The sequence below is a fragment of the Chiloscyllium plagiosum genome, unplaced genomic scaffold, assembly GCF_037043375.1.
Source record: "Chiloscyllium plagiosum isolate Xiang-an unplaced genomic scaffold, Cpla_swu_hap1 HiC_scaffold_5, whole genome shotgun sequence".
NCBI classification, from domain to species: domain Eukaryota; kingdom Metazoa; phylum Chordata; class Chondrichthyes; order Orectolobiformes; family Hemiscylliidae; genus Chiloscyllium; species Chiloscyllium plagiosum.
The window spans coordinates 37,849,879-39,003,311 of NW_028270143.1; the positions used below are offsets into that span (position 1 = coordinate 37,849,879).

At 40.7% G+C, this 1,153,433-nt stretch overlaps 2 protein-coding genes, 1 long non-coding RNA gene and 1 other non-coding gene across 11 annotated transcripts; 3 read left to right on the plus strand and 1 right to left on the minus strand.

Moving 5' to 3' along the window:
- The first annotated feature begins 97,331 nt into the window (after positions 1-97,331).
- Positions 97,332-891,983, plus strand: dgkb (diacylglycerol kinase, beta). Of its 3 annotated transcripts, XM_087987111.1 has the most exons (25): positions 97,332-97,487; positions 148,107-148,366; positions 228,992-229,068; positions 245,902-245,922; positions 252,192-252,357; positions 309,515-309,685; positions 322,970-323,019; positions 331,997-332,071; positions 353,165-353,284; positions 370,700-370,817; positions 373,842-373,930; positions 374,031-374,147; positions 398,360-398,458; positions 426,844-426,960; positions 440,674-440,747; positions 442,405-442,479; positions 459,331-459,416; positions 462,016-462,105; positions 464,918-465,078; positions 621,912-621,976; positions 745,831-745,921; positions 765,335-765,530; positions 806,093-806,213; positions 810,015-810,075; positions 889,654-891,983. In XM_087987111.1, exons 2-25 carry the CDS (start codon positions 148,279-148,281, stop codon positions 889,747-889,749), a joined length of 2,424 nt encoding a protein of 807 aa, XP_087843237.1. In that variant the 5' UTR covers positions 97,332-97,487; positions 148,107-148,278; the 3' UTR covers positions 889,750-891,983. The 3 variants fall into 3 exon arrangements, with proteins under 3 accessions (XP_087843237.1, XP_087843238.1, XP_087843239.1); XM_087987112.1 differs by lacking the exons at positions 806,093-806,213; positions 810,015-810,075; positions 889,654-891,983 and adding an exon at positions 789,785-791,374; XM_087987113.1 differs by lacking the exons at positions 745,831-745,921; positions 765,335-765,530; positions 806,093-806,213; positions 810,015-810,075; positions 889,654-891,983 and adding an exon at positions 624,677-624,823.
- A 71,403-nt stretch (positions 891,984-963,386) lies between these two features.
- On the plus strand, positions 963,387-1,107,148 carry etv1 (ETS variant transcription factor 1). Of its 6 annotated transcripts, none has more exons than XM_043689841.2 (13): positions 963,387-963,556; positions 965,073-965,352; positions 965,771-965,901; positions 966,777-966,864; positions 967,566-967,613; positions 976,261-976,314; positions 1,029,588-1,029,717; positions 1,039,965-1,040,153; positions 1,041,843-1,042,090; positions 1,086,932-1,087,000; positions 1,092,499-1,092,668; positions 1,104,073-1,104,174; positions 1,106,727-1,107,148. In XM_043689841.2, exons 3-13 carry the CDS (start codon positions 965,842-965,844, stop codon positions 1,106,946-1,106,948), a joined length of 1,380 nt encoding a protein of 459 aa, XP_043545776.1. In that variant the 5' UTR covers positions 963,387-963,556; positions 965,073-965,352; positions 965,771-965,841; the 3' UTR covers positions 1,106,949-1,107,148. The 6 variants fall into 6 exon arrangements, with proteins under 6 accessions (XP_043545776.1, XP_087843243.1, XP_087843241.1 ...); XM_087987115.1 differs by lacking the exon at positions 963,387-963,556 and adding an exon at positions 964,384-964,515; XM_087987116.1 differs by lacking the exon at positions 963,387-963,556 and adding an exon at positions 964,561-964,681.
- Positions 1,107,149-1,114,254: 7,106 nt separating this feature from the next.
- On the minus strand, positions 1,114,255-1,144,638 carry LOC148149912 (uncharacterized). Its single transcript, XR_015757097.1, has 3 exons — positions 1,144,591-1,144,638; positions 1,143,719-1,143,814; positions 1,114,255-1,114,375 (listed from the first exon to the last, which is right to left on the minus strand). It is a non-coding gene; the product is annotated as an uncharacterized LOC148149912 (long non-coding RNA).
- LOC122550384 (U1 spliceosomal RNA) lies at positions 1,133,868-1,134,030 on the plus strand. Its single transcript, XR_006311835.1, has one exon. It is a non-coding gene; the product is annotated as a U1 spliceosomal RNA (small nuclear RNA).
- Positions 1,144,639-1,153,433: the final 8,795 nt, after the last annotated feature.

Sequence of the window (1,153,433 nt, forward strand, 5' to 3'; positions counted from 1 at the left end):
CAGGACTGAAGCTTTGGAATGATTAAAAGCCATCTGCAAGACATGATTGCTAATTACTGGGATAGCTTAAGCAGTTTGCAAAAAGCATCAAATTCTCATATACACATTTGAAAAATGCTTATGCACATTCCACAGATATGTATTGTAACAAATACAGTAATAAAACCAGCAAATGACAGCAATAAGCTAATTGCCTACTATAATAGGCATAATATATGTATAGCAATTGTCAAGGGCAATGAGTCCCCTTGCCATATTTATGATTAAAGTAGGAGTGGTATTGGTACAGGAGTCTTGATAAAATATTTAGATTATTGCAAGTACATTTTCAAGTGAAGCGTACCCAGATGGATCCATCACAGGTTTCCCCAGCAGTGAGTGCAACTACATGCATTGTCAGGAAATCAAATTCTTCATTCTTACATGTCAGTTAACGTGCACTTAACTCTTGTAGCAGCAACGGCCCTATCTGTGGCATCATGTTGTGAAGAGCACAGCAGACCACAAGAATGCTAGAGACACCACTTGTCTCCATAATTATGTTGTTATAAAATAGCATTAATAATTTCCAATTAAATTGATTGATTTTGTAAACAAACATAAATTTCCTCCCAGGAAAGTTGTACTTTTCTCAGTGCACATGAACAATATGGTTATTCGTCCCTAGTAGGAAAGTTGGGTATGCTGGCCAGGGATAGTTAAAGCCCTTAAAAATGGCATCGGGTTAGGATCCTGCTCTCAACTAGATTTCAGTGAAGTATGTTCCAATGCAAGTGGTATTAATGTCATGTCCTAATCCAATTGTTAGGAAATGTACATTGCATATTAATTCTTTCTTTAACATTGTTTTCTGATGTTCCTGTCAGAGTAAATGTTCCATGCTGCTTCTATATCTATACAAGTTTCAATGGTCTTGTCTAGGAATTGAGCCACACTGAAAGGCCAACACTGAAACAAGCCTCAATTCACAAGTCTTCTGTAGCAGGTTGTGCAAGCAGTTACAGTGTCTTCTGGAAATAGGCTTTTGCCCATGAGTAGCAGGTGAGCTCACACTACTAATGGCTGTGAAAGTCATAGAGCTTTCATTTTATTTGTAACCAGTTTCTTTCAGGGACCAGTAATTGGTAAGATCTGAAGCATTTCTCAATCTGTTGCTCATAACGGCATCATCTTAGTCGCAGATGCCTTGCTTGCATGGACTCATACTGTGCTCACGTTGACATAGATAGAACAACTAAAAACTTGTCAGCTTTGTGCCAAGGGGATAATTTCCCCAGATCTAGGGCTGAGTGATCATAATTCATGTAGCAATCAATATCCCACCAGATGTGAGAGGAGTTTTCCTGTGTCAAGAACTTCTACTGCTCTGTAGCCAGCACAAGAAGACCATCAGTTTTGTAGTAGACATGCAGGAAACTTCAAAACTTCAATGATGTCTTCCTGCTTCGGTGGTGTTATCTCACTCAGGTTTCCTCTCCATCAGATACCCTCTACAGTAAACTAGCCAACTACCAACTGTGTTATAAGAAGTCATGGTTCTGAGAAGTAATGTGATGTTGCTTTACGTTCCACCAAATCCGATTGTAAACAAACAGAAATTTCCTTCCAGGTAAGTTGAGGATCAGTCAATCTAACACAAAGTCTTGATGGAGACAGATGTGCCATCTCTGGCTGCTAGTAGTCTTAAGTATTTATGCCTAAATAGTGAATATAATTTGTCTCTATTGCTTTCAAGCAACACATTGTGTCTTGTTATTTTGAACAACACCTCTGCTGATTCTGACTCCTGAGTGGTCTAGCCTCTGTTTTTAATAATTAGACAGCCACTTAGACACATATTAGAAAGGAGGATTTGTGTCAGCAATATACCCCAAATGCAAGCTGATAGTATTTGGTAACCCAGAGCCCAATATGCCACGGTGAATAGCAGTGGAAGCAGTTTCTGAAACACCTCAAGGCAGCAATACTAGAGGGAATCCATTAAGCCTTGAGAAAAACTTCTGAAGAAAAGTAGTTTGCCACTTCAAGAATATTACCACTTTAAGAAGATACAACCAGTTAGCAGCCAAAATACATAAACTAAGAAGCAGGCATTAGCGTCCATGGAAGTAGCAGTAGGGTGAAAGCAGAAGAAAGTCTTCACTTCAGAACCGGTAAGAGGTACAGAGCAAAAAAAACAGCGCAAGCCAAAGGGAGAGTAAAATCTTGTCACACTGGGAAGAAACAGAGCTCTTCGAAAAGAAGGTTCTGTAGGTTTAAATTCGAGTAAGTTTTGAAATCCTTGAGGGCAAAGGGGAAAACATTACAATAAATACTCAAAAGATCAGGCTGGGAAGGATAAATTGAAATGGAGTGCTGTATCTTCAAAACAAGCATCATTGCTATCACAATAAAATCTGCAGTGCATGGCTATAGTAGAGAGATCATAACATTAATTAATACCAGGGCTGCATTACTAAACAACCCACAGAGTTTATTTAGTGGGGGCAAAAAGGAAATTTTAAAAGATTATATGAAGGAGTCTAACAGAAGAAGAAAGATGGAAACATCTTTAAACTTTACAACTTGCATTGCATAATTTTAACCACAATTTTGCCAGGAAGGTTTATAAAGGCTACAAACTCAGAGATTTATTTCAAAAGTTGTGCAAGAGTTTGTGAGTTGTGTTTTGATAGTGAAAGGCAGGAAAACATCCATTTCTCCCCCATGAATTGGGGTAGCTTCCAACTTGGCTGCAGAGGACAGGAAACCAACATTTTAACTACGAACGAAAAGAGAAACAGTAGTAGGTGGTACAGAAATGCAGAATTGCGACTTAATACAATCTAACTATTAAGAGATGTAATACAATCAAGTAACCATAGTCTTACCAGACCATAGGGCTGCTTTCTCATTAGAGAGACAGACACCTAGTGGTGATTTAACTTGAGGACCAACTCAAGCAAGGGAATTTCTTCTTCAAATCTTCCCACTTCCTCCAGATGAAAGGAGTAGCCATGGGCACCTCCATGGGCCCCAGCTATGCCTGCCCCTTTGTCGGCTACATAGAACAGTCCATCTTCCGTAGTTACACTGGCACCACTCCCCACCTTTTCCTCCACTACATTGATGACTGCATTGGCGCCACCATGTGCTCCCGCGAGGAAATTGAATAGTTCATCAACCTCACCAACACATTCCGCCCGCACTTTAAAATCACCTGGACCATCTCTGACACCTCCCTCCCCTTCCTGGACCTCTCCATCTCCATCAGCGGTGACTGACTCAACACTGACATTTCTTACAAACCCATCGACTCCCACAGCTACCTGGATTACACCTCCTCCCATCCTGCCTCCTGCAAAAATGCTATCCCGTATTCCTAATTCCTCCGCCTCTGCCGCATCTGCCCCCAGGAGGACCAGTCCCACCACAGAACACACCAGATGGCCTCCTTCTTTAAAGACCACAATTTCCCCTTCCACATAGTTGATGATGCCCTCCAGTATATCTCATCCATATCCTGCACCTCTGCTCATGAATCCCACCCCTCCAACTGCAACAAGGACAAAACTCCCTGGTCCTCGCCTTCCACCCAACCAACCTCCACATACATCGTATCGTCTTCCGCCATTTCCACCACCTACAAATGGATCCCACCACCAGAGATATATTTCCCTCCACATCCCTATCTGCTTTCTGCAAAGACTGTTCCCTCCGCAACTACCTGGTCAGGTCCATGCCCCCAAACATCTCACCCTCCCATCCTGGTACCTTCCCCTGTTAACGCAGGAATTGCAAAACCTGCATCCACACCTCCCCCCTCACCTCCATCCAAGGCCCCAAAGGAGCCTTCCACATCCATTAAAGTTTCACCTGCACTTCCACCTGTCATTTACTGTATCGGTTGCTCCTGATGCAGTCTCCTCTATATTGAAGAGTCTGGACGCCTACCTGCAGAGGGCGTCAGAGAACATCTCCAGGACACCCGCAATAATCAACCACCCAATGGCTGAACATTTTAACTCCCCCTCTCACTCTGCCAAGGACATGCAGTTCCTGGGCCTCCTCTGTTGCCGCTCCCTTACCACCTGACGCCTGGAGGAAGAATGCCTCACCTTCCGCCTCAGGACCCTTCAACCCCATGACATCAATGTGGACTTCACCAGTTTCCTTATTTCCCCTCCCCCCACCTTACCCCAGTTCCAACCTTCCAGCTCAGCACCGCCCTCATGACCTGTCCATCTTCCTTCCCACTTATCTGCTCTACCCTATCACTTTTATGCCCACCTCCATCCACCTATTGCATTCTCAGCTGCCTTCCCCCAGCCCCACACCCCTTCCATTTACCTCTCCACCCCCAAGGCTCCCAGTCTCATTCCTTATGAAGGGCTTTTGCCTGAAATGTTGATTTTCCTACTTTTGGATACTACCTGGTCTGCTATGTTTTTCCAGCATCACTCTAGTCTTGACTCAAGCAAGGGAAGGTTGAGAAGGAGACTCCTTAATGATAACCTCAGCTGATGATGAGAATTGAACCTACACTGCTGGCATTACACTGCTTTGCAAGCCAACCATCCAGCCAACTGAGCTAAACTGGATAAGGACATTGAAGTTGTATTCCACCTCTCCCTTTCTAAATCTATCCCCATTCAGATAGTAATCTGTCTTTCTGGTTTTTTTACCAAAGCAAATAACCTCACATATATATCTACATTATACTGGATTTATTTCCTGTCCCTACTTGCCCTTGAAAGTGATAGTGAGCTGCCTTTTTTAACCATTGGATTTCGTTCTTCGGTTTGAGTTGCAACAAGTAACACATTCATCTTTAGCTTTTCTTGCCTATCAATATACTCTTTGAGCATATTCTGACACTCTCTGAGTTTTTCTTCGGACTGAAATTCTTAACAAATAATTCACCTCCCTCAATTTCTTTCAATTTGATCAAGCCCACTAAACCTTGCTTTTAAAGGTTCACCTGCATTGGTACTCATACTGACTCTATATTTCCACTAGCAAATCTATGATTTTTAGACCTCTTGTATGCTTCCTGTTTCATCACATGTTTTTTAAAAATACTGTCAAGCCAACTCACCTACTTAATTTAGTAGATTAATTACATACATTCAAAATTGCAAAAAGTACAAATGGAATTCCTTTATCTTAAATCTCTAGATAGTCATGACTCGAGGCCCTCAACATGGTCTTTAAAGTTTGATGCCACCGTTCAAATGCTCCATGTGATTTTGGACAGTACACAGTTGATTTAAATTGTTTTACTCATACGTTATCCATAATTTCCTGGAATAACTTTAATGTAAAATTTGATCCTTGATCCGATTGTATTTCTCTGGGTAGTCTGTATCCAGTAAAACAATTGAGTAATACTTCTTCAATCCTTTTAACCATGATATTACATAATGAAATGGCCTTTCAAAATCTAGTAGACATATCCAATATGGTGAACAAATTTATTGATTCCCACTTTTTTCCAAATTTGTTATGAACCAAATCTCCCTCACCCCAAAGTGTTGAAAGGACACAGCCTAGACCCTGACATTTATATTTGTTAAAAGGCAAGTCTAAGGTACTGAGTTCCAGATGAAATTCAATTGGTCTACCACGAGGCTTTAATCAAAACACACTTTATCGTTAAAACATAGTTAGAATACAAATAAAAATAAGAATTGGCATACCTTTACTTTGTTGAAGTGCCTAAAAAGATGATGTATTATTTAAACACTGATCATCAACTGTTCCAATATAGGCAGCATCCCATAAACACATCCTTTAGAAAAAATGCAATTCAGCAAAACAGTTATGAGCCTCACGTGCTGTCTTTCTTCAGTTCAGATGGAAGAAACAATCTGCCCCTTTTAACTTTTAGGAGAAAGCCTTACTGTCTGAGACTTCACTCTTGCAGCAGCTTTCAGCTCAACAGGCAGCTAGCAGAATACAAATTGAATACAATTGAATACAAAATTAAAAGCCTTCCTAGGTTTGTGTGAGCCCTGACCCTGCTCACTCCAGAGAAAACAGCCTGAGTTTTTCTAGCCTCTCCTTATAGCTTGCACCCTCTAATGCAGGCAGCATCTTGGTAAACCTTTTCTGCACCATTAATAAAGTCTCCATATGCTTCCTGTGATGTGGCAACCAGAATTAAAGCAGAATTAAGTGTGGCCTAACCAAAATCTTATAAAGCTGCATCATGACATCCTGACTCTTGTACTCAATACCCCAACCAATTAAGGCAAGCACATCAATATGCCTTCGTTACCTCACCCTATCTATCTACATGATCACTTTCAGGGAGCTGTGGACTTAAACCCCAAGATTCTTCTGCACATCATTTTCAGAGTCTTGCCATTTACTGTATACTTTTCCTTAACGTTTGATCTCCCAAAGTGCAATATTTCACACTTACATAGATTAAACTCCATCTACCATTCCTCTGCCAATATATGCAACTGAACTATATTCCGTTGTATCCTTTGACAACCTTCTATACTATTCACAACTCCACTGATCTTTGCATCTTCTGCAGATTTACTATACCAACCATCTATGCTTTCACCCAAGTGATTGATATATATCACAAACAGCAGAGATCCCAGAATGGATCCCTGTAGAACACCAATAGTCCCAGAAAATCAGTCTTCCATCATTACTCTTTACCTTCTATGGGCAAACCAATTCTGAATCCATGCAGTCAAGTCACCGCGGATCGCATGCATCTTAATCTTCTAGATGAGCCTGCCATAAGGGACCTTGTGGAAATCCTTAATGATATCCATGTAGACAATATCAACTACTCTACCATCATTGACGATCCTCGTTACCTCCTCAAAAAATTCAACTCAAGTTAGGAAGACATGACCTGTCCAATTCAAAGCCTTACTAATTGTCCCTAATTTTTCCAAATGTGCATAAATCCTATCAATAAGAATCCTCTCCTATAGCTTCCCAAGAACTGGTGTGAGGCTCACCGATCTGTGGTTTCCTGGATTGTCCCTACTTCCAGTCTTGAATAGAGGAAGATTATTAGCTACTCACCAGTACACCAGGACCTCTCCAGTGTCTACTGCGAACTCAAAGATCTTGGTCAAAACCCCAGCAATCTCCTCTCTTGACTCCCTCAATAACCTAGAGTAGATATCATCAGGCCATTGCACTGTATCTATTTTCAGGCTCTTTAAGAGACCCAATACCATTTCTTTCTTGATTTCAAAATGCACTGGCATATCAGCATGCTTACCACAAATCTCACCATCCTTCATATCCTTTTTCTGGGTGAATACTGACGCAAAGTACTCATTTAGGATTTTACCCATATCATCTGCCTCCAAGTATAAGATACCCCCTTTATCCATGAGTCTTGCCGTTATAATGGAGGCTAGCATTTTTCTCAATACCAATGTCAAGGTAACTGACCTATAATTCCCTGTTTTCTCTTTGCCACTCTCTATTAGTAGCGTTATCTTGGCTCCAATCCACTGAAAATGTTCCAGAGTTTATCGAATTTTGGAAGATGACTACGTGCGCAAATGTTATTTCTGGAGCCATTATTTTGAGTAGTCTGGTATAAATGACATTAAGTCCTGGGAATTTATCAGGCTTCAATATTGTTTATTTCCCCAGTTCTACTTTCCTCATAATATTTATTTTTTTAAATTCCTCCTTCCTATTTGACCTTGAGTGCCCCCATATTTTTGGGATGTTATTTGTGTCTTCTTTTGCGAGGACAGAATGGAAGTGTGTACTTAATTGTTCTGCCATCTCTTTGTTGTCCATTTTAATTTCTCCTGTCCTGAATGTAGGGCACCAGATATTTATCTTTTATCATATTTTTCTGTTCACACATGTTCTCTTATTCCAGTATGGCTTTATTCCTGTGGCCTCAGCAGAGCTTAAAGGCAGCCTGCTCATTACCTTTCTCTGTTAGAGGAAAATAGCACTAATGGTGTCAGTGATGTACTGGAGAAAGAAACGTGAGGAGGAACCTGAGTATGACTGAAACAAGGAATATATTGTGAAAATCCCAGCAGATCAGTAAGCATCCAAGGAGAGAGAGCAAACTAACAGTCAGGGGACGGAAAGGGAACCGGCAGACAGTGGAGGGATCCCCTGTGGCCATTCCCCTCAACAATAAGTATACCTGGATGCTGCCTGACCCATTGTGATTTCTAGCATCTTTTGTTTTCAGCACAGATTCTAGCATCTTCCAGCATCCTCCATTTTGCCAGAGCGGTGAGGAGAGAAGGAGTGGTGAAGCAAGGGCTACCAGGAAGGGTGGGTTTTCCCGCATTAAAAGGTACTTACCTCGGGCGTCGGGCCTCCATTTGCTGAGAGGTGCGAGGGAGGAGCGAAGGACTTCTGGGAAGTCATATATTTGTGTGGTTGCATTACCCGAAACACTACTTGGGTAGTGTCTCCCACCCATCCCCCTCCTCTAACCTGAAAAAAAAGGTTTTGTGCGCCAGATTGGTAAGGTAACAAGTTTTTTTTTATTCCTTATTTTTAAACAGTCTCTTTGGGAATTTAGAATAGTGAGAATGGAGGTTAGGGCAGTTGAATGTTCCTCCTGAAGAATGTGGGAGGTAAGGGTCACCACTAGTGTCCCTGCTGACTACATCTGCGGGAAGTGCACCCAACTCCAGCTCCTCGAAAACCACGTTAGGGAACTGGAGCCAGAGCTGGATGAACTTCAGATCATTCGCGAGGCAAAAGGAGTTATTGAGAGGAGTTACGGGGAGGTAGTCACTCCTCAGGTACAAGAAAAAGGCAGATGAGTTACTACCCTCGTAGATGAATAGTGCCAGAAGACTGGAGGATAACAAATGTGGTTCCCCTGTTCAAGACGGGGAGTAGAGACAACCCAGGTAATTATAGACCAGTGAGCCTTACTTCAGAGTTGGTAAAGTGTTGGAAAAAGTTAAAAGAGATAGGATTTATAATCATCTAGAAAAGAATAATTTGATTTGAGATAATCAGCACGGTTTTGTGAAGGGTAAGTCGTGCCTCACAAACCTTATTGAGTTCTATGAGAAGGTAACCAAACAGGTAGATGAGAGCAAACCGTTTGATGTGATGTATATGGATTTCAGCAAGGTGTTCAATAAGGTTCCCCACAGTAGGCTGTTATACAAAATGCAGAGGAATGGGATTGTGGGGGATATAGCAGTTTGGATCAGTAATTGGCTTGCTGAAAGAAGACAGAGGGTGGTGGTTGATGGGAAATGTTCATCCTGGAGTCCAGTTACTAGTGGTGTACCGCAAGGGTTGGTGTTGGGTCCACTGCTGTTTGTCATTTTTATAAACGATTTGGATGAGGGCATAGAAGGGTGGATTAGTAAATTTGCAGATGACACTAAGGTCAGTGGTGTTGTGGATAGTGACAAAGGATGTTGTAGGTTACAGAGAGACATAGATAAGTTGCAGAGCTGGGCTGAGAGATGGCAAATGGAGTTTAATGCGGACAAGTGTGAGGTGATTCACTTTGGTCGGAGTAACCGGAATGCAAAGTACTGAGCTAATGGTAAGATTCTTGGTTGTGTGGATGAGCAGAGAGATCTTGGTGTCCAGGTACACAGATCCTTTAAGGTTGCCACCCAGGTAGACAGGGTTGTTAAGAAGGCATACAGTGTTTTAGCTTTTATTAGTAGAGGGATCGAGTTCTGGAACCATGAGTTAAAAATCACACAATACCAGGTTATAGTCCAACAGGTTTAATTGGAAGCACACGAGCTTTCGGAGCGACGCTCCTTCATCATCTTGCAAAATGTCCATATTACAGAGGAGGAAGTACTGGATGTCTTGAAACAGTTAAAAGTGGATTGTGCGATTTTTAACTTTGTCCACCCCAGTCCAACATCGGCATCTCCGAATCATGGAACCATGGGGTTATGCTACAGCTGTACAAAACTCTGGTGCGGCCGCACTTGGAGTATTGTGTACAGTTCTGGTCACCACATTGTAAGAAGGATGTGGAAGCTTTGGAAAGGGTGCAGACGAGATTTACTAGGATGTTGCCTAGTATGGAGGGAAGGTCTTATGAGGAAAGGCTGAGGGACTTGAGGCTGTTTTCGTTGGAGAGAAGAAGGTTGAGAGGTGACTTAATAGAGACATATAAGATAATCAGAGGGTTAGAAAGGGTGGACAGGGAGAGCCTTTCTCCAAGTATGGTGACGACGAGCACGAGGGGGCATAGCTTTAAATTGAGGGGTGATAGATAAAGGACAGATGTCAGAGCTAGTTTCTTTACTCAGAGAGTAGTAAGGGTATGGAATGCTTTGCCTGCAACAGTAGTAGATTCGCCAACTTTAAGTACATTTAAGTCATCATTGGACAAGCATATGGACGTACATAGAATAGTGTAGGTTAGATGGGCTTCAGATTGAACGTCGATTTTGCTGCTCGTCGGATGCTGCCTGAATTGCTGTGCTCTTCCAGCACCACTGATCCAGAATCAGATTGGTATGACAGGTCGGCGCAACATCGAGGGCTGAAGGGCCTGTACTGCGCTATAATGTCCTATATTCTATGTTCTATCTGCAATAGTTTGCTCCTATTCGGAATATTTTGTATTTTGAGACCAGTTTTGATGAAGGGTCACTGGACTCAAATTGTTAACTTTCTTTTTCTCTCTGCAGATGCTGCCAGACCTGTTAAGGTTCTCCAGCACTTTCTGTTTTGGTTCAGATTTCCAGCATCTGCACTGTTTGTTGTTGATATTAATAATAGACCTGATTCTTTGAGCAAATATTAATAAGAGTGGCTTACTATTGGGAGCACAGGCTTTCAGTTTGCCTGAATAAAAGCATTTCACAAATTTTGCACTTCTCTCAAGGAGGAGAAAGTGAGGACTGCAGATGCTGGAGATCAGAGCTGAAAAATGTGTTGCTGGAAAAGCGCAGCAGGTCAGACAGCATCCAAGGAGCAGGAGAATCGACGTTTCGGGCATAAGCCCTTCTTCAGGGCTGATTGAAGTTTCAATTGAAGTTTCCTGAAGAAGGGCTTATGTTCGAAACGTCGATTCTCCTGTTCCCTGGATGCTGCGTGACCTGCTGCGCTTTTCCAGCAACACATTTTTCAACTTCTCTCAAGGAGTCTAATTGTGGAGTATTATGAAGGCATCTGTACCAAATGGCTGAACGTCTGTCAGAAACGTCCAACATATAAACTTTTTGACAAGGAGAAAAATGTAACATTATCTCTCAAATATTTTAAAGAATAGTTATTTCAATATTTCTTTGAAATTTTCCTGTACCTTCTTTCACTTTCTTTTCAGTCTTTGAAATGTAATCACTCCTCCAGCCTATTCTTTATCGCTTAGGTTGCACCGTGGCCTCATTAATTTTACACTTTCCTTAGCAGCACCTTTAGTATTGTCCAGTATCTTGAATTCTTAAATCCCAGTCTTATTTGACTCTTCTCATTACCAGTTTTAACAAAAATTCCAGTCCTTAACCTGTTTCACATATTGTCAATATTAGACGTGCATCATTAATAACCTGCTCACACTCATGGTGCGCATAAACCCAACTCTCCAAGACCGCTGTTTCTTCTGTCAGAATGTTAATTATCAGACAAAGTCATAACAAACTCTGTCTGACCTCCACAACACAATACGCCAACCACAATAAACATGGTACACACATGGATAATTGGTCTTCCGTCGTGCCCATTATCATCAAATTTATAGAGCTGTAGCAATTACAATGTAGACACCTTCCACAATGCCTTTTTGTTATGGCTGGGTAGAAGAACCTCGCGATGGATTTTTAGGATTTTAGTTGTGATACAAATTGTGGTGGCATTTACCTTGCACTCTCATTTATGAGGTTGAAGGGAATTCCAGAATTACGGCAAAGTTTTGATTTGTTTTATTTTCTTTCAGGACTGAGGTGCTATTTGTCAGAACACATTGTATTGCTCCGTTCTCACAATATTAGAACTGAAATATGCTCACAGGATGAAATTTCCACAAAGTAGCCACAGTTCCTGCTGGAACTTTATAAAGGACTCATGGAAGTCTCAAGAACATGAAACTGGGATTTCCAGGTTTTGGATATTGGGAGAAAAACATGGAAATCACCAGCAATTATGACAAGAAGATAATGTGAAAGTACAAATTGTTAGTAATGTATTTTCACATTTATAGTATAGTAACAAATCTGGAGACAAATTTTCATCTCAAGGTGTAAATCAGTCCTAAATTGATTTGAAATGCTTTAAGATTCAACAGAGCCTTAAGTGCTAATAGTCCTTAATTGTATAGTTTAAGCTTGTTTGAATAATGACTCACAACTCCAGGTGCAAACTCAGATGGTTTGAAAAATAACATCACTAGTGAGGAAATGTTTTGTAAGTCAAATTTAAATGTCTGGGGACAATTAACTGAATGTGTCACATGAAGGGGATTAAAAATTCAGAAATCTTCTGGAGAGCACTAAAGGTGCACAAACTCAACAGCCTCTTCTGTAGATTAAGCATCAAAGGATTAAAATGTATAAGACCAAAAGGAAGGAGAATGCAAAGTGTAGGTATCTCACTGCAAACAGGTAATGGTGCAGCCTGTTTCTCCCTCCACAAGAAACTTGCAAGGATTACACTCTGTCACATCGACATACAATCAGGTAGATCAAACTAGTATCATACTGCCAAGGTGCACTCAAGTTCCAGTTTCTAGCTGATTTAACTGTGTAAGTGAATGTTCTCAGTTAACCATAAAACCATAAGATGATAAGATATAGGAGCAGAAGTAGCCCATTTAGCCCATCAACTCCACTGCATTATTGAATGGCATCATAGCTCATTTGATTATCCTTAACTCCACTTCTCTGCCTTTTCCTTATAATCCTTAATTCTTTAATGATTAAAAACCTGCCTACCTCAGCCTTGAATATGCTTGAAGATTCAGCCTTGACATCCCTTTGGTAAAGAATTTCACACATTCACTCCCTTCTGAAAGAAGAAATTCCTCCTCACCTCTGTTTTAAATGTGTGACTCCTTATTCTGAGATTAGGCTCTCTGGTCTGAGACTGTCCCGCTAGGGAAAACAACCTTACTGTATCCACCCTGTCAAGTCCCCTAAAAATCTTTCATGTTTCAATTAGGTAATCTCTCATGCTTTTAAATTCCAATGAATACAGAAACAACTCATGCAGCCTCTCCTCAGAAGAAAATCCCTCCATACCCAGAATCATACCCTGGACTGCCTCCAATCCAGTATATTTTTCCTTAGATAAAGGGACCAAATCTGTTATGTGGAAGCATAGGGACAGGAGTAAACCATTCAGACGCTTGAGCCTGTTCCAGCATTCAATGAGATAATTGCTGATCCGTGACCTACCTCCATATACTTTCCTTTGGCCCATAACCCTTTGTATATTTGCTTTGCAAAGATTTATCTGTCTCAGATTAAAATTTTAAAAGTGATCCTGCGTCAACTGCCATTTATAGAAAAGAGTTCCAAACATGTACTACCCTTTGTGTGGTACACAAAGTATTCCAACTGTTGTCTGGTTAGTGCCTTGTATAATTTAACAATATAAGTTTTCTATTTTTATACTACATTCCCTTTGAAATTAGGGCTAACAGGCCTATTAGCTATATTGATGCTTGGTTTTCATGACTCATGCACAAAGACCCCCTAAAAGCTTTTGTGCTGCAGCTACCTGCAGTCTTTTCCCAACTAAATAATATTCAGATCTTCTATACTTCCTGCCAAAGAACATAATCTCACGTTTTCCCACATTATATTCCAATTACCAATTTTGATCCGTACACTTAATCCCTATATCTCTTTGTACACTTTTTGCATTATGTTTCAATAAAGTCGCCTCTCATTCTTCTAAATTCCAATGAATATAGGCCCAACCTGCTCAATCTCTCCTCAGCAGCCAGTTCCTCTATACCTGGCATCAGGCTAATGAACCTTCAGTAGATTGCCTCCAATACCAATATATCTTTCCTTAGATAAGAGGCCCCAAAGTGTTCACAGTATTCCAGCTGTGTTCTGACCAATGCCTTGTATACTTTTAGCAAAACCTAGCTAATTTTATATTCCACTCCTTTTGAAATAAAGATCAGCATTCCAGTTGCTTTCTATATTGGATTGAATGAGGATTTCCAAAATCCCTCTGTTCTGTAACTTTCTGTAATCTTTCTCCATTGAAATAATATTCAGCTTCTCTCTTCTTCCTGCAAAGATTTTCCCAGATTATTTTCCATCTGTCAAATGATGACAAAAGTAAAGGAAGAAACAGCTGTCAGTTAATGGGTTCCAGTTGACGCCTGAGAAGGTTTTGCTCACTCACTTAACTTGACTGTCCGTCTTCAGACTCCGTCATCTTCAGCAGTTGCCTTCCTTCCTATTTTTGTATGATTGGATGACCTCAGTGCATTTTCATGCAAGGTAGAACACACATCAACATCTGCCTGCCCAGCTTCTGAGAAAGCAGGTTTCTCAGTTTAGAAATGGATGGTGCCACCTTTGTAGGTGTTGATAAATAGTTCACTTTTTCTCTTTATCAAGTAATGTTGGTAAATACGATAATATATAGGAGATGTTTGCCACTTTTGCGTTGTAGAATGATAGAAGTGGAGTACAAATGATTGGCTAATATTCTTTAGGGTTTGGATTCAACTTCTGGCAAGTGTTTGGCTAAAGTTACAAGGTGGGACGATGGATTTTAAATTGTAATTTCATCCAAAATTGGATAGGAGAGTGGCAGTAGTGATAGAAGATTTGGATGACAACTCAACTGCTGCTGACCCACTCTCAGCTCAGTCCCTTGCCAAGAATGCAGATCATTGTTCTTTCCTGGCCTCTCCCAGTATTCTGGTGATGATTCTGCATTGCACATTTCTATTTTATTGGGATAGCTGAAGGGATTCTGTGCATTTGTGTTCTTTATGAAAAGACGTATGATATCGTTATATATTAAAAACTGATCATCTTTGATTTTGATTAACAATTTAAATGATGAAATCATTTGTCCCCAGGCTGTACAAAAGTGATGGATTGCATTTCATAGAATCACAACCCAGGAGGAGGCCAATTGGCCAATTGTGTCTGATTCAGCTCTTTGTTTAGCTGGGTAACTAAGTTTTATACGGAATAAATTCTTATGCTGCTTTACAGAGACCTGCGAAAATGTTATAGCATGAATTGGTGGGTATCTCAAAAATAAAACAAGAATTGTTTTAGAAAAACGTCAGTGCAAACTTTGCAAAACAATGTAAGTAATCTAAATCTAAATCTAAATCTAAATCTGTCACGATGCCACCTGCTGCTTTTGACTATACAATAAGGTATTAAATGCAACAAGGCAGCGGTGGCATCATACATAAGTTGGAAGGCTCAACTTAATTATCCCTTAATTTGTTTGAAGATCACTGATGAACATTGTGCATAAATAGTATGTGCCTGAGGTGGCGATGGAGCAGCTGGAAGATGACCTTTCCATTTTCACATATGAAGAAGATTTAAGAAGAAGATTGCCTATTCCAAGAAAGCTAATTTTCAATGGCACAAGCCTGAAATATTGATGGTAAAATTCAATAACTTCCAAAGATAGGTGCAGAAGTTGCAGCACATGATCAACTTGTTCTTATTATTTTTCAATAAATGCATTGCATGTTGCCTGTTTATTTAAATTCAAGTGATTTGCAGTCATCTCAAAGTGTGCTGTTGAGTGATTGCGCAGTGTGCAAAATTATAAGAGACAAGCCTGAGCAAGGCAAACTGCACCTTTTAAAAAGGAAGCAGCTAATTATGGGATATTGATATCGAGAATGTGCGAATACATTTTAAATGGATGTATTTTAAACTACTGTTGATCAATACGTACCTCGACAGGACATAATGTAATAGTCCTATTACTTGTATTCAGCTTGAAACCAAATGTACTATGCTTAGTTCGCAGTGAACATTATCTGTATGTAGTCTCTTCTTTAAATAAAGCACCCACATTATTATCTGACCTATCCTAGTAGGTGATTCATACATTCACATCTAAGAAGATTGTAAGAGGAAAAACATAAGAATGGCTTAATATAACAAAGTAAGCATCAAAATGCTACGACAATGTAATGGAGGCTTAGTGCAGAATGTGACAAGGAGGGCTGCTACCATCTATACACAGGGGCTCAGGAGGCTTTTCAGACAAACCTTCCAAAGTCAGCTGGGTCAACTATTCACGGAGGTTGATACTAATCCCTTTGATGTAGTGCTGCAAGGCCAACAATTTTGTTGCTAGTGAAGATCAGTGAATACACCTTCAAATCTATAAGTCACTAACAATACTGCGAAGTTCAAAGTACCACATCCCTATCACTCATCTGCCACCAATATCTATCGATTTCAACTCATACATAACAATCAAATCTTCTTCCCACTTTTGTAAAATTAATAGTTCTGTAAGCTTCACCCCACATCTCACAGTTTGTATACACTGCCATCACATTTCTCAACACTTGCTGACAAACCCTGGTGTAGGGCAAGGTGAGGGCATTAATAAAGGCAACACTACCTGACTCAGCAGAATGCATCAATGAATGCATGTCCTCACCTGGATAGAAGTGTTGCCGTGACTGAAATTAGGCCAGTGCTGGGACTGAAACCAGTGAAGAGGATGGTATGGTTGTACCTAACCCACATTCTCACATCCCATTGCCCATTCAGTGCACAGTCCATTTTGACTTACAATCTGTAGATGGTACAAGCATGGTTCCACCTATTCCCTCTCCACCAAGCCCTGTAATTTTCTCCTTTCAGATGCCTAAGAACATCACCCTGACCAGACTGTGGTGGAAATGCACAAGGTGGAAAAGCAGGAAGACAGTGAAGAAGAAACGACTGCCGGTCTCACATTTGCAGTCGTCGGTTCAGACAGTGATTCTGCCGATAATTTAGAGACAGTATCCAAAAATGGAAGCTGAATGGGGTGAGCTGAATGGGTTGAAAATGTGTTGCTGGAAAAGCGCAGCAGGTCAGGCAGCATCCAAGGAGCAGGAGAATCGACGTTTCGGGCATGAGCCCTTCTTCAGGAATCCTGAATAACTATTATGCTATTACCTAGATTGAGACTGCGAAGTTCAAAGACAAGGATACTAGACTCAGAATTTGAAATCATCCTACAAGCTAACCTGCAGTCTCCTCCATTGAAAGTAGGCAGCTTTCCACTCACCATATTATAGCTACCGTGAATCATTCCTGAAGAAGGGCTCATGCCCGAAACGTCGATTCTCCTGCTCCTTGGATGCTGCCTGACCTGCTGCACTTTTCCAGCAATACATTTTCAGCTCTGATCTCCAGCATCTGCAGTCCTCACTTTCTCCTGAGCTGAATGGGTGCAAGTGACATGCCTACAATAAGACCATGGAATACAGGGACTACAAATGCAAACCTATTGATGGATAAGGTCACATTCAAATTTTCTTATAAAGGATGAAGTGCCCCATTAAATTAAAATGTGGAGGAGGGGGCGGTGGAATGGTGGCTGTTCACAATGAATTGGTACGTTGATAGGCTGACCAGAAACTGCACTCAATGTTGTTAGGCTTCCAATGGAAACAGTGTAAAGTCCGATACTACAATTATGTTCAAACTGTGATGCAGCAGCTAATGGCTGACTCTCAGCTACTGCAGCACTAGCAGAATGCTTGGGTGCTTTTGTGGAAACTCAGCCTGCAGTCACACATGTTCAGATTTCCAATATGATCGGTGCAAACACAAACATTCAAAATGCTTGTAATGTTCAATACTTTGTCTTCCAACAGATGACTTGGATTGCTAAGGCAGTATCCCAGAATTATGGCATGACATCTGTGGCATATGAACATGTTATCCTATCACAGGGCTGTTCCTCACATTACCATTGCATTGCCAGTGCTCTTGCTCTTGGATGTCGAAGAGACAGCCAAGATTACTATTATGCTATTACCCAGATTGAGACTGCGAAGTTCAAAGCGAAGGATACTAGACCCAGAATTTGAAATCATCCTACAAGCTAACCTGCAGTCTCCTCCATTGAAAGTAGGCAGCTTTCCACTCACCATATTATAGCTACCATGAATCACTACAAAAGGACAATTAGGATAAACAAAAACAATTGAAGACAGGCACTAAGGAAATGCACAAGGGTGGTTAGATAATATTAGTATGTAAAATTGCATGGTTTCATTTTAAAATTTCCTTTGTCATGACTCAATGGGGACAGTGTGGTGGGAATCAAACCCCACCATTCCCTGAGTCATTACAAATGTCAAGATGAACGAACCACCAAATTATTCATTTCTACTTAAACGTTTATTTGGATTTCTGGCTCGTGCTTAGTGTGTCAGTGGGGATTTCACATCAGGGGTTGGATGGGAGGGGTGGAAGTGGTGTGTGTGCACGTGAGAGTGTGTGTGCATGTGTGTGTGTATATGTGTGTGAGTGTGTGCACGCATGTGTGTGTATGCATGTGTGTGTATGAGTGTGTGCATGTGTGGATGTGTGAATGTGTACGTGCGTGCACGCATGTGTGTGTATGCATGTGTGTGTGTATGAGTGTGTGTGTATGTGAGTGTGTGCGTGTGTGTGTGTTTGTGTGCACCCCACCATCTGCTGCCACAGAATGCAGATGCCTTAAATGCTAACAGCATGTAGGACTTTAGTATGATAGGCTGTATGTGGTCACACTAAAACTGGATATTGAGGGACCGGAATCCCATCAAATTAGGGTTACACACTGATTGACAGCACAATCTGTTTACTCAGTGTAATTATGATGCATGTGCCCACTGCATACACTAACAATTTCTCCAAAGTAGCATTTGATGTGGCTAGTAGTGGAATTAAGCCATATACTGCCAGCAATATTTATGGACACTATGGAACTGAATTTGCAACCCCTCGTGTTTAAACACAATCCTTTCAGCCACATTTATTTTCATTTAATAGCTTATGTGCATTCATGTTTAATAGATTCTTTTCAGACCAAAATATTTTATTTCAAACTCTCCTACAAAAGTTTCTCTTAATGTTGAATCTATTTGAAACTGCCACTCAATATCCCATGATTGATGCAGCTATTTTAATAATAGCTAGGCTGCATTTTAAATCTCATTTTAATAAAATAAAGAATTGTGAATGCTGAAAATCTAAAACAAAAATTGGCAGAGAAACTCAACAGGTCTGGCAGCATCTGTTTGGAGAAAACAGACTTAATGTTTTGAGTCCAGTGATTCAACTTCAGAGGAAGAAGGGTCATTGTTTTTGTTTTTGCTTTAAATCTCATTGTTAATTTATACACACATTAATACATCTGGTTAAATTCTGGCAAAAACCTAATCAACTGGCAATATACTACCCAAACACCTGGTGTGGTTTCTTAGCATTGAGTTCATTCTGTGCACTTCATCCCTTGAGCAATGAATAGGATTCCCACTAAAATGTTCAACACTTAAATAAAGTGAAGTGACATGCAGTTGTGATTGTTATTGGGGATAATGTCCTATACCAAATAATAAGCACTGAACTTAACTGTCTGCATAGCATCCCCAAAAAAAATGAATGCAATTTCCAGAACATTATATTTTGTTCAAGAATAGTATTTGCAACCAAAGATTTCTTGAAGTAAGATCAAGAATTATTAAAATAGAAGTGTAAGGAGTAACAAGGTTTACCTCCCTGGTTAAATAACATAGTAAATTCACACTGTATTAACTACAACAGCATAACAAGCAACTGTATGAACTGCAAAACAATATTACCAAAGGGACTACATAGGAAGCATCATTATGATTATATAAGAGTTGGAAACTATAATTCAAACTCTTCCACAACATGTGGATTTTTAATTTGTCTGAAATACAAAATTTGAATTAATTAATTCCTTGTTGTTTGCCAGCATATGAGGTAACTGGATGAGCACATGCTTCATTGGATATCATTTCCTGCTGATTTTCTTTCACACTTCAAGTTTTAATTATAATTGAAGCTTTAGCTCCAATCATTACAGCTTTTACTGAAGCTGTTGCTTTGAAATCTCATCAAATCCTGTGAAAATCTAAATTTATTCCTGGACATGTTTTCTAAAATCATTTCTTCTTAAAAATGCCAATCTCCTGATGATGCATTTCACAAATAATTTGCTACATGGTTAAACTGGTATGAATGCATTTATTACCTAAATTCTATTTAAATTTACTTTTTGAATAAAATAATATTTTTCTGCTTTTATATTCAAAATTATTTATAATAATTTGTTAAATAGTTTTATCCAAAAAGTTCTACTAGTTACCTTACTGTATTTAATAAGGCTTTGCAAAGAATTAAAAAGGATTTGCTTGTCAATATTCTCACCTGCTCTTTTCAATTGTTGTTTCTATGGTGGACTGTAGATTCCCACCTGCAAATTCACACATTTTACTTTGCTCCAATGTGAATATAGACAATAATCATTGCTTGGTTACTAAGACATAAGGTAAATCACATTTTAACCTGATCCTGTCCTCACCCAACAATTACACCTACGTTCGTCTAGCATGGCTTAGCAAATACAAGTCACTTTTATATTAACAATCATTTCACATAAAAAGGAAAACAAACCAAGCCACCTAACATTGGAAAGAATTAACTCCGAGTATGAGTTTAAAAAATTAACTCCAAATATAAGTGTCAGAATTCAGGCAGACAACAAGTAGAGACAAGTACAAAGTTTATTGAGGAGTTTAGAAAAGTTGTAGATTTCAAGAGGAGTTTCTGAAATTTTGGAAAGTTGAAATGAATGAAGCATCTACCACCAAAACAGCAACAGCAGGATGAAGGGAGAGTTGCAGTGGAGACCAGAGTGAGAGGACCATCGTGTAAATACATTGACATACTATTGTAGACTGGTGAAGAGATAAGGAGGGAAAATCTTTTATAAGGTATTTGTAGAGAAGACTAAAATGTTAAACAATATAGTCTATATGCCAAGGAGCTGTTGGAAGTAAAAATGAATAAGGACAAAGGCAAGTAGAAATTAGTGTGGGACAGGTTGCAGATGGAGGAGTTAAAGAGTTGAATCTTTCGTAATGATGGAGAGGGTCTACATCATACCCATAAGAAACAGCAGAAGACATTGGATACTGCAAACATCCTGCTCATAATGCTGAAGACTTGAGCTCCAGAGGTATCTATGTCCCTCATCAAGCTATAACACTGGCATTTACCCAACAATATCCAACCCAACCAATTACTGCACCATCAGTAGTGTGATGGATTGATGTAAAGTAAGCATTAAAAATCATATTGAACAGCACCTACTCAGTAATAACCTGCTCAATGCCTCTCAGTTTGGTTCCACCTGTGCCACTCAGCTCCTGAGCTCTATGTGACCTTGGTCCAAACCCGGACAAAAGAGCTGAAATCCAGAGGTGAGGTGAGAATGACTGCCCATAATCATTAAGACATCATGTGACTGAATAAAAAATCAAGAAGCCCTGGCAAAATTGCAGTCAATAAAAATCAGGGGACCAACTCTTCTCTGGTTGGAGTCATACCTGGCACAAAGGATCATGGTTATTAGTGCTGGAGGTCAATCATTTCTGTCCCAGAATATCTCCGGAGGAGTTCCTCAGGGCAGTCTCTGAGGCCCCACCATCTTCACCTGCTTTATCAATGACCTTCGCTCCCTCATATGATCAGATATGGAGCTTTTGACTGATGATTGCACAATGTTCAGCACCATTTGTGAATCGTCAGACACTGAAGAATGTTTGTTTAAATGTAGCAAAACCTGGACAATGTTCAAGCTTTGGCTGATAAGTAACAAGTGTCATTCTGCCTCTCAAATGCTAGGCAGTGACCATCTCAAACTAGGTCTGGTTTGATTACTTCCCTTGACATTTAATGACATGACCGTCACTGAATCACCTCAGTGTCAACATCCAGGATGTTACCATTGACCAGAACAAAACAGGACTATGTGGCTTAATGAGATTCATGTAAATCATAATGGTGCACTTCACCATTAATCTGACATCAGGAGTAGGAGAGAAAAACACAATCTAGAAAAAGCATATCGAGAGAGAGATCTGAGACCTAAATGAGAGAGCTTTACTTAATAACCTAAAATGACAGAGGTAACTTAAGGAGTGTACCAGTTTAAAAGGAGTTGAGCAACCTTACCTCGAGATAAGGGACAATGTATGTGTCGGCACTCATAGCGAGTGATACTCCTAACAAGTATCTCAATGTTCAGGTGGCAATATTGGCTTAAAGCACAAAATATTGCATGAGGTCAGCTAGGGAAATGAAAATAAAAATCTCGAGCCAGGATCTGAGGTTAAGACAGAGTCCATAGGACACAATTGAAAAGGCAGTCTCCATTGTCAGGACAGGATCTCGGATGACTTTGAAGGTACAGTTGATTGAAAAGTAGAAATTCTCTGGAGGCGGGAAAAAGAACTGCACAGACCAGCAATAATCTGAAGTGCAGAGACACTAAATCTGAATACTTCAATAAAGGAAAACACCAAATACTCACCTAAATTATTCTGGTATGATAACCCATAGAGGTGACAGCTCTTTAGTGACCTTGTCATTGCCTCAACCATTTTATAATATCCACCACAAGACCAGAAGTGGGTGTTCTAGAAGTGGTAGTTGCAATGGTATACAACAGCTTCAGGATTACATGTAAAACAGTAGCACCATCCAGTCAGTGTGTTCTGAAACAGAGTCATATCAGACTGAAAGTTAACTCTGTTTCTCTCTCCATTGTTGCTGTTGGGTCTGCTGAGTTTCACCAGCACTTTCTGTTTTGAATAACATATGTTTCATGTGCCGTGAGTCCAATTTTCAAAAGCATGGTAGAAAGTATGATATAGTACAATACATTAAAGCATCCAACACATTTTTGAGCTCCAAAAGATATTTATTTAAAGAATGGGAGAGATTTATTTAGTATCCTGAGTGTTTGGGAGAATCAATAGAAGCATTTGGAATTGATTTATATATAGCAGGATGCTGCAGGAACTGAGCTTTGCAGAATTTTATAGTTAGAAACAATATGGCAGTTGATGTGAGGGATCCAAAGTTGCCAAAGATGTTGCTCATTGGGGCAACAGAAAAATATGCTGTAACTTAATGCCTTCCTCATCTCAAAAACATAGAGAAGGTTCTACAAAAAGAAAATTTCCAGAAAAATGGAAATTGTACAAGGAAAGAAGTTAAACAAACAGAACAAAAGGTGAAGTCAAAGAGTCAAAGCAGATTCTGGAGCATTGATTTTAAATTTTCAAAAGCTTTGAAATAGAGTGTAAACTTGACAAGCAGCAACTGTTTCAACACTGGCAGAAAGCTTGCCATGATTGAAGTTTGATCATCAAACATAAAACTCCAAGATTCAGGAGACATAATATCACATGCATGAACAAATGATCACATAACATTGTCACAGGAGGTGGAATGTCATTGAAACGTCAAAGTATTCTGATTCTTCATCATATACAAGGTTGAGCAGAAAGGTAGATATTCATCCAGGTTTCTTGGATGAGTGTTGCAGTAGGTCAGACTGAAGAGAATTTCAGCAGGAATTTCCAAAGTAGTTCAACTGTACAAGAAGCTGCTAATCTTCAGCATGGCCAGTCTAATTTATCCTGAAGAGAGCTTTTGGTATTGGAGTCTGGAAAAAACTGCAACTTTGGAAGAAGTAAAGAGAAGTAATTTTCTATTGATGTTTTAGTATATTGACCTGAACCTTACATTTTTGCGAGGTGCATTAAGTTTTATGGAGGGTCTCTCACCATGAGGTTGAGTGAGATTCCTCGCCATATTTTACCTCATTGACTACCTGTCCTGCTCCAGTAGTGTCCCTCACGTCCCATTTTAACTCCACCTTACCACATGCAATTCCTGGAATTACACGCCACAGATGAATGACTAACCTCCGCTTTGCCCCCACCATCTTGAAAAGACCACAGTTCACCTAGACAGGTGTTGACAATCTGATGTTGTGTCTCACCAGCAATGTAATGGCACAGCAACCACAAAGACACGTTACTCACAGCACACAGTCAACATGGCTGGTACTCACTTGAACATACAACCCCATTCTCCCTCCCTAATCACTGTTTAATCACCACTTCAACACATGTCCTTGGCTACATTCCATCTGCACACTCTCTCTAGGTCACCACTAACCTGTCCGTTGCAGACTGAATCTTGTCATTTTGTTGAGGAGGGGAACATCATATACAGGCAGCAATCTGACAATTACAAAAATGAATTTTTATTTTCAGCTGCTAAAAGTGAACACAATCAAAAGGAATAAAGTCTGCAGTTCACTTCCACAAAACAAATACTGGCATCATGGCCAATGACTGTTCTATATTCCATGATATTCTGCTTCACCAAGCACTCATCTACCGCAACTGGGCATCAGTCAGGTCCTGTCTGGCTTGTCGTGCCCGATACAGCTGAGCTCTATCTAGTACAGGGACAGCTTTCTGTTCCCCAATGTCCTCATCCTGGGAAGAATGTTCACTTTCTCCCAGTTCCTTAGCATCCAGCATATCACCTTGTTGCCTCCTCCAACTGTGCAGATCTCAGCAGGCCAGAGTGCAGTACACTCCGTCTGGAAAATACTAGGGTGCACATGCAACCCCCTCTCCCCGAGTTCAGTCCTGGCAGTGGAACTGTATTTTCAGCACCTTGATCTTCTGCTTCATCATTTCCCTGATCAAAGCATAGACTGCATTGTACCTGTGCGCTGCATCAGTTAGGAGTTGACAATGATGTTTTTCATCATGGTAACAGAGGGTAGCTTTTGAGGCCTAGTAACTAGTCTTCTGAGGCACCTATACCCTCAAATACAGCATGAGATTGTCTCAGGATTAGGAATAGAGGTAGTTGCCAGGGTAATGGGCACACATCTCCAAGGACATAGGTAGTAGGCATGAATTGAAATGAGTTTGCAAGTATGTGGAGCTAAGTGGAGAGATGGTTAGATGGCTCGCGGTAAACATGATGGACCAAGGAGATATGTAGAAAGGCTTAAGTTGGCAGCAAAGTTATTAAAAAAAGGGAAGGAAAATGACTATAGAGGGGCAAAGGTTAGCACAAATGCAGCATGATGTGGATGTGGAGGAGTGTGGTCTCAAGAGCTTTACTTGTTAATTCTTTTCTTAACAGCTGCAGCAAATTTCTGGATCAAACATTGCACCTTTCTCAATCATCAGCAGTACATACCTGTAGCCTACTGTGCTCTCCAATTCCTTTTGCACCAATTAAGTGATTTGCAAGCATGATAAAAATATAAATAGTCTGCTCTTTGTCAGTCTGATAATGCTTCATTAATTCTATAAAATTATTTGGGAAATGAATTTTATTTTCTTGTGTGCAAATTTACACATGACAAAGATAAAGTATATTGAATAATTGATAACAGTATTTAGATAACAATGTCTTTTAGGAATGACAACTGATTTTGCCTGAACACATATTTAACACAGTTTGCTGTGGTGGGTTTGCAATTTATGCGGAGAGCAATGAACAGCAATGAGTGATTTTGAGTCAAAAATTTCATTAAGGAGAGAATGATAAAACACAGACATAAGGTTAAATCAACGTTGTTCATTAATTGGACCAAAGGGTATTCCCATGCTGTTGTTTCTGTCACCTTATAATATGAGCAAAAATTGTGTAATGTTTTTCATAACTTGAAAGTTTGTAATTTGTACTATTCTTTAACAACAGGACTCAGAACGTAATACAGGTTATTCTGCTATAACATGTGTTTCGTTAACACGAATTCGCTGTAATACGATTGACGATGGGGGGGCACTGTTTCTAAAGTGTAAACTTTTAAAACATGTGTTGGCTGTAACATGATTACAGCACTAATACTTTAAGCGTTGTTTCTAAAGTGTGATTTTTCTCTAATGCAGGGTTGCACAAAAACGCAACCATGGCGCTATAGAGGAACTACCTGTGGTCTGTTGTTGACTTGAGCTGTGGTTGAAGGAATCTGCTTCTTGAAGACCTAAGCTTGGGCAATATCTTTGCTGCTGATGTGGGTGAGAAGGGTAGATTTTGGAGGACATGTTGTTTAGCATCATTTGGGTTGTATCATGTGCAAGTTATCCACGTACATATTCAATAAGGAAAATCATCAGAAATAAACCAAAAACTCCCCTTTCTAGTCTGTTCCAATTTTGTCTGTCTGACATGTCATGAATCATGAGTGACACTTTAGTTTGCATTGCTTGACATGTATTACAAGTACCCACAACAGCTAATTAGGCCCTGCATCTCAGTGCTCATGTTTGGCCAGTTCCTTTGCCTTTCTTGGATTGCATTGGATTCCTTGATGGCTTTGTGGATATGTTTCAGCATGTCTTTATTCACCTCCTTCAGGAGAATTCCTCTAATTCCTTTGTACACGATGACACTGTCAATTGCTCAATCACCCAAAGTTCTCTCACAGATATCCTAGTAATGGTGGGTTGTTTCAGGAACAGCATTTGGGAAGATGGAACAGAAACTTGACATGAGAAATAACATAGGCCTATGGTAGGGAATGAATGAAGTGAGAGAACTTATTAGGATTCATGGTGAGGAAACCACCAAACAACCTGACGCAACTTGGACTTAGAGTAGAGAGTGTGGTCCTAGAAAAGCACATCAGGTCAGGCAGCATGCGAGGAGCAAGAGAATCAACATTTTGGGCATAAGCCCTTCATCAGCAACTTGGACTTAGCCAAAAAGACATAAGCTTCAGCCCGAAGTAAATTCTTTCAAATTTATCTTTCTTTCCTTCAGCTATCTTTCTTATAATATTATAAGAAAACAGAAAGAATGGAATGAAAGGTTGGACTTTGCAGTTAAAAGTAAAACTTCAACATTCTAACACATAGATCACTGCTTTGGGTTATGAATATGAATTGTTGGATATGTTATATTTCCAATCTCAAGGCCAAGAAACATAATCTAAGCAAATCAAATTTGAACAAAACATCAAACAGGACTCATTTTCCAAAAACACAAACCATATCTTAGCCAAGTAATAATAAACTCAAACAACATATTCCAGGAGTTGTAATGAGTTGAACAGAACATCAACCGATTCTCACCTTGTCAACAAACAGAAAACCCAATTTTAAGAATCTTTCATTTGCAAATTATTCACTAATCAGAAAACATTTTTTTGCATAAGATTGAAACCAAACTATTTGACTTTACAATGAATAATGCCTTCTATTCCTTCCTCAGAGCAGTTTAACTTTTGCTGTGTTCCCTTTAACTTATTTCTTTGCCTACAAACTGCTTATCCTAATTCAAAGCTTTTTTTTGTGTGTGTTTTAGAGCAGAAAACTCCTTCTCTTCCTACACAATCACTTCATTTCAAGTCCTCTGACTTTACTACTCCAAACCAGGGAGCCCCCAAAATCACTATAGGCAGTGTTCCCATCATAACATCAATGAGGAATAAGAGATTTACCATCAGACTCTGTCCATGTTCACACTAACCCGCTTCTCCCCTTCCTCTATGTTGGATGATGCCACATGAACTGTGTAGTTTCGAAGCTAAATGTCAGAAAAGAGAAAGAGAACGGGGCTTGAAAGGGATTGCTGGTCATTTACAATGACCCAAGGTTCCCTTTTTGACTACTGAAACTGGGAAGCCCACCTCCAAATATCACCAGGTTTTTTATTTTGTTGTATTCACTGGACAAGCTAATACTGCCACTTGCTTTCCTTCCATTCCCTTCACAGGATGCAGGATGGTCATTGTCCCTCTAAATATTGGCCTGTCCAGGTCACTGTCAATGTCATATGCTGTAATTTAGCTGTTTATCTAAGTGTGTTTCCTGCTCTGTTCATCTACATGATGCTGATTGATTTAGTGCCAGAACCTTTCTGCCAATTACAATTACCTAAATGATTCAAGTTAGTGCAGACCTACAATCAATTTTTTCTTTAAACAAGTTAAGGAATAGGTTATTGAGATTTAATACTTAAGGGTCCTAGGAGATAAAGGCAATAAATTGTTATTGACAATAAATTACAGCTCCAAGATTGCAACATGAACAGATAAGATTCAAAAATCTTACTTAAAGAACAATTCAGTAATCCTCTGGAATATACCATTTGGGTTTATTGCTTGAGTAGATTGTTGTTGAAGCAAAAAGTTAACACTTGTAGTAAACTCCAGTGAGGTTGTGATGGTTTACAGAGTTGGTTTGTTGCTGGTTTCTTCTACAGGTGGAGTAGCAGGAGAGATGGCTTTGGGAGGCAGAGAATGTGTTTTGTTCTTCACTAGTTCTGTGGTTTTGGCATTTCCACGCTGTCTGACATACCTTCATCAGAAAGTATTTGGTTTCTGTATATCTTTATCTTTTGTCCTCCTTTGATCAAAAGCCTTCTAATTTCTGGCTGCTTTTAGCCAGATAAATTTTAAAATGGGATTTTTGAACTCAAGATGTTGGATGTTAATTTTGAGGAATCAAAGATTCTCGAAAGCAAAGAAATTAATTGTGCTGAGTCTCTCTGAATTACTTCTTCTCTTCTGTTTTCTCCAGTGCTTGAATTCTTACATCGCCATTTCTCTTTTCAAGTGCCTGGTATTCCAAGAGTCTTTATAAGTCTGACCATGCTTCTCTGTGATCCATCTCAAGGGTATAACTGTGTAGTCAGGTGATTTGTAGCACCCTTTATTAGCTTCGCATGTCCAATGAAACTCATTTTTTTTATAAAATCTGTACAGTCAAAACATTTGTCATAACACTTCTCTCTGAATTTCTGAATTCCCAGTATTAGTCATTGGAATACAAATGGCTACCTCTTCTTTTCAGTTTCAAACATTGACCCTTTACTTTTTATTAGGATGTACTCCACTGAGAACTTCAGTGTCTCTCTTCGGCCTGTTTTCCCATCTCACATATAAATTCAAAACACTTATTAAGAAATATTTGGACTCCATCTGGAACATTGAAACAAAAATTGAAATTGCAAGGCGTAAGTCCAGTGAGCCTTCTTCAGAACTGAGTTCTGAAATGGTGAGTTCTGAAGAAGGGTCACTGGACTCGAAAAGTTAACTCAGCTTTCTTTCCACAGATGCTGCCAGACCTGCTGAGTTTCTCCAACAATTTCTGATTTTGGTTCAGATATTCAGATATTCACAGTTGTTTGTTTTATTTCATCCATCTGGAATATTCCCTGGGTCTCTCATTACTAACTAGAGATTCTGCTTTATGTTTCTAAACCAACTCACCCATCAGACCAATGAGGTGAAAACACCTCTTTGGCCCAAGACCCAGTTGACAAAATTCAAAAATATTACATTGGCTCACCAAATGCTTGAAACACTTTCTCAAACCTACAACAACTTAACAAATTCCAAAAACAAAATCCACAATGAAGCCAAGAATATTCATTGATCTATTCTAATAGCTGTATTCCAATATCTATATGGTCCACCCAAACAATATTATGGCACTATAAACAGTGACAAATCAACATGTCTCTGTCTCATATTTAAGCTTCTTATCCTTTTACAAAGCAAAAATACATTGAGCTTGTAAACCACACTCATACAGAATACTCAAACTGAGATGAAGTCAATGCCACGCAGGCCTACATTGCTTCTCACATTTCTGCAGATACAAGTCATTCTGTTGTAATGCCCATTTCATCAACACAAATTCAGTGTATCGCTGGGACGTTGTTTCTAAAGCGGGAACTTTTAAAATATGTGTTGGCTGTGACACGATTACATTACCAACACTTTAAGCATTGTTTTCAAAGCGTGATTTTTTCTATAACGCGGGGTTGCACGTGAATGCAACTATTGCGTTAAAGAAGAACTGTCTGCACCAGAGATTACATAGATAAGAGAGAGGATAGTAGCTGGAAGTTTTAAAAAGAAGGGTCATCAACTCCTGACAGCAGAGAAAAAGGAAATTAAAGAGGGCATAAGATAGAGAATTTCAAAGGGCAATTGCACTGGGAGCAGATGAATAGTCATTGGAGACTATTTGTGGTTGTCTCTGTCCAGCTTTCCATTTTTCACATATTCAGAATGTAAATTGAAAAAGATTTGCTTACCATGCAGACATGTCCTTTGAATAGTTTTACCAGAGGGTGATATATTTACCTTTATTTTGGTTTGATGGTCTTTGTTTTAATTCACAACTTCTTATAGGTTTTCTTTTACTGAATGAATAAATCTACCAGCGTATCATCCTTGCCATCAACAAATATAAATGATTGTGTCACTCCAGAAATAACATTGCACCCTAAGTAACAGCACTCTATTTAACACTGTCGTCATGTGATATGTGAATGATTCAGGAATATTGATGATTCATTGTTTTAGTTTGAACTATTCTGACTTGGGAGTGCACTTGATGGAAAGTCTTTAATTTCATGTTATTCAAAGGGGCACTAACACGATCTGTGATCCATCCAGTGTTTCATCCAGCTTTTATAAACACATATTTAAATATATTCTTGAGTTTCTTACTTTTAGCATCAGTGGAAAAGTTTGTATGTTGCATGCACCTAATTTCCCTTGTGATGGTGATGGAATTCAACTTTATGTGCCATTTCAGCTGGTCTATCTGGTGTAAGTCCATCTATAGTGCTTGTAGGAAAGTAATTCCAGTATATTAACCAAGTGAAGGAGAAGGAACTGCAATCATGTTGCAAGACATGATGGTGTGTGGCCTGAAGGGAAACTTGCAGTTGGCAATGTTGCCATGCAGCTGTATCCCATATATATCTAAAGTTGAGGTTCTGGGTTTGAAAGGTGCTATCAAAGGAGATTTGGCAAGTTACTGCTGTACATCTTGTATATAACACATGCTGCTGCCACTGTGCGTCATTCCAAAAGAGTTTCACAGATTTTAGTGACAGTGACAAATGTTAAAATAAGTTATTTAACAGATGTGCTAAGCAAACTGAACAGGGCAGCGAAGTATATTTACTTGTGTGATCTACTGATTCACTGGCAGTAAGCAGATGGTACATTTTTCATTTAGTGGCTGAATAATTACATCATAGATTTGCAGCTCAGAAGCAGTGAAACAATGAATTAGCTTGCATGTTTTTGAATAAAAATAGGTTAAATGTATATTAGTCATATTCTGAAGCTGGTTTTTACTTAAAATGGACATGGACACCACTATATGTTAGCTGTCCTAAATTGCTTGACATCCATTAATTGACTACTGGATGGAATTATTGAATGATTAAAAGCTTGCAAATTACTGTCATAATTTCTTGATTGAATAATGTAGCTTGGAACAAAAATGTATATCTGTTTACTACTGTTAAATAAGCATTTTTAAACATTTTCTATTTGTATCACTACTTCACGAAACATTTGAGATTTTAAACTCTAATTCAAGGTTTTCGAATTTACAGTCATTTAAAATTTGTGTGTTTTCTGAATAGAAGATAAAATGTGTGAATTTGTTTAATCAGGTCAGGTATTACATGGTATAAGGACCATTCACATAACTATTTGTGTAATTTTTAAAGTATGTAATCACTTTATGATCTAATTTGGCTATCTTTCTGGACAGTTGATTTAATATTACTGAAATATTGCTTTTATTTAATAATTCTGAATGACTGTATAGTAAGTTCATACAAAGAAATATATTTTTACAGGATTGATATAATTGTCATCAAGACAAAGATTAATTAATAGGCTAAATCAATTAGCTAACTATACAAAAGTTATGATCCTAACACAGAGCTTCAAGTTTGAAATATCATTTTTAAAAAATATCTTTAGAGAAAAGGATAACATTAGGAGATGACGACCTTTGTAAACTTGACTAGGAAAGTAGCCAAGACAAAAAAACCCAAAACATTCTAACCTCTATAGCATCTTCAAGTAAGATTAATAGCCATGTATCAATTATGGTCAGATTTCCTTGGTTATTGTAGAAAATAGATTGAGAACATTCAGTCCCCATCTATACTGGATCCCTTTCCCAGTCAAAGCATTTTAATTCACAGCCGCACAGCTAGATTTTAGGTAGTAAAAATTGCATATTTTACTGAAAAGGACCCAGTCTTCTTCTGTAATAATGAAGTTGCTCTGAACATGAAAGAGATGTCATAGCTGAAGAAATTATAAATGTTACTGAAGTGTATACTCTTTAAAATATGATTATCCATGCTGAACTGTATTATGAACAAAAGGTATACTCATGATGTAGGTGTCGCTGTCTGGACCAGCATTTATTGCCTGTCTCTAGTTGCCCTAAAGGTGATGGGGAGCTGGCTCCTTAAACCACTGCAGTCCACGTGCATGTGTGTGTATATATATATATATATATATATATATATATATAAATAAATTAAATCACAATAATCAAATATATCTCAGCAATCAAAATGATTAAAAATAGATGTACAAAGTACAAAGCATTTCTAAAGTGTTGGTCACAGTTCCTTACAAAGGAATACCGATATTAATATAAAGAGATTTCAAGCTATCGCTTTTATTAAGTATTTAATTTTTCCATCCAATAATATGCTAATCCATTTATATGCAAAATTGATAAAATTAAAACAATGCAAACATGAGATGTTTGATTACATTTGAAATATGCCACATAGACAGTCAGATAGATGTGCACTGTTGTTTCCTTGTAAATGTTCATTTTTGGCAATAAAGTGAGGAAGATTAGTTATGAGTCTTGCACCATATTATATTCACCATCTGTCAGATGCAGAATTCAGTGGATAAGGAAGGGTTAGATATATTGTGATATTAAAATAATACATATCTGGGACTATCTCACTGTGACAAATCTAATATCATTTCAGGATTATGATGCTGGGTTTGGCTCACAGTTTAAATCATTATATAGCTGAATTAAGTTGTAGAGGTATCACAATGCTAGTCAGTGTCACAAGTAGCTCTGAAAGGAAGACTTCCTTTGGGTGCTATCAGTAAAAAAATGAGAAACAAATATGTATAATCAGTAGAAAACCAGAATACTGTGAATGCTGTAAATCTGAAATAAAAACTGAAAATGCCAGAATTACTCAGCAGGTTTGGTAGCACCTGTGGAGAGAAAATCAGAGTTAATGCATCAAGTCAGTTAAGATGAAAGGTCATCAGCCAGAAACCTTTAACTCAAATTCTCTCTTCACAGATTCTTTCTGACCTCCTGAGTATTTTTCAGCATTTCCTGTTTTCTGTTTTATGTAATAAGAACAGAAAGTACTGGAGAAACCCAGTAGGTCTGGCAGCATCTGTGAAGAGAGAAACAGAGTTCACATTTCAAGTCCAGTACAACTTTTCTTCGGAAGTGAAAGGGTGTGAAAAATGATGGATGTCGGAAGGATGTAATTGCACTGGAGTGAGTGCAGAGGATATTCACCAGAATGTTGCCTACAATGGAACATTTCAGTTAGGAAGAGAGGCTGTCAAGTTGACAAAAGGGCAGGTGGAGCAAGTGGAACACAGATGTTAAGAGACCCCAGAGCAAAGGGCAAAAAGACCTCCATGGATAGTAGAGAAGTTATGAAGAGAGGTTCCACAAATTAGCCCTGTTTATCTAGAATTTAAGAGGTTAAGGGGTGATCTAATCAAGATCTTCAAGATTTACCTGGAAAAACAGGGCAGAAAAAGATAAGTGATTTCCACTGGAGTCAAAGCAATAAAAGTTTTGAATAAAATGCAGTGCTAAAGTCACCCTTTTGATGGAGGCTTCAGCCAAATTATAGTGCTGATGGCTATAACATACATTGATGTCATTGTCACCATAGCAACAACTTGACATGAGGTCCCCATCTCCAGCTGCCATTGTTTAGGGAACTGTCAAGGTTCCTTTTTCCAAGGTAGTGCAGTTTTTAATATTTATCTACACTTTGAACATAATTGCTTTTGGATGTAGCATTTAAATGCGTAATGATAATAGGTTAAGTGTAAATGGATATGAGTCTTGAAGATTTAAATCTTTGAAGTCTCAGAAGAACATAGTTTTTGTAAGAAGTGCAGAGAATTTCTTTAAGTTAACGTTTGCATTGCATTGTGAAGATTTGAGGCTAGTTCAAATATTTCAAGCTGTCTGTTTATAATCATCAATGATTAAGTAATCAAAAGGCGTTCCAGTTTTCTGTCTAGTTCCATTGAACTAAGTCAAGCTGAACTAATTTTTTTGCAACTGCAGCTCGACTCATTTCCCCATTACCGCTCCATTTTGAAACAATCAATCATTTTTGCAGAACTGGTAAATTTGATAAATGACTGGAGCAAAGTCAAATGGTGTTTGACCAATTTTGCTTGATTTACTTTAAATATTCATGGATATGCCTAGTTCAGATGAATTGTTTAACATACTGGCTCTGCAGAATAAAACAAATGATTAGCAAGACATAGCTCATGTAAAATATGGACCACTGACTTTCTCATCTTCTCAGCTCTACATTACGGATCGCATTTTTGAAAAATATCACACCTATAGATAATTGCCCACTGACAGCCTAAAATAGGCAAAAATATGCACACTCACCTTTCATAATTTCAGCTGAAAATGTTTCAGTCCATGTGTGAGTATTTTTGAGTTTTATACAAAGTTAGTTTCTTCTCATCCCAGGGACTTCCTGAGAGGAGGTATGTGCAGGAGACGGGAAGCTAGATATAATCAATTGACATCTACAACTCCAAGTACCTTGATATCAATGAATTATATCCATGTAAATGGAGGTCCTTATAATGAATGGATCTGAATGAAGGCTCTTAGACCCAATCAGATCGTTTGTTTAGCTCTATCGTAATCAGATATTACATTCCCTCACTATGTGAGATAAACAAAACTTCAAAACAAGCAAAATTATACAAGAAAAAGAAGCAGAGGCAGACCACACCACCCCCCTTCACTTGTGCAGCTGTTCAAAATTCAGTTGAGCGACAACTTCAATTTAAATTTCCCACTTAGTACCCATATCATTTAATTCCCTGTAAAGTAAAAAAAATCTGTCTTTCTCTTCAATATATCCAAAAATAGATCATTCACAACTCACTGAGGTAGAGAATTCCAAAGCTTCACATTACATTTAAGTGAAGAAATTTCTTTGCCGTTTTCATGTGACCTTGTGTGGTAAGAAAATTGTGCAATAGCAGCATCATTTAAACTAAAAGGGCAAGAATCGTGTTATAGCCAATACAGGTAAGGACAGTTGTGTTATGCAAATAACAGTTTCAACTCTTTAATCGTGTTGAAGCCAATTCAATTTGAAGAAAGACACATTATAACAGAACTGACTGCAGTTCAGCATAGCTGCAAATTTGCTGTTAGTTTCTGTGACTGTTCTTTATACTTTAAAATATTTTATTTAGGATTTCACTTAAGCTATAAACCGCCAGAGTGTTCAGTTTTTAATTTAAGCGTATTATTGAGTCATGTCACATGTATTGACAACAAAAATAGGATTAGACGTATTGGTATCTCCCCAATTACATAAATACTGCTTAGTTATGAAAAAGATCACACTTTGGACTTGCTGGAACAAAAGCTCACTTGCAGCTCTGTTGGGGGCAGTGCAGGCCATGTGTTAAAGTGGAGACCAGACAGAAATTGTGCATCGTGTGTGGTGCTGAAAAAGCATAGCAGGTCACTCAGCATCCGAGGAGCAGGAAAATCAACGTTTCGGGCAAAAGCACTTATTCATTCCGGATGAAGGACTTTTGCTCGAAACGTCGATTTTCCTGCTCCTTGGATGCTGCCTGACCTGCTGTTTTTTTTTCCAGCACCACACTCTTGATTCTAATCTCCAGCATCTGCAGTACTCACTTTCACCCAGAAATTGTGCATTCCCATTTCCTGAACTTTTAATTCCTGAACATTAAGATGTCTAAAGACTGCAGCAGTTGGGTGGCGTATAAACGTTGAACTGTTGAAATCAGTTGCACACTGTACAAATTTAAGGCAAAGAAATGTGAAAAGCATACACAATATTCACTGAATCAGCAAAGGCAAGCAGCACTGAGCCAGAAGAGGGCCTGAATATATAATATATTTTTATCTCTCTGACGGGGTCTTTGTCGGTAGGGGAGGAAAGGGTGCTTCCCCTGAGCCAGTAACAAACTCTGAACTTCCTTCACCCAAAATTCACTTCCCTTCATGTCAATGCATTAGAGTTGCTTTAGGCTTCACCTGGAGCTAGATCTGCTCAAAAACCGGTTTCCAGTCAATGGACTATGATGTACTTCAAGTCAACAATTTTTTGATTTTCAAGCCATTCTTCACCCAGGCAAAATCACTGGTCTGTTGATATAATACTTGTGCGAATATATTTCAATGTCAGACATCCGTGTGTTTCCTGAACCGCCATTCAATCTACATATCCTGCCTTTCTTTCCAGCTCCCATGGGAATATGAAGTGACAAGCTGGTAATTTCTTCACAAATCTTTGTGACCAGGTTGACTCTGATCATAAGATATTTCAGGCCCTGATCGATTTTCTTTCTGACACGAGCTACTTGCAAACAAAAATGCAGACTTCTGATGGGGTGACACAAGTTTGATTGGCCTAAGTATATCCCAAGGCCATATTATTTTTCTCTACCCATACATCTTGTCACTTATAGCTTCTAGACATCTAGCTGTTTCTTTCTTAAATATATTCAGTGACGGCCTCCATTGCTTCCTAGAGAATTCCATAGATTCACCAAAGAAATGTCCCCTTGTCTCAATCTGAAATGGTCTGCCACTTAACCTGAGATCATATCACTTGTTTCTGGACCCCCTGATAAGGAGATACATCATTCCTTCATCCAGTCTGTCCAAAGTTTACATTTCAATGAGATCACCTCTCATTCTTCTAAACACTAGTGAATACTGAACCAGTTAACCCAATCTCTCCTCAAGTGACAAGCCTGCCAACTCAGGAATCAATCTAATGAACCTTCACTGATCTCCCTTTTTGGCAAATATATCTTTTCCTAGCTTAGGAGATAAGGAGTTTAGGGACATCATAATAGCTCAGTGGTTAGCACTGCTGCATCACTGTGCCAGGGACCCAGATTCAATTTCAGCCTTGGATAACTGTCTGTGTGGAGTTTACACATTCTCCCCGGATCTGCGTGGGTTTCCTCTGGGTGTTCCAATTTCCTCCCACAGTTCAAAGATATGCAGGTTGGATGATCTGGCCACAGTAAGTTGTCCATTGTGTCCAGGGATGTGCAGGTGAGGTCGTTTAGCCATGAGAAATGTAGAGTTCCAGCTTAGGGTTATGTGCTTGGATCTGTGTGGGATGCTCTTTAGAGGGTCAGTGTGGACTCAATTGGCCGAATGGCCTACTTTCAGCCTGTAAGAACTTTATGATTCTATTCTATGAAAAACTGCATACAGGAGTACAGGTATGGTCTTACCAAGGCCCTATACACATACAGCAAGACTTTGTTGTTCCTGTACTCAAAACTTGTTGCAAGTGATGAGAAACATACCATTTACCTTCCAAGTCATTTAAATACATGAATGCTTTCAATTCCTGTATACAAGGACATCCAGGTCCCTTAATACATCAATCTTTCCCAATTTATCACCATTTCAATAATACTCTGCCAATTTGTTTTTCCTGCCAAAGTGGACAATTTCATATTTGTCAACATGAGATTGCGCCTGTCATTTACTTGCCTGCTTATTCAACTTGTCAGAGTCATCCTGAAGCATGTTTACATTCTCCTCATTAATCACACTCCCAATTAGTATTGCGTCATTAGAAAACTTGGAAATATTACACTAATTCTCTCAACCAAATTATTGAGACATGTTGTGAATATCTATTGCCTCAGTACTGATCTCTGTGGTACTCATTTGACGTGGCCTTCAACTCCAAGAACATCCAATCCATTAGTACTCTCTGTTTACTGTCTGCTCAGCAGTTCTCAATCCATGCTATTACACCACCACTAATCCCATGTGTTTTGACTTTGTAAAATAATCTCTTACATGGGAATTCATAAAAGCTTTCTGAAAATCCAAGCATTCTGCATCTATGGTTACTCTCTCATCTAATCTGCTAGTTTAGAAAACTCCAGTAGGCTGTCAAAAACAATTTCTTTTTTATAAATCCATATTAACTTTGTGTAATAACTTTTTCTTAGTGTCCTGTCATCACATCCTTCATAATTGACTCCAGTAATTTCAGTTGTGCTGATCTTGGGCTGACTGGTCTGTAATTTTCAGTTTTCTCCCACTCTCATATTATTTATAACAGTAGGGTTTCATTCATCATTTCCATCTGCCAGCACATCAGTCAAACCAATTGTGTTCAGCTAATAATTGAGGGTATCTACTGATCAGCTTCAAAAGGTGTGGTGTTGGAAAAGCACAGCCAGACAGGCAGCATTCGAGGAGCAGGAGAGTCAATGTTTCAAGCATAAAACAAAGAGCTTATCCTCGAAACATCAACACTCCTGCTCCTCGGATGCTGCCTGACTGGCTGTGCCTTTACAGTACCACACCTTTTGACTCTTATCTCCAGCATCTCCAGTCCTCATTTTCTGCTCTACTGATCAGCTGGAAAATCAATCAAATCTTACCATTTGTTGGTTAGGAAGGCAACTCTTCCATTATTGGAGGACTCCAGAACAAAGGGGCATCGACCTAAAGTAAGAAGTAAAATGCTAAGAGGAGAGCTGAAGAGAAAATGTTTCACTCAGAAAGTGATGGGAATTTGGAATTTATTGCTTGAAAGTTAGACAGGCTGGATGCAGGAATTATGTGGTAGCTGGATGGGCAAGGGAGAGGTTGTCTAGAAACAGAGGATATAATCTCAGGATAAGTGTTAGGTTATTTCAGACTGAGTGGAGAAAACACTTCCTGACTGGTGAATCAATGCAATTCTTTGTGGAGGAAGTCACTTATATTGATCACATAAGATGGCAGCAGAGTAGGACTCTTCACCTGGACCTTATCCAACTCATCCATTTCTGTTCATTCTTCCTCTCTCTTTTCTCTTCCCTTTTGTGTTGTCTTTTTTAATCTTCTTTCTTCTCAACAATGCCCTGAACTCCTGGCATCAGTGCGGAATCGAACTCTCAACCTCAGCATGGACTCAGACTCTCAGCCTCAGCACAGTGCAATGTGGCGATCTCATGGCCTGGCATGGCGGGCTCCTGGCCTGGTGCGGCAGTCTCCCTCCCTGGCGTGGCAAACTCTTGGTGGTCCAGCATGGACTTCGAGCCTCAAAATGATTCCAGACTGGTCTCTTGGCCTCAGATGCCTCGGGGTGAAGACCCCCGGCTTGGTCTGGACTCAAAGCTCAGTGGGAATTGGATGCTAGCTGCCAGCAGAGGACTGGTTTGGAAGGACTGATATTCTGAACTCTTAATTCCTTTATTTTTCTAATTTATTCTTATGATCTTTAATGCTGGACTTCTTACTTCTTTGTTCTTATTTCCCCTAAGGATTTGTACTTAGGAATCTGTACCTAGTTACTTTTGCACTAAGAATGTGCCATAAGTGACAACTTGTAAACTTTTCACTGTATTCATTTGAGTACATGTGGCAAGTGAATTCTAATTCTAAAGAAATAGCTAGATTTCTAGAGGTTATAGGTAGAGAAAGGGAATGTGGCCTTGGGATAAAGGATCAACAATGATCATGTTGAATGGAGGAATGGGCTTGATGGGATGATTAGTCTACTCCTGCTCTTATTTTCTGTGTTTCTATGATAATGCTGTCTCTTAGGCCAGTCAAATTTCTGTCTGCCTGTCAGAAACTTCCATAACTTATAAGCAATATTTAGATATTCACTTGCATTGCTGTGGCCTCTGGGGTTATGGGCTTAAAGTTGGAAAATGGAAGAAGTGTAGTCAGATCTTTGTTGACTGGCATGAGCACAATTGGCAAAGTGGCCTCCATTTGTGCTGTTAACATCTACAAATCTATGAGTCAATCAGAAGGTTGAGGCTCAGAGACAGTCTTGCCTGAGTTACAGATCTAAGCAATTGGAAGGTGGAGTTAGCAGCCATTAACATTTTTCAACTCAGATTGCACGACTTTCTTTGTGAATTCTCTATTGCAAGAATGGCGACAATTCAAAAGTACCTCGTTGCTTTGGGACATGGTGAAAAGCTATATACAAACGTAAATCCTTCTTTCTGTCTTTCTCTCTCTGCTCTTCCCTTTCTCCTCCACATTACTTTCTGAAATGGGCAGTTAGCTAACAGTGCCTACACAAGCAGAAACTTGAGAGAAATAACCAAATGAAGTGATGATCAGCCATTTGTGTGCTGCAAAAAACTGAAGATACTTCAGGAGATAAATTCCCTCATCAATCTGAATCTGCTATCCTTACTCAGCAGGAATTCAGTCTTTAAAACATTTATGATGAAAGATCATCAATCTCATGTGAAAGCAGTTGAGACTTTTTTCACACATATGTTTAGTTTATTGGTAAAACGCGGAGGCCATTATCTCTGTGGAAAGTTTTTAAATGACCTCCACAACATTCTTGAGATCGTGAGAGCTCAGGAAACATTTACAGCATCAGGATCCCCAAAAATAGCCTCTAAGAATAGGTTTGGCAGCTGGAGTGACACAAATAGCAGAAGAAGTAGGATCAGGAGTAGGCTATTTGGCATGTTGAGTCAGATCCACCATTGAATGGCTAATCTAATAATGCTCATCTCCACTTTCCTGTCTATTCCTCATTACCCTCATTAAAAACCTACCTATTTCTCTTTGATATAGTCATTGATCCAGTCTCTACAGCTCTCGCGACAAATAATTTTACCTCTGAGAGAAGACATTCCTCCTTATCGCTGTCTTAAATGAGTAAGCTCTTGCTTTGTGGTAATGCCCTCTGGTCCTGAACTCTCCCACAAACGGAGATAGCCTCGCAGCATCTACCTTGTCAAGTTTCCCAAGAATCTCCGATATTTCAATAAAAGGGCATCTCTCATTCTTCTAAATTCCAAAGAGTATGGGTCCAACTTGCTCAACTTCTCCTCGTAAGAAAGTCTCTACATATCCACGATAAATCTAGCGAGCCAGTAAAAACATAAGATATAGGAGTTAAATTAGGCCATTCAGCCCATTGAGTCTGCTCTGCCATTCAATCATGTCTGATGTGTTCTCAGCCCCATTTTCTCACCTTCTCCTCCTAACCCTTCACCCCTTATTAATCAAGAACTTACCTATCTCGGTATTAATTACATAGAATGACTTGGCCTTCACAGTCTTCTGTGGCAATAAATTCTACAGATTAACCATCCTCTGATTAAAGACATTCCTCCTCATCTCAGTTCTAAAGGGCTGTCCCTTCACTCTGAGGCTATATCCTCAGGTTCTAGTCTCTCTTATTAGTGGAAATACTTGCTCATGTCCATTCTATCCAGGCCTCTTGGTATTCTGTAAGTTTCAATCAGATCCCCCTCACTCCCTTCTAAACCCAATCAAGCACAGACCCAGAGTTCTTAAATGCTGCTCATGTGACAAGTCCCTTCACCCCTAGGATCATTTGTGTAAAACTCCCTTGGACTGCCTCCAATGTCAGTATGACTTTCCTTCAAAAAGGGAACCAAACCTGTTCACAGTATTTCACCATTATCCGAATAGTGACTTGTATTGTTTTCGCAAGACTTTCCTATTTTCATACTACATTCCCTTTGAAATAAAGGTTAATGGACCATTTACTTTCCCTATTGCCAGTGAACTTTGATAAGAGATTTTTGTCATTCATGCATTTGGACCCCCAATACTTTCTGTACTGGAGCTATTTATGGTCTTACCCCACCTAAATAATATTCAGCTCTTCTTTCTGCCAAAGTGCTAAATCTCTCATATTATATTCCAATTACCAATTTTCACCCAATCACTTAATCTCTGTATCCCTTTGCATCATGGTCCAATAAGAATTCTTCTAAATTCCAATGGGTACAGACTCAATTTGGATTAGATTACTTAGAGTGTGGAAACAGGCCCTTCAGCCCAACGAGTCCATACCGACCCTCTGAAGAGCAACCCACCCAAACCCATTCCCCTATATTTACCCCTTCACCTAACACTACGGACAATTTAGCATGGCTAATTCACCTGACCTGCACATCTTTGGACTGTGGGAGGAAACCGGAGCACCCAAAGGAAACCCACGCAGACACAGGGAGAATGTGCAAACTCCACACAGACAGTCGCCCGAGGCGGGGATTGAACCCAGGTCTCCGGCGCTGTGAGGCAGCAATGCTAACCACTGTGCCACAGTGCCGCCCCAACCTCTCCACATAAGCCAGTTCCTCCAGACCTGATATCAACCTAGTGAAGTCTCTGTGGACTGCCTCCAATACCAGCATATCTTTCCTTAGATAATAGGTGCAAACCTGTTTCTAATTGCCACTTTATGCCCACTTAATCTCTACATTTTCATGCAGACTCTTGGTATCATCCTCATAACTCGCTTTCCCTTTTATGGGTGTCATCCACACACTTGGCAATACTATATTCAGTTTCTTCATCCAAATCATTAATATATATTGAATATATTTTGGCACTCTGATCCATTTGGCTCAGGATAAAATGAGGACTGCAGATGCTGGAGAGACAGAGTTCAAAAGTGTGGCACTGGAAAAGCACAGCAGGTCAGGCAGCATCAGGGGAGCAGAAGAAGGGCTTATGCCCGAAACATTGACTCTCCTACTTCTCAGATATTGCCTAACCTGCTGTGCTTTTCCAGCGCCACACTTTTCGATACTTACTAGTTATCATTTGCTATACCAAAATGCCCCTTTCAGACCATTTCTCTAGGCAGTGTCACCTTATAGGGGTCTAAGCAACATGATTATGGTGAAACGTGTGGCAGAATCAGATGAGAAGTTTGGTGAGGCCCATCTCGATGCATAATTTTTAATACTATTTTTCAATAGGTAGGGCAGGTTTCTCATTTGGCAGTGGCAGGTTGACAATTAAGGAGAATTATTGCTTGTTAAACACCTTGTTGACTCTCCCAAATGACCCCACTAAGCTTTCTCTCTTACCAACATTACCAGTTAAGCTAGACATTGAGAAAACTCAACATGAAAACAAGTAAGGTTATTTATCCATTTAAATGAAAGCAAAATGGATGCTGGAAATCTGAAACAAACACAGCATAATGGATAAAGTCAGCCAATATAATATCTTCAGAGAGAATTCAAATTAATGAAGAAGAGCCTATGTACCACCCTCTCTTGAACCCTCTGCTCCCTTTAATTAGTTTAAAACCCTCGAAGTGATGGTCATCGTGTGTTTGCCCATCTGACAGCTCCCAGCATTGCTGTCCATGCCTCATGAACTGAAATTCATTCCTCCCATACCAACCTTTAAACCACAAATTTAATTCCTTGACTTTATTTACTCAGTGGAGGAGAAAGTGAGGACTACAGATGCTGGAGAGTTAGTGTCCCTGGAAAGGTACAGCAGGTCAGGGAGCATCCAAGGAGCAGGAGAATCGATATTTCGGGCATAAGCCCTCCTGATGATCCTGCTATCTCAACCTGCCATCTCTTGTGTTGTATATAAGTTATGAATTAAATCACTGTAGTATCTCAGCTATTTATTCTTGAAGATTTCATTGTGTTTTGTATTCATTTTTTAATGCACTGCTAGGAATCTCGTACGGCAAAAGTTAAATTTAATAATGTGAATGAAAACTAACAAAGCTGCTGAAGCTTCTTTGAACAGTCCAACTCTGAGTCGAGACTTTTTAGGATACACTCATACAAAATGAGTGTAGTGCTTTTGCACTATGCCAGCATTTACCTGCATTACATCAGATTTATTTTTGGCTATCAGTAGGACATAAAATTTACTTTACATGTCTAAGGTTTGGGATAAATATATCATTTTACCTCTGACTTAATCATACTTTGCATACAATGTCTCAAACAATACCATCACCATCCCTGAACAGGACACTCCCAGCAGAATGGTGGCACATTGCATACAGTCGGGAAGGATCTGCCCTCTGAATCTTCAACATTGAGTCTGTACTCAATGAAATCACATGGTATCAAATCAGTGTAGAAGAGACACTGTAGAGTTGCCTCATAACCCTTTAATCATCTGGCTGTGATGTAAATATCTTGGATATACTGGTGATGTATGATTTCATGGGTAAAAATCTTTCTTCCCTTCCTCTCTTCTTATCTTGCCTGGTGAAGTAATATACTGCTTCTCTTCTGGAAGTACTTTTCTCCAAGTAATGTTTAACATGGAGGGAATGGGGTTGAGTTGAAGGGATGGAGAGGGTGAGCAGTCATCAGGAGGTATCCTCGCCCGTGTATGACTTGATGCCACGTGATTTCATTGAGTACAGACTTAATGTTGAAGATTCAGAGGGCAGATCCTTCCCGACTGCGTGCACCATGCCACCATTCTGCTGAGAGTGTCCTGTCCAGGGTTGGTGAAGGTATTGTTTGACACATCATATGCAAAGTAAGTCAGACTGTTGCCCGATCAGTTTGGAAATAGCTGTGCCAATTTTAAGCACTAGTCCCCAGATCTTAGTAAAGTGGATTTTGCAAGATTGACATAGTGGTGTTTGCCTTTGTCATTCCCAGTGCCTTCGTCAATGTCAAATGATCCATTCAGTTTCATTCCATCCTTTTTTATTTTCATGGTTGGTGCAACTGAATGTCTTGCTGGTCCATTTCTGCCGGCAGTTGGGAGTCAATCAAACTGCTGATGGTTTGGAGCCACATGTAGGCCAGATCAGGTCAGGACAACAGCTTTCTTTCCTAAAGGACATATTGACCCGAATAGCGTTTAATAGGATAGTTTCATGGTCACCATTTGGCTTTTAATCCTAATAGAATGGTTCTTCAATAGCATGTCTCTTATGTTATGGGGTATGACATAAGCATTTCCATATGAGGTAAAATATCTTGTTAGTGGCCAACCCCTATCACGACGTTACCTGTACTCTCACACTCTTTGATGGCTGCTGCTCCAGGGCCTGCTGTAGATCATAGACCATAAGATACAGGAGCAGAATTATGTCATTCAGCCAATCGAGTCTACTCAGCCATTCAATCATGGCTGACATATTTATCAACCCCATTCTCCTGGTCTTTCCCCATAACCTTCAATTCTCTTACCAATCAAAAATCAACCTCCCTCTTTCTTAAATACATACAATAACTTAGCGGCACGGTGGCACTGTGTTTAGCACTGCTGCCTCACAGCGCCAGAGACCCAGGTTCAATTCCTGCCTCAGGCAACTGTCTGTGTGGAATTTGCACATTCTCCCTGTGTCTGCGTGGCTTTGCTCAGGTTTCCTCCCACAGTCCAAAAATGTGAAGGTTAGGTGAATTGGCCATGCTAAATTGCCCGTAGTGTTAGGAGAAATGGTAAGTGTAGGGGAATGGGTCTGGGAAGGTTGCTCTTCGGAGGGTCAGTGTGGACTTGTTGGGCCAAAGGGCCTATTTCCACACTGTAAATAATATAATCTAAACTTGGCTTCCACAACTCCCTGCGGGAATACATTCCACAGATTAACCACCCTCTGGCTGAAGAAATTCCTCTTTATCTCAGTAGCCTTTACAGTGACACAACTCCCAGTGGCATTGCTGGAACTGGGGCTGGCTACTCTCAGAGGTGGGACATATTGTGTTAGAGGGGTAGAAAGCATGACTGCAGGAAATTAATGGCTTGCTATTTAAACACAGGCATAGCTTCCGAGGTCAGTGGAGGTGGGGTCACTCCTGACTGCTAGATAGTGAGTGAGCCACTACTGCCCTGCAAAATCTTAGGTATTATGTGGAGCATGAGACAATGATGTATAAGAAGCATTTTTAGTGAAATGTGGTGGACAGCTTTGGATGAGATACTGAAAGAAGGAAAAGATGTATGAGGGCAAAGTGTGAAATAGTGGAGAAAACACCAACCAGTGAGGATGATTTCAGTGAGAGGAATATGGCTATTATGAGACAGAGGTCAGTGTTGTCATTTCATTTCTGTGCTGTTTCTAATTATTCTACATTAACAAAAAAAATTGATGAATTGCCGAATTTTAAACAAAGCTCCATACTCATTTCTATTGTGCAACTTGGAGGGGCAACAGCCAGAACAAAGATTATGCTCTCCTCAGCTTTTCAGCAGATTTTTTGCCAAATGTTTCTTCCCTGTGGAGAATCTGAGGGAAAATTTCCCAAAAAGTAGATCAAAAACAGTTGCCTTTTTGAAACAAAAATGAATCAAGTCCATAATTCATCATTGGAAAGTTTGATTGCTTTTTCATACATTTGGCTAGAAAATATTATACCAAATAAATCACTCTTTTGGATTGAAATATCTTCAGAGCAGCTATGATCATGGAAGGGGTTTGGAGATTTTTGGCAGGCGGTTAGAATTTTGCAGTGACCCAAGATAAACCCATGAAGTAGTTGGTTGCAAAATCATTCAATGAATTCATTTCCAAACTTCGTTAACACTTGCAATCTCTGTAAACGCATTGCAATTAAAAGCTGGAAATTATATTGTGTAATCATGTGAATTCTCCAACACTCATATTAAATTCCTCAGCCCACTTAATTAATTAGGGGTTAGCTTATTTATTTTAAATGCATTGATATAGTTTGACCAAGGGAACTCTGTTCTGAGGTAGAAACCCAAAACATTAACTCTCATTTCTCTCCAAAGATGCTGCCAGACCTGCTGAATGTTTCCAGCAATTTCTGTTTCTGTTTCAGTGTGAACATGTTCACTGTCTATACAGAATAGGCGGGATAATTTTGAGGCTGTTATAATGGAGATTAGCTGATATGTTTTTTCCTTCAGATTCTCCATGGGGAAGAAAAATTTTGCAACAAATCTGCTGAAAAGCTGAGGAGAGTATAATCTTTGTTCTGGCTGTTGCCCCTCCAAGCTGCACACTAGAAATGAATATGTAGCTGAATTTTCACCCCTACACCTACAAAAGCTGAAACACAAACAAAAAATGAATGGTTCATTTAATGAGCTGCTAACAAATGCACTGCCTAAACTTTCCATTTCTCAAAATGCTGCCAGCTCCTTAACTGTGAGCAGGTCTGAAATTTAAAATTCTGTTAAACTGATAGCTTGAAGATTTCTGGACATCCTTCGATACAGCTAATCATAAAGTTGTCACACATCGCCATGGTAGTATGCATGTTCCACAACTGTGCTCTGCAATAAAGGTTACACATGGAACTGTTGCAGGAAATGTGTCTTCGAGCTCAAGTGGGGGAAGCCAACTATGACCTGGACAATGCAGAAGCTGTTGATGGGGACACATCGATAATAACAACACAGAGACAAATTAGATTTTTAAAAACTTGAAGAAAAATAAAGAGTTAGTGAGGAATTGACAAACAAAGAAATAATTATGTGGAAGTCAATGAGATAAGGATAAAGATAACCAGAATCAGAGACACAAAAAATATGGGGTGGAATTTTAAAGGCCTCTGAACACCATGGGCTATGTGTGGCAGAATCAGATGTGGGCATCAGACAAATCACCCCTCATCCATGGATATTGGCATCCAGCATCTACCATCCATCACAACTATCCTGGCATTTCTCCAATACACTGTCAGTGTGCTCTGGAGCTACAGACTTGCATTACAGGGATCACCAGCTACTGGCATCAAAAGGCTGCATTGAGGACATTTGCTCACAAGGACCACTCAGCTCTCAGAGTGGTCAAGGCTGCATCATAGGGCTACCAGCTTGGCCTAATAGCGCTCACTCACTTGGCACCTATCTGCAAGCTCCCAGCATCCCGGCTTTGTATTACCTCACCAACTGGTACAATTCCAAAAATGGGCAGGCTGCCATGCAGCTAAGTAATCCTTGGTCTTGGAGGTGGGCATTTTACTTGATGGCAATGGGTTTTGTTAATTCCACACCTACATCATGTACTAGCAGCTTGTGCGGCAAACACACTACATGCGCAGCAAGCAAGCTGCCATTTCTCAAAGTTTTAGGGAAGTAATCATCAATTATGTCCATGGGGGCACAGGTCAGTCAGGGGTCCTGGCACAGTAAAGTCGAGTACAGCTGCCCATAGTAGCCATAGTAGACATTGGACACTGTCAAATATTCTCAGTCAGAGGCCTATGCCTTTGCTGTCCAGGAAGTGAGTTAATCCATTGGCTCTGTAGCAGCCAGTCGAGAGTTAGGATTAATGCAGTCAGGGAGATGGATAGGTAGGGTGATTGAGGTCATGGATGATGGTCAGTCCATTGGTCCATAGGATTTAGGGCTGGTTATTGTGACTGTTGCAATGGAAGCAACCTTGCCAGAGCTCCCTCCCGCAGTGGAACCTTGAGGCTCTGGTGAAGACGCAATGCAAGAGGAGTAGCAGCATTTCCATTGTGTGTGATACTATAAAGATAGTGAATGAGCACAGCTGGCACGGTCACCTCATCTGCTAGGGAGTGGATGGAAAAGAAAGGCAGGAGCAGGCACATGTAGACAGGTCAGGTGGGCACTTGAGATGATTGAATCCAGTGAGGTTAACAAATTGGGTTACAAAGAAGGGAATATGGATATTAAAGGGCTCACAGGCCTGTTCATGCTGTGTGGAAATCACTGGAGGAGTGCTCACAGACATAGCAGGATGTGGAATGTAATTCATGACATGAGTTTTGTAAAAATGAGCAAGAAATCTCACTAAGTCCTGTGTCAGGCAGTACGGTGGCTCAGTGCTTAGCACTGCTGCCTCACAACACCAGGGTCTTGGATTTGATTCCCGCCTGTCTGTTTGCACATTCTCCTTAAGTCTGCGTGTGTTTCCTCCAGCGCTCTGGTTTCCTCCCACAATCCAAAGATGTGCAGGTCAGGTGAATTGGCCATGCTAAATTTCCCACAATGTTAGGTACATTAGTCAGGGGTAAACATAGGGCAGAGAATGGGCTTAGGTGGGTTTCTCTTCGGAGGGACGGTGTGGACTTGTTGGGCCGAAGGGCCTGTTTCCACACTGTGGAGAATCTAATCTAAAAAAAACTCACACAACCGGAACTTCGCCAAAACACGGTAAGACTCAGATCACAGATGCTAGAGGCATCACTCCCTTTTTCTGCCTCTCTGAGATATGGAACTGGATTTTAAGTGGAGACATTTTCCCCACACCTCCAATGGCAAAGTTGATCTTGAGTCTGTTCACTCAGAAACAGCTTCTCTGCAGTGAAACTACAGTGGAAATGGTCTAGTTGATTCAGACTGAGACCTCTGCCCCTAGCTGAGAGGAGAGTCCTCCCCTACAGACCTTCCAGTGACACCTCCATAGCAATGTCAGGGTCGCATGATGACCACAGCCAATTCCTGAGGAGAAAGAGTCAGCATGAGGGAGGGTGAGAGAGGGCTGGTTTAGAGAGGCCAGAGCTGAGATGTACACAGGGGATAGGGTTCTGATCTTGAGTGGAGGTGCCTCCAAAAGACATAGGGGAATCTACAAAGGAAAAAATCCCTTTTCTTGCCAAACAATAACTGGCACAATTCAAGTTTCTGGTATAACCTCACCTCATTTAAAATAGCAGTGGAGGCTGTTTGAAACCCTTATGTGGCCAATAGAGCCTCAGTAGGCCTAATGGTGGGTGGGCTGCCATACACCTTGACCACCCACTGTATTTTGAGAGAAGTTAGGCATAGGCCAGAAAATGATAGAAAGGCCATCTGCCTTAATTTTACCAAAGCCATCATGGTTAAATATGCCAACAGGAAGCCATAAAATCCAGCTCTTGGTAAATAGTGCTGTTTTTAGAACAATGTTGAACTCAGGAGATATGTATTGTAGTAGAAACACCACTAAAAGAATATCTTCCATTGAATGTATCCATGATGCAAAGATTTCTTTCAAACACAACCTTTGTTGCAGTTTCCAGAAGCTACTTGATTGAATTTGGAGTCTGTTAAAAGTAAAATTATGAAAATTGACACATATGAATTTATTTCAACATATTTCTTATTTTCAAATCTCCATCTACACCATAGTAGGTATGGAAACAATCATTTCAAAGGCCTATTTTGCTTTTTAAAGTCTGTTTACTAATTAAGTACTTTTCAGTTGGAATGTACATTCCATCTTTCAACTATTCTCGACTGAGTTAAGGCAAGAAGATTATGGTAAGGGTGATTAGAAAATATTGACAATGTGTGGGTTTATGTGAAAATTGAAAACATATGCAAGGTTAGGACAGTACTTACATTCATATATCTATATGAATAAAAAATTGGAGTAGGCCACTTGTAGGCTGATCTTGCTCTCCTGGTTCAATAAACACGGTGGAATTGATTGTAGGTGCAACTCCATTTCTTAACCCTGACACTTTTTTGCTCCGTTGTTAGTCTTTGTCTTAAAAATATTCAATGATCTTGGCTCCACTGTTCTCTTAGGAAGAAAGTTCCATTGAAGCAAGTCACCATGAGCGAATAAGAAATTCGTCATCTCCAACCTAAATGGATAAGATTCCTCATTTTAAAACTGTGGCCTGTAGTTATGGTCTCTCTAACAAAGGGAAACATCCTGTCAGCATCCAACATGTCATATCTCCTGTCAGGACTTTGACCTCATGCATATTTCGCTCTATTGGATAATGGCCAGGAGAAGGAGGATTGAAATCAAGTTTGTCTACAAATTATTCAGATTTACTTTATAAATCCCTTCCATTGGTGTTTGGTACAAAATTAGCATTTATCACAGGATTAAATTTATCTTGTTCATAACTCTCCATTTTTTAAAAATATGGAATGAATTGATCAGTTTGACTACCCTCCACATTGGCTGTTACTTCAGGTTGTAGTGACATTTCCAGTGTTGACTGGGATGCCTTTGGTGGGTTTGAAAACCTTCGCTTTCAAAACTTCCAATTACATCACTATGACCATTCAGCAAAGGACAGCCTGGTCCAAATATTTCACTCCAGTTAAAAATACTTTGCCTCCATTAATTTAAATTCCATGGTCAATACAATAAGGTCCAATATATTGGCCAAAACTTTAATTAAATACTTGAATTTATAAAGTCACAGAATCATAGAAATGTACAGCATGGAAACAGACCCTTCAGTCCAACTCGTCCATGCCGACCAGATATCCCAACCCAATCTAGTCCCACCTGCCAGCACCCGGCCCATATCACTCCAAAACCTTCCTATTCATATACCCATCCAGATGCCTTTTAAATGTTGCAATTGTGCTAGTCTCCGCCACTTCCTCTGGCAGCTCATTCCATACACATACCACCCTCTGCGTGAAAAAGTTGCCCCTTAGGTCTGTTTTATATCTTTCCCCTCTCACCCTAAACCTATGCCCTCTAGTTCTGGACTCCTATACCCCAGGGAAAAGATGTTGTCGGTTTATCCTATCCATGCCCCTCAGGATTTTATAAACCTCTATAAGGTCACCCCCTCAGCCTCTGACGCTCCAGGGAAAACAGTTCCAGCCTATTCAACCTTTCCCTATAACTCAATTCCTTGAACACTGGCAACATCCTTGTAAATCTTTTCTGAACCCTTTCAAGTTTCACAACATCTTTCTGATAGGAAGGAGACCAGAATTGCATGCAATAATCCAAAAGTGGTCTAACCAATGTCCTGTACAGCCGCAACATGACCTCCCAACTCCTCTACTCAATACTCTGAGCAATAAAGGAAAGTATACCAAATGCCTTCTTCACTATCCTATCTACCTCTACTTTCAAGGAGCTATGAACCTGCACTCCAAGGTCTCTTTTCAGCAACACTCCCTACGACCTTACCATTAAGTGTATAAGTCCTGCTAAGATTTGCTTTCCCAAGATGCAGCACCTCGCATTTATTAAATTAAATTCCATCTGTCACTTTTCAACCTATTGGCCCATCTGATCAAGATCCCGTTATACTCTGAGGTAACCTTCTTTGCTGTCCACTACACCTCCTATTTTGGTGTCATCTGCAAACTTACTAACTATACCTCTTATGCTCACATCCAAATCATTTATATAAATGATGATAAGTAATAGACCCAGCATCGATCCTTGTGACGCCCCACAGGTCATAGGTCTCCAGTCTGAAAAACAACCCTCCACCACTACCCTCTGTCTTCTACATTCGAGCCAGTTCTGTATCTAAATGGCGAGTTCTCCCTGTATTCTATGAGATCTAAACTTGCTAACCAGGCTCCCATGGGGAATCTTGTCGAATGCCTTCCTGAAGTCCATCTAGATCACGTCTACCACTCTTCCCTCATTAATCCTCTTCGTTACTTCTTCAAAAACCTCAATCAAGTTTGTGAGACATGATTTCCCATGCACAAAGCCATGTTGACTATCCCTAATCAGTTGTTGCCTTTCCAAATACACATATATCCTATCCCTCAGGATTCCCTCCAACAACTTGCCCACCACCGATATCAGTCTATAGTTCCCTGGCTTGTCCTTACCACCTTTCTTAAACAATGGCACCATGTTAGCCAGCCTCCAGTCTTCTGGAATTTGACTGAAAAATACTTTGATATGTGAGGAACTGGCTTGAACTCTGTTCACAAATGATCCATGAAGTGTGGCACAGAAACATTGTCATCTTAAGGTCTTTGGATATTTCATGGATATCCGAACAGTTTCGCTGGGAAGTTTCCAAACATTCAATGTTGCTTTGATTATTAATTTACAAGAAGGATTACAAAAGTTTAATAAATGTTTACTCAATCACAGTTCTCGAAAAGGTGAGTAAATTGATTATTAAAATAAGCTATTGATGTTGAGCAATATTTTACAGGTCCATGTATAGATGAGAAAGTTAAGTGATAGACAATGGAATAAGGTCAATAAGGCTGTTTAACAGTCCATCTCAGGACTATTTTATTCTCTCTTCATTGAATGCTTTTTTTGTTATTTTTAGATGTCACATTGATTGAGTGCCATCTGAAAACTGATGTGGGTAATTGAAGTGTTTAGTGTGGCACTGAAATCATGCCTATGAATAGGCTCTCATTTACATTGTGAAAAATGAAGACATATTTGTTGCATACTCCAAAATACCTGCCCGTTTTAAAGGCATACAGGGTTTTTTTTACAGAAACAGGACATGATCAGGACTCAGAAGAGAGTAATGGGCACCTTTGATAAACAGCTTGAGAAAATTCATGTATTTTTAAATGTTTTGTTTAATTTTCTTATGAAGCTGTATGCATCATTGACTAAACTCATATTTATTATACATCACTAATGGCCCTAGGGCAGTTAATAGCAGCAACATTCCGTCCCTCAAGAACATTAATGGATAAGATGGGTTTTTGCAATAATCAACTGTGATAACATGATTGACATCTGGCAAGCTTTTTATTCCAGTTTTTATTGAATTCAAATTTCATTACTTTCCTTGGTAGGATTTAAATCGATGTCCCGAGAACACTGGCCTGGTGTTCTCGATTACTAGCACATTGATTTCTTTTTTATATATTATTCACTTGCTGGATATGATGTCACCAGGTGGCCAACATTATTGCATGTCCCTAGTTGCCCTTGAGAGAGTGGTGCTGAGCTGCCTTCTTGAACTGTGGGTTGATCCACAATGCCCTTAAATAGGGAATTCCAGGAATATGACCCATTGATACTGAAGGAATGGCAATACATTTCTCAGTCAGGATGGTGAATGTTTTAGAGGGAACTAACAGGTGATGGTGTTCCCATGTATCTGCTGCCCTTGTTTTTCTATCAGATGGCGGCACAGAGTAACCAGTGTCTGGGCTCCTGTGCCCAGCGTTTGTCCACCACGTGCGTTTTTCATTTTTTTCTTTTGTTTTCTCTTGACTTTTTCTTTCCTTTTGTTCTTGTTATTTTTGGTGGAAGGCGGTAGGAACTCAGCTTTGTTGGGGTCTGGAGTGTGGCAGCAACTGATGAGCCCAGGGTGTGACTTTCACATCAGTGGTGAGGAGGCTGCTTGCTGAGGACTGAGCATGAGGAGCTGGTATCCGCAGAAGCGATGTCAGTGAAATGGTGGAGGGATGTTTCAGGCAGCGATGGCAGTACTTTGTGGCTATTGTGGCTGCATCAGTGGTGGTCTGCTTTGGTGTCCAGAATGGCCAGGATTCCTTTGGGTGAGTTTTCTAACATCTTCCTTCTCTGCGGAGTCTTGCGCCCCAGGAATCCAGCGACCCAGCACGGATGGCTTGTTTCAGTAGTGGCTTTCAGTCGGGTATTCCAGTGGCCTGGTATGGCAATCTTACAGTGCTATTATCTTTCCCGAACCCAGGAACTGTGAATTTAATGAAGATGGACTTGGTCTTAACCTTTTTTCTTATCTATGCATATCTGTAGATGTTGTGCTATGGTGACTTAAATACTTTTCACTGTTTTATTTTGTTAAAAATACTAGTGACAATAAATGACTATTCAATTCTATTCTAATCTCAATGGAATTGATCATCTGGAAAGTGCTACCTTAGGAGCTTTGGTGAATTTGTGATGCACATCTTATAGATAGCACATACTGCTGCTACTGAGCATCAGTGTGGATGAAATGAATGTTTGTGGATGTGGTGCCAATCAAGAGGGCTGCTTTGTCCTGGATGGTGACAAACTTCATGAGGGTTATTGGAACTGCACCCATCCAGGTAAGTGGGGAGTATTCCATCACACTCCTGATTTGTGCCTTTTGAATGGTGGACAGGCTCTGGGGGGTCAGGAGGTGAGTTGCTCGCCATTGTTTTCCTAGTCTGTGACCTGCTGTTGTAGCCATCGTGTTTATGTGCAAGTCCAGTGGTAATCTGCAGGATGTTGATGGTGAGGGATATAGTGATGGTAACACCATTGAAAGTCAAGGGTTGTGTTTATATTGTCTGCTTTTGGAAATGGTCATTGCCTGGCATGTGTGTGGCACCAATGTTACTTGCAATTTGTTACCCCCAAACCTGGATATTGTCCAGATTTCATTGCATTTGAACATGGACTGCATCAATGTCTGAGGAGTCGGGAATGATGCTGAAAATTGTGCAATCATCAGTCAACATCCCCACGTTCGACCTTATGATGAAGGGGAGATCATTGATGAACCCAACTGAAGATGGTTGCACCTGGGACATTACCCTGAGGAACTCCTGCAGAGATGTCCTAGAGCTGAGATAACTGACCTTTAACAATTATGACCATCTTCCTGTGTGCCAGGTATGAGTCCAACCAGTGAAGGAGGGTTTGTCCCCTGACACCTATTGATCCTCATTTTGCCAGGGCTCAGTCGAATGTGGCCTTGATGTCAAGGGCTGTCATTCTCACCTCCCCTCCGGAATTCAGCTCTGTTGTCCATGTTAAAACTAAGGCTGTAATTATGTCTGGAGTTGAACTGAGCATCACTGAGCAGGTTGTTGCTGAGCAGGTGTTGCTTTATAGCACTGTTGATGACACCTTCCATCACTTTACTGATGAGCGAGAGGAGCGTAATGGGGCAGTAGTTGGCTGGGTTGGATTTGTCCTGCTTTCTAATGTACACGACGTACCTGGGTAATTTTCCATAACACTGGGCAAATGCCAGTGTTGTAACTGCACTCAGACAGCTGGGCTAGGGGTGTGGCAAATTCTGGAGAACTAGTCTTCAGTACTATTGCTGGAATATTGTCAGGGCCCATAGCCTTTGCAGTATCAAGTGTCTCTAACTATTTCTTGATATCCAGTGGAGTGAATTGAATTGGCTCAGAACTGTTATGTGTAATACTGGAGACCATTGGAGGAGGCCAAGATGAATCATCTACTTGGCACTTATGGCTGAAGATTCCTGTGAACACTTTAGCTTTATCTTTTGCACTGATGTGTTGGGTCCTCCATAATTAAGGATAGGGATATTTGAGAAGCCTCCCCCTCCAATGAATTGTTTAATTGTCCATCACCATCCATGACTGGATGTGGCAGGACAGCAGAGCTTAGATCTGCTCTGTTGGCTGTGAAATTGCTTAGATCTGTCTATTACTTGCTGCTTATGATGCTTGGCATGCAAGTAGTCCTGTCTGGTAGCTTCACCAGGTTGACACCCCATATTTAGTGATGCATGATGCTCTCCTGACATGCCCTCATGCACTCTCCATTGAGCCAGTGTTGATCGCCTGGCTTGATGGTAATGGTTGAATGGAGGATATGCTGGGCCTGAGGTTGCAGGTTGTGCTGGAGTACAATTCTGCTGCAGTCTTGAGTTGCTAGATCTGTTTAAAATCTTCTCCTTTTAGTCTTGTGATAGTGCCACACCACACAACACAAGTGGTACATCAATGCCTCCTTTCAATATATTTTAGATACCGCATCCTGAGCAGGAGCAAGAGGGGAAACAGTAGGCACAAGTGTTTGCAAAGGGAGAGAATAGTGAACCGAGATGTTGCACCTGTTATTGTATGAGATAGCTGGCCATGGCTTGAGGTACTATGAGCTCAGGAGAATATCAAGGGTCGTCGATTTCAGACTTCAAACTGAGTCCTTCTGTCTCCAGCTGAGGGATGTCGCATTGAAGAGAGTCAACATTGGCTGTCCTAATACATTCATGGAACTCGTGGTGTGCTTCATCTAGTCACTTACTGACAATGAATAAGGTTCATCTGCCAAGAGCTTTGCATGCACTGTGGATGATCCTGTTATCTCTTTAACAATCTGTGATTACTTTAAGTGCTGGGGGTCTTAAAAAACATAAAGGTGGGTAAATCTCCAGGACCTGATCAAGTGTATCCCAGGAAGTTGTCGGAAGTTAGGGAAGAAATGATGGGACTGCTAACAGAGATATTTGTATCGTTAACAGTGCCATGTGAGGTGCCTGAGGACTGTAGGGTGGCTAATGCTGTGTCTTTATTGAAGAAAGATGATAAGGAAAAGCCAGGGAACTGCTGACAGTGGTGGGTGTTGTTGGAGGGGATTCTGAGAGATAGGATTTACATTCATTTGTAGAAACATGGACAGATTAGAGATAGTCAGCATGGTATTGTGCATGGGAAATCATGTCTCACAAACTCGATTGAGTTTTTGAGGAAGTAACCAAAAAGGTTGATGAGTGCAGACCAGTAGACATTGTTTGCATGGACTTTAGTAAAGTATTTTATAAGATTTTATGTGACTGCTTAACTAGTAAAGTTAGATCACATGGGATTCAGTGAAAGCTTGCCAATTGCATACACAATTGACTTGACGGGTGGAGACAGAGGGTCATGGCGGAGGGTTGTTCTTTGGACTGGAGGCCTGTGACCAGCAGTGTTCCACGAGGTTTGGTGCTGGGTCTACTTTTGCTTGTCTTTATTAAACAATTTGGATGGGAACTAAGAAGACTTGGTTAGTAAGTTTACAGATGACACCAAAATTGACGCATAGTCGACAGCGAAGATAATTATCTAAGATTCCAAAGGGATCTTGATCATTTGGGCCAATGGGCTGCTGAGTGGCAGATGGAATTTAGTTGGGATAAATGCAAGGTATTGCATATTGGTAAAACAAACAGGGTAGGAGTTATACAATGAGTAGGCCCTGGGTAGTTCTGTTGAATAAAGAAACCTAGGGGTTCAGGTACATAGTTCTCTGAAAATTGTGTCATTGATAGACAAAGTGGTTCAGAAGGTGTTTAGCATGCTCACCTTTATTGCTCAGACTACTGAGTATCGGAGTTGGGACGTCATGTTGAGGTTATACAAGACGTTAGTAAGACCACTTTTGGAGTACTGTCTACAATTCTGGTCATCTTGCTCTCGGAAGGATATTATTACATTGGAGAGATTTCAGGAATGATTTTGGATGTTTCTGGGAATGGATAGAACAACTTAATTTATATGGATAGGCTCGATTGGCTGGGAGTTTTTTCACTGGGGCAAAGGAGTTTGAAAGCTTTATAAAATCATGAGGGGCATAGATAAAAAGATTAGCAAGAGTCATTTTTCCAAGGTAGGGGTGTTCAAAACCAGTGGGCATATTTTTAAGATGTGAGGAGGAAGGTGTAAAATGGACCTGAGGGGCATTTTTTTCAGACAGAGAGTGGCTCAAATGTGGAATGAACTGCCAGAGGAAGTGATAGATGCAGGTACAGTTACATTTAAAGACACTTGGATAGACGTACATGAATAGCAAAGGTTTAGAGAGATATGAGCCAACGCAGGCAAGTGGGACTAGTTTAATTTGGGAAACTTGGTCAGCATGGACATGTTGAACTGAAGGGTCTGTTTCTGTACTGTACTTTCCCTGTCATGACAGCAATAAAAGGCTTCCCAGATGTGTGACTTAAAATGGTCATAATTTATAATCCATATTTACTCCAGGAGGCAGTCACACCCGTTAAACTAAGCAACTCAAACTTGGACTGTGATCAAAGTAAAGAAACATAGAAACATGGAAAATACGTACAGGAGCAGGCCATCTGGCCCTTTGAGCCTGCACCACCATTCAATTTCATCATGGTTGATCATCCCAATCCTGCTTTCTCTTTATATCCCTTTGATATCTTTAGCCGCAAGGGTGACGTCCAGCTTCCTCTTGAATATATCTAATGAGCTGGCCCCAACAGCTTCCTGTAGTAGAGAAGTCCAAAGGTTCACAATTCTCTGAGAGAAGAAATTCTTCCTCATCTTAGTCTTGAATGGCTTGCCCCTTATTCTTAGACTGTGACCCCTTGTTCTGAACATCCACAACATCAGGAACAAACTTGCCATATCTAGTATCTTCAGGCTTTTATATGTTTCTATGCAATCCCACCTCATTCTTCCAAATTCCCGTGAGTACAAGCCCAGTCGATGCAGTCTTTCTTCATATGTCAGTCCTGGCATGCTGGGAATCAGTCTGGTGAACCTTCGCTGGACCCCTTCACTAGCAAGAACGTCCTTCCTCAAATCTTCATTATGGGAAAATTCTAGCTGACAAATTTATTACAGATTGTTGAGGAAGTTAATGAGCAGGATAGATAAAGGGGAACCAATAAACATAATATATGTGGTTTCCAAAAAGCATTCAATAGATCCAACATGTAAGGCTTCTTAAGAAGAGCTCATTATGTTGAAGATAGCATGGATTGAGGATTGGCTAACTAATAGAGGGATTAAGAGGGCATTTTCAGAATGATAGCTCATAACGTGTGTTGTACCACAGGGATCAGTACGGAGTCATAATTAGTTACAATGTTTATTAATAACTTCAGTGAGGAATGTGAATATACTATAACTAACTTTGCAGATGATACAAAAATAGACAGGAAGGCAAGTAGTGAGGCTAACACAAAGGGTCTGCAGAAGCATAGACAGGTTAAGTGAGTGAGTGGGCAAACAACTTGGCAGATAGAATATACTGTGAGGTTACGGCAAGAAAAATAGAGAAGCTGACTATTATTTAAATGGGCAAAATCTGCAGAAAGCTACAACACAGAGGGATTTGGGTAAATCCTTGTACATGATTCAGAAAAAGCTAGCATTGAATCTAAGTGGATAGGAAGGGCAAATGGAATGTTGGCCTTTATTTCAAAGGGAATGGGGCATAAACATCGGCAGGTCTTTCTACAATTGTACAAGGCAATAGTCAGCCAACAGCTGGAATACTGTGAGCAGTTTGGGGAAAGATAAACTGGCATTGGAAGCAATCCAGGGAAAGTTCACCAGGATGATCCTGGGTATGGAGGGACTTTCTTATGAGGAGAAGTTGAGTAGGCTGACCCTGGTACTTATTGAAGTTTAGACGAATGAGAGACTTTTTTTTGAAACATAAAAGATTTTTAGGGGGCTAGGTAGGGTGGATGGGGAGAGGTTGTTCCCATTGTAAGGGAGTCTACGACCAGAGGACATCATCTTCGAAAAAGGGGTCATTCATTTAAGACAGTGGTGAGGAGGATTTTATTCTCACAGATGGTAGTCAATTTGTGAAGTTCTTCACCATGGAGGGCTGTTCAGTCTGGGTCATAATTGTATACAATCCTGAGACAGACGCATTTTTAATCAAAAAGGCAATCAAGGCTTATGGGGATAGAACATAGAGCATACGGCACTTGCAGTATAGCACAGCCAATTGTGATGCCATTTTAAACTAACCTATCTGCCTGCACATGGTCCATATCCCTCTATTACCTGCCTGTTCATGCGTCTGTTTAAATGTCTCTTAAATGTTGGTATTATATGCTTCTATCTGCTCTCCTACCATCCTCTGTGTAAAAAACTTGCCTCGCATATCTCCTTTAAACTTTCCCCCTCACCAATTAAAACTATGTCCACTAATATTTGACATTTCAGCTCTGGGAAAAAGACACTCCCCATCCTATCCATGCTTCTCATAACTTCATATACTTCTACCAGCTTGTCACTCTGCCTCTTCATTCAAGTGAAAACAATCCAAGAATATCCAATCTCTCTGTGTAGTTAATACACTCCAATCCAGGCAACATCTTGGTAAATCTCTTTTTGCACTCTCTCCAAAGTCTCCACATGAGAACTGTACAAGATACTTCAAATGTGGCCTAACTAATATCTTATACAGCTGCAGCCTGACTTGCCAATTTTTATACTTAATATCCGAACCAGTGAAGGCAAGCATGCTCTCTACTTTCTTATCCACTTGTGTTGCCACTTTCAGGGAGCTACAAAGTTGCACTCATGACCCCTCTGTACATCATGATCCTTAGAGTCCTGTGATTTACTGTATACTTTCTTCTTGCATCTGCCTCTCAAAATAGATCACTTCACACATGTCCTGATTCAACTTCATCTGCTATTTTGCTGTCCAATTTTCCATTTGATCTCTATCTTGCTGTATCCTGTCCACAAGTCCACCAATGTTGGTATTGTCCACAAACTACGAATCAGACCACCTACATTTTCATTCAAATCATTTGTGTAAATGAGAAAGAAACAGAGATTGTGAAATACTACTAGTCACATGCCTCCAGTTAGAAAAACACCACTCCACAACAGTCTTCTGTCTTCTGTGACTAAGCAAATTTTATATCCAGCTTACCCACTCACTGTGGATCCCATGTGACTTAATCTTCTAGACCAGCCTACCATGAGGAACCTTTTCAAATATGTTAGTGTAGACCATGCAGACAACATCCATTGCTCTATCCTTTTCAATCATCTTCCTCACTTCATCAAAGTCAGTCAAATTTGTAAGACAAGACCCTTCCCACACAAAGCCATTTTGATTATCCCTAACAAGTCCATTCTTTTCCAAATGTGTATAAATCCTGTCCTTAAGAATCTTCTCCAATAATTTCCCTACCACCTATGTAAAGCTCACCAGCCTATAATTTTATGGAGTACCCCTGTTGCCCTTCTTAAACAAAGAAATAACATTAACTCTTCTTCAGTATTCTGGGACCTCAACTGTGGCTACAAAGACCTCTGTCAAGGCTCCAGCAATTGCCTCCCTTGCCTCTCACAGCATGTTGGGATAGATCGCATCAGGCCCTGGGACCTATCTACCTCAAGACTTTGAAGATATCCAACACCTCCTCCTTCTAAATATCATAATGGCTTAGAATATCAACACACTCTTCTCTAATCCTACTATTATCCATGTCCTTCTTCTTGGTGAACATTGATACAAAGTGCTCATTAAGGACCTCACTCACTTGCCCTGGCTTCACGCGTAAATTCCCTCTTTTGATCTCGAGTGGTCCTGCCCTTTTCCTATTTACCCTCTTGCTTCTAATATACATTAAAAATGTCTTGCAATTCTCTTTAATCCTACTTGCCAAGGACATTTCACAGCCCCTTTTAGTCCTCTTTAATTCTTGTTTACGTTTATTCCTGTTACGTTTATATTCCTCAAGGAACTTGAATGGTTTCGGTTCTCTAAACCTTACATATGCTTCCTTTCCCTTTTTGACTAATATTTAAATATCTCTTGTCATCCAGGGTGTCTGAATCTCACCAACTGTATCCTTCATCCTTACAGGAACATGCTGGTCCTGAATTCGAATCAACTGGCCTTTAGAAGACTCCACCAGTCAGATGGCGATTCAATATGAAAGAGCCCCAATCTTTTCCAATTCTTGCCTAATACTGTTGTAACTAGCCTTCCCCCATTATAGCGCTTTCACCAAAGGACATTTTTATCTTTATGTATAAACATCTTAAAACTTACTGTTCCCAAAATGCTCCCCATAGAAACTTTGGTCCTCTGGCCAGGCTTATTTCCTACTACAAGATCTAGTATGGTCCCTTCCTTCGTTGGACTCTCTACATAATTGTTTTGAGAAAGCATCCTCGATGCACTTCAAAAAATTCTGCCCCATCTAAGCCCCAGCACAAAGGGTGTCCCAGACAGTACTGGGGGAGTTAAAATCACCCACTACGATAACTCTCCTGTTTTGACATCTTTCCATGAAATAAGGGATAAATAAGGGAAATGGCAAGAAAATGAATTGGGAATTATCAGATAAGGTTTGATCTCATCAAATGGTGGGGCAGACTCAATGGACTGAATATTCTACTTTTGCTCTTATAATCTTCTAGTCTTATGGTCTCATGTAGTACAAATAAAGGAAAGTATTAAATAGATACAGTAAGAAGACATCCCAGTGACCCATGTAATACTCTGCAAGTCGTGCTGGCCTCTTCCATCACCCTCCAGGTGGAGGATATATGTCCTCTCCCTCACCAGCTTCAGCACTGATCCAGCTTCGTACCATGGATCAGACCTGTCCTGGGTGCCAAGCCTTCTAGTTCCCTGTGTAATTGTAGTTAACTCTGAAGTTGTGGAACGCTTTGACATAATCAGCAGATTTCACCCTCAGGACAAACAAAACTTTCAATGGGGATTGCTCTGAGGAATCAGTCCTGTTATGCACCTGGTCTCTCTCTGCTCCTCTCCTCACTGGCTATAATTTGAGGGAAATCAATCTCCATTCAATGAAGAACTCATGCCCGTGAAAATCTTAAATTAACCCGTTACCCACTGAGGACTGTTCTTGACCCATAATCAGGCCTAGTTGCTGTTCCATGACAAAAGAAAATGCCGTCCATGGAATCAAACTGGAATTTCTCTACTCTATATGGTTCCGTGCGATAACTTGTGATTGCATTTTTACCAGGAGACAGATTTAATATCCTAGATTTCCATTGACTGTGTGTTAGATTGGTTTTCAAAGCTTGTAATGCAGGAATTTATTATATCCATTAGATAGCTCTTATTATTATTTATACATCACTCCAGAAGACTTTGAGGCATGATATGTTGTCATTGGCAGACTGTGTTCTGCCCTTTCAGTTGAACTCCAAGAAGATCCATTAATGTGCTTTTGAGCTTTTTATGTAAGGTTGATATTAACCTCACTTAACATTTTCATGTTAAGCTCCTTTTCCCAGATCTAGGGATTATAAAATGTGTCTTCCAATTTTTTCCAATTCTTGACTGCAGTTCATATATTTATGGAGATTCCAAAAATAATAATCAGGACCTAACCTATTTCATACATTTCTCTAAGGGCAATAGGGAATTTTCTTTGTGTTCAAAATGTCTCTTCGGTACAATAATTAATTTTTTCAGCTTTGTTAAAACTCTCGATTTCTTGACCTCCAACTCCATTATAAATTCCAGAGTCACATTTCTTCAACTGGTATGCTGGTCTTAGTTTTTGATTTGTGAATATATATTTAAAATATTTGACTACATATAATTACTTTAACCTTCTATATGCTTGTTGTTCCATGGGCGGAATGTTACAAGGAGGTGGTGGCCCAATCACCCCTCCTCTTCGAAGTGAAAACTGAAAGAACTGCAGATATTGTAAATCAGGAACAAAAACAGAAATTGTTGGAAAAGCTCAGCAGGTCCGGCAGCATCTGTGAAGAAATCAGAGTTAACATTTCAGGTCAAGTGATCCTTCCTCAGAACTGATGATAGCTAGGAAAATGTCAGTTTAAATGCAGAAGATATGGTGGGGGGGAAGGAGGGTAAAGAGTAGATGATAGGTGGGGATAGAACCCAAAAAGAGAGAAGAACATCTTAAGAGAGGGTGAATAGCTGTTAATGGGGACTGTTAGTGGCGAATGATAGGTGGTGTGTAATAGCAGACTGAGTGATAACAAGGCCCGATTTGTGTGGGTTGGGGTAAGGACATAGTAGAGCTCAAGGCCTAAAATTACTGTATGCGATAGTGTGTTCAGAAGGCTGCAGGGTCCCCAAGCAGCAAATGAGGTGCTGTTCTTCCATCTTGTGCTGAGCTTCACTGGAGAACTGCAGCAAGCCTGAGACAGAGATGTTGGCCAGGGAAGATGGTGGTGTGTTAAAGTGGCAGGCAATTGGAAGCTCAAGATCTTTTTTGCAGACAGAACGTAGATGTTCTGTGAAGTGGTCACCCAGTCTACGCTTTGTTTCCCCAGTGTCGAGGAGACCACATTGTGAGCAGTGAATGCAGTTGACTAGATTGTGTGAAGTGAAGGTAAAGTGCTGCTTCACCTGGAAGGTGTGTTTGGATGCTGAGGAAGGAGGAGGTAAATGGGCAGGTATTACACCTTCTGCTGTTGCAGGAGAAGATGCCATGGGGCTTTGAGAGGGGTGTTGGGAGTGAATGAAGAGTAGGTCAGGGTGTCCCAGAGGTAATAGTCTCTGTGGAATGGAGGGGAGGGGAGGAGAGTTTGTGTCTGGTGGTAGAAATGGTGGCTAATGATAATCTGGATGTGGATGCTGGTGGGGTGGTAGGTAGGAACCTTATTGCTGTTGCAGGAGGGAAGAGAAAGGGTGAGGGCTGAAGTGCAGGACATCAGTTGGATCTGATTTAGGGGCCTATCAACAATGGTGCTGGGGAATCCTCAGTTGAGGATGAAGCTGGACATTTTGAAGGCTCCCTTGTCAAAGTTGGCATCATCGAAACAGATGAGACGGTGAGATGGAGGAAGTGGTAGAATGGAAAAGAGTCATTACAGGAAGCAGGGTGTGAGGATGCAGCGTCAAGGTAGCTGTGTGAGTTGGTGGGTTTCCCATGGATATTGGTGGCCAGCCTATCACCAGAAATGGAAACAGATATGTTGAGGAAGGGAAGGGAGGAGTCAGAGGTAGATCAGATAAAGGAGAGAGCAGGGTGGAAATTGGAAGCAAAATTGATAAACTTTTCCAATTCTGGACGAGAGAGGAAGCAGTACTGGATATATCAGAGAAAGAGTTGTGGGTAGGGGATGGAATAGGATTGGAACAAGGAATATTTCATGTATCTCACAAAGAGACAGGTATTACTGGGACCCATGCGGATACCCATGGCCATCCATCTGACCTGAGAAAGTGAGAGTGTTTAAAAGAAAAGTTCTTCAGGGCGTGAATGAGCTTGGCCAAGTGAAGGAGGGTGGTGGTGGAAGGGGACGGTTCAAGCCTTTGCTCCAGGAAGAAGCAGAGAGCCCCGAGACCATCCTGGTGGGGGATGGACATGTAAAAGGATTACACATCCTCTGTCTTCTCCCTGCTCAAGAAGAAACGATGGGACATGACTGCCTCCTTTTGGCAGGGTCATTCCTGAGCAGGCTTCATGGTCTTTAGCCTGCTTATTGAAGTTAATTGACTCAGGATGAGTCCCCATAGGTGGACTGATAACCAATCAGGTGGCTGGCAGCTGTTTGGTTGTTGTGGGGGTGGGAGGGTCCAGAACCAGAGGGCATAGGGTTATGGTGAGAGGGGAAAGATATAAAAGGTTTAAAAGTTTCATGCAGAGGATGTTACGTGTATGCAATGAGCTGCCAGAGGAAGTGGTGGAGACTGGTACAATTGCAACACTTTAAAGGCATCTGGATGGATATATGAATAGGAAGGGTTTGGAGGGATATGGGCCGGGTGCTGGCAGGTGGGACTAGATTGGGTTGGGATATCTGGTCGGCATGGATAGGTTGGACCGAAGGGTCTGTTTTAATGCTGTCTATCTCTATGACTCTTTGACTCTATAACTGTTTGGTTGCTATAGTGCCGCAGGGAATAGTAGCCACTGCTGGAACTGTCGGCAGACTGAAACAGCGATTAGCGATGGAACCAGATGGAAAGGTTATGTGGGGCTTTCTGAAATTGAGTGAGGGGATAGACTGATGGGTGAGGGCGTTTGACTCAACAAGTGGAGAGCTACTGAGAACCCTGAGTTACTTCTTTTTTGGGAAGGCCTGTTGCGTTACTCGCTGGGCAGCGACTTCACTGGGATTTGATGGTTGCTGTTCATATTACACCGACTCAAAGCCTAGGATGGCTGAGGAATCCAGAAACAGGTAAATGATGTCAGGAGGAGTGTCATGGGGGAGATCAGCACCAATGTCCCAAGACTGGCTCACCGTAGATCTCCACATTCCTGGTGCCGGGTCCCATGATCAGTAGTTGAGTGTTTTTGAATGAGGTCCCCCCCCAGTACTCCGCAAGTAACCCCAACAGGGGGGTTTGCCTTTTGGTACCCTGTATGGTGAGTTTAATACCTACTGCTGGATTAATTGCACTGTTGGGAGTTTGGGCTATTAAGTGGGCATTAATGAGCCATCCATGGGATTCTCTACCAGATATAACTGGGGCAGAAGTAACAAGGCTTCTAGGGTCTAGACCTGTCATTCTTCCAGCTGATTAATTGACTCTCATCACCAAACCCACCATGATGGCACTAAAATATTTCTATTCATGAACCAACATGATCTGCGACAATGGAAAGAGTTTGGAAGGTGCTGGATGATGTATTGCGCTGGGCACAATGTATTCCAGTACTTCTTAAAATATAAAATTGAAGAAAATGAATGAAACAAAAATCAGAGTTGCATCCCTCATGCCTCAGAATCTTACAAATTCTCCTAGACCCATCCATGCCCCATAAAAACATCCTAGTGAATGTAGCAGTGATCTGTATGATCCTTTTTTGTAGTCATAAATGACCCAAACAATGAAAGTTATAAATACCTTCTAGTTAATGATTAGATAAACAATCTAGATAAAGGCTTTTTGATACATATTCTGATCACACCATCACTTCAAAGTAATACTAAATTGCTCCTTGAGAATTTAAGGGATTAGTGGACTTTCTTTTTACTTAACCCATTTTTTTTTTAAATCAACCTCTTCTGAGATATTATTACACACCTCTGAGCAGGTGAGACTTGAATCTGGACCTCCAGTCCAGGGGTAAGGACACTACCACTGCACCACAAGAGGGGCCCCCAAAATATTGCTTTTACACTCTATTGAAAGCAAAATTTGACATCTGGAATCCATTTGATCTGATAGGTTTCACATTCAGTGAGCTATGTTAAAAGTAGCTCCCACCTGTCCTCAGTGCAAAATATGCACTGCAATATTCTGGCATAAGCCATAATTTATGTGTTTGGCATTTGTACATGGAAGATTTCAAATTCCCTTTGTGTTTTTTGGATGATTTGCATTAATGGACAATTTCTTACTACTGAAAATAATGTGAGTCGATTTCACTGCATTTTAACCCTGTCTGTGACATTGTATTCTGTATCATGTTAGTATACCTTTAAGACACATGGTCATTATATCATCACAGTACCATACCATATGGCCTGAGGTAGAAATGTCTCAGACTTCATCTTAACTTGGCCTACTTGAGGCATGACATATTAATGGACGCATGCTACACTTTGTAAACAGATAGCTTAATGTTAGTCACAGTAATCCAACTCATCCATGCCAACCAGATGTCTTAACCTAATCTAGTCCCACTTGTCAGCATTTGGCCTATGTCCCTCTGAACCCTTCCTATTCATATATCCATCCAAATGCCTTTTAAATATAATTGTACCAACCTCCAACACTTCCTCTGGCAGCTCATTCCATACACGCATCACCTTCTGCATGAAACAATTGTCCCTTAGGTCCCTTCTAAATCTTTCCCCTCTCACTTCAAACCTCTGCTCTCTAGGTTTGGATTCCCACCAATCCCCACCGCACGCCCCCTGCCGCCCCCACACCCTCACGGAAAAGACCTTGTCTATTTACGCTATCTATGTCCCTCCTAATTTTACAAAACTCTGTCAGGTCACCCCTTAGGCTCCGATGCTCCAGGGAAAATAGCCCCAGCCTATTCAGCCTCTCCCTATAGCTCATATACCTATAGACGATAGGAGCAGGAGGAGGCCATTCAGCCCTTTGAATCTGCTCTGCCATTCCTCACAATCAGGCTGATTGACCAACTCAATAGGCTAATGCTGCTTTCTCCCCATAACCTTTCTTCCCATTCATCCCAAGTGCTATATCTAGCCGCATCTTGAATACATTCAATGTTTTGGCATCAATTACTGCCTGTAGTAATGAATTCCACAGGCTCACCACTCTTTTGGGTGAAGAAATGTTTCCTCATCGCTGTCCTAAATGGTCTACCCCGAATCCTCAGACAGTGACCCAAGCCTTCCAACCCTGGCAACATCTTTGTAAATCTTTTCTGAACCCTTTCAAGTTTCACAACATCCTTCCTGTAGCACAGAGCCCGGAATTGCACACAGTATCCCAATACAGGCCTAGTCAATGTCCTGTACAGCTGCAACATGACTTCCCAACTCCTGTACTCAATGCATTTATTGATAAAGGCAAGCATGTCAGCTGCCTTTTCATTATCCTGTTTAACTCAATCAATTTTCAAGGAGCTATGGACCTGCACTCCAAGGTCTCTTTGTTCAGCAATACTCCCCAGGACTTACCATTAAGTGTATAAGTCCTGCCCTGATTTGCCTTTCCAAAATGCAGCACCTTAAATTTATCTAAATTAAACTCTATCTGCCAATCCTTGGTCCATTGGCCGATCTGATGAAGAGGTAACCTTCTTCACTGCCCATTACACCTCCAATTTTGGTGTCATCTGCAAACTTACTAACCATACCTCCTATGTTCACATCCAAAACATTTATATAAATGACAAAAAGCAGTGGACCCAGCACCGATCATTGAGGCACACAACTAGTCACAGGCCTCCAGTCTGAAAAGCAATCCTCCACCACAAGCCTTTGAGACAGTTCTGTATTCAAATGGCTAGTTCTCCCTCTAATCCATGTGATCTAACCTTGCTATCCAATTAGATTAGATTACTTACAGTGTGGAAACAGGCCCTTCAGCCCAACAAGTCCACACTAACCTGCCAAAGCGCAACCCACCCAGACCCATTCCCCTACACTTAACACTACGGGCAATTTAGCATAGCCAATTCACCTAACCTGCACATTTTTGGACTGTGGGAGGAAACCCACACAGATACGGGGAGAATGTGCAAACTCCACACAGACAATTACCTGAGGCAGGAATTGAACCTGGATCTCTGGTGCTGTGAAGCAGCAGTGCTAACCACTGTGCCACCATGCTGCTCTTGTTGAACACCTTACTGAAGTCCATACAGATCACGTCTACCACTCTGCCCTCATCAATCTTATTTATTACTTCTTTAAAAAACTCAAATAAGTTAATGAGATATGGTTTCCCACGCACAAAGCCATATTGACTATCCCTAATTAGTCCGTGCCTTTCCAAATACATGTAAATCCTTTCCCCAAGGATTGCCTCCAATAACTTGCCAGCCATCAATGTCAAGCTCACCGATCAATAATTCCCTGGCTTCTCCTCACCACTCTTCCTAAATATAGGCACAATGTTACCCAATGTCCAGTCTTCCAGCACCTCTCCTGTGGCTATCGATGATGCAAAAATCTCAGCAAAATGAAAACTTCCCTCACTTCCCACAGAATTCAAGGGTATACCTGATCAGATCCAAGGGATTTATCCACCTTTATGCATTTTAAGACATCCAGCACCTTCTACTCTGTAATATGGGCATCTTTCAAGATGTTGCTGTTTAACTCTCCATGTTCTCTATCTTCCATATCCTTCTCCACAGTTAACACTGATGCTAAGTACTTGTTTAGTATCTCCAGACACTGATGTACCAGTGAATATTATTTTTGTATATATTATTGTACGTATTAGTGAGTTGCAATAAATGTCTGCTAGACTTTTAAGACTAATAAACCCATGTTCAAGTTTATTATGTCATAAATGATAAGACAATCATTGGCACATCAGGTAAAGATATACTATTGGAGGTAAAATATGCATCAAGTGATTATAGAGGGAGTACAGAGGACCATATCAGAATCAAACTAATGCATGTTAGAAGCTACATATATTCACCTACAGCACCCTCCCATGCAAACAGGAAAAGAAACGTGTCTATACCTTGCATCTTTTTCAACCAAACACAAATTCAGGGACAGTCTTTTGCTGCGGCATTTGCCATGGTAATGCCTAGACCAATCAAGATGTAGAGGTGCCAGTGTTGGAGTGGGGTGGACAAATTTAAAAATCACACACCACCATGTTTTCGGTCCAACAGATTTATTTGGAAGTACAAGCTTTCGGAGTGCTGCTCCTTTGTCAAGTAGCTACCTGGCGAAGGAGCAGCGCTCTGAAAGCTTGTACTTTCAAATAAACTTGTTGGACTATAACCTGGTGTTGTTAGACCAATCAAAATCAACTTCTCCAGTTTGAATTTAAACAGAAACTTTGCAGTTAAATGTTCCTTTTTGCATTGACATAGTAAAGCTTCTATTCGTTAACACTAAACTGCCAACCAATCAGAACTCTCTTGCAAGTCGTTTCAATTGTTATCACCTTTGAGATTTGGCATTGTTGCAGTTCTGTCCTGATAGGTGTAAGACAAGAGCTTCAACTGCATTACTCTGCTTTGTTTCCCCAGCATTTCAGACATTTCTATGTAGTCAAGATTTCTGACAATTATTACTTTTGTTGTGGTTCTGTTCGCCGAGCTGGGAATTTGTGTTGCAGACGTTTCGTCCCCTTTCTAAGTGACATCCTCGGTGCTTGGGAGCCTCCTGTGAAGCGCTTCTGTGATCTTTCCTCCGGCATTTGTAGTGGTTTGAATCTGCCGCTTCCGGTTGTCAGTTCCAGCTGTCGTTGCAGTGGCCGGTATATTGGGTCCAGATCGATGTGCTTATTGATTGAATCTGTGGATGAGTGCCATGCCTCTAGGAATTCCTTGGCTGTTCTCTGTTTGGCTTGTCCTATAATAGTAATGTTGTTCCAGTCGAATTCATGTTGCTTGTCATCTGCGTGTGTGGCTACTAAGGATAGCTGGTCATGTCGTTTCGTGGCTAGTTGGTGTTCATGGATGCAGATCGTTAGCTGTCTTCCTGTTTGTCCTATGTATTGTTTTGTGCAGTCCTTGCATGGGATTTTGTACACTACTTTTATTACTTTTTTGATGCTTCTTCTAAATTGTGGTAGTTTATTGGAAGATCTTTGGGCCAAAATGATTAAGTTCTCCATGGACATTGTGTTACTTGCTGTTGTTGATGCAGATGCTGACATGTTGGACATTAACAAGTCATGGGGTTTGGGCACAAAAACATTTTCTGCAGTTCAGCTTAATTATATTTGGCAATCCATGAGTGTTCATGCAGAATTTTCTTTAAGGAAAATGTCAATAGTTAATTGCCATCTATCATTCTAAAAATAATAATAATTTGAATTAGTTACAAAGTTGAAATGTTATTGGGGAGTTGCTTTACAGGCTGAAAAGGCTTTTGAAACCTAGGTAAATAAAAAGAAAAATTGCCTCCTCTGTTTACCTGACAAAGATAATTGTTGAATCCATGATCTACTCCAGATTTGACTACAGCCATTCCCCAAGCAGTATTTCACAGTTTGTGTCTCATTATTTTTCTTTTGAATAAGCCCTTTAAAATTACAATAAATGACTCAAAATCCACCCACAGCTAGATTTAACAAATCTCTTGGCAGCATTTATTAAATAATATTGTGCACTGTCATTGAAACATTTATTTTGTACATTGCTCAATGTTTTGAGGCAGATGGAAAAGTTCATTCTTCATAGTGAAATTTGTACAATGAGAATCAATGAATGGATATATTAAGGAGAAACATCAGTGATGACTTTACCAATTATTTGAATTTGATTGATTGTTGGACGATTATGTTGAAATCTGGAATTTTAATTATGTGAATAATTGAATCTTTGGGCTTAAATCCCTTTATTTATATTTTTAGATGTAACCCCTGATGTCTAAAATTTAGATTACTTGCAGCGATGACATAGATTTCCATATTCAGTCTATCAAACTATGCCATTAAGTGAAATTTAACTTTAAAAAAATTAAATGCAACCTGACTATTTATCACCCCATAAATATGATGGAAAGTGTCATTGACAAAGCTTTCAAGCAACATTTACTCAGCAGTAGTCCGCTCACTGGTTCTCTGTTCAGGTTTCACTGATGTCACACAACTCCTGACCTTGATCTGAACTTGGTGAAAGGAATTGTATTCCAGAAGACAGGTCAGAGTGACACTCTTGACATCGAGCCAGCATTGGACAAAATATTGCATCAAGGAGGCTTTGACTTCAATGTTTTCTATGGTAATCTATCCAGTGGTTGGAGTCATACCCAGCACGAAGAAAGATGGTTATGGCTCTGAGACATCAATCATGACAATCCCAGGACATTGCTGTACAGGGTCTCTCAGTGTAGTTTACCAAGTACACTCACCTTCTTCAGCTTCATCAATGATCATCACTCTAACAGAAAGCTGGAATGGGGATGTTTGCTGATGACTGTACAGTGCTGAGTTCCATTTGCAACTTATATCCTGAGATATGGACAACTCCAGTTTTGCCTGATCAATAGCATGTAAAAATGTTCTCTGGCAATTAGCTCCCCTCTTCACTTCCCAATGACTTTCCACAATTTGTAAGTGAGGAGAGTACTTGAATAAATGCAGCTCTAAGAACACTCAGGAAATTAAACATTACCAAGGACAAAGTAGCCCACTTGATTAGGATCACATCCACTGCCTTCGATATTCACTGCTGCCACCACCAACATGCTATGGCTGCAGTTTGTAACATCGACAAGATGCACTGCAGCACCTCACCAAGGCTTCATTGTTGGGTTTTTTTTCAATGGTTTAACTCTGTTATGTCCTCCAGCCCCACAATCCTGCAAAATATCTGGATTTCTCAAATTCAGGCCTCTGTCCATCCCTTGTTTTAGTTACTCCATGATTGGTGCCCATGCCTAGGTCCCAAGGATTGGAATACCCTCTCTGAACGGTATTTATTCTTTCCACAGGCGTCAAATTCATAGGACACTAATGAGAAAATGAAACTTAGGAGGGTGAACTATTTCCAGTAAACACTTATGCCTGATACTCTAAATCCACCAGAACAACATTGGAGGCTATACCCCGATCTCTAATTAGCTGGGGAACAAAGTGTATTTGGTGGAGCTAAAGTCGGTAACTTCTGATGACCACGTGACCCAGATTTACGTTGCCTCTCTGACATGAGAGGGATCTTTCTCTTTTTTTTAAACTTAGCGGTGCAGTCCAGCCAATCTATCTGACCTTCCCTTCATTATTTGTCTGCTCCTTTGCTCCACGTGTTAGTTCTCCAGTTGCTACCAGAGACCTCAGTTTGTGAATTCATAGCCCTAGTTCCTCAATATTTATGACCCACCAGTGTAGAGTTCTGATCCAGCTCTTGACTTCCCATGTTCTTGCACTCTCTCTATCTCTCTCTCCATGTAGCTCCTGCTTCTGGTTTCTTCAGCCCATGCTTTTGGCTCAGGTCCTGCTCTCCCCTTGTTGAGGACTTCCTCTTCTGTTCACAAGGTGACCACAATGCTGCCAGCATGTGCCATTAAGGATCTATGGTTTGTAATGTGTAGAGTCAGAAGTTCGAAGTCAGAAGTCAGAATGCCACTTGGCTTCCCTGTGCCATTTAAGATAATCAACATTATGAACCACGTTGACCAACCTTTTCATCATCAGATGTCATCATTGGCGGCCCCTTGTAGACAAAGATGATTCTCTTCCACTCTCAGGGTGAGTTCGTAGGTGACTGTACAGACCGATGCAGCTACCACAAGCTCTGTTATTCTTGGGGCAGGTGGTGGTCACGGGAGGGGTTGGTTTGAGCCTTCTCCTTTTGCTGCTTTTGCCAAAAATGACCAAAAATTTTATTTTATTTTTTGTTTTCTAAGTCTTTTTGTTGTAAGTCCAGTTTTGAGGAGTGGAAGAGAAAAAGTCTCAACTTCCAGTCTCCTTCTAGTGATTTTTTAAAATGTTACACTATCAAATTTCTTCAAATTGGAATGTTAATACAATTAAATGTAAATGTATCCATACACACACATTTTATTAATTAAAACTAAAATGCCAATGAATTTGAAGTAAAGGTACCAGCTTTAGTTGACAGAAACAAAGGGGTTGATTTTACCTTTATGCAATTGCCAGGGTCAGCCTCAAATTCATAGATTTTTTTATCCAATGTTACTCTGCCTGCTGCTACTGTAACCTCTTCCAAGCCTTGGAAAGTTCACACACCTAGTTCTTTCAGAGCAAATGCATAAAGTTAGATTCAGACTGGCTTTTTGCAAATATCTGCTAGTGTTCTCACTTTATGTTTGGTTGTACTTGTAATCTCAGGCAAAATGATCCCTAAAACAGCCTTTAAACTCTTTTTTATAAGACAGTAAAGAACAGAACGAGCTCTCTGAATCTCATCAACAAAGGCAATTTGGCTGTTACTACGTTGGGCTTTCCTTTCACTCCATAAGGCAATCCCTGGCACGAGTTAATCTCTCACGATCCAGCTCTTTTCCTGTTATTATACCTTTTTGGAGCAGATAGGACTTGAAATCAAAAGCAATTTCTTTGTTGCTGAGTTAAACAAAAGCACCAAGGGGTTGATGTCAGTGATTCTGTGCTCCTTCTTAGGCTACTCTGCTGGACTCCCTGCTGATGAAGGTTTGTCGATATAATTAGTCTCACTAGAACTATACCCTGACCCTATAATATTAATATTTTTAAAAACCCTGAAAAAGTTACATATTTTCAATGAGGGTAATATTTTTTCATAATATCATAACTATTATGAGAGTCAACTGCTCTGGATCTGGAGATGTATTTTATGTTTGTGTAATATTACAGTTCTCTATTAATTAAAAATCTGCAACTTACAAATGTAGCATATATGATTTTTCTTATTATTTGTAATACTTCAACATCAAATGTATATGTCACAATTTTTATTTCACTTTCTATAAAATATTTATGAAGCAAACTATAACAAATGCATTATGCTTCCTGTTGTTCTGTTTGTTAGAATGGTTCAATATGATTAGCTGATTATAGGTCTTACTGACCTCACTGTTGCCGGACATTTGACAATCGACTTGTCTTGACACCAGATTCAAATTAATATTGGGAACAATGATACCTACCACTCAAAAATCACTTGGTCTTAAAGTCAGTGGCAAATGCATTGCTTTGCTACAGATTGCAAAATTTGGGTCATTAGATTAATCCTACTCATATTTCTTCCTTTCTAGCTTTGGCATTTTAATGTCTTATTTCGGCAGACAATCAAAATGAACATCAGGGATTTTCCATAACGTGTGGCCAATGTGCAGTTTTAGATTCACATCTGGGCAAAATGTTACAAATTTATCTCAGTCTAGTATTACAGAATATTGGTGGTATTAATAGCTTTTTAAATATAATTGTACATTCTCTGGATAGCAAAAAAGATGCGTCAATGATTACTGCCGAGTCCCTTGCCAAGTTCTCCTGTGCTAATTCAATTCCACAAATTTATATTTGTGACCTATATTTTTTTAAAACGTGTGAATTATCTCAATTCACTGCCATTTACCACATAACTGCCTTACTGTATAACCAAGAAGAAGTAAAGGAAATACATTTTATGCAATTAAAAAATAAAAAGTGCATGAATAATTTATTCAATAGGCAAGGCCAGAAACATTGAGTTAATTTTCTCGGTCATCACCTGGGTACTAATCCAGTGGAACAGATCTTTCAGCTATTGTTGAGCCCATCAATCAATGGGAACAAAATGGATGAGTTCTACAACAGACATGCTCCCCCAAATTACTTACAGGGTGATGAAAATTACCTCATATACAAAAGCAAGGATTTAACGTCGAACATTATTTTAAAAAAAATCTTACAGCAGAATTTTACCCTCCCTGGAGGTGATGACAGAGGTGGTGAGAGGGAAGATAATTGAGTGACATTGCCCTATAAAGAAATTCATCACCTTCTTGTCAATAAGTGCTGTGTAAGCAGGTCCACAATAACTCTTTTGATTTGCCAGAAAATTTGACTCTTAACTGGACAATTGCTAAATTGTTAAAGTTCCCAACATGTCACTTCCCTGATTGACTGTGAGTTTTCCAACTGCAAAATCAGGGCGACCTATCTGCCAATTTTTAGGGGAGGGTTCCATGTGGGCACTTGGAGGGACAGGCGGCAGGCAAGAGGTTGACCTCTGTATGCAACTCCCATGCCATGGCTTCTAACGTTCGAAACCCCTCTTCCTGTGAGCTCACCCAGCAAGAAGAAATAAAACTTGTCTTCTCACCATTAGACCCTTCCAGAGAATATCATAATTGGTGGTTCTTAGGACCCAGAAGCGTCAGTTTGGATGGCAATTTCTGGCAAGATAGCCCAAAATACTGAGGTAATTGATAGGCTGAGAAATTTAAGTAGGTGGTGCCTATCAGCTCCTAATTCATTGGTGGATAAGCAATGACTGAGTCACCACCCAGCACACCAATCCTCACACTTAGAGTCATAAAGTCACACGGTATGGAAACAGACCTTTTGGTCCCATGAGTCCATGCTGAATAGAATCTGAAAACAAACTAGCCCCATCTACCCACTTCTGGGACATATGCATTCTACATGCATTCTACATTCTACGTGCAAATTACCCTCTGTGTAAAAGAATTGCCCCTCATATCTTCCTTAAAACTCTCTTCTCTCACCTCAAAACTGTGCCTCCTGGTCATGAAATCCCCCATTTTAGGGAAAAGACAACTGCCATTCACTCTATCTATACCTCTCATTATTTTATAAACTTCTATCAGATCGCCTCGCAACCTCCTATGCTCCAGTGAAAAGTGCCCCAGCCTATCTTTATAACTCAAACCTTTCATACCTGGCAACATCCTGGTAAATCTCTTCTGAACCATTTTCAGCTTAATATCTTTACTGTAATTGGGCAACCAGGACTGGATACAGTATTCCAGAAGAGGCCTCACCAATGTCCTGTACAACTTCAAAACATGACTTCCCAACTCTTATACTCAAAGGACTAAGCAATGAAAGCAAGCTTATCAAATGCCTTTTAATCACCCTGTCTACATGTGATGCAAACTTCAAAGATTTATGTACCTGCACCCCTAGGTGCCTTTGTTCTACAATACTACACAAGGCCCTACCATTAATTATATAAGCCCTACCCTTGTCTGTTGCATCAAAATGCAAAATCTCACATTTATCCAGATTGAACTCCATCTGCCATTTTTCAGTCCATTGACCCATTTGATTAAGATTCCTTTGTAATCTTAGAAAACCTTCTTCACTGTCTACTGCGCCACCAATTTTGGTGTCATCCGCAAACTTACTAACCATGGCTTTGATATTCTCATCCAAATTGTTTATATAAATGACAAACAAAAGTGGACCCAGAACTTATCCCTATGGAACACTGCTGTTCTCAGGCTTCCAGTCCAAAACGTAATCCTCCACCACCACTCTCTGTCTCTGCGATTATGCATCCAATTGGAAAACTCATCCTGAACCTTATGTGACCTAACTTTGCTAATTAGTCTGCCATGCGGAACCTCATTGAAAGCTTTACTAAAATCCAAACAAGTAATGTCTGCTGCTCTGCCATCATCAATCCCTTTTGGTAACTTGCTCAAAAAAAACTCAATCAGGTTTGTGAGACACAATTTTCCTCACATAAAACCATGCTGACTATCCTTAATCAATCTTTGCCTCTCTAAATTTCCATAATTTCTATCTTGTATGATCACCTCCAACAATATACCCACAACCGAAATCAGACTTACAGGTCTATAGTTCGCCTTACAACCTTACTTAAGCAAAGGTACAACATTAGCCACCCTCCATTCATCAGGCACCTCACCTGTAGTTATAGATGGAGTCTTGGGATGTACAGCACATAAACAGACTCATCGGTCCAACTCCTCCATGCCAACTTGACATCTTAACGATGCAAATGTTTCTGCAAAGGGTCTTGCAATTTCCTCTCTTACTTCCCACAATATTCTAGGATACTTGAGATCAGTTCCCAGAGATATATTCGATATCATGTTCTCTAAGATCTCCTGAACATCCTCTTCTGTAATGTGAACTGGTTTTAAAACAATAAAATTTATTTCTCTGTATGCTGTAGTCTCCATTTCTTTCTCCACAGTAAAAGCTGACATGAAATATTTACTTAGCATTTATCTGATCTCCTGGAGTTCAACACAAAGGCAACCTCCTTGTTCTTTAAGAGACCCTACCGACTTACTATTTAACCTCTTGCTCTTAATGTATTTGCAAAACCTCTTTGGGTTATCTTTAACCTTATATGCCAATGCTCTCTCATATCCCGTCTTTGCCTTCCTGATTTCTTTCTCAAGAAAGCCCCTACACTCTTTATGTTGATTCAGAGATACAATTGAACCAAGTTGTCTCTATCTAAAATAAGATTCCCTTTTATTCTTGGCTAGAACCTTAATAACTTTATTCAACCGTAATGGAAATTCTCAGCCTTAGAAAGGCTAAAGTTGGAAGCCTGGATTTTCACTGAGTCATTGAATGTGAGTCCTTTTACAAATGGCAGATGAGACATGATTTCTGTTCCTCATGCAGTTTCTAGCAAGGAAGTAATTAGAAGTACAAACACATGGTTACCACACATCTGGAGTACTGTGAGTACTACCACACATCTGGAGTACTGTGAGCAGTTTCAGACTCCTATTATTTATAGGAAAGTATTTGTAAGGGCACTCTACGTTATGGCTTACCCAGATCATGTGACCTATACAGTAAGTGCTTTCATTTTAGAAAGCGAAGCCACTAAAGCCCTACACTAGAAGCAGGCATCACACCTTCGGAAGTATGTACTGGCTTTGAAGAAAATAACATGGGTTCACTGGAATAATTTACAATTTGTTAAATTATGAGGAGAAGGTCGAATGTGTTTTCTTTGATTTTAGAATGTTAAGGAGGAAACCTAAAATTTTCAAAACATTAAAGGGAACAAGTGGGTAGATTGAAACTATTTCCACTGTTTGGGGAGACAAATAATAGGGGACATAATGTAAGATTAAGGGCGAGACCCTTCAGAAGTGAAATTAGCGTACTTACCTACATGAACAGATCAGTTAAGTTTAAAACTCTCTTCTTCAGCAGGCAATTTATATGACATCAGTTGTTAATTTTAAAAACAAAGTTGAAAAATTATTGTTGAGCGAAGTTATTAAGAAACATTGGTCCCCTGTTTAAACATGTTTTCATTGAATGTGGAACAAACCCATGGGTCTAAATAGCCATTTACTACATTACTATGTTCCTAAGTCATAACTTTGTTAATGTCATGTTCTCTTGAATATCAGTTCTATTTATATGGTTATAACATCCATAGTTGTGGTTTCTGGACACCAATTTTCCCCAGGATACTGATGCAATATCAGGGTATTGCCCTAGAACCAACTTACTACTGATTTTACAACCATTGACTTGTTCCTGAAGCCACACTATTTATGTGATTGGTCTAGCTCAGTTCTGGTCAATAAAAGCCCATATAATATTAGTAGTGGTGGATTCCAGAATGGTATTACCATTGTATGTCAAAGGATGAAATAAGTTCTTATTCGTTGGAGATGCTCATTTCCTGGCAATTGTGTGATGCAAATGTTATTTGTCATCCATCAGGCCAAGTCTGCATATTGTCCAGATCTTGCTGCTTGCGGATTGCTTTCTAATCTAAGGAGGCATAATGATGTTGAATATTGTTCAGTTACCAGAAAACTATTTATACCTGACTTTATGATGGAGGGAAGGTCATTGATGAAATTGCTGAAGACTGTTCAGGTCAGTGACAGTAGTTACTGAAGTTGACACTATCCTTTTTGTGTAAGACCATAAGATATCGAAGTGGAATTAGGCCATTTTTCCCCGTCGAGTATGCTCTGCCATTTGATCATGGCTTATATTTTTCTCAGTCCCACTCTCCTGCCTTCTCCCCATAACCTTTGATCCCCTTATAAATCAAAAACCTATCTATTGCTATCTTGAATATACTCAACGACTTGGCCTCCACAGCCTTCTGTGACAATGAGTTCCGCAGATTCACCACTCTCTGGTGGAAGAACTCCCACCTCACCTTAATTCTAAAGTATCGCTACTACTCTCTGAGGCTGTGCTCTCAGGTTCTAATCTCACCTATTATCTCCCAATGGCTACTCTATCCAAACCTATCATATTCTGTAAATTTCAATGAGATCCTCCCTCATCCTTCTAAGTTCCATCAAGCACAGAACCAAAATCCTTAACCACTCCTCATATGACATTTGAACCCCAGGATCATTCTTGTAAGCCTCCTCTGGACCTACCTCCAAGGTCAGCACATACTCCTTAACATACAGAGTCCAAAATGGCTCCCAATATTCCAAATGTGGTCTGGCCAGAGTCTTACACTGCCTCAGCAGAACATCCTTGCTCTCACTCTATTAATGAATGCTATCATTGCACTTACCTTCCTGACTGCCAAATGAACCTGCATCATAACATTAAGAGAATTCTGATTTAGGACTGCTAAGTCCCTTTGTGCTTCAAATTTCCAAAGCCTTTAGCAAAATAGTCTATGCTTCAATTCTTCCTACCAAAGTGCATAACCTCACACTTTCCTACATTGTTTTCCATCTGATACCTTTCCCATTCCCCTAGCCAGTCCATGACCTTCTGCAACTTTCTTGCTTCCTCGACACTACCTATTCCTCCACCTATCTGTGTGTATAGGGCATACTTAGCAAATTTTCCACATTTGACCTGTATTGTAGCTGTGCTAGAACAGTTTAGATTAAGGATTAGCTAGTTCTAGAACAAAACCCTCAGTCCTAGTGCCAAAATATTGTCAGTTCCCATAGTCTTTTCAGCATCTGGTTCTTTCAGGTATTTATTGCTATGACATGGAGTGATTTGAACTGACTGAAAACTTGCATCTGTGATTCTAGGTACTTCAGAAGAAAGTAGAAATATATCATCCTTTGGCATTTTTGACCGGACAGTAGCAAATGCTTCAGCCTTGTCTTTTGCACTAATGTGTTCACCTCTCTCAGTGGTGAACATGGTGATATTTATGGAATTGCCTCCTATAGTTAGTTGTTTAATGATCCACCCCCGTTCCTGAATGGATGTCCAAGTCTGCAGATCATAGGTTTGATCTGTAGGATCATTTAGTCCTTTCTGTGTCATAATGCCTATGCTATTTGGCATGCACATGTCTTGTGTTGTAGCTTCAGCAGTTTGATACCTCACTGGTTTCGTGCCTGACTTGCCCTCTTGCATTGTTCATTGAAGCTGAGTTGTTAATCTGGCCTAATGGTGATCATAAACTTGCAAGGTCATGCGATTACGCATTGGGATTGAATACACTTCCGCTGTTGATGACCCATAGTGCATCATGGCTACTCAGTCTTGAGTTTCTGATCTAGATTGCACAATAGTGATGCTGAACTGCATGATAGAGGGTATCCTCAGAGTGAAGATGGAAATTTTTGCCACAATAACTGTACAGTCATTACTGTTACAGACAGATACATCTGTTACAAATTGGTGAAGATGACGTCAAATAGGTTTTCCTTTCTTATTGGTTCCTTTGCCGCAGATTTAATCAAGCAGTTATGTCCTTTAGGACTCAGCCAACCTGGTCAATACTGGTGCCATTGAGCCACTCTTGGGATCGACATTGTGATTCTCCACTCAGAATATTTTCGGTATCCTTGCCACCCTCAGCGCTTCACCCAAGTGCTGTTCAACCTGGACCAGTACTGATTCATGATGTGGTTAACAGGAAGTGGTAATTCTATACCCAGGTTAGACCTGACACCTTAAGATTTGAATGTGTCCAGAGTCATTGTTGAGTGCTCCTGGTTGGATATCACTGTGCCACCACGTTTGGCTCTGCACTACTGGAACAGGTTAACAGTGGTGTCTGGGGTATGGTCATACTCATTGAATCATACTTTACAGAAAATGTCAGATTAGCGCTTTATTAATCTGTTGGACAGCTCTCCTAATTTGGGTAAAACCACCAGCTGTTAGAGAGGAGGATTTCTCAGAGTCAACATGGCTGGTTGTAACATTATCATTTCCAGTAGCAGGTTCGATGCTGGGTGGTCCATCCACTTTCATTCCTTTTTGACATTCTTATATTGGCCTGATGCAACTGAATGGTCTGGTATGATATTTCAAGGGACGTTTAAGAGTGAGCCACATTGCAACCAAATATAGTGCAAACCAGGTCAGGATGGCAGATTTTATTTCCTGAACACAAGCAAACCTGATAACTTTTTCAGATAATGGTTTAGACCATCTTCTAATTTCATACTTATTATCCTTAAGTTTCACCAGATGTGTGGTGGAATTTCAACCTATGTTCCTGTGCTAAGTCTTTGCATGGCCTCTGGATTACATTATACAATTGCACCAGATGATTTGGGGTCGCTATTTCTAAAGCGTGAACCTTTAAAATGTGTGTTGGCTGTAATGCAGTTACATTGCCAACACTTTAATCCCCTCTTTTCATGTCACTGCATTTTATTTGAAACTGCCATTCTGTCAAGACAGATATTATGATTAATAATTAAAAATTTAACAAAATCTATCTTTACATTTAATTTAGCACAAATAACATCCTGGAACAAGTTATAAATAAATCTACAAATCATTGAAATTTAAAAGTACTGAAGTTTGTTAAAAATAATTAAAATTGTTAATTTCAAATGGTGTAATATACAAGTCATCGTGATCAAATCAGGGTTCTTTCTCTCACACTTAATGACTTGCAAAAAAAGAACTGAATTTAATTATATTATTGAAATATATTTCATTCAGTGACAGAAATTCTGTCCTGTACTTGTCTGTTTTTACATAGGAACATAGAAAATAGGAGCAGGAATAGGCAATTTGGCCTTTCAAGTCTGATCCACCATTCAGTATGATCATGACTGATCATCCCACTCAATACTCTGTTTCCACTTTCTCCCCATATCCTTCAGCCCTTGGAAGTATACCTGAGTCCTCCTTGAAAACCATCAATGTTTTGGCTTCAAACTCTTTGTAGCAGAGAATTCCACAGGCTCACCACTCCCTGGGCGAAGAAATTTCTCCTCATCTCATTCCTAATTGGTATATATAGGTTATTCTGTCTTAATGTGCGTTTCGTTAATATGAATTCACTATAAAGTTATAGATGAATTGGGGTCACTATTTCTAAAGCGTGAACCTTTAAAATGTGTGTTGGCTGTAATGCAGTTACATTGCCAACACTTTAAGCATTGCTTCTAAAGTGAGATTCTTGTATAAAGCAGGATTGCACAAAAACACAACCATTGCATTATAAAAGAACAGACAATACGGTGTACTTAGACTGTGACCTCTGGTTTTGGATTCCCTGGACACTGGGGACATCCTATCTGCATTTACCCTGTCTAGTCCTAATAGAAATTAATATGAGATTCCACCCTCATTCTTCTAAACTCTATTGACTAAAATCCTCACTAATCCAGTCTATCTTTGTACATCAGTCCTGCTCTTCCAAGAGTCAGTCTGGTAAAAGTTCATGCACCCCCTCCATTGCTAGACTACCCTTCCTCAGATAACGAGAGGTCATGCTTTCAAGGTGAGAGGTGAAAAGTTTAAGGAGGATACATGCGGCAAGTACTTTACACAGAGGGTGGTATGTGCCTGGAATGCGTTGCCAGCAGAGGTAGTAGAGACAGGCACAGTAGATTCATTTAAGATGTGTCTAGACAGATGCATGAGTAGGTGGGGAGCAGAGGGATACAGATGTTTAGGAATTGGGCGGCAGGTTTAGACAGTAGATTTGGATCAGCTCAGGCTTGGAGGGCTGAAGGGCCTGTTCATGGCCTGTAAATTTTCTTTGTTCTTAGTTCTTTATAAGGAAAACAAAACTACACGCAATAATCTAGGTAAGGTTTCACCAAAACCCTGTACAATTTCAACAAGATGTCTGTGTTTCTGTACTCAAATCCTCTCACTACGGTGTCCAACATACCATTTGCCTTCCTTACCCTTTCTGCACTTGTCTCAGGCCTCATTGCGCATCTCCCTTTTCCAAACTATTCTTATTCAGATAAGCTACCTTCCTCTTTTTGCTACCAAAGTGGATAACCTCATATTTATCCACGTTATACTTTATCTGTCATGCATCTGCCCACTCAATAAACATGCCCAAATAATACTGAGGCATCTCTTCATCTTCATCACAGCACACTCTCCCATCCAGCTTTGTGTCATTTCCAAATTTGGATACATTACATTTATTCCCTTCATCTATATCATAAACGCATTTCGTGAATGGCCAAGATTTAAGCACTGATCCCTGAATATCAACTAGTCAATGCTGCCACTTAGAAATAAGATTTGTTTATTCCTACACATTGTTTCCTAATTTCTAGCTATGTCAGTACATGACCCCAATCCCATGCACTTTAAATTTAAATGCTAACGTCTTATGTGAGCCCTTATTAAAAGTCTTCTGAAAGTCCAAGTAAACCACAACTACTGGTTCCTTCTTATCGACTCTATTAGGTTAATCCTCAAACAATTACTGCAGATTTCCCTTTTGTACATCCATACTGACTCTGTCCAATCCTGTCATTGTTTTCCATCATGGACTCCCCATTATTGATGTCAGATTAACCAGTCTGTACTTCCCTGTTTTCTCTCTCCCTCTTTTAAATAGTGGGGTTATGTTTCTTATCTTCCAGTCCATAGGAACTGTTCCAGAGTCTACAGAATCTTGAGAGTTGACCAGGAATGCAGCCCCTAATTCTCGGACAACTTCCTCAAGTACTGTAAAATGCATCAGGGCCTGGAGATTTATTGGCTTTTTATCTCATCAATGTCCCCAATACTATTTCCCTAATAATACTGATTTCTTTCAATTCCTCCCTCTCACCAGACTTATTCACTATCATTCCTTTAAGTAAAGTAAAGGTTAGAGATCGTGGCCAAGTGGTGTAAAATGTTGGATTAAGGTTCCAGTCTGTAAGGAGGTATGGGCTTTACTCCCACCACTGTCACTTGTGTAGACACCTTGATATGCTGTCGTTTGTTAAGGATATACTGCATCTAATTTCACCACAACAAACCAGATTTTGGGGATGCATGGTGGCTCTGTGATTAGCACTGCTGCCTCACAGCAGTAGGGACCTGGGTTCAATTCAAGCCTTGGGTGACTGTCTGTGTGGTGTTTGCACATTCTCCCTGTGTCTGCATGGGTTTCCTCCCAGAATCCAAAGATGTGCAGGTCAGGTGAATTGGCCAAGCCAAATTACTCATAGTATCCAGGGATTTATAGGCTGGGTGTATTAGTCAGGGGTAAATGTAGGGGAATAGATTTGGGTGGGATACTTTTTGGAGGGTCAATGTGGTCTTGTTGGGCTGAAGGGCCTGTTTCTGCACAGTAGGAATTCTAAATTCTAGTATAACAATTTATCATAGCCAGCTTGAAACTCATGCCATTATAGTGGAAACAAAAAATGTTGGGGATGTCAGCAGGGTCAGGCTGCATACATGGAGAGAAATCAAATTAATGTTTTAAATCTAGATAACTCTTTGAGAGGGGTAACGTTTCCACACAGAGAGTGGTGTGTATCTGGAATGAGCTTCCAGAGGAAGTAGTGGAGGCTGGTACAAATACAACACTTAAAAGGCATCGGGATGGGTATATGATTGCATGGGATTAGTGGGATATGGGCCAAGTGCTGGCAAATGGGATTAGATCAGATTGGGATGCGTGGTCAGCACAAATGAGTTGGAGCAAAGGGTCTGTTTCCGCATTGTATGACTTTGTGATTGCCAATTATTCCTTCCTCATTACACAAATGGCTTGTTCTACAGTTGCTTACTCAAAATACTAATCTAAAAAGGCATCTAATACACACTCCAGGAATTCCTCCTCCATGGTATGATTTGTCTAAAATATATGTAGATTAATGTCACCCATGATTACAGCTGTCCCTTTGTTGCTTGCATCACTAATTTTTTTGTTTAATGCCTTCCTTAATATTACGACTACAGTTTGGGTCATTAACATGTAACTATTATTTGGTACTAAAGCGGAGGAAGAATGGATTTAAGTTTTCAGTTCTATGAAGGAGTGCCTTGCTTTTAAGTCAGAAAAAAATTAAACAATAAGCTAAAGACAGCATTTCCAAGTAACCATGTGGTTCTAGCTAAATGACTAACAAGCCCCCAAAGGACATAATTGTTAATGTGTTTGCTGACTTGAGTTTTATAACCCCAAGAAAGAGACAGTGCCAGAAACAAGTTCATTCAGACAGAAGAGATCTTTAGAAGGAGAAGTACTATTACTGGTAGTCTCCAAAATAGTCAAGGCAAGGTTAGCAAGAAGTCCTTTGTTGGTTAGAAGAACACTCCAGAAGAGAAGAATCCAGATACATCCTACAAAGCTGTTGAAGATATCAGTTTGAGGAACCCATATTCAACAGTAATATTGAGCTGAGTTAGCAGCTTGTTTAAAAGTTTCAAGGAGAAACATTAATTGAAGAAAATAGTGTTGAGTGAATACACACATAGTTGTTGAAAAGGAAACTGGTTACACCCATGTCAACTAAACAAGGAGTTTAACGTAGAGATAGAGGTGGGGCTTCATTGAGGTTTCCCTGATTGGAAGGCTAATATCAGGATAAAGGGATTGAGTCTTTCTTTCTGATGTCTTATAATAAGTTTGTTTTCAATAGGTCTTGTATAATTTATTACAATCATGCTTTTATTTTGTGTATTAATCTTTCTTTTATTAAAGATACAGTGGCAGCCTCTTCTAAAATGTTCACTAACTGACTTCCATGGTTTAAAAAGCCTTACTGTCCATCAAACCAGGACTCACTCTGGGATCTCACTTGCACAGTATTACCATCAATTGTGATCATAATAAACTCAATAATAGCTATTGATTTGCTTATGTTCTTTGACTAATGAAGACTGATGTTTAACTTTTGACCTCTTGTTAACATTAATAAACTTATATGAATGGACAGAAGTGGGGATTTGAAGCCACATTTGAGGCCATAATCAGCCATGATTTTATTATATGGTGAAACTTTCTCAGGGACAGAATGGTCTACTCCTGTTCTTTATATGCACATTTGTATATATGTATCGCATTCTCATCAAATATTTATTGTGATATCTTTTTAATTTAGTTTTTGCTGCATTATTTTCTTTCGATCTCCTTGCATACTGAAGCTATTGCATTGTTATGGTGATTGTTATGGCATCAAATATAGTGGAATTGTTATTTCTGCATAACTCCTGGTGCAATTAGGATCTTGCTCACAGTTAATTGAACAGATGGAACATGTTATTATGCAAAATTAATCAAAGTAATATGTGTCGGAATAATTAAAACACATTAATCTTAAACGCTGTTCACATTTATAGAATAAGAATATATTATCTTAAAAATACAAATGATCAATGTATCCATGTTGTTAAACAAATGCTTCACCATTAATTTAAGCATATACACATAATTATTTTTAACTAGTCATTCCATTGTGAATATGCATTGACTAACCTTGACTGCTTATGTGAGCATTGGTGATGTGAACCTGAAAACCTGCCTTCTTTGTTTATCTGGAGAGCCTCCTGTCACCTTGTGGACAGAGGACCTCTTATTTACCTTTTATTCTAGGACCGCCAATGATGAACCTTGGAGTGTCCGCGCTCTGCCATGTTGTGCCATTCTCTTTGCCTTTCTTCTGTCTGCACCTATCTGCTCCAGCCCAAGAGATAGAGATTTTCTTTAAGCTGCATAAATTAGTTTGACCTCAGGCTAGCTTCACACACTTATACATCTTCACTCAGGGCTGACTGCATGCTGCAGTAAATGAACTGATTGCATAAAGATCATGCACTGGCTGCATCACAGGGAAATGGGCTTATTGTGCTCCAAATCTCTGCTGGTTTTTCAGGCCTCATCCAAATTTCACTGCAAATGTTCAAAACCAGTTCTGTTCAGATGTTCCAATGAATGAAATGAAATGTTGCATTGCAAAACTGCAGAATCTTTTATATCTGTGATTGACAGATAAGGATGATTAATAGTATGATTCTAAACATTATGAATGATATAAATTGATAATAATTCCTTTGCTACATCAGGATTTTTAAAAGTAGAAATTAAATTGTATCATAATTTAACTGCTTCAAACTTTACAAAGTAATGGCCCTGGCCATTAGAAACCCATTTGCTATATAAGCATCAAGTCCATAGCAATTCAATACATTACAATATTGTTAATTATCTGATGTATGAGCAAAGGAAATGTATTATCATTTGAAGGCTGGATGCTGGCTTTTTCCTTGAATTTAATGGGGAAGAAAATTGAATTGGATGGATAACTGGCAGCACTACAGATAATTCTCCATCACTGTCAAGGTTGAAAGTTACCCCAATGTATCAAAACATAACACAAAGAAAAAGGTAGACAAATTTAATTTGCATAGATGCACGTTGACACTAAAGTCCACGATAGCAAGCACAAATGAAGAGCTCCTTGGTCCCCCTACAAGGAAGCGTGACTAGTTTGATGAAAAATTCCAAAGAGATATAGCTGAAGTTTTGCTGACTGGAAACTGTAGCACACACCTCAAGGGAAGCAATAGTCCTTCAGGTACTGGAAGGCAGTAGTACAACATAAAACCCATTTCAGGAGGAACAAATGATAGGTAGAAAGAGTATGGAAGATCCAACAACTCGTGGACAATAAGGACATGCGCTGTTTCCTCAACACTGTCAAAACCATCTGTGGCCCAAGTATTCAAGGACCTTCACCACTGAGGATGAAGCATTGTTTGAATTCTCTACTCCAGAGGATTGTGATTGCTCTCTTATTGAATATATTTGAGGTTAAGGTAGATAGTCTTAAAAGAAAATTCTCGGGATATTGTGAGAAATATGAATAGGAAAGTGACTCTGAAGCCAAATATCAAACATGATTGTATTAAATGAAGCCAATTCAATGTGGCACCATACAGGTCACTTCTGCTACAATTTCTCAGGTTATTTGCTTCTAAAGTTCTAGCCATTTGACCTTACAGGTGCAGAGCCAGGAAAATTTCACAAATAAAAGTCCTAAAACCAGTGTGGTACTTAAAAAAAAAATTAATATGACAATGAAGCTTTTTGAAAGGGTGCAATCAATAATTGATAGCAGTAGTTAGCCATTTGTCTCCTTGACCCTGCTCTGCTATTCAATAAGATTGTAGCTGATCTGACTGTGGCCTCAACCCCACAATTTTGTCTACCCATGACAAACTCTGATTCCCTTGTTAGTCAAAGATCCATCTACCATGTTTTAAAAATATTCAAATACTCTGCCTTTATCGTTCTGTGGGGAATGGAACTACAAGTAGTTAGTAAGCATTCAGGCAGGAGTATGATGACACCTAATTCACTACAGCCACTGATGGACTTCCAGTATAGGATGGGCATGTGCATGCTACCTACTTTTTCGCATACCTAGATGTTTATTTCCAGAACGGCCTATATAATGTTTGAGCTCATTTTCTTGTTCAATGATATCTCCATAAACCTTTGAATCTGATTAGCTCACACTCCTCGATATACAAGATTTAGCCTACTTTGTGTTCCCACCATCAGTGGCTGCTCCTTTGCTTAAGGTAGCCCTGCATTTGGAAATTCCTTTCAAAAACACAGCACTTTCAAGTGACCCCCTAAAAACTTGGCGTGGTTATACTAGACCACAACATACACATCACTGTGTTTGGGATTGTGTTGGAATTTCAGAAGAATTGGGCAACAAGGCCTACTGTCTGGCGATAGTTCCCATCCTTCAGCCCCCGCAGGGGCACTGCTTCACACTTCTTTTCCATCCACTGCATTAAAGTTGTGTCATTTTCAGTATTTTTATTCCTGCTATTGCCACTTCCTGGTTCTGCTATGTGAAAGGTTTAGTGATGGTTAAAAAAAAGGAAATGATTAATGTGAATTAGCCTCCTTCCCCTCCATTCTGCCTTAAAAAAATTACCTATAAAATTGCCTGACTCCTGTCAAGGCCTCCTGTGGCCTTGATTTCGCAATATTGGTGTGATTTGTCTTCTTTAAGATCCCATGTCGGTTTTTTCAGTGGGATCTCATCAAAGTTTCCTCCATTCTATTTATTGTTCTGCATATTTAAATGAATCTCAATCTACAAAGATAGATTGGGACAGGTATATTGAAGAGGAGCAGATAGACATCCCATCCCCAGAACTGCCTGTTACATCCCAAGAGAGAAAAAATCTTCCTATTAACTGCATCTACAGCCACACACTCTAACTCCATCTAATTCATCAGTGTTTATTGCCTCCTTTTCTGGATAACCGAAGGGCATTTTCTTATATTAAAAGTAATTAAAAGAAAACTATAAGGCATTGTTGTATGAAATGCTTATGACAAATCATAAATCATTGAACAAGAGGAAAGAAAAGGTCTTTGTTATTCAGTAAGCATATGACTCTGAAAGCAAGTACAACATGTCATGCTTTAGAAACAATAAACCGTGAGGGACAATTACTTCTGATTATTTACTAAGTTCTATGAACCACTTTTGCCACCACTGGACACTTCAGGCATCTTAACTATTATTGTTAAACTGTTCTGAAATTGACATTATTTCACTTCGAAATTTGTGATTGCAAATTTCATTCTGAAAAGAGAACATTTTGTATTTGTATGATACTTTTCACAACTTCAGGGCATCCCTCGGCACATTATAGACAATGACGTATTTGTTTGCCATTAAAACATGAGAAAAATGATCGATTGTAATATAATGTGCACCCACTGACCTTGCGTGTAGCAGGATCTGCAGTTCCAGGAATTGAACATTTGGCCAATCCAGACCCAGCCACCACCCCTGGAGTGGAAGCATGTCATTCTCAACCCTGAGGGATTGCCAGTGAAAAAGAACAAAATGGATCTAACATCTTTGCTGAGTAAGTAAACCAGGCCTCATGTTTGTCAAAAAAAAAACAGATTGTTTATAGTTTTAATTGTCAGCTTATGGAAAGTTTGTAAAGCTGCTGTTTGACTAATATTAGCAAACTTTCCACAGGCTGGAAATTAAAGCCATAATGAGACTGTTGGTATAGAAAGAAAGGATATCCAATGTCGCAATTCATTGAAGAATGTTCTGGAACATGTGACCAATTCAGACGAGGACTTCAAAGTGGCAAAGATAGGAATGAAGCTAATAGGTATGCACACAGGTGCATTGGCAGGCTTGCCAATGAGATTTTGATATCATTATCAATAAACATGGAGGATCCCAACTCCATCTTGCCTCAAAGCTTTGCACAGGGCTTTGAGCTCGACTTAACAAACATGGAAATCCATGATAGCTCTAACGAACCCATCTGTGGTGCAATACTTAGAGTCATAGAGCGTGGAAACAGACCCTTCACCAGCTATCCTAAATTAATCTAGTTCCATTTGCCAGCACTTGGCCCGTATCCCTCTAAAATCTTCCTATTCATATACTATCCAGATGCCTTTTAAATGTTATTATTTTACCAGCGTCCACTACTTCCTTTGGCAGCTCATTCCATACATGCATCACCCTGTGCATGAAAAACTTGCCCCTTAGGTCTCTTTTAAATTTTTCCCCGTCACCTTAAACTTATGCCCTCTAGTTTTGGAATTCTTCACCTGGGGGTAAGACCTTGTCTATTTACACTAACCTTTCTGCTCATAAGGTCACCCCTCAGCCTCCAAAGTTCCAGGGAAAACAGCCCCAGCCTATTCAGCCACTCTCTACAGCTCAAACCCTCCAACCCTGGCAACATCCTTATAAATCTTTTCTGAACCCTTTCAAGTTTCACAACATCATTTCAATAGCTGGGAGACTGGAATTGAATGTAATATTCTAAAAGCAGCCTAACCAATTTCCTGTACAGCCACAACATGACATCCCAACTCCTATACTCATTGCACTGACCAATAAAGGCAAACATACCAAACACCTTCTTCACTGTCCTGTCTACATACGACACCATTTTTAAGGAACTATGAACCTGCATTCCAAGGTCTCTTTGTTCAACAACACTCCCCACAACGTTACCATTAAGTATATAAGTCCTGCCCTCATTTTCCTTTCCAAAATGCAGTACCTCACATTTACCTAAATTAAACTCCATCTGCTACTTCTCAGCCCGTCGGCCCATCTGATGAAGATACCATTGTACTTTATGGTAACCTTGGTGTACTCTGCAAACTTGCTAACCATATCTCCTATATTCACATCCAAATAATTTATATAAACAATGGAAAGCAGTGAACCCAGCATCAAACTCAAAAAAGGATCATGCCGTAAGGTCAAGTGAAATAAGGATTGATAGGAAGGGTGAGGGGAGTAACAAATTAAAAATATTATATATGAATGCACGAAGCATCAGAAATAAGGTGGATGAGCTTGAGGGTCATTTGGAAATTGTCAGTTATGATGTTGTGGGGATAACAGAAGTGGCTTCAAGTGGATAGAACCTGGGAAATGAATAATCAAGGCTATACGTGCTATCGTAAGAACAGACTGACTGGCAGAGGGGGTTGGGTAGCCCTGTTGGTAAGGAATGATATTCAGTCCCTTGCGTGGGAGACCTAGAATCAGGGGATGTAGAGTCAGTATGGATAGAGCTGAGAAATTCTAAGGTAGACACTAATGGGCGTTATCGACAGGCCCCCAAACAGTAGCCTGGATGTTGTGTAATTTGAATAAGGAGCTGAAATTGGCCTGTCACAAAGATATTATTACAGATGTTATGGGGGATTTCAACATGCAGGTAGACTGGGACAATCAGGATGGTACTGGACCCCAAGAAAGGGAGTTTGTGAAGTGCCTTCTTAGAATAGCTTGTGCTGGAGCCTACCAGGGAGAAAGCAATTCTGGATCTGATGTTGTGCAATGAATCGGATTTGATCAGGGACCTCGAAGTAAAGGAGCCATTACGAGGTAGTGACTACAATACAATAAGCTTTAATCTGCAGTTTGAAAGGGAGAGGATAGAATCGGAAGTGACAATATTTCAGTTGAATAAGGGGAACTATGGAGCTATGAGGGAAGAGCTCGCCAAAGCTCAATGGTGTAATACCCTAGCAGGGATGGCAGTGGAACAACAATGGCAGGTATTTCTGGGTATAATGCAGAAGATGCAGGATCAGTTCATTCCAAAAAGGAAGAAAGATCCTAAGGGAATGCAGGGATGGCCGTGGCTGACGAGGCAAGTTAAGGACCAGATAAAGACAAAAGGGAAAAAGTATAACATAGCAAAAATGAGTGGGAAATCGGCGGACTGGGAAGCTTTTAAAGAACAACAGAGGATAACTAAAAAGGAAATACGCAATGAAAAAATAAGGTACGTAGGTAAACTGGCCAAAAATATAAAGGAGGATAATAAAGGCTTTTTTAGGTATGTGAAAAGAAAAAAAAATGGTCAAGACTAAAATTGGGCCCTTGAAGACAGAAACAGGTGAATTTATTACGGGGAACAAAGAAATGGCAGAAGAGTTGAATTAGTACTTTAGATCTGTCTTCACTGGGGAAGACACGAGCAATCTCCCTGATGTAATAGTGGCTGAAGGCCCTGAACTGAAGGGAATTTATATTAGGCAGGACATGGTGTTGGAGAGACTGTTAGGTCTGAAGGCTGATAAGTCCCCGGGACCTGATGGTCTACATCCCAGGGTACTGAAGGAGGTAGCTCTAGAAATCGCGGATGCGTTGGTGATCATTTTCCAACGTTCTATAGATTCAGGATCAGTTCCTATGGATTGGAGGGTGGCTAATGTTGTCCCACTTTTTAAGAAAGGAGGGAGAGAGAAAACAGAGAATTATAGACCAGTTAGTCTGACCTCAGTGGTGGGAAAAATGCTGGAGTCAATTATAAAAGAGAAATTACGACACATCTGGATAGCAGTAACAGGAAACGTCAGAGTAAGCATGGAAATATGAAGGGGAAATCATGCTTGACTAATCTTCTGGAATTTTTTGAGGATATAACTCTGAAGATGGACAAGGGAGGTCCAGTGGATGAAGTATACCTGGGCTTTCAGTAAGCCTTTGATAAAGTCCCACATAGGCCAAAAATATAAAGGAGGATAATAAAGGCTTTTTTAGGTATGTGAAAAGAAAAAAAAATGGTCAAGACTAAAATTGGGCCCTTGAAGACAGAAACAGGTGAATTTATTACGGGGAACAAAGAAATGGCAGAAGAGTTGAATTAGTACTTTAGATCTGTCTTCACTGGGGAAGACACGAGCAATCTCCCTGATGTAATAGTGGCTGAAGGCCCTGAACTGAAGGGAATTTATATTAGGCAGGACATGGTGTTGGAGAGACTGTTAGGTCTGAAGGCTGATAAGTCCCCGGGACCTGATGGTCTACATCCCAGGGTACTGAAGGAGGTAGCTCTAGAAATCGCGGATGCGTTGGTGATCATTTTCCAACGTTCTATAGATTCAGGATCAGTTCCTATGGATTGGAGGGTGGCTAATGTTGTCCCACTTTTTAAGAAAGGAGGGAGAGAGAAAACAGAGAATTATAGACCAGTTAGTCTGACCTCAGTGGTGGGAAAAATGCTGGAGTCAATTATAAAAGAGAAATTACGACACATCTGGATAGCAGTAACAGGAAACGTCAGAGTAAGCATGGAAATATGAAGGGGAAATCATGCTTGACTAATCTTCTGGAATTTTTTGAGGATATAACTCTGAAGATGGACAAGGGAGGTCCAGTGGATGAAGTATACCTGGGCTTTCAGTAAGCCTTTGATAAAGTCCCACATAGGAGGTTAGTGAGCAAAATTAGGGCACATGGTATGAGAGGCAAAATACAGACGTGGATTGAAAATTGGTTGCCTTTCCAAGTTCTTGGTGAGCATTTTCTCAACTTCCATTACAACAGAGGTAGAAGCTACCCAAAGTCTTACTGACAGTGCTCCAAAAGCTAATGCTTCCAAATAAACCTGTTGGACTATAACCTGGTGTTGGGGGATTTTTAACTTTACCACTATGAAAGCACATTTCTGTCTAGTCTACTGTGACAAATTCATTTTTCATCCCTTCAAACTTTGATTTAACCAACCTTAAAAGTCTAATTAATGGTAAGGCATTTCAGGGGGAAATTTAACCCTACCAAAATTGGTGGGCTTGCTTCTGATGGGAAGTTAAATTTCAATTTCGAACCTTAACAGATGTTCCCATTTCTGGCTTTAACGGAGGGCGAATTCAGAGATGGGTGACCAATAAAATCTCAGGAGGTGCCCGGAGAAAATTAATGACATTCTCCCACAGATCAACTGTCCCTGTTAATCCCTCAACCATTGCATATTTCTTGCTGTGATCCAATACTCTCTCAAGACCTTCCCACATCAACGTCTCACAAATGCTCCCCTCCTATTCTGAGTTCTTTAAAAACTCCCCTGCAAAGTCGTCTCCAGCCTCACTATGAACTCTTCAATGGCTTCCTGACAAATTTTCTCAGACATTCCTGAAACCTTGCAGCACTGTTGTCAACTTAGCAGCATGGACTCAAGGCATCGGGATGGAGGAGCCCAGATACAGTCCATGGCTGAGGGGGAGTCGGGAGCTGTCCAAACACCACTTAATTTTATCAAGATGAGACTATTAGATGAACTTTATTGTATTATTTTTCTGGTTTTATTTTCTGTGTTTTAAGATGACACTAGAGAGTGATGACACTAAACAACACTTTTCATTGTATATGTAATAAATGCAGGTGACAATAAAAAAGTCAAATTGAATAAATCAAACAGCCGAGTTAACTACTCACTATAGAAGATTTGCTTACAGATCTTTCCGTCTCTTTCACTGAACTCCCTGGCTGCAACTAGATGTTGCAGGCCTACTCATCTAACAGGTCACAACTCCTCAATCAGATTCCAAATTAACTCCTTCTTCAGGTTTTCCTAAACTATTCGCCCACCTCTCTGTAAACTTTGGGGCCATTGTTCCATGAATTTATTGCTTCTACTAATTGGTCAATTCCACTTCTCCTAATCTAAGTTGAAAATTTATCCATATTTTTAATATGGTGGACTATATTACTATTATCAGAATGGCTGTCACCTTCATCTTTTCTGAATCCTTGATTTTCCCATTTGCAATGTGTTTGTCATAATAAAAATCTCCTGTTTCTTCCCCCGCTGTAATTATATTTTTAATGAATGTGGTAACTCTAATTATTCCCAATTTCCCTGTTGTTGTGTAAGTTAATGGCGGACTGTGACTTTAAGAGTCTGATCGAGTGACACAATTGGGATATTATTGGCTATTTTGGGCAGCAAACAGGTTGGTCTAACCTTGCTGCCTACAGAATAAACATCCCCATAACAAAGATCCTTAAACATTTCAGCCTTCTGGTCCTTTTGGCAAGAAATGCCTGTACTTACCAAAGATCTTAGTGCTGAAACATTTAGCTTCCAATCAAGCTCAGATTAGATCCAGGTTTCTGTAACTATTACATACTCTAGGATAAATTCATATTTCTTATTCATATATTTTCATGTTGCACTTCATGCAATTACTTGGATATCTGCCACTATGTTGTTCACACAATGCAGTTGGTCATTTTCTTTCTGTTCTCGAATTGTGTAAATTTTCCCTCTCCACCTAACTAATTTAAATCTTTCTCATTGTCAGCCTTGCCTTTTTACATGGCATAAATGCTTGTCAGCAGCATCCCAACAACATAAACACCTCTATTTAACACTACTAGTTACATATGAACCTATTCTACAATAGGTTCTTGTGCAAACTGCATTAAGATCTAATTGAAAAGTGAATACAAGTAACTTTGACGACTGACTGCCTGTTCTAAGACAGCTATCAATGTGGTTTTAACATTAGGTTATCTAATTGTTGCCTCCAGCAAATTTTCAAAAGCTCCAGTGACTCTAATGCAGATTACAGAGCCAGTTGTTTCACAAGGTTGCTCAATAAATCACATCAGAAGGCATTTCCATGAGTCTGATCAATAAACTTAAAAGCACAGCACATGTATGGATATTGAAGAATTATCTTGCAGTACGCTTGGCTGTGCCCTGAGATCTTTTCTTTCCTGAAAGTATTTTAGCCTGAGACATCAATCAAATAGATTCATTATAAGCTTCTAGAGGCTGAGTCTGACGTCACCACTGTGAAAAATAATTACACACCCACAGTTCTTTAGCACACTCCTGCTTCACTGTCTGTTTTACTGTATTTTTTCAACCATTCAAAGGACAACCATGTTTGTATCCTGTTTTTACAATCCTGATGTGAATAAAAGCTCAGATTTGACGTATTCTTGTAATTTAGCAGTGTCACTGTGGACCACACCACTTCACAGCTGATTCCTTGCTCTGCAGCTTCCTGGGGAACAGAAACATAAGTTACCTTCCAATTCTGGACAATTTTGAAGATCTTTCTGAATGTGTTTAGTGAGTACATTGGTTATTTTCATTTTAAAAATGTCAATTTTAAAATGCTATCCAAAAGCATGTTGCAGAATCTGGGCAGGTTTGTAAGATAACAGTCAAACTATTGTTTTGCATAATTTTATTTGACTTATTGTCAATTTGCCAGGTCAATTAATTTAAAGTTTATTATTGAAAGCTAAAATGAGATCATTTTCATTATACGGAATTACGCTGATATTTAATTTGCATTGTTTGTTTTATTCCACAGCAATTCATTTTCACAAATAATTCAATGAAATAGAATATTTTTAGATCATGGTCAACAATTAGTAAAAGGTGCATTGGTCCAAGATCTGAAATAACACTTACAGTTGCTAGATGAATTTGGATTTCACCAGTACTGTAAACAAATTCTAAAATATAAGGTTACTGGTTTTGTGTTCTTTGCTCCTTCAGAGGACCAACACAGATGTAATGGACTGAATTGTCTCCTTCTATGCTGTAACCATTCCAATATTACATTGAAAAATTCAAATTCAAGCAAAATTTACTTGGCTTTGACATGTTTTTCTACACCAAAATGTTATCGCACAAAGTGGTAGGATATGTGCTCGAATGTGCAATTTCTCCGATACAGTTGTTCCTGATCTTAGATATGTAATCATGCTTTGTTAGGGACAGACTTTTTAAAGGCAGCATACATATGAGGATGGCTGACTGCTAGAAAACAGAAGTGATCTCTGGATAAATACAATATGATAGGAAACAACATTGCAGGGCTACAAGGAAAATATGGAGGTTTGGGACTAGCTTAATTGTTATTGCAGAGCGCCAGCCTAAGTACAATGGAGCAAAGGTTTTATTTCTGAGTAGTATCCACTTTATGATCCTGTTTTAAGTCTGACATATACCTTGAATTTGCCTGATTTAAGAACAGAAATGTCAAAACCAGAGTGGACCATTTAGCTCTTTGGACTTGTTCCACTACAGTCTTAAGAAAATAAAGTGCGATAAGTCATGGAATGGAGTAGAGTGGTTATAAGCTAAAAGCAGCAGTAAGAACTCAAGAATATTGTAAGAACATGTCGCTGAAGAAATATATATAATACATATATGTATATATATATGCTTTCATCATGAAAAAAATCTATAGACTGTCTGCAATAGTTCTAACTGTGCTTAATGTAAAGTTGATTATAGCTATGCATTACAAAATACTTTGTGTACTTCAAGTTATTTCAGTTTATGCAATCTTTCTGCCTTCAAATTTACCTATTAGCAATGAGATTGTACAATACTTACTATTTTATAAACATACCCATGTTTATTTTTATTGCACAATGCATGATCTAATACCAAAATTGTTGGCTCAGAAACATTGAAGTTGTCCTGATCCAATTTGCAATTTATTGGTTATCTGTAAAATGCGTTGATTATATGAGACCAAATTAGAAGGTTTAGTATGTAGTGCAGATGGCAGCAGGAAGTTACAGAGGGATATAAGCCAATTAAGTGAGTGGGCCAAACACTGGCAAATTGAGTGCGATGTAGGAAAACTTTAGCGCACGTACCTTTTGACCCAAGAAAGATAAACAGGAGTATTTTCTAAATGGTAAGAAACCTGGAGCTATTGAGGAGCAAATAGGTCAAGAGCATAACCCACTAAATAATAGTGAATAGGTGCAAACTGGTGAATGGAAAGTTGTCCTTTTGCTTAAAAAATAGTAATGGGAAAAGTTTTCCCTCAGCTGTGTAGAATCTGTGAGCAGTGCAGAAGCTGCTTTACCTATGCTCTCATAGCTGATGTCCAAATGCACTCTCACATTATTCAAAAGCTATTGTCCCAACTTTCGGAAGCTGCTGTCTAGCTCTCTCTTGCACTATTTGCTATCAGAGATATGGCACAGGGTCAATAAGATTAAAAAAATTAAACTTGTGGGCTGAAAGATTGCTGTGGGAGATACAGTTTGAATTCATGGGAATTTTCTCAATGAGATTGTAGCACAGATCGAAATTGCAGATATGATGTTGTGGATACCCATAGAGATATGGTTGCAAGGGTATCAGGGCTGGGAACTAAATAACCAAAAACACAGATCCTGTGGAAAGGATAGGCAGACGGGCAGAAGTTAGTAAGAATTAAAATTAAATTAATGGCAAGAAGTGAGATACAGTCAGAAAGTGCAGACTCTGTGGAGGTAGAGTTGAAGAACCACAACAGGAAAAAGAGCCTAATGAAGTTATCATTTCATAACTGGCAGAGATTTTCCTGCACGTCCACCCACTTCATCTACTGCCTCCGTTGTTCTTGATGTGGTCTCCTTTACATCAGGAAGACAGAAAACCAACTTACAGAACGGTTCAGAGAATTGGGTTCACTGGGGCACATGTACCAAACAACCCCACCGTCCTGTGGCTAACCACTGTAAGTCCCCCTCCCATTCCCTCAAGGTCATGAAGTCCTGGGCCTCCTCCACCACCAAATCAAAATCACCTGCCAACTGGAGGAAGTACGCCTTACGTTCCACCTTGGGACCCTTCAACCACGTGGCATCAGCATCGACTTAACCAGTTTCCAACCCTTCAACTCAGCATCACCCTCTTGACCTGTCCTACCTGTCCATCTTCCTTCCCACCTATCAGCTCCATTCTCCCCATCGACCTATCACAATTACCTCCCACCCTGCATCCAATATTGCCTTCCCACCTATCTTCTCCCCAGCCCCATTCCCACTCCTATTTATTTTTCAACCCCTTCCCCCCAATGTTCCTGATGAAGGGCTTATGCCCTTGGATGCTGTTTGACCTGCTATGCTTTTCCAGAGCCACACTTTCCGACTCTGACTCTTCAGCATTGGGGATACAGGCCACCTAGCAATAGTCAGGATGTGGGGAAGAAAATAAATCAGGAATTAGAGGAGGTATGTAAGAAAGATGTTACTACAATAATCACGAGGGACTTCAATATGCAGGTTGACTGGAAAAATCAGGTTGGTGGTAGATCTCAAGGAATTTGTGGAATATCTACAGGCAGGTTTAATGAGTGAGTTTACGTTGAAGGAACCCCTAGGGGTCAGTGACGATAATATGATAGAATTCACCCTGCTGTTTGAGAGGGAGAAGCTGGAATCAGATGTTACAGAACTACAGATTTAGGGCAATGAACCCAAACTATAGTTTGGGTATACAGGAGGTTGAGAGTAGGCAGGTTCAAAATAGGTTTCAGGGTCTCAAGATGGTACTGGCAATCGAGAAGGTGGTTTGAACTCTGTCTATTCCAATGCCAGGAGCATCCGGAATAAGGCAGGTCAACTTGCAACCTGGGTCAGTACCTGGGATTTTGATGTTGTGGCCATTTCAGACACATGGGTAGAGTAGGGACAGAAATGGTTGTTGCAGATTCCAGGATTTAGATGTTTTAGTAAGAACAGAGATGGTAAAAGAGGGGGAGGTGTAGCATTGTTAGTCAAAGACAGTATTATGGCTGCAGAAAGGACGCTTGAGGACTCGTCAACTGAGCTAGTATGGGCTGAGATTAGAAACAGGAAAGGAGAGATCACCCGGTTGGAAGTTTTCCATAGGCCTCTGAATAGTTCCAGAGATTTAGAGGAAAGGATAGTAAAGATGATTCTCAATAGGAGCATTTCGACTTCCCAAATATTGACTGGGAATACTATAGTTCAAGTACTTTAGATGGGTCAGTTTTGTCCATTGTGTGCAGGAGGGTTTCCTGACACAGTATGTAGTCAGGCCAACACAGGGTGAGGCCAAATTAGATTTGGTACTGGGTAATGAACCCGGCCATGTGTTAGATTTGGAGGTAGGTGAGCACTTTGGTGATAGTGACCACAATTCAGTTACGTTTACTTTAGCGATGGAAAGGGATTGGTATACACCGGAGGGCAAGAGCTACAACTGGGGGAAAGGCAATTACAATGCAATCAGACAAGATTTAGAATGCATAGAATAGGGAAGGAAACTGCAGGGGATGGGCACAATAGAAATGTGGAGCTTATTTAAGGAACAGCTACTGTGTGTCCTTGATAAGTATGTACCAGTCAGGCAGGGAGGAAGTTGTTGAGTGCAGGAGCCATGGTTTACTAAGGAAGTTGAATCTCTTGTCATGAGGAAGAAGAAGGCTTATATTAGGTTGAGACATGAAGGCTCAGGTAGGGTGATTGAGAGTTACAAGTCAGCCAGGAAAGACCGAAAGAGAGAGCTAAGATGAGTGAGGAGGGGACATAAGAAGTTGCTGACAAATAGGATCAGGGAAAATCCGAAAGCTTTCTATAGGTATATAAGGGCTAAAAGAATAACTAGAATAAGATTAGAACCAATCAAGGACAGTAGTGGGAAGTTTTGCATGGAGTTAGAGGAGATTGGATATATGATAAATGAACATTTTTCATCAGTATTCACACTGGAAAAAGATAATGTTGTCGAGGACAATACTGAAAAACAGGCTACTAGACTAGATAGGATTGAGGTTAGAAAGGAGGTTGTGTTAGAAATTCTGGAAAGTGTGAAAATAGATAAATCGCCTGGGCCAGATGGATTTATCTTAGGATTCTTTGGGAAGCCAGGGAGGAGATTGCAGAGCCTTTGGCTTTGATCTTTATGTTGCCATTGTCTACAGGAATAGTACCATAAGAATGGAGGATAGCAAATGTTGACGCCTTGTTCAAGAAAGAGAGTAGAGACAACCATGGTAATTATAGACCAGTGAGCCTTACTTCAATTGTGGGTAAAGTGTTGGAAAAGAGATAGGATTTATAATCATTTTGATAGGAGTAAGTTGATTAGGGATAGTCAACATGGTTTTGTGAAAGGTAGATCAAGCCTCACAAACCTTACTGAGTTATTTGAGAAGGTGACCAAACAGGTGGATAAGGGTAAAGTTGTTGATGTGGTATACATGGGTTTCAGTAAGGCATTTGATAAGGTTCCCCTTGGTAGGCTACTGCACAAAATATGGAGGCATGGGATTGAGGGCGATGTTACAGTTTGGATCAGAAATTGGCTAGCTGAAAGAAGACAGAGGGTGATGGCTGATGGGAAATGTTCATCCTGGAGTTCAGTTACTAGTGGGATACCGCAAGGATCTGTTTTGGGGCCACTGCTGTTTGTCATTTCTTTAAATGACCTGGATGATGGAAAAGAAGATGAGTTTGTAAATTTGCAGACAACAGTAAGGTCAGTAGGGTTAAGGCCAGTGCCAAAGGGGGACATTGATAAGCTGCAGAGATGGGCTGAGTGGTGGCAAATGCAGTTTAATGTGGAAAAGTGAGAGGTGATTCACTTTGGAAGGAGTAACAGGAATGCAGACTACTGGACGAATGGTAAGATTTTTGGTAGTGTAGATGAGCAGAGGGATCTCGGTGTCCATGTACAGAGATCCCTGAAAGTTGCCACCCAGATTGATAGGGTTGTTAAGAAGGCATACAGTGTTTTAGCTTTTATTAGTAGAGGGAACACATTTCAGAACCATGAGGTCATGCTGCAGGTGTGCAAAACTCTTGTGCAGCCACAATTGGAGTATTGCATATAGTTCTGGTCACCACATTAAGGAAGGATGTGGAAGCTTTGGAAAGAGTTCAGAGAGATTTACTAGGATGTGCCTGGTATGGAGGGAAGGTCTTACGAGGAAAGGCTGAGGGACATGAGGCTGTTTTCATTACAGAGAAAAAAGTTGAGAGGTGACTTCATTGAGACAGATAATCGGAGGGTTAGATAGGGTAGACAGTGAGAGCCTTTTTCCTCCGATGGCAATGGCTAGCACGAGGGGACATAGCTTTAAATTGAGGGATATAGATTAAGGACAGATGTCAAAGGTAGTTTCTTTATTCAGAATAGTAGGGGTGTGGAACACAACGCCTGAAACTGTAGTAGACTCGCCAACTTTAAGGGCATTTAAATGGTCATTGATAGGCATATGGATGAGAATGGAATAGTGTAGGTTAGATTGGCTTCAGATTGGTTTCACAGGGTGGCGCAACATTGAGGGCAAAAGGGTCTGCACTGCGCTGTAATGTTCTATGTATGCTCTGTGTTCTGCGTACAATTGAGTAAAAATAACTACAAAGACATGAGGGAAGAGCTGGCCAGACCGGATTGGAAAAGGAGCCTAAGGGAGGAGGATTGGTAGGAGCTTGTGGCAGTTACTTGGGAGGCACAGTAGAAATTTATCTCAAGGAGGAAGAAATATACTCGGGGAGGACATGGCAACCATGGCTGGCAAGTGAAGTCAGTGACAGCATGAAAGCAAAAGAATGTAAAAGCATGCAATGTGGAGAAAGTTAGCGGGAAACCAGAGAATTATAAAGCCTTTAAAAACCAGCAAAGGGCATCTAAAATAGCAGTAAGCGGGGGAGAAATTTAAGGTATATATAAGGTATATAGTAAGATAAAAGGAGATTGTAAAACTTATTTTAGATATTTAAAAGGCAAGGGAGAGGCAAGAGTGGACATTGGACTGCTGGAGAATGAGGCTAGAAAAGCATTAAAGGGGTACAAAGAAACGGTACACCACATCTCAGAATTCTGAAGGAGATAGCTGAGAAGATAGTGGAGACACTGGAGATGATCTTTCAGGAATTACTGGAGTCAAGGAGGGTCTCAGAGGAACAGAGAATGGCTAATGTAACAATACTGTTTAATAAGGGAGAGAAGCAGAAGATAGGAAATTATAGCTAGTTAGCCTGATCTTAGTTGATGGTAAGATTTTGCGAAGTGCTTGGAAGTATATGGGAAAATAGGGCTGAGTCAGCATGATCTTATTTTGTTGGGGTGGGGGGGTGGGGAGGTGGGAGGGGGTGGGGTGGTGGTCATGCTTGACAAATCTTTTAGAATTCTTTGAGGTGCTAACAAGCAAATTAGTCAAAGGAGAGCCAACGGACTTGATCTATTTTGATTTCCATAAGGTGTTTGACAAGGTGTTGCACGAAAGGTCAAAATAAGATAAGAGCCCATTGTGTTAGGAGCAAAGTACTGGCATGGATAGAGGATTGGCTGACTGGCAGAAGGCAGAGTGGGGATAAAGGAGTCTTTTTTCAGGCTGGTAGCTGGTGACAGTAGAGTTCCACCGGGGTCAGTATTGGGACCACAACCATTCACTTTATACATTAACAATCTGCACAAAGAAACTGAGGGCTCAGCTTGCACATGAGCCAGATAGATAGAGAGGCTACAGAAGGCAGGCTGGAAGAGCGGGCAAAAAAGTGGCAGATGGAATACAACGTAGGAAGGTGTGAGGTTATGCACTTTGATAGGAAGAATAGAGGTGTAGACATTTTGCTTGATGGGGAAAAGCTTTGGTAATCTGAAGGATGAAGGGATTTAGGATGTCCGCTTCAGGATTCCCTTATGGTTAACAAGCAGGGTCAGTTGGCTGTTCGAAAGAAAAATGCAATGTGAGCATTTAATAAGAGGACTAGAATACAAGAGCAGAGACATACTGCGGAGGCTGGATAAGACTTTGGTCAGACAGCATTTGGAATATTGTGTACCATTTTGAGCCCCATATCTAAGGTAAGATGTACTGGCTTAGGATGGGTCCAGAGAATGATTCCAGGGATGAATGGCTTACCACTATGGAAAGCAGTTGAGGGCTCTCTGTCTGTACTTGATGGAGTTTGGAAGGATGAAGGTGGATCTCTTTGAAACGATAGAATACAGACAGCCCTGGATGGTGTGGTCATGGAGAAAATGTTTTCGCCAGTAGGAGAGACTAGGTCCTGAAGGCACAGCCTCAGTGAAGGGACAACCATTTAGTCCTGAGATGAGGAGGAATTTCTTCAGCCAATAGGTGATGAATTCAGGCTGTGGAGACCCAGTCATTGACAGTATGCAAAGCAGGGTTTAGGTAGATTCTTGATTAGTAAGGGGGTCAAAGGTTACAGGGAGAAGGCAAGGCAGTGGATTTATCAGCCACGATAAAATGGCAGAGCAGTTTAGTTGGGCCAAATGATCTGATTGTCCTCCAATACCTTATTGTCTTATGTCAAATATTTTAATGAAGGTTCCCAAAGCTAACTTTAAAAACCTACCATTTATATAAATATAAATCTTTGTTCAGACTTAAGACTAAAGTTGAATATTTATTCAATTAATTAAACTTCAAGATAAATGTTATGGTCAGTCCTGCCAAGATGTTCCTTTACAAAAAGTTATAAAAGCAAATTGTTTTTATTGTATAATGTTAGATGCAAATTCATTTGATCCCTAGCTCTTCCTCAACATTTTGCTTGACAAAATTCTCTTGAATATATCCCCTGAAGTCATTTGCAGTTACTGAAAATTTACTTTCTACGCCCTATAAGATGATTAAAGTTTCACATGATTGTGGTATTATTCTGGTTAGATGCACTCAGGAACACAGAACTTAGGTGTAGGAGTAACTAACTGGCTCTTTCGCCTGCCTCAGTGCTGATTCCTGAAGAAGGGCTTATGCCCGAAACGTCGATTCTCCTGCTCCTTGGATGCTGCATGACCTGCTGTGCTTTTCCAGCAACACATTTTTCAGCTCAGTGCTCAAAAGAATAGCATTAGAATTTGTATTCAAATGTGATTTTATTGTCACATGTACTCAAGTGCAGTGAAAAGTGGACAAAGTTGCCTCTTCGGCACAAAGGTGCCGAGGAAAAAATCTTAGGTATAAATTAGAAAAATAAAGAAACAAATTTAAAAGTTCAGCATTACAGTCCTTCTCGAGCAGAGAAAGAGAGAAAAAGAAATAAAAGCAGACAGAGCAGACTAGTCCACATGGAACTTTACCTCAGAGCCAGGAGTCCCCTCGAATCCGTGCTGGACCTCACATTGAGTCTGTGCTGGCTCATCTCGCTGCCACCAATGCTGTCCAAGGACGGCAGGTAAGTAGGAAAGAAAAAAAACCAACCTGGTAAGAGGGAGTGAAGATGAAAAGAAACATCAGAGTCTTATGTCAAGAGTGGAGGAGCTCCAGCTCAGGAGCCCGACTCCACTGCCATCTTGCATACTTTGCCATAATGGCCAATCTGGTTGTGGTCTCAACTCTACTTTCCTGCCTGTCCCAACAACTCTTGACTCCCCTTTCCATCAATAATCTCAATATAAATTACTTACTACACCTGCAAACAAATGTTTGTAATTCTTATACCTGGACACCCAAATTCTGCAACTTTTCTCCATTTAAATAGCATATTGATTTTCTACTCTTACTGAAAAAGTGGATAAGTTCACAGATTTCAATAATATACTCTGCTAATTTTTTGTCCACTCACTTAACTTTTTCATGTCCCTCTGCAGACTGTCTACTGCATTTTGACAACTTTCTTTCTTAACTTCGTGTCATTAGTGAATACATGCATAGCTACCATATATTCAATCCACACATTCAACTCCTAGGACAGAATCTTGTGGGGTTTCATTTGGTTCAGTGTGAGTCACGATGAGTTTAGTGAAGTAATTCGCACCGCCTTACTGATCGGGTAACTCTCTGTATCTCACCAGTCTGATGTGTTAACTGACATTCTACTCATCATGGCAAATATAACATCTGATGTCTGACCTGTCTTACCACATACCATTCCCAGAGCAATCCGCCATTCACAGGACATCCCAGAATTCACCAGTGCCACGTAAAAGGCTGTTGTGAATTCAGACAAGCTGTGTCAGTCTGGAGCTGCCCTGGGTAGCTGGGCATGGCAGACAGAAAAACCAGTGCTGAAAATGTGTTGCTGGAAAAGCGCAGCAGGTCAGGCAGCATCCAGGGAACAGGAGAATCGACGTTTCGGGCATAAGCCCTTCTTCAGGAATCTTCAGGCTTATGCCCGAAACGTCGATTCTCCTGTTCCCTGGATGCTGCCTGACCTGCTGCGCTTTTCCAGCAACACATTTTCAGCTCTGATATCCAGCATCTGCAGACCTCACTTTCTCCTCAAAGAAACACCAGTGCCCCCTTTGTAGGCATGGTGCTGGAGCTCCAACTGGAAGCAGTGGTGCACATGCAGGACTTCCTCTTCCCACAGGATCAGCAATGAATGCCATAGCCCCAGACCATGCCAGCCTGATCCAACATTGCCACCCAGGTTAAAATGTTCTCAGCCATCTAGAGGAAAGCCCAGCACTTAAATGCAGGTCAATAATTTTCTTCACTTCGCGAGTGTAAGTGCCACCACTTCCATGAAAGTTCATGCTCTACTACTCTCACTATTGCATGCAACATCTTCCCATTCAACCTTAGCCAACAACAACTGTGACACCAGTAATCCTGCCTTCCCTTTGTGCTGCTTTCTCACTCGCTCAGGAAATCTCCGCACTTGCACAAGCAGGAATGGCCACCTCACCTAATTTCACTTCCTGTTACCTTTGTCTCTCACTCAGTCCAAGAGCGAAACGGCCCACAATAGAGCAGAATAAGTCGTGACAACGGTGTGCTGCTCGTCATTTGGCTCTCACCCATTAGAGTAAAGGACCCTCGAAGCTGCAGGTCATCTAGTCACAAGGAGGGTCTGTGCATGTTGCTCAGTGAGAAAACATGTTGACTTCTGATTCCGAACCTTACTGGCATACTTTGCAACTCAAAGGTTCAGGTAGTGGTAGAAAATATTAGAAGGAATGTGAGCCAAAGATCCTGACTCTCACTGCCTTAGGTAGGACCTGATTTGCTTGGTTGTGATCTCCTGACTGAAGGATGTCGCCCTTGACTGGACTGACAACTGTGTCAAGCTTCCTGGCTTTGTGTCTAGTATTAAATGGTAAAATATTGGTCTGGCCTTCCTGGCTGACAGTGCAATGTATGTTATGACATGGGGTAAACGCTCCTGCTTAATTTAAAACCAGCAACACAGAAAAGATTTATCCCATCAGTAATCTGAAAAAGTTCAAGAGACCAAGAACTATTTCAAGTAAAAATTATCAACTTTATTTCTTGAAGTATGACAGAGAATAATTAATTAACAACTTTTACAACACTGTCCTCTAATCTATCATTTACCTTCCCTTTCCACAACGCTCGTCCAATAAAACTCCCAATTAAGATTTACAAAACAAAACTTCTTATCTCAAAACCAGACAGCTTTCTGTTCTTCTATTTGGATCTTCTTGTGTCTTCTTCTCTTTTCCATAGGAATTCTGCTTCATAGGTTACTGATCGATAAAGGTACCCTTAAGAGAGCTATTTTTCAGCCAGACGTTTTAATGAACCGCCACTAAACCACCAAAAACACCACTTAAACAAACACCGCCGAAAACACCGCTTCCACAAACACCACCAAAAACACAGCTGAAAGCACCGCTTCCGCAAACATCGCTGAAAACACCGCTTCCACAAACACCGCCAAAAACACCACTTCCACAAACACCGCCGAAAACACGACTTCTACAAACACCGCCGAAAACACCGCTTCCACAAACACCACTGAAAACACCATTTCCACAAACACCGCTTCCACAAACACCACCAAAAACACCGCTTCCACAAACACCACCAAAAACACAGCTTCCACAAACACTGCCAAAAACACTGCTTCCACAAACACCACCGAAAACACCACTTCCACAAACACTGCCACAAACAACATTTCCACAAACACCACCAAAAACACCACTTCCACAAACACCGCCAAAAACACCGCTTCCCCAAACACCACTGAAAACACCGCTTCCACAAACACTGCCGCAAACACCGCTTCCACAAACACTGCCAAAAACACCATTTCCACAAACACCGCTTCCACAAACACCACCAAAAACACAGCTTCCACAAACACCACTGAAAAGACCACTTCCACAAACACCGCCGAAAACACCACTTGCACAAACACCACCGAAAATACCGCTTCCACAAACACCACCAAAACACCACTTCCACAAACACCACCGAAAACACCGCCTCCACAAACACCACCAAAAACACCGCCTCCACAAACATCGCCAAAATCACGACTTCCACAAACACCACCGAAAACACCGTTTCCACCAACACTGCCGAAAACACCGCTTCCACAAACACCATCGACCATGTTATTTCTGCGCTCACAACCACTGCCACCAATGTTACTTACTGGAGCACTGTCAACCATACTGACCCATGGCTACTGCCTCTGCAATCGCCATCAAGAACGTCACTTCCACCCCCCACGATTGTCACCGAATGCCCCACCTCCGCCCTCTCCCCAACAACTGCCACTGTACACATCACTTCGTCCGATTATTTCACTTACGCAGCCACTGCTCTTGATGTCACTTCCATTGGAGCCACCATCCACATCACATCTGCTGATGCCATTGACCATGCCGCTTCCACAGTCACCATTGGTAATGTGACTGGTGGTGTCACCAATAATCACATGACCACCCCCACTCCAGAGACAGTCTCCAATCCCTTTCCCAACTCCAGCTCCACACCAGACCACAGCCACAACCACCCCGCTCCCCACCTACCCCCCACCTACTCCCCTCATCACCCTCTCAGACTCCCCCTCACTGAGGATGAATGATCAGTCCTCAGTAAAGGTTTTACGTTCATCCCACTATGCCCCGGTGTCAACAAATTCAGTATGTACTGCAATATTGAACTTTTCTACCACCCCCTCCACCTCTGTTTTACAATCACGACTTACTCCCACCTTCTGCCTCAAAAATACTCCATCCTCTTGGACACCAAACCCTGGCCTCCCTCAACCTGTTTATCTCCAACTCTCATCATGACATAGACCGCCTCAACCTGTCCACCCATCACCCAATCCAACCTCTCACCCTTAAAATGTGCAGCTCTCCACTCCCTCCACTCCAACCCCAATCTTATCATCAAACCAGCAGACAAGAGGGAGAGGGGTGGGGCACAGTGGTAGTTTGGCACACTGACCTCTACATTACTGAAGCCAGGTGCCAACTTGCTGACACCTCCTCCTACTGCCCCCTCAACCACGACCCCACCTCTCATCAGCAAGCCATCATCTCCCAGACCATCCACAGCCTCACCACCTCTGGGGATCTCCCATTCACAGCCTCCAACTTCATATTCCCCAACCCTTTGCACCACCCAGTTCTATCTCTTACCCAAACTCCACAAACCTGACTGCCCCAGTCCACCGATTGTCCCTGCCTAATGAAGGGCTAAAGTCGGAAAGGTTGACTCTCCTGCTCCTCGGAAGCTGCCTGGCCTGCTGAGCTTTTTTCCAGCGCAACGCGTTTTTGATTCTGAGGAAATGGAGAATCGTGTAACAACGTAATTAAGGAAAACTGAGATCAGGTGGAAAGAGCTAATTTAGGGTGAAATAGCTGGTCAAGTGACCTGTTTGTATAAATTGACTGTTCAAACATTGTACTGATGAGCCCCTCTGATCATTTGAGAGAGTAGGGGCTCTTCTTGCATGTGTTAATCTAAGAAATATTGCTTATTTCAGAAAAGTGATTCAGTTGAAGAAGTGTTTTGGATACATGGGAATGGTACGAGGTGGGCAGTGCCAGGTGGTTTGGTCGGATCTGCCCGGGGGAGGGGGCTTGGGAGTTGGGGGTTGGAGGGAAGTGGAAGGGGTTGAGGGATGGAGATCATTTTCTGTGTAAGACTTACTAGATTTATTGAGTTTTTACAGCACAGAAACAGACCCTCCAGTCCAACTTGTCCATGCCGACCAGATATCTTAAATTAATTTAATCCCATTTGCCAGCAATTGGCCTATATCTCTCTAAACTCTACTCTGGAGTCAGATTAGTTTACTTTTTTTCCTGAGAAACTATTTTACTTAATTTTGTCAGGACTATCTCAAGTATTTGACTTAAATGGAGACTTCTAGAGGGTTTGCGACAGAGAAAAATTGCCCAGCAGAAAATTCAATTTTCCAGGCAATTCCTGTAGAATGTGCAGTGATGGGCATTCCTATGGGTCCCTTGTGCAACTCCTATCTACACTGGCATAATGACTATCTGGCCAATGAAATATTTGCCCCAATATCGAATGAAAAGTGTTCCAAAAGTTGTCAAGTTCCTGTGATTCCAGGAAAAGGTGGATGGACGAATGTCCATTCTTAACGTTGAGTTTGGAAAAATGTTCTGCACTTGAGAACTTGGAATTACATTCTTGCAGGGTAGGCATCTTGTATGGGCATCTTTTCAGTACACTATTTACTCACATCGGATCTAAACTTAACTTTGTAGTATCATCCTTCCTGAAAGCACAATTAAGGGAGTGGTATCAGTCAGTATGACGATCAACTTTGTGGATGGTTTCAGTTTTCAATCCCAATTTGAACTTCAATGTGAATGCTTTATTTATGAGGAGGGTTGATCCTGGATTGAGCATCCTTTTCTGGATGTAATATTGCATTGCCTTTAAAATTATCAACAGCATCTAATATGTCTTTGTGAAAGTTAATCACATTACAGATAAAGTTAAAAATCACAAAACACTAGGTTAAAGGTTTATTTGGAAGCACAAGCTTTCAGACCGCTGCTCCTTCGTCAGGTAGCTGTGGAGCATAAGACCATAAGACCCAGAATTTATCGCAAAAGACTACAGTGTCATGCAACTGAAGTGACAGATTGAACAAATCTGGATTGTTGTTCAGTTTTTCACCTTTTAGAATGGATTGCAGGTTTTGGTTCATTAATACGTAAAGCCCAGAACCTCTTTTAAGCCATCTCCTAGAGATAACTTAAGGTTTTATATCAAAAGGTAACATCTCAGCTCAGACAATACTTTGGAGGTGTGAGGTTAGAGTCTGTCTATATCCTAATCTTGAATCAGAGTGGTTCTATTTCCAAAGTAGAATTTACAAAATATTACTTGGATTGACTGCCTGCATTGACTGCCAGCAGCTTGTGCATTTTTGAGCAAAATAGAATATATCTACACATATAATTTGGCAAATACAAATTCACCCTATAGACTTATATAAGAATGCGAGTGCATGAGAGAGAGAGAGAGAAAGAGAGAAAGATTATGTGAACATGTGCGTGTGAGTTCATGTGACAGAGTGCATTTCTTGTCTGAAAGCTTGGTAGTGTGTGTATGTGTGTGTGTGTGTGTGATGGATTATAAGCCTGTGAGACGGTGTGTGCATGGGTGTGAGTGTGGAGGGTGTACGTGCATGTGTGAGAGATGTTCTGCATGAGTGTGTGATTATGTATGTATGCTTGTGTGTGTGTGACAGTATGTGGTGTAGTGGAGTCACCTGTAGTGCGACATGAGCCCAAGGTCCCGGTTGAGGCCATCCCCATGGGTACTGAACTTTGCTATCAGCTTCTGCTCAGTCACTTTGTGATGTTGCTTGTCCCGAAGTCTGCCCTGGAGGATGGTCACCCGAAGATCGGAGGCCGAATGTCCCGGACTACTGAAGTGTTCGCTGACTAGAAGGAAACACCCCTGCTTGATGATTGTTGCGCCATGTCCATACATCCATTGTTATAGCATTTGCTTGGTCTCGCCAATGTAATAGGCCTCGGAGCATCCTTGCCTGCAGCATTTGAGGTAAACCACATTGGCCGAGATACATGATTACTTGCTATGTTCATGGTGGGTGGTGTCCCCATGGCTAATGGTGGACACTCTGACATGTCTTGCAGTGGTTAACATGGCAGGGTTGTATGGTGTGATGTTCGATATTGTCCTGAACACTGGGCAGTTTGCTGAGAACAATGATCTGGTTGAGGTGTGGTGGTTGTTTAAAGGTGAGAAGTTGAGGCGTAGGGAACGTCTTGGCAAGATGTTCGTCCTCATCCATAATGTGTTGCAGGCCGCAAAGAACTTGGCATAGATTTCTGGCTCCTGGGAAGTACTGGACAATGAAGGGTACCTATTGGTTGCAACCCATGTCTGTCTCCTGAGGAAGTCATTACAGTTTCTCGCTGTTGGAACTGGCGATCAATGAGTTGAGCATCGTACCCTGTTTTAATGAGGGCATCCTTGAGCATGTTCATGTGTCTGTTATATTCCTCCTCATCTGAACAGATCCAGGAGGTTGCAGCTGATCGGGTATCCTTCATTGTCCAGTACATTCCATGAGCCGAGAAATGATGCATGTTCTTCGCGGCCTGCAACACATTATTGATGAGGTTGAGCACCCTGCCAAAACCTTCCCCACACCTCCACTTCCCACCTTTAAACAACCACCAAACCTTAAACAGACCATTGCTCACAGCAAACTGCCCAGCCTTCAGGACAGCACAACACCGTCACGGCAACCACTGCAAGATGTGTCAGAGTGTCAACATGGATACCACCATTACACGTGAAGGCACCACTCACCATATACATGGCTGGTACTCATGGGACTCAGCCAACATTGTCTGTCTCAAAAGCTACAGGCATGCAAACCCACAGACGACCTCATGATGTTGCACTTCTCTAGTTTCTACCCAAAACATATTAAAACAGCTATGCCCTATGGACAAGCCCTACAGGATCTGTTCAGATGAGGAGGAACGTGACAGACATTTGGAAATATTCAAGGATACTCTAACGGATAAGAATGGGGTACAAAGCTCAACCCATCAACAGCCAGTTCCAACGTGCCACAGCGAGAAACCGTAATGACCTTCTCAGGAGACAGACACAGGTTGCAACCGACAAAATTGTCATTGTCCAGAATTTCCTGGGAGCCCATCGAGTATGCCCTGTTCTTCACAGCCTGCAACACATTATCAGTGAGGATGAGCACCATGCCAAGACCTTCCCTGCGCCTCCACTTCTCACCTTCAAACCACCACCAAACTTTCAACAGATCATGATTCACAGCAAACTGCCCAGCCTTCAGGACAACAACACCGTACAGCCCTGTCACAGCAGCCGCTGTAAGATATGTCAGAGTATGGATACGGGTAACACCATTACACGTGGGGACACCTCACGCCTTGTATGCGGCGAGTACTCACATGACTCAGCCAATGTTGTCTATCTCATAAACTGCAGGCAAGGATGACCTGAGGCATGGTACATTGACATAACCGAGCAGATGCTACAACAACAGATGAATGGACACCGCGCAATAATCACCAGGCAGGGCTGTTTCGTCCCAGTTCAGTGGTTTGGGACATTCAGCCTCAGTCCTTTGTGTGACCATCCTCCAAGGCGGGTTTCGGAACAGGCAACAACGCAGAGTGGCTGAACAGAAGCTGATAGCCAAGTCCAGTACCTATGGGAATGGTCTCAACTGGGACCTTGGGTCCATGTCAGACTTCAGGTGACCCCACTGTGCTTGTACGCACACACATGCACACACACATTCCTATATGCTCACATACCCACACAGGCCCTCCCTCACACACAAGCTCTCTCTCATATACACACACATACACTCCCCGCACTCACACCAATGCACTCACCCTCCTACACATTCCCCATCACACTCACACACACACTTAACCAAGCTTAATTACATACACACTCAATTACATGCACTCACATCCACATGCACACACTCACATGCACACTAAATCTGTCGCTTCTACATGCACACACGTATAAGTTTATGGGGTGAATTTGTTTTTGCAAAATTATATTTTACTTTGCTCAAAAACTGTGTCAACCCATGTACAACTCTGTAAAATTCTACAGAGGGTTTGTCAGTCTGACATAGCACTGGGACACAGACAGACTTCACACTGATCATTTAACAAGCTGAACTATCTTGAGAATAAAGGCAAAAATCACACGAAACCAGGTTATAGTCCAATAGGTTTATTTGGAAGTACTAGCTTCCAAAAGAGGAGAGACTTAACAAACAATCCAGGCATTTTTCAATACATAATTTCAGTTACATCACACTGTAAATGTTTGCTATAAATTCTGTGTCTTATGGTCTTATACTCCACAAACACCTGATGAAGGAGCAGCGCTCCGAAAGCTAGTGCTTCCAAATAAACCTGTTGGACTATAACCTGGTGTTGTGTAATTTTTAACTTTGTCCATCCCCATCCAACACAGGCACCTCAAACTCATTTCAATGATATAAAAGGTTTCAGTTATCAGTCCCAAGAGTATAATATCATTTAAAATGGATATTCCAATCCAAGGTATGTTAGACCCCTTATAAGCAGTTGACTGCTGAGTTTTCTCAGCAATTTCAGCATCCACAGTTGGTTTGTTTTTGTTTAATATTTTTGTAGTAATCGTTATAATAACCAAACATAACTTATTCTTAATTCTTTGTTTGAGTTTGACTGACTGCTTTTCCTGATCAACTATTCATTGATCCATGAAGTACAACTGTATTTTTATTTAAATTAAATGAAACTCTGTCAGAGTGTCAACAGATTGCCAATCCATGCTTGGGTGTGTTTATTTTTCTTATTGTAGTCTGGGTTGCTTTTTGTTTTTTGTTTCTCTTTTATCTATGTTTTATTACCACTTTAAAAGCAGGAGGTTTATACCTTTCTGCCAAAAAAGGTGTGGATATATGAAGATGCAGTTCATAGTCAACTGGAAAAGCATTTCGTACAAACAAAATATCCTGTCAGCTAGGACTGAATGTTATCAGTATAAATAGATCCTGATTGGGAAATGTAATGCATTTACCTGCTTATTGCTCAAACAATATTTTGGCATTCCTTATTTAGCAATATCCTTAGTGTACCTTTAAGGAATGCAATGATTCAAGATGGTGGTTCACTATCAAGTAAATAAATAGGAATGCATTATAAATGTTGGTTTTGCTAGCAATGCCTACAACTCATATTTACAGTGTTTTTTAAACAAAAGCTGACCTGCAAATATAATTAAAGTTTAATTATAATTTAATTATGATCTTTCAGATTATGTATTGGTCTTGTTGCATAGAATGTGTCGAGGGAAAGGGTATGATTGAATTTAGGGGATGGAATTTCTAAACTTCACTGGTGTTGGGGGAGGGTTTAAAAACAGAGGCTACAGTGCTCTAAAAATATCTTCCATTGCTGCAGTTCTTTTGCCTTTCCATGTAACATTAAAGATCAAGTCCAATCAAACAGACTTTTGGTGCAGGGCTTAAATGGTCAGAATAATGTAACTCATTTCGAAAGATGCTCTGATCTAGGAATGCCAGTCGCTTGGTTTCATGAGCAATCGTGACTATTTTGAGAGCGTGTTCACCGGTTTTTGCTCTGTTGACATATACAAGAATCAACTTGAAATTTCATCCTCCAGGTACTTTATGCACTTTGCCTTTAAAAAGTTAATTGTTGAAAACTCCTTGCCATTCATTCCAACAAAAGTATGAGCATTTGCAGAAAGTGTGAATGTCTGTTGGGACCAGAATCTCAACATGCATTATTACTAATTATTCAGATATACACCTCAGTGAACATAAGAGCGTAAGAAATATGAGCAGGTGTAAACGAACTGACTCTCCTAACCTGCACCATCATTCAGTGGAATTATGAACAATCTTCTTCCTCAATTCTGTTTTCTTACCCATTCCCATTTTCTTTGCTGCCAAAACTCTTTGCCTTAAACAGACGTAAACATACAGAATCCACAACCATAAGTTGAAAATTCCAAAGACTTTCAATCCTTTGAATGAATACATTCCTCTTAATCTCAGTCCTAAATGATTGAGAACCATCATAATTATACCTAGATATTTGCATATGCAAGTTTTTTGCTTCTTATTCCCTTAGTTCTGACATTTTTTAGGTTCTTTCATAGGATGGGTCACTGCTGGCTGGACTAGTAAACATGCTTACTGTCTTTTCGAAGGTGTTGGTAAGGCACGTTCTGAGATTGCTGCAGTCCACATGATTTCAGTATATCCACAGTGCTACTAGAGAGGGATATTGATCCACAATTTTGACACAGAAACAGTGAAGGAATTGTAACAGAGTTCCAAATTAGGTTGGTGTGTAGCTTGGAGAGGAACCTGCAGGTCATATTGTTTCCATGTATCTGCTGTCCTTTTCCTTCTAGACGGCAAGGCCACCAGCTTGAAAGGTGCTGTCAAAGAAGACTTACAGAGTCACTGCAGTGCATTTTATTTAGGCACCTTGTCATTGTACATGAATGGAATGAACATTGAAGGTTGTGGTTGTGCGCCAATCAAGTGGGCTGCTTTGTCCAGGATAATGTTGAGCTTCTTGACTATTGTCGGAGCTGCAGTCATTCAGGCAAACACTTCATCAAACTCGTAACTTGGGCCTTGTGGATGGGGGCTTAAAAATATGTTGCTGGAAAAGCGCAGCAGGTCAGGCAGCATCCAAGGAGAAGGAGAATCGACGTTTCGGGCATAAGCCCTTCTTCAGGAATGAGGAGGGTGTGCCAAGCAGGCTAAGATAAAAGGTAGGGAGGAGGGACTTGGGGGAGATCAGGCTTTGGGGAGAGAGGGGTGAGTTATTCACCTTCAAGATTCTGAGCCTCTGATCTGCTCCTGTAGTATTTATCTAGCTAGTTCAATTCAGTTTCTGGTCAATGGCAACCCCAGAATGGTGGTAGGTAGGGATTCAGTAGTCCTAATGTTATTGAATTTCAAGGCACAGTTGTTGTGGTCTCTCTTGTTAGAAATGGTCATTGCCTGTAACTTGTAACTTGCCACTAATCAACTGAAGCCTGTATTTTGTCCAGTTCTTGCTGTAACTTTCTTAGTCACTGCCTTTCACATTATTTACCAAAATAAATAATTGTCTTCCTTTGAACAGATATTTTATTAATTTTGGCTGATTGTTTTTACTCTCAAACAGTGCATGAAATTGATACAAATGCAGTGATCCAACCTGATGCACCTTGCCTTTCTGCTTTGTTTTTGTTTCATACACGAATCAGCAAAAGAAAATGTTAAAGAACATTGCCAAACTACATTAACATTATTTGTACTGAAGTAAAATTCATTAAGTATAAGATTTCTAAGTCGTGTTTGACAACAAAATAATAAAACAATGCATAAGCTTATTATACTCGACAGCTCACCTAATACAAATATACTAACATGGAAATATTGAGGTACAGCAAGTATATAATTCATTTACTTGCATATTGTAAATATGCTAAGATTAATGTTGATCAGCTATGCTATTTTATGACCTGTTACAGGTTTTCAGATATCCCTACCTGTACAGGTATTGAGAAATAAAAATTATTTTCCAAAAGTTAACAGATTGTCAAATAGTAATAAAGGATAACTCAAATACTAGCACATAATTCTATGTCTTGACATGGATTAGTTATCACTGGAAACAATTTTTACACTCAGGTGAAAGCTTTTCAAAAGATAAAAGCAAATTTCATCCAATTGGTTAAATTAACATTTCACCCTGTACAGCTAAGCTTTATGTAGGTTTACTAATCAATTAATCTGACATGTTGAGAGTGCTTGTCCTGGCATTTCCATCAGAAAATGCATGTATTTCTAGATAAAAATATCAGGTGATTAAAAAAGTGACTTGTATGATTGAGGCAGATCCCTAAAACTTTTTAATGGGTAGATAGGAGGAGCTGAGTATCTAATAAGTACAGATCCAGCAAGTGTGGAAAGAATGCACAATCACAGCCTCCTGTCTCATTTCCTAACAATGTGGCCCAAGGGTGCACTTAAAAAAAAAAGGTGGTAAGCATTGTTACAATGCTGTCACTTTAAGAGGTTATATTGCATTGTTTTTTTCTTGAAGAGAGGTAGTAAGGCAGAGGTAGACAACTGCCTACTGAAGACCCCTTGAGTAAACCGCTTGGGATGTCTTGAGTTTTTTATAATTGCCTGAATGAGTATGACCAGCTCTCCCGATTTCTGGGTTTTGGTTTTGTCAGGAACATCCAAAGATATTGGGGTTTCAAGAGTTGGAAGCTTCAGGGAATGTCTCTTGGCTGCTATTCTCTCTGAATTTTCTCTTGATGTATTTTTTCCTCCTGAAATAGAGAAATGCATGTGAGAATTTGTGTCTGAATTTATTTTTTTGCCAAGGGGTGTGTTTATAAGATGTTGTTGTATTGCAACAGTTAATTAGTGACATTCTGCTATCTATTATTCTGTTAAGTATCCAATCTGTTAAATTGTTCTAAATTCCTCTTTCTTTGGTTGTATTTTAACTATAGTATTTAAATAAATCATGTTTCGCTTGACATCAAGTAGTTTTACCAGTAATATTGTATTTGAGACACTTTGCATTTGCCGTTAAAATAAGAAAAAATAGGGTCTAGTCTACCTTCTTAAGATATTTTGAGGGGCTCTGGTCTGGTCCATAACAACATAACAAGCCTTAGAGTTACCAAGGCTTTCAGTTACCTGAAAGTCTCCTAGGATGGAAAAAGGGATGCAAATTAAAATTGGGAAAGATCACAAAAAAAAACATCAGGATACAGTGATAGTCAACATTTCAAAGTGTTAAGGAGGTGGCTATGCAGATAGTTAATGCATTGGTAATCACCTTACAAACTGACATCGTTTCTGGAATGTTTTCTATAGATTAGAAACTTGTAAATGCCATCACAATGTTCAAGAAAGGAGCAAGGACATAACAGGGGACTCCAGGCCCATTAGCCTTGCATTAATAGCAGGGAAAGTGCTGGAATCTATCAAAAAGAATGTGATAAATGGTCACTTGAAAAGAAGAAGATGTCATTGGGCATAGTCAGCATGGAGTTGTGAATGGGAAACTTGGTTCACAAATTGTTGGAGTTTGTTGAGGTGGGTCAGCAAACCTAAAGCATATGATATAGGAAGTGATGTACTGACATAGATTAAGATTGGCCAATAAAACATCATGTTGCAAAATAATCCTGGCCTAGGAGCCAAGATCAATAAGAATTCACCAGCAGCAGCATTAATCTCTGCTCCAGGTAGTGACCTGAGTGCAGATATCCCATTGATGCCAAAGTCCAGGGTCAATAAAGATCAAACTGGGATGACAGCTGTGTCTGAGTTCATAATAGAACGTCAGGAGGAGCTGGCTTTTGGAAAACAGAATAAGATTCAGTGAAACTTAGAAACATGTGTCAGCTGTGAAATCTGACCAAGAGCACCATGTGGCAGCAGAAAGCCAGAAATGGTACTGGAAAGACAGTGCACAAATAAAAGACCTCTCTAGCACCAACCCAGTAGGTACCAGAGACAAGCCTGACAAAACATGAGAGCATTTCAAAAGAACAATTGCAGCATCCAAGAGACCACCACAGAGGTGAATCTCTAAAAACATTTTTGAAGGATATTAAGGGGGCTTACAGGAGACTGAATGTCAGGCATGCACAGAACATATGATCCCAAGGAGAATTTAGGCACAAAGAAGACCACAAAGAGTAGAAGAACCAGCCACACCATGCACATGCAGGCTAGGAAAAATCCCAGCCACATTCACAGGACAACAACCAGGGAAACACATCAAATAGTTCATCTCATCAATAAGAGCAGGACAAGACATTCCAAGTCAGGACATTTGGCTCAATAAAAAAGGATGGCCAAAATGTCCTTCAGGTCTCTTAAGAAGAAAACAAGCACCCAGCATTGGTCAGTCAGGAGGACCAAGAACATAGTTGTTACTATAGCCTTGCCACAAGAACCTTGATGGGGAGGGAAATGTGATACAGATGAATAATAGAAATGTAAACATTGCCCCTGAAAAATGTAGATTTTTTTTAGAGTAGAGTCCCTACAGTGTGGAAACAGGCCCTTCGGCCCAACAAGTCCACACCGAGTAACCCACCCAGACCCATTTCCCTCTGACTAATGCACCTAACACTATGGTCAATTTAGCATGGCTAATTTACCTAACCTGCGCATTTTTGGACTGTGGGAGGAAACCAGAGCACCTGGAGGAAACCTACGCAGACACGGGGAGAATGCACAAACACACAGACAGTCACCCGAAGCTGGAATCAAACCTGGGATCCTAGTGCTGTGAGGCAGCAGTACTAACCACTGAGCCACCATGCTATTATAGATGTTAATGAGAGAAATACGTAAATGTGTTAATGATGGAACAGGGAAACTGTATCAGGGAAGTTGTTATATAAAACAGCAGCCGTGAATAGGAAAGCTGATGACATCACAGAAGGTATTAACAAGTCACTTGACACTCGATGGAACTTATTCCACGATAACCATGAATAGATCTCTCCCTGCTCTGTATATTTCCCTCAATGGATATGGTTACCATGATCTTCTGCACAGCTATTCATAAGCACACTTTCCTTTCATGAGACAATAGCATTGCTGCTGAGCCCACATTTATTACAAATCCCTAATTGCCTAGAGGGCAGTTAAGAGCCAAGCACATTACTGTGGGTCTGGAGTCACATGTAGGCCAGGTTGAGTAAGGATGGCAGTTTCTTTCCCAAAATGGTATTCATGAACCAGTTAGGGTTTTTCTGACAAGTGACAATGATTTCATAGTCATCATTAGACAATTAATGCCTGACTTTTAAAATTAAATTCAAATTCCTCCACCTGCGACTGTGGGATTTGAACCTAGGTCCGAGATATTAGCTGGCTTTCTGGATTAACAGTCCAGTGGGAAAATCATTAGCTCATTATCTCCCCAATATCCAATAGTGTGAGAGCCCTCACTGATCTTTCATTATTTTTATTTTTATTCTTTTATCAATTTTGGTTTGGAGGTGTAAACTGGAAACTGTAAGCTAAAAATGACTTTTAGATTATGGGTAACAGCCTATGTTAAAAGGAAAACAGACCAACAGGTTTTTGTGAGGACAGGCCTAGAGGTTAATTGAACGTTTGTTATTGATTAAAAAAAAAGTTCTGCAGACACTTCGGCACCAAGGAAGAGCATTATGTTTAACCAGATCAGAGAAATTGGCCATTTAACAAAGTAGGTACCTGGGAATTGCTTCCAGCAAATCTGGAAAAGACCTTATGCTCAAGCACATGGACTATGTTGAAAGATAATTGGTGTGATGATACTATGGCTTTAAGAGGTGTATTTTGTTCTCTTTTTGAGAAGAAAGGTAGAGACAGAGGTGATGAGAAGTCTTCTCCAGTCCGTGAACAGCTTGTGAGGCCTTGTTTTTTTTAAAAAAAAAGTTGGAACAATAGAAGCAGTCTGAAGGGATAGGGTCAAGCATCCGCAGAACCAGGAGCTTTTTTTTAATGTTAGCCTTCAGTAGTATTTGTTGGGGTCTTGAAGCTGGATATGGAAGCTCTTATCCCTCTCTCTGTCACAGCTAAATCTGGGGCTCTCTTCCTGCTGCTAGAACTATAGGTGAGACAATCTATTTTACTGAATTTGCCTCTGCAAAGATTGTGCTTATGGATGTGACTTTAGTGACTTTAGTGTTATATTATGTTATTTTCTTTAGCATTTCGATAGAGTTCCCGTTAAGCCAATTCTTTCATTTTATTTTGTCTGTATTTTAATTATAATGTATTAATACAGGGTGTTTTGTTTCAAGCCAGGTAGTTTGATCCATTGAATTGCATTCACAGCACAAAGCTTGACATTTACCTTTAAAATAAGAAAAAGGTAGGATCCAGCCTATATTTTTAATATATTTTCAAGGGCCTTGGTCTGATCCATCACATCGGGACCTCATGGAGAAGATTGTCTGTCTGTCTGTCAGGGAGTGGTGAGAGTTTGAATTGGGTTTTGGACTGTGTTTTCCGTGGGCAAGAGTCTGGCTGTTGATGCTACGGTATGAAGATGAAATTAGCCTTTACTTGAGTGACCTGTAATAGCGACCTTTATTGACATCCTCTTAAAGAGAAAGTGAGGGCTGCAGATGCTGGAGATCAGAGCTGAAAATGTGTTGCTGGAAAAGCGTAGCAGGTCAGGCAGCATCCAAGGAACAGGAGAATCGACATTTTGGGCATAAGCCCTTCTTCAGGAATGAGGAAAGTGTGTCCAGCAGGCTAAGATAAAAGGTAGCGTTCCGAAAAGACCACTCCCTCCATGACTCCCTCGTCAGGTCCACACCCCCCACCAACCCAACCTCCACTCCCAGCACCTTCCCCGCAACCGCAAGAAATGCAAAACTTGCGCCCACACCTCCCCCCTTACTTCCCTCCGAGGCCCTAAGGGACACTTCCATATCCACCACAAATTCACCTGCACCTCCACACACATCATCTATTGCATCCGCTGCACCCGATGTGGCCTCCTCTATATTGGGGAGACAGTCCACCTACTTGAGGAACGTTTCAGAGAACACCTCTGGGACACCGGGACCAACCAACCCAACCACCCCGTAGCCCAATACTTTAACTCCCCCTCCCACTCCACCAAGGACATGCAGGTCCTTGGATCCTCCATTGCCAGACCATGGCAACACGACGGTTGGAGGAAGAGCACCTCATCTTCTACCTGGGAACCCTCCAACCACAAGGGATGAACTCAGACTTCTCCAGTTTCCTCATTTCCCCTCCCCCCACCTTGTCTCAGTCAAATCCCTCGAACTCAGCACCGCCTTCCTAACCTGCAATCATCTTCCTGACCTCTCCGCCCCCACCCCACTCCGGCCTATCACCCTCACCTTGACCTCCCTCCACCTATCGCATTTCCAAAGCCCCTCCCCCAAGTCCCTCCTCCCTACCTTTTATCTTAGCCTGCTGGACACACTTTCCTCATTCCTGAAGAAGGGCTTATACCCGAAACGTCGATTCTCCTGTTCCTTGGATGCTGCCTGACCTGCTGCGCTTTTCCAGCAACACATTTTCAGCTCTGACACCCTCTTAAAATCAACCAAGAAACCATTGTCTATGTCTGTGAAACAATGCATTGTGAAATCCACTCGAGTAATCTGGGTTTATTATTATCTTTTATTTATCCCTTTACTGTGTTTTTGTTTTTTTGTCGCTTCAGTGTGAATCAGACTGAAGTCAAATGTTTTTATAGATTCAAAGAGTCTTACAGCATGGAAACAGATCCTTTGGTCCAACTAGTCTATGGTGGCCATGTTCCTGAAGCCCCATTTACCTGTCGTTGGCTTAAATCTCTCCAAATCTTTCCGATTCATGTATTTATCCAAATATCTTTGAAATATTATAACTACACCTGCATCCATCACTTCCTCTGGTAGTTCATTCCACACACGAATCACTCTGTGTAAATGAAACTTGCCCATCATGTCCGTTTCAAAACTTTCTCCTCTCACCTTAAGAATATGCCATTAGTTTTGAACTCCTCCACCCTCAGGAAAAGACTCTTGCTATTCAGCCCTATCTCTGCCCCTCATAATTTTATAAATCTCTATAAGGCCACCCCTCAACCGCCTGTGCTCCCGTGAAAACGTCTCACCATATCCAGCCTATTTTTATAACTGAAACCCTCCATTCCTGGCACTTGTTCCTGGTAAACCTTTTCTGAACCTTCTCCAACTTAATATCTTATAACAGAGCAACCAGAACTGCACTCAATACTCCAGAAGAGGCCTCACCAATGCCCTGTACAACCTCAACATAATGTCCCAAAGTCTATAGTCAAAGTTCCTTGAGAGCAAAAATAAATAATTTGTCCGTTTACTTCTTTTTTATGAATGTTACCATATTTTTAATTAATGACCAAGTCCTTTGTTTAAGCTACAAACTGGTGTTGAGAATTGATTATTTGCAAAGTCTGAGATTTGTTGTTTAAAAAGCTCAGGGTCATTATTGAGAGTGTCCAAAGGTTTGATTTTTCCTGTATTGTAAATGCAGAAAGGCTTATTTGGCTTGACTGTCTGTTTCCATGTTGTACCAATAAACTAATTTACACTCACCCTTCATTTCTGACTTGATTTGATTTGACTTGACTAGAATTGATTCTTACTTTACTATACTGTAGTGTACTATCGTGGTTCATGAAAAGATTTCTAAGAAGCACATTAACTCTCTTTATGTAACCTTCTCATATCTAATAGAAATAAATTATTTAATTTTTCTGAATTTGGGCCAGAGGTGTCCATTTTCAGTTGTTCCATTCAGTAGTGATTGATTGATTGCTTTCATTAAAAGTGAAGTTACAACCAATTAAATTCAAGTTGGCATGATGCTTGCTTCTTTGAGACAGTAAGGAGTTAGGAGAGGAATGGATGGGGATAAGTAGTTAATTTTAATTTACTTCAACTCTTCTGCTTTACCTCCTTTTAATCTGTGCAGTTTCTGCCTGCTTTGGAATGGAGTATTTTTATCATCAGCATTCTCACACTTTTCCTTCAGAAAATACTGATTATTTCTGCATAGTGAGATTATCTAAAACATAAAAGCAGCAATGATTCCAGAGTTACAATATTGTAGGGTTATCCTGGCTTAAATGAGTCTTGAAAATGTTGATGATCTCTTTGTGGAAATTTTTGGCATTTTATTTTGTTTTCCTTACTCTGCCTGCAGACAAATTAGTTATAAATTATGATGGGAGAGATAGACCTGATCAATCATCAATCTTGATCTATGATTTTGAGTCATCAAAACTGGTGAATTGAAAGTCTCTCGGATCAATGTGATCGAATATACATTTTTTAAAAAGTCTATTCTCTCAGTTGCTCTCATGTCACAACAGATGATGATGTTAGCAAAGGAACAAGGGGAATTTACTGTAGAAAGAGAGAAGGATACTTTGAGAGGATAGAAATAGCATTTTAATGAAACACTTCAATCAACCGTATATAACCAGGACATCTCATGTGGATTAGAATCAGTTTTGGTAAATAGTTTGTGAGCCCAGTAAATCAGAGAATTCACAAGAAAATAGTGCTAATTTTATCTGATATTCTGAAATAATGCAGTCACTTAGTTGAATATTAGACTCACGGCCACTTGGGGAGAGTAACTTTAGAATAATTACATGAAAAATGAGGAGGAATTGAGAAATGTAAACAGTCCTGAATCCAAATATATAGCTTTAAAAGGGCTAAATTAAAAGAAGACCATAATTCTATTAGTGTCAAAATAGTGTTGGAAAAGAATAGACCAGATCTAAAAGTTGAAGTTCAAAATTGGAGGAAGGCTAATTTTGACGGTATTATGCAAGAGCTTTCAAAACCTGAGAGGGGTCAGATGTTCACAGGTAAAGGGACGGTTGGAAAATAGGGAGCCTTCAGAAATGAGATAACGAAGAGTCCAGAGACAGTATATTCCTGTTTGGGTGAAAGGAAAACCTGTAGGTGTAGGGATTGCTGGATGACTAGAGAAATTGAGGGTTTGGTCAAGAAAAAGAAGGAAGCATATGTCAAGTATAGACAGGATAGGTCGAGTGAATCCTTAGAGTATAAAGGCAGTAGGAGTATATTTAAGAAGGAAATCTGGAGGGCAAAAAGGGGACAACTAGCTTTGGCAAATAGAGTTAAAGAGAATCCAAAGGGTTTTTTCAAATACATTAAGGATGAGGGAGAGAATAGGGCCCTTCAAAGATCAGCATGGCAGCCTTTGTGTGGAGCCACAGGAGATGGGGGATATACTAAATGAGTATTTTGCATCAGTGTTTACTGTGGAGTAGGACATGAATAATATAGAACGTAGGGAAATAGATAGTGACACCTTGAAAAATGTCCATATTACAGAGGAGGAAGTGCTGGATGTCTTGAAACACATAAAAGTGGATAAGTCCCCAGGACCTGATCAGGTGTGCCCTAGAACTCTGTAGGAAGCTAGGGAAGTGATTGCTGGGCCTCTTGCTGAGATATTTGTATCATCGATAGTCACAGGTGAGGTGCCGGATGACTGGAGGTTGGCTAACATGGTGCCACTATTTAAGAAAGGGGGTAAGGACAGACCAGTGAACTATAGACCAGTGAGCCTGACATTGGTGGTGGACAACTTTTTGGGGGGAATCCTGTGGGACAGGATTTACACGTATTTGGAAAGGCAAGGACTGATTAGGAATAGTAAACATGGCTTTGTGCATGGGAAATCATGTCTCACAAACTTGATTGAGTTTTTTGAAGAAGTAACAAAGAGGATTGATGAGGGCAGAACGGTGGACGTGATCTCTATGGGTTTTGGTAAGGTGTTCAACAAGGTTTCCCGCGGGAGACTGGTTAGCAGGTTGGACCTCACGGAATACAGGGAGAACTAGCCATTTGGATACAGAACTGGCTTGAAGGTAGAAGACAGAGGGTGGTGGTGGAGGGCTGTTTTTCAGACTGGAGGCCTGTGACCAGTGGTGTGCCAAAAGGAATGGTGCTTGGTCCACTATTTTTCATAATTTATAGAAATGATTTGGATGTGAACATGGGAGGTATTGTTAGTAAATTTGCAGATGACACCAAAATTAGAGATATAGTGGACAGCAAAGAAGGTTATCTTAGATTACAACAGGATCTTGATCAGTTGGGCCAATGGGCTGAGGAGTGGCAAATGGAGTTTAATTTAGATAAACGTGAGGTATTGCATTTTGGGAAAACAAATCTTAGCAGGATTTATACACTTAATGGTAAGGTCCTAGGGAGTGTTGCTGAACAAAGAGACCTTGGAGTGCAGGTTCATCGCTCCTTGAAAGTGGAGTCGCAGATAGATAGGATAGTGAAGAAGGTGTTTGGTCAGCTTTCCGTTATTGGTCAGAGTACTGAGTACAGGCTTTGGGAGTCATGTTGCGGCTGTACAGGATGTTGATTAGGCCACTTTTGGAATATTGCATGCAATTCTGGTCTCTTTCCTATTGGAAGAATATTGAGAAACTTGAAAGGGTTCAGAAATGATTTACAAGGATGTTGCCAGGATTGGAGGATTTTAGGTATCAGGAGAGGTTGAATAGGCTAGGGTTGTTTTCCCTGGAGCATCGGAGGCTGAGGGGTGACCTTATAGATGTTTATAAAATCATGAGGGGCATGGATAGGGTAAATAAACAAGATCTTTTCCCTGGGGTTGGGGAGTCCAAGACTAGAGGGCATAGGTTTAGGGTGAGAGGGGAATGATATAAAAGAGACCTAAGGGGCAACTTTTTCACGCAGAGGGTGGTGCATGTGTGGAATGAGCTGCCAGAGAAAGGCTGGTACGATTACAACATTTATGAGGTATTTGGATGGGTATATGAATAGGAAGGGTTTTGAGGGATGCTGGCAAGTGGGACTAGATTGGGTTGGGATATCTGGTCGGCATGGATGAGTTGGACCGAAGGGTCTGTTTCCCTTCTGTAGATCTCTATGATCTATGATCTCTGAACTGGGAAAATAACATCAACAAGTTGATTCTGGGAAACCATTCAATGAGAATTTTGCTCCCTGTATCAAATGAAAGGTATACTGCCATTATTGGTGGTCCAGAGAATGTTCACTTGGTGAATCCTGTGTATGAAATGATTGTCTTATGAGGAGAGATTGGGCCTGAGAGATGACCTTATTAATGCATAGGAGATTCTTAGGAGCATGGCAGTCATTGCACAATGTTTGTTTCTCTTTATAAGAGAGTCTAGATCCACAGGCCATAAACTCAGACTAAAGGGTTGACTATTTGAAGGAGATGAAGAGGAATTTTGTTGTTTTGTTTCAGATGGTGGAATACTTTACCACAGAGGGTGCAGAGTTTGGGCCATTAAGCGGAGATAGGCCAATTTTTAATCTACAAATGAATTGATGACTAGGAGGAAAAGGCAGGAAAGTGGAGTTGAGGATCATCAGATCAGCCATGATCTCATTGAATGGCAGAGCAGCCTTAATGAACTGAATGGTCTGCTTCTGCTCCCATCTATTTTTAACATTAGACTTTTCAGAGATGTTATTACACACCAATGGAGTTAATTGAATTTGAACTCAGGCCTCCCAGTTCAGAGGTAGGGACACTACTACTACACCAAAAGAGCAGTTACTTCTGCTCCCATGTTTCCTACTCAATCTGTTCAGAGACATTAATTCAGAGTCGATCTCAGGGCTCTTAGCTCACGGGTAGGGACACCACCACTTTGCCACAAAAAGTCTGTATTGCTTCTGCTCCTAGATACTTGAAATCATAGGATCATAGAATTTTACAGTATAGAACAAGGCCATTTGATCCATTATTCAAATGTCAGATCCCAAAAGAGCTACTGAGCCAGACCCATCCACCAGTCGTACCTCCATATCCCTCTAAATTTATCATTTTCAAATATATCTAGATTTCTATTGAAACTTCCTATAGAATCCACCTTTATCACTCTCCCACACAGTGTGTTCCAAATACTAATAAACTCTGAGTAAAGATATTTCATTTCATCTCACTCCTACCTCTGTCGCTTGTAATCTTGGCAAATCAGCTAGTAGAAATAGAATATCCTCTTTACCTTGTCAATATTGTTCATAATTTTGAACACCTCAAAAGGTTGCCTCTTAATCTTTTCTGCTCCAGGGAGAATAAGCCCAATTTATCCAATCTTTCCTTGTATCTAAAGTCTTTGAATCCTGGTATCATTCTAGTAAACCTCCTTTATACTTTATCTCAGGACTTAACATCCTTCCTTAATAACATGCACAGAACTGAACACAATACTCCATATGTGGTCTGATCAATAATTTGTACAGGTGCTTATGAACTGTTTCAAATTGCCTTACCACATTCAAAGATTTCTACACATGAACTTTAAGGTCCCTCTGCTCCTGTACTCCCCTCGAAGTTAAGCCTGTATTGTCTCTTTGTATTTCTTCTACCACAATGCTTTACTTCACATTTCTCTGCATTGAAATCCATCTGGCTAGAGTCTTCCCACTTGTCCAACTTGTCAATATCCCTCTGAATTTGCTCAAAGTCATCCTCACAATTCACTAATCTTCCTAGCTTAGTATCATCTGCAAATTTAGTGAGTTTGTCCTCAACAACCATCTCCAAGTCATTTATATAAATCAGAAAAAGCAAGGTCCCAACACTGATCCCTGGGGGACACTACTTTCAACTGGTGTCCAATCTGAGTATTGCCTATCTATATCTACCTTCTGTTTCCTATCTTTTAGCTAACCTCTAATCCAGGCTGCCAAGGACCAATCAATCCCAAACATTTTTAATTTGCTAACCACCCTTTCATGTGGTACCTTCACAAATGCTTTCTGATAGTCCAAATATACAACATCTACAGTACGATCCTCATCCACTGCCTGTGTCACCTTGTCAAAGTAGCTTATTTTTCTCTAAGTATACATTTTTGTATTTCGGCCTCCATCAGTTTTCCCGTTATTGACATTAAGCTGACATACCTGTGGTTCTCTGAATTGTTATTTACTACTTTTATAAACAACTGTGTCACATTTGCAAACCACTAGGCCCCTGAGACTAATCCTGTGTTCAGAGAGGCCTGGAAAATTTCTGTCAATGGTTCTGCAATTTGGTCTCTTACCTCCCTCAGCAATCTAAATTGCATCCTATTGCTACTTGGTGAGCAGCCAGCGGTTTTGGCATCACTTCTTTGCCTGTGACTACCTATTGCTCAATATCCACATTTTCAACTCGCCCATTGTACCATTATACAATTTGGTAAAGATACTAGCAAAGTATTCATTTAGTAACCCTGCCATACCCTTCACTTCAGTGAACAGCTTACCTGTTACTCAGTGCTTTCACAATTAAGAATTGACCTGTTCAGAGATATTATTACACATCTCTGGAGTAGATAAGACTTGAACCCAAGTTTTCTAATTCAAAGGCAGAGATGCTATTACTGCACCACAAGATCCCCTTGCTTTGCTTTTGTCTCGGTGAATTCAAATTTCACCATATGCTATTGTGGGGTCCAAACCCACATCCCCATACCTTTCATCTTCGCATCCAGATTACTAGTCTAGTAACATTAACACTACTCCAATAGATTAGATTTTTTTAGATTACATTACAGTGTGGAAACAGGCCCTTTGGCCCAACAAGTCCACACCGACCCGCCGAAGCGCAACCCACCCATACCCCTACATTTACCCCTTACTTAAGGGGTGGGCGGCACGGTGGCACAGTGGTTAGCACTGCTGCCTCACAGCGCCTGAGACCCGGGTTCAATTCCCGCCTCAGGCAACTGACTGTGTGGAGTTTGCACGTTCTCCCCGTGCCTGCGTGGGTTTCCTCCGGGTGCTCCGGTTTCCTCCCACAGTCCAAAAGATGTGCAGGGTTAGGTGAATTGGCCATGCTAAATTGCCCGTAGTGTTAGGTAAGGGGTAAATGTAGGGGTATGGGTGGGTTTCGCTTCGGCGGGTCGGTGTGGACTTGTTGGGCTAAGGGCCTGTTTCTACACTGTAATGTAATGTAATCTAATCTAATCTTAACACTATGGGCAATTTAGCATGGCCAATTCACCTGACCTGCATATCTTTGGACTGTGGGAGGAAACCGGAGCACCCAGAGGAAACCCACGCAGACACAGGGAGAACGTGCAAACTCCACACAGTCAGTCGCCTGAGGCGGGAAATGAACCCGGGTCTCCCGGCGCTGTGAGGCAGCAGTGCTAACCACTGTGCCACCGTGCCGCCCAATACCACCTCTAACTTCTGCTCGTGGATACGCACTGTGTCTTCCTCACCATTTGATTCCCCACTGACTTTTGTCATCCACAAACTTGGCAATCTTCCTCATTCAAGCCATGAACATATATTGTAATTAACTGCAGCCCAAGCATTGGTTATTGTGGCACTCCCCTAATTACAAGTTAACATTGAAATTGCCATTTTCGTTTATCCCAACTCTGTCTTCTATTAATTAGTCAATCCTCTGTCCTCACTAATATTCTACCCCTAAAATCACGGGGGCTGTTATCCCATAAGTAGGCCAGCATGCTGTACCTTACTGAACAAATGTTGGAAATCTAAATATATTACATCTATTGTTTCCTCTTATCTATCCTGATTTCTACTAATATTTTCTTATATTTAACTCTGCAGCACTTATCTGGTTGGCTGACAGGTGACCACCATGTCACATAAATCTAGTTGACTGAAAAATGCCATCTGAAATGACTTAGCCTGTCACTCAGTTCAAGGGCATTAAAGATGGGCAACATTAATTGACCTTGCCAGGCATACCTGCATTCAATTAAACAACATATTGATGATAAAGAGTGATCAAACATAGTGCAAATGGAAAGTGGTTCATTGCTTGGAATTTTCCCTGCCCAAGTTTGTTCCAAAAAATAGGATGTGCCAGGTTGGAATGGCTCCTTAGTGGAAATTCTTTAGAATAAACTATTAACAACAAGTCTAGATTAGAGTGGTGCTGGAACAGCACAGCTGGTCAGGCAGCATCTGAGGTGCAGGAAAATCGACGTTTCGGGCAAAAGCCATTCATCAGTCGTGATGAAGGGCTTTTGCCCGAAACATTGATTTTCCTGCTCCTCGGATGCTGCCTGACTGGCTGTACTTTTCCAGCACCACTCTAATCTAGACTCTGATTTCCAGTATCTACATTCCTCACTTTTGCCTCTTAACAACAACAGCAAACTCCAATTAACAAAAACACCCAATGTGCACCCACATATACCACTGAAGTGGATCAGAGAGCAATCTTTTGTCACACAAAATGTCTTTTGAAACTTGCAGATTCATTAATTACTAAAAATTATCTTTCTATTGAGGAATTGGTCCTCATTGAGGTCAGAACTCATGGTGGGTATATGTACCTGCCTCTTCTCACAATTGGTGGATCTAAGATGGCTCTTCATAGGAACAAAGGTGGACAACCTTTTCAAACAATTATAAACCATATTAAGGAACATTGTCCTGAGCCACAGGCATTTTTCCAGCAACAGAGCGATTCACCATCTCATGGGATGGCACATAACTTCATGGAGAAGAGTTAATTGGCAATCATTACAACATCCATTATATGGATGTACCTCTATCCTCTTCTCACCAATGAACATTCCAACAAACATCACTTGAATTTTCTTATGCATTTCTGTACCGGTTGCACTAAACATTAATTACTTTACAACATCTTAATTCTTTTTCTTTAGTATCTTTTTGCATGAACATATTTTGTTTCACTATAGATCTGCATACCTGAAATAGTATGTCTTCTCACTCTAGGATGCTTTCTGCACATTTTCATTACATTATAATTTCATTTCAGATTTCCATATATTTACATTTGTTTTGCTAAAACCATTGTATTCTACACAATGTTAATCATTTTTGTTTATAGTTGCCATCATAACATTCATTGCTGGCTGCATATTCATCCAGCTCACTGTTGAATATTAGATCTTGCTGAGGGCCTGACACATGATACAGTGAGAGAAGAAATCCTTCTAATCTTCAACCTAATTTCTGGCTTATTGGGTTTATTTTTGCCTTAGAAGTGCCTTATGCTTACATGTAATATACATACCTTTTAGCATTCTGAGTTTATGTAATGTTTTGCTGGTTCAGCATTATATTTCTTCTTTTTCATTTTTGTATTTTTTTATTCCTTTCAAATAAAAGGTCAGATGGGCTTCATAATATGTGATCAATCTGTCACATCAGATTACTGTTTAGTTAATGAAGATGTCAATCTAATCCCATGAAATACTGTATATGGGGCACTTTAAAAGTCTCTGACTAATTGTATCTGCTCTTAGGAATGGGATGAGACTCTGTTATATCTGATGCCCTGTAGTGTGATGGAAGTTAGTATTGTCCATTTTCTTTTAACTACCTACTTTTTTCCTACTCCATTGAATTCTTATAAATATTTCATGCTTCAATTGCAGATGACTTCTGGTGATTTTGTAGACAATATTCATCTCTTTTTAAGTTCTAATAAATGCTTCATGCTTCAATTACAGTTGATGTTCACACACAATATTCATCTGTTTGCAATTTTGCAAAAAAATTCTCAAAATATTCTGATGACAAAAATGCAGTGAAATGCCATTGAGAAACTAAAGATCAATAAATTAGCGGGAAGCATCCATAACCCGTTCAACATCCCATTTGTGAAAGGGATTCCGATTTCAAACTGTTAAATAGAGAACACAATGCCTTCAGCCTTTTGATCTGGATTAGGAATCCCAAATGCTAGAACACAAACAAAGAATAGAACAGCACAAGAACAGGCCCTTCAGCCCACCAATACTGCGTCGAAACAAGATGCTTTTCGAGACTTAAAACCTTTTGCCTCAGTGAGGTGCATATCCCTTTACTTCCTGCCTATTTATATATCTGTCAAGATGGCTCTTAAACTGCTAAAGTATCTGCCTTCACTACCTCCTCTGGCAGTGCAGTCCAGGCACTTACCACACTCTGTGTAAGAAAAAAAACTGGCCCTTCACATCTGTTTTGAACTTACCCCCTTTTATTTTAAATCTACATCCCCTAGTAATTTACGTTTCTATCCTGGGAAAACGACTCAGTCTACCAATTTTATCCATGCCCCTTATAATTTTGTAAACTTTTATCGGGTCACCTCTCATCCTTCGATGTTCAAGTGAAAAGGAACCAAATTTGTCCAGTTTCTCTTTAGAGCTCCAGACCAAGCAAGGTCCTGGTAAGCTGCGTCAGTACCCTCCTCACATCCTTTTAATAGCTTGGCGACCAGAACTGGACTGTACACAATATACTCAATGTGACCTAATTAAAGTTCTATTTTGTTACAATATGACTGTCCAATTTTTATACTCTATGCCCTGACAAATGCAGGCAAGCATGCCATATGCCTTCTTGACCATCTTATTCACTTGTGTTACCACTTTCAGGAAACTGTGGACCTGCATGCTTAGGTCCCTCTGTCTGTTGATGCTACCAAGCGTTCTGCCATTTACTGTATTCTTGCCTTCTGCATTAGGTCTTCTAAAATGAATCATCTCACATTTGCCCGGATTAAACTCCATATGCTATTTCTCTGCTAACTCTCCATCCCATTTATATCATGTTGTATCCTCCAGAAATCCTCTTCACAATCTACAGCTCCCCAACCTTTGTGTCATCCACAAATTTACTCATCATGCCACCTACATTCTTCTCCAAATCATACATTTCTACTACAAACAACTGGGGTCCCTGCATTGACCTCTGCAGAACATCACTGGTTACAGACCTCCAGTCAGAAAAATACCTTTCCATGCCTTCTCTATGTCTTCCATGACTAACCCAATTCTGTATCCATCTTACCACAGATCCCACGTGACTTCACCTTTTGTATCAGCCTGCCATGAAGTACCATGTCAAAGGCCTTCCTAAAGTCCTTATAGACAACATCTACTGCCCTGCCCTTATCAATCATCATTGTCACTTCCTCAAAAAACTCAATTGAGTTTGTGAGACATGACTTTGCCTGTACAAAGCCATGCTGCCTAACACCAATGAGTCCATATTTTTCCAAATGTGAGTAAATTCTATCCCTAAGAATCCTCTCCAATAGTTTCCCTACCACTGACGTAAGGTCGACTGGCCTGTAATTTCCTGGATTGTCCCTGTTGCCCTTCTTAAACAAAGGAAAAACATTTGCTATTCTCCAGTCCTCATGGGATCTCTCATGTGACTAAAGAGGATACAAAGGTTTTGAACAAATGCCCCAGCAATTATCTCACTTGCCTCAGAATTCTGGGATAAATCCCCTCAGGTCCGGTCTACCTGAATACTTTTCAAAACACCCAACACCACCTGCTTTTTTGACATTGACATGCCCTAGAATAGCAACATACCCCTCCCGAGATTTACCATCCACTATGTTCTTCTCCTTCGTGAATACCAATGCAAAGTGTTCATTGAGAACCTCACCCACTTCCTCTGGATCCATGCGTAAATTCCCTCCTTTGTCCTTGAGTGGATCTACCCTTCCCTAGCTAACCTCTTGTTCCTTATTTATGTATAAAAAACCCTTGAAATTTTCTTTAATCCTATTTGCCAGACAATTCATGGCCTCTTTGAGCCTCCTATGTTTGAACTCTTTCCTGCTTTCTTAATATTTTTCGAGGGTTCTCTCTGTCCTCTGTTTCCTAAATTTTATGTATGCATCCTTTTTCTTTTTGACCAAGATTTCAATTTCTTTTGTCAACCAAGTTTCCTGAATCTCGCCATCTTTATCCTTCATATTTGTGGGCCTTGAACTCTAATCAACTGGCCTTTAAAAGATTCCCAAATGCCAGATGTGAATTAACCTTCAAACGGCTGCAGTCAATCCATATTCCCCATTTCCTTTCTAATCTTGTGGTAGATAACCTTCACTCAATTTAATACTTTCACCCGAGGACTACTTGTGTCCTCATTTATAAGTAACTTAAAATGGACAGAATTATGGCCACTTCCCAAAATGCTCCCCATTGAAAGTTCAATCACTCAGATACAGGTCTGGGGAAGTATTTTACTGTTTCAAAAAAACCCATCCTGGGCATACCTAACAAATTGCTCCATGTCCAAGTCCCTGGCACTAAGTGCGTTCCAGTCAATATTAGGGAAGTTATATTCATCTACTATAACAAGTATGTTATTTTTATATTTATCCCATAAACTGTCCACATATCTGTTCCTCTATCTTCTCCTGGCTGTTGGGAGGCCTGTAATAGAATCCCATCAAAGTGATTGCACTGTTCATATTCCTGATGTCTACTCACATTACCACACTGGATCAGCTCTTCAAGGTGTCCAGCTTCATTACGGTTGTGATATTCTCCTGCTCAGTTCCACAACTCCCCCACTTCTTGTATATCCCCTCTATCCCACCTGAAACATTGAAATCCCAGAATGTTAAGCTGTCCTTCTCTCAGTTGAGTCTCTAGAATAGCTACAACATCATAGTTATATGTATTAAACCATGCTTTAATGTATATCTGCCTTACCTGCTGTATTTCTCAGATTGACAGTCCTGACGTATTCAGTAACCTTTCACTGACTCTTCTTCCTCTTCGTCTTACTGACTTTAGTTTCTGACTCATCCTCAGTTGTTTTGTTTGCTGATCTAATGCTCTGGTTCCCATATCCCTGACAAACTAGTTTAAATCCTTCCAAGTAGATGAACGAATTTCCCTGCCAGGTTACTTGTGTCCCTCCAATTTAGGTGCAACCTGTCCTTTTTGTACAGGTCTCACCTTTGACGATCCATTTACCTGAAGGCCTTGCTCTTACACCAGCTCTTTAGTCACATATTTAACTGTACTATCTTCCTATTCCTAGCCCCCTTGGCAGAGGACGTAATCTCAAAATTACAACCCTAGAGGTCCTGCTTTTCAACTTCCTAACTCCCTAAAGTCCTTTTTGCAAGACCTCATCTCTCTTTCTGCCTATATCATTCATACCAATATGGACAATATACTCATTCTCCCCTTTTAGAATATTCTGTGCCTGCTGACAAACATCCTGGACCCTATCACCAGGGAGGCAACACACCAAGCTGGAGTCTCATTTGCAGACACAGAAACACCTATATGTGTCCCTGCCTGTGGAATCCCCGGTATTACTGCTGGCCTACACTCATGACCTGTGACTTGCATTAGGCAGATCTGCTCCTCGGGCATCCAATGGAGAGAAATGCAATGTCAAGGGAGGGATTAAAGGGGAGATATTGCTTTGCCCTTCCCAATGAATGTTTCCTCTCATTCTCCTCGCCAACTGACCTCAGTGACCCCATTCTCCACAACTTCATTCTCGGTGTTCCAGCACTGAGCTTCAAGCTAGAACATCCTGCAGTACCCTCAGTGCTTCAAGTGATGCTGTTGGTACTGGGCTGCTGATTGGTGGACAGCTCTTGGATGCAGGAGTGCTAAAATGTTGCAGGAAATTAACCCTGGCTTAGCTCATAACTCTAACACGAGCCAGCAGACTTTAATGCAGATTTAATTTAAATCAATGCCTGGAAATGGCCTTGGTACTGCTATTACTAGTTCAATCACTGGTGGGTGGACTCACTGATCACTGTGCCTCACCCTCTGCTCTCGTTACTGACATCTTAAAACTCTTTATATTTTTGAACAGTTCCATCAACAGCATGCCCCCCCCTCACCCTTCCCTGTGAAACAAAAGTCATTTGCAAACCAGCAAAATTAGTTTGTTTAATAGAAGCATGTTGGACATGATTCTAAAATAAAGTGAAGTATGCCCATCTACATTTAAGGAATCAGGTAGTTACTGTTAGTAGAGTTAATGAAAGCAAGGAGGTGCTTGCACTTTTGATGTGCCAGAATGTGGTTCCATTATTTTGGGAGCTACTCTGTGACTGACAGAACACTGGAGTTATGAATGTAGATTCATTTTGATGATACTAAAGTTGAGAACGTTTTATTATGATGAACGAGTTGGAAAAAAGCAAGGCTGCATTTATCAGAGCAGAGAAGATTAAGGAGTTTTCAGTTCGCAAATTCAAAGGCTTAAGAGGATTATTAGTGCAAGGCGAAAGAAGAAGAGCTTCAACCAAACGATAATTAGAATATGAAACATTATTATTCCAACAGTTATTTCAGTCACTTTAATCATGATTGTTCTGGAATTATGCAGTGAGGTATGGGGCAGGGGAAACAACAGGGTATAGGTAAAGATCAAGAATATTGAACCTGAGTACAATAGATAACATTGGAGCGAGAAGTGGCATAAGTGTGGAGAAAAAAACATCCTGCTGTGTTTAAGTCCAGATGTTATCAATTCTGTGCAGGTAAAATTGGATTTTAATTTACATTTTTATTGAAAAAAAAATTTGAAATTTCCAGATGTTGCTTACTACCTGCACACACCCTTGGGTTTAATTCTAGATAGGCAGTATCTCAGTTTTCCTCCACCATGTAATGTATGGACTCTGCGTTTTATATAATTTTGCATCTTAATACAATTTTGTATTGGTTGATTGAAAAGCTAATCAGTTTTATTTTGGACAAGCATAGCACAACCATATCTTATAACCTTCTGAAAACTGGACAAGAAGACAACATAAAATCTATGTTGTCGATCTAATTTTACTGCAATATACTCATCGTACACTACATCGTGGTGGGCGGCACGGTGGCACAGTGGTTAGCACTGCTGCCTCGCAGCGCCAGAGACCCGGGTTCAACTCCCGACTCAGGCGACTGACTGTGTGGAGTTTGCACGTTCTCCCCGTGTCTGCGTGGGTTTCCTCCGGGTGCTCCGGTTTCCTCCCACAGTCCAAAGATGTGCAGGTTAGGTGAATTGGCCATACTAAATTGCCCGTAGTGTTAGGTAAGGGGTAAATGTAGGGGTATGGGTGGGTTTCGCTTCGGCGGGTCGGTGTGGACTTGTTGGGCCGAAGGGCCTGTTTCCACACTGTAATCTAATCTAATCTACATATTTGCAATAACGTAGGGCTTGCCAAAGTGGTTCAGGTTCCCATGTGGGGTTTAAAAGATTGGTGTTGAGACTTCCAAGTCAGCAATGGCTGCCATATTGTTTTGTCTCCTCCCACTCACTCTCACAGATCTTCTTTTTTCCTGTCCACCCCCATCCCTACTTAAAGGTCTTCCCACTTCTCCCACCCTGCTATCTGTTTTCACAAAGAGTTCACAACAATTTTCGAGCCTCAAAATGAGTTGTCAGCAGGAAAAGGTTTGAGAAGACTGCATTAAGCAGCTTACCTTGTTGATGTTTGAGAATTGATAGAACCAGTCCTACCATTGTAGCTTGTTAAAACACTATGGAATTTCATGTGCCCAGAAGAAACATCATTAGTTCTGTCATTCACAAAGGAAATATATTCCATGACTATCATTGGGTTAAAATCCTGGAATTCCCTCTCTAAGGGCATTACGAGTCAACCTATAGTACGTGGATTGAAATAGTTCAAGAAGGCATCTGACCACCACCTTCTCAAGGGCAACCAGGGATGGGTAATAAATGCTAGCCAACAGCGATACCTATGTCCAACAGATGAATTAAAACATTGCTGCAACAGACCTCCAGCAACAGCTGAGCCCAGATATTTTCTCATATTTCTTCAGCTTTGTGGATTATACTCAATTCCATTGAGTATTTTTATCCTTTTTCAAAAGGAAGTGTAGTTTTCCTTATCTGTTCTTGTGCTGGGAGATTCACTTATAAGATAGCAGTATGGTGGCTCAGTGGTTAGTACTGCTGCCTCACAGCGCCAAGGACACGGGCTTGATTCCAGGCTGAGGCGACTGTCTGTGTGAAGTTTGCACATTCTCCATCTGTCTGTGTAGGTTTTCTCCATGTGTATTGGTTTCATCCCACTGTCCAAAGATGTGTAGGCTGGGTAGATTGTCCATAGAGCCCAGAGATGCACAGGCTAGATGGATTAGACATAGGAAACACAGGGTTATGGGGATGGGTTATGTATGGGTGGGATGCTTTCTGGCAGGTCGGTGTGGACTAGATGGGCCAAATGGCCTGCTTCCATACTGTGGGGATTCTATGATAAGACCAATGTTTATTGCCCATCACTTTGACAAGATAGTGGTGAGCTGTCTTCTCGAACCATAGCAGTCCATGTGTTGTAGGTTCATTAAGACTCTGTCAGTGAGGGAGCTCCAGCATTTTGATCCAGCCACAATGAAAGAATGCTGATGTATTTCCAGTCAAGAAAGTGCATGGCTTTGAAGGCAAATTCTGGATAGTGGTGTTCTTATGCATTTGCTGCAATTGTCCTTCTAACATAGATATCAGGGATTAGGAAGCTGCTGTTAAAAGAGCCGAAGTAAGCTGAATAGGCTGTACCAATTTTCCCTGGAATGTCAGAGGCTGAAGGGTGACCTTATAGAGGTTTAATAAATCATGAGGGCATGGATAGGGTGAATAGACAAGGACTTATGCCTGAAACATTGATTCTCTTGCTCCTTGGATGTTGCTTGACCAGCACCATACTCTCAACCTCGAATAGACAAGGCCATTTCCCCAAGATGGGGGACTCCAAAACGACAGGGCATAGGTTTAAAGTGAGAAGGGAAAGATTTAGAAGGGACCTAAAGGGCAATGTTTTTACACAGACAGTGCTGTGTGAATGGAATCAGCTGCCAGTGGAAGTGGTGGAGGCTGGTTCAATTACAACATTTAAAAGGGATCAGACAGACACCCAGTGACTATGGCAAGGACTGAATGACACCACAGGTTCTAAAAAGAGACAGTGCAAGATAGCAGACAATGGCACATCCCTCCCAGATTGTCTCAATGCCTTCTATGCTTGCTTTGAGCAGAATTTTGAAGGAGAGGCAACACCAGTTCTGACAAGACACTGCATCAGAGGTCAGATCAGTTTTCCTTCTGTGAATTCAAGGAAAGCAATAAGACCAGATGGTCTACCAGGTCATGCATTTAAGGCAAGCACAGATCAACTGGCACATGTCTTCTTGGACATCTTCAACCTCTCCCTGCAGCAGGCTGCTGTCTCTGCCTGTTTCAAGAGGGCCAACATCATCCCTGTGCCTGAGAAGGCTCATGCAGCATGTATCAATGACTACCGCCCAGTGGCCCTAACTTTGGTGGTCATGAAGTGCTTTGAAAGACTGGTCATGGCATTAATCAACTCCAGCCTCCCCACTACTCTGGAGACACCAAGATCAGCTACATAAGAATCCTACTCATTGACTACAGTTCAGCCTTCAACACCATTATCCCCTCGAAACTGGTTACTAAACTTAGTGATCTCGGACTAAGCCCCACTCTCTGCAACTGACTCACCGGCCACAATCAGTGAAGATTGGGGACAATATTTCATCCTCACTAACACTCAACACTGGAGCCCCCCAGGGGTGCATACTCAGCACACTACTGTACTCACTGTATACCTATGACTGCATTGCCAAATACCAGGCTAATGCCATTTACAAGTTCGCTGATGACACCACCATAGTCGGTTGAATCTCAGATGGTGACGAAACAGACTACAGATGGGAGGTGGAAGACCTGGAAAAAATGGTGTACTGTTAAAAATCTAGCTCTCAATGCTGGCAAAACCAAAGAACTCATTACTGACTTTTGGAAGGATGTTACTCATGCCCACCTACACATCAACAACACTGAGGTGGAACGGGTGGAGAACGCCAAGCTCCTGAGAGTGGTCATCAACAACACGCATTCCTGGACACTTCATGTGGATGCACTGGTTACAAAGGCCCAACAATGTCCCTTCTTCCTCAAGCAGCTGAGGAAATTTGGCATGGCAGCGAATACCCTTGCCAACTTTTAGAGGTGCATTCTGTTTGGATGTATCACTATCTGGTATGGCAACTATACCATTCAAGATTGGAGACAGTGACAGAGAGTGGTGAACTCGGCCCAGACAATCACAAAGGCCAACTGCCCATCTATAGAATCCATCTATTAGGCTCGCCAGCATTCTCAAAGATCCATACCGTCCTGGCAATGTTTTTCTACAACCTCTACCATCGGGGAGAAGGTACAGAAGCCCGAACACATGCACCAGCCGGTTTCGAAACAGTTTCTGTCCTACTGTTGTTAGAATACTGAATGGACCCACAAACTCTTAACATTCACCTGGACCTGTGTTTTTGTCTTTGCCGCTGTTTACCTATTATTCACTTATATATGCTACTTAACTCTGTGATCTGCCTGTATTGCTCGCAGGACAAAGCTTTTCACTGTGCCTTGATACATGTGACAATAAATTCAATTCAATTCAATTCAATTCAATTCGGGATGGGTATGTGAATAGGAAGGGTTTAGAGGGATATGGGCCAAATGCTGGCAAATGGGACTAGATTAATTTAGGATATCTGGTCAGCATCTATGAGTTGGACCAAAGAGTCTGTTTCCATGTTGTACAGCTCTATGACACACCGATGAATGAGCAGCGTTCCAAAAGCTAGTGTGCTTTCAATTAAACCTGTTGGACTATAACCTGGTGTTGTGTGATTTTTTTAACTTTGTACACCCCAGTTCAACACCAGCATCTCCAAATCATAGCTCTATGACTGTATGACTAAGTGGTTGCTGCGCAGATACACACTGCTATGACAACCATAGCCTTCCTTTGTGTGAGATATGACTCACACAAGTAGTGAGCTTTCTCCTTGATCCCCATTGACCTCAAAGTTGGTTAGCTCCTTGATGCCATACTTGGTCAAATGCTGTTTGATATCAAGGTTATATGCCCACCTCACCTATTTTCTGCCTATTGCTGAGGCAAAGGCTGCAACGATATATGGAATTGAGTTGCCCCAGATGAACCCAACCTGGCAATTGGTGAGTATTTATTGCTGAGCAAATACTACCTGAGAGCACTATTGACGACACTCTTCTTTTTAATTGTTCATGGGATGTGGGCATTTCTGACTGATCAAATATTCATTGCTCATCCCTAATTACCCTTGTTAAGATGGTGGTGAGCTGCCTTTTCAAGTTGCTACTGTCCTTGTGGTCTAAGGGCATCCCCACAGTTCTGTTCGGAGACGAGATCCAAGAATTTTAGCCTGCTCGAATAAAAGAAAGACAATATTGTTCCAAGTCAAATGCAGTGTGGCTTGGAGAGGAATTAGCAGATATTGGTGTTCCCTTTTATCGGCTAAGCAGCAGAGGTTGGCGATTTGGAAGGTGCTGTTGAAAGAGCCTGGGTAACCTATGATCACATTGCTTATTTTCATCACTGCCCAAAAGGGATTCTGAAGTTTGTTCTTCTTCTAAGATCATGTAACAAGCTATAGGACAAATAGGAGATTAAAAATAAAGAATGGATTGACATCAGGATTTGACCATCCTAGAAAACAATATGAGATAGCAAAGGCACCACAGAAAGAGTTAAATCAGAATAAAACACAAATTGCTGGTGAAACCCAGTAGGTCTAGCGACATCTATGGAGAGGGAAATGGAGTTAATGTATTGAATCCAGTGACCATTCTTCAGAAGCACTAGACTCAAAACATTAACTGTCTCTTGTGCTGTCAGACGTGCTGAGTTTCTCCAGCAATTTGTTTTTGTTTCAGGTTTCCAGCATCTGCAGTTCTTTGTTTTAGTTTCAAGTTAAATTAAGATGTTTATTTGACCAAATTAGTGTTTTCAAGATATCTACAGCTTGATTTAGAAAGTGAAGTGTGAAACTCATACATTAAGATGTGGTAAATGTCAGACCAACTAAATGGTTCAATCAAAAGGAATAAATTACTTAATCTGATGTAACAATTTTAACTCACCACCTATTACCCTTTGAGGTGCATCAAAACATAATCAACTGAGCATTTTATTTTAATTCATTTAATAATTTATGTTCGTTGTATTAATTCAAGTGAGAGGTTCTTTCTTTACCAATGTAAAATGAATGAGGAGCTTGGCTATATTTGGTACAACAGACTGATCGTTATTTTCCTGGCCTATCAATTTAGCAATCACGATTATGGCAGACTGTAAAGTTGCACTTAATTCTGTTATTGGCATTGAGAAAATGTACCCATGAAAGCTACTAGATTGCCATAAAATCAAGAAAATGGTTCATTGCTGGTTTACTGATGAACCTGTTATTCATAGTTGCACTGACCTATATGAGAATGCAGTACACCATGGGTATACTGTAAATTGATTTGGCAAGTTACTCTATTATTCGAATAATCAACGTAAGAGGACCCACTACCTTTGCAGGACAAATAACAACAGGCAATAAATGTAGTCTTGCAAATATGTCATTCACATTAAACAAATAATTGAACTTAATCAGTATTTATTTTAAAGCTTATTAAAGAGAAATGTACTGTGAAAGTCACTAACAGCTTAATAATGCCATTCAGTTGCACACGTTCACTGAACTAATATGCTCAACAGCATCTTGTGGCACTCCACTGGTCAGAGGCCCCCAGTCTGAAAAACAACTCTCCACCACCACCCTCTATCTTCTACCTTTGAGCCAGTTCTGTATCCAAATGGCTAGTTCTCCCTGTATTCCATGAGATCTAACCTTGCTAATCAGTCTTCCATGGGGAACCTTGTTGAACGCCTTACTGAAGTCCATATAGATCACATCTACTGCTCTGCCATGCTAAGTTGCCCTGTAGTTTGCAGGGATTTGCAGGATAGGTGGATAAGCCGTGGAAAATGTGGAGTTACAGGGATCGGGAGGGTGTCTGGGTGTTGGTGGGATGATCTTTGGAGGGTCAGTGCAGACTCAATGGGCTGAATGACTTCTTTGCACACTGTAGTGGTTCTTTGAATGCCATTGTTGCCTTGTGCCTGCTCTGCTATTCATTAAAATGGCTAAATTTCTACATTTTCCTGACCTGTTCCCATATCTTTTTATCTAAATCTTGTTATTCATGACCAAATATAAATAATTACTTGCAAATATTTGCTACATATAATTACTTACATTCTATGTATTTATCTACTTTTCCAATAGCACAGATTTCTATGGGATAGTATGCCTTCAGATAAATTAATTATGGGACAAACTGAGTTTCACAGCATCTTGTTTATTGCACTCTGGTTTCAGATGTATTGGCAGCATTTGCATGCAATACTAATGAAATACATCATTTCCAAGCATCATTTTCATATTAAACTGCTATGTGGAATTGTGGAGGAAAAATGTAATTAATTTACAAAATGTGTATATTTTCATAAACAGATGATATAATTTGGAATTTCATGTGTAGAATATTTTTTGGTGTTATATCATGGCAAAGTACATTTGTTTCCCAACCTTTAAAGGTTAGGATTCCAACAATTGTCCTTCTTTTGCAATCATTTCACATACACTTTGGAACAATCTAGCTCTAACATCTCTAATAAGGATCTTGTGAGTTATTAAAGGGTAATTGGCACTGCTGAAAATACACCATCATAATTACATTAATTGTGATGTGCAATTACTGATTTTGTTGCAAACTTTCTCATTTTGACATCTGCTTTTATAGTGTTTTCACTATTCAAATATTAAAAATGAGAAAATATGAATTGCTATATGAAAAGGTCAGTGTCCACCTAATTCAACTTCTATTATCCTGGCCGTCACAGGATGGATAACAAAACAGTGATAGTTACATAACAGCAATCTATCACCATCTATTAGACTGCAATCGACAAGCCCTTTGCAAGGTTACTACAGCAATGAAAGTAAAATTTTGTCGGGATGGTTTTACATGGCCTATGATGTCTTGCATACGTGAAACTAACATATGTGTCTGTGTGTTGGGGTGTGAACATGGCAGGGAGAATTAAACAAAATCACACTGGGAATATATAGCATCCATTGCAGCTGTGCATGGGGTCTCCAGACTATGTCGACCAAAGCACTCCACCTTTTAAAAAAAACATTAGGGGCAGATTACGAGTTTTGAAGAACTCTTTTTTTTTCACTAATTTGTAAGCAGGTTGATAATTACCTTCACTTCAGCTCTGATGAAGAGTCACCTACATTTGATATGTTAGCTTGCTTTCTCTCCATGGATGCTATCTGACCCACTGTGATCTCCAGCATTTGTTGTTTTCAGTACAGATTCCAGCATCAGCACTAATTTGCTCCCGTTATTTAACTTTGCTGCTTTTGTTTAAAACAGTAGGGGATAATTTCCTCCTTTTTCTGTTTGTAGGCTCTGACTTTGCGAGGATCACAACACTGAAGTAGATTTAAACCAGAAATAGAATTTTGTTTTACAATCTGTTATGTGCAGAGTTAATTTCACAAGAACACTTAGAAACATACAAGCAGATATAGGATTAGCATAAATAAAGAGAATATTCAAATAGTAGTGACGCAAGTGCAATAACAATCACAAAATACCAGTTTATCGATGTCCTTGACTAAAAATGTAGTCCAAAAGTTCACAGTTTCAGTTAGCAGTCTGGAATTTCTTTGTGGAAGTGGGTTAGTAGGCTAGCTAGCAGTTGGAGGGTTATAGGTCCTTCCATCTCTTTAAAAATCCCTTTGACAATCTTCTGAGAGCTTTTATCTGAAGTGTAACCTTCAACTTTTTATTTGATGGAACCAGGCATTTTTACTTGGAGAGCACAAATACAGTTTGGTGGTTTTGTTACAGGCCAGAGGCTTTTTATTTGTTGGTGATGATTATTGTCAGCGGATATTGCACAGAGCATTATTGACCCCGAAATTACGCATTTAAAAATGCACTTGCCTTCCATAGAAAGAGATCATGTGACCAAGCCTCATAAAGCAGGAGAAGTCGTTGCTTTGGACACCAAAGCAAACACTGGAGAAAGCCAAATATGTTTGCTGAGTTGGATTAAGTGGAAAGCATTAACATTTCTTAAAATAGGTGCAACTTGAAATTCTGAAACAGCTATACAGAATATTAGAGAAACTCAGAACTGACGAATCATATCAGACTGAAAGTGTTAATTCTCTTTCTCTCTCAGCTCATTCTCTGCTTATTCCAGTATCTGCAGTATTTTGCATTCAACTTAAAAGTTCAATTATCTAGGTTTTTTTTTCTAGTATAGGATTGCCTCTCTCTCAGCTTATAACACTAATTTAGCATTCCATTCTCATGAGGTTTTTGAAGTGTTGACTATCTGGTAAACTTTGACTTTTGAGAAGCTACTACAAGTTGCTGTTTAATTCAGTCACATGAGTTTCACGGCGATTTTTTTGTGTGGGGGCTTTTCAAAGCGTTTTTAAGAACAGTTTCTAAATGTACAAATGGATGTGTATTAAGTTTAGTTTTTACTCGGCTTGTGACAAATCTGTTGAGGAATGATGAAAACTGTAGCTTCATAGAAATCGTTCCCTTATAATGTGGTTTATCAGGGAAAGCTTTCCCCCCCAGGGTTCAAGATTCTAAAGATAGAAACTACTTAGTCTTTGGAAATTACATTCGAACTGTGCAAATTATAATTTTATACTGGCGTTTGGATCTGGTTAAACCTAACTGATATGGTTATATTTACGCATTGAAAAGCACAGAAGGCTCGAAATAACTGCATGTAAATTAAAAAACTCTTGTACAGGTTGCATTTTACTTGGAGTCACCGGAGAGACTTGTTCATTATTTCACGCTCACCGCTGAACCAAGTTCTCCTCTAATAAACAAATGCATCACTCCTCTTGCTTTTTGTCTATTTCCAGATCTTTGCAGCAGCTCAATCTGTAGGCTGCTTTACGCCAGCACTCCGTGCAGCCACAGTCCCTGTTCCACTCAACAAATGAAATCTTCTGAAGCCCAAGGTGCGTGTTGGAGAGGAGAAATCCCAACGCGGAGCGGTTAGTTCGTTCGGGCGCGCATCTAGATGTGAAAGAAATGAGTGTGAAGACCACCATGACTAACCAGGAGAAGTGGATCACCCTGAGCCCTGCAGAATTCTCCCAGCTACAGAAGTACGCCCAGTGTAAGTGTTAAAGAATATGACAAACCATTCCGTTTTAATAATGCCGTTGCTTTAGATGCTCATACTGAATGAACGTGTCGCAGGTTGGTCGTACAGCATTATGTTTGTTTTAAATACTCGAAGCATATTCAGGATTAACACTGTAAATGAGAACATCATTATAAACACAAGCGTTACTGCACTTATTATCTTTCTGCTTTAGGCAACATTGCTGATAATATTGGAAAACAACTGAGAATTTTGTTTGTTTGTAAATTATGCACTGCCAGCTTCTTTGTTGACATGATGAAGAGCTGTTTGTGTTTGCATTGCGAATGGAGTCATACTATTACTTTTACTCGGGTGCTTCTCAAACAGAACCTTTATTTCCGTCTTATTTCTCAGCTGCGAGCACCTGCCTGCTCGAAGTCAATGCTGTTCGGTGCTTTGGTCCTGACTGTGCGTCATGTGCTTTGCACCAGGAGCACAAACCCCTGGCTGTTCAGTGATGGGGAGATGTTCAACCCAGAAGGACCACGTTCTTCAGTTTCACCCAGGAATTAAGATCGTTGCTCATATTTCCAAGTCGAACTAGAGACCAGATTGCAATGTATCTGTTAACTCTAACTCGCGTTAGCATCCATGGCTCAATGGGTTTTGGTTTATGTTATGTAATGCCGTGCTGCAATGCAATGGATTAGTTATTTAGAGCGCAAATGCCCAGAAATTCAGCAGCCCTTAATTATCTCACGAGATAACCAGGAGGAGAGAACCAGCTGCATTGCATTTTATGCTATTTTATCTCTCCTCGTTGTTAGTATGTTTCAGTTTCGAAAAGGGCTTTCAGTATACCACTGAATAATTCATTTTATTAGGGTAGATTATTTCTGTGACTTGGAATCATGTGCATTAACACTCTCCCCATTCCTAATCTTAATATTTTTAAGTCATTATGCATTTTGAAAAGCTGCATTTATTTCTTTTATTTTTTTTGCCTCAACAATGAACAAGTTGGAGAGAGATTCAGGAACCTTTAACATTTCCAGGATACAAGGCAGGTTTCTTGGCTTTTGAACACACTTGAAATAACAATTCACAATATGTCCATGCTCTCATGGTCCAACCCACCAGCCAAACAGAATAATGAATGTTTGAGGGGAGTAAATCAGCTGTTGCTGCTTTCCAGCTTGACAATTGTGAATGCATTAATCAATAAAATAATAATTTTTCACTGTGTTCAGACCAAACTGGTCCTGTCAGAAAAACCTTGTTGAAACTTTTGTAATGAATTTGCAACAAATGGTTGTTGCTGAAGAAGGGCTTGAACTCCAATGGTTCCCTCTTCTCATATGAATGCTTCAAAGGAAATCCATGTTTAATTGTCAGTGTCTCTATTAAAATGATAATAGGGAGTTGGGAATAATGGGTATGCTGATGGATGGAAGTGGTGAGTGATGTTGCACAATGATGTGTTGTGGGTGCCTCAACTATACATTACATTTATTAATTCAGTTAGCAGCATGGAGGACCATATCTACATGTTTGTTAATGATACCAAGGATTAATAATATAGTTAGTGCAGATGGGAATATTAAATTTCAAAGGAACATTGACAAGATTAAATGAGTGGACAGATGTTTTCAATGTACGTAGGAGTGAAGGCCATTCATTTTGGACAGATAAGTTCCTGTTCCTTTTTTATGGTGAACAGCTATGAATGGTTTAGAAAGAGTTTAGCATTCCATTTTGAGATTTCTACTTGTTATTTGCAGTGAAGTTATTTACGCATTCTTTGTATTCACATTTAGGATTTTTCTAGAAAAGAACCCTAAAAACTGTGGTCTAATGAAAAGTCATCTGGACTCGAAACATTAGCTTGCTCTCTGATCATGGATGCTGTCTGACCTGCTGTGATTTCCAGCATATTTTGTTTTCCCTACAAACACAATGTAGGAATTGGAGCAGGCTATTCTTATCAATGCACATCGTTAACCAGAAGTGCCTTACATCATTGAAAAATGTAGAGGTGCTGGGATTGGGGTAAGTCAAAAGTCACACGACACCGGGTTACTGTCCAACAGGTTTATTTGAGAACACAAGCTTTCAGAACTCCCTCCTCCTCCTTCAGGTACTAGCACCTGAAGAAGGAGCAAGGCTCTGAAAGCTTGTTTTCAAATAAACCTGTTGGTCTAAGCCCAGTGTCCGCCTCCGGTGACTTGTCATTGCTTCATATGTTGAGGAAAAAGTGAATTTGAACAAATTCTGTCATTGCTGTGAAATGGAAACTGTCCTTTGCACAAACTATATAAGCAATATTATTGTCTGAAATAAATTGCTGGACCAGGGAGTGCATAGGTGCTAATATTTGTAATTTGTTATGCTGTGTAAGAACAATGGTAGAACATTTTCTCTACTTGCTATTGTTACATTTTTAGATCCCACCCTTGCCAGTATGTAGTTAAAAATCACACAACACCAGGTTATAGTCCAACAGGTTTAATTGGAAGCACACTAGCTTTCGGAGCATCGCTCTGAAAGCTAGTGTGCTTCCAATTAAACCTGTTGGACTATAACCTGGTGTTGTGTGATTTTTAACTTTGTACACCCCAGTCCAACACCGGCATCTCCAAATCTTGCCAGTATGTGGTATTCTGATTTAAGTAGTTTCTGGCCATCAGACTGCCTTTTCACTGTGGTGAGCTTAGGGCCTGTATAATTATCAGTGGTTGACAATGGACCGCTGCTGAGGTTAAATAAGAGGAATTTGTCTTACATATGATAATCTACTGTGTGATAGCTATTGGTATATTTCTCGTTCACATACAGGACACAATTATTTGGGACTCTTGGGAGCTGCAGAATCTGACCATCTCCATCCAAAGATTGTGTGACATCACCAGATTGGATGGAACTCCATGTATTCAGAATATTAACTCCTTTTGAATCAATACAGAATCGCAGAATTGTTAAGGTGCAACGGTAGCTATTTGGCCCATTGTGCTTGCATTGGTTGTTCAAATGGACATCGTTACCTAGAGCCAATCTTTCTATCTACTAAATGATTCCATCCAAATAACCATCCAATGTCTCAATTTACCTGAACTTCACCAAAATTCTCAGCAGTGCTTTACACACCCTAAATGTTGAAAAGCTTTTCCTTACATTTCCCCTGCTTTTGTTTCATTCATTCACAGGATTTGGGCATTGCTGGCCAGAAGAGTATTTAATGCCCATCTCCAATTACATAGAGGGCAGGTAGGAGTCAATCCTTTTACTGTGGGTCTGGAGTCACGTGGAGGCCAGACCAGGTTAGAAAGGTAGCTTTCATCCCTGAAAGACATTAGTTAATCAGATGAGTTTTTCCCCTCAATCGACAATGGAGTTATGGCATCAGTATACTCTTAAGTCCCAATTTTTATTCAGTCGCATCCCAGCTAAGTGATAATACCATTTGACCATTGCCTAACCCCACATCACTTTAAGTCTATGCCCTTACATCTTGTTCCTTTTTGTTTTGATTGGAACAGCTTCTCCCCATACACTATATCCTGCCTGTTCATGTTTTTGAAACTTCTATCAAATCTCTTCCTAACCATCTTCTCCACAAGGAGAATAGCCCTGACTTTTTCAATCTGCCCTCATAACCGAAATTCCTCATTCCTGGAACCATTCTTGTCAGTGACTTTACGCAACAATTATTCTTAATGAAGTTCTAAACATATCCCTTATACTCTCACTTACCATTTTGCTACAAATACAATACAAATGATGTTTTATGATTTTATCAAAAATAACAGACATCTATGGACATAGCCTTCTTAATAATCATCTTCTACGCTGTTTCAGCTTAAAAGAAATGTCAGGATCTTTCTAGTTTGGTCAAAATTGAATAAGTTTATACTTCCCCTGCACTTAAACCCATCTGTCACAGTTTTGCATACACACTTAATCTTATCAATGTCTTCTTGTAATTTTATACACCCATTTGCACTATTTATAGTGCCACCAATTCTTGGTGTCATTGGCAAATGTGTATATTTTGGTTTAGGTCATCTATAGGCATTATTAGACAATTCCTTTATAATTCAAGTAATGTCAGTGTTTCTGTAGCGATTTCCAGCATTCATTAATGATAATTCAGCAGTCTGCACCATCATGTATTCAAGTGCAAAAGTATGGCAACTTGTAAATTGAGTGATCATCCTTCCCCTAAAATGGAATATATGTACAGTATAACTACTGTAGTAGCTGATGTCACCTCCAGAGTGTTTGAGTAATGTGTAGCATTAAATATAGTGGCTTATAAGGCAATACATATCAGAGTAGTAATTTTAAAATGGTTACTCAAAGAATGCCTCAGTGAATCTTTTGTTCTAATTGTACAACATTTGAATGAAACCAGGCATTATGATCTTGATATCAATAGAATTTATCAAGCACTAGACTTTTTTTCTGAAAGGCATTCTATTATAATTCAGAATAGATTGTTGTGTAATCATGATGAAATACATTTAGCACCATGTCTGAAACTTGGATTTTCAGCCTCCAGAAAAACATTGATGCATTGTAGAGATGTCAATGAAGGACAAAACAAAAATTCACTACAATGAAGCCTAAATTTGCAAACAGGAATTCTGAACTTGCTTTCAAAGAAGAAAAAGGATATATGACCTAGATCTGTAAAATTCTGAGAGGCAGGAATAGTACAGATGTAAGCATGTCATTAATGTGGGTTGTGATTGCAACACAACAATAGAACATAAATACAGTTAACATGATATGAAAAAATCCAAGTAATTTTCCAAGTAGATATGCATAGTTTATGAGAAAGGTTTTTGGGTTAAATGAATAACATATTTAATCGAATGCTCGAGGGGACCTGCTTCAGATTATGCTGGATACATTTCTAATGGAAGAAGTTTTGGCTAAGGTGTTGCATTGATCCTTTGGAAATCCATGATTACCTTTTGTAGAATAATTGCAGAAATTTAATCTTAGGTGCTTAAATGTGTTTAGATCTTGTTGTTAGTAGAGTTTTGTTTTCAGGGACAAAAGTCATGATAAGGTGAATGAATTGAAATGTGTATGCTCTTGATAGCTAACGTTATGCTCTGAGGTCATTTCAGTGGCTCTGTTGTTTAATAAGGCTTTCTGTAACTTGTTACGTTATCTGACTTGGCATTCCATGGAATCATCTGACATGGGAGTATAGAAGACAATCAGCGTTTTCTTTTTATAAATCCAGAAAAAGATTCATGTGAAGAATTGAAGATACTAATATTTATTTATTTATCGGATGTAGATGTCTCAAACTAGGCCAGCATTTGTTCTCCATATTTAGTTGTCCTTGAGCAGGTGGTATTGAACAGTCTTCCGGAGCCACTGCAGTCTGTGGTGTAGGGACGTGACAGTGCTGTTAGGAAGGAAGTTTGAGAAGTTTGAACCAGAAATACCAATGGAGCAAAGGTATAGCTCAAAACTAAGTTGATGAGTGGCTTCAAGCAGACCTTGTAGGTGATGGTATTCCCAAGTATATGATGCCTTTGTCCTTCTAGAATGCTGAAAATTCTTCAGCCTTGTCTTTTTATACAGATGTACTGGGCTACTCCATCATATGAGGATAGGGATATTGTAGGATCTTGGCCTCCAGTGAGTTGTTTTAATTGTTCAACATCACTCATGACCTGCTGTGGGAGGACATAGAGCTAAGCCTTGATCTGTTGGATGTAGGATCGCTTAACCCTGCCTTTCATATGCTGCCTTCCATTGGCAAACAGCCCTGAATTGTAGCTTCATCTGTCTGACTCCTGACTTTTAGGTGTGCCTAGTAGTGTTTCCCTTTTTCAGTTGCTGTAATCTGTGGCCTCTAAATAATAAGTCAGAGACCTTTTTAAGTGTGAACTTGTCACCCAATGCCTCATGTAAATAAATGTAAGTATGAAAAGTAGGATCAAGAATCTGCATTCCGACCAGCAAAGGGATCACCTTCGCAAACCATGTGCAGAAGAACCATTGAACTTTCTTCCCAGTTTGTCCCTCCATCCATAATGCTTTTTTTTTGGTGTCTCTGTGTTTGATTGGGAGTTTGATAAGTAGGTTACAGTTTAAATCAGTAGAGTTAGATATTAGTGGTTCATAAATAATTTTAACTACAGATAAACAATTATTTGTAATGAATAGAATTTCCTGTTAATATAGAAACCTGGTCCAAGCTTTGTCAACCTGGCTTTACAAGAAGATAATTTGGGAAATCTGTATGCCGTATTAAAACAAAATACCATTTGATTTCCAGTGTGCTACCTCAGTAAAGTGTTACGATGTATATGGCATTAAAGAATGTAAGTACAAACAATAGAATTGGCAAACAGCCATTTCCATTGCTCTATAAATTACAAGAGTCTCTCTTGTAGATTGGCAAATCTGAAAGACCTAGGGATTTCATGATCAGTTGTATGCAACAGTAGCCAAAAGGTTTTGGTAGCATCAGAATGTTTTCAATCTCTTAGTCCATGACTGCAGGCATTGAGTGTCAGGAATGCAACAAGTGCATTTCAAGACAAAAGACAAAAGCTAATTGAATGCTTGAACCAGTTGACGATGCTGCACTGTTTTCAACCTTGGTCTAGTGAGCAACAAAAATAATGTACTTGTTCCAAAGTTAAAGATCAGCAGACGGTCTATAGATTGAGAAATTTGCAAGTTGTCTTGGGCAATCTAATCATTCATGCAACTTCGGGCAGTTGGAAAGGGGCGATAATAGCTTGCAGAACAAGGATTGCCTATCAAACTATTACTAACACTGTTCTCTCAAGTCAAACAACTGGGGAGGAACCTTCTTCTAAACAGATGGAAATGACAGAATGCAGGCTCAAAATTTGCACAATTTTAGATGTATGTAAATATGCATAATAAGGCATAAACATTCATGCTTTCATTGTGTCAGAAATGATAGCTACTATTGCTGCACAAAAGATTACATTGAGGAGGAAGAATTTGACATTGGGAGTTTGGTCATCCATTCAAAACAGGTTGTAGGAACAAACTGTCAAACCTTTATCTGGTAAATGATGAGCCCAATCAACCAACATTACAGATATCTTTATCTGTAGGAGGAGGTTCCTTGAGAACTTTGCAAAATATAATTAAAGTTTGAAAATAAAAACCACAAGAAGACTTTTAGAGGCAACTGCCATTTGAAATGAGCATTACCTATTATACGGGGTCAAAAAGTGTAGCATTGGAAATGCACAGCAGGTCAGGCAACATCTAAGGAGCAGGAGAGTCAACATTTTGAGCATAAGCCCTTCATCAAACATTCCTGATAAAAAGCGTATTCTCAAAACGTCGACTCTCCTGCTCCTCGGATGCTGCCTGACCTCCTTCTAAACAGATGGGAATGACAGAATGCAAGCTCTAAATTTACACAATTTTAGATGTATGTAAATATGCATAATAAGGCATTAACATTTATGCTTTCATTGTGTCAGAAATGATAGCTACTATTGCTGCAGAGTCTACGTTTTGAGCATACGCTGTTTCAGGAATGTTTGATGAAGAGCTCATGCTCGAAATGTTGACTCTCCTGCTCCTTAGATGCTGCCTGACCTGCTGCGATTTTCCAGCGCCACACTTTTTGACTCTCTCCAGCATCTGCAGTCCTCACTTTCTCCATTACCTATTATAATGCAGTGACACTCTATGGTTCTGCCAGTGCATTTAGGATAGATAGAGGTTGCTTAACGTTGTGAATAATGGATGCAGTATAAATGAATAATTGTGCTTTTTTTTTTAGAAGCAAAGCTAAGATTAGCAAAAATCTTAAATGGTTATCCATCCAGTTGTCTGGTTTGCAGAACATTACCTTCTTGTTTTCAATTTCAAAGCTTCATTAATGTGTTTAATTAAGGCAAGAGATTTTGTTCAAGTGCTGTGAATATCCACATTTATGGATCATTCAGCCTAAAAAAAGGACCTTTTGAGGAATTAGCACCATGAATTTACTTGTTGCTGTTCTGCAGTAATTTGTATATGTAAATAGGATTTCCTTTGCACTTCCAGTTAAATTACAATGGTGGAACGACAGTATCTCCTGAAGATCTTGTACACTTTAAATCATTTCAGTACTACGATTCAATAGATAATCACTGTCTGTGGTACTTGGACAGAGAAAAATGGGTCAAGATTTGGCAATTGTAAAATCAGCAGTGTACTCACAATGGGGTACAGTTAATAGGGAAAAGATTGTGTATTTGAGTAGTTTAGAGATAATTACCATTACAAACAATGAGATTCTGTCCTGTCCTAAATAAGTGTAATTGATTTGGAATTAGATGCAGCTTGAGAGGACACATTGCACGCCACTTGATGACAAATGGATCGATTGGTTTGCTTGGAGAAATGCAATTGTGCACAATGACTTGTTATGTGATTTCCAGTTGCTTCTATTTCAAGGCTTGAGGTAATAGCTGTTAAAGAGAGTACATGGAATCTGGCCAAAGTTATTTTTTCTTTGTTAACCTGTAAGAAACATGAGAATTATTTTTAAAAGTAAATTTGTATCTATACTGCCAGGTGAGACAATAAGGCTTGGAATTTTCCAGTCCCTATTCCTGCGGGGGTTATCTTCAGTCAATCATATGGTCAGAAATAGGGATATTTGCTACTGATAGTGTTGAATATTGGACAATTTGTGACTCCTCAGGTACTGGAGCAATCCATGTCAAAATTCAGCAACACCTGAATGACATTCAGTCTTGGTGAATGAGTCACATTTATGGCAGGTAACGACCATTTCAACAACACCAATGCTCAGGGCTTGACTATATATACATGAACAAAGTTCTTTACACCCAAGAAACAAAGTCAAAGATAATTGCTGTAGGTACAGGTAGATTGAGTCCATTTCATGGGTATCTGTTCATCAGCTCACAGAACCATCACCTTTACCAACTCCCTCAAATTCATCAGTGATTCCATGGTTTCAGTGACCATCTCAACCACAAGAGTCCAACCATCACACTTTGATGTTCAGTTACCATTTGCCAAACACCCTACTACCGACATTCTGGGTGTTACCATTGACTAGAAATTGAACTGGACCAGTTATTTAAACACCAATTACAAGAACAGGTCAGATGCTAGGAATTCAGTGGTAAGTTAGGAGATGGTTTGCTCTTTAATGCCCGTCCACCAGTTACAAGGTACAAGTTTGGGGAATGAAGCTTTACGGGTATTCAAAGTGATATGCTGGAGAATTTTAAGCGTAGCGACCACAGTGCCATTTTAAGTTTGTTATGGAAAAGAAAAAAATTGTTCTGCAGTTTAGAGATATTTAGGATTACGAAGGCCATGGACATATTCTTGTTAGTCATAAGATCAATAACAAGGGGCTAAATTTAAAATGAAAGCCAGAAGGTTTAGAGTGGATCTGAGGAAGTCTTTTCTCACCCAGAGGGTCGTGGATGTCTGGAATACAATGCCTGGGAGAGGAGTTGAAGAGGGAACTTCAAAACCTTTTTAAAAAGTACCTGGATGGACACTTGTAGTGTTAAAACATTTAAGGCTACAGGTCTAGTGTGGGCAAATAGGACTAATGTAGGTAGTGGTACATTTTTTGGTGATAAAGTTGTGAAGGGCCAAAGGCCTGGTTGAGGATGCAGGAGGATTTGCAGGATCCTGCACAGGCAGTGTTGGTGGTACTGATCCAGTGCCTTGAAGTGTCTACTATAGACAGTCCATGTCTCAGAGCCATATAGAGTTGTGGTGGTTCGCACCCTCCTGTAAACTGAGCTTGCTGTCAGATCTGATGTTGTTATCAAACACCCTTTTCCTCAGGGGACAGAAGGCTGTGCTAGCACACTGGATGCAGTGCTTGGTCTCTTCATCAGTAGCTGTTTGTCACTGTGGTAGTGACTAATCCTCAAAAATGTGTAGATCCAAAGTATTTGGACAATGCTTTTGAAGGTCTTAGCCCCATACTGGCCATTAATGAATTTGCCAGAACTTGTCAAGGCAAAATGACCTTGGTACATGAAATGAGAAGGATGGACACACGTAAGTGATGCTGGATGAAAACGACCATTTTCTGACTGTATTCTGGATACTATGTGGAGTCTCTGATAACTGCATGTGTTTGATGTTTCCATTGCTTTGGAAGAGTATTAATGCAGATGACATGAGATAACTCTGATTTTCCTGGTGCAAATGATTGTGGATGGTCTGGTAATTCATGGTTGTGGATGCACTATGGAACAACCCATTACAGAACTACTAGAGTGAGATTGTCAGAATTTGAATAAAGAAAATGTGGAATTGAAGAAAACCCATGTATTTTGTTTCAGTAAGTTATGTACTGACAAGAGGACTTTGTCCTGATCCTGATAAGATGAGAGCTATTGAAGAGATCGTGTGACTAACAAATGTGAAAGCAGTGCAAAGATCTGTTGGATTTATGAACTAACTTAGAAAATTGTTGCTTAATTTGTCATGAGAATATGAATCTCTATGCAAGCTCACTGCTATGGATTTGCATTGCTATTGAGACTATAATAAGAAGGATCTTTCTTCTCAAATAATGAGTGGCCATCCTAGCCAGTGCTGAGATACTAAAATATCAAAGATGAAGTCATCCTGCAATGTGATGCCAGTAATTTAGGATTTGAAATAATCCTTATCCAAAAAGATCAGCCAGTTGCATTTGCTTCCAGGGTGTTAACTCATTACTGAACAATGCCTCACACATTGAGAATGTGTAGCTAGCCATTGTTTTGATTTCACTATTTCAATCCATGTTTGTTTGGGAGAGAGAAATTGACAGTGGAGTCTGAAACTAATCACTTTCAAGCATCCTCTTCAAGCTGTTTCCATCTGCTACAAAGCATCTGTAAGCAATGTGACTTTACTTGGTGTTTGTTTGGAAATAATATACAAGTTCAGAAACATTGTCAACATGGATGTAGGTTTGCTGGTTGAGATGGAAGGTTCATTTTCAGACATTTCATCACCATACTAGGGTAACATCTTCAGTGAGTCTCTAGATGAAGCACTGTTGATGATTCATGCTTTATATTTATATGTTTGGGTTTCTTTAGGTTGGTGATGTCATTTCCTGTGGTGATGTCATTTTCTGTTCTTTTTCTCAGGGGGTGGTAAATCAGGTCCAAGTCAATGTGTTTGTCGATGTGCTTCTTGGAATTCTCGTGCGTGTCTCTGATTGGCTTGTCCTAGGATGGATGTGTTGTCCCAGTTGAAGTGGTGTCCTTCCTCATTTGTATGCAAGGATACTAGTGAGAGAGGGTAATGTCTTTTTGTGGCTAGTTGATATTCATGTATCCTAGTGGCTAGTTTTCTGCCTATTGTCCAATGTAGTGTTTGTTACAGTCCTTGCATGGTATTTTGTAAATGACGTTAGTTTTGCTTGTTGCCTGTATAGGGTCTTTCAAGTTTATTGGCTGCTGGTTTTAGTGTTTTGGTGGGTTTGTGGGCTACCATGATGCGAAGGGGTCTGAGTAGTCTGACAGTCATTTCTGAAATGTCTATGATGTAGGGGAGAGCGGTCAAGGTTTCTGAACGCGTTTTGTCTGCTTGTTTGGGTTTATTGCAGACAAAACGCGTCCAGAAACCCTAGCCACTCTCCCCTACATCATAGGCATTTCAGAAATGACTGCTAGACTACTCAGACCCCTTGGCATCATGGTAGCCCACAAACCCACCAACACACTAAAACAGCAGCTAATGAATTTGAAAGACCCTATGCAGACAAGTGAAACTAATGTCATTTACAAAATACTGTGTGACAAACAGGCAGAAAACTAGCCACCAGGATACATGAACATCAACTAGCCACAAAATGACATGACCCTCTCTCACTAATATCCTTACATACAGATGAGGAAGGACACCACTTCGACTGGAACACCACATCCATCCTAGAAGCATGGCATTCCAACCAGAACTCTATCAACAAATACATTGACTTGGACTCGGTTCACCACCCCCTGAGGAAAAATAACAGGAAATGACATCACCATAGGAAATTACATCACCAACCCAAAGAAACCCAAACATATAAATAAAAAGCAGGAATCATCAGCAGTGCTTCATCTGAAGGCTCATTGAAGATGTTACCTAGTGTGGTGACAAAATGTCTAAAAATAAACCTTCCAGCTCAGCAAGCAAACCTACATCCAGAATCTCAACCTGGAGCTACAAATCTTCTCAAAAATTGTCAATATGGCTGTTGAGAGCAGCACATCCTATGAAGGAAGTTGAGGGTGCAAAAATGAAATTTGAAAACTTCCAGGTTCAATGCAAAGCATCAATTTTGCATTCTCTGAGTGCCATTCGCCCAGCAGTGGCAATAAATCTGAAAGACGCGCAATTTACTCAAATTAAACAAACTAAACAAGTTGCAACTTTCCTAGTGCTGCAGGAAGTAGTGATGAATGAATGGGTATCAAGAACATTGCTGCATGCCCAATAATGTCTCATAGCAACAGCTATGGCATTATAAATGGATAAAGTGACATCAAACACAAAGCTCTGTCTGGATGTATCACTACCTGGTATGGCAACTCTACCTTTCAAGATCGGATGCGATTACAGAGAGTGGTGAACTCGGTCCGGACAATCACAAAGGCCAACCTCCAATCTATAGAATCCATCTACCAGGCCCTCTATCAAGGAAAAGCCGCCAGCATTCTCAATGATCCATCCACCCTGGCAATGTTTTTCTACAACCTCTATCATCGGGGAGAAGGTACAGAAGCCTGAAAGCATGCACCAGCCATTTCGAAATAGTTTCCACCCTGCTGTTGTTAGAATACTGAATGGACTCTCAAACTCTTAACGTTCTCTTGTACCTGTGTTTTTGTTTTTGCTGCTGTTACCTATTATTTATTTTGCTATTGAACCGTGTGATCTGCCAATATTGCTTGCAAGACAAAAGCTTTTCACTGCCTCGGTACATGTGGCAATAAATTCAATTCAATTCAATTCAATCTATCATGGCTGAGAATTAGGCTGTTTTGGAGAGGAGAAGTATGTCTACTGAAGATGTTGGAAATAGTTCTGTGTAGCAGTAAATGTCATGCCCCACCAAATCTGCATGTCCAAGAGCTAAAATAAACTTTTTAAAGCCATAAGTAGTAAATTGGGATTGAGTAAATTGGGGAAATTTAAGTAAAATGGTAGAAAGCCAAATTTCACTTTGCTGAAATGCCACACTGCCAGAGTTGATTCATGTAAATCTTCACTGGTCCAACAAAAGCTAGCCTATTTGGCAAGAATGCAGAGGAGCTGTCATATTAATTGCACACTGTATGACAGATTATAGACATACAGCTGGAGAAGCTGCTCCTTCTACTGCAGATAAATGATGAGAAGGATATGATCAACAACTGCACAAGGACAGAATGACCAATAGTCCCAGAGGCAAACCGTTTCCCCAAGAAGACAATGGAACAGCAACAACACTTAGCACAGCAATGATACTCATCACAGCAAGGCCCTCCTCTAGAGATCTGGAGGTCAAGCAGACATTAGAAGAACAGCCAATAACCTGTTCACATACTAGAGACAACCTGACACTTCAAAGATGAAGTATGCAATGCATGTATAGGGATGGATAAATGTAGAATGAATCATGTATGTTATGTAACTTGCAAGTTACAAGTTAATTTTACCTTTTTATGGAAACATGGATGTTTACATTCTGATTTACCATAGTCATGTGACCTTGATTTGCTTTCTGCTTAGAAGCTTGGGACAGAAGCTATTAAAATCAGCACTTGGACCATGGTTAATGTTAGGGAAAGAATTAAATTATTCTTGCTCGTAACGGTCCAATTTAGAAATAATATATCACGCAAGCCTTGAATATTGATTAGTTTATTCATGTCAATGCCCGCGAGCTCAAGGTGACCAGCGCGATTGGATGGCCTCAAGTCACTCAGAAATACAGAGAGTTGCGTGATTATATAGGTAACAATTGGCTAACAATTAGCAAAATGTTAACTGCAGAGTAATGAGTGAGTTAAGGCAACTTGCCTAGCATTAGCTCTAGTCATGTAATGTCTGGACAGCGTCAGTTATAAGTGATAAGCAGGTGTTGGTATACAGTAGGTCCTTGCAAAGAGAAGAATGGCTTCATGCAAAGAGGGGAATTTATTTATCAGGTAATGGCGCAGCTGCAAGGCTAACCACCTCATGCAGGCAAGGGAAAAGAGGCACTGTGAGCAGGGCAGGCACTGAATGTAAAAACAAAATGGTCTCCAGGCTTTAATAGTGACAAAAAGGCTGTCACAATTCTAAACATTCTCCCACAGTTAATCACATAGGTTAGAGATACAACTGAAGGTGACATTGAGTGACATGATTTTAAAAATGAATTGGAACAAAAGCCCAAAGTTTGGCAGCGTTTAGAATATTCTGTGGTGACTCCAGATCCAGAAGGAGACAGTGACGTCTGCAGATGCTGGAGAAGGCAACACACACTCAACCCCATGTCCAGTGATTATCATCTGTGTGAGAGTCTGGAAGAAGAGTCCGCATTATTTTACATGTGTTGGATTCCTCAATTCTGTGAGAGTTTTTTTTTTAAGAAGTGTACATTTCCTATGGGACAGCTGTCTGGTTCAAAGGTGAGGTCCCCCTCTGAGTTTGTAGACTGGAGTTGTGTGGTAGGGGATGGTCGTACAGCCAATATATAAAATTCACTCCATGAGATAATTAATAGGCCTTGTAGAGTAAACTCAACAACATTCTTTCACCTCCTTCCAAGTTTGTTATCTCCCACTGTTTCAATTGTGAACTCAGTTATATCTGCCCCCATCCACAGCCTCCATGTCATCTTTTCTATAAATTACTTCATTTCAATCACTGCACTAAACATTTTACAAGAATACAACTTTCAATTAGAATTTAAGGTTGTTTTTATTATCTTTTTTGTTTTGAAGCTTCTAAGTATTCTACGTTTGAGGGTGTGACTATGCTGTGATTGCTGTATAAATACTTTATGTAGATGCCATTTTGAAAAATAACCTAAATTTCAACTACCTATGGTTTTCTAACTTCAATGAACCTTAAGTAGACATTTATGTTTGTTTATTTAAAGGATATGTCTTTGTAACTCATCCCTCCCTCCGCCCTCAAACCGTTCTATCTGGATTTTTAGTTTCTTTGTGAGTTCTTGACTGCAACAACTTAGCACCATTTGCCAGCTTTCATCCCAAGACAGTGTCAGATATTTTACCTTTTCCTTTATTTGTAAATACGAGTGAATATCTCCTCACTTGCTCATGCTGAGTTGGAGGATGTGCCATTTTATCCTGACAGGAGCATGAAAAGCTGAGAGAAAGTGAACAAGAGGAAGAGAGCACAGCAGAACTTGGCATTAAGACTAAATCAGAAGAGAGGGCCAGCCAGAAAGGAATGTGAGAAAGAGATGTTCAAGAGGTGGAGAAACAATTTAAGGGTATAAGATGGACACAAACAAAAGAGGAAAAAGAGAAGATAGTGAAATTGATGAGAAGAAAGCATAGGCCGCTTTGTTTCTCAAGCCTGCTGCGATTACTCCACATTCTTGCTGACCTCCATAACCTTTTACCCCCTTGCTCATAAAAAATATACCCTAAAAATATTTTAAAAATGAAGATTCTACTTCTGTCACCATTTTGAGGATGTGTTCCAAGGATTCATAAATATCCGAAACAATGTAAGTTTCACTGTCTCTATTTTAAATGGGCTACCTTACCCCAATCTCTGAAACAGTGACCTCTGGTTCTAGGTTATCCCACAAGAAGAAATATTTGTCCCACGTCTATCAATCGTCCTTGGGATTTTTAGACGTTTCAATCAAAGTGCGTCTTATTCTTCTAAATTCCAGCTGATACAAACCTAGCCTGTCCAACCTTTCCTCAAGACAACCTGCCCATTCCAGGTATTAGTTAGTTAAAACTTCTCTGAACTGCTTCCAATAAATGGACATTCTTCCTTAAATAAGCTGACCAGTACTGTACACTGTACTCTAGATGCAATCTCGCCAATGCTCATGACAGCTCAAGCATAACTTCCTACTTTTGTAATCCATCCATCTCCCAATAAATGATGACATTTTATGAGCTTTGCTAATTATATGATGAATTTGTATGCTAACCTCTTGTGTTTCATGCAGTAGGATGCCCAGAGTTTTGGTACGTCAGAGATCTGTAATCTCTCACCTCTTTAGATAATAATGTTTATTCTTATAAAAAATGGACAGTTTCACATTTTCCTAAATTACACTCCAAATGCCAGAACTTTACTCAATTATTTTAACCTGTCTATATCCCTTTGTGGCTTTCTTATGTTCTCTTCACAACTTAATTTCTTACATAACTTTGCATAATCAGCAAATCGAGCAGTTATATTTTAGGTTTCTTAATCCCAAAAATTAAGGCACCAGCACTGTTTCTCTCTTGGTATCATTCCTATCTTGTGAACCAGAAAATGGCCCATTTCTCTGTTCCCAGTTAACCTTTAATCCATGCTAATATATTTTCCCCCATACCAGGTGTTTTTTTTCCACAATAACCTTTTCATGTGGTACTTGACTTGCAAACAGAGAAGGATAGAATAGACCTGCCCTTTAGCCACAGCTCTTGTTACTACTTTAAAGAACCCCAATAAGTTGGTTAAACATGATTTCCTTCCACAAAACTATGTTGACTTTGTCTTAGTATCTTGATCTTTAAGTGCTGTACAATAGTGTCTTTAATAATAGCTTCCAACATTTTTCTAATGCCAAATGTTATGCTGGCAGTAGTCCCTTGCTCTCTTTTTGGATAGAGTTACAGTTATTATTTCCATTTTAATAGAACTTTTCCTAAATTTAAGGAATGGTGGAAAATTAAAACCGATGCATCATCTATGTCACTGGGATTTCTTTTATCAGCAACTGGAATAAAGTCCATCAAGACGCAGACACTTAATTCATTATATGCCACTTTTTTGGTGACTAATTTTCCTGAGTTCCTCTCTACCCTCCATTTCTTGATTTACAGCTTCTTCTGGATGTAAGTTACAGTATTCTTTTGTTTTTACATCAGACTTTGCTATAAATGTTCCAGTACTTTCAATGACAATCAACACAAGGATTGTTTAGATTCTAAACAAGGCAAAGGCTTTATTCTACACTATGAATACAGGGATAGAACTCGAGATACACTGCTCAGTAAACTAATATTTCATGGTGTTTTTTATACATTTTTCAATGTACCATTTGTCATGTGACAAACAGTATGAAGCAATTATGGTATCATTGTCTCCATAAAAAGGTTTCAGTTAAAATAAACACATTTCATTGTAAGTCTAATGAATCTCCTGCTGTGTCCATATCCAGTGACTATGTACCTTGAAAATAGATGCAGGTTTTCATTTACAGTACTTTACTGTCTGGAATGTCAACAGTTTTTTTTTAAATCATGCTTGTGTCTCTGTTTGAAAACAATTCTCCATTCTACTCATTAGTGAATATTTCCTTATAATGTTATCATAGCTTCTGTCCTACATACATTACAGTGATAATGCTCTCTTTGCATTTTGAAACAGGATTCCACTGTCTGGTAATTGCAATAATTTTTCTGAATAACCTTTTTTTTCTGCATTGTATACAACCTAATGGTCCTGTCTTCCTTTTTTGGCAGGTCTTGGTTTTGAGTCAATTAAATATGTCTTGACTCATTTTGTCTCTGCTGCCATGTATTAGTCCTGCAGCTAGCTAGCTATGAATTCCTATATGTGACTTAACTTCATATTTGTTCAATTTGTCTGCTTTCTCTTAATTTTCCATTATTAATTCAGTATCCATTTTGACAGGGCAAATGCTCAATTTGTTAGCTTTTTATTTAAATGTTTGTAGAGACTTTTATTATCTGTTTTATATTTTTGGCTAGCTTTCTCTTGGACATTGTGATGCAGACTACCAGGCACTTGGAATTTCAGTCTTCAGCCCCATTAGCTTCTCTCGCAGTTTTTTTCATTCATGCTGATTTTCTTCAATTTCTTCCTCTCCCTAAACTGCTGATTCCTTAATGTTTCTGGAACATTATTTGTATCCTTGTTTGGAAAAGACAGAACCAAAATGTGTAGTCAATTCTTCTGCAATTTGTTTCTTACCATTTATAATTGCTCCCATTTCTGATTGTAAGAGAATTATTTTTGTCTTCTCAAGTCTTCATCTCAAAGTTGGAGAAGCCTTTATAGACTTTTTTTTAATCCAATGTATTCCTTGCAAATTTACACTTGTACTTTATTTTCCTCGTGGAGTCATAGAAATGTACAGCGCAGAAACAGACCTTTTGGTCCAACTTGTCCATGCTGACCAGATATCCCAACCTAATCTAGGCCCACCTGCCAACACCCAGCCGATATCCCTCCAAACCCTTCCTATTCATGTACTCATCCAGATGCTTTTAAATGTTGCAATTGTACCAGCCTCCACCACTTCCTCTGGCAACTCATTCCATACATGTACCACTCTCTGCGTGAAAAAGTTGTACTTTAGGACTCTTTTATATCATTCCCCTCTCAACCGAAACCTGTGGCCTCGAGTCCTGGACTCCCTCACCCCAGGAAGAGACCGTGTCTATTTACCAACGTGTAAAGCTTTGAAGTGTGAAGCTGTAAAATTGAGCATTCGGTTTATGATGTTTGAACTGAGACAGAAACACATCCGATGGAACATCTGCCAAGCTCCTTTTGGATCTCCACCAGAACTGCCCACACTGTGCTGAAGGATGAACAGAGACAATCTGAAGCAAAGTCACAGCTACGTGAACTTAAGGTCATGTGACATTTAATTGTTACAGCAACAGCCTTGGGGCGCTCATTATCCACTGAGAAACCTGCTGTGTAACAATTTTTTTAAAATATATTTTTTGTCGACATGTGTTTGTGGTTAGTCTGGGCCTCTAGTTTAGTCTGGTATTGTCTCTTGGCATCCCTGATGGTTTTGCAAAGATCATACTTGGAATTCCTGTAGATCAGGGTCACCTGATCTGAATGTCTCAGACCTGAATGTAAGTAGGGAGTGGACCTTCTGGTTCAGCCATAGTTTCCAGTTGGGTGACATCCAGGTTAAGTTCTTTGGTATGTCGTCCTCTACGCACTTACTGATGAAGGATGGACTTAGTCAAGGAAGAAATCTGATCTGGTGCAGTTATGAATTTCATCTAGTAGGTTGGCTGGATTCAGTCATCACTGCACAGAAGCTGCCACATGCAGTATACAGTGAGAATATAATTGGATATCTCAAGAAGTGTTCCCTTTTACCTGACATACTGCCTACAGCTAACATATTCTGTATAGATGCTATCCATTCCTCCAATCAAACAATATATGTATAATTGCTTTTTACATAATCTACCCTGCAAGGGTGTAAACTGGGTCTTTATAAAGCAATTTACTATTTTGTACAGGATATCTCCCATGTTCAAAACTAAAAACTACCACAACTTAATCATCATATTGAGTTTTCTCATCTTCTAATGGACCTTGCCATTCCCAAACCAAGCAGTTCTAACCTTTGATTTCCTTATTGTCTGAAAATGCTTCTAATTCAGGTTTGAATATCTTAAATGACCTAGCTTTCCATCCTCTCTGTGGAAGAGAATGCCAAAAATTCATGAGATTGTAGGGGAAGCAATTCTTTGTGTATTACACATTATTTTTAAATTGTGCCCACTAGTTCTGGAGTACACACCAGGGGAAACATCATCCCATGACCTACTCTGTCAGTCCTCCTCAGAATCTTCCACAGTTAGAGTTCGAGTCAGAAAGATGTGCAGCACAGAAACAAACCCTTTATTCTAATGCATCCCATGCTGACCAGATATCCTAAATTTAATCTAGTCCCATTTGCCAGCACTTGGCCCATAATCCTCTAAACCCTTCCTATTCATATACCTATCCAGATGCCTTTTAAAGGTTGCAATTGTATCAGCCTCCACCACTTTCTCTGGCAGCTCATTCCATACATGCACCGCCCTCTGTGTGAAAAGGTTGCCGCTTAGGTCCCTTCTCAACTTTATCCCCTCTAACCTTTAAAACTACGCCCTCTAGTTTTGGAATTCCCCATCCCAGGGAAAAGCCCTTGTCTGTTTACTCTATCCACGCCCCTCATGACCGTATAAACTTTTATAAGGTCACCCCTCAAACTCTGACACTCCAGGGAAAATAGCCCCAGCCTATTCAGCCTCTGCCTATAGCTTAAACCCTCAAACCTTGGCAACATCCTTGTGAATCTTTTCTGAACGCTTTCATGTTTCACAACATCCTGCTTATAGCAGGGATACCAGAATTGCACACAGTATCCTAAAAGTGGCTTAACCAATATCCTGTACAGCCACAACATGACCTCCCAACCCCAATACTCAATGCTATAACCAATAAAGGCAAGCATACCAAACACTTTCTTCACTATTCTGTCTACCTGTGACTTTACTTTCAAGGAACTATGAACCTGCACTCCATGGTCTCTTTGTTTAGCCACACTCCCCAGGACCTTAACATTAAGTGTATAAGTCCTGTCCTGATTTGCCTTTCCAAAATGCAGCACCTCACATTTATTGAGATTAAACTCCTCGGTCCATTGGTCCATTGATCAAGAACCCATTGTATTCTGAGGTAACCTTCTTTGTTGTCTACTACATCTCCAATTTTGGTGTCATCTGCAAACTTACTAACTGTAATTCCTATATTCACATCCAAATCACTTATATAAATGATGAAAAGTGGTGGACACATCACCAATCCTTGTCGTACATTGCTGGTCACAGGTCTCCAGTCTGAAAAGCAACCCTCCTCCACCACCCTCTGTCTTCTACCTTTGAGCTATTTCTGTGTCTGAATGGCTAGTTTTTCCAGTATTCCATGTGATTTCATCTTACTAACCAGTCTACCATGTCAAACCTTGTCGAACGCCTGAGTGAAGTCCATTTAGATCACGTCCACAGCTCTGCCCTCATCAATCCTCTTCGTTACTTAAGGTGGCCTCTAACGCTTTGAACATTCAATTGGTACAAACTGCTCAACCTTTCCTCATACAGCAACCTCTTCATTCAGTAAACCTCCTCCAAATTGCTTCCAATGCAAGCATATCATTCTGTTAGGGGGACTAAAAGTGTATCAGTACCCTCATTTGTGCTCTCACCAATGTTTTATATACTTGTAGCATAATTAACCTACTTTTAAGATCTCTTTCCCTTTACATTAAAGTCCAACATTCTGATGTCTTCCTAACTATGTTTGCTTAACCTGCACACTGACTGCCGAATCAGAATTTGTAAGAGCTAATGCATTGGACTGCATAAATAACCTTTTCATAATGAAGTGTGAGAGCATATAACTGTGAAATGGGGAGAGGGGAGAATGATCATAGTGTAATGGCTTCAGCAATATAAGACCTGATCATGTAAAGTTGTGTGTTGTTTCGAATATAATAAAGCAGTTGTTTGAATATATCTATGACTCCATAATTATTTGGAACCTAGACTAATTAATATATAACACTAGCTTTTTGAGATTTAGGTATAGTGACCCCAAAGTCTCTTCTGTAAAACGTTGTGGTCTCTTTCCATATAAATAGAATTCTGTTTCTCAATTCTTCCTGTTAAAATTGGATAATCTTACATTTTTTCACATCATATTCCAGGTGTCAAGATTCTGACTCTTCACTTATTCTCTATCTCTTTTAGACACTTTATATCCACCTCACAACCTCCTTTCATGCCTATCTTTGCAACATCGTGGAATTTGGCTACAATGCAGTTGGTCCATTTGCGAAATCATTAATACAAATAATAAATAGTTGAAGACCAGCCCTGTAGCATTCCATTAGTTACAGTTTGCCAACCTGAAAAGGTATATTTTCCCAAACAGTCTGTCCTGCTAATTAACTATTTCATTATTCTTGCTACTGTATCACCCGCAAGTACCATTTGTGCCACACGAATGCCATGCAATGACCATCTCCAAGTTTAGACAATTTAACCACTGCTCCTTGACAATGAATGGCATTACCATTATTGATTCATTCACTGTCAAGCTGGGGGTTACCATTGACCAGAAACAGAACTAGACTAGCAATTTAAATTTAGCTGCTACAAGAGCAAGTCAGAGGCTTGGAATACTGCAGTGAATAACTCACCTCCAGACTGTCCAGTATCCACAAGGCACAAGTCAGGAATGTGATGAAACACTCCCCACATGTCTGGATGGTGCAGCTCCAACAATGATCAAGAAGCTTGGCACCATCCAGGACAAAGCTGCGCTGATTGGGACTACATCCACAAGCCTTCACACCTTCCAGCATTGATGCACACACTGCTGCTACTGAACAATCTCCAGGATGCACTGCAGAAATTTACAAGGAACCTTCAAACACACCTTCTAAAGTTACAACCACTTCTATCAAGAAAGATAAGGGCAGTAGATACTTGGGAACACCACTACCTGCAAACTTGCTTCGAAGCCACCCAACATCCTGACTTGGAAATATATTGCCATTCCTTCACTGTCACTGGGATAAGTTTCTAGAAACTGCTCTCTAATGACACCCGGGTCTACCCACAGCAGGCAGACTGCACCTCGTCCCCACCTTCTCAAAGGCAAAAAGAATAGGCAATAAATGCTGGCCATCCAGTGATGCCCACATCCCATACATGAATAAAAATATGACAAACTCTTATCTTGTGCAGTAACGTTAATAGGAGCATTTTCTATGTTAAACTGCCCATGCAAACTACTTTAAGCATTTTGTACTGTATTTATTTACTTTCACTGGCACCTTATCAACTGGCACTCTTGATAAACCAGCAAAACCCACAGACCTCAAATACCACGATCTACATCAATGTCTGCGTATTTATGCTGTAAATAAAGTGTAATGGTGATGTATATATTCCCTATGCTACTTAGTGATTTTACATTGATTTTAGGATGTGTATTGATGTCTTTACTTTTTTTTGAGGCATGTGGACATCTTAAAGCTTCACTTGGTTAGGGTTTACTATGGTTATGCATATCTCTTGATTATCTGGAATATTTGATCAACCAGCATGATCCTCATCGCATAGGGGCCAGTTAAGAAAATGTTAACTATATATCACAAGTTGGAGAGAGTCAAGATGCTGCAAAAAGTAATTTCACATCAGTAATTTGTTTACTGAGCTCATTCATTTCAGCCATAGAGAATAAAATCTTAAATCTTAAGACTTAATGCAATAAGCAGTTTTTAAATTAATTCTCACCTTTCAAATTGGGAACAAAACCAGCCTGGTTTGTAACCATTTAGAAGCTTGTTTTAAATCATGGTTTGATTTTTGTTGGCAGTTAATGGAGTAAAATGAGTTTCCAATTCAATTTTATCCCCCAAGAAATTTTTGGTCCTTGTGCCAAAAATCAGTGAACTTAACCATGTCGTGTCTGTTGCTTTGCCCTCAAAGTTGACCCTTCAGAGTCCGAAACTTTTTTCAAATGTTTTAAAGTTTTATTTAATGCTTTCTTAGTAGCTATCCATTTTCTATGAAGGCATTGTTTACACTGCTTTTAATCATAAACCCATTGCATTGGGTATTTCCAAAATTCCATAAATTGGCAATCATACCTTTTAATTTATATTAGCCATAACAAAACCAAAGATGCTTTCATTTATTAATGAGGGAAGATTGACAGACTCAGTAGAATATACCAAAATAGGTCAAATGCTTCAGAAAATTAACCTCAAGGATAATTAAAGACAGCATGAACACAATTAGTTCATTGTTTACAGTGTGCATGTTCCATATTCATTTTTAGTTGGTGTGTTTCTGTAATGCAGGTTTAGTTTGATTTCTATTAATAAGATGCCTCAGGCAAGCTCTATGGAGACAGCAGGTAATGGAGATAATGCAGAATATAGAAACTTTTCATTGCATTGAATATTTTTATCCTGGTTCTATTCCTATATTCTATATTTAATGTTAAAATTCATTATTCATTTGTTTCTAGAACTGTCATATCCCTTGACAATGTTCAATGTTAATTCTTGTATCAGTTCTTTTCAATTATATATTTTTGTCCCTTCCCTATGGGATGTGCCTGTGTTCCATTTTACACCCAAGCCTAATAAGATAGTCAAAATTAATAGTGGAATAATTTCAGTCACGTTTTGTTTTACTGCTTTGTGGAGATGCACATTGGCCTATTAGTCTTTAACTCTCAAAGCTAAATAACTTGATTATAAATTTTGATGCATGAAATGATCCTTTGTTTTTAACATTAATTTAAGATTGAGAACTTTCTTGCCCTCTAAAATATCACAATATCTTTAAGACAGAAGGTTACTCATCCAAATTTACAAAATTATGAGAGGCAAGGATAGAATGGGTAGTTGGAATTTTTTTTTCCCCAGGCTAGAAATGACAAATGTTAGGGGACACAGGTTTAAGGTAAAAGGCAAGTTTTAAAGGAGATGAGACAAGTTTTTTTACACGGTGTTCGAAATGTGCTGTTGGAGGAAATGGTGCACACAGCTACAAGAGCAATGTTTAAGAGGCATTTTGACAGATATATGAAAACAGACCACGTGGATGCAAAAGGCATCATGTGTCAGCACAGTCTTGGTGGGCCAAAGGGTCTGTTCTTGTGCTGTACTGCTTTTTGCATCTTTTCAAAAAGCAAATGCTTTCCTAGAGAGCATCTCCACTATTAAAATGATTTTGTTCTGCAGTGCTGGTGTCTTCTTGGATTTCAAAACAAAAATGAGGCTTCTGTTGATATACCTTGAGGATCTTTATGCAAAAACTCAGTTTTATGATTTGATGTGCATTCTAACCAGGTGGATCATAAACTGGTTAAATAAGAGGTGGTTTTAACTGAATAACTATGTAAATGATGTTCGATCATGAGTAGGATGCTCAACTGTGGGGTACTTAGGATCTTATGAATAATGTCATGCTTACATTGTACATTTATTTCAAATCCTTTGGAATTCCAAAGGACAAGTAGAGTGCACTAGATTTGGAGAGAGATGGAAATTAAACACAAAAAGAATGAAGTTTTTGAGTTGCAGGCACCAATAGCCAGTGGGCATTATGATGTTGTGATTAAGAAGAACTGGCTTTTAAAAGGACAAGACTTAGTAAAAGGTGTTCAGGAAAATGGGAATGGAAAGAAAGGCAAAGAAGTGGCAGTATTGATTTTGAAGAATATTACTTCCTTTTAGAAAGGATATGAGGCTTTGAAAAATGATGCAACAAATGTATAGGAAGTTGGTTCCAGGAATGGAGAGTTTTGTGGATTGAGTGGGGACACTGAGGCAGTTCCTTGTGAGAGAAAAGAGGGATGGGAAGAGATTTGAAAATGGTGCTCAAAATCGAGAGTGAAATTTTGTATAAGGCAAGGAATCGAAAGGCTTGAAGTTGGAGACTGCAATAAGCTGCACACAACATGATGTCATATAGGTTTATGTGGGGATGAAGCAGAACACCTTCAGATCTTGTGGAGTGCAGACTATGTCCTCGGGTGGTCTCATTGTGTTTAAGCCTATGTTTATCTTACGAATGTTACTCACACCTGATTTGTATTGGATAAGAAATTGCATCTTATTTAAGATCAGAGCTTCATCTTGTTAAGACATAGTTGATAGCAGCAAACTATCCCAATTACAAGCTGCTTGTAGTTACTATATAAACCCAGTTATGACGTAGTACATCCAGAGACATTGTTCCCATTGCAAAATAGTGGAGAGCCAGAGAACACATTTAAGGTGATTTGAAAAAAGAATCACCAGCAACATGGACAGATTTTGTTTATGCAGCAAGGGACTAGGAACAAGAAAAAAAGAGAGCGTGGTGGAGGGAGAGAAATCAGGAGTTTTAGAAAATGAACAGGAAATTAATTGTAGTTCTGCAGTAAGGATATGTGTGGGACTGGAACAGACAGAGTAGACCAAATGACTGAGTCCTGCGCTGCATGAAATGCTCAGCATGACAAGTTGTATCTGTGGGGAGGTGAAGATGATAACATTTCATCAGACCTGGAATTGAATAGCTGTTAAGCAGTGGAAAAACAAGGAGAAGGTGGATCAGAAGGAAAGGTTTATCTTAGTTTGAAGCAAAGGTGTTGCATCAATTGCACTTTCAAGGGAATGTTATTGAAAAGGGAGCAGCTGTTGGGGCCTCCAACCAAACTGATTACACAAACTCCGATTCCATTCTTTGATTTGAATTATTGCTGTCACTGAAATATAGTGGAAAATCTTGTTTTGTGTGCTCTACAGGCAGGTCTTGTCTGATAAACTGCATCAGGGTAGCATAACAGAGTGCAGAATACAGAGTCATAGCTGCAGAGACAGAGATCATCATTAACATTTGAGAGGTCTGTTCAAAAGTCTGATAACAGCAGGAAAGAAGCTGATTTTGAATCTGTTCATACATATATTCAAACCTTTATATCTTCAGTCTGATGGAAGACAGTGGAAAAGAGTCTAACTGGAGTGGGAAAGGTCTTTGATTACTTAGGTTGCTTTTCCAAGGCATAGTTGAAGTCAGTGGATGGGAGGCAGGTTTGTGTGGTTGGCTGGGCTGTGTTCATGACTCTGGTTTCTTGCAATCTTTGGAAGAGCAGCTGCCAAACCACACAGAGATGCATCCAAGTCAGATGCTTTCTTTGATGTATCTATAAAAAGTGGTTAGAATCATTACGGACAGGCTGAATTTTCTTAGCCTCCTGAAGAAGTAGAGGTGTTGTTGTGCTTTCTTGATCATCAAGTTGACATGGGTGGATCAGAGCAGATTGATGCTGATCATCAATCCCAGGACCTTGATGCTGTTGACCATCTCCACCTTGGCACCATTGATGCAGACAGGCATGTGTCCTCCACCCTATCTCCTGCAATTAATGACCAGCTCCTTCATTTTGCTGTCATTGATGGAGAGATTCTCCCAGTTTCTCTGCCAGTGGACTGAATCTTAAGATATTTTGGCTGCGCCATTTTCATCAAGTTTTCTGGAGGGTTTCTCCCAGGCCTAGTGAGTTTTCCTGCATCGTTTTTCCAAGCATGCCTCATTGATACCAACCATGCCCCTATGCTGGCCCTCTTGTCCGATGCCAACTCAGTTCTACTGCTTGCAATGACCAGCACTGCCCAGATATCCCATGGTCTGGGACTGTTACCATATTTAAAAAGTAATTGTGAACCCATTTAAGAGCACAGCCTCGGACATGGCAGATGAGGGGAAATAGGGGCCCTGTTTCACCGATGGGGACCTGGAGGATCTGGTGGAGTGGGTGGTGCAGAGGAGAGGTTTTCCTTCCCTTGGACAGTTGGAGGAGGTCACAATATTCGACTCTGCCCAAGGCCATCACCAGGGTCAATATGATCTCCATTGCCTGTGCTGGTGCTGCTTGCCCAGCAATGTAAGGAGAAGCTGAATGACCTCTGCTGCACCAGCGTCAGTGGAATATTTTTCTTTTCCTCTGTTATTGCTCTCTCGCTCTGGTACTGCACCCACCTTCCATTGAAGCTCACACTCCACTGCTCTGACTATTGCCTGCGACATTTTCCTTCGCTCACTCCTACCCACTCCACCCTCCCACAATATGAATCCTGCATCTCTCCCTGCACTGCCTACTCATTCAGGATACCTCTGTACACTCCTTCAGCTGTACCAGGCCTGATAACAGTTCATCCACTTCAACACCTTCCACCCTGACCTCAAATTCAACTGGACAGTCTCAGATTCCTCCCTCCCCTTCCTTGACCTTTCTATTTCTATCTCAGGCGACCGAATCAACACGGACATCTACTACAAACCGACCGACTCCCACAGCTACCTGGACTACACCTCCTCCCACCCTGCCCCCTGTAAAAACGCCATCCCATCTCCCAATTCCTTCGTCTCCGCCGCATCTGCTCCCAGGAGGACCAGATCCAAAAACGTACAACCCAGATGGCCTCCTTCTTCAAGGACCGCAATTTTCCCCCCGACGTGGTCAACGATGCCCTCCACCACATCTCTTCCACTTCCCGCTCCTCTGCCCTTGAGCCCCGCCCCTCCAACCGCCACCAGGACAGAACCCCACTGGTCTTCACCTACCACCCCACCAATCTCCATGTACAGCGCATCATTTCCACCACCTCCAAACGGACCCCACCACCAAGGATATATTTCCCTCCCCTCCCCTATCAGCATTCCGTAAAGACCACTCCCTCCGTGACTCCCTCGTCAGATCACACCCCCCACCAACCCAACCTCCACTCCCGGCACCTTCCCCTGCAACCGCAGGAGGTGCAAGACTTGCGCCCACACCTCCCCCCTCACCTCCCTCCAAGGCCCCAAAGGAAACTTCCATATCCGCCACAGATTCACCTGCACCTCCACACACATCATCTATTGCATTCTCTGCACCCGATGTGGCCTCCTCTATATTGGGGAGACAGGCCGCCTACTTGCGGAGCGTTTCAGAGAACACCTCTGGGACACCCGGACCAACCAACCCAACCACCCTGTGGCTCAACACTTCAACTCCCCCTCCCACTCCACCAAGGATATGCAGGTCTTTGGACTCCTCCATCGCCAGACCACAACAACACGACGGTTGGAGGAAGAGCGCCTCATCTTCCGCCTAGGAACCCTCCAACCACAAGGGATGAACTCGGATTTCACCAGTTTCCTCATTTCCCCTCCCCCCACCTTGTCTCAGTCAAATCCGTCAAACTCAGCACCGCCTTCCTAACCTGCAATCTTCTTCCCGACCTCTCTGCCCCCACCCCAGTCTGACCTATCACCCTCACCTTTACCTCTTTCCACCTATCGCATTTCTGACACCCCTCCCCCAAGTCCCTCCTCCCTAGCTTTTATCTTAGCCTGCTGGACAAACTTTCCTCATTCCTGAAGAAGGGCTTATGCCCGAAACGTCGATTCTCCTGCTCCCTGGATGCTGCCTGACCTGCTGCGCTTTTCCAGCAACACATTTTCAGCTCTGATCTCCAGCATCTGCAGACCTCACTTTCTCCTGATAATTGTGCACCTACTTGCATCATGCTCTGTCTCCCCCTTTCTCTTGCTTCAGGAGAAAAATGGCCCCTAACAGGCTGAAGAGGCCAGGTATGATGCTGGAGTGCCCGATACTTACTTCCTCACCCCTTGTGAAAACCTTAGTCTTCGCTGGAGAAGACTGGGGCCAGCCCTTTGGAGAGGCATAAACATTTACATCCTGGCAAGGAACTAAGAAGCATTGCCTGTCAGTCTCTGACACTCCCTCGATTCCTGTCCTGCATTTAATCTTTGTTCAGTATTTGCAACCAGTAAACTCACCAAGATAGATTTGAAGCACTTCCTATTCACAATAATGAGATTAATGCAGTTGTGAAAAATAAGACAATGAGATTTATGAATACTAGCAAAACTCTAATAGCAATAAATACGTTGCAATCAAAAGTAGCCACTTGGCAATGAGCAAGATACATTGAGGAAGATCTTTAAACTAAGAACTATAAGGTGATGCATGCTAATGCTAAGAATAACATAGGATTGCAGAGTGATGGGTATATAATTAAAGTGGTACAAGAAAGCAAGTTGATTAACTGCTGACAGTGGTGGTAATTGCTGCCGTTTCATTGACAAGACAAATGGAATGTTATAGTTTGTGTTACTTAAACTGTTCTGGTTCAAAACATTTGGGTAATAAGTTCTAGTTTTATTTATACCTTTACATCAAAATGGTTGGAGTTAGGCTGCTCTAATATATAGACCTGCTTGATTTGCTTTTGACATTTGCTTTGGTATAACTTAATGTGGAACTGCCATTTTTATCTCAACCATTTCAGATGGGCAGGGCCAGTGCAAAATATTGAGCATCCCAAATAAATCTTCAGCATTCCACATGTCCAAGAATTAACTTTTGAAAATGATTATTGTGCATTAGTATAAATGCAAAATCTGTTTTTGCTGCAGATTTATTTTACATAACAAAGGAGAATATTATGGTTGTACATTCTCATTGTTCTACCCTTTGTTTTCACACACAGTCAGTCTGAGAAATGTGTACATTAAGCACATATGATGTAACAACTTGTGTGTTCCTTTAACAGGTACAAGATAATTTGTACAATCCATTATTATGGAAGAGTGGACTCAATTTAAATTATGTTCTTTGATATTATTTACTGGCTTGCAGCACTGGAATTATCACAGATGTATGAATTTATCATAATTGTCACAGAAACAAACTGAAAAATATAGTATAACATTTTGCCAAAATTGCAATGCAAATAAATCTGGATGTATGTCAATAGGTCCAATCCTTTTATTTGCAATGATGAAATCCATTTGTATTGTGAGGAATACTTGACTCTGGTGTTTGTAACCATTGCCATCCCCAGTAGCTAACATTAGCTAATCAGCTATGTGCACAGAGGTATTAATTAAGAAATGCATTGTTTGTCAAATGATCTCCTCTTCTCACAGCTTTCAGGAGTCATGTAACGTACTGCATTTTACCAAATGCCAACACTGTGACAGGTGCCAGAAGTTAGTTTGTGAATGTGGATGAATTGCTTATTCAATGCCAAAACATTTTCATTGTGTAGTTCATGAGCATCTGAATGAAAACTGAGGCAGTGTCTTAACTTAGAAGAGCCCACTACCCCATCACTCTTCCATGTGGACTTTTCAGGTTGAATTAGACATCACAACAACGAGTTTCATTTGTGCATTCAAGAACTAATTTGAAGCAATATATTTGAAGCATATATTTGAAGCAATGTTTTTGATGTGTGCTAATCTTGGAAATGCTCTCCAATATAACCTTACTGGAGTTTGGAGCATTATAATTGTATTCTGCTTGTTGCATATTTTTACCTTGAAGCCTCGAGATGCAAGACCTCAATGACTGGCAAGAATATCAGCATAACAGCAGTATCTTGACAAAAATGTGGAGGACCACCTCTTAGTCTATTTCAGAGATATTCAGAGCATTCTTGCAGATAAAAATCTACTTTATATGAAAGTGTGATCAATATGTTAACAGTTTTGTCTACATTTTTCCCTTCCTTCCACAGAAGTGCCACCAGGTACAGAACTATCTTTTTGCTTATTTCATCATGAATCTATCCTGACACATTTCCAGGAATCTTCTTGACTCATGCCCGGCTGCAATTGTCACCAGAATTTTACAGGAGTGAACAAGGACAGCTTTTTGTTTTACTCAGTCATGGGATGTGGACGTCTCTGGCTCGGCCAGCATTTATAGCCCATCCGAATTGCCCAAAGGGCAGCTAACAACATTACTGTATGTCGGGAGTCACTTAAGCCAGATCGGGTAAGGATGGCAGTTTCATGCCCCAAAGGACCTTAGTGAACCAAATGGATTTTTCCCAACAATTGACATTGGATTTATGGTCATCATTAGACTCTTAATTCCCTTTTTTTAAAAATTGAAATCCGAATTCCACCATCTGCCTTGGCAGATTTGAACCCAGACTGCCAGACCCTTACGTGGGGCTCTGGATTTATAGCATAGCAATAATGCCAGTAGGCTGTTGCCTCCCCTTAAGCTGATAGTAAATATTGGCCAAGATTTTTCTCGCATTGTTTTCTTTCCACAGCAGTTTTAATTTGGAGCTATTTTAGGGAGTGTGATTCATGATTCTTGGTTTTGATGCATTAATTATATACTTGTAATTTTTGTGTTCTGCACTTCCCAGTTGATGTCTCAGTGGTGGGAGTAGGTGAGGTAACAGTCTGCTGTGTTAGAATGTGAGCTTCCTGGGTGACTGAGGCGGCTCTCGCCTCACGGCTGTGGAGGTTCTTGTTGGTGGCATCTCTTTTCCTGATGTACAGACAGCTATGACTTTGTATCATTTTCACCAGATCTACAATGCTGGGCCTGTAAGAGAACCACACTGTGCTACCAGCCAATAAGACAGCAGTGTTTCCTGTGAACTGAACTGGTTTACTAGTCCAAGGCAATGGTTCAGGATGAACATTGTTCATGTTAAAACTGATCCATTATGAGATTTTTGCTACCAAGGCAGATAACAGGTTTAATTGGAAGCACTAGCTTTCGGAGCGCTGCTCCTTCAACAGGTGGTTGAAGAAGCAGAGCTCCGAAAGCTAGTGTGCTTCCAATTAAACCTGTTGGACTATAACCTGGTGTTGTGTGATTTTTAACTTTGTACAGCCCAGTCCAACACCGGCATCTCCAAATCATATCATGAGTTGAGAAATTCCCCGGTTACTGGAACCACCTCATTAGAAAGGGCCCTGAATGTTATGATCACTATTCTAGCAATGGCTGTCTGATGGACTTGATCTGCTGACTCCTAGTATCAAGTCAGACTTATTAGAAAGCTTGCCTCAGGTGTTTGAGATTACTCCTTGTGCCACCTCTATGCCATCTCATGGTAGTTCCTTATCCATTCAGCCACTGTGCAGGATGTATGGATGTAATGAACCAGATCAAAATAATGGCATGTAAAACTGCTCAGAAGAAACAAACTCACTTTTTTTTTAGAAAAAAGAACTGCTGTTCCCACAAACTTGTGTTGATCAGATATGCCATTAAGGTTTTGATCACAGAGACTAATCGTTTCACACTTTTTAAAATTCTTGCACAAATAAACAAGCAGGTGTTGACAGAAGAGATCACAATGATTTATTGTAACCGCTTAAAGTTGACCATCATAAAGTCAACAGTTCTGTTCAGCTGTCAAAACAGAGACCCTTACTTCGACATGTACAAGAACTCTGTCTCAAACTGGATGGCCTTGTTACTCATGCTTGGCTGAGAGCCCGGACTCTCAACAATCTTCTCAGCAGGAGATTAGTTTATTTGCAGCTTTCCTGAAAAATAGTTGTGAATGTGTTTTTCATGTCTGAAGAGTTCCACATAGGCCAGATTTTATTCATTAGTTCTATACATAACATGCACTGGGTGAATGGACATGGAGGGGTCATGTGTTTGCATTGAGTGTGAGGGACTATTGGGTTAGTTTGGGGAACATGAATATGGACAATAGTCCATGAAGCAACTCCTGTGAGTGCTGTGAGACACCAGCCATCCAGAAGCTGGCCTAATTCAGCAGTAGTTATGGGGTGAGAGGAACTGGGAGATGGCTATTGCTGTAATGGAGCAGGAAATATCAGGAATGCAAAATGTAGGCTTGGTACATGTGCATTTATCCCAGACTGGAAAATATTGAGCATGACATCTCAGAATTTGGATGCACTGCCATTTTTAAATGGCTGCAGAATTGTTCTGCTTGTGTAGAAATCTGAGCCCAGATTTTACTAGTGAGACTACTGGACTGTGCCTGAGACAGTCACTGAACTTGCTGTGATGCGGAGAAACAGTCTCCTCCCATATTGAAGCTCAGCCTCTATAAATAGCATTGGCATGAGCACAACTGGAACAAGTAGTGTCAGTTAAGATATTTGTCATGAATGGAGTGCTCTTTTTTTCAGTCAAACAACCACATTCATCCAAATGGTAATATTATCCTCCTTAAATTCCACTCCAACCTGGTGTTTGTCAGTGATACCCTGTGCATTATCCAGTGCAACTCTTGTTCTGCATCACTAGCATGCTCCACATGAAGATAATGGAGTGATCAATGATGCATACTATAGGTGAAAGATGAGTCTGACAGAGCCAAGAGCCACCAGAGGTTACAATGGGCTCCTGAGGGAATCAGACATGGGTTTAGTATCAGAGGCATGAAGACCAAGACCATAATACTTAGGAGTGGAAGTAAGGCCATTCGGCCCATTGAGTCCACTCTGCCATTTAATCATGGCTGATGGGTATTTCAACTCCCCTTACCTGCACTCTCCCCATAGCCCTTAATTCCTCGAGAGATCAAGAATTTATCAATCTCTGTATTGAAGACATTTAACGCTTCGGCCTCCACTGAGCTCTGTGGCAATGAATTCCACAGGCCCACCACTCTCTGGTTGAAGAAGTGTCTCCTCATTTCCATTCTAAATTTACCTCCTCTAATTCTAAGGCTGTGCCCACGTGTCCTAGTCTCCTTTCCTATTGGAAACAACTTCCCAATGTTTCTAAGGCATGCATTATCTTCTAAGTTTCAATTAGATCTCCTCTCAACCTTCCAAACTTAAATGAATACAATCCCAGGATCCTCAGCGGTTCATCGTGTGTTAGGCCGACCATTTCAGGGATCATCCGTGTGAATCTCCACTGGACACGCTCCAGTGCCAGTATGTCCTTCCTGAGGTTTGGGGCTCAGAATTGGACACAGTATTCTCAATGGGGCCTAACTAGAGTTTTATAAAGTCTCAGAAGCACATCGCTGCTTTTATATTCCAACCCTCTTGAGATGAGTCATAGAGTTATAGAGTCATAGAGATGTACAGAATGGAAACAGACCCTTCGGTCCAACCCGTCCATGCTGACCAAATATCCCAACCCAATCTAGTCCCACCTGCCAGCACCCGGCCCATATCCCTCCAAACCCTTCCTATTCATATACCCATCCAAATGCCTCTTAAATTTTGCAATTGAACAAATTTACAGTCGCTTTCTTACTCACGGACTCAACCTTCAAGTTAACCTTCAGAAAATCCTGAACTCGCACTCTAAGATCTCTTCGTACTTTGACTTTATGAATTTTCTCACCATTTAGAAAATAGTCCATGCCTGTATTTCTTTTTCCAAAGTTTAAGACCTCGCATTTGCTCACATTGAATTTCATCAGCCGTTTCCTGGACCACTCTCCTAAACTGCCTAAATCTTTCTGCAGCCTCCCCACCTCCCCAGTACTACCTGCCTATCCGCCTAACTTCATATCATCGGCAAATTTCACCAGAATGCCCCCAGTCCCTTCATCCCAATCATTAATATAGAAAGTGAATAGCTGCAGCCCCAACACTGAACCCTGCAGGCCAGCACTTATCACCGTCTGCCATTCTGAAAAAGAACCTTTTTTTCCCAACTATTTACCTTCAGTCAGACAGCCAATCCTCAATCCTTGCCTGTAGTTCACCTCCAACACCATGGGCCCATACCTTACTCAGCAGCTTCCCATGAGGCACCTTTATCAAAGGCCTTTTGAAAGTCTAGGTAGATAACATCCACTGGGTTTCCATGGTCTAACCTACTTGTTACCTCTTCAAAGAATTCTAACAGGTTTGTCATGCACGATCTCTCCTTACTAAATCCATGCTGACTTGTTCTAATCCGACCCTGCACTCTCAAGAATTTAGAAATCTCATCCTTAGCAATGGATTTCCTCAGCCACCTCTCTCAGGACTCTAGGATGTAGCCCATCAGGACCAGGAGATTGATCAATTTTTAGATCTTTTAGCTTTTCTAGCACTTCCTCTTTTGTAATGGCTACCATACTCAACTCTACCCCCTGACTCTACTTAATTGTTGGGATATTACTCATGTCTTCTACTGTGAGGATTGATACAACGTACTTATTAAGTTCTTCAGCTATTTCCTTATCTCCCATCACTAGCCTTCCAGCATCAATTTGGAGTGGCCCAATGTCTACTTTTGCCTCACGTTTATTTCTTATGTGTTGAAAGAAATTTTTACTATCACTTCTAATATTACTGGCTAACCTACCTTCATATTTGATCCTCTCCTTCCTTATTTCTTTCTTTGTTATCCTCTGTTTTTGTAACCTTCCCAATCTTCTGATTTCTCAGTGCTCTTGGCCACTTTATAGCCTCTCTCTTTTTCTTTGATACATTTCCTGACTTCCTTTGATAGCCATATCTGTGTAAACCCCCCACCGGCCCGGATAATCTTTATTTTCTTTGGGATGAACCTGTGTACTGTGTCCTCAATTACACCCAGAAACTCCTGCCATTGTTGCTCTACTGCCTTCCCCACTAGGCTCTGTTTCCAGTCGATTTTTGTCAGTTCCTTCTCGTGCCCCTGTAAATACCTTTATTTAACTGTAACACCATTACATTCAATTTTGCCTTCTTTCTTTCAAATTGCAGACTGAACTCTACCTTGTTTGTTGCCTCTTAACTGTTCCCTTACTTAAAGATCTTTTATAAAGTCTGGATCATTAAGTAGCACTAAGTCCAGAGTAGCTTGCTTCTTAATGGGCTCCATCACAAGCTGTTCCAAAAAGCCATCCTGTCAGCATTCGACGAATTCCCTTTCTTTGGATCCACCACAAACATTATTCACCCAGTCCATTTGCAAATTGAAGTCCTCCAAGATCACCGTGACCTTGCCTTTCTGACATGTCCTATCTATTTCCTGGTACACCCTGTACCCATGGTCCTGACCACTGTTAGGAAGTCTGTACGTAACTCCCATTATGGTTTTTTTTGCCTTTGTGGTTCCTCCACTCCACCCACTCAGACTCCACATCTCATCTGACCCTGTGTCATTCAGTGCCATAGGTTTAATTTCATTCTTAACCCACAAGGCAACCCGCCCCACCCCCCCCCCCTCCCCCCCCCCCCCCCCCCCCCCCCTCCCTCCCTCCCTTGCCCACCCCCACTCACCTCCCTGTCTTTTTGATAAGTTGTAAATCCTTGGATGTTTAACTCCCAGTCCTGAACCCCCTGCAACCAAGTCTCTGTGATGCCTACCACATCATAATCATTCACGATGATTTGTGCCATTAGTTCATTTACTTTGTTAAGACTATTACGAGCATTCAGGTAAAGTGCCCTTAATGCTAACTTTCTTATCAATACTAGAAATATATAGGAATCATAAGATGTCTGAAGTTATCCGTCCTTTTTGCTGCATTCCTAGTCTGCCTCAAGCTTAAACCCACCTGCACACGTGCTCTCCTGCTGCCTTATCTTTCCATTTAACTCCACACTCCCTGTCGCTTTCGCTTTCCCTTTCCTCGGACTCAGAATTTTAAAGTCTTGCTGACCACCCTATTTCTCCTTTTCACTAGAACACTGGTTCCAGATCGGTTCAGGTGGAGACTGTCCCAACGGTACAGATCCCTCCTATTCCAAAACCGATGCCAATGGAATCCCTCTTTCCCACACCAATCCCTTAGCTATGTGCTTACTTCCCTAACTTTCTTATCACACCTACTTAAATAGCAATCACTTGCCTTCTCAACAGCCTCCCTGCTCTGACCTCATTTCCATTCTTCCAACACGCTCTCTCATACCTCATTGGATGCAACACCTGACTGTCAATGCTGTGTGTAATTGAATGAGGAAAATTAGCAGAAGCTGCAGTTAACACATCTCCTGCCTCTCTCCCTCCCATACCATTCCCTGCATTTTGAAACTATTCCTCCTCTTTAGCAGATGGGTTTGAACCCTCTGACCTTGTGCAGTCTGCCTTCTCTTGAACCAAAAAGTAAAATCGGTCCATAGCCTTTTATACAATGTGCAGTAATGTAGGTTTCTTATCCAGCAGCCATTGACTGGATAAGATCTGATTGATCTGATCTATGCATTCAGCAGCTATGTACTGTATTTTGTAAATATTTTTCAGGGTAATGCTTATAAGGATGTGGCCAAACAAAGGTGTGAAGGTGAGACTTGAGGAGAAAGTTATTGCTGATCCTCAATACTCAGAAATTGCTACAATCTGTTATACTTCAGAGCAAATGATGATCAGAGATGGCAGACTTAGCATTATGAAGTTTTGAAGTGCAAGTGGCTCACTTGGTCTTGACCTGTTAAGCTTTCACAGGTTAAATGCTTTTTGGAGATTCTTAAATTCTCAGTTACTGTCGTGTCCATTTCTTTCATTTCCCTCAGCTCCTTTTTTGAGAGACTAGTCCAGAAATTCTGGCTAGATGGTTGTTCTTGCAGTGCTTTATGGAAATGCATGTCAGGCCCAGGTGAGTAGCTTCACACTCATGGCAACTCTAATGGAATTGCCTGGGAAACTGAAAAATCTAATGGCCAATTTCCCTGCATCTGCAACCCTCTGTAAAAATCCCTTAAAGTCTGATTATTTCAAGGGTTCTGATTCATTTGAGCTAAGTAGTTAACAAGGAAAGGTGATTAAAGTATCATTCTCACATCTGGATAACGATTAAACTGGTTGCACCCAAAATACAATCCCTCCTTGAACCCTTGACCCATCCTAAACACTCCTGTACTTACATGGGACCCTACTTCCATATATACCTTCATTAGTTAGCCTTCCACTGTCAAAGTGGCTGGCTGTGCTGCTGGATATTTGTCACAAACACTGTAAATTGACTGGAAAAGAAGGCATGCTTTTGATGAAGATCCTCTCCTCTGTTGGCTATGAGGATTCCTGGCCAGGTTTCCCCAGCTCCCTAACAGAAAGCTCCTGTCCAGGAATTGCCAGACATCCCCTAAATGCCTCCTTTTTTTTTCATCATTGCGGCATTGGAAATAAGATTGCATAAATCTGTTGTTAGCAAATCTCTCCCCTTTTGCTTGATTTTCTTCAAAAGAACCATCAGGTCAGCAGATGGATATATTAAGTTTTATCTCCCCATGTAAAAGCCTTTCAATTAATCACAATTTACAAATTGCATGCATCTTCAAAGCTGCTGTTCCCTAGCTATTATAACTTACTAGGAATGTGGTGAAGGAGTGTGAGCCCAAACCAAGTCCAGATCTATCTTAATTAGAAGCTTTCCTGAATCTTCAAGCTTCCCCAAAATATTAAAGTGGGATGAACATAGGAAATTAGTCTCATGATTTGTGGGTCTATCCTACACCCCTTTTTATGGTTGCATTCCTATTAGACTGTTTTGTGCTGGAAAAAGCACAACATCTGAAGAGCAGGAGAGTCAACATTTCGAGTGTAAGCTGTTCATCAGGAATGTTGGGCGGGGGGCATGTCCAAGGTGGGGTGGAGGGGGGTTTGAGAGATAAATAGGAGGGGGCTGGGACTGGGGGTAAGGTAGCTAGGATGTGATAGGCAGAGCACTAAACAACCCCACCGCCCTGTGGCCAATCACTTCAACTCCCCCTCCCACTCCACCAAGGATATACAAGTCCTGGGCCACCTCCCCTGCCAAATCCTAGCCACTCGACGCCTGAAGGAAGAACACCTCATCTTCCACTTTGGGACCCTCTAACCGTATGGGATCAATGTGTATTTCACCAGTTTCCTCATCTCCACCCCCCGCCCCCTCCCCCCACCCCAATGTTATCCCGGATCCAACCTTCCAACTCGGCACTGCCCTCTTGAACTGTCCCATCTGTCCATGTTTCTTCTCACCTACCTGCTCCACCCTCCACTTCAACCTATCATTATTATCCCCCACCTTCATCTACCTATCGCATTTCCAGTTACTTTCCCCCAGCCACACCCCTGACCATTTATCTCTCAGCCACCTTGCTCCCCCCCCATTCCTATTGCAGAGCTTATGCTCGAAATGTTGACTCTCCTGCTCCTCGATGCTGCCTGATCAGCTGTGCTTTTCCAGTGCTATGCTTTTTGACCCTGATCTCCAGCATCTGCAGTCCTCACTTTCTCCTATTACAGTAATTTGGCTACTTATTCTTTCATTCACAGCACTATCCTGGAAGGCAGATCTTTACTATATTCAGTCTCCTTATTCTTGGAATTCCAGTTGATCTAGTGATTAACCCTTTGGTAATAGTTGCTATCCTTGGTTTGTTCCTTTTTTTCAATGTATTGACTTAACTACCTCAAGCACTATGATCTGAAAAGTTTTTAATGTCAGTTTGCATACCTATTAGTTACTTGTCAGAATCAGAATAAGCAGAGCATTTTCCATTGCACTGTAACTTGTTGTATTCTTTTATCTGTGTTGATTCTGGTCAAATAAAGTAGTATGTAAAACATAAAAACTGCAGATTCTGGAAATCAGAAACCAAGTCAGAAGTTGCTGGAAAAACTCAGCAGGTCATGGCAGTGTGTGTAGAGTGAAAGCAGAGTTAATGTTTTGGATCCAGTAACCCTTCTTCAGAGGTATAAACCCACTGAGGTTTTCCAGCAATTTCTGATTTTGTTGCTTTTTAAAGCATATGCTTGACTTGCAGTTGGTGTGTTGTACTTCATGCATCTTAATATTTATTTTTACAAATGTTAAGGTTCATGAGCATAATCAGGTTCTCATTGCTCATGAATCTTGAATCCTCCTCTTGTGTTTCAAAAGGAGGAGGAGGGAAACGATATTGGTCTGTAATGTTAAATTGAGATTAATTGCATAGAATTGCATGGAATGTACAGCAAAACAACAGATAATTCCACCTAGACAATGTATGCACTACACATACTGCACTCGAATCTTTGTTCAATCTAAAATCAATTATTCAAAAAGGTATTACTCCTGAAATTCCAATTAAACTTAGTAGTGACAAACTTATTTATGACCTCTAATTAAGCAATGATGTAATATCAGTGTAACTCCAGATATTTTTGTGGATGCTAATCTTATATTTCGAAAAGTAACATTCCTTCTTTAAAGCATAAAAGTGCTAATTAAATACATTGCATTTCAAAAGTAACAGTGGTTAGAATTAAAGAAACAAAAAATTTGGATCAAAGAAAGAATGAGTTTGGTCTTGAAGTATGGACTTTTGGTCTTGTTAGAGATGGTCCTATGGAAGTGAGTAGCTTCCTGCAGTGAAAGATGGATCTGTTTCAAAGGTGCGCCACTTTGAGAAGGGAAATTGTGAAGGGCCCCTTTATGCACCAAAAGTAAATATAGTCCTGATTCAATCTTGCAGCTCAAGCAGTGAATGTGATACCCATTTTCTAAATTTTGACCACATATGTCTATTCAAGAAATTCATGCATTACTCACCAATGATGTTCAGCTGCAAATTGAGCCCTGCTCCTGAGTTATTTAGAATCCAGCATCTGACCTGCAAATAATGAAATACTGTGAGGTCATTTTGGCAGTGTTATGGTCAGATTCCTGTATTTAGCAAAGGAATATTATAGTATTCACAAAGGAGGTTCAGAGGAGAAACTGACCTGTCTTAATGGTGACAACTTGTTTGGCAAGCCAGTCAATGCATCCAATATCTGTTTGCTTGTTCCCCACTATTCTCTTGCATTCTGGCCCTTCAACTTGATCTGAGTGCTCAATAGCAGATGAGTCTATCGATTCATCCTGTTGTCAGCTGAAACTCGGAGCATTTTTTTTTTACTCTGCGCTTACCAACAGTACACTTATGCTTGATTACTCACCATTGTCTGATACCAACTCTCCACATCAGGGCTGGTAAGTGACGGTAGCAGTAGTATTTGAGCTGGTGCCTTGGAGGAGCACATCAAGTGACTGAACCCATCTTTCCCATCTTTCTTTCTTTGCTTCTCTCTCAGAGCTGATGTGGCTGGAGGCTGTAGTTGCTGGGTTTCTGAAATCGATTCAAAAGGTAAAGCTTGGGAATGAGAGAAAATTGGCAGAATTGGAGAAGAGAAATCCATAGTCATATCATCTGCAACTCGCTTATCATGACAAAGAGCATGTTCAAGATGAGTTGGGAATTGAGAAGGACCACAGCCTTTATTCTAGCTAACCAGTTGATGAAGGAGGAGACGAGCTTGTCTTTACTTCGAATCGGTTCACTCACAAGGTGAAAGATTACTGGTATTTTTTCCTCATACAACCATTGTCAACAATTGTCTTTCTTATCCTCCTTCGAGGAAACAATTCAACAAACTGACAGCTACATAAAGAGGTACTTTAAACAAAAATAAAACTTTGGAGGGTACTTAGAAAATCAAATAAAAATGTTCCCAGAGCTCTGTGTATTTTTATGTACTCAAGCAATCATCCAATCGATGCCCTCCATTTCTGTATTCTCATCTTCCATCGATACAATTAACTGGTTCTCATTTTCTTTACATGAAATTTTATACTGAATATGTGCAAATGATGTTTCAAAGCAAAAATAAATCTCGTACTCCCAATGGAGTCTTGATGCAAGTGGTGTTTCTTAAACCACTATCAAATAATTAATAACCTGCATCAACACGTTTGATCTGGCAGATTGCCTTCTTTCTCCAACAATTGTTTCAACCCTTCAATTCAATTCTTATTGTTTTTAAACACCCTTTTCTTTTCATAAAACAGTGCTTCCTGAGCTTTTCATCTCTGTGACTCCATTTCAAGGCTCAAGAATTGCCATGTTTCCACAGGGAAGCTGTGGGAGTTGGGTGCAGGATGAGAGTGCTGAGTACCCAGGGTAGGGGACGGCATTGAGCGGTGTTAGGGGTGTGAACAATACTCAATCATTTACAGCTTTAAGTACTTACCTTTTCAAGCATTTTTTTGGTAGAAATCAATCTTCAAAAATTAATCAATTAGGCTGCACGCAATTTTTTTTTCGATTGGAAATGATTTAAAAGGGCCTCGCAGCTGTTTAAATCTGAGCTTGCCACCCCAAAATTTTGTCAAGCAATTTTACTAGAAGCTGTAATCCATAACTTGGGAAGCCCTGTTGATGCGTGCACATTATCCCAGAAGGAACCGTCTAATATTCAATGGGCAAACTATCCTCAGTGTGTCTTGCCAATTTTTGTGTGACATATTTTACAGTTGGAATCCTACAAACCTTGGGGTGCAGCTTCATAGTTCCTTGAAGGTGGAGTCACAGGTAGACAGAATAGTGAAGAAGGCATTTAGCATGCTTGCCTTTATTGGTCAAGACATTGAGTATAGCAGCTGGGATGTCATGTTGTGGCTGTTAGGCGACTTTTGAAATAATGCATTCAATTCTGGTCTCCCTGTTATAAAAAAAGAATGTTGTGAAACTTGAAAGAGTTCAGAAAAGGTTTACAAGGATGTTGCCAGCGTTTGAGCTGTCGGGAGAAGTGGAATAGGCTGCGGCTATTTTCCCTGGAACATTGGAGACTGAGGGATGACCTAACAGAAGTTTATGAAACCACGGGCATGGAGAGGGTAAATAGGCAAGGTTTTTTTTCCCCCAGGGATGGTTGTCCAAAGCTAGAGGGCATAGGTTTATGGCGTGAGGGGAAACACTTAAGAGGCCCAAGAGACAACTTTTTCATGCAGAGGATGGTACATGTATAGAATAAGTTGCCAGAGGAGGTGGTGGAGGCAAGTACAATTACAGTATTTAAAAGGCATATGGACATGTACATGAATAGGAAGTGTTTAAAGGGATGTGGGCCAAATACTGGCAAATGTGTTAGATATATTTAGGAAATCTGGTTGGCATGGATGAGTTGGATTGAACGGTCTGTTTCTGTGCTTTATAACTCTATAACCACTGTCCCTTTAAATGTGCCAGAGCTTCAGCAGGTAAAGTATTTTCAACAGCATGTAATTTTTTTTTTTAGCTTCCCAAATAACACTTTTTCTCATTTTCACCTATAAAAGTATTATGAAGCTAACTGCACTTGAGTATGCCCCATGAAAATTGGGATATTAAGCGTTGCTAAAAATGTTTTTATTCATCACTCAGGTATGGAAATTTAAACATTTTATTATCATGCCACTTAAATCTAACACATCATAACCACCATCAGGTTTTGGCTGAACCATTAAACATGTAAATCAACCTTTGCAATAGTTCTGTATCTTTAGATGTAACATCATCTATGCAATGACTTAGAACAGTTAAGCAGGATGGAGTGACATGCTTAAAAGAGTACTGCCAATTTACAATTATTTCAGACCTGCTACTCTTAATATCCAAAAATACGAGAGCTATGCAATCCATCTGAAATGACACGTTTCCTGTGAGAAGTCATCACGTACATTGTATAATTGCCTAAAAAGTTTCTTTTTTTGATAGCAATAAAACATTTCAGGATCTGCTTTTAATTGAATATGGCTTTTTTTTTAGTGAAATTGTTCTTGCCGAAAGAAAGCACGTTTTTGATGGAGCATTCAGGCCGCAGGCACACTGTTGTTTCCCTTCTGCACTGCGCACCTCTGTCGGTGGTGTCAAAGATACATTTCTCTGAAAGTTATCATCCTGCAGAAAATATGGCCTAAAAACCAAAAAGGCTTTCTGGTTTGCTTGTCCCAGCAGGTGGGAGAGTCCATGCTAGCATTTTTATCCCATAGCCACTCTTCAACTCTGAGCAATCAATCTTGCTATGGTCTCAAATCCCATCTGCAAAGTCATTTTTATTGATGTTAATCATTTAATTTCAATGATTTGAGTTTAAATGTAGAAAGCATGATTGGAACATTTGCAGATGACACTAAACTTGTAATGGTGCAGGAGGCCATTCAACCCATCCTGTCTGCACTGTCAGTCTGTTCATTTTAACTCTGTGCAAATTCTTTTCCTCATAACCCTGCAAATTGTTTCTGCTGAAATCATTATCCAGTGGCCTCTTGAATGCTTGAATTTAACTTGTCTAAAACACATTTGCAGGCAGTGCATTCCGTACTCCAGCCGCCCACTCTGCAAGAAAGGTTTTTTTCTTTTCCTGCACTTGTGTTTGCTTCTTTGGTAAAGCATTTTAAAACTATGCTCTCTGATTCTTGATCTGAGAAAAGTGAGAACAATTTCTCACTAGTCAGTGTGTTCAGACCCAGGCTCCCCTTTGCAACCATAGCATCTCTCCTGTTGAACTCCACCACTAAAGCATGTGATAGTGCATCAGTAACCCTTGACCCATTTCTCCACCCTGATGTCCCATCATCCTTGCTTACAACTGCAGCTAATATTCTGCAGCACCCTGATGAGCTTATGTGCAGCTTCTCTTTAAGAGGTACAGACTAAATTTAAACACACAAGCCTAGCTCCAACATATGCTATTACTTCATCCTGCTCAGAAAATGCTCAACCCTAAACTACAATCAGATAAAAAAGAAGGGTGCTGAAAATCTGTGTTCCGCATCCCTCCACATCAAAAGGCTGTAAGTGGGTCATGATTCCCATAGCCAAAAGACAGGCACTTAGTTTTAGCAATTTTTTAAATTGTTTTGCACCTGTAACTTCTTCAGGACAGCCAAAAATGTTTCATAAGCAGCAAAGTACTTCTAAAGTGTAATAACTGTTGCAGTGTGGGCAAACGCAGCAATGTGTTAACTGGCACAGTTCCCTCCTTGATCAAGGAATGACGATTGGCCAAGAGCCGACATCTGAACCAGCACTGGACTTCAATTGGGAAAGTACTTTTTGACTCTCCCTCCTTCCCATCTCTGACAGGAGGGATATTTCTAGACGTGCTCAAACCATTGTGTCCTGTAGCCCAGCAGAAATTGTAGGGAGGATGCAGGTGCTCAATGCTTCATGTAATACAGGGAGCAAATGTAGCTTATTGCATGAAGAAAATAGTAACTATAAAGGACCGACAGTGGTATCTTTTAAGGAAAACATTCTACATTTTGAACGTTTACAATTTGGTCCGACAAGGATCTCTAACTTTGTAAACAATGCTGAAGTTCCTGTTGTTTTCTTGGTGCTATGTGTTGACAAGTTTGGATGTTTAAAGGGCTCCAACCCTGGGATTTCAGTGGAGTTGAAGTCGTTGTTTACAGGTGACCAGCAGTCCTTGTTACAGGTACGCCAGTAGAGGAGGGAACCTGGAGTTATGTAAGTAGACCTGGAATTTCAAGCCTTAAAAAAAAAACCCTGAAAATCAGCCAATTTTTATTATATTCTTTGTTTCCATAATTTGTGATGAATCATTGTTGTCTTGGTTATCCACTTTAATTTCAGAAAATATTTTATGGAAATTGAGAAGACCAGGCCTTTGAAGAATTGAAAGTAGGGGACTGATAATTACATTTACATCATTGCAAGAATCTAACTCCATTGTCAAATTGCACATCAGTGTGTCTATATAGCATTTGAAGTTACTTGCGTAACTGTAATAAGGACTGCTGGTCACCTGTAGACAAGAAGTTCAATTCCATTGAAATCCCAGGGTTGGAGCCATATGAAATGCCCTAACTTGTAAACACATAGCACCAAGTTGGGTAGTTATGCATGTAAAGATCAGATTGCAAATCTCCTAAGAACAGCTCACTCTTCACACCACAGAAGGAAGCACTTAGTTGATTTCTTGAAGATGATTGTGAATGAGTACATCCACTTTATCCGTATCCACCAAGGAAATAATTTTGCTGCATCAGCACTGTTAAGATCATTGCTGAGAAGAAGCAATCGTTGAGGAGTGATTTGAGAGAGAGAGAGGTCCTTCTCGCAATATTGTTTCAAAATCGTAACCTATTTCTTTGCAACAGTTATTATTCATTGATTGCAACAAATATCTCAAACTTGAGCTACCTGTGTGCTTTTACTCCAAAATGTACACCCGAGAGATAGCTTGCAGCGTTCTTGCTTGTGAGTAATTGTTTTTAAACGTCTGCTAGGATTGGCATAGTGAATTCTACTGGCAAACATACTTGAGGCAAGTTGAAATGTTAAAAATACTAGAGCTTGTCAGCCTACAGTTAAATTGTTTGTTTTAATGCTGCCAATTCGAAGTCTGCACAGATATGCTTGTAATCATAAGTGCACAAACTTGGTTCTGGCTGACCTTTTTTGAATAGCTCTACCTCTAAATGAATAATGCATTTTGTTACTTTGAAGAAATTGAATATCAAGTATTATTTTGTGAGGGGAGAGTTTATCTGGAATTGAAAGTAGCAAACAGTTTTAAACACTTATTGTTAAGTACATAATGTTTTCTTACTTTCCCTAATAGCTTTATGCATGACTTACTAAATGTTGAGATCCTGCCAGGAGGTCTTTGTGTGAAATTTAGATCACATTGCTGATGACAAAAAGAATAATAAGGAAGGAGAAATTGGAGAAAGCTGATTAGAGATATAAAAACATAGCAGACACTCTACAGATTTTTTTAAAAAAAGAGGGGTGTGGGAATGAGCTTTAGCCCTCTGGTGAAGATGTCAAGGGAATTAATAATGGAACTTAGCAAAATGATGGATGAATTGAGATGTTTTGCTTTACTGTAGAACATATGAGTAATATACCAGAAATAATTGTAAATCAGGAGGTGGATGGGAGGAACTTAAAGCAATTACAATCACCACAGAACGTATACTGGGAAAACTAATAGAACAAAAAGCTGACAAGTCTCTAGGTCCTGATGAATTTCATTCTGTAGCCTTCAAATAAGGGACTGTGAGATAACATACTTTTGTTTTTTAATCTTGCAAACAAAAATTCCCTAGATGCTGCAAATATCCCATCAGATTGGAAAACGGTAACTGCTATATTCAAAAGAGGAACAGGACAGAATTCAGGGAATGATAGCCCAGTTATCTTTAACTACGTAAAAACAATGATTGCAGATGCTGGAAACCAGATTCTGGATTAGTGGTGCTGGAAGAGCACAGCAGCTCAGGCAGCGTCTGAGGAGCAGTAAAATCGACGTTTCGGGCAAAAGCCCTTCAGTATTCCTGATGAAGGGCTTTTGCCCAAAATGCCAGTTTTCTTTAACATCTGCAACAGGGAAAATACTGGAAACTTATTAAATTAGATTAGATTACAGTGTGGAAACAGGCCCTTCAGCCCAACAAGTCCACACCAACCCGCCGAAACGCAACCCACCCATATCCCTACATTTGCCCCTTACCTAACACTATGGGCAATTTAGCATGGCCAATTCACCTGACCTGCACATCTACATGCCTCCTACATGACTGTGGGAGGAAACCGGAGCACCCGGAGGAAACCCATGCAGACACAGGGAGAACGTGCAAATTCCACACAGTCAGTTGCCTGAGGTGGGAATTGAACCCAGGTCTCTGGCACTGTGAGGCAGCAGTGCTAACCACTGTGCCACCGTGCTGCCCAAGTTGTGTGGAACACTTAGAAAATCAACACAATCAGATAATCATCTTGGTTCTGTGAAGGATAAATAATCAAGAACTTTAATGGAGCTCTTTTGAGGACATAAGAATTAAGTTAAATAACGAGGAACTTGTGGATGTGCTGTGCTGGAAGTTCAAAAGGTTTTTGGCAAGGTACCACTTCAAAGATAGCTTTACAAACAAATATGAGCTCCTGATATAGGAGCTAGTATATCAGTATGGATAGAGGAGTGGTTGGCCATCAGAAAAGAGAAGGCACAATGGGTAATTTTTGGGCTGGCGAGTGGAGTGTCAAAGGGTCAGTGCCGGGGTGTCAATTATTTATTGTTTGTATCAATGATTTGAATGAAGGAACTTGATGTATGGCTAAAATTTGCTGATGCAAAGATAGGTAGGAGAGTAAGCTATGAGGAAGGCATGTAGAATCTGACAAGTGATAGCCAGAGATTGGCATTGGCATTGAAAAATGCATTGAAACATATGGGAAATCTTGAGGGCCTGAGTGATGTGCCTTTGATAGGATTTGAGGCAGAATCAAATGAGAACTCTGGTTCGGCCTATCTCGACATCAGGAGTAATTCAGTGCAACTTGCAACTGCCAGGTGAATTTCTCACTGGGCAGCCTTGTAGAGGAAATTTTCCTTCTTACTGACTTTATGAACTGCACATTTCACCTCATTAAATGCTGTTTCTAAATTACCAAACAGGCTAGGCATCAAGAATCCGTAACATGGAAGTTAGAGTGGGTAACTGGTGAATTCAGCTCCCACTGGCTGCAACAGCCTCCATGTTCTCAGCATGACACAACATTTTAGTGCACCCTGCATGGGTGCTAACCATATGCACCCCTTGACTGCAGATATAAGCGTCTGATAATTGCCAACCCCTCACGTTACTCATGGCAGATGTCCAGTACACTTGGAGGATCCTGTCGAAGCACAGATCTGCATAACAGGGCACAACAGCAACTAGCATTGAAATGCTGCTGCAAAAATAACTTGCATGCTGTGACAGATTGGACCAAACTGCATCTCAGGGCTGCAAGCTCACTTGCTTGTTGCTTACCTGCATGCTTGCATCATCCATGCTGTGCCCATTGGCACAGTCAAACAACCAAGCAGCTTGCTTTGCAGGCCAGCAGTCGTCCATAATTGAGGACGGAGGACATCTTGCTATATGGCACTGTACTCTGTCAACCGTGTGCCAGCAGTTTGTGCAGCAAACACACTGCATGTGCAGCAGGAAAGCAGCCATGCCTCAAATTGACCTCTCTGTGGTTCATGGAGGTGATCTGGTGGACCTGACATAGTCAGCCAAGGACAGCTTCCATGACCATTCCAGTGGATTGCCCATAGTTCGGTCCAGTATGGTTGTTCTCGGTGAGGGGGTTGTACCTTTGCAGTCCATGGAGTGAGTATGGTCATTCCTTTAACTCCAGAGCGGCCGATTATTTTGAGGTAGGGCTAATGTGGTTGGGGAGATGCACAGCTGTCAGTCAGCGATCTGAACACATCTTGTCTGAGGTTGTCCAATTATGTCTGTTTTGGGGCCACTGCTGTTTGTCATTTTTATGAATTACCTAGATGAGGGCGTAGAAGGATGGGTAAGTAAATTTGCAGATGACACTAAGGCCGGTGGAGTTGTGGATATTGCAGGTTACAAAGATACATAGATAAACTGCAGAGCAGGGCTGAGAGGTGGCAAATGGAATTTAATGCGGAAAAGTGTGAGGTGATTCATTTTGGAAGGAGCAACAGGAATGCAGAGTACTGGGTTAATGGTAAGATTCTTGGTAGTGTAGGTGAGCAGAGATCCCGGTCTCCAAATACATAGATCCCTGAAAGTTGCCATCCAGATTGATAGGGTTGTTAAGAAGGCATATGGTGTGGAGCTTTTATTGGTAGAGAGATTGTGTTTCAGAGCCACGGGGTCATGTTGCAGCTGTACAAAACTCTTGTGTGGACACACTTGGAACATTGCATACAGTTCTGGTCACCACATTACAGGAAGGATGTGGAAGCTTTGGAAAGGGTACAGAGGGGATTTACTAGGATGTTGACTGGTATGGAAAGAAGGTCTTATGAGGAAAGGCAGAGGAAACTGAGGCTGTTTTCGTTGGAGAGAAGAAGGTTGAGAGGTGACTCAATTGAGACACTTCAGATAATCAGAGGATTGGGGTGGACAGTGAGAACATTTTTCATCTGATGGTGATGGTTAGCATGAGGGTGCATAGCTTTAAATTGAGGCATGATAGATATAGGACAAATGTCAGAGATAGTTTCTTTACTCCGATTAGGAGGAGCGTGGAACCCACTGCCTGCAACAGTAGTAGACTCACCAAATTTAAGGGCATTTAAATGGTCATTGGATAAACGTGAATGAAAATAGAATTGTTTAGGCTGGATGGGCTTCAGATTGGTTCCGCAGGTCAATGCAACATCGAGGACCTGTACTGTGCTGTTATGTTCTATGTCACTGAAAAAGGTGGTCCATGGTCAGTCCATCAGGTCTGTCCAGAGAAATGAAGTGGGGTTGAAAATGGGGGGATAAAATGAGGAGGACCACTACTACAGGAAGGGGACTTGGGACCTATTTATGGGGATTGGAGGCTGCAGGCTTGAGGGGAATGTGGGTAGGACAGTTGTGAAGGGCACACCATTGTATTTGTGGATACAGTAAATCATTGGGAAGGATGTGATGAACAATGACTGTTTTATCTGTGATCAGGGGCACCCTGACCTCAGGCTGACAGTGGATCCGCTCCTTGGATGCTGCCTGAACTGCTGTGCTCTTCCAGCACTAATCCAGAATCTGGTTTCCAGCATCTGCAGTCATTGTTTTTACCTCAGGGTGACAGTGTGTGCAGTCTCCTGGATGGTTACCTCATATTCCAGGGGCTGGGGAGTTAACAGATGGCTAAGTGCAGGCCAATGTAGACATGTGGTTTCAGGACTTGGATCCTGGATCTGGATCTGGATGTTCAGGTGTCAGCAGCCTATTGAGATGGAGGCTTGAAGGCACTGGCTGAAGAACACTCACTGTTGAATTTTGTCACAATGGAAATTGCAAGGGCTCGGGGAAGAAAATGGCTGTGACCACACCCAGAGTGAGTGGGGCAAGTGTCTTGATCTGTGAGGGAGGGGCTGTAATACTCAACATGAGACCCTTACATAAGAAACACCATTATACGCAGACCCATGAAGGATAGAGAGTTATGGGGTCCATAATCCTAGAGCATTGTCAGAAAGAAGCCTTGAGAGAGAGGCAGACAGACAGAATAGTTCCTCAACCGGATGTGAATTATTGGCTTAATTCCATGTAAATATGATTTTTGTTTAAATGAGTTTAACATTCATTTATTTTTATGTTTGCAAGGACCTGATACCATTGGTAGATAGAATAATTTCTTCATAATCATGGGGCTATCCTTGGCCTAAATCTCGATTTACATCTATGACCATTCAGAAGGAAAGACCAGTATATCTTGTGAATGACTTGTACTTATCTGACTTGTCTTGTATTTTTCATAACAGAAGTCCCATATGCCCACTGTGTTAATCCCCCAAGTATCGCATTAACATTTCCCCTCTGCACAGGGGCTAATGTGATACTGTTTTGGGTTCAGTTGATGACTCAGAGCTAGAAAGTAAAATGCTGTGTCTGTAAACAGAACAAAAACAAAACTGTGGATGCTCGAATTCTGAAACAAAATAAAAAATTGCGGGAAAAACTCAGCAGGTCTAGCAGCATCTGGGCAGAGAAAGCAGAGTTAATGTTTCGGGTCCAGTGACCCACAGTTTTGAGGCTTCTAGTAAGGGCACTGAAGACAAGTTAGTGAACCTGAAACATTAACTCAGCTTATAGGCACAAGCAGAGAAAGCAAAATAAATTTGTCTGTAAGGTGGAGGCAGGAAGCTACTGACAGACTCCAGGAAGCCTTCCTGTGATCTGGAGTGGTCAGTGGACTTGTGATTGAGAATTCCTGTGTTGTCGGACCAGCTTTATCTACCTCATGGCTCAATAGTCTGCCTCTATCATCCTGAAGTTCTCAAAGACATAGTCAATCATTCAGCACCTGATATGTACTTATTGCACTTGAAAAGTGGATCAATGCAACTTCCAAATGTACCATGATTTTAGAACATTTCTGCACATTACTACATGCTCTCTTCCGTGCGGTTTAAATGAAGTACAATAGGGACAAAACTGTGGAGGACAAGGAAAGTCAAAACACCTGCCTGCTCTAACAATCAGGTCTACATCTCACCCAGTAATTACTCATGAAGCTCCTGTTAAAGTTGTTACAAATTAGTAGTTAGTTGGCTTGGCAATTTGAAACTGTATAGAGAAATATAAAGAAACCTTCACAGCAATCTGTACCTGTATTAATGTAATTAAATGAACAGTAAATGTCGACCAGTGCAATTAATTCTTTAAACAAGGACATCTTGCTGTTTGCAAAACCTTTGCTGAAAACCCATTGTGAACTCTTGTTGTTACCAAAGTGAACTCTTTTGAGTCTTGAAGGTTTCATGATTTTCCTTTTGTATTTTTCCTTTTGTAACAAAAAGTGATAACTAACTGCTAAGTGATAGTTAACATCTTCGCAAACCAAATGAGATAGTAGTGTCTCCCTTAACCTGAATAGCTATACTTCAAAGCTGAACACAGTCATGAACATACATTTGAACCAATGTGAGTCTTTTTAACACAGAAGTCGTACATTCAGTGCTTTTTTTAAACTTGTCTGAGGAGTTTTCAAATGTACTGGTTACAGTCACTGTTAAAAATTTCTACATTCCACCACTGCTTAAATTAATGACAAACAAGGAAATGTAAATATAATTCCTAACTGTTCAGAACTTGAATATTTGTGGCTTTACAGCAAATACAGAGGAAATAAGAAAAAAAAATCCAAGCTGGCAAAAACCATGGGCTGAAACTTGCAAATAAAGGCAAAATACTGCAGAAGCTGGAAATCTGAAACAAACAGAATGCTGGCGAAACTCAGCAGGTCTGCCAGCATCTGTGACAAGAGAAACTGAGGTAACTTTAAGTCCAGTATGACACTTCTTTATTAACTGTTTCTCTCTCCACAAATGCTGCCAGAACTGCTGAGTTTTTCCAGCATCCAAGTTGCATCAGGCTTTTTAGAGGGTCGTTCGCTATAAGTCATATTGAGTTCTCTCACCGTATCTTACCAAAATCGCCCAACTATTTAGCTACCATGCTTCTAAAACTTGTATCTACAGAAGGCAATAGGCAGTACAAACAAATCCCAAATATTGACTGTCATCCCACAACACAAACCAAGTTTTAGCGTCCTGACCAAAGATTACTTTGCAGTCCATGATTGCCTGCTGCACCTAGCATTCATCTATTGGAACCGGGTGGCAACTAAGTTCAGTCTGGCTTGTAATGTTTGACAATAACAGCTTCCTCCTCCCTAGTGTCCTCATTGTCCTCCTCAAAAGACTGTTGTTTGTGTGAACCTCAAGTATAACTAAAGGCACTATTGTAGAACTGAGATGAAACTAAGTCAGGCAGCACATTATTATATCTCTCTTTCAATTTGAAGGTTATGACTGAAATGGAATCAATGTGTTATCTCTCTCTCGTCCCACCACTTCACAGATCACAACATAAATCTGAAAGTTTTACTCAGCGCCTGATATTATTAGTGGATGCTTATTCGATATTAGCCATAGAATAAGAATTCCATCAACCAAATTCTTCCAATACACACAATTATTTGCTTATTATAAAACAAAATTGATTCGATGATGATGCATAACTAGACCGCATGCAGTTTACAATATCAAAATGTAAATGTTTACCCCTCTAAGTAAACAAAATAAATGCACTCATGTAAGGGCACTCTTTCGAGCACACTCATGTGTTTCCATGTGTATGTGCTCACATGTGTGTGTATGTTCACAGCCACTCTGTCATACATGTATTCATGCACTCATCGCACTGTCCCACCAGAAAAAAACAGAAATATGGATTATACTCTGTAGAGATTCACTCTGGGGAGAAAATAGCTTTTGGTCCATAATGGTTACCAGTTGATGGCAAAGAAGATAATACCAGACATAGTTGGATCGCTGTTGATCTGGATTCTGGCAGGTCTTTTGATAAGTGTGGTTGTGTTTGAGATCTTGACACTTTCCGCATGCTTGGGAAGTACAGTAGAAAGAAGCACCCCCCACCCACCCCTGATTCACTCTTCTAGAGAGCTTTCACACTAAACCCAACAAGTATATTTTGGAAGCAGCAGAGAAATGGGATGGGCAGTCTTTCCTCAACAGGTTTCTCTCCCACTTCTAAACCAAAAATTATCCAGGCAAAATACTGTTTAGACATGACAGCCTCAAAAGTGGGTAGGTGATAGCTTAAATAGGTTCAAATGATGAGCAAAACTCCTTGTTTCATGGAACCTTCCTCAAAAAAAAACAAATTCAAGGTATTTTTATGGTACTTGAAATAATTTAATGTTTCCACAATTTGTCACAACCCAAGTCCTCAAAAGTATCCTTCTTACTGCATGTGGCAGGATGGATAAACAATTTCCCATTAATAGTGTTAACAGGTGTAGTTTTTTTTTAAAAGGTGTTTTGTTCATTTTTCTTAACATGCAGAACTTATCATTAGTCTGAGGTGAAAGTCAAATGTCTGAAATTATGGCATTTAACCTCTGTGCGCACTCCAAGAAGTATGTAATGATATATCTTTGAAAGTCACAATGATAATTCAAACTGTACATTTCTAATACTGTTCTAAGTTAACACAACAATCTCTTTATAAAACACAATTTGTGTTTTTACTTTTTACTGGTATGTGTCATTTGTGCAATGTAAAAAATGAATATAAATGAAACAATTTTTTTCTCTCCTCCACACTTTCATGCCAATGTCATATAAAAGTGTAATGCAGTAAACCAACCTCTGCAATCTGCAGTACACTATCATTTATCTTTAATATCATTTTGCTCATCACTGGTGTAAGTAGATAAAAGGTGGGCATCATCTTCAAGTTACCAAGCGTTGAGCAAAAACATAGACTTTATTAAATCATCACTAGCTGTTAATGTCTGTATTTTCCACTGATTTTATGGCAATATCTTGATGTATATTTATGGGGAAAGCGGAACAAACCTAGAAATAAGCAAAATGTTAGAGATCTTGCTGAAGTTAAAGTCAGGACCTTTTTATTAGAACTGTTCTACACTGTTTGCAACCTGGTTGCCATCCAGGTAGGCAGACTGTCCAGATGGTGACTGCCAGAGGTCATTTCTGATATTTTCAGAACGTTGGGGGTTTGAATGGTTTGGCACGGCAGATGGTAGTTTTTGATGACAATGATGAGAAAGCAGGAAATGATTGCATGGAAAGACTGGATGAGGTATGAGATTGGAAGGCGGGAAGAAATAAGCTTGCAGGAAAGGTTTGGTGGGGGGGAAGGGTGAAATTGTGGCAGGTTAGGTTGAAGTAAAACAAAAAAGCACTCTTTTATTTTTTATGACCAATGAGAAGTGCTCTTGATAAAAACAAAATCTACTGCATCTGGCAACTTACTTTAACTGTGGGGTGTCTTAAATTCTGAACGATCTGGCCCATAGTCACTAAATGCAAATAGCAAAATGAAATGTGAAGCAAGCAGCCTTACTTGTGTGTTTAAATCAGTTAACTGTCTTTCCAGAACAGGATGGGAAGGTCAGGAGATGCATGAGTCTAGGATACTCATTCTGAGTATTGACAAAGTTAGAAGTCACATGACACCAGGTTATAGCCCGACAAGTTTATTTGAAATCACAAGCTGAGGCAAGAGTGACAGCCCTTGAAATCAAGGCCATATTTTGACAGTGTGAATTCCTCAGGTATGAATACTCAAATATGTTTGAAAGAGGCCTGGAGAATTGGTGGTTGCCAGGTGTTCCAGGTATTTATTGTTATCCCCTTTTTAAAAAAAAATTCTAGTATGGCAGTGGATTTGTTAGCAAACTAAACAACTTTTATGAAAGGGTGAACTTGTGCAGTAGTACCAAGCTGTTGCATAAAAAGTTGTTTGCACTTAATCCTTGCCGTCCTGTCCACCCAGAGTGAATGGCCTTGAAGCACTTTGCTGAATTGCAATTTTCTCTTTTTATTAATTGCACATAATTAAAAACAAAACTTGTTGCATTCTCCAGCTGTGATGGAAATCAAATGCAAAACTGCTGCCCTCAATGTGGAGATTTGAGCATACATTCTGTGCAACTAAATCAAAATTTTCTTTCAAGTACTTCCCACCCCTCAAAGTTTTTTTTTTGGAAAATTTATGATCTAACATTTTTATTTTCCATTTATTTTAGTAACTGAAATTTCTGTTACCTAGAAAAAATGGAAATAAGACATTTTCAAAAGAACAAAAATGATATATATTTTATTCACGTCATACACATTTACCAATTGAACACTTTGTTTTGGCTCTTATTTTTTTTTCTTCATGTCATACTTTGTAAACAGAATGCTTTACTAAGAGCCTGGTCTTGGATTCCAGAAAAGATTAAATCAATGCCTTAAAGAATCAAATTGCAGCATTGACTCACATCTTTAATTTTTGATCTAGGCATCACATTGTTTTATTTAAATTGGTGATTGAGAGACCAACACGAGGAGTTGTATGTTTGTCTGAGGTGAGCACTATTTAAAGATAACTCTAGCTACATAAATCAAAACTGAAGACACTGGAGAAACCCAGCTGCTCTGGCAACATCTGTGAAGAGAGGAACAGAGTGAGTTCTTCAACACTGAAGAAATCTCATATTAAACACTGCCAAACTCCACCAAAAACAATGCCTTCCAAACCAATGCCCTCTCCCATCTAGAAGGATAAGGGCAGCAGACATAGGGGTACCACCATCTTCAAATTCCCTTCCACTTCCCATTCTGACATGGAAATACATTGTTGTTCCTTTGCTGTCGCTCAGTCAAAATGTTGGAACTCCCTTGCTAAGGGCACTGTCGGTCTATGTCCAGCACATGGACTGCAGTAGTTTAAGAAGGTAGCTCACCACAACCTTCTCAAGGGCTGCTAGGGCCAGGCAATAAATACTGGCCAGCCAGCGATGCTCCTATTTCATGAGTAAATAAAATAAAACTTCATCCTGATGGAGGATATGGTGGTGGCCATCAATTTTTTTTCTATGACTAATCTGATGGACTCAATACTGCCATAGGCTAGATTAGATTAGATTACTTACAGTGTGGAAACAGGCCCTTCGGCCCAACAAGTCCACACCGACCCACCGAAGCGCACCCACCCAGACCCATTCCCCTACATTCACCCCTGCACCTAACACTACAGGCAATTTAATGTGGCCAATTCACCTAACCGGCACATTTTTGGACTGTGGGAGGAAACTGGAGCACCCGGAGGAAACCCACGCAGACACTGGGAGAATGTGCAAACTCCACACAGTCAGTCGCCTGAGGCGGGAATTGAACCCGGGTCTCTGGCACTGTGAGGCAGCAGTGCTAACCACTGTGCCACCATGCCGTTTTTTTTATATTGAAGAGTTGACAAAGCATATTGATGAAGACAGAGTGATAGACATTGTCCAAATGCACTTCGGCAAAGCATTCGACAAGGTTCTGCATGGTAGACTGGTTAGTAAAATGTTACATCACATGGGATCCAAGGGGAGCTATCAAATTGGATACGAAATTGTCTTGAGAATAGGGGACAGAGTGGTGGTGGAGGGTTGTTTATCGGACAGGAGGCCTGTGCAACAAGGGTCAGTGCTGGTTCCACTACTTTTCATCATTTTTACGAATGATTTGGATGTGAATGTCGGAGGCATGGTTAGTAAGTTTGCAGATGACCCTAAAATAGGTAGTGTAATAGACAGTGAAGCAGAGTATCTCAGAGTACAACAGAACCTTAATTAGATCCCCAATGGACTGAGGAGTGGCAGATGGAGTTTAATGTAGATAATTGTGAGGTGTTGAATTTTGGTAAGGCAAATCAGGGCAGGACTTATGCAGTTAATGGTAGGGGCCTGGGGAGTGTTGTAGAACAAAGAGACCTTATAGTACAGGTTCATAATTCCTTCAAAGTGGGGTCACAGCTGGACAGGGTATTGAAGAAGGTGTTTAGTATGCTTGCCTTTATTGGTCAGTGAATTGAACATAGGAGTTGGGATGACATGTTGTGGCTGTACAGGACATTGGTGAGGCCACATTTCGAATACTATATTCAGTTCTGGTCACTCTTTTCTCGGAAGGATTTTGGTAAACCTGAGAGGGTGCAGAAAGGTTTACAGGAATATTCCTGGGATGGAGAGTTTGAGCTCTTGGGAGAGGCTGAATAGGTTGAAGCTTTTTGCCCCCTGAAGCATTGGAAGCTGTGGGCTAACTTTGTAGAGGTTCATAAAATCATGAGGGGCATGGATGGAGTGAATATCCAAGGGGGTGAATATCCAAGGGGGTGAATATCCAAGGGGGTGAATATCCAAGGTCTTTGTCCTCAGGTGGAGAGTCCAGAACTAGAGAGCATAGGTTTAAGGTGAGAGGGGAAAAAATTTAAAAGAGACCTAAAGGATAACTTTTTCATACAGAGGTTGGCGCATGTACAGAGCGAGCTGCCTGAGGAAGTGTTAGAGGCGGGTACAATTATAACATTTGAATGGATAGATATGTGAATAGGAAGGATTTAGAGAGATATGGGCCAAATAATGTCTCCTTAACTTGATTTGAAGACGGAGTGATAGACATTTGTCTATATGCACTTCGGCAAAGCATTCAACAAGGTTCTGCGTGGTAAACTGGCAAATGGGACTAGATGAATTTAGGATATCTCGGCATGGATGAGTTGGATCAAAGGGTTTGTTTCCATGCTGTACAATTCTCTAACTCTATATAAATAGTAAGTTTGGTAAGAGGAGGAGTGGGACCAAAGATTAGATTTAGATTTCCTACAGTCTGGAAGCAGGCCCTTCGGCCCAACAAGTCCACACCAACCCTCTGAAGAGCAACCCACCCAAACCCATTTCCCTCTGACTAATGTACCTAACACTATGGGCAATTTAGCATTGCCAATTCACCTGACCTGCACATCTTTGGACTGTGGGAGGAAATCAGAGCACCCGGAGGAAACCCACACAGACACGGGGAGAATGTGCAAACGCCTCACAGGCAGTCACCCAAGGCTGGAATCGAACCTGGATCCCTAGTGCTGTGAGGCAGCAGTGCTAACCAAGTGAGGGACATGGTTGAAATACTAAATTAATACTTTGCATCTATTTTTACCAGGAAGGAATGTTTATTATGGCAGAAGTGGTAATTCAGACACTGAAAAGGTTTCAAAGTGGGTAAGGAGGAGATACTCGACAGACTGACTACTTCAAGTTGCTAAGACACCAGGATCAGATGAGACACCGGGAACTGAAGGAAATGAGTGGTAATTGCAGAGACAGTAGCCGTAATTTTCAAATTCTCCTGTGACTTTGTGCCAGAGGATGGATGATTTGCAAATGGTACAGCATTTCTAAACAAAAACAGCTTTTTAAAATTCCAGTATAAATAAGCCCAGCAACTACTGGGCAATCAGTTTATTCTCATGGTAGGGAAATGTTGTGGAAGTTATAATTTGGGAACAAATTAAATGGACAAATGTGGGTTAATTAAAAATGCTAGTTTGGATTTGATGAGGCAAAACATGTAACGATCTTGCTGGAGGTTTATGTAAGGCAATTGAAAACAGTTGAGAGTTATTACTAAATTGAGAATAATGCTCGAGATATTATGTGGACAAAGGGCTGCATAAAAGGCTTGTGAACAAAGGTACAGCTCATGGAATAAAAGTGGCAGTGACCCATAGATGCAAAATTTGGTGAGCGACCCCTGGTAACAGAATAAAGGCTATATAGTGGTGTTGCCAAGGGAGTGGTGTTCAGACCCTTGTTTTTCTTGACATATATTAATGATCTAGACTTTGGTATAAAGGATAAAAATAATGACTGGAAACCAGATTTTGGATTGGTGGTGCTGGAAGAGCACAGCAGTTCAGGCAGCATCCGAGGAGCAGCAAAATCGACGTTTCGGGCAAAAGCCCTTCATCAGGAATAAAGGCAGAGAGCCTGATGAAGGGCTTTTGCCCGAAACGTCGATTTTGCTGCTCCTCAGATGCTGCCTGAACTGCTGTGCTCTTCCAGCATCACCAATCCAAAATTTGGTATAATGGGTACAATTTCAAATTGTGCAGATGATACAACACAGGTATGTATTGCAAACTGAGAATAATGTAGAAGTTCAAAAGAACTGAGCCAACTTGGTAGAAAAGATTTCCAAATAAACAGAGAGATCTAAGCTGTGTAGTCCATCCATATTCAGTCCTGGCTAATGGTGGATGATGAAACAACCAACAGCTGGAATCTGCACAAATATTGTGATCCTCCGAGAGGGAGGAGCCAAGTTTATCAGTGCCGAAGGCAAGGCTGAAACATCTGCACCCTCTTCAGCCAGAAATCCTGAGTCGATAATCCATTCCGGCCTCCTGCAGAGGTTCCCAGCCTCAGAGTCATTTTTCAGCCAGTTCAATTTACTATGTGTGCTATCATGTAACAGCTGAAGGTACTGGATATTACAAAGGCTATGGAGTCTGACAACATTCTGACAACAGTACTTGACACTTGTGGTGCAACAATAGCTGTTCCAGTAGAGCAACAACAGTAGCATCTAACTTGCAATGTGGACAATTTGCCAAAGTATGTTCTTTCCACAAACACAGCAAATTCAATCTGACTAACTGCCATCATCAGTGTACCCTCAATCATCAGTTAAATGGTGGAACATGCCTCAACAATGCTGTCAAATGGCACTTACTTGACAATAACATGTTCAGTTTGGGTTTTGCCATTCAGCTCTTGCTCTTGTGGTATCTGTGGACCAAACATCGACAAAAGAGCTAAACTTGAAAGGGAAGGGGAGAATGACTGACTGCCCCTGATATTCAGGCAGCATTTCATCAAGTGTGGTATCAAGAAGCCCAAGCAAAATTGAACCATTAGAAAAAACTCTCCATTGGTTGGAAGATGTTTGTAGTTGCAGGAGCCAACCACATTGGTCTTATCTCTGCAGACGTTTCTCAGGGTAGTGATCTAGACCCAACCATTTTCAGATACTTAGTCAATGACATTCATTCCATTGTAAGGTTGTTGATAGTTGCATGATATCAGTATAATTTGCAACTCCTCTGATATTGAAGCAGTCTATATCCATACACAGTCATTAAAGCTCAAGCTAACAAGTGACAAGTAATATTTGCATTTTCCAAATGTCAGGTAATGACTATCTTCATCCAGAGAAAAACTAAACGTCTCCTCTTGAAGTTATGTTTTTGGGATCTTTTGAGAGGAAGGGGGAGCAGCCCCAATCGTGGTCTACATGGGCACCAACAGCATAGGTAGGAAGAGGGTTGGGGATTTGAGGCAGAAATTCAGGGAGCTAAGGTGGAAGCTTAGAGCTAGAACAAACAGAGTTGTTATCTCTGGTTTGTTGCCCATGCCATGTGCTAGCGAGACCAGAAATAGGGACGGAGAGGGGTTGAACACGTGGCTGCAGGGATAGTGCAGAAGGGAGGATTTTGGAATCTGGATAATTGGGGCTGTTTCTGGAGTAGGTGGGACTTCTACAAACAGGATAGTCTTTACCTGAACCAGAGGGGTACCAATATCCTGGGGTGGGATTTTGCTAATGCTCTTCGGGAGGATTTAAACTAATTCAGTGGGGGGATGGGAACCTAAATCGTAGTTCAAGTATAGGAGGTTGAGATTAGTGAGGTCAGAAATAAGGTTTCAAGTTCGCAAGAAGGCACCAGCAAGCAAGATGTTGTTTTGAAGAGTCTACATCAGGAGCATTCCGAATAAGGTGGGTGAACTTGCAGCATGGGTTGGCACCTGGCATTCTGAGTTTGCAGAAAGCACATTTGAGGATTTGTCTAATGAGGTAGTATGGGCTGAGGGTAGAAACAGGGAAGGAGAGTTCACTTTGTTGGGAATTTTCTATGTACCTCTGAATATTTCCAGAGATGTAGAGGATAGGATAGCAAAGATGATCCTCGATAGGAGCGAGAGTGACAGAGTAGTTGGTATGGAGGACTTTAACTTTCCAAATATTGACTGGGAATACTAAAGTTCAAGTACTCTAGATAGGTCAGTTTTTGAACAATGTGTGTAGGAGGGTTTCCTGACACAGTATGTAGACAGGCCTATAAGGGGCGAGGCCACCTTAGATTTGGTACTGGGTAATGATCCTGGCCAGATGTTAGATTTGAAGGTAGGTGAGCACTTTGGAAATAGTGACCACAATTCGGTTATGTTTACTTTAGCGATGGAAAGGGATAGGTAGTGAAAATGAGCAGAGGGATCTCGATATCCATGTACATAAATCCCTGAAAGTTGCCACCCAGGTTGATAGGGTTGTTAAGAAGGCAAACGGTGTGTTAACTTTTATTGGTAGAGGAATTGAATTTTGGAACCATGAGGTCATGCTGCAGCTGTACAAAGCTCTGGTGCGGCTGCACCCGGAGTATTGTGTACAACTCTGGTCACTATATTAAAGGAAGGATGTGGAAGCTTTTGAATAGGTTCAGAGATTTACTAAGATGTTGCCTGGTATGGAGGGACGGTCTTACGAGGAAAGGCTGAAGGACTTGAGGCTGTTTTCATTGGAGAAAAGAGGTTGAGAGGTGACTTCATTGAGACAGGTAATCAGAGGATTAGATAGGGTGGACAGTGAGAACCTTTTTCCTCTGATGGTGATGGCTAGCACAAGGCGACAAAGCTTTAAATTGAGGGATGATAGATATAGGACTGATGTCAAAGGTAGTTTCTTTACTCAGAATAGTAGGGGTGTGGAATGCACTGCCTGCAACAGTAGTAGACCAGCCAACTTTAAGGACATTTAAATGGTCTTTGGGTCGGTATATGGACGAGAATGGAATAGTGTTGGTTTAGAGTGGTTTCAGATTGGCTTCACAGGTCGGCACAACATCGAGGGCTAAAGGGCCTGTACTGCAGTGAAATGTTCTATGTTCCAATACCCCAGTGTTAACATCTTGGGGTAACTATAAAGCAGAAGTTAACTAGACCAGTGATTAAAAATACTGTGACTACAAGAACGAGTCAGGGAATTCTAAAGTGAGCAACCTATTGCCTAATTCCCAAAATATGCTGACTATCTTCAAGGTGAATGTCAGGAGAGTGGTGGAATACTTCCCACTTGCCTGGATAAGTGCAGCTCCAACAACACTCGAGAAGCTTGATATAATCAGGACAAAGTAGCTTGCTTGACTGGTATGATACCAACTACCTTGACCAATCAGTCCCTTCACCACTGACACACAGCCACATGCACCATTTGCAAGATGCATTGCAATTAAACCGAAGGCTTCTTCAATTCCATCTTCCAAAACCATGATCCCTATCATCTAGAAGCATAAAGGCACCATAAATACCGGAATGAGATAGGACCACAGTGGTTTAATAGGGGAGATCACCTTGGAAAATTAGGGATGGCCTTAACAGTGATGCTAACATCCTGTGAAAGTGTCTTGGGAAATAAAACACAATTTTCTTTTGTAATTTTGAGTTTTTTTTTGCTATTGCTGAGTGCTCTATTTAGTTCAGAGAAGAACTTCTGGTAGACAATGTAGAGATTACAGTTCTGTGGAACATAGCAACTCCAGGATGTAAGATGCAAAAACAGGAGTAGGTTCTGTAGCCCAGTGAGACAGCTTCAGCATTCACTCAATCCTGGTTAAACTTCTCGTTCAACTTTATTTTTCAACTGTATCCAATATTGCCTAATTCCCTTTAATATTAAATGGACAGCCCCAATGAATTTAGGTACTCTCTTGGTCAGGAGCAATGAGTTGTTTTGATAATGCTGTTCATTAGTTCATTTTGCTGATATGTAGCTGACGTTTTAGGGCTTCTAGGCAAAAGTGAGGACTGCAGATGCTGGAGATCAGAGTATAGATTAGAGTGGTGCTTGCAAAGCACAGCAGGTCAGGCAGCATCCTAGGAGCAGGAAAATCGACATTTCGGGTAACAGCCTTTCATCAGGAATGAATGCAGGGACTCTCCGGGATGGAGAGATTCTGACATGTGCCCATTTCCTAAAGTTGGAGTACTTGTGTTTGATGGGGGCAATGTCAATAGGCATTACTTGCAGCTCTTTCAAGTGAACTTTAACAATTGGTGTGATGTTGGCCCAGATAATGAATTTGAGGTGTGAGGTGTCCTGTGTGAGACTGTCGGTGCCACAATGGTCAGACTGATTCTAATCTAAAAAACTGATTTACAGAATCTTACATGGATTCATGCAGTTTTTGAGCAAAATAAAATGTAGTTCTGCAAGTCCAAATTCTCCCCACAAACTTGTATATGTGTGTGTGTGTAGTGCAGTGGGGTCATCTGAAGTGTGACAAGGGCCTGGTTGAGGCTATCCCCATGGGTAGCCACTGCACTACACACAGACACAGACACACAGATGCACACACACACAGGCATGCGCGCACACAGACACACACACATACACTCCTACGGATACACACACATTCCTACTCACCCAAAACCTCTGTCATACACACACACACACTTATACCCCTTTACATTCACACTCTCTCACACACTCATAACCACCACCATCCCGCCACACACACGCGCAAGTTTGTGGGGTGAATTTGTACTTGTAGAATTACATTTTATTTTGCTCAAAAACTGCATGAATCCATGTAAGATTCTGTAAATCCATCTTTTAGATTAGAATCAGTCTGAACATTGTGGCACAAACAGTCTCACACAGGGCACCTCACACCTTAAATACACTATCTGGCCTGACATGACACCAACTGTTAAAGTTCACTTGACAATATAACTTTAAAAAAAGTTCTGGAATTTACATATGAAAGAACTGAAACCAACATGCTTATTCTGAAAGATGAGAGACTTCAGAAATAATCCAGGTATTTTTCAATATATAATTTCAGTTACATCACACTGTAAACTTTTGCTATAAATTCTGTATCTTGCGATCTTTATATTCCACAACCACCTGATGAAGGAGCAGCTCTCCAAAGGCTCATGCTTCCAAATAAACCTGTTGGACTGTAACCTGGTGTTGTTTGATTTTTAACTTACTATTTAATGCATTTATACATTCTCTTAACTTTGGTGGGGAATGTGGTGATGTTCCCATGTGTCTTCTGCCTTGTCTTTCTAGATGGAAGTGGTCATGCATTTGGAAGATACTGTGTATGGAGCCTTGGTGAAATTCTACAGAGCATCTTCTAGTTGGTACATGCTCCTAATCCTTTGTGTCAGTTGTGGAGGGAGTGAGCGTTTATGGATGTTGTGCCAATCAGTCAGGCTCCTTTGTCCTGGATGGGTATCAAGTGTCTTGAATTTCGTTAGATCTGCACTTGTCCAGGTAAATGGGGAGTACTCAATGACATTTCTTTGTAGATAATAGAGAGGCTTTTGGAATTCAGGATTTGACTTAATTGCAAGAGGATTCCTATGCTCTGTATTTGTTCTTGTAACTACATATTTATAGGGGTAGTTCAGTTCAGTTTCTGGTCAATGGTAACCTCCTAAGGCATCAAAAGTGGTGGATTCAGTGATGGTAATGCTAATGCGATGGGTAGATTCTCTGTTAGTGATGGTCATTGCCAGGTACTCGTGTGGTATGAATGTTATTTGTCACTTGCCAGCCCAACCTGGACAAAATGTACATCTTGATACATTAGGGCATTGACATCTTTGGTATCTGGGGAGTTGTGAATAATGCTGACCGTTGTGCACTCATCAGCACACAACCCCACTTCTGATTTTGTGATGGAGGGAAGGTCATTAAGTAGCTGAAGATGGTTGGACCAAGACAGAGTTTGGGCCTCTGCTTTCTGATGAAGACTGACATTAATTGTACAAATTCACCCCGCAAACTTTTGTGTGTGTGTGCGCGTGTTGGTGTGTGGGGGGGGTTATGGATGCGTGTGTGTGTGTGTGTGTGTGTGTGTGTGTGTGTGTGTGTGTGTGTGTGTGTGTGTGTGTGTGTGTGGTGTGGGGGGGGTTATGGATGCGTGTGTGTGTGTGTGTGTGTGTGTGTGTGTGTGTGTGTGTGTGTGTGTGTGTGTGTGGGGTTATGGATGTATGTGTGTGTGTGTGTGTGTGTGTGTGTGTGTGTGAGAGAGAGAAGGGGTATAAGTCTGTGAGCGGGTGTGTGTGTGTGAGAGGGAGAAGGGGTATAAGTCTGTGAGCGGGTGTGTGTGTGTGAGAGGGAGAAGGGGTATAAGTCTGTGAGCGGGTGTGTGTGTGTGAGAGAGAGAAGGGGTATAAGTCTGTGAGTGTGTGTGTGAGAGAAGGGGTATAAGTCTGTGAGCGGATGTGTGTGTGAGAGAGAAGGGGTATAAGTCTGTGAGCGTGTGTGTGTGAGAGAGAGAAGGGGTATAAGTCTGTGAGCGTGTGTGTGTGAGAGAGAGAAGGGGTATAAGTCTGTGAGCGGGTCTGTGTGTGAGAGAGAGAAGGGGTATAAGTCTGTGAGCGGATGTGTGTGTGAGAGAGAAGGGGTATAAGTCTGTGAGCGTGTGTGTGTGAGAGAGAGAAGGGGTATAAGTCTGTGAGCGTGTGTGTGTGAGAGAGAGAAGGGGTATAAGTCTGTGAGTGTGTGTGTGAGAGAGAGAAGGGGTATAAGTCTGTGAGCGGGTCTGTGTGTGCGTGAGAGTGTATTAGATTAAAAGTCCATGTCCCCCAGTCTGTGTAACTGACTGAACTGAACTGTCCTGACTATTTCCTCCATAAATTGGACTTGAGTTGTTTGTTTTATAGAACAGATAGATAGTGTCTGTGAACATGAACACTTCAGCAATAGATTGTGTGGGACCAATATTTCTCTGCATTTGTCTTTATTTTTGTGCGAATAATTATCCTTCTCTGTCAAGATTCCTAATGATTTTGAATATTTCTATCAAATCACCTTGAAGCCTTCTCGAAAAAAAATCTAAGGTGTGCTAACTTCTCCAATCTACCTTGCGAACAGAAGGTCCCTCCCAGGAGCCATGTTGTGCAGCTTCACCAATGCCTTCACATGTTTTCATGAGTGTGGCATCCAGAGTTGAGTGCAATTCATCAGCCAAGGTCTGACAATTTGAGGCCTCTACAATTGTTGTCCCTGCAAGGGAATAGGGCTGAGGATGTACAAATGTGGCTGTCCCCTGCAATTTGGCTTCTGCTCCTTTTTCCATTTGTGCTGCCTTGTCCTGCAAGACACAGGTTTGTGAGTTTATGAAATATGTTTGGTTGGCTGAAGGAACTGTGGCAGCTGAAAAGCTGACACCGTGTGCATAAATTGTGAAATGTGGGTGTGTGCTTGCAAATGGATTAAGCGTGTGAAATGATAAGAAATAAATGTTAGGTGTGAGTCATGTTTAAAGGGAAAGTGTAAGTGGCTCACTGATGGCTGTGCAATGAATTGACCAGGGGTTGACACAGTTGGTTGGGATACGGCATTTTAAGATGCATTCAGGTGACCTTGATCACTTGTATGAATATCTTCCTGCACTGTCGGGATCTTTGGAATTTGAGTCCTAGAGTCCGGAAACAGATCTTTTGGTCCAACTCATCCATGCCGACCAGATACCCCAACCTAATCTAGTCCATTTGCCAGTACTTGACCCATATCCCTCTAATCCCTTCCTATCCATATACTCATCAAGATGCCTTTTAAATGTTCCAATTGTACTAGCCTCCACTACTTCCTCTGGCAGCTCATTCCATACACACACCACCCTCTGCATGAAGACGTTGCCCCTTAGGTCCCTTTTATATCTTTCCCCTCTCACCCGAAACCTATGGCCTCTAGTCCTGGATTCCCCCAAACCAGGGGAAAGACTTTACCTATTTATCCTACTCACCTGATGAAGGAGCTCCGAAAGCTAGTGCTTCCAATTAAACCTGTTGGACCATAACCAGATGTTGTGTAATTTTTAAACAGTGTACACCCCAGTCCAACACCAGCATCTCCACATCATATCCTATCCATGCCTCTCAAGATTTTATAAACCTCTGAGGACACCTCTCAGCCTTTGATCCTGCAGGAAAAAAGCCCCAGCCTATTCAGCTTCTCCCGATAGTTCAAATCCTCCAACCCTGGCAACATCCTTGTAAAGCTTTTCTGAACCCTTTCAAGTTTCACAACATCCTTCTGATAGGAACGAGACCAGAATCGGATGCAAAAACTGTTCTAACCAATGTCCTGTACAGCCGCAACATGACTTCCCTACTCCTATACTCAATGCTCTGACTAATAATGGAAAGCTTACCAAACGCCTTCTTCACTATCCTATCTACCTGCAACTCTACTTCCAAGGAGCTGTGAACCTGCACTCCAAGGTCTCTTTGTTCAGCAACACTCCCTAGGACCTTACCATTAAGTGTATAAGTCCTGCTAAGATTTGCTTTCCCAAAATGAAGCACCTTGCATTTATCTAAATTAATGTCCATCTGTCACTCCTCAGCCCATTGGCCCATCTGGTCAAGATCCTGTTGAAATCTGAGGTAACCTTCTTCGCTGTCCACTACATCTCCAATTTTGGTGTCATCTGCAAACTTACTAACTATATCTCCTATGTCCATATCCAAATCATTTATATAAATGATGAAAAGCAGTGAACCCTGCACCGATCCTTATGGCCTCCAGTCTGAAGAATAACCCTCCATTACCACCCTCTGTCTTCTACCTTCGAGCCAGTTCTGTATCCAAATGGCTAGTACTCCCTATGTTCCATGAGATCTAACCATGCTAATCAGTCTCCCTTTAGGAACTTTGTTGAATGCCTTACTGAAGTTCATAAAGATCACGTACACCACTCTATCCTCATCAATCCTCTTTGTTTTCAACAAACTCAATCAAGTTTGTGAGACATAATTTCCCATGCACAAAGTCATGTTGACTATCTCTAAGCTGTGCTTGCCTTTCCAAATATGTGTAAATTCTGTCTCTCAGCGTTCCCTCCAACAACTTGCACACCTCTGATGTTAGGCTCACTGGTCTATAGTTCCCTGACGTGTCTTTACCACCCTTCTTAAACAGTGGCACCACATTTGCCAACCTCCAGCCTTCCGGCACCTCACCTGTGACTATTGATGATACAAAGATCTCAGCAAGAGGCCCAGCAATCACTTCTCTAGCTTCCCACAGAGTTCTAGGGTACACCTGATCAGGTCCCTGGGATTTATCCACCTTTATGCATTTCAAGACACCCAGCACTTCCTCCTCTGTAACATGGACATTTTCCAAGATGTCACCATTTATTTCCCTACATTTTATATCTGTCATGTCCTTCTCCACAGTAAACACTGATGCAAAATATTCTTTTAGTATCTCCAACATTTCCCACATCACCCACATTTCCTGCGGCTTCATACAAAGGCAGCCTTGCTGATCTTTGAGGGCCCCTAATGTCTCCCTAGTTACCATTTTGTCCTTAATGTATTTGTAAAAACCCTTTGCATTCTCCTTAACCCTATTTGCTCAAGCTATCTCATGTCTCCTTTTTGCCCTCCTGATTTCCCTCTTAAGTATACTCCTCCTGCCTTTATACTCTTCTAAGGATTCACTTGATCTCTCCTGTCTATACCTGACATATGCTTCCTTCTTTTTCTGAACCAAACCCTAAATTTCTCTAGTCGTCCAGCATTCCCTACACCTACCAGTCTTTCCTTTCACCCTAATAGTGTCGCTGGACTCTCGTTAACTTATTTCTGAAGGCTTCCCATTTTCTAACCGCCCCTTTACCTGCAAATATTTGACCCCTATCAGGTTTTGAAAGTTCGTGCCTAATATTGTCAAAATTAACCTTCCTCCAATTTAGAACTTCAACTTTTAGATTATGTCTATCCTTTTCCATCATTATTTTGAAACTAATAGAATTATGGTCGCTGCCACAAAGTGCTCCCCCATTGACATCTCAGTCACCTGCCCTGCCTCATTTCCCAAGAGTAGGTCAAGTTTCACACCTTCCCTAGTAGGTACATCCACATACTGAATCAGAAAATTTTCTTGTACACAATTAACAAATTCCTCTCCATCTAAACCCTTAACATGATGGCAGTCCCAGTCTATGTTTGGAAAGTTAAATCCCCTCCAGTGACCACACTATTATTCTTACAGATAACTGAAATCACCTTACAAATTTGTTTCTCAATTTCCTGCTGTTTGGGGGTCTATAATACAATCCCAATAAGGCGAACATCCCTTTCTTATTTCTCAGTTCCATCCAAATAACTTCCCTGGGTATATTTCCGGGAATGTCCGGACATTGAAAAATCTGTTATCACTGCTTTTTGGCTTGGATGGAGAACTCTCCACCATCCATCGAGACAGGACATCTTGACTCTTCACCAAGACTGTGTACCAACCAAAAACGTTTGAGACTAGGCCTTCCCATCTGAAATCATTCCTAACAACAGTTCACTTTGTGCATGACCTTCTGTATCAGTTACTGACCTAATGTCCCTTCAATTTGACGTTCTCTCTCTCTCTCTCTCTCTCTCTCTCTCTCTCTGTCTCTCTCTCTTTATACAATGCTTAGAAATTAAAATGTTAGCACACTTGTTGATTTTGTGCAGCAAATGTGAAGTGTGGTTAGCACCTGTTGGATCTCGAAATCATTAATTTGGGCTGGCAGCACATAATTGGGGGCAATCCAATTCAGCTCCTGTTGTGTTTTATTCATTTTGTCACCATTCATTGTGCACCTTAATTACATAAATATCACATTTTAATAAAAATATAGGCTGAATTTAATGCTATGACACATTAAATCCAGAGCATTCATTTATGACAAAGTTATTTATAATGGAAGAACTGAATCTCATCATGAAAAAAATTGTAAATATTTTGATAAATGATGATGAATAATTCCTTCCAATTTATGATTAGATCCAAGATTCCTCTTTACACCCATCCCCTACAACATTGGCTTCTGGATTTAATGGTTTTTGAAAAAGAAAATAACTGAGTAAACTTGTTTGTTTCAGTAATTCAAATTAAGGAAAGCTTTATTGTTTCATGTAGTCCTGCAGGATAGCAATAAGAGCTGCCTGGAAGCCTTGAGGCACAACTTATTGTGAACCTAAATTGACCATCATGCCATCATGATGGCATTTTTTTGAAATTTTCCAGATTTCCCCCCTTTTTCCTTAAATAGGAATGACGAAGAGATGGATTTCAGCCGTTCAGCAATGTACTGATGACTGAATTTCCATGTGCATACATGCTTATTTAAATGTCGCGCATTGTATGCATTTCCATTACACATTAGCTTATCTCTTAAATCATTACTTAGCCTCACTTTATACTTTTGGTAAGCTGTCAAGGTTTCAGTGTCCCATTTTGTTCGGGGTATTCTCTCAGGACATGGTTTCAGAACCCAGAGTGGAAGGGCAAAAAATATTGTGGCACACTGTGCTATGAGAATTTTAATTGAGCTGACCAAGGCCACTTCAATGTATTTTAGTTGCCTGGGTAAATCTGCTAGACATCTTAAATATAGTCCAGCAGGAGCCTCCTTGCGACACAGAAATGCTTGCTATTTCCTGCGATTTAATGATGGTGATTATGAAAAAGATTGAGAGAACCCTGCACACCATTATCTGGATTCAAAGGAAGGAAGGCAAGTGGAGAAGGAAAGCCATTAGCTAGATAACCCTTTAACTATATGGCCAGCCTCTGACTTTTGTATCAAAAACTATTGCACCATTGATGTCTCATAACAACAATGGTTGACATTTATAAAAGTTAACTTTATATAGTGCCTTTTTCATAAAGAAATGTCCCAAGGCACATGACAACAGCATTTTAAATAAAGGTACAACACTGAACCACATAGAGACATAGAGATGTACAGCATGGAAACAGACTCTTCGGTCCAACCCGTCCATGCCGACCAGATATCCCAACCCAATCTCGTCCCACCTGTTCACCACCTGGCCCATATCTCTCCAAAACCTTCCTATTCCTATACCCATCCAGAAAACTTTTAAATGTTGCAATTGTACTGACCTTCACCACTTCCTCTGGCAGCCTATTCCACACACGCGCCACTCTTTTCATGAAGAAGTTGCCCCTTAGGTGTCTTTTATGTCTTTCCCCTCTAATACTAAACCTATGCCTTCTAGTTCTAGACTCCCCCATCCCAGGGAAAAGACCTTGTCTATTTCTCCTATTCATGTCCCTCATGATTTTACAAACCTCAACATGGTCACCCCTCAGCCCCCCATTGCTCCAGGGAAAACAGCCCAAGCCTATTCAACTTCTTCCTATAGCTCAAATCCTTCAACCCTGGCAACATCCTTGTAAATTTTTTCTGAACCCTTTCAAGTTTGACAACATCCTTCTGACAGAAAGGGGACCAGAATTGCACGCAGTATTCCCAAAGTGGCCTAACCAATGTCCTGTACAGCCGCAACATGACCTCCCAAGTCCTGTACTCAATACTCTGACCAATAAAGGAAAGCATACCAAACACCTTCTTCACTATTCTATCCATGTGTGATTCCACTTTCAAGGAGCTATGAACCTTTACTCCAAGGTCTCTTTGTTCAGCAGCACTCCCTCAAACCTTACCATTAAGTGTATAAGTTCTGCTAAGATTTGCTTTCCCAAAGTGCAGCACTTCGCATTTATCTAAATTAAACTCCATCTGCCACTCCTCAGCCCATTGGCCCATCTGATCAAGATCCTGTTGAAATTTGAGGTAACATTCTTCGTTGTCCACTACACCTCCAATTTTGGTGTCATCAGCAAACTTACGAACTGGACCTCTTATGCTCACATCCAATTCATTATATAAATGATGAAAAGTACTGGACCCAGCATTGATCCTTGTGGCACTCCACTGGTCATAGGCCTCCAGTCTGAAAAACAACCCTCCACCACCCTCCTCTGTCTTATACCTTTGAGCCAGTTCTGTATCCATATGGCTCGTTCTCCCTGTATTCCATGAGATCTAACCATGCTAACCAGTATCCCATTGAGAACCTTGTCGAATGCCTTACTGTAGTCCATAAAGATCATTTCCACCGCTCTGCCCTCATCAATCCTCTTTGTTACTTCTTCAAAAAACTCAATCAAGTTTCTGAGACATGATTTCCCATGCACAAAGCATGCACATGTTGACTATCCCTAATCAGTCCTTGCCCTTCCAAATATATGTACATCCTGTCCCTCAGGATTCCCTCCAACAACTTGCCCACCACCGACATCAGGCTCACCAGTCTATAGTGCCCTGGCTTGTCCTTACCATCTTTCTTAAACAGTGGCACCACGTTAGCCAATCTCCAGTCTTGCGGCACTTCATCTGTGACTATCGATGATACAAATATCTCAGCAAGAGGAGAAAGTGAGGATTGCAGATGCTGGAGATCAGAGCTGAAAAATGTGTTGCTGGAAAAGCGCAGCAGGTCAGGCAGCATTCAAGGATCAGGAGAATCGACGTTTCGGGTATAAGGCTTATGGCCGAAACGTCGATTCTCCTGCTCCTTGGATACTGCCTGACCTGCTGCACTTTTCCAGCAATACATTTTTCAGCTCTTATCTCAGCAAGAGGCCCAGCAATCACTTTCCTCTCTTCCCACAAAATTCTAGGCTACACCTGACCAGTTCTTGGGGATTTATCCACTTTCATGCATATCAACACATCCAAATATCATTTGGACATTTTTCAAGATGTCACCATCTATTTCCCTACATTCTAACCTTCCATGCCCTTTTCCACAGTAAACGCCGATGCAAAATACTTGTTTAGTATCTCCTGCAGTTCCACACAAAGGCAGCCTATACTCTCCCTAGTTACCCTTTTGTCCTGAATGTATTTGTAAATACCCTTTGGATTCTCCTTAACTCTATTTGCCAAAACTATCTCATGTCCCCTTTTTGACCTCCTGATTTCCCTCTTACGTATACTCCTACTGCCTTTAGACTCCTCTAAGGATTCACTTGATGTATCCTGTCTGTACCTGACATATGCTTTCTTCTTTTTCTTAACCAAACTTTCAATTTCTTTAGTCATCCAGCATTCCCTATACCTACCAGCCTCTCCTTTCACCCTGACAGGAATATACTTTCTCTGGACTCTCGTTATGTCATTTCTGAAGGCTTCCCATTTATCAGCCGTCCCTTTACACTTGCCCCCAGTCAGCTTTTGAAAGTTCTGGCCTAATAGCATAAAAATTGGCCTTTCTCCAATTTAGAACTTTAACTTTTAGATCTGGTCTATCCTTTTCCATCGCTGTTCTAAAACTAATAGAATTATGGTCACTGCCTCAAAGTGCTCCCCCACTGACACCTCAGTCACCTACCCTGCCTTATTTCCCAAGAGTAGGTCAGGTTTTGCACCTTCTTCAGTAGCTACATCCACATACTGAATCAAAAAATTGTCTTGTACACACTTAACAAATTCCTCTCCATCTAAACCCTTAACACGATGGCAGTCCCAGTCTATGTTTGGTAAGTTAACATCACCTATCATAACCAGCCTAGTATTCTTACATATAACTGAAATCTCCTTACAAATTTGTTTCTTAATTTCTCTCTGACTATTAAGGAGTCTATAATACAATATAATACAAGGTGATCATCCTTTTCTTATTTCTCAGTTCCAAATAACTTCTCTGGATGCATTTCCGGGAATATCCTCCCTCAGTACAGCTGTATTCTCACATTTCAAAAATGCCACTCCCCCTCCTCTCTTGCCTCCCTTTCTATCCTTCCTGTAGCATTTGAATCCTGGATCATTAAGCAGCCAGACCTGTCCATCCCTGTGTCACGTTTCAGTAACTGCTATGATATCCTATGCCCATGTTCCTAACCGTGCCCGGAGTTCATGTGCTTTCCCTGTTTGGCCTCTTTCATTCAAATAAATGCAGTTTAATTTATCAGTCCTACCTTGTTCTTTGCTTTGTCCCTGCCTGCCCTGTCTGTTTAACTCGCTTCTTTTCTCAAATCTACCAGTCTCAGATTGATCTCTTTCCTCACTATCTCCCTAGGTCCCCCCACTCCTCCCAGAGCACCTTACTAGTTTAAATCCTTCCAAGCAGGTCTAGCAAATCTCTCTGCCAGTATGTTTGTCCCCTTCCAATTCAGGTGCAATCCGTCCTCCTTGTACAGGTCACTTCGACCCCAGAATAGTTTCCAATGATTTAAAAATGTGATTCCTTCTCCCGTGCACCAGCTCCTCAGCCATACATTCATCTGCTCTATCATGACTAGCTCGTAGTACTGGGAGTAATCCAGATATTGCTACTCTCGAGAATCTCCTTTTTAAATTCCTGCCCAGCTCTTGACATTTTCCCTTCAGAATCTCATTTGATATGTGTTTTTAATTTATGCATTTTGTGGGATGTGGTCATTGCTGGTTGGCCATCATTTATTGCCCATCTCTAGTTGCACTTGAGAAGCTGGTGGTGAGCTCTCTTCTTGAACTGCTGCAGTCCATCTGCTTGGGTTGACCCACAATGCCATTAGGGAGGGAATTCCAGAACTTTGACCCAGCGACAGTGAAGAAATGGTAGGGGAACTTTAATGTGGTGGTGTTCCCATATATCTGCTGCCCTTGTTCTTCTGGATGGAAGTGGTTGTGGGTTTGGCAGGTACAGTCTGAGGAGCTTTGATGAATTTTTGCAGTGCATTGTGTAGATAGTACACACTTCTGCTAATGAGCATCAGTGGTGGAAGGAGTGGATGCTCGTAGATATTACTTGGCTTGGGTGAAGAGATTGCGCTTTAAGGACCATAAAAGAGGAAATGAGTTAGAGAGCCAAAGTGAGTGGCAAGTATTCTAGAGCTTGGATAATTGAAAGTGTGGCCGCCATTGGTGGAGATATTAAATTTGAGGATGTTCAATGTTGTGACATTGTGATCCCAACCACCTAGGAGAAAGTGAGGACTGCAGATGCTGGAGATCAGAGCTGAAAATGTGTTGCTGGAAAAGCGCAGCAGGTCAGGCAGCATCCAAGGAGCAGGAGAATCGACGTTTCGGGCATGAGCCCTTCTTCAGGAGGGCTCATGCCCAAAACGTCGATTCTCCTGCTCCTTGGATACTGCCTGATCCCAACCACCACCAAGTTGTGGTTGGATAATTTTCTGCCACCATCCTTTTTCCTTGACTAGGACTAAGGGCCAACTTGGTTTACAGTGATATTGGAAAAGTGCTAATGAAAAAAGGCTTTTGTGTTTAAGCAAGAAGGAGTTTATTGCATGATAGCAGCTCAATATAATGTTACATTTATAAGTTAAATCTTGCTCAGAAGTCTTTAAGGAGACTTGAGGGTAACAGCTTAGGTTCTGTTTGAGATCCTAACATGCTTTGTGTTTCACCCACAAGTTCTTAAAACATCATCAGATAGGCTGTGACAGCTGTGTTAAGCTGGACCCAGTGATGTGCTGCTAATTTACAGCTTTCACCTTGTTCTGGGATTTTTCATTTTACTCATGAATGCCTGATGTCCACTTGTTTCTCCAGGCAGTGATGTCCCATGAGTGAGATAATTTACTTCAAATCACAGCCAACTTCCCCCAATTCCGATTGATATTAGTTTTATGTGTGCTTCTTGATGTCATACTTGTAGTACAAATGTCACCTCAGTGTTCAGAACAGTCCCTCTTGCCTTACCTTTGGGGTGCAACCCTCTTTTTCCATATTTAGATGAAGGTTGTTACAAAGTCAGAAGCCAAATCACCTTGGCGGAACCTCTTCTATCACTTTACTGATAATTGAGAGTAGGCTGAGAGAGCAGTAATTGACTGGATTCAATTTATCCCACTTTTGGCCAGTATTGTTGTGTGTGCAAATTTTACACATTATTGGATAGATGGGAGTGTTGTAGTTATATTGATTGGAGGTGCAACTGGTTCTAGAATGCAAGTCTTCAGTACTATTTTGAAATACAGTCAGGGCTCATAACATATTCAGTATACAGTGCCTTAGCCATTTTTTTTAATGTCATGTGGAATGAATTGCTTTGTTTGAAGATCAGCTAATGTTAGGTAGCTCGGAAATAGGTTGATCATCCATTCAGGGTTGAAACTTTATTGCTGGAACAGCACAGCAGGTCAGGCAGCATCCAGGGAACAGGAGATTCGACGTTTCGGGCACAGGCCCTTCTTCAGGAAATTCCTGAAGAAAGGCCTGTGCCCGAAACGTCGAATCTCCTGATCCCTGGATGCTGCCTGACCTGCTGTGCTGTTCCAGCAATAAAGTTTCAACTTTGATCTCCAGCATCTGCAGACCTCACTTTCTCCTTGATCATCCATTCAGTACTTCTGACTGAAGATGAATGTAAATAATTTTATCCTTGGTTTTGCACTGATAGGTTGGGTTTCCCTGCCTTTGAAGATGGGGATATTTGTGAACAAACCTCCCCCACCTCCTATTAGTTGTTTAGTTGTCCTTCACCATTCACAATTGGAAGTTGTTTGCACTATTTGCATACACTTACTCCTAGGCTGTAGTTTCACCAGGTTGACACCTCATTAATAAATTGAACATTGCTACAAAGTTGCTAAATGTCTTTGCGAATTTATGATGTTCTTCCTTCCTCCACTCAAGTCCAATTGACATCATCATATTGGGTGGACCTTACTGGAGTCTTCAACATTTAATATTTTTTGAACAATTGCCTTATACAGCACAGACACAAGGGTTATAGCAGTACTCATATCTTAGAACAAGGAGATTCTTAGTTAACAAAGGTGAGACAGTGAAAGTCTTTACAAAAATGAGGAGAAGTTTGAAATCATGATGTTGCTTCGGTAGGAGCTAATGTAGGTCAGTGAGCATAGACGTGATAGGAAAAAATGGATTTGCATCAAGGTAAGACACAGGCAGCAGAGATTTTTAAATTACCTCAATTCTGCGCAGGATACTATATGGGAAACCTGCCCAGACTGTTATAGAATAGTTGAGTCCAGATATGACAAAAGCTTCAGAAGCAGATCAGCTGGGATGGAGATGAATTTGGGTCAGTGAAGTGAAAACAGGTAATCTTAGTGATGGCATGAGTGTAAGGTAGTAAGTTCAACTTGAACTCCAAGTTGCTAACAAGGTTGCGAACAGGAGATTTAATCTCAGTATATTCGCCAGAGAAGGGGCTAGTATCAGTAGTGTTATGACTGAATCAGGAGTGATGAACTGACACCTCTCTTCACACCATTGCTGGATTAATTACAATGGAGTTTGATTTTATAGGGGGTCATTATTACGAATTCAAAAAATGTATACTTCACTGTCAGTCGCTTGGTGAAAGATTCAGACAGCCAGGTTCCTTAAGTGAACAAGTAAAGAATGATTTGTGTTCACAAATTGTCACTCAAAGACGGTGAACTTATAAACGTAAGTCTTAAAATATACAAATATATCCAGCTCCAATTATGGCAAAAGCAACAAACGTTCTCTAGATTTATGCAAATAAAGGTAAACTCTGCTTCATACCAGATCTGAAAATGTTGTCATTTCCCAAGTTAGGAAAGAATGTTATTTATGTGTTGTTCAGCGGTGTGCTACCAGCTTTAGGCCATTTTTCATGAGGTATCTGCTGGTTATGGAGTTTCTTACTGGGGCAGTTCTGCTATTGTTGGGATTGAATTAGTCTGTCATTCTCTCCAATACAGTTGAGTTGATTTGGAATTTTCCCATAAGAACTCTTGAGTTGCAGCAGTGAAATCTTCCAATGGGCCTTCAAATGGATGGTTCAGCTTTGAGAGATGTTTCAAACAAAGCAAGAAGAAATGGGTTATTTCTGTTTTCTCTCTGTCTGGTGGCAATTTTTCTTTATTATTGTTTATTATTTCAGAACCCATCAGCTTTTTTGCACCTGTTTTACGTGACCTTTTTCTCAGCAAACTCTGCCTTATAAAATCCAATTTCTCTTCACAAGTGCAGTATTTTAGCTACTGTCAGACTGTTTCATTTTTCTTTGAAGTGTTTATTTGAAATATTCCAGCTATATCCAGCTGATGGTATAATAGCTTAATACTTTTGATAACACTTCTCCTTAACAGGTCCTAGGGAATGAAGTTTGAAACAGGACTGGAGTAAAAACAACTTGAGTATTCCCAATGCTTATTTAAAAGGCATTTATGCTCATTGATTTTCGATGAACAGTCTAATAATTCAGCAATGGTGGAGTAATTGAGAAAGCTGGTCATGAGGTAGAACTGGATGCTGTAATTGTCCATATGAAGCCTAAGCTGAAAATGTGTTGCTGGAAAAGCGCAGCAGGTCAGGCAGCATCCAAGGAACAGGAGAATCGACGTTTCGGGCATAAGCCCTTCTTCCTTTTCCAGCAACACATTTTCAGCTCTCATCTCCAGCATCTGCAGCCCTCACTTTCTCCTCCATGTGAAACCTAATACTGACTTCAGATGTTTCCTGGGTGCTGCATTTGCATGTCAAAATGTTGGGTTATGCCAATGATACAGGGGCAGAAAGAAAAGACATTGCATGCGATTCTTTGGCTACTATTGAAAAGCAAAGAATGAAATCAGGTGAGAACAGTCCCAACCACCTGGACCACAGTGGAGAGACATTGGAGTAGGATGATGTGGCAAACAATGTCAAAAGCCACAGGCCAAGATGAGCAATGGGGAAGGGTTCATCTTTGTTACACTCACATAGGATGATATGACTTGGATCTTCCCCTGAAGAGAAATATGTTTCTGTTTTTCCTTTGGTTCATGGCAAGACCAGCATTTATTGCCCATCTGTAAAACTCTGTCTGGAGATAATTGAATCAGTGTAGTCTTTGTCACACAGACATGCTATTAGGAAGGGAGTACTAAGGCGGCACAGTGGCTCAGTGGTTAGCACTGCTGCCTCACAGCACAGGAACTTGAGTTTGATTCCAGCCTCGGGTGACTGCCTGTGTGGAGTTTGCACATTCTCCCCGTGTCTGCATGGGTTTCCTCCAGGCACTCCAGTTTCATCCCACGGTCCAAAGATGTGCAGTTTAGGTGAATTGGCCATGCCCATAACGTCCAGGGATGTGTAGGATAGGTGCATTAGGCAGGAGTAAATATAGGGTAGGGGAATGGGTCTGGATGCATTATTCTTCAGAGGGTCGGTGTGGACTTGTTAGGCCAAAGGGCTTGTTTCCACACTGTAAGAATTCTAAAGATTTGACTTGTTTACACTGAAAAGGTTGCAATATACTTCTAGGAAATGAGAACAGCAGCCAGTTGAGGTGACTGATTCTCAATATCAGGCATTTCTGTCTAATTTCTAAAGGCCATGACAGAGCTAATTGAACACAAACAATGTACAGAAATGAGGTAGCCTCCAGCCAAGGAAAACTAGAGATTATAAACGGAAGCAAGGTTCAACAAATACTTTCTAATCACAACCTTACATTTTAAGATGGTCATAAATATAGCTTTTGTATGTAATCTGTGGACTATTTCAAGATACTGTTTCCTAAATAGGTAACATTTTAATATTGTTTATACAAATTTAGGAAAACCTTCTGAGTGGATATTTTAATTCATCTTCAGCTCAGTGATACTATACAGATCTCACTATTGCCTTCTTTTCCCAACACTTTTTTGGTAACCTCTTTGTAAATTATAATGCAAAACAAAAATCTCTGTTATGATTCCATGAATTTCTGCATTTCCTATCCATCCTCCGTTTATGTTTTGATTGTGAACCCTGGAGTTGTTCTCTTTTTCTAATTGACTTGTTTCTTCATCGGAGATTCAGAATTAGACAAGTATGCCAGAACTTCTGATCTGTAGAAAACCCATAATTATTGTTCTGTGAAAATTCTATTCTGCCTTTTGTATGCTAAACTAGAAAAACTAAAACCATTTTATCTTTTCTTTTAGACTCCACAAAGAAACTTAAAGATGTTCTAGAAGAATTCCACGGCGCTGGTACACTTGTGAAGTATAATCCAGAGCAGGTATTTTATATTACATTTCATATAATGTTGCCCATATTAAGAGAAACATCATAGACTCATGTTCTGTCTTCTCATTCTTGAAGAAGAGCTTATGCCCGAAACATCGATTTTCCAACTTCTCAGATGCTGTCTGACCTGCTGTGCTTTTCCAGCACTATACTCAAGACTTCTCATTTCTCAGTCAAGGAATAAATATTAGAACACTGAAAGGAAATAAACGCACGTATTTCAATTTCTTTAGTGTCTCAGAATTTAGGGAACGTATCATTTTTCCATCCATTATTGCAAATCTTTTTGTGTTTGATTTTATAAAACTAATTAACTTTTTGGCTGCTTTCGATGATATTCAGTCAACTACTCTGTCTGGAACTAATGCAACATATAGGCCAGACTGAGTTAGTATGACAGGTTCACTTCTCTAGAAGGTATTAATGTTCAAGTTAGGTTTTGTACCAAATCATCAATTTCCATGGTCGTTTTTTCCTGGATTGTTAATTCAGATTTATTGACATGAATTTTGCAATTTGAAGTAAAGACGACATTACATCTGTATGTCTCTGTCACTTATCATACTCGCTCTTAATTGGAATCATTTTGTATTGACTCTTCTTTCAGCAGAATCTTGACTGCATCATTGATTTTGACATTTATGCTTGTTGGTGTCCTTGTCATGCCTTATTGATGGATTTTTTTCTGAAATGTCTGTTCAGAAAAGTAGATTCAGGCACCATATGGAGAATGTCGGTGCTTTTTCATTATAAATATATCTTCAGTCTACACACAGTCTGTCAGTCAATAGTATGGTAAATATTCAATACCCATATTATCCCTCAATTAAAAAGTAGCTGTAGTCAAGATGTCAAACACTACAATGACAGAATCTTGTTGCATTTCAATTTGGTAGACTAAAATTGATCAGAATAATTATAGCTCATGTTGTTTCAAAGATGTCATTTTAGATCATACTGCAGAACGGCTCAGAAAAGGAAGTGATGAATTTGCAATAGGTTGTTCATCACTCTTTAGAAAGCTCGACACTTGCAACATTTTGACAAGGATTTTTTTAAAAAATCTCAGCGCTATCTGATGTTACCAATTCGCAGCTTTCAAATATACACTGATATTTGAATTGATGAATCCATTTTAGAGAGCAATGAAACAAGATAAAATAAATAATCAAATGATGATTATTGGAATCAAAACAGTAGTTCACTTGATTTAAAATGGCGATGAAGTATGCCATGCAGATTTGAAGGTGGTTGCCTTTCTTGAATGTTGTATCATGGGAACAGATCATTTGATCTGCACAAACATTTCTCTCTACCAGTTACCAAGATTTTGAAATGCCACACCCTTGTTCATTCCCCATATTCTTTGGAATTCATTTCTTTATGCAACTATCTGACTCCTTTTACAACAATGTGTGTTTCACAACAGTTTGTGTACTTAGCTTGAAACCAATTTGTCGCAAGAATTCCAGAATCTTAACTAACTTTTTGTCATCTTTGAACCATCCCACCGTATTAGGCACCATGGTGAGTTGAGGATAGAAACTGTGATTTTAAAGAAAATGGATTTGCCTTGCTAGATGCAATCAGCCCATTCTCTTGCACTACGTTGTTTTAATGACCAAGTTGAAATTGAGAATAACAAGATTGTGCTGGATAACTAAGAACTAGAGACTTAAGTCATTTTTTCCCCTTGACTGAATAGAAACCAGCTCTCTGAGTTAGAAATTCTCACTGAATACAAATCCACTTAATAAAAGTATCCCTAACTGCTAATCACTCTCAACAAACCCGAAGAATAGTTAGTTCAGTAAATGCAAAATAAAATTATCACTGCAAAGGATGGAATTCCAGAGGTGAGATAAGAGTGACTCCTATTAGCATCAAGGAAGCATTTAGAATCATAGAATCCCTACAGTGTGGAGACAGGCCATTAGGCCCAACAGGTCCACACTGACCATCCGAAGAGTTGACCAAGTGTGGCATCAAGGAGCTCTAGCAAAAGTAGAGTCAGTAGGATTTTGTTTTGAGAGGGGGAGGAGAGAGAAGCTCCCAATAGTTCAAGTTACATCCAGCATAAGGGAGAATGGTGGTTATTGTTGGAGGTCAATTATCTCAGTGTCGGGACATCATTGTAGAAGTTTCAGGGTTTAGGTCCAACCATATAAAGCTGCATAGGCAATGACCTCCCCCCTTTGAAATTCAGTGGCATTACTATCACTGAATTCACCACTATCAACTTCCTGGGGCATACCTCGACCACACTTGATTAAGGACAAAAACAGTGTCTACAATGAGTAACGCCTCCCCTACCTCCCAAATGCCTGTCCACTATCTACAAGGCACAAGTCAGGATTGCCATGGGCTTTTCTTAACTGCCTGAATGCATGCAGCTCTAACAACACTCAGTCATAACACCATCCAAAACAAGTAGCAAATCACTTGACTGTCACTCCATCGAAAACCTTTAACACTCATTCCCTTTACAAATTAAACACAGGGTTAGCAGTGTGCACCATCTACAAGACACACTGCAGTAACTCTCAGAACTCTTCCACTACACCTTTCAATCTCATCACCTCTAACACCTCAAAGGACAAGAGCAGCAGAAGAACATGGGAACAGCAGCACCTACAAGTTCCAATCCAAGTCAGACAGCAACTTGATTTGGAATAATGATTGTTCTTCCTCTGTCATTGGGTTAAACTGTTTGAATTCTCTTAACACCATATGGGTGTCCCTAGATCCCAAAGACTGCTGCCGTTCAAGAAAGCTGCTCACTGCCATTTTCTCCAGGTTAATTAGAGGTGGGTATTAACTGGTGGCCCAGCCAGTGATGCACACATCCAAGGATCACATTAAAAAAAGGGATGCTATTCTGAGGGGTAGGCTGAGACATATCTTTGAGGGGATGTGTGGGATGGTGGTGGGACCAACATATTCACTGCATGCAGACCTTCACCCTGCAGACACAACTTGGAATAAAGAACTAAGGTTAAGTTTTATGTCAGTATACATCCTTTTGTTAAAGTCTTTGGTGTGGGATTTGAAAGTGAAGTTTTTGTTCGATATCTATTTTAATTATGCCTGCAGATGAGCAATATTGAAGAAATTCCTAATAATAATTTAACTAGATAGTTTCGAGTCCAGTAGCATTTTAGTATATGGCCATCTGTTTTTGACGACATTACATTAGTGACTGTACTAATGTTGGCAAATGCTTTGGGATGTCCTATGTATGTGAAATTTTTACAGCAGAACATTTTTTTTTTGTAAATATGCATAGTTTTGAAATTTCCTGATGATAGGCAATGTTATTACTTTCTCTTTTGGCTTTAATAGATGAGTATGCTTCTCGGGAAGTCTCAACTGTGGCAAGTGAAGCGTTAAGGGCCTGACCTCCAGAAAATTAAATAGTCTGTTGTTATTTGTGCTTGCTATTTTGGTCACAGTAGGAATATTCTGGATTCAGCTGTCATAAAAAGGGATTTGTGGTCTATCTCTATTTGCTACTGGAATTAACTAATTGAAGACTGTCTGTCTATCTGCCAGCCATTTGGTAACATCCTGGAGGCTAAATAATTTTAAGTTTTGACTTGAGAGATTTATAATGCATCAGTTAATTTACTGTGACACACTTCTGACCTTTTTTTTAAAAAAATGTAGTTGTTACTAAGAATCAATAATTTTCTAAAAGGCAATGACACATCACAGCCATTCTGCACCATTTTAAGAACAGGCTGCAATCAAGTCATGTACACTATTTCCTCATTTTAATACCCACACCGTTCTGATAACCTGTTTGAATTTTATTGGCTGGTTGCCAATGTATTTGTGCAGAGAAGTAAATTTGAAGTGTGATTTCTGTCCACTACTTGAAGAGTGAATGCCCTCAAAGTTATTTTCTTACTCAGATTTGTTCAAACTGAAAGTGGGTATATTTTGCTCATTTAAAATTTCTTTAACAAGAGTACCCTGATACTCAGATAGAAAGTAGGCAGGTCTTGTACTGCTTGCCTGTCAGGTTGGTGCCCCAAGTCAACACTGCACTGAACTGGACGGTGGTGACAAATCAAGTCAATACTTGCAAGTTCTCCCCAGGTCATGGGTTCAGTGTTCAATATTTCTTAGTTTAAGTCTTCCTTTTACTTTTTCTCCATATTAGATAAAACTTCCCCTTCCCCTTCAACACAAAGCAAAGTTGACCAGCTTCTCCTCCTCACTCTACACCACAGTTGCCTGTCCAGAGGTATTGAAAGGCTAAATTCTATTGCTGCTCAGGCCTTATGATGTCACCTACCCTGCAGCCAAACATCACATGAATATCTTTCACTCTCTGCCTCCATCTGTTCCATCATTCTTCTCAATAAATGCCAAAATTGTGTCTCCATTACCTCCCAGTCTCAATTTACTGTCAAGTTTTAGTCAAAATTAATATGTAATCCAGCCCATTCTGTCTTATTTCCTCTTTTTGCCTCATTACATACAGGCTATGAATCTCAGGCTTTAACTAAAACAAAACAGTGTAACTGAAAATGTCTGCAAAGTAACATTTGAGTTGTAGAGCCATCAGGAATCATATATAGAATGGAGAAGATGGGTTTGACTTAATATAACCTACTTGGGGGGGGGTCAGGGGGAGAGAGATGGGGAACATGGTGGTTCACCCATTTTTAATCATGACAGAAATTATGTGTTAGTTTGTAACTAAACAAAGAACAAAGAAAATTTACAGCCCAGGAACAGGCCCTTCAGCCCTTCAAGCCTGAGCTGATCCAAACGTACTGTCTAAACCTGTCAGTCAACTCCTAAGCATTTGTATCCTTTTGCTCCCCACCTACTCATGCATCTGTCCAGATGCATCTTAAATGAATCTACCATGCCTGCCTCTATCCCCTCCGCTGACAACACGTTCCAAATGTCCACCAGCCTCTGTGTGAAGTACATGCCGAGTGCATCCCCCTTAAACTTTCCACCTCTCACCTTAAAAGCATGATCTCTCGTTATTGAATCCTTCACCCTGGGAAAAAAGCTTGTCTCTATCCACCCTGTCTAAACTATAATATTATTGGATGCTACTTTGAATATTCTTGGTGTCATTGTGTTGCTGAGGGAAATCTGTGAAATCTGCTCAGAAATGATGAAAAAACTATTTTTTATTTAACAACACAACAAACAGTAACCAGGAAACTAATAAATTCCCTGGTACATTGAACACTACAGTGCAGGAGAGGCCCTTCGACCTTCAATGTTGCATCGACCTGTGAAATCAATCCAAAGCACATCTAACCTACACTATTCCATTTTCATCCTATTGTCTATCTAATGACCATTTAAATGCCCTTAAAGTTGGCGAGTCTACTACTGTTGCAGGCAGTGCTTTTCACACCGTACTACTCTCGGAGTAAAGAAATTACCTCTGACATCTGTCCTATATCTATCACCCTTCAATTTAAAGCTATATCCCCTCAGGCTAACCATTGCCACCTGTGGAAATAATTTCTCACTGTCCACCCTATCTAACCCCCGATCGTCTTATATGTCTCAATTAAGTCACCTGTCAACCTTCTTCTCTCGAGTGAAAACAGTCTCAAGTCCCTCAGCCTTTCTTCAGACCTCCTTTCCATACCAGGCAAATTCCTAGTAAATCTCCTCTGAATTCTTTCCAAAGCTTCCACATCCTTCCTGTAATACAGTGACCAGAGTTGTGCGCAATACCACGAGTGCGTCCACACCAGAGTTTTGTACAGCTGCAGCATGACCTCATGGTTTCGAAACACAATCCCTCTACTAATAAAAGTTAACAAACCATATGCCTTATTAACAACCTTATCAGCGTGTGTGGCAACTTTCAGGGATCTGTGTACATGGACACAGATCTCTCTGCTCAGCTACACTACCAAAAATCTTACCATTAGCCCAGTACTCTTTATTCCTATGGCTCTTTCCAAAGTGAATCACCTCACACTTCTCCACATTAAACTCCATTTGCCAACTCTCAGCCCCGTTCTGCAGCTTATCTATGTCCCTCTGTAACCTACAACATTCTTTGTTACTATCCACAACTCTATTGACGTTAGTGTCATCTGCGAATTTTTTAACCCATCCTTCTAATCCCTCATCCAGGTCATTTATTAAAATGACAAACAACAGTGGACCTAAAACAGATCCTTGTGGTACCCCACTAGTAACTGAACTCCAGGATGAATATTTCCCATCAACCACCACCCTCTGTTTTCTTTAAGCTAGCCAATTTCTGATCCAAACTGGTAAATCACCCTCAATCCCATGCCTCCGTATTTTGTGCAATAGCCTACCGTGGGGAACCTTACCAAATAGTAAAGGATATTTAATTGTCTACTTGAAATGTAATTTCTGATCATGTGTGAAAGATGGTGTCTTCGTGATGTTAGATGACGTAGAACTGAAATTTGGGTCTGTAGGATGCCATTTCTTGTATATGGTTAAGTTCAACAAAGCCTGTTGCTAGTCACTCACAAATGCAGTTTTTACAGTAACAACGTAATGATGTTAGAGAGCAAGATTGTATTCCTGTCATGTGGTGATGCATCACTTTCTGTGATGATATATACTGTTTTATTTTGTCATATAGCAGCCCCTTATAATACAAAAACCTCTCAGATTAAATGAGAGGGTGGAAGGGTCTGATATGGCATTCCCAGCCCCTACCGGTGGGATATTAATTAGGCTTAAGATGCACCAATTGACACCCATTATCCCTGAGCCCAGTGCAGTAGCCTGGTGAATCTGGTATAAAGAGGGGAGGGGGTGTACAGTTTTCCCACATCCTTGAAAGGTTGCCCAACAAACCCTGGTGGCTCAGTACCTGATTGAGACTCTGACATCATTGGAGAGGATACTGAAAGCCACCTCAGACTCTTACTTCCAGCCCTGTTGGTCCCCTCCCCAACTCCCCACTGCCTCCTGTGACCTTGACCCAATGATTCCCATCCTTCCTTCACTCAATTTTGATCTGGGGTCCCACATTGATCCTTTGATTGGTTGGTAGTTGCTCGTCTCTGGATGACAACCATCCGTTGATAATGGGTGTCATTTGATGTATTAATGAGCCAAGTTGAAAATCCACCAGCACAGGCTGGAAAGTCCATGTTTCCTCACTGGATTGACTGGAGTTTAGTGTTAGTTCTCTGACTGGTGGCATAGCTGGTATGTATGTTTCATGTTTATAGTCTTCAAAGCTTGGTTTCTAGGTCCTGCGTTCTCATTAGTGATGGAACAGACATTTGCAAAGTGTAAACTTCATAGAAATCGTAAACCATTGATCTAAGAATAGCCATAAGAAAATCAAGTAAGTCAAAAGCAATCAACAAGCAGAAGCAAGTTGGAAACAGCCAAGAGGAAGGAAGAGAGAAGATTGTGCGGTGCCCATTCATCCAATGCCGTAGCCTCTGCTCGGTTTCTCCAATGTACCATGCCTCAGTGCATCCTTGCCTGCAGCATATGAGATAGACAACATTGGCTGAGTTGCATGAGTACCTGCCATGTACATGGTGGGAGGTGTCCCCATGCATACTGGTGGTATCCAAGTCCACACTCTGACACGACTTGCAGTGCCTATTGTGACAGGGTTATATGGAGTTGTCCTGAAAGCCGGGCAGTTTGCTACGATCAATGATCTGTTTGAGGTTTGGTGGTTGTTTAAAGGTGAGCAGTAGAGGTGTGTGGGACCCTGTGTGAGAACTTCTCTGGCTATGTTGAAGGCCTCTTGAACCCATTGTACAGGGGATCCTCAGCTTCAGTCGCAACACTACGGATTTCTTACAGAAACTCAGCACCCACAGACCAATCAAATGGGAACATTCCACGTCACAATGGACGTTTCAGTACTCTACACCAGCACCCCCCACAATGATGGCATCGCGGCAACAGCCTCAGTACTGAACACCAATCTCTGAGCACTGTCCTAGAACTCATCTGTTTTATCCTCGATCGCAACGTCTTCATCTTTGACAACCAGTTTTTCATCCAGGCACATAGAAAAGTCATGGGTACCAAAGTTGCACCCAATATGCCAACATTTTCATGCACAGCACTTCTTCTCTTGTTTGAGAAGGAATTTGATAACGATTGCACATTTCTGTTTCCACTCATGCTCAGTCTGAAAATCCACAATTATGTTCAAAATCAAAAACATTGTTTTGGAAAGGCTGGAAGTGTAAAGTTTAAAAGCATGGGCTGTAATTGTCATTCTGTGTGGGTTTTACATGTACTTTGTCTTCTGTTAAGTAAAAGAAGGAGGCGGTGATCAAATGAAGATTACACCAGCATGATTACTGGAAACCAAGACTGCAGAAAAGCAATTGGAATACATGAAAAGCAAAGGGATGGATCTGTAATAAGAGAATAAATATAGGGTTGATTTTCACTGAGTTGGTAAAACCCATTTTTCAAGACCCTTATTACTCATGAATATCAGACATTTTGAAGGCATACATTTCTAATGTCTCAGTTCTGACTTGTTTCTCTTTCTGAATATGGATAGAACATGAGTCTCCTTCCAGACCTTCAGAATAATCATTGATATCAGTGAACATAAGAGTTCCCATCTCTTTGAATAACCTCAGATAAATGCTATCTGGACCAGCAGTTCTTTGCAAGTCCAATCTTGTAGGCACATACTGCAACAGTAAAAGAATGCTCATGTTAACTAACATTGTTGTTGTCAAGTTTGTTACTATTCTGGCAAAGGCTGAAGCAAACCAATCAGAAAGGACCTCCACTTTGTGCTAAGAGGCTGTCTTAAAGAGACAGACGCAGACTGAGACTGTGAACTAAAACAGGACATTTAAGATCTGAAACAGTAAAAGGTACTGACATATACACACAGAACTACTTTTGTGCACAGCCACATGGAGAATTAAGTCAGACACAAGGAAGTTGGGAGAGAGTTGTTTTAGTCAACATTGGATATTTTGCGTGAACAAGCATAGTAGGAATAACAGTGATTTTAAAAGTTGGCTTTCGCATGCTCTCTGTGCATTGCTCCTCTGTAATGCAAGATTTAAGTCATGCAAGAGGAACTGAACAAGCGTCTCAGAGAATTTACATGCTATTGTAGTGCTGCAGAAATAGCTTGAAGGTATTAGAGAAGGAGATTTACCTGATGCCATTGACTAGCAATTCTCCACATCTATTCTGACTCTGTTCAGTTGACAACTAATTGGAAAAATGAAGCAGTACACAGACTGAAGTAGCTGATTTTCATTCCCATCACTTGGCTCTAATAATTCATTTAGTCTTTTGTATATGTTTGCAGTTCTGATTGATTGTGTTAAATCTTCTCGGTTCCTCCCTGCTTGCTATCTGTACCATTCCTTGCCAGCTGAACGACAACATGTAGATGAAATTCTGACCTGAAGTTTCTGCCAGCAGGTGCATTTTGCATTCGGCCTTCTTCATATCTGCCTCAATTTGATCCTTGTTAAATGCACTTCCAAACGTAAGAGTTTAAATCAAATAAGCCAATTTTGCAGATAAATTGTGAACACTCATAAATATCTCAAAGGTCATGGCAAATCAATTTGCTAATGAGTGAACATTCAGCCCTCTTCTTAAGCTGCTGTTTAAAATTAGATTTGAACAGATGGACAACTCTGTGATCCTGAAGCAGGGGTTCTTTATTCCACTGACATCCCCTGGACATTGCGTACATAAAGGAAAATGAAGATTAAACAAAAGAGACACAATATGGACATAGAATCAACATTGTGGTTTACATCTAGTAGAGGAAAGTCCTTCTCTGCCTCTTTCCCATAAGGCCTCCATTCTCCAATGACATATATGACCAAGGATGGAGACTTGGTCATTGGGCCTTTCAAGCCTCCTCCATCATTCAATAAAATTATGGTTGATCTGACTTTAACCTCAACTTGGCATATCCGATAATCTTTCATCCCATCGGTAATCAAAAATCCATCTACCTCTGGCTTAAAGGTATTTAATAATGCTGCATCTATTGCCTATTGAGGAATAGAATTTCAAGGAGACAAAACTCTCTCACAATTTATTTTTTCTCACCTCCATCTTGAACGGACACCCCCTTATTTTTATACTGTGACCCTCGTTCTGGATTCTACTGCAAGGGGAAGCATCCTTTCAAAAACCACCCAGTGAAGACACCTCAGAATCTTATGTCTTTCAGTTAAGTCACTCTTTCTCTTCTAAACTCCACAGGATGTAGGGCGAGCCTGTTTATCCTTTCCTCAGAAGGAAATCCCCCTCATTTTAGATATCAGTCTCCTGAGCCTTCTCTGAATTGCTTCCAATGTGTTAATGTTCTTCCATTAGTATTTTGATAAGTACAGTACACAGTACTCCAGATATGGTCTCATTGATGTTCTGTGTAACTGAAGCATAGCATGCCTACTCTGGCTGAAGATATTCCTCCTCATCCCAGATTTAAAGGGTCATCTCTTCTTTCTGGGAATGAACACAAGTCTTTCTTCCTCTTTGAAACATCACCTTCACATCCAGTCTGTCCAGTTGTCTTCGTATTCTGTAAGTTTCACTCCGATCCCCCTCATCCTTCGAAACTCCGTTGAGTACAGAACCCAGAGTCCTTAACAACCCTTCATCTCCAGGCACATTGACATAAACCGTCTCTGGACCATCTCCCAATGCCAGAACATCCTCCATTAGATATGGAATGTAAAATGGCTCTCAACATTTCAAATGTGGCCTGACCAGAACTTTATACAGCCTCAGCAGTACATCCCTGCTATTGTATTCTAGTCCTGTCAGATGAGTGCTAACATTGCATTTGCTTTTCTAACTACCAACTGAACCCAGTAAAAACAAATTACTGCAGATGCTGGAATCTGAAACCAAAAGAGAAAATGCTGGAAAATCTCAGCAGGCCTCTATTCTTCCTACCAAAGTGCATAACCTCACACATTCCCACATTGTATTCCATCTGTTACTTCTTTGCCCACTCTCCTAGCCTGTCCAAGTCCTTCTGCAGCCTTCTGCTTCCTCGACATTACCTATCCCTCCTCCTATTTTTGTTCGATCTGAAAACTTGGCAACATGCCGTCAGTTCCTTCATCCAGATTGTTAATGTAGAAAGTTAATGGTGTAGAACTCCACTAATCACCAGCTGCCATCCTGAAAAAGACCCCCTTATCTCTACTCCCTGCCTTCTGCCAGTTAGTCAATCCTCTGTCCATGCCAGTACCTTGCTGCCAACGCTACAGGCTTTTATCATATTTATGATCAATGACACTGTTGCTTCAGTTTGTGCTTCCTGGCTGCTCATCCCTCTGCCATTTTCCAGGACAGAAATAGACCTTCACTGTCACCAGCACACCCTTTGGCATTGTTGAATTAGTCCTGATGAATGCAGGCCCAAAGGTTTCAGCAACACATATCTCTTTTGTTGTGATGTGGAAGTATCTGATTTGGCTCATCTGTTCAGCAAGATTTATGAACTGAAGAGTGTAAATTTATTCAAGCCACATTTAAGCACATTTCTGGATTTTTCTTGTGTCCAAATATAACCTGTGGTAAAATTCTTTCACAGTCTACAACATTCTGTCCAATTCGGCAATCAAATTTCAGCACACTAGACCCTTGGATGATATAGTTTTGGATGAATTGAACAATCATGTTGTAATGGCTGGTCTTTCAAAGATGCCGTAAAATAGATCAAATCCAGAAGAAGTTTTGATATTCTCACAAGATACTGATCAAAGCTAATCCATTTACCTGGAACATTGCTGTGTTATCTTGGTTCGAATAACCAATGCACCTATTTAAAGAATGTTGTGTGATCTGACCATTTAAATAGAACAATGGTCAGTCTGTTTTGAGGTTGTAAGAATGTAATTAATGGATTTTTATCGGGTCAACTTCAGCTGCCCCTCCATTTGGGGATGATGTCTACTCGGGTTTGAGAGTTTCTAATGTGACTTGTGACTCATAGAACATTATGGCACAGTACATGCCCTTCAGCCCCTCGATGATTCCACAGATTGGTGCAACAATCTGAAACCTATCTATCCTATATGATTCCATTTTCATCCATATGTTTATGCAATGATCATTTAAATGCCCTTAAATTTGGTGAGTCTACTACTGGTGCAAGCAGTGCATTCCACACTCCTAATACTGAGCAAAGAAACTACCTCTGACATCTGTCTTATATCTATCACTCCTCAATTGAAAGCTATGTCCCCTCATGCTAGCTATCACCATCCAAGGAAAAAGGCTCTCACTGTCCACCCTATCTAACCCTCTAACTATCTTATATGTTTCAATTAAGTCACCTCTCAATCTTCTTCCCTCTAACAAAGACAGCCTCAAGTCTCAGTCTTTCCTCATAAGACCTTCCCTCCATACCTGACAACATCTAGTAAATCTCCTCTGAACCCTTTCCAAGGTTTTCACATCCTTCCTATAATGCGGTGACCCGAATTGTATGCAATACTCCAACTGCAGCCGCACCAGAGTTTTGTACAGCTGCAGCATGACCTCGTGGCTCCAAAACTCAATCTCTCTGTCAATAAAAGCTAACACAATGTATGCCTTCTTAACAACCCTATCAATCCGGGTGGCAACTTTGAGGGATCTATATACATGGACACCAAAATCTCTCTGCTCATCTGCAGTACCAAGAATTTTACCATTAGCCCAGTACTCTTTATTCCTGTTACTCCTTCCAAAGTGAATCTCCTCACACATTTCCAAATTAAACTTCATTTGCCACCTTTCAGCCCAGCTCTGCAGCATATCTATGTCTTTCTGCAACCTGCAACATCCTTCAGCACTATCCACAACTCCACCGACCTTAGTGGCATCCACAAATTTACTAACCAATCCTTCTCTGCCCTCATCCAAGTCATTTATAAAATTGACAAACAGCAGTGGACCCAACACAGATCCTTGTGGTACACCACTAGTAACTGAACTCCAGGATGAACCTTTCCCATCAACCACCACACTCTCTCTTCTTTTAGCTCACCAATTTCTGATCCAAACCACTAAATTACCCTCAACCCCATGCCTCCATATTGTGTGCAATAGCCTACTGTAGGGAATCTTATCAAACACCTTACTGAAATCCATATACTTTTCATCAACGGCTTTACCCTCATCCACCTGTTTGATTACCTTCTCAAATAGCTTAATAAGGTTTGTGAGGCATGGCGAACCCTTCACAAAACTGTGTTGGCTATCCCTAATCAACTTATTCCTCTCTAGATGATGATAAATCCTATCTCTTATAACCTTTTCCAACGCTTTACCTACAACTGGAATCCAGAGCACAAAATTTGCTTTCTTTCATTTCTAACTCTGCCATTGCAATAGAATGATGGAATAGCTATATACACAGGTTCCTGTGTTCCATTTGCTTGCCAGATTGGACAGAATAATGGAACGGATCTGTGTGCTGAATTTATCTCTCAGTGATGCTTCTTGGTTTTGGGGAGAATGGACTCAGGAAATTTCTGACCTTCCCTGGATCTACCCGCTCCAAAATCATGGACCATGTTGTGGTTAATGAAAGTTTGTCCTATTTCACTTCTCACATGGATTCTTCATAGTCTACCTTTCCTTCTGTAATTTCAGCACCACATGAATGATCTTTCCCTGAAGTGTTCAATCACCTGAGTTTCTATTTTTCATTAAGCTTTACTTTTAATGAGGCTTTAGCTATTTTTACTTAATCCTGTTGCGTGTGTTCACAGTCCCATGTCTAAACTAAATCTTCCTAGTCACAGTCTTCCTCAGAGTTTGGTAATGTATATATTGCTGCCCTGAACATTTTGAATTTGATGAACTATAATTATTCATAACACTAGAGAAGGGCCAGAAAAGTTCAGTGTGAAAGAAAATTATGCATACAATCGTATAACAAAAAGGAATTATTGAGTGTGATTAGTGTGAAACAATTTGTTGAGTAATGCTGTTTTTGTTCTCATACTATGTAGGAGTTTTTTGTTCGCTAAAATATTTCTCAACTGTTTCACATTTCTTCACTGCCTCTGCAAGTTGATAAATTTGGAATAAGATTGTTCTTCTATTTCAGCTCTAATACTTGAAACAACAATTCAGAATTTTCCGAAGTGTATGAGTGCTATATAGGCAATATCTTGGCCTGTGGGCATTTATATATATTGTGGTGGTTGGAATGACTGCACTTCATTGGTAATCAGTTGCAGTATAGTGGAGGCAATCCTGCCTGTGAGCGACAGGGCAGAATTTTACACTGTTGGCAAGATGGTTGAGAGCGCTCCAGGGCCATGACAGCAACCCCTACCTTTTGCCAAAAAAGTCAGAGGAGAGCCTGCCTCTACCTGAGCAGCTCACCACCACTGGACTTTAGTTGTCTTCAGGTGGACTTCAATTTCCTTCTGCATCTCCCACCCCACCCGGGGGTTGGCAGCTTTCTTGTCCCAGCAATGCCACTGAGTTGTGACCTCCACAGAGTCTACAACAATTCCCGAGGAAAATGCTCGCGAAATTGTGTTGTGTCCAACAGTCAATATGTCAATTGCCTTTAAGAGATGTTGCTCATAATGTCATCCCCTACAACCAGAGGGCATAAAGTTCTCGGATTGCACCTTACCCTGGGATCGCCTGAAGCATGACATGGTATTAGAAGCGTGCTCCTTCTTGTGACTAAAAACTCAATGTCAGGCCATGAATGTCATATTAGTCCATAATTTGCAGCTGTAACTATGTTGGAGTTTTGAGGAAGTGTCAAATCGAGGTCAAAATGTTCCGTTCCTTCACTCTCCACAATTGCAGCTAAAACTGCTGGGTGTCTCTCTCATATTTTATTTATACTTCAGATCTCTAGCATTTGTCATACTTTTCTTTAATTATTAACAGATTTTCAATGCCACAGAGTCTGCGCTCAGTTTCCTGTGTTACAGGAAATGACATACATATTGCATCAAGTAAAGCAACCTGTTTGAGGCAAAAATTTCAAAAATCACGTGAAGTGGTTGACCTTGGACTCTGGCAGATTCCAGCAAAAGGGATATGGGATTGAGTGAAGGGTTCGGAGAGGGAGGGGGTCATTCTCTCCTGAGAGGGCGACGGCTAAGGTTGGAATGGGGTTAACAAGTATTGAGCATGTGCCTCTGTCATGGTAACAATCTAATGGCCTCTTCCTGCCTGCCATATTGTTCCTGAAAGATTATACTTTTTGACCAAGAGTTTGCAGGTTGTGGGTCCCAGATCCAGGTTCTCAGCATAGAAAGAATACTGAATTGTCTGAGGTGAGTTTATTTAAAATGAGAGACAATTCCCTGCCGACTCTGAGGACTTTCAAGGCCCATACCATGTTTTTTCTTTAAAGAAAAAGCGGTGTGAAGTTCTCTCTAGTTGACTGGAGAATGTTTATTTAATAAACAATAACACTAAAACAATTTGATTGTTAGTATTTTGCTGCTTTGTGAATACTACTGTGCACATATTGGCTGCCATTATTTTCTGACATTACATCAGTGACTATACTGCAAGAATGCTTAACTTACTTAGAAGTAATTTGAGATTTTTAGGGTTAAATAAATGTAAGTCTTTCTTTAGTTTACCTGAGATAAAAGTACTGTAGTATCAGTGGCTATTGGCAACAGAGTAATGCCAGGCTATGATGAAAATAATTGTACACTTCCTGGCTTTCTTCTTAGTGTTTCAAGTAGTGGTATATTGGAAATGAGACACTGAGTATACATGCATAAGTCATTGAAGGTAATAGGACAGGTTGGGAGAGCAGTAAATAAAAAAAAAATCACAGTATTCTATTAATAGGGTCCTAAAATATTAGACCAAGGATGTTATGTTGTGCTTGTAAAAACACTAGCTATATCTCACCTGGAGTACTGTACATAGTTCTTGGCACCACTGTTTAGAATCTGGAATGTAGCACCTGAGCACATTTGTGGAACAGGTTCAATCAAGGCATTCAGCAGAGAATTAGACAACCAGCGTATAGGGTTTAGGGTTGAAGGCAGATAGAAGGCATTCAGTGACATGTTCATTCGGACAGACCATGCAGATGTGATTGTCCAAATGGACTCTCTTGACATTGTAACAATTCTGTAATTCTAAATCTGTGGTGTTTTGCACCTTGAAAATGTTAAATTTTCTCCTTCACAACTCTATTAACTTATGGGGAAGTTTTTGAAGACTGGAGTTCCTACCCCAATGACCCAGATCTCTCAGGATATCATTTAACACAAGCACTTAGTGAGTTGGTTGAACAAGACCATTATTTTTTCATGGACTGAATTCTATGTACTAAATCATAGTTATTTTTTGTATCTATACAGCTGAAATACTTTTGGTGAGGAATTAGAATAGGGCCTAATAGAAAAAAAAATTATTACTTAAATGCTTTATGTTTACATTATGTGATAATTGCAGGCAACTGTTAGGCCATTTATGAGAAGGACTTGGATATTCTGTTGTCATAAAGTAATCGCTTTCCTGAATTAGTTTGCCCTTATCAACCATAGCCAACACCAGCTAATCTGGAGTTTTGATTGCAAGGGATTTCTTTGTACTGCTCTGATTAAAAGTGGTAAAATCTCATGTGTAAAGCTGCACTTAAGTCATTCTTCTTGTGCAGTAACAGATATATTTGTTGAGCAGACATTGGTGATTTTTGTGTCACAGTTTCCATTACAGCTCTCATCTAACAATGCCTCACATTATTTACTGCAAGTTAATTTGCTATCACTTTGTATTATGTTCTCTGCTTTTCTAACTGTTTAACTACTGTAAATGCTAATCTAGTTTTACTTTCTCTCTCTGTTTTGCTTGCCCAACTCCTCAGAAGCAGGATGTTCTTAGTCAAGTAAGTGTCATTTATTTCAAAATGTACAGGATTTGGTGATGAGACAATAGTGAATGAGTTGCTGTTTAACTTAGACATGAGGGGCATTTGGGCTATTTTTACACAGAATGAAGTTGAGGAATAATTTGATCTTAGATTGCTGATGATTTATTAAATCTACTAATGAGCTTCTGAACCACAAACACCAAATACAATCTCTACTTTGTGTTGAGTTAATTGATCTCTGCAGTGACAGTGTTCAGAGTATTTTCGTTGCTTTTAGTGGTCTTAGATTCAGGAGGGTAGAATTGGCAGGATTTTCTATTCTGTTAGATTTCCAGGGATCTTGAGCAATTGTGCATGCGTGTGAATATAGGGCATGAGTGGGATTAAACTTGGCTGTCAAATCACTTAACAGTTAAATGGTCTGCCTTTACCCATTGTTGAGCCTTGCACATGAATAACAGTTACTATTTCTGTTGCCAGAGGAAAATATCAACCTGTGATTTTAAGAAAAATTGAGTGTCAATACCTACTGGAAAAGGATATAATGTTTTGTTTTAGGAAGGGGTGGTGGGATGGTAGTGGAGAGATTGTGCTGTTGTTTTTGTACACTTCTTAGGATTTAGTTTTTTTTGTTTGTTTATGCTGGTATGATATCGAATCATTGTACAGGATTTAATTGCTTATGTCGGTGTATATATTTGATGAGTCAAGCAGCTAACTGCACAGAATATGAGAGACCTGAGGGTCCTGTAAAGATGTGTATGTGAAATGGCGACATGTTCCAAATTTTATAAAGTTTTGCAAAAACAACTGTTTGGATTGAGAACTAGTCACCTCTGCATTGCTCAGAGATAAATCAGATAAGCAAGATATACAGAAATCCCAATCCAACTGTTTCATGCTATTTGTTGGCCTTCGGGCCACCAGATTTGCCTATTTAATAGATTTGTAAAGGTCTATTAGCTTTCAGTGGGAGCTAGTTAGCTCAGTTGGCTGAATGGCTGATTTGTAATGCAGAGTGATACCAGCATCATAGCTTAAAATCGTACTCCTGTTGAGAGTGCCCTGAAGGTCTCTCCATCTAATGTCTCCCCTTTTCGGAGGCATAGTGACCCTCAGGTTAAACCATCACAAGTCATCTCTCGCTAAGGAGAAAATGGCCCTATAGTCTGTTAGGACTATGGTGACTTTACTATTTAATCTCATTTCATTTACTGCTTTCCAAAGCTTCATTATTTGAATAGGTTAGTCCTAACATGCCTGTTAACATTTAACATTGGCCAATCTGTTTAAGTGTCCGTGCTGATATTCACAAGGCTGTAAAATATTTTAGGAGGTGTAGGTTGCATTAATTATAAATTTAATTAACTAGCAATTTACAATTACACTATGTGGTACATCAAGGAAGGGGGTAAGTTATTTGTTAGTGTAAGAGTTTGCCTCCTCAGAAGTGGGAACATTTTCTGAAGTGTTCAGTGGTCTGAGACAAAAAGAATATCTGTAAGTGAGGCGGGTAAGTGGATCTAAAGGACAGGAGTGCAGGAACCTGGGGCCGTTCTCAGCTTGTGTGGTTGAGAGTGAGGGATGGAGTGTGGGTGAGCAAACTGGCTATGGCACAGTGGTAGAAGCTGCCAATCAAGAGGGGGGCAGAAAGAAGGGGTGTAGTAGTGGTAGGGGACATAATAAAGAGGGATTCACACTGATCTCAGTAACAAAGAGTGAGTCCAAATGACTGTGTTGCCTGTCTGGTGCCAGGGTTCAGATTATCTACTCTGGGCTGTGGAAAGACTTGCAGTGCAAATGGGAAGTTCGAGCGGTCAGAGGTTCTGCTGAGGGCGTATAAGAAGTTAATGTTAAATTAGAAAGCAGAGCCATCACGTTTTTAAAACTTTGGATTACTGCCTGAGCTACATCAAATTTGCAGAGGGTGAATAATGTTAGGGAAGTGAATGTCTGGCTCAAAAAGGTGCATGGATGAAGTGGGTTCTGGTTTATGGGGCACTGGCACTAATACTAGGGAAGAAGGATCTCCACCATTGGAACAGTCTTGACCTGGACTGTGTTGGGGCTTATTCTCTCAAACCATGCAGCCAGGGAGGTGGAGAGGGGCTTTAAACTAAAAAAGCGAGGGTGTGAGGACTCAAGCTTGGACGAGTGTATTAATTTAAGGGATCCAATATGAAGAGGTTGTCTTAGGAACAAAGGTTAAGTAGGATGCGACTCTACTCATTGAAGTTTAGAGGAATGAGAGGTGATTTCATTGAAACAGTAAGGATTCTTAATGGACTTGACAGGGTAAATACTGAGAGGATGTTACCCCTCATGGCAGAGTCAAGTCTGAGAGTGCATTGTCTCAGAATAAACGGCACTAATTTAAGACCGAGATGAGGAGGAATTGCTTCTAGAGGGTTGAGAGTCTTTGAAACTCTTTGCCACAGTAGGGGTAGGTTCCTTGTGTATATGTAAGACTGAGAGAGAACCCTTGATCCCATAGTCATCAAGAATCTATGGGGAAAGGGCAGGAAAGTGGAAATAAAGAATATTAGAACCTATTGAATGATGGAGCAGCCTGGAGAGGTCAAGTGGCCGACTTGTTTTCCTATTTCTTATAGCCTTATGGAATCGAGCAGGAGAATGCAAAACTCAAGTGGAAAATGAAGCTCAGAAAATAAGTGCCCTTTAAAGAGAAAAGACCAGGTGTGGAATGTTCACAACATCCTTTGGTCCAGCGGTCTGTTCACTCGGCATTATCAAATGTTGACAGTTGTTTCTGAGGCACAACAGCTTGGTGAGGAAATATGGTCTGAAGAAGTTCCTTCAATCATTCATCCAGAAGGACAAATGTACAAGAACCTCTGAAGATATTTGCTAAAGATCTTCATAAGAGATTAAGAGATTATAGTTGAAGCCCATGAAACTCAGTTCTGTTTTTCTAAATTAGGAAATTAGCTGACAATGTTTAAGGCAATGAGCTGGTGCTGTAATTATCAGGCTGTAAGTTGTTGCATTCTGCAAAACTCTGTTTTGGAAACTCAGTGTATCACAGGTTTACTTATACCTTAAAGCATAGCATAGAAAGTTGCTGTTCCCAATTTGCAGATGACACTGAAGGTAGGCAGCATTGTGAATGCAAGCTATATAGATATAGCAATTTCAAAGAGATATTGGCTGACTAAGCGAATGGCAAAACTGTGGCAAATGCATTTTAATGCAAGCAAATATGAGATCTGACATCTTGAAGTTAAAATGGATGGAGCCTTTCCATAATGAGAAACAGTAGAGGTGGAAAGAGCCTTGGGAGTTGTGAGAGTGTTCCAGACACATAGATGATTAAAATAATTTGAGTACACAAAATGATCAAAAAGGCTAATGAAATGATGATCTTAGCTTGCAGACCAGAGTGCAATGTTGTGCTTAAGCTGTTCCAAGCCCTGGTTAAACCAAGCCAGAGTAGTGCGAGCAGTTCTGGACACGACAACTTAAGAAAGGTACCTTGAATTTGGAAAGTGCAGTGTAGGTTTACCAGATGCATGGATTCCAGCAACGCATTTGAAAAGTTCCCATATGGGAAACTTGCAGGAGATAAAAGTACATGGGATCCAGGATACGTTGGCAAGTTTAATCTAAAATTGGTTTAATGGCAGGAGACAGAAACTGGTGGTAGAAGGTTGTTTGTGTGACTGGAGGTCTGTGCCAAATTGGAGTACCATAGGGATCAGTGGGGAAGTCCCTTATTGTTAATGAAATATGTATAAACAATGCAGATGAGAATGTGAGGTGAGGGATGGCACAATGATTGGCTCGGTGGTTGAGACAGAAAAGAATAAGGTTTTAGGTTACAGGAGGATACAAACAAGTTTGTCAGATGAGTGAATGGAGTGAGTGGAGTTTAACAGCTAGATACATGAGAGGTGATGCACTTTAGAAGAAATAAAATTATAAAGGAGTACTCGATGAATGGCATGCCACTAAAGGTTCAGAGGAACAGAGATCTTCGGATGCTTGTCCATAGATCCCTAAAGGTAGCAAGGTAGCTTATTAAGATAATTATTAAGACTTATCACGTTGATTCCTGAGGAAGGCCGACTGTTCCACAGTGCCTGAATTGGCAGTTAATTTTGTAGGTGTTTCCTAGCAAGGAGGAAGGCACGCCACTATCGACATCAGTGGAGCTGAGGTAGAGATGATTGAGAGCATCAAATTCCTAGTAGTGACGATCACCATCAATCTGTTCAGGACCACTAGAAAATGCAATATTCAAGAAGGCACAACAAACATCTCTTCTTTCTCGGGAGGCTACAGAAAATCAGTGTAAGAACCCTCACCTACTTTTACAGATGCCCCACAGAAAGCATACTATGTGGATGCATCATGGCTTGGTACAGCAACTGCTCTGCCTCGGACTGTTAGGACCAACAGAAAGTTGATAAACACAGCCCAGACCATCACCCAAGCATACCTTCCATCCATTGACTCTATCTACACTGCTTGTTGCCATGGAAAGGCAACCAGCATCATCAAAGACCACGTCCATTCCGGTTTATATTCTCTTCCAACCTCTTCCATCAGACAGAAGATACAAAAGCTTAAACGCACATACCAGGTTCAAGAACAGCTCCTTCCTCGCTGTTATTAGATTTTTGAACGAACCTCTCAAATTTCAAATCTAATGTTGATCTTGCTTTTTGTGCACCTTTGCAGCCATAACTTTGTATCCCTCGCTCTGTTTAATTGCCCAATGATCTTTTGATCTTTGCATCTTTGTATGTTATGATCTGCCTGTACTGCATACAAAACAAAACTTTTCACTGTACTTAAGTACACGTGACAATAATATATCAAAACAAATAATCGAGTGATGCAGGACTCCTGCCGGCATTTCCTGTTGCCTCAATTAAATCTCGTCCTAAATCTCAGGCTGACCTTCTCCAAGTTGGCAGTCATTGAGCAATTCAGAAGATAAAAGCAAATTACTGCGGATGCTGGAATCTGAAACCAAAAGAGAAAATGCTGGAAAATCTCAGCAGATCTGGTAGCATCTGTAAGGAGAGAAAAGAGCTGATGTTTCGAGTTTAACTGACCCTTTGATTTTCCAGCATTTTCTCTTTGTGAGCAATTCAAGATGAGAGAAATCAAACATTAGAAGTGTTCCACCATTTTCTGGTGTAATCATGACTTTGTTTCACCTTGCTCTATACTCGATAGACGAATATTAAATATCACTACAAAGCTACTGAATGTCTTTAAAATATTTATTCAGTTATTATGTCTAATTTGTAATTTTTAACTTTGCCATGGTCTGATGTTCATTTTGACCATTTTGTTGAACAAAGGAAATTCTGTGAACGTATGAATTAAAATACATGTAAGCATCCAGGATCTCTGTTAGATCCCAGTCCTTGCTGCAATTCCTTCAGTTTTGACAAATAAAGATATGTTTGGCCTCACAGGGAGTGAAGATTCTGTTGCAGTCACAGTTCTCTGAACCTGAGAGAAATGCCTGATCTGAAACTTTAAAAAAACCTGATTAGAAACAGGCAGATCTTACTACATGATGCCTCTCTCAGCTAGTTATTAAGAATGTATAATCTCATGCAGCTGATCTGCAGACTATGTTACCTGAGCTCTATCAAAGCTATATACAGAAATGTCCTGACTTGGAAAATGGGGTTATTGTCCAATCGTTTTAGGCTTGTTAACGGCTCCTAATTGGATGTCATCGTGAAGGACAGGAAGGGACCGTTCTGCACCTTGAACCTAATACATCATTCACTGATACCATTGCAGCCAAACTCTATATATTCTGCCTTTACCTCCTCTCCCATGAAATCTTTGTTCAGAAAAAAACCTATCAGTGCCAGTTTTAAACTTAACACTTGATCTCGTACCTATTGTGTTTATAGAAGGATGTTCCAAGCTACTACCATCCTTTTCTATGAACAAATGCTTGCTAATTTCATTTGGATGTTCCAAGGCTCAACATATAGATGAAAAAACATGAGGAGGCTAAAGATCGACCATTGAGGGACATTGGAGTAAATGTATAGAGAAACAAATCTTTGTTTTCTAGTGCAAAACTTAATTTTAGTTTGTTTACAAACAAAATTAAAGCAGACATCTGTGCAACTGCATTGTTAAGCGTGAAATATAAACATTTTCATTCTAAAAATGTGTAGTAGTTCTGACTAAGATCATGGGTGACACCCTTTCTCAAATGCAAAGCCATTTTTTTTCCAGTTTTGATAATTTCTTTAAAAAGTAAATGTTCTTTATTTTATCTCTAGCCGATAGACTTTGATGGCTTCAAGCTGTTTATGAAAACATTCCTGGAGGCTGAGTTGCCTGATGATTTCTGTCAGCATCTATTCATGTCATTCAAGAACAAGTCCTCCCTTCCAAGCCCTTCTTCACAGGCAAGAAATTCCAGCAGTTCCCCACTCCATGCAGGAGGTAAGTGACCAGGATCTCTAAATCAGCAGACCTTCTCTATTTCTGTTGTCAGACAGCACAAACAACAGCTTGAATAGTCTTTAAAGGAGTAGCAAATCCATGATGATAAAGTGGGATCTGAGACACGCTAGACTATTTTCATTGTCACAAATAAAGTTAAAAGGAAAATGATTAAGACTTTTTCTTTAATCTAAAGGTTTTTGATAGTCAAGTGAAAGGTAGTGAAAATGAAAAGAGCAAAAGCAACTTAATACCTACAGTTGAATGCTGGAAATTTGAAACAAAACAGAAAATGTTGGAATTACTTAGTAGACAAGCCGCACACTTGGAGATTGAAACAGTTATTCATTGACTTGTCAGCTCTTTGATCCTGCAGCAGAACCTCATCTGTAGGTTTTGTGAATCATTGTTGAGAGGTGACTGTACAATTATTTGGGACTGAGGAGAAAGGTTAGCTGCAATTTTTCTCCAAGAGAAGCTTATTGGAGTATGAATTGCTTTTCCACAATAGGTGTTTTGAGGTAGAGACAATTCAAGCTTTTAAGAATGAAATTCAATAAATAAATTAAGCAGAGGAAGAGACAGAAAGTGAAGTTTGAAGGCAGAGCATTTTGAATTGCTCCAACTAAAAGCACTAAATTGAATGGCCACTATGCTACAAATTTCTGTGACATACATTGATTCTGTAATTCTGAATATATAATTAGTAAAAAGCTAACCAGTCGACTTAGACAAACTGACAGGTTAGACAGTCCAGAATATAAATCTTTGTCATGTGCAAAAACAAAACTAATTGTGCTAAATGTGCAGTGGGATAAAGAGTGTTGTAATTTAAACTAAAAGTAAACTAAACGTTCCATCATTATTTAGGAGGGACCATAAATAAAGTACAATAATGTCTAAAGAGCCCATGCCAGTGTTGAAAATACAAAATTTATGTTGCAGAATAAATCTGAGTACTCTACTTAATTTGTGTACATATAATCCCAGCACCAACTTTTAAGATGGTGCCATTTATTTTAGACTCAGTTCCTTATGTTTCCTACCAAATGCTAGCCATAATTCACTTCAATTTCATCAGCAATGTGTCTGCTCATTTCAACAGTCTGTCGGTGACTTGTGAATTTTATGACATTCTGTATTGATAATTTCATTTGAGTTTTGTATCAACTGCAAACATTGAAACGAGACTCTGTAGACCCAAGTCAGTTTCGAGCAATGATTCTATTATTGATCGCTGCAAAATATAATTTACTGCTATCTGTGCCAATTTTGCATCTGTGCTGCCACTATCCATTTAGTCTGACTGGCAAATGATTTTGATAGCAGCTCTATTGCTAATGAAGAAGGTAGTTAAACAGGTAGTTGGAGTTAATTGATTAATTGTCTAGTCAGATATAAAGGGGGAAATGTAGCAAGTAAATTGTAGAAAGCGATGTTAGACTGATTAGTTAATAAACTCTAACCAGAAAGCAGGATGTTTTGTTTCCAGCCTGGCTTACTACCTTGGGAATGGGTTGATCTCGATGATAGGGTGATTCCTAATGCTGAAGATTTAAAACAAAGTTTTCTCCTCTTTCCAGACTGAAGGACCTAATGTTGCTGCTTTTGAGAAGAATGTTTGATTGAAAATAAGTGTGAAGTGTCAGAATAGGATTTCACATTAATTATGTGTGAAGTTGAATCTTAGGATTAGTGGAAAAATGTAAGTAAATACATGGATATGGGTTATGTCCATACCAAATCAAAATTAAACAGAAGTATAACCTTGTCACTTGTTCTTCCTCTGAAGAACAGAATAAGGTGTAAACTATTATCAAAGCTAGAGGCTCAAGAGTTGGACACTGGGGAAGCTTTGGACAATTTATGATCATTTATGGGCAAAATATATAGGAAATATGACCTCCTAAATTCATCTGATGGTTGGTCAGGTATTGATAAATTTAGAAAGTCACACAGTTAATCCATAAAAGAGTATAGAATGAAATTTTAAAATCTATTTGGAGGTTCCCATCTCAGAATCTGAAATTTAAATTGTTGGATATATTAACGTGTAAAACATAGACTCCTTATTAACTGTAGTTAGACTTCCAAAAGCATTTTTTTTTTTCTGGAACAAATTTCGGGAGCCATAAATAAATAAATAAATAAAAAATCCTGGGATAACTTTTATTACCAATGGCCGTCATGACTCAAATAGGACATTTAGCTGTACTGCATACAATAGAGGGTTCAATAGCAGTGTTATGTGATCCCACCCAGATACAGGCTAACAGCTTCAAAACCAAATGAGAATTATTACTAGAGTGAGAATATTAATACTTCTACTTGATCCATCCATCCTCTTGGTTGCAATTAGGTAAATTTAAAAAGGATACCTTCTCTTGTGGATAACGTTTTCTCAGACTTAAATTAACTGATGTTTTAAAGGAGTCAGTTTAACCTAAGTTTCTTCAATTAACAAAATTAATTACTTGTTAATAAATACTAATATAACTCTCGTACAAATTTGAAACAAAAAGCGAGTCTAAAAAGAGAATCTTTCAAAAGCAAACATTATACCATGCAGATTCTGAATTGTTTGTAAAGAGCAGCTCGTTGAATAGGGGGGTTTCAAGATCTTTACTGCATATTGGTTGAGATTATATAATTCTGATTTTTTTCAACAGTGATTGGATTTAGCATGGGGGAAGAGCCCTTTTGTTGTCCTTTTTCCTCTTGTCAGGCTAATTAAACACAGAGTGACAGAGCCTTTGCCTGTAATGTTGGGGTGATGGGGGGATCATTCTTTGAATATGCCTTTCATATTATGCCAAGAGTTGAACCCAGGCTAGCATGCACAAGAATGTTCAGTTCCACTAGTACACTCCAGTAGAGTTTAAACTGGCCTTTTAACCCCTTCCTTATATATTATTCAATGGGAAATCACAAAATATGGCTGCAATTTGGGACATAAACCACAGGTGGTCACTTAGTTGTGAGTAAGAGTTTGTTAGCCCTTTGTTATCTTTGTAGTCACAAGAGATCACTGTCCAATCTGTTTTGGCTGGCTTCTTTTGAAGGGCTGTTGTTTGAATTTCTCTTCGCATCCATAGATATGAAATTCTATGGTTCTTGGTATCTAGGTAGCCATTAAATCTACATCCAAGTTTGCTCTATCATCCCTTCATTAAAGTAAAAACATTTCGGAATTACAATTAAAATGGTTTCCAGTATGTTGGAGTTGTAAACTGTGGTCAAGACATCTTACAGCATGGCAACTAATCTGTTAGAATGCACGTCTTAAGCTTAACTGACAGATGATTACACAGTTGGAGAGCCTCAGCATTTCATTTAGTTGAATTTGGGTTTGGGTTAGGGGAGAAAGTGAGGTCTGCAGATGCTGGAGATCAAAGTTGAAACTTTATTGCTGGAACAGCACAGCAGGTCAGGCAGCATCCAGGGAACAGGAGATTCGACGTTTCGGGCACAGGCCCTTCTTCAGGAATGAGCAGAGAGTGTTCAGCAGGAGAAGATAAAAGGTAGGGAGAAGGGACTTGGAGGAGGGGAGTTGGAAATGTGATAGGTAATATATAGGAAATATATCACATTTCCAACTCCCCTCCTCCAAGTCCCTCCTCCCTACCTTTTATCTTCTCCTGCTGAACACTCTCTGCTCATTCCTGAAGAAGGGCCTGTGCCCGAAACGTCGAATCTCCTGTTCTCTGGATGCTGCCTGACCTGCTGTGCTGTTCCAGCAATAAAGTTTCAACTTGGGTTTGGGTTACACATATATTGGACAACTATGACAATGAGATTATGACAGATGAAAGGCTGACTGAATGTGGATAAAATGATATAAGGAGGGAAGGAAAAGCCAGAAGGGGTCAGTGAATGGAGGATTGGCACCATTATAGAAAGAGCAGGGAAGGTAAAGGGCAGATTCAAATGTTTGGCTAATTGTGCAAGAAAAAGAGATATGAGGTAAGATTTATGGATTGGCAAAATGAGATAAAGGTGTGGAAAGCCAGAAAATGCAGTATGAGATCAGAATAGAGACTAACAAATGAACATAGCCATAAGAAGGGGTGAGAATGTGAGAAAGGAATTCTGATCATATTGGGGAGAGAGTTTGTTGTAATAGCAATCCAGAACAAAATAAGAGGGCAAGTAGTTGTCATACTTTGGTAGGAGCAGACTGGAAATGCTTCAGAAGTGGAAGCACTTATCTTTAATTTGTTTATAGCTCCTGAAATCTCTTGAACATAAGTTGATAAAGAATGCCAAACAACAATAGCTGAAGAGCTGTAAATAACTTGGCTTATACATTCAGGGAGCAGAGAGGGGACAGCCAGTCTTACCATATAGAGAGAAACCTTGATTATCTGAAGGGCATGGGTGGGCATATTTCATTCGGAGTAATTGAATGCTGGATAACGTAGTTTATAGAACATAGAACATTACAGCGCAGTACAGGCCTTCGGCCCTCAATGTTGCGCTGACCAGTCATACCAATCTGAAGCCCATCTAACCTACACTATTCCATGTACATTCATATGTTTGTCCAATGATGACTTAAATGCACTTAAAGTTGGCTAATCTACTACCGTTGCAGGCAAAGCATTCCATACCCTTACTACTCTCTGAGTAAAGAAACTTCCTCTGACATCTGTCCTATATCTATCACCCCTCAATTTAAAGCTATGCCCCCTCGTGCTCGCCGTCACCATACTTGGAAAAAGGCTCTCCCTGTCCACCCTATCAATAGACAATAGACAATAGGTGCAGGAGTAGGCCATTCTGCCCTTCGAGCCTGCACCACCATTCAATATGATCGTGGCTGATCATCCTTAATCAGCCTTATCTCCATAACCCTTGATTCCACTATTCTTAAGAGCTCTATCCAACTCTTTCTTAAATGAATCCAGAGGCTGGGCCTCCACTGCCCTCTGGGGCAGAGCATTCCACACAACCACCATTCTCTGGATGAAGAAGTTTCTCCTCATCTCTGTCCTAAATGGTCTACCCCGTATTTTTAAGCTGTGTCCTCTGGTTCGGCACTCACCCATCAGCGGAAACATATTTCCTGCCTCCAGAGTATCCAATCCTTTAATAATCTTATATGTCTCAATCAGATCACCTCTCAGTCTTCTAAACTCAAGGGTATACAAGCCCAGTCGCTCCAGTCTTTCAGTGTAAGGTAATCCCGCCATTCCAGGACTTGACCTTGTGAACCTGCGCTGCACTCCCTCAATACCCAGAATGTCTTTCCTCAAATTTGGAGACCAGAACTGCACACAGTACTCCAGGTGTGGTCTCACCAGGGCCCTGTACAGCTGCAGAAGAACCTCTTTGCTTCTATACTCAATCCCTTTTGTTATGAGGGCCAGCATGCTATAAGCCTTCTTCATTACCTGCTGTACCTGCATGTTTACCTTCATTGACTGGTGTACAAGAACACCCAGATCTCTCTGTACTGCCCCTTTACCTAAATTGATTCCATTTAGGTAGTAATCTGCCTTCCTGTTCTTGCCACCAAAGTGGATAACCATACATTTATCCACATTAAACTGCATCTGCCCACTCACCTAACTTGTCCAGGTCACTCTGTAATCTCCTAACATCCTCATCACATTTCACCCTGCCACCCAGCTTAGTATCATCAGCAAATTTGCTAATGTTATTGCTAATACCATCTTCTATATCATTAATATATATTGTAAAAAGCTGCGGTCCCAGTACTGATCCCTGCGGTACCCCACTGGTCACTGCCTGCCATTCTGAAATGGAGCCGTTTATCACTACTCTTTGTTTCCTGTCAGCCAACCAACTTTCAGTCCAAGTTAGTACTTTGCCCCCAATACCGTGCGCCCTAATTTTGCTCACTAACCTCCTATGTGGGACTTTATCAAAAGCTTTCTGAAAGTCCAGGTAGACTACATCTACTGGATCTCCCTCATCCATCTTCAGAGTTACATCCTCAAAAAATTCCAGAAGATTAGTCAAGCATGATTTCCCCTTCATAAATCCATGCTGACTCTGACCTATCCTGTTACTACTATCCAGATGTGTCGTAATTTCATCCTTTATAATAGACTCCAGCATCTTTCCCACCACTGAGGTCAGACTAACTGGTCTATAATTTCCTGTTTTCTCTCTCCCACCTTTCTTAAAAAGTGGTACAACATTTAGCCAGCCTCCAATCCACAGGAACTGATCCCGAATCTATCTAACCCTCTAATTATCTTATATGTCTCTATTAAGTCACCTCTCAACCTTCTTCTCTCCAATGAAAACAGCCTCAAGTCCCTCAGCCTTTCCTCGTAAGACCTTCCCTCCATACAAGGCAACTTCCTAGTAAATCTCCTCTGCCCCCTTTCCAAAGCTTCCACATCCTTCTTACAATGCGGTGACCAGAACTGTACACAATACTCCAAGTGCGGCCGCACCAGAGTTTTGTACAGCTGTAGCATAACCTCATGGTTCCGGAATTCGATCCCTCTATTAATAAAAGCTAAAACACTGTATGCTTTCTTAACAACTCTGTCAACCTGGGTGGCCAAGCATTAGGACTTTGCAATTCTTGCTGGATAATCTGAAATTCGGACAATCGAATGCCAGGTAATCGAGGTTCTTCTGCAGATAGATAAGCATGTTTTTAAAAAAGAAAATGCTCTATGATGGGACTTACAAAACTGAAGCCAAACTAATGGTATGGGGTTTTAAGGAGAAAATGACAATCATCATGTTGGAGTAGATTTCCTTACTGCAGGAAAAGTGATCTTGAAAATCACCTTGATTTTTTGCAGGGTGAAAAGTTTCAAAGGTAAGTATACTTGAATGAACCAAAAGAAGCAAGTGACATAGAGAGAAGCTATGGAAATTAAACATGATTTTCTAAGCTGAATAATGGAGCAAGGGCATGGTCTTTTTCTGACTTGTTGTACATATCTTGCATTCAGTTTACAGCCGTACATCTTTGTGATGCACATCAATGATATTCGGTCAGGAATTTGTGTGTTGTGTGAAGTTAAAAGGAAGTTTAAAATTGGAAGTCCAATTTCAGAGCCTTTTCAGTATATAAGGTTGAACATTAAGCACAATAGGTCAGGCATGATTTTGGATTAATAGCCTTAATTAGAAAGTGGGACTCTGCTAATTGAATTGGGCCAGTTTCTCTTAAAATTTTGCATTTGGGGAGAAATCTTCAGTTTGGAAGCACGATTGTGTAGTTTAAACCAGTTGTGCAGCCAGAGTAGACTCAGTGCTAGTTATGATATATTGGAATTGAATAGTGTAGTTGAGGAAGCCTTGAAAGCAAATAAATATTTAAAGGAATTAAATCCAGAAAGATACTCATGTTTAAGGAAATGGGTGACAAAGAAGTTATGAAGCTCATTTTTTCGGTTCTCCTTCACATGCCAATATTCTGGATAATGATTTGAATATGCAGGCTTTCTCAGGTTATGAATATACACATTAGGCCATTTGACCTCTCAGCCCTGCTCTGAGATTCAATTAGATCATGGCTTTTTTCTTATTTGAATTTCACATTTCAATCTATCCCTTTTCTTCCCTTGTTTAACCAAAATTTATCTACAATGAAAATTAGATATGATGGACAAATTTAGCAAATTTTGTGCAGAGAAAAATCAAGTTACTATTTTGAGCCAAAACTCTACTTTCAAAAGAGGATATATATATAGCCAAAAATGGCTGAGGATGTAAATTGTAAATACTCTAATTGCTGAAACATTGTACTTTAAAAGCTTTAGATAAATGTGTGCATTTTCCAGTTTTCTAAAAGAAATGATATACAACTGCAATCCAAGAAAATATTTCCCATAGACTGTTATGTGGATTACCAGTCACTTTGGGACAACATACATTTGACACATGGTGTTGCTGAGAAATAGTTGAGGGTTGACCATAATGAAGAAAATGTTCGAAAGAGAACAGATTTCCAAAAGGAAATGGGTTGTTGCTAATCATCAGTCAGACTGTTTCACAGAAAAAGGTGCTTGCTCCAATCAGTTATTGGAGAATCTCAAAGAACGATGCCTGATCATGTAATGAATTATAAGAATCTGAAAAACAACATTTTTTTTTGTTTAGGTCACTTTGTGATTAACCATGCTGTTATTTGTTTTAAAAAAGTGTTCTGGTTTGCAATCAGTAATTTGCTGGTCTGTAGGTGGTTTGAATCACTCCCAGATCCCTGGTTCTTATTTCGAGAATGTGAAATGACGAATGCAGGTGTTTCAGGGCAAAAACATCTGTGTTCATTTCACTACAAAAAGGTAAGTATAATGCAAGAAATACCGGTAAAAGCACTACATAGTAGAATTGGCACTATCATTTATATGGACAGTAATTAAATACACCATTAAATTAAGCACCGATTAAAGACTGTTGGAATTGAGACATCAATTTTTATCAGACATTTTAATCAGGCTTCCAAGTCTTGGGGTCCCATGCACTGTCACCACCCACCTTCGCTTCCCTGCTAGCTGGGTCAGAAAACTTGGGGTCGAGGGAGTTTAAGATCACTCCTGAGGAAAACACGATTTTGAAGTCCAGCTGGCTGTTGAGATTCTCTTGGTTGGGAACCAGCGCATGTCTGGAAACTCTTGTTCGAATAGCGCTTGGTTGGCCACCCCCGTCTCAGATGTCCTTTGTTGCAATGCGGCCCTTGGTTTGGCTTCACGACTCAGCTTCTCTGTTCAGCTTCTGTCGTCTGAAGCTGCTCATTGGTGCTGAAAGACTATGGGGACGCTGTTAGGGAAGACGCTTGTCGAAAAGGCTCTCCCCCAGTTGAGATTGGGGCTGGTAGTTATACAGAATATGTGCTCCGTTCTCTCCCCTTAAATCTGTGTTGTCCAATTGTGTTTCTGATTTTCCTTCTGAAGTAAATAGGCTTCCTGAAAGTTAAGAGAATGGGTAAATGGATTTTGATTCAAGTTGAATGTTCGGTCTCTGTGTAGGCTCCATACTATCTGTGCTGGGTAGCCCAAGGTGTAAATATTTGTTTCAATCCAGAGTGTTAGGTTTGGTTGATTGCTCTCTTGGAGTGGAGGTGTACGTTGGCATGTCAGGCTAAACGTGGTTCCAGACAGCCATCTGTGTGTTTGTGTATCTTTCCCAGCACTCAGCCCAGGTATTCCATTTACTTTTAAAAGTTTTTAAAAGTGTAGAGTCTTGTCCAGTATTTTAGATGACAGGATTTTTGCACAATCCTACAGATATAGAAATATAGGTTGACTGTATTATATAGAATATCAAAAGTACGTTATTGATCAGTTTTATTAAAATATAAAGTTTAGATTATGAAAGAGAAGATAAGCTTCAAGGAGCCCTAATAAAACCAGAGACAATTGGAATTGGGAGAAAAGTTCTCTGCAGATTGGTATCATGCAGAGCACAAAGAAGATGATTCAATAATCTCAACCCAAATAACACTGTAGGAGTTTCTCAGTGTAGAGCCTAAGGTCCAATCATCATCATCATCGTTGTCGCCGTTGTCGTCGTCACCATCATCATTACCATCATCATCATCACCACCACCGCCATCACCACCAGCATCATCATCACCACCATCCTCACCATCATCATCATCATCACCACCACCATCATCACCACCATCATCACCATCACCATCATCACCACCATTATTATCACCACCATTATTATCACCATCATCACTATCACCATCATCACCACCATTATTATCACCATCATTATCACCATCATCATCACCATCATCATCATCACCATCTTCATCACCACCGTCATCATTACCATCACCATTATCATTATCACCATTATCATTATCACCATTATCATCACCACCATCATCATCACCACCATCATCATCACCACCATCATCATCACCACCATCATCATCATCACCATCATCATCATCACCATCATTATCACCATCACTGTCATCATCACCATCACCGTCACCACCGCCATCACCACCATCACCATTGACATTATTTTGATTATAAGGTCAGTGCCCATATGCAACAAGAACTGGACATCATCCACGTCAGGGCTGATAGTGGCAAGTAGCTTTCACCACACACACACACACACACACACACACACACACACACACTTGGCAATGACCATCACCAGTGAGAGCCTAACAATTGCCCTTTGACATTCAGTCATTATTATTGGCGAATTCAGTGGTGATAATGTTGTTAAAGATTACTGTTGACAAAAACTGAATTGGGCCAGTCACAAAAATACTCAGTACAAGAGCAGATCAGAGGTTAGAAATTCTGTGGCAAATAACTCTCCCCATATCCCCAGTGTTTGTCCACCAACTACAGGTTAGATGGCACTATTTCCATTTGCCTGGAGGAGTGCACCCCTAACCACACTAAGGAAGTTTGATACCATCCAGGGCAAAAGAGATCACTTGATTGACATTTCATCCACCAAAATTCACTCTATTGTGTGCTACCTACAAGATGCACTAGCAATTCGCCTGTGATCTTACACTGCATCTTCCAAACCAATGACTTTTACCACCTAGATGGACAGGAGCAGCAAACACAAGGGAATATCAATACCTCAACATTCCCCTAAAAACCAGAGACCGTCCTGGCTTGAAGCTGCATCACTATGCATTCAGTGCTACTAGATCAAACTTCTGAAACATCCTTCCTAAAATCACTGTTTGTGTTCCTTCATACCAAGAACTGGAGCAATTCAAGAAGGCAGCTCAATGCCGCCTTATTGAGGACAGTTAGAGATGATGTTGCCAGTAACAGATATTGCATGAATAAGCTTCTAAAAAAATACAATTCTCCCAGTAGCAAACAGTGAGGGAACAGTCTTGATACCAGAAGGCAGTTAAGCATCACATAAGGGCATCTTTCCACCAACCCTTGCATTCCACCAGTGGTGGGGAAGCACAATCTGCCATATTGAAGTCCAGTAAAACCTTGGAGTCACCTGATGTGCTTTGAGATAGTGGAATCCTTCTGATTGGGATCCATGTAGCCCAAAGAGGAGCCCTTGGATGGCAAGGGCTAGTCTTCCAAAAACACTTTGCCAATCTCACGAACCACACCTTTCTCATTCTTACCAAGGTTTGACTGATTTGCACTGGCAACCCAAACTCCTATTACCTAGGGTCCATGATGCTGTCTCCAAGCTGGGCAGAGCTGCAGCATTCTTCAGTGTGAACAGTGCCATTACTGGGACTGAAGAGATGTCAGCCCTCTGGCCAACAACGCTTGGAGGTAAAGCATTTACCTTTAAGAGACAGTTACTCCATGCAGGCAACTAACGGATTGCCATAAAATCAAATTGTCCCTGGTTTTGCCTCTTCACAAAATTTTTCTTCTCATCCTTAAACAACTCCACCTTTCCTTTGACTTTCCTTGACTACTTTTGCATTTATAAAAGCTTTATTATCTGTTATATCATTCTCTGTTTTATATAATTTGCTTAATCCCTTTTTATTCTCTGTATTTTCTTTATTGAGCTGTGTTTTTAAAGATATTGTTAACTTGACAGTATCACTAGTAACATTATCTGATTTTTATATTTATGATTTTAGCCCTTAAAGGAGCTCTCCTTTTACATGCTTATCCCTTCCCCTCAGGAATTCTAAACCTGGTCAACCTCACTTTGAATGCTTACCATTATTTCACTTCCCAACTTTAGATTACAACCTGGACCAGATTTATCTTCAATTCCCCTCTAGTTGATTACTTTTATGCCTGACTTTAACATGTTCTTTGAACAATTATTTGAAATTGTGGTCACTGTTCCTCCCACTGAAACATTTGCACTTATCCACCTCATTCCACCAGCACTGCTTTCTTATGGAATCACCATTTGATCAAGACAGTGTTCTCAGAAATATTGAGAGTTCCTCTGACTGTCACTATTCTAGAATATACTAGTCATGATGAAATCCTCTATTTACCCTATTCTGTAATTCTTAAATCTTTCTGATTTATTTACAATCAATTGCTTTGTTGTCTTCTCATTCATTTGTGCTGTATCATGTAATAGCATTTTAGCTCTTCTTTTTTTCCATAATTATGACTAATTCAATTCCAATGAGAATTTCATTCACCTAGCACTACCTGTGGTAGCATTACACAGGCTTACTTCATTACATCACAGGAAATTAATAACTTGTAGCTAGGAATATTAAGTTAACAAATTCTCCTCCTTTAAGCCAGGACTTTATTAATCCCAGAATAAGCTAAAGCAATACAGGGGACTGTGCCTGCACATCAGCCATCCTTCCTGATTATGGTGAGTACAGGAACATACATGTACAAGAACACAAATATAATGCTGCATTCTTCTGCCCCTTCTGATTCTCCCTGTTTCTCAGCCATACTTTATGGTACTACTGGTTGTCTTTCCAGTTCACTCCAGGACAGTGAGATCAGTACAGAGGCAGGAGGAGTCTGATCAAAGTGGATGGTTGCACCTCAATCAAGCTGGAACCAATTTTCTCCGAGGAAGATTAACTTGTATTGAGAGAGTGTTTAAATTGAATTGGCAAGGGGATGGACACCAAATGAAAATTAGAGAGAAGAATCAAGATACATTAGAACTGGAAAGACAACCAGTAGTAGCATAAAGCATGGTTGAGAAATAGGGAGAATCAGAAGGGGCCGAAGAATGCAGCATTTTGGCTGCAAAGAAAGAGCACAAAGACTGAGATCAACATGAAATTTAAAATTTAAGGTGAACAGCAATTTCTGATTTTGTTCCTGATTAGTTGTACATTTGATACTGCCCATTAGTTTGAAGAATTTGATATCACCTTCCCTTCTACATCAAATACTTGCCCACAGCAAATTTTGATTGCCACTGTGTAATAAGGCATTTCATTGAACAGATAACCTCACTCTGCTCTGTGATATAAGTTTTCTTGTCACTTTTTTTCTGGTCCATTGTGTATACTCTGGACATCAGGAACCCAAGGCAGTTCTAACAACAGAAAGTACCAATTGCTTTTATTAAAGCAAAGTTCCCTTCAAAAATATTGCAAGAAACTTACAATGCTTACAATAACAATTGACCGCTTTCTTGTTTTCAGGCTAGAAGAGATGATAAGCCCATTCTGCCTCAACTTCTCGTTGTTGATTAGTTGACCTCTTCCCCAAGCTTGCTGGAAGGCAAGTTGTTTTATACACTCGCCACACAAAGAAGCTATACATTCAAAGTCTTTGACACTACCCAGTCTCCAATTTTTGACTACTGTCAAATATTACAACTGTGTCATGTTTTCAAAATTGGTTAGATCAATTAACTCGTTAAGACATGCTTATGTCCTCTTGGAAAATAGTTTATCTCTTGCACCTAATGAACTATGTACTCACTGTTTGTTGCTTCAATATCAGCCAATCAGCAGTAAGATATTTACATAGCACAATTCCATGACAATCTCAAATTCAGCTGATAAAAAGTCCAATTTATCACATCTGAATCACTGTATCTATTTTAAACAGCTTTTCAAAATGTTACTGTGACATTTCAGTCTATTATTGTTGAGTTACAAGGTTTGACGTAAATAAATAGCACACAATCCTTCAGCAGAACATAAACATGTTAAAAACCAGTGACCTCTTCCTGATAATTAGGTCATCATCAAATTTCATATTTTCTCCTCACTTCATTATCATTTATCTTAACTTTATTTCTGCCAACCAAGCCATTTTTATGTTAATATTGACAATTTGTACAATTTTGTTTGCATCCTTCAATGATTTTGAACTGTGGTTCTGAATATTGTGCCCAGTTGTTTTGCAAAGAGCTGAGAGACAACATACTTTATGGAGAGATTAAATCATGTTTCTCCCCTAAGTCTGAAAACGTACAAGTCCACTTTTTGCTAAACTGTCCGAGTCTAGCTGCAACAGAAATGTTGAAGCGTTTCAAAATCCAGATGAACTGCTGGATGAATTCAATGTTAAAAAAAGACATGTTTGCAGTTTTTAAATTGCTAGCCGGCCTAAGTAATTATTGTTGCCAGTTACTGGGAAGGTGCCTTGCAGCACATTCATTTTCTTGTGGTTCTCCCACATTGTACTTGTTACAAAGTATGTTGGTAAATAAGATAAATAACTCGCTCCCTTCTGGCACTATTGTTGCTGTATTTTATGGAGCTGTTTAATTTAAAATTTCACAAGTGGTAAAAGAGCTGTCTATTGCACTGTTAGACTGTGACCATCTTGAAACTCATTCATTTCTAACAGTACTGCTACCAGCTCTTGCCTGTTTGTATACCTGTGGCTAAACTTCACATGTGGGTGAGAATTTCAGATTCTCTGAATCACTTGTGAAAACACCCAATGATGCCAAAATTCTATTCCTGTGACCACTGGTGGAAATAGTGCAGCTGAAAGTGCTGTTAATTATTATCTTCAAATGTGGGTGTTGTTGCTGTGTTACGTAGAGCTTGCATTGAAACTTGTGGCTTGACCCTTCTGGTTCCCAAATTGAGAATACTGTACGTCAGATATTTGTTAAGATCTGGCTTGTTAGATCATAATCATGTATAGAGTGTAATGCATAGGAGAAGCAAGTGTAAAAAGATAGGTCACAAAGGACTCGACAATTAAACTGAAATGTCAAATTAATCTTTACAAATTTAACAAAAAAAACAATGATGACTGAGTCAGTATAATGAACAATTGAAATTATGGTTCGAAACAGTATGTCATGCCACCTTAAATGCTATTCACATTTTTAACCTGGCTTCACCTTTTTGCAGAAGTTTTGAAAGGCTTTTAAACATTCTCATATTCTAGAAGACAGTTCCTTTTTATTCTGTGTCTGGCTGCACAGGCTACAGCTCAGGTAAATAGTATAATCCTACTATCTGGAGTTCCAAGTTCAAGTCAGTCACATGCTATGATCTGTGAGATGGATATAGACACTCCATTGGCATATCATCCATCAATGGACTTTTCCAGAACTACTTAGCCCTACCCAATCTCTGGAATTATCTTCTTCTCTTTCTGTAAGTACAGAACTGCGTTCTTTAGTTAAACACAGCAAATTTTGTTTTTGGCAGCCTCTCTCTGCTTGCTTGTATTGTTAAAATCAAAGCCCACCAATTTTTGTCACAGCATAGCTGCAACCTCCGAAATTCTCTCCTTCACAATTGTAGGTCTTTTTGATTCTAAGAGCCTTTCAGCTGGGTCCAAGTTTCAGACATATCTTGTAAGGAAATGGAAGTCAAGGCATTATTTGTAAAACCGTAAAACCAGAATAAAACAAATTGAAATTAAATAAATTCTAATTCACCTGAAACTGAATTCAAAACTTGACATTATCAACCCTTAATATAACCTGCAGCAGAGACAATTATTATATCCTGGATGAATGTGACATTAAAACACTGGTAGTAAGTGTTTGAGTGTTACTGTAATAAAACTGTTGATGTTCATTCAGTAAGGAGCCATCATTTCAAATAATTAGTTTATTTTAATTTTATGGTTTCAAATGAGCCAAACAAATCCACACTTCAACCATCTCTTGATTTGAGGATGATGTCTACTCAGGTCACATTTTTGCCCTAAGTTGTCATATGACTTCATCTTCATTTGCTGGGATAATGTAAATGATGAATGTTCAATTCTTTAAACTTGCACCCAAGATCTGTCTAACCATGACTGGTCTGTGGATCATGGACAGTGGAATACAGCTTCTGGGAGAATGCTACCCAAGATTTCCTCTAGTGACCTGCGCTTGACATTGGAAACCACCTCTCTCAGAATTTCTGCAAGTTTCCAGCAGGGCTTCCAAATGAATACGAAATGACATTTATATACCAAGAGGTGACCCACCCCTGACCCATCATGTGGAGGCAGTAAGGCAAAATTGGGAAGGAAGACACATTGTGATCCTCAAAATTTACCTAACACATAGTTACATTAAAATTAGTGTTCCTGGGTTGGAACCTGCTTTGTAACTTTTCAACTAAACCCTTCCCATTTCTTTTTCCCCAAGACTGTCAACTTAAATGAGAGTCCATTTTGATTTAGCATGTTGGGAAAAAAGAGGAACTCTTCCCATATTTTCTTTCCTTAAAGCTGAAAGCAAGCCAGATTCTCATGTGAGCCAGACTGTGTAGAATCAACAGAAAGGTGTTTACTCAGCTGCAGTTTTAGAAGAATTGGGAAGAGAGGATATGTTCCATCTTCATTAATCACACAGCATGCTGGCTATGCAAACAAACTGACATAGAGGTCTTGCTGTGATCTAAACTGGGCTGGAGTGACTGCAAGCAGTTTCTTATTGTTTCATTTTCTTGTTAATGGTTTAAATGGAAATAATGCCCTTAGAAACTGTGAACTCTGACAGATCAGCAAGGAGAATGTTGCTGCTACCTCAAATTATCACCTCCCTCTTACAGTACAGGGTGGAAGCTGATTAATTTGGTATGTATATAGTTTAAATGAAGCTTAAAGGATGATCTGCAATAAAGCCCTCACCTCATATATTTTTTCAGTTTGATTTAAGTGCTTATACAAGGTGTTCCTTGATGGGAACATCCAAGAAGTTAAAACTGAATAACATGTTTAATATCATAACATGTTAAAACTATCAAATAATGTCCAAAAATCCTGTGAATCTCATTGAGACTATAAACTAATCTGAAATGGGTATAAATCAGCATCCGTAATCAGGGATCAAAGAAACTGAACTGTATTAAAATTTAAGATTCAACAACTTTACTCATCAGTCATTCATATTTAGCCATCTGTATTTGGTGAAGCTTTTCAGTTTTTAAGATGTTTTATTCTTGCACCCAGAAGATTCATCCAAAGAAACAGAAAAGACAGGTCATCGCTGGAACAAAACTAAGAAGTATTCAGAAATCTGCGATAAAACTCCAGAACAACTAATTTATTTTCTACATTGCCTGAAAACCTACTTAAAATAAGAGTCATAGAAGTAGCATGGTCAGAGGGAACTCACATTTGAGAAATATAATTGTAATTTGTTTTGTGAGGATAGATACTTTGGGATATGATGTAGGGCAATGCATGATTGACCAGACTTGTGCATCTTGTAATGATGTGTGTAATGTTTTGGCCTACGTGTGACTCTAGATTCTCTACAACGTGGGTGACTCTTAATTGCCCTCTGAAATGACTGAGCAATCTACTCAGTTTTAATCATCACTGGAAAGTCTCAAAAAAGAAATGTAACTAGACAAGGGTAAAACATCAGTGTTCACCCTGCACTGTCATCATTATTAACACCTTGGGGCTTGCTGTTTGTGTAATTGGAAGAGCTGCCTCAGACCAGTCAAGCCTAACATAGTTGTATTCATGGTAACATACATTTATCGATAATTTCATGCACAAGCACTACTCCCTCCATCACTGATACTCAGTAGCAGCGGTTCGTATTGTTCAGAAGATGTACTGCAGAAATTCACTAAGGCTTCTTTGGCAGCGCCTTCCAAATCCATGATCATTTTCATCTGGAAGGACAAGGGCTGCAGATACATGGGAATACCACCACCTGTACGTTCCCCTCACCATCCTGACTTGGAAATACAACAATGTCAACAACAAAGAACAGTACAGCAAAGGAACAGGCCCTCTGGCCCTCCAAGCCTGCACTGACACATTTTTCCCTTCCAGACTAAACCTGTCTTCACTTACAGTATCTGTATCCCTCTGTTCCCTTCTTATTCATGTATTCGTCCAGGTGCATCTTGAAAGCTGCTATTGTGTCTGCCTCCACCCCTTCCTCTGACAGTGTGTTCCAGGCATTCACCATCCTTTGTGTGAAAAACCTGCCTTGCATATCTCTTTTAAGCAACACCCCCCAACCTTTGAAAAAGCCTCACTTTCCACTCTATCCATACCATTCACAATCTTATGAACCTTTATCAGGTCACCCCTCAACCTCCGGTGTTCCAGTGAAAACACACACAGTCTATCCAACCTTTCTTCATGGCTGAAATCCCCCATACCAGGCAATATCTGTGTAAGTCTTTTCTGTACCTCTCTGAACCATCCACATCCTTCTGGTAGCGTGATGATCACAACCCTGTGTGCATTATTCCAAATGTGACCTAACTAAAGTTCTATAAAGCTGCAGCATGACTTGTCTATCCTTATACTCAGTGCCCTTTCCAATTAAAGCGAGCATGCATAGGCCATTTTTACTACCTTATCTACCACCTTCAGTGATCTGTGGATTGGCACACCCAGATCCCCTGCATATCAGTAATACAAAGTGATCTGCTATTCACTGTATAGTTTCCACCTGGAATTGACTTTCTAAAATACATAATCTCTTGTTTGTCCAGATTAAACTCCATGTGCTATTTTTCTGCCCTTGCCTCCAACTAATTTATGTCCTGATCTATGTGTGTGTGTATATATATATATATATGTCTGTGTGTGTGTGTGTGTGTTTGTGTGTGTGTGAGTGGTAATTACAGTCTCCAGTAGAGGGAGTTTGCTGTAGATACTGGGATATCTTGGTGCGTATAGTCCTCTGATACTACCCTGAGTGTAAACGTCTTTAATAAAATTTGTGTCAATCATCTATTTCCCATCATCTACAGATGAACTGTTGATGAAAAAGTTGAGTAGCCATGTAATATCTGTTGTAATACTGTTAGAAATTTATATCACACTTTCTTCAGTGTCACTGGGTCAAAATCCTGGAACTTGCTCCCCGACAGCATTGAGAGTCTACCTAACAGTACATGGAATTATCATGGATCAAGAAGCTAGTTCACCACCATCTTTTCAAGGGCAACTAGGAATGGACAATAAATACTGACTCTGCCAGCTGAAAGGAGGAATGCCTCAAGCAGCACTCATTCTGATAATGTCGTGAGGGTGTAAAAGCTTAGCACTCATACCATAAAATATGGTGGCAATTCTCCATAATAGCCACAAAATGTAGAAAAACTCACCTGATTGGCAGCACAGATCAGAACTGCAATTACTATGGAAACAAAAAAAAATCCATTGAACAAGCAAAATATATATGGATCAGAAATAAGACCTAAGTCAGAAATGGGCAAAGTGTTGTTCTATTCATTCACAGAGGGAAATAGGTCTTGCTGCCTGGGCCAACATTTAGTACATTCATTTCTGCTGTAATGTGGTTGTTCAATTCTTGTGCAACTCCGTGTTATAAGAAAATCGCAGAATAGCAGCACCATTTAGATTTAAACTGATGGGGCTGGAATCGCGTTATAACTAATATAGGTTTTAAAAATTTCAGAAACAGTTTCCCTAATTCGTCAATTGCTTTTCAACGAATTTGCGTTAATGAAACGTGCATAAAATCAGAATTTCTAGTTACGGCCTGTTCTTTCAGTCATCAATTTTATATTCATGCTAAGAAACTGATCCATTTTAACTTTTATAATTGTATCACCTTCCTTAATAAAATCATATAAAACAATCTGGAAGTGTAGATTTAATATTTTTGAATGTTATTACTTCATTATTATTGGGTAATAACCTAAATTGGTGTCAGTACCATACTCCCCGCTAAGACAAGCAAACCCTTGAGAGTAATGTTGGTTGACCCACTGTAACCTTTGGGTTTGCACGTTGCAGTGCACATTTGCTTTTGTGCTCTAGCAGTAAATACGGACCACATTGATGTAACTGGCACTGCAGTATGTGATCCTGAGAGCTATGCTTTCATGTTGTACTATTCCTGTAGGACTACCCATAAACAAGTAAAGCAAACAAAAGAATAGTTGAAACAACTGAATATTGGCTTTTTAAAAAATCCAGCATTTTACTACCGTTTCACTGTTTTGTTGTTGCATCAAAGTTTTAATAATAAATATAAATCTGAAGAACCTTACCTTTGCAGATAAAGCTAGGAGACTGCTCCAAACATTTTTCCTCCTCAAAAAACGTTGGAGCCTCTTCCTCCCACTTCTTTCGTCTGAGCCATGTTTCCATGTTATGTTTTCAATGCATGAACAAATTATAGGCGAGCAATAGAAATAGTATTTGTAGCAGACAGTTTTGTTCCTTTGTGGGACATTTATTTCTTCCTCAAGTATGTTCTGGGAATTCAGGGCAGAGTCATGATCTGACAATGTGGTATTTAATATTAATGGATGGAAAATCCTATGGGGCCTTCTGATTTCTTGCTCTAAACCTTAATGGTCACTGCTAACAAACAAGTTTTCACACTTGGGGCACAGATATGTTGACCTGATCACTGTATTCAGCTGTAATGTTAAGGTTAAATATAGCAATCTATGCCTTTGACAAGGCTCTTTGCCAGTGACAATTAGCAAATGTAAAATGGCACTTTTTAAAAAAAGATCAAGGAAGAAGGACTTGAATCTGAAATCACCACATTATGGGGGAGATGTTAGCTAATGGAGATAATATAGGCCATTTACTGATGATGAATAACTCTGGCCCTGGATGATTTTTAGCTATTATTATGAAATACTGCACTGTCTGATCTTTTCATGCTAAATTTCCAGCACATATTTGAAAAAGAAATAAATGTTCCACAGAGGAACAAAGCAGTTCAGCGCAGCTACAACAATGTGAAAAATTACCCAGGTGTGTCCTGTTCATGAAAAACGTGATAAATCCAAACCAGACTCAACAGTCTATTTCTAATCCTCAGTAACATGATGGAAAGTACCTTCACCAATGTGCAACCTGAGTACCAGGCAATGGCCATCTCAGTGTTCAATGGTATGATCATGCTGAATCCTCCACCAAAAACATCATGTGGTCATCACTGGTTAGGAGCTTACCTGGACCAACTCTTTAACATCTGTGATGACAAGAAGATCTAAGAAGCTGGGAATTCTGTGGCAAGTGAATCACCTCCTAATTCCCCAAAGCTTGCCCACAATCTACATGGTGTGCACCAAGAATATAACGGATTTCTTGGATGAATGCAACTCAGATAACACAAAGTAATGATTGTACAAGACAATGTATTCTGTTTGACACTCCATCTGCCACCTTAAAAATAAATTTCCTTCTTCATCGGTGCTCCATTATGTATCATCAACAAGATGCACTGACACAACTTACCACGGCTTTTTCAACAGTACCTCCTACCATTTGAGTTAATTATTGTCACATATATCTAGAAAGATGTGGTGAAAAGTGTTTTGTCACCACAATTCATCACCAGTTATAAAAAAAGATTAAAACGCAATTATACAAATAGTGTAGCTTCAGTACGAGGGGTCTTCAAACAAAGCTCCAGGGTTTATGCAAGGTGTCGGGCCTCAAGGAGCCCCCGCATTTCAGGCCTACTGTTGCCAAGCATTCCCGCATCAGACACCACTACCACTGCAGACAATGACCCATTGAGTCTTTGCTTCAGGCCTACCATAGCCAGAATTCCTCGCACCAGATACTACCACCACTGCAACTGAAGACTCACCAAGTCCCCGAGTCAAAGCTATTGGCATACTGTAGCTAGAAGTCTTAGCTCTGGGCACCACTACTGCCACTGCTGGCGACCTGTCAAGCACTGCAAGGGCTTCCCCACAACATCAGAAGATGAAGGAAAGAGAAAAAGACAAGAAAGGAGAGAAAGAGAGGATGTGGCTGGACTGGAGCAGGTGGGCTCAGGAACCTGAATGTTACCTACTGTGCCGATGCTGCCTTCTTGGAGGCACGACCATGACCTAAACCCACAACCTCTCTTGTCTGAAAGAATACGGATAAAATGCGATCTTAATCCCACGCATTAAACAGTCAGTCCTTCATCATTGCTTGGCTAAATTTTGAGACCAGTATTTGTTCTTTTATCTGTTATCTCACCGGATGCAAAATGGACAAACATATTTCTGGATATATAAAGAATCTTCTCACTTGCCTTCCTTTGAAGTGCTTGTGGAACACCTCAAGAGCAATGCAATGTTAGCAACTCCTTGTAAATATTTCCAATTCAAAAACGTAAAGCTGATCTGAAGCCTACCAGGTGGAAGCTGCAGATTAAAGTCGAGAAACTTCAAAAGAAAGCAAACTTACAGACCTGGCCCTGTGAGCACAGCCATTCACCTCGGCAAAGGAGCCATGTTAAATCTCAGTATTTAAAGGTTTTGCAATGTCACAATTGGTTTGGATCTGTGAATCTTAGATTGTTTCAACTTAAGAGAATCCTGGAAACCCGTGCACTGGAAGTTAAAGGTGGAATCCAAGCTGAAGGATGCAGTTAGTTGCCTTAACTTATGGCAGCCTGGGTTTGAGGGGGTCCCACACAATGCCATGTGTGCATTACGTGGGGAAATCAGTGAGTTCCTGTTGACTTCTTGATGTGGCATTTTATTGTTTCTTTAATATGTTGCAGATTGCAACATATTTCCACCTGGACGTGTTCAAATTCAAACCAAAATTGGCATTCAATGCTTTTCTTAAAAAAACTTTCAGAACTCCTTCCTTAGTGTTTCAGTGGTAAATCCATCACCAGAAAACACGCTGCATTATAGGGACCCGAGCTTTGATTTCCAGTCACTGTGAGATAGACTAAGGTTTCAGCATTTTATGGAAAGAACGCTTGATTGATAGCATCTTATTTTAGTTGTATCCTCAAGCAATATTTTTTGTGATCTTTAGACCTTTGTGGCATGAAGTTAGCAAATGTTGCAGGTCACCTACCCAGTGATTTCAGTCAGAGTGATTCCTACTGGAAAGAGCAGTTACATGATGTTTGATGGAAAGGGTGTTAAATTGTCTGTGATATACATCTATTTTGTGCAATTGCCTGTCTGCACTCAATGTTATATCCATGTTTCAAGAAAACCATTTCACAGAATCAGATGTGTAAGGGTGTAGGAGACCATTCAGTCTGCCATGTCTGCACTAGCTCATTAAATGAACATTAATGCCTAATATCAATCTCCTGTTTCTTTGCCCTACCCTTGCACATTATTTTAATTAAAATAGCTATCCAATTTTCTCTTGATTGCCTCAATTAAGCCTGCCTTCACCATACTTCCAGACAGTGCACACAATGTCCTAACGCCCTGCTGAGTGAACAACTTGTACTTACTTTTGCAGATTAATTTACATCTACATCCTCTCATTTTTGTTTCTTTTATGAGTGGAAGGAACTTTGATCAAATCATATGCAAATCACAGTTAACAACTATCAGAAATAGCTGGCAGTACTCTCATAAAAATTTTGAACATATATAATGTTGAAAAGTATGGAATTCAGAACTTATTTTCACTCAGAACAGGTCTTGAATAAATCTCAAACATTCCCGAGTGTTGAGTTAGGTCAGTCTTTGTCTCACAATATTTTTTGTATTTCATGATCATATTTGTTGTCTTTAAAATATTTTAAAATGGTCACTCATTTTAATAGTGACTTTCCTAATTGTGTTTTTATGTCCATTGCATAAGACATATTATAATAATTGACTTTTATACTTCAGGTACATAAGTCTGTAAGATGTTAATCATTTTAATTTGCAGCATTTATTTAAAATGTGCAATTTTTCTAGCCTTATTGGTCTGCTGCGGTAACATTACAATAATAATAGCTTTTTCAAAAAAACGTATACTGGGAAATGTTCAGCTTAGCCTGACCCAAAGTGGTTGAATGTAGTATTACATGTTCTATGCAGAAATAGATCAGTAGTGAGATCTCAGTCCTTTCAAGGCTACTCTACTTCTCAGTTCATTTGTGACTGTCTGCGTCTTACTGCCATTCATCTGCCAAGACTACATGCCCTTAGGAAAAGAATATTGCTTTAGATTAAAATGATTAATTAAGTTATGACGTGATGCTCTTTGTGGGCATAATTTTGATACTTCCATAATCCTTTGTGTGAAGAAATGTTTCTTAAATTCTTTTCAAACTAATCTGGCCCTAATTTTAAGATTATATTCCTTTCTCTAAGGCTGCCATCATTGGGAAAGTTTATCTCTAATTTCAATTCCTTTGAAATGCTTAAAATTCCCAATCAAATCATCCATAACCCTGTATAGTCAAGGAAATTTTAAAAAAGAGCTAACTTAACATCTTTGCATAACCTGTGTCTTGGAGACCTGGAACATTGTGATAGGTCTGTACAGCATTCCAACCATGGCCTTTCTAAATGCATTGCGCAGAATTGTGCCTGGTATATCAAGTATGGCCTAAACAAGACTTTGAATAGTTCTCCTTCCTATTTTTATAAATATGCTGTACTGACAGCATTATTCTTTTAAATTATTTGAATACTGGACAATTAAAATTTAATGACCTTTGTCCTTGGATCCCTAAGTTTGGACTCTCAATTATCCCTAACTTGTCACAATTTAAATAATCCTCTGATCTTCTGGAGATGACCACATAATTTATCAATGTGTCTATAATTTTATGCCATTATCTGCATTACTTGGTAAGCCATTGAACTTTCTGGTATTGCCAAATTTAGCTATATTGCTGCATCATGTTACCCAGGTCTCTCATCAAGACAATGAATAGTTGAGGTCCCAGAACAGTGTCTTTTGGAATACAACCATCTTTCCCTTCTAATTCAGGTTAGTATACTCTGTGATTGACAGAGTTGTTGTCTAATTGTGGGGGCAGGTTGGTTTAGTGGTATCTGACTTGCTGTCCCCACCACGAAGAGAAGTCACCAGATGGAACTCCAATAAGCTTATCAAGAGTTTTCCAGCAAACCTGTTGGCAAATCAGAGATCTGCAGTCCATAGATCCTAAAGAAGATTGGTTGAGGCCAAGTTTTCAGTGGATCTAATGATGAGAAAGTTAGTGTTTTTCTTTTGATTTTTGTGTGGTGGTGATCACAAAAAGAGGGTGTTGGAAGCAAGAGTAGGAAGTTAGCTTTCTGCAGCCACCACCTTGAACCGCACGACTGTCCCCAGTGTAGTTACATCTCCCTTCAACTTAGCAGGCAGATCACCTTGATTTCCCAGATAGGAACTAAAAATGTGTTGCTGGAAAAGCAGGTCAGGCAGCATCCAAGGAACAGGAGAATCGACGTTTCGGGTATAAGCCCTTCTTCAGGAGCATCTTCGGGCTTATGCCCGAAACGTCGATTCTCCTGTTCCTTGGATGCTGCCTGACCTGCTGCGCTTTTCCAGCAACACATTTTCAGCTCTGATCTCCAACATCTGCAGTCCTCACTTTTTCCCAGATAGGAAACCAGGTACGTTTCTCTTTTGCAGTTAGGTGCCCGGGGGAAAGCACATTGGTTGCTAATTGACTTTTTAAGGGCCTTCATTGCTGGTGAGTTGAAAAATGTTCCCAATGGACTTTCTGTGCTGTGCTAAGTTTTTCAGGTCATGAGAAGGCACCAGTAACTCTCCATAAGACCAGAAGACACAGGAGCAGAAATTAGACCATTCGGCCCATTGAGTCTGCACTGCCATTCAATCATGGCTGATAAGTTTCTCAACCCCATTCTCCCACTTTCTTCTTGTAACCCTTGATGCCCATGAAACTCAAGAATCTATCTATCTCAGTCTTAAATATACTCAATGACCTGACCGCCACAGCCTTCTGCAGCAATTCCATAAATTCACCATTCTCTGGCTGAAGAAGTTTCTCCTTATCTCTGTTCTAAAAGGTCTTTCCTTTACTCTAAGGCTGTGCCCTGAGGTCCTAGTCTCTCCTACCAATGAAAACATCATCCTAATATCAAATCTGTAAACTCCTCTGAACACAGGCCAGGGCCAGTATATCCTTCCTGAGATATGGGGTCCAAAACTGCGCATAATACTGCAAATGTGGTCTGACCAGAGTCTTATAAAGCCTTACAAGTACATCCCTGCTTTTATATTTAAGTCCTCTCAAAATAAGTGTCGTCATTGCATTTGCCTTCTTCACCACTGACTCAACCTGCACGTTTACCTTGAGAGAACCCTGGACTAGAATACCCAAGTCTTCACTTCAGACTTCTGAATTTTCTCCTCATTTAGAAAATAGTCGATGCCTCTATTCTTCCTATCAAAGCGCATGACCTCACACTTTCCCACATTGTACTCCATCTGCGACTTCTTTGTCCACTCTGCTAACCTGTCCAAATCCTTCTGCACCCTCCTGCCTCCTCAATGCTACCTGTTCCTCTACCTATCTTTATATCACCCACAAACTTAACCAGAACGCCCTCAGTTCCTTCATCTAGATCGTTTATATATAAAGTGAAAATTTGTGGTCTGAGCACTGACCCTTGCAGAGTACCACTTGTCACTGGCTGCCATCCTGAGAAGGACCCTTTTATCCCCACTCTCTGTTTTCTGCCAGACAGCCAATCTTCTATCCATGCTATCACCTTGCCTGTAACACCATGGGCCCTTATCTTACCCAATTGCCTCTTATGTGGCACCTTGTCAAAGGCCTTCTTGAAGTCCAGGTAGATAACATCCTTTGGTTCTCCTTAGTCTAACTTGCTCATTACTTACTCAAAGAATTCTAGCAGATTTAAGACCATAAGACTAGTATTACAGTGGTGGAAAGGACGATGGATGAGGACTTGCCATCTGAGGTAGTTTGGGCTGAGGTTAGGAATAGGAAAGGTGAGGTCACCCTGTTAGGAGTCTTTTACAGGCCTCCTAATAGTCCTAGAATCATTGAAGAAAGGATAGGGAAGGTGATTCAGGAGATGAGTGACAGTAATAGGGTGGTTATTATGGGGGACTTTAACTTTCCTGATATTGATTGGGAAAGCTATAGCTCAAGTTCGTTAGATGGGTCAGTGTTTGTTCAATGTGTGCAGGAGAGTTTCCTGACACAATATGTAGACAGGCCAACAAGAGGTGAGGCCATACTGGATTTGGTTCTGGGTAACGAACCAGGCCAGGTGTTAGAATTAGAGGTAGGTGAGCACTTTGGGGATAGTGACCATAATTCGGTGATTTTTACTCTCGTGATGGAGAGGGATAAGTGTGTACTACAGGGCAAGAGTTATAGCTGGGGTCAGGGAAATTATGATGCGGTGAGGCATGACTTAGGATGTGTGGCTTGGAAAAGTAGACTCCAAGGCAAGAGTGTAAATGATATGTGGAGCTTGTTCAAGGAGCAACTATTGAGTGTCCTTGATAATTATGTACCTGTCAGGCAGGGAGGAAAGGGTCGTGCGAGGGAGCCGTGGTTTAATAAGGAATTGGAATCCCTTGTTAAATGGAAGAGGGCGGCCTATCTCAAGATGAGACGTGAAGGTTCAATTGGGGCGATTGAGAGTTATAGGACCTGAAGAGAGAGCTAAGAGCAGCAAGGAGGGGACATGAAAGGTCCTTAGTCGGTAGGATTAGGGAAAACCCTAAGGCTTTCTATAGGTATGTTAGGAATAAAAGAATGACTAGGGTAGGAATAGGTCCAGTCAAGGATAGTAGTGGGAAGTTGCGTGTGGAGGCGGAAGAGATTGGGGAGACACTGAATGAATACTTTTCTTCAGTATTTACTCAGGAACAGGGCATTGTCGTCGATGTGAATACTGAGTCACAAATAAGTAGAATGGATGGCTTTGAGGTATGTAGAGAAGAGGTGTTGGAAATCCTGGAAAAGGTGAAAATAGATAAGTCCCCTGGGCCTGATGGCATTTATCCTAGGATTCTCTGGGAAGCAAGGGAGGAGATTGCAGAGCCATTGGCCTTGATTTTTATGTCCTCTTTGTCTACAGGAGTAGTGCCAGAAGACTGGAGGATAGCAAATGTGGTTCCCTTGTTCAAAAAGGGGAGTAGGGATAACCCTAGTAACTATAGGCCGGTGAGTCTCACTTCTGTTGTGGGCAAAGTCTTAGAGAGAATTGTAAGGGATAGGATTTATGCACATCTGGATAGGAATAATGTGATCAAGGACAGTCAGCATGGTTTTGTGAAGGGCAGGTCGTGCCTCACAAACCTTATTGAATTCTTTGAAAAGGTGACGAAGGAGGTTGATGAGGGGAAAGCGGTAGATGTGGTATATATGGATTTTAGTAAGGCGTTTGATAAGGTTCCCCATGGTAGGCTACTGCAGAAAATACGGAGATATGGCATTGAGGGTGAGTTGGAGGTTTGGATTAGGAATTGGCTGGATGGAAGAAGACAGAGGGTAGTAGTTGATGGCAAAGTTTCTTCATGGAGTGCCGTCACTAGCGGTGTTCCGCAAGGATCTGTTTTGGGACCATTGCTGTTTGTCATTTTTATAAATGACCTGGAAGAGGGGTTAGAAGGTTGGGTGAGCAAGTTTGCGGATGATACGAAAGTCGGAGGAGTTGTTGACAGTGAGGAAGGATGTGGCAGGTTACAGCAGGATATAGAGAAGCTGCAGAGCTGGGCAGAAAGGTGTCAAATGGAATTCAATGTAGCTAAGTGTGAGGTGATTCACTTTGGGAAGAATAACAAAAAGATGGGGTACTGGGCTAATGGTCGAATACTTGGCAGTGTGGATGAGCAGAGGGATCTTGGTGTCCATGTACACAGATCTCTGAAAGTTGCCACCCAGGTAAATAGTGCGGTGAGGAAGGCATATGGCGTACTGGCTTTTATTGGTAGAGGAATTGAGTTCCGGAGTCCTGAGGTCATGATGCAGTTGTATAAGACTCTGGTGCGGCCGCATCTGGAATACTGTGTGCAGTTTTGGTCGCCATACTATAGGAAGGATGTGGAGGCACTGGAACGGGTGCAGAGGAGGTTTACCAGGATGTTGCCTGGTATGGAAGGAAGATCGTATGAGGAAAGACTGAGACACTTGGGGCTGTTTTCATTAGAGAAAAGAAGGTTTAGGGGTGACTTGATTGAGGTGTACAAGATGATTAGGGGGTTAGATAGGGTTAACAGTGTGAACCTTTTCCCGCGTATGGAGTCGGGTATTACAAGGGGACATAGCTTTAAATTAAGGGGGGGTAGATATAGGACTGAAGTTAGGGGTAGGTTCTTCACTCAGCGAGTTGTAAGTTCATGGAATGCCCTGCCAGTAGCAGTGGTGGACTCTCCCTCTTTATGGGCATTTAAGCGGGCATTGGATAGGTATATGGAGGATAGTGGGTTAGTATAGGTTAGGTGGGCTTGGATCGGTGCAACATCGAGGGCCAAAGGGCCTGTACTGTGCTGTATTCTTCTATGTTCTAAGACCATAAGACATAGGAGTGAAAGTAAGGTCATTCGGCCTATCAAGTCCACTCCGCCATTCAATCATGGCTGATGGGCATTTCAAGTCCACTTACCCGCATTCTCCCCGTAGCCCTTAATTCCTTGTCAGGCATTTGTCAGGCATGACCTCCTCTTGATGAAACCATTCTGACTTTGCCCTGTTTTACCATATACTTCCAACTATTCAGAATCTCATTCTTCACAATGGATTCCAGAATCATACCCATGACCAAGGTTAGGTTGGTCTGCAATTTTCCGTCTTTTGTCATTTTCCCTTTTTAAACAGCAGTGTTATGTTAGTGATTTTCCAGTCCTCTGGGACCCTCCCTGATTCTAGTGATTCCTGAAAGATCAGCACTAACGCCTCCACTATCTCTACAGCTATCTCCCTTAGAACGCTGAGATGTAGTCCATCTGGTCCAGGTGATTTATCCACTTTCAGTCCATTCAGTTTTTCTAGTACCTTCTCCTTGCTTATAGCCACCATAATCAGCTCTGCCCCTCACTCTCTTGAATTTTTGTGATACTATTCGTGTCTTGCACCGTGAAGACTGACATGAAGTAATTATTCAGTTCCTCATCCATTTCCTTGTTTCCCCACTAATATTTCTCCAGTGATATTTACTAGCGGCCCGATTACCACTTTTTTGTTTGCCTGGCTTTTGTCCTTTCTATATCTTAAAATCTTCCTTTATATTACTGGCTTGCTTACCCTTATATTTAATACCCTTATATTTAATCTTCTCTGGAAATGTGTTGCTGGAAAAGCGCAGCAGGTCAGGCAGCATCCAGGGAACAGGAGAATCGACGTTTCGGACCAACCAACCCAACCACCCTGTAGCTCAACATTTCAATTCCCCCTCCCACTCCACCAAGGATACGCAGGTCTTTGGACTCCTCCATCGTCAGACCACAACAAAACGACGGTTGGAGGAAGAACGCCTCATCTTCCGGCTAGGAACCCTCCAACCACAAGGGATGAACTCGGATTTCACCATTTTCCTCATTTCCCCTCCCCCCACCCTGTCTCAGTCAAATCCATCAAATTCAGCACCGCCTTCCTAACCTGAGATCTTCTTCCCGACCTCTCCGCCCCCACCCCAGTCTGACCTATCACCCTCACCTTGACGTCTTTCCACCTATCACATTTCCGACGCCCCTCCCCCAAGTCCCTCCTCCCTACCTTTTATCTTAGCCTGCTGGACAAACTTTCCCCATTCCTGAAGAAGGGCTTATGCCCGAAACGTCGATTCTCCTGTTCCCTGGATGCTGCCTGACCTGCTGCGCTTTTCCAGCAACACATTTCCAGCTCTGATCTCCAGCATCTGCAGACCTCACTTTCTCCTATTTAATCTTCTCCCTCTTTTTTTTTAGTTGCCCTCTGCTGGTCTTTGTAAGCTTCCCAATCCTCTGGTTTCCTACTGCCCTTTACCACATTATATGCTTTTTCTTTTATGCTATCCCTGACTTCCCTAGTCAGCAATGGTTGCCTCATCCTCCCTGTACCATACTTCTTTTTCCTCGGAATGAAGCTCTGCTGTGTCTCTGAAACTGCTCCCAGAAACTCCTGCTATTGCTGTTCCACTGTCTTTCCTGTAAGGCTCCTCTCCCAGTCATAGAGTCATAGTCATAGAGTCATAGGGATTTACAGCACGGAAGCAAACCTTTTGGTCCAACTCGTCCATGTCGATCAGATATCCTAACCTAATCTAGTCCCATTTGCCAGCATTTGGCCCATATCCATCTAAACCCTTCCTATTCATGTACCTATCCAGATACCTTTTAAATGCTGCAATTGTACCAGCCTCCATCACTTCCTCTGGCAGCTCATTCCATACGCACACACACCCTCTGCATGAACAAAGCTGGAAATGTGTTGCTGGAAAAGCGCAGCAGGTCAGGCAGCATCCAGGGAACAGGAGAATCGACGTTTCGGGCATAAGCCCTTCTTCAGGAAGCCCTCCTGAAGAAGGGCTTATGCCCGAAACGTCGATTCTCCTGTTCCCTGGATGCTGCCTGACCTGCTGCGCTTTTCCAGCAACACATTTCCAGCTCTGATCTCCAGCATCTGCAGACCTCACTTTCTCCTCTGCATGAACAAGTTGCCCCTTAGGTCCCTTTTGTATTGTACCCCTTTCAGCCTAAACCTATGCCCTCTAGTTCTGGACTCTCCACTCCAGGGTAAAGACTTTGTCTATTTATCTATTCTATGTCCCTCATGATTTTATAAACCTCTGTGAGGTCACCCTTCAGCCTCTGATGCTCCAGGGAAAACAGCCTCAGCCTCTCCCTATAGCTCAAATCCTTCAACCCTGGCAACATCCTTGTAAATCTTTCCTGAACTCTTTCAAGTTTATCCGATAGGAAGGAGATCAGAATTGCATGCAGCATTCAAAAAGTGGCCTAACCAATGTCTTGTACAACCGCAAAATGACCTCCCAACTCCTATACTCAATGATCTGACCAATAAAGGAAAGTATACCAAACGCCTTCTTCACTATCCTATCTACCTGTGACTCCACTTTCAAGGAGCTATGAACCTGCACTCCAAGGTCTCTTTGTTCAACAACACTCGCTAGGACCTTACCATTAAGTGTGTAAGTCCTGCTCTGATTTCCTTTTCCAAAATGCAGCACCTTGCATTTATCTAAATTAAAATCCATCTGCCACTCTTCAGCCCATTGGCCCATCTGATCACGGTCCCATTGTACTCTGAGGTAACCTCCTTTGCTAGTCACTACAGTTCTAATTTTGGTGTCATCTGCAAACTTACAAACTAAACCCCCTATGTTCAAATCCAAATCATTTATATAAATGATGAAAAGTAGGGGACACAACACCGATCCTTGTGGCATTCCACTGGTCACAGGCCTCCAGTCTGAAAAACAATCCTCCATCACCACCCTCTGTCTTCTACCTTTGAGTCAGTTCTGTATCCAAATGGCTAGTTCTCCCTGTATTCCATGAGATCTAACCTTGCTAATCAATCTCCCATGGGGAACCTTGTTGAACACCTTACTGAAGTCCATATAGATCATGTCCAGCAGTCTGACCTCATCAATCCTCTTTGTTACTTCTTCAAAAAACTCAATCAAGTTTGTGAGACATGATTTCCCATGCACAAAGCCATATTGACTATCCCTAATCAGTCCTTATCATTCCAAATACATGTACATCCTGTCCCTCAGGATTCCTTCCAACAACTTGCCGACCACTGACGTCAGGCTCACTGGTCTATAGTTCCCTCGCTTTTCCTTACCACCTTTCTTAAATAGTGGTACCATGTTAGCCAACCTCCAGTCTTGTGGCACCTCACCTGTCACTATCAATGATGCAAATATCTCAGCAAGGGGCCCAGTAATCATTTCCCTAGCTTCCCACAGAGTTCTAGGGTACACCTGATCAGGTCCTGGGGATTCATCCACTTTTATGCATTTCAAGACATCCAGCACCACCACTTCTGTAATGTTAGGTTGTCGCCAATTATTTCCCTCTGTTGTATATCTTCTATGTCTTTCTCCACAGCAAACATGATGCAAAATACTTGTTTAGTATATCCCCCACCTCCTGTGGCTCCACACATAGGCTGCCTTGCTGATCTTTGAGAGGCCCTATTCCCTCCCTAGTTACCCTTTTATCTTTAATGTATTTGTAAAAACCCTTTGGATTTTCCTTAACCCTATTTGCCAAAGCTATCTCCTGTCCCCTTTCTGCCCTCCTGATTTCCCTCTTAAGTATACTCCTGCTGCCTTTATGCTCTTCTAAGGGTTCACTCGATCTATCCTGTCTATACCTGACATATGCTTTCTTCATTTTCTTAACCAAAACATTACTTTCTCTAGTCATCATCATTCCCTTTGCCGACAATCCTTTCCTTTCACCATGGCTGGAATATACTGTCTCTGGACTCTCATTGGAACTTCAACTTTTAGATCTGGTCTATCCTTTTCCATCACTATTTTAAAACTAATAGAATTATGATCGCTGGCCCTAAACTGCTCCCCCACTGAAATCTCATTTACCTTATTCCTTAGACTGTGTGCATTCAGATATAGCACCTTCAGTCCTGTATTAATTGTCCCTCTTCTCACTGTCATTCGTTTGCCCAGTGTGCTTGAAGTTTGATTGTTCACCTTTTCCATACAGTCTGTCCTATTTGTGTCTGTGTTGGAGACTTAATAACCTCTCCTGTGTTCTGCAGTCTTAACTCTTCCTTTAATTCAGCTTCTCTGATTTCCCCAATAACTGAATCCCCCCCCCCCCCATTTAGTTAAATGCCCCGTTTACAGCCCGAGTTATGCGATTTGCTTGGACTCTGGTCCCAGCATGGTTCAGATGAAGACAGTCTCATCGGAACATTTCCCTTCTTCCCCAGTATTGGTGCCAATGTACCATGAATTCAAACCCATTTATCCCATACTGATCTTTGAGCCATGCATTTCCCTCCTTAATCTTAATGACCCTGTGCTCATGGCTCAGGTGTAAATCCAGAGATTGCCGTTTTGGTTCTGCTTTTTAATTTAGCTCCTCGCTGTCCCTTAGCAGAACCTCTGCCCTAGTTGATACTGACATGGACCACAACCACTGGATCTTTAGCCTCCCACTCCAAGTTCCTCTGCAGCCCAGATAAGATATCCTGAACCAGAGCAATAGGCAGGCAACTCAATCTTTGGGACTCTTGATCCTGCTCACAGAAGACAATGTCTATGCCTCTAACTATACTACCCCAATTACAACAACATTTCTGTTCGCTCCCCGCACTTCAATGGTTCCCTGCACTACGGTGCTGCGGTCAGTCAACTCAACCTCTCTGCAATCTCCCTTCCTATCCGCACAGGGAGCATAACTCTTGAAAATGTTGGACAATGACAGCGGCTGGCGCTCCTGCAACTCTACCTCTTAAATCCCTTTGTCTGGCTCACTCACAGCCTCTCCCTCCTGTCCCTGATCATTGGTCGAATGAGAGTTAGTTAGTCTAGTGGGTGTTACTGTCCCTTGAAACACAGCATCCAGGTATCTCTTTCCCCCTCCCTGATGTGTTGCAATGTTTGAAGCTCAGACTCCAGCTCATCAACTTTGAGCCGGAGTTCTTCCAGCAACCAACATTTCCTACAGACGTGGCCACTGGGAACCATAATGGGATCCACCAGCTCCCACCTGCAGAAACAGCACATCAGCAGACCCTCCATCCTCATTTTATTTAATTAGTTTTGAATTTGTTTTTTTAAACTTTTAACTGTTTTAGTATCTCTGCTTATGCAAGTTTAACCAATAAATTAACAAGAGTCAATTTAACACTGATTCAAATCTGGCAGACCCTTTATTAGCCAATCAAATCACAGCCAAGTCAAAACTGTTTCAATTCAGAATCTCTTACCTTCCCAGAATGCTCTCTGTTTGCTCTCGCTCAGCTCCGTCCTGAAGTGTTGAACTCACCCAATTATTTATCCTTGTCAACAAACTCCTCACCACCTATAGGGAAGGGAGCATTCTGCCCAAGTCTTTAGTTATTTTTTAATCTGTCTTCTACTGTTTCACTAATTTTCCAACCATTTCAACAGTTGCGCTTTAATTTCATAAGGAATAGTTTCAGCTGACATTCTCAATGCATGACATCTTGGAGTTCGTGCAAACTACATCAGTGGACTCAGACTTTTGGACATTTACAGCACAGATGGGCATCATTCAGCTAATTGTATTCATACTAGTCAAAAAAGATCTATTTCATCTCAATTTCCAGCTTTTGGCCCATTGCAATGCAAGATTATGGCGATCCAAGTGAATATCTAAATTCTAATTTTGTTATCGGAATTTCTGACTCAACCGTCCTTTCAGGCAATGATTCCAGCTCCTACCACCCTCAGTGAAAATATTTCTCCTCAATTCTCCTCTTAATCTTCAACCTCTTACCTCAAAACAATACCCTCAATTTATTGACCCTCTTAAAAACAGAAAATGCACTTTTCTATTCTCCCTTTCTATGCCTGTATTAATTTTATGCACCTCAGATTCTCTCATTTTTCACTGCTCTAAGGAAAACAATTCCAGCTTAACTAATTTTCCTTCAGAGCCTAGAGCCTCCAGCTCATCCCTTGTAAATCTTCTCTGCATTCTCCCTTGTACTATCACATCCTAATATATTGCGGTGACCAAAACTGCACACAGTACTCCTGATGTGGTAGCATTTTAGACGGTTCTGTCATGGCATTCTTGCTCTTGTATCCTATGCCAAGTTACTGAAATAGATATCCTATAAGCCTTCTTAACTACTGTATCCACATGCCTTGTGAACTTCAGGGATCTGAGGATATGCATATCAAAGTTCTTCAGTACTTTCGAAGGGCCTACTATTTGCCTTGTTAGCCCTCACCGAGTGTATTAACTCATACTTTTGCAGGTTGAATTCTTTTTGCCTCTGCTGCCTGCCCTGAATAGTCCATTTACACCCATCTTCAGATTGTAGCTACCCTCCTCACTATTTTCCACTTTATCAGTTTTTATGTCATCCATGAACTTCTTGAACATACCTCCTTCATTTAAGTCCAAATCGTTATACAACACAAGCAGCAAGGACTCTAACATCAAGCCCTGTGGAACCCAACTGTATTCATGATAGAGAAACATGATGTAGGTGTAGAAATCAGAGAGGGGGACTGTGATTATATTTGAACAAATGAACATTTAAGTGGGAGCAGGTTTTAGCAATTTTAGGAGGATTTGAAGTGAATAATGTCCTAAGCCCAGATAGGATGGATCACAGGCTGCTGTGGGAGACACAGCAGAAGATTGCAGGAGCTCTGACATTAACTTTTCACTCCTCTCTGGCCACATGTGGGATGCATGAGGGCTGGGAGGACAGCTCATTTGGTAACATTGCTCAAGAAAGGTGGTAGGGATAAACTAGGAATCTATTCACCAGTGTGTAACATTTGTGGTAACTAAACTGTTTGAAAAAATTCTGAGATGCAGAATTATTCTCCACTTACAGAGCCAAGGATTAATCAAGGAAAGTCAGTGTCCCTTTGTCAGGGAAGAGATTGTGTCAAACAAATTTGGTTGAATTTTTTTAGGACAAACATATGGCTGAAAGGTAGAAGACAGAGGGTGGTAATGGAGGATTGTTTTTCAGACCAGAGGCCTGTGACCAGTGGAGTGCCACAAGGATTGGTGCTGGGTCCACTTCTTTTCGTCATTTATAAAAATGATTTGGATGTGAGCATAAGAAGTATAGTTAGTACGTTTGCAGATGACACCAAAATTGGAGGTGTAGTGGACAGCGAAGAAGGTTACCTCAGATTACAACGGGATCTTGATCAGATGGGCCAGTGGGCTCAGAAGTGGCAGATGGAGTTTAATTCAAATAAATGTGAGGTACTTCATTTTGGGAAAGCAAATCTTAGCAGGACTTATACACTTAATGGTAAGGTCCTAGGGAGTGATGCTGAAGAAAGAGACCTTGGAGTGCACGTTCATAGCACCTTGAAAGTGGAGTTGCAGGTAGATAAGATAGTGAAGAAGGCGTTTGGTATGCTTTCCTTTATTGGTCAGAGTATTGAGTACAGGAGTTGGGAGGTCATTTGCAGTTGTACAGGACATCGTTTCGGCCAATTTTGGAATATTGCGTGCAATTCCGGTCTCCTTCCTATCAGGAGGATATTTTGAAACTTGAAAGGGTTCAGAAAAGATTCATAAGAATGTTGCCAAAGTTGGAGGATTTGAGCTATACGGAGGAGCTGAACAGGCTGGGAATGTTTTAGAAGAAGAACATAGAAGAATACAGCGCAGTACAGGCCCATGGGCCCTCGATGTTGCGCCGATCCAAGCCCACCTAACCTATACTAACCCACTATCCTCCATATACCTATCCAATGCCCGCTTAAATGCCCATAAAGAGGGAGAGTCCACCACCAGTTTTCCCTGGAGTGTCAGAGGCTGAGGGATGACCTTATAGAGGTTTACAAAATTATGAGGGGCATGGATAGGATATTTAGAAAAAGTCTTTTCCCTGGGGTGGAGGGAGTCCAGAACTAGAGGACATAGGTTTAGGGTGAGAGGGGAAAGATATAAAAGAGACCTAAGGGGCAACCTTTTCACGCAGAGGTTTGTACGTGTATGGAATGAGCTGCCAGAGGAAGTGATGGAGGTTGGTACAATTGCAACTTTTAAGAGGCATTTGGATGGGTATATGAATAGGAAGGGTTTGGAGGGATATGGGCCGGGTGTTGTCAGGTGGGACTAGATTGGGTTTGGATGTCTGGTCAGCATGGACGGGTTGGACTGAAGGGTCTGTTTCCGTGCTGTACATCTCTATGACTCTATGACTTTATGTGTAAATGAGAATAGTGCAGTTGATACTGTAGGGACTTCGGTAAACCATTTGACAAGGTCTGACCTGACAATCTGGTTACGAACCTAACCATGGGAGCCTCGGGGTGTTTTTAGGGCTGGAAGCCTGTGTCCAGTTGTGTACCACAGAGTTTGGTCCTGGTCTGACTGTTGTGTGTATAATGATCTTAACATGATTAGTGAGTTTGCACTTGAAATGAAAATTGGTAGTCTGATTGAAAAAAAAAAGGAGAAAACATAGATTCTAGAATGATATTGATGGGCTGAACAGTGGGAAATGGATTTTTTTTTCTATAAGAGTGCAAAATAATACATTTTGAGACCTTAAAAATCACACAACACCAGGTTATAGTCTAACAGGTTTATTTGGAAGCACTAGCTTTCAGAGCACTGCTCCTTCATCAGGTGGTCATGGAGAATAAGATTGTAAGACTCAGAATTTATAGCAACAGTTTACAGTGTGATGTAACTGAAAATATGTATTGAAAAAGACCTGGATTGTTTGTGAAGTCTCTCATCTTTTAGAATGACCATGTTGGTTTCAGTTCTTTCATATGTAAACCACAAAACCTTTTTGAAAGTTACATTCTCAAGTGCACTTTAACAATTGGTGTATGTCGGCCCAGATAATGCATCAAAGGTGTGAGGTGCCCTGTGTGAGGCTGTCTGTGCCACAATGGTCAGACTGATTCTAATTTAAAACATGGATTTACAGAATCTTACATGTATTCACACAGTTTTTGAACAAAGTAAAATGTAATTTTGCAACTACAAGTTCACCCCACAAATGTGTGTGTTGTGCAATGGGGTCACTTGTAGTGTGACGTGAACCCAAGGTCCCAGTTGAGGCCATCCCCATGGGTTAGGAACTTGGCTATCAGCCTCTGCTTGGCCATTTTTCATTGTTGCCTGTCCCGAAGTCCACCCGTCACCTTTCACAGACACTCAAATCCGCCCCCCCACCCCACATGCACACATACACATATAAGTTTGTGGGGTGAATTTGTTCAGCCCATCAATATCACCCTAGAGGCTGAGTATTGTCCAGGTCTTGCTGCATTTAGAAAGGAACAGTTGTTGTAGCTGAGGAGTTGCAAGTGGTAGACATCAGCAAATAACCCCACTTTAGATCTTGTGGAGGAGAGATAGTCATTGATGAAGTCGCTGAAGATGATTGAGCCGAGGGTACTATCCTGAAGAACTCCTGCAGAGATGTCCTGGAGTTGTCATATTCATATGTGCCAGATATGACTCCAACCATGATTCTTGTTACCGCAATTTTGCTGAAGATCCTTGATATTGCTGCACTCAGTAAAATGTAGCCTTGAATTTAGCTTTCTGTCCATGTTTGAATGGAAGCTGTAATGAAATCAGTAACTTAGTGGCCCTGGCAGAAGTTATTGAGCAGATTGTTGCTGAGCAGATGCTGCTTGATCGCATTGTCAATGACAATGTTGTCAATAACTGTCTCACACCAGATGTTATAATAACAGCACAATAATTTTCCAGATATCTTTATTAAACAATGGAATAAACACAAGACATTTAAATGCATGTGGTCAATGGTATTGTCACTGAGAATCTGTGTTTATGAATTAATGTGGAGTTCAACAGTCTCAGCCCTGCAGTCTGAAATTCCCTTCATAAATGTCTCTCTCTCTTCTACTAAAGTACTCCTTAAACCTACTGCTTTTACCAGGCTTTACCTATTCTGATATCTCCTTCCATGGCTTAGATCCTATTGTGAAAGTTTCTGTGAAGTACGTTAGTATTTTGGTATTATGTTTATAGATGGTTTATAAATGTAAGTTGCTGTTGTTGAATTAGTGATGTTTGGGGCTGCTTTTGTGGCTCACAGCACGCATTAAAAAGTAATTGGCTGTGTTTGGACTCTGCTCAAAATTCTGCGCATCACTATGAATCACTTGTTCTGCCTGGAGCTGCAGCTATTTTCAATGAAATGCTCAAGATTCTTCGAGATTCTGAGATAACATGCTCCAAGGTTAGAGATAATGCAAACAGATTGCCAGGCAGATGTATACATTCATGGCCTGATGGTCAAATTAACCTAATTGTGTGATAGACTTGCCTATCTGGAGAAATGTCATTGACTTTGTAAAAGGCAATGTTGGGTTTCACATTGCAAATTCATCCTCCTCATTATTACTGTTTTATTAAAGTGTGAGAATGTAAACCCTTTATTCAAAATGGAAGGATGACAGAAAGCAGGAGGTCACATGCCAATTAGCTTAACCTCCATTTTAGGGAAAATGTTAGAAGCTAATATGAAAATGTTATAGCAGGCCATTTGGAATCAGGCAGAGTCAATGTGGTTTTGATTTTTTTTTAAGTAAAAGGATCATGTTTGACCAGCCTTTGTGTTCTTTGAAGAGATAATGTGGGTAAAAAGGGACTGAGTGATGTACTGCACTTCGATTTCCAAAAGGTCTTTGAATAAGTGCCACATCAAAGGTTATTGTGGAAAACTAAAATCTCATGTAGTAGGGCATGGCATATTGGCATCACGAGAAGATTGGCTGATTGGAAGCAGTGAGTCGGTATAAAAATGGGTCCTTTTCAGTTTGGCATGATACAATGCTTCTTGCCCCATTGATCAGTTCTTGGATCTCAACTGTTTACAATTTATATAAATAACTTTGATGAGGGGATGGAAGGTATGGTTGCCAAGATTTTCAAATGGCACAAAGGAGGTCAGAAAGTAAGTTGTCAAAGAGATTCAAGAAGATTACAAAAAAAATGTAGAGGCCTGAATGAATGGGCAAATAGAATATAATGTGAGAATATATGAAATTGTCTATTTTGGCAAAAAGAATAAAATCATTTTCTCCAAATGTTGAGAGATTTCAAACCACCAAGTTGCAGAGGCCTCTGGGTGTCCACATTCATGAATCACATAAGGTACAGAAGGTAACTAGGAAAGCTGATGGAGACTTATCATGCATCACAAGGGTAACTAAATATATAAGCTGGGAGGTAATACCTCATGTATACAGCATTGTTGAGACCGCACCTGGATTGCTGTACATAGGGGTGGCCAACTTATTTCGGAAGGATGTAAACGTGTTGGAAGATATTCAGACAAGGTTCAATAAACTAGTACCCAGAATAGGCAGTTTGCCTTTTGAGTAAGGGCTGCACAGGCTAGACTTGTATCTCCTGGAATTCAGAAAAGTCAGTGATGAATAATTTGAAACATAAAACACTATGAAGGGTCTTGACAGGGTAGCTGAGAAAAGCATGTTTTCTGTTATGGGGAAAATCTAGAACTAGTGGGGTCACTATTTAAAAATCAGGGGTTGGCCATTTAAATAGAGAGTAGTTGAAGCCTCTGCTTTGGAAGATGAGTCTTTGGAACTGTCCCTCTGAAAAAACATTGGAAGCAGAGTCTTTGAATACTTTTAAGGCAGCAGTAGATAGATTTCTGGGAAGCAGGAGAGTGACAGCTGTTGGGGCAGGCAGGGAAATCTGGATTTGAGGTAACAATCAGATCACCCATTATCATATTGCATGGCAGAGCTCCAGGCTTGAGGGATAAATGGCTGTTCCTAATTCATATGCTGTTATATAACACGAGCTTATTACTGCCAGGTTTCTGAATGTAATTGCTGAATCCAATGTGAAACTATTTCATTTTTTTTGCTCTGTGACATTTTAAATTTTAGTTGTTAATACCCTGCATGCAGCAGCTGTAGGATTCTGAATTTTAGTATAAAATTATCTGTGTTGTACATCATCAAATGGGCTTTGTTCCTGCATTGTGGTCCTACAGGAGAAGTTCAATGCCAAGCAAATGAATTCATAAAATATATCCTGTAAAATAAGGCAATAAAAAAAACTGCAAGTGTGTCAATTTTGAAACAGGATTAAGCAAGTTCGTCTCTCTGCTGGAATAGAATAAGGAAGGTCGAAGTTTATTTTTCCCCTTAATTCTATGATTTATTTAGAAGCACATTCTTAAATGCAAAGAATATAGTTGAAAAAATATGCGGCAACAAAATTGGCAGTGTGGTGGCTCAGTGGCTTGCACTACTGCCTGTAAGCGCCAGGGACCCTGGTTCAATTTCACCCTCAGGCGACTGTCTGTGTAGAATTTGCAGTTCTCTCAGTGGCTACATGAGTTTCCTTCGGGTGTTTGTATTTCTTCCACAGAGCAAAGATATGTAAGTTGGGTGGATTAGCCATGCTCAATTGCCCATCGTGTCCAGGCATGTGCAGGGAATGTGGATTAATCATGGGAAATGTGAGCTGATAGGGTAGGGAGTATGGATCTGGGTGGGATGTTCTTCAGAGGGGCAGTTTAGACTCGATAGGCCAAATGGCCTGCTTTCACAGTGACAGAAACGAAATATTCTAAACTGTGATGTTGTGTAAAAGTTAAATAATGCTGTTTTCAAAAACTATTTAATTAAATTATGGTTTGTTTCTGTAGCTGTGATAAAATCAAATCAACCAATATAAAATTAACATATGAAAGGCAAGGAGGTGAAAAATTATTGAGTGAGAGCCAGAATGCAGAGTAATCTGATCAACCTAAATCCCTTTTAATGGAGGAGCAGGCTCAAGGGCAGATTGGCCCAACTCTGCTCTTAGTTCACATTCTCATGTTACTTATAATGAATTGTTTAATACATCAATAACATTCATATCACTTGAAGCACAATGCGAAACCTGTGTACAAATTAATGGTTCTGAAAGATATAATTTTGAAGTGGCACTAAACTTCACTCAGATTGATGATTTCACACAATATTTGTGTGGCGAAGTTCTGATAGAGACAGATGTTTCATCTCTGGATGCTGACAATTGGTTTACCTAATTGGTCAATGTAACTTGCACCCATGCTGCTTCATGTAAATATTCAATATTAGTTTATCTCCTACCATTTCTAATATTATTGGCCCTTAGAATCAGTATTTAAAAAGAGGATTGGTGGCAGCACTCTGCCCCAGTCACAAACCATGTGTGGTTGGCAGTGCAAAATACAACATTGAAATCAGTCGATGGAAATCATTGGATAAAAGCTCAAGATAACATAGAATTCCCTACAGTGTGGAAACAGTCCTTTTACTCCATCTAAGTCCACACCAACCTTCTGAAGAGCATTCCACTCAGACCCCGTCCCTGTAACTCTGCATTTTCCATGGCTCACCCACCTAGCCTGCACATCCCTGGACACTATGGGCAACATAGCACAGCCAATCCACCTAACCTGCAGGTCTTTGGGCTGTGGGGAGCAAACCGGAGCACCTAGAGGAAACCCACGCAGATATGGGGAGAATATGTAAACTTGTTGCCCAAGGGTGGAATCGAACACAGGTCCCTGCTGCTGTGAAGCAGCAGTGCTAGCCACTGAGCCAGTGTATCACCCCAAAGATATGCTGCATTGTAACTTCTCCACAGAAGGATTGTGCAACAGTAAAAACAAATCCTTTCATTCCTGGAGGAGAAAAAATCAGAAGGAAATTGTGTTAGAGACATTAAGAAGGCACAGTTTAAGAAGGTACACAATCAGTCAGCAGCTAAAAGCACATGGAAGGACAAGTGGTTAGCAGCATAACAGTCCTTAAGATATGGACTTTGCTTCAAGCTTGCATACTGAATGTGAAGCTGATCAAATAAATATATTACTATAGTGTCCACTGAGTTCTATAACAGACAATGTTATGAATGACCATAATGTACAAAAGACAGATTTTTAAAGTCATTCCCAACAGTTTTAATAATTACTTCAATCTGAGAATAAATCAAATGCCTGAAAGGGCAAATCTTAATAGATAAGTTCAGCATTTTGGGGGGATACCTGGATAATGTAATTAATGACCTCTGCAGAGATTGTAGAGAACTGCAACTATGGAACTTTGAAACCAGAATTTGTACATTATAGAATTATTGTTGGAATTACTAATACATCTTTGTCAAATTTACTCTCGTCCAAAGAAGATTTACCTTTGGAGAAAACATTTCCAATTGTGTTGGCAGAAGAAATCAGAAAGATTCGCAGAAAAATCTTTAGAGGAGAATAACAGCTTTGTGGTGCGTTGCGGGGGTGGGTGGGGGGGGGGCGAGGAGGGGAACGGAGTCTATCCATTTTATAACACACAGATACTCTCCACACCTAAATGAAGATTCAGCACTAAGATGAAGCTGAACAGCAGCTACCAAGGGTCAGTGCCTGTGCTGTGGAACCCGAAAGCCTGTATTAGTATAAGCAGTGGTTAAATGTGTCAAAAGGATGCTACATCTGTGAAACAATAGATAATTCCTACAGGACATACAGACTTGGGGAACTGTTTTAAAGAAGCAAAAAGCCAAATTCTCTCTCGCACAAAGATGTCAATGCAGCAAAGCATCTTTCTCAAGAAAAGAGACCTGTATTAGACAGTACACCTCCATCAGGAAATTTACCTAAGGCATTCCTAAGGGAAGTAGTGATCTAGAACATAGAACATAGAAGAATACAGCGCAGTACAGGCCCTTCGACCCTCGATGTTGCGCCGATCCAAGCCCACCTAACCTACACTAGCCCACTATCCTCCATATGCCTATCCAATGCCCGCTTAAATGCCCATAATGAGGGAGAGTCCACCACTGCTACTGGCAGGGCATTCCATGAACTCACGACTCGCTGAGTAAAGAACCTACCCCTAACATCTGTCCTATACCTACCCCCCCTTAATGTTGCTTTCTTGATAGTTGGCAGATAATGTGTATGGCAGTAGGCATCCAGTAACTTTCCAGCTTGATATAGGGGTGAGTGTCAGTGTCTTATTGATCTGAATGTCTTCCTTTAACCCTTCTGTAATTCTCTATTATTAGATACCAATTTTAACCACTGGTTGTGATGCCTACTTTCTCCTTTGAATTGCACATTCTGCCAACCTATCTTGACCTCTGATGAAATGCCTGGCGCCACCAGAAGTGGCCTCCTTGACCTCTGAGGATGAGAGTATGGAGACCTCAGAGGAAGCATCAGCGAGGCTAGCTCCTGTATCCCCGATAGCTCAGGCACTGGCATTCAGTGGGAGCCATCATGAGAGAGAGTGAGAGTACGCAATCTGGTGAGCACTTCATAGCAGCAGCTCAGCAGCTGGTTGAGGAAGGAAAACCCCAGATGCTGTCACATAGAGGACAGCCAGTAACATGGCAGTTCCCCAGCTCAGGCAGGATGTGACCCTGTGCTTTCAGCAGTTGGTCTCAGTCTAAATGCACAGGGTGAAAGAGAAGGGACTGATGGGCATGTGGTACTCAAAGGCACTACTTGTTCAGAAGTTGCACCAGTGTAGTGAGTCAATCAACCATCTGTCAGTCTCCTTGACAGGTTGGCAGCTGTTATGGAGACCCAGGTTCAGCAACCTCAGGATCATTGGGAGAGTCACAAACACCATCACCCCAACTACTGGGCCTCCAGACTGAAGCCATTCTGGAGAATCCATCCTGTGGAAACAGACCATTTGGCCGAACAAGTTCACACCTACTCTCTGATGAGCATTCCGCAGAGATTCTCACCCCCACCCTATCCCTGCAACCCCCATGGCTAAACCACCTGACCTACATAGCTCAAGACACTATGGGCAATTTAGCTTGGCCAATCCACCTAACCTGCACATGTTTGGGCTGCGGGAGGAAACTGGAGCACCCCAGGCAGACACGAGGAGAATGAGCAAACACCACACAGACAGTTGCCCAAGGCTGGATTTGAACTTGCGTCCGTGGCGCTGTGAGGCAGCAGTGCTGACCACTGACCCACTGTGCCTCAAGTTGACCCTATGCAAGGTGCTGCCTCCTCACAAGGAGAGAGGGCATTGCCAGGAAGGACCGCACCCTAGCTGGAGGAAGAATCACACCCTGTTAGTTTTCACTCTGTATACTGTAGAGGTAGTGTGGCTGTCCACCTCTCCTCTGCCTGCCCCACCTCCAACCCTGGGAGGTTCCCACTGAAACCCGCTCACTCTGAGCATGCTCACAGATGCTTTCTTTTCCATTGTGTATTGGCGATTTGCAATGTAATAGAAGGTGATGATGAATGCTACTCCTCCACCGTTCCCAGGCCTCAGCCTGAGAGATGTCCTTGACTAATTATATCATGATCCCTAACCGATGGGTGGACTTCATTTGAAGACTATTCCACAAAGATTTGAAAAAATGGCTGCCAGCTTGCTGCACATGCATTGCTTGGCACACAAGCTGCTGGACTTGTTTCTGGTGCGGGATTGACATGGCTTACTGCAAGATGTGTGCCTCCCACTCCCTTTTCCCAGATCGAAGACTGCTTAATGACCATCCTCCTCCATTGCCACAGCGAATCAGACCGCAAGCTTCCCCCGGGTAGCTTACAGCCTGGCAGACTCAACATCGGGTTCTCCAATTTCAAATAACCTTCCTTCCCATCCGCCGAATCCCTTCCCAGCCCCTCCCCCTCTGTTCCATTTCTCTCATCCACCCTTGCTTCCGGATACCACTGGAGTCATTGCTTCTATCGACCAACCTGACATACATTCTACCTGTGTTCACCTATCACTACCTCACCACCCTGCTTCCTGCCAACCATTTTATCTGCAGCTCCCCCTACACCCACTCCCAGTCCTGAAGAAGGGTCACACCTGAAACATTGACTTCTCTATCTCCTGATGCTGCTTGGCTTGCTGTGTTCTTTTGGCCTCCTGTTTGTCTATCGAAGCAGTTTACATGTTTGTGTGACTGTGTTAAAGGCATGGCATGGCAAGGTAAAGCAGGGATGTTGTGAACATGCAGTTTGGCACTAAATGAGCGAACGCCAAGAGAACAAGTGAGATGCAGCCTGGTCCAATGTGTGAGCTGGGTGTTTTTGTGCACAAAGTATCCCCACTGCAGCTTGTTGATGTAATTTGCCAGTGCCGTCTGCAATGTTAGTCTGAGGTTCCTGACAATAGGAGCACCAGGATAGTTGAGATGGATAGATGTCATGTGCCAAATTTCATGAAGTAGAGAGTGCAATTAGTGCCCAGAGTCATGCACTAAGCTACGGTTTGGTTGGAGGTGCCATGTTGGTAGGTTGGAGCAAATGGCAGGTTAAATCTGCTCTGATTTCCTTATCGAGATGTCCTGATATTGGGCTTGCTGGACGAACATGATAAATTGGGAATACAAATATTGATATTGATGACACAACTTGTGTTAACAAGGCATTTAACAAACGTTAATCCCTGTCTGTTGGCACCTCGCTGCTGCCTAGCCAGAAAACATTGCTTGGGGGAAACTCTCCAAAGGTGAAGTGAAATGGCCAGACCTGTCACCTGATTGTACCACACATGTCATTATCTCCCATAATGCTCACATCTCCATATGATTTTATCATTACTGTTACCACCAAGGTTGGAGTGGTGCCCTGATTCCTGTCCCAATCCTGTAATGGTCACAACAAACTTTAGATTGAACCAGAGTGAGATGTGAAAAGTTGTTATTATTAGTTCTTGACTGTTTCAGTTTAGCATCGGAAACAATCCAGCTAGGTCTGTTTAGTCCAAAAAGAATAATTGGTTTATTACAAGTAAAAGTGATTTGAACAAATATGCAAAGATTATTGACAAAAAATGATTTAGACTGTGGGACTTTCATAAGTTCATAAGATATAGGAACAGAATTAGGCCACTCAGCCCATTGAGTCTGCTCCGCCACTTGATCACAGCTGATATGCTCCTCACACCCATTTTCTCATCTTCAACTCATTACCAATTAAAAATCTGTCCCACTCCTCCTTAAATTTATTCACTGTCCCAGCATCCACTGCACTTTGGGGCAGCAACTTCCATTGATTCACAACCCTTTGGGAGAAGTAGTTTCTCCTCAACACACATTTTAAATTTGCTGCCCATTATCCTACCTCTCATCCTCGAATGTCCGACAAGAGGAAGCATCCGCTCCATGTCTATTTTATCCAGACCTTTTATCATCTTGAACACCTCAATTTGATCTCCCCTCATTCTTCTAAATTTCAGAGAGTATAGACCTAAACTGTTCTATCTCTCTTCATACGACAAACCCCTCATCTCGTGGATCAATCTAGTGAACTGCCTCTGAACTTCCTCCAATACCACTACACCTTTGCTCAAATAAGGAGGCCAAAATTGTGCACAGTACTCCAGCTGCAGTCTCACCAAAATCATTGTGAAGGATGAGATTTCTGAATACCTGGAAATGCAAGGTAAAATAGGGCAAAGGCAGCATGGTTTCATCAAGGGGAGGTCATGCCTGACAAATCTGATTATTTCCTCAAAGAATTCAATGATCAAAGAGAGTCAATGAATGTTACCAAGCTAGACTTTGACAAGGCACTGCACAGGAGGCTACTGAGTAAGATAAGGGCCCAAGCTGTTAGAGGCAAGGTGCTAACATAGATTGAAGATTTGCTGTCTGGCAGAAAGCAGAGATAGGGGATAAAAGGGTCTTTCTCAGGTTGACAACTGTTGACACATGGTGTTCCCAAGGCTCTGTGTTGGGACCACAACTTTTCACTCTACACACAAATGAGCTAGATGAAGGAATTGAGGGCATTAAAGTTTACAGATTATGGAAAGATTGGAAGAAGGATAGGTAGTATTGGGGAGGATTTGGACAGGCTAGGAAAGTGGGCAAAGAAGTGGCAGATGGAGTACAACATGGGAAAGTACGAGGACATGCACTTTGGTCGAAAGAATAGAGACATGGGCTATTCTTTAAATGGGGAGAAAATTCAGAAGTCTGAAGTGTAAAGAGACTTGGGAGTTCTGGACCAGGATTCTCTTGAGGCAAACTTGCAGGTTGGGTCAGTAGTTAGGAAAGCAAATACAAATACATACTTGGAGTTTAAAAGTTTGAGGGGGCCCTAATTGAAACTGACAGAATACTGAAAGGCCTGGACAGAGTGGATGTTGGGAAGATGTTTCCACTGGTAGGAGAGGCTAGGAACTGAGGGCACAGCCTTGGGGTAAAGGGAAGACCTTTTAGAATGGTGATAATAAGAAATCTCTTCAGCCAGAGAGGCCACATCATTCTGTACATTTAAGACTGAGATAGATAGATTCTTCAGTAACAAGGGGATCAAGGGGTTACGGGAGGTAAGTGGGAGAATGGGGTTGAGAAACGTATCAGCCATGATTAAATTGTGGAGCAGATTCGATGGGCTAAATGGCCTAATTTCTGCTCCTGTGTCCATGGTCTTGAATGGTTGCAGCAATACTTACCTTTATATTCTATCCCTTTAGCTATAAAAGCTAACATTCCATTCACTTCACTTTCTTTATTATCTGCTGTACCTGCATACTAGTTTTCTGTGCCTCAAAAACAAGACACCCAGAATCCTTTTCGCCAGAGCACCCTGAAGTCTCTCACCATTTAGATAATAGGTTGCATTTCATTTTTTTCAACCAAAATGCAAAACCTCACAGTTACCCACTTTAAACTCCATCTGCCACATTTTGGCCCACTCTTCTAACCTAACTGTATCCATTTGTAAGGCTTTTATTTCCTCATTGCAATCTACTGTCCTGCCTATTTATGTCATCCACAAATTTGCCTATAGAGCCTTCTTTCCATGTATCCAAGTCATCACTGTCGATTGTAAATAGCTGGGGTCCAAGGACCTAACACTGTGGCACCCCACTAGTTACATCTTGCTATCCAGAGAAAAAAAAATCCTGACTGTCTGTCTTCTGTCCATCAGCCAGTCATCTATCCAAACTAATAAATTACCCCAAATCCCATATAATCCAACCTTGTGAATTTACCTCTTATGTAGCACCATATCAAATACCTTCCAGAAGTCCAGATATATTACAAATACAGGATCACCGTTATGCACTTTGTTTGTTACATCTTTAACAAACAGTAGAAAATCGGTCAAACATGATTTGCCCTTCACTCAAACTTAATGTAGGGCAAATCTGAGTCAGAGATAACCCCACATAAGACACCAAATAAGATTATGTCAGATCTCATAGATTTTTCAACCATCTCGGTCCCAAAGTTAATGACACTTTGGGTCACCAATTCACATTAATACTTTAAAAAAGATTATGATTCTTAACTTTTGATGTCCTGACCTTGAATCTCCTTCAAGTGTTGCTCCATGGGCTTCCTCAATGATTTCTCATGTTCTGTTTGTTCAACGTCTTTTGCTGGAATTAAGCTTCCCAGATTTTTGGATGCTGTACTCGAGCCCTTAGTCACAGACACCTCACCAGCATTTCACAAACAATGGGCTTCAATAAGCCTGGATACACCAGCATTTGTTTCCTGAGCTCTAATCTGTCTCTGTTGTATAAAACAAAAATAACTTGTGGGTTTCCTTCCCCCTCACATACAGCTGAACAGAATTATTAGTAGCATATGGCTCCTCACAGCTCCTAGGACCTTTGAGGAGTTCTGACTACCACACTTAGCTACTCTGAGGACTTCTCGTAATTTCTAACAGCACAGTGTTATCCAATTACTCTTGATGTCTTGCTGATTCCTCAAATACACAGACTCTGTGCAGGTCAATTACTTTATTAGAATCCAGGTCAACAGTTCTTTCCTGCTTGGAGTTTGGTCCTGTCTCTATCTGTCATCTTCTCCACCTAACTGGTCACAATATGTATTCACTTAACTCAACATCCTACTTGATGCATAATTCTCCAGTCAGGTTTCTCAGCAGGCTATTCCTGTGATTGATATAAATCTGCAAATATTGCTCACTTTGGACATGGAAATCAGTGCAATTCACTATTCTGAATGTTTAAAATATTTAACATTTTCTTGTAAGCTTAAAAGGGTCTCAACAAACTTCTTCCACAAAACATTTGTTGCAGATAAATGACTAAACTGAAGACAGTTCTACATATAGATAATAATGATGAGCGCTGTTTCCACAACACAAAATGTAACTCTAGGATTTAAAGTCAAGCAAATGCATATTAATTTTCTTAGCATGCTGTAATAAACAAAGTCTGATATGTTTTTTGCTAATTCTGCCTAAAAATACGTTATTGTTATGTCATCATAATCTTACCAGACCATAGGGGCTGCTCTCTTCATTAGAGAGAAGCAACTGATGGTGATTTAACCTGAAGGCCATCAGACTTCAGGCAAGGAATGAGGAGAGCACTTTATGATAACCTAAGATCAGTGATGGGAATGGAACTCATGCTGTTGGCATCATACTGTTCTGTAAACCAACAATCAGCCAACTGAGCTAAACTGATTCCCACCTAAAAATATAGTCCGGCACTCTATGTATTAAAAATGTGTATGAGGTAAAGCAATTCTTTTCAACCAGATGTTTTCACTAATTTCCTCTTTTCTACCCATACTCCCAGAGGTTCTGGCATGCACTCTGGGTTGTGTTATTTGGTTGACTGTCATATATTATCTCAGTAGGTAACTGTCATGTGATTTTAGATAGTCATTTTGATTAACTACTCAACAAAATCTCTGAATCATACCTTACCTTTGCGTGCGTATTTTTAATTCCAAGCTGTTTGAAATGAACTGTAACCTCTCTGTGCACCAGACAACCAGCTAACAGATCATGAGTCAGGCATTGAAGTTATGACCATCCTGAGTTGTTTGACTAAGTTACTTGGTACCTTATTAAATCAAGGTATCAGGGCATGAAATCTGAGTTATTACTACTAATGATCAAAAGTTTGTACTGTTGACAGATCATTCTCATCTATGGGACAAACTCAGAATTTCTATCTCTCATACTTGGGTTTTATTTACATTGTATTGCAACCATTGGTGGAAGTTGATACTGAGAGGAAATATCCAAATGATGCAATGTCCATTTCATTGAAGCTGCAAGTGAAGGATGTATGGAAATTAAAATGAAATGCTGCCTTCAGGAAAAAAAAATGCTTTTAATCATGCTGTGTATTTTAAATCAGAGCATCCCAAAGTGGGGGGACCAGGGCTCCAAGTGAGGTTTCCAGGTGAAATATTATGGTTGCCAGCTCCCAAAGCAGCAATGGCTGCCACAAACTTCCGTTCTCTCTCCTGTTGCTTTGGCAACAAAAATGTTGCCACCTATTTGTAGTAAGACCTGAATAAAATCAAAGCTTGGATTAATTAGTGGTGAGTAACAGTTACGCAATGCCACTGCCCGTGAGAGGGAGCTTATACATATTCCCCGCTATCAACTACCAGATGGTTAGCTTTGACCAGAAACATGCACCCATCAAACAAATTAATGTCATGATGGCCAAGACAGCTTAGAGGTTGGATTTTCCACAAGGAATGATTCATCCCCTGATGCCCTAAGCTTCTCTGTTAACATCAAGGCACAAGTCAGGACTTACTTTCTACTTCCTTAATTGTTAGAACTGTAACAGCATGCAACAAGCTTAATTCCACCCAGGACAAAACTCTCTGGTTGACTGATATCTCATATGTTGCCTTAAAAATCAAACTCCTCCATCATGGGTTTTCCATGGTTGTGTTGTGTACTATCTGTGCAGACAGCCATTAGGTTTCATTAGTAGCACATTTCATATCAATTCGATGAATAAGACACAAGGCCCAGAGGAAGATCATTTCCAAGTTCCTCCCCAAGTTTTTCAACAACATAACTTGGATGGTTATTGCCATTCCTTCAATATTATTTTGTCAAAGTACTGACCTTTCAGACAAACATGAACAATAAACATGCAATTTCTTCACATAAAAAAGACTGGACATTAGCAAAAGTTGAAAGGTAATACCTGAAAGATTATCTCTCAGTATGGAATTATTCTAACCATATCAATCTAATTAAAGGGTGATTATGAAATTGGGTGCTCCTATAAAAGTTGGCAATCACAGGGCCCACAGCCAATAGAATACAAGGACATTGTAATTTTCCACCCTGGTACTGTTGCTACTTGTTACTCGATGCCCATTTATGAAATTAGATGCCATGCAAATCAAAGAATTATCCCCATTATGTACTTGTCAGCATCTCAACTCCAAGGTAACAATAAATTGCCTTGCCGTCAGGTTAACATCTCTGTCCTGATAGGTAGCTAACACACCAGCAGCCTCTGAGTTTTTGCAATTCAATAGGGAGTCTGAGAGGGGCTATAAAGCGGAAAATGGGATTTTATTGCTCATGCTTGAGGATCATTTCACATCTCCATTTCTCTTGCACCACAATCAACAACCCCTTTTGTCTTTTGCTGTAGACCTCCACACCAACAATCCCCTCATTCTTGCTCCGCTTATGACAACAGTATAAAATCCAACATTTAACAACCCCTCCAGCTTGAAGAGTGGCATCGGACTCGATGTTAACTTTGTTTTACTTTCCACAAAACCTGGTGTGGCCAACAATTTTCCACGTGGGTATCATGTTGACAACATATCCTCAGGTGTTCAGTGGGAAAGGACATACAAACATTGTTGGTGCTGGACAATACTGAACATTGGCAATGTCTCCCCCATCTCTTAAGCTTGCTCAGGTGTCTTTCCAACAGATGGAAATTTGCTGTGCTGTTAATCTGCTGCGAGTTGAGTTGTCCTATGCCATTGGTAGATGGGTTGTGTGAAAGTTGGCAGAATGCTTTGATCTGCTGATTGTGGTGACATACAACATGTTTCACAGTGAAGTGTATAAACACTTAAGGAACTACCAAAGTGCACCACAGCTAAAGAATTGATTTTTGAAGTGTAGTCGTTATTGTAGTGTAGGGATACAGCAATACCCAGTTCACCCAAACTGAATTATTTCTGCATGTGAGACCTTAAGTAGCAAGTGTTTATATTGTTTGAAGAAAATGCTGGCCAGGACATCACTCATTATTGAAGTCTTTCAGGTGCTGCAATTCTGCAATGCAGTTCAGCCTAAATATATGCTGAAGGCTCTGGAGAGTGAGAATGGCCATCAGCATCTGATGCAGAGGGGCCAAGGTTGATATTTAGTGTGCAATTTCAAAGCCAAATTTTAGAGAGAGAGAGAGAGAGAGTAAAATGTAGTCACATCACTACCCAAAACTATATTTAAAAATAAGTTTCAAAAGATTAGAAATATATCAGACAAAAACACTACTATAAATAGGTAGTGTAGACATCACAAAGTGTAAATACTTTTATGAGCTTTTTAAGCATCACTATACCCATAGAGCTTCCCTCGACCCCATTCTAATATTCTCTTCTGGTACAAGTATCTGGAAATTTTGCTTGATAATTATCTTTGGGATGGACATGAATCTCATGCAGGAAAATATCTCTATCAATTCAGTTTATTAAAGATCTATATCCCAGAAATATATCTGTCTGAGTTCTCTGCTCTCTTCCAGACAGTAGCATGCCAGTTCTCTTCAGGGCCTTCCCAGAAGTCAATATGGAGGGCTTGTGAAAATTCTGTTGATGTCTAATAATGTGTGACCTTCCAATGACAGCCTGACAGAATTTAAACTAACTGACCTGCATTAGATTAAGTATTTGCAAAAATTGAGTTATTTGTATTGCATATTCCCTCATCCTCTGGCACACATTGGAGCCAGTTTCACCTGCTTTTACAGCCATTGAGGTGGGGAAAATGACCTCAAAATAGGATTAGTAACAGTACAAATGGAACCTTTACTGTGGTAAACCTTCCCAGCATGTCTCTTAGGAGTGCTATCAGGCAAAGTTTGATAAGGTGACAGAAAACTGAAAGTTCGGTGAAAGATATTCATTTTAAGGAGTGTTCTAGAGGAAGAGAAAGTGATAGAGAGCTCAGTTTAACAAAGGTGAAACACTGGGCAACAAAGGTATAATCACCAGTCATGGAGTGCTAAAAATAAGGAATGCAGAAGACGATAGCTGGGGGAGCACAGAGACTTGGAGATTTGCATGACTAGAGAAGGACGCATGGTGAATTGCAAGGCAAAGTAGATCTGTATGCATGAGTAATGGGTAAGTGAGGCATGGTGGTCTTGGAGTAAAATTAGGTGCTCTCCATTTGTATGGTGGTATGAACTAATGTTGCTGCAAAATGTGTAGGCCTTCAGCAGATTACATGCAATATACCACATCCAAAATTTTCTGAAAAAAAAAGTATATTTTAACTTTTTTTAATTGAAGGCAATAATTAACAGAACAGAAACAAAAACTCAAAGAACTGGGGATGCTGTACATGAGAAACAAAAACAGAAGGTTCTGGAAAAGCTCGGCAGGTCTGGCAACATCTGTGAAGAGAAATCAAAGTTAAAGTTTCAGGTCCGGTGACCCATCCTGGGAATGACAATAATTAACAGAACAGGTTTTATTCATTACTTCCTGTGTGCTCTACCTTAATCTTTGATTTGTTGTTGACTGACACTTTTATCTTGAGCCTTTTCATTGGCAGTTTTTGACAGTGGGGAGGTTGCTATTATCTTTCACTCTTAGGACAGGGCAAGAAGGCAAGTTAAGTTTACATCAGTCCTAAATAGGAAGTAAATCTGCACTGATGGTATTACTGTAAAACCACATGCTCGTCTTCTATTCAGTTCAACTAACAGCCCCTCCCAAATTATTCTTTCATGCAGACACTGTATGGTTGTCCATGGAATTACTATTGAATTACGATCCTTGGTTTGGAAATGAATTCTACAAAGTGAGATAAATTAGAAGTCTATGAGCTGATGTGCCAGGAATAATGTTGTAGAATTGGGCGTAATTGGGATGAGAAGAATAAACAAATGGAACAAATTATAAACATACATTTTTCATATCCTCAGGACATTCTGTAAAACTATAGAATTCCAAAATATGAAGTTCTTCGGTTTATTGTGTCTATTGTATTTTGTAGAGTGAATTAAAACTAATTGCCTGTTAATTTCTCCATGTAGCTTTAGGGCTCATTCTCACTTTCAGCACGTGTCAAGCTTTCGGTGAATTGCTCGCCGTTCTAGAATTCATTTGGTTTTCATTTCCATTGGTTATGATAGAAACTAAAATTGGGCAGAAAATCAGGTCTGACAGTTTATCACTCAAGCAGTGAAGGGGAAAATTATGTCCTCTCTTTGTTCATTTTATTTGTATTTTCTACATGTTTATTCATATGTGCCTTAATGCACTATTCTATGTATTAACATCAATACAATAACTGTGTGGAAAGATCTTTCTCCAAATCTCTTTCCTGATGATTAATTTTAAATTGATATCTCTCATTACTGATTCCTGAATCTGAAGAGATGGTTACTTGTCCTAATAAAAAAAGGCAACTTTGAAGAACCTCCTATAGGCCTTTTTACTTCCCTTGAAGTAACCTGAATATTTGAATTCTGTCTTCAAAACAATAGTTTTCCAGCATGACTATCATCCCAGTCATTCATACACTTTGCTTTGCATTGCTTTTAAGGTTTTTTAGTATAATGCAAAATTGCAAAATGTACTCAAGGAGAGTGTTGCTGTGCAAATGTACTATTTATTACCCTTTAGCCTTTGCAGTTTATGTTCCTCTTTATAAAATCAAGAAACTATTGCCTATTTTAAAACGTTATCACAGTAAACATTGTGTGTTGACACCATGTGTTAAAATAGTGGGGTGAAAGGTTCAATAACAAAATGGAAGTGGAAAGCAAATTGTGGATGAATCTTGTAGAACTCCATACAATGTAAAATCATTTACTCGCTGTATTTTGTTGAAGATAAGTTTATACTTTGTGTATGAATTATGCATTTTTTGCATAAAAGGTTACAATTTTGTGGACATTTGGGCTGGCGTTATTTTAGAAATAAGGTTTAAAATTCAGGGATTCAAGAGTTCAAACTATACAGTCAATGAAGATGTGTAAAGAATCATATAAATTGTTGCTGAATAGCTCATGAAGTTGAATTGCTCAGATTTGGTTATGACTTTAAATTGTACATGCTTGCCTTAGAGGAGGACCTGCCAAAGTAGAGTCAGAACCCCATATAAATTTATGGTCCTGAGTTCTGAGGCAGCAGTGGTTGCCATGGTGCTCTGATCAAGGTATAAAGCTGTGCTCCTGCTCTAACAGAGTCCTGCTCTCGGTCCCCTTCCACCTTGCTCTCATTTCTCATTGAGGGATTACAACAGTTTTCAAGTTTGATTTAGGATCACAATCAAAAGAAGCATGATAGCAAAGGTTCATCAGACTTGCTTTCTGAGGTGGAGGGATTGTTCTCTGAGGAACAATTGAGTAAAGTAAGTCTATGTTCCTCAAAGTTTAATAGAATAAGGTGTGATCTCATTTAAACATACAAAATTCCAGTTATTGTTGTTTCCCCAGGCTAAAGAGTCTGAGGATTCACTTAGGATTGAGAGGAGAAATTTCTTCACTCAAAGTGTTATTAATTGTTAAGAGTTTTCTACTCCAAAGAACAGTTGCCGATGAAAATACTCGTGTTATAAATTAAGAGATCTTTGGCCATTAAAAGAATCAAGGGCTATGAAGTCTGTGAAAATGGGTACTTAGGTGATTGAATGATAGAGTAAGCTTGAGGGGGTGATTGGTCAATTTCTTTTATTAAATTATGATTATTTGAAAAATGAAGGCAAGTAGTGAACAATGGGCTATTTAATTGCATTACAAAGAGATGCGAAAGATGCTCTCTGTCATTGTTCAGCATTCCTACTTTCAGCAATTTAAAGCAAATATGTTGGCTTGATATATTTTGATTTAGATGCTTTAATTTTCTAATAATTAAACATTTTAAATATACATTGTTTTTATTGCTGATATCTTGAAGAGAAAAAATAAGCCACACATTCTACCCAGTGAATTAGTTCGGGGAAAACCTGGAACTGCCAAAGTTACTTGAAAGTTATCTTTTATTTTATTTAGGATTGGAGAACTCTGAAACAAAAAGTGAGCTACAGATGATCAAAGGAATCCCATCCCCTTCTGTAACATCATCCCTTGCCAGCAACGATGAGTCCGATGTGGTTCAGTTGAAGGATATCGTTTGCTACCTGTCATTACTAGAAGGAGGACGACCTGAGGACAAGCTAGAATGTATGTACATTATGCACATTTTAAAATTCATCCACAATAAAGCTGTTGGATGTTATAGATGTGGAATTTCCTGAGACCTTGAATTAACTATCAGAGGAAATGAGGTTAGATTTATAAATGGTAATGCTGTAGATCATAAGCATTTATGGATCTACTGGTGCTAAAGTTAGGACCAATTAAGAGAAGCCAAGGTGATATTTCAATAGATGATATTGTTGTTTTGCAGTCCTTATCAATTTGACAGCTGAGAGTACACTTGAAATTAATTAACTTTAGTAGAGAATGTGAACAGCACTCCAGAAAATATGTGGCCTGGAATAATCATCACTACTAGGCCCCATTGTAAAACTGAGCCTAATTAAGTATTAGAAGAGATGATGGTTGCTCTGGTTGTCCATGCCTGGATGTATTGTAGAACATAGAACATTACAGCGCAGGATAGGCCCTTCGGCCCTCGATGTACACAAGAAGAACTCCCTTTATGTGAATAAAACATAGTGATTGAAAACGACTACCAATGCAAAGTGTCTTCTCCTTACATTGCAAATACCCAGCAAAGTCTTAGATCAGGAGGCTCAAAGAGTCAGTAAGGTTCCATGGATGTTTGAAATTGGCTAAGTGAATGGTTTCATACTTCTTGGAAATTCGGTATAATGTACAAGTTCAGACTACATAGTCCACATTCAGCTCATAAGGCAAAATACTATGTTGAATTCCAACTTTCAGACTTCAAATTGTTTGGCAATTTTATAAGTGACCTCCTTTGTCCTACTAACTTTGACTTTCCTTGGTAGATGTGGCACTCTCTTGTTTCCTGGTAGATATTTTGACCTCCAAAGAGAGCTCAATGTTTTGAGAATGACGCAATTTTTAAATAATAGCCATTGCCGTGAAATCTTTAAATACTGAGATATTTGTATCATTGATAGCCACAGGTGAGGTGCTGGGAGATTGGTGGTTGGCTAATGTGGCACCATTTATTTAAGAAAGGCAGGAAGGAAAAGTCAAGGAGCAATGGATCTGTGACCTTGGTGTTGTGGTAAGTAAGTTGTTGGAGGGGATTCTAAGGGAGAGGATTTGCATGCACTTGGAAAGGCAAGGGCTGATTAGGGATAATCAACATGGCTTTGTGCATGGGAAATCATGTCTTACAAATTTGACTGAGTTTTTTGAAGCAACAAAGAAGTTTGATGAAGGCAGAGTAGGAGATGTCTATTTGGGCTTCAGCAAGTCAGTCGGCAAGATTCTGCATGGTAGATTGGTTAGCGAGGTTAAATCACATGGAATCCACAGGGTACTACTCATAGAGTCATAGAGATGAACAGCACGTAAACAGACACTTCAGTCCAACTTGTCCATGCTGACCGGATATCTTAGTCTAAGCTCGTCCCATTTGCCAGCACTTTGCCCACATCCCTCTCAACCCCTTCTATTCATATATCCATCCAGTTGTCTTTTAAATGCTGTAATTGTACCAGCCTCCACCACTTCCTCTGGCAGCTCATTCCATAAACGCACCACCCTCTGCATGAAAAGTTGCCCCTTTGGTCTCCTTTATACCTTTTCCCTCTCACCCTGAACCTATGCCCTCTAGTTCTGGACTCGCCCACTTCAGGGGAAAGACCTTCTCTGTTTATCCTATCCATGTCCCTTATGATTTTATAAACGTCTATAAGGTCACCCCTCAGCCTCCAACAATCCAGGGAAATCAGCCTCAGCCTGTTCAGCCTCTCCCTATAGCTCAAATCATCCAACCCTGGCACCATTCTTGTAAATCTTTTTTGAACCCTTTCAAGTTTCGCAACATCTTTCCAATAGGAAGGAGACCAGAATTGCATGCAATATTCCAACAGTGACCTGTCCAGCTGCAACATGACCTCCCAACTCCTTTCTCAATGCTCTTACCAACAGTAAAGTCAATTGGAAATAAAATTAACTTGAAGGTAAGAAACAGAGGATGGTGGTGGAGGGTTGTTTTTCGGACTGGAGGTCTGTGACCAGTGGTGTACCATAAAGATAAATGTTGGTTCCACACCTTTTAGTCATTTGCATAAATGATTTGAATGTCAAAATTGGAGGTATGGTTAGTAAGTTTGCAGATGACATCAAAATTGGTGGTGAAATGGACAGTGAAGAAAATTATCTCAGAGTACAACTGGACTTTGATCAGATGGGCCAATGGGCTGAGGAGTGGCAGATGGAGTTTAATTTAGATAAATGTGAGATGTTGCATTTTGGTAAGACAAACAGGGCAAGATTTATACAGTTAATGGTAAGGTCCTGGAGAGTTTTGCCAAACAAAAACACTCTGGGGTGCAGGTGCATGTTTCCTTGAAGGTGGAGTCACAGGTAGACAGGGTGGTGAAGAAGGCATTTGGCAAACTTGCCTTCATTGGTCAGTACATTGGGTAAACAGGTGTCATGTTGTGGCTGCACAGGATGTTCATGAGGCCACGTTTGGAGTGCTGCATTTAATCCTGGTCTCCCTGTTATAGGAAAGATATTGCTAAATTTGAAAGTGAAGTGGGAGTTGGCGTGGGGCAGGGTGACACTAGGCACACCGACACACAAGATGGCTGCCGGGCTACAACATGGAGAGAGCCAGCAGAGCAAACACAGATACTGCCTGAGACCACCATAATGCCAGCACAATGCACTCAAAACCTCGTTGATTACTTTAAGGCGGGTGGGGGAGAGAATACACATGAGGAGCGTATACTGCCTGCCGAAGTGTCTGGGTCCAGCCAACACCTTTGATAGAAATGCGAACAGTTTGATACAGACTCAATACGAAGTGCGAATAGCCAGGGCTGCAGTAATCATCCTTCTCAGGAAGAGTGATTAGCACCCATTACTACAGCAATGGACTTCCGTGCCAACATTGAAACTGACAATGTCTGCTTTGAAATTGACAATGACCACGCTGAAATTAACAAAGACTGCACTGGAACTGACAATGACTGCATGGAAACTATCAACAATTCTGCAATGTTTACAACAAACAAACTATGTTACAGAGACAATAACCTCATCACTGACCTATTATATCGCAAAATATATAAAAATATCTTGACATGTGCTCTAGGTTGAGAGGAGCCTTGCAGCTGACCACTGTGCTGTTGGTATCTTTCTCTCCTCGGAGTTCCAGTATTTCCTTGTACAATAAACTCTGTCATTGAGCCCTGACTCTGACTCAGAGACTGGTGATTTTCCCCACAACAAAAGGTTTCAAAAAAGATTTCACAAGGATATTGCTGCGATTGGAGGATTTGAGTTATAGGAAGAGGAAGAATAGACTGGGGCTTTTATCCCTGGAGTGGAGGTTGAGGGTAACCTTACAGAAGTTTATGAAATCATGAGTGGCATGGATAGGATGAATAGCCAAGGTCTTTTTCCCAGGGTAGGGGAGTCCAAAACTAAAAGGCATAAGGTTAAGATGAGAGGAAAGATTTAAGAGGGACCTGAAGGGTAGAGTTTTCATGCAGAGGGTGGTGCATTCTGGTGGTCTCAGGCAGTATCTGTGTTTGCTCTGCTGGCTCTCTCCATGTTGTAGTCCGGCAGCCATCTTGTGTGTCAGTGTGCCTTGTGTCATCCTGCCCCATGCCATCTCCCACTTCACTTTCAAATTTAGCAATATCTTTCCTATAACAGGGAGACCAGAATGAACTGCCAGAGGAACTGGAGGCTGGTGCAATTACAGCATTTAAAAGGCATCTGGATAGATACATCAATAGGAAGGCTTTTGAGGAATATGGGCTAAATGCTAGCAAATCAAGTTAGATCAGTTTAGGATAACTGGTCAGCATGGATGAGTTAGACCAAAGGGCCTGTTTCCATGCTGTATAACTCTAAGACTCTATACTCCTCCTCATGCCTTCATAATTGCCCTGATTTTAGTTTTATTTTAGTCACTAGTGGAATGTGAGTGTTATTGGCTGACCAGCATTTATTGCCTGGCCTAAGTTGCCCTTGAAAAGGTGGTGGTAACCTGCCTTCTCGAATTGCTGCAGTCCATGTGGAACCACAATCCTGCTGGGGAGGGAATTCTAGGATTTTGACCTTGCTACATTGAAGGAAATATGATTACATTTCCATGTTAGGAAGGTGGGTGGCTTGGAGGGGAACGTGTAGGTGGTGGAGTTCTTATGTATCTGCTGTCGTTGTCCTTGTATATGGTATTGGTTTGGAAGGTGTTGGCTCAGGAGGCTTGGTAAATTTCTGCTGTGCACCTTGCTGCTACTGAGTGTCAGTGTGGAGGGAGTGGATGCTTGTTGATGTATTGTCAACCAAGCGGGCTGCTTTGTCCTGGATGGTGTCAAGCTGCTTGAGTGTTGTTGAAGCTGCAGGCAAGTCGGGGATTATTCCATCAGACTCCTGACTTGTGGTTGGGAGGCAGGCTTTGGAAAGTTAGGATATGAGTTACTCACTGCAATATTCCTTGCCTCTGACTTATTCTTTTGTCATTGTATTTATATGATGAGCCCAGTAAGTATCTGCTCAATGGTAACCCCCAGGATATTGATTATAAGGGATTCAGTGATGGTAATGCCATTGTCTATCAAGAACAGTGGTTAGATGTTCACTTTTTCTCTTGTTGGTGATGGTCTTAGCCTGACATTTGTGTCGTGTGTATGTTACTTGCCACATGTCAATCAAAGCTTGGATGTTGTCCAGATTTTGTTGCACTTGAACATGGACTGCTTCAGTATATAAGGAGTTGTGAGTGGTGTGGAACATTGTGCAATCATTTGCAAACATTCCCTCCATCATAAGTTCAGAATTGAGAATATCATTGAAGGAGCTGAATACAGTTGGGTCGAGGACATAACTCCTGCAGAGATGTCCTGGAGCTGAGATGACTAACCTTCAATAACCACAGCCCCTTCTTCCTATGCGCAAGGTCTGACTCTAACTCATTTAAGACTCTAGTTTCAGATTGAACTACATCTTTTTCATATTTCTGGAAGATTCTTTCATATGATCACTCTTTTGTAACAATTATTTTAAAAATATTTTTAAGTTAGTCCTTTTTGGCCTAAAATAGCAGTTCATTGCCCTAAAGAAAATTGAGAACACATTTCAGAAATTCTCCATAAGAGAGCATTGTGCTCATTAGACTTACCCAGTCTATATATAGATTAAAGTTACCCATGATTACAACATCCCTTAAGTGCATATCTAACTTCCTGATTCATAGCCATGCCCTACATTGGCAATGTTGTTTGGTGGCCTATAAAGCCATTCCTCACAATGTTTTCTATCTCTTGCCATTTCATAGCTCACCCAAACAGATGCTCTGTCTTGTTCTTCCAATTGGAGATCGCCTCTCCCCAATGCACTGATCCCATCTCTCATTATCATCACTGCTCCACCTCCTTTTCCTTTGTAACTGCCCTTTCTAAATTTCAAATATCCTTTAATGTGCAGTTTCCAGTCTTGGTTACCTTGTAGCCATGGCTCTAGATTGCAATTAAACAGTATCCTTTTATTTCTACTAGTGCCTTCAATTCACCAATCTTGTTGTTTACATTCAGATCAATTGATTTTAATACTATCTTTTTAAGACCTGATTTGATTTATTGTCATTGCATGTACCCAAGTACAATGAAAAGCTTTGTTTTGCAAGCAGGACAGGCAGATCATAGCAAACAAGGACAGACCGATCATAGGGTGTTTACAGCAAGGCATACAAGGGCACGGTTGCACAGGAGGTGCACACAACAAGATCAACATTGTTTGAATTTAGAGGGCCCCATTCAGCAGTCTAATGATAGCAGGGAAGAAGCTGTTCTTGAACCTGTTAGTGTGTGTGTTCAAGCTTCTGTCTTTGCTGATGGAACTGTTCTGTAAGTTGACCGTAATTGATTCTAGAACTTGTTTCTGCTGCTTTCCATATTTACTTGGTTCTTTTTGCCCAGATTCAACTTTTTTTGTTCTATCAGAAATCCATGTAAGGTTCCCATCCCTCTGTCAAACACGTGCAAACCATCCCCAATAGCACGACCAATTCCCCAATTTAGGGTATTAGTCCTGATTTTACTAAGATGCCATTATACATGCCTCAATGCTACAGAACAGGACACAATTGCCCCAGAAATGTGAAGCCTTTCCTGCTACATCATCACCAATTTTCCAGCCACTTTTTCATTCTGTCATTTATTCCTATTCCTGTACTGACGAGCAAGTGGGACTGGAAATAATCCTGAGATTACCGCCTCTGAGGTCCTTTGTTCCAGTCTTTTGCCCACTCCCTGAAGTCCACGTTAGGATCTCATGCATTGTTCAGCCTATGTCATTGTGCCAGCATAGAACAAGATCGCTGACTCTTTACCTTCCCAAAAGAATGTCCTATGGTCTCCTTGTGACATCCTTTACCCTGGCACCAGGAAGGCAAAATCATCCTGAAATCGCATCTACAACAACAGAAAAGCCTGTCTGTTCCTCTCGCTATTGAATTATCTACCACTATTATCCTTCCACTCCCTTTTTGCTCCCTGCTTGGCTTTTACTACATTGCTGTAATAAACCATTATTCTCACTCGTATCCAAAATGGAAAAAAAATCAGCTCGTGAGTGAGATAAACTCAGAAGGCTCTGCACTAACTGCTAAGCTTTCCTTTAAACTGTCTAGTGATCTCCATTCCCTCTCTACTTGCATGCATTTAATGTGCTGTGGGTTCACTTTGTTAAATGTGCTGTTTATGTCGTCCCCAGCTCTGTATGGGCACCAAACTGACTCCATCCGATGCCTGAGTTCCAAAATCCAGAGTTCATATTTTTGCAGCTGGAGACAGTTCCCATAGATGGGCTTGAATTATGTGTAGATATAATTTTACTGCAGTTTCATTTCTTTCATGGGCACCGTTTCAATATACTGGTATAAAAAAGAAACTGGCTTCTTTTTTCAGAGAAAAAGTGGGGAGAGAGCACCCCCTGCTGGATATTTACAGCTACTGCTTCCTCACAGTCAACCACAATCTGAAATTGTCAATGGTTGTATTTATTTTTAATGTGGGAAATAATAATTTGGTGAACACAAGTGGAGGTGAATCATGGTAAAATTCAAGCACATTGGGAAGTCAGCTGAGACTTGTGACTCCCACCCACATTTACCTACAGCATATCAGGCTGCTGGTGAGAAAAGCCCCTTAGGAAAGGTCAGCTGTCAATTTCAGTGTATTAATAAGGTCAGGTGCACCTCTATTCATGTGGGTTTTGAAGTTTATCTTTGGTCTCATGGGCTCCCAGCTTCTTGGAATTGAGTATTGATTTCAGAATGCAAAGCCAAGAAGGAGTTACTGAGGGAACTGGAGCTGTGATGAAGAAGCAATGCCAGTCAACCTTCGAAGCGGTTTTCTTACATGCTTATGATGAAAGCTTTGTTCTCAATATTTTTGCTGAGAGGTTGTTTTGAAAACATTGGGAGTGGCATCAATACTTTGCATGTTTGGAGGCCTGATCTGCACTATGGAACTCTGGGCTATCAGGTTAACAGTGGGGGGGAGGGGGGGGAGGCTTTTATACTCTCACTTCAGAATTTCTGATGAAGACATAAATGGCCCAGCAGCTGCCCAGTCAACTGGCTGCCCAGTCCTGCACTTCTCCAGGACTGCAGAAATCAATAGAGAACTGCAACCTGCCGGAAGCCATAGTCATAACAGAGGTCTACTTTGGTGAAAGTGAGGACTGCAGATGCTCGAGATCAGAGTCCTGATTAGAGTGGTGCTGGAAAAGCACAGCAGGTCAGGCAGCATCCAAGGAGCAAGAAGCTGATTTCTGATGAAGGGCTTTTGCCCGAAACATCGATTTTCCCGCTCCTTGGATACTGCCTGAGCTGCTTTTCCAGCACTACACTCTCGACTCTGATCTGCAGCATCTGCAGTCCTCACATTCTCCCTCATGTTAGGTGGTATCAGCCTAATGAAACTGGAGCTGCTGCCAAGTGAATCTGGTGGCACCACTTCACCAGTGGCTGTCAAAGTAATGACCATCCTCCAGCACTTTGTCATCTGGTCTTTCCAGGCCTCTGTCGAAGACATTCGCAGGATATTGCAGGCTACCTTTCAGAGATGGATGGCTGATCAGCCAAGGCTGTCAGCTTCAGCTGCGGTAATGCCAGTCTGAATTGGGTTTGCAGCTAAAACTGCCTTCCCCCAGGCATCCAAGATTAATACAGACAATTGTTAAACACTCCTGAGTAATTGAGATATATTTTATCAGCACTGAGGGCTTCCATCCCATCAGTGCTAGGCTGACCTGCAAATACGATGCATTTTCCTCAGGCAGGCATCCACCCTCCCTGATCACTGGCTGTAACTTTGTGCTGAGTAATTTCCCGATAACAACTAATGAGTAGAGAGCCAATTTGTTGTGTTGTTGATTGAGAGATACCAATGGGGTGTACACAGGGTATAACTCTTCAACCCAATCCCCCCACCATCACAAATATTTAACTTTGAAATAATGCCATCAGATCTTTTCGCATTCACCTGAGCAGACAGATGAGGCCCTGGAAGAGCAGCACCTCTGACAGTGCAACACTCTAAGTCTCCAGAACACCCCCCACTCCCTTTGCCACATCACACCAGGGTCCTACCATATTGTATTATGCATAGCTTTTGGTCCGCTTGCTCAAGAAGGGATATTTTCGCAATAGGGGGAGCACAATGAAGGTTGATGAGAATTAATCCCTGGGACATCACAATTGTTTTATGAGGAGACTGGGTCTGTATTCCCAATGGTTTCAAAGAATGAGGGGGGACCTATTTGAAACATATAAAAGCCTTGCAGATTGTAACCTGGTTGATGTAGATATTTCACTGGTTGATGAATCTAAAGCCAGTGGATGTAATCTCAGGGTAAGGAGGAAACCATTTAAGACTGAGATAAGGTGGAATTGTTTCTCTAAGTGCAGTAAATCTATGGAATTCTGAAACTCAAACAACTGTTGAAGTTCAATCATGAAACATGTACAAGACAGAAATCGAGAGATATCTAGAGACCAGTGACATTAAGGGAGATTTTGATGATGTGGGAAAGTAGGTTTAAAGTAGAAGATCAGCCAGTATCAAATTGCAAGCTGTAGCAGGCTCGATAGGCTGAATGGCCATCTCCTTGTCCTCTGATAGTATGTTCCGATGTTATTTTTATGTATATTTATACCTGAAAACTCTTGAGTGGCTCTATACCCACATCCATGAGTTAGGGTTCAAGGGCCATTGGACAAGAAGAAAGCAAGGTCAAGAACAATTTTCAGGACTGGGCTTCTTTACAGTGCTGCCTTTTACATATTAAGATTGAATACCATGCATTTTGTAGTATTTAATGTATGGCTATAATCTCACAATTATTGAAATACTATTCCATGAGTTGTACTGCTTAATGCTTGTTAATCTACCCCACATACTGATCTGTACGTCTCTTTAACATCCGCATGGCGAGACTTCAGGCTTCTGATTGGCTTTTCACATGTTTCTCTCTTTTCATTTCAGAACACTCACACTGTGCTATTAATGCTCAGTGGGGAGAGCAGCATTAGTGACATTGCACAGAGTCATAGAGACGTACAGCATGGAAACAGACCGTTCGGTCCAATTCGTCCATGCTGACCAGATATCCCACCCCAATCTAGTCCTACCTGCCAGCATCCGACCCATATCCCTCCAAACCCTTCCTATTCATATACCCATCCAGATGCCTTTTAAATGTTGCAGTTGTACCAGCCTCCACCACTTCCTCTGGCAGCCCATTCCACACACGCACCACCCACTGCGTGGAAAAGTTGCCCCTCAAGTCTCTTTTATATCTTTCCCCCCTCAACATATGCCCTCTAGTTCTGGACTCCCCTACCCCAGGGAAAAGACTTTGTCTATTTATCCAATCCATACCCCTCATGATTTGATAAATCTCTACAAGGTCAGCACTCAGCCTCCGATGCTCCAGGGAAAACAGCCCCAGCCTATTCAACCTCTCCCTATAGCTCAAATCCTCCAACCCTGGCAATATCCTTGTAAATCTTTTCTGAACCCTTTCAAATTTCACAAGATCTTTCCAATAGGAAGGAGATCAAAATTGCATGCAATATTCCAACAGTGGCCTAACCAATGTCCTGTACAGCCGCAACATGACCTCCCAGTTCCTGTACTCAATACTCTGACAATAAAGCAATGCGTACCTAATGCCTTCTTCACTATCCTATTTACCTGTGACTCTACTTTCAAGGAGCTATGAACCTGTACTCCAAGGTCTCTTTGTTCAGCAATCTTCCCTCAGACCTTACCATTAAATGTATAAATCCTGCTCTGATTGGCTTTCCCAAAATGCAGCACCTCACATTTATCTAAATTAAACTCCATTTGCCACTTCTCAGCCCATTGGCCCATCTGATCAAGATCCCATTGTACTGTGAGGTAATCTTCTTTGCTGTCCACTACACCTCCAATTTTGGTGTCATCTGCAAACTTACTAACTATACCTCCTATGTTCACATCCAAATCATTTATATAAATGATGAAAAGTAGAGGACCCAGCACCGACCCTTGTGGCACTCCACTCATCACGGGCCAACAGTCTGAAAAATATTCCGCCACTACTACCCTCTGTCTTCTACCTTTTGCGCCTGTGCTGTATCCAAATGGCTAGTTCTCCCTGTATTCCATGAAATCTAACCTTGCTAACCAGTCTCCCAATGGGGAGCCTTGTCGAATGCCTAACTGAAGTCCATATAGATCATGTCTGATGCTCTGCCCTCATCAATCCTCTTTGTTACTTCTTCAAAAAACTCAATCAAGTTTGTGAGACATGATTTGCCATTCACAAAGCTGTGCTGACTATGCCTAATCAGTCCTTGCCTTTCCAAAAAATGTACATCCTGTTCCTCACGATTCCCTCCAACAACTTGCCCACCACCGAGGTCAGGCTCACTGGTCTTTAGTTCCCTGGCTTGTCCTTACCACCCTTCTTAAACAGTGGCACCACGTTAGCCAATCTCCAGTCTTCTGGCATCTCACCTGTGACTATCGATGATACAAATATCTCAGCAAGAGGCCCAGCAATCACTTCTCCAGCTTCTCAGAGTTCTCGGGTATACCTGATCAGGTCCTGGGGATTTATCCACTTTTATGCATTTCAAGACATCCAGCACTTGCTTCTCTGTTATATGAATATTTTTCAAGATGTCACTATCTATTTCCCTACATTCTACATCTTCCATGTCCTTTTCTACAGGAAACACTGATGCAAAATACTCCTTTAGCATCTCCCGCGGCTCCACACAAAGGCCGCCTTGCTGATCTTTGAGGAGTCCTATTCTCTCACTAGTTACCCTTTTGTCCTTAATGTATTTGTAAAAACCCTTTGGATTCTCCTTCACCCTATTTGCCAAAGCTATCTCATGTCCCCTTTTTACCCTCCTTATTTCTCTGTAAAGTAGTCTCCTACTGCCTTTATACTCTTCTAAGCATTCACTCGATCTATCCTGTCTATACCTGACATATGCTTCCTTCTTTTTCTTAACCAAACCCTCAACTTCTTTAGTCATCCAGCATTTTCTACATCGACCAGTCTTACATTTCACCCTAACAGGAATATACTGTCTGTGGACTCATGTTATCTCACTTCTAAAGGCTTCCCATTTTCCAGCCATCTCTCTTCCTGCAAACATCTGCCCCCAATTAGCTTTTGAAAGTACTTGCCTGATATCATCAAAATTAGCCTTCCTCCAATTTAGAACTTCAACTTTTAGATCTGGTCTATCCTTTCTCATCACTATTTTAAAACTAATAGAATTATGGTCGCTGGCTCCAAAGTGCTTCCCCATTGACACTTCAGTCACCTGCCCTGTCTTATTTCCCAAGGGTAGGTCAGGTTTTGCACTTTCTCTGGGAGGTACATCCATATACTAAATCAGAAAATGTTCTTGTACACAGTTAACAAATTCCTCTCCATCTAAACCCTAAACCACCCTATTATTCTTACGGATAACTGAGATCTTCTTACAAACTTGTTTCTCAATTTCACACTGACTATTAGGGGGTCTATAATACAATCTCAATAAGGTGATCATCCCTTTCTTATTTCTCAGTTCCACCCAAATAACTTCCCTGGATGTATTTCTGGGAACATCCTCCCTCAGTACAGCTGTAATGCTATCCCTTATCAAAAACACCAGTCTCCCTCCTCTCTTGCCTCCCTTTTTGTCCTTCCTGTAGCATTTGTATCATGGAACATTAAGCTGCTGGTCCTGTCCATCCCTGAGCCACGCTTCAGTAATTGCTATGATATCCCAGTCCCAGTTTCTGACCTTGCCATGCACCCTCTGAATGTTTGTGTTATGCTTTTATTTCAGCTTTCTGCACCATTGTTGCCATATTGACAAATCTTAGCTCAAGTGTTCTTAAAATTATTTGTCATTATTGTCACACATTATGTGTACTGAAACTAATGGGTCAGTCTGACAACCACAATCGATTGATGATTATGTTGCTTGGCAATAAGGTAAACTGTGTGTCAGTTTTCAATAAAAACTATGCCATTATTAGCAGTACAAAAAGTTGCACTTGCTACATTTGTCCACCCACCTGTCAGGTATATTTTTGGGACTTGATTAGGAATCATACAACAATGGTTAATAGCTAGTTTAGGAAAATAGTTGGCTTCTTTGTATTGTGTTATTAGATACTGTGGGCAAATCAGGGATTCTAACTTGATATGATGAATTTCTGAAGGTACTAACAAGTCAAATGCACTTGTATTTAACAGCATTAATTTTATTACAATCCTGACAACCTATTTTGTAATAACCTTGCACTACACTCTGAAATGTTCAGAATTACTTATTTGTTAAACATAATTATCAAAATTCTCTATGAACTGCTTCTTCAGCAATGTATAATGTACATTTCTTAAACAATGCAAGTAATTTATTGGAGAGGTAATTTGATTGATATTAACAAATAGGAAATTCTATTTCATCTTACCCTTCTATTTAAAGGCAGCTATCAATTATCCAAGCAGATGAAAATACATGAAGTAACTTACAATTTAACAGTTCTTTAAATATTGCACATTTAAATGTTATTTATAACTCTGAAATACAAACCATAATCTATACAACATTCTACTACAATAGCGATAATTGCAAATCAGATAATTCCAGTTATAATGGTATGAGAGAATGTTCAGCAACAATAGTGGTAATATTTATATAGTGAGTATACTTATGATGGAAACTTAAAACTCCATCAACATTTTTTATTTTTAATAAACTTTTATTTTTCTTTTTAGTTATGTTCCGCCTTTATGACACTGATGGAAATGGATCGCTTGATAGCTCGGTAAGCTGATGAGAAACCTATCAATCAATGCAGTTATATTATTTATATTTTATGGTAGACAGACAATTGATGCCTCGGCAAAAGTGAGGACCGCAAATGCTGGAAGTAAGAGTCTAGATTAGAGTGGTGCTGGAAAAGCACAGCAGGTCTGGCAGCATCCAAGGAGCAGGAAAATCGATGTTTCGGGCAAAAACCCTTTTTCAACACCACTCTAAACTAGACAATTGATGTTTGCTTACCTAGTTAAATGTTTATGTGACAAACATATTTCTCAAATGAAGTTTTTCTTTGTTAAAATGTTATATATGTTTCACTATTGTTTATGTATATGCCTTGTTGACTCTGTAGTGCAGTGAATTAGAGAAGATGTACCATTATCTTTGGTTGAGAATTGCATTTGTAATTAAATGGTTAGAGTGGCAAAATAGATTAAAAATAAATTTTCAATGCTATGATAAACAAAGACTTATGTCAGAGTTCTTATTGGGACAATATCCTGTCCAAGAAAAGCAAAGGACAGAGATCATGTGTGGCTTCAAAGTTCAATAAGAATTTTAACAAAAGCACAACCAGCTCCTGCAAACTTAGACTGTCAAAATCCTTCAAGCAAAATGAACAGTCCCCACCATTCCCACATGCACCATTGCAATGTAATGACATGTACTCTTAAAATGATATGCATGTACCCAACATCTCTCTCTTAATATTATTTGATCCAGGCACTGATTTTTCCAGGCGGATTTTAAATTTCAATGTTCACTGAGCTTTCTCAAACCTGTCAGCAGTCTCTTTATCTCAGTATGCAGAAGCACACAGGCAAGTCAGAGGTTACATTATTCTCCTTCCTCTTTTACTCTCTCCCCTAAAGTGCCACTAAACTCCAATGGTTCCAATTTGCTTCTGCTTTAACAGGTCACATTGTACGACTGTTAGATGCATTAATCTAATTCTCTTCTCACTTGTCCCATTCTGTCTTGTTTTGCATATCCTGTTTTACCTCTCCCAGGCATGCCATCCACCTTCCGTCTCTCTTTACCTGCTCCTTAACAGTCCTACTGTAGCTCTTCAATATGGTCACCTCGCTCAACCACAGAGTCCCTTAAAGCCATGCTCACTGCTCCACTAATCACTGTTCATAAGATATGATGACATAGGAGCAGGATTAGGCCATTTGGCCCATCGAGTCTGCTCTGCCATTTGATCGTGGCTGAAATGCTTCTCAGCCCCATTTTCCAGCCTTCTCTCTATATCCCTTCAACCCATTACTAATTAAAAATCTGTCTAACGCTTCAAGTTTACTCAGTGTCCCATCATCCACTGTACTTTAAGGGAGCAAATTCCACACATTCACCCTTTGGGAGAAGTATCTTCTCCTCAACTCTCTTTTAAATTTGCTACCCCTTATCCTAAGGTTATGACCTCTCATCCTAGAATGCCCCACAAGACAAAGCATCTCCTCCACATCTATTTTATCCTGACCTTTTGTCATCTTGAATACCTCAATTTGATCTCCTTTGATTCTCCTAAATTCTCGAAAGTATAAGCCTAAACTGTTCAATCTCCCTTCATACGACAAACCCCTCGTCTCTGGGATCAATTTAGTGAACCTCCTCTGAACTGTCTCCAATGCCACTACATCTTTCCTCAAATAAGGGGAACAAAACTGCACACAGTGTTCCAGATGTAGTATCATCAATGCCTTGTATAGTTCAACAATACTTCCTTACCTTTATATTCTAATCCTTTAGCTATAAAAGCCATCACTCCATTCACTTTCTTTATTATCTGCTATACCTGCATGCTGGTTTTCTGTGACATGCATGATGAATCCCAGATCCCTCTGCATGGAGCACCCTAAAGTCTATCGCCATTTAGATAATAGCTGGCCTTCCCATTTTCCCGACTAAAATGCATGAGCTCACACTTTTTTATGTTAAACTCAATCTGCCACATTTGGCCCACTCTCCTAACCTACCTATATCCATTTGCAACGTTCTTATTTCCTCATTGCAATTTACCATATCGCCTATTTTTGTGTCATCCACAAATGTGGCTACAGAGCCTTTTATCCCTGTATTCATGACATTAATATAGATTGTAAGTAGCTGGGGTACAAAGGCAGAACCCTATGGCACCCCACTAGTTACTTCATGCCATCCAGAAAAAAGAATTAGCCCAACTCTCTGAATTCCATCCGTCAGCTAGTCACCCATCCAACATCAGTCTCCTAATCTGACTGCTCCTCCACTTGGAGATTTCCTTTCTCACTTTGTTGCTGCACCTCTAATCACAGCTGTATTTTGCCTTGTTCTGTCCAGCCAAATGCGCTGTTTTCATTATGTGTAATGTTCAGCATTACGGCTGCTTAAGCTCACTATTGTGAGCAGCCTGTTTGTTACAATGTGTGGCACATTCAAGAATTTTCATGGCCCTGCGTGCTCGCACTTTAGAAGAAACACTAAATCCAGTCCTGCCACTAGCAAACACTAAATGAGTAAGTCATTCATGGTGGTTGGAAAAGTAAATTAGTTCAATGAGAATACATTAATAATGTTTGAAATAGAAGAGCAAGCCTTGCCATCCTGTGGCTGACCTTTATCTGAGCATGAGTTGTTATGGGTGTCATCTGAAAGCTGATGTCCTTCTCTACTTATCAGAGTTAATATAGAAAAGTATAGAAGTTTATTTGCTGAAATAGAACAATTTATTCTCTTCTCGCCAAATTTATCTATATAATGTTAAATATTTTAATAATTTCTATTATTTGTCTAAGAAAAAAATGTTAACTCACTAAAGTTGTATAAATTTGAGGTCAAAGTTAAAAAAAACGTATTCTTGTAACTTTTGTAAATTTTCCACTAGTAAAAGACTTCAAATTATCATACTGGCAATAATTCTATAAAAGATACCAGTAATTCAAAAAGCTACATTTCTGCTGGTAATGAAAAAGTCTGTATCAGCGAGCAACAGAAGTTGGTCATACAATGTCAAGCATTTTGCATGATATTTGCTGTAGTCTCATTTCTAAATGTGTATTTTACCATATCGCTGTGCAACTAAGATTGGTTCAGTGGTTATTATCTCACATTTTTCTCTTGTAACATGCAATCTATTCTGTTGAATTTTAAAAGTTACCACAAGTACATGCAAAGCCAACCTGGCAAATACTTTCCACTTCCTTCATTGCAAAGTTTTCAGTGTTGCTATATTTGTGCTTTCATTCTTTAATATTTTTGAGGAATCATGTTTAACAGATTGTGAAAATTGGTTCAGTGGGACGGCTGTGGAGATGCTGAAACTTGTTTTTTTTCCCAAGAAGATTATTTGGAAGAACTTCAATACCTTTGCAAAAAAAAAGTATTCAAGAGACAAGTAAAATAAACAGTCAGAGCCTGACAGAATAAGGGACTATTTCGGATTGTTAGCAGAGAAATCAAATGGCTGGACTCATGACTGTCAGGAGTTTTCGGATATTGTTTAGAAATGTCAGTTTGAGTGTTGTCAGCGAAGAGAATAGCTACCCAACTCACCCCCCCCACCCCCCAACTTTTTTGAGAGCCCATGTGAGAGCTGGGAAAAACTCATGTAACCATTGTCATAGGAAGCTCCCCTATGACATCTCCAGATTAAACTGCTTCTGAAAAGACCCCAGTGGCAATCACATGCGCCTTGTAACCTGCCTGTGTGGACCAAGATGCCAGAACAAAAACCATTTGGAACATTTCTTATCCTATCCTCTTCCATCAAAGAATTAACAAATACATTGTCAAAGCAATTTCCTTTTCAAATTGACTTTTGCAGAGAAATCATTTTTATTTTGTCTTTAACTGCTGGGATGGGAGTGCTGATGGTGGTGTTGTAAAGTCAACTTAATATTTATACTTTTTCAAGCTGTGTCTGATCCGATTTGTATTTTTGTTGTATAAGTTGTATTTTATATAGTTAATAAATAATTTTGTCTTTTTTAAGGAATCCGGTGGACAGATTTGTTTAAAATTCTGAAAGTAATCCAGCACCTAATATGTTACAAAACCAGTTAGTTTATCTTAGTGTTGTTAGAGCACTGGGAGGACTTCCTCCACTTGTCTGTTAGGTAAATTTAAGAAGTTTTTAATTTAATATCTCATCCAATGAAGCAATTATTTCATGCTTCTTTTTGTGTTCATATAAAGTTCTATGCAGTCAGATTAGAATGTCACCAGAACTGTTCAACACAAATACTGGGTAATAAGTTGGGTAACACATTAGCTGCTAGTGTGTTTTTCCATTCTACTGCTAATCAATTCATATGGTTAACAATAAAACCATTCAAATCCTTTTACAGAACTGTTTAAAAACCTTGCAACTCAACGTGCCATTTTTTTTGCAAAGTCTTCTCAAACAGCTCTTCCCAATTCAATGTTTACAAATGCTATGAGTAGTTATTTTATTGACTACCCTTTGTTGATTTATATAGTTAACTGATCCCTCTGCCCCTGTTTTAAAAGTAGGAATCGAAGTTATAACTCAGACACATGTTGCTGTCATCCCAGTTATTTATGTAAGAGACAAGCTTTGCTCATGGGTAATACTCAGTCAACAATAGCATAATACAACCAGTAAATGCTGGAAAGACTGGCAGGGACTGCAGACAGTGAAACAGAGTTAAGATTTGAGACCTGCCCTTGCGTTAAGAGTGTGGCTGAGCATCACTTCCAGGTCTGAATACTGTATTGACCATCCTAGGAGGGTTAGTGGGTGGCTGCCACTACAGTGAGATGAGTTTGTGTTGGAGGCCTGGTGCGTACTTCAGGCCAAATAATGACAAGCCATCTTGATGGGATTCCTGGGCTTGACCTTCAGTGGTTATAAGGGAGTAGCTGTCAGGTACTGGGTATATAGGTTTTGCAGACGTAAGCAAATCTTCAGGAAGATCATCTGTAAGCAGGGGCTTATTGGACAGCGGACACAACACATCTCTTTTTGCAGTTCCTCCCAGTTCCATCTTAAAGCCAAACTTACTGGGATGGGGAATGTTCTACACAACATTTCAAGTTTGTCTCCACCAATGATCTTTCCTTTGAAGGGTAGCACAGTGGCTCAGGCGTTCGCACTGCTGCCTCACAGCATCAGGGACCTGGGTTCCATTACAACCTTGGGCGGCTGTGGAGATTGTACATTCTCCCCGTGTCTGCGTGGGTTTTCTCTGGGTGCTTCAATTTCCTCCCACAGTCTTCGGTGAGCACATTCGGTGAATTGGCCATACTAATTTGCCGTAGTTTCCAGGGATGTGTAGGTTAGGTGTGTTAGTCAGGGGAAATGTAGTGTAATAGGGTAGGGGACTGACTCTGAGTGGGATACTCTTTGGAGGGTCGGTGTGGACTTGTTGGGCCAAAATGGCCTGTTTCCACACCATAGGGATTCTGTGATGGCATCTGCAGTATTTTTATCAAAGGCAGAATACATATATGAACTTTAGAAATAGGCCAAAGCTACCTTGTTTCTATTGGAAAGTTATTTACTGCAAGTTATAAGAATGTTGGAGTATAATTCCTCATTTGTAAAAAAAATTATCTAATGTACAATTTTCCAGGAGAGCTGGAAGTATGATCTTGCTGTCTGCAAATTGCCATGGTAGTCTTTGAAACGGCAGTGACAGCATGTCAGAGAGTTATTTGGCTGTGGAAGATGCCATATTGATGTAAGCTATTTCTTCTTTACATGATTCGTATATAAAGGTTATGTCAGCCACAGAGTGAAAACACTTCAGAACAATTTGTAAGACAGTTTTGGTAGTTAAAATTATCCAAAATGAAGTAAGAGGAATCTCTGACTTTTGAAGCTTTTAAAGCAAGTTTTGGAACAAAGAGCGATAGGGATAACGCAGTAACCTTCATGGGTCTCTGCTCGAGGCAGATTTTTACCACCTGGTAGCTAGCCCAGAGTCTCAATGCTTTTCTTAGATGGAATCTATGTGACTATTAATGGCTCACTTAGGCAGTCTGGATGCAAATGGATAAAAAAACGTTACACTTCACAAATCTTCAGGTGGGTTTAGATCACAGAATTATAATTTTGCTTTTGAGTCGTGGGGATTTACTTCTACAAGACTCAAGAGTGACTGTATGAGCTGATGGTCTCAGCCTTTTTAGCCACAGCTCACAAGCCTGAATAGAACTCCACAAAGCACAGATACACATGTGGTCCCTATCAATACTTCAATTATAGGGGAGCACACCACAGGGATAGTCCAGTAACTCTCATATTCTCATGAACCACATCAGTAGAAAGCTGATGGACTATCCTGCCAAAATCTGGAAACCCAGCATTCTCTACAGCATGCATAATTTTCTGACCAAATGGGCAATATGAATTCAGAATGGAGAAGATCACTGGAAGAATAGATTCTCTTCAATATGGAAGCAGGCCCTTTGGCCGAACAAGTCCACATCGACCCTCCGAAGAGAATCCACCCAGACCCATTCCCCTACATTTACCCCTGACTAATGCACCTAACACTTTGGGCAATTTAGCACGCCGATTCTCCTGACCTGCATAACTTTGGAATGCGGGAGGAAGGAACAAACCCGCGCAAACACAGGGAGAATGTGCAAACTCCACACAGACAGTTGCACGAGGCAGGAATTGAACCTGGGTTCCTGGTGCTGTGAGGCAGCAGTGCTAAGCACTGAGCCACCGTACCACCCTAAGAGGACAGTGGCAAGAAGAAAGATATGATTAGCAGTGATGTCCAGCAAGTAGACTGGCATGACCACGAGACTGAAAGCTGATTTTAGCAACAGATATCGCTTGTCACTGATTATCTTACTATTGAGACTTCTGAGTGCATTGAGTTTACCACAGCTAGAGTTACAGCTGACATTATGGTGGCTGTCTATCTCTGAATAATTTCCTGAAACATTAACAGCACTTTCTGGCAAAACTGAGCAGGCCTAACAGCGTGTGTGGAGAACAGACAGAGTTCATATTCCGGGTTCAGTGATCCTACTTCAGAACTGATTCAGTCCTGTTCCAATACATCACAAAGTTCATCGAGGCGATCATTTTGGCTGCAATATTGAGTGCACCAGCACCGTACTTACACTATCTTCCTTTCTCTAGCCTCTCTAAATTTAGGGTGTTGCTCCTGAAGTTTGTTTTAAGCTTGATAGTAATATTGTGAGAACCATAGGTGAGCAGATTGAAGTGACAACCGCAGTCAGAGTGAACGGTTAGGAGATTATAGTTGTATTCATAAACTATAATGTGGAGGAGTTGGTGTTGGTCTGGGGTGCACAAAGTTAAAACCTTGCAAAACCAGGTTATAGTCCAACAGGTTTATTTGGGAGTACTTGATTTCAGTGTGCTGCACCTTCTTCAGGTAACTAGTGGGGCAGGATCATAAGACACAGAATTTATAGCAAAAGGTCAGTGTCATGCAATTAAAATGTTATATTGAACAAACCTAGATTGTTGTGAAGTCTTTCATCTTTTAGAGTGAGTTGCAGGTTTTGGTTCATTAATATCTAAATCTCAGAACTTTTTAAAGTCACATTCTTGAGATAACAAGATTTTATAAAACAAGATGACATTTCAGCTCAGGCAATGTATCAAAGGTGTGAGGTTAGAGTCTGTCTGTATCCCAATCTTGAGTCAGACTGGTTCTATTTCCATTTATAAAATATTGTATGGATTGACTGCCTGCAGGTTATGCACTTTTGGAGCAAAAATAGAATGTATCTGCAAATACAATTCTGCAAATGCAAACTCACAGCATAAATTTATTTGTATGTCCATGCGAGGGAGAGTGAGTGAGTGTGTGTGTGAGAATGTGAGGGGTGTATGCATGTGTATGAGAGAGGGTCTGTGTGAGTATGTAAGAGCATGTGTGTGTGTGTGTGTGTATAGTGTAGTGGGATCACTTGTAGTGTGACATGAACCCAAGGTCCCAGTTGAGGCAATCTTCCTGGGTACTGAACTTGGCTATCAGTCTCTGTTTGGCCACTCTACATTGTTGTCTATCCTCATGTCCGTCCTGGAGGATGGTCACCTGAAGATCTGAGGCCGAATGTCCCTGACCGTTGAAGTGTTCCCCAACTGGGAGGGAACACCCCTGCCTGGCGATTGTTGTGCAGTGTCCATTCATCCATTGTCATAGTGTCTGCTTGGTCTTACCAATGTACCATGTTTTGGGGCATCTTTGCCTGCAGGGTGTGAGATAGACAATATTTGGCTGAGCAACATGAGAAGCTGCTGTGTGCATGGGGAGTAGTGTCCATGTGTAATGGTGGTATCTGTGTCAATACTCTGACACGTCTTGCAGTGGTTGCCATGACAGGGCTGTACTGTGTTGTGATCAATGTCCTGAAGGCTGGGCAGCTTGCTGCGAACAATGATCTGTTTAAGGTTTGGCGGTTGTTTAAAGGCAAGAAGTGGAGGTGTAGGGAAGGTCATGGAGAGGTGCTCATCCTCCTACAATCCTTCGAATGGATGAGAGACTTAACAGCAATCTTGGTTTGTTCAATATATCGTTTTAATTGCATGACACTGACCTTTTGCTATCAATTCTATGTCTTATGATCTTGCCCCACTAGTTACCTGAAGAAGGAGCAGCACACTGAAATCAAATACTTCCAAATAAACCTGTTGGACTATAACCTGGTTTTGTGTGATTTTTAACTTCGTAAACTGTCACCACTGGTGTACTTCATTTCTATACCACTTAAATAATATACTTTTTCATCTGAATAATGAGCATGTGAGTATAGTGGATAAGACAATCAGCTGGAAAGGGGATGAGATCCATGTGGTGTCACATCCCTGTTAATACTATAAACGTTTCCATGACTGTTCGCTTTGTAGTTCCTAAGATCACTTTTTCCTCCATGCACAAATATTTCAGTCTTTATAAAAGCTTCTCATTAAATGTTTTCAAAAGAAACACTAGAAATAAAAATTTGGATTGTTTTTTCAATGATTTTTTTTTCCTCTTCTCCAGGAGCTTGACCAGATCATCAGTCAGATGATGCATGTAGCAGAATATCTTGAATGGGATGTGACGGAACTCAAACCAGTATGTAGTTTCAACTATCACTCACTTGGTGGTGCTATAAGAACACTGGTACACTTGGGCTGGAACCCTTAAAAACGCTTCTTAAATATCAATAATTGAAAGGATTCCATTTTAATAAAGATTTGCTTTTTGTGGAATTAAATATTTTTTAAGACAAAATGCTGCATGTTGTCCTTAGGGATGTTGCTGATCATTGACACTGAGATCTAAAGCCCTGAATACCAGTTGTTGATAATTAGTGCACAGACATGAAATTGTGTAAAAATATTCAGTAACTTGCTCAGACAGGTTTAGAATTCTAGGAGCAGTCCAATGTCCCTGAGGGATATTTATTGACATATTGATACTTGACAAGGCAGACGTTTTAGATTTTGATCAGCAGAAGTATAGGTTTGCATCAGAAGAGTAATAGAATATATTTAGTAACAAAATGTACGATAATCTGAAAAAATGGTTTTAACAGTAATACTGTAATAAAACCAATTGACGTCACGGTTCTTAGTCAGATATAGAACTTGAGACATGAATGTTTGCAACAGTCACAGAAACAACTTTCCAATGCATTGACCTTTCTGCCTCCTCCCCTTGCATGTACAAGCAAAAACTACCTTCATGTATCAGAAACAATAACCAGTAATAGAATGATTTCAGAGTAGTAATCTCAGGGTTCAGATTGTTTGTGACACATTTGCTTCTACAGTTCACAATGTCATTTGATTTCTCTCAGTTAAATTGTTGTAATTATTGCCAGTCATCTATTATTCTCTGTAATTAGCAAAAATACAAACAATTCTGTACATGATTTATCATTTAAATTCTGTTCCAGTGAAGAATGGTTCTATTGTTGTGATAATCTGAAACAAGACTGTAATGTCACTGATATCTTTAGGTCATTACGCAGCAATCTAATGAAAACAAATTGGAAGTGATTCTTTGTTGCTGAAGCATGTTGTTGATATCACCAGGGCACATGCAATATACCAAGAAATTGTGTCATTAATAACTTCTGGTGAATTATTTCCATTTTGGTTCTATATCTGCTTCCTTCTTTGCCACATTGTGCCCAAAGAGATTGTCAGTTAACTAATTCCAGATCTCATCAATACTGCTTTGGAATTAGTTCATTTATCCAAGCATGATCTGACCGAATTTAATCTCATTCACTTTGTTTCTTTTGCCCACTTGATCTCCATGTCGTGAAACAGGTCATGTTGTATAAGTCAACCTTTGAAACTTCGGAAACTCTTGCAAAAACAGGAGTCAACTTAGTTGCTGAGAATAAACTGAACCATTGGCATGGGTATGGGTGGCCACCATTTTGAAATGTGGAAAAAAAAGACAATTATTCATATTAAATTAAACCAAATTACTGAAGAAACTTTTACTATTAAAATGCCTTTAACCATAATTAAAGAGTTTTACCCCGATCAATTATTTTGACAACAGGCATACGCTTCATCAGATTCATTTTTGTCTCACTTCAGTCTGGCATCACAGTAAGGATCCTCCACTGGATCAGGTGTAGCCAGTGTTGGTTTCATACTCATCATCCTCACAACAAATCATGCTCAGCGACATACATTGAATTGGATATTGCACATTTTTGAACAATCTAATAGTTTGTGCTTTAATACCATCATGCAGTTTGATGACAAAACCGCATAAAACATCAAATGTGGCAGAATACATATTTGCACTGTTTTTTTGTGAAGCTTTTCTCTACATCAATCATCTATCTAGTTGGTTCATGACATCAGTAGCATATTGAGAGAGATATCCAAAGATTTTAACCAAGGACCTAAACTCCCAAAATAAGTCCAATTTATGTGGTATTTCTTTCCAAGTGTCTCTTAATCTCATTGAGATCCAAGCATGTTCTATATGAATAAACTGTACACTTCATGGAGCTCATTGGATTCCCAATTGTACATATTATTGATCCACAAATTCACTTCATACATATCATCAAACCACTTCCACTGACATGCACAGGAATTCCAGCAGGGAACTTGATTTCCATAATGGGTATACACTTAAAAATTATCAGAGGCTTTAATTTTTGTCCATTGTCCAGTGCAGGCTATTATCATCAGGTGTTGTGTCTTCTCACATACTGTAGTTTTCTCAAGAACTGTTTCCAAACCTCCTCCTCCACAATTAGGTTCTTGAGTATGTTGGAATTCATGAGTATTTCATCCATGTTGGCAACACAGTATATTGGGTATTTCCATTTCTTTCACTGTCTGATGAAGATTTACTGGAAACTGGTAATTTTATCATTGAGGACTTTTGGCAGTCTTTAGGTAATTTTGGTCTCCTGCCACAATACATCTTTGTTTTATAAAGCAGTGACAAGAACTAGCCATTTACTAGTTTTGCTGGGCTCCCAGCCTCCTGGTGGTGTTGTGACAACTATTGAGAACCCATTCTGACAAATGCTTCTCGTGATCAGGCAGGTGGCTTGTCCCTCTTCTCAAGGCGCATTTAAATCTTGGCTACATCTTTCAGTATAGATTCCTTCTTTCACATGACACCAGTTTTATCAACAACACTAAACTCCCTGACTACAGAAGTTATTTAATAAGTTTTTAAGTGTTTAGGGCCTTAAGCTTGAAACCAGCTTAATTCTTCTTTACTTTTGTTGAACCTTTTCATTTCACTTTGTTGTTTGCTATATTCAATGTGTTCTTGTGGTTGAGCCTTAAACTCCTGTACGTGTTCACAACACAGCCCATGTAGTTTGCTGAATTCCTTGCACGAGTTGTGAGGTACCCGAAAGTAAAACACGAATTTGTTGCGTAGAAAAATCGAGACTAACTACTGCTGCAGATGTAGCAAGTAATGGCTGAACTGACTGGATCAGTTTTTATGGTGAGTACATGCATAAATATTTTCCTGGGACTTGAGAAATGCATCATCTTATAGCAAGGTCTACAATTGTTAGGTACCTATTCCTGATGAAGGGCTTTTGCCCGAAACGTCGATTTTGCCTGTCCACGGATGCTGCCTGAATTGCTGTGCTCTTCCAGCACCACTAATCCAGAACCTTAAATGCTAGCTGTGCGGGGATTGATAGCAATTCCTGCTTGGAAAGTCAAGATCATTAAAGCAACTACTGGCAACCTAATGCTCAGGTATTTTTTGTTAATCTGGCCTGCTTCTCTGGACAGAATTTTACATTATAAATGACTGTTTAGGAACATTCCACTGAAGAGACATTGCAATGCAACAAGTCTCATTGCAAATTACTCTCACTTCGGTATCTGTTGATTGGAATTCCACAAATACTAACAAAATTCTGTGGATGCTGGAAAATCTGAACTAAGCACAAAGGGCTGGAGAAACTCAAGCAGTCTGGTAGAATCTATGGAGAGAGAAACAGTTAGTGATTTGAATCCAGTGTGACTGTCCTTCAGAACTTGAAAGGGTTGGAAAATGGTCATGTTTATATATTTGATCAAGGCAGAGGAGGAGCAAGGGGAACTGATGGTGTGGAGAGGCATTACAAAAGGCAAGGGGGTTGTTAATAGTAGTGAAAAAGAAACAGCTGTAAAATAGTTTTGAATTAAGATGTTAAAAGGAGAAAATGGGTCCACTCTACTGAAAGCAAAGTAAACAAGTTATCAACAATACAAGACTCTGGTGAGGGTGGGTGGGGGAAGGGAAGAGTTATGTAGATGAATGTAATGAAAATGGTGGACAGATGTCAGGCTCTGAAGTTGTGGAATTCATTATGAAGTCTCAGAGGATCTATCGTACCGAAGGGGAGAACACGGTGGCACAGTGGTTAGCACTGCTGCCTCGCAGCGCCAGAGACCCGGGTTCAATTCCCGACTCAGGCGACTGACTGTGTGGAGTTTGCATGTTCTCCCCGTGTCTGCGTGGGTTTCCTCCGGGTGCTCCGGTTTCCTCCCACAGTCCAAAGATGTGCAGGTCAGGTGAATTGGCCATGCTAAATTGCCCCTAGTGTTAGGTATAGGGGTAAATGTAGGGGTATGGGTGGGTTGCGCTTCGGCGGGTCGGTGTGGACTTGTTGGGCCGAAGGGCCTGTTTCCATACTGTAATGTAATCTAATCTAAAAAACATATTTCTTGAGCTTGCATTGTGCTTTATTGGAATACTGTAGCAGATCCAGGACAGAAATGTTAACATGGAAGAGTGAAGTGCTTTACTGAGATGGCAAAGGCAATTTAGCAAAAAACAATTTTCCAACCCCTTTCATAGTGTCATACTAGACTTGAAATGTTACCTTTTCTTTTTGAGTTTCTCCAGCACGTTCTGTGTTTGTTTTGGATTTCAACTAAATTGTTGTGAAGAAAAAAACTATCATCATGCAAGGAAATACAAATGACTGAAGTTCATTCTATCGTGAGTCCGTGCATCAGGAATTGTTTGTGTGAAGAGGTGGAAAACTGTTGCTGTGGCCACCTGACAGAAACCAGCTACGCAGCTTCATTAGCTTGCACTTTGTCAGCCCTCAGAATGTTAGTTTATTTGGGAGACAAAGACACGACAGAGGGAGATCCTGCCCAACAAAGGAGAGAACCGTGTCTAAAAACCACACTTATCCAGCATTCAATTATTAGATTATCCAGCAAGATCGCAATATCCCAATGCTCGGCTAAACTATGTTATTCAGCATTTGAATATCCAGGATTCAATTAACCGAACAAAATTCTCCCTGCCTGTGTCATTTGGATAATCAGGGTTCCTCTGTAGCTGGAGGTGTCGCTGTCCTTTTAGTTAAAGTCTTGCAGAATCAAGCTATATCTTCACAATAGTAGTGTTTACCTCCATCGAAATGGTGTTTTTGGATGGAGTAAGCTTTATTGAATTTGAATTTGAATTTGAATGAAGATGTCATAAACTTGCAATGTCATTTTCATTTATGAACCAACAATAAATAATAAATCCTCAGGCCTGCAATTCTTCCAGATTTTGCAAAGCCAGTGTAATAGAGACTCTTCGGACCCTTTCAGCATCTAAGTCATGTTCTTGTCTGTCTTGTGTGAAGGAGTGAAAGGATATTGCTGCAATTAAATTTCAGATTTGAGACATGAACATTTATTTTTTAAAAATCAAAGCTGTCCTGTGTCTTTTCTTGAGAGCCGTGGCATTCAAGGCACTACAACAGCACTGCAAAACACAACGTGTTGGTTAAAAAGAGTAGAAAGGGGAAACATCCTACTATCTCACCCAGGTGCATAACTTACAAAGATGTCACTTATGTGTGCATCCAGAAGACTTCAGTACAGTCCTCAATGAATACTTTGCATTTGTGCTTCCTGTGTAAAAGGGCAATACAGGTATAGACGTAAGGGTGGAGAGCTTTGAAATAATAGAAAAAATGACATTGTGATAGAGGAGGTGGTCGTAGTGATTGGAGCAAGGTGGATCTCACAGCATGAGTTCCCTGATTGGTGCTGTTAATCTGGTCCAATTGGGGAGCCCTGGCTGATAGATATAAACTGGAGTGTCCACTGCTTGTCGCTGGCCACCCCGGTGTTTCCTTTCTTCCTGGTGGTGGAATATAAATAAAGATTTACACACTTGTTGTTCTTCACTGTGTCCGACACCTGCACATACACGACATGGGTGCTCGGGAAATAATAAGCACTACCGCTGTTAGGCAGTCATGCAGGACAAAAAAAAGAAGGAAAAAAATAAACAGGAAAAATAAATAAACAGAGGTTCCCTTCTCTCTGAGAGCTGCCTCTGAGAGATTGGACCACTATGTGAAGGACACTCCGTTTTCTGTTAAGGCGGGGTGTTGGGGGGGGACTGACCTCTGAACTGCCTGGACCACACAGTCAGTATGTCTTATTACTGCTGTTGGTGTTTCATACAGAGGAGAAGAGTTTTTTTTTGTCTCTCCCCCTTGTTTCAGGTAGACTTTGCTTTGATTTCTTTATTGTTTATTGTGATCGTTTGTTTTCTGGGTTTCTTCCTGTTTAGTTCTATTAATTTGAAGCTGCGCTTAGCTGCGTAAGCAGCTACCACTGCTGTGCTGCTGCAGCCTGGGCCTGGTCTACTACTGCAACCTGGGCCTTGCCTGCAACACAGCATTGCTTCTGCCTGGGCCTACCCACACCTGGGGCACACTTCCACCACTGCTGCCACTTGGGGCTTGCTTCCACCAAAAAGAGAAAAAAAAAACCAGAAGTGTCAGGGGATCTGTTCACTCTGTGAGCCAGCTCTGAGGTAGCTGCACCAGCTGTAGTAGCATGCATGTGTAAATAAAGAGTGACTTGGTGACGGGATACTGGAGTTTGCAGAGTTATTTCAGTACTGAAGGTTTAACAGCCTTAAAAGTGGACAGATCCTCAAGGTCATGTGAAATGTTGAGGGAGGCTAGTGAGATATTGGGGCCCTCGCAGTAATATTCAAATCTGCTCTGGCCACAAGTGAGGTGCTACAAGACTGCTAATGTTGTCCAATTATTAAAGAGTGCCCATTGACACAAATTGTCTGATCTATTCTAACTGTGCATGCTCACCTCTTAATTTGTTAAATGTACATCTGCATTATAAAATTCTTAATAAAATGTTTTGAAACTACTCTATTTAACAACTTTTTTCCCTCTTCCCATGTCCTTTTTTTCATTGTTAATGGTTTGTTAGGTTTATTTAAATTACTTTATTATTTTAATTTATTTCAGAGATTTTACTGCTACTGTGCATGCTCCTGCATGTAAGTAAACACAGCCTATCGACAAAAAAGTAAAAGGGATAGACCAGGAAATTACAGGCTAGTTGATCTAATCTCAGTAGAAGTCATTTGATAGATTTCTAAGAGATAAAGTGTAATGCCCTTGCATAGGCTCAGATCAATCATTTAGCACTGATTTGTTAAAGGAATTTCATGTTTGTCACATGTAATTTAATTTATTTGAGGAGGTAGCTAAGAGTGTAATGAAGATGTAATGTATTTGATATGGTCTGCATGGACTTCAGCAAGGCAGTTAATAAAGTCCCTCATGGCAGACAGCTTGAGATAGTAAGAGCCTATTAAATCCAATGCTGGTTGAGTCTCAGTTGGAGTTCTGCATGCAAACCTGCTCACCATGTTATAGGAAGAATGTGATTGCATGAGAGTGGGTACAGAGGATATTTACCATGATATTGCTTATGTTGGAAGATTTGAGCAATGAGAAAAAAAGATTGGGTAACCGAAACTGTTTTTCTTTGAGCAGTGCAGATTAAGAGAGGTCCTGGTAAAGGTGTATAAGATTATGAAGGGCATAGATAGGGTGCTTATAAATGCACTTTTTTCCTTAATGAAGGGTCAGCTAAGAAGAGTAGATTTAGAATTTTTTTTTCACCCAGTAGATGATGGGAGTCTGAAGCTCACTGCGAAAAAGCATGGTTGAGCAACAAACTCTCCACATTTAAGCAATATTTAGATATTTACTTGTGTTGCCAACCTCCAGGACTATGGACCAAAAGCTGGAAAATTGGGTGGATGTAGTCAGATCTTTTTTGACCGGTGTGAATGTGATGGCCCAAATATCCTCCTCCTCCCCTGGAAATATGAGTCGATAGATGAAAATACTCAGATGAAAGTAATTCCTGGTCCAATTTTCATCAATTCTTCCTGACACCAGGAAGGTGACACTAGGGCGGTACGGTGGCTCAATGGTTAGCACTGCTGCCTCATAGCACCAGGGACCTGGGTTCGATTCCATCCTCAGACGACCGTCTTTGTGGAGTTTGCACATTCGCCCTGTGTCTGTGTGGGTTCCCTCTAAGTGCTCCTGTTTCTTCCCACAATCCAAAGATATTCAGGTTAGGTGAATTAGGTAAAAACAATGACTGCAGATGCTGGAAACCAGAGTTTACATTAAAATGGTGCTGGAAAAGCACAGCCGTTCAGGCAGCATCCGAGGAGCAGTAAAATCGACGTTTCGGGCAAAAGCCCTTCTTCAGGAATACAGGAGGTTAGGTGAATTGGCTATGCTAAATTGCCCATAGTGTTCAGGATGTGTAGGTTAGATGCATTAGTCAGGGGTAGATGTAGCGTAATAGGGTAGCGTTATGGATCTGGGTGGGTTACTCTTCGGAGGGTTGGTGTGGGCTTGTTGGGCCAAAGGGCCTGTTTCCACACTGTAGGGAATCTAACTTCTAAAACCAGTGGCCTTTTCCCCCCTCTTCCTTTGTCCACTTCATCTCTATTCTCCCTCTCTTCCATTCTTTATATTCATATTCGACTCTGCTGTCCCTTTTTATCTTTCCCACTTGCACATACGTCATGTCACAGAATGGATCTTCAGCCATTTTATACTTTAAAACTGGAAAAAGTAGGCTGCAAATGCTGGCCACTTGTAGGACACCTGACATCACTTGTGGATTTAAATGATTTATCCTTCTTGAGGAAACAAAAGGAACATTGCAGATTGATACGGAACCAGAAAGGATTTATTAAATTGAATGATTCTTTCAGAAATAAGGACACAGGTTGTCTCAAACACCATGTTAAATAATAGTCCAGGTTATTTTACTCAATATATAAATCATTGTATGATTAGAAAAAAGAAGGACTTTGAACTTGTGGAAATCATATGATCGGTGAGCCATTTTTATATCTGTTTTTTAAATCCAGTCCAAAGCTGTTTGCAGACAGTGGCCCACCAGAAGCCACAGTATTAGCTGAAAGTCAGTCAGCAGCCAAAGAAATGAACAGCAATACCTTGATGGAGGGTGAAGGGAGACAACTTCTCCAACTGCCCCTACTTCAAGATCACTTGAGAACCAACCTCCTTGATATTTTGCAGAAGAAGCTTCAGAGCCTGCTAGGAATCCTTTGCTTTACAAGATCCTTAGTTCATCTTTAAAGCATCAACTTCCTCCAAGTAGCCAGGCCAACCTTGTTGGAGCTGGATAGTATAAACCAGATATACTATCATCTCAAAAGGCTTTACTGGATTTGTGTGTAATCAGTATTTTGTTTTTGTTTTACTGCTGCACAGATCACCAATGTCCCTTGGGAATATTGCCTTTAATCAGTCTTTGTGTGTGCATATGTGTCTATGTGTATGCATGCCGAGGTGAGTGTAGAGATGATGTGCTTCACATTCAGGATGAAAGAGTGAGAAATAAATGCTTCCTCTATTTTAAAACTCACCAGGGCTTGCTGCTTGAAAATTTAACATTCACCAAGGATAAGAAAGATCACACCTTTTACTGCAAAACATGCTGAGAAGTTGTAGTCATGGACATCTGGTTGTGAGGATACACATCCATCAGATTAGATTACCTACAGTGTGGAAACAGACCCTTCGGCCCAACAAGTCCACACCGACCCTCCGAAGAGTAACCCACCGAGACCCATTTCCCTCTGACTAATGCAACTAACACTACGGACAATTTAGCATGGCCAATTCACCTTGCCTGCACATCTTTGGACAGTGGGAGGAAACCAGAGCAAACCCAAGCAGACATGGGGAGAATATGCAAACTCCACACAGACAGTTGCCCAAGGCTGGAATTGAACCTGGGACCCTGGTGCTGTGAGGCAGCAGTGCTAACCACTGAGCCACCGTGCCATCTTCCAGGTACAGCCATTTCACTCAATGGGACTGCTAAGCTACCAACCTCTACTTGCGCTACCAGTTGTTGGAAGCTGATCACCATTCTTAATCGAACAGCAGCCCCTAAATTGGCTGTTGCCTGTGAAATATAGCCTGGTTCAGACCTAGAAATCTTGGAAAGTCCCATTTCTGGAATTCTATCCACTACTACATCTCTCCTTTCTTAAAGATGCCCCTAAAAATGTACCTCTCTACTTGTCCTCATATCTCCTTATGTAGCCGATGCCAAATTTTGTTTGATAACACTCCTAGAAAAGGTTTTGGCTGATTTACTTCAGTCAAGGTGCTAAGCAAATACAAGTTCTTGTTGTCAGTGAGCTCTCCAAGTGAAGCATAAAGTTTGAAATGCAAATTTTGTTGCTGCTGGAAGGTAAAAATGGAAAAAAAGAAATCTGTGCTGCCAAAAGAAATGAAAGTGAGATCCAGGAAATATAGCTTGTTTATAAATTTTATATGGAATTTGAAGTGCCCTCAGCTTTCTTCCTTTACACATTCTGCAACAAAAACCCGCCAAAGATGCATAGTCGGACCTGGTAAATCTATTTCAATTAGGAAAATTCAATCCTGTTTTGTAGCAAAAATTAGCATGCTAATGAGACATTCATTCTTTATATCAGTGTTTCATAAAACAACTAATCACCAGGTAATTCAGTTGATTAGTTGTTCTATGAAATATTGATATGTTGAATTAAAGTGCCTTGTCACTTGTTCATTCACATGGGAGTTATCTCTTTCAGGGCACCTTGATTGCACTAATACTGCTGTCGCTGATACTCAAACTAGACAATATAAATTTCCTACAAATATTTCACTAGAAAATGGTGCAACTGAACTGAAACTTGTGACAACATTGTTTGGTACCCTAGCCCACGTGTCAAATCAATCACTGCCTTTAATAGATTGGTGATTGTATGCATCTGGCTTTATGTAAACAGCTCTGTTGTTATTCAGAACTGTTCTTATTTTAAATATAGGGATACTCCATCTTCCAATATTTTATGAAAACAAGTGACTGATCATCTGTGTAAGGGAGCATTGAATAGGCTACTTCTCCATTTTGAAACATAAAACATGCGCATTCAGTGAAGACCATGAACAGGTCAATTATTTTATCACCAATTAATATAGAAAAGCAATTGACCATCTTATTAACTCAGTAAACAACTCAAAATTTATTAGAATTCTTAGAGGAGCTAACAGGTAAGATTGATGAAGGGGAAGCAGAGGGTGTCATCTATACTTTCTAATCAGTCTGTTAAGGAATATCAGCATATGCACCTCTGGAGCAGGAGCTTTAATCCAAGAATCCTAGCTTGAAGGTAGGGGCACTAACACTATGCCACTTAGAGCCCTTAGCTATGGATGTAATATATTTGGATTTCCATAAGGTGCTTTATAAGGTAAAACATGCTCAGCTGTGTTCCAAGACAAGAGTCTATGGTGCTGAAAGTCGTATGTGCGCATAGATAGTGTATTGGTTATTGAATAGAAGGCAAGAGTGTTGTGATAAAAGGCGGCATTTTCAGGATGGCAGTTTATAACTGGTGGAGTGCCACAGGGATTAGTGCTGTGGCCACAACTATTTACATTATGTATTAATAACTTGGATAAGAAAAGTTAATGTACTGTCATCACGCTTGTAGATGAGACAAAAATAGGTGGGAAGCCAAGTGATGAGGAAGACAATCTGCAAATAGATATTGTCAGGTTAAGCAAGTGGGCAAACGTTTGGTAGATTGTATATAATGTGAGGACATGCACTTTGGCAGGAAGAATAGAAGACCTGAATATTAGTTGAATGGAGAAAGAAGCAAAACGCTAATGAATGGTGGGATTTGGGAGTGTATGTAGAAATCACAAGCTAGCAACTCTGTTCAGTGGATAATAGGAAAGGCAGGAGAAATCTAGACCTTTACTTCAAAAGGAATTGAATATAGAGTCATAGAGATGTACAGCATGGAAACAGACCCTTTGGTCCAACCCGTCCATGCTGACCAGATATCCCAACCCTATCGAGTCCCACCTGCTAGCATCTGGCCCATACCGCTCCAAACCCTTCCTATTCATATACCCATCCAAATGCCTCTTAAATGTTGCAATTGTACCAGCCTCCACCACATCCTTTGGCAGCTCATTCCATACACGTACCACCCTCTGCGTGAAAAGGTTGCTCCTTAGGTCTCTTTTATATCTTTCCCCTCTCACCCTAAACCTATGCCCTCTAGTTCTGGACTCCCCGACCCCAGGGAAAAGACTTTGCCTATTTATCCTATCCATGCCCCTCATAATTTTGTAAACCTCTATAAGGTCACCCCTCAGCCTCCGACGCTCCAGGGAAAACAGCCCACGCCTGTTCAGCCTCTCTCTGTAGCTCAGATCCTCTAACCCTGGCAACATCCTTGTAAATCTTTTCTGAACCCTTTCAAGTTTAACAACATCTTTCCGATAGGAAGGAGACCAGAATTGCATGCAGTATTCCAACAGTGGCCTAACCAATGTCCTGTACAGCCGCAACATGACCTCCCAACTCCTGTACTCAATATTCTGACCAATAAAATAAAGCATACCAAATGCCTTCTTCACTATCCTATCTACCTGCGACTCCACTTTCAAGGAGCTATGAACCTTAAATCCAAGGTCTCTTTGTTCAGCAACACTCCCTAGGGCCTTACCATTAAGTGTATAAGTCCTGCTAAGATTTGCTTTCCCAGAAGAAAAACTACACAAAACAGTTAGATCATAGTTGGAATACTGTGAACAGTTTTTTTCTACTGTATCTAAGAAATGATATATTAGCATTGGAAACAGTCCAGAGGAGGCTGATTCTGGGTATGAAGTGTCAGTCTTATGAGGTGAGGTTGAGTAGGTTGAGCCTGTACTCATCTGGGTTTAGCAGTATGAGAGGTGACCATTGTTGAAACAAAACAATAAAACAACAGGGAGAACTAGCCATTTGGACACAGAACTGGCTTGAAGGTAGGAGACAGGGGGTGGTGGTGAAGGGTTGCCTTTCAGACTGGAGGCCTGTGACCGGTGGTGTGCCACAAGGATCGGTACTGGGTCCACTGCTTTTTGTCATTTATATAAATGATTTGAATCTGAGCAGAGCAGGTATAGTTAGTAAGTTTGCAGATGACACAAAAATTGGAGATGTCATGGACAGCGAAGGAGGTTACCTCAGAATACAACGGGATCTTGATCAGATGGGCCAGTGCGCCGAGAAGTGGCAAATGGAGTTTAATTTAGGTAAATGTGAGGTGCTACATTTTGTAAAGGCAAATCTTAGCAGTACTTATACACTTAATGGTAAGGTCCTGGGGAGTGTTGCTGAAAGTAGTCACAGGTGGATAGGATAATGAAGAAGGTGTTTGTTATGCTTTCTTTTCTTGTTCAGAGCATTGAGTATAGGAATTGAGAGGTCATGTTGTGGCTATACAGGAAATTGGTTAGGCCACCTTTGGAGTATTGTGTCCAATTCTGGTCTCTTTCCTTCAGAAGGATGTTGTGAAACTTTAAAGGATTCAGAAAAGTGTTAAAAAGATGTTGCCAGGGTTGGAGGTTTGAGTTACGGGGTGGGGCTGAATAGCCTGGGGCTATTTTCCTTGGAGCTTTGAAAGCTCCGGGGTGACCTTATAGAGGTTTACAAAATCATGTATCATGGATAGGGTGAATAGTCAAGGTCTTTACCACACGGTAGGAGAATCCAGAACTAGAGGGCAAAGATTCAAGGTGAGAGGGGAAAGATTTAAAAGGGACCCAAGGGACAACTTTTTCATGCAGAGGGAGGTGCGTGTGTGGAATGAGCTGCCAGAGGAAGTGGTGGAGGCTGGTGCAATTACAATATTTAGAAGGCATTTGAATCTGTGTATAACTAGGAAGCTTTAAAAGAGTAAAAGCAAATTACTGCGGATGCTGGAGTCTGAAACCAAAAGAGAAAATACTGGAAAATCTCAGCAGGTCTGGCAGCATCTGTAAGGAGAGAAAAGAGCTGATGTTTCGAGTCTAACTGACCCTTTGTCAAAGGGTTTAGAAGGATATTGGCCAAACGTTAGCAAATGGGACTAGATTGGTTTAGGATATCTGCCGGCATGGACGAGTTGGACCAAAGGGTCTGTTTCCATGCTATACATCTCTAACTTAAGTACATTCAAGGTTGAGATACAAATATTTAATCAGGAAGGGAATCAAAGGTCATGAGGACAAGGCAGGAAAGTGGAATTGAGGATTACCAGATCAATTGTGATTTCATTGAAAGGCAAAGCCGATTGCTGGGCTGAATGGCTTACTTCTACTCCTGCTTCTTATGGTCTTTACATGGAAGAAAGGCAGTCGAATGGTGTTGATGCAGAGTTTAGTCGGTGTTTAATGAGAAGATTTAAACTTGAAAGATTTATGGCTCTTACATAACCAATTGAGGAGGGCTGTTTGATTCCCTTGCTTTTAACCCCTCTCAGTTAGTTCCAGAAATACCTTTTTTTTCTCTTTATCACACAGCTATCACACTAAAATTGAATTAACTCGATGAAGGTGACATGGATTAGCCATGCTGAATTGCCCATAGTTTCCAGAAATATGCAAGCTCGTTGGATTTGCCATGGGAATTGCAGGGTTACAGGGTTAGGTTAGGGGATGGGTCTATATGGGATGCACTTCAGAGGGCTGAATGGCCTGCTTCCACACTGTAGGGATTCTATGATTCAAAGATAAAGGGACCAATTCCAAGGTTTTCTTGAGTGAAAGAGTGATATGGTTTATTGCCTAAAACCATGCAAAGATAATTGACAATAAACGCACATAAACAGAGGTAGTAAGCTAGAAATGAAGCTGTGTCTATACAGACTGGAAGAGAAAGGTAGTTGGAGTTTATACTTTTTAACAGTTCTGAATTGAGTGTCTCAACTGTTCAACTGTTGTTCTTGTTTAATCAGGAATGGGAAGCTTGCAGATACCCATGATTTGTCAGTGAGTGGTGTTTTTTAACAAGTTGCTATTTCACTGGCACTGGATTGTGATATTGGGAGAGAGGGAAAGCAGGGTTCAGTATCTTTGCTGTCATCTATGTTGGCTTCTCTCACCTTTGTTTCTCAAAGCTTTCTGTTAATCTGCAGTCCCTTGTGGTTTATCTTTGTTTACGTCATTGTTCCATTCCAACCATCCTCAATATGTGAAATTATCAAACAAGTGTGAGCAAAACAAGAGGTGCTAATTTCCTGATGCCCCACTAACTTTCAGCAATCTTTTGAAGTAAATGTTTTGTATATTCCACATGGCTTGTCTGGACTTGTCAGGTCAGCACAGCACTCAGTTTAGGTTGGTATTAAAGCCTCAGGTATTAAAGTTAATTTATCGGGGTTTAGTATTGATTGCAATCATGGCAGTCTGCAGAGTAGTTGATCTTGCTTGTGTTCTGCAAGGATGGTAAAGAATAAGCAAAGGGAAAAGGGATGAAGGAAACATCAGAACCACGTGTAGATTAGAATGAGGATTATTATATCGTATACTCAAGCATAGTGTCAAAAGTGTGCAAAGATGCCATTCCCAGCCCTAAATCTTAGGTACAAAATAGAAAAATAAAGAAATACAGATAAAAGTTTAAAGTAAAAAATCACACAACACCAAGTTATAGTCCATCAGGTGGTTGTGGAGTATAAGATCGTAAAACACAGCATTTATAGCAAAAGTTTACAATGTGATATAACTGAAATTATATATTTAAAAAGACCTGGATTGTTTGTTCACCCTCTCAACTTTTGAATGACCATGTTGGTTTCAGTTCTTTCATATGTAAATCCCAGGATGTTTAAAGTTACGGTCTCAAGCAAACTTTAATAATAGGTGCCATGTCAGTTCAGAGAATGCATTGAAGGTGTGAGGTTAAATTCTTTCCACCTGTGTCCAAATGTCCTTTAAAAAGGATTTACAGAACCGTAGATTCATGCAGTCTTTGAGCAAAATAAAATGTAATTCTGCAAGTACAAATTCACCCCAAAAAGAGAGAGTGTGTGTGTTGGGTTGGTGGGGGAGGGGGGGGGGGGGGGGGAGGTGGAAGCAGGAACAGGTGGCGGGGTGAGGTGTGTGTGTGTAAAGGGGCTTAAATCTGTGAGAGGGTGCCTGTGTGGTTGTGAGTGTGAGTGTATGTGTATGTGTGAGCGTATGAGAGAGGGTCTGTGTGTATATAGTGCAGTGAGGTCACCTGCAGGGTGACGTGAACCCAAAGTCCCAGTTGAGGCCATCCCCATTGGTTCCGAACTTGGCTATCAGCCTCTGCTTGGCCACTTTGCATTGTTGCCTGTTCCGAAGTCCGCCTTCGAGGATGATCACCTGAAGGTCTGAGGTTTAATGTCCTGGGCCACTGAAGTGTTCCCTGACTAGGAGGGAACCCTCCTGCCTGGTGATTGTTGTGTGGTGTCTGTTCATCCGTTGTTGTAACATCTGCTTGGTCTTGCCAATGTACCATACCGCAGGGCATCCTTGCCTGCAGCATGTGGGATAGACAATGTTGGCAGCGTCACATGAGCACTTGTCACGTATGTGGTGGGTGGTGTCCCTATGTGTAATGGTGATATTCTTGTCAACACTTTGACATGTCTTGCAGTGTCTGCTGTGACAAGATTGTATGGTGTTGTCCTGAAGGTTGGGCAGTTTGCTGTGAACAATGATCTGTTTGAGATTTGGTGGTTGTTTAAAGGTGAGCAGTGGTGGTGTGGGGAAGGTCCTGGTGAGGTGCTCATCCTTATCGATAATGTGTTGCAGGCCGCGAAGAACATGTAGTTTTTCGGCTCCTGGGAAGTACTGGACAACAAAGGGTACCCTGTCGGGTGCAGCTCATGTCTGGCTCCTGAGGAGGTCATTATGTGGCACATCTGAACTGGCAGTCGATGAGTTGAGCATTATACCCCATTCTTATGAGGGCATCCTTGAGTACTTCCAATTGTCCGTCACATTCCTCCTCATCTGAACAAATCCTGGGTGTGCGTAGGGCTTGTCCATAGGGGATGGCTGTTTTAACATGTTTCGGGTGGAAGCTGGAGAAGTGTAGCATGGTGAGATTATCTGTGGGTTTGCGGTAGAGTGAAGTGCTGATGGAGATGCATGTGTCCAAGAATGAGACAGATTCTAAAGAGTAAGCCATGGTGAGTTTGATGGCGGGCTGAAACTCGTTGATATCACTGTGTAGTTGTTTCAGTAACTCTTTGCCATTTGGTCCAGAGGAAGAAAATGTCATCAATATATCTGGTGTATAGTGTTGGTTGAAGGTCCTGTGTAGAGAAGAAGACTTATTCGAACCCATGCATGAAGATGTTGGCATTTTGGGGTGCAAATTTGGTCCCCATGGCTGTTCCTTGTGTCTGGATGAAGAACTGGTTGTCAAAGATGAAAACATTGTGGTCGAGGATAAAGTGGATGAGTTTTGGGATGGTGCTCAGAGATTGGCAGTTGTTGGTGTTGAGTACTGAGGCTGTTGCCACGATGCTGTCATTGTGGGGGATGCAGGTGTAGAGTGCTGAAATGACCATTGTGAAGAGGAATGCTCCCGATTCAACTAGTCCGTGGGTTCTGAGTTCCTGTAAGAAATCTGCAGTGTCGCGACAGAAGCTGGGGCTCCCCTGTACAATGGGTTTCAAGATACCTTCAACAGTTAAAAGTTCAACATTACAGTTCTTCTGTTGAATTTTATCAATAGACAGGTTGAATTGAATGGTCTGTTCTTGTGTTGTGACTTTGCTTCACTCTTTCTCCTTCCCCAAATTTTCCGTTGTTTTATTTTATCTTTCCTAATTCCTTTCCTGTCCATCTGGCATATGGAGAGGCTGCAGGGTGTGATTATTTATTAGAACATAGAACATTACAGCGCAGTACAGGCCCAACCAGTCAGACCAATCTGAAGCCCATCTAACCTACACAATTCCATGTACGTCCATATGCTTGTCCAATGACGACTCAAATGCACTTAAAGTTTGCGAATCTACTACTGTTGCAGGCAAAACGTTCCATACCCTTACTACTCTCTAAGTAAAGAAACTACCTCTGACATCTGTCCTATATCTATCACCCCTCAATTTAAAGCTATGCCCCCTCATGCTCGGCGTCACCATACTTGGAAAAAGGCTCTCCTGTCCACCATGTCTAACCCTCTGATTATCTAATATGTCTCTCACCTCTCAACCACCTTCTCTCTAACGAAAACAGCCTCAAGTCCCTCAGCCTTTCCTTCCATACCAGGCAACATCCTAGTAAATCTCCTCTGCACCCTTTCCAAAGCTTCCACATCCTTCTTATAATGCGGTGACCAGAACTGTACACAATACTCCAAGTGCGGCCGCACCAGAGTTTTGTACAGCTGTAGCATAACCTCATGGTTCCAGAACTCGATCCCTCTATTAATAAAAGCTAAAACACTGTATGCCTTCTTAACAACCCTGTCAACCTGGGTGGCAACCTTGAAGGATCTGTGTACCTGGACACCAAGATCTCTCTGCTCATCTACACTACCAGGAATCTTACCATTAGCCCAGTACTTTGCATTTCGGTTACTCCGACCAAAGTGAATCACCTCACACTTGTCCGCATTAAACTCCATTTGTCACCTCTCAGCCCAGCTCTGCAGCTTATCTATGTCTCTCTGTAACCTACAACATCCTTCGTCACTATCCACAACTCCACCGACCTTAGTATCATGTGCAAATTTACTAACCCACCTTTCTACGCCCTCATCCAGGTCGTTTATAAAAATGACAAACAGCAGTGGACCCAACACCAACCCTTGCGGTACACCACTAGTAACTGGACTCCAGGATGAACATTCCCCATCAACCACCACCCTCTGTCTTCTTTCAGCAAGCCAATTACTGATCCAAACTGCTATATCCCCCACAATCTCATTCCTCCGCATTTTGTACAATAGTCTACTGTGGGGAACCTTATCGAACTCCTTGCTGAAATCCATATACACCACATCAACCAGTTTATTCTCATCTACCTGTTTGGTCCACCTTCTCAAAGAACTCAATAAGGTTTGTGAGGCACGACCTACCCTTCACAAAACCGTGCTGACTATCCCTAATCAAATTATTCTTTTCTAGATGATTATAAATCCTGTCTCTTATAATCTTTTCCAACGCTTTACCAACAACTGATGTAAGGCTCACTGGTCTATAATTATCATGGTTGTCTCTACTCCCCTTCTTGAACAGGGGAACCACATTTGCTATCCTCCAGTCTTCTGGCACTATTCCTGTAGACAATGACGATTTAAAGATCAATGCCAAAGGCTCGGCAATTTCCTCCCTGGCTTTCCAGAGGATCCTTGGATAAATCCCATCCGCCCCAGGGGACATATCTATTTTCTCACACTGCAGGATTTCTAATACCTCTTCCTTGTGAACCTCAATCCCACCTAGTCTAGTAGCCTGTATTTCAGTATTCTCCTCGACAACATTGTCGTTTTCTAGAGTGAATACTGTCGAAAAATATTCATTTAGTGCTTCCCCTATCTCCTCTGACTCCACACACAACTTCCCACTACTATCCTTGATTGGCCCTAATCTTACTCTCATCATTCTTTTATTCCTTCAATTCCTATTTTTCAGCCCTTACATACTATATTGCTCACTTTTGATCATCGAATGAAACTGGAAAGAGTCATCCACATTCTTGGCCACCAAAGCAAAGAAGAAAACAGTATTTCTGAAAAGATAGTTAGAGATTTTAATGAACTAGAGAGAAATTGCCTTTACCTAACCGCACATCCAGTGATGTCTGCAATGCTTTTCTTTACAGGAATGCACATTTTAAATGGCAAACAGAAAGCATTGGGTGAAAATTTGTCTATTGTGTAAATTGTCCTTAATTGCTGCATATCCAGTTTCTTCTTAATTCTGTGCATGTTTTTGTGATGTAACCAGAAACTGGGTTTTTATTGTCTCAGATAGATGGATTTTGAGCTTGTAATTAAGTAGAATTAAAGGTATATCACCATAAATAGAAGATGTTTCAAAAGCTACATTTCAGCTGCATTCTTCACTCCTCTGCCTGAATATAGTCTTGACCAACAATGCCATAATCTCTACCATGGGTAGAGCATTGAGGCAGGGGTTGAATCCTCCCCAGCTAGAGCTGGGATATAATGCCATGCACGGCATCATTCTGATTGACACCGGCCATCCAGCCAGTTAAGCCAACTGCTCCCCAATGAGGCGTTCTCGTTGCTGATAACATACATGAATGTTGTAGTCGCAGAGCTACAAACAGTGACGGTAGTGGCATCGATGTTCTTTCCTTCTTCATAGCTGACTAGGCCTGCTCTTACTGACTGTTATTAGCTACATTGGAAGGATTTACATGTTGACACATAACCTGTTTGGCCACAATATGAACACAGCTTCCTTGACCATCAAGTTCTGAAGTGGCACGATGCTTGTCAGATGAGGACTCTGGATCTGTTTTCGATAGAGTCGAGAAAGATGAAGGGGGGAGCAGGGGGGTGGTATAGAAACTTACAGAATACTGAAAGGTCTACATTGAGGGGATGTGGAGCTTAGGACCCAAAGGCACTGCATCATAACGAAGGGATGACTTTTTAGATCTGACATAAGGAGGAATACCTTCAGACAGAGGTGTTTAATCTGTGGAATGCATTGCCACAGAATGCTGTGGTGGCCACGTCATTGAGTACATTTAAGACAGAGATAGAAAGATTTTTGATCAGTAAGGAGATCAAGGGTCACTGGAAGACGACAGGAGAATGAAGTTGAAAAACATATCAGCCATGAATGAATGGCAGAGCCAACTTGATGGGCTGAATGCTTCAATTCTGTTCTGAAATCATATGGACTTCTGGGTCTGAGCCTGAAGCTTCCAGCTCACATGCTATCACTGTGCAATAATATTTGCTTCAGCTCCATTATATTACTGTTAAACATCTTCATTCTGGTCCAAATGTAAACTTCTAAATAAAAACCGAAACAACTGCAAATGTTGTAAATCAGAAACAAAAACAGGAGCTGCTGGAAAAGCTCAGCAGGTCTGGCAGCATCTGTGAAGAGAAATCAGAGTCAATGTTTTGGGTCTGGTGACCCATCCTCAGAAGTGATGCTAGCTAGGAAAATGTGGTTTTGTATGCAGAAGATAGGGTGGGGGTAAGGGGTAGGGAGTGAACAGTAGGCAGGGATAGAGCCCAAAGAGAAAGAAGAACAGTTGGACAGACGAAGGAGTTGATTACTATCTGGCTGGAAGGGAGAATACCTGTTAATGGAGTCTGTTGGTGGCTAACAATAAGAATTGTATAGTGGCAGACTGTGATAACAAGGCCTGGTGAGTTGGGTAGGGGGCTAAGACATGGGGGGAGTTCAGGCCCATGAATTATTGAACTCGATATTGAGTCCAGAGGGCTGCAGCATCCCTAAGTGGAAAATGAGGTACTTTTTCCTGTTTCCTACTAGCAATCTTAGTTGTACATAAAGTGAATTGCATGTGTTTTTGAAATCATTGATTCTCTTATTTGATAGATTCTGCAGGAGATGATGGATGAGATCGATTATGACCATGATGGCACAGTGTCCTTGGAAGAATGGATTCAGGGAGGAATGACCACAATCCCACTTCTTGTTCTCTTGGGTCTGGAAACGGTAAGTGTTAAATTGATTCCAGCGATTCCGTAAGCCAGAAATCAGTCATTTTTAGAAAAAGTTGATCCTAAAGTGGAATTTTATTTCTTATCCTCTCTGTATTTTGCAGTGTTGATACCTCTGTGCCTACCGAAAGGACTAACTTATGCGTGAGCCTTTACAATGAATACGATGAAAGGTTGATCAAGTAGTTTAGACATTGCAGTTTAGATGAATGGGAATTAATCCTATTGAAACATACAAGACCTGATGGAACTTGATAAAATAGCAGGGGTCAAAATAATTTCTTTGGGTGCTACTTTTTGTTTTTGAAGGCTATATTTGAGTACTTGGGATTCCTTTTTCATTCAAACTAACTAATTTGTTAGGTTATACAGTCACACAGTAACAGGACCTTCTACATTTGTATTGCTAAATGGATCATTAGACTCCCACATCAGAGGCATTTGAACGATTCATCATTTGTTGTGTTTTCATAATCTTACCAGATCATATGGGTTGTTCTCTTATTAGAGAGAAGTGACTGGTGGTGATTTCACCAGAGGGCCACCAGACCTCAGGCAAGGGACGAGGTTGAGAAGGAGAGTCGTTCATGGTAACCTCAAACCGATGATGGGAATTGAACCCACACTGTTGGCATTACACCACTCTGCAAACCAATAATCCAGCCAACTGAGCTAAACCAATTTATCAATATCCTTGATAATTAGCAACACTTCATTAAATTTAAAGTCATAACATACAAGCCAAGTATTAATGTCACATTCAAATTGGCACAAGATAACAGCTTTATTTTAACATCAAACATTTTTCTATCAAAGTAACTGACACAATTCTGCACCCATAAAGCCATCACCCAAAACATATCTTCCACAGATCATTGAGATCATCACAAATGTATTTCCGTCACATTTGCACAAAATTGGATGGCAGGCAGTTACGGCTTTTCTCGCTGCATCTCGGATTTAAATTCACCAATTTGCACAGTGTTCATTGCAATAGGATATTTACCCACATAGTATCTCCCGTAATTTATGCAGCCTTACGCTAAAATTTCCACATTTTATTTTCAAGCAATTCAGTACCCCAGTAATTTCAAGTGTTCCTGGATCTAGTTAGCTGAATTTTTTTTTGGTTCATGGGTTTAAAGTGAGTTTCTCTCCTTTTTGAAGCCTCCCTCTCTTCCTGACAGCCACACTCTTACTGCCCACACCTCGTTCAGCCTTCTCTCGCCTCCAAATCTACTACTTTCAGAGCATCATACTTTGGAAACTCTTTCCTCTTCTCCCCACTTCCATGCTACCAAACCTAGCTTGCTGACTCCTCTCCACCTGCAGACCCAACAGATTGATGTGTCAACAGACAACGTAGAAAAATAGAAAAATAGGATAAGGAGTCATTCATTCGGTCCTTTGAGCCTGGTCTGCCACTCAGTTTGACTATGACTGATCACTCAGCTCGTTACCCTGTTCCTGCTTTCACCCCATACCCTTTGATCCTTTTAGCCTAAGAACTATATCTAACTCCTTCTTGAAAATATTCAATGTTAAGGCCTCAACTGCTTTCTGTGGATGAGAATTCCACAGATTCACCACTCTATAGGGGAAGAAATTTCATACCTCAATCTGAAAAGGCCTATCCTGTCTCCTTAGGTTGTGACCTCTGGTTCTGGACTCCCTGGATGCCTGAAGAAGGGCTTATGTCCGAAACGTCGATTCTCATGCTCCTCGGATGCTGCCTGGCCTACTGTGTTTTTCCAGCACCATCTTTTTCAACTCTGGTCTCCAGCACCTGCAGTCCTCACTTTTTCTCTGGTTATTGCAAACATTCTTCCTGTATTTACTTTGTCTAATCCTGTTCAAATGTTATAGGCTTCCTTGAGATCTCCCCTCATTCTTCTTAATTCAAGGGAATGTTGTCCTAACTGATCCAGCATCTCTTCATACAGAAGTCTTGCCATCCTAGAAATCAGTCTGATAAAGTTTTGTTGTACTCCCTCCATCCTTCCTCAGAAAAGAAGACCAAAACTGTGCACAATACTTCAGATGTTATCAAAGCCCTGATATCCCTTCTGCTGTACTCAAACCCTCTTGCTATGAAGACCAACATAACAGTTACCTTTTTCACTACATGCTTGCTTTCAATGACTGGTGTACAAGAACACCCAGATCTCATTGCATCTCCTCCTTACCAATCTGTTGCCATTCAGATAATAATCTGTCTTCCTGTTTTTGCTATCAAATTGAATAACAACACATTTACCCACATTATGATACATCTGCCATGCATTTGGCTACCGTTCAACTTGTCCAAATCAAATTGAAACATCTCTGCAACCTCCTGAGAGTTCATGCTTCCACCCAGTTTTTAAAAAAATCATATACAATCAAATTTGGCTCTGGGAAAGGTTGATTGACTGACGGATGGACATCTGCAGCACAAACCACCATAATCCCTGTGATAGGCATCCTAGCTTCAGAAAAAGAGATAAAATACCTCCTAATCTCAGTAGAAGTCTCCCCTTTGAGCTTGGAAAATGGCAGGCCCTTTCCAACTCAGCCTTGATATAAAATAAATCCCCTGCTCCTGGCAAGCAACTCCCCTGGTGACTCACTCACTGCTGCCATTTCCAACTGTTATCACCTGCTTGCTGTATTCTTTCATCACTGCCTCTCATTGGCTCACCTGTCAGGAGCAATTGTGACTGAGAACCAGCCTGTGATTGGAGGAGCAGTTCCTCTCTCATTTCGACTTACAGGGGTGACTTTTCTCTCATTGGTTACACCCACCCCATTCAAAGTTTAATTCTCCTGGGCGACTTGGGACCTTGCAGGATGAAATTTCCCTCCCCTTTCCCACGTGTGTTTTGATTAATGTAAGCTGGTTTGGCTACTGGAGGAGACAAGAACCAGACAGTACAGTTGAAGAATAAAAAGCCCCCATTTTAAGGTTTCTTTTTTTCTCTCAAATGGTCATTAGAACTGTGGAACTCTCTTCCTCAGAAACAGTGAATGCTGATTCATTGACTTTATTTAAAGCTTAGTTCGGTTTTTGACAAAGGAGTCGAGGATTAGAGAAGGGGAGACAACCACCTGGAATTCAGACAGTGCACAGATCAGCTACAATCTTGCTGAATGACAGAGCAAGCTAAAAGGATCAAATGGCCTACTCCTGCTCCAATGCCCCTTGGTCAGTAGACTTGTTCACCACATAGGCACTAGAGGTGAATGGATCCTGTTTCAAGATATGTGTGCTTTCAGCTGAATTTCGCTTTTTCATCCTACTGAGCCGAACTGCAGTGTTACGAAATAAGTGCAGTTTTTTCAGCATCCTCTTTGGATGCTTTTGATGCACATCTATGGCTATCTCATCCTGTGGTGGAGGTTGAACCTAGACCTTCTGGCCCAGAGATAGGGGGACTACCATTTCATCACAAAACCCTCTAATGTTTCTATCATTGCTTCTGTCACCACAATTATCCAAAGGTGGGGACCTCCTTGGTTCATCTGTTTGCTGACTGAATCCAGCATGCTATTCAGAAAACAGATAGGTAGATAGACTTCCAACTTTTTCAGTGTTTGTTAAAAATATATTCATTCTTAGGATGTAGATGCAAATGACAGGGCCAGCCAGAATTTCCTGCCCCTCCCTAATCACCCTGAAGAAAATGACGATAAGCTGCATTATTTGACCCTTGCAGTCCTTGAGGTTCAGGAATATCTTTGGTGCTGTTACGAAATGAGTTGCAGGACTTTAGTCTGGCAGGGGTATAGGAATCGCAATATAAGTAATAGAGACGGGAATGTCATGGTAGAGCAACGAGTGCTTTTGTTTTACATTCTGTGTTAAGCATACTGAACTTGGGTTGGCACTGGTTAAGTGGAGAATCAATGTTTCTTTTGCTCTGTCCCAATAACATTTTGTAATTACAACCACAGAATAGCTTCTCGAGTGCTATTTCAATTTCTCTCATCAGCAAAATACACTAACCTCATTGACTTAATGGTTAATTGGGAATAGACATGAATTTTATCTCTCTTTCGTTTTTAGACCATATATTTCCTTCATAGAAGTGCTTTTCTTCCGAAATAACATTCCCTTTTATTCTATGAGGAATTTTATTTATAGTTTTTTTTGAAATCTGTGTGGCAACGCACTGCTTTTTTTCACACTAGAATAGAATACTTTGAATGAAGGACAAAGTTTGCAAGAAATTACATTTTTTTTCCTGTGATCTTTTTACAGTTTGTGCTGAGTACCAATAATGTTATTGCTTACTCATCAGGTTTGTTGTTATTTAAAACAAAATTACCACAATTACATTGCAAGTTGTACTCATTTAGTGTACTCATCATTGTGTATCAATTAACTCAAAATCTATTGGTTGCCAGTGTCCAGTGTGGAGGGGCAAAGCAGCTTGTTGCAAAAAGAAGTGTTAAAACTGGAACTTGCCCAAAAGGCACATTATAGTTTTATTCTGCACAGCTCTGCTGCCAGTCCATTCAATTAATAGCTCAGTCAGGACTGCCTCTGTTCTGCTTCAGAATACCTAGAACATTGCATTTGGGTGTGAAATTTCATTTTAGTAAACAATTCGCTAAATCTATTATACCTGGAAAGTAACAAAACATAATTCTGTCTAGGAATTAGCACTTCTAAATTTTTGGTTTGCATGACTGGAGAAGCAGATACAGGGGGTCCCTGTTTTATAAACCTTCAACTTATAAATGCTTGTAGTTGTAAATGCATTCACCTACTGGGTTGTAATTTTAAAGATCTGACATGCAAGCATTTCCTGTACTTACAAATGACTCCTTTATATTGTCCTGCATTGTGTTCCAACTTCTGTGTAAATTGACTTGGTGAACAGACTTAGACTGGACTCCATTGAGAACCCAGTTTGACATTGAGGCGGGCAATCCATTTAGCAGTTTGAGCTGAAGCAGGGAAAATGGCTATGATTCCACGAAGAATAGATCGCTCAGGAAAGATAATAAATGTATAGGCAATGTCTGATTTGGCTAACTGCAGCCACAATTTGAGAAGTTCCTCATGTTGCACTTGTGGGAGTAAATGATTGCTTCTTCCCTGGCCCACCCTCTAGTATTGAGGAAAACTGAAAGAACTGCAGATGCTGTAAATCAGAAGCAAAAACAGGGAAAGCTCAGCAGGTCTGGCAGCATCCATGAAGATAAATCAGAGTTAACATTTTGGGTCCAGTGACTCTTCCTCAGAATTGATAGTAGTGAGGAAAATGTTGGTATTTGCAGAAGATAGGGTGGGGGGGGAGGGGGTAAGGAGTAAACAATAGGTAAGGGATACAGCCCAAAGAGAGAGAAGAACAATTGGACAGACAAAAGAGTTGAGAACGATCTGGCTGTAAGGGGGAATAGGAATGGGGTTTTGGGTGGGGGTGTGGGGGGGAGGGGTGCATGGGGCAGCTGGTCGTGGTTCCAGGGAAGAAGTGATAATTTACTCCACAAGTGGAACATGAGTAACTCCTCAAATTGTGGCTGTCATTAGCCAAGTCAGACATTGCCGAAACATTGATCATCTGCCTGAGCGATCTATTCTTCATGGAATTGTAGCCATTTGCCCTGCATCAGCTTGAACCAGATGAAATGAGGTCAGTGACTGTCGTTGATACAATAGCCTGATGTTCCATGGTGGTGTCATTGTCTAGGAGAGAGAGAGAGAGAGAGATGAAGAGGTATCTGAGAGCTGGCGCTCAGCCTCTGCAACATAGAGGTTAGTATGCCAGACCACAACAGCATCCCACCCCCCCCACCCCCTTATCGGCAGGCTTAGTAACAAAGTCAGGGTTGGATCCAAGCACATACAGTGCAGTCAGTTCAGAGGGAGACAGGTTGGATTGGGTAAAGGGGCAGAGAAATTGAGACAACCAATGTCACGTTGACAGTTCTCAATGAACAGCTAGAATGCAGGTAAATGGCCTGAGGAAGGGGTCCAGTTGGAGGGAGAGTGTTGATGATGGGCAAAGGGGTCTGTGGGACAGGGAGAGGACTCTTGTCCAAAGAAATAGGCACAGAGTGAAGGGGATGGAAGGAGAGTTCAACGTTATGTTGTGTCTGAAATTCATTAAGGTAGGGAAGCAGAGGGATAAACCTGACCTTTGCTGACCGTTCAGCATCGGAGAGTGGAAGGATAGGAGGCATGGGGAATACCTGACAGGAGGTGGGGTTGGGGAGGGGATGGAGTCAGGGAAGGGGAGGGAAGAAAGGCCCATGGGTATTTCTGAGTTGTTACATCTTGTGAGCCTTGATGCAAGTAAGAGAAAAAGTTTCCTGTTAGTGTGGCGAATGAGCTGGAGAATGAAATGGAACTGCGGAGTGGTGCAGCTCTGAACCAGTGTATTGACTATGCTGTTGGAGAGAGAAGTTGTGTGTGTATATGTGATACTGCATGGCACTGGATCTCAGGATATTTCTGTGGAATTTTGAACTTTGAACATCATGGAGATGCCTGTGATCCTGGGTGGATTCAAAGCATGAGGGATGAAACTTCAGTTGGAATCCCAAGGATTGGAGGTGTTTGTTGGTTGCTCCTTACTTGTTCTGACTGAGGAGTTGCCTGTCGTGGATGTCCTGTAGATTTGAGAACCTGTGAGGGCCTTGGAAAAGGCTTCTTCAATTTTACCTCTGCTCCTGCTGTAAGAAATGGTTGAGTATCAGAATGAGAGGACTTTTTGATAACTAAGAATGGATCGTAGCCATTTGAGGAGGATGATTATAATGGGAATGAGAGGAAAATAGATTGCAGCTGAATCTTATCTGTTGAGTTGCAACACTGAGGAGGCTAAAGGTACAGAATGGATATGACAATAAGTGGTGTTAGTGGAGTACGATGCAGAAGAATGTTTAGGTTTGAGAGAGTCATAGCTGCCAGCTTAGAATTGTAAGACACTCACCTTGCTGAGTTTTATAAGATCACTGAACCTTTTTCTTTAGCACTGGATCTATATCCTCAGGCCCATGCTCTGACTGCTCACTGTCTCAGCAGCTTAGAGCTGTGCCTGCTTGATGAGAGCCGCATCCTCTCCAAAGCCTCATTACTGCAGTGAGTCTGTGAACTGGGGAAGGCACCTATTCACACCTTGCTGTCAGGCTGCAGGCCTTCCCTCCCTCATGCTGGTTTTTCTTTTCTCTTCATGCATTGTTGTCATTGTGAGTTCCACTGAGGTCCCTATAAGTGGAGTTCCAGTATCGTTGCCTAAGGTGTTTCGTGTTCCCTGCCTACTCTACCAATTACTCCACCGATGTTGGGGCCACAGCTGTTCACTTTATATATTAATGATCTGGATGAAGGGACTGGGGGCATTCATGGAAGTTTGCCAATGTCACGAAGTTAGGTGGACAGGCAGGTAGGGCAGAGGAGGTGGGGAGGCTGCAGGGAGATTTAGACTGTTTAGGAGAGTAGTCCAGGAAATGGCTGATGAAATTTAATGTGAGCAAACGTGAGGTCTTGCACTTTGGAAAAAGAGAATACAGGCATGGACTATTTTCTAAACAGTGAGAAAATTCATAAAGCCAAAGTACAAAGGGGTCTGGGAGTGTTAGTACAGGATTCTCTGAAGGTTGACTTGCAGGTTGGATCCGTGATTAAGAAAGCAAATGTAATGTTGTCATTTATCTCAAGAAGGATGGAATATAAAATGAGCAATGTGCTTCTGAGACTTTATAAAGCTCTGGTTAGGCCCCATTTAGAATACTGTGTCCAATTTTGGGCCCCACACCTCAGGAAGGGCATACTGGCACTGGAGTGTGTCCAGCGGAAATTCACATGGATGATCCCTGGAATGAAACGATGAACAGGTGAGGATCCTGGGATTGTATTCATTAGAGTTTAGAAGGTTGAGGGGAGATCTAATAGAAACTTACAAGAAAATGCATGGCTTAGAAAGGGTGGACGCTAGGAAGTTGTTTCCATTAGGCAGGGAGACCAGTACCCGTGGGCACAGCCTTAGAATTAGAGGGGGTCAATTTAGAATGGAAATGAGGAGACATTTCTTCAGCCAGAGACTGGTGGGCCTGTGGAATTCATTGCCATGGAGTGCAGTGGAGGTCAGGACATTAAATGTCTTCAAGGCAGAGATTGATAAATTCTTGATCTCGCAAGGAATTAAGGGCTATGGGGAAAGTGCGGGTAAGTGGAGTTGAAATGCCTATCAGCCACGAATAAATGGCGGAGTGGACTCGATGGGCCAAATGGCCTCACTTCCACTCCTATGTCTTATGGTCTTATGGTCTTACTCAGTGAAACCGGTCACAGGCTGTTAGTTAGCTTGCTTTGGAAAGAGTGATCCCATGTCTGTAAGTAGTTTCCCAATTCAGAAATAGTCCTGCTGTTCTGACAGTGACTGAGGGGGAATATTTTGCCCTTGTATCTGGTGTATAGTTTTTTTTTCAGATTTTCAACAGACAAAAGTATTTTTCTTCCAACTTCCTCCCCTCTTCCATAGGTACTGTTCTTCTGCAGTACCTCTGTGCTGAACCAAACCACAAAACACCTGGGAGTGACGTGCTGAAGTCTGTTGACTTGTGCATCTGCATGATGTAGCTAATCTCTGCCGTAAGCAACTCAGCCATCTGAGAAGCCATATGACACACATTACTGTGATACAAATTAATCTTCACAAATCAAGTGGTGACAAATATATGGCATTGTCATAGGAAGGAAACTTACTGTGTGATGAAGGATGTCATCTATCGTACTCAATTAAAACGTTAAAAAAGAAGCTTTTAAAGGTCTTTACGTGAATGAATGCATTTACACAGATGGATTGGAGGATGATATTCCATACTCCTATAGGGATATGCTTTTTATGTTTGGAGATTCTTGCTAAATATGTTATTCATTTCAAGCAAAAAATATTTGTTAATTTGTTAATGGCTAAGAGACTTAATGGGGAAAGTTTGGTGACAGGACTGTCTGATCGAGGTGCAGAGGGAGATGTTCAGGCAAATGCAATGGATCCAGGACGTTCCCCATCTGCTTCTGTCACCCATCACCCGTATGTAGCTGCTGAATTCCAGAGGGGCAGAGACACTTGCTGTCCATATTTAAAACTAAGCAGCAATGAAGCTGACAGCCTCATTATATCATATTGAAAGTACTAACCTAGCTACTTGGAATGGGTTGGTTACTTTCCCAAATCAGTTAAAAATACAAGTGGACACATGTTTGGGGCCAGTTTTGGTATTTCATTTTTTACAAATTCACCTTTGCACCTGAATCAAAACCTCTCATTCTTTTCCTCCCTTCTATAGTATAGCTAACTGAACAAAAGATTAACAAACAATCTGGTTTTAAAAACCCTAATCTACAATAGATAGAAAACCAAAATTGGGAAGTAATCAATACATCTGGGGGAAAATAAACATGAAGTTCCAGCAAGCAATGGCCTTTTCATAATTAGTAGCAGTTGCTAATCTCATCAAGAAGGTAATCTCACTTTAAGAAGGGGTGAACAGTTGTTTGAAACTGCTTTTAAGACCTGAACTTAGCTGAGGAATGCCCATGATAGACTCTGAAGGAATTGCCTGGGAATTTGAATTTTTTTGCGAGGCAATTCCTCTGCACCTGGAACCTTCTAAAAGACTCCATTTAAATCCAAGAACTCAGATAGTTCCTGATCAAATTAAGTAGAACAGACACTCAGGAAAAGTTAAAACGATTGAAGGATTCAGGGTATTCCAAGATGGAGGGCAAGAAAAAATTGTGGTGTAAGAGCTTCTCCTTTTTTGAGGTATTTTCAATGTTGGAGCTGATTTTCTTGAATTCTAGGAGCAGTATTTCCTGTTTTATAAGCTGTTGAATTGTTTTGGAACTTTTGGGCAAAAGATCAAAACAACAGTACTTTAAAAAGGAGGAAGACAGACCAAGACAGTTACCACTTGGGAGGTGAATCACATAGAGAATTAAGCCTGCATAACTGTCTGATCCAGCAGTCAATCTACATACTCATTGTTCTGCTGTTTGATTTCAAGTATTTCTGGCTACCAGAGTCATCTAACAAAAGTTAATAAACAGCAAAATCTACAGCTGACCTTGAAGAAAGCTGTGTGGGAGAACTCACAGCATGGGAGCAGCTGAGTGGTTTTTTTAAAGTGTAAACTTACTGTTTTCTTTAGTAAATCTACAGTAGTGGTTCGAGGGGATCCCTTTTTGATTTTGTTTTATGGCGATCTGTCTAATAATTAAACTTGAAAAAATATAAAATATAGATGCAAAGTTAGCCTGGAGCCATGTTTTTCAGAGCAATAAGACTGTGCTATTTTTTGGGTTTGTATATTGTTAAGGTGCAAAGATGGTCTTTAGTAAAATGATGCATTCTTCCTTTCAGATGTGGGTAATTAGGGAGAGTTTCCGTGTTACTGATGATTATGTCTGCAGGAAGTGCTATTTGGATGCGAATCCTGTTGGATCACATGGATCGGTTGGGGCGGCAGCTAGAGGCGATGAGGAATTTACAGGAGCTAGGGATGTGATGGATGGCAGTTGCAGGGAGGGAGATCAATTGTGGGAGACAGTCAGGAAGATGGGTTACCTCAAAGAGAGGGAGGCAGGTCTTGTAGGAATCTCTGTGGCTCTCCCCATCTTAAACAGGTATGCTGTTTTGGAAAATGTAGGGGCGCAGTGAACTCTCAAGGGAATGTAGCACTGACAACCAAGTTTCTGGTACCGAGAATGGTTCTAAAGTAATGAGAGTTGCATCAGGTTCCAGTGTGATAGGGGACTCTCTCGTCAGAGGCAGGGACAGATGCTTCTGTGGCTGACAGCAAGACATCAGAATGGTGTGTTAGCTTCCTGGAGCCAGGATACAGCATATCTCTGTGATAATGCAGAATGTTGTCAAAGGGGAGATGAACTAGCAGGAGATGGTTGTACACATTGGAACATGGCATAGGAAGAGAAATGGACTAGATTCTGAGAAGAGAATATTGGACATTAATCAGGAATTTTAAAAGGTGGTCCTCGAGGATAGTAATATCTGGATTACTCCCAGTGCCACAAGCTGGTGAAGTTAGGAACAGGAGGATAGAGCAGATGAGTGCATGGCTGAGGAGCTGGTTCAGGGGAGAAGAGTTCACATTTTTGGATCATTGGAATGTCTTCTGGGGTGGAAGTGATCTGTACAAGGAGGACGGATTGCACCTGAATTGGAAGGGGGCTAATATTCTGGTGGGGTGATTTGCTAGAGCTGCTCAGGAGGATTTAAATTAGTGAGATGGATGGGGGTACACAGGGAGATGGTGAGGAAATAGATCAGTTTGAGATTGATATAGTTAGGGAAAAACAGCAAGTCAAATAGTCAGGGACAGAGCAGAGAACAAGGTAGGACTGATCAGTTAAACTGCATTTATTTCAATGCAAGAGGCATAACAAATGAGGCAGATTAACCCAGAGCGTGTACAGGAACATGGGATTGGGGTATTACAGTAATTTCAGAGATGTGGCATATTTGATAAGGGATAACATTATGGCTGTACTTAGGGAGGACATTCCTGGGAATATGTTCATGGAAGTTATTTGGGTGGAACCGAGAAATAAGAAAAGGATGATCACTTTATTGAGATTGTACTATAGATCCTTCAATAGTCAGTAGGAAGTTGAGAAACAAGTTTATAAGGAGATTACAGTTAACTGTAAGCATAATAGGGTGGTTATGGTAGGGAATTTTAACTTTCCAAACATAGACTGGGACCGCCATAGTGCTAAGGGTTTAGATAGAGAGGAACTTGTTAAGTGTGTACAAGACAATTTTCTGATTCAGTATGTGGAAGTACCTACTAAAGAAGGTGCAAAACCTGACCTACTCTTGGGAAATAAGGCAGGGCAGGTGACTGAGGTGTCAGTGGGGGAGCACTTTGGGGCCAGTGCCATAATGCTATTAGTTTTAAAATAGTGATGGAAAAGGATAGATCAGATCTAAAAGTTGAAGTTCTAAATTGGAGGAAGACCAATTTTGATGGTATTAGGGAAGAACTTCCAATAGTTGATTGGAAGCAGGTGTTCACAGGTAAAGGGATGGCTGAAAAATGGGAAGCCTTCAAAACTGAAATAACTGAGTCCAGAGACAGTATATTCCTGTTAGAGTGAAGGGCAAGGCTGGTAGGTGTAGGGAATGCTGGATAACGAGAGAAATTGAGGGGTTGGTTAAGAAAAAGAAGGAAGCATAGGTATAAATAGCAGAGATCGAGTGAATCCTTAGAAGAGCATAAAGGCAGTAGGAGTATACTTAAGAAGGAAGTCAGGAGGACAAAAAGGGGGTCATGAAATAGCTTTGGCAAATAGGATTCAGGAGAATCCAAAAGGATTCTACAAATGCATGAAGGAAAAAAGGGTAACTCGGGAGAGAATGGGGCCCATTAAAGATCAGCAAGGCTGTCTATATCTGGACCAGCAAGAGATGAATGAGATTCTAAACCAGTATTTTACATCAGTGTTTACTGTGGAGAAGGATATGGAAGGCATAGAACATGGGAAAATAGCTAGTGACATCTTGAAAATTATCCATATTATGGAGGAGGAGGTACTGGATGGCTTAAAACGCATAAAGATGGATAAATTTCCTATTTCTGATCAGGTGTACCCAGAACTCAGTGGGAAGCTAAGGAAGTGATTGCTGAGCCTGTTGCTGAGATATTTGTATCATTGGTAGTGACATATGAAGTGTCGGAAAGCTGGAGATTGGCTAATGTGGTGCATTATTTAAGAAAGTTGGTAAGGAAAAGTCAGGGAACTGGAGACCAGTGATAGTTAAATTGTTGAAGGGAATCCTGAGGGACAAGGATTACATGTTTTGGAAAAGCAAGGACTGATTAGGGATAGTCAACATGGCTTTGTGCGTGGGAAATCATGTCTCACGAACTTGATTGAGTATTTTGAAGAAGTCGAAGAAGATTGATAAGGGCAGAATGGTGGATGTGATCTATATTGATTTCAGTAAGTTGTTTGACAAGGTTCCTCATGGGAGACTGGTTAGTAAGTTTAGATTCTATGGAGAGCTAGCCATTTGGAGACAGAACGGGCTCTAAGGTGTGAAGGGTTGCTTTTCAGCCTGGAGGCCTGTTATCAGCGATGCCACAAGGATACGTGCTGGGTCTACTGTTTTTCATATTTATATAAATGATTTGGATGTGAACATAGGAGATATGGTTAGCAAGTTTGCAGATGATTCCAAAATTGGAGTTGTAGTGGACAGCAAAGGAAGTTACCTCAGAGTATAATGGGATCTTGGTCAGATGGGCCAATGGGCCAAGGAGTGGCAGATGGAGTTTAATTTAGATAAATGTGAGGTGCTGCATTTTGGAAAAGCAAATCAGGGCTGAATGTACACACTTAATGGTAAAGCCCTGGGGAGTGTTGCTGAACAAAGAGACAGTGGAGTGCAGGTCCATATTTCCTTGAAAGTAGAGTTGCAGCTCGATAGAATAGAGAAGAAGGCATTTGGTATCTTTGCCTATTGGTCAGTGCATTGAGTATAGGAATTGGGAGGTCATGTTGAGGCTGTACAGGACGTTAGTTCTGGCACTTTTGGAGTTCTGCAATTCTGGTCTCTCTCCTATTGAAGGTTGTTGTGAAATTTGAAAGGGTTCAGAAAAGATTTCCGACTGCTGTGAAAAAGGGGTGTGGTTTGATTTCCTCTGACAGTTCTGAGTTATGAAAGACCCATCAGAATGGAAGTATGGCTTAGTGTTTCTAAGGGACCCCAAAGCAGTCTGTCCTGTTAGATATACAGAGCTCTCGCTTTTCATTTAAAAAAAAATCAGTCAGACTGGCCTTCTGCGTGAGATGGCCACTTTTTGGAAAATTCTGCAATGTGTTTTCAGTTTGGGTGCAAGTTGGCAAATGTTGCAGCAATGAACGATTATCGATGTAGTGTTGTGAAAGTTTTGTATGAATGTGGATTTGAAATTAAAATACAATATGAAGTGAATCCCGATGGAATACATTTCTTATGTTTTAGCTGCTGTCAGCATATGTGATGTTTTAAACCAATAATTTGGAATTTAAATAACTAGATTCAATCTCTAGGTCCTCCAGATCTGTATCGCACTCAAGGGAAATGTCAATCATTGTATCCATGTTGTCTTCTGTCACCATAAATAATAAACAGCAGAAGAGTTAGAAACTGAGAGAGTTGTTGAAACCTGTGATTCTTGCAGGTGGATGATTACTCTTGGCAAAACAACTGAGTTATGAGAGAGGGAGAAAGCAAAAGGAATGGAAGTAGGGATTGGGGAAATAAAAGTAACACCCATGGTTCCAGTTTATTTGTATTTGTATGCTACTTTATTCCAATATACTTGACATATCAATCATAGAGAGAGTGCAATGTCAGACCGAACAATATGATTCCCTGTTTGAAGCATCTAAACTTTGGTTAAAATTTTAATATTTTGTGATATGATTGATTTCTGTCTTTGCAATGGGTTACCAAGGGCTTAAAATGCCTGTTTCAATATAAATTATGAGAATTCATGCTTTTTCTGCTAATGAAATTATATAATCTGTGGCTTTGAGGCCTCCTTGTTCTATTCACCACCAAACAGGAGAATTAAGCAATTATGTTGCCATTTTTTTGCCCCCATTTGCTGATGACCTGCCAGTGAAACTTCCACAAGGGAGCAGGTTTGAGATTCAAAAGGAAGGCTGGAGCTGATGGGACAATGAGAGGGCTGTCACAGAACATTTTCAAATAGAGAACCTTATCAATGAAATACTATGAAAAGAGTTGCACTCATCCTGACGTCCAAAAAGTGCAACTTAAGGCTATTTTTATTGAATGAAAAGATGCTCTGAGTCATCCTTTTAAGTGATTGCGATTCTGGCTGTGATTCAGTGCTTTGCAAGGTGGGGAAGGGGGCAAGGTATTTTGCTAGAAATAATTTTTGCACTGGCATGCTGACGTTTAGGTGAAATCTCAAGATCTAAATATTTCAAAATTCTAAATTATGTAATTTAGTATGAAACTGCTGTTTGGCACCATGATCATTTTCTGTATAATTATTAAAATGTACCTTCCAAAGAATCCCTTTATAAAGTTCATATTCAGGAGGTTCGTCAATCTAATTTTTCAAAATAATTTGAGGTGGAAAAGTCAGCATTGTGTATGTATTGAGGAAAGGGAAATAAACCATCTATTTTCTTCACCTTATAATCTCCAAACTTAATTTATGAATTTTAGGAACTTAAAAGTCCAAGATTCTTTAACTGCTGATAAATGAAAAATGCAATTCAGACTTTTTTGTCTTGTCAGCATGCAGCATAATGTATTGTTCTCTTTGAGATTCAGTATTCTTATAGTTCTGCCCTGCTGAATGCAAGACCTAAAGCATTGACAGCATTTTTTTCAGTAATTGTCAATTTAGGTATTACCAAGTTAATGCCCTTTTCATTAGTCAAACATAAATAAACTAGGGGTAAATGAAAATTTGAGAAAATTTCATGAATTTTGCCTCACTATTAATCTGGACATCTGGACCTTGAAGTACACTGCAACATTTTATGAATATTTTTCAGTAAGTTTTTACCTGTTTGCATGGTGACAGAGTTTAGCTGGAATTATCTTAGAATGTTAGAACACCATCTTAGTTAATGTGTAATAGTTTCTTAAATTTGAACTCTGACATGATAGGACAACCATCTCTGAGATTTTTAAATCAAACTTGCATTTGTGTTTTCATAATAATTTTGCAAGCATTGGGAAATGGTCAGAATGTTGAGCTGCTGACTTCAGTGTCGATGTTGGTATGTGTTGGTGGTTGAGGAAAGGTCCAATTAAATCTCCCGATTGTTAAATGGGAACAGTATCATTTAGAAATAATGACATAATGCCTATCGTTCCACACTGAGCATGCACCAAGCAGAGGCCAGAGACTGTTACCCACTGTCCCAACTGCAGCAGACAAAAAGAAACTATGCAGAATATTTCCAGACTGTTCCTGTACAGGTTTGCAGCACTGGTTTAAAAAAAACAGAAATCCTGTTGACAGTTGAGGGAGTTTGTGGGACAGGGAGTAGAACCAGAAAGAGGCTGGAGAGAGGAAAACCTTCGGTAGGCAGATATTAAAATAGATCTTGCAAGTACTGGGGTGTGACATAATATTTGGGTCAGATAATGGTTTTAAATAGCTTGTGCTTTGCATTGCATCTAATCGCACGTATGACCACATTGAGTGGTTCCTACACATCGTTCTCTGAAGTATTATTTTCTGCACAGTAACAGAAATGTTTGTTTGACTTAGTTACTGGTGCACTTTGTCTTGTATCAGAAAGTTGTGCATTTGAATCCCATTTCAGAATTTCAAATTACTATTGAAGTTGACATTTTGGAATAAGTTTAGGGGAAGATTGGGGATAGACATTCTGCCTACCAGAGCAGGGTTGTCGGGCTGAATTTTGCAGCACACTAGCAAACAGACAGTAAGTTCAGTCAACGTGCCATTTATCCATCATCCATCCTCCCACCTCAGCCCCTGCCTGATACCCATCACAGGGTATATAGGCACCAAGGAAGATGTCAGGTGGGTTGACTGTCCATGGCCCAATTGAGGCCCTTAATTACTCATTTAAGAGCCTCTTCCAGCTTGACTGTGATATCATGAGTGATGGGGTTGGGCCTGCATTCTATGTGTTGCCTGGCCGATTTTACCCTGCAGGCTGGTCATTGGAAGACAAAGTGCCTCTTTCTTCAGATCCTGTGCCAATTAGACTACTCCAGCCACCCTACAGTTTTCCTCCCAAGAGCCTATCCTCTCACCATTGCATGGTGTCCGTTGTGGCCCACAGGTCTCCTCACTGAAGCCTGCCAGTCTGACCCCCAGTAAGATATTGGACTTAAAGTCTGGTACCATAGCTGAAAATCAGCTCCTGCCCTTCCAGCAATGCCAGTAGCAGCCATTGTTCCTGCAGGGTGCTGCCAAGGTGGGCCTCTCAGTGGATCTCCTCCTGGCAATGCACAGAAGCCCCATTTCACACTCACTAAATGGCCTGTTACACAAAATATTGAAGTAGGTGAGCCAGCTAAGCGGAGGAAGGCTTTTCCCTGAAATTTACACCAGGGCACAGGGAGCCCATGCTTGGTAGATAATCCTCCTTGCTAAAAGCAGGCCCATTCTTTGTGTAAGAGTGACTCCTGGGCAATATTTATTCCTCAACTCATGTCAGCAAAACAGATGAAGAGATCACTTATCACAATGCCTTTTATGGAATCTTGCTGTACATAAATTGCTCACGTGGTTATTTGTCAACATCATGTCAGTAATCATGCTGCAGACTTTTTAAAGTTGCTTTGAGAATTCATGCCTGGCAAATGTATGTATTTCCATTGAAAGTCCACATCCCAAAAGATGCTCTCAACTGCACTGTTGGTGTATTCTTCTTTTGTAGAATGTGAAGGATGATGGGCAACACGTGTGGAGACTGAAGCACTTTAACAAACCTGCTTACTGCAATCTCTGTTTGAATATGCTGATTGGTTTTGGCAAGCAAGGCCTCTGCTGTTCCTGTGAGTATTGTGAGGATTTCGAAGATAAACTGTCAAGCTTTCTTCACAAAGGCAATTCAATCATATACTTTCCTAATTTCCATTAATCAAGTATTCAAGATGAATTATACTCTTAGAAAAATGCTGTTTTCCGTCTTCTTGGGTGTATAAAGCAGCTTTCTAAGTTTTCTTTTTCATTTTCTTTTGAACTGATCGCTCTATGGACAAAATAATAAGGCAATGCTGCTTGTTGCTGTGTCTGAAAGCTCCAGGATAATATTAACCCTTAAACAAGTACTCTGATCAGCACTGGGTAAGCAGCTATCCCTCCATTCTAAAGTAGAAGCCCCCAATGCTATGTATTTGAAGATTTCATCAACTTTATGAAATGCGGCCACATCCTATTTTGCAATAGTCCTATGCATGAAGCTTCCTAGCATCAAATAGGTGCACATCCTATTGAATATTAAATCATAATATAATTATTCATTTCAACAAACCCAAACGGTTGGAATGCTTGTTATCCAAGTAAGCAATACTCCTTGAATATCATGTGACTCTAAAACATATAATATTGTGTTAATAGATTATTAATCATTGTGCAATGGACATTTTTCATTGTTTTGTTGAGAACTAAAACACTTTAACAGCACTTCAGATTAAATCCTCTGAAGTGACCATTTAACAAGCCAATACCTTTGAAAAAGCAACTATTTTTTATTCACACTGAAGACTATTTGGATATTTGATCTATTTGTAGGATGTTTTTTGCTGCGTTTACTAAACAGTGGATTTACTGTCCAAAGCTAACCAGATCCTGTGTGACAAAAAAAAAGTTAAAAGTTTTTGCATGGCATTCTGAATACTTCATATCGGTCTCTCTGCTAAAATTATCAAGTATTTTAAGATTTGCAAGGTAATTAAGACACTAAATTAGGAATTTACTTGTCAAATGTAAACTTGGGTAATTTGAATTAAACAATTTGAATTAGGGGGCATGTACCATATTATGTGTCAGATTAAAACCACAGACCATAATAAATGGAACAACTGTCGTCGCTTGGTAGTACTGAACTTGAGTATTACTGAAAAAAACATCATGTTTTTGAAGCTTTTCATTTTGTACCCAATCATGACAGGCACAAGAATACTAAATTACAAATACCGCAACAATTCTCCTCCCACACCCCTCTCAGATTTCCAGTCTTCTCAGCCCCCTTTTCCCCCCACCCCTCCGTTCCTGATGAAGAGCTTATGCCCGAAATGTCGACTCTCCTGCTCCTCAGATGCTGCCTGACCAGCTGTGCTCTGGTCAGCTGGTCCAGTGCCACACTTTGACTGACTCTCTACCATCTGCAGTCCTCACTTTCTTCTACTTCCTCGCTAGTTTAACCAGATATGCATGAGAAGCATTGTTGTGTTTGTTTCATCCATGAAGATGTTAAATAATGTAAATGGTGGCGTCAACAGTCTGTACCAGTGTATGCATTATTGCAGGCGGCTAGCCCACCCTTAAATCTGTTGAAGGCCTTACGTGGCTAATGAGCTCCCATGTTAGAGCCTCAGTGTGTCTCTGAAGCAGTTTTTGAATCTGAGAGTCGAGGTGATGCATTGCAGCTTTGATTGCATGTACTGGCACTGAGCAAGAAGGGGATGTCTCCTGTCAGGACGATCAGGAGCACACTCCAGACTTATACCCCACGTTCTGTGCTTCCATTCCTAGTCTCTGAACCATTGCCGTACCACCCGTGTGGAGATCTCCCAAGTGAGACTGTTCAAAATCTTTGGACCTATCTCAAGACAGGACATCTTCTCTTCCTCTTTTAGACTATTTGTAGTTCCAACAGTGACTCCTACTTTCTCTTCCTCTGCTGGGACTGTAGAGCTGTCAGTCAATCAGAGTGGCTAACTCCTTTGACTTACTGCTTGCTGCCTTCAACTTGCCACCTTGTCTGAGTTGCCACCAGTCCCTCCCCACCACTCCCACCTGCCCCTGCTCCCTCTAAACTTCCTGCTTTGTCACTTCACTCTTCTGAGCTCCCACTTGCTGAGAGGGAAGGAGGCAGTGAGTGGAGCTATGAGCAGGGAAGTAAAGAGCAGAAGGGTCGATGAGAAGACCCTATGAAAGATAACTCCTGAGTGATAGCTTCGAGCTCCAGGAACTGATGTGAGTGAGTTTCACCCATTAAATCTACCTGATTAGCCATGGCAGACTTGGCTTTCATCCATTAATTTTCTGTTATGGTGGAGCCAATGGGTTCTTTGCTCTTGGCCTATAGTGGCAGTAGTCCACACACAATGATCAGGATATGTACAGACATTATAATTAAGTGCAGGACATTTGATAGACTGTTGTGCTTTGTGCCGGTTCAAAGCTTAGAGAAAATACTGGTCATGATCTCGGTGAATAGTGAAACAGATTTGAGGAACTGAATGGCAGACTCTTACTTTCATCTTCAGTCGTCTATAAAAAGAAAATAATCACATGGCCTTTTGACTGCTGGGTGGCACCGTGTCTCAGTGGTTAGCACTGCAGCCTCACAGCACCAGGGACTTGGGTTTGATTCCAGCCTCAGGCAACTGTCTGTGTGGAGTTTGCACATTCTCCCTGTGTCTGTGTGGGTTTCCTCCGTGCTCCGGTTTCCTCCCACAGTCCAAAGATGTGCAGGTCAGGTGGATTGGCCATGTTAAATTGCCTATAGTGTTAGATGCATTAGTCAGAGGGAAATGGGTCTGGGCGGGTTACTTTTCGGAGGGTCGGTGTGGACTTGTTGGGCCGAAGGCCTGTTTCACACTGTAGGGAATCTAATCTAATCTAATCTAATCTAATCTAATCTAATCTAATCTAATCCATATTGAACTTAGATCCACCGGATATTTAAATCAAGTGCTGAACGTTTATATGTATGTGTATTTTGATCATAATCTGCTTTTATCTTGCAGGAAAATAAAATACTTGTCAACTTGATACACAATCTGCTTTTGCTGGTTTTAGTCATGGAGTATAAAGACTAAGATGACTGACCTGTATTTTTAATTTTGTAGTTTGCAAGTATACAGTTCATGAGCGTTGTGTGGCCAGAGCCCCACTATCCTGCATTAACACCTATGTCAAGTCAAAAAAGAATGCTACTGTAAGCCGTCCTCTAATTTAACTCTCACTGTGAATTGCATTTACTTCAAATTCCAGAGTTGGTATGTTTTCTAAACCAATGATATGCATGTCTTCCATAGGTAATGCATCACTTTTGGGTGGAGGGAAACTGCCCAAAAAAATGTGACAAGTGCCATAAAGCCATCAAATGTTATCAAGGACTTACAGGTCTTCACTGTGTATGGTGTCAGATCACTGTAAGTATTATAGCTCCATCCATCCACAAATAATAACTAATGCCAACAAGAACAGAGGGTGTCTGAATAGCAAAGCTTTTAAGTTGTTTTTAAGTTGTTCTATTTCAATTATGAATATACAGCAAACCTCACTGCACTATGTATTCTTTCATGTCATGTAATATATAGAATTTCCTTATTATGATTTAACGTTGTGTCGCAATTTTAGAGTAAGATGAAGTAATGAAGTAATAAATTGTTTTGTGATTTTGATGAATTTGGAGCTGTCATATGGTGGCAGCAAAAGTTTTGACCTGACATTTTTTAACGTTTTGAAAAGACAGAAATGAGGAGTTTCATGCATTTCAGACTATTTGGTACAAATTGCAGAACATGATTTCAACTTGCTGCCTGTTTTTTTTTAAAAAACAATATTTGTTTTAACTGCTGTTAATATTATGTCGTAGTTCATTAAATTGAACATAATGGCAAGTCATTAGGTTGTGGAGTGATGATAATTTCATGTGTTTCAAATATCAATAGAAATCTGTTTAAAAAGAACACAAAATGCTCAATAGGAACAGCAGCATCTGTGAAGTAAAAATCAGAAATTCCAGATGAACGAGCTTTGTCCAAATTGGACATAATGGGGAGAAATTTTTAAGGAAAGCAACTTTTTTTTTAAAAAGTAGAAGCAGTACATCAGTGTTCCAAAGGCACATTTCATCCCAAGGTACTGAATTTCCTTCATGAAAAGACAAAGTATGAAACTGATTTTAGAACACTGTACCTGATTTGATTTTAAAAAAACTTTTCCCTAAAAATCATTTTCAGAGGGACAAACAAAATCGACTATGAAGCTTTTTCCAAACATGAAATAAAAACAAAATACCGGACTGCGAGAAATTTGGGAAAAACATAACAGAATGCTGGAGAAACTCAGTGGGCCTGGCAGGACCTGTGAAGAGAGAAACAGTTCATGTTTTTAGACTGGAATGACTCTTTATAACAGGCATTCAGTAGAGTAGGTTGGGAGAACCTCTTCTTTAAGTAGAGCCGGTACATCATTTACACCCATCTGAGGGCATAGGCAAGAATTCAGTTTAACACTTCACCCAAAAATATTGCAATTCAGATAATGTAGTAATGAATTGGCTTCCCAGCCTAGGTTTGAACAATCTTCTAATACTGAAGCAAGAATGTTATCACTCAGCTAAGACTAACCAAAAAAAAACCTACTATAAGATCATAAGACATAAGAGTGGAAGTTAGACCATTATCAAAGATATGTGCTGTTACATTGACAGTTTTACTGTGTTTTGCTATATTTTTAATTATTTTGATAATGGAGCTGTGTATGGTAACCTAGAGTAATAAGTAGACAGTTTTTCATCTTAGCTTGATGATTGGGAAGCATTAATTGTACCACGTTCAGTGCCAGGCAATGATTATCTTCAACAACAAGTTCAAACCCTCAACTCTACCTTCAATGCCACCATTTTTCAAAGTTTATCACCACTATACAGATTTTATTGACTGTAAAGTCATCTGGTCCAACCATTCCAATAATGTCCAGATATTCATGCTCCCTTCCTCCATGAGTGGGGATGGGGGAAGGCAGTGTGTGCTGGGGCATTTAGAAGTGGAAAGTCCATCACTGGCCTGACTCCATTCAATTATCTCAGAGTCGGAAGGAACAACCAAAAGCAAATGGGCCAAAACATGAAGACAAGGCACTAGCACTCCCCATTTGGTATATGGTGAGGGAGTCTGAAAGACTCATAGACATTAACAGCACAGAAAACGACCATCTGGATTATCATGCCTGTACTGGTCAACAAAGACCTGACTGCACTAATCTAACTTTTGGATCGTCCTGCAGACTATGGCAATGCAAATGAATATCTAAATATTACTTAAATGATACAAGAATTTCTCTCTCAACCCCCCCCCCCCCCCCCCCCCCCCGCCGAGACATTGAATTCAACATTCCTATCACCCACTAAGTGAAAACAAATTCTCCGTAACTGTCCTTTTAGCTTTCTATCTCTTACTTCAAATCCGTGCGCGCGCGCGCACACACGCACATTCTTTAACCTCTGTACTACTGGAATGAGTGCTGTCCAATCCATTCTATCTATGCACCTCTACCAGGTACCCTTGCAACGTTTGCTGCTTTAAGGAAGACGACTCCAGCCTATCTAATTTTTCCTTCTAGCTCAGACCTTCCAGCCCTGGCAGTATCCTGGTAAAAACTGGAAGTACTGGAGTAACCCAGCAGGTCTGGCAGGATCTGGAGAGAAACAGAGTTAACGTTTCGAGTCTAACATTACCATTCTTCAAAATGTTAACTCTGTTTCTCTCTTGATGCAACCAGGACTGCTGGGTTTCTCCACCATTTCATGTTTTTATTTTCTAGGATCTGAAATATTTTGCTTTTATTTGAAACATTCTAGTAAATTTCCCCTGCATTCTGTCTATTGCAATTGGATCCTTCCCATAATGTGGAGATCAGAATTGCATGCAGAACTCCAGTTGTGTCCTAACCAGTGTTCTGTGTCAATGCACTCAATGTCCTCAGGGAGGGAGTTCCAGGATTTTAATACGGTGACAGTGAGGGAATAGCAATATACTTCCAAGTCAGGATGGTGAGTGGCTCTGAGGGGAATTTTGAAGATGGTGGTCTTTGCATACATCTACCATCATTGTTCTTCTAAGTGGTAGTGGTCCGGGTTTGAAATGAACTGTCTAATGAGGCTTGGTGGACTCCTGCATTTCTGTACATAGGACACACTGCTGCTACTGAGTGTTGGTTCTGGAAGGAATGAATGTTTGTGGATGTGGTGCCAATCAAGTAGACTGCCTTGCCCTTGATTGCATCAAACTCCATGTTGTTGGAGCTGTGCTCATCTAGATAAGTAGAGAGTATTTGAGCACATTCCTGACTTGTCCCTTGTAGATAGTGAACAATCTTTGTAGAGTTAGAAGATGAGTTACTCGCAGCAACATTCTTAGCCTCTGATGATTGTATTGATATGTCTAGCCCATGATAATATTCGAGTCACCTGTCACCCCCAAGATGTTGTTGGCATGGGATTCAGTGATATTAATGCCATTGAATGTCATGGAACAGTGGTTAGGTTCTTTGTTCTTGGAGATGGTCATTGCCTGGCATTTGTCTAACTCTATTACTTGCCACTTTTCAGCCCAAGATTGGATACTATCCATGAGTTGCTGCATTCCAACTTGGGGGTATATATATACTGATGATTGTACAACATTCAGCACATTCCGCAACTCTTCAGATACTGAAGCAGCCACACCTGGACAATATTCAGGAAAGAGGGCTTGAGGATAACATAGTTAAGAAGGCATATGAGATACTTTTCTTTATTAGGGGAGAAAGTGAGGACTGCAGATGCTGGAGATCAGAGCTGAAAATGTGTTGCTGGAAAAGCGCAGCAGGTCAGGCAGCATCCAAGGAACAGGAGAATCGACGTTTCGGGCATAAGCCCTTCTTCAGGAATGATTCCTGAAGAAGGGCTTATGCCCGAAACATCGATTCTCCTGTTCCTTGGATGCTGCCTGACTTGCTGCGCTTTTCCAGCAACACATTTTCAGCACTTTTCTTTATTAGTCATGGAGGTTGTGATGGAGTTGTATAAGACACTGCCACAGTTGGAGTACCATTTACAGTTGTGGTTTCCACATTACAGGCTGGATGTGATTGTATTCAAGTGGGTGTAGTGCCCATTTACCAGGATATTGCCTCAGGTGGAGTGTTTCACCGATGGAGCAAGACTGGATAGGCTGGGCTTATTTTCCTTGAAGAAGGGAAAGGTGAGGGGACACCAAGTTCACGCATACAAAATTGTGAGAGGCTTAAATAGCATAAATAGAACAAGGCTTTTCCCCTGAGCGAAGGGGTAAAAAAAAACAGGTTGCATAGACTTAAGGGAAAAGTGGTGACGAGGTTTTAAGGATTTTTTATACACAAAAGATGGGGTATGTGGACCCATCATATATAAGAAATATTTAGATGGCTATTTGAAATACACAAAAAGGTAAAATCACTGTAGCTCTACCAGACTTTAGGGCTGCTGTCTCATTACAGAGAGAGGACGAGTGGTGATTTAATCTAAGGGTCAATATATCTCATGCAAGGGGAGAAGTTAAGAAGTAGAGTCCTTCATGATGATCTCAACTGGTGCAGGAATTGAACCCACCCCGGAAACAGACCCTTAGGTCCAGCCCGTCCATGCCGACCAGATATCCCAACCCACTCTCGTCCCACTTGCCAGCACCCGGCCCATATCCCTCCAAACCCTTCCTATTCATATACCCATCCAAATGCCTCTTAAATGTTACAATTGTACCAGCCTCCACCACATCCTCTCGCAGCTCATTCCATACACGTACCACCCTCTGCGTGAAAAGGTTGCCCCTTAGGTCTCTTTTATATCCTTCCCCTCTCACTCTAAACCTATGCCCTCTAGTTCTGGACTCCCCAACCCCAGGGAAAAGACTTTGTCTATTTATCCTCTCCATGCCCCTCATAATTTTGTAAAACTCTATAAGGTCACCCCTCAGCCTCCGACACTCCAGGGAAAACAGCCCCAGCCTGTTCAGCCTCTCCCTATAGCTCAGATCCTCCAACCCTGACAACATCCTTGTAAATCTTTTCTGAACCCTTTCAAGTTTCACAACATCTTTCCGATAGGAAGGAAACCAGAATTGCATGCAACATTCCAACAGTGGCCTAAGCAATGTCCTGTAGAGCTGCAACATGACCTCCCAACACCTGTACTCAATACTCTAACCAAACGCCTTCTTCACTATCTTATCTACCTGCAACTCCACTTTCAAGGAGCTATGAACCTTTACTCCAAGGTCTTTTTGTTCAGCAACACTCCCTAGGACCTTACCATTAAGTGTATAAGTCCTGCTAAGATTTGCTTTCCCAAAATGCAGCACCTCGCATTTATCTGAATTAAACTCCATCTGTCACTTCTCAGCCCATTGGCCCATCTGGTCCAGATACTGTTGTAATCTAAGGTAACCCTCTTCGCTGTCCACTACACTTCCAATTTTGGTGTCATCTGCAAACTTAACTGTACCTCTTATGCTCGCATCCAAATCATTTATGTAAATGACAAAAAGTAGAGGACCCAGCACCGATCCTTGTGGCACTCCACTGGTCACCGGCCTCCAGTCAGAAAAACAACCTTCCACCACCACCCTCTGTCTTCTACTTTGAGTCAGTTCTGTATCCAAATGGCTAGTTCTCCCTGTATTCCATGAAATCTAACCTTGCTAATCAGTCTCCCATGGGGAACCTTGGGGAACGCCTTACTGAAGTCCATATAGATCACATCTACTACTCTGCCCTCATCAATCTTCTTTGTTACTTCTTCAAAAAACTCAATCAAGTTTGTGAGACATGATTTCCCACGCACAAAGCCATGTTGACTATCCCTAATCAGTCCTTACCTTTCCAAATACATGTACATCCTGTCCCTCAGGATTCCCTCCAACAACTTGCCCACCACCGAGGTCAGGCTCACCGGTCTATAGTTCCCTGGCTTGTCTTTACCGCCCTTCTTAAACAGTGGCACCACGTTTGCCAACCTCCAGTCTTCCGGCACCTCACCTGTGCCTATTGATAATACAAATAGCTCAGCAAGAGGCCCAGCAATCACTTCTCTAGCTTCCCACAGAGTTCTCAGGTATACCTGATCAGGTCCTGGGGATTTATCCATCTTTAACTGTTTCAAGACATCCAGCACTTCCTCCTCTGTAATCTGGACATTTTGCAAGATGTCACCATCTATTTCCGTACAGTCTATATCTTCCATTTCCTTTTCCACAGTAAATACCCCTGATGCAAAATATTCATTTAGTATCTCTCCCATTTTCTGTGGCTCCACACAAAAGCCACCTTGCTGATCTTTGAGGAGCCCTATTCTCTCCCTAGTTACCCTTTGTCCTTAATATATTTGTAAAATCCCTTTGGATTCTCCTTAATTCTATTTGCCAAAGGTATCTCATGTCCCCTTTTTGCCCTCCTGATTTCCCTCTTAAGTATACTCCTACTTCCTTTATGCTCTTCTAAGGATTCACTCGATCTATCCTGTCTATAGCTGACATATGCTTCCTTCTTTTTCTTAACCAAACCCTCAATTTCTTTAGTCATCCAGCATTCCCTATACCTATCAGCCTTCCCTTTCACCCTGACAGGAATATACTTTCTCTGGATTCTTGTTATCTCATTTCTGAAGGCTTTCCATTTTCCAGCCGTCCCTTTACCTGTGAACATCTGCCTCCAATCAGCTTTCGAAAGTTCTTGTCTAATACCATCAAAATTGGCCTTTCTCCAATTTAGAACTTCAACTTTTAGATCTGGTCTATCCTTTTCCATCACTATTTTAAAACAAATAGAATTATGGTCGATGGCCCCAAAGTGCTCCCCCACTGACACCTCAGTTCACCTGCTCTCTCTTATTTCCCAAGAATAGGTCAAGTTTTGCACCTTCTCTAGGTACATCCACATACTGAATCAGAAAATTGTCTTGTACACACTTAAGAAATTCCTCTCCATCTAAACCTTTAACACTATGGCAGTCCCAGTCGATGTTTGGAAAGTTAAAATCCCTGACCATAACTACCCTATTATTCTTACAGATTGCTGAGATCTCCTTACAAGTTTGTTTCTCAATTTCCCTCTGACTATTAGGGGGTCTATAATACAATCCCAATAAGGTGATCATCCCTTTCTTATTTCTCAGTTCCACCCGAATAACTTCCCTGGATGTATTTCTGGGAATATCCTCCCTTAGCACAGCTTTAATGCTATCCCTTATCAAAAATGCCTCTCCCCCTCCTCTCTTGCCTCCCTTTCTATCCTTCCTGCAGCATTTGTATCCTGGAACATTAAGCTGCCAGTCCTGCCCCTCCCTGAGCCATGTTTCTGTAATTGCTATGCTATCCCAGTCCCATGTTCCTAACCATTCCCTGAGTTGATCTGCCTTCCCTGTTAGGCCCCTTGTATTGAAATAAATGCAGTTTAATTTATTAGTCCTACCTGTTTGACTCATGTCTGTTCTCAAATGTACCAGTCTCAGATTGATCTCTTTCCTCTTTATCTCCCTGGGTCCCAACCCCCACCTTACTAGTTTAAATCCTCCCGAGCAGTTCTAGCAAATTTCCCTGCCAGTATATTAGTCCCCTTCCAATTTAGGTGCAATCTGTCCTTCTTGTACAGGTCACTTCTACCCCAAAAGAGATTCCAATGATCCAAAAATGTGAATCTTTCTCCCATACACCAGCTCCTCAGCCATGCATTCATCTGCTCTGTCCTCCTATTCCTGCCCTCACTAGCTCGTAGCACCAGGGGTAATCCAGATATTACTTTCCTTGAGGACCTTCTTTTTAAATTTCTGCCTAACTCTCTGTAATCTCCCTTCAGAATCTCAACCTTTTCCCTTCCTATATCGTTGGTTCCAATGTGGACAATGACCTCCTGCTGGCCCCTCTCCCCCGTGAGAACATTCTGCACCCTCGCTGAGACATCCTTGATCCTGGCACCAGGGAAACAACACACCATTCTGCTTTTTCTCTACTGGCCATAGAAACGTCTGTCTGTACCTTGAACCAGTGAATCCCCTAACACAATTGATCTCTTGGAAGCCGATGTATTTCTCGTTGCATTAGAGCTAGTCTCAATACCAGAAACTTGGCTGTTCGTGCTACGTCCCCTGAGAATCCATCACCCCCTACATTTTCCAAAACAGCATACCTGTTTGAAATGGGTATATCCACAAAAAACTCCTGCCCTAGGTGCCTACCTCTCTTACCCTTCCTGGAGTTAACCCATCTATGTCACTGTCCCCCCCCTTCCCATAACTGCCATCCATCACATACTGTTGTCTGCTGATTGAGGCTGGTTTGAAGGTATTGGGCCAATGCAAGCGTACGGAGTGATGCTCGGGTTGCAGAGTAGACTGTTTACTGAGTGAGGCTGGTAGAATGATAGGTGTGAAGAGTCTGCTGGATGAGGTGAGAATTAAATGCCTAGATGGGGGAGTGGGGAGAAGTGAGTGCTCCAAAGAGGAGTCTCTGAGAACCCAATGGATACAGATGTGAAAAGGAGGGGAGGTGACAAGGGAAAAGTGGGTACTGCAGATGCTGGAGATTAGAGTCAAGATTAGAGTGGTGCTGGAAAAGCACAGCAGGTCAGGCAGCATCCAAGGAGCAGGAAAATCAACGTTTCGGGCAAAAGCCCTTCATCAAGTGTGAAGTCTGTCATCAAAGCAGTGCCTAGCTAACTGGGATCTAAAAATACTTGAAGCCACAGGTATTGAATTTCTTGCAATGAATGTTTCTTAATGAATTGCGCATCAATTATTTAATGAAAAACATTTTCCAATTGAAATATGTAGTGTTTACAAAGTTTTATCTTTCCTTGTGTGCAGCTCAACATTTAATGGAGAGTGGATACTTATTGAGGATAACATCAAACTCTTTTAATTCTGCTTCTGCAAGGGCAAAAACTCCTTTTCAGCAAAAATACAAAACATGATGTTACTACATGACTACATCTTAACTAAGGAAGGGATTACTGAGATTTAAAATATCGCTCTGAAAATCAAGCTGTAGCATTTGAGAATTCTCAAGAAGAGCCCTTGAAGAAAAATAAAATTTATTCACAGTGGTCAGGTTTTTGTTCATGAAGTGTTAAGTGATGTCAGTCAGGTTCCTCACCTGCTACTCCTGGATACAGTTGCAGAGACAGTCAGAGAGGCTGCTGAAAGCAGCAGTGAGTTGTCTGAATAGCTCTCCTCAGTGCTCTGGGTCTTAGAAACAAAGAATGCAACAGAACATCCGCTTAGCCCTCAACCCTCTGACAGGTTCATTCCTCCCCAGTTAACTTTATGCCAACTCAAACTGGCCCTTCATACTCTGCATGTCAACTTGTACCACTCTAACAATGTCCTGTGGGCCCTGCTATCCACCATATCAAAGCATGTTCCTCTATCCACATCCCGTGAACTATTATCGTCCCTGTCATAACTCATGCCAACCAATGCACCCCATACACCATCCTTTGCCTTTACACCCTCCATCCCTCCTTGCCAATTCATCTTGCATTCATCAGACCACAGGGGCCATGCTGAGGATGAAATAAATGAAGTTCTAAGTGTTTATTGATAACTTACCTCTTTTTTTTAAAAAAAACGAGTTTAATTTATTAAAATTCATTCACTATATTTACATTCCTTCAACAACCCAATCCAGTATAAAAACAAGCATTTGTATTCATATCTCACATCAGAGATTTTGTAGCTGCTTATATCTATCAAGCAAACTCTGATCTAATGGCCTCCCAATGTGACAATGATAAGTCATGAAAACCTTCATGCACATAAATCCTGTAATGATAGCCTTCAGACTATGTCAATGTCAAATAGCAGACACTGATTATTTTTAAAGCTGCTTTTCTTAATTTAAAGTGTGAAATTTTAAATACCTTGACCGTTTAGTTCCAATAAACATAACCAGTATGGACATAAATGTGCATAAATATTTATCAACCCCACAGGGTACTTGATCCTTCCAAACGAGCATTACCCTTTCCCACAGAGGTCACTGGACCAATAGGGACCATATTCTTTTACGTTTAGTTCATCACTTGAAAAATGAGAAAATGACAAGCAGATAATAAAAATTGGACCTCTTTAAAGACAACTGCATTTCTCTTCTAATATGTGCATCTGTGTGACCATGAAGTGTGTGCACATGCATGCACACACACAGGCGAACATGAGGGTCAGTGAAGAAACAAAACTTTTCTTTCCCCAGTGTTCTCAAAGCTACTTCTCAATTTACATGTGCTACCTTTTGGTTTTCTGCAGCTCCTTTTTCATTCTTGCAAACCTATTTGTTTGGTGATGCAATTGGAACAAGACAAACATCTTCTGTACTTGTGTGGACATAAATTTGGACTGACACAGTAACAGAATGGAAAGAATTCATCAATATCTTCAATAATTATCAAGCATTTATTAAACATTAAGCCACAACACAAGCAAAGCCATTGATTTCCTGCAAACCAATAGATTTAAATTGGCACAAAATAGCTGATCTTGGTTAACAGGTTTCTTTCCAAAAGAACTGACATACTTTTACATAAAAAAGGTATAATTTTATTTCAATCTTCACAGAATTGAGGGGTTGTGGCTGATGCATTTCCCACATATGCATACAAAACTAATAATTTTGATAATTTCAATCAGGAAGTCACTCCCCTTCTTACTTCATCTCAGATCTTAAAATGAGACTTAACTGTAACAAACAGCGCTGTGTTCATTACAGTAGCGTGGACTTCCTTTTCCCCATGTGGTAGATCCTGAACTTCTGCAGCCTTAAACTGGAGATTTACAAGGAGTTTATTACTTCAGTGATTTAAAGTTTTCCTGACTCATAGTTAATCAGAGTCCTACAGCTTGGAAACAGACCTTTTGGTCCAACTCATACATGTCGACCAGGTATCCTGAACTGAATTAGTCCCATTAAGGATAGGACTTTCTGTCTGTTGAGTCTGCATCATCAAAAATACACTACATCTACAGTTGTCCAACTTACCAGTGCTAGACCCATAGTCTTGAATGTTATAAGATGTCAAGTGTGCAATCGCGTACTACTCGAAGGTTGTGAGGTTTCCTGCCTATCAGATCCCTACAAAACTCTGGGTGAAAAAAGATTTCCTTCAAACTCCTCAAAACCCCCTTGTGTTTAACTGAGTATTTCTTTACTGGCAGATTTCAAATTGTTCTGTGTTTCAGCATCCCTCTCTCCTCCTCCCATCCTCATTCTTTCCCTCTGCTCTTCTTGCAGCATCCTCTGCAATCTGCTGCTTCCTCTTCCCCATCTTACTCCAAAAAAAATCTTCTTGCAGCATTCTCCTCCCACTACTGTATTGCAGTTGCCTCTCCACCCCTTTTGTAGACTCCATTTCCCCCAACTTCCTTTGCAACCTTCATTTGCCCTTCACCATTCGGTGCAATCATCTATACACCCATCGCCAAAAAGCATGGGCTCCTGTACTTCTGCTGAAGACCCGTTCCACAGACCCTAAGAAATGCTTGGACCCAAGCCCACAGCAAGATTCCTGACCACTGTTCCTCCTACCAGTGTCAGCCCACAGCCTTGTCAAATATCCAGGCCCAAGGACCCTGGCAAAAGCTGACTCCCAGCAAAAGGCATGGCCCATACCAAAAGACAGCTCCAACTCTTCTGAAGTTTTACTCACTGCTGCCACTTACTTTCTGCTCCTTCAACCAGTCCAACTGATGGGCTCACTGTTGAGTTCATAGGGAGCAAGCATATGTTGAAGCGAACTTGTGTTTAGAGAAGCAACTCCTCATTTATTCTTTTCATTTCAATTAAGGCATCTTTTCTTCTCTCATTTGGATCCCCCATAGTTGAATTCTCCCTGGCTACTAGGGGTCTGTTTGCTCACCACTCCTGTGTATTTTGGGTGCTGGAGTCAGGTTTGAGGGAAGGACTTCTGGAATTGATGCTGCAATACCATTTTGGCTACAACTCCAGACATAGAGACACTCTCACTGTGGTTTCAAGCCCTGGGTTCAATTAGATGAGCTGAATTCCAGGTTTCCTTTATTGCTTGCCATATTGTGTAGACCAGCAACATTCTGGGTTCAAGCCTCATTTTGAATTTGATCTTAAGCTGGAGTAGGGAAATGAAGTGTGTCCAAATTAGTAGTACTTTTCTTTGCCTGCTGGGGAAATGATTAAGGCGTTTTGATGGGCCACTGTCCAGTCATTTCTGCTTTAAAGTACACTTAGGTGGACATCAGATAAAGATTGATTGAAGAGTCACTGGACTCGAAACATCAACTCTGCTTTCTTTCTAGAAATGCTGCTAGACCTGAGTTTCTTTAGCAATTTCTGTTTTTATGTCAGATAGGGATATATCTGTGCTTGAAGGTTTGACTAAGATTTGTAGCTCGGGTGCCAGTTGTTGTAGTTGTGGGTTGTTTGCTGAGCTGGGAAGTTGATTTGCAGACGTTTTGTCCCCTGTCTAGGTGACATCTTCAGTGCTTTAGAGTCTCCTGTGAAGCACTGCTGTACTGTATCTTCAGGAATTTACTCAGTTCCATTCCTGTTGCTTCTGGGTGCCAGTACTTGTTGTTCATTGTAGTGGCTGGTATATTGTGTCTAGGTCTATATCTAGAATTGCATGAAACACTGTAGAAGACAAACAGGCAGACAACTAGCAATCCACATCCATGAATACCAACTAGCTACTAAACGCCATGACCAGCTGTCCCTAGTCGCCACATACAGCTGACAGGGAGCACATATTCGACTGTGACAACACAACGATCAGAGGACAGCCAGAGAACTTGTAGAAATCCTGAAAGGGTTCAGAAAAGATTTACAAGAATGTTGCCAGGGGTGGAGGATTTGAGCTATCAGGAGAGGTTGAATAGGCTGGGGCTGTTTTCCCTGGAGCGTCAGAGGCTGAGGGGTAAACTTATACAGGTTTATAAAATCATGAGGGACATGAATAGGGTAAATAGACAAAGTCTCTTCCCTAGGGTTGGAGAGTCCAGAACTAGAGGGCATAGGTTTTGGGTGAGAGGGGAAAGATATAAAAGAGACCTAAGGGGCAACTGTTTCACGCAAAAGGTTGTTTGTATATGGAATGAGCTACCAGACGAAGTGGTGGAGGCTGGTACAATTGCGACATTTAAAAGGCATCTGAATGGGCATATGAATAGGAAGGGTTTGGAGGGATATGGGTTGGGTGCTCGCAGGAGGGACTTGATGAGGTTGGGATATCTGGTCAGCATGGACTAGTTGGACCGAAGGGTCTGTTTCTGTGCTGTACATCTCGGTGAATCTGTGACTGTATAAGCATGGCACTCATCCACAGACTCCATCAACAAGCACACAGACCTAGACCCAATAGACCAGCCACTGCAATGAGAATCCAAAAGTATTTGGAATGGAACCAAATAAATTCCAGAAGAGACAGTGCTTCACAGGAGGCTCCAAAGTATTTGTGCTTGCTTGTGTTAACATCCATGGTCAAATAATTTAGTATTGGACATGAAGTGTGGAGTCCCAGCTGGAGAGCTGCTAATAACTATGGAGATGTATGATATTAATTATAGGGCAATATGGAGATTTGGGGTGGGTGGGAGAAGTCTGAAAAGTCTGCAGTGTCCTTTTTTCCCCAAAATAGCCATGTTTGTGACGATGTATTTCAGTGAGAAGGCAGGAAGGAGGGCTATGCACTGGCTGGGTCACAGAGCTTCCTGAACTTAGCAGCCAGAAACATAATGCAGGCTGATCTACTGCCCTCCCATCTCTGTTAGTGTGGTTTCAAAATCAGCAATTGGGAATGCATTTGAAAATTGCCCCTATGAATTTTCTTCCCTAGTAGCGAAAGCAGACGTTTTCTGCCCAGTGATTCCACATAAAATATTGCAGAAAGGATTAGCAGCTGAGAACATCACATTATTACAACTCAGGTAAATATTTTGAAATTGTTAGTGTTGCAGTGTTTTGTTTCACAATCATTTCCTTGCAAATAAGTGTTGTTTTGAAGAGACTTTTCATGCTTAGAGAAAAACACAGGCAAAAACTTTACCCTTTGTGTTGCTGGTAATTGACTTTTATTGAGCGTGAACTGCCATATTGAAGCTCTGTATTTTAATCACATGATTACTGGGTCCAGCCTAGTAACAACAGCTTCCAAGAGCCTAATCAGGGACAAGCAAGGCAGGCTAGTGACATTTACTGTGCAATATTTATTTCTGTCCAACAGTGGCGCAAAACCTACGTCATTATTTTGTAGTTTGTGTCCATTTTTTCTCCTGAGGAACATCTGGCGCATTAAAGGGCACACAACCAATTTGCATTATTTTAATGCATAACATTTACTGTTCTAGTTATCAAGTGGAAATGTATTTGGGTCCAGGAAGAGTAGTTGGCTCACTTGCTTATTATTTAATCTAACCAAAGTTAGCTTATCCTGCTGCGAGACTTGGAGAAGAAGCTGAGAACTGTTGTTTTTTTTTAAATCTGCAATTAACATTCAACTTTGTCAATAAGCAAAAAGAAGAAGACCCACTTCCCACAAAGTCCATCAGAGTTTTTTTTCCAGATGTTGCAATTTGATAATTTTCTTGTTAAGCCTGCACACTGCCAATTTACAGACCTGCTATTTATCATTGAATTTCAATGGCTCATTGAGGTGCATTCATTTAATGTTGTATCGCCTGGTGAGCATTAATTAGCGAACAAGTAGCCACGCCATTGCAGTTGGGAATTTGCGTGACAAATGAATGAGATTACAGTGCCACTGAATTGGAGTACAATGAGGCCTTGGCGTCCTTAGTATATTAACCCTACTTGGTTCTTAATTTCCTGTTGCTTAGTTACCTGTGGTAAGTGAACTTCTCTGCATAAATATCTCTATGCACCAGTCAGAGGTCAGATACTTGATTTCAGAGTCTGCTTTTAATTCGAACTTAATACGCAGGGTTTTTTAAAAAATAACAGCTACTTTGCTTAGCTTAGTTAATTGAGGAAAACAGCATGGGTTTAAGAACCAATTAGAGTTTCTTTTCTTAGCACATACCTTACTATATGTTTTTTTTTCATGTGAAATAATGTTAACTGTAATTATTATTTTGATACATTAGAAATTAGTGTTTCTCCTGACCTCTTGATTGCTGATGTGAGAATCGAAGGCTTGTTTCCAAACCTTTATTTTCACAAAGGAAATGTACGAGTTCAATCTTATTGGCCATATGCTCTGTTGCCTAGTAACCTGCAGACTTTGTTGGGGCTTAAGGTGATTGTTTTTCTTTTCCATAATGTACATGAGCTGGCAGGAGATTAGTTTCAAATATGTATATAGTTAGATTTGGTTTTTGAGAGGGAAATACAGAGAAGTTGCATCTATTTTTGGGTTTCACACAAGCGATTATTTTAAATTTAGTAAACTGCAAGGTGTTGTTTGTCCTGTTTATAATGTGTACTTTGAAGAAGTAGATATAATCAATAAAATATATTATGCTTATTAAACACGCAAAAGATTAAGTACATTGTTGTATCTGCCGGCAAAACTCTCGGTTGATTATTAACCTCAATTGTTATTAAGCATACATTAACTGCAAGTAATCTGGTGAATGAGCAAGCCATTCTTTAAACTTTCACTGATGTTGCTTACAATCAATCATGATAAAATGTACCTAAGTGCTTGGCTGATGAGATTTCTTTTTGGCTATCTTGCCCTCCACACAGCAACAGCTGGGCTCCCACCAATTCCTGTCTGCAGTAACATAGAACATAGAACAATACAGCACAGAACAGGCCCTTCGGCCCACGATGTTGTGCCGAACATTTGTCCTAGCTTAAGTATCTATCCATGTACCTATCCAATTGCCGCTTAAAGGTCACCAATGATTCTGACTCTGCCACTCCCACAGGCAGCGCATTCCATGCCCCCACCACTCTCTGGGTAAAGTACCTACCCCTGACATCTCCCCTATACCTTCCACCCTTCACCTTAAATTTATGTCCCCTTGTAACACTCTGTTGTACCCGGGGAAAAAGTCTCTGACTGTCTACTCTATCTATTCCCCTGATCATCTTATAAACCTCTATCAAGTCACCCCTCATCCTTCTCCGTTCCAGAGAAAAGGCCTAGCACTCTCAACCTATCCTCGTACGACCTATTCTCCATTCCAGGCAACATCCTGGTAAATCTCCTCTGCACCCTCTCCAAAGCTTCCACATCTTTCCTAAAATGAGGCGACCAGAACTGCACACAGTACTCCAAATGTGGCCTAACCAAAGTCCTGTACAGCTGCAACATCACCTCACGACTCTTGAATTCAATCCCTCTGCTAATGAACGCTAATATACCATAGGCCTTCTTACAAGCTCTATCCACCTGAGTGGCAACTTTCAAAGAGCTATGAATATAGACCCCAAGATCCCTCTGCTCCTCCACCTTACTAAGAACCCTACCGTTAACCCTGTATTCCGCATTCTTATTTGTCCTTCCAAAATGGACAACCTCACACTTGACAGGGTTGAACTCCATCTGCCACTCCTCAGTCCAGCTCTGCATCATATCTAAGTCCCTTTGCAGCCGACAACAGCCCTCCTCACTATCCACAACTCCACCAATCTTCGTACCGTCTGCAAATTTACTGACCCACCCTTCGACTCCCTCTTCCAAGTCATTAATAAAAATTACAAACAGCAGAGGACCCGGAATGATCCCTGTGGAACTCCACTTGTAGCTGGGCTCCAGGCTGAATATTTACCATCTACCATCACTCTCTGACTTCGACCGGTTAGCCAGTTCTCTATCCAACTGGCCAAATTTCCCTCTATCCCATGCCTACTGACTTTCCGCATAAGCCTACCATGGGGAACCTTATCAAATGCTTTACTAAAATCCATGTACACTACATCCACTGCTCTACCCTTATCCACATGCTTGGTCACCTCCTCAAAGAATTCAATAAGACTTGTAAGGCAAAATCTACCCCTCACAAATCTGTACTGGCTGTCCCTAATCAAGCAGTGTCTTTCCAGATACTCATAAATCCTATCTCTCAGTACTATTTCCATTACTTTGCCTACCACTGAAGTAAGACTAACTGGCCTGTAATTCCCGGGGTTATCCCTATTCCCTTTTTTGAACAGGGGCACAACATTCGCCACTCTCCAGTCCCCTGGTACCACCCCCATTGACAGTGAACACGAAAAGATAATTGCCAACGGCTCTGCAATTTCCTCTCTTGCTTCCCACATAATCCTAGGGTATATCCTGTCAGGCCCTCAAGTTTTTCAAAATGCCCAACACATCTTCCTTCCTAACAAGTATCTCCTCTAGCTTACCAGTCCGTTTCATACTGTCCTCATCAACAATACGGTCCCTCTCATTTGTAAATACAGAAGAAAAGTACTCATTCAAGACCTCTCCTATCTCTTCCGACTCAATACACAGTCTCCCACTACTGTCCTTGATCGGATCTACCCTCGTTCTCGTCATTCTCATGTTTCTCACATACGCATAAAAGGCCTTGGGGTTATCCTTGATCCTACCCGCCAAAGATTTTTCATGCCCTCTCTTAGTTCTCCTGATCCCTTTCTTCAGCTCCCTCCTGGCTATCCTGTATTCCTCCAAAGCTCTGTCTGAACCTTGTTTCCTCAGCCTTATGTAAGCCTCCTTCTTCCTCTTTACTAGACATTCAACCTCCCTCGTCAACCAAGGTTCCCTCACACAACCATCTCTTTCCTGCCTGACGGGTACATACATATCAAGGACACGTCGTATCTGTTCCTTGAAAAAGTTCCACATTTCAATGACATCCTTCCCTGACAGCCTATGCTCCCAACTTATGCTCCTCAGATCCTGTCTTGCAGCATCATATTTACCCTTCCCCTAATTGTAAAACCTACCCTGTTGCACGCACCTATCTCTCTCCATAACCAAGGTGAAAGTCACAGAATTGTGGTCACCATCACCAAAATGCTCACCCACTAACAAGCCCATCACTTGTCCTGATTCGTTACCGAGTACCAAATCCAATATGGCTCAGGTTAAGAACTTGGGGTGTCATAGAAGGTTGAACATACAGCACCATTTGGGTGTGTGTGTAGTGCGAGCATGATAATTCCTTCTGATGTCACAGCATTTTCAGAATTGATATTACAATAGAAAATAATATCTTTATTGTTAATTTTAATTTCCAACTTTAAGGTTGAAAGGAAAACCATTATTGACACAGCAAGCTGTTGTAACTGTAAAACAAGTTAATTGTTCAGGCTTTTAAAATAGGAATATAAAAGAAACGCATTCTAAACAATAAAAGAAAAGCCTTCTACCTAATAGTAAAATATGGCTTTGGAATATCATATGCATCATGGACAATATGTAATTAATCTGAGATTGCATACTAATGTGGAACAGCTACTCCTCAGTGTCATGTCTTCAGATCTTTAATTGTTCTTCTGAGGTTCATTTCATGGATTATGTAGTCGCAAGAAAGATTTATTCATCCAGTACTTGACACTGGAGATTTGCTTTGACAGCCTTAGCACAATTACATTACTCAAAAGAATTGATAGAATACCTAAGGATCTGAGGTATTAGAATTGAAATGCTTGTCTAGAAATAAGGATCTTCATAACTTTAATGGGTAGATGATTAGATGACATAATTTAGTTCGTGTGAACACTTTTTTTCTGAGTTGCAGCTCAGTTTATCTCTGTGCTTAGCTTTGTAAAGTTAAATATGATAGTGCGATATGTACAATTTTGGAGCTGATCTGCATTCTAAAATCAGAATCATGACTGAATCAGAAGATTAAGGATTCAAAAAATATCCCCCATATGACTTTGAGCTCAAAATTTAGGATGACACTAAGTCAACAATTAGAGCTGCTGTCTTTTGGCAATGAAAATAAAACCTGGCTACTTGTCCCCCTGATTTTTATCAGGGATGGCTTAACAAGAGGTTGGATTTTAGTAGGATCTTAAAAGAAAGAATGAAAGTGAGGGATGTTTGAGAGGGAATGCAAGAGTATGGTACCTTAAATGATGTTAGCTATATCCACTCGTGGTGTTAGACAGAAAAGCACAAAATGGAGTAAGGAATTGGAGAGCTCTGGGTGGGGAGGGAGGTGGTGTGGAGGGGTGTGTTGTAATGCTGCAGATGGTTAGAGATAGAATGGGCAAGATCACAAAGTTATTTCAAAATGCACTTACAATTTTTAAATTCAAGGTATGAGAAAACCAAGACTCAAGGTAGGTTAGCAATGACTAGTGGTGAATGTGTCCGAAAACGTTAATAATTTGAGTGCATTAAGCACTATCAATTGTGCTGATCTCATGAATTCGTGGTCTGAGTAAAGTAGGTGCCAATAAGGGACAGACCTGAGACTAATGAACTCCTAGCAGTCTCTGCAGTAAAGTAGTCATATTCAAGTGATCTATAAAGTGGAGAAGTAATACACTGGAATTATTTTATTTATTCAACAAGACTCTTCTAGTTAGATCAAAAAAGGTGGCCATCCTTTGAAGTTTAATATAGGTAAGTGTGAGATCTTGCATTTTGGAAAGTCAAATCAAGCCTGGAGTTTCATGGAGAATGGTAGGGCCTGAAGAAGTGTAGTGGAACAGAGAGACCTTGGAGTTCAGGTCCACGGTTCTCTGAAACTGGAGGCACAGGTAGACAAGGTAGTGAAGAAGGCTTTTGGCACCCTGGCCTTCATCAGTAAGGGCATTGTAGGGAAGTTATGTTGCAGTTTTACAGAATGTTGGTGAGGCCACACTTGGAGTATTGTGTTCAGTTTTGGCCACCTTGCTATAGAAAGGATGTTATTATTAAACTGGAAAGAGTGCAGAAGAAATTTACTAGGATGTTGTCAGTACTCAAGGGTCTGAGTTATAGGGAGAGGTTTGACAAACTAGGACTTTTTTCTTTAGAGTGAGGAGGGATCTTATCGAAGTGCATAAAGTCATGCGAAGCATAGATGGAATGCGCTCTGTTTTTCCCAGTGTTGGGGAATCGAGGACTAGAGGGCATCAGTTTAAGGTGATAGTGAAAAGAATAAAAAGAAAACTGAGGGGCAACATTTTTACACAGAGGGTGGTATGCATATGGAATGAGTTGTCAGTGGATGTAATCAAGGCAGGTACATTAACAGCATCTAAAAGACACTTAGACAAATGCAAGGATATGAAAGGTTTAGAAAGATATGGGCCAAGTGCAGGGAAATGGCGTTAGCATTGATGAACATTTTGGTCAGCATGGACCAGTTTGGGCCAAATGGCCTTTCTCTGTGCTGTAGGACAGACTCTATTCTCATTCATGCTACACCTTTTGGGCTTGAGGGAGCCCTCACGTACAACAGTACTATATTGCGAAATTACTAAGTGTTCTACAAAGTTAAGTCTAACAGTTCTTCTGTATGACTTGGGAGCATTTCAGGAAGAGACTGTGTCTGCATAAAGCTGAAAGTGTTTCACAGTTCCTAGCTCTGCATTCCCTAATTCTGAGGATCTTAAAAATAAAGGCAACAAAATTTCTCTCTTCCAAGCACCATCAAATCCTAGAAATCCCAAATCATACATCTTATACAAGTGATAGCAGCATTAACAGTTGTTGATGTAGAGTCACTATGTAATTCAGTCTGACACTTCAGCTTAATGCTGTATTGGCAGATATTTTGTCTTTCAGATGTGGCATTAAAATGAGGCTCCATCTGTCTGGTCAGATGGATATGAAATCAAAACATTCTGTGGTATCAATTCTTCGAGTAACCTGGCCAAATTGTTCCACGCCACCAAGACAGATTAACTGATGATTGATTTCATTGTTTGTGGAACTCTGCTCTGTGTCTGTGAGCTGCCAAATTTGCTGATGAAACAGCAATGGCTGCACTTCAAAACGAGTTCAGCCTTATGAATTGCTTGGGGGCATCTTGAGACGTTCAAAGGCATACATAAATATGAAAGGTCATTCTTTAGAAAAACCAACTCCAAAAATGACAAGGTTCCATCATATTATTTCATATTGAATAATTTGAAGTAACTCACCACTTTACTATTGTAAAGTCCCACAACACTAAACATTTAGGTTTTTAAAGTAGGAAATCCAAGTTTTAAATAACAACTTCTTTATCTGCCTCAGCATCCAGGGAAAAATAAGTTATGCCTTTGCATTGTTCACAGTTAGGGGAGGTACATCACTATTACTTTAGATTAATATCTAAACGAGGGCTGGATTTTGTGTAGCTGAGGTATTCTCACCCAACACTTTGTGAAATGACAATAAACACCTGTCGTTCCCTTGGGGTAAACCAGGTACTTAAGTACATACTGGATCAGTGGTGCTGGAAGAGCACAGCAATTCAGGCAGCATCCGACGAGCTTAAGTACATACTGTCAGGAATTTCCCACGTTAGAGATCCAGATGGGCTGGCCAATTAGAAACTGGCTCAGTGCCAGTGGGAGTGTGGCAGTTTGGGCAAAGCATCCGCCAACTAAGTGATTAAACTCCAGATGCACTGTTTTTTCATTTCAAAAATATACTTTATTCATAAAAGATTTTGATGATCTGTACAATTGGTCATGCCATACATATGTAAACATTCCATTTCTTTGCATACAGAGACAGAGTAATCATTCATATATACAGGTCTGTACGATTACTATCCACATATTTAGCAGGGGGACCAGTGGAGCCCCCTTACTGCGTCGGACCCCTGTGCTTAGGCAGGCAGACGTTACACGGTGGTCTTTCCCCACCGCACCTTGGCGGCAGCTGCCCCGAGCTTCAGCGCATCCCTCAACACGTAGTCCTGGACCTTGAAATGTGCCAGTCTGCAACACTCCGTCGCGGTCAACTCCTTCAGCTGGACCGCCCAGAGAGCGTCCTTCACCGAGTCGATGATCCTCCAGGCACAGTTGATGTTCGTCTCGGTGTGCGTCCCGGGGAACAAATTGTAGAGCATGGAGTCCCGCGTCACGCGCTGCTCGGGACGAACCTCGACAAACACCACTGCATTCCTCTCCAGACTTCTTCTGTGTATGCACATTGCAGAAGGAGGTGTGTGACAGTCTCGCCCCCCTCCCCTTGAGGGCAGCGTGCGGTGAGGGAGAGAGTCTGGGCATGCATAAAGGATCTCACAGGCAGAGCCCTTCTCACCAGCAGCCAAGCCATGTCTTGGTGCTTGTTGGAAAGTTCTGGCAGAACTTTGACAGTCTGCTCAGGGAACCGCTCGATAGGATCCGCCCTCTCCTTTACCCAAAGGGTCTCAAGGACACTACGTGCTGACCACTTCCTGATGGACTTGTGGTCAAAGGTGTTTTTCTTCATGAACTTCTCCACGAAGGACAGGTGATACGGAACGGTCCAACTACTCGGAGCGTTCCGCGGCAGCGAGGCCAGGCCCATCCTTCGCAACACCGGGGACAGGTAGAACCTCAGTACGTAGTGACACTTGGTGTTTGCGTACCGGGCATCCACGCACAGCTTGATGTAGCCACACACAAAGATGGCCATCAGGGTGAGGGTGGCATTGGGTGTGTTTTTTCCCCCGTTGCCCAGATCTTTATACATCGAGTCCCTTCCGACCCGGTCCATCTTTGATCTCCATATAAATTGGAAGATGGCCCGGGTGTCTGCAGCGGCACAGGTTCTGGGAATAGGCCAGACCTGTGCCACGTATAACAGCAATGACAGTGCCTCACACCCGATGACCAGGTTTTTTTCCCCACGATGGAGAGCGACTATAGCTTCCCAGTTTCTGCATCATGCACTGCAAATGAGTGTGGGTGGGGGTCAGGAAGAGTGGATAGCCAGAGTGGATGGCCATCATGGGATGAGGGCGGGTGTATTGCTTTCATTTGCCCCTCCTTTTAGATATTGGATTACTTGATTGAGAATAGAGTGCCTGATAATGAAGCATTTCCAGGAGGCCACTGGTAATCCTAACTGGGTGGAAGAGCCATGCAACTCCAATTAAATCCCTGAGTCACTATTGAATATGGGCTGAGGGACTGTGGGTATAAATTCACTGATTAATGAGAGTCTAATTGACATCCCATCACCAGCAATTGAGAATTGCTGTTTAGCCCATTCTGCGCTCTGACTTGAATGGGGGAGGTTCTGCAGGTGCCAGGGGTTTGAAATGATGATTCTCCCTTGACTGAATGAGCCAGTCACTATAATTCCTACTGCAAAAGACTGCATTAAATCCAGCTTGAAGCATGGCATCACTTTACATGAGCAATCTATTAAAAACTAATCAGTGGTGACTCTATTTGTTCCATCGCTTCACCCCAAGCGAAAGCGATACCATACATATGTGGTCTGACAATTGAGAGTGGTTTGTCATTAATGTCTTGTCCGTAGGTGTACTCAGAAACTATGAGTTATTTGCTCTGACAATATCTCAAACAATTGGTGAATCCTTCCACCCACTTTTCTTCTCTGTCGCAGTAGCCCAAGCATTTTTATTTTCCAGCCCCTCTTTACTTTGTTTGTGCCCAGAGATTTCCATGTTACTATTTTCTAGCACTGCACACAATCCACAATTCAATGGCTGCCATTTCCTTTGAGCCGTCTTTCCAATCCTGCATTCAAGAAGTCTCCTCTTCTTCACTTGTTTCTGACTCTGTGCATTGCTGGCTTGGTCCTTTCTATCTTAGTTTTCTTAAATTTTTAGTTTATTTCTGAGTTTGTATTTACTTTAGAAGCTGAGGGGAGTTTTCGAGCAGGAATGACTCCAGTTTCTCATCATTACTTGCCCTCAGACAAGGTCAGATGCGTCGCTCAACATTTAGCTTTGCCTAACAGTTGTTTGGTGAAGCTCCAAATTCTAACATCTTTCTGCACAAAAGAATGGATATGTAATGAAAAAATAGAATATTCAATTCCTTAAAGTGAGTTCCTTAAGAATATAAGTTACTTTTACACTGTGTACCCATTGTCAATATTCTTCCTTTCTGCCTTAATCTCCTTAATGACATACCTCATGCACAATTAAACTTCCTTTTAAAAATTAGCTATGTCTGTAAAAAGCTGGTGCCCAGCCTAAATTTACCATATTTGGAGTACTGTACATGTACTTTGTTGATCAGTCATGTTCTGGCCATTTGGAGCCATATCGGCTGCTTAGGGAAAGACCATACTTTCCTCATTCCTGAAGAAGGGGTTATGCCCGAAACGTCGATTCTCCTGTTCCCTGGATGCTGCCTAACCTGCTGCGCTTTTCCAGCAACACATTTTCAGGAAAGACCAAAGAGCATGTTTAAAAATCAGGAAGTACAGGCCAAAGATTGGCAATGACTATTAGTGGATGAGTTGTCAATACATTTGTACAATATTCCCAGCTTGGTAGTTAATGCTCTGAGTTTCCTTGGGTCTGATCCTACCTCCACTGTCCTAACTTTGCCAGAAGCACATCAGAAATCTTTATTTATGAAAATGGAGTTTGTACAGTTCTGGTAAAAGTATGATGCTGGAGCAGAAATAGTCTGTGAAATAACTATCAATGACTATGCTAAAATGGGTAATCAGTTTCCAAGTTTATTTGTTATTGATTTTCAATGCTAGCTTGATTCCAAGTATTTGACCATCACCTAAATATGTTTTATTTTGATAAAAACAGCTCCACAACAAGTGTGCTTCACACGTGAAACCTGAATGTGATTGCGGACCACTGAAAGATCATATCTTACCACCATCTTCGATTTGTCCCATTGTACTGGTAAGTTGCCTGTGTTGTGAAATCTCTCGCGTTGCTCATAAAATCAGAAATTGGGTAAGGCATCCAAAATGTTTACGTGCAATATAATAAAAAACCTCTTGTTACTCTACAAAAAGAAAATCCAAATACTTTGTAAATCAAATACTCAGACTTAGCACTGTCTGATTAAGGAATAATCTCTATATACTGGTGTTATTTGATGAGTAACCAGGGATGGCTGTGATTCAAAGGGGGGAAATTGTACATACAGACAAATTCACTGATTCTAAGTTTCTTGTCAGGAGATATGTTTGAAAATGTGGCTATCTTTAAGTCTGTACCACGATGACCCAAATCTTTGTTAACTGTGGCTTGCTAGGAGCTTACAACTGATGCACACACATACTATATTGTATAACCAATAGCTAACAACCACAATAAGCTGAACACTGTATTGCATTCTATGATTACAAATGGGCAAATATTATGAATTTATGCTCTGACATGGTGTTTACTCCATTGGCAGTGTATACCATAACTGTAGTCATATAGTCGTCTTAATTGTCCTTGTGCTACCCCAGGCCCTCTCCCTTTTCTCACCTACATCTTGTTCCTTAGCAACACCATCTGGAAAGACAATATCAGCATCCACATTTGTACTGACAACAGGCTGTTATGCCTTACCATTGCCTCTCTAGATCCCTCCACTGTTTGTACATTGTGGAACATCCATTTCTCAATGGTGGAAAGACCAAACCCATTTGATCTCTGCCACAAACTGCACTCCCTGAACATTGACTCCATCCTTATGTCTGGTAACTGACTGTGATTTAATCTAACTATTTGAAAGCATGGTGTCAAATTTGACAGAGTTAGACTTTCCATTACATATATAAGACATCATTGAGACCACTTGCTTCCACATCTGTCATTCTACTACTAAAAGTTTCATCTATTAATTTTTGTCACTTTTAGACTTGTTTATCCCAATGCATTCCAAGCAATACTCCCATTTTTCACTCTGATCCTTAGTCCTAGTGACCTCTAACCCTTATGTTTGTTGACCTACTATGTTGAATCCTGGACTTCCTGCTATAGGAAGGATGTTGTGAAACCTGAAATGGTCTAGAGCAGATTAACAGGGATGTTGCCAGAATTGGAGGGTTTGAGCTACTGGGAGAGGCTGAATAGGTTGCTGATGTTTTCCCTGGAGTGTCAGAGGCTGAGGGGTGACCTTAGAAAGGTTTATAAAATCATGAGGGGCACAGATAGGACGAATAGCTGAAATCTTTTCACCAGGGTGGGTGAATCCAGAATTAGAGGTTTAAGGTGAGATGGGAAAGATTTAAAAGGATTCTAAGGGGCAAGGTTTTCACACACAGTGGTGCATGTATGGAATGAGCTGCCAGAGGAAGGGGTGGAGGCTGGTACAATTACAACATTTAAAAGACATTTGGATGGGTATATGAAAAGGGAGGTTTAGAGGGATATGGGCCAAGTGCTGGCAAATGGGACTAGACTAATTTAGGATATCTGGTCGGCATGGACGAGTTGGATCGAAGTGTCTGTTTCCGTGCTGTACATCTCTATGGCCCTATATTCTTGATCCTGGCTCCAGGAAGGCAACAAACCATTCTGATGTCTTATGGTCAGCTGTCAAAATGTTTGTGCCTCTAACTGGAGAGTCCCCTATCACAATCGATTGCTTGGAACCTGATGTACCTGTCATTTTGTTAGAGTCAATCTCGGTTGTCAGTGCTACATTCCCCTAAGAGTCCATCACAACCTATGTTTTCCAAAACAGTTTGAGTTGGGGATGGCCACAGGAGACTCCCTCTCCTACCTTTCATGGAGGTGATCCATCCATCTGACTGCTTCTGCGGTTTTTCTTTCTTCCTGCAACTGCTATCCAAAGCACCCCCTTGCTCCTGTAAATTCCTCATTGCCTCTAGCTGCTGTTCCAACCGATCTACATGATTCGCAACCAAACATACTTCCAGCAAACATAACCATCTGTAACATAGAAACTCTCCCTAATCTCTCACATCCGACAGGAAGAACACATCACTCTAAGTGAAGGCCATTTTGCAACTTAACAATCTACAGAAAATAGCACAGTCTTACTGTTCTAAAAAAAAACACTGCTCTGGGCTAGCTTTGTACCCATATTTCATATTTTTAAAGTTTAATTATGAGTCACATCTCCATAAAACATAATCAAAAAGGATTTCACTCTACTCACTATTGTAGATTTACCAAAAAAAGTTACACTTTAAAAAAAGCCACTTAGCTGCTCCCTTGTTATGAGTTCTCCCATACAGGTTTCTCTAAGGTCAGCTGTGAATTTTACTGTTTGTTAATTTGTGATCATCTGCAATTCTGATTAGAGTCAGAGTCATACTGCACAATTGCAGACCTTTTGGGCCAACCTGTCTGTGCTGAGCAACATCCCAATCTGACCTAGTTCCATTTGTCAGCATTTTGCCTATGTCTCTGTCAACCCTTCCTATTTATGTACCCATTCAGATATCTTTTAAGTGTCATATTTGTATCGGCTTATGCCCAAACGTTGATTCTCCTGCTCCTCAGATGCTGCCTGACCTGCTGTGCTTTTCCAGCACCCCATTCTCGATTCTGTTCTCTAGCATCTGCAGTCCTCTCTTTCTCCACCACTTCCTGTGGCAGCTTGTTCCATACATGCACTATCCTCTGTGAAAATGTTACCCCTCAGGTCCTTTTTTAAATCTTTCCCTTCTTGTCTTGAACCTGTGCCCTCTAGTTTTGGACTTTCCAAGCCTAGGAAAAAGACTTTTACAATTATGACATACTCTTCATGATGTAATTACCCTTTATGAGGTCACACCTCAGCCTCCGATGCTGGTGGGAAAAAAGCCCCTACCTATTTCGCCTCTCCCTGTAACTCAAGCCCTTCAGTCCCAGCAGCATCCTCGAAAATGTTTTCTGCACCCTCCTGAGATTAAGAATATCCTTCATAAAGAAAGGCGACCAGAAGTGAACGCAGTATTCTAGAAGTGGCCTCACCAATGTCCTGTACAGCAGCAACATACATCCCAACTCCTATACTCAATGGTCTGACTAAAGAAGGTGAGCATCAGATGCTTTCTTCACCACCCTCATTATGCCATCGTGTATTTTCCTCATCACTGGACGTAATAATAAATGAAGTGATTTTGGAAAACACTTGGTAGCCCAGGAAATAGTGCTCACATCCCACAAAGGAATAAAAAAAAATATTTTTGACAGAGAGAGTAGTGAACATCTGGAACTGTTTCCCAATTACCCCCAACCATCTAAAAAGCTGCTAAGGTTATGTGAACTGGAAGTTTTAACATTAAGATTTTTTCTTTGTATTTTAGTGATCTAGAACCAATCGAGGTGAATGGGCCTACTGTATAGGTCAGTTATTATGTAATTGAATTCAGAACAGGCTGGAAGGGTTGAATTTGCCTACTCTTATTCCATCTCATTATAAAATCTGCCAATTTCTCACCTCATTGAATTTAATAACTGGGCATCTTTAAAAGCTGGGCTGTCCATTCCACCAGATAACTGCTAAGATAGTGAAGACAAAAACGAACCCCAAGGAATGAACATTAAATGTATTCTTTGGGTAAACCGGGGTTAAATGGCAGAAAGTAATTGGGACAGTAGTGAGCGTGCATTATTCAATTGCCATTTCAAGGTCATTCAATCTATCCAGTATTCGTTATGTTGATTTCATATGATTTGTAGTTACCAGGAAATAGTATTTCCATTTGTGAAGGGGAGTTAGTTGTGACAGAATTGTCACAGGAGTACAGACTGAACAGCTGGAGGACACAATACTGAAGCATTGCAACTCCAACACCAGTGTGGGGCAGTCTTTACCCCACCAAAGTTTATATGGACAGCTTCTTCTGAATGCAGACACTCTAAATTATAATGCAGAATAGTTATGAAGAAGTAACAACAGGAAGTAAGGTCTTGTGTAAAAGAAATATGTGATGATGGAATACATTTGATATAGATTCCTAATTCCCCCCTCAGTGAGGGTGTAATATTTTAGAACAGCCATTCTTTATTGTTAGAATACAATGGAAGTGCTGCTTAACCTTTTAAATTTTGGCTGGGAAATTTATGTCTTTGGCTATAGAAATTTATCAAAGAGAGCAGCTGTGAGACGTTTCCAAGGTTTTGACTTTATTTGTGACTTGGTTATTATTTCTTGTTGGAGGTATTATGGAACATGGTAAAATGTTCTGCATGATTGGTCACATGATCATATAATTTCCCATTGCCAGAGGGGAGACACTGTTAAATTAGCAACATATTTTGGTTGGACTTGGTATTTGGGCTTTTCAAATGTAAACCAGCAATGTTTTAAATTATTTGACATATAAACCGAAGTGTGTCTGTCGTGTTGCCAACGTTTTGTGTGGTCCCAGAATAATAGAAAGAAGCATGTTCCTTCAAATATAAGATCATAGTGAAACCTCAATGTTGTCACCTGGGTCAGCTTCCTTTTCTCGATTAACAATTAATTAATCTAAAGGAAAATGCACAAAGAGAGCTGTCTGGTGGAGAACTCCAGTGGCAACTTTCCCTTCCCTGCCTGCTTATTTCTTAATTTTCTTGTAATTAATTAGCAATGATTCGTATAGCACTATTGTCATGACTTTATCTTTGCATTTATTCCTGGCTTGACTATTAATTAATGGTTCAGTATTCTGTACAGCATCAATGAAGTATGTTGTCTTGGAGAAAGGAGCTATCCTGTTGCAGTTTTTCTTTATGGATTGCTTCATTGCTTAAATAGAGGCTAAAATACAATAAATAAAAATAAAATAAATAAAATAATCTAATTTGGCTTTTATTTAGTCATCTGATCCATATGAACATTTCTTATATTTTGATCAGGAAAAGTATTCATTGATGCCATTAAAATTTTCTTGCTTCCTTCTCAATTTTAAACTCTTGATAACAAATTCAATATTCCCATAAGAGAATCTGCATTTCTAATCGGAGGTTGACTCTTATCCTATGATTCAAGTTAAAAAGGAAACTTATCACATTGCCCTACGTGAAGCATCTGTTAATCTGCTCTAAGTTCTAAAGAAAGAAAGGATACAAAGGAAGAGGTGTCATTTGTCCAATGCTGACATGTGAGCCTATACTAAGAATAATTTTAATGAACCGCTGAAATACAAAAGCATGTATGTCTTTGGGGAAAATTAAGGTGACCTATAACAGATTATATCTTAGGCTTGTAGTGGTTCATTTTGTGCTGATCTTTATTTTCATTGATACTGTAGTGTGGATTGAGAAGACTCTTGGTGTGAGATATACTTGTCTTGACCAAACTGTTAAAATGAACAATGACATTAAATCTCTATTCCCAAGTTTTAACTTGATTCTTTTGTTTTTTTTTTCAAAATGATCGTTCAGAACATTTATATCAGTCAACATATTTTTCTGACAAGATATACCACCAGCGCTTCACCAGAGATTCTCACTGATGATGTTACTTTGTTATGGTGATGAAACGTCTGAAAACAAACCTAGCTCAGCGAGCTAACTTGCATACTTATTAACCTGAACTACAAATCTCAAAACTCGCTATATACCACTGTTGAGAAATATATCACAAGCTATAGGCCCAGTACTATGAAAAAATACTCTGCTGAAGTAAAATTTGGTTGCTAGTTTTGCTTATCCGGTTGATTTCTTAGCCTCCAAAGTATTGAAATCATTTTGGTGAGTTCTGAGGTTTCTGCAGAGGAGTCCGTAAGAAGGACAGTGAAGATTAGCCTAAGGCTTCCTGCAGGGTAAATTGCTAATATTGTCTGTTCAAACTTATATCAGTACAAGTCCAATCAATGCAGTGTCTTAGATTTTCAGTTTGTTGTTGAATGCCAGGAACAACTTGCCAGACACCACTGGCAAGCTGTTTTGTGATGGTATGAATGGCAAGAAACACATTTCCACCATTCAAATATCATTACAGTGTACCTACTGTATGTAGAAGAACATATGACTTTCCAGGCACAGGAAGTCTGCACAATTAGGTAGAGACCACGTGGAATATGTCCCGAACCTATTTTCCATTTTTCCACCCTCTGAGAAATCTAATTTAAGCAAACGTAGTGTGTGATTAGAAAATACCAGCTCAAATGTTCATGTTGTTTTCTTTTTAATCTTGCCACCCTTTTTTTCTTCATTTCTTCACTTGTTTTATACTTTCTTCCTTTTACTTTTTCAAATCAACTTAATTAAAGTTTGGCTTTGCTACGACTGTTGCCAGCTCGGTTTTTTAAAGTAGTTCTCTCTTTGGTCTTTATACTTGATCAGACCACAGCATATTGACTGGAACACAACAATAACATGTGAATGTGGATTATATCCTACGGTAGGCTGTTTGAAAGAGTCTACAGTATTTGGCAAATCCTCTCAAAAGATTGACTTCTGTTGAAAAATAGTGACAGGATTATTTTTCTCTGTTTGCACTACCATGTTTTATGACCGTTCAACCAAATATTATCCTTTGAAACAGTTCAGATTAGCATTTGGCATCTATCCCTACTGTGCGATGTTGAATCAGTGCCACAGATGACATCATTCCGATATTATCACTATGGTGACAGTTAAAATCGATGTAAAGTACAATCAGCTTCATGCTTTTGTTTCCAGATTTCTTCCTGTTCTAGTTTTTTTCCATTTGTTTAACTTGATCAAATTCCCACTTTTTTGCTTTTGTTTTGGCTTTTTTTTTGGTTTTTTTGAAAATCTTTTGGTTGGACCAACCCCACACTTTCAGTAATTCACACTCCATCTGTTTTTTGTAAGTGTCCTGGCAGCTCTGAGTGAGAGCGCTTAAACCACAGAGCAGCTCAGGAGGTAGCTCAGTCACTGTTGGGGAATCAGAGCAACTAAAGAATGTGCAGTAGGTATTGGGTAGGAACAGGCAGCACAACAATTAGAAGCAGATTCCAGTTTTGTTGTAGGAACGCAAAAATGTTGAAACAGCAGCTTGTAAAAATCTTAATCGATTGAAATCTGCACGCAATATCCATGCATTAACACACAATTTTAAGAATTGTCACTGTTTTATTTCCTAACTACTAATGTTCTGCAGAACAAACCAATGTGACACATTCTTACAGGATAATGTATGTATGGAACCAGATCAATCAAATATAAGGTGGATCATAACAATATAAAAGAAAAAACTAGGAGATGATGTGAAAAAGGCCCTTTAACATTGTTGGCAGGGGGTGACATAGAAAAGATGTTTCCACTTGTGGAGAAGTTCAAAATTAGGGTCACTAATAAATCTGATTAGAAACGCAGGAGAGACATCTGGGTGCGGCCAGACAAACTCTCAGTCTGAAATTGCCCTGCACAGTTACTGACATTTGCCCATGCTGGAGGGGTGGTGCTAATGTGGGACTTCCTCCTCCCCAGTGCTAGCAATCAATGTCACGATTCCAGGCTACACCAACCTGGTTATAGCACTCTCGGTCATCTGGAGAAATGCATAGCACTGTAGGAGGACAGTCAGTATCCTTCTCCGCTCTGCGAGGGTGTGTTCTGCCATCTTCTCGCCTGTGTTACCTCACGGTCCATCTATCTCTACTATTGTACTTGCCTCCCATCAAGATTCAGGCTCTACCACTCTCAAGTATTGCCTTCCTGACTCACTCTTGCCCACTCTGACTCCTGACAGCACTTAACCCTGTTATATCCTCTATGCAACTTTCTCACTCACTTGGGATACCTTCGTCCCCTGCGCCAACACTAATAGCTGTGTCACCCACTTTCATCTCCCATTAAAACCTACCTCCTTCACTCCATGAGAGAAATAGTCCAGTGAAGGAAATCTGCCCCCTCACCTGGTTTGTTTTACATGTGACTGCAGACCCCCAGCAATGTGGTTGACTCTTAACTGCCCTCTGGGCAAATAGGGCTGGGCAGTAGATGCTGGCCCAACCAACAATGTCCTCATCCCATAAATGAATAAAACAAAAATAATATTGAATGTGTCGAGACGGCTAATGTGCCGCCTATCATTCCACTCCTCACTGTTTATAAGGAGAGGAGTCTGACTCTGACTGCCATGAGCAGGGTTGGTATTGGAGAATTGCTGTCCCAGGAAGACCTGAGCAAAGGCTTGAATTGACTGAGGACCCTTAACAACTAGGACAAGCATCCTAGGTCTGTGTCTGCACTAAACATACAGCATAGCAAGATAATAATATGACCCTGGGACAAAAATAGAAGTTGCTGGAAAAGCTCTGCAGTTCAGGCAGCATCTGTGGAGAGAAATTAGTTAACATTTCAGGTTAAATGACCCTTTCCTCAGAACTGATGGTAGCTAGGAAAGTGTTGGTTTATGTGCTGGGTGAGTGGGGAGGGGGTAATGAGTAAAGGATAGGTAGAGATAGAGCCCAAAGAGAGAGAAGGGCAGTTGGACAGACAAAGGAGTAGATAGCGATCTGGCTAGGAAGGTGAATATTGTTGATGGAGACTGTTGGTGGCTAATAATAGGTGGTGTGTGATAGCAGACTGTGTGATAACAAGGCTTGGTTGTGGGGGTTGGGTTAAGAACATGGGAGAGCTCAAGCCCTAACGTTATTGAGCTTGATATTGAGTCCAGAATTCTCTAGGGTGTGCTGAGCTTCGCAGGAGCACTGCAGCAGGCCTGAGACAGAGAAGTTGGCCAGGGAACAGGGTGGTGTGTACAAGTGGCAGCCAACTAGACGCTCAGGGTCTTTTTTGTGAACAGAACGTAGATGTTCTGCGAAGCGTTCACCCTGTCTACGCTTCATTTCCCCAAATTACATTGTGAGCAGCAAATGTAGTAGATTAGATTGTGTAAAGTGCAGCTTCACCTGGAAGCTGTGTTTTGTTACTGAGGATGAGCAAGTAAATTGACAGGTGTTACACCATCTGTGGTTGTAGGGGAAGGTGCCCTGAGGTTGTAAGGGGGTGTTGGGGGTGAAAGAAGACTGGATCAGGGTATCCTGGAGTCACTGTGAAGGGAGCGGAGGGAAACATGTGTTTGGTGATGTCATCTCACTGGAGGTGGTGGAAATGGCAGCTAATGATCCTCTGGATGTGGATGCCAGTGTAATGTGGCCCTGATTTGTTTGATTGAGGGGGTAAAGTGCAAAAAGGTAAGGCAATGCAACACAGGTCCAGATAGGCTTACTGAGTGAATATTGAAATGCAGTGAAAAGCTCTGAGATGCAGCCTATTCCAGTCCATGAGCTGGATGTATGACTGACTCCTGCAGTATTACAATAATAGTTGACAATGCAGCCCGTGTTGCAACATTGAAGTACAGAGCTTCCTGTAATGGATCCGAGCTGAGCACTGAGGGTTCTTAGAGGGAGCACATGTTGGATGCCAATTTCTGTGGACATGGGTTGTGTGCCCTGAGACACTGGTGTCCATCCTCCAATATGGAAGTTGTTTGGAGCAGGCAGTGGGCTGAATCTGTCAGGTACATGCTCTAGTTACTTCGCTGAGTTTTCTTGATGTCTAATTTGTTCAGTGAGTTTACTGAACATTAATGAGGCAAGTTGTGCTGTTACCAAGCGATTTAACAAGCAGGATTCCCCATCGATTGGCATCTTGCTACTGCCTGATGAGAATCTGAGCGCACGGCTTATGAAAAGCATTAAAGATGGAGTGAGATGATCTTCATGTTGATATAACCCTCACTGCACTTGTCCCCTAATTCTGCCACACACCTCACCATAGCCCCCATCATTCAGAACCTTATAAAATTCTATGCCAGGATTTTGAAAGTTTAGTAATGAACTGAGCATGCCTGACTGCACTTAACGTAACACACATACCCCTATAGTATAAATGGCAAAGTGAGTCCCTCCTGGCTCTCCAGTTGACTGCTGAGATCCCTCTTACCTCTGGTGTGGCAATTTCCTATTTCTAGTGGACAGTCCAATCTTTAAATCGAAATATAGTTGTAGTAAAAAGATGAAAGAGGATATTTATTAATTCCATATTAAATTTATGTTTTTTTTGTAGTCAGAGTTTACACAAGGCTATAGGGTTAACAAGCCTATCTCTGACCCATCTTAGGGAAAATTTATCATTGCCTCACCTGTACCTTTACACTGAGTAATGCTTAAGTGAGTTAGGCAATGTTTATAGTGTTTCTTTGAGTACATGATTTCTTAAATGGGGAATGATAGCTTGAAATCTATTCAATTTATAGTTAACATTCAATATTCAATCCTCTTCATTGTCTACTGAAACCAGTAGTGGAATAGGCTCCTGATGCTTACATGTTCATTATTCACTGAACTGCATTACAAGATTAAAATTCAATTTGTTTTGTGTTAACTTTGTCAAAAGTTTTAGGAATGGCTAGAGTTGGGGAGAGTCCCAGAGGACTGGAAAATTACTAATGTGACATCCCTGTTTAAAAAGACAGTAAGACAAAAGACTTGAAAATTACAGAGGGACTTGAAAATTACAGGCCAATTAGCCTTACCTCAGTCGTGGGTAAAATTTTGGAGTCCATTATGAAGGATGACATTTCTGAATATTTGGAAGTGAATGGCAAAATAGGGCAAAGTCAGTATGGTTTCATCAAGGGGTGGTCATGCCTGACAAATCTGCTAGAATTTTTTTGAGGAAGTAACGAGCAGGTTAAACCAAGAAGAGTCTATGGATATTATCTACCTGGACTTAAAGAAGGCCTTTGACAAGGTGCTGCACAGTAGGCTACTGACTAAGGTAAGGACCCGTGGTGTTAGAGGCAAGGTGCTGGCATGGATAGAAGCTTGGCTGTCTGGCAGAAAGCAAAGAGTGGGGATAAAAGAGTCTTTCTCATGATGGCAGCTGGTGACAAGTAGTGTTCGGCAAGGCTCAGTGTTGGGACCACAACTTTTCACTTTATTTATTAACGATATAGATGAAGAAACTGAAGGCATTTGGCTAAGTTTGCTGATGTACAAAGGTAGGTAGAGGGACAGGTAGCATTCAGGAGCCTGGGAGGCTGCAGAAGGATTTGGATAGTGGGCAAAGAAGTGACAGATGGAATACAAAATGGGAAAGTGTGCACTTTGGTCGGAAGAACAGAGACATGGACTATTCTCTAAATGGGGAGAAAATTCAGAAGTCTAAAATGCAGAGAGACTTGGGAGTTCTAGTCCAGGAGTCTTTCAAGATAAACTTGCAAGTTGAGTCAGTAGTTAAGAAGGCAAATGCAATGATGGCATTTATTTGAGGTGATTTGAATATAAAAGCAGGAATGTACTCCTAATGCTGTATAAGGTTCTGGTCAGACCACTTTTGGAGTATTGTGCGCAGTTTCAGGCCCCATATCTCAGGAAGGATGTAATGGCCCTGGAATGTGTTCAGAGGAGGTTCACGAGAATGGTCCCTGGAATAAAAAGCTTAACATATGAGGAAAGTTTGAGTACTCTGGGTCTATACTCGATGGAGATGAGAAGGATGAGGGGAAATCTAATTGAAACGTACAAAATACTGAATGGCCTGGACAGAGTAAATGTTGGGAAGATGTTTCCATTGACAGAAGAGGCTAGGACCCGAGGGCACAGCACTAGAGAAAAGGAAAGACTTTTTAGAATGGAGGTAAGGAGAAACTTCTTCAGCTAGAGAATGCTGAATCTATGGAATTCATTGTCACAGAAGGGAGTGGCTGCCAGGCCATTGAATATATTTAAGATGGAAATAGATCGATTCTTGATTGTCAAAGGGATCAAAGGTTATGGGGAGAAAGCAGGAGAATGGGGTTGAGCAACTTATCAGCCATGATTGAATGGCAGAGCAGACTCAATAGACCAAATAGCCTAATTTCTGCTTCTATGTCTTGTGGTCTTATAGTCTAAAATTTCAGTTGATTGTGGTTTAGGACAACTAGTGTAAGGTCATTTTATTAAATAGCGTACTGTGGTAGTTTTTATGACAGTTTGGGAGGAATGAACAGTACATATCGGAGGCCAGAGGAGTCTCAGCAGTCAATTGATGAGCTTCTGAGAGCCTCACTTTGCCTTTTTTAGGGTGTGAATATCATATTGAGTGTCAGTCAGGCATTGCTTGGACACCAGTGGGCTTTCCACAGGATTGAGGCCTCTGGGACAGAATTTCCACCTGTCAAGAGCTGTCAGCTAATCAGAGTTCAGTAGCTGTATTGATTTGCATCATGGTGGAGGCTCTGGCTGCTGTCAGTACTATACCCACTCACGGTTTCGCGTTGTTGATGGATCCCAGGTCACAGGTATAATTTTAAAAAAATTAATTCGCAATGGGGACATCGCCGGCTAGGCCAGCATTCATTGCCCATCTCTAATTGCCGAGAGGGCAGTGGAGCATCAGCCCACATTGCTGTGGGTCTGGAATTGTGTTTAGACTAGACCAAGTAAAAATACAGATTTCCTCCCTGAAGGACACTATTGGACCAGATGGATTTTTTTCCTGACAATTGTCAATGGATTTATGGTCATTGTTAGATTCTTAACTCCAGATTTTTATTGAATTCAATTTTCACCATCTGTGGGGTTCAAACCCAGGTCCCCAGAATATTACCTGAGTCTCCAGATTATAGTTTAGCAATAATACCACTAGGCCATTGCCTCCACACAATGACTGATGAAGTATTGGGTATTGCTAGTGATGGTCGTTGACAGGGAGGGTGCAGTGTTGGCTGTCAGTGGGTCTGCCTTTCCTGATGCTTGGCTCCTCGATCAGATACTGAGTGCCTTTGAACAAAGGATCAGCATCCCTGGAGCACACAAGCTACCCTGCACAGATTTACTCATTGTGTTCTGTACATGGTGAGTTGCTCACCCGCTGCTGGGTTAACACCAGCAGAAGCAGGAGGAGGTATTTAGTTTGCCCATTTCCAGGCTTTACTGGATGACGCTTAATTGGGATGGAGGCTGCTGGATGTGATCCGTCCACCTAATTAAATGTGTCCTGCCACCAAACACGCCACAGACAGGCTGGCGTGAACCCTGTGTTATCAATACTTTATCCTCTGGTGTTGTTTCTGATCAGAGGAGTAAGTCCCGCTTGTCGTACGTTATCCTTCCTGTTCTAAGATGAGACAAACTCTTTCACAGCGGAGCACAAAGCCACACAATATAAACTGTATTAACCTGTAGAAAAATTACCCTGTTAAACTTTTTAAAGCTCTTATCGGAAATAACTCTCCTAAGCTTAAAACCCCTTGTTATGGCATGAATTGCTAGCAAGACACACACTAGTTGGAAACTGTTGGTCTAAATTGTGTGTTGTAAAATTTGATGTAATGAAAAAATAAACAAATAAAATGAAGTTTACTTTTGTAAGTTTCTTCAAACTTTCAAAAGATTTCTATTCAAATGCAACATTCAAATATTCTTAAGGTATTGAAATTGTCTCACCTTTTTGCAAGACAACCTATTCTGAAAAGGTACTAAATGTAGAAGAGCACCTTTATTGAACACAAACATTTTGTTTCCATTATTTGAGGTAATATTCACAAATCTACAATAGAAAACATTTTGTTGACCATTTTCATGAGGATGTTTTTTTCTTTTATGTCATTTTGGAAAGGCCAAACCCGATTGGTTTGCTTATCTTTCATAAAAATGTTAGAAACAAGACAAATGTTCTGCAACATAAGAAGTCAGAAATACAGACTATTTGGCCTAAGGGTATAATCATATTATAACTGGGACATAATCATACTATAACTGTAACATTGACATGAATTGCTTTTACTTCCGCCTGATATTGCAATGATAGTGTCTGTGTAGTCTGCATTCAGACAGAACCCAAATGATCGCTTCAACTTCAGAAAGCTTTAATACAAAAACTAATTATAATGGAACAGAAACAAATTTAGAAATAAGTTAATTGAAAAGATTAATCATTTATATGTTAGTGTCTTCAAAAGCCAGATAGGTTGAGGTCAAAGACCTAACATTACAGAATTCTAATAGATGAGTTATATGGACAGAAATTTCAGATTCAATTCTGCGCTGAACGAGTTGATCTTGACAGAGTGGCTGTAACAGAATTAGAATTTCTCTCCGTGCTCTGGCTCAGGCAAAACTCTCAACCAGGTTTCACTAACCAGTGATCACGATATCCTGGTATTACCTGCTATCCTTTCATTCGCAGACCTGACTCTCTCTCAGGCAGATTGGCCAATGCAGGGCTTGTGACCATGGACGGGACTCCAGCAAGAGAAGAAAGAAAGGGGAATGTCTGACAATAAAGAGACCTCCACTGAAACAAAGGGTTAAAAAGAAACAAGGTCACTCAGACAAAGATGAGTTGTGAAAAGGTTCAAAAATGTTTGAATATTTAACGTGGGTTAATTGTGACTGGTTGGATGCTGTAACCTAGATAAAATAATCAGTGACATTAAGCTGTATTATGACCTGAAACATGATAAATTGCAGATAAATGAATAGGGAATGGAGTAGTGTTTTGGAATTCTATGATAATGAGTAGGTTTAGAATGTAAAACATTATGATAATAAGCAGGTTTCTCTGTACTTGAAACCCTAACTCCGCAGAAATTACCAGGTCTTGGTACTTAATGTTACATCCATTAATGCAATAATGTTTCAATTAATTCAGGTTGACTGAATAATTGTGCGTTATAAGTTGATTTTTAATGAGGGCACATTTAGTGAAAAGGTTTTGTATAGTTCTGATATCCTGTGGGTAATTATATTGTAATTATATAGTAAAAAGAAAGTAACCATTATCTGCTGGTGCTGTTAGTTGGACTTAATTAACAATTGGAGACACCTAATCATAAATCCCAATGAGTATGACTGGCAGTTATTCAGTGACTCTTAATCACACTAGGATACATGGTGAAAAAACAAGTCATAAAATGCAAGCTTTTCTTTGGAGGTAATATATTCTATTAGATTCAGTGAGCAAAATTTCAAAACATATACTTTGTCACCTTCCATAGTTTTATCAAACATTTTGTGATATTGTTTTGAATAATTACCACTTATACACCTGTTGAGAAAATCTGTTTCTCACTTACCACAGTATGGATCATGGCAGAAATTCCTTAGAATAATTATAAGTCTAAATTACAAAAAAATTGTATTTGTATCCAAAGGAGCTATTTCTTCTTTCTTCCACGCCTCATCTGAGGAACATGTAAAACCTGGAAACAAGTGCTTGTCCTGTAACGAAGTGATAGGCAGTCTGGCTGTAACCAGCTTCGATTGATATGCCAAGTACCGTGCGTATCTAATTTTAACTTAGTTGGCAACCAGCCCATGTCACAACTGTTAGCAACTAAAGTCTGCTAGCATTGACATTTTAAATGAAATTAGTATGTTAGCATTGTAAAGTTACATTCATCTTAGATCCTGAAAATAGGATGAGAAAGTAATCCTATCAAACAACAAGGAGGCTTCGGTGTGAATAATAGAACAGCTTCATTAGCATACAATAACTCAAATTACCACTTACTTTTCATTGCAATAATTAATGTTAGAGACTCTATAAGACCCAGATGTGTCCAGCTCTTTATTACAGTACTCATGTGATTTAGTACCCCGGTGCAGAGTTTCACATAACAGACACAATATCAGTAGTTAGAAAATCTCATGATGCATTTTCTACTTGTGAACCCCCCCCTCCCAAATCTGACACATGCTATTTTCATTGGCATGGCTTGGGGATTGTGAGCCTCAGTGAGATTCATTGGGTATGCTATTGATAGAGGATAATAGAGCAGTCCAGTGCTTTGTTTTTATTCATGTACTGGATGTGGGCAGCACTGGGTGGGCCAGCATTTATTGCCCGTGCCTAGTTGCCCTTGAAAATTTAGTGGTGAGCTGCCTTCAAGAAGCCCTGCAGCCTGTGTCCTGTTGATAGACCCACAATGTCATTAGGGAGGGATTTCCAGGATGTTGACCCAGCGACAGTGAAGGAACTAAGATATGTTTCTAAGTCAGGGTAATAGTGACTTGGACAGGATCCTGCCATGTTCCCATGTATCTACTGCCCTTGTCATTCTAGATAGAAGTGGTGGTGGATTTGGAAAATGCTATTAAGGACCCTTACTAAATTACGTCAGTGGATCTTGTCGATGGTACATGCTACTGCTCCTGATTATCGATAGTGGACAGAATGCATGTTTGTAGGTTTTGTGTCAATCAAATGGGCTGCTTTGTCCTGGATGGTGTCAAGATTCTTGAGTACTTTGAGGGAGGTTTTGGAATTTTTGGAGCAGCCTGAGGAGAACATGCCATCTCAGTGAGGTTAGGAATGTAGTGGGACCCCCCTGGGAAATGTTGGAAACAAGTAGAATAACTTACAGTACCAGTTTGTGACAAGAACCTGAATCTACATTGAGGAGAAGAGACAGGTATATTCCCTGAACATACAAGGCCTGAGATAATGTCAGCCACTGAATCATGTATCAGATTGTTCTTAGGAAGATTGTTGTCAGACTTGAGTAATCTCTTAATTAAGAGCAAAATACTGCTGATGCTGGATGTGGAAAATACTGGAGAAATTTAGCAGATCTGGCAGTGCCTCTGGTGTCAGAAACAGGATTAACGTTCTGAATTGAAATGACTTCTTTCGAAGAATGGTTACATAGAAGAGCTAACACTATTTCTCTCCCTCCAGAAGCTGCTCAACTTGCTGAGTTTCTCCAACATTGTCTGTTTTTGTTTGAGTAATATTTCCTGTGAGAAGGGATTCTTACTCTGTCTCCTTCCCGCCTGGAAACTGTTCCTCTTGGACAGCTGTAGAAGCAACACCGTTGCATGCCATGTCACAGCAGGAGGCACAAAGTCAGCACCCAGGATGGAGGAGGAGAAAGAGCGGGGCGTAGTCTAAGTGCTTTGTATACCACAATGGGAACACCAACACCTTCAGATTCCCCCCCAAGCCATTCACTATCCTGACTTGGAAATATATCGCTGTTCTTTCGCTGTCTCTGGGTCCGACTCCTGGAGTTCTCTCCCTGATGACATTGTGGGTCAACCCACAGCAGGTGGACTGCAGTGGTTCAGGAAGGCAGCTCACCCCCACCTTCTCAAGGGCAACTAGGGACATACAATAAATGCTGGCCAGCGGTGCCCACATCCCACAAAATGAAGTTTTAAAAAGCTGGTCTACAACAAACTTGCCTGCCTGGAAATGCCAGTGCAGGAAGTGGTTGAACATTTGGAGATAAAAACTGACCTCAATGCCCTCTGTAACACCAACTTAGCCATTAAGATCAACAATTTTTCAGGTCTGCAAGTATCATTGAAAGTCAGCTCAGGTACTTGTCAGAGTTCTATTGATGACCTGTATGCAATATCTCAGGTAGCTGCTCTATAATGCATTCATGCCAATAAAGATACTGTCGCCACAAGGGTAGCTGACTTCTTCAGCTTGCCAGTGGAGATGTACATTAGGCAATGCTGACTTCCAAAAGCACAGAAGACAATAACTGACTTCCCATAGATCCAGTGTAAAAAGGACATCACTCATTAGGCCAGGAAGGTATGTCTATGATAGAGCAGACTGATTCATTGATAGGATGCTATATCTCTTCCTGTTGATGTCCAGCCTGTCTCTGACCCAATCCAAAGATGTGCAGGTTAGGTGAATTGGCCATGATAAATTGCCCATAGTGTTCAGGGATGTGTAGGTTAGTTGCATTAGTCATGGGTAAATGTAGAGTAATACGGGAGGGGAATGTGTCTGGGTGGGTTACTCTGGAGAGTGGGTGTGGACTTGTTGGGCTGAAGGGCCTGTTTCTCCACTGTAGGGATTCTATGTTAGGAAGAACTTCTTAGATGTTAGTATATGCTTTCCAGGGAGCTGCTACAGTTTATGTATACTCCACAAATGAAGACTCCTTCAGATGTTCTTCCTCAGCCCCCGGTACATATCTAGACAACAAGGACTATCTTTTGAGGAAGTTTCTTTCACAGTGAGCAGTGCAGACGGTGTCATTGAATGTATTTAAGGGTTTTAAGTTTTGATTGACAAGCGAGAGAAAATTTATGGAGGACAAGCAGGTAAGCAGAACTAAGGTTGCTATCAGACCAGCCACGACCTTATTGCAAGGTGGAGCATTTTGATGTAGTGAATGTCCTGATTCTATTTCTTATGATATTATGTTCTAACATGGTGTGGCAGATGGGTTTGGTGTTTGTTGAGGCAGAGTGCGAGGAACACTATATATCATTGAAAGCTAAAGACCAAGGTTGACCTCATGCCAGACATGTATCCTATCATCAGGAATGAAGGACAGGCTGAAAAAAGAGACCTCTGGAGGCACTCTAAGACACAGGATAGTCCATGGAGATTTGCCAAAGATAGGTGCAGTGTTGTAGCAAAGAATCCGTGCGGGACACCATTGTTGCAGAGGACTTAGTGATCTAGCAACAGCTCAGCTGTAGGGGCCCTGAGTTCCTGATGATAGAATATATGTCTGGCACGAGATTAACCCTGAGCCTTCACATGAACAGTAACCATGTTGACATCTAACTCAATAAAACTACCATGAAAAGGTGATTTACCAGCTGCACTCTCAGCTGTCAACTTTGAGAACCAGATAACTAGTCTGTGCATTGTAAATAATCTTTGATATCAGTACATAAACTGCATGCTAGTCTTTGCATAAACAAAAGAGACATGAATATAGCATTCATAAAGGACAGTTTTCTAATCTATAACCATAAATAACATACCACAATGAGCCACTCTATTTAAGTGACATGGTGTCCTGTGAATATGCATTTCCATTCAATGCTTCTCCTGTTTGCCTGGAAGGAACTAGAGACAGTCTCTCCAGTCTTTGGCTGTCTGGTTATATGGACTATGGTGGTCAGCCTTAATAGACAGGGATTCATAGGTGCCCTTCCTGTGATTGACCTGACTGCATCACTGCAAGGGTGGCCAGCATTGACTGGTCCTGCATTACAGTGCTACCTATGACTGACTGTGAAATCTGAAAATAGTGAGATTCCTTCAATCTATGTAGAATACTTATCCTCCTTGAAAGTTTCCTCAGCTCTCAAAGTGCTCACTACCACCCCTGGGTTATAGAGTTCTGCAGCTGGGGTAAAGCTGCCATTCCCTTCAGTCAAGAGACTTGTTCCTTGTCTACAGCTCCTCTTATACTCCACAGACATGAGTGCTGAGGTTCTGAACTCTACTGACTGGTCCAGGCAATGGAAAAAGACATGTATTCTGTATAAGACATTGGGCTTCTCCAGCATGCACTCCAAGTGCAGCCACATGTGGCTGAGCTTGGCCACACTATGTTTACAAGATGTAACAATTCACCAACAGTCCTCCAACAGGCACCTTCCAAACTACAAACTCTGCCATCTAGAAGGACAAGGGCACAAATGCAGAGGAACACCACTGCCTGAAAGTTGTCTAGAAGCCAGGTACACTAGCTTTACTTGGAAATTGTTTTTTAGATTCCCTACAGTGTGGAAACAGGCCCTTCAGCCCAACAAGTCCACACCAACCCTCCGAAGAGCAACCCACCCAGACCCATTCCCTTACATTCACCCTTGACTAATGCACTTAGCACTATGGGCAATTTAGCATGGCCAATTCATCTAACCTGCACATCTTTGACTGTGGGAGGAAACTGGAGCACCCGGAGGAAACCCACGTAGACACGGGGAGAATGTGCAAACGCCACACAGACAGTTGCCCGAGGTGGGAATTGAACCCGTGTCTTTGGCGCTGTGAGACACCAGTGCTAACCACTGGGCTACCGTGCCGGCCGGTTGCCATTCGTCCACTTTTATCTGAGACAAAATCTTGGAAGCATTTTGGGTGTATCTACACCACCCTGCCTGCAGCTGCTAAAAAGGCAACTCACCATCACCTTCTCACAGGCAATAAATGTTGAGATAGCCAAGTGATGCCGACATTCCATGAATGAATAAAACAAAACTTCTTTCTGGTTGCTCATGTGTGTCTTGTTAAGTCAAGCCTCTACTTGTTCGACTAGCAAGTGGCTTCACTCTGAAGTGCTAATCTAATAGATTCTGATTCGAAAAAAAGACCATGGCAGCAAAGCTGTCCCATAGTGTCTGTTTATTACACCCTTTCTGACAGAATCTAGCATTTTTTTTTCCTACTGATATGAGGCTGGTGGGGCTGCAGTTCCCTGTATTTCCTGCTCCCTTTTTAAATGGTGTATTGAGATTTTCGCACTTCCGATTTGCAGGGATCATTCCAGAATCTATAGAATTTTGGACAATGATTACCAATACATCAACAATCCCTATAGCCACCTCCTTCAACACTCTGGGAGGTCCCAAGGATTTATCAATTTTAGCCACTTTAATTTCTCCAGTACAATTTCTTTCAACTTTTTGTTATCGCTAGTCACTTGGATCTTTAATTTTAGGAGATTTCTTGTTTTTTCCTCAATGTAAACAGATACAAAGTAATTGTTTAGCTTCTCTAACATTTCTCTGTTCCCCATGATAAATTTTCCTGACTCTGTGACCAACATTTGTCTTAGCCAAACATTTCCTTTTTACATATCATGGAAGTTTTTACAGTATGTTTTTTATACTCTTTTTGCTTACTGCAGTCATATTCAATTCTTCCTTTCCTTATCAGTTTTTTGGTGCTTGTTTGCTGTCCTCTTTAAAACGTCCCAATCCTCATGTTTCCTCATTGGTTTGATCAATTAACTCATTAGGCTATGCTTGTGCCTACCTGGAAAGATGCTTATTTCTTGGAGGTCAACAAACTTTGACCTCAGCTTGAGCTTACTCTCACTATGTCATACAGTCACTGTGTGATATTTGCACAGTGCAATCGCGCATTCACCTGATAAATAGTCCACATTGCATCTGAACCACTGTGTTCATTTTAAACAAAACTTCAGTCTTTTCCTGAGTTAATGTCACAGTTAGTTCATTAGCGCTGAGTTATAGTGCTTGATATAAACACATTCACAATTCCTTTAGCAAAACATAGAAATGTATTAAAATCATTTTTAATCATTTGGTCATCCCCAGGCTTCTTTATTTAGTTTTAAATTCATTTTGGCTAAGCCAGCAAATTTCATGTTAATATACAGGTTAACATTTGCCTCTATTTCATAATTTCCCTTATTCAAATTTAACACCTTTTGCTTCAGATACCTTACTTCCAAACATATTGTAAATTTTGATCATGTTCTGGTTACTCATTGCTAAATTTTCTTCTCCAAGATTATGAATAGCTCTTTTCATATGTGAAATAGATCCAAATTAGTCTGCACTGTCGTTAGCTTTTTATCATGCTGCTCTAAAAATCTATCACTGAGACAGGTCAGAAACTTCCCCTCTAACTTAAATGTTCGTTTGCTTTAGGCAGTCTACGTGCAGAGTGAAGTCACCTATGATTATTGTATTGCACATGTTACATGTTTCTCTAATCTCTTGATTTATACCATGACCCTCAATAGTATTACGATTTGGAAGTCTATAACTAAGACTAAGCAATGTCTTTGCTGTTTATTTCCACCCAAGCATATTCCAAACATTCTTCTGCAGATCTTTCTTGCTCTGCCCTGGCTAACCATTGAACAACTTTGAGTATTCACTTCCCAGTCTTGGTCACCTTGCAGCCAAGGTGTACCTGAGTGCCTTCAACTTTATCTTGTTTTAAAATCATTCCCCAGTCAAGCCACACTTGATACTCGGCTGGTGACACGTCCTGAGATGTGTTTGTCTTGGATAATGACTAGGAAGTCCATGACTTCACACATACCACAGGATGAACATTCCACTTGTCCTGCACACTTGTTATCCTGGAGCTCTGAAATTTATTTGTTAGCCTTGGAATACATATAAACTTTGTAATAAATTAGATTAGATTCCCTACAGTGTGGAAACAGGCCCTTTGGCCCAACCAGTCCACATCGACCCTCCAAAGAGTGACTCACCCAGACCCACGTCCCTCTGACTAATGCACCTAACACTATGGGTAATTTAGTATTGTCAATTCACCCGACCTGCACATCTTTGGACTGTGGGAGGAAACCCACGCAGACACAGGGAGAATGTGCAAACACCACATAGACAGTCACCTGAGTCTGGAATTGAACCTGGTGCTGTGAGGCAGCAGTGCTAACCACTGAGCCACCGTGCCACCCTGAATAAAGTAATAAAGCAACCTAACTTTTAAAGCATTTATTTTAACTTTATTTTTCTTTCACTTTACTGTAGTAGTTTATTGTGCTTTGAGTTGATTTAGTTTTACCTCCCTTTTTTTGCCTGGGTTCATTCATGAAATCCTTGCTGCTTTTTCTTTACAAATGATACTTCATCTTTCAGTTTGAGCTGTTTGGATTCACTCCTTAACAGCAGCGTCTTGCCAACCAGTAAACTGAGATTTCCTGAGATGGCATTTTTGCAATGCTTTCATAATTGACCTTTCTCAGTGCTGTGTTCAGTGTGAAGCCATTTCCCGCTGTCCGTGCTCTTTTCAAACTTTCAGGCTTCTCTTTCAATGCAGGGTTCAGAATGATTCCACTTCCCACTCTCCGTGCCTTATTTTTTGAAATTCACCAGTATCCTCAGCATCCATGTAACGCAGAGATGTTAAAACAGTTAAAATTGAAAAGGTAGAATAGAAAAATAGTGAATGCACAAATATAAACTGTAAAGAGAAAAGGCTGCGCACAAGTAGCAGTCTGGCATGTACTTGAAATATTGTGGCAACATCTTGAATGAAGTCCTGTGCCACCTTCCAAACCTGAGCTTTGACATGGGCTTCCTCTTGTAATGTTTACCCAGTGCTTCTTTCCTCATAAGCATCTGTGGACATTCCACGTGCAGTTAATTCCTCACTTATCCTTGTCACGTTCTTGAAAAATTCAACTTCAAACAAAATAATGCTCAGTCAATCAGTTATAAACTGAGACTACTGGACATTTCTTCATCAGAAGAAAAACAAGCATTAGAAATTGAAATGCTGCGCAATCTACAGTATATTCCTGAATGAAATCATTTTTTTAAAAAGTGCATTTCTAAACTTAAAAAGGATGTACATTTTGGAGAAGATAGCACTCATCTGTGATAGTTGTGGAATTCACTTCTGATTATTACAATGAACATTTGTCGAGGTCGCAAGTGGTGGCGTTAATACCAGATCATCAACAAACTTAAACCATTTGTTCAAAAACTGTTGGACAGCACATTTTCTTATGTTGATAAAGTTTGTGACAGTTAATAACATCATCGATTGCCCTGTTTGGAACTATGTTCACCAGTCGGATTGTGTCAATATCGACTTATGGTTCCATCTTCAAATTGAAAAAGCCTTTGACAATTGTTTTGATTTCCACATTCAGAGGGGTAGTGTTTCACCAGTTTGCTTTTCTTCACCTTGTTGTTTTTGATAGTTGTTCTCTGTGGAACAAATACAATTCCACCATCTCAGCCTTTCTATCTTTTCCAGAGCCAACTTTTCTTCCATAAACTTTGGGGATGACATCGTCAAATCTTCTCAAATTGATAACATATTTGGGTCAGTTTTTTTTTGCCATTCCTAACTTCATCTGTGAATCGGCAGTGTTGTTGACGCTCTTAAAAACATGAATGATGAACCAACATTTCCTGATTGTTGACGTCACTGTCTGTTTCCATGATAAGTCAGGAGAGGGAATAGTGTATGCCCAGAACATCGATTCTCCTGCTTCTCCGATGCTACCTGACATGCTGTGCTTTTCCAGCACCACACTCTCAACTCTGATCTCCAGCATCTGCAATCCTCACGTTCTCCACGTATATATCACAAGGTCCGCATCATAACTGAATAGAGTCATAGTGCACTGAAACAGACCCTTCAGTCCAACACATCCAAGCTGACCAAGTTTCCCAAACTAAATTAACCCCACTTACCTGTGGTTACCTATAACTCTCTGAACCTTTCCTATTCATGTACCTGTCCAAATTTCTTATAAATGTTGTAACTATACCTGCATCTACCACTTTGTCTGACAGTTTGTTCCACATATGAACTACACTTTGTGTGAAAATGTGCCTCTCGGGTCCCTTTTAAATCTTTTCCCTCTCACCTTAAACATTAACCCTCTAGTTTTGGACTCCCTTACGTTAGGGAAAATACCTTGTCTGTTTACCCAATCCGTGTCCCTCACAATTTTATAAATCTCTATAAAGCCTCTGTCACTCCAGTGAAAATAGCCCTAGCCTATTCAGCCTCTCCCTACATCTGAAACCCTCCACCTATGGCAACATCCTTGTAAATCAACCCTTTCAAGTTTGTGCACAGCTTTGGGTCTTATATCAGGAAGGATGTAATGGCCCTGGAGTGGGTTCAGAGGAGGTTCACGGAAGTGGTCCCAGGAATGAAAAGCTTAACATATGAGGAACATTTGAGGACTGTGGGTCTATACTTGATGGAGTTTAGAAGGATAAAGGGGAATCTAATTGAAAGTTTCAGAATACTGAATGCCCTGGACAGAGTGGGTGTTGGAAAGATGTTTCCATTGGTAGGAAAGACTAGAACCCAAGAGTACAGCCTTAGAGTAAAGGGAAGACCTCTTTGAATGGAGATAAGGAGAAACTTCTTCAGCCAGAGAGTGATGAATCTCTGGAATTCACTGTCACAGAAGGCAGTGGAGGCTAAGTCATTGAGTATATTTAAGATGGAGATAGATAGGTTCTTGATTGTCAAGGGGATCAGGGAGAAAGTAGGAGAATGGGGTTGAGAAATGTATCAACCTTGATTGAATGGTAAAGCAGACTTGATGGGCTGAATGGCCTAATTTCTGCTCCTATATCTTATTTCTTAAGTTTCACAACATCTTTCCTACAGCAGGGAGACCATAATTACATGCAGTAGTTCAAAAGTGGCCTAATCAATGTCCAGTACAACAGCAACATGATCTCAACTGCTGTACTCAATGCAATGACCAATAAAGGAAATCATCTTCAAGGAACTATGAAACTGCACCCCATGGTCTCTTTGCTCAACAACACTCCTTGGAGCCAACCATTAAGTGTATAAGTCCTGCCCTAATTTGCCTTTCCAAAATGCAACTCCTTACACTAACCTAATTTAAACTCCATCAATAGTCCCTGGCCCTTTGGCCCAGCTGATCAAGATGATGGATCTTTAGCAATATCTTCTGTCCATGATTTGATTTAAATCACTGTCATTTAAATCAAAGTGTTCAGAGATTAGCTGGAGAAAACTTGTCATACATTTTGTGGATCTAGGATCATTACTCAGTTATGAGATAGTGAGGATTGTGGAGTCAGAATAGATAAAGTATGGTGCTGGAGAAAGCACAGCAGGTCAGGTAGCATCCTAGGAGCAAGGGAGTTGACATTTCGGGCAGGACCCTTCATCAGGCATGGCATGACTCAATTAGACACAGGTAAGTCCAAGCAGCTCATCAGTTACGATTCAGTTGTATGAATTGAATTATTATACTAACACATTTAGGAATTCTTATAGGCTGCATATCATGTTTGTAAGACTACATTCACAACACCACCACCACCACCAATCCTCCCCTGCCCCAATTTATGTCCCAACCTGGCAGTGATGTCACCATTGGGCAGAGGGTCACAGGGACAAGATCAGATCAAAGTTATCTTTTTCATGAAAGTGACTGGTAATTTTGAGTGTACAAACTTTTGTTTATCTTGGTAAAATTTACATGTTTACTGTTTTGATGATTCAAATGACTAACATGTAGGAAAACATAGTTTGCATCTCAAAATTTGCCATTGCATAATGCACATGAAAGAATGTTGGAAGCAGATTTGAGAGAAACTTTCAAAGGAATTAAATAAAGACTTAAAAATTTACTGAGCTATGTGGGAAGAAAGTAGGAGAGTGGGAGCGATCAGATATCGCTTTCAGAGTCTGCACAGATGTGATGCTGTGAACAGTGTACTTCTGTACTGTGTTGTTCTCCGACTGTGCTAATTTTTAGAATCAACAGCAAATTTAGTTGCTAGTTCCACCACATCTATGTTATTTTGTTGTTGGGTTGGAACATTTCCAATAACTTTCAAAAACTGCTAGCAATAAAGCACTAACTTTATAGCATATTTACAGATATAAAAACATTCCCTGAGACTGGCTTTCTTCCATGCCACTTTTTAAAGACTCTCAGATTACTGTAGTGTCTGCATTTCCTTCTATGGCATTGCAGACTATTGTATGAACCCTCAATGGGACCCAACGTGGCATATTCCATTGTACCACATTTACAACCTCTGTGCCCACTCCATATATCTCCACCAAGTCTTTGTTCAGACTTCAGCATTTTCTAATGCTTCTGGAAACCCAAAGCTTCTGTCTCCTAGTCATTCTTAACATCTTCATTATTTTGAGTCTCTTTGGTCAAAGCTGATTTTCTTTCTCCCCTCTCTTCTCTATCCTTTGTTTTTGAGATTCTCATCTCTTAACCAATTAGCCTGTAATATCCTCACTAATCTACCATTATTTGTTCTCCACTCAGTTGTAGTGAATAGGTGTTCTCATTCTGCTATTGATGAGTGAAAGCATGAGCTTACGCTGAGGTAATGTATGGGTTGTAAGGGGCCATTGGTGGAGGAGGAAAAAATGTGCAAGGAAGAAGCATGGGGATGCCTTATGAACAAAATATGTTTGAATTCAGGCTATGATTCACAACTCCTTTGTGATCTGTGAACCATGAATCATGGAAAAGTTGCCCTGACTTCACAAAAAGCACTGACGCTAAAAGATACTTAACTGGCAGTACATCTGGCAACAGACAGCATAGGTTCATGACCCACATCCTTACTCTGTGTTATCCAAAATTAGACAAACTGGGAATGGGAGCAGGAATCAGATCCTACCTGCTATTGTTGAATGTCTGCAGAGTCCTTGCAAACCCACAAATTATTGGGCCCACAGATCTATTTTTATTTTGTTCACTGCAAACATGGCAAAATACTTCCAAAACAAGATCATGATCAGGGGGCCTTTCATTTCCTTAGATGAATATGCTTCCCATTCCTGGGTATTTTGAACATGATAGAGCATGAGAGAATAAGGAAGCCACTTGGAGCTTCAAAGGTTGTCCTTTTTTTTTTCTTCTTAGTCAGAGAGCAAGATACAGACCTTTCAGTCCAACTCATCCATGCTGATCAGATATCCAAAATAAATCTAGTCTATTTACCAGCATTTGACACACATCCCTCTAACCCCTTCATATTCATATACCCATACAGATGCCTTGTAATAATACCAGCCTCCACCACTTCCTCTGGCAGCTCATTCCAAAGATGCACCATTCTCTGCGTGGAAAAAAAATGCCCTTTAGGCCACTTTTAAATCTTTACTCCCTCTCCTTAAACCTATGCTCTCTAGTTTTGGACTCCCCCACTCCAGAGAAAAGATCTTGGCTATTCACCCTATCCATGCCTCTCATGATTTTATAAACCTCTGTAAGGTCACCCCCTCAAACTCTGCTCCAGGAAGAAATGCCCCAGCCTATTCAATCTCTCCCTAAATCTTGAATCCTCCAACCCTGGTGATATCCTTGTAAATCTTTTCTGAACCCTTGCGAATTTCACACCATCCTTCCTATAGCGGGGAGACTGGATTTGGGTGCACTATTCCAAAAATGACCTAACCAATTTCCTGTACAGCTGCAACATGGCCTCCCAACTCCTATACGCGATGCACTGACTAATAAAGTTTTGTTTTGTGGATTGGTTTGTGTACTCTGGTCCCAAGTTAGAAAATACATAAGGGTTGGGAGGAATGACAGAAAACTGCACTACCTCTCACAATGGCAACTGGAATGTCTGGCAGCATAGAGGAGGTGAGCACTCCCAGGTGTGCAGTAGTGGTGACTGCTGTGTCCATGCAGATAAGGTTCCCTATATAAACTCAGCAGGGTTGGCACTAAATGGTATGCTCATCATGTTAAAGCTTGGGACCCATGAATTATAATGGACTAAATGTTGAGGCAAAGGAAAAAAGGATGTCTGCAATATCTAAATATTTAAACTAACTGCAATTGTGGTGCCTTGATTAACACCGAAAAGTGCAAATGTAGCTTGAGCTGTATTTAATATTTCAAAATTTCTTCCTTCATGGCATCTTATTGCACTTCCCAGGCGGTCAGAATCATTCTGTGGCAATATTATGGATGGGATATAATAACTTGAGTAGACTTAGCTTATCACTGGATTTTAATTGATTGAGAAGCCATCACAGGGGATGTTCCAATTGTCCATGATGACATCAATAGAAGAATTGGAACAATCTTGTTAAAATGGCAGAAATGTTCCAAATTAATGATGGACAATTCAACCTGAATAAATGCAGTTTCTCATAATCTGTGGTATTGTTTCTAAGAAATGAAATAATTTGAGATTCTGTTGTTTTTGTTTTAATGCTAGGAAAGGCAATCTACTGTGAAGAAAAGAGATGATAGTTCCCTACAAATGAAAAAATCAGAGGAGCGCACCAAAATTCAACGAGCTAACTCTGTCACTGTGGATGGACAGGGACTGCAGGTATGTTGCTCAATAATGCTAGGCTCATTCCGTAATGTTGTCCTCTTTCTGATATAAATTTTGGTTATAAGAGAAGGCAGAGACAGGGGAGAATACATTCTACTACAGTTGTTTGTTTTCGGGTAAGCTGGTCATTAAATAACCCAGAACACACTGACTTTAAATGTCTAACTGGGAAAGTAATGTGATTACAGTATGTTTGAGCTGGAGACTGTGAGACAAGTAGGGGAACAAAGTCAAGCAGCAAAGCAAAATCTTGAAACCCTTATCCAGTTTGGCAGTATCTTTAGGAAGAAAAACAGAGTTATGTTTTGAGTTCAGAAACTCTCCTTTGGAACTTCGGGCTGGAAGAGATGTGATGGGATTTATGCTGCTGAAAGGGGTTGAAGGGCTCAGGGAAAGTACAGAAAGGTGGATGTGAAATAGGTTAGAGAATGGGAATGATTAATTAACTAAGATGCCATGGTAATGGGAATAATAATGGTTGAAGTAAAGAAACAGCATAAAACCCATCGCATTTCTTCCCCTTTTCCTTTGAAGAAGAATCATTGTTGACTCAAAATATTGACTGCGTTTCTCTTTCATGAAATCCTACCACACCTACAGACTACTTCTATAACATTTCCTGTTTTTATGGTGCATACCTGATTTTGATGCAACACAATTCTGCCACCGCCACCCCCCCAAAAAAAAAACAACTTGGGCCAGGGTGCATCTCAATTCAACAGCTGAATATGGGCAGGTGGTCCTGGAAAAAATTTTGCAGCAATTTCAGCCTGTGGAGAGGAGGAGAGGAAATCCTGATGGACCAGATGGTGACTCTTGTTATCCTCCGAGTGATGGGGAGTTCCGAAGGGCTTTCAGGAAATTCTGTCTATTACATTCCCTGAAAAGTTCTACAGGAGCATGCAGTAACCTGTTCCCCTCTGGGTTTAGTAAAGGCCCCAAATGCCTCAGTATGATAAAATAATGGAAACCTCTTGGATTGCAATCTTATAGTTATTTTGGAATTTTGCCCTTTTTGATTTCCATGCGGCATTCCCCAAGTCTTTTGTAGAATGATGGTGCTGATGATCCTAGGCATTTTCAAGGCAAGTCATGCTGTTGTCCACCTCCAGGCATCACTGGCTTGTTTTCATAATGCTAAAAATCCCATGCTTCAATGTGATGCTGATATCTTTGGGAATTGCTGAACTCAGGCCTTGCTCCAGCCACAATTCCACTGGGAATGCAAGGCAATTAGAATTTCAGCCCCTTTGTCTCCTTGTCAGAGGTGAGTAACCTTTCACTCTGACTAAGGTGTCAGAATCATTTTTGTCATGAAACGAGAGGCTGTGTGTCATCATACTGTCTGGAAAGGAATTAATTATTTGCATTAGTGTTTGTTTTGGTATCTGTCTCTGTCCAATGCAGGACTTCAGTTTTACACTCAGAAATTGATGACCTATTCAAACGGGTTAGTTCTCTTTGATAGGATTTCTGTTATTCCACCGATTGTTCCTCCCAGCTCTTCCTGGACATTGGGGATAGCTCATGACTGTCAGAGTTTTACTCAGTTTAGTAGCTCTTCCCTCAAACTTAGAAGCACCATTATGATATTCACCTTTGTCACTACTTGGTAATAGTGACATTTTACATTTGGGTGTGATCCATGACAGCAAAACACACACAAACACGCACAGCTGCTTTTAGGTGGTAGTCAGTTTGAGTCACTGAACCAAAATTTAGCAGGACACAACTTAATATTGTCATAGATAATTGTGGAAATGTTGTTGCAAGTTAACATTCATTTCCACTGTAGCTTCACTCCATTACTGTTTCCTCATTTAAAACAATGGGAGGGCATGCTAGTGCAGAGAGAGAAATAAAATAATTATACCCTTGAGCTGAAACCTTGAGCATGACTGGTTTAAAAAATTCAATGAAGTCAAAGAAAACTCTTTTCTGTGTTACCTGCTGGCATTCTCTGCTTCACACCAGTCAAATTGTGAAGAATGTTAGAACCATAATACAGAAATATAGGCAGTTAAATAGTATCACCCCTGGAATGGTATTGTGGTACACAACTAACCCATGCTTGATCACTGTGCTGCAGGACAGCATGGCAAATTTGTGTTGCCTGCAGTTTTAAGAGAATGCTGTTTGCAGCCAGCACCACTTATGCAGTTTATTGTCTGCATTTGGTGACCTGATGTTGCGAGTGCTGTATAAAGGTAGCCTGCAAATGGGTAGTGTATTGTGGCTGCAAGAAGTAGTGGGTGTCCTTGGAAACTGATTTTGTGCTCTGCAGCTCGAGTATGTGATGAAAAATATGATGGCATGTGCACCATGATTTTCTGTCAGTGAGCAGGAAGTCTTAGTGCAAAATGTGGAGTGAAACATATACTTACAATGGGACAAGAGTTCCTCTAGACATGTGTTGAAGAGACAGTGAAACCAAGTAGCAGCAAAGGCTAATATCAAGCATGTTATTCCAAGATGTAGAAAGAAGTTTAACAATCTTGCAAAAACAATCAAAGTGGATGAATTCAACTTCATGTCATATGTCCCACCAAATTCACTGCTTAATTCGCAACACCCCTGTTATCCAGTTAAAATCATTGATCCATGTCAATCAGTTCTCATCCTTTTGAATCCCATGGTTTACTTCACCATCAAGTTGAAGTGCAACTTCAACTCACAGCTCATTTACACTGGCAGCTGTTCGTTTGTTTCAGCCTATAACTATTGGAAAATTTATTTTCCCAAACAGCTTCACCCAAGTGAAGGATCTCCAATATTGATTTGTTTATGAAGTTGCTCCCTAAAAATATGTAGTAGATGAGACCTTTTGCTGAAACTGGTTTCCCTTCCTCCTCTCCTATCTTACATCAGCCTATCCAGCTCTGTGTGACCTTTCTACATTCACCCAGTCATGTTGAATTCCAAGAGGGAATGCTGTGAAATCAGCCCTGTCAGAAAGCAATAAGATTTTGAATCACCCCAAAAAAGTAGACCATCGTAGGCAGAGTATTTTATCTTCATGGTGTATAGAAAAGTGCCAATGACAAATGCAACCAGCATTCAGAAATAAGAGTACCCCAGTTAATCTGAGTTAATAGCCAATTATCCCTTTTAAAAAGAGCTGGAGAAGTCGAGTTGTGTGGAGCAGGTGTCCTTCATGCATGTTCACCTAGATGAGTATTGAATTCAGAATCCTTCATATCTGCTTGACACACTGGTTTGAGATCTGTTACTGATACATAGGTAGCAAGTGACAGTTAAGTATACACACTTACCAGATAGCATCCTGTCCTGCTGAAAATGTGTGCTGGCATCATGGGCCCATTTTCTGAGCCTTCTGTAGCCGTACAATGCCTCAAAGTTTGGATGCTATGTGACCCAGTTTAACCTACAATAATTGACTCAAAAAGATAGAAAATATAAGTTATGAATGCTGCAAATGCCTGAAACCAACAGTCAAAAGTGTCTTGAAACCTAGTAACAAATGGCCAAATAAACAAAAAAGCAGTTGCTTAATCAATGTTACAATGGTTTAAAACCAAATGGCATATTTTCTGGTGGTTAAGTGGATGAATGCACTAGCTAGTTTAAACTCAAAAGGAAAAGAAGGTTATAAAAGTTTATTTTGTCTGTGGTATTTTTGCTGATTTCAGCTTGGCTGGCAGCCATTGATCTCCATGAGATTTCAGCTGAGGTAGGTAGGAGAAAAGTCACCTGTCATTTTGAATCCTAATTGCTAGACACTCAAACAAAAAAAGAAATGCACATTTGGTCCTTGGAAAAGTACAGGATTGATTGGGCTGTGATACCATGATACAGTTTTGGCTTTCTCCTTGCACTCCGAATACATATTCCTAACACAGCGTATCTGTTACAGATGGGCCAAAACCACCTCTAATCTGCAAAATACACCTTTCACATTCTGAGAATCAAAATGGAAGGTCACTGAACCTTAACTGTTTACCTCTAAAAGTAGGATAAAAATCAGGAAGATTGAGGCTGGCTGTGCCTTAGAATGGAGTCATGGCAAATCAGCAGGACCTCATTATTTCATGAAAGTTGGAGTCACATTAATACAATTTTTATGTTTACCTGTATTGTTCTTGTAAAATTCTATGGACAATGAGTTAATAATTAGGAGGCTAACATGTTGCAATTTAAAGCTTCCCTGGCCTGCTTTTATCTCAAGTGCTTCAAAGAGTTATGCAGCATTTACTTGTATTAGGTGTTAGAATATTGTAAAATTTTATGATGCATATACAAAGTTTTGAACATTTGAAGTGTTTTTTAAAAAGAGCGCAGTTTGGTCTTCCTGGATTCCTTCTGGCAATTCCACTCAGTTGAGAGAACATGGAGAAGGAACAAGTGGAAGAAGCAAGAACAGCTGACATTGTCAGGAAAGTAAATAGAAGGAAATGCATTTATATGGGAATTATTGCCTTTCCAACAAAGTATGTAGGCCCAAGCTAATACATGTAACCTACTTTGGCAAGAATATACTCTAAGACTGTGCTTTCTAGAAAGTTGATCACATATGTGATCTACATTAAACTCTTACAGCTTGTAATGTATGGCCTGTTGCAGTCAATGTTACTGAATATTGCTTCCATGTTATCACAGATTTATTGTAACATTGGTTAATCTCGAGATGCACCAAGGAGCTATCTATTGCAGCTTTTCTGGAGCAAGCTTTGTTCATCTCTTTGTTGATGGAGATTGGAACCAGTGAGAAGGACTCTTGATACACTTGGCCACAAATTATCCTCAGTGCCTTGCCTCAACCACCTTATCAGTGGAATCCTTTATAAATTTAAGAGTTATTCTTGATTAATATGCAATTGGTCTGCTACCATCAGCAACAAGTGCAAAATGCCATGTCAGCTTTTGTGGCAATTGGCATGATACTTCTGCATTGCATTAATTCTTCATCACCCCTCTCTTTGCTTTTATAGAATAATTGTGAAGTTGACTGCTGGTGAGTAAGAGCGCATCAAACTTTTAAGAAACCATACCTCAGTGGTCAAACCAAGCCACAGTCAGTTTTATTAGCCCACAGTTCAATTGCTGTGTGTGGAGAATTCAGTGAACAGACCAATAGTGTTCTCCACAGCTTGGATAAGTCAATCAGCCCCTGAAATGCAACCACAAAGAGTGTCCTGTATTATTGTGCTTTGAAGTATGTGACTTGACTATGTAATATGGAGCTACAAGTTATTGAGGGTTTTTCAGTGTGATGAAGGAGAGAGACAACGATGACAAATTATTCTGAAGCGACAGATGGGTTCCTGTACCTGGAGACCTTCCCACTGAAGTGTACTTTAATTCTTCACTCTTATTTAATAATGTATTCTGATAGTAGCACTGTTCACCTTTTGTCCCATTGCTTCAAACTTCAAGTAAACAGCATATGCCTCAACATAGTTCCCACTGAAGTGTTCACCATCTAACTAAACCTTTCCTAGGCCCCATAACAGCTTCAATAAAAATATATAGTGCTAATATTGTTTAGTTTTATCTCTTCTCAGGTATCGTCCACATTTCCTTCAAATCTACATTCAACACTCATCTATTCAAAACAAAACCAACTCCTGTCACCCTGTCCCACTCTGTCCTTGCAAAATACTGTACTCCTCTATTTTTAAGCTCCCTTTCCTACTGAGTTCTTGAACATACTGTCGTATCAGAACACCATGCTCATCATTCCCTGAATTCCATGTTTGAATCCATCCCATCGGGTTTATAACCCTCTACCGAAACAGATCTTAGCAGTCATAAATGGCATGTTATGTGACTTACAAAGGTAAGCTCTCTGACCTTTTGAACCTTTTTGCAAACTTTGACATTGTTGACCACACCATCATTCTGTAACCCTTCCCCACTGACATCTGGCTAAGTCACTGAAATTAGTTGGTTCCATTATTATCCATTTGGTCAGAGCAGGAGAATGACATGCAGTTGCTTCTCTGTCACGCTCAACACCATTACTTCGGATGACCATCTCTGTTGACATCTCTGCTGACATCTCTGCTATCTTTAAATTGCTACACAGCTTGTGGATTGCTAATTGAACAGAATTCCTCCACTAAATATGTGCAAGTCTTAAACCATTGTCTCTGATCCCTGCTGCAAACCTTACACTATAGCCAGCAATGCTGTCCCTCTCTCTGGGAACTGTGTGAGGCTGAAACATACTGTTTGAATCCTTAGAGTCATATTTGACCCTGAAATGACCTTGTAACCATATGGCTGTGCCATTACCCGCACCAGTCAACCCTACCCCCCTGTGGCCGAACACTTAAACTCCCCCTCCCACTCTACCAAGGACATGCAGGTCATGGGCCTCCTCCATTACCACTCCCTTACCACATGACGCTTGGAGGAAGAATGTCTCACCTTCCGCCTCGGGACCCTCCAATCCCAGGGCTTTAATTTGGATTTCTTCAGTTTCCTCATTTCCCCTTCCCCCACCTTATCCCAGTTCCAACCTTCCAACTCAGCACCATCCTCATGACCCATCCCATCTGTCCATCTTTCTTCCCTCCTATCCACTCCACCCTCCCCTCCGACCTATCACCTTTACCCCCACCTCCGTCCACCTATTGCACTCTCAGCTGCCTTCTGCCCCACTCCCCCCCCCCCACACAAGCCCCAGCCCCCTCCCATTTATCTCTCCACCCGCAAGGCTCACAGCCTCATTCCTGATGAAGGCCTTTAGCCCGAAACGTTGATTTTTCTGCACCTCAGATGCAGCCTGACTTGCTCTGCTTTTCTAGCACCACACTCTTGACTATAATCTCCAGCATCTGCAGTCCTCACTTTTGCCTCGCATTAGTAAAACACTGTCTCCTGCTATCTCTATTAAACTATCTACTTCTGCCCCACCTCAGTTCATTTGGTATTGAAAACCTAATCTGTGCCTTTTTTTACATCTAGACTTGAATATTGTTACATCTAGCCTTGATTATTTCACTGCAGTTCTGCCATCTTCTCGCCATTGACCCATCTTATACTTGCAGGAAGAGGAGGAAAACATCAGTGTGTTAAGCAAGCTAAAAAGAGAATGAGTGAGCAAGAAGGACATTTAATTATAAGCAACATGACAGATTTTGAGTGCTTTAGTGGATGGTGCAAGAGATGAGGCATGGAAAATTAAAATTGGAAGGACTGCTAACATGATGCTGATTTACAGTCACATTGGACTGCAGCGTAAGAGAGGTATGAAGGAGAGCCAAACTTTGAGAATCTTGATAAGGTCATTTCAATCCTTCTTTTTCCTTCCTGTTTCCTTCTTTTTCTTTACCAAAACCTCAATTTCTCTAGACATCCAGCATTCTCTACACCTACCAGCCTTGCCTTCTACCCTAACAGGAATATACTCCCTCTGGACTCTCGTTATCTCATTTCTGAAGCTTCCCATTTTCCAGCCGTAACTTTACCTGCAGACATCTTCCCCCAATCAACTTTTGAAAGGTCTGGCCTAATACCATCAAAATTAGCCTTCGTCCAATTTAGAACTTCAACTTTTAGATCTGGTCTATTCTTTTCCATCATTATTTTAAAACTGTTAGAATCATGGTCACTGGCCCCCAAAGTGCTTCCCTACTGTCACCTCAAGCACCTGCCCTGCCTTATTTCTCAAGAGTAGGTCAAGTTTTGTACCTTCTCGAGTTGGTACATCCACATACTGAATCAGAAAAAATTCTTGTATGCACTTAACAAATTCCTCTCCATCTAAACCCTTAACATTATGGTGGTCCTGGTCTGTTTTGGCAAATTAAAATCCTCTACCATAACCACCCTATTATTCTTACAGATAACTAAAATCTCCTTACAAATTTGTTTCTCAATTTTCTGCTGACTACTAGGGGATCGATAATACAATCCCAATTAGGTGAACATCCTTTCTTGTTTCTCAGTTCTACCCAAATAATTTCCATGGATTTATTCTCAGGAATATCCTCCCTAATTATGGCAGTGATGTTCTGCCTTATCAAAAACACCCTCTTCTCTTGCCTCCCTTTCTATGCTTCCTATAGCATTTGTATCCTGGAACATTAAGTTGCCAGTCCTGTCTATCCTTGAGCCATGTATTTGTAACTCCTATGATATTTCTGTCCCATGTAGTTAATGATGTTCTGAGTTCATCTGCCTTCCCTGCTTACCTCTTGCATTGAAGAAATTGCAATTAAATTCATCAGTACTACCTTCTTCTCTGCTTTGCCCCTGCCTGCCCTGACTGTTTGACTTGTTCCTTTTCCCAACTGTACCAGACTCAGATTGATCTCTTTCCTTACTACTTCTCTACCACACCCCCCCCCCCCCCCACCTTAGTAGTTTAAATCCTCCCAAGCAGCTCTAGAAAATTTCCCTGCCAGTATATTAGTCCACTTCCAATTCAAGTGCAATCTATCCTTCTTATACAGGTCACTTCTACTCTAGAGGACATTCCAATGATCCAAAAATGTGAACCCTTCTCCCCTGCACCAGCTCCTCAGCCATGCATTCATCTGCTCTATTTTCCTGTTCCTACTCTCACTAGCTTGTAGCACTGGGAGTAATCCAGACATTACTACTCTTGAAGACCTCATTTTTAAATTCCTGCCAAACTTTCTATTTTCCCCCTTCAGAATCTCATCCTTTTTCCTTCCTATTTCAGTAGTTCCGATGTGTACAATGACCTCCTGTTGGTCTCTCCCCATTGAGAATATTCTGCACCCTTTCTGCGATATCCTTGGTCCTGGCATCAGGGAGGCAACACACCATTCTTATTTCTTGCTGCCAGCTGCAGAAACATCTGTCTGTGCCTCTGACTAGAGCATCCCTTGTCATAATCGATCGTTTGGAACCCAACATATCCCTTGTTACATTAGAGCCTGTCTTGGTACCAGAAACTTGGCTGCTTGTGTCACATTCCCTGAGAGTCCATTGCCCCCTACATATTCTAAAACAGCATATTCTTTGAGATGGAGATGGCCACAGGAGACTCCTGCACCACCTGCCTCCCTCTCCTACTTTTCCTGGAGTTAACCCATCTACCTGGCTGTAACTGCAGTTTTTCTCCCTTCCTATAGCTGTCATCCATCACACCCTCTGGCTCCTGTAAATTTCTCTTTGACTCTAACTGCCACTCCAACTGATCCATGTGAACTGATAGGATTCGCAACTAAATACACGTGCTGCAGACATAATCATCAATAACATGGAAACATTCCCTAAACTCCGACATCCCGATAGGAAGAGCACATCACTCTACTAAACACCCCCACCTTTGCACCTTCACAATCCACAGACCCAGAAAATAGCACCATCCTATTGCTCTAAAAAAACACTGCTCCAGGCAAACTTAGTAATTATTTAAAAAATTTAATCAAGAGACCAATCTCAATAAAACATATAATCAAGAAAGAACCCACTCTACTCACTGTTGTAGACTTACAACAAGGTCACACTTAAAAACTATGTCCTTATCTGTTCCTGTGCTGTGAGCTCCCCCACACAGGTTCCTCCAAGATCAACTGTGAACTGTTTGTTAATTTTTGCTTGATCCATTCTGATGAGTAGGGATACTGGAACTCAAACAGTAAAGACAGTAACTGTGCAGATTCACTGCTGTGTCGGTCAACAGTGTAGGTTTCTTTCCCTGACCATGTGGTCACTGCCTTTTTCTGTCTTCCTCCATTTTAAATTGCCAATGTTTTGATCTTTTTCCCCAAAGTTCCAAAACAATGCAGCAGCTTATAAAACAGTAATTGCTGCTCCTGGAATTCGAGGAAATCACCTCCAACACCTAAAAATCCCTCAAAAAAAGAGCAGCTCTTACAGCTACAATTTTTTCCTGTCCTCCATCTTGGATTACATCTTAAGTGCTTTCTGAAAGCTAGAGAACACTGCTGAGAAGTTATGCCATTCAAGCCAAATTGAAGATCACAAATACTTGGACAGTATTTGATGTGAATTATGCAGATAGTTTGCAACATAATGGCTGATCAACATAATAACTTAAATGGCCTACAAAACCTAAGTAATAGTGTCAGAATCTATTTTTAAAATCTCTTAGTTGAGTCTCTGTTGATCACAATACAAGGTTTTATTTGTGGAACTCATCTCTATGTGCATGACCTGTCAAGTGAAACAATTAAAGCAAGTGAACACCAGAGTGGGCATTGCTCATAGTAAGTATATTGCTCCAGGCAGGATTTTGACCGTTCAGATCAAAATAGTCCCTTCACAAAACATTATTCTTTGAAGATGAGACAGATTTTTTTCCTCTCTCAACATGCAGGTAATTAGAACATTAATTATTTCTATTGCTCAATTGCATGGAATATGAGCAGCAAACCTCCTTGCTATAACGAGAGTTGTTTGTTAGATGGACTGAAATTCTGATTCGTTTTCCCTTCTGGCATAACATTCCATGAATGGCTGTAACAGTCATAAGGAATCAATTTACTGTGGAAAATGTCCGTGAATTATCATTTCAATAATCTAAGGCACGTAAACTTAATCTGGTTATGTTCTGATTGTGAACAATTCCATTAACCAAGACAGTCTCCTCTGGACATTAACACTTATCTCTCATTTGTATTTGACAGTTTTTTCTTGCCATGCTTATGGAATTTTCTTGCTTTTCGAAAACATTCTTTGTCGTTTTACAATATAAATGCCGATCTACATTTTTATCTGAAGTACGCATTGTTATAATAAGCAGCAGACCTGAGATCATTTCCCATAATTAAAACAGTGTCCAGATTCTCACATGTTCACTTTTTAACAAAGCAATGGAGAAACTATGGAACCCTCTTGAATTGTGCTTCAGCATGAATCATACAAAATTACAGCAAAGAAGGAGTCCATTCAGCTCATCATGTTTGTGCTAGTCAACAAAGTGCTTTCTAGCCTTATGTAACTTCCCAGTTCTTGGTCCATAGTCTTACAGGATACTGCATTTTCTGGTCGTCCAGTTATAGGGAGCATATTATTCAGCTGTGGAGGATTCAGAAGAGATTTACCAGGATGTTGCTGAGCATGAAAGGGTTGACTTGTCAATAAAGGCTGACTAGGCTGGGATGCTTTTCACTGGAGCACAGAAGATTGAGAGGCGGCCTGGTAGAAGTTTATAAAATAATGAGGGATACAGATAGAGTTAATGGTAGGTGTCTTTTTCAAAGGATGGGAGATTTTCAAGATTAGGGAACACATTTTTAAGGTGAGAGGAGAGAAATTTAAAAAGACAGAAGGGGCAAATCTTTTATACAGAGGGTGTGTGCAATGAACTTCCAGAGGAAATGGTGGATGTGGATACGGTTATAATGTTTAAAAGACATTTGGATAAGTACATGAATAGGAAAGGTTTGGAGGAATATGGGCCAGGAGCAGGCAAGTGGGGCTAGTTTAGTTTGGGATTATGTTTGACATGGACTGGTTGAACTGAAGGGTCTGTTTCTGTGCTGTATGACTCTATAACTATGACTCTATCCAAGTTTTCTTTAAATGCAATGAGCAATTCTGTCTGTACCACCTTTCAGGCAGTGGCTTCCATGACTCTCATTGCCTCTCTGTCATCCTCCCATCGATTACTTTCAGTCTATCCCCCTGGTTAGTAACTGTCACTATCAGAAGATGAAGAGGGGGACAAGAGGAAAGAAGGAGAAATAAAAATATTCCCAAAACTTTTTCTCAAGGCCATCGAGTGACAAAAGAATGTTCTGTGCTGTTGGCATGCACTGGCAATAATTACAATTCATATTGATTTGTGACTGGTAAAAAAACATAGTGAGCTGATTTCTTCTAACTTAGTGGCTCTTCAATCATCACATTACTTTGAATGTAAAGATTAAAAGAATATTATTGCTGACATAGGTCAAAACTGCTGTTGCCTTTTACCTATTACTTTTGACATGAACTAGCAGAGTAAGGGTGGATCTGTTTTACATTGGTAAATGGCAGAATTTCAGAACATTTTTTAAAAAGCACTATTTGCAAGGTATTTGGCCAGACGTTTTAGCAATAAATTGCAGGCTGTAGTACATGTGATAAGGCTGTCATCTCTTCAACTTTGACTATGCTATTATGACATATGATTAAGTTATAGTTTCCAGCTGTCAGACATTATTTTAGCTCTAGTGCTGAGAATAACTGGACTTTTTTTAACGTTGTTTCTCAGGAAGTGATTTATTTAATTGCAATGAACATATATATCCATTCAGCAGTTCTTAAAAGTACTTTAACTCTTTGGAATAAAGCACTAAAAAGATCTTTTAAGTGCTGCTGAAGCCTGAAATTGATTTGCAAAGCAGACTCATATTTACTTCCCAGTGTAACAGTGGAAAGAAAGAAACAAAAAGGAATAACTGCGGTACCTTGAGATACCATGGCAACAAAAGAGACCTATGCAGTTCATTGATGTCTATTAATCATGGTTAAGCACATTTATCTTAGTTCTTTATAGCTAACCAGCATAATGATCAGGATTATTATTTATAATTAGAGGAAGTAATAGATCATACATAACCTTTGGATGAGTCTCATTAATTTACCTGATTCCATCGGGATTTCAGACTGAGGTAGTTAGGTACTTCATCTCTGTCATTCTGTGTTCCATTGGCACATAGTTAATGCTCTGAAAAGGACAGCAGCACAATCATGGAAAGAAAAATACGACAAAATCCCAAGGGGAGCTGTGACTATTTTTGACCAAAGTGGTAAGAAAATGTAGGGCATTACTTTGAAATTTGGGGTGCTGAGTTTCTGCAGTTCGTTGCGGTTATTTATAAAGAACTGGTTGATTCATTGCATTCAATGTTACGATTGTGTAGGTGTTAACATTAAGTAAGAGTGTGGTGCCAAATGCCACTCTGCCAATTATGATAACGACACTTAATGATCAGAGATTTACTTTCAATTACATATGCTACTTAATTAACTGTAAAAGTTGGTATGTCAATGGAAAATCTGGTGGAAAAGAATTGCTTTTAAAACAACTCATGAGGAGTATAGGGAACTCCTGTTCAGAGATATCATAATACGTTGTAGGTGCATGCTTATAGTTTCTTAGTATAAGTTGCAGAATTGGCTTCCATCCACCTGGTGTGTTTTTTGACATTTAAAAAAATGCACTATTTTCCACAATCTGTTTTTAATAAATGTGTTTTGGGTGCTAAACTAGTTTGAATACTTCATTGGCCTTGCTGTTGTGAAAAATACAAACGAATGGAAGGAAATGACTAAATGCTTGCAGCCCAGCATTAATGTTCCACCAGACTGAATGGCGCTGATTTTACCAGTTGTTGCAAAAGAGATGGACACGATCCCTGAGTCACCTTAATGCCTGGTCTTAATGCTCCTCAATTGTAGAGGACACAAAACTGGCAGGATCCTGTGCAGAACCAGGCAATAGTTTGAGCCACTGGGAAATATCATCCAGGTGTTGAGAGACTGCTGTTCTGCGCCCCCCCCCAAAAAAAAAGCTGATAAAGGATTCTTCATGCATGGCTTTGGGGAGGTTTCAATCCAAGACTAGATGCCTCTCTGGGCAAAAGGACTATTTCAGAAGAAGGATTTATGTTGCAGTATCACCTCCTTCTGACCTTTTTCAATGTAGCATTGTTGAAATTTAAGCATTTATGGAAATACAATGAGATACAAATTTGGATAAAAAACTTGACACTCTGAACTTGAATGAAAATCTCACAATTTGTTACCTTTTCACAGATCACACCGATTCCAGGCACGCATCCACTTCTGGTGTTTGTGAACCCGAAAAGTGGTGGAAAGCAGGGAGAAAGGTGAGCTTGTGTTTTCTTTTTCAATTTGACCTTAAAAAAAACTGAAAAAGTTTGATAAAAGTGCAACTGTAATCCCAAATGTTCTGCAGAAATGTTAACTTTCCCTAATTATTGATTCAATACTGTAATTGGGATTTTATTCTGTACTAGAAACTGATGTCTATGTATAACATCAGAGAGAAGCATTACCCAAACACAAGGGATCATCCTGTCATATCAAATGGCAATGAATAAAACCCCTAGGCACTTGAAACTTCATTGACTTTATATTGCCGGAGGCAAGTGGACTGATGCAGAAAAAGACAGGCATCTGGTTGAAATGTGATCCCATCATTTATCAAAGGCTCCTAGCTACCTTGAGAGAGAGAAAATCTCTGTCCTGAGGAGCCAGAGGAAGGCAGTAAAGATGAGGAATCTCCAAGCCAAGAATTCATGCCCCGAGATCTTGCAAAGCAACCAATGCTTCTGTGGCAACCGCTAAGCGAAGGCAATGGTGAAAAGTTAACCCCAGTGCCACAGTCCAAATCAAATTTTTAAGTAAATCAGGCTTCCCAAGGTTTATTGGCCTGTTTGTGAAAATACATAATCAAATTGTTCAGTGAAGAATCTGGGCCACCTAACCTCTCTCCTCTCCACTAGCCACATTGCACCTCTTCCACCCTCCCCCCCACCCCCCAACACAAAGTTTGGAAGTGTCTATTAGTGAACACAGAAATAAGAGCAACATTGTGGTCTTTGTTGCCAGGGTATAACTGCTGACAGTAAGACTTGATGAAAGTTGCACTATGTGTACTTTGTACACAGAGGTGGTTGTAACTAAATGACACACACTGTTTATTGGTTTATGTGGTTCTGCATAAGTCTGTATTTATGCTAACGTCTTGAGTTTCTGCTTATAACATTGGATATTGGTTAGCATTTTATTTTAAGAAGCTAACTATTCAGAAGTATCTTAAAATAAGGCAATTTAAAAAAAAAAGTCCATTATAACTCAAACATAGTTTTGTTTTAAAATATATTACTAATAGATTTTCATTAAACAGTAATTTTGTTTTTTATTCAAAATCTTCCCTATCTCTGACACATGCCAGTTGCTCCTAAAACAGTTCTCCTCAGCAAACATTTCTAAAAATATTTACTAACAAAATCAGAAAGATACATTTGTGAAATTGCATTTCTGTACTTCTCTTTAGTTGTTTTGAAATACTAAATGTTGTGCAATTAAAATTGTGCGTCATTAATTGTGCAGTGAAAATAAAGTGTGGAAAACAAATGACCTGGTACAAGTGTCGTGTCTAGTTAATATCCTCTACAAGTGCCTCCATTTATCCTCCCCTGTGACTTGTGCACTGTTTCAACTCATATTGCTGTGAGAACACTGCCTGGGGACATTAATTAGGTGTGACACCAGTACAGGCTTGACCCTAGCACATTCCTGGAAAAGACCTTCATTATAAATCATCATTAAAACTAAAATGATTACAGTAACAATACAGATCACTTCTGTATTAAGTGATGAATCCACATGCATTACATAAAGACTCCTTTTTGCTTTGTCAAATTCAACTTCCTTTTTGAAAAAAAAATCTGAAACGGTGATCTAACATAAAACAGACTGCTTAAAGAAATGGATAGTATATTTATACTCTTTTCACAGAATCTTCAGAAAATTCCAGTTTCTTCTGAATCCACGCCAGGTTTACAACCTTGCCAGTAGTGGACCAATGCCAGGGTAAGTGCAGCACCAACGCAGGGGCTAGAAATATCATCCAGAAGTTGGAAATGCAAAACATTATATGTTTTATAAATATTCATTTTGAACAAAAAAACGTTTTACAGTATAAATTAGAAGCTAGTTCCTAATCATCTATGACATGGTGGCTCAATGGCGAGCACCAGGGGCCTGGGTTCAATTCCACCCTCTGGTGACTGTGTTTGTGGAGTTTTTACATTCTCCCTGTGTTTGCGTACATTTTCTCCGGGTGCCCTGGTTACCTCCCACAATCCAAAGATGTGCCAGTTAGGTGGATTGGCTATGCTAAATTACCATAGTGTCTAGGGATGTGCAAGCTAGGGGGGTGAGCTATGGAGAATGCAGGGTTACAGGGATAGAGTAGGGGTTTGGGTATGGGTGGGATGCTTTCTGGAAGGATTGTCTGGACTTGATGGGCCAAATGGCCTGTTTGAACACTGTTCGGATTTTATGATTCTATGATTTACACATCAGCTATAAAAAACACTTTGAGTTTATGAAATTTCACCTTCGCCTTTAAAACTTAATATCTAGTTTGTTTTAGATAGACTTAAAATAAAAGTTCTCAGGCAGGAATATTTGTTAATGACATGATACCCACAATTTTTTTCCAAAGGCTAAATTGTTCAGTGGATTACAGATCTAACTTAAATTATATGTAATAAAATTTTTAACTTAAATAAAAGTAATAAGATCGCAAAATTTTTAAAATATTTTCAATAAATAACTATGTATAACAACATATTTTGGTTATGCATGCTGTTAGTTAATAAGACCATTCAACTGATAATTAAGTTTTGTCTCTGAAAGACAGTGAAGTCATTTAAATCTGCGTAGAAACTTTTTATATCTTAGGAGTTGATGGGTTTCATTACTGTTGAAGACAAATAGTGAAGAACCGTCTTGTATGAATAATGCACTGTGTTTGCTTGTTATGATACCCTGTGTTCCCAGCAGGGTGGGATGTACTAGCTGATAAATCTTACCCTTACAGAAACATTACAAGATTGCAGTCAGCCTGAGGCAAGATTACCAGACACATCTGTTTCCTAATTCACAAACAACAGTATAATATCTTAAACGTCTGCCTTTCCATTCATCCATAGAGAGTCCTTCCTGTAAAACATAAACAAAACAACAGTGAACAAATGTACTTCTTTTGAACCTTCTACTCTTGGGGGGAAAGGCTTTGTTGTCTACCAGAATTCTATGAGAAAAGACAAGCCCAACCAGTTATGTTTATTTGTAGCACCCTCCATTAATAAAAGTTTACATAGAGGTGGATCACAGAAAATTAGTTGAAGAAAACTTGGGATTTGAGGACATTTTTTCATAGTAGTGGGAGACTTAAAAAGGGATATGGTTTATAAAAAAGGTATTATAACAGTGTAGTGGTAATGTCACTTGATTAGTCATCCAGAACTCCAGGCCAATGTTCTGAGGACAAAAGAAAATTGCTGGAAAACATCTTCAGAAGGGTCACTAGACTCAAAACGTTAACTCTGCTTTTTCTCATCAATACTGATAGACTTGCTGAGTCTTCCAAGAATTTCTGCCTTTGCATCTGATTTCCAGTATCTGCAATTCTCTGTTCTATTTTATTCAATGGTCTGGGGACATATGTTCAAAACCCACCATGGCAGATGCTGAAATTAGATTTCAGTTAAATCTTGAATGAAGAGCTGGTCTAGTTTCTATGAAACCACGGTCAATTGTCAAAAATTCCAGCTGGTTCACTAATGTCTTGTAGTCAAGAAAGATTGTCATCCTTACTTACATGGTATGCCAGATCCATAGAAATGTGGTTGACTCATAACTGCCCGTTGGGTAATTAAGAGCAGGCAATAAATGCTGACCTAGCTAATAATGCCCACATTTCATAAGTAAAATTATTTTAACAAGCCAACATAGTGAAATGGAAGATAGTGGGAATGATGTTAATGCCAATGAAATGTCAGGGGCAGATGGTTCCATGCTCTCATTGGAGATGGCCATTGCCTGGCTGAATGTTACTTACCAATTGTCAGCCTAAGCTTGAATGTGTCCAGGTCTTACTACATTTGGACATAGAGCTTTATTATCTGAGGAGGCACAAAGGATGCTGAACTTTGTGCAGTCATTGGCGAATATCCCCACTTTCTGACCGAATGATGGATGGGAAGTCATTGAAGCAGCTGAGATGGTTGTGCCAAAGATACTGAACTATGGAAACCCTGCAAAGATGTACTGCTCCTCTGATGTTTGACCTCCAACAACTTGTGTTTGGTATGGAGAAAATGAGATCAGAGTTGAGAGTGTTGGGCTGGAAAAGCACAGCCAGTCAGGCAGCATCTGAGGAGCAGGAGAATCAACATTTTGGGCATAAGTCCTTCATCACGAGTGAATTGTGTTAGGTATGACTGGTTCACCCAAGATTCACATTATCATCAGTTTGTCAGCTTTCCTTGATGCTAAACTAGCTTAAATGCTGCCATGATGTTAAGGGCAGTCTCTTTCACCTCAACTTTTGAGTTCTACTCTTTTGTCTATGATTGGATTACTGTATAGATGTAATCAGGTGAAGAGCTGAGTGTTCCTGGCAGAACACAAACTGAGCACTGGTGAACTAGTGATTGCTGATCACTTTGATGATCAAGAGGAGACTAATGGGTTGATTATTGGTTGGGTTGCGTCAGTCCTTTTCTTGTGCACAGGACATGCAATTTTCCACATTCTTGGATAATTGCAGGTGTTTTAATTGTACTAGAACAGCATTTCTAGGGACATGGCTGGTTGTGGAAGCACACTTTTTTTAACAATGGATACAGGATAGGCTTTGCACTAATCACACAGAACACTCAGGCTGCACACCATCAAGTTCATCATGAGCCATGTAGCTTGCAGAGGAACTGCGCTATTGTAATTACATCAAAGACTACTCATCCTTTAATAGCTCCTAAACTGCCAATCAGATATTAGCTTGGACCTTCTTCATTGAGATGAATATTTAATTAAGCTTTTGAAATTTAGGTCAAATATTCATAATGACCTCAGCTATAATAATAGCCCTTGGAAATGACAGCAAAGAACTCTGTTGAAACTCCAGAAACTTCAGTACTTCCACAACTAGCCATGCCCCAAGACACACTGTTCTAGTACAATTAATACACTTGCAATTATCCAAGAATGTGGAAAATTGCATGTCCTGTGCACAAGATAAGGACTGATCCAACCCAACCAATAATCAACCCATTAGTCTGCTCTTGAAGTTGCTAGCCTTCTTTGCTAGCCTGCTTTTATTGAGTTGTTAATACGAGCAGGCTGGCAGAGCATGTTTTTTTTAAATTCACATTGACAACACAATCCTGACCTTTTGACCTTTTACAATGTCTAAAAGATTGGAGATTTTAAAAAAAAACTTGTTTTATCTGCCTTTCACAAGCATTTATAGCTACTTCATCAATCTAAGACTTTCACACTGGGAGTTGTGGTCTCTTCGAACTCAATACTAGATTCAAGTGGTCTTGCACAGTTTGGATTTCCTTCCTGTATGATCCACTTGTCCTTTATTCCTCCGAACAAAAACACTATCTGTCAAAAAGTAGGGTAGTATTTCTGGATTGGGTGGGGGAGTGGGGGTGGGAAGGGGTGCACACATTTTTGGAGGGTCTTCCCAGTCAACTTTTTTCTTTGGAAAACTGGTTGCCGTGTGTGCACCTTGTATTGTGTGGAATATTTCAGGGTCTGCCTAAAGCAGGGAGGACATGAGGACAGAATGTTTGTGCCTACAGAACCCACTACAGATGAATTAATGGGATGACGGGAATAAAAGTAGCCCTCGTAGCTCAGTTCGCTCTGATCTCAAACACCCACCCCTTCAAAGAGATGCATTAAAAAGTGCTTCTTACCAAATAAAATGTCTCTAATTCTCTTTTATTCCTAAACAAAATAGTATCTCAAAGTGTCACCAACATTAGGTTTAGCCAAGAGATTTATTCCATTGATCTTCTTGACTATCTCCCTGTTACTATCTCGGTATGACACTTTCTTTCCCCTGCAAACTTCTCTCAAAGTGAGAGTTATACCTTGTGAGTTTGCATAAATCACTAACAATTACAGTAAGAAAAGGAAGCATATTTATTCTGCCTGAACTGGATTCATTCAAAGTTTCAAAAGTGAGCCAGATCACAGAAAAACATCTTTCCAAAAATAGAAAGCTAATAATTCAGCCGTCAGTGTTATTAGCTATTCTCACAAAGAGCTTTCCAGCTTCTTTATGGTTCTGTTGCACCTGTTACTTCTCATCAAGTGACAAAATCACATCCTGTATAAAACAGAGAGAACCAGGTGAATATTGGAGGCTTGCGTTACTCGCTCACAATTCTGTGGTCCTTGTATTTGAACATGACAATACCAACGCAATCGATTGAGGGCAAGGGCAGTGAGGAAAAAGAAGATAAAATTTTGTGCAAGCTGACATTTGTATATGTGCATTAATATTTTTTACAGATGTGTGAAATAACTGTCTAAGTTTTCAACAGTATTCGCTCCACTGTATCAAAATGGAAGTGACCATTTATTCCGAAGTTGCACCACTGAAAGCATTCTTAAAGTCACAGCTATAGGCAACAGTAATGAGTAACAAATCTCGGGAGTAGGTTTATCATATTGGTACTAAAAGTCTTTAACTTAGCTTTATAGTGTTCCAAAGTAATGGCTGGTAACATTACCTTGCTGACATATAATGGGAGCAGGTAGGAGCCCTGGATCCAGGAGCACAAGGATTCTGCCCAGTGTATTCGGAGGATGTCATGATTAGTTTTGTTACTGCATTGCTCAGTTAGCAGTCAGTTAGATTGACCGACTGGCTGTCAACATAAGGTCGTGGCTAAGGACTATCCTGGGCAGGTAGGAACCATCAGAAGTTAATGGCATTGTGAAGGTGACAATCATGAGAGCTTATGGCATAGGAAGTAGAAAGGGTTACTGATTGGGAAGGACTAAGAAGTAGAAATATATATTTTATAGATTTTCAGTATTTCTGCACTTGGAACTGTAACCATCCTTTTTAAAATTACACTTATTTGCTGTTGTCAATTTCTGTTTCCAATATGTGTCCTACATCCATTTAAGCCTACTATGTTGATAAGCTGACCGCGGAGAATTGGGTGTGAATGACTCGCTTCCACCTCTGCACTCAATCTGCCAGTGGACGTTTTAGTGCAGTGGCAAATATAGCAGCAATGCTTGGACAGTAATTATATGCAATTGATCCACCTTATGCAATGTGTTGGAGCTGACTATGCCCTGGGATTTCCAATGCAACTGTTAAAAGAGAGTGAAAGCAACAATATTGCTAGAATTTCACATATGGTTGAAAAAGTTACAAATAAACCTTATATCAATGAAATCTAAATTCAAAGGAGATCCATTTGTCAGTAATATGGCTTTGTTCTTGTTCTGAACCTACAAAAAATTAGTTTCACTGTGATTTTTAGCCCAAAACTGCTGCTGGTGAATTGCTTTATATTGTGCCAAGCCAGCCAATGTCAAAGTCTATATGTCAGCTCAAACCCCACTTATCTAAAGATGTTGATACATGCATGTTATTAACAGCTAGTTATTTCCTTAATCTTCTTGATGCATCTTAAGTGTAATTGTTTAACAAAGTATGGAATAAAGAAGCAAAGTTAAAATCAAATGGATTAATAATTGCTGCCATGATCTATTTGCATATTAGTAGGAAAGGAAAAGGATTACTGTTTAGTCAAGGTCCAAACAGGCCATTTAACTGAAACTCAGAGCATTGTGGAAAACACTTAATCCCATGTTTACTTAATTACATTTTCAATGACTGCTGTACAGTGGTAGGAAGTGCTTGTTAGTAGGAAGATTTCAGAAACATCTCAAAACATATAAATCACTTATATTGTTGCGGTAAACATTTATTTAATGAAGCTCCAAATTCACACAGTATCCAAATGAAAAGTAAAATCTGGCAGTCCCTCTGTTTACACATTCTCTCCGTGTCTGTGTGGGTTTCCTCCGGTTGCTTCGGTTTCCTCCCACAGTCCAAAGATGTGCAGGTTCGGTGAATTGACCATGCTAAATTGCCCGTAGTGTTAGGTGAAGGGGTAAATGTAGGGGAATGGGTCTGGGGGGGTTGTTCTTCAGAGGATCGGTGTGGACTTGTTGGGCCGAAGGACCTGTTATCTGACCAGATTAATTTGACTATCCAAATGTCTAATTTCCAAGTTTATGTTGACAAGGTTCCATGCCAGGACCCACATGCTGACCTATTAGTTTAAAAAAAGCAAAAATGATTGCTGATCCATCCACATGAATGTTTGCATGTTGACAAAGAATAAAGCAAAGTGGATACTGACATGGGGAGGATGGGGGTTTTGGCTGGTTTTAGTGGTATCCAAAACTATAAAGATTTTTGGTGCAGTTGAGTTTTATGCAGAAATAAATTAGCCGTGGAGATTCTGGTTGATCTCAAGTGCTGACTTCAGTGAATTTGCAAACTTAATGGAAGAATACTGAATCTTTTTGGGGAAGTAGATGGAAACACCACATGCAGTTGGCATTTCTGCTCTCTTTCCCAACACTGGGGACAGGACTCCCCTGGCTACCTATGCAGACCTGAAAAATCAAATTAGTTGGGAGAATATTCCACCAGACTTGTCCTTATGACCAAATACACACATCCAGATGATCAATCAACAATCGTGATGATTCTGCTGATATTATTAATAGAGTCATAGAGTCATACAATCTCTAGAACCTCATTCATAGAGTCCAACCAGTCCATTCTGAACATAATCCCAGACTAATCTCATCCCACCTACCTGCTCCTGGCCCATATCCATCCAAACTTTTTCTATTTGTGTACTTATCCAAATGCCTTTAAAACGGTATAACTGTACCCACATCCACCATTTTCTCTGGAAGTTCATTCTACACGTGAACCACCCTCTGTGTCAAAAAAAATACCCCTCGTGTCTTTTTTAAATCTCTCTCCTCTCACCTTAAAAATGGGACCCCTTGTCTTGAAATCCCCATCCGAGGGGAAAGACAACTGCCAATAACTCTACCTATACCTCTGATACAGGAAGGCTTTCAAAAAACAGTGGAAAGATGGAATGAAGCCCACACAATTGTAGGAAGTATCAAGGATTAGACTGATAGATATCCTTAAAAGGTGTTTGGTTACATTTTGTAGAGCACTAAAACCCATTTATGCTGTATTTGTCAGAATCATTGTACCTTCAATGCATTCGATTACATTAGAATGCAAGAAAGGCTTGCTGCTCCCAGAAACTAACACAGCTGTAAATGAAGAGAGGGAAAGGTTTCCTGTACATGGAATACAGAGAAATTGTGAAATGTAATAAGTAGTATTTCCAGGAATCTGATGCAGAAAGGTGAAGGATGTTCTGTTTGAGGTATGCAAATTGATAAGGGAGGTTTGAAAAAGTTGATATGGTGAAATTGTAGTTAATTTTAGTTTTTGAGCAATAGTTTAAAATGCAAAATAAAGAATTACTGCCTCTTTTACAATTTAGTTGATCTTCTTTTCCATTAACTTCAATGGAAATAATGTGTGTATGGTATATTTTGTACAATTTATTTAATTTTCTGAAGGTATGGAGGATTTGAGAGGCTAAATAGGCTGGGGCTATTTTCCCTTGAGCATTGGAGACTGAGGTGGGTTCTTTTAGAGGTTTATAAAATCATGAGGGACATGGATATGGTGAATAACCAAGGTCTTTTTCCCAGGGTAGGAGAGTACAAAACTAGAGGGCATAGGCTGCGAGTGAGTGGGTAAAGATTTAAAAGGAACCTTACAGGCAACTTTTTCATGCAGAGGGTGGTGTGGGTATGGAATGAGTTGCCAGAGGCTGGTACAATTACAACCATTTAAAAGGCATGAATGGGCACATGAATTGGAAGGATTTGGAGGGATATGGACCAAATGCTGGCAAATGGAACTAGATCAGTTTAGGATATCTGTTCGGCATGGACGAGTTGGACCAAAGGATCAATTTCTATACTGTACATCTCTATGACTAAAAGTGGACTGTTGATCTTTGATTTTTCAAATTAACTGTACTGATGCTTTTTTTTACAATGAATGACAGAGGATTCTATACCCAGTTTTGGATAGACCAAGAGTTGTTATTTGGGCATGAATTTTCTGCGAGAGAAATGGGCACATTAGTTCAGAAACTGAAAACAGCACCAAATATTTTTGCAGGGGCACGAATGAGGCAGCTTGTGTTTTGTGCAAGTTGGATTTCCCAGCATCAGAGCTCTCTATCTTCAGCCAATTCAGTGCACTTGTGAAATGAAGAAACTGAAGGTGCTGAATACTGCAAATGTTATAAGCTCTGATAATAACCTGGAGTAATATTGAAGGCTTTAACTCCAGAACCAGCTGTTCTTCTACCCAAGGTGTTCTGGTATAGCTACAAAATGGAAGAAATGTAGAGTCGTACCGTGCAAAAATGAAGCCGATTATGATTTTTGGGTGTCAGTCATCTCAGTCCAAAGACATTACTGCAGAGGTTCCTCATAGTAGCATCTGAAGCCTTAGTATATTTAACTGCTTCATTAACAACTTTTCCACCAACCTAAGATCTGAAATAGGGATCTTTGCTGATGATTAGACCACGTCCACCACCGTTCCCAACTCCTTGCACTGAGGCAGTCCATGCCACTACACGGTAAGGTCTACATAACATTCAAGAATGGTCGAAAAAGTGGCAAGGAGCATCCCTGGTATGAAATTTAAATACAAAATTGCAGGGACATCACAAAATAGATTGTATCACCCCCAACATCCGCACCATCTTTTAAAAACCTGTTGTACACTCAGACAAGCACTGTCAGTCCAGAGCTGCTGAGCACAGTTCCTGACATTAGCCCTGGCCACGCAGATGAGGGAAAATTGGTGCCCTGCTTTGTGGGTAGGAAGCTGGAATTCCTGAACAATGTGTTGGTGCAGATAAGTGCCATCCCTTTCCCCCAGGGCCAGTAGTGGAAGTCAAAGCACCAGACCATGCCAGCTGAGGTTGCTGGATCACAGCAGTCTAACCTGTCTGCAGGAATGTGCACCGAAGCAGGAAGAAGGTCCATTCCACCATCCTAACAACCATCATCCTCGCTCCAATACCTCACGCTCATTCTGTCTCAGGAAATGTACCCATCTCCCACTAAGGTTCATGCTCTCCCTGCAACATCTCCCCTCACTCACTGACATCCAGCCAAGTCCCTGTCGCTGCTAACCCTGCATGCCCTCTGCACTGCTCACTCACTCACCCCCCCCCCGTTCTGTAAATGACAGCATTTCTCTAAATACCTACCTGCCTCTCATTCCAGGACGAAAGCAACCCACAACACGGAAGCTGAAAATGTGTTGCTGGAAAAGCGCAGCAGGTCAGGCAGCATCCAGGGAACAGGAGAATCGACGTTTCGGGCATAAGCCCTTCTTCAGGAAGGAAGAGTCAAAATAGGTGGTGGATTGTCCAACATTCGACCCTCACCCCTTGTGCAGAGAGGATCCTGAGTGTCTGACTCACTGTGTTCAAGTCCCTGTACTGGTAACTGGTATCGGAGGCTGCCCATGACTTACTGTGCCAGGACCCCCTGACTGAAAGTCCCTTGAATTGTCTGACAACTGCTAACAGCAATGTTTTCAGGGTTTTGTGTCTGTGCTAAATGATAAGGTAACACAGCAGACCTGAGAGTCTGGTATATCTGGATGAGGGGAAAGTGCTAAAAGACAAGGCAAGGGTGCCATGAACATCCAGCTAGGCGTAGAGTAAGGAAGCAAACTATGTCTAGTCGATGAGCTGGGTTCCTGTCCCTGAGTGCACGATACCCTTTCTGCAATGTCACAATGATAGTTGCATTTCACCCTGAGGTGTAGCACTGATGTTCAGAAGGGCACTGAAACTGCCATGACTGTTCTTGGAGGCTGGTACATCACCATATTGAATGTCATTGTGTGGGTGGCATTGGATGTGTGCAATGGGTGCCGTGGAGTGCATTCTGAGATGTTGGTGTTTGGCATCCAAAATGGGTGTTCCGTTGGAGCAGGATCTGAGCTAAAATTTGCTTTAACCTGAGTGTCGAGAAATCTTTGTGTTTATTTTACTGATATGCTGTGCACATTTCGTAACATCCTAACATTGCAATGGGCCTCCCTGGACTTCTTGTGCAGTTCTGCCACCTTTGTTGCCATAGCCCACTTCATTCACGCCACTAAGATTATGCCCGTAGATTTGGAACGTGCTTACATGTATAGGCTGTAACTGCAAAGGAGCTTCATGACATAGCTTTTAATCCTCAATGGGGATCTTTAAGGAAGGGAAAGGGGAAGCCTAGAAGGAGTCAGAGGCAGGGAATTTCAGTGCTTAAATAACTCCCCCTAGAAACATAATAACACAGAACATAGGAGAGCGAGCCTTTGGATCCATAGTGTGTGCTTCACTGCTCAACATGATCATTATTGATCCTCTAACTCAATGCCATACAACCATTCTCTCTCCATATCCCTTACATCTTTTGTCTGTCATTCAATATGATCATGACTATCCCTCTACCTCGACGCAGTAACCGTGCTTTCTCCCTGTACCTCTCAACGTATTTGCAATCTAAACATGTATGGATCTCTTTCTTGAATATATTCGGTGATTTGGCCTCCACAGCTTTCTGTTCTAGAGAGTTCCAAGGTTGACTATCCTTCGAGTGAAGAAATGTTTCCTCATCTCAGTCTTAAATGATCTACTTTATCCTGACACTAAATCCCCTGCTTCTAGATTCCCCAATCAGGAAAATATCCTCCCCACATCTAGATTGTCTGTCTAGTTTTGTTAGAAATTTATACATTTCAATCACATCCCCTCTATCTTTTCTGAAGTCTACTGAATATATGCCCAGTTCAAACAATCTCTCTTCATGTGATAGTTCTGCCTAGTGAACCTCTATGTCACCCTTCCTGTTCTTTCTTAGGTTGGGAGATCAAAATTACATTCAGTATTACAGAAGTGTCCAATGTCCTGGACACTGCAGGAAGACATCTCTACTTCTGAACTCAAATCCTCTTGCATTGAAGGCCAATATATCATTTGCCTTCTCAATTACTAATTGTATTTGCTTGTCTATTTTCATTGATTGGTGTACTCAGATATACAGATCCCTTTGTACATTCACTCTTCTGAGTATAATCACCATTTAAATAATAACCTTCCTTTCTGTTTTTCACATTGAAGTGTATAACTTCACATTTGGCCATGTTGTACTGCATCTGCCATGCATTTGCCCACTCACTCAATTTGTCTAAATAATTTTAAAGCCTTCTCGCTGCCCTCAGAACTGATAATCCTGCCCAATTTTGTATCATCAGCAAACTTGGAAATGTTGCATTTGGATCCCTCATCCAGGTCATTTATATCTGTTGTGTATAGCTAGGGCCCATATATTGATTGTTGCAGTATCCCACTGGTCACTGCCTGCCACTTGTAAAGGACCCATTTAACCACCCTCGCTGTTTTCTATCTGTCAACTGATTTTCAATCCATGCCAATTACCCCCCACCCCCATCCCATATACTTGGAATTTTATGGACTTTTATCAAAAGCTTTCAAAAATTCCAAATGTACCCTATCAACTGGTTCTCCCTTATCTGTTCTGCGAGTTACATTCTCAAAGAAACTCCAGATTTTTTAAAGCATGATTTGCTTTTCATAATGGGATTGGACAAAACCAGTCTGGATTTAATGGTTCCCAAATGTTTTGCTGTCAAGATTTTTGTTGTAGAATGTAGCACATTCCCACTTCTGATGTAAGGCTAACTGGTCTGTAATTCTCTTTTAAATAGTGGGGTTATATCTCCCATTCTCTGTTCTCTAGAAGCTCCTCCAGAGTCTATAGAATTTTGGAAGATGACAACAAATGCATACATTATTTCCATGATGACCTCCTTTAGTACCCTGGGATGTTAGTTCTCAGTCCCTGGGGATTTATCAGGTTACAACAGAAATTGGTAGGTTTCCTTGAACAATTGGCTGAGAATCTTGTTGCAGGATGTGACTGAACCCTGCAACAACAGTTGGTCTGGAGAGTCAACATGCTGTTGTGCCCTGTTCACAGGAGAACTGCTGGAAGTTGTCCTACGATCCTTGAATTCTTTGAGAAGGGTAAGGATGCCCCCATGATTATTTTCTTACAATTTGATGTCCTTACCCAGGATGGAGTATAGCTGTTGTCACTATAACTGCTGGCACTCCTCACCTTAAGTTGGTCATTACTGTATCAGTACGCAATCTGATTTTGTCAATGTTATGGTCACCAAAATAACAAAGTCTGTTATTTTGTTTAATGGTGGTTCTCTAAATTCTTTTGATGCTGCAAACGCTTTCATCTGAAGAATGACTAAATGTTGAATGTTAATAGTCATACAGCTTTGTGTAACAAGTGCTTATTGGAAAAATGGACAAGCATTCAGCAAGCTGAACTTTGCACCTTGATTGTTAAAGACAGAAATTCCCACTAAATATTTCAAACTTGACAATTTCCCCAGAATTCCCATTTCGAGGAATTCAGATTCCCATTGTTTCAAATGGATCAAAGGCCATTCTCCTTTGTGCATTTCTTAAAGCTATCTGCTTCTAAGAAAAATAAGCTAAACACATCGCAGTTAATTTACAGTTTAAGTAAGTTCTTTATCTGATGACATTTAAACATTTCGTTCTAAGAACATTAGTCATAACCGATATATCCTGCTTTTGAAGTCACTAATTCTCCTGTGTTTAGAATTGACCATCTGAGAATGTTTCTATTTTAGTGAAGTTATTTCAAGCAGGCTCTCTGAATAGCCATGTTCCAAAGAGTTGTAATACTTTGTAGGATAATTCTTTTCGCACTTCTCAACTTCAGAAGAGCAAAAAAGACAAAAATAAAAATTAAATAATTTGTAGCACCAGATGGAACAAGTACAGCAGAACGCCACTAATTTGAACCGGTTGGAAATGAACACAGTTCTTGTGAGTAATTTATTCTGACTAGTGATTCATCATTCAAGATTTGATATATGGATTCTGATTGCTGTACAGAAGATGAAGGAATAGCATCAGCAACCATTTATGTTTTAAGACCAGAGGGAGAATTGCCATTTAAGTATTGTTTTACAGATAACACAACATTCCAAAGCGTAGACAGTCTGCAGTCAAGAGGTCTGCAGCACAGAAGAAAGGCTGTCTTAGCCCATTGCCTCCATGCCAATCAAAAGCAACCACCTAACTATTTCCTAACTATTTCCTATAAGTATTTCCTATTTTCACTTTCCAGTCCTTGTCCTGTAGTCTTGTATGCCCTGGCATCGCAAAACCACACCTACATACTTCTTAAATGATATGAGGGTTTTTGCCTCTTTCACCCTTGCAGAGCAGAAGTTTCAGATTCCCACTACTGTCTGGGTGAAAAAGTTGTTCCTCACATCTCCTCTCAACCTTCTACCCCTTGCTTTAAATCTATGCCCTCTGGTCAGTGGTCCCTCCATCTAGTGGAAAAGTTTCTTCCTTTCTCCCTACTCTATCTGTGCCCCTCATAATTTTATGCATCTCAATCATGACCCCTCTTAATTTCCTGTGCTCACTGGAAAACAACCCCAGTCTGTCCAATCTCTGTTCATAACTGAAACTCTCAAGTCCAGGCAGTATGCTGGTAAATCTCCATGTCCTCTCTATCCAGGCCTCTCTGTATTCTATAAGTTTCAATCAGATCCTCCCCTTGTCCTGCTGAACTCCATGGAGAACAGACCCAAAATTACCAAACTACTTCTCATATAACAAGCCATTAATCCCTGGGATCCTTCTCGTTTCACTTCTCTGGACCCTATCCAATGCCAGCACATCTTTCCTTAGATATGGGCACAAAACTGTTCACAATATTTTAAATGTGGTCTGACAGCTTCAGCAGTACATTTCTGTTCTTGTATCCTAACCCTCTTGAAATGAATGCTAACATTGCATTGGCCTTCCTAATTGCCAACTGAACCTGCATCTTAACCTTAAGAAAATCCTGAACTAGGACTTCCAAGTGCCTTTTTGTCTCAGATTTCTGAAATTTTTCTCTGTTTAAAAAATAGTATAGACCTCTATTCTTCTTACCAAAGTGCATAATCTCTCACATTCCCGCTATGTATTCCATCTGCTGCTTCTTTGCCCACTTACCTAGCATATCCAAGGAAGGCCTTGTGCAGCCTCCCCATTTCCTCAACACTACATGCCTGTCTACCTCGGTAAAAACAATGACTGCAGATTCTGGAAACCAGATTCTGGATTAGTGGTGCTGGAAGAGCACAGCAGTTCAGGCAGCATCCAAGGAGCAGTAAAATCGACGTTTCGGGCAAAAGCCCTTCATCCGGAATACAGGCAGAGAGCCTGAAGGGTGGAGAGATAAGTGCCTGCCTGTCTACCTATCCTTGTGTCATCTGAAACCTAACACCAGTGCCCTCGGTTCCTTTGTCCGGTTCATTAATAACATGAATGGGTGTGGTGTGAACAATGACACCTGGGGAACTCCTCTAGTCACCAACTGCTATCCTGAAAAAAGATCCCCTTATCTTGACTCTCTGCCTTCTTCCAATCAGAGAATCCTCTATTTGTACCAGTACCTTGCTCCTAAGACCTGTGAACTTATTCAGCAGCCTCTTGTGTAGAACCTAGTCGAAGGCCTTCTCGAAATCCAAATAGATCACATCCACTGGCTCTCCTTTGCCTAACTTGCAAATGCAAGCTTTAACTTATAAGCATGACTTTCGGGCTTGAGGTTTTTTTTCTTTTGGATCTACCAATCATCTGAACAGGTGTACACCTAATATTACTGTTGGTAGCTCAAGATATTGGTCTGACTATGTGGTCTAGTACTCTGAAGTTCTCAAGGCATGTTTTACATAAAAGCTGACAAGTCTTTGCTGTTAACCTGGGGCAACAGGAAGTGGCCATAGCACCCATAAGTATTGTGATCCAAACTTTAGGTGTTGAGACTGCTGGTGATTGTTTGAAAACTTAACATGCTTTCTCTAGTAAGATTACAAATAATTAATTTGAATTTAAATAATGACAGTGTAACAGCAGTTCATAGTTTGGTACATCTGCAAATTTCTAGATATGAATTTTGTTGTTGGGTCTCAAAAATATAATGCTATCGTTCCCAAACTTTCATGAGTTATTTTAACAAAAACTTTACCAAATAGTTTTTGATGTTGAAAGAGCTCTTCAAAAAAGTTTTGCTTTGAAAATAAAACTGTTTCATAATTTTACCATGCATTGGACCATTTTATCCATGAATTGTTTTGATGACAGAATAATAGTTTATTACAGTAGGTCGCAACTAAGGTAAAAAGAAGTTCTTAGTAGTTGAAATGGTTGATATGGAAATACAAAGGGCCAGATACCTGCATATCAGGGCTGAGAATCAGCTTGACTCATATTTCAAACTGGATTTTATTTGTTTAAAAGCCAATCAGCTGAAATGATAAATTTGCACCATTTCTCCCCCCAATATATGGAGAAGAAATGGTGCAAATCCAGAAATGTTAAAAGGGATGAACAGGTTAGAAAGTAATTGCAAAGACAAATTTGATTTAAAGTTTTCTGTTGAGAAGAATTGCATACAAAAGCAAAGACAATTGGACCATAAATGAGACAAGATAAAAACAATGACTGCAGATGCTGGAAACCAGATTCTGGATTAGTGGTGCTGGAAGAGCACAGCAGTTCAGGGAGCATCCAAGGAGCACCAAAATCGACGTTTCGGGCAAAAGTCCTTCATCAGGAATAAAGGCAGAGAGCCTAAGCTAGAAGAGGGTGGAGTTGGGGAGAAAGTAGCATAGAGTACAATAGGTGAGTGGGGGAGGGGATGAAGGTGATAGGTCAGGGAGGAGAGGGTGGAGTGGATAGGTGGAAAAGGAGATAGGCAGGTAGGACAAATCTGGACAAGTCATGGGGACAGTGCTGAGCTGGAAGTTTGTAACTAGGGTGAGGGGGAAGGGGAAATGAGGAAACTGTTGAAGTCCACATTGATGCCTTGGGGTTGAAGTGTTCCAAGGCGGAAGATGAGGCGTTCTTCCTCCAGGCATCTGGTGGTAAGGGAGCGGCGGTGAAGGAGGCCCAGGACCTCCATGTCCTTGGCAGAGTGGGAGGGGGAGTTGAAATGTTGGGCCACGGTGTGTTTCGCACTGGAGGCAAAAGTTTATAGTCCTGTGGATATTTATCAGAATGTGGAGACTAACTTGCACGGAAAGGTGCACTGATGAAATCAAGAGTGTTTGAGGGGAATTTGATGATGGTGCATAACATGACAGAGGGAATAGTTGAGGTAAAGTTGAATTCCTTCTCATGTTGTATAAATTGAAGTTACAAGATTATAATCTTAAGTAAAAGAACACAATACATAAAAGGAGAAACTGAGAAAAATCTCTTCATGCAGGGAGTTTTCATAATATCAAATCCTCTGCGACAGTTGATAATTGATGGTAAGATGATTGTAAAAATTAAAATGATTCTGGTTAATTAATTACTGGAAGAATTAAAAAAAAGAGCACAGGGAGAAAGCAGCAAAATGGGAATAGTTTAAGAAAATAGCAAGTTTAATATCAGCCCCATGGACTTAAATTCTTCAGAGATGGAATACATTAAACTGCTTTCCCCAGATTTAAGATTTCTTCATTTTGGAGGGGCAGGGTGGGGGGATGTGAGGAGAGAGGGTGGGGAATTGTGAGTTTAAAACAAACCACATTGTCGAAAATGGTTTGTTACAACTAAATCACTTTTTCTTTAGGTTAAACTTTTTCCGAGATGTTCCAGACTTTAGAATCTTGGCTTGCGGTGGAGATGGAACAGTTGGATGGATCCTAGATTGCATAGGTGAGATTGTTAGCTGTATTAGACTCCATCAATATACCCAGGATGATGGATAATAGTTGGCACTTTCCAAGTTCATGACAAATTGGTTAGTATCTGAAATATGTAATTGTGCCAAATTCTTAGATCAAGGCTCTTATGTGATTTTCTTTCTGTTTTATGGCCTAATCTAACCACTGTTTTTATTTCAGAAACTTGAGTGCTGAAATTTACAACTGCAGGGGTTTATTAAATGGTTATAACATTCTGAAGGAATTCTAGGGATTCAAGTTGAAAGAGTAAGCTATGTATTGAATAAAACCAACAAGGAGGTTTTTAGATCCCTGATGTCATGGCCAGTTTATTTTTTAAATAAAGTTTCATGTTTTAATGTATAAAGTTTGTAATTGCACTCCCCCAAAAAAAACACACCTTTATTTCATTTCACACATTCCACTAATCCATCTCTTAAGAACTGTTCGATTTGAATTACTTTTACAAAAGGGGGGGATGAAGGTATGGTGCTAACATCACTGGACTAGTAATCCAGAGTATATTGCACTGGGGATGCAGATTCAAACTCCCACATGTCAGCTGATGAAATTTAAGTACAATTAATAAATCTGTGATTGAACTAACAATAAAACTACTATTGTTTATCGTAAAAACCCTTTGGCTTCACTAATGTTCTTAAGGGTAAGACATGCGCTATCCTTACCTGGTCTAACCTAGATGTGACTCCACACCCACAGCTATGTGGTTGACACTTAACTGCCCTCAGAAAAACCCAGCAAACCACTCTATCGCTGAGGCAGGATCGGCAGGAGGCTGGAAGAACACAGTAAACCGGGCAGCATCAGGAGATGGAGAAGTCGATGTTTTGGGTGTAACCCATCTGCAGGACTGCTTCCTGCCCTATAGAAGGGTTACACACAAAACATCGACTTCTCCACCTCCAGATGCTGCCCAGCTTGCTGTGTTCTTCTAGCCTTCTACCTGTCCACTTCGAATTCCAATGTCTGCATTTTTTTTGTCTATATCTGAGGCAAGATCCTCAGACATTTTCAGCAATGACCACCTACTGTGGAAGAAAAGAACGTGATTTGCACTTTGATTTCATAACAGTGACTTTTTTTCTATTTTAAGTCAGTGAATTTCTAATAAATGCAAGATATAAATTGCGTGGCTTGACACAGTTAAAGAATGGCCCACTAGAAAGAAGAGCATTCTTAATGTGCTGCTATATTAAAAACCTTAAATAAACTGTTCCAAGTTGTCTTGGTGGTGATACAAGTAAAATAACAAAAGAAACAAACAAGAGATTACTAACACCATCATAATCCATTCAGACACAAGTACAGCAGTCAAACTTCATTTAGAAGCCCATCATAGAAAATGCCAGATGACCTGCAACAAGGAAAAGATTAAAATACAATAAAGTGTTTCTGCGTATTCATGTGTAAATAGGATTAATTCATTCTTTTAACAAAAAAACTGTAAGATGCAAATACAACTACTGACTATGAAATTAAGTTCTGCAATTCTCCCTCATGGCTCGGTAAGTTTATCATGGAGAGTAATTAAGCTATGTCGACCAGATAAGGTTTGATCTGTAGATCTGAGCGGACGTAACAGCAAGAGTACTACTGTTGGCCTTAGTCGGAATTAGTCGGACAATAATCCTGCCATGATCTCTATCCAGCAACCCTAACTGGAGAAACCTGTTTGTACATATCAGATAATATCTGAAAGACAGGCCCAGCCAAGCCATTTTTGTTTTTGTCTCAGAAACCTTGGGGAGCTGTTATGAGTCAGTCACCTGGTGCAGCAGGTCTGCACCTGTTTCCCTTCTGGTAAGGAGAAATCGATGATCCCTGAACAAAAATTGTCCCTCCTGTTAAATTTCATATAAGTTTTGATGTTAGAATTAGTCATCCCCTGAAACCCACCCGACACCAATTGCTTTGTATAAGTACTTGTAATAGTGCAAATGCATATATAAGATTATATCAATTATCACAAGTTAATTGAGGGCAGAACTTCTAATTCATCATTCACATCTAATTCAAACTGCTAAAATAACTGTGGTAATCAAGAGATGCAGAGAACAGTCTTTATTAATTCATCATTCATTTTATATTAATAACGCCTGCATTTTGTTTAGACACAGCTAGGTTTTATCCTTAGTCAGATAACCTTTCAAACTTCAAGATTTGCGACTAAAATATTATTCAGTTTGTATTCAGTAGTTGGATTGGATTAACTATTTTCCCCTTTAATGAGACAATATGAACCATCTTAAGCATGAACATTCAAGAGATTGCAAAACAGTTTTTGTGGGGATGAATCTGTATCTCCTTTCCACCAAGAATAATGGTGTACTATTGCAGATATTAAAACTTGCAAACATCAAACATAAATCAATAATGATTGCTTAATACTACTTCCAAACAGTAAAACGTTCCTCGGGGTAATCGGAAGTATACAAAGAGGACCTATGTTTTGTTTGGCTGGATAAAAAATATTTTCAGAGGATTTCTTAGTTTCACTTTTACAGAATGTTAAAAACTGTGACAAGGCACAGCTGTGTTCATGTTTTGTAAAATATTTGCTTGTTTCATAGACAAAGCAAATTTGCCTCAACATCCTCCAGTGGCAGTTCTTCCACTTGGAACTGGCAATGATTTGGCAAGGTGTCTTAGGTCAGGCGGAGGTAAGAAAGGAAATCTCACTTACAATATTTTCAACTGTTAATATGCATCTTGGTGCATTGTTTCCTCTAGGTTATGGGATTCTCTCAAGGTCAAATAAACTCATGCAAAAGATTGAAGGATTTTAGGTTTTTTTTGCAACCTAATTTAAAATAGTTTCCTCTCCTCAACAAATTCCCATGCCCCCTTTCTCCTCCTTGATCAAATTCATCACTACAATATGTTGAATTATTCATACCAGTTTGCCATCCATTGACAAACTTAAAAATCACACAACATCAAGTTATAATCCAACTGGTTTATTTGGAAGCACTAGCTTTCGGCGCACTGCTCCTTTATCAGGTGGTTGTGGAGTATAAGATTGTAAGACACAAAATTTATAACAGACGTTTACAGTGTGAGGTAACTGAAATTATATATTGAAAAAGACCTGGATTGTCTAAGTCTCTCATCTTTTAGAATGGCCATGTTCGTTTCAGTTTTTTACATAGAAAGCCCAGAACCTTTTAAAAAAGTTACATTCTTAAGTCCCTATTGTTAAAGTTCACTTAAGAATGTAACTTTAAAAAAAAAAGGTTCTGGGATTTACATATGAAAGAACTGAAACCAACATGGTCATCCTAAAAGATGAGAGGCTTAACAAACAATCCAGGTCTTTTTCAATATATAATTTCAGTTACATCACACTGTAAACTTTTGCTAGAAATTCTGAGTCTTACGATCTTATACTCCACAATCGCCTGATGAAGGAGCAGCACTCTGAAAACGAGTGCTTCTAAATAAACCTGTTGGACTATAACCTTGTGTTCTGTGATTTTTAATTTTGTACACCCCAGTCCAACACCATCACCACCAAATCATCCATTGACAAGGCTTTTAAAGTTGTCTGTCTTTTTTCAGGTGCAAGGACACTAAAATGCACCTTTGAAATTCTGATAGAGGATTTAGATTTTAATGTCACATTTACTGGAGTTCAGGGATACAGGAGTACAGTGAAAAGTGTACAAAGTTGGCATTCTCTGATGTAATCTTAGTATACAAAAAACAGGATTAAAAACAGGGGCAGAAAAAAAGAAACAATTAAAAAAAACAAATGTCCAAATCCCTCCCCGACTCTGCCATGAGACCTCATTGCCGGGAAAGCAAAGCCACAAAACGCATCCCTCAGTCTGTGAACACTCGGGTAACCTGGGTCCTCGCATACCACTGCAGGTGGGACACCAAACTGTTCTTCGCTGACATGAAATTCTGTAGTTTTTGTTGATGAAGTCATTTTTTTGTTATTTAAAAGCTAGTTACTCCTAGTTGGTGCACCAGACATTCTTAATAAAATTGCTTACCTTTTGGAATTCACTTTTGGTCTTCATGGCAGTGAAGATAGAGGAGCTGTAACTTTGCAGGATTATCGCTGCCAGTGTTGGGTGGAAGACCTTCCAGAAAGAAGTTTTGTGCTCCATTGAAGCACAAGTGGAGAAGGCAATGGGAAAGCACCTGAGACTTCCCTTTGCCCCCATCAAATATGGACAGTACAAACAAATCTTATGAAGACTACAGCGTGAATGGGGGTCAACACCACTTGCGACAGCACTTCACTAGGTCAGAATGTGCATGAACTGCAGGGGTCTTGCTAATATTGCTGCAGATGGGCAACATTGAAGGCTGGCTTAACCAGGAACTCAAAAACAAGGTGATTCAATGTCACTATATTCAGAAAGTTTGGAAGACTGTGACCACTTTACACTGCTTACCTTGCAACTTGCATGATAACAGTTTTTATATAATTAACAAATTTTAACTTGTTTTAGTAAAATTTTTCATAGTTAAAACTTGGATATATCAAAAAAAATGAATGCGAGAAAATGTTTTGGAATAATACGTAATTGAGCTTTTCTTTTACTAATTTACATTTCTGCATATATAGATAAACTTGAGGGGACACTTGAGCCATAATTTTGGAAAACTAATGCAATTTTCTGACTTTTACCTACATTGGAAGGTCCATCACTATATTTAACGGTGATTTTAAATGGTGCAGCCACATATAGCACACTTCACTTTGTCAAGAATGAACCAATGTTTTTCCAGTGTAATTGTCACATTGACCTGCAGGCTTTCCATGTTCACTGAACAGGTTGTCTGCTGCAGTTAGGACAGAATTCTTAAAAACTCATGTCAGCTCTGTAGTTCTTAGAATGGAAGCCTCTGAAATTGTTATCTAAGGCAACAGAGAAAATATGAAATACTTTGAGAAAGCCATTTTTGAAGTAAAAATGTAAGAATTTCTTCCTCTTAGTCTATTACCTTCAGTATTTTAAAAAAATATATCTTTTTCACCATCTGTTCTACTTAGAACAGTTAAATTGAGATAATAGAGGCAATAGTAATTGGGTGCACCCAGCATGAAACCCCACTTGCTGAGAGCACAAGCTGGTTAATCGTGGACTCATTTTCTATTAATTTCAAAGTCCCTTCCACCTTTTGCTTGCTGGATGCACTTGACCACAGAATTAGCTCTCAAGCATTAATGCAAAATGCAATTCCAGCATTAAGCTTAGTTACTGTGATTGAATGGTTTAATGATTTCTAAGGCTGAATTGTAGCACATTCTAGTTTATTTTAATCTGTTGACCAATGTATTGACAGCACTGCAGAATGTGAGATAGAATCAGTTATATTTAGATCTGAGAGAGGAACCTTGGAGTGTCTCTGGATATTAACTTTCAACCTTATGTTTTTCAATTGTATGATGTTATTGATTTGTCATCATCAAGCCTTTTCACCAATATGACCAATTTGTTTTTGTTCTACTGTAAGGTTACGAAGGGGAAAGTCTGATGAAGATAATTAAAGATATTGAGAACTGCTCAGTGGTCATGCTGGATAGATGGAAAATTGAGGTGATACCACATGACAAAGAGGAAAAAGGAGACCCTGTACCTTATACTATTATCAACAACTACTTTTCTATAGGAGTGGTAAGTTTATTTGAGTTATTACTACCTCAGTGGAGAATTTTTAAATGGGCTGGCAACTTGGTTTATTGCTGCTATAATTAGTTTGACACTAAGCCTGAACTTTCCAAATCGCTGAAGGCATTGCTGAGGGAGATGAGAGCCACCTTTTACTCTTCAAGCAGATGTTTGCCCTACCAGAATTGAAGACATATTTTAAAATTCAGGAGTTTGTTGCTTGTAAGCTCCACAAAACTTCATCTAGGAGATACTTGCTATTTCATAATGGTAAGATGGTGTCATTGTATTTTGTGAAGTTCCCTGTTGTTTTGTTTCAGCATTAATTCTCTTTCAACTTCTGAAGGTGTGTACTTCTTGTGAACTTTATTTTCTGTGAGCTTTTATATTTTCTATGAGCTCTTGATATTCTGTTGGGACTTTCATTCATACAAATCATGAAGACTATTTTCCAAAATTTGCTTCCAGCACAGGCTCTTGCATGCAAATGTTTTCTGAAGATTTTCACGATGAGAGTGGTACCTATTAAACTGTTTTACTCAAGGAAGAATGAGCTGTTTACGTCATCTGGAATAAACCTTAATGCCAATTAGCACATGCACTCTTTCCATCCAAAACTGTGATTGAAGGTAAATCGGACAATTCTTAGCCCAGCTTCAGTTTCAAGGTTTAGATAATAAATAAGCTAATATCTGAAACACCTCAGACTAAGCACTTTTAATCCATTGCCATCAACTAGATATTTGTTTACGTATCCAGCTGGATCTTGAGCTTGTGCTAAACACAGATTAATTCTACCATTAGTCTGTCTGAAGCAAGGATTCAGGTTCTTACTGAATTCATTGTTATTATTATTGTTAAGATTATAGTGTTATTATCAGTCACAGTACCAAAAAATATAATCAGTCCTTTGACTAAATATGTTTTGCAAATGGGGACTCCAATTTCTAGGCCTGGCTATATGCAGGATGAAAACCATGCTGTAATCCCAGATGTAAAAGGATCCAATTCAGTGAATCAAATTAATAAATCTTGTTTACTTACTAAAGGCAAAAGAGGAACTGTCTCAATTTCAGGCTGTGGCCTGTTCTCAGTGAGATTATCTGATCTGGGATTCCAACAATAGAATTATAATTAGCCTCAGACTCCAAGCAACCAATGATAAATTAACCATTGCCTTGTTTGTTCTGACCTTCATGTTTGTAGATGTTGGGTGACAATAGGAGCATACTTGTCTGAGATATTTTGTGAACAATTGGTTTATCAGCACCTACTCTCAAAGTTTGTTCATTGAATAATATATGACAAAATAAAGATTGATGAACATACATTTCACACTGTCCATTTTGAGGAAGACATCATTGTCATATGTTGATTTTAAGGACTTTATTCATTCACAGTGATCTAATATTGGCAGTTGACAATTTGTAAACAAAAAACTATAGTCTGTTAATTTACTGAGTTTGTTAAGGAGCAGCCGTCTAGCTATGATACATTAATTAATTAGGCAAAGAAAGGAAATATGTGACCCGTGATAGATGAGAATACTTCGCTGATCCTGAACCGATTCTGTGACAAGGAGCACCTGAGGTAGTGCACTCTTACGTCTCTGATATCATGCAGCTTTTCTAGGTAGTTTTTGGTGACCTTTGGTGACAGTTGTCTGTGTTCTTTATTTGAGCAGATAGCTCATTCAACATTATGAGCAATGGTGAGGATTCATCTTGCAACATTTTCATTCTCACTTCTGCTGCATTCAGTATTTGGGCGATCTCAAAATGTAGCAATCACTGAATGATATTGAATGGCTATGGTCCCCTTACTCACCTTTATCTGTGGATTAATTTGTCATTCTTTTTAATAGCACCTGCTGCTTATTTCCCCAAACAATGAACTTTGTAAGGTAAATCTAGTGTTATTGTTGTTGATGCTGGTTCATTGGATATTGTGACCTCACATTTTTATATGCTAGAATTTTAGAAAGTTAATTACTGTTGTAATAGCTGTAATACTGTTGCAAACAAAGTAGCCCGCTAACGGTAAATAGTAGGCAAATTTAATTTAAGGAACCCCAATCTTCAGCACATCACACTGTCCAAATTGTTTGCAAGAGATCAAATTAACTGTCCTTTGAAAATTGGTGACTGTTCATTATAGAATAAGAGGACACAGATTCAAGTACCAATGTTAATTCTAAAATAACATGCATCCACTGATATGGAATGCCATGATAAACCCTACAAAGATCAAATTATTCACCAATAAATGTGCAGGATAAATAGTGCTAAATTGCAAGTGCACTTAATCTTCCTGGATGTCACAGATGTTCTGCATCACAAACCTTGCTGGATCAGCAATTGCAGGTGTACCAGCATGCTATGATCTGGCAGTAGTTATAATCCATGCAATCAGTCAAACATCAGTGACAGAACTATTGCAGCACACTATTAAAAAAAAAACATTTTAATTCATTAATGCAAAGGAAGAACTGAATACTTCATTTCTTCTGAATGAGTGGAACCAAGATCTCAACTCTCTTTTGTGAACAAAGAAATGGAAGTTGAAGAGGAAATGGCTGACCTACTGGGTCAGCATCAATTCAAAATTAAGAATAGAGATGGTTACGTCTTTCGGGGATACTGCTGCTCAGTCTATAAAGATAATTGAAGCTCTGGAAGAGAAAGAAATGAAGCAAGAGGAGCTATGTTCTCTATTACCAATCTAGCAAAAGATTGTCAGTTTATAGGAGTTCTGTAGCATCTCGCTGGTAAACTATATCAAGCTCAACAGGAGCAGCTACAGAAGCATTGGTGTCAGTCCAAAACATTGCTTGAGAAAATTACAGATCTACTAAAACAGCTGGAGATGTGTAGTATTTACAGGAAACTGTAAATCATTCATGAGACAATCCTATCAAAAGTAACTGCCAGCACTTATGCTTTACTGAAAGAATTCAAATGGAACATAGAGGAAAACAACCAACCAGTGAAGCAAAAAAATAAAAGATACGGATTGCAAAAAAAAACAAAAAGGAAAAAGGTTGAAGTTGACGTCAAAAGCAGGTTATGAAGGAGAAAATATACTTAATTAGCAGAAAGCTAAAATATTGATAAGGTTTGGAGAATATAGGGCTGAAAATGAAATGCCTCAAAATAAGCTGGCAGGTCTTAAAGAACAAAATGTCAAATGTCAATGAGATTTGGGCCATTTAAAATAGCTTGAGAACAAAATGAGCCAGTAGTAAATCTGGAAAAAACTTGGCAGGAGTGCATCAGGGTATATAAATTCTGGAGCATCAATTACATCCCTTGAAAGAAAAACTGGGCAGCACAAACAGGAATGACAGACATTATCACTGACTGTGAGAGATCAACTGTAACTCCAAACATGCCACCTTACAAGGTCTGTGCTTTTAGCAAATATGTTTTTGGCATTCATAGTCTCATGAATTAAACCTCCTTTTGTAAAGAGGGGATATTATATCTGTATGACAATGTTGCAACTCTGCATGGCACTTAGTCTGATTCTGGTATGCACACTTCACAAACACATATCAGTTGGTTTACTGTAATATTTGCTTCACAACTTGTAATGTCTGTTACTGAATTGAACAGATTAATATTTGTAGTTGATCACAAATGGATAAGAGATTGATAATGAGACCATTATTGTTAACTTGACAGAGAAATGCAAAGAACTAAGAACAAAATGCATTTGATAATTATACACAAGGAAATATGCATAAATATATCTATCTGAATCAAAATGTTTATTCAGTCATGCTTTACATCAATGCTTTGAAATTTGGACCCACTTTCTTATGTTCACAGTGCTTGATGTGCTGATTATTTCCAGTATTTTGGTTTGAATGGGGGTGATGCTTGTGGTGCAGTGATAGTCTCCCTACCTCTCCTAGGAGGCTCAGTTCAAGTCCCACCTGCTCCAGTGATGTGTAATAACATCTCTGAACAAGCTGAATAGAAAATATCTATACTTTCTATGAAGTCTTGCAAGATCCTCCTGTTATCCTTCCTCAAAGTATAAGAATACAGTGACAAACTGTTCGAATATTTGTTTGTTCATCTTGAGAACTGTCTGCCTGTCTTTTTCAGCATTTTGTTCTTATTTCAAACTTGTAGTATCTGTGGTATATGTTATTTTTATTAATTATACTCATTACTTTTTCAATCTGAATTAAAACAGATGTTTTCCTAAAGAAAGTTGAAGTCGAATCTATCTTGTTTATTCTGTAATCCAGATCAAGTTTCAAATTATAAAGATAACTTTATAAAACACCCTCTATATGAAGAAAAGAATTAAATGTTTATCTGAAGTTCATGGTGGTGAGAGTGATAACTGGTAAATTGTCTTACTGAGAAAATAGTTTTCTGTTCATGTTATTTGGAGTAATTCTTAATACCAATCAGAGCACAGTGTCGAACTCATGCCATTTTAAAGCTTGGCTTTACTTTAAGACCATAAGACCATAAGACATAGGAGTGGAAGTAAGGCCATTCGGCCCATCGAGTCCACTCCACCATTTAATCATGGTTGATGGGCATTTCAACTCCATTTACCCGCATACTCCCCATAGCCCTTAATTCCTTGTGACATCAAGAATTTATCAATCTCTGCCTTGAAGACATTTAGCGTCCCGGCCTCCACTGCACTCCGCGGCAATGAATTCCACAGGCCAACCACTCTCTGGCTGAAGAAATGTCTCCGCATTTCTGTTCTGAATTGACCCCCTCTAATTTTAAGGCTGTGCCCACGGGTCCTAGTCTCCCCGCCTAATGGAAACAATTTCTTAGCGTCCAGCCTTTCCACGCCATGTATTATCTTGTAAGTTTCTATTAGATCTCCCCTTAACCTTCTAAACTCCAATGAGTACAATCCCAGGATCCTCAGCCGTTCCTCGTATGTTAGACCTACCATTTCCAGGGATCATCCATGTGAATCCACGCTCCAGTGCCAGTATGTCCCTCCTGAGGGGCCCATAACTGGACACAGTACTCCAAATGGGGTCTAACTAGAGCTTTATAAAGTCTCAGTAGCACATCGCTGCTTTTATATTCCAACCCTCTTGAGATAAATGACAACATTGCATTCGCTTTCTTAATCACGGACTCAACCTGCATGTTTACCTTTAGAGAATCCTTGACTAGCACTCCCAGATCCCTTTGTACTTTGGCTTTATGAATTTTCTCACCGTTTAGAAAGTAGTCCATGCTTGTATTCTTTTTTCCAAAGTGCAAGACCTCGCATTTGCTCACATTGAACTTCATCAGCCATTTCCTGGACCACTCTCCCAAACTGTCTAGATCCTTCTGCAGCCTCCCCACTTCCTCGGTACTACCTGCCTGTCCACCTATCTTCGTATCATCGGCAAACTTCGCTAGAATGCCCCCAGTCCCTTCATCCAGATCATTAATATATAATTAATCTTTTAAAAGGAGAGAATTGATAATGCCATCCTTTAGTGAACAGACTTGACATATGCTAGAAAGTAAGGCTTGAGTGTAGATCAACCATATGGTTAGCAAACTGATCAGTGCTGAGTTGGCTGGTCTTGGGAAATGTTGCTGGGGGCACAGTTGTTAGGCTTGTTGCTTTTTGAGAGGCAGGGAAGATCTGTTTGAGTTCCGGATTCCTATCAAATGGTTCTGCAAAGAAAATTTAGACGGATCCTAAGTAAAGATGTGATTCAGTCTGCTTGGGCTGGTTACCTATTCAATAGGCATCCAACATTTAGCCTGCAAAATTCAGCTCAGAAATGCCTGTAGTTTCAGTGCTTTAGGTTCCGATTTGGTGTTGTTGAACTCATGGCCTTTCACTTGGCACACACTAGGTGCCTTTTTTAAAAGTCAGTAGTCTAGTATTAAGACTAGTGCTGAAAGCATACAATAGCAGATCATTGTACCATCATCTATACTGCTAATTTGACACTAATGGTGCCATTTTCAACCGTACCATTGCCGATAATACCCTCTCTTAAGCACAAGCACTGAAACGTGTTGTCAACAACAAGAAGTACCTCTCATCAGTGCTATTTGAAGAGGTTATCAACCACTCAAATAGCTCAATAATTTCTACTGGTTTATTTGAGATTCAGAAGAGCTTAGTGATATGCAGAGTTGCTTAAATTTTCTGCACCTGAGTGGCCCTGTACATAGAGAAGGCTTTAGCTCTTGTCTGAGAGTTCTGGGCAAAGCACTTGCTCTCAGTGTGCTTTCTGTAATTTCTGTCCCAGAACAGAAGACAATCCATCCATAGAAGCAAAAGGAGAAGTTTACGAAGGACTCTTGGCGGGAGGCCGTGTCCATCCAGAGTCTTTAGGAGAGATTGCTCTTACACTTTCTGGCTGAGGTTGAGGTGAGATTTTTATTTTGCAAAGGAAACGGACAGCATGTATATAATGAGAGCCATAAACTCCACAGAACACCATGAAACAAATTTTCATCATGCTCAAACAATAGTTCCACAGCTTAGACCACTCTGGATGAACCCTGTAGTACTTGATGGCATGTTTGTCAAAATTAGTCATTGACTAGTATCCTGGACAGCTTCAATATTGTGAGGGCACGGCTTATGCCTTAAGTTAAATAGTGAGGAGCTGAGAAGGAAGGGAAAGGGAGGAGGGAACCAATAAATCCCTTTTCCAGCATGGCTGACTCTGACCACCCAGTCAATGTAGCTCTGTTGAGTACCTCTCAAATCCCCAATTCTGCAAGAATTGCACTCCACCTCACTGTCACTGACTGTTACAACATGCTCTTGATTTGCAATGTTGCAATAAAAGCTACCACAATGTAACAATTCTAAAACAACTTTACCAAACAGGCCAACCAATATTCCATATAAACATCAATTGATCACTCTTGTGCATTCCCTTACAGTCATTCTGGTAGACCCTACTAATCCTTGTATTGCTTAGTGCTGTCCTAATCCAGTTGTTGCACCATGGCTGATGGAAGGCTGCTTATTTTTAGTGGTACAGGTTGCGCACAGACCAGCCTGGAGTGGTTGTGGCTTTAAAAGATCCAATAGCAGTTAACCTGGACAATAGCAGTCTCAGTTGGCTGGGTGATGAGGGTGGAGTAGCAGTTGTGGGACGATGAATGCCGTCATCCTCAGAGAGATCAGCAAATGATGGAAGCTCTATGTTAACATGCACTGCCAGTATCTAAGATGGTGAATGTGAGGTGAAAGGTGAGCATTTCTTTATTATTACTGCCCTACGCATTGTAAAACAAAATGCAATGCACTGCTGCACCAGAGTCTTGACTTTATTTTTGCAGTGGGTAGTTTCATTTGGGAAATATCTCAGCTTGTCACTACCATCTTACAGCAATAGCTCATGAAGATCTTCCATCCGGAGACAGGGGTGGATGGAATCGGACTGACCATCCCTGGAAGGATAGCACAGGTGCAGGAGCAGCATGTTTAAATGGCCAGTCTCGTTCTCTCGGGTTTTGTCCCAGCTGTGTTAAGATTTTAAGGAAATCTGTTACAAATTACATTTTGTTTTAGAAAAGCTTCCATTCAAACTTTTAATATTTTAACTCCTTAATCTCTCAACTATACGTGACGCTGGCAGTTAGTTGCTGTTATCTGAGGTTATATGTAAATATGTCCTATGAGAGATAGGGGATCACATTGTATTGTGATGTGCCTATTGTAGAAAGCTGACAATGTTTACAAATTGAAAGGTGAGGTATTGAGCAGTGCTAACTGGATAAAGATGACGAGAGGCAGTTAAAGCTTAATACGACCTGTGCTTGTTGGAAATTTTTGGTAAATGAATGATGGGGTGAGGTGTGGGGGGGAGGGGAGGCAATGAATGGAGCTGCCAGTGATGTTAATACTTTATTTGTCAGAATATTACATTTAAAGATGCTTCACCAACCTGAAATCACACTTTATTTCCTGCATTGTATCCCAGATATTGGGGCTTGACTGTATGGATTAACAGTGTTGGTTTTCTGTGGCAACTGCCTTCTCAGGGTCTCGTGGAGGCTGGCTGGCTCATTGTCAAGACAACATATTTAGCTTTACCTGGTAACTTCCATCTGTAAGGCCTCAAGGACTGCACTAGAACACTTTTTGCGGCATGCTGTCATTTGGTTTGCCATTGTGTACACACATTCCGTTCAAAAAGGCTCTTTAGTAATCACTTACAGTTCCTGCTGCAGTCAGATGGACAGTGCAGGCTAGCTTTGAGTGGTAAATTTTATTGACCTTTTTTTTCCTAATCAACCTGTTGAGAAATGTTATGGCATATCTCTGGACAGTTGAGATTTGAACCCAAGTCTCGCAATTCAGAGATAGTGACACTGCCACTGCACCCCAAGAAGGTGCCTACTTTTAAGTGGGTCATGCCAATTTTCCTCATCTCAATGTCTCAACTTTTATGTGAAAAATTGAGGACATGTTACTGCAAGCTGTCCACTTACCTTGGTAATGTAGCATTAAGTGGAATTTCTAGGGAAGAAAGGGGAGAGAGGAAGGCAAAATTTGAGGTAAATATAACACACAGTTGGATAAGTGCTTGTGAATTTTTTTTTGTATATTTCTGCATAGTCTGTAGTATTTTATGTTCTTGTGGGTCTGTTGCTTCTTTGTGATGTGTTAATTAATTTCAGGTCAACTTCATAAATTGAAAGTCAACCAACCACTGATCTCTGTGCACTTGGTCAGATTTAACATTGGAGTTGGCAGTGCACTATTATGTTAGAATTAAAATGATTTTCAAACAGTGTTCTGATTAAATGCCTGATATTCAAGCTCAGAATGCTTAGAAGTCTTAGAATATGAAAGCTGCAAATTACTGTATTTTAGGTATATTTACTTTGGTATGAAGGGCTTATCACTATGATAGTTTATATTTGATGACGAGAGAAATATTAAGCTTGTAAAATATTTATAACAGTCTTAGCAGAATCAGGTGACCTCTCAATCCTTTTTCACTGCAATTTGGATTTTTCTTTGGGATTTATGGCAATTTCTGAGTTTGTATGGACTGAAGGACCTTTGGGCTAGATTTTTGTCTCCTACTAAAGATTTGAATTAGTCACAAAATGTTGAACATAGGGCTTTTGGCTGGAGAACCAATTTTCCTCAGCCTTCTTGACTCCATGCCATTTTTAGGTAGCTTTTTCGTAAAGTCTTAGGTGCAAAACATATCTGTACTTCCTCTGAGGTTGGGTCCTTCATTATGTGAAGCATAAGATAATTGTATTTCCTCCAATGTGTGATTTTTGTCTGTTAATGTGTGTTTTGGATGCTCTGAAAAAAATCTCAGTCAAACATTCCTGACCAATATGGGAAGCTAGCTGAGGAATTGGGAACTTTCTGAAAATAAGTGTAAAATGTTTTGATGACTTCAAGTGCCTGTTTGAATCCCTGTTAGATTCCGTACTGTGGTGTAGATGTGTTTTAATGCAATAATTTATTATGAGGATCTGTCCTGCAAAGGTAATTTCATTTACACAACAATGGTCAATTTTGATTTAGAGCTGCTAGTGTTGGACTGGGGTGCACAAAGTTAAAAATCACACAACACCAGCTTTCAGAGAACTGCTCCTTCATCAGGTGTTTGTGGAGTATAAGATTGTAGGACACAGAACTTTTGCTATAAATTCTGTGTTATACGATCTTATACTCCACAACCACCTGATGAAGGAGCAGTTCTCTGAAAGCTAGTCCTTCCAAATAAACATATTGGACTGTAACCTGGTGTTGTGTGATTTTTAACCATGGTCAATTTTAGTCATGCATTGCAATACCTTTTCCATTGGTGAAAGTGCAAAAATGCAGTAAAAATGAAAAAGAATAAAATGACCTCTCAACCGCTAATATCATATTTTGTATAGTGGATTAAATTGATTACCTACTCCAGACATTAATAAAACCCTTCTTTTGAATGTTGGAAATATATATTGCTTCTTCTCTTTGATTGACAAGCATTGAGGCATTGTGCTTTGAAATCAAAGGGTATATAATTCAATTATATTCTGTACTTTTCAAGCCAAATATCTGGAAGCTTTAGTTATGGTAGTTATTGCATGTGAAAAATGTTTGGCTGCATTTCGAAAGCTATCAGTGGCCAGTTGATTCAAAAATAGTCAAAGTATTGAAGAGTGTCTAATAACAGTATATGTCTCAGGTGTGATTTCCTGATTGATTGTTAGTCTAACAGTCATAAAATAGTTGAAAATCATCAAACACCAGGTTATAGTCCAACAGGTTTAATTGGAAGCACACTAGGTTTTGGAGTGTCATTCCTTCATCAGGTGGTAGTGGAGGGCTCAATCCTAACACACAGAATTTATAGCAAAAATTTAGTGTGATATAACTGAAATTATACATTGAAAAATTGATTGTCTGTGAAGTCTTTCATCTGTTAGAATACTGTGATAGTTTCACTTCTTTCATGTGTGAATCACAAAACCTTTTTTAAAAAAAGTTGCATTCTCAGGTTAGCTGTGAACAATGGTGTTAGCTAGACAATATGTTGAAGGTGTTAGCCCCCTGTGTTCTCTATCTATGCCATGATGTTTAGATTGATTCTAATCTAAAAGGTGAGATAACAGAGTTTTACATGAATTCATGCAGTTTTTGAGCAAAGTACAATGTAACCCTGCAAGTACAAATTCATCCCACAAAATATATGTGTGCATGTGGGTCTTTGTGAGTGTGTGTGTGTATGTGTGTGTGTGTCTGGGTTGAGGGTAAAAGTGTGAGAAAGTGCGTGTGTGTGTTGTGAGTGCAGAGTGTCTTATGTCTGTAAGGGTGTGTGTGGGTGTCTGTGTGCGCGTCTGTGTATGTGTGTATAGGAGTGCCTGTGTGTGTGTGAGAGAGTGTGTGTGTGTGTGTAGGAGTATCAGTGAGTGTGTATAGTGCAATGGTGGTCACCTGTAATGTGACATGAACCCAAGGTCCCGGTTGAGGCCCTCCCTATGGATCCCGAACTTAGCTATCAGACTCTGCTCGGCCACTTTTCGCACACTTCAACCCCAGGGCATCAATGTGGATTTCAACAGTTTCCTCATTTCCCCTTCCCCCACCTCATCCTAGTTTCTAACCTCCAGCAACACGATCCCCTGACGTGTCCGGACTTGTCCGACCTGCCTAGCTCCTTTTCCACCTATCCACTCCACCCTCTCCTCCCTGACCTATCACCTTCATCTCCTTCCCCACTGACCTATTGTACTCTATGCTACTCTATCCCCACCCCCACCCTCCTCTAGCTTATCTCTCCACGCTTCAGTCTCTCTGCCTTTATTCCTGATGAAGGGCTTTTGCCCGAAACGTCGATTTTGCCTGTCCTCGGATGCTGCCTGAATTGCTGTGCTCTTCCAGCACCACTGATCCAGAATCTGGTTTCCAGCATCTGCAGTCATTGTTTTTACCACTTTTCGCTGCTGCCTATCCAGAAGTCCGCCTTGGACGATGGTCACCCGAAGGTCCGAGGTTGAATGTCCTGGGCCACTGAAGTGTTCCCCAACTGGGAGGGAACCCTCCTGTCTGTTGATTGTTGTGCGGTGCCCATACATCCGTTGCTCGGTTTCCCCAATGTACCATGCCTCAGGGCATCCTTGCCTGCAACGTATAAGATAGACAATGTTGGCTGAGTCACATGAGTACCTGCCATGTACAAGGTGGGAGGTGTCCCCACGCGTAATGGTGGTATCTATGTCCACACTCTGATATGTCTTGCAGTGCCTACCATGACAGGGTTGTATGGAGTTGTCCTGAGAGCCGGTCATCTTGCTACGAACAACGATCTGTTTGAGGTTTGGTGGTTGTTTAAAGGCAAGTAGTGGAGGTGTGGGGAAGGTCTTTGTGAGGTGTTCATCCTCATTGATAATGTGTTGCAGGTCACGAAGAACATGGCGTAATTCTTCAGCTCCTGGGAAATACTGAACAACGAAGGGTACCCTGTCGGTTGCAGCACTTGTCTGTCTCCTGAGGAGGTCATTACGGTTCCTTGCTGTGGCATATCGGAACTGGCAGTCGATGAGTTGGGCATTGTACCCCGTTTTTGTGAGGGCATCCCTGAGTACTTCCGGGTGTCTGTCGCGTTTCTCCTCATCTGAGCAGATCCAGTGTATGCGTAGGACTTGTCCATAGGGGATGGCTGTTTTAATATGTTTTGGGTGGAAACTGAAGAAGTGTAGCATTGTGAGGTTGTCTGTGGGTGTGGTGTTGAGGTGTCCATCCTTGATGGAGATGCATGTGTCCAAAAATGAGACAGATGGTCGAGAGTAGTCCATGGTGAGTTTGATGGTGGGATGAAACTTGTTGATGTCACTGTGTAGTTTTATCAGTGACTCCTCGCCATGGGTCCAGAGGAAGAAAATGTCGTCAATGTACCTGGTGTATAATGTTGGTTGGAGATCTTGCATAGAGAAGAAGTCTTGTTCGAATCTGTGCATAAAAATGTTGGCATATTGGGGTACAAATTTGGCTGTTCCATGTGTCTGGATGAAGAACTGGTTGTCAAAGGCGAAGACGTTATGATCAAGGATAAAGCGGATGAGTTGTAGGATGGTGTTTGGAGATTGCCAATCACTGTTAGTGTGTTTGAATTAATAAATATATGAAACTGTGAAAGATTCAGAATGTGAATGTACTTACTAGAGAAGGTGCAAAACTTGACCTACTCTACGGAAATAAGGCAGGGCAAGTGACTGAGATTCTGGATCAGTGGTGCTGGAAGAGCACAGCAATTCAGGCAGCATCCGAGGACAGGCAAAATCGACGTTTCGGGCAAAAGCCCTTCATCAGTGACTGAGATGTCAGTGGGGGAGCACTTTGGGACCAGCGACCATAATTCTATTAATTTTAAAATAGTGATAGAAAAGGATCGACCGAATCTAAAAGTTGAAGTTTTAAATTGGAGAAAGGCCAATTTTGATGGTATTATGCAAGAACTTTCAAAAGCTGATTGGGTGCAGATGTTTGCAGGTAAAGGGAAGGCTAGAAAATGGGAAGCCTTCAGAAATGAGATAATGGGAGTCCAGAGAAAGTATATTCTTGTTAGGGTGAAAGGAAAGGCTGGTAGGTATAGGTAATGCTGGATGACTAGAGAAATTGAGGATTTGGTTAAGAAATAGAAGGAAGCATATGTCAGGTATAGACAGGATAGATTAAGTGAATCCTCAGAGTATAAAGACAATAGGAGCATACTTAAGATAGAAATCAGAAGGGTAAAAAGGGCTTTGGAAAATGGAGTTAAGGAGAATCCAAAGGGTATTTAACAAATATATTAAGGGCAAAAGGGTAACTAGGGAGAGAATAGGACCCCTCAAAGATCAGCAAGGCAGCCTTTGTGTAGAGCCGCAGGAGATGGGGCAGATACTAAATGAGTATTTTGCATCAATATTTACTGTGGAAAAGGACATGGAAGATATAGATTGTAGGGAAATAGATGGTGATATCTTAATAAATGTCCATATTACAGAGGAGGAAGTGCTGGATGTCTTGAGATGGATAAATCCCTGGGACCTGATCAGGTGTACCTGAGAACTCTGTGGGAAGCTAGAGAAGTGATTGCTGGGCCTCTTGCTGAGATATTTGTATCACCGATAGTCACAGGTGAGGTGCTGGAAGACTGGAGGTTGGCTAACGTGGTGCCACTGTTTAAGAAGGGTGGTAAGGACAGGCAAGGGAACTATAGACCAGCGAGCCTGACGTCAGTGGTGGGCAAGTTGTTGGAGGGAATCCTGAGGGACAGGATGTACATGTATTTGGAAAGGCAAGGACTGATTAGGGATAGTCAGCATGGCTTTGTGGGTGGGAAATCATGTCTCACAAACTTGATTGAGTATTTTTGAAGAAGTAACAAACAGGATTGATGAAGGCAGAGTGGTAGATGTGATCAATAAGGACCTCAGTAAGGCATTTGCCAAGGTTCCCCATGGGAGACTGGTTAGCAAGGTTCGATCTCATGGAAAACAGGGAGAATCACCATTTGGATACAGAACTGGCTCAAAGGTAGAAGACAGAGGGTGGTGGTGGAGGGTTGTTTTTCAAACTGGAGGCCTCTGACCAGCGGAGTCCACAAGGATCGGTGCTGGGTCCATTACATTTTAATCCTTTATATAAGTGATTTGGATGTGAACATAAGAGGTATAGTTAGTTTCCTGATGATACCAAAATTGGAGGTGTAGTGGACAGTGAAGAGGGTTACCTTAGATTACAATGGGGCCTTCACCAGATGGGCCAATGGGCTGAGAAGTGGCAGATGGAGTTTAATTTTGATAAATATGAGGTGCCGCATTTTGGGAAAACAAATCTTAGCAGGACTTCTACACTTAATGGTCAGGTTCTAGGGAGTGTTGCTGAACAAAGAGACCTTGGAATACAGATTTATAGCTCCTTGAAAGTGGAGTCACAGGTAGATAGGATAGTGAAGAAGGTTTTTGGTATGCTTTCCTTTATTCGTCAGTGTATCGAGTACAGGATTGGGAGGTGATGTTGTGGCTGTACAGAACATTGGTTAGGCTACTGTTGGAATACTGTTGGAATACTTCTTATTGGAAAGATGTTGTGAAACTTGAAAGGGTTCAGAAAGGTTTACAAGGATGTTGCCAGGGTTGGAGGATTTGAGCTATAGGGAGAGGTTGAATAAGCTCGGGCTGTTTTCCCTGGAGTGTCGGAGGCTGAGGGTTGACTGTTTAGTGGTTTATAAAATCATGAGGGGCAAGGATAGGATAAATAGACAAAGTCTTTTTCCTGGGGTGGTGAGGTGCCAGAACTAGAGGGCATAGCTTTAGGGTGAGAGGGGAAAGATATTAAAGAGACCTGGGGGCAACGTTTTCACTTAGAGGATGGTATGTGTATGGAATGAGCTGCAAGAGGAAGTGGTGGGAGTCTAGTACAATTGCAACATTTAAAAGGTATCTGGATGGGTATATGAATAGGAAGAGTTTAGAGGGATATGGGCCAGGTGCTGGCAAGTGGGACTAGATTGGATTGGGATATCTGGTCGGCGTGGACGAGTTGGACCGAAGGGTCTGTTTCCGTGCTGTACATCTCTATGACTCTATTTTAATAAACATTGAAAAACAAATTTTTCCATTGCAATTGCATGGTTCCTGAAGACTGTATGAAATACATACTGGGAGTTTGACTTTAAAGGATAAATAAGAGGCATAGTGTTGACATGTCATTACATTTAAGATGATGGGCCTCGTGTGTGGGACTAATATAGGTAGTAGTATATTTTTAGTGGTAAAGACTTGTTGGACTGAATGTTCTCTTCAGTACTGCATGATTCTATAGGGAGGATCTGATTGGGCATGAGGTGGCATTGGAATGGGTATCAAATGAGCTGACATTTGAGGGCATAGAGTGGCATGGGGTGGGCTGTGTGCGTGTGGAGTGCATTAGTCGGTGGGAGGATGTGTTCAGGAGTGAGATTTCCTTTCTTAATGCTCTGTCTGAAAGTAGATCCCAACACAATGACCTTTACCACATGTAGGGTCAGGATGCAGATCCCAAATCTGCCCCAACCACAAAAATGATCTTCCCTCACTCCCAAAAGCCACATCATGCAGCATGGATACAGACCCTTCAGCGCAACGTGTGCATGCTATGTGTCTGTACTGCTGTGATAACATAGAATTTACATACATGTTGTTGCCTGGAGCTGTGGACAATGATTGTAGATGTTCTAATTTTTTTTCAATTTCATGGGATGTTCAGGAATCTCTCTTCTTACAACCTACACTTGTTGTAACTTGGAAGGATTAACTGGTGATTATGTAATCTCGTTGGCAATGTTATGAACACAGCTTCATTGGTCATCAAGTACTGGAGGTAATAACGAAGTCAGCACTTCTGGTTCAGTTTCAGAGATGCTACTGATTCTGTCTACTTGGATAATTCTATTGTGTATCATATGCATAAAACCTTGTGATTTGAGTGACATCCAGTAAATTTAGCATCATCAAAGATTATCTGAGTTTATAGGATTGAGCATACAATTTATTTATGTCTAGTAGTCATCATTTGGTTGTGCAAAACTTGAATATTTCTGAACATACGTTTTGTAGAAAAATCTAGGTTGAAAAGTTAGTTTCAGCTGTACTGGAGTGGACTTGTGGGACTAGAGGACCAGCTTGCTTTCAAGTATTAGCATATTATGAAGGGCACAGTTAAAGAATTAGCACTTGTCACCTTTGTTTCTGAGATTAATACCTAGTTCTCACTCTGAGCACTAGATGTCAGCTGGCTAGCAGGATGATGAAAGGGGGACGCCCCCTCACTTTTCATAATGTAAATCAATTTATATAAGGAATTGGCACAAATGAACTTCCATCAACTTAAAACCAAAAAATCTCTAAAATTGTCGATTCAGCTGCCAGTATAAGCACTGACCTCCTCTTCAACCCCACAACAATTAACTATCTGATGTTTGCAACCAATTTAGAAGCTGAACCGAATATCTCTTTGTAAGCATTTGTTTTCAGACTCACCTCTTGTGTCTAACCTGTGTGCATGTATTGTGTTGGTATTCTCATGTGTTGTAATGAACTAACTCTTTTTGCTAATTCAAGAATACCTGGTTAAATTGGTTTCTTTAAAAACGCAAGTTCATTCTGGTCTGGGAGAAAGGTATCCACAGTTAACCTTGTTGCAACCAACCGAGGGGGCTAAGTGAATTTCTCCTCACCTGGAGCTTAACAGCTTAGTGGTGTCATATCTGGAGCCAATATAATGGTTATAAGTGAGTTGGTCTTATTTTAGTACTACCTCAGCATTTTCAATTGGGATTTATATTTTGAGAATCAGAAGTTCAGAATCCAGTATATAACAGGACAAATATGTTGTCCTAATCTTCCTGAGATTTATGAGAGGAACAATTGAATTTAAACAATTTTGACCCATTCTTAAATTAATGCAGACTTGCAGCGAGCTCAGAAACTGTTTCATTGCAAGTTCTGCAAGATCATGGCAAATTATTCTTAAAATGTTTTGGTGAGCTAACTGCAGATCAAGCTTTGTGCTTGCAATGAGCTTAAACTGCCCTAAACTCTGCTTCAAATTTCTTTTCTAATTGGCTTAAATGTATATTTATACTCAATGCAGGCTTTCAGCATTAGATGACAGAGTTCATGATGAACCTGCAATGTGTCATATTATCCATTACAAGAATAAAATGAAAGTGGAGGAGATATGCAAATACTGGAAATTTGACAAATTAGGAGCCTTGATGTAATTGAAAGACGGTGACTGAACAATTTATCCAACAGCTATCACAAACCAGTTTACAGAGGAAAATAGGCTCTGGTGTGAGGACGTGCCCTCTGACTGCTTTTCAATTGCTTAAGTAAGAACTGGTATAAACCAAATGAATCATCATCTAATTTGTAAGCCTCTATTGTTGAATAGTTTGGGAAGGGGAAACAAAACCACCATTGGGCTGAACTTTACAAAATAAAACAGCTAAATGTAAGGTTCAGGGAGTTTCAGGGAGGGTTTCTTTCCATGAGCTCTTTCCATGACTTATCGTGTGCTATTCTGTACTACATACATGATGACTTATGCACCAAGCCTTGACAGCGCCATGTTCGCACTATCTTGTACTCACAAATGGCGGAGATACTCACTATGGCCTGGATTTTCTGGGATTCCTGCTGCCGGCAATCTATTTTAACCCTATCTGTGCGCCGGGTCAGTCGCTACCAACGCTTCACAGTTGCAGTATGAGAAGAATTGCCCGAGAGATGGCTGACAGAGGCAGGTTGGTTGACAGGGTCCTGGATCCTGGTTGATGGGGTGGCTGAGAGGAGGGCTGTTGCATTTTCTCAGGACCACCAGAAGAGATGATGGTACCAAACTCTGCCAGCCTGGTTTGAGGTTACCACCATGCTCAATGCAGTATACGCAGTCCAGAGAAAAGTAGGAAGGAGGTTTATGATCCTCTGCACTTGGCAAGGATAAGTGCCACTATCTTTTCTCTGCTACCTCACTTACACTAAATCTGTTTCTGTACCAATGTCCTACTAAAGCCTAAGATTTACCACTCTTCCAACTGCATGCAGCACTTTTCCATCAATTGCTCAAGGGCAGAGTGAGGAATGATGCATAGTGGGGTGCTTGACCTTCTTCTCTCTCACATACATGACAATATCAGCCAGTTGTGCCAGTCATTGTTTCCTTGAAATCTGTAAGCATATGCACAAGTACCACAGGCACGTTAGTCTGAGACACTTGGTAAACTGAATTGGAGGTTCGAGGGGTCCATAATGCCATCTTTACCCTACTGCCTCTGGCATTTGTGGGCCTGCCTGCCTCCATAGACAAGTTGGTGGCTGCCATGGGGACCCAGGTAAAACAGACACAGTCTCTGCTGGCTATGCACACAGACTTGCATTCCATTGCTGTAGTCTTTGGTGTTTAGCACCAATGCCCAGGTGATGAAGGAGCGAGTGATCTTCACCTAACTCTAAATACTACTTCCTCACGAGGAGATGGGATGGTGCCAGTAGATACCCAGTTGGGAGAGGAACCACGTATAGGAGTAGCTCTCATGATGCACCACCGGCGCCTGGCACTTTCATCTTCACCCTGTCTGCGACCCTCAACCCTGTGGGAGTTTAAGCTGAGGAAGATGAACCTGCTTCAGGGCAGACCACACTGAATGTGCCTGGGCTCTCTGGACACAAATGCTTCCAGGGGTGGCCTACCCCAAAATAAAGAGCTGGCTCCCTGAAACCCAGCTGCAATGTTGGAGGGAAGAGAAAAAGAAAAAGAAAACCTTTTGAGGTCATGTAGGTGACATTTAACTATACAAACTTTATCATATGCATACTTTTCATCATCATCTTTGTGAATGACTAACTGTCATTTTAGCTGCATGTACAAGGACGAAGATAGGGTGGGTATCCATCCTTCATGACATACAATGTGTAAACTCTGTCTGAGCTGATGCTTGCATGAAACTTTGTCATGATTGAATAAGGGAGCATCAAATGTGCTGAATGCTTCCATCAGCTTGTAACCTTAATTTTCTTAAGTAACACAAAGAGCTTAAAAAGATCAAAAAGCTAAGGTGCATTTGCCATTGAGATTAAATAAGGGATGCTGCCCTCTACAACATCACAACATTTATAGTCAGTGAAAATGGCATTACACAAGTATAGTCCATTGTAAGAAGTTCACAAAGAACTGCTGCCTGGCACGTATTGGCCAACACAGCTGCACTGTATGATGCTGAAGGTGCTGCTCCTTCTGAAGGATGTTCTCATTCTTCCATCCCTCATAATCCATCACATAGCCTCCACGCACAGTTATCTGCAGCAAAGAATTCCAGGATTAAGCTGCATCCTCTGTTTGCGCAGAACTGCAGTGGAGCCACAGACACGACCTGCTTGGAAACCTGTTGGCCCCAGTGGAAGAAGATGCTGAATTGCAAATATGCTAAACATCATGACGCGGCATTCTGATTGGCGCTTCTAAAGCGAATGTACCACCACTGCTCTTCACTCAGTCACATCGCATTCTAAGACAAGTGGTCTCGATCTCCTGCATCTTCGCTGCATTACAAGGACACCTTTTGTTGGAAACTTGGAGGCTGCTCCACATCCACTGGAGGTTGTTGCTGATCCTGGGCTTTCAAACATGTGCAGCTTATCCATTTGTGTGGATCTTCTTAGTTTAGTGGACATGGGGACCATCACAACTTCTGTGCTGGGATCCACTGGGGATTATTCCAGTGTGGGCAATATTAGAAACAAGCAGCTCCTCAATAATGTGATCATTCAGCAGTCTTAGTACACACATACAACTTTTATCCTCTTATCCACAGTCCCCTTTAAATTTTGGATATGGAGGATCCCCAACAAGAAGTCCGATGGAATGATTCTACAAAGACTTTGCACATGATTGACCTGATATGCATGTATGTTGTTCTAACCTTTTAGCACACAAACAGTATCAGGTTGTGTGTGGGGGCAACAATAATGAGAAGATCACGGCAAACCCCCACATTACTCAGGAAAGACAGCATTGCACATATGAGAATGTTGTGGACGTTTTACAGTCCAAGTTGACGAATAGACAACTCCTGCATTTAGATAAGTTATAGGACCTTAAAAGGTGATCACAACCTTTGTAACTATGATGAATTTTTACAGCTCACCTGGCATTACTTGGGCTTCACATTGATAAGATTAATTTGTAATGGTGAATAATATGGTCAAGATTACTCACCATTTTCAGTTGACACAGTTGTTCAATGTATGAAGTCCATGAACATAATTATATGATAACATGTTTTTAAACAGTACTATGTCAGTGTCAATTTGATGCTATTATTCCTTGAGGAGTCTTTCATCACAAAAATGTGGAGCACTTCATACAGAGGGAAAAAAAAACTTATTCTGCTGATTCCAGGTAGTCATTTTTCAATTTGATTGTGCGCTTGTGATTTGAATGAGGGTGGAAGGTAGTATAGGTTGTGCTTTGGGAGTAAGTTGCAGGTTTGGTGACCCACCCCACAAATCTTCATATTCCTTTCTGCCTGGGCCCCCCTGTCAACCCCGTCAGCTTTTATCTTCTCCATGTTCCCCCCAAGTCTCAGCTTGCCATTTTACCTCTGAGGCACCAGCTTAGTCATGACAAACATAATTATGCACTGCCCTTGTACAGAAGCCAGGGTTATGGTGACCATTAGTGGCCTGTCCCCCTCTCCTCAGCACCCCTTGCTGTCCCGTGCTCAATCATCTGTTCTTGCAGGTTGAACTACTCCCCTCAGTTATTATCCTTACTGCATCCCACCATATTGACTCGAATGCCCACCGTGGACTTCTCCAGCTCTGGCCCCTAATAATCCCCTTGACTAGAACAGGCAGCCTCCCTGGACTTAATGTGGTCCACCCTCGGCTGACTTGGAAAGACAGTTCCAATTGATAAGTGACGAGACCTCTGGTGAATTATGCATATCTCCCCAACTTGCCACTACTCCACAGACTGGTTGCATTTGATCTGTAAAGCTACCTGTTCCTCACTCCCTGGTTTCTAATGATGTGGAATCCCTGACCCAGAGTCTGATTTGTACAAGCAGCTAACTGTGTGCATGCCCCAGGGCTAATAGCAGATGATGACCTTGATGCTGGTATTCCCTATCAGATGAAGTGCCCCTGGACTTACTGAGGACAGCTCCCCTTAGATTTTGCGATATGGCTGTGTGTTTGTATATGGCAAACATACAATGTAATTCAATGCTGGCAAATGCCGCAGATTGGACCTGGATGCAACATGGATCCACACTACAATGTGTCCAGTCTCTTGATTGATCATTGCTGGCACACATGACAAGCTGTTTGGTTTTGTGTCTGTACTAAAACATAATGCATGAGAGAACTTCCATGAGCCTGTAAGTTCTGAATGAGGCCGTTACGCACACTGTCCAGCCTCAAATCTCCTCTTGGCAATTATTATATGAGGCCTAATTGAGGCCAGCTGTGGTGCCCTTCACAATCAAACGTTCTGCAGGATTTCAATGTATTCATTTGGAAGGCATCAAAATTGTGTGGGTTCTAAAAGGACGTATGCTGCCTTGGCCATAATAATGGGGGAAGTCTACCCATATCCAATAGTAATCTGGCAGCTCTGCTGCTGTTTAACAGATGGGTAAATCTGGAACATAATGACTGATTTTGAATCTGTGGAAATTTTAATTCTGGTTGTGAGCCAAGCACAAATCCATTAAGTTAGCACCAGGTCAGCAAATTCTGTTACCTGCAGCCAGCGGCTCTTCTCCAAGCCGGAGCTAACCCAATTTGATGAGTTTCTTTTAAAGTTCCCAATGCCATTCCCCAATACCACTGCAGCTAACAAGCGATTGGAACAAGTAACTAACTTCATTCACTGCAATAAGTGATGCTTCAGTCAATGCTATGAGAATATGAGGCCACCCACTAAAAGATATTCTGAAGCTAGACTGCATGTGAATGATTCATATTTGCCAGAGAGATAATTTTACAGTCTAAACTTGTCGCTGCCCGCCTGCAGCAATATTTCTATTTGGTCAGCATTGGCAATGAAAATAAATCCCATTCATCACCTTCTTAGTACTGTGATTTGAATTATGAATAGAATTTCTACAATCTTGAACATTAAATTTGATTGAGCAGCATTCCCTCCAATTTTTCCATCGTCTTATCATGACATTCTTACCTAACACTATCAACTGGGTTCCTTCCCAAAGTGAAAACAGAGCATTTGATATGAAACCTAAACATACATGGAATTAGGTACACAACAAAATGTAAATAGCAAACAGGCAAAGTTTGAAACACAGCTGCCCGCAGATGTGTCTGTGCATCTTAAAGAAAACATTTGAAAGATCAGTCTCCAGACAGTTATAAACTTTAGTTTACTTCACCTTAAAGGGCAAATGTAATTGCTGATATCGGCCCAGGCTTGCAAACTGTCAACCATGATTTGCACGATAATTAAATGAAGCAGCTAAAAATGGAATGAGGAGATTTTTTTTTGTTTGAATCTGTCAGAGCATGCCTCAGTTTCCTCACTGCAAAATATAAACTGGGCAATATTCATATCTATATAAATTCAAGAAACACATTTTAAAAATAATATCTGTGCTATGTGTATTGATAAGATTGGATAGTAAGAGGTCTCTTCCATTATTCAGTACTACTATTTAATGGGAAGAAAATGTATTCATTGTTTGTATTTTTTTTAACAATTATGTGAGGACTCAGCCATCTCTGCAATGCAATATTTCATTATGAAAATCAGGCATCCCTATGGAGTGGCTTAAATATGATCTTTATAGCTCAACTATGATTTTGTGTGGATTCCTTCAAGATTGTATATTTGCGAAAGATGAACCAATAATTATACCTGTCCAGAATGGTCCTTATTAAACCAGAACTTGAAATTACTTCAGAAAATGCTGTCTGATGGAAATGAGTTTAGAACTCAAGACCAAAAACAATGGCTTACTTTTTCTTTTCTGCTGTTTGGTCCAAAAGTCATTCTTGATCTTTTGGTTCATCAGTTAGTTCCCAATCACAAGTTGCAGTATGTATACTATTCCCGCCCATTGGATGTAGACGTTTGGGTGAAAAGGAAACAATGTGAAAATGTGAAACACTACTTCAGAGAATGCCTCACTGCACTTTTTCTAGGTTCATGCTATGCGAGTTGTTCATCCTCAATAGGCACACAACTTTAGTAACTTATTCAAATTGGGCTCTCACAATACAGTTGTGAGCTAGATTCAAGTTAGTTATTGTGCAGGCTTCCCAGGATTCAAGAAACCAGTATGAAAGAAAGAAGGGTATTGCTCAGTCAATGGTGTTTGTTTTTATAGCACTTATTGTGAATAAGGGTAAGCAGGACACCCCTGCCAATCCCTTAAAAAGGCCCTTGCCTCCCCCTGAAAACTTTTGCCTCTCTGCACTGTATGATTTCCACACTTTGCTGCTTCCCCACACTTCAATCTCTTGTTCCGATTACCTGCTGTTTTCCTTGAGCTCCCTGACTGTGTTTTCCTGCTTCATGACAGGGCAAACGGCCAAGTAAACCAATTGTTGAAGAAGAAACTCCAGGAAATCATACAGGGGGTCCTGACTATTCACTCTTTCACATGTACGTCCCTATTGTATTAGGCAATAATTTTCATTATTCATTCAACTGTTTTGTACTTTAATCATTATTTTGGTGTGTTATTGAGTGTTCTGAACAACTGTTGTGTGATATTGTGCATCAGGTCATCCCGGCATCCTCTATGCAGTGTTCCATTTCGAAGATCTTTGTGCTCGTAGTTCTTATCGCAAAAGTACATGGCGAGGTTGTTGTTAACTTTTGTTGTATTGAATCCATGTACTTGCACAGCCAAGAGTGGAAAATGTATTGCTCGTACAAACATTGAAGCTTCTTGTCATAAGTGACAGCGTAAAAGTGTGATTCTTAATGTAAAATTAGATATAATTAAGCGAAGTAGAGGTGTAGCATACATACGTAATGACAGTGCAGAACCTAACCAACTCATAATGCATTATTTCTTATGGTATAAAAAATCCCAATTGTGGCAATAAAGTTAAGTTAAAGAATTTGTCTGGATGTAATCCCTTTAACCATGTCAATTTTTATGGGATATCAATATTGCATCTTTTCTTTCAATGTTCGTCAGAGTAGCAAGGTTCCCTTCGACTGAGATGCTGCTGCTGCTGCTGCTGCGAAATTTTGCAGTGCTATATTGGAAACGGGATATCCATAAAGAGGCAAAAAAAGTCTCCCTTTGGCTGCAGTTGAGAAGCAAAGGGCACGATCGTGCTAAAGTTTGTTTTCCAAAGATCTTCAAATAGCGAGAGCGAGGAGGAGCAAATCTTCAGGAAAGTTAGACATGTGCAAGAACTACAGAGTGGTGACATTGGTAGATTTTAATTATTCAAATGTTGATTTGGATTCATCTAAAGGAAAGGAAAGCTAAAAGCAAGGAAGAAAGGAATTTCTAAAAGTGTTTTCAGGAGAACTTCCTCGGCCAGTGTGTTCTCAACAAAAGAAAGAAGAAGGCAGCGTTGCTGAATCTGGTGTTAGGGAATATGGTGAACTAGGTAGGAATCATCATTGCACTTTAAAGTTTCAAAGTCGAGAAGAACAAGTGACAATCTGAAGTCAATCATCTGAATTGGAAGAGGGCTAACTTCAATGTGGTGAAAGAGAATGGAGCCAAAGGTTGACAGCTAATAATGTAACAAAGCAAGGTCAGTTCTCTCAGAAGGTGTTGACTCTGGTACAAATGAGGCATATCCCAACAAAGAGCAAATCCTTGGCTGACCGAAGGTATAGGGTTTTCTTTTAAAAGTGATTCCTTCAAGCAAGAATCAGGTCGAATACAGTAAGTTGACAGGTGATGAAGAAAGTGAATCTGGCGTACATATAGCAAACTAAATTCTTACAGTTTAAATTGATACTCATTTTATCCTCTCTACATTCCATCACTTTAGCTACTTAGCTGTCTTTGTTTAATGATGTTCTTGGAAATTCCTAAGGCTAGCTTTCTTCATTAGGCAAAATGAAAACTGCACAACTCTGCTTTTTTTTTTAATGATGGGCTCCCTCCTTGGAGTGTGTATTGATAAGAACATTACAAATATATAACAATCATTGAAAAAATTTAGCATCTTGATATTGAGACAGTTCAGTGCTTTCCCCCGTAAGCTTTAAATGGTTATATCAGAATCCCCTTATTGAGTTTCACCTGCCTTATTTCCATGCATTTGCATTTCATCATGAGCCGAACTCAGCTCATTTCTGCATCACTTCTCAATCTTCCCTTCTTCAATGAAATAAAGATGGTGAAATATCACAACATGAAGGTCAGCGTGGGTACCTGGATGCTGCAGCTTGCTGATTGCTTGTACTGGCCATCATCCAGATATGTCTTCAGCACAAGCTCCCTAAGCTACATGGGCATCATCTTTTTCACCATTTCATCAGCAAATACCAGCCTCACCACATCACCATGGCTGCTATCTGATCAACTCTCAGATCCCTTTGGCCCTTCAGGACTTGTCTTTGGAACTCAAAGTCACTTATGATTTGTACGCTTCTACCAGGTCATATTACACACATGGACACATGTTCATCTCCTTCACCTGCAAGGATATGTCTCAAGGCTCTGAGCTTATTTCTTCATACTCATTCAATTTGGACTTGCATGGAAGCTGCAAGCCTCCCTGACTTGCATCACTTTTCAGTACTAAGTTACAAGCTGACAGCCTCAATTGCTGCATTGCTTTTTAGCACTGAGCAAGTTCCGGCAACTTTGTCACAGTGGGGAGCATTGACTGTTCAAATGGTAGTCATGTCACTGACTGGCAGAAGGTTACATCAGTGCCAGACTTGCCATGTGCCAGTAATTTATGCAGCAAACAAAATGCATATGCTTCAAGCAGATGATAAATAAAAGTCAAAGAGGACCAGTCTTACTGGCGCCAAGTGACGCCACAGGCATTCAGTAGCTGTAGCTACACTGAGTCGGGGGATCATCCAATTACAGTACCACTGTTGGTTTTGGTCTTGCCAGGTTTGAGGATCTATGTGCTTGCAGTCTGGGGTTTGGGGCCATGGTTATTTCTTCATGAATGACAATGAAGTCAGTTGAGATGCTGTGGAAATATCAGCCCAAGAGCTAGACCTTTATCAGTTGTGGCTGCACTACCAAGTCATTCATCAGGGCGTGATAGTCAGTGCTGAGGGTATTGGCAATATAGGTCTGGAGGTTACGGACAGTCCGTGGACTCAGAGAGAAAGTGGTAAATGTTACGCTGGGGATGAAGTTTATTGAACTAGGTCACTGAAGGAATGATAACATTAAAAGGGGGCATCTCATCCTCAGCAGTTTGCGTGCTGCAGATGTATTTGTCCGTGATCATATTGGTTGCAATGATACTGCACAGTCCTTGTGGAGATGATGTTCTTTCTTTACATTGAAAAGACCCTTCATCATGTTGTGTGGCACCATCACTGTGGTAAATGGAATAGACTTCAAACAGATCTCGCAATACAGCCTGGGTATCTGTGAGACTTTGTGGGCAACCAACAGCAACAAAATTGTACTCAAATACAATCTGCAGCCCCATGGTCTAACATGTCCTTCATTCTGCTATTGCCATCAAACCAGGGGATTGAATCTGAGTTTGATTTATTGTTGTCACATGAACTGAGATACAGTGAAGTGTTGTTTTGCTTGATGCACAGGCATATTGTACCATACAACGTACAACAGGGTAACAGAGTGCAGAATATAGTGTTACAATCGCAGAGAAGTTACAGTGAGAGAGAGATAACATAAACATTTGAGAGATCCGTTCAAAAGTCTGATAACGGAGTGGGTAATGAAGCTGCTGTGTGAGCCTGGGCTTCAAGTATGGTGCAAGAGACATGCACTTCCCCGTCCCCCACAGGTTCACCTGCCTTTCCTCCAACCTAGTCTACTGTATCCGGTGCTATTGATGTGATCTTCTCTACGTCGGTGAGATGAAATGTAAACTTAGGGAATGTTTTGCCATGCATCTGAGCCAGGCCCGTAACAGCCAGCCTGACCTCCAGATTGCCGCCCATTTCAATTCCCCTTCCCATTCTCTCTCTGACATGTCCATCCTCAGCATCCTCCATTGCCACAGTGAATCGGACCACAAATTGGAGGAACAATACCTCATCTTCCACCTGGGCAGCCGACAGCCTGGAGGACTTAACATTGAGTTCTCCAATTTCAAATAACCTTCCTTCCATCCCCTTTCTAGCCCCTCCCCCTCCTTTCCATTCCACCAATTGACCCTTCCTTCCAACTACCTACCGGATTCATCCTTCCCATCAACCAACTAGGCCGTACCCTCTCCCTGTGTTCACCTATCACTACCTCACCACTCCACCCCTCTCCCTACCCAAAATCCTCCTCCACCCCCTCTTTATCTGCAGTTCCCCTAACCTCCACTTCCATTCCTGAAGAATGATTAAACCGAAACTTTGACTTTTCCACCACCTGATACTGCCAAGCTTGCTGTGTTCTTCCAGCCTTCTACCTGTCTACTCTGTAATTTCCTGGCAGTAACAATCACTTCGATCTGTATGTGTGTGTTTTTTCAATTCATTTGTGGGACTTGGGTGTCGTTAGCTGGCCAGCATTAATAGCCCATCCCTATTTGCCCTTGAGAAGGTGGTGGTGAGCTGCCTTCTTGAATTGCTGCAGTAACACTTGCTGTGGGTTGACCCACAATGCCATGAAGGAGGGAATTCCAGGATTTTGACCCAATGACTGTCAAGGAACGATAGTATATTTTCAGGTCATGATGGTGAGTGGCTTCAAGGGGAACCTGCAGATGATGGTGTTCCTAAGTACCTGCTGCCCTTGTCCTTCTAGATGGAAGTGATTGTGGGTTTGGAAAGTGCTGTCGAAGCATCTTTGGGGAATTTCTGCAGTGCATCCTATAGATAATACACACTGTTGCTACTGAGCACCGGAGGTGGAGGGACTGAATGTTTGTAGATGTGGTGCCAATCAAGCAGGTTGCTTTGTTCTGTGTGATGCCAAGCTTGCCCTTGGAACTTCACCCATTGAGGCAAGTTGGGAGTAATCCATCACACTCCTTGTAGATGGTGAATAGACTTTGGGGTGTGAGGAGGTAAGTTACTCACCACAGTATCCCTAGTCTCTGACCTGCTCTTGTAGCCACTGTGTTTATGTGGTGAGTCCAGTTGAGTTTCTGGTCAATGGTTACCCCAAGGATGTTGACCATGAGGGATTCTGGGATGGTAATGCCATTGAATGTCAAGGGTCGGTGGTTAGAGTGTCTCTTATTGGTGATGGTCATTGTCTGCCATTTGTGTGGCACAAATGTTACTTGCCAATTATTGGCCCAAGCCTGAATAGTATTCAGATCTTGTTGCATTTGAGCACGGACTGCTTCACTATCTGAGGAGTCACGAATGGTGCTGAACACTGTGCAATCATCGGCGAACATCCCCACTTCTGACTTTATGACAGAGGTAAGGTCATTGATGAAGCAACTGAAGATTGTTGGGCCTAGGACATGACGCTGAGGGACTCCTGCAGAGATTTCCTGAAGTTGAGATAACTGACCCTCCACAATCACAACCATCTTCCTTTATGCTCGGTTTGACTCTAACCAGCAGAGTGTTTGCCTCCTGATACCCATTGATTCCAGTTTTGCCAGGGCTCCTTGATGCCATACTCAGTCAAATGTAGCTTTGATGTCAAGGGCTGTCACTCTCACCTCACCTCTGGAATTCAGATCTCTTGTCCATGTTTGAACCAAGGCTTTAATGAGGTCAGGAGCTAAGTGGCCCTGGTGAAACCTGAACTGGGCATCACTGAGCAGGTTGTTGCTGAGCTGGTGCTGCTTGATAATGCCTTCCATCACTTTACTGATGATGGAGAGTAGACTGATTGAGCGGTAATTAGCCGGGTTGGATTTGTCCTGCTTTTTGTGTGCAGGACATACCTGGGCAATTTTCCACCTTGTGAGGTCAAGGCTAGTGTTGTAACTATACTGGAAGAGCTTGGCTAGGGGAGCACAAGTCTTCAGTTCTATTGATGGAATGTTATTAGGGCCCATTGCCTTTGCAGTATCCAGTGCCTCCAGCCATTTCGTGATATCACATAGAGTGAATCGAATTGGCTGGAGACTGATATCTGTGAGGCTGGGGATCATTGGAGGAGCCTGAGATGGATCATCCACTTGACACTTCTGACTGAAGATTGTTGCAAATGTGTCAGCCTTATCTTTTACACTGATGTTTTGGGCTCCTCCATCATTGAGGATGGGGATGTTTGTGGAGCCTCCTCCTCCAGTGAGTTGTTTAATTGTCCACCACCATTCACAACTAGATGTGAAAGGACTGCAGAGCTTAAATCTGATCTGTTGATTGTGGGATCGCTTAGCTCTGTCTATCACTTGCTGTTTATCCCAATTGGGATGCAAATAGTCCTGTGTTGTAACTTCACCAGGTTGACACCTCATTTTTAGGTATGCCTGATGCTGCTCCTGGTATGCCTTCCTGCACTCTCCATTGAACCAAGGTTGATCCCCTGGCTTGATGGTAATGGTTGGGTTGGGGTAATGCCAGACCATGAGGTTGCAGGTTGTATTGGATACTGTTGCTACTGTTGATGGCCCCCAGTGCCTCATAGATGCCCAGTCTTGAGCTGCTAGATTGGTTCGAAGTCTGACCCAATTAGCACGGTGATAGTGCTACACGACGTGATGGAGGTTATTCTCAATGTGAAAGTGGGACTTTATCTCCACAAGGACACTGTGGTGGTCACTTTTACGTAAACTGACATGGACAGATGCTTCTGCAGCCGGTAGATTAGTCAGGATGAGGTCAAGTATGTTTCTTCCTCTTGTTGGTTCCTTCACCACCTGCCGCAGACCCAGTCTAGCAGCTATATCCTTTTGGACCTGATCGATCAGTAATATCGCTGCTGAGCCACTCTTGGTAGTGGACATTGAAATCCCCATCCAGAGTCCATTCTACACCCTTGCCACTCTCAGTGCTTCCTTTAAGTGTTGTTCACCATGGAGTTCTGATTCATCTGCTGGTGGAGGACAGTACGTGGTAACCACTAAGGTGTTTCTTTGCCCATGTTTAACCTGAGATTTCATGGGGTCCAGAGTTGATGTCAAGGACTCCCAGGGCAACTCCCTCCCGATTGTATACCGCTACATCGTCACTACTACTGGGTCTATCCTGCCCATGGGACAGGACATATCCAGGGATAGTAATGGTGGCGTCTGGGGTGTTATCTGTCAGGTATGATTCTGTAAGAATGACTACATCAGGCTGTTGCTTGACTAGTCTGTGAGACAGCACTCCCAATTTCGGCACTAGCTCCCAGATGTTGGGGAGGAGGACTTTGCATGGTCGACAGGGCTGTTTACATTTTTGCCGTTGTCCTTTTTGGTTCCAAGGTCAATACCAAGTGGCCCGTCTGGTTTCATTTCTTTATTGTGACTTTGCAGCGATTGGCTGAGTGGCTTGCTAGGCTATTTCAGAGGGCAGTTGAGAGTTAACCACATTGTTGTGGAGTCACATGTAGGCCAGACAAAGTAAGGATGGCAGATTTCCTTCCCTAAAGGACATTAGTGAACAATTGACAATGGTTTGATGGTCATCAGTCAACTCTTAGTTCCAGATTTTTTAAAAATTGAATTCAAATTCCACCATATGCTGTGGCAGGATGTGAACCCAGATCCCCAGAACGTTATTCCGGGTTTCTGGATTAATAGTCGAGCGATAATACCACTGCCTCTGCGTAATTCTGCGAGAAGGATTCAAAGGGCCTGTTTTCATAATGAATGAGGTGAAGAGTGGAAGATTGAATGTAAAAAGTCTCTTCAAGTCATGATGGACCAGGAGCCGTGTGTGCTACTTGACAAAACACTTTCACTCAAAATGGAAATTTACAGCCAGTGCCTTCCTCTTTCATTCACTTTAATCATGTGAGCAAACCATCTATGTTTTATAAGCACTTTACAGGTCATTCTGTTTCCTGCCATTCGTGTGAGTGCACGCACATGCTGTGTGATTGGTTCTCCTCATTATTTTTGATTGTTCTAAATACTGCGACTATGAAACTCCTATTCCTTTTATTGAAGGAAATGTGAAGAAAGTATTAACATCTTCTCTTCCCCCTCCCATATGAATAGTAGCTGCTTTTGTCTTCATTTTCTACATTTTCAATTTACTTTTTGTATTTCAATTTTTGATTTTCTGCTGGGCACTCGATTCTCATTGATTGCTTTTTGAACCATTCACATTTACTTATTTTGATAATTGGCTCACAGAATTATTTGTCACTATTTGTCAGAATTGCATGTTCTGCAGTTTTGTGATGATTTTGTAACAGTATACAATTATGTAGAAAAACATTTTTGAGACAATGTATTGGCTTTTTCTTAATTTGTACTTTGTTTTCTGTATGTTAACTAAAATGAATGGCAGCATTGTCTGGTGGCAGCACTTCCTGACTCTGATTCAAAAGCTTGTGACTTCACGCCTATCCTAAAACATAAGCATACAGTTTAAGCTGACACGAGTACAGTTCTAAAGGAATGTTGCCATGTTGGAGGGGCTTTCCTTCAGATGCTATGTTAAACTGCAGCCTCATCTGCTTGTTCTGGTGGCTGCAGAAAATGCCGCGGCATTATTTGAAGTAGATAATTTTCCCAGCATCCTGGCCGGCATTCATTACTTAACCAAACTAATCAAAAATGGTTTAACTAATGTTTTTCTCATCTGTTACTTTTTGATACAAGAGATGTACTTTAACGGAACACAACCTTTAATTGCAGGACTATAGTAACTATACTTCAAAAGTAATTAAGTTGTTGTGGAGTCTTGAAAACTCAGGATGGTATGCAAATAAGGACTCATTCTCAAGGTTGATTAACTTCGTAATTATGCCGACTATTTCAAAGGCACGCATGCTCAACATTAATGGAGAATTTACACTATGCATCCATAGAATCTATTTTTAAGGCTCACCTGAACAGTTATCAATGAAGTCACATGATTTAGAAATAATCTTACTCGGTGCAATAGTGAGGTGGTGAATTCCATTTGGATGTGCTATATCTTTGCTATTTCATCATGTAAACTATCATGAACAGCTTCAGTGTCATGTCTGACGAGAGATTCAATATATCCGCCAGATCCCCTAGATCCCCAGCATGTGTTACCTTCTCAGAACTCCAATAGTTTGATGAAATGTGATATTCCTTTGACAAAATCAAGTTATAGAATCATAAAATCCCAACAGTTCAGTTACAGGTCATTCGGTCCACTGAGTATGCATCAACCCTCTGCAAAGCAACCTACCCAGACCTACCTCCCCACCCTATCCCTGTAATCTCGCATTTGCCATGGCTAACCCACCTAGCCGGTATATCAGTCGACACTATGGGGCAATTTAGCACTGCCAATCCCCCTAACCTGCACATTTTCGGACTGTGGGAGGAAACCAGAGCAGTGGGCGGGGGGAACCCATGCAGACACAGGGAGAACATGCAAACTGCACACACAGTCATCCAAGGCTGGAATTGTGCCTGGTGCTGTGAGGCATGCAGTGCTAACCAATGAACTACTATGTTGACTCTGCTGAATTACATTGCATTTACCCACACACCTGCTATTATTTCTTTATTACTAATTTCCAACTCATTCTCTGTGACGGATGTTACGCTATTTGGTCTGTAACTCCCTGCTTTCAATCACCCTCCCTTTTTGAGTAAAGGAGTTGCATTTGCTACCTTCCAATCCAATAGAACCTCACCTAAATCTCGGGGGTTTTAGAAAATTAGTACCAATGCATCAAGTATGTCACTTGCCACTTATTTTTAAAATCTGAGCTTAAGTCCAAAAAGACCAAGATACATGTCAGCCTTCAATTCCAACAATTTACTCATTGCCACTTCTTTTGTGATTGTAATTTTCCTGAGTACTTCCTTCCTTTTCATTTCCTGATTTTAAACACTTGTATCCTCTGTAGTGAAGACTGGTGCAGAATGTTTGTTCAAATCATCTATCTCTTTATTTTCTATTATCAATTCTGCAGACTCACTTTTTATATGCTCACCATGTTAACTCTTTTCATTTACAGATTGTGGAAAATCTCATCTTTCTTTTCTTGTTCAAAATCTCTAGCATTTCCTTGTTTTCATTATTAATTACCTAGTCTCACCCTTTAAGGGATCAACATTCTAATACAGCTCTCCCTTATTTTTGTGCTTGTTCCCATTTTTACGGTCTGCTATTATATTTCTTGATAATTTTCTCTTGTACTTCCATTTCTCCATTTTTTTTATTAGTCATGCTTTGCTGGTTTCTAAATGTATTACACTCCTCTGGCCAACTACGTATCTTTACAATACAGCATTTTTTTCTTTCAATTTGTTTCAACCATTAATACATGGTGTATCCTTTGTGTAGAGTTTTTCTTTCTGAACTATCTTCCTAAGTCTATTTGAGCCAACTGTGCATTCCTACTTTTCCAACTGCCATTATTGAATACTTATGGACTCACATTTCTCATTCCTCAACGAATGTTAAGTTATGTAATGTTATGATCAGTCTTACCTAGATGATCGTTTTCTATGAAGTTGTATATTAATCCTGTCTTATTAATCTCTTTTAAGGCCTAAAGTAGTCTGTTACGTGATTGATTCCAGAATGTTTATCTTCAGACATTGCTCAAAATGCACTCTATAAACTTATCCTGCAGACTATTTTTGCCAATTTAATCTGTTGATTCTAAAGTAAAATTAAAATCTCTCATAATCTTGCAATACATTTCTTATGACCTTTACAATTTCTTGGTTTAAATTCAATCCTACAGTGTAGTTCCTATTAGGAGATGTATAAACTGTTCCCAAAAGTGACTTCTTTCCTTGGCTCGCTCTCATTTCACCCCAAACTCATTCTACATCCTAATCCTCCAAATTAAGATTATTTTTCCCTAATGCACTGATCTCATTCTTGATTAACATTGCCACTCAGCCTTCTTTTCCTTTCTTCCTGTTGTTACAAACAGATTGCAAGTGTCAAAACAAATCTCGCTCCCGATTCTCACCACCTGTCCGTACACAGATTGTGATTTTATTTTCCCTTTTTTGAAACAATTCTCTCACTCTCTGTGGGCTCTGGCTTTGTATGAATTACAATAACACTGTGGTAAAATTAAACCATAAATGGGGTTTACTTCACATACTCTTAGGCATGGAAGAAATGTAAGAAAAGGCTGGAACATATTTCATTGCAGGGTAGGAGCTTGAGAGGTGACCTTGGAGAGTTGTTAAAGTCATGACAATAGACATAAGGTGAATGGCTTTTCATCGGGTTGGTTTCTGTGCTGTATGCCTCGAAGACTCTCAACATACTTAGGAACATAGAAGATGGGGTAACATGGAATTTATAAAGACATTATTCAATCAGTGATTATTTAAATATAAAACCAGCAAGGGATGCCTGTTTAGCACTGTTCTTATTTTCAAGATGGAGTTGAAAAGTCCCAAACTGGGGTTAATAGTCTGGAATTCCTTTTGGGGGATGGTTGATTCATTATCCAGTAGTTGAGGATTTACAGGTAGATACTTGTCTCTGAAAGTTGTTGAAATGAGACTTTCTGCTTCACTGTTTTGACAAAAGGAGGTTTTTATTTGCAGTGTGCACAAATACAGATCGGTGGCTGTTCTTTTACAGGCATAAGAATTGTTCTTTGTAGCCTGGAATTCAGTGTGTTGACTTCTGTCAGTAAATGTGGTGTAAAGTAGTGCTCACCCCATGACTTTCTGCTATTTCAAAGTTGGCTCTAACAAGGTCAGTACCTGGGAATTTGTTCCAGCAAGTCTGGAAAAGACCTTGTGCTCAAGGGTATAGTAAATATTGAATGGTCAATAGGACAGTGCAGAGGATATGGAGAGGCTGGAGTTTTGAATTAGTCTTGAACTGTAATTTCAATGAAAAGGAAACTGACTGTTAATGCTGTAGCATGAAGATTTGTGTGCTTCGTTATCAACTCTTGGAAACTCAGAGAAGAGATAAGTAAAAAGTATTGCTACCTTTATCTGAGTGAACTGTAAAGATGACTCTGATCAGCATCTTTGGAAAACCAACCAAGAAAACACCATCTGTGTCTGTGGAACATCACATTGTGAAAACGAAATATGGCCAGTTTTGTAATTTTCTTTTATTTATCCCCTCCTTATGTGTGTTTGTCTGTCGTTTGTGCGAATGAGACTGAAAACAAAGGTTTTTCCCACATACAAACCACATGTCAATCAGAATTTCCAGTTTCTTGGGCAGATCGCTGAGTGAGCAATGTCAGCATTTCAGTCCAGTCTTGATGTTCAACCCCATTCTACATCTCTACAATGGCAATCAGACAGTGTGAAAATCAGGGCAGTCAGCACTCTGTCTCACTGCACTTCGTCTCCAGTTGCAACTTGGTGCAAGTTAAGATATTAAGCAGAGGCTAAAGCAACCTGGTAATTATGCCCCATCCAGTGCCTTAAATGTTCCCTCCAGCAGCTGTATTGATCAGCAACAATGTGCACTGCCAAGAGGATGCAAAAACTCACCAAACGTTTTCATTAGCATCTCTTAACACAGTGAATCTCTGCTCCCTAGATATTACATGGAAACACTACCACCTGTAACTTCCCTCCAAGAGATATGCCTTATGAATATGGAAATTTGTCACCATTTAATCACCATTGTTGGGTCAATATCATGGAAGTGATTGGCTAACAGCACTGTGGATGGAGCTACACCACATGGACTGCAATATTTCAAGAAGGCAGCCATCTTCTCATGGGTAATCAGGGAATTGAATTGAATTTATTGCCACGTGTACCAAGGCACAGTGAAAAGCTTTGTGGAATGTGGAAGGGATGTGGAAAATTACTGGCCTTGTCCACATCTCACGAATATTTTTAAAAAGTCCCTTACTTGGCTTATTCAAATGAGGAATTCCTTCAGGCAGGCTCTTACCCACTGATACACCCACTGCAGATTTCTAAACTTGACATCCTTAAACAAAGAAGGATCCAACTCTGCAACATATATAATCATTTTTCATGGAAATCTTTCTCGGCTCTCATTGTGGCTTAAAGATGTCAAACTGTATTAACTAATGACTTGATCAGTCTTCTGCCTTCCATCAATCACTTAAAATTTACTCTGTATTGGAGAAAGTGAGGACTGCAGATGCTGGAGATCAGAGTTGAAAATGTGTTGCTGGAAAAGCGCAGCAGGTCAGGCAGCATCCAAGGAGCAGGAGAATCGACATTGCTGGCATGAGCCCTTCTTCAGGGCTGAAGGAGGCTCATTCAGGGCTTCAAGGCTCATTCCTGAAGAAGGGCTCATGCACGAAATGTCAATTCTTCTGCTCCTTGGATGCTGCCTGACCTGCTGCGCCTTTTCAGCAACACATTTTCAGCTTTACTCTGTATTGCCCAGGTGAACTTCTAAAGGACTCCTGTGGTGTAGTGGCAGTGTCCCTACCTCTGAGGCGGGAGGCTTGGGTCGAAGTCCCACCTGCCCTGTATATGTGTCATCACATGTCAGAACAGATTGATTAAAATAACTTTTCTGCATTGAGGCTTATTTACCAAATCCTTTCCAACAAAGACTTTGACCTTGCCATTTGCATCCCTGATTTGCCTTTTTCTTTTACCTTCTGTAATATAGCTGCATCGCCTGCAGCTGGCTGTATTGTCTGGACTACATGGCCTTAGTATAATGTTCTCCTTTTCCAAACAAAGGTAGGATAAAAAAAGCCAAGAATTTCAACCTATTGTCTTGGAATTTTGAAGCAATCCTTGTGCATGTTACTTTTTGAGGCTCATCTTGTCCAATTTATCATTGTGTGGTGAGCTCCACTAATCCTTTCAATAATCCTCCTTACATTCTGTCAATAGATATTGCATGGACATAAGCATAACAACCTTTCCTGTACAGATGACAATTTATTTCCTCAAACGAAGAATTAATTGTGCTATGCATCTCTTGTGGCTTGAAAACTGTTTCTTACTCTGAGCTGTTCTCTCTTTTCTGTCATTTCTGAAGGCTTACGCTATATAAGTACTAAGAAGTTGTGGTCATAGGTAGAATAAGAGAGGAAAATATTTTGTAAGCATCCAGGTTGGAAATAAATGCTTTAAAGCGAATGAGTAGAATAGGAAATTTACTACCACAAGATGTAGCTAAAAGGTGACCATTTTGTTTTTAAGATGGATAAGTAGATTGTTTCCTTTTCAAATGATGTTAAAGTGTAGAATAAACAGTAGAAGGGAATTAGGCTGACTGGTTATTTAGAGAACCACTGGCATTGAGTGGATGAGCTAAATGGCTTACTACTATCCATGAACCCATGATAGATGAAATGCTCGTGATATAAAATGCGCAGCTGCTTCAAGGGTTCTAACCTTGTGCCATGTTAAACAAGGATTTATGGCTTTGCAGAAGAACTCAACAGAGAGGACTCAATAAAAACTATTATGGAATATTGCCTTCCAAAAGATGATTGCTCAGCTCCTCCAAAGCATTTTATCAAATTGGAAAGTTCTCTGTGTTGCAAGATGGCATATCTGTATGACTGTCACTGGGGGAAGAAAAACATGATGCAGATGGAATATTCAATATACTTTCAGACTATTTCATTTGCAGATTTATTGGATACTAAGTTAGAAACAGTTATCATAGATAATCCTTTCAAGCTGAGCTTCTGGTTTCTAATTTACATATTAAGGTCATAGCCTATTTGAGATTGGCAAATGCAAATTACAAGTTTTGTGTTGAAACCAAGTTCACTAACCATATATTAGTAATGTACAAAGTAATATAAAGTTTTTTTTCAGGAAAGAAATTCATTTTAATTTAGTGTACTTCATATATCACCAGATAATGAAAAATCAACACTAAGTAATAAGTTATTATACCATGAAGCAGCATAACAGAAATTTGTTGTCATGAGTTCTCATGGGAGGCAGAGTTTAATGGAAGCTGATGAAGTGAGTCAGGGCTTAGGAAACCCAAAGCTGAGAATTTTGTTTCACATTGTTCCAGTGGTAGGAAGGCAGTGACACCACATGGGACTTTGTGAGTCCATTGAATGAGCCCAAGCCATTCATAGGTGGCAGTTTCCAGGCAAGGCCTTATGATTTGAAGTGAGCTGCCCTTTATTGGAGTAGAAACTGTGGCTGAAAGAGGCCATCATAATCACTAAGGAGAGCTGAAAAGAGGTGAGGGTCAATTGAAAGGAGCTTCAGTGCCCCCAAATGACAAAGCTCTCTACAAGGCAAGCAGAGGTCCAGTGTCAAAGGCGTTATGTGGATCATGAAAGCTTGAGAACCACTAACTAACGCCTTCTCATCACACGTCTTGACCAAAAAAAATGCAGTTTAGACCCCACTGTCTTTTGAAATGATTTTCCCACCTCTAACCTGTCTCTCCAAATACCATGACTGTGTTGCCGCTTCCCAAATCTAAACCCACCTTCCTGAAATTCCACATTTGAATCCAATTAGGTTTGTATCCCTGCCGCAATGCAGAAATTCTTTGCTGACAAAGGCATGCATTATACCCTCTATGGTTGCTGCAATGATAACCTGATTCTATTCATCCATCTTGACTGTCTTCAGCCTTTGAGATGGCTGTTTACATCCTCCTCCTCCAGTGTCTGTCCCCTGTCATTGTGAGTCATGGCTTGGACTCTCATCATTCATGTGGCTCCATAGTCACCTGTCTGATTTTAGCCAGAGAATGACTTACAGGGATTCTCCTGCTTTTCCTGTACCATTACCTCTAGTGACTCCAGGGTTCCATCTTTGGCCCTCTCCTATTTTTTATCTACATGCTGCTCCTTGATGCATGCACTGATGATACTAAGCTCTATGTCGCCATTGTCTCTTTTAACTCCACTCGTGCTGAACTATCAAACTACTGATCTGATTCAAATCGGTGAGTCTTAACTCTTTGAGGTGACGTTCACACAGTACCATGCATGCACTCTACCTTCACATCATCCATTGTATTTTGGTGTTGAGTCTTTTATTTTGAGAAGTTATGAATGGAGGAGTGTGTCTCAGAAGCAGCTGTGGATTATTTATTCACACAGCTAAACTAAGGTTGTTGTAGCTTTTGTGCATAAATAGTGGAGAGTGGCTTTAGTCTCACCATTACCTTGTCAGCAAATTATGAGCCAATGTGTCTTGTTGATTTAAATCATGAAATGATGTGTTGATGTATCACTAATCTCAGCTACACATTGGTAATCCCATGAGAGAACAGTATATTGGCGTACATTGCACATGAATGATGCAGCATTGTAAACAGTTCACAAATGTCTTCATTACATAGTGTTTGCAAAACAATTAAGGTTACAGTGATTGTTGATTATTCTATTTCAGAAATCAATGTTTTGCCTTAATCCTTTCCTTTGTATCCACATGTGTGACATTAAAAAAAACAAGCTAAATCAGGCACATCACTAAGCTGCTAAGCTTGTAGGGCTTCATTTTAGCTTCATTGTTCCAGAAAATTCACTGTTGCTTAACAAGTGACAATAATTCTGTTGATTCTTGATAAATTTACATAGCTTTCCCTTTTTGAAGTGAGTTCAGATTTATCTTGAAAGGGTTCAGAAAAGATTTACAAGGATGTTGCCGGGTTTGGAGGATTTGAGCTATAGGGAGAGGTTGTATAGGCTAGGGCTGTTTTCCCTGGAGCGTCGGAGGCTGAGGGGTGACCTTATAGAGGGTTATAAAATCATGAAGGGCATGGATGGGATAAATAGACAAAGTCTTTTCCCTGGTGTGGGGGAGTCCAGAGCGAGATGGCATAGGTTTAGGGTGAGTGGGGAAAGATATAAAAGAGACCTAAGGGGCAATTTTTTCACAGAGGGTGGTGCATGTATGGAATGAGCAGTCAGAGGAAGTGGTGGAGGCTGGTACAATTGCAACATTTAAGAGGCATTTGGATAAGTATATGAATAGGAAGAGTTTGGAAGCATATGGGCTGGGTGTTGGCAGGTGAGACTAGATTGGGTTGGGATATCTGGTCAGCATGGATATCTGGTTGAAGGGTCTGTGTTCCCTACTGTACATCTCTATGACTCCATGACATTCAAGAATACGGATGAGGGTAGAAATATAGGCTGAGCATCTTAGCTAACAAAAGGATTAATGTTGTGCTCCTTGACTAAACGAGAGCAGCTCTGAAATAAGCCCTAGAATGGGTTTTGGGGAAGAGGGTTGCTTTTGCTGCAGGATTGTTGGAGTAATATTACTACTTCAGTTTGTTTTGAATATTTATGTTTTTAAACTAACCACTCCTGTAGTTTAAAGTTAATGAATCCTGAGAAAAGCTGGCCAAATTTCTGTCTCAACTCTGGCTAATTAATGATGGGGCTCTGTCAGTGACTGCCAGACCCCAAAAGTTAGATATCTATGGATGGAATTCCTAAAATTAAAGACCCCCATGAGTTTAGACTTGGGGTCAATATCTCCACATTGGCTGCGGGCTATCACACTGCTGCATTAACTTGGATTCAGTCTATTTTATGCCTGAAAAATGGACACAGTGCATATCTATTTATACTCATGAAATCTTGTGTATCTCTGCAGAACTACTACAGGGGTAACAAGAACTGTTTGGTATTTTTCTTAACTCAGTTGGGAGATCTGAGTATTGCTGTCAAAGTGCGATGAGAAGGTGCTGGTTAATGTGTGATGTTTTGTCCTTGATGTTGACTGCTGTTGTAGCTGCAGTGATCCAGGCTCAAATGAAAGCTCTCTTTATTTGTCCTCAGTTCAAGTAGGGCCACAGCTAAAGCCAACACAAATAAATTTTCTGCTGACTGATCAGAAGAAACTGACCCTCCCCTTCAGTTGCAGCAACATCACCTTCCCAAATAAAGTGAGAAGGAGAAGATCTTAACAGGACTTGTGTGTGACCAGCCAAAGACACTAAATCACGTCTGATCTGCTGTCACTGCATGCTTTCAGTACAAATATAACACAGCACCTTGTGTTAGTACTCGATCAGCTGGGGCACTGTACTTGAGATGGGTGGAGCATTGTGCTGCTGTGATTTCTGTTCAGATATTCGGTAGCATCAACAGCAGTGGTACCATGGAGCCCAATTCCAGCACCACACTCTTGACTCTGATCTCCAGCATCTGCTGTCCTCACTTTCTCCGAGCCCAATGACCACCTCGTAGGGAGTCAGGATTTGAATAAGTTCTTTCTGTACAAACTTACGAAAAGCTTTAAGTGGATTGTGTTGTTTCTGTTCCAAGGTTTAATCATTTTGTGAAATGCCAGAAATGATGGCAAAGTACAGTATCACCTGTGTCTGATTACGCAGTCAGTCGTATCATTCGATGCTTTAACATGGAGTAAAAACACATCAGAAACCTATTTGGAGTGAGAATTTTATGTGATCCATGTTAAAACACCTTATTAGCTCCCTAATGCACATGCATGAATTGTGCAAAATATTCTTATTATGTACATTGTTTAATATTAGTTTTTTTAAAATTCAGTGTAGGTAATTTGCATTCTGTACTCATGTCACGAGTTCTTCAAATAACAAAAAAAAATCAGAATTTAATACGTTATTCAATTATAAATAATTTGTATTGTTTAATATTTAAAAAAATAAACCTGGGTGAAGCTCTTTACCATTGTTACACACAGGTATTATTATAATTTTTTAACCTGTTTCCAAATTGGTTCTACAGGCCATTGTCACGAAAGCAGCAATTTTATGATAATATCTGCAGTCCTTGATTTCATTCAAATAAAAGCATTTAAACCAAATCTAGTCTGTACATTTCCTGAAATGACATAGATTATGATTGTAATGAAAATATTAGATGGCTTCTAATATCTCCTTACTTAGTTAATGAATTATATTTTGCGAAGCCAGCTGGATCATATGCTCAAATTCATAAAATTAATTGATTGTTGTCTAGAGAAATCCCTAATGTTCTGTTGCAAACCTTTGTGATTTGCAACAACGACACGAACTTCTCCAGGTTCATGACTTAATATGGTTTGGGGTAAAGATGTCAGTCTGCATTCAAGACATAAAGAATCTGACTACCTTTCAGACTACTTTGAATGATTTATTTGGTTTGTCTTAATGTGCACATATTTATGCCATATAACCATGTAAGGAAGAGATGATTCAATAATATTGCCATTGGACTAGTAATTCAGATATACCCAGTATGACTTTTTTTGTTGGACATAGATATGAATTCCATCATGATTGATGAAATTTGAATTCAAGTAATGAATCTAAATTAAAAGCCAGCCTGATGATCATGAAGTTATTAATTGCAAAAACCCATTTGATTTATTAATGATCTTCACGAAGGAAAACCTGCCACCCTGATCTTGTGTGACCTCCATATTCCACAGTTTCACAGCAATGTGGCGGACTCTTAACTGCCCTCGGAACTGGCTTAGCATTTCACTAACTTTTATTCAACTGCTACAAGGTTAATTAAAAACAATGAAACTGGACAGATCACTTGGTATTGGCCAAAGGAATGGACATGACAGCAGCACATACAGCCCTGTCAATGCTGCCAATTTATCTCTTCTAATACCTGAGGGTTTGTGCACAAGATTGGAAGAATTGTGCAAGTCAAGTGGCAGCCTGACATTGTCATATGCACAGAATTGTGCCTTATAGACATTATCCCAGACAGCAACATCCCCATCCTTGGATACATCATTTCTCACAAAAGGATAGAGCTAGGAGAGGCATCAGCACAGTGACATGCAGTCAGGAGAAAGTTGCATTAGGTGTCCTTGACATGTAGATCGACTGGGACAACACTACTATCATAGGGCAAGCCAGACAGAGAACAGTCAGGGAATTCCTAGAGGCATGGCATTCATCCACAAACTCCATCAATAAACACATCGACCTGGACCCAATATACCAACCACTACAGCGGACAGCTGAAAGTGACAACCGGAAGCGGCAGGGACAGACCACTATAAACACCGGAGGAAACATCAAAGAAGCGCTTCACAGTAGGCTCCCAAGCACTGATGATGTCGCCTAGCCAGGGGACGAAACGTTTGCAACAAAAACTTCCAGCTCGGTGAACAGAACCACAACAACGAGCACCCGAGCTACAAATCTTCGCATAAACTTTGAACATGTAGATCCCCATGAAATCGCATGGCATCAGGTCAAACATGAACCAAGGAATCCTTTGCTAATTGCCATATCACCCACTCCCCACAGCCACCAATTTAGCTGATGAATCAGTTCTCATCCATATTGAGCATCACATACAGGATGTGCTGACTGTGACAAGGGCACAGAACATATTCTGAATATGTTTGCTACCAAGAGTGGCTCAGTCGCACCATCAATGATGGAGTTGGTCAGGTCCTAAGTTATATTGTGACTAGACTGCACCTATAGCAGAGTGTGAATAAGCTAACAAGGGGGTAAACTATACTTGACCTAGTTCTCAACAGTCCACTTTGAGATGCATTTGTCCGTGGCAGTATTGATAGGAATGCACAGTTGTTGCCGCAATAAAGTCCTATCTTTATATTGAAGATAGTTTTCATTGTGTTGTGTGGCATTACCATTTTGCTGAATTGGATAAATCTCAAACAGACTTAGCAACTCAAGACTGGGTATCAATGAAGAGTTGACAGCCTTTTGCAGCACCAGAATTGTATTGAACCACAATCTGTAATCTCATGGCCTGCCATATCCCTAACTCTATCAAGCCAGGGGTTTACCATTGTTTTGTAAAGAGTGCAGAAATTAATGTCAGATACGCACCACGTGAACCTAAAAATGAGGTGCCAACCTGGTGGAACTACATCACAGCACTACTTGCATGCTAAGCAGCATAACCAGCTTGCGATAGACAGAAGCAATCCCACAACCAATGGATCAGTTCAAAGCTCTGCAGTCTTGTCAAATCTTGTCAAAATTAAGCAACTCATTGTGTCTCCACAAATGTCCCCATCCTCCATGACGGGGCAGCCTAGCACATCAGTGAAAAGTACAAGGCAGAAGCATTTGCAAGCGTGTTCAGCCAAAAGTGACAAATGCTTGATCTATCTCAGCCTCCTCCTCAGGATCCCAGCTTAACAGATACCAGCTTCCAGCCTGTTTAATTCACTGCACATTCTGTGAAGAAATGGGTGAAGTGACTGGATACTACAAAGCCTGTGGGCCCTGACAATATTTCAGCAATGAACTGAACACTTGTGCTCCAGTATAAGATGTGCTCAAATCAATCCGCGACACTTGCATCTACCAAGCAGTTTGGAAGATTATCCAGCAATGTCCTGTTGACAAAAAGCTCTCTTAGTCTCCTCTCAGTCATCAAAGTGATTGAGGTTGTAATTAATAGTGGTACCAGCTGGCAAATACTCAGTGAATATCTGCTCCTTGATGCTCAGTTTGGGCTCTGTCAAGCTTATTCAACTTCTGACCTATCACAACTTTGATCCAGAAATGGTCAAATGAACTTGACATCAAGGCAGCATTTTGATGATGTGTCCCAAACCAGGAGAAGTTGTGAAACTGGAGCCGGTAGAATCTAAAGGGAAACCTTTCTCTAGATTGATTCATACCAAGCACAAAGGAATTTTTTGTTTGAGGTCAATCATCTCAACCACATCACTTCAAGAATTTCTCGGAGTAATATTTTCCAATCAACCTGTTCAAAGATATTATCATGCCTCTCGAGCCGTTGGGAGTTGAACACAGGTCTTACTGATCTAGAGGTAGGAGTGCTGCTACCACTGTAACACAAGGGCCCAGTAGTTTCTCAGGGTAGAGTCCTAGGCCCAGCCATCTCCAGTTACTTCATCAATGAACTTCTCTCTATTATAAAGTCAGAAGTGGGAATGTTTGTTGAGGATCACATCATGTTCACAATTTGTGACACTTCAGTTACTGAAACAGTCCACATCCACATGCAACAAAACCTGGGCAACATCCAGATTTGGGCTAAGAAGTGGAATGACCAGCGCCAGTAAGGAAGTACCTAACCATTATTCAATGGCATTACCATCATTGAGTCCCCCACTGCCAACAGTTTTGGGTTACCATTGAGCAGAAACTGAACTGGATTAACCATATGAATATATTGGGTACAAGAGCAGTTCAGAGGCTAGGAATCCTACAGCAAGTAATTAACCTTTGATTGACCAAAACCTGTTCTCTATCTAAAAGGCACAAGTCAGTAACATGTCACAATACTCTATAATTATCTGGATGACTGTAGCTTCTACAGCAATAAGAAGCTTGCTATCACTTCAGAACAAATGGGCCCACTTGTTTGGCACCCATTGTTCAGCACTCACTCTCTTCACCAGTGATACACAGTGGCAGCTGTGGTACGCAACATTTGCAAGATGCATGACAATAACTCACCAAAAATCCATAGACAGCAACATCCAATCTGCCACCTCCATCCTACAGAGGAACAAGAGCAGAAGATGGATGGGAGTATCACCACCCTCCAAACCATCTCTTTCAATGTCTAATTTCAGTACATCACACTGTAAACTTGTTCTATAAATTCTGAGTCCTACGATCTTATACTCTACAACCACTTGACGAAGAAGCTGCACTCCGAAAGTTACTGCTTCCAAATAAACCTGTTGGGCTATAACCTGGTGTTGTGTGATTTTGAACTTTGTACACCCCAGTCCAACACCAGCACCTCTAAATCATGACCCTCCAAACCATGTGCCACCCTATCTTGAAAATACACCTTTGATTCTCCATTGTCTCTGGGTCAGGATCTTGGGATTCCCAGTCTATACTACATAGACTGTAACTGTTTAAAAGCTTATAGTTACATGCACATCCTCTAAATTAAATTTTTTAAAAATCCTGCTGCTTGAATCCCCATGTCTTCTGATTATAAGTAACAACTGACGTATGTATGTGTATCTACATGTAAACCTAGTAGTCTGTTTGTTCATATGTCTTTGTATCCCTTCTAATTTATCCTATACTGATGTGCAGGATGTGAGGCTGTATCCAACTGAAATGGTAAATGACAGCAGTTCAGAATTGGAATTCTTTTATTTTATTTGACGCTTCCCAAGCTCAGTGCAGGAGCCGTTGACATGAATAATCATAAACTGTGTTCCGAGGAGGAGAATGAGAAGTAATTACAAGTGAAATTTTCTACAGTGTGGAAACAGACCATTTGGCCCAATATGTCCGTACTGACTCTCCGAAGACTCACCCCACCCCACTCTATCCCTATGTTTCCCATGACTAATTCACCAAACCTACACATCCCTGGACACTATGGGCAATTTAGCATGGCCAATCCACCTAACCTGCACCACTTTGGACTGTGGGAGGAAACCAGAGCATTTGGAGGAAACCCCTGCATAATGGGGCGAATGTACAAACTCCGCACAGGGTAACTCGAGGGTGGAATTGAACTGGGGTGCCTTGTGCTGTGAGGCAGCATTTTTAATTGTTACGTATGATCTATTAATTTAACTGCACAAGCTCTTTATGTATTCCATATGGTTCCATATGCACAATAATTTAGGGATCTGACTTATGTTTGGCCTGTACTTAAGTTTTCAGGTTACTGTGCAGTTATGCAACTTGAACGGAGCAATGATAACAAAGCAGAAGCCACATCAAGGAGTTCAGGTGTATTATCAACGATGAGATGTTAACTGAACACTTCTTTGAGATTACAGCTGTAAATCTTTATTGTTATCATGAATGTGATAAAGTTTTGTGGAAGGATTTCATTTTATATCATTAGTAGTCATGACATGGAGGTGCTGGGGTAGCCATGATATGGAGGTGCCAGTGTTGGCTGAGATTGACAAAGTCAGAAGTCACATGACACCAAGTTATAGTCCAACAATTTTATTTGAAATCTGGCTTCCCCTGATGAAGGAGCAGCACTCTGAAAGCTTGTGATTTCAAATAAGCCTGGTGGACTATAACTTGGTGTTGTATGACCTCGGACTATATCATTGGTAAGCAGCATTTATTATGAAGGTGAATTTGCTATTTTTTGAAACAAGGTGATATCCATAGTGAAAGAGTGCGGAAATCAATTTATTAAATTAGTCTATTCAATATTTCTGAGAAAATAAGTCAGGGGACAGAGCAACATGATATTTATATCTGACTGATAAGTGTGGTATTTTGAATGTTGTTAAAAGGTATTTGAAGTTGAAACAAACATTGGTGGGAGTTTTTTATAGACCAGCAATTGTAATGGTAATAGTGGGCATTCTATAAATCAGGATATTTTGAGACTCCTGTCCTTTGGAAATACAGCTATAGTGAGTGACTTCAAAATTAGCACATGAGCATTAGCATTAATTTTTTTGAGTATATGAGAAATGGGTTTCTGAATCAGTACGTTAAGTAGCCAACTAGTTATTAAATCATTTTGTATTTAGTATAATTTCATGAGAAAAGGCTAATTATCAGCCTTGTGGTAAAGAAGCCTTTGGGGAAATAATAACCATATTGATAGAATTTAACATGTAGCTTGAATGCCACATTTTTTCTTCTGAAACTAGGGTTTTAAATCTGAACAAAGGAATCTGTCAATTATAAGGGGAATTTGGTCATGGTGGATTTGGAAAATATATCCAAAATTTAACAGTAGTCAGGCAATAGTCAGTATTAAAGGAAATGCTCTAAATATCCATTCTTGTAAGGCCCAATCAGTCCCAAAGTGAAAGTTGAATGCATTTTGGTTACATTTAAGTGAAGCAAGTGGCTTTTAAGAGTACCAGAAATAGTGGTGAACGTTGGGACTGATTTAGGACTCAGCAAAGAAGAACCAAGAAACCAATAAACAAAGAGAAAAGGGAATATCAATGTGAGCTGATTAGGAAGAAAAGGTGAACAATAAAAGGTTCTAATAATATGTGAAAAGGGTAAAGATTGGCAAAGACAAATGCAAGTTCATTACAGGTGAGGACAGGAACATTTATAGTAGAGAAGAAGGAAAGGCAGAGAAATTAAAATTAGTTTGTGCCTGTCTTTTTGGAAGTAGATGCAGAAAATCTGCAAGAAATACTGGACGATCATGTGTCAGGGTATGTGTAACTGAGGAACTACTCGAAGGATTAGCTGGATTAAGGGTTGATATATTTCCTGCACTTGATGAGCTTCTCCCATAATGTAGGGGTTGCTATAGCAATAGTGAGTGCATTGATGGTTAGCTTTCATAGATTTGTAGATTCTAGAAAGGTTCCTACTGACTGGAAAGTAACAAATGTACCTCAATTGTTTGAGAAGGAACAAAGCGGGAACATTTAGAATCTAATAGCAAAATTGGTCTGAATCAACATAGATGTCTGAAAGGGCGATCATTTGTCGAATTTCTGAGAACGCCACTTGTAGCATAGACAAAGGAGGACCAGTAAATGTGCTACTTTTGGATTTTCAGACAGCTTTTGTTCAGGTATAAGGGGATTGTAAATAAAATTCAGAGCCCATGGAATGTGGTGGAATCTGCAAGTCTGATTGAGAAGTGGGGAACAGACAAAAAGAAAGAGTAGGAACAAACAAATCATTGAGTGTGGCAGACGGTTACAGGTAGGGTACTGCAAGGATCAGAGCTGGGTCCAAAACTATTCACTATTTATATAAATAATTTGGATGTGGAGAGCAATACTGATGCCAAACTGGGTGAAAGTGTAAGTTGTGAGGAGGCTGAATGAAGCTTCAAGAAACCTTGAGCAGTCTAAGTGAATGGGCAAGATCTTGGCAGATAGAGTACATTAGGTGTCAAGTTATTCACATTAAGAGAAATTAAAAACATAAAAGATTTTAAATGGTGACAAGTTGTGAAGTGTGCATGTCCAAGGATATCCGGTTTGCCCTTGTCTGTGAGTCACTAAAAGCTAGTATGCAAGTGCAGCTAGCAATGAGAAGGGCAAATAGTATATTGACATCTACTTCAAGGGGAATTTTAGTACAGAAGTAAAGATGTCTTGCTGCAATTGTCCAGAGTCTTAGTGAGACCACAACATGAGTAATGTGTACACTTTTGGCCTCTCTGTCTGAGCAGAAATATGCTTTGCTATAGAGAGTTCAATTGAGGTTAACCAGGTTAATCCCTGCAAAGGTAGGATTGTTTTATGAGGAGAGTTTGAAGAAATGCGGTCTGTAATCCATTGTGTTGAAAAATGGAGAGTGATCTGATTGAAACATGAGAAATTCTTACAGGATGTGACATGGAGGATGTTGGTAAGATGTTTTTGGAATGGTTTCTCAAATCAGCCAATAGATGGAATCAGGTGGCACATTCTTAGGATAATGGGGAGGCCATTCAAGATAGAGATAAAGAGGAATTTCTTGACTCAGAAGGTGGTGAATATTTGGAATTCTCTATCCCAGAGAGTGGTGAGAGCTCAATCATTGAGGATGTTTAAGACAGAAATTGTTAGGTTTCTTACATTAATGCCATCCAGGAAAGTGTCATTCGGGTAGACGGTTAGCCGTGACCTATTTGAATAACCTATGTTTGTTTCAAAGTTTGAAACTGAGGAGGTATCTAGATTTAATATTTCATCTGAAATTTGACATTGCTGATGATGCAATGTTACCTGTGTATTACAATGAAGTTTCACTTCAGATATGTGTTTTAACTGTGAAGAAGGTTTAGTCCTATGATTTTTTTATTCATTTACAGGAAATAGGTGCCGCAGGCTAGGCCAGCATTTATTACCAATTTCCAAATTTCCAAGAGCATGGCGAAATGTCAACTACATTGCTGTGGGTCTGGAGTCTCATGTAGGCCAGGTTAGATAAACTACAACCTTCCCCTAAAGGACATTGTTCTAACAGTCAGCAACCGTTTCATATTCATCATTCGACTCTTAATTCCAGATTTTCATGAAATTTAATTTCAACTATGTGCCATGGATGGGATTCGGAGCAAAGTCCCTAGAACCTTATCTGGGTCTCTAGGTGAATAGTCCAGCGATAATACCACTGGGCCCTTACCTACCCTATCTTTTGAGTACTGTGACCTGAGACCAACTGGTCCTTCAACAACTAAAGTAACATGTCCAGAAGGAGGAGCCCTGGGCTTAATTTAAAAAATGGCTTGATCCTTTATCACAAAATGGTACTTTGCTTACTGATAAGAAAGAAATGCAGTGGGCGTGAGGCTTTCTTTATTCAAACACATTTTGCTGTTAAAGTGCTCGAGATGTAAAAGGTACAAAATCAGTTGACTTTCTCTCTTGGCTGAATTTATAAGATAACTATTGATTTGCTGCCCAAAGATATTTATTCAGGAAACACAGACACCTCCATCATTCATTTTTATACTTCTAGTTCTGTTTGCACTTATTTGGTTAGAGTAACAATGTTCCAACTAAACTTACAAGTGGAAATTTCTGATCGTACAACTGAAAATGAATTTTTGTTGTCAGTACAAAGCATTCAGTGGGAGCCGCTGTGAAAATGTCACCAAGGTTAGAAAATGCCTTTATGTACTGAGGTGACAGCGTGTTGGATAGGTACAGTAGATCTATTAATCAGAGGGATGGGGTGAGGGGTGGAATTGCCTTGTTATCTTGGTGGAGTTGAAATGCCTTTAATAGAAGGTGGCTAGAAGGATATTGTGTTGTGTTTGAATTACAGGTGGTTCGCAATGATGGGAAAAGTGTTGAATGTGTCCCTCTGTCAACTGTGAAAGATAAAGGATCTGAGTCTCTGATCTGAGAGATCTAGGGAACAAATCTCTCTGTTCTGTCGGAGGAGCGAGTAAGAGAAAACATCCATGTAAAGTATTGTCATGAATAAAAAAAATTGTTCAAGTTGATTTGTGGGGGAGTCTGTAAGGGATATAGTCAGTGCAGCCCACCTGATGTACATGGCCCGTACTTGAATCAGTGCATTCCTTTTTCCAGCACAGGTTGTTTGAATGTGCAGTGCCGTGTGGAGATTATGTTCTGCATTCGGAATGTATTACAAACTTCAAAATTTCCATTTTCCCATATGCTGTTTCAAGTTTTACTTTGTGTTATGTATTAATGCAATACTCAGGGTGATTTTGTAGAAGGCAATTTAAACTATATAAGAGATAAACTTATGTGTTCACTCTCCTGAGATGGGATTTGTCCACTGGGAGCACAAATTACTTTTTTTCCAACAAAGGATAGACTGCATGGAATTGTGAGTCTTTCTGTGTCCATCATTGTTTCTACATTCATACTAATCTTAATTCCAATCAGTATCAGAGCGAACAGCATGTGAAAAGCTTATTCACAAGGTACCTGACCAAACGTTTTCTCCTGTCATTCTTACCTGGTCAGACTGCCATTTCAGTTCAAACCCACAGACTCTTGCTGCTCCCTGAGCAATTAGGAATGGGCAGTAAATGCTGTCCAAGCCAATGGTGCCCTCCTCCCATAATTGAATTAAAACAAATAACTGGCCATACGTTCGCCGCAGAACTTTTTTCTTAGTCTAATCTATACCAGTGTGAACCAAAACAACTGGATGCTGTCTTCTCCCTTTCCAACTTTCTCTCCATCCCTCAAGACATAACCTTTCCTATGGAACCAACTGTCAGTCACCCTAACTGTATATTTCTTTGCTGCCATAAAATCCCTTTTCGTTCCCCAACTTGAATTCTCCCCTTTTATCAGTTTGTTCACCCTCCTTGCAGACTCTGCTCATGTACACATTGGCTGCAAGGACCTCCAAACTGTTGGACAATTATAAGTGTTGAGGTTCCTTCAGTGCTACCTTCTCAATGCCCAGACTTGTCTCAGACATAGTCACATCTTTCTGACTATTGATTATAGCTTATTCACTCAATGTAAGAATGGGACAGCCTGCTATAACTTTTCCCTCCTGAATGCATCACAGTGTCTTATATAAAATATAAATAAATGAATTAGGAGTGGGAGTAGGCTACTCAGCCTTTTGATTGTGCTCCATCATTTAATCAATGAGGTCATTGTTGATTTTAACTTAAACTCCATATTCCTGCCTATGTTGTCAACCTTTCACCTCCTTGCTTGTCAAGGATCTGTCTGCCTCTCCCTTAAAAATAGTCAAATATTCTGCTTCCACCAATTTTTGAAGAAGGGTTCCAAAAACCCTTAATCCCCTAGAGAGAAAAAAATCCTTATCTCTATAAGTTATGTGAGTGACCTCTTATTTTTAAACATTGACCCCTAGTTCCAGTTTATCCTGCTCCAGGAAACATCATTTGTACATCCATTCCATCAAAAGTCTGCTCTGAATTTGATTGTTTCATTCAAGTCACCCCTTCCTGTTCTAAACTCCAGTGGATACCTCCTACCTTAAGTAGAGAGACTGTTACAGTACTCCAGATGTAGTCTCACCATTGCCCTGCGTAATTGAAACGTAACCTACCTATTTCTGTAACAAAAGCAGAAATTACTGGAGAAACTCTGCAGGTATAGTGGTATCTATAGAGGGAAAGCAGAGAAGTTGAAGAAGGATCACAGGTCGAAACACTAAGTCTGCTTTCTCTCCACAGATGCTGCCAGATCTGCTGAGTTTCTCCAGCAGTTACTGTTTTTGTTTCGATCTCAGGTTAAATCGCTACCAGTCATCTCTATCTGCTGGGAGAGTAACCCTGTGATCTGGTGAGGCTATGGTGATTTCTCACTTTATCTCATTTGACGGAAAGCCCAAAATGCTTGCTGCAGATGTGATTGCTATGGATTATATTGTCGTCCAGCATATCAGTTAGATTTCTATTCCTTTTAGCCATCATATGATGACTTTGAAATTTCAATCAGGCTAAGGCTATTTTAAGGTTCATGTCAAAGATAGAGTCCTGTCTGCGTGTTCCTAATATTCCAAGGCAAGAAATCAATTCTGTACAAATGCTGAGTTTCTGAAATGTGCTGTGGAAGGTGCTGTGGAAATGTAACTGTTGTTCACTATTTGTATTTGTCAATTCAATTTTACTACATTTTTTGGATAAATTTGAAATTAATCTATTCACTTCAAAATCGTCTGTGCTTTCTCCTGATAGAGCCATTGCTGCAATATTTACTCAATTACTCAATGCATTACCATAATAGAAGGAGGAGTTTGACATGAATGAAAAAAACATTCAATTAATATAATTGATAAATTTCCAGAATTATTTTTCTTCACACTTTGAATAAGACAACCTTCTGTTGTGAAATGGTATCTTGTTGCTGTAAGGATTTTCAGTTTGTGTTATTGCTTTGATTATGGTTATTATTTAAAGATATAAATAAATACATATCAAAAATATCCTTCAGCCATGAGACTGTTTTCTCAATTGAAAGTTGTAGTATTTATTTCTTTATTATTATTTTGCTATTTACTGTTCTCAATGAAAATCACTTCAGGGTGCCTAAGTGTGGTGAGTGTGAACAGGAATGAAAAGATAATTGAAATAACTCGACAGAGGCCGGTATCCCATCACAAAGTCACCCTTTATTTACATGCACATTCTCATTCTCCGCATGGGGACCCTGCAGCATTCTGGACTCCATATCGAATTGACAGCTTCTCCCATGTCCTTATCCCAGCCCCCACACACTGGGCCTGGTTTATCACTTGGTCTACTATTACACACAACCCATTGTTAGCCGCTAACAGTCCCTATTAATAGATTTAATCTTCCTAGCCTGCCTGTCCAACTGTCCTTCTCTCCCTTTGGGTGTTATCTCCACCTATCCTTTACTCCTAACCCCCTCCCCCAAACTATCTTCTGTATATAAACTGAAAATTCCTGAGTTATCATCTGTTCTAAGAAGGGTCACTGGACCCGAAACGTTACCTCTGATTTCTCTCCATAGATGCTGCCAGTCTTGTTGAACTTCTCCAGATATTTCTGTTTTTGTTTCTGATTTACAGCATCAACAGCTGTTTCAGCTTTTACCCTTTATTTCCACATCAGAGTACTTGATACTGGTTCAGCCTCCTCAGAACCAGCTCTCAGTGTCCAGAACCTCTGACACTCCTGTTTATATCTATCAGCCAGGGCTCCCTGATTGGACCAGATTAACAGCCCCAGTCAGGGAACTCATATTCTATGAGGTCTATCTGGCTGACCTTGTTAAAACCACTGCAATGATGGCACAAAATCACAAACATTGAAATAATAGCTGCTGTACTCAGCTCTCTGGGAAACTGGGCAAATATGCAAGATGTTAATTCATCCAGCTCATGTAACAGTTTTGTTCCAGTTGGGAAAAAAACAGCCCATGACTTTTAAGCTTGTTCAAGATTCTAAATTTTTAATCATTCAGACAAGCCCATACATTCATTCAAAAGAAAGTAGAATGTAAATGTGCATGAGGTAATTCCTGCAACAGATATTAAGTGACGTATTGATGAGTGCCAAAGAAATTCAATATTCAAAAGATGGAAGTCAAATATCAGGAAGAGATTCTGCTTTGAAGGTCAGGACAGAGGTTGCAATTTGCAACTTTGCAAATCGGGCCCATGATCTCAGCTGCTCATCACAAACAAAAGCATGTCCCTGATTGATTTTCACATGATCTGCAATGGTGTCATTACCAAAGCTCTGAAGGGTCACAACTGAAACGTAACACTTTGCTTTCTTTAGGATGCTGACCTCTCTTTTGTGATTTCCACTACTTTCTAATTTCATATCAGTTGTCTCATCCCTACAGTTTTCTTTTGTTTTTCTTTCCTGTGTAATTTCATGACAAATATTTACAAGAATGTCTTATAGTTCTCTATTTAATAGGCAAAAGTGCAAGAAAATGTTTTTCTAATGTTCAAATATGTTTCTTCTAAAAACTATGATGGATTCTGCCAGTATTGATTTGTCTAAGAGCCATTCTATACTCCAATAATGTGTAAAGTAGTCAATTTCTACCCTCTTTTATTAAGGGCTATTCTTGGTCTTAAAATGGAAGGCAACCGAGAGACCTGAGGCCATATCAAAATTTTGGTCTTGGGGCTCTTTCACCTTATTTAGGGACTTGCTGAAACTGTTGGGCCTCCACAAGAAGCTCATGTCAGAAGAAGATACTTGCATTGCCTGTCGGCAGAGTGGCAGGGAAGAGGCTGAGTTGTGGGTCACAGGCAGGGTCAATCTTGAAAACTGTGAATTTGGGACATTACTTAACCATTTACCTCCTCTGTAGGTTGGTCACCAGGGATATCTGAAAAATGTCCCAACACCTTCAGATGTTATTCAGGCATGGCACATTGCCCCCTAGAATTAACACTTATTTTTCTGAAAATGGTCCCTGGATCAACAAAAATAGGATTTTCCCAGATTGCAAACACATATTGGATAGGTGAATGGAAGTTGCTGGTAAGTTAGCGTAGGCGAAGAGTATTTTCAGAGGTGATCAAATTTGCAAAGAGTGCAAGTTTGTAGGCAAGACGAGGTTTCTTAAATAATTATATCTCAGTGTAACTAAGGCATGGGCATTCAGAAGCAGGTAAAATAGTGAAGGTAGGGCTGAAAACAGACCAGATTACAGAGGAGAAAGGAAGTGGTTGTGATAATGGAACAGACATGGGGTCAAATTGTGAAGTTTTTACAAGCTGTGTTATTGCCATTTTAATTCCTTTGTTGTTTGTCCTGTCCATCAGTTCAACTCTTGTTACTTGCACAGTTAACATTTAAGGTATTTTTATTTCAATTTGGTGCTAACAGCAAGGAATATATATGAAATGTACAGACAGTCACCATGTGCAAGTTTCCAGTCTGGGTGTGTTAAACACAAGGGACACCACCAGCAGAGAATGATGTAACAGATCTGCATTCCATCCATTCAGTTCTTGCATCAGTAACCAAATATGTCTCAAGAGAAATATCATAAAATAATGAGCACATTCTCTCCCACTCTGAAATCTGTCATTTCTCCATATTTGAGCAGTGTCAGCAGTAAAGCATTTAATCCTAGCTAATTTTGCTGCTATTACATAGTCAAGTATGAAATCTTTAGTTTCTTATTCCATGTATGTTTTTTTAGACAAAATAAGTTTTTGTCATCCCCTTGCTTGTTCAATGAGTTTAAGTAAATTACACAGCTTCCAGGTAATTTCGCATAGCCTTTTGACAAAGTGCACAACTTATTGATAAAATGAATGTACAAGGTATTAAAAGAAGTATGGCAGATTGTTTACATCTTTTTTTTAAGTAATCCATTAAAATATTAGGATTAGGTGTGGGAACACTTCATGTCTGAGAAAAGACAACAGAAACCAACGGCAAAATTTGACAGCCCCCGAAGCAGGAGTCACAGTGCTTGACCAGTGTTTTTAATGCAGATATCAGATCAGTTGTATATTACCTGCTACTGTGCAGAGTTGCCTATTACTGAGTGTCTGTATGCTTCAATAGCAGAGGACCTCAGGTTTCTGCAAGGTTAACACAACATTTAAAATTATCCCTCCTGTTTGAAAGCCAGCCTACATATCTTGAAAAAAAAAATCAGCATTCTTGTTAGAATTGTAAAAGAGTCTGAGTGGAAGGCAAAGTGAATTACAGATCAGCATAGGACATAACAAGGTCTTGGTTTACATAGATTAATATCATTTTTGGAGTTTGGATTTCAACCTAGTATTATATGGGTGTTGGTTCATTTTGTGAAGGTGTTTAAAAATAAAAGAGAATAAGTGACTGCAACCTCCCTGGAGTGTAACTGAAAGATTGTTTGCTTATACAGTGGGGTTTACAACAGCAGAGTAACCCATGAAAGGCAGTAGCTTGTTTTTGATTAAGAATAGTCAAGGTTTGATTTTTCACCTTGGAAAATCCTGAGATTGAAAGATTTCAGGTCACTTTTAGAGGAGACCTGACTGGAATTGAAAGCAAATACAGTTTCTCTCTTAGAAATGAGTACAGGGCAGAAAATGTCTGTTACCTTGATGTGAAGCTTCCAGACCAAGAATGTTTGGTTGGAAATTGACAGGATTATTGAAGACTGATAAATTCGATGCTTTCAGTTTTGAGAGTATTCATGTAAGAAGACTTCACAGTTTGTAGGATATAACTGCAGAAAAGCAGTAAGCAGACCTAATGATTTGATGTAGAAGGGTGAGTTATCTGAATTTGAAAGACTGCAATGTGATGAACTTAAGAATAAGTTTTGCTGTTTGTTTTAATATCTTTCAAATTATGTCCTACATTGAAATAGCTTTTATCTTATTGTTTTACTTTTATGGAACAAATTTGTTCTCTTGTTAAAGAAAATTTGTCATCTTTGTCCATGATTTGCTTTTTCTTGTTTGTGTGCAGATTTGAAATCACGTGTCAATTAAATGTTAGTCAACTAAATAAAAATAAAGAAACTAATTCCAAGGTATCTATGACTATCCTGAAAAAAACCAAAAGCACACCATTAAATGCACACACAGACACAGGAGTAAGTTTACAATGGAGGGAATGGAGAAGTAGGCTTCATACTCTCTTTTACAACTGTCTTTGGGACCTTTTGAGGAATTTTGTTTCAAATCTGAGGCCAGTGTTTTAAATGTTTACTTATATTCTGCTGCAGTGGCAAAGTTTGCGGGTCTTGAGTTCTCAGTAAATGCTTGTTATCCCAAGTTGCTTTTTTATTGTACATCGACTTTGAGGTTATGAGAGACCAGGAGAGGGAGAAACTTGTAGTGTCCTTGCTATTATATGCCTTTTTAAAGCACCTGTTGATATAAGTATATTTGTTATGTTCCTGACTTTTGCCCATCATCTTCCAAATTGAATACTACACAGATAACCTTTCATATCCTGACATGTCAGTTTATCATACAAGTATGAATGAAACACAAGATGACTCAGGCTATGCCCCCCAGTTCTAGAACCTCAAACAGTGGAAACTAAAAATGCTTAACTTTTAGGAAACCTTGCCATCTGAAAAATTATATAGAATCCCTACAGTGTGGAAACAGGCCCTTCACCCCAACAAGTTCACATCGACCCTCCAAAGAGTAACCCACCCATATGTCTACACTATTATCTACATTTACCCCTGACTAATGTGCCTAACCTACACATGCCTGAACATTATGGGGCAATTTAGCATGGCCAGTTCACCTAACCTGTACATCTTTGGATTGTGAGAGGAAACCAGAGCACCCAGAGGAAATCCTTGCAGACACAGGGAGAATGTGCAAACGCCACAGAGACAGTCACCCGAGGCTGGAATCGAATCCGGGTCCCTGGTGCCGTGAGGCAACAGTGCTAACCACTGAGCCACTGTGCCAACCAATGAAGTAGTCCATTTTTTTTACGACCTTCAAGGAGGGGAAACCCATGCCCAATACAGCCTTATGGAATGGAACTCACGTTGGTGAAATCTATTAGAGTTTTTGGTACAATGCATCTAATGGAGAAGGGGAAACAACTGGTGTGGGTTTCAGAAGACATTTGTTAGGATCGCATATCAGACTTGGAAGCTTGCTGTAACTGGGGTTACAGAGTGTTGTTTCTTGAAAATTTGAGTGAAAAGACTTTAGGTAAAGCATTGATTCTCACAGGAATCACTGTTAAAACTGCAATTAAGTTTTATAAGGCTTTCATTAGCAGAGGAAGAAAAGTAAAACATCATTCATAACTGTGCCTTCTAAGATGACATATGGTACTATAAATGTCAGAATTCCTTCATTGGTAAGTGAGGTAACTGTTTAAATAAAATAAACTTTTAAACTGTTAAAAAAGGAAAAGAAATAGCTAAACAAATTTATTTATAATAACTCCTGTAGTGGATCTTCTGACTGTGGACTGTGTTTTTTTTAATCAATGGGTTGTGACCTCCCTACTGGAGGCCCCACTTGTTCCTGGCTGCATTGTGGATGCTACCTGTGATGTCTTTCTGGAGCTAAATGGGGTGGGGCCTTGCTGGCTGCTGTTGCCTTTTGTGTCTGCTTGGGACACTGCTTGTTCAGGCTGGCAGCTCGCACAGATGGAGTTTGCTGGCTCTTCTGGGTTTTTCCACCAGTCATGGGCCACAGTCTACCACATCATTTCAGCCAACATCTCAAGGAAGGTGAGAGTTATTGAGCCTGGGCAGGATTGAAACCACCGCAAGGAGGAATGGACCAGGGCCACCGACGATGAAGCCTTCGATAAAGTCATAGTCACTATGACCATGAGGAATGGACACCTGGATCTGAAGCTGCTGCCACTGCACCACACCCTCACTAGTACCTTCCTCCACCACAACTGCTTAAAAGAAGAAAAGGTGTGCACTTTGATATAAAAGAGAAATAAAAAAGAATAAGGAAAATTGCTCCTAGCTGGGTGAGCGGGAGCCGACGGGCACAGAATCAGAGCACTTCCCACCCTGCCTCTATTGCCATTGTATCAAGGTGGTTGGTTAATGAGGAAAAGGAGTATCAAATATGGACATACCTCATCTGTACTAAAGTTGCCTTTTAGGGAGACTCACTCTTTCACTATTTTGGGGACAGTTTTATGACCTTTGCGGCTGGCTATCCCAGGCTGCATGGGGACTGTTGTGTGCATGTTAAGACACTCTCAAAAAGCAACCTCTTTGACCCAGCCAATGGTCACTTGTTCTAACATCTCTCATGCGACTTGGTGTTAACGTTGGTTTGATGATGCTTCTGTGAACTGCCTTAGAACATTATGCTTTGTTAAAGTTGTGATATACATACAAGTTGTTATTTGCAACGGTAACAACATTTTTCTCCATTGGACTTCCTCTTGTACCAAACTTATGTTAAAGTAAAAATCAGTACACATTGCATCTATAGTAAAAGTCCACTCTGCTTCAATAGTTTCATAATTCTGCTAGTCCCATACAGGTTTCTGTGTAGCTTTCTTGGAGGAAAAACATAACCATTATTCTGTGGCTTTAAAAAAATTCAGAGGTGCTTATGTTTTACAACTGTGTTCTATAAATAGAACTCCTTGTTTGGAATCCATATATAGTAGAGCTATTTCTATCACTGCGTTCAATGCATCCATCAATTAACTTTTGTTTCCTTGATGCCACCCAACAGGATTAGACTTTGCAAACTACCGCAATTTTTTCATAGCATATTTAGATATCTGATTCTAATGAAAGACAACAATAATATGTTATTTTTTTCTTGCAATTATATTACCGTGCAGAAAGATGGTAGAAAAAACTATCACCATTGATAACGGATTAGACTGTCCTGTGGATTCTGATACCGTAATTGCTGAGCTCCTGATTCTTCGAAGTAAAAGTGTAACACACGTTTAAAATTGCTTTCTTTATATCTGTATCTTATTAGAAACCTTATATCTGTATCCACTTCCTGTCTGCACCAGTTAACTTTGAGTTGTCATGTTTTTGTCAGACTTTGTCAACTTCTTTCCTCTTACATATTTTGTGTCCATATTTAAAATTGAATCTGCCTATGTAAACTTGTCACTCTGTAATTACAGAGCTTTGGGCTCAGGCTGTGAAATGCTAGAGAACCCCCTCAATTTTTTTCAGAGCTTGATACTGTCATCATTTTTTAATACCTATTTTCAAGCTTCAAATTTTAATGATCTGCCTGTATCCTTTACGTTGTTAGCCACATGGTCAAGTTCAATAAAATTCAAAGTTCACCTTTTCTCCCACTGTCGTCATATCTCACTATCCAGTCAGATACACCATTAATTTCTTGACATACATTCCAAGGATAACAGAGACCATATCAGGAATGTATTTTCTTAACTTATCCCTGTAGGGCCAGTTTTATTTTTGATTTCTATTCTAATTCTGCTGTAGCTACTGCAAGGTACTGGCAAAGTCTTTCATACTGTACAGTGTTTTCCAAACAATTTACTAGTGTGACTTCATTTTAATACATAAAAATTAATGTGAACTCATATTCCAACAAAAATAAATGTTCAAAATGAAACAGAATATTAATCTTCAAATTACTGAAGTTTTCATATCATGGATCAAAATATCATATTTGTGTGTAACAACATAAGTCTATATTTTAATAAATGTTGTACAAATGTTATTATTTGATGCACTTAATTCAAAACCATTCATCGGGGAGGCAGTGACATAATATCATGGTGACTTGTAATCCAGAGACCTAGACCAATGTTCTTTGAACATGGGTTTACATCCTCCATTGCAGTTGGAGAAATTTGATTTCAATAAAAATCTGGAATAGAGACCTGGCCTAATGAAGCCTGATGGCAACATTACCACCTAATGTTAAAAAAAACAGGTTCACTAATGTCCTGTCAGGATGGAAATCTACCATTCCTATCTGGTCTAGCCCACATGCGACTCCAGACCTACTGCAGTTTGATTGGCTCTTAACTGTTCACTGGGTATGTGCAATAAATGCTGGTCTAGCCTGTGACACCCACAACCTGCGAATGAATATTTTTAAAAAATGAAGCTCCCATATTCCACAATTATGCAAGCCTTCTCCTCCTGCTTCTTGGTTTAGATAGCTTCACATGTGCCTTGAAGCACTTTGCCCCCTATGAAGATGGCAATTGCTCCACTGCATATTGTTGCTATAAAGGTGGTGGTCATGACCCAATCACTGGGAGAAGCGCTGCAGCTACTGCCCTGCTCATTGCAAACATGAGACCTATATATTCTGCTCTGCGATTTAAGGTATCCTTGAGCAACCTGCCTGCTGTTAACTTGTCAGATCCACTGCTCTCCTTTAACATATCTCAATGGGAAGCCAAGAATAGGGGATAGAGGCATCGAGACCAGACTTAAGACGTATAGATCAGCTAACTTATTTGCTAATTTCTGGTTTCTAGTACTTGGAAATGATGAGTGCTAAAGGTGGGCGTATGAAAGTGCTGCACTTTCTTCATCCTATTTAGTTACCCTGAGTCTCATCCTGGAGATAACTGGTGGGGTCAACACTAGGGGGCATTAGATGACATGAACCCAGTGTCACTATATCCTGTGGCCCTTTACTTTGATCATCCTCAGTGTGTACTGGGTATTAGTTGGTAATAAATTATAATAAATAACATGTATTTCATTAGGGATAAAAAAAATCTGAGAGTTTAAAGTAGCAATTAAATCTTTGTGATCAGAAATTGGCTGAGTTTTGGTTTTGTTCTCCAGGCATCGTCACACCCACTTAATTGAATACCTGTCTTAGACATTGATCGTAGCCATCTATTAGTCTTTAGTTGTCACATGAGAAAAGCCTACTGTTGGACCACTGCAGCCATGATTAGAGGTTTAACATGAAGCAATTGCCAGTTTTACAGTTGGAGGTGAACTGACTGGTAGGGGAGGACAAGTGTCCTAGCACAGAGAATTATTTTTCTGATGTTGTCTGTCATTTGAAAGACATGACTCCAGCTCTCATGGAAAGATGCCACCAGTTGATGTCAGCTGGCAGAGAGATCACACACAGTTTGGTCAGTCACCATTGGGGAAAAAAAAACACAGCTGTTCATTTGTTATGGAGACAAATGTGTATAGTTGCAGCTGCAAGAAATACAATAATGAAGCAGTTGCTGAATTCCGGATGTGTGCTGTACTAGCTGATGTGAAGGGAATGCTCACACTGGGTTGAACAGCTCTGATAGCAGATTTACTGAAATTTATCTGGGAAAAAAAGACTTTAAGCACTTTGTCTCCTGACAAAGTAGTTCATCAAAATTACTTCAGCAGCGTTCACTGAATCTACTCGACAGTTTTCTTTTGTCAAATTATTATCCATATAATCAACATTTAAAATAAATTTTGTAAAATGACAGGTAATGAGAGAAGAATAGTTAAACCACTGCTAGTCTTTTAAAAAAATCCTTTCACTTTTCACTCGGTATTGTAACATTATGACCATGTTTACAAAATAATTAGTCTGATTTTACTGCAACTAGTGAGGAGAGAAAATTCTTCTTCTTTCCTGACAGTTGTATTTCACTCTCGGCAATGTTTTTCCTCATTTTCTAACTCAAAAGTAAAATATAAAAGAATTCATGCCAACATTCAAATTGTGAAATTCTAGTTTTAATTATAGCAAAATAATTAACAATTAGTTGCCCTGTATTTGTGGCAAAGAAAGCAGAATGACTGTCTTCTTACCCTGCCATCCATAGCATTGGATTAAATCTGAACTTTCACCTTTGGCAGCTATAAAACGAAATGTGATGAGGCAGGAATTTTGCCAGCCTGGCAATAATGCCATTCACACTGGCGAACCTCTTGGGCTATCAGAGCTGTTCAACCCAGTGTGAGCATACATCAGCTAGAACCTCTTGGGCTCACCTTAATTGAAATCGTGTTTGGCATGCTGCTGGTGGGGATTACATCTGCAGCAGCCGGCTTGCTAGGGGTGCTTGTGGAAAACCCATGATGCTATCAGACTCGAGCAACAGCAACAAATGAAAAGATTGATTTTTATTTGCCAGGCCAGGGAAAAGACTGAGGGAGAAAAGTTTGATCTCTGCTCAACACAACACACAGCATCAGTTGGGGAGTAAAGTCTGATTGTTCTGCAATCGATTGGCCTCCCTTGGCGTATACCTTTTAATTTGCAAAGACCTTCGTGGCTTTGAGCAAAACTGGATGCCAGATACATGTTGGCATTGCCAAATTCAAACATTGCTATGGCAGTTGATTTGGGAAATGGAATATATGATTGTTTAGAAGGATGAGGGGGGGATCTTATAGAAACATATGAAATTATGAAGGGAATAGATAAGATAGAAGTAGAGAGAATGTTTCCACTGGCGGGTGAAATTAGGACAAAAGGGCATAGCCTCAAAATTAGGGGAAGCGGATTTAGAACTAAACTGAGAAGGAAGTTCTTCACCCAGAGGGTTGTGAATCTGTGGAATTCCCATTCTAGTGAAGTAGTTGAGGCCTTCTCATTGAATGGTTTTAAAGCTAAGATGGATAATTTTTGATCTTTTAAAGGAATTAAGGGTTATGGTGAGAGGGGAGGTAAATGGAGCTGAGGCCACAATAAGACCAGCCATGATCTTATTGAGTGGCGGACCAGGCTCAAAAGGGCTGGATGACCTATTTCTGCTTTTAGTTCTTACGTTCTTATGTAGTCTCTGATTCTTAGTTACTTGTGCTTCATTTGGCACAGGCAATTCCAGAGTGCAGCAGAAGCGACACAGCAAGGTTGCTACCAACTGGAAATGAAAGTTCTGCCGAATTGTTTTGCATATGCCCCCTATTCCTGAGTGGCATTTAAGTCACCCCAGACCAGCTTAACTTGAGATGAAATTACCCCATATTTATATCCGAGATTATGAATATGAAAAATAATTTTTTGCTTTTGTAACAGAACTGATAATCCATTTATTTGATGTAAGAATAGTGTTTTGAATCAAGATTGTATTTTATCCCTGAGCCTTGCTATTCCAATGCATACACTCCCCACCCTCCCCCCCAAAATTCTCAGAAGTGAAAAGAGTAAAAAGAGTCAAACAGGTTTATTTGCAGAGAGGAGCATGCCGCTAAGAAAGATGTATTTTTGTTTTCAGAGGTCCAACAATCTTTTTTTTGTTTGTGAGGAATATTAATGCCGACCAAAGGAACACAATACTCCTTGGAATAATTTCAGGTTGAGTGCAGAAAGTTTAAAAGCTGTTATTACAGTGCTTCAGTGTTGCAACTCAGCTTCTCTGAGTTTCATTCTCAGAAAAGTATTCCATACTCTAGTGTAAAATGCGTCCTTTTCCCATGACAGCCATCCAATAAGATCGCCAGTTAAACTCAAACTAGAAGCAGTGTTGTTCTTCAGTTGCGTGATGTTTGATTTTGAGTTGAGCTTCACCTGCTTCAACACTGATTGTTCTGACAATGATTTGAGAAAATAGGCAATGGCAACAGGAGACAGTCAAACTGTCTGTGAACCCAACTCTGCCATCTCATTTGATCATGGCTAATCTTCAGCTTTAACCACAGTCTGTCTCTCTCTATCCTTTTAATACTGGAGAGAGCAAAAATCTATGTATCTCAGCCTTAACAAAATGCAATAACGGCACGTTTACACTTCTCAGATTCAAAATTATAGAAATTTCCAACTCTTTGTGTGAAGAGATTTCTCCTTGTCTCGGTACTAGATGCTGAGCCCCTTATCCTGAGACTGTGAGCCTTTGTTCTGGGTTCTTCAGCCAGGGGAATAGCTTCTCAGTACCTTGGGGTTTGGCAGAATGCTACATCAATCTCACATCTGCATAATGAGGCAGCAGCTTACACAGCAGTCACATTCTACGTACAACAAGCAGACAGACATGTCTGAAAGTCTTAGGAGAGTATTCCTCACCGAAGTTCATGAATTATAATACATGGTATAATATATGATCTTTGACATAAATAAAAAAAATGGTTGAAATATGTAGCAGAGCTGGCAGGATTTGTGGAAAAAGAAATAGGATTAACATTTCAGTTCTGTGACACTTCCATCAGAACTGGGACATGTTAGAAATATGGTTAGTTTTGATCGCATGAACGAAGACAAAATGTTGATGAAGAACCAAATGGTAGGGTTTTGAAAAGATTAAATATTAAAAACTTTTGTGTTGCAAGGCCAAAGTAAGTGGTACGATGACAAGAGTCAAACCAAAACACGCATCTTGAGGGGGTGAATGGCAGAAAAAATGCTATCCAATTGCAAAATAAATGAAGCAAGAACAGCACCATAAAAACAACAGTGATGGAAGATGAATCAAAATGCAATCTAAAGCTATGATCTAAAATTGTTGAACTTTGTATTAAGTTCAAAAGTTCAAGGATGCTATACGTTACATTTATATGAAAATAATTGAAACGCCATATAAGGGCAAGGGCAGCTCATCCAGCTGTTCGACCAAATGTTACGTTTTAAATTTACCAGTACTCTGTGTGCTTCTCTAAGTCCTTGCTAGCTTTTAACTTTCTTAAGGATACTGTACCTTACACCTTCATAACAATAAGCTTACAGTCTACTTTTGGGAAAATGTTAGAGGAAATTTTAAAGAATTTAATTGCAGAGCATTTAGAAATACATAAAATGATCAGGCAAAATCATTATAGCTTTATGAAGAGGAAATTAACATTTTACTAACATTCTTTATGGATATATCAAGCAGGATCGATGACAGGGAAACAATGGATGTAATCTATTTGGATTTTCAGAAGGTGTTTGATAAGGTGCCATAAATTAAGCTACTTAGAACCCATGGTGTTGGGATTAGTCTATTAGCATGGATAGAAGATTGGCTAAATAATAAAGGACAGAGTAGGAATAAGGGTGCATTTTCAGAGTGGCAATCTGAAATTAGTTGTGTCATAGAGATCGGTGCTGGGGCCACAGTTATTTACAGGATATATTTTTGACTTCTATAATGAAAGTAAATGGACAATAGCCAATTTGTGGATGACGCAAAAATATTAAGCGTGACATAAAATGTGAAATTATGCATTTTAATAGGAAGAATAGAGGAGCTGATTATTATTGACATGGAGAAAGACTGCAAAAATCTATGGAACAAAGGGACTTGAGAATCCTTATCCATGAATCACAAAAAGCTAGCACCAAAGTTCAGCAGTTAATAGGGAAGGCAAATGGAATGCCAGTCTTTACTCAAAAAGAATCAAATATAAAAGCAGCAAGGTTTTGCTAATACTATATAAGGCACTAGCCAGACCCCAGCTTGAAAGGTTTGAACAGTTTTGGGCCCCTTATTGAAGGTGCAATATTCTTGCATTGGAGGTTGTCCAGAGGGGGTTCACGAAGCTGATACCAGGCATGGTGGGGACTGTAATGAGGAGAAGTTGAGTATATTGGGCCTGTACTCATTGAAATATAGAAAAGTGAGTGGTGACTTTATTGAAATATAGAAGATTCTTAAGTGATTTGACAGGATAAGTGTGGAAAGGTTGCTTCCCCTTGTGGGAGAATCTAGGACCAAAGGGCATAATCTCAGAATAAGGTGTTATACATTTTAAGACACAGATGAGGAGCAATTTCTTCTGAGGGTAGTTGAATCTGTAGATAGGTGAGGCTGGGTCATTAAGCATATTTAAGGATGAGATAGAACAATTTTTAATCAAATGAGGGAATCCAAGGTTTTGGGGGAGAGGCAGGAAACTGGAGTTGAACATTATCAGATCAGCTGTGATCTTGTGAATACCAGAACAGACTCATTGGGCTAAATGACCATTTTCTGCTCCTATATCTTATGGTCTAATTGGGTAGTTATCCCACTGTAGTTTGTGGGAGCTAGGTGTGTGGAAACTGGTTGCTGTAATCCAACAGTGATTACACTTCACAAGTACTTCATTAGCTGTATAGTGCTTTGGGACATCCTGCCGTGAAATTGCTATACAGGTAGAAATCTGTTCTTATTTTAAAAAGTGAACCACCAAGAAAGGGAAGAATATCAAACTATTTGTTCTGTTAATGTGGCAGGAGTTGAACCTTCAGTTCAGAGTATCTGTAAGAATGAGCTGCCAGAGGTGGAGGTTGGTACAACTACAACGTTTAAAAGGCATCTGGATAGGTATATGAATAAAAAGGGTTTGGAGGGATATCGGTCGGGTGCTGATAAATGGGACTAAATTAGGTTGGGATATCTGGTCAGCATGGATGAGTTGGACCGAAGGCTCTGTTTCTATGCTGTACATCTCTATGGGTTTATGGCTCTATGACTGAAAGGTCTGAGATGGAGAAGAAAGGCTGTAAAGAAAAGCTGGGGACCTAGATAGATCAGCCTGGCATCAGTAAGGTAAATTGTTGGAGAGGTTGTGAGGGACAGGGTTTATATGCATTTGGCATGGCAAGGACAGATTAGGGAAAGTCAACATCGCTTTGCAAGTGGGAAATCGTGTCTCATGAACTTGATTAAGTTTTTTGAAGAGGTGACAAAGAAGGTTGACGAAAGCAGAGTCAAAAGATTTCAGCAAAGCTTTTGACAAGTTTCCACATGGTAGACTGGTTAGTTAGGTTACATCACATGGGATCTGGGGAGAGCCAGCAAATTGGAAGCAAAATTACCTTAATTGCTGGAGACAGAGGGTGATGGGTAGAAGGTTGCTTTTCAGACTGGAGGCCTGTGATCAGCAGTGTGCCGCAAGTATTAGTCTGGGTTCACTGCTGTTCATCATTTATATAATGATTTGGATGTGAATGTAGGAGCCACGATTAGTAAGTTTACAGATTGGTGGTGTGGCAGATGGCGAAGAAGATGATCTCACAGTGTAACAGGATCTTGATTAGATGGGCTGAAGGGCTGAGGAGTGACAGATGGAGTTTAATTTAGATAGATTTGAGGTGTTGCACTTAGGTAAGATAAACCAGGTCAGAAGCCATGCAGTTAATGGTAAGCTCCTAGGGTAGTATTGCTGAACAAAGAGACCTGGGAGGTGGAGGTGCATAGTTGCTTGAAAGTCGAGCCCGTAGGTAGACAGGGTGGTGAAGAAGGCATTTGGCACATTTGTCTTTATTGGTCAATGCATTGAGTATAGGAGTTAGGATGTTATGTTGTAGCCTTACAGGACATTGGTAAGGCCACTTTTAGAATACCGCCCACAATTCTGTTGCTTTTCTATTGGAAGGAATGTTGTTAAGTTTGAGAGGGTTCAAAAAAGATTTACAAGGATGTTGCAGGGACTTGAAGATTTGAGTTATAGGGAGAGGCTGAATAGCTTGAGGCTTTTTACCCTGGAGTGTTGGAAGTTGAGGGGTGACCTTATAGAGATTTATAAAATCTAAAAGGGCATGGATAGTGTGAATAGCCAAGATCTATAGGGCCATGAACCTGTGAAGTGAATCATGGGTACCTGCAGGATAAGCTGTACCAAATTTGTGATCCTATCTCAACATTTTCATGGTAATGCCTGAAGAGAGGATTTAAATGAGCTTGAGAGGTAGGTGGGAGTCTGAGAGGGAATTCAGATAGGACAAACAATGGTTGGTTAAAAAAAAACTAATAAGTGATGTTGGAAGACAGTGAAAAGCAAGAGCGACATCAAATAGGTTCAAAATACAGAATAAAAAATAAGACTGGAGTAAAGATACTGTACCTGAATGCTTACACTTTCACAACAAAATAGATGAATTAGTTTCACAAATAGAAATAAACAAGAATAATTAATTCGGCATTACCGAGACTTGGCTGCCAGATGAGCAAGGCTGGGAACAGGATATTCAATGTTTGGTAAGGATGGTCATAAATGAAAAGGAGATGGGGTAATGCTGTTAATAAATCATGAGATCAGTGCATTCGAGAGGGATGAACTTATCTCAGAACATCATGGTATTAAATCAGTTTGGATGGAGGTAAGAATAGAAAATAAAGGTAAAGTTGCCATAGTCCCAGATGACCATAGAGCTGTTCTTCCATTAGAGAGAGGGAGATAGGACTGGTGATGGTTTAACCTGAGGGTTACCTCAGACGATGGGAGAGGTTGAGAAGGAGAGTCCTTCATGGTAACCTCAGCTGGTGCAGGAAATGAACACAAGCTGTTGGCATCAGTCTGTATCACAAACCAGTTGTTCAGCCAACTGAACTGACTGAACTGAACAAGAAATCAAGAAGTAAGAATTGGCTAGGGCAATAAACATCGGTGGGAGTTTTTCATAGACCACCAAACAGCATTGCTAATAAAGGGCAGAATATAAATTGAGAAGTAAGAGGACATGTAACACCTGTAATACAGTAATCAGACGGATTAGATAAACATAATTAACACTAATGCTGTGCAGGAAGAATTCCTGGAATATAAACACGATGGTTTGCGAGAACAATATGTTACAAAATTCATCTAGAGAACAAATTCTTTTAGATCCAGTAATGTGCGATGAGAGAAGCCTCATAAATAACCTTAGAAGGGGTTTGTAAGGGAAGAGCGACCACACTATCGTAGAATTTTGCATATGTTTCAAGGTGATAGTCTTCAATCTTGTTGGCACATATAAACAAACTAAAGTTAAGAGTAACAAGTTGGCTGTGCTAAATTGGGAGAAGTTACTTTGGTGGATAAGTGACCAGTTGTATTTATTGAATTAGTGCATGGTTTACAACAAATTTATATTCTTCCAAAGAACAAAAATCCAGTATAAAAAATGATTCAACTGTGGCTAGCTGGAAATGTTAAAGTTAACGTGAGATGAAAGTAGGTGGCTTGTAAAGTTGCCAAAAAATGTTCCAGGTCCAAGGCTTAGGAACATCTTTCAATTCAGCAAAGCAGGTGAAGAAACAAAGTAGAAATGCAATTTGAAGGTAAGCTATCTAGAAATGTTAAAACAATGTAAATGGTTACATAGGTATGTATAAAGGAAGAGGTTGGTAAATAAATTTTGGGTTCATTTCTTGCAGAGACCAAGAGAACGTATAAAGTTGGATAGGGGAAGGCTGTTAACTGAACACATACTTTGGCCTGAAACTTACTTTTCATTGGCATGGTCTGGGTTGTGTCAATTGTTTTTGGAGGGTTTGTCATCACAAAACCTGACGAGTTTGATCGCTTTATCTGATCAAACACATCTCATCAATTGCCTTCCCTGCCCCTATGGTGTGTCTTATGTCTGAAATTTGCCTCATTTTGCCACACACCATTATTAGAACTACTCGCCACTCAGTGAATATCCACCAGAATGGCAGCACCCCATCACCAGCGCTATCTTTAAAAGCTCATTTGCATCCAGACAAGGACTGGCATCTCTTGCTCATTAAAAGATATGTCCATAAGATGTCAGAGAAGGGGAAGATGGCATTGCTGACTGAGACCTGGAGGTAGACGGAGTGGTGCAGAGGAGGACTACGCTCTTCCTGGAAGACCTCCAGAGGAGGCTGCACTAGCAGACCCTGCCAGCTTGGTTTGAGGTCGCTGCCCAGATCTGTGCCACAATAAGTTTGGGGAGAAATGGCAAGAAGGTGCTACAAAAAAGGTCAGTGACCTCCTCCATTCTTCTAAGGTAAGTGCCACATTCTTCTCTCTACCACTTCACATATATCCATCTCTGCAATGGCCATCCCCTTCCCACCGAGGCTAATTCTGTACCACACTCACCATTGAACTTGACCTCTTCCCTCACCCATTCTCTTCACTCAATCTCACACACCGGTAAACCCGTGCTCTCCACATGACCACACCGGTCCCTTAGTAGACCTCACGAGCTATCGATTCTGTAACATTTCCAGCAGATTGGAAGGTAGTGAAAGCAATGCACTATTTCAGAAAGGGGGGTGATAGAAAACTGGGAGCTGCAGACCTATTAGCCTGACATTTATATGAGGAAAAAGCTAGAACCTTTAAGAATGGAGATGATAATCTGGCCACTTCGACATGATGTAGTTGAATCTCAGCGCAGATTCAAGAGGCCAAAAGGTCTACTCCTCCTATTTCTATTACACCTGTTTAGTTTAGACAAAGTTATTTTATTGTATTTATTTTCAGATTTGTTTTAGTATTCATTGTTTTCAATTGGTAATTTCCATACGCTGACCAGCACTGTAATATACAAATATGTTCAAGTGGCTCAACAGATTTTGATAATTAAATGAAAGGAAAATTATGTTGCAATGCATATTGCAATAGCATGATACCTTTCAGTAAACACTGTTAGAAAAGGGTGGCCTTGTCCAGGAATAAATACATTGCATTTTTTAAATTGGTTACTATGTGTGGATAGTTCTCCATGGAAATGCCTCGGTCAGAGTCGTGATGTCAACCTGTACTAAAAATAATTGTGTTGTCTAGAATCTCCTTAAGACAAGTTGGACAACCCTGACCATAATATTATGAATGAATTTGCCCAGGTGTCCTTCAATACCATAGCGGTCAAATCAATATATACATAAGCTGGTACCAATACAAAACAGTCCCAACATTATTAAGAACAAAGTTACAGTAATTTTTAACACTAAACATAGTATCTCTAATCCTGTTTGGCCCCTTAAAATACTTCCTGAGTCTCTTGTAAATTTTCGCAGGCACTCTCTCTCTCTCTGGCCCAGTCTCTGGGTCTGTGAAGCTGTGTTCTTCCTTTCTCTCTCTCTCTCTCTGAATGTTCAGCTGGTCTCTGCCTTTTGCCATACTGGTCTCCTCAGAGGGCCTCAGACAATTCCAAGAGAGGGGTCTGCAGGCGAACCCTTATTTTATAACTTTTAGATAGTTTTCTGGAAAGTTCTGTAGTTCTGGCAATCAGGGACATACACTTAGTAGTTTGAAACAGTCATTGAGATGGTATGCCACTGTTTGTTTCTTTCTGTAGCAGGATCTGGTGCCTTTCTGTCTGGGCTTTCCTTTGTTTAGCGGATAAGTTGTTGGGAGTACGTTTGTCAAGAGTAACTGTTGCCTTTTACATTATGCTAGTGTCATTAAGAACTCGCTGCTGTGTTTGCACTGTATCTGGTGTGTTGATTTTTTGTTTTTGAGTTTTACTTGGCCAATGTACCCAGCATCCCTTGCTGTTTGGCCAAGTTAACGATCGATCTGTTTTAGCAATTTTTAATTGTTTGAAATTGTGTACTGTGTCCAAATTAGTGCGAGACAAACATATTCAGTAACGTCTTGCTTTTCAGCAATGTTCAATTTTAATCAGTTATGCGGAAAGAATATTTAGAAGCAGATGCAATAATAAGCTTTTGAAATTAAAAAAAATCTTCCCAGTTTTAAATACACAATTTTTTCATTTATTGCATAATTCTCCAAAAGTTTCAATAGATTTATGAAGTAGAATTGGAAAAAACATCCAGTTGAAATGGTTGCGCTGTCCTGTATTTTGGAGGAAGTGAACAAATAAGTGTTATCTTTTTGGTGTTTTGGTTCTCAAGCTGAAACTGCATTGCAGTTATTAAAAGGATTTATAATGATGATCTTCATTCCCACATTGGTATGACTTTTTTTAAGCACAGCATCATCAGCACAAGGAATGCAGTGAATCAGCAGTTCTAGTTTCTACATTTCATTCATCAAATGGCCCTTTTGTAGTGTCATGGTGGCCTAGATCATGTACTCAAATTGTAGAGTCTAGCAATTTTACCCACTAAATTTACTTTAGTTCAAGTATGCACATCAGAGTAAATAAGACAAAAATACTTTAATATTATATTACTGATGCCACTGTGTATCATAGCTGTATTTGTATATGGGCAGCTGTCTTTGTTCTATTTTCTACTGCCACAGAGAAATTAGCATTTCCAGGACAAAGAATTACTGGACATGTATAAGAACACATTATTTTCAATGAGTTGCATGCCCACTTTATTTTATTTATTCATTTATGGAATGTGGGCATCACTGGCTGGGCCCATCCCGAGTTACCTTTGAGAATTTGGTGCTATCTTCTTGAACTGCTACAGTTAATTTGCTATAGGCAAATCTACAATGCCATTAGGGAGGGACTTCCAGAGTTTTGACTCAGATACATTGAAGTTAGTGATTTTTTAAGTCTGGGTGGTGTGTAACTTGTAGGGGATCTTGTAGGTGGTGGTGGTGGTGGTATCTATTGCCCTTGTCCTTATAGATGAAAGGTCATAGATTTGGACATTGCTGTCTCAGGAGCCTTGGAGAATTCCTGCAGGGTATCTTGTACCACCATCATTCCAAATTTTCTTGATAATTGGAGTTCAATTTTACCCCTCGAACTGAAAGAGTAATAAACCCACATTTATTTGTGGAATTTCCACTAAGATGCCCTACATTGAAAGCAATAGTCATTGTCTAGAATTTGTGAGGTATGATTGCTAAACCTAAATATTGTTCAAGTCTGGCTGCATATAGACAGAGACTACTTCAATATCGGAGGAGTACAAACGTAACTCTGTGGGGAGTCAGTGAGATGTGGAAGAGAAGTGTTGTCACCAATGATCAATAACTTAACTGGACAAGTGACATAAACATCAAGGACCCAGTAGCAGATCCGAGACAAGTAATTCCACTCCTAACTCCCAGAAGCCTTTCCACAATTCACAAGGTACACTTCAGAAGTTTGTTATAATATTCTCCATTTCCATACCTAAGATAAGAATGATACACACATAATTAAACCAATATAATGTGAAATAGTTTTAAGTGAAATTTAATTCTGGAAAACACCATCTTATCTCTGTGCTGTGAAGACTTATGTCAGTGGAAATGGAGTTGGGCAGGAAAGTTGTGATTATGTTACAATAATGAGTGGAATGAGGACCAGGTGGATCTTATTGACAGTGAGGACTCTGATTGGCCCAAGCTAACAGCCCCAATCAAGGACCCCTGGCTGACAGATATAAACAGGAGATTTAGAGAGTTTCCTGACTCTGGGGACTGGCTGCTCAGAGTCCATGTATTGTGCATGTGTAATTAATTAAATGGTGACTTTGTGATACGACATTGGCCTCTGTGCAGTTATTTCAGATCTAAGCCATCTTGTTTGGCCATGGGAGTTTTTTTTTATATCGCCCATTTGTACCTGCTGCATTGACAGCTGATGGGAGATTTCACTGATGAGAAGCTTCCTCTGCCTTTGAATCTATCATTTTGCACGCCACCACTGGCACTTAGAAATTGCACAGTAATCCTGTGAGAAACAGGACAAAGAGAGAGAATATAAGTGGCATGCAGTTCCAGTAATGATGTTGAAAATCTGTGACTATTGATGAAATCCCAGCTATGGCCTTAATTTTCTCGCCAGTTTGATGTTTTAAAAATGGTTATTGTGGAGTACAGTGATATTGATGGTGCAGGATTGAATAATGGCAATGCTTAGAGTTTCAAAAGCGAGATGTTAGATTCTCTCTTATTGAAGACAGTCATTGCCTAGCACTTGTCTCATGTGAATGTTACTAGCCACTTATCAGCCCAAACTGACTGTTGTATGATAGGTCCTTAACTTAGGACCCTGTTGAATTACTTGTTCAAGAATGTCCTATATACTTGGAAATTGTAGGATCCTGGCTGTCTAGCGAAGAAGGTTCACATGGTAATATAACTGACCTCTTCACAGCTTCCATCAAATGGGTAATGTAGCAATTTCCCTGCCCTTCCCTCTCCCTGTGAACACCCTGCCTCTTCAAAACTCTGCTTTCTGACAGTTGGTGTGATTTAATAATTGCGCTGCACGTAGTTGCCTTTGAGTTCTCCAACATGCATCTCAATGGTTAACACATTGAAATATCTGGTTGCATTCAGCCTTTACAGCTGAGTCATGAGTGTGCCATCTTTACAAAACAAGCTGAAAGTGACATTAGTGGCAGACCACAAAATTGAAAAATTCCAGTACGTACCTTAGAGCAGGTGGCTCATGAATCACAGACAGATATTATGCCATGAGACTTTGTGTATGTTTAACTGGGATGACTCTGTTCCTTTCTACATGACGGTAGTGAGCCAGTGTTTTCATTTATAAGGAAATATCCAGATTTTATTTTGTATAATCTGCATGAAAAGCCTTGGAGGAGAAAGTGAGGTCTGCAGATGCTGGAGATCAGAGATGGAAATGTGTTGCTGGAAAAGCGCAGCAGGTCAGGCAGCATCTAGGGAACAGGAGAATCGACGTTTCGGGCATTAGCCCTTCTTCAGGAATGAGGAAAGTTGGTCCATTATTTATCTTTTCTCTTTCTTCAAGCAGCGAGCCACTTGAAGAAAGAGAAAGATAAATCAATCCATTTAAAACAAGTGGATGTAAATATTAACTGATGGACATAAGAATATTGTAAAATTGCAGCAGTTTCCCATGTCATAATGCTCAGTGAAATTAATTAATAAATTGCTGTTTTGACATGAGTCATCTGATCAAAAGGTTTAAATAGCACAAAAATGGTTTTCATATATATAGATAAGGTTCTCAACATCCAGAATCAAATGAGTAATGTTGGAAAATGTAATTTCCCACCTCATTCTGTTATTTCTATCATTATATAATACTGCTATACATTTTTTGACAGATCAAATTCAAATATTCACTCGCTTTCAGCAGAAAATAACAAAACGCTTAAAAAAGTGTGGAGAGCTATATTGTTTAATATCGACCCATTTTCCTGCCTCTCCTCACCCTAGTCTGATGCAAACCATGAAAATACTGCTCCAGTAAAAAATAATTCAATCTCTTTCTAATCTCCAAATATTTTACCATTCTCTTAAACATAATGAATTAACGATTAGCAATTGCAGCAAAAAGCACATATTAAGTCCCTGAAAATTTATTCTATAAGTGTATGGAGCAGCCATTTTGAGATACATAGATCACAGCTACACTTTCACACTCGTCCCATAAAGAAATATCTTCTTTTATCTTGAAGGTATGTTTAACAATGATATGCAGCTCATTTAATAATATCAGCGTCACACTTTTCTAGAACCCATCAGTCACTTGTTTGTTCAACTTCCACATTGCTATGTTCAGAAAGCCATGAGAGCATTTCATGATATACAGCTTGCTCAACTGCTTGCCTGAGCACTGATACATCTGCAAATAAGTCAGCCTTTGGTATCAGTTAGAGTTTTTCCTCTTGCTTTATGGATTAGCTGTTGATGACTTTGTCTCAGTAAAGTAAATGGATAATGTGACATTGAAGGTCAATGCTGTGTCTCTGAAAATCTCCAAATTGATTTCTGACTGGAAACACAGCATGCAGGAGTTAAAACTGCTGATGACAAATTTTGAGAAAATGCAGAGAAAGTATTATAGGTATTTCCCATGATCCACCAGTGCATCAAAGTGGTCAGTACTAACACTTGAAGTTTTTTGTGACATTGCACAAAATAAACATGATTTTCAAAAGTCTGTCTTGTTGAGACTCGTTACAAGGATTCTTTTGAAAGCATATTTTCATGAGATCAGGTATTTTTTCTGCTAATTAAAACTATCTTTTAAATGTATCAAAGATTTCATATCAAAATTGCTAAATCTTCAGACTTGTGATGCTGGTTGGGAACTTAGTTTGCTGAAGGCAGATTGGATTGTGGTGAGAATGAGATAATTTGCTTGAGCTGTTATGACTCTGACGGGAGAAGCATGCTGAAAATCAAGCCCCACTACTCCATGAGCCATACCAAAAGTATGAATGACTTATTTAATCATCAAAAATAGTCAATTTATTCTATTTTATTACTGTTATCTAGAACAAGCAAGGCTTTCATCAGATTTCTTCAATGAGCTTATAAAAACCTGTTTGTTAAAGGCAGAATGTGCAGGTAGTTCTGAGATAATGCGTGTTTCGGCAGTGCAGTTTGGCAGTAACATCGCTGCAGAATTAAGGAATGGTATTTTGGAGAACACTCACCTTCGTTGACAATAGCACAATTCCAGCAGGGATCGGTTCACTGCGCTTCATTCTGCACAAGGGTGATGTGCGCGCCAAAATCTCTGCGCTATTCTGCACATGCACGATGTCAGCTGCTGACAGAGCAGCTTTCTGTGAGAGGTACTGTTCAGAGACCAGCTTTCTTAATATATTGCGTTAAATTTACTTTTGTTTTGTTGATATGATTTCAACCTTCATTCAGGCTGTGCCATACTTTGCGGTAGACTTTTGGATGATTTTTGAGTGATCGTAAGAGATATTCTTTGCTGACCTGCCTCTAACCCCATTTTTCTCTTAGGCTCCATTATTTCTACTAAGCGATTTTCTATTAAATGAGGTTTCGCTGGAACAACTACAGCGTTATCAGCGAATTATCTGTATTCATCTAGTAAATGGCAAAACCTATTGTTGACTAAGCTGCTCTACAGGATAAACATGACTACTCCCAGTTTTATCCCAAATGCATACACAGATGGGACAAGATAAAACTGTTCTACAGGAAAGCTGTTGCAAAAAGCTCCAAATGAGTTTGCCACATTCACAGTGAAGGATTCCTTCACCAATGATAAGACCAAACAAGAGCTTAATATTGAGTGGAATAGCATGTCTATGTGCTTTTCCGATAATGTATGCTTATTTACCAAATTACCATTCAAATAAGCCATTGCTCGCTATACTATCTCACTTCATTTTGACAGTCTGCATTTGTATCTATTGAACTTATGGACTTGGCAACTCATGTGCCTGAATAGATGGTATTGCCAAGGATCCTATGATACGTTAGCTCTTGCTAACATCTTTTTTGGTTGCCATGGGAAGTACATCTTTGATGCAAAAAAACACTCCTTTAGCTTTGATGGACACTACTTTTAAAATTGCCTGTTTTTCCCAGGAGACAGCAAATAACCTATGGTTCTCCTTGAGTCTTGACTTCTTCCAAGGAATCTGATGATAAATCTTTTGCAACCCAGGAATTGTCCAAATATTTCATTTTCCAATTATTGTAATCTATATGCACATTTTTCTTCCTACATATCTTTTGAAGTTAGGGAGAATATAAGCAGAACTTTAATTCTGGAAAGAAAATGGCGGGAATAAATATATAATTAGATACTGTGTGGTCTCTTGAATAAGTAAACTTAATGCTTGTTTGATAGCTGGTTATAAACTAGCTACAGACTTTCTTCTAGAGAGCTCTCTGTCCCTACATTCTTTGGATCTTAAATGATATACAGCCTCAAGCCAGATCTGTCTGTGCTGGCGTGCAGGGATAGTGTAGAGGAATTGAGAAACTAGAGAATCAAATTAAATTTGAGCATGGGCCTCATGAAAGTGATTTAGATGAGTCACTCGAGCCATTCAAGTGGCCCAGAAATTGTAGAAGACAATACTTGCTGCTGACATTGAGGTGGCAGTGCTTGGGAATAGGATGTGTTGGGGCTGAGGACATCACTGAGGTGGGATTGAGTTGTTGCCAAGGCAGGTCAATAGTGGGCTGCAGTTATTTTGTTGAACTCCTGCTGCTGCCACATGGATGTTTCAGAGCCTTTTTAAATGAAAATTATTCCAAGTTCTTTGGAGGACTACTAGTGAGGCTGCTTAGGAACTAGGAAAGATGGATAGAGCTGAGATGTCAGAAACGCCGACAAGTAGAAAAGAACATCAAGGTCAGTTTAAATGAGGCTGCTGATTCACCCATTTCATATTCCCGATGAGTATAAATATTAGTCTGTCTGGCTGGCTGTGTCATCTTTATCCTAATATCTCAATATACGTCATGTGAGTCAGTGATGTCATATGCTGATCTATGTCTGGTTTTAAGTAACTTTCTCACCTCATCTGTCCTTCTTCCTCATTTCTCCACAGATTTGCCTTTCTCCCGAGTAGTTCTTTACCTCTATTTCTCTGATCTCTCCACGTGTTTCTCCCTAAAGTGCTCTCTCATTATCTTTCCTACCCTGTACTAGCTTCTATTGTTGATCACCCTAAGGAGATAGTCAGAAGTGAGTGAAAAGCATGACAGCTACAGAATGGGAAGCAGGATTTGTGTTTCAGGAGATGGAAAATTTGAATTCCTTTTTAAAATTAAATGTTTTATAATGAATATACATGTCTTGAGAAAGAGAAAGAAAACAACTTAAGTAATTAAACAATAGACTGATTTGAATTTTAAAATCTTGTGAATCTTACTATATTATTATATTGTAAGCATTCTGCACAAGTTTCCCATTGTGAATATACCAAGTAAAATGCATATTTCAAGTGCATTATATATGGAATCTTAGAAAAAGGAAATGCACAAATATGAGGACTAAGCATTCACAATTGCTGAGATTAAATAAAAAGCACTGGTTAAATATCAAGAGAAGAAATGGAACATTTCTTGACAGACTCAGCTGCTGCAGGAGCAGAGTGGTGCCTTTAAACATTTAGACAACCTGATGTCAATTTCATGCTAGCTGAAAGGAATGATTGTTTCATTGCTCTGAACTTAAAGATTTAAACACATTTAGAGTGGGCCATATTTTGTCCCGAGATATAAATGAATGAACTAACTGTTATGCACTTTCCCACAGACAACTTAGACTCATAGACCTTTAAAGCCAATCTTGTCTGTGCCAGTCAAAAAAGATTATCCTAATCTTATTTTCCATGGGTGTTTGTATGTCATCTACTATAACCAAATGTCCAAGCAATGGAGAATCCTTTATAGGTTTCTGGGATCTGTGTGAACAGGACTCTCCTTAGCCAAACAGATTAAGAAATTGTTAATGACCAGCACAGATACTAGATCATAGCATCATACAGTCATACCACACAGAAACACACCCTTTGGTCCAACTTGTCAGCACTGATCAGATATGCCAATCTGACATAGTCCCATTTGCCAACATTTGGCCCATATCCCTCTAAATCCTTGCTGATCATGTACACATCCAGATGCCTTTTAAATGGTGCAATTGTACCAGCCTCCACCACTTCCTCTATCAGCTCATCCTCAGAATAATTCATTCAATGCCATATCACGTGCAGAAAGTGAAATAGAGGCGGTGGGGAATAGGACATGAAATTAAGAGAGAGTATAGCCAATCCCCCCTATTGGGGCCTAGGTAAAAACCTCTTACACACGTGTAGTGACACATGAGCAATGCTGAACATAAATAAGGAGTGTTCACTCTACAGACTGAGTGATGGACGAATAACTTTAAATACTGCAAATGAGAGGGCTGTGGTTTTGCTGGTGGAATGTGTGTTGGCTAACTAAAATGATAGGCAGAAAGTAAAAGGCAACAAAGTTTATTTTATCAAAATGTTTTAAAATATCCTTGGAAGGTCATGTTATGGCTGTACAGGACATTGGTTAGGCCACTTTTGGAATATTGCATGCAGTTCTGGTCTCACTCCTACAGTAAGCACATTGTGGAACTTGAAAGGGTTCAGAAAAGATTTACAAGGATGTTGCCAGGGTTGGAAGATTTACGCTATAGGGAGAGGCTGAATAGGCTTGGGCTGTTTTCCCTGAGGCGTCAGAGGCTGAGGGGTGACGTTATAGAGGTTTATAAAATCATGAGGGGCATGGATAGGATAAATAAACATGGTATTTTCCCTGAGGTGGAGAGTCCAGAACTAGAGGGCATAGGTGTAGGGTGAGAGGGGAAAGATTTAAAAGTGACCTAAGGGGCAAATTTTCACACAGAGGGTGGTGCGTGTATGGAATGAACTGCCAGAGGAATGGAATGAACTGATGGAGGCTGGTACAGTTATAACATTTAAAAAGCATCTGGATAGGTATATGAATAGGAAAGGTTTAGAGGGATATGAGCCAAGTGCAGGCAAATGAAACTGGGTTAGGTTAGGATATCTGGCCAGCATGGATGAGTTGGACCGAAGGGTCTGTTTCTGTGTTGTACATTCTATGACTCTATGACTTATTGAATATTGAGGGAATGCAATTTCACACTTAGGAAAATTAATTTTAATTAACAGAAGAGATGGTTGGGACTAAATAAAGCTTGTCATGCTGTTGAAAGAGAACTTAAAGTTAACTGGATAAGCCTTGACTTATTTTACAAAGTTTAATCAATATCTTCAACACTTTTACAGGAACTTCACACCATTCAGCAAGTTTGAGAGGTGAGACAGAAAGCAAGAATGTTTACAGGAATCTTTTGACAGAACCATGATAACTTAGCAAAAAACCTCTTTATTTCCATAGCTACCTGTCCATTTGGAATTGTTGGAAGTTGCTATCTAATTTGTGCATAAATATCAGTGAACACATAGAGGCTCATTTCACTCATAGTAAAGTCAGCCCGATATTTATGATTTCTTTTAACATCAACCTCTGGAATGTGCAGTTAATGTTTGTGGAGTCATGTAAATTGTAATTTCAAATTGGACCTATACATTGATTGATTTATTTCTTGCGACTTAATTTAAATTTGTAGTCACAGAATTCACTTTGAAAGTTGTGTTATGGCCACAAAGTATTTTATTAATTAAAAACAAAACACTTTATTGGGTCTAAACCATAGTGGGGATAAATGTCTGAGAGGGTTCTTCCATATGTCCATTGTGACTTAGCCAAGAAGTTGTAGAAGCTGTCAAGAATCAAGATAAACAACCTTTCCTTATTTATTTTCCCAAAATTTCTGTCACTCCACAGGGCGAGCGAATTCAAAAACTCTTCACAAAATGCACCCTCTACCACCTCGTTTTCATTTTTTTTTGGATTTTAAAGGCTGCTGAGCATCATGTCCTTCTACTTAAGACTGGATTAAGCTGCTCTGAATGCAGTACCATTTCTATGTTAAAAGTAATGATCAGTGTCCACCTATACTGAAAATTGCAGTGTTGTGTAATTTAAAAAGACTGATGGCTAATAAATCATACTGACACAGTTAAAACTCACCTGGGACTAATAAGGGCCATCATTAGATCCAGGTTCTATGTGTACTAAGACTTTTTTTTCAGCTTAGTGTCGCTAAAACTCAGTTATAATTTTCTTGGCACAGAAAATAAATCAACTACTTAATTTTGTAAGGCAGCATCCTTGGGAAGAGAAACAGAGTTAACACTTAAGGTTGATGATGTTTTGTCAGAGCTTGATTAAAGGATGCCAAACTGAAACGTTAACTCTCTTTCTCTCTCCACAGACCCTGCATGACATGCTAAGTAATTCCAATCCATTTTTTTGTTTCAGATTTCTGTTATCTGCCATTTTACATTTATATCACTTAATATTTTTTAACATAAGAAATAAACTTGTAAAGCTCATTTTACATCTTACTATTTTTCTTCTACTTTCACATATAATTTTTGTAGTTATTTTTCATGAATGGGCTACATTGGTCCTCATTTTGTTTCAATGGTACAACTGCTCCATTAAAATGGGATACCCATGTTAACTGAGGCATTGAACTACATTGAATGTATAGGAGGAATCCCATGTCCTAATCTGGAAAGGTAACTGGTATGAAAGAGATTCTCTGTAGAACTTGGACTGCAGCACTATAGACAAGGTAATATGCATTTTAGTAAATAGTTCCATCATTAATCGCCAAGTTGCAGAGGTGGCAGGAAAAAAGACTGAAAAGGACCAGTTTTCACTAGGGAAATAATGGCTGTGCATACACATTTCTGCTTTTTCTGGCTATGTGCCCAGATGCTCCATCTATTCCCTTAATATTTGTAATTTGTTATAGAAGTGAAGCCTTGGAGGTCATGGTTGGTAAAATCAAGTGTCTGGCAGTTCAGGATCCGTTTGCAAGATATGGGATTTTCTCATTCTTCCTAAATAGTATCCAGGGGTCCCACTAACACAGGAATTTTGTATTTTATTGAACTTTTTTATTCATCATATTTTCTTTATAATACATATGCATTATATGTTAATAACCATAGTATTTACCGGATGAAGTATGGCTTTCAGCCATACTAATCCATGGTAGTTTATATGCTCTGTGTGAACCTAAGTTAAATTGATAGCTGTGGAAATGTGATGTTTGTAAGAATCGTTATTATGAAATATTAGGATTCAGCTGCACAAATTTGCTGTTAGGCTGTTATCAAAGCATTACTGTTTTATTCTGCATACCTTGCAATGAAATAAATCTAGGAAGAACCAGTGCCTGCCATTAATTCCATTCAGTTCCATTAATTATTCAATGCCCCAGCAGAGTTGTCTCGATCCAAGAAAACTTCCATTGTGACTAATGCACAACTTAAATACCAGCACAGACATGTTGAACTGATCTGTTCTGCATATTCTAAATAACTCTGAGAGAATACGTTCTGATGACGAATTGATTTATGAATTGTTAATATTCAATCTTCCAGGAACTCTATATGTGAGATATGGCTATTTAATCTTTAGTTTTTGTGTCTTGTCGCTCTGCTTCAATGGCCAGCTCTTTAGACTTCACCAGATTGTTGAAGTCTCCATTTATTCTAATAATGACTGTTCTCAATAGAGATCTTATTCCTTTACTATTACTTTAGCTCTCTTTATTTCTTATTGGAGAAAGTAATTCTTTAAGACAAATGTTCATGGTACATTGTTCTGTTTTTTTAACCATTGAAAACCCAGTCACTCATCTCCACTTTTCTTATGCCAATGAATTTACATTGTACATTTGGTGGAGCTAATGATTTTCAAATGCTGTAAAATTGCCGTAAGTCAAATTGCAAGGGGTCCACCCACAAATTTGTATTTCATATAGCTTCACTGTAGATGAGGAAGCCCGATTTAATTCGATTTTCCTACCAATGTATTTTGTCCGGAAACAAAGATGGTTGTGCAGTTGCAATGAGAAAGATATCTTTAGTTCTCAATAGTGTAAACTTTGCACTATTGAGTGAAAAGCTTTTCACCTTATTGAGTGAAAAGCAATGAATCATAAATCATTGGAAAGAAAAAGGCTAAGAGGGGATTTGATAGAGACATACAAGGTAATCAGAGAATTAGATAGAATAGAAAGTGAAAGTCTTTTTCCTAGGATAATGACGTCAGCTTGTATGAGGGGGCATAACTACAAATTGAGGGGTGATAGATTTAGGACAGATGTCAGAGGCAGGTTCTTTACTCAGAGAGTGGTAAGGGCGTGGAATGCCCTATCTGCCAATGTAGTTAACTCAGTCACATTAAGGAGATTTATACAATCCTTGGATAAGCACATGGATGATGATGGGATAGTGTAGGGGGATGAGCTGAGAATAGTTCACAAGTCGGCGCAACATCGAGGGCCTGTTCTGCATTGTGTTGTTCTATGTTCTATGTAAACCCTATGGTGTGGAAACAGGCCATTTTGGCCCAACAAGTCCACGCCAACCCTCCAAAGAATGACCCACCCAGACATATTCCCCTACCCTATTACTCTACACTTACCCCTGACTAATGCACCTAACCTACACATCCCTGAACACTATGGGCAATTTAGAACGGCCAATTCACCTAACCTGTACATCTTTGGATTGTGGGAGGAAATTGGAGCACCCAGGGGAAACCCACGCAGACAAGGAGAGAATGTAAAAACTCCACACAGTCTCCTGAGGCTGGAATAGAACCCGGGTCCCTGGCACTGTAAGGCAGCAGTGCTAACCACTGAGCCACTGTGTCACCCCTTTACACGGGTGGTGAGAGCAGTCTGTCATCACAGAAAACAGTCAGCAGAGCACCATGGGCTTGAATAATGATAAATCTAGAAGTTGTATGTCCAAGGTGATTGGAGGAAGCTCAATAAGAGATGCCCAATGATTCCATGAGACCAACTTTCTGACTCCCTTGTGGACCTGCTGAACCATCCTGTCGAGTCCCGTACCAAGCACAAATCTGTTGGCTTGGCGAATATATCATTGTGGTCTGAATTATTTTATCAAACCTTGATCTTTGAATCTCAATAAGGTCATCACCTGCCTGATGCAATCTTACAAGCCATCCAAACCATGCCTGCTCTAACTGCACTGATATGTGCTCTGTGCGTTATAAGGCATTGAGTGTAACACCACCTATATTTTAACCATCCAGGATTCTCAGTTCTCATTTGCTGGAAAGGTTTAAAATGGGGCTAAAATAAAGCAAATTCAAATAATGATGCCAAGTACAAAGAGTTGTAACTTAACTTGGGTCGGCAGTGGTTAGCACTGCTGCGTCACAGTGCCAGGGACCCAGGTTTGAGTCGAGCCTCAGGTGATTGTGTGGAGTTTTCACATTCTCTTGTGTCTGCGTGGGTTTCCCCCGGGTGTTCCGATTTCGTACCACAATCCAAAGGTGTGCAGGTTCGGTGAATTGGCCATGCTAAATTTCCCAAATTGCTCAGAGATGTGTAGGTTAGATGCATTAGTCAGGGGTAAATATAGGATAGTAGGGGAATGGGTCTGGATGTGTTATTCTTCGAAGGGTCGGTGTGGACTTGTTGGGCCGAAGGGCCTGTTTCCACACTGTAGAGATTCTACATCTCAAGGGGAAGTGCGTTGATATGTTTTTAATTACAGAACATTAATTTTTAATTTTAAGTCTGCAAAGTAGCTCGAGGGAATAGCTTTTATGTGTATTTAATGTTACAAAAAAAAACTAGCTTTAATTTAAGTCTGCAACTTTGCTTGAGGTCCTTTAATGTTTATTTAATTTCACAAAGTTAATATTTAATTTTGCAGAGGTAGCCAACTATGCTTGTATACCATCTATGGGATTTACATAATGCACTGAGTAAAATATTTGGGCACCCCTCTTTTAGGGTTTTTGTCTCCAAACCCGAATTGATTTCCTTCCTTGGGGCCAAAGTGACTGGCAGCCATGATACTTCTGAGACTTCACCAATATCTCTGTAAAGCTAGCAACAGGGAGAAAAGTAGGTTAGATATTCTTTCCCTCTACATTTCTTTCTCTTTCTGTGTGATAATGTCATAGAATCCCTACAGTGCAGGAGGAGGGCTTATGGCCCATCAAATCTGCACCCAATCCCTGAAGAGCATCCCAATCACTGATCACACCTTACCCCTTAGCCCCATATTTCCCATGGCTAACCCAGTTAGCCTGCACACCCATAGACACTATGAGAAATTTAGCATGGCCAATCCACCTAACATCTTTGGACTGAGGGAGGAAACCCACACAGCCACGGGTTAAGAACGTTAAAACAGCACACAGCCCCCCAAGGCTGAAATCGAGCCCATGTATATCCATAATATCCGTCAGCTACACAAATGGGTTCGAGATTGGAAAACAATAATGATTTATTTAGATTGCTAATGAACAATGAAGTATTTCCCTGTTGGAATTAGGAACATGAATAGACCATGAGGTAGCTGTACTCGGCTATTTGGTAAGATAATGGACAAACAGAGATGGCCTGAAACCAGCAAAGTTTAACAGAACCAGCATTGAATGTTTTTGATTTTTTAAAAAAAATTTCTCTTTTTAAATTCTCGAAAACTGTCAAGGACTAAACAGCCTAATATTTCTTAGTTTTAACACCTTGAAGACTTCTGTACAGCTCTCTAGATTTTGAAGCTCCACAAACTGGCAACATTTTGGCTGGGTGACTCATAGCTAAAACTTGATTCCCTGCTTGGAGAAAGTTGTTCTCCAAACGAAAGGCCTCTACTGTGCAGTTAATTCAGCAGTATAAACATTAACATCACAGGTGTCCTGCTGGGCACTTGGCAGAAATCACATACCTTTTTGGAAAATATATATTTAGGTCATTGTTCCAAATGACACTCTGATCATCCAAAATTGCCATTAACTTCATGGAACTGATCAAAGTCTATCTACCTCTACTTTAAAATCCAGTCCTAAGTAATAATAGTGAATACGTTTTCTGCACCTTTATCATACGTACCCATTCTGACTTCTTAGATGTAAATTACAGTCATTCAAAGTCCAGTCCCCTTAGTAGGTAAGTTTTGATACTTCTCCGTCAAATTTTTAGATAGTTTCTCAGGATTGATAAGGTTTTGAAGAACAAATAGGATCAACAGCACTACCTTAATCATCCCAGTCTCTACATAGGAGAAGAAAACATTGATTTAGAGCCTGTCAGACTGCATCTAATTAGGGCAAATGAAAAATAAAAGCAGCTTATGTATTACTGCAAAACTGCAATCTGTAGGAGGTCCAGGGAAGGAGCAGGTGCAAGCCTCTAACTGATTGCAGTGGTAGATTTGCTGTACTCATTCAGAATTAAATAGAACCTGAATGTTTGCGGCTGCAGCAATCTGCTTTGATGTGCCTTATGCAATCATTCAAATCATTTCATTGCATACTTAACTGTGCTTTTACTTCATATGCTCTCTGTTCCTCCATAAACAGCTGATTCATGATAACAATCTGTAATGCTGCCTTAACCTTCACAGATGTTGAAGTTCTTTACTTAGAAATTCTTTGCTCTAAAGAACCTTAACTCATTTTATGTACTCTTTGCAAAGTGTTTATTTCATGATTGATTAATCTAATGTTAGTATCTTCTGTGAAGTACTTTTATGTTTATTGTCCTATTATCATAGAATCGTAGAATCGCTACATGTGGAAACAGGCTATTTGGTCCATTTGAGTCTATTCTAAAGAGCATCCCACCCAGATTATATCAAACATTACAGGTGAAACAACTTTCAGACAGATGTTCGAGCATCAGAAAAGCTCATATTTCTAGATGTAATAACAGTGATTTATTCAACTGCAAGACCAGAGCTTTGTTCCTGCAGTTGCTATGCAAACTTGGAAGAATATTCTTAATATTTGAACTTCCACTGACTATATCTCAGTGGCTTTTTGAGAGTTCAGCATTAGGGAGATTTCTTTCCTAAAATTGTCAAAAAGGGAAGAGGAAATACAATCTTTTAAATCTTGATAGAGCATTGTGAAGATAATTTTTTTTTGGATTTTAGTTTGCATCTGGAGTAAGTTAATTCTCAACTCAATGGTCTTTCAACCCAGATAGTAATTGAGGCTCATAAAAGGACAATTAATTCCGATATTCAAACAGCACCAGTGAGGGACTTAACATTGCGGGAGCTCCCCTTGGTTCTGATGACCTGTGTTTAGTCGGATAAAGAGTCACTGGACTCAAACATTAACTCTGCTTTATCCTCACCAAAGCTGCCAGACCTGCTGAGTTTTGCCAGCAATTTCTGTTTTTACTTGCAGGGGCTGTGCTGGTAATGCAAGTCAATGGCTGACAGCTTTCCCGGAGGAGGGCAGAATAAAACTGACTGGGCCAAGCCCTGGAATCTTAAAATTCCATGGAGCTGGGAGCCCTGACAATAGTTAGAGAATTGATTCCGTTATGCATGGTCAAGTTGCAACTTGTTTTGGTGGCAAGCAACAAAACCTGCACTGCCATTATTAAGCTCTGCCCATAGTATTGATGTAATTAGGGTGTGGACCTTCAGTATCATCACATCACATGCTTTGGATTTGCTGTGAGTTTAGTATGCATGAAAAGCCTTTGTTACAGAGGGTCAACAACTGGGTTTAGCAGATGCTGGTCATGTGAACTGAAATCATTTGATCATCTATTGCCTTTAGAGCTGAAATAACAAAGTGAAGGTTTATAGACCACACTTAAAATACACATGGTCTCTTCAGTAGCTATCTTTGGAGCTCACTGGTACTTTACATTGCAGCCAGGCCATTTATGAGCAAGGACAGGCACTTATCTCATGGATTGGAGTAGGGTGCACGATAGACCCCTCTTAGCTGTCACTCACTTTGTTCCTATATGACACAGATGCATCTTCTTGTGCATTGCCACGTCATTCCGAGCTTACAGCCTCACAGCCACTTCTCTGTTGCCATGTCTTATGGTGCAGAAATAAAGCCAGGAGGTTTTCCACACTGATCAGTCAGGTGGGTAGACATGTAGCATGTAACGTCATAACACATAGGAGCAGAAATTAGGTCATTCAATCATGACTGATAGGTTTTTCAACCCCATTTCCCCACTTTTTCCCTCCATAAATTTTGATTCCCTTGACAATCAAGGACCTACCTATCTCTGTTTTAAATATACTCAATGTCCTGGCCTCCACAGCCTTCTGTGACAGTGAATTCCACTGATTCACCACCCTGTCGTTGAAGACGTTTCTCCTTATCTCCATTCCCTTTACTCTAAGGCTGTGTCCTCAGTTCCTCGTCTCTCCTGCCAATGGAAACACCCTCATAACATCCACTCTGTCCAGGCCGTTCAGTATCCAGTCAGTTTCAATCAGGTACCCCCTCATCCTTCTAAACTCCATTGAGTATAGTCAGAATGATCAAATGTTCCTCATATGTTAAGCTTTTCATTTCTGGGATCATTCTTGTGAACCTCCTCTGGACCCTCTCCAGGGCCAGTACATCTTTCCTGAGATATGGGGCCCAAAATTGGTCTGACCAGAGTAACTTTTAAAGCCTCAGAAGTACATCTCTGTGCTATATCAGTAGTTACACCTACAACTTGTGCCAGCAGGTTATTCACCAATTCATATAGTCATGTCTCAAAGTCTGAGGTATAGAGTCAAGTCAGGTGGGACAGTCATCAATCAGGGGGTTCCCCCACAGTCAGGAGAGAGCATTACCTGTATTCATCCAGGGCTTTGGATCTGGTATGCCAGCTGTATGGAGCATTCAGTGTTGGGAGTCCATATTGTCCCAGCCTGATTAGATTAGAATTTAATTACAGTGTGGAACAGGCCCTTCGGCCCAACAAGTCCACACCGACCCGCCGAAGCGTAACCCACCCAGACCCATTCGCCTACATTTACCCCTTCACCTAACACTACGGGCAATTTCGGGCAATTTAGCATGCCAATTCACCTAACCTGCACATTTTTGGATTGTGGGAGGAAACCGGAGCACCCGGAGGAAACCCACGCAGGCACGGGGAGAATGTGCAAACTCCACACAGAGAGTCGCCTGAGGCGGGAATTGAACCCAGGTCTCAGGTGCTGTGAGGCAGCAGTGTTGACCACTGTGCCACCCACTGTGAGTAATGATCAAACCTGCAAGTGTAGGGAAACTAGTCTGGGGATCAGTGGCAGATCAGTCAGGGAGCTGCGCAGAGATCTGTCAGGGGCCTGGTCAGTCAGGGTGGTCCTTCCAAATTGATCACAGGTGGGATGGTCACTCAACGGCGGTATTATTAGGGTCCACTGCTGCTGAAGGCAGGTTGGGGAAGACATTAGTCATGGGGATTGGAGGCAACATGATGGCATGGAAAGAGGGCAATAATTGTGAAGGGGGGGATCCTCTGTATTTAGGGCTGGGATGATGATAATGCATTGGAGGGCATGGTTTACTATGGGAGGATGTGTCCATCGATGGTCACTACCACTTCCATGCATTGTTGGGAGACAGTAGGACATCTTGGAGGAGGGCAGGAAGGTGGTTATGGGACCTTTTCTGGGATTGGGACTCTATCAGTAGCTAAGTTTATAACTTCACATGTTATAATGGTATTTTCTTATTTTTTGTGATGGTTGACATAACCCTTTAAGCGCCATTGAGGTTCCCCGAAAAAAACAGATGCTGCAGATTCAAATTTTCAACTGATTATTCAGATAAGCCACTGGAATAATAATGTATCTGACAAGTAATTTCCCTTTCATTTTGCATAAATGAAATGGTATAGATAGAATTTTTATACATAATTTTGCATGTCGTCATAAGCAACTGTAAGAAACATCAGTTATTGGTTATTGGTTATTGTTTACCATCAGAAAGGAGCTTTTATTGTGGGTGTTCTGAATAAAACTTTTGTGTCGACATGAAAAAGGTAATTACTAATGAATGCATATAATGCAAACAAATCACTTCTGGAACTATGAATAGACTCCCAGAAATTGGATACATGATTAAATAAATAATGTGATATGACTTTTTTAGCACATTCGCACATCTCAAAGTCTTTTATGAGTGGAAGCCAGTGTGGCACAGAGGAACAAGGAGCTGTAATCCACATCCAGGTTCCCAAGCCTGATTCCTGCTGTGTGTATTTCTAAGGCAGTGGTGATTTCAGACTGTCCAATGTTTTATGCAGTCAAGCCATCTTCTGAAGGAGGTGTGATTCATATCAGCTCAAGGCTGCCATGAACTATGGGAGGAAGCCTTCTCTGAAATTGGCAATCTATTGATAGCTAAGTTTATGACTTTACATGTTATATGGAATTTTGTAAAATTATGTTTTTGATGCAGTGATTGATGACTGAGCTTTGTTTAGAAAAGGTAAATGACTATTAAATTGACCATCAAAGTGAAAGTGAAAAAATAATTCAGGTACGTTTGAATAGTTAGCCAGAATTGTTGAAGGTTTTTAAATTCTTTTCACCCCTGGATAACTAATAAAGTGGACCACCTGCCTCACCATTGATCCCAAACTACATCGCCTTGATACATGACAGCATTGGATGTGACACCCTCACACTCCGACAACCCATCCTGCTTCTCTGATGCTGCCAGACCTGCTGTGCTTTTCCAGCACCACACCCTTTACTCTGATCTCCAGCATCTGAAGTACTCACTTTCACTCAGTCACTTGCAAGTCCAGTGTGGTCTAGTTTAAAAACTAAAAACCTTGGAAAACTATTCTCTTGTTTCAGTAAACCTTAGTGAAAAGGGTTATTTACTTTTGCAAGTTTTTGAAGCCCTCTTCAAAACTGAATTAAAAATATTTTGTATCACATTGCAAATACATGTTTTGGAATTTTATTTTGCCAAACGTTTGCACATATAATTAATGGAATCCTGTGGCATTGCCTGGTTATGACCATCTCGTTAACCCCTGTTGGTCTCCAGCATCAAATCTTCAACCAATTTGACTCAGTCCATGTGATATCAAGAAATATTTGGAGGCACTGGATATTGCTTGGGCCCTGGCGACATTCCAGTAATAATACTGAAGACTTGTGCTCCAGAATATTCCGCACCATTAGCCAAGCTCTTCCATTCCAGCAACAACACTAGCATCTACCAACAACGTAGAAAATTGCCCAGGTATGTCCTGCATGCAAAAGCTGAGCAAATCACATCAGCCATATACTACCCCATCAGTCTACTCGCAATCATCAGTAAATTGATGGAAAATGTCATGAACAGTGCTATGAAACAGCACCTGCTCAGCAATAACCTGCTCAGCGATGCCCAGTTTGGGTTCTGCCAGGGCCACTCAGCTCCTGACCTCATTACAACCTTGGTTCAAACATGGACAAAAGAGCTGAATTCCAGAGGTCAGGTGAGAGTGGCAGCCTGTGACATCACGTTCGCATTTGACCGAGTATGGCATCAAGGGAACAAACTTTTGTTGGTTCGACTCACAGCTGGCAAATAGGAAGATGGTTGTGGTTGTCGGAGGTCAACCATCTCAGCTCAAGGACATCTCTGCAGGAGTTCCTCAGTGTTGTGTCCTGTGACCGACCATCTTTAGCTGCTTCGTCAATGACCTTCCCTTCATCATAGGTCATGAGTGGGGATGTTCCACACCATTCATGGCTCCTCAGCTACTGAAGCAGTCCATGTTCAAATGCAACAAGACCTGAACAATGTCCAAGTGGGGTGAAATGTAGCCATTTGCACCATGCAAATGCCAGGAAATTATCATATTCAATAAGAGACAATCTAATGACTGCATTTTGACATTCAGTGGCATTACCATCACCGACTATCAACATCCTGGGGGTTACTATTGACTAGAAACATAACTGAACTCAACATATAAATACTGTGGCTACAAAAGCAGGTCAGAGACAAAGTGAGTAACTCACCTTCTGACTCCCCAAAGCATGCCCACCATCAACAAAGCACAAGCCAGGACTGTGATGGAATACTTCATACTTGCCTAGATGGTTGCAGCTCCAACAACATTCAAGAAGTTTGACATCATTGAGTACAATGCAGTCCACTTTATAGATCTGATTTGGAGATGCCAGTGTTGGACTGGGGTGTACAAAGTTTAAAATCACACAACACAAGGTTATAGTCCAACAGGTTTATTTGGAAGCACGAGCTTTTGGAGACTGTGAGACTGTCTGTGCTATAATGTTCAGACTGATTCTAATTTTGTAAATCCATTTTTTAGATTAGAATCAGTCTGAACATTGTGGCACAGACAGCCTCACACAGGGCATTATCTGGGCCGACATGACACCAATTGTTAAAGTGCACTTGAGAATGTAACTTTAAAGAAGTTCTGTGATTTACATATGAAAAACTGAAACCAACATATTCAATCTAAAAGATGAGACACTTAACAAACAATCCGGATCCTTTTCAATAAAAAATTTCAGTTACATCACACTGTAAACGTTTGCTACAAATTTTGTGTCCTACAATCTTATATTCCACAACCACCTGATGAAGGAGCAGCGCTTCGAAAGCTAGTGCTTCCAAATAAACCGGTTGGACTATAACCTGGTGTTGTGTGATTTTTAACTTTGTAAACTTTATAGACACCACACCGACAAGCATCCACTCCCTCTGCCACCGATGCTCAGTACCATCTACAAGGTGCACTGCAAAAATTCACCAAAGATCCTTCGACAGCATGTTCTGAACCCAAGAGAAGATCAAGGGCAGGAGATATCTGGGAACAAAGCCACCTGCCCCTCCAAAGCACTCACCATCCTAGTTTGGAAATATATTGCTGTTCCTTACTTTTGCTGGGTCAAAATTCTGAAATTCACTCTCTAATAGCATTGGAAGTCTTCCTACAGCACATGCAGTGCAGCAGTTCAAGAAGGCAGCTCTTCCCCACCTTCTTAAGGGCAACTAGGGACAGGCAAGAAATTCTGGCTCAGCCAAGGATGCCCACAAGAGAATTTTTTAAAAACTTACTGCAGGCATTAGATGATTGTTCAAATCATTAGATGATAAATTTACAACCAGCAATTGTGTAAAGAATGTCATTTTCATTGGCAATGATTCTGCTATACACGACATGTAGCTTACTTCAATAAAATAAATTTTTTGAAAATCAGATTCAGGGGAGTTCTAACTTGTCTCTGCCTTTTTACATATTATGTGTATTAATATCAAATTGGTTTGACAGATAAAAAAAGATACAAGCAGAAAATTGCTCCCTTAAATCAGCCATTAAATTATTACAAAGGCATAAATTGATATTCAGATACACAACATGTTATAGAGTCATAGAGATGTACAGCATAGAAACAGACCCTTCAGTCCAACCCGTTCATGCTGACCAGTTATCTGAAATTAATCTAGTCCCATTCACCAGCATTTTGCCCATGCCTTTTGAACCCTAACTAATGACTTACCCATCCAGAAGCCTTTTAAATGTTGTAATTGTACCAGCCTCCATCACTTCCTCTGGCAGCTCATTCCATACATGTACCATGCTCTGCCTAAAAACATTGACCCTTACATCCATTTTAAATCTTTCCCCTCTCAACTTAAACTTATGCCCTCTAGTTTTGAACTCCCCAACCCCAGGGTAAAGACCTTGTCTGTTCGCCCTATCCATGCCCCTTATGATTTTATAAATCTCAATAAGGTCTCCCCTCACCCCTCCAGGGAAAATAGCTCCGGCCTATTTAGCTTCTCCCTATAGCTCAAATCTTCCAACCTTGGCAACATCTTTGTAAATCTTTTCTGAGCCCTTCTAAGTTTCACAACATCCTTCCGATAGTAGGGAGATGAGAATTGCACACAATATTCCAAAACTGGTCTAACCAATGTCCTGTACAGCTGCAACACGACCCCTCAGCTCCTGTAGTCAATGCACTGAACAATGAATGCAAGTATACCAAACACCTCTACTATCCTCAAGATTAGAGTGGTGCTGGAAAAGCACAGCAGGTCAGGCAGCATCTGAGGAGCAGGAAAATTGACGTTTCGGGCAAAAACCCTTCACCGGCGCTTTTGCCCAAAGCGTCAATATTTCTGCTCCTCAGATGCTGCCTGATCTGCTGTGCTTTTCCAGCACCACTCTAATCTTGACTCTAATCTCCAGCATCTGCAGTACCCACCTCCGCCTACCTTGGCTCCACTTTCAAGGAACTATGAACCTACACTCACGGTCTCTTTGTTCAGCAATATGATTCAACAACTTGTGAGAAAATACAGGTCAGCATTTTAAAGCAGAATTTCTTTTCTTTGGTTGGATCAGAATGAAAAGTAAAACAAAAAGGCAAAAGAAAACCTCCAGTTGCAGAGCTTTTAATATAATGGTTGTTGTGAAAATACTTGCCAAAACTACTTCATGTGTGCCTTTGGAGCCCAAGAAGAAGAAAGGCAGCAGCTATATGGGGACATGATCACCTGTAGGGGTGATCCATCATCCTGGCTGAGAAATTTTGATGGCTTCATCACTGCTTGATCAAAATCCTGGAATCCAGTAGTTAACAATGCTGTGGATGTATCTATAGTCTACAGAAGTCTAAGGTAGTTGCACATCATCACCTTTTGAAGGACAATTGGGAATGAAGATAAAGTGCTACCTTAACAATGACAGCCCCATTCCATTACCAAATAAAAATAAATTCCAATATTCAGCTGGCCAGAATCCCAATTTCCAGCTTTCATGTGCTTCATCCAAAATCTTATGTTCTGAATTGTGCCATATTCTGTGAATGCATCATCTCCTGTGGTATTCACAATTTTCATCACCCATCACTCCGGTGCTTATGGCCTACTTTGGCTGTAGTTATACAGTACTTCAGTTTTACATAGCCAGGGCCTCAACTGGCGCCATTCTGAAACTTTGTCCAGTTATAAACAGGAAACAGGAAAAGAGAGGTCACCCTGTCGGGAGTTTTCTATAGGCTTCCGAATAGTTCCAGAGATGTAGAGGAAAGGATAGCAAAGATATTTCTGGATAGGAGCAAGAGTAACAGGGTAGTTGCTATTGGGGGACTTTAACTTTACAAATATAGACTGGAAATATTATAGTTTGAGTACATTAGATGGCTCAGTTTTTGCCCAATGTGTGCAGGATGGTTTCCTGACACAGTATGTAGACAAACTAACAAAGGACGCGGCCACATTGGATTTGGTACTGGGTAATGAACCTGGCCAGGAGTTAGGTTTGGAGGTAGGTGAGTGCTTTGGTGATAGTGCCCAGAATTCGGATATGTTTACTTTAGTGATGGAAAGAGATAGGTATATACCGCAGGGCAAAAGTTATAGCTGGGGGAAAGACAATTACGATGCGATTAGGATGCATAGGATGGGGAAGGAAACAACAGGGATGGGCACAATTGAAATGTGGAGCATATTCAAGGAACAGCTACTGCGTGTCCTTGATAAGTATGTACCAGTCAGACAGGGAGGAAGTGGTCAAGTGAGGGATCCATAGTTTACAAAAGAAATTGAATCTCTTGTCAAGAAGAAGAAGAAGGCTTCTGTTAGGATGAGACATGAAGGCTGAGTTCAGGATCTTGAAAATTCCAAGATAGCTAGGAGAGACCGAAAGAGAGAGTTAAGAAGAGCCAGGAAGGGACATGAGAAGTCGTCGGCAGATAGGGTTTTCCTTGATCCTAAAGCTTTCTGTAGGTATACGAGGAATAAAAGAATGACTAGAGAAAGATTAGGGCCAATCAAGGGTAGTTGTGGGAAGTTGTGCAAGGAGTCTTAGGAGGTAGAGGAAGCGCTAAATGAATATTTTTCATCAGTATTCACACTGGCAAAAGGCAATGTTGTCAGGGAGAAGACTAAGATACAGGCGACAAGACTCGATGGGATTGAGGTTCACAAGGATGAGGTATTAGCAATTCTGGAAAGAGTGAAAATAGATAAGTCCCCTGTGCCGGATGGGATTTATCTGAGGATTCTCTGGGAAGCCAGGGAGGAGATTGCATAGCCTTTGGCTTTAATCGTTACGTTATCATTGTCGACAGGAATAGTGCTGGAAATGTTGTTCCCTTGTTCAAGAAGGGGAGGAGAGACACTTAGGTAATTATAGACCAGTGAGCCATACTTCGGTTGTGGGTAAAGTGTTGGAAAAGGTTATAAGAGATAAGATTGATAATCATCTAGAGAGGAATAAGTTGACTAGGGATAGTAACACAGTTTTGTGAAGGGTAGGTCGTGCCTTACAAAACTTATTGAGTTCTTTGAGATGGTGACAAACAGGCGGATGAGGGTAAAGTGGTTGATGTGGTGTATATGGATTTCAGTGAGGCATTTGAGAAAATGCCCTATGGTAGGCTATTGCACAAAATGCAGAGGCATGGGATTAAGTGGTTTGGATCAGAAATTGGCTAGCTGAAGGAAGGCAGAGGGTGGTGGTTGATGAGAAATGTTCATCCTGGAGATCAGTTACTAGTGGTATACTGCAAATATATTTTTTCGGGTCCATTGCTGTTTGTCATTTTTATAAATGACCTGGATGAGAGCAAAGAAGGATGGGTTAGTAAATTTACAGATGACAGTAAGTTTGGTGGAGTTGTGGATAGTACTGAAGGATGTTGTAGGTTACAGAGGGACATAGATAAGCTGCAGAGCTGGGATGAGAGGTGGCAATTGGAGTTTAATGCAGAAAAGTGTGAGGTGATTCACGATGAAAGGAACAACGGGAATAAAGGGTTCTGGGTAATGGTAAGATTCTTAGTAGTGTGGATGAGCAGAGGGATCTCAGATCCCTGAAAGTTGCCAACCGGGTTGATTTGGTTGTTAAAAGGGCATATGGTTGCCAGCTTTTATTGGGAGGGAGATTGATTTTTGGAGCCACGAGGTCATGCTGGAGTTGTACAAAACTCTGGTATGGCTGCACTTGGAGTATTGCGTGCAGTCTGGTCACTGCATTATAGGAAGGTTGTGAAAGCTTTGGGAAGGGTGCAGAATAGATTTACTAGGATTTTACCTAGTATGGAGGGAAGGGCTTATGAGGAAAGGCTGATGGACTTGAGGTTGTTTTCGTTAGAAAGAAGAAGGTTGAGAGATGACTTAATTGAGACGTACAAGATAATCAGCGGCTTAGATAAGGTGGACAGTGAGAGCCTTTTTCCTCGGATAGTAATGGCTAGCATGAGGGGACATAGCTTTAAACTGAGGGGTGATAGATAAAGGATAGATGTTAGACGTAATTTCTTTACTCAAAGAGTAGTGGGGCATGGAACGCACTGCCTGCAACAGTAGTAGACTCACCAACATTAAGGGCATTTAAATGGTCATTGGTTAAAGATATGGATAAAATGGGATAGTGTAAGTTAGATAGGCTTCAGATTGGTTCCACAGGTCAGCACAACATCGTGGGCTGAAGGGCCTGGACTGTGATGTAATGTTCTATAACCCTTATGTTAACTCTATTCCTGCAGTTCTGGCTTGGAGCTTTGGCATTCTTTTTAAAAAATATTTCCACCTCCCTACCTTTCTTTCTTCCATTTAAGATGCACCTTAAATTCTACGTATTTAATGGAATTTATGATCCTCCACATTATCGTGTTATTTGGCTCAGAGTCAATTTTTTTTACCATATTCATGTCAAATACAGGGAGCCCATGCTCTTAGTTGCCCTGATTTTCATTGTTTCACATCGATATCCATAACCTTAATAGTGAGCAATTTTCGTGACTCATTCAGCTTGCTGTACATCTCTATGACCCTGTGACTCTATGTCATTATTTCAGCCTGTTGCCATAAATTCACTCATTAGTTTTTATGGAAAATAAATTCCCACTCTGTTCTCTTGCTCTTTGTCAGGTTTTCACAAAAGGTATATATCAGATGAATAGAAAGGACCTCGTGATTGGAGGTGTTAAACAACACCAAGGGTGATATGGAAATGTGAATTATGATGGCAAATATTATCAAAATTATTTTTAAAAACCAAAATGGACTAAATTAGTTGTGAAAGGTTATGATTTTCAGCCTTCAATGAAATCCATACTTTGCATATGAATACGTTGTATTTCAACCAAATAATGAGAAGTAGCACTCAACTTCAAATCAAACAGTGAAATGTATCACTTGATTTGCATTGTGCCTTTAAATATCAACACCTGCTATGGCAACTGAGGGATGACATGACCGTACGCAAAGCTCGAGGTTGCGTTGCCAAGTAATGGTTAAGATGAGTTGTGCAGTTGCCACGGAAAGATGTTGTCAACAGTTTATGTTTTGAGCTGAAACAGGACAATGTTGACACATTTGTAAGCAATCAATGAGGTTACAGCAATAAAGGAGAGTAATGCACATGGTACAGATTGGAATAATGGTCATTAAAAGGGAAAAAAATTGAATAGAAATGGTTTGCTTCAAAAGCTGGCCAAGTTGCATTCTCTTAATCTTATAATTCACCCAAAATGTATGCACCTATTCTTTACTTCTGTTTTAAGAGTTCAATTATTTTATTGCTTCCAGATCCAAAATTGTTTTTGTTTTTTTTTAAAAGTATTAATAATGCTAAAATTTTCTGCGTTGTCCGAGGTTTCATTGAAGCAAATGATTTAGATCCAATGATTAATAAATTTGAGACATTGTGGGGTAGGCATTACTTCCCAGAGCATCTCACTGTCCACCAACACTAGTGAAATACAACGAATGTTATGACATTATTGTCTTTACGTGGTAGATGCAAGGTAAAGTCACCTCAGAAAGTTAAGACTCATCATTTTGAGCTCAAATATCCTTTCCATATTGTGATAACTTTTAATTTCTGTCAATCAATCATTCTGGCACTGAAAATTAAGAGTGGAATCCCATTCCCTCAGGTATTCATTATGTTGGAGATTTTTAAAATATCAAATGTTATTTTTGAAGCATTTTTCAATCTTTAGAAAGCTGATTGCGGACAGATGTTCGCAGATAAAGGGACAGCTGGAAAATGGCAAGCCTTCAGAAATGAGATAACAAGAATCCAGAGAAAGTATGGATGAAAGGAAAGGCTGGTAGGTATAGGGAATGCTGGATGACTAAAGAAATTGAGGGTTTCGTTAAGAAAAAGAAAGAAGCATATGTCAGGTATAGACAGGATAGATTGAATGAATCCTTAGAAGAGTATAAAGGAAGTAGGAGTATACTTAAGAGGGAAATCAGGAGGGCAAAAAGGGGACATGAGATAGCTTTGGCAAATAGAATTAAGGAAAATCCAAAGAGTTTTTACAAATACATTAAGGACAAAAGGGTAACGAGGGAGAGAATAGGGCCCCTCAAAAATCAGCAAGACGGCCTTGATTTTGAGCCGCTGAAAATGGGGGAGATACTAAATGAGTATTTGCATCAGTATTTACCGTGGAAAAGGATATGGAAGATATAGATTGTAGGGACATAGACTGGAGGTTGGCTAACGTGGTGCCACTGTTTAAGAAGGGTGGTAAGGACAAGCCAGGGAAGTATAGACCAGTGAGCCTGACGTTGGTGGTGGGCAAGTTATTGGAGGGAATCCTGAGGGACAGGATGTACATGTATTTGGAAAGGCAAGAACTGATTAGGGATAGTCAACATGGCTTTGTGCATGGGAAATCATGTCTCACAAACTTGATTGAGTTTTTGAGGAAGTAACAAAGAGGATTGTTGAGGGCAGAGTGGCAGATGTGATCTATATGGACTTCAGTGAGGCGTTTGACAAGGTTCCCCATGGGAGACTGATTAGCAAGGTTAGATCTCATGGAATACAGGGAGAACTAGCCACTTGGATACAGAATTGGCTCAAAGGTAGAAGACAGAGGATGGTGGTGGAGGGTTGTTTTTCAGACTGGAGGCCTGTGACCAGTGGAGTACCACAAGGATCGGTGCTGGGTCCTCTACTTTTTGTCATTTACATAAATGATTTGGATGCGAGCATAAGAGGTACAGTTAGTAAGTTTGCAGATGACACCACAATTGGAGGTGTAGTGGACAGCGAAGAGGGTTACCTCAGATTACAACAGGCTCTTGACCAGATGGGCCAATGGGCTGAGAAGTGGCAAATGGAGTTTAATTCAGATAAATGCAAGGTGCTGCATTTTGGGAAAGCAAATTCTAGCAGGACCTATGGGCCGGGTGCTACAGGCGGGACTAGATTGAGTTCGGATATCTGGTCAGCATGGACAAGTTGGACTGAAGGGTCTGTTTCCATGCTGTACATCTCTATGGCTCTATGACTCTCAATGCAATCGTTCTTTTCTCTCTCTTTCTGTTCCTGAATCTGGTTTGACGTTAAATTCACCCATTCTGATTTATACTTTCTTTCTTCCTTTCCTTATTTCTCAATATTTCCCTCTTGTTAACGGGTTACTGAATTACTTGCTCTGTTCACTCAGGTCTTAAATACATAGTTTTCACTCATTGCAACATCATCAACTTACACATCCCGCAACTTAGCTGTCAAAAAATATGGAAAATGTAAATGTGCAGGGCATGTCAAGCTAACAGTACACTGTTGGATGCCTTCCTTCAGTACAATGTGGCTCATCCTTGTTTTCTTTCCATTCCTGGGGGAGAAATCCTAGCCATGCAGATTCTATTCATTTGCACTTGCAATATGCGATTGTCGTACAAACAGGTTTCATACGCAACATAGCAAGCATGCAGCTAATAAGAGTCCCTTCTTATTCTTGTGTTGGTGATAAAATTGTGTTGTACCCTAACCTCATTTTAATTGGGCAGCTCTTGTGATACCTGTTGTAATACTGGTGGAGTCTGAATGATACGGACTAGAGCAGGATTTGTGGCAGAATCTGTTGAGAAATCCAGCGAGGCCTGTCTTGCTGTCAGGAGCAGAGCATTGCATTTTTATGCTGTTGCCAAGCAGTGAGTCAAGTTTCTCGCTAGACAGTGATGAGTTGCCAATTAAGGGGATTATAATTTGTTACTACAGCAACTTGTCTCATTAATGTTCAGGTTTCTATTGTATAAAATGCACCAAACAAGCTACATCTTGAGAATTCTCAACTTTGAAATTAGAGGGTGTACCTGGCTCCAAAGGCCCTCTATGTCAGACGTCGGATTCCAACACTTCAGAGCACACTCCAGGGGTGCTAGCTGCATGCAACCTACATCTGTTGACAGTGGCATCCGACTGGTGCTAGGTTTTAAGAAACCTCATGGCACATCTCTGATCTACTTAGACTATACTTCTGCACTTCAATGACTTGAATGACAAGCTTCCTGGCTTTATGTCTGTGCTAAATGGGAAGGCAAAACAGAAGTAACATGAACCTTGCATCTCTGGCGAAGGGCACAAAGCACAAAAAGGCAAGTCAAGTTGAAATGCCGTGAACATCCAGATATAGTCAGTGAGTAAGTGTTGCTGTCAGGGAGTGAGCAGCCCAGAGGTATATCCTGGTCCACTCCATAAACTGGGTGCATGTTTCTGAGCACTTTGCCACCTTGCAGCATTGCAACTTTTTCCACCCGTGAGTTATAACAGACCTAAGGAGGTTTAAAAATATTGTTTGAGAGGATTAAAAACAAATGTGGCTGCAGTTTTTTACTTTCTTTTTATTGGTATAACAGCTGAAGGAGAAGCAAAAGCTGTCATGTCAACTGCTAGTCAATAGCTGTACTTTGTTCGGTCAAAATTGTTCATTGTGGGTCCAACACTATTTTCATTTTTCTGTGCAGGTCACACACCCACCTTCACTTTGATTAGTGTAATCTGTTTATGTGACATGACTCAGAATCAATTGTATTAGCTCTTTTATTTTCCTTTTCTATCTGTATAAGCTCTTCTCAGATATTCAGTGACTCACTGATGTAACACGGATTAATTCTGTCATCAGGCAATAAATTGACGGAGCAATGAATATAAATTATAGGACATCTTCGATTCTGAATCTAAAATATAACCTTTGTATTTGGCTATTCAAATGATGCTATAACGTTGCAGCATCAAGTCGAAAGTCACAATTGAGCCTAATCAGATGACACTGTCGTGTTCTCTGCATTAACTGCTTCCATCTCATTCTATATGTTCTTGACTAACAAATTATTAGCATTAAAATATTCAACCTTTCAATGATCATAAGGGTTACAGCTTCTGGAACAACAAATCAAGGAGTCTTCTCTATTTATTTCTTCCCAGCAATGATATCCTTGTCATCTTTCCTAACTTTTTTCCTTTATTCCAAATATCCTGTGTTCCTCACACCCCATATATTGTTAGTTTAATTCCTAAGAAATTCTTCACAATTTTATATTTTTTAGTTTTTAATTCTGTGATTTGTCATGACTAATTACTTTATTATTACATGTACTTGATTGGTGTGGGTGAAAGGTATTAAACAGTTATTCCTGCTAGTTTTGATAGTGTACCAAGTGTAAAAATATTCCAGCTTATAGTTATTATGATCTGAGATGTTTGGCCTGATTACTTGTGGTATACACACAAATGCAGATGACACTAAAATGGGAGGTATTGTGGACAGTGAGGAAGGTTATCAGAAGCAGCAGCAGGACTTTGATCAGCTGGGGAAGTGGACTGAGAAATGGCAAATGGAGTTTCATATAGATAAGTGTGAGGTCTTGCATTTTGGAAAGTCAAAATTAAGGCAGTTGTTTCATGGTGGGTTGTAGGGCCTGAAGAAGTGCAGTGGAACAGAGGGACCTTGGAGTTCAGGTGCACAGTTCTCTGAAAGTGGAGTCACAGGTAGACAGGGCAGTGAAGAAGGCTTTTGGCACGCTGGCCTTCATCAGTCAGGGCATTGAGTTAGAAGTTGGGAAGTTATGTTGCAGTTATATAGGATGTTGGTGAGGCCCCGCTTTGATTATTGTGTTCAGTTTTGTTCACCTTGCTATAGGAAGGATGTTATTAAATTGGAAAGAGTGCAGAAGAAATTTACAAGGATATAGCCAGGACTCGAGGGTCTGAGTGAAAGGAAGAGTTTGGACAAACTAGGATTTTTTTTCTTCAGAGCATGGGAGACTGAGGAAGGATTTTATCGAAGTGTATAAGATCATGAGAGGCATGGATAGGGTGAATGCACTTATTGTTTTTTGACAGGGTTGGGGAATCAAGGACTAGAGGGCATCAGTTTAAGGTGAGAGAGGCAACTTTTTTACACAGAAGGTTATATACATATGGAGTGAGCTGCCAGTGGAAGTAATTGAGGCAAGTGCATTAACAACATTTAAAAGGCATTTTGACAAGTACATGGACAGGAAAGGTTTAGAAGGATATGGGCCAAGTACAGGGAAATGAGATTAGCATTGATGGACATCTTGGTCAGCATGGACCAGTTTAGGCCAAAAGGTCTGTCTCAATGCTGTTGGACTCCATGACTCTAAATGAAAAGTCTGGACTAATATTTCTTTTGTAAAAAGATATTTTTATTGGTCAGTGGTCCCATCTCTGATCTTAGTTATGAATCTGAAGCAACAGTTAAGGACATTACTAATTCACTTACACATTATTTCATAAACCTGGTGCAGTACAAGTGAAATATGGCTTGGAATAATCATAACTGATGTTGTAGTAACCTTGCCACTTGTCACACTTTACTTTGATAGGTGCTTCAGGCATCCAATTATGTTTGTCACATAAGTGATCAATTGGCTGATGGTAAAGAGAAACAAAAGCTGTTGAACTTACCAATAAAATAAAGACATCTTACACACTCAGACAACAGATGTGTTGTTTAGCTGTGGGAACTGTAAGCCGTTATGTTTGGTCTATAAATTGTTTTGAATCTTCAGAGCAAACAATCAGTAATATGTGATCCTTAATAAAAAAGCAAAATTTATGATGATTAAGATCCAATTCAAGTAATTTTGCATCCCTTGATGTATGGTATATCTGATGACAGGGGAGGTAGAGGGAACAACAAATGCATTCAAATATTTTGCATATAAAAATGAACCAAGGATAAAATAATAATTGAAAACAGTAGGAGTGAAATTCAGTCTGTATGAAAACGATCAGCAGGAGAAATGTTATCCCCTTATGGAATTGAGTAGGAGGAGGTAAGTTTTCACTGTGTTTTGTCATGCTGCAAATTGTCAGGGGGAGCAGTAACAGAGGTGGCTCCTTCCTTGAGGGGCATAAAAAAGGGGCAAATCCACCACATTGCTGCCACCTACTGTATCAGCGAGGGTGAAAGTGTAAGAAATCTGAAGCCTATATTTTTCACCATTGACATTGAACATGCAGCGTGTTTGTTATTTTCAACAGACTGAAGTGGATGCCTTTTTTTTTGCAGTCTGTTTCCTTCAGCCTCAGAAATGACTCTATTCAGCCCAACCAGTCCTAGTTTCAGTCTTCCATGGTCAACCCATTCTCAACTCCATATTCAGATTTCATTGGGTTTTGGAAACTTACTGATTATGGGAAATATCAATGGTGGTGATGTGGAAAATTAAAGTTTGTCACAACATCAAGTTAGAATAAAATAGTGGAGTTGAACAATTAAAAATTGCCCATAATGTACTTATTATTCTTATTCTTTCTGGTGTATTTTTTGTCACCTAGTAATCTTTGCACATATTCCAGTTTAACATAATTGACAATTATGTAACAAACCCCAGATAAAGAACTACCATACAAGTTTTACTACTTTAAACGAATGTTTAAATGTAGTGTTTGTCTGTTTTATAACAGTTTCAGTCTTCATTTGTGCACTGATGATCTCCAGCTCTACCTCATCACCACTTCACTTGATTTCTCCACTGTTGCTAAATTCTCAGACTGTGATCTGACATCCGGTTCTGGATGAGCAGAAATTTCCCTCAGTTAAACATAGGGTGGACTGAAGTTATTATTTTTGGTCATTGCTTCAAACTCCATTCCCTAGCTAGTAACTCCATAATTCTTGTTGGCATTAGTATGTTTATGAAGCCAGTTTGCTTACATCCTTAATTGTCCCGAAGGTGAGCTTCCAATGACCTATTCATGCCATCCATACAGCCATAACTTTGCTATTTTCTCAGCTAATCTGCTGCTCAAACCTTCCTTCATGCCTTTGTGCCTCTAGATTGTCAATTCCAATGCAGATCTAACTGGCCTCCCACATTCTACCCTTGGTCAACTTGAGGTCATCCAAAATTCTACCAGTATCTTAAATTGTAGTAAGTCCCATACTTCCATTGCCCTGTGTTCAGTACCATTGTCTCCTGGTCAAGCAACAAATTAGTTGTAAACTTATGATCCTATTTCTAAATCCCTCAGGTGAACTTGCTACCTTGTATCTTTGTGATCCTCTCCAGCCGCACAGCTCTCTGAGATATTATTTTTCCTCTAATTCTGCCCTCTGTTCAGTTTTCCATGGTTAGTGGTTGTACCTTCAGTTACCTTGGCTTCAAGTTGTAGAATGTCTATGACCCCTCTCCACCTTTCTAGCAGCGTCTGTGGAGAGAAGACAGAGTTAACATTTTAATCCAATGACCCTTCAGAACTGATAGTAGCTAGGAAAAGGTGATGTATTTGCTGAAGACATGACTTTTGGTGGTGATGGGGGTTGGGGGCAGGGGTGCGGGGGGAGCGGATTAAGTTACAATTGGAGATGGAGCCCAGCAGGAGAGAGAAAAAGTTAGGCTGACAAGGGAATGCATAACAGTAAGCCAGGGAGTGAAAAAAAACTGATGATGGGGACCATAGGTGAAAATGGGTTGACTGTGAAAACAGGAGAAAGTGAGGACTGCAGATGCTGGAGATTAGAGCTGAGAGTGTGGCGCTAGAAAAACACAACAGGTCAAGCAGCATCCGAGGAGCAGCAGAATTGACATTTTGGGCAAAAGCCTTTCATCAGGAATATTTCCCCCCCAACCCCTCTCAGTGTTCCGAAGACAGCATTCCCTCTGCAACTCCCTTGTCAGGTCCATGTCCCCCACCAGCCCACACCCCACTCCCAGCACCTCCCCAGCCCCCGCAGGGAGTGAAAAACCTGCACCCCCACCACGCCCCTTGCCTCCGTTCAAGGCCCCAAAGAATCCTTCCACATCCAACAGAAAGTTTGCCTGTACCTCCACAAATGTCATTGACTGTGTCCGTTACACCCGATGTGGCCTTCTCTACATCGGGGAGACAGAATGCCTACTTGTGGATTGTTTCAGAGAACATCTCTGGGATACCTGTACCAACGAACCCCACCGCCCCGTGGCCGAACACTTCAACTCCAGCCCCCATTCCGTCAAGGAGATGCAGGTCCTGGGCTGCCTCCATCGCCAAATCCTTACCACTCGACATCTGGAGGAAGAACACCTCATCTTCTGCCTTGGGATCAATGTGGATTTCACCAGTTTCTTCATTTCCCCTCCCCACTTTATCCCAGTCCCAAGCCTCCAACTCAGCACCGCCCTCCTGACCTGCCTATCACCTTTCCCATATATCCGCTCTATGCTCCTTTCTGACCTATCACCTTCTCCCTCACCTTCAGCTACCTATTGCATTCTCAGCTCCCCCCAGACCCTCTCATTTATCTCTCATCCGCGCCCCCACCCCCCCCCAGTCAACAAGGGCTTATGCCCGAAATGTCGATTCTCCTGCTCTTTGGATGCTGTTTGGCCTGGTGTGCTTTTCCGGTGCCACACTCTTGACTATGAAAACAGCCCATGTCATGATAGGAACAAAAACAGTATTTGCTGGAAAAGCTCGGCAGGTCTGGCAGCAACTGCGGAGAGAAATCAGAGTTAACGTTTCATGAGGGAGGGTCACTGGACCTGAAATGTTAACTCTGATTTCTCTTCACAGATGTTGCCAGACCTGCTGAGCTTTTCCAGCAAATACTGTTTCTATTCCTGATTTACAGCATCTGGAGTTCTTTCTGTTTTCATGTCATGATGAGGCCTGGGGTGTGTAGGTGGGTAAAGGACAAAGAAGAATATGTCCAGATTCTAAAATTATTGAACTCCATATTGAGTCCTGAAGGCTGCCCAAACGGAAAATGAGGTTATGGTTTTCCAGCTTACGCTGAGCTTTGCTGGAGCACTGCAGTAGGTCTGGGACAGAAATGTAGGCCAGGGAACAGGGTAGTGTGTTGACGTAGCAGGCAACAGGAAGCTCAGGGGTCATTTTTGCAGACGGCTCATAGGTAATCTGCAAAGCGGTCACCCAATCTGCATTTTCTCTCCCCAATACAGAGGAAGCAACATTGTGAATAGCACATTGTGCGATAGTGTCCTCAGTCTACTCTTCTACCTAATTTTTCTCCTTTAAGTCTCACGTTAAAATTTAATTCTTCATCATCATTTTTGGTTATCTGATGAAGTTTCTGCTTTTGTGACCCAGTATAATACTTTGCTTTATAATATTCCTGTGAAGCACCTTGGCATGTTTGATTATGCAGTTGGTGTTGTTGTTAATTTGGGCACTTTGCTGAGTCAAAGTAAGGTGAGATCAAGCTCAATTTCAGGAATGCCTAGCAAAAATTCTAGATTGTTATTTCAGCACATTAGTGAAAGAAAGCTACACTGTTGGAGGTGCCATCTTCCCCTGAAATGTTCAACCATCTCCCCTCTCAGGTGGCGTAAACTGTCACTGACTGTGTTAAGGAGGAAATTCTTTAGGTTAATAACCTGGCAGTAGTCACCATTAAAACAAACAATCGGGTCATTTATTTCATTGTTGTAAGTGGAAACTTGGCATGAAACTTGCAATTGCCATATCATGAGTAGCTTTAATTCAAAAGTTTTTTTTTTGGGCCGTAAAAAGTATTGAGATTTCCTGAGATTGGGTAAAAACACAATTTTTACCTCCCCACTGCCAACTAGAAAATGTGTTTAGGCAGAAGGTGAATAATTAAGATATGTAGATAGCCACTTGATTACCTTCTCATATTTCAAGAATTGATCTATTAATTCTTGTGACGTGCCTGTTAGCCATCAATTCCATCTGAGTTACAAGCAGGCAAGGAGGAAGAATCAGTTCATTCCCTTTTAACCCCATGTCAGTCAGTTCGGAAACATATTTTCTTGTTTTTACATGTCTAACGCCTAGTTAACTAGTTAAAAATGAAGGAGCCATTTTAAAGACTTTTTTTTGTGGAGAAAGAAAAAAGAAATCTTATTACCACCTACTCAAAAAATTAATATAATTGAAAACAAACACATGTAATAAGTTTAAAAGACGATACCAGGATAGTGTCTAGCATAAACAGGAAAGTAAAAGCAAATGCAGTTTAAAAGAGCATAGACTCCTTGAGTTGCAGAGATGAAACCTGAGTACTTGACTGTTTAGCTGTTGTCTTGTTCTTTAATCAGTCGTAAAAAAAATAGGATCCTTAGTTTTCCTTGAATGGTTCTTTCCCAAATTGCATTTTCACTCAGTGCTGTTTTGGAGGGATGATAAAGTACAGAGAGAGAAAAAGTTCCAGTCCTTACTAAAAATCTATTTATCACTCTCTCCATACTCTGCAAAGGAAGCCTCTGAGAAATGGTTTGGTATTCCTGAGCCTAACTTTACTGTTGTTCCAAGCTCAACACTCTACAGGCAATGTTTCATCTTCCAGCATGTGAACCTTTCATTCAAGTGTGAATTAAATAAGAGATGTGAAGACGGAGTTGTCTGGTTTCACCGGGCTGGATATTCTATGCGTCTACTAAGTATTTCTTTGATGTGGGTTCACATGATATTGGCTGGGTGCCCAGCCTGCCATCTTCTTGCCCAACTTGAACTCCCCCTGTAATGCAGAGGATAGTGGGATGGGCACCAAAATTGGCAGCTCTCTAACGATATGTAAGGAAATAATTAAGGAACAGTTGGATGTTGGAAGTTCAATTGACACTACTATGATGCTGCCCAAGCCAAGTTACAGTTAAAGTGGACACGCTGGCCGGAATAGGATTCCCAATTTTTAAAATGAAGTTTAGAAAAGGACAGGAACAAATGGAGTACTTTATTAAGGTATCTTTTTGCCTTTATACATCAGTGACATCCCCCAAAGTTAATGCCTTCTATTTCTTTCCAATCTGCCTGTTTGCCAAAATGCACTCCCTTCCTCCCACTCTGAGTGTATCCAAAGATTTACCTTCAGCCAGGTTCCATTGTTCCTCCTCCTGAATCTGCCCACTGAGCACATAACAGTGCTGCTGCTATTGCTGGAACTGTTAGCCATTTGATGGGTGCAACTTTCTCCCCGCTGAGGGCTTCAAGTCTCTCACTTGGCCAATTTAGCACTGCATGGCTGTCAAATGGACTTCCAATGGGTGAGCCAGCCACCAGCCAATTTTCCTTCTAGTGGGGATAACATTTCCTAATTTCCAGCTTTGCATCTTTGTATCCAGTATAATTGGTGAACTGGGTATTTCAAAATGGATAGGTTTTAGATTTCTCACACTCAGGTGATCACAGCAGCCATTTTTATTTAAAGTTCACTTTAGTTCATAAAGGTTTCAGGTATGGAAATCAGATGATGAAAGTTCATTATCAAGAGTCCATGTTTTCCATGATCATAACAACTATGAGTTCTAAAGTTTGCTTTTCCATGAAGTTGTTCCTCCAGTGTTTCCCACACCAATCTCCCTAGTTGTCTGTCAGACCTTAAGTGTTGACTGTATGCAGCCTCCCATTTCTAATGACTATTTTGATGTTCAATGTTTATTTATCTAGTTTGACAAAAACTAAATCCAAAAAACGTAGCTCCATCATTTATTTAAAATGCCTAATTTCAGATCAGAACTTTTTTTGTTAATTCAGGGGAAATGGTATTACTGGTTGGGCATGCACTTATGACCCACCTTTAGTTACCCTGGAACAGTTGGCAGAAATGGTGCAGTCCATGAGGTGTGGGAACACCCACAATGCTTTCAGGAAAGACGTTTCGGGAACTTGATCCTGTAACATTGGAGGAATGGTGATACATTGCCAGGTCTGGAGGGGAGGCAGTGGTGAATAGATTAAAGAAGATTTGGCAGGCGTTGGTGCTTCCAGTGTATCTCCTGCCCTTGTCCTTCAAGATGATGGTGGTTATGGATTTAGAAGAAGCTGACTAGGGAACCTTTGTGAATTTCGGCAATTTCTGCCCTTTTGATTCAGGCCAGGGAAGTTGGTAGTCAACTTCCTTATATTCCCTGTGTTTTGCAAACACTGTTGAGGATTTCTAAGAGTGAGACTATAAAGCTATGCCACATGAAAATTCAGCAATGGAACTGCTGTGCTTTTTTAAAAATTTGTTCCTGAGATATGTTTGACTGCAAGTATTTTTCTGTGTTGTGGTACTTTTTTCTTCCATCTGTGAATGACACTTGGGGTTGTCTCGATGGTTCTGCAGCTTCTGTAGCTCAACTCGGAATTGATTCATGGTTCAAACTGGCTACGTCACAAATCAAAAGCTCACTATTTAGACAGTATAGTTTGCATAGTGATCTCCTTTTGTAGGAGAGGGTGACAGGATCCAAGTCAAAACATAATTTCTGCACTGCTTCAAATCTTGTCTGACTTCTTCCTGTGTTGTTCATGTTTGCATCGCTATGCTCAACTTTTTAAGAAAAATTGTATTCTTGCATTGTATTCATAGAATCCCTACAGTGTGTAAACAAGCAATTTGTCCCAACAAGCACACACCGACCCAGAACTATTCCTCTACCACTCTACATTTAACCCTAAGTAAAGCACCTACCTATCCCTGAATACAATGGGCAAATTAGCAGAGCCAATCCACCTAACCTGCACATAGAGTGGTCGAGATGTACAGCATGGAAGCAGACCGTTCGGTCCAACCCGTCCCTGCTGACCAGATTTCCCAACCCAATCTAGTCCCACCTGCCAGCACCCGGCCCATATCCCTTCAAACCCTTCCTATTCATATACCCATCCAAATGCCTTTTAAATGTTGCAATTGTACTAGCCTCCACCACTTCCTCTGGCAGCTCATTCCATACACGCACCACCCTCTGTATGAAAAGGTTTCCCCTTAGGGCTCTTTTATATCTTTCCGCTCTCACCCTAAACCTATGCCCTCTAGCTCTGGACTTCCCCAACCCAGGGAAAAGACCTTGTCTATTTATCCTATCTATGCCCCTCATGAGGTGATATCAGAAGAGATTGGAGGTGGAAACCATAGCTTTGTATGGAGCGTACAAAGGGGCCATTGGGAGGTGGGACGGGAATATACACTGACATGAGTTGACATCTATGGCCATGATTAGGGGGTGGCATAGAAGGCAGGTAAGGGGTGAGGGCTAGAGGGTCTATGTTGAAGGAAACAACTGCTATGAAGTCCAAGAGAACTACTGTGCGCCTTTTAAACAAATCACTTCAGCACATGGTAACCCCAGTGGCCACTTCTGATCAGTCTGGGCCTGAATCCAGCCTGCACGCTTCCTACTAGTCGTGAAAATTATGCATTTTTTCCATATCCCTCCAAACCCTTCCTATTCATATACCCATCCAAATGCCTTTTAAATGTTGCAATTGTATCAGCCTCCACCACTTCCTCTGGCAGCACAGTCCATACACGTACCACCCTCTGTGTGAAAAAGCTGCCCCTTAGGCCTCTTTTATATCTTTCCTCTCTCACCTTGGACTGTGCGAGGAAACCCATACAGTCGCGGGGAGAATGTGTTAGCAGTCGTGCTAACCACAGCCACCATGCTGCCCTATTCCTTGACCTAGAATTACCACTTGCATGCTGGATTAGTATGTAGTATAGATTCAGTTTACTTTAAAAAAAATCTCAAGCAGGTTCGTTTAACGGCCAAACTAATAACAAGTAATTACAGAGCAACTTATGTGAGCTTCCTTAGTCTCCCACGCTGCTGCTTGGATTCCACATGGTAATTCTCATGTGATTTGGCACGTTGGTCTACTCAGTTCTTAAAACAATACGGAAGACAATAACAACAGATTTATCTTCACTGGAATCCGTCGGCATCCCCTTTACCAGGGACTTAAAGCATGTTTATCCTGTAAATAGTGTTATGTCTCCTCATTTTACTTGAAAGCAACATTATTGTTACATAACTGCAAAAAATCCGTTAATCCTCTGCTCTGAGTAAAACGGGTGGGTCAAGTCAGTTTAAGAGCCATGATTGGTGGCAGGCAGGGGTGAGCTGGTTCAAGCCAACCAAGTAGCCAGTGTAAAGTTCAGCCTTCTGGGTCCTATTCTAGGCTACCACTTTAGGAAGGATGCAAAGGCTTTGCTGAGAGTACAAAAGAGTTTTATAAGACGGTTTCAAGCAATGAGTGCTCACAGATGTGGGATTAGGGGGCCTGTTCTGTTCAAGTAGAGAAGGCTGAAGTGATTTGGCGAGTGGCGAGTAAAATCATGAAGCGTTGAGATGGAGCAAATAAATAGGGAGTGTTTTGAATACTGAAAAGCCAATGGAGGTTTTAAAAAAACCTGGCAAACAAACCAGCAGTGACATGAAGAAAAACATTTTTACCCAAGTGGTTAGATGTGATTAATACAGATTCAAGTATATCTTTCAAAAGGGAATTAAATAAATACTTACAAAAGAAAAATAAGTACATCAGTATGAAGAAAGAGAGTGGAGTGGAATTAACGGGATTGCTCGCCAAAAGAGCTCCCCAATAGACTAATCAGGCTGAATGCCTCTTTCCATGCTGTACTGTATAATTCTTGCTCACTTTTTGTGAGGAAACAATGTACCAGAATAGTTTGTGAGTGAGTATAAGCAGAGAGAGAAAACATTGTCAGGAATTAGTCCATATTATTAAAAACTGTGAGTAAACAAGATGATAATAATTAATTATTAAGCATAGGCCGTTGTAAGGGAGAGAGTTGCAAAATGGTCTATTTTTGTTTCCCGTTTTAATGTGTTTAAGACTGATGTGCATGGTAGTCACACACTACCACTGTCACATTTTCTGTGATGCAGTTAATTGCCCAAAAGATGGACTGTGATGTGGGACAGGGTACACATTTGTCATAACTTTTAGCTCACTAGTGTCTGTTTCTGCTATGAAGCGAATGTCAACTGCTCAATTGGACACTGGTGCATGGAATTTAAGATAAACTTCATGCTCATTATTGTCATCATTGTTAGACCACCCTCCGGAAGTTGGGAGGCATTGTGTGATTGTCATGTCATGTAAGTGTATTCTTAAACTGTGTGAAAATTTAGAATAGCATTGATTTTAAGATTCAGAGATGCCGGTGTTGGACTGGGGTGTACAAAGTTAAAAATCACATAACACCAGGTTATAGTCCAACAGGTTTAATTGGAAGGACACTAGCTTTTGGAGCGACGCTCCTTCATCAGGTGATTGTGGAGGGCTCGATCGTAACACAGAATTTATAGCAAAAATTTGCAGTGTGATGTAACTGAAATTATACATTGAAGAATTGATTGTCTGTTAAGCCTTTCATCTATTAGAATACAGTGATAGTTTCACTTCTTTCATGTGTAAATCACAAAACCCTTTTTTTTTAAAGTTGCATTCTCGGGTTAGATGTTAAGGTATGAACCGCCAGTTCCTGGTCAAAGTTCTGAGAGAGGTCTTGCTTTCAAGTAAAATAAGGACATCCTTCAATTAACATCACTACCATAGTTGGAAATAAAGTTTTTAAACCATTTTAAAATCTCTCTTTTAATTCCTCTTTTAAGCTTGAATACAGAAATCAAGTTTTAAAAGCTGAAAGTAAATCAATTCATTTTTGAAAAATAACAGAAAGAAATTGTAGCTTTTTTCAATTAATTCCAAGGCGGGGGCAGCACAGTGGCATAGTAGTTAGCACTATTGCTTCATGGCACCAGGGGCCTGGGTTTGATTCCAGTCTCAGGTGACTCTCTGTGTGGAGTTTTCACATTCTTCCTGTGACTGTTTCCTCCCGCAATCACAAAGACATGCAGGTTAGCTGGATTTGCCATGGTAAATGCTGGGTTACGCGGATAGGGTGGAGGCTTAGGTGGGATTCCCTTTGGAAGGTCAGCATGGACTTGATGGGTCAAATGGTCTCTTTTCACACTATAGGGATTTTAAGACTTGTGTTTTTTTTCCCAAAGCTTGCAAATATACTTATCGAATTAGAGCATCCTTGAAGCTAAAGTATTTACTAAGTTTTTCTGGGCTGAAACATATGGTTAGTCATAAAGTCATACAGCACAGTGCAACTCATTGGCGATAACCTTAACATAACTTAATTGTTATTTAATGTCATTGCCTGATGATGCTATGGTCCCAAGGACCTTTGAAATTCTTTCTTTTATGCCACTACATGTGACTGCTTGACTCATTTGTCCTACTCGGCAAACCTTCAGTGGCATTTCGGTAAATTGCCCTAAAATAAAGAGAATTATATTAAATGCCAAGGTGATACCCAGGCATACAGCTGGCCTAATGTTGAAGTAGAAAGTTTGATGAGAACAGCAGCGACTGCTGTTCTCTAAGTCTTGAGAATGCACGAAGCCACTTAAATGTGATTAAAAAAGGGGGTGCCTAGCGACTAGACAGTTTGTGTCCTTGTACACTGCCACCTAAATATTAACAGTCTTAGAGAAGAATATACAGTATATACATTCTATCCAAAAGATCCCTTCCTAGATTTCTCGCATGAAGAACAAAACTGTGCCATCTAAAAGAACAACGCTTTATTAAAAAGTATTTCTTCTGTTGTGGCCTTGTTTTATAGGAGAAGCCTTGTTGTATTTCCAGAGTGGCGCAAGAGTCCTTGTCATAGCTGTCATGCAGGTTGAAAGGACTTTTGTCAAATGGTTAAATAGCAGCAGTAATGCCCAACTGGAATTCACTTCAGTTTACAATATTCACTGTATATTGCAAGATTTTTTTGGGGGGGGTAAGTTACTGTTATGATTTGACTTGAACCTACTCCATCCAGTCTGCTTGGTAGGAAATAAATGCATAGAATGTTTATTAATTTTTGCTTCTCTTCAAGTTCTAGTATTCTTTTCAGCAATAAAGTTTACAATACTCCAAATTGTCACATTGTGAATTGTCAAAGCTGCAGTATTCGTTGTACAGATCGTTCTGCTATTACGTGTATTTCATTAAAGAAAATTGTCTGTAACACGATTGACGAATTGGCGACACTTTCTAAAGTGCAAACTTTTAAAACGTGTTGACTGTGAAGTGATTACATCGCCAACACTCAAAGCACTGTTTCTAAAGCACGTTTTTTCTATAATGAGGTGTTGCACAAAAACACAACCGTCATGTTATAGAAGAAGTTCTTGTATCATTTCACCATCTCTTCTAGTTGTGTTGCTAACCTACTTCTAGGATTGGTGCTGGGTCCTCTATTTTTTGTCATTTACATAAATGATTTGGATGTGAGCATAAGAGGTACAGTTAGTAGGTTTGCAGATAACACCAAAATTAGAGGTGTAGTTACCTCAGATTACGACAGGATCTTGACCAGATAGGCCAATGGGCTGAGAAGTGGCAGATGGAGTTTAATTCAGGTAAATGCAAGGTGCTGCATTTTTGGAAAGCAAGTTTTAGCAGGACTTAGACACTTAATGGTGAGGTCCTAGGGAGTTTTGCTGAACAAAGAGACCTTGGAATGCAGGTTCATAGCTCCTTGAAAGTGGAGTCGCAGGTAGATAGGATAGTGAAAAAGGTATTTGGTATGCTTTCCTTTATTGGTCAGAGTATTGAGTACAGGAGTTGGGAGGTCATGTTGCAGCTATACAGGACATTGGTTAGGCCACTGTTGGAATATTGCGTGCAATTCTCATCTCCTTCCTATTAGAGGCATTTGAATGAGTATATGAATAGGAAGGGTTTGGAGGAATATGGGCCGGGTGCTGGCAGGTGGGACTAGATTGTGTTGGGATATCTGGTCGGCATGGACGGGTTGGACCGAAGAGTCTCTTTCCATGCTGTACATCTCTATGACGAGAACATTCCTGTTTCCAAGGCTACATTGATGCACTGACCAATCAATACTCAGATAATGTACCACCAAACATCAATGGCAGGTTTCATTGAAGTTGGCAGTAACGTGGAATTTGTCAAACACAATGACAAGGTGGTTGTCCAATTTCCTGCAGTACAACTGCATTGATGGCTGAAGCTGAAGAAAAGTAATTATGCAGCCCATTCAGTGCCTCAGAACAATAAAAATGACCACTGGTGAACATATACCATGAACAACCACTTTGTTTCTGAAAGGATAGTTATTAACTTCATAAGGAATAAATCCAGTAGAGGTAACTTGGATGGACTCCCCTGAAAATGAGTTAAACTTACCTAAAAATAATGTTGGCAGGAATATGGCACAAATATCTTAAGAGGGTATATTAAATATTTGTCCTTTTAAAATGGTAACTATATCATTTTCTTTAATTTGATAAAAATTCTGTTAAAACTACTTGGTAAATCTGCATTGGCCATAGGTCCAAAATGAAAAATATCAGAAATCAAACATCGACAAATCCCTTTGGTCTACTAATCTACATCCCAGAGTAGTTACAGAATTAGCACTTGGAATAATCATACATTGGTCATCTTTTGAGATTTTATAGGGTCTGGAACAGTCCCTATGGATTAGACAGTAGCTAATATAACCCCAATATTTAAAAAAAGGTCAAGAGAAAACAGTAAATTATAAACCGGTTAGCCTGATATCAGTAGAAGGGAAAATGCTAGAGTGCATTATATAAGATATAATAGCAGAGCACTTAGAAAATACTGACAGGATTAGGTGGAGTCAGCATGGACTTATGAAAGGGAAATCATTCTTGACAAATCTACTGGAATTTTTCAAGGATGTAAGTAGTTGCATTGATAATGGGGAGCTTGTGGATGTGATTTACTTGGACTCTCAGAAGGCTTTTGAAGAGGTTCCACCTGAGAGATTAAATCATATGGGACTGGGGGTAGTGTACTGGCTTGGATAGAGAACTGGCAGAGAGAAAACAAAGTGTAGGTATAAATGGATCATTTTTCTGAGTAACAGGCACTGACTAATGGGTCCTGCGCGGACCCCTGCACTTTCCAATATATGTTCATGATTTCGATCAGGCAACTCAAAGTTACATCTCCACATTTGCAGACCAGACAAAGTTGGGTGGGAGGGTCAATGGTGAGGAGGCTGCAGAGATGCTTCAGTGTGATTCAGGCTAGAATTCGAATCCCTACAATGTGGGGACAGGCCCTTCGGCCCCAGCAAGTCCACACTGAACATCTGTAAAGTAATCCAACCAGACCAATTCCCCTACTATCCTATATTTCTCCCTGACTAATGCACCTCATCTGCACACCCCTGAACACTATGGGCAATTTAGTATGACCAAGCTACCTGACCTGCACATCTTTGGATTGTGGGAGAAAACGGGAGCACCTGGAGGAAACCCACACAGAGAGGTCCCTGGCACTGTGAGGCAACAGTGCTAACCACTGAACCACCGTGCCAGGTTGATTGCATGGACAACTGCGTGACACATGAATTATAATGTGGATAAATGTGAGGTTGTCCATTTGATAACAAAGCAGGAAAATAGATTATTATCAGAATGGCAATAGATTAGGAAATGGGGAGGTGTAGCAAGATTTTAGGTGTCATTGTACATCAGGCGCTGAAAGTAAGAATGCAGGTACAGCAGGCAGTGAAGAAAATAAATGATACTTTGGCATTCTTAGTGAGAGTATTCTAGTACAGTAGTAAGGATGTCTTACTACAATTTTACAGGGCCTCAGTGAGACTACCCCTGGAGTATTGTGTGCAGTTTAGGTTTCCTTACCTGAGGAAGAATATTCTAGTTATGAATGGAGTGCAATGAAGGTTTACCAAACCAATTCCAGAGATGGCAGGGCTGATGTACCAAGGATACTGGGCAGACCATTTCTGAGAAAAAAAATTCTCACCCAGAGAGTGATGAACATATGGAATTCTGTGCCACAGAAAGCTAAAACATTGAATGTTTTCATGGAGTTAGATACAGTTATTGGGGCTAAAGGGATCAAAAGGTTTCAGGTACTGAGTTGGATGATCTGCAATGAACATATTAAATGACAGAGCAGGCTCGAAGGGCTGAATGGCCTAACCCTGCTCCTATTTTCTATGTTTCTGTGGGAAAAAAAAGTTCTTACAATAAATACATATTACGTTAAAAATAATTCCTTTTTTGTGTGGATAATGCATTCATTGATCTGTTACTTTAGAAAAGGTTTCAAATCTGGGACTTTCTCTGGGTTGCGTGACTCAGTACCCAAGAAATTGCCATGGAAACCTATATTTCTTGCTCTGAATAATTAAGATCATTGTGGCCACGTGCCTGTGCTGCTCTAACCTGAGTGAGATATTACATATATATGTTGACAATTCAGCAATGTTATTGACAGCACTTCAAGGCTTAGCATTGATCTCAACTTTGCATAGTCAGCAAACTTCAAATTCCATAACAAATGCGTTGAGAAACTGCCACACCGTCTGTATCTTCAGAAATAGATTTTTGGGACAACATAAAGGAATTGAAATTCTGTCCAGTTTCCTATCTGTTTGAAAACGGCTTGCGATGATTTAATTGATGTTTTGTGAGGATTGTCAGTTTTAGATGAAACTGCAGATGAATACAGGGCAGTCATTGGAAGGCACAGCTTTCCTTACACAACAGGAGAAATGCTGACTCAGATCAAATAAACATATGTTGAGAAAAATGGACACAGGAAAACGGTGCTTTAAATTATTTATTAGTGTATCTTGGTGCAGAAATGACTCTGTTGTTCAATAAGTTGTTTAAGAACCTTGTAACTTTGTTATTTTTTTCGCATTCGGTACTTTGTTCACAAGAATCTGCTATTAATTGAACATAAAGTAGAGTTTAACAAAGTCAAACCATGTTTACTAGATTCGGGAAATAAATATGAGTTGTTCTGATATGTTTGAAAACAGTAAGAATGAAAGGAGCCATCAAATGGTGCAATTTGGAATGAGTCCTGATCACAAACGATCATGTCTGTGCAGTCAGGCATTCGAAAGTGATCGAAGGTTGTTCAACTTGTGGAAGTAATCATGTGTGTTTGAAAGTGGTCATAGCTTATATATTTGTAACTCAAGTATCAAATTCAGCTTACTTCAGCTTATGATGTAAACAAGAAAAAATCTTATGACCTATTTTCAAACTTTTTCCCAGCCACTTCCGTCACCACTTCCATTTGACTTGGCATGCTGTCTTTCCTAATGATCATTCTCTGATGCGTCTGTTCCCATTACACCAAGCTGACCACTGGAACCACCCTGACCAATTCTATTAAAAAACAAGGATGCTGTGCCAGAGGAATGGGGGAGGTGATAAACAAATAGTCAACAACATAAATGTGGCAAAATTGCATAGGTAAGCGATCAGAGGAATTAAAATTTTATAATGAGAAAATGGAAGCTCAGCAATACTCCTTCAATAGCAACTTCCAAGCCCTTGACCTCCACCATTGAGTAGGACAAGGGCAGCAGATACAAGGGAACACTGCACTCACCATCCAGATTTAGATCATCAACACTCGTTCGCTGTCACTGGGACAATAAACTGGAACTCCTTTCCTACTAGCCCCCATCTATTTGGCTGTTGTTCCCAAGTACCTGAACACTGAGGTTCTGTAACTCAGGGACCAATATGATCCAGGATGAGGGAGCAGGCAGACTAAACCCCCGCCACATACAGCTTGCCAACTGCAATTACAAAGAGCTCAACATGCTGCTACCAGGAGGCACCATAACCCAGATTATGGTCCAGTCCAATATCTAGGCTGTGCAACTGCCAAGAAAATCTAACTTCCCACCTAAAGGGGCAAGGCGAGAAAATGGTAACATAAAATTGTTTGTTAAAAAACATTTAAAGAGAAACTCTACTACCCAAAGAAAGTTTCAGAACCACAATCTTACAGATCACCCCAACTTTCCAATTCTCCACTAAGCCCCCTTCCCAGAGTGCTAGGAGTGTAGACCATCAGACCACTCCAAGCTCAGGCTCGATGTCTTAAGGTACCTGCAGAAACACATTGGGTTGCACGTGTGTGTCTGAGCTTTCCCCTCTCAACAAATCCTCCACCCCCAACTCCAGCTCAAACTGCAACACCTCTCCAGCCCTCAATTCCCCACCAACAACCCCTCACCTCCACCTGAGCCAGGCTAAAAGCCCTTCTACCCCCTACCTGGGACTACAACCACCCTATTCCCTCCTCCACATTCATGACTGAACTCCCCTTACTCAAGCTTGGACCTCACCGCACCTTTCCTTAATTAAGATATGTGTCTCGTTTCAAACCCCCTAATCCCTCCTATCAAGGACTATACCCACCCCCCACCACACACACAAACACACACACTGTTCCCCCTAGTAACCCCAGTATCCACCAATTTTCTATATGCAGCTAATTTAGTATCTGCTTCCTCCTTTAACACTTGCAGCAAATCTGCATCACTGCACATTTGAGGGTTCAGTGACTCACCACAAAAGCAGCTCTCAACATCAAATCTTATTTATATTTATGTCTTCAATTCTCCAAACCCTATCCAGCCTGAACTTGCTTACAGGATTAGGTGAACAGGATGAAATGAGGCTATGTATTATCAGATATATTAGCGAAGTAGACTGAATTGCATGTTTGTGCTTTAAATTCTAGTAATTGTATGTAGTAACCTAACTGCATGGCCTAATAGTAATCTTTGTTATATTAAAAATCTCAGTCAAAACTCATGAATTACTGCCTATGTATTAAGTATGAGCCAGGTTCATGAAATGTCCTTTTGCTAGTTCTGAAGAAAGGATCTTGAAACCATAGATCTGACCTTACAAAATATACTGCATAGGAACAGGAGTAGACCATTCACTCCTCAAGCTTGTTCTAACATTCAGTGAGAGCGTGGCTGATCTGCAGCCTGACGAATTATTTATATCTTTGGCTCCTATCCCCTTAAACCTTTGCTTAACAAAAATTGATTCATCTCATTTAAAATTAACAACTGATCAAGCATCCACTGCCGTTTCTGGAAGAGTTCCAAACCTCTGCTACCCTTGCTGGTCAAAGTTAAAAATCACACAACACCAGGTTATAGTCCAACAGATTGCTTTGGAAGTACAAGCTTTCGGAGCATTGCTCCTTTGTCGGGTAGCTAGTGGGGCAGGATCATAGGACACTGAATTTATTGTAGTTTATTGGTGCCATACCCTACTCTTTGGAACTTCTCCCACAAACAACTACTTCTCTACTTTTGTCTCCTCTTTTAACAACCTTTTTGAAATCCATTTCTTTGACCTTATTTGCCTGAATTCAGTTGTAAATTACAACTGTTTGTAAAGCTCCTCAAATGTGCTCTATAATGGGATCCCAATTGATGATGATAATTGCTATATTGGAGAACTGTAAGTCCAACTGGCCAGAAAACAAAACCCAATAAAATAATTATCAAAACAAATGAAAAATATTGATGATACTGGAATTCTGGAATTAAACACAGAAAATGCTAGAAATGTCCAGGTCTGGCTGATGTTACAGGTCAAGATATTAGCAGGAACAGACAGAGTGGATAAAAATAAAAATAAATTATTTCCAGTGGTTGGGAATTCTAGAACTACAGCATATAATCTGGCACATAGGACCAAACTATTCAGGAGAGATATTAGGAATCATATCTCCACCAAGGGTATGGAGGTGCCGGTGTTGGACAGGGAGGACAAAGTTAAAAATCACACAACTCCAGATTATAGTCCAACAGGTTTATTTGGTGGAAGTACAAGCTTTCAGAGCACTGCAATTCTTCAGGTAGCTAATGGGGAAGGATCATAGAACACAGAGTTTATAGCAGTTTAGTAGAATTCTGTACTTGTGTCCTCCTTCTCCCATGTAAAGATAGACATGAAGTACTCAATTAACACTCTACCAATGTCAACATTGCACAGACTGGCCCCTTGGTCCTTAATTGGCCCTCAGCTTTCCCTGATTATTCTCTTCCCCCAATGTACTTGTAGAATATCTTGGGATTCCCCCGAATCTTGCCTGCCAGCATTTTCTCTTGCCCGCCTTTGCTCTCCTAATTGCTTTCTTGAGAGTCCCCCCGCATTTCCTGTACTTTTCTCGGTCCCCTGCCATTTTGCTCCTTTGTATCTGTTACATATCTCTTTTTTTTTTCATTTTTATCCAGCCCTGAATATTTCTGGGCAACCAGGGTTCTCTAGGCTAATTTCTCCTACATTTCACTCTCAGGAGAACATGTCAGGCCTATACCCCACCTCCCTATATCTTTCTGAATGCCTCCCACTCTCCTTGTGAGATTTACCCTCAAGTAGCTGTTCCAACTCTACTTTGGCCAGATCCTGCCTTTTTACATAAAATCTGCCTTTTCACAATCCAAAATTCTTTTTTGAAGACTATTTTTCTCCTTTCCTGTAACAAATTTTAGTATATGGTGTATGCTCCCCCACTGTCACCTTGAACATCTATCTACCCTCATTCCCAGAATTTGGTTCAGCACTACACGTTTCCTGTAGGACTGATTACATTTTGACGTAAAAATCTCCCTATAAAGATTTAGAGAAATATACCCTCTCTAAGCCATAGGTACTATGGTTATCCCAATTAATATTGTGGTAGTTGAAATCCCCAAATGAAGTTGTTCTATGCTTATTTTTATGCACCTTATAGAATATACAGAGGAGGAAGTGCTGGATGTCTTGAAAAGGTTAAAGGTGGATAAATCCCCAGGACCTGATCAGGTGTACCCGAGAACTCTATGGGAAGCTAGAGAAGTGATTACTGTACCTCTTGCTGAGATATTTGTATCATCGATAGTCACAGGTGAGGTGCCGGAAGATTGGAGGTTGGTGCCACTGTTTAAGAAGGGCAGTAAAGGCAAACCAGGGAACTATAGACCAGTGAGCCTGACCTCGGTGGTGGGCAAGCTGTTGGAGGGAATCCTGAAGGACAGGATGTACATGTATTTGGAAAGGCAAGGGCTGATTCGGGATAGTCAACATGGCTTTGTGCATGGGAAATTATGTCTCACAAACTTGATTGAGTTTTTTGAAGAAGTAACAAAGAGGATTGTTGAGGGCAGAGCAGAGGTGTGATCTATATGGACTTCAGTAAGGCATTCGACAAGGTTCCCCATGGGAGAGAGATTAGCGAGTTTAGATCTCATGGAATACAGGGAGAATTAGCCATTTGCATACAGAACTGGCTCAAAGGTAGAAGACAGAGTGTGGCGGTGGATGGTTGTTTTTCAGACTGGAGGCCTGTGACCAGTGGAGTGCCACAAGGATCGGTGCTGGGTCCTCTACTTTTTGTCATTTACATAAATGATTTGGATGTGAGTATAAGAGGTACAGTTAGTAAGTTTGCAGATGACACCAAAATTGGAGGTGTAATGTACAGCGAAGAGGGTTACCTCAGATTACAACAGGATCTGGACCAGATGGGCCAATGGGCAGAGAAGTGGCAAATGGAGTTTAATTCAGATAAATGCGAGGTGCTGCATTTTGGGAAAGCAAATCTTAGCAGGATTTATACACTTAATGGTAAGGTCCTAGGGAGTGTTGCTGAACAAAGAGACCTTGGAGTGCAGCTTCATAGCTCCTGGAAAGTGGAGTCGCAGGTAGATAGGATAGTAAAGAAGGCGTTGGTATGCTTTCCTTTATTGGTCAGAATATTGAGTACAGGAGTTGGGAGGTCATGTTGTGGCTGTACAGGACATTGGTTAGGCCACTGTTGGAATATTGTGTGCAATTCTGGTCTCCTTCCTATTGGAAAGATGTTGTGAAACTTGAAAGATTTACAAGGATATTGCCAGGATCTGAGCTACAGAGAGAGGCTGAACAGGCTGGGGCTGTTTTCCCTGGAGTGTCGGAGGCTGAGGGATGACCTTATAGAGGTTTACAAAACGATGAGAGGCATGGAAAGGATAAATAGACAAAGTCTTTTCCTTAGGGTCGGGGAGTCCAGAACTAGAGGGCATAGGTTTAGGGTGAGAGGGGAAAGATATAAAAGAGAACTAAGAGGCACCTTTTTCACGCAGAGGGTGGTACATGTATGGAATGAGCTGCGAGAGGATGTGGTGGAGGCTGGGACAATTGCAACATTTAAGAGGCAATTGGATGGGTATATGAATAGGAAGGGTTTGGAGGGATATAGGCCGGGTGCTGGCAGGTGGGACTAGTTTGGGTTGGGATATCTGGTCGGCATGGACAGGTTGGACCGAAGGGTCTGTTTCCATGCTGTACATCTCTATGACTCTAATGAACTGCATATCTGCTCAATTGCCTGTTGACTGTTTGGGGATCTATAATGCACTCTTAACAACGTGACTGACCCCTTTTCATTCCTAAGGTCTATGCACCAAGCCTCATTTGATGAGATTATTTTATATCACTACTCTTTAGTGCAATAACAGACTCCCTAACTAACTGGTAATGAGATACTGCCTCTGCCGTTCCAGTGTCCCTGTGAAAGGATCCTGTAGTCCGGAATGTTAAATTTGTCTCTTAACTACGTCTCTGCGATGGCAGTATTGCAGTTCCAAGTGTCAATCCACACCTTTGATGCAGCTGTGTTACATCTAATAGTTGTTCCATTAAAATAGAGGCCATCCAGCCTCACCTTACTCCTTTTGAGACATTGAACTTAATGGCTGAACTCGTTCCGCCTTGAACATAGAACAGTACAGTACGGGCCCTTTGGCCCTCAATGTTGTGCCGGCCTTTTATCCTACTCTAAGATCAGACTAACCTACTTATCCTTCATTGTACTGACTTCCATCTGCCTACCCTTGAGTCGCTTAAGTGTCCCCAATGTATCTGACTCTACTATCAGCAGTGCATTCCACAAACCCACCACTCTCTGAGTACAGAACCTCCCTCTGACATCTCCCCTAAAAATTCCTCCAATTATCTTAAAATTATGCCTCCTCATGACAGACATTTCCTCCATGGGAAAAAAAAACTCTGGTTATTCACTCTATCTCTGCCTCTCAACTTCTTGTACATCTCTATCGTAATCATTCAGCCTTCTTCGCTCCAATGAGAAAAGCCCTAGCTCCCTCAACCTTTCTTCATAAGACAGGTTCCTTCTCGAAGTTAAGCTGTGTTGCTATTGAACGAATGTACTGTAAATGCCAGTCCTCCTGAATTAGTTTAAACTCCCCCCCCCAGCAGCACTAACAAGGATGTCAGTCCCATTGTGACAATGGGAATTCCCATCAAAAATGATTTTCGAGGGTTAAATATTGACCAAGAAACCAAGGGGTACTCATCTGCACATATTTGAATATTGCCCACTTGAAAAGGCAGCTGGAACCTTGATTTATCATTTCATCTGAGAATGAGCTTTTTAACTGTGATGCACGGAGGAACAGTGAACCAGGTACACCCGGAAACCTATGTAGTTGTCAATCAAAGAGTTAATGCATTCTGCATAGTTTTGACCATGTTGAAAATTCATGATGAGTCCTGGAAAGCCAGCAATGTCTAATCCATAACTGCCAATGGCATGAATCAGAGGTTTAGCGCTGAATGGATGAACATAGTGATGGAGTTGCAAAGTTTTAAAGAAATAAGATATCTTTGAGATGTAGAAGGTATGGAGTTTGAAATTTAGTTCATAGTCAAACTGGACAATAATGGCCAGTCTTTTGGTCAGACTGACTCTGAAACCATTTGGAAATGGCGATCAGACATAATTGCAGGGGTTTTATCCTCATTCCCAGCTCTCTCAATTTTTACTGGTGCAGGATAAGGACGCAGCTTAAATTTAAGCCAATGTGCCCTGAGCAAAGTGTCTGACTCCATTGTGGTAATAGGCATTTCCTAGATCCTTTCAGTTTTCATGGAGTTGAGTCTAGTTCTCCATGACCTATGGTTTGTGATGCCTCAGAAGAGATGTGAACCTTAATTTGGATTCAGAAGCTTAAGACAGGGAAGATTTTACCCATGATCCCATGCCTCATTCATGCGTTATGAGGTTTGGCTGTGAGCTCAAACCAATAAAATTATTAGCTAAATGATGGATTATGTTTTGACAAAAACAGAAATAATTGGAAAAGTTCAACAGGTCTGGCAGCAACTGTGGAGAGAAATCAGTTAATGTTTTGAGTCGAGTGACCCTTCCTCAGAACTGATGGTAGCTAGGAAATTGTCAGTTTATATGCAGTAGATAGGGTGGGGGGAGGAGGTAATGAGACACCCCCTGCCCCATGTCATAAATCTCACAGTACCTTATCCCCCTTACCTTCCCTCTGACTACATCCTCTCCCCCAGCCCCACTTTCTGTCGGGTATTCAACATCCCTCTTAACCTTCCACTCTCTGATGCTAGACTGTTCTGTATTCAGCTTCAACCCTCTCCGTCCCCATCTTTCTGAATTTCGAGCATGACATGACGTTGAATTCTCCTTCCGTTGCCTCTGTTTACGTTTCCCCTCGTAAAATAATTCACCGCCCTAATTAATGTCTGGAATTGAAATGCCTGAATATAGTGATCCTATTGTTGGATTTACACACCTCAGTGAATTGATTATATATCTGCTCCTGTATTTTATTTAATCTGGGAGTCTATAATATATCCGCAGCAGTGTGCCCATTTCTTTGGACAAGAGTCCACTCCCTGTCTTACAGACCCCTTTGCCCAGCTCCAGCACTTTCCCTCCATCTGGACCCCTCCCTCTGACCTTTTGCCTGCACTCTATCTGTTCATTGAGAACTGTTGACATGATATTGGTAGCCTCAATTTCTCTGCCTCCTTGGCCAATCAACCTATCGTCCCAGGAACTGACTGCACTCCATGCTGTCAGATCCAACCCTAACTTTATAATTAAGCCTACTAATAATGATAGTGCTGTCGTCTGGTAGACCAAACTCTGCATTGCAGAGGCTGAGCTCCAGCTTTCAGATATCTCCACCTATCTCCCCTGCACCATGACTCCATAGTAGAATATCAAACCATTGTGTCAATTATGGTCACCAATCTCATTTCATCTGATGATCCCCGCCCCCCACCGCTATTTCCTCCAAGCTGTTAGCCCCCAGTCCCGCACAGCTCACTTCTACCTCCTTCCCATAATCCACAAACAGGACTGCCCGGGCTGACACATTGTCCCTGCCTGCTCTTGCCCCATAGAACTCTCTCACAAAATGAAAACAGTGGATGCCGTAAATTAGAAACGAAGATAGAGATTGCTGGAAAAGCTCAGCAGGTCAGGCAGTATCTGTGGAGAGAAATCAGAGTTAATGTTTTGGGTTGTGTGACCTTTCTTCTCTTCTTACAAGACTTGATCTTTTCTCTCCTGGTCCGGTCCCTGTCCACTTATATCCACGACTCCTCTGACGCTTTTCACCAGTCTCTGAATTTTGAGTTTGTGGACTCCAGCCACCTCCTATTCAGCAGGAACATTCAGACTCTTCACACATCCATCCTGCACCAGCCTTTTCTGCTTGGCTGAGCTCGTCCTAACTCTGAACAACTTTTCTTTTAACTCCTCTCATTTTCTTTAGGTCACGGGGTGGCCATGGTTACCTGCATGGCCCCAGTTATGCCTGTCTCTTTGTGCGGTATGTGGAACATTCCTTGATCCAGTCCTACTCTGGCTCCCACCCACACCTCTTTCTCCGATATACTGATGGTATCATCGGTGCTGCTTCCTTTCCTTGTCCGGAATTGGAAGAGTTAATCAATTTCACTTCCAGATTCCACCTCACCCTCACTTTCACCTGGTCCATCTATGACTTCTCTTCCCTTCCTCAACATCTGTTTCCATTTCTGGGGATAGGCTGGCCAACAATATCCACTATAAACCCTCTGATTCCCAAGGTTCCTGTAAAGACTCCACTCCATTCTCCCAATTCCTCCATTTCCATTGCATCTGTTCTGATAAGACCAACTTCGACAATGGAGCCTCCGAAATGTCCACCTTCTTCCTCAACCGAGGATTCCCCAACACTGTTTTTGACAGAGCCCTCAGCCGGGTCCAACTTATCTCCAGCACTTTAGCCCTCACCCCCTCTCTTACCTCCCCCAACAGCTATAGGGTCCCGCTTGTTCTCACTGACCATCCCACCAGCATCCACATCCAGAGGATTGTTAGCTGCCATTTCTGTCACCTCCAGTGAGATGCCACCACCAGACATACATTCCCCTCCCCTTTCTTGTTCACCTCTGGGCCACCCTGGTCCACTGTACCTTAAGTCCCAATAACCTCCACCACCCCCCACCACCACCACCACCACCACACCCCATGGTACCTCCCACTGAAACCACAGAAGGTGTAACACCTATCCATTTATCCAACTGGGATCTATTGCCAGGGAATAGAAACAGGCAGGAAGACACCAAGAAGCCCATCTTGGCACTCTCCTGCCCATGTGGTCACCATTAATCTGCTCATGAGGAGAATAGAAATTATGTGTATTGGGGCACTATTCCTGAAAGGATCCAGGAAGTCAGTAAGTTCCTCATCTTGGTTGCCAAAATCCAGCTCGAAGACGAATTGAACCTTAAAGAGTAACTGGAACAGAATGGATTTGGTGCTGTGGGAACAGTACTTGCAGCAGCAGATGAACATAGTGGCTTTACTGTTGCTCATGAACTGGAGCTATTTCTAACTTTTCTAAGATTGTGATGTTGAACAAGCATGCTGACAGGGTAGAGACAATTGAATGTTGTAGGTCGTGAATGAAAGGTAGATTTGAATGCCGCAGCTTCTACATGAAAGCTCGACTCATGTATATAGATGATTTCATTGAAGGGTAATCCATAGAGAAAGTACAAAGGTTATATCTGCAGCAGGTTCCTGATCTTACTTTCTCAGCCTCAGAAAATTGACCCAGATATCCATAGATCCCTCAAAGTTGCCATCCAAGTTGATAGCATTGTTAAGAAAGAGTCAGGTGAGTTGGCTTTCATTGTCAGGTGGATTGAGTTTAAGAGCGGTGGGGTTATGCTGCAGCTTAATAGAGCCCTGGTTAGACCACACTTGGAATATTGTGTTCAGCTCTGGTCACCTCATTATGGGAAGGATGTGGAAGCCTAGCGAGAGTGTAGAGGAGATTTACCAGGACGTTGTCTGGATTGGAGGGCATGTCTTACGAAGAAAGGTTGAGGGAGCTGGACCTTTTCTTGTTGGCGCAAAGAAGGATGAGAGGCGACTTAATGGAGGTGTACAAGATGATGAGAGGCATAGATAGAGTGGGTGGATAACCAGAGACTTTTTCCCAGGGCGGGAATGGCAATCACTAGAAAGCATAATTTTCAGGTGCTTGGAGGAAGGTTTAGGGGAGATGTCAGAGGTAGGGCTGGAGGGTGGTAGGTGCGTTGGATGCATTACTAACAGTGGTAGTGCAGTCAGGACATTAGGGACATTTAAGGGACACTTGAATAGGCACATGGATGATAGTAAAATGAAGGGTATTTAGGTTAGTTTGATCTTAGAGTAGGATGAAAGGTCGGCACAGCATCAAGGGCTGAAGGGCCTGTACAGTGCTGTACTGTTCTATGTTCGAAATAAATAATAAAGATGCAAACAAGACTGAACCTTTACAGTTCCAGAAGATCGAAGCAGTTTTGGAAAACATGATAGCCTGATTTGTCTAATGTTCATCAGAGCACAGTGAGACCTGAAAAACTATCTTGCATACAAAAGAGACTGAATAGTTCTCAAACACAGTTATACTTTCCCAATTGCTAATATCAAGACATAACGTTAGTAAATTTGAAGAAAACAAACATACTGAATGAAGACACAGCTTACTGATGTGTATAGAGATAGGATCTCCCTGTGCTGATGGAGCTGTGGTCAGAGACTGCAGTTACATGTCACGGCATAAATATATTGATTAGGAGAAAGTGAGGACTGTAGATACCGGAGGTCAGAGTTGAGAGTGTGTACTGGAAAAGCACAGCTGGTCAGGCAGCATCTGAAAAGTAGGAGAGTTGACGTTTCGGGCAAAAGCCCTTCATCAGGAGTGAGGCTTGTGGGCCTGGGGGGGGGGGGGGGGGGGTTGCTGAGAGATAAATGGGAGGGGGTGGGCTGGGAGAATGTAGCTGGGAATGTGATAGGCAGATGAAAGTGTAGGTGGATGTGATAGATCAGAGGGGAGGGTGGAGCAGATGGCTGGGAAGGAAAGAAGGTGGAGAGGTAGAACCGGTTGAGGGGGTGGTGCTGAGTTGGATACTTGAAACTGGTATAAAGTGGGGGGAGGGGAAATGAGGAAACTAGTGAAATCCACATTGATCCCGTGTGATCGCAGGTTCCGAAGGTGGAAGATAAGGCATTCTTCTTCCAGGCGTCGGGTGGTAAGGGTTTGGTGATGGCAGAGGCCCAGGATCTGCATGTCCTTGGTGGAGTTAGGGGGAGGGTTCAGCCACTGGACAGTGGGGTTGGTTGGTGCAGGTGTCCCAGAGACATTCTCTGAAACAATCTGCAGTTGGCGTCCTGTCTCCCTGATGTAAAGGAGATCACATCGGGTGCAACAGATACAGTAGATAACGTGCGTCGAAGTGCAGGTAAATTTCTGTCAGATGTAGAAAGATCCTCTGGGGCCTTGGGGAGGGTCCAAAATTTACATAAAACTACATTGACCTTTTATGCATTTCCAGTTGTATCAGCGCTTAAAATCTCTTAAATGTGGAAAGGGTTTTGGGACATTTTTTGGAAAGAGGAGCAAACATGGAAATGGTCAAATGAGACTGTTTATTTATAAATCCACAAATGATGATATTATATTCAGAAAGCATTTGTTTGAGGGGATTAGAGCAGTAGCTGACTGAGAATAGCCTTTCATGTGAGCAGAGGATTTGGATTCGGCTCAAATTGATGGGATAAAATTATTCTCATTTCCAGTTAAAGTGGGGCCTAACTAAAGTTCTATAAAGTTGCAACATAACTTGCCTATCCTTATACGCCATACAATTACACTAGTGCAGATTAATACTGCTGGAAATCATTATGGCACTATCAGTTAATGGCATTAGATCTGAATGCTGTTCCTTGGACTGTAAAACTATTATGTGCATTGAAATACACATTGTAATTAGAAAAATGTACAAGAAGCCCTCGGCTCCTTAGGTGTTTTTTTAATAGATCCTTGCATCTTAGTAGATCTGTTCTGCAATATAAATAAAAGCAAATTACTATCGTGTGAAGATATTCCTATGGTACTTTTGCAGTACATATTTTGAACCCTGTACACTGTAGCTACTGCAGTGTTGTATCTGACTGGTTCTAGTTGACTACTTCTTCAATTTTCCTGTTAGGTGAATTTTCTAACATAAGCATTTTTCTGATCCTGACCAATACAGTGTGAAATTCAACTTCATTAATTTTTAAAGTACTTTTTTTTTGCATTTCTATTTGTTCTTTGAATGATGTCCAGCATTTAAATTGTATGAATTGTCTGTTTCAGGTTCAATTATGCCCATGAAATAGGATTCATTTGAAGAAATGTGAAATTTTACATTAACAAATTAAACCTTTGAAATCACGCTTCCTGCTCTGTAGTTCTCAGTTGCACCTCATTAGTTTTTTTATATCTCGGTAATCATCAGGTCAGCTAAATAAGCAGTCTGAGATGCAGTTAATTCAGACTATTAGTCTATGGAACTTCAACAACATTTTTTTTATGTATTATAACTGAACACCTGTTGTCCTTTCCGGAATATCCTTGACAATGCTATTCTTGCATAAAATATTTGTGAAACTAAAGACTGCACTATGTCTTGGAGTAATAGAACACATTAAGCATGATGTTACCTTCCCTGGAATTGAGGAGAGAGGTGGTTGGAAGGCGAAATAGTTTGTTGAGTTTGCTGTCACCATCTCTGCAATAGGTTGCTGATTGTGAAGGCCCAGGGGCAGCTTTCTCAACTTGACAACATTTAATGGCCACTCAAAGACCTCAACTCACTACTTCTCTGATCATCAGCTTCTCCAACTGGCCGAGAAAGTTTACTAGTTTCATAGCAACCTGTCAGCCAGCACGATGGGGTGGGGCCTCCAATTACTCCAATCTTGGGCAATTGGAGGCGCAAATGGAGAGCTAGAGTGTATGCCCTGCCTCTAATAACCAAATTGCCAGGAATGAGGAAGGGAAAAGTCTTTATCTTCTCACTGCTGGATACTCAAGATGGTAGACCTTCATGGATTTTCGGGCCCGGAAGCTGCCAATGTCTGACTGGGCAGCAACTCTGAATGTTGATCCCTGTGATATTATGAGATACTCCCCATTGCTCATCTCTGAGTTCTTCTTGAGCTGATTGGCAGACAATCCATTCAGTTGTCTCGCCAGTGGGGGTGGTGTGTTTGTTGCCACCTAACATGCTTGCTCCCTCAGTTGGAAGAAAAGGAGAATCTTGCCCATAGACTACATTCTTTTAATTCAAGAACAAGACTCAGTGCGCATGGTTCAAAACAGTGAAGGAAATACATCAGGAAATTGTAATTACTTTATGTTTCGGCTAAAAACTGGAGAAGAAAGTATTAAGAAAAAGAGAGTTCCAAAGTTTTGAGGTTATTGGGAAAAAGGTTTTCCAAGAATTTCCTTGAAGTTGCTCCCTCTTCACCAGTGTTGCGTCATGGAAAGTGCAGTGGAAACCCCTTTTATCTGTGTTAAAGAAATTACCACTCAATGCTTGTGGTAAGTGCAATGGCAGAGGGGAAACAGCACCAAGACAAAGCCCTATCTGTTAATATGTTAAGGTGCAAGATGGTCAAATGAATCTTTATTTCAAGAGGATAGAGCAGAGGAGGGAAGAGGATAGGGAAGAGGAAGTTCCTTTTAGGAGAATTCAGAGGACCATGGTTATGGTAATGCTGAACAGGGAAAAGAAAGTTTGCAATGGAGAGACAATGGAGCCCAGAGAGGTGAAAACTAACAGGTATAAATCGGTTTAAGAACATGAGAAGTGTGTGCTACTCAAAGTAAGCATGTTTGATGTACCCCTTTCCATCCCAACAGCACAGGTAGGTAAGCAGCGCTATTTATATTTCTCGGAAAAGCCCCTTATGTTCATGTGTTAATGCAGCCCTATCAGAACAGCGTCTTCGAAACAAACTCAGTATTCAAGTTCTGGGTCAACTTTATTGAGAATTAGAAGTTGTTTACAGAAAAGAGAAATTTGACATTAAAAAGGCAAGTTAAATTCTGGAAGCTGTGAAAAAGAAAACCGTTTTCTCTGAGCTGTATCTCAAACTTGCTCAACGTAGTGATAGTGTTATTGTTTCAAGAAGCTCATAGGTTCAAGCTCTGTCCGTAGTCTGAACCCACAAATTTGGGTTCCACCGGGGCCACTGAGCTCCTGACCTCATACAGCCTTGATAGACCATCGAGCCTAATTCCAAAGGGTGAGGTGAAAGTGACATCAAGGCTGCATTCGACAGAGTGTGGCATCAACAAGAATGTGTCTGGCGGAGAAGAAACAAAGAGTAGGAATAAATGGGACATTTTCTGAACAGCAATCAGCGAATAATGGGTACTGCAGGGATCAGTGCTTGGATCCCAGCTATTCACAACATATATTAATGATTTAGATGAGGGAACTAAATGTCATGTCTCCAAGTTTGCAGACCACACCAAGCTGGGTGGCTGACTGAACTGTGAGGACAATGTAGAGGTGTTTCAGTGTGATTTGGATGAGGCAGCAAATGCACGGTAGATTAAGTACAATGTGGATAAATGTGAAGTTATCCATTTTGGTAGCAAAACAAGAAGGCAGATTATTACCAGATTAGCAATAGCTTGAGAAAGGGAGATGTGTAAAAAGACCTGAGTGTCCTTGTACGTCAGTCACTGAAGGTAAACATGCAAGCATAGCAGGCAGTGAAGACGTCAAATGGTATGCTGGCCTTCATAATAAGAGGATCTGAGTACAGGAGCAGGGATGGCTTGCTGCAGTTGTACAGGGCCTTGGTGAGACCACACCTGGAGTACTGTGTGCAGTTTTAGTGTCCTTTTCTGAGGAAGAATATTCTGGCTATTGGAGTGCAGCAAATGTTTATCAAATTGATTCCTGGCATGGTAGGACTGATGTGTGAAGAGAGACTGGTTTGGTGAGGGTTGTATTCACTGGAGTTCTGAAGAATGAGGTGAAATCTCCGAGAAACCAATAAAATTTTCACAGAACTAGACAGATAACTGCAGGAAGGATTTTGCGATGACCAGGAGTCCAGTAACATGGGTCACAGTCTAAGGATAAAGGGTAGACATGTAAGGCTAAAACGAGAAGAGTTTTCTTCACTCAGAGAATGGTGAGCATTTGGAATTCTCTGCCAATTCTCTTTGGAATTGGCTGAGACAAAAACATTGAATGTTTTCAAAAAGAGGAAGATATAGTTCTTGAGGCTAAAGGGATCAAGGGGAATGAGGGAACCAATAAGTGTCAACACAGTGCTGAGTTGGATGATCAGCTATGAAGATATTGAATGGGAGAGCAGACTTAAAGACCCAAATGGCCTACTCCTAATGTTCCTATTTTGCTGTGTTCCAATGCCTCTATCAAAGAACCGGAGCAAAACTGGAGTCAATGGGAATTACAGGGAAAAGCTTTCTGTTGGTTGGAGTCATACCTGGCACGTTGGGAGATGGTTGTGGTTGTTGAACGTCAGTCATCTCAAGTTGCAGGACATCTCAGCAGGAGTTCCTCAGGGTAGTGTTCTAGGCCCAATCACTTTCAACTGCTTCATCAATGAGCTTCCCTCTATTATAAGGTCAGCAGTGGGAATATTCGCTGATGATTACGCAATATTCAGCACCATTCACAACTCCATGTTCAGATGCTGCAGGACTTGGACAATATCCAGGCTTGGACTGAAAAGAGGAAAGTACTCGTTGCGCCATACAATGCAAGGCAATGACCATATCTAATAAGAGACAATCTAACCACTGCCCTTTGATATTCAATAGCATTACCACGCTGAATCCCCTACTATCCACATCCTGGGGTTACCATTGTCTAGAAACTGAATTGGACAGGCTGTATAAATACAGTGGCTACCAGAGCAACTCAGAGTAACACAACTCCTGACTCCCAAAAACTTGCCTACCAACTACAAGGCACTCCCCAGTTGCCTGGATTAATGCAGCACTAACAGTACTCAAAACCTTGACACGTCCAGGACAAAGCAGCCCACTTGATTGGCACCACATTCACAAGTATCCACTCTCTTCGCCACTGATACACAGGAGAAGCAGTGTGTACCATCTACAAGATATACTGCAGAAATTCACCAAAGACAGCACATTCAACCCACTACCTTCTCGAAGGACAAGGACACAGATACATGGGAACACTATCGGCTGTAAGTTCTCCTCCAAGCACTGACTATCCTGAATTGGAAATATTGATTGATTTATTTATTGTCACGTGTATCTTATTACAAATTACATCTACCTATAGCACATGGATTGCAACAGTTCAAGAAGGCAGCTCACCACATGCAATAAATGCTGGGCCAGCTTGTAATGCTCATGTCCGACATGTGAATTAAACAAAAATATTTTCTGTTGAAACACAAGACATTGATCTTTGGCATCTATTACTAGCTTTGGTAATTATGGCATCTATTACTTTTTTGGAGCTCGAGGGCTGGCAGAATGGTTACTTGAGAAGACCTCTAACATAGGTGGAGGGAAAAAGGGAAAATATAAAAGCTGCTCCGCTGTCAAAAAACTGTGTTGCAGGATTGGGAGAGGATTGTTCAGTTACTAGAATATGAATAAATGGACTCGAAAGTGATCTGTAGCACTGTCAGCAGGAGACTCAACCATAGTTCATGGTAAACAATCATTTCTTATTCAATTACTTTGCCTAGCGATTGCATGGTTATTGTCTATGTCCAAATTTCTGACATCTACTCTACAGCTCAGCATTTTACTGACCTGTAATACAAACAAAGATTTAAAATGAAAGAATTTTTCAGTTGTACAGTGTTGATTGAGAGCTTTGTTTCCATGAAACTAGTTTGGAATATCAAATGTGCCACCCAGAATTTGTAGCCATTTGCTTTTATTTTACAGGGTGGAAAATCAGTCTAGAGAAACTGCACCTGCTTGATATAATCTTTCTCTGTCAAATAAATAGACGGTGTTCTCAACTGATTTTGTAGTGAGAAAAGAACAACATAAAATTGCCCACAGTTTAACATAAATTGCCATTGAATAGGATTTCTTGCTTGGAAAAGGAATAATCTTTTGTTTGCAAATTCCAAGTGAATTTAGACTGCTCATGGTCAAGATTCATGTATTCCTTGCCTTGGTTACATATAGAATTGGGTTGATAGTGAGACAAAAATGAATAACCAAACTGAAGGCCCACTTATCACTGTCATTTTGATGTTTCCAGTTTTAGGGTAGGCTTTGATTTAGCAGGTAAGAAATTGCACCAGATCTATGCAAGTTGGGGTCAGATGATAGTGTCAGAATTTCAACCTAATTTCTGTGTTTCCTTTTGCTGCCATTTCTTCCATTTGTCACATATATCTGTCTGGCATAGATTAGCTATGCCCTCAAAAGCTTCCAATATTTTGTCTTTTTGCTGCTGTCGGTGCAGCAGAGATTTTCCTGCTCCTGAAAAGTGCTTTGCTTTTCACTGCAATGCTTAGATCTCCATTTTAAATTACCTCTGGGGTCATTAAAATCAGCCGTCTTTCTGGGGCACCTTGAGCATGATGATCTTGCTAACAGAATGCAAATAAGATTTACTTGTAAAAATTGATCCTGTCTTCCACTTGTCATCTTAATGATAGTAGTCCAATGATCAGTCTCTCATCAGGGATTTATTAAGTATCCGAAGATTAGTTTATATAAAAAAGTAAGACACATTACAAGGTATGAAGCAGATATTCCACCAAACCAACCCATTCCTTTGACTGTAGTTCATAGACATTTGACAGACCAGCCGCCAAGTTGGATCATGACAACGAATAAACAGAGAAAATTGAGTCGTTAAAGTTGGACTATCTTAAATTGAAAGTACACATACAATATGCTTTCGAAAAGTTTAACAATTGACAATAACAAGCAAGCCTATGATTCTATGTAATGTAGAATGAATTTGCAGATATGTCCAGATCTCAAGATGACAACTTTGTTGGGAAATACTACTGCTCAGGTGAGATTTTGATGTATTGTACATGCTGAAAATTACTTTTTCCAAAGGACTTCAAGGAAGGTTTAAATTATAAAGAAAGGCTGAATAGGCTGGGACTTTTTTCATTGGAGTGTAGGAGGTTGAGAGGAGATCTGATAGAAGTTTATAAAATGATGAGAGGTATAGATGGAACTAATGGTAATTCTCTTTTCCCTGGAATGGGGGATTTTAAGACTGAGGGCACAATTTTAATGTGATGGGAGAGAGATTTAAAAAGACACAAGGCAATTTTTTTTACACAGAGGATGGTTTGCACATGGAATGAACTTCCTGAAGCTGAGGTAGATGTGGATACAATTACAACGTTTATCTTCATTTGGATGAAGATATGTGAATAAGAAAAGTTTGGAGGGAGATTAGAGTGGCGTTGGAAAAGCACAGCAGGTCAGGCAGCATCTGAGGAACAGGAAAATTGACGTTTTGGGCAGGAGTCCTTCATCAGGAATGAGGCTGGGAGCCTCTGGGTGGAGAGATAAATAGGAGGGAGTGGGGCTGGGGAGAAGGTAGCTAAGGGTGCAATAGGTGATGGAGGTGGGGATAAAGGTGATAGGTCGGAGAGGAAGGTGGAGCGGATGGATGGAAAGGAAAATTGGCAGGTAGGACGGGTCATGACGATGATGCTGAGCTGGAAGATTGGAACTGGAATAAGGTGGGGGAAGGGGAAATGAGGAAACTGGTGAAGTCCACATTGATGCCCTGGGGTTGAAGTGTTCTGAGGTGGAAGATGAGGCGTTCTTCCTCCAGGCGTCAGGTGGTGAGGGAGTGACAATGGAGAAGGCCCAGGACCCTCCTCTCCAACCTATCATCCTTATCCCCACCTCCATCCACCTATTGTACTCTTTGCTACCTTCTCCCCAGTCCCACCCACCTCCCATTTATCTCTCCACCCCGGAGACTCTCAGCCTCATTGCTGATGAAGGGCTCCTGCCTGAAATGTTGATTTTCCTGCTCCTCGGATGTTGCCTGACCTGCTGTGCTTTTCCAGCACCACTCTAATCTTGACTCGGATCTCCAGCATCTGCAGTCCTCACTTTCACAAAGTTTGGAAGGATATGGGCCAGAACAGGCAGATGGGACTAGTTTAGTTTAGGATTGCATTTGGCATGAACTAGTTGGACTGAAGGGTCTGTTTCCGTACTGTATGAATCTATGATTGCCCACATTCATCAGTGATCATGCTTACTGTTCTTTTTTATACTTGGCCTCTTGTACAAGTGCAGTAGGACTGGGAGGCAGTTGGAAAACAGACCTGTTTAGAGACAAAAAAAAAACTGCAGATGGAATCCAATGTAGACAAACTGGAGACTGAGAGAACACAGCAAGCCAGGCAGCATCAGGAGGTGAAGAAGTCGACATTTTGGGTTGAGATTCTTCATCAGGATTGACTCTCTACACTAACTTGGTGTATGCTCGTGTATGCATAACTGATCTTAATAAAGATTTCAAAGAAGAACAGTGCTAATACTCAGATAATGCACTAACTCTGTTGTGAGTCTTTTCATGCAATCCATGGACATGGGAGGTTTAGATTAGATTCCCTACAGTGTGGAAACAGGCCCTTCAGCCCAACAAGTCCACACCGACCCTCTGAAGAGTTACCCACTCAGACACATTTTCCTCTGATTAATGTACCTAACACTATGGGCAATTTAGCATGGCCAATCCACCTGACCTGCACATCTTTGGACTGTGGGAGGAAACCAGAGCAGCCAGAGGAAACCCATGCAGACACAGGGAGGATGTGCAAACTCCACACAGTCAGTTGCTCAAGGCTGGAATCGAACCTAGGACCCTGGTGCTGTGAGGCAGCAGTGCTAACCACTGAGCCATCATGCTGCCCAGATGTTGTTGAAGCAGAATCTGATATGGTGACCTGCCTTCCTTGGGAATCACCTCGGTCATTCTGAAGCAGCTCATATTGTCTCATGCATTTCTGGACATGCTGATGTGAATCAGACAATTCTTTAATATTCAGGTCAATTTGGGGAACATTTTCAAGTTTTCTGATAAGTCTAATTACAAATCTACAGTGATATCATCTGTTTTCATGAGGTTTGGTAGTTTAAGTGCATCCATTGTGACCATTAGGTTAGCTGCTGTATATCTAATTTTAGTCATAGTCTTGGATTTTTATTGAAAGACATGCAATCTTATAAGTGCACAATGGTTTTTGCCACATCATCTCCAGTGGTTTCTGGTCAATCTGTACCAAAAAATGTGTTGTGAATAGATAGATTATGAAAATGTGTGGATTCAAAATTAAAGCCAAATTTCCAGTTTAGTGGTTGAGTTGTTGAGCTATGTTAGAGAGAGCTTTTGAATCAATTGTAGTTGACTTACCTTTTGGCATACATATGCTGCCAAAAGATTTCTGTAAGGCATATATCTTCAGCATAATTGTCTCCATAGCATTGTGTGATGATATGTGCCTTTAAGAAGGAGTTATTCTGCCCTGTTCCTCTTGAAGAGAGGTGTTATAAACCAAAGTGTCTGCTCCATGGAAAGCAGAGCAAATAACTTTTTTTAAAAACTGTAGACAAAAGAAGCATGAGTAGGTGCAGTCTGGCTCACACAGGCCCAGGGTTTTAGTTTTGCTTTCAGTCATTGAAGTTTGGGATGTGGAGTTGAAGCTATTAGATACAGCTGTCTCCTGCTGCAAAAAGCTTGAATTCTCTTTCATTGCGAACTTCATTCCGTTTGTGTTCCTTCTCCTGGACTGGAGGGAGGTAGCAAGTAAGGAAAATTTGTTCTGCTGAATTTGCTTTTGCCAAGGGTGTGTTTATGGGATGCTGCTATATTGGAACAATTGGTGTGTGATAGTTAAGTAATCTGTCATTTTGTTAAGTATTTCAACAGAGTTAAAGTTATGCCAATTCCTCCAATTTTGTTTGTGTTTTAACTGTAGGAATGAAGTATGTTTTGCTTAAAGCCTAGTTGTTTGACCAATCGCATCATCTGGAACGCAGCACCTTACTCTTGACTTTATGATAAAAGTTTGGGTCTAGGCTATCTCATTGATATGTTTTGAAGAGGTTTAGTCTGTTCCATAACAATTCTAAAGTGGTATGTTTAATGTTTCTGATAGTGACTGTTTCAGTGCTTCAGAGAGGCACCGGTGATCTTTGTGCCAGATGAATAGCACATCCTTTGTCAGTAATTCTCAAAGTGATGGAGACTTTTGAGAAAAATCAGGAATGTATAATGGCAACAAGTAAAGAGATCCAAACATCTCCAAAGATTACCCTTGTTCTGAGGAGTTGGTATGTTTTTGGTGTTTATTTTACACGAATCAATGCATATATCCACACTGGGATAACAAGAATCCTCAAAGCTGATCCGTGACATGTTGACATGACATTTCTGACTGTTGCACATTAATCATTCTTTATGCATCAACAAGTGTGGATTATGGTCTTACTTTGTTCTGCAGGAATATCAGCAACAATATAAATGCATCCTGGTACAGTGGATGTAAAGTGGTTCATGTCAGCTTGAAAAAATTCTTTACGAGCCTAAAGGGGAAATGCCAAACTAAAATTGTTTGAATTGGGTAGAAAATGTGCTGTGTTCTTGTGATGCCTTATTTTGCATGTGCACATTTCAGAATTAGCTCTTCGAAAGTTGGTATTTTGTAAGGGCATTATTTCAAAATTGTATTTGGGTTCAGTAGATCAAGATGTATCCTCAAAGATCTAATCTTCTCTATTACCCATATCGTTGAGTTACACAGGTCGAAGTGTTCCTGCGCACTTTTAATGATTCCATCATGCTCTATCTTATCTAGTTCAATCCTCACTTTGCCTTAAAAGTACACACTGCATTTACATGTTGAGTCAATAAACAAGCTTGTGTTCTCCTTTGAGTATTATGTTGCAGCTCCTTTGAAATTTAACAAACGTTCTGAATATTACAATGGTATGAAATAAACTGAAGTTATAAGCGAAGTTTCTGAGCTTGATTGTTATCTGACTTCTGACTGGTGTTAGGTCCCGGAAGGCTGGTACAGCTGAATTGCCAGACCAAAAGCACCTACGATAAAGTCTGTGATCAGTATCCAGGCTGACTAATTCTGCATGCACTCCAGCACTACTGATCCTGCACATGGAATTGGTGACCTGTTGCATGATGATAGCTTTAGATTTGTAGGTTTCATCCAGACTTTCAACATCTGGGGATATATGGTTTCTAAAATTCACAGGTAGTAATTTGGCACTTAGCAGCAGGTTTTTGACACTATAAGTCTTTGGTTTGTCTAGAAAGCTTCCATGAGGGTGCAGATGATCACCAGTCAACAATTCTCTTTGTCAGATCCAGTATGAAAAATCACACATGGGACTCTATTCTCTGTATCTTCTAACAAATGATCTATAGATCTTTGTCTACATTGCACAAATTCTAATCAATGAACATAAAAATTTAATCTGACTGTGAATTGGTTTTCTAATACGGTCCATAAAATCTTTTTGCTCTTGAGGTAGGTTTGTATAGACCTTCGGTACCATTTGCTGAGCAAATATTAATGTCTTGTTTTATTGCCTCTGATATACTTGAATCGAGAAGCCATAGCTCTGAATGCTGTTAAGAATATTAAATTCTGTGGGGAGGTCTGCTGGGTTTCAGTTTTAACTTGGGAATTTTGTGGATGTTCTGACAATGTTCCTTAGATCTTTGCTTTCAATCCAATACATGATTTGAACACTTACCTTTCTCTAGTGAACTAAATTAGGGCCTCAGTATGGAAATTGCCTATCACCTGTAAGGAATAAAGGCATTGAGTCTCATGAAGTTTAAGACTGTGTTCCACCTGGGATTAACTTTATATAGTGATCATTTGATGGTCAGGGATTATTTAATTCTGTGGATTAGTTTATTTAGAATATATAATTCATTACAAGTTATGAAGCAGTCATTACAACCAATTACCTAATCTCTATGAGTATTAGTTTCAGACCATAGTGGACTTACTGCCAGGTCACAGCATTGTGTAAACATGGCACATTGAGTCATCAAAGGGAAACTCTCTTAATGGCAAGGTATGCACTCCATTGTTGTCATTGATAGATACAGTGGATGTCCCTTCTAATGCTCCAAATGGAAAATGAGTGCACAGAGTTGAAGTGGCCTCCTTTATTAATAATATTTATTCAGGTCCACAATTCTTTATCCGAAATGCTCAGGACCAGCTGATTTTTGGAATTCAGAATTTTTTGAATTTCAGAATAAGTCCCAAATTGATGGTGAAACTTTAAAATATCTTACCGGAGGAGCAGGCTGACTGAGTAAAACAGGCCCTGAAACAGATGTGAGACCTGCCAGTGCTGTGCCACGCACCCCCACGTCACATCTTAGAGATACATGTCAAGTGGGTATCAACTTGGGTTAACTGTTTGCATGCTAAACAATCTCGTTAATGAGAAAACAACTTCGCAAAAAAACCTTTTTACTTTGGAGCTTTTCGGATTTCAGGATTTCAGATAAAGGGTTGTCTACCTGTACCTTTATTTAGTGACATTAGATTCTGGCACTGGCACTGCTGCAAAGCAAAACAAAACAGAAAAAAGCCATGTCAAAAGTTGTCTGGTAGCTCATGCATACGACCTTTCTTTGAACTGATCAGTGATATTTGTTTTCAAGCCACAATTGCATTTAAAGGTTTGTTTTCTCAGCTACTGAATATGTTCTGAATATAACTTGTTAACCAAATAGAAATATGAATATCTGCTGCTCTGTACACCTGACTTTTGTGTGTCGTATGTCATGTACATTAAGCAAGTAACTCCAGTTTCCATCAAGCCTGTTTTAATCATTCATGTATACCTGACTGTTTGCATTGGAAAGTGCATGAAAACGTATTTATTAGGATAATTTGTTATTTATGACATATTTAAGCTTTCACTGTACCAGTGAGGTTAGCGTGTGGTCTTAAAGGTCAGATTTTACAAAGGTACATTAAAGGTGAAGTGTCTCTTCTATCGACATGTTGCTGATAATTTTCTAGTATGTAGTCAACATATGGAAACACTTATACACTGTTAATTTCAGTTAATTATGGAAGGAAATAAATAGAAGGGAGTACTTCTTGAAAAGGTATTTTGACTCCTTGCAAAATTCATCCTATTAATTCACTACTTCAGTTTTGTAATTCAAGAAATAGTAACAGGCTGAGTCCACTGTTGCCTTTAAGCTGCATGGCTTCATAGCAACCCAGAAGTTCCAGTGCAGTTGAGCACAAGATGGCCGCTTTAAAGAAAATAAAATGGCTGGTGGATTTAAATGTATAATGAAAGAAACACTGGTGTAGGGAACAGCATTCAGAGCCTTTCCATGGCATGTGAGATTATTTCCTCTGTGGATTCCCAGTTGTTTCTGTCCTCTGCTGCATTTTATCCAGTTTTCTGAAAGTTAGCTTCATTAAAATGTTTACTTATTGCTTTGGCCACCAATATTTGCCCTGTTTGCCTTCTGCAGTTGCATCACCCTACTCCTTCTGCACAATGAATTCAGTGAAATGCTACAAATTTCACAGCAAAGAGGTCTGTCTGGAGGAAAAGGTGAACTATATCTTTGATGTAATAGCCATGACCTCACATTCTATTACTACTGAACCAATCAGAACCCAGACTGAAACCTGTTGGATCATATTTTGTTTATGATTTGTTTTAGTTTTAACAAGGTAATTTATTCTCAATAAAACAAATTACTAGGACAAAAGAAATGACGATAAACTGGAATAACTCAAAACTGTTTGTGATACAAATTCAAAATTTTTTAAACACATCGTAAAAGTATAATCCTATTAATCTCTATGCACTCCTTCACAAATTCCAAAAATGTAGCAACACCCCTTATACAATATTGATACCAAAGAAATAAATCTATTCCAAACATCTCATAAGGCATACGGTTATTGTGATTTTAATACCTAGGCTGGAAACACTGATAACCTCTTCCTGGAGCTATCATAGACCTTAACTTAGACTTACTTAGCTCCATGTAACCACTTGAGGCTTTATGCCAACTCTTCTGATTTGAGACTATCACTAACTCCTTTTGTTATGGTGATGTAGTTTTATTATTTTCTCTCCTTCTCAGAAGCACTGCTGGATACAACAATCTCCATCCAAGTAATTCACAGAACTGCCCCAAGCAAAGTAAAACAAAATTTTAAAATATGTCTCTCCCTTTTAAGCTTTGGGTGTATCTCCTAAATTTAAAAAAAGAAAACAAAATCTAGAAGTTTCTAATGGACCTTAAAACACAATGGTTTAACTTGCTAAGTCTCAAAATATGCTACATTAAACAAAAACCCATTGATGCTGCGAAAGAAGCTCTCACAAACTGTTGTAAAATAAGTCATTGTGGATACAAAAATACTTACAAATTAGTTATTAACTTTGGACCCACAGAAGACCATATGTCACTAGCCCAAGCTTGAAATATTGAAATATTTATTGAGTCATGGAGTCATACAGCACAGAAGAGGTCTTCAAACCATTGAGTCTATGCCAATCTATCCACACTAATCACACTTTCTAGCACTTGGCCAATGACCTTCAATGTGACATCACAGTTTATATCAAAGAATCTCTACTGAGCATGTGTAAAATAAGCTGTGTCATAGTGATGTCAGAAAAGGATAGAACCAGGACCTGAATCTCAGGCAGGCTTTCCCCTACCACCCTTTCCGTATTGTGTTGTTTAATAAAACCTGTTAATGTTCACTGTCCTGACTGCAGATCTGATGTCATTACATGGTAGCATCAATGTAAGGTCACAGGACACTAAAGCAGCAATAATGAGGAATGGATTCCGCAGAAATGGCTCACACCAGTCTTGGAAATAATCTCCTATTTGAAACAGAAGGGAAAAAAGAACTGTCGTAAGCTTGGAGTGAACATTCTGGAGGCAGTCAGGCAGCGAAATAATTCCTGGAGAATTGCCCTCACCAGAGAACCACCAAACTTGGTCAGCGCACGGTGAGTGCAAAGGGAGGGCTGTCAGTGCAGCAAAACACTGGGATTAGTTGTCTAGATGAGAGAAATGCAGGTTTTTATTTTATTGGCGAGGGCAGTATTTATTGCCCATCTCTAGTTGCCCTTGAGAAGGTGGTGGTGAGCTGTCTTCTTGAACTGCTGCAGTCTGTGTGCTACAGGTGGACCCACAATGCCCTTAGAGAGGGAGCTTGTAAGCGGGCAATGCAGCAAGCTGTAGAATCACCCAGTTGAATAGTAACTGTTAATTGACTGCAGAGTACAGCTATATGCTGAAATGAGAATTAAATGGGCACACCAAAAGTTACCAGCAGAAGCTATGGAAAAAAATAGTATCGTCACTGCCATTAGTGAACCCAATCTGCCGGATATTTGTCCATGCCATTGATACAGAGTGCCCCCAAGAGATGCCATTTTGGGATGGGAATAGAGATACAAATATTAAACAGAGATCACAATGGTTTGCCAAATTTCAAGGATTAGAAGGCACTGAGGAGCAGACTGAATTCTTCTTGGAAGATGTACCAGACTCACTGGACAATTTCTGTGACCCAGATTTAACAAACCCATTAGAAACACTTACTCAACTAATAGGATGAATTCAGGTGTGAGGAGATCATGGTGAACAGCAAGAAAACTAATTTTTGGTTGAATGGATCAGATATGTCAGTTCTGTTAAACTCTGTGCTGTGGCTGAGCCAAGCTTTATCCAACCATCATCTATTCAACTCAGAAGCACAGGAGGTAGTAAAGTCTGAAGGGATGGGCAGATGCGAGCTGAAGAGAAGGATCACTGAAACTTTGGTAATGACCACTTCTTTAACAAGCGGAGATGTGTGCATTGAATCATCTTTGTTTAATACATCCAGAAGAAGCTGACATTGACTCAGTGTGTTCTGAATGAGTCTCCACTACAGAAGCTCTGCCCTAGGAAGATAAAAGGCTTCAAGCAGCAGGGAAAGCGGCTACAAGAATGAAGGTGGCCAGAAGGTTCACAGCTCCTTGAAAGTAGAGTCGCAGGTAGATAGGATAGTGAAGAAGGCGTTTGGTATGCTTTCCTTTATTGGTCAGAATATTGAGTACAGGAGTTGGGAGGTCATGTTGCGGCTGTACAGGACATTGGTTAGGCCACTGTTGGAATATTGCATGCGATTCTGGTCTCCTTCCTATTGGAAAGATGTTGTGAAACTTGAAAGGTTCAGAAAATATTTACAAGGATGTTGCCAGGTTTGGAGGATTCGAACTATAGGGAGAGATTGAATAGGCTGGGACTGTTTTCTCTGGAGCATCAGAGGCTGAGTAGGGACCTGATAGAGGTTCATAAAATCATGAGTAGCATAGATAGGATAAATAGACAAACTCTTTTCCCTGGGGTGGGGAAAGTCCAGAACTAGAGGGCATAGGTTTAGAGTGAGAGGGGAAAGATATAAAAGGGACCTAAGGGGCAACTATTTCATGCAGAGGGTGGTACGTGTATGGAATGAGCTACCAGAAGAAGTGGTGGACGCTGGTAAAATTGCAACATTTAAAAGGCATCTGGATGGGTATATGAGCAGGAAGGCTTAAAGGGACTTGGGTCATGTGCTGGCAAATGGGACTAAATTAGGTTGGGATATCTAGTTGGCATGGACGAGTTGGACCGAAGGGTCTGTTTCCATGTTGTATATCTCTATGACTCTATGACTCTAAGGGAAATTCTGGACCTCAATTTGCTCTTTCAGGTAAGAGTGGCAATGAATGAAGCAGCTTCTCATAGTGGAAGAAGTATTGCAAATGTGCTTCCAATTAAAGGGAGGAGCATGCAATAGTTAACTCACAAATGAGCAACAGTGAAACGTCAGAATTTTCTACAGGCAACAAGATGCTACATTGTCTGAGAAGTCTCAGATTATGGAACTAGAAAGCGACTATTTCTTGTTTACAGATAATCTTCAATGTAACCTGTTAATGTTCACTCCTTAGTGTTGACCTGATGTTAACAGAGCCTTTTAGAGTCACAACTTAAAGGGTTCACTAATAATTTTTATGGATGGAAATCAGCTGTTCTTAATTCATCTGGTCTACATGTGACTCCAAGCCTACAGCATCGTGGTAGACTCTTCAGCCCCTCTGAAATGGCACAGAGAACCAATCAGTTCAAGGCCAATGAGGAAGAGAAATGAGCAACTGATGCCACCTTGTAATGGAAGAATGAAATAATCAAAATCACCTCATAACAGCAAAATGCTGTGGATGCTGGAAATCTGAAACAAACAAAAAATTCTTAAGCCACATGTGCCACTTGGATGGTCCAACTCAGTCTCTTCCTGAAGTCCCCAACATCACAAATGCCACTATTTTGCCAATTTGACCCACTCCATGGGATATCAAGGAATGGCTAAATGCACGAGATATTGGAGGAGAAAGTGAGGGCTGCAGATGCTGGAGATCAGAGCTGAAAATGTGTTGCTGGAAAAGCGCAGCAGGTCAGGCAGCATCCAAGGAACAGGAGAATCGGCATTTCGGGCATAAGCCCTTCTTCAGGAATGAGGAAAGTGTGTCCAGCAGGTTAAGATAAAAGGTAGGGAGGAGGGACTTGGGGGAGGGGCGTTGGAAATGCGATAAGTGGAAGGAGGTCAAGGTGAGGGTGATAGGCCGGAGTGGGGTGGGGGCGGAGAAGTCAGGAAGATGATTGCAGGTTAGGAAGGCGGTGCTGAGTTCGAGGGATTTGACTGAGACAAGGTGCGGGGAGGGGAAATGAGGAAATTGGAGAAATCTGAGTTCATCCCTTGTAGTTGGAGGGTTCCTAGGCGGAAGATGAGGTGCTCTTCCTCCAACATAGCAACACGACGGTTGGAGGAAGAGCGCCTCATCTTCCGCCTAGGAACCCTCCAACCACAAGGGATGAACTCAGATTTCTCCAGTTTCCTCATTCCCCCTCCCCCCACCTTGTCTCAGTCAAATCCCTCGAACTCAGCACCGCCTTCCTAACCTGCAATTTTCTTCCTGACCTCTCCGCCCCCACCCCACTCCGGCCTATCACCCTCACCTTGACCTCCTTTCACCTATCGCATTTCCAACACCCCTCCCCCAAGTCCCTCCTCCCTACCTTTTATCTTAGCCTGCTGGACACACTTTCCTCATTCCTGAAGAAGGGCTTATGCCCGAAATGTCGATTCTCCTGTTCCTTGGATGCTGCCTGACCTGCTGCACGAGATATTGCCCAGGTTATGAGCCCCGTCAATATTCTGACAATAGTACTGAAGCCAGGCTCTTTCAATATAGCTGTAATGCTGGAATCTACCCACCAATATGGAAAATTGCCAAGGTATGATTTACATGTGAAAAATCAAGACACATACAACCCAGCCAACTTAATGCCTCATCAGTCTACTTTTGATCACCAGCAAAGTAATAGAAGGAGTTGTCAAGAAGTACCCTGTTCAGCAATAACCTGTTCAATGACCCTCCGTTTGGTTTCTGTCAGGGTCACTCAGCTCCTGACATCATTACAGCCTTGGTTCAAACATGGGCAAAATGGATGAACTCCAAAGGTGAGTGTTTCAAATAATGCTGCTTTTCACTGAGTGTGATATTAAAGAGCCCTAGTAAAACTGAAGTCAATAGGAATCTGAGAAAACTCTCCAGTGGTTGGAATCACAACTCAAAGCTGGTTGTGGTTATTATATGTCATTCTCCTTCGATCCAGGACATCACTACAAAAGTTCCTTAGACCAGTAACTTAGACCACTATCTTTATCAATGCGTAATCAATGGATTTCCCTGCAATCTAAGACCAGAAGTAGAGATATTTACTGAAAATTGCACAATGTTCAGTGTCATTTGTGATTACTTTGATATTGAAACAGTTCATATCCAAATTCTGCAAAATCTGAGCAATATCCAAGCTTGGGCTGACAAGTCCAAAGTAACCTATGCACACACAAGTGCCGGGCAACATCCATCTCCAACAATTGAGAATCTAATCATTACCCTTGACATTCAGTGACAATACCATTTGCTAAATTCCTGCTATCAACATTCAGGGGATTAACATTAATCAGAAATTGAACTGGACCAGCCCTGTAAAGACTATAGATGTTCAAGTTGGGAAAATTATGTGAGATGGCCAGTGAGGGACTTTCTGACATTGAGAGTAAAATATTCCACCACCTGCAAGCTTCCCTCCAGGCTATGCTGCATCCTGACTTGGAAATATCTTGTCATTCCTTCACTGTTGATGAGTCAAAGTCCTGAAATTAATTCTGTGACAATATTGTGCATCTATCGACAACAAATGGGATGCAGCAGTTAAGAAAGCAATTCACAGCATCATCATCTTAAGGGATGGGCAATAAATACTGGTCCAGCCAGTGAAGCACGTGATCTATAAATGACTAAAAGCAACTTCATTTTTTTGTTTAAGTCTTCGGTTTGTAGAACCACTTCCATCTTGCTAATTGCTGTTGTAGTCCAAGTTTAACATAATAAGATTGAGAGAATGCATATTCCTTTGGAGTTCCTGTAACAATGCATGAAGTAGGTGAAGAGGACCAATTTATGAGGTTTCACATTGTCAACAACCATTGCTGGTTCTTTTGCAAATAGAGATTAGTGCTCTCTCTATTTCACAAATATGTGGCTTGAATGGACCATGTATTCTAATGCAACTGAAAAACGTTCAACGGTATCACCATTTTACTTATAGCTCACTCTAGTTTCTAGGGGATAGTATCCATAACCACTTTGCACAGATTTGAGAAGTCACAAGAGGTTGCCTTCATCTTTGATTAAGCTATCAATGCAAATTATTCACTTTGCCAGTAAAAGCTAATGACGCACATACCTATAGCTGTCAAGGGCATTGTAACCTCTTGAATTTTCACCCTTTGCTGACATAAACTATGGATACCATTATCTGAGCTGCAATGCCTTCTGAATCTGATTGGCACCAAATTTTAAACTTTGTTTAATGTTATGTATCGATTTGGAAATATTACTGCAGATTATGGTAGTAACTGAAGGGAATCAAAGCTAGGAACTGCTATTTAGTCTAAAAGTGCAATGCGATTTTGAATAATAATAATCATACAATAGGATGAAATCTACAATAGGAAATGAGAACATACAACATTACAGTGCAGTCCAGGCCCTTTGGCTTTCGATGTTGCACTGACCTGTGGCACCAATCCACAGCCTATCTATCCTACACTATTCCATTTTCATGCGTATGTTTATCCAATGGCCTTTTAAATGCCATTAAAGTTGGTGAGTGTACTACTGTTGGAGGCAGTGCATCCACGCCCCTATTATCTCTGAGTAGAGAAACTACCTCTGACCTCTGTCCTACATCTATCACCCCTCAATTTGAAACTATGTCCCCTCATGCTAGCCATCAACATCCGAGGAAAAAGGTTCTCACTGTCCACCCTATCTAACCCTCTGATTATCTTATATGTCTCAATTAAGTCACCTCTCAACCTTCTTCTCTCTAACGAGAGCCTCAAGTCCCTCAGCCTTTCCTCGTTCGAGCTTCCCTCCATATCAGGCAACATCCTAGTAAATTTCCTCTACACATGTCCCAAAGCTTGCGCATCCTTCCTATAATGCAGCAACCAGAACTATACGCAATACTTCAAGTGCCACTTTACCAGAGTTTTGTACATCAGCAGCATGACCTTGTGGCTGCAAAACTCAATCCCTCTAACAATAAAAGCTAACACACCGTATGCCTTCTTAACAACCCTATCAAACTGGGTCGCAACTTTCAGGGATATCTGTACATGGACACCAAGATCTCTCTGCTCATCTACACTGTCAAGAATCTTACCCAAGCCCAGTACTCTTCATTCCAGTTGTTCCTTCCAAAGTGAATCGCCTCACATTTTTCGACATTAAACTCTATTTGCCACCTCTCAGCCCAGCTCTTCAGGTTATCTATGTCCCTCTATAATCTGCAACATCCTTCATTGCTATCCACTGACCTTAGTGTCTTCAGCAAATTTACTAACACATCCTTCCATGCCCTCATCTAGCTCATTTATAAAAATGACAAACAGCAGTGTCCCCAGAACAGATCTGTGTGGTGCACCACTAGTAACTGATCTCCAAGATGAACATGTCTCATCAACCACCACCCTCTGTCTTCTTACAGCTAGCCAATTTCTGATCCAATCTGCTAAATCACCCTCATTCCTTTGTTTCCGTAATTTGTGCAACAGCTTACCATGGGAAACCATATCAAATGCCTTACTGAAATCCATATACACCACATCAACTGCTTTACTCCCATTCACTTGTTTGGTCACTATCTCAAAGAACTCAATAAGGTTTGTGAGGCACAACCTACCCTTCACAAAAACCATGTTGACTATCCTGACTCAACTTATTCCTCTCCAGATGATTATAAATCCTCTCTCTTATAACATTTTCCAACACTTTACTCACAACTGAAGTGAGGCTCACTGGTCTATAATTACCAGAGTTGTCTTTATAGACCAATGAGCCTTACTTCCTTTGTGAGTAACATCCAATTAGATCTGGGTGCTCAACTCACAATTTAGGTAGCTTTTTTTTGTTGATTATATTGATGAGATCTTTCATGTATTCTTATTCCTATAGAATTCCAAAATGTTTGCAGTTCTGATGGATATAAATCATGTCAGTGAGAAGAAATATATTTATCATAGTTTCAAGCCAAACATTTAGAACAGTTTGTTTGTCAGTCTCTCATTTAACATCATATCAGACTACATTTTGTCTTCAATACACTTTTTAGCTTCCAGTTTGTGTAATGCATTCTGCACCTATACATTGTTTGACCAGATTTATGAAATTAAAATGTACCTACGTGTAATTACAAAAGTTAAAAATTTGGTAGGAGCAAACAGGAATTGAATGGATTCATCCATGTTTCTGTGTGATATGTCCAAAGCTTGTATTTTGAAATACGAATGTATTTTAGAGACCAAGTTATTGTCACCTAAAAGCTATTCTTTCTCACCTAATCTGTCTCAGCAATTTGTAAAAAACAAATTAGGAGATTTATGTTTTTGAATTATACCTTCTAAGAAAATGTTGCCTCATGTTCACTGGTCAATAAAGGTTATTATAAGACGCACAAGATATATAGAGACTGATTTTCTTCTGTCTATTGCCCCTTTAAAACTTAACCTGAAAGTTCTGCGCAGCAGAAATTAGAGTAGATTAGATTCGCTACAGTGTGGAAACAGGCCATTTTGAGTCATAGAATCGTAGAGATGTACAACACGGAAACAGACCTTTCAGTACAACTTGTCCATTCCTTCCAGATATCCCAACCCAATGTAGTCCCACCTGCCAGCACCTGGCCCTTATCCCTCCAAACCCTTCCTATTCATATACCCATCTGAATGCCTTTTAAATGTTGCAATTGTACCAGCCTCCACCACATCCTCTGGCAGCTCATTCCATACATGTACCACCTTTTGCATGAAAAAGTTGCCCCTTATGTCTCTCTTATATCTTTCCCCTCTCACCCTAAATCTATGCCCTCTAGTTCTGGACTACCCGACACAGGGAAAAGACTTTGTCTATTCATCCTATCCATGCCTCTCATGATTTTATAAACCTTCATAAGGTCACCCCTCAACCTCCAACGCTGCAAAGAAAACAGCCCCAGCCTATTAGAACCTGTCCCTATAGCTCAAATCCTGGCAACATCCTTGTAAATCTTTTCTGAACTTTTTCAAGTTTCACAAAATCTTTCTGATAGGAAGGAGACCAGAATTGCACACAATATTCCAACAGTGGCCTAACCAATGTCCTGTACAGCCACAACATGACCTCCCAACTCCTGTACTCAATACTCTGACCAATAAATGAAAGCATACCAAACGCCTTCTTCACTATCCTATCTACCTGCGACTCCACTTTCAAGGAGCTGTGAACCTGCACTCCAAGGTCTCTTTGTTCAGCAACACTCCCTAGGACCTTATCATTAAGTGTATATGTCCTGCTAAGATTTGCTTTCCCAAAATACAGCATCTCACATTTATCTAAATTAAACTCCATCTGCCACTTCTCAGCCCATTGGCCCATCTGATCAAGATGCCATTGTAATCTGAGGTAACTTTCTTCACTGTCCAAGACACCTCCAATTTTGATTTCATCTCTTATGCTCACATCCAAATCATTTATATAAATGATGAAAAGTAGTGGACCCAGCACTGATCTTTGTGGCTCTCCACTGGTCACAGGCCTCCAGTCTGAAAAACAACCCTCTATGAACACTCTGTCTTCTACCTTTGAGCCAGTTCTGCATCCAAATGGCTAGTTCTCCCTGTATTCCATGAGTTGACCCAACAAGTCTACACCGACCATCCAAAGAGTAACCTACCCAGACCCATTTCCTTACACATACCCCTGACTAATGCACCTAACACTATGAGCAATTTAGCATGGCCAATTCACCTAACCTGCACATCTTTGGACTGTGCGAAGAAACCGTAGCGCACACACACAGGGAGAATGTGCAAACTCCCCACAGACAGTCGCCTGAGGCACCTGATTCCCTGGTGCTGTGGGGCAATAGTGCAAACCACTGAGCCACTGTGCTGCCCCGGTAGAGACTAGTTATGTAAGGTGACTATGTTCTTTACACTTACAGTCAATTTCCAGAGCACTATGCTGTGTCACAAGAGTACCTCAATTTAAACTAATGTAGGCATGGAAACAAAGCACTCGCTCACAGTCTGGATCCTCTGCAAAAAACCAAGCTGTGAAGATTGTGGTCCCTCTTTTCCATTTGGAAGATGTGAAAAAGGTTGTCAGAAACAACCTGGAAGCTCCTAAAAGACTAGTTGTGAATTATAATTGGCCAGCAAGTAGGAGGAGTGGTGCTTGAGGCATTTCATTATAATAACCATCAGAAAATTCCAGAAAAGAGACAACTGGAATGTCCTGCTGTAAGACAACAGTAATAGATATGTTCACTTGCTGACTCAAACTTTCCCATTTCCAGGAGTATTTAAATTACCCTAAGACAGGCTAGGAAATAAGCTTTAAGTTTGATTGCATATCGGGTTGATGCAGCAATGCACTGCTTGACTTTATCCTGGAGGTTGTGGTGGTGGAGAGGGGCACTGGTTTGGCACAGAGAGGGTCATGTATGAGTGTGAAGAAGTCACTGGATGGGGGTGAAGAGAGAGAAGCAAGTCTAAAGATTTTTTTTTGCCAATACCAGGTTGCAATAACTTGAAAACACCTGACTTTAATTCAGAAATAAGCTGAGAACATGTTGTGCTGAAGTGCTAAAATAGGAGCTGTATTTCAGCACAGAAACTTGTGTGTAGTTCCCAGCAATGGTGTTGTCACACATGTACTTGCTAAAAGAGACATTTCGGCTTCCAAGCTGCATGTGATAATGTTGACCTTCCTATACCAGGTACACTTTAACATTAACCATTTTGCACCCATTTTTATGTGACTATAACTTTTAGGTTAAACAACACAACAAATAGGAGCTGTTGTAGACCATATGGCTGACTGTGCCTGTTCCACCATTCCGTGGCAATTTGGGTGAATATCTGCCTTAACTCCACTTCTCCACCTGCTCCTCATTTCCCATGATTCTCCAAAAGAGCATTATTATGAGAATGATTTTATTATTATTATGAGCAATATTATAATATTAAGAGAATATTATGTATATTCAATAATGAAGCAAACATTCTGGGGTAGGCAATTCACCTTGATTGAAGAAATCGCTCCTCCTTCTAAATAAATGCTGTACCTGCAAGGCAACTTTCATTCTAAAGGGGTTCTTATACAAATACTCCCAAGTCTTTCTTTCTTTAAAAGTTTCACATTTTTAAAACTATTTTTTTCTTAGCACCAAAATACCTTGTTCTACTTTATCTTCAACTTTGCATCCACTCATTGAACCTGTCAAATCACTTTGCTACATCTTTCTATCCTCCTCACATTAATTTCCTATCTACCTTTGTATCATCTTTAAATTTGGATGCTATACCCTCAATCACTTCTAAGTCATTATTATAGATTATTAATACCAAGGCCTTATACTTGTGGAACTTCACTGTTGACCTGAAAATGCCCTTCTTATCATTATCTGCTTCCAGTCTATCAAACAATCCTCTGCCCATTCTAATATACCACCCCAATTCTTTGAGCTCTTATTTTGCGTATTAATCTTTGTGTGGCAAATTATTGAGTGCCTTTTTAAATGTAATTATTCTACATCTAGTGATTTCCCATTGGCTACTATTTGCAGACTTTAAATATGTAGGTAAAATCAATTTCCCTTTTGTGAAAATGACATTGACTCTGTTCAATCATACTTAAGTTATTCTAAGTGGATTGTTTAAGACTTGCTTAAAAGCAATTTCCAGCATTTTCCCAGACCTTTTTTTTAAATATTAGGTAATTTGCTTGTAGTTATCTATCTTTCTTTCCTTTCTTGAGTGACAGTGTCATATTCACTAACTTCCGATCCACTGGGACTATTCTAGAAACTAGGAAGTTATTATAATCATCTTTGTTGTTATAACTTAAAGAACTCTACAAAGCAAAAATAGAACACTGGTTTACAACGTGCAGTTCAGTTTATTGAGTAATTCAGTGATTTACAGATAGTCATGAAATGCATCTCAGATAGTGCTGCAAAATGGAAAAGATGAATCAACAACCGACTTTACATTTACCCAGTTTGCTTTTCCATCATGGAAAATGTATTGTATTCATGTCTGTATTATTTGTAGTTACAGTTTTTTTCCTTTGTTTTTGTTTTTAGGATGCATCAATAGCCCATAGATTCCACATTATGCGAGAAAAACATCCCGAAAAGTTCAACAGTAGGTAAGATATCATTCTCAACGTTTTGTAACACCGTTCTAATAATAAAGGATTAATACTAAAATGAGCTATGTGACAATCATGTTTGTAGATTCAATCTGTAGATCTGTTTGCTTTGCAAAACAGCAAAACTACTTTTTGTGTAATTATCTAGCTATTTTAGTAACATCATATCTAAATCTTTTCTATAAACTCTGAGGGTGGTTTTAATTTGCTTAGAGCTAAAAAATGCATTGCACACCTGTACAATGGAAACTATTATGGTACAAGATAAATTATTCTTTTGCATTGTTTAAGGATAATATCCTTGTAAATATGCACATTTTTATGCCTCAGCTGCTGGCAATTGGATTTTTCAATACAGATGCACTTTCTTTGCCATTTGCTGGAGCTAACTTGAAATAAAATACACAGGTTTCCTGGTCAGCTCAATTTCATTACTAACCATAGTTTGAGAATCATGTTTATGCATATTCAAAGAGTAGCCTGGTTCTGGAATTGGAAAATTGAGATTATAACGGAGATTAAGGGATGCAGATATTTAAATTGAAGTCGCAGAATAGGAACCCTCTTCAAGCCCCCAAAAAGACCATGCAGTTTTTGCAGATACAGCAACCCATTGATAACGCTTACTAATGCTGAAGGTAAGTGAATTAAGAAGCTCCAAGCAAAAATGAATGTAAAGGAAGCCACTCATGCAGGCATGTTTTATTCAATTCTGCAGGCAAGTGAAAGTAACAATTCATTGTGATTCCTGATGCAGAGGTGGTACTGAAAATGTGAGGATAGTTTTCCTTGTTAACATTCCAGGGCTCTATTACTGTAACCCTGCATTGAGTGCATGGATCTGGAGATAAGCTTTAGGTTATAGATGACTATTCATGTCACTAGTTTTCTCCAGCCCTATGCTATATACCAGCTTCTGGTGTTATTGCAGCAGATGGCAAAACATTGCAGCTAACTCTTGCAGCCAAGTATCCTTTGAAAACAGTTCTCCACGGAAGATGTCAGAACACAGATATGCTTGGTGACATCTTGGCAGACGCAATCATTCACACTATGCTTGCTGCTGATCTTCCTGGAGTGCTTTCTTATATGCAGTGAAAACACACCATACTGTAAGTACTTCTAAAGAACTATCCAGCGTGAAATGTCAGCTTTGGAGACCTCAGTTGACAGTTGGAGTCTCTGCATTCAAAACGTAGGATCTATGCATCCCATCTTGGTGAAGGTGTACCATGAGTTGTTAAGAACACCAACCCTGTGAATCTCTGTGTATCATCACCTTTTGTAGAGGGGTTGTCAAAAATGAAATAAAAGATATTGCGAAGTATTTTAAGTGGACCCTTACAAAACACCTTTTCAAATGTCTCTAGAATTATTCTAGCTTACTGTATTCTACATAATATCCAGATGAAGGAAAGATTTCTGTTTCTGGAAGTTGATAGAGATGATGATGACAATAGTGAGACAGCAGTGGCCAGTTTCTCCCTTAAATCAATGATGTAAAAGTGGAAGAGCTTGTTTAACTCTCCATATTGAAACGTATTTCCTTAAAGAAATGCAGATGACAACAAAAGCAAGACACTACATTGATAAAAACACAAGAAACTGATACTGCATAATAAGAACGATGCTTACCTTTAAAAAACTTGTAATTATATACCATATTTAATATATTGAAAGATCAAAGGAGCATTATCAAACATTGGATAAGGAGACATTACAACAAATACCTAAACTTTGAAAAAAATAGGTTTGTTCTGTGCAGCATTTCAGAAGTAGAGAAGGAGCTAGTTACACTGAGACAAGTTGGAGACTCTCTAGGAAGTGTTCTCTGCAGCTTTGGAGCACGTTAAAAGAAAATCCACTCCACATGAGAATTTGCAGCTGTGACTATGGTCATGGTTGTCACATTCCAGTAGTTCCTGACTAAAATGATCAACAGGAGACAAGATCACTTGAAGGTGATGAATATATAATATAGCCGATCCAAGGCTCAGTTTTCCATTATTGTTTAGAATCCCACCTCAGCAAGAACTTCCGCAACCTCACTGCTTCAGGACTCTCCACTTGGTCCAAATCATGCTCTTTGAGTTCTTAATACAATTTGAATATATATTCTAGTCTTTCAGCTGTTAAAACACCCATATATGTAGTTCTGAATCTAACAATCTTTACTGCTATTGACCTCAAACTTTCAACTTTTAATGTCATTGCAACTTATACTCTCCAAAACAATAGATCTTTCTTTTTAATTATCATTCAAGTTCCCTTCCATTGTAATGCTCATCCATTCAGTGTTGATATCTGTTTGACAAAGATGATTGTTACCAAATTGTTACATTGGACGTCAAATGGTTGCCTGAAGAGAGAGACTTTTCGGGCTAATTTTACAAAATGTGTTCCTGTGCACAGCCTTGCTGACCAGGAATGCATAGCATGAAATATATGGTGCAATATCTACAACTTTGCATCCATTAATCCTAATGGGTGAAAAATCTTGGGGAACATGTCCTCAAATTCATAAAATGATGTAGTTTTGTATTTTTGTGTTAACAACTTTGAAAAATAGCTTCTTTCAAATTTAACGTTCATGCTCTCATTCATTTGTCAGAAATGCTGTTATATCCTGGTGCTGTGATTTGGAATTAATCCACATTGAAACTGCTCTTTCTTACTTTTTATCACGCTCTCGCTTAGACTTAAATTTGTGGACCTTGAAGGCTCAATTGCCAGAACACACAGACTGCATGTGTCCCGTGGGCCTTTGTTTGGACTCCTGCCTTTATTAATACTCTACTTAATTACTGAGAGAACCTGTTCTGACTGCATATGAGCAAAAGAACTGTGAACTTCCAACATGCTGTTAAGTGTTATATAAATATGGTATGATAGAGAGATATATATTGCAACTTTTTTATAATTGAAAGTGCTGAGAAATTATGAATATTCGTTAATTGTTGCAAAGGTGTAGTTTTTCTGTGGGTATCACTTCTATTGAGGCAGTGGAGTAGATGACAATATCCGCTAATAGTTTACAACATATGCTGTAATGCAATGTTGATTAAAAACAACTGTTCAATGTCCAACTTCTCCATGAGAACTTCCAATTTTAAGCTGACATATTACAAATGAAAACAATATGAAATATTATTCAGTGATGGTAGATTATGGCTTTTAATTTGTAAGTGTTAAAGACCTCTGGTTCATAGGCACCTAAGGCTATAAGCAAGGTATAGAAAAACTTCCTTCATCAGTAAAAATTGTTTGGAAATGTCTTCTTACCTTTTACCTTGTTGCTTCTTGAATATCAACATAATAATTTATCCATGTGACGTGTTTAAACTAACTGTACATCTTTTAGGTTTGACTGCATTTGTTGATTGTCAATTTTTTTTCAAATAAAAGCACAAGTCTGGGATATATGAAATCAAGATGGTAGAACAGAGTCAGACCATGACAAGATTTAATAATAGAGACAGGGTTTTTAAAATTAATGTATTGAGGGATTTGAAGCATTGTAAGTCATTGATGATGAAATTATGAATGAATGAAACAAACAGCAATATTTGTGTCCTGATATGGTTGACATACCTGAGATAGTGGGCACTTAATTTAGTATTACTGACCAGTTTGCTGGATTGCCAGTATCATATTGTGCTATTTTCCCAAATACCATGTCAGCGATGTGACAGGTAATGGCCCACATGCAGCGAGTATCTTTTTCAGGGCTAATTACAAATAATGACAAGTATATCTTTTGACTTCATGAGCATGTATGCTGCCTAGATGCAGTGTCCAGTGGCAAGCAGGGACACCTGTATTCCAGGTAGAGTAACTTCCTGCACTCCTCCCCAATCTCCACCTTCCTATAGCCACTGCTCGAGGATGCCTTTTGGAGTAATTGCTCATTGTCAGTGTTATTCAGTAAGCTGTGACCATTCTTTTATTTCATTTTTTAAATTTCAGACACTAGCATCCAGACACAAAACACAAAATCCTACTAAAAACGTGGGATAAAATATGCATTCCAGACTTTGAACAAATTGGAATGTGAGCAGTAGGATACAAACAAAGAGAGCATCCACTTCAAGTTAACAATTGCATGTAAAAAGATTTCAGTGATAGATTGCAGAGATTGGAGTCACAATGGACAACTGTAACAGTGAACTTTGTAATGGAGAAGATGTAAGGTGTATAATTCAAATCTAGTTTACATAAAATGGAGATACTTGGGTATATTTATTGAAAATTTTGTTTGTGTAGATTTACTTCTAAGCATTTTGAAAGCTAATGCCTCCAAATAAACCTGTTGGACTATAACCTGATGTTGAGTGATTTTTAACTTTGTCCTCCCCAGTGAAACACTGGCTCCTGCAAATCATTACTTCTAATCTGTTGTTCTGTTTTGTATAGCTCCTTTGTCACAGTTTGTTAAAAAAGTTAGCAATTGATGCTTCTGGTAGTGACCAGCTGAGTAGAAAGGAGCTCCATCTTTCATTATTCCATTAATTGGAACTGAGTGATGTCATGTGGGTTAGCAGATTAGCTGCTATAGATCTTATCCAGTGTAAGGCAAATTCAAATTGATTTTAATCCCTGAGAGAAAGGGCTTTAACAGCTGAGCATGTTATCTAAATGGCCATCCATGTTCAGTATCCTACATAATACTTGATTTTCTAAGATTGTTGATATAAGATTCATTGGAAAAAGTTGAATCATGCAGGAATAGTAAGTGAAACTCTTGCACTTATTTTTTAAGCGTATTTCCAAACTCCCAATAAATGAAGAAAAGCTATAATTTTTGAGACAGCATAAGTCCTGACCCAGAAATGTGAGGTGGATCTGTTTTGATGATCAATGGGATTTGAAGTCCTATTTTGTTGCCAGCGGTCAATGAAGTGGCAGTCTGCCCCCAAGAGCAATCAAAGAGTTGACACCTAAGCAGGCACAGCAGTGTGACAGCTGGTGGTGACCACAGGAAGGGCTGCCTCTGGGAAATGAGGGCACATTGGTAGCTGGTACACTCAATGTAGCAGGAGTCTGATAAGTAGGATCCAGCAATTGGAGGTTTGGGTTATGGATCTCGGTGAACAGATGGCACTGTTGCTGCAGAGCTGATAATGCTACCAGAGACATGTCTCCTTAAAACCAAACAGTGCCCAAAAAGGAGGTCCTCCTAACCCATAGAACCCACTTGATTTAACTGGCCGGTCTCCCACAAGGTGGCAAATGACTCCAACTCGAGCAAAATGCGCTGAAACAGAAAGTGACCCTTCATTTTGCCACTTACGTAGCATGCAATTCAGGCTGGTGCCCATCTACCCTCTTTCTAACTGCTTAAGACATCAGATATGTCACCTCACATCTTTCTGCTCATTTTTTTCAGCCTCTCCCTTCGAATCTGTCTCCACACAGCTGATGAAAGTCTTTTATTTATTATTTATTCATGGGATGTGGGAATTGCTGGCAAGGCTATAATTTATTATCTTCTCCAGTCACCCTGAGAAAGGTGCAATCTTGAGCATCTGGAGTCCTTGAGGTGTTTGGCACCCATAGTGCTGTAAGGAAGGAGTTCCAGGATATTGACCCAGTGACAATGAAGGAACAGTGATACAGTCGGTTGATGTGTTCATTTATGTATTACCTTTGACAACCTTGGGAAATTGTAAAGTACCAAACAGCCAATTAAGTACTTTTGAGGGATAGTCATCTTTGTAATGTTATTACCAAACTCGACAAAGTTATCAACACTGTCTCCTCTAAGTAGATGAGGCTAAATTTATTAAAGCTCTGTTTTCGTATTGCTTAGTCCTAAATTACTGCAGTTTTCATTGAGTTGCACACAGTGCATTTATTTATTGGTATTTTTTGCTGCAGAATGAACTGTCTGTTTGATATTTTGTTTTTACCCAATTGTATGGGGCTGGATATCCATTTACATTACTAAACATTGTCATTTTCCAGTCCAGCTCCTTGACCATTCCCTCTTCATTACCTTTTTGAACCTAATATGTTGTTCAACTGAATAAAGGATGAACTGGATTATAGCCAGTGCTGATTCAAATTAGTGGTTCTGCTTAATGAACCAAATTAACAAATCCTGATGCTACTTTGGTTAGCTTTTTGCCCTTTTACAATGCAAACTGAATTTGATCTGCATGAAAGAATAAGAACTTCATCTATTTCTTGTCTTTCTCTGATGAATGTCGGATCTGTGAAACATGCTTAGGTACTGTCAATCCTGTTCCTAAACTGCCCCTAATTTGATACTAATTGGCAATCCAACTCAGAGAAACACTGAGATACGGAAAATGTCACACTGGTTTTGTAAGTGGCTCTTCTTTGAGGTTAAAGCATGAAGTACAGGAATATGACGAAGTTATACTGTCTATCTGGAATATCAAATCCCACAATCCCCATTATATACCAATTGTTATATTATCCATCGTTACTTAACACATTCTCTCTGCAATTTGTGAATACAGGCCCAATAGCTTTCATTTGAGATATTTTATTGCGAAAAAGAGAGTAGTTGGAAATTATTATGCTTCTGGGTCTGCCAAATTTGACCTGGAAATACTAATGTTTTCATGAAGGGAAAAACTCCAATGGGGTAGTCTTTACAAGCCTGTTAAAACAATCTTTGATTCATTCCAATGTTTTTTTTAAAGACAAGTGCTAATCCATTTAAGAAAAATGGGAACAGAAAAGAAGTTTATTTCCTTGACTGTATTTCTTATTCTAGGGTAAATGTAGCATTTCATGCAACATGAAGCAGTCTACAGATATTAATTTGGCTCCCCTGCCTGTGCCAAATTATGATGTTTATCAGCCAAATACATCAAGAGACAGAAATCCATTAACGTCTGGTTTTATGACGACTTTCAGATAAACTCCAACCTAAAATCCCAAGTATTGAAACAGTTGAATTTTTTTGTACTCACATGTAGAGAGATGACGCTGTGTCTAGTTAATTTATCTTAGGCTGAGGCACTGCATTCTCAGACTCCCCTCTTAAAGGGGCATTTCTTTTTATTATTTCATAGGATGTGGGCATTTGTTGCCCAGCCCTAATTTCCTGAGAGAAGGTGCTGGTGAGCTATCTTGTTGAACTGCAGCAGTCCATATGGTGCAGGTGGTCCCACAGTGCTGTTAGAAACAGAATTGCATTATTTGATTTAGCAACAGTGAAGGAAAGGCAAAGTAGTTCCAAGTCAGGATGATATGTGGCTTGTAGTGGAGCTTGCTTTTGTTGATGTTCTTGTAAGTTGTAGTTGTCTTGAAGGGGGAGTCAATGGCTTCGTGATATTATTGCTGGACTGTTAATCCAGAGATCCAGATAACATTCTGGGGACCTGGGTTTGAATCCCGTCATGGCAAATGGTGGAACTTGAATTCAATAAATATCTGGAATTAAGAATCTAATGATGACCATGAATCCTTGTTGATTGTTGGAAAACCCATCTGGTTCATTAATGTCCGTCAGAGAAGGAAATCTGTCATCCTTACCTGGTCTGGCTACATGTAACTCCAGACCCATAGATATATGGCTGACTCTGAACTGCCCATTGGGCAATTAGGGATGGGCAATAAATCAGTGATGCCCGCATCCCTTGAATGAATAAAGGTCACAGATTTGCCAGTAATTGATGGTGAGACTGCAATGTGTCTTATGTATAACACACAGTTTCCAATTTGTTCTATTGGTTAGAGATCCATTTCCCATGTTTTCTCACCACCATAGTTATCCAGAGTTTGCAGTCAGTGTCTTTGCTAAATATCAGGTGAGTATGGGCTTCCAAGTTCTGGACAATTTTCTTTAATTCTCAGTTTCACATTCACAGGTAAATAAATGTCAAATACATACCTTCTTGGTAGCAAGCTGTCTCAGGTCAGGTTCTACTGGGATGCAGCCAGGGTTTGCTCCAGGTGCTTCAAGCAAGACAATCTTGTAACAGGGCCTCAAAGGGGTAATGTGCTTCTGACTTGCCTATATATGGAGCCTAGCACCCCTTTCTGTCTGAGCTCTGCACACTTTATTTCCATAAAATAGTAGTGTTTACTAATAGTAGACCATTCAGCCCACTGAGTCTGTTTCACCATTAAATGAAAACATGGCAAAGATGCTTCAATATGGTTTTGAGAAGTTGAATAAATAGAGTAGAGTAACCTTTATTTGTCATTTCTACCATATATAACTGATACAGTAAAAACGAGACAGCATTCCTCCAGTACCGAGGGTGCTACATGGACAGCACAAACTACACAATTGTACACCGTATTAAGTGCATAAGAAGTGCAAAACGCACAAGTTACAGAGTAATAGAAGAATGATAAATAATACACAATTTTCTAGCAGCAATTCAAAGTTGTGCAAAGAATTTCAAATGGAAATGAGTCCGATCATACAGCGTTAAGGAGCCTGATGGCTTGGGGGAAGAAACTGTTGTACAGTCTGGCCGTGAGAGACCGAATGCTCCTGTATCTTCTGCCAGATAGCAGGAGGGAGGAGAGTTTGAATGAGGTGTGTGTGGGGTCTTCCACAATGTTCTTAGCCTTTCGGATGCAGCATGTGGTGTAAATGTCTGTAATGGGGGGAAGAGAGACCCTGATGATCTTCTCAGCTGTCCTCGCTATCCGTTGTAGCAATTCCCAAACCAGGCACTTATGCAGCCGCTCATGGTACTCTCATTGAACCCTCTGTAGAATGTGGTGAGGATTGGGGGGTGGGAGGTGGGCTTTCCTCAGCCTGCGCAGAAAGTAGAGGCACTGCTGGGCTTTCTTGGTTATGGAGCTGGTGTTGAGGGGCCATGTGAAATTCTGGGCCAGGTGAAATTCTTCGCCAGGTGTACACCAAGAAATTTGGTGCTCTTCACGGTCTCCACAGGGGAGTCATCGATGTCCATTGGAGAATGGTTGCTCCTTGCTCTTCTGAATTCAACAACCATCATTTCATTTTGTCCACATTTAGAGACAGGTTGTTGGCTCTGTACTAGTCCATTAGCTGTTCCACCTCCTCTCTGTATGCTGAATCATCATTCGTGCTGCTGAGACCCACTACAGTTGTACCATCAGCAAACTTGATGATGTGATTGATGCTGTGCATTGCTGCACAGTCGTGTGTCAGCAGGGTGAACAGCAGTGGACTGAGCACACAGCCCTGGGGAGGCCCTGGTGCTCAGTGTGATGGTGCTGGAGATGCTATTCCCAATCCGGACTGAGTGAGTTCTCCCAGTCAGAAAGTCCAGGATCCAGTTACAAAGGAAGGTATTTGGGCCCAGCAGACTCAGCTTTCCAATCAGGTGTTGAGGAATGATAGTATTAAATGCAGAATTGAAGTCTATGAACAGTAGTCTGACATAGGTGTCCTTCTTCTCCAGGTGAATGAGGGCCAGATGGAGGATGGTGGAAATGGCATCTTCGGATGAGTGTTTGGGTCAATATGTGAACTGCAGGGTATCCAGTGAGGGGGTCAGCAGGGTCTTAATATGCCTCATCACAAGTGCGCAACTGCATGGCGTTGAAGTATAATGTGAATAAATGTGAGGTTATCTATTTTGGTCACAAAAACATTAAGTATGCAGGCAGGAGGCTGGAAGAACACAGCAAGCCAGGCAGCATCAGGAGGTGGAGAAGTCAACATTTCGGGTGTAGCCCTGCTTCAGGACTGGGGGTGGGTGTAGAGGGACTTGCAGATAAAGAGGGAATAGGTGAAGACAGGCAGAGGGTATGGCCTAGTTGGTCAATGGGAGGAATGAATCCGGTAGGTAGCTGGGAGGGTTGGAACCTCCACCATAAAAACAGGACAGCAAATTATTATCTGAATGGTGATAGATTGGGAAAGGGGAATTTCACCGAGGCTTGGGTGTCCTTGTATACCAGTTGCTTAAAGTAAGCATGCAGGTGCAGAAGGCAGTGCAGAAGGTAAATAGTATGTTAGATTTCATAGTTAGAGGATTTGAGTGCAGGAGCAAGGATGTCTAACTGCAATCGTACAGGACCTTGGTGAGACCGAAAGTATTGTATCCAGTTTCCTGAATCAGTTAGGAGTATACAGAACAACCTCGATTATCCGAACAAGAAGGGTGGGGAGTATTTTGTTCGGATAACTGATTGTTTGGATAATGCTTTTATGGGACCTTGAGATCTTGTTCAGATAATCCAAAATTCAGATAATTGACATTTGGATAACCAAGATTGTTCTGTATTCATTGCAGTTTAGAAGAATAAGAAGGGATTTTAGAGAAAGCTGTAAAATTCTAACAGAACTAGACATGGTAAACACAGGAAGGATGTTCCCGATGACCAGGGAGTGGTACCCCCAGTGCTGATCTCTGTGGCACGCTACTAGTTACAGGTTGCAAAACTGAAAATGCCCTCACTCCCTTATCCCAACTCTCTACCTTATTTTAGTTACCAATCCTCTATCTATGGGCTTTTATTCAATGGAGAAAGTGAGGATTGCAGATGCTGGAGATCAGAGCTGAAAATGTGTTGCTGGAAAAGCACAGCAGGTCAGGCAGCATACAAGGAAGAGGAGAATTGACATTTTGGGCATGAACCCGAAGAAGGGCTCATGCCCGAAACGTCGATTCTCCTGCTCCTTGGATGCTGCTTGACCTGCTGCGCTTTTCCAGCAACACATTCTCAGCTTTTATTCAATGGCCTAGTTTTTTTATCTTATCAAATGCCTTCTAAAAATTCAAATAAGTTGTAATTTTTATTCACTCGTGGACACCGGCATCACTGGCTGTCCAGCATTTATTGCCATTTCTAGTTGCCCTTGATATGGAATGGACTATTTAGGGTTGAGTTGGACAAAAGTTTCTTCACCCAAAGAGTGGTAAGCCTTTGGAATTGTCTGCTCCAGAAAGCAGTTGAGGTCAAAACATTAAATGTATTCACAAAGAAGTTTTGTGCAATTCTTGGGATGAAAGGGATCAAGGGGTGTGAGGAAAATCTGAATCAAGATTCTGAGTTGGATGAATAGCCATGAACATGTTGGATGGCAGAAATGGCTCAAAGGGCTGAATGGCCTAATCCTGCTCCTATTGTCTGTTTTTATGATCTATAATCTTCAACTCCACTTTCCTGCCTTTTCCTCCCCTGATTTCTTTATTGATTAAAAATGTCTCTATCTCAGCCTTGATATACTTAACACCCAGCTACAACAGTCCTCTAGGGTAAAGAATTCGACAGATTCATTAATCTCAGAGAGAAGAAATTCCTCCTCCTCTCTGTCCTAAATGTGCAACCCCTTATTCTGAGTTAATCCCTTCCCACCCGCGAAGGGGGAACAACCTTACTGCAACTACGCTGTCAAGACATCTAAGAATCTTGTATGTTTCAAAAAAGGTTGCTTGTCATTCTTCCATATTCTAATGAGTACAGGCCCAACCGATTGAACCTCTCCCTTTTAGACAATCCCTTTATTTCTGGTAACAGTCTAGTTAATCTTTTCTGGACTGACTCCAGTGTATGATAAGGGACCCAAATCTGTTCACAATATTCCACCTCTGGTCTGATTAGTGCCTTGAATAGTTTACTAAAATCTCCTTACTCCAATAATCTATTCCCTTTTGATATGAAGGCCAAAATTCCATTTCCCTTCACTTTTACCCACTAAACTTGGATTTTAGCTTTTTTGTGATTCACAGTCAAGGACTCCCGAATCCCTCTATTCCCTTGTTTTCCGCAGTCTTTCTCCATTTAAGTAATGATCAGCTCCTGTATTCTTCCTGCCAGTGTTCATAACCTTATATTTCTGCATGTTGTATTCCATCTGTCAAGTGTTTGCCCACTTGCTCAACCTGTTTGCATCCCCCTGCAGACTCTTTATAGCATCTTCAGCATTTGCCATTCCATGTACTCTTGTGTCATCCTCAAAACTGTCATAGAACTTTCACTTTGCTCATCCAAGTCATATAAATAATTGTGCCCCCATCACTGATCTCTGTGGCACACCACTAGTTACAGGTTGCAAAACTGAAAATGCTTTCCTCCCACCCCATCCCAATTTTTTATCTTAAATTAGTTAACAATCTCCGATCTATGGGCTTTTATTAAATGGTCTATGTGTGTTACCTTATCAAATGCCTTCTTAAAAATTCAAATATTTTGTCACTCGTGGGACATGGCATTACTGACTGACCAGCATTTATTGCCCATTCCTAATTGCCCTTGAGAAGGTAGGGACAAACTGCTGCCTTGAATTGCTGCAGTCCACGTGCTGTGGCTTGACTGACCCAAAATACCGTGAGGGAGGGAATTCTATGATTTTGACTCAGCAACATTGAAGGAACGGCAATATATTTCCATATTAGGATGGTGAGTGACTTGGAGGGGAAGTTGCATTTAGTAGTACTCCCAAGTATCTGCTGTCCTTCTCTTTCGAGATGGAAATGGTCATGGGTATGGAAGATGCTGCTGATAAATCTTTGTTTACTTTCTGCAGGGACTCAGTGATGGAGGGAATATATTCTTATGGATGTGGTGCCAATCAAACTTTGTCTTGGATTATGTAAAGCTTCTTGAGTATTGTTTGAGCTGCACCCGTCCACACAAGCAGGGAGTATTCCATCACACTCCAGACTTGTGCCTTGTAGTTGGTGGACAGGCTTTGGGGAGTCAGGAGATGAGTTACTCACTGCAATATTCCTAGCCTCTAACCTGCTCTTGTAGCCACATTTAATGTGGTGAGTTCAGCTAAGTTTCTGATCAATGGTAACTCCAAGGATGATGGTAGTGGGGGTTTCAGTAATGATAACACCATCCACTGCTTCCCCTCTGTCTATCCTGCTTGTTACCTCGACAATGAATTCTAGTAAATTTCTCAGGCATGATATCCCCTTCATAAAGCCATGCTGACTCTGCTTGATCATGTTATGTATTTCTAAATGCTCTGCAATTACATCCTTTGTAATCGATTCTGATATTTTCCCGATAACAAATCTTAAGCCACCTTGCCTATTGTTAGCTTTTTTTTGGTTCCTTCCCTTTTTAAATAAAGAACTTAAATTGGCACCATCAATCCACTGGGACTTGGTGGAAGTTAACTGAATGTCTATCCACTATGTCTGTATCTACCTTTAATATCCTAAGATGCATCCCATCAGGTTAAGGAATAGTGGTCTTTAACTCCATTAGTTTCCCTAGCACCTTTTTTGCTAGTTATTGTATTTAGTTTCTCTTCTCCTTTTGCCTCTTGATTCTTCAGTAATTTTGAAATGCTATTTGTGTCTACTACTATCTTCATCTTCCTGTCCCCATATGGAAGAGAATGGACTTAACATCAAATATTTGCATACAATGCATAACAGCAGTAGGAGGGGACTTAGTAAATTGGCTAGCACCTGATTAACGGACTGAAGCTGATTTTATAGGCTATTATTGCCTCTGTCTCCTGAGAGCTTATCAATTGTCATGCAATTAAGTTTCCATTATTCTATTGAAAGCCAATGTAGAAGAAGGCCATGCGCCACTTCCTTAGACACTTATTGATAAGCACTTTGCTCTTAAACATAAATTTATAAAACTTACAAGTGCAGTTGATAATAGCATGTTTGAATCCCTGTCAGCTTGCTACTGGATCCCTGCCAGTTTCCAGCTGTCTAGTTTCCCTGTTTGGGTGCTGACTTCTTTTGCTGACAAACTAAATAGTCTCAATTTATAGTCTTAATTCTAAATGTAAATGCTTGACTTCCTCCTATTGCTCACATTGACACAAGTGTTCGATTTATGCTCCCTGTAACTGCTTACCAGCCCATTGACCTTAGAGCTTATAAAAGTTGAGACACATTGCATCCACTTCTTAAGCAGATCTGTGGTCATTCCTAATTATTAGTGAAAATTTTCTATCTTCTCCAATCCCCCCCCCCCCTCACCATAGTGACTCAACAATAAGAAATCTAAAGGTAATAAACAGATCCGAACATAATTGGCAGTCAAATTACGAAGTGCCATTATCTGAACAGCAGGAGGGCCAGGTTGACAGGATGAGAAAGTGAAAATTGTGTTCAACGGCCTGCCACATCATTAGCACATGATGAAATTTAACTAAAGTGCCTGAGCTACTGCGTGCGTTCTACAAATACAATTGTGTTATTCTTTGCAGATCAATCTCTTTGCTGCAGATTCTTATCCAGGGGTCAATGGAATCCAATCAGTTTGTTCCCTTTAACTGATATCAAGCTGGCAGGCTCTTTGTTTCAGTCACTGTTCATTACTTGAAGTCGGTCAAATACTTTTTATTCACAGATGTGCCAGTTAATTGGAGGTCAGTCCAGAGATGATACCGTGACTCTTACCATAGTGGGCTTTTAAGTTTGTGAACCATTTTATTAAAGAGTGAAACTCTGATCCATCATTCAGATCAGTAATAATCTTTCAGCTTTTAAGTGAGGTAGAAATTAGACCTTGCTGCACCTGTTGTATGGGTGAAAAATTGGTATGATGAGAGCCAACTTTGGTGAACCACATCCAGTGACAAATGTCTAACATAATATTGCTTCAGGCAATTATTTAGCGAGCCCTGGTAGCTGTACAAAATAGGAATTAGACGGTATAAGTATATAAATGAAGCCCTTCCCCAAATGTTGATACTGTGAAATGGAGCAGGAGCTCACTTGTAGGTTAGTATTGCTTTTTGAATAGAACATTCCTAATGACCCAAAATCCTTTGATTTCCTTGCTGAACAAGTGTCCATGTATTCCTGTCTTTAAAATATTCAATGACTGCCATTGAGGCAGAAAGCTCCGAAGTAGCACCAAAAAAAATCTCCTTATCTCTAACTTAAAAAGGAGTGCTCTAATTTTTATATTGTGCTCCTTAGTTCTGTACTGACCCACAAAAGCAAACATCTTTTTCATGTCTGCCTTGCCAGGAACATTCTAATGTTAAATATTTCAATCAGGTCACCCCTCCTTTTCCAAACTCAAGTGGAAACAAGCCCAGTCTGTCCAATATTTACATATAAGACAACACACTCACTTCAGGTACCAATCAAATAAAATTCCTCTAGATCACCTCCAATGCATTTGCATCTTTCCTTAAATAGGAATATCAAAACTGCACACCGTATTTGAGGTGCAATTTCATCATCTGTGTCCTCCATAACTGAAACGTAACAGCTTGTGTCGATGTTCAAGTCCTCACGTTAATATAGGTGGCCTTCCATTAGCATCCTAATTGTTTGCTGTAGCTACATACCAACTTTTTGTAACTCATGCACTTGACCACCTAGCGCCCTCTACACCTCGGAATTCTAATCATTTTCCACAATATCTTTATTCTTCCTGCCAAAGTAATCAGCTTCACATTTTTTCCTCATACTATAGCCCATTTGACAGATTTTCTCTATGTCTGTTTGCATCCTCCTTATGTTCTCTTAATGACATTTCCTTAAAAGTCTCTTCATCCAAGAATCTGTCGAATGAACATTCTCTGCAATGCTTCTAATGCAACTATGGCTTTTTTTATAAATAAAGTGATCAAAACAGTACACAGTACTCCAGTTGGGGTCTCACTAATTCCCTGTCGAACTGCAGCAAAATTTTCCTTTTATATTCTAACGTACCTACCTAATCCCTTGTTGCTAATTCTGTGTGATTCAGGTATCAGAATACTTGGATCTCTTTGTCCACAGAGTTCTGCGGTCTCTCTTGATTCAAGTAATATGCTGCTTCTCTATTATTCCTGCCAACATAGACACATTCACATTTTCCCACCTTTCACTCCATCTGCTACTTTTTTTTTGCAGACTCACTTTATCTATATCTCTTCACATATTCCTTATGTCACCTTGATAGCTTGCTTTTCTACCTATCTTTGTGTCATCAACAAATTGAACAACCATACATTTGGTATCTTCAACCAAATCATTGATAAATGTTGTAAATAAGTAAATATTGAGGTCCCAGCACTGATCCATGTGACATCCCACTTACTACACCTTGCAAACTTGAAAAATAACCCATTTATATCTGCTCTGTTTTTCCTCTTGGCCAACCACACCTCTACCCATGCCAATATATTACCCCATACCAAGAGCTCTTATTTTGTGTAGTAACCTTTGATATAGTCACTCCGAAGTCCAAGTGCACCACATCCACAAGGTTCCCCTTTATTCATGTTGCTTATTGCTTCCTCAAAGAACTCTAATCAGTTAGTCAAACACAGACTCCCTTTCACAAAACCATGTTGATGCTGCCTGATTACATAAGTATTTTCTAAGTGACCTGTTTTAACCACCGTAATAGTAGATTTCAGCATTATCCCTATGACAGGTGGTTACGTTAGCTGGCCTCTGGGCCCTTCCTTTCTGTCTTTCACCTTCCTTGAATAGAGGAAATTCCTGGGGCTGCTTCAGGTGCTGTAGATGGTTGAGAATACCATCCGCAAGTGCGAGGACTGAAAAGATGTTAGTTCATGGGATGAACGTACAGGCACCTGCAGCAGTCAGTGCTTTCAAGTGCTGTGTTTCTACCAGCAAACAATGACCTCGATTATCATCGTGGGGAGACTAATTTCAACTGCGTTGAAGACCATTGAAGATGGCTGTGGTCTTGAATCACAGTGCCATGATTCCAGGTAGCTGTCAGAGTTATGTGCAGCATCTTGTAAAGTGTAGCACACTACGGCATTGGGATAGTGTGTGACCACTACCCAGGGGAGCAGAAGAATCAAAAATTTTGCAATAAACAAGGTCGGTCAAATCTATGACCCAGATCCTCAGGCAAATGACATGTTTGGATTTTTTTTTTTGTTACATGAGCTACTTTCATTAATTAAGTACAGTATAAACATTATAGAATGCAAAAAGGACTGCCACTTAGATGAGGCTTTGTAAGCCTACCTGCAACCTGAAACTATAAATGTCACTATCTTGGAGAGGGAAGCAGAAATAAATTTAAGCATCACAGAAATCCTTTCAAAAGACTGAACAACATGTAACTTAACCTACTTTTATGAAATGGTGTTTTGGAAACTTATTGGAGACTGTTAGTAGTATTCTTGAGCCATTGTAAAACTATGTTGAAAAAGATGCCAACAGCATGCACTTCAGAAAATAGATTCATAAAAATTAGTGATCCACAAAAATGGAAAGCACTTGACGAAGCACATTAGGAAAATGAGACAGATGAATCAACATGAAGACTATAAAGCATATGAAAATCCATTTACATCTCTTCTATCAAACTGTGCAACTGAAATAATAAAAAAAAGGATGAGACTACAATGAAGAAATTTGAGAGAGTGGGTGGTTTGAGGCTGCTGATTTTTGGACTGGATAAAAGTAAAATATAAGACTTTTACATAGGTGAAAGTCAGTGTGTATGTGTAGCAGAAAGGAACAGATGGCTGAGAGTATTTTCGTTTCTTGAGTATCTCTTTTTTGCATAAATTATTCAATTTGTGGAATCAGACTTGTCACCTGTTTTACTTAATTTCTCACAAGTGGCATAGTTTAATAAATTATTAAAGTGTTAGACTAAATGTCTATCTCTGTGTCTTATAATAATCGTATCAGTAAAGACAACTTGTTAAGGGAAAAAATCTAAGATACAGTTTGGGGGCAATATTCAATACACAGCCATGCCTTTGTCACCTGAATAAAATGTCCAATTAACAATTAAAAATTTGAAGGGAGAGGTCCTTCAGACATTCCATAGATACTCAAGAACTGCCTGATGCAATTTTCAGGAAGGGCTAATCATGGGCAAACCATCCACCTAGTCGAAACTGTCAGAGGGGGTGATTTAGTTGTAATGTCACTCGCAGCTCCAGGTTAATGTACTGGGGGCGTGGATTTTAATTGATCCCCAGGCACTTGAAGAATCTATACTCCCACTTGGATTGCATTGATATTGGCAAGTGTACAAAGGGTGGGGAACTTGAATGTGTATCAACAGGAGTGGCTCACTATCATCACTACTGACCAAGCTGGCCAGATCTTAAAGGGCATAACTGTGAGATTGGGTCTGCGCAGGTTTTGTGGGAAATAACAAGAAGAAAAGCTTGCTAGACCTCAACAATTTAACTGTAGTAGATGCACCTGTCCAAGGTATAATCGGTAAGATTTTTCACTGTGTAGTTATTGTGGAGACACAAAGTGCTGATTTTATTTGAGGATGCCCTCCATGATGTTGCATGGCACTACCACAGAATTTGAACAGATCTGACAAATCGGGACTAGGCATCCATGAAGCGTTGTGGGCCATTAGCAGCAAAAAAAAATTGTATTCAACCACCGTCTGTAATCACACAGCTTGGCATATCCCTGACTCATGCCATTACTAACTAGTCAGGTGATCAACCCGACTTCAATGAAGTATGAGGAATCCACACCAGATCTTTCTAAATAATGGGGTGTCAGCCTGGCAAAGTGACAGTACATGGTTGCTTGTGTGCCAAACAGCATATGCAACTTGCAATAAATAGGGATTAGTGATCTTGCAATCACAAGATCAGATCTAAGCTCTGCAGTCCTGCCTCATCCACTCATTATTAATGGAAAATTAAACAACTAACAGGAGAAATCACGTCCACAAATTTCCCCAACCTCAGTGATGGGTACCAAAATGTGTCCGTGTAAAAAATAAAGCTGAAGCATTTCCCTCCTCCGACAGCCGGAAGAGCAAAGAGCCACAGATGTCAGTCTTCAACAATTCCTTTCATTCCACATTGTATCAAGAATGTGATGTGAACTCGATGGGCTGAATGTCCTGCTTCCCCACTGTAGCAATTCTCTGATTCTTTGAAATAACTGAAATCACAGGATATTGTAAAGATTCTGAGGGCTACCAGCATTCAGGCAATAGTATGAAAGACTGATGCTCCAAAACCAGCTGTATTCCTCACTGAGTTGTTCTAGAACATCCTCCCATCAATGTGGAAAATTGTCCAGGTATATCCTGTCCACAGAAAGCAGAAAAATTCAGCAACCCCAATTATCGTCATATCAGTCAACATTCAAACACTCAAATTTGTGGAAGGCATTGTTGACAATGTTGTTAAGAGGCATTTGCAAAGGAATGACCTGTTCACTGAGTTTGGCTACACCAGGGCCACTGAGCTCCTGAATTCAATATAGACTTGCTTCAAACATGGACAACTGTGTTGAATTCCAGAGATGCGGTCAGGATGACCTCCCTCTATACAAAAGCAGGATTTTCCATCAAGGTCCACCCGCAAACATCAGTGAAGATCAGGAGCAGAACTAGTCAGGATTGTACCTAGTACTAAAAGAGAGAGTTTTGGTTCTTAGGGGCAGGAACCTAAATATGGGACTGGGTGTTTATCTGGTCAGGGCTTCTGGGTCTATCATGCAACCAGCCATCAAAACGAGTGCAGCCAATTTCCTGGAGCTTCCAGCTTCAGCCATTGAGCCTAAATTCCTACCCTATCCTGGACTATTGCTGGAGATCAATCATCTCAATCCCAGAACTTCACTGCAGCTATGTGTTCCAAGATAGTGTCCTAAGCCTAACAATCATCCACAGCTTCATAATGGCCTCATAAGGTCAGAATTGTAATGTTTCCTGATGACTGTCGAATATTCAGCAGCATCCATAATTCCTCAGACACTGAAGCAGGCCATCTCCGTATGTTATAGATAGATAGTCATAGAGATGTACAGCATGGAAACAGACCCTTCGGCCCAACCCGTCCATGCCGACCAGATATCCCAACCCAATCTAGTCCCACTTGCCAACACCCGGCACATATCCCTCCAAACCCTTCCTATTCATATACCCATCCAAATGCTTCTTAAATGTTGTAATTGTACCAGCCTCCACCACTTCCTCTGGCAGCTCGTTCCATACACGTACCACCCTCTGTGTGAAAAAGTTACCCCGTAAGTGTATTTTATATCTTTCCCCTCTCACCCTAAACCTATGCCCTCTAGTTCTGGACTCCCCGACCCCAGGGAAAAAACTTTGCCTATTTACCCTATCCATGCCCCTCATAATTTTGTAAACCTCTATAAGGTCACCCCTCAGCCTCTGATGCTCCAGGGAAAACAGCCCGAGCCTGTTCAGTCTCTACTTGTAGCTCAAATCCTCCAACCCTGGCAAAATCCTTGTAATTCTTTTCTGAATGCTTTCAAGTTTCACAACATTTTTCCGATAGGAAGGAGACCAGAATTGCACACAATATTCCAACAATGCTGTCGTTGGGTCCAAATCCTGCAATTCCCTCCTTAATGGTATTGGGGATCAAGCTCCAGCCCACGAACTGCAGCAGTTCAAGAAGACAGCTCATCATCACCTTCTCAAGGGCAACTAAGGACGAGCAGCTCATCATCACCTTCTCAAGGGCAACTAAGGACGAGCAATAAATGCTGGCTGGCCAGCCAGTGATGCCCACATCCCATAAAAGAATGAAAAAAAAGTATCCCAGGTCCAAACTGCCCGTGTGAGAGCTGTCCCTGTTTCCTGTCTTCCTAAAACTGATGAGCTGCAGAATATTCAACATAAATAGGGACTGGTCCATGAGCCATTGTGCCCATTCCCAATATTAATTGAAAATAGTACCCTCTGTGTTTTTATTACTCACTGTTATTGAAGAAGCAATAGCCTTACCACTAATGGCATTGAGTTTTATTCTTAGAGTGCAGAAAAGTTAGAATTCAAATCCATTCCAGCTCAAGAAAGAACTAAAGGTGCTCCAGGGGCAGCACAGTGGCTCAGTGGTTAGCACTGCAGCCTCACAGCACCAAGGTCCCAGGTTCGATTCTAGCCTCGGGCGACTGTGTGGAGTTTGCACATTCTCCCCGTGTCTGTGTGGGTCTCCTCCTGGTGCTCTGTTTTCCTGCCACAATCCAAAGATGTCCAGGTTAGGTGAATTGGCCATGCTAAATTGCCCGTAGTGTAAGATGCATTAGTCAGAGGGAAATGGGTCTGGGTGGGTTACTCTTTGGGGGGTCAGTGTGGACTGGTTGGGCCAAAGGGCCAACATACTGTAGGGAATCTAATCTAATATATTACTGCAAGAAAATGATCTATAATTTTGCCATAAATCTACAACAAATGGATTCTGTCAATGTCGACAAACTGTGTGAATGAAGCAAAAAATGCTTGACATTTGTCAGAAAGATTCCACACCTATGATCCTGTAATAGAATAAAGCTTCTAATTTGAAAAAAAATGTCAGCGATAAACTATTGAGCATTGAATAAATCGCACTTGCGGTGGGATATACATAGCTGTGCATGAGTTAGAATCTCAATGATCATGTGGGAAATGGGAATCTATGTTGAACTTAAGAAAAGGGGACAGAAATGTTTGGTTGCTTTTCTCCTTATCTGTTATGGACGAGTTTCTTAATAGTCTGGTATGAATGATAGCAAGGTGTTTAAGATTTGATTTTAATTGGTGCTGCAATGGTCTTCAAATTGTGCAAATCTAGCTGTCAGATGGTAGCTTATCTGTGCTTGCAAATGTATTTGAATTTTTGTGCATGTAAGTATGAAAGTTAACAAATATAATTTTGATCATATATATATATATATATATATACACACATATGTGTATGAGTTCTGATTTAAGTAGCTGTCCTGCATATTTCAATTTTTGACAGATTTTTGTTGCTGCTGTCCCTTTATTCCCTTTCCACTTTTGTAAGTAGATGTTGTTTACAAAGCTATGCCAAAATAAAATTAATATACTTAGTATAATATCGAGGTGCCAATCATTTCTGATCATGAAAGAATGAGATTTTCTTATTTTATAACTTGTGTTATACTTCAATTATCCACTAGCCCCAAAGTCTAATTCATGACAAAGCTTTCCAGAAAATACATTTATGACAGTGGACTGCAAACTGCGGCCACATTTAAAAAAAAACATACTGTCATGTCTGGTCTTGTTTTCAAATCTTAAGCATCACAGTTTGAGCTTGCATACTTATGTGGTATGCATGAAATCCTTGAAATATCAAGGAGATCTAACGACTTGTCAGAATTGTCTCAAATCAATTCTGTGCAATCTGTCTGAAAAACGAACAGGTAAATGCTTCTCCGTTTTTACCCAAATATATGAGAGAAAATATTATGCATTGCTGTGTTGATAAATAATTATTCATGGAGTTTAATCTATATATGGAATTCCCATGTGCTGCAACAGGAAGACTTTTGTAGAAATAGTGTAAATGACTAAAAATACTTTGAAGAGGAAATAATGAGAACCTTAGAGTTATTTCCTCCATATTTAGAACAGCATTGAATCACTGCTCATGCTGCATGAGACTGAAGGGAAATTTTAAAAAAAAATCAAAATAGACTTTTAACATGTATGCTTATCAGCCATCCTCCTCTGTTTAATGTCACTGCATATTTCAAAATATTTTAACACTGAAAGAAGGAGTGGTGGCATAGTGATAATATTACTGAACTAGTAATCCAAAACACCAGGCTAATGTTTTGGGGAGTTGAGAACAAATCCCACAACATCAGGTGGTGAAATTTGAATTCAATAAAAATTTGGGACAAAAAGCTGGTCTAATGGCAACTATGTAACCATTGTCATAAAAACCCATCTGGTTCATGAACGTCATTAAAGAAAGAAAATCTGACGCCTTTACCTGGTCTGGCCAACATTTGACTCCAGACTATGGCAATCTGACTCTATACTGCCTTCCAGGCAATTAGGGATGGGCAATCGAAAGATCTTTGTCTTTTCTCCTTGCATTGATTTAGCTTTCCTTTGATCACACGGCACTGTGGTTAGCACTCTTGCCTCCCAATGCCAGGGATCCAGGTTCGATTCCCTTGTCAGGCGATTGTCTATGCGGAGTTTGCATATTCTCCCCGTGTCTACATGGGCTTCCTCTGGATGCTCTGGTTCCTCCCACAGTCTAAAAATGTGCAAGTTAGGCGGATTTGACATGCTAAATTGCTCATAGTGTCTAGGGATGTGTAATTTAGGTGGATTAACCAGATTAGCCATAGGAAATGCAGGGTGATCGAGTATGGTGGTAGGTCTAGGTGGGATGTTGTTCGGAAGGTCAGTGTGGACTTGATGAGCTGAATGGCCGACTTTCACACAATAGGGATTCATGATTTCTATCATTCACCTCAACTAGTTCCAACTTCCAGGTTTGGGCCATGTTCTGCTGACAGTTTTTTTTTCTAAATTCCCTATGACAATATTTCTTATAATGGGGAGGATTTTTCCATTCTGCAGAAAGTGGATTCTGAAAGATGTGGGTTTGCAAAGTCCTGAGAATGGACAAATCATTAGCATCGCAATTTGTTCCCTCCTTTTAGAGGCTAGGTTGTATGTCCATGGTAAGTTTTATGCCCAACACTCTTACTGCCATCCTCCCAGACCAAGACCACTGTGCTTTTGACAGGAAAGTAATGAAAATATGTTTATTAAAAATTGAGAGGTTTTCTAAGCATGGAAGCCTCCTTTTCCATCATTTCACAAGCTGAGTAGAATTCTCCTGGGCACCTGCATCAGGAAAATAGGTAGTTCCATGATAAATCGCTTCCTCTTTGGAACTTTCCCAGGGGCATGCTGGGAATGGGGTCAATTTCCTACTCCATGGAGACAGCCAGCCATTAAGGGCCCACCTGGAGGCCATTTTGAGCTGGCATCAACATTTTTACCACATCAGACCTTTGCCATCAGCTCAAATGATGTAGTCTTTCAACAACAGACTGAGGGTATAAGGAACCTAAGACTGTGGGTCACAGACACATTAGCGAGTCGACCTGGAGGCAGGTTTAACTCCTACCCCAGTCCCTATTTTAGCTTCTGGAGTCTTCAGTGCAGATGTTTTTTGTGAACATATGAAGGCTCCATTCCCAGTGAGGTGCTGAGATCCCAAAGTTACTAGGTCTCTGAGCCAGCAGCTTTTGGAGCCCACCCAACCTCCTTGATGTACAGCATGGAAATAGATCCTTCGGTCCAACTTGTCCATGCCGACCAGATATTCCAACCTAACCCCTACATCCCTCTAAACGCTTCCTATTTGAATATCCATCTGGATACTTTTAAATGTTGAATTGTATCAGCCTCCAACACTTCCTCTGGCAGCTCATTCCATGTATGCACCACCCACTTGCGTGAAAACGTTGCCCCTTAGGTCCCTTTTACATTTTTCCCCTCTCACTCTAAACCTACGCCCTGCAGTTCTGGACTCCCCCACCCCCTTATCTATTTACCCAATCCATGAACTTTGAATTGGAAGATAACAGAATTGTGTCAGTACAGAAGGAGCACTGTTCACTTTCAACTAACCATCTAATTCCTTTTTGAAACCTGCCTTCAGCCCAACTAAGTGCATTCCAGACCTCAATCACTTGCTGCATTAAAAAAACATTTTTCCATGTAACTTTTGCAACTTCTCCTAAGTATTTTTAACCTGTGCCCTCCCGTTCTTGAACTTTCCATATGTGAGGACATTGTCTTCCCATCTACTGTATTTAGATCCTTCATGATTTTGAATAACTCTATCAAATCTCGTTCCAGCCTTCTCTTTTCCAAGGAGAACAGACCCTACTTCTCCAATCTATCTTCATAATGCAAGTTTCTCATTCCTGGAATCGTTCGTTTCTGCACCTTTTCCAATGCCTTTATGACTTTTCAAATGTGCAACATCCAGCCTCCAGTTGAGGCTGATCTACTGTCTTTTGCAAATCCAACAGAACCTCCTTGCCCTTATGTTCTGTGTGTCTATAAATAAAGCCTAGATCTCAATATTGAGGTTTGAAAGCCTGTGGGGAAAATCCACTCTTCTGAGTCTGTAGCTCAGCAGCTTAGAGAATGTAAGTGCACAGCAGGAGCTTGTAATAGAAGAAAACTGAGCCGATATGAATAAGATAAATGGTGATTCCAGTAACGTGCGGTCAGCCACAGTAAAAGGCACATATTGGCAGGGACTCCTCCTTCTAAGGAAACCCACTGAATCCACTGTGTTCAGCAAATCTGCACAACTTATTGCAAGTGCCTCAGCTACGCCTGGAAACAAATCTCTCTTTATTGTCTATAATGTTACCGTGTGATGTGCAGTTGACATCTACTGAAGTTGGTGGAACATCTGAAGAGGAGCTGCAGTATCCTCCAGGTCAGCCCACCTCAGTGACAGGGGCAACAACTCCAGCAGTGGTTGCTCTCTCCACATGCAGCTGGAGATGGGCAGCACAGAGGCTGCACCTGGAAGGAGGCGGTACCCACAGCATTGGATCTGTTAGATAAGGATCAGCATCCTTGATCTCTCTAAAGTGCATTGCCTCTGAAAGCTGTCGCTGCAGGTGGTGATGCACCTCTGCAGTGCCTTGGAAGAAGAGCTCTGCTGAGGAGGCACAGGGGGCCAGTGGTTGGCAAGATGGCTGAACCCTCATCCTCTACATCCTTCCAGGGTTAGCTAATGACACATTGAGCATCTCGCAATCTGCAGTGTACAACTGCTTCAATCAGGTCACCAGTTCTTGTTCTGTGAGAGCTTCCAACCAAATTAACTTTGAGATAGGGGAGGCCAGTCAAACTCAGGGCTGTCAGCTTTAGTTTGCCCATACAGCTTCCATAAGTCCAAGTTGTTGGAGATGACATCTGTGTGCTAACTCCTGGATCATCGGAGCAACCAGGTGTATTTGTTACATAGTAGGGCTTTTGCCCCTTTTTAATCTACAGCCAAGCTGGGACCATTTCAAGAGAGTAATACACGGAACCAGGGGATTACCTTTGATGGACTCAGATTATTCTTTCCAACAAACAGCTTCATTGACTGGCTGCTGGAGGACAGGACTATCCACTTGAGATCTGGTTCATGAAGCCTGTGAGGGTGACCACTCCAGAGGCACATGAGAGGTACTATCAGGGCTATTTTACCATGCGGGACACAACGGATCAAGCCATTGGCTATGTTGAATTGTCTGCCATACCCTATGATGCTGCAGAGACAATGGGAGCGAGTACCAGAGGATAGTGGAAAGCAACTGATATCCAAAGATAAAGAGGAAGTGCAACTTGAAAGGCAATAGGCACAAGCCAGAGAAGCCTAGAATGCTCTCATTCATTTTTCTGCTAACCCTGAGCAGGATAGCTTGCGGCTGCATGTGAAAATTATATTTGACCACCACAGTTATGGTTTGATTAATGTCGTGCCCAACTTAGAGCCAGAGCTTGCAGAGAGTATAAGTCTTAGTCAGCAGGTACTCAGTGATTGACCGGGAATAATTTGGTATGGCAGAAAAACACAAAGAACTGTGGATGATTGAAGTCAGGAACAAAAACTGAAATTGTTGGACAAATTTAACAGGCCTGGCAGCATCTGTGGAGAGAGAGCAGAGTTAGCATTTCATGTCCAGTAACCCTTCTTCAGAACTGATTGTAGCTAGGGAAAGGTTGGTATGTATGCTGAAGATGGGGAGCGGTTAGGAATAAATGATAGGTGGAGATGAACCCAACATAGAGAGGAAAAACTGTTGGGAAGACAAGGGAGGGGGTAAAGGTCAGCCTGGGGGTATCTATAGCTGAGAATGAGGATCAATAGTGGCTGTCAATGGGATGGTAGTGGTAGCAGTGCATGTGATGTCAGAGCCTGGTGTGTGAAGGTTGGGGGGAGGACATGGGAGAAGGTGCTCAGGCCCAGGATTATTGAACACTGTCGGCTGCCATGTCCCTAAGCAGAAAATAAGATGCTGTTCTTCCAGCTTGTGCTGAGCTTCGTGAGAATACTACAGCAAACCTAAGACAAAGATGTCAGCCAGGAACATGGTGGTGTGTAGAAGTGGCAAGCAACAGGAAGTTCGGGTTCATTTTTGCAGACAGAACACAGGTGATTATGGTGCAGCATGAAGTTAGCCAGTCTTTCCATTGTAACTTAGAAACGTAGAAAATATGGGCAAAATTAGGTCATTCAGCCCATTGAGCCTGTTCCATTATTTAATGAGATAGTGGCTGAAATGTGGCAGAGTTCTGAATATCTGCTTTTGGCTCATATCCTTTGATACTTTGGATAAAGAAAAAGATTATCGATCATAGATTTACAATAACAATGATACTGCGTCCACTGTCATTTGTGGAAGAGAGTTGCGAACACCTATCACTATTTGTGTGTAGACGTGCTTCAGACCTTCTCTCCTGAATGGTCAGACCCAAACTCTCACACTATGCCCCCTAGTTCGAGAATCCCCAAACAGTGGAAATAGTTTATCTTTATCTATCCTGTCTTTTCCTGTTGATATTTTGAAAAGTTTGCTCAGATCACCCCTTATCCTTCTTAATTCGAGAGAAAACAGGGCTAATTAAATAATCTCTTCTCATAGCTTAACCCCTGAAGTCCAGACATTATTCTTGTAAATTTACACTGTGCTCCCTCCAAGGTTTAGGGTGTGGTGCTGAGATCTGCTCTCAATACTCCAAGTGGGGTTTAATCAAGGTTTTATATAATTGCAGCATAACTTCTACATCCTTACATTTCAGTCCTGTATATATAAAGGCCACCGTTTCTAAATGATAGTGATCATGGGTTTAGAAGGAGCTCCCCTCAGAGCCTTGGTGAATTTCTACAGTGCATTGCTGTAGAGGATACACCTGGATATGCTGTCAGAAAAGTAGGCTGCTTTATCCTGGATGTTAGGATAAATATAATATAGAATATAAAATATCCTTTTTTATTGTCATGTGTTCTCCATTGTAGGAGTACAGTGAAAGTCCTTTACAATGTCTGCATCTTAGGTATAAGCACCTGGGTACAAATCTTGGATACACCAGAGGAATGAAAGAAGTTGCATTACTTTACAGAGTTTAAAAACAAGTTAAAAATAGGACATTATTAAAGAGTTGATGTTACAGTATGATAGGAAATTTCAGATAGAGACTAGAGTGTAACAGCTCAATGCAAGGCCTCTGCACATGGTCTAACCATATGCACCAGACCCCAGTCCAACAGCCATCCCCGCTCCACTCCAAACCACCAGTCCCCTCCGTACCGGCACTCAGCCGCTCCAAACCTCCAGTCCACTCTGTACCAGTACTAAGCTGCTCTGGGGTAAGTTCCAGGACTGTATCCCCCTTGCCTGTCTCCGCCCAGGACTCACAGCCTACAGACTGTCCCAGGACTCACTATTTACACTGTCTAGGGCTCACAACCCATGTGCTGTTCCAGGACCTGCTGCTCCAGGACTTACTGCCCGTGCCTGACACTGCTCCAGGATTCGCCTCTGGGGTTAAGGGGAGGGAAAACAAGAGAGAAAAGAATGTCATACTCTGCCGCCATCGTGTTTCAAGATGTAATCAAGCTTTGGAGCTGCACACATCTAGGCAAGTAAAGAATATTTCACCACATGTCTGGTGGCTGAGAAAATATTGTGAGGAATGGGAGTGCAGAGATTGATTGAGGTATGGTGTCTGTTGAGATAGATATTTGAGAAGGAAGCCAGAGAGAAAGGAATATGAGACAGCATATGGTCAGTGTAGTGCTGTACTGAATGATGGCTGCTCATGGAAGTTACAGTCAACATATGTTACTGGATCTTGAAGGCATTTCTGACACTTGATCCAAGTCTTAGCAACATTTAGCTGCCAACAGCTTGTGTGACTTGCAGCTTGGTGAAGGTGGCTGGATTCCTCCTCCTGTTTGCACGAAAGAGAACTTCCATCCTTGCCTCATTGCCTCCTTGCTGAATCATCACCTCCAAGGATGAGTCTGTAAACCAGGAAGGAGCCTTTCCTCCATTTCATCCACCCGCTGGATTTTGTTGGCAAACACTGTTGTCATGTTGAAAGAAATCTTGAAGATGCAGTGCAGTTCTCAGCCACAGCTGGACAGACAGAGAGAACCCCATGTTGCCTCTTCTCGTAAAAATTTGTAGCATCTTGTCCCAGTCAAGCACTTTAATTTGTAGTCAAGAGTGTAGTGCTGGAAAAACACAGCAGGCCAGGCTGCATCCAAGGAGTAGGAAAATTGATGTTTCGGGCGAAAGCTCTTAATCAGGATTGAGGGCTTTTGCCCGAAACATCGATTTTCCTGTTCCTCGGATGCTGCCTGACCTGCTGTGCTTTTCCAGCACCACATTCTTGACTCTAATCTCCAGCATCTGCAGTACTCTCTTTCGCCCACTTTAATTTGTAGGCCAGTGGTGAACTGTCCCCGCGCTGAGGTAAAGGGGTTAAGGTCCCACCCACTGAGAGACGCCATCAAGTACATTGGATGGCAGTGTCACCAGGGAGGCAGTGACTTCTGCCTGTATGACAGCTGTCAGAGGAGTGGATAGACAAGCAGGAGGCTGGAAGAACAGAGCAAGCCAGGCAGCATCAGGAGGTGGAAAAGTCAATGTTTCGGGTGTAACCCCCACTGGGCTCATTCTGATCGTAGGCCTCAGTTGGGTAGTTTACTATAAAAAGAAATGGCTTATCCTGATAAGACGACTATCAGTCAGAGTTTGGAGTAAGAGTTTTCATTGACCTTCATCCATATAGACCTCATATTTCCTGTAAATCAAATCTCCTGTTGCTGTTGCCCACCAAGTCGCCCCAGAAGGTGGGATTAGAAACACATTGTAGTCAGGTTTGCATTATCTCAAATTACTTTGATAAGTAAAAAGAAAAAACTTATACTGGAGCACATTGTGTGTCTACAGGACAACCAAAAGCAGCACTAATGCAATTGATTTATATGCAGATATTAAGCAAGCAGGTGAAAAACAGGAAGATTATGTAGAGATCTTTTTGAATTACACACTGTTCCTGGTAACAGTAAGTATAACTATTTACTGTAATAATAAATTGGAACATGCTTCCACACTCAAATTCACTTCTTTCACCCAGGAAACCCTCATTTACGATCTCTTTGTAGTTTACTCTTGTCTGGCTTCTCAGGTTCAGTGCTAACCTTTTCGATTAATCTTTGCCATACACAACGGCTTGGAAATTAGTTGAATAATCCACAAGGGGAATCAGTTGCACCTCTCTGATAAAGGCCTTACAGCATAATTAACACATTAATGATGTTGACAAACTGCATACAAAAACTACATTTAGGAAAACAACACAATAGCGTCAGGTAGCCAACACGGAGCTTCCTTGTTCTTTGATTTGGATTTTTATGGTGATAATACATTCATTAATGCTGGTAAACATGTAGATCTGTCTCTACCTGCTGAAATGTGGTGACATTATCATTGAATTTGTTGCATTTTGCGTTTGTCTGCTGTTCTGCTACCTGCTATTTTAAAGGAAGCATTAAGCTATTCAAAAGTAAGCAAGTAATGTCTTTGTTAAATGCTACATGAAGGAATGTCATATGAGCATGTGAAGCATTTTTTATTCCCATTAATTCCTAGTACATTTTCACCTTTTAGAATGGCATGATTCATTATCTTGGAAATAAAAACAGTTCTAAGGGGAACTGTAAAACTCATACCTCCAAGTTGACCAATTGTTCATTGTTGGTAGCCAGTCAGATACCAGCTATTTCAGACAGACAGGCAGGCACCAGCAAGATCTAAGTGAGTCCCAGGAATTCAAATAGCATGTCTTAAATTAATGTAGTGTGTGGGGTGTTGATGCTCCCTTCATAATCACCATCCATACCCTTGTCTGCCTCATACCCACTCATCATCTCTCAGAAATCTGCTCCAGTTAAAATCATACACATATTTGCAAAGCGGATCTTGTGAGCAAAGACGGGAGTATCCCAGCTGGCTCTGAGCCAGAAGCTCTGGGTTTAAGTTCTGCTCTAAAAATTGATGGTCAAGGTAAGTGCCAATGGTAGGCAGTAAGATGGGGAGAGATTCAGGGTCATCCATATTAAGGAAAGCAAAAAGGAGCCTCTGCAACTTTGTCTCTCAAACTTGATTGAGATTTTTTGAGGCAGTGGTGAAGTTGATTGATGAAGATAAGGCAGTGACTATAATCTACATGGACTTTACTGAGGCATTTGTCAAGGTCTCTTATGGTAGGCTGATCCAGAATATTAATGGCATGAGATTCATGCTAAGTTGGCAAATTGGATACAAAATTGGCTTGGTCATAGGAGACAGAGTAGTTATAGAGAGATGTTATTTCTGAGTGGAGATCTGTGATCAGAGGTGTTCCACAAGGATCAGTGCTGTGAACTCTATTGTTTGTAATATGTACATTGACTTTGATGAAAATGTAGGTGGTCTGATTAGGAAGTTTGCAGATAACATGAGATTTAATAGAGTTGTAGATAGAGTGGAAAGTTGCCAAAGAATACTGCCGGTACTACATCATTTGGATAGTTGGGCAGAGAAATATCAAACGGAGTTTAATCCATGCAAGTGTGAAGCGATGAATTGTGGGAGTAGATGAAAGGAACCTTAGCAACATTGATGTACGCAGGGATCTTGCGGTTCAAGTCCATAGTCCCTGTTGGTAAATGTGCTCAAGAAAATCAGCTGGTCTGGCATAGCTGTGGAGGGAGAGAGAGAGACAAAAGAAATGTTCCAAGCCCAATATGACTTTTTTTTTCTTTCATGAGATTGGGTTTGGAGGGATATGGGCCGGGTGCTGGCAGGTGGGACTAGATTGGGTTGGGATATCTGGTCGGCATGGACAGGTTGGACCGAAGGGTCTATTTCCATGCTCTACATCTCTATGATTCTCTATGATTCTATGTGGATGTTGATAGCTGAGCAGCATTTATTATTCACCCATGATTACCCTGGTGAAGGTGATGGTGAGTTACTTTCTTGAATTGCTGCAGTCCTTGATCTGTCGGAATACGCATGGTTCTATTAGGATGGGATCCAGTGACTGTGAAGGATTTGTGTGATGTGTGTGTGATTTAAACATCATTTATTTGTGTATAGATGTTGAATTTAGAATTAGTAACACTTCAGGGTTTAATTACTTACCTGCAAGTATTTTTGAGGCCATGGTGATTTCTTTCAAAACAACTTGATAGAGAATTAGTTTCTAGGACAAATGGGTTTTGTTTACATTTGGTGAGTTTACAACTGAGCCAGGTTGTGCATCAAGGTTTTGGTTGAAAACTTTCGAATTTTTGTGCTTAGCTTTTTGTTTCAGATCAGGGCTGTTCTACAGAAGTGTTAAGAGGAAGTTGGATGTATAAGTCATAGCTCCCAACAAAGGGAGGAGATAGTTAGGCTTGTTAACAATAGGTTATCTTGGAAGTTTAGTAATAGCACCAAACAAGGACTGTTTGGATAACACACTGAAAAGTTTATTTGAAGTTGAGTATGTTTAAGGTTAGATATCTGAATGTTTGAAGGATGGGCTATCAGATTTTCCAGACTGTGAGTGGAAGTCACAGCTAAATTAAAACTGTAGAGATTTCATAGAAGGCCATTTTTCGCTGGTGAGAGGACTGTAAGAAGTGAGTTTTTAGGTCCTGTACAAAGGTATTTGGGGATCTGTAAAGCAATGTCTTTTGAGATTAGTAGAGTAGAGTAGCTTTTATTTGTCATTTCTACCATATACAACTGATACAGTAAAAACGAAAGAGCGTTCCTCCAGTACCGAGGATGCTACATGCACAACACAAACTACACAATCGTACACTGCATAAAGTGCATAAGAAGTACAGAACAGACAAGTTACAATGTAATAGAAGAATGATAAACAATAGACATTTTTCTAGCAGCAGTTCAAAATTGTGCAAAGAATTTCAAATGCGAAAGAGTCCGATCATACAGTGTTAAGGAGCCTGATGGTGGAAGAAACTTTTACACAGTCTGGCTGTGAGAGATCGAATGCTCCTGTATCTTCTGCCAAATGGCAGGAGGGACAAGAGTTTGAGTGAGGTGTGTGTGGGGTCTTCCACAATGTTCATCTTCACCATGGACCCCAACGCCTCATCTTCACCATGGATATCCAATCCCTCTACACCTCCATCTGCCATAACCAGGGCCTCCAAGCCCTCCGTTTTTTCCTCTCCAGACGTTCCCAACAGTACCCCTCCACCGACACTCTCATTCGTTTGGCTGAACTGGTCCTCACCCTTAACAATTTCTCCTTTGAATCCTCCCACTTCCTCCAGACCAAAGGGGTAGTCATGGGCACACGTATGGGCCCCAGCTATGCCTGTCTCTTTGTTGGCTACATAGAGCAGTTGATCTTCCGTAATTACACCGGCACCACTCCCCACCTCTTCCTCCGCTACATTGATGACTGCATTGGCGCCACCTCGTGCTCCTGCAAGGAGATTGAGCAATTCATCAACTTCACCAACACATTCCACCCTGACCTTAAATTTACCTGGACCATATCTGACACCTCCCTCGCCTTCCTGGACTTCTCCATCTCCATTAATGACGACCAACTCGACACTGACATTTTTTACAAACCCACCGACTCCCACAGCTACCTGGATTACACCTCTTCCCACTCTACCTCTTGCAAAAATGCCATCCCGTATTCCCAATTCCTCTGCCTCCACCGGATCTGCTCCCAGGAGGACCAGTTCCACCACAGAACACACCAGATGGCCTCCTTCTTTAGAGACCGCAATTTCCCTTTCCACGTGGTTAAAGATGCCCTCCAACGCATCTCATCTACATCCCGCACCTCCACCCCTCCAACTGTAACAAGGACAGAATGCCCCTCGTGCTCACCTTCCACCCTACCAACCTTCGCATAAACCAAATCATCCGCCAACATTTCTGCCACCTTCAAACAGACCCTACCGCCAGGGATATATTTCCCTCCCCACCCCTTTCCGCCTTCCGCAAAGACCGTTCCCTCCATGACTACCTGGTCAGGTCCACACCCACCCCTACAACCCACCCTCCCATCCTGGCACTTTTCCCTGCCACCGCAGGAACTGTAAAACCTGCGCCCACACCACCTCCCTCACGTCTATCCAAGGCCCTAAAGGAGCCTTCCACATCCATCAAAGTTTTACTTGCACATCCACTAATATCATTTATTGTATCCGTTGCTCCTGATGCGGTCTCCTCTACATTGGGGAGACTGGGCGCCTCCTAGCAGAGTGCTTTAGGGAACATCTCCGGGACACCCGCACCAATCAACCAAACCGCCTCGTGGCCCAACATTTCAACTCCCCCTCCCACTCTGCCGAGGACATGGAGGTCCTGGGCCTCCTTCACCGCCGCTCCCTCACCACCAGACGCCTGGAGGAAGAACGCCTCATCTTCCGCCTTGGAACACTTCAACCCCAGGGCATCAATGTGGACTTCAACAGTTTCCTCATTTCCCCTTCCCCCACCTCACCCTAGTTCTAAACTTCCAGCTCAGCACTGTCCCCATGACTTGTCCGGACTTGTCCTACCTGCCTATCTCCTTTTCCACCTATCCACTCCACCCTCTCCTCCCTGACCTATCACCTTCATCCCCTCCCCCACTCACCCATTGTACTCTATGCTACTTTCTCCCCACCCCCACCCTCCTCTACCTTATCTCTCCACGCTTCAGGCTCACTGCCTTTATTCCTGATGAAAGGCTTTTGCCCGCAACGTCGATTTCGAAGCTCCTTGGATGCTGCCTGAACTGCTGTGCTCTTCCAGCACCACTAATCCAGAATCTGGTTTCCAGCATCTGCAGTCATTGTTTTTACCACAATGTTCTTAGCCTTTCAGATGCAGCGTGTGGTGTAAATGTCTGAAATGGAGGGAAGAGAGACCCTGATGATCTTCTCAGCTGTCCTCACTATCCGCTGTAGGGTCTAACAATCCGAGACGGTGCAATTCCCAAACCAGGCAGTGATGTAACAGCTCAGGGTACTGAAGCCTCTCAAGAATGTGGTGAGGATAGGGGGGTGGGAGGTGGGCTTTCCTCAGCCTGCGCAGAAAGTAGAGACGCTGCTGGGCTTTCCTGGCTATGGAGCTGGTGTTGAGGGTCCAGGTGAGATTCTCCGCCAGATGTACGCCAAGAAAGTTGGTGCTCTTCTCGATCCCCACAGGGGAGCTATCGATGTCCAGAAAAGAGGTTGCTCTTTGCCCTCCTGAAATCAACAATCATCTCTTTCGTCTTGCCCACTTTCAGAGACTAGTTGTTGGCTCTGCATGGAATTATATGTTACCATGTTTTTGAAACTCTCAAAATTAATGTTATATGTAAATCAATCAATGTTCATTTATTTTGCTTCATAATCTTTTGCTTTATTATTAAATACAAATCTGCAGCATTGCAAGTGTGTGTTTCAGTGAGAGACCATATTTTTAAAACAAAGATAAAATGAAATATCATCTATCAGATTTCAGTCTGCAATCTGACTTATTCAGTAATAATATTGGTTAGGATCATAATAGCAGTGATATAATTCCACATCAAGAAAATGTGTGGCTTGGAGGTCAACTAGAAGGCCATGTTCCCAAACTGCCCTTGTCCTTCTAGGAGGTAGAGATCACAAGATTGGAAGGTACTGTTGAAGGAACCTTGGTCAGTTACTGCAGTGCATCATGAAGAAAGTGATGAAGAAAGTGAATGAAGAGGCTGAGATTTGAGGGTGGTGAGTGTCAATTAAGTTGGCTACTTAGTCCTGGATCCAGTTGAGCTTCTTAATTGTTGTTGTAGCTGCACTCATCCATGCAAGTGGAGAATTTTCGATTACGTTCCTGATTTGCCCCTGATAACTGCTGGACACTCATAAGGGAGATATGTGAGTTGTTCACTGCAGACTTCCTAGTCTCTCACCTGCTCTTGTAGCTAGTGTTATTTTTTGCAGTACAGTTCAGTTTTGGGTGAGTGGTAACTCCCAGATTATTGATGTGTAAAATTATATATTTTCCAAGAGCTCGTCTTGAGATTTCTCGAGGATTTTGTTTTCTTATCAGGGATAGCCTTTTCAATGGACCTCACTCTTCTGTTAGGCAGTATGCTTGTAGTTACATTATCTTCTACATATGGGGTGTTTGGATTCAGAAAAACAGAATTAGAAATATTTGTCAATATCAGGTCAGAGGGGAAATATTTATAAAGGACTTAAGGGGTAACACTTTCACACAGACGGTGGTGCGTGTATGGAATGAGCTGCCAGAGAAAGTGATGGAGGCTGGTACAATTACAACATTTCAAAGGCATCTGGATGGAAATATGAATAGGATGGGTTTAATGGGATATGGGCCAAATGCTGACATCTGGGACGAGGTCAGATTGGGATGTCTGCTTGGTGAGTTGGACATAGGGGTCTGTTTCAGTGCTGTATGCATCTATTACTCCATATTTAATAAACATCAAACCTCTGCTCAATTTCATGTGAAAACACACACGGAACCCTTACATTTGCTGGACAATAGGGTAGTTAAATTGGCAGAAGATAACAGCCATCAGTTAGCAAAAGGAGCTTTTTTTAAATAACCACTGCACATTTTGTAAAAATACAGAAAAGCGTGCAAGAATGATCGGGCGGCACTGCTGTCTCACAGTGCCAGGGACCTGGGTTCAATTCCTGCCTCGGGTGATTGCCATGCTCAATTGCCCATAGTGTTAGGTGCGTTACTCAGAGGTAAATGGGTCTGGATGGGTTACTCTTCAGAGGGTCGGTGTGGACTTCTTTGGCAAATGATCTGTTTCCACACTGTAGGGAATCTGTCTAATCTAATCTAATTCATGACCTATGATCTCAAGTTGTCGTGGCCTTCAGTTAGCTTGGTCTTCCTTTGCTGATAGGTTCCCTTAATTAGTCCAAAACAACACTGCAAATGCTGGAATCCAGAGTAAACAAGCAGGAGGCTGGAAGTACACAGCAAGCCAGGCAGCGTCAGGAGGTGGTGAAGTCATCATTTTGAGTGTAACCCTTCTTCAGGGCTGGGTCATGAAGAAGGGTTACACCTGAAACATTGACCTCTCCACCTCCTGATGCTGCCTGGCTTCCTGTGTTCTTCCAGCCTCCTGCTTGTCCAGATAGGTTCCCTTTGGTAGCCTCCCTCCTTCACCCCTTTTTATCCATTTGATTCTGCCCCTACCCCCTCCAGCTACACATTCCTTGCCTCACCAGTCAGACTGCCTGAAACCACCCTATCCCCTATCATGGCAGACTTACTTCACCCTACTGAGTTACTGAGCCCTCCACAAACCACCTCAACCGACTCAAATGCATCCCCTGACCTCTGTAAATGCAGTGCCAACACCCACCCAGCTGACTCAGTTAACATGCAGCCTTGCCCTGCACATTCACTCTTCCCTTTGGCCGCACATGACAGCATCACTGCCCCCAAAGACTCCAGACTCGCTCAGCAGAAACATTTCTCCTGACCTCCAAACCACCACCACTGCCACTGACAGATTTGGTAAAAACAATGACTGCAGATGCTGGAAACCAGATTCGGGATTAGAGTGGTGCTGGAAAAGCACAGCAGTTCAGGCAGCATCCGAGGAACAGGAAAATCGACGTTTCGGGCAAAAGCCCTTCATCAGGAATAGAGGCAGAGTGCCTGCGGGGTGGAGAGGGTGCTTTTCCAACATCACTGACAGATTTGCTCAGGCCTTGGCACAACTGTCACTACAAGCCCAAGAAATGGTCGTGTTCATTTGAAATGTTAACTCGGCTTCACGGTGCGTAGATGTTGCCAAACCTTACAATTTTTATTTCAGATCACATGCATCCGCAGGATCTAGTTTCATTTCATGTTGACCTACATGTTCCCACAACAACCTGGACTTCTTGGGGGACCAGTTTGTTCCATTGATCTGTGTTAGATTAGATTGGTGTTAACAGCATGTTTCTTCTGCAGTGAATTCAGGAGTAATGTCTTTGCCCTACCCTTTCTGGAAATTGGAAAGTTAGGGGTTATTCATGCCTTTCAGTCAGTGAAATTCTATGGTAGACATTACTGACTCTAGACTGGGATTTGCAATGTTTTTAGATTCCCGACAGTGTGGAAACAGACCCTTTGGCCCAACAAGTCCATACCAACCCACCAAAGGATAACCCACCCAGACCCATTTACCTCTGACTAATGCACCTAACACTATGGGCAATTTAGCATGGCCAATTCACCTGACCTGCACATCTTTGGATTGTGGGAGGAAACCAGAATACCCGGAGGAAACCCACACAGACAAGGGGAGAATGTGCAAACTCCACACAGACAGTCACATGAGGCAGGAATCGAACCTGAATCCCTCGTGCTGTGAGACAGCAGTGCTAATCACTGAGCCACTGTGCTGCCCCCTTTATCTCCTTCATCATTGAAGGTTTCTCTTCCTTATAGAAAAGCAAGAAGTAAGTGGCAGCTCTATTGACATCCATTGACAAAGGGATGCACTCTCTTAGACTATGAATGCCAGATTTCACATTTCCTTGTTGGTAACTTAATTGGAAAGAAAAAAGATCGAGTGGGCTATTTAAAGGATGACTAAACCATTCTCAACACTTTATGCACTCATTGAAGGTGAAAGCTCCATTCTACCTTCCAGGCCTATTGTGGGTGGTACGGTGGCACAGTGGTTAGCACTGCTGCCTCACAGCGCCTGAGACCCGGGTTCAATTCCTGCCTCAGTCTGTGTGGAGTTTGCATGTTCTCCCCGTGTCTGCGTGGGTTTGCTCCGGTTTCCTCCCACAGTCCAAAGATGTGCAGGTCAGGTGAATTGGCCATGCTAAATTGCCCGTAGTGTTAGGTAAAGGGTAAATGTAGGGGTATGGGTGGGTTGCGCTTCGGCGGGTCGGTGTGGACTTGTTGGGCCAAAGGGCCTGTTTCCACACTGTAATGTAATCTAATCTAGTCTTCTTTCTCTACAGACGGTATTCGATCTGTATATTTTTCAGCATTTTATGTTTTTACCTTGATACATAGATAATCTAGATAATCTGTCTTGGACTTATTCACCCAGAAACAAAGGTTGCATGCAAATCCTTATTACATGGATACAATAAAGATAATGAAATGATCAAATCAGCATAAAATTTTGCATCTTAAATTTAAATCAACAAGCTGTCGTGATTTATTTTTTCTTTGTCTCCGTATAAACAAAATGTTAACTGTTTCCACGGCTAGAGGTTGCCACACTATTATCACCGGAGCTGTGTCTATTATGCCACTGTGGACCTAGTCCATGGCTACCTGCCATCTGGGACTCTGTTGCAGATGTCAATAGAGCTGCCACTTGCTTCCTGCTTTTTCTATAAGGAAGAGAAACCTTCAGTGATGAAGGATACAAAGGGATGGGAAGTTGTACATGTGTGTAGACAGGAAGGGATGGTAGCATCCTGTTGCTGAGCAGTTCATCTGAATCCAGCATATGGCAGCAGGTCCACCTCCAGTGCAAGTGTGGCTGATGGACATGTTCACACACTGAGCTGCTGGATTGGACTGTTGCAATGCTCTAATATACCCCACCATTTTTATTTGCTTCATAATATTAGTTGGCTGATTCATTACTTCCCTGAGCCATGCCCTACTCCCGGACATCTTAAAAGTGAAGATTACGTCAGCTGTGAAGTTTGAAAGAAGTTGACATAGCTGTCAATAGAAAAGAATATTTGAGGGGGAAAAAAAGAGCCTCTGATTTTTTTTTCCTCCCTGGTGAGGGCTTTCAGCAAGTACAAACATTTCCGCCTCATGGTTAGAGATGCTTTGCAGCTCTTGTTGCTGCTACCTCTCTTCTATAGCTGTTTTAGACAGCAGATACGGAACTTATTTACAATCATCTTAGAGTGAGAGGTCCTGATCATTTTCAATAAATGTTGTTTGTTAATGTTCCAGTGATCAATATGGGGTTCTGAATTTTTGCTTGAAGTTGCCGGTGTCTGCCCCATTCAGTATCTGGTAGGAGCATGTTCTTTTGGGATTCAGGTCCAGCCCTCAGGTGTCTCAGTGGGGGATAAAGTTGTGACTGCATAAGTTGATCTCGTCCTACAGCTGCCATCCATCTCGTTATCTTGGACCTTGCATTAATGACCCTGAACTTGCCCATTGCTTGTTGTGCACCTTTGATAAGAGGATGGTGAGACATAATTTTTAATCTCCACACTGAGACAAGTGCCACTTTGTTCCTGGATTGATGTCACTTTATTGGTTTGGGGCTCTGTGCATTCCGCTCTTTAAAGTGTAGCGCCTACTTTTCAATTGGGTGTTGGACATCAGATTTTTCTGTTTCAGATTTATCATCTAATTTAGGTTATGCTTTATTGACATTTGACTGAGGGGTTGTAGAGGGACAAAGGAATATGAGCATTTGTATCCGTAAATCCCTCAAAGTTATTATTCTGATGCAAAAACAAATCAAAACATCTCACAAAATGTTTGCTTTTAACTCAACTGGCTGGAATTCAGAAGTGAAGAAGTGGTGTTTCTAATGTGCAGAGCTGGAATACCACATTCAGTTTTGGACATCAAGTGTCAGGGAAAGTTAATTTGGTCTGGTACAACACAGTTCCTTGAGAATGATATCATATTGTAAAAGGTTAAACTATGAAGTCTATTTGGTTTTCAGTTTTTTGCATTTCAGTAGTTGAAGGGTAATAAAATTGAGGAGTTTAAAAAGGACAATAGAATTCATTAGGGTCATTGCAGGGAAACTACTTCCACCAATGAGGAAATTCCTGAATAATGGGATACCATTTTATGGTCTTTTGAAAGTAAAATGAGGAAGGAACGTTCTCATAAAATGAAATGCAACATTTAAAAAGCATCTGGATGAACATTTAAAATGCCAGGGCATAGTAAGTTATGGACCAACTGCAGGGAGTTGAGATTAGTGTAGTTTGATGTTTGCTGACTTGTTTAGACACGATGGGCCAAAGACTGTACGACTCCATCAATCTAACTCTAGATCTTTCTCTCAAAAGCTGTGAAAGGTGGTTAATTGATATTTCTAATGCTGAGATTGACAGATATATGTTTCTTTGAGGTTACCTTTGGCTACATGGATGGTGCAGGAGAGAGGGTTTCAGGTTCTTGGATAATTGGGGCTCATTCTGGGAAAGGTGAGACTTGTACAAACAGGACGGTCTTCAGAGGGGTACTGATATCCTGGATGGGAAATTTGCTGGTGCTATTCGGGTGGGTTTAAGCAAGGGGATGGGATCGGAGGTGTAGTTGCAGTGCACAGGAGGATGAGAGTAGGAAGGACAGGGACAGGATTTCAGGGTCACAGGAAAGTGCTGGCAGACAGCAAACTGATTTGAAGTGTGTCTACTTTAACGCCAGAAGTATCCAAAATAAGGTAGATGAGCTTGCAGCATGGATAGGTACCTGGGACTTCGATGTTGTGGCCATTTCAAAGACATGGATAGAGCAGGGTGAGGAATGGATGTTGCAGGTTCCAGGGTTTAGATCTTTCATTAAGAACAGACAACACGGGAAAAGAGGGGGAGGCGTGGTCTTGTTAGTCAAGGATAGTATAACGGTGGCTGACAGAATGTTTGATGAGGAATCTACGAGGTAGTGTGGGCTGAGGTTACAAACAAGAGAGGAGGGGTCACACTGCTTGGAGTTTTTTATAGGCCTCCGCAGAGTTTCAAGGAGGTGGAAGAGAGGATTAGCAAAATCATTCTGGGTAGGAGTGAAAGGAACAGGGTGGTCATTATGGGGGACTTTAACTTCCCCAACATTGACTGGAAATGTTATAACTCTAGTACATCGGATGGATCAGTTTTTGTCCAATGTGTGCAGGAGGGTTTCTTGACACAGTATGTTGAAGGGTCGACAAGAGGGGAGGCCACTTTAGATCTGGTGCTTGGTAATGAACCAGGCCAGGTGTTTGATTTAGTTGTAGGTGAGCACTTTGGAGAGAGTAACCATAATTCAGTTACATTTAGTTTAGCGATGGAAAAGGATAGGTACATGCCAAAGGTCAAGAGTTATCAATGGGGCAAGGGCAGTTATAATGCGATTAGGCAAGAATTAGGACACATTGATTGGGGTAGCAAAATGCAGGGGATGCAGACAATGGAAATGTGGAGCTGGTCTAAGGAACACATATTGCGTGTCCTTGATATGTATGCCCTGTCAGACAGGGAGGAAGTAATAAGGTAAGGGAATCGTGGTTTACTACAGAAATTGCATCCCTTGTTACGAAGAAGAAGGAGGCTTATGTGTTGATAGAGTCATGGAGATGTACAGCATGGAAACAGACCCTTCGGTCCAACCCATCCATGCCAACCAGATATCCCAACCCAAACTGGTCCGACCTGCCAGCACCCGGCCCATATCCCTCCAAACCCTTCCTATTCATATACCCATCCAAATGCCTCTTAAATGTTGCAATTGTACCAGTATCCACCACATCTTCTGGCAGCTCATTCCATACATGTACCACCTTCTGCATGAAAAAGTTGCCCTTAGATCTCTTTTATATATTTCCCCTCTCACCCTAAACCTATGCCCTCTAGTTTTGGACTCCTCGACCCTAGGGAAAAGACTTTGTCTATTTATCCTATCCATGCCCCTCATAATTTTGTAAACATCTATAAAGTCACCCCACAGTCTCCGACGGTCCAGGGAAAACAGCCCCATCCTGTTCAGCCTCTCCCTGTAGCTCAGATTCTCCAACCCTGGCAACTTCCCTGTAAATCTTTTCTGAACCCTTTCAAGTTTCACAACTTCTTTCCAATAGGAAGGAGACCAGAATTGCACACAATATTCCAACAGTGGCCTAACCAATGTCCTGTATAGCTGCAACATGACCTCCCAACTCCTGTACTCAATACTCTGACCAATAAAGGAAAGCATACCAAACACCTTCACTATCCTATCTACCTACGACTCCACTTTCAAGGAGCTATGAACCTGCACTCCAAGGTCTCCATGTTCAGCAACACTCCCTAGGACCTTACCATTAAGTATATATGTCCTGCTAAGATTTGCTTTCCCAAAATGCAGCACCTTGCATTTATCTGAATTAAACTCCATCTGCCACTTCTCAGCCCATTGGCCCACCTGGTCCAGATCCTGTTATAATCTGAGGTAACCCTCTTCAGCAAGATGGTACAGATGAGGCGATGGAGAGTTACAGATCAGCTAGGAAGGCTTTAAAAAGAGAGTTAAGAAGAGCATAGAGGACACGAGCAGTCTTTAGCAAATAGAATAAAGGAGAACCCTAAAGCTTTCTTTAGATATGTGAGGAATAAAAGGATGATTAGGGTAGGAGTAGGGCCCATCCAAGATAGAAGTGGGAAGTTGAGTGTGGACCCTGTAGAGATCGGAGAGGTGCTAAACAAACATTTCTCATCAGTTTTCACTCAAAAAATTGAGAATTTTGTAGAGGAGAAGAATGAGGTACAAGATTTTAGACTAGAAAGGATCGAGGTTAGTTACGAACAGGTGTTATCAATTCTAGAAGGAGTGAATGTAGACAAGTCCCCTGGGCCAGATGGGATTTATCCGAGGATTCTCTGGGAAGCGAGGGAGGAGATAGCAGAGCCTTTGGCTTTGATATTTGAGTCATCATTGTCTACAGGTTTCGTACCAGAGGACTAGAGGATTGCAAATGTTGTGCCCTTGTTCAAGAAAGGCAGTACAGATGACCCAGGTAATTATAGTCCAGTGAGCCTTACTTCTGTTGTAGGAAAGATTTTGGAAAGGATTATAAGAGATAAGATTTATAATCATCTAGCAAGCAACAATTTGATTTCAGATAGTCAACATGGTTTCGTCAAGGGCAGGTCGTCTCTCACAAACCTCATTGAGTTTTTTGAGAAGGTGACCAAGCATGTAGATGAGGGTAGGATGGTTGACATGGTATACATGGACTTCAGCAAAGACTTTGATAAGGTTCCACATGGTAGGCTGTTGGAGAAAATGCAGAGGCACGGGATTGACGGTGATTTAGCAGTCTGGATTAGAAACTGGCTTTCTGTAAGAAGGCAGCGAGTGTTGGTTGATGGAAAATAATCAGCCTGGAGTCTGGGTCCTCGTGGTGTGCCACAAGGATCTGTTTTGGGACCACTGCTGTTGGTCATTTTTATAAATGACTTAGAAGCAGGCATAGGTGGATGGATTAGTAAGTTTGCAGATAACACTAAAGTTGGTGGAGTAGTGGGCAGTGTGGAAGAATGTTACAGGTTGTAGGGAGACTTGGATAAACTGCAGAATTATGCTGAGAGGTGGCAAATAGAGTTCAATGCAGCTAAATGTGAGGTGATGCACTTTGGGAAGAATAACAGGAAGGCAGAGTACTGGGTCAATGGAAAGACTCTTGGTAGTGTGGATGTGCAGAGGGACCTTGGAGTCCATGTACATAGATCCCTGAAAGTTGCCACCCAGGTTGATAGTGCTTTTAAGAAGGCATACGGTGTGCTCGGTTTCATTCGTAGAGGGATTGCGTTCCGGAGCCGCAATAACATGCTGCAACTACAAAATGCTGGTGCAGCTACACTTGGAATATTGTGTACAGTTCTGGTCCCCATATTTCGGGAAGAACATGGAAGCATTGGAAAAGGTGCAGAGGAGATTTACCAGGATGTTGCCTGGTCTGGAGGGAAGGTCTTATGAGAAAAGGCAAATAAACTTGGATCTGTTCTCATTGGCAAGAAGAAAGCTTAGAGGGGATTTGATAGAGACATGCAAGATGATCAGAAGATTAGATAGGGTAGACAGTGAAAGTTTTCTCTAAGCTGATGACGTCAGCTTAAATGAGAGGGCATAACTGTAAATTGAGGGGTGATAGATTTAAGGCAGATGTCAGAGGCAGGTTCTTTACACAGAGAGTAGTAAGGGCATGGAATGCCCTACCTGCAAATGTAGTCAACTCAGCCATATTAAGGAGATTTAAGCAATCCTAAGATAAGCACAAGGGGGACAAGCTGAGACTAGTTCACAGGTCGGCCGAAGGGCCTGTTCTGCGCTGTGTTGTTCTATGTTCTATGTTATAAATATGGTTCAAAGTACATGAGCAGGATTTTCACTGAGTCGGGAAGACTGTGCAGGTCTTGGGAAATGATGGACAGGCCCCACTTATATTCTCTCTCACATACCCTGCATCTACAACTTGCATTGGTGCAGGAGAAAGATGTAAGCATCTCAATCTGTGATTGGGTTGGGCATCTCCTTCCTGTCCTGCTGTTTTCATGCAATCAGGCCAGCCGTAGTTCCAGCCATCACTGAGGAGTCGTGAACCATAATCTAATTTTGGTAGTTTTTCAAAAGATTAGCTTAAAACAGTCTTATCCATACCCCCATGCTAACACATGCTTCCCTATTCACCCAGAGTTGCCTCTTATACCTTGTACACCAATCCATGATTTCACTCACCCTTAATGATCTTTGATACCTTCCATGCCAATACACTGTATACTGTGTTCATGTCACTTTACCTAAATACACTCTATCAGAACCAATAGATCATATTGGAACAATGTCACATTTGGAAAAACCTCAGAAAATAGCCATCCATTACTGGCTGTTAAAAAAAACACTGTTGTTACAACAACATTATAAAAGCATCAAATAACCTGACATTCAAAGTATCTACAACACGAACTGTAAAAGCTTCACACCTTTTTATCTTGTGTAAATAAACATTGCAACATTGACTAAATATATTGAAGAATAAAAAGCTTAATTTGACAATTAAAGTTTTCTTTCTAAATCTTTCAACAAAGTAATGGAAGTCCGAGCTTTCAGTCAACCCTCATTACGAGAACTAGCTTCTGTCAGCAATCAGCAGATACTATGGCTGCTCATGATCTCGAAATGAAGGCATTAGGCCTCAATCAATCCAACAGCTGCCAACCTGGAAACTTTCTGACTCTCACTATCCAACTCTAAGATGAAAATGTCACCCATCTTACTTGTGATCTAATTCAATTGTGTAATGCGTTTGAAGGTCTCGACATCCTACTTTTGTTCATGCAACCCTTTTCGAATTCTTCTTGAGCTTCAGCCATGACAGGAACATGTCAGCATAGTGTGTGTTTTAGGCTTACAATGTGCCTTCCCACATCAAGACTTTTGTGAGCAGTACTTAGTGCTACCAGAAACACAACAGTTGTACCTGTACCAGCATAGCATTCTCGAGCATGCAAAATATTGGGCACCATTATGTACAAACAACATGCGACTGGAGGATGTGGTGATCGTAACAAGGTCAGCCAGCTCGACCTCAGACAATCTGAGTTCCCTTCTTGGAGCTGTTAATCTCCAATCAGGGAGCCTGGGCTGACATATAAGGTTGAGAGTCAGAGATACTGTAGTACTGCCTCATATAGCGTCAGGCACCAGAGTGTCAGAGATGAGGCAGATATGAGGCAGTACTACAGTCAAGGGCTGTCCATGTCTAAATGAAAGGTTACTTGTTGAAGGGATATCTGCCTCTGTGGAGTTATTACAAAGGAATGCTCAACTGTTGCATTTTTAAGCCTGCATCTCAAACCTTAGCTCCCTGCAAAACCTTAAGTCAATCTAGGTAAGTGTACCAGGAATGTGCTGTGTCAGGAAACAAAATGGCATAGAAGTGTCACAAATGTATTGTATATTTTGTAAAGAAAATATGTTTGTCATTAAAATTGAACTTGTAAAATGCAGCTTTCAAATATCACAAAATTAATCTGCAGGTACTGGAGCAAGTCATACAAGTCTTGAGAAGAAATCACGAGATCTTTTAAAATTCAATTAACATTTTCAAGGCTAAACAAAAGCTCCTCGACAGTGGTTCTCCTGAACATGAATAGCCCTTCCTAACTTACCAAAACCCTGAAAGAGCCTCCAAACCTATGGCTGAGACAGTTAAATGCCTCAACCAAAAGACCTTAGGTGATTCTGTGCCCCAAATCTAGTCTAACTCAATGTGGGAGCATGATCCAACCGTTTTGGTAAAGCAGCCATTTTATGTGTGATCTGTTCCAAGTCTAGATAGGATCAACCACATCTGTGTCATGAGAAAATCATCTTGAAACAGTCACTGCTTCTCAGCAGAGAATTGATGGAAACATCCAGGGTTGCGGTGGTGAACCAGACTACTGAGAGCCACAGCCTTTATTCAGTTCTGGGACCTGTCCTGCTCCATCCATCTGCGGCAATCACCAACTGTTCAACAGTGGAACTCAATACTGCTGCTCAGCCTGACTGCAAGTTTTCAACCCCTTCATTGGGAAATGAAAGTTCAAACAGCCCAAGCTTGCAACTATTTTAGAGGCTAACTCCATTTTCATTTTCATACTTAACGTTTATTCCTAATTAAAATGTTTATATCTGTACGAACCTGATCAATTTTTACTTAGTCAACTGTTGTTGACATTTATTTACTAAATTAACTCTTCACAATGTTTAATACATAAAGCTGAGTTGCTGTTTCTTTTAAATTGAAACACTCGAAAAACAAAAAAAGACTTATGAATTAGTTTTTTTTCAAGTTGTTAGGTTCCCCTTATGAGGCCAGACCTGTTATGTTGTGACAGAGACAACAACTGCTGTGGTATTTATTGAAGTCTGTTTTTCAATTGTGCAAATTTTATTTTCTCGTGAAAGGAGCAAAACATGGACCATGAATGTTCAAATTCCATCATCTGGTTCCAGTACCTGTGACCTTTAAAGAGACTTGCTCTTTAAAATAAAATGGGAAAGCACTGACTTGTGATTTTCACATTGATCCCTTGACTTGATTCAGCTCATTTCATGAAACCAATATGTGATAAATAAAAGTCATGATTTGGAGATGCCGGTGTTGGACTGGGGCGTACAAAGTTAAAAATCACACAACACTAGGTTATAGTCCAACAGGTTTAATTGGAAGCACACTAGCTTTCGGAGTGACTCTCCTTCATCAGGTGATGAAGGAGCGTCGCTCCGAAAGCTAGTGTGCTTTCAATTAAACCTGTTGGACTATAACCTAGTGTTGTGTGATTTTTAACGTGATAAATAAAGGCATTTAAGGCAAAATTAACATTTTATCAAAAGGAACACAAACTCAGTCAGGTGTGAAGAAGACCCCACCTCTTATTTTTGATTGGCATTTTTCTAGAGATGTCTCATATTGAAATGAAAGTTTTACTTTTCTTTCAAGCTGGATAATCTGCATGACATGTGAACTGAATTTCAGACAAACAACTTTTGAGCAGACAGAGAAAATAGTTTCAGAAACTGGAAGGCTTGCTGTCTCTCTGTTCCCTCCACAACTGTTGGGAAGCCAACAGTGGTGATAAAGCAAATTGTCCAAGCAAACATTTACTGAGAATTCAATGCTTCCATTGATCTCGCTTCTGCTGAGGCTATAAACCACAAAATATATGGCTGTTGTCTCAGGTTTAACACTTACATCTCAAGGACTTAATGAACTTTTAAACACTGTATTCTTTATCTTCCTTTGTATTAAACACATTCTTATTTAAACGTTTATGTCAGTGTCTGTGTATTTGACATCGCATTTGATTTTCTTGGTTAAAAAAAATTAAGTCTCTCTTGTTTCATTCAAGGAAATATTATGATTATGTCCTTAATTTTGACATTAATCAAGTGCAGATATGGCTGCATGTTTTAAAAAAATGTATTTGTTTGGACTCGGCGGGGGCTGTAGAAAAAGGAGAAGCCAATTCACCAGTCCTTATTTGGTGGGTTGCTCTTCAGAGGGTCGGTGTGGACTTGTTGGGCTGAAGAGCCTGTTTCCACACTGTAAGTAATCCAATCTAACCTAATATAACAATTTACATAAATTTAAGAGGTTTCAAGTGTTTGTAGTTTCTACTCTTGGTGGTTTAAAGGATCTGGATGACTGACATTCTGCCTAAAGATAACACCACAAGACTATTAATTCAGAAACTTGGCTAATATTCTGGGAACCTTTTGACTACAAAGTCCTCCTTACTAACATGTAGAGGCTAATGCGAAATATGGATTGTTGTCTCACTGACCAGTCAAGCAACAGCCTGATATAGCCATAATCACAGAATCGCACCTTGCAGACAATGTCCCAGAAATCACCATCACTGTGCCTGGATAAGCCATATCCCACTGGCAGGATAGGCCTGGCAGAAGTGGTGGCACAGTGATATGCAGTTGGGAGGGAGTTGACCTGAGAGGATTCAACATTACCCCATGAAGTCTCATGGCTTCAGGTTAAACATGGTAAAGAAACTTCCTGCTGATTATCATGTATCATCATCACATGTCTGAGGAATCAATACTCCTCCATGTTGACCAATACATGCAGGAAGCGCTGAGAGTGGCAAGAGTGCCAAATATACCCTGGGTCGGGGATTTCCATGTTCGTCACCAAGAGTGGCATGGCAGCAGGTCTACTCATTGAGCTGGGTTGGATCCTAAAGGATGTAGCAGCTAGACAGGGTCTGCAGCAAATAGTGAGGGAACCAACAAGACGAAGAAACATACTTGGCCACATTCTTCCCAATCAGCTGGCTGCACATGCATCTGTCCATGACAGTATCGCTAAGAATGACCAACACACAGTCTGTGTGGAGATATTCTCACATTGAGAATAACCTCCATTATGTTGTGTGGCACAATCACCGTGCTAAATGGGACAGACTTCAAACAGATCTAGCAACTCAAGACTGGGCATCCATGAGGTGCTGTGGGCCGTTGAACATCAGCAGAATTGTACTCCAGCACAATCTGTAACCTCATGTCTCAGCATATCCCCCACTCAACCATTACCATCAAGCCAGGGGATCAATCCTGGTTCAATAGACCGTGCAGGAGGGCATGCCAGGAGCAGAACCAGGCATACCTGAAGATGAGGTGTCAACCTGGTCATGCTACCAAACAGGAGTACTTGTGTGACAAACTGTATAAGCAGCAAGTGATGGACAGAACTAAGTGATCCTACATTCAACAGATCATAGAACATAGAACAACACAGCGCAGAACAGGCGCTTTGGCCCTCAATGTTGCGCCGACCTGTGAACTATTCTCAGCGCGTCCCCCTACACTATCCCATCAACATCCATGTGCTTATCCAAGGATTGTTTAAATCTTCCTAATGTGGCTGAGTTAATTACATTGGCAGGTAATGCATTCCACACCCTTACCACTCTCTGAGTAAAGAACCTGCCTCTGACGTCTGTCTTAAATGTTTCGCCCCTCAGTTTGTAGTTATGTCCCCTCGTACAAGCTGACATCATCATCTTAAGAAAATGACTTTCACTGTCTACTCTTTCTAATTCTCTGATCATCTTGTATGTGTCTATCAAATCCCCTAGGTCTGCAGATGCTGGAGACCAAAGTTGAAACTTTATTGCTGGAACAGCACAGCAGGTCAGGCAGCATCCAGGGAACAGGAGATTCGACGTTTCGGGCACAGGCCCTTCTTCAGGAATGAGCAGAGAGTGTTCAGCAGGAGAAGATAAAAGGTAGGGAGGAGGGACTTGGAGGAGGGGCGTTGGAAATGTGATAGGTGGAAAGAGGTCAAGGTGAGGGTGATAGGTCGGAGTAGGATGGAGGCGGAGAGGTCAAGAAGAAGACTGCAGGTCAGGAAGGCGGTGCCGGGCTGGAGGGATCCGGCTGAGACAAGGTGGGGGGAGGGGGGATGAAGAAACTGGTGAAGTCCAAGTTCATCCCCTGTGGTTGGAGGGTTCCCAGTCGGAAGATAAGACGCTCCTCCTCCGACCGTCGGGTTGTTGTGGTTTGGCGGTGGATGAGTCCAATGACCTGCATATCCTCGGTGGAGTGGGAGGGGGAGTTGAAATGCTGTGCTACAGGTTGGTTGGGTTGGTTCGTCCGGGTGGCCCAGAGGTGCTCTCTGAATCGCTCCGCAAGTAGGCGGCCTGTCTCCCCAATATAGAGGAGGCCACACCGACTGCAGCGGATGCAGTAGATGATGTGGGTGGAGGTGCAAACCAACCGACTCCCACAGCTACCTGGACTACACCTCCTCCCATCCTGCCCCCTGTAAAAACGCCATCCCATTCTCCCAATTCCTTCGTCTCCGCCGCATCTGCTCCCAGGAGGACCAGTTCAAAATACGTACAACACAGATGGCCTCCTTCTTCAAGGACCGCAATTTCCCCCCCGACGTGGTCGACGGTGCCCTCCACCGCATCTCCTCCACTTCCCGCTCCTCCGCCCTTGAGCCCCGCCCCTCCAACCGCCACCAGGACAGAACCCCACTGGTCCTCACCTACCACCCCACCAATCTCCATGTACAGCGCATCATCCGCCGTCACTTCCGCCACCTCCAAACAGACCCCAGCACCAAGGATATATTTCCCTCCCCTTCCCTATCAGCTTTCCGTAGAGACCACTCCCTCCGCGACTCCCTTGTCAGATCCACACCCCCCACCGACCCAACCTCCACTCCCGGCACCTTCCCTTGCAACCGCAGGAGGTGCAACACTTGCGCCCACACCTCCCCCCTCACTTCTCTCCAAGGCCCCAAAGGAAACTTCCATATCCGCCACAGATTCACCTGCACCTCCACCCACATCATCTACTGCATCCGCTGCAGCCGGTGTGGCCTCCTCTATATTGGGGAGACAGGCCGCCTACTTGCGGAGCGATTCAGAGAGCACCTCTGGGCCACCCGGACGAACCAACCCAACCAACCTGTAGCACAGCATTTCAACTCCCCCTCCCACTCCACCGAGGATATGCAGGTCATTGGACTCATCCACCGCCAAACCACAACAACCCGACGGTCGGAGGAGGAGCGTCTTATCTTCTGACTGGGAACCCTCCAACCGCAGGGGATGAACTTGGACTTCACCAGTTTCTTCATCCCCCCTCCCCCCACCTTGTCTCAGCCGGATCCCTCCAGCCCGGCACCGCCTTCCTGACCTGCAGTCTTCTTCTTGACCTCTCCGCCTCCATCCTACTCCGACCTATCACCCTCACCTTGACCTCTTTCCACCTATCACATTTCCAACGCCCCTCCTCCAAGTCCCTCCTCCCTACCTTTTATCTTCTCCTGCTGAACACTCTCTGCTCATTCCTGAAGAAGGGCCTGTGCCCGAAACGTCGAATCTCCTGTTCCCTGGATGCTGCCTGACCTGCTGTGCTGTTCCAGCAATAAAGTTTCAACTCTATCAAATCCCCTCTTAACCTTCTTCTTTCCAATGAGAACAGACCCAAGTCTCTCATAAGACCTTCCCTCCAGATCAGGCAACACCCTGATAAATCTCCTCTGCACCTTTTCCAATGCTTCCACATCCTTCCTGAAATATGGCAACCAGAGCTGTATGCAATATTCGAAGTGCGGATGCACTAGGTTTTTATATAGTTTCAGCAAAATATTGCGGCTCCGGAACTCAATCCCTCTACCTAACACACCGTATGCCTTCTTAAAAGCACTATCAACCTGAGTGGCAACTTTCAGGGATCTATGTACATGGACTCCGAGATCCCTCTGCACATCCACACTACCAAGAATCTTACCATTGACCCAGTACTCTGCCTTCCTGTTATTCTTCCCAAAGTGCATCACCTCACATTTAGCTGCATTGAACTCCATTTGCCACCTCTCAGCCCAATCCTGCAGTTTATCAAAGTCCCCCTGCAACCTGCAACATTCTTCCAAACTGAACACTACTCCATCGATCAGATCTAACCTCTGCAGTCCTATCAATGTGATGGACAATTATACAACTCACTGGAGAAGAAGGGTCCACAAATATTCCATCCTGAATGATGAAAGAAACCAATATATCAGTGCCAAAGGTAAGGCTGAAGCAATTGTCAGCCTGAAGTGCAGAATCACAGAGTCATAGAGATGTACAGCACGGAAACAGATCCTTGGGTCTAACCCGTCCATGCCGACCAGATATCCCAACTAAATCTAGTCCCACCTGCCAGCACTTGGCCCGTATCCCTCCAAACCCTTCCTATTCATATACCCATCCAGATGTCTTTTAAATGTTGCAATTGTGCTTGTTTCCGCCACTTCCTCTGGCAGCTCATTCCACATACGCACCATCCTCTGCTTGAAAAAGGTGCCCCTTAGGTCTCTTTCATATCTTTCCCCTCTCACCCTAAACCTATGCCCCTAGTTCTGGACCTTCCCACCGCAGGAACAAACTTTGTCTATTTACCCTACAATGCTCTTCATAATTTTGTAAACCTCTATAAGGTCACCCCTCAGTCTTCGACACTCCAGGGAAAACAGTCTCAATCTGTTCAGCCTCTCCCTATAGCTCAAATCCTTCAACCCTAGCAACATTCTTGTAAATATTTTCTGAACCCTTTCAAGTTTCGCAGCATGTTTCCGATAGGAAGGAGACCAGAATTGTACGCAATATTCCAACAGCGGCCTAACCAATGTCCTGTACAGCCGCAACATGACCTCCCAACTCCTGTACTCAATACTCTGACCAATAAAGAAAAGCATACCAAATGCCTTCTTCACTATCCTATCTACCTGTGACTCTTCTTTCAAGGAGCGATGAACCTGCACTCCAAGGTCTCTTTGTTCAGCAACACTCCCTAGGACCTTACCATTAAGTGAATAAGTCCTGCTAAGATTTGTTTTCCCAAAATGCAGCACCTCACATTTATCTGAATTAAACTCCATCTGCCACTTCTCAGCCCATTGGCCCAACTGGTCAATATCCTGTTGTAATCTGAGGGAACCTTCTTAGCTGTGCATTACACCTCTAATTTTGGTGCCATCTGCAAACTTACTAACTATACCTCTTATGCTCACATCCAATTCATTTATATAAATGATGAAAAGTAGTGGACCCAGCACCAATCCTTGCGGCACTCCACTGGTCACAGGCCTCCAATCTGAAAAACAACCCTCCACCACCACTCTCTGTCTTCTACCTTTGAGCCAGTTCTGGCCCATTTTGGCCAACTCCAGTGGTCCACAGCTAATTTGATTCACTCCACGTGATATTAAGAAACGGTTGGAGGAACCAAATTGTGGAAAGGTTACAGATCGTGACTACATTCCAGCAATAGTACTAAAGACTTGTGCTCCAAACTTGCCACTTCTCTCGCCAAGCTTTTCCACTAAGTTGCAACTCCACACCTACCTGACAGTGTGGAAAATTGTCCAGATATGTTCTGTACATGAAAACCAGGACCAATCCAATCTGACCAATTCCTGCCTCATCTGTCAACTCTCAATCATCAGGAACGTGATGAAAGGTGTCATCAACAGTGCTATCAAGCAGCACCTGCTCAGCAATAACCTGCACAGGGGAGACCTCTCCGCCCATTGGAGTCGTACTTGGCGGTTGTGATTGTTGGAAGTCAGCTGCAGGATGTCTCTGCAGGAGGTCTTCAGGGAAGTGTCCTCGGCCCAACCATCTTCAGCTGCTTCATCAATGACCTTCCCTCCATCATAAGGTCAGACATGGGGATGTTTGTTGATGATTAAACAATGTTTAGTAGCACCATTCAAGACTCCTCAGATACTGAAGCAGTCCATGTTCAAACACAATGAGATCTGGACCATATCCAAATTTGGGCTGACAAATGGCAAGTAATATTCACATCATGTAAATGCCTGGCAATGATCATTTTCAATAAGACACCATCTGACCACTATCCCTTAAAATTGATCATTAAATCCCCCACTATCAACATCCTGGGGCTTACCATTGACCAGAAACTATACTGAACCTACCATATAAATACAGTGGCTACAAGAGCAGGTCAGAGGCTAGGAATATTGTGGTGAGTAACTCACCTTCTGACACCCCAAAGCCTGTCCATCATCTACAAGGCACAAGTCCAGAGTGTGATAGAATACTCCCCACTTGCCTGAATGGGTGCAGCCCCAGCAACACTCAAGAAACTTGACACCATCCAAGAAATTGCGGTCTGCTTGTTTGGCACCAGAGTGACAAGCATCCAGTCCCTCCACCACCGAGGCTCGGTATCAACAGTTTATACTATCTATGAGATGCACTACAGAAGTTCACAAAAATCCTTGGACAGCACCTTCTAAACCTATGGCCACTTTTATCAAGAAACAGCAGTTACATGGGAACACCACCATTTGGAAGTTCCCCTCCAAGCCACTCACTGTCCTGACTTGGAAATATATCATGGTTCCTTCACTGTCGCTGGGTCCGAATGTTGCAATTCCCTCTCTAATGGTGTTGTGGATCTCCAGCATATGGGCTGCAGCAGTTCAAGAAGGCAGCTCACCATCACCTTCTCCAGAGCAATGAGGGATGGACAATAAGTGCTAGCCAGCTTCAATATTCCCATTTTGGTCCATGTTCCACAAATGAGCAAAATGAACATAGGTTAGTAAACGTTTTTCAACATATTGTGAAGCTTTTATAAATTGCTAATGTTAAAGCTAATGTTAAATTGCTAATGTTCTACTGTCACTATTAGGTTCATTGTTTCTGTGCAGTGTATGGTCAGTGAATGAGCAGAACCTTACTGAAGTTGAGAATGTCGGTTTTAAGAAACCATGGAAGTGGGGTGGTCGAGGCAGATGATTTGGCTTGTATCGGTCTACCTATACATGGAGGGGGTGAGGAGTGAGAGCTCGAAGAGCTTACATTTTCATTTTAATGTGGATGAAGACCCCAGCACTGAGGAGACGGGGCTAGCTTTTGTAGAGCCTACTTCAGTATTGGGTATCCCCCATGTCTAGCTGCAACCTGTGCCCCAGGCTGGCTGGCCTAACTAAAGACTGCACCATCTCATGGTAATATAAAAGGTGCCTCGCAAGCTGCTTACCTCTGAGCCATGTTTGCAGATCTCAGAGCTTTTCTGACCTGTGACTTTCCTGGAGAGTGAAAAACTCGGATAATGTGTAAAGGTTAATAGCCTTTATGAAAACATGGTTGATCTGAAGATCTTCAATTAGTTCAGGACTCCTCCAATTGGTAAAGTAAATTCCACTACCAGAGCTGCCTGAATGTCACAAGCCAGAGCTTTCAAACAAACAACATTTTCTCTGGGGCTCAGTTGTTCCAACAATCAAATGGATTTCCTAGCTCTTAGCCAAGTGCCTTTCAGCATTCTTGGATGAGAGTCCAATATCAGAGAAGTCCCAGAGAGGGTATTGCTTGCTGACTAGCTTTGGCTATCTGATTCTGCCCAATACCCAATGTTTCTTTGCACAAGGTTAAGAGAATTCAAGTGTTTGCAGTTCATTTTTGCTATTGATATTTTACAGGGCCTAAATGATTGAAATTTCTATTCGTCCAAAGGCAAAAATGTTTTTTCAAGTGGAAACTTTGAACGAATTTTGTTTCCCGAAGATTTTTTATTTGTAAATGCATGCCATTGTCACTATTATGTTCATTGCTTCCATTCAGTTTATTGGGGTAATGGGCATGGAAGAGAGCTTAGGTAGGAGTAGATTATTTCTCATTCAGTGCAGCTGATACATGTTGGTTAAAATGTTGGTTCATTTTTGATCATGTTAAGCTAAGTACCTCAGCAGTAGAAATTAATACAGACTTCAGTGAAGTGATAACAATGCTTTAAAGGACAGCTCACAGAGCACTGACACATTGCAGCTGCCATGTAAAGATGGACTGCAGCAACTCATCAAAACGTTTTTGACAGGACCTCCCAGATGTGCAATAAATCTGATCATGTCAGCAGAACTCATATCCCGTGAATGAATTTTTAACAGTTTTTAAAAGCTCTTTTGATAACCTCAGTATTTTCAACGGCTGTTTGAGAGGTTTCAAAAAAAAATGTGTGGGGGAGTGCTGAATGGTTTATACAATAAATGTGGAATCAAGGAACGGAATTGTGTATTTGTGATGGAGCAGGCTGCTTTGCTAGCTCAGTTCTGACTGAATAGTATTACTTATGCTTACAAATCCAGACAGAGAAAGATTAAATCATTGAGAAGGGATCTGCCTGGATTGCCTCAGTTGTATCAATGGGATTGGTTCCAGTGCACATGGAACTGAATCCAGCATGAATCCGTCTCACTGAAAGAGAATACAAATGAGGACCTGTTAACTTTGTGGGAAAGTTTCTACGTTCTACAATGACTCAGTAGCAGGTGCCCATTTTCAAAGTCAAACATTTCAAAATTATGCGACCTGGTATTTTGCGGGACCAATTATGAAATATAATGTGGGGAAATGTGAGGTTATGTACTTTGGCAAGAAGTGTAGAGGGACTGAATATTATTTACATGGAGAAAGACTGAAGAAAGCTGTCGAACAGAGAGATTTGGAAGTACCCATCCCCATGAATCACCAAAAATCTTTATTTCAAAGTAATTGAATATAAAAATAGAATGTTTTGCTAAATCAATGCAAAGCACTAGTCAGACCACAGCTAAAATATGGCAAACAGTTCTGAGACCATTATCTAAGGAATGATATACTAGAATTGGAGGCAGTCCAGGGAAGGTGCATTATGTTGATATCAGGTATGGAGGCACTGTCTTAAGATGAGAGGTTGAATTGTTTGAGCTTGTACTCATTGGAATTTCGAAGAATGAGAGGCAACCTTATTGAAACTTAAGATTCTTAGGGGATTTGGCAGAGTAGACACAGTGAGGTTGTTTCCCCTTATGGGGGAGTCAAAGACCATAGGACATAATCTCCGAATAAGGGGTCACCCATTTAAAACCGAGATAAGGAAGAATTTGTTTGCTCAGTGGGCAATGAATCTGTCGAGTACTCTACTGCAGAAGGCTGTATATTCAAGGCTGATTTTTAATCATGAAAGGGATCAAGCTTCCTGCGGAAAAGACAGGAAAGTGGACTTGAGGATTATCAGATCAACCATGATCTGTTGTGTGGCTGAGCAGATTCAGTGGGCTGAATGACCTATTTCTGCACCAGTGTCTTATGGGTTTATATAGAGGCAAATAGGTATTCTCTTATTATTCACCAGTTGGAAATTCATCCCTTTTACATGCAAATTTTATTCAGCATCATAAAACACGTTGACAACAATTCCACATTTGAACATGGATTAACAAAAAATCTAGATCGACTTATCCTGTTGTCATAACCTGAATGGGTCTCTGGGGAAATACTTCCATAACATTTCATTTATCAGGATACAACTGCACAATCTGTACATCAGGAAGAAAACTTATTCAGTGGTTGTAGATTCTGAGCAAACAGACATGGAATTGGTCTGCAAACCTCCTAGACTTTTGAGTTTCAAATTAATTTCTGTTAGGTGCATAGACTCTGAGATCCTGTACCATTTGACAGAAGCAGCTCACCCAGCTTTGAGGCCCTGTGAAGTGTTTGCACTTCATCCCGGTACATGTCTGTGTGCCTTCGATATTCTAATCTCTCCTGAATCATTGTACAACTTCATCCACAAATACTGCATTTTCCCATAAGTACGGTATAAATATTAATACTCACTGTACATAATGTACACCCGAGGTACATCGAGTTAACAAATTAAAGTAAATGTCTTTGAGTATTTACTATCTAAATACCATTAGATGCGAATCTCAACACAGACTTTTTCAAATATTTGATGCATTTCTCCCTCATTAGGGGATCTAGATCAACTAGGAAGAGGCAGACTAAGAAATGGAAATTTGTGCTAGTAATGCATTGAAGTGCTGATGTGTGTGTAAGGTGCTTCATGCAACAAAAAATCCAAATTTTTATCTGATGTCACAGATAATGGCAGAATAGGAACATCAATATGAAGAGAACTGCCTGCAGTGATAGCTGGCTTCACGTCTCTCCAATATCGACCTGAAACAGACAAGGCATTGTGAACCTCGTTATTTTTCATGATTCCAGCTTCTGTTAGATCAATAGGATCCTGATCACACTTTATTTGGGACAGAGTGAAGAAGCAGCAGCACCGGCCTAATACATGACTGAGGAGGCCATCCAAAGTAGGTATAAAGCTTTGTGCTGTCAAGAGAAGCAAGAGTGTTCTTCCAGGTCCTCAGGAAATCCATGCTGGCCATGCCTTCTGGGCAAGAAGTGGGCCAGCACCATTTAGTTGAAACTCAGAATTTGAACTACCCCATTCCTGAAGCTTGTCGGCGAGTGAGCATTTTGTCTATTCACCGAACCCAACATCTGTACAAGGATCACTGATGAAGCCTCATTTATTTATTATCTGAATTAATATGCAGAAGGCCTGGGTTCAAGTCCCTCCTGTTCCAGAGATGTAAAAATATCAAAACAGGTTAGGTTGCTGCTGTTTCCCCATTTTTCTTGAATTTGTTTTGCTGTGAAGATCATGTCCACTGTGTCTCTTGATGGATAGAATCTGCGTGGTGACTCCACATTGAACTGTGCAGCTACTAGCAGGACATGATTTATAAGGAATTTTACAATCCACTTCCCTATGGCAGTTAGTGCAATCAGTCACATTTTCGTTATTGAATATGGTCACAACTACAGCATTTCAAAGATCCCTGATATGCTCTCTTTCTTCCAGATAGTTGTGTGTACAAGCTACAAGTGCTGATCTGCTGTATTTTACTAAGGATTCCATCTGCATGAGCATTGTTATTTCTCAGCTGATGGATGACAATTTCAACCTCATGCTGGGCTGTTGTTGTGCTGAGTTGCTGGTTGGTTGCTGTCCTGGTATTCACACTAAGGACTGAGTCATGGCTGAAGAGATTGTATTGACTCTCAGTGAGGTTGGTCCTTCTTTGCTTAGTCCATAGGTGCTCTTGACTGTGGTGAGCAATCCACGCAAGTCATGGCTGTCAGAGAGTTGCTGCATTTTCTGCATGCTTTCCACTCACCAGCTATTGTTCAGATCACATTTTTTTGTTGGACCTCGTTTGTTTGTCGACATGTTCTTTTTTCACCCAGTTAGTGGTGGAATTTCCAGTTGAGGAACCTCTTGTGCTTTTGACTTAGCTCCTGATCTCCTATCATAGAATCCCTACAGCATGGAAACAGGCCCAACAAGTCCACACCGACCCTCCGAGGAGTAACCCACCCAGACCCATTCCCCTACCCTAGTATTCTACATTTGCCCCTAACTAATGTACCTAACCTACACATCCCTGAACAATGTAGCTTGGCCAATTCACCTAACCTGCACATTTTTGGACAGTGGGCGGAAACCCACGCAGTCATGGGGAAGAACGTGCAAATTCCGCACAGTCACCTGAAGCTGGAATTGAACCCAGCAGTGAGGCAGCGTGCTAACCACTGAACCACCATGCCACTTGGTCATCTTCATTAAACCATCTCGATGTGCCCTGGTAAAGAAACCCACTGTCTCCTCACAAATGGCAGACCAAAAGCTATAGTGAGTCTGCTGTCCTGTTCATTGTCAGTTTGCTTGTCAGGTTGCTTGTGTGACATCGACTGAATCTTTCTTTGCAAATTCCTTGAGTCCCTGGTCATTGAATTTCCTGTGGCAATGCTTCTGCTGCTGCTGATGCTGTCTGTAAAAGTTAAAAGATCAATCTGCTCTGCTAGCGCCAATAGCTTTTTGTTGATATGTTCCTTAGTAATGATATTAAAGACTTATTAATGATTGGTTGCTTTCTCTAACCTATCATCACAATGTGAGATCAGCAATTTCACTGTTTGATTGACATCTCAAAGAGGTTATAACAGCATGAGCTGCATTTGATGTGAGGGCGTGAATACTAATGGTTGTTCTGATATGAGAGTTAGTGTTTCTTTAAATGTATTAGGTAAGGGGTAAATGTAGGGGTATAGATGGTTTGCACTTTGGCGGGTCGGTGTGGACTTGTTGGGCTGAAGGGCCTGTTTCCACACTGTAAAGTAATCTAATCTAATATTGAATACCCTTTCCTGAATGAGAATATGTCCTTCTATCATATGATGAAATCTATAGTAGATATTTTGAACTTTATTTAATTTCAGTTTGACCCCTGTGGTCCCCTTGTATTGAATACTTCCTGTAGGCAAGGACCAGCTAAGACCAAAGTGTAATGGATGGGGGAGGGCATGAAATGGCATTTATTTGGCATGGGTCATAGAGTCATAGAGATGTACAGCATGGAAACAGACCTTTTGGTCCAACTCATCCATGCCGACCAGATATCCCAACGCAATCTAGTCCCATCTGCCAGCACCCGGCCCATATCCCTCCAAACCCTTCCTATTCATATACCCATCCAAATGCCTTTTAAATGTTGCAATTGTACTAGCCTCTACCAATTCCTCTGGCAGCTCATTCCATACACGTACCATCCTTTGTGTGAAAAAGTTTCCCCTTAGGTCTCTTTTATATCTTTCCGCTCTCACCCTAAACCTATGCCCTCTAGTTCTGGACTTCCCCAACCCAGGGAAAAGACTGTCTATTTATCCTATCTATGCCCCTCATGAGGTGATATCAGAAGAGATTGGAGGTGGAAACCATAGCTTTGTATGGAGCTTACAAAGGGGCCATTGGGAGAGGGGAGGGGAATATACACTTTCATGAGTTGACATCTATGGCCATGTTTAGGGGGTGGCATAGAAGGCAGGTAAGGAGTGAGGGCTAGAAGGTCTATGTTAAAGGAAACAACTGCTATGAAGTCTAAGAGAACTACTGTGGGCCTTTTAAACAAATCACTTCAGCACATGGTAACCCTAATGGCCACTTCTGATCAGTCTGGGCCTGAATCCAGCCTGCACACTCCCTACTAGTCGTGAAAATTATGCATTTATCCCAAAGTGAGTGCAACAAGCCTGCTTGATTAGAGACATATTTTGAAAACTTTTTTTTAGCTGGCTGCCTTTGGCTAGGATTCCAGCTGCTGTTGGCATTCACTGGAGGGATCCAGACTGCACTGGCTTGAGATGGATGCAAGAGACAAAATGAAAAGTATCTGACTGATACTACGGAGATGCAAGCCTACCATTAGAAATTAGCTCCATTACTCTGAGTAAGTCAATCTTCCCTTGACTAAGCACAACAAAGTGAAAATGGCAGGGGTAATGCAAGAAGACCAGAATCCTAGTGTGAATTCCACAGCCCACAGTTTTACTCTCAGATTAGTTGGGATGATACGAATATCTCTGGTTTAAATTACCTGTTTTTTTTTCTTTAAATAACTCTCCTAAATGTGAAAATCGTTTAATGTTTTATAAATCTATTTGAAAGATTGATGCAGTTACTAAGAACGGATATTTACCTGTAAACTTCTGTCACCTTAGGACTAAAATAAAATAGATATTTTAGAAGTACCATGACTTCCAAAAGTGATTGCTGCTCTGTGTTTGTGACTATTTTGAGGGTGATCGTCCTGTTATTAGCACTGAGATCACTCTGCTTAGTCAAGCAAGTAATTTGCTGTGATTTCACAAAGCCTCACCCACTAAAGACGTTAAACTATCTTAATTATTTCACTAACCTGCTCAGAACTGGTGTATTTTTATTTCAAGTGATGCTTCTTTTTTAGATTCTATTCAGAGTTTGCTCCTACACGTCACACTATTTTAACTCATTTTCACCACGTAACAGGAAACCTCTGTTGTTGTTTGTACTGCTAATAATAAGAATGTTAAGATTATGAACAGTTAAACCTAGGTCGGGAACATTTCCTGGCTCCACAAACCCAAGCCAAAGAAATGGAAGCAGTGGTTTTCATTCCGGGGTCATGACTTTAATGGGAATCAGGTCAGGTGACGCTGGAATGAGAACATGGGTTGCTGGGTGCAGAGTTTGTCTGGCTGGAAGGCCTACCTCTGGGCAATGACACAATGCCAAAGTTTAATAATTAAAAGAAAGAATAAAATAAACATTGCACCTTGCACCTGCTGATACTGTAAAGACCAATTTTATTTTCATTTGGGTTGTCGATGAAAAAATGGGAAAAGATACTGTCTTAGATCAAGATTACTGTCTGTAAAGACATTTGCTGTTTTAAAAATGGATGTAACATATTCTGAATTGTACCTACTATATTGCCTTATTTAAGGAATAAGGAGGCATTTCATACAGAGTGGCATCACCCGTATATGTTCGATGCAGTTTTGCCCAGAAACAGTCTTCTGATTGACTTTTCGGTCGGGTCCAGGTGTTGTGGATTCAGGGGGCTGAACACGACAATGGCAATTGGGTTAGTTCCCATGTGCATGGTTACTGATGTGAGTATAGATAACACAGCAGAAGACAGCCATGAAGAGACTCTCGCTTCTGTGTGGAGAAGTGAACAAAAATCTCCAACAGCTAGGTGCTCTGCCTCACCTTTCTGAGTGAGTCATTCTCTCTGCAAATCCCCTGATGTAATGACAAGGGAAACACCACTTCTATGGAACTGCAAAGACAACTCCTCAGCCAGTGAATGAAATAAATGTTGGTGCAACCGCAACCTTGTGTCGTTGGTAAAAAAAAGAGAAAGACTTGAAAGAAAGCTGAAAGAAACCATTTCCTCTACATCTGCAATCTAGACTAGTACAAGAACTGTACTCTGACTTTTTGTTTCATTTTTCCTTTCACTGCCCCACAGAATTTGAGTCTTGTCTTTTCTCTTTGCATGTCTGTTTGAATGTATGCTGTAATTTTAAGGAAATGAGAGAGTTTAAGCTATACAGTTATGGATTAGCAATTCAATTTGTCTGCTTTTTTGCATTGGTTAAGAACAATCTGGTTAAAAGTTATTTACTTGTTAATGGAAAGAAAACATTCTTTTCTCCTGAGTTAAATTGATAAAATTGTGCAACTTAGCGGTTTAATCAAGACCTTATGTTTCTGATGACCGTGGGAATATTGGGACTTGATTTCCAATGCACTAACCCAGTGAGTTGTGACACTACCAGTCACACAATGTTCCATCCATGCCAGCACATGCCTCTTACCCACCCCCATGACCCCTATTCCCTTCATGCCTTTCAGGGTAGCTTATGCTCTGTCCCCACCCATATAGAACCTCATACCATGCATGCCAATTCATGTCCCTCTGCTCACCTTCTTAGCCTTTTATAGTCCCAATACCAATTTTATATCAGTCAGTCCAATTCATGACTTAACATCATTTTCCCGTAATCTTACCATGCCAATCATCCATGATAGGTCTGCACATCTATTTAGTAAATGGTGAGCAAATTGTAAACAATTCTTCAAGTGCAGTCTAACCAAGGTTTGACACAAGTTTAGCACAGCTCCTCTATTTGTTTATATCCCACTAGAAACAAATCCAGTATTTGGTTTTGGTAATGGCCTTATTAATCTGTTTCACGGCATTTACTGATTTGTGTATTTACATGCTGGACTCATTTTCTCCATGACACAACTTAGACTCATATTTCAATGTAGTATGTAACTTCTTAGCTCTATTAACAAAATGCAAACTTTACATTTATCAATGTAATTTATTTACCAATTGTTTGACTAATCTGCAAGTTAACGTCTTGTCCTTGTTATAGTTCTCACCTGTGCTGAAAATGTGTTGCTGGAAAAGCGCAGCAGGTCAGGCAGCATCCAAGGAATCGACGTCGATTCTCCTGTTCCTTGGATGTTGCCTGACCTGCTGCACTTTTCCAGCAACATATTTTCAGCTCTGATCTCCAGCATCTGCAGCCCTCACTTTCTCTCAATAGTTCTCACCTGTATTGACTGTATCTCTCACCCTCCACCTCTAATTTCTAGTCATTCTCATATTTTGGAATTTTGCTTTTGAATTGAAGATCAGAATTATGAATGACAACAATCCCAGCACTGACCTTTACACCTTCTGCCATCGCTTTCCTGACTCAGCTTTTTGCCTTGTCGACAGATAGCTATTCATTCAACTAGTTGTTTCCTGATTTTGCATGACACCAACTTTTATTCTATTGAAAATGCTTTATAAGTATAACATCTCAAGATACTTCTCAGAAGTATAATGAAGCAAGGTATGACACTGAACCACATTAAATATAATACACTTATCAATATTGATATTCAGATGACCAAGATGGCATGAGTATAGGAGAGATTTGGAAACAAGAATCAGAATTCTAAAATCTAGATGTTGGACTCAACACTGATGTAGTTCATTGAATGAAAGAGGGGCAGGGGGTGGCGAGGGGGTGGTGATTGAGGAACAAACATAATGCAAGTTTCAACTTGGGCACACATGCTTTGGATTACTTCAAGTTTACAAAGAATAAAATGTGGAAAATTGGCTAGAAGCATGTTATAATAGTCTAGTCTTATGATATCAAATGTGTGAGAGATGGTTTCAGCAGCAGGAGCAAGGACAAAGTCAAGTGATGTTACAGAGGTGAAATTAGTCTGGCTTAGTCATTGAGCCATACAGCATAGTAATAGGCCCTTCAGCCCATCTCGCCCATGCTGACCAGTTTTCCGAAACTGAACTAGTCCCATATGCTTGCGTTTGGCCCATATCCCTCTAAACCTTTCCTATCCATGTACTAGTGCAAATGTTCTTTAAATGTTGTAATTGTACCCACCTCTACCACTTCTTCTGGCACCTCATTCATTGTACACTATACCCTCTGTATGAAAAGGTTGCCCCTCAGATCCTGTTTAAATCTTTACCTTAAACCTCTCACCTTAAATCTATGCCTTCTACTTTTGGACTCCTCTAACCTAGGAAAAAAGACATTGGCTGTTCACTTATCTTTGCCCTCATGATTTTATAAACCTCTACAAGATCATCACTCAGCCTCCTACATTCCAGGGAAAAAAATCCCAGCCTATCCAGCCTCTCCTTATAAGTCAGTCTTAGAAAGATCCTTATAAATCATTTTTGCACCTTTTCTTGTGAATGTACAAATGAGGTTGGAAGCTCATCTCAGAATTAAATATGACACTAAGCCTTGAGCAGATTAGCTTTATTTCAGACGGGAACAGAAATGGAATGAGTAGCTGGTAAACAAAGTTTGGAGAAGGGGACCAAAAACAACAACTCTGACTTTTTCAAAGGCATTTGGGAATCTAAACAAATGACATCAACTATGTTAACCTTATCTACTCCAGTTGAAAGTAAGGGCCACCCCATTTACTCTCTTGATGTGCAGACTCTGCCTGTAGTGGAAACATGTTTGTAAATCGCAACAACAAATGGACAGTGTTGACTACATTTGCTGTGCCCATTTTTAGGAATGATGTGGAGGAGCCGGTGTTGGATTGGGGTGAACAAAGTTAAAAATCACACAACACTAGGTTATAGCACCGTGTTTATTTGGAAGCACTAGCTTTCAGAGCACTGCTCCTTCATCAGGTGGTTGTGGAGCAAGACCATAAGCTATTTTATGAATTACGGTCCAGCTCCACAGCTACGGTCCTGATGAAGGTACAGCGTTCCAAAAGCTGGTGCTTTAAAATAAACCTGTTGCACTATAACCTGGTTTTGTGTGAGTTTTAACATTTTTAGGAAGTGATGACTAGCCTAAACCAATTAACCTTTAAAAAGGTGGTGGCTACTGAAAAAAGAAAGCTGTTAAGTTGTTTTGAAACATTCTCTTGAAGGCTAGAAAAATACCATCACCGCTATCAGCTTGTGTTGGATTTGCCCTCAGGATCAGCTCTGCACCCCTCTTCTAGAACTTATCTCCAGCCCAGTCCCACTGTCTGGACAGGCACAGGAACTGGGCAGTTTTACCATTTTTCTTAAGCTGGTGAGCTACCCTGGACACCCATTTACCATCTGCTACTCACCAGGGACACTCCAATGAGGCTGGGGCATTCTTTTCCCCCATTCTCCACTCCTGATTGAAATTGTAGCTGATATATCTCTTGTTGGACTGAACAACATTCTCCGTAACAGAGGGTGGACTTTCTCAGCTCCCTGGGAACTATCAGGTGGAGAGCCAGAAAATTGGGGCCCATGAGAGGTGCACCATAACCAGTGTTCACACACCTCAGCTATGTTTTTACTACAAATGGGAGAGCTGTCAGGCAGCCTGCCCAACTGAGCGATAATTAAGGTCCTTGAAAATTGCAATGTTACTTCCTGAAGCTGGTCCTCTGCCAGGACCTGTTAGCCTGGCCCTGACATAACTCTGAGCTTTCTGGGATCTCTGACTCCATGACACCTCTTCATTGGGTAATGCCTGTAGCCCAAGAGTGGTCTTCACTCCTGATGATGCTGCTGGGATTTGAGTGCAACTGGCCACTTGATTTGCTGGCATTGCTTAGTGACATGGCTTCCTCCCAGAGCAGGGAAGACGTCTGCCTGAGTCATTTGGTGGCCCAGCGGTCAATTAATCACTGAGGGCGATCCAGCAAGGCAAAGACAGGCTGTCTTTTTAATTGGGTTGGAGGCTGCCATGGCTTCTGTTTCTTTCCATATCACTTATGGCACTTTGATCTCTGTACTGGTCACAGAAATTCCCAGGCAGGAATTGGAGCCCCTAGATGAGCCCCTGATCGCTGTTAATTCCATTTTGTTTAAACATCACGTGGTGCATGAAATATAATGTGGGGAAATGTGAGTTTATACACTTTGACAGGAAGATTAGAGAAGTAGCATATTATTGAGATGGAGAAAAAACTGCAGAAAGCTACAGCACAGAGGGATTTAGGAGTTCCCATCCATGAAGTAGGAAAAGCTAGCATCCAATTTCAGCAGATAATAGTGAAGGCAAGTTGAATTTTGGCTTTTATTTCAAAGTGAATAAAATATAAAAATAGGGAGATATTTCTGAAACTGTATAACGTATTAGTCACACCACAGCCAGATTACAATGAACATTTTGAGCCACTTATCAAAGGAAACATATACTGTCATTGAAGGCTGTCCAGAAAAGGTTCACAGGGCTGATACCAGATATGGAGGGACTTACTAGGACAGGTTGAATAGAATTGGGTCTGTACTTAGCGGAATATAGAAGAATGGAAGTTGAACTTATCAAAACATACAAGATTCTTTTAAGATACTTGACAGGGTAAATGTAGAAAGGTTAGTTCTCTCCTTGTACAAAAGTCAAGGACCAGAGAGCATTATCTCAGAATAAGGAGTTGCACATTTAAGACAAAGATGAGGAGGGAATTTTTTTCTCACTGTTGAATCTGTGGAATATTTTTAACCACAGAGGCTGTTGTGAGTGGATCATTCAGGGCTACGATAGACAGTGTTTTAATCAATAAGGGGATCAAAGGTTTCGAAGAGGAGGTAAGAAAGTGGAGTTGAGGATTATCACACTTTCCTTATTTGAAACTATGTCACAGTTCTTTTAGAGTTGCTAGCTCAGAATTCTGAAACTGCCTTCTCAGCAGCACTGTGGGTATACCTACCCTCCCCGGAGTTGCAGCAGTTCAAGAAGGCAGCACACCACCATCTTCTCAAGGGCAGTTAGGTATGGGGTAATAAACACTGGCTTAGCCAGCGGCACGCACATCCGGTAAACGAGAGAAAAAGGAAAAGAAGCAGTAGGCAGCACTGACAGCTGCTGTCATTAAAAAAAAACTAATCAAACACATATATAAGAAGCATTATGCATTAGGAGCAATGACTGATATCAGCATGGGAATTCAAGATTAAACTCTTCTCATACAGTCCAGATAATTGGTATAAATCATTTGAGTTTTACTTTCATGATTTTTTTTGTCTCGTTAATATTGTCTTGAAATCCCTCCTGCATACCTAATACTCTCCATCCAACAAGGAACACTGTAACTAAACTGGAACTATTGTCTTATTTTTGGAGGAGGATGTAAAAGAAATTTCAGAAATCTATTCAGTCAGTAAGGCAAAACAGAATCTGCAGATGCAGAATAAATTTAGGGAAATATTAAGAATCAAGAGAAACTAGAGGGAGAGGAAAGGAGAATATAACTTAGACATAATTTAAATATGGATTGAACATGTAAATAATTTTGTAATGTTATGAAAAAAGTCAACTGAATGCATACTTTGAAACACATATGTCCAAATTAAGAGCAGGTAAGCTCATAAATTTCATTCCACTTCAGAACACTCCTCAAAATCAGGTTGTTAGCTCATTAACATTCCACCATTGTCAGAAATATGAAAGAGACGGGGGCTCCACAATTCTGATAGCTTGATGGGGACAGAAGCATTCCACTTTCTGTTTTGACATTTAAAACGATGACCTTGTACAGTCATTAACCTGCTTCAGTAGGGTCCTTGGGCTAGAAAGTTGTCACTCGCAGTCTGCACTGCCTCTGTCCTTCATACTGAGCTGTCAGCTGATCGCTTGCCACTGCACCCACAATTATAACCTGGCTATCCTCCAACCATCCGTACTAACTACAGTAAGACTCTTTATAACACTCTCTGAGTAGTTTGCTCCTTTCTTTGCAGTTTTTTTTCTTGATTCCTTTACCTGTTTCCTGTCTGCCGGCTCTGATTTAAGTTCAATCTGGCTTCAGATGTTGCTGTTGCATGTCACAAATTTGTTCCTTTCTCCTTACCACAATTTTGTTTTTGTTTTGCTGTTGCACTACTCAATGTACCAGGACTGGACTTGCACTTTTGAAAAAAAATTCAAGCAAGCTGTCTCTGCTATTCTTGTTAAATTTGACATTGTGAACTTTAGGCACAGGAACATTCCCCTTCACATGCTTTCAGGAGCAGAATGTGGAATTTGGAATTTTTGGGACTTGTAACCAAGCACATTGATTGTGTTAATGTCTCCTTTCCTGGATCACATCTCTGATATTTCTGCTCCCATTCTTTATTTGAAATAATGTGCAATTGCACAATAGGATTTTAAAAATGGTTTTGCAGAATGCACTCTTATTGAAATTGATAAACCTCTGGGGGGATTTGACAGATGTTGAAAGCAAGATTTATATTTGGTGTAGAATTCTTAACAACGGTGCACGGTTTTAAAATATGGAGTCTCCCATTTCAGATAGAGATCAGGAAGAATTTCTTCTCCGAAAGGGTTGTCAGGCCTTAGAATTGTCCAGAGAGCAGTCTAGGCTGGGCCGTTGAATACGTGCAAACCTGATTTAGACAGATTATTGAATGGCAAGGAAACTGAGGGTTAATGCAGGAAAGGCAGGCAAGTGGAGTTAAGGCCACAGTCCGTTTGGTCATAACCTTATTGCATAGCAAAGCAGTCCTATTAGACTTATGATCTTGTCTTCGATGAAGGATTCAATTAGTATCTAATTTGCATATATTTTCCTGCTCCCTTTCCATTGGCTTCATTTTAAATTAACAAAATTAGCAAAGTTAATCTGCTATAATTAATGAGTCAATATGTGTAGTTTTGGCTTCTGCACATGCTTGTAGAAATTCCCAGCACCAGATAGTAGAGCATATTGGACAGGTACATGAGACGTCCAAAAGCATGGCCAAAAATAGGTTCTGCTGCAGCACTGAGAGATAGATTGATGCGTTTTAGCACGTCAAGGTCTGTGTCAAAAAAAAGTGAAAGTTTTTTTTAACAGTCAATTGCAGAGAAAATAAAAGTTTAAAACCATGAAAAGTTATTCTTTCAGTGGAACAGTGAAACAAGAGAATTAACTTCAATCATTTCAGCTGCATATGATAACCTAATGTGTGATTGTGAATGATGGTAAGAGCAAATATTTCACAGGCAGTGACTTAAGAGTTTTTCTGCTCCTCCCTGATACCAAGCTTAATGATATCATTACTGATGAAACGAATGCCAGCATCTTCAACTCATTCCCCTTGTCTTCGTCTGATGCAGCTGTGTTTAATTACCAATGCCATCAATGTGTTTTGATTTACAGGAGGGGATTTTAAGATCCTCGTCGGGGATCTTCATTACTTGTTCTAACTCAGAATGATCCTAGAATCACTTGTAGTTTTTCCTGTAATTATGGCCTGGCAGCTCTGCGGTAATGAAAGACACTAACACAAATGGATAGTAATGAATGCAGACTATCTCCAACAATTACTTCCACAATACTTTCTTTCCTTCACTGGTTTAGTCTTTAATCAGTGACGAGTGACAAATCGATCCATTTCTAAATAGTTAAAACCTAAGATCAATTCATGAAGAAGGTATTAATGAATGTCTATTCTTTTAAGTATTGTGAACTGGGCTATACATGTGAATGCATTTTGGGATTGCAGTTTTCTATCTGTCACCTTATGCTGCTACCAAAGCTGAACCTTTTCAAGAGGTGGTCTTTCAAATTGTGTATTTGAAGAATTTGGGCTGGATCTTACTTGTTTTAGCTCAGGGCCAGGTGCATTAAGTTTTCTGAAGAGACTTTGGCTGTGTGTCTAGCAAGTTTTTTAACCACATTTTACCAAACATGCCTCATCATTGTTTTGCCAATCCACTAAAAATTAATTTGGAATAAGGCACACCCATGCCATACAGATTCAGAACTCTTGAACCAATGTTGGAATCCCCAAAACAAAAGTCCTATTCGTTGGCTACTCCTTCACTTCCACTCCAAAGCTTTTGACCATTCATCTCCCATCAACCCACTATTATTAACTGTGCTTTCAGCTGCCCAGATCTCATGCTGGAATTCCTTGAAAAAACTCCTGTGTCCTTTTACATCTGTTCACATCTTTCAGACTCTTCTGAAAACTGATCTCTTCAGCAAACTTTGTTGTCACCCAACCCAACTTTCTGCTTTTGGATCAGCATCCTTTCTTAATTATATTACGCACCTTGAAACACTTTGGGATGCTTTTTTATGTGAAAAACATTATACTAATTAAAGTTGTTATGAGTTGGTGAATGTAACAACCAACTTCATTTCAGTTCCCTCATATTGCAGTTTTAATCACCTTCAAGCACTCTCCCCTTTAAGATCTTTTTTAAGTTAATTGCAAGTGTTTTTAACTTGTGGATTTTTAAAAAGTAGTCACACCTCATAGGCTCTCTAGTGTTAACTGTATATTGCTATATAGCGGTATAATGGTATATTGCTATAGCACTTCTGTTAGAGAGCGCTACTTTTTTCCCAATATACATGACTGAGCTAGAGCATCAAAACAGCATGCCGGAAGACTGTGCAAGGCTGATTTAAAATGAATTTTGCACCTCATATGCAGAACAGTGGGAACTCTACAGGAATATTTCATTTAGCTCGTCTCACATCACTGAGAAAGATTGAATATGTGTGTTTCAGGTAAACATGAGGAACTGTATTTAAGATTCAACAACACTAATTTGTTAGATCTTCCCGCACATCAGAATTACTATGATGGTAAAAGAGAAAAGTAGCCTTCCAGATATATTTTAAGCATTTGGACCATTTGGCTAATATTTTTGATTGATCGATACATGAAGATGAGTGATTGCTTTTTGCATGTGTTAGGTGAATGGCAAAACTGATTGGTTTTCTTCATAGTTGCAGAGAAAATTCATTTTGCTTAATATTAATTGGATAAAAATGTGCAATTAACCAAGTGCATTCAGTTACTGTCAGTCTGATACAAAAGATACATCAATTATTCTCTTGCGTGGCTCACGATTAGACAAAATCATCCTGAATATTATTCTTCTGAGATATAGAATCTTATAATAAATCTTTAAATATTGGTTTATGACATAGAAAGCTGTGGAAATGTTCCATTGCTGCTTCATGTTTTATGAAATAAAGGGGCTGCAAACTGTATCTTCAAATGATCTGTGAAGACAACAGCTGTTGATAATCTCAGCATGACTTTAACATTGTACTTAGTAACTTACTGTTATGTTGCTAACTTTAAAAACAGGTCCATAGTTATGCTCTATTCTGATCCAATAAGTGTTAATAAGGATCCCAGGGCAGCAGCTGGGCTGTCCTATAAGTAGGTAGCTATTTGAAAACAGCAAATTAATATTTTAAATGATTTTCAGGTGAAAAGTTAGCAGAAAAAAATTACAAAACTATGTATCCTTGGTACAATTTGCTGGGAGAGATGTGCAAATGAAGTAAATGAAGAATAGAATTGGGCAAACTAGTTCACTGACAGATCTTCTGTTTTATTGAACTGAGGCTGTCATGTCCATTTCTTGTATCAGAATCATTAAAATCCTGGATGTTAACACAAACAATATTTAAGTGACTAAAAATCACAGCACCCCATTATTTGAGATTTGTATTATTTTGTGTTTCTATTTGGAAAAGAGTTGGAACAGCTTCACAGGCAAGGGAGAGTTTTATTGAAGCAACTTTTATCCAGGAAAATGGAGAGTATTTTATCACATTCCTGATAAGGTACTGGACAGGTTTTTGAGTTAGATGGTGAGTTACTCAGTGAATTATCAGCCTCTGATCTGCACTTGTAACCACAATGTGGTTTTGGCTGATCTGCTTCAGTTTCTGATCACTTGTAATGCCCAGGAGGTTGATGGTGGGTGATATAGTAATGATAGCATCATGGATTATAAAGAGGAAATTCTGTCTAGCATCACACTTACTCTTTTTGGAGATGCTCAATGCTCAGCACTTGTGTGGCATAAATGTTGACACTCATTGGCCTAAGCCTGAATGTTACCAGTGTCTTGCAACACTAGTATATTATCAGAAGAGTTATGAATGGGTCTGAACACTGCAATCATCAGCAAATATTCCCGCTTCTGACCAATGATGAGGGAAGACCATTAATGAAATAGTTGAATGTGCTGTGCCTAACATGCTTCCAAAAGGAACTCTTGTCATGATGTCCTGGGGTTGAGATGATTGGCCTTCAGTGGCCACAACCAGTTTCTGTCACAATATGAGAGTTTGGGTTCATATTATTACATAGTGAATTCATCTAAACTCCACTTTAGCAAATGGTGTCATACTGTCCTTCAAGAATTCACCTTGTAGTTCTTTGGCCACAGCAGGTATTAACATTTTTATACAAAGTTGGATAGTCTTTTCTCGATTAGTAAGATGTAACCAACATGCAGTGAGTGAAGAAGGCATCTTCTGAGGCTTGAAGTCAATGAGAACTGAGTTGGGTAACCCCAATCTCTTGGCTGTCAGCAGGTAGGGACCTAATGCTGAAACTGGGACTACTCTTCAATCCAAAACTGTGCTGTAGTGGAGAATGATGGAACTAGTCTACAGAACTCGTAAAGCATTTGCAGACTGATGGAAATATTTCCAGACATTTCTTCATCACCTTTGTGCAGTCTAGCTTATTTTTTAAAAATGAAAAAAAAGATTTTCCTGTAAATTTGGCAAAGAAATATAATTAGCTAGGGACAAAAAACTCGGACAAAGTATATCTATTCAGTAACTAAACCTGGTTTTCTGCTACTTTCTTTGCCAACGCCCAGACTTTAAAATATGCTGTTTTAACCTTTCAAAAAGGCAGAGGGAAACCAGAACATTAAGAGATGCTTAGCTTAATTATCTGCTTCTTCAAAGGACATGTCATATGACCCAACCCAGCCTGCCGCACTAGCTTTCATATTGCTGCGGGATACAACGCCTCTAGTTGCCTAATTGCTTGGTCCTAATTTGAGATAAAATAATTTCTCTAACTAGGCTGTCATCTATAATTCATGGCCACTTATGAGTGTAATTCATTGAAATATCACTTGTGGCCCAGCCTCTGCCACAGCAGGATCTCATTTAAATGCATTTTTTTGTATTTTTTTAACCAAGCTTTTAATGCGTTGGTCTTTCTCTGTTGAGGTCTATTAGAAATCAGTAATGTCTTGTGACTGCATAATTTTTTTTATCCCTTTCTTTTAGTGATACTCTCTCTTCGGTCTATTTACAGTCAGTCAACTTGTGACAGTGTCAGGTTGCACTGCTTTGGATGTCCAATGTTGTTGCTTCCCATTATATACCTTTTTCTCAGTTGTAGGTTCCATGATCATTTTGCACTGTATAAATGTGCTCTGATTAATGAAGTGCTATTCATTTTCAGCCAGGTACTAGGACATTAGCACTCTTAACAGACAAAAGAAACCTTTGGAAAATGGTAATCACTAATGAAGCAAAGAAAAAGAGACATTTTCCTTCATGAGAAGCACCAGCGACTGTCTTCTCTCTCCATGGTTCCAACGCTTTTATCTTGTACCATATTGATGGCATTAGTGCAAGTTTATCCAATGCATCATTACCTGACATGATCTTTAAAAGGAGAGTGAAGAGTTCTGAAGGTTCTTAATAGAGACAGCATATTTTCAAACATTAAGGAAGTGGAAGGAATGTCCTCAGGACCATTCCAAAGGGCTTTGCACCTAATTAAGCATTTTGAAGTGTAATAGAGAAGCACAATACTTTATTACTTCACATTACCACAAAGAAGACTGAATATTGGAAACATTGTGGTGTTCTTCCAAGAAATGGCCCTTTTTGGTGTTCTTAGAATTTTTATAGACTTCCATATTTCTACTACCTACTAGAATATACAAAAAAGTCTGAGTTACTAGTAAGTTTTTTTGATGTGTAATGTTCTTGGTAGCCATTTAGTTAATGGTAGGTTTGCTGTATGCCTTTCATTGAAATAATACAGAGGGCTTATCTTCTTTGAACCAAGTAGCTTCAGTTATCAACACTTTCTTAGAATCTAGAGAGGTACATTGGGTTTCAAACCTCTCAGTATCTGGGGATTAAATTAAACTAAAGCAGGAGTGCAAAAAGGATGAGATGTTTTTTATATACCTCACCTTCAATAAGTTCAAAGGAAAAAAGAAATGCTTGAACTTATTTATTAATTTTCATGAATCATAAGCCATCCCAAAGCATGTCATCATTAATGAAGTATTTTTTAAAGTTTAGATATTGAAGTAATGCAGGAAAAGAAAGAGACAGTCTGTATGCAGCCAGCTACTACAAACACGGTGATGGTTTATTTTTGCAATGTTGATTGACGGATTTTTGTGATGCTGATTGACCAGGCACCTGAGGGTCTTAAGGTGATATCTTTTATATCCATCTGAGGGTGACATAAACTTTATGTCACAAGTAATAAATATTTGAATTATGATTACTGTGCCAACCATAGCTCATGCTTCTGTATGATAACGTTGAAAATTAATTTCCTCCTTGTAACCAAAAGTCAGGGTTAACACTCTAGTGCAGTACATAGGGAAGGCTAATGGAGGGGCTGTCGTTCAGATGAGATGTTGAGCAGAGACTGAGTCTGCATTTTAGTCAATTTAAAAGAACCTGTATTAAAGGAGAGCAGAGATATTCCCGGTATCCTGGCCAATAATTGTCTCTCAATCGATTCACAAAAATTGATGATCAGGTCATTATCACATTGTTGTTTCTGGGCGGTTGAAGTTCGCAAGTTGAATGTTGCATCTGCAACATTTCAGTGGTGACTGCATTCCAAAACAACATTATCTATAAATAATTTCAAATAACCAGTGAACACAGTGGATGCTGTATAAATGTATATTTTCCTTCGCATAGCAAGTTTGGGATAATACTTTTGTTTGTATTGTAAAAACCTGTATACAGCAAGTATCTGTCAATGAGAAGCTGCCATATTGTGTTATCATATTCCCAGGTTTAAGGGTTTCAAACTATAGGGTCACAATTGTCTGTGGGATGAGGCTTTGGGATTATGGCAGCCCCAGTGCTCAGATTGAGGTTTGAGCTCTGAGGCCTCTGTAAATCTTTATTTTCACTCTTAGAGGACATGGTGTAATGATCTTTTCTGTGAGGACTGATTGCTGGTGCAATAACAGTCTATAATAAGCTGGGTCTTCTCTTAACAACTCTATCTCCGTGCCTGCTCAACAATAATCCAAAATTAACCCCTAGCTTCATATTCCCACAGTTGCTGGTTTTCATTCTGGAGTCACACAAAACATTAAAATGGTCACTGTAATGAAATGCTAGGATGGATTTGCATGTCATATATTCAGTCAAGAATGTAAGAAGTAGAAGCAGCCATCTGGCCATTCAGATCTGCGCTGCCATTTAACAGGAGTAACTGAGTTTCATCTCAACTCCACCTTTCTGCATTAGCCTCATAATCCCTGTATAACCTAATCCTCAAAATCAATCAACCTTTGTCTGGGATGTATTAATTCATTTGGGGGAAGGGGGATGTTTTTGTCAGCTGAGCCATCATCTTTGTCCAACCCTAATTGCCATTGAGAAGGTAGTGGTGAGTTCCCTTCTTGAACCACTGCAGGCCATTTAGTGCCAGGAACAGCTTCAGTGCTGTTAGGGAGGAAGTTCCAGGATTTTGGTCTAGCAATATAATTCCAAGTCAAGATGCTGAGTGGTTTGGAGAGGAACTTACTGGTTGTTCCATCTGCTGTCGTTGTCTTTCGAGATGGTAGTGGTTGCGGGTTTGGAAGGTGCTGTGTAAGAAACCTCGGTGAATTTCTGCAGTGCATTTTGTGGATGGTCCATAATGCTACTGTATATCATTAGTGGAGGTGGGTGAATGTTTGTGAATGTGGTCTCCACTGAGTGGCCTGCTTTATCCTGGATGGTGTCTCACATCTTAAATGTTGTTGGAGCCAGCCATCACGCTTCTCATTTGTGCCTTTTAGATGGTGGACAGCCTTTAGGGAGGTAAAGAGGTGAGTTACATGCTGCAGGATTCCTAGCCTCTGATGTGCTCTTGTAATTACAGTATTGATGTAACTATTCAGTTTCAATTTCTGGTCAATAATAACTCCAGGCTGTTGATTTTGGGGGATTCAGTGATTATCCAAGACTTGCTACAAATGAACATGAACTACTTCAGTACCTGAGGAGTCACAAAATGGTGTTGAACATTTTGCATTATACTCAAGAACTGAGTATTCTCTGATTTTTGGAGTAGAAAATTTCAAAGTTCCACAACTCTTTGAAAGAAGAAATTTCTCTTAATCTCAAACCTAAATGTCCTACCTTTTTTTTTTCAGAGATGGCAATCCAGAGGGAATTTAATGCCCTTCCCTTGGGGTGAATGTAGTGATGAGGAAGCTTTTACTTAGCTGAGAGAGTGGCAAGTGTGGACTTGCTTGTCTCAGTTGACATTTTGTTTTACCCTGTTATCACTTGAGGTCTTCAAATGGGCTCTTAATGCTTATTTAATAGGCTCATCCCAATTGAGGAAGCTCAGTATGGGAACAGGATGATAGGCAACCCCATGTGGATTTTCTTATGGGCTTCTGGGTGGAGGTGGAGGTGGGACGGTTCTGTCTCTCATTCAAAGACATACAGTGCCTGATTGAAGAACCTAGTATCAGATAGAGTGGGATCTGCTGAGAGCAAACTTGTAATCCCAATTGCCAGTACTTTTTACCCTCTCTTCTCTGTGACACCACTACATTCCCTTTGATGTGAGGATCTCAGATGTCACTGGATCAATGTCAGCAAAGGCAAGCCTGAGAGTCCACAAGTAACCATTAACTGCCCACCTACGGCCCTCAATTTGCAGTAGAGCATGAATGTCATCTGCACTACCTTCTTTTATTGGGGTAGGGAGGTAGAACAGATGGGTGGGCGATGGGAAGGCAGCAAGATCCAAAATCACTCTCTGACCTAATTAAGCTCCCTCCCTGCCACTGAGCTCATCAATGGAGTGAGTGTGTATTCAGAATGGAGCTTCCAATGGGGCTGCATTTTGAACAGTGGCAGATCAAGTCATAAATTCGGGACAGAAACACTGGAGGATTGCAGATTCCTATATTTTTTTTCCTGTAACAGCAACTGTGGTATTTATGTGTCACTTTATATAGATATTTTTACAGTCAGAGTTTCCCTCAGCTTCCTCAGTTAACAATTCAAATTAATTCGGATGCAGTGAGAGAAAAAGAGCAAGAGGGAGAGAGAGAAAGAGAGAGAATTCTTCATCAGTACAGGCATAGGTTCTAACTAGGCCAGTGCTCGACACTGCATTTCACTGCTCAATGAATGAAAAGCAAGACTCAGGAGATGTTCAGTAATGTGTGCAATGCGTAAATTTTCAATGTGTTCTAAATTGAGGTTTTGAAAAGTACTTTTAAATGAAGTGATAAAGCAATTATTGTGCGATCATTGCTGTTTGGAACATATTCATTCATCGTTGTGAAATTAATAATAATAATTCATATTTCAGCTGTCATGCCCCACAGTTACAAAATTACAAAATCATGGGATTTATAAGTACTGCAGATGCTTTAGCATTCTGCCAAAATTGTTTATGTGTCTCTTACTATTATTAAATAATCTTACTTTTCTACAAAAGATAATAACTTAATGAAGGAGGCTCTCAAATGCTGATCCCTCATTCCAGTCCTGATAAATGGACAGCTAAACATTTACCTCAAGACCAAACTTTAATCTCGATGGCACGGCTGCTAACAGCCTGTGAGAAAAGTAAGAATTTTGTGCCACTGGCTTGTAATCATTCCATCCAACACAATCCAGCTGTGGATGTCGACGATTTTATGAGAAGAACAATCATCAAATCTTGGGACTTTTTTTCCTGATATTCACCAGGAAAGGAGAATTACTTTTCCATCTGCAGACATGGCAAAACGTAGCCAAGTTATGTACTTTCTTTCATCTTCTCATGAGTGGCCTCTCCATTCTGGGAATTTCTCAGAGGGCAAGTACTTATGAAACATTGTGAGCAAAAGAATCAATTTCAGGGATTAAACATTTATTCGGATAATGCAGGAACATTTACACTTGCTCTCTTAGCCAAAAGCTTCTTCACTGTTTGATGTATTTAGATTTCAAATTCTTATCCTTTTGTCTCTTTTTTTTAATCTCTCTTTGAATCTTCTTTCCTCTCTTTAGTTCTCTTTCTGTAAGTTATTTAATTCCAGTTCACCCTCTAATTTTGTCTTTCCAATGTTTCGGTTCCAATCCTTAAATCTATTTATTTAAGAATATGTTGTTCACCATTATCCCAGATACTAATTTCTTTCACTCTTTTCTCCTCATATTTTTAACTCAAGCGTGAATCAAAAAAAAAATCTACCTAGCAAGGACTACCTCAACAATTTGCTTTCTATTTTGGCTGAAAAAAAAATGATTATAATTTGAATTAATTATAAAGCAAACTGGGAATTTCGTATTGTTTTATTTTCATGGAAGATAAGCAATGTTCCTGCATCTAACCTGTCTGGTCCTGTTCGATTTTATACATTTGTGCGAGATTCCCTCTCATTCTTATAAACTCCAGTGACTTCAATCTCTCCTCATACATCAGTCCTGTCAGCCTAGGAATCCATTGGTAAACCTTAACTGCACTCACTGTACAGCAAGAATTCCTTCCTCAGCTAAGAAGACCAAAAATGTGTGCAGTATTTCAGGTGTAGCCTCACTAATGCCTTGTATATTTGCAGCAAGGCATCTCTGCTCCTGTACTCAAATCCTCTCACTATGAAGGCCAATGTGCAATTTGCTGTCTTCACAGGCTGCTGCACCTGAGCGCTTACTTTTAGCAACTGGTGCACGAAGACACCCATATCTCGTTGAGTATTCGCCTCTCGATTTCCAGCCTTTCAAATAATAATCTGCCTTCCTAATTTTGCAAAGTGGATAACCTCACTTTTATCCACATTACACTGCATCTGCCATGCATTTGCTGACTCACTCTGTCTGTCCAAATCACACTGCAACATCTCTGCATCCTCCTCACAGGTCACCATTCCAGTCAGCTTTGTGTCATCTACAAGTTTTGAGATGTTGCATTTAGTTCCCTCATCTAAATCATTAATATATATTGTGAATAGCTGAAGTCCTAGTACCGATCCTGACATTAGCCCACTAATCACTGTCATGGCTGTAATCAACTTTCATTTGGGAAAGTTCTGCATATTCACTTGATGGTATTTTCTTCAGTAATGCCTCTCCACGGATATGAGCCAAACTTAAGTAAGTGGGATTTGTTTGGTTTAGGAAACTTGGTCGGCATGGACGAGTTAGACTGAAGGGTCTGTTTCCGTGCTGTATGTCTCTAAGACTCTAAGACACGGAAATTTGGAAACAAGCTCCTAACTCAACTCACTTACAACTTAACATGGGCTTTCTAAACCTATTTCTGAACTGAGTTGTAGAATGTCTTCCTTGTTGACACCTCCTCCTGCTTCTGGGATTTTCTTCCCACTGAGTTCCAAATTGGTTGGACTTTCTTCCTAGCAGAGACTACTTGGAGATTGCAGTGAGCAGCATTTTTGCTGTATAGACCCCCTCTTTCTACATAAACCTGCTTCTGCCCTCACTCCCTTTTCACACTCTCTTTCTCTCTCAGTGCAAAACCCAAGTCAGCAAAAACCCCAACAGTTATCTTCTTCGAGAGCTTGCTTGCTATATTTTTCAGAAATCACACGTTTTTTATAAGTGCTATTCTTAATTCAATATTCAAAATGAATTTCTGATCTTCAGAAAAGCACGATGTTTTCAGAAAAATGAAAAACTAAAATCTATGTGTCTTTGGAAGTCAAGTTCTCAAATAATAATATATATCTACATCGTACTTCAACTAAGCAGATCAGATTCTATTGCATGTGTCTCTGATAATCCAGTAAGTGAATATTTCCATTAAATGAGAAGATTCCAAAAATTCCAAATGTTTTTCAGATCCCTGGTGAGACCTCAGGGTCCAGCAGCATATGCCTTCCTGCCAGCCTCACTACAAGAACAGCAGTGGCCAACTCACCCAGTGGTGCTGTCTGTTTCTGATTGTCACACTGAGCTTTAGTTAGAACCTCCTGTTGCTGACTGGCAAAGGGTTTGCCTCAAGCCAGTTAAAGGCTCTGTAGTCAGTTTGTGTTTGTCGAAAGCAGCCAACTGAGGAGGGGTGGGCTCTTTCTTGATGTTTTAATGGGATTGACAGCACCAATACATCCAGCTCATGCTCATTGTTTCAAAAATCTGCCCCATTGCAATTTAAACGTTTTCAGAACTTGTTTGGCGGAAACATTCTATGGATATTTTGCCTTCATTTATTAATAAGTGAATACATTTGCTCAGTTTGTAACATTTTGTGAGAAATAGGTTATTCAGTTAACAAGAATTACCTGTTATCTACGTAACAGGTGTAGCAAAAAGACAATGCCAATGACTTACAAGGCAGCTTTGTTTTACCTATCTCCAGGAAATAATCTGCTATTTTGTTTATTAATAAAATAAATCTAGAAGCAATTTAGCAGAAAATAATTAATGAAAAGCCTGTTGCTGTGATAATTTTGGTCTTTGGACAAAACTATATAAATGAATAAATATGAAACAGGCAATTTCCAAGAAAGGGATTTGCCAGTGAGAATAAATAAAATCAGCAATTGCAATGCATTTGCAATAATGATCCTTTAATGATTATTAAACCAGTTTATCAGAGTACATGCTGGTAAGTTAGTTAATCCAGCTGTGGAGAGAGCAGTTGATTTGTAAAATAGCTCATCGAAAGCCCTAATTTACACACAGGACACTATATTTCCTGTTCCATATCCAGTGACTTGTAAAAGAAAACAGAGACAAATATTCACAGCTCCCTTGCAATCACCGTTTGAAGAGTATAACATCCATCATTGAGGCACACAGACTGGAAAGATCCCAAGTGCACTCCTTGATTCCATTCCCTCGTGTCTTTAGAGGTAACAATGCTGGTTGTAACAAATGTAAATGCTGCTGCCAAGATTGTCATTTTGCAGTGTTCCTGCTGAGTGACCCAAGCACTTAGTCAGCACTGAATGATGGTGCAACCATTTTGCTATCCTGTGCACTTCTTCCTTTGGTAACCTAAAATGAATGTCACAAGTCATGATTATCATATTAGCTGTGAATTTGCATGTCTATTAGCGGCATCTTGGAAAGCCTTTTCCATTGTGTGAAGATACCACAATGTTAATAGATAGATCTATTGCCTGAATTGAAATGATTGTATAATGTAAAGTAGGCAGCGGCTGATTGCATCCAAGCCAATTAATTTATCTGTCTTTGGATCCCTTGAGATTCGGTAAAGAAAGAAAAAATATAGTGGTAGCAACTGATTCCAAGCTGCTGGAAATGGAACATGCTGTGGATGTCAAAGATTTCAGGAACAAACTCAGACAAAGTGCCCTCTATTGTTGAGTAGCTAACCAATACTCACTGCCTAGGTTAACACACGTTAAGCTTGTTTCAGATAGCCATACTCTAAAATGATATCAGGGATATGGAAAATCTCTCTGAAAATTATAAATGGCTCAGGGCATTCTTGACCATTTCTGAGGAAGGAGTGGGGCTGAATGGGTGACATTCATTTCGACAAACCTAAGGTGAGAAAGGAAAAATAAAGAGAAAGTTGAAAAAAAGAATCAAGGCAAGCTGACTTATCCAAGTCAAATTTTGTACCTATCTTACTACAGGCAAGGTAGTTAAGTTGACTAGATACTTTCACACTTTAATTGTTATTTACAGTCAATGATAAAAGGCTTTAATGCTTACATGGCACACACTAAATAATGTAATTAGCCATTGAAAAGAATGATTTGATCATGTGTTCTATAATTCTGCTCTTAATAGCAGTAGTTGGACAAAAGAAACATCTTGTGGAGTGACTTCTACATTAAAATATTTCACATTGCTGTATGCTGACTCATGCATTCATCACATTTTCTACCTGATGAACAGATAGGTGTTGTGATTAATAGACTCTGTTAAATATGTTTTAAAATTCCATATAGGACTTTGTGAAATTAGCCTTCTGAAATAATGGTGGGAGTGTTTATTACAAGAAATAATCTTCATTGGTGCATGCTTTTTGCATTTCTGCAATATCTTAGTTTATGTGATTGCCAGAATGGCAAATTAACATGCGGCTATTTTCCACAAAGCCTGCATGTGGAGCTGGGGTGGCAGTAGTGGAGGGCTGGAGGGAAGTGAAAAAGAATATGGTATTGATAATGAAAGGAATTCATACTGTCACTGCAGTCACACCCAAGAGTTTTTAAGGTTGTATTGCTCGCCTGATGTCAGAGTTAAAGATGTCTTCTCTAGCTGAAGAAGAACTTAATTGAGAGAGGCACAAACCACTTACAATCGCGTATCTTGGAATCAGTACAAGATAGAGGTAGAGCAAAGAACAACTTTCTGCTGAGAAACCTTGAGGGACTCAGTTCTAAATTAATAGGCAGAACTTCAACTTTGGGCAAGTGATAGCCCAGTGGTATTATCCTGAGACCATTCATCCAGAGCTCCTGGATCTGGGGATCCCGTTTCAAATCCTGCCATGGTCATGGTGAAATTTGAATTTTAAAATACCTGAAATTAGGAGTTTGCTGTTTATTATTTTGGCTTCTCAGTTAATTGCAGCTGATCCACTGACATCTGATGGTCTCTGTGTTGGGTTTTTGATGGAATATTGACTGTACTCTCTGGCTTTTTCTTTAAGAAACCAGAGCAAAGATGGCTTTCTTATACCTGTGAACTTGTTACAAGTGTTGGACCAATTTTCAACCAAGGTTAAGTTGTGGATTTTCACACCTTAAAGTTTGAGACAGCTAGAGTCTTTCTGTTTGGAGGAAAGCCATCATAACACAATGAAATGTCAATAGGTTAATTTACATTTTCTAACACACATTAAGCTTGATTGAATGCTGAACCTTATGAATACGTTTCTGCATATTCTTCACAGTTTCCTTGCTACTAGTGTTGCCGTGTTATTCATCATCTGTGTTTTGCACTGTAATCTGGCTTTGTAACCAGATTTCCTATGCATGTGTGTCCAATGTTCTTAATGCCACATTCTTCATTGAGCAAAACTGGACAGCTTTTGAGTAAATGCAACACAAAAGATCTTTTATGGATCTTGTTGGTTCTGTGGACTTTGACATTGACTGCACCTAAGCTAGTAATTGTTGATGCCTGCCACTATGCCTTCAGTCTTGTATCCATCCTCGCATGGTATCAATGCTATGGCTCTTTTTCTTGCCTAAACAATCCTTTCTGAAAGTGATGACTAATTCACTGAGCATATCTGATGTTTGCACTTCTAATAAACTGCTCTCTTGACTCAGGGTTGCTGTCCCTTTGGAATGAGTCAGAATGTTTTGATTCTGAAATAACTTCTTACCTTAAACCAGTCTTTGAGAACTTTTCGGATCTTTTTGGATCTTTCTGATTATTATTTTTAATTCATTCAGGGGATGTTTGTATCACTGGCTAGGCCAACATTTATTGCCCATCCCTAATTGCTCCGAGGGCAGTTAAGAAGCAACCATATTGCTGTGTATCTGGAGTCACATGTAGGCCAGAACTGGGAAGGATGACAGATTCATTCCCTAAAGGGCAGATGGGATTTTCCAACAATCAACAGTGGTCATTGTCTCCCCTATATTCACAGAAAGGTTAGGTGTATTAACTCTGTGAAGCCCTTCCTTGCTGATGGCAAGTTTTTGTTTTGATCATCTATCGCATCATCTATAAAATAGAACTTCTTATGTTGTTTGCACTGTTGTCATTCAGTAAAGTTGTTACTGCATGTCTAATACATAATTGTGTGCCTTCGATTTCTGTTTGGAGATTTTTTTTGTTTTTAGAAGTAGAGTGCAGTGCAGAGTTTGTTTATCTTTCACTCGTTTTGCTTCACTTCTTTTATGTTTCCACTTTTGATGCTTCAGTTTCCCTTTTTTTTGGTGGACTTGCTGGTCTTCGTCCCTTGAGGAGAGTTGCTTTGTGAATAACTGGCTTCTGATCAAACAGTAGAACATAGAACATTACAGCGCAGTACAGGCCCTTCGGCCCTCGATGTTGCGCCGACGTGTCATACTAACCTGAAGCCGTCCCACCTACACTATTCCATGTACGTCCATATGCCTGTCCAATGACGACTTAAATGCACTTAAACTTGACGAATCTACTACTGTTGCAGGCAAAACATTCCATACCTTTACTACTCTCTGAGTAAAGAAACTACCTCTGACATCTGTCTTATACCTATCTCCCCTCACTTTAAAGTTGTATCCCCTCATGTTTGCTGTTCTCATACTTGGAAAAAGGCTCTCCCTGTCCACCCTATCTAACCCTCTGATTATCTTGTATGTCTCTATTAAGTCACTTCTCAATCTTCTTCTCTCTAACGAGAACAGCCTCAAGGCCCTCAGACTTTCCTTGTAAGACATTCCTTCTATACCAGGCAACATCCTAGTAAATCTCCTCTGCACCCTTTCCAAAGCTTCCACATCCTTCTTATAATGCGGTGACCAGGACTGTACACAATACTCCAAGTGTGGCCGTACCAGAGCTTTGTACAGCTGCAGCATAACCTCCTGGTTCCGGAACTCAATGCCTCTATTAATAAAGGCCAAGACACTGCATGCCTTCTTAACAACCCTGTCAATCTGGGTGGCAACTTTCAGGGATCTGTGTACATGGACACCGAGATCTCTCTGCTCATCTGAACTCCCAAGAATCTTACCATTAGCCCAGTACTTTGCATTCCAATTACTCTGTCCAAAATGTATCACCTCACATTTGTCCGCATTAAACTCCATTTGCCATCTCTCAGTCTAGCTCTGCATCCTATCTATGTCTCTCTGCAACCTACTACATCCTTCGTCACTATCCACAACTCCTCCGACCTTAGTGTCGTCCGCAAATTTACTAACCCACCCTTCTAAGCCCTCATCCATGTCATTATAAAAATGACGAACACCAGTGGACCCAACACCGACCCCTTGCGGTACGCCGCTGGTAACTGGACACCAAGATGAACATGTTCCATCAATTACAACCCTCTGTTTTCTTTCAGCAAGCCAATTACTGATCCAAGCTGCTATGTCTCCCACATTTTGTATAATAGCCTACTGTGGGGAACCTTATCGAATGCCTTGCTGAAATCATATACACCACATCAACTGGTTTACTGTCATCTACCTGTTTGGTCATTTTATCAAAAAAGTCAATAAGATTCGTTCGGCATGACCTACCCTTCACAAAACCGTGCTGACTGTCCCTGATCAGATTATTCTTTTCTAGATGGTTATAAATCCTATCTCTTATAACCTTTTCCAACACTTTACCAACAACTTAAGGGAGACTCACTGGCCTGTAATTACCAGGGTTTTCTCTACTATCCTTTTTGAACAAGGGAACCACATTTGCTATCCTCCAGTCCTCAGGCACTATTCCTGTAGACAATGATGATTTGAAGATCGATGCCAAAGGCTCGGCAATCTCTTCCCTTGGATCCCAGAGGATCCTAGGATAGATCCCATCCAGCCCAGGGGACTTGTCTATTTTCACACTCTGCAGTATTTCTAATACCTCTTCCTTGTGAACCTCAATCTCTTCTAGTCTAGATGCAAGTATCTCTGTATCTTCCTCGCCAACATTTTCATTTTCTATAGTGAACACTGTCGAAAAATATTTATTTAGCGCTTCCCCTATCTCCTCTGACTCCACACACAACTTCCCACTATTATCCTTGATTGGCCCCAATTTAACTCTCATCATTCTTTTATTCCTGACATACCTATGGAAAGCCTTAGGATTAACCCTGATCCTATCTGCTAACAACTTCTCATGTCTCCTCCTGGCTCTTCTGAGTTCTCTTTTTAGGTCTTTCCTAATTTCCTTGTAACCCACAAGCGCCCTAACTGAGTTTTCACACTTTGTCCAGACATAAGCCTTCTTCCTCTTCTTGACCAGGGATTCCACTTCCTTAGTAAACCACGGCTCACGCGTTCTATATCTTCCTCCCTGCCTGACAGGTACATACTTATCTAGGACACACAGGAGCTTTTCCTTGAATAAGCTCCACATTTTTAATGTGCTCATCTCCTGCAGTTTCCTTCCCCATTCTACGCTTCCTAAATCTTTCCTAATTGCATCGTAATTTCCCTTCCCTCAGCTGTAACTCTTGCTCGGTGGAGTACACCTATCCCTTTCCATCACTAAAGTAAACCTGACAGAATTGTGATCGCTGTCTCCAAAGTGCTCACCTACTTCCAAGTCTAACACCTGGCCGGGCTCATTACCCAGTACCAAATCTAATGTGGCTTCGCTCCTTGTTGGCCTGTCTACATACTGTGTCAGGAAGCCCTCCTGCATACACTGGACAAAAACTGACCCATCTATAGTACTTGTACTGTAGTGTTCCCAGTCAATATTTGGATAGTTGAAGTCCCCCATGACAACTACCCTGCCTCTCTCACTCCTATCGAGAATCATCTTTGCTATCCTTTCCTCTACATGTCTGGGACTATTTGGAGGCCTATAGAAAACTCCCAGCATGGTGACTTCTCCTTTCCTGTTTCTAACCTCAGCCCATACTACCTCAGTTAACGAGTCCCCAAACATCCTTTCTCCAACTGTAATATTGTCCCTGAACAACATTGCCACACCTCCCCCTTTTACCATCTTCTCTGTTCTCACTGAAACACCTGAATTCCAGAACCTGCAACAGCCATTCCTGTCCCTGCTCTGTCTATGTCTCTGTAATGGCCACAACATCGAAGTCCCAGGTACCAACCCACGATGCCATGTCACTCACTTTATTTCGGATGCTCCTCACGTTGAAGTACACACACTTCAAACCAGGTTCTCGCTTGCCAGTGTCAGATACTTGATTTTGGAACTCCCTACTCTCATCCTCTTCTGTACCTGTCCTATAATTTTGCTTCCCATCCCCCTGCTGTATTAGTTTAAATTCACCTTAATAGCTTTAGCGAATTTCCCACCCAGGATATTGGTACCCCTCTGGTTTAGATGAAGACCATCCTGCTTGTAGAGGTCCTACCAACCCAGAAAGAGCTCCAATTATCCAAAAATCCGAAACCCTCCCTCCTGCACCATCCCTATAGCCACGTGTTCAACTCCCTTCTCTCCCTATTCCTCACCTCACTAGCACGTGGCATGGCAGCAAACCAGAGAAAACAACTCTATTTGTCCTAGCTCTAAGCTTCCATCCTAGCTCCCTGAATTTCTGCCTCAAGTCCCCATCTCTCTTCCGACCTATGTCGTTGGTGCCAGTGTTGACCTCGACTTGGGGCTGCTCCCCCTCCCCCCTAAGGATCCCAAAAACACGATCAGAGACATCACGGACCCTGGCACCCGGGAGGCAACACACCAACCGTGAGTCTCTCTCTTGTCCCCACAGAACCTCCTATCTGTCCCCCTAACTATCAAGTCCCCAATGACTACTGCTCTGCTCCTCTTCCCCCTTCCCTTCTGAGCAGCAGGTGCCCCACTGCTATCCTCTGGTAAGTCATCCCCCCCCAACAGTATCCAAAACAGTATACTTATTGTTGAGGGGAATAGCCACAGGCGTTCCCTGCACTGCCTGCCGGTTCCCTTTCTGTCCCCTAACTGTCACCCATCTGTCTTTTTCTTTTATCTGAGGAGTGACTACCCCTCTGTAAGTCCTGTCAATAACCCCCTCTGCCTCCCGAATTATCCAAAGTTCATCCAACTCCAGCTTCAGTTCCCTAATGCAGTTTTCGAGGAGCTGGTGTTGGGTGCACCTCCTGCAGATGTAGTCAGCAGGGACACTAGTGGTGACCCTTACTTCCCACATTCTGCAGGAGGAACATTCCACTGCCCTAAACTCCATTCCCACTATTCTAACTCCCGAAGTGACTACTAAAAAACAGATTAAGAAATAAACTAGTTACTTTACCTTGTCAATCTGGCTCCCACAATTTTTTTTTTAGGTTAGAGGAGGAGGATGGATGGGAGACACTACCCGAGTAGTGTCTCGGGTAACGCAACCACGCAAATATAAACTGTTCTACTTACCCTTCCCAGAAGTCCTTTGCTCGCTCCTCCCTCGCTGGCCTGAAGGTAAGAAGTTTAAATATACTTACTGGCCTTCCCAACAATCACCTCACACCAACGTCACCTCCTCCCAGCGCCCGCCTCTCGCTGCTCCGAAGTGGACCATTGGCTTTTAATGTTTTTAATTGTACGTTTCTGTTTCTCGGTGACAATTAAGACTTTCATTTGTTTTGGAATTGATTTAGATTACATTACATTACATTACAGTGTGGAAACAGGCCCTTTGGCCCAACAAGTCCACACCGACCCGCCGAAGCGCAACCCACCAATCAAAATATAGATGTCAGGGTTCTGGAGGTATTTAAATGAGGCAAAACATGGGGGATCATGCAGGAGTTTGGAGGGTAGACTTAAAACAGAAAACATTTTTGTTGAAATGCAACCTTTACACCTAAAATGAGTAAAGCTTGCAGACGATCCTGAGTGGCAGCCAAAATATCTAGGCAATGCCAAGTTGCTAAAAATACATGGATTAAGCGTCACATCATCTTGGACTTGAAGAACATCCTAGCCAATGGTCAGCTTACAATGAGCCTCAATGTGACAACATTGCACCCCAATTCTTGAAATACCTTTGCCCCTGTGCTCACACTTCGTTGAGCAAGTTCTACACAAAAATCAGCTCAAATACACTCTTGTAGATGTAGTATATGGTAAAAATCATTACTATTCCAAACTTTTCAGAAAAGATTTCCCATGGGCAATCAACTACTGACTGATAGTTTGTGTACTTTAAAAACTTTGAGCGCATTACCTTGCAATGCATATCTCTGGAAGTAAAGCCCATCTTTAAGGCTGACCATGGTAGTTTCCATAAGGGGTGCTGCACATGCAATCAAATTATGGTGCTTACCACCTACATCAAAAATGTCTTCCAAAAAAACATTTAGACAGACACTGGCTATCACAGTAACCCATGACATTGACGGATTGGCTTGGGCCTAAAGTTGCTCAGGGTGCTTCCAACATGACCGGGACAGTTGTTGAAGCACCCATTCACAACAGTCAATTTACAGTCGACCTCAAAGAAGGCATAAGTGCATAGAGAAGACTTGTTAATAGACTACCATAGAAACTATCCCTCTGCTCTCTAAAGTACCTACTTAATCAAAATGGCACAAAGTTACAAAGGACCATTGCAGCAAATGTCGTCTCACATTGAATCCCTCTAAAATCATATCCAGCACATTAGACCTCCACAATGCCAGTAGCAAAAAAAATTGTACATCTAAAATGATTGTTTGAGATTAAAATATGATCCCAACCCAAAAAAGGTCGGAATGACACTCGATAGGTCTTCACCTTCTGGGAACATCTGGGAAAAAAAACAAAGTCAAAAACAGAAACAACTTATTAACCGAATTTGCTGGATCCACTTGGGTTGCTACTTCCACAATATTCTGGACGTCAGCATATACCCCATCACACTCTGCACCAGAGATCGGTGTATCTTTCTGGCATAAGTTATCACATACACATTTTGTTGATACTTGACTGAATGCAGCAATGTGCATTATAACTGGAACCCTCAAACCAACACCACCACCCTCCCTGGCCTCCTGTCCTCACAAGCAGTGTTCCTCCACACATCCGCCAATTGATGAAAACCCACAAGTTGGGTGAAACAATTGTGCTACACCTTACTGACACACTCCATTGTGACATGTTTGATCAACTTTCGGCCCACCTTCCATTCCAACGCTCCACACTGAACAACATTCCTGAGCAAAAATTTCTCGTGAACATTTGCTGCAAAATGTCCGATGGGGTCAACTCATTATCTTTTGAGTGCACTAAAGGGCTATTACGGTTGATCCTAAAGTTGGCTTAAATTAGAGTTAGAAGTGACTGGGTAAGGATTTCTTCTCTACATTATGTGTAATAAAATACTAACTATATGTTTTATGAAGAGCATTCTAAATTTGCTCCATTTGGATACTATCTGAGAACAGGTCTGGATGGGTGACATATCAAACTTGCCCTCTTCTGCCAGTTATGCTATCAAGTGTCTATTTTTAATACAGGGTCAGACATAGACTTCTCAATGAGGTTGCTTAAGGACGTGAGTCTGTTCTTTGATAGAGATCTTTTTGCTGGTGTATTCCATTACACCGCTGTAACCATGAACTGTTTAAAGCACTGCACAAATAAGTGTCAAAATGACCAAAAGTTTAATCTGTTTTGAATTTTCAATGTTAGTAGTATTATCACTGCTATCAACAATCTGTGAAATATATCCAGACATTTAGAGAGAGAACCAATTGAGATCTGGGTACAGTTAGCTTCTGTTGTGTAGAAATCTAGTTTTAAAAGATTCTCCGTTCACTCTTTTTTTGTAGGACCATATTTTCTGTGTTTTTAGGACCATTTCAACCTTTTAAATACGATCAGGAGAGCAAAATAGATCTGTTATGGAACATAGCCCAGACCCTAAATATGCAAATTGTTTTAAGCAGGTGTAACACAGATATTCCAGGAGTGATGTAGGTTCAAACCACTTAGTGGTAAACAAAGCAGAATTTATATACAAGATTACCGAATGAAACAGAAACAAACGAGAACAGAATACTGCATAATTTGACCTCTCCAAAAACCCAATAGATCATCCCAACTTAATGTTGCTGTTTCAAATATTTACAACAATCTCCATAAACCCCCCCCCCCTTAACACAAAAGGTAAAATCAAATACAGGTACTTAGGGAATAGAATTCAGAGAGGGAGTACCAGCCTTGACCTGCTTCTTTGGGTTAAGTAACTTTTTCCACGCAACTGCTAAAAACCAAACCAGAGAAAAACCAGGCTGGGAGAATTGGTCACTCCCCTTTCATTGTACAAGTACTCTTTTAAAAACTTGAAAGCCTTCTTCCCGAGGCAGTATCTGTTAACTATTGTCAAATTGGCCCTAAAACCGTTCACCTCCAGACTTTTCAGAGTTTGTGTCGTTTACAACGTCTCTGAAAAAAAAAGCCAAGGACATCATAATCTTGTTAAAGGACCAGCTTTGTCACAGATCTGTTGCTGTCCTTTGTTGTGCCATGGTGCCCTGCGTTATGAATGAGATGGACAAACTAATTTTGTCTGGAAATGGTGCCAGATTTATCCATTAGCAAAGCCTATTCACATGGACCACATTCTTTGCCATTATTTCTATCAAAATAGAAGAGAGCAGACTCATTGAAATGGAACAGTCAATCATAATGTTCAGATGTGCTTCTGTAGTCCCTGCCTATATCTCTCTTGAAAAGACCAGACATCCAGAAATGCTCTTCCTTACAAATGAAGTATAATTTTGGCCACAACAGGTTTCAATTCCTCTAGGAACCAGGCCTCCTCATTACAAAATAACAGATCTCTTCCATAGTCAACTACTTAGTCAAGATAAAGTTAACAGGCCTGTTAGAGATGTCAAAAGGATATAGGTAGTAAAATGGGCAAATACTTGACAGATGAAGTTCAACAGACAAATCTGAAATGATTCGCTTGATAACAAGAATGACAAGAGTCAATATAAATTAAATAATATAACTTTTAGTCAGATCATCTATCCTGGAGGTGAATACACTGATCTTTGAGGTTGAAAAAAGCAAAGTTTTTAGTTTTATAATCAAAGTAAAAGCACAAAAAGCAAGGACGTTTTACTGAACCATTATAAAACATCAAGTTAGGTACCAGCTCGAGTATTGTTGGCAACTCCGATATTACACTGTGGGAAGCGAGTATATCATTCTTGCTGAACAGGACCATTTAGTGTGGGAATGTCCTTAACATCTCCTAAATCTCTAATATCTGGCTCAATGCAAATTTTACGCTTTTACAAGTAATAGATAAACAACTGTTTCACAATAATTTTAATTGACCAAGCAGGCCAAGGAGCAGCAGATATGTTTTATATTTTAGTGTTGTCACTGATGGGCTATAGCCGATAGTTAACTCCTTGACCAACTAGGTTTATTTTCAGAGAATGGTAAACTTCACCATTGGTACTCAGATCTACCTTCTCCAGTTGCTTTCTCCTGAAACCTGTTATTATATCCACGAACCTATCTCTCAACAATCATTTAACATCAAAGTGTCAGATTGTTTTATTCTTTCTTCAATCCTGAGTTATTTTGTACTGTTTTCCTTGAAATTGGGAATTTATTTTTATAGAATCTGTAAAACAGTTATATTATTAAAATAAAAAGACACCCATAGTTATTTTCTGTAAATTTATAGAAACTAGCATTGATGCAGAATAGGAGTTGCGATAAATCACTGAAAAATTATAGTGATTTTATTTCTTTCAAGAAGGAGGAAGATATAGCTCGTGACTAAAGGGATGTGGAGGAGGGGGTAAAATTAGGGTGTTGTGCTTGATGATCAGCCCTGGTCATATTGAGTGGCAGAGCAGGCTTGAGGGGCTGAATAGCCTACTCCTGCTCCTATCTTCAACATTTCGATGTAGTTATCTCACCTGCTGCTGTGGTAGAATGTGAACCCACGGCATCAGGACACCAGCCTGAACTGTCTGGATTGCCACTCGAGAGACAGTAGAGTAGACAAGAGTGAACCAATAGATGTTATGTGTCTGGACTTTCAAAAGGCTCTTGACAAGGTCCATACAAGAGATTAGAAAGCAAAATTAAAGCTCATGGTATTGGAGATAATGTATTGATGTGGATAGAGAACTGGTTGACAGGCAGGAAGCAGAGAGTTGGAATAAACAAGTCTTTTTCAGAATGGCAGGCAAGTGGGGTACCACAGTGTTTAGTGTTGGAACCCCAGCTGTTCACGATATACATCAATGATTTGGATAAAGGAATTAAATTCAGTATCTCAATTTGCAGATGACACTAAGTTGGTAGCAGGGTGTGCTGTGAGGAGGATTCTAAGAGACAGCAAGGTGATTTGGATCATCTGGCTGAGTGGGAAAATACTTGGCAAATGCAGTATAATGTGGATAAATATTAGTTTGTCCACTTTGGCCACAAAAACAGGAAGGCAGATTATTTCCTGAGTGGTGGCAGTTTAGGGAAAGGTGAAGTACAATGAGACCTGGGTGTCATGGTTGAACAGTCACTGAAGGTCCAACCATGGTGAGGAATGGCATGTGAGATGATGGGAGTAGACATGTCTTGCTGCAGTTATACAGGGCCTTGGTGAGGCCGCACCTTGAATATTGTGTGCAGTTTTGGTTGCTTAGCCAGAGGAAGGACATTCCTGCTATTGAGGGAATCCAGCAAAGGTTCACCAGACTGATTCAGGGGATGTCTGGACTGACACATGAAGAAAGACTGGATCGACTGGGTTTGTCTTCACTGGAATCTAGAAGAATGAGGGGGAATCTCATAGAAACATGAAATCCTTATGGGACTGGACAGGCTAGATGTGGGAAAAATTTTCTGGGTGTTGGGGAACTAAGTGTCACAGTCAAAGAATGGGCAAGCCATTCAGGACTGAGCTAAGAAAGAATTTCTACACTCAGAGAGTTGTGAACCTTTTGGAATTCTCTACCACAGGAAGCTGTTGGAGTCAGATATATTAAAGAGGGAGCTGGACATGAGCCTTGTGGGTAAAGAGATCAAGTAGGATGGAGATAAAGTAAGAGTGGGATATTGAAATTGCATGTGTCAAGATTAGAGTGGTGCTGGAAAAGCACAGCAGGTCAGGCAGCATCCGGGGAGCAGGGAAATCGACGTTTCGGGCAGGAGCCCTTCATCAGGAATGAGACTGGAAGCCTCGGGAGTGGAGAGATAAATGGGAGGGGGTAGGGACAGGGCAAAGGTAGTTGAGAGTGCAGTAAGTGGATGGAGGAAGGGGTAAAGGTGAGAGGTCGGAGAGGAGGGTGGAGCGGATAGATGGGAAGGAAGATTGGCAGGTGGGACAGGTCATGGGGATGGTGCTGAGCTGGAAGTTTGGAATTGGGGTAAGGTGGGGGGAGGGGAAATGAGGAAACTGGTGAAGTCCACATTGATGCCCTGGGGTTGAAGTGTTCCAAGACAGAAGATGAGGCGTCTTCCTCTAGGCGTCAGGTGGTGAGGGAGTGGTGGTGGAGGAGGCCCAGGACCTGCATGTTCTCGGCACAGTGGGCGGGGGCGTTGAAATGTTCAGCCACGGGGCGGTGGGGATGATTGGTGCAGATGTCCCAGAGATGTTCCTGAAGCACTCTGCGAGAAGGCATCCAGTCTCTCCAATGTAAAGGAGACCACATTGGGAGCAACGGATGCAGTAAATGACATTTGTAGAATTATAACTGCATGTGAAATTGCATTATCAGCCATGACATTTTGAATGGGCCAAAGGACCGTATGGCCTACTCGTGGAGGCAGTTGGAGAAGTCACGAGGTTACATATTTGGGCGGTTGCTTTACCAGAAACACTACTCGGGTTGTGTCTCCCACCCATCCTCCTCCTCTAACCAAAAAAAAGTTTTTTCCTCAGTTGGTAAGGTGACAAGTATTTTCTTTTGTGTTTTATTTTTTCAGTGGTCTATTTGGGAATTTAGAATAGTGGGAAAGGAGGTTAGGGCAGTTGAATGTTCCTCCTGAAGTATGTGGGAGGTAAGGGTCACCTCTAGTGTCCCTGTTGACTTCATTTATGGGAAGTGCACCCAACTCCAGCTCCTCGAGAACCGTGTTAGGGAACTGGAGCTGAATGAACTCCAGATCATTCGGGAGGTGGGGTAAGTTACTGAGAAGAGTTACAGGGAGGTCGTTAATCCACAGCCATGTGAAGAAGGTAGATGGGTTACCATCAGGGGAGGGAAAGGGAACCGGCAGGCAGTACAGAGATCTCCTGTGGTGGTTCCCCTCAATAATAAGTATACCATTTGGATACTGTTAGGGGGGACGACTTACTGGGGTAAGCAATGGGTAACAGGTCTCTGGCACAGAGTTTGTCCCTGTTACTCAGAGGGGAAGGGGGAAGAGGAGCAGAATTTTAGAGATTGGGGACTCCATAGTTAGAGGGACAGATAGGAGGTTCTGTGGGAATGAGAGAGACTCACAATTGATGTGTTGCCTCCCAGGTGCCAGAGCTCATGATGTCTCTGATCATGTTTTTGGGATCCTTGAGGGGGAATGAAAGCAGCCCCAAGCTTGGTTGAGACTCACAATTGATGTGTTGCCTCCCAGGTGCCAGAGCTCATGATGTCTCTGATCATGTTTTTGGGATCCTTGAGGGGGAATGAAAGCAGCCCCAAGCTTGGTTGACATAGGCACCAATGAAATAGGTAGGAAGAAAGCTGGGGATCTAAGGCAGAAATTCAGGAAGCTAGGATGGAAGCTTAGAGCTAGAACAAATAGAGTTGTTATCTCTGGTTTGTTGCCCATGCCATGTGTTAGTGAAGCAAGCAATAAGGAGAGAACGGAGCTGAACACATGGCTGCAGGGATGGTGCAGGAGCGACGTTTTTGGGTTCTTGGATAATTGGAAGGTGGGACCTCTGCAAACAGAATGGTCTTCACCTGAACCAGAGGGGTACTGATATCCTGGGGGAGGGTGCGGGGAGAGGACTTTGCTAATGCTCTTTGGTGGGTTTAAACTAATGCAGCAGGGGCATGGGAATCTGAATTGCAGTTCCAGTGTACAGGAAGTTGAGGGTAGTGAGATCAGGGATAGGTTTACAAGGTTGCAAGAGGGCACCGGAAATCAGGATGTTGGTTCGAAATGTATGTACTTCAATGCCAGGAGCATCCGGAATAAGGTGGGTGAACTTGCAACATGGGTTGGTTCCTGGGATTTTGATGTTGTGGCCATTTCAGAGGCATGGGTAGATGAGGGATAGGAATGGTTGTTGCAGATTCCAGGGTTTAGATGTTTCAGTAAGAACAGAGGTGGTAGAAGAGGGGGAGGTGTAGTATTGTTAGTCAAGGGTAGTATTACAGCAGCTGAGATAACATTTGAGGACTCATCCACTGAGGTAGTTTAGGCTGATATTAGAAACGGGAAAGGAGAGGTCTGTTGGAAATTTTTTATAGGCCTCCGAATTGTTCCAGGGATGTAGAGGAAAGGATAGCAAAAATGTTTCTCGATAAGAGCGAGGGTAACAGGGTAGTTGATATGGGGACCTTTAACTTCTCCAATATTGACTAGGAATACTATAGTTCAAGTAGTTTAGATGGGTCAGTTTTTGTTCAATGTGTGCAGGACGGTTTTCTGACACAGTATGTCGACAGGCCAACAAGAGGCGATGCCATATTGGATTTGGTACTGGGGAATGAACCCGGTCAGGTGTTAAATTTGGAAGTAGGTGAGCACTTTGGCGATAGTGACCATAATTCAGTTATGTTTACAATAGCAATGGGTAGAGATAGGTCTACACCGCAGGGAAAGAAGTATAACAGGGAGAAAGGCAATTATGATGCGATTAGGCAAGATTTAGGATGCATAGGATGGGGAAGGAAACTGCAGAGGATAGGCACACCTGAAATGTGGAGCTTATTGAATAACAGCTACTGTAGGTCCTTGATAAGTATATACCTCTCAGGTAGGGAGGTAGTTGTTGAAAGAGAGAGCCATGGTTTCCTAAAGATGTTGTGGGTTTCAGAGGGACATGGATAAGATGCAGAGCTGAGCTGAGAAGAACCAAATGGAGTTTAATGTGGAAAAATGTGAGGTAAAAAGTGAGGACTGCAGATGCTGGAGATCAGAGCTTAAAATGTGTTGCTGGAAAAGCGCAGCAGGTCAGGCAGCATCCAAGGAACAGGAGAATTGACGTTTCGGGCATAAGCCCTTCTTCAGGAATGAGGAAAGTGTGTCCAGCAGGCTAAGATAAAAGGTAGGGAGGAGGGACTTGGGGGAGGGGCGTTGGAATTGCGATAGGTAGAGGGAGGTCAAGGTGAGGGTGATAGGCCGGAGTGGGGTGGGGGCGGAGAGGTCAGGAAGAAGATTGCAGGTTAGGAAGGCGGTGCTGAGTTCGAGGGATTTGACTGAGACAAGGTGGGGGGAGGGGAAATGAGGAAACTGGAGAAATCTGAGTTCATCCCTTGTGGTTGGAGGGTTCCCAGGCAGAAGATTGCAGGTTAGGAAGGGCATGGAACAGCCTGCCTGCAACAGTAGTAGACTCGCCAATGTTAAGGGCATTTAAATGGGCATTGGACATCCATATGGATAATAATGGAACGTTGTAGGTTAGATGGGCATCGGATTAATGTCACAGTCTGGCGCAACATCGAGGGCTGAAGGGCTATCTATGTTCTATTTTCTATGTTTCTACATTAGCACTATGCCATTGCCTTCCTTATAGGACCATACGCTTGTGGTCTCGTCTTTCAGGCTATGGGTCTCCCCTGGTTTTGGGTCACTGCTGTCAATCAGCAAAGAAGCTGGTCATTGTTTAGGCAGCACCTACCTTTTCCCGCCTCGAGTCTCTTACCACAATCGCTGCAGGAGCCTGGCATCAGGCTGGGCTGGAGAATCTGGTTCTTCAGGGTGCTGTGTGCGGATCTTTGGTGAATTTCTGCAGTGCATCTTATAGATAGAACACACTGCTGCTACTGAGTATCTTGGGTGGAGGGATTGGATGCTGTGGATGTGGTGCCAATCAAGCGAGCTACTTTGTCCTGGATGATGTCAAAGTTCTTGAGTGTTGTTGGAGCTGCATTCATTCAGGCAAGTGGGGAGAATTTCATGATATTCCTGACTTGTGCCTTGCAGATGGTGGACAGGCTTTTGTGAGTCAGAAGGTGAGTTACTCGCTGCAGTATTCTTAGTGTCTGATCTGCTGTTGTAGCCATTTTATTTATCTGCTGAGTCCAGTTGAGTTTCTGGTCAATGGTAAGCCCCAGGTTGATATGGAGGATTTAGTGATGGTAATGCCATTGAATGTCAAGGGGCAGTGGTTAAATCTGTTCGTATTGGTGATGGTCATAGCCTTGCATTTGTGGGGCACGAGTGTTATGTGCTACTTGTTAGTCGAAGCCTGGATATTGTCCAGATCTTGGTGCATTTGAACATGGACTGTTTAATATTTGAGGAGTCGCAAATAGTGCTGAATATTGTGTAATGATTGGCGAACATCTCCACATCTGACCTTAGGATGGAGGGATGGTCATTTTTGAAGCATTTGAAGCTGGTTGCGTCTTGGACACTACCATGAGGTACTCCTGCAGAGATGTTCTGGAGCTGAGATGATTGACCTCCAACAACCACAACCATATTCCAATGTGTCAGGTATGACTCCCACCACTGGAAAGTTTGTCCCTGATACCCATTGATTCCAGTTTCAGTATGGCTCCTTGATTCCACACTCAGCTGAATGCAGTCATGATGTCAAGGGCTGTCACTCTCACCTCACCTCTGGAATTCAGAGGTCGTAACTCTTCTGAGTCATCAAGTAAATTCATTGAGTTTTTTTTATTTAAATCAATTCTTATCATAATGGGAAACAAAAATATTTGGTCACTCGAAGTATTTGCTAACCCTCCTTAAAACTGTGATTTTTAAGTCAAAGAGAGAGACTGTTAAAACTACTTAAATGTTGTTATTGAACAAGCTATTGTCTGCCTTTCTGGTTAAAAAGAACCAATTGTTCTCAAATGAAATGTATATAACCCATGTGTTTGTAAACTAAAACTGTGCATCAAATATTTTTATTCTAACTCTATAAAATATTTTACATTATGTAAATGGACTTGTGTCATATAAAATTGTTTTTAGAAGTTTATGTCTATATCCAATTAAGGTTGAGTAGAGCTTTTGTCTGCCTAAAATAAGTACTATAAGTTAGATGCATGAAGTAGCGCTGGCCACAATTTCAAGCAGACATCACAATTGGCAGCCAACTTTCTTGTCTGAAATTGGCAGGAGCTTTGTTTAAACATTCCCCTTGGGGTCCAAGGCCATTTGTTGCACTCCAGTGCAGTTTTGGAGTTCCAAACATTGAGTGACCAAAGCAGTGCAGGCACCCCTAGAAATGCTGAGAGAAATGGTTGTGGGATTGATGTTTGTGGTGCCTAGCAGATCAAGAATATTTCTCTGGCCTCACAGAACTCTTCAGGCATCCCATGGTTCTTGTCCAAATATTTACTTTTTCACCGACTTCTCTCAAGTGCTTACTTCCACATTAGCTTTGTGGAGAAGTGCACCCTCTATCTCACTTGGTGAGCTTCCTGAAACCATTTATTCATCTTTGGCAACTTATTTTGATGAAACTTGACCATGAACGTGAATAGGGACACCCACATTACAATCATTATGTCTAATGCCTGCCCAATGGACAGTCAGCCTGAAAACAAACAACTTGGATTCTAAAGGTAGTTAAATAAAATTTGGTGTGTTGTGTGTCTGTGTAATTATATTGTCGGATAAGAAACAGAAATAGCTGCATCTTTAGAGAGAAAACAGAGTCAACATTTTAGGTCGAGTGGCCCTTCTTCAGAACTGTGAAACTGGTACTGGGCCAATCCTTCAGAACCAAATAAAAGTCACTACACACAAAATGTTAACTCTACTTTTTCTCCACAGCTGCTGCCAGATCTGCCAAGTTCCTCCAGCAATTTCTGTTTTTATTTGAGATTTCCAGCATCCACTGTTCTTTGTTTTATATTATTGTTAGATAAAAGCACTGCTTAAAAGAAGAGCTATGTAATTCTAATGTATCTCCAGCGATTGCTACATTTGAAACAAAAAAAATAAGAAATGAGGAATCAATTTTGCATCAGCCACACTCTTGATTACAAAACAGTAACATTGAGGAACAGTTGGTGTTACCCCATCATGCCTGAAAAAATGCTGGTATCTCATACATGAAGTCATAGCCACTGTATCCTTTACTATTTTAACTGAGGATTCATAAAATTACGGATGTACACCAAGTTCATTAGCAGGTTAAATTCAGAACATGCCTATCCATGATCCCTCACAGTATCTAGCAATTTAATAGTCAGCAGCTCGAGAAGGCTGGCCCTTTAATGGTTTGTAGTTTATTTTTGAAAACGAAAGAAAAAAAAACACATTCTGCTGAATGTGCATAAAAGAAGATTCCGTTTTATTGAACTAACTGTAGACTTAGCAGATTGCATTGAAATCCATATCAAAGAATAGTGGTATTTGCTGCCCAGCTGCTTTTTATATGTATTCCATTATAGACACAATGCAAAAATACTAATCAGTGAAAAAAAACTAGTTATGTGCATGTGATATTTATCACCTATGATAGAGGAGAAATCATTGTGAAAATAAGGCAGTAAATCATGCTGAAGGATGTATTAAGTGTCAAAAAAAGATCAATGCTGAAGCACGTTTGCTTGACTACATCAAGGATTGTTCACAGCTAGAGGAACAGCAAACTGCTAGCACCCTGCTAAAAGTGCTTGTTTGTAGATTATCAATAACAACAGGACTTAAGTCTAAGGAACGGTATTTTTTGTATTGTGGTTCACGCTTCTCGTCCATTCAGCTTCCAATCATTCAAATCTCTGTATTTTTTACTGAGCGGAAAGTTAATTATCGTATGTTACTGGGTAAAGTTAATACAGTGCATCTGATTATCCGAGAGTACTCTTGTTGAATCCTGGTTATTTTTATGTTTAATCTGTAAATTTTTCTTCGTTAACAGCTGTTTATATTTAGTGAGAGAATGGAGGACTCTTCTTTGTCTAATGTATGGCTCATATGGAAAGTAGGGTGATAGGCAGGCAATAATGTTACAATTAAGGTGCTGCCCAACTCAGTCCGAGGATGTCTGTATCATAATAGATGTCTAGCAATCCAACTCAAAACACAGAATGTTGCATTAGGGATCCAATGCCATTTATAAAATCCCAATATAATTTACAGCTTTACATATTCTGCCTATTGCGCTACAATCCATGCTATATTAAGCAGCAACACTGTATGCCACTCTGAAAACAGCATTTTGGAAGCCCACAAAGGAGTATGAATCTTAGTCTTGAATCTTTCCATCAGTTGTCAATTGCTCCGTGCACCTTCTGCACACCAGGATTGCTATCCACCTCTCCTACACAATCTGTACCAATATTTTAGGCATGGACTAAAGTGTCCACTCTTATTTTGTGTCATTGAATTTTACCATGAAAGCCCACAAAGATTCATTTTCTGTCAATCCTCCAAAAGCATGTTGTTCTTCGGTAGATGATACCTCTGGCAAAGTGCTGGTCTCCACTCAAACGTTCAGATTAAACCTAGCTGTTCTGGGATGCTGAGGTTGGATGTGAAGGTAATGGTGATTGGGCATTTTCTTCATACACGGGTCAATAAAATCACTTGTTACAAGTTTAATGTTTTATATAATACTTGCTCATCGTATACTTCAAAAAAAAATTTCTAATCTTCCAAATACTTCTTACCATAAACTGGAATTGCAATTTTCAAGAAACCATACCATCTTAATTCTATGTGATTACATATTGTGATATCCTTTTCACCTGCTATTGAAAGGTCAAAACCAAATAGGAGGAACGATAGCAGGTTTTTTTGAAAAAAGATCATCCATCATCTCAAAGGAAACAAAGAGAGGCAGAACTTATACAATTAATAGTCGGGTAGCATTGTAGAACAGAGGGACCCAGGGGTTCAGGACATATATTTTTGAAGTTTGCATTACATTTAGACATGGTGATTGAGAAGGCATGCTTGCCTTCATTGCTCAGTCCTCTGAGTAGAGGAGTTGGGAAGTCATGATGAGGTTGTACAGGACGTTGGTGAGGCCTCGTCTGGAATACTGTGTGCAATTCTGGTCACCCTGTTACAGGAACAATATTATTAAGCTCGAGAGGGTTCAGAAGAGATTTACCAGGGTGTTGCTGGGTATAAAAGGTTTGAGTCGTAAAGAAAGGCTGGATAAGCTGGGACTTCTTTCACTGGAGAGTAGGAGGTTGAGAGGAGACCTTGTAGAGGTTTCAAAAATCATGATGGGTAGATAGGGTTAATGGTAGGTATCCTTCCCCTAGGATTGGGGGATTTCAAGACTAGGGAGCATATTTCTAAGGTGAAAGAAGAAATATTTAAAAAATACATGTGGGGAAATGTTTTACACAGAGGGTGGTTTGTGTGTGGAACAAATTTCCTGAGGAAGTGGTGGATGTGAGTACAGTTACAACATTTAAAAGACACTTAAATAGGTACATGAGTAGGAAATGTTTGAAGGGATAAGGGCCAGGAGCAGACAGGTGGGACTAATTTAGTTTGGGATTATGTTCGGCATGGACTGGTTGAACCGAACGATTTGTTTCTATGCTGTATTACTCTATGACTCCAAACATCCAATGAGGATGAAGGATTGTAGGAAGGTGATAAATCAACAATGGTTAACCATGTAAAATTAAGGATAGTGTCAATTTGAAGAAAATCCATGTATGATATTGCATAGATTAGTACTAAGCCAGAGGATTGGAAAGTTTTTATGAAAATTAACAAAAGATGATCGAAAAATATAAAGAGGGAGAAAATAAAGTTTTTGTGGTAAACTTGCAAGTAATATCAATATGGACAGAAAGAGTTTTCTTTAAATATATAAAAAGGAAAAGAGAGGCTCAAGTGATAAAATGGTGAAGGACAGAATAGTGGGGAACCAGGAAGTGACAAAGAAGTTGAATAAGTATCATGCATTAGTTTTCATGGTACAATACCGTAACAGTATTCCAAAAATACAAAATAATCAAGAGACAAAAGTTGAAGAGGAAATAAATACAATCTCTATCAATAGAGAAAATGTACCAGGGAAACTAATGGAGTTAAAAGCTGACAAGCCTTCTGAACTGGATGGGTTGCATCCTAGGATTTTAAAGGAAGTAACTACAGAGATAGATACACTGGCCATAGTCTTCAAAAAATTCTTAGAATCTAGAAAAATCACAGAGGATATGAGAACTCTCAATGTAACACCCTTGGTCAAAAAAAAAAGTTAATGATAGGCCAGTTAGCTTAATATCTTGTCATTGTAAAAATGTTAAGAGTCTATTATGGGGAACGTAGTAGCAGATCAATTAAATACACAATAGTATTGGATAAGGACAGTCAGCGTGTGTTCATGAAAGATAATTGATCACTGACAAATTTATTTGAATTTATTGAGGAAGTCATGGGCAAGAAAGATAAAGGGGAATCAGTGAATAAAATATATTTGCATTTCTAATCAGTGTTTGATAAGCTAACACACAAGGTTACTTTATAAGGTAAGAACCCACATTGTTGGAGGTTGAGTGTTAGTATGCAGAAAGACTTGGCTAAATAATCGAAGGAAATTGAAATAAGGGGGCATTTTCAGGAATGGTAACCTCTAACTAGTGTAGTGCCACAGAGATCAGTACTCAGGCCATGATTATTTCCAATACATAATAATGATGTGGATGAATCATTAACCTCGGATACTATCGCCAAATTTACAGTTGACACACAAGCAGATGGGAAAGCAAATGGTGAAGATGTTACAAACACTGTGGAAGGATATAGGCAGGTAAGTGAGTGTACAAACATTTGGCAGATGTAACATAATGTGGGAAAATGTAAGGTTATGCACTTGGTCAGGAAGAAGGTAGCAACTCAAGACTGGACATCCATGAGGTGCTGTGAGCCATCAACAGCAGCAGAATTGTACTCCAGCACAATCTGTAACCTCATGGCCTGGCATATTCCCCACTTACCCATTATCATGAAGCCAGGAGATCAACCCTGGTTCAATAGAGAATGCAGGAGGGCATGCCAGGAACAGCACCAGGCATACCTAAAAATGAGGTGTTAACCTGATGAAACTATTAAACAGGGCACTTGCATGCCAAACAGCATAAGCAATAAATAATAGACAGAGCTAAGTGATCCTACAACTAACAGATTAGATCTAAGCTCTGCAATCCTTCCACATACAGTCGTGAATTGTTGTGGACAATAAAACAACTCACTGGAGGATGAGGCTTCACAAATATCCCCATCCTCAATAATGGAAGAGTTCAGCATTTTAGTGCAAAAGATAAGGCTGAAGCATTTGCAGCAATCTTCAGCCAGAAGTGCTGAGTGGGTGAACCAACTTAACCTCCTGCTGTGTCGTCGACATCACAAATACCAGTCTTCAGCCAATTCAGTTCACTCCAGGTGACACCAAGAAACAGTTTATCTAAGGAAAGATTTGCTGGCATGGGACACAGTCCAAAGAAGTTATAGTAGATTTCTCCCAGCTATGGGGGGGATTTTCTTTTGAGAAGAGGTTGTGTGGGTTGAGCCTGTACTCATTGAACTTCAGAAGAATGAGGTAACCTTACTGAAACTATAAGATTCTTAAAGGACTTGACAGGGTTTGTACTGGCAGATTGTTTCCCCTTGAGGGAGAGCCCAGAACCAGGTGGCATAATCTCAGAGTAAAGCATTGTTCAGTTAAGAGAGATGAGAAAGTCTATCTTCTCTCAGAGGGTGTGGAATCTGTGGAATTCTTCACCACAGGGGCTGTAAAGGCTGGATGATTAAGAATTTCAAGATGGAGATGGACAGAATTTTAAGCAGTAAGAGAGTCAATGGTTATGGGGAAAGGGGCAGGAAGGTGAAGTCGAGGATTGTCAGATCTGCCATGCTCTCATTGAATAGTGGAGAAGACTCTGAGGGCTGACTTGGCCTACCTCTGCTGTTGCATCTTATTGTTTCCCAAACTCACTTCATTAACTACGCACAAGGTGCCCTACTTTTTGTATTCTCCCATTCACCACAGTCAGAATAACTGATACTTGCTGGCCACTTCCAGGATTCATGGCACTGTGCCATCTTTAAACTCAGCTGTTCACCCAGTCAGCTGCCAGCAGTCCACAGCTGCCCTACACAGTTTTTTTCTATTTACTGCAGACACGACAGACTGAGGCTAATTGGTACTTGGCTTTTCCGAGGGGAATCTTGAGATCCTGCTGGATGGGGTTAGCGTATGGTTGCTGGCCATGGCCTGGCATTTTGAGGACTGGTGGAGGTTATAAAAGGAAGCAGGAGTCATCCTGCTTTGGTTAAGAATCATAGAGTCATAGAGATATACAGCATGGAAACACATCCTTCGGTCCAACCCGTCCATGCCGACCAAGTATCCCAACCCAATCTAGTCCCACTTGCCAGCACCCGGCACATATCCCTCCAAACCCTTCCTATCCACATACCCATCCAAATGCCTCTTAAATGTTGCAATTGTACCAGCCTCCACCACCTCCCCTAGCAGCTCATTCCATTCACGTACCACCCTCTGTGTGAAAAAGTTGCCCATTAGGTCTCTTTTATATCTTTCCCCTCTCACCCTAAACCTATTCCCTCTAGTTCTGAACTCCCCGACCCCAGGAAAAGACTTTGCCTATTTACCCTCTCCATGCCCCTCATAATTTTGTAAACCTCTATAAGGTCACCCCTCAGCCTCTGACGCTCCAGGGAAAACAGCCCCAGCCTATTCAGCCTCTCCCTATAGCTCAAATCCTCCAACCCTGGCAACATCCTTGTAAATCTTTTCTGAACCCTTTCAAGTTTCACAACATTTTTCCGATAGGAAGGAGACTAGAGTTGCATGCAATATTCCAACAGTGGCCTAACCAATGTCCTGTACAGCCGCAACATGACCTCCCAACTCCTGTACTCAATACTCTGACCAATAAAGGAAAGCATATCAAACACCTTCTTCACTATCCTATCTATCTGTGACTCCACTTTCAAGGAGCTGTGAACCTGCACTCCAAGGTCTCTTTGTTCAGCAACACTCCCTAGGACCTTACCATTAAGTGTATATGTCCTGCTAAGATTTGCTTTCCCAAAATGCAGCACCTCGCATTTATCTGAATTAAACTCCGTCTACCACTTCTCAGCCCATTGGCCCATCTGGTCAAGATCCTGTTGTAATCTGAGGTAACCCTCTTCGCTGTCTGCTTCACCTCCAATTTTGGTGTCATCTGCAAACTTACTAACTGTACCTCTTATGCTTGCATCCAAATCATTTATGTAAATGACAAAAAGTAGAGGACCCAGCACCGATCCTTATGGCATCCACTGGTCAGAGGCTTCCAGTCTGAAAAACAACCCTCCACCACCACCCTCTGTCTTCTACTTTTGAGCCAGTTCTGTCTCCAAATGGCTAGTTCTCCCTGTATTCCGTGAGATCTAACCTTGCTAGCCAGTGTCCCTTGGGGAACCTTGTCGAACGCCTTACTGAAGTCCATATAGATCACACCTGCTGCTCTGCCCTCATCAATCTTCCTTGTTACTTCTTCAAAAAACTCAAGTAAGTTTGTGAGACATGATTTCCCATGCACAAAGCCCTGTTGACTATCCCGAATCAGTCCTTGCCTTTCCAAATACATGTACATCCTGTCCCTCAGAATTCCCTCCAACAACTTGCCCACCACCGAGGTCAGGCTCACTGGTCTACAGTTCTCTGGCTTGTCCTTACTACCCTTCTTAAACTGTGGCACCATGTTAACCAGTCTTCCGGCACCTCACCTGTGACTATCGTTGATACAAATATCTCAGCAAGAGGCCCAGCAATCACTTCTCTAGCTTCCCACAGAGTTCTCGGGTACACCTGATCAGGTCCTGGGAATTTATCCACCTTTAACCGTTTCAAGACTTTTCAAGCACTTCCTCCTCTGTAATATGGACATTTTGTAACATGTCACCATCTATTTCTGTACAGTCTATATCTTCCATATCCTTTTCCACAGTAAATACTGATGCAAAATACTCATTTTGTATCTCCCCCATTTTCAGTGTCTCTACACAAAGGCCGCCTTGCTGATCTTTGAGGGGCCCTATTCTCTGAGGAGAAAGTGAGGTCTGCAGATGCTGGAGATCAGAGCTGAAAATGTGTTGCTGGAAAAGCGCAGCAGGTCAGGCAGCATTCAGGGAACAGGAGAATCAACGTTTCGGGCATAAGCCCTTCTTCAGGATTCCTGAAGAAGGGCTTATGTCCGAAACGTCGATTCTCCTGTTCCCTGGATGCTGCCTGACCTGCTGCGCTTTTCCAGCAACACATTTTCGGGCCCTATTCTCTCCCTAGTTACACTTTTGTTCTTAATATATTTGTAAAAACACTTTGGATTCTCCTTAATTCTGTTTGCCAAAGCTATCTCATGTCCCCTTTTTGCCCTCCTGATTTCCCTCTTAAGTATACTCCTACTTCCTTTATACTCTTCTAAGACCTTCGTGCTGGCAATTGTACCTATCTGCTTTGTATCCAACGGGTAGGAAAATGAGAAGCCTTTTCCTTAATTTGTTCCTGGGATATGGGCATTGCTGGTTAAGCCAGCATGCATTGCCCATCCCTAATTACCCAGAGCACAGTTTAAAAAGTCACCCACATTGCAGTAGGCCTAGAGTTGCATGTAGGCCAGACCAAATAAGGATGGCAAGTTTCCTTCCTTAAAGGACATGGGTGGGTTTTATAACAATCGACATTGATTACATGATTATCGTTAGGTTAGTTCATTTTTATTAAATTCTGCCTTGGTGGGATTGTAACCTATGTCTCCAGAACGTTTATCTGGTACTCTGGATTACTAGTCTAGTGACATTACTACTCGACCATCATCTCTCCTAAATCATATATTAATGAGGCGAGATCACACAATAATGAGGATGTTAACTACTCACTAGTGAAAGTCTCATCTCACCATTCAATACTTAGGAGCTAGTTTGTTCTAATGGCGGGAAGCTCCATGCTCCTCATTTCACGTGATACTCCCAACTTTCTAACCAATGCCATCTTAGTTCAGAGGCTGGACACCCCAAGTAATCAATACATTCAATTGCCTTCTGTACTGAAAAGTGGGGAAGAGAGCTAAAATCATTGAACAAATCTCTGTTTTGCAAGGAAAAGTATTTAGAATCATGCGAGATAGTCGATTTATCATAGATCAAACCACCTTTTTCATTCATAATCATCTTAATATCCTGTAAGGCAGAAATCAGCAGTTTAATTACCTCATATTTGCTTCTGTACTTTGCAAATGAATCAGACTATGACTGTGTGCACTAGCATTACTCAAAGCAAATGCAGACATGATTTGGTTTAACTTGTGTGGTGATATCCAAATAAAGCTTCCATGTTGCAGATAACCACCAAGATTCAAATGATTTGTCCCAGCTTCAGTGAGAGTTATTAAATTCGGTGCGGGGCTGAAGGAGGAAATGCTGTTATCTTCTGCAGGCCACACCCAGTGTATAAAGGGCATTCTCTGAAAACTGTAGCCCACCCCTTCCTTCCCAGACTTTTAAGAACCTGCTTAAAAAAGAAACAGGGCATGCTCACTCTCACCTACCTGCTTATGCCAACCATGTTCTGACAGAGTAATATTGGGGTCAACTGAAATTTTAGCAGGTTAATTTGACCTTCAATTATATGATGGTCCAGCTACCGATTTTGGCAGCCAACAACCCCTCCCATTTTTTGGATGTGATCGCAGGAATAATGGGGGGGGGTGGGGTGGGGGGGGGGGGGTTGGATGTGCATTCTCCCTGTTTTGTTTTCCCTTCCACCACGACTGAGATCACATTCGTCAAGGACATGTAATATTCACTCCCACTGTCTATTGTGCACCCAAAGGATTTTTGGAATAAAGTGTATTAAGGACCAACTGCTCAGATATCAACTGAGCATTAATACACTCCAGATTTGTTTGCAACATTATCACACAAAATAAATTCATACCCAAAAGTCTGCTCCGAAACAGACATCTTGGAAAATTTTAATCTTTACTCATCTTACATTGGCATAGTTGCATTGATGTGTTTTCAGATCTTTTTTCAAAAAAATTTAATACATGAGAGAGCTCAGAAGGTTCAAATAGCAGTTCATTGAATCTGTTGACTAAGATGTTTGCTATGAAACAGCTGGTTCATGAAATCCAACAAAAATAAATTCATTTCTCTGACAGCAGTAATTGAGCAATGCTCCATATATGGCTTATGTGCCAATGAAGCCTGTAATGTACATAAGCAACTGAAAGATGATTTGGTGCCAATAACTGCCCCCATCATGTCCTGAGCTTAACAGGGTGTCCCAATATCCTGTCAGCCAGAGCCATCATAAACAAGCTTTGATGGCCCAATGACAATAATTAGTGCAGGGTTAATGGGACATGGAAGATCAGATTTTTCTTTTCAGCTGGAGTGAGGTGATCTTCTGCCAACTGCTCTAAATCTGTACTAACTTCCTGCAGTCTGATCTAGATTTCCCACTCGGAAAGCACAATTCAATTTGTAACCATTGTTGGAAGAATTTATTTTACCAAATCATCAAAGTGTTTTTTTTTTCAAACCAAAAATGGATTTGACTGACAGAAAATAATTGCAAATGCATAAGTTTTCAATTAAAGTTGATTGTCAAAGGTATAATATTTCTCTTACCAGTTTATTCAATGCACTGATATAACAGTGAGACTGTGAATTATGTGTCAAATTTATTTCGCACATCTCCATTTCTGATTTAAGCATGTGGGTTTTGATTGATTAAAGTATCAGGGGGAAGTGTTGAATGATGTTTAGTGTTTATAGAATGAAAGAGCTGACTGTGTAATCGATAAGAAGGATCATAGCTGGGGCTCTTATTAGACATTTAGAAGCTGAAGTCATGTCCAAAATATACCAATATTCTGAACATTTCAGTTATGACATGATATAGCATCACAATTAATTTCCTTTGCCTTCTCTGCTTCTGTAAATAGATAAAGTGTAGAAATCTGCACTTGAATGTTAAAAGCATTCTGATTTCACCGAGAAGTGACAGGATAAACATTATGAGGTTGTTTCCCCAAGCTGCTGAATCTAGAACCAGGGACGTAGGCTGAATTTCCTTCTCACAGTGGAGAGCCAAATTAGTTCACAAATTATTGAACTTGAGGTTGGAAATTCACGACCAAGATGATTGATTAGAATCAGGAGATCTGACTCAGCAGATGTGCCTTTGATCAAAACCCCGACTGGATCTAACTTTTGCTCAAGGAAGAAGGATGTGGGGCAGCGTCAGGTCTGTTTGGAAGCAAATAGTAAGTGACCAAAGGGCATTTCTGAAGTGAGCTAGTTAGGAGGTGCCTTCTTTTGTTCTCTCCCATTTGCTTTAGAGGCTTTCAGATCTCTCTAACTCTCTCACCCTCTCAGTCTTCTCCATAGTCCCTCAATGCCATATTATGCACCCAAACTCTGTGGCCCCATATAACTCAAGCTAATACTATAGCCCCTCACCCCGTATTCACCATGTACAAACCTTAGAAAATTTGTTGAGATGAAAAAAAGCTTCTCGTATTGTCATGTAGGTGTCATTCACATTTACTTGATAGTGAAAAATCTCCCATTGATGAAACTCATTCAAAAGTTTGACATTTCCTCAAGTGGTCAGTCACTTATTTTTCTTCAAAAAAAGGCTCTATTCAGACACAACATCAAAGACAGCTAATCCTTTAAGAGCTGCCTTGAATTGTCAATCAAACTTTGAACTCACAAACCCCTGCTAAGATAATTATAGCTTTTGAAGACCGCTAGGCTTTTGTAATGATAGTCCATGGGAAATACAAACAAATAACCCTATTGAAACTGCACCAAAAGATGGTAATGTTTCATTTCTAACCTATATCAAATGACATGTCAATTCAGATGATAGTATTTCAACTTTCCCTACTAACAGCTTTAGCCTTTTCTATATTTAAAAAAAAAGAGGATTTTTAATAAAATGATATCAAGGGACTTAAACATGATGTGCCTTGATGGTTTACATTTTCTCCATCCATTTGTTATTCCCAAATTGTGACTTAATGTTCTTGTAATAGCCAAACGTTGGCACTAAATTCAAGTCACCCTTCTCAATTTGAGCCCCGTCCCCTGCTATGAATCATTGATAGAGTGTGAATATAGGGTTTTATTAGATTGGTACAGGTTTGCTCATTTTTCAAATGACTTTAAATTAATTCCATTGCTATTGTTTGGTTTCTGAAGACAGTACAAAGTGAATACTGGGTAAATGTCTTTCGAGATAGAGTTCCATGAATGTGACATGGGAGAGGTAATTGAAGGATGTATAGACTGGCATAGAGCGGTTAAGGGATGGTTGGAGTTCTGAGCAAGAATGAGGATTGATAGGCGTGACGGAGAAAAGCAGTGACATGGGAATATGAGGGGATATGCTGGTAACATGATGTTAGGTGGAGGCTGAGGGTGGAAGAAGATAATATGAGTGACTTGAAGGGGCATGGGGATGTGTGAGAGTTTGAGGAAGGCTTTAAATGACATTGGGGCTGGGGCTACAGTGTAAGAGAACCAAGAAGACCCTTTTAACCAGCCCACTGGACTGCAAGCGTGACCCTGTGTCAAAAGACAAATGTCCCAGGTTAAGTCATGCATGGATTGTGCAGAAGTGAACAGGTATTATTTTGTTCATGTGCCAAATGAGAATCAAAGTCATTTTGCAAGATGATCATTTAGGATTAAACTGAGGAAAAATTTCTTCACTCTGAGCATTGTGAATGTTTTGACTCTATAGTTTGAGAAAACTGAGGGTGATTAGTCGATAGGTATATTCAAGACTAACATAGATGGATTTTTTTGATGCTGAAGGAATGAAGCGATATGGAGACATAGGAGAAAGTATAGATAGAAGATCACTCATTATCTCATTGAATGATGGAACAGGAACAAGGTAATATGACCAACTCGTGCTCCTATTTCTTACATCCTCAGATTATTATTAGAATTACTTGACTTGATGTTTGCATGCTGGTGAAATTTATTGGCATTCTAAGTTCAATTATGACTATTTAAATGCCTTCTAAATTATTGAGAAAGTGATAGAAAGGCACAAAATCATATTTTTATTCACCTTTTCTCAGTGGTTCTGCACAGAACTGTCAAAACAAAATAAGTCTTTTGCATTTATAAGGCTGCGAGTCACATATACATTTCTTTGCCCAGATCTAATTGGAAAGCAAATGATTCCTGGACTTCAGAGGTTAAGCTGTGAGGAGCGATTGCACAAATTCAGCCTGTTTTCTTCAGAATTTAGACTATAAGTCTGAAGGGTATAGAATTAGGTCAATCAGCCCAAGAAGTCTGCTCTACCATTTGATCATGGCTGATATGTTTCTCAACACCATTCTCCTGCCATCTCCATGTAACTATTGATCCCCTACGCCCTCTGGAGCAATATGACCCACAGATTAACCACCCTTTGGCTGAACGAATGTCTCCTCATTTCAGTACTAAAGGGTTCACACTGTGGCTGTGCCCTCAGGTCCTAGTCTTATCTACCAGTGGTAAAATCATCTTCTCCATCCAAGGTCTCAGCATTCTATAACTTTCAATGTGATCCTCACCTCCATCTTTCTAAGCTACATCGAGTAGAGACCCAGAGTCTTCAACTGCTCCTTATATGACAAACTTTTCATCCTGGAATCATTCTTATAAATCTTGTCTAGAGCCCCTCCAATGCCAGCACATTCTTCCTAGATACGGGGCCCAAAACTGTTCACCATATACCAAATACAGTCTGCTGAGAACTTTATACAACCTCAGTGGTATAAGAATTTGAATGTTTAGGGGGATCTGATTGAGATTTTTGTATTAACAGGAAAAGACAGGGTAGATAAACATAAATTATTTTCACTGGTCGGGGATTCTAAAACTAGGGGGCATAGTCTAAGAATTAAGGCCAGATTGTTCTGGAGTGATGTTAGGAAGCAAAGTGTGGTAGATGTTTGGAAGTCTCTTCTACAAACAGCAGTGGATGCTGTAGCAGATGCTAAGTTTAAATCTGAGCTAGATAAATTTGTGTTTAATAATAGTTTCAAGGCCTTTTGTACAGGCCGTTCAAAGGATTCCCTCACATGGACAATGATTCTTAATATTAATAATGGTGCTGTCAACCACAAGTGATTGAAAAGCTGGCTTGTCTCCATCAAAATGATGGAGGATTTGAAATATCTATCCTTGCAATGGACCCAGCCAGGTTGGGAGTGCAGGGTGAAACTCATGACCCAAAGCAACCCACACCCTTAAAACGCACTGTTGAAAACTGGAATTCCCGGGAATGGTCGTGGAAATCCAGGAAACAGGTCCTGGACATTTTCACCATCCACAGAGCCTCCTTGACGCCATGATGCATGAATATGTTTTGGCCATGCCGTACGAAAAGGGAATTTTGACCAAGACACGAGGAGAACTTCTGAAAATGTCCTGAAATAAAACAAAGAACTGCAGATGCTTGAAATCTGAAAAAGTGTCATCTGTGTTTTTGTATTCAACTGCGATATTGATGCTTAAACTCTCGATATTCTGATGCTGACATTGTTGACAGTCAGACAATACCAAAGTGGGAGTACTTGTGACTTTTGGTAGTACTTTGATCTCTCCTATTGTAATTACAGCTGCATTTATGAAAATGCCTTTCATTGATTTAACATTTTCTCTACTGTTTAGAACTGTCAGCCTAGGTTGTGCATTTCAGTGTCTGTTCAGTCTTCCCTAGGTTTTGCCCCTAAGGCATGTTAGCTATTTTTTAAAAAATCTCTCAATTGAAGCTTCAACATCCTTTCACAGACTTTACCTTTTTAAGTACAGAAATATTTTTATTGAGTTTCAGGGCAGTAAGTACATTCCCCAAATATATTTTCTGCATAGCAAAATTAAAATGATGAGGAAATCCCCAAGTTTCCATATCTGATCCAGCTCTGATCCATTTTTGTGGGTTGCAACTGGCGACTTATATATGCTGAGCTTCTGCAATGATTCCCACCACAAGCGAAGTTGTCCCAGCGTAAAGGCAGAAGATCTTCATTGTTTTGCAGTTGCAACACAGAACAAGAGATGGTGAGGAAATTTTAAAGAGGCATAAGTGCTCAAAGATCATAAGAAAGGCTCCCAATGAAGGCGTAGGATTAGATCAAAAATATAACTTGTCAAGCCTGTGGAGCTGCTTGGAAGAAGAACGTGTCACTCCATAGCCCATCCCCGTGCCTTTTGAAATTGTGGAATAAAGGGGTTTCTTGCTGCCTTTCTTATGATGGTCCTAGGAAGTGGTAGAATGCAGAGTAGGAAAAAGTAAAACCCATTGGGAACAAAAGACTTCCATATTGCTATTTGTGTGCCATGTTCAGGAACGAGATAACACTTCTGTAAGAAGCCTTCAACAGCACCTTGCAAACTTGTGCCCTCTAATAATGAAAAGAACTAAAGCAGCAGATGCATTAGTGTCTGCACGTTCCTTTCCAAACCGTTCACCATCTTTAGTTGAAACTATATTACTATTCCTTCACTTTTGCTGGATTGAAATTGTGAACTCCCTTCCTAAAAGCAATGTGGCTGTACCTACACCTCGTGGACTCGTAGTTCAGGAAGGTGGCTCACAACCACGGTTAAAAGGCTAAGTAGGGATGGATTAGGATTAGGGTCCTTTGAATCTGAATTTTAAAAAAAACCTGAATTGGCAAAGAATGGATTATAAAGCCTTACTAAAGATTGGATGGTGCATGGGCAATGGTTCATATTTGGAGTATGGCGCATGAATTATATCTACCAATTATTCCTGCCTGATGCAAAAATTATCATCTATGAAATAATTTAGGGGCGCTATTAAATCCAAGGAGGAGACACATAAAATTGCCAAAAATGCAGCAAGCCTGAGGATTAGGAGCATTTAGAATACAACAAAAAAGTTTGGTCAGGAGGGCAACATAGACTATGGGTGTAAATTTGCAGGTAACATTGAAAGTAACAAGAAAGGTTTTGATAAGACCGTAAGATCATAAAAGGGGAAGCTAGAGAAGTGACTGCTGGGCCCCTTGCCAAGATATTTGTATCAACGATAGTCACAGGTGAGGCGAGAGAAGACTGGAGGTTGGCTAACGTTGTACCATTATTTAAGAAAGGTGGAAAGGACAAGCCAGGGAACTATAGTCCGGTGAGCCTGACTTCGGTGCTGGGCATGTTGTTGGAGGGAATACAGAGGAACAGGATTTACATGTTTTTGGAAAGGCAAGGACTGATTAGGGATAGTCAACATGGTTTTGTGCATGGGAAATCGTATCTCACAAACGTGATTGAGTGTTTTGAAAAAGTAACAAAGAGGATTGATGAGGACAGAGTGGTGGACATTATCTATATAGACTTTAGTAATGCATTCGACAAGATTCCACATGGGAGACTGGTTAGCAAGGTTAGATCTCATGGAATACAGGAAAAACTCACCATTTGGATATAGAACTGGCTCAAAAGTAGAAGACAGAGAGTGGTGGTGGTGGAGGGATGTTTTTTAGACTGGAGGCCTGTGACCAGTGGAGTGCCACAAGGATCGGTGCTGGAACCACTACTTTCCATCATTTATATAAATTATTTGGATATGAATGTAGGAGATATAGTCAGTAAGTTTGCAGATGACATCAAAATTGGAAGTGTAGTGGACAGCGAAGAAGGTCACAACAGATTATAACAAGATCTTGATCAGATGGACCAATGGGCTGAGAAGTGACAGATGGAGTTTAATTTAGATAAATGCAACGTGCAACATTTGGGGAAAGTAAATCTTAGCAAGATTTAAACACTTAATGGTAAGGTCCTAGGGAGTGTTGCTGAACAAAGAGACCTTGGAGGGCAGGTGCATAGCTGCTTGAAAGTGGAGTCGCAGGTAGATAGGATAGTGAAGAAGGCATTTGGTATGCTTTCCTTTATTGGTCAGAGCATTGAGTATAGTATTTGGGACGGCTTGTAGCGGCTGTACAGGACATTGGTTAGGCCACTGTTGGAATATTGCATGCAATTCTGGTCTCCTTCCTATCGGAAGAATGTTGTTAAACTTTAAAGGGGTCAGAGAAGATTTACAAGGATGTTGCCAGGATTGGAGTATTTGATCTATGGGGAGAGGCTGAATAGGCTGGGGCTGTTTTCCCTGGAAATTGAAGACTGAAGGGTGACCTCATAGAGGTTCATAAAATCATGAGGGGAAGTGGGGAAAGAGACCAAAGAGTTCTAAGGGGCAACCTTTTCAGGCAGAGGATGGTACGTGTATGGAATGAGCTGCCATAGGAAGTGGTGGAGGCTGGTACAACTGCAACATTTAAAAGGCATCTGGATGGTTATATGAATAGGAAGGGTTTAGAGGAATATAGGCCAAGTCTGGCAAGTGGGACTAGATTAGATTGGGATATCTGGTCGGCATGGACTAGTTGCACTGAAGGGTCTGTTTCCATGCTGTATATTTCTATGACTCTAAGTCAGCTGTTCAACCCCTCAAGCCTGTTCCTACAATTTGATATGATCATGGCTGATCCCATGTTCCTGCACATCCATTTTCCTGCCTTGATTCCCTGACTAATCAAGAATTGATCTATCACAGCCTTAAGTATACTCAAGGACTCTGTCCCCACTACTGTCTGTGGTAAGGAGTTCCAAAGACTCCCAACCCTCAGAGAAGAAATCCTCCTTATCTCAGCCTTAAATTGGTGCCTCTTTTATTCTGAGACTATGCCCTCTGGCCCTGTAACTTCCCAAGAGGGGAAACATCCTCATGGTATGGTGAGAAAAGTTAGTAGGGACAAATGCAGCTCCATTACAGTCAGAAGCTGGGGAAATTGTAATGAGGAACATAAAGGCAGAAGATTTGAATGCATACTTTAGTTCTGTCTTCACAAAAGAGGGCAGAAATCACTTCCCAAAATGCTTGGGAACTAAGGGACAAGTGAGATGATGAGATTGAAGGAAATCAGTTTTGATAAGAAACTGGCGCTAGGAAAATTATTGGGGTTTAGGGCTGACAAATCTGTAAGCCCTGATAATCCACACCCAGAGTCCGAAAGGAAGCAACACTGGAAATATACATTGCATTAGTGGTCATATTCCAAACTTGTATAGATTCTGGAGAGTGGCAAATGTAACCCCATACTTAAAAAGAGAGGGAGAGTGAAAATAAAACAGACATTTTAAGATCAGTTGCCCTAACACCAGTCATGCCCAAATGCAAGAGTCTATTATAAAACGCACGGTGACAGAACATTGGGAAAGCATGAAAGTAAAACACAGAACTCTGGATGCTAGAATTCTGAAACAAAAACGGAAGTTGATACAAAAATTCAGCAGATCGGGCAACCATTCACTCTGCTTTCTCTCCACAGATGAGACTTTTTGAGTTTCTCCAGCAATTCCAGTTTTTGATTTGGAAAGCTTTGCCATGATTGGACAACTCTAGCATGAGTTTACAAATGGCAAATCATGCTTCACAAAAGTATTGGAGTTTCTTTTAATGTAAGCCATAGAGTAGATAATGGAGAACCAGTGAATATGATATATATGGATCACCAGAAGGCTGTTGACAAGATTCTTCTTAAGATGTTAGTGGGAAAATTTAAAGGATGTGTGTGAGAGGTAATATATTGGCTTAAATTGAGAATTGGTGACAGGCAGGAAACAGAGTATTGGAATAAGTGGGTATTTTTGCAAATGGCCGAGAGTGACTTGAGGCATAACACAACGATCAATGCTTAGCCCGAGTTATTCATAATATATATATATAGAAAAATGACCTGGATGCAGGTACCAAATGCAACCTTTCTAAGTTTACTGACAGCATAAAGCTGGAGGGACTAGGAGTTGTGAGGAGAATGCAAAGACATGTCAAAGTGATTAGTCAAATTCAGTGAATGGGCAAACACTTGGCAGATGAAGTTCAACTTGGCCAAATACGTGGTTATTTTTGGAAAATGCTCAAGGGAAGAATATTATTTACCTGGTGATATACTGAGAATTTTGGATATACAAAGGGATCAATGAAAGTAGACAGGCAGGTGCAGAAAGCAGTTGGGAACATAAATGCCATATGGATGTCATTGCAAACAAACTTGGTTAAGAAGTAGGTATGTCTTTTTGCAGTGAAACAGGACTTTGGTGAGACCACCAAGGAAGGGGTATACATGTGACAGAGGGAATACAGTACAGGTTCTGTCGGATGTTACCAGGGATGGCAGTGATATCCTATGAGAAGACCATAGTTTCACTATATTCACTAGAGTTGAGAAGAATGGGAGGCGATCTGATTGAACGATATAAAATCCCAACAGGCCTGGACAGGTTATCTGTAGGGAGGATATTTTCCCTGGTTGGGAAGTCTAGAACCAGGGAACACAGTGACAGGATATGGGGTTGGCCATTTACGACTGAAATGAGAAAAAATGTCTTCACTCGAAAGATAGTGAACTTATGGAATTCTTTACCACAGAAAATTGTGGAGGCCAAGTTGATTGAATATATTTAAGTGGGAGATAGGCACATTTTTAGATTTTAAAGGCACCGTGATGTGGGGAGAAAGCGGGAGTCTGACAGTGATATAGAGAATCAGGCATGATCATGTTGTATAACAGAACAGACTTCAAGGGCCAAGTGGCCCACTCCTGCTCCTAGTTTCTATGTTTCTAGGTCTACATTGGCAATACCTGCTAGTTCAGCCAGCAAGACCCTCATCCTATTAATGAATAACATCAATATAAAATCCTGGTCATAGCAGTGAAGTGAAACCAGGTCTCGCTCTTGAATTTTGTAACATTCTCCACCACAATCTCACCTGATCTCAGGAAGGAAGCAAAAGATATTTTCCCTTTATTTGTGCAAACAACACCAAAGCACAGAAAGAAAACAAAATATTGAATATAAGAAATGCTTGCAGTAGGACTTAAGATAAACTCTAATATCTAAATAGACACATTTTTGTTGTCATCTTTTTGGACATCTAATTCGCACTGATGAATAACAGGACTTCTTCCATTCTCTAATATGTGAAGGCTTAGGGGCAAGTCATTCTAACTGAGGCTTGGACAAATAATCCAGAGGTTTTATTAAAACAAATCAAATCCCACTGGGATTTTAATATTTGAATTCACTTTCAAAATCTTGCATCAGAAATAAATTGCCAGGTTTTTGCAAGAACAAGAAAGCACCTTGCTGGTCAATTAATTAACCTGCTTGCTATATATGTGACTCCAATCCTATTTCTAGTGGTTGACTTTTAATGGCCTAATAAACTATTCAGTTAGACCAAACTGCTACAAGGTGAAGGCCTACCTATTTTCAGGGCAACGAGACAGTGAATATCAGTCTTGTTAGCATAAATTATTTAAAATGTGATTTGAATGAATGGATTTTGCTTCAAGCAAAAATAGCACAGACTTTTTTTTAGCAAAAGTCACAATGCATGATGGTTTCAAAGGAACCTTTGCCTTTCCTCTGAAACAGTATTGAACTTGACATTTCTGAACAAATTTGCATTTGTGGGTGCAGCAATGATTTTCTCTGTGTCGTTTGTACAAAATTGAATGTGCGAATAAAAAGGATACGATTTCCCCTCACTGAACAGAGGAATTCTTCCTCTTATGTCTTCAAATGGTCATAATGGCATATCACTATTGTCAAGATGTTCAGACTGTTATGTGCCTAAACTGTACAGAGGAATTCTGAAGGTCACACCTCTTCAGATCCTGACTAAATAAGGCTGGACTGGCTGCAGAAAGATGAGAAGGGATGATTTATGGGATTTGTGATTTTATAAACCAATAGGTCTAGAAATTGGTAATGTACTCACTTTTGAATGATTCTGGTGTTTTAGAATATCTGGGCTGAAATTTCAAAGTGTTAATCGGGTATTCTGCATAAAACAATTAGGTCTATTTCAGTCGGCAGCACAGATGAAGTCCTTTTGCATTTTTAAAATATTAGCAAGAAATTCAGTGAAGGTCACTCAGGAACAATTATTTTAACTGTTCAGTTGCTGATTTTGCGACTTGAAAGCGTTCTTTTGCAGTTTCGCATGTAAGTATTTTCAAATTGTCATCTCAGGGAGGCTGTGACTTGAGGGAACAACAATGCCAAAAATCCCATATGTTGCGTGGCTCAGTTTTATATTTTCTGTCATGATAAATTCATTGCTGTGCACTCATCAAATATGCAGTCAGGTGAGAAAGTTTATATGGTGTGATGACCATGGTCAAGGACCCAGTCAGTGGAGAAGGAATGTATACAGTGCCCAATTCATTGTTCAGGTCTCTTGGAACAAGCTACTCAAATAAACCTTTATTAATTCATTATTGTAGCTAGTGTGATATGATATGGTTTATTATAAAGTTTGATCACATTATTCTGACCCCAGGAGAACAGCAGACGCCAATCTGGAATTAGCATGTGAAAGAGAGGTCTTTGACACTATACTAGACAGTTGTGTTTGAGAGCTGAGTATGTACAATTATAAATCAAGGAGTATTAACAGTACATGAGTTGAAAAGTCTTGTTTTGATTTACAGAGCAAGCAGCCTCAGAGGCAGTGCATGTGCAGACAGGTACAGCCTGAGATACACCACACTGCTAATTCAATGTGCAGGTTGCAGTATTAGCTTTGACTACAAGATAAAGCATGGTAGCAGCGAGAGGAACAAAAAAAAACAGAGGATCTGAAGTTTAAAGAGAGTCTCAGAAACATAATTCAAAAGGGTAGACTCTGAAGGCAGGAAGACTCTGAAGGCAGGTCAACATCTCAGAAGACTTTGGGATTAAAAAATGCTGGAGAAAAACAGAGAAAACTCCAAAGACTGAGAAAAGAATACATTCACCCAGGTTAGGCATGATAGTCCATAAGCTTCAATTTAGAAGGGAAGAAGTATTTCATTCTTGTTAACTCTTGTTCAAGATGGATGGAATTTGCAAGACCTCATTCCACAGTAGCAGATTCGGTGATTAGAGCATTGGAAATTTCCTTTGTGATACTCAACTTCTGAGTTCCTGATATAACTTCATCAGTGAGTCTTTTGAGAGTGGGATGGAGAAGAAATTTTTGATTCGATAAAAATGAAGACACGAAACTGCATATACCATCTGTTATACACCTTTTTCACAATGCTAAGTTGGATCAAGCTCAGGTCTAGTTGCACAAGTTACAATTGTGTGCTACCCATTGACTCTAGTCAAGAGATCTGATTCGCTGCTGTCCCTAAGGTAACCATTGGCTGCTTTAGTTTCCAGCTGTTGTTACTCCAGCAGCATTATCCTTCCTTTTAATGAGTCCTAAATGTTTTTTTCTGAAGCCTGGGTTTAGTGAAAGCAATAACTTTATTCACCCCTTGGTGTTATTGTAACCACACTCATCAATTAAGCTACTACTGATTGACAAAGCAGACAAATGCAAAATCACAAATTCTGTTCAGACTTTACTTTTGAACTGCAACCTCAATTCACTCAAATCTATAAGATATCAATACAATGGTATTGACTTCCAGCTGAACTATTTTAATTTGCATGAATCTTCCCTTAGTAAGATATGTGTCACAGCCTCTTGTGTAGTGTATAAAGGTTCAGTAGAATGTTGCCACCCTATAACTGTAGACCAATGACAAGTCTAATCTGTAATAAAAAGTGCTGACACAATAAAATAAAAACCAATGAGATGTTCAGCTCTGAGCTGAACTAGGTTGCAAACTCATTATTATTCCCCTATGATTACAATACTCCCAGAGGAACTAAGAAAGCCAAAGGAAATCCATACCTACTGGCTAAACAGCAGCCAGAAAGCTGACTACTAGTATTGACTTTCTTTCTTTGCCATTTAGATTTTAATGGTGGAAAATACTGAATTGCTGTTTATTTTGCAGTCGAATTGATTAAATGTGTAACCCACTTCTTTTACAGGCTTTGGACAGCTTAGGGCAAAAAGCACCATAATTTATTTCCTTAAGTATACATTCTACCTGTATGTGGGACCATGTGAATACTTCGGCAGAATCTTTGGAATGGAAACTTTGAAGCACTGTTAGCTTAGTAGAAAAATCGGTATGATAAAAAAAAGAAGCAATTTATGTTAAAATATCACTTTAGGAATAGGATATGCAAAGGAAGAATATAGTTAGTGAACTGAATCATTCAACTTGAGGTCAGGCAATTCGTAAGAGTCTAAGATCTAGTTCTACAAACAAACACTTCAGTTCAGCAGAAAGTCTGCTTCAAGTCCAGTTGTTCATACATTAGATACTAGCACACTGTTGTTAAGATCTTCGGGAAGCTGTATGAATGTTGTATGCAGATTCTGAAGCAGAGTTTTGGAATTCAGCATTCATTTCTGATGTTAAGTTTTGATCATTGTATTTTTTTTGTCTCCATCTTCCTGAGAAATCTTATTGGAGCTAGATTTCAGCATGGTATAGAAAGAGGGATGTAATAGTATTTATTTTGGAAATCCTCTGAAAATGACTATAAAATAAAATGTACATCTACATGCAGGAAAAAGATATTATATATCTGACCGTGTTACAGACATAAATCTCTCCAATGTGATTTGTATACTGTTGGCTTATAGAGTTGTACATTTATGAGTGTACTATGACATAGCCTTCAAGGATACTGATAATGCTAACTGTAGAGTTCTGCTACACTGTGGTGTCTTTTTTCTATATGAGCTTATTTTGCTGATCTTGAATTTGAAGCTTCAGTTTCAGGAGGTTAGACAAGCCTCTTGATAATACTGTCCATTTTTACATACCCATAACTGACCCAGTTTTCATAACATTCCAAACAGTAGAATTAGCAAAGCAGTTAATAAAACTCATTCAGTCCAAAGGGCTTGCCACTATTGGTGGAACCAGGTCAGTTGCTGCTGTTGCATTTCTTGGTACAATAGATGCCAGGATAATAGAGTGTGTGCTGACAGTTTCATTTCAATCAGCAAAGTATATAAATGCTGGATTCTCCAGACTGATTTTTGGTCAACTCTTTCTGATCTGTGCTTACTCATGGTACTTCTTCCTAAGATAGTTGTATGAAGTAATTTGCTGTGTTCATTCATTTCAGGATGAAGAACAAATTCTGGTATTTTGAATTTGGGACATCTGAAACATTCTCTGCCACTTGTAAAAGACTACACGAATATGTAGAGATAGAGGTAAGGTGAATGGATAACTCGATAAAGTGGTTCATGTTTAATTGTTCCTTAGCTTTTTCTATTATACATGTAGTAGGTAGAAATAGGCATTGTGTAATACCTAACTAATTAGCACATTTTAATGGGACCTTTTAATTCAAAATCTTGGAGCATGGCATTGTACTTGATGGTGTCCCTTTTTGGGTGCTGTTGGTGTTTTGCAAAATTTAATGCAGGACTGTTTCTGGCACACAATTCCGCGACCTTTCATGCAAGAGATAATTTTGGTTGAGGTAGTGGTACAGATGCAGAATTACATGCACAGGCTAGATCATGACAGCAAACAGTATGCAACACTGATTCAAACATTGATGCTATTTTGGATTTCACAGTTCACTATCACTTAATTTTGCATGGCTCAGCATGCTTCAGCAGTAGGACAGAGTCCTACCAGTATTACTTAAAAGGTTCAACAATTACTTTTGGCTTTGGTGCTGGCTGTTGGTAAAACTCCAACAGAATTTGATGCTTCCCATTAATCCTCAAGTTGCAGAACTCGTAGGGAATATTGTGGCAGGCGCAACATGGCAAAAAAAAATACACTTGGCTCGATCAATCAATCTTTCCAATGGAATAGAGCAAGACTTGGAGGATGAGCAGAGCCATCCAGAGCAGGACAAGATGCTAGAAAAGGGAGGAGAAAGAAGCTGAAGGGGGATTGGAAACAAACAGCTTATTTTTGTCCAGGCTGCACTTGAAGACAACATCTAATATTAATCAATGCAACCCCAGATCCTCATACAATAACACTGCTACATTTATTAGCTTCCTACAGTTACTGACCATAACATTGTTGTATTGACCACACTGTAAATATAAAAACTACCAGAAAATAAACTTACCAAATCATGCTGTATTGTGTACTGACATCAACGAATCTCTGTTGTATATTGCCTTCGTGCCAGCTTCTGTGTACCTTTCTGTGTGACCCCTGGTGCTGTGTCAGCTAATTCACAACACATTACTGGTTGCAAACAACCATCCTTCAAATAAACAGGCAGAATAATATTGGCATGCTGCTTGCACCTCAACCTATGAGTGTGAGTTAAAAGCATTACAAACTGTATGTACGGTGGTTTTCAGCTACTAGTCAATTTAACAGGAATCCAACTTCCAGCAGCCAGCTTCTGGTGGTCATACATATGAGTCAATTTTACATAGTGTTATGAAGTTCATGGTATATACTGTACCTTTAAGACAGAGTAAATGCTGTTTCACACTGTGAGCTTACAAGCACCTCTTATATGACTAGCTAGCAGTCTCAGAGGATACTGGAAAAGTGAAAATATGTAACATTTGGCTGTGAAATGGATATCTGAGTTGGTTGCTGTTTTGACAACAATTTGAATTTAACCAATCAGTTTAAATTAAACCTAATCAAGTTTGAATTTATTGTTTTGCCAACATCAAACCAATGAGATGATCTGATGTTGGGAGTATAAAAAAAGCAGGTATTTTGAAAATCAGACAGAGTAGCTGCCATCGAGAGAGTAACTGCCATCAAGAAAGACTGCCATTCAAAAACACTCTCTATCAAAGGTATTTTTTCAAATGAAAAATATTCGCAGTAAAAAGAAAGAAGAAGACCCAGAGAGATCTTCAGCCGAAAGACGACAGGCACCGACAACGAGTGCTGCTATATGGTTTTGATATTAAGTTGATGTAATTTTGATACGTGTTGTTTTATTGGAACAGTATATTGTTATAGAGTTGGAGGCAGATAACAAACAGTTAAAAGAAAGGGGGCTGAGAGTTATGAATAGTTGATGTTTAATGTTCACTTTTAGAGTTAAAGAATAAATTGATTTTTTTCTTTAAATTGTGGAATTTGGGAGCTATCTGTCACTCATATTTTAATAGGTTATGAGGCGACGTGAGCTTTTCTGGGTTTTTGGTTTAATTAACAGAAGGGTTCACCGCCTGTTCCCAGGTAAACAAATTGGACCTATCACTTAATTCTTTTTTACAGCAAGTGAATTAACAATAGTAGAGGTTTTTTTCAGTAGAGCTGAACACTGAGAAATTTACCACCAGTAAGAGATGTAATCCTACCACAGCCTCAGGCATACTGACTTACCCTGAAATCGAAAGGTTCTGGTGTGCCTCAATTCAAGAATTATGCCTATTGCCCACAATTTTATGTCATTGTTTAGGTGCGAAAAATTAGCCCTCGTATTCACAGGCATAAGTCACCAATGTGACTAAAAAATTAGTGAAAATAAATCTGTCAGACAGGATAAATGAAAATAACAGCAATAAAAATGATGGTCCTGATTTCTCTGGATTCGCTTTCCCTGCACCCGGGGCTTCCACAACTCTCCTTCCTGACCAGTACCCACACTCTCTGGATTACCCAGCAGATCATTCTACCGCTCCCTCCACCACACTCCCCCTCCTCCTCAAAGCCAACCCCTCTGTTTCCCCGACTATGCAGCTCCTGAGTCCCAGGGATATCAAAAACAATTTTCAGTCTGAAGAGGAAAACAGACCAAAGCCACCTGAGGTTTCCCCTCTCGTCATTTGATGTTTGTGACATTGGTAGAACACAGGAACCAGAGAACAGGAGCAGCTAAGAGCGGAGTGAATATCTGACAGCAGCACAGTGACTCAATGGTTAGCAGTGCTGCTTCACTAGAGACCTGGGTTCAATTCCGGCCTCAGGCAATTGTCTTTGTGGCATTTGCACATTCTCTGCATCAGTGTGGGTTTGTTCCAGTGTCCTCCCACAGATGTGCCGGTTTGGTGAACTAGCCACACTAAAATTGCCCATGGTATCTCGGGATGTGTAAATAGGCCGAATTAGCCATGGGAATTGAAGGGTTACAGGGCTAATGTGGGAGGATGGGTCTGGGTGGTATGCTCTTTAGAAGGTTGGTATGGGCTGAATGGCCTGCTTCCACACTGTAGGGTTCTATCTGGGAGAGTAGTAACAGAAACTGGGGATGCAGGAAGGTGATACACAAAGAAACAGAGCCCCCTCAAAGTTTTAAAAGATTGTAATGGCTTACGAAGTCATATAGGTTTAAAAATATTTGAAATCACAATCCTCATCTTGCAGTGAGCTGAAGACTGAGCTTAATGAGCATGCCTTTAGTTTGTGTTATCTAATGGGGTATGGATTTTGCTGGCAGAATGCCTTGCTGGAAAGATCGCTGTTTATCTTGACACTCGGACCTGGTGAAACAGGGATGAAGGTTCCCTGTGCAGCCGGCAAACTAGCTCAGAACAGATTGTTTATGCAGTCAACAGCTGATGTCATCACTATGCCACTAACAGGAATATCCAGGCTGTTAAAGTAAATGCTGAAAATGGACTTCAAGACTATAAATGATGAAAGGCATTGTTAATGTAGTTAATAAGGTTTAGATTAATTCTGCGATTTTACCGATGTTAATGTTATTGATTTCCAAATAGCTTGGTTGAGGTGACAAAATTATTCTTCCTATCAAGGCTTTGAGGAGTATGATTAATTTTTGTTCTACATTCTTCCCAAATATTTTCAGAAATTGGTTGGAAAGCTGTAACTTCAAAAGAAACTGTGTTCCATGTGTCCTTTCTGTTGCTCTATTTGAATTAATTTATGGGGGAACAGATCATTATGATGAATCTGTAGAACTCCCACATCATGGTAACAGACCGTTCAGCTGAATGGGTCCACACCAATCCTCCGAAGAGAATCCCACACAGACCCTCCTCCTACCCTGTGTTTCCCGTAGCTAATGCACCCAAACTACGTGGGTAATTTATCATGGCCAATCCACCTAACTTGCACATCTTTGGACAGTGTGAAGAAACCAGACCACCTGATGGTAACCCATGCTGACACAAGGAGAATGCGCAAACTCCACACAGACAATCGGCTGAAGCTGGAATCGAACCCGAGGTTCCTGGCACTGTTCAGCATCAGTGCTAAACACTAAGCCACTGTGCTGCTACATTGCATGAAAAGACATTTCCATCACAATGCAGCATTTAATGTTCATATTTGATGATCTGATAACATTTTGCACTTATCTTTCAGTGTATTCCCAACTCCACCCAATGAAATATTGCATGGGAGCAAATCAGTTTTTGTCCTGCATTTAAAATGAGGATCCCCACAAAAGAGAAAAGTGGTACTCAATGAGAATTGTACAGGAAAGTTGAATTTCTTCTTAACAAAAATCAGAACATGACTATTTGCACGTTAAAACGTACCCCTGTACCCAGAGGTGAATTCAGCCCAAGATATTCAGGAAAGAAAGGACAAGGGAAGAATAATATTACGGTGTTTGAGAGAGAGAGAATGTATTCTAAAATTCACCACCTCAGACTTAGTGGAGTAAAGAATGGAGCTGGGCAGTGTAAATAAGCAGAAACTAGAAATCACAAATCTATGGGGATTGGGTCATGAGCCATAGTCAATTTGAAGAAAATGTTTATTGTGCAGTAAAAGATTATGATCCAGAATATACTGAAAGTGTGGTGTTGGAGACAGATTTAATTGTGACACTTGAGGGAAATGCTTAAGCAACAGAGGTGAAAACAGTTTGTTGGTTACAGGGAAAGAGAATGGGAATGGGGCTTGCTGCATTATTCATTAAAGGATTGATAGATCAAATGGCTTCCTTCTGTGCTGAAGCAATTAATGTTGTGGTCATCAAGTTTTTTCAAACTCTGCACAGGAATCAGGAGACTTCATAAGATGTAGTTGCACCAAATCTCTGTCTTTCCATCCAGCTGTTAACTGGCATTCATTGTACCACTTCTCTTACTCATTCTTCAATTCTTGTTTTAGAGGCAATGTGGGCTTTTAAAAACTGTCTGCACTTGCTTTGAGTATTCAAAGTAGTTGATTCTGGAGATTACGATTCTTCAAGTCATAGGAGTCTACAGCACAGAAATCTCTTTGACCATTGCATTTGCTCTGATCAAAAACAACCACCTCACTATTCAAATTCACAAACTCCTGAAACAATTCCATGAGGGTGTCAATGGGATTGGGTATAAGTTTGGGCTCTCCAGCCAATTTGCAGTTAAAATGTTCCGGTTTTTAACACGAAGAATCATCAATGCCAAGTGTTTGCACAAGTCACCAGACATTGATTGAATTTTACCAAAAAAAGCAGCTATGTGTAATTTCAGAGGGTTAGGGGGCATGGTTCATGGAGGGACTCTTTATGAATACCAGCAAAATATCTCACTCAGTTCTCCACTGCTGACCCCATAATGTATGTTGCAGAGGTACTCTGCACTGCTGTGTTACTAGTGGGTAAGTTGTCGGAAGGGATTCTGAGGGACAGGATTTGCACACATTTGGAAAGGCAAGGACTGATTAGGGAGAATCAACATGGCTTTGTGTATGGGAAATATTATCTCACTAACTTGATTGAGTTTTGTGAAGAGGTAACAAAGAAGATTGATGAAGGCAAAGTGATAGATATCTGTATGGACAAGGCGTTCAATAAGCTTCCGCATGGGAGACTGGTTAGCAAGATAAGATCATATGGATTCCAGAGGGAGCTAGCCAATTAGGTATAAAATTGGCTTGAAGGTAGGAGACAGAGAGTGGTAGTAGAGAATTGTTCTTCAGACTGGAGACTTGTGATCAGCCGTGCGCCGCAAGCATCAGTGCTTGGTCCACTGCTTTTTGTCATTTATATAAAGAATTTGGATATGAATATAAGAGGTATGGTTGGTACCTTTGCAGATGACACCAAAATTGGCAGTGAAGAAGATTATTTCAAAGTATAATGAAACCTAGATCAGATAGGCCAATGGTCTGAGGAGTGGCAGATATCATTTAATTTAGATAAATGTGAGATGTTGCATTTTAGTAAGACAAATCAGGGCAGGACTTCTACACTTAATGGTCGAACCCTGGAGAGTTTTGCCCAAAGGGGTGCAGGTGCACAATTCCTTGAAAGTGAAGTCGCAGGTAGACAGGCATTTAGCACGTTTGGCTTCATTGGTCAGTACATTGAGTATAGGAATTAGGATGTCACTTTGTGGCTGTACAAGACATTGGTGAGACCACTTTTAGAATACTGTATTCAGTTCTGGTCTCTCTGCTTTCGAAAGGGTGTTGTGAAACTTGAAAGGGTTCAGAAAAGATTTACAATGATGTTGCAACGGTTGGAGGGTTTGAGCTATAGGGAGAGGTTAAATAGGTTGGAGCTGTTTTCCCTGGAGCATCAGAGGCTGAGAGGTGACCTTATAGAGGTTCATAAAATCTTAAGGGGCATGGATAGGGTGTCTTTGGCAAGGTATTTTTCTCAGAGTATGGGGGAGTCCAAAACTTGAGGGCATAACATCAAGGTGAGAGGGGATAGATTTAAAAGGGATCTAAGGGACAACTTTTTCAAGCAGAGGGTGGCGTGTGTATGGAACGAGCTGCCAGAGGAATTGGTAGAGGCTGGTGCAATTATAACATTTAAAAGATCAGTATATGAATAGAAAGGGTTTAAAGGGAGTCAAAAATAGGAATTGCTAGAAAAGGTCAGCAGATCTGGCAGCATCAGTAGAGAAAATTCAGTTAACATTCTGGGGCCAGTGACCTTTCCTCAGAACTGGACCCAAAATGTTAACTTTGCTTTCTCTCCACAGATGCTGCCAAACCTGCTGAGCTTTTCTAGCAATTTCTACTTTTGGTACTGATTTACGGCAGTTCTTTCAGTTTTTACAGGATTTAAATGGATATGGCCCAAAATATGGCAATTGGGACTAGATCAGTTTAGACTATCTGGTCGGCATGGATGTGTTTGACCGAAACATCTGTTTCTGTGCTGGAACCTTCCAAGATTTGCATCTCTGTCGTAATATTTAAATCTCAACCGTGCACCGGATCAAATGGTGCAAGCCAGGAATTGTCATTCGCAATGTTGCTGCACAATTCTAAAGAAAGTGGCTTATATAAGAAAGCTGGCACTCCACGTTTCCAATGGGGAACTGGAAGGCCTGATAAATGGGATGGTGGAGAGGAGCCTTAAAATGAATATGTGACAAGTAAGAGGCCCAACACAGCAGGTGAAGAGTTTGACACACTTGTGATATTGCGCACAGCCCAACATTTGTACAGAAAGTAACATGAGGTGTACCTTCATTCTATTAACTATTTTAAATGAAATGTATCATTTTTTTATTTGAGATATGATTCGCCTGTTAATCAATGTCTAAAGTTATCGATAGTATTTGGTTGGTTACAGAACAAGGCTCGAGAAGTGAAGTCTTAGCCTGTGCTTTTCATTTCACTGGCATCGTGGGGATTCTTCTGTTTTAAAAATTGGTATCTGTTTCCGTGGGGCTCATATTAATGCTCTTGGCCTGATATTTTGTCCTCGCTTTCCATCCAGTCTATTATTTGCAATCAAATAGAAAAAAAGAAACATGTATTAACATCATCTTGAACATGATTTGCAAGTTTGCTAAGTTTGTACAGTATATAGTTTTAAAAATTAATTTAAAGAAACAATGCATGTGCTGAAAACCTCAAAGGAATAACCCCGTTACTTTTTAGGTGCCACTAGTGACTATCTAATGCATAATGCTTTGAAAGATTTCAAATAGGATTTCTGGAGCCACACAACAAGTGAAATGATTTCAACATTTATTGTCACTTCAGAATGGCAGAAGTAGCAAAGCAATGAGGACAACTATTACTTCAGTCAAGTGTTATTTCTTATCAGTAGAATTGGCAAATGCTTGCAGTAACCAGCAACAAATTGTCATGCAGAAATTCTAAACAGAAGGTTGAAGGAAAACCTAGGGAAGGTAAAACAGACTTTGACAAATGTGAATTTGTTCATTTCCAATACGCTCCAAACAAATGTTGTAAAAACATCCTGCTTCTTTAAACTTTAATAATGCATTGATGCATTTAGCTTTTTTTAATCCAATGAGGTACATTTTGAGATGCCATGGATTAGTCAAATAATTGCAGCAGAAAATTACCTGCTGAGTTCAATATTGGGTGTTAATAGAAGCCTTACTCAGTGGCATCTATCCCGCACTACTTTTCTTTCTTATTTAAGTTATCTCAGTTAGTTTAGGAGACCCCAGATCTTTTTAACTTAACCGCAGGAGGCGTTCGATTGCATATTTATCATACCTTGCATGAAACGTACTTAAATTTGTATAAAGAAATGACTGACATGAAGTAGTTAGAATCCGAATACTGCACACCATATTTTGTAGTGGACTCCCTACTGTTTGACATTTCTTCCCTGTCAAAGATCAAATTATTTTAATTTAGCTTGCAAATTATGTGATGTTACGGCTGCTTTCTGGAAATTCCCCTCGGTCCATCGACTTTTGTTGCTCCTGTTACTTGTCACTGTAAAAGATATAATATGTATGCAAATAAGGTTAAAAATATGCGTGTTTCCAATTACCGAGTCTTTTCTTGCTCAAGTCCTCCATACTAGGACAGTGGGAGTCTGACATTTCATTTGCAAAGGCCACTCTTTATTTAACTAAGTGCAATGTTGATGGGCCAAATGGCCACGTTCTGTGCTGTGAAATTCTATAATAATTAAATTAGTGTTCATTTTAGCCCATGCTGTTAGCAACTGTGAACATTGATTAAATATTTAATTGAATTAAGTGTAACTAAATTACTTACTACAACTACTGTTATATGTAATAAAGCTTTCAAACTAACCCCGTTACTTTTCGGTCATATTTTAGATAATACTTATCTCTGTGCTTTAGATAGAAATATATTTCCTTTTAATTCTGAGCAAGATAAGCTGAGCATAACTGGGGTGCAAATATCATTACAACTGCAAATGGAGCCATAACTTTAATATGAAAGGTTTAGAGTCAGTGTGTTTAAAAGGTCTCGTGCTACAGTCCCTCCCTCTGAGCCAGGAGGCCTGGGTTCAAGTTCTACCTGCTCCAGAGGTGTGTAATAACATCGCTGAATAGGCTGATTAAAAATATCTGAAGTTACAATAATTCTCCCTCTGCTGATCTACCAATGACAGCTTAGCCCAGTCAGTAGCATTCCTGCCTCATGATCAAAATCTTACGGTTTCAGCCTATGAAAGAAAATCTTCCATGCAAAACCAAGAATTGCTATCTCTCGATGTGCTGTCAAATTGAGATAGCTTTGAAGACTTAAAAGAAGCATGACAAGAAACAATGTTATCTAATAGTGAGAGAGGAGTTCTCCTGTGACCTGACCAATTGACCTCACTCAATCAGTACATCAAAATCATGATGTACGGTTACATATCTCGTTGGTTGCTAGTGGGACCTATTATCACCCCAACTGATGTTATTTCAGGAAAGATCAGATTCAAGACTGAAATCTGACTTGATACATCATGTTTTGTATTGTTTTGTTTGAACAAAGTGTTCTGTCACTGAAACAAACACACAATGTTGCAGATTTAGTTTTAACGTTTATAATCAAAAACATATGAAGGTAAAACAGAATAAACCAAGCTAATTATCTTAAACACTGATTTAAAGATTATTCAACACACAATAAAAATAAAACCCCATTAATCAGACACACAGATAAACTCATATCATGACTTCAAAATCCAAACATCTAAACTTAAAATAAATTATATTAAAAATCTGTACATCACATAGCCTGTATCACAGGCATACTTCTGCACAAATCATCTACCAGTTAGATAGAACGTTTTCAGGGATGGTAATGGAAGAGTCTGGAACACTGACTGTAAGGTGTGATTATGTGAATATGACAAAATGGTTATTGCTAGACTAAACAAAATTTGCTACAAAACAACTCTGTGTTTTTGAAGAAGACCCCAGGTGATAGAGCAGAATTATTTGCAAGACATCTAGGCTTTCTTCTTCATTTCCACGTCCCTCTTCATGTCCCTCTTCTAATCATGATTCCGTGATGGCCACAACATCGTAGTCCCAAGTACCAATCCACGCCTTAAGTTCACTCACCTTATTTCTGCTGCTCCTTGCGTTGAAGTATACACATTTGAACCCATCTCTGTGTCCGCAAGTATTCCCTGTCAGTGCTACCTTCACCACAGCCTCCCTACATTCTTGGATATCCTGAAAAACAGCTAGCCTACTTGCTGGACTACAAGTCCGGATCCCATCCCCCTGCCAAATTAGTTTAAACCCCCCCGAAGAGTGCTAGCAAACCTACCCCCCAAGGATATTGGTGCCCTTTTGGTTCAGGTGCAACCCGTCCTGCTTGTACAGGTCCCACCTTCCCCAGAATGCAGTCCAATTGTCCAAATACCTGAAGCCCTCTCTCCTACACCATCCTTGCATCAACGTGTTCAACAGCACTCTCTCCCTATTCCTTGCCTCACTGTCACAGGTTGATAACAGCGGTTTGTTCATTTTTTTTCTCTAATTATAATTTGTCATGGTGGTTGACACAACCGAGTGGATTGTTCTGTAATTTCAGAGGATAGTTAAGAATCAGCTGTACTACTGTGTGTCAGGCATCACAGGATAACTAAGGACAACAAAATTCTCTCTCTCTTGGAGATATTCACGGACCAGATTGTGAATGGCAATCCAAAACCACCATGATTACCATTACTGATACCAGATTTTTATTCCAGATTTATTTAACGCAGTGAATTTAAGTAGTGGGATTTGAACTCATTTCTATGCATCATTTGTACAGGCCTCTTGATTAATAGTGTGGTAACATAATGGTGGCCCAGTGGTTAGCACTGCTGCCTCACAGTGCCAGTGTCCTGGGTTCAATTCCCGCCCTAGGTGACTGTCGGTGTGGAGTTTGCATATTCTCCCTGTGTCTGCATGGGTTTCCTCCCACAATCCAAAGAGGTGCAGGTTAGGTGAATTGGCCCTGTTAAATTGCCCATAATATTCAGGGATGTGGAGGTAAGGTGCATTAGTCAGGGGTAAATGTAGAGTAATAGGGTGGGGGAGTGGGTCTGGCTGGGATGCTCTTCGGAAGGTTGGTGGGGACTTGTTGGACTGAAGGGCCTGTTTTCACACTCTAGGGATTCGATTTAAAAAAGCTAATCGCTATGTTGCTATCTGGTTATTGACCATAATTCTTCAATATCAAAAATTTTAGAACACCATTTTTATATCATGGATAAAATCTTTTCATAGCCAGTGCTTGCTTCTGCTTTTAATGCAGGCTGGTTATTTATGCAATCCTACTATCGCCAGGAGAAAGAGGTTAATTATAGTATTAAAAATGATACCATGGTGCTACTTGTGCTATGGAAAGAACTATAATTGGCATTGCTCTTTAGTAAACTATGCAATATTTGCCTTTTTGTGTGTCTAGAATAATTACTTCTTCAAACTAACTGATTTGCCTCCTTTGGTCCAAAAATAATACAGTGAGCACAGTTTGTAATGGCAGTTAGGAAAATTAGAGAAAGGATCCCTACAATGTTTAGAGTTGAAAGCCAATGATTCTCACCAGATTAGCATTTACAAATGATCTATCAGCACGCACTGTGCCAGTTGTTGGAACCTGACATCACATGATAGAAGTCACACAGAAATACCTAAAACACTGAGCGAGAGGAAAATGTGCATAGGATCTTTCCACAAGGCTCGCACCATTACATTTTCTTTCCACACAATTTAGTTTTCATCAGATGTTTCTGTTCTGATGATAAAAGGGTAGAAGTGCTATGCCACAAATCAAGTAGGTGTCACCCCTGGATAATATAATCAGGGACTTTGCCAAAGCCAGTTGGAAATCATGGTGCTTCAGCTTCCTTCTGCCACTCGTCCGTGATGGACCCCTACGGCAATGGTAAAAGCAGGTGGAAACTTGACGTTTTTGCCAAATTGTCAGTATTTTGTATGCATGTAAATGATTACCTGCCAGCTGGTCAATTTTGCTGATTTCACTCATGTGACAATTGTTGTTGATGATACATTTTGATTCCAGAATATTTCCACCCCCGTTGCCTCCGTCCTGTGACCTGTGTTAACAACCCTTCCTTCAGTGGCTGAGCAGTACATCTGTGCTTCCTTTATACTCCCCTTTGCGACACAAAAGTGGAAGTTCACAGAATTATCATTACTTCCCTGTCCTTACTTTCCAGGCAAAGATTTTGAGGCATTCCCTTATAATTTGGCATTTCAATGTCACTTCCTCCGACTGACAGAACTGTATAAAGCCTACACAATTTTGAGTTTTACAGAGTACTTGCTAACAAAGTTTTGTAGATTTTGATCTCTGAAGAAAAGAGAAGCCAATGATCCTGATGGTGTGATTGTGTTCCCATCAGTCATTGCTTTTGCTCCTGTGTGTTTTTCTCAATGTGTTGAAACTAAATTAGTCTTTAAAAATGTACTGCTTCCTTCATCAAACTTATGTTCAGTCCCTGATTTGAACTCTGTGCATTGATCAAATACAGATATCTTTAGTTCAAAGTCAATTTTTATTTCTAAAACAACTCAGGATATACCATGTGGAATCATACTTGGAAGTGTGGAAGCAGGTCATTCGGCCCATCGAGTCCACACAACCCTCTGAAGAAGGGGAGGCAATGGCAGGGAATTGGCTTTCAAATACCACTTCTCTGTCCCAGTCAGGAAACTAGCTTACCTTTCTCATCTCCTGAGGAAGTAGGTGATTGTGGAAGTGAAAGATGAGGCATTCAAGTGACTATTAATTGGTCTTTGAAGAGTCTTGATTTCTTCCAAATCAAGGAAGTTTCCAGTGCATCTTTTTGCTCAGTATTTAGTTACTGATTTGACTGCTCTCTCCTCAACTAAATTACCCTATTATTTTCCCTTTCTCTGCACTCTTGTAAAGAAGGGTATGTCTCACTTGCAAGTTTTTCTGATGTTTCCTAACACAAGAAGCTAAAAACACACCAGTTAGCAGTCACATGGCTGTACAACTGCAAGATCTACAAGGATTACTAGACATGTAAACTCTGATCCATAAATTAACAAGGCTCAGTGATGAGGGGAGAAGCTGGTATCTTGATCATGTGACTAGTAATCCAGAGGCACAAGCTCTAGGGACAGGGGTTCACATCCTGGAAGGTGAAATTTAAATTCCACTGGACAACATATGCTGGGCTGAGAAACCTAAGTTGGGATTTGACCAGAGTAACAATAAAGAACCATAGTTGGGAGAGAAGCTTTCTCTGGAATGCAAAGCCTGACATGGATCCTGACTTACTTCATGCATAGATTATCTAATCACAGTGGACCATTTTAGCACACCAGCTAAGAATGATTCAAAACGTTAGGCCTCGAAAAAGAGAGTTTCCATTTTGAACTAACCAGAAGTGGACGCCAGTCCTGGCAGAGAGAGAATAATGAGAAACAGCCGTCAAGCAACTGAACAGCTTAAAAGTGCCTTACCTGCACAACCAGAAGCAAGGAATCTTCTCTCTCTCTCTCTCTCCCAAGGCCTCCTATCCTGATGAACCTATCTGTAAAAGAAACCACTAGCTATTCAACTACAGAAACCATCACACCTGTAGTGTCTGACTTCAGTTGTTAATCTCTTCCCTTCAGCAAGGAGATCAAGAAATGAGCACAGGATATTAGTACTTACGTATTATTATTGTACCGTATACATACCTGTTTGAATCTTGGTACCTTTTATTTCTTTTTAATAGTTTGTCTCTTTATTCCGAAGGAACCTTCAGTAATAACTTGCAATAAACTAACCTTTAATCAAAGCTTAACTGCTTAACTTGAATCATTTCAAATTAAAAGGGGCAACATATTAATCTTCAGTTCACTGACCATGCGGTGAACTTTGAGTATTTAGAAACTGAATTATGCCTCTGACCTAGTTTTCTTTTCATCAAAAAAAACCTGTTTCACCATTCTAAGTTACCAGGAATATTTTTCATAGTCATTTGATTCCTGTCAAATATTTTAATGTCTTATTCAAGATAGTGTACAGAGTTTGAAATATAGCCTCACAAGTCAAATTGAATAAAAGTAATGGGTGAACTTTTCATGTTCATTGCTTGGGTAGAAATCATGAGGAATGGGCTGGATACTCAATGCAGAGAATCTATTGAATACACACCCCATTAAAACTGATGCATATTAGATGAATTCTATAGCAGAAGGCTGATCTGCTCTGTCAGGTTACTGCTTATTCAGTACCAATAACAATTTAGTTCAAGATAGCATCTTCCGGTCAAGTTCCTACCTTCCATTTAAAAATCCCTTATGAATTTTTACATGTTCTTGAAAATCCAAGTTTGATCTTTGCAGGCAGCAAGTGAATTATACAGCAATTCAGTTCAGAGAAAAGTTGAGTCCCTTATGAGAAATTACAAACCTACCTTCTGCCAACTAAGCATTATGGGAAAAAATAAGACCAAATGATTTTATTTTCTTAGTCTGTATCATTCTTACAGTGTCACCCCATTGTTGATGGTGAAATGCTAATCTCTGCACCTGCCCTTCTCAGCTACAGCTGGCCTCAGTTCCTCAGCTGTAAAGCAAAGCAAATTTAAGAACCCCTGTGGATCTTCTATTTAGTAGGATTACCCTTCACTTAAAGATTAAACACAGCATGTTAACTTTAATTACAGTTATAGAGATTCAGAAATGAATGAATTAATTCAGGAACAATTACAATGTATCATACTTCAAGAGATCTAGAGCCCAGAATTCAGATTAACACAGCACTGATGGATTGCTTGAGGGTATGTCAGGAATTTTGTACCAGCGCTAGTGAAAACAGTTCCCTTTCAGGTGCCACTTCAAATCCCACTGCGGGCAAGGGATGACACGAATGAGTCCTTTGCACTTACCCCACCAGTAACAAGCAAAGAACACCCTTCAGAATGTAAGTGGTCTTCTGTTGCCTGACCAAAGTCCCAGACAATCTCCCCAGACGAAAGGTGAATGAAACCAATATGCTTACAATGCACACTGAAAATTTCCCTTTAGAGCTGATGATTTCTCCACTGGTTTTAAGCTGCAGCCTGAGAACATGGAACATACAAACGTTATTGAGTTCTTTGAGAAGGTGACCAAACAGGTGGATGAGGGTAAAGCAGTTGATGTGGTGTATATGGTATTCAGTAAAGTGTTTGATACGGTTCCCCGCGGTATGCTATTGCAAAAAAAAAATGGAGGCATGGGATTGAGGGTGATTTACCAGATTGATCAGAAATTGGCTAGTTGTAAGGTGGTGGTTCTTGAGAAATGTTCATCCTGGAGTTCAGTTACTAGTGGTGTACCACAAGGATCTGTTTTGGGGCCACTGCTGTTTGTCATTTTTCTAAATGATCTGGATGAGGGCATAGAAGGATGGATTAGTAAATGTGCAGATGACACTAAGGTCAGTGGAGTTACGGACAATGCGGAAGGATGTTGCAGATTACAGAGAGACATAGATAAGCTTCAGAGCTAGGCTGAGAGGTAGCAAGTGGAGTTTAATGTGGAAAAGTGTGAGGTGATTCACTTTGGAAGGAGTAACAGGAATACAACAGGAATACAGAGTACTGGGCTAATGGTAAGATTCTTGATAGTGTGAATGAGCATAAAGATCTTGGTGTCCTTGTGCATAGATGCCTGAAAGTTACCACCCAGGTTGATAGTGTTGTTAAGAAGGCACACAGTGTGTTAGCTTTTATTGGTAGAGTTTTGGAGCCATGAGGTTATGTACAAAACTCTGGTGGGCCGCACTTGGACTATTGAGTACATTATAGCACGGATGTGTAAGCATTGGGTGCAGAGGAGATATACCAGGATGTTGCCTGGTATGAAGGCCTTATGGAGAAAGGCTGAGGGACTTGAGGCTGCTTTCTTTAGAGAGAAGAAGGTTGAGAGATGATTTAATAGAGACCTACAAGATGATCAGAGGATTAGATGGGATGGAAAGTGAGAGCCTTTTTCCTCAGATGGTGATGGCTAGCATGAGAGGACATAGCTTTAAATTGAGGATGATAGATAAAGAAGAGATGCCAGAGGTAGTTCTTTACTCAGAGAATAGTAGGGGCGTGGAATGCCCTGCCTATAACAGTAGTAGACTCATCAACTTTAAGGGCATTTAAATGGTCAGTGGATAAACATATGGATAATAATGGAATAGTGTAGGTTAGATGGCCTTCAGATTGGTTTCACTGGTTGGCGCAACATCGAGGGCCTAAGGGCGTCAACCTGCCTGTGAACAGAATTGTTGCAAATTGCGGTTATTGGCTACAAAGAAAACAAATGACTCTCGCAGTTTCACATGGGGCCCCCAGTATTGTTGTGTTTACATCCCAGTGCAAGAATCTTCTACTATCAGATTATCAGGGTTGTCAGCATTTGAGGCTCTGAGAACTTACCGTCAGCTATGAGGCACCCTGAACTAATCTATAGATAGAACTTAAACAGCATTCCATATGTTTCTCATGTCTCACAGCAGACATGCAATATACCTTTAATGAGCATGCTCAAGATGGCAACACCATGTGACCATGTTAGCAGTCACCTGACTGTACAACTGGAAGCGAGATGCTTCTATCAGCAGAGGAGCAACACAAATCCTGATGATACTTATGTGTGGAAATAACCTTCCTCTCATCCCAATTTGTGAAAAATTCTTCCCCACTGTCTCCTTTTATAAACAAGGATATAGCATGCAAGTATAACTTTGTCATTTTTGATGTTTCATTTTATCTTTAGATTGTTCAGCGCTATGTTACTCTTCCTCTCAATACTCAGTGCAGAGCAAACCATTTAAGATGTCTATTTAGAAATGCCTTTGTCATTATGTAGTGTTAAGAATACTATCTAATACTTTGGATACAGTGGGGTTTGGGATGTTGAGGATGGGGTATAAGCTTGAAATTGTGAAAGTGAAATGATTGTCACTTCAAATTAGTGAAACTGTAACATGTTCTTCATAAATGATTTAGCAATTTAGTACTGCTGCATACAAAAAGTCCTGTGCCTTGATTTCTCTCTCAGTCGTCTAATTCAAAATTATAACTTGCTGCTTTAAGCATTGTGAGGATGAAATTGGCATTGAACATCAAAGTAGAAATCACCAACTGGTTTGACACAAGGTTCAACTTCCATTGCTAATAATGGAGTGTCAACTCACCATCAACCATTTTGCACAATACCCAAGACAGCCTCCATTATATTAGCCTATAGCCTGTCACATATTGTTGCAGTACTAAATTACTTACTTAGAACTGAAGTTCAAATCCATAATAATCATTTTCAACTTGCAGCCTATGTTCAGAGGTCTGGTCTAGATATGAATGGCACAAGACTCAAGATACCACTCTCAGCAACTCCATATTATTTGATTTCTGGTAATACAGTCATCAAATAGTTCAGTGAAACTCATGTGAGTGAATGTCCACTCTGCACTTGAGTTGCTTAGCTTCCTCAAGAAATAGACAGGATCATTGCCTCTTTGTTCAGGCAGTTGACTAGGCCATCCCCTTCCTTGTCCAGCTGCAACAATGGCCCTAAACTGAATTATCCTCATTCTGAAGGAAATCTCTGTTTTTCTGAAAGAGATCTCTATAACCTGCCAGCTCCATATCCTAAACAGTTTCTGGTCCATTTCCCCAGTAGCAACAAACTGTAACTGCTGTTTCTCCAATTGGGACAACCCATGACTGATCCACTTCTCTGAAAAGCACAGTTCATAATTGGTCCATGAATGTCCTGGCAGGAACTGGCCAGTTTCCTTGTGGACTTGTTGACCTTCATCAAAATTGTTTCTGTTCTGGTGTACGGGCAGGTTCAAGCCCTATTTACTTCGTCAGTTTGCATGATTTGGGGGGTGGGTGCCACTCTCCCCATCTGTGTTTCATTTCATCAAGCATCCATTGTACAGCACTTATGCAAATATTCTGTACATTACATTGAGCTACAAGATGGAAATCATAATTGTCACTTGGACTTTATTTAGACAGCTGTGTAACTTGAGCACAATGTCTGAAAATAGCATCACTTCAGTATTAACAATTTGTATAAAGAAAAATCACCTATGTTAGAAATATTTACAGTCTATAGCAATGGTATACCTTGAACTCATAGTTCTAAGCTCAACACTTAGCAATATTAGGTCAAGCTTCCCAGATTCTATGCATTTATCTACAATAGCCTTATAAGTGCAACTAACAATTCTACACTGCTAATAAATTTGCACAGTCTCCATTAGCTTCTCTTGAGTCTGGAGAAAATGCCAGCAAATAGAAGTTGTGACCCTAGCTTTTCCTTGCATTCATAAGAAGGCTTCCTCAGTACAATAACACTTATGTTTGAAATGCAGCAGCTGCCCACAAAGTAAAGCTATTCTGGCATCATTGGCAACATAGGCAATCACATGCTAATAAGTATGATTGTCCACCTAAGAAATTCTGTGTCCCTGGGTTCTCTGGGTGCTTGCATGGTTGATGAGCCAGATTCTAGAACCACATCGCTGATCACACATTTGGCATGTATTTCCTGGAAGTGGAAATGATCCTTGTCTTTGAGATTGTTGGCATTAACTTCTCTGATTCCTTTTCCATACTTTCTCATCCAACTGAATGTTCTCAAAGAATTGTATCCCTTCAGATAGGGCATTCCCCATTTTCTTCTGAGCCAAAGATCTCTCAGACATTGAAATCCCTGTTGCATTTCCTGAGGGCAGCCTTCAGAGAGACTTTGAAAAGCTTCCTTTGTCTTCCTCTTGTTTGATAGGGTTAGAGTTAGGGCCTTCCTTGATCTGGGCAAAGAAGATTTGCTTAGCAGACAAAACCGAGGCATCCTAAGCACGTGGCCAGCCCAGCGTAGTTGGTTTCAGATGATCATGACCCCGCCACTGGTGCTGTTAGCTACTTTGAGGATACTTATGTTAGTGTACCTGTCCACCCAGCTGACATGGAGAATTTGTTTCAAACTGCATTGATAGTATTTCTTAAGGGTGTTGAGATGGTGTCTTTACATAGGCAAGTTTTGCAGCCATACATAACAGTAGGAAGGTTGACTGACTTATATGCGAGGAGCTTCATATTAGCACACGTACTATCTCTGTGCAGACGCTTAAAGCAACTGAATCTTGAGAGTGAGCATCTCGTGATGCAAAGGCCGGATTGTTTGCCATTCTCCTCGGCTGTCATATTGCAACTAACTGTGTATTAAAATCAGGTGTACAGTGCGTTCTGCTACAACATGACTGTTGTGTTTCTCTACAACCTCCCGTTATAAAAAAATCACGCTCTAGGAAACCATGCTCTAGAAGATTGCTACAGAAAATCGCTATACCTGTTCAGCAGAAAGTTTGCATTATCCAAACATTGTCCGCAATTTGTCATTGCACTATAACCAATTTGTGTTGACCAAGTAAGTGTTATATCAGCGTGTACAGTATCCTGATATTTTTGGTGTTAAAATTGCAGATGATTCTTTAGCTTAATTTGTATATAATAATTGTGTTTTTTTTCCTTCTCTTTATGATTCATGTTTCAGTGCAATGGAATTCTGCTGGATTTGAGCAATATGCCCTTGGAGGGGATAGCTGTTTTGAATATACCAAGCATACATGGTGGATCAAACCTTTGGGGAGAGAGCAAAAAAAGACGAAGCTATCATCGAGGTAGTAAAAAAGTTCCAGAAAAACGGGCAACGGTTATAGATGCCAAAGAACTGAAATTCTGTGTTCAAGGTAGGAAGCTATGCAGAAATGGTCTGTTACTCATGATAACATTAGATGCTAACTGTAAAATTAATTTACACATCAGATTATGTCAAATGAGATTCACATGCAAAATTGTTTTCTAATTGTGATTATCATCCACTTCATCAAATCTGATGCATTTTCAGTATTTTTTAATTCAGTCTGAGGAGTCAACAGTTTTGCTCATTTTTGCAATTCTTATAATATGCGCAGAAGCTCGTTTGTGCAAGTGTGACATGAATTCAATGATCAGCAAAAAGCAGGAATGTTTCCTTAATTCCAAAGGCACCTCTATAACTGAAATACGGAAGGAGAGAAGCTAAGCCACTGTCAAAAGTTGAAATTTAATCCAGAAGGAAATATTTGTTAAAATGCAAATGTTTTCTTCGTCTCTGGAGTTTTTGACATGCAAACATTTTGATGTTTGTCATCAACAAACAGTTAAACTTTCAGTTTTGAAGTAATTCTTTCTACATAATTCTTGGGAGAGCTAAGATCCTTGATTCCTCCAGTCTATATCCATCCAATTAAAATTGAATTAAGATGAGGTGCAAGATGCAATCCTAACCATTGAGCTGTCAGTATATATTTTTTGATTTATTTATGAAAGTGGAACCAGAGAAAAGTTCCTATCCCATATTCTTTCGTTAGTGATTTAGTTCTTTTTATCTTTTTACATAATTCCTAGCTTGGTACATGTAAATGTACATTTCAATAGACAGGCAAATACTCATCTCATTTTTTGGTCTGGAGTTGAGAACTGTGATTTCTTGGCTTTCCAAACTCAACTTGGGATAAAGTTCCCCAAAAGTTTGAATTTTCATTCCGAAGAGGGCAAGTATATATGAGGATTTGAGGGGGTATATCCCTGGAAAGACTTGGGAGTCTCCCTGGTGTGTAAGTATGCTAGGTGAAAGGTGAAAGGTGAGAATAACAAAACAAAAAACACCCTCTGGCCTTTAGCCCACCCCACCACCCTGTTCTTGACATTTCTCCCTCCTACCCCCTCCCCGCTGCAACTCCACCCTCCCTCCTTACAACATCCATGTCAGAACAGCTTATGACCTTTTACCTCATATCCTCCATGTCAAACTATGCCCTCTCATGGCCCTTTATAGACCTAATACCAACTTAGTGACAACTGATATGCCCCTATGATCCCCAATCATAATCCTTTTCTCTTAATCAAAGCACAGCAGAAAGTGAGGATTGCGGATGCTGGGGATCAGAGTCGATAAGTGTGATGTTGGAAAAGTGCAGCAGGTCAGGCAGCATCCGAGGAGCAGGAGAATCAACAATTCGGGCATAAGTCCTTCATCTGGAAGGGCTAATGAAGAGCTTATACCCAAAATGTCGATTCTCCTGCTTCTCGGATACTGCCTTACCTGCTGTGCTTTTTCAGAGTCACACTTTTCGACCTTAATCGAAGCCTGCCAGTTTACCCAATATTCATTGGGACAGACCTCAGGACCCTGAGATTAAATAAAATTCTTAAATGTCAATTGGGAAATCAGCCATTGAAAAATAACCACTCTAATCAATATGTTTTCACTATATTTAACTTTCTTTAATCTCTTCCAAAACAAGCGTTTGAATTCATAGTTTCACATTTAAAAAGTGTGTCATCATTTCAAACTATTGTTTAAACTATAAACTGATATGACAACCGATTTTATAATAATTAAAAGCTGCGAAATCAGTCATGCAGCCTTATTCCTGTAAAGTTGATCTTCTGGATTATGTAAACACATTAATGTAGCATGTTGTTTTCAAAATTAAGATATTTTGTTCCAAAATGTAAGGAGCAGGTGATGCAACTGTTGTAGTTCTCTTAAGAGCTACCTTAGTAGTTCCAATGAGTTTTCACATTCATGTCTGCTTTTAACAATCCCAAAGAGTAACTAACATCTCTTAAAGGTATGCCTGGGTTATATGTAAAATGGTGCTTTATGTCTCCAAAGAACTGGAGCTTCTTTGGATCATCCTCCAATCATTGTACAGGTATTGTTTTGGACATCTCACTCTTGAAAATTGGGTCTGACTAAGGTCGCTACACTGATGTGTGCAATAGTTTCTGTGAACTGTAGCATGCAAATTAGAACCTTTCCTTACTCCATACTCACATGTGTGTTCAGAAGCAGGACTGGAGGATTTCTGCCTCTGCCATTTTCTCTAAGAAGGAGTCTCTCTCTCTCTCTCTTTCTCTCTTTCTCTCACACACACACACATTCACTTACATCTCAGGCATCAAATAGGTAAGGAACTGTTGGGTATAATTATCTGTGAAGAAGTACAACTTGACTTAAGTTGCAGTTCAGTTATTACCTTTCTTTGTACTAAGTCACAAAGTTCTAAATTCAAGGCCTACATCAGGATTTGGGCACAAACATCAAGGCTGACACTCCAGGGCAGCTACCAAGGACCCTTCTGCCTGCATGGGTGACAATAGACAATAGGTGCAGGAGTAGGCCATTCTGCCCTTCGAGCCTGCACCACCATTCAATATGATCATGGCAGTATCCTGTTCTTGCCTTATCTCCATAACCCTTGATTCCACTATCCTTCAGAGCTCTATCCAACTCTTTCTTAAATGAATCCAGATTGTAAAATATTCCATTACACAGTTTCAGACAAGGATAGGGGAGTTATCGCTGATGTTCTGCCAACATTTATCACTTGAACAGTACCAAAAAACATCTTATCACAGACAAAGTCTTCAATTTTTTTTGCCTGGCATCTCACTTGCTTAAAACGTGACAATACAACTGTGCCTACAACTTCAAAGGAAGTCCTCTTGTATCGCTTTCCAATTAGGCTCTTTGGAGGGCAGTAGTGAGCCTTCCTTCAGAATTACATTCTCAGAAGAGGAACTAGAGTGCTGACCACCAATCGGAGACCAGCAGCTTTCTCACTTGGTATAGCGATGGAGGAGGCTTTTGGCTGTTGCTGGGAGGAACACCAAGATTGAAAGGAGCAAGTTATCAGGTAAGTGTGGTGGTGTCTGCTGGTGGGGTGGTTGTGAGGCAGGTGTAGACTGGTTCTGGCATTGGGTGCCATGGAGACAGAGAATCATAGGAGTCAACAGTAAGGGCACAGGTTGATTTTCAGCCTAAAGAATTGGGAGGATCGGAAATTGAGATTGGTACAGATAATCAACATCTTCCCACTAAGAGCCAACTCCTGCCCATTGTCTGTGCCCTGAATTTTGCAAATATTACTGCAGATGAAGGTAGTCTACACACAATCAAACTGACTGACACACTACATGTTGCATCTTGTCAGACAGAAAATATCTCACTTATGCCCAATCTTTGTTTCTTGTTAACAAGCCAATTTTCTATCCGTGCCAATATATTACCCCTTCACCATAATGCAGAGTCTTATGTATGCACTGAGTTGCCCACAATTCTACATAGAGTCATAGAGATGTACAGCATGGAAACAGACCCTTCGGTCCAATCCGTCCATGCGGACCAGATATCACAACTCAATCTAGTCCCACCTGCCAGCACCTGGCCCATATCCCTCTAAACCCTTCCTATCCATATACCCATCCAGATGCCTTTTAAATGTTGCAATTTTATGAGCCTCTACCACTTCCTCTGGCAGCTCATTCCATACACGTACCACCCTCTGAGTGAAAAGGTTGTCTCTTAGGTCTCTTTTTTATTTTTCCCCTCTCACCTTTAACCTATGCCCTCTAGTTCTGGACTCCCTGACCCCAGGGAAAAGGCTTTGCCTATTTACTCTATCTATGCCCCTCATGATTTTATAAACCTCTAAAAGGTCCCCCCTCAGCCTCCGACGTCCAGGGAAAATAGCCCTAGTTTATTCAATCTCTCCCTATAGCTCAAATCATCCAATCCTGGCAACATCCTTGTAAATCTTTTCTGAATCCTTTCAAGTTTCACAACATCCTTCTGATAGGAAGGAGACCAGAATTGCTCGCAATATTCCAACAGTGGCTTACCCAATGTTCTGTAAAGCCGCAACATTACCATAAGACCATAAGACCATAAGACCATAAGACATAGGAGTGGAAGTAAGGCCATTCGGCCCATCAAGTCCACTCCACCATTCAATCATGGCTGATGCGCATTTCAGCTCCACTTACCAGCGTTCTCCCCGTAGCCCTTAATTCCTCGAGACAACAAGAATCTATCAATCTCGGCCTTGAGGACATTTAGCGTCCCGGCTTCCACTGCACTCTGTGGCAATGAATTCCACAGGCCCACCACTCTCTGGCTGAAGAAATGCCTCCGCATTTCTGTTCTGAAATGACCCCCTCTAATTCTAAGGCTGTGTCCATGGGTCCTAGTCTCCTCGTTTAACTGAAACAATTTCCTAGCATCCACCTTTTCCAAGCCATGTATTATTTTGTACGTCTCTATTAAGTCTCCCCTTAATCTTCTAAACTCCAATGAATACAATCCCAGTATCCTCAGCCGTTCCTCATATGTTAGACCTGTCATTCCAGGGATCATCCGTGTGAATCTCCGCTGGACACGTTCCAGTGCCAGTATGTCCTTCCTGAGGTGTGGGGACCAAAACTGGACACAGTACTCCAAATGGGGCCTAACCAGAGCTTTATAAAGTCTTAGTAGTACATCTCTGCTTTTATATTCCAACCCTCTTGAGATAAGAGACAACATTGCATTCGCTTTCTTAATCACGGACTCAACCTGCATGTTTACCTTTAGAGAATCCTGGACTAGCACTCCCAGATCCCTTTGTGCTTTGGCTTTATTAATTTTCTCACCATTTAGAAAGTAGTCTATGCTTTTATTCTTTTTGCCAAAGTGCAAGACCTCGCACTTGCTCACGTTAAATTCCATCAGCCATTTCCTGGACCACTCTCCCAACCTGTCAAGATCCTTCTGCAGCCTCCCCACTTCCTCAGTACTACCTGCCTGTCCACCTAACTTCGTATCATCGGCAAACTTCGCTAGAATGCCCCCGGTTCCCTCATCCAAATCGTTAATATATAATGCGAACAGCTGTGGCCCCAGCACCGAACCCTGCGGGACACCGCTCGTCACCGGCTGCCATTCTGAAAAAGAACCTTTTATCCCAACTCTCTGCCTTCTGTTAGACAGCCAATCCTCAATCCATCCCAGCAGCTTACCTCGAACACCATGGGCCCTCACCTTGCTCAGCAGCCTCCCGTGTGGCACCTTATCAAAGGCCTTTTGAAAGTCTAGATAGACCACATCCACTGGGTTTCCCTGGTCTAACCTACTTGTTACCTCTTCAAAAAATTCCAACAGGTTTGTCAGGCATGACCTCCCTTTACTAAATCCATGTTGACTTGTTCTAATCAGACTCTGCTCTTCCAAGAATTTAGAAACCTCATCCTTAATGATGGATTCTAGAATTTTACCAACAACCGAGATTACCTCCCAACTCCTGTTCTCTATACTCTGACCATTAAAGGAAAGCATACCAAACGCCTTCTTTGCTATCCTATCTACTTGCAACTCCACTTTCAAGGTGTTATGAACCTGCACTCCAAGGTCTCTTTGTTCAGCAACACTCCCTAGAACCTTACCATTAAGTGTATAAGTCCTACTAAGATTTGCTTTCTCAAAATGCAGCACCTCATATTTATCTAAATTAAACTCCATCTGCCACTTCTCAGCCCATTGGCCCATCTGATCAATATCCCTTTGTAATCTGAGGTAACCTTCTTTGCTGTCCACTACACCTCCAATTTTGGTGTCATCAGCAAACATATTAACTATACCTCTTATGCTCACATGTCCAGTCGATGAAAAATTCCTAAAGATGGGTTAAATAGCATCATTAGGTTAATGATGGTAGGTTTTCTTTAATCTGCAAGTTCCTAATGATAGGTCAAGCAACATTTTGGGGCGATGTTCTAATTGGTTTCTCTATTATGTGATAATTGTAACATCCAGATTCACAAAGGGGCGCCTGGGTAAAGTTGCATAGAGAGAATGTGAAAGAAAAGAGAAAGGAAACATATATTTAATGCATTTTCCAGGCGGTAAGAGGAAATGAACTCAGCAAGCAAAAAATATTATTCCTTAAGATTAACTTCTGAATTCCTACATTCTTTGATTCTGGACAAAATTTGTGATTGTATCAACCCAACTGTTTTTTTCTTTAATTATTTGAAAAAAACCCTCTTGAATAATATTCTCTCTTTTTTTGGTTTACAAGAGACCTAATTTTTGAGGAAGTTTAATTGTCTTCCATTGGGAATTTGTATTCTGGAACCTGCTGCCAGTGAAGAACTGGGTCTGATTCTAAATAACAAGCACTGCAAGTTTTATTGTGGAATTAGAAAATGTCATGGCATTAGTAACTGACAGTGTGAAGACTCAGGAGCAGAGTAAATGAACCATGTAAAAAGCAATGTGAGCAGAGGCTAATCACCACCTTGACTGTCAGTACTGCTCGCATGTGTAGATTCAAATTTAGTCCCAGTGCATGCAAAAGGTGGCACTGCCTCAGCTTTATTATCCGTACAGAACACCAAATACGTTTTCCCCTCCTGAACACTGTGGGTATAATCTTGTGGAGGTGATTTGGGGTCTCAGCCAGCAACTAGATAGCCACTGAGAGCTCTGCATTTCCTCTTTTTGGGAAAGCCCACTGCATGTTGTGCCACTCAAGCTCTTGACAGCCCAGTTGCAGCCCTGTGCCCTCACGCAGACGTCCTGCCTGCAAGAGCTGACAGCCAGTGTTAAGCCAATAGTACTTCTGCACTCAGCGTACACAATGGAGATACAGTGTCTGCTGTCCAGGCAAAAAGATGAGTGATGGTAGGAAGCGGGTTTACAGAGTGAGAGTTGTGGAAGTGGTTGGGGAGGATGGGCAGTTAATGAGAGCTAGGGGCTGGCTTTCAGCAGCTTGGCAACCACAGCTCTGCTCCTTCTCCCAATCACCACCCCACTTAGCTGATGCTAAGTGCCTTAGTCAGGCACTAAGTGACTTTGAAGGATGGGCCCGTTGGATGCCTAGATGTGAACATGCCGGGTTTTGCCTGACATGCTTTTTGCATGGACAGCTCCCTACCCACCACTGATCTTCTTTAGGGCCTCAAAGGGAACATAGACCCAAGGTTTTCAGGGAGCATGTTTCCTACCTGGGCCTCAGCAATGATGTGTGAGATATTTAGGGGCCTCAGGATATGTCGTAGACAACATATGAACATTAGGAATTAGGATTGGGAGTCGACAATTCAGCCCTTCCAACTTGATATCTATTTCTTCCTTGAATTTTTTGATTGATTCTGCTGCCAGTGCACTGTGGGGCAATGAGTTCCACAGTTTCACAACCCTCTGAGAGGAGTAGTTTCTCCTCATCTCCATTTTGAACCTACCTCCTTTCACTCTGTATCTATGTCCTTTTAAGTACGACTTTATTATCCCTAACAAGCACCAAATACTTCTTGCCCTCCTGAAGACTGTGGGTGTAACCTTGTGGAGGTGATTGGGATCTCAGCCAGCAGCTGGAGCACCAGTGAGAGCTCTGCATTTCTCCTGCATTTTATGGGAAAGCGCAGTGCATGGGAAACATGTCTTCCATGTCCACCTTATGAATCCCCTTTTGCATTTTATGAATCTCAATCAGGTTCTTCCTCATTCTTCTGAGCTCCAGACAGTACAAACCCAAGTTATTCAACTGCTCTTATATGACAACGCTTTCATCCTTGGAATCAACCTGGTGACCCTCCTCTCAACTGCATCCTTTCTCAATCACAGAGGCTGAAACTGGACACACTATGCAAGGTGTTATCTCACCAATGCCTTATATAATTGTAACAACACTTCTTTACTTTTATAATCCAGTCCTTTTACAATAAACGTCAGGATTCCATTTGCCTTTCATATTATATACACACTTTTTGCGATTCATGCACAAAGACACCAAACTCCTTCTGCACTAATACTTTAAATCTGCTTTCCATTTAAATAATAATTTGCCTTTTTTTGTATTTTTGGCCAAAATGGACAATCTTGCACTTAGCCACATTAAACTCCCTCTGTCAAATTCTGGCCCATTCTTCTGGCCTATCAATATCAGGCTGTATGCTCTCTGTCTCCTCATCACGGCCTGCATTCCCACCTGTTTTAATATCATCCACGAACCTGCTATGTTACCCTCTGTCCCTGCTTGCAGATCATTTATATGGACTGTAAATTGTTGCGGTCTAAGAACTGAACCCTGTGGCACCCCACAAGGTTTTTTAGATTACTTACAGTGTGGAAACAGGCCCTTTGGCCCAACAAGTCCGCACCGACCCTCCAAAGCGGGACCCACCCAGACCCATTCCCCTACATTTACCCCTTCACCTAACACTACGGGTAATTTAGCATGGCCAATTCACCTAACCTGCACATTTTTGGATTGTGGGAGGAAACCAGAGCACCCGGAGGAAACCCACACAGAAATGGGGAGAATGTGCAAACTCCACACAGAGTCGCCTGAGGCAGGAATTGAACCCAGGTCTCAGGCGCTGTGATGCAGCAGTGCTAACCACTGTGCCACCGTTCTGCCCACAAGTTCCAGTTTACCATCCAGAGAAGGACCATTTATCCTAACCCTCTGCTTTCTATCAATCAGCCAATTCTCTATCTAAGCCAATACTCTTAACACCCTGAGATTAACCTTCTGGGTCTGTCTTTTTTATAGCACCTTGCCAAATGCCTTCTGGATGTCTAGATATACCACATCCACTGGATCTGCATTATCTATCTTGCTGGTTACATCCTCAAAGAACTCCAGAAAATTTGTCAAGCATGACTTGCCCTTCATGAAACCATGTTGACACTGAATTGAGCTTTGTTTTTCCAAGTTTTCAGTTATCTCCTCCTTTATGATTGACTCCAACAACATCTACTCTACAGTGTCCAACCTAATTGGTCTCACTTGTTTCCTATCTCCTTTTTTGAATAAAGGAGTCATATTAGCATGTTTCCAGTCCACTGGTACATTTCCAGAATCACGGGAATTTTGGCAAGTCATAATTAACCCATCCACTATCTCTGTTTTCACCTCCTTGAATACCCTCGAATGCAGGCCGCCAGCCACCGGGGACTTAGCTTCCTTTAATCCCATCAGTTTACTTAAAATCTTTTCCCTAACTATAATAATTTCACCAAATTCCTCTGTTGTAACTGTAGTTGTTGGGGAGGAATTCTTCTTTTCCACTGTGAAAATAAAGACAAAGTATTGGTTTGGTGTCTCTGCCATTTCGATGTTTCCCATTATTACCTTTTCATTTTCATCCTCTAAAGGGCCAACATTTACTTTCATTCTTCTCTTCCTTTTTATGTACTTCATTACTATCTGAACGGGACAACATCTGCTGTCATCCTTCAGTTATAAACTGTTCTGCTTATTCTCCAGCATGGCTACCTGCCACGTGCTAAAATGCCACCTTTAAATCACCAATAAGGTGTGCCAAACATCAGTTTCTGAAACAGTGGGTGCAGACATAAAAACAAGTAACAACGTGGCTCCACTATCACTGTCTTTCTCCCCAGCTAGAAGACCAGCAAGTAGAATCAGTATGGGTGGTAATTAGAAATAATAAAACCAGAAAATGCTGGTCAGTGAAGCTTAGTGGATCCTGACAGCAAATGCTGTTGTACCAAACAGGAGCAGCAATATTAGAGCTAGTAACAATAACAAGTAGTAAACATGGGAGAACTTCAATCTCTGTATAGACTGGGTAAATGAAATGGGTAAAGGAAGTCTGGAAAATAAGTTGATAAAAATGTACTTGTGACAGTTTTCTTGAACAATACACATGCAATCACCTCGATAATACTACATATATGAAATATTGCATAATGAGGCAGTGTTAATTTGTGATCTCATGGTCAAAGATCCTCTGAAGTAAAATTGTCACAATGCAGGAAGACTCCATATTAAATTTTAAGTGGCATGATTAAGTTCAAAACAAGAATTGTAAACTTTAATGAAACAAATTATATAGACATGAGGGCAGAGTCGGCTGTTATTGATTGGATGAATAGACTTAAACTTTAGTTGTGGATAAACATAGGAAACATTTAAAGAAATGTTGCGAAGTTTTCAACAGTTGCATGTTTCATTAAAAAACAACTCTGCGGGAAAAATCCATTATTGGTGTCTGAGAATGTAGACGTGGTTTTAGATTAAATGAAGAGGTTCATAATGGTCCAGAGAATGAAAGCAAGCCTGAGAATTGGCATTGTTTTAGAAACCAGCAATGAATGACCAAAACATTGGTAGGGGAAGATTAAACTAACCAAGGATATGGAAACTGATTGTAAGAGCTTATGTAACTATATAAAATGGAGCTGTATCTAAAGTAGACCATAGGTCCTTGAGAGACTTTGTGCAAACTCAATGGGATGGCATCAATCAGGAGAGGAGGTCACACTTGCAGAATGAGAGACCTAGTATTTCGTCATGAAACCCTAGAGGTCCAGCAACGTGATCACTATGAACCATAAATTCAACAACCTAAATTAGAAAAAAGTGCTTAGTTAGGATTCTGCTATGTGATGTCTGAGAAAATTATTAGGCAGATTTTTAAATTGCTGCAATGTCATGGAAAAGTTCCAGCTGGAAACTGGGATGTAAGAGAGTGACAAGAATGGGTATTCCCATTGGAAAGTGGGGAGGGTGAGTAGATTTGCTTGGTTGTCATCTGATCATGTTGTGGAATAATGAAATTGCAGAAAATGATCTGGCGAATAATTTGCATGTTTGTGTAAGTTAGCAGGGAATGTGCAATTTCAAACATCGGCCATGATCTTACTGAATGGTGGAACAGGCCTACTTTTGCTCCTATTTTGTATTTTGGTTTGAATAATCATAGAATCCCTACAGTGTGGAACAGACCCTTCAGTCCAACAAGTCCACATTGACCATCTGAAGAGTATTCCACCCAAACCCATTCCCCATTCCTCTACATTTACCCCTGATTAATGTACCTAACCTACTCATCCTGAACACCATGGCAATTTAGCATGGCCATTTCACATAAGCTGCACATCTTTGGATTGTGGGAGGAAACTGGAAACCCATGCAGACACAGGGAGAATGGGCAAACTGCACACACACAGTTGCTCAAGGCTGGAATTAAACCTGGGTCCCTGATGCTGTGAGGCAACAGTGCTAACCACTGAACCACCGTGCTAGAAAAGTGAAGATTTCTCCTGATTACCCTAAGCTGAAGAATTCATGATATGAAAACTGAGTTTGAACTCGGGTGTCCACAGATTTGACTATCCTATTACCTTTAGACAAAGAAAGTAGCCAAGTGCAGCCTGTCAATTCATCTCATGGAATATATAAACAGTTCTATTTATGGATGGTGGTTTGGTTGTACTGGTTTTCATTTGACATGTATTGTAAGTGCTAGTTTTCCTGGATTTTATATGTCTACTGCATTGAAATCCCTCCTGATTTGAGGTCTTTCCTCTACATAGTCTCCTGAAGGATTTGTTGCTCCCCATTGTAAAAGGAAAACTGTCTGACAGCTTGACTAATGTTTGCAAACAAGAAATTTTTTTGGACATAATATATAATGCCCTCGAGCTGTAATCATTCTTGTTGCTATAAACATCATTTAAGAAGTGGTTAAAAATTAGAGTACAGGTGAAGATTAGACTAGAGTTTCTTTTAATAGGCTTTGATGAGGACCAAGTTAGATATGCAAGTCAGCACAAACTAAAGGAAATATTAAATTAGATAGGACTTTGCTGTTCAGAAATTTTACTCTTAAAGGCACAATCCATTCATAGAGTTTTACTTAACAGGATACAAATCATACAATCAACTTAAAGGTTTATGTACCCAATTCATTTTCCTACTTTTTATTTTAATCAGCAGTCTTACAATTAAAGTAGTTAAAATGGACAATCAATATTCAGTATTCATACTTTGACTTTAATAGCTGAAATTTTGACAAGCCAAAAATTATTCTAGAGAGGAAACTGCTGACTTAAAATGGCTGCTATGATCACCTGACAATTTCAGGCAACCACCATGGAACAGGTCAATTTGGCTGCCTCTGAATTGCCATTTTAATAAAGTGGTGCTGAAACATGAGCATCAAGGAAATTTGCATCCCCTGTTTTACCACATGATAACCGCACATTTTGAGAGATAAAAGATTGCCTACAGCTATCCAAGCTGAAATGAAATAATGGCAGAGACTTCAGAAAGTGCAAATGAATAGCGTATAAATAACAGCCTTTGAGCAAAAAGAGACAGACAGCACCACGGGTTGACAGTATACTGGAAACTCAGTCTCAAGTGGAAAAATCAGTGCCAGTATAAAAGAAACTTGAAAAAAATCAGCATTTGCTGAGAACTCAGGATCTTCACACTTCACCTCTGTGAAAGAAACATGACAGAAGCAAAATAATTGAACTCAAGTCTTTACATTCTCGCAACCCAATGGACTCTTAAGATCTGGACCTGCTACTTTGTATAGTCATTGTGTGTTTGTAAAAACCTCATTCTATTTCAATCAAAAAACCTTGGAATCACTCTCCTCCATTACTGATCTGGTTAACTAACTTTAATTGAAGTGTGAAGTGCTAAAATTTTTAAAAATTGAATATGACTGTTCTGCCTAGCTTCTTTTGTTTATTTAAGAATTAATTTTGGCTAGGTTCAACCCTAATAGCTCAGAAATAGATAAAAATCTAGAGTCACATGGAGGCCAGAGCATGTAAGGACTACACTCCCCTTCCCAAAAGGATAATAGTGAATCAGATGAATTTTCCTGACAATCATTCAAATTCCACCACCTGTCCAGTGCATTAGCTGGGTCTCTGGGTTAATAGTCTGGTGATAACAGCATTGTTGCCTTCTCCTTTGTTCTGACTGACTAAGAGGGAGTTAAGAAAGCGAGGAGATATGATCCCTCCTCACCTGATCATCGCAGCCAATGCACAGAATATTAGGATTGTCGTGAACAAAATTATCTCTAATTTTCCTTGTGCGCATGATATGTTTGTTGTATTTTAGGAACCCTTTATGATTTGCTGTTTGGCCAAGCCCGGTTGCCTTCAGGGAAACAGTGACTCTGAATGGTTTATTGCATTGTGAAGTATGGTCCAGATTGCTGTGTACTCTAGCTACTTAAAATTGGGCACAATAAGCTCCATGCTTGATCCAGGGAGGCCAACATGCCACCAAATTTTACAACTTATGAAGCTCACAGGTGGCATGGTGGCTCAGTGGTTAGCACTGCTACCTCACAGCTCCTGGGACCCAGGTTTGATTCCAGCCTCCGGTGACTGTGCAAACTCCACAGAGACATTCTCCCAGTGTCTGAATGGGTTTCCTCCCACAATCCAAAGATGTGTAGGTCAGGTGATTTGGTCATGCTAAATTGTCTGTAGTGTTAGGTACATTAGTCAGGATAAATATAGGGTATGGGGAGTGGGTATGGGTGGGTTACTCTTTGGAGGGTTGGTGTGGACTTGTTGGGCCAAAGGGCCTGTTTCCATACTGCAGGGAATCTAATCATTCTACCTTTTTATCTGCAGTCAAAAATCAGGTGATAGTGAATCACACCACATCTCACACCTCTGCTGATTTTGCATTTCATAGGACAGAATATTGCACAAAAATGGCTCATTTTAAGAATGTTAAGACATTCAATCAGAGAAACTTGAACCTAAAAGACAAAATAGGGTTAAAGTCTGAGAAATCCCAATGGAAATCTGCCTCCAACTCACCTATTTTCAGATTGAACTGAGACCAGAGAATGGGTGAAGAACCAAAGTTCAAACTTCAAATGTGTTATCATGGTTATAATGAGATTTGATTTGATTTATTATTGTCACATGTACGGAGATACAGTGAAAAGTATTGTTTTGTAAGGCCAATCATATCTTTCTTAAGTACATCAGGGTAATAGAACAGAATGCAGAATATAATATGATAGCTAAAGGGAAGGTGCAGAGAAAAATCAGCTCTAAAATATGAGAGGTCCATTCATAAGTCTGATAACAGCAGGGAAGAAACACTTGTTGAATCTGTTGGTACGTGGTTTCAAACTTTTGTACCTTCTGACTGATGGAAGAGGGTGGAAGTGAGTATAAACTGGGTGGGAGGTATCTTTGAATATATTGGCTGCTTTCCCGAGGCATTGGGAAGTACAGGCAGAGTCATAGAGATTTACAGCACAGAAACAGACCCTTCGGTCCAACTCGTCCATGCCAACCAGATATCCCAACCCAATCTAGTCCCACCTGCCAGCACCCAGCCCATATCCCTCCAAACCCTTCCTATTCATATACCCATCCAAATGCCTTTTAAATGTTGCAATTGTACCAAACTCCACCACTTCCTCTGGCAGCTCATTCCATACATGTACCACCCTCTGCGTGAAAACGTTGCCCCTTAGGTCTCTTTTATATCTTTCCCCTCTCACCCTGAACCTATGCCCTCTAGTTCTGGACTCCCCGACCCCAGGGAAAAGACTTTGTCTATTTATCCTATCCATGCCCCTCATAATTTTGTAAACCTCTATAAGATCACTCCTCAGCCTCTGACACTCCAGCGAAAACAGCCCCAGCCTGTTCAACCTCTCCCTGTAGCTCAAATTCTCCAACCCTGGCAACAGCCTTGTAAATCTTTTCTGAACCCTTTCAAGTTTCACAACAGTCAGTGGAAGGAAGGCTGGTTTTTATAATGGATTGGGTTGTGTTCACAACACTCGAACTTGCATTTGTGGGCACAGCAGTTGCCAAACCAAGCTGTGATGCATTTGGATAAGATGCTTTCTATGGTGCATCTCTAAAAATTAGTAAGAGTCTTATCTGCCTCTGCCCTGATGGTCAACGAGCAGATTGTTCTATTCAAATTGATACTGAGCTTCTGGGATGCTCTTCTAGCCACATCCACACAAGCAAGTCGTGACCATTTCATCTGGTTTCTAATTCGTGTCAGTAGATGGTAAGGAAACATAGAAACTGAAAGACTTGAGAGGCTTAATGATGTAGCAGGAGGTTAAATCTTAAGATCCAGAAGTGAGTTGGTTGGAGGTGAGATTCAGATATTTAATCATTTAATACAGCTGTAATCTAACACCCACACATTAGAGGGTTAACAATCTCCCCTCAAAATTTGCTGAGTATTTACAGATGGTAACATTGGTGGAACTGAATAGACAATACTGTAATACTCAAGACAAAAGGCAACACCTACGGAGAGAGGGAAAGTTAATGTTTCAGGCCAATAGTGTTTCAGAGTGAAATATTAGCTGAGATTTTCCATTTTGAATTTATCATATGGTGTCAAGCAAGTTGGATGGTGTCATTCTCCACTTGTAGGCCAAAGTGAGTTATCTCATGTTACTCCTTCCTGTATTTCTCAGCTTAATATTTACACAAGGGAGATTTGCAGAAGGTGCTCACCGAGCTTTGTGGCAGGCAATCTGGAAGATCTGCTCATTGAGGTCAAAGCTTCTGTCCCCAGGCCAGATGGATATCCCTTCATTTCCTACAAGCCAAGGACAGCTTAGCCTGTGGCAGCCTGTGACCCCTTGAATCCCAAAATAACCTCTTAAAATATTGAAGTTGGTTCCCAGATTCAGCCGTGCTGGCCACCAAATGCTGCTGGATGGGGTCACTGATAGAAGGAGCATCTACTTCCCAGGTGACCATACCAGGAGGCCATCCAATCAAATTCATCCAGCTTGGGCCAAGCTGCAGCACAGAGCAGTGCACTGACCCACATGAGGGGACCGGAAAGCTATTCAGGCACAAAAAAACATCAGAAATCGAAGGATAACAGGCACTATCTTCCCTCTGGTAGCCTCACACTTATTGGGGCACAACTTTGTATAATTCTGCCACACAGCACAAGCACCTCAAAAAGCCTCTGCATCGGCGATATATGTGCACATGCATTTCATCCTGCCAAGCATCTGTGCCTTCCTGGTCACTGTACTTCCTACTCAATTACTGAGGATTTTCCGTCACTTTTTATGGTTACATTTGCTCACAAACTCCTTCTGCATCCTCATGATGAATCCTTCCCTCTGTCACATTGCAGGATAAAGTGGTCCACAACTGGTCCAGTGAAGGTGGCGGATAACAAGATTCTCACTCAGTCTGAAGAAAGGGCTAACAAGCTGCGAGGGAAGATCAGCATCATTCCTCTGATGACTGGGAGATACCAATGGACAAGAAATCCAATAAGGAAAACAGTGCTTGCACTCCTCAGAAGATCAGGAAGAGAAGTACATAGCTCTGCAAACTCTATTCTGCATATTCACCATTTAATTATTTCTCTCTGCTTCCACAGGTATTAGCACCATTTAGAACTCTGCATTGCAGAAAGAGGCTGCAGCTTGAGTCAGCACCAGCTCTGAAGAGGGGTCAGATATAGACTCTGCAGTCATACCACATTCAGTCATGAATGGTGGTGCAAAATTAAAGATTCACTGGAGGAGAAGGTTGCATAAATATTCCCCTCCACAATGATGGAGGAGCCCAGTATAGTAGTGCATTTGCAACAGTCTTCAGCCAGAACTATTGAGTGGATGATCCATCTTGATCTCCTCCAGATGTCGTGGACAGCTGGAAAAGCACAGCAGATCAGGCAGTATCTGAGGAGCAGGAGAGTCAACATTTTGGGTGTAAGACTTTCATCCTCCAGATGTCTGTGATGCTGGGGACATCACTCTGCACCCAATTTGATTCATTCTACATGATATCAAAAATGGTTAGAAGCACTGGATATTGCAAAGGCTTGAATCTTGACAATACTCTGGCAATAGTATGAAGATGTATGCTCCAGAATATGCCATACCCTAGCCAAGCAGTTCCGGCATAGCTATAAAACTAGCATCTACCTTGCAATATGGAAATTTGACTGGATATATCCTGTCCACTAAAGGCAAGACAACATAACCAACTACTGCCCCATTAATCTACATTCAGTCATCAGGAAACTGATGGAAGATATGATAAAAGCCTGTATCAGTCAACACTTAGTCAACAATAACCTAATGACTGATGTTCAGTTTGAGCTTTGACAGGCCCATTCAACTCTTTCCTCATTACTTTGGCTCAACATGGGCATAAAAGTCAAATGTGAGAGGGTAAGTAAGGGTGACATCACAGCAGTATTCAGCAGAGTTTGGCTTTAAGGATCCAAAGCAAAACTGGAGTCAGTGGGAATCAGGATAAAATTCTCCACTGGTGAGAGTCTTACCTGGAGCAAAGGAAGATGGTTACAGTTGTTGAAAGTCAGTCATCTCAGCTCCAGGATATTGCTGTCAGAATTAATTCAGGGAGTGTCTTTGGCATAGCCATCTTTAGGTGCTTCATCAATGACCTTCCTTCCATCACTATGTCAGAGGTGGGGATGTTTGCTGATGATTGCATAATGCAGCATTGAGGCTTCTTGGATATTGAAACAGTCTGTATCCAAATGCACCAAGACCAGGACAGTAGGCTTGGGCAAGCAACAGTAATACCAAACCAGTATCATAGTGTCCATCTCCAACAAGAGAAAATGCAACCACAGTCCTTGGATATTCAATAGCATTCCCACTCCACTAAACCGCCCCTAGCCCTTCACCCCTGCCACTATCAATGTCCTATGAATCACCAAAGACCAGAAAATAAACTGCACCACCCATGTAATTACTATGACTGCAAGAGCAGATTGGAAATCTATGCATCTGTTGGTTTGATGTTAGTAGTTGAAACATTGTTCAAATCCATTAGAAATTATGTGCACTTTCCCAAGTGAGCACAGAAGAGTTGTTGGAGCTGCACACATCCAGGCACATAAAGGGTATTCTATTGCACTGAGTTGTGCCTTGCAGCTTAAGTGGATTGGTCATGCTTAATTGCCCACAGTGTCCAGGCATGTGTGGGGTAGGTGGATTAACTATGGGAAATGCAGGATCACAGGAATGGAGGGCGGGGGGGAGGGGAGGTGGGAGAGGTGGGAGAGATGGTGTGGTGTCTGGGTGGGCTACTCTTTGGAAGGTCGGTGTGGACGCGATGGGCCGAATGGCCTGTTTCCACACTAGGGATTCCTTGATTCTTTGATACCTGAACACTTAGAAAAGATTGGTAAAACTGGGCAGAATCAGCATAGATTTATGAAAGGAAAATCAGGTTTGACAAACTTAGAATTTTTTTGTCTGTGGCGTTATTACTAGTAGCGTTGATAAAGGAGATCCGATGCGTGTTGTGTGTTTACATTTTCTGAAGATTTTGATGAGGTTCCAAGCATGATGAATCTTTGGAAATCTGAGTGTTGTGGAAGCTCAATCATTCAGCTGGATCAAGACAGAAATTAAGAGATATCTTGAGATGAATAACATCAAGAAATATGGGATGGAGCCTGAAACGCAGTATAGAGATAAATGTTAATTGAGGATCTCACTGAATGGCAGAGCAGGCATGAGGCGCTGAGTGGACTACTTCTGTTCCCAAAGCATCACTTTCAACCACATGCTGACTGTCTTTCCTTTAACAAGAAATTGCCATCTGATAAGCAAAAGCTGCTCACTGACCCTGTCCACTGAAGCGCTACCTGAGAGAGAAATGCTGCTGGCTGACCACACATGATAAAGTGCCACCTAAGGACTCGTGCTGGTGTGTTGCCAATGCCCATTTACTTGGAGTGGTGGTTCAGGGACACATCATGCCTTCATCAACATGAAAGCTTTGACTGCGTTTATAGTTTTTCTTTCCATTCAAGGTGAAGAAAAAGAGCATTGCAAATGGATCAGTAGAGGCAGAGGACCAAATTCATTTGGTGCACATCTGGTAAATGCAGTCAAGTTTTGGAGACAAAAGTATCTCAATTGTACAGAAGTTAATAGGGAAGACCAAGTTAATTCTGGTGAGTCGGATAATTAGTAAGAAGCATGTGGCTTCTCACTAACTGATTAGTGCAGGCATTTCTTCTTTAGCACAATAGTCTCATTTCTGTGCGACCCCATGCTATACAAAAATCGCGCAATACAAATAACAATTAGTGTTGGCAATGCAATCACATTATAACTAACATGTTTTAAAAGTTTGCACTTAGAAACAGCATCCCCATTTGTCAATCCTGTTACAGCGAATTTGCGTTGATAAATCGCACGTTATAGCAAAACGACCTGTAGTTGGAAAATTGTTCAAATCCATAATAAATGATGTGATACCTGAACTTTGCGGAAAAAAAATCGTAAAACTGGGCAGAATCAGCTCAGATTTGAGAAAGGGAAATCGGGTTTGATAGTAACTAATAGTGAGAAATTAATCTCTCCATCTAAGGTGGGGTGATGTAACTGAAGATTTAACTTGATGACAAGGATCTAATTTTCAGACACTCACTGGATTAAATTATCATGCTGATCATAATTTGTGACACCCCAGTAAGGGGACAGTTCCACCCATTTTAGCCTTTAGTCTCATCACTGATGGGGACAGGTCTGACTAGCATTTCCAGCAATGTTTCTAACTTAGATTTTCAAAATCTCCAGTATTTTACTTTTGTGATATTGTGAAAGGATTTTATTTTAGCATTTGCTGGAATAATTTGGTGCTTATTTGGTAACAGAATGGCAAATGTTGTTAGATTGGGGAGAGCTTCATTTTCCTTCATGTTGGCTTATTCCAATGACAATGGTTGTTAGCTGACGAATCACTAGAAGAACACATGAAACAGTCAACTAAGACTAATTTGGTTCTCTAATTTTGCTTGCTATTATTGGTAAATTGCTATTTAAATTTCTATTCTTGTGACTTGCCTCAAATGCAACTATATAATGGCATCATATTGAAAACTACATCAACAACTCCTTGTGGAATGGAAGATGACTAGTTATACAGATCAAAGGTTGCATTTATAGTCAAACTGTATAACTGAAGTAAAGCTGTTTCTGATATTGCTGACCCTCTTTAAATGTAAAAGGCCTTTGGTCATTAGGCTGTATGTTTAGTTTGTAAAAATCACAGGTTCTGTGAAAATCAGGTTGGAATATTTGCACAGCAAACTATTTTATTCCTTTTCCCTGGAGCTTTTTCCACATGTGGATAAATATAAAGCTGTAGTGGATTGTATGTTTTCATTACCGTTTAACTGTTTACATTACAGAAATGGCATTAACCATAAAATATAACCATCCGGTATACAATTGAATTGTAGAAACTTAAAGCACAAAAGCTGGCATTTTGGGCCATCAGTACTGTGCATACACTTTGAAAGAGCACTCCTGCTTTGTTCCACTCCCCTATAAATTATTGTACCTCAAACATTATAATTCTGGCATCTTCTTTTTTTATTATTCATGGTTTCTTACCAGTATAGTTATCCCTCTCTAAATCTATTTGTATATTTAATTACTTAGGTTGTCTGTTTTTAATTACGCTTCTTAAAACTTGTAACATTTTACATTAAAATTATGGGAGGAAAGATTCACACTGCACTATCTCACAGTTAGGTAATTATTTGATTCCACATTTATGTTACATCTTATTACTAACAGGACCAAATGAAACAGCTTTAATTCAGTTATACAGTTTGACTATAAATGCAACCTTTGAACTAAGGACTTGTCACTGAAGATCAGTAGAGCGAGATATGTATCTGTTGTGCTAAGTAATCACTTCACTGTAGCTCCACACAGTACTATTATTGTAAAATGTAACATTAAATATGTGCATTAAAATACTAATGCACAACAACTACTGGTAAGGCTGTGAGATCCAGCCTCCTCCAGAGTAGTGTATGCTGTCATTATGACCTTATTCTCCTTTCCACTGCTGTCAAAATAACATCAATCATATAAAGATCCCATTTAAACTCTTTCCATTTCATGTATTATTCCTTCACTGAAACAGTGAGTATTCTGTACCAACAGATTTGCATGGATAGACTTTTCATTTGCCCTCCAGCCCCAGCCATTTTCATTCCATATATGGGTGAACAGAACCAAATTTTAATTCAATTTGTAAAGTGTCTGAAAGTTAATTTGCACCAATTAGAAAGGGCATTGTCAGCATTGTTGCATTCAAACAGCTCAGAGAATCAAAGATGCGGGGATTTGCATCTGCCGCAACTTTTACAATGAAGACACTTTTGAGCAGACTCAAGTGTGCCACATTCACGGAAAGAAAGCTTTTCTTGGTGAGCCAGAAATCCATGACGACAAGATCCCATTACAGCATAGCTCTTTCATTTGGATCGGCAGCTGATTCTGAATGAACTGAAATTTACCATCCCCTGACATACAGGGCTACAGTTAACATGCAATCTACCCTTTGCATATTCCCCAGCACGTTTACTATCTGCAAAATAAATACAATGTGGGCAGTATGCACGCGCTGCTTGAGTTCTGGATACTGGCCAGTGGTTTGCTAAATGCAGACATTTGGGTTAGTGTTCCAATGTGAGCAGCTGCAATAATAAAAAAGACATTCATTAGGAACAGGAAAACCTAGAACTGCCATGACAACAGCTTGACCTTTGGAGAATTAGTATCCCAACTCAGGAGATACAAAAGGAATGGACGGAGCAGCCACTGAATCTAAATGGAAAGCATATTAGAGACTTGCGATGAAAAAAATCCTATCAGGATAGAAAAAAAATCAGTTGATTCCTGGGCTATACATGTTTCAACTGTGCTAAATATCATCTTACACATAAATAAAACAGTTCAACTATTGTCTTCAATTTAATTCTTCCACTCAAATCATGAATTTGCGTCTCCACAGCATTTGTATTTTTCTTGTACAAATGGGAAAGAGGAGTGTGAAGGAAAGACTTGATGATGAATAATTTGCTCATCCACCTTGCCTTTCCTGCAGTAAAAGAATAAATGGCTGAATTTCATCAGAAAGCAACTAAATGGTATTTATTGTGAGATAAAAGTAGAAATTGCCGAAAAGCTCAGCAGGTCCTGCAGAATCTATGGTGAGAAATCAGAGTTAACATTTTAGGTCGAGTGACTCTTCCTCAAAACTGGGTCATCCTACCCAAAATGTTAACTCTGATTTCTCTCCATAGATGCTTCCAGAATTGCTGAGCTTTTCCAACAATTTCTATTTTAGTCTCTGATTTACAGCATCCACAGTTCTTTCGGATATTATTTCTTGTGCGTTTCAGGGAGGGTTTCTTTCCAGGAGGCCAAGTGAGATTTTTCATGGTATCTTTCCAAGTTGGCTTCATTTCCTATGCACCATGTCCCTATGGCACCCAGTATGTCGTAGACTTCAACTTTTCATAGGCAGACGTACATGCCATTGTTGAGACCTTCCGGGGTTCCGGACACTATATTGAAAACGTAATTGTGCACCATGTCAAGTCCTGTCAGACTACTCTGTAAAGTTTGTGAGAATTGCTGCAGAGATGCCAAAGAACAGAAATTGGCACAAGGCCCTGCCAATAGGTCCTGGTGAATGAGGTGATGCACAGGAGGGATTTCGTCTTCCCTCAGGATTGACAGAGGAGATCACGTCACCCAAGGCTGCTAGCCTGGTCAGTCAGAGGTTACAACCCAAGCAATGCTAATTCCACAGATGGGAGGAAAGCCCAGCAATGCAGAAAGTAAGTCAATGGTTTTTCCCATTCTGCAGAGATAAGTTCCACTATCTTCTGTCTGTTGCTCTGTAGTCTATCATTGTTACTCCACCCATCTCCTTACAAGGCCTATGCTCTACTACATACACATCTTTACATGCAACAACTTCCCTCACTCATCGTTCCCTCATACCACGAATCCCATTTGGTCTGTGAACTATGAACTCGTTTACTCAGGACACTTCACCACCTTCCTGCCAGCTGCACCAGGACTAACAGCTGGAACAGCCACTTTGATCTCACTCAATCCCTCTCTATGTCTCTTTCCAGTAGAAGACGACTCACAGTAAGGCAGAAAGGGAAAAGATGGCTGATGGGGTGCTCAACATTCAGCTCTTCACTTGCCCCATACTGACTATGTCTAAGTCCCTGGACTGATATTAGAGGTTGCCTTTGGCTTACTGAGGGCTATTTCCCTTGACTTAACTGATGGCTATACCCCTTACACTTTGAGATGTGGCCATTTGGGTTTATGTACATGCAGTGTAACTACTGCGTAGGCTGCTGCTTCATGGTGGTGAGATTGTTATAGCTTGGTGATGTGTCTAATAACTGCTGGCAATGCTGACAAGCTGCCTGACTGTGTCTGCACTAAAAGACAAGATAGAAGTACAATGAGACTTTAACATCTGGCTGATGGGGATAAACACAAAAATGCTTGACAAGACCTGGCAAGACAAGACATTGTGAACATTGAAGTAGTGCAAAGTGAGTTAGGGCTGAGAGAGCAAGTAAGGAATCCTGAGATACATCCTGGTGCAGTCTGTGAGCTGGGTGCCTTTTCCTGCACAAAGAATGTCCTGCAGCAGCATTGTGATGAAACATACCAGTAACCTCCAAAGTGGAGCATTGAAGTACAGACCATATTGTCTATGGGTCAGAGATGTGTCATAAGGGTGCAGTGATTTGTCCCATGCTAGTTTCCATGGGCAGGGGCTATGTGTTATCACTGCCCATGGAGCATGCCTCAAAATGTCAGTGACTGATGTCCAAGATTGAAGGCTGGAGGAGCAAGTGGTGAGCAGGAGTTGTCACGTTGCCATCCTTGCTTTCATGCTGGAATTGTCACTGTCTAGTTTCTATCTGACAGGTGAGAAATTGGGACACTGCATATCAATCAGGCGAAAGTAATTAATGTTGAGATGTAAATGCATACTCATGCATTCAATGGGACCTCTTTCCACTCACGAGTTTGATTCTTATCTCGCTGTTGAGCGCTTGATTGGAGAAAGGGACTTTTCACTTTTAGTGTCATGAATCTGCTTACTGCCGGTTTCTCGGTTTTCTCCAATTCCTTGTCAGTGTCTGCGTGATTCGGGGGTTGGGTTGATTCTGCCAATGACTCAAACATTAGAAATCAGCCATTTTAATCCACTCATTGAAATAAAACAGTTTGCAGAATTTATCTCTGGATGTTTGCATTGCTATTTCAAGATTTTCATTATTTGGCTGGTTGCTATCAGTGCAGTCAAAATGACAACGTAGTTTCTTTTTAAAGCAGTTTAAATTTTCGGTAAAAGTTGATCACATTTTACCTGGAGAGCTATATCTTGACTTCAGTTCTGAATTTGCCCTTCTATCAGGTCTCTATGCTTGTGATTTAGCTCAGAATGTTGCTCACTATTTTAATTTTCAGTTGCTGTCCTATCTGTTTCTGTCAGGTCCTCAAGCCATTAATCTCTTGCCAAAGATAACAAAGCGAAGTTTTACAGACCTGTCTTCAAAAAACTTCTTCATCTAAGAGTAAAATTCAGCATGTGGTCCTTCTCTTGTGCTGTTTACATGATGTTTCCCTTATACCTTGTTCGCCAGAAATAAGGCAACACTTACAAGTAACCTGCCAAATTCAACAGCAGTCTCCTGAATTGCATTCAACTGATAATATATATTAATGTTTTGCATTATATTATTGCAGCTAAACTCTAATATTTGGCAATTACATTCCAACGTCGGTTTGCTGCGTGTGTACTGACTTTTGTTGGAAAGGTCGAATCCTTTGCCATCTAATGTAGATGAGACAGTAGATTCCAGGAAATAAACAGGAGAGAATGAACAGTTCATTCTGAATGACCAATTGAGTTGCATCCAAGTCTATGCAAGAGGTTTATCATGAATAAAGATTGGATAAAATGGGAAGAAAAGTGCAGTGTAAGTAAAGGAGTAATGGGCAATGCTGGGACATTACTAATTATCACAAATAGCAGTTTACAACTGTTAGCTTCACCCATTTTTCCATTCTTTCCCTGTTGCCCTCGACTGTAAAAGGGCAAACAAAGATATGTTGACTTTGCCAAGATAATGACGGAACAATGCAAGTCGACTTGACATTGCAAAACACCACATCCTGATAAATATTGCGTTACATTTAATGAAGCAGTAGATATTGCATCTCTCTCCAGAATAATTAGTGTTACTGCATATTATGATTTAATACAAGTGAAAGATAAGGACAGATAACAAGATATTTCTTTAACCATTTTACATGTTTATGGTGCCACCATGGAACTTGAACTTGAAGAAGTTTTAGAAATCTCAAAAGTTGTACTTTCAAAATGCTATCTGTCGAACTGGACCCATGACGACTGTTTAGAATCGACCAGTGATTCAAATATATAGTAGCTATAAATCCATAGTGCCCACAGTTGATGTCAGAATATCATACCTGGCAACCTCTGCCACTGATTTCTATGGATCTTTCAGTGTTGGTGGAGGGCAGCCCCATATGTAGTTCAATGGTAGATGCACATATCAATAGGGGCAGCATCCTGTTCCGAGAGACTGGAAACTGTGCTTCTGGCAGGCAGAGTTGTAAGTGAGGGTGATTACTGTTACTCCAATGGACAGAAAGTTAATGTACCTTTCCTTTCCCCTTTAGCAGGACATGTTTTCTTTTAATCGAAATGTTTGAACCTATCCTTTATGGACTCTTGCCACCATCTGACAGCTTGTAATACTGAGTATAGCAGGACAGATAATACAGCAGTGTTTGAGAGACATAGGAAATCCTAGGATTCAAGTTCCCCACACCAAGCCTGATCGCCTGGCCACTGGCCTTGTTCAGGTGATTAGAGGCTTTGCCCCTTATTAAGCTCAATGGAATATTTGATGTAAATCCAAGAGTTGGTATGTCTTGGCTCTCGCCTAATTTGTGGACCGTATGTCAGTACACTTGTGTTAGAGTCATGGCAAAAGTGTCTGTACCAGAGGAGTAATGTATATTCTGTCCCATCAGTGGTCAAACTAGTTTACTATTGAGTTGCATATTATACTGTTAAGTGTCAGGATAAGCAATTCTAATAAAAACAATATAGTCATATCTACTACTAATGTGTTTAATGTTGTGCTTAATATGTAACTTTCTTGTGTCAAATAAAGGTTGGAATTTATTATCAAAGATGTTGTCATATGAATAATTAACGTAGTTCTATAAAAATGAGCTTAGGATTCTTTTAATGCAGTTATTAATCCATTTAAAATCAATAAATTAATGCTTCATTAAAATGGCAGAGAGCAAATTGATGCGAGCATGTTAGCTGTTCATTTATTAATAACATCACTTGTACTTTGTAATCTATCACAACTTAATGATAATGATAGGAAACCAGTTAAATTGTAATTTGTTTTTGTATCTGCAATGTGCTTCATGTCCATTGAGTCTGTGCAGGTCAAAAACCCACTTGACTGTTTTAATCCCATTCTCCAGCACTTACTGCATAGCCTTGTATGCCTTGGCTTTGCAAGTATACTTTTTGAATGTTCTGAGGGTTTCTGCCTAACTAAACTCTGAAATCCAGGCGACATCCTGATAAATCTCCTCTGCACCTTCTTCAGGGCAATCACATCCCTCCTATAACATGAATTAAGAGAGAAAATAAATAATACTCCATGTTCAACCTGTCAGATATTTTAAAAAGTCTTTCTTTAAAACAAAACTTCTAGGTCCTGTTTTAAAAGATTTAAAACCTTACTTGCTAAGAGTAAACCATGTTAATTCTGAAATCAACTGGGATCCATCCAGCTGGGATTTTCAGATTTTTTTTTAAGTGAGTTTGATATGAGAACCAAGAATCTTCTCAGCTGATTGGTAAAAGTAGGAGTGAGTTATGTATCCAGTAACTAAGCATTTTATTTTGTTTGGACAGAAACAGATCAGAATTATATCAAGACAATGTAACCACCCCATAACTCTATTCTGTATTTTTTTTTATTCTTTCACAAGAGGTGGGTGTCACTGGCTCGGCCCCCATTTATTACCAATAGGGCAATTGAAAGTCAACCACATTTCTGTGAGTGTAGAGACACATATAGACAAGAACAGGCAAGGACAGCAGATTTCTTTCCCTAAATGACATGAATGATACAGCTGGGTTTTCACATGGTTGCCATTGGCCTAACTGTCAATTCCAGATTTTATTGAATTCAAATTTCATCATCTGCGATGGCGGGATTTGAAGTTATTTCTCCAGCACAATGTTCCAGATTGCTAGTTAACTCTCCACACCACCTCCTCTGCTGTTAGGATAGCAGGGAGTTCATTCATATGGATGTGTGTTTGAATGGTACTAAAACAATGTAGGAAGAAAATGCAGAAAGTTGTATATTTCACAAGATTCCTGTGCAGATTTCTAACATTTTGTGAGGGCTAGTGCAATTAAAGGAATAAACCTCCTTTAGCTGCTTTTAAAACCAACTGAAACACTTTACAAAGAACCATTAATCTTTCCTTTGGAAATTCACTCGTGCTAAATAACGTGCAAAAAGAATTAGCGGTAGAATTTTTCTTGGTATGTACTGCATAACCGGATTCCGTATTGACTAACAGTATATTTGGATATTACAGCAAATCTGCAGAAAAGAAATCAAAGAGCATATTTTTGTAGGCAACAGGTCCACCAATACAAGCCAATAAAAACAACGTTCTTTAGCAAGTGCATCTGCACAGGCCTAAACCAGTTCTTTCGTGTTTGGAGCCACTAAATGATTTTTGTACTGCCGCAGTCCATTGCAAAGGTTTCTAAAATTAAAGAGGATTTGAACAGGGTGTCTCCCTAGTGATTACATCCGACCATTAGGAATGAGCGTAACAGGTCAGCCCCCTCTGTGTGCCATTCATAATTTGCTGACATCAGCACTCATTCATGAGACTGGGCCTTGTTTTCAGACTGCCATAATGTGAACAGACACGTGAGGCAGTTGACTTTCTAGAAAAGGGCAGGAGTTGCTGTGTGCTGTGTACACATTCCCACACAGCCTGCAAGCTCATTCACATTGAAAATAAGCAGAGGGAAAGGGGGAGGGGGAGAGAAAAAACCAACCACTTTCAAAACATAATCTTACCGATACACAGCAGACACTTTGTGAACATTTGGAGTGCTGGGTTTCATTTTAGTTTGTGTGCTGTTGTTTGCTAATTTTGAGTGAAGAGAAGTTAACTGAGGATTCAGAAGCCTTTTTTCTTTCAGAACTCAATATTGAGCAGTAAATGTTTTTAAAAATTAAATAAAGGCATAGTTCTGACACAGATTTTGAATGTTTGTTAAGACTGCATGGTATGTTTCAAATGAACCTAGAGGTAAACAGAGAAAGAAGATATTTAAGGATTATTCATTCGTGTTATGAAGAATCAAGCTGTGTTTTAATGTTGTAGTTGTGAAATGTGTTGTCTGTGAAATTAGTTTTCAGGTTTGATTTTTAACATTATGTACAGGGAAAGCTTTTAGTAGTTAATGTACTATTATGCTATGAGGACTCAGATTACTACTGTTCTTTGAGAGGAGAAGAAATTTACTGAATTTAGCAAGAGATATGCCATTTAGAATCTGAGTACTGCCAGGAGACAATAGGGATGTCCGTCTTCCTTGCTAAAGCCAATATGTTCAACATATGGCAACACTTCTCAGGAAACTTCCAACCTGCCCACATTTCCCTTCCAGTCAGAACTGCCAAGTTTTTGTTAATATGAAAACATGCAAGTTAAAGAAGGCCCAGAATTCAAAATACACTTCTGATAAAGGCTAAGTGAACAGCTTTCTCATTTATTATATTTAATCATGTTCAGTATTTCAAATATCGAAATGTACCTTGTCATGGTTACCAATTGCCATGGAATGTTGAGAGTGTCTAAATGGAAAAGAACTGCCTTTATTTTGTAGTGTTATAATTTTGTTTAGATTAGATTAGATTAGATTAGATTACTTACAGTGTGGAAACAGGCCCTTCGGCCCAACAAGTCCACACCGCCCCGCCGAAGCGCAACCCACCCATACCCCTACATTTACCCCTTACCTAACACTACGGACAATTTAGCATGGCCAGTTCACCTGACCTGCACATCTTTGGACTGTGGGAGGAAACCGGAGTACCCGGAGGAAACCCACGCAGACACGGGGAGAACGTGCAAACTCCACACAGTCAGTCGCCTGAGGCGGGTATTGAACCCGCGTCTCAGGCGCTGTGAGGCAGCAGTGCTAACCACTGTGCCACCGTTTAGTTAGTTTGTAGATGACTGGTAGTATGTAATATAAGCACTGAGTATTGGATTTCATGGCAAGTTTTAAAAAGGTTATTTTTTGATGTATAAACACTGGTTTCAAAATATTTGCCAGCTTTACTAATTGTACATTTTCCCCTTTTCACACCTGACATATCACTTACACAATTTTTCGTGAGAGAACAGTCAAGAAACCAACTCTTGCCTATATCATAGATGCTTATTCCCTCGAACAAAGCTTAATATTAATGATTAATTTGTAGTGTCTTCTCTGTCTGTTGATTAGCTTGATACATACCACATAGTTTGAACTCTTACTAACCTGTATAAGCAGACTGAACTGCATCCGAGTTGTACACATTATATTCGGCTGGATCATGGAACAACCACTTCCAGCTCTTTCAGATTTATGTAAAGTCATATAATCAGAGGTTTAATAAAATTTTTGTTCTGACTTTGTGCTGTCTACCAGCACATTCCACAATTAAGACATTCCATTAAGCCAGTTGAAATATTCATGGCTGAACATACTCTTTCAAAAACTCCTGTTTCTACCACAAGCTATTAATTGGTTTAACGCCAATGTGGAAGTCTCTTTTGAGCCGGTGGCACTGAGCACCATCTGCCTGATTTGCTTTTGGATAAATACACTGCCAAATTTCAGAAATCGAGTGTACAATAAATGGAAGTTGCCCTTGCAACACTCATTCTGAGTGATAACAGAGGGTAAGTTTTCTCTAAGGATATTAGTGAAATAAATGTGCTTTTTTTTAAAATGAAAGTTGAGTTTTTCATGGTCACCATCATTGATATTAATATCTTATGTTTAGATTTTAGATTTAATTCATTAATTGAATTCAAATTTCTTAGCTGCCCTGTCACAACTTGAATGACAGATTATTCATACTGGACAACAGAAACAGCTTCTATCTACCTGCCCTGTCCGTATCCCTTGTGATTTTGAACAGCTTTATCAAGTCTGCTCTTAAATTCTCGTCTCCAAGGGGATTAAGCCCAACTTCAAGAATCAATTCATGTAAGTTCCTCATCCATTCTGGTAAATCTCTTCTGCCTCATCTTTAAAGCTTTTGTATTCTGCCGAGAGACTGGTGTCCCTGAATGAGACATGTTACTTCAATTAAGGCCAAACTAATGTAATGTAAAAGTTCATCACAACTATCTTGCTTACATGCTATCAACCCCTATTTATAAAACACAGGATTTTCTGTTTTATTAATTGCTTACTAAACTTGTCCTGCCACCTTCAACGATAATCCTCATAAGTTCATATGTTCCACTGCTCCTTTACAACCTTTAGATTGCATTTGTCGCCCTCATTTTGTAAACAAAATGATTCACTTTAACCGTCTCTGCATTAAATTTAAATTTAATGCCACATGTCCACTAACCCATACACAACAACCTGCAAATAACACAAAGTTTTGTATCGCCTGCAAATTTTAAAAATGTGCCATTTATACCTGAGTCTACCATTAATAATGTAGATTAAGAGAAACAGTTCTTCTGTTAACTGCCCATGGAAAACTCCATTATATACCCTCCTCAGGTCCAAAATAACACTATTCACCAGCAGCCCCTGTTTCCTGTTACTCAGCCAATCTTGTCTCCATGCTATCCTCTCACTTTAACTCTTTGAGTTAAACTTTGCTGACTAGTATGTTAAATGACACTTTATCACAGGATTTGTTTGGACCTCCATGCACAGCATATTGATGACATTTATCCTCATCAGTCATCTCTATTTTCTCATTTAAAAAATCAAGTTATTTAAATATGGTTCATACTTACCAAATCCATACTTCCTTTCAGTAATTAGTTAACATTTGTTCAAGTGAGTGTTAAATTTGTTCTGATTTATTATTTTTAAAATGTACAGGACATTGGTTAGGACATTTGGAATATTGTGCGCAATTCTGATCTCCCTCCCGTAGGAAGGATGTTGTGAAACTTGAAAGGGTTCAGAAAAGATTGACAAGGATGTTGCCAGGGTTGGAGGGTTTGAGCTGTAGTGAGAGGCTGAATAGGCTGGGGCTGTTTTCCCTGGAACGTCAGAGGCTGAGGGGTGACCTTTGAGAGGTTTATAAAATCATGAGGGGCATGGATAGGATAAATAGACAAGGTCTTTTCCCTGGGGTGGCGGAGTGCAGAACTAGAGGGCATAGATTTAAGGTGAAAAGGGAAAGATATAAAAGGGACCTCAGGGGCAACTTTTTCATGCAAAGGGTGGTGTGTGTACAGAATGAGCTGCTAGAGGAAATGGTGGAGGCTGGTGCAATTACAACATTTAAAAGACATCTGGATGGGTACACGTACAGGAAAGGTTGAGTGGGATATGGGACATGTGCTGGCAAATGGGACTAGATTAATTAAGGATATCTGGTCAGCATGGATGGGTTGGACCAAAGGGTCTGTTTCCATGCTGTACATCTCTATGACTCTAAACATTTACCAGCACTGAGGTTAAACTTTGTGGCCTGAAATTTCTGGGTTTATCTTTGTATTCTTAATTTCCCATGGTATAACATTTTTAATTTTCTATCCTTTGGTACTATCCCTGTATCTAAGAAAGATTGGAAAATTACAGCCAATGCCTCTGCAATTTCTAACTTATTTAACTCAGCATCCTTAGATTTCATCTGGTCCTGGTGACTTGCCATCTTTAAATGCTATGGCCTTATCTAAAAACTTTTCATGATCAAGTTTTAATTTACCCAGTGTCTCAAATACCTCCTTTTTCACTGTGACTAGGGCAAAATGTTCTTCACTAAAAGTAATTGTTACTATTCATTTATGTCCTCAGCTTAAGCGCTTTTGTTTTCATGCGTACACCCCCTTTTCGATTCAAAACTGGCCGTATGTCCCCTTTTTAACCATTATTTTATTACGTATATGCTTTGAAAATCCTTTTATGTTACATGCTAATCTCTTCTTATACCCTCTATTTATCTTATTTGTTTTCCCTATAAGCTTCTTATTACAGTTGGTTCTATCATCTATTCACCTGTCATCTGTCTCATGCGTTCTTTTTGTATTTTGTCATGCACTCTATCTCTTTCATAACACAGGGATATCGGGCTTTGTTTACCGTATTCTTTCCCATCATGGAAATGTACCTCAACCACAATCTATTTCCCCTTTAAAGCAAGTTTATTGTTTTGTTACAGTTTTGTTCACCAAACTTTGATTCCAATCTATCTGGGCTTGAACCATTCTCATTCAACTGACATTGGCTTTGCCCTAAATCAATATGTTTACTCTGTATTGCTTCTTACCCTTTTCCAAAGCTACCCTAAACTTTATGATGCAACGATTATTGTCCATTCAATATTCTCCTGCTGACATTCAATTCCATTTGACCCACCTTATTCCCCAGAACCAGATCCAACAATGATTCCTTTATCATGAAGCTAAAATTGTCAGCTCAAAAATTCTCCTGACTGCACTTTATAAGCTTTACTGCCTCTCTGTCCTTTGCACCTTTATTATCTCAGTTTATATAGGAATAAATTTAAGTCCCCGTTATAACTATTGTGCATTTAGTGTGCATCTCTAAATTGCTTATAAATGTGTTCCTTTGTATCATTTCTACGAGTTGGTACTCTGTCGAATACACCCAATCATGTACCTCATGATACATCTGTTTCTTATTGCTACCAACCTTGACCTCTTTAAGACATCATCTGTTTTTAATATAACCCACTATCTCCATATCCATTAATTCTCTTAATACCAATAAATCTATACACCTCAGACTTGAAAATCCTCAGTGATTCAGCATCCACAGCTCTCTGGAATAAAGTTGATGAAATTGCTCCTGAATGCAGTCTTAAATGGCACACACTTACTCAGAGACCATGACTCCATTTTGTAGATTCCACAGTCAGTCGAAATATCTCAGAATCAACCCTGTCAAATCTCTTAAATATTGTTGAAGAGTGTGGAGCTGGAAAAGCACAGCCAGTCAGGCAGCATCTGGGGAGCAGGCGAATTGATGTTTCGGGCATTAAGCCCTTAAATGTCCTCTCGTTATTCTAAATTCCAGAGAATATAGTTCGCTAAAGTCCTTTAGGGAAGGTTATCTGCCATCTTTACCTGGTCTGGCCTATGTGTGAGTCCAGACCCACAGCAATGTGGTTGACAATTAAACTGCCCTCTGGGTAATTAGGAATGGTTGGCCAAGTCAGCAATGCCGTCATCCCTTGAATGAATTAAAAACATTTTAGAACTGCCTAGTCCAATCATCTCTCCTTTCAGGACATTCTTCTCCTTCCAGAAATGGGGTCATCGGACATGTGTTGCATTTTCTCTCAACAAGTATTTCTTGCCATTGTTAAGTTTGAGGAGCTGCATTGTTAAAGTCAAAGTAGTACGTCTTCAATGAAATGCTGCTGTTACTGTTGTAAGGGTGTTACATACCAGATTTGAGGTTGATGCTTTGTAGTTGCTTTATTTCATGTGGTAACGTGCTGATATGCATCAAAGTTATCACTGCCCTGGACTTTGTAAATCTAGTGGCTATGGCTCAATACTAATCCATTGGTATTGCATCAAGGTATTCTCATCTATTGGCTCCCGAATCTGATTTTACTTCTTTGTTAGCTTCTGAACTGATCTTTGTCTGTACATTTGTTTTATGCAGTCAATTTTATGCAGAGGTTAGAACAGGGAAATGAGAAATTAATGAAAGAAAGACCAAGAATCAGAATCAAGGCTTGGCTTAGGAAGGAGAAAGTGAGGTCTGCAGATGCTGGAGATCAAAGTTGAAACTTTATTGCTGGAACAGCACAGCAGGTCAGGCAGCATCCAGGGAACAGGAGATTCGACGTTTCGGGCACAGGCCCTTCTTCAGGAATGAGCAGAGAGTGTTCAGCAGGAGAAGATAAAAGGTAGGGAGGAGGGACTTGGAGGAGGGGAGTTGGAAATGTGATAGGTGGAAAGAGGTCAAGGTGAGGGTGATAGGTCGGAGTAGGATGGAGGCGGAGAGGTCAAGAAGAAGACTGCAGGTCAGGAAGGCGGTGCCGGGCTGGAAGGATCCGGCTGAGACAAGGTGGGGGGAGGGGGGATGAAGAAACTGGTGAAGTCCAAGTTCATCCCCTGCGGTTGGAGGGTTCCCAGTCGGAAGATAAGACGCTCCTCCTCCGACCGTCGGGTTGTTGTGGTTTGGCGGTGGATGAGTCCAATGACCTGCATATCCTCGGTGGAGTGGGAGGGGGAGTTGAAATGCTGTGCCACAGGTTGGTTGGGTTGGTTCGTCCGGGTGGCCCAGAGGTGCTCTCTGAATCGCTCCGCAAGTAGGCGGCCTGTCTCCCCAATATAGAGGAGGCCACACCGGCTGCAGCGGATGCAGTAGATGATGTGGGTGGAGGTGCAGGTGAATCTGTGGCGGATATGGAAGTTTCCCTTGGGGCCTTGGAGAGAAGTGAGGGGGGAGGTGTGGGCGCAAGTGTTGCACCTCCTGCGGTTGCAAGGGAAGGTGCCGGGAGTGGTGGTTGGGTCGGTGGGGGGTGTGGATCTGACAAGGGAGTCGCGGAGGGAGTGGTCTCTACGGAAAGCTGATAGGGGAGGGGAGGGAAATATATCCTTGGTGCTGGGGTCTGTTTGGAGGTGGCGGAAGTGACGGCGGATGATGCGCTGTACATGGAGATTGGTGGGGTGGTAGGTGAGGACCAGTGGGGTTCTGTCCTGGTGGCGGTTGGAGGGGCGGGGCTCAAGGGCGGAGGAGCGGGAAGTGGAGGAGATGCGGTGGAGGGCACCGTCGACCACGTCGGGGGGGAAATTGTGGTCCTTGAAGAAGGAGGCCATCTGTGTTGTACGTATTTTGAACTGGTCCTCCTGGGAGCAGATGCGGCGGAGACGAAGGAATTGGGAGAATGGGATGGCGTTTTTACAGGGGGCAGGATGGGAGGAGGTGTAGTCCAGGTAGCTGTGGGAGTCGGTTGGTTTGTAGTTTGGCTTAGGAAACTAACTTGGCAGCAAACTTCAACTCAAGAGCCAAGGTAATAGTAAAGTCAAATACAAAAACCAGAGGAGAAGTAGAATTCGTTGCAGAAACCAGCAAATAATTCCAATAAATAAAGTTTATTTGACCAGAATGGTCCAATAGCAGGGCTGTACCTGCAGCAGAAAAGTCAGTGAATGCAGCAGAAAAATATACACTTTTATGTATTTAATTGACCAAAATTGAGACCAGGTAACCAGTAAACACATTTTGTTTTCTGAATTTCAGCACTCCTTTACTCTCTAATATGAGGCCATGGATTAACAAATACCTTACTGTAAATAGTTGGAGAATATTATAAAACATCAATAATGTCTGTTCTGTACCTCACTGATGTATAAATCTATTTAATAACATGTAGATGTCATTTGATGGATGTGTTCAGCTTTCACAGATGTCTCTTGTGTAAGAATTGAAGGCTGTATCTCAATATCTAATACAATCTGCTAGACGTTCCTGTTCTAGAATATTTGAGCATCATGAATAGTGCATTAATAAAAAAAATGTCACCACTGAAGAGTGGCCATCCATTTCATGTCTGTTATTTTATCAGTGCATGATCCTCCTCACAAGATGTGTTTCTGTACTTGATGAACCAATACAACCAGAAGTGAGAACAGAAATATTTGCCATAGGAGTATTTTAGTGAAGTGTTTACAAATCCTGTATTAGGTGATAGTTTTACCAGAACTATTGGTTTTGAATTACTTTGTATGTGCTACATCACTACTAATATGAAGCTTTGGTTTTTTTAAAGTTATAATGAAACAATGTAAAATCCAATGGAAGTCTCTGCTCTTGTGCTCAATTTCCTGATTTAAGCTCTAAATATCTAAAGCTCTGTATCAGTTATATGAAATAGAAAAAGTTACTATGTTTGAATAATTCCTGTCTTTTGGATCAGAATCATTACAGCTATAAGCTGTTTGAACACTAACCAACTATGTTGTCTTTCAATGTTCTCACAAATTGATTTTGTTTTTTTTTAAACAACGACCTGCGAAATTTGAATTGAAAAATCAAAGAACTGAACTTCCTGCCCTTGTTCTTGGGAAATAGTGAAATTGCTGTGTTTCTATCCACTTAAATAGACATGGGAATTCCAGGTTTCTTTTCTGTAAGTTTGGAGATGAGCTTGTATTTTCAATACATGTCCACCAGGCAGAGTCAGAGCGAGAAGGAAGCAGGTATTTCTGATCTCCCACTGATCTACCTTACAGCAATGATTCCTTGACACTGCAGGCTCAGAGGTCAACAAACAAACACGCATGCCTACCAAAAGATCTCAATCCCAGATAGATCATCAGACTTGAAGGTTTAAAGGTATGAATTAACTTTTACAACATAAGCCCCACCAAGCATTTTCAGGCGAAGTCTGCTGTCAATCTCCATCGACAATGGACCAAATTTTTTTTTTTCCATACTTGATCAATCTATGGAGTCATAGAGCCATACATCATGGAAGCAGAACCTTCGGTTCAACTAGTCCATGCCGACTATGTTCCCAAACTAAACATCCTATTTGCCGCATTTGGCCCACTTCCCTCCAAACCTTTCTATTCATGTACCTATCCAAGTATCTTTAAATGTAACCATACCTGCATTCATGTCTTCCTCTTGCAGTTCATTTCACACACAATCCACTGTGTAAAAAAAAAAGTTGCCCCTTATGTCCTAGTTTTGAATTCCCCCACCCTTGACAAAAAACTGTTGCTATTCACCTTATCTATGCTCCTTATGATTTTATAAAGCCCTATAAGGTCACTGCTCAACCCTCCTATATCCCAGTGTAAAAGGTCCCAACCTAATTTTATAACTCAAACCCTTCACTACCACAACATCCTGGTAAATCTTTTCTGCACCCTTCTTATAACCGGGAGACCAGAACTGCACAGAGTACTCCAAAAGAGGCCTCACCAACTCCTGTGCAACATCAACATGACTTTTCAATACCTATTCTCAAAGGTCTGAGCAATGAAGGCAAGCGTGTTAAACACCTTCTTAACCACCCTGTCTCCCCTATAATACGAATTTCAAAGAATTAGGTACCTAAATCTCTAGGTCACTTTGTTTTACATCACTAACCAGGGTGTCATTAATTGTACAGGTTTGTTTTACTAAACTGCAATATTTCACATTTTCCCAAATTGAATTCCATCTGCAACTCCTCAGCCCATTGACTCAATTGATCAAGGTATCTTTAATCTTAGATAACCTTCTTCACTGTTCACTATATGACCAATTTTGGTGTCATCTGCAAACTTCCTAGCCATGCCTCCTATATTCTCTTCCAACTTATTTACATAAATGACAAACAAAAGTGAACCCGGTATCAATCACTGTGGAAAATCGTTGGTCACAGGCCTCCAATCCAAACAAAACCTTCCCACCGCCCTCTCTCCCTCCCTACTGTTAAGCAAATTTTGTATCCAGTTGGCAAGCTCGCCCTGAATCCTATGTGACCTTACTTGACTAATTAGTCTACCAAAAGTAACCTTGTGAAAGGCTTTACTAAAGTCCTTGTAACTGTCTACCACTCTACCCTCATCAACCTTTTTGGTTACTTCCACAAAACACTCAATCAAGTTTAAAATCCCACAACACCAGGTTATAGTCCAACAGGTTTAATTGGAAGCACTAGCTTTCGGAGCACCGCGCCTTTATCAGGTGGTTGATGAAGGAGCAGTGTTCTGAAAGCTAGTGCTTCCAATTAAACCTGTTGGACTATAACCTGGTATTGTGTGATTTTTAACTTTGTACACCCCAGACCAACACCGGCATCTCCAAATCATGACTTCTATCAAGTTTGTGAGACACGATTTCTTTCCCACAAAGCCATGTTGAATATCCCTAACCAGTCATGATGTCTCCAAATGCATGTAAATCCTATCTTTCAGAATCACCTCCAACAATTTACCCACCATGAATATCAGGCTCACAGGTCTATAGTTCCCATGCTTCTCCTTACAGCCTTTCTTAAATAAATGCACAACATTAGCTATCCTCCAGTCCTCCAGCACCTTACCTCCAGTTATAGATGATACATCTATGAATGCTCAGTAGTTTGCAATCTTCAAAGCATGGCCCACAGCTATTTATTATGTATTTGACCTAGGGGAGGAAATTCTAATTTCCTGGGCCATCAAAATTTGGAGATGCTGCTACTGTCCTTTGTCAGTATAGGCATCATGAAATTCTGTCCACAGGCATCCAAAGGTAACACATTGAATTTTTTTTTAAAAAATGGAACAGTAACATATATTGAAAAGCAACTACAAGATTGTCAGAATATAAGTATTTTAAAAATTTTATGTTGAGAATAAAAGCCTCTTGCCGAAGGTTCCTCAGAATACTAAACAAGCAGTTACTTAATAATGTATGCTCTCGGCCACAATAAACAAACACTGCTCTTGCTGTGAATGAAATAATTAGATTCAGTTTACAAGTTCACATTTTAGGCTTAGTGTCAAAGTGCTACAGTTTCATTAATTTATTTTAATCGTGGGCTGTAATAGAGAAACAAGCAAAATCCCATTTTCTAGCCTTATCAGCTGTAGTGCTAACCTTGATGTACAAAAATGTAGTTTCACTTTTTTCACAACCCCGCATATTTTTAGTATTCTGTTAAAAATGGGTCTGGAATTTCTCTGCTTTTCACCAGAAGATTGGTTAGTTCCGCTACTAGTCAATCAATTGTCTATTAATGAAACTAGTGAATAGTCTGCAATATGGCCATTTTCTTATTTTTTTTAATTTCTGGAAGCAACTGAATGTGAGATCTATATGAGCAATTCTAAATAAAGATATGCATTGTGCTGCTGGAGTTTGACTTCAGCTCTCCCATTCTTGCTGTCGAGGTCACTACATGGTTTGTATTAGTAGAACTTTTTTTATGTTGCCAATATTTACATTACAGGGGAAAGTGAGGACTGCAGATGCTAGAGATCAGAACACAAGGTTCAGTGCGCATAATCAAACAGATTCGGGGATTATAACAATAGAGAAATAGCTTGTAATGTAAATATTGCTGAAAATGTGTTGCTGGAAAAGCGCAGCAGGTCAGGCAGCATCCAAGGAGCAGGAGAATCGACGTTTCGGGCATAAGCCCTTCTTCAGATTCCTGACCTGCTGCGCTTTTCCAGCAACACATTTTCAGCAATATTTACATTACAAGCTATTTCTCTATTGTTATAATCCCCGAATCTGTTTGATTATGCGCACTGAACCTTGTGTTCCACACAATCTTTCAATAAAGGCCCCTAACAATTGAGATCAGAGATAGAGGTATGTTTCCTATTAATACTTCATGTGACAAAATTAATTATAGTAAGCCGACAAAACTGAGAAAACATTCCAAGTTATGTGGTATATGCCTGCAAACCTTGTAGTACCAGTGATAAGTATCATGAATTTGAATTCATTAGAGAATCGTGCAAAACTCCAAATGATTTGCCCATGTGATCATTTCAGAGCTAATTTGGGAATTCAGTCTGTAATTTATTGAAATAAAATGTACTCTCTAAGGTCAAAACTGAAAGTGAATTCCAACTACTGGTCCTTTTTGGAAATCTTGTGGTACAATCTCTGCTTCTGAACCAGAAGTTTTGGATTCTAGACCGCATCAGGATTTGAAGGCAGGTGTGTCCACAGCACAGTGAAGCAGTTTGTATATCAAACTGCAAATCTTTCCAACAAATTGCAAAGGTGGCATGGTGACTCAGTGATCAGCATTGCTGCGTCGCAGCACCAGGGACCCAGGTTCAATTCCAGCCTTGGGTGACTGATGGTGTAGAGTTTGCAAATTCTCCCCAATCTGCGTGGGTTTCCTTCCACAGTCTAAAGAAGTCCAGATCAGGTGGATTGGCCATGCTAACTTGCGCATAAGTGTCCAGAAATGTGTAAAATTAGGCAGAGTTACAGGGATGGGGTTGGGGGTGGGGGAGGGTGGGTCTGGGTGGGATGCTCTTCAGAGAGTTGTATGGACTTGTTGGGCTGAATGGCCTGTTTCCACACTGTAGGCATTCTATGATGATGAAAAATATTGATGGCAGGCTATACAAGCAGAAGAAATTCATGGTCAGTCTCAGATAAAATAAGTTATGACCCTCTGCCATCACTATCCATAATTCTAGGCTACAACTTGCACGTAAAAGCACAGGTTGCCAAAGCAACATGGAATCTTTGAATAATCAGTCGTGCACTGTCTCCACTGGTCAATCAGAACACTAAAAATGCCACTTTTCTCTACACTTACAGCAGAAACAAAAAAAACCTCTAAAACTTAGAACAGTGATGTTGATGTAACAAAACTTTCCAAAGTATTGTGTAAAGAAAATTGAACACAGATTGGAAATCAGTGAGCATTTTGAACAGATTGAATCATAATTGTTTGAAAACACTGAATTATATTCCTGTCTTTATTTTGATTGCTTTTATAGTTTACTGTCTTTTTTTTTTCAGATGTAAGTGATCAGCTATTTGAAGTGATTGGTCTGGAAGGGGCCATGGAGATGGGACAGATCTACACTGGACTGAAAAGTGCAGGGAAGCGACTAGCCCAGTGCTCCCTGGTAACCATCAGGTTTGTCTCAGTGTATCCATAGGATACTGTTATGTATTTATACCTGGTTTGACTAAAGTTTAAATGCTCAGACTGCAAATTCAATCAGTTTTATTTAAACACAGTTCTGGTTTTGATTTTGCCAGTGCTAAACTGCAGCTTCATATTACTCAGCGAGAACTGATTTAGCTATCCTGTGGATGACGAAGGCAGTTCTGCAACAGGGCAGAGAGAATGCTCCACAGGCTACTATTATGATGTCTTCCAAATGTCATCTTTGATTTTCACAATGTTGATTGTTTGTCCTTCATCTCTGCTGTCAGCCACCCATGCCCTTCCAATGCTGCTATGTTCAAATCTATCACCACTGCATCTTTATATCTGGCTTCAGGTCTTCCTCTTCTCATTATTCGTGGCAGTACCTTCTCAGTTATTCACCTCACTGCATTTTTTCTCTCTCTTTTTTCTCTTTTTCTCTTTTTCTCTCATCCTCTTTCTTTCTCTCTTTCTTTCTTTCCCCCCTCTTTCTCTCTCTCTCTCTCTCTCTCTGACATAGATGACTGTACCATTTCAATGTCTTCTTGCTACTTCCTTCTTTGCTTTGTCAGTCTTCGCAGACCCCGTGGGTGTGTTCGTTCCTGGTTTTGTTCAGTGTTGTTATTCCACAACTCCACCTCAACATATATAAATCTTAGTATCCAGTAGCTGTGTATCTCTTCCTGGTGATGTCCAAGTTTCTGGACTACATAACAAAGCTGGTCTTGCAACCATCTTGTAGATTTCTCCTTTCAGTTTTCTATTAAGATCAGGTTTGCATGCGGGTATGTGAACATCGGCATTAACAAACGTAACACTGTACACTGGGGAAGGTAGTAGATGCCATGCCTAAGACTCAGCACACTGCCCCAATTCCATCCTGTTTTGAGATCCCTAACAAAGCAGCCCCTAATTATTGTATAACCCAATACTATAAGCTTTAATGGTATTTTTCTATTACTTAGCATTCCACCACACTTCTTTCAATTATTTCAAGAAACTCGATTAATTTCTATTTTTTGTATCCCTATCTTCAGCCATCACTAACCTTATGTACTAGAAACTATGCGCTTTCTTCAAATAATCACTCATAATCTTTATGCCTCCACTCTTACCATCCTCTTTGTGGTCAATCAGTCAACCCATAACTTAGATCATTGGTCTCCTGATCTTCATGCCTCTGTCTTGCAGTGCATTTTTGTCTCTGGATCTCCAAATAATTAATCATGTTACCATTATCTCCATCTCAAAGCTCAATGTTATTTGCAAACCTTATTGACCCGTGACACTTCCTGTCTCATTTGTTCAGTTCAAGCAATCTACTGAATTTATTGAGCTTATTGTACCCTCAGCATTCCCAAATATTTTGTAAAAAAAGCAATTTGAAAAGTTTATGCAGTACGTGAGCCAAATGATCCATTTGGGTTGGGAGCAAGAAAGACTCCTTGGGTAAAAAGACTGAAAGTTTATTTTGTATTCATATTTTACTGAGAAGCATTTGTCAAGATGACAGGAATAGCATCTTGTTTTATCTTGAAGAGAGGGTACTTAATTGCTGAATTTTATATAGTACAGAACATCACTGATAAATGCTTGAAGCCTATCCTGCAGTCAGTAACTAAGTTTCAGTACATTGGTGTATAAGTCACAGAACCCCTTAAGTTAAGAGGAAATGAGTCAGTAGGATCGATTAACTACAGACCAGAATGATTGATTTTTAAAAAATAGATAACTATGATCATAGTCTGCTTTAAAGCTATTGCACTGAAAATAAATGTCAATCGCACTTCAAATCATAACAATTTCTCATAGAATCCCAACAGTGTGGAAACAGGCCCTTTGGCCCAACAAATCCATACCAACCCTCTGAAAAGTAACCCACCCAAGGTCCATTCCCCTGACTAATACTGTTAACCTACACATCCCTAAACACTATGGGCAATTTAGCATGGCCAGTTCACCTAACCTGCACATCTTTGGATTGTGGGCAGAAACCCACGCAGACACTGGGTTGGAAACAAACCCAGGTCCCTGGTGCTATGAGCCATTGTGCCGCTCTGAGTATCCTTTAAGATGATGTTTTAACAAGGCCAATAAACCAAACTTAAAGTGGAATTATTTTGCCTTAGATATTGAATTTAAGCAAAACACAATATTGCTGAGGATTAATGATTAGTGTCAACAGGAGTTGACCCACTTCTGTTGAATGAATTCCATTGAGGTAAAAGATGACTGGCTACTATCTGAGGTTTTTGGCAAGTTCATTTCCATTTCCAGAGAGATGTGGTCCAACAGTTAAGGGAAAGCCAACTAATCTGACACTTAAAACTCAGTCTAATTTGAATAAAGCAAAATTTCATATTCAGGTCAACTAATAATTCACATTAATTTTATAGTTAATAATTAAACATACTAAACAACTATTTAATGAAAATGTTTCTTATTTTTCACTGTAAACTTTTAAAACATGCTCAAAAATCAAATGGCGCCAGGTCATAGTCCAACAGGTTTATTTGAAATTGCTCTATAACCTGGACTATCTCCACATCATTTTAAAACTTGAATTGTCTGTGCACACTGAGCTGAGAGAAAAATGCACTCTACAAATTATCTTCTGGGTTATTCAACGATTAGTGTTGGGAAATTCCAGGACAATATGAGATTTCAGTAACTAGGTAAAAACAATGACTGCAGATGCTGGAAAAGCACAGCAGTTCAAGCAGGGCTGTATTCCTGATGAAGGGCTTTTGCCCGAAACATCGATTTTCCTGCTCCTCGGATGCTGCTTGAACTGCTGTGCTTTTCCAGCACGACTCTAATCCAGAGGGATTTCAGTAACTCTCTAGAGTAGTGCATGTGTTGCATGACTTGGAGAGGAAGGTAAGTCCCTGCATGTGTGTATCAAACCAGATGTAACACCACTACACATTCCACCATCAATGTTAGAACCTAACAATGTTTTCTGCCTCCTCTTCATAAAATGTAGCCATCACAGAGCTATGTCATACTGATTTACCTGAACAGGTCGCAGCGGGGTGGAACCTCCCTTGAACATGTATTAACATTCCCAGATGCTTTAAAGAACAACAACAGTAACATTGATCAGTTTAGTAATTTGTTGGATCACAAGTATAGTAATTGTTTGCGAGGAACAATAATTTCATGACTTTCCTTGCAGAAAGATGGCATCATGTTGGCAGGATACAAAATGTTTCCTGTGTGCCAGGTTATCCAACAGCATCAGAGATGGCACCCATTTACCGCAGAACCTGGCTAAAGTCAATTCTCCGTGCAGGGTGCAATGAAGTCCTATAATGACCCCACCTGCATTCATTTTGTACTTTGCTACATTTTCTTTGCCAACCATCAAACAGAAGCTCAAGTGTGATAAATGTCTTTACACTTGATTTCTACCTCTCATTATATTTCTGATCCTTTGCCTTGGCAAACTTTTCAAATGAAATTTGAAGCTTCATAAAAGTTAAATCAATATTCATTCCAATGTGTAACCACTTTAAATACATTCATCTCTTTAAGCTGCTTCCCAGGTTTCACACAATTACTCCATTAAGATAGTTTCTGGTGCAAATCCAAAGTCGATGTGAATTATTTAGATGGGGTGAAACTGTAACATTGAGCACTGTTACCCAGAGTCTGGAGAAAAAGAGCCAGTCCTTAATCAAATTTTATTCGTTTTGAGTATATTTTTATCTGTGTAATTGATGTAATTTCTTATAATCTGTTATTTATTGTTATGTCACATTTCCTTATTCCTTTGTTCTCAAGAACCAGTAAGTTCCTGCCAATGCAGATTGATGGAGAACCTTGGATGCAGACACCTTGTACAGTAAGTAGAGATTATTGGTGAAAACTATTGCAGTTTTCACCACGCTAAAATACCTCCAAGAAGGCAACAGATGTATCGCATTTAAAATGAGGGTGAGTCACTATCCTCGAGGAGAAAGTGAGGTCTGCAGATGCTGGAGATCAAAGTTGAAACTTTATTGCTGGAACAGCACAGCAGGTCAGGCAGCATCCAGGGAACAGGAGATTCGACGTTTCGGGCACAGGCCCTTCTACATTCCTGAAGAAGGGCCTGTGCCCGAAACGTCGAATCTCCTGTTCCCTGGATGCTGCCTGACCTGCTGTGCTGTTCCAGCAATAAAGTTTCAACTGAGTCACTATCCTGAAATACGGAATGGATTTAGTGGTTGTCAAAAACTGGGTAAGTTCAAAAGACTGCACAGTTATGTAGTAAAGAAATACGCAAGTGTGTTTTTGAACTGATAGGATTTCCAAGTGTTGTAATGTAACCTGGGTTCAGCACAGACAGATAGATAAAGGCTCCTTTTGCTGTTACTTGTGGCTCAATTTGAATAAGGTCAAAGCCATTCTGTTCAGCATCCAACAGAAACTGTGTCCTAGTCCCTGATCTCATTCCCTTGTTTGGATGGCACTCAAATCCAAGCAGATAGCATACTACATAACTGCTTTGATCAACTCTTAGCTGAGTGCCAAACCACACTTCCATTATCAAAATCATGGACAAAGGCATTAATATCGCCAATGTGATGACCTGTGGACTTTTATTTCTGTGTACGTTTCTGTTTTTATTGAGAAATTCTGTTTGTTAGGGCCGAAGCTGCTCAATCCTTGCAATTCTTGCTGTGAAACAAGTTGCAACTAATAAGGTTGGAAGGATGGGGATCCCTTTAACTGATCTTATTATAATGTGTGCTTTGGAGGAGGAAGAAGAAAACTGTGTGTGTGTGTGTGTGTGTGTCCAGAAAAACCATGTAAAAGATATTAAATACATATTTAGCCTTGACTCGGGTGGAATTCATACAGACAGAGGCCAAAGAGTGCAGGATGTGACTGTGAAATGCTCTAAACAAAAATGTATCTGAGCTGTTTTTAAGCTGAGATGCAAAAACATTTCTAAAGTAGGTTGCTTGATATCCCAAGTTTGTGACAAAGAAATGTGAGTACCAACGGTTGAGCCATCAGTTGTTTTAGATCTGAAGGTAGTTTCATTTATCTAAGTAAGTCCAATGGCAGGGTGGTCCTTAAGTGTCCATTACTAGAGGTGCTGGGTGCACGTAGCCTCTGCCAAATAAGGGTGTGAGTGCCTCCATGTCTGGTACACACTTCGATGTTTCCGATTGTCCCACTCAAACCTAAATTCGGGTGTGTATTGTAGGATCTGCAGCTACCAAGGTTGTTTGTAAACTGTTTGATGGTAGCTCCAGTCTGTTTGGATTCTGCAACATGTTGATTAGCACAGTCACTTTGGTCAAGGCTAGTTCCCAATACCCAGAATGCTTTAGTCATTGTCCATCTTTTGTAACTCCATGATCAGTTCATTATTTTCCATCACTGAGTGGCCCATCCACCCACAAGGCAAACTAATATGGTGTTCCCAGCTTTCTACGGCTGACCTGAACTATTGAGGCAAATTACATCTAATAACTGCATTAGCAGCTGGCAAGTAACTGAAACAACTTGCACATGTGGAGGCTAACTGCAAAAAATAAGCAGGAGTCTTCTGATGAATGATCATTGTGGACCTCACTGGTGGGGTTTTTAGGATGGACTGAGGATGAAGAAAGTGTCTTCATATCATTCACCCTTTAGGTCCTACCCGAACAATCCTCCAACACTGGATTGGCTGATGGCAATGCATACAGAAGAACAGCTGGAGCAGGGCTTGTCCTCAATTCTACAGGCCTTTCTGATCATTAAAACCATTCAATGTCTGACCTAGATAGTTTTGTTTGTACAGCAAGTCCCCTACACAAAATAATGCACGAACAGGGCCTTAGGCTCTTTGTTGAACAACTAAGGGTGGAAGATTGGCAGCATGAAGAAATTCCAATAACTTTAGAGGAGGCATGACCTCACTCATCATAAAAGGAGAAAATTCAAACTGCTACAACTGCAGATCCATATTCTTAATGAAGTTTGCAAAGTCCTCATTACGTTACTTCTAAATCACTTCTTAGGAAATGCAGAAGATCTCCTACCAGAGTGTCAGGGTTGGCTTCTGACCCATAAAGGAATCACTGACATGATCTTCACAGTACACCATCTTCAGAAAAAGATCAGAGAGCAGACCATCCCTTTGTGCATAATCTCACAAAAACTTTTGACTCAGTGATTTGAATTACAATTTAAAAGCTGCCACCATCCATTGACCATCCCTAGCCAATGAGACGGAGATTTCTTATTAAGTATTTAAAATAGGGTCGTCTTATTGCTATAGGTTTTGAATGCAGTTTTCAGTTTTTTTAATACATTCATGGGACATGGGCATCACTGGCTAGTCAGCATTTTTATTGCTTATCCTGAGTTGCTCTTGAGAAGGTGGTGGTGAGCTGCCTTCTGCTGTGGCTTGACCCACAATGTGCTTAAGGAAGGAATGCCAGGATTTTGATCCAGTGACTGTGAAAGAATGATGACATATTTCCAAGTCAGCATATTGAGTAGCTTGAAGGGCAACTGGTAGATGCTGGTGTTCCCACATGTCGACTGTCCTTGTCCTTCTCGTGGTCATGAGCTTGAAAGGTGCTCTCTGATGAACTTTGGTGAATTTCTGCAATGCGTCTTGAAGATAGTACACAATGCTGCACTGAGCATTGGTGCTGGAGGGAGTGGATGTTTGTGGATGTGATGCGAATCAAGTGGTTGCTTTGTCCTGGATGGTGGCAAGCTTCTTGAGTGTTGTTGAAGCAGCACCCATCCAGGTAAGTGTGGAATATTCCATCACACCCCTAAATTGTTACTTGCTGATGATCAGGCTTTGAGGAGTCACTCACCACAGTATTCCTAGCCTGTGACCTTCTCTTGTAGCCACTATGCTTATATAGTGAGTCCACTTGAGTTTCTGGTCAATGGTAACCCCCGGGGTGTTGACAGTGGGCCATTCAGTGATGATAACACCACTGAATGCCAAGGGGTGGTGGTAAGATTTATTCGAATTAGAGCTGGTCATTGTGTGGCATTTGTGTGGCACAAATGTTACTTACCATTTGTCAGCCCAAGCCTGGGTATTGTCTAGGTCTGGACTGCTTCAGTATCTGAGGAGTCACAAATGGTGCTGAATATTCTACAAACATTGATAAACATCCCCATTTTTGACCACATGATGAAAGAAAGGTCATTGATGAAGCAACTGAAGATGGTTGGGCCAAGGGCAGAGATGTCCTGTAGCTGAGACCACTGACCTCTGGCATCACAACCATCTTCTTATGTGCCAGTATTTCCCTGGGGTTGGGGAGTCCAGAACTAGAGGGCATAGGTTTAGGGTGAGAGGGGAAAGATATAAAAGAGACCTAAGGGGTAACTTTTTCACACAGAGGGTGGTACGTGTATGAGCTGCCAGAGGAAGTGGTGGAGGTTGGTACAATTGCAACATTTAAGAGGCATTTGGATGGGTATGTGAATAGGAAGGGTTTGGAGGGATATGGGCCGGGTGCTGGCAGGTGGGACTAGTTTGGGTTTGGATATCTGGTCGGCATGGACGAGTTGGACCGAAGGGTCAGTTTCCATGCTGTACATCTCTATGACTCTATGGTAACGGTGCTGCGGTCTGCCTTGAATTCCGTGCTCACACAGACGGCAAAGAAGGAGCTTACCTTTACTAAGCAAAGGTTATATGAGCATGGTGACAGGCCAGGCAAACACTTCGCATATCTCGCCAGGAAAAGGAGCACCCCTCAAGCCATTATGGTAATTAGGGAAGGGTCTGGGAACCTAACATGTGACTCCAAAAAGATTAATGTGACATTCCAGAGATTTCACTCTCAGTTATAGCAATCTGAGGGTTATACAAAGAACAAAGAAAATTTACTACCCAGGAACAGGCCCTTTGGCCCTCCAAGCCTGAGCTGATCCAAATCCACTGTCTAAACCTGTCGCCCAATTCCTAAGCATCTGTATCCCTCTGCCCCCACCTACTCATGCATCTGTCCAGATGCATCTTAAATGAATCTATCGTGCCTGTCTCTACAACCATGCTGGCAACGCATTCCAGGCATCTACCACCCTCTGTGTAAAGTACTTGCCACGTGTATCCCCCTTAAACTTTTTGCCTGTCACCTGAAAGCGTGACCTCACGTTATTGAATCCCTCACCCTGGCAAAAAACGTATCCCTATCTACCCTGTCTATAACCTTCATGATTTTGTAGACCTCAAACAGCTCCCCCCTCAATATACTTTTTTCTAATGAAAACAATCCTAACCTACTCAACCTCTCTTCATAGCTAGCACCTTCCATACCAGGCAACATCCTTGTAAACCTTTTCTGCACCCTCTCCAAAGTGACCACATCCTTTTGGTAATGTGGCGATCAGAACTGTACACAGTATTCTAAATGCGGCCGAACCAATGTCTTGTGCAATTTTAACATGACCTGCCAGCTCTTATACTCAATACCCTGTCCAATGAAGGCAAGCATAGTATATGCCTTCTTGACCACTCTATCCATCTGTGCAGCAAACTTCAGGGTACAATGGACCTGAACTCCCAGATCTCTCTGCCCATCAACTTTTCCCAAGGCTCTTCCATTTACTGTATAATTTGCTCTAGAATTAGACTTCCCAAAATGTATCACCTCACATTTGCCTGGATTAAACTCCATCTTCCACTTCTCTGCCCAACTCTCTAGTCTATCTGTATTCTCCTGTATTCTTTGACAGTCCCCTATGCTTTCTGCTACTCCACCAATCTTTGTGTCATCTGCAAACTTGCTGATCATACCAACAATGTCCCCTTCCAGATCATTTATGTATATCACAAACAACAATGGCCCCAGCACTGATCCCTGCAGAACACCACTGGCCACCATTCTCCAATTTGAGAAACTCCCTTCAACTATTACTCTCTGTCTCCTGTTGCTCAACCAGTTCTCTATCCACCCAGCTAGAACACCCTGCACACCATGTGACTTCACTTTCTCCATTAGTTTGCCATAGGGAACCTTATCAAACACCTTATTAAAGTCCATGTATATGATATCTACAGCCCTTCCTTCATTTATCAACTTGTGAGGAGGAGTGGGCCAAAATGGAGTCCTTTTTCAAGGATCTGGAGCTCCCGGGTGTTACCCCAAAAAAAGAGTCCTTTCTCAATGCCCCCTTATCAGGACAAGAGTTGCAGGAGGCTGTGAAGCAGCTTCAGAGTGGAAAGGTGCCTGGTCCTGATGGACTTCCCAGCAAATTCTATAACTAATTTATAAATGTATGGTCAGACCCAATGCTCAACATGTTTAATGACTCATATAGCCATGATTGTCTCCCACTATCTCTGAGAGATGCCAATATTTTGCTTTTTCTTAAAGAAAGTGGAAGTCCCGGAGGACTGTGCTTCATCCAGGTCCATTTCACTCTTAAATATGGACTTTAAAAGGCTCTCGCATTAAGACTGGAGATTGTGTTACCATCTATTGTTAAAGAGGACCAGACGGGTTTCATAAAGGGCCACAGATCCACCAATAATGTTAGGAGGATGCTTAATATAATTCAACGTGTCAACAACAGTCAATACAGGGATTGGTGATTTCTCTAGATGCAGAGAAGGCATTTGATCGAATTTAGTGGCCGTACCTTTTCTATACTCTGGAACGGTTTGGCTTGGGCAGAGCCTTTATAAGATGGGTGAAGGTTCTCTACAGTGACCCTCTCACTGCAGTCATTGCCAATGGGGTACGATCAAGCAATTTTAACATTTTTAGGGTCAGCCGGCAGTGCTGTCGCTTTTCACCACTGCGTTTTACATTGGTGAATGAACCATTGGTGGAGACCAGTCGTAGGGATCCTAATATATCAGCTCCAGAAGTGGGGGCAAAATTACATAAGATTTCATTGTATACGAACGATGTCCTTTTTTTGTGAAATCCAGCAGTGCATTGGTGGGGTACAAGATTAATCTTGCAAAATCAGAGGCTATGCCTATGGGTGGTCTTACGAAGGTGCTGGGTCTTGAGGGTGAATATCAATTCCTATTTAAGTGGTCACAGGCGGGTTTTGTGTATTTGGGCATATTCATTACTCCAGTTCTGGATCAGCTGTTCAAAGCCAATTATGTTCAATTATTTGACAAAATCAAACAAGACCTTCAAAGATGGGAGGCGCTTCGGGTCTCGTGGTTGATTTGGATAGCGCTTATTAAGATGAATATTCTCCTCCGTTTGTTGTACCTTATACGGATGCTTCCCCTGATTTTCAATAAGCAAACATCCAGGAGACTGAACGGCTGGTTCAGCTCCTTTATTTGGCATTGCAAGCGGCCCCTCATTAAATTAGCTAATCTGCAATTGCCTCACAGATTGGGGGAAGTGGACCTACCGGACATTAAACGTTACCGACTAAGCTCACTTTTATCCAATGTGAGTGATTGGGTCTGTGGGCTCTCTCTTTTGATATGGTTAGATATCAAAGCCTCCCAGGCAGGATGCCCCTTTACCACCTTGCTATTTTTGGACACAATGAGGATAGTTAAGGAATATTGCCATAACCCAATAGTTATCAATAATGTTAAAGCATGGAGGGCAATTCGGAAAAAGGGGAGGCAATATTGACAAAACATCTTCTCTTATACCTATAGTGGGTATGCCAGGTTTTCAAGCGGGGATGATAGATTCAGGATTCAAACATTGGGCAGCTAGGGGTGTGTCTTGCATTGGTGATTTATTTGAGGGAGACACAATTATGTCCTTTGATCAGTTAGCACAGAAATATGAGTTATCTATCAGGGACCTCTTGTTTTCTGCAGGTTAGGGATTTTATTCAAAAAAAAACTACACTTTTGATTGATCCCTACAAATCCGACAGAGAGGAGGGTGCTTAGTGCTAAGAATACACTTTCTGTCAGCACTTTATATCATCAATTGGGGGACGCCCCCCTCAGATGAGTTCGATTGACTCTGCAGGGTGTGGGAGAAAGAGCTAGATGTTGAAGTCTCCTCGGAGGCATGGGAAGATATTTGGGAAAACGCAAGAAAGATATTAATTTGCAATAGGACCCATGCTTTACAGTTGAAGATTCTGCACAGGGTCCACTTGGCTCCTGACCATTTATCAAAATTTAAATCAAGGATATCTTCAATATGTCCCAAGTGCACAAGAACTCTTACCCATTGCCTCTGGTCCTGTGGTAAGCTTCAAACCTACTGGAGTGCTGTGGTGGGTGCAATGGAGGGGATTTTGGGTGTAAGGATGGAGAAGAACCTAATTTCTCCTCTTCTGGATCTGCCCAGTGTGTTCCCTGCAGATGCACATAATAAAAAAACTTTTCAACATCCTCACTTTCTGTGCAAGAAAGAATATTTTGCTAGGTTGTGTATCTGAAACCCCCCCCCGGGCATGTTGGGTTGGTGGAAGATTGTTATGGAGTATATCCCCTTGGATTTTCACACAAGTATGGTACACCAGAAAACTGAGAATTTTTATAAGACATGGCAGCCCTATTTGGAATACTTTGTCACAGATTTATCTGCCACACTAATAAGGGCTTTTATATAGCCGTAATGATTGTGTTTTATGCGTTCAAGGAGGAGGAACTTGTATTCTTTTTTGGTATTGTTTTGAATTGTATTGTTTTGTATTTGTTATAATATTTTTAAAGATCTATTTTTTCCATAAAAATGTATTTATGGAATTCTGAGAAGTTTGCCCTCCACCTCAGACCTTGTCTCTGTGAAACTGCCATCCTGGTGAGTATTAACAGCATTAACCAAGGGAGGCTGTAAACAGTATGAGAGCAGAACAAAAATCTCTTTCTACTTCTAAACCATTATTCATGATTAAATAAATGATTTTGTGTATTTTTGCTTACTATCAGTTTTCCACAATATTTTGCATCTCGTAATAAAAAAGTTGCAATCAAAGTTATCTTTTTCATAATTGGTGGAAGAACTGAAAGTATATCTATAGCAAAATCCTTTAATTAACTGTGTGGGGAATTCCTGTACAGTTCAAACGGACAGGTATGGTGACTTGTAGGATATGCAGAGCCTCACCTGGTTTTTGAACAAGCCATTAACAGTAATGAGTCTCAAGTGACCACCTCATTTTAAATTTTTCAACTCATGTAAGCAGATAAGTTTGTAAAAACTCTTCTTTGATATTATAGAAGTTGGCCTGTAGTTAAGAGCAGCTATCTTTGAATGCAACATTCACAAGAGACATGGCAAAAAGGTTTAAGTTCATTAAATGTGTAAGACCAAAATTGACTAGTCCAATGTCGGGCGGCACGGTGGCACAGTGGTTAGCACTGCTGCCTCGCAGCGCCAGAGACCCGGGTTCAATTCCCGACTCAGGCGACTGACTGTGTGGAGTTTGCACGTTCTCCCCGTGTCTGCGTGGGTTTCCTCCGGGTGCTCCGGTTTCCTCCCACAGTCCAAAGATGTGCAGGGTCAGGTGAATTGGCCATACTAAATTGCCCGTAGTGTTAGATAAGGGGTAAATGTAGGGGTATGGGTGGGTTTCGCTTCGGCGGGTCGGTGTGGACTTGTTGGGCCGAAGGGCCTGTTTCCACACTGTAATCTAATCTAATCTAATCTAATCTATCTGACTCAGAGTCATAGATATTTTATGGCAATCAGGCTTAAACTTCCAAGCTCGAATCTCTCAATTACCATGGCACAGAAGGAGGCTACTCTATTTGCTGTGTTTGAAGCAGCTCTCTGTATTTTGACTTAATGCCCACCTTCTGTTTTTTCCACATAACCCTCTACATTATTTCTTTTAATCAGCTCATGCCCTCTTGAATGCTTCAATTGAACTTGCCTTCATCACACCTCCAGGCAGTGCGTTTCAGATACTTATCATTCACAGTGTGAAAAAGTGGTTTCTCACCTTGCATTTGCTTCTTTTGAAAGACACTTGAAAACTGTGCCCTCTGGTTCTTGATCCTTTTACAAGTTCCTTATGTGAGAAAAACAGTCTGTTCAGGGAATCAAAGACAGCTTTGCCAGGGTGAGTCCATGTTTTGCTTATTTGTTAAGCAGCAATTTTGTAAGGATAATGTCATACTTTTTTAAAATAGAATATTGCATCTTTTGAAATTATTTAAAAAGTTATTTTCAACTCAAGCTGTCTGAACTCCCTATTTAGTGTTCTTTCTCATCCTTTTTGAGCTAGAAATGTTAACAGTGAGTGTCGAACAACATGTTTACTGCATTCTTATAGAATTTACAGGATGCTGCTTTTCAGTAGAGTTCCCCATATTTTTTTGACTCTGGCAACTTAATTTTTACAAATGTCAAAATTGTTGCTTCATTCACTCCCTCTATCAGCTGGAAAGATGCGCTCAACCATCCCCACACCTAACTAGGCAGGTGAAATATTGAATGGAATCTTATCAGGATTTGAGCCAATTGGGATAAGGTGGGATTTGTTGCACAATCAGACAATCAGGATGTCCAGTGAGGCTTGTCACAACATCAAGGCATCCTATTCCGTCTTTTATACCTTTCACAAGTGGCGTGGTGAGCTTCTCACTAGGCAGTGGAGCATTACTGGTGAAGGGAGATTATTGCTTGTTAAACACCTTGTTGATAGCCTAACTCACCTCATGAATATTCAGCTTCCTGTTCGACCAAATCCGTCAAATACGTAGACGTTGAGAAAACGCAGCATGAAGACCAACTCACCACTTGTTCCAAGCAAACTGCATGTAGCGTTCAAGGTAGTACAATCTACACCACCAGCCATACACACCCTTCATTGATGGACATATAGCATCTGCCAACCCCCTCACCAATACACATGGTGGCGCCCTCAGAAGCACAGGGTCGCCTTGCAGGATGTATTGGCAATGAGCTTTGAAAATCGGCAGCAAAGACATTAAAACAGGTGCCTGGATCAAAGATCGGACCAGGCAGCATCTCATGGGCAGCTGATCTGCTGTCTTAGTGCTTGCTCACATATCACCTCCCTACAAGCCCAGAGCATCCATGACTTTCATTGTCTTGTCATGCCACCAGTCATGTTTCGGGGCTGTTCATTGACGTCATTAAGATCTGGGCTGAACACTGTCCTGAGGCTCCATCTGCCATACTTTCAAAGGAAGGGGTGCGAGCAATGGGTAACAGGAGAATCACAGCAGAAGGGATGGGATGCCAAGGGCTAGCGGGGAAGCAGAAGCATTAGTACAGGTGGGGACAAGGTCAGTAACAGGAGATAATTCAAGTTGAATGAAACTGTTTTACGAAATAACATTAGAAGACATAGTCGGCTACGGAAGGAGGAGATAATGGTCATTACCATAGCGTCCAGAGAGTGAGAATAGAGGTGCAGGGTGAACATCATTACAGTTTAATGCCAAGATTCAGGAGACAGGGAGGACAGTTAAAGGTAAAGTTGAATGTAGCAGGCCTCCACATGGGGGAGATGGGTGAATTGGGTTGCTGGAGTAGTTCAGTAAACATGGATATGGAGACTATGGGTGCAGGGTGATGGTATGTATCTCAAAGCCAGGTGGGCCCAAGCTGATACTGTCCACCACAAGCTGCGTTCACTGCCATCTCTTTCTGTTCTCAAAATGCAGCACACTAGAGTCAGAGTTATAGACATTTTACAGCACGGAAACAGACCTATCAGTCCAACTTGTCCATGCTGACAAGGATACAATTGTTGCAATTGTATCAGCCTCCACCACTTCCTCTGGCAGCTCATTCCATACACGTACCACCCTCTGTGTGAAAAGGTTATCCCTTAGGTGTCTTTTATATCTTTCCCCTCTCACCCTAAACCTATGCCCTCTAGGTGTGGACTCCCCCATCCCAGGGTAAAGACCTTGTATGTTTATCCTATCCATACCCCTCATGATTTTATAAACCTCTATAAGGTCACCCCTCAGCCTCCGACGCTCCAGGGAAAACAGCCCCAGCCTGTTCAGCCTCTCCCTATAGCTCAAATCCTCCAACCCTGGCAACATCCTTGTAAATCTTTTCTAAACATCTTCAAGTTTCACAACATCTTTCCCAATAGGAAGGAGACCAGAATTACATACAATATTTCAAAAGTGGTTTAACCAATATCCTGTACAGCCGCAACATGACCTCCCAACTCCTGTACTCAATATTCTGACCAATAAAGGAAAGCATACCAAACGCCGCCTTCACTATCCTTTCAACCTGCAACTCCACTTTCAAGGAGCTATGAACCTACACTCCAAGGTCTCTTTGTTCAGCAACACTCCCCAGGACCTTACCATTAAGTATTTAAGTGCTGCTCTGATTTGCTTTTCCAAAATGCAGCACCTCACATTTATCTAAATTAAACTCCATCTGCCACTTCTCAGCCCATTGGCCCATCTGGTCAAGATCCTGTTGTAATCTGAGGTAACCTTCTTCGCTGTTCACTACACCTCCAATTTTGGTGTCATCTGCAAACTTACTAACTATACCTCCAATGTTCATATCCAAATCATTTATAGAAATGATGAAAAGCAGTGGACCCAGCACCGATCCTTGTGGCACTCCACTGGTCAGAGGCCTCCAGTCTGAAAAGAAACCCTCCACCACCACCCTCTGTCTTCTACCTTTGAGCCATTTCTGTATCCAAATGGCTAGTTGTCCCTGTACTCCATGAGACCTAAACTTGCTCAGTAGTCTCCCATGAGGAACCTTGTCGAACACCTTATTGCAGTCCAAAAAGATCATGTCTACCTCCCTGCCCTAATCAATCCTCTTTGTTACTTCTTCAAAAAAACTCAATCAAGTTCGTGAGACATGATTTCCCATGCACAAAGCCATGTTGACTATCCCTAATCAGTCCTTGCCTTCCAAATACATGTAAATCCTGTTCCTCAAGATTCTCTCCAACAACTTGTTCACCGTTCTATAGTTCCCTCACTTGTCCTTACCACCTTCCTTAAATAGTGACACCACATTAGCCAACCTCCAGTCTTCCGGCACCTCACCTGCGACTATTGATGATTCACATATCTTAGCAAGGGGCCCAGAGATCACTTCTCTAGCCTCCCACAATGCTCTGGGGTACATCTGATCAGGTCCTGGGGATTTATCCACTTTTATGCATTTCAAGACATCCAGCACCACCACCTCTGCAATATGGACATTTTTAAAGATGTCACCCCATTCTGTATCTTCCATGACCACCTCCACAGTAAACAATGATGCAAAATATTCATTTAGTATCTCACCCATCTCCTGCAGCTCCACACATAGGCTGCCTTGCTGATAGTTGAGGGGCCCTATTCTCTCCCTCGCTACCCTTTTGTCCTTAATGTATGTATAAAATCCCTTTGGATTCTCCTTTACCCTACTTGCCAAAGCTGTCTCATGTCCCCATTTTGCCCTCCTAGTTTCCCTCATAAGTATACTCCTACTGCCTTTATACTCTTCTGAGTATTCATTCGATTTCTCCTGTCTATAGCTAACATATGCTTCCTTCTTTTTCTTAATCAAAACCTCAATTTCTCTCATCATCTAGCTTTCACTATACCCACCATCCATTCTTTTCATCCTACTACTACTCAGGAATAGCTGAGTCAGTTCCCTGATTGGGTGGAGTCAATGCCAATTCGATGGGTGAAACCACAGGATCAAAGTTTCCTGGGTGTTAAGACTTTGTAGCGCAAATACATGAAGCAACCATTTGTAAACCCATCCATGTTTAATTTGTAATCATTTCGTCACTACTTGATGTGATTGGAAGACAAAAGTGCTTAGGGGGTAGTTGGCCCTGTATTTAATTGGCGTTTAGAACAATAAGAGCCAAGATTATTGAAACACAGGATTCTCAGATACTTGAGAGGGTAGATGAGGAAAGGCTGTTTCACTTTGTGGGAGCATCTTGGACCAGAGGGCATATTCCCAGAATGCATGGTTACCAATATAAGACATGAGGAGGAATTTCTTCTTTAAGGGTGGTGAAGCTGTGGAATTCTTTACAGTGGAGGCCTTTAGAAACTGGGTCATTAAGAATATTCAAGACTGAATTCAAGGACATCAAGGTTATGGTGAAAATGCAGCAAAGTAGGCTTGAGGATTATCAGATCAGCCATGATCTCTCAGAATAGCAAAGTAGTCTGGTGGGCTAAATGGCCTACCTCTGTTCCTGTGTCTTACTGCCTTATGGTCAATAAGCCTTAAGTCCCATGACTGAATTTTTAAAAAATCACTTCGGTTAATGCATTTCACAATTTAATATCCCCTTGTATTTTTTTTTTAAATCCTTCGACATTTCCCTGTCATAATTCTAAAGGATTTGTCCAACCTTGGAAATTATCTTTTATTATTTATCCAGTCATTCCTATTCAGAATTCAGATATCCTTACAGATTTCTTCAATCTCATTCTTGGATATATCGAAATGTGTATACTAATTTAGAAAAAACCTACATAAAACCCTATTTGCTTATACAAGGCCTTTTATACCTGTAAATCCAGCTTGGAGATCTCTATTTAAATCTGTCTGTCCAATCTATTAAGTGACTTGCTCATATGATGTATTTTATTTCACTAATTTTTTTTACGATTTCCCAAAATGTACCACATACTTCTCTCTCCTGAACTTCTTCTGCTAACTATTTCTGTCATCCTGCAATGTCCTATATTCTTCAGCTCGGAAAAGATACAAAATATATGATCATATTTTGATTACATTGCTTGTTGACATGGTGAAGAAAAAGACATAATATTAAGATAATCTCAACATTGAATTGTAGGTAGGCTAGCAAAAATATTTACAAATTGATTACTTAGAAATTGGAACATTTCCCCACCTGCCACTCTTGAAGATAAATCCATAATCCTGTTAAAAGAAATTTAGACTGTGATTCAAAAAATAGAAACAATAATTCATATGGGTAGTGATTGTTAAGCATGTTACAGCCACTCAAGGAGAGAATAAAAGTCATCATTACTCAGGTTTGGATTTATTCTCAAAGTGAGATCTTACAAATGTATAGCTCCTAACTCTACAACCCATCACTAGATTCAGTCAGTGTGCCTTTGTAGTCTTTTGAGTGAAAAAAATTAACAGCCCCTTAAATGTGCACTGGAGCAAAAATCGAAACCTTCCTAACTTAATTAAAAATGTCAGTAGAGATGATGCACTCCAGTTCCAACAATGCTGACTGGATATAGAAGGAGTGTCTCTGCAAATGTGCTCAATTCACTATCCAATTGATGCCTCTCACCTGTATACACTTAACCTTATATTTAACCTTTATATAATTAACAGTTAAGTAGGTAATTGTCTCACTGGAAAATAGACTCGTGTAAATCACTTCTTTATTGTCTTCAGACTCAACTATTCCAATGCATTCTTGGACAAGCACCCATTTTTCAATCTGTATCAATTTAAGCACATCCAGAGCTCTGCTGAACATGTCCTGTTTTGTGCCACATCAGATAGGAACATGAGATTAGGAGCAGACCATGTGGACAATCAAGCCAGCTCAATTCAGTAAGATCAAGATTGAGCAAGTTGTGGTCTGAATTTCACTTTCATATCTGCCCTCAAAAACCTTTGACTCTCTTGTCTATCCAATTAGGTTAAATAAATTCAATTCATCTGCTTTCTGGTAGAGTGAATTTTACATACTAACCGCCTTCTGGGAGAAAATATTCTCCTCATCTCTGCCTTAAGATATTCTCCTCATTCTTAAACAGTGCCTCGAATCTAGCATCCCTAACAAGAAGAAACAATCTCCCAGTATTTTTTTTTAATTCACTCATGGCACATTGGCGTCACTGGCTAGAAGATACATTTCGAAGTCAGAATGGTGAGTGACTTGGTGGGGTACTTACAGATGGTGATATTCCCTTGTATTTGCAATCTTTGACCTTCTAGGTGGGAGTGGTCATGAGTTTGGAAGAACAGTGTGCTTACTACGTTATTCGATCTATATCCTGTCCAGCCTCCTGACAATTTACTTTCCTGCATATCTTGTTTCCACCGGTAAATACCTTTGGTCTGTGCATCCAGGTCATTTATATAGATTGTAAATATTTGAGACTATGACACTGATCATTCTAACATTCAATCAGTTTCAACTTGCCAGCCCAAAAAAGGTTAATTAATCTCCACACTCTGCTTCCTGTTAACTAACCAATTCTATCATGTGAATATGTTACCTCCTACATCATAAGCTCTTGTGTAGTAACTTTTGATGTGCAATCTTATAAAAAGTCTTTTGGAAATCCTACTTGTCCACCATTCAGGACTGTATGTGGCAGGACTATCAGGATTAGAATGGATCCATTGATGTGGGATGACTCAACTGTTCTATCACATGCTATTTCAACTGTTTGGCAAGTAATTCAATTTAGTAGCTTCATCAGGATGACACCTCACTTTTAGGTATGTTGGTGCTATTCCTGGCACCACCACCTCCCCGCCCCAGCACTCTCTATTGTGCCAGGGCCTCTTAAATAAGTAATTTTGGTGGGACTGCATCAAATAAGCACATTGGGAAAGTTTTTGTAGTCCTCTGCCAGTGGATTGCTGGCAGCAGGGCCATACATTTCCCAGGGTGGCCTTGTTCCCAGCCTCATTCTGATATGTCTGCAATTTTAGAGGGCACAGCTAAGTCAGAGGGTTCCAACCCAACCTCATCCCAACTAAGGTTCTTGAATACTTCAGAATAGTTTCCAGACCACCTCAATTTTGAGGCAAACAGGAAGAGTTCAAGGGTTGGGTTCAGCATAATTAAATAGGTGATTCTGCTGAGGCTTTGATCACAAAGTTGGGGTGTGCCTCTCTCAAAGGCCTCCTTTTCCACATTGGGTGCATTGCCAATGTCCGACCCTTCCTCCAGTCACTCCATCAATACCCACCACCCCTCTCCAGTTGGCTGAGTCTTCTCCCATTCCCCATGTGAGATCCATCATAATGATGTGGTGCTCAACTCCCGAATGTAGAGCCTGAACTGCTGCTGCTGGCCCAGTTGGATCAGCAGACAGCTCTCTCAGATGGGAATTGCAGCACCTCGTTGAAAAATAGAACTCCCACCTCCAACTAATTTACGCTTCTCAGAGAGCTAAATGGCTGCAGGATTGTTGTGATTAGTGGGGAAGCCTATCCTATTGCTTCTTAAGATGGTGTGGGGAATCCCACCAACAGAAAAATTCTGCCCAGAGGGAAGAGTGAGGGAAATATGTCATAAGACCATAATGAGCTATGAAAAACTGCAGTATGTGAGGTAGAAATGTGGCAAATTTAATCAGTAGTGCTGCCCTGCTCAGTAGACAGACCAGTTGAATCCTGAAAGATGTGTAATTAATTTGTTCGAATTGGCTAAGAACTCCTGTAAATTTCCAACTGAATATAAGCCATCATATGTTTATGTCATAGTTCATTTACCAATCATATGGTAGTTCAACCTGATAAAAGTAATCAAAAAGATAACCATTTTCTTTTAACAAAAAGCTGATTTTATTTCTCGAATTTCCTCTGATCTCTGGTATATTATAATTTAGTGTGAATTGTTTGTCTTTAATGAGATTGAGATTTGTAACATATGGGAGCATATGCTTTAAGTTGACTCAGTACTTTGCTTTTGTTGGCTTAATTATAGGTAACTTGCTACTGAGAGCATGGCATATTGACTAGGGTTGCTTTAGTCATGCTGCCAGGTTATATAAGCCATGCACATGGAACACTCCAGGATTCTCTGAAATTTGGAACAGTAATACTGCACATGTGCAATAGTGCTCCAAGTTCTGGAAGAATTTAAACATGGAGGGAAATTTGACAGATTGAAAAAGAAAGAATTTTTCATAAACTTTGCATTAAATATTATTCTTTGTGTTCAGTACAAATAAACTGGTCATATATGTGCTGTTATGACTGACTTGCCCATTATCTATAAGCCTGAGATTTGAACTTGGGCCAATGGATCTGGATGAATAGCAGCTCTGTTGCTCTTTCTGACGGTTTGATATGATGGGTCCCTGTGTTAGTTGCATCTGGGATAGACATTCAAGTTTGACACTAATAGTATAATGTTATTCAGCTATAGTGTTGTGGATTTCTTGCACACATATCTCAGTTGCTGGAAACAAGAAGTGTGCATAGTATCAATGAACAAAACGTGTTTAGCACAATCGGCAAAGCTTTCGAACTCTAGAGAAGCTATGTAATTATTGACTGGACAGCTGCAACACATCACATGAAGGAGTACCCCAGGCTCAGCCTTATCAATAGTCTTACCTTCAATGCTCTTTTGAAAAATGCCTCTGAATTCCTTTGTAAAATGGCATCTTGCCAGAAGTACATTGTCAGAAGTTCCATTCAATTCAATTGTTCTTTTAAAATTATTGGCATGAACTCCCATTGAAAAACATAATTAATTAGGCCAAATTACAAAAACAATTCAGAAATAAATAATTCCTTCAATTAAATTGCTGATATCTTCTGATAGATCTCCCATTTCCAATGGACCTCCCATATTAATTCTCATGTGTTAAAGGAAATTTTGAATAGAAAAGTCTTATAGGCACTGTGCAATCAGAAAATGTAGTAACATACTTTCTGCTTCTGTGCCCTGAGCCTCAGATGCAACAAAATAGTTATAATTTTTCAAATGTCAATTTCTTTCATTCTTCTGTCCAATACCAGTGACTTCCACTTTAGGCCAACCTGTCAATTACTGAACACACATTAATGTTACAGAGGAACCTTGATTATCCGAATGACACAGGCAGGGAGTATTTTGTTCGAATAATTGAAGGTTCAGATAATCAAATGCTGGATAACACAGTTCAGCCAAGATTGGGACCTTGCAATCTTTTTCAGGTAATCCGAAATTCGGATAGTCATTGTTCAGATAATCGAGGTTCCTCTGTATATCATTTCCCTCAAGCCAAGAAACTGTGTTTATATTTTCTCAATTAACATAACTCAATATGGGAGGGAAGTATTAAATAAGACCATAAAATGTAGGAGCTGAAATAGGCCATTCAGTCCATCTAGTCCACCTTTCAGGAGATCATAGCTGATTTAATATTGGTCAGCTCCACTTTCCAACCTTTTCACTATAACCTTTGATGGATTTTTACTAATTAAAAATCTATCTGTACTTAATGACATGGCCCTCTGTGGTAAATAATTCCACAAATTCATTACTCTGAGAGAATAAATTCTTCCTCGTCTGTTTCAAATATGTGACTCCTTAATCTGTGAATATGTCCCCTGATCCTAGACTCTCCCACAAGGAGAAACAACCTCTCCGCATCTACCCTGCCAAGTCCCTTTCTTTGCTGCAACCTTGACATCCAGAGCTAATGTGAAGACAGCCTGCTGACTGCTATTCATCATTGTGTGAGATGACCTTGGCAGCCGTCCTCTGGTCTAAGGCTGAGAGTAACCCAGAGGTTATGGTTCATCCATAACCTCATCACCTCAGGGGACCTCCCATCCACCGCCTCCAACCTCATAGTCCCACAACCCCGCACCGCCCGTTTCTACCTCCTGCCCAAAATCCACAAACCTGACTGCCCCGGACGACCCATCGTCTCAGCCTGCTCCTGCCCAACCGAACTCATCTCGGCATACCTCGACACGGTCCTGTCCCCATTAGTCCAAGAACTCCCCACCTACGTTCGTGACACCACCCACGCCCTCCACCTCCTCCAGGATTTCCGCTTCCCCGGTCCCCAACGCCTCATCTTCACCATGGACATCCAGTCCCTGTACACCTCCATCCCCCATCACGAAGGACTCAAAGCACTCCGCTTCTTCCTTTCCCGCCGTACCACCCAGTACCCTTCCACCGACACCCTCCTTCGACTGACCGAACTGGTCCTCACCCTGAACAACTTTTCTTTCCAATCCTCCCACTTTCTCCAAACAAAAGGAGTAGCCATGGGCACCCGCATGGGCCCCAGCTATGCCTGCCTCTTCGTAGGGTATGTGGAACAATCCATCTTCCGCAACTACACTGGCCCCACCCCCCATCTTTTCCTTCGCTACATTGATGACTGTATCGGCGCTACCTCGTGCTCCCACGAGGAGGTTGAACAGTTCATCCACTACACTAACACCTTCCACCCCGACCTCAAATTCACCTGGACAGTCTCGGACTCCTCCCTCCCCTTCCTAGACCTTTCTGTTTCTATCTCAGGCGACCGAATCAACACGGACATCTACTACAAACCAACCGACTCCCACAGCTACCTGGACTACACCTCCTCCTATCCTGCCCCCTGTAAAAACGCCATCCCATTCTCCCAATTCCTTCGTCTCCGCCGCATCTGCTCCCAGGAGGACCAGTTCAAAATACGTACAATACAGATGGCCTCCTTCTTCAAGGACCGCAATTTCCCCCCCGACGTGGTCGACGGTGCCCTCCACCGCATCTCCTCCACTTCCCGCTCCTCCGCCCTTGAGCCCCGCCCCTCCAACCGCCACCAGGACAGAACCCCACTGGTCCTCACCTACCACCCCACCAATCTCCATGTACAGCGCATCATCCGCCGTCACTTCCGCCACCTCCAAACAGACCCCAGCACCAAGGATATATTTCCCTCCCCTCCCCTATCAGCTTTCCGTAGAGACCACTCCCTCCGCGACTCCCTTGTCAGATCCACACCCCCCACCGACCCAACCTCCACTCCCGGCACCTTCCCTTGCAACCGCAGGAGGTGCAACACTTGCGCCCACACCTCCCCCCTCACTTCTCTCCAAGGCCCCAAAGGAAACTTCCATATCCGCCACAGATTCACCTGCACCTCCACCCACATCATCTACTGCATCCGCTGCAGCCGGTGTGGCCTCCTCTATATTGGGGAGACAGGCCGCCTACTTGCGGAGCGATTCAGAGAGCACCTCTGGGCCACCCGGACGAACCAACCCAACCACCCTGTAGCACAGCATTTCAACTCCCCCTCCCACTCCACCGAGGATATGCAGGTCATTGGACTCATCCACCGCCAAACCACAACAACGCGACGGTCGGAGGAGGAGCGTCTTATCTTCCGACTGGGAACCCTCCAACCACAGGGGATGAACTTGGACTTCACCAGTTTCTTCATCCCCCCCTCCCCCCACCTTGTCTCAGCCGAATCCCTCCAGCCCGGCACCGCCTTCCTGACCTGCAGTCTTCTTCTTGACCTCTCCGCCTCCATCCTACTCCGACCTATCACCCTCACCTTGACCTCTTTCCACCTATCACATTTCCAACGCCCCTCCTCCAAGTCCCTCCTCCCTACCTTTTATCTTCTCCTGCTGAACACTCTCTGCTCATTCCTGAAGAAGGGCCTGTGCCCGAAACGTCGAATCTCCTGTTCCCTGGATGCTGCCTGACCTGCTGTGCTGTTCCAGCAATAAAGTTTCAACTTTGATCTCCAGCATCTGCAGACCTCACTTTCTCCCTGAGAGTAACCCAGCCTGGTGAGGATCTCCTTAACAGATGGAAGCGTAGCCTCTTTGCTGAAGAAAGTGGGATCCCAGGCAGAGGCAAGAAGGAGCTGTGGCTGAGATGATGCTTCTGCGGCAACAGTCTGGTGTAGTTTCTCCCAGTCAATGTGTCATGGAGGTAGGCTGACTCCTGGAGGAGAAGGTACACTTGGGAGGAGGTCCAAATTTGGCACATAATTGGCAGCCAATGAGTGTTCTCTGGACCAGCTTTTCTATGGTAGTTCCCAGCATCCTATGCATCTGGAAATGATGTGTTCACAGGTTGAAGGTATGGCAGAACACATGGTTTGAATGGATGACTCCACCTTTCATATGAGGTTGCGCCTAACCTCTGGCATCTTCACCAGCAGTTGCCCTGCATCTCTCTATATCTCCAGTAGGTCCCTTGAGGCGGTGATGAAATTCTTGTCATCAACATGACACTCAGCATGCACCGAGCTTCCAGCAGTCCACCCACCGTCAGGTCCCTGTCTGTCATGTCCTCCATCAGCTTCTGCCAGATATTTATGATGTCACCAGATTGTAGCCCTGAATCTATTTACAAACATATGTCCACCGAGGTCACCATCTCTTTCTCCTGTGAAGGATAAAGGACAATGACCTGACAATACAAATGCATCCTCTGAGCCTTCTGTCAAATTATCCTCAGAGATATGGCACTGGAGGGCTGCCAACACTGGGGAACCATTCCTCCAGTATGTGAGGGTCTGCAATGGAGAACACAGAATTTGTTTATGGTTAACCACAATTACATTTCTGAGTACAATGTCACCTCAGTCTTCTGTATTATTAGTTGTTGACACCAGGTTGGAGACTTCAACACCATATTGCCTTGATACTGTGGTGTCACCAATTATAACTGAACATCTACCCTGTTCCCTGGCAAGCTTAATCACCTCTTCCTCTGCAGGGTCAATAGGGAAATATTGGTGACAACCTCCACCCATGTTTGCCTACTCTGCTAGGGTTATGTATTTTTTTTGTCCTGAAAGATTGAGCCTTAACTCAATGCACACCTAGAGCATGTAGCCCTATAACAGCTAACAGTAGCTCCCTATTAAGTGTTCCATACACACACCCTCCTAAGACATTACAATGTTATTGGAATGAACCAAGTTCACAAGTTTAATGCTCATTATTCCCGCTGGTGCTGAGGTTTTTAGAATGCACACTCCAACCTTGCATACTTTCTCACTCATGCACATACACTGATTCTTGCCATCATGAGGGTCACTTTGCAAAAACATCATGAGGCAATGTCAACATTGACTCCAGACATCACAAACGCATGGCATCAGTTCAAACATGGGCAAGGAAACCTGCTGGCAATGGTTATGTCGATAAGACATGTTGATGAATCTTGATCAGCAGTTCTCAAATGTTTAATTTGAAGTGTTTTATTTCAAATGGATTAATGATTATTGGACACCCCCAAACTGAATAATAATGTTTTCCATAGTCATAATATAAAAGTGCTGCATGTAAAATGTGTTTTAACAATACTTAGTAAAAAGGATAGTATTCCTGAAAAGAGAGCCATGCTGTCAAAGCTTTTTGATTTGAACCAGAAACTTCACAACATGTCACTTTTACCAGCAATGTGCAAGTTCCGTGTTTACTTCTATGTAATGAAATAGTTGGGCCTGTTTTTTTTACTGCAGAATCCACTCATCTTCTGTCCACTCCTACAATTTAAGATCCTCTGTTTTATGGAATTAAATCTGGTTTTGTAGTTGAAGCTTAATGTGTTTGAGCTGAAATTTGTATGGTAATAATTCAGTTAAATAATTACTTCGTGCTTAGAAATTCTATGCAACTATAGCATTGCATAACAGATCAGAATTCCCACACCAACTGAGGTTGCCATTAAGAACTCTACTTCCCAACCTCTTGCCCCCACATGAGACGTAGTGACCCTCATATTAAACTACCACCAGTCATCTCACTCAATTGAGAGAGCATCCCTATGGTCTGGTAAGACTGGTGACTTTACAAACAATATTATAAGCTTTTGAGAGTTTTTCTCTTCTCCGTAGATTTTTTTTTCATTAAATGGGTTTAATTTTATGAGATTATTGGGCTGAAAATGTTTAACTCAAGCTGTTTGCTACCTGCATCAAGGTTGAGGTGATTAGTTTCAGTCTGCGTTGATGTGAACCACCTCACTGAAGCTAAGTGGCAGTTTCCCTTTCGTTTCTCAGTATCAATTATGTATTGACTCTTCTACTCTAAGGAGATGCAAATGCTTGATTGTTGAATGTATTCAAGACAGAGAGCGATTAAGTTTTGGCCCTAAGAAAATCAGGGACTATGCGATATTTCAAGAAGACGTAGGTGAGGTACAAGTTTGGCAAATCTTCCAAATGGCCAAGCAGGGTCAAGGTCAAATAGCTTTCTCTTGCTTCAATTTCTTACATTCTTAGTTAAAAGAATGTGATCAGATTTAAAGTCAAATTATAAGCCACAGTTAACAATGTGCCTCATTTATAAGAACAAAATTGCAGATGACAGGACCAAAAGGAAAAAAAAATCACTGATTCCCACTTCGCCTTTTAAACCAGCACCATATTGTAATAAAATGATAATGGTAGCACCATGAAATGAAGCATTAGAGTTGTCAACAATATCTTGGCAAATGAAGAATCACTGCTGTATGGCAGGAAATCTTTTGACTGATTTCTAAAAGACAATATGGTGTATTATTCTGTGGTTTGTCTTTTCTTTAGAATGCAATGTTTTGTTGATAATTATTAAATAATATATCCAGAGAGGAAGATATTGTATTTTGCTTGATGGATGAGTCAACTACAAAGAAGTCTTTGTAAACAGTGGGAATGTGAGTGCACTTTCACCTTATAAACCAAACACATTTTGCTCGGGATAACAGACTTTGAAATCAGTATTTTCTAGCTATTAAAAAGGAAAAGAAAATTCTAAAAATAATTAACTTACTATTGAGGATAAGCCATAATTCCAGAAAAGAAGCAGAAATTAAATAAAACATAAGGAATATATTCTGAAATGCCTTGTTGTTTAAATGCATTAGCTTTGCTTCCAGAGAAAATACCAATTAGGAATGACGACAGAATTATGACATTGTAAAAGTTGAGCTGTAAAAGAAAAGTATTATTCTGTCAATGCTAATGGGTTTGTTATTAGTAAGGCTTAAAACAAAGCTTCAACTTTTAACAAATTCTAAAAATTGACAGACTGAATAACAACAGACACTTCATGTTACTACATATTCATATTAATATAGCTCTTACCCATTGCATTTTAAATACAGTGTATTTGTAAATTGTAATTGCTTTAAATTAATGCAAGCTCTTAGAGTACCCATGTTAACTGTGAAATAAAATCTTTTATTTGTTGTCCAGGTATAGATGACACTAACAAAGCTGCATTTATTGCTTATCCCCCTATGCCTTGAGAAGCTGGGAATGAGCTAACTTTACAGAGCTTTGTTTGAACAATTGAAGGACTTGATAGACCACTCAAAGAGGCAATACTGTATGCACTGTGGACTCAGCCAGAGAAAGCAGAAACCCTCCCCTGGAGGACATTACTAAAGCAAGGTCGATTTTTAATGACAATTCTTAGCTTCCTCGGTAATTTTTTCCGGTATGAGCTCAGACGTTACTGCACTTAATAAGGGCAATCTTCGCAGCCCCTGCGCAATACGGGCATTGGCTGGTCATTTGGGAAAATATAGTGTTAGTGATGGTAATGCAACTTCTGACCTTGTAAAAGCAAAGCCCAACATTGCAACCAAGTGTTGACTACAGAGGCAGGAATCTCGCTAATTTCCAACAAGAGGCCTGTTTGCATCTATTTGCATGTATCAACGTGCCATTAATACTAACCTTGCCCAATTGATATGCATTTTACTGTCCTCCTAACTATCAGATAGAAATCAGACAGTGACAATTCCTGACATGAAAGCCAGAGCAGGTACCTTGCCTTGATTTTGGACAGTAGTCGCCAATATCTCAGGGTGTACCCATGGGCATTGACCACGCACCATCTCCATCAGATGACATGTACCTGCCTCACTACACTCTCATGGCATATCTGCAATTAAATTGCAGTAGATTTCTGCAATTCGCTGCTGCAATTTGGTCAGCACCAGCACCTTTCATTACATTGCTGCTGGCTGGCCACTTTGTGCGCAGGGTCAGGCAGCCACCTCATGGTTTCAACCAGGGTGCAAGTCAGAGTTCATCACTTCCTCATTTTGTGCTCACTCACTTTGCATCTCTGCCTTGCCCATTTGTGTTTTTCCCCCTCAGCCAAGGCTTAAAGACTCACAGTTGCCAGGTAGCTTGTCATGGTCATGGACATGTTGCTGTATGACCCTGTGCAACATGAATCTCGCACTTACACCAGGTGCCAGATGTTTGAAGCAAAGCAATGATCGATATGGAGGCAGCCCACTGTCCTTCTAGTCAGGGGCCTCCATGTCCCAGTGTTTGGAGGATGACATTCAAACTTTCTTTGTGTGCTGCAACTGCTGAATGATCACATTACTGGAGATCTGCTTGGCTTCTGCTATTCCCCACAAAGGCTTTTTGGAATTATCCCCAATGAATCAAGCATGGAAACTGTGGTTTTTCCTATATCTACTGTTGGAAGGGCTGCTACACAAATGGATAAGGAACGCATTAATTCACAAGCCTTGGTTGAGTATTAATCTCCAGCGGATGTAAAGCCACTCTACTGCATAGCTTCCAGCCATAGGTGCCCACGTGATGCAGTGAAGTTACAAGCCCTTGTCTCCAATGAATGCCGTGCAAATGAGCGAAAGGCAGTGGTGCTAAGTTCTGTCCAGGGTGATGGTTGAATCTGTCCAGTGGTTCTGTAAGGCAATACTTCCTTCCAATGAGGGACGTGCGATGGTCCCTCAACATTGAGTGCACAAGCAGGTCATTTCTGGGTCATCGTTCAGGTATGGTCCAGATGGAGAATGTCGCTTGATTCGCAGAAACTCTGCTCCAAACAACTGGAGAACACACTAGGGTTATGGGATGGATGATGGGGATGAGTCTGAACTACGGCATTGCAATGATGATGACATACTTTAGAAGGCTTAACAACGTCTGCATCCTAAAGCACAGCAGCATCAGCTACAGCAATGCAGGAATGACTTCTTTGTGATACTCATTCAATGGGCCTGCGTTGTAGGAAGTCGTACTTCTCTGACTGTAAATGGTTTGATGTTGCTAAAACGACAGTTTCCATACAATCCAAATGGCAAATGCAACTTAATAGTTTGATCTTTCTATGCGGTTCTTGCTGTTTAATAAAACTTAAGGTTCAAACAGATGGAAGCCTTCAAAATATGCAATTCCCTCATTCAATCCCTGACAAAGTTTCATCCTAGTATGAGCACTACAGACAGGGTACTATCACTGACAGAATTAGAATATTATGTTGTGTTAAAGATGGCTAGCCTTATTCTTGTAGTTGTAACTAAAATAACATTCTTCACATCAGAGCCTAATGATGAAAAGTGAACATATACTTACAAACGAGGTAGTGTTTACGATGAAGTTACCTCCTCCTTCCTTTCCTGCCCATTATATCTAGGTACAGTGCCAGCCTCTCTAGCATGGGTATATGGGAGCTGCCCTATGCTGGAGTATTTTGGCCTTGGAATGTAGATCGGACAACCCCAGGATATTTGGGGTGAGATGGCCCAGACATGCTGGGTTCAGCCTCCTTGTCTTGAACTCCCTCAGTGTTAAGGTTGGCAGGCAGGGTGGAGATGGAGGGCCTGTGCAACCCTGGAGTGTCCTGAGAACAGGCTTCTGGTGAAGGGAGGGGAGGAGGTGGGTGGTGGGGGGTGAGCACTGCAGATAATGCTTCTCCTGCAGCTAGGTTTCTACTTGCACCACCCTGTCCCCTTGTATTGAAGGGGCACCATGGAGTGATGTTAAGGTCCTTCATAAACGTGAGATTATTCATTTTGGAAGCAAAAACAAGAAGGTTGATTACTACCTGAATGGCTGTAAATTGGGAGAGGGGAGTGTGCAGTGGGATCTGGGTGTCCTTTTGCACCAGTCGCTCAAGGTAAGTATGCAAGTGCAGCAGACGGTTAAGAAGAAAAATGGTATGTTGGCCTTCACTGCGGGAGATTTCAAGTACAGGAACAGGGATTTGTTGTTGCAGTTATTAAGGGCCTTGGTGAGGTCACATCTGGAATATTGTATGCAGTTTTGGTCTCCTTTTCTGAGGAAGGATACGCTTGCTCTCGAGGGAGTGCAGCGAAGGTTTACCAGGCTGATTCCATTAATGTATGAGGAGAGATTGACCAGGTTAGGATTGTTTTCACTGGAGTTCAGATGAGTGAGGGTGATCTCATAGAGAAATATAAAATTCTAACAGGACTAGACAGAGTAGATGCATGGAGAATGTTCCCAATGGTGGGTGTGTCCAGAACCAGGGGACATAATCTGAGGATTTGGGGTGGACCAGTTAGGACAGAGATGAGAAGACATTTCTTCATCCAAAGAGTGGTGAGCCTGTGGAATTTGTTACCACAGGAAGTAGTCAACACTAAAATATTGAAGAGGTGGCTAGATATGGTACTGGGGATGATTGGGGTCAAAGATAATAGGGAGAAAGCAGGATTAGGCTATTGAGTTGGACGATCAGCCATGATCATGATGAATGGTGGCACATGCTCAAAGGGTTGAATGGCCTCCTCTTGCACCTGTCTTCTATGTTTATTCCTCTCTCATCTTGCTGTTGGTCAAAGTGCATTCTGCTGGAACTGCCTCTCCATGGCAGCCAATGTCATTGCCAGGGAGACAGCTAAACATATTCATGCCAGAGCCAGCACAGCGCAGATGGTGTTGATAGAATCCTTCAACCTTTAGTGCTGTATCTTCAGCAGAAATTCCCACTATTCCTGTGTCTACTTGATCTTTTGCGTTAAGTTATTCATAGCTGACACCATGGGGTCATCTCCTGCCTGGGGCTGAGAATTGCCTGGTCTTTGGCAGTCATAGAGTCATACAGCATAGAAACAGGCCATTCAACCCAACTCATCCAAGTTTCCCACTTGCTTGCACTTAGTTCATATCCCTCTAAAACTTTCCTATTCATGTACCTGTCCAAATGTTTTTTAAATGTCCTCTGAGTATCACAAGAGCATTTCCTCTTCAGATAACCAGTGGTGTGCTCTCTAGAGTGTGTTCCCATGTTACTAAAGTACACACTGAACTGTCACGAGTGCGTGGAGAGTGCAGGAGGTAGTCTTGCTAGTGCATCCTTTGAGGGATCTGTGGCTTCTACTTCGGAGGTGGAGGCAGCCATGCTAACTCCTCTACCTGCCAAGCAGCTAGGCAGGCTAACAACTGTGGACAATTCTCAGCCATTCAAGGAAATTAGGGCCAGTGAGAGGAGAGTCATAGAGATGTACAGCACGGAAAGAGACCCTTCGGTCCAACTCGTCCATGCTGACTAGATATCCCAACCCAATCTAGTCCCACCTGCCAGCAGCCGGGACCATATCCTTCCAAACCCTTCCAATTTGTATACCCATCCAAATGTCTTTTAAATGTTGCAATTGTACCAGCGTCCACCACTTCCTCCGGCAGGTCAGTCCACACATACCACCCTCTGTGTGAAAAGGTTGCCCCTTAGCTCTCTTTTATGTCTTTCCCCTCTCACCTTAAACCTATGCCCTCTAGTTCTGGACTCCCCGACCCTAGGGAAAAGACTTCGCCGATTTACCCTATCCATGCCCCTCATGATTTTGTAAACCTCTATAAGGTCATCTCTCAACCTCCGATGCTCCAGAGAAAACAGCCCCAGCTTGTTCAGCCTCGCCCTATAGCTCAAATCCTCCAACCCTGGCAACATCCTTATATATCTTTCCTGAATCCTTTCAAATTTCACAACATCTTTCTGATAGAAAGGAGACCAGAATTTCATGCAATATTCCAAAACAGTGGTCTAACCAATGTCCTGCACAGTCGCAACATGACCTCCCAACTCCTGTACTCAATACTCTGACCAATAAAGGAAAGCATACCAAACGCCGCCTTCACTATCCTATCTACCTGCGACTCCACTTTCAAGGAGCTATGAACCTGCACTCCAAGGTCTCTTTGTTCAGCAACACTCCCTAGGATCTTACCATTAAGTGTATAAGTCTTGCTAAGATTTGCTTTCCCAAAATGCAGCACCTTGCGTTTATCTGAATTAAACGCTAGCTGCCACTTCTCAGCCCATTGGCCCATCTGGTTCAGATCCTGTTGTAATCTGAGGTAACCTCCTTCGCTGTCCACTACACCTCCAATTTTGGTGTCATATGCAAACTTACTAACTGTACCTCTTATACTCCCATCCAAATCATTTATGTAAATGACAAAAAGTAGAGGTCCCAGCACTGATCCTTGTGGCACTCCACTGGTCACAGGCCTCCAGTCTGAAAAACAACCATCCACCACCACCCTCTGTCTTCTACCTTTGAGCCAGTTCTTTAAGCAAATGGCTAGTTCTCCCTTTATTCAGTGAGATCTAACCTTGCTAACCAGTCTCCCATGGGGAACAATGTCGAACGCCTTACTGAAGTCCATATAGATCATACCTCTGCTCTGCCCTCAACAATCCTCTTTGTTACTTCTTCAAAAAAACTCAATCAAGTTTATGAGACATGATTTCCTATGCACAAAGCCATGTTGACTATCCTTAATCATTCCTTGCATTTCCAAATACATGTACATCCTGTCCCTCAGGATTCCCTCCAACAACTTGCCCACCACCGAGGTCAGGCTCACTGGGCTATAGTTCCCTGGCTTGTCCTTACCACCCTTCTTAAACAGTGGTGCTACGTTAGCCAACCTCCAGTCTTCCGGCACCTCACCTGTGACTACTTAGATCATGAGGAGAGGAGTAAAGAGATTATGAAGAAGCAAGTACACAGTAGCAGGGCTGTTTGGGGATTTATGAGCGCTGCTCCTGCTCCTACTGACTCACAAGCTCTGTGTGCAGGAGCACCCTCCATCCCTGAATCAAAAAATGCGCAATAAAAGTCTCTAAGAAGTCATTAAAATGAAACTTTTGTCACATGTTAATATCTTCAAGATGTCAAAATTCCAGAAAATTTCTGTAAATTATGCTCTTGTCACTGAAATAAGGGTTGTTTAATAAAGAGAAAGTGAGGATTGCAGATCAGAGTCGAAAGGTGTGGCACTGGCAACGCATAGCAGGTCAGGCAAGCCGCCAAGGAACAGGTGAGTTGACATTTCGGGCATAAGCCTGAACATTCTGATGAAGGGCTTATGTCCAAAACGTCGACTCTCCTGCTCCTTGGATGCTGCTGACCTGCTGTGTTTTTCCAGTGCCACACTTTTTGACTTGTTTGACAAAGAATCATGCAAAATGTTCTAAACAACTTATGCTGATTCAATTAACTTACAGCATTTGCAAATGTGCTCAATAAGGCGTTAAACCCAAGTGAAAATTTGTAAGAGGGTCACATTCTGAATAATTTTACATTTCATATGTGTATGATATATGTCAGTTTTTAAAACTGTATGGAGCAAAATTTAATAGAATTTTTTTAATTTCGTAGAATGCTAATTATTTTGTGCTGATCTAATGCTGCCAAGTCAAACTCTTCAGTGCTTTAGGCACCTGAAGTTGGTGTCAAGCATTCTCAGGCCTCATGCAGAATAAAGCTTCCTATTTTCTTCCCGAGCAACACTTATTAACCTAACCACAGAGAATAAAAAATCCCTGCTCTAGCAGAGTGGATTATTCAAGTCAACAATTGATCTTACAGATTCACATGTGGCATTTGCAATTTAATATTAATCTCTTGAATTTGAGACAATCTTGTATGTTGATAGCTGCTTGGATTAAGAATTGGGCAGAGACTGCCCACACTTACTTCACATAGTACCCCATAATGCTTTCGAGATTAGGCTCCTATCCCATTGAGCTGGATCCCTGTGGAAAAAGAGATGATGTTCTAATCCTCTCCATTACCCAAACCTCTTTAGAAAATTGATTTTTAAATATAATGCAGTAGCCTTTTAAGTAAAATATGTTCACAAGTGATGATCTCCCAAGAGCTAGAAACTCATCTGATGTATCTGGGACTCTAATGTCATTTTTGTTGCTAAATGCAGTGCCATTAATGGGAGAACATAAGATGTAGGCACTGGAGTAAGTAATTCAGAGGAGGCTGTCATGATTATACACAACGTGGACTATCGATCTCTGAATCCCATCAGCCGCTTTACTCCCGGGACTTGCAAGGATTGAAATGGTTTTGAAAAGGGTCCAATACAAAGTTAAGGTGGGCTCAGGTATCGTCTGACCCATGCAGATTGGCCATTTTTTTTAATGAAGTCAATGTGGATTAAACAGAAGCAAGACTAAGCTAGTATTAATATTGTACACAAAGGCAATGACCTCAGCCAGTGCCAACTATTGGCATCATCCCCCGCCACCCTGCCCTGCCAATCTCATGAGCCTCATAGGAAGCATGAAAAAGGCTTATTTCCTATTTTTGGTTTCTTTCTTTATGTTGAAGATGGAACCTTGCCACTACTATCAAGCCTGAAAATCGAACTTTCTCAGACATGCAATACACAAGGGCAGAAGACAAATAGTTTATATTTCCAGGGGTTTTATTTTGCCAGAGCAGTGGAGTTGAATTTTAGACTGCAGACATGGACACAGGCTAATCACTTGTTCTGCCTCTCAAAAGCAAAAACCCAGTGACAGCTCTAATTGTAAAGAAGTATTAGAAAGCAAGAACTTAAAAAGATAGGTGCAATATTCACTATTCCTGACAGATCCAAGAAATCAACTCACGAATTATTATTTCACATTTAAACCTTGCACCTTCAGAAGATTCAAAGGACTCTAAACTACATTATTTTAATTTTGCTTTAATGTTGTACATGTATGTGCATTTGGGAGAGAGAAGGGCCCAAGTGATTGGCCAAAGATCACATGCTTGATGTCAACTTTGATCACCTCCTCACTGCTATATCACATCTTGTTAACAGCACTTTATTCATTGGAGAAAGGTTTCGCCTTGTGCTATAAAGAATTTCAACCTTTGTTGCAAACGACCCGTGGATATAACAACATTGGGTGCTATTCGAAGTCCCAAGATCCTTGACAACAACTTCAAAACATGTGATCTGTCTCATGTTCCTTGGGCCTGAACTCCAGTCACGCTGTGTTTGCCCTCACACCGCTCAATCTCCCTCCAGATAACTCAACACCAAGCCCAAGGTTCCCAATCCACTTGCCAAAAATAGATGGACCTGAATTTAATTCATTTCAGAAATGTTATTCTTTAGGGCCTTGCATTGTACCCATCCAGACACTAAAGAACAGCCACCTAAAGTGACTGATGGAAAATTGAGTGACATCCTTCTGTTCCAACTGAGAAGCCAGAGATCATGGAAAAGCTGAAAGGGATAGTATATATCTTTTGTTACTTGTCACAAACGGACATCAAGTCTTGTCTTCGGAGAGGGGTCAATCACTGTTTCCAGCGGTGGATTGTTACCTTCCAGGGTTTTGGCATCTAACGACCTGTGAAAGAGATGACCGGGTGGAATGCTGAAAATAGCCAGAATAGATTTCCTCTGTTCCTATTCAGAAACATATCTCCAGGGAAGTGAAGTTGACACCTGGCACAGCTAGTTTTGGTTGCAAATTCTCCCCTGTGAAATTTACCCACATGAAAGCCTTCACCTCACCAAGGCATCAGAAATCATGTGTCTGGAACAAGAAATAGAAATGCAGAGCAAGAACTCACACAACTGTGGAAAAGTTCAGTGCAATAATAGACTGCAGCTGATACAAAGAAAATTCGAGTTGAATCTTACAAAAAGGAGTTTCCTTGAAGGTGCTCTGTGAGTTGTAGGAGTATTCTGACACAATTGTCATCGATTCATATAGTACAGGAGAGGCCCTTCAGCCCATCAAGTCTGTACCACCAGAACAACACTAAATCTACACCCTTGAGCACTAAAAGTCCATAGCCATGAATGTTATAACATTTCAAGTGCACATCCAACTACTTTTTAAAGGTTAACCAACTATAAGGTGGGTGAGGTATTATATGCTGCACATCTCATTATGTAGCCATGCCCTCAGTGTATTCCCATGCTATCTGGGATGTACCAGAGGTAAAGGTACTGACTGCTTCTCAGACCTTCCAAAGCTTGTGCTATATTTCAATCCAAGTTTTGCAGCAGTTTGAATGCTGCAGACCAGAAATGGGTGACACGGTGTCTCATTGGTTAGCACTGCTGCCTCACAGCACCAGGGACCCAGGTTTGATTCCCACCTCGGGCAATTGATTGGGTGGATTTTGCATGTTCTCCCCACGTGGGTTTCTTCTGGGTGCTCCGGTTTCCTCTCTCAATCCAAAGATGTGCAGGTTAGGTAAACTGGCCATGCTAAATTGCCCATAGTTAGGTGTATTAGTCAGGGGTAAATATAGGGTAGGGGAATGAGTCTGGAGGGGCTACTCTTCAGAGGGTCAGTGTGGACGTTTTGGGTCAAATGGCCTGTTTCCAGGGAATCTAATCAAATAGCCCTTAACAGATGGAGTGTGGGAGGATTCGCCCCAGAAATGGTTGACCAGGCAGGTTCTCACCCAATTTGTGGACATGAGCCTTGGAGGGGGAGGTCCACATGGATGGGATAGTGCTATCACCTTTCCAGTGACCGGCAAATAAATCCACACTACCAGACATAGGCAACCTCAGTTGTCCCCTTGGTCATTGTGGTGCCCATGGTCCAGAGGAATGTCCAGCAATGGAGGAAGAAGGTTAATGACAATCTGCACTCCGCAAGGATACATACCACCATTTTGGCTCTACTACTTCATACTCACTGTAACTCTGGTCCTAAACACACCTACTATCAGAGGCTCATTCACTTTGAACATTTGAACATTTCTTCCAACACTGTGCTACTCTCTTTAATTTCTCTTAATACTGCCTCTGCCCCATTGTGGGAGAAAACAGGATACAATAGAGCCGAAAGGGCCAAAATAAATGGTGGGGCTGCCCAACATGTATCTCATCACCCCATATGAGGAGTTTACTGGAATAAATAGAGACAATTCATGTGGTTATCTTTGATACCCCTAGTTTTTTTATTCTGCTGCAAGCAGAATAACATTAGAAGTCAGTTAGTCAGCATGGCGTACACAGAACCTCCAAGCAGTTTAAAGGGAATACTATTGGTGGTGCTGAGACCGCCATGACCTGGCAACCAAGTAAAATTCATCATCACATGCTGCACTGCTCTCCCCTTACCATTGCAGTGAATGTATTCTTAATTTACCCGTATTTCTGCTCTTGTCTTCTCCGGGCGTCAGTGATATTTAACAGTCTCTGCCCACAAGAGGCCAGCCACTCCAGCCAACACACTTCCACCTCAGCCTCCGCGGAAGAAGTCAAACATCCCTCAGAGGAAGCATCTGCAAGGCTGTCTCCGGTACTCTCCATTAGATTAGATACTGCAGCTCAGTGAATACAGCAAATAGATTAGACTCAGGAGCACAGTCTGGAAGACGCATCACTGGCATATCTTCACAGCTGAATGAGGAAGAAACATCTGAGATCGCTGGCCCGTTGTAGTCTTGGTACCTGCTTAGAGGGAATGACTCCATGGGGCCAGCTATCAGTAGCTTCCTCAAAATGGCTGTGACTTGTATGCATCTTGCTGTCTCCTTTGGCAAATCGTTGGCTGTTATGGGGAGCCATGTCCAGGAGAACACTCATTGCCTGCTGGAGAGGCCTGCTGAGCTGCACTGTATCACTGCAGCTCAGCACAAACGGCAAACTGATCGGGGAGTGAGGGACACTGACGTCTGTCCAGGTGCACCTTGCTCAAAGGAGACAAATTGGTGCCAGTGGCACGCAGCTAGAGAAGGAGCCACATACAGACCCTATAGAAATCTCCTCTGAGGGCACCTCAGCGATGCCCAGACTCTCCATGTTCACCCTGCCTGCAATCCCTGTCCTGTGGAAGTTCAAGCCGAGGTGGAAATGCCTGCATCTGGCCAGGGTGCTTCCTATACGTCAGGGGCCTCTAGCTACAAGTGCCCCCAGAGAATGTGTCCAAATATCCAAGGCCCATATGCTCCACTAGAGGGTAGACTCCTTCTATCCCAGCTGTGCACCCCAGAATTGCACTTAGGCATTGAGAGAGGGAAAAGAGAAAGAAATCTTTGAGAGCAAATGGGTGAACTTTCATTGTCAACACATTATCACATTTGTAAGTAAATGCTCACTTTTGGCTATCAGCTGTACACCCAACTGTCATTTTAGCTGCAGGCATAAGAATGAAGCACGAGAATAGCCATCCTTAGTGCTTTAACCCTATCTGAAAGATAATTGTCCCTTCTGTCATGCTCATACCAGTGTAAAACGATGTCATGATTGACTGAGGAAGTATCAGATGTTGTGAAGGCTTCCGTCAGCTTGTAATCTCAACTTTTATTGAACAACAGGAAAAGTGAGATAAGAAGAAACTGATTAGTAGTTGGGACTACACAGGGAATGCTAACCTCAGTCAATGAAAGATGACTTCACACGAATCTGTTCTATTGAAGGAATTTCACCAAGAACTCATTGCTTTGGCTGATGCTGCTGCACTGCTCTACCTGAAGAACATTCTCACTTTCCTCCCTGGTACAATGCTGTGACTGTCATGGATTCTCATTGTCCATCACATCTCATTATTACATTCTCAGCTCTTCTGAGCAAAGCATTAAACAACATTTACTGCCTGTACTTTACTGCAATAAATCTGCAGACCTAGCCAGCAGAGGATTCAGGCAAGGTCACGGCCCAGTGGGAGAAGTGTTGCATTGCAGATGTGCTGGACATCATGATATGGCATTCTAACCTCTACATCTAAAGAGTATACATCTCCTATGCCCTTCCCTTGTCTACACAGCATTCTATGGAAGGTGAACAACTGTGCATTGGCCACGTCATGCGAGGACTTTTTGCTGGAAACTCTCAACTGTATTAGGCAGCTGCTCCACATTCACTGGAGATTAATATTTGTCCTGAACTTCAAGATGAATGTGCTTCTTATCCATTCTTATGGGTGCTCTTAGTGCAGTCAACACAGGGACAACAGCAACTTCTGAGTCTGAATCGACTGGGGATGGTTCCATTGAGCATGGGTGGGCAATATTGGAAACAAAGCATCTCCTTAGTAAAGTGACTAGGCACACATAAATGAAATTTAAAGAATATCTTCAAAGTATCAGGATATGGAGGACTCCAAACAAGGAAGCAATGGGATGCTTCCACATGAACCTTACACACACACACACACAGTAAGTGCAGCAGACAGAATGAGGCTGTCTCACCACACTCCGAAACCTCCCACATTGCCCAAGAAAGGCAGCATTGCAAATAGGATACTAATGTCCACAAATTATAGTCTAAGGTGTGATGTAAGGAACTCCTGCTCCTTCTGCAGACTGTGACACATTAGACTATGTTTACAAATTGTTGAACTTTGGTGAAAATTTACATCTCACCTGGCATTCCTTCTGCTTCTTAACCATCAACCGGATTCATTTGTAGTGTTAATTGACATGGTCATGAATGCTTGTGGCCAGGATAAATGATCACATCCATAAATCAGTGATTTTTAACCTGCACTGAGAGTATGTGTTTAATGCTGTCATCCTTGAAGGACCTCACATCACTCTGAAGTTGAGCCCACTTCTTGGCACATTAAAAACAAAACACTCACCCTCCCTGCTCCAAGGATCGTGGCAGCTTTTGTTCATTTTGGTTGTGCATGAACAATTTTGATGAGGATGGAAGGGAACACAACATGTGTTTTACAGACTGTCTCACAGGCTCAGCTTCTCAGTCTAGATGACCCCTTCACACACCTTCATGTCGCTTTCTATCTTGCTTTACCTATCAATCCCATGAGTTTGATCTTCCTCACATTCCCTCTCATTTCTTTAACTTTTCTTCTCCTCACTTTACCCCTCAGCCCCAGGCCTGCACCTTAATTCTTACCAAACATGCAATGCAATGCCCTGGAGACAGTAAAGACTGCAGATGCTGGAAGGCAGAGTCAATCGATGTGAAGCTGGAAAAGCACAGTGGGTCAGACAGCAGCAGAGGAGCAGGAAAGTCAATGTTTCAGGCCAATACTTTTCATCATGACTGGAGTGCCCACTTCCCCCCACCCACCCCACCTCCCCGCCATTGAGGCCAGAGCACTGAATCATCAATGATGCCCTATTCCAGTACCTCATTCCTTCCCATGCTCCACCATCGACCATCCTTTGTTTTAGTGTTGCCTCCTTCACAATTGTTGTCCTCTCCACATCCCAGCATGTTGCCTCCAATCCCCTCAACTGATTTCTCCAAATTGCCCATAACAGCACCGGCCTCTGATAAACCCTTTGTCCTTCAATGAACCGACATCCTGAACTGACCGTTGCCCAGCTGCAGACCAACCAGGAAGCATAGTCCCAACTGACGAGTGACCAGGCACCCGACTAATCTCTGTGCACTCCCCCAACTGGCTTACTGCTACTCACCTGATTGGTTGCACTGGACATTCAAGACTGACCATGGCCCGCATTGCAGACTTGAAGGATATGGACCCTTGATTCTAATTGCCCCTTGAGGCTGACGAGCTGTATCCAAGACCCTGCACTGATATCAGATGATACCCTTGACTGACTGTGCCAGGATCCTCTATTGTGATCCCCTGTGGACAAAGGATGAATGTGATTGGTGCCTATGGAGCATACCCTGGGATGTTGGGTAATTTTAGACAAAATTGTTGCCTGGAGAAGATCTTGGCAAGCACAGGTATAGGTACACACTCAGATTTTCATTTTGGGATTGTCGCCATCTGGTTTCTCTCCACTGCCTGAGAAAATAGCAAACTGAGTAGAGGTAACAATGAGATCTTGTTGTGTATAAATAGGCTGCTCACTGCTCACTAGCGAGATTCTCACTTTGCCATTAAATCTTTCGGTGGAAAATCGAGAACCTTGTTTTTTCCGATCTCACCGTGTTTTCCCAACTGACTTGCCATTGCTCATGTCTTTAACATTTATAAATGTATTGTGGGAGAATTGTACCCTGCATGTCAGTTAGCAAAGCAAGATTTAGCATCCTAAAATGTCACACATAGGCCATATATGTAGACAATTTGGAGCATGAGTCAAATATGTTCTTTGACTTCTTCGCTTTACCAACTTAATTACAATTTGAACAGTTTAATCCCTTTTTCAAAATAAAGTATGCATTCTAGTTCGACAATGGTTTTTGGTCAAGAGTACCTCATTTAGTCGACAATTTTTATAAAGATTGTTTTCAACTTTCCACGTAATTTCTTTTAAAATGGTTATCTTGAAAAATAAGCCCTTGTGTAACCATCTCAATAATTTATTACAACTGAGCTTATCAACATCCATTATAATCTTATGGACCTCAGTCATTGCACACATACCATCAGCAACAGTGAGAAGGCACTAATGTTTCAAGGTTTTCTTCATAACTGTAGTTCCTTATCCCTGATAAACTCCACAGTGAATTCTTCCCAACACTTCCATATTTTATCCTCTAATTATGTACTGTACAGTAATTCAACTGCAGTCAAGATAAGGTCTTGTACAAGGTCAATGTGATTTCCTTACCTTAACGTTCTTTAAAACTAAGCTTCAAATATGAAACTGAAAATTCTGTATCCTGACTTATGCTGTCAATTTAACGATCAGAATCTTTCCAACCTTTGAACTCTTACTTTCATTCTGCATTCTTCCAAAAAATATTATTTTGCAGTTGTCTGTATCGAACTGCAAACACTACCTACCCATCCTAGCTGGCTAATTAATTTCCTACTGGAGTCACCCTCACCACCATACCCAATTTTCCCAGTTCAGTGTAATATTGCCCAGACTTTTCATTATGAACAGTGATGAGGCTGTGCGTTCTCACCGTTCCTATGGAGTAAATCAGACAGCAAAACCTGACATCTGGAATTCAATCTGATTTACTCTGTTACTCCAAAGCTTAGCTTCACTGGTTCCTTACTTTATGGTACTCACAAACTAGCTAGCCACAAAGAGCACCAGAAAAGGTTATGTCTTTACATAAGTTGTAAATTAATGTTAAATAGCACAATGCTTCTTAAATGGTGTCAAACAACGACTCTGGCACTGAAAATTGTTTTTTCTGAGTCTTCCATTCAGATTTTTATTTATTCAAAAAATCTGAAAAGAATAAGAATTATTTTCTTTGTATCATTCTCTTTTCATATCTTTTCCTCTGTTTGGAGAAATGTTACTGTATCCAGGGAAGAGGTTGCTTTGTTGTAGTTATGATACCCCAAGCTTTGGTGTGAGTGCCTCTTTGGGCAGTTGCTGGCAGCTATTAAACACACCACTCGGAACATGGTGAAAGTGAGGGCTGCAGATGCTGGAGATCAGAGCTTAAAAATGTGTTGCTGGAAAAGCGCAGCAGGTCAGGCAGCATCAGATTCTCCTTCTCCTTTGATGCTGCCTGACCTGCTGCGCTTTTGCAGCAACACATTTTTAAACTTGGAACATGGTGTCAGGAATAGTGCAGCTGAAAACGTGTGGATTTTCAGATCTATGAGAGGGCCATCTGCTGAAGGAAACAGGAAGGAAGTTTTTTTTAGAAAAAGCAACCATCAGCATTAAAGTACTGGGTGAATCAAAAAGGTTATGCATCTTCCTCGAAATAAAAATCATAAGAACTGCAGATGCTGTAAATAAGGACCAAAACCAGAGGTTGATGGAAAAGCTCAGCAGGTCTGGCAGCATCTGTGTGTTCTGAGGAAGGGTCACTGGACTCGAAACATTATGTTGCATTTTTCCTCACAGATGCTGCTAGACCTGCTGAATATTTCCAGCAACTTCTGTTTATGCATCTTTCCCTCCCTGCTTTGCGGAAATAAAAAGACAAATTTGGAATTTTTTTCAGACGTTCATTGGCAAAACAATTAAATCGCAATATAATTATAATATTTTTTTAAACCGCATATAAGATTTGCAACTCTATCAGCACTGGGAAAGTAATGTTACAAGCTGTATTGTACCTGAGATCTCACCGAGGAATAAAACAGCAGGCAGGAGAGAATTAGAAATTTTTGAAGATGCTTTGAACCCCAAATCAATGTAACATGTTAACGGTGTATGTTCAACATCAGAGCCTCAGGGAGGGGAAGACTGTTGATTATTGTGTAATCGTACTGATACATTTACGTTCTTGGCTTCAAAGCAGTATTTTGACGAATATAGCATCATTGAATCAATGGGGAGTAGGGATTAAACACTGCTGCTTGCGTCATACCTAGTATACCTAGTTCGGGTTAAGACTATAAGACATAGGAGCGGAAGCAAGGCCATTCGGCCCATCGAGTCCACTCTGCCATTCAATCATGGCTGATGGGCATTTCAACTCCACTTACCCGCATTCTCCCCGTAGCCCTTAATTCCTTGTGACATCAAGAATTTATCAATTTCTGCCTTGAAGACATTTAGCGTCCCAGCCTCCACTGCACTCTGTGGCAATGAATTCCACAGGCCCACCACTCTCTGACTGAAGAAATGTCTCCGCATTTCTGTTCTGAATTTACCCCCTCTAATTCTAAGGCTGTGTCCACGGGTCCTCGTCTCCTCGCCTAATGGAAACAATTTCCTAGCGTCCACCCTCTCCAAGCCATGTATTATCTTGTAAGTTTCTATTAGATCTCCCCTTAATCTTCTAAACTCCAATGAATACAATTCCAGGATCCTCAGCCATTCCTCATATGTTAGACCTACCATTCCAGGGATCATCCGTGTGAATCTCCGCTGGACACGCTCCAGTGCCAGTATGTCCTTCCTGAGGTGTGGGGACCAAAACTGGACACAGTACTCCAAATGGGGCCTAACCAGAGCTTTATAAAGTCTCAGTAGCACAACAGTGCTTTTATATTCTAACCCTCTTGAGATAATTGACAACATTGCATTCGCTTTCTTAATCACGGACTCAACCTGCACGTTTACCTTTAGAGAATCCTCAACTAGCACTCCCAGATCCCTCTGTACTTTGGCTTTACGAATTTTCTCACCGTTTAGAAAGTAGTCCATGTTTCTATTCTTTTTTCCAAAGTGCAAGACCTCGCATTTGCTCACATTGAATTCCATCAGCCATTTCCTGGACCACTCCTCCAAACTGTCTAGATCCTTCTGCAGCCTCCCCACTTCCTCAGTACTACCTGCCTGTCCACCTAACTTTGTATCATCGGCAAACTTCGCTAGAATGCCCCCAGTCCCTTCATCCAGATCATTAATATATAATGTGAACAGCTGCGGCCCCAACACTGAACCCTGCGGGACACCGCTTGTCACCAGCTGCCATTCCGAAAAACAAACTTTTATCCCAACTCTCTGCCTTCTGTCAGACAGCCAATCCTCAATCCATACCAGTAGCTCACCTCGAACACCATGGGCCCTCACCTTGTTCAGCAGCCTCCCGTGTGGCACCTTATCAAAGGCCTTTTGGAAGTCGAGGTAGACCACATCCACTGGGTTTCCCCGGTCTAACCTATTTGTCACCTCTTCAAAGAACTCCAACAAGTTTGTCAGGCACGACCTCCCCTTACTAAATCCATGTTGACTTGTTCTAATCCGACCCTGCTCTTCCAAGAATTTAGAAACCTCATCCTTAATGATGGATTCTAGAATTTTACCAATCAAATCTGCTTCCATGGGACCAGATTTTCTATCCTGAAACAGGACTCAGTTGAGCCAGGCAGACTTTACAAATGGCATTCTAGTCTGCATTATAGTTTTCATCACTGGGTAAAAGCAGGTGAATTCTGTGCCCACACCCAATTTTGTCAGCTGTATTTTGAAAGTAAGCATTTCTAGCCATGCTCAATTTTCAAGATAATGTACTGACTTTAAAAGGAAACATAGTTCACATCAGGTCAGGCATGTGACGAACCATGGGGAAACATGGTTTGGGGTTATGAGCTATTTAAAAGATTAAAAGTTGTCATTATGTAATAGTGACATGCTGTATCATAGGTTATGCATATTTTTAATGCTGTGTGCGATAATGAGGCTTGCTTTAGAGTAGGAAGTGACCATTAAATTTTATAGGATTGTGAAAATGATAAAATCTCCAGATGCATTAGAACACATTAACACTGGATTAAATGCTACTCTGCATTACACATTAGAGAAATTCAGACTTTATTTAGACACTTTACCCAAGCAGCCTTATTGGTGAGATGGACAAAGGGACAGAGAATTTGGATTACAGTTCAAACATGATTGTATTCACAAGATACTCCTTATGAAAAATACCATGTGAGCATTTCCCAAATTCTCACAGTATTCACTCTTCATGGAGCTCTATCTGTCTGAGAAAGCTGTGATATGGAGGTGTTGGTGTTGGACTGGGGTGAACAAAGTCTGAAGTTACATGACATCAAGTTATAGTCCAACAGATTTATTTGAAATCACAAGCTTTTGGAGTACTGCTCAGGTAAAGTGTCTGAGGGAGGATATAACCCCCAACAATCCATGTGTTTGAGTTGGACCATTAGAAGTGATTTCCTCTCCTTTTAGGGCTGGCTCTCTTCCACAAAAATGGGTCTCACAAGTCAGGGTTGAACATGAGTCTCTTTGGGTTAGTGCATGGTCTTCTGCCATGTCTTGCTGAGAGAGTGGCTTCCATGTGTATGTTTTGACCTCACCCACAACTTCCTGAGTGTTCTGTCGCCTTTGGCAAATGGGGTCATGAGTGGAGTCAAATCATCCAATGAGGTTCTGTTCACATTCTTCACAGGGACGTTTCAAGTGCATGTCTTCAGGCACCAGCTGGAAGTCAAGGTGCCAGAAAGTCTGATTGATACTCCCCGACTGCATTACCCTCCGCCTGGTTGTAACAGGGCTCACATGAACTTTTGTGACCTCTTTGACCTTGGTTCTGCCAAGTTGAATGGTTTCATCCCATATTATTTATTTAAATCATAATAATTACCTTATGACATTCTAAATTATTTGTTATTTTTCAGACTTTTTATAGTGTTCTTACATGTCTCTTTTGGCCAAACATATGAGCTTCTGCAACCTCCTGCTAACAGTGTGATTGGGAAAAGCTTTTGCCAGGTATATTTGTGTTAGCTGATTTTATTATTGCTGGTTGAGACAAATGTATTAGCCATTTCTTCACTGCACCTTTGAGACCTGGAAATTCCATTTGGATGGGGAAAGAAATTCTAACATACAGCTACAGGATTTAAAGCTGGATTCTACGTAAAATAGAATTGCTGCATGAAGATGGCTGGATGTCCCTGAATAAAAATCTAAAAACAGAACAACGTGCTTCTCAGAAAGTTTAATAAATGCACTTTTATCTGAAATAGGGTGCACAGAGTTAGCAAGGGTGGGAGTGGGTGCCAAGAGGTTTGGAACAGCTTTGTTAAGTTGTGATTTCGAGTCGGTTGGGTTTTCAAATCATTGTTATTCTAAATTCTGTTTTCTTTTGTGTGTTTCAAATGTAGTGTGTAAGTAAATTCTGTTTTGCTTGAAGCAGAGTGGTTTGACCAGCTGCATCACTTCAGTTTACATCTGCCTTAAAAAAAAGAATAAAACTGAGGGTGTGGGCTACCTTCTTGAAATATTTGTAGGGGGTCTAGCTTGGTCCATAACACATGTCGGTGCAAGTGATAGAGAGTGCTTGATAACTCCCTCATCATTTATATTTTAAACATTAGATGCTACAAGCCAACATGAACTCCAAAAGTGAAGCAAGAGGTGTAGGAATGTAATCCTGTCGGCTAAATGTTCTGCCATTTTGTATATACACTTCCTCACATTGGAGAAGTAAGTTATTTTACTGGAGGACTTTGTAATGCTTGCACATTGTTTGAGCTGTCATTTTTTGTCTCTGAGAGGACAGCTTACCTATTGACGCCCATAAGTGACCAATGATTGTCCCTAGTTGTATTCAGATGCGATACTGGTAAAGTCTTGTTAGTTATTTCTCATTATTTATTGCAATTTGGTCATAAACAGTATTTGTAAATAGTATTAAGCTTGTCATCAAAGAATAACAGGTTGGGAACAATCACTAAGTTTCTGCAGATGCTGTTCACTTTTAACTTCTAGATTGTAGAAAGTACTCGAGAATGTATCAAAAGTAGTAAGAGGAAAGGAAAAAACAAATCCCATTTGGCTGCAAGTAAAATGTGCAGTAATTGCAGCTTTTCTTTTTCTAACTCATATTGTTTTGTCATGTCAGCATCATATTTAAGGAACAATGAGAAGTCATTGACGACCACCCAGAGGTATTTATGCTTGATGATAGAAACGTTCTTGGGATAGCATACTGAGTGGTCATAGACTGTTTACTTTTACTTACTAGGTCAGTGATGTTAATGTTCTCTGAATTTGGATACTGAAAGGATTTTCCCTGTGGGAGATGCTGAGAGGGAGGGGACACAGTTTTAAATGAGTGGTCTCCAATTGAAGACAGAGATGAGAGGAGTTTTTTTTAGTCTCAGCAGGGTGTGGCGTCTCCAGAACTCACTTCAACAGAGAATGATGAAGACAGGGTCATGAAATACTTTCAAGGCTGTGGTAGGTAGATTATTGACAAGCTAGGGAGTCTGTGGTTATCGGAGAGGCAGGAATAGGGAGTTGTTGCCACTTTCACGTTTTCCATGACCTTTCTGAATAGCAGAAAAGGCTGGAAGGGTTGAATGACCCACTGTTGCTCCTGATTTGTATTTTCATCCAGCTGGCTTCAAGTCCTCATTTACAATGTTTCTGTGTTGCTGAGGCTGGGCTTTTTGAATATATTTGAATTGTAGTTTGTATTTTCCAATCCTAATCTGGGCTATAAGTGATTGCAGATATTTAGAACATAGAACATTACAGCGCAATACAGGCCCTTCAGCCCTCAATGTTGCCCCAAGCTGTGGAACCAATCTGCAGCATATCTATCCTACCCTATTCCATTTTCATCCATATGTTTATCCAATGACCATTTAAATGCCCTGCCTACGACTGTTGGAGGCAGTGCGTTCCACACCCCTACTACTCCCTGAATAATGAAACTACCTCTGACATCTGTCCTATATCTATCATGCCTCAATTTAAAGCCATGTCCCCTCGTGCTAGCCATCATCATACAAGGAAAACGTCTCTCACTGTCCACTCTATCTAATCCTCTGATTAAGTTATATGTCTGAATTAAGTCACCTCACAACCTTTTTCTCTCTAACAAACAGCCTTAAGTCCTTCAGCCTTTCCTCATAAGACCGCCCCTCCATACCAGGCAACATCATAGTAAATCTCCTCTGAACCCTTTCCAAAGCTTCTACATCCTTCCTTTAATGTGGTGACCAGAACTTTACGCGATACTCCAAGTGAAGCCGCACCAGAGTTTTTTACAGCTGCAGCTTGACCTCCTGGCTCCGAAACTCAATCCCTCTACAAATAAAAGCTAATACACCGAATGCCTCTTAACAACCCTATCAACTTGGGTTGACAATTTCAGGGATCTATGTATATGGACACTGAAATCAATCTGCTCATCTAGACTACTAAGGATCTTACCATTAGCCCAGTACTTTTTATTCCTGTTGCTCCTTCGAAAGTGAATCACCTCACACTTTTCTGCATTAAGCTCCATTTGCCACCACTCAGCCCAGCCCTGCAGCTTATCTGTCTCTCTGTAACCTGCGACATCTTCAGCACTATCCACAACTCCACCAACCTTAATGTCATCCACAAATTTACTAACCCAGCCTACTAACTGACCCTCATTTATGTCATTTATAAAAATGAAAAACAGCAGTGGCCCCAAAACAGATCCTTGCGGTACCCCACTAGTAACTGAACTCCAGGATAAATATTTCCCATCAACTACCACCCTCTGCCTTCTTTCAGGTAAGCAATTTCTGATTCAAACCACTAAATCATCCTCCATCCTAAACCTCCACACTTTGTGCAATAGCCTACCGTGGAGAACCTTTTAAAATGCCTTACTGAAATCCATATACATCACATCAACCACTTTACCCTCATCCACCTGTTTGGTCACCTTTTCAAAGAACTCGATAAGGTTTGTGAGGCACAACCTACCCTTCACAAAACCATGTTGACTATCCCTAATCAACTTATTCCTCTCTAGATGACTATAAATTCTATCTCTTACAACTTTTTCCAACACGTTACCCACAACCGAAGTAAGGCCCACTGGTCTATAATTACCGGGGTGTCTCTACTCCCCTGCTTGAACAAGGAGAAAACATTTGCTATCCTCCAGTCTTCTGGCACTATTCCTGTTGACAATGACGACATAAAGATCAAAGCCAAAAGCTTTGCAATCTCCTCTCCGACTTCCCAGAGAATCCTAGGATAAATCTCATCTGGCCCAGGGCACTCATCTGTTTTTACACTTTCCAGTTTTACCACATCCTTGTGAACCTCAATCCCATCTAGTCTAATAGCCTGTATCTTAGTACTCTCCTCAACAACATTGTCTTTTTTCAGTGTGCATACTGACGAAAAATATTCATTTAGCACTCCCCCATCTCCTCGGACTCCAAACACAATTTCCTGCTGCTATCATTGATTGGCCCTAATCTTTCTTTAGCCATTCTTTTATTCCTAATATACCTATAGAAAGCCTTATGGTTTTCCTTGATCCTATCTGCCAACGACTTCTCATGTTCCCTCTTGGCTCTTCTTAGCTCTCTCTTTAGGTCTTTCCTGGCTAACTTATAACTCTCAAGCACCTGAACTGAGCCTTCATGTCTCATCTTAACATTTGATCTGAAGTAGGTTGTCTTTTATTTCAATCTGCCTCATTATATTGATGTGGAGGTGCCAGAGTTGGACTGGGGTGGACAAAGTTAAAAAAAATCACATAATACCAGGTTATAGTTTAGCAGGTTTTTTTTGGAAGTACTAGCTTTCAGAGCGCTGCTCCTTCATCAAGTAACTAGACTAATTACCTAATGGAGGAGCAGTGCTTTGAAAGCTAGTACTTCCAAATAAACCTGTTGAACTATAACTTGGTGTTGTGTGATTTTTAACTCAAATTACTTTGGAAGAGTAAGGTACCTCAAATATTGAACAATATGTGAAACTAGCTGTTTTACGTTGTTGCTGTGCAGCAGCAGTACAAGTATTCTCTACTAACCTGCTGCCACCAAGCCAAAAAGATGTTCTGCCTATCACACAAATGAGTAATGTGGTATATGACTATTAATCCAGTATGATGCTACAATTCATCTCAAAGACTAGTCACCCAATCAAGCAGCATGTTCCTTCAGCTGTTCACAACCAGTAAGGTACTGAATGTCCTAAACCAGCCTGTGCTTGCAAAGCACAAAACACAATGTCCAACATTAGATATATTTCAGTGAATGGACTACGTTTGCTAAATAATGCCGAGCATGTTAAGAATTATACTGACCACCAATTTAAGATCGCTAGTCAGGCTCACATTGTGGCATACTTGTGAATAGTGGAAGCTGCTTCTATTAATATATAGGGCCCTGTTCAATAATGTGTCAACATCTTGTGCCAGTTTCAACTTAACAAAATACGTGACAGCCATTCTCTAGTTCATTCTGGGGCAGTGCCTTGACTGATCAGAGTCGTCTGCCTTATTTAAATTTAAATAAAGCTTAGCAGTTAACTCTCAGGCATCACCTAACAGGTGCATTCTCCATGGAAATGACTCGACCAACCAGAGTCGACTTGCCAACTAATCAGCAGCGTTTTCTCATACAACACAGAACTGTTGTTCCACTTTACATCGATATTCCTCTGAAAGTCCCAAGGACAAGACAAAGAACTTTCAACAAGATCTGTCTTTTCCAGCAATCACTATTTTATTTTTTGTGGGCACGTGCCTTGTCCTCATTTTTGTTTTGTTTTCTATTTTATTCTAGGCATAATTATATTGCATTTCCCAAATATTCCCTTTCTTAAGATGGCCTATTTACTCTGCTTCATTACCCAGAACCAGGTTAAGTTGTAGAAGCAAGAGGAAATGGTACAACATACCTGCAATAAAAAAGCTTCTATTTTTCATTAAAATTCCTATATAGGTGTGAGACAGAGGTAAAGAAGTAATATAGAACCGATCCAAACTTCAGATGACACATAATAAATACTGTTTGGTTACATATCGTAGGGCTTAAGCAGGCCAGATTCCTGTTCTCAGCTGGATTATTGTGTACAGTTCTGGGTGCCACACAATAGGAAGGATTTGAATGCAATGGGGAGAGTGCAGAAGAGGTTTATGGTTATGGCTCCAGGGATAAGAAATTTCAGGCGTGAGGATAGATCAGAGACGCTGGGACTGTTTTCCTCATAAAGGAGAAGGCTGAGGAAAGATTTGACAGAAGTTTTCAAGATCATGACGGGTCTGGACAGAGCAGATAGGGTGAAAATGTTCTCACTTGTAAAAGGATTGTGAATCAAAGGGTACAATTTTAAAGTGTTTTGTGGAAAAGTAAATCAAGTGTAAGCTGAGAAAAGTTTTTTATATTGCAAGTGGTTTGGGTTTGGAATGCACAGTATGGAAGTGTATTAGAGGCATTCAGGAGGGTATTGACTGATCATTTAAATAGAAGCAATATACAGGGTTATCTGGAAAAAGCAGGGATTTGGTATTGAGTCAAAATGCTCAGAGATCCAGTGCAGACACAGTGGAATAAATGGTCTTCTGTGCACCTTAGCAATTCTATGATTTTGTGATGATTGAATGTCTGAGTCAACCGATGATGAGCTATAAATTCAAGGTACTGCCACACATTTAGCACACCTCAAGCCTGGGATTTGAAAATTGGCAGGCTCTGGGGTAGGTATTTGCAGTGGGCACCTTGGCTTCCTCTTCAACATTCAAGGTTTGACTAGTATAATATTACGAGAAGCCTGTAAATGAGTATGTTGTCTGTTTGCCTGAAACAGGCACCAAGTTGCTTCAATATGCAATGTGGGTCATATGAACGAATGAATGATTTTATGGTCGCATGTATTTTACAATAATAATGTAATGAAATCCTGTGAAAAGCTTTCATTTGTTGCCATGATTAGATGCCATTTAGAACAGTTTAAAAATAAGGAAAAAAGATGTAGCTCAAAGTAAGTTCATTAGTCCTGAGCCAGCTTATCACAATCAGTGATGCCTGCACCACCATCCCTCCTCCACCGCTTCACTGCCATCTACATCAGACTCAACCAACATTGAAGTCACCAATCCTGAGGTGCTATCTTTCGCTGATGGGCTGATTCTCCTCCACCACCACTTGGAGTCACACCTCTAGTCACTGGGCCCACTTAGTTGATGTTGCTGTGACGCCCTTTCACCATCACTTTGCCACCACCAGTGCCAGACCCAACCAAGGACAAAGTCGCCAATCCCAAGGCACCGTCTCTTTCCATCGGGCCGACCTCGCTGACATCATCTCCGCTGAGGTAGCAGCCGCCGATTCCGACGCTAGGTCCTGTGCTTGCCCCAGAAAAGTAAGTAAGGGGTCACTTAAGGTCTGTGCCATGCCCACTCTCCTCTGCACTTACTCCACTCTCCTCTGTGGTGGGCCCACCCTCCTCCGTGATGGGCCCGCTCTGCTCCATGATGGGCCCGCTCTGCTCCACACTGGGCCCATTCTCTTCTGCATTGGGCTTGCTGTCCTCTGCGCTGGACCCACTCGAGGTTCACACTCTGGGCCCACTTAATCTGGCTTAATAGATCAGGTTTTGATTTTAACACAATCATTTCTCACTGAAACATAAGCATGCAATGCTGCAGATTTTGCTTTGATAGTAAAATAGAAATTTATTAACAAGATAATTGAAGGTTAAAATAATAAACCAAACTTTCTGAATATGGCACAAATTCAGAGATTTTTAAAGTAAAGCATAATCACCATTAATCCCAAATCAATCCTTCATCAATTGTAAAGAAGCAGTACAGCTTTTCTATAACAGCCAAAGCGTACCTTGGTACAGTTCCCAAAAATATTAGAAACACCAAGTTAGGTTTAGGTCATTTGTGACTTCAACTTTTGCCCTGGGACTGAAGATAGCTTCTTCCTGTAGTGATCATATTCCTGAATCTAAATGTATTAAGCTTTAAGTAACCTCTTCAGGTTTTTAATCCCGACATTTCACTCTCATAACGTAGTTCACTGCATACCTTTCCCTTCTGAGGAGCACTGATTTACACAGCCATCATATACCGAAATTTCAGAAGATTACTCAAAACTCGAAGTAAAGCTGAAACCAGAACTCTCCCTCTGTAAGCAATGTGTCTTTGCCTTACACCTAAAAAAAAATACAAATTCCAGAAGTATAGGAGTCAGGAAGTAATATTGAGGCTGTACAGGACTTTAGTTAGGCCACTTTTGGAATACTATATTTAATTCTGGTCTCCCTGCTATAGGAACGATGTTGTGAAACTCAAAAACATTTAGAAAAGATCTACAAGGATGTTGCCAGGTTTGGAGAGTTTGAACTATAGGGAGAGGCTGAATAGGCTGTGGCTGTTTTCCCTTGAGCATTGAAGGCTTAGAGGTGACTTTCTAGAGGTTTTTAAAATTATGAGGGGCATGGATAAGGTTGACTGAGTCCAAAACTAGAGGGCATAAGTTTAAGGTGAGAGGGGACAGATTTAAAGCGCAACATTTTCACACAGAAGGTGCAACATGTGTGGAATGAGTTGCCAGAGGAAGTGGTGGAGGCTGGTGCAATTATAATATCAAAAAGACATTTGGATGCTTTTAGAAATAGGAAGGGATTCAAGGAATATGGGCCAAATGCTGGTGAATGGGACTGGATTAATTTAGGATATCTGGTCGCCAAGGAAGAAGAATCAGTTTGCGTGCTGTTTATGATTCTAAGTCTCTAACAAACTGTTTGGGATGCAAGATATCAGAATTAGAAGAGCACAAATATCTCAAAAGCTTATGCTGTTGGAGGAGATGACAGAGACAATGAGGAGTGAAACCATGAAGAGATTTGAAAGTAAAGATGGGAATTTTAAAATCATGATGTTACTTGATTGAGAGTAAACGTAAGTCAGTAATTACAAGGATGATTGTGAACCAGGACTAACTGTGAGTTAAGACATGGGCAATAGTGTTTTGAATAAAGTCAGGTTTATGAAAGGTAAAATGAGGGAGACGGATAACTTACAACAATCATATCTATGGGTATTATAGATGCAAGTTTCAGCAGTAATTGAGCAGAAATAGGGGTGAAGTCAAGCAGTGCTACAGCAGTTGAATAGGCAGTCTTAGCAGTGCATGAACATGAAGTCAGAAGCTCAACATGGGAACAGATTGGCTGTTTCAAAGGATTTCCATAAACATGGAGTTCATAATTTGGAAATGGAGTTTGGAGAAAAGGCTGAAAACAATTACTCACATCTTCTCCAGTATCTGATTGGAGCAAATTTCTGCTTCTTCAATATGGAATGTCAGATAAGCAGTTCTGAGCAGTTCAGCAACAGTAGAGAAATCAATTGCAATGTTTGTTAAGTATTGATGCAAATTAACATGCAAATTATCAAAATAGTTAGAGTTTGTTAAATGAATGCAGGCCACAGGCAATCTGAACTGTAGCACTGGAGATGTAGATTGTGTCTGGAGATTGATTGACACTATGGATTAATTTAGCAGCAAATAAACCCATGAGAGATATTCGTATGAATCCATATACCTCATCTGTTTTACAGTTAGCATGAGAATATTATCACGGTAAGGTTAGTGTCCATGCAAAAATTAACACTGACTTCAGATAATGTTGCAATGAACAAAATGAAAGTCTGAAAGCAGCACAATATAGGAGAGTACTAAGTTAAATTTGAGATGTCATAGCAGTACATTGTCGAGTCTAAACACAAATGAAAAATAACCCCTTTCCCCAATCTTTGAACTTCTTTAAACTGCAAACTCAGCTTTACAGTGAAGTGAGCAGTAGCAAACTATTCATATAATAGGAGCATATGTGGGAGAGATCTGATGAAATAAAATCAGATGGCCCTGGAAGTCTGAAAATAAATCTAGCCTAATGTTAATTGTTATTCTGTAGGGCTGGTGGTCATTTTTTTTCTCTTAAGAAGTAGCAAGTTATTTAACTTATACATATGGCAAAATAATTCAAGAGAGCTGAGGTCAATGTTACAATTAAGAAACTGTTTTGCCTACTTATAAATGAGCATTGTAAGACAAGTGGCCTATTGTAAATGAATTGTGCTGTTTTTGGATTCAATTGGAGATAGCCCACAGGTAGATATTCCGGAGATATATCTAATTTGCTATGAGAGATGAAAAGATAAGGTGCAGCTGTGAGGAACAACATAATGTAAAAAATGGTCATCTAACTTTGAACTAAAGTCCTTCTAAATAAGGACAACTGATTTGGAGGGGAAGCATTAGGTAAAACGATGTTCCAAGTTAGGAATATCAAAGGGAGTCCAGATGGCACTACCAATTGTTTTGCATCTTCATTTTAACCTGTAATGTCTAAGTTACAAGCTTGCCAGTCTGTGAACTCAAAGGGCTGGATGTTATGCTTCCCCACTGGTAGGTTTAAAGCAAAGGACAGACCATGGTAAGGAAAGTATTAGTTTTCCAGTGACCAACTAGTGCTATGTTTAATGTGTGATCTTGTATAATCCAATTGATTTTTAAAAATCAATTAAAACATTGAAAGGAATTCCATTTTGTACCACACTTTATTTACACAGATCTTGTAATGAAATCTATTAATTATTTTAATTGTTGTTTATACAAAATTGTTGATATGCCAAAAAAAAAAGCTTTTAGTTTACACTGTGTGCTTTTACACTTTGGACAAATTATGTGGATAAGTAGTTCAACATTCTCAAAATAGAAGACAAAAACTGTGACAAAATTCCAATTAATTTATAACATTGAAATTAGTGATAAAAGATAAAAATTCAGTAACTAGTAATTAAATTTAAAATATTCAAAAGTGTCGTGTCTCAGTGTCTGAAGAATATTTAATTTCCATTTTTGTTCAACACTCCATCTATAACAACCTGAAGCTTGACAGGTCTATTAATTTCAAGGCTCAGGGATACCTATTAGTACAAAACATGGAAAAATACCATTAATCATTTATTTTAATTTTGCATTTCTGTCATTTTCATAGCAGGTTATAGAATTGCAATGACACAATAATGTCCCTGGTCTAACTGTGTGAAAGAGTACTTGGAAGACTGCAATTAAAGTAGAGTCTGAAGTTCATTACTTCTGATTGCAGTGATATAATGTGATTAGATTTAGCACATTTTGACGCAACTGTCCTTGAAAACAAATTAAAGTTATCATCTAATGTTTCTTTCAGAAAGCACCATCTGCATTCAGTGATATAAAAGTAGAGATCAGCAGATCTAAAATAGCACCACTAATTTCAGAGGAGATAGGATGGGAAGGCAAGCAGCCATTTGACTTTAGTTTCTTTCAGTATAATCATAACCCACCCAGAAGTTACTGAACCTAATTATCACACAGTAAGCCAAAAGTAATTGCAGTAGTACAAAACTGTAAAAGTGTTATATATTTGAGTGGAATAGTGTAAACATAATACCCTGAATTGCCTGGGAATAACAATATTCTGACAATTATTGACAGATCAATCTAATTTATAATAAACCTTCAGCTTTCTTTGATGGATCTTAATGTGGTGCATTTAGATTAGTAAAAGTGGATTACAGACATTTTCTTGAAGTACATTTATATTAATAAAATACAATGAAGAATAACAAAACAACAATGAGAATGCAAAGTGAAGTATGCATCAAAAACATTTGCACTGAATCAATACGATACTGAAGCTAACCTATAGTCAGCTATAGTGATGAAAAAGCCAATATGATCACAATATTCTGAATGCTGAACATCTGCCTGAAACAAATCACTTCCACTGTAAATCAGTAAACCCTCTAATACCATACTCAGTGTGATTTTAAGGGCTAACAGCTAATTCACCCAAATCTATGTACTGACATGATTATCATTACAAATATTTAAAACCTCAACAATTTCAGGTGCATTCTTCAAAGGCAGTTGTTAACAGGAGGAAAATGATTCCATTTGCTTAAGACTTGTGAGAACAGATGTCTTTTGAATATTCTTTGCCATGTATAATTTTATTTATATCTGCATTGACTGCACAAGACATTCTATCACATATTTAAGTGTGTGACAGAACTACTGAAACAATTGCCTTTACTCCAGTGTAACACAGGGCATGATGAACATTTCATTCCATTTTGTGGATCTTTGTAATATTTCACCACCTAGCACGGTGCATTATGTACCATACCATAATTATAATACTGATTATCAGAAATAAACATTGTATTCTGATTTACTCAAAATATTGAGAATAGTGCGATGTCGAAATGGTTGAATATGGTTGAAATGTTGCTTAGGACAGACATTTCTTATTCATTAATGTGACCTAAATAACATAGACAGTATCTATCAGAACCCAAAGATCACAACTGTTTTTAAAAAGTGTCATATTTTGTGTCGTTTGGGTTACCAAGTATATAATGTTTTGTCACTATTTTAACTGAGTAAATATGTAACATTATTCATTTATCAACCCAATCGATAGGGTCAGACTGAAGCAATCATGTTGATGATATTGGAAATCTGTAAGTCTGAATAGCAATCAAGTGCATTTTGTTATCATGTTTTTCAACTATAGCCATTTGTTTTGTTTAGAGAGACTACTAACTGCTTGGAGACATGCCTCTGGTACTTACAAGTGTACTTTCTTAGAAAGTTTGGACTTTTAAAACTATGCAGTCTGAGCCATTTTGCTCCCCTTGAGCACTGAATGGTGTGCATAAAGTGATCACTGTGAACATCAAATTTAGGGCACAGAAGACTTTTTAGGAGTTAACCCCTACATAGACTAAAATGCAGCAGACATATCTACACATACAAGCCAAAGAATCATTATGAAGATTTCAATCTACAATTAATAAGGACATATTTTGCATTTAATTACATATCAAAGCACATTTATTTTCTCAAACATTCATGGATAATGAATTGCTTGAAGAAGAAAGACGCATTTATGTTGCACTTTTCATGACCACCAGAAGACTCAAAGGACTTATGTAGTTAATACAGTCTCCTGATGTGATAGTGCTGGTATTGGACTGGGGTGGACAAAGTTATAAATCACACAACACCAGGTGATAGTCCAACAGGTTTATTTGGAAGTATTAGCTTTTGGAGCGCTGCTCCTTCATCAGGTAACCTGATGGACTATAATCTGGTGTTGTGTGATTTTCAGCGTACTCCTTATGTCATTGCTGAAATCTAGGAATCACAGCAGCCAATCCGATCACAGCAAGTTCCCATAAACAGCAGTGATTGTGGCCAGGAACATTTTTGTGGTGTTATTTGAAGGATAAATATTGGCCAGGATATTGAGGATTAACTCCCCTGCTCAGTTGGTAAAAATATGCTGAAAATGGAAAACAAAAGTCTTGACATCGAGAGAAAAAATTATTTTATATGCAAGACTTTAACTGTGAGACAAGAATCTCGCCAGTAAGTTGAATATATTACATCTCGATGTTAGCTAATCGTGGTTGAGAGTGTGGTGTTGGAAAAGCACAGCTGGTCAGGCAGCATCCGAAGAACAGCAGAATCGAAACATAAGCCCTTCATCAAGAATGTTCTAAGTTCTGAATGAGACAGGCTCACAGTCGTTCTGTCTTGCCTTGCCTTTCAGTCAAGACAGAAAGCCAGTTAGCTAATCATGCCTCATTTAATGCAGCTTGCTGTATCCCCTGGCAGTGAGAGAAAAGAGATGGCGACATTTTGATGAAATGAAATTTTGAGTCGGTACTTAGTGATCCCAACTCATCGTTTGTTCCTCTGGGCTTTCATCTTGGCCAACATTCTGCAGTATCTTAGGGTACATGCCATGACCAGTGACTGCCAGCATGCATTTTCCACAGAGGTTGACATCACACACAGACTACCCCCAACTTGTCATAGTAATACCTTTTTGACTTGGAGTACAGTTCACCATCTAAATACTATACTTTGTAGTGTGCTGACACCTTGCATTCCTAAACTGCTTCCAGGCTGCTGTGCATGTAGGAACAAACACCCATTGTATTGATCTGATCAGGAGGCAACTCAGGGCTCTGAGCTTGATTTCTTAGCTGTCACTCACTTTTCAACAGTTTGGATATTCCAGCGTCTCTGCATTGCCTTGCCTCTTTGCATATTCTAAGTTCTGAATGAGCCAATCTCACAGTACTTCTGTCTTGTCTTGCCTTTGAATAAAGATAGAAAGCCAGGCAACCTCTTGTGATTGCCAGTAACAATCAGTCAAGGGGTTCAGATATGTTGCTTTAGGATCCCATGTTATGTTAATATTATAGCTTTAGCGTGGGAGAGCAGCTTATGTGTCAAACATCTCACTGTCAAAGGCAAGTAGTCTTTAGTCCAGTCAAGGGGGACTACCATCAGTCAGGGGATGCTGGCACAGTCAGTCAAGGGCATTGCCTGATCTCAGTCCAAAATGTGAACACAGTCAATTGGATGCATGGGCTAATCAGAGTTGGGTGATCCACTTCAGTACAGCCCAGGGGGTGGGCCAAAGTCATTCTGGACATTAAGATTGTGAGGCTGAGCCTGTTAGTCACACTGTGAAGCTTTGCCTGTGTTTCTTCCACCCTCATCCAAATTACAAGTTATAAAGTCAGATAGTCATAGAGATGGACAGCACGGAAACAGATCCTTCGGTCCAACTCATCCATGCTGACCAGACATCCAACCTAATCGAATCCCATTTGCCAGCACTTGGCCCATATCCCGCCGAACCCTTCCTATTCATATACCCATCCAAATGCCTCTTAAATGTTGCAAATGTACCAGCCTCCACCATTTCCTCTGGCAGCTCATTCCATACACGTACCACCCCCTGCATGAAAATGTTGCCCCTTAGGTCCCTTTTATATCTTTTCATTCTCACCCTAAATCTATGCTCTCTAGTTCTGGACTCCCCCACCCTAGGGAAAAGACTTTGTCTATTTATCCTCTCCATGCCCCTCATGATTTTATAAACTTCTATGAGGTCACCCCTCTGCCTTCGAAACTCCAGAGAAAACAACCCCAACCTGTTCAGCTTCTCCCTGTAGCTCAAATCCTCCAACGCTGTCAACATCTTTGTAAATCTTTTCTGAGCCCTTTCAAGTTTTACAACATTCTTCCAATAGTAAGGAGACCAGAATTGCATGCAATATTCCAAAAGTGGCCTAACCAAAATCCTGTACAACTGCAACATGACCTCCCAACTCCAGTACTCAATGCTCTGACCAGTAAAGGAAAGCATACCAAACGCCTTCTTCACTATCCTATCTAGCTGTGACTCTACTTTGAAGGAGATTTGAACCTGCACTCCAAGGTCTTTTTGTTCAGCAACACTCCCTAGGACCTTACCATTAAGTGTATAAGTCCTGCTCTGATTCGCTTTTCCAATGTGCAGCACCTTGCATTTATCTGAATTAAACTCCATCTGCCTCTCCTCAGCCCATTGGCCCATCTGATCAAGATCCCCATTGTAATGTGAGGTAACCTTCTTTGCAGTCCACTACACCTCCTATTTTGATGTCATCTGCAAACTTACCAACTATACCTCCTATGTTCATATCCAAATCATTTATGTAAATGACGAAAAGTACTGGACCCAGAAATTCTTTGTGGCACTCCACTGGTCACAGGCCTCCAATCTGAAAAACAACCTTCCACCACCACCCTCTGTCTTCTACCTTTGAGCCAGTTCTGTATCCAAATGGCTAGTTCTTCCTGTATTCCATGAGATCTAACCTAGCTAACCAGTCTCCCATGGGGAACCTTGCACATCACAATGAAAAATAGCTGCCACCAAACCTGGAATCGACAAAGCAAACATTTTCATTTTTCTGAGGCAACAGGCTCTGTTTGTAAATGATACAAAGCCTTTCAAAGCACAATTACAATACAGGGGAAAAATGTCTGTTATCACAGAATTTTGCGTATGAAACTCATCAACTAAAATTCTTGACCAGAAAAAATCTTGATCAGATCATTCAACATTGCAAGTTCATCTAGTAAAGGCTTTGAAATAAAAGTAATATCAAGTGACTTGTAAAGATTCAGCTGAGTTCTAAATTTTGCAGTTACGTCCAAGATGATGCCATTTATGTGTGCTGCAACTGCTGAATAATCAGATTACATAGGAGCTGCTTTGATCCTGATATTGTCCACATAGGCTCATTGGAACCATCCTCAATCGACCTCTCTATGGAAAACTGTTGTTGTCTCAGTGGCTGCTCCATTGAGTGTCTAAAGGAATGACTGAGGAACACAAAGCTCAGGATCAGCATTAACCTGATTGGATGAAGTACAGTGCCCTCATGTCGAGTTTCCAGCCAATGTGTCATCATAATGTGAAAAAATGTAGGAGACCCACAATGTATGTAACACCGTGCAGATAAGGGACAACAGTAAAGCTAGCCTCTATTTGGAGGTGGTGGTCAGATCACCATGTTGTGATGTCCAAAATATATGCAATACAACGTCTTCTTCCAATGGGGCCAATGACAGCAATATGATGGCTCCTCAACACCAGGTTCCTATGAAACTCATGACTGGGGGTTTGTTGCAGTACAGTAAAGATAGATGATGCTACCTTCTCCTCAGTTTCTTTGGACCAGACAACTGGAGGACACAACAAGGGCTACGTGATGATTAATGAGAATCCATAAGAGGCACAGTATTGTACTAAGTAGGAAAATGAGTGCATTCTTCAGAAGGAACAGTACCCTCAGCATCGTACAACACAGTAATGCTGGACAAAGGAGGCCAGGCAGGAATATTTTTGCAAACTTGATTAGTGCAACCCAGTTGCATTACATCATGCTACATTGGCTGTAAGTGTTTTGATGCTGCTGAAGTCAGCATCCTCTGTTTAATCCCTTCTATAAATTCTGCTTACCATTGTGACCTTACCGTGCTTTTCTTATTCAAAAACAGAAATTTCTCAAAAAGCTCAGCAGGTCTGGCTGCATCTGTGGAGAGAAATCACAGTTAACATTTTGGGTCGAATGACTTTTTCTCAGAACAGTTCTGAGGAAAGGTCACTCGACCCGAAACATTAACTTTGACTTCTCTCCACAGATGCTGTCAGACCTGCTGAGCTTTTAAAGCAATTTCTGTTTTTCTTTCTGATTTAGAGCATCTGCAGTTCTTTGCATTTTTTTAATGCTTTTCCTCCTGTTTAATGAAAGGTAAGGTTACAAACTGTCAGACGCCTTCACAATATGCTACCTCATTCAATCTTAACACCGTTTCATGTTAGTATAGGCACAATCGAAAGGATAGCTATCATTCAAACAAGGTCATAACATTTTGTGGTATTAAGGAAGACTTGCCTCTCTACCTTCATTCTTTTAACTGCAGCTGTGTTGACGGTTGCTAATGCAGCTGTTGGTGAAAACTGACATCCATTTAAAAATTAGATGATGTATTTACAATCAGATTTCACCTATGCCAGCTATGTGCCCTCAAAGGTGTACCTGTTTCTTTTCCTTCTCATTATGTTTAGCTGCAATCTCAATATCCGCCACAGTGGTGGAGAGGCACTGCCCTATTGCTGAGCGTGTTGATCTTGGAGTTTGGGGCAGGTGACCCCAAGGTATTTGTGACCAGAGGGTCCAAGCATACTGAAAGTGTCCTGGCTAGATGTAGGTTCAGTCTCCTTGGCTTGAAGTTCTACAGGGTCAGAGATTACAGACAAGGTGGAGGTGGAAAACGTAGACAACTACGTTCTCCTGAGAGGAGAACACTGTGTGAGTGTAGGGGGCAGGCGGGTGGTATCTACATGTGGTTCCCTCCCCAGCTGCAGGTCTATTGATACCGCTCTGCCACCTAGTAAAGAAGGGATACCTATACGGAGGTCAGGGTCCCTTTACCTCTTGTTACCTTGGAGGACGTGAGGACTGCAGATGCTGGAGATCAGAGACGGTGGTGCTGGAAAAGCACAGCCTGTCAGGCAGCATCCGAGGAGCAAGAGAGTCGAAATTTCGGGCACAAGCCCTTTCTGATGCAGGGCTTATGTCTGAAATGTCAATTCCCCTGCTGCTCAGATGCTGCCTGACTGGCTGTGCTTTTCCAGCACCACCCTCTCACCACTGTTACCTTGTCCTTGGTCCTGAACAGTGCAGGTCTGTGCACATATCCAGCAGAAATTGAATCCATGGCAGTTCCAAAATATTTAAGGTGACAGCCAAACACATGCTTGTCAGAGCCAGCCCAGTGCTCATTGTATCAGTGGATTCCATCAACATTCGATCCAGTTTTCGGAGTATCTCCAACAAATGTGTCTATTGCTCCTCTAGTTTGTACATTGGAATAAAGCTTTTACTAGCTGACACCATGGGGTCCTCCCCTGCTTGGGGCTTAGAAGGCAGCCATTCAGATGTGGCAGTCATGTGTTCACTAGATGTGTTCCTGACTGTACTTCAGCTAAAGTTCCCAAAGCGGTAACTGTTTCTGAGCTGGAGGAGTATGCATGAAACAACTTTGTCAGTGCTCCCTCTGAGGGGTCAGTGTCTTTTTCCTCAGAGAAACAGAAGTTGATGATATCTGAAGGAACTGCTCAGAATGTGTGGATGCCCCCCACAAGAGTGGGAATGAGTTGCAACATTGGGATAGATATTCAGGCGTGTTAAGGATACATTCACGATGATGGTATCGGGACAGCAATGCAGCACTTGTCAATTAACCTTGCTTGGTTGCCAACATATTGGAGATCTTGGCATGAGTGGTTATAGTCGACTTCAGCTGAGTCAAAGATTCTATCATCGCAGATGCTGAGAAGATAAATGTCTGGTGCTCCCAACCCATCTTGACTCTTTCTGCTGTATTGTGAGCTGGTTCTCCCCAGGAATGATTCAAAAGGAGGAATTGTGTGAGACAAAAGTGTTGGACAGAACTGTTAGTGCTGGTGTAGTTGGAAGAAGGGTGGTGAGGTCTCTTGAGTAAATTAGTAGGAAGTGCAGAACGCAAGCAGAACTCATAGTCCAAGGAGATGGGGTAGGTGAAACTGATTGAAGGAAAATGCTACATACAATTGTAAGTCTGATATACTGTAATCCTTGGTGGTAGGTGGTAGATAGCAGGGTTCCGGTGAGTATGAGGTTGTACAGAAAAAAGAATTGCACTTACTCTTGTCGAGTGTAAAATGTCATTGAGCTTCTTCCTGAATTGCTGGGTATTCCTATGGACCATTGACCTGCACTGACCTGGGGGCAACTTCAGGCTGGCAGGCTCTGATTCCATAGTCAAAACATGTGGCGCTGGAAAAGCACAGCAGGTCAGGTAGCATCCGAGGAGCAGGAGAGTCGACGTTTCGGGCATAAGCCCTTCATCAGGAATGACACAATGATTCTGATAAAGACATTCAGATTCCATAGTGTCCACTGGTGGTCCTGAGAGAAGAGAAAAGTCATCCTCTCCATTACCCTATCCCCCTGGTCTCTGTTTTACCAGGAGGTGTATAAAACATGACAGCTGGGTGGCCTACCACCTGCCTGAACAGTGGTTGGGTGGGCACCAAAATTAGCAGCACTCCTGCGATCGGTAGTTGATCACATTTCGAAACTATTAATCCAAATATTAGCCTGTCCATACCGTAAAACAGGTGGTGTGGGCAAGTGAATGAGGGTGCATACTCAACTTACTTTTAAAACTAGTATTGCTGCCCTACAGCATGTTATTGCTTATTTATCATGGGTCAGCCGGCATCTGACATTACTCCCTTTGGGACAAGTATTACAACGTGCTCCTCCACTGTTTATTTAGCTCTATCAGTGCTGGAATTTCTATATCTACGTTGAAAACAGCTTTGCTGTAGTCAATGGTATTCTGCCGAGTCTACCTTTGCGGCTGGTGGTGAAGGTGGAGCAGCAGAGAAGACAGGAGGGAGCAGGTGGAGGTAAAAGAGCATGAATGACATGGACTACATGTGTCTCTAACTGCAAAGCCAAGAGAATAACTCAAAAAGCCTAAAGCTCTTCACATCCCAATGCAGCAAGTGCCTCTCAATTCTGAGAACCACCATCCTCCAAACTCGTTCCATTTTTCATAACCAGAGTGAAAACCGACTATTGATAATCAATTTCATCATTTCATTTTATACCTGAGACTTCCATAGACCAAAAGAATTGTTTCAAGAGTGGAAAAGTACGGACCTAAACTGGCTGTTATCATCAACTGACGAGGTTGAGCCAAGCCCATATACCCAGTCTGAAACAAGCTTAACATTATCATAAAAATAAACTGACATTCATGTCTTTAACTTCCATTTGGCAGCTTTCTAGAAGCCACACATTAAGCACCACATGGCTCAGTGGTTAGTACTGCTGCCTCACAGCACTAGGGTCTCGGGTTCAATTCCAACCTCGGGCAGACTCTGTCTACGTATAGTTTGCACGTTCTCCTGTGACTGCATGGGTTTCCTCCAGGTGCTCCGGTTTCCTCCCACAGTCCAAAGGATGTGCAGAACAGGTGAATTGGCCATGCTAAATTGCCCATAGTGTTAGATGCATTATTCAGAGGGAAATGGGTCTGGGTGGGTTACTCTTTGGAGGGTTGGTGTGGACTTGTTGGGCCGAAGGGCTGTTTCCATACTTTGGGAATATAATCTAATCTAAGCAGCTTCTTTCTGTCCCATGAGCAGGGTGAGCAATGGTGAAAAAAATTGGAAAAATAAAAATTAGAATCTCCACATCAAGAAAAATTTCCTGAGTTTTCCCTTAGGCTTCAAACAATAAGTTCAGAACCTCACTACTCTCCGGACTTCTACCTGATTTCCATGTATCTTGTTATTAGCACAACTTGCCTCATTTGCATGCCCCTTGCAATTCCCCTGTCCTTCCCCCAAGAAACTCAGCAATGCTGATTCCCGACATGAAGATCAGAGCAGGTAAATGGCAGCTGCAGCTCACTGCTTGCTTGTCCTGGCCTTGATTGAGCTCCATCTTCACTACAGTGCACCTGCAACTCTACATGGTCACCATCTTCCTCCGCCTGTCATACACAAAAGTCGGCATCGACAAGCCACCAGCCACCACACCATGATACCTGCTCTCGATTCAGATCACCACCATCCTCCAAACTCCTTCCACGTCATAATCACAGTGAAAACTGCTCTCAGGCCAATTCTCACTCCACTTCAGCCTTTCAGAAATTGATTTGGAGTTCAGAGTCGCCTCTGACTTGTATAGCTGTCGGGTTGCTTTTTGGACAGATATTTAATGCATCTACACAGGGTGCACCTTATGCTTCTGAGTTTCATTTCTTCACATTCAATGACTTTGTGTTTACTTGGATGCTGCCAGCATGTCTCATTTTTCAGTGAACAGGACACTTGTCACAGTTCAGAGCACTTAACAGCCAAAGGTGGCCATGTTGTTATGTCACCATGTCGCATATATTGCACCATGTTATGTCAACATCTCATCTCCAGTGTGTGCCAGCACAGCAAATACACCTCATACCCTTCTAGCAAATGGTCATAAGTCAAAGGGGACCAGTCCTTACTGGGATGGATGGAGACCACATTCAGTCAGAGTGCTGTCATTGTCAGTTACGGTGCATGTCCAATTCCAGCCTGAGTATCTGCCAGAATCAGTTGGGCACATGATCCTATCAGAGTCTGGGGATCAGTGTCCTTCCAGCCTGTTAATTGGGCAGTGAGAAGGCTTGCAGGTCAAGTGTAACAAATCTCGAGATCACAGATTGAGATGCTGTGGAGACATTGGTCGCGCTTCTGAAAATGTTTCCCGCAGTGAGACAAAATGAAGGCATTGAATATGGTTTGAAGTGAATGGTAGAGCCGTGATAGACGATACAAGAGCAAGAGAAAGGGTGGTAAGTCTCTAGTGAGTGAATAAGAAGTACAGATGGCAGAAAGGGTTATTAGTTTAAGAGGATATGGTGAATGAGAGCCATTGAGTGTGGATTGTATATGCAGTAATGAGAGTTGAATTCTGTGAAACCTTGGTGAGTATATGTGCAGTATTAGAGTTCAAATGAGTGATGGCCTGTGAATGTGAGATAACACTTAGCCCTGCAAACAACAGAATGTATTACCTAAACCTCTGGGCATTCCTCTTAACCCAAGACACAACACTGTTCTGGACTCATATCTGGTTCCAGGCAGGTTGTGTCAGTGTTGTGGCTTTCTTTAGTGTCTCTCCAGCATGCCCTCCATCAGCACATTCCTATTCATGAAGTAGGGCTAATGCCCTCAGTGATAATGTTTGAGCACCACGGTATGCGGGCCAGTTCCTAACTTGCAGAATCTGTAGTGGTTTGCAGCTAAGCTTTAAATATGGCACCAGTAGTGTGAACATGCAGTGTCCTGGCAGTGGCAAGCACTTCCAACTTTCTGGCTGTGTGATTGCACGGGAAGGGTGCTGAAGAGCCTGGTGCATAATTACTGTGATAACAAACAGGAGGTTGCATGAAAAAAAGGTTGCTCCGAGCCATGGCAGACTGTGCATTATGAATCTCACTTGACAAAACTGTTTAACTCACATGGGAACGCTCAGCCCAATGACATGAAAGGTCTGTGGAGGATAGGAATTTCCAGTAAACCTTTGTCAAAGGCTTCTGGGTAATGCAAGATGGAGGATGGGAAAAACTTCTGGCTGTAACAGCTGCTCCTTTATTGAGGTATTTTAGGTGTTGGAGGTGATTTCCTCAAATTCCAGGAACAACAATTACTGTTTTATATGCTGTTGCATTGTTTTGGAACTTTGAGGAAAAAAAGTCAAAACAACAGCAGCTTTAAAAGGGGAAGAACAGACAAAGGAAGCAGATGGTGAGGACAGTGCAGGAGAGAGAGAGAAAAAAACTGACACAGCAGTGAAACTGCACAGTTACTGCCTTTGCTGTTTGAATTCAAGTGTCACTGGACATCGGACTGCGTCTGGGAAAATTAACGTACAGTAAAATTCACAACTGATCTTGGAAGAACTGTTTGGACAAAGTCCACAGCACAAACGCAGATAAGTGTATTGTTTTTAAGTGGGACCTACAGAAAGTCTGCAGTAGTGAGTAGAGTGGGTTCTTTCTTGGTTAAATTATTTTTGAGATATGTCCCTTTATTAAACTTAAAAGATAAGTCATGACTATTAATTTAAGCTGGAGCAGTATTTTGTAGAGGAATAAGACAATGTTATTTTCTGGGTCTGTAGATTGTGAAGGAGCGAAAATGGCCTTTAGTAGAGTGATATGTGCTTCTTGTCAGATGTGGGAGTTTAAAGAGAGTTCAATGGTTACTGCAGATTATATCTGCAATAAATGCTGTTGGTTGCGAATCTTATCAGATTGAATGGATCAGTTGGAGAGACAATTAGAAGCAATGAGAAATTTGCAACAGCAACAGTATGTGATGGATGGCATTTATAGGAAGGGGGGAAAGTCTCAGATACAGTCACATAGATGGGTTAACTCCAGGAAAGGTAAGAGAGATAGGCAGCTAGTACAGGAGCCTTCTGAGGCTATACCCATTTCACAATTATGCTGTTTTGGAAAATTTAGGGGGTAATGGATTCTCAGGGAAACATAGCGTAAACAGCCAAGTATCTGGTATTAAGACTGGCTCTAATGCAATGATGGGTACGTTGGGTTCCAAGAAATCAATTGTGTAAGGGGACTCTCTAGTCCAATGTACAGACAGATGTTTCTGTGGCCAGCAGCGAAAAATCAGAATGGTGTGTTGCTTCCCTGGTGACAGGATCAAGGATGTCTCAGAGAGGGTGCAGAATGTTCACATGGGGGAGAGGGACCAGCAAGAGGTCATTGTCCACATTGGTACCACCACATTGGAACCAACGATATAGTAAGGGAAAAGATTGAGATTCTGAAGGGAGATTACAGAGAGTTAGGCAGGAATTTAAAAAGGAGGTCCTCAAGAGTAGTGATATTGGATTACTCCCGGTGCTACGAGCTAATGAGGGCAGGACCAGAAGGATAAAGCAGATGAATGCATGGCTGAGGAACTGGTGTATGGGAGAAGGATTCACATTTTTGGACCATTGGAATCTATTTTGGGGTAGAAGTGACCTGTACAAGAAGGACAAATTGAACCTAAAATTGTAAGGGGACTAATATACTGGCAGGGAGATTTGCTAGAACTGCTCGGGAGGATTTAAACTAGTAAGGTGGGGGGTTGGGACCCAGGGAGATAGTGAGGAAAGAGATAAACCTGAGACTGGTACAGTTGAGAACAGAAGTGAGTCAAACACTTAGAGCAGGCAGGGACAAGGTAGGACTAATCAATTAAACTGCATTTATTTCAATGCAAGGGGCCTAACAGGGAAGGCAGATGAACTCAGGGCATGGATAGGAACATGGGACTGGGATATCATAGCAATTACAGAAACATGGCTCAGGGATGGACAGGACTAGCAGCTTAATGTTCCAGGATACAAATGCTACAGGAACGATAGAAAGGGAGGGAAGAGAGAAGGAGGAGTGGCTTTTTGATTACAGCTGTGCTGAGGGAGGATATTCCTGGAAATACATCGAAGGAATTGAGAAATAAGAAAGGGATGATGAACTTATTGGGATTGTGTTATAGACCCCCTAATAGTCAGAGGGAAATTGAGAAACAAACTTGTAAGGAGATCTCAGCTATCTGTAAGAATAATAGGGGAGTTATGGTAGGGGATTTTAACTTCCCGAACATTGGCTGGGACTGCCATAGTGTTAAAGGTTTAGATGGAGAGGAATTTGCTAAGTGTGTACAAGACAATTTTCTGATTCAGTATGTGGATATACCTACTCGAGAAGGTGCAAAACTTGACCTACTCTTGGGAAATAAGGCAGGGCAGGTGACTGAGGTGTCAGTGGGGGAGCACTTCGGGGCCAGCGACCATAATTCTATTAGATTTTAAATAGTGATGGAAAAGCATAGTCCAGATCTAAAAGTTGAAGTTCTAAATTGGAGAAAGGCCAATTTTGATGGTATTAGGCAAGGTGGGGGCAGATGTTCGCAGGTAAAGGGATGGCTGGAAAATGGGAAGCCTTCAGAAATGAGATAACGAGAATCCAGAGAAAGTATATTCCTGTCAGGGTGAAAGGGAAGGCTGGTAGGTACAGGGAATGCTGGATGACTAAAGAAATTGAGGGTTTGGTTAAGAAAAAGAAGGAAGCATATGTAAGGTACAGACAGGATAGATCGAGTGAATCCTTAGAAGAGTATAAAGGCAGTAGGAAAATACTTAAGAAGGAAATCAGGAGGGCAAAAAGGGGACATGAGATAACTTTGGCAAATAGATTTAAGGAGAATCCAAAGGGTTTTGACAAATACATTAAAGACAAAAGGATAACTAGGGAGAGAATAGGACCCCTCAAAGATCAGCAAGGCAGCCTTTGTGTGGAGCCACAGAAAATGGGAGAGATATTAAACAAATATTTTACACCAGTATTTACTGTGGAAAAGGATACGGAAGATATATAAAGTAGCAAAATAGATGGTGTCACCTTGCAAAATGCCCATATTACAGAGGAGGAAGTGCTGGATGTCTTGAAACACATAAAGATGGATAAATCTCCAGGACCTGATCAGATGTACCCTAGAACTCTGTAGGAAGCTAGAGAAGCGATTGCCGGGCCTCTTGCTGAGATATCTGTATCATTGATAGTCACAGGTGAGGTGCCGGAAGACTGGAGGTTGGCTAACATGGTGCCACTGTTTAAGAAGGGTGGTAAGGCCAAGCCAGGGAATTATAGACCAGTGAGCCTGACCTTGGTGGTGGGCAGGTTGTTGGAAGGAATCCTGAGGGACAGGATGTACATGTATTTGGAAAGGCAAGGACTGATTCGGGATGGTCAATATTGCTTTGTGCGTGGGAAATCATGTCTCAAAAACTTGACTGAGTTTTTTGAAGAAGTAACAAAGAGGATTGATGAGGGCAGAGCGGTAGATGTGATCTTTATGGACTTCAGTCAGGTGTTCGACGAGTTTCCCCATGGGAGAATGGTTAGCAAGGTTAGATCTCACAGAATAAAGGGAGAACTAGCCATTTGGATACAGAACTGGCTCAAAGGTCGAAGACAGAGGGTGGTGGTGGAGGGTTGTTTTTCAGACTGGAGGCCTGTGACCAGTGGAGTGCCACAAGGATCGGTGCTGGGACCTCTACTTTTTGTCATTTACATAAATGATTCAGATGCGAGCATCAAGGTACAGTTAGTAAGTTTGCAGATGACACCAAAATTGGAGGTGTAGTGGACAGTGAAGAAGGTTACCTCAGATTACAACAGAATCTTGACAAGATGAACCAATTTAATTTAGATAAATGTGAGGTGCTGCATTTTGGGAAAGCAAATCTTAGCAGGACTTATACACTTAATGGTAAGGCCCTCGGGAGTTTTGCTGAACAAAGAGACCTTGCAGTGCAGGTTCATAGCTCCTTGGAAGCGGAGTCGCAGGTAGATAGGATAGTGAAGAAGGCGTTTGGTATGCTTTCTTTTATTGGTCAGAGTATTGAGTAAAGGAGTTGGCATGTCATGTTGTGGCTGTACAGGACATTGGTTATGCTACTGTTGGAATATTGTGTGCAAGTCTGGTCTCCTTCCTATTGGAAAGATGTTGTGAAGCTTGAAAGAGTTCAGAAAAGACTTACAAGGATGTTGCCAGGGTTGGAGGATTTGAGCTATGGGGAGAGGCTGAACAGGTAGGGGCTGTTTTCCCTGGAGCGTCAGAGGCTGAGGGGTGACCTTATAGAGGTTTATAAAATTATGAGGGGCATGGATAGGATAAATAGACAAAGTCTTCTCTGAGATGGGGAAGTCCAGAACTAGAGGGCATAGGTTTAGGGTGAGAGGAGAAAGATATAAAAGAGACCTAAGGGGCAACGTTTTCACACAAAGGATGGTACGTATATGGAATGAGCTGCCAGGGGAAGTGGTGAGGCTGGTACAATTGCAACATTTAAAAGACATTTGGATGGGTATATGAATAGGAAGGGTTTGGAGGGATATGGTCCCGGTGTTGGCAGGTGGGACTAGATTGGGTTGGGATATCTGGTCAGCATGGACGGGTTGGACCGAAGGGTCTGTTTCCATGCTGTACATCTCTATGCCTCTATGACTCTATGGCTGTGTGTAAGCAGCAGAGCAGAGACAAAAGAAAATGGATGACAAAGAACATGATGACTCTGCTAGTCTGTCTCGCAATCTCAACCTCAGAAGCCATTTTTTGATTGAAAGACCACTTAAAACAACAGCAATGATTCCCTAATAACTCTCTCAAATCTGCAGGTTTACCATTACAAAGGAAAGAAGACAACAGTTAAAACAGTTGGGCTTGGACGTTTTTATAATCGTATTTTGAGATCTGCAGCTGCATTTGCTTTTATTATCCCTACCCTTGATTCCACCAGTGGGAAAGATCAGGATGAAACATTCAAACATTACTATTTCCCTTCAAGCGGACACCTCCCTGATTTGGAAATAAATACAGAGGAACCTCAATTATCTGAAGGACACAGACGGGGAGTATTTCATTCAGTCAATTGAATGCCGGTTAACGTAATTTAGCCAAGCGTCAGGACCTTGCGATCTTGCCAGATAATTGAGGTTCCTCCACAATCATTTCTTCACTGTTCCTGGGTCAAAAACCTAGAATTTAAGAAGTTCTGACTGTATCTATGCAACATGGACTGTGATTCAAGAAAGGAGCTCACCAACAGCTGCTCAGAGCCATCTAGGGATGCACAATAAATGTTGGTCTTGCCAGCAACGCTCACATCTGAGAATAAAATAAACTCTGCTGCTGTACCTCAGCACATTCCAACTCTTGTATGAGAATACAATGTAGGAGGGGATTGGTATGTTGTCGAGGTCAGCCTGTGTTTGGGCGTCTCAATTCAGTGATTTGAGCAAAATGGCAACTCAATGATAATGATGTGATGCTGCAGAACAAGTTTTACATTGTGGTTGTTTTAAATCATCTGACCACCCCACTCTTATGGCCACCAGAACCCCACCACCTTTTCCCACCACCTGCAAACTCTCACTCTGAAAAGTAACCGCACACCTCATACTCAGTTAATCATATTGACAGACTCCTCCTCTTCCAGTCTCAAAGTCGAAATATCCCATGTATTATTCCATAAGAATTGTTTACTCTTGTTATTTTCTGCTTTTATAGTAATTGAATAGCAAAGAAACTCTGTTTATGGAATAATACTGGCTGTCTTTGCTGTCCACTTTTGATCTGTTCTTGATCCTTTCTCTATAGTACACTGTCATAGAGTCAGACAGCATAGAAACAGGCCCTTCAGCCCACCATGTCTGTGCCAACCATGGAAGCCAAACTACACAATCCCATTTACCTGCACTTGGTCCGTAGTCAACTATGCTGAAGCATTTTGAATATTCATGCAGATTCCTCTTAAATGATGGAGAGTACTTCCCTCCCCCGCCCTCTCAGGCAGCACATTCCATATATCTACCACCCTCTCTAAACTGCTTGCACTTCATCTTAAATGTATGCCCTCTGGTCGTGAGATATATTTGATACGCTCCACATCTTCCATATTACTTTTGACACCATCAATCCAGTTTTAGATAATTTGTTTGATCCTTAGGATTGTAGTTGATTATTTTTCCTATATAGAAGGACTGCAATCACATTTTGTGTTTTTCTTCTAAACGTGACCCTATTGACAGTTTGCAGAAAGACAGCAAATTTAGAGAAGCATGTACTTCTGCCAAGTGGCACAACACCAGATGGTACATGTGAACCAAGGAATATTTAAATTTACAGTGTGCTGACAGTGGTGTTATGTGAAACTCCGATAGGCTTGAAAAATACTTGTTTAATAATCTAGAATGTCACCACACAAAGAATTTCAGGAGAAATTAGCTCTCCTGTCGCTTCAATTGATAATACCAAACTTTAACTGAGCTGACTAGGCTGCAAGTTGCCAGGTTTGAATCCACCTGGTGTTGAGTTATTTCATTGTCAGTGAGTGGCAAGAAATGCTGCAAATAGTCTTGGTGCCCCAGGGTTAGGTAACAGAATGTCAATTAGGGATCCCTCTTTCCTGATTGTTATCTGGTGGCTGATGTACATGTGAACAATGGAGGTGAGACTGAGCTCAAAAGTAATGGGGGTTGAATACCTTGTCAACATCCAGTGTGTCGGCATTCACCTCGAGAATAACCACAATGGTGGAATACCAAAGGCTGTTAAGAGCCTGCAGAATCTTACTCCATCAGAACGGTATGTCTTTGGGAGTAATAAAGATGAGAAAATTGCCAAAGCTATCATGTGTAAGTATTTGTTTCTGAAAGATCATTAGCTGCTCCTTCAAAGTTTAGTTATGTTTTGCCTTCATTGATTCAGTCTTTTTTTTTGCACAAGTATAGAACACTGATTTTATGAGTTTCAGCATTTCTTCTTTAGTTAGTAACAATAAAGAATATCTCATGACTACTTTGTGCTTAATATTTTTTGTTTGATTAACTCACCAAAGAAATATGTTGAATTGTATTTGAAACAGGCCCTCATTCTTTCATTGGCTTAAGGCAAGATGTGACCTTTTTATTTAATAATGAGAATCATCTATTATCTAAAAACATTTCTAATGGTCAGAGAGAAAATGCCAGCTTTTAATTAGCTTAAAGCATAACAAGCCCTTAAAAACGTCTTGTTTGATTTAATTTTATGTTTGAGAAAATTGCAGATATAAAATGTGAAATACAGGAGTCCATACTAAAAGATACCTGTAGATAATTTTGCTGAAAAGCAATTCTTAAAGAACAATTGCATTTAAACAAGGCTTATCTCACTTATGTTTTATATGAAATGAAATATTTTTAAAAATATATTTATTGCAGACTTTCTACACACGCTAAGTTGTTTCAACAGATTCAGAAAATTGCATTTATTATAGTTCAGTACATTACATTGTTCAATTTCAGCAACATTATGTTTAAGGACATCATGATTAAGGTAACTTTGACAAAGGTAGAGATTTTATGGGATTGACCTTAGAGGTTGCTGACAGAAATAATATATAAAAGCATTGATGGGTAAACTGACCTATTAATGTTTATTAGATAATTTTTATAAAATCAGTTGTTTCTTACCTTTAATATATGAATTTCAAAGTATGTTTTTTTTCTCTCTGCCAAGTTGTCATTAATTGCTTTTCATAATTAAGTTGCCATTTAATCTTGTTTCTGTCTTCATAAATACAATAATCAAATTAAATTATTGCTACAAAGTCCTGTATGTTGGTAACATGTTGTGGTACTTCAGTGGGCAATATGGCTTAGCAGCTGTTCATCTGGCAGCATTCATGGACAGAATTATAGCCTGAAAAACTAGTATCTTCAAGGACATGAATGCCCACATGTTTTATACAAACACTTTTTTATCCCCCACTATTGTTATATTTCTTCCTTCAGAGTGGAGAACAAACATTTCTGATCGTTATTACTGCTGCGCTGAAGCAGACTTTCCAGCAGAATGAAGCACATTCCCAAAACTTGGCCACTCTGCTACAAGCTGGAACATTATCAGGGATCCCAGAGAGAAGTTCTGAATCTTCAACAATATGGCTGTGTGAATGAGTGAATGAGACAAGGCAAAATATGAAGCAATACTTTATAATCCAATGTTGCTCCACCAGCTATGTCACACCATTAGAAATATATAATGCAAATATAGACCAATCTGAGGACTTTTATGAACATAGACCTGTTATTCTCGTGAATTTTGAGGCAAAAGTGTCCAGTTTGAAAGCATTGTAATAATATCTGTTAGTTATGAATATAGAACAGGTCCTTCGGCCCATTGTGCCTGTGTGGACCATATTGCCACTCTAAATTAATCCCACCTGCACATGGTCCATTTCCCTCTATTCCCTACCTGTTCACATGTTTGTCTAAATGCCTCTTAAACATTGCTATATGCTTCGACCACCTCCAAAGGCAACATGTTCTCGCCACCTGCCACCCTGTTTAAAAAAAACTTGCTTTGCATATCTCCTTTAAACTTTCCCCCTCACATTAAACCTACACCTGCTCGTATTTGGCATTTCCACCCTAGGAAAAAGAACCTGTCCGTCCTCTCCATGCTTCTCATAATTTTATCCACTTCTGTTAGGTTGCCCCTCAGTATCCAATACTCTTGAGAAAACAATTGAAGTTTTCCAACTGCTCCTTATAGCTCGTGCAGTCCAGTCTAGGAAACATCCTGGTAAAGCCTACACGCCTTTCCAATAATGTGGCAACCAGAACTACACATGTTATTCCAAATGTAGCCTAACTAACATCTTATATAGCTGCAACATGACATGCCAACTTTTACACTCGCAATACCCTAAACTGATGAAGGGTAGCATATCATGCACCTTCTTTACCACCTCATCTACTTGTGTTGCCACTTTCAGGAAGCTATGGATTTGCACCCCAAGATTTCTCTGCTAAAGTTCCTGCCATTTACTGTATATTTCCTCTTGTATTTGTCCACCTAAAAAGCATCACCTGATGCTTAGAGTCATCGAGCTGTACAGCATGGAAACAAACCCTCCAATCTTAACTAGTCCATGCCGACTAGATATCCTAAATTAATCTAGTCCCATTTGCCAGCATTTAGCCAATATATCTCTAAACCCTTCCTATTCATATATCTATCCAAATGCCTTTTTAATGTTGTAATTGTACCAGCCTCCTCCACTTCCTCTGGCAGCTCATTCCATACAAGTACCACCCTCTGTGTGAAAAAGTTACCCCTTAATCCCTTTTAAATCTTTCCCTCTCACGTTAAACTCATGCCCTCTAATTTTGGACTTGCCCCACCCCAGAGAAAAAACCTTTTGTCTATTTACCCTATCCAGGCCCCTCATGATTTTATAAACCTCTATAAGGTCACCCCTCAGCCTCTGACATTCCAGGGAGCATATTCAGCCTCTCCATATCGTTCAAAGCCTCTGTTCATCCTTGTAAATCTTTTCTGAACCCTTTCAAGTTTCACAACATCCTTCCTATAGCAGATAATCTAGATTAAATTTCACTTGTCATTTCTCTGCCCAAATTTCCAACTGATGTATATCCTGCTGTATTTTTGACAACCGTCCTCACTATCTGCCACTCCATAAACTTTTGTGTCATCCATAAACTTACTAAACAGACCTTGTACATTTTCATCCAAATCATTTGTCCATATTACAAACAGAGATGTCAATACTGATCCTTGTGGAACATTACTGGTCATAGACTTCCAGTCAGAAAAACACTCCTCCAGAACCACCCTCTATTTTCTATGCTCAAGCTAATTTTGTTTCCAATTTACCAACTCATTGTGGATCCCATGTCACATAATCTTATGAACCAGCCTACCATAAGAAACCTTGTCAAATGCTTTAATAAGTCCATGTAAACTATATCCACTGCCTATTCTCATCAATCATCTTTGTCACTTATTCAAGAAAATACAATCAAATTTATTAGACAAGTTGTCTTCCAATTTAGTACTTTCACTCTAGGACCAGTCTTATCCTTATTTATATCTATCATAAAACATATGAAATTATGATCACTATTTCCAAAATGCTCCTCCACAGAAATTTCAATCACATGTCCAGGCTAATTCCCCAATACAAGATCTAATATGGCCCTTCCTTAATTGAACTATCTATATATTGTTTCAAGAAGTTCTCCTGGATATAGCTAACAAATTTTGCCCTATCTTGGCCCCTAACACTAACACTGGAGGCCTATTCAATATTGGGGATGTTAAAATTGACCATGACAATATCCCTGTTGTTTTTACATCTTTCCATGATCTTTTCTGTTATCTCCCACTCACTATAATGTAGAAGGCCTAAAGTATAACCCCACCATAATGATTTCACCTGTCTTATCCCTGAGATGCCATGTGAGATCATTGACTAAGCCCTCCAAGATGTCCTCTCTCAGTGCAGCTGTGGCATTTTCCTTAATCAGTCATGCAAGCCAACCACCCCTTTTACATCCCTGTCTATCATACCTGGAATGTTGAGCTGAAAGTCCTGCCCTTCTCACAACCAAACTTCTGGCTCTAAACTGATCTGCCTCACCTGTTATACTCTTTGCATTAAAATAAATACACTTCAGATTGCCAGTCTTCCTGTGTTCATTAACCTGGCCCTGTCTGTGCTTCCTATTCTATATATCTATCACTAACTGTCTATTTTAGATGACCATGTCTCCCCGTTTTCCATGTAGTCCATGTTATATCAATTTTTCCATGCATAATTATTGTAATAAAGATAAACTGTCTTGCATGAGGAGTTAAATATCTATTTTCAATCTTGGCATCTGTGTTTCTTAAATGAGTAAACATTCTAGCATTGTATCCAATATGTTAAGCACAGAGAGTATGACATCTTTCAGTGAGCAAATTCATTGAAAATCCCTGTATGCAAAGTAACATTCCCTTATCAAAACCATCTATGCTGTTCAGGCTGCTCCAAAAATTATTCTTGGACACTATGGATAACAAAGAAAGGCTAACTCCACTGTGAATATGTAAAATTGATAAATTTCAAAACATTTTGAAATGATCATGTACTTTGTCGATTTGACATGTGAACCATATAAGCAAAATTGGAATTGTAGTTTCTTCAGTGAGACTTTGAGCCGTTGTTGAAAACTTAAACTTGAAAAAGGACGAATGAGATTTGCATTCAGAAGGCATTCACAACATATTTGTGAAGCATCCTCGATCTTTTTTTTACCTAATTCCATGCAATCATGAGGCTAGATGATGCCAAAACTAGTTTACCAAAACATCAATTAAGAGATTAAACAAATGATGTTATGATCAATATGCTAATATGACAAGATGCAACTTTTCCTCTCTGATGGTGGCAAGTTAAATGGTGAGAAGTAATTTGGTGAGTTGCTCTGGATAGAAATTCCACACACTCTATCTAGCTCTGCAATTAAATGCTGGGTGAGAAGGTCCACGGGCAATTTGCTCAATTCAGTGTCAATTAAAGCCCTTAATTTGGGAATTAATGGACACTTAAGGACCTCTACTTTGCAATTATTTGCCAACCTGAGAAATGTGGGCTGAAAATGTGTTGCTGGAAAGGCGCAGCAGGTCAGGCAGCATCCAAGGAGCAGGAGAATTGACGTTTCGGGCATGGCATGAGCCCTTCTTCAGGACTCATTCCTGAAGAAGGGCTCATGCCCGAAACATCGATTCTCCTGCTCCTTGGATGCTGCCTGACCTGCTGCGCCTTTCCAGCAACACATTTTCAGCTCTGATCTCCAGCATCTGCAGTCCTCACTTTCAACCTGAGAAATGTGCCTGGGTTCCTGAAAATGATGGCGTCCTGCATGCCAAGTCGGGGTGGTGCAAGGTTAGGTACTAGCATCAAACCTGTCCAATCACAAAGAATGAGAAGCACTAAATGAAAGCCACTGCCCTGACTTCCTGTGACCCTCACTGATTGAGAAGAAGAGAGTAAAGATAGGTTTAGGGTGAGAAGGGAAAGATATAAAAGGGACCTAAGGGACAACCTTTTCATGCAGAGGATGGAGCTACTGGAGGAAGTAGTGGAGGCTGGTACAATTGCAGCATTTAAAAGGCATCTGGATGGGTATATGAATAGGAATAGTTTGGAGGGATATTGGCCCAAGTGTTGGCAAATGGGACTAGATTGGGTTGGGATATCTGTTTGGCATGGACGCGTTTGATCGAAGTATCTGTTTCTGTGCTGTACATCTCTATGACTCAGCTTTCAGTTGCTAAAAAGCTGATTAATAGACAGTCTGGTGAGTTATCTTGTCTGTGGGATTATGTTAGTCACCACCCAAGATATTCACCCCACTCTTGGAAGAGAAATGGAATATTGTGCCGGTAATGTTTGTCCAGTGGGGATGATTAGGACAATTGTGTGATCCTCTGCCAGCAGATCAGCAGGCAGTGAGAGCAGCAACATTTCCCGATGGCATTCCAGCTGCCATTCCTGTACTCACACCTTCTCACTTTATGGGGCAGGGGAGCAATTGAGGCCTGGACCAACTTAAGGACCAGTTCCAACCCAGCGGAAACATTTCATGCAGAGGAGGAGATCATGACCGTGAAGGAGGGGTAAGGACAAAGAACAAAGAAAATTACAGCACAGAAACAGACCCTGCAGCCCTCTAATTCTGCGCTGATCCAGATTCTCTATTTAAACCTGTCACCTATTTTCTAAAGATCTGTATCCCTTTGCTACCTGCCCATTCATGTATCTGTTCTGATACATCTTAAATGACGCTGTCATTCCCACCTCTACCACCTCTGCTGGCAACGCATTCCAGGCACCCACCACCCTCTGGGTAAAGAACTTTCCACACATATCTCCCCTAAACCTTTCCCGTCTCACTTTGAACTTGTGAACCCTAGTAATTGAGTTCTGCACTCCGGGAAAAATTTTCTTGCTATCCACCTGTCTACATCTCTCATGATTTTGTAGACCTCAATCAGGTCCCCCCTCAACCCCGTATTATTTCATTAATGAAAATAATACTAATCTATCCAATGTCTCTTCATAGCTAGCACCCTCCATACTAGACAACGTCCTGGTGAACCTCCTCTGCACCCTTTCCAAAGTATTCACATTCTTTCGGTAATGTGGCGACCAGAGTCCTATACAACCAGAACATGTCCTGCCATTTCTTGTACTCAATACCCCGTTTAATGAAGGAAAGCATACCATATGCATTCTTGATCTCTTTACTGACCTGCGTTGCCCCCTTCAAGGAACAATGGACCAGAACACCCAGATCTCTCTGCACGTTAATTTTCCCCAGGACCTTTCCATTTACTGTACAGTTCGCTCTTGAATTGGATCTTCCAAAATGCATCACCTCACATTTGCCCGCATTGAACTCCATCTGCCATTTCTCTGCCCATTTCTCTAATCTATCTATATTCTGCTGTATCCTCTGACAGTCCTCTTCACTATCTGCTACTCCACCAATCATAGTGTCATCTGCAAATTTGCTAATGAGGCAACCGACACCTTCCTCCAAATCATTAACACTTATCACAAACAACAGTGGTCCCAGCACGGAATCCTGTGGAACACCACTGGTCACAGGTATCCACTTTGAGAAACTCTTCCGCTACTACTCTTTGTCTCCTGCCACCCAGCCAGTTCTCTATCCATTTGAGCTAGAACACCCTGGACCCCATGTGACTTCACCTTCTCCATCAGCCTACAATGGGAAATTTATCAAATTTGAAACTTTATTGCTGGAACAGCACAGCAGGTCAGGCAGCATCCAGGGAACAGGAGATTCGACGTTTCGGGCACAGGCCCTTCTTCAGGAATTTATCAAATGCCTTACTAAAGTCCCTGTATATGGCATCTACAGCCCTTCCCCCATCAATTAACTTTGTCACCTCCTCAAAGAATCCTATTAGGTTTGTAAGACATGATCTTCCCCTCACAAAACCGTGTTGCCCATTACTGGTAAGCCCATTTTCTTCCAGGAAGGGAAAATGGCAAGGCTCAGCAATTCTCTCTGAATGGACTTCAGGAAGGAAAGAGTTGATGCACTTTAATTCCTGGATTTGGAGCTGTCCCTCCTCTCACTTCAGTTCTGTGCCCCTCGCTGGATATTCACTCCTTCCTGGCCTTGCCATCAATACTACTTCTCTACTCTCCCCACCATACCAGCTTCTCCCCGACTAATTCAACCATAAATCTCAATACTTACCTCTGTACTGGGCTCTGGGACTTAGAATCTGGGAAGTGGTTATTGTCCCAGCATTGGCTTCAGCTCCCAGTCTGTCTGCTCTGATTACAGAGCTGTCAGCCAATCTGATCAGTCAGCAGCTCCCTGAATTGGGATGACCTTGGTATGTCTAGCAAACTAACATTTCTTAGGACAGGAAACCCTACCACCTATAAAATCCAGCCCTTTTTTTCAAGCTTATTCAGTTGTAGCTTTTTTTCCAGTTACTATTGTTATCTAGCATCAATGCAGGAGATGTACAAGGTTACTATTTTAATTGTGATCAGGCTTCACAGTAAGTGAATTGCTATATTGACAATTAATCAGCCTTTTGACCTCAAAAAAAAAATAGAAAATAGGTAATTCATTCTTGAGTGGAGTATTTGGTTAAGTAAAATAACAATTTGGATCCAAAGTAGAAGCCCAAGTTGCATGATGATCTCTCATGGTGATGAGGTTAAGAATAATTTGTGTTTCTAACCCAGATAAGAATATGTTTTAAATACTTCGGCTGTGGTTTGGATGCAATTTGAAATTGAGACCTGGAATTTCCTTCCTATGTCAAATCTAACTGAGTAAGAACAAATCAGGAATTAAATCCACAATTCTCATATTGTTATTTATCATCAAGCAATAATTTTCATTTGGATTGTTTTTTCTAGCAATGCGAAGTGTGTTTTATTTCTTTACAGTGAAAGTTAATTTTAATATTTTGCCATTTACAAATAAATATTACCTATCACTGGCCTTATGTGCTGAGATCTACCATGGCCTCAAGACCCCAATGTTGGAGTGAAAAATGGATCCTGACAATTAATTGACAATTTAACATTGGCTGCTTCCTAATGTTTTTGTCTATTGAACTGCAGTGAGTTTAAATTGTTTGGATTGCTTTGCAAATGTCTTAGAAAAATCATGTTGCATAAAATATAATGGGTAGTTCCTTCTGAGTTATTTTGCCAGCCCCCTGATTATTCACTGCACTTCTGGGATTTCGTGCCAACTGTAATGGGAGTTGAGGGTGGGGAGGTGGGAAATGACAGAGAGTCAGTAGAATATATCCTATCAATTCTGCTGCATTACTATGCAAATGTAATTGTAATTTTTATAAAAAGTATTCACAATATGTTTACTTCTCTTAGATTACAATAAGTCACAAGAACCAGGCTCCAATGTTGAAGGCTCCACCTCCCAAGACTGGCTTTGTATCTTCAGTCATCAAGCGAACCAGGAACTAAGGATAAGTTGGAAAAAAGAAACTACCCTCTTGAACAGTACTGTTTCTTTTAAAGTGAGAGCAAGGAAACACGGAAATGAAAACTGAAATTAGGAATAAGTTGCATTCTATAAGGACCAGCTTTCAATTTTACTCTGACTGTCGGGAATCTCACCCACAGAAGCACATAATGGAAGTTCAGTCATACCTTGGACATGGTTTTCCAGTCTGGCCACAGTAATAGTCAGAAAATAAATGGAAAACTCATCCAAGGTTCCAATAAACATGATTGACAGGAGGGGTTTCCCCTGATTGCACAAAGTCAGAGAAAATATCCTCTAGACTGGGATAGTGTATACCATTCATTCACACAGTTGCGATTGCTGTGATTGAATATAAGACTTAAGTTGTGAAGGTTAACAGACATACGTAACATTGGTCTCCAGTTTATGCATGACAAGCATTTATCTTTTATGGCCTATGAGTTCAAATTGCATGAATTGCATTTAGGTTTACGCGTAGGCCTACATTCCCTGCTTTTGTCTTTTGTGATAATTGGGAATCAATTTTTGGCTCAAAGCCATTCGCTTCAGTAAAAGCTTTCCTGTGGTTAGGATGGAGGTCTAAGGTGATAGCAATTACTGTCATTAGCTTTTAAAGGATAGCAAAGCCACATAAAGCAGTTGTACTATATTAGTAATAAACTTGTGTGATATTCCTTGGCCTATATTTAAATTAAAGTGTTAGCTAATGTCTTCATGAAAATAAATGTTTGTCATACAAATACATTTATTATTACTAATACCATAGCAAACAAAACTATTTAAAATTCTAGCAGCTAATAAAAGTTAGAAAAATCATGTTGCATAAAATATAATGGGTAGTTCCTTCTGAGTTATTTTGCCAGCCCCCTGATTATTCACTGCACTTCCGGGATTTCGTGCCAACTGTAATGGGAGTTGAGGGTGGGGAGGTGGGAAATGACAGAGAGTCAGTAGAATATATCCTATCAATTCTGCTGCATTACTATGCAAATGATAGAAATTTATCATCGAACATAATTACTGTCACTTGCACTGTAAAAATGCTGGGTGCCAGGTATGATATATTTCCAACTTCTTTGTTTTACATGATACTGTTGAGTGGAATGGTTTATTTGAAAAGACGGGGTGCAAAGAAATAGAGCTGAAACATGGAGTTCAGGAACAAGGTGTCATTTAGCTATATGTACTTGGCGTGTGGAGCTACATACCAAGAGGGCAAACTTGTAGTATTGTCCAGAAAAAAAACTGACTGACAGAGATATCAATAGATTAATTGATTGGGCAAAATTGTAGCAAATGGATTTCCTCATAAGAAAATGTGGCCCTGAACTTTTACTTAAGTATGGAGACTTCACAAGGTATCCAAACTTGGAGGCAGACTTTAGATCTCAAAGTACCATAGAAACTGTTTTTGCTGAAAAGGGGGTTTGGAGATAAGAAACCTGAACTTGAAGGACCATTTAAGCTCAGTGCTGAGTTCAGGTAGACCAGGTTTTTACTGGAAGACTTGGTGTGGAAGTTACAAATCTTCAGTAGTCTGTATGACTTATTTTAAGTGTGAATGAGATCCATAGAAATTTCAAACTGTCCAATTATTTAAATATCCAGCTACGTAAAAGTTGATTTACAGAAAGGAAAAAAAACATACTTCAGTTGAGAAACGTCCATTCTCGCAATTTCAAAAGCCTTTTGTTGACATTGCCCTAAGTGCCCTAACTACAGCACTATTAATGCTTGAGTGTTTTCTGTAACCTGTGATTGTTCCACTGATATTGAAGAATTTGGTATCTTTGATTCGGGGTTATGGACATAAAACTTTTAGATGGAACTAATTACTGATCTAAAAGTACAGATGCATCATTTTTTTATATAGTGAAGTTGTTGATAGATATTTAGAATTTTATTTTAGCTCATCTTATGTTTCCTAAGGTCTGCCCATTGTGGATGCTGGGTGAATTGTATAGGGACTGTAACAGATCATGGGACTGAATAGGGGAACTAAGTTTGCATAGAAACTTTAAGAAGCCAAAAGGACAGGTTAAAGGGCATGTATTGGCATGAGTTAGCACGTAGGAGCAAACAGTATGGCTGGGGAGGGCTGAGGAATAAGAACTGAATGGTTGAATGTTTAGGAAACAGCTGGATGATTTTCCAAGAGACCAAGGTAGATCTGTTACCTCGTGCACCATGCTATTTGACAGCATCCATCCTGCACCCCACCCCCCCCCCCCCCCCCCCCCCCCCCCAATCCCCATCTCTGGAAGGACAATGCCTCCATTCAGAGCAGTATTTCCAAGGTGAGTGTAATGAACCAGAAAATGTTTCTAGTTCTCCATAACCACCTTGGGAGCCAAAATCCAAAGTCCTGTAGCCACCAAATTTAGGTTTAAAATGAATAACTAAGTAACACAATGAGACTATGCAAACTGGGGCCATAATCCCAGTGATTTAGAGGGTTAAAGAGTGATTCGATCAAAGCATTCAAGATATCAAAGGGATCAGATGAGAGAATTAGAGAAAATCATGAGGCAGAAATTTCCAAACCAGCTGTGAGCCCAGTGTTGGGCTAATTTGTGGTTTATGGAGTCAGATGTACTTGTGACAGGCCATCAAGTGTCATCTTCCTGGAGGATGCTTATTTAGAAGCTACCTCTGGGTACACCATTCGTTTCAGGATGCTGGACAGCCTGATAATGCTGGAAAATCAGAGTACCTGAACAGGAAGGTGACCAGGAGAAAGTGAGGACTGCAGATGCTGGAGATTTCTGAGTTGACCGTATAGTGCTGGAAAAATACAGCAGGTCAGGCAGTATCCGAGGAGCAGGAGAATCAGCGTTTCGGGCAAAACCCCTTCATCAGGAATGAATGGTGACCAGCAGACCCACTGTGAATGCTGTGTTTTGCTGAGGTGAATGATGAAGGAGAGGCTAGCAGTAGGGAGAGTCCTACTGCTTATGGGACCAGTAGCCAATTCCTCCAACCAGCAGCACTCAGTGGATCCATCTTCAAAAACAAGCAAACAATTGAAACATTTGTTTTTGCATGTCTTCAAGATTGCCAGTTTTGTCCTTTGAAGTGGACAACTATGTCTGAGTTGCACAGTATAATGCCCTGCTTCTCCATAAGACCATATGATATAGGAGCAGAAATAGGTCATTCGACCTGTTGGGAATGCTCCACCATTTGATTATGGATGAAATATTTTCCAACTCCATTCTTCTGTGTTGCCCCTGTGTTGGTCCCTTATTAATCAAGAATCTGTCAATCTCTATCTTGAATACACTCCAATGGTTTGACCTCCACAACCTGCACCGATGAGTTCCACAGATTCACCACCCTTTGGCTGAAGAAATTCTTCCTCCTCTTAGTTCTAAAGGATTGTCCCTTCACCCTGAGGCTGTGCCCCTCGTCCTAGTTTCTTCCACTACTGGAAGCATCTTCTCCATGTCCACTCTATCCAGATCTCTCAGTATTTTGTAAGTTTCAATAAGATCTCCCTCCCATCCTTGTAAACTCCATCGAGTATAGACCCAGAGCCTTCAGCCACTCCTCACATGACAAACCCTTCATCCCCAGGACCATTCTTGTAATCATTCTTCTCCAGGCATAACTTCCTTTTGTTGGCCTAAAGGAAAAATTTGGCATAGGTTAGTTGGGCTGTGTGGCTTGTTCCTGCACTGTACTGTTCTTTGTTCTAACTATCCTCTAGATGCCTTCCAGGCCCAGTGCAACCTTCCTCTTTTATAGTGTCCAAAACTGTTCATAATATTCCAAATACTGTCTGACCAGAGCATTATACAGCTTCAGCAGTACATCTCTGTTCTTATATTCTAGCCCCCTGAAAATGAAGGTAAACATTGTATTTGCCTTCCTGATTGCCAGCTGACGTCGCATGATAACCTTAGGAGAATTCTGAACTAGGATTCCCAAGTCCTTTTGTGCTTCAGATTTCCTAAGCCTTTCCTCAGGCAGAAAATAGTCTAAGCCCCTATTCTTGCTACAGAAGTGCATAACTCACTTTCCCACATTGTATTCCATCTGCGACTTCTTTGCCCACTCTCCCCACATGTCTGTCTGCAGCCTCTCTATTTTATCAGCACTACCTGTCCTTCCACTTTTTCTTGTCATCTGCAAGCTTAGCAACAATGTCATCAGTTCTTTCATCCAGATCATTAATCATAATGTGATAGGTATGGTCCCAATACTGACCTCAGCAGAACTCTATTAGTCACCAGATGTTATCTTGATAAAGACCCCTTTATCCCCCAGTCAGCCAGTCCTCAATCCATGGTTAGAGACAAAGAAACTGCATATGCTGGATTCCAAGGTAGATAAGCATAAGGCTGGAAGAACACAGCAAGCCATGCAGCATCAGGAGGTGAAGTCAACGTTTCAGGTGTAACGCTTCTTCAGGGCTGGGGCTGGGTGTAGAGGGAGCTGCAGATAAAGGAGGTGGGGGCGGAGTGGTAAGTTGGGGATAGGTAAACACAACCCTGCCCCTCCCCCACCCCATTTATCTGCAGCTCCCCTTACACCCACCCCCAGTCCTCAAGAAGGGTTACACCTGAAATGTTGACTTCTCCAGCTCCTGATGCGTCCTAGCTTGCTGTGTTTTTTTCCAGCCTCCTGCTTGTCATTCTCAATCCATGCCAGTACCTTGCCCCTAACACTACTGGCTCATCTTATTAAATAACCTTCAATGTGGCACCTTGTCAAAGGCCTTCTGGAAATTGAAATAGATAACATCAACTAGCTCTCCTTGGTCAAATTTGTTCATTACCTCCTCAAAAAAATTCTAACAGATTTGTCAGGCATGACTTCCCCATGCTGAAGCCATGCTGACGCAGTCCTATTTTACCATGTATTTCGTCATCTCATCCTTAATAATCAACTCTAAAACCTTACCAAAAACCAAGGTCTGCTAGATCCAGCTGATAATTCCCTCTCTTTTGCCTCCCTCCTTTCTTCAACAGGGGCGTTATATTAATCATTTTTCAGTCTCCTAGGACCCAGCCTGACTCCAGTGATTCCTCAAAGATCACCATCAATACCGGTACAATCTCCTCAGCTATCTCCTTCAGAACTCTGGGTGAATTACTCATCTTCAGAGCTTTCAGCTTACCCGTCTTTTCCTTGGAGATGGCTTGAATGACCGGTTGATTTTCACTATGATCCAGTGTTTTCAAGTATCAGCCTTCTATCGAACACAATTTTCAATAATAATTTGAACATTGTGCCATAACTTCGGAAACTTTGGGCAATAATGCCATGAGGGTGGGGTAGCTGCATGTCAGATCAAAATCAACTTGATCCCATTTATTTCTGGAAATATTCACCTGAAATAAACTTCAGAGAGCTATTTCAGTGGTTCATATGATCAAGTCTAATATCTTGCTCTCTATTTCTTCACTAGAATGCCTGTGAACCGTAAGAACTTTTCAAACAGAAATTTATATATCTGTGTTAGAGGTACTGTCCTTGTCGTGCAAGGCAAGTGCTCCTGATATGTGTGATGTAGGCAATCATTTGAACCTTGAAGAACCCGATGAATTTTCATTTTATCAAAATCAATAAAATAAAAATTAAATGTAATATAAAATAGACAGGGCACCCATTCTTTCAACATATTGTCCATGCTCTGAACCTGAAAATGATAACCTGTTGAGTAAGCTCAGCTAGTAGTTTCCATACAAGTTTGATTTGGTGGAATGCTTAAAGTAGAGCATTTGGTGGGGTCCAGCTGGAGATTCTGGAGCATTGGTGTTGTGTATCATTGTCTTCACTCGGTGGACAGAATTTTAACAACTCACATTTAAAATATTGGAAAGACATGTCTGCAAAGTGCAAATTAATATCACCAACTAGCCCCGTTCTAATCTGAGGACAGGAAGATTAGAGTCTTCACTCTTCACCATTTATAGCTAGATCATAGGTATATGTAAAACAAAAGTTTATCATTCAGGCACAATAATAAATACTAAAATCTTACCTGTGGGTCCTCGAGACCACTGAACAGCAAGTGAATACACATTGTAAAATGACTATGGATCAATGACAAAAGGTTGAGTTGATACAGTGAAGTAAATATCAGAGATTCAAGTCTGTTTTACATGTCAATTTATGACAATAGCCTGTAAAATGAAGCAGCTTCTAGCTTTTAATTAAAATAACATTCATTAAAAAAATGGAGAATTGTATCAGGCCAGGACGTGCCATTTATAATCCACCTTTTATAATCATCAATACATGAGGTCAATCAATTATTCAATAATAAATTGTCATTAGAAAATGCTGAGAGAATGTCAAAAATAATAACATAAATTTTGTTTCTCTAAGATTTTTATTTTACTTTATTTTTTAATTTGCAGTAGAACCAGGAGGCTGTTAAGAATTTTTTTTTACAGAAATGCGTACCTGCGTAAAGCCAGATTTAAATAATAGCTTTCAAAAGGACATTGGATACTGTCTATGCTTGGAAAGGCAAAATTTATAGACACATAAGATTCAAAGCAGAAGAGTGAGACTATTTGAACAGCCCACTCCAAGCTCAGCATAATGGTCCAAATCACCTTTTTTGCTTAAATGTTCAAAAATGGTTACAACTATTTGAAGGCAATATTAAAGAACAGGTCTGTTTTGAAAAAGACAAGTCCTAACCCAATATAATGGCAAAGAGGTTAAATTATTTTCGGCAATATATATCAATGTTAAGATTTTGTATATAATCTTTGCATGTTATATACAAATTGCCAGCCGAGCTATACTGTGACAGAATTTCAATGTCTTACTATCAAATACTGTCGTTATAAACATTGTGCTTTTTAAATGCCAGCATGATGTACATTTGTTTGCTACTTTCCTATTTTAAAAGTGCATGATTCACAGTTACATGTTCTGCCCATGGCATGTTTGAAAATCATTCTTCCCCCTCTGTGATTCATATTGACCAGACAAAATAATGTACAAGATTTCACACATGGCAAGCTTTATCAGAACGTGTCACAATACATTTTTGTTGCAATGTGCAGATAAGGCTTTCCAGCAACACAAGTGACAGTTTATTGAACCAGCTTCAGAGGAGTGAAAGCACTCTGTTATTTTATGGCGTCTGGTTCATCATCTGCTTCTAGGAGCAGCCTTTCTTTTCTGTAGGTTTCCTTTTGGAACTGTCAGAAACAGGCAACTCTGTTTATATTCTTATTTTCAATTTGCTTCAGAGGAAAACATGCTATACCTAAACGTATCATTGCTGAAGTTTGAGACTTGTGTGGTACACTGCTAGTATCATATTTATGTTTTACGAAGCAAAAGGAAACATATGTATGCTGGTAGAATCATGCTGTGACCACAGGCCCATTATAACTCAAGCACTCTGGTATTTCCATTCCTAACTAAGGTGACCTCACCCTATTAACAAAGGCATTGCATGTACATACATGAATTTGTTTCCCAGTATATCATTCAAAACGTCCTCCTCAATTGATCTGATCTTTGAAAGATCATTGTTCTTCATATGCAGGTAGGCCTATTGGATTCCCCCAGGGTTTTATAGATGTTATTAAGTGAGCAAACGCACTTCAATGAAAAATGGGGCGTTTACTAACCTTATGCAGGTCATGTTTCCAAGCCGAGTCCTGTTTGGACTTATTGCTGTATTTTTCTTTGCACACTAGATGACAACTTTAGAAGAGAGGTTAAAGATTACGGAGACAGTAATGGCATCACCTGACTTGTTTTTTGAAGGGTGGATCAGAAAAGCAAGCTAACTATTTGGATTTTCATCAGAGGGGCAGAAATTGGGAGTTAAGAGATTTCCTGATGTTGCGATCCCACATCAGGGAGGTGAGGATGAGCTGGCCAATGTGGAAACAGGCAGGTTAACAGGATTGCTTCCATTCGCTTAGACATCGACATTGCATGTGAGATCCCAAAACCTGCACATATCACCCCAATACAGTTCGGTTCTTGTCCTCAAATCCCGTATACCCCAAATCCCCTCACCCCTCCACATTACGTTAGATTAGAATAGATTAGGTTCCCTATAGTGTGGAAACAGGCCCTTCTGCCCAACAAGTCCACACCGACCCTCCGCAGAGCAACCCACCCAGACCCATTCCCCTACATTTACCCTTTCACTACGGTAATCTAGCATGGCCAATTCACCTAACCTGTACACCTTTCGACTGTGGGAGAAAACCAGAGCACTGGAGGAAACACCTATTCATCCAGTATCCACACTAAACAGAGTTCACAAGTCCTACAATAACATTGGGAAGTGTTTAAGAAATTCAAGAATCTGTCAAGGGTAACACACATTCCTTGAAAACCACTTAAAATGAACATTTTGCTTTTAACAGCTCCCAACCCACTCCGTTATCCCACATTGTAGGAAATTACTGATAAGCCCTTCACCTGCATTATTTTTAATGCCTGCCTGACCTCCTTCGGCTCCCTGTAAGGAGGAGGGTAGGTTTCCTAACGTATGAACAATTGGGGATCCAGTTAAATAATGGTAAACTCACATCGTGAATATAGTTGTAAATGGGTTAAATTGTTTTTCTATGCTTTGCAGAATTAAATTATGGTGTGATTTTTGTCAGTTTTGAATTGGTTCCAATTTCTAACATCAGCTGTTTTCATATTTAACAACCTTGTTGGATACTTAAAAACAGCTGAATCAAATTGTGATGATGTTATTTCCCACAGAAAATGCCACCTTGAAATAAAAGGCTGAATTGATCCATATCATTAGTCCACAACAACCTGGTAGCCAGTATTCTTACCTCATTTGTTTTCATTTTCAATTTTCTTAACGATTTTGTCAAAAATGTTAAATTAAAACCAAGTAAAAGGGACAAGGAGATGAGAAAATGAGTCTTCCAAAAAAAAGAGTTTAAACATCATTCTGTGGACTTCAGTGAGTAGCAGTTCAGGTGTGGTTATTAAATGACTGCCTATTCTTTATTAACTTGCTTGACACCTTTGGCTGAGTCCAGTTTACCTCCAAACATTTTCGAGGTTTAGTTCTAACATTAAATATTACTTAAAATCTAATTCCTTAAAGAAAACATAGAGTTCTCTCAATAAGACAAAAATAAATCCACGAATTTAAGCCAATCGTATGTGCATTTAATCACTGCTAGTCTATTTAGTAATTTAAAGGGTGGTGGGCGTTTGGAACATGTTGCCAGCAGAGATGGTAGAGGCAAGCATGGTAGATTCATTTAAGATGCGTCTGGACAGATGCATGAGTAGGTGGGGAGAAGAGGGATACAGATGCTTAGGAATTGACTGACAGGTTTAGACAGTAGATTTGGATTGGCTCAGGCTTGGAGGACCAAAGGGCCTGTTCTTGGCTGTAAATTTTCTTTGTTCTTTAGAACATTTACTGAAATCTAGAGAAGAATGACTGATCCAAAATTGATCCAGAAATTAAAATATGAAACTAAGTGGTCTAATGTGCAAAAATGGGGTCAGCCAGAAATTTACTTCTGACCAGACGCTTGTGCCATGGTCTTGAATATATAAAAATTAAATACTGGAAATATGCAGCACGTCAAGTAGTATCTGAAAGAACAAAGTAGTAAGTGCTGGTGATTAATTAATGGAAGGGTAATTGTTGACCACCACAGAGGAAATTAATCGTATCATCCACCCATTTTTTCAATAGCAGGTCACTGGATAGCCCCTCAACTCCATCCTCCTCACCACCTGGGGAATTGTGAGGTGAATCGTAGGATCTCCTCGCTCTCCTTGCCCAAGACCATCCAACTTCGATTTAACTATTATGTTTTAGGAATTGATAATGTGTGAATTCAAGCAGACAAGTTCTTGCAAGCACTGTTAAGTTCCTGATAATTAGAAAATTGCCATTCGGAAACTGTAACAGAAAGAAATAACAATCGCCATAAGAATTCTCATTTTCGCAAGATGTCAAGACCGTTTCCTACTGCAAACAAGACGTTGTCCACAACAGTTTACTTCCTGATGAATGTCAGCAGATTGTCTTTTTGTAGAGTCTGTTGCAGCCCTCCTTATTTCTGGCTTCATCTGACGCAATCCTCAACACATTCAGTGGAGGTCAGGGAACAGTGATTATTTTTCCTATTTTTCTGGTGTTACCTGACAGTTGCTGAAGCCACACTTGGTATTCCCCATCACCTTTTCATTGAACACAGTCCTGTATAGATTTGAACCTATTTCTGATCTGTAAAACTTTAGTGGAGTTTTATATATAAGTATAAAGGATCCAGTCAACCAAATCATTAAATGGAGGAGAAAGTGAGGACTGCAGATGTTGGAGATCAGAGTTAAAAAGTGTGGCACTGGAAACACAGGATATCAGGATTTCCTGATAAATAGCTTATACTCGAAACGTCGACTCTCCTGCTCCTCGAATGCTGCCTGACGGCTATGCTTTTTCAGCGCCACACTTTTTAACTATTACAGGGAGGAGTCAAAATACTTGAATTGGAAAGGAACAGGAGCTTATAATGGATGGAAAAATGCTTGCAACATTCACATCAGCAATTAAAATCAAATACTGGAAGACTTCAAGGGTCAAAAGACACAAATGACATCTGCAACAAATGAGTGTCTCACAGTGATTCCCTTCCTAATGCAAAGGAACTCTTTACATATCACTGAAATAGGCTGTCTCCTGACTTGGACTGCTCATGGTTTGTGGGTGGGTTGATAAACTGGTAATAGCAATGTGAATAGTCATATAGGAATAAGGCTTCGACCTGTTTCTGGCAGAAACTTTGAACCTTTAAATCAAGATCTACATCAATAAAATGTTCGACCAGGTTCCTCCTGATAGACTGGTTAATAAAATTAGATCACACAGAATACAGGGAGAACTAGCAATTTGGATGCAGAACTGGCTCGAAGGTGGTGGTGACCTGTTGCTTTTCACTTTGGAGGCCTGTGACCAGAGATGTGCCACAAGGATCAGTGCTGGGTCCACTGCTTTTTGTCGTTGATATAAATGATTTGGATGTGAACATAGAAGGTATACTTAATAGGTTTGCAGATGACACCAAAATTGGACAACGAAGGTTACCTCAGAATTCAATGGGATCTTGATCAGCTGGGCCAATGGACTGCAGAGTGACAAATGGAGTTTAATTTAGATAAATATGAGGTGCTGCATTTTGGAAAGGACATGACATAAATCAGGACAAGACTTATACACTTAATGGTAAGATCCTGGGGAGTGTTGCTGAACAAAGAGTCCCTTGGAGTGCAGGTTCATAGTTCCTTGAAAGTGGTCATAGGTATATAGGGTAATGAAGAAGACGTTTGGTCTGCTTTCCTTTATTGGTCAGTGCATTGAGTATAAGAGCTGGGAGGTCATGTTGTGGCTATACAGGGCATTGGTTAGGTCACATTTGGAATATTGCATTCAGTTCTAGTCTCCCAGCTATAGGAAGGATATTCTGAAAGGCTTCAGAAAAGATTTACAAGGATGCTGCCAGAGTTGGAACATTTGACCTATAGGGGGAGGAGATTAAAGTGGTCTCCTGTACATTGTAAAAACGAAGTGCTGACTGGGTGACTGCTTTGCAGAACATCTACGTTTTGTCTGCAAAAAAGACACTGAGCTTCCAGCCGCATGGCACTTCAATACACCACCCTGTTCCCTGGCCAACATCTCTGTCTCGGGCTTGCGGGAGTGCTCCAGCGAAGTTCAACATAAGCTGGAAGAACAACACCTCATTTTCCGCTTGGGGACCCTGCAGCCTTCTGGACCTAATATTGATTTCATTAATTTTATGGCGAAAACTCTCCTGTGTCTTAGACCCGATCCACACACACCAGGCCTTGTAATCACACAATCTGCTATCACATGCAATCCATTATTAGTCACTAACTGTCCCCATTAACAGCTATTCACCTTCCCAGCCAAATTGTTATCCACTCCTTTGTCTGTCCAACTGTTCTTCTGTCTCTTTGGACTCTATGCCTATCTATCATTTATTCCTTACCCCCTCCCCTCACTCTGTCTTCTGCATAAAAACCCACACTTTCCTAGCTACCATCAGCTCTGAAGAAAGGTCACCGGACCCAAAAGGTTAACTCTGATTTCTTTTCACAGGTGCTGCCAGACCTGCTGAGCTTTTCCAGCAATTTTTTTTTCTGAATAGGCTGTGGTTGTTTTCCCTGCAGCATTGGAGGTGACCTTGTAGAAGTTTATAAAATCATGAGGGCCATGGATAGAGAGAATAGTATCCCCAGGATGCAGGAGTCCAAAACTGGAGGGCGTAGGTTTAAGGTGAAGGGGGAAAGATTTACAAAGGACCTATGGAGCAACTTTTTCACACAAAAGGTGGTGCATCTATGGAATGAGCTGCCAGAGGTAGTGGTCGTGGTTGGTACAATTTCAACATTTAAAAGGCATCTGGATGGGTGTATGAGTAGGAGGGGTTTACAGAGAAATGGGCCAAATGCTGGCAAATGAGACTAGATTAGATTAGAGTAGATTCCCTACAGTGTGGAAACAGGCCCTTCAGCCCAACAAGTCCACACCGACCCTCTGAAGAGCAACTCACCCAAATCCCTTTTCCCTCTGACTAATGCACCTAACACTATGGCCAATTCACCTGACCTGCACATCTTTTGACTGTGGGAGGAAACTGGAGAACTTGGAGGAAACCCACACAGACACGGGGAGAATGTGCAAACTCCACACAGATAGTCGCCCGAGGTTGGAATCAAACCTGGGACCCTGGTGCTGTGAGGCAGCAGTGCTAACCACTGAGCCACCGTGCCGCCCAATTAATTTAGGATATCTGGGTAGCATGGATGAGATGGACCAAACGGTCTGTTTTCATGCTGTACATCTCTATGACTCTATTTGGCTAAAAAATGTAATAGATGAAGATCCAGCAGTAGGTTAGCAGTGCAATTAAGTGACTTTCTTCATATTATCACTGCAATTTTAAACATAAGAGCCCTTAAATAAATTCTAACATTAGCTTGGCGAACATGGTCCTTAGCTGAACAAGTTACAGAGTGACGCTGCAGATATTCTGATGTAATATGAGCAGTGGTCACAGTCACAGAATAATTATTTTGTTTTAATTAGCTTTACAAACAGATAATTAAAATGTTTTGAAAATAATTTATGTACAGATGCAAGTTTTATAAATAAGCTGTAGTACTGAGAGCAAGGAAAGCCGTGGATTTGAATAACACAGTGGGCTGCTCAGCTTTCTTTCACTTGACCTTTACATTCAAATCCAACCCAATTATATTTCTCACTTTCTGTTTCCTGAACTCCATCCCCAAATTCTTGCTGGGTCATTTCAAAAGGAAGTTAAGGATCAACCATATTAATGTTGGATGTGGGTCATGCTGGTTTCAAACGAAAGGCCTCTTTTTCCTGAAGAGCATCTCCTTTTTGACCACTTTTTATTGATGGCAGTTATTGTTTTATTTTCAGACATTTTTTGAGCTGAATTCAAATTCTCAGATTGGTATGTTTGGGTTTAAACTCTCACTTTCTAGATATTGATCAAAGCCAGTTGTTACATCAGCACTACAAGACTCTTTTAATACCCAAAAAAAAGCAAACCTGGCAAGTATTTTTAATGATGGGGCCACTTGCGATAGGGTTATGATGGAGCAAGAAGACTCCTAAGGATTTCACAAGAACATTATGTAGCCCTGCGTCCTTCCCTTTTTCATAATCCTAATGTGCTGCTCGCTCAGTTGACCTTCAACTTACATACATCCATAGTCTAGGAGAAAGTGAGGACTGCAGATGCTGGAGATCAGAGCTGAAAATGTGTTGCTGGAAAAGCTCATGCCCGAAACGTCAATTCTCCTGCTCCTTAGATGCTGCCTGACCTGCTGCGCTTTTCCAGCAACACATTTTCAGCATACATCCATAGTCTGCTGGCAGTATGGTAATGAAGTTGCAGTGTAATCCTATTGTATATCCTGTTGGACACTCAAACAACCAGTTTAACCAATTATTAAAGATCTCCTCCTTTGCTTGTCTCTGCTTCTATTTCTCATTTTTTTCTCTATTTTTGTCTTTCTCCATCACTTGTAAACATCCATCAGATTCAGTTAGCTTTAACCCAATGAGTATTGACCAATAACATTGTGTACCTAAACTGACAATTTCCCTCTAACGATCTAAAACAATATGTGGTTTGGAGAAATTAGAAACTTTACAATTCTGAATTGTATGAGGTGTTCTATTGTGACCATGGTTATGAAGATTTGGGTATGCAGCAGAACATGTTTGTAAATAGTTTAGAAATGCAAGTCAGCAGAAATATTTTATGACCTCTTGGTGAGGTGAGAGATAAATACTAAATAAATCAGCAGTTTAGAAGAACACATGACCCAGTTTTCCTCTCCTTCTTTGTTTGCTAAGAAGCTACCCCTGAATGTCATCACTCACAAATTGCACTAAGTGACTTTATTTCTAACCAAATGTAATGACTATTCCTTGATTGGGTGCTCTGAACAAGAAGCAATATCTGGCTGGGGAGTTGCAAGCTCTCAGCCCCTTGATTTTTTTTTTACCACTAATTCAGGTGGATAGGAAATCAGGAGCAGCAGGATTATTGACAAGCGCTTCCTGCGAGTGCAGCTCATTGCCTGGAATGCCCTGATTGATGAATCAGCTCTTTTATTCCAACAGTATGAACTTAATTCAAGCTCAAGTCCCAGAGGTGCCAGGACAGCATATTCAATTTATCCCGCTTTCTGTTGCAAGTTGTCTTTCTCCAGAAAAAAAAAATACCATTTATTAGTTGCCCATACTTCTGTGGAACAGACAACGTGTGTGTGCACTTCCTTACCCTCTTGTCCCCTCTTATCTGTTTTTGAATGGTACATAGTTCTAACCTCTGCAAAGAAAAAAAAGAATAATTAGTGAACATGGAGTGGAATTTCTCCTGCGAATTAGATCATTGTTATGTTAATGGCACCCATACTGACCGATCAGCCTTGAATAATTACCAGATTCTGGATTAGTGGTGCTGGAAGAGCACAGCAGTTCAGGCAGCATCTGAAGAGCAGTAAAATCGATGTTTCCTTCATCAGGAATAAAGGCTGAGAGCCTGAAGGGTGGACACACCTCCTCCCTCACCTCCATGCAAGGCCCTAAAGGAGCCTTCCACATCAAAACCCTCCGTGACTACCTGGTCAGGTCCACTCCCCCCCCCCTACAATCCACCCTCCCATCCTGGCACCTTCCCCTGCCACCGCAGGAATTGCAAAACCTGCGCCCACACCTCCTCCCTCACCTCCATTCAAGGCCCTAAAGGAGCCATCCACATCCATCAAAGTTTTAGCTGCACATCCACTAATATCATTTATTGTATCCGTTGCTCCCGATGCGGTCTCCTCTACATCGGGGAGACTGGAAGCCTTCTACCAGAGCGCTTTAGGGAACATCTCAGGGACACCCGCACCAATCAACCACACCGCCCCGTGGCCCAACATTTCAACTCCCCCTCCCACTCTGCCGAGGACATGGAGGTCCTGGGCCTCCTTCACCGCCGCTCCCTCACCACCAGAGGCCTGGAGGAAGAACGCCTCATCTTCCCCCTCGGAACACTTCAACCCCAGGGCATCAATGTGGACTTCAACAGTTTCCTCATTTCCCCTTCCTCCACCTCCCCCTAGTTACAAACTTCCAGCTCAGCACTGTCCCCAAGACTTGTCCTACCTGCCCATCTTCTTTTCCACCTATCCAGTCCACCCTCCTCCCTGACCTATCACCTTCATCCCCTCCCCCACTCACCTATTGTATTCTATGCTACTCTCTCCCCACCCCCACCCTCCTCTAGCTTATCTCTTCACCCTTCAGGCTCTCTGCCTTTATTCCTAATGAAGGGCTTTTGCCCGAAACGTCGATTTTACTGCTCCCCGGATGCTGCCTGAACTGCTGTGCTCTTCCAGCACCACTAACCCAGAATCTGGTTTCCAGCATCTGCAGTCATTGTTTTTACCTAGTTGAATAATTACCAGTCACACCAATGTAAGCTTAACGATAGCCAATCCTAGTAAATCTTATTTTGGAGTCACAACAGACACAAGAGATTCCCCTCAGCCAGTGGCACTAATAAAACAGTGTAAAAGCCACTAAACCACATTACACTTAAAGGAAATCTCCCCACCAATGCTTCGGTTGAAAATATAAAACTGTATTATACCAACTACAATCAACTTTGAACTAAGTATTTTTTTCTTACACAGGAATGTTACTGAATTACACTTGAGAGACAAAAGTTCTTTATTTCCATCTTTTTTCACTGTATAATATGAAAGTACCACTACAGCAGTACCTGATGATACAAAATACTCTATGTAATGCTGTGTCAAGAAATCTTATCACTAATTTCCATTTAGTATGGTAGTCAACAAAAATACGCAATTCCTGAATGTATGTGTGTGCTAAGGAAGAGGTTAAAAACCTTCAAACTTTGGAATTAATACTTCAGATCACATATAGTTAGGACTTGTATGGTGAGTGCTGCTTATTTGTTATCCCAGAAACCTGGTAATTAATTTGAATTATTTTCTAGGGAATCTGTAAAGTAGTTGGATTTATGGACATATCTGATGCAATTGTCACACTATTTGGTCATTCTTTCCCAGGCTTAACTGATGCTCAGTTTTATTTTTTTGAATGTAGGACCTGCATGCTTTTACTGAAGCAAAATGTGATGAAATGTTTAATTTCTTATTGGTTGTGACCATACCAACCTTTGAATTAGACATTTTCCTTTCGGATTAACATGTAACACAAAATCATTGTAATATTATTGATATTTTTTACTACGTCTTAAAATATTCTCAAATGTTTACCATCTTGTATCCATTATTCCCATCTTAGTTTAAATTTAGAACATTTACAAATGCAAATATTTTTACAAAGTTTTACAAATTAACAACTAGATTAGATTAGATTAGATTAGATTACAGTGTGGAAACAGGCCCTTCGGCCCAACAAGTCCACACCGACCCGCCGAAGCGAAACCCACCCATACCCCTACATTTACCCCTTACCTAACACTACGGGCAATTTTAGTATGGCCAATTCACCTGACCCTGCACATCTTTGTGATGTGGGAGGAAACCGGAGCACCCGGAGGAAACCCACGCAGACACGGGGAGAACGTGCAAACTCCACACAGTCAGTCGCCTGTCTCTGTCTCTGCAACATTTGAATTTTCTAAATTATTGGTGACTATATAGCATTTCTCATACTCACTTGGCTTTCCGATGTAAATTTCATTCTGGGGTAATTTAAAAAGGTAATTTAGTTTGCAAGGAACATGTGTAAAAATAAGCTGCATTCAAATTAAAATATGCAAAACCTTTGCAGCAACAAGAACAACATTTTTTTTACAGAGCAGGGATCATAAGGTATAGGAGCAGAATTACGCCATTTGACCCACCAAATCTGCTCCACCATTCAATCATTGCTGATATATTTCTCAACCCTATTCACCTCTCTTCTTGCTGTAACGCTTGATCCCTTTACTAATCAAGAACCTATCTGTCTCTGTCTTAAATTCACTCATTGACTTGGCCTTCCACAGCCTTCTATAGCAATGACTTCCACAGTTTTACCACCCTCTGGCTAAAAAAATTCTTCCTTATCTCAGGCTCCTGTTCCATGACACAGAATCTCCTTTGCCAACTTTTGAAATCTCTTTCATCATCATTCAGCTGAAGCAAGTTGTCATAAAATACAAATATCTTTGAAAAGTAAGAGACACAAAATAACATGAGTTGTGCAGAAAGACAAAAAATGCATTGCCAGGCAGAGTACATGACCTGCCCAGAGTTTGAACCCATGATCTTCCTATCAATGTCATGAGTTCAATGGTGACCAAGATTTTGTTTTCAAATGTTCTTATGTCCTTGGGATGCTGTTGACACTGGATTGGCGATGATTTATTGTCCATCCTCAAATGCCCTGAGAAACTGATGGTGGACTTTTTACCTGAGCTGCTGGTCTTGTGATGTTGCTGCTTCCAAAAAGCTGTTTTCTGGTAAATTTTGGAATCCTAACACAGTAATGATGAAGTGATGTGGGGGTAAATTTTGATGTATTTTATACCTCTTTGCTTCAGTCAATATTATTGCCAGGCATTCTCATAAATATATCACTGCTAATAATTGGTGTGACTTAGGCCCTGTTTATGAGTCACACGTCAATAATGTAGGGTCACAGACAGTAGTGTGTTTAAATTTAAAAATGTTTCTTTTGACTGCTTGGTCTCCTGCAACTAAAAGATATATATTATAGGTACAGCCAGCTGGGATTAGAAAGTGCAACACCCGATTTTGTTTCTATTTGTCTATAAACTACGTATTTCAGCATGCATTCTATTACAGACAACTGTATTTTCAAATAAAAGAGTTGTGTACGCTCTATTTCAACATTTCTGCTTTACGCCATCTGATGTACTGTAATTTTTAAGAATGGCAAATGTTAACTTAATAAACCATTTTACCTATCAGGTTCCTCCTTTGAATTTTATGGACAAGTGATAAATGTTTGATTTTTGTTTTGTGATTTTACCGGGCTACAGCAGGGCACGGGGAGGGTAAAAGTAAGATGACCTTAGCATTGCGATAACTAGCCTCAGAATCCCTGGGTAAGGAAAGGGAGACAATCAAAGGTCATCCAAGGAATTGCAAAATTCCCTGCTGCATGAGGCCATCAAGATAGGATAGGATTGTTCTCAGCTATAACTCTATACAACCAAGTAGCCAGTCAGCATTCACTCTAATCGCTCAGATATCAATTATGGTCATTGGAAATGAACTAGCATAGATGGAAATGTATGTCAGAAAAGTAACAATATCCTTGAGAGAAAAAGGAAGGTAACCGACAAAAAGAGAGGGAAAAAAAATATTTGTTTAACTAAATGTCAAAACTTTTCATGGAGTCTTCTAGACTCCTTTGTGGGCGGCACGGTGGCACAGTGGTTAGCACTGCTGCCTCACAGCGCCTGAGACCCGGGTTCAATTCCCGCCTCAGGCGACTGACTGTGTGGAGTTTGCACATTCTCCCCGTGGCTGCGTGGGTTTCCTCCGGGTGCTCCGGTTTCCTCCCACAGTCCAAAGATGTGCAGGTCAGGTGAATTGGCCATGCTAAATTGCCCGTAGTGTTAGGTAAGGGGTAAATGTAGGGGTATGGGTGGGTTGCGCTTCGGCGGGTCGGTGTGGACATGTTGGGCCGAAGGGCCTGTTTCCACACTGTAATGTAATCTAATCTAATCTAGACTTTGCCAATGAGGCTTGGAAGTAATTGAGACAGGAAGAAACCCAAACTCAGCAGGGCCATTTCCCCTTGAGGTGGAGTTCAGACAGATCCCATTTTAGCTGCTGAAAGTGTATTAACCCACAGATCAATGGTCATAAATTTATGGAGTACATGAAAAGTTCTTGGAGGATGGATAAGACTTAACTAACTTTCATAATCTGAGGTTTTTTTTAAAAAAGTCCCTCTCTTTAAAATAAAACTGGCTGCAGCTGTCAGTGAATGTTAAAAACAACATTCTACTAAATTGCTTTACTTCAAAGGTCACCTGATATGGCATCTGCTCAGATTGTTGATAGTCTTTTTCGGTCAACAATTCCCTCAGGGCTATTTATTAAAAGAAAGAACTACGGACGCTAGAAATCAGATACAAAGACAGGAATTGCTGGAAAAGCTAAGCAGGTCTGGCAGCATCTATAGAGAGAAATAAGAGTTAACATTTTGGGTCCAGTCACCCTTCCTCAGAACTCAGTGAGTTTCTGCTTTTATTGTTGGTTGTGGGCTACGTATTATGCCAGTTTGGCTGAGTTTTAATAGCTGCATTGGCTTCCGAGTTCACAGTTCGACTGACAGTTTAAAGAGTCGAGAGTGTGGTGCTGGAAAAGCACAGCAGGTCAGGCAGCATCCGAGAAACAGGCGAATAGATATTTTGGACAAAAGCCCTTATCAGGAGTGAGGCTGTGAGCCGAGAAGGTGGTGAGATAAATGGGAGGGGGGGGGGGGGGGGGGGGGGGGGAACTGGGGGGGAGGTAGCTGAGATTTTAAAGAATCTATTAAAAGGTACAGGAGCCAATACTTGTTTTTATAAGAGATTACCCACTTGAAGAGATTTTAAAACTTTAATGTTTTCATGAATTAGAATTTCTTTTTACTAACCAGCCTGTGTAGTAAGAGCTTTAAAAAAATCCATTCATTGTTCAAAAAAGTAAGGCAAAAAAAAAACACCATGGTAATTTAAAGAGAAAACACCCACTCTCATCAATTTAGATAACCCTCAGTTGGAACTTGATCACTGGGTAATTTGTGTTGGCTTACTCCAGATAAACAGGAAAAGCAAGTATGGGTGATAGTGGCAAACATTTGAAAATAGCAGATAGGAAATGGCTTTACAAAGATAATTTTACACAAATGTACATACAGCATTTTTAAAGTTGGTAATATGAGATTTTCCAAATCTCATTCTAAAATCTGTCTTCATAGATTATTTTCTATCTGATTGAGGTGCTGTTCTACTGTTATTTAAGAACAGATTACAGATTCACATTGAATAGTAAAACAGAAATTGATTATGCAAAAGAAATGAGGATAAAATGGAATAAACCAAACTGTTTATATATAACATGTTTACAGATTTCAAACCACACATCAGAAATACAATCCCATTAATCCCAACAGCATCCCATTACAATGGTCGAAAGCCAGAGAGAATTCCCTTCTCTATCCCACAGAAGGTTTGATTTAGCTGTTGATTTAATTCATATTTTTGGAATCTGACAGCTTTTTACTTTGATTATATTTAGACTTTCTCAACTTCAAATAACCCTTTCAAGGTTTGAATAAAATACTTCTGTTCTAAAAATTTTAAACCAAACACCTTACACTGAGGTAACCTCTTAACCATTCTAAACTGCCTCCCTTTCTTAGGATCAACTGTTTTACACATCCAGCTTCAATCAAGATTTGTGAAAAACTACTCAAACTGAAACTAAGAAGTTTCTTTTTTTCCACTAATCAACGGTTATTTCCCTAATTGAAGGAAAATAATAATTCCATGATCTAAACTGAAAACCTAATGCACAACTGTAACACTGTTCATTAAACATTCACGATGTAAACAATTCTGATTCTTCTACAGGAAGTCTTGAATAACTATGTTTTAAAAGAAATTGCAAGGCAAAAGAGATACCTAAATTGAATTTTTAACTTTGTAAACCCCAGTCCAACACCAGCACCTCCAAATCACACAGAAAACTGACTTCTTCGAAGTTAAAAACTCCAAAATAAATGATAGCATTACACATAGTACATCGCACAATAAATCATCATTGCTCTCAGCTTCTGGCACCAAATGTCAGTTCAGTCCTGCCTGGTTTGTTGCAGTCAATGCTGCAATATGGTATGATATGGAAGGTGATAGTGCTTCTACTCAATGTCCTCTTCCTCCTTCAAAAAAGATTGCTCCGACTCTCCAAGCCCATCATGTTCATCACATTCCTCTTTACCTGCTCTCTGTGGGCAGGGCAAAGCATGCTGGGACTGTGTAGCACACTCCAGTGTGTTTAGTTTCTATTGGGCCAGTAAGAGAATTGAAAGCTGGTAAACTTATATTAATGGGGCATAAGATAATAATAAAATGTTAATATATACTAATATATGCAAATCAGGTTCTTGCCATTCACTGGTGAGAATTTCATCACCCTGTTCACCCTGTTTGAAAATGGAACATCCTCCTCTCGATGTCAACAAGCTCTTGCTGGTCAACTTATGCGATTTTCCCAATATTTTGCTGTGGCCCACATCGTTAAGATGGTTCTGCTCCTTGTTTCCACGCACAGACTGTGTGTGATATCGGTAGTGTGGGTAGAGTCAATGTAACATTAGAGGAGGCAATGCCCTGAGTGGTATTATCAATCCAGAGACCAGGTAATATTCTGGACTCTTGGATTTGGTTACTGCAAAGGCAAATAGTACAATTGGAATTTAATAAAAATCTGAAATTAAGAGTCTAATGATGACCATGAAACCAATGTTTATTGTTGGAAAAACCCATCTGGTTCACTAATTTCCTTTAAGGAAGGATCCTTGGCTAGTGTGGGCTATGTGTGAGTCCAGACCCACAGCAATGTGGTTAACTGTTAACTATGTCAGGGCAATTAGGGATGGCAAAAAATGCTGGTCCAGCCAGTAATGCGCACATTCCATGAATGAATTTTTAAAAAATTAACCCCTTCAGAACTAATATCTTATGAAACAGATAAGATGTCTTACAACATTTCACAAAGCAGAAAAAAAAGCTAAAAACCAGAAGAACTGCAGATGCTGTAAATCAGAAAGGCAAACAGAAATCGCTGGAGAAGCCCAGCAGACCCACTGCTAGACGTGCTGAGCTTTTCCAGCAATTTCAGTTTTTTGTTTCAAAACAATTTGCTACCAAATTGAAGGGAACAATAGAATAGAATCATAGAGTTGTTACAGCACAGAAGGAATCCGTTCATCTCTATCAGGTCTGTCTTGCTGTCTGCAAGAACAAATTGTCTAATACTACTGTGTGTCCTCTGTAACCCTGCTCATTTTCCTTCTTCAGGTAATGATTCACTTCACCATTAATAGCCATGATTGAATCTGCCTCCCCACTCCCTCAGGAAATATATTCTAAGTCCTAATTACTTACTGTATAAAAATGCCCTTCCTCTTGCCTACATTATTTCTTTTAGTAATAATCTTATACTGATCTCTTTGATTCCCAAATTTTCAACCAACAGGAATATGTTGTCCCTCGCTGTTCTGTCTGTTCTGTCCCTCATGATTTTGAACATAAATTTCTTCTCAACCCAGTTTTCTTTAAACAGGGCAGCCCCAACCACTGTAATCCATCTAAAGGACAGAAGGTCTTCATTGCTGGAACTATTCGCATTCATCACTTTCCACCTCTGCCCTGATGAAACCCAGGGAGAGGAGGCTTGTGAACAGTCAACTTATAGCCACTGCTAATTGAGGTTATTCATTGGGAAATTAATGGTCATTGAAGGACCATGTTCCACCACCACGATATTCACCCAGCAGTGGGTCTGGAGCTGCCATATGGAAATCCCAAATAGCAGGCATATAGGGGATCTTTTCATAGAATCTCTACAGTGTGGAAACAGGCCCTTCAGCCCAACAAGTCCACACTGACCCTCCGAACAGTAACCCACCCAGACCCATTCACTTACTCTATTACTCTACATTTACCCCTGACTAATGCACCTAACCTACATATTTCAGAACACTGTGGGCAATTTAGCATAGCCAATTCACCTTACCTGCATATCTTTGGATTGTGGGAGGAAACCAGAGGATCCGGTGGAAACCCATGCAGACACGGGGAGAATGTCCAAACTCCACACAGGCAGTCATCCATGCCTGGAATTGAACCCAGGTCCCTGGCGCTGTGAGGCAGCAGTACTAACCACTGAGCCATTGTGCCACCCCATCTTTTCTAAAGTCAACTGGGGCTGCTATAATGTTAAGAGCTTGGATGGAGAGGAATTTGTTAAGTGAGTTCAGGAAGAATTTCTCATGTACTATGTAGATGGCCCTAGAGAAGGAGTAAAACTTGATTTAAGGCAGGGCAAGTGATGGAAGTGTTAGTGGGCGAACACTTTGGGACCAATGATCATTTCATTAGTTTTAAAATAGCTATGGGAAAGGATAGATCTGGTCCACAAGTTAAAATTTTAAATTGGGGCAAGGCCAATTTTGATGGTCGTGGAGAGAAACTTTCAAAAGTTTGTTGGGGGGGCTGTTTGCAGGCAAGGAGACATCTGGTAAATGGGAGGCTTTCAAAGATAAGATCAGGGCCAGCGTGATCCTGGTAGAGTGATGGGTAAGGCTGGCAGGAGTAGGGAACCCTGGATAACTAGAGTTATTGAGGCCCTGGTCTTGAAAAAGAAGGAAGTATATGATATGTATAGGCAGCTGGAAGCAAATGAATTCATTGAGGAATATAGAGGGTGTCAAATTACACTTCAGAGAGCCAAGAGGAGGCCTGATATGGGACACAAGATGGTCTTGGCAGATAAGGTAAAGGAGAATCAAAAGTACAAGTACTACGAGTACCTGAAGGGCAAGAGTAACAAGGGAGAGAATAGGGCCTCTTAAAGATCAATAAGGTCATCTACTTCTGGAGCCACAAGAGACTGGTGAGATCTAAATTAATATTTCTCATTTGCATTTACTGTCAAGAAAGGTGGGGAACTTCGGGAAATAAGTAGTGATGTTTTGAAGAGGGTTCACATTACAGAAGAGCAGGTGCTGGAATTCCTAAAATGCATTAAGGTAGGTAAATCCCTGGGACCTGATGAAGTGCATCCCAGGACTTGGTGGGAGGTTAAGGAGGAAATTGCAGGGCCCCGAGTGCAGATATTTATATTGTCAACAGCCACAGGTGAAGTGCCCAAAGATTGGAGGGTGGCTAATGTTGTGCCATTGTTTAAGAAAGGCCGCAGGGAAATGCCTGTGGTTTTTACCAGTGAGCCTTACGTCAGTGATGGGTAAGTTGTTAGAGAGAATTCTGAGAGACAGGATCTACAGGCATTTAGAGAGGCTAGGACTAGTTTGGGATAGCCAGCATGTCTTTGTATGTGGGCAATCGTGTCTCACGAATTTGATTGAATTTTTTTGAAGGACTGACCAAGAAAGTAGATGAAGGTAGTGCGGTAGATATTGTTTACATGGACTTTAGCAAAACCTTTGGCAAGGTGCTGCATGGCAGGTTGTTGAGTAAGGTTAAATCTAACAAGATCCAGGTGAGCTAGCAAATTGGATACAAAATTGGCTTGACAGTAGAAGACAGAGAGTGGGGGTAGACCATTGTTTTTCAGATTGAAAGCCTGTGATCAGTGTTATGTCACAATGATCAATGCTGGGTCCACTGTTACTTGTGATTCATATGAAAGATTTGGATGAGAATTTAGGAGGTATGGTTAGTAGGTTTGCAGATGACACCAAGATTGGTGGTATAGTAGACAGTGAAAAAGGTTATCTGGGAATGTAGCGAGATCTTGATCAACTGGGTCAGTGGGCTGAGGAATGGCAGATGGAGTTTAATTTAGATCAATACAAGGTATTGCATTTTGGTAAAGCAAGCCAGAGAAGGACTTATACAGTGAATGGTAAGGCCTGGGAGAGTGTTATAGAACAAATAAATCTCAGGGTACATGTTAATAGCTCCTTGAAAATGTAGTCACAAGTATATAGATTGGTGAAGAAGGCTTTTGGCATGCTAGCTTTCATTGGTCAGAACACTGAGTATAGGAGATGGGATGTCATGTTAAAGCTGTACAAGACATTGGTGAGGCCAAAAGCTTTTCTGCAGGATAGAGGAGTCTAAAATTAAAGGATGTAGGTTTAAGGTGAGAGAGGAGAGATATAAAAGGATCCAGAGACACAGAGAGGAGTGAGTGGCTGGAGCAGGCTGCCAGAGATAGTGGTGGAATCCAGTACAATTTCATCATTTAAGAAACATTTGGTTAGGGATTCTAGATTAGAGTGGGACTGGAAAAGCACAGCAGTTCAGGAAGCATCCGGGGAGCAGGAAAATCAACGTTTCGGGCAAAAGCCCTTCATCGATTTTACTGCTCCTCGGATGCTGCCTGAACTGCTGTGCTTTTCCAGCACCATTCTAATCAAGAATCTGGTTTCCAGCATCTGCAGCCCTTACCCAACATTTGGTTAGGTACATGGATAGGATAGAGAGAGGGGAATATGGATCAAATGCAGGCAAATGGGACTACCTTAAATTGTGAATACTGGGCAACATGGTCAATTTGGGCCGAGGGACCTGTATTCACCCTCTAGACCTCTATGACTCTAAGTGGATGTTTTCAGGCTTCCATTGATCAATTGCACTCAGTTTCTGATTGAGGGAATAGGTATCAAGAAAAGGAGGCTGCTGAGAGTCAAACCCCTTCCTTATTAGTAAGTCCATTCCATCCTCCACAACACCCACCCTGCATTCCACTTCTTACGATCTAGATTGTCTGTAATCCTGGGCTTCACATGGCAACATAACCATTAGCAACCAGTACCTCAGATGCCAGTCACTGGTTTGTTGGCAGCTCTCAGCCCCTGGGGGTCCTTAATCCCTGGAAAGCCAGTTGCCAAGTTGAGTGCCTGATTAAAGCATTGAACTCAAAACATTAGCTCAGTATCTCACTCCTCAGATGTTAACAGGCCTGCTGAGTTTCTCCAGCACTTTCTGTTTAAATTTCAGATGTCCAGCATCCACAACATTTTACTTTTAATTTGAAACTGCTAAATGTTCTCTACCTGACGCTTGTCAAGCTGGCCCATCTTCTTCTTCTCTGTTTTCCTCATCGGGCTTGCAATATGCAACAGTAGAAAATTCTCCTGAACACGAGATAAAAATTCCTGCCTCTCTTTTCCCCTTACAATACTATCATCCCAGTTTACATGAGGATAGTGAAAAATCCCCCATTCTAACTACTATACTCTATCCTTCTTGCACTTCTATGTAATTTCCTTACAAATTTGTTCTTCTACATGAAAGAGAAAATGAAAGTGTGGGAGAGAGAGAATATCCCAGAATGGTCAATGACAGAATCTATTTGGTTAGGGAGAAGAAATGTTGGACGTACTGTTACCTTCTATAGAAGACACCCAGTGAGGTGTCCCATTCTGGGATATTCTCTCTCTCCCACACTTTCATTTTCTCTTTCATCGACAGAGTCATCTCTCCCCCTCTCTTTCACTCCCTATTTTCCTGAACACATCATATCCAAGTATTGCTAGTATCCAGTCTTGTCCTTCTTTGAACTAGACCTAACCCTGACCCATTTTATTTATCACATTTTGTGCATTCATGTATATGAGCACCAATGCTAATTTAGACATTTTCACATTCTCCATAGTTTGGCCTACCTCATACTATTTCCTCCCCGGATGCTGTCTGCCTCCCCTATTTTCTAAACATCTTTGTTTTCCTTTTTAATATTCGTTCTTTTTTCATGTCTCTTCCTAGTTAGTTTAAACACTCCCAGCACAGGCAAACCTCCCCACAAGGACATTAGTTGCAGCTCTGTTCTGTTTCACCCTGTCTGGCCTATATTTTTGTTTATATTCATTCACAGGATGAGGGTGTCGCTGTCTAGGCCATCATTTATCATCCATCCTTAATTGCCCAGGGGGCAGTTGAGAGTCAACCACATTGCTGTGAGTCTAGAGTCACATATAGGCCAGATCAGGTAAGGATGGCAGTTTCCTTCCCTAAAGGACATTAGTGAACTAGATGGGTTTTTACAACATTCGACAATGGATTCATGGTCATCATTTGACTCTTAATTCCATATTTTTTATTGAATTCAAATTCCATCATCTCCCTTGGTCACAATGTCCCAGCAATCTAAAGACCTAGTGAGAAAGTTAATAGTTCAGGTTGAGGTTCTGGATGTAGGTTCGCTTGCTGAGTTGAATGGTTCTTTTTCAGACGTTTCGTCACCATACTAGGTAACATCTTCAGTGAGCCTCCTGACAAAGTACTGCTGATGATTCCTGTTTTCTATTTATATGTTTGGGTTTCTTTGGGTTGGTGATGTCATCTCCTGTGGTGATGTCATTTCCTATGATAATGCCATTTCCTGTTCTTTTTTCTCGGGGGCGGTAAATCAAGTCCAAGTCAATGTGTTTGTTAATAGAGTTCCGATTGGAATGCCATGCTTCTAGGAATTCTAGTGTGTGTCTCTGTTTGGGAATTTCAAACCAGCATCTACAGCAAAACAATACATACGGACCAAATATTGAACTACAGAAGCAATCACTCCTACATCCACAAATTAAGCTGCATCAGAACATTATTCTAATGAGCCACCACACACTGCAGCACAGACAAACTACGCAGAGCAGAGGAAAATCGCCTATACAGTGTTTTCAAAATGAATGGGTACCCAATGACCATCGTTTGCAAATTTCTCAGCAAGAAACCCAAACAAGCAGACAAAACATGTCCAGAAGCCCTAGCCAGGCTCCCCTACATCAAAAACATTTCAAAACTGACTGCCAGACTGCTCAGACCCTTTGGCATCATGGTAGCCCATAAACCCACCAACACACTAAAACAGCAGCTAATGAACTTGAAAGATCCTATACAGACAACAAGCAAAACTAATGTCACTTACGAGGACTGTAACAAACACTACATTGGACAAACAGGCAGAAAACTAGCTACCAGGATACATGGACATCAACTAGCCACAAAACAACATGACCCTCTCTCACTAGTATCCTTACACACAGATGAGGAAGGACACCACTTTGACTAGGACAACACATCCATCCTTGGACAAGCTAAACAGAGACATGCACAAAAAGTCCCAGAAGTATGGCATTCCAAACCATCCCCTGAGAAAAAGAACAGGAAATGACATCACCATAGGAAATTACATCACCACAGGAAATGATATCACCAACCCAAAGAAACTCAAACATATAAATAGAAAATAGGAATCATTAGCAGTGACTTGTCTGGAGGCTCACTGAAGATATTACCTCGTATGGTGACAAAATGTCTGAAAAAGAACCTTGCAGCTCAGTGAGCAAATCTACATCCAGAATCTAAAGACCTCCCGCTACACCACCTCTCCATCCATGCATCCATTCAATAGTTTGCAAAATATTGTGTGATACATTTGCCACCAGTGGTAAAGCAAAGAAGACAGGGAGTGAAGATCCACCCATGTCAGAGGAGCAGAAGACATCAGTGCAGATGCTGAGCTAAAGAGGCCTTTAAGATCAAATTTGAAGAAAAACTGTCAGGATATCACAAGTGAATTGAAGGCTCTCTGGGAGTCAGTCGAGCTTGTGAAGGACTTGAAAGAAAAATGTGTGGCACCAGATAAGAATGTAAGCAATTATCCAAGTGACTTGCAAGGGGTCATGTGATGCAATAGTAGCACCCCTACCTCTCGGTCGCACACTTTGACTTGAAGTTCCACCTCTGGACTCAACAGCAATGGGGGAGGGATATCATAACAAGGCCAGCCAGGTTGGTTATCAGGTTGTTAATCCAGCAATAGATCTCTGGGGTCCTTTATCCTAGGTAACAACTGTTGTTGGCCTGTCAAGTGCTTGAGTGGAATGAGATGCGATGGCCCTTCCCAAAAATAGGTACTCTGGGGATCTTGCCAGCTGTCCAGCCTGCAACTGAGAGTCCATTGACTGCACAAGATTCTGCCTGTCATGTCATTGAAAGAACTGAACTGGGGAAGATAGCCCAAGTCTACTAAAAGCTGGTTCCTAATATTTCACATCATATGATTTAAAGGTGATAGCAAGGTTGACGTAAATGAGACAAGAGGGAATTCGGAGAGCCGATCAGGAGCAAAATGAATTGAATGACTTTGGTTACACATGCATTCAGCTGGATAAAATACTGACTCATCCAAACTTGATATTAGGCAGATAATTGGGGAGTCCAAGAATCAATACATATGGAAACTAATGCCATGCTTCCGTGTGATGTCACCAAGGGGTAGTGTATAAATGGTAAACAGGAGGGCACAAGGTCTGTTAATAATAAAGATGTTTGACTTACCAGGTCAGCAGATGTCACTTCTTACGTTGTGGAAATATATGACATGATGAATTGGATTTCTGCACATCTGAACGTTGGAAAGACAATCTGAGTGTTGAAGGCTTTTAAGGAAACAAATGCACCATTGAAGAAAAGCATCCAGATTTTTAAAATGTGCCAGTGGCCTGTCTGTGCAACAATGCGTGTGAAGTCATTGGCAGCCTCCAATCATACACTCCAGTCACCTATCGAACCCACCAGTATTTCCACATGGGAGCTGATGTGGGATCCAGGAGATAGTGTTGTTGGTGCTTTCTCTGGCCACTGAATTCTGTTACCTGCAGAGGTCAAAGAAGCATGCTGTGGGGCAGTTGGGCCACTCTCTGCAAATTTACCCCAGAGGTTGGCCGCACCCACAAGACACAAAAGGCAGAAAGTCTCATGACAATTGGTTATAAAAGGTACCCAATGCGTGAGACTGACTGACTGGTGAGTGTCAGCATTCCAGTGCAGCAACCAGTGGTACTTAGCCATTTGCGGCAACATAGATGTTTCTGTATCTCCAGGGGAGCGGTCCCTGTCTTCTCCTGCTAGGCTTTGGATCCTGGATCCTTTCTTCATAGGGGATGTGGACACTGATAGCAGACACCACAGTTTGGCAACACCTCAATGAAATACCTTCAAGTTTTCAGATACCACAAAGCTGGGAGGGTGAACTGTGAGGAGGATGCAGGGATGCTTCAGTGAAATTTGGACAAGTTGAATACATGGACAAATACTTGGAACATGAAATATAACGTGGATAATTGTCAGGTTATCCAATTTGTCAGACAACAGGAAGGTGAATGATTATGAGTGGTGACAGATTGGGAAAGGGGGAGGTGACCTCGTACATCAGTCACTGAAAGTAAATACAGAGCATCCTCAAAACGTCGACTCTCCTGCTCCTCAGACGCTGCCTGATTGGCTGCGCTTTTCCAGCTCCACACTTTTTGACTGTGATCTCCAGCATCTGTGGTCCTCACTTTCTCTTCCTTAAAGAAACAGCCTCCTATTTCACTCAATACTAAACTCTACCGTTTCGTTTTTCATCATACAACATCTCCTCATGCAGCTACAGGGATCGCTCCAGTAGAATTGCTAATGGGGAGAAAACTTCACACCAGGTTAAACCTGATCTACCCAGACCTGTGGGGGGAGGGCAAAACCAAGAATGCCAATACTGGATACAAGACTCCCTTTAGTGAGAGAGGCAGCTTAATTCAGAGGATGAAATTTGGTGTCAAAACCTCGGGTATGGCACTGCATGGCTATGAGGAATGGTCACAGGTCCTGTGACATAAGAAGTTCGGGTAGGTGTGGTGGTCCTGAAGAAGCATGTGGACCACATGAAAGCTGCAACTTCACAAATGGGGCAGGAGTAAAACATACCCAGCCCCTCAGAACATCTGGCAAGACTGTCAAAACTTGTGGGTTTGCCCCCTCCACCTAGCATCAAAAAAAACCTCTGAAGGTGAGATGGATACAACAGATGTTGCAGCCTCAGCACTGTTACCATCTGAAGAAGAAGATAGATTTTAGCCGAGACACTCCAGGCACAAGAGGTGGGCTATGGTCTGATACACGCTGCCAGTATCTGAGGCACAGTCGGAGGAACCATGCCATTGGCTTGGAGAGATCCCCTTCAACTGTGATGAGGCACCTGAATAGGAAAATACACTCCTTGGCCCCACCCCACCTCCAACTCCATGCTGCACCTACAGGGAGAACCTCCAGATTTACTGGATGTACTCAGGGGCAAGGCCTCCTCCTAGCCAAAGATGATTTGCCCATGGCTCCCTCACTGCTGTAGGGTCCACTAAGATGCCTGCCCTAAAAACAATTATTATTGGTGCACATAAAATGTCAAGGCATTGCAGAAAATTAAGATTGGACAACACAGCAGAGAGAAAGGAAATAGAAACTATTTATTTGGTGCACTTCAACAACTGTTTCCTATAAGTATTTAATTGAACAAAAGAGTCTTTATTGCTGTGATTTATGTGTTAGAAGAAAGTATTTAGAAATACAAGCTAAATACAAGTATTTAGAAATACAAGCTTGTTGACTTATAGAATTTCTATAGGGAAAAAAAATTATTCAAATACATTTTAAATGTTTATTTTCCCAACTTTCTGTGCAGACAGATTTATTTTTCTTTCTTCTTCATGATGTGGCAAAACATTCCTCAGCCTTATATGATTTATTGAGGCTAGGCCTTGCCTGGAAGTGCTGGAAGGTGTTTGTGAATGAACACCGGAAAGTTTACCTCATTGTTTACAGCACAGAACACTGACTCCACCCTGTCTCAGTCGCATGCAAACTGTCCTTTGTGGTAAGGATTTGTGAATGGAACTCTCCCTCACTAGCCTAAAGGAAGAAGAAGTCATAACTGAGAACTATGAATAAACACATCAATTATCTTTTTCATTTCTCTGACAAGCAACATGGGATGTTTTGCAAATGATGGGGCATGTTGATAAGAGCAGTTGTGCAGCTGGATTAAACCTCTGATAATGTTGGTTTACTTCCCACAAACCAAAGTTATTCTCGGTCTGTTGCAAGCTGCTCTATATATGTGCGTGTTAATGGGGTGCAAACACATTCCTGACCCGAAAAGTAGAAATATATTGATTTGTGGAACTAACATTATTTTTTCAATCACAGTAATTTCATTAAAAAACAATTGCTACATTCGATATTTTGAGGGTCACTGCTCTTTCTTCCCATTGAAGAATGGCTTGTTCATACCCATGACCAAACTGTGGAGTAAGGCAAACAGCAGGAGACAATGATGACTTCGGCCAGGTCCCACTGACAAGCATGTGAATTGCAGTGTTTTGTTTTTGTTCATTTTGTAAGGAAGTACCTGTGTGAAAATTGACAAGTTCCCTGGGCCGGATGGGATCTATCCAGGATCCTCTGGGAAGCAAGGGAAGAGATTGCCGAGCCTTTGGCATTGATCTTCAAATCATCATTGTCTACAGGAATAGTGCCTGAGGACTGGAGGATAGCAAATGTGGTTCCCTTGTTCAAAAAGGGTAGTAGAGACAACCTTGGTAATTACAGACCAGTGAGTCTCACTTCAGTTGTTGGTAACGTGTTGGAAAAGGTTATAAGAGATAGGATTTATAACCATCTAGAAAAGAATAATCTGATCACGGACAGTCAGCACGGTTTTGTGAAGGGTAGGTCATGCCTAACAAATCTTATTGAGTTTTTTGACAAAGTGACCAAACAGGTAGATGAGAGTAAACCGGTTGATGTGGGGTACATGGATTTCAGCAAGGCGTTCGATAAGGTTCCCCACAGTTTGGATCAGTAATTGGCTTGCTGAAAGAAAACAGAGGGTTGTAGTTGATGGAACATGTTCATCTTGGTATCCAGTTACTACGACGTACCGCAAGGGTCGGTGTTGGGTCCACTGCTGTTCGTCATTTTTATAAATGACCTGGATGAGGGCTTAGAAGGGTGGGTTAGTAAATTTGTGGACGACACTAAGGTCGGTGAAGTTGTGGATAGTGACGAAGGATGTAGTAGGTTGCAGAGAGACATACATAGGATGCAGAGCTGGGCTGAGAGGTGGCAAATGGAGTTTAATGTGGACAAATGTGAGGTGATACACTTTGGACAGAGTAATCGGAATGCAAAGTACTGGGCTAATGGTAAGATTCTTTGGAGTGCAGATGAGCAGAGAGATCTCAGTGTTCATGTACATAGATCCCTGAAATCTGCCACCCAGATTGACAGGGTTGTTAAGAAGGCACACAGTGTTTTGGCCTTTATTAATAGAGGGACTGAGTTCCGGAACCAGGAGGTTACGCTGCAGCTGTACAAAGCTCTGGTATGGCCACACTTGGAGTATTGTGTACAGTTCTGGTCACTGCGTTATAAGAAGGATGTGAAAGCTTTGGAAAGGGTGCAGAGGAGATTTACTAGGATGTTGCCTGGTATGGAAGGAATGTCTTACGAGGAAAGGCTGAGGGCCTTGAGGCTGTTCTCGTTAGAGAGAAGGAGGTTGAGAGGTGACTTAATAGAGACATACAAGGGTTAGACATAATTAAAGGGTTAGACAGGATGGACAGGGAGAGCCTTTTTCCAAGTATGGGAATGGCAAACACGAGGGAACACAAGTTTAAAGTGAGGGGAGATAGGTATAAGACAGATGTCAGAGGTAGTTTCTTTACTCAGAGAATAGTAAGAGTATGGAATGCTTTGCCTGCAATGGTAGTAGATTCACCAAATTTAAGTGTGTTTAAGTTGTCATTGGACAGGCATATGGACGTACATGGAATAGTGCAGGTGGGATGGGCTTCAGATTAGTATGACAGGGCGGCGCAACATCGAGGGCCAAAGGGCCTGTACTGCGCTGTAATGTTCTATGTTCTATGTGGCTCCTTATCCCTAGTTGGCCTTGACAAGTTCATGGCTGTCCTTTGTTTGTGTCTGAAAAGTGCAGTTTTCCAACAATTCTGTTAGATATGAAGTTTTAGGAGTCTATTCCAGAAACAAGGAATACATAGTGATATATTGTTATGCTTGTGCTTTCTCAAGAAGTTCTGGCTTCCATGATTAAACAAAAGAGAGACTGCCAATTGATTGTGTAGGAAATGAAAAGCCAGAACTTATTTGTTTGATGGAAAATATTTTGCAGGGCTACATTTCACACACTTTTTTAGGGCAGGTTGGGGGATGGGAAGCCGAGCAAAACAATGCAGAAAAGCATTAGGAAAGAGCTGGAATCTCCTCACATTGCAAATGGCAGAAATGTTGGTGTTTGGTTCTCTAAAGGGAGGCTAATTGATCCATTTACAGTCACCAATGAAGGCCAATTTCCTTAAGTGACTTCAAGTGACCATGGCTTTAAGAGATGTATTTTGTCACTTTTTTTAATGGAAAAAGGTTGAAACAGAGCTGCCGAGGTAGTCTGCTCAAAGCCAATAGAGTAAATAGCTTGTAAGACCTTGGGTTTTTTCCTAAAGTTGGAACAATAGAAGCAGCCTGAATGGGTGGGGTCAAGCTCCCACAGAACCAGGATTTTTAGTTTTTGCTTTCTGCAGTTGCTGGGTCTTGAAGCAAGATTTGGAAGCACTTAGTCCTCTCTCTGTTACAGCTTAAAGCTGGGGTTCTCTTCCTGCTGCTAGAATTGTATGTGAGACAATCTATTTTACTGAATTTGCCTTTGCCAAGGGTGGGGTATTTATGAGATGTGACATTATTAGAACAGTTAATTAGTAGTAGTTAATATATGTGTATATCATTTTGTTAAGCATTTCGATAGTTAAGCTAATTATTTCCTTTTCTTTTTATTTTTGTCTATATTTAACTGTAGTGTAAAAATAAAATATGTTTGCTTAAAGTCGAGTAGTTTGGCCAACCATGTTGCATCTGAAATGCAACACCTTACACTTAGCTTTATATAAAGAAAAAAGCTATCTTCTTAATATATTTTGAGAAGGTTTGTTCTGGTCCATACACTTTCTCTACAACATTTTGCCCACCCAGGTCAGGTCTATATGGAGCTCTCCAGCTGAAGCTCACTGGCCTCCTAATAGTTTCAGGTATGGTGACAGGTAAGATCCCTGCCTCATAGCTTTAGGGACACTCCATTGTCAAAGATGGATCCCACTACACCTTCCCCCATCTTTGTCCGTGCCCTCCACCCCAGAGTGCCCATCGGGTGCCAATATGCTAACAGTGCTATCCCCAATTGCCCAGATCCTGCCCATCTGATTCCACTGTGCCTCAATACAGCTCAGCCGTCTTGCAGGATGGCCCACTGTTAGGATGCCCTTTCCTTGGAATGGCAACCTCAGCAATGGCCATTGCTGGTAGAAATGTTGCTGAGGCTGCTGAGCTGCCATTCTTCTTGTGGACTGTCCATATGCACCCAGTGTCCCATCATCCATCTGGCTTTCAGCCTCTTCATTAGGACTTTACCATCAGCCCCAAAATTTAGCTCTGGTGTCAGGAATAGAAAGATTTTGATTCGCATCCCAGCAGTGTTCACTCAGCCTCTGACTCTTTGGAGATGGGAAGAAAACTGAAGTTTACAAGAACTGATTTATGCCGCACTACGACGGCATGTCTTGGTTATTTAGTGATGGAATTATAATTGGTTAATTTCAAAGGAGAAAGTGAGGACTGCAGATGCTGGACATCATAGCTGAAAATGTGTTGCTGGAAAAGTGCAGCAGGTCAGGCAGCATCCAAGGAGCAGCATGCAAGGAGCAGGATTCCTGAAGAAGGGCTCATGCCCGAAACCTCGATTCTCCTGCTCCTTGGATGCTGCCTGACCTGCTGCGCTTTTCCAGCAACACATTTTCAGTTAATTTCAAAGGAGACCAACCTTTGCATCAAACACTCACCCTTTTGTCTCTAAAAGATTGTGCCGATAAAATACTTTGATCCTCTTAAAGAGAATAGTACCTTCCACATGGAAGGATTAATTGAGTGCATCTGATGTTGTAATGGTTATTTAATATAACAGAAAAATTGTCCAAGAAAGATTGTGTGAGCATGACCTGGAATAACTTTTGTGAAAATCTTCATTGTCCACTTTAATTAAAAAATCGATTTGCTTGAAATTCTCCAATATAGCAATATTGAGCCTTTGGATCAGTGAGTAATTCCTTAGGTATTAATAATATCTACAATTGGAATATTGTGTTTGGAATGCTGCCACACCCTGAATCTCAGCAGTGTTCTCTATTAATGAAACCTGCACTGTGCAGGAAGTTCATTACAACCACACAAATTACATTTACCCTTTGCTCACAATAAAGCCAACCCACAACTGCAGCTTTCAACATAAGTGTGGTTTATGTTGTCTTAAAGCTGCACAAATAGAATCCATTATCACTGAATCATTTCTAGATATTGTAGTAATAAGTTGAGTTGACTTAATAGTGTTTGTTATTATCCAGACATTACTCAGTATTAGAAGATTGGCATCAGTCTGACAACATGGAAAGTTGCCCAGATTTAGTTTGTCCACAAAGGAAAATGAATCTAAACTGGCCAACTGCCACCCCATCAACCTAGTCTCAACCTTTAGCAAGGTAATGGAGATCCATGGGTAATGCTATTAAATTACAATTACTGATTTGTTCACTGGTGATTCTCATTACAACCTCGTTAAAACTTGGACAAAAGAACTGGATTCCAGAGGTGGTCTGCATCATGGGTGATTGTCCCTCCATCAAAAAGTCAGAAGTGGGACCATTCACTGAGTTTGTTATCATGCTCTAGTCCTCAGATCATGAAACATCTGTAACTACATGCAGCAAAACCTAAATAACATACAGACTGAGTTTATCATGTGGCAAATTTCATTCATGGCAATGCAGTAATTGTCCCAAAAAGGAAAAGTCTAACTATCATCCCTTAATGTTTGGGGCATTACAATTGCCAAATCACCACCATCAATATGCTGTGGGTCACCATTGACCAGTACTTTAACTGAAGCATCCACCTAAATTCAGTGGCTACAGCGAGAGTTCAGATGTTGGGTTCTCTGCAGTAATTAACTCACCTTCTGATCAGCCCAAAGCATTTTCACCACCAAAAATACACAGATTAGAAATGGAATATGTTCCATAGGCTTTAATGAAGCTTCAACAGCACTCAGAAAGCTTGACACCATGCTGACCAGATTTCCCAACCTAATCTAGTCCCTAAAACAAAATATTCTGCTTGTTTGGTACCCACCCACCTTTTTAAATATTCAGTCCTCCAGCATCAGCATGATGTGGCAGCAGTGTGTACGGTGAACAAGATGCATTGGAGCATCTCACCAAAACCCTTTTGACAGGCACCTTCCCATCCCACAACCTGTGCCATCTGGAAGGACAAAGGCAGCAGCTGTACAGGGACACCACCAGATCAATAAACTTGCACTCCAAATTATATACCATCCTTAACCTGGAAAGATAACACTGGTCCTGCTTTGTTATTGGGTCAAATAGCTGGAAATTCTTCCTTAACAGCACGACTGATGTGCCAACACAACATCACCGCAGTAATTCAAGAAAGTGGTCCCCCGACACCTTCTCAAAGAGAATTAGCGATGGGTAATTAATGCTGGCCTTGTTGACAAACCAGAAATTAATACATTTTCAACAAAATAGTTTGTTTCCAATGGTCAGTTTCTGAAAATGGAACTTGCATGATTTTACAAGTACTGTGATGCCACATCCTCATGACAGTAATATAAACATTTTTTTTAATCTATCATTGGCAATGTTGTCTAACATCAGAGTTATTTAATTTTTATTGCAGCATCCATTTTATGGAAAAACACAATAATTTTAATATGAATAAATGTTGTACTCTCAGGCTGACTGACTGATCTTTGACCAAGTCCAAGTTGCATGGGTTTTTAGAGGTTTTTGGCCATGAGGTCCAATGAAGGTTCATTCAATCTACCTTCCTAAACTCTCCTCATTAACCAACTACCTCACTCCTATGGTATCCATCATGCGCAATTTCAGTCCTATTGCACCACGCGCCATTCGAAAAGCAACTTGCCACTCAGCAGGTATCTGCCAAAAGACCAGCAGCAATTGCTGTCGCTAAGCACCTGGACAAACATTGGCATTCTAAAACTCACTCATACAAGAGGGGAAAATAGCACCCAAATCTCCGATGGGAACTTAAATTTTGATAGAGGGAATGCTGTAAAGAAGTTCAGTAAGAGGGGACCGCAGCACAAGACCCTGCCAATCCGGTCCAACGTCCACCCAGATCAGTGCCAAATCAACAGTGTGCAGGAATGGCCACAAATGAAATTCCCCCTCATCTCAATCCTAAAAGGTTTATCCCTTATTCTTGACTCCCATATCATTGGGAACATCCTTTCTGCATCTAAGCTGTCTAGTCCTGTGAGAATTTCTATGAGATCCCCCTTATTTTTCTAAACTCCAATGAATCCAATTCCAACCGATTTAATCTCTTCTTATATGTCAGCCTTTCCCTCCCAACAATCAATTTGGTAAAGTTTTGCTGCACTCTCCCCACAGCAAGGATATCCTTCCTTCGATAAGGAGAACTAAACTGCACTCAATATTCCAGGTCTGGCCTCACAAATGCCTTGTATAACTACAGCAAAACATCCTTGTTCCTGGACTCAAATTCTCTCTATGAAGGCCAACACACAGTTTGCCTTCTTTACTGCCTGCTGTACCTGCATGCTTACTTTCAGTGACTTGTACATTTTATGCATCCCCTCATTGAGTCTTAGAGTCATGGAGATGTACAGTACAGAAACAGACCCTTCAGTTCAACTCATCCATGCTGACCAGATTTCCCAACCTAATCTAGTCCCACTTGCCAGCACCCGACCCAGATCCCTCCAAACCCTTCCTATTCATATACCCATCCAGATGCCTTTTAAATGTTGCAATTGTACCAGCCTCCACCATTTCCTCTGCCAGCTCATTCTATACACGTACCACCCTCTGCGGTTGCCCCTTAGGTCTCTTTTATATCTTTCCCCTCTCACCCTAAACCTATGCTCTTTAGACCTGGACTGCCCTACCACAGGGTAAAGACCTTGACTTTCTGATGAAGGGCTTTGGCCCGAAACGTCGATTTTACTGCTCCTCAGATGCTGCCTGACCTGCTGTGCTTTTCTAGCAACACACTCTCAGCTCTGATCTCCAACATCTGCAGACCTCACTGTCTCCACTTTGTCTATTTACCCTACCCATGCCCCTCATGATTTTGTAAACCTTCATAAGGTCAGCCCTCAGCCTCCGATGCTCCAGGGAAAACAGCCGCAGCCTGTTCAGCCTCTGAATAGCTCAAATCCTCCAAACCTGGCAACATCCTTGCAAATCTTTTCTGAACCCTTCCAAGTTTTACAACATCCTTCCAATAGGAAGGAGATCAGAATTGCACGCAATATTCCAAATGTGACCTAACTAATGTCCTGTACAATCGTAACATGACCTCCCAACTCCTGTATTCAGTACTCTGACCAATAAAGGAAAGCATACCAAATGCCTTCTTCACTATCCTATCTACCTGCCACTCTATGAGCTATGAAACTGCACTTCAAGGTCTCATGTTCAGCAACACTCCCTGGGACCTTACTATTCATCACTTATGCTTTCTTAGTGCTCACTCACTTAGTGCCTGTTTGGAGGCTGCCAGCCTGTGTGGCTCATATTGCCTTTTAGCACACAGAGAGTGAGAGACTGCCATCTTCTGTGGCTTGTATTGCTTACTAACGCAGAAGAAGCAGTCAGTGCAAACTAAACAGTTAAGGGAGTTAATATATTGCTGTGCAGTATCAAGCTACATCAATGTGATGCCTACAGCGTATACGAACAACTTATGTGGCTTCAACCAAATAGCCATGTGTGAAATTCAAAGAGGAGCAGAAAGATGGGTTATGGTCAGTGTTCCCTCTAAACTGCCTGGCTGTGATGTGCACTCATGCTGATGCAGATCACAGCATTGACTTCCAGTTCCAGAAGATTCTTCCGCACACAGACCACTGAAGTCCAACTGAAGAATTAAGGAATTGAGGGAATGCTGGTTATGATCAGTCAGGGGGTACCACCAATGGCTCATCTGATTCTAGTCCAGGGGGATGGCAACTATCAGCAGGTGCTGGGTCTTACTAGGATCTGGGGATTGATGTCCTTACAGCTTAAGAATTGAGCTATGGTCAGTCCTGCAGGTCAAAGCAACCTGTCTGTGGGTTGATAGGTCAGCTGGGATGCTGAGCTGACATCAGATTGGATAGTTGGCCAATGTTTCCTGTAATGTGATGAGGAGAGGTATTGAGTTTGATGGAATGGCAGTAGGTGATGATGCAGGAGCGTGAGAGATAGTGAGATGTCCCCACTGAGTGAGTAAAGTGTGCAGAGAGCACAAAGGCTTCATAGGTTGTGATGATGATGTGAGAGTCATTGATGATCCATGCAATTGTGAAGGTTGTTGCCCATGAGCTTTGATGAAATGCAAATGTAGTGGCCGTTCTGGAGTAAATGGTGGTTCTGTAAGTGAGACACAGCAGAGAGAACATAATGGCAGTTAGAGGCCTTGATCTCTTCTTGCTTCATTTTAAATACAGCACTGATCCAGGCTGCTATCTTGGTCCGGGCTGACTAGGTTTGGTGGCATGGCCTCCTGTGGGGATGAGATGGAAGAAGGATGACCCTGTTCTCCACCAACCGGTCTGCTACTACCTCCAGGTCACTGTTTGTTAAGTGGGTTGGGAGCTGTCTTATATGTACCATAAAACTCTAGCATCACAGTGTAAGAAGCAATGCCTGGTTTGCTGTGTCTGAAGTGATGTGCATTTGGGATTTAATTATTAGGCATCAGTGGCATGTACACTGGAAGCTTCTGGCAGTGTTGAGCATTTCCCTCTCTCTTGCCACATGACTCAGAATTTTCTTGACTGTTCTGAGCCATCTCTCCTTTCCTAATAGATTCTGAGGAAACACACCCCATTTTGAGCATTGATATTTCTTGTTCTGATGCACCCCCTTCCTGAGCATTCTTTAGGTGTTCCTATCACTGCTACAGGTTGCCTATTTCATTTCAACAATTGCTTTATTATGTCCAATATTCAAAGTTTGTGAGAAGATTTGTAGCTTGGGTGCTTGTTACAGCAGAAACTAAAACACCTGATCAGCGGATCCAGACACTCCATACAATCAACACAGGAATTCTTGGACATCATCAGAAATATACACATAGACAAGGAAGAAACCATGGTCTCATTCGACATAACAGCACTGTTCACCTCTATTGACAAAGCCCTAGCCAGAGAAACAATAGCCAACCTGCTGAACAGACATAACAGACAACAGGACGTTGAACCCATCAACAAAGATGGCATACTTAAACTACTGGACTTGTGCCTCACAACACACTTCATATTCAACAACCAGATATACGAACAAATCAACGGAACACCCATGGGCTCACCGATCTCGGGACTCAGCAGAAGCAGTAATGCAAAGGTTAGAACAAACAGTCTTACCACAAATTCAACCCAAACTCTGGGTCAGATACGTTGATGACACCTTTGTAATCATCAAAAGCACAGAAATAGAGAAAACACACCGGATCATCAACTCCACACTCACAGAAATCCGATTCACGAGAGAGGAAGAAAAGGACAACCAACTCCCATTCTTAGACGTGAGGGTATAGAGAACACCAAATGGAGAATTCACCACTAAGGTACACAGGAAAGCCACACACACAGACCAAGTCCTGAAATATGAAAGCAACCACCCCAGTACACACAAACGAAGTTGCATCAAGACACTATTCAAAAGGGCCACAACACACTGCAGCACACCAGAACTGCAAAAAGAGGAAGAGGAACACCTATACAAGGTATTCGCCAAAAACGGATATCCTCGCAATTTCATCAACAGATGCCTAAGGGAAAGACAACAGAACGAGGACATGCCGCAACCCAAAGGACTAGCCACACTACCATACATCAAGAACATCTCTGAAATGACAGCCAGACTACTGCGACCACTAGGACTTATAACAGCACTCAAACCAACAGCCACTCTCAGACAACAACTCACCAGAACGAAGGACCCGATACCCAGCATGAGCAAAACTAATGTAGTGTACAAAATCCCATGCAAGGACTGCACAAAACACTATATAGGACAAACAGTAAGACAGCTAACGATCCGCATCCATGAAATCAACTAGCCACGAAACGACACGACCAGCTATCCCTAGTAGCCACACACGCAGACGACAAGCAACATGAATTTGACTGGGACAACACTACCATTATAGGGCAAGCGAAACAAAGAACAGCCAGGGAATTCCTAGAAGCATGGCACTCATCCACAAACTCCATCAACAAACACATAGACCTGGACCCAATATACCGGCCACTATAGCGGACAGCTGAAACTGACAACCGGAAGCGGCAGGGACAGGCCACTATAAATGCCGGAGGAAACACCACAGAAGCGCTTCACAGGAGGCTCCCAAGCACTGAGGATGTCACCTAGACAGGGGACGAAACGTTTGCAACAATAACTTCCAGCTCGGCGAACAGAACCACAGCATGTCCAATATTATGACAATGAAAGCAATTATTTTCTTTATATACTTTTAGGTTCTAGCCTTTCTGCTAAATAAGCTTGGCATTCTTCTGTCCATTCCCCAGAACAATACTTCGTCCATCCATATCTTTTCTATTCCTCCAATTTCCTTTTTGATTCCCATTTGGCCATTTCCACACATATATCTGTACGTGTGAGAGAGTTAGGTATCTGCCAGGACAGCCAGTCTTCTGACTTTTGAAACATGACACTCATATGAACATGGATGGGCATTCCTGAAGAAAGGCTGTTGCCTGAAATGTTGATTTTCTTGCTCCTCGGATGCTGCCAGACCTGCTGTGCTTTTCCAGCACCACTCTAATCTTGACTCGGATTTCTAGCATCTGCAGTACTCACTTTTGCCACTCAGATGAATATGTCATGAAGTACCTAAATACTATTTTGGAATTCTTCCATAATCATAATTCCCTTTATTCTCATTTTTTGTCTCTAGCTACAATAGTAAAAAACTGTACCTTTCAATGACTTTCTGCACATTGATCAGATGTAAGTCTCTAAATCGCTTTCTCTTCCAGAGACACACGGAAAGGCTAACTCATTGACTTTGACTATATTGAATCAACTAAAAAAACAATCCTCAGACTTATTTCTACCTCTGTTGTCCTGAACATTTCCACAAACATCAAACTATCCTTCTTCTTTTTGTTCTAAACTCAAACTGCTTTGTCTGCCTTTACATTAGGTTTTAAAATTTCACCTTATCAAACATCACATCAATTTGCAATTGGTGGTTCAGACTTTATGGGCTGAATGGCCTTCTTAGTACTGTATGATTCTGTGATTCTATCTCCCCAGGTAGCTAGTTGTCATTGAACATAAGTCACATACGTTCTTGGCAAGGCTAGCTTTAGTTCACTGCTTCAAATGACTTTTTCACCCTCAAGAAAATAAAAGGTCAGAACTTTTACAGCACTGAAAACAAATCTCATTTTAGCTCAATTTTAGAAACAAGTTCTCAAATTATACTACTACTAACAATAATATATTAGAAACCCTCTTCCCAAACTAGATCATTTTTGCTATCTGATTAGAGTTGCTATCTACCCACAAATACAATGTTTCTGAGGATTGAAGTTAGACAGGCTTGTTGATGAGCTCTGTGCATGACTTTAAAGATGCATTTCATAGAGGTGACTTCTGCCAATGCAAGTAGGGCGTCATCCAGCCTTTCTAAAGCTTCCGTTATTCTGAATTTGGTGCAAAGTCCTGGGATACCTTCACTGCATGGTTGAAGATTTAGTTCTAATTCCATCATCCTAGAGATCTCATGTTCTCACATCACCTTCCAGGTTGCAGAGATTTTGGAAGCTAGATCTCCCCCTTTACTTTTATTACTGATTCACAAGCCAAAGGTTTTGTTCTTGCTTTCCTGTCATTTTCTGCCTTTCCACACTGTGAGAAACTTCTTCATTTAACTGTAGCTGCAGATGTGATTCTGCATCACCTTGGTAGATTCTGTGTGAAATAAATATATTCCATTACTTCCTTTACATTCTTCAGGGAAAAAAGAACACTGCCTCCTCAAAAGAGGCAGCTGTCTTTTCATGACTAGTGCCATTTAAATCCAAAGGAAGGCCCAAAAGACTCAGATTCTAGTAAAAGAATGATACAAGCAGGAGCTTCCTCCTCTGACTGCTGGAAGAGTATACCATAGCCTGGAATACCTCAGGTGGCCACTCTGCCCCTTCTTATTCACCTTTGGTTGTGGTCGCAATCAGTCTTGTGCATTCCAGACTTGATTTATAAGTATATGCTGGCAATTCACTTAGAAAATATCCACCCAGGTGTCTCCCTGAAACACAGTCAGCATGAGAATTTATAGTCTTAATTCTCACATTTACTTGCAATGTTTTTACAGTTCACTTGTCATTGACTATTTTAGCACTTACATCTCATATCCTTAGCGATAAACAGGCTTGATGATGTCCTATCGTGTTCTCATTATGTCGCTTGCCTATCCCCTTATCACACTGAAACTGTCGGTTCAAGCTGAGAAGGTCATTCAGCTTGACACCTTAAATTCTTAGTGAGGTTCCCATAGAATTGGCTTTATTTAAAAAATTACCCCATTATGCCTGCAGTGATGACTCTATTGCCCTTAAAGCTTAAAGAAGATACTCATTGCTACATGCATTGATAGCTATCAACAGGTTAAAAAAAAAGTGGGCATTTAAATATCAATATTGATCAATTGACCCTTCAATCCCTCCTGCTGGGCTTGGCCAGAATCTTTTCAGTCACGAGACCATCCACTGGATACTCTAGATGAAACAAGTCTTCTCTGTAGCTGTTACATTCCTAAGCTTTTATTGAGTACAGGGCAACCTCAATTATCCGAACAACATGGGCAGGGAGTATTTTGTTCGGATAATTGAATGTCCGGATAATTGAATGCTCAGATAATATGGTTTACCCAAGTATTGGGATATTGAGACCTTATTTGGATAATCTGAAATTCGGATGATCAATTTTATGGCCCAACTTGTATTAGATTAGATTCCTACAGTATGGAAACAGACCCTTCAGCCTAACAAGTCCACACCGATCCTCCGAAGAGCAACCCACCCAGACCCATTCCCCTGTATGTTAATGAGAGAGAGGGAAAAGGATTCCTAATGCCTACAGCTAAGTCAGCACCCACTTTTTCTCCTTCCTTGGTGTGGTGCCAGTGTTGGACTGGGGTGTACAAAGTTATAAAATTACAACAACATCAGGTTATAGTCCAACAGGTTTATTTGGAAGTATAGGCTTTCGGAGTGCTGCTCCTTCATCAGGTAGCTAGTGAGGCAGATCATAGGACATAGAATTTATACTAAAGGATCAAAGTGTCAGACAATTGATGTGATGCATTAAACAAACCTAGATTGCTGTTAAGTCTTTCATCACTTAAAGTAGGGAGACAGGTTTTGATAAATTAATATGTAAATCCCAGAAGTTTTTCAAATCAGTGGTGCAGGGGAGAAGGGTTCACATTTTTGGGTCATTGGAATCTCATCTCAGGTAGAAGTGACCTGTAGAAGGAGGATAGGTTGCACCTGAATTGGAAGGGGACTAATATACTGGCAGGGAGATTTGCTAGAGCTGCTCAGAAGGATTTAAACTAGTAAGGTGGGGGACCCAGGGAGATAGTGAGGAAAGAGATCAATCTGAGACTGGTACAGTTGGGAAAGGGAATGAGCCAAACAGTCAGGGGAGGCAGGAACAAAGCAGAGAACAAGGTAGGACTGATAAATTAAACTGCATTTGCTTCAATGGAAGAGGCCTAACAGGGAAGGCAGATGAACTCAGGTCATGGGACTGGGATATTATAACAATAACAGAAACGTGGCTCAGAGATGGACAGGACTGCCAGCTTAATGATCCAGGATACAAATGCTACAGAAAGGATAAAAAGGGAGATGAGTGGAGGAGGAGAGGCATTTTTGATAAGGGATGGCATTACTGCTGCACTTAAGGAGGTTATTCCTAGGAATACATCCAGGAAGATTATTTGGGTTGAACTGAGAAATAAGAAAGGGATGATCACCTTACTGGGATTGTAATATAGACCCCCTAATAGTCACCAGGAAATTGGGAAACAAATTTGTAAGAAGATTACAGTTAACTTTAAGAATAATAGGGTGGTTATGGTAGGGGATTTTAACTTTCCAAACATAGACTGGGACTGCCATAGTGTTAAGGGTTTAGATGGAGAGGAATTTGTTAAGCATGTATAAGAAAATTTTCTGATTCAGTATTTGGATGTACCTGCTAGAGAAGGAGCAAAACTTGACCTACTCTTGGGAAATAAGGCAGGGCAGGTGACTGAGGTGTCAGTGGGGGAGCACTTTGGGGGCCAGTGACCATAATTCTATTTGTTTTAAAATAGTGATGGAAAAGGATAGACCAGATCTAATTGCAGGAAGGTCAATTTTGATGGTATTAGAGAAGAACTTTCAAAAGCTGATTGGGGGCAGATGTTCACAGGTAAAGTGAAGCTGGAAAGTGGGAAGCCTTCAGAAATTAGATAACGAGAGTCTAGAGACAGTATATTCCTATCAGGGTGAAAGGGAAGGCTGGTAGGTGTAGGGAATGCTGGATGACGAGAGAAATTGAGGGTTTGGTTCAGAAAAAGAAGGAAGCATGTGTCAGGTATAGACAGGATAGATCGAGTGAATCCTTAGAAGAGTATAAAGGCAGTAGGAGTATATGTAAGAGGGAAACCAGGAGGGCAAAAAGGGGACATGAGGTAGCTTTGGCAAATATGGTCAAGAAGAATCCAAAGGGATTCTATAAATACATGAAAGACAAAAGGGTAAGTAGGGAGAGAATAGGAGCCCTCAAAGGTCAGCAAGGCAGACTAGGTGTGGAACTGCAGGAGGTGGGGTAGATAATAAAAGAGTATTTTGTATCAGTATTTGCAGTAGAGAAGGACATGGAAGAGACAGATTGTGGGGAAATAGATGGTAACATCTTGAAAAATGTCTATATTACAGAGGAGGTGTCAGAAGACTGGAGGTTGGCTAACATGGTGCCACTAGGGCAGCACGGTGGCTCAGTGGTTAGCACTGCTGCCTCACAGCACCAGGGTGCCAGATTTGATTCTAGCCTTGGGTTACTGTCTGTGTGGAGTTTGCACATTTTCCCTGTGTCTGCATGGGTTTCTCCAAATGCTCCGGTTTCCTTCCACAGTCCAAAGATATGCAGGTCAGGTGAATTGGCCATGCTAAATTGCCCATAGTATTAGGTGCATTAGTCAGAAGGAACTGGGTCTGGGTGGGTTACACTTTGGAGGGTTGGTCTGGACTGGTTGGGCCGAAGGGCCTGTTTCCACACTGTAGGGAACAATAGAACAGTGAGCCTGACATCGGTGATGGGCAAGTTGTTGGAAGGAATCCTGAGGGACAGGATGTACATGTATTTGGAAAGGCAAGACTGATTAGGAATAGTCAACATGGCTTTTTACATGGGAAATCATATCTCCTGAACTTGATTGAGTTTTTGAAGAAGTAAAATAAAGGACTGATGAGGGCAGAGCTGGACGGACTTCAGTAAGGCGTTTAACAGGGTTCCCCCTGGGAGACTGATTAGCAAGTTTAGATCTCATGGAATACAGGGAGAACTAGCCATTTGGACACAGAACTGGCTCAAAGGTAGAAGATAGTGGGTGGTGGTGAAGGGTTGCTTTTCAGACTGGAGGCCTGTGACCAGTGGAGTGCCACAAGGATCGGTGCTGGGCCCTCTACTTCTCATCATTTATATAAATGATTTGGATGTGAGCATAAGAGGAACAATTAGTAAGTTTGCAGATGACACCAAAATTGGAGGTGTAGTGGACAGTGAAGAAGGTTACCTCAGATTACAACAGGATCTTGGTCAGATGGGCCAATGGACTGAGAAGTGGCAGATAGAGTTTAGTTTAGATAACTGCGAGGTGCTGCATTTTGGGAAAGCAAATCAGAATAGGACTTACACTCTTAATGGTGAGGCCCTTGGGATTGCTGGTGAACAAAAAGACCTTGCAGTGCAGGTTCATAGCTCCTTGAAAGTGGAGTCGCAGGTAGATAGGATAGTGAAGGCAGAATTTGGTATGCTTTTCTTTATTAGTCAAAGCATTGAGTACAGGAGTTGGGAGGTCATGTCGCGACTGTACACGACATTGGTTAGGCCTCTTTTGGAATATTGCTTGCAAATCTGGTCTCCTTCCTATTGGAAGGATGTTGTGAAACTTGAAAGAGTTCAGAAAAGATTTACAGGGATGTTGCCAGGGTTGGAGGATTTGAGCTATAGGGAGAGGCTAAACAGGCTGGGGCACCCACTTCTGCCTTACATTGTTACACCCAGACTCCAGGCAATGTTCCCAGTTGATTAAAGTTCTACATGGGATAGCTTAAACCGTTAGGCTCCCAGGTAAGGAAGTTACCCCATTAAGTGGTTGTAACATGGTTAAGTTAGAAAGGGTTCCTTTCCTTGTGGTTATCTTTCTCCCAAACCCAAAGGAATTTATATTTTTAAAAAGGAAACAATTTAGCTAGGTTTTGTTGAATTCACAAAGGAATGATTTTATTAATTGCCACACATGAGGGAAAAAAACTAAGGCTGAGAACAGCTGAGAAATAACAGCTGAGAAATAAGAGGTGAGCTCAAAAAGATAAAAACAAGAAATGTAACACAGATTGGTGTCTGAATTGTTTGTGAAGAGCAGTTACAACAAACCTGTGGCAGTTATTGGGTTGCGCTGGTCGTGTTGACATTGGCAGTTGAACAGTTGACGTGCAAGATTTTGGTTCTCTGGACTTATTAAAGTTCCTTTGCCCAGAATCTTTAATTGGCTTACAGCACTCAGACTGAGAGAGGCTATCCTTTGTTTTACTGTGGCTTAAATTGTCTACTGCTGTTCTAAAATGGTTCTCCACAGCAGACGAGACAAGTTATAGCCCACGACAGCCTAGTAATCACCATCAGACAGTGTTAGAATTCTCTGCTAACCCCTTTTCTGTATATTGATGAAAGGGAAAACCACAGAAATGTCTGTAATAGACAGCTCTCTGCTGAGACTGGGGGCAGGATAGTGAGTCTCTATGAGAGTGGGAACAGGATAGTGAGTCTCGACAAGAGTGGGAACAGGATAGTGAGTCTCTACCGAGAGTGAGAGCAGGATAGTGAGTCTCTACCGAGTGAGAGCAGGATAGTGAGTCTCTGTGAGAGTAGGAGCAGGATAGTCAGGCTCTACCGAGAGTGGGAGCGGGATAGTGAGTCTCTATGAGTATGGGAGTGGGATAGTGAGTCTCTGAGAGGGTGGGAACGGGATAGTGAGTCTCTGAGAAAGTAGGAGCAGAATAGCGAGTCTCAACCGAGAGTGGGAGCAGGATAGCGAGTCAATGCCAAGGGTGGGAGCAGGCTAGTCAGTCTCTACCAAGATTGGGAGCTGGATAGTGAGTCTCTACTGAGTGTGGGAGCGGGATAGTGAGTCTCTACCGAGAGTGGGAGCGGGATAGTGAGTCTCTGTGAGAGTAGGAGCAGGATAGTGAGTCTCTGTGAGAGTAGGAGCAGGATAGTCAGGTTCTACCTAGAGTGGGAGCAGGATAGTGAGTCTCTGTGAGTATGGGAGTGGGATAGTGAGTATCAGTGAAAGTGGGAGCAGGATAGTGAGTCTCTGCTGAGGGTGGGAGCAGGATAGTGAGTCTCAGTGAGAATGGGAGCAGGATAGTGAGTCTCTGTGAGAGTGGGAGCAGGATAGTTAGCCTCAACCGAGAGTGGGAGCAGGTTAGTCAGTCTCTACCAAGATTGGAAGCATGATAGTGAGTCTCTACCGAGAGTGGGAGCAGGATAGTGAGTCTCTACCGAGAGTGGGAGCAGGATAGTGAGTTTCAGTGAAAGTGGGAGCAGGATAGTGAGTTTCAGTGAAAGTGGGAGCAGGATAGTGAGTTTCAGTGAAAGTGGGAGCAGGATAGCGAGTCTCGGTGGAGTGTGGGAGCAGGATAATGAGTTTCTGTGAAAGTGGGAGCAGGATAGCGAGTCCCGGTGGAGTGTGGGAGCAGGATAATGAGTTTCTGTGAGTGTGGGAGCAGGTTAGTCAGTCTCTACCAAGATTGGAAGCATGATAGTGAGTCTCTACCGAGAGTGGGAGCAGGATAGTGAGTCTCTACCGAGAGTGGGAGCAGGATATTGAGTTTCAGTGAAAGTGGGAGCAGGATAGTGAGTCTCTGTGAGAGTAGGAGCAGGATAGTGAGTTTCAGTGAAAGTGGGAGCAGGATAGTGAGTCTCTGTGAGAGTAGGAGCAGGATAGTGAGTCTCTGTGAGAGTAGGAGCAGGATAGTGAGTCTCTGTGAGAGTAGGAGCAGGATAGTGAGTTTCAGTGAAAGTGGGAGCAGGATAGCGAGTCCCGGTGGAGTGTGGGAGCAGGATAATGAGTTTCTGTGAGTGTGGGAGCAGGATAGTTAGTCTCTGTGAAAGTGGGAGCAGGATAGTGAGTCTCTGTGAGAGTGGGAGCAGGATAGTGAGTCTCTGTGAGAGTAGGAGCAGGATAGTGAGTCTCTGCTGATGGTGAGAGCAGGATAGTGAGTCTCTGTGGTGAGTGGGAGCAGGATAGTGAGTCTCTATGGAGAGTGGGAGCAGGATAGTGAGACTCTGTGGAGAGTGGGAGCAGGATAGTGAGTCTCTGTGGAGAGTGGGAGCAGGATAGTGAGTCTCTGTGAGAGTGGGAGCAGGATTGTTAGCCTCAGTGAGAGTGGGAGCAGGATAGTGAGTCTCTGTGAGAGTGGGAGCAGGATAGTGAGTCTCTGTGAGAGTGGGAGCAGGCTAGTCAGTCTCTACCAAGATTGGAAGCAGGATAGTGAGTCTCTACCGAGAGTGGGAGCAGGATAGTGAGTCTCTGTGAGAGTAGGAGCAGGATAGTGAGTCTCTGTGAGAGTAGGGGCAGGATAGTGAGTCTCTGTGGAGAGTGGGAGCAGGATAGTGAGACTCTGTGGAGAGTGGGAGCAGGATAGTGAGTCTCTGTGAGAGTGGGAGCAGGATAGTGAGTCTCTACCGAGAGTGGGAGCAAGATAGTGAGTCTCTGTGAGAGTGGGAGATGGATAGTGAGTCTCTGTGAGAGTAGGAGCAGGATAGTGAGTCTCTGTGGAGAGTGGGAGCAGGATAGTGAGACTCTGTGGAGAGTGGGAGCAGGATAGTGAGTCTCTGTGAGAGTGGGAGCAGGCTAGTCAGTCTCTACCAAGATTGGAAGCAGGATAGTGAGTCTCTACCGAGAGTGGGAGCAGGATAGTGAGTCTCTACCGAGAGTGGGAGCAGGATAGTGAGTCTCTGTGAGAGTGGGAGCAAGATAGTGAGTCTCTGTGAGAGTGGGAGCAGGATAGTGAGTCTCTACCGAGAGTAGGAGCAGGATAGTGAGTCTCTGTGAGAGTAGAAGCAGGATAGTGAGTTTCAGTGAAAGTGGGAGCAGGATAATGAGTCTCTGTGGAGAGTGGGAGCAGGATAGTGAGTTTCTGTTGAGGGTGGGAGCGGGATAGTGAGTCTCTGTGAGAATAAGAGCAGGATAGTGAGTCTGTGTGAGAGTGGGAGCAGGATAGTGAGTCTCTGCTGAGTGTGGGAGCAGGATAGTGAGTCTCTGTGAGAGTGGGAGCAGGATAGTGAGTTTCTGTTGAGGGTGGGAGCGGGATAGTGAGTCTCTGTGAGAATAAGAGCAGGATTGTGAGTCTCTGTGAGAGTGGGAGCAGGATGCCTTTATCAGAATCACTGTGTCATTCTTGATGAAGAGTTTAAGTCCGAAACGTCGACTCTCCTGCTCTCTCTATGAGCGTGGGAGCAGGATAGTAAGTCTCTGCCGAGTGTGGGAGCAGGATAGTGAGTCTCTCACGATGGGCAGCACGGTAGCACAGTGGTTAGCACTGCTGCCTCACCAATTCACGTCTGTGTGGAGTTTGCACATTCTCCCCTTGTCTGTGTGGGTTTCCTCCGGGTGCTCCGGTTTCCTCCCACAGTACAAAAATGTGCAGGTTAGGTGAATTGGCCATGCTAAATTGCCCGCAGTGTTAGGTAAAGGGGTATATGTAGGGGAATGCGTCTGGGTGGGTTGCTCTTCGGAGGGTCGGTGTGGACTTGTTGGGCTAAAGGGCCTGTTTCCACACTGTAAGTAATCTAATCTCTGTGAGAGTGGGAGCAGGATGCCTTTATCAGAATCACTGTGTCATTCCCGATGAAGAGTTTAAGTCCGAAACATCGACTCTCCTGCTCCTTGGATGCTGCCTGACCTGCTGTGCTTTTCCAGCACCATCCTTTACGACTCTGATCTGCAGCATCTGCAGTCCTCACTCTCTCCTGTTCATATACCCACCTCTGCTTTGTTTCTCTTCCACCTTCTTAAAGTACCATTGTTTTGATTTTTTTTCCAAAGTTCCAAAACAGTTGAACAACTTATAAAACAGTTCTTACTGTGCCTAGAATTCAAGGAAATCAGCTCCAACACTGGAGCAGCTTTACAGCTACAATTGCTTTCCCATCCTCCATCTTGGATTACCGGAATCCACATTGTTACATTAAATATCTTACACCAGCACGTCCTAACCGGTTAATAATATCCAGGTACGATTCTTGTCAAGATTGTCCTTCAAGTCCATAGAATCCTTACAGTGTGGTAACAGGCCCTTTGGCCCAAGAAGTCCACACCAATGCTCCATACAGTAACACACCCAGACCCCTTCCCCTAACCTACACATCCCTGAACACTACGGGCAATTTAGCTTGGCCAACTTACCTAGCCTGCACATCTTTGGATTGTGGAAGGAAACCCACACACACACAGGGAGAACATGCAAACTCTTCACAGACAGTCACCCGGGTCCCTGGCGCTGTGAGGTAGCAGTGCTAACCACTGAGCCACCACACTACCTAGGGTTCTGGTTCCCATTTTAAGAAGTTACATTAGTCCATTCTGGTGAAATCTTAACCATTACTGCAGCATTTCTTGCAACACTCAGGAGCCTGGAACTGTTGTCTCCTTACCCTCCTTTGGGTGTTTTAAGCACCACCCAGGACGCAGACAGGTGATCTTGCTGATATACCTGATGGGAGCGCTGTCATGCTGCTGTGGTCATCTGGAGAGTGTTGACCATTACTGCTGTGTACTGGCTTGCCTGAAACAAAACAATTAAGAGACCTGCTTCTGACCATCCTTTGGATAAAGAAAAAAGAATGTGAGTCATATAGCTTGGGTCCTGACCATTAGGAGTGGTGTCACTCAGTCTGACATTGTTGGAAAGTAAAATACCAATCTCACCATCTCAAATTTAAGTAACAGTGTTATCGAGCTGACAGGTCACCTCCAATATTTTGTTTATTGCTCTTCAAAAGAAATCTTTATTTTCATATTCAGTGATACTTAGAGTCATAGAGTCATAGAGATTTACTGCATGGAAACAGACCCTTCGGCCCAACCCGTCCATGCCAACCAGATATCCCAATCCAATCTAGTCCCACCTGCCAGCACCTGGCCCATATCCCTCCAAACCCTTCCTATTCCTATACCCATCCAAATGCCTTTTAAATGTTACAATTGTACCAGCCTCCACCACTTCCTCTGGCAGCTCATTCCATACACGTACCACCCTCTGTGTGAAAATGTTGCCCCTTAGGTCTCTTTTATATCTTTCCCCTCTCACCCTAAACCTATGCCCTCTAGTTCTGGACTCCCCAACCCCAGGGAAAAGACTTTGTCTATTTACCCTATCCACGCTGCTCATGATTTTATTAACCTCAGCCTCCGACACTCCAGAAAAAACAGCCCCAGCCTGTTCAGCCTCTCCCTATAGCTCAAATCCTCCAACCCTGGCAATATCCTTATAAATCTTTTCTGAACCCTTTCAAGTTTCACAACATCTTTCCAATAGGAAGGAGACCAGAATTGCATGCAATATTCCAACAGTGGCCTAACCAATGTCCTGTACAGCCGCAACATGATCTTCCAACTCCTGAACTCAATACTCTGACCAATAAAGGAAAGCATACCAAACGCCTTCTTCACTATCCTATCTACCTGCGACTCCACTTTCAAGGAGCTATGAACCTGCACTGCACTCCAAGGTCTCTTTGTTCAGCAACACTCCCTAGGACCTTACCATTAAGTGTATAAGTCCTGCTAACTTGTGTGTGGACTTTTTTTCTTTATTGTTTTCAGAAAATCTCATCATGTCAAACTAATCCACATTTCTTTCTTCATTTCCAATTCCCTATAAATATCTGATCAAATTCTCAAAGTTGCCAGGAATCTTCTAAGTAAACGGCATAAGAGATCCATTTTGCTTGATGTAAAATGAGTTAATCTGGCAGCCTGAAGTCTTAATCTGCTAACAGAAAGTATTAATGTCTTCTGGTTCTTAAAAGGATGGAGCAAACTTTCTCCAGTTCATGCACTTACATCATTCTTCTTGTTTTCTTCAAACATTCCTGAACCACAAAGGAGCAAGACTCTTACAAACTCCACCTTTATTTCAGCACACTAGTCTGCAATATTTTACATTAATGTCAGTTGTCTCTTCCTTTCAGCTTCCTTCTCATTCTGAGCTGTGTTAAATTCTCTTCATTTTAACCCTTTGAGCTAACTATCAAATTGAAATCATTTCATTGTAAAGTTTCAATCAGCAGTATCCAGATTTAAAATTCTTTTTATTTTCCTTTTGAGGATTATATTAAGTAAAAAATTCTCAAATATTTAAACTTTACAAGTTTTATAATCATATTCATGATTGAGATCAATCCAACTCAAGATTAATCATAATCAGTCCAATAATCCCAATGTACATGGTCAATCTTTAAAAAGTACCATTTAAAATTTATTTGAAACCTGTATTAGATTAAAACTCCTCACGTTTTTATCAGGAAATTCTGGAATCATAATTCGGACCAGTAAGCATGATTTCAGAACTTGTTCCTTTAAAGTTTTACTCTTATCTATTACCTTCCAATGAATAACATTACCTGTTGGCTTTTGTTTCAAACTGAAGCTTGTTCACACATCCACAAGATTCATCCAATTTAACAACATTTTTTGCTCCAAAGAGAAGTTTTTAAAAACTGCTAATCATCACTAGTCTCTTACAAGGGGGAAGAAAAAGGGATTTTCATGTGTTCAGACTTTACATTTTTCTCTACCTTTTGAATGTCATACATGATTGCATCGCCATCCCAGAGGAATGCTCCTAGAAATTTTATTTACAACAAACAAAATCTGCATTTCCTCATGAATTATTCTTCAGCTAATTTTGCACAGAGATGTTTCACATGCATTAAGGACCAACAGATTTAAGCCATATAAGGCCAGACTACAAAGGGTTAATGAATAGCTACTGGCACCAACAGGCAGACAGAGGACATTTTTACACACAGAGACAGGGGACAAGGCTTATAATATTTTCCCTCACTTCTTGTTTTTAAAAGCATTCTAGATTACTGTGGTACTTTCCACTTTCTGCTAATTGTTTCAACTCCAAATTTTCTTTTTTGTCTCAACTTTACTTGTGGCTTGGGTTGGAGTGCTTTTCTTTGTGGCAAAACACACAAGCAGCAAGGGTGTTGTCTGCTGAAAGGGGAACTTGCCTCTTCATCTCAGCAGCCATCAATAGTTGTTGTTTGTCCAGTTTCCAATTCAAGTCCAATATCCCAATCTTACACACAGAGTGGTCTGCTTTTCTATACCAGTCTCCCATTTGCCTTTATACCTTCTGTGGACTTCTGTCTGAACCTCTGTAATTGTTCTTTTTCTTGAGTGAGCTTTTCTACCTCTGAATTCACTGACTTTTATATAAGTTACTCTCTGGCATAAAAATAAAACAGGAAATGTGGCTCAACCATAGTTTACAGAAGAAATTAGAGATCCAAACAGAAGATACATAAAATTTCCAGGAAAAGCAGCCAGCCTGAGGACTGGGAGCAGTTTAGAAATCAATAAAAGAGGACAAAGAGATCCATCGTGAGGCAAAAAATAGAGTCTGAGAGCAAACTTGTAGGGGAGCTGAAGAAATGCCTTTTAAAAGCTTTTATGTTAAGAGAAGAAGATTAGCAAATGCAAGTGACTCTTATGGTCAATATAGAGGAAGTTGTAAATGGGAATAAAGTAATGGCAGAAGTATTAGACATATATTTAAATTTGAGGACACAAACAATTTCTTGGTAGTGTTATGGAATCAAGGATCTAGTGAGAGGCAACAAATGAAGAAAATCACCATTATGAAAAAATTAATGTGCTTGCAGGCTGACAAATTGCCATTGCCTGATAATCTGCACCCATAGTACCCGGAAGGTGCTCAGCAGATAATCTTCCAAACTTCTTGAGGCTAATGGTCAAAATTAAAGCAGTTGGCAAAGTAAAACCCTGTCATGGACTGGGACTTGACTGACAGGCTGGAAACAGAGGGTAAGAATAAATGGGCCATTTCTGGAAGTCACATGATGACTAGTGGTGTGACATAGGGTTCAGTGCTTGGGCCCACGCCATTCATGTGCTATCTATAAATGCCATGCATGAGAGACTAAATGCAATATTTCCAAGTTTTCTCCTGACTCAAAACAATGTGAATTTGTGAGGACGATGCAAGGAGGCTTAAGGGTGATCCAGACAAATTGAGTGTATGGGCAAACACATGGAAGATACAGTATAACAAGGATAAATGTAAAGTTAAACATTTAAGTGTGAAAACATAGAAAAGCAGAATATTATTTAAATGGTGACACATTGGGAAATGTGGGTAGACAAAGGGATCTGAGTGTCTTAGTACACCAGTCAATGAAAGCAAACAGGCAGGCTACAGGAAACAACTAGAAAGACACATAATATGTTGGGCTTCTTTGAAAAAGGACTTGAATTCTTAAGTAAAACTGTCTTACTGGAGTTGAACATGCCCTTGGTACAACCGCACCTGGAGTATTGTGTGCAGTTTTGGTCGCCTTACCTACGAGACGATATATTTGCGATAGATGGAATACAGCAAATGTTCATTAGCAATGGCAGGACCGTTGTATAGGGAGACATTGTTTCTACTGGACCTGTATTCAGCCTAGATGGATGCGAGAAGATCTGATTGAAATGTATATAATTCTAACTGGGCAAGAGAGACGAGATACTGGGAGGATGCTTTCCCTGGTTGGAGAGTTCTATTACCAGTGCTCACCAGGATATGGGGTACGTCATTTAATTTTAAGATGAATAAACAGAGGTGGTCACCCTCCAGAATTTGCAACCACATAAGGTTGTGGGGTCCATATATTGATCATTTGTGTAGATTTTAAAGGCTTCACAAGGTCTGGAGAGAAAGCAGCACCAAGACTGAGGATTAGTTCTGATCATATAACATGGCAGAGCAGATTCAAAGGCTGAATAACCTAATTCCAATTTTAGTTTCCATGTTTCTCTTGCAGTTTTGTCTCTTTCAGTTGTACCTGTTTATCCCATTCGATACACTTATCCGGAGCTCCTGATGGAACTAAGCATTCCTTAGTCATTTTACTTTGGATCTTCTTATTCTTATTAATCAAAAATTAGATGAGTGAACCTTCAAGAACCTTGTATTAAATTTTTGTTTGCCATGTTACATTTATAGTCTATTTATGGTTCTCTTTCTAGGAAACAGTCTTCCCTCCTTTACCCTCTGGATGAGGAGATGGTACCTCGTGCCTTAGCCCAGTGGCTTCCCTTGGAAAAGGTCTCCCTTGTTTCACTCTCTTGAATTAGGAAACAATCTCTTTTGTGTTATCCACTGATTCTTTCTTCACCGATTTAGCCTACAGCTGTTTACCAATCCGTGTCAGTTTATCCTCTGAAGAATTATAATTATACTTTCTTGTTTACGCAAGCAACTAAACTGCAATACTCACACCACACCATCTCTAATTACTGTGCTCACAGACTCGGTGTCTGGTTTGGATCTTCAAATCGGCTCATCAACTTCTTGTTTCAATGCCATTCCCTATCTAATGGGTAGTAAAATAAACATGTTCACACTTCCTTTGATGTACTTGCTGTTGGATTCGGTGTCACCAACCAATATTGCGAAGATTTCGGTCACAGTGCCAAATTGCTATTGTTGGGATTGGTCACTTTCAGTCTTGGGTAGAGCTACGACAAATTTTAATTACAGGCAAAGCTTGACACAGACTTAATATAAGTTCACCAACGTCTCCCTCTGAAACACAGTCATCATGACAATTTATAGTCTTAACTCTCACATTTTATTACAGTGTCAGTTTCAATGATGTAAGCACTTTCCATTTTCTGTAATATTTTACACATTGTGGCTAATTTCTCACAGATACTTGTCATCACATGATGTTTATCACCTGATGCTCTGATATGGGCTTTCTCCAGCATATTTTTAACTTGTGTGCAACTTTCACTTTATCCATTCTGTTCATAGGTCAGCCTCATAATCTGTCACTCAATTCCCTCGCTGATTTTCACTCCAATTATTTCAGGGTTTGGATCACTAACTGTTGCTGGGTTTCACGCTGTGCTCTTACTGTTACTTGCCTCTTGTTCCACAAACCTAGTCACCACTGTGACCATGTGGTAAAGTAAGGTCTTATGAATGAATAGCAACAGATTTTATTGAACATTCCAATATATTGATCTTGCTATGAAAGGATGTAGTATCTGGAGCTCTACAGGCCCAGACTCTGGCTCTGTGTAATGCCTTGTCACTGTGACATAGTTCCTTTCACGCAAGCTTAGCAAGTTTACTTTGAGTAAAAAATACAATTCCCTTTATTCTATTTTATGTGTGAGATGCACAAGCAGCAGGAATAGAAAAGATGGGATACCAAGATTCAGTTAGTTTGAATGAGTGTGCATCAGGTTGTGCACTTACTGAATTTTGAGCTGATCTTACTTTGAAGTGTGGAATCAGGCCATTTAGCCCATGGAAGAGCATCTCCCTCCCCTGTAATCTTGCATTTCATATCGTTAATCCCTGAACACTATGGGGCAATTTAGCACAGCCAATTTACCCAACCACTCATTTTCAAACACTGGAGGATCCAAAGGAAACCCACACAGACACGGGTTCAAAGTGCAAACTCCACACAGACAGTCATCCGAGGCAGGAATCGAACCCACGTCCCTGGTGCTGTGAGGCAGCAATGCTAACTACTGAGCCCCTGTGACCCCCATTCAGTAGGAGCAGGAGTCGACCATTTGGCTTATTGAGTATGCTCCACAATTCCATTAGATCATGGCTGGTCTGATAATATGTAACTCCACTTTCCCTGCCCATAACATTTCTTCCTGAGCACAGTAAGTTGATTTCATAAAAACCCAAGGAGTTCAACACAGAACCAATTTCAATGCCAGATCTCAAGGGAGTGATTTAAGTGTCTTTCATGCTGATGAAAACTGAAGTATGCAGAGGCTACCACTGCTTACTCCTGATGACCTACAGCCCATAACCAGTAGAGGCAGCCTCATTGTGCTCACTTGTACGCTGCTGGAAGTCAGTGTCTGCTGGGCTTCTGTTGCAATTTTCTCTTCTATTAACATAGGAGTCAAGTTGTTACAAATAAGCACATTGAGGGAAAATCTGTCACTCATCAGAAAAGGGACCTTGACTGAGATCTTACCACTTCAGAGTCAAGGCCTGGTTATAAATAGAGTTTATGCTGTCAAATTAAACTGCTATTGCATGAGGTGAAGTGCTGGGATGAGAGATTAAGCACACAAAGTAAGTGAAATTATTTCTTGCTTTTCAGATAAGGAATGTGCTGTGGTTTTGAGAGCACATTTCATTTACTATATCTTACACTGTAAAAGCAAAGTCGAGGTAAAGCAATCATGTAGCCTAGCTGAGTGGCTTTCAGTCACATGCCAATGGAAGTGGATGACACTTAATATAGAGACAAGCAACAACAGATAAAGGAGCAAGTTAAAAAAAAAACATCAAAACGAGGTCGGCCCAGACCAGGGAGAATTTACACTGCAGCTCCTTTGAAAACTTTAGTGTACAGGACTAAAAGTGGTGACATATGCAGGTCACAGACTGACATTTCCCTTGCAGCTGTTACCAATGTACATACCGAGCATAATATTTTAATCTCCTGTCCCATCATTATTAGCAGTAAGAATTCTGTTCTGGTGTATGATTGTTGGGAACAGGGAAATATACTTACAGTCAGTTCTGCTACAATGGGATAGTTCCATTCTCATGCAATCCTATGTTATATGAAAATCGTGTAATAGCAGCCCCATTTAAACTAATGGGGCTGGAATCATGTCATAATCAATACATGTTTTAAAAGTTCACGCTTTAGAAACAGTGTCCCCAATTCATCAATCTTGTTACAACGAATTTGCAGTAACAAAACGCGCGTTATAGCAGAAAGACATGTCTTTATGTAATATGAAAGACACAGGAATAATGCAATTTACATTTCCATAGCACCTTCACATAGAAAAACATTTTTATGGGCTTATAGAACAACATTCTGGCTTGACTGTGTCAGTATTGAGCTGATTGTAAGATGGATGCTTGCAATGAATATTTGCTTGCAGATGTTACACGATCACAACAAGCTAAGAGGGGCATTGTTGTGTTCTGTCTCCTGGTCAATGTATTCTCAAGGACACACAGTTGTCAGTGTGACTTGAAGAGACATGCTTATAATATCATCACTGTATCATAACATGGGTATAAGGATTTTGTTCATAGTTGAAGTTAAAGTTGAAGTTTTTATCAAAGTTTATACATTATACATTGACCACAGCGAGTGTGAACTATTGCAATCAGCAGCGGACGAAAGTGAGCAATGACAAGAGTTACAAAAGTTCATTTTCCAAGGATGGCTAGACAGTATTAACAAACTTCTGAGGAGATTTGTTAATTTCAGTCTTACAGAGATGAAATTGGTATACCATGAAAAGTTATGTTTAAGGGCAAACTAGTCATAATACCAAAAGATATAATGTCCATGTTACACCAGGCATACGTGGGTAGTGGACACACAAGATGGTGATCATGCGATCTGTGTACTGGCAGGGATGAATTGCAACATACAATGACTTGTGAATGTATGTGAGGCATCCAAACTTATCAATACCAACAGTGGAGGGAGTCTGTACATCTGCACAATGTTCTATCCACTGCTTCGGTTGAAAGTAGCAAAAGACCTATTCACATTGCACAATGCAGATTACATTTACCTACCGGATTATTCCTCTAAATTTAATTTTATTTGGTATTCCAGAATGGATAGTGTCTGACAACAGACAGCAGTTCACTGGAAAACTGTTTAAAAAAAATGTATAGTCACATTTCACGTCAACATCTCACTATCCAAACTCAAACAGTGTAGCAGACACTCAAACCAAAGACCATTCATTGTCAAATAACAAGAGTGTCATATTTCATTGATTTAGTTTTTACAACACTTCTAGAGAAGGGATCACCATTCCCACCACAACTTTGCCTAGAAGGCAAATATAAATGAACTTACCAGTAACTAATTATTCAATCATTCCACAAGAATGGGTGGCACGGTGGCACAGTGGTTAGCACTGTTGCCTCACAGCGCCAGAGACCCGGGTTCAATTCCCGCCTCAGGCGAATGACTGTGTGGAGTTTGCACATTCTCCCCGTGTCTGCGTGGGTTTCCTCCGGGTGCTCCGGTTTCCTCCTACAGTCCAAAGATGTGCAGGTCAGGTGAATTGGCCATACTAAATTGCCCATAGTGTTAGGTAAGGGGTAGATGTAGGAGTATGGGTGGGTTGCGCTTCGGCGGGGCGGTGTGGACTTGTTGGGCCGAAGGGCCTGTTTCCACACTGTAAGTAATCTAATCTAATCTAAAAAAAAAAGATATTCTTCTTCGAAGACTAAGGAGAATGAGAGAGAGAGACATGGGCCAGTGGAGAATTGCCAAAATTGCACACTAGGCAGAGATTGTGAATTAGGATTACAAATACAAATACTTAGGCATCAGCATGCTCAGAATGCACAAAATTATTACTCATCATATGAGATTACAAATAATAGAAGCCAGCTCGGACCAATGTATGAATTGAATTTATTTATTGTCACGTGTACCGAGGCACAGTGATGTTGGCCCTCTTGAAACAGGCAGGAACAGCGGCCTGCTGCAGGGAAAGGTTGAAGATGTCCGAGAAGATCTCTGCTAGTTGATCTGCACAGGTTCTGAGTGCACAGCCTAGTACTCCGTCTGGTACCATCGCTTAGCTTGGATTCACACAAAGGAAAACTGGTCTGACCTCTGATACAGTGACTGTTGGGATAGGTTAGTCAGGACTTATCAGAATAGGTGTTACCCCTCCACCGAAATGCTGCTCAAAGTGAGCATCGAAGGCGTTGAGACTATCTGGGAGGGATGTGTCATCATCTGTTATTTTGCACTGTCTCTTTTTAGGAACTGTGATGTCATTCAGTCCTTGCCATAGTTGCCGGGTGTCTATCTGGGTCTCTCGTTTGGTTCAGTATTGGTCCTTGGCTGACTTAATGGCTCTGTGAAGGTCATACTTGGATTCCTTATATTTGAGTGGGTCTCCTGATCTGAAGGCCTCACACCTGGTTTTTAGCCGGTTCTGTATGTCCTGATTCATCCAGGGTTTCCTGTTGGGGAATACCCGGATTGACTTCCTCGGTATGCAGTCCCCCACATACTTGCTGATAAAGTCTGTGATGGTGGTGGCGTACTCGTCCAAGGTACCTGCAGACTGTTTGAACATGGCCCAATCAGCTGATTATAGACAGCACCGGAGTTGTTCCTCTGCCCCCTCCGACCAGCACTGGACCTGTACCCGTGAGAGGGTCTCCTGCTTGAGCTTTTGCCTGTAAGCTGGGAGAAGAAACACGGCTTTGTGGTTGGAGTTCCCAAAATAAGGGTGGGGAATGAAGCGGTAGGCATCCTTCACAGTGGTGTAGCAGTGGTCTAAAATGTTCAGGCCCCTGGTGGGACAGGTATGTTCTGGTGGTACTTGGGCAACACCTTCCTTAGATTGGCTTGATTGAAATTGCCAGTCTCAATAAACAGGGCCTCGGGGTGTTCAGTCTCCAGGGTGTTAGTGGTGGAGTACAGTACATCCAGAGCTTCCTCAACCTTTGCTTGTGGAGGTATGTACGCAGCAGTTAGTGTAGCAGCAGTAAATTCCCATGTTAGATAGAAGAGGTGGCATTTGATGGTGAGGAATTCAAGGTTTGAGGAGCAGTGGCTGCCCAGAGTTGCAAGGTCTGTGCACCTCAAGTTGTCGATTAAAAAGCAAACCCCTCCACCCTTTGTCTTACCTGAGGATGCTGTACGGTTCATGCGATGGATAGAAAAACCATTAGCCTGAAGTACGCAGTCGGGAATGGATGGGTTGAGTCAAGTTTCTGTGAAGCAGAGTGCACAGCAGTCCCGCAGTTCATGCTGGAAGCTGAGCCGTGATCTGAGTTCATCCATCTTGTTCTCCAGAGATTGTACATTTGCTGGGAGTAAGCTAGGAGGGTGTGTGGGGGGGGGAGGGGGAAGTGCTCTTGAAACCGCATAGTCTCAGCCTTATTAGCAGGATGGCACGCTTACCCTCCTTCCTCGCAGGTTTCTTCACATTTGAGTGGTCCGGTGGTCTGGTGGAGTGGATTGCGACTGCTTCCACTTAAATTATCCTTCCTAGGCCCTGTGGAGCAGGTAGGTTGCAGTTTAGTGTATTTTTGCACAGGGTCTGCTTCGGACCCAGCAAGTAATTTACTATGTATTTTTTTTTACTGGAGGGAGTTTGCTTAGGACCAAGTTGAGAAGCCAATCATGTACAAAGAGAATGAGGAAGAACAATCTGATGATGATAATTTTGTGGCAATGTTGAATTGAAGCAAACAGCAGGCAAACAAGTTTGAAACAAGTGCAGCAGAGAACAACACATACCTCTCCAGGTGGGTATGCAATGACTGGATCAGGATGAGTTGTCAAATTTGCGAAATGTTTTCATCAAAGTATACAATATTAATCTTGTATAACATGTTTTACCACTTAGTATAATTATCAAATTGATAATGCGTGACCATATACGACAATGTATATCTGTTAGTAAATAAAAGGGTTTATCTTTTGAAAAAGAGAGATGTTGTATTATGTCTCACAGTCAGTATGTTAATGTACCTTTAAGAGAAATGGTATGCCTTTAAAAGACATGCTCATGATATCATCACTCTAAAATAAAACGTGACTTAAGGGTGTAAGGATCTCATACTCCATCTTAACGCAGACCACTCATGATAAGAATCATGCTGCTATGTGTAAATAGCTTAATATTAGCCCAGATGTTCATGTGCCTGTGAATATTATGTTTGTATATAACAGCTAGCTGTAATAAAGGTCTGTTAAATTCTTCAATGTCATGATAATCAAGTCCAGCTTCTTATGTTACAACAAAAACATCGTATAAGGGATAACATAAGCATTGTCTCATCGAGTAAAGTACCCTGCTGGAGGCAAAAGCAATATGACACACTAGTACAGTATTGCATTTCTACCCCAAACAAACATCCTAATGTGCCTCACATGTATGACATAAACAGAAATTAAACACAAGCATCCGAAGGAGTTATTGGCATCAAAAACTTGGAAAATAAGACAGATAGTAAGGAGGAGAGAGAGCTAAAGATGCTATGAGTTCTGGAATTCTTAGTTTAGGGGCTGGGCAGCTGGAAGAACAATTAAAATAGGTTTGTCTAAAGGCAAGAACTAGAGGAATGCAGAGACTTTGACGGTTTGTTGGACTTTCAGGAAGCTTCAGAAATAGGAATTTCCAGCAATTAGGATTTAATTTTTTTTAAAATAATTTTAGCTACCTTTAACTCAATTGATTGTTAATGTTGGCACTTGGGAATTGTAAAGGTAATTGCATCAATCTTCTTAAAATACTAGCAAAGTTTAAAAAATGACTTACAAGAGAAGATTTAAAGTTCCTTTGCAAAATTGAGCTCAGTTTTAGGAGTATGCTCCCGGCAGTGCATGTCATTTACCAGGAATGAATATCTTGAAACTGTGGACATACTTGGTATGATTTTCAATCCATTAATTACAGCTGATTTAAAATCCTGCAGAGCAAGTATGCAATTTCCCAGTATGTTCTTTACATGAGTAAAATTCCCTGAAAGATAATGTGGATATTCTAAGTGCAGCCTTTTGATATAATCCTACCAGAATTTCTACCATGCTCCTTTACAAAGTCAAATGGCCAATGTCCTCACCTCGATTACTCTTGTTGGCACTCTTCTTTCAACTATTGATCACTCGCTGTGCAAGGAAATACTTACTCGCATCTATCCTAAACTTGCCATTCACAGCGGTGAACCTATGCACTGTTACATCACAACAGTGACTGCACTTCAGATAAGTACTTCATTTGATATAAAGTACTCTGGGGCATTGTGAAAGATGCATAGAAATGTACAGTTTTAAGTTTTTCTCTCATTCTTTCTATGCCCTCAACTGCAATCAAACGAAGAAAATATGAAGATTTCATTGAATTTGAGGGTTTAGTGGAAGTTAACTTTGATACATTTGCACCTATTTGTTGCTGTTCTGCCAATGAACATTATTTTCTATGGAAGGACAGTAGCATTGACTGGTGTCTGAATCTTTCTTTAGTCTTGCAACTATCCAACAAAAAGTGAAGCAGAAGTTGAAAGTTCCAGTTTTACTTTATTGCACCATTTAATAATCTGTAAAGCAATGAATACTTTAATGTGCTTTGTACAGGGTTTAGTTTAATGATGCAACAAAAACAGAATTGCTAAAATAAACGTCAGCGGATATGTAGGTATCGATTGTGCAGGCTGGACAACTGCTTTGCAGAACACTTACATTCTGCCCTCAAAAATGACGCTGAGTTTCTGTTGCCATTCGTTTCAACAAACCATCATGTTCCCTCGCCAACATCTCTGTCTCAGACTTGCTACTCTGCTCAAATGATGTTCAGCGCAAGTTGGAAGAACAACACCTTGTTTTCCACTTAGAAATGCTGCAGCCTCCTGGACTGACTATTCAGTTCGACAATGTTAGGACTTGAGCACCTTCTCCCATGTCCTTACCTCAACCTGAATGCACCAAGCCTTGTCATCACATAAACTGCTACCACAAACAATCCACTGTCAACCTCTATAAGTGCCCATTAGCAGCAATTAATTCGGCCAGGCTGACCCTTACTTATTCCTTTGTCTGCCCAATTGTTTTTTTCTCTCTCTCTGACCTCCATCTCCACCTGCTGTTTGCTCCTTCCCTCTCCCCCAACCCCTTCTTTAGTATATATACATCAACATTTTCCGGCTCCTGAAGAAGTGTCACTGGACCCAAAAAATTAACTTTCCTTTCTCTCCACAGATGCTGCCAGGCCTGCTGAGTTTTTCCAGCAATTTCTGATTTTGTTTTGGATTTCTGGGGTTATTTGCTTTTATTTTTGAGTTTAATGGTGAACTGTCTCTGTTCTACTGACTGTGATGCCTATAAGTAAAGGTTGTTAGTGGCGACAAAATTAAACAGTTGGAAAAACAATTCTCCTACAGTTGGATCAACTCTTCCTCTAATGTTGCAAAGAGGGTGGTATGCGGCAAATTTAGATTTGCATGCTTTTCGTCCAAATGCTTAAGATCATAAAGAGGATGATCACTTTTCTTGCAGCAAACATAGGTATGAAATCTAACATGGTGAAACATCTTGCCAGATCCTCACTTCTGTCCAAAGTGCTAAGGCTTGCTGCCCTTTACTGATACCAGTTCAAGGAGAACCTTACAACTCTATCCTTCTGCAACATATAATTCACTCCCCACTCAATGCCTGGGCAATGCACTCCAGGATTTTCTTCCCACTACTTCTAGATTCCAAAATTGTATTTTGTCCTCCATCAACTACCCTTTCACATAAATCAACAATATACCAACGGCAAACCCACACACACTCACATTACAGGCTCTTCTTGTATCATTTCTATATCCAAGGTCCCGCCTCATTGATTATTCAATGATTCATAAAGAAAATTGCTGTGGCGATCTCCCTGCACGTGTTAAGTTTGCATCCGCTGGCCTAGTCAACAGAGGACAAACAGTTATTCCTGAAATGGATATGTTTCAGTCCTCCGTGACTGCTCCCATTGAGATTTAGAAAGTGACTGACCTCCATTACAATTATTTAGTGGCTTTCAGGGCAGATCGAAGGTTAAAAGCCTTTGCCTGGAAAAAGCCTCAGAGGCAGGACAGCTGGTTTGAACATACCAGACATCACCCAAAAAGAAGAATAATGTTTTCTTTATATGCCTGTGTCAGAGGACATATTAAAATATTCATCTCCTGGACTGTCTTGCTCCTCAAAGTGTGCTGAGGTTATGGGAAACTTCCTGCAATGTGTCACAAGTATGGGTAACAGACTTCTTTAACTTGTCCACTAACTGCAGCATGACAGGAGAGTGCTTTCATTTCCTGGATATTTGATTGATACTCTCAGATCTCTTGTCTCAGCTCATCTGCTGCTGAAACCCTTATCCATGCCTTTAGTATCACTCAACTGTTCCTGTGCATTTTTGGCCAGTCTCCCACTTACATCCTGTGTGATTTTGAGGTCGTCCAAATCTCTGCTACTCATATCTGAGCTTGAAGCAAACCCTATTCTACCGTCAGCCCTGTATTTTCTGACTTATCTTGTCTCTTGGTCAAACAATACCTTGATTTTAAATTTATCACCAAGATATCAAATGGCTTTGCCCCTTTCTAACTCTATTATCTCGTCCAGCCCCACTGCCTTACAAGATATCTATGCCTTTCTTATTCTGGTCTTTAATATATGTCCAAATGTAAATATTCCATCAATGATGACCATGAATTCAGTTGTTTATGTCCAAAGTTCTGGAATTCCCTTCTTACATCCCTTAAACTTATATTTCTAAAAACCTTTTCGTCATCAGACCTAATATCTCCTTATGTGGGTCAGAGCAATATGGTGTTTTAGAGTAATCCTGTGAAGTCTCATTTCATTACATTAAATTTCATTCCATTGCATGCTGCATAAATGTATGTTGATGGTGTTATCTGCCTGTTACCTGTAGATCTTCAACATCATCTAAATCCAGAATTTTCAGGAATACAATTCTGCCTTCAGCTTTCATTTCTCTGATGGTAGTTATGGGCAGGGACTCCTGCATGAAGAGCATAGAATTAAAGAAATATGAGTGGCATGGACATTTCTTGGCTTCATATAACCTGAAGGACTGGATGATAATGAGTCCTGCAAGCACATTGTCTCTTTAAATCAAGGAGCTTATAGAGGTTTATAAAATCAAGAGGGGCATGGATAGGATAAATGGACATGATCTTTACCCAGGGGTGGGGGAGTCTAGAACTAGAGGACATAGGTTTAAGGTGAAAGGAGAAAGATATAAAAGGGACCTAAGGGACAACTTTTTCACACTGAGGGTAGTGCATTTATGGAATGAGCTGCCAGAAGAAGTGGTGGAGGCTGGTACAATTACAGCATTTAAAAGCATCTGGATGGGTATGTGAATCGGAAGGGTTTAGAGGAATGTGAGCCAAGTGCTGGAAAATGGGACTAGATAAGGTTAGGATATCCGGTCGGCATGGACGAGTTGTTTCCATGCTGAACATCTCTATGACTGAATGACTAGCAGAACTCCCAATGCCAGGAAATTATGAGTATGTACATTGTGGGAGTTAGCATAATGTATAACTGTTCCTCCTTGTAAAAATAAACAGTTTTTCAGACTCTATGTGGTGAAACAGAATGATTGTCCTGACTCCCAAAGGCTGTCCGCCAACTATAAGGTATATGTCAGGATGCAATGGATGCTCCTAACTTACAAAGAAGAGTGCAGTTCAAATAATACCCAAGAGGCTTAACAACATCCAAAACAAAGCAACTCACTTGATCAGCATCAAATCCACTAATTTAAACTTTACTCCCTCCACCAAATGTGGATAGTGTAAAGAATTGTACCATGTTCATATTTCAGTGCATCAACTCACCAACCTCCTTCAACAGCACCTTCCAATGCTGTGCCCCTGCTGTCTATAACAATAAGTTTAACAGAGCAAGGAAACACCATCAGTTGCATATTCCCCACCTTGTCACAAAAGATGTTGGCTGGGAACCACATTGCCATTCCTTTGCAATTACTGGGTCTAAAATCTGAAACTTCCTTCCTATTTGCACAATGAGTGTACCTAAAACATATGACAAAGTTGACTTAGCACTACCTTCTCAAAGGCAATTGAGGATTCATAATAAGTGTTAGCTTTGCTCATAATGCCCACATCCATGAATAAATATGAAAATAGAAACTTGTGAGCTGACGTGGTGAGTGAAATCTCTTTCAATTGTATGGGATGTATATTGAAAATGATGCTTTCATTTACTTTCTTTACTCTTGCAAAGTTATTATGCTTTTCTTCCTGCACTTCAACAGGCTATATGATGATGGTACTTGCACTCATAATGTCAAGCATTCCTTCATTAGAATTATCCTCTCATAGGACATTTTTCTTACCTTGAACTGTTTTGTTCCTTGCCTTTGCTTCAAAGAACAAAGCATCCATGGGTATATCTGGGAATGTGCAGATCCAACCTGCTTTTCACCATCCGATGTTCATTCTTTTTCAGTCATTGTGCATCCTGTTTTCACAAAATGTAGAACATTACCTTTTAATTAATTGCAGTATTTTATATGCTATGCCACCACTCTACTTCCCTCTTTCACAATGATAACTCAATGAAAAACCTTGTTCCCACTCCTAACTGTCCCTCCTTACTCAATAAGAATACAAATGGAACCTTAATGTTTACCACAAACAAAATCAGGAATTCCTGTGAAAACATTTAGTAGGCCTGGCAGCATCTGTGGAGAGAAATCAGAGTTGATATTTCAGGCCCAGTCACCGTTCTTCATTAACCTCAATGAAATTGTTTGAGTCATGTGGATGTATTGACATGCTGCTTTAATGCTAATTTGGAAACGGGAAGAAACAGCAGTCTTTCATATTTAATTAGAAGCATAAAGAACTACATATAAAGATTACTCAATAACACAAATATATCTACTTATTGAAATTATATTTTCTGCCATTTAATATTTTTATTAAAGTCTTTACAAAGTATATAAAATAAGGGTTTAAAGTAAATAACATTTATTTCAAAACAACATGATTACATTCATCTACTGATTTGTAGCTATGTGTTTTAGTTCTTTACTTAATGTTTTAGTCATTTTCAAACACTACGACCCATAACTGACATTTTTATTTTTCCTTTGCCCCTCAAGAATTGAATTAGAACTATGAAGTCAGAACCAGTGGACCTATTTTCTTACCCATATCATTTAGCTGAAGTACTGATGCAATCTTTGGCTTCAGATTCTCGAATAGATATTGAGGAACAGAACAAATTTCTAAAGGTCAAATTTGTATTAATGCTTTTTAAGGGTGTTGTATGTGTGAATTTGTTTGAGAATTGTGTGAAAAGATGGCTGTAAAATAATTAGACTCTGTTCTATTCTTTTCTCGTAGTTTAGAAATTTGAGAAAATATGTCAAGCTCATAGAGAGTTCCAAGGCAAGAGAGGATTGAAGAAAACAGGCTGACATAGAGGAGAGGGATAGTTAGAGGGTAGTAGAAGGGGAGAAAGAATTAAATTAAGGGAGGAAAGAGAGTACCTTTTGCTTATGCTAATATTCAATTTTCAAAAAAAAATCAGCTAAGCTTTAAAGCCAACTAATTATCTCCATCTGTGTTTTGTTGACAATTAGAAAAGGTCAATGCTAATCACTTAAACCTGTGAGATATGAATTTCTAACAACTATTAAGCTGAGGGTGAAAAATACAGAAAGAATAACGATTACTTTCTTCATGCATTTATTTTTAAGTTGTGACAGTGAAGGAAGGAGAAAAGAGAATACATGTTGCACAGATTCTTTGGTCTTTTTTCTTCATATGATGTGGGCATCACCAACAATACCAGCATATTTAACCAAACTAATTACTCCTGAAACAAATGACTTGCAAGGCCATTTCAGAGGTCAGTTGAGACTTATTCGCATTGTTTGGGTATGGCATCACACATGGAGATGGGATTTTACAATAATCAATGATAGTTCCACGGTCACCATTATTGTGTTTAGCTTTCAAATTCAGATTTTGTTTAATGAATTCAAATTCCACCAATTGTGTGTTCCCAGAGTATACCTCTGCTTCCCTAACCTGGGGATGTTAGCACAATGCACATCTCCCTGTAAGATATTTCAGTGGAGAAGAGATAGGAATGATCTTGAGACTGGAGGCTGATCAGAAAGGGCAGGAATATTAGAAGGTGAAATGAAAGATGGTGCAAAAATAATTAGGAGGGAGAGGGGAATGGAATTGCTAGGGCCACATTTTCTCTGCAAATCCCATTCCATGTGAAGGTTGCTGTAACTGATGATTTTATCCTTTGCCATCACATCATAGGTAACACCACCTTACATCCAAAGAGGAGACAAGCAGAGGGAATTAAATAAGACCAGAGCAATTCAAAAAGGTGCAAATGATGAATCAATAGTACCATTCTTTAGTGGGTTATTACTACTAGAATGGATGAAGGACAATACTTCCACAGAAAATAAAACAGCAAAGAATCAGACTGACAAAACCAGAAGATAGAAAAACAATATGCAGACAAATTCAAGTAAGGGCAATTTATCAGATACACAATCATATAGGAAATTGATTAACATGTGTGGAACAGTAGTTGTTACAAATCAAAATTAACACTTAATATTTGAACCATCAGAGGTAATGCAGGTCTACATATGAGCAGCTGCTATAGCTGAATACAACAATAATTATGATGTTTACCTATAAGGTGGTAAAGTCATTTAAATAAATATGCCAAACAGAATACTTTAAATGCAAAAAGCATTGATGCAAAGTTCATTTCCCAAACAACTTGTTTTTCTATAACCTCCCTCAATGAGAATAACATCTCATTGCAATTTAAATTAAGAAGAACCAACATACCAATTAGTGACAAAATGTGGAATGAAGCACCAAGTACATCTTTAAACTTTTTCAACAGTCAGTCTCGCATACAGTACTTATTTGCATCATTCTTATTCACAATGTCAGTTTACTCCAAAGGACTCAATTCAAAGAGAAATGGCATTCCATTGTCTCTGCCCTGTCACATCCTTCAGCATCCACTTCCCCCCGCAATGATATCCTCCCTTTCCTCTGCTTCCTTCCCTCCTATCCTGGCTACAAAGTGTCCCTTTCACATTAGGAAACATCCTCATTCTTTTCTTAGCAACCATTTACTCTACCTCCTCTATCAGAGTCCATTGGCCAACACAACAGGCAAGTTCTGCTCGACTCACTTGTGCATTCCCTGCACTAATATGTTGGTTCTGCACCCAAGAAATAAGAACTTATATCTTTGTAAGCGTTTCTGTTTTTTGCAATATGGGGTAGTTCTCTGGAGCAGCAGTGGTGGAAGTAGGCGAAGAGGAACAATGAATCAGTGCATTGAGGGAGCATATACGTTGATATGAAAAGCCAAAGATTGGTTTATAGGCATTACTGCTTAACTGACAACACATTGTTTTTACAGAAGCATAGAATTGTTGCATTGCCAATGGAAGCTGTTCAGCCCATCATGCCAATTGTTACAGTGCCAATGGAGGCCATTCAACTCATTGCTTCTGCACTGTCCAAATGAGTGTTGTGAAGTAGTGCCATTGTCCACCCTTTCCTGGAACCCTGCACCTTCTTTCCATTTAAATAATCATATAATACCCTCTTGAATACCTCATCTGAATCTGCTTCCACTACACTTCCAAGCAATGTGTTTCCGAACTGAACCACTCGATGTGTGAAGTTATTTTTTTCTCACATCACATTAACTTTTTATGCATATCTGGGCAGCACAAGCTGTTTGCCTCCAAAAGCATAGCTGCATCTCATGTGAAAGCTGTGATCCATTTGTTTCAAATCTCAAGCAGATAAAATAGTAAAAAGGAGCAAATGACAACATTGAGAAATACAAGGAACCAAAATGCTTGGAAAACAGCTTGAAACTACCACGGAATAAAGAGTGAAGCACCATTGTTTAGTTTTTCTGGTAAATGGGGGTTGGGCCATATCGAACAATTGCATCATAATCGTATTGATGTTTCTTTGAAGTACTACCACAATGAAGTATGTTATTAGGTTGCAAATCATTGAGCCATGGCAACTGATTTTGATTTTAATTGAACATGTAAGCAGATTCTGTGCACCAGTGATTGTGTAGGCGTAGACTCATAGACAGGCTATGACAATCCAGAAATACCAACAGTCTGCTTGATGTCGAGCCTGGAAAACAGCTGATATGTGGCGGTTTACTGAAGTCACCCCATCAACTACAGTGACTCACCTCGCCAATACAAGTGCTGAAACATGAGCACAAACAGCAAAGGGAAGTAATGGAGGTTCGGGGAAAACTTTCCTGAGCCAGAAATCAGTTTTGTCCTGTGCTCTTACATGCGCCGTGCAAACAGGGACTGCAAACGTTGACAGGTCTGTGCAGAAACTGAATAGCTCACATTGAGAAGAGGAGGGGCGCAGAGAGGGGGAAAGGAAAAATTACATTCAGGCTGCATCTAGTGTTATGTAACTAGTGTTTAAAGGAGTTCATTCTGCAAATGGAATATAAAGATTTAGATAAGTTTGTTTTACGTTTTCTGTCAACAAACTTTCAGTTTTAATGCAAAGACACCCATGTCCTATTCTCATATGCTTTAACGAGTTGACTTTCATAATTTACTTGCAAGCTTTGATTGTAACTTTTTGCTTGTTATGTCTCTGGATAGGGTTTCACTTTTTTTGTGAATGAACTCTTCCCTCCCCCAGCCCAGTCAAACTTCGGAATTTGTTTACTGAATGAACTCCTCCCTCCCCTTGGTCTCTCGGCTGATCTCTGTGAATTTGACCTTTTTTTGTGAATGAACTCTCCCGCCCCCTCGCTCTCTTTTATCTCTCGTCTGACTAAATTTTAAGACTTTTTCTGCGTGAATGAATGTCTCTGCACCACGATATCTTGCTGTCAAGACGTGTTGCCTGCATTTTTTCATTCCAGGTGAAATGAATTCGCCTTCTCCTTCACTTTGAATCGCCCCTTTCACTTTGAATCGTCCCTTTTTATTTATTCTTCCCCCCTCTTTCGCCTAGAGGGAAACTGTTGCTCTATGAATAAACACATCAATCAACTGAGAAGCAGCCTGCCCCATTGGTTAGCTCAGCAAAGCCATGCAAATACAGCTTGGTCATGCACAAAGCGCCACCCCCTGTTGCTGCGGTAACCATTCTTCCTGCCTGATGAGACAGCTTGAAAACTGTTTCACAGATTATATTAAAGAAACATTGGGAAAGAGACGGGGACATTTTAGGAAGTTAAAATAGCTCAGCCACAAAACTTTTTCAAACTCGCGTCGCAATTCGTAAAGCAGCATTCCTGCTTTGCCGTAAGATTTCTTCAGGCAAGTTGTCAACCCACGAACTTGTTTTTTTTAAAGGAATATAAAACATCCACAGTTTCGCAGGATGCGTCACTGTTGCCAGGGCTTTTGTGACTCTTATAATCATTAAACACGACCTGGGAGGGTCAGCAATGTTGCAACCGGTTCTTATTCAGTCTCTCGCCGGGTAATTAACATAATTGTCAAAAAAAATCATGTTTGATTTGGATTTGATCGTTGCAATGACAGATGTACCGAATTAAACCACGCAACACGGGGAAGCTTAAGTAGGCAGGACTAATTTGAATAAAGGATCAATATTGTTTTGCAAGGTTTATTTGTTTAGTCTTGCATCTGCTCCGGACCTGTCAAATATGTGTAGATGTTGCTATGGATTATTAATGCCGAATTAGATGTAGATAATAATGTTCAGGGGAGCTACGATGTCACCAAAACTTATTTTACATATCTTGGGTCTGTATCTTTCTCAGAAGTGTGATGAATAGAAATGGATGTGGTATGCTAACTGATTTAACCCCTCTCTTTCACCACTCTTTTTTTGAACAATTGTATTCTAGCCTGTGTTAGTCCTAGAGAAAGGAAGCCTGTATCTTTAATCAAGTAGAGAAGTGAGTGATTGACAGCTAGAAATTGGAGCCGATGAAACAGACAGGCGACCAATGAGAAAGATCCATTAGAAAACACTGGAGGCCCCTGGAGGAGAAGCAAAGGAAAAACGAGTGAATTGAACACAATCATAGGTCTGGGCTGCCTTGAAAGGACTCTACATCAACTAATTCATGCTATTTACCAAATCTGACGGGAATATTTATATGCGATCGCTCTGCACCCATTCAGGTGAGACCCTGTTCAACTTTTGCAAGCCGCTAGAGCATTACGTGATACAACGTTACAGAAATACTAATAATAAAACGCTCTCCATTTAGTCCCGTTATCTGCATATAAGGAAAACATTTGGGAATTCCACGATGATCGGCCATTACCAATTTACTGTGTGTTTTCCACGTTTGCAAGCCCTTTATAATCGATGCGAATGCATACGCACTGATAAGTCCGAAGTACCGGGATAGGATCAGTTTTGTGCTCTTTCCCCAAGCAGTTTGCTCATGTTTGCAGGCTGATCGCTATCTCTCTGGAACAGGTTGGGGCGGTAGTCTGGCATTTTTTTTGTGAATGGGGAGCTGAAGGCTAATTAGATATGCAAGTTCAGGCGGTCCATTCAAGATTTTTCTTTGGCCACCTTCTGTCGTTGTAGGCTGACCGGGTCCAGCAAGGCACAGTCTACCCACCTCAATGCTGAAGAGTAGGACGAGCTAAGAGTTTGCGATGAGCTGCGGAATCGACGGATACTACGACCAGCAAGTGCCTTACATGATAACAACTCCTGTAAGTGAAATGACAAGTGGGTTCATAAGAAGTTGGCAAACGGAAGGGTTGTTTTAAAAGTTGTTTTATGAAAGACATCATTATTAACTTAGCTCCTTTCACATTTGTAACAAAACAAAACACGAGCTGGAAATAAATAGTTTTTTTAAAAAAAATCAATTTGACTTTAATTCACTTCAACCCCACATTTCTGCCTTTGCACTTTCCTCACACTCCCTCTCCCAAAAGAAAAACAAGATTTGGGGAAGCACGTCATGTATAAATCTTACACTTATACCACAGCTCATCTCGGCTATAATATGTAATCATCATGACAAATTATGTAACGTAGCTTCGGTAAGTAGAAGGGTTTTCAGAAGTCCAATATCAACAGCCAGCAGTTGACTCAGGGTCCTGTTGCAAATAGAGTCGGGGAAACGTAAGTTACTGTGTCAAACTAATCCGGAGATGCGACATTCGGCCTTCTTCGCCCCTCTTATTACTCTTTGTCTTCAACATGACACACGTTTACTAATGCATCAACCTCCCAAACAAACCCGCCCTTTTCATACGTCCTTGCGTTTTAATAAAATTTCTTAATTGTTTTGGAATCTATTTACTATTCGTACGCAAGACTGTCCATTTCAAGTTACTACAGTGCTGTGTCATCAGTTGTTTAAAGGAAAATACAGGTGCACGTTGATAATGTAGGATCAGAATTTCACTTGAAAACATTAAAGCCTCAAAGTACATCGGCTCGTTATTTGGTTGAAAGTAATAGAGTGAGTTTGGAGAACCTGTCTCTCAGACAGGAGGAGCTCTCAGAACTGTGCTGAGGTCGTTTCGTCTAGCAGGTGTGATCCTCCACATTTTAACAAATGTTTTGTCTTCTATAGAAGCCACATGGAGGGAAATGTAGTGAAAGGACAACAAGTGAAAGGAAAAGAAAATTCATTGATACAGATTTAGCTCAAGATTCAGAAGGTAACTTTCTCCAAGATGAAATATTCTCTATTCCGCCCATTTTATCTCCCCAGCTCCCATTATTTGTTTTTGTTTTAATTGAAAATGCTTCAAAATACCTATTGACGTTTCCCCTGCTGCTAATATTTGTACTTATGGGTTTCTATATTAGTCTCCCATCTTAGAATCAAATGTGGTCACTTCACACATTTAGTACCCAGGCACAGGTCGTCTAACAGCACCCCTCCAATATTAATTTTTAGTTGTGTTCATTAATTCAATCTGCCATAAAACTTCGCATTTTTTCTGTTCGGCAACCCTCTTTAATCCATCGAGATTGTGCACAGTAGATAAAATAGTTTAATTAGTCAAACCGTTCAAATTTCTGTTGTGCCAATTGGATTATGGTGATCTTTGTCTTGTTCTAGATGAAAATGACGACATTTTTTAAAAAAAGTATTTTTGCACTTGGACCTGTTCTTGATGGCGGATGGGGGTTGGGGGATCTTTAGCAAGCGTTACATGAGATTGATCGATATTGCTGTTTAAATTTCTTGTCTGAGTATACAGTATTGCATTCAGCTGAAGGATACTGAATGGTAACTGAAGGTGATTAAGTCCGTTTCACGCATTTTCTGCTGAACGGTTGACTTTAGATTCAAAAGAAAACACTATACAACGCTCGACAATGTTTTTGACTTTCTTCTTCTTCTGCATTGTAGAACTCTTTCAGGATTTGAGCCAGCTGCAGGAAACCTGGCTCGCAGAAGGTAAGAAACTCTCAAAGCCCTGGGAGAGAGAATAAAAATGTCGGAAAAGAAAACAATTGCGACGTTTAAAAGTTGCGTTCCTAACGTGAAGCCCAATTAATTGAGCTCTAAAAGAGCCACCTCATGTGTCATGCATACATTATAGACTGTGATTAGTCTGCCTTGGGGAACTCAGGGCTGATCTTCCCAGTGTCATCACAGATTACCAGGAGAAATTGCTTCCAGTTTACAGTCACATCTGCTTTTGGGAAGATCTGTAGCCATCCAGACATCTAGACTTAAGTTTGAAAGCACCATTTAGTTTTGACTGGCGATGATTTTACTTGATCAATCTTCACTGCTGCAGGAGACGTTTTTAAGCGTGAATTATTAAGACACTAGGCTACATCCGAGCTCTGATGGTGCCAAAAAACGAGCTTTGATGTTCTTTAGGTGTTGTTTTCTGATGGCAAAAAGTGTTTATATTCCTCGATTCATCGCGACGGGATGCTTCAGGATTTGAGTGCAAGTGTCTTTTATCCAGCTTGTTCACAGCACACAACTTTAGGTTTGTAACTGGCATTTTAAATCTATTATACTTATCTGAAGGATGTGGCAAATTTCGAAATTAATTGAGTGATTTTGAGGTCTATAACTTGCATATGTTTAATAATATTTTAACCATATAACAACTTTATAGTTGGTGGCACGCATTCTTCAAATAATTGCTGTAAATTTCAAACGACACCACTGTTTTATGGAGAATTTTCAGCACGATTTAGAGATTGGTCTAAAAGTGTTTAAATGTGACAGTTTTATTATTAAAAATAATTGCTCAGAATATTCATTGAAACATAGAACATAAATACATTTCTACTTAACTCCACAATTTGTGTGACCATTATATCTGTGTATATATTTAAATAGTGGTATTTTAATGCATTGCCAAAAATGATTATCAGTTTTGCTAATCTTTTGTGGTTCTAAATGGTTTTATCAATGCAACTGCTGAAGCTTGATTCTAATCTGAGTGTCTGGGAAATGGTATGCAATTCATTGGCATTATTCTAAATATATTTAGGTGAAACTGATTAACAGTTGAGGCATTGATTTGAAGAAAATCAGTGTAAGGAAGCAAATAAACAAACTGGTTTGAAAATTTGAACAAGTGAAATATTTGCCTTGTTCCATTTTCAAACCTTTTTCAAATTCCTACTGTGTTGAGCTGCAGCCCTATCTTCTTTTCCTGTCAGGTATTGTGGCAAGTTAGACAAATAATTGTTTCCGGTCAACTTTTAAGTAAGATTGGCCTTAAAGAAAATTCACTATTTTCACTCAGTTCATCTACTAACATTGTGAGTCCCTTTTGAGATGTTGAATATCTTGTGAATAATCTGATTTAAATAACTGAGGCCAAAGGAAGAGGAATAAACATTTTCCTGCCTTTTCATTGGGCTGTGTGACATAGACCATGTATTTAAAAGTGTCTGAGATACCTAAAAAGACAGTTCATCTAAAGGAAAATGTTACTGCGAATTTCTGGACTGGGGGGAAAAAAAAAGTTACTGAAAACATGTTCCATGTAGTAGTAAGTAGGTCCTTGTGATGGGCTTGGTAAAACATCTATTTAGATGTATTGATAGCTAATTGGTCATACATTTTTCGTTTATTGCCTATGCTACTAAAGCACATTTTAATGTACTAATGTAGGTTGAACAGTTTGAATGATTTCACGCCGAATGAAGTTAAATTAATTCGCAAGCCAGATTGATACATTGTACAAAACTCAGCCTTTATTCCTTCCATTCCCTTTTCTACTGTTTACAGCAATGTAAGGTGAACACTAAACTCCATTCTAAGCTCTAATAATATCGAGCTTTTTAACTGCGAATAATAGAGATTCGGGGAGGGTGCAGCTCATATTGCCAGTAGTTGTCTGTGTGTGTGGGTAGCATTAAATGCTTGGGTTGTTGAGACAAATGATTTTGTTGACATAACAAAGCTGTGCTGTAACACAGACTTTCACTTTGGCATCTCTTTGCGAGTTACGATTTGCATCGATAACCGCTTTTATAGATTGTTAATTTTTGATATTCCACAATTCCCTTGTCCTTTAAACAGTTTTGCAAAGTAGCTGTGGTGCTACACATCCTCCTCCTGCTCAGCAGTATTAGCCCGTATTACCAATGTATTGTTTGCGCTGCAGTTGAAGTTGGTAAATAGTGATGAGCCGACTGGGGACTGGACGTACTGAAAACAGTAGTAGCCAAAGTGGATTTACTCATACAAATATCGGGCAAGATATTTTAAACAGTCCTAAAAATAAAATGTATCCAAGAAAAAATGGTGCAACATTTTTCCACTTTGAACAGTTTCTGTTCTGTTGCATTGCGATTAGCTTGTCATTTAAAGGCATTGCTGTGGATGCATTGGAAATAGCTGTGCGGGGAGTGAATACTGAGTTTATGTAGAATAATTAGAAGCCACTTAGAAGCGTGTATCGAACGCGTGGGCTACTGTTGTGTTAAAATGCGACAGTGTTTTGATTTTGTCGTGCGTTTTGGCATTACTAGTTCCATTGTTCGTTTTCTACCTGAAAACCAAAGCGAGAATAGAGGCAGGTTCGGGTACCTCAGTGTTATTTGTAATTAAGTGCGTATGTTTAAACCGCCATCCTTACTGTCCCCACTGTTCGCTTGTTAGCCAACCCCAGTTACCTGCATTTGCCACTTCCATTGCCTTCTGACAGTTTGTATGAAGTCAGCAAGCTTGTTACTATGTCATCAATCCCATTGTTGATCAGCTGTCCAGAGCACAAACTTCATATCCAATCATAGATTCTCCTTCCATTGATTTCTACTTAAGATTTAAAAAAAATTAGAAACTTATTTAGCACGGTTGACTTCTGTCTTCAGGGACTTGAATAGAGGCCAGGTTGGTCCAATGGCATTGCTGGCTCAAGGATCTTTACACAAATTTTGTTGAACTAGTGCCCATGGTACTAAGCTCTCAGAACTTGGCATTGATTCGTAATAGGTTGCTCATCAAGTTCTATAAGTGCTGAGTGTGGAAAATGGAGAAAAAAATCCATTGGAGCTAGAGAATTAGTGTTAAAGGTTGTGGTTTAAGCATATTGTGAGGCAGAACAGAAAGAGCTCTGTTATTAAGCTGACCAATGTTATTCTAGTCGTCAAATAGAGAGGATTTCAAAAAGTTGGGTCGTATCTAATTTTCCAGCATTGATAATTACCACTTGAACAGACAAATGTATCAAAATATTTGAACGAAAACAAAAATATTTTATTCTTCTGCCAGATGGGCGTCATACCTTGATTCACATGTGGTAAAATCGAGCTGCAAAGAGTAGCTAAATTCAAACAATGGTTGCAAATTCAATTGTGAAGTAGGATATGTGTTTGTCTCTTGGGCAGTTACTCATTAACACAATAACTGCTTCAGATAGTTATTCTGTTACACAGGTTAACGTAGTTCCCAACAGGTAGCATTGCTGCATTTTTTTGTCCAATTAGTTTGCTGTGGTTCTGCACTACTAATAGGTAGCATTGAAATCACAGTACAGCACAACATCAGCTTATTAAGCGTGTGATGGAAAATAATTGTCAGCTCCAAGCTAAGAAAGACACTACATATGTCAATGAATTTCAGCATTTTAATTTTGACTGAAGTACAAAAAGTGAATAAATGTTTACAGGGAAAGTTCAAGTTTCCCTTAACCAACCACCCCCCATTCTCCATAGCCAAAGGATGTGACATTGGTCTCAGTGGTCTGAGGCTCCAGAATCTGAATTGATTTTCTGAAGAAAGGCAGGGTTTTGTTTTTGCTGCTGTCGTAAATAATTGTTATGAACAGTTATCTTATTCATTGTCAGCAAGCAGTACCTTTTTTTTCAAAAAATAATTAAATGTCAGTTACTCTGTTAAATTTCCAGTTTTATATACTTGAATGTTCCTCATTCAAATTTTTTTTAATGGAGTTTCAATTGGTGGAGATGTCCATTAAACCTTTCCTGCTGGAGTTGTGGAAGTTGTTCTTTGTTGTTTACCAATGTTTGCAATTTTCTAAATACTTCTCACACAACATCACACTCTATCAAATGTGGACCATAGACACTCCCTTTGAATGGGTATTCACAATTGTAGCACCTGAAATTACTACTTTCTTTAAACTGAGCTGCAAATTACTTAATATTTGCAATTATTGTTAATTTTTTTAAGAGAAAACAAATGAATTTTGTTTGGGCAGTTTTTCATCTAATATCATTTTAAAATTTCTTGAACTGCAGAATTGCAATTCTAATTTAGATAAAATGCATAGGTTGAATATATATGGGCTTGAATTTAACTTATACCTTTCGTGTCCAATGGTACTATGAATCCTGTTCAGCCTTCAGAATTTTGCCCAGTGTCTTAAAGAAACATCTTTTTTATCCTTGTTGCAGGGTCCTATTTAGGGAAAATGCTATCTGGCTTCATCTATGAATTAGAAGTCTCTTACCTTTAGTACTACTTGGGTTGTGATGGAGAATAAATGTAGAAGCTGGTTTTCCATTTGTAAATTGCAGAAACTGGCTCCTTTAGTCTGATAGCACACCATGCACTTATACATTTTTTGTGGACGAAAACCCATTCATTCCCACAACTTTGGGAATTGTAGAGTGTTACTGATGGAGGGAGAATCGGCTTCCAGTCTTCACTCCATACTGGCAAAAGCTTTGAGGTTTTTAAACTTTGAGGTCCAAATGCTTTCTGTCTAGTAATGTCAGGGGTAAGCAATTTTCAGTTTTCAAGTCAATGTTAATTTCAATATTGTAGTGTCCTAACTTTGCTTTTAATATTCAGATGCTACTATTCTCAAGGAGGACAAGGAGTCTTATGCCATCCCCTTAAAGCCCTGTCTACAGTTTGCGTCAGCAGTTGTAAGAAATCGCTGATCAACCTAAGTGAACTGGGTCATTTTATTTTAGATGCTTTGTGGTTTATACTTGTACCAGAATGTGGTTAGCCACATTGAGTTTTTAAAAAAAGTAAAAAGATTGTTTTAGAAATTGTTATAAAATTCCACAAATGTTCTGTTGATTTTAAAAATATTATAGCAGCAAAACTGAGCTGGATAACTTGCATTTGGCTAGCATAGCTTTTCAGGAGGTCCGTATCAGAAATATAGGTGCACATTGATTTAAATGGTCAAAAAATAAAGTAAAACATTTCCCTAGATTCCTTATATGTGCTGACAGTGGCCTCGGCTCCTCATCTGCACTGCACAGTCAGATTTTCAAGAGTAAGCTGTAGGAAGTAAATTGTTCAATTCTCTTTTATCTTCCCATAGTCATCACCTCTCTGTTAGGATATGATACAATGCATAGTATTCACCCTCCAGTTCTTTGCTCAATCAGCTGTTATTAATTTGTGAAGCTTGACAGAGAGTGTCCACAAGCTATTCGATCATAGGGGTCATCAAGTAAGAGCCTGTCTTGACCTGATGTCGACAGCCTCACTGGATAATGCTCAAGTAGATTTTCACTTTTCTTCTTGATGCATTGAAGTTAATTAAACTTCTCTTCAACATATTAACAACTGACCTCCGCTAACTCTGCAAAGACTGTAGATTGATCTTGGGACGTTTTTGTTTTGCATGGTTCAGATAAACTTTCTAAAATTACCTCCTTGGATTATCAAGAAATACTCCATTTTCTCTGATGAAAATCAGTATCTGAGCAGCTTGTTGAACCCACTGAATAACATTCGATGATTTGAATTTAAAAGTTCTCCAATTAAATCTCTCATTCCTCCAGATTAATACTGTGCTTTTCTTTGTGTGTTTCTGTTCATGAATTATTGTTTACAATATATGTTTAACATCAGTTTGGTTCAACACCAAAATTATGTCCTGTTTAAAAGTGTAATCATAACATTTAATAAATCTGAATTAAATTGGTCATATGTACAAATCTATCCAGACTGTTTTCATAGTTGTCACTTTTTTTTATTACAAATCTGATCGACTGAAATTGCTCACTTAAGATGACAGTCAAAATTTAAACAGATGTAATGAGGGTGATGGAAAATTATGATAAGACTTAGCACAAGTACCAAACCATGCCTCATTCTCTTTATATTCCCCGGCGAATTCTTACTGAATTCTTGAATTAAATTGAAGTGAATTGAATTTATTGTCACGTGTACTGAGGCACAGTGAAAAGCTTTGTCTTGCGAGCAACACAGGCAGATCACAGAGTTAAGTAGCATAGATAAGTAAATAATAGGTAAACAGCGGCAAAAACAAAAACACAGGCACAGGCGAATGTTAAGAGCTTGTGAATTCATTCAGTATTCTAACAACAGTAGGGTAGAAACTGTTGCGAAACTGGCTGGTGCGTGTGTTCAGACTTCTGTACCTTCTCCCTGATGGGAGAGGTTGTAGAAAAACATTGCCAGGGTGGGATGGATCTTTGAGAATGCTGGAGGCCTTTCCTTGACAGCGGGCCTGGTAGATGGATTCTATAGATGGGAGGTTGGCCTTTGTGATTGTCTGGGGAGAGTTCTTTAAACACTATTCAATGTGTAATGCAGCAGTAGATGTATATTACTTGAACAGTCATGAATCTGCAAGACTAGGGGTCTAGTGGAGCCACTAGGGTTAAGGTTGGGTAGCTCTTCAATGATTGGCACATCATTCATTCATTCATTCATTCATTCATTCATTCATTCATTCATTAAAATAGAATCAGCAAAATTGGCTTCTGTGTTATACATTTTTCTATTTTTTTTATTATTCGCACAGTCTGTAATGTTTCCAAAGTGATACATAAGAAATGAAAGGGGTGATTGTCCAAGAGATTTGCATCATTGATTGGATTAGATTCTCTGCAGTGTGGAAACATGCTCTTTGGCCCAACAAGTCCACACCAACCCTCTGACCCATTTCCCCCTGACTGGTGCACCTAACACTAGGCAATTTAGCATGTCCAATTCACCTGACCAGCACATCTTTTGGAATGTGGGAGGAAACCGGAGCACCCAGGGAAAACCCATGTAGACATAGGAGAATGTGCAAACTCCACACAAACAGTCGCCCGAGGTGGGTATCAAACCTGGGTACCTGGTGCTGTGAGGCAGCAGTGCTAACCACTGATGCACCCTACTGCATATTTGAAGACCTTAGCAGGAGAAAAAAGAAAAGTGGTGGAGAATTTCTGTGCAGTACTCATAACATTTGTACTTTGGTGAAAGACTTGCCAAAACTCTGGAATCAAAGTTAATGGCTGCTCTTAGCTATTTATGTGGATTCAAATAAAAATATTAAGAATATATATATGTGTGTATATATAAGCGACCTGTGAAGTCTAGAATGAGTTGTTAGACTCTGTAAAATTTAGGGAACAAGAACAGGGATTGTGATGTTTGAAATTAGAGAGGTTTTCTGAGGATTTAAAATATAGTAGCAAGTATTGACCACACCTTTGGATACATGTTGACTTTACACTATTTTATAAAGTGGGTGATAGTGAAGTGGCAGTCTATTCTATATTTCTCCCAATTTTTAATCTAAGGTTATAAAAATAGCTGTCAATTCACTTGTTTGTTTTGTACTGTTGTCACAAAGTCAAAAGCTATCCTCTTGTTGATACTATTAATACACTTCTGCTTTTTGACCTTGCTGTAGCAAATATGGTCTAAATGGAAATATTTGAACCCTTTATATCCTGGAGTAGTCCATGATGAAAAGAACCTCAACTTTACTGTTTCCAGTTTACTCTCAGTAGAGTTACCAATAACCATCGACTCAGCATCAAAGATCCACCTATAATACCTGTTAATGCTGTCATCCTTCAAACTGAATATTGCAAAACACAGCAAGAGCTGGAGTCTTCCCTTCAATGATTCCTGTCTCAATTCTGAAATTATTCTAAATGTGCCGGTTGAAAATTTGAATAAATGATGTATATCAAAGCTTAGTGTGCAAAGTAACAAAAGAATATGAAGGGTAACATTTAAACTTTTGGGGTAGCCCTTTCATATATTTAAATATATATATGCTTTTATAAAACATTTAAATTATAAATTGGATCCCAATATTTAAAGTTGTCATTTAAATTATAACTTTGAAGATCATTCTCTGCTGTTATTCTCTGTTTCTGTTTTATTGTAGGCTTTATACTCTTTCCCACCCTGTTTATATTTTAAGTATGCCTTACATTAATCGTTTGGGCTTTTAAATGCAGCATTTAAACAAAATGAAATCCTCTACAATCTCTACTGGAAGGATCTTTAGGAAGGATTTGACTCAGAATATGTCAAAAATTACATAAAGCTGACTCCTAAAATACATTTTACAATAGTGTAAGTTCATTGCACATGCAAAGAATAAATTCTTTCTCTGGTATCATAGGACAGTTAAACCCCAGCATCTTCTCCGGCAAATATGTTAAAGGCTGCTAAAATGAGTTTTATTTAAAGATGGATTTGCAGTTCTTTGGGTTGTGGATGTTGTTGTAGGACCAACTCTCCATTTCAAATATATTTCAGATTATTGAAAGAAAGCAAGAGTGGCTTTGACAAAATGTTGGAATTCAGAATAAATCTAACCCTTTTGTTTAACATTCAGTATTTTCACACATTTTCTTCTTTTTTTTTTTCTTTTCAACAGCTCAAGTCCCTGACAATGATGAACAGTTTGTGCCAGATTTCCAGTCTGAAAACTGTAAGTACAGTATGACTCAGCTGATTACCCTTTTTCATTCTGTTTTTAAAATTGAGCAAAACATTTTATGGTGTTTTGGAAATGAAGGAGGTGGTACACGGTGGGATTTTTTTTCCCATTTCTGAGTAACATCAGCAAAGCCAGGACTTGGGCTGTATGTTATGAATGAGTCTGTTGTGGCTGCAGGCAGTTCGAGGAAATACCAACTGGATCAAGGTGTTAAACACAGAGGGATCTGTCATTCATATGTTCTCTGGACTGAAGACAGATGGGGAACCAATTGCATGCAGCTTCAACAGCTTGAGCCAACTCTCGTTACAGTAACATGAATTCATTGCATGCTCTGAAAAAGCTGGGCAGTCAGTTTAATGCACAAACGTTGGTGTTGATTAATGTACATAAATCAACCTATTTCCATTTTGCAGCAAAGATTTTCAAACTGGGATCCCCCAAGGTCATCGGATTTCAGGATCTTTTTCAATGATTGATGCTTTCTTCCCAGTAGCTGACACCATCTTTCAGAAGTTAGAGCAGTGTCCCTGCGAATGTGGCAGTACTTATAGGGGGGTCCTGAACACACACACATTTAATAGGGATAATTTTAGATGCTGATGTCCACAGCACACAGTCTCACTTGATGTAGCTGCTTATTAGGAATTTGAAGACACGAGGGGTAGGTACTAATAAGCTGTGCCTTCCCAACATCTAATAGAAGCTTACTCCTTATAGGCCAACAGATAACAAATCAATATTGATAGCTACGGTTGTGAATACTTCACAATTTACACTTTCTATTTAAATTTGAGCAATTGTAGCCTTGCTGATTTGGAGACATTTTCAATTTTCAATGTTCAACATTTAAAATAGACAGCAGGCTAGCATTATGAGAGTTTTGTTAAAAACAATTTCCTTTTTCATTATTTCTTGCTGTGTAATTCTAGCAAAGTAGAATCTTAGATTTTTACAATACAGAAGGAGGCCATACGACCCATCATGTCTGCGGCAACTCCTGAAAGAGCTATGCAGCTAGTCCCACTCTCGAGCCCTCAGATCTCCTTAGCCCTCTGACTACATCACTATCAAATATATATTTAGCTCTCTTTTGAAACCTTGTATGGAGTGCACCTCCACCACACTTCTAGGCAATGCATTCCAAATCCTAACAACTCTGAGAAAAACAAATCTCCTCATCTCACTCCTACAACACTTGCTGACAATCTTGAAATGGCTGATAGTGAAAATCACAAAATTATTTCAGTCTTTTTCAGTGTTCGTTTTCATGACTTAACTTCTTTCCTCCAAAAATGACTTTAAATTTTAATTGAAGAAGTTTTTAGTTTACTGAGCTATCACTCATTGTAACCCCAATATCAATGGCCTTCAAGTGACCTTCAGATGATGTAGAAGTTAAAGGATGTATTAATTAAAATGTTGAATTCCATTGTCAGTATTGGTGACTATGGAAATTTGGTAAAACAAATCAAATATTAAGTTTGAACTGTTCAAGACTATGATGGCTTGAATGGCTTTGTCCATTTATACAGGCTGTATGTAAGTTACTAGTTACTGGGGAACTGCTTACTAATTTGATTTTGTTTAGGTGTTTTGTCTCTTATTCACAAAGTGCTCACAAATATATCTGCTATTGGAGTGACTAGAGTGATGATCAGTATATGATCACATGCTAGACAAATGGCAAGTTAAAGCCATATCCAATGTGCGTGAAAGTGTGTCTAGTGACTAAAGGGGAAATGTTATGAAGGGAGAATACGGGTGTAATCTTCCCAGGTCCTGAATGACTTGGGCTATAACACCGAATTTGGGAAACTTTTGTGAGAAACTCGGCAAGCCCTTTCTTGATTATAGGAGTAACGAGTTGTATTTTCCAACAGAGGTCTTGATGTCAAGGTGAGACTCTCACTAGTGAGTGACGTGAGGTTTGTTAACAGGGATTATTGATTATTATCACCCCATTTGTGTACATGTCCCTATTCTATCTAATGCTGAATAGAAACTGGATGCCAAGAACTGCCAACATGAGGGTGGGTACCAATGACTACTGCTTGCCACTTGCTGCGCCGGACTTCCATTTTGGACACATGGCACCAATGTCTCAGGGCATTCTTCAGGGCAGTGTCTACACCCACTCATTCCACCTGTGCCAGCAACAGTACATCTACCTCCACTTGTTTTTTTACACAAATACCAAGCCAGGAAACTTGCCATGGTTGTCAGCAGTAATCAGTCAAGCAGTGGACATGTTGCTGTATGGCGCCACATGCCAACAGTGTATATGGCAAGCATGTTGCATGTGCTTCAAGCAAATGACCACGCCTCTGTGTTTAAGAGAAGTAGACCTCAGTTAGGTTGAGGGAGAGACCCAATAGCAAGGGAGTTCTTCACAGTAAGTCCAGGGCAGCCTCTGCTTTCAGTCCAGGAATTTAGGCTTGGACATTTGACCACTCAGGGTTGTCTAGGGAATGCTAGGGATTCCACCACGTATCTTGGCTCTTCCAGCCCTATTGTCAGCTGTGGGAATGGGAGGGATTGAGTGCGATAAGAGGGCACAGCTGTTAGTGCTAGTGCAAGTGGGGGAAATGTGGTGAGGTGTTCCTGCGTGAGTGAGTAGATGATGCAGCGGCCATGCAGGGTTAGTGGTCTGGGGGAATTGGGGTGGGAGTGAGCAGTGAAAGTGAGTGACAGAAGATGTTGCAAGCAATATTGAGAGTGGTGATGCAATGAACCTTGGGCAGTGGGTACAGTGGCAGAGGAAACACGAGTTTGATGTGACAAACAGAATTTGGTTGCACTTACCTGTAGGAGTGGAAAAGGTCATCACCCTTCTTCCCAGCAATGCTGGGCCTTTCTTTAGATGGCTGAGACCAGGCTGCCAGGGATGGTGTCATGGTCTCCTCTTGCCAGTCCATTGGGAAGAGGAAATCCCTTCTCTTTACTACCCCATCCAGCAGGATTTCTGAGTCTCAGTTGGCAAAAGAAGGTGCTAATTTCTCCCTGTCTGCCATGTCCATGTGCAATGTCAGAATCTGTGCAGGGCAGCTTCGGACTACCAGCACTTGACCGATTGCCCAAAAACATTTGAAACGTGATGCTGGTGCCAAAAATCTCAGGGTATTCCAGCAGTGGCGGGTACTTCCGGCTGTGATAAATGAGAGGGCCAGGCCAATGTCAGCCAAGAGGAGTGCCATAGGGCCATGGTATATGGTTAACAAGACCTGTATGATACGATAATACAACAAAACCTGTCAGACTTCACAGAGAGAAACCTTTCACGAAACCCGATGAAAATGATATGTTGCTAAAATAATGCAAGATTCAGCCCAGGTTACTAAATATGAAGCAGTCATATCTAGAAGAAAATGTTTCTGTTTTGGAAAACTTGTTTTGGTCTGTGAGGCCATCTCTATGGTCACAGTAATTTACTATGATAAAGGATTTGCATTTACATTGTACTGTAGGTCAGAAATGACTACAATTGCAGACAGTCAATTATTTGAAGTACAGTCGCACTTCTCAGCTGGACAAACATTTTTTGCATAACAAAACTTTACAAGCACCAGTGGCATAAGTAACAATAAATATGTTGTCCTATGTTTAGTGGTGTTAGAATTCTAGTGGTAGCTTGTTGTTGCTGTTATTGATCAGAAAAGGACACTGACCCACACCCAATTTTTACTGACATCTTTATCATCAATTATTATGTTATTGTCAATTTACACAATGCTGTAATACAAGTGGATTGATACTGCTGCTGTCGAAGGTAGCAACACCCAATTAGAGCAAGAGTTTAATTGTGTTCCTCCAGCAATGAGCAACAGGTGAACAACTGACCTCAGTGGTACTTAGGACCTGGTCATTCATTTCTGTTTGACAGTGGTTTCTTAGCTTAAGCTGTGCGCCATCACTGCACATTCAACATTGTTAACATGTATGGATCTCAGTGATGTTGGCAAAGTTTTGTGATGACATACAGAAAGTCATTTTCACTGGTCTTACAGGCAGTACAGTAGGTTTATATTGCTTTAAAATTGCTATAAATTTTGCAATTTTTGTGCAGCAATGCGCAAGCAGTTCTGGTGCACATTCAAGATCTTCAACTGAGCCTCCACAATTTAATCCTTTCTAGTGGTATAAATTTTAGGATATCAGCCCAGTTATGAGAATTCACTGTTGTATTTTGTTTGCATGTCTGATTTCAGTGTCTGTATGCACATTGATGCAGTGTGGTTACCTTTATTTAGAGGGGTTCAGGCTGACCTTTGGCATTGAATTGTATTATGAAGTGTTGTAGATTTAAAAGGGTGACTCGTTCAAGCATTCATGTGTAAATCTCAACATAAAGTTCCATGTCTGCTGATATCTTTGTAATTGTTCATGCAATATTTATGATTATCCTGATCTTGGCATCGTTTTGTTTTAAAGAGCTTCTGCTTTTTCTCTCAACAGCCCTTCCTTCAGCATTAAAATGTGGATTTGTTATGCACAGTGACAGATGTCGAGAAACTAGTTTGGCAAACTGCTCTGACAGTAAACCTGTTAACATTTCAATACTGCTATAGCTCTTTAAAGAAAGCTGCAGTTGTTGAAGGAAGGGATGTAGTGTATTTAATCAATTTTAAGTCCTCTAGCCCTCTTCTCTCAAATAATCTGGTGCCTACTCTTAAGAACATTAACAATAAGTACGGATCAGCCATTTAGAATTGGAAGACAACACACTCACACATCTTTACCCTACTCTAGAAGTGCACATTCATATCTTGTCACTGGATAGTGATCAGGAGAGGCATTTTGAGCTGATATTCCTTTTCTAGCCAAGGCAATCTGAGAGCATTTGTAACACTGCATTGCAGCTCCGTTTAGGATCAGCCCAGTCTGCTCAGATCTGGATATGTCCGTTTCTGAAAGGGGACAAATATGGGGTGCAAGATTACATCTACTGAACAAGTGATCCGGACACCATCAATAACAGAACGAGCACTTTTCAAGATATTTCTTTATAAACAAGGAATTATTTTAAAATACATGCATAGGTCTTTTATCAACAGTTTAATCATATTTGCATTCATTTCAGATACAATACAGCAAACTGTAGGTATGGGATCTGATAATTCATTGATCTAATTAACCATTTGCCTTTTGATTCATATACATTTTGCTCAGCTTTTTCTCTCTACCTTGTAGTTTAAAATCACAACAAATACTCTGGAGGTTGGTGGGAAGGCAGCAAAGGAATAGGCCACCCACCGCTAATCCAGATGGTCACCAATTTTGGATCCTCAAGTCTTCTGCAGGGAAGTATGACTCCTGTGGTGGGATTCGAAGGCCTTATTGAAAGGTCTCAATTCTTCCTTGCTGGGATAGGATATTTTGCAGCCCTAGTTAAGAAGGTATATTAAAAACATTCTTGAAAGGTAAAAGTGGTTGTTAGAGCTGGGCGCACGAGATGAATTTATATATTTTTTTACATTTTAGCAATTAAGGACTATATAACTATTAACTTAAGAATCTAACCATTCTGAATGCAGAGAAACAAAACAATCTTAATTTCCATTACTTTTGTAACTTGAAAAATGGATACCTATGTAGTTCTAAGCACATGTATTTTATGAGATAGAAATTGAGGCAAAAATGTCCAATCAGTGAACCAGATCTGAATTCAGAATATTTTAGAGGAATAAATTTAAGGTTTGGTACTTAAAGGTCATTGCTAGCCTCCAGATTTTGTGTTTAAATTGATTTGAATATGTGTGTTACTTGGAAGCAGCTATAAAAAATAATCTAAATACAGAATATTGTCCCTGAGTTTACGAATTTAGATGGACTGATCCTAGTACAATGGTCTGTAAAGAAATACAGCCAGTAGAAAAACAATCAATTTGGAGACATTAATGGTCAAACATAAAATGATTTAACAATTTAAAGGACTACATTGAGAAAATGAGTTTATTTGATAATCTCATAATGGGGTAAACAGTATTCATAATTAAGTTTGTCAAAGTAATGCATTCCCTCCCCTTTGAACATTGCTGCCATGCCCATACCAAGGTTTGGATTCAGAATAGATGAAGGATTAAAATGTCAGAAATATGTTCAAAATCTGATCAGACAACTTGGAATGGAGCCTAATTTTGTTTTGGACTCTGGATGTTTTCAGTCGCTGAGACTTGTCTTTGGCTTTGCTGTGAACCATGTATATGATACTGAAACATCCTCAGAAATCTCAACTGAAGCCAGCCCATTAAGGTCCATAAACTCCCAATACAATAGAGATGGAAATAGTAGTTTTAGCATTGTCAGTCCCCAAACAGCCCACTTCCAGACTGCTATCTCTGTGTGCCTTGTAAATCTAATTGATTTAATCTTCCCAGCTAATCCTCCCAAAGCTTTCAAGACATTGCAGGACAGGGACAATGTTTGTGTCTTACAATGTTGTGAAAACAGACTTTCTGCAATATTGAATATTGTAAATTCTGATTAGATAGACAGACGGTGCTAAAACAAATTACTTCACAATCTTCACATTTTTAAAATATATATCTTACTTGGTTGGTTTTGGTTTAAAAGTGAATGACAGTTTTCAGTGTGTTTAATTTGGTACTAAACTTAAAATTAAATAAATAGCTAAAATTCAGCTTTCCTTATAAGCTTGGGGCACTGCAATAATTCTATGATTTGACTTGTTTTAGAAACTTGAAGCACAGACAATACATTAATTTCAGACAGCTATTTTGTCTTTCATCAATCATCATGCAGAATCTTTATGTACCAAACAAAGTGACAATTATAATAGAACAGACATCCGGAGAAAATAGAATAAATGCCTTTTGAAAATAAAAAAATCCAGTCATTGTCAGTGAACAGGAAGGTGATATGATTTATTTTTTTGAGAATATTAACTGAGCAACTATGAACACAAGTACAGATAACTTGATGCTGATTAAATCTGCAATTGTCACTTTCTCCTGTTGCTGAAATAAACTTCTACCTGTACTTGGACAATCTTTCAAAATTCAGACCGGGATAGCAGTTCTTTTCTGTCACACTTTTCTATCATGTAAATGTTGGCACATAGCCTGTGACACAGAGCTATCTGATTGTCCTTGACTTGCTGTATTGTGGTCAGATCCTGTGACAGTCTTTCAGAATAATACTGTGCTTTTTTTGGCTATCCCTTCATCCTGGATTCCCTCCACTCGTCCTTTCTGAAATATACCAATTGCAGCTGGCTATAACCAGGGTTTCTGTCGAGTTGTGCTGTTACATTATAGCCGATGTAGCGAATACTGCATCAGAAGGTGAAGCAGCTAATCAATAAATCCAAACCCCTCTCTTGAGAAAAGCTGATGGATTGATCTCCAATTAAATGTCTGAGTTTTGCTCTTTGGAACGGTGAAGCCTCAGCATTGTGACATCAGTAGAGTTTTTATTTGCTTAATTTTTATTTAGTGAGACAGGATCTGTTTGGACCAGACTGCTCGCATGATAGAAAACTGTTTTAAAAGATATAAGGTTGTATAAAATTCACACCTTGCGCATTGTGTAACCTTGGGCTTAATTTTGACAAGATTCAATTTCAGTTAAATAAATAATTAATACAAGTTTGTTTTTCTTTGCTGAGTGAACAAGGGAGCAAAACACAAATGATTTTGCACTTAGATTTGTTTTTCTGGCTAACTCATTTTACCACGTTTAAAGCCCAGAATGTATTTAAGTGCTCTACAAAATGAAAATTACATTCCGTATTCAATCCACAGTATTACTAAACAGTGATGGCTTCTGCTGCTGTGGCAGCTGGCTTACAGCCGAGTTGCTTCTCGTGATTAAAGCCACGTGTAACTCATATACTTATGCACTTTGTTATACTGCTGTACACAAATGCACAAGTGAGGCAGTCAAATATTTCAATGGCATCTCTCTTAGTCCTTCAATCCTTAAAACAAATTGAATATTCAGTGATAGCACAACTGGTCAGGTGGTTCACAAGTTGAATAGATCTTATTTGATCAAGCATGAAAGAAAAATAACAATATAGTCCAGCTAGTGTAAATTGCCACAAAATGCATTCACATTGTCATGTATCTAAATACTTGCATTTATTCAACCCTTTAGAAACTGGAAGACAGTAAAGTTGGCTGTAAAATAGGACTAAACTGACTGCTACAGCGTTGTACAAAATTGCTACTAAACTGCATCAGGTACAGAGTCCACATTTTACAGTTGGGAAAAGAGCTTAAACTTCCTGAGATTCTTTCAATAATTAAATCTAGAATAATTTGCAAAATTTATACTTTGTGACATTGTAACACCAAGCACAACTGATTCATTTTGATGCATGAACAACCGTATTGTAGGAGAAGAACTAATGCAACATACTGTGGATTCTGGAAATCTGAACTCCGATCAAAAATGCTAGAAACACTGGCAGAGTATGAGGAGAGAGAATCAGAATTACCACTGCAGGTCGATGCGCTCTTAACCAAACCAGTAGTTCCACTTTTCAAAGCATAGCAATGAATTGATTAACTTTTCATTCTCCCAGTGAAAGACATTGGGATTTAGAAACAGTGCAGTTTTGCAGTTTGCCACTCAAAAATGTCAATGTAAAGGCCATTATGATGTTAATAACAATCAGCTCTGAGGCTTGATGTCTACATACATATGCAACATGTACAAACATATAGCCTTGCCTTATAATATCGTTCTGTATCAATAAACTGCATTTAACAGCCATTCGAAAGCTCACTGGCAGAAATTCATCCAAGGATGTAGCTCCAACTTTATGGGATATTAAACAACATCATTGAAAAAGCTGGTGCTAATAAGGTGTTTATTGCCAGATTTTTAAAAAATCCCTGTAATTCCATTGACTTTATTATCTTAGCAACAGTTGAATTTTATTCAAAGTTTGTTCAAGGCCTTTGCAGCTGGATTTTGGTTCACAAGTCAAAAGTGCTGCCTTCTGTATGTTAACTTTGGAAGTTGGATACACTGCAAGACATTAAACTCTGACCTTGGTTTTTTGAATCAGTAATCAGCAGAGTTATGTTGCTAACTTGTACAATACATGGAAATATTTTTCACTTTATGCTTCCTGTTTTTCATTTTATTTAAATTTTTAATTCAAATCAATGTTAAGATCTGCAACTCAGCAGCAAGTGACTGTAACATTGTTAAGTCTCAGGGTTCCAAATTTAGTTTTGGAATCTATGTGTAGTCATCAAATGCTTGATGCTGTTTTCCTAACAGGCAGAAGCAGTTGCTACTGAACTGATGTTTGCCATTTGGGATTGGCATGTTTGTGAATATAGGAAGTGATATATTTTGTAAAATTTTGGCAAAAAGTTTTAGTTTTTCTGATTTTCAAGTTCTTTACTGTTCTTGTTTCAAATGATCACAGTGTTATCTTGTGCAAGAGTGAAATGCTAAATAAATCTTTATCTTAGAATCACAACTACATCTCAGTAAGAGATTAATTAATGTGTTGGATGTCACCTTTCCTCAGACCGCCATCCTTCAAGTAGTGCCCAGAATATATATCAACAATTGATTAAATTCACAGCTATGTGAAACACTACACTATTATGGTAGCCATGGTTGGGCATTTCTAATGATCTACATGCACTATCATTTGCTTCTCAATTATTTTTAAGAACAAACATTCACTATAATATCTAATCATACACAGCTTGTAATGGAATCTCACAGTCCTGAAAATGTAATTCCTATTGGTAAAATCTCCAACAGCCTCAGAACAACAAGAAGAAACTGTAAATAAGTGTGTGCAGTTTCTCCAACCCCCTCTCTAATGTTGTGCACAATGTTCATTGTCATTTGTATGTATGCCATTCATCAAGGCATCTCACAGAAGGTTGAATTACAAGATAAGGGCCCACGGTGTTGCAGATAGAATGTTGGCATAGATGGAGATTTGGCTCATTGGCAGGGAACAGTGAGGGGGGATAAAGGGTTCTTTTTCAGGTTGATAACCCATGATCAATGGAGTTCGACAAGAATCAATGCTGAGACCGCAACTGTTTATAATATCTACAAATAACAAAGAACAGTACAGCACAGGAACAGGCTATTAGGCCCTCTAAGACTGCACTGCCACATTTTGCCCTTCCATACTAAAACTGTCTTCACTTAAAGGATCCGTATCCCTCTATTCCTTTCCTATTCATGTATTCATCCAGGTGCTTCTTGAATGCTGCTATTGTGTCTGCCATCAATGACTTGGAGGGAGGAAATAAATGTACAGCAGCCATATTTTCAGACAACACTAAAATAGACAGAAAAGCAGGTGAGAGGGATACAGTTTACAGAGAGATATCGATAGGTTAAGTTAGTGAGCAAAGAAGTTGGCGGGGGGAGTATAATATGGGAAAATATTAAATTGTTCATTTTGGAAGAGGAAATAAAAGAACACAGAATAACAGAGCCATAGGAATGAGCTACAGATTGAAATCTAATCAAGGGGTTTGGTGTGGTTTATATATAGAGTAACAGATATCAGGTAGTGAGTTACAGACTGGAATCTAATCAAGGGGTTTGGAGTGGGTTTTATATATAACAGATACCTGGGAGTGAGTTACTGATAGGAATCTAAGCGAGGGTTCGGGGTGGTTCATATATAGAATAACAGATGCTTGGGAGTGCATAACAGACTGGAATCTGATCGCGAGGTTCTGGGTTGTTCATATATAGAATAACAGATCCCTGGGAGTGAGTTACAGACTGAAATCTATTTGAAGGGGCTCGGGGTGGTTTATACACCGAATAATTTAAACCCTGGAGGGAGTTACTGACTGGAATGTAATGGAGGAGCTTGGGGTGGTTGGATGGGATACTCTTCGGGGGGTTGGTGTGGACTTGTTGGGCCAAATGGCCTGTTTCCACACTGGAAGGATTCTAGGATATACAGAACATAACATTATTTAAATGGAGAAAAGCTGCAGAAAGTTACAATGCAAAATGACTTGGGGGTACTTGTGCACGGAACACAGAAAGCTAGCACCAGGTGCAACAAGTAATCAGGAAGGTTAATGGAATGTTGGCCCTTATTTCAAGTGGTTAGAGTATAAGAGTGGGTAAGTTTTACTGCAACTGTATAAGGTGCTGGTAAGACCACATCTGGAGGCCTGTAGGCAGTTTTGATCTCCTTATTTAACAAAAGACATTCTATCATTGAATGCAGTTCAGAGAAGGTTCATTCAATGATCCCCCATAAGGAGGATTGTCTTATGAGCAAAGGATAAACAGATTGGGCTTCTGTACATTGGAGTTTTAAAAGAATGAAGGGTGATCTTATTGAAACATATCGGATTTATATGGGCCTTTGGAATTCCTTGCTACAGAGGGTTGTGGGAGGCAGAGTCCTTGTATATATTTAAGGTTGGAATTGAGAGGTGATTGATCAGTGGAGGAATCAAGAGATACAGGGAAAAGGCAGGAAAGTGGAAGCAAAGAATGATTAGCTATGATTCAATTGAAAGGTGGAGTGGGCACGAGGGGCTGAATGGCCTACTCCTGTTCCAATTTCTTAAGGTCTAATGGTCAGTCTTTGTCTCATAGCTGGTGTTCTTTGGCATCAACTCATGGAAGACAGCTTGTTAGAAACAATGTTTTTCCATTTTGGTAACCCTGGTAACTTCAAGCATTTCCAAGTCTCACAGCAGACTCAGAATTAAGTTCCCCTACCTTTGCCACACCAGCTGTGCTTAACTTCCAGAAAGCTGTATCCTGCACTAGTTATATTTTATATTGGCCATTCTGATCATGCCTGGCTGAGTTTGCCAAATAATGCTGACCTTTACAATTTTGTGTTGTAAACATCCTCGAAATTAGGTTGAGATTGTCTCATATCATTTAACTTGCAAACGGTGAGGAGACCTTCATCCCAGAAGATTGTTTTGAATCAAGCTTAGGTGTTTAAAATAAACGGACTGTATGTTACTCGATATTTCTTCATGCAATTCTATCATCCTGCAGTTCTGAATTGCAAGTGATTCTGACAGGAGTGTTATTTAAATCAGTGTTCTGTGCCACTTCAAACCGTTGGTACAAAAGAACATGTGATTTGCTGAACTGTTGGCCTGTAGCAGAGGAACGACTGGAGATATTGAGGCTCTGGTTGAGAAAAAGGAAGGAGGCATAGATTAGGTGTAGGGAGCTGGGATCAAGTGAGTCCCTTAAGGAGTATAGGTGGTATAGGATTATATTTAAAATGGGAATCAGGAGGGCAAAAAGAGGACATGAGATACCTTTAGCAGATAAGGTAAAGGAGAATCCTAAGAGACTCTACAGGTATATTACAAGCAAAAGAATAACGAGGGAGAAAATAAGATCCCTTAAAGATCAATGAGGTGGTCTACGTGAGGAACCACAGGAGATGGGTGAGATCCTAAATAAATATTTCTCCTTGATATTTATCATTGAGGAAGAGATGGAAGCTCAGGAACGTGGGGGAGTACATAGTGTTGTCTTTAAAAGAGCAGGTGCTGGAGATATTAAAATGCACAAAGTTAGATATGTCCTGGGACCTGATCAAGTGTATCCCAGGGCATTGTAGGAGGCTAGCAAAGAAATTACAGGGTTCCTAGCAGAGATATGTGTGTCAATAACATCCACTGGAGAGACTGGAGAGTGGCTAATGTGCCATTATTTAAGAAAGGCTGCAAGGAAATGCCAGAGGATTATTGACCGGTGAACCTAATGTCAGCAGCGGGTAATTATTTGGAGGGTATTCTGAGAGGCAGGATCTCTGTGCAGTCAGAAAGACAAGGACTGATTAAGGATAGTCAGTATGGCTTTGTGTGTGGGAAATCGTGACTCACAAATACGATTGAGTTGTTTGGAGGGGTGACCAAGAAGATAGATGAAGGCAGAGTGATAGACTTTATTTACATAGACTTCAGCAAGGCCGTTGACAAGGTTCTGCTTGGTAGACTGGTTAGGAAGGTAGGATCGCATGGGATCCAGGGAGAGCCAGCCTATTGAATACAAAATTGGCTTGATGGTAGGAGACAGAGGGTGATGTTGGAGGGTTGTTCAGACTGTGCTTATTATGAGTCCACTGTTGTTTATCATTTATATAAATGATTTGAATGAGGACCTAGTAAGTTTGCAGATGACATCAAAATTGGAGGTATAATGGACAGTGAAGAGGGTTATCTAAGAGTAAAACAGAATCTTATCAACTGGGCCAGTGAACCAAGGAATGGCAGATGGAGTTTAATTCAGATTAATGCAAGGTTTTGTATTTTGGTAAGACAAACTAGGACAAAACTTATACAGTTAATGGTAGAGCCTTGAGGAGTATTATCGAACAGAGAGACCGAGGGTACAGATACATAGTAGACAGGGTGGTGAAGAAGGCATTTGGCATGCTTGTCTTCATCAGTCAGAGCACTGAGTACAGGAGTTAGGATTTCATATTACAGCTGAACAAAAAAAATTGGTGAGGCCACATTGAGAGCACTGTGTACAATTCTGGTCACTTTGTTATAGGAAGGATCTTGTTAAATTGGGAAGGGTGCAAAAATGATTTACAAGGATGTTACCAAGACTGGAAGGTTTGAGTTATAAGGAGAAACCGAGTAGATGGACCTTTCTCCCTGGAGTGTAGGGTGCTGCGGGGTGTCCTGAGACAGATTTATAATATCATAAAAGGCATAGATAAGATGAATAGCCAAAGTCTCTTCACCAAGTTAGAGGAGTGGAAAACTAGAGGGCATAGGTAGAAGTTGAGAGGGAAAAGTTTAATAGGGACCTGAGGAGCAATGCTGGAGGAAGTTGTAGGGGTGGATACACAATTATAATATTTAAAAGACATTTGGAAAGGTACATGGATCAGAAAGATTTCGAGCGATATGGGCCAAACACAGGAAAAAGAGATAAGTTCAGTTGAGGAAACCTTTCGACATGGAAGGTTTGGGCTGAAGGATCTGTTTCTGTGCTATATGACTTCACAACCCTTTGACTCTTATGCTTGCATTCTTTGTGTAGATTAATCTCAGCAAGTTAAGTTTGGCCAGCCAAAGTGCCTCTTCAGCTGCTTGCATTTTGTAATACTGTATATTAAATTACATTTTTCAAACTATGTTTTTGTACACAGCATTCTTTACGAATTGCTCATCTTTTTTAGTAGTATAGCCGTGTATGAAAATTACAAACTCATTGACTTCTGTAAAAAGGGCTCACTGGTACAGAATAGGCACTTGATTTTAAAAGATACATATTTCACAATTGATAGAATTCTTAGCGTTTCCTCAGTAGGTTACTGAACTCTGTCAGTTTAAACTATTGGACAATTAGGAAACAATGATGAATTGTCAGTATCTTGGATTTGGTTTAGAAATTCCGCCATTTCTGTTACTTGTTACTTTAGTGGAGATGGGCACTTGAGTTTAACAAGATATCAAGCTGAAGTGTGGAACTCACTCAAAAGCTGACATTTTCAGCAGCAAGATGGATAGCTGTCATGTGAGATTTGAACCTCACCCGATAAAACATTTCAAGCTATGCCAGTTTTCACAAATACCGCTGAATTAGGCTCAACAGTACAGTGATTCTGATCTATATTTCACTTTGGAAGACCAGACCATGTTGACCTGTAAATCCAAAGTGAGTCTCATAGTTGTAGGCACAGAGTAATGGTACACCCTGTTGTGTTGGCACCTGTTTCACTTTGACTTGCAGATTGCTGCTGTATGCATGGCAGAAGGTTCAAACAAATGAGAATGGAGGTGATTTTGTTTGTCCTTCATTCATTCACTGCAGCCAAGAATATTCAAAACAAATAGCTTATGAGGGGAACATATAAAACAGCACTGTCCTTAAATTTATCTATTTTGCGTTCTAATTGCAGTTAATTGATACTGCCATACTGTCACAGATATAATTCATTGCTATTTCAATCACTGTAAACAAGTGAGATGCTTTAATGGCTCCATAAAAGACTGCTGAGCTGATAGCTGAGATTAGGCCTGTTAGTAATGGGTTTTGGGGAGTACTTAGCTGGGGTAAATGTACTGGAAAGGAGCTATTGAGAGGCTGTGATGTATCTCAAGTACTTACTGTTATACTGATCTGGGAAAATGGATTTAAAGAGGCCATGACACAGTGGGTTTGGCTTCTCATTCTAGAATTTGTTGTGGATTAGGTTTTGAGTACTACTTAATAATGCAAAATTATCTCATTTGCTGTTAGATAGGAGACATACTTCGCCCTACCAATGTAATGACTAGTGCTATACATTATTAGTGCTTAGAACCATTCTAGCATGAATTTCAAAGTGATACTGTATGTATGATGGCACAGTATTGGCTGTTGAAAATCCAAGGGTACAAGATTACATCCTTTCAGGCTTGTGTCAGAAGCCGTAGTTTGTCTCTTACTCACTGTGAATGTGTACATACGTGTCAAGGACACAGATTGCAATGATTTCTGTTGCAAATCACTGCAGTACATGGCTTTGTAAATTGAGAATTCATTACTAAAAGGGGTAAGACTAAGGAACATAGAAACAGGAGTGGGTCATTCAGCCCTTTGCACCTTTAGCCTAGGTCCCTTGATACCTTTGCTGAACAGAAATTTATCTATTTCAGGTTTATAATTAATAACTGATCTAGCATCAGCTCCATTTGTGGAAGAGAGTTCCAAACCTCTACCACCCTTTGTGTGTAGGAGTACTTTCTAATATCTTTCCTGAATGGTCTGGCCCTAATTTTTAGACAATTCTTCCTTTATAAGATCTGAAATCAATAGAAATAGTTTCTTTATCTATCCTGTCTTCTCCTATTAATAACCTTAAGACTTCAATCAGATCACCCCTTGGCCTTCTAACTTCAAAAGATAATAGTTCTACTTTGTTTAATTTTTCCTCATAACTTAACCACAAGCATTATTCTTGTAAACCAATGTTGTACTCCCTCCAAGGCCATATACCCTTCCTAAGATGTGGTGCCCAGATCTGTTCACAGTACTCCAAGTGGGGTCTAACCAGGGTTTACATAGGTGAATTTGATTGAAACTTGTTCATTCCATAGAGCATATTTCACATTTATCAGTCTTGAGATTAATATGGTTTAGAAATGGATTTTAAAATTGAAACATTTTTGCACATGCAGAACCAAAACTTTAACAGAATGTGCATTTATTGATTTTGCATTGGGTTGTATATTAAGGAATTACATTCTAGTCTCGCAAAATTGACTGACAAATTCTTTGAAACTGTCAGACATTTGTAAAGTTAAGTTTTTTTCATGTACTTATCTCACACAGAGTTTAGCTGTATGTTTATTGGTTAAACAAAATGCAGAGAAGAATCAATCAGTGGCATAATGCCATTGCAGTGTGCAAAGTGAAATTGTGAATGAAATTTTCGCAGTTCTTAAATGTTATATTTTTGATGCATCTCACTCGATTCTTTGCAGCTGCTGTAAATGACTGGGATTTAATATTTCTATTTTTATAAATCTATTATTGGTCTTTAGATAATAAAGGAAATGATTTGATATTTCATTGATCAATAATTACCATCACAATGCACTTAGTGATATCTGTGAACCTGATCCAGAGTAAGTAGATCTACAGCAGACTCCTGATTTAGCAAAAGCTTTCCAGTCTCTGCTCTCAGCAGTATCTTCATAGTCGAGCTGCCCTAATTAGATATAAACCTTGTTCGAATCCACTTTAGTTTTGTGTCTTCATTAGGACTGGATTACACAATATGTTGAATTTTTAGTAACTCTGCTCAGCAACTGGATGGTGAGTGGTTTTCAAATATGATTTTATTTCAGTTCTTTTTAATATCCTTTCCACAAACCATGCATCAACTCCTTGCAGTAGCTCAAAGGACAGACTGATGTCATTCTTGCCTTGTCACCACAACTGGTTACAAATGGGTAACGCGCTCTTTGAATATTCTTTCCAATTTCCTCAATATGCTAACTTTTTCCAAGTTCAGAAATATACCACAAACCGCCCCTTTCTGCTCTGAATACTTCATCTATTAAAACTGTTTCTGTTTTGAAAAGAAAACTTTCAAAGAAGTCAAAATCACAACTTATTTAGATCAATATGCACATTCTGTAGCTATTTGGATAGTTCTTTCACGCTTCTCAGCTGAGAGGGATCATGACTGGGAGCTTATTTCAATGCACTGTCAAAAAACAATTACATTTAGAATGAATGAGATAAAGTAGAATGTTATGTTTTGAGGTGTGTTGACTATTCATCTAAGAGTAGTACTAATTTCTTTGTGCATGATTACAAAATGACTCCAACAAACATAGTAACTGCAATAAAAAAAGTGTTTCCACTCTCCCATTCATTTCTTCTCCTTTTCCTTGCACTTGATCGTTTATGGTGCTGGTGCCCTTTTTTAAGTGTTTCAGTGCTTGTTAATCCTGACTGCAAACTCATTCATCTAAATAAATACTTTAGAAAGAGGAAGTGAAAAGGATGACTCCTTTGTTAGAGTCCTTTTGTTGGTTCATCCTATTTAGAGTGTTAGGGACAAATAGTTCCTTAACTAAGTTAAAGAAAATAAAATCATGAAGAGGGACTCAGCAATGTCATAATGTAGATGTTCTTCTAAATTTCACTTCTCATTTTTTTGAAACCTCTAATAAAACCTTGCCTTGTCTCAGGCTCCCTGAACTAGCAGCAGCCCCTGAGGGTTCAAATAATGCTTGATTGGAAGGCCAAGCGACAAGTAGGAGTTTGTAATTATTACACACCCTTCTCCCAAACACTCTCAGTCCCGTTGCCAGTTTTCCTGCCTGACATAAGTAAGCTGACCCATTCTGGGTATATTTTCATCTCTCTGAGAAGGCATTTCTCCGTACGTCGTGTCTTGAGAATGACAGTCTGTGGGATCACGGTGAATTATCACAGTCAAACTTCATCCTGTCCTTATATTGTCTGGTCAAGCAAACCTAATTTTCAAAAATTAATCACTGGTTAGTGAACAGGGGTAGTATTTCAAGTTAATGTTTGCCCCATGATAGTTATTATATTAACGTATTTTATACAGTGCTTCTCTACATTAGCTGGCACCTTCCTAATCTGCATGAATGAGTTCTAAATTTGGAAGTCTAGTCTTTGAGTAACTACGAACATTTTCCTTTCTACGTACTTTTTGTAATTCCTTGAAATGGCAGGTGTATTCTTTTAACTTCTCTCTTTAGAATTCCGTGAAATGTTTTCTTCTGTCCACTTAACACAAGAGTTGTAATTGTTGTCGTTGGTTCCCGGGAACCTCAGATCATCTGTATTTTCTTTCCTTCCTTCTATCTGAATTAACATGATGCATGTGATCTTTGCTTAGCAAAGCAAAAGCGCACATACATGCACACACACACGCATGTTAGTGAATCTTGGTCATAGCAGATGGCAAGTATTGATTTCCGCCATTTCCCTAAGAATTTTGTTTCCTAGATTCGGCTAAGCATTTTGTCATCATCTTCAACAATTTCAATTGTAATTTAATCAGAGCATAATTTCCCAATATTTGTTCCACCAAGATTAAATATTTCAAATTTAACAGTTATTGTATAGTACAGAACTCAAGCATTACTGAATAGAGAAACCTTTTGTGAAGCTTTTTGTTTTGCACTCAAAAGGGCATTTTGCAAAATTAACAATAAAAGGGAAAATCAATATTTGTGCTATATGATTGGCAAACGGACTCTGGTAGGTGTGTTGCTATAGACCATGCAGCAGTTAATGATGGTTGACAGTTAACTGCGAGACTTTGTTTAGATTTTAAACCAAGCATATTGATTGTGATTGGTCAGGACATTGCTCTGAGAAATGAATTGACAAATGGCTTGTCATCTATTTTGTTGAGTTGAAACAAGTGCAGTGCACATGTTTTTCTGTCTGCAACAAATACGGCCTCATTTTAACATATGTAGCTTCCAGTATGTGCAAACGCAACACACTGTAAGTCACATTTATGTCTTCATTGCCTTAGTCCATGGGAAGCCAATCAGAATGGCAAAACAAGACAGCTCAAGTTTTCTGACTAGCCTGTTCAGTTGAGAAGGACTCATGTATCTGGTGTCTCACAAAAATAGCACTGTTGATCAATGGATGAAGACACCAGAATACTGAAAACACGTACTTGGAATAAGTCCTGTAAGCAAAAGTCTTTCACCTGGATAAGGAAGTAGCTGTTATGTCTTAGTATTTAAAGCACTTCTTGCCAGTTAATTGTCCAGCCCTCTCAGCTTTTGCAATCCTCTCTGCTTGCTTGCCTTGCTGAATTCCAGGAAGTCTGGGAATCTATGTGCAAAATATTAAAGTAAAAATATTCGGTTAAGTAGGAAGATAATGTTCAGACCACTGTCCCATGCGTGTTCAGGTTGAACTAAAAATGGACAGATTCCTGCTTTATTCTCAATTTTTGCTCTCTAACCTGCTCTCCCTTCTCAAAAACATCGCTTGCCTTGCTGAAGTAAAACCTCCTCATGGTTTTTATTCTGCATTGCACTCTGTGGAGATATGCCAACATCACTGGGTAGAAAGTGCAAAGGCTTCACTCTGACTGAATAGGAATGATCTTCTGAGGTATTCGACAGCAGATGGAGCTTTGCATTGCAACTAATGAGTCACTATGTCTAACAGGAGACGTCCCAATCTTAACATGGTACACCAGAAATTGGAAAAGCGAATGATTTAAAAGTAACATCAACAAATTTCAATTTAAAGAAACATTAAGGAAAATAAAATCAAAGCTGAAAAACCTTTCTAACAATATATGAGGTGTACATGATTACTTTGGAACATGGTTAATGAAGGTTTTGTGCATGTTTCAAACAGCAACTATTTTGACATATTTCTTACTCTGAAATATAGATTATTCTGGATAATCTAGATAATTTCCCACTGCCATACGAGTCAATAAGTCAAGGGAAAATGTTAGAACTGAGTTTCAGTTGGCTCTTCCATAAAATAGAATCGTTCACAGTTAATTATGCTCCAGATTAGTTAAATTAAAATCTAAAATCACTGAAAGCAATAGTATTTTACAAGTGGTCTGAGTGATAACTACAGTAGATCCCCACATGTTCTGTTACTGTCGCCGGTCTTACCTTTATCTCACTGTGCAATGTGGTAAAGTGATGATTCAATGGTCCACTATGAAGAACCAAATAAGTCCAGGAAGCTGTTTAATTTTGATAAACTAATGCAGAGCAAAGAGACACAATCAGGGAAATTCACTTGAACATTGGGTTAAGGAACAAGTCGAAGTCCGCATGAAACAAGACCTTGATAGCACTTTGATCAAGCTGATAGTGACAAGTAACATTGGTGCCACCCAAGTGTCAGGTAATGACCATCACTCGTTAACATTCAAAGGCATTATTATCTCTGTGCATCCATCGTCAACATTCTGAAGGTCATTATTGACCACAAACTTAACTAAAGCAGACATAGAAATGTTGTGTTTATAGGAGCAATTCAAAACATTTAGTAGAATAGAGCCTTCGACACGTAATTGTGATAAGCATCTGGCAGAAATCAACAAATGACACCCAATGTGAGATGAATGGAAATATGACCTTGAGGCAAAGTGACGTGCAGGGCCAGTAACATACATCCCCACTCCTGTATCTATAAAGAGCAAGTCAGGAATGAGTTGAAACTCATTTTACTCGCCCGAATCAGTGCAGTCTTCAACAATGCACGAGAAGCTTGACATCATCCAGGACAACCTGCTTGGTTGGTATCCCATTCACCTTCTTGAACATCACTCCCTCCACCATCAATGCACAAGGGCAGCAGTGTGTACTGTAAGGTTCTGTTCTGTGACTTACAAACTACTGAAGAAAGAGGATCAAGCTCATAAATTATCTAGAATAGTTTGTTAGGAAGCTACGGTTTAAACGTAATGTATAACCCAAATTGAAAACCCATTATAATAAAGACAGGCCGAAGCTGTTCACTGATTCAGGAGGATGAATGGATTGATGGCATAGTAAATGTTGGTCTCTGTGCCAAGTATCTGATGACACAGCCTCACTTTTTAAACTTAGATTTAGAGTATTGATCTGCCGTCACCTTCTGACAGTCTACTTGGCTTCCTCGTGCACACCTGTTTGTTTCCAGGAACCAGTAGCTTACTGCATGTCAATCACTTGTTTGATTATAATCTGACCAATTACCAAGGACAGGCACCAAAGTAAACCCTCCCCTGTGCATCACGTTGCCTCGAGTCATCAGTCAGCTTTTCATGTTGGGTTTTGTTCATTAATTGGTGCTTGACACTTCCTCGGTAAGTGAGTATAAGACTCCAGTTTGCTGACTTAGGAATGTCAACATGGAGACCTGTATCAGGAGACTGTGACATCATGAGAGAACAAATCCCCTTAGCTAATGCATTAACTTACTTTTAGTTTTTGCTCAAGAGGGAGAGAAAGATAGAAGGAGATTTAACTTATGTGTAAGGTGTGCAATTCTGTGCTTGCTGATTCTGTAAGATCCTTAAACAACCAATCCAGTCATAAATACAACTTGCTAAGGCTCCTTCAACAGCAAGTGTGCCCCACCACTTAAAAGGACAAGGACAGAAGATACATGGGAACACCATCGTCTACTCTCCTCCAAACCACCCACCATCCAGACTTGGAACAATATGTCTGTTCCTTCACTATTTCTAGGTCAACATCTCCGAACTCTTTTCCAAGAAGTGCTTTAGGTGACCCAATATCCCATGAGATGCTCAAGAAGGTAGCTCACCACCACCTTCTCCAGAGTAAAAGCTAGTTTTGCCAGCTGCACTTGAATCCCATGAAAGAATAAAAATAAGAAACAAAGGGAGTGATTGAGTATTCCGAAGTGATGGAAGAGAACCAAATGGTGGTGCAATGCCCCCAGTGAGTGGGTACGATGCACAGAAGGCATGAATGGTTAAGGAGGATGAGGTGCATGGGAGCCATTGAGTAGACATGCTGCAGTTGAAACTTTATTGCTGGAACAGCACAGCAGGTCAGGCAGCATCCAGGGAACAGGAGATTCGACGTTTCGGGCACAGGCCCTTCTTCAGGAATCTACATGCTGCAGGCAATGGTGAAGAGCTGTATTCTTTTGCTGAGATGTGTGTACAATGGCAGAGTTGGAGTAAGTGGTGGCCCTGTAAAGTGTGAGGGATCAGAAGGAAGATGGTGGCACTGACCTTTGCAGAGCTCAGAATATCATTCACCTTCTTCCTGCATTGCTATGCATCATGTTTTCCCTGAACCACAATACTGACCTCGTCTATTAATTTGTTCAGGGTTGACCAAGTTTGGTGGTATGACCTCCTTTGCCATTCAATAGTATGCAGCACTACTGTCCTGTTCACTAGCACCTCCAGGTCCCTGTGGGAGAAGTGAGGAGTTAGCTTGTCTCTCTGGGTCATATCCTGCATTGAAAGGCTCAAACACGACGGTGTGAACAACTGCTTCTGGCTTGCAGCATCTGAAATGGTGTGCAGCTGGACTTTAAATATGGTGCCAGCTGTAAATGCTTCTGCCTGTCCTGCCACATGACCCCACTGAATGGGCAGCATAGAACCCGACATGGAACTGAGTGAAGACTGTGAGAAAATTCACTGCAAGTCATTGGAGGATGATCCACCACGCATTTCACCTGAAAAACAACCACATTGCCTGATAATGGGAAAGTTCAGACCCGAGGTAATGTTTCCAGACTCGAGCTGTAATCTCTGTTCTCTCTCAGCCAATGTTGTCAGATCCATTGCGTTTGTGCCTGTCAGTGTTTCTCTTGATAATGTAATGATCTACATTCCAAGAGGATGGCCCTAGCCACTAAGGAACTATCCTTTCAAATTTACTTTCTCTGCCAAATAACCTACACATAGAAAACTACTTTAAAAAATATAATGGAGTGCTGCCTGCTGGGAAGCAGCATTTGGGTGACAGGTGGAAAGTAAATGGAGCAAAAACCATTCGAGGGCTACACAAGTTGATCTGTGGTATTCTAATCTTTGGTAAACCTGCCACATTGATGCATCTTCAGAGAAATTTAGTCACTGTCTCTGTGGTGAATCTCAATTTTCAAAATGCAGTCTTCTTTAAATGGTCCCACATAGATAAGTCAGAATATCCACATATTGCTCCCATTATTACCAGATACCAGCAACGCTGCTGGTGCTGTAAGTTTACTCTGTGACAAGCAATTATCTCTTTCTCCAGAAATAACTTGTATTTTACACTTTGTTCCCATTAACAATAAAATGTCCCAAGGTCACGTGCAGAAAGAAATGAAGAGGAGAGGCAGCCAGGCCCTGTTGGGAGAGATACACGAGGTGTGTGAAAGCATTGGTTGAAGAGATTTTAAAGAAAGGTTTATAAAAGGTGCAAAGTGAAGTATAGGGGCAGTTTAAAAAAAAAGTTCTTTGTTGGATTGAGGGAAATGAACACCTAACCCCAAAGCAAGGTGCAAAACATAGGAAGCTAGAGTCTGAGGACAGAATACACCGGACTGGATTAAAGTTGCAGAGATTTGATGGAGAAATGCATTTGGCGATGAGTGAAATGATTTTGCATTCAAGAGAGGGTAGAGAGAGTCAATTTAAGAGTGATTTGGAAGTAGGACCTAGAGCAAGAGTACTATCAGTTTCTTTCTTTCTGAAAGCTTCAAATTCCAAGGACTGTAAATCATTTGCAGAAATGTCGTTTGTGCAATCAGAAATACCTCACTTCCTCTTTGTAAAGTCTCTTTCTAGAAGGCAAAGGCGTTTCTGATCTTTACCCTTGTCATACATGGGCAGTGCAAGTTCTCATTATAAAAATATATATTTATGAGACAGACTTCAGTCTGACATAAGCATATTGCCTGTTAAAAGATGAGAATTTTAACTTCCAGAGGGAAACAAGTTTGGATGTTGGAGAAAGATTAATGTCCAGAAACATGGCATTGAGTTGGGAGCTCAATGATTCAGGTTTGTAGGTGAGCAGGGAGCCATTGTCCAGCTATTGGGTATATATTTTAAATATTCGAAGCAGCAATTATGTTAGATTTAACAGCCAATGCGTGGGTTTCATGAGTTGTGTGGAACTCACCAGGGTCAGCAAGGTGAGAGTGGGGTTGGTTCTTCAGTGTGAGAAATGGAATGGGTGGATGGAAGAGAAGGTCAGAGAATATCCGTAGAAGTGTGAGACACCAGATGGGGCTGTGGGGGGAGTGGAGATGGGGTGGATGGAGAACATCATGGTTGGGGGGGATAGCCTTCCGAAGGTTTCTTTCCATGCTTGTTGCTGAAGGAATATAGAAATCACTGTATAGTTCAGCAATTCTGACCGCTGCCAGAGCCCCTATGTTAGAAATTCTTCCTTTGACACTACTGGCGTGTTACTTCACCCATCTGCTCTTTGATAGATTGGAAAATGCAGGCATGTATTACTGGCTGAGTTAATAAGCCAGAGCAAAATACCCTGGAAAAGAAAGGGTTTTTAACGCACAGCAGACCTCCAAGCTGCATGTCTGTCTGCTTCTATTAAAATCTGTCCAACACATTTATGCTGCATTCAGTGATGATGAATGGAACAGCTTTCAAACTAAAATTCCTAGTCCTGCATCCATGTTCTGTTAATTTGGAATTATATGTTGTAAGGTTTATAAAAACAATCCAATGTCCAAGTGCATGGTAACATTGTTCTAAAGAGTACAGACTTGTTTTCTAAAATATCATACAATATGAATTGAAATTAAATTTTATAGAAGCAATTAAATGCAGGGGGTTCATTGTATCAAATGTGTTGGCGGTTCTAAGCACTTCAAGGTTATTACTTCTACAAAGTGAAGGATAACAAGTTGACAGTGTGAGGTATTTTACCGACACTGTTTTAGCATCTCATGAGGGAGATACAAATTTTAAATAGTGATTTAGCAGTTGTAGTGAAAAGTACATGTCTCGACATTTTATGAGGTTGCCGATGTGGCAAACAGTGGATTTTATTTAATCTATAAAATGTGTCACGGGTGACTGAAATCCTGCCTTCTTTTCTGAACTGGTTTCATCTTGACTTTTGTCAGCTGGTCCAGACATGTATCTTTCGTGACAATAGTTAATTCACTGTTTTGAACTTTCATTTCCCTTACAAGATCTTTAAATAAACACCAAGGCCCAATCTTTTCTGTTTATATTACTATTCTCATGTTTATCAATGGTTTTGAGCCATTTTATGTCCTGTTAAGCAGCACGATAGATGGCTGTTCATGTTTATTTAGGGTAGTGAAAAGTTTTATTTGATGTCACAGCAATGTAAAGGAGCAGAGTCTACAATTTCTTGTTTGCATGCAAACTGTTGCCTATTGTATCAGGAGTAGCACAGCATGACGATGCAACTGTTTTATCTTGAAACCTAAACTAAGATTGCAAAAAGGAATGTTTACAAAATGCCTGATAGTTTACTATGAGTGACTGTCATTAATACTATGAAACACAAAACTGTGGAAAATATGTTTGATGAAGGGATTAAATGTTTTCTTATATGGACAGATGTTTTTCGAATCTTATGTAAAAAAAACACCTTTTCTGAATCTGCTAGATCATAAATTATGTTGCCGACTCCCTGACAGTTCCCCTGTGTAATAGAAATTGACACAGCTGCACATATACCAACAGCTATGACTGTTTGAATAATGCTTTTTTCAATATATGGGCAAGTTGTGATGGTTTTCTTATAAATGATATGGGACAAGACACACACAGATCAACAAAAGATCATTGAGGTTTACAATTCACACACAACATTTATTTACAGCCTTAGTCTTCATACAAAAGGTGTAATAGTGGAGTCCTATTCACATGTCAATTACTATAGCCTGGAGCTATTTTTTGAGTACAATGCATTATACATTTTAGATGATTCACTAGTTCGTGTTGGGAAGTGGACAAAATGGTGGCAGATGGAACTCTTGTCAAAATATTTGACTTTTTGGCTGATGATCCTGATCCTAAAGCCCCATCTCTGATCACGTCTTTAGCAGGTGTTTCCAGCCTTGGGATCGTTGGCATTCCTTTCTCCGATTCCTTTTCCATAATTCCTCTTGGTCGTCACATGTTCTCAAAGGATTGTGTTCCTTTATATAGGAGTTTCCTTCAAGTCAGTTTCTTCTGAGCGAGGGTCTCCCCTATATTGTCATTCATATGGCATTTCTTGAGGGAAGCCTTCAGAGCGGTTTTGAAACACTTCTTTTGTCTTCCTCTCATTGGCGTGCTTTCCTCAAGTCTGGTGAAGATGATTTGCTTTAGCAAACAACTCAGGCATCCCGTGCACATGACCAGCCCAGTGGAGTTGTTTTTGGATGATCATTGTCTCAACACTGGTGCTATTCATTATGTTAAGAACACTGATATTAGTGCGCTTGCCCTCGCAGTGGATGCAGAATCTGGCTCAAATAATTTTGATAATACTTCTCAAGGGTCTTGAAGTGTTGCTTATATGTAGCCCACATTTTGGAGCTATTTGGAAGAGTTGGAAGGATGACTACATAATATGCAAGGATCTTGGTATCAGCACAGTTGTCATGATTGTCGAAGATTCTCATCCTTAGACATCCAAAGTCAATGCTTTCAGATTGATGCAGAGATTCAACATCATATCCAATGTCAATTTTAGATGAAAGATAGCTTCTCAGAAAAGAGAAATGTCAATGTGTGGAAGGATTTCTCCACTGATCTTTAAAGATGGATCAACTCAAACTTGACCTGGGACAGGGTGGTGTAGGATTCGAATTGTCTTGAGGTAGAGGCTGAAGCCAAATCTTTGGTATGCTTCCATGAAGGTATTAAGTGAAGCTTGAAGATTGTGTTCTGAGAGAACAGAGATGTTGTTTTCCTCTTCAATTTCAACTGACTGCGTTTGAACAGTTTTCTGTCCATTCTGTGGACAATGCCCACAGCAGGGGGAAACTTGTTTGTGACAGGGAATTGGCTAGCTCAGTTAGCTGGACAGCTGGTTTGTATTACAGAATGATGCCAACAGCGTGGGTTCTGTTCCCTTCGAGATGAGGTTACCATGAGGGACTCTGTTTCGCAACCTCTCTCCTCACCTGAGGTGGGGTGACCCTCAGATTAAACCATCTTCAGTCATCTCTCTGTAATGGTAGAGCAGACCTATGGTAGTTGGATTATGGTGACTTACCTGCCCACTGCAATGTGTTTTGGGAGACCCTTCAATTTTCTACTGAGCATCTGAGGCAACCATTGAAACAATAGTCAGAATGAACAAAGTGTTATAAGCTTTATCCATTGAAAAAAAAAGTGTTAAGATATAATTCTGTCTGTTGGGCCAGACTTTGCTTTTTTTCAATTTAAAAACCAATGTTCTTGATGAAAGGTGTTCAGATTTCACTTTTTAATGAAATATGATACCTGTCTGGTTAAAGTATTGTTTCTGTCTCAGTGCAACAGGAACCTTTAAGGCACTTATAAGAGCAGAAATCACAGAAATAATTTGATAAGTCATCATTACACAATTCAAAACTAAAGAGAGGAGCAGAACAGAAAGAGGAAAGAAAACTAGTGTACCAATGTCATCAGACCATGGTCAACTAGAATATAACTGGGCGATTGCTTTTGATTGATGTCTCAAAATGGTTGTGTGATTGAAATAATGGAGATGGGCTTACATGCCTCTCACAGATTGACAGGTGTCCCTAACTAGCAACAAAATTGGAATTTTGGAGTGGTACGCAGTCACACAGAAATGGGAATCAAGAAACTGGATCAGACGAAAGGCAAAGATGATCTGACAATTCTGTTAGGTAGCAGGACCAGTTTTTAATTCTGTTTCCGGATTCAATTATTTTCTAACCTCCTTGTTTCAATTTTGGTTTGAATTTTGGCTTTCTCCTTTTTGTGGCTTTGGGTTGAATGTTATTATACATAAGCTCGGTTTCAATTTGCAAAGTTTCATGGCGTGTTTCTCTTTGTGAACGCCAAAGAGTTTTTTGTCTCAATTTTATGCGACTGATCTTATTATCAATGCACCCTGATATCCCTCTTTGCCAGTACTGAGAGTTTCTTGAATTTCAGTGGCTGGCATCAGAATTTAAAACCAGCTATGTCGCAAGTCAAGCAGTGGCAGCGAGGGGTAATCATTCACAATATCCTAATGGGAGGAAGATTAAAAAAGAAAAGCATCTGAGGACACACAGGTGCCGTGGGCATCACACTAGCCCCAAGGCATTGACTCTGCTTTCTCTCCTCTGATTCAGCCAGAGCTGTTGAGTTTTTCCAGCAATTTCTGTTTTGTTTCTGGACCCAGAGACCTGGGTTCAAGTCCCACCTGCTCCAGAGGTGTGTCATTAATATCTCTGAGCAAGTTGATGAGAAAACCTTTCAAACATAAACACCAAATCATGGGGTAGTTTTTCTGCTCATCTACACTGCATGTTTGCATACATCAAGAATTCCAAACATCAATGGATGGATTTTATATAAAAGAAAATTTGATGTACATTTCTAATAGTTAGGGTTAGGGATTGAACACCATCAACTCAAAATGCCTGACAACTGGACTGGAGATGAATGGAATGTTTTGGAAGAGCACACCTCCCTAAATTCCTAAGATTGTAAAGATTGGTTCAATTGGAAGATTATGGAGATATTTGGACATTGTAGAAGAAGGATACCAGAAGAACATTCTGATCTCTTCTTAAAAAAATACACTTGGAAGAGATAATTGAGCTAAGTACACAGCCAAAGCGTTATGGTCTATAACTGTGGTGTGGACATGAGTGAGACAGGACATCAATAGGAATAAGAATTCTCTTGTCTATTGTTTACTCTGCCTTGAAGAGGAACCAGGGAGAGCAGAGTGTACCTGGAGGTGAACGGCAGCAGCACAGCTTCTCAATAATGTCTGAATAGGGGCAGCTCAAGCTCAGATCAAGCAGTAGCTAATCCTCAAGGGAGCAATGGTTAGACTGTCTCTGATTGGGGGTGGTCATTGCCTGGAATTTGTGTGGCACAAATGTTACATGTCATTGGTCAGCCTAAACCTGGGTGTTGTCCGGATTATGTTGCATTTGAACATGAACTGCTTCCGTATTTGAAGAGTCGTGAGTGGTACTGAACATTGTGCAATCATCGACGAACATCCCCATTTCTGACCTCATGATGGAAGGAAGGTCATGGTTGAAGCAGCTGAAAATGGTTGGGCCTGGGACGTTACCCTGAGGAATTCCTGCAGAGATGTCCTGGGACTATTTCCTTTGGACTGACAGATGCTGAGGTGTTTCAAATCATGAGGGGCATGGATAGTGTGAAGAGCCAAGGTGTTTTTCCTTGGATGGGGGAATCCAAAACTAGAGGGCATAGGTTTAAGGTGAGAGGGCAAAGATTTAAAAAGAACCTGAGGGATAACATTTTCACACAAAAGGGTGGAGAGTGTATGGAATGAACTTCCAGAGGAAGTGGTGGATGCTGGTACAATTACTACATTTAAAAGATATCTGAATGGGCGTATGAAAGCAAGGGTTTAGAGAGATATGGGACAAGTCCTGGCAAATGTGACTAGATTGATTTAGGATATCTGGTCAGCATGGGGAATCAGACCAAAGTGTCTGTTTCCATGCTGTACAACTCTATGACTCTAAGTAAAACTCACATTCAGAAACGTATTGCTATTTTAGATCATCACCTGATTGTTCAATTGTCAATGTAACAGCATCTACTAGAATGAAGCTACAGAGACTCACTGTCTATGAGCCATACCGTGTTTAAGGGGGTGCTACTGTACCTGAAGCCCAGCATGGCATAACCTCTTGTTATTGTTCAAAGTGGGAGCATTGCATGCTGGAAAATTTTCACACATTTGAAAATGTAAGTTCTTGTTGAACAACAAGAAAAGCAAGCAAACAGACCAAAAAAAAATGTTGCATTTGTTTTTGGAAACAAATAGTGACTATTTTCCTTGCGAACAATAACCAAGTTAGAGTCAATGAATGATCATTGCATCCACCTCACACCCATTGGTACCTGGCATTTATTATGTCCCGTTTAGCTTTTGCATCCAACTCTCTGCATTGCTCTATCATACTGAAGCTGATCTTGCTTCTGTCCAATGTTCTCATCATTCTTGCTGAGAAGACTGTAGTTGCCTTCCCAGTCCTTCAATGTTCATCACATCCCCTCTTTGCCTACTCCAGTTGTGCAAAGTCGAGCATGCTAGGATTCTGCAACACTCTGCCTGGAAGGTACTGCAAGGCCTTCTCCAGACCAACGAAGCTTTGGACTTCATCTTCAGGAGCCCTACCAACTATTGAACGATATCCTTGATAGAAGAATGAGCGATATGTATCTATGCTCAGCCTCCATCAAGCTTAGTGTAATGGAGTTATTAAAAATAGTTGCAGAATGTAGCCCTTACCTCTCAGTATCCAACCGAGTAAGGCATCCAGTCCTTGAAATGAAGCAGAACCAGGTGACTTATAAAAGAAATAAGTATCATAGCAGCTTCCAGGATTCCTGGTGCAGACGTCTAGAATGTGGTACTGACGACTACAGATAATTGTACATTGATTACTTTTTCAATTGATGAAGTCTACTGCACAGTATGGCTCTCTCAATATAAAGTGTGCACAGTCTATGGTACCTTGCATTTGTGGGATGCCAGCTACATTGGCAGAGCTTGCTGCCCAGCCTGCAGTACTGACCTCATCATGGGGAAATGAGATGAAATGATGTGATCTGGCACAATGTCCATCAGTGACAGCTTTGATACATTTCTGGGTTGAGGACTGGGAGATCCCAATGAGGCTCCCAGCGGATCCTTGGAAACAACCAGTTTTAAAAACTTTTAGTGCAGCTGCCACCTTGACAACCATCAGCATAAATAGTCACCCACCCTCTCAGGCCGCCGTTCCCACCATTGACATAGTTCCCGGACATTATCAGACAATGATAGCAATGCACTTCATTTATCTGAGGAAATGGCATCGAGGATGATAGGCTGTGGACCTCCTGCACCAGCTCTGAGTCCTGACAGATACTGCATGATTTCTTCATGCAGTATCTATTCAGCAGCTGCTGGCAAATGGTACTAGCCTTGAGCTTGTTGGTACGTTTATTTCTCCTCAGTTTCTCTTCAATTTAACTGTATCTTCACAAATCCATAGCCACAGTGAGAACAACCCTGTTTGTAGCTATATCCATTGGACACAGTTCCAATGAAACTATATGAGGAATATCAGAAACACAACAGGTCCTTAATAATGTGAGCAGTCAGCATTCACATCACACATACATGATGGGTTAGTCTCCTCCTCCATACAGTGGGACATGGAAACCCTGATAAGAAGGGCCGTGGAATGCTTTGACATGGAGTTCAACACAGGGAATCTCATTCCACTGTGCGTATTGCAAACCACACCATACAAAGTACAGTAAGAGATTGTAAGTGCGGTGGGATTACTGAAACCTTGAACCACTTATCCTCACTTCCCGACATCACGCAAGAAAAGCTGCAATGCATGTATGAGTACACTGGCATACGTTCACAGTTCATTGTGAGAAGAAATCAGCTTCGTGTCCTTACACAGCCTATGAGGCCGTGGATTCATAGAATCATAGAACAGTGTGGGAACAAGCCATTCAGCCCATTGAGGCGAAAGTGTGGACTGCAGATGCTAGAGATCAGAGTCAAGATTAGTGTCATGCTGGAAAAGCACAGTAAGTCAGGCAGCATCCGAGGAGCAGTAAAATCAGGAATGATGAAGAGCTTTTGCCCAAAACGTCAATTTTCTTGCTCCATGGATGTTGCCTGATCTGCTGTGCCACTCTAATCTTGATTCAACCCATTGAGTCCACACTGACCCTATGAAGAGCATCACACCCAGACCCATTCCTACTCTTGCCTGTAACCCTGCATTTCGCATGGCTAATCCACTTAACCTATACACCTTTGGACTGTGGAAGGAAACTGGAGCACTTGGAGGAGACCCATGCAGACACGGGGAGAATGTCCACACGGACAGTTGCTAGAGGCTGGAATCGAACCCGAGTCTCTGGTGCTGTTAGCCACCCTGTGAATTGTTTGTGAATTATGGCCCAAGGTTGATATGTTTAAGATCACCTCTGATTACTTCTGCTTCATGAAGATGACAACCTGCAGTGACAGGTTGGAGATTGCTTGTAACCAGGGTTTGTACCCCACACTTGTGTTTCTCATACACGGTGCAATGAGAGTACAGATGACTTCAGTCTGTACTGTGGAAATGCAATTACTGTTTGAAGGGCATGCATGTTGAGACAGAATAGAAACCTTCCTTCACCCTCTCTGTGTATGGGTGCAGCAATTTTTCGGTGTTAATTTGTGATTGAGGCGAGGATTGAAGATAAACGGATTGCACTTGGCAGAGAGATTCACACGCTCAACCTGGTCATCATGGGGTGCCCTGAATTTTCATGTCAGCTTCTTCATTGCGCTCCTGGTCACTCCCGTCAGTACTGAGCTTCCACTAATTTGGGGCGGCACGGTGACTCTGGGGTTAGCACTCCAGGACATCTCTGCAGGGGTTCGTCAGGGTAGTGTCCTCAGTGCTAGGGACTCAGGTTCGATTCCAGCCTCAGGCTACTGTCTATGTGGAGTTTGCCCATTCTCCCTGTGTCTGTGTGGATTTCCTTCCACAATCCAAAGATGTACAGGTTAGGTGAACTGACCATGCTAAATTGTCCATAATGTTCAGGGATGTGTAGGTTAGGTGTAATAGTCTGGGGTAAATGTAGAGTTATAAGGGAATGGGTCTGGGTGAAAAACGCTTCAGAGGGTCGGTGTGGACTTGCTGGGCTGAGGGGCCTGTTTCCATACTGTAGGAATTCTAATTCCCTTCCAACTCTTTCATTTATGGACCTTTAAGACTCACTGTGACCTACTCTCTGGACTGCATTGACACAGAACCCTGACTTTGCATGTCCCAAGCAAGCGCTGAATCCCTGGACTGAGATTGATACTTGGCTGGACCTTCTCTCTGGCAAGGCTTTCTGAGGAAGAGTCACATGACTCAAAACATTAACTGTGATATTGTTCCAGACTTGTCAGACCTGCTGAACTTTTCCAGCAATTTCTGTTTAAGAGTCTCGATTGATTTGACTAAGGACAATCCTTGCAGATCTTGAGACATGGCCATTTGGCTGAAGCACATACAGTGTGTATGCTTGCGCATTGTTGACAAATGATGTAGCTGTGTCATTGATGTGGCATGATGCTGTACACCAACATGTCCACCCTTGTTAGGTCACTGCTGACAACCACAGCGAGCTGCCTGGCTTTTTGTCTTCAGTATATGGCAAGATTAGACAGAAGTGCTGTAAGCCTCTAAGTTCTGATTTTGATTGTTGGGAGCTACCTTTTTAGGGGCTTGTTTTTTGTTCTCAAAAACTGAAATCAATGGGAATCAAAGGGTAAACTCTCTGCTGATTGCAGTTAGACCTAGCACATTGGAAGATGGTTGTGGTTGATAGAGGTCAGTCATCTCCACTCCAGGACATCTCTGCAGGAGTTCGTCAGGGTAGTGTCCTCAGCACAACCATTTTCAGCTGCTCCATCATGAGGTCAGAAGTGGATGTTCACCAATGGTTGTCCAGTGACGGCACCATTCACAACTCCTCAGATACTGAAGCAGTCCATGTTCAAATGAAAAAAGGTCTGGATAATATCCAGGCTTGAGATGACACATGGCAAGTGACATTTGCACCACACAAATTCCAGGCATTTGCCATCTCCAACAAGATAGAATCAAACCACTGCCCATTGATGTTCAATGAATACAACACTATCAACATCTCTGGAGTTCCCCTTCATTGAAAACTCAAATGGACTCACCAGATAAATACAATAGCTATAAAAGCAGGTCAGAGGCTAGGAATACTGTGTTGAGTAACTCACCTCCTGACTCAACAAAGCCTGTGAACTATTACAAGGCACAAGTCAGGAGTCTGATAGAATACTCCTCACTTGCCTGGATGGGTGCAGCTCCAAAAACACTCAAGGAGCTTGACACCATCCAGGACAAAGCAGCCCGCTTGGTTGGCACCACATCCATTCCCTTCATCAACAACACTCAGCAGCAGCAGCAGTGTGTATTGTCCACAAGACAGTCGATGTGGGAATTCATCAACGTTCCAAGCCCATGAACACTCCACCCAGAAGGAAAAGGGCAGTGGATACATGGAACATAACCACTTCCATGTACCCCTCCAAGCCACTCACCATCCTGACTTTGAAATATATTGCGGTTCCTTCAGTGTTGCTGGATCAAAATCCTGGAACTCCTTCTCTAAGGGCATTGTGTGTCTACCTGCAGAACATGGACTGCTGCGGCTCAAGAAGGTAGCTCGCTACCACCATCTCAAGGGTAACTAGGTACAGGCAATAAAAATGCTGACCAGCCAGTGACGTCAGAAATGAACTAAAGCACTCAATTGTTAGGTGATGCAGTCATGTAGAAACAAGGCATTTTAAACCACAATGCACAAAGAAAGCATTCATCTCCTAGATGCCACAGCACTCAAATTGGTACGAAACAACAGAGACAAGTTAACAATGAAAAATGAAATATACATCTACATATTAGAAGCCATCATCCTAAATACACCTTCCGCATACTGGTGTGGTCACAGCTATCATGTTTCATCATGTATGTAAAAGTCGGAACATTTTAATCAGACAGTTATCACCATCGTTATTGTATCTCTGATCTCATTCTTAGATTTCAGTTTAACAATTACTACAATTGTTCATTACAGTAGGACCCACTACATTTCCTCCCCAAGTCTATTAACTCCTGAACTTATTTAGCCCTATACTAGAGAGTCCATATTTATGGGGAGAAAGTGAGGTCTGCAGATGCTGGAGATCAGAGCTGAAAATGTGTTGCTGGAAAAGCGCAGCAGGTCAGGCAGCATCCAGGGAACAGGAGAATCGACGTTTCTAAGGGCTTATGCCCGAAACGTCGATTCTCCTGTTCCCTGGATGCTGCCTGACCTGCTGCGCTTTTCCAGCAACACATTTTCAGTCCATATTTATGTGCAAAAAATTCATTACCTCAGTGATTTAAAACTTTCTGGGATCCCATTTAGCTGAGTATTAATTGACAGGTTTAGAACTGTTTCCACTGCTTCTCCTCCATTGTAAGTTCCTTTGTATCTCCACATGACTGCAGATGCTGGAAACCAGAGTTTAGGTTAGAGTGGTGCTGGAAAAGCACAGCAGGTCAGACAGCACCCGAGGAGCAGGAAAATCGATGTTTCGGGCAAAAGCCCTTCATCAGGAATGGAGTGCTGCCTGACCTGTGCTTTTCCAGCACCACTCTAATCGAGACTTTATACCTCCACAGCCCTCTGGAAGTCTCCTTCACTCCCTTACACCACATGTTGTCACTTTCTCTCTCTCATTGCATCTTGCAACCACTTCTGCCACACACTCCCAATGCCTGCTCTCCACCAGCAGATGGCCGTACCTCAGACTCAGCTGTTGGAACTTTCACAGTTGGCTAATAGGAGCCTCATAACATCCTCAGCATAAGCCCACTCCAATGTTTCCTTGGCAAATAGACTGTTCCCATAACCTACTTGGCAGCCTCTGCAGCTGGCCTTGTCTAAAGGCTCCCCCAGCAACTCTCAGACTGTGATAAGTAGCTTAATCTGCTCACTGCTATCCGTTGGGGTTGCTTTTCTCCCACATTTGTCATTAGTAGGCCCACAGCGAGCATGGCCCACTGGATGAGCAGCTCTTCACCCTTTCTTACCATTCTGGTCACAGGGGCAACGTTTGTCTGATTGGCCAACTCCATGAGCGGTTTTTCTTAAGTGATTTTGGGGCCTCTGGGACCAAATATGCCAAAAGCAGCCGTCTATTTTGAGTGGTGATGGGAAAGACAAATCAAGCTTACACTGTGATAAAAGAACAAGTTGCCATGTGTGATGCCCAAATAACCAATTGAATAACAACAGACAGGGCCCCTTTACCCTCACCAGAGTCATTAATATTTTACTTATTTCCATGGGCTGACATTCATTGTGAAGTTGTATTTTCAATTTTAGCAAGTTTACAAAAGGAAAACAAACATTGATTTGTGGTCCAATTACAAATAGAAAGCAAAACAGAAGGGCTTGGATGGTCATTTTCACATATTATTTACAAAGAAATAAGCACCACTTACGTGAATGTATATCTGAGGTGCCATGCTTTACTGAGGTATTGTCACTCTGCAAATGTTCATCAGCTACATAGAGAACTGCAAGGATTACACTTCGTGAAACTTCAGCACTTTGTATCTGCAGCGTGATTCTTTTTAACATATGGGAATGAGAAGATCTAACATGGTGGCAGCAGATGCTGGTGAGTGGAGGCTCAAACATTACTCAATGTGATGAGATCAGTTCAAATTGGTGCCAGAAAGAGGGAAGACACTGAATGAATCTGGCAAAAAAAAACAAGTTATCACCTAACAGCTCCATCTCACGATGGATTGGGGAGCGGATGGTGGGGGTAATGGGGATGTGTCGGTTGTCGGTGGTGGTGCCGATGATGGCATAGACATATTTTATAAGTTAGAACAAGACTAGACAAATGTTTAGCAGTTTTCTAAAAGTCGAAGTGCAATTTACATCAATTTGGTGCTGGACAGAAAGGGTTAGATTTGCGTAATCATTAGGAACTGAGTGAAGTTAACAGCAAAATTGCAGACAACACTTTTGAAAATGCAAAATAGATCTCCCGCTAAACTTAAATCATCTGATCTGCTAATATGAAATTCAGAGCCTGAGGCAGGAATCAGGCTAGGATTTGCAATTTCAGAATAAGATTTGAAAAAGTCACTGGCAAATTTAAGGACACAGATGAAAGACTGCTTGATCAGTTCATTTGCTTTTTCCACAATCAAATCCACAATAATGCAGATGGTTGACGCTAGTGGAAGATGTGAAACCACGTGTAGACAGATGGAAGATACTGACTACCAAACGGTTGGCTTTCAGTTAGGGAAAGGAAAAAGCATCAGGGGTGATACAGTGAAATAGCAACAAAAGAATGCAACTCAGACAGGTGGGAAGATGTGCAAGAGATAGGGATAGTTCACACACGGAAGGAAATGTGCCACACTTGGATTACTGTGAGAAGATAGGCGGTATGAAGATGCTCAAGGAGTTGTCAGAAACAGAATAAATGAAAAGGGAAAGGAATCAAGATTCCCATACCCTAGAAAACGATGATAAAGTTTGAGAACGCAAAAATAGTTATAGCTATCACTGAACTGCATTAAGTGGCTGAATGTGACTATTCTCAGAGAAAAGAAGTCACACTATAATTCAAATCAGGCAGAGAGTGTGAAATAAGCCTCATCTCCAAATCTGAAGCTAGGTGCCGAAGCACACAATAATATCATAACACTCAGACAGAACCAAATATGTTTTGAAATTTAAAAGAAAATGGTTATCCAAGGAAATGAGATTTGGTAACTAGGAACAATCCAAAACAGAGGGAGGCTCAAAGGAAACAACGTTAACTGGATGTACAATATCATTTGAAACAGAAAATCTGGCTGTCTTGGGATTGAACAGTTGGGAAGAGCTGCAGATTATTTAATTAAGCCAGGAGATGAAGGAGGCAACATTGAGCGTTGGACTATTAGTGCAGTCATTAACAAGCACCTTCCAAACAGGAGCAAGGAAAACCTGGTGCAAATGTACCAAGAGTGTCTTGATGAGATAGTTGAATGCTTTGGAGGTTTTTAGCTTGGACACAATGTTGATCCAATGGTGAAACTAATGATTCATCTCTCATATAAAGTATCAATGGAACTGAAAGGTAGGTGTAAAAGAGAGCTCCAAAAGACGGAAGAAAATAGGGAGATTGCAGAGCCTACATGGTAGATAAATTTCATTGTGCTGTGAGAGAAACCATACAAAATTTGCTTGGTTTCTGAAAATTTTAATGCAACACTAAAAAAAAATTGTTCTATTCCAAAATCAAAATAAATTACACCTTAATTAAAAGGGCAAAGGATTTCAACAAATTTGATTTTAGAAATGGCTACTGAAACATGAAGCTTGATGAAGAATCTATACTATTGATGATATTCATAATATTCTTTGATTAATACAAATTCTTGCACGTATCTTGGCTAACATTAAGGTCATACTCCAGCAGAAAGTTGATAGAATCATAGAGATATACAGCACAGAAACAACCCCTTTATTCCAACTCGTCCATGCTGACCAGCTATCTTAACCTAATCTAGACCTAATCTAGCACTTGGCTCATATGCCTCAATGGAGAAAGTGAGGACTGCAGATGCTGGATATCAGAGTGGAGAGTGTGGTGTCAGGCAGTATCCGAGGAGCAGGAGAATCGACGTTTCGGGCAAAAGCCATTCATCAGGAATGAGGCTTGTGAGCCAAAGGGATAGGGAGATAAATGGGAGGGGGGTGGGGATGGGGGTAAGGTAGCTGAGAGTGCGACAGGCAGATGGAGGTGGGAGTAATGGTGATAGGTCGGAGAGAAGGGTGGAGTAGATAGGTGAGAAAGAAGATGGACAGGTCAGGAGGGTGGTGCCGAGTTGGAAGGTTGGAACTGGGATAAGGTGGGGGGAGGGGAAATGAGGAAACTAGTGAAGTCCACATTGATGCCATGGGATTGGAGGGTCCCAAGGCAGAATATGTCCCTCCAAACCCTTCCTATTCATATACCCATCCAGATGCCTTTTAAATGTGTAATTGTACCAGCCTCTACCACTTCCATTGGCAGCTCGTTCCAAACACGCACCACCCTCTGCATGAAAAAGTTGCCCCTTAGATCCCTTTAAAATTTTTCCCATCTCAGCCTAAACCTTTGCCCTCTAGTTCTGCACTCACCCACCCCAGGGAAAAGATCTTGTCTATTTATCCTATCTCTGCCCCTAATAATTTTATAAAACTCTATAAGCTCACCTCTCAGCCTCCTACACTCCAGGGAAAACAGTCCCAGCCTATTCTGCCTCTTCCTATAGCTCCAACCCTAGTAACATCCTTGTAAATCTTTTCTGAACCCTTTCAAGTTTCACAACATCCTGATAGGAGGGAGACCAGAATTGCACGCAATATTCCATAAATGGCCTAACTAATGTACTGTACAGCTGCAATATGACCTCCCAACTCCTATGCACAGTGCTGTCACCAATAAAGCCTTCTTCACTATCCTATCTACCTGCGACTCTACTTTCAAGGAACTGTGAAATTGCACTCTAAGATCTCTTTATTCAACAACACTCACCAGCACCTTAATATTAAGTTTATAAGTCTTGCCCTGATTTGCCTTACCAAAATGCAACATCTCACATGTCCCTAGATTAAAGTCCATCTGCCACTCCTCAGCTCAATGGGCCATCTGATCAAGATCCTGTTGTACTCTGAGTTAACCTTCTTCATTGTCCACTACACCTCCAATTTTGGCGTCATCTGCAAACTTACTAACTATACCTCTCATGTTCACATCCAAATAATTGATATAAGTGATGAAAAGCAGTGGATCTAACACTGATCCTTGTGGCACACCACTGGTCACAGGCCTCCATTCTGAAAAGTAATCCTCCAATACCACCCACTCTCTTCCATGTAATCTGACCTTGCTAACCAGTCTACCACGAGGAACCTTGTTGAACGCCTTACTGAAGTCCATATAGATCACGTGCATTGCTCTGCCCTCATCAATCCTCTTTGTTACTTCTTCAAAAAACTCAATCAAATTTGTGAGACATGAGTTCCCACACACAAAGCCATGTTGACTATCCCCAATCAGTCCTTGTCTTTCCAAATACATGTAAATCCTGTCCCTCAACATCTGAGTGGGTTACTCTTCGGAGGATCAGTGTGGACTTGTTGGTCCGAATGGCCTGTTTCCACACATTAATCTAATCTAACCTAAACTTGACCACAACAATGTCAGGCTCACCAGTCTATAGTTCCTAGCTTTTCCTTACCACTGTTCTTGAACAGTGCCACCATGTTAGCCAATCTCCAGTCTTCCGGCACCTCAGCTGTGACTATCAATGATACAAATATCTCCGCAAGGGACCCAGCAATCACTTCTTTAGTTTCCCACCGAGTTCCAAGGTACACCTGATCAGGTTCTGGGGATTTATCCACTTATATGCATTTCAAGACATCCAGCACCTCCTCCTCTGTAATATGGACATTTTTCAAAGATGTCACCATCTATTTCTCTACGTTCTCTATCTTCCATATCCTTCTCCACAGTAAATACTGATGTAAAATACTCATTTAGTATCTCCCCCCATCTCCTGCAGCTCCACACATAGGCTGCCTTGCTTATCTTTAAGGGGCCCGATTCTCTCCCTAGTTACCCTTTTGTCCTTAATGTATGTACAAATCCCTTTGGATTCTCCTTAACTCTAATTGCCAAAGCTATCTCATGTCCCCTTTTTGTCCTCCTGGTTTCCCTCTTAAGTATACTCCTACCCCCTTTATACTCTTCCAAGGATTCACTCGATTTCTTCTGTCCATATCTGACATACGCTTCCTTCTTTTTCGGAACCAAACTCTCAATTTCTTTAGTCATTCTGCATTCCCTACACCTACCAGCCTTTCCTTTCACCCTAACAGTCTCTGGACTCTCATTATCTAATTTTTGAAGTTTTCCCATTTTCCAGCCATCCCTTTACCTGCAAACATCTGCCCCAATCAACTTTTGAAAGTTCTTGCCTAATACCATCAAAATTTAGAACTTTAACTTTTAGATCTGGTCTATCCTTTTCTATGACTATTTTAAAACTAATAGAATTATGGTCACTGGCCCCAAAGTGCTCCCCCACTGACACTTCAGTCACCTGCCCTGCCTTATTTCGCAAGAGTCGGTCAAGTTTTGCACCTTCTCTGATCGGTACATCCACATCCTGAATCAAAAAACACTTAACAAATTCCACTCCATCTAAACCCTTAACACTATGGAAGTCCAGTCTATGTTTGGAAATTAAAATCCCCGACCATAACTACCCTATTTGTCTTACAGACAACTGAAATCTCCTTACAAATTTGTTTCTCAATTTCCCTCTGACTATTGGGGGTCTACAATACAATCCCAATAAGGTGATCATCCCTTTCTTATTTCTCAGTTCCACCCAAATAACTTCTCTGGATGTATTCCCAGGAATATCTTCCCTAAGTACAGCAGTAATGCTATCCCTTATCAAAAATGTCACTCCCCCTCCTCTCTTGCCTCCCTTTCACATCAGGTTCATGGGAATGTGGGAATAGAATGGGCTAACAAGAACCAAAACATAGACAAGAAATAAAAGGATCATTTTTAGGATGGTTTTAACAAATGTGGCATGACAAGGATTGGTGCTTGACTATCAGGTATTACCAGTCTATTTAGATAGGGAGATACAGTGAAACTAATCCAGGTTTGTTGATGCAAAGTTAGGTGAGAAAGCAAGCTGCAGAGGATGCGAAGAAGTTGCAAATGGATATCGATGTGTTCAGTGCATTCAAATGTGTATCTATAAAGAAAGTATATAATGTGGAAAAATATGAAGTTATCGACTTTGGTAGGAAAGACAAGAAATTTTAAATGTTGGAAGATGGGGAAATGTTGGCATTCAGAGGGATTCAGCTTTCCTTGTAAATGAATCATAGAAAGCTAACAGACAGTACAGCAAGCAATTAAGAAAATACATGTTATATCGTGCTTTGATGAGACAAATCTGATCACTTTGTTCTCCTTCCCTAAGGAAGGGCATATTTTCCTTGGACAGAGTGTTATGAAGGTTCACAAATCTGCTTCTCAGATGAAGAGTTTGTCATGTGAAACAAGATTAACAGGCCTGTTTTCCCTACGGCTTTGAAGAATGAGAGATGATCTCACTGAAACATATGAAATGCTTAAGGGACTTGACAGGGTAGATTATGAGTAGGATGTTCTTGCTGGTTGAATCCAGAACTAAAGGTTGCTGCATCAGAATGAGGAACTTGTTATTTTGGACTGAAATGAGAATATATTTCTTCACTCAAATCGTTGAGAATCTTTAGAATTTTCACTCCAGAGGGCTGTGGTTGCTCAGTTGTTCAGTACATACAAGGCAAAGATTGACTGGCTTTTGGATAGGAAGCGAAACAAGGGATATCGGGTAATCCGGAAAGGTGGAGTTGAGGTCAAAGATTGACCATAATCTTACTGAATGGCACAGTGGGCTAAAGAGGATACATTACCTACTCCAACTCATAGGACGAGGGCTTTACTAATTAAAGCCAGTCAAAAGATTAATTGATGGAACAATGAATTAATGGTTCGAAATGGGAGACTTACCTCTTACTGGATGACAAACTTGAATTCTGACTAGGAGTGAGTGAGAAAATGCCTCTCCAATCATGATAAAAAATTCAACCTAATAATGAGGGAAAGCAGAACAGGGATCGCTGTGATTGAGAAAATTTGATTTTATGGTCTCTTGATCTCCCAGCTCTTAATTGCTGCACCTTCAGGTCCCTCAGACCTAAAATCCTGAAAATTTCTGCAAACATGTCTCTGCCTTAAATTAATTTTCTTCCTTTAAGACTCTCCCTGCAACCTATCTCCTTTGATCATGTGATGTAATATGTGACTTGTTCCACATTTTGCTTTCTAATGCCTCGGTAAACAGTTTTGGATGGTTTGTGATGTTAAAAATATTATAAATGTTCACCGAAGAGAGTTAGATGCATACAAGACCAGGTAAGAGACTAAGAATTCTGCTGTGAGTTGCTCTCCTCCTGACTCTTTCACTGTCACTGGTCAAATTTTCTGGCACTCTCTCATAAATAGCAATAGCTGCACCTCAAGGAGAGTAGCAGTTCAAGAAGGCAGCTCACTACCAGTTTCTTCAGTGCAACTAGGGAATAACAATAAATACAATATCACCCTTTCACAATTTTTTAAAAAAGCACTGAAGAACAGACAAAATTACAAATTGCCTCATATTTTGAAACAAATGCTGTTGCACTTGCTTAACTCGATCATTTCAGTGTTTGCAAATAGCCATGTTGCTCATGATACACACAATGAGGAGAAGTCTCATCCTGAGAAAATCTTGGGGATATTTTCTTACAGTAAGGGCCATATATAATTGCTGGTTAGTGCTCCTGAAACTCAATCTGAGCAGTACATCGGAAGGGATTTAGTTGTGAAAGGGTGAGAAACAATATTCTGAGGCTCCAATTTGACACACGTACTGACATTTTGTAAACAGCAGCGAAGCAATAGTGTGGCTCCCATGAGAAATGGGTAGAGTGAAGCCTACAAAGCAGTGCAGACAGTTGTAGTCTAGCAGCATTCAGCAAGTGTAATTTAATTAGTGTTGATCATGACTCCAGATGATTGTGATTTGATCAGGAATAATTTACTGCTTAACAGCCTCTTACATGCATTGAGTACATGTGGGAAGGTAAAGTAAGTTGCATAAATTAATGTGCCATACTCATGTGTCCTTGTGCCTGTTAGATAGGCCTGCCTGTACTATACCTTCCAAGCAGGCAGTTATTTTAATCTCTGAAGGACGGTGCATCAAACATGTTTGCTTTTGAATTTTCATGTGCGCTATCTGGTAGCTTTTGTGTCATTAGGGATGACTGCCACCACTTAGAATATTTATCTACCTGTCATACAGTCACAACAGCCCCAGGTCATACTGATGCTTTCATTGCTAATTGGTGTTATTAAAATGCACCACTGAGTTCTAGTCTAGGGAATTATTGACTTTTCTAACTGAATATACTGATATACATGTGAGTAACGAATGTGACAACAAAATACAATTATGTAGTGTTTCATGTTTAAAATTGGCCCAAAATGCTCAGCTGAGCTTGAAGAGGAAACAGAAAGGGTGCAGAAGGAGTGACCAAGAGCTTGCTCAAGCTATGAATTATAAAGTGAATTTTAAAGGATGGGAGGGAGATAGGAGGCAGAGAGCTTAACTGGCCTAGGGAGAGAATTCCAACATATGGAGCCTAGGAATAAAGGTATGGTTACTGAAGGGTTGAAGGGATGCTCAAGATATCTAAGAAATAGAAAATATGGGAGGGGGAATGTTGTTTCAGGGTTAAAATAGGTTTCAGAGAAAGGCACGATGAAGCATGAAGGGATTTAAACTAAAGATTAGAATTTGAAATTAAATGCTGGATTGGGGACCAATGTAGAACAGTGAGTAAAGGGTGATGGTAAGGGATAGCATGGTGACGTAGAGTTTCTGATTAGTTGAAGTTCACAGCTTGTTGATAACAAGAGGACCAATAAGAGAATTTGAAGTAATTGACTCTGAAGGTAAAAATGGCAAATTAAAATTTAAGTAGTATATTTTACTGAGGTAAGAGCCAAGGGAGAGGCAAAGGTGGGTGATATCCCTGAGGTCAGGGGTGAAGGTGGATAAAGTTACTTGCAGTGAGTTCACCTCCCAGAAAAGGTTTATCCCGGATGTTACCTTCTGTAACATAAGGAACTGGGTGTGGACATCATTGTATCAAAGAATCATTGTATCTGGAGAGATACGCATTATTTTTTGTTGCATTTATTCAGCAAATTTTTGTTTTGCTACTGGCTGCCTCATTCAACATCATCACACAAATACCATCAGTGTGTTTTTCCACACTGTCTTTGTGCATGATTGATATATTGCAGTTCATTATTAAACACATTACATTCCTCACACACACACATGTTCTGGACTAACATTGAGCTGTTACGTTACAACAAGGAGTTGCATACTTCCAGTGATCTGAGATAAGATGGAGTATGAGATTTTATACCCTCAGATCATAAACTAATCAGAAGTGACAATGTCATGTGCCTGTATCTTCAAGGTATGCTGACATACTGACTGTGAGAGGTGACACAATGTTCCCCTTTTTCTAAAGATGCAAACTTATTTCAGACATTAATGACTGTACCTAGACATGTGTTATCAATTTGATAATTATCTAATCAGATAAAACTGAGTTCATAAGGCTAGGATTTCAGACTTTAAACTATTCATCCTGAATTGGCAATCGCAAACCCATCTGGAGAGATACGCATTTTTTTTGTTGCATTTATTCAGCAAATTTTTGTTTTGCTACTGCTGCTTCATTCAACACCATCACACAAATACCATCAGTGTGTTTTTCCACACTGTCTTTGTGCATGATTGGTGTGCTGTACATTGATCTGAGCTGTCTTCTCTTTCTTCGCAATGTAGGACTGTGATCAGCAAGAATTTGATCTGGGCTGGTTTTATATTTGCAAAACATTTGTTGATATTTGGATTTGGATTTATGATGCATATCCTCTGCCAAGTTCGCGGTCTCCATTTCATTCTTCCTTTGCCTATGGAGAACAATGTCCTGTGTCCCACAATGATGAAGGGTGCTCACACTACTGATAAATTATGCTAGGGTGAGAATCCCTTCTGAATTGGTGTTGCATGAATTTGCAACACTGCAGTGTGAACATATTCCTTGATCCTTGACACTTAATGATTATTGAGTTACGTTCTAATAGACCTTTTGAGTGCATTCTGGAGTGACAATGTGCTGTGAGTCACTCCTGTCATAGTCCACATCTTTAAACAGTTTGCCAATACTCTGTGGCCCATTGTCAGACACGAACCATTCCATGATACCAATTAACTGAAAATTGCACTTTGCATCAGTAAATCAAAACAGAAATGGAAGCACTGGAATTAGGTCTGTTGCTGATTTTGTCCAAAGGATGGAACACCATGTGGATGTAGTGGCTCACTTTGCTGCTGAGGTTGATATATTTGCTGTACCTCGAGTGCATTGATACGCTGTTGAATCCTTGGGGACCATTGATTCATTTGTGTCATGTGTGGTCTGATCAGCACAGTAGGTGTGGTTTGAATCTCATGAATAGTGACTATATATTGGGCTCTGTACGTACTGGTAAGTCCTGCCACTGCTAGCTCATTGGTATCTATCAGGTAGAGGGATTTTGGGAAGCCAAAATAAGCTTGCATAGTGACACTGCAGTGTGATTTTGCCAATGTACAAAATTGGTGATCAGTTTTCAGCTGTGAGATAGTCTTTTGTCGGTTGTACTGTGGAATGCTGCTTGCTGAGGACATGTCTTTCTGAATATAGAGTGATAAGGTGTTGGCACTAGCTACCATGGTGAATTGAGATTTCAGAATGTGTTCTCCTGCCTTTTCCGGACATGTGATATTAATGGGTGTAAAAATTCCTGATTGGCTTATCCTATCAAGCAGAGGCTGGAAGAGCACAGCAAGCCAGGCAGCATCAGGAGGTGGAGAAGTCAACGTTACGGGTATAATCCTTCTTCAGGAATGGAGGTGGAGTAAGGGGAGCTACAGATAAAGAGTGGGAGGGGAGGGGAGGGTTTTGGGTGGGGTGCAGGGTAGAATGATGAGGTAGTGATAGGAGAACACAGGTAGTGGCTACAACTTGGTTGGTCGATGGAGGGATGAATCCGGTTGGTAGTTGGAAGGAAGGGTTGATATGTGGAATGGAAAGGAGGAGGTGGGGCTGGAAAAGGAGTCAGTGGCAAGATTATTTGAAATTGGAGAACTCAATGTTGAGTCCTCCAGGGTGTAGGCTGCCTTGATGTCACATGCTATATATTTACCAAGAAAAGTTGGATGGCTTTTGAGTAGGTGTGTCAAATCGAATTGGCTACAAATTACATTGGCTTGGTCCACTTTGCTGATCATTGCAATATTATTGGCTTGTCACTATGGCTTCTCATTTGGTTCATCCTCTCGTAATCTGCCATTGGTATGACCTTTATTCTTACCAAAAGATCCTTACTGAAGTCTTTAATTGGTGTAGAGATGATGACTAACTCAGCGATCCTTTCAGACAGTAGTTTCTTTGAGAAAGTCACACTCATGCATTTTACGATGGCTCTTCTGTCAAACTATCCAGTAGACTCTTGAGTTATTGTTTGTTTTATACGAATTGGAATCTGTTAATCCGGAAGCTCGGGCAGCATGGTGGCTCAGTGGTTAGCAATGCTGCCTCACAGCACCAGGGACTCAGGTTTGATTCCAGCCTCGGCAACTGTCTGTGTGGAGTTTGCACGTTCTCCCCGTGTCTGCGTGGATTTCCTCCGGGTGCTCCGGTTTCCTCCCACAGTCCAAAGATGTGCACACCAGATGAATTGACCATGCTGAATTGCCCATAGTGTTAGGTGCATTAGTCAGAGGGAAGTGGATCTGGGTGGGTTACTCTTCAGAGGGTCGGTGTGGACTTGTTGGGCCGAAGGGCCTGTTTCCACACGGTAGGGAATCTAATCTAATCTAATCTAATTTGTACATTGTACATGCCTTTGCAAACTGTCCAGACTGTTTCTGAATGTTTCTCATTGTCCATGGAAAAATCAGATATGTTAGTCCTCTGAAGCCCCTCCTTGGTGAAGGCAAGCAAGATTTTCACAGCTCTTTTCTCAAGAACATCTATATTGCTTGATTTGAATACAACTGAATGTAAAATGGAACTGAATGCATTGTTTGAGCAGTTGTAATTCAGTCAAGGTATCAGTGGAAGTCCATTCCAAAAAGAGGTTTCTTCTACCCATGATTGATTAAAAATATTGAATTATATCTCCAAGTCCTGTGTCTTTGACTTGTGCCAAAGTTGATTAAATGCTATTACTTTCTTAATGACAAAGACTGTGTAGCTGGGTTCTGAAAGATTTTGTTGTTTGTTCATTAATTGCAAAGAACAGAGCTCCTGCCTGGCCTTAAGTCCTAACTCAATAGTGACTCTAGTTTTTGTTTTTAATTTGAGTTGAAGCAATCTTAGAAATTTATCTTATGTTGAAACAGCTTACATTCTAATCAAATGAAATTATCTCTGTTTTCTTGAAGATTATTGCCCTCTCTGCAGATCTGTACAGTTGTCTGTATTCTAAGAAACAGATGCTGTTGAAGGGGGAGTAACTTTTCCATTTGTCTGAATTTTTTTGTTGACCAGTTGGACTTCAAATAGCTCTCCAAATATCAAGCATCAAGATATTGGAATTTTTTGTAAGCAATCAACTCATGAAGTGAGTTTACCTCCAGGAAGGTATTTAACGATGCGGCAATGGTTATGTTAACCTCCTGTAACATATGGAAGTGGTGTTGAAGGATTGAAAAATGATCATTACAGCTAACTATTATCCGCAAACATGACTTTCCTCTCCACCTTTGTGTCTGTGTTCATGTCAAGCTTTTAAGTTCCAACAAAGAAGCATGATTCCAGCAGAGTGTCATGATTCTCATGATCTAAGGTTAGACTGAGTGTGAGATCTTTTAATCCCTCAGGTCACATACTATGATGCAGTGTTGATATAAGCATGTCTCTTAAAATTAAACTTACTTACTGATCATGAATCATGCAACCTATTCAGGTGGTTGCTGAAGCAGGTTCTATCACTGTGGTTAATGTTGAAGGTGACAGTGTCATTGAGGGGGTAATGACACTAAGTGATATCACTGAAACACACAGGGGAACTTCTTTTGGCTGTGTCAGTTTGGTCGAGTTTCATGGAGGATGTCTTTCCACGAGGACAAGTGAGAACTTGCACAATATCTTACCATACTCATTAACTACCTCTCCCACTCCATCATGCCCCCTTGCCTGATTTCAGCCCCATCCTACCTGCTTTTCCTGGAAGAACTTGCCACTCACTGGATAGACCAGTATCACTGGCATCTGAACCATCTTTAAGAGACTGCTATGCTCTTGGACAAGTGTTGACATTTGGGCCATGCCCCTCACTGGCTATATAATGGCACAAGGCCACCCTGCCCATGGCACATAGGCAGCATGGCTGACATTTTTCTTGCACATAAAACCCATTTCTCCCATCCTAATATTCAGCGAAAGCAAACACAAAGAAAACCAATAGAGGCTGCAGTCTTCTCCCTCAACATGACCCGAATGCCAGCACATGGACCAACGACAGTGTTACATTCCACTTTTCCTGGAAGAACTTGCCACTCACTGGATAAACCAGTATCACTGGCATCTGAACCATCTTTAAGAGACTGCTATGCTCCCCCAGTATCTGGCTGCACCCAGCCAGTATCTACTGGAACCAGGTGTCAGCCTGTGCAGCTAAGCTCTGCCAAGCACGTGGAGAACTTACTCTTCCCAATGATCTTGTCCTCCTTTCTCTCAGTTCCTCAGCATGCAGCATGTCACCTCATTACCTGCTCCAGTTGTGCAGAGCACAGCATGCCTGTCTGGACTATACTGGAGAGCTCTTCCCAGACTGGTCAAAACAGTGTAAGCTCATCTCCTGCAGCCCTACACTGTGCTTCACCAAGGCCCCGCTCAAAACATGGTAGCATTGTCTCCGTGCTTCACAGTTATCCTAAGGCATGATGTCAATGAGTAATCCTTGTCTATTCAGTAACTAACCTTGTAAAACCCTTGGACCCTAAATTGCAGCAGGCACATGAGTGCTCGGGGATGTAGGAATTGTGAAAACTTGGCCATCAATCAGTTGGAACCCTTCCTGTGGTTGAGTTCCGCAGCATTGTGTTAAAGCCCTCTCAGTGCTGCTATGCAATCAATGGCACCCTGTACCTCGGGGAAACCAGCTATGTTTCTGAATCCGACTGCCCAGGCTGCAGAACTGACCTTGCCATCGGGAAACAAAATGAACTGTTGTGACCTTGCATACATGGCATTGGTCACTGTCCTGATGGATTTGTATGGCCTAATGCATCCTGAGGGTCCCTTGGCTGTGAGCCCTGGTGCTACCCAGCCTTGGTGGTGGTTCTGCTGCTCTTCCTGGATTTGCCGTCAGTCTTGGCACTCAGGTATCTGCCTTGATTTTCTCAGGAAGGCAGCTACAGAGACCAACATTCCTCTAGAGGCTGAGTGCACGGCTCTTGCTAGCAATGATCTCTCTTGGGAACATAAAGAACAAAACAGGTTGTTGGCTGTCAGAACGGTCAGTGATGGCAGACCCTGCAGATGAGGGCTGGGCACATTCCTCCAAACAGTGCACTCTCGTAATAAGGGTCATGCCTCCATCATTCATTCAGCTTCAACCTCAGCATGTGCACCAACATCCCTTCCTAAACCCACATTGACTGAGAAATAAATATATCACAGCACTCAGTAGAGTTCATCATAATATTTACATGACAGAGGGTGAAGTGATCCAACAGCACCCTTGCAGTGAGACAGTTATGGTCACTTTTGGTCAGCTTTTGCCTCTTTTAAAATCATTGCTGGTAATCTTTGCATCATTGAGGTGCGAATGTTCAGTTTGCAGGATCTCAATGACACAATGCACGTTCAACAGCATTTGAATCTTAAGCGTGATCACTCTGCACGCAATGCGAATGGGCAATGAGATGATTGCAAATGAAATGTAACTGCAGTCTTGCAAGTGCACGCTTCAATACCCCAGTGTACAGCAGACATAGATCCTATGCTTCCACTCATTTAATGGACACTAACTCTGTCCACACTGGGCATTGTCTCAGCTGTTTCTAGTTGTAGTTATGTTTAACTCAGAAAAGAATGGTGTAGAACACAGCCCTTGGTAAATACCATCAGGACTGGGCTCTGCCTGGTTGCCAGGCACCTTCCTAGAACCTTTGTGTTTTCTTTTACTTTGTACTGTTCCAACAGTCCATTTCCACACATCTCCCATTATTCAAATTTTGCCTCCAACTTTCATCCTTGTTTCCTGAGCTCCAAAGCTTCCAAATGTTCATGGAGACCCTGCACACTTCCCTTGTGTAGGACACAGTGGTGGTTACTGCCAATAATCCCCCCACTTTCCAGTAGCCTTTCATGCCCTTTGATGTTCTACCTACACTGTTACACCATGCTCCCTCCCAACATCACTGTCATTGTCCCCACCTCAACACAAGTCTCTGTTTCCCTTCCTACTGTCTTGACTGCTCCATACCCTTTTAGCAATTAGCCTACTCTTTGCTCGTACAGAACATCTTTGCACCCTGCCCCCGCGATGATCACTCTGACCTCCAGGAATATGTTTGCCCCAGACCTCTAATCGACTTCCATGAACAGCCCCTGGACATGATTAACCAGACTTTTGATCTGTATCCTTGTACCCTGTCCTGATTGACATAGTTCTCCTGACTGCTTGTGGTAGTCCTACAGCAGTGACTATTGCTTACTCCTGACTGTAGTTGGATGTATTCTCTGACTATCCCTTAATCATGACCTAAGGCCAGGACAGTATACAGATTGTACCAATGACGAAAGGCAAAGAGAGCCCCTTACTGACAGCTACCCACGCACCACTCCCCCCACCTCCACTCCCACCACCACCACATTGAGAACCACCTTCACATATTTTCCAACATGGCCATTTGGTTGAATAAATGTATAGAATGTTTTCTATGCAGGCAGCTGGCAAATGCTGTAGTAGTTAGATTGAGGTCTTTGGTGTACCCTACAACAAGATGGCTCCCCAACTCCAAAGATATCCCTACTGCTAAGCCTGACAAGTAGGCATGAAGAGAACAAGTGGACATCCCTGAGATGCAGCCTGGTCCAGTGTACTTGCAGTAGCCTTTCACTGCTAGTTGCAGATGTATCTTGCAATACAATTCTGTACTTCCTAGATGCTGCAATTGATTTGGTGAGGTGCTATGAGGATCCTGAGGGGGTGGCAATTTTTGAATGCCACTGTCGATGGCAACTTAACATGCTCTGCGATGGTGTCATACAGTGACTAATATGGAGATTCATCATTGCCAGTATTGAACTGACGTCATCAAGTCCCTTTCTGACTTCTGTGTTGAGAATTTTCAGCATCTAGTTTGCTGGGAGGATACGATGCTGCATCTCAGGAAGTATGATGTGCAGTTAACAAGGCTATTGACAAGTAATAATTCCCACTTAGTTGGTTTCTCGACACAATCTAGTGAGAACCTTGCCTGAACACCTAGAAATTAGTCAAACGGTGCAATGAGTTACTCCAACTTTGAGAAATGCCTCGCTAGATTTCATGTGTGATTCTGCTGCATTTCTCACCATAGCCCAGCTCGTTCATGCCTGTATAAGGTTCTGCCCAGAGGGTTTCTGTGATGGAGAGGTTCCGTGGATAAACAGCTCACTGAAGTTGCTGTCAGCCTGAGAGACTAGCATACACGATAGTTGGAATTACTGGAGAAAAGCTTGTGATATGGTCTGTAGACAATGCCTAATATTTATCTCAATGAATCTGTGGTTCATCCAGGATGTCGAACAATGGAAGGATTGATAGCCATTAGAACAGAGAGCTTTTCAAAATGAATAGATTTCCTCCTCAAATATTTTTAAATGTTTCTATTCCTCGTCTCATATAACTGTTTTCTCTTCACTCATCTTGCATCATGCTGAGGTTTTTAGCTTTTTTGGGGAAGTGGGGTGATATGCTATAAAACTTAATGCTCTCCTTGATATTTTGTCTTAGGAAGGGTAATGGTATCAACTGAGATCAATGCTCCCTGACTTATAATTGAGTATTTTTTGCTTTAACTGAAGATTTTCTTTTCCTGTGCTGTGGGTGTTTATATATCATTTATTTCTCAATGTGAAAGCAATGGGCTCTGATCTTTGTCAATACTGAATAACTTAATTTATAATAAATAGCAATTTAATAAGTAAAATGTGTACACACAGTAAATCTCACCAGAATCTGTGAAATAAATTAAATATTTTATATTGCATTATTGAGTATGTGAGATGACATAAACTGCAAATACTTGTGTGTGTGACTTTTTGGTCTAGGATAAAAGGCATACTAAGCTAGACCACCTGTTAAAACTGCACTGTTATTAATTCCAAATATACACACTTTATCTGTTGAGCAAAAAGGATTGAAATTTCCTGACTATTTAAGCAATGCACTTTAAATATTTTGCAGTGAAATATTCAGCAGCATTATTTGCATGGGAATATAAGTCTGAGAAGAATGAACTACTTTGCTTTGTCCAGTAATTATTGTCTTATTATGAACAGGTGATTTTCTAGCTATTCATTGGTGTGCTGCCCCAAATGCTTGAGCTACTATATTTAGCAGTTAGCTTAGCATATTTTATCTCTAGTTTGACCACAGGCCACAATTTGAAATACAGACAGTGGGATCCAGACACATTAAACAGCAAATGACAAAGTGCAGATAATGCCTCATACAGGAAAATGCTGCTCTTGCAGATCTGTTTGAAAAGTTCCTAAGATTTGAAAGTACACTCCTTTTCAACACTACCTTTTTTTTTCTCTCCCATTTTAGTGGCTTTTCATGGCCTCCCTCTAAAAATCAAGAAGGAACCACAGAGTCCCTGTTCTGAGCTGAGTACTGCCTGCAGCCATGAGCAACCTTTCAAGTTTAGTTATGGGGAAAAGTGCCTGTATAATGTCAGGTAAGAGATTTCAGTTGCAAACATGTAATTCTTGTTGTATGCATTATTGTTTCTGGCTGTAATGTATAATTTGCATAGACTTTCATAGAACAGTGGAAACAGGCCGTTCAGTTCATCGAGTCCATACCAATTCGCCAAAGAGCTTGCCACCCAGACTATCCCCATAATCCTGCATTTCCCATGGCTGATCCACCTAGCTTGCACATTCCTGGATACAATAGGAAATTTAGCACAGCCAATCCACCCAACCTGCACATCATTGGACTGTGGGAGGAAACTGGATCAGCCAGAGGAAACCCTCACAGACAAGGGGAGGATGTGCAAACTCCAAACAGATAATTGCCTGAGGGTGGAATTGAACCTGGGTCCCTGGCGCTGTGAGGCAGCAGTGCTAGCGACTGGACCACTATGATACTGAGTCATGTTTTATTCTCCTGAAAGATAAAATAGTTCTCTGAATATTGTGCTTCTCTACCTTTAGTCATATAAACTGCTGCTTGTTATTATGCAATTACTTTTTTTTACTGCATGCTCCTACTTCCTCCATTCTTAACCCAGTACTTCATGACCTATCTGCTATAACGTGCATCCAAGGAGAGTGTTGTGTCCTACTATAGTGAAAAATGACCCAGCCAGGTTTATGTTGCCACTTTTGTACCATAAGCTGAATACATACTTTCCTGGCCTGCTCAGCTTGGCCCAGTGCAGCAAGTAAAATAGATTTAAAGTAGATGAGAGGGGTATGAATTGTACGTGACTTATCATGTCCATTAATTTGGCAGAGTTTTAATGATTGTCCTGGAATTAAGGTATTTTCTTAGCTTGCCATCTATCATTAAGGCCAATTTAATCCCTTACAAGGAAATACTGCATGCAAACTGTAAGACAACATCCACCATTGTATTTGTATGAGTTAAATATCCTCAGTTTATCATCAAAAGAAAACAACACACAAGAGGAGTGAAATTCTAGTTAAGTGCTCCTGAAAGGGGTAAGGACACCATTCACTTGAGTGAAGGAGTTTTTAAAAAATATATGGCAGAGATTTATGGTAGTAGGCGTTTTGGTGTCAAAAAACTCTAGAAAGGCCCAAAATGGCATCCAATGTGCATGCACACACTTAGGAAGTCATACAGCACAGAAACAGACCCTTCAGTCTAACTGGTCCATACAGAGCATTATCCCAAGCTAAACTAGTCCCACCTGCCTCCTCCTGGTCCATATCTTTCCTATTCATGTATTATCTGAGTTTTTAAAAAACTTTGTAACCACGCCCGCGTCCACCACTTCCTCGGGAAGTTCATTCCACACACATACCAACCTTTGTGTAACAATTTGCCCCTCTTGTCTTTTTAAAATCCCTCTCCTCTCTCCCTAAAAATATGCCCCCTAATCTTGAAATCCCCATCCCAAGGAAAAGTCACCTTCCATTAACCCTATCTATACCCCTCATGATTTTCTAAAACTCTATAAGATCACCTCTCAACCTCCTATGCTCCTGTGAAAAAAATGTCCCAGCCTATTCAGCCTTTATAACTCAAACCTTCCATACCTGGCAACATTCTGGTAAATCTCTTCTGAATCTTCTCTAGCTTAATAATATCCTTCCTATAACAGGGCAACCTGAACCACTTCTGGTACAAATGATGTCCAATAACATATTGGTAGAAAGCAGGTCATGGCACTAGGTAAATCATGATATCAGGTGATTGGCTTGCACATGCGTTCAATGGCGGAGTTTAAATGGATTATTAGCTCAAACAAGTTAGTTGCTAATTATTGCGCTGGTTGTTCTAGTATTTTCCAGAGCTCTGTAAAGTTGTTAATATCTACACAGAATGGTTTGGCAGGTATTGCACAACTTTGTCCTGATGTCAAGAATTCTGCATAAACCAATTACCTATAGACATGGGTATTCCACTTGGAATGCAGCATGACTCAGAAAACAAGAAGAGATCACACCGAGTGGGAAAGCTGTTGGAAGACTGAGGAAGGGTTTGGGATGAAAGGCTCTCAGTAGGAGGCCATATCCCATAATATTGAGGGAATGATTTTGCTATCTAAAACTCAGAGAGGAACAGTGTGTGTGCACTGAAGTAAATGGATGCACATTGATAGCAATAACTTCAATATGGGTAAAGGTCACATTACCACTAGTTGTGAAGGTAACAGTGACCATGAACATTTCAGCATAAGGCACCTTCTAGGCTGAAACTGAAAATATTTGCAACTGCCCACAAATGTGGAAAAGAGGTCACTAAGGCTCTTTATTCAGAGTGCTGATTATATTTCATTGTCACTTGGCAGAGACAAGTACAAAGAGCATGTTGTAGTTTCAGTAGAATTGTAGATACTCACATGATGCAGGGTACTATTGACTGCATGTTCCATCATTTTGCAGATGCTGCATGTCAATTCTGAGAGGTGAAACAACTTAGTGGCTAGCACTGCTGCCTCATAGCACCAGGGACCAGGGTTTGATTGCACCCTTGGGTGACTGTCTGCGTGGAATTTGAACATTCTCCCTGTTTCTGCGTGGGTTTCCACCGGGTGCTCCGGTTTCCTCCCACAGTCCGAAGATGGACAGGTTAGGTGGATTGGTCATGCTAAATTACCCATAGGGATGTGTAGATTGGTGGATTAGCCAGGAATACAGTAGGCAGATGGGATGCTCTTCGGAGTGTCACTGGGGACTCGATGGGCTGAATGGCCTGCTTCCTCACTGTACAATCCTATTTCTCCATTTCGCAAACCCATCTGTTCATCTGGACACAAAGCAAAAATAAAAGCAAACACAATGTAAACATTTCAAGCCAAATTTATGAATGACAGCATTCCACATTCCACATAAAGCCAACTCATCATTTTCCTAATTTCCTTAGTACCACTTCACTGTACCAGCATTGCCTGTACCAGTGCTCCTATGCGCTGCTAATCCAAGGGCTGCAGCCTGATTAGTGCAATGCTGTTACCTTTTACTGGGGGAGGCTGCAGATGGTTTTGCAGAAAGCTCTTAAGCAGTTCTCAGCCTCGAAGGCCCAGTGTCAGAATGCACAAATTTGTCATGGCAACAGTGGTCTCACTAGTTGACAAGCAATACAGAGAGCACTGGCAGACTGATAACGGTAGGAAAACAAAAATGATCATCCTGAGAGAATATAGCAAGTTCATGCACTATGAAATCATTGCCACTCCCCTGGGATGGTGCCTCAGTAATCCATTCGAGGACAGATTGCTGCACCACATGACTTCAGATGGAGCATGCACTAAATTACTCCAATATTGATTGCTCTCTGCTTATGTTTGAGTTCTCCAATTTCAAATAACCCTTCTTCCCATCCCCTGACTCCCTTCCCAGCCACTCCCCTCCCTTCCACTGTTCCCTGCCACCAACCAGATTCACTCCTCCCATCGACCAACCAGGTCATACCCTCTACCTGTCTTCACCTCTCCCCACTTCACCACCCTGCCCCCACCACCCCCTTTACTTGCAGCTCCCCCTACACCCACCCCCAGTCCTGAAGAACGTTTCACTCAAAACATTGACTTCTCCACATCTTGATGCTGCCTAGTTTGCTGTTTTCTTCCAGCCTCCTGCCTGTCTACTTTGGATTCCAGCGTTTGCAGTTCTTGTTTTATCTCTAACTATGTTTCTAAAAAAACAGACACATTGGTCAACAGATGCTGCTTTATGGTTAGGTACACAAGTGTGTTTTGTGGATTTAGTACCGCTTCCATGCTGAGAAGGCAGGGCTCTAGGCTCCGTGCAAACCACTGCATCCCAAGTTGGTGCTATATGCCTTTAGGCTCCTTGGTAGTGACATCAGGCTGTCCAAAAGCCAGCCAATGCACCAAACATTTCATCCTGCATACCAACCAGCTTTCTCCTGTAGTCCACTACATCCAAGTACTTTATAAGAGTCCTAGGCAGCAGACCCTGTCTGTGACTTCACCCTGTACCAAGGTGATGCCTGTGCCATTGTCCCCTGTCATGGCTTCCTGTGATCTGTGTTTGACATTCCACCAGGTTATAGTATTGCCTCTCTTGTGATCCTCTAAATTACCCAATAAATTACAATTGCATCGAGTGACAGAGCTGAGTGTACTATAGGGGCAGTTTTTGGATATCTGAAGGAAGAAAAACACAATGATGTCATGGAGTCATAGAGCCGTAGAGATGGACAGCATGGAAACAGACCCTTCGGTCCAACCCGTCCATGCCGACCAGATATCCCAACCCAATCTAGTCCCACCTGCCAGCACCCGGCCCTTATTCCTCCAAACCCATCCATTGTGGGCGACACGGTGGCACAGTGGTTAGCACTGCTGCCTCACAGCGCCAGAGACCCGGGTTCAATTTCTGCCTCAGGCGACTGACTGTGTGGAGTTTGCACGTTCTCCCTGTGTCTGCGTGGGTTTCCTCCGGGTGCTCCGGTTTCCTCCCACAGTCCAAAGATGTGCAGGTCAGGTGAATTGGCCGTGCTAAATTGCCCGTAGTGTTAGGTGAGTGGTAAATGTAGGGGCATGGGTGGGTTGCGCTTCGGCGGGTCGGTGTGGACTTGTTGGGCCGAAGGGCCTGTTTCCACGCTGTAATGTAATGTAATCTAGTCTAATCTATTCATATACCCATCCAAATGCCTCTTAAATGTTGCAATTGTACCAGCCTCCACCACATCCTCTGGCAGCTCATTCCATACACGTACCAACCTCTGCATGAAAAGGTTGCCCCTTAGGGCTCTTTTATATCTTCTCCCTCTCACCCTAAACCTATGCCCTCTAGTTCTGGACTCCCTGACCCCAGGGAAAAGACTTTGTCAATTTATCCTATCCATGCCCCTCATAATTTTATAAACCTCTATAAGGTCACCCCTCAGCCTCCGACGCTCCAGGGAAAACAGCCCCAGCCTGTTCAGCCTCTCCCTGTATCTCAGATCCTCCAACTTGGCAACATCCTTGTAAATCTTTTCTGAACCCTTTCAAGTTTCACAACATCTTTCCAATAGGAAGGAGACCAGAATTGCATGCGATATTCCAACAGTGGCCTAACCAATGTCCTGTACAGCCGCAACATGACCTCCCAACTCCTGTACTCAATACTCTGACCAATAAAGGAAAGCATACCAAACGCCACCTTCACTATCCTACCTACTTGCGACTCCACTTTCAAGGAGCTATGAACCTGTATTCCAAGGTCTCTTTGTTCAGCAACACTCCCTAGGACCTTACCATTAAGTGTATAAGTCCTGCTAAGATTTGCTTTCCCAAAATGATGCACCTCGCATTTATCTGAATTAAACTCCATCTGCCACTTCTCAGCCTATTGGCCCATCTGATCCAGATCCTGTTGTAATCTGAGGTAACCCTCTTCGCTGTCCACTACACCTCCAATTTTGGTGTCATCTGCAAACTTACTAACTTTACCTCTTATGCTCGCATCCAAATCATTTATGTAAATGACAAAAAGTAGAGGGCCCAGCACCGACCCTTGTGGCACTCCACTGGTCAGAGGCCTCCAGTCTGAAAAACAACTCTCCACCACCACCTTCTGTCTTCTACCTTTGAGCCAGTTCTGTATGCAAATGGCTAGTTCTCCCTGTATTCCATGAGATCTAAGCTTGCTAATCAGTCTCCCATGGGGAACCTTGTTGAACGCCTTACAGAAGTCCATTTAGTTCACACCTACTGCTCTGCCCTCATCAATCTTCTTTGTTACTCCTTCAAAAACCTCAATCAAGTTTGTGAGACATGATTTCCCATGCACAAAGCCATGTTGACTATCCCGAATCAGTCCTTGCCTTTCCAAATACATGTACATCCTGTCCCTCAGGATTCCCTCCAACAACTTGCCCACCACCAAGGTCAGGCTCACTGGCTATAGTTCCCTGGCTTGTCTTTACTGCCCTTCTTAAACAGTGGCACCATGTTAGCCAACCTCCAGTCTTCCGGCATCTCACCTATGACTATCGATGTTACACATATCTCAGCAAGAGGCCCAGCAATCACTTATCTAGCTTCCCACAGAGTTCTCGGGTACACCTGATCAGGTCCTGGGGATTTATCCACTTTTAACCGTTTCAAGACATCCAGCACTCCTCTGTAATCTGGACATTTTGCAAGATGTCACCATCTATTTCCCTATATCTTCCATATCCTTTTCCACAGTAAATACTGATGCAAAATATTCATTTAGTATCTCCCCATTTTCTGTGGCTCCACACAAAGGCCACTTTGCTGATCTTTGAGGGGCTCTATTCTCTCCCTAATTACCCTTTTGTCCTTGATATATTTGTAAAAACCCTTTGGATTCTCCTTAATTCTGTTTGCCAAAGTTATCTCATGTACCCGTTTTGCCCTCCTGATTTCCCTCTTAAGTATACTCCTACTTTCTTTATACTCTTCTAAGGATTCACTCGATTTATCCTGTCTATACCTGACATATGCTTCCTTCATTTTCTTAACCAAACCCTCAATTTCTTTATTCATCTAGCATTCCCTATATCTACCAGCCTTCCCTTTCACCCTGACAGGAATATACTTTCTCTGGATTCTCGTTATCTCATTTCTGAAGGCTTCCCATTTTCCAGCCGTCCCTTTACCTGCAAACATCTGCCTCCAATCAGCTTTCGAAAGTTCTTGCCTAATACCATCAAAATTGGCCTTTCTCCAATTTAGAACTTCAACTTTTAGATCTGGTCTATCCTTTTACATCATGATTTTAAAACAAATAGAATTATGGTCGCTGGCCCCAAAGTGCTCCCCCACTGACACCTCAGTCACCTGCCCTGCCTTATTTCCCAAGAATAGGTCAAGTTTTGTACCTTCTCTAGTAGGTACATCCACATACTGAATCAGAAAATTGTCTTGTACACACTTAAGAAATTCCTCTCCATCTAAACCTTTAACACTATGGCAGTCCCAGTCGATGTTTAGAAAGTTAAAATCCGTAATTGTCATTTTATAATATCTTCAGGGGGGATTGTGAAATGAGAATAAAATGGGTGTGAGAAGAAGAGTAAAGACATATGGGTATTGTCAATGTACATGGGTTGTACCAACTCTGGTCATGGCCTCAGTCATTGTTGCTCAGTGATTGTAAGCACTGTCTCTTAACGGGAATAAGGATATGCAGCTGTCCCATGCCAGTTTACCCCTGCCAATTCCAGTCTTCTGCTACTTTATCCCAAGAGAGGGCAACATTGAGTGCTGTGCAGTTTTGAGGTATGGCATTTATGGTTGAAAATCATGCATTCCATGAGGTGTGGATCAGAAACCAGACGGAGAGTCTTGCAGCAGTGTAAAGTGTGTGTGTGTGGTATCTCTCAGAATGTTAATTGAGAATCCTGATGGATGTTATGTTTGTGATGGACAGGGTTCTGATACATTGAAGAGTTGTTGAAGCTAGTGAGATGGTTGGTGGGAAATACATTCACTGACCTTGGATAATCATGTGGTCATTGTACTCAATATAGCACAGGATCCAGGTTCTCGGAGTTTCACTCCTGGCATAGAACCACCACCAAACCCGTTCTCCAGCCTCCATGCCTATCTGTTCCTGCTGCCTTTTGACTGTCAGGATGGTCTGCTTTCGACTTTGGGAGAAACAAGATATTTCTCATCTCCTTCCTTACATTCGCTAAGTACCCTGCTGCAGCTCCTGTAAACCTCAGAGCATGCTGTCAGCCATGGTATACCATTCTTCTGTCTTCTTCCACATCACAGTGACTTGCAAGAAGATTTGAACCACCTGCACATCACCTTCCACCTTCCTTTATGACATCCAGGTTGCCTTGTGCCAGCCTCTCATGAAGTAAAGTTTTATGGTGAAGAACGCAACAACTAAACGGCATAGTTAGATTTGACTGGAAATGATTGTAATTAGCAAGCAGCACAACGTCGACATGCAGTCTACATCAAGTTGAACCTCAAAACCAGTGCCTGTACTGGAAGCTGTTTAATTTAGCCTTGATAGAATTCATATCCTCGTTGATGTCCTGTTCAAACCTTTGAGCTCCTCAGGAATTTGTACTCAGCCTCATTAATTTAATCAGTCGATCCCAAGGAGTAAACGTTTTGATACCCAAGAAGTCAAAACTGTCAGTAAGTCTTCAGAGCTCTGAAGACCCATGCGCTTTCAAGCCCATTGTGGAAGTATAATGAGGTGCTGATACAACAGGCCGAATCCTATATGAATTGGAATAGAATTTGATCTGACGAAGTGGGGATGGGGCCATTTGAATGGGAGAGAGGCAGAGATCACTAGAAGGGGGTGAAAATTTGACTGGCCTGTTGAATCCAGAGAGAAGTTAGGCACCTGAGGAGGAGACAGAAACAAAGGTTTTGTGGTTGATAAGAGAGGCCTGGAAAGAGTTCACCAGATTCCTTGGTAAGAGAGTCAGGGTTAGGGGTTACTAAGGTTTCCTCCCACACCCCACGTTCAGGTGGATTGGCCATGCTAATGAAGAATTTCTCCGTAATATCCAGGGATATGCAGTTTAGGTGGGTTAACCATGGTAAAAAAATCCATGCGGGGTTATAGGGATAGGGTGGGGGCATGGTGGGTTTGGGCAATTAGGCTCTTTGGTGAGTCGATGCAGATTTGGTGGGCTAAATGGCCGCTTTCTGCACAGTAGGTATCCTATGATTCTACGTGATCAAAGTTGGATCAGAAACCAGACGGGGAGGTTGGTAGAGAGGTGCCCAGCTTTGAAGGTTCTTCAGGCAGGCATCTGGATCCGGTAGGCAGGTATAAAGTCACTTCGTCAAGTGTAAATCTTCCAAACCCTTGCCCTTGTTTGAGCTGGTTGCAGGTAATAGGGAGTGCAAAGGGACTTGAGAGCCCTAGTCCAGGATTCTCTGAAGGTTGTGTAGGTAGTTGGAACTTTTAGGTGGAGTTGGTAGTTAGGAGGGCAAATACAATGTTGGTATCTATTTCGAGAGGGCTAGAATATAAAAGCATGGATGTACTTCTGGAGCTTTACAAAGCTCTGGTCAAACAACATTTGGAATATTGTGAGTAATTTTGGGGCCCATCCTCAGGAAGGATTTACTGGCCCTGGACCGGGTCCAGAGGAGGTTCCTGATAATCACGCCAGGAATGTAAAGCTTAACATATGAGGACAGTTTGAGGACTTTGGGTCGATATTCAATGGAGTTTAGAAGGATGAGGGGGAACCCAATTGAAACTTACAGAATACTCAACGGTCTGGACAGAGTGGACATTGGGAAGATGTTACCATTGGAAGGAGAGACTAAGAGCCGAGGGTACAGTCATAGAGTAAAGAGAAGACCTTTCAGAATGGAGATAAGGAGAAACCTCTACAGCCAGAGAGTGGTGAATCTATGGAATTCATTGCCACAGATAGCCGTGGAAACCCAGTCATTGAGTGTATTTTTGGCAGAAATAGAGAGTTTCTTGATTGTTACAGTGATCAAAGGTTATCGTGAGAAGATGGAGGAATGGGATTGAGAAACTTTTCAGCCAGGATTAAATTGCGGTTCAGACCCGATGACCCGAATGGCCTAATTTCTGCTCCTATGTCTTATGGTTTTATGGTGATGGATTTTTGAAGTCTGAAACAATCTTAGGTAATGCACGCTTTGCAATGAGATTGGTTCAGAAAGGTTTTTCACCATTATAGCTCCATCTTTTGTTAAAGATCTGAGAGGAGAGGTAATGAAGCAATCAATCTTTCACATTTAGTTAGTGAATTTCCAACTCCTAATCGATGCTGCTGCCGTTGTCAAGACAGCTCCAAGTCTACCTCCGGTAGCAACAAGCATTCAAACTTTTCATGGATTTCCCAGGCTATCAGTCTTCCGAACTCCCTGACTGATTTAGTTTACACATTAGTGTTTCAGGGCATCAGTGTACTTTTGCCATCCTAAAAGTAGTGCCATAACAGAAGACTGTTGGTGTGGGCGGTAATTTCAGTACAGATTTCCAAGCAGGCCTGGAATTCCTTCCGTTGATGTGCATGAATTCCTTTTAAATGCTTAAAACAGATTGTCACATATGAGGTCTTGTGTTAGATGTTATCCTGTAAAGGGATTGGCTTCCCCTTCCATTTAAGTATGTGAGGAAAGTGATGCATGTAAGCCGTTCTCCCTCCATCCATCCCAGAGCCCAAACCTAGTTAAGACAATCATTTGATATTATAGATAGTAGTCTTCAAATATTGGCACAGAGGAAAGCACATTTTGTTTTCTAATCTCTTGATTTATTTGTGGGCTTGTTTCTGTTTCTGTAGTGCCTACGATCAGAAGCCACCCGCAGGATTGAAACCCTCTAACCCGCCAACCCCATCCAGCACACCAGTCTCCCCCTTGCACCATGGGTCACCTAATCCTGCAGCAACTCCCAAACCGGACCGAAGTTTTCCAGCTCATCTGCCTACCACCCAGCCCATTCCAGAGAATGCCTATCCAATGGATCCTAGGTCAGCAAGTACACTTAGTTATTTCCTTTATTGATTCAGATATAATAAGTGTTTGCTGAATTCATCCATTAGTATCTTCTAAATCAAGCTGGAGACAAGGAAGTCCTGAGTGTACAGTCAGGAGGAATTCCATGTTAATTGCTTTCTTGTGGGAGCATTGTCACATGTTAGTGTGGGATGGCTGCTGTCTGCATTTAAAGCTGCTGACAGCCAAAGATAGATGCATCTAAAACTGCACTGGGTTTATATAGAAATATCGGCAGTGAGATTGCTTTCAGCATAGTAGTATGAATTGGTAACAGTGGCCTGCTTAACACCTTGAGGATTTTTTTTCACTAACTTCAGTGGAAAGGAGAAGCAAATGGGGTCACTTCTGCCTGTTCAAAGTCATGGCCTCAGGCCAGTTCCACCCTCAGGTTTTTCAGATCATTGGTAAGTTCACTGCATAGTATTCATCATTCAAATATATGGCATTCTTGGAAATTGTTATGTTAGATTTTACTTGTTTTCTCAACTACAAGTGAATGATAAATATGTGGGAATGATTGCAAAGTGGGAGTTCAAGGAATTCAGATGAAGCCAAAAAACTGCAAGGCAAATCTGGAGCTGTTTGTACTTCAGATTAATCCCTAAGAATCTATTACAACCTTGAATGATTCCACAGGACTATCACTTTTTACATGTGTTATAAGAATATCGTTTTTGGGCTCCCAGTAAGTGTTTCTGGGGTGAAAGGCTGTGTGCTGAGAGTGCAAGTCATGAAATCAACTCTGTCACAGCTTCAGTCTGCTTTGAGACATTGTTCATCCTAGCAGAAGCTCTCAATATCAACACTGTCAAAGTATGCTGTTGTGTTGTTGATGTGTGATGACATTAATGCTGAACAATGAATGCCAGTAATGTAATTACCTTGAGTTTATTATGCTGTAACTTGCTGTTTATAAATCAAGAAACAAACAAAATTTGGAGCGAGGAAAGGTTATTTGCCCATTAAATCTAATGTAATTATTCACTGATGTGCATTTCCTCCTCACCCCACCAGTGTGCTTTACTTTAAGGAGCACTTTGTTTTCTCCTACATTGTTGTAAAATGAAGCAATGTTAATGCAATCTCTGTAGCCTTCAATTGTCTTTCTCCATGCCTAAATATTTTTTCCATCATCTGCAGTTACTTCAGAGTTCAATAAAATGACTATAGGTCATGTGAGCTTCCAGTATACCCCCTTTGGGAATCTATCCAGTAACAAATCTATTGCTAACAAGTTTGTTGCATCATACATTTGGATATTATTCCCTGAGAAATTAATTTGTCTATTTAAAAAAAAATTCTCTGGGGGTTCTGCACAATATATACAGAATGAATGTTATGCGGAAACCTAGTGCCCTCCTGGTTTTGTAGATGTTCACTTAAAGATGTACATGTATAAAATACCAATGGTTCGTCATTATTGTCAAAAATATGCGCCCCCCCCCTCTCCAGTTATAAAACTCAGTTAATTCTTTGCTTCTATGGTTGTGTCTCAAACTAAGCTTCTGATTTTCAGTTAAATCCTTTGCCATTGAATGTAATTGGATCTTTCCTGTGGTGTTCAGTTTTTACAATCCATATCAGTGTTGGACAATTAGTAAGGACAATAATGAAGCATACTTCAATTTTCACCAAACTTTCCTACTCTGTATCACTTTCAGATTCCGGCGTCAGCTCTCGGAGCCGTGCCATTCGTTCCCACCTCCACATGGGCTGCCCAGGGAAGGTCGTCCGATGTACCAGAGGCAGTTGTCTGAGCCCAACATCCCTTTTCCCCCTCAGGGCTTCAAACAGGAATATCATGATCCAGTCTATGAACATGCCACCATGATTAGTGGGCCCACAAACCAGAGTTTTCCACAGCCGATGATGATTAAGCAAGAGCCACGGGATTACACATATGATTCAGGTTAGTGGTCTTTGGAGTACCAATGTACAAAATAAGATCCAAGGTAATAGCATCAATGAAACAAATCATCTTCAGCTGCAGCTTATTGAATTACTGGTCATTCACAGGCCCTGTGGAGCCTCAACTGGAGTGCATTATCTGATGTGCTTGCACTTGTAAAGTGCTATGGGTTCACATTGCTAGTGTTCCCTTTGTGGAAGTGGCCGGTGACATTGTGGTTATTAAGGATAAACCCATTCATCTCTATGAGCGGTTGCTTTATCACAGTTGTGTAGTGGCCATGCAGGAAGGCCTTGCTTTTCTCTATTTTCTCCCAATTCTTTATCTTTAAGTGTAGTTCTTCCTTAACTCCTTAAAGTAATCTAATCATAACCCTAAAGTAAACTAAGATTTTTTAAAAACGTTTGCTCTATACAACCAGTGTCTTTTGACTTTAATGCTTAGTTTTAGCGTGAGCTTAAATGTATCTATATATGCATGAATGCATCTATCCATCCTTTGAACTGCCTATCATATATTAGAACTCTTGCACATGATGCACATCATCATATTGTTCTGACATCACTTCTGTATAACACTTCCTTCTTCATATTTATTAGTTAAAGAAAGCTAGTTGTCGGGAAATTAATTTAGTCCCCCGAAACGAAAAATCACAGTTGTGTGGTTTTGCTGACTCATAATACTGCTTTAAAGAAAAATCAAAAAGGAACCACAGATTTATAGCACCCTTCACAACAATGATACCCCTAAGTGCTTCATAGCTAATGAGCAACTTATTTGAAGTTCAGTTGCTCATATAACTTGGGGAAAATAAAGTAGTAATTTGTAGCAACATCAAGGCCCTATAAACTGCTGTGAGATGTAACAAAATTTTTTTTCTGAGGTTGTTGCTTGGTTAAATGTTACCGCTACATCTGAGGAACATCTCTATTGTTCTTCAAATACATAGGGATCTTTTACGTCTTCCTAAAGGGAATTGTGGACTTTAGTAAATTTGCCATCCAAAAGATTATGCTTTCTCAGTACCGTGCTGAATGAGGTGTTTGACTGAATTATTTGTACAACCTGTGGATTGGGGCTTGAGTCCGTTCCCTCTGATTCAGAGAAGAGAGAGCCACCATTGAGCTGTTACTCATTCATTTAGATTTTAGGTCATTACTGTGTGGTTTTCTCAATTTACAAATATTTTGTCCCTGTTGTGTTGCTGATATATGTTATTGCTGCAAAAATTGGAACAAAGCCTTAATTATCTGCACCTTTTATATTCCAGTGTAGTATTTGCTCAGAGAACATAGAATTGTTACATTAAACAATGTTTTGAAATTCTGTTTAAATTAATATTTATAAGGGCCAGTTTTAAAAATATGCATTTCCATCGACATAGTCTTATTAGATGCATAATTTAAGACAAATCTCTTTTACTGCACAATTTGATTGGTCCTTGTGATCATTACATTTTTGTCATTGATCCTGAAAGTATCTTTCCATGAGTTGTTATTCCCTACTAATGTCTTTTCATTGGTCACAGCTAATGCAGTGCCTATTATGTTACAGCTCTGCTTCCATGATGCTTCCAGTATCCACTCCTGTCCTAATTGCTTGCTCAGTCTCCTTGTTCTCAGACTGAATGCATTCATTACAGTTCTCTGTGCTACATCTTGACTTAGGGTCGCAGGTTGTGTCTCAATTCCAAATACATTTGCCCTGTCAGGACACAACAAAACCACTTAATGCTTTCCTCATTAAGCTGAACCTCAATTCCTACAGACTTTTTAAAAACACAACATACCCATTGAAGCCAACAATAATCTGGCATCTAGCCTCATTATTATCCCAGCTTTCTCCATCCCTATGCCAAGTAGACCCTTGGGTGATCCAACCTGGCAAGCCAAATGCCCATGCCATACTCTGAATATTCTGATCAAGATATCAATACAGGTATATGAAGAACAAACATCCTGCCATAGAACAACTCAGTCTTGGTTAAAACCTCGATTAACTTGGGTGCAACACAGCAAATTACACTGAATTTTAATATAAAATGCTACCAAATGTATTTGTTGTGCAGGTATACTGTTCTCTGTATTAGCATAAAAATAAAACAAATCATCAAATTTTGAAGTGAACAATTGTTCAGGGATATTGTAACTATATACATTCAGGAAGAAAAGCTAGATGAAATAGGCATGCATTTGCGATATTTGAATGTATTTGTGGCAAATGTTTTAAAATGAATGGACTTCAAAGACAAACAAATTTGACATTAATTTCAGTGTTAGCCTGTATTGTAGTACCTCAGTTTTTCCAGAAATGTATTGTTGCAGTGATGAGAGTGCTTTGAATTTCTATTTGTACATTAGATAATGTGTTCATGTGAAGTAGACCCTCAGAATTAATGTACACAAGTTTATTTTTTTGTTGCACTGTCAGATTAAGTGATCAAAAGTCACAGAATTTCAGCAGCAGTCAACAGCATTCTGAGTTCAACACATGTCAACAGTATAATCCGGATTTATACTCCCATTACAGTGTTACGAGGTCAAATGGACTCTGGCTGTCTTTCTAAACCAGTAATTGAAGGCTGAAGCCACATTAGCCCGATCATGTCAACTTTACTCAAGAGTGATTGATTCAATCTATCTCCCCGGGGCCTCTGCACATAAGCTGAACGCAGGCATGAATGGAGCTAGACAGCATTGAGTTTCATTCATAAAAATGGAGTGAAGGGAAAGACTAGAATTCCCAGTTAGACTGGCTAGGGTGTACAATTCTAGCAGCTGCTTCCTTTGCCAGATTACTTGATACAACCATCACTGCATGCCCAGAGTAAACTGATATCACTCTTCTGCCTTTGTGCACAATTAATGTGTAGCGATCGAGGATGTCCCATTCACATTGTTCAGAGATAACAGGAGCTGACTGGTCTGCATTCCATTCAAATATTTCTTCCATTGTGAGTACCTTTCAAGTTTCTGATGCAAGCCACAAAAAGGGAACAAGAGCAGCCCCACATGGTAATACAAGGAATTCATTTACAAGGTCACAAAGAAGTATATAGCAACCTCTTTTTGTAGCAACCAAATTTCTGACATTTGCTTTTGCTTCTCTTTCCATACCAAATTGGCCAGTGCACATTTTTTTTTTTCTTAATCCAGATAAATTGTCACATGTGGGCCAAAAAATAACAAAAAAATGAAAATGTTTCCTCTTTTCCTCTTGATTTGCATGTAGTTGCAAAATGATTGCATGCCAATCCATATCAGTTAATTATTCAGGCAGTTTAAATCTGACAAATATTGTCAGGGAACAACCTTGTAAAATAATTACCTCCTTGCAAAGAGATGTTAAAATGATTTAGGTAGGAGGTCTTAAAAGGCATGGCGAACAATTTGGATTTACCGTAGCGAAGGTTGTTCTACATAATGTTAGGATTTTGCTTCTTACATCCCAGTGATCAGTTACAGTTCCATTTATAGAAAGAGATCAATTCAGGTTGCTAACTGAATGGGAATGGGAAGAGACTTGACTGAATATGGATATCGTGGGAGTAGTGAACATGAGGTTTAAGATCTAACTAAAAAGGGAAACAGTAAAGATAATACGACAGTCAGCGTTACATTTCATAGATATCAAAAGGAAAGGAGACAGTTTGATATAGGATCAAGGTGATTAGGATGGTTTGTGCATGTGGATGGTAAGTGCTGATATTAGTTGGATGAATGGCCTGCTTTGCTACCCAAACTTGTGTATGTTTCTGTGAAAATGAAAGGGAACTAGAAGAAAAAAAACCAAAATTGTGAATATTAGGTGTGAATTCAACTTTCAGAGATATTCATTTTGTCTGAATTGCAGTCAGAATGTTTCAAACGCCAAATGCAATTCAAGCAAAGATCAGAGAAAACTGCCGCAGTCACATTAGAAAAACCTATTCAGTTTGACCACCAACACGGCTAAAGTGGTTCTAGATCATATCATCATGTAAGGTTACATCTAACATTCATATTTAGACAGGATTTTAATTCAGTGGAACTCACACTCAGTTTGAAAATGTCTTGCCATTGTCAGGATCAGGCCTGAGGTTTAAAACTGTTCAACATTCTGATATCTAATGGAGATATTAAAGAGAGATAATGGAGATATTAAAGCTTCTGAACAGATTTTGTAAGCAAATGGAAATTGCTTAGATGTAAAAGGATAAAGCACTGGTGAACAACACCAACTAGATTCTTCCTCCTTATCCGAACAGTGAATTAGACATGTTTTAAAATTTACGTTCCAAAATGAACTTGTGAATCTATGATGGAGTATTTTTCAGGTAATTTGAGATGCAGTTGCTAGAATAAAAACAAGACAATTAGTCATTCCTTCCCATTTGTGTTACAACAGGTTGAACTCCACTGATGGTATACCACAGATGATGGAATCCTGTTATTTACCTGTGCAAGTCAGGTCCACAGGTGTGGTGCAGGCTGGGACATTGAGTAAATTTAAGGTGGGGGAGGTAGACAGATTTTTAATTAAGGGTTATGGGGAGGATGGGGTTGATGCCAAAATGGGATCAGCCATGATTGTTTCAAATGGCAGAGCAGGGTCAAGAGGCTGAATTGCGTACTCATGCTCCTAGTCGAGAGTGTGTTGCTGGAAAACCACAGCAGGTCAGGCAGCATCCAAGGAACAGACGAATCAACATTTTGAGCAAAAGCCCTTCATCAAATGTTGATTCTCCTGCTCCTGGGATGCAGCCTGACCTGCTATGCTTTTCCAGCAACACACTCTCGACTCTGATCTCCAGCATCTGCAGTCCTCACTTTCTCCCACTCCTGCCCCTAATTCCTATGGTCTTATGTGATGGCTTTGATCTTCAGAGACTGATTTCCTTTCCTTGATCATGAGATATTAGAGTATTTACACACTCTCCATAATAAAATTGTACTGCTGCACAGGGAAAGCTTTGAAAGCTAAATGTTCTCTTTCTTTATTATTAAGTGAAAACAAAAGATACTTGCTAGCTAAAGGAAATGTGAGGGCTTTTGCAAATGCTCTGAATCAGTGAGCTCATCTACAGATTGTTGAATTGAAGTTAAGCCACTTTATCTAAGGGAAAATTGATATGTAGTGGAGAACTTTTGGCTTGCTGATGGTAAAAACAATGGAGAGAATAGATTTCATCGAGAATGGAAATTGTGTGGGTTGTGAACTGAGTGACTGATTTAATATGGCTAGTTTGCCAGCCCTGCTAATGTTGAAAGTAACTCCTGTCATCATGCAAACTTAAAACCACAGAAGCAATTATACATAGAGTTATACAGCACCAAAACAGACTCTTCAGTCCAGCTCGTCCATGCTAATCAAGTTTCCCAAAGTAAATGAGTCCCATTTGCCTGCATTTGGCATATACCCCTCTAAACCTTTCCCTATTCATGTAACTATCCAAATGTCTTTTAAATGTAACTGTACTTGCATTGTTTCAAGTACTGTTCCACACCTGATTTGCTGACACTGGCTCCTTGTCATCCTGGATAAAGAACAATATTCAGGCTCCAGTCAGGAATGTCTTTATCCCCCTATCATGACAACCTTGACAGGGCATCTACATTGCTGTGCTACCCGCCTATCAGTATTTAATCTCATGAATACCCTGACAGAGCCAGTGCCCCAGGTGTAGAACTGCAGAGTTGGGCACTAACTCTGTCAACCTACTCATGAATTCCTTTAAAAGTCTTGGGTAGATCATTTGATTGTAGAACGGGCAAAACCATTATATATTTATAGCTTGTTCCACCACTCCCTGCACAACTCATCTGGGTGTTTTGTTGGTAGACGTGACCAGTGCACTTTGATACTGAAATGATGGTTCTGGCTCACATTTCTGGTCCCGTTGTGTGAATTCTTTTAAGACTGGTTCTAACCAGTCGCTAGATTTTGAGGTTGTGGACCCCCTTATCATTCAAATGATGTAACACAAACCCCCATCTCCAATTGTGATCATTTGCTTCAGAGACAATCAGGGTTTAGCCATGATGGTTGCCTTCACTAAGGCTTAGAAATCTGACTGGGCACATGTTACTTTGCCAAGGGAACACACACAACAACTTTATGAATAATTTTTTTTGGGGACCTTCCAAAGAAGCAGAGGGTTTTTGTTCAAGGTAATCAAGCTACTTAAGATCATTGTGGCTTGCCTTTTAAACATTTGGAGCCTTTGTCTAATTCTCAGAAGCCTCTCACAGCTCTATGCGGGTGAGTATTCCACTTGAGCCCTACCAGGTGCCTGCGTGTTAAACTGCCAGGAAATCAGGGCTACTGCATTGAGCTGTGATGAGTCTGGACAGGAGATTCTTCCATGGCTGCTGTTCCCTTCCCCTACCCCTTCAAACTTTCGGAGTGTCTTACAAGTGAACAAACAAGGCACAGAATCCCAGGGAAGTTGAGATGCAACATATTTTTAATTCCTGATGAAACTGCAGGTCAATTTATGTCTTCGTCCTGAGACTGGAATTTCATATTCTGACTGTTTAGGATTCCTGAAGAAGGGCTTATGCCCGAAACATCGATTCCCCTGCTCCTTGGATGCTGCCTGGCCTGCTGCGCTTTTCCAGCAATGTATTTTTCAGCTCTGATCTCCAGCATCTGCAGTCCTCACTTTCTCCCTGTTTGGGAGATTATCCATTTTCCCACATATAATATTGCACATTTCTCTGCACTGAACTCAGTCTGCCACTATTCTTTCTCTGCGTAGGCGGTTTGTGTCATTCTGCTATCTCTTGCATTCTTCTTCACATCTTTAATTCAATGTCATTAGTGAATTTTAATAGCAGTATTTTTGTTTCAATGGTCAAGTCAATTAAATAAATTAAAATGAGGGACCAGCATAGACCTTTGGAGAATGCCTTTCCCCTCATTTTATGTTTAATTACTGTTTTCCATCCCTCTATTTATACAGCAGCAGTGGCTTTAATGCTTAATTTTGAAAAGGTATCTTGAATGGCATTTATTTAAATGGATTTTAACATTCTTCACACTCTCTTTATTCATACTTGATTGTCTCAAAATAATCCACCCAGTGAGTTATTTGACCTGCCCTTTTAGCATCATGCTGGCTGTCCCTGATTAATTCATGCAATTCTAAGTGCTCAATCATTTATCTTGAAGAATATGAACTCGAAAGGGGTAATCTAACAAAAACATAATCCCCATGGAGAACCTGTTGCACTGGGACTGCATGTAGAAAACATAGCCATACTTCTTCACATTGTATTATCATTCAAAGTGATCTCGGCAAAGGCTCTGCATTGAGTTTGCAGGTTCCTCAAATGACCCCTTTTAATTTTACCCACGACTAACAGAAGGTCAACTGCCCTAAACACTCCACAGTCATCTACTTCCTCTTTCCTAACCAACTAAGGAAGATAAAATAAAGCTTCAGGAGGAGGGAAATGGGGATGACTTCAGCAGGAAGGCATACTTTTGATATGCCCATGGGGAAAATGTCAGGAGATGTGGGATGTAAAATCCATGTAAAATGTCAGACGGGTTGGGGTGAATAGATAGGTAATGGAAAGGTGACCTACTGGTCATTCGGAAAATCAAGGGTTATGGGATACAGCAGGAAAAAGGAGTTGAGGATTATCAGATTAGCCATGACCTCATTGAATGGTGGACTACACTTGATGAGTTGCATAACCTCCTTGTGCTCCTACTTCTTATAGACTTAAAGATTTCAATTTTCATGACCTTCTATTTAACAAACATATCAAATGTGATCTTAACATTACCAATGTCCAACTAATATTCTGAAGAAAAGTAAGGCTTGATAATATGACCAAAAACCCAAAATGCATATTTACTTCACAGGACGTGTTTCATAGAATTGTGGTCTTTTCACAAAACAGTCTAAACTCACTTGCAGCTCTCACTGAACTTGAGTATCGTTTCTTCACTGAGTCAGAGTCATAGAGTCAGACAGAACAAAAACAGAGTCTTCAGTCCAACTCGTCAGTACTGACCAGGTATCCCAAACCAAACTAGTCCCATTTGCCTGTGTTTTGACAATAACCCTCTAATCCTTTCCTATCCATATATGTGTCCAAATGTCTTTTAAATAAAAGCAATTGTACCAGCTTCCACCAGTTCCAATGACAGCTCATTCCGTACACGCATCACCCTCCTCATGAAAAAGTTGCCTCTTAGGTCTTTCCCCTCTCACTTTAAACCTATACCCTCTGGTTTTGGACTCCCCTACCTTGGTATTCAAGTGTGATGTATGTTATGTGGGTAAAGTGAGGCTTACCTTCTTCTGTCCCCAGAATAACCATCACCCAGCTTGTTGCCTAGCAGAGGTAGCAGGAAGCCATATGTCCCTATCGTTATGCCATTGTGAATTTGGATAGATAATCTAAAACATTGTCATCTTCTTTCCTGCCTTCATTCCCTCAAACCTCACATTCACAACACTCAGTTTCACTTCTCAGAGATGCTAAGGATAGTGGGCATTTTCCATTATTTCTTGTAGATAGTCAGAATCCACAATTCTTTGCTTTTGTATTTATGGGCTAACTTTCGAAATCACTCTCACTGATGTATTGAAGGCGGAGGGTCTGCATAAAATAAAACAGCTGATGAGCTCACCACCCTCCTGCGTACCCTCCAACATGACTCCCATATGCCAAGGGACCTAATAAGGTCCAAGGCAGCTTGCATGTATGCCCTTAAGTCCGTTAAGTAGATAATCTGTTGGTCTGCAAGGATGGTGAGGGCATAGCAAAGTGGAGTGCAGACAACCCATCCTGCTGTAAAATCCACCCAGAATTCATCAACACACATAGCTTGTGAGGGAGCCTGTTGTCAAAGTTAATGTGGAATGTATTGGAGAATTGATGTGAATATGGCACTGCATTCATAGAGACAAATTGGAAGAGATGCAGCCAGTGTCTAAAATGAGAACCCAGTGTAGCATGCTGTTACTTATGCCTTAAGTGTTTAAAATTGACAGTTTAAAAATTGAACTGATGGGAAGAGTCAAATACAATGCAAAGTATGGAGACTTAATTTACTTTAGGAACCTTTTGTGCATCTCATTAATTTAATAAACGAACAGTGACACCTCAACCTCCAGAATAACATTTGCCCTCACACACCTCCTACCCTCTCACGTAGGTTGTATGAATAATATACAAACAGGTCCTATTTATTGTTTACTTATTCAAACAGTCTGCAAACAGATTATGGTAACCCTGTCACCTCAAAGATCTCCAGTCAAGGGAACCTGAACTCACGACACTCTTTCTTCATTGTCACTGCCTTATGTTCTTGAAACACATTATGTGGGTACCTTTCTCATTGGAGCTGCAGTAATTTATGAAGGTGGTACTCTACCATTTCATCAAGGAAAAGAATGGGTGTGCAATAAGTGCTTTCCTTATGCCTACATCCCAAATGTAAAATTTGGAAATAGAGGGAATATTAATTATTAAGTGTGGATTCTTGTTGGAAACAGTCCGAACAGTTCAAAATGTTAATCTTTGAAATAATGGTTGGCTTGCAATTTTCTTTTCATCAAGGCTAGATACACAGGCCAGAGTCCCACAAGGTCAGAAGGATTCTGAAGCCATTCACAAATGGTTGTTGGGCCTTGATGCCAGGTGCCTCGAGTTCATAGAATCCTCTGTGAGGGTCATGAAACATGAGCCATTCAGCCCATTGAGTCTGCACCAATCCTCCGAAGAGCATCCCACCCAAACCCAGCCCCCTACCCCACATTTCCCACACCTAACTCGCCTAGCCTGTGCATCCCTCAATTCTATACACAATTTAGGATGGTCAGTCCACCCAACGGGCAAATCTTTGGACTGTGGGAGGAAACTGGAGCACCTGGAGGAAACCCATGCAAGCACAAGGAGAATGCGTGTATTTTGCACAGACAGTCACCCAGGTGCTGTCCCCACAGAGGATTATGAGTCTTTGTCTGGTTTTGGGAACCTTTTGAAAAGGAACTTCAAAATGTCTTGTCCATGGCAACTCAATGGCAAGTCATGTTCCCAACTACTGTTTTGATTAGAGTGGTGTTGGAAAACCACAGCAGGTCAGGCAGCATTCGAGGAGCAGGAAAATCGAGGTTTTGGGCAAAAGCCCTTCATCACTACCTATTCCTGATGAAGGGCTTTTGCCAAAAATGTCGATTTTCCTGCTCCTCAGATGCTGCCTGACCTGCTGTGCTTTTCCAGCACCACTCTAATCTGGACTCTGGTTTCCAGCATCTGCAGTCCTTGTTTTTACCTATGTTCCCAACTACTCCTACTGTCATTTAGAGGCCCCAGGCTAACTCATGTCCCTTCTATGCTCATTCACACAGAATATACCATGTACAGAACCAATTAAAAATTGCAGCTGTATAGACAAATTCACTCACATCATCCTTTTATAAGGGTCTGGACTCTCTGCCAACAGTCCACTGGCAAGGGGGCAGATATTCAAGTTATTTCCTCCTATTTGTAACACAAGTCAATTAAATCAACTTGTGGTTTATGATTGTTTGGATGGCCTGTTTAACTTTCAGTCAGTTGGTGTATGTGCTATGGGAGAGACAGATATTTTCCTATAATATTCAATAGAATTTTTTCTCATATGTTATATTTGTTGTAGCACCGAGATTAATAGGACCTGTCCTTTGTTGGAGAAAAAAAGATGTCATGCACTGCACCGTTTTTGAATTGAACAGAAGTGTGAGGGACAATGGTTTACTGCTGCATTGCTCATGGCAACACCTCAACCAAATTCAGTCGACCTGCCAACTAATCAGCATCCAAATCGCATGCATTACAAATTGTTGTTCCCTTTGAAATTTGACTTTCTCGAGTCTGTCTTGGTGAGTGCAAGATGTAAAGTGCCTTCAACCATTCTCCTCCTTTTCAGCAATTTTCATGGTCGATACTACCGAGCAATACTTTTCTCATAAAAAACAAAGAACTGAGGATGCTGGAAATCTGAAACAAAAGCAGAAACTGCTGAAGGAACTCAGCAGGTCTGGCAGAGAAAGTGGTGTCAATGTTTGGGGTCCAGTGACCCACTTTCAGAACTGATGATAACTCGGAAAAGATGGCACATATGGAGTGACAATGGAGAAAGGAGTATGCAGTAGGTGGACATGGAGCCCAGTGAGAGAGAGAACAGCAGCAGTTAGGCAAAGTGATGGAGAAGAAAACGCTGTTAATAAGAACCATTAATAGGTGAAAATGGGTTGGCTGTGATTAAAGCAGGCCAGGTTATGACAGGGCCAGGGGTCTGCGAGTGATTAAAGGATATGGAAGATGATGTCAAGGCCCTAAAATCATTGAACTCCACATTGATTCCTGAAGGTTGCCAGGTCCCCAAGTGGGAAATGAGATGCTGTTCCTCCAGCTTGTGCTGAGTGACACTGGAGCGATGCAACAGGCCTGAGACAAAGATGTTGATCTAGTTATTTTTACTGACCAGAAATTGGAGAATGCCACAATTTGGACACACCAACCTCTCTATCCAATTCTCTAATCTGCATTTCCATCTTGAACCCATATAAGGTCTTGATAAACTTATGTGTATGTGACATACTGGGGGCTGGATGTGGGACTTGCAAATTGCAGAACTTGCAACCATTACAACTTGCCTGCTTTGAATAAATTTAGTTTTTTTGTCAGTTCTGGAATATATAGGGTGTAGGTTTACTCGCTGAGCTGTAGATTTGATATCCAGACATTTCATTACCTGGCTAGGTAACATCATCAGTGGTGACCTCCAAGTGAAGCAAAGCTGTTGTCTCCTGCTTTCTATTTATATGTTTGTCCTTGATGGGGTTCCTGAGGTTTGTGGTGATGTCATTTCCTGTTCGTTTTCTGAGGGGTTGATAGATGGTATCTAGATCTATGTGTTTGTTTATGGTGTTGTGGTTGGAGTGCCAGGCCTCTAGGAATTCTCTGGCATGTCTTTGCTTAGCCTGTCCCAGGATAGATTGTTGTCCCAGTCGAATTGGTGGGTTTTTTTATCCGTGTGTAGGGCTACAAGGGAGAGAGGGTCGTGTCTTTTTGTGGCTAGCTGGTGTTCGTGTATCCTGGTGGCTAACTTTCTTCCTGTTTGTCCTATGTAGTGTTTGTGGCAGTCCTTGCTTAGAATTTTGTAGATGATGTTGGTTTTGTCCATGGGTTGTACTGGGTATTTTAGGTTTGTTAGTTTTTGTTTGAGAGTGTTGGTGGGTTTGTGTAGTCTGGCTGTCATTTCTGAAACTTCTTTGATGTATGGTAAGGTGGTTAGAGTTTCTGGCTGTGTTTGGTCTGCTTGTCGTGGTTTGTTCTTGAGGAATCTGCGGACTATATTTTTTGAGTATCCGTTCTTCTTGAATACGTTGTATAGGTGGTTCTCCTCTGTTTTCCGAAGTTCGTCTGTGCTGCAGTGTGTGGTGGCTCGTTGGAATAGTGTTCTGATACAGCTTCGTTTGTGTGTGTTGGGATGGTTGCTGGTGTAGTTAAGTATTTGGTCAGTGTTTGTCGGTTTTCTGTATACGCAGGTTTGTAGTTCTCTGTTGTCCTTTCTTTCGACTGTGACGTCCAGGAATGCGAGTTTGTTGTCGGTTTCGTCCTCCTTGGTGAACTTTATGCCTGTGAGGGTGTTGTTGATGATGTTAAATGTCTCTTCTATCTTCCACACATCTAATAATGCTTTGAGGGGAAAGTAAACCCCCCATCTCTGCTTAAAAGGAAGATATTTTATTCTTCAATTGTCACCTGCTTTGCGTCTCTCGCACAAGAGGAAACATCCTCCTTGCTCCGACTATATCAAATGCCCTTAAGATATGATGTTTTCTCAAAAAGATCAATTCTCATTCTTCCAGACCCAATGGGTACATGCCCAACCTGTTCAACCTCTCTTCAGACAATAAGCCCTTGATCGCAGGAATCCCTGTTGGCAGTTTGCAGAAAGTCAAATCCATCAGATGCCCTTGCTTTATCTGCCTTCACGTCCCAAGAGAAAAGTGGCAATAGCTTGAGTGTGGTTTTAAATTCTAGTTATTTCAGCATGCGAAAGGATTTCAGACAGTTGTAGATGCTCATCCTCCTGCACATAAATTAAGAATGTCAACATTTGGGGAATTATCCATTGCTTGCTATTTAATTGTGTCCTTGATAAATGTCAAGATCTTTTAATCATTCACCATTATTTTTTGCTTACAATCTGGAATACTATTTCTGCCTTTATTCTGGAGTTTTTGTGAATCTCTGTCAAAGTCACAGCAAGAGACTGAGAATATGCCCTTGGAAAATCGACTCAAAAGTTTCCAGTTTTGCTACAAGCAACAGTGAAAGGACATATTCACCCGAAAATTATATTGTGCCATCCTATTATTTTGGATGCAGTTGTGAAAGATGAATGTGGAGAAAATAATTGTCACAAATATTTTCAGTTTTGAAACATAACAGGATCCTTTTTGCTCTAAATGGATGATTTCAGTCATAACAAACATATTATAGTCAGCCAAACCATAAATGCAGAAGTGGATTCTGGAATATTCTTCAAACCACTTCCACTCTGCTAATACAATTACTTGAATTTATTGTTGATAAGTGATGGTCCAATAGCTTGATTTATGAAATGATCCATGTAAGGACTGATTCAATGTTTTCACACTTGGGAACCACACTATGAGGCCCACAGAACCAGAAAAAAAAGACAAGGGAGGAGCACAATCCCCTAAGGAGCATAGTTTATATTTTATCAATGTTAAGTAATGCTTGATCTTTCCTGACAACTCTGTATTTATAGACGGAGGTGGTGGTAAGGCAATAACATCACTGGACGAATAACCCTGAGACCCACGTCAATTAACTGGGGACACAGGTTCATAGCTGCTCATGGAATCTGAATTTAATTAATGAAAACATAAACTGGAATTAAAAGCTAGGCCAGGATTTACTACTCTGTGCACAAACTGTTGGCATAGGCAATTTTAGGGGTGACTAACTCCTTGCACCCACCAGTACTAAAGATTGTCAGATACTGTACAAATTAGGTGCTTAAGTGATGTTCAGCAAGCTTCTGAACCGAGATAAATCCTCAACACTGAAGTCCGGCTCTCTTGAGACTGCTGGCCTATTAGTATTCTACAACCTCAGGGAAATGGAGGCTTAGGCTGCACAGCCATGAAGAGCTTTATTGGTAGGCAGGTAAGTCTTATTGTTTGCTCGAGGTGAGAATCTTTGGCTGGAAACCAGGAGAACAGTGATTATGGTTAGAATTTGAGTTAGGGCAAGTATCAGGAGATTCAGAAGCAAGGGCAAAGAGATGGCTTTTATCATCAACCCCTCCCATCCTTTGCCTCCCACAGAGTCCCACCCCCTCCCTGATTTCAACCTAGACTGTGACAAATGGAGCCACACCTGAATCCCAAGACACCTCGTAGCCAGGTCACCCTGATTTCCCTGTTGCAAAAGCATTTTCCCACATCCTGGGCAAATAGGTATTCAGGTCTTTGATGTGTTGACGCTCATAAATGACTGGTAATTGACCACTCAAGGGGCTTAGTAGATGACAGGTTAAGAAGATCATTAGGGACCTTCTTGTCCAGAACTTAATTGCTAGGGTGGCAGGAAGGGGACAAGTACCTTTCTGGGCACAAACCATCAAATTATTTGTCCTTCACTACCTCAAAGGAGGGCAAAACCCACCTCCAGTTTCAGTAGTGGTGACCATGACTGTGTTATAAACAGCAATCTAATTCAGCTGTCCTTTTGGGAAGCAAGTCTGCCATCCTTACCTGGTCAGGCCTACTTGAGGCCCCAGAGTCTCAGAATATGATTGATTGTTAACTGCTCTTTGATATAGCCTGACACCTCCACGCAATGCCAGACCAGTCTGCTCCCAGCCATTCTGATGTACTCTGAACATCCCATCACCAACCTGGCTGCCTTGGGCTCTTACCCTCTAACCACCTGGAATCCTACCCACCTGGTACTTGATCCATTTATCACAATATCCACTTGGCACCTTACATACCTGGCACACTGCCTCTTAACCACCTGGCACCTTACCCTGTGCCATCCTAACCTCTCCTGGCTTCCTGGGAGAAAGTGAAGGCTGCAGGTGCTGGAGAGTCAGTCAGAAGGTGTGGTGTTAGAAAAGCACAACAGGTCAGGCAGCATCCAAGGAGTAGGGGAGTCAACATTTCAGACATAAGCCCTTCATCGGGAATGATGAAGAACGTATGACCAAAACGTCGACTCTCCTGCTGTTCGGATACTGCCTGACCTGTTGTGCTTTCCAGCACCAGAATTTCCGACTCTCACCTGGCTTACTGTTTGACAGCAGCTGTTGAAGTCACTGTCTATTGAAATTGTAAATTTCAGAACCAAGGAGGTAACTGTTGTGAAAAACATGGAGTGGTTTACATTCCCCTGACACTTCTGCACTCCGAGAGAGCTGTCATAATGGACGTACAACTCCACATCTGTTAAGGGATCTTGATCAGAATTTCCTGTCAGCAGTACAAAGCTCTTTTGTGGTGTATAAAAAAAGACTAGAGTACCATTCTTTGGAAAACCCAGCACAGCATTTCTCTGTGAGACAATAATTTAAAGGATACTCAGTGAAATTTGCAATTCTTATTTTATCCTGCTATGATAATCATAATAGTTAATTATAAAATAAAGACTTGCCCATCCTTCCCTTCCACTTGATGATCAAGCCTTTAAATGATCTTTAAATCCTTTTATATACCATTTCTTCAATAATAGAGCAGGCTGACAATCTACAGCTGCTCTATAAGTGACCACAAGCATATATATGACACTAATGTGAATTAAACTCCTGTTTTATTAGTTTTTTCAATCCATCATCTGAACCTTTCCATTTTCCATCAAGTATATTTTGCTACAGCTTGCATATGACCTCATTTCTTACAGGATTGCTGGAGAGTAATCAGGAATGGGAAGGCTAATGAAAATTTTTCCCTGCCTGAGCTCAGAAATTGTGAGGGTTACTGTAGTGGTTATCATCACTCTGGCTAAGAAGAACTAACTTAGCACAGGCCAAGGATTATATCTGGGAGCTTTGTGATTTGAATGAGACAAGACTGCACTCAGTGATACATGTGGGAGTAGCTGTATTCAAACAAGGCATTAAATCAGACATTTAGATCAGACATTTCCCCACCTTTAAGCATCACGTTGTTGTAAATCTCACTGGTGACCACACCCCTGACTGAATAACTCTCGATATCAAACACCAATGCCTTACAAGTTCTCAAATATATTGTTCTGCTGGAGAATTCACTGAGGAGTGCATTGTCAACAAAACTAAATGAATGTCCAGAAATATAATAATAATCAAACTGCAGTGGTGGGTCAGAACAAACCTTTGGTACACTAATGGTTCTGGTCCCTGAGACCGGGGAGCATATTGGAACACTAGAGACTCTGGAGAGGAAAACTACAAGGACAATGTTTGATTTTCCAGAGACTTGAATTGTGAGGAAAATCTGAAGGAGATCAGGCCTTTTGATCCCGAAAAAAGAGGGAGGCTTTAAAGAGCATCTTACAAGGTTAAATAAGGATACATCTACAACATTGCTTTAAGCCCAAACCAAAATGTCTTCACGATTTCTTCCTCATCAAGTAGAAATCAATATATGGAATGACTCTCAGGTGAAGTTATGGAGTTCAATACCTTAATTTAGGAAAAAATAAAATGGTTGCTGAAAACTTTGGCTTTTACATTTTTGTGATTAAATGAGAAGTGATGCGCTGAATGGCATACTTTATGTGTAGCTACCTGTGCCTTTGATGCTTGTTTCAATATATTCTAGTTTCTGTCCTGTATATGGCTGCAGCCATGTCATTCTTGTTTACTTGCAGCTTTTTATTTATGATTTTCAAGGCAATTGAACACTCCATCCCTCCCCACCAAATATTCATCCTGATCCATCTCTGTAACATCACCCAACCTGTTCTAGAACAGCTATTCATCTCCTCAGGCCTCTTCAATGTCCATGTAATCACCTTCCAATATCTCCGAGACACATTTGATGTCTCATCCCTTTCTTTATTTACAACAATTCTAAGCCAGAAATTCTCAGGAGGATTTACATGCCTCAGGTGCCCTTCAGAAAGTATTGCCTGAGGCACGCAGTTTCCAGCAAGAGTTAAAGAGTGTGCCTTCAGTTTTGATTTTAAAATGGAGGAAGGAGCATGAAGATAAGATAGTTTGCATGAAGGAGGATCAGGAAGGAAACTGAGACCAGGAACAAATTGAAGATGAGGCGATTTTTTTTTAAAATCTGTGTGTTAGGAGATTAAATACATTAACCACCTGAAAGATGATAAGAGCATTGGACCAAATGTGAAACAGGTTAGGACTGGCAAAGATTTAAATGAACTCAAGTTTATGGAATCCCGAACAGGGAAGCCTGACCAGGAGGCTTTTGGAGGAATTGTGGTGGAAGCGTGGATGTGATGTTGATGTGATATTGCTAGTGAGGAATTCAAAAACAGGATTAGGAAGCTGTACAGGTGGGACTAAGCAAAATAGAGCTTGACCAGTGATCTACATAAACAGCAGCTCCCCAGCATTACTTCACGTGATCATGTCACGAATGCATACTGTGAGAAGTTTGCCTTCAAGGAGAGAATGTTGACGGTACAGTCTGAAAATGAGAGAGGAGAAGCTATATTTCTGTGCCTTGTGCCACCACGTCAAAGAATTGACTTACTACCATTGTAAAAAATGAAGTAAACATCCAAATTGCTGTTGAAATAGATGTCTGGTGATAATGTGCTCTCAGTAGATCGTATTTCTTTTTCCGTTGTCTACATTGATACTGTATATATTTTAAAACTCCCATTCTGCCACTCCATCCTTGAATGCAGAAGGGATGCTGTCTTTCTGTTCAATGCAATATTCATAGAATGTAGAACGTTACAGAGCAGTACAGGCCCTTCAACCCTCAATGTTGCACTGACCTGTGAAACCAATCTGAAGCCCATCTAACCTGCACAATTCCACTTCGTCCATATGGCTATCCAATGCCTTTTAAATGCCCTTAAAGTTGGCGGGGCTACTACTGTTGTAGGCAGCACCTTCCACGCCCTTACTCCTCTTTGAGAAAATAAACTACCTCTGACATCTGTCCTATGTCTATCACCCCACAATTTAAAGCCCCCTCGTGCTAGCCATTACCATCTGAGGAAAAAAGCTCTTACTGTCCACCCTATCTAACCCTCTGATTATCTTATATGTTTCAAGTCACCTCTCAACCTTCTTCTCTCCAACAAAAAACAGCCTCAAGTCCCTCAGATTTTCTTTGTAAGACCTTCCCTTCATACCAGGCAACATCCTAGTAAATCTCCTCTGAACCCTTTCCAAAGCTTCCACATTCTTCCTATAATGCGGTGACTAGGCCTATACGCAATACTCCAAGTGCGGCCGCACCAGAGTTTTGTACAGCTGCAGCATGACCTCATGGCTCCGAAACTCAATCCCTTTACCAATAAAAGCTAACACACCGTATGCCTTCTTAACAACCCTATCAACCTGCTTGGAAACTTTCAGGGATCTGTGTACATGGTCACAGAGATCTCTCTGCTCATCTACACTGCCAAGAATCTTACTATTAGCCCAGTATTCTGCATATCTATTACTCCTTCCAAAGTGAATCAGCTCACACTTTTATGCATTAAACCACATTTGCCACCTCTCAGCCCAGCTCTGCAGCTTATGTATGTCCCTCTGTAACCTACAATATCCTTCTGCATTATCCACAATTCTACCGACCTTAGTGTCATCTGCAAATTTACTAACCCATCCTTCTATATCCTATCCAGGTTGTTTATAAAAATGACAATCAGCAGTAGCCCCAAAACAGATCCTTGTGGTACCCCAATAGTAACTGATCTCCAGGATGCACATGCCCCACCATCCTCTGTCTTCTTTCAGTTAGCCAATTTCTGATCCAAACCACTAAATCACCTTCAATCCCATGCCTCCGTATTTTGTGCAAAAGCCTATTGTGGGGAACGTTATCAAACGCTTTATTGAAATCCATATACACCACATCAACTGCTTTACCCTCACCCACCTGCCTTGGCCACCTTCTCAAAGAACTCAGTAAGGTTTGTGAGGCACGCCCTACCCTTCACAAAACCATGTTGACTATTCCTCATCAAATTATTCTTTTCCCGATGATTATAAATTCTATCTCTTGTAACCTTTTCCAACATTTTATCCACAACCGAAGTAAGGCTTACTGGTCTATAATTATCAGGGTTGTCTCTTCTCCCCTTCTTGAACAAGGGGACAACATTTGTTATCCTCCAGTTTTCTGGCACTATTCCTGTAGACAATGATGACATAAAGATCAAAGCCAAAGGCACGGCAATCTCCTCCCTGGCTTCCCAGTGAAACCTAGGGTAAATCCCATCTGGCCCAAGGGACTTATCAATTTTTACACTTTCCAGAATTGCTAACACCTCGTCCTTGTGTACCTCAATACCATCTGATCTACTAGCTTGTACCTCAGTATTCTCCTTGACAACATTGTCTTTTTCTAGTGTGAACACTGATGAAAAATATTTATTTAGCACTATCTGATCTGACTCCACTGACAACTTCCCTCCACTGTTCTTGATTGGCCCTAATCTTACTCTAGTCATTCTTTTGTTCCTGATATACCTATAGACATCCTTAAGGTTTTCCTTGATCCTTTCCGCTAATGACTTCTCATACCCCTCCTGGCTGTTCTTAACTCTTTCTTTAAGTCTTTCCTGGCTAACTTGTATCTCTCATGTGCCCAAACTGAGCTTTCACATCTCATCCTAACATAAGCCGCCTTCTTCCATCTTCCTATTCAAATTGTGAAGAATAAAATTCCCAAAATCTTCTGCCATTGCCAGGACCCTTCGCTCCATTAACTTGGATGACAAATTGATGGGTGCACTGCTCCTACATTTTTGTCCGTTGATATCAATAAATGGGAAATCGAGGGGCAGCGTTTAATATTCATTGGTTTGCTGCCTAGTTTAAAATCTCAGCTTCAGTGTTGAAGTTCAATAAATTGTTCTGAAAACAGAGTCCCATAGAAGGGAGCTATTTACTGAGCGTTAATACTGATGATAGCAATAATCTCAACTGTTCACCAGGAATGCTGCATATTCTGAATTGAATTTCATACAGCATAGTCATTTTGGAAAGGCTGGCTTGGCCTTTAGTGCTCACTGAAGGGACCTGATTACAGCATTTAGTTTAATTTATTACTGTAAATGTTTTTAAATCTTGTCTGTTTACTTTTTATTAGATCTGGTCACAATGGAGAAGGCAGGCAATTTAATTAGATGTAATGTTATTAGGTCAGTCATTACTTTGATGAAGTTCAGAGTGACACTGATGTTCCAAATTAACCATGTTACTTATTTTATTGGATAATCATATGTGGATATGGTTTTTAAAATTGAATTGTACTTGCAGTCTCTGTGCTAGTCATAAATAAAGTACAAATATTATAACAGCATTGTATTTCATTGCACTTAATACTCTCGCGCATCTGAAAGAAGGCTATCTATGAGGAGATCAACATTTTTATTACTGTTTTGAAAGTAACTGTCCACTGAAATGAAACAATGGAATATTTGTGTAGCTTGTCATCTGAAATTCATACCTCCACTGTATTATAGTGACATTAAACTCTTACAAATAAATAAGTTATTGACTGGACTAAAACAGCACAAAGAGAAATTTTGGACAAATACTTAAGAATTTGTCTTCTAGTATCCCACGTAATTTTCCTTGGAAATAGCTTCCACACATGGCTAGATAGCAATCTGGAAATTGCTTTGCCGACTGTTCACAAACAATTAGCTTTAAGGTTGCTGCACAACATGCAGCCATTCAAAAAGATGGAAAGGCACCACGTACAGAAATCACACACAAGAAGAAATTTAGAGGAGAATTTAGTCTCATAATATTGATACACAGCACTTGGGATGTAAAACCGATCAAATCCAGTCAAAAATATAAACAAATCAACGTCTGGTCAAATCAATGCTTATAATTTGAAGAAATTGTGGAGTACAAACAGCTGAATCACAGTCTGTTCATGTCCATGACATCCAGAGTAGTGGGAAAGTCTAGGATGAGATATCAGAATAAGAGGTTGGACAGAGGACTGTTAAGGCTGAGTCATTAAGTGCATTCAGGGCTGAGATAGAAAACCTTTTAATCAGTAAGAAAATCAAGCGTTATGTGGAAAAGGCTCGAAAGTGGAGTTGAGGGTTATCAGTCTTGAAAGGCAGAATAGCCCACATGTGCTCTGACATCTTGTGTTAAAAATGTTAATGGCAATTCTATCGCCTTGTGGAAAAAAAGGGAAAGTCCGTGATACGTAGATGGATGTAGTTTAATTTATTTTTGTTATTAGAATACTTACAGTGTGGAGACAGGCCCTTTGGCCCAATAAGTCTACACTGACCCTCCAAAAAGCAACCCACCCAGACCATTCCCCTACACTATAGGCAATTTAGCATGGCCAATTCACCTAACAGGCATATTTTTGGACTATGGGAGGAAACCAGAGCAACTAGAGAAAACCCACACAGACACAGGGATAATGTGCAAACTCCACACAGATAGTTGCCTGAGGTGGGAATTGAACCTGGGTTTCTGGTGCTGTGAAGCAGCAATGCTAACCACTGTGCCACCATGCCATCCCAATTGCAGGGGAATGCATTAAAGTAGAGGTCAATATTACACAACCGAACCCCAGGTCCACCCCCTCACAGCCATCCTGCAACATTCTCTCAAATAAAAACAAAGAACTAAAGTTGCTGGATATTGGAAATGAAAACAGAAAGCACTGGAGAAACTCAGCAGCTCTGGCAACATCTGTAGCAAAAGGAACAGAGTTAAGATTTTGAGTGCAATGATTGTTCCATCAATGGTTTTTATACCAATGATTTTACCGTCCTGGTGATCTTAGAGAAATTTCCCTGCTGCCATCTTTCTCACTCACACTCACTTGCAGCTTTCTTCAGAAGTACTTAACTGTCTTTTCACATATTTAATACAAGAAGGTTTACTGATTCACTCCAGCAAAACTGAAGTTGGGTTTTGAATTTTTCTCAATCTATTGCTTTGTATCTTTTATGGATCACACTGTAGTTTGATGCATCTTTCACTGTTGGGTTGTAGGCAGTCCTACTGCTGCTCCATCTAAAATTGAGAGGACAGCCACACAACCCAAATCCTGAATGACATGAAAAGATCCATGAGAATATTCTTCAGGGATGATCGCTTCCAATTTGCCCTGCCATCTCATCTCATTGCCACCTGGTAATGGAGACTTAAAGTGGGCATTGACCCATTTCCTCTCACTGAACATGAAAGAAGTCCATCTTTGTATTACAAATCCATACAGAGCAAATACTTACACTTCTCACTGTTTCTCATGCTACCTGTATTCCACTGATGGTTATTTGATGAGCACAACAGCATTCCCCTGTAAATTGTATGTGTGGTACAATGATCTAACAATGATAGATAACATTTAATTCAGTTACAAAATCTTCTTCTGTTCAATTTGATTCAAGCCTGTTTCCTGGTGTCCTATTTTAAATTAATTTTAACATTTCTCTTGAGGGTGCCCATCAACAGCCATATGGTAATGCGGCATGAGAAATTGCTACCTGGATACTTCCACTCAGCTGCTTTCAGATCAATTCTTTCAGTTTAGCGCACCTCTTAGTAACTTTCAAAATGCTTGTTTTTAATCTCTCAGTCTTTGAGATTTGTTGATTGAACTCTAACAACAATGTTACAAGTTGGTGTTAGAGTTAGTCAGAAAATAATTATTCATCTACGTGTAATAGATTGGATGTGATGCAAAGTGATGATGACAGCATGGGTTCAATTCCCCTCACTGGTTCAGTGACTAGGAAGGTCCCTCCTTCTCAATCTCTCCCCTCACGTGAAGCTTGGTGACCGTCAGGTTAAACCACCACCAGTTGTCTCTCTCTCTTTCTTTTTTTTTCTCTCTCTCTCTCAATCTCTAATGAGAGTGCCACCCTATATTCTGGCAACAAGATGGCACTTTAGCTTTATGTTTTAATAGGTTGGAGGATCTGCCTTTTCCTGACCTTGGTGCTGAAGGGGAGCATTTGTTGAGCTGGTTTGGAGACATTCCGGTGCAGGCTCGGGCCTTTGTTGGGTTGGGCTTTGGCAAACAAGGCAGGCAATACAAGAATAGCTGCAGATCTGAGAGGCCATTGACTGGCTAAATACCCAAGCATCCGAAGAGCTAATGGATTAGTTTTTACAATTTAAAAACCTGTCTTTGGTGTTTCTTTAGCTTGCAATGATGGTCCTCGAGTCACAACTTGAAGGCAACACAAACTCTAAAATGATTGTTGGAGCCCCTGTAGATTTGGGGAGTTCATTGTTGCACATCGAGGAAGTAGAGGAAAACGTGAAAATCACTCCATCTCTTTCCAGCTCCACACTGTGTGATAATTAGTGGAATGTGGCTCATGCCACTTGCTATATTGAAAGCACAAAAAACTTGCATTAAGTAGCGCTTTTCATGATCAATGGACATCTCAAATTGCTTTGAATCAATTAAGTACTTGCGTCAAAGCTTTTTATCTTGCTCTCATCAGGACAATTTGCACAAAATACAATGCCAAAAGAAAACAATATTTGTACTGCATGATGGGAGAGCGCTGATTGGTTGGCTAGTCAAATCTGATAGAGGTATTGCCTTGGTAAATGTTATGATAACTTGCTGTCCCAAAGTCCAGCGATCATATCAAGTAGTGTATCCCTTTGGCTATTTCCAGCCAGCAAGATACTGGCCACACTTACCAGTTTGTAATTGCAAAACTCACAACAATATGATCTTGTGATTGGAGAACATTTGGATGTTAAATGAACTTAAGTGTACAAAGATTTGTGTTGCCAATGAGGTTAGGATTGTCAGTGAGATTCATAGTGTGGTATACTTGCTTGTACAGGAAACTATATAAATTAATACACAGAGGCATTTCCTTTACCGATAGAAAGGACACATACATACACTGCACCGATTTCAACTCAACTGAATAGATCGCAGTCATTCTCTCAGTGTTTGACCCATCAGAGTGAAGTTACTTAGTTTACAATTTAACCAAGCCTGGCAGTTAACTGTCAATCATTTGAGCTGTTGCGTTCGCCAAGGCCATGCCCTGCCAATCAGAGCCACCCTGTCAACTAATCAGCACTCTTCTCACACAATATAGATATTGCTTTCCCTTTTTATTGTATTTCATGTGAATGGCTTATTATCTGTTCTTTTTTTTTAAATAGCACAGATCTTGGCAATAAATAAGCTTACTATATCTGACAAACCTTTTAATTTTTCAGTCTTTTCCAGTCAGGGCTTTCTGTTGTCTCACTCAATTTTTCACCATTTATTGTGGCAATGATGTGTTTCAGCCCCTGGTCTCTGGAATATTGATCTCAGGAATAGGTGACAGTTGGATGACAACACCCCGAGGACAAAGTCAATTAAGATAGCTGCCCTTGGTTGTCATCAAGTGACCTCTGTATGGAGATTTGATGAGGACATGATTGCTCTCAGTCATGATGCCCTCCCTAATCAAAAGACATGTTAACTCTCGCTGTATTGATGGCGCCTGGGCAAAGTATTGAGGAGGGTAGAGAACTTCTGTACCCAAGCATTCATCACTAACCTTGTGACAAGGAGAGGAAAAAAGGATTGAAAAGTACTCTGCAGTTTTCTATTGATTAGCGTATAGCTAAAGGCTATAGTACTCTGCAGTGTAGCTGAGAAGCTACACTAAAATGTTAAAAATCACACAACACCAGGTTATAGTCCAACACTGGCACCTCCGATTCATCATGAAAATGTGCTTTCTTTCATCAATAAGTTCTGTATTATCAAATTATGTTTATATTTTGAAGTGTATTCCCAGTTATAATGTGACAGTTAATTTAAACAGCTAATTTAAGCTCAGTGATATTCCCACAAGGAGCAATGTGATAATATCCAGATATCTATTGATGTCGCGAGACAGTGTGGTGCTGGAAAAGCACAGCAGGTCAGTCAGCATTTGAGGATCAGGAGAATTGATGTTTCAAGCATAAGCTCTTCATCAGAACTTCGATTCTCCTGCACCTCAGATGCTGCCGGACTGGCTGTGCTTTTCCAGCACCACACTCTTTAACTTTGATCTCCAGCATCTGCAGTGCTCACTTTCTTCCATCCGTTGCTGTCACATTGAGGGTTAAATATTGGCCATGATATCCAGGGGAGCTCTTCTTTGCCTTTTTGAAATAGTGCTTTGGAATATTTTACATCCATCCACATTGGCAGATGATATCAGGGTTTAATCTCTCATGCAAATGAAGGCACTTCTAACTGGTATAGCATTACCTCTGTACTTCACTGGAATGTCATCTGTAACCTTTGTCCCCAAACTATGGAATAGAACCTGAAGTGGGAATTGAGGGCTACATTTTACTGTGACAGTGGTTTTATTTTGCTTTCATCGCCTTCAGCTGACAGCCTAGTCGACTCAGACAACAGGCATGTACTGCAGCAATTTTCCCTTTCCCTTCAATGAGGTGAGCATACTGGTAAAGCCAAAGGTGGTGTTGTTGTCAATGAAGTGCGTGTTAAAACCCCAAACCCTGAAATCAGGAAGAGCCTGGGGTGCATCAATGAAGCAGACAATAGCTTCATTCTGCCCAGATATATGGTTCCAGTGAATACAGACATCTTCTGATAATTCTGCAACACTTTGCATGCAGTTATAAAAATAAATTTTGCTTATGCGCACAGCAATAAAACAATTGTAAATGCAGAAACCGTTCAAAACATCTTTGCTTATTATCTGTTCTATTTTTTTTAAATAGCACAGATCTTGGCAATAAATAAGCTTACTATATCTGACAAACCTTTCAATTTTTCAGTCTTTTCCAGTCAGGGCTTTCTGTTGTCTCACTCAATTTTTCACCATTTATTGTGGCAATGATGTGTTTCAGCCCCTGGTCTCTGGGATATTGATTTCAGGAATAGGTGACAGTTGGATGACAACACCCCGAGGACAAAGTCAATTAAGATAGCTGCCCTTGGTTGTCATCAAGTGACCTCTGTATGGAGATTTGATGAGGACATGATTGCTCTCAGTCATGATGCCCTCCCTAATCAAAAGACATGTTAACTCTCGCTGTATTGATGGCGCCTGGGCAAAGTATTGAGGAGGGTAGAGAACTTCTGTACCCAAGCATTCATCACTAACCTTGTGACAAGGAGAGGAAAAAAGGATTGAAAAGTACTCTGCAGTTTTCTATTGATTAGCGTATAGCTAAAGGCACTTCCTCATTTTGAAAATGTTTGATTCTGGTGTCTCTATGTTATCATACCGGATATAAACAAATTATAATTGCATTCCCAGCATAAAGCATCATCCACCAAGAGTGCAGACTGGGGATTTGCGCAAATTGTCCCCACAGCATAAAATCCATTTTAAAATACTGCTGAAAAACATGCTCCAGATTACAATCAAACTTTACATTGTCTTACTGCACTGTTGTTCCATGTTTATTAATGGTTCAGAAGCTGAGACTGAAGTAAAATAATGTTGCAGTTTCCTGCATCTTGTTCATGTTCAAGGTTATAATTGCACTCACTGGAGTGTGTATGCCACAGAGAGAATTTAAAGCACAGTTGTTTGTTGCAACTGACCTTGTGGCAGTGCGTGTGCTATTCTTTTGCCTGACGTGAGTCCTCTGATAAACACACCCTCGGTAAAACAAATATGCAATTAAATAAATATGCCCAAGTATTATTTTTGAATTGTTTATATTTTCTTCCTTAAGTGGGCCACTGTTTTCACTGCAGAACAGTGTTGTAAATGATCCATAGATGCAGCAGTTTTAAACACCAACCTGTTAATGAAGTTTCCATGTTAGAATTGTGATTTTCAAACAGTTCTGGACACACAGTTACACACTCCTTTGCAACCCCAAAGATGAGACCCTGCCATAAATCCTGAAACAAAAGCCAGCTGTTCAAATAAAAAGATACAGCAGTTGAAAAATTGCAATGATAAGTTAACAAGTGCAGAAAAATAAATCGCATGACAGATGGACAGCAATTTAAATAAAACAAATTTCACAAATACCAAATAAGATTACATAACATATTTATTTTCCTTAGTGCCGTAGATACATGAATTACGTTGATAGCAAAAGTTATCCCTGCCTTGTAGTTTTAAGTCCTTTTAAAAAAAACTATCCTGTGTAAAATCAGGTTAATCATATGAATAGAGATACTGGTATACACTGTGTATACCTCTGCTTCTGGTATTCTGGAACATCTTAATGTCTTACCTGAGGGATTTAAAATCTCAGGGTGTCGTGAGTTTGTAATGGTAGGTAGATATTCTGGAATTATCCCTTGATTATGCTCAGGAGTCCATTAATTTTTTGGGTTTTTTTTGTGAATAATAGCTCCAATGCCTTTAATTTCAACCTACCTTTGTACTCTGACTAACTATTCATGATCAAATTAAATCGACTGATTTGCAAAGATTTGATGGACATTGGTGTAGATATGAATGTAATTTGGCTGCTATTGCTGAGGTATAAGGCATGTTGGCTCAATGGTTAGCACTGCTGCCTCACACTGCCAGGGACCCAGGTTCAATTCCCTCCTTGGGTGACTGTCTGTGTGGAGTTTGCACATTCTCCCCATGTCTGTGTGGGTTTCCTCTAGGTGCTCTGGTTTCTTCCCACAATCCAAAGATGTGCAAGTTAAGTGAAATGGCCGTGCTAAGTTGCCAAGTCAGCGGTAAGTATAGGGTAGGGGAATGGGTCTGGATGGGTTACTCTTCAGAGGGTCAGTGTGGACCTTTTGGGCTGGAGGGCCTGTTTCCATACTGCCAGTGAATCTAATCATCTGTTCTTCAGAAGTTTCTCAAGAAGGCTCATATGAAAACGGTTGAGTTTCCTGGCGTGGTGCTGATTTTCCAGTTCAAGCCTTGCATGCTTGGAAGAGTGGGCAGGTTTAATACAGTATCTACATTCAGTTTGGTAGGCACATTTACTTCTCTTTGTTCCCAGTGCTGAAAACTATCCTTTGATGATTCTTGCATGTGTTGGACTAGGTACAGTATGGCAAATGGTGCTTTTTCATTCTTCACTTAGTCTAGCTGTTCCCAAAGGAGTCAATTCAAAGTTCAGGGGAAGATGGGAAAGATTCAGACAGACTATTTATCCACCCTGAATAAGAGTTCAAATATCAGGAGGAAAAATCTAAAAATCATCAATGTGATACATATGAAAAGGACATTCAGTAGAGCACAAACATCTGCTATGCTCTATTAACTTAGCATCATTACAATTACATAACTGTTCCTTCAGTTTTTTTTCCCTGCCTGGTTGATGCTCCATAACTACAAGGCTGAAAATAAATTTAAGAACTCCCATCTCATGCAACGATGTGCTCTGGAAACCCTGCTCACAATTGTATACAGTTTTGACATATTCCATCACAGCAGCTGTGACAATCCACAGCATTCCAGAACAAGTAATAACATTCTAAATAAAACCACCCACAACATTTTTTTAAGAAGTAAATTTAACCCGTCTCCCAATGTTAATTGGGGCGATTGAAAAAAACCCAGATCCATATCTTCACCAAAAACTAATCAGTTCTTTCAAGGGCTATACTATATCTGTATAACAAATATCATTAAAATCTGTGCAAATAAGCCACAGTTGCATGGATTCACTACTTTATATATTTGCAATTCAAAATTGTACCAAATGTTGATCGAAGAAGGGATATAGAATATCGCAAAGCGCTTCTGACAGGCTATTAAAGGAGTGTATATGTGGCAGATGTGGTTCAGTAAATGTGAGCATGAAGGAAAAGAATTTTTGGAAGGGCCAATAAAATGAGAATACCTTAAAAGTCCATTTTCATGGAAGTGCCACACATTGTTTGCATACCTTAATTTCCTATTGGCCCAGAATTGCCAGAAAATTGGGAAATCAGCCACACCACCTCCCCACATCCCCTGTTTCCAACCCCCTGTCATGCATACACGTGCACACACCAACTCTATTTGTGTCAGCAATTCTTACACATATGGATGAAGAGACAACTCTTGAACTTCTAACGCACTCCTGAAACGTTACATCCTTAATTAATTTCTTTGTGACTTCATCTTTTTCTGTCTTTGCCACCTCTTCCCTCCATAAAATCGTCTGGAATATTTCCAATTCAGAACTCTTGAACATTCCTGATATTTTGTTCTTTCACCATTGGTGACTACTGATTTCAGTGTAGTGTCCTGAACTATGGTATCCCATGTTTCAACCTCTTTCGAACTCTCTCTGGTTTTCAGACAGACTTCTGCGGCCAAGCATTTGGTTTCTTGAAAACTTTATTTCACGACACTTGAACAACACTGAAATATTTTACAATGTTAAAGTTATTATATAAGTGCATGTTGTTATTGTAGATGTGTTGGCGACATAAATTAGTTGCATAGCATTTTTTAGATTTATTGTTACAAATTGTGTTTTGGTCTAATATGGGGTCCAAAGCATTATACCTTCTCTTCTGAATTTCTGATGCAGACTGTGCTGGATGTCAGCCTATATCGGATGGAAATATGTATGCAGGGAGTGTGTATAGCAGTTATGCAGAGTAGACAGATCATGATAACAATCTAATTGCAATGCTAACTCGAATGCAGTGCTGCTACTTTGCTCAGCTTTCCAGTTAAGTCCCGCTCTTAATGTTGCATAGCTGGAAGGGTACTCCAAGGAACTACTTAAAAAAGGACCATTGGCTTCTTTCGGTTTAATTCCTTATTGATTTATACTGGCTGTTGCAGAGTTTATCGAGATTTGAACTACTTTTTAAAGCTGTTGAAGTCTACATGGAGTGGTATGCTGGGCACTTTAAAACTTCATCTTAACATGAAACATTCTGCACTAAACACTGGCTTGCAGGTATGCCTGCAACAGTTTCCATTCCTCTTGGTCCACAGCACACCAAGAAGAATGACTGGAAGTGACGTGGAGGAGTTCACCAGCATCCCATTGTGACATTCTAACTATCCCTCTAGTGGTACTCCGTATGTCCATAGTGGACACATGAGTCCTTTGCATCATTGTGCCACACATACTCCTGCTCCAAAGCAATCAGCCACTCACTGTCTGTGGTGGGCACTTCTGCTTCACCGTCATCAATGATGGTCCTCCTACTGCCCTTCAAGTTCAAGGATTCTTTTTCTTTTGGAGTCAGAGTAAACAGAAATAACAACTCTCCATCTGCCTTGGTCCAGTCCCTTATTTTGTGACCTGTCTTCTCCTACAAGCAGAGTGACGAACAATATGTGTTGCCCACAGGGAGGCAAACACAACATCCATATTGCTGGCAGTCTTGTCATTTGAGAAGGGGGCACACAAATACCTCAAGGCTTTTGGCTGATCTTGGGGAACCTTAAGGGTGGAGGGATAGGTCAGAAATGAGAGACTGGCATCTCTCACTGTGTTGCAGCCATCTCTTTGATAAGCTAAGCTGCCTTGCAAACCCATTGTCAGCAACCGTCTCATGTCTCCATATGCCAGCCCTGAAGGGAAAGAATTATAGAGTCTTCTTTGCAGACTAAATAAGGTAATCAACAGGCTTGCGGCACTGGGTCTTCATTCATAGTTGACCCCACTGTCGTTGACCATCTCTGCAATCTCTGATTGGCCTTGCTTGTTCTGATGAGCAAATCTCTTCCTGCTATCTCTGGGAAAAGGATTTCTTGCCTTGAAGCTTGGAGGAGGACCTCCAGGGAAGAATGGCCAAATTGTGTAGCCATACATGTTCTCCCTCTGCCGTAAGAATTGCAGGTTTCCTTTGAACTTGCAGCTTCCCGGGCCATTAAATTCAAAGCAGCTGGCCCTTTCAGTATGGCGCCCAGTGTCATTTGACTTCACCTTCACTGCCTTCCAGCCCACCACCACAGCAATCCCTTCCTTTCCCGCTGCAAGCTATTTAATTGCAAGAAGATTTTGGATGGCCAGCTTGCCACTCCCTTCCTGATTGGGAATGACACCCGCGAGTGGTTCCAGTCCTCACTGCAAAATTCAAATCAGTGTGTCAGCCATCTCAATTCACTAAGGCAGTGCTGGCTGAAATCTGCCATATTCTACAGCTACAAACTTTCTTTCTTTATCCTGTCTTTCTTGGCCAGAGCAGACACTGGTCTAAATCCATTTCTGTTTGATGCCCTCAGTTGATAAGAGAGGTCACAGTGATGCCATATTCGGAGAGAGCTAGTTACATTTCATTCTCTCAGAGAGAAGTAAATGGAGAGATGTGAGTTTTGTGAGGATATTGGTGTCATTGACTGCCCTGCCTGTTCATTCGGATCTGTATTGCAGCTGGACTGGACTCCATGGCTCACTATGCAGTTGGTGTCTGACCATAGTCAGCATGTCATGCAGGTGAATGCCACACCCTGGAAGCAGTCCTGATGGCTTTGTTCTGTAGTAGTCCACTGTCCCAACTGCGCCAACACAACAAGTAAGTAGGTGACTACTGGGCAGGGAGAATAAGTTAGTTGGGGTATGAACTGCACAACACATGAGCAGCATGCCCAATGCAAATGCCATGCTGCCATGGGAAATGTGGTCGGGCAAAGCTTCCAGTGCCTGGGCCACCTGTAGAATTCACCAGAAATTGTCATGATTCATTATGACCTGCTGCATGCTGCACAATCTCATCTTCAGGAGGGAAATAGCCTTTTGCCACCAGGTAAATGACACAAGCAACTGAAAAAGCTTCCAGCACATTCCTGTTCTGGCAAGCTTTCAATGTTCATCTGACAACAACCTAAGTAAATGCAACCATAATTTCTCCATTCACCACATTTCCCTGACTCCCACACTTTGGATTTTTATTTAGATGGGCTGCTATCATTCATTAACTCCATTGCCTTCCTACCTCCATTAGAATGGAGTCTCACCGAGGCTCATTGTCAAACTTGCCATTGCAGCCATGTGAGGTCTTTAGTGGTTCAGGCTTACAACACCTGAAGATTGTAAACCTGGTAAGACTGGGATAAGGGGAAAGTAGGATATGAGATGAAGGATTAGGAATGATCGATGTTCAAGCCCATTGCTTGAATGTAGCCTCAGTCCTGTTTTCTGTGATAATGGTGACCTGCAGAGTAAGGATGGGCAGTTATATGTCACCTTGTCCAGAAAGAACAAGGAAAGTGTGCCAGTGAACTTGCTGACCCTTATTTGGATAATGGGGTTGTCATGGTGTGCAAGTTGAGATGCCGATGAGCTCTTGAAGCAGTTTTATGCTCTGATGCTTGAGGTGAAACTTGCAATGTTTGCTGTGAGTCATGTTTGATAGGACTTGCTGATATGTTTGATGGGGATATGGTGAGTTGACAATTTACTGAGTTAAGGGATTCAGTTGGTAGAATATAGCAGTGGAGGATGCATAATGAAGAACAAAGAGGTGGCAGACCAATTAAGTACATACTTTGGTTTTGCCTTCACAAAGCATGTCACAAATAATGTCCCCAAAATGTTCAGGAACACTGGGTCTTGGGAGAGGGAGGAACTGAAGGAAATCAATACGAATAGGGAAATGGTATTGGGGAAATTGATGGGATTAGAGGCTATTAAATCGCTATGATCCAATAATTTAGAAATAGTGGATGCATTGATAATCATCTTTCAAGATTTTATAGGTGCTGGAAAGTTACTGGTGTTTAAAAATGGAAGTAGAAAGAAAACAGGGATTTATCGATTAGTGAGCCTGACATCAATAGTGGGGAAAATGCTAGAGTCCATTATGAAAGATTTATTAGCTGAGTAGTTGGAAATTAATGACCTGTCAGACAAAGTCAGCATGGATTTACAATTGGGAAGTTTTGCTTGACAAATCTACCAGACTTTTTCCAAGGATGTAATGAGTAAACTTGTAAAGGGAGATCCAGTGAATATATTTCACTTAGACTTTTAGAAGGTTTTCGGTAAGGTCCCCCATAAGAGGTGTATAAGTAAAACGCAAGGAATTGAAGGTAATGTACTGACAAGGATAGAGAACTTGCTGCCAGCAGAAAATAAAACAGAAAACTAAAGTGGTCTTTTTCCTTTGGCAGGCATTGACTGGTGGGGTACCATGGGGAAGAGTGGTTGGACCCTAGCTATTTGCAACATATATCAATGATTTTTTTGGATGAGGGAACTAAATGTAATATCTTCACATTGGTAGATGGCACAAAGCTGGGTTGGAGAGTGAGCTATGAAGAAGTTGCAGAAGTGTTTCAGTGTAATTTAGACAAGTTGAGTGAGTGGCCAAATGCATGGGAGGTGAAGAATGATGTGGATAAACGTGAGGTTATCCACTTTGGTAGCATAAACAGGAAGGCAGAAGACTATCTGAATGGCAATGGTTTGGGAAAGGGGGAGGTACATTGAGATCTGTGTCTTTGAACACCAGACACTGAAGGTAAGTATGCAGCTGGTAAAGAAGGCAAGTGGTATGTTGGCCTTCATAGCGAGAGGATTCGAGGAACAGAAATGTCTTGTTGCAACAGGGCTTTGGTGAGATCTCATCTGAAGTATTGTGTGTAGTTTTGGTCTCCTAATCTGAGGATGGGTGTTCTGGCTATGGAGGGAGTGCAACAAAGGTTTACCAGATTGATTCCTGGGATGGCAGGAATTATGTATGAAGAGCAAATAGGTTGATTTGGGTTGTATTCTCTGGAGTTTAGATGAATGAGGCGGTAACTTATATAAACCCACAAAATTCTACCTAGACAGGGTAAATGCACGAAGGTAGTTCCTGATTACCTGGGAGTCCAGAACAAGGGATCATTATCTAAACATGTGGGATGAGGAAAATTTCTTCATACAGATTAGATTACATTACAGTATGGAAACAGGCCCTTTGGCCCAACAAGTCCACACCGAGCCGCCGAAGCGCAACCCACCCATACCCCTACATTTACCCCTATACCTAACACTACGGGCAATTTAGCATGGCCAATTCACCTGACCTGCACATCTTTGGACTGTGGGAGGAAACCGGAGCACCCGGAGGAAACCCACGCAGACACGGGGAGAATGTGCAAACTCCACACAGTCAGTCGCCTGAGGCGGGAATTGAACCCGGGTCTCTGGCGCTGTGAGGCAACAGTGCTAACCACTGTGCCGCAACAGTGCTAACCACTGTGCCACCGTGCCACCCACTGCCACCGTGCTGCAGTGAGTGGTGAATCTGTGGAATTCTCTGACACAGAAAGTAGTTGAGGCCAAAAGATTGAATGTTTTCAAGAAAGGGTTACATATAATTCTTATGACTAAAGGGATCATAGGATATGGGGAGAAAGCAGGAGATGGGACTGACTTAGATGATCAATGGTGAATGACTTATTCCTTTTTTCTATATTTCTATGATCGTTGACTTTGTTCACTTGTGTGATGATATTGAACTGTGGACTGCTTCATTCAACCTCAATGACTATCTGCTCATTAATATTAAACTGGAGAAAAGATTTACCAGGATACTGCCTGGAATGGAACGTTTGAGTTGTAAAAATAGGTTGGATAGGCTTGGATGTTTTTTGCTGGAGTGTTGGAGGTTGAGGGGTGATCTTACAGAAGTTTATAAAGTCATGATGGGCATAGATAAGGTAACCACCAAAGGTCTTTTCCCTAGGGTGGGGAGTTCAAAATTAGGGGGCATATTTTTAAGGTGAGAGGAAAAAGATTTCAAAAGAAAATGAGGGGCAACTTTTTTATGCAGCATGTGTGGAATGAAATGCCAGAGAAAGTGGTGGATGCAGGCGCAGTTACAATGTTTAAAAGACACTTGGATAAGTACATGAATAAGAAATGTTTGGAGGGTTAGGGCCAAATGCAGCCATGTGAGATTTGTTTAGTTTGGGAACATGGTAAATGTGGACTAGTTGGATCAAAGGTCTATTTCCATGCTGTACAACTCTATGCTCCTCCTGCACTCGCAATGTCCAACTGTAGATAGGGAATATCTCTCCTCCTCTCCTCCTCTCCACCTCCTTCACAGAGTTTCCAGTGCAACATGAGAAATGCATGTTCTCTGCAAATGCCAAATAGTCTATTCTTGCTCCAATTTAAGTTTATGTAACAGTGTTTTAGGCACAGTTTGGTTATTACCTATACATTATAAATTCAGGTCTCGTTTTTCTGGTAACATTACTTTGATTTTTTTTTCTTATAAAACCAATTAGCTCTTCATTATGATATAATTTCCATGAAATATATTTTAAAAGAATTTCCTAGTTAGTCTTGGTCTCCTGTGGCATAATCAGTAATTTAGTCTGTTTGACAATTTGTATACTTATTTTCCTGTCATTATGAGGCATGCAACAAATCACGGAATAACTACTTGTCATGGAATTTAACAAATCAATCATCTGTGTGAATGCAAAATTACTAAAGACTCCAGTCCTCAAAACTAGAGTTCATTAATTTGACAACTGCAAATTACCATCTTCACAATTGTTTATCCTTGTCTCTGTTTACAATGGAACCGAGAAATCTGCTTTCAACAGGAAATGCAGCATCAAAACATTGTGCTTTAAACTTGATACTTCATCTAGAAGGAAATGATTGTGCACATCTTAAAGTTTTCCAGTGAATCAGAAAACAGAATTATTTTAGCCTTATTCTGCTCTTTGCGTTTTTTGGGGCTTTGTGTTGTGTGATTGCTGTATATATGTTTTGAATAGGGATATGCAAACTGGAATGTAAACATGACACTGTAACAAATATTTTGCAATTTCATTATTCTTTCCGAAATGTCTTATTTACATGGACGAAGTCCTGATGTGTAATACATGGCATTGAGCTATTTTCTGTTTGTACTGAAGAACCTTTCACCAAAGGTCAGTATTGAGTTGTGTAATAGTGTGGTCCAGTAAATCACAGAGCACAGTCTCATTCAACAGACTGCTCCCATTTGATGGGAAAATAGAATTGCCCTAATCTTTTGGCAATGCCATTTTGGAATGCTTTATTCTTGTAACCTTTGGGGTTACTTTGAAAGGTATTTTTATAGGGCCAGTCAAGTTGAATGGATACATCTGAATGGTGATTTTCCAGCACTTGATTCAATTTTATGCAACTTCTGCTTATTTTGTCAACTGTTGCATATCAATGATTTAGTACTCAGTTCATAGGTTTGGTGGAAATATTTAATTTAACTGAGGCTTGATCTGCTTTCTGATATGTGCATATATGTTCATATTTAAATATTTCTGTGATTTCTGACCTGTCAAATCAATTTCGTCATTTGACAGTTACAAAGGCATGATCTATTTCACATCGGTCAAATATAAATAGAACTAGATTTCAAAAGAAGAAACGTTGTGGGTTTTTTGGGGGCAAATTTCTCAAATCTTCTTTCTTCCATTTGGTCTTCTGACATTCATCGTTCCCACTGGATTCAGAGATCCATGGGCTCAGGGAAAAAAAATGAGTTGGGAGGAAGTAGGGGCATAATGGATGTGTTACTGGATTAGTAATCCAGAACCCTGGGTCAATGTTAATGTTCTAGGGAATATGTGTTTGAATCTTACCATGGAAGATGGAGAAATTTAGATTGATTAAAATCGGGCATTAAAACCTAACATAATGGCAACCATGTTACCGTTGTTGATTGTCATTTAAAATTCATCCGATGTACTAATGTGCTTTAGGGAAGCAAATCTACCAGTATTACTTCGTGCCTTTGTCTGACTGTGTACCCACAGCAATATGGTTGATTCTTAAATGCCCTCTAAAGTGGCTGAACAAGCCATTCTGTTGTATTAAGCCACTGCAAAAAATAAAGAAAAGGAATGAAACTAGAAGGACCATCCAGCATTGACCTAGGCACCAAAAACAGCAAAGCCCCTGTTGACCCTGCAAAGTCCTTCTTACCAACATCTGGGACTAGTGCCAAAATTGGGGCAGCTTTTCTCCAGACTAGAGAAGCAGCTTCCTAGCACAGTTATGCTTATGGAATCATACTTTAATGACAATGTTGCAGAACACTATCACCAGCCCTGAATGTGTCCTGATCCACTGTCTGGTGTTGTAACAGTGTGGTTTACAGCTGGAAGGAGCTGTGCTATGGGAGGTATAGAAAGGGAAGCAAGAGAGGATGGGGAGTGATGCTTTTGGTTAGGGATAGCATTATGGCTGTACTTTGGGTGAATGTTTCTGAGTGATTGTCCAGTAAATTGATTTATTTATTGTCAGGTGTACCGAAGTACAGTGAAAAGCTTTGTTTACGAGCAGTACAAGAAGATCATAGGCAGCAAAGATGTACAGCACAAAAAGACTTAGAGTATACAGGTTGCATTGCTTGTTGAGGCTAGAGAGTCCATTCATCTGTCTAATAACAGACGGGAGGTAGCTGATCTTGAACATGCTGGTGCGTGTGTCCAGGCTTCTGTAACTTGTGCCTGCCTGAAGAGGTTGTAGGAGAACATTACCGGAGTGCAATGGGTCTTTGATGATGTTGGCAGCCTTTCCACAGCAGCAAGCCATATCGAGGGATTGCTTGGATGGAAGGTTGGCTTCCATGATGGTCTGGGCTATGCACCTTCTGCAGTTTCTTATGATCATGGGTGGAGCAATTGCCATACCAGGCCATTATGCACATGGACAGTATGCTTTAAATGGTGCATCGGTAGAAGTTGGTGAGGGTGCTTATGGATATGCCAGACTTCCGAAGCCACCTGAGGAAGAAGAGGCATTGTTGTGCCTCCTTGAACATGTATATGGGTGGAAGTGACTAATAAGAAAAGGATGACCACCTTGTTGGGATAGTCAGTGGGAAATTATAAACCAAATATGTAAGGAGATCTCAGATCCCTGTAAGAATAATAGCGTTCTAATGGTAGAGGATTTTCACTTTCCAACCATAGACAGTCAGAGTGTAAAGGACTGAATGGGAAAGAATTTGTTAATGTGTTCAAGAAAACTTTCTTATTCAATATGAAACCTATTAGAGAATGTACCTACTAGAGAAAGATTCTTACGTAACCTCTGTTGGGAAATAAGGCAGGGCAAGTGACTGATGTGTCAGTGGGGGAGCACTTTGGGGCAAGTGACCATAATTTTATTACTTTTAAAATAACTATGGAAAAGGATAGAACTGATCAAAAAGTTAAAGTTCTAAATTTAAGTAAGGTCAATTTTGATGGCGTTAGACAGGAGCTTTCAAAAGGTTTTTGGGGATGCTTTAAAAAGAGATAACAAGACAGTATGTTCCTGGTAGTGTGAAGGGCAAGGCTGGTAGGTGTGGGGAATGCTGGATGAGTAGAGAAATTGAGGTTTGGTCATGAAAACAAAGGAGGCGTATGTCAAGTATAGACCACTGCGATCAAGTGAATCCTTCAAGTATATGTAGGTGTTAAGAGAGAAATTAGGAGGGCAAAAAGAGGACATGAGATAGCTTTGGCAAATAGGTTTAAGGAGAATCCAAAGATATTCTATAAGTACATTAAGGCAAAAGAGTAGGAAGAGAATAGAGCCCCTTAAAGACCAATGTGGCTATCTATGTATGGAACCACAGGAAATGGGTGAGATACAAAACAAACTGTAGGCGAGGACGTGGAAGCTAGGGAACTTGAGGAAATAAATAATGATGTCTTGAAATATTCCAGAAGAGGAGGTGCTGGAGATCTTAAACTGCATATAGGTAGATAGCCCTTGGACCAGATCAGGTGTTTTCCAGAAATTTGTGGGAAGCTAGGGAATAGCTTGCTGGGCCCCTTGTTGAGATGTCATCAACAGCAATGGCTTAGGTGCCAGAAGACTGGAGATTGGTTATTTTGGTGCCATTATTTAAGAAAGGCTGTAAGGAAAATCCAGGGAAATATAGGCTGGTGAGTCTCCTTTATTGGGAGGGGATGGCCTCATGGTATTAACGCTGGACTGTTACTCTAAAAACCCAGGTAATGTTCTGGGGACCTGGGTTCAAATCCCAACACGGCAGATGGTGGAATTTGAATTCAATAAATAATCTGGAATTAAGAGTCTCATGATGATCATGCAGCCATTGTCGATTGTCAGAAAAAAAGACATCTGGCTCCTAATGTCCTTTGGGGAGGGAAACTGCCATCCTTACCTGATCTGGCTTACATGTGACTCCAATCCCTCCAGACTCTCAACAGCCGTCTGGGTAATTAGAGACTGACAATAAATTCAATAAATTCTGGCCTGGTTAGCAATGCCCAAATTCCCATGAATGAATAAAAAAAGAAATCAGTGATGGGTAAGTTTTTGGAGGGGATTCTGCGGGAGTGGATTTACATGCATTTAGAAAGGCAAGGACTGATTAGGAATAATCAACATGGGCGGGAAATTGTGTCTCACTAACGTCATTGAATTTCTGAAGAAGTGAAAAAGAGGATTGATAAAATAAAGTAGTCGTTGTTGTCTATATGGACTTCAGTAAAGTGTTTGACAAGGTTCCGCATGGTAGACTGGTTAGTAAGGTGAGATCACATGGGATCCAGGGGGAGCTAACGAATTCAATACAAAATAGGTGTAAAGATAGGAAACAGAACATGATGGTAGAGGGTTGCTTTTCAGACTGTAAGTCTGGGACCAGCAGTGTGCCACAAGGATTGGTACTGGGTCCACAGTGTTTTGTCATTTATACCAATGATTTGAATATGAATACTGGGTGTATGGTTAGTAAGTTAGCTGATGATGCTAAAAGAGATGGTGCAGTGAACAGAGAAGAAGAGTATCACAGAGTACAATGGAACCTTAATCAGGTAGGCCAATGGGTCAAGGAGTGGCTAATGGATTTTAGATAAATGTGAGGTATTGCATTTTGATACGCTCATTCCTGAAGAAGGGCTTATGCCCGAAACGTCGATTCTCCTGCTCCTTGAATGCTACCTGACCTACTGCGCTTTTCCAGCAACTCATTTTTCAGCTCTGATCTCCAGCATCTGCAGTCCTCACTTTCTCATAATTGCATTTTGATAGTCAAACTGGAGCAGGACTCATACAGGTAATGGTAGGAACTTGCAGGGTGTTGCCCAGCAAAGAGATCCAGGGATGCAGGTGTATAGTTACTTGAAAGTGGAGTCATAGGTAGACAGGGTGATGAAAAAGCATTTGGTGTGCTTACCTTCATTAGTCAGAACATTGAGTATAGGAGTTGAGATGTCATGTTGCTGCTATACTGGAGATTGGTAAGGCCATGTTTAGAATACTGCTTTCAATTTTGGTTACCTTTCTAAAGGAAGGATATTCTTAAACTTAGCAGGGTGCAGAAAAGGTTTATAAGAATGTTGCTGGGCCTGGAAGGTTTGAGTCATAGGGAAAGGCAAAATAGGTTGGGGCTTTTTTCATCTGGAACATTAGAGGCTGAGGTGTGACCTAATAGAGGTTGATAAAATCATGAGGTGAATGGAGAGGGTGAATAGCCTAGGTCTTTTTCCTAGGTTGGGGGAGACCAATACCAGAGGACATCGATTTAAGGTGAGAGGGGAAAAGGACCTGAGTGGTAACTTTTCACACAGAGTATGGTGCATGTATGGAGCAAGCTGCTAGATGAAGAGAAGGGGGCAAACACAATTACAACATTTAAAAGGTATCTCAATGGGTATATAATTAGAAAGGGTTTAGAGGGATATCAGCCAAATTCTGGCAAATGGGACTAGGTCAGCTTGAGATGTCTGCTCGGTATGGATTAAAGGGTCTCTCGCCGTGCTGTATGACTCTATAACATTAACTCCAGGCTCCATGAAATCTCAAGGCATCATATCTAACCCGTGCAAGGAAACCCTTTCCTCATTACCACCTGCAGATCACATTGCCTTCCCTCTCAGTTGATGAATTAGGATTTGTGAACACTGTTGAATGTTGGATACTAATTGGAGGAAGCACAGAGGGTGGTGAAGATGCAGAATATCCTCTGGGTGGTGGACTTCTGTGTCCATCACCAAGAGGGCTCTGTAATATACTACTAATGGAGCTGAATAGGTCCTCAGGGAAAAGCTGTGGCATGTGGTGAGGGAACTAATAAGAGTAAGAAACCTACTTGATCTGTCCTCACCAATCTGCCCTGTTGCTGTTCAAATTGCTGATGAAGCTTTGTCAGATTTAGCATGATCGAAAGAAGCTTTGATTATCGAGCAAGTCATTCGGTTATTGAGTGGAGGAAAAAAATCTGGGAACAGTACTGATCAATCTTAATAAAAAAAATGATCTATTCTAGTGCACAGGAGATCAGAATCCATTCAGTTCAGAAGGTGCAAAGGTTTGAAAGACACATATAAGAAGTAAGTGCAGTGAGTAGGACAGACCCTTGATACTATTGTCAGTGCTGAGGAGCACCAAAACCTCATAGGTACAGCTGTCCCTGGCTATTTAAGACTATGCTTTGCATGCAAAACAATATATCACTTTCAGAAAACATGCCAAAATAGGACTGTAACAATTAGAAAATGTGCCAAACAGAAGACAGAATCCGCTGAGATGTGTAATGTCGGCACAAGAAATTTGTTGTGCTATCGATAGGAAGTGGAGGCCTGCAAGCCACAATCAGCTCTACCAAATATGACAATAACATAAGACTGACCAAGTATGTGTCACCATTCATTACAATTATGTGGAAGACAAATGGTATGTTGGTTTCCATCGCAAGTGGATCTGATTGTAGGAGCAAGAATATCTCACTGCAGTTGTGTAGGGCCTTGGTGAGACCATGTCTGGGAGTATTGTGTGCAGTTTTGATCTCCTTACTTAAAAAAGGGCTGTACTTGCCATAGAGATAGTGCAGCCAAGGTTCACCAGACTGATTCCTGTTTGGGCAGGATTGTCATTTCTAAAGACATTAGGTCAACTGGACCTGTATTTACTGGAGTTTGGAAAAATAAGAGGGGATCTCATCGAAACACATGAATTTCTGACAAGGTGGACAGACTAGATCCAGGGACAATATTTTCTCCTGACTGGGATATCTAGAGCAAGATATCACGATCTCAAGACACTGGGTAGACCAGTTTGGACTGAAATAGGGAGGAATTTCTTGATTTATAGAAGAATGAAGCTGTGAATTCTCTGTCACATAAATCAGTGGAAGCCAAGTCACTGAATATACTTTAAACAGAAATGGATTGATTTCATTTTATGTTATGGGTATAGCAGAGAGAGCTGGAGAATAACATTGGGATAGGGGATCTACCATGATCATATTGAATGGCAGAGCAGGCTCAATGGGCTAAATGGCTGACTCTTGCTTCTATTTTCCATGTTACTATGTTCCCATAGTGGACAGACCAACAATCCAATAGGTGGCAATGAACAAATCACAGTCTAGACTTATTTGTGTATGATGGACATGTCATTTTCTCAGCTTCACCTTGTGAAGATATCTTGGAACAGAGACTCTGTGCAGACTTTTATCACCTATTTCAGTGCCAGAACTAGGCAGAAAGTCCACAAGTTTAAAAGGATTTTCTGTCTGGGACAGAATCCAAGTCAACAGCCTTCATTGAGCAGTATTCTCAGTCCGAATTTATGAGATTTTGTGAGATAGTAAAAGATCCAGACTGCCTGAATTCACGAGATCAGAGATTTGCAGGAGATTGAGCAGTATTAAATTTAATTATGAGTACAAATCTAGAAATATTCCTCATGAAAATAATGTTTTGGGGGTGAGGGTGAAGGTGAGTGAGAATGTCAAGGTTAACACTGATTAACATTGAGGAGTGTAAGTATCACCCATAATGGTGATGTCAGGCAGACTTGTGGGGACAGCAGTGTAGGACTCTGAAAGTGTAAGACTCACTGGCCAGGCTTTCCTTATTCTCTTTGTAATGATGGACAGAAATGTGGGGCAGATAGACCTGTCTTCCCTCAGAGATAATAAAGTCAGTGGTCGGCCAACAGCTGGAGAACAAGCCCACCCCTCAGCCATACTGCACTGCAGGCAGGCTAATTCATTACAGAGTAGGACTTCTATCCCTCAGTTGTGGAACGTAGCCCCTGTTCTAGCAATGCCACAGCTCCATATTGGGCATTACAGGGACTGCAGGTAAGTCCATAAAGGATCTTAGTGGATCCCAGATCCAAGTCAGTCAGGGGTGTGGGAGGGTCTTTTTCACCTTGGAGAGTGGAGTGGGTGAATGGTTTGGTTTCGAAGGTAGGAATGCAGGCTCCTATCTTCGGGTGGAGTGCCTCCCACAGTGGGGAAAGAGCAACCGCCAAAGGTAGAGCCGTGTTCCATCCTGCCATTTATAACAAAACAGGCTGCCCACTCTTATCTGCCTGTCTGTCTTAACCATACCATGGTATGGGCAAAGAATTATTGGGGTTAGTTGAGCTGTGAGCAAGGTCTGTGAACTGTGAATTATTTATCTACTTACAGTGAGTGGCTTGCTGGTTTTGCTGATCACCCAGTCTCCAAATTATGAGAGGCAGCTCAGGGGTATAAATAAGGGAAGGTGGTGGTTAGACCTCCTGACCTACATTATATGCCTCCCCCACTCCTAACACTCTACTGAAAATACACTGAGTAGGGATATTTCATATCAAGTCAAAATTCTACTTTATTAGCATAATTTGTACATTGTTGCTGTCATACTAGACATCTAAGGTATCAATCCATTCAAGTTGGAACCGATATGGCCAAAAAAGGCTTTGCAAGTCAGTGTCATAAACAACCAGAGCCCAAAAGGTTTTCACCCTGTTCTATGGTGTTGGGAACATGAATCTGTGCAGTGGCAGGTTTGTTAAGGATTATTTTGTCATTAAGCATTCCTCACGAGGAGCAAAGCTTGTGACTGCTGCTTCCTTGGACTGCCTGACTATTGAATGCTTTATTGTGCGTCAGGTTAAAATGTCTGAATTGCTGGGAAAAAAAAGATGCAAGAACATTGGGGGATATGTTCTCTCAGGTTGCACTGATCCAGACAGGCATGATCCCACTGCTGTTTCAAAAGGACGTGGTGATGTAGTGATGTAGTGGTGGCGTCACTGAGCTAGTAATCCAGAATGACAAGCTAATGTTCTGGGGACCCAGGTTTGAATCCCACCGTTGCAGATGGTGAAATTTGAATCCCGTAACATCCAAGATAAAAAGATGCACTAATGATAACCGTGAAACCAACGATACTTGGCATTAGAAAAATCCAGCTTACTTTAGGGAAGGAAACCTGCCATTCTTAATCTGGTCTGAGGCCTACATGTGGCCTCCAATCCACAAACATGTCATTGACTCTTAATTGACATCTGGGCAATAAATGCTATTCTGGCCAGCGACAAATGAACATATGAAACGAAAAGTCTCTCCTCTGCCACTCTGATTGATTGGAGCTAATCATGAGAAGTGACCAGAGGGGGCAGGTTCCTAACACGACCAAGAGACTGCCCTAAGATGCTTCACTTTCAGTTGTATCCTCATGCAAATGTGGCCCTTTTCCGATTACAGACTAGGCCAGACTGTCAGCCAGATTCCGGCTGGGAAATCTATCTTGATAAGATAATTAAAAAACATGGTTGCTGGAAATCTGAAGCAAGCATAGGAATTGCTAAAGAAACTTAGCAGGTCTAACAGCATCTGTACAGAGAAAGCAGAGCTAATGTTTAAGGTTCTGAACTCAGCTCTGAAGAAGGGTCAATGAATCCGAAATGTTAACTCTGCTTTCTCTCCATAAATCTATCCTGCTGCCTTTTCCAAATTAAAAATGATTTGTATCTGCAGTGGAATTAGCCTGTAGTAATTCTCCATTTTCTTTTCTGTTCCCACAGGTTGCATGTATGAAAAAGGTCCTCGACATTTTTATGATGACACCTGTGTAGTACCTGAAAAATTTGACAGTAAGTGAATCCACTTTTTTTTTAAACATTGCCACATCATAAGTGGGATTTAAAATTTGGGATGAGCACATCATGTAGAGTCAAATTGCTCTGTATTGGGACAAAATTCCCAAACCCCCAAAAAATTATGGGTCTTTGAAATGCCAAGGGAGTTTGCCAATTTGCAAGTCGGGTTGGCTCAAGATGACTCAAATTTCCTTTTAGAGAAAATGGTGGAAGATTCAGAGAGGTGTCTGTCAATCTCCACTGAATTCCCACTGCAATTACAGTTTTGCTAATCAGGACAGTCATCTGAGGAAATTCCTGAACCTTGTTTATCTTTGCTTCGGAATCAGTTTGTATAAGGAAGTTGTCTCCTTTCTCTATGGACTTGGTGATTGAAGGGTTGGTGGAATTGACAATGTTACTGAGGTGGCATGGTTGACAGAAAATTCAACAATAGAAGCTTATGTTTTGAAGTGCAGGCAGTTTGTAGAGATGGTAGCATTAGAGGGGTAGGTGCTAATCCCTGTTTAGATTAGGTTAAAAATCACACGACACCAGCTTATAGTCCAACTGGTTTATTTGAAAGTACAAGCTCTTGGAGCACTGCTACTTTGTCAAGTAGCTAGCTCCTATCCAGATGTGGCTGCTTTCTAAAGGAGCAGCGTTCCGAAAGCTTGTACTTTCAAATAATCCTTTTGGACTATAACCTGATGTTGTGTGACTTTTAACTTTATTCGCCCCAGTCCACCACTAGCACCTCCACATCATGTTTAGATTAGGATCATCTGAGTTTCAGATTATGAATGCCATGTTTTATTTTAGTTAAAAATCACACAACACCAGGTTATAGTCCAACAGATTTAATTGGAAGCACTAGCTTTTGGAGCGCCACTCCTTCATCAGGTGATTGTCAAGGAGCAGCGCTCTGAAAGCTACTGTGTTTCCAATTAAACCTGTTGGACTATAATCTGGTGTTGTGTGATTTTTAACTTTGTACACCCCAGTCCAACACCTGCATCTCTAAATCATGTTTTATTTTCTATCGATACATTCCCTCGTGTAGTTATTTGCCATACAACATCCTTCTGAAAGCTTTAAAAACTTCCGATAACAAACAACTCTTGCTTTGCCCTGAACACTATATTTAAGCAATCTGTCATCTGAAAATGCAGTTAAAATATTTTAATCATTCGAGGTTCAGAGAAGGAGACCATTTGTTTTTAGATGATTTCTACAGTCAGCTCTGCCCACTTGACATCTTTACTTGGGTGGTGAATGCTGAGGCAGCCATTTAGCAAGCTGCTCCAGTGGGCACACTATGGGTTGACCCCTGCATTTAATCCTCACTATAGATGTCCTAAAGCCTATGGGGTAGCCTAGAGCAATTATGTTGCATTTTTAACATCAAAAAAAGCTCCCAGATGCATCCTGAAGAGAAGAACAAGCTGAAAGTCAAACCAAAGAAACATTTAGATGGGCTAAACATTCAGATGAGCAAAATGTTAGACTAACAAATGTTAAGGATGCTCTTAAAAGAGGAAAGTGTAATGGAGGAGTGGAGAGATTTGATTCCACAGAGGTGAACTTCAATGACTGTGGAGTTGGCTGCCAGCTGTATTGCAAAAGGAAGAGAAAGTTGTCACTTTTTTTTGGTTAATGGTGTTTCAGTACTATAGGAAGGGAGGAAACCTGACTGGTGAGACTCCAACGGAATTACAGGAGAATTAGCTATGCAAACAGGAAGTGACAACACAAAGAGAAATTTAAAGAAGAAAATGGGGTTGGACATTGGTTTGAGGAATACGTGTTGGCAGTTTTCAAAGAGAAGGAACAGTAATGACATTTATAATACTACCCACAAAATTATAAATGGATAGCCAGTCTACTACCATCCAATTTGTGGCCTTGCCTGAGCTCAATCTCCCTCCTAAGGTTATTTTATCAGCCTGTTTGGGATGACATCTATTTTCTTTTTATTTCACCATTTGCATATATCTAGCACTGTGGCAGGCTGGTTAGTAGTATGGCTACATAATTTGCTTCCATGGTTTTTTTTTGTCAGTAAGCCTACTGTCATTCCCCTATTTTACAAACCTATTTCTCAGGAAAGGCTTTAGAAACTTGCAGTGAATGACACATAGGTTGCAAAATTATTTGGCTTCTTATTGCTTCACCTACAATCCTATGTCTAGAGTATATGTGTGATTTTGAACAGTTTTAGGCAATATGGCAAAAAACATTATCTACCTTTAAACACCTTTCATTTGTGAAAGAGTCACAGTTGAAAATATTGTATTTGGAAACTATATGTGACACATATTGCAAATTGGCTCAAACATCCTCTCCATAAGTCATCAACAAATCACAATTGAACAGGTTACACATAGCATCATTTTCCAAAACATAAATCACCTCAGGGTTGGCCTGTTTTTAAAACTCCCACACAGAGCAAAATTGGGAAATACAATATGGGAGATTAAATTTCTTTTGGGGTTTACCCATTCTCTTGTTGCAGTTTACATAAATTATCCACCAAATTTCTAAAGATAAATTATTGAGAAACCTTGGGAAAAATAATGGCACAAACTTCTGCTCTGGGAGAACCTACATTTTCAGACTTACTATGGGAGTCGCCACAGAATATTCACGTGTGTAAGAGAGAAAACAAGGGAGTGAAAAACAAAAATAGGCAACAAACCCCTGCCCTTAAAATCAGCTGTTAGCAATTGCTCCCAGTTCCATTTTGAAAACTTTTTCCTCTCCCCTGAGCTCTAATCAGTGATAACCCCCATTTCCTGAAAACCAGAAATTGTTCCCAGTGCTCCCTGGTTCTGACCTTCTACCACTGATGATCTTTCCTACCCCTTGGTTAATCTGTCAGCCTGGCCAGCTGCCAGGCAAGGAACACCAGAATACAGAAATGTTAATGAAATCCTCTCATTATGTCTGATAGGACTTAGCCACTCCTGGTCCTGTCAAATGCATAATCTTTTTTAGCTCAATGGCACTCACCCCATTATGATCAGGTTCCATGAGTAATTGAATTGAATAAACTACAAGTCAATTATTAGGAAACCACCCCATATTTCTGTATTAACTCAGTGAAGATCTTTTAAAGCATTAAACAGATTGTTCTTTTTCATTTTTGCAATGAAAGAGGACAAGCAGCAAACTATATCCCAAATACAAAATGCAAAAATATTACAGTTTGAATCCCGAAAAGTGTGATTCAATGTAGGAAATTGACCAGTTTGTGTAAGAATGGGGAGAAATTGTTGGAGTAGGCTCAGATTCTATGATTTTACCTCCTCGCAATAATCTAATGATATTTAACAAACATGCTTTCAGTACCTAATCAGCATGCATTGTAACATATCAATGCTTAATTCCAGCAGCAGAAATTTCTCCTTCACTTATACTCAAAAGTAATTTGCTTACCTAGCAGAGTGGTATGTTGCAGCTGAATGTGTTCAGTTCATTGTTCACTTATCATAATTTCACAACTTAAGTTTGGTGCTCCAGGTCTTGGAATAAGCCCCAGTTTAGTGACAAAAGGTGCCTTGTTTTTAGTGTAAAATGTTCAGTGCTATCGTGAGAAAACAAAGCCTGACACAGAACCAAGGGTCATTGTGGTGAATGGTGAATGCTGACTACGTGTGGTTAATCTTGCAGTTTTTAATTCGAGCATGGAACCTCACTGTTGAAGAAATGGGAGCTACAGGGTTCCAGCCTCATTTCTGCTATTGTCCTTGCTATCACTGAGACTTGGCGTTAGGAGGGGAGCCTTATAAAGTCTTATAAACCTGTACCATTCACGGTTTATAAACTTTCACTTATAATCAGGTGACACTGAGAATCCAAATTGAAATGTGTCAGAGTTGAAATTGGGATGATGTAATAACCTTGTGAAATGTAATAGTTGTTCCAGAAGATTTTCATGAAACTTGGTCAAATCAGATCTGTGTATTAGAAGAGGTATAAACGATGTATTTCACATTTGGCTGAGGTCACAAATATTTAGCTACTAGTTCTTGAAAGATTGACTGTCAATACCAAGAGCATGACTTTCGAAATAGATGATGGTTAAAAAGGCTTGTGTGTTTATGTGTGTGCACATGCGTGTGTGCTTGTGTGTATGCATGTGTGTGCGTGCATGTGCACGTGTGTGCATGTGTGTTTGTGTGAGAGAGAGAGAGAGCTCTTGCTTGAGGTTTCTTTCAGTACTTTTTAATCTTGCTTCAGTGATTTTTTAAAAATTATTTTCCATTATGTATCAGCCATAAGCTTTTTCAAATTTAGTTTATATGTCTAGTTTGGAAGTACAAACAGTTTTATAGTGTACATGTAGAAACATGGAAAATTCAATTGGGGTAGGCCATTCAGCCTATCAAAACAGCTCTGCTATTCATCAAGATCATGGCTGATCCCCTATCCCAATGCCATACTTTCCCTATACCCTTTACACATTTGGGCTTTAGAAATCTATTTCTTTCCTAAGTGTATTTGGTGATTTGGTCTCCACAGTCTTCTGGCGCAGAGAACACCACAAGTTCACCACCTTCTAACTGAAGAACGTTCTCCCTCTCTCAGTCCGAAATGGCCTACCATGTATATACTGAGACCATGATTCATTGCTCAGGGGAAACATTATCCTGGTGTCCAGCCCTGTAGAATTCATTCAAGAGAATCAGTTTTGACTCTCCAAATTGATTTCACACAGAATTGCTGCAGGCTTTAGACAGATGCACTCATTTTCTAAGTTTCAAAGCCTGGTTCCAGAGAAACAATGACAGTATGCAATTATTTTTGAATTGCATAGCATAGTCCACCTATTTAAGCTTCCCTAAGCACTTCACAGGAGCATTACTGAACAAAATTTGACAACGAGACATAGAGTAGGGGAGGAAACTAAAAGCCTGATTAAAGAGTTGGCTGACAAGCAGCATCCTAAGGGAAGAAAGAGAGATGGAGGTTTGAGAGGGACTTCCAGAGCTTAAGGCTTAGGCAGCTGAAGGCACAGTCATCAATGGATATTGCAAATCACTGGTGTGGAAGAGGCTAGAATTGGGATAGCACAAAAACTGCAGTGGGTTGGAGAACTATAGGAAATGACAGAGGTAGAGAGTGGTGAGGTAATGGACTGATTTGAGATCAAGGATGAAGATTTTAAAATCATGAGGTTGTTAAACCTGGAGCTAGAGCTATCACACGAGTGATGAATAAGTGAGACTTGATGCAAGTTAGGACATAGCTGCAGAGTTTTAGATGTGTTTAAATGTATAGAGCCTATGAATTAAGAGGCCAGCCAGAGGAATTAGATTTGATTATTTGATCGAATACTAATTTCTGACAAATGTGAAACATGCCCGAAAACGTCGATTCTCCTGTTCCTTTGATGCTGCCTGGCCTGCTGCGCTTTTCCAGCAACACATTTTTAAGCTCTGATCTCCTGCATCTGCAGTCCACACTTTCTCCTAAATGTGAAACATTGCATGGTGTTAATGTTTCCACAGGTGACATCAAACAGGAGCCAGGCATATATCGGGAAGGACCCACTTACCAGCGTAGAGGCTCTCTCCAGCTTTGGCAGTTTCTAGTGGCTCTGCTGGATGATCCAGCAAACTCGCACTTTATTGCATGGACGGGACGTGGCATGGAATTCAAACTCATCGAGCCGGAGGAGGTGGGTTTCCATTGTTAGCACAACTTTAGTAAAATGTCATGGGGCACCTATTCAGCAAAGGAAGACTGGGAGGTTATGTGGTGGTGAGGGGTAATGAAATGTAGGGGATTGGTTGTTTAGTTGGCTAAATGGCCAGTTTGGAGTGCGTTGCGATGCCAACAGTCTGTTCTCAGATTTAATCCTCTTGTTCTGAAATTGAAATGGAATTTAATTGACTGGTGATCACTGCTGTCTTCAGTTATGTGCTTTACTGCAGCAAAGCAGGACACAACCTGGTTGGCGTAAATTGTTTACTGGCTCCAGATACCCCAAGAGTAATTAATTGGTCTGATCAATTGATCAGCTCATTTGACCAGGTCAATTTCTAACTAATTTGAAGAAATAACAACACATTACGATGTGCCCAGGTGAATGCGCACCCAAAGATTTGGTTGCAATATGACAAACAGATCTTTTCATCATGCAGTGCTACTCTACCTCTGGACCAGAAGGTTGGGAGTCAGATCCTACCTGCTCAAGAGGTCTGTTGTGACATTTTTGAACAGGTTGATGAAAATAACCACAAATGGGCCCAGTCATCCAAATCTCATAGTCTTGATCTGGGAGTGTGACTGGTTTTGCAGCTAAGAGCTGACAGATTGACTGGCAGCATTGAGTGTTCTTGAATGCTTAAAATTATGTAACTTCTTCTGCTATTTTGTTGAATTACATCCTGATTCGCTGGGAACAAATTGTGCTGAAATTTCATGCCAGGAAATTTGGGGGAACGTTAACTATGACTCGTTGCCATCAATTTAAATGGAAACCATCTACACCATGCACCTGGGATCAGGAGTTAACATTCTTCAATCGAGCTGTGAAGTTCGAAAAGCCACCCAAGTCTGTGAGAGTATGTATGTACGGACAAATGTATAATTTCAATTTTACTTGCACTGACCGACACGAATGGTAGTTGGATAAGGTGAGAGTACCTTGCAAGGAACAAACAGGCCAGAGACAAGCCACACTCCATTTAAAGTACACACGATCACAGCCACACCTCAATCTTAAAAGGGCAGTGCAGTTCAAATAGTGAACATAAATAATAGGAAACATTGATGAGAACAGAATATAGTGAGCTTTTACTCAGCAGTGTCCAGCAGGATAAGCAAAATTGCTCTTGAGGTAAGTCTCACTATTAATAACAATTCCAAATTTAGATCTGTTGATTTCAGAATCATTGTTTTGACATTTGCATTGAATCTAATGTGGAACCTGTGTGGCTTGAGTTGGCTACTGGTCTGAGTCATACCAAGGACAGACAATTTAATCTAATCATTTACAGTCATACGGCATTGAAACAGACCCTTCAGTCTAACTCATCCATGCCGACCATACATCCTAATCTGACCTAGTCTCATTTGCCAGTATTGGCTCTTATCCCTTTAAACCCTTCCTATTCATATATCCACCCAGATGCCTTTTAAATATTTTAATTGTACCAGCCTTCACCACTTCCTCTGACAGCTCATTCCATACACGCACTACCCTCTGTGTAAAAAAGTTACCCTTCAAGTCCTTTTTAACACTTCCCTTCTCACCTGAAACCTATGCCATCTAGTTTTGGACTCCACCACTTTATGAAAAGGACCTTGGCTATTCATCCTACCCATGCCCCTCATGATTTTATAATTCTCTTTAAGATTATCTTTCAGCTTCCTACGCTCCAAGGAAAAAAATACCCCAGCCTATTCAGACTCTCCCTATAGCTCAAACTTTCCAGTACCAGCAACGTCCTTGTAAAATCTTTTCTGCACCCTCTCAAGTTTAATAGCATCCTTCCTCAGATCAACTTATTGTTAATTTGCAGCAAATTTTATGTACCAGCAATAGATTATTTGTTTGAAATGGGCAGCAATATTTTACAGTCCATATAAAATTGACCAGGTTGGTGACTTGCAGAAGAGTTACACCCAAAATGTCGACTTCTCCACCTCCTGATGCTACCTGGCTTGCTGTGTTCTTCCAGCCTCCTGCTTGTCTAACTTGGACTCCAGCATCTGCAGTTTTTTTTGTCTCTGGTGACCTTATCCTTGCAGCTGAAGCTTTCTTTATAACCAGCTATTATAACTGACAAAGACCTGATAATTGTGATCATGAAGTAGAAACTCAGTAAATATACAGCATTCTCCATTAGGTTTAATGATATCTTGGAATCATACAATACCGAAGAAACACTTTAGCCCACCAAATGCACTACACCTACATGAGCATTTTATACGAGCACTGTGTCCATGCTATAATGTGTTTAGGTTTTAACTGAACACATGTGGGATAGATGGTGAGCTTGACAGGAAGTTTATGCAAAAGAAAATTCTTCAGTTGAGTACTTTAATGCTAAGATAAACGATGGATTCCTGTTAGTGTTAGAGTTATACTGGAACAGAAAATAATTTACTTTAAATAATAATGCTTGATTTATGAAAATCTTCCCATATTTGTTGACTGAATTTAGATGCTTGAGTGCTTATTCTCATAAATAAAAGATCCACTTGCATATTATGGAATAATTTCTCTGGAGTCAGAACCAAGTTAAAAATTTTTAAAGGAATACGTTGTATACTTTCCAGTAATTTCAGTATAAGTGTCCTGTTGGACAATTATTTGATAAGACTGACCCCCACACTAAACAGCGCCTGGACTCATGACTTTGCATTCCTGCCAAAACCTTTATTCCAAGCGCTTTTACAGCTTTTTGCTTTTGAACTGAGTTTTGAGAGGTTGCTGAAAATTGTGTGTTTTATGTCCAGGACAAACAAACAAAAACATGTTCAGACTAGCCTGGGGGAATGTTGCTCACTCCTCCTCTGGCTGTGGAGATGTGTGCATTTCTGTTGCCTCACGTTTCTCTATGAAGGACTAGTAGATCACAACAGTGTGAAGCTTGTGGACTTTGTCAATGACTGGAGTGAAGTGCAAGGGAATGATTCAGTCTAGCATTGCCGAGTCTCTTTGCTGCAAAACTCTTAGGTCGATTATGAACATTAGTATAACAACACAATTGTCTTATTGCTTTTGATTCACTGGGCATTATAAAAGGGTAGAAATTCATCTTGGGCAGTGGCGCACATTGAATATAAATGACCTCTTACCAGCAGAGACTGATATTTTAATTCCATTGGCATGCAATGGAAGAAAATGTTGAACTTTGTGTATGTCCGGCAGTCATTCAACACCACTTGTTTTAGTCCAGAGATATATTCCTAACCTAAAATATTCTTTAATGATTTCTATATTAAAATTACAATTTATGTATTTACTAATTTTCTTACCATTTATCAAAGGGAGTAAATGCACGTTTTAAGCTGATGTTGAAGTTAAGTTGTGATGGATAATATTGGCTGGAATGGCTCTGCAGTAGCATTGCAGTCCCTAATAGGCAATATATTCCATCTGGGACAAACCAAACCCAATAGTCTTGATTTCTATCCTGTGTATTCAAACCGGGAGCAATATAAATATAAGGCAATTTGCGCAGTGGGTTGTGCACCACCAGTAACGTATTAATTTACCACCTTTCATGTAGTAAAACTTCTTTAGACCCTTCACTGGAGCAATATAAGACAAAACATGACACTGAGTCAAATAAGGTGATATTAGCAGAAATGGCCAAACCCTTGATGAAAGTATTATGTGTCTTAAAGAAGGAAAGGTAAAAGGGCTCTGAGGTTTTGGATGAGAATTCCAGAGTTTAGGACCTAGGCAACTGAAGCCCAATGATTAAAACTGGGGACACTCAGGTGGTCAGAAGTCTGAGAGGGTTGTAGGACTGAAGGAGGTTGCGGAGAAAGAATGGAGTGAGGACATGGAGAGCTTTGGAAATAAGAGTAAATATTACGCAGCCTATAACATGTAATTGTGCATTGTCAAAAACAAAACTCTAATGTGTATCTTATCACCATATTGCATGAAGGGCAATCGAACATATGCTTCAAATGAATGTTACAGATTTAGCAAGGTAAATGGAACTCAGAGGAAGTGGAGGAGATCCGTTACTAGTTCAGCTGGAGTGTAACTGGAACTGCTCTGTCAATGTAACCTGACCAATACGACAGTGAGGACAAAGGTGCACATCTACATGTAACATTCTCATTTCTATTATAGATTCAAAAGGCTGGAGATAATATGAAAGAAATAGTACTTGTTTGTGAAGAAAGAAATCAATAATAACTGGCCCCAGTTCAAATTTAAACCATAATGTGTTTGAACTACTTTGGATCATACATAGATTGTTAGGAGACATGGTTCCTGGTAATTCAGGAATCAAGAACCACAAGGAAACTCAGTCCCAAATGGGAAATAAAAAAAAACCCTTGGGCATGGAAGTCTTTAATTCACAATTTTTGAAATACAAATGTAAAGAACTGTTCACCTTTAGATATGGTATTACAAATTGGATTATTGGGGATTATCTTGCAAAGTTACCTATTATACTGATCGCCATTATGTAAATGTTCAAGTGCATCAGAATATCTTTTCATTGTGAAAAGTGGTCTTATGCATTTGAAATGAAAGAAAACACTTTCTGTGATCTCCATTAAAATATGCAAGGTGATTATAATGCCCGGAGTCCTTTCTCAATAAGCACTAAAGCCTTCAGCAGCTTTCTCTAACAGAAACAAAAGTAACCTGTTCCTGGTCTGCTTTGACTGATGGAATATTAGCTGTAGAAGAAGTGGGAAAAAAAGCAGTCAGCTTTTTAAGTTTCAATAACTCAATTGTTTACATTTCCCAATGTTCATGGGAAGACCATGGGTTTCATTGTTCTTGAGCTGAAAATGTGTTGCTGGAAAAGCGCAGCAGGTCAGAATTCCTGAAGAAGGGCTTATGCCCGAAACATTGATTCTCCTGCTCCTTGGATGCTGCCTGACCTGCTGCGCTTTTCCAGCAACACATTTTCAGCTCTGATCTCCAACATCTGTAGTCCTCACTTTCTCCTCCTCCACTGTTCTTGAACCAACCTGTTCAAAAGCCTTATTGCACACCTCTGGAACAGGTGGGACATGAACCCAGACTGCCTGGTTCAAAGGTAGGGCTACTTCCACTGCACCAAGTTTCAAGAACACTTGAACTGCTTGCTCCAGCTGAGGGCTGAGTTCACAGTTTGGTTGTCATAGAGTCATAGAGATGTACAGCATGGAAACAGACCCTTCGGTCCAACCTGTCCGTGCCAACCAGATATCCCAACCCAATCTAGTCCCACCTGCCAGCACCCGGCCCATATCCCTCCAAACCCTTCCTATTCATATACCCATCCAAATGCCTCTTAAATGTTGCAATTGTACCAGCCTCCACCACATCCTCTGGCAGCTCATTCCATACACGTACCACCCTCTCCGTGAAAAAGTTGCCCCTTAGGTCTCTTTTATATCTTCCCCCTCTCACCCTAAACCTATGCCCTCTAGTTCTGGACTCCCCGACCTCAGGGAAAAGACTTTGTCTATTTATCCTATCCATGCCCCTCATAATTTTGTAAACTTCAGCCTCTGACGCTCCAGGGAAAACAGCCCCAGCCTGTTCAGCCTCTCCCTGTAGCTCAAATCCTCCAACCCTGGCAACATCCTTGTAAATCTTTTCTGAACCCTTTCAAGTTTCACAACATCTTTCCAATAGGAAGGAGACCAGAAACGCACGCAATATTCCAACAGTGGTCATTGACGTGGTTAACAGGTGTAAACAAATCTTCAATGTGACTATTGAAGTAGGTGTTTGTTTGTACAATGGATTGACTGCTTGAGGGAGTTTATGACTTTTTTTAAGCGGCATTTTTTTCAGTGTGCCATGTGGTTTCAGCTAAAGTTCTACTAGTTGGAATTATTGAAGTCTGTCCGCAGTGGATATTGGAGGGATGCAGGGAATTCCTGAAGAAGGGCTTATTCCCGAAACGTCGATTCTCCTGCTCCTTTGATGCTGCCTGACCTGCTGCGCTTTTCCAGCAACACATTTGTATGCATAAATTTTTTTTCCCTTAATAGTAGGTTGTGGCAGATGAATTTCTGCAGGTGTCTGTGCTGGAACCTTGGCTTTTTCTGATTGGTATCAATGACTAAGGTGAAGGAGATAGGTCTTGGCATGTAAGCTTACAAGTGACACAGAGGTAGGAAAGTTTGTTGTGAAGTGGAGACAAGGAAGTTGCAGACAGATATAGATGGGTTGAGTGAGTGAACAAAGTTTTAGTAAATGGAGTATAACATGGAAAAGTTGTTCACTTTGAAAGGAAGAATTAAAAGGTGGAATTATTGTTTAAACAGAGAATGACTGCAGAATTCTAAGGTGCAAAGGGGATCTAGATGTTCTCAAGCAGAAGTCACTAAACATTTGCATGCAAGTACCTAGAAGACTAATGGAATACTACCCTTTATTATTGAACTGAAAAGTAAGAACTCAAATCAGATCAAATTACTACTGATGCTGAAGTGAAATAAAAGTCAGGAGTTGCTGCAGAAACTTACGAGATATGACACCATCTGTGAGTTTCACCAGCATGTTCTGCTTTTATTATAAAATACTGATTTTTTTTCAGATACTTGGGCCTTAGTGAGACTATATCTCAAAAATTGTATGCAGTTTTGTGTCCTGATTTTAGGAACAATCTCAAAATGATGCAGGCTGTTCAGAAGAGGTTCATTGGAATAATAACTAGACTGAGTGAGATGTCTTATGAGGAAAAATTGGGAGGACTAGGCCTCTTTTCATTGTAGAAGTGTGAGGGGTGATTTCACTGAAATGTATAAGATCCTGAATGGTTTTAACAAGGTGTGTGTGGAAAGGGTGTGTTCTCCTTGTGGTGAGTTCAGAACTGGGGAAGGAAGTGATAAGAGTCCAATCAGGGAAGGGGCCAAATGAGACTTGGTATTGGGAAATAAGCCCGGTTAGGTAACTGAAGTTTCAGTGACGGAGCATTTTGAAACAGTGATCATAATTCCAGAAGTTTTAAGTTGCTTGTGGATAAGGATAAGAGTTATCCTTGGGTAAAAGTACTAAACTGGGGGGAGGATAACTGCGACAATATTAGGCAGGAACTAGGGAATATAGATTGGGACTGGCTGTTTGAGGATAAATCCACATCTATCATGTGGGAATCTTTCAAAGGCTGGTTGATTTGGGTTCAGGACCAGCATGTTCCTATAAAAATGTCGGATAAGGATGGCAAGATTTGGGAACCTTGGATGACCAAGAGAAACTGTGAACCTAAACAGAAAGAACGAGGAAGCAGATGTAAGGTATAGGAATCAGAAGGCAGACAGAGCCCTCACGGAATATAAAGAAAGGAGGGAAAAAGTTAAACCAGGAGTTGGGAGGGCTAAAAGGGCCACAAAGTGACCTTGGTAAACAGGATTAAGGAAAATCCCAAGATGTTTTTTATACAAGGAGCAAGGGGGTACCTAGGGTCGGTCCATTCAGGAACAAAGATGGAAATTGGAGCCGGAGGATGTGGTTGAGATCCTTAGCTGTCCTGTGGTAAACCTCTATCAAATTCTTAATTAAGGTCCTTGATACTTCGCATCAATATTCACAAAGGAGATGGATTTGGTGGATGATACACCTATAGAGGGGTATGCTGATATTCTAGGACATGTCGATATAAGATTGGAGGTGTTGGGTGTAGCCTTAATGTAGGTAGTCCCCAGGACCTAATGGGATCTATCCCAGACTTCTGAGGGAGGCAAGGCAAGAAATTGCTGGGACCTTGTACAAAATCTTTGTATTCTTTCTAACCAAATGAGAGATCCGAGAAGACTGGAGGAATAGCCTTTGTTTAAGAAGAGCAATGGAAATAATCCAGGAAATTACAGGCTGGTGAACCTTACAATAGTGGAAGAGAAATTATTGGAGAAGATTTTTAGAGACAGGATTTAATCACATTTGGTAAAATATGGACTAAATAATGACAGGCAGCATGGCTATGTGCAGGAAAGGTTGTGTCTCACAGACTTGATTGAGTTTTTTGAAGAAGTGACAAAGATGGGTGAGGGCAGAGTGGTGGATGTTGTCACTAGATTTTAGCAAGGTCTTTGACAAGGTCCTTCCTGGCAGGCTGACACAAAGGTGAAGTCACATGGGATCCATGGTGAGCTGGTAAGTTGGATACAGAACTGTCTTTAGCATGAAAGACAGAGAGTTGAGATAGAAAGGTGTTTTTCTGACTGCAGAACTGTGACCAGTGTTGTTCCACAGGGATCAGTGCTGGGAAGATTTCCAGAGAATATAGCAGGATATAGAGAGGCTGAAGACATGAATGGAGAAATGGCAGATGAAGTTTAATCTGGACAAATGCAAGATGATAAATTTTGGAAGGTCTAATGCAGACGGTAGTAAACAGTAAATGGCAGAACCTTTCGAAGCATTAACCTACAGAGGGGTTTAGTAAGGCAACATTTGGAATATTGCATACAGTATTGGTTGCTACACCACTAAAAGGATGTGAAGGCTTTGGAAAGGACAAAGAAATATTTTACGAGGATGTTGTCTGGTTTGGAGAGTATCAGCTACGAGGAGACATTGGATGAGCTTAGTTTGTTTTCAGTTGAATTTCAAAGGCTGAAGGGTGACTTGATAGAAATTTAGAAAGATATGAGAAGCATGGATAGAATGGATAGTCTAAGTCTTTTTCCCTGACTAGAAACGTCAATTGTTAGGTGACATGGTTTAAATAACAGGGGGAAAGTTTAAAGGAAATGTGAGAAACAAGCTTTAACACAGAGAGTGGTAAGTGCTTGGAATGTGCTGCCAGAGGAGGTGGCAGAAGCAGATACAATAGCAGCATTTAAGAGGAATCTTGATAGATACACGGACATGCAGGGATTAAAGGGATATGGACTGAATAGAGGCACAAGGTTTTTATTTTAGAAAGGCGTTATGTGTTGGTGCAAACTTGCTGGGCCAAAGGGCCTGCTTCTGTGCTGTATTTAGTTCTTTTGCACTTTGTACTAATAGTGTAAACTGTGTGTTATTTTGTGGATTGCAGTTTATTCCACAAACTGCATTTGCTCCTGAGTGTTACTGCGTGAACTGCTTTCAATTTAATGTTAAGGAAAATGGGTTTTAGACACCAAAGGTTGAATTTTCTATGGAAGCAGTCATGAGACAGGACCAGGAGCAAAGTTGTAAAACTGCAGTTGGCTCAGCTAATTATTGCTTCTGATTGGAGGAGGAGTCAGTATGATCTCCCATTTCCCTCAGCTGTGCTCACCTCTCCCAGTGGGGCACTGTTAATGTTAGTCTACATCCAGAAAAATAGAGGAACAATGTCAGAAAACTAAGTTAGTTCTAATCATTCTGATGTCTCATAAAATTTACTTCTTAGTTTTGTTTCAAGTAACTGTTTGTTTCTCTTTTTGTGTCATTTCCACTACAAGGGTAACCTAATACTGTACCTGTGAGAAAGAAGAAAAACACAAAATAGGAAAGGCACAGCGATTAAACTCAGAAAACATGAACAGATATTAAAGAATTGAAAGAGGAGTGAAGTGTGTTTTCCTTGGAGCGTCGGACGCTGAGGGGAAACCTTATAGAGGTTGATAAAATCATGAAGGACATAGATAGGAGAAATAGACAAGGTCTTTTTCCTGGGGTGGGGGAGTCCAGAACTAGAGGACATAGTTTTAGGATGAGAGAGCAAAGATTTAAAAGGGACATAAGGGACAACTTTTTCACACAAAGGATGGTGTCACGTATGGAATGAGCTGCCAGTGGAAGTGGAGGCTGATTCAATTACAACAATTAAAAGGCATTTGGTTGGATATGGGAATTGGAATGGTTTAGAGGGATATGGACCAAGTGCTAGCGAATGGGACAAGATTAAATTAGGATATCCGGTTGGCATGGACAAGTTGGGCCAAAGGATCTGTTTCTGTGCTGTACATCTCTATAGTTCTATGACTCTATGAAAGACTAATAAAAAAGGGAAATAGAATTAATTATACATTAATCACTAATAAATGTGAAAATGATAGAAATTAACTATTCTTTTATCTTGAATGTCAAATCTTAGTTTGCAATCAGTAACTTGATTTCTTTTTAATGGAAATACAACTTTTGTGATGCAGATTTAATTATTAGTGTGAAAAGAATTATTTAAAACTGACAGTTGGCTCAGTCTTGGAACAGGATTTTTTGTTTTATTTTCCTTTAAAGGTCTTGATTACAGTGTATTTACTGCATTAGACCTCAGTACACAATACCAGAGGGAAAAAAACCCAGCAAAGGCAACAGACAATTGGGAATTGCAACAAAATCAACAACTTGCAATTATATAGCATCTCTAATATATAAAAAAAACTGCCCAAAGTGATTTACAGAGGTGTGGTTAGAGAAAAACATTTGGCTAAACGAGTCAAAAATTTTAGGAGGGCTGACTGAAACCATGATCAAAAAGGTGGATTTTAAGGAGCATGTTAAGAAAGAATAGCAATGTTAGGGAGGCCATGAAAAGTATGGAGCACTTAAACTCATATCAATAATAGAGGGCTAATGATTGTTATATAGGCTTGCTTTGTTTGAATGTAAATGCCTGATTCAGAATATAATTTATATTTTGTTTTTCATAGCTTCTCTGAAATTTATGGGTTGTTTAAGTTTAGCGTGAAATGTAGGTTAGATTACTTACAGTGTGGAAACAGGTCCTTCGGCCCAACAAGTCCACACTGACCCTCCAAAGAGCAACCCACCCAGCCCCCTACATTTACCCCTTCACCTAACACTATGGGCAGTTTGCATGGCCAATTCACCTATCCTGCACATCTTTGGACTACAGGAGGAAACCGGAGCAAATCCATGCAGACACAGGGAGAATGTGCAAACTCCACACAGACAGTTGCCTGAGGCGGGAATTGAACCCAGGTCTCTGGTACTGTGAGGCAGCAGTGCTAACCACAGTGCTGCCCATAAGACTCGACTCTGATGGGATTCGAACCCACAACCTTTGAATAGCAACCTTAACAAAGGCGGACAAGTCCAACGTGCTTGCCATTGCACCACAGAGCCAGCCCTTGTTGTAGACAATCGTTTATTTTCCAGTTTGCATGTTCTGATAGCTTCAAGTCCATTATTGAGAGGATTTCATTCAGTGCAGTGTTTTGGTTTGAATGCTATTCCAATAAGCTGGAATCATTCCTGACATGCGTATGTCAGATGTTACCAACGATTACATTTTTAACGTGTTCAAATCTGTCTCGATGAAATTACTGAACTAGTGCCAGCATGTAAATGATTGAGTACTGGGGCCTCAGGTTCATTGGGAAAAGAATTTTGGACCATAAGGCATGAGGGTATTGGCCTGAAATATTGTTTCTACATTTCGTGGAACTATGGTTGAAATGTGTAAATCATAATGTTATATTAATGGCAATGTTTTCTGAATTAGGTAGCGCGACGTTGGGGAATCCAGAAGAATCGTCCTGCTATGAATTATGACAAGCTGAGCCGTTCACTGCGCTATTACTATGAGAAAGGCATCATGCAGAAAGTAAGGGACAAGCTTGAGTCATTTTATTCATAATTTCTTCAAATGTTAGTTGAATAATATCCAGATGAGATACAGATATATTGCATGCCGATTGGAGTGGGGGAAACCCCCATGTATGACACATTTCAATCCAATTAAATGGATTCCCATTGTTTTTAAGAATATCCAATGCCTTTCTTGGACCTGTAACTTGGAGCTCTACATTTGCATTCTTTTAATCCTCAGGACTTATACTGAGTCAAAAGACTGTCAAGAATACCTCATCTAAGTAATGATTGCTTCTCCATTCATTCTGGATTCGGCAAAAGTTCAACTGGGCAACATAGTCAGAAACTATGTGGTTCAGAATAAATAAGTACAAAGTTTAATCTGCTCGATATTTGCTGTGATAGTTGATATAAGAGAAGTATATTGTTCAGGTTTCCATCGCCTGACTTTTTACTTGGCTGCTTCCAGAGGCATGTATTTTGGCAATCAGAGTCATCTGTGATCTCCAAAATTTACACTTAAAACTCTGCCAACACCTGTTGACATTGGACAATAAAATCTCAAAATGTCTTAGTTCAATCTGCAATGGAGTAGCACTTCTGTTCAGTACGTGTTTGTGCCCTTTGCCTCTTCTGATATTTTGAATTCAGTGCATTTGCACCTTTTAAGTTAGCAACCTAGTTTTGTTTTCAGTCCTTCTGGGGTACCTGCCTCAGTAAGAAAGAGAGATGTTGGAGTAGCACTTTACCACAGGATGAGTGGATGACTGGGAGCTCGAGCAATTAACAAGAGCTCGACAATTAACAATATGATGGACGTCGAAAGGTATCCAACATTCAACTAAAAGAAAGCACCTACAAGAATCTAATCATTTGAACACATCCTTATAAATTGGAGGAGTACAAAGAACAGCATAGGGTGACAAGGCAGGTAGTAAGAGCTACAAAAAGGAGGTGAAAGAAAACTGCAAAGGAAGTTAAAATTAACAGAGGATTGGAGTTTATTGCTTTGGATCCACTATGTCATCAACAAATGGGAAATCAGTTCTTGCTAGCAACAGGATCGATAATACAGTTTTCCAGAAGGTTGCTCTTGGCTCTGCTTGATCAATCACATGTGTGGCAGCTCTGGGGTCTTCGCAGCCCCAATAGGAAAGGTACATATGCCATAGCAATTTATGGACCACAAGGGCAGCTTAATATGAGGGTGTCCTTAGAGGTGTGAATGAAAAGCAAAAATGATGAAAATGCAACATATTAATTCTTTCATTCGGCAGCAAAAGTGTGTTTTCTTACCCACATGCTATCCTTGGTGCATGGAACTGTTATTTCCTTTTGAATGCGTGCTAACATGTAGTACTTGGAACCATGGATTGATGTGGGGTTATGAGGAATCCTGAGGGAATGGGTAAAGATACAAAAAGTTACAGAAGAGGTGATGACTTAGTAGTATTGTTGCTGGACTGTTAGTCCAGACACTCAACTAATATTCGGGGGACCTAGGTTTGAATCCCATTGTGACAGGTAGTGGAATTTGAGTTCAACAAATATCCAAACTGAGAGTCTAACAGCACCACAAATCCATTGTTGGTTGTTGTAAACACCCATTTTGTTCACTCATGTCCTTTAGGGAATTAGATTGCTGACCTTACCTGGTGTGGCCTACATGTGATGCCAAACCCCAGACCAATGCAGTTGATTCTTAACTGCCCCTGTCTAGGAAATAAATGCTGGCCTAGCCAGCGGTGCCCTGATCCTGTGAATGAATAACAAAAAAGATGGGGATGATTGTCGTGGCAAGAGCGCTGGTGTGAGTGTTGGAGGGATATTTTAGGTTTTTTCCTATTATTTTACTTTGTGGACAGTGTTGGAGCTCCAAAGCAGGCTGTCTGTCCAAGCTGCCTCAGAACCCAGCAGTCTTCTCAGCTCTTTTGCCTGAATTTCAGTCAGATTGAACTCTCCCTCCCTTTGGACTGCAAAGTTGGAAGTGTAGATAGCCATATTTACAGGCAGAGTTGCTCCCACCTCTGTGTATGCAACCTAGGAACATAAATTGGGGCTTAACCTCCTAATTATAACAATAGAGGAAGAAGTGCAATGAATCAATGGGTATCTCTGATGAATCAGCAATTTTTAATTATGCTTTTTGTGTTATAAGGATGAAGAGAACAATTAAATTTGAAAGATAAAATCTTGTTTTCCCTACCCTTTAAATAAGTGCGCAGGATTACATTTATTGTCTGGAACTGATTTTCACTGTACGTTTAGATGTTCTTCAGGCAGTAAAAAAAGAGATAGAGATCATTAACATACCTGGTTTGATAAACATTGACTTATCTAGCAGTAGCTAATAAGAAGCTCAAAGAACTTCAAAGAAATATTAATGGCAGTAAGATCTTTCTTATGTTTGAATTTTGCATTTTTTAACCTTTTAATTTTAAAGTTTCAAATTCTAGGTTTAGGACTGGCCAGTAATGTAACCTTTGACTACATCAGTCTAATGGTGCTTTTGGTTTATTTTGAAGAGCAAGTCTTTATGGGAAACTGTTTCTCTCATTTCTGCAGGTCGCTGGAGAAAGATATGTGTATAAATTTGTCTGTGATCCAGAAGCACTTTTCTCGATGGCTTTCCCAGACAACCAGAGGCCAGTGCTGAAAACTGATATTGAGCGTCATATCAATGAAGAGGACACTGTCCCTCTCTCCCACTTTGATGAGAACATGGCCTATATACAAGATAGTGGCTGTTGCAATCCCCATCCATATAATGAAGCCTATGTGTACTGATGCAACATATTTGGGGAAAATGACTCCTTGTTTCTTTTCTTTTCTCTATTATTTTTCTCTGTAGACCATGACCCAGGATTTACTTCATCTCTTCAGCATCTCTGACATCAAGTAATGGGTCCACGGTTTCTGTCGCATTAACCCCATGGTCCACCACCAGGGACAGTGCACTTTATGAAAAGACTCATTCGAGTTCTACATGTTTTTTTCAGGGTAGGGTGGGTGGGGAGTGGGAGTGGGAGTGGTTGGTGTTGGGGAGAGGGGAGTGGTTTTCATTTAGCCTACATGCTTTTCTTTGGAGGGTAAGGAGGGATGGGAGGGTCGGGAATTGCGGACATTTACATGGTTTGATCGATGCTATCATATGGATTTTTGTTTCATATCAGCTAAAAAACTTACTAAGTGAAAGTTACAAGAAATCTGCTGATATCAGTAATAAAAGAAATTGCATATCTAATATTGCTGTGTTAACACAGCCAGCACTCTTTAAAAATCTATATCTGAGTAGGTACATAGTACTTTTTTGTCAGGTACACATTAATATACAGTCAAGCATTTTACTGCTGTGTCATATTTGTTAAAAATATATGAATACTAGATTATGCTGAAGCTTCTGCTGCAGTCTCCTTTTCTGTAAATTCTTTTAAATAAGGGTTTATTGCAGACATCTGAAGTATTGTTCTAAGTCCAGGTAGTATTTCAGGACAATGAATAGACAACACGAAACATTCACTGCTTAGGATATAGCTTATGCTGTAGATATACTATAAGCAACTGTACGCTTTAGGAATTGGTAAAAGATTATTCACCTGCAACTTGTAAAAGGAATTTTTTATGTGGAAGACTGACATCCTTGGAAATCCATCTAATGGAACCTGTCAATGGCAGCCTTTTATTTAAACCCACGTCAGTTTTCAAATCCAGACACTGAAGTAGCCATGGCAAGACATATATGACAAGAATACAACCTGGCAAAAAGGACAAAGTTACCTTTGAATAGTTCTTGGAACTCATGAGCTACACTGACTGGTGTTGACATTTGAACATTCATACAGCAGTATAAACCCATTTATTTTGAACTGGTTAACATTTAGACAAAGGATTTTGATGTGAACATGTCAAACGTTCCTGGTCTAATCACTCAACATAATTTCAATATTGTTCTCAGTAAGTAACTGTGCTCGGAAAAAAAAACTTTCTCAACATCAGATGAATTTTGGTCCGATCAGGATTTTAGCTTCAGCATGTGACTGCCTTTTTCCTGGTTAAGATTTTTCTCTAAAACAATTGGGGTAGCTTCCTAAAAGACATGCTGATGTATATTCCTAAAAGACATGCTGATGTATATTCCTAAAAGACATGCTGATGTACAGGTGCTATACTTAGACAGCAGAACCTGTACATATGAAGGCACATTGCACACGCCAAATTTGACATAACTTGCATTCTATGTCATTTCTGGCAGAATACTGTGATGTCCACAGACATTCCTATGATGAATTTCTGTTGCTGTTCTAATCACTGAATGTGAACAAGTTTCTCTTTGTCTCCTTGAAGCTTAATGTTTCCTTCAGTCAATAAATGATCCTGTGACTGTGAGAAGAAACCTATATTTTTCCCTTCTGGTTAGAAAGCTGATCATTGTGCATTACTTTGGAAACCTAAAAATATTTGACGGGCATATACATTGAGCAATTCTTATGCTCCTTTGCATATCAAAATGTTTAATAGGGTTCTGTGGAAATTGAAACTAGGACATTTGTGTAGCTTTTAATCCTTGTCATATTGTTACTGCATTTTGCAAATGTATTCTGGCCTTCTGAAAAGGATACTCCAGTCTATGATTTATCCAGATGATTAAGATGAATTTGAATATTGTCAAAACCTTTGCTTAACCCAGGGTAATCATCAAATGAACAATCATCAAATCATCAAACAGAAACCTTAAGAACTTGACCATATTTGCATAACACAGTTCAATAATAGGTAGGAAAACAATGATGATGAGTGATACATTGCATTTTTAAAGCTTCTGGTCCATTCCTCATCTGTTCATCAGTAAACAGTAATATATTATTATTTTGCTCAGTTTTCATCCCCACTTCACCCCAGACTATTTCTACACCATTTTCCCAGGGAAGGAGGGCAGCTGAATGGAATGGTCATTTCTCTTGGGCTTAAAAGTTCAGTGCAGTCCAGCAATGACCGAAAGGTTTTTCATTCATGACTTCCTATAACTGCTATTACATAGCAACTTGAAATAATCAACAAACCTGTTCGTGTGCAACAAATCATTACGTGACAGAGGACCGAGAGCATCTAAAATGAGAGAAGACAAATTATGTTTGAGAATTAAATACCCTTTCAGTCACTGCCCACATGTGAAAAATAGACTGCAACGATGACTTTTACCTGAACTGTATAAGGGTGCAAATTTAGAATGTGCACCTCATAGCAGCACTGCTTGGTTATGATTATTTTTTTCTTTGGTGCAGTCAGTTTAAGGAATCAGTGAGACATACAGCACTGAAAGGGACCTTGCTGTTTCTTTGAAAGTTTCACTCTCTTGCTCATCCTCCATGGCCATGCACACTTTTCCTTTTCAAGTAAAAATCCAATTCCCTTTTGAAAATTACCATTCAGTAATTTGGCAAGAGGAAGAGTCTGTGATTTTAAATCTTGCATGAAGTGATATACAGTGCTGAAGGTATACCTAAGTATAAAAAAAGGCACGCATTTCCTTACCTATCCACCACTTTTCTGCTGGGGGAAACGTTATAATTACAGTAAATCATATTGCAATTCCATCGTGGGATTGAGTAACACTAATTTATAGCTGGGACCAGCAAACATGTCCTCAAGTGAAATGGCACTAATTTGATGTTGTAATTGACAAACCACTTGTATTCATGCTTGTTATATATAGAATATATATAAAAAGGTCAATGGTCAACTTTAATCTGAATTTTCATGATGTGACTTTGGGATATTAATATGTGGACAGATCTGTCAGCTTGCTCTTTATGATTCTCTTCTTGAATTGTATTTCTAGTAATTCGCATCAAGTGCAATCATGCCTGGTTCAATTGGAACAAGCCGGGGGGAGTAACTGGTCCTATTTGTTCCCTTGTGTTTCAGTAGTATTCACAGGAATTCTTTTAATTTTACCCCATAAAGCTTGTGGCAGAGTTATCCAGTGATATGAGTTCTATTTCCAATCTGTGATGTGCAACCCAGTTCAAAAAGTGTGATCTGTTTCAGAATAGTTCTCACAAAAGGAGTTTCATTTTTGAATGTGGAGGTAAACATGCATTGTTGGGATTGATCGTGGGGGCTTATTTAGCATTGCCACAGTTGCTAGGCTGAATTTCATGTTTCTCTGACAGGAGAGCAGGAAGTGTAAAATTGGGTAAGATGCCTTTGGCACATTCCCTGTCATTATACGTGCATTGAGGAAGTGAGCCCTCCTAACGGCTGGTTCAAGCATTTCAATGCCAATTAATGGCTATTTATGGGCCTGCCTTCTATCTTTGAGCAAGGGCATGGGGGCTCAGTGGGTAGCACTGCTGCCTCACAGCACCCCAGGGAACCAGGTTCGATTCCACCCTTGGGCAACCGTCCGTGCGGAGTTTGCAAGTTCTGTGTGGCTGCGTGGGTTTCCAATGGGTGCTCAAATTTTCCTCCGTAGTTCAAAGATGTGCAGATTAGGTGAATTGGCCATGATAAATTGCCCATAATGTCCATGAATGTGTAGGTTAGGTGTGTTATTCATGAGAAATGCAGAGTTACAAGCAAAGGTTAGGCGGATGGGTTTGTGTGGGATGCTCTTCGGAGAGTTGGTGAACTTGTTGGGCTGAATGACCTGTTTCCAAACTGTAGGGATTCTGTGGAAGTGGGAGGCCTGCAAGCTTTCACGGTGTAGGCTGAGGGTGGGCAAGGGTGGAGGCAATTATATCCTCTTCCATTGGAAGCCCCCATCAAGTCTGACACCCACCAACTTCAAAGTTTCTTCTGTAACCCTGCCTTGACTCTGGCACAGATTAAACTTTCACCCACTGTGACTAATTTAGGTTTGTCTGATTTCTATAATGCTAACAAAAGCATTTTTCACTTTGCTGAACATAGCAAGATAATAGGATTTCTAAAATTAATTATAGATTCTGCTTAGTTTTACACATGTGGAACAGAACCTAGCAGACCAGAAGCGTTCCAGGTTTGATCCTTTGTTGAGATTCCTGCTGTTAGTTATCATTGGGGGGCTCTGCAACAGTTGCTTGGTGATCAGCTGAGGATAAGGTTGGGTTTGGTTGTGTTAACTGGTGAAGTCAAATGGTTTGTTGATACATGGAGCTAGAAATTATTGGAATTCAGCTCACATCTGACATAAGTTACTTGGAACAATGGAAATGGGTCTTTGGATTAGTTCACCATAGCCAATACATTCAGCCCTTAATTTACATTTTAGATAAGACTTAACAATAATTTTAAAAATCTAATCAGGATCTAAATAATGAATAGTCACTCTAATGACACATTGTTTTCTTTTCTCACTCGATCAGTTGTCTGTTAGACTTCTTGCATTTCATACCACGCTCAAATATTGTAAAATAGCTCTTCTTTTGAAGTCCACAAATAATAACCAAAAATTTCAAGAGTCAACATTGGAAATTTAAACTATCTCCTGATCGTGAAACCTTCACTACATGTATTTGTAAGGTACTGTACTGAATCCTTTTACGTGCCACAAGCGTTTTCTTTTGTTGCAACATTTAGGATATAGCTTCTGTATGAGACATTAAAACATTGATCTTAAAACTTCTCCCTGTCATTGCACAACATGTTGTGGTGCCATCACTTCATCTCCACGTTTGTGCCAGATGAACCAGGCATTGTGTTGAGGAGTCCTCGAAACAAGGTGGAGGCAAAAGCAAATTACTACATCTGCCTGAAGATGGCCATCTGGAAACCTAATGTAGCAAAAAAATAAATAAAGAGACAATATCGAGGGGCATCTGTAAATGACGGACAGTATTTTTTCTGCTGTTTCTGAGAAATTTTCTAAATTTTTGTAATTTTGTATTTATCATGTATGTTTTGGTTTTATATGGCCACAAAGTAGCATTCGGATTAATAATGTAAATCTCATTGTTGTTTAATTTTCCTCAGCTAAGGCTTTGAGCAATTTGAAGGGTTCATAGATTTCTTGTATTGCTTTATGATTTTATTTTGCTTTATGAAGAAAACTGTAATAGCATAATAAACTGTTCAATTCCTAAGGAACTCTTGACAATATGTAGTTTGATAGAAAATATTCTAGCAATGTTTTTTTTTTATGTTTTTTTTTATTTTTTACATTGAGCACAATCTGGATGGAGTTATCCAAAAGTACATTTGGTTGGTTTTATATAAGTCTTGGTGTTTATTTCCAATCAGACCTAATAGTGTTACAAGAACATTTGCTGTATATGCCATCATTTGCTGTCACCTGCATTTCAATTGTCAACATTGTTTCTATCACTGGTATAGAAAAAAGAAAATGCATGATAGACTTGTGAAAGTAATCAAGAACAAGTGGTGGTTCGGAGTCATTATATTACCTGAAAGCATGAGGTGATGTAATTAGGACGGGTCCGAAGCAATATTGATTGCTAATTGTGCCCAAACTCTGTCTTTCTACTTCAATCTACACCTTAATTAAATCAGGAAAAGCTTCTTAATTGTACACTTCATTCACCTCTATTTTGTAAAGACAACAATATACCTAGAGATTTGTTATCTATCTTCCCTTTTGGACAGAACACAGTCTGCACATTAACTGATATGGCAAAGGATAAAGGTATATAGGCCTTTTCAAGTTTCAGTTCTCTGTGGTTCCAATCCACTATTTCAGAGAAATCTCCTCCAGCAGTAGCCTGAACCTCTGCTATTTCAATATAGGTTACGATTCATCAACTGGTTGAGTATCCAAAACACATCTGTAATATTTACCATCACTTGACACCAGCTCTTCCTCATTCTTCAGAAGTGTTCAATGATTCTTGCATGAATAGAAGTTGTTGAGATGACAGAATCACTCATTCCATAGCCAAAGGCGCAATTCCAAGAATACTACTCATTGTTTTATTAGAACAGCATGCACAAAGCAGGATGCAGGGACAAAATGAAGTGATATAAATCATGCTTAGCATCAGGAGTTCCAGCAGTGAATGTATGCAATCACTGAGATTTTTATCTGGTCCAGTGTTTCAAAGACTGGATTTACACAGTTTTAGCTGAACTTCATTAGCAAATGCTTGCATTTTATATGCGAGACTGCTGAGATTAATTATTATCAGGAGATTTGCCACGCGCTTGTGTAATTGGTTGAATAATCTTCACTTAGCTGTTTCATTCAGATGCTGGTTTAGGTCAGATTCCAGGACACCATGAATCATGAACCACCAACTGATGTTTACAACAAAATCTAGGCATTCACACATATTTTTCTTTCCTGAGTTTGAATCCAGATACCAAAATTGGAAAACTTGCAGGGCAGATCTTGCAGCCAAAGTATGAAGTGCAGGTGCAGAGCTTGTGATTTACTTCCTATTAATTTTAACAGGGAAAGGAACATGGACTGCATACACACAGTTTCTTCCAGGAAATATCAGTACCCAAGTAAAGTATGCAATCAACCTCTGTGTGTTAACCCATTGGGCTTACAGTTTCCTTGTTGACATATTATGTAAATATATTTTGAAAAACAAAGCTCAATATTGTGTTTATACAGAATAGGAGTAAAGCTGACTTTATGGAGATCTTTAAAGTCAATGAAGATAAAATTTACAAGAGATGTTAAATAGGCTACCGATTATCTGTCAGCCATTTTGCACTTTGACATGGTCTCAAAATTATCCCAAATGGAACTTATCCGGTACCTTACTGACAATCACAAAATCTATTCCGTTATTTCTTTTGTTCATCAAAACTCTGGATCTTCAATGTAAAAATTTAGGATTTCTGAAAATCCACAGAATTTTGCCATGATCTAAAGCATATGATGTGCTTATACTGAGGATATGATGGTTAGTGAGAGTAGCAGCAGGAACATATGCAACTGAAAGAAGTTGTCACAAATTTTGTATTGTTAGTTATTACAGTATATTACTGATCACAATCGCCTTTCCACTACACTTACGTAGGAAAAAAAAATGATAATGTTATTGTCAACTATTTGTAAATGGGAATTTCCATTTTCAGATGTACACAAGTTAACTTCGATTCACATATTCTGCAAGAAATAGTTTCATTCAATGCAATTATAACTTTTTAACAATGTATTAGGATTGACCAGATGAATTCAGCAAGTTGATTGATACAGCATGGCAACCTCCAGAGTCTATTTGTGTTTGTTGTCAATCCATTTCTGGGAGCTGTTGAATGAAGTTCTGTCAATAATGAAAGAAAGGCCTGATGAATGTTACTGCACATAGATTTGAAATTCAGTTACAAACATTGCAATTCTGGAGAACTGACAAAACACAATAGATTGTTTTTGTCAGAACGTCAGATTGAATGAAAATAGACTTGTGGCATTGGTCGTTCTTGGTTAAAACAACTTTTCACAATTCAACACTGCACATAACTGAGAGCAGAAAGAAACCATATTAAATTACATGCAGAAGCCTTTCTGCCATCTGTAACATCTATAACCTGCTAGTATAATCAGTTACCAACAATTCTGGTCCTCAAAAGCAGCCAGTCAATAAGCTTTTAGTTCAGCCTTTTAACTTTGCTTAATGTTCATGTCCATCTTTTTGTAAAATTTCCAAATCCACCACAAAGTAAATTGATGATCTCATTATGGAGAAATGCAGGAGAAATAGATATGTATAGTGGTAAGAATGTGTATTGTAAGCAGCTATCGACTATGACCTAATCGGAGTGCACCAGTCTTTGAGTCATAAGTTTTTTGTTCAAGTACTCTGTCAAAAAGATGTGGAAGGCCCTGCTGCACAATTTTGAAAAAGAGCAGGGGAAGTATCCCTAGCATCCTCAATTTTATGCTGGTCTACATATTATAAATAGATAATTTAGTCATTATTGTATTGCTGCTTGTAGAAGCCTGCTTTGCACTAATTTGGCTTATTATAACCATGATTACACTTCACAAAGCAAATTATTGGCGACAAGATACTTTGTGATGTCTGGTGGTCATGCATGACATAAATGCAACTTTTTAATACAAACAACATGGTAGAAATGCTCAGCAACATCTGTGGAGACACAAATGGGCTCGATTTGAAGCATCAGATGCCAGGGTTGGGGGGATGCACTAGTGGACCCAGGTAGCCCATGGGTAACCAAGAAATACATGCAGTGTGTCTCTCGGTGACATTTTAGTTCTGCCACTGTATTACCATAGTATTTGCCAACTAATTAGATGATGACAACCTGCATACATGAATTTCAATTTCACTGTTTAAAGGTATGTGGCAAATATGAAATATGCTACATTCAGATTTGTGAGCAGAACAACGTGAATTGGCAGAATACAGTTAGACACGTTCAAAATCTGTGTCTCATTTTAGTGACACCTCCCTGGATGTGATGTTCAGGCTGTAAAGATGCTAGTGTTTCCTAATGATAGGTAGAAGAAGCCTGCTGGTGAATCCAAGAAGACCTGGGTAAAGGTTGGCCATGAGCTCAGCAGCAAGAGTGCTTCAGGATGCAATGCTGAATGCAATCTAATAACATAAGCAAAGTAAGAAAAGTGAGCACTATGGCACAACTAACTAATTCCTGATCTATCACTCCAACACCTTCATTTTACCATCTTTAGCCAACTGCAGTACAAGCTTTGTCACACCAAAATGACCATGTAGGTACACCCATCTGATTTGATCTATTATTGTCACATACTGAGATACAGTGAAAAATGTTGGTGCTAACCAGACAAATCATATCCTACAGAAGGACATCAGGGTATTAGAACAGAATAGAATGTTACAGATGCAGAGAAAGATTGACTCCAATGCATGAGAGGTCTGTTCATAAGTCTGATAACAGTGGGGAAGAATCTATTCATCTCTACATCAATGGATTTCTTCCCATCCCAACCTATCATTCACCACTAGCTCTCAGGCAAGGAGAAAGTGAGGACTGCAGATGCTGGAGATCAGAGTCTTCAAGGTAGGCATCCTTGGAAGAGACTTTGCAGTAGAGTTGAAATCACCAAGGAGAAAGTGAGTACCGCAGATGCTGTAGATCAGAGATGCTGGAAAAACATAGCAGGTAAGGTAGCATCCAAGGATGCTGGAAAAGCACAGCAGTTCAGGCAGTATTTGAGGATGCTGGAAAAGTACAGCAGGTCAGGCAGCATTTGAGGAAACTTCCTGATGAAGGGCTTATGCCTGAAATGTCAATTCTCCTGCTCCTCGGATGCTGTCTGACCTGCTGTGCTTTTCCAGCAACACACTCTCAACTCATCTTTCGGTAATGTCATTTATCTCCTTCATAGTTGTTGCCAACCGATGTCCATCCTTTCACTCAACTTTCACTCATAGGTGCAGTCATATTCATTTAACTAAAGATAATGCATATAATGCACATGAATTCATATTTATATAACATTTAGTGGCTTTCTTTAGAGCTAAATTAATACATACAGTGCAGAGTAATCTCCAAACACATCCTGCCTCTGTCAAAAGTGTTACAAGGCAGAAAGCCTTTGGGTAACATCCAGACATTTTGCTCATTTCCACATTGAGTATTAAATGGACATCACTCCAAAGGGGACAGCAAAATCAGTTATCCAAAAATAGGGAGTACAAAATCTACAAGCAGTCTAACTCATTTCACTTCCACATGTTGATAACATTCCCAGATCATGTTATGGTGTAGAAGTGTGAAGTTTGCTCTTGGCTGCTCTTGCTGTGTAGACATGACATCAGTGTGCTGATTGCCATCCTGCTTTTTGATCACACTGTTGTCATCTGGGTGTGTTCTTTCCTGTTCACAATTGGCACTTTGTACACTTCCCTGAGCTGACTTCTGTTCCCCCTCAATGTTACTTTCTTCAATGTCATTATTTCTGAAGACCTGGGCTCCCTGCACACTTGGAAACCTTTCCAGGTAATTATGTTCCATTGTGAGGCACATGACTCTGACCTTTCCACCAAAATATGATTCTGGTAGTCCCACACTGATGCACTGTTGTGCACTGTCTTTACCTTTCCGCGTTTGTTGAAAAGTGTATTCTGCATCTTGGAAAGTTTGGATTAGAACCATAGATCCATCAAAATGATATAGTAAAGGGGATTGTTTGACTCATTTTGTCCCTGCCAACCCAAAGAGACTCAGATTCCCTTTCCAATCCCATATTCCAGCACAAAGGAGTGTTTGCCCATGTCCCCTCGAATCCTTCTGCCACTTCGCTTGAATCTGCAGCCCCTGGTTTTTGAACTTTCTGCCAAGGGAAACAGGTTTCTCTTGTCCAGTCTATCTCTACCCCTCACAATTTAGTACATCTCAATCAGGTCACCCCTCAGGCTTCTCTGTTCCAAGGAAAGCATCCCCAACCTCTCTAGTCTCTCCTCATAGCCACAATTCTTCACCCCTGGCAACATTCTAATAAATCTTCTCTACATTCTTTCCAGAGCCATGATGTTTTTCCTGTAATGTGACCAGAACTGCACACAATACTCTAGTTGCTGTCCCACCAGTGTCTTATATAATTTTATCCTTATATCCATACCTTTGTATTCTATACATCTGCCAATGAAGAACAGCATTCCATTAGCCTTCTTTACAATCTTACCTACCTGTATTGCTACCTTTATGGGTTTACGCACTTGCACATCAAGATCTCTCACTTCATCTACCCCTCTCAGTAGAGTTCCATGTATTAGAGTTCCCTTTAAGTTTGACCTCCTTAAATGCATTACCTCACACTTAGCAGTGTTGAACTCCATCTGCCACTTTTCTGCCCACTCCACAAACCCATCGATATCATTTGATTTGACTTGATTTGATTTGATTTGATGTAGTCACATGTAACTAAGTACAGTGAAAAGTTTTATTTTATGAGCAGTACAGACAAATCATAGCAGATAAAGACATACAGATAATAGGGTACTTAGAATGAGCGAGGCATACAAGGTTACAGCTACACAGGAAGTGCACAAAGCAAGATCAACATTACTTGAAGTTAGAGAGGTCCTTTCAGCAGTCTAATAACAACAGAGAAGAAGCTGTTCTTGAACCTGTTGGTGTGTGTATTCAAGCTTCTGTGTAACAGAAAAGGTTAAAAGAGAGCATTTTTTGGACCTTACAGCTATTGTCCAAATAGTCAATTGTTGTCTGCAAATTCCCCAATTGTGGACTCCATGTTCAAGTCCAATTTGTTAGAATACAAGACAAACAGCTGGGGTCCCAGCATCAAGCCTTGCAGAAGACCACTTAAAACAGCTTTCCATGCGCATGGGCAGCCATCAATCATTGCTCTTTGTTACCTGTTACTCGGCAAACTTTGATCAAAATGCCATAGCTGCATTACATTTTTCACGTATCAATGAAAGGGTGACCTATTGTATGCAATTAATGTATGATGATTATGTCTGCAGGAAGTATGTTTGGTTGCGAACCCTATCGGATTGCATGAATCAGTTGGAGCGGCAATTAGCTGCAATGAGGCAATTTACAGGAGCTAGGAGATGGCAGTTGCAGGAAGGGAGATAAAATTACATTAGGTTAGATTCCCTAGAGCATGGAAACAGGCCCTTTGGCCCAACAAGTCCTCACCGACCCTCTGAAGACCAACCTACATTTACCCCTGATTAATGCATCCAACACTATGAGAATTTAACACAACCAATTCACCTGACCTGCACATCTTTGGATTGTGGGAGGAAACCCACACAGACATGGGGAGAATGTGCAAACTCCACACAGACAGTCGCCCGAGACCGGAATCGAACTTGGGTCCCTGGCGCTGTGAGGCAGCAGTGCTAACTGCTGGGCCACCATGCTGCCCTTAAGCTACCGAAACAGTCAGATGGATGGGTTACCTCCAGGAAAGGAGGAGAGGGAGGCAGGTCGTGCAGGACTATCCTAGTGTTATCTTAATCTCAAACAAGCATGCTATTTTGGAAAATGTAGAGAGTAATGGACTCTCAGAAGAATGCAGCATGAACAGCCAAGTTTCTGGTACTGGGACTGGCTCTGGTTAATGAAGGATATGCCAGGTTTCAAGCAGTTAGATATGATAGGGGACTCTATAATCAGGCACAGCCAGACATTTCTGCAGCTGATAGCGAGACATCTGAATGGTGTGATGTCTCTCTGGTGCCAGGATCAAGGATATCTCTGACAGGGTGCAGAATATTCTCAAAGGGGAGAGGGACTAGCAGGAGGTTGTTGTACACACTGGAACTAACGACATAGAAAGAGACACAGACAAGAATCTGAGGAGAAAATATAGAAAGTTAGGCAAGAATTTAAAAAGGGTAGTAATGTCTGGATTACTCCCGGTGCACAAGATTGTGAGGGTAGGAGTAGGAAGAATGCATGTCAGGGGAGCTGGTGCAGGGGAGAAGGGTTCACATTTTTGGATCATTGGAATCTCTTCTGGGGTAGAAATGACCTGTATAAAAAAGATAGAATGCACTTGAATTGGAAGGGGACTAATATACTGGCAGGGACATTTGCTGGAGCTGCTCAGGAGGATTTAAACTCGTCAGGTTGGGGGAGAGGGGGAGTGAGCAGGAAAATAGTGAAGAAAGAGATCAGACTGGTACAGTTGAGAAAAGGAGGAAGTCAAACAGTCAGGGCAGGCAGGGACAAAGCAGAGAACAAGGTAGGACTGATAAATTAAACTGCACTTATTTCAATGCATGAGGCCTAACAGGGTAAAGCGGATGAACTCAGGGCATGGTTAGGAATATGGGACTGGGAGATCATAGCAATTACAGAAACATGGTTTAGGGATAGGCAGGACTGGCAGCTTAATGTTCCAGGGTATAGATGCTATTGGAAGGATAGAAAGGGGAGCAAGAGAGGAGGGGGAGGGCGTTTTTGATTAAGGATAATGTTACTGCTGTACTTAGGGGTGATATTCCTGGGAATAAATCCAGGGAAGTTATTTGGGTGAAACTGAGAAGTAGGAATGGGATTGGGATTGCACTGTACACCCCCCCCCCCCCCCAATAGTCAGCAGGAAATTGAGAAACAAATTTGTGAGGAAATCTCAGTTATCTGTGAGCATAATAGGGTGGTTATGGTAGGGGATTTTAATTTTACAAACATAGACTGGGACTGCCATAGTGTTAAGGGCTTGGATGAAGAGGAATTTGTTAAATGTACACGAGAAAGGTTTCTGATTCAGTGTGTGCATGTACCTATTAGAGAAGGTGGAAAATTTGACCTACTCTTGGGAAATAAGACAGGGTAGGTGACTGAGTTGTCAGTGGGGGAGCATTTGTGGCCAGTGACCTTAACTCTTATTTGTTTTAAAATAGTAATGGAAAAAGATAGACCTGATGTAAAAGTTACAGTTCTAAATTGGGGCAAGTCCAATTTTGATGGTATTAGGCGAGAACTTTCAAAAGTTGATTGGGGTGTGGATGTTCACAGGTAAAGGGATGGCTGGAAAATGGGAAGCCTTCAAAAGTGAGATAACGAGAGTCCAGAGACAGAATGTTCCTGTTAGTGTGCAGGGCAAGGCTGGTAGGTATAGGGAATGCTGGATGACTAGAGAAATCGGGATTTTGGTCCAGAAAAAGAAAGAAGCATATATCAGGTATAGACAGCAGAGCTCGAGTGAATCCTTGCAAGAGTATAAAGGCAGAAGCAGTATACTTAAAAGGGAAATCAGGAGGGCAAAAAAGGAATGTGAGATGGATTTGCCAAATAAGATTAAGGAGAATCCAAAAGGATTCTACAAATACATTAAGGACGAAAGGGTAACTAGGAAGAGAATATGGCCACTTAAAAATCAGCAAGGCTGCCTCTTTGTGGAACTATAGGAAATGGGGGAGATATTAAACAAATAGAACATGGACATGGAACATTACAGCACAGTACAGGCCCTTCGGCCTTCAATATTGCACCAACCTGTGGAGCCAATCTGAAGCCCATCTAACCTACACTATTCAATTTTCATCCATATGTTTATCCAATGACCATTTAAATGCCTTTACAGTTGGCGAGTCTACTGCTGTTGTAGGCAGCGTCTTCCACGCCCTGCTCCTCTTTAAGAAAATAAACTACCTCTGACATCTGTCCTATGTCTATCACCCCACAATTTAAAGCTATGTCCCCTCATGATAGCTATCACCATCTAATGAAAAAGACTCTCACTGTCCATCCTATCTAACCCTCTGATTATCTTATATGTCTTAAGTCACTCCTCAACTTTCTTCTTTCTAACAAAAACAGCCTCAAGTCTCTCAGCCTTTCCTCATAAGATCTTCCCTCCATACCAGACAACATCCTGGCAAATCTTCTTTGAATCCTTTCCAAAGCTTCCACATCCTTCCTATAATGAGATGACCAAACTGTATGCAATGCTCCAAATGTGGCCACACCTCATAGCTCCAAAACTCAATCCCTCTCCCAATAATGGTCCTGCTGCAATTTCTGAGGACCTTCCTCACTGTCCACGATTCTGTCTATTTTAGTGTCTTCTGCAAATTTACTCATCATGCTTTGTACATTCTCATCCAAATCATTTACATAGATAACCAGCAGTCATTGGCCTAGCACTGATCCCTGCGGCACTCCACAAGTCACAGCCTCCAGTCCGACAAGCACCCTTCCATTTTAACTCTCTGCTTCCTACCAGCAAGCCTACTGCATACCCAATTTGCCAGCTCTCCCTAGATTCCATGTGATCTGACCTTCCATATCAGCCTATCACGTGGAAACTTATTAAAGGCCTTACTGAAATCCAGATGGACTATATCTACAGCCTTGCCATTATCAACCTTCCTGGTCACTTCATCAAATAACTCTCACAAATTTGTGTGGCATGATCTCCCATGTACAAAGCCGTGCTGACTGCTCCTTATCAAACCTCGGTCAGCACTGATTAATGATAGCTGACATGGCTCTGTGCATGGAAAATTGTGTCTCATTAACCTGATTGAGTTTTCTGATGAAGTAATGAAGAGGATTGATGAGGCCAGAGTGGTGAATGTGATCTATATGAAGCTCAGTTAGGCATTTGACAAGATTCCTCATGGTAGATCGGTTAGCAAGGTTAGATCATATGGAATACAGGGAGAACTAGTAATTTGGATATAGAACTGGCTCAAAGATAGAAGACAGAGGGTGATGGTGGAGGGTTGCTTTACAGACTGGAGACCTATGACCATCGATGCTGGGTCCACTGCTTTTATTCATTTATCTAAGTGATTTGGATGTGAAGACCATTCCCTCCACGACTACCTCATTAGATCCACACCTCAACAATCCACCCTCCCCTCCAAGCACCTTCCCCTGCCACCACAAGAATTACAAAACCTGCACCCACACCTCCCCCCTCACCTCCGCCCAAGGCCCCAAAGGAGCCTTTCATATCCATCAAAGTTTCACCTGCACTTCCACACGTATCATTGACTGTATCTGTTGCTCCCGATGCAGAGTCCTCTACATTGGGGAGACAGGACACCTACTCACAGAGTATTTCAGAGAACATCTTACACCTACACTAACAAACCCCACTGCTCCGTCACCGAACACTTCACCAACCCCTCCCATTCCGCCAAGAACATACAGGCCCTGGGCCTCCTGCATCGCCACTCGCTTACCACTGGACACCTGGAGGAAGAATAACTCATCTTCTGCCTCAAGACCCTCCAACCCTATGACATCAATGTGGATTCACCAGCTTCCTCATTTCCCTTTCCCCACCTTATCCCAGTTCCAAACTTCCAGCTCAGCACCGCCCTCATGATCTGTCCTACCTGTCCATCTTCCTTCCCACCTATCTGCTCCACCCTCCACTCCGACCTATCACCTTTATCCAACTATTGCACTCTCAAGTAGCTTTCCCCCAGCCCCACCCCCCTCCCATTTATCTCTCCATCTCTGAGGCTTCCAGCCTCATTCCATATGAAGGGTTTTTGCCCAAAACGTTGATATTCCTACTCCTCAGATGCTGCCTGGCCTGCTGTGCTTTTCCACCACCACACTTTCGACTCTAATCTCCAGCATTTGCAATCCTCACTTTCGCCTGTAGGAGTTGGGAGGTCATGATTTCGGCCACTTTTGGAATATTCTGTGCAATTCTGTTATCCTTCCTATTGGAAAGATGTTGTTAAACTTGAAAGGGTTTAAAAAAGATTTAAAAGAATGTGGCCAGAATTGGGGGGTTTGAGTTATAAGGAAGAGGCTGAAAAGGCTGGGGCTATTTTCCCTGAAGCACTGGAGGCTGAGGAGTGCCCTTATAGAGGTTTGTAAAATCATGATGGGCATGGGTAGGACAAATAGATAAGGTCTTTTCCCTGGGGTGGGGGAGTCCAGAACTAGAGGGCATAGGTTTAAGGTAAGAGGGTGGTGCCTGTATGGAATGAAGTGGTGGAGGCTGATATGATTACAACATTTAAAATCCATTCTACTTTGTTCAAAAAGCACACAATCTGCAAGCAGTCAGTCCATGTGACATTTTATAAATTCCTACTTTGGAAATAAAATCAGTCTGACTCCGGGTTGGGACACAGACAGACTCTAAGTTCACACCTTTAATGTATTGTCTGAACTGATATGTCACTTTTTATATCTACCGATAAAACCTTAAATTATTTAGTGTCGTAACTTGAAAGAAATTCTGGAATTTCATATTGATTAATCGAAACTTTCATCCCCATTCTAACTGATTAAAGACTTAACAGCTATCTAGGTTGGTCTAATACATCACATCTGTTGTATGACATTTTGATATTTTACTTATAAATTCTATGTTCTGTGTATCCTGCCCCACTAGCGATCTGACAAAGGAGCAATACTCCAAAAGCTTGTATTTTCAAATAAACCCATTCAACTATAACCTGGTGTTGTGTGATTTTCAATTTTGTCCACCCCAGTCCATCACCAGCACCCCCACAATCGTATTTAAAAGGCATCTGGATGATGCATGTATAGGAAAGGTTTGGGGATAGTTGGGCTAAATGCTGGCAAATGGAGCTAGATTAATGTAGGATATTTGTCAGCATGAACAGGCTGTAATGAAGTGTCTGTTTCTGCTTTTTATATATTTATGCCTCTTTGACTCTAATATAGTGGTTCCAATACCACTGAGTTCCAATGATCCTGATACGCATCCTTCAGTGTTCATATTGGTAGAATATTTGAACTAGTGTCCATGTTGATCTTGGTTTTGAACTTTTGTTTGTCAGTTTTCATTCAGTAAATTGTGTTGATTATGTCAAAGATGTAATGGTGTAGTGGTATTCTCATTGGACTTGAAATACAGAGACCCGGGTAGTAGTATGGATAACTGGATTGGAATTAAAATAAAAAAATCAAAATTCAAATTCTAATGATGACCATGAATCCATTGTAGCAAAAATCCATCTGATACACTGATGTCCTTTAGGGACTGGTTTGACATGTGATTCCAGACCACAGCAAATTGGTTGAATCTTATCTGGCCTCTGAAGTGGGTTAGTAAACCTTTCAAAGGCATGAAACTGCTAATAGCTCTCAAAAATGAAATGAAATGAGCCAAGCCACCTGGCATTGAACCAGTCATTGGAATCAACATCACCCTATCTACACTGCAAAGTCCTCCTTGCTAATATCTAGAGCAATTGCCAATATTGGGAGAGTTGGTTCACATACTAGTCAAGCAACTCAATCATGCTCACAGAAATATGATATGTCTAGACAGCACCATCACCATCCCTGAGCATGTCTGTCCCATCAGCAGGGCAGACCCAACAGAGGTGTTAGCGCAGTGGTATGCAGATGGGAGGGAGTTTCCCTGAAAGTCTACAGCATTGATACTGGACCCTATGAATTCTAATGACCAAGCAAGCCTCCTTCTGATAACCGTAGAGTCTCCATGACCAGTCCTCTCCGCAGCTCCTCCATTTGGAAGAATGGTGGAACTGAGGGTGACAAGAGCTCAGAACGCACTCTGGGTGGAGGACTTTCAAATCCATCACAAGGATTGGTCAAAGTGAGCTGGTCAAGATCGACTTGAGATAGATAATGAGGGGACTAACTAGGGGAAAAACATACCTGATTTCTTCATCACCAACCAATCTGCTAAAATTATATGTCTCAATGCCTATATGGTAGGTGAGGCCTCTGGACTGTCCTTATGGAGATGAAATCCCATTGTTACATTCAGGATCTCTTCGCACAGAAACATCTAACAAGGCCGGGCATCCACAAGACTCTATCGGCTATCAACAGAAGCACAATTGTACTCCGACACAATACGTAACTTCATAGCCCAGCACATTGACAATCATCAATCCAAGGGTTCAACTCTGATGAGTTAAGAAGAGCATACCAGGCGCAATTATAAATTACATGGTAACATGATGAAGCTATTATACAAGACGACCTGCATGCCATATAGCATAAACAGCAACAGATAGACAGAGCGAAGTGATTCCACAATCAAAGATTAGATCTAAGCTCTGCAGTCCTGTCACATCTACTCATGAATGATGGTGAACAACTACACAACTCATTGGAAGGGGATGCTCCACAAATTTTTTTCACCCTTAATGATGGGAGCATCCAGTATATCAATGCAAAAATTAAAGCAGAAGCACTTGCAATAATCTTCAGCCTAGTGGATCATTCATCTTGGCCTCCTCCAGAAATGCCCAGAATCACAGATGCCAGTCTTCAGCAAATCTAATTCACTCCACGTTATATCAAGCAATATTTGGAGTCAATGAACACTGCAAAGGCAAAAGCCCCTGACCACATTCCGACAATAATACTGAAGATTTTTGCACATGAACTTGCTACTCCACTTACAATTCTGGCATCTGCCCAAGAATATGGAAAATTACCCAGATATGTCCTGTACATAAAAAGCAGGACAAATTCATCCTAATCAATTTTCATCTCAACAGTTTACTGTCGATCATCAGTAAAGTGATAAAGGTGTGATTGACAGTGCTATCAAGCAACACCTACTCAGCAATAACCTTCTCAGTGACGCCCAGTTACAGTTCCGCCAGGGCAACTCAACTCCTGACCTCATTATAGCCTTAATTTAAAGATGGGGATAAGTAAGGAGTGAAGGTAAGAGTGACTGCTCTTCACATCAAAGCAGGATTTGACTGTTTTAGAAAATCTAGTCCTAGAAAAATTGAAGCTAATGGGATTTGGGAGCAAATTCTCCACTGGTTGGAGTCATACTTGATACAGAGGAAGATGGTTGTGATTGTTGGCAGTCAGTCATTTCATCTCCAGGAAATCTCTGTTAGAATTCTTCAGGGTAGAGTCCGAGGCCCAATCATCATTAGTTGCTTCATCAACAATCTTTTCTCCATTATAAGGTCACAGATGGGGATGTTCATGGATGATTAAACAATGTTTGGCACCCTTCATGACTCTTCAGATACTGAAGAGGTTCCAAATGCAACAAGATCTGGACAATATCCAGGCTCGGACTTTCAAGCAGCAAATAACATTCAAATGTCAGGCAATGATCAACTCTAACAAGAAAGAATCTAACCATCATCCCTTGGCATTCAATAGTGTTTCTATCACTGAAACCTGGAGGTTAGTATTGATTGTAAATGGAATTGAACTAGCCATATTAAAACTGTGGCTACAAAAGGAGGTCAGAGGAAGCCTGCAGCGAGTTACTCATCTCCTTATTTCCAAAAGCTTGACCACCATGTACAAGGCACAAATCAGGAGCATTACGGAATAATCCCAACTTGTCTGGATGAGTGCAGTTCCAACAACATTCAAGAAGCTTGACACCACTCAAAGTAGGCCAGTTGATTGGCACCACATTCAAAGACATTCACTCCCTCAATGACAACACTGTGTGTCATCTGAAAGACGCATCGCAGACATTCACCAAGGCTCCTTAGAAAATACCTTTCAAATCTACAACCACTGTCATGTAGAAGTACAAGAGCTGCCAATACATAGAAACAACAGTGCTTACAAATTTCTGTCCAAGCCACTCACCTTCCTGACATGGGAAGACGTTATGTTCCTTCTAATATTTGATTTCATTTTATTTATTGTTCACATCTACCTAAGTACGGAGAAGAGTTTTGCTTTGTGAGTAGTACAGGCAGATCATAGCAAAGGGTTCTTAGACAGCATGAGGTTATGAATGCACACAGGTGCACAAAAGCAAGGTCAACATGAGATTTGAAATTAGAGAGTCCATTCAGCAATCTAGTAACTGCAAGGAAGAAGCTGGTCTTGAACCTGTTGGTGCATGTGCTCAAGCTTCAGTGTTTTCTGCTGGACAAACGATGTTGGAAGAGACCATCACTGGGGTGGGAGGGATCTTTGATGATTTTGGCAGCTTTTCCGCTGAGTGTAGATGAAGTCCATGGATGGCTTCTGTGAAGGTCTGGTCTGTGCACACAACTTTCTGTAGTTTCTTACAGTCTTGGGCAGAGCAGTTGCCGTACCAAGCCATGATGCACTCAGATAGAATGCTTTCTATGGTGCATCTGCAAATGTTGGTGAGGGTCCTGGACATACCTGGGTCAAATTCCAGGCATCCCTCTCCAACAGTATTGGAGTACACCAAGCGGACTGTAGTTGCGTAAGAAAGTGAGTCACTATCACTTTCTCAATCGCAACAAAGATTGGGAAATGCATTCTGGTCTATTCATCCGACTAATGCATTTTAAAAATTGTCAGGTTCAGAATGTGAAATGCCTGCGTGTTCTCTGGTCGGACATTGTTCCACTCCTGGACTTGTCTGGGGTTTGTCTATCTGTGAACTTTGAATTTCTTTTGTTTATGCATCTCTTTAATGAATTCTTTGCTACTGTTCCTATATTGCTTTGCCTGTTATCCATTTCCTTTCGTATCTTCTGGCTGCATCATTGGAGAAACATTTTTTGCATAGTCCGGCCCAGGATCCATCTGTACTGCATTCCTTGCAAAGATTTTGAAATGCAGACCAGCTTGCAGTGAGTGTGGTAGATTACGTTTACAACACAGCTTTCTGGCATTTTGTGTCCTGGCTGCAGTGTCTATATTGTTTGCCACAGCTATTGATTACCAGTGCTGTTGTCTGGTTACAATGGCTTTTGTAGTTTTGCCATCTGCTAGCATTGAATCAAAGCTGCAGCAGATTTTTTTCTTTCTTAGGAGGTCTTTTTGCAATACTTTAATAAGTAATGATGCAATCACCAACTCCATCATCCACTCTGATAGCTCAGCTTTGGTAAAGTCTCATTTAATTTTTTTCGATCTGCTGATAAATACTGATTTATTGGTTTCTATAGCATTTATCTGTTGAACATCAACTTTAAACAATTAATTCCAAAGTTGACTGTTACATGCTGCTCATCTTCCTGCACTTTCCATATCTTGGGGTAACATGTTCAGAGTCATAGTGCGGCAAGTGCTGATGTGCACATGCATAATGCAATGTTGGACTGAAATTATAAATAGAAGTTGTTTCTTGCTGTCTACATTAGGTTTCACAAAATAATGCCCAGCACCATTGGGAGTTAAATATAAATCAACTACAGAAAGACAGTCATAGCGTCCTACAGCACGGGTACAGGTCTTTTGCCCAAAGTGGTCCATGCCGACCAAAATGTCCATCTATGCTAACCCCATTTCCCTGCACTTGGCCCATATCCTTCTAATGCTTTCCATGTATTTCTTTCAAATGCCTTTTGTTGATGGACAAAAATCATTTATTGCTCCAAATTAATATGTCCAAAATGGGAGAACATTTCAACTAGCAATGTGCAGATGCTGTGGAATGACAGCCATAACATTGACCACAACAGCCTTAAGGTGATAGAAACATTTTCATACATTAGCAATGTACTCTCTGAAGCTGTCACTATAGATGAAGATCTGCACACCTCCAAAAATCTTGGACCACCGACAGCTGTCTCCGTGATTGTATCCGGTGCCAGTATGATCTTAAACTGTAGTATAAAACTAAACTCTATCTGGCCATTATTCTTATGCCCCAGTTGCATGGCATAAAATCCTGAGTCTGCTCAAGGCACCACCTCAAACCACCTGGAAGAGTTTACAAAGGCACCAAATCCATCTTCTGAATTTGATGACAGGGCAAAATTACAAACAATGATATGCTTTATTGTGTTGGACTAAACTGTACATAGACCTCCATCCATTAAACTGAACTTACATGGTCAGGCCATGTCTCCTGCATGGATAACTACAGAAATGACATCACATCTTTTAAGGGGAATTGTACTGTGTCCCAGTGCCTGAAAGGGCACAAATTCAAATGTGTATTATGCATCAAGAGAAGATCTCGACATGGCAGATCATGATCTCAACTGTTCCCGCAGATTTGATGCATTGTTTTTAAACTTTGTCCCAATCATTCAGAGCTAAACATGTATTCAAGTCTCAGGAGGATTCTCCAATAATACTATTTCAAGAATCTTCTGATTCACAGTTGATGTTCTTTGACTTACTTCAGCTATTGTAAAGTATGTGCAATCATCAGGAAGTAATTCTCAATGCATTGGAATAAGATTTTGAATATTTCAGCACCTGCTCAGGGAACTTAGAGGTTTTATGACCTCTCTGAACAGTCAAGTTGTGCTTGGAGTGTTTTTGATTTTGCAACACGACCAGGGACATATAGCAAGAAGACTGCACAGAGAGGAAGTTCTATGCAGAGGGAGGAGGATAGCTCTTCACAAAAGCCTCTACTTACTTCTGGAGCAATGAGATGCCTAAGGTTTTCTAAGGAGATGGATACAGAACTGTACAAGGATTTTTTGTGAAACGAAGAGAATAATGGGAATTTTCAAAAGTTAAAAGAGAAGTCACTGACATGGAACTTGCTGCTGAAAATTGGATCTGGAAGACTCAGGCAACGTGAAAAGAATATAGAAATTTTGTGAAAGAACACTAGAAGTTTTGACTGTGCATGTAAGCCTGCAGGAGAACAGGGAGCAATATTAGATTTGATCTTGTAAAGCTATATATCTATCACAAACGCAGAACAGCTAAAAGGGTTAGAAAACATGTGTTGACTTTGTTGACTTCAGTTTAATGTATTGATTGCTTGGTATGTGGTGCTTAGTGTAGGTTTATTTGCTCAGTAAAAAGTCATAAAGCATGAAACCTTGCCCTTCAGCGAATACCATTGATAGTCTGGGAGTTCATCGCATTGTAAAAATGTTTGGTCTCCATGAGGATCACAACAATATTTGGATTTGGAAATAGTAAAGAAGGCATTTGTCCTTCATTGGTCATAGCATTGAGCATAGGAGTTGGGAGTCATGTTGCGGTTGTACAGGACACTGGTTCAGCCACTTTTGGAATAATGTGTGCAATTCTGGTCCCCCTCCTATAGGAAGGATGTTGTGAAACTTGAAAATGTTCAGAAAAGATTTACAAGGATGTTGCCAAGGTTAGAGGGTTTGATCTATAGGGAGAGGCTGAATAGGTTGGGTCTGTTCTCTGGAACATCAGAGGCTGAGGGGTGACCTTCTAAAGGTTTATAGAATCATGAGGGGCATGGATAGGATAAATAGACAAGGTCTTTTCCTGGTGGTGGGGGAGTCCAGAACGAGAGGGCATAGGTTTAGTGTGAGGGGGGAAAGATATAAAAGGGACCTTTGGGGCAACGTTTTCACACAGAGGGTAGTGCATGCATGCAATGTGTTGTCAGAGGATATGGTGCAGGCAACATTTAAAAGGCATCTGGATGGCTATATGAATAGGAAGGATTTGGAGGGATATGGGCCAAATGCTGTCAAATGGGTCAAGCTTAGGTTAGGATATCTGGCCAGCTCGGATGAGTTGGACCAGTGGGTTGGTTTCCATGCTGTACATCTCTATGACTCTGTGATAAAAGGAAAGAAATAAGCAAGGTGGACTGAACCTTGAATCAGTAATCAGCTGTTGTATTTAGGAATAATTCGAGGCAACGCATCTTTGGAAGAATGCAGGAAAGAATGTGAAAGACATTTACTATGAAGATTTTTAGTTGTGCTGAGAGATCATAGAATCTGGGAATATTGTCCCCAGAGTAGAAGGGGTTAAGAGGAGGGCTAACAGAAATGAAGGGTTTGATTGAACAAGTTGGAAGAAACTACTTAGTAAGTGCATTAGTAATCAAAGGCAATAGATTTAAAATAATTGCATGAAGAACAAGATGGCAAATGAGGAGTTTTTTTTTAACACAGTCATTTGTTCGATTTGAGTATGTTACCTGAAGGTACATTGTATGCGGAATCCATAAGAAAGTCCTTTAGGGAATTGGTTATGTAGTTGGAGAAGTCTCGTTTGCCAGTCAATGGTGAAAAATCTAGAGTATGAGACAAATTGGACAGTTCTCAACAAGCCAGCATATATATGATGGGCCAAATGACCTCTGTGCTGTAAGATTGTATTGTTCTCTAAGTATATCCACTGGTTATAAAAGACCAAAATTGGCTGTATACATTGTGTTTTCCTGGTGGCTAATGTAATACAAGTCATGTAATTGAGGAGTTAAATATTTTACTCGCGAATAAGCAAGGTCCATAATTCAAACTGGTTCAGTGTGTTCACACATTGCCAAAACAGTCCAACACTTCAGTTTGTCAAACAGGAAATCTGGAAAACATTTATCCTGGCATTTGGTAACTGAATCCAGCTGGTTTTAACTGGCCATATTGCCCAAGTTATTGGGTGAGAGATAACAAGCTTTTGCCAACCACACTACATCAACTAACTTGCATAGAGGCGCAGACTGAAACACTAAGTTCTAATTTTTGTATGTAAAATTTTCCAAAAAAAAATCAAGTACCTTTAATTGGTTTCATTTTTATTTCCACTATGTGTATCAAATAAAAGCAGGAGTTTAAACTGTTTGAAGAACTTTCAATAAAAGTAATCTACTCTCAGACTTTCTAATTGTCATATGGTGCATACAGTACAAGATTTATAATAAATGAATGAATATTTCAGGAAATGATGTGATGCTGTGGTTTCCCAGCAACTGTCCAACCAATTCAAATACTATTCAATCATCTATCAGTAATAAACAAACTAGCAAACAAAAATAATTTTTCACCAGAAATCTAACAGACAAGAGCTGGTATTCACAGCATCGCAGAAGCAGTGTTTGCATTAATTTTTTTTCAGGATTTTAACTCTCTTAGAGGTATGTTACTTCAATATTTCTGTTGAATTTCAGCCAGTTACTCACTTGGGTGGCCTGTTCTCAGACAATCCTTAATGTTGTTCTAGTCTGACTCCTAAGAGTTAGGTGAAAATAACCTATCTATACTTTCCACTTTTGTCATAGGAAGATACCTGACCATGTTAAGTAGTGCAGTAGACAGGAAGATTACGACAACTAAATACCATTATATGGCATTGATTGAAACATTGCATGCTGTCTTTCATTCACTCTCAGGCTGTGCTATCACTGACAAAGTTGACTTTAATTGCCCAGGCTTCATTCTCCTGTACAAAGTAATGGTGGCCCTTTCTTGAAATGCCAAAACACATGAAAGTGCGCCTACAATGATGCAGGAAGGAGAGTATAATAGAGTGACAAATTTGTTAACTAAATTTGAGTCTGAAAGTCCCTAATTGACACATATTAGATTAGAATCCCTGAGGTGTGGAAACAACTCCTTTGGCCCAACCAGTCCACACCGACCCTCCGAAGAGTGACCGACCCAGACCCATTTCCCTCTGACTAATGCACCTAACACTATGGGCAATTTAGCATGGCCAATTCACCTGACCTGCACATCTTTGAATTTTGGGAGGAAACCGGAGGAAACCCACACAGAAACAGGGAGAAAGTGCAAACTCCATACAGACAGTCACCCGAGGTTGGAATCAAATGGGACCCTGGTGCTGTGAGGCAGCAGTGCTAACCACTGAGCCACCGTGCTGTCAATATACTTAGGGGGAAAAATGTTAATGCTGCATATTTAGATGCTCGGTCAAAGTTCTGCTTTCCTGTTCAAGGAGGATATAAACAGCTTTAATTAGAAGAAAATGAGAAAGTTAGTTTGTGATGATAATATGTAAGTGATCAGATGTTCTTCCTTACTAAAACCATTATTTTGGTCTGTCTTCTTCAATTGATAAAATGGATATTATTGAAGAATCAGGGCAGAGGATGATTTGTACTGTTTCACTGGTGAAGTAAAAATCTTCTGGTGAATGGAGGTATGTGCATCAAAATGGACAAATCACTCACTGGAAATGACATTTCCTGTCTGCTTTTGTGGGAGAGACCCTGAACAGTGCAATTGATTGGATATCTCTGCTTAACCATATACTGGCCCCTTTCTCCTCGTTTGAGAAAAGGTTATTGATTTTGGTTATAAAAGTAACAAGAATGGACTTAATGGTGTTTTTTCCAGTCACAATGAATTACAATCCACATCCAGTCAGCCAGTCCTAACGCAATACATTTCTACTCCTTTATTAATTCCATTACAGCCCAATTGATGACAATTCTTGAATGGTGACTTCCAGTAAAGTCATGTAATTATGTAAAAAATATAAACAATGGAACACATTCAGCTTCTGTACTCATAATTATTGAAGATAAACATACATTCTATTCTGATTCTAGGACATTTTCACGAACCACTATATCAGTTTGATTCCTTGCTCCTACAAATGTTTCTCAGGTATACAATTCCTGAAATTCTGAATAGATAATTCTAATTCAACTAACTTCCTGATAGAGAAAATCTCTGACACATGGTCAGGAATTTAAAGCGGTCACTAATGTTACAACTTATAAGGGTACTTACCTGGCAAGGGAGATACCGTTATTAAGAGAGAGGTTCTCCCAGGATGAGGGTATCCCTTGTCCTTCAGGTGTGGTGACGCCTGCAATGTCCCCAAATGCGGGATACTTGACTGCAAAATTTGTGGTAGTGCTGGACTGTGTTTGCACTCTCCCCTTTACCTGCCTTCATCTAATGAAGGGCTTTTGCCCTGAAACGTCAATTTTCCTGCTCCTCGGCCTACTGGTCTTTTCCAGCACCACTCTAATCTTGGTTGTCTTCACCTAACCCCACTTCATCACCCTGTCCCCGCCTCTATCTGTACCTTCCCCCACACTACCTATCTTCACCTATCCTCACCTCACTATCCTGCCCCCACCTTCTCCTTTATCTGCAGCACCCCTCACATTCAAATAACCTCCTTCCCCTTCCCCCAACTCCCTTCCCAGTCCTTCCCCCTCCTTTCCACTACTCCGTGCTACCAATCAGATTCATTCCTCCCATTGACCGACCAGGTCGTACCCTGTACCTGTCTTCACCTATCCCCACTTCACCACCCTGCCTCTGCCTCCCCCTTTACCTGCAGCTCCCCTACACCTACCCCCGTTCTGATGAAAGGTTACACTCAAAACATTGGCTACTGCAATTCCTGATGCTGCCTGCCTTGCTGTGTTCTTCTAGCCTCCTGCCTGTCTACTTTGGATTCCAGCATCTGCAGTTTTTTGTCTCTAATAACTTATAGGGGTAGCATGTTAGAAATTGGGCTCGCCTTTCTGAGTCATTACAAATGCTAATGGTTTTATAAAATATACAAAGTTCCCCAATTTACCTGACTTTCAGACCCATGTTATTAGAAAGCATGGACTAGGCTTCTATACTGAACAAGAATTACTATTCATTACAAGCTCTAGCTACAGGTAAATGGTTACAAATCATCAGCAAATAACATTTTTAATTAAATCTCTAATCTCCTTATAAACTCCCCTTTATACTGACTGACAGGTAAATAGAGTGGAAAAACAAATGTTGTGACAGAGGGGAGAAAAGGAAAGACAGTTCAGAAGTCTTGTTCCTGGTTCTGTAGCTGAGATGATCTTTACGATTTTTCTGCTGGCTAGCATGTTGCTTCAGCCATTTTTCTCAAGGTTCGTCCACTGATTGGTAAGAGACACAAGGTATCTAGTTCACTTATGAAAGGTCTCTGGTTTATCAGGTAAGAGTCAACACTTACAACAACTGTTGCAGGAAAGACCAACTGTTTTTTTTCAGGGTTATCGTTAGTTTTTACTATAGAATAGAAACACAGCTCCCGAGCTGTGGAAGAACTGAACAATTCTCTCTTTGTGTATTTTATTCCATGCTCCAAGTTGTTTAATTACTTGAGCACAAATCGCACAGTTGTGGGAGGCAAAAAGATCTCTGATAATGGTCACTAGTCCATAGACCAGTCACCTTCTTGTTGCCAAATAAAAGCTGCATCAGCATACTCCTTTGGGTTCTAATCATTTGCAACACAAACTTCAATGACTATTTGTTTACACAATATTGGCATGAGTGTCAGGTTACATGCTTTCAAAAAACCCATTCACCATTTCAAACACTGTCTTTAAGATGATTCTTTCTTATTTCAGTTCATTGTTTTACTTTAAAAAACACACAAATACAATAAAACGACACAGTCTTTACACTGGGCTGAACAAGGAGCTAATTTAATGGCATGTTTCTGAAGAAAATAATTGTTAGAATGTCACATCGTTTACCATCAAGAGTCATTGAGGTAGAACCTATTGTATTTTTAAAAGACAGGATTAACGTTTTAAGTAGAGAAACCTGCAAGTCCAAAAGCAAGAGTACAGAGGAACCTCGATTATCTGAAGGACTCGGGCAGGGAGTATTTTGCTCAGTTAATCGAATTCCGGATAATTGATAACATAGTTAAGCTGAGCATCGGAACCTTGTGATCTTGTCGGATAATACGGTATTCGGATAAACGAATGTCAGATAATCGAGGTTCCTCTGCTTATGGCACCAAGGCTTGTTTTTGACTGCTCTAGTTAAACAAAGATAGAGACAAGATGGGTTATGTGAACTTGCTAGATAATTTTTCCTATGCCAGTTTATTTGCTGGTCAAACTCCCCTCCCCTCCCCAATGCCTTTGTTATCACTAGAATGACTATTCTAAAACTTACTTGGCTGACGTCCCATGTTCTCCTCTCTGTAAACTTAAGACCATCCGAAACTCTGCTCCCTGTCTCCTAATTCACAACATGTGCTGTTCATCTTTCACTTTGTAATCAATGACCTGCATTGGTTCCTTGTTAGTTATCTCCTCATCTCTATTCTAAATGAATAAAATCTTATCCAAAGACGAGAAACCCCTTAGTTCAACATCCTCCACATATGGAAACCAGCCTCTCAGTATCCACCCTGCCAAGGTTTCTCAGAGTTTTATCAATTTTAATGACACCATTTTACATTCTCCTGGATCCTGGTGTGTACAGACCATACTCAGTCCCTTCTATATCCTGCTATCAATTTGTCTACCATCCCAGCACTCTTTGTTCTTATTCAAACCACTTGCAATTATCAATGATTTCCAATCCGTCTCTGTTACACTCTCATCCTTTGTCTTTGGTCAATGAACAACTCATAACCAACACCTAAAAGTTTGTGTGCGTGCGTGTGTTGAGTGGGATGATGGGAATTGTTCTTAAATTCAGAATATATAATTCACAGCTTCACAACTTTCTATAATTAGCCCCACTGGGTACTGACTTATCCTCCCTATGTCCTGCTGCAGTCTTTCAGAACCCTTTTCATTATTTATCATACCCCAACTTGAGGCCCTAATTTCAACAATGTTTCACCAATGTTTCACTCCCTGTCATTTGAATATTCTGAACACGCGTAGCCCTGGCGGAGGATCCTCTGGAATATTACTTAGCACACCTTTGCCATCTGAGGATGTTTCTATGGCTCCCCTCTTTGCTTTCTGCCAGTTAATTTACTATCTGGATGGCCAAGTGTGTCTTCGTTGCATCTCAGAGCATACTTCTGTTATTTAATAATGTGCAAGACTGACGTTAATAAAACATTCTGATAAATATGATCCCCAAGAATCCAAAAGAGTAGAAAGAAGGAAGAAAAAGAAGTGGTAGATATACCATCCCCCTATAAAGCTCATGCTTTAATGATTTCATGTTATAAAGCTCATGGGCCTGGATTATGTACAACAGCATCTAAAAACTCTAGAGAGGGACCATCATCTCTGCCTACACAGCATCTTGCAAATCCATTGGTAGTATACGCATACTAACATCAATGTTCTTCTTCAGGCCTACATCCCGAGCATTGAAGCATTGACCACTCCTGATATGCTCTGCTGGGTGGGCCACATCAACATCATGCTTGACATGAGACTCCCAAAATAATCACTCTACTAGGATCTTTGACTCAGTAGATGAGTGCGAGAAAGGCAGTGGAAACACCTCAAGAACACTCTTGAAGAATCCTTGAAAAAAATCACATTTCCATTGACACGTGAGAAACCTGGGCCTAAGAGTGCCCTGACATGGAGGGAAAGCATCAGGGATGGATCTTCACACTTTGAATCTTGTTGGAATGGCAAACTGAAATCCAACATCAACAGAGAATGTAAAGTGGGAAACCAGACATCCCATCCTCCCATCCCCCAACCAATACTGCCTGTCCCACCTGGGACAGTGTCTGTAGGTGGTGCATAGGACATTTCAGTAATGTGGGAACTCATTTGTAATGTTGAAGCAAGGTACTCTTGAGCACGAGGGTCTGCCCAGGTGGAGGAAAAATTGTACCTGACTCTAATTTTCACTCTGCTAAATATGTTATATTCTCTTACAATTCCTAGATTCTTCTTTAGAATTTGCCTTTCCCATTGACTTCACACCAATAGTCTGAGGTCACTTCTCTTACAATTATGTCCAACTCACAAATGCATGGGTCACATTAATTGGTGGGCAAATGAAATGATCAAATTCACTATCCAGTTTTCCACTCCACCCTATTTTATCTCCCATGGAAGGCAGTAAAAAATATAGACAAGCAGCATGTTAAAATGATGGCCAATCTCGTCATGGCAGTACGCCTCCAGGAAATTTAGATCATACTCTGTCAAACTGAAGCATATTCACCTATTACCTAAGCCATTAGTCTATCAGCCACAGCTTTATTCAGGACACTATATTTCCTGTTATGTATGATGCCTTGAGTTTCAGAATAAGGCTCTTGCGTGGTACCTCATTAATTGTCTTCTGAGGATCTATATGAAACATACTCTGCATTCTGGAATCTTAACACATAAACACTGGTAGGATTTTGAAAGGTCTAAATGTTCAAATGTAGCCAGTCTAACACAAATCCACACTAACTGTTCTTGACAAGTTCAACCCTTTTCAAATCTGCAGTACTTCCACCAAAGTAAGGCTAATATTTTACAATTTTTTTCACTCATATATTTTTGTCTTTCTTCAATATTGAGGTAACATTTATCATCATTTAGCCATATGCAAGAGTGAGATCTGTAAGAGTGAGAATTCGTATGGGGTGGGGGGTGATGTGGTGGCTCCCTGTGAATGCAGAATGTCATTGTTACAACATAGTGAAGAGTTCCCTGGTCCCTGCCATTGCAATCTTGGAGTTCATGTCAGCTTGTAATTCTGTTTGGGGTCTTGAACCCAAGTTTGAGGAGCCCTGCTCTCAGATATAGAGCTGGTGTCTGTTAGCAATCTTCTGTCAGTTTCAGCTTTGTGGAATTCTCTGCAAGTGTTTTATTTTAGTTCAATGTCTGGCTGTTGTCAACTCCATTGTGGTTTTCTTCACTTTGCAAAATATTTTGTTTGATTCCTTGTTCAATCTTCTGGAGGTATTATTCAACTGCTGATCAATTTCTTCAAGAGCCCCATCTCCTTCTGCAAATGGATGGATTGACTCTGGTTCCAAAGATGGATGCATAATACAAAACATGCAATCTGCATTGTCATCCTTAGTTCCTGTTCTGTGAAGAATAACTTCAAGAATTAGTTGGTTTGATGTGTCATTTTTCAGGCAGCTCTGACAGGTTACTGCTTCACTGTTTATGGAAGTCAAGAGCTTCTTCTCCAGCTCGCCGAGCTAGTTAATAGCGCTTATAGCTGGACTTTGCAGAATGAATGGCTTGTTTTACGGTTGGCAGGAAGGGAAACCACACAGAACTGAAAATATTCCACAAACAACTCAGTAGTAGCTACTATTCAACATGCTCAAAAACCCAAAGACCCAGCCCAAAAACTATGTCTTGCTCTGAAAACTTCACAGTGATGTCTGATACATTTCTATCACTTGTTGTTCAAACAATGTTTTATTTATTAGAAAAAATTAAGGAAAAAAAATATTTTTCACAATCTTCTTGCAGGAAAGATTAGTGAGGTCAAATATTCTGCACTGTATGTTCAATGCAACCCGAGTTAGCAGAAAGGAACAACTAATCCCTTTCATTAATACTGGTGTGAATTAGTACGACATAAAGACATAAGAAATAATATCTGCAGTTGGCCATTTGGCCCTTCATACTTGCTTTGCCATTTAATAAGATTATACCTGATCTTCTATGTCAATGCTTTGAATCTGCAGAATCACCTAAATTGCTTTAGTACCCAAACACCCATTGGCTGCTGTCTTGAGTATACACAAACCTGAATATCCAGAGGCCGGGGATAGGGAATGTTAGAGATTCACAATTCTTTTTCGTGAAGCTACTTTTCTTCCTCTCAGTTCTAAAGAACTAACCTGTCAACTTGAGATGGTGATCCCATTTACTAGATTTCTCATCAGATGCAGCATTTTCTCAGCATTTATCCTGTCAACTTTCTTAAGAAATTCACATATTTCGAAAAGATCAACTCTCATTCATTGAAATGCCAGTAAGTATAGGCCAAATCTAATCAATCTCTCCTCATAGAGAAATCATTCATTGTTGCAATTGTTGCAATTTCTATGGGACAAGTATGCCCATTCTATGTTAAGAAAACAAATCCTAATAGTATTATCACAAGACTATTAATTTGTTCTCAGGACCTTTGTTCAAATCATAGTCAAATTTGAATTCAACTATAAGTATTTGGAATTAAGAGTCTAATGGTGACCATTTTGATTGTCTGGGGAAAAATCCATTTGGTTTTGCTCATTCTCCTCACTGAAGTCACCACAGACATCTGAGACTCAAATATTGAGCTTGCTAATGCCAAAATATTCTGCTGTACCTCTTCTCTATTTTCTGTCCTTTAACCAATCCTTAATATATGTAAAAGATTTTCCCCCAATACCTCAATTCCTAATTTTGTGTATTTTCTTCTTGTGTCATACACAAATGTGCTGTATCTACTGGTTTCCCTAAACCATCTCATTGTTATATTTTCAAAAATCCTGAACAGGTTTGCCAAACACCTTTTCTCTTTAATAAAGTTATACTTATTCTGCTTATTCAGAGTCTGTTTTATCAAAGTGTCAAATTGAATAAACCATGGAGTAATGCTATCATAAATAGTTATCATTTGCATGTTGAAGCAGAATGATGGCTGATCACTAATCTTATTTTATGTTGAAGCATATCATTTTGAAAATAAAGAGAAAGGTGATATGGTTGCGATGATTGCAATAAATAGTACAGAATAGATGTTAGGCAGGATGCGAAATGCGGCACTCTGTTGGTCCAGTGATTCAGATTATCAATGTCCAACATTATTTTCCCATGTGTAAAGCCAAACTCAAAATAAAAGTTGTATGAGGTAATATGTAAGTAACAGACATCGTCAAAGAATCCCTGGAGGTTTAGGTGTGAATTGTTTTATAGTGAACTCCACACTGACAGTATACCAAATATAGTCACAATCTGGAAAATTAATGCAACTTCAGCAACATGTCATGAAAATAAATTATTTCAAATTTAAGCAACATCCCTTCTGTAATGACAAGAGAAAGAGTTGTATCTATATAAGGATGAAAATCAGGCAGCACAGGCAGAGCCAAACACCTTCTAATTATGAACTGAAACATAATTTGACTCAATGGCCACACCACGTGTACTCATGGATTGACCTGTGAACAGTAAATTTGTGTGGTTCATTTAGCCCCTTTTTTCTACCTTTTCAGTGTTCTAATTCCAAAAAAAAATCAAAGGTTAACTTAGATGTTCAGCAGGCCTTCTGGCTCATAGGTAGGGATATTGCCATTGTGCCTCAAAAACTCTCAAAGATTATTTTATTACACAATAAATTTGCTGAAAATTACTCAGTAGAAAGTGACACTATTATAAGCCAAAAAACAGGCACAAAGTTTAATGTAGGGATGGATTTTTTGTAAAATATGAAAGTAAGAGTAGTTTGTTATTTCCCTGCTGATAAAGTCTCGCTGAGATGAAGGTTTGAATATTTAGGTCGAAATCTTATAGCAGGCTGGAATTAGTGAGTCATGGTGAGACTTGTGGCAGAATTGATTGACGAGTATTTTCAGAACAACTCTGCATTTTTATCCATTTACCGCGTGTCGTGCTCGTCACAGTGCCAACAAGGGGGATTATTGCTTGTAATTTTAAAATATTTTTAATGAAAACATGTTTCTTTACAAAATTATAAACTTACAAAAATATGAAAACATTACATTATAACAACAACAACAATAAACAATAAACCAACTACTATACCACTCTACAAAAGAACTCACAACTACCCTCATTACACATCAATAAATAAATAAGTAAATAAAAAAAACACTTAGCGTGACAAGACCACAGCTCTCAACCTTCGAGAGCATCAATTATTAAACCCATGTTTGCTCGAAATACTTCCTCTCAGGACATTAGACTTATTAAACCAAACCACCATGGCTACATAAAAGCCCTAATTAAAATGGCTGACAGAACTGCTTCCAAATAATTCAAAAACAACTGCCATGTCTTATAAAAATTGCTTGTTTTCTGGTGCACCATGTTTGTAAGAAAGTCCAAAGGAATGATTTCCTTGATTGACTTATGCCACCCTGACAGACCTGGGGGTGGGGAGGGGGAGGATGTTGGGGTGGAGGGGTGTTCTCAGGCATTCAGCACATTAGAATGTTCTTCTTTGCACAAAAATACAGGGGAGATCCTGCCTCACCAACTTAGTAGAGTTCTCTGAGGAAGTGACCAAGTTGATAGATGAAGGAAGGGCTGTAGATGTCATATACATAGACTTTAAAAGGCGTTTGATAAGGTTCCCCATGGTAAACTCATGGAGAAATTGAAGTCACATGTGTGCAGGGTGTTCCAGCTAGGTGAATAAAGAACTAGTTGTGCAACTGGAGACAGAGAGTAGTAGATAAAGGGAGTTTCTCGAAATGGAGAAAGGTGACCAGTGGTGTTCCACAGGGATCAGTCTGGGGCCACTGTTGTTTGTAATATACATAAATGATTTGGTAGGGGGCATTGTTGGTCTGATCAGCAAGTTTGCAGATGACACGAAGATTGGTGGAGTAGCAGAAAGCATAGGGGACTGTCAAAGAATAAAGGAGAATATAGATAGATTGGAGAATTGGGCGGAGAAGTGGCAGATGGAGTTCAATCCAGGCAAATGTGGGGTGATGCATTTTGGGAAGTCTAATCCTAGAGCAAGCTATACTGCAAACGGAATGGCCTTGGGAAAAGGTTGATGAGCAGAGAGATATGGGAGTTCAGGTCCATTGTACCCTGAAGATAGCTGCACAGGTGGATAGAGTGGTCAAGAAGGCATATGGTATACTTGCCTTCATCAGACAGGGGATTGAGTATAAGAGCTGGCAGGTCATGATAAAATTGTACAGACTTTGGTTCGGCTGCATTTAGAATACCGTGTACAGTTCCGGTCGCCACATTACCAAACGGATGTGGATGCCTTGGAGAGGGTGCAGCGAAGGTTTATGAAGATGTTGCCTGGTATGGAAGGTGGTAGCTATGAAGAGAGGTTGAGCAGGTTAGGATTGTTTTCATTAGAAAAAAGGTGATTGAGTGGGGAACCTGACTAAGGTCTACAAAATCATTAAGGTATAGACAGGTTAGATTGAGATAACCTTTTTCCCAGGGTGAGGGATTCAATAATGAGAGGTCACCCATTCAAAGTGAGAGGTGAAAAGCTTAAGGGGGATACGCGTGGCAAGCACTTTACACAGAGGGTGGTAGGTGTCTGGCAGAGGTGGTAGAGGCAGGCAAGGTAGATTCATTTAAGGTGCATCTGGACAGATGCATGAGTAGGTGGGGAGCAGAGGGATACAGATCCTTAGGAATTGGGCGATAGGTTTAGACAGTGGATTTGGATCGGCTCAGGCTTGGAGGGCCGAAGGGCCTGTTTATGTAAATTTTGTTTGTTCTTTGTTCTAAAAGTGAGAATGCTAAAAAGCTTTTTCCCATGTACATCTAAGGGAGATAAATTCAGTGACCTCAAGAGAAGAGAAACTGGGTCTACCTTGACTCACCTTGTCACAAGACCCTTCTATTACTCCTATTACCCTATTATTCCATCCACAGCGCTCCAGTACACACGGAGCCTGTGGCAGGACCACAGACAATGAGTGAGGGGACCCTTATTTATTTTACATTTGGGGCACATTGAAGACACACCCTGCTTAAATTTTGCAAGACGATCTGGGGCCAGATGAGCCCTATGAAGAATCTTTAACTGTATAGCATGGGTCTTGTTACAGATCAAAATCTTCCTCGCAGTCTCACAAATGTCCTCCCAAGTTTCTGGAGTGATCTCCACTCCTAACCCTCTCCCCCAAACCTCTCGTAATTGCTCAATGTCACCCAAGCAACCTCCCCCCAACAAATGATAAAAAGTACTCACTTAAAGAGTGCTGTTAGCATGAAGCACCTTCTTTTTCGAAACAGATCCATAACTGTCAGACATAAATGGAGTCTCCTTTTGGATAAAATCTCTGATCTGATAAAAATGGAAGAGATCCCACCTTGATAATCCATACTTATGAGTTATTTGATCAAATGACATTAATGTTTCATCTTCAAACAGGTCACCCAAACAAGAGACTCTCCTATCCGCCCAGGACTTAAACCCAGGATTCATTGTCCTGGCCAGAAACCTGGCATACCAACTATGGGAGTATGGAAAGATGTTTTAGACATGTTACACTCCACCTGTCTCATTGCCCTCCACGCTTTGACAGTATTAATAACTATTGGATTGCGGCAATGTCTTGCAACTGTCCTCACTTTGTCCAGAAACAAAAGGCTAATAAGAGGACACTTTGCCTGGGAGGCCTCAATGTCCAACCATACTGACGCCGGGTCCTCACAGGCCCAATCACTTACAAAAGACAGAAGGGAGCTCAGTTGATATTTTCTGATGTCCAGGAGATCCTCTTAACCCCTGGGGCATTTACAATTTCATATGCTTGATAAGAAGCCTCTTATGGCGCCAAATAAAATAACTAAACCAACCATTTAATTTCTGAAACGTTTGCCTAGGAAAAACCAAGCAAACCTTCGCAGAAGGCATAATAAACAAGGAAGAACATTCATTTTAATAAGAATAACTTGACCTAGCCATAATATCGGAAGGGCCTCCCATCTTTGAAGGTCTTGTTTATCCTTGTCAAACAAATGAACAAAATTAGTCTTGAATAACTGATCAAAACTAGTGGGTAACAAAGAGACCCAAATAAAGAAAGCCTCCCTGTGACCACTTAAAGGGGAACTCACCTTCAACATCAGGTATTCCGCTAAGAACCCCCATAGGCATAGCTTCCGATTTTGAAAAATTGATCTTGTAACCTGAGAAAAGGCCAAATGAATTAATACATTGTATTAAATGGGGCACCAAAACTGTCGGGTTCAAAAGAAAAATGAGAACATCATCCACATATAATGTGATCTTACGCACCTTCGACCTGACCTTTGGGCCAGCTATATTAGGGTCCCTGGGTCCCTACAAAATGGCCTCTGCCAGCACCTCAATCACCAATGTGAAAAGCAAAGGTGAGGAGGGGACAGCCTTGCCAACTGCCCCTACCAATACTAAAATGATCAGACCTTATACCATTACCGAGAACCGCTGCCAGAAGATTACTGTAAAGGACCCTTACTCATTTAGTAAACACTTCACCCAGGTCAAACTGCTCCAGAGTATAAAATAAATACGGCCATTCCACCCCGTCAAATACCTTCTCTGCGTCCAAGGAAACCACCAGCCGTTGAACTGACCATTGCTGGCACACTTGAATCATGTGAAGAAGACTCCTAACATTTTTAGAAGATCTGCATCCCTTTGTAAAGCCCTCTGATCTTTAACAATAGAAGACAACACCCTTCCCAACCTCAATGCCAGAATCTTCGATAAAATTCTAAAATCAGAGTTTAAAAGCGAGATGGGTCTGTAAGAAGGACAGTCTCCCGTGGTCGTCCCTTTATCGAGGACAAGAGAGATATTAGCCTCTGCCAAGGATGGTGGGAGGCAATCTGAACTAAATGAATAGTTATACATGTCTAGCACCATCCTGACAGTATGATTACAAATTCTTTATAAAACTCACTGGGCAAGCAAACAGGGCTGGGTGAATTACCATATTGAAGTTGCCTCACCGCCTTCTGTATCTCTTGGGCTATTAATGGAGCACTAAGGAGAGGCACCTGCTCAACAGACACACCAGGAAGATCCACATTCCTAAAAAAGACCCATCTTATCCCATCTGTCCTCACAGCATTCAGATGGGTAAAGTTCAGAGTAAAACCTCCGAAATGCCTCATTGATCTTTTTAGCATTGTAAGTAAGAGTCCCATTCCTTTCCCAAATAGAAGCAACAGACTGGGAGGTATTTTTCTTTCTGATGAAATATTCCAAGTATTTACCCAAACTATCACCATGGTCAAACAGCCTCTGCTTTGCAAAGGAAAGTTCCTTCCTTGTTGTCTGCATGAGCGGATCGGAGAGCTGTGATCCGCTGAAGCTTAGTCACTGACGGTGTACTGTAATATGCCGTCTCAGCTGCCTTCAGTCGTGCCTCAAGCAGACACTGCTGCTCTCCCTTCTGTCGCTTCTGGCTGGCAGACTATGAGATAATTATCCCTCTAGCACTGGCCTTAGCAATCTCCCAGAGAATGGACGGATTACTAGCTGTACCCAAGTTGGTGGCCAAAAGAGCTTCAAATTCCCTGGAGAAGTATTCTACAAACCTTTTGTCTTTGATGATGAAGGGATCCATTCACCAGTACCGTGAACCCATTGCATCACCCTTAAACTTAACCATTAAAGACACTGCGGCATGATCAGAGAGGGCAATATTCCCAATCGAACAGGATACCGCCAAATCTAAAAAAAAACACAGGAGTCAAGAAATAATCAATCCTTCTGTGGCATTTATGAGAATTGGCAAAGAACGTAAAATCTCTGCCCGTAGGGTGTAAATGTCTCCAAAAGTCTACCAACCCTAGTTCCACACATATATCACCCAACTGCTTAGATTGTGAAGAAAGCTTTTGGGGGCCTTTGGGCATTCTACCCAGCACAGCATCCATAAAGCAATTAAAGTCCCCCCTTATAATAATATGCCGCGACACTAAGGCCATCAGCTTAAATAGTGCATCAGTCAAATGGGTGGGCTGGAGGATATTCAAAATACCATATTCCTATGTATTCAAAATACCATATTCCTTAAACCATGTATAAGGGCCTTAAGAATAATAAACCGACCATACTCATCTTTAACACAATCTATTAAATTAAATGGGAGACCCTTCCAGATGAGTATTGCCACTGCCCTGTTCCTAGTACTAGAGGATGAGAAAAACACCCGATTAAACCCTGCTGCATCTTCAAGTATTCCTTGTCATTAAGATGACTCTCCTGCAACAGGGCAATATCCAGCCTCTCCTTTTTAAGGCTCGACAATATCTTTTTTTTTAATTGGTGAATGAATCCCTCTGATATTCCAGGTGCACCATTTAAGAATGCTGCTAACCATGATCCTTGACAGTGACCTTTGACCTGCTTAGAGGAAGTATTCATGCAACACACTGATCATACTCAAAAGGAGACTTAAAGAGTCTACTTACAAAAAAAAATAATCTAACTACAAAACACTAAAGGCACTTAATGGGAGACTCTACCCCCTGCCCACAGAGGGCGCTTACATTTCCCACACAATGTCCATAAATACACCTACACTATTTTAAAGACAACAAGAAGTTTTTGGTGTGCTCCAAGGAACCAAACGACCGCCCAGTTTCCTCATAAGTAATACAAAGCACTGCTGGGTATCTCATTGAATATTGAATACTGAAGTCCTTTAACCTTCTCTTAACCTCATTGAATGATATTCTCTTATGAATCACTGCTGCAGAAAAGTCCTGGAAAAATATTATCTTAGTTCCCTGATAGGTCAGGGCCTCTCCCCAACCTTCGAAAAGTTTCCATGACTATCTGCTTGTCCTTGACCGGATCTGCACACTGCAACCCAGTGAGCTCTATTAACCTTCACCCGGTCGGCCTAGGCATTCCAGCCAAGAAATTGTGGCAACCAGTCTTCAAAAAAACTTGCTGGCTGCCCACCTTCTACTCCCTCCAGCAGGCCAATGACTCAGATATTCTTTCTCCTACCTCTATTTTCCAGGTCATCGATTTGCTTAGTCGGGGCCTGAACCTGTTTCTCAAGGGCCTGAATTCGCCCCGTTGAGGACTCAACCTCGGTCTCTGATGCTGCTGTCTGCTGCTCAATCTCTTTAACTCACTTCCCGCACCCTTCCAACTCCTTCTCACGCTTTTGCAGCATGGACAAGATGGGCTCGAGTCGATTACGAGTTTCTTCTCTCATCTCCTGGATCAGCTGTTGGACCATTCAGAGTTTCTCCACAATGTTCTGCTGTGCAGGCATGCTTTGCAGGACTGCTGCCTGAGGAGCTGCAGCTGCTTCCTTAGTTGCAGTCTCGGGCCTGCCCGCTCTTTTCGAGTATCCCGAGTGTTGAGACTTGGCCATTTGCTTCTCCTTAGTCATTCTCGCACGCTCGATAAAAGGATTTAAATGGTTTTATTACCATTTAACAATAACTTTTCCAAAAAAACTAAGGTGGGGGTTAAATAAATTATTACCCTGGGTTGGGGCGCAAAGCTCAGCAAGACTGATCTATTCAGATCACCGCCATCTTGAATCCCCTGATTATTGCTTGTTAACCACTTTGTTAACAGCACACCTCACTTCATAAATATGCAGCTTCCTATCTTATCAAACACACCAAACAAATTAAATGTCAAGAATTCTTGATGTGGAAGTTAAAGCATGTACTGATCAACCTGGCTGTGTAGGGCTTCCTTGTGGCTCAGTTTGAAACAGCGTCTCAGGGTGTGATCCATGAGCATCAGTGGCACATATTCCTTGTCCATAGACATTGACATTCAAGATTTGCCAACTCCTCATGATCCTCGTGATGCTTCCCCAATCCACTTGCAGCTCACTGAGGAAGCAAAGGCCTACTTTGCAGAACAATCAGAAACCAGCAAGTTTGTTCCAAGGACATTTTACTCACAGAGATAGGCATCCAACCCAGAGATTGGACTAGATTTAATCTCAGCATTGTTTGTTTACTCTCTTAGCGCTCATTCATCTGTATGCGCGTAACCTCCAAGCGTTGCCGTGCCAATTAGTGCAGTCAGACAAACAGGCAGCTTGCCTTGCTGATCAGCAGTCTTCAGTCAAGGGGACTCACATCTTGCTATTCAGCAATGTGCTACTTCAATCTCACACCTGCACCATGTGCCATCAGCCGAAGCAGCAATCATATTGCATGTGCAACAAGCAAACAAATGTGTCTCAAATTCGTATGGAGTAGTCCTCACCATGTGTCCTTGGAGACATCCATCAGTCAGGGGTCCCAACACAGTAACTCAAACACGGTCCAAGGGAGTGCACACAGTCAGGTACCTGGCAGAGGGGTGGTCATCATTCATGGAGTTTCTACAGCCAAGGGAGTGGGTCATAGTCAGTCCTATGGCTCCAGAGTGGTTAGTCTGGGAAGCTGGGTGAATGAAGTTGTGTTCATATGCAAACATTAGCCAAGTGACTGTGCACTTATTGTCCAGGCTATTCAAGCTAGATCATGCAAGATAATGGGTCACAGTCAGTCAATCAGGTCCTTCCACAGAAACTAAAGGGGTCGGGGAGAATGTGCTAGGAGACTTGGGAACCCATTTGGAGGGACTGTGGAATGGGGCAATGACAGTTGAGAAGGGAAGGCAACTGTATTTGTAAAGGTTGATATAATAAAACATGGATAGAGACAGAGTAATAAGGGAGCAGAGATCGTCCATGGTCCACAATACCCTGCTTCCAAGGCAGAGAACAGTGTATGACCAAATCTGGCATGGCCACCCCATATGCAAAGACTGGTTGAAAAGTGAGGTGGGTGCTTGCTTATTTAGTTGGGTGGATGGTGACCTGGGAGGTATGAAGCTTATGGGGTTTACAGGAAGAGCTACCAGGAAGATCTGGATATTCAGGGCTTCAATGACACACGGAAGTGGAGGCTGGTGGCCACTGGCTGAAGAGTGCTCATTGTCACCTTCCATCTTGTTGAACATGCTCAATGAGGAGGAAAATGGCCGTAATTACCCTCGGATTGGGCAGGTTAAGTGACTCGATTTGTGAATCAGGGAGTTCAAGACCCTGACTGTGAGGTACTTTAGAGAACTGCAACATTACACACAGACTCATACACTATACCTGACCTGGGGATCCCTAATGCTGGTGATCATAAGGCTTTAGTTGCTTCAGTGCTGTACACCTCACTGCCCCAGGTATTGCTGACTGCTTCATTCAAACTAGTACTTTTGGGCACACAGGACAGGAATAGAATTAGGAGGTGGTAACGGTGTCAGCAGAACTTAAAGGCCTTTATGTGCCTTGTCATCTTAGATAATAAGACCATAAGAAATAGGAAAAGGCGTAGACCATTTAGCCCTCAAGCCTGTTCCGACATTCAATAGGATCATGGTTGATCTGACATTCCTCACATTCCTGCCTTTTCTCCGACCCTTGATTTCTTGACCGATCAAGAATCTATCCATTTCAGCCTTAAATATACACAAGGTCTTTGCCCCCACAGCTCTCTGTGGCATGGAGTTCCAAAGAATCACAATCCTCACAGAGAAGAAATCCCTCCTTAGCTCAGTCTCTAATTGGCATTCCTTTATTCTGAGACTATGCCCTCTGGTACTACACTCACCTATGAGAAGAAACATTTTCTTAGTATTAAAGCTGTCAAGCCTCATAAGAATCCTCCAAGGGTCAATATTGAGCTGGTGGCAGTTCCTGTGAGCCAGTGGAGTATTGTGCTAACATGGGGAGGTGGTGGGCTTGTGATACTTTTGCTGGACTGTTAATCCAGAGACCCAGATAATGTTCTGAGGACCCAGGTTCAAATCCCAGGTTCACCATGGCAGATGATGGAATTTGCATTCAATAAATAAATCTGGAAGTAAAAGACCAGTGATGACCATGAATTGATTGTTGGAAAAGCCCATCTGATTCACTACTGTCTTGTAGGGAAGGAAACTGCCATTTTTACCTGGTTTGGCCATCATGTAACTTTGAACCCACAGCAATGTGGTTTACTCTCAACTGTCTTCTGACCAATTAGAGACAGGCAATGCATGTCAGCCTAGTTGGCCTCTTGGGGGATGGGAGGGAAGAGCTTAGACTTGCGCAGTTCATAGCAGTGGAATCACAGTCACTGAGGGCGTTCAGCAATTGCAATGTACAGTCGAGAAGCAGAAAGCTATCCAGAACTGTAGACAGAGTCGAGGAACGAAATGACTACTCTCACCAGCAGGATGTAGAACTGCTGAGCTTGTCCCAGTGCCTGTATGCTCTGCCCTGCCTCCTCTAGGTTTAAGGTAAGACCCATGACCCTGCTTCCCTCCAGGAGGTTGTGATCATGGGAGTATGCACATCGCTGCACACCATTAGCACAAAAGATAGGTTTATCCACACAGTCTGATGTTTCTCATTAAGGATAGCACCTGTTCTCAGCCAGCTGGTTTCAAGAAACGGTAATGCTCAAACAAACATGTACTATTAGATCACTAAACCTGAAGTCTGTGCATGTAAGGTTATCACAGGCCTGCTTCCTCATTTGACCATTGTTCTAGCTTCTTCTACTCTATCAATGACCTCTTAGCTGATGCTATTACTAACATTGTCTCTTTCCTCAATGACGTGGCTCAGTAGTCTGCTCAATTCTAACCCTTATGGAAGCACTGCATCTGAGGATTCTTCAATACTGTTATCAGCCAAGTCTCTGGGAAGAAGCCTTTGCGCTGAGCCCTGTGGCAGAGGATGGACGTTGAAAAGCTCAGCAACCTAGAAGTGCTCCAGGATTTGTGACAGCTCTCTGGGTACTGTGTGTGAACCTGCAGTAGTGAGCTATCGTGGTCACATATTGGCTGCACTGTAAGGAATTTGAACAAAACCAGCTGGCTGATCCCAGGTTGTTCTGGTGACAATATGTTGGCAGTCTGTTGTACCTTGCACCTGTGGGAAACTTGTGATTACAGCAAATCATGTCTGTCTGGCTCCCTGCTTACAAGGAAAACATCACAAAATACTCATAAAATCTTCATTGCTCAGACCTTTGAATATAGGAATTAGGACATTATGCTGAGGTTGTATAGGACTTTGGTGAGGCTTCTTTTGTTCTGTCACCCTCTTAAAGGAAGGATATTATTAAGGTGGAGAAGGTTCAGAAGAGGTTTTCTAGGATGTTGCTTGGAATGGAGACTTTGAATTATAAAGAGAGGCTGGATAAGCTGGGACTTATTTCACTGGAGTGCAGGAGGTTGAGTGGTGACCTTTATAAAAGGTTTATAAAATAATTAAGGGTATAGATAAGGTGAATGGCTGGTGTGTTTTCCCTAAGGTGGAGAATTTCAACACTAGGGGGCATACTTTTAAGGTGAGAGGAGAAAGGTTTAAAATAGACAAGAGAGAATTTTTTTTTACACAAAGAGTGATTCATGTGTGGAATGAACTTCCAGAGGAAGTAGTGGATGTGACTGTGGTAATAATGATTAAAGATACTTAGATACGTACATGGAAAAGAAAGGATTAGAGGGATATAGGCCAAATGCAGACAGGTGTGACTCGTCTGGTTTAGGATTATGGTCAGCATAGATGGTTTGGACCGAAGGGTCTGTTTTCATGCTGTATGACTCTATGACTCTATGTTTATAAATTCCTGGGCTTTTCCAAATCCAAGCATCAGTTACTTTCTGTCTATACTTGTGAGATACAGACTAAAACATTCAGCAGAAGTCCCCAGTGGATTCGTGAACTGGGCTATCTGTGAAGCAATTGAATGCCACTATTACTTCAAGACAACTGGCTTAGGATTGTCACTTAGCCCTTGCATGCGTAGGTTTTGTTTCTATTTATTCACGGCTCATGGGCAATGTTGGCTAGGACAGCATTTCTTGCTTTCAATAATTGCCCCGGCGATCATTAGGAGTTAGCCACACTGTTGTAACTATGGAGTTAAATGTAGGTCTGACTAGGTAGGAATGGTGGATCTCTTCCGTTAATGGACAATAGTGGACTAGATGGGCTGTTATGACAATCATTATATGGTCACCATTAGGCTAGATTTTTATTTCAGATTTAATTTAGAGTCATAGAGCTGAACAGCGTGGAAACAGACCCTTTGGTCCAAATCATCCACGCTGATCAGAAATCCTAAATAAATCTAGTCCCATTCACCAGCATTTGGCCCATATATCTGCAAGCCCTTCCTATTCATATATCCATTCAAATGCCTTTTAAATGTTGTAATTATACCAGCCTCCACCACTTCCTCTGGCAGCTCATTCCATATATGAATCACCCTCTGAGGGAAAAACCCAGGAATTTCTAAACATAAAGTCATAGAGTCATATAGCAAGGAAACAGGCCCTTCAGTCCAATCAGTCCATGCCCCTCATGTCCCTTTTAAATCTTTCCCTCTCACAACTTAAACCCCTGCCCTCTTGTTTTGCACTCCCCACCCCAGGGAAAAAGACCTTGTTGGCTTACCATATCCATGTCCCGCATGATTTTATTAACCTCTATAAGCTCAGCCTCTGAAACTCCAGGGAAAATAGTCCCAGCCTATACAGCTTCTCCCTATAGATCAAACTCTCCAACCCTGGTGACATCTTGTAAATCTTTTCTGAACCCTTTCAAGTTTCACAACATCCTTCTCAGAGCAGGAAGACCAGAATTGCACACAGTATCCAAAAGTGGCCTGTACAGCTGCAACACCACCTCCCAATTTCTATACTCAATGCTCTGACCAATAAAGGCAAGCATACCAAATGCCTTCTTCATTATTCTGTCTATCTGGGACTCTTCTTTCAAGGAGCTATGAATCTGCACTCCAAGGTCGCTTTATTCAGCAGCACACCCCAGGACCTTACTATTAATTGTATAAGTCTTACACTGATTTGCCTTTTCGAAATACTGCACCTCACGTTCGTCTGAATTACACTCCATCTGCTACTCCTTGGCCCATTCACTCATTTGATC

Coding starts and splice junctions, on each gene's coding strand:
- dgkb (XM_087987111.1), top strand. CDS start 148,279: ATGAGTGTGAAGACCACCATGACTAACCAGGAGAAGTGGATCACCCTG. Junction 229,069..245,901: donor TGAAGTATAATCCAGAGCAG/GTATTTTATATT, acceptor CCAACTCCTCAG/AAGCAGGATGTTCTTAGTCA. Junction 245,923..252,191: donor AGCAGGATGTTCTTAGTCAA/GTAAGTGTCATT, acceptor TTTTATCTCTAG/CCGATAGACTTTGATGGCTT.
- etv1 (XM_043689841.2), top strand. CDS start 965,842: ATGAGCTGCGGAATCGACGGATACTACGACCAGCAAGTGCCTTACATG. Junction 967,614..976,260: donor GGAAACCTGGCTCGCAGAAG/GTAAGAAACTCT, acceptor TCTTTTCAACAG/CTCAAGTCCCTGACAATGAT. Junction 1,042,091..1,086,931: donor GGATTACACATATGATTCAG/GTTAGTGGTCTT, acceptor CTGTTCCCACAG/GTTGCATGTATGAAAAAGGT.